The 989,412-nt window shown below is 35.5% G+C and overlaps 33 protein-coding genes, 3 long non-coding RNA genes, 8 other non-coding genes and 1 pseudogene across 50 annotated transcripts; 21 read left to right on the forward strand and 24 right to left on the reverse strand.

Annotated features, from left to right (window-relative positions):
• Positions 1 to 65,671: 65,671 nt before the first annotated feature.
• Positions 65,672 to 65,754, reverse strand: Trnal-uaa (transfer RNA leucine (anticodon UAA)). Its single transcript has one exon. It is a non-coding gene; the product is annotated as a tRNA-Leu (tRNA).
• Positions 65,755 to 65,888: 134 nt separating this feature from the next.
• Positions 65,889 to 65,971, reverse strand: Trnal-uaa (transfer RNA leucine (anticodon UAA)). The gene has a single exon. It is a non-coding gene; the product is annotated as a tRNA-Leu (tRNA).
• Positions 65,972 to 66,106: 135 nt separating this feature from the next.
• Positions 66,107 to 66,189, reverse strand: Trnal-uaa (transfer RNA leucine (anticodon UAA)). The gene has a single exon. It is a non-coding gene; the product is annotated as a tRNA-Leu (tRNA).
• A 135-nt stretch (positions 66,190 to 66,324) lies between these two features.
• Positions 66,325 to 66,407, reverse strand: Trnal-uaa (transfer RNA leucine (anticodon UAA)). Its single transcript has one exon. It is a non-coding gene; the product is annotated as a tRNA-Leu (tRNA).
• A 136-nt stretch (positions 66,408 to 66,543) lies between these two features.
• Trnal-uaa (transfer RNA leucine (anticodon UAA)) lies at positions 66,544 to 66,626 on the reverse strand. The gene has a single exon. It is a non-coding gene; the product is annotated as a tRNA-Leu (tRNA).
• A 133-nt stretch (positions 66,627 to 66,759) lies between these two features.
• On the reverse strand, positions 66,760 to 66,842 carry Trnal-uaa (transfer RNA leucine (anticodon UAA)). Its single transcript has one exon. It is a non-coding gene; the product is annotated as a tRNA-Leu (tRNA).
• A 134-nt stretch (positions 66,843 to 66,976) lies between these two features.
• On the reverse strand, positions 66,977 to 67,059 carry Trnal-uaa (transfer RNA leucine (anticodon UAA)). The gene has a single exon. It is a non-coding gene; the product is annotated as a tRNA-Leu (tRNA).
• A 137-nt stretch (positions 67,060 to 67,196) lies between these two features.
• On the reverse strand, positions 67,197 to 67,279 carry Trnal-uaa (transfer RNA leucine (anticodon UAA)). Its single transcript has one exon. It is a non-coding gene; the product is annotated as a tRNA-Leu (tRNA).
• A 38,777-nt stretch (positions 67,280 to 106,056) lies between these two features.
• LOC137388591 (C-type mannose receptor 2-like) lies at positions 106,057 to 140,518 on the forward strand. The gene is made up of 20 exons (XM_068075074.1): positions 106,057 to 106,124; positions 106,702 to 106,898; positions 107,735 to 107,986; positions 110,107 to 110,640; positions 110,755 to 110,919; positions 113,365 to 113,453; positions 114,207 to 114,366; positions 118,862 to 119,013; positions 120,281 to 120,402; positions 120,551 to 120,684; positions 123,347 to 123,564; positions 126,013 to 126,110; positions 126,907 to 127,016; positions 127,824 to 128,012; positions 134,118 to 134,219; positions 136,565 to 136,669; positions 137,166 to 137,351; positions 137,663 to 137,820; positions 139,365 to 139,488; positions 140,334 to 140,518. Exons 1-20 carry the CDS (start codon positions 106,057 to 106,059, stop codon positions 140,516 to 140,518), a joined length of 3,348 nt encoding a protein of 1,115 aa, XP_067931175.1.
• Positions 140,519 to 140,757: 239 nt separating this feature from the next.
• On the forward strand, positions 140,758 to 146,991 carry LOC137388601 (lithostathine-1-like). The gene is made up of 5 exons (XM_068075083.1): positions 140,758 to 140,779; positions 140,881 to 141,056; positions 141,808 to 141,925; positions 145,943 to 146,053; positions 146,897 to 146,991. The coding sequence occupies exons 1-5, from the start codon at positions 140,758 to 140,760 to the stop codon at positions 146,989 to 146,991; spliced, it is 522 nt and encodes a 173-aa protein (XP_067931184.1).
• A 252-nt stretch (positions 146,992 to 147,243) lies between these two features.
• On the forward strand, positions 147,244 to 208,889 carry LOC137388612 (secretory phospholipase A2 receptor-like). The gene is given in 38 exon segments (XM_068075091.1): positions 147,244 to 147,376; positions 148,417 to 148,567; positions 152,146 to 152,318; positions 156,558 to 156,799; positions 157,424 to 157,568; positions 158,688 to 158,884; positions 160,690 to 160,842; positions 163,271 to 163,412; positions 163,559 to 163,728; positions 164,670 to 164,734; positions 166,077 to 166,096; positions 166,966 to 167,138; positions 167,591 to 167,702; positions 169,693 to 169,770; positions 170,307 to 170,467; positions 172,055 to 172,210; positions 173,287 to 173,402; positions 176,507 to 176,712; positions 179,114 to 179,281; positions 179,641 to 179,697; positions 179,788 to 179,957; positions 182,709 to 182,824; positions 185,770 to 185,870; positions 186,760 to 186,888; positions 188,193 to 188,374; positions 189,234 to 189,418; positions 189,652 to 189,811; positions 190,910 to 191,099; positions 193,423 to 193,704; positions 195,522 to 195,692; positions 198,110 to 198,181; positions 198,333 to 198,466; positions 200,318 to 200,585; positions 201,930 to 202,094; positions 203,436 to 203,524; positions 204,695 to 204,857; positions 205,830 to 206,006; positions 208,405 to 208,889. Coding segments are annotated over 38 exon segments (5,730 nt in total). The 5' UTR covers positions 147,244 to 147,306; the 3' UTR covers positions 208,626 to 208,889.
• Positions 208,890 to 217,927: 9,038 nt separating this feature from the next.
• Positions 217,928 to 244,677, forward strand: LOC137385984 (U3 small nucleolar RNA-associated protein 15 homolog). The gene is made up of 13 exons (XM_068072626.1): positions 217,928 to 218,040; positions 220,658 to 220,750; positions 221,030 to 221,214; positions 222,497 to 222,620; positions 225,563 to 225,617; positions 226,589 to 226,714; positions 228,637 to 228,772; positions 231,268 to 231,352; positions 231,997 to 232,143; positions 236,458 to 236,559; positions 237,297 to 237,430; positions 240,586 to 240,644; positions 244,299 to 244,677. Exons 1-13 carry the CDS (start codon positions 217,933 to 217,935, stop codon positions 244,526 to 244,528), a joined length of 1,584 nt encoding a protein of 527 aa, XP_067928727.1. The 5' UTR covers positions 217,928 to 217,932; the 3' UTR covers positions 244,529 to 244,677.
• A 202-nt stretch (positions 244,678 to 244,879) lies between these two features.
• On the reverse strand, positions 244,880 to 252,977 carry LOC137385985 (leucine zipper putative tumor suppressor 2 homolog). 2 transcript variants are annotated; one of them, XM_068072627.1, is made up of 3 exons: positions 252,843 to 252,977; positions 251,592 to 251,926; positions 244,880 to 245,986 (listed from the first exon to the last, which is right to left on the reverse strand). In XM_068072627.1, exons 2-3 carry the CDS (start codon positions 251,901 to 251,903, stop codon positions 244,895 to 244,897), a joined length of 1,404 nt encoding a protein of 467 aa, XP_067928728.1. In that variant the 5' UTR covers positions 251,904 to 251,926; positions 252,843 to 252,977; the 3' UTR covers positions 244,880 to 244,894. The 2 variants fall into 2 exon arrangements, with proteins under 2 accessions (XP_067928728.1, XP_067928729.1); XM_068072628.1 differs by lacking the exons at positions 251,592 to 251,926; positions 252,843 to 252,977 and adding an exon at positions 247,532 to 247,660.
• Positions 252,978 to 255,229: 2,252 nt separating this feature from the next.
• Positions 255,230 to 263,294, forward strand: LOC137394603 (small ribosomal subunit protein uS14m-like). The gene is made up of 3 exons (XM_068081341.1): positions 255,230 to 255,475; positions 261,047 to 261,244; positions 262,981 to 263,294. Exons 1-3 carry the CDS (start codon positions 255,422 to 255,424, stop codon positions 263,161 to 263,163), a joined length of 435 nt encoding a protein of 144 aa, XP_067937442.1. The 5' UTR covers positions 255,230 to 255,421; the 3' UTR covers positions 263,164 to 263,294.
• Positions 263,171 to 286,073, reverse strand: LOC137394593 (DNA-directed RNA polymerases I, II, and III subunit RPABC3-like). Its single transcript, XM_068081330.1, has 4 exons — positions 285,934 to 286,073; positions 278,081 to 278,164; positions 265,627 to 265,804; positions 263,171 to 263,422 (listed from the first exon to the last, which is right to left on the reverse strand). Exons 1-4 carry the CDS (start codon positions 286,004 to 286,006, stop codon positions 263,305 to 263,307), a joined length of 453 nt encoding a protein of 150 aa, XP_067937431.1. The 5' UTR covers positions 286,007 to 286,073; the 3' UTR covers positions 263,171 to 263,304.
• A 131-nt stretch (positions 286,074 to 286,204) lies between these two features.
• Positions 286,205 to 312,429, forward strand: LOC137385990 (acetyl-coenzyme A synthetase, cytoplasmic-like). The gene is made up of 14 exons (XM_068072632.1): positions 286,205 to 286,573; positions 288,079 to 288,170; positions 290,044 to 290,147; positions 294,129 to 294,201; positions 296,055 to 296,130; positions 296,428 to 296,578; positions 296,820 to 296,935; positions 301,586 to 301,778; positions 304,106 to 304,239; positions 306,998 to 307,268; positions 307,916 to 308,041; positions 310,070 to 310,252; positions 311,457 to 311,502; positions 311,884 to 312,429. The coding sequence occupies exons 1-14, from the start codon at positions 286,263 to 286,265 to the stop codon at positions 312,078 to 312,080; spliced, it is 2,073 nt and encodes a 690-aa protein (XP_067928733.1). The 5' UTR covers positions 286,205 to 286,262; the 3' UTR covers positions 312,081 to 312,429.
• A 567-nt stretch (positions 312,430 to 312,996) lies between these two features.
• On the forward strand, positions 312,997 to 342,346 carry LOC137385841 (FAS-associated factor 2-like). Its single transcript, XM_068072415.1, has 13 exons — positions 312,997 to 313,063; positions 313,324 to 313,392; positions 315,793 to 315,938; positions 319,133 to 319,269; positions 322,707 to 322,736; positions 323,911 to 324,011; positions 324,349 to 324,526; positions 324,711 to 324,809; positions 326,463 to 326,541; positions 328,561 to 328,642; positions 329,902 to 329,991; positions 331,711 to 331,854; positions 341,914 to 342,346. The coding sequence occupies exons 1-13, from the start codon at positions 313,004 to 313,006 to the stop codon at positions 342,088 to 342,090; spliced, it is 1,392 nt and encodes a 463-aa protein (XP_067928516.1). The 5' UTR covers positions 312,997 to 313,003; the 3' UTR covers positions 342,091 to 342,346.
• A 147-nt stretch (positions 342,347 to 342,493) lies between these two features.
• On the reverse strand, positions 342,494 to 348,239 carry LOC137385840 (uncharacterized). Its single transcript, XM_068072414.1, has 4 exons — positions 348,129 to 348,239; positions 345,259 to 345,957; positions 343,497 to 343,950; positions 342,494 to 342,928 (listed from the first exon to the last, which is right to left on the reverse strand). Exons 2-4 carry the CDS (start codon positions 345,943 to 345,945, stop codon positions 342,660 to 342,662), a joined length of 1,410 nt encoding a protein of 469 aa, XP_067928515.1. The 5' UTR covers positions 345,946 to 345,957; positions 348,129 to 348,239; the 3' UTR covers positions 342,494 to 342,659.
• Positions 348,240 to 359,801: 11,562 nt separating this feature from the next.
• On the forward strand, positions 359,802 to 361,008 carry LOC137404775 (HAUS augmin-like complex subunit 1). Its single transcript, XM_068091009.1, has one exon. It carries the CDS (start codon positions 359,939 to 359,941, stop codon positions 360,764 to 360,766), a length of 828 nt encoding a protein of 275 aa, XP_067947110.1. The 5' UTR covers positions 359,802 to 359,938; the 3' UTR covers positions 360,767 to 361,008.
• Positions 361,009 to 365,941: 4,933 nt separating this feature from the next.
• Positions 365,942 to 368,565, forward strand: LOC137387442 (uncharacterized). The gene is made up of 3 exons (XR_010977910.1): positions 365,942 to 366,110; positions 366,290 to 366,371; positions 368,453 to 368,565. It is a non-coding gene; the product is annotated as an uncharacterized lncRNA (long non-coding RNA).
• A 5,665-nt stretch (positions 368,566 to 374,230) lies between these two features.
• On the forward strand, positions 374,231 to 417,960 carry LOC137385989 (voltage-dependent calcium channel subunit alpha-2/delta-3-like). The gene is made up of 30 exons (XM_068072631.1): positions 374,231 to 374,330; positions 376,610 to 376,738; positions 380,911 to 380,965; positions 381,442 to 381,592; positions 383,955 to 384,038; positions 387,190 to 387,279; positions 387,959 to 388,108; positions 389,046 to 389,130; positions 391,563 to 391,696; positions 392,201 to 392,269; positions 393,564 to 393,626; positions 394,189 to 394,269; positions 394,786 to 394,860; positions 395,251 to 395,289; positions 395,632 to 395,736; positions 396,443 to 396,579; positions 396,695 to 396,799; positions 397,132 to 397,302; positions 401,251 to 401,373; positions 403,276 to 403,445; positions 404,906 to 405,084; positions 406,439 to 406,572; positions 408,063 to 408,144; positions 408,628 to 408,680; positions 409,482 to 409,537; positions 409,922 to 410,147; positions 412,174 to 412,220; positions 414,626 to 414,721; positions 415,620 to 415,765; positions 417,551 to 417,960. Exons 2-30 carry the CDS (start codon positions 376,621 to 376,623, stop codon positions 417,641 to 417,643), a joined length of 3,117 nt encoding a protein of 1,038 aa, XP_067928732.1. The 5' UTR covers positions 374,231 to 374,330; positions 376,610 to 376,620; the 3' UTR covers positions 417,644 to 417,960.
• Positions 417,961 to 418,040: 80 nt separating this feature from the next.
• Positions 418,041 to 422,281, reverse strand: LOC137385991 (NADH dehydrogenase [ubiquinone] 1 alpha subcomplex subunit 5-like). Its single transcript, XM_068072633.1, has 4 exons — positions 422,063 to 422,281; positions 418,873 to 419,034; positions 418,705 to 418,770; positions 418,041 to 418,327 (listed from the first exon to the last, which is right to left on the reverse strand). The coding sequence occupies exons 1-4, from the start codon at positions 422,081 to 422,083 to the stop codon at positions 418,226 to 418,228; spliced, it is 351 nt and encodes a 116-aa protein (XP_067928734.1). The 5' UTR covers positions 422,084 to 422,281; the 3' UTR covers positions 418,041 to 418,225.
• Positions 422,282 to 422,670: 389 nt separating this feature from the next.
• On the forward strand, positions 422,671 to 444,744 carry LOC137385930 (ubiquitin thioesterase zranb1-B-like). Its single transcript, XM_068072550.1, has 8 exons — positions 422,671 to 422,723; positions 424,011 to 425,173; positions 425,353 to 425,424; positions 428,766 to 428,964; positions 429,824 to 429,942; positions 435,976 to 436,101; positions 443,803 to 444,029; positions 444,138 to 444,744. Exons 2-8 carry the CDS (start codon positions 424,021 to 424,023, stop codon positions 444,384 to 444,386), a joined length of 2,145 nt encoding a protein of 714 aa, XP_067928651.1. The 5' UTR covers positions 422,671 to 422,723; positions 424,011 to 424,020; the 3' UTR covers positions 444,387 to 444,744.
• Positions 444,745 to 444,883: 139 nt separating this feature from the next.
• Positions 444,884 to 468,339, reverse strand: LOC137385929 (mitochondrial proton/calcium exchanger protein-like). Of its 2 annotated transcripts, XM_068072548.1 has the most exons (14): positions 468,241 to 468,339; positions 463,023 to 463,092; positions 460,342 to 460,918; positions 458,551 to 458,694; positions 457,363 to 457,506; positions 456,638 to 456,841; positions 454,283 to 454,534; positions 453,405 to 453,551; positions 451,399 to 451,477; positions 449,066 to 449,310; positions 447,535 to 447,696; positions 445,437 to 445,522; positions 445,184 to 445,325; positions 444,884 to 445,096 (listed from the first exon to the last, which is right to left on the reverse strand). In XM_068072548.1, exons 1-14 carry the CDS (start codon positions 468,248 to 468,250, stop codon positions 444,950 to 444,952), a joined length of 2,409 nt encoding a protein of 802 aa, XP_067928649.1. In that variant the 5' UTR covers positions 468,251 to 468,339; the 3' UTR covers positions 444,884 to 444,949. The 2 variants fall into 2 exon arrangements, with proteins under 2 accessions (XP_067928649.1, XP_067928650.1); XM_068072549.1 differs by lacking the exons at positions 460,342 to 460,918; positions 468,241 to 468,339 and having other exon boundaries at positions 463,023 to 463,038.
• A 572-nt stretch (positions 468,340 to 468,911) lies between these two features.
• LOC137385698 (histone-lysine N-methyltransferase NSD2-like) lies at positions 468,912 to 511,913 on the forward strand. Of its 2 annotated transcripts, XM_068072226.1 has the most exons (19): positions 468,912 to 469,031; positions 475,258 to 475,377; positions 476,525 to 476,717; positions 479,834 to 480,012; positions 480,125 to 480,551; positions 484,102 to 484,280; positions 485,582 to 485,804; positions 487,683 to 487,883; positions 489,409 to 489,588; positions 495,654 to 495,819; positions 496,633 to 496,838; positions 499,305 to 499,417; positions 499,676 to 499,780; positions 502,791 to 502,958; positions 503,386 to 503,507; positions 504,547 to 504,683; positions 507,158 to 507,267; positions 508,697 to 508,871; positions 511,261 to 511,913. In XM_068072226.1, exons 1-19 carry the CDS (start codon positions 469,020 to 469,022, stop codon positions 511,587 to 511,589), a joined length of 3,345 nt encoding a protein of 1,114 aa, XP_067928327.1. In that variant the 5' UTR covers positions 468,912 to 469,019; the 3' UTR covers positions 511,590 to 511,913. The 2 variants fall into 2 exon arrangements, with proteins under 2 accessions (XP_067928327.1, XP_067928328.1); XM_068072227.1 differs by lacking the exon at positions 475,258 to 475,377 and having other exon boundaries at positions 468,928 to 469,031.
• Positions 511,604 to 517,193, reverse strand: LOC137385699 (vesicle transport protein SEC20-like). The gene is made up of 6 exons (XM_068072229.1): positions 517,070 to 517,193; positions 515,581 to 515,688; positions 515,276 to 515,367; positions 514,098 to 514,221; positions 513,415 to 513,520; positions 511,604 to 511,994 (listed from the first exon to the last, which is right to left on the reverse strand). The coding sequence occupies exons 1-6, from the start codon at positions 517,124 to 517,126 to the stop codon at positions 511,741 to 511,743; spliced, it is 741 nt and encodes a 246-aa protein (XP_067928330.1). The 5' UTR covers positions 517,127 to 517,193; the 3' UTR covers positions 511,604 to 511,740.
• Positions 517,194 to 522,883: 5,690 nt separating this feature from the next.
• Positions 522,884 to 524,358, reverse strand: LOC137410524 (actin, cytoplasmic 3). The gene is made up of 2 exons (XM_068095954.1): positions 524,149 to 524,358; positions 522,884 to 524,011 (listed from the first exon to the last, which is right to left on the reverse strand). Exons 1-2 carry the CDS (start codon positions 524,275 to 524,277, stop codon positions 523,007 to 523,009), a joined length of 1,134 nt encoding a protein of 377 aa, XP_067952055.1. The 5' UTR covers positions 524,278 to 524,358; the 3' UTR covers positions 522,884 to 523,006.
• Positions 524,359 to 525,149: 791 nt separating this feature from the next.
• Positions 525,150 to 534,082, reverse strand: LOC137410526 (uncharacterized). Its single transcript, XR_010981221.1, has 3 exons — positions 533,998 to 534,082; positions 525,864 to 525,914; positions 525,150 to 525,225 (listed from the first exon to the last, which is right to left on the reverse strand). It is a non-coding gene; the product is annotated as an uncharacterized lncRNA (long non-coding RNA).
• A 1,824-nt stretch (positions 534,083 to 535,906) lies between these two features.
• Positions 535,907 to 543,800, reverse strand: LOC137410525 (peroxisomal 2,4-dienoyl-CoA reductase [(3E)-enoyl-CoA-producing]-like). Its single transcript, XM_068095955.1, has 8 exons — positions 543,681 to 543,800; positions 543,229 to 543,297; positions 542,905 to 543,025; positions 542,712 to 542,781; positions 542,503 to 542,627; positions 542,318 to 542,405; positions 539,901 to 540,005; positions 535,907 to 536,526 (listed from the first exon to the last, which is right to left on the reverse strand). Exons 1-8 carry the CDS (start codon positions 543,764 to 543,766, stop codon positions 536,309 to 536,311), a joined length of 882 nt encoding a protein of 293 aa, XP_067952056.1. The 5' UTR covers positions 543,767 to 543,800; the 3' UTR covers positions 535,907 to 536,308.
• LOC137410522 (lanosterol synthase-like) lies at positions 539,727 to 834,006 on the forward strand. Its single transcript, XM_068095952.1, has 18 exons — positions 539,727 to 539,738; positions 796,748 to 796,949; positions 797,679 to 797,817; positions 798,460 to 798,568; positions 801,198 to 801,319; positions 803,060 to 803,156; positions 805,835 to 805,970; positions 807,680 to 807,788; positions 812,725 to 812,843; positions 815,456 to 815,553; positions 819,184 to 819,211; positions 819,827 to 820,006; positions 821,403 to 821,555; positions 822,826 to 822,922; positions 825,947 to 826,052; positions 828,843 to 828,989; positions 831,802 to 831,972; positions 833,286 to 834,006. Exons 2-18 carry the CDS (start codon positions 796,773 to 796,775, stop codon positions 833,488 to 833,490), a joined length of 2,193 nt encoding a protein of 730 aa, XP_067952053.1. The 5' UTR covers positions 539,727 to 539,738; positions 796,748 to 796,772; the 3' UTR covers positions 833,491 to 834,006.
• LOC137410520 (intraflagellar transport protein 140 homolog) lies at positions 544,397 to 571,275 on the forward strand. Its single transcript, XM_068095949.1, has 28 exons — positions 544,397 to 544,551; positions 544,901 to 545,122; positions 545,204 to 545,334; positions 545,624 to 545,775; positions 546,658 to 546,833; positions 548,039 to 548,234; positions 549,088 to 549,227; positions 550,233 to 550,325; positions 551,008 to 551,094; positions 551,194 to 551,296; positions 554,764 to 554,855; positions 555,144 to 555,271; positions 556,637 to 556,754; positions 557,526 to 557,671; positions 559,269 to 559,410; positions 560,444 to 560,609; positions 562,888 to 563,077; positions 563,177 to 563,438; positions 564,612 to 564,718; positions 566,047 to 566,142; positions 567,016 to 567,148; positions 568,009 to 568,281; positions 568,519 to 568,701; positions 569,133 to 569,339; positions 569,631 to 569,843; positions 570,293 to 570,459; positions 570,626 to 570,767; positions 570,919 to 571,275. Exons 1-28 carry the CDS (start codon positions 544,408 to 544,410, stop codon positions 571,126 to 571,128), a joined length of 4,419 nt encoding a protein of 1,472 aa, XP_067952050.1. The 5' UTR covers positions 544,397 to 544,407; the 3' UTR covers positions 571,129 to 571,275.
• LOC137385446 (large ribosomal subunit protein uL3-like) lies at positions 571,655 to 573,956 on the reverse strand. The gene is made up of 7 exons (XM_068071909.1): positions 573,922 to 573,956; positions 573,545 to 573,737; positions 573,261 to 573,429; positions 572,856 to 572,991; positions 572,310 to 572,676; positions 571,956 to 572,134; positions 571,655 to 571,861 (listed from the first exon to the last, which is right to left on the reverse strand). The coding sequence occupies exons 1-7, from the start codon at positions 573,922 to 573,924 to the stop codon at positions 571,706 to 571,708; spliced, it is 1,203 nt and encodes a 400-aa protein (XP_067928010.1). The 5' UTR covers positions 573,925 to 573,956; the 3' UTR covers positions 571,655 to 571,705.
• On the forward strand, positions 574,136 to 580,657 carry LOC137406211 (NADH dehydrogenase [ubiquinone] 1 beta subcomplex subunit 10-like). Its single transcript, XM_068092751.1, has 4 exons — positions 574,136 to 574,300; positions 577,451 to 577,589; positions 578,635 to 578,774; positions 580,325 to 580,657. Exons 1-4 carry the CDS (start codon positions 574,207 to 574,209, stop codon positions 580,465 to 580,467), a joined length of 516 nt encoding a protein of 171 aa, XP_067948852.1. The 5' UTR covers positions 574,136 to 574,206; the 3' UTR covers positions 580,468 to 580,657.
• Positions 580,851 to 590,503, reverse strand: LOC137406194 (ras-related and estrogen-regulated growth inhibitor-like protein). Of its 2 annotated transcripts, none has more exons than XM_068092740.1 (6): positions 590,406 to 590,503; positions 587,169 to 587,371; positions 585,369 to 585,499; positions 583,092 to 583,285; positions 581,600 to 581,723; positions 580,851 to 581,079 (listed from the first exon to the last, which is right to left on the reverse strand). In XM_068092740.1, the coding sequence occupies exons 2-6, from the start codon at positions 587,341 to 587,343 to the stop codon at positions 580,936 to 580,938; spliced, it is 768 nt and encodes a 255-aa protein (XP_067948841.1). In that variant the 5' UTR covers positions 587,344 to 587,371; positions 590,406 to 590,503; the 3' UTR covers positions 580,851 to 580,935. The 2 variants fall into 2 exon arrangements, with proteins under 2 accessions (XP_067948841.1, XP_067948833.1); XM_068092732.1 differs by having other exon boundaries at positions 590,401 to 590,500.
• Positions 593,472 to 633,261, reverse strand: LOC137405647 (zinc metalloproteinase-disintegrin-like protein F1). 2 transcript variants are annotated; one of them, XM_068091978.1, is made up of 23 exons: positions 633,116 to 633,261; positions 632,406 to 632,541; positions 627,214 to 627,347; positions 624,439 to 624,512; positions 622,591 to 622,660; positions 619,595 to 619,683; positions 615,488 to 615,548; positions 613,945 to 614,088; positions 613,575 to 613,598; positions 612,902 to 612,961; positions 612,288 to 612,359; positions 606,598 to 606,764; positions 604,237 to 604,403; positions 601,931 to 601,979; positions 601,607 to 601,781; positions 600,238 to 600,414; positions 599,121 to 599,344; positions 598,821 to 598,943; positions 598,557 to 598,731; positions 597,466 to 597,689; positions 596,096 to 596,239; positions 594,836 to 594,963; positions 593,472 to 594,234 (listed from the first exon to the last, which is right to left on the reverse strand). In XM_068091978.1, exons 2-23 carry the CDS (start codon positions 632,491 to 632,493, stop codon positions 593,576 to 593,578), a joined length of 3,228 nt encoding a protein of 1,075 aa, XP_067948079.1. In that variant the 5' UTR covers positions 632,494 to 632,541; positions 633,116 to 633,261; the 3' UTR covers positions 593,472 to 593,575. The 2 variants fall into 2 exon arrangements, with proteins under 2 accessions (XP_067948079.1, XP_067948088.1); XM_068091987.1 differs by lacking the exon at positions 613,575 to 613,598.
• LOC137385356 (uncharacterized) lies at positions 619,895 to 620,876 on the forward strand. Its single transcript, XM_068071806.1, has 2 exons — positions 619,895 to 619,923; positions 620,051 to 620,876. The coding sequence occupies exons 1-2, from the start codon at positions 619,895 to 619,897 to the stop codon at positions 620,874 to 620,876; spliced, it is 855 nt and encodes a 284-aa protein (XP_067927907.1).
• LOC137392967 (presequence protease, mitochondrial-like) lies at positions 640,015 to 685,319 on the reverse strand. The gene is made up of 24 exons (XM_068079345.1): positions 685,228 to 685,319; positions 684,343 to 684,427; positions 682,826 to 682,932; positions 680,029 to 680,180; positions 679,198 to 679,312; positions 674,941 to 675,037; positions 674,032 to 674,192; positions 672,422 to 672,548; positions 671,858 to 671,946; positions 670,121 to 670,249; positions 668,646 to 668,759; positions 665,051 to 665,147; positions 664,221 to 664,355; positions 658,341 to 658,479; positions 655,724 to 655,840; positions 654,982 to 655,111; positions 654,000 to 654,197; positions 653,164 to 653,308; positions 649,816 to 649,937; positions 645,346 to 645,573; positions 644,067 to 644,192; positions 643,393 to 643,507; positions 643,154 to 643,287; positions 640,015 to 640,621 (listed from the first exon to the last, which is right to left on the reverse strand). Exons 1-24 carry the CDS (start codon positions 685,317 to 685,319, stop codon positions 640,513 to 640,515), a joined length of 3,063 nt encoding a protein of 1,020 aa, XP_067935446.1. The 3' UTR covers positions 640,015 to 640,512.
• Positions 690,437 to 691,851, forward strand: LOC137386000 (small ribosomal subunit protein eS10-like). Its single transcript, XM_068072643.1, has 5 exons — positions 690,437 to 690,484; positions 690,869 to 691,013; positions 691,193 to 691,367; positions 691,458 to 691,576; positions 691,747 to 691,851. Exons 2-5 carry the CDS (start codon positions 690,873 to 690,875, stop codon positions 691,804 to 691,806), a joined length of 495 nt encoding a protein of 164 aa, XP_067928744.1. The 5' UTR covers positions 690,437 to 690,484; positions 690,869 to 690,872; the 3' UTR covers positions 691,807 to 691,851.
• LOC137409189 (uncharacterized) lies at positions 732,335 to 734,768 on the forward strand. Its single transcript, XM_068095546.1, has 3 exons — positions 732,335 to 732,513; positions 732,973 to 733,202; positions 733,833 to 734,768. The coding sequence occupies exons 1-3, from the start codon at positions 732,367 to 732,369 to the stop codon at positions 734,083 to 734,085; spliced, it is 630 nt and encodes a 209-aa protein (XP_067951647.1). The 5' UTR covers positions 732,335 to 732,366; the 3' UTR covers positions 734,086 to 734,768.
• On the reverse strand, positions 735,035 to 790,781 carry LOC137410523 (lanosterol 14-alpha demethylase-like). Its single transcript, XM_068095953.1, has 10 exons — positions 790,517 to 790,781; positions 787,006 to 787,116; positions 784,016 to 784,192; positions 781,407 to 781,533; positions 781,004 to 781,060; positions 779,185 to 779,431; positions 763,293 to 763,449; positions 758,075 to 758,209; positions 743,477 to 743,589; positions 735,035 to 735,658 (listed from the first exon to the last, which is right to left on the reverse strand). The coding sequence occupies exons 1-10, from the start codon at positions 790,691 to 790,693 to the stop codon at positions 735,418 to 735,420; spliced, it is 1,542 nt and encodes a 513-aa protein (XP_067952054.1). The 5' UTR covers positions 790,694 to 790,781; the 3' UTR covers positions 735,035 to 735,417.
• A 63-nt stretch (positions 834,007 to 834,069) lies between the features above and the next one.
• LOC137400155 (NHL repeat-containing protein 2-like) lies at positions 834,070 to 866,434 on the reverse strand. 2 transcript variants are annotated; one of them, XM_068086482.1, is made up of 12 exons: positions 866,360 to 866,434; positions 859,801 to 859,953; positions 856,087 to 856,446; positions 852,208 to 852,428; positions 850,023 to 850,157; positions 848,693 to 848,840; positions 845,411 to 845,504; positions 840,819 to 841,044; positions 840,192 to 840,314; positions 838,576 to 838,764; positions 836,733 to 836,934; positions 834,070 to 834,829 (listed from the first exon to the last, which is right to left on the reverse strand). In XM_068086482.1, exons 2-12 carry the CDS (start codon positions 859,946 to 859,948, stop codon positions 834,312 to 834,314), a joined length of 2,364 nt encoding a protein of 787 aa, XP_067942583.1. In that variant the 5' UTR covers positions 859,949 to 859,953; positions 866,360 to 866,434; the 3' UTR covers positions 834,070 to 834,311. The 2 variants fall into 2 exon arrangements, with proteins under 2 accessions (XP_067942583.1, XP_067942575.1); XM_068086474.1 differs by lacking the exon at positions 866,360 to 866,434 and adding an exon at positions 865,684 to 865,783.
• Positions 866,435 to 878,101: 11,667 nt separating this feature from the next.
• LOC137388623 (FYVE, RhoGEF and PH domain-containing protein 6-like) lies at positions 878,102 to 925,275 on the forward strand. The gene is made up of 18 exons (XM_068075101.1): positions 878,102 to 878,157; positions 878,269 to 878,351; positions 881,182 to 881,634; positions 883,061 to 883,203; positions 884,950 to 885,101; positions 898,235 to 898,391; positions 900,897 to 900,984; positions 902,576 to 902,626; positions 903,194 to 903,252; positions 908,059 to 908,130; positions 908,308 to 908,376; positions 909,877 to 909,960; positions 910,530 to 910,680; positions 916,431 to 916,594; positions 917,929 to 918,028; positions 918,856 to 918,953; positions 923,651 to 923,786; positions 924,962 to 925,275. The coding sequence occupies exons 1-18, from the start codon at positions 878,102 to 878,104 to the stop codon at positions 925,273 to 925,275; spliced, it is 2,430 nt and encodes an 809-aa protein (XP_067931202.1).
• A 9,942-nt stretch (positions 925,276 to 935,217) lies between these two features.
• Positions 935,218 to 940,160, forward strand: LOC137388632 (very long chain fatty acid elongase 4-like; annotated as a pseudogene).
• A 9,765-nt stretch (positions 940,161 to 949,925) lies between these two features.
• LOC137403619 (uncharacterized) lies at positions 949,926 to 954,900 on the forward strand. The gene is made up of 8 exons (XM_068089599.1): positions 949,926 to 950,067; positions 950,310 to 950,363; positions 950,602 to 950,709; positions 950,974 to 951,050; positions 951,173 to 951,294; positions 951,585 to 951,689; positions 951,866 to 951,911; positions 953,901 to 954,900. The coding sequence occupies exons 6-8, from the start codon at positions 951,639 to 951,641 to the stop codon at positions 954,368 to 954,370; spliced, it is 567 nt and encodes a 188-aa protein (XP_067945700.1). The 5' UTR covers positions 949,926 to 950,067; positions 950,310 to 950,363; positions 950,602 to 950,709; positions 950,974 to 951,050; positions 951,173 to 951,294; positions 951,585 to 951,638; the 3' UTR covers positions 954,371 to 954,900.
• Positions 954,901 to 981,214: 26,314 nt separating this feature from the next.
• LOC137409344 (uncharacterized) lies at positions 981,215 to 985,656 on the reverse strand. The gene is made up of 3 exons (XR_010980574.1): positions 985,535 to 985,656; positions 985,282 to 985,434; positions 981,215 to 981,426 (listed from the first exon to the last, which is right to left on the reverse strand). It is a non-coding gene; the product is annotated as an uncharacterized lncRNA (long non-coding RNA).
• Positions 985,657 to 989,412: the final 3,756 nt, after the last annotated feature.

The raw sequence follows: 989,412 nt of genomic DNA on the forward strand, positions 1-989,412 counted from the left end.
CGTTGTTCAATATTCTAGTGATGACTAAATGTTCAGTAATTATAACTTATGAGTATAATATTTAATATTTCAATGCTGTCTCCATTTTGTGTCGGTCATTGTCAAGATATCACAATTTTAAATGTAAAAAACAATATAGTAACTCTGAAATATGTAAGTTTGGTAAACCAATTCTGTATGTCATTTGTTTACTTCTCTATTTAGTGCCTGGAATGGGAAGAAAGAGACGGTCTGTTGCAGCTTGTGAACCAGCATGTGCTAATCTCCAGCAGCCCTACAGCGACACCTGCATGTTTGACTGCAGTCAAAATGGTGGACGAAATGTTGCTCAGGTGAGTATAGTAAATCTGTCTTACATACGCTAAATTCTGTTGCATAGCAACCCCTTGAATCATTTTAGCAGGGCCTTTATTCATATAACAAATACGACGGCTCTGAATGCAATTGGAACAAGGTACAACATGAGTAGTAATAGAACTGGCTAGCTCTATTTTTAAAAATAAACAAAGAAATATTTAACTTAAATTATTGAAGTCTTACCAAAAGCAAGTCTACCATGGTTGGTTGCTAAAATTATTGGGTGACAGTTAATCAAGCTTTGAGTTTAAAAAGATACATACGCAACGTATAGTCATGTTTAATACTGCCAATGGTAAAACATGCTCATTTATGTTTTCCTATAGAAGTAAGGGATAACTTAATTATTAAATTATATAAAAAACAACAAGAATAAATAAAGAAAATAGAAAATAGCTAAACAAACATCTAACCATTAAAAAAATATTATTTGGATTTTGCTTAAGAAATAACTTGCTGCATTTACTTTTAAAAATAGATCGTTATAACGTAATTTTTTTCAAACAAAGTTAGTTGTTAGCAAAGAAATATGTAACAAAATTTTGACATCTTCTAACCTTTTTCCACTGCCTGGCACTACCTTGTATCACCTGGCACCCAATATCATTTGCAAAAAATTAATTATTTCAAAAGCTAAAGCACCTGCCCATTTTTGTAGTACTTTTTTAATGATTGTACATTCTAAAGACAGTATTGCTTACCTCTGCATACCCAATAATTGTTGTTTATATATCAACATAGTTGTGCATTACTTATCAACCAGTCCTGGTATACTGGTGAACATTGCAACTCAACCTTAGCTTGTATATAACAACTACAGGTCGTATTTCAGGTGACTTCCAGATCAACAGCAACTATTGGTGTGTATTCTATTCTCCTTTTCTCTAATGTAGGTGGCCTCCATATCAGCAGCTGTACCAGAAATGATCACTCAAATAGAGGCCAGTGATGCTGGAGTTGTTTCCTCAACAACGTCTACTCGGCGACCTCCATCTAGCCCAACTCTCCCCCGCTGTCGCGGCAGTCGCTGTTTTGTGTAACACAGCATCTTCAGACCAAACAGGAAGTAGTGACCAACTATGGTACACTATATGGAGCTCTTAATAATAAGGATATGATGATTTAGAGACAGCTCATTGTAACCTTAAATATTGTTTAATGTTATTAATATTGTTCAGATGTCAGCTAGTAAAACTGGTACTATAACGTTACGATTGCTGTTTGATATATCCAACTAATAATTTTCAATAAAAGATTCCGCAATTTTTATTTTTAGTAAGTGTTTGAAGGTTTGTCACATCTCGTTATCCTTTTAATAAATTTAGAGTTATGCATTTATAAGCGAATGTTGTTTCCATTTTAGATTTCAATTATTTGATAGTTAAATTTGTCTGAATAGTTCAAGTTTTTTAACAAAAGTCTTGTTCTAGTACATTTAAACACTTCTGAAGTTGTTAGATGTTCAAAATCTGTACCCTTTATTTGAATCATATGAGAATATGGTATGCTTGAAATTCTAATAGTAGCAAACATAGATAGTCAGGGGTATTTTAGTTAATAATTAAGCGCCATTTACCATGAGCATTTTAAAATTTTATCTTCTCACCACTTTTTCCCATGTCTGACAGCAAAGTATCAACTAATGGTTATTGATAGTTATCTCTTAGATATGCTAATAAGTTGAACTGATACAAACAAGTCTTTGTGTTATGCGTGTTATCCGTTATAAACTACCAACATCAAAAAGTTTTTGAGAAGACCTTCAGTAATATTTATAGGATCAAGACCAGATAGTAATTCTTACTGCATTGCTTTATGATAAAAGGGGTGTCAGCATGTTAGCTCAAATAACTACAAGCCCAGACGATATAATTCAAGGTACTAAAGAAGCCAAAAGCTGAGTACTTACAGAAAGTAGTGGCAGTAATTTTTGGCATCTTCCACATGACTTCAGACAGTCAAGTACTAGCACTAAAGGCCAAAGAAAAATGCTTAAAGCATAAAAAGCTTCTTCTATGAGAGCAATAAAATTATTACATGGGTTCAGGTAGCAGCCTATAATGGTCTTCTCTGTATGACTGTAGTTATCAACTCTTATTTTAGAAAGAGCATGACTCCGGGCTTAGCATTTTTGCTTTCGGTAGTTGATTCCTGTCTGTTGACTTTTTTCATAAGAACCAAATAGGTTCCACTAATGCATTATATGAGTTTGAGTGTACTGGTTATTGCAATCGCTATTGCCTCACTACAGAGAGTCTTTAAAACACAAGACATATGACAGTTTAGACAAAACATGTGGCAGTTTAGACAGAACATGGGGCAGTTTAGACAGAACATATGACAGTTTAGACAAAACATGTGGCAGTTTAGACAGAACATGTGGCAGTTTAGACAAGATATGGGACAGTTCAGACAGAACATGGGGCAGTTTAGACAGAACATATGACAGTTTAGACAAAACATATGGCAGTTTAGACAAAACATGTGGCAGTTTAGACAGAACATGGGGCAGTTTAGACAGAACATATGACAGTTTAGACAAAACATGTGGCAGTTTAGACAGAACATGTGGCAGTTTAGACAAGATATGGGACAGTTCAGACAGAACATGGGGCAGTTTAGACAGAACATATGACAGTTTAGACAAAACATGTGGCAGTTTAGACAGAACATGTGGCAGTTTAGACAGAACATGTGGCAGTTTAGACAAGATATGGGACAGTTTAGACAGAACATGGGACAGTTTAGACAGAACATAAGACAGCTTGGATGAGGCAGCAATGGAGCCGTTACAAGGGTTGTCAGCCTCTGCCTATTAATACATGTTGAGCTGCCTATGAGCTGGGAACCAGCTCAACTCAACTACTGGTGTAAGATGCAGATTGAATATGCTCAGAACGGCCAACTAGAATAAACTAAAGAGTAGTAAAACTACTCTGTTGATTGTTCTACTGTAACACAAGTCTAAGTTATTGAACTACCTTAAAATTGTACACATACATGTAACTCAAAGCACAGCAAGAAGTGGACAATGTTTCAGACTATAGCTTTATGTGTAGCATGAAATCTAAGTTCGAATAACGTGTAAAATATTACAGTGGGCGATAAGCAAGACGATATTGTAGGGAGGACACAACTCTGCTTGGTCTGCCTAATCCAGTAGGTTACCTAACATGTATGAATTAAAAATGACTATTATAAGTACGGATGACTGAAAGGGTTTGAAAATGGCATAGTAATTAGTAGAGGCTCCCTAAGATGAAAGAATTAGGATGAATGGAATTTTTTTGATAAAATAGGAAGAGCGTTGAAGAAATAAGTTAGAAATAATGAAAAAGCTATTAGAGGTATAATGCACATTGTAGCAACTTTGGCTAGGGAACAGAAGACAACTTCAATTTAGTTTATAGCAGTGTAAATAACTGCTCATGCTATCTATACCTGTTCCCTCAATTTAAATTAGTAATATAACTTAAAAATACTACTATACTATGTCAGAGCACATAACGTGTTTAAAGCAGAAGTGCCCCAACACAGAATAAAATAAACATTTTATAAATAATAATAATAACAAAGGTCTCATGTCATCAAATTGAATGGGTAGTGGCAGAAATCACAGTTTTTGTGCAGCTTACTAAAGTTAAACCGAGTATCTCCTGATTCATCAAATTTGTAGAATATAGACTAAATACAGCACTCGTTTACATACACTGTGTGTGGATTGTGTGGTTGTATCAGTCGATGAGTTTTTGAAGTTTTTTACTTGGAGACTTAGTCGAACTAGCAAGACTGCTGTTAAGATTTTTAGATGATCGAATATATTTGAAAGCACTTGAACATACGATGAAATGTGCAAGCCAATTCGTTTAGTATGTTTTTCTTAGATTCAAAGATATAAGTTTAATTTTAAATTAAATACTAACTAATTAGTACAAATCAGAAAATATGAGAATTTACTTAGATATTATTTAATGCTAAAAATTCTAAAGGTTAGAAAATCAACTTATCATGATATGACAGGTTGTAATAACAGTTTCTTATTTGTTTAGCTTAATTAAGTGTAAGACTTGGTTTGAAAAGTTTGCCTCTTTCCATTTTGTGCTTTTCTTGAAAGCTCAACAGCAATCCTAAAAGTTTAGAAATGCTATTACTAAATGTATGTGCAACTCTGTAATGTAGGAATATTAATTCTCAACTAAATGTTGCAAAAAACTTTTAAATTTACTCAAATAGATATATTGTCACGGCAGAACAAATAAAAATATGTTTGTTTACATAAAAAAAGTTTAAACATCAAATTCTCAGGAAAAAGGGTCCACGGGTAGGTATTTTAAACCAAATCTTACACTTAACTAATTAACCAAATTAGAAAGAGTTATTATAACCTGATATATCATGATAAGCACATATCTGTTAGTTTCTTAATGTTAAACAACAACTAGACAAACAGCTGGTTAGGTAAATTCTCATAAGGTTTACTGATTCTTACCAAATGTTTAGCATTTCACTTAAAGGACAAGCTTGTACTTCTGGCTCTATGAAAAACACTTTACTCTTATGGCTTGAGTACGAAGGAAATGTGATGTAAATTGGCCAAGTATTGTTTAAAATATTGGATCACATTTCAGATGATTTTAGCTCGAGGGCATTTAACACCCCCTCAATTTAATGGCATGACAGAAAGTAGTTCCTATCATATTCTCTGTCAGATAATATCAGAATAAACAAACTATAATTCCAGATCTATGATTCAGGTGATTAAAATACATAAACCGGAATTTACAAAAGCTAAAGCGGCACTTTGAATGTATAAGAATGATCACCTACACCAAGAGCAACCAGCGTTGTAACTCTCAAGGAAAAACTAGACCATAAGGTCTAATATCAGGGTTCTTATGGCATACACTGTGTGTATGATGTAGAGCTACATAGTGTGACACATCTACAGTACCTATGATGCCATCATGTTGCCACCATGATGCCAATGTATCAACGGCATCCTTATCAACTTTATTGTCTTATATTTAGTGGTTGCACAAATTAGATAAGTTGGTTAGCCCATCTCACCTCATGCCAAAGTGTTCTCCGTATATTTAATTGTCTCAAATAGATAACCTTAACAATAATCTTATTAGTATGAACAAGTCTCTGACTGAAAAACTCTTAAACTAAACCCATTTTAGATTTCAAAAAAGCATTTGATTGCGTTGATCATGGAAGTTTCAACTTATCAGAAGATTCACTAAGTATCCTTTACTCTTTTCAACAATTTTTATCCTTCAATGGCTGTGCATTTCGTAAAATTGTAATATGTACTGCTGTACCTCAGGGTTTTGTTCTAGATCCTTCTATATTCCAATTTTTATTGATAATATATGGTCTCTTTCCATTTAATTCTTTATTTTTCACCTTTAGGGTTGTCACAGTTTTATTGGAAGTAACAGTCAATAATACATCTTAAAACAACTTTGCAATAGAAATCTGTCTTTTCTAAATTAGTGTTGTGTTGTCGACATGGTGACTTCATATTTATAGTATATAAATGTTTATATTCGTAGCATTCAAGAGCAGAGAACATAAATTTCTCTAATTATTTGTGGACAGCTTCTGACAGCAACTGAAAAGACAAGATAGCTGAATTTCTATATTAACAAGTCATTTTCTTAATAAGCACAATCAATAAAAATATAAACTTATTACAGTTATTTGGAAAACTTTTCGATCATTTTCTCAGCAAAGCAGTTTTATGATCAACTATAGTACCCTGGTTGTCTCGAGTGCTGTGAGAGATCATCAGGAGTGTCACAGAGAAGCACAGATAATAACTATCAGTACAATTATTTCCAAATGCCATAAGGATCGTGCTTAGTTCAGGTGTCAGAGTATTAGTCCACCAAGCTGCATGCAAAGAGTTCAAATCCTTTGTGATGCAATGATGTTTCCAACTTATGAATGAGGCTTCAGATAGATGTAAGGGCATGGTGATTACTGTAGCAGGGATTTACACATACATGTAGCTATTTTATTCAAAAAAATAGGTTTACTACAGTTTGAATTTTGGATATCTAAGAAACACTATGATTTGATGTCACAAGATATATGTTAAAGTTGTTCATAATTCACACATAATCCATGCACTATTAACATGTACTACTGACATGTACTACTGATTTATGCAATCATCTATGCAGTCTTCTTCTATTTATGCAAATCCTTTTGCTCTGTTTATGGCCATAAAAATTTTAAAAATTTTTATCCATTTAACTTGTTTGATTTTTTTGTTTTAGGTCAGCATCAATATTCGAGGAAGACAACTACTTCATTCTCCATCCTATTGAAATACTCAACAATACCGTTACTTCTAGATTTAGCCCAACACTGAAATAAATCAGAATTATTCAGAAAGTTCTTTCCACAAAGTTAAACTTGTTGTCACTTTTCTTTTGTTTAAACCATATTTGTAATAACACATTAGGAAAACCATTTATTTTATAGAAGATATTGATGTCAAGCAAAGTTATAAAAAATCAACTATGAGACTGAAAAAGTTGTAGTAAAAGCTGCCCATTTGAATGACTAATAATATTAAAGTCATATGTGTAGATCAACATAATAAAATAATATAATGTTGGTATGTATAGATTAATATAATGAATAACATCATGACGATATGTAAAAATCAGTATAATAAAATTGGAGTAAAATATTACATGTGCTTTGTTTCACTTTTATATCAAGTGTTACTGATAGACCAGCTGAATGTGAATCTTAATAACTTTTTCTTAGAAGACAGTTCTAAGAAAGAATAAGGGTTTCTAAATAAAGTTTCTAGGAGGCTTTCCTTAATTATGATGTTCAATAATATAAGAGCAGACAAATTCTACTAGATGTTTGCAAAGGTGAGCTTTTTACACCTGATCTGTGCATTTATATAAGCAATAAGCATGAGGTTATAAAACATGTCAGAAAATGGTGCCTAAATAAGGCTGCATTAATCACAATAATGGCTCAGAAACAAAGACATCAAAATTTGTTGTTTCACAAAACTACATGAGGATCTAAAGGAAGTATAGTTCTTTACTCACCAGAAAATTGTATGAGACAACTCAACAACAGGTGTGGTAGAAATAGCATAAATTGTTTTTACATTTTATATTTAATATTGCTTTCCAATACAATAGACTGTTCCAAATAGATGTCAATATATTGTTAATTTTGCGGTGTAGTGATCGTGGTAGTTTCAATGCAATAAAGAGTGAAAGATTTATGTTTAAAAAGTGATCAGTCTTTGATGGTTCTGCTAAGTTTTTAGATAATATAAAGATCTATCAGCAAGTGTGTGTAGAGTGTTTTACTCATCAAAAGTGCTCTAAGAAAAGCTTTGTCTCTTAGTTATTACACAATAAATTACATCAAAATAATTCTAAAAATTAACTTCAATTAACACAATTGATTGTTCTAACAAATGTTTTAGCTTCATGAAAATAATGCTTTATAAACCATTTAAGGGAGAGATAAGGATTTACTGAGTTTATTCTTAAGAGCGCTCTAAAAAGCGATCATCACTTTTTAGAGCGCTTTTTGTAAAGAGAATCAAACCAAATTACATGTTTTGTCAAAAGGAAAAAGGTAAAAAAGTTCCTGCTTTATGGTTCGCCATCAAAGAAACTTGCTACTAGCAATAGCAAGGCTGAACAAGAATACAATAATGTGTCACAAATTATCTAGGCCACTTTGTTTTTTTTTCATATGGGAATGTTGCAATATATCAGGTAACTTCTAGTAAAATAAAGTATATTCTCTTAGTAATTCATACAATGTTTCAGATGATAAAAAATCTGATACAACCAGTAGACATATTGTTTCACACTCTCTATTCTTGATGTATTATGTGATGTTGAAAGTCATTCTTACTAGGTATCGCTCTGCATCTTAAAATTTTATTAACTAGTTTTCCTTATTTTCATGCTAATAATTATAGTAAATGTGCCACGTTTTTCTTCTGGCGTCTTGCCTAATTTTCATTTCACTACTACAGTATTTAGATTATGTTCACTTAAGTTGGTGTTTGCTGAAAACTTAATTAGCAAACAGCAAAATATTTTTAGCAAGTCAAATATTTCCACCAATTAAATATTTTTCTATCTATAGCAAGTGCACTCATTTACATAGAGGGGTTAATTAAAGTATGTATATAATTGTTTGTTGAATTAAATTTGTAACTAAATATCTTTACCACTTTAAAAATCGATTGTTATTCATCAGTGTTAATGGATGCTCTTGATGCACTAATGAAGATTTCTTGATGCACTATGATCAAGAGCTCAAGAGCATCAAGCTCTTGATGCACTCACTCTTGATGCACTATACACTAATGCTATTGATGCACTCACTCTTGATGCACTATGCACTAATGCTCCTGATGCATGCACTCTTGATGCACTATGCACTAATGCTCTTGATGCACTCACTCTTGATGCACTATGCACTAATGCTCTTGATGCACTTGGAACTTCTCATGAGTATCAGAAGGTATACCCAGTGTAATGATGACAGAATTATAAGTCTAATAATAAAACAGAGAAATTGAGCTCGTTATTTAACACTCAACATACAACAAGTCAACTGGTATATGGAGTAGATATTCCATCTTCTAATTCCCAAATACATATCACAGTTTGTACATAACATGATGGTGTCTGTCAGTAGTAATTTTTGAACTAAACTATATTATCAATTTAGAAAATACTTGTGAAATATATTTTCATTATTTTCAAAGAGATGATTTTTTACTAATAAAGGATTTTTACCTTAATTTTTTTTTATATTATTTGCCGGTTAGTGCTTTTTATAATTTTGAAAAAAATTATCTCTTTTTATATTTAAACATTTTTGAAACCTTAAAATCAGTGAAGGAGTCTTATTGGTTGTACATCCTGTTAAGTTAGAGAGTTTTTGATTTAGCATAAAATTTTCAGTTGTAAAATGTGCTTCGTGTAACTAAATAATTTTTGAGCATGTTTTAGTGATGCCTCAATGAATTGATAGAGCCAGATACTTCAGGTTTATTTCTTTAACTAATCCATTTTCTTTGCAAAAACAAATAACCTGACTTTCTTGTTATTTGAGTGAATATTCAAGGGGTTTTCGCATGTGTATTTCAATATTTTCAACAATGTAATATGCAATCTGTATAGTTTAAATATATATAAAAGTCTAGTTCAAGTAACATTACTTAATTACAGTATTAAATATGAATTTAAGTGTGCACTTAAATATAAAAATGAATCTGTAAAACTTTTTTATCCTTGGATTCAAATAACAGTTACAAAGTTTTGTTAGTGTTTTGCTCACAGGAATTTTTTGCGCGCATTGATGCGAAACAATAAATTAAATGAATTTTTTGGCAGTTTAAAGTGAGCCACTATACTGATCAGCAACATGTGACTATCTAAGCATCACACTCGTAATCAGTCACACTAAGGTCAACAGCTCAATGATTCATCAGGCACTTGGTAAGCGGATGTCCTTCCCTGAGTTCAGGTTAACTAAAATGATGTAACATTTAGAGTTTGTTACTAGGGCAACATATAGTATGTCACTTATACAATGGTGGTTTATATAAGGCAACTTACTTAATGAATAAAAAGTTATGAATATCTTTAACTGCAAACCCAAATAAAATAAGCTGAAGGAGCAGGAGGATTCAGTAGTTAGTACCATAGACCTAATAACTATACTAGACTAGGCAATCTAATGCATCACAGCTCAGCTTTGTGTCCCACTTGAATAGCCACATTCTTCGTGACGCATTGCTTTGTTCACTTTACCTAGTCGAGGCCATAATTTTATGTAAGAAGTCATTGCGAGTGGAACAGCTACCAGCTCTGGAAAGGATTGAAAGGTAAGTTTAGCTCAAATTTGTAAACAATGATGACTCACTTGCTTGACCAGCTAGTAGTGAACAAAGCAATGACGTTCACAAATAATGTGGCTATTCATGTAGGACACCGTGGCTTCGCATGGCCCAGTCTAGTATAGTTGATAGGTCTATGGGTTAGTGCGCTGGCATACAATCAGTAGGTCGGTGGTTCGAATCACAAAAGGACCAGGGGTAGTGATTGGAAGGCAATTCTGCTACCATTGTTCTTGCCTCTTAGTCCAAATTTCATGTGCAAATGGTCGCAATATACTCTGTACTAGATTATACAATTGCAGTGATGGCCCTGTAAATAGAAAATGCTGAAAAAAGAAACAAGATATAAGAATAGACAAAAGCAATCGTACAAAAATGAACAACGAAGTCTTCCATACTACACCCAAATACATATAAATACACATTACTACCCATCTAACTTCAAGTCAATATCATAGATACTTGGCATTAGTCTGATAACTTTTGTTTTTACTATGTAAAATTATATACTGTAATCTTTGTAGTTTTAATTTTAAACTTCAAACTTATACCATAAATATGCTTTTAATGCTACTATTAATTATGTTACATGCTATACTTTCAAAACATCCCTTTCTAATTGTCACTTTATAAATTAGTATTTAGGTTATGTTTACACCATTTGGATTTTACTGGCAAGTTAATCAACAAACAAATATTATAGGACCTATATTATATAACAAATATTTGTTAGCTAATCAATAGTTTAATTTGTAAAATTATTCATAACGAATCAAATTTTTTATTGCCATTAAAGGTCCTTGTAGCCTTAGAGGTGCTAACTTACCGGTTTTACCTTTATCAAATTGCTAAGTTATATGCTCTTGATGCACAAATCTTGGCTGTACACCCTTTATCTCCTTTCCATCTTACAAGTACTGCAAAGTATTTTCAATGTAATGAGGACATGCATACATCACACGGCAATGCAGAGCAATTGAAGCATGCTGTTTAACATTCAACATAAAAGAGTCGGCCAGATAAGGAGGGAGTATTTATGTTGCTTCATACTCAATTGCCCATGATGAAACCAACACATCTCTATCATCTCTATCAATTTCCACAAGAATCTGTAAGCACTTCATTCTAATGTGTCGCTGGTATTTGCTTTCGCTTGGCAGTGCATCAGTATATGATAGATAAAACACTTCTATTAACATAAGCTTTGAAGACACTTTTAATAGTCCAGGTCATTAGGAGTTTCTGCCTGAATCTTAAGCACTTTTAGCATGCTTGTCAAGCTCTGGTGACACACGTACAAAAAGTTAATTTAGACACCAGCTTGGTCAGCACGGCAGTTTTTTTCTGCAAGAACAACAAGCAATGCATTCTACAAATGAACTGTACACAATCATGAAGTGAAACAAAATTAGAGGCTCAACAAAATTTCAGCAGTAAAGTTTGTAACAGCCTATTTGACTTTTAGTAAAGCAAGCAGAAAAGGTACGGTTAATAGAACTTGTATTTACCTTTATTTACTTGCATTTACTTACATTCACTTGCATTCACTTACATTCACGTGTATTCACTTGTATTCACTTGTATTCACTTGCATTCACTTACATTCACTTACATTCACTTGTAGTCATTTGTATTCACTTGCATTCACTTGCATTCACTTGTATTCACTTGTATATATTTTGCCAAACTACAGTTCCTAGCAGCCCACAATTGAACAAAAATGTTAATTTTTATGAAAATAAATAATTTGCTAAGAAAGGTAATAACAAGCTACTTGTCGGAATTTGTACAACTAGTACTCTAGTAGTTCTGCGCGCTTTGAGAAACCATCAGATGTAATATGTATGTGTACAGTTATTCTTCAATTAGGCAAGGTAGTCGAATGGCGCAGTTGCTAGCATGCCTGTCTGCAAAATCTGGAGTATCCATGGTTTTGGACAGACAGATGGATAGATGAATGGACAAACAGACATAGCTTTTCTTTTAGTAAAAATAGCACTGCACTAAACAAAATGAAAGTTCTCTCGTCAAAAATTAATGTTATTTGGTTAGGTAATTGTCACTGACACCGGTCGGGCATCAGGGTGGCCAAGTAGTAGCATTTTTGAGTGTCAACCATGAAACTGGTGGTTGAAGTCCTGCTTAATGCTGATCTGACAAAAGGTTCTCAGCAAACTTTTGACCCTAAATTGCTGGGTCTCTCAAATCTAGACCATAACTTGGAGGCCCCGAGTGCTGCACTGACATGGTAAGCACATTAAAGATCCGTCTCTGTCCTCCACACATTGGGCAAGTAAAATGGCTACCTGGCTCTGCCAGACTAGGCGTGTTGCAAAATGCCTCCCTTCAGGTTAATCGGACAGTTCCAGAAGTGGTAGATAATGAGAACAGTGTTACCTCTACTCTACCATACTGCTTGACCCAAGCATGCATCTGCTAAGATGCAAGTCATTTTCAATCTCGATGGACAGCTAGAAAGAAAGTTAGTCACTAAAATATTATTACCAGATATTTATTACATAAATTATATCACTTTACATAATCCCAAATTGAAGTTCAAAAATCAAAAGAAATTTTCTATTTAAAAGCAAAAGGAAAGACATTTAAAATATTTTATTAACAGGATACTGTGAACACATCAGCTTTAATCAAACAAGTGTGTTAAGCATTACTGTACGTTTTAAATGTCCTTAAGCTTTACCAAAAGACCCCTTGAATCTTATCATCAAGCGTGGAGGAAGTATTTCCTTTTGGCAGAGTTGACAGCCATTAGCCACAAGATGACAGAACTTTAGCTTAAGATCATATTGTTGCTTCTTGTCTAGTTCTTAGTCCAGTAAAAATACAAAAAACAAGTTATTTATCAATTTCATTTGCAAAAGGTTTGCCTACAAGTTTTATTATTTTAATCAAGTCACATCTCAGTTGTTTATGGAAACTTTTGGTAAACATTTGACTTTAACAGTTTTAAAAAGTTGTTATAAATTGTAATTTAGTGTTTGCGATAGATGCACTAAACTTGGCACTTGTTCAAGCATTAAAAACTATGCCAAGCATTGCGAGGAAATGCAGAAATGTGCAACTTCATTAATGAAGCGAAGAAATTGAAGAATGCTGGCTTGAGGAGTGAATATTTTATCTCATCACGCTCCACTGGGTGTAAGGGTATTTTGTTTTTAAGTTGATCGCTCATTACCATATAAGGAATCTAATTTCATTGCTAGTGCGGTTTTAAACATTTAAATTTGATATACTGACTCTAAAATATTTAATTGCAATCTTATTAAGTAGAATATTTAAAGCAGAAAAAAAGGCTGATAACACAACAAACCATCGTTGGTATTATTTGATAGTAGGTAATTTTTATCGTCAAGTAAGAGATATACATGTAATCCTTCTATACAGATATACCAATAGTCTTACAAACCAAGAATTACTTTAAAAACTTTGTAAGCACTCAAAGCTAATCAATCTCAGCACGCAAGTCATTTTTTATTTGCTTCAGTTTTGAGTAGAAAATGTTGACTTGGTGATAGTAGCAGCATCAATAACTTTCCCAAATCGCATTTACAGTTAATTTTCAAAAGTTAAAGGTTTAAGTTCAACAAGAGACATTTATTATCATTAGCAATATAATTGTAGCAATGTCTACTAATGTCTATTAATGTCATTACTATTGCTATTTATATTGCTCTTACATGTATTATCACTATTATTGATACTCCTCTTACCATTATTATTTGTACTGCTATTGCAAGTAAGTTATTATTACTAATACAATATTATGAAGGTTAGCTTCAGAATGCAAAATTTAAGTTTTAAGGTATTTTATTTCTAAAGCCAAAATGGCGGTTTTTCACTGTCAGTGATGTAACAAGAGATGAAATGAGGTTTTGGTTTTTTTTAGCCACTATAATGACCAGTGGCACGTAACTATCTAAATATTCCATCTTAGTATCATTCACATTGAAGATAACTATACCATGATTCATCAGGAGTTTCATGAGCATGTGGTTTATTTCAAATTCAGCCCACATTAAATGATGTAATATGGCAGTTTTTTGTATTCAAAATGACTCATCAAATACAAAATTCTAATAAACATTAAGAGCATAAACAAAGTTCACTGACACAAAACAAAGCAGAGATGTTCACCAGATATGAGCTTTGAGATGAGTTCAACTAAATCTGTATATGTAACTTTCTCTGTCAGTAGACCAATATTAACGGATGACTTAGAGCAAGGTTCATGAACCTTTTTGGCTGAGAGAGCCAAAAACCCGCATGTTTCAAATTTAATTTTAGGAGAGCCATATGTATATTTTAAATCTCAATAACATAAAATTGAAAAGGGAGACCAACAAACTTAGTATGTTTGAGCAATTTTAGAGCATAGGAAAGCTGGGTTTATTTTGAACAACAATGTTCAAATAACAGCTTTTTTAGTCGTCTTTTGGTTTAAAGGTTTACTTTTTGATCTAAAAATGACTCTTGCAGTCTTTGTGCGACCCGCACAGAGCGAGTACAGAAAGTGATAGAAACTTTTTGCTGCGCGGCCACATCAAAAAGCTGCAAATAAAAATATATTTCTATTAAGTGAACGCTATTTTTCATTTTTGTCTTTGTAGAGACGTTATGTTTATTGTTACTGTAATTTCAGCATTATTTGTATTATTACGTTAATTAAATTAACAGCTATTTTTCTACTGATTTATCAAAAAGCCAGACGTAATCATCAAAAGAGCCAAATATGGCTCAAGAGCCATATGTTCCCTACCCCCGACTTAGAGCAATGACAAGAGTTATTCACCTGAGTACATGACCATCAACAGCACCCACATCCTAAGGGTTTCATTACCCTAAGCTAGTAACAGTTAACTCAGATAATGTTTTTGAAGGTCATATGAGCGGCTCATGGTTTCTTCTGAGCACAAAAGCATTTCAGAGTAGCTGCCCTTTTAATTACTAGAAATGGCCCAACTGCACCTTTTTGATTGCAGGCAAAACAATAAATTACAATAGCTTACTTTTAATTTGTGCTTTTGAAGTGAATTTTTAACAATTGTCTAAGTGCAGCAAATATTTGGTAATTGCAATGATTGTTACAAACATACATTAGAAAAAGGTTTTAATTTATAAGAAAAAAACAAATTGTAGTTCAAAGATAGTTAAGTTACAGATAGCAAGATAAACTGACAGCTATATAAAAGTGGTTTTGTTTAAAAAGTAACCATTCTTGTTTTTATAATGTGTTTATAAACTGTACTTGCTATCTTAGAGAGAGTTTTTTCAAGTGAAGTAAAAACTTTTAGCTTTCATTCAGGTCTAATTTAAACCATTACTAGTCACTGATTCATCAGCAGGTATTAAAAGTCTTCTACTTTTCAGCTTGGCCCTTGTGGTGCCTTTTAAAGTATGTTATCAAAGTTAAAATTTGCTGCATTGCATCATCTGGTTTCCTTATTTGTTTGGTCATGCGAATAAGTTATTTAAGTCATGATTTATAGCTCACTTTTACCTCACTCCGTACAGTATATAAAAAGCTAATCACCCCATCTCTTTCATACTTGGAGCAGAAGTTTCACGCAAGTAGCAGAAAAACCTCTCTAGACCATCGTACACAACCAGGACATGTCAGCCTCACAAATCATTTTACTTGCTGGTGAGTGTTTGACTATGTTAGCTTTTCACTAATATTCATGCTCAAATTTAAATCAGACAACTATTAACTAGAATGAAGTAACAGAAGCTGTTATAGAGAGTGCAGTATACCATTTTATACTTTATTTTGGCAAGTTTATCCGTCAACTGGGGGTGATATTTATTTACAAACATTGCATTCTTTGTCAAATTTGAGAACCAAAATGATATAATAGTGTTTGTTTTACTGATTTCAACAAAACATTTAAACAGAAAAATTAATTTCTTTTTATTTGTGCTAGCATCATAAGATTGTTTTTAAACAGGATACTGCAGCGCTCCATAGCAAAACTTCTTACAGTGAATTAAAAACCAGCATTTCTAACTGAATGGTTTTAAATAAAAATGGTAAAATTGAACAAAGAGAGCAATCTATCAAAAATAAAGTAGGAAAATGTTTCGTTTTCAAAGCTTCAATGCTTTATAGCACATAATGTTTTAGACTGCCTCAATCACAAAGCTTTAGTGCTTTATAATGTAAAATGTGTTATACTGTCCCTGTTTCAAAACTTTAACGCTTTACGGTACACAATGCGTTATTTTGTAAGTGATCAAAACTGACATACTCAAGTAAATGAGAGCAAAAGAACTCAAAGGAATAAATAGTATTTAATCAACATAATTTTACGGTTATGAAAATTCATTCATTGTTTGTCCATCTGAAGTTTACAAGAATAACTGTTATTGCTATTTTGTAGTATGCATCTGTCTGGGAGCAGTGGTTGTGAACTCACAGGTAAGAAATATTGTATTGATTATTTTTATTCTACTGGTAAAATTCAATTGGTGAAGCCAACTAACATCAAAGCTTGTGAATTCTCAGATTTTTAAAAAGTTTAACTTTTAAATGTTTGCTCGATGTGTTTAGGATTATTTTGAGGAAAATTGCATTCATTTATGTTGTAACAGAAATAATTATATTCACATATCAAAGTTTTATAACATTATGTCCTCCACTAACAATATTAATTCATTAGAAAAAATCTTAGTTATCTTTTAGTTAGTTTTTTTAACACAAAATCACGAGTTGATTTATTTGTTGGTCTATTGTTTTAGGATATAATTCATAATTTATTTATCTATTTGTTTATTGTCTTCAGTGCATATTGCATAATTTGCTTATCAATTTTTTATTGTTTTTAGGACATATGTTATAACTGTTTCTTTATGTGAGTATTTTTTTCAGAATATATTACATAATTTGCTCATTTATTTTTGTGTTGTTTTCGGAACATATTACAGAATCTGTTTATCTATTTTTCTATTAGTGTAATAATAGTCATAACTGATAACGACAAATTTTTCAACCAACGCTAAGCAAAGGTTTTTCAGACTGTTGTATTGTCTCCAGTTTCTTCTACTATAAAAAACCAAAAGATTGAAATCAACAATGGCTATGCTTTTTTATTTACCCTTTTTATTATAAAATGACTAGCTGTGCTGTCCGGCGTTGCCCGAGTATTAAAATCAGCTTATAAACAATGAGAAGTAATGAGAGTTGCCTGCCACTTGCTATTAGCCTAGCACACTACCAATAGAAATTTCAAGAGCGCCTAATAATTAGAGCTACTAGCTTCTCGTGATGTTATGACCCTTCGTAGTGTGTAAAGCCGTTGGGTATTTGTTCCCATATAGCGACATATATCAGCTAGCGAAGATATTAATCTCTGTGGCCTTGTTGGTACAGCACTGGATTTGAAAGCGGGAGTGTCTGAGATCAAATCTTTTTTGGTGCGAATTCTTAGGTTGAAACATTTTAACTTTTTTTAATTTTGTAAAACTTATGAATGTCTAAAATAAAAATGAAATTTTCAAAATACTGTATAGTCCTTATTAAACTGCTAACCTACCGAGTGTGACACTCTAGATTTGCATTTTAATAAGAGTAAAGACTACCTCAATTTTTTGAAATATATCTTAGTGTTTTTAAACAGCTTAAAAAACACATTGAAACCTTAACTTCACGTTATTGTATAAAATGTACATATATTTTGTTTTGTTGTCGCTTTCCAATGACACATTAAATTCACCTAAGTTCCTGAAATGAATAAAGGTTCAGAGGCATATTACAGACAAAGCAAAACTGATCTCAAATATTGAATGACTTGATTTTAGCCTGCTCCATTCTGTTGGCCAAGATCAACTCTCACAGTCTTTGGAGATCCTCACATGTTAGTTTATAACACACCTGGTAAAACCACCTGCGCTGCTGATGGATGGAGAACATATCTTAATAACAGATACTATGATCTTGTTGCCCATACCTCCAGCTGGTACGTAGATGAGGTAAGTATAAGTTCTCAGAATCATCTTCTATTTGTTCATCATGGACCACACCTAAAAAACTTATTAGGCTAAACTATATCATAAACTTTTCTTAGCTGCAAACATGTTGTTAATATTGAATTTGACTTATGATTTATTTATTTTACAAAAGAAACTATGCTTTTGCAACAAAACTTTTTATTTTATGGTCAAACAAGCCAAATAGTCATAGAAATTTGGTTAATCAAAGGATCAACATTTAAAACAAACTTTGACTTATTATTTATATCTTTGTAGAAGCTGTGCTACAAATATTTCGTTGTAGCCATCAAGTTCAGTCTGTTATACTAGTTATTATTAGAGAAGTCTGTACAATCCGTACCAACATTTATGTACAGTATACGCAACTTCAGAGTAAAAATTGCCGATATTCAAAGTAAAGATTTTTACAAAAACTGAAGCTCAGAAGCTCAAAAGACATCTACTAACAGTTTTTTAGATTTTTTAAAATTATTAAAAACTATTGAAAACGTTTTTAGCCACTGGCACATTCACAGACACCGTGTTCTACATATGTCAAGCAAATGCGCAAGCGCAAACACATTGAGCGCTGAGATTAACCAGTGCTGCAGTAATTTTGGTTTAATTGCATTCATTCCTGCAGTCGGGTCAGAGAGCAATTTTTGTTCTTTGTTCAGCACTATTCTTTTGCCTTCCCAGCTGTTTTAGTGTGTTTCGAATAATGGCTACAATTCCAATCTTCTCGTAATTAGTTTCTTTGTTATGTCTGTGAGTTAAAACAATGGTACTATTTTAAAAGAATTAATAATTTCGCTCTTTAGTGTAAGTATAGATACACACAGTTGTGGGGTCGATATTTCTAATAATATTTAACTCTTTTGCTGCTTTAGATCTGTTAACTTTTTTTCGAGTTTATATATATTTATCAACATGTATGTACATGGTTTTTATGACTGAAATCTCTAGAGGTATAGCTACAACGCTGTTTCGTTGTTGGTGCTTATCAACCCGACAAGTGCCAAGCATAAAGCAGTGTTGTGGTTGCCAAAGAAAATTTTAACCATGAAATTCAACTAGTTTTAATATGCTCAACTCTTACAGTTTAGTTTTCACTTAATGAGCATAATTACATGTATTTTGAAACTACATATGAAGTATGTATTGCATAAAATAGATTTATCTTAGTAGTATATGGTTATGTTAACTAGTTAAAAAACTTTTAGCTAGATTTCTACTAGGTAACTGCTACTATATCTGATGATCCTACTTTTTATCTGTAGATACATCTAACATTCAAGAGTCACAACAATAAAGTGAGATATATCACTGATGCCTCTTCTATCTCTACTCAACTTACCCTGGCACCAGGAGCAACCTCTGTATTTTCACATGGTAACTTGATCTGTATTATATCAGATAATTTAGCTACTGATAAGCATTGTGTTTTGAAATACAATAAATACTTCAGCTGTATAATTGAATTAATTTCTTTTTTCAATTATTGAAAAATTATTGTTTTGTTGCAAACGTCTATATGGGATTTGTGAACAAGTTAATCTCAGTTAAAAATTTGGTCATCATTGATGTATTTACGAGGAAGGGACATAGATTAAATATTAAGATTAACCTTAAGATAAGATTAAGTATTAAGATTAAATACTAAGATTAAAGTATTAAGTTAAGATTAAGATTAGGTATTAATATTAAAATTAAGATTAAGTACTAAGATTAAATACTAAGGGAAAATGAGCAGAACATAATTTAAAGTTGACCTCGCACAAAATTTTAGCCACGTTTATTAGAGAGCTTCGATATTTTTGTATTACTTGCAATTGTTTTTGATGTTGGAGATGATCCGACATTTGTTTCAAGATTAAAATCAAAAAAATCTCATCGCTGTTAAAACATTCAGATAAAGGATCAAGTGAAAGTGTGCCTATAACACCTATAGTTGCAAAGAAACTTACAGAACAGCGTCACGCACCTCTGCAGCGTTAACACAATAGCCGATTTAGATGTAGTTCTGTAGCGATAATAACAACTAGTGATATCATTTCACATGTATTTTTTTCTGAGTGCCTTAACCATGATCAAGTCTTGTTTATTGCAATCTGGAAACATTCTGGCAGCTAGATTCCTTCAAACATCAAAAACAACTTGAGAAAAATATTGATACTTTCTGATAAAATCTAATAAAATGTTGTGTAAGTTTATATTTAAGATGGCTAGTACATTGCAGACAGTCTGCAGACAGTTAGCTGCTACATGCAGGGTGGGTAATATGTTAACAAGGAAAACGAGGTTTGCTGCTGCTGTTACTAGCAAACTTATATTTTCTGCAGAATGTAATAGTCATCTTCACTATTTCATTCAATTGTTCTTATCTTTTGTAGGTTCGATATGGATAAACACAATAAGTTCAGATACAGTGAGAATAATAGACTTCAACTCTTTGACCGTGTTTGACATAAGAAAGATATGGTGAGTATTGAAATTTTTCTTTGATGAATTCTGTTCACCCCGAGATACAATCTAGCTAACCAACCCTAAATAAGCAATGTTCTGGAATAGTCTAGATTGTGAAAATTCTATTTTAGGAGAACGTATCTTATTAATGTGAGGGCAGGAAACTGTATTTTAGAGGATTCCTGTGGACTGCTGGTTGAAGGTTGTCCTAATGACTACGCTGCCAGTGAGTACATGTCTAAGAACTTGATTTACCATAGAAGCACATGCTTCACTGCCATTCAATACCTCTGTATCACTTTATTTTTTTTGTTTTAATACTTTCTTTAGCGGCATTTATACGTAGACCTACTATAAAGACATTTTTTGATAAATATTTTAGATATTTTTATATACTTTCTGGATAGTTTCTATTTTCCTAGATACTCTAATAGACATAGTCGTTGCTGCATGTATGTTACAAAAGGTAATTCATATTCTCAATTGTTACAGCAAAACTTCAGCTTGTATTAAAAACTACTGAAGCTTTTTTTTCTTTAATTGGCATATCTCATTAATAATAGCTTATGATATAATAGTTTACATCATTGTTGCTATTCTATAATCATCATCATTGTATAGTCATGAACTTCATTATCCTCATCTCCTTCATCATTGTCACTAATTATGTCCTATAAACGCTCTTTCTAGCTGGGTTGATTATTTAGACTTATTTGTTTTAATTTAAATAAATATTGATTTTTTACATAAAAGGAGTAATTCAGAACAGCTATAATTTCTAAGCTTTGTAAAGTTAACCAACACGCCTAGTGATGAATTGAGTCTTAAAAATAATTAGCCAGGCTTAAAAATAGAATAGATCAGGAAACTAACGCAGAGTTATTTTGTAGTTTGTTTTCCTCTATTCAGCATTTTTTAAGAGCTGTAATAATTGGGTAATACCAAGATATACACATTATGTAAGAGCGATATCTTGTTGCATTACTATGGCACACATTCCTTTTGACTGACTTCAAGCTATCACATCTTTTAAAGGAATAATTATTACACTGTAACAAGTGCGCTGGCAGTCTCGTGCGCCGTGCAACATCATCAGATGTAATAAGTATCTGCACAATTATTCCACAATGCAGCAAGATGATCGAGTGGTGCAGTTGGTAGTGTAATTGGCTGAGAATCCAAATACTCGAGTTTAATTTCTGCGTGTTGTAACCCCTTTTTTCCTAACGCTCTTAGCATTGCTTCGGACAAATAGACAGAACACTGCTCTGATTATGGTAAAGGTTTCAAAGTCACCCGGGTAGGAGGATAAGCTAATCCTTTTACTTGATATCTTTAGTGTCAAGAGGGGGAAGAAACAAGCGAGCTGTTTCAGCCTGTGAACCAGCCTGTAATAATATTGAGCAACCTTACAAAGACACCTGCTTGTTTGACTGCATACAAAGCGGCGGACAAAATGCTGCGCAGGTAAATATACATGCAGCGGCCAAGTTTTTTCCGATATGTTATCATTTATTAAGTGATAAGTTACACAGTGTAAATCATAAAATATGTGAGTGAAAAAAGTGTCGGATTAACAAATGTTTGCTCAAGCGGTTATTAGAACATGGAATCACAACTCCTAGACGGGAATTGCATGTCTTCAGGTGATTTTTAGCTATCAAATCTGATAGTAGTTTTTATGATGCGGCATTTAAAAGTGATTTTAATAATTCTAGCAGATGCTATTAAATAATAAGAAGTAAACTGTTTAGAGAGTCCAGTTAGATGACATTAAAAACTCAGTTTTTTGCTGTCTCCTGTTTTTCTTTAAAAAGAAACACCAAGAAAGTCAACTGAAATTAGACTAGACATCAAGTCTGAGGGAGCGTGCTTGCAGCTAACTGGTAGTAATTATCTTTCTAGTAGCTCAAACATGAGTTTACCCAAATTTGTGGTACATTTTTTTCAGAAAGTATTGGTATTTTTCATTGTTGGTGATTGTTTTTGATGTTGAGGCGATTTGACTGCCAGGATGTTTTAAGACTAAAATTGACAAAACTTGATTGCGAACACAACACTCAGATGTTGATAGATGTCTATAGTTGGGAAGAGGCCAACAGAATAGAGACGGTTGACGCTGCAATTTGAATACTACAGGTATATCAATATATCGATATTGCTAATATCAATATATCGATATATCATTATCGATATATCAATATCGATATAGCCGATATCAATATATCAATACAGACAATATCAATATATCGGTATATTGATATAGCCGATATCAATAATAATAGAGACAGGCAGCCAAGTGACTAGCGACTTAATTTTGGCATGCATATTTCTTTTGCACATTTTTACTGCAATCAAATTTTATCAGTTTCAATCTTGAAACACTTTGGCAGGCCGAGTTTGGCAGTTTCAATCCACTTTGGCAGTTCATCTCAAGCATAAAAAATAATAGCAAATGATAGATGTGATCATTTGATTTTTTCTCATCAACAATAGTAATTAAACAAAAGAAAAAAGCTGGAAGACTGATGAAAATGATAATACGCATTAGCATAGCCAGTTGTGGCATCGGGCTTGTTGTCCCATCGAACTAGAAAAATATTGATACTTTCTGATCAAAGCTAATGAAATTTAGTGCATCTTTAAGCCCTAAATCTAAACTGAGCACCCAGGCTATTTTGTATTGTTTATTTGATAAAGGCTGGTTCTGTGAATCAAACCATAGCCTGTGGTCATCCACTCAAGATTGGCAGCCACTAGCTCATTTTCTTGACTGTTGCTTTTGTATTTCTTATAATTCAAGACATAGGGCTAAAAACAATCCAATACTCGTCTATGCAAACTTCATCTTATTAAAAATGAAATTGGAAAACTTTTATGTAGAAATATAAGAAAGTTTCGTTACTTTTAAATCATTTCTGATCGTTGTTGGATGTTTGAGGTGATCTAATTGCCAGGATGTTTCAATATTGAAGTTGATAAAATTTGATAGTAATTAAAACGCTCAAATTAATTGAAATTGTGATTATGAGGTCTAAAATTTCAAAGCAATCAACAGAATAGAGACGCCTAACACTTCAACTCAAATGAAACAGCCAATATCATCTACCGCAACGATAACAACTAATGACATCATTTCACACATTTTTTTCAAGCGTTTTATTCATGATCAAGTTTTATCAATTTTAATCTATAGAGACATCCTGGCAATCGGATCACCTCAAACATAAAAAAACGATCAGAAATGATATAAAAATCTCCAAATTTTTGATAAAACCTACAAAAACATCGTGTGAGTTCATCTTCAACAGCGACATGAATCAGCTGTTATATATGGCCGGTGTATCCTTTGAATATGATAGTATGATTAGATTCTTGTTAGCAATAGCAACAGTGAATCGTCCCTGTGTTATAGCTCTGCACATAGTTTTTTTAATTTTAGGTGGCTTCTATATCAGCCGCTGTCCCACAAATGATTCGTCAAACAGACGCTAGCGATGCTGGAGTTGTTTCCCAAACAACTACACGACGCAGTACAACTACACGTCGGCCTCCTACTACCACTAGACGACCTCGTACTCCCCCTCCAAGAGGGGGAACTACCTTAGTTGATTGTAGATCACCAGGAATTCCGAGTGATCGCCGTGCCTGTCAGTAATAACTCACAATAATCACCTGTCATATATATTTATGTATATGAAAAGCCAATGACAACGCCCAGTAATGAGCTAGAGAATTCATTTTAGTCTCTATATTTACACAAACATTTACAAGGTTTCTGTATACACTTATAAACACACTTAAAACGTTTCCTTATAAGAGCTCATAATAAACTTACACTTTCTATCTTTTGTGAAAAAACTGTTGAGATGAAATATACTGTACACTTGTAACAAACTTTGGCTAGTTTGAATGTTTATATATCATCAGACTGCAGTTGTTTTTCAACTCATTTAGAGGTTACTACTAGTGATCCATATTAGTTCAAACTTTGTGTCATCATCTTTACTGATTTTACTATGCAAACATCAACACATTTTTCCATGACTTTTTAGACCGGTGGTTGACATAAAATAAGTGAATAATTATAAATTTACTGTTTGCTATCATTCTAGGTATCAGTTTTAAATCGATAAATAATAACTTTCCAGCAGATTAACGCAACGCCTTGGTGAATATCAAATAGTCAAACAGAAAATACTAAAAAGTTGCTGTTCAGCATTATTCATGGAGAATCGAGTTTACATAAAGAAAATGTGTCAATTGACAGGAGGTTTGACTTTTTTTTAACTTTTATCATATAGAACATATCGAAATAACACACTAGGGTTTCCCACTCTCAACTATTTGCTCATAACATTCACTTCACCTCAACCTTAATGATAAAATGTAATTGTTGTACAGCTGTTGTTATACTGAAGTCGCTATACCGTAACTCCACTTGAGCAACGCTTTTTACTACATTATCTGAACTGAAAATTAAGCAGTTCCCTCATTTTCTGACTGGTTCATCTGTCATTCACTTGGCTGAAGCTGTCACGCTGTCACCAAGACCATAATAGTGCTGACACTGGTTATGCTTATCTTAGAAGCCCATTTTTTTACTAGTCATTATATTTTTGTCATTTTATTGTAGGCTGTTTATTGTTGTCTATTTGTATGACCACATATTCTTTTACCATTCTATCAGATAAACAAAAAGATAGCTCTAACTTAACCATAGAAAACTTCTATCACAACTTGCATAGACTTACTATAGCATGACAGAGAAATCAATAAGATTTTTATTTGCTTATCAATCTTCTATGTAACCTGCAGGATGAAATTGTTCAACGGATTTAATAATTCGCGAGTTCGTGTGCAGTCAATTCCACAAATTATTAAAATCCGTGAATAACTAGTTTTATTTTAAACGCATGGGAGAATAACTACTGCCTTAAATTAAAAACTAGCCGCTAAGCACAGTTAGTTAACGTAGCTGACTTCCAAACTTTTTTTAAATCATCGCCAGGGCTTTGAGTTAATCCCATTGCCCGAGCATCACACTTCTTTAAAAAAATTATTCAAGTTTATCACAAGTCATTAGGAATTTGGCATGGCGTCGTCATTGCAAAAATCTCTCTTGCAGTTTTTACGTTGAAAAAACTTATAACTTATCGCAAGTTTTTGGTTCACTGAAGGCCTTTAAATCGATAAATATTCAAGACAACTTTTAGATGCAGTCAAAGATTTATAGCTTAGCAGGATTGACACAAATCTCTCTGATAAATAGAAACCTAAACACGTGGTATACGCATGTGAAGGTTTTACTCTATTGCTAGCTGCTTTCACAGATTAATTTATTTGCGAATGTGTTCATCCGCGGATAATTTAATCCATGAATATGCATGAAAAGACAATTTTCGAGAAATTTAACCTTGCGAATAATTTCATCCAGTAGGGTATATAACTCTCAGTGTTTGTCTGTCATCTGTCATTTGTTTGTCCAGTTATAGCAACAAAGTTTCACCAAGGAAAAACCACCTTACTGGATTTAAAGTCATAACATTCTAATTGCAAGTCTGCTGATGTGTGCCTAACCTCACAGCTAAGCCATTCTCATCACACCCGTCGCTCTCACCATATACTCTATATCATTGTCACGATTACACACACTAAATGCGCACTTTTTATTATTATTAATACACTGCACCATCGGGTTACAATGTCTCTGTTATACAATTCGTTTTTGCCTCACGAAGTGGACCATGATTTTTTTCTGTCTTCGTCATACAAAGACCAAATTTTTTTGGAGTTTTTCCTGCCATACTATATCAACAAAAAGTTTTATCAAAATCAAATTTTGGCAGTCGGTGTGCTGATTACGTTGAAATAACAAAGATGCTGAAATGCTATTTGCTGAAATCCCTCCCACAAGGCCTAAAAGAAATGTGCTGTTGCGGGCTCTCACAGTTCAGTGTTATTCGTTATAAGCTGACAGGTAATAAAATTTTGGCCGATGACAAAGTTGATGTTTAGTTTAATAGAATCTACTATATAAACGGTAATCGTTGTCTGTCTGCGTGTTTGATTGAGTGTCCGCCTTATAGAGTACAGTACTTTTCGGACTATTAGCCGCTACTAGGTGTCTAGGGCGCATTAACGGGAATCTCCAGTTAGTACACGCCTCTATACATAACCTATTCATCGTTTTTACACAAAAAATCACGTCATCTCCGATTAGCGCGTAGTAATTTACACGCAATTAATATTTACTGCCAACGTGTACCGAGAAGCTCGCATAAACGTTTGTTTTTTGCAGCCACTGAAAAAACGCAATTCTCACCTACTATATTTCCACATTGAAAAAGTAAGTGCTTCTTATTCAATGTTGTATTGTCTATGAATTGCCACACTTTCAATACATAACCCTTTCACTTGCGTCCATGTACAAATTTAGCTATCGGCCTACTGCCAGCCATTTTGCCGATATTGCTTCATGATATTTTTTCAATTTGAAACTCCATCTAGAACGTTTGTTTTATCTGTGTAATCACAAAATTCTGAATCGGCTATAATGTCATCAACATAAGTAGTTATTTGTTTTTTAATTCGGACGCCTTTGATCAACTTACACAAAAATGTTCGTTTTTAAGTTGGAAATCCCGAAACAAAGATTAAAATATTAAACTTTGGGCTAATTTTATAGAGAAATCTTAAAACAACACTGTCACTACCATAAAAGTCCTAAAGACCGTTGGTTATGTTATCAACGAATAATAAAATTCAGTTACTAGCAATTGCTGGTAAAGTCGCAAAATGTATCTAAGGCGGTCGACCATAGAAAACGCATAAATGAGTCTACTTCAGTGAAAGGGTTGAAAACGCTGGATTTGCCACTGTTTGTGATAGTAAACATGTTCATTTCCTTCTGAGTTACTTTTACTTTTTTTCCAGCTACGAGTACTACAGAACTACAGAACTTGCACAGATACTGCTACTGCGTTTTACCTACTAAATTTCTACATCGAAAAGGTTAGTATTGTTGCATGTTATTGCTATTTACTATGTTATTGCTATTACTGCTATTGCTAGTTTAATTATCTGTATAATCACAAAATTCTGAATCGGCTATAATGTCAACAACATAAGTAATTGTTTTCTAACTCGGTGGCATTTTCAAAACTTGCACAAAAAATGGTTGTTTTTAACCACTTCGGGTACAATTGCATAATCCAATTTTGCGTTCAGGTACAATTAAATCATGATGCTCTACAGATTATGACATGGGTCAACAAAATGTCATTTTAACCATAGAAACACTCACATTTTCACATAGAACCACCTATACTCTTTGGAAAGCAGAGAAAATACTTTATCTGATCGTATTATCTTTATTGCAAAAATTAAAAATAATGAATGTTGAAAGTAGCATGAAATAGCGGTTTTATTAAAATTCGTGTTCTACAAACATATTTGACTAATAAGGGTAGCATATAATTGTATAAAAGTATATATGATAACAAGCAATTAAAACATACTGTGTATATACAATGCGATCTACAGTCTCTTCCATAGCTGTTAACTTATCTTCGTCACCCCTCCACTGGAAGCCTGCCATTTCTATCGCTGAATTGAAGCTTATACGCATCCACTACTAGCTACTACACATCGTTATTAACTGATCGCGGTGTTTAACTTTGAACGCAAATTACTCGAAATTCTTTCATTTGGCCATAGCTGTTTGACCAGTCCAATGTCTGTAAACATGTCTGAAGGTCATGCTTAGTTTTGTAGATATAGTGTAACTGTAAGCAGGCTCTAAATATAGATAGATGAGTAATGCAACTATGCAAAGCCTAAAAACCGGCTGATGAACTTGAAAGGAATATACTCGAAGCCGCTATAGCGGGCGCATGCACCCAAAGTGGTTAAGTTGGGAATTCTCAAACGAAGATTTAAAATTAAATTTTATGCTAATTTTATAGAGAAATCTTTGGACAACACTGTCACTACCATAAAAGTCTTAAATATCGTTGTTTATGTTATCAATGAATAATAAAATTCTGTTGCTAGCAATTGCTGGGAAAGTCGCAAAAATGTGTTTACAGCGGTCGACCATAGAAAGCGCATGAATGAGTCTACTTCAGTGAAAGGGTTGAAAACGTTAGATCTGCCACTGTTTGTGATAGTAAACATGTTCATTTCCTTCCACAGCTGAGTTACTTTTACTTTTTTTCCAGTTACGAGTACTACAGAACTACAGCTAATACAGAACTTGCACGGGCACTCCGAGCGTTGCGATAGGCGACGGTGAGAAGAAAGCGAGCAGTGTATATTACAAAAAAAGCACACCATCTCATTCAATTTTAGAAATGCTTGAAGCAGTACAATGCCTTCCAAAAAGCTTACTGCCCAAACGCAAGAACAGATTGATTCCCGTAGAGAAAGAGAACAAATTCGCAAAGCAGCAGCTAGACGAGCAGAAACTGCAGAGCAAACACAGCTACAACCGCAACGAAACTGCTACTGTGGCTGCTAGAAGTGCAGAAACTGCAGAGCAAACACAGCTGCGCCTACAACAAAACAGAATAGCAGCTGCTAGAAAAGCAGAAACTGCTGAACAAACACAGGTACATAATAGATGTACAGATGGGTATTAAACGGTATTAAATGGGTATTATAAACGGGTATTAAAATCAGCTTATAAACAATGAGAAGTAATGAGAGTTGCCTGCCACTTGCTATTAGCCTGGCACACTACCAATAGAAATTTCAAAAACGCCTAATAATTAGAGCTACCAGCTTCTCGTAACGTTATGACCCTTCATAGTGTGTAAAGCCGTTAGGTATTTGTTCCCATATAGCGACATATATCAGTTAGCAAAGATATCAATCTCTGTGGCCTTGTTGGTACAGCACTGGATTTGCAAACGGGAGTGTCTGAGATCAAATCTTTTTTGGTGCGAATTCTTAGGTTGAAACATTTTAACTTTTTTTAATTTTGTAAAACTTATGAATGTCTAAAATAAAAATGAAATTTTCAAAATACTGTATAGTCCTTATTAAACTGCTAACCTACCGAGTGTGACACTCTTGATTTGCATTTTAATAAGAGTAAAGACTACCTCAATTTTTTGAAATATATCTTAGTGTTTTTAAACAGCTTAAAAAACACATTGAAACCTTAACTTCATGTTATTGTATAAATGCAAATACATTTTGTTTTGTTGTCGCTTTCCAATGACGCATTAAATTCACCTAAGTTACTGAAATGAGTAAAAGTTCAGAGGCATATTACAGACCAAGCAAGACTGATCACAAATATTGAATGACTTGATTTTAGAGAGCAGGCCAGAATAGATGCTGCAGCCGCTAGAAGTGCAGAGACTACTGAACCGACCCAGCAGCGACTCAAACGGCTCAGAGCAGTCGCTACATCGGCCAGACGTGCAGAAACCTCCGAACAGATGCAGCGGTGACAAGAACATGATGCACTAGCTACAACAGCTGCTCGGCGAGCTGAATTTTCAGTGCAGATGAAACGGCGACAACAGCGAGATGCACTAACTACAGCAGCTGCTACCAGGTGCCGTGTATGGACAGAAAACTTTGCACTTGGCTACAGTCCTGCAACACAGTATAGGGCCGAATTTTTCTATGGGACGAATGTCCAAAAATGCTCCAGATGTAATGCCTTACGTTGAAAAGGCGAGAGGCCATATATGTAGTTTATATAGTAGATTTTATTGATAATAAATTTATCAACACGACCACATTACTGCTGCACAGTTTGTATATACCATGTCAAAACACAGGCTATAGAAGAAGAACTGGTGACTCATGATTAGTGTTTCAAGCATGTAGAAGTCTCAATTCAATAAATGCTGGCGATAGCTAAGCAGTGCAATAGCAAAATATTTTCTAGAATTTCTTAAAATATGTAAAACTTTTCAATACTGCCAGTTTGAAGAACTTCAGTTTGCCTAGCAATGTCAATTTCATTATCAGTTCTGTGTACAAAATTAGGACAATTCCGATTTGAGTGGTTCGAGACTGATGCATTGCAGACTAAACACCTCGCATATTTCCATTGGTCTCTCTAACATTATTGACATGTACAACTGCATATGTGTATGCAGTCAGATCAGCACAAAAATTTCAGTAGATTGCATATTTGGAGTTGTTTTACAGTATGAAAGACTGTAAAACAATAAAACTAAATAAAACTATTGCTTTACGTAAATCTGTTCCCAAACACGGGTAATGCAGCTAGTACATACTAAAACTTGGCTTTAAGTATGTGTTTAGTACGCTAAATTTATTAAAGTTTGAGAATTAGAATGGTAACTGTTTTTATATGTAAAATAAAAACTAATTTTTTGTGCAATGACTTTTGTATTACCCGAGTGAGGCCGGGCATTCAGCTATCACATATATAAATTACAATGTTTGTCTTTCTTTTGTTCATTTGTTTAGTTTTAGCAATAGTTTTAGTAACGAAAAATACGTTCTGCAGAGGTTTTGAACATGGGACAACTGCTTCTTCATGTTCACAAACACACACACATTACCACAAGGCTAAGTCATTCTTATGAGTTTTGATGTCTTATTTTACAGTATCCTTAGCACGATTGTAAATTATAAGCTAAATGGGTATGTACTGTTTATTAATAATTAATATAATCTTTGCACTTGTTTTTGAGTTAAATATTTTCAAGTTATTTTAAAATCCATAACCTATTTTTAATTTGTAATTTTTAAGTGTGCTGTTTCAATTTCAACTGTCTCCTTGCACTCCTATTTCCAGTTTTTCCTAAGGCAATCACTAAACTTACAATGTATCGTCATGCCTTTCCCTGCTATACGTTTGTACCACTTTCGAAAAGTACCAGTACCTAATGCAGCGATATTCAAAGTTATTTTGAAAACCTTTACAGCCGTTTTATTTCTTTTAATTTATTTGAACTACATTTAACACTATTCTCATAATATGAAGTTTAAAAACTGGAATGGTAACTTTTGTGTGTGTAACAAAAATAAACTTTCTCATCAAAAACTCACTTGTTACTCAAGCAAGGGTGAGCATCCATCTAGTTTTATATACTTTAATGTATTTCATCTGACTGATTGGTCACGCACAGCCCTTTTTTTAGGCTATTAAATCTAGCCTAGCCAGTTTTAGCTAGCCTATTTTCTAGGCTAGCTAAAACTGGTATTTTTGTAAATGTTTTTCAGTACTTTGCATACTTATGTGCATACTTATGTCAACCAAAGTGTGTAGAGTGCATAAACATCTTAAATACCATCTTTACTCGAACGATGTATGCAATAGTGATAATTATAATATTAACTAATTCATTTTTAGCCTTTAAGTTTGCGTACAGATAGCGTGCATTTTCTGACAAGTTATTTTGCTGGTACCCTGGTAGTCTAATGTGCTGTGACAGATCATCAGGTATAATAACATACAATTATTCTAAAAAGCTGAAAATGGTTTATTGGCCCAAAAAATTGAGTGCCAGTCCACCAAGTTAAACGTTTGGTGTTGAAATCTGGTATCGTTCAGTTTTTTTAGATACTTACTGTAGCTCTGGACAGATGGATAGATGAACTCAGCTCTTATTGTAATAACTAATTTAATGCCCGGCATTGCCCGGGTAATAAGAAGTTTTTGCACAGAAAATTTATTTTTATCTACCTTATGACAACAGTTACTATTCTAACTTTCAAACTTCATATCATGAAAAACAACTGTAAAGGTTTTCAAACGTCTTCAAACAACCGTAACTTTTAAATTTAATATTATGAAAAAGCGACAATTTGCAATAAATTAAGAGAAAAAATAAAACAAATATAAAGGTATTTAAATGTAAATGTGAAATAATTTGCAAGATATAGCTAAATAAACTCTGTTTTGCCACGATTTCAATAAAAAATTGTTCAGTATACAATTACATGATTTTAATTTATTTCAGTGTTGGCATCATAAGGCAAAAATATTGCAGAGTGATATCGAAACCCAGAGTAGTTATCTAAAGCAAACACCCACTGGGAAAGATCATCAAAATTTTATCCGTGTAGTGTACATATTAAAAGTTAGTAACAAAACAATATGTTAACTTTTGTAACTATATTTGCCTACATTAACTTTAGGGTATTTGGTGGTTATGATCTGCACAAAAACGTAACATTTCAATGTATTATGTGCAGTACATACCTTGGGGAGTTCTTACCTTCTAAGCAAATGTATAACATAAACACTGAATCTAACTTAAATGAATATAGCTTACTAAATATGTTTAAAGTTAAGTTTTAGTATGTACATGTATTTTACTAAACTCCAATTTTGTCATACACTAAAATTTTATCCCTTATTTGTTTTTGAATTCATTGTTATCATAGCTTATAACAAATAACATTGAACTGAGAAAGTGAGCATCATATATCCATATCAGGCGCTGTGGGAGAAATTTCGGCAAATAGTATATTGGTCGTTTTGTCCTAATCAGCACACCGGCTGCCAAATTTTTATTTCAAGAGAATTTTTTGCTTATAACGTATTGCAGAAAAAACCCGTTCTAGTATGGCGAGAACAAAAAGCATTGTGTTTTATAGAAAAAAACGAGTGCAATACAGTGCGCCCTCGGCATCGTAACCGAGGGCGCACTGTATTAATTAGTGGTTTAGCGTGTGCCATCGCAAAAAGGATATAAAGTAGGTATGTATGGTAAGAGCAATGAATGTGATAAGAACAACTTAGCTTTGTGGTTACGCAGGCTCATTAATGAACTAATGATTTGAATGTGACGAGTTAAAATCTATTACTAAGGTGATTTTGCATTGCTAAAACTCTATAGCTATATAACTGAACAGATGAACAATAGACTGACAACAGATAGATTACAGACAAACATCGAGAATTATATATATATAAATGAATATCTTACAGGGTAGTTGATGAACATCAAGATTGTCAGTTAAAGTTGCTGATACAACTTTTAAGTAAAAGCTCTGTTGTTAAAGTCATGTGAAAACTATTTCAACTTCAGCAGCTTTTTGTTTCGAACCAAATTAAAAATCTGTGGGCCCTTGATTTTAAATTATCTTTAGTTAGCATTTTGTTGATTGCTAGAATAACGACTGAATAGTACTATTATGAAAAACAGTGTGTCGCACATCAGTTCTTCAAAATTTGCCAAACATGCCATAAAGTAAAGATTGTTTGTCAGAATGCTGTTAAACCACCATGCTGCTATCAATCGAAAGTAAACATTTCAAACAACAACAACTGTGGCTAACAACTCCTCGCTACAATGAGTCAGCTGCACTGGTTTGAGTCTATCAGTGATTAATTGGCATTACATGTTCATATCATTTGTTTTCAATTTGTGTGTTTGTGTTTCACTACAGATATGCAAAGTGGGTTGAATGTTTAGTGGGAATCAGAGGTAACAAAATGGCGGGGCTCAAATCTTGGTGTAGTTGCCTGACACTGTCTGCAGTATTACTGTCTTGTAAGTATAGCTACGTGTAACTCATCTTACTATCTCTTTCATTCAAGTAGCATCCAAGCACAGTCATGAATAACCAATTGCATCTGAATGCATTTTGCAGTTAGTGAGCTTCTGGTATCATCAACATATTTAATCATTGTAAGATGTGCGACAGACTCATGTACATATTCTAGTAAGTTGAAAGTTCACTTTGCAAGTAAAAGATGCTTGGGGGTAAAACATAAAAACACATTCATAGAAAAAGTTGTGACTCTAAAACTGCAAAACTTTCTGTATATTCAGCAATGCAGTATTATGAGTTGCTGTATCTATTTTTCTATTGCTTTCAGGATATAGTACTTGATATTTTATAATCTGAGCTATTAAAACATTACAAAAAAATAAAACTTGCGCTATACTTTTGTTTAAACTTACAGCAAAATTTAGTGTTTTATGTTGTTGTATTAAATAAAGTAAATTTAAAAACTTGGCATGTAATAAATGATGTAATTTTTTTGTTGGATTTGACTGTACTTAAGTTATATAAGTTATAGCAAAACCAGAAACTAAAGATTTCAGAATTTATCAAGTTAAATGAGAGCACATCTGTTAGAACAGACTAGATTAGCCAATCAAAAAAGATCAAAGACATAAAGTTAACGAATTAGTAGCAGCATTATGCAAACTGTAAGCAAGAAGTCTTAATGAAGTATTCATTTTCTGTGTGAAGGAACAATTTGTCGCCATATAAGGTCAAGGCATTCATTCTTTAGCTTCTGCTAACAAACTCTAGCGTCCGTCAAGTTGTAATTTAGTTGTGTGCTTTTAATGTTGACCCGGTATTCTCTTATTTGCCTACAGAGGAACTGTTATTAGTATTAAACTATTCAAATAACTCTATAACTTTTTGAAATGCCTTGTAGATGGAAGATGCACAGATAGAGTGACATCAACTACTCCAACATTTCTAGATGGTAGGCTACAACTGCAACAATTTGTACAATATCTGAATGATAATAAGACAACCAACAGAGTGTAGTAGCTATAGGACTAGCAGTTAACAAAATACGTTGAATGCTGCGCTCAAACTTATTGTTTGTAATTATACAAGTAATTTATTTATAACAGAAGAGAGCATATTTGGTGCTATATAAGCTTTCATCGCATTTCTCTTTAATTTGGAGAAAACAGCTCGTCCATACGTTGTGGCAAAAATACTTTTGCAATCGAAAGCCCAGATAGTATCGGCTCAGCATCCCACAGGTCCATTTTTGAGGTGCAGCTTCCAAAAGCTGATCTGGAATTTTCAGCCCAAGTTCCTATTAATAGCTGAGTGTGTGAGGAAGGCCTGCATATACAGCAGTTGGTCGCAACAATTGATTACTTTTTATAGCTGTCGTTTCAAACTTAATAAAAGTCCTTAAATGGCTAGAAGATTTGTGAAATGCATCAAACATATATTTAAAAAAATATAACTAGAACAAATGGTACATACAAAGCTAAATTAGAGCGAAGCCTTGGTGTTTCATAGCTATTGTAGTACATGTATATTTGTTATTATTGATTTAGGTAATATTATCTATGCGCAAATACTAGCATAGTGCAAAATATCTTATAGTACAATATACTATAACATCATGCATTAAATTATACTCTAAGGTAATTATACCACCTTACAGTTTAAATCTCACTTATTATATCCTATACTAGTATACAAAACTACAGTAAATTATAGCAACTTGCATTACACTAATAACAATATGTTATAGTTAGTTATATTATATTATATGATATTGTACTAATGTATGTTATAACATTTTATGTTATTCTGCATTATGCTATATAGTGCTATATAATATTATGTTGTGTTATATTTTCTTATATTATATCATATTATACTATATTCCCACGAACACACGAGCGGAGCGGAAGTGTGGGAGTTTTTATGATAAATGCATGCACACACAACTTACGAAAATTATTCATCAACAATGAGACGAATACTTGTCAAGAAATTTCATCAACAAATTTAAGCATCGGAATGTAAAGTCGTTAAAGTATAATAACGATACAAAACACATTTAAACCTATTTAAATATGTTACCAAGTCTTTGTAAACCTTCGATAATATCTTAAAACTTACCCATCTGATCGGATTATACACAAATAGACAGATTAATTTCAACGAAAATCGCCACAAAACACTTGAAAAGCTTGGTTTAATAAAAGTTAAGACTGGAAATTAAAACGTCGAGGGACAGATAATAGAACGATGAAGTATGAAGATGTCTTGCGCATTTCACGAAAAAATAACGTGCACTTTTCACCAGTCTATAGCATTGTCGAATTGCCGAAGGTTTTGGCCATTAACATAGGAGTACAGAAATCGTTTCATTTTTGCTGATTTCAATTTTTTCATTTTCATTTGCCAACACATTTAAATACTTTCCCATTCTAACTGATGTCCAACGCAGTATAAGTAAAGGCAAGCAAATGACGATGATATTTTTTAACGTTTCTTATGAGATTATTACAATAATTAACTATAAGTTTGGATGACTACAGAACAATGACTACGTAGTACAGACTTTCTAAAGATCTAACGCAGTGTAAGTAAAGGCATGACGATGATATTTTTTCTAACGGTTCTAATGAGATTATTGCAATTATTAATTATAAGTTTGGATGACTACAGGACAATGACTACGTAGTACAGGTTTTCTAAAAATCTATATAAATATCACAACTTCGTGATATTGTTAGCTATGCCGTTTTGAAATGTAAACAAAATTGTGCATTGGTTTTTTATTATTACTATATAAATAATATTGGTTATTCTAATAATATCAATGCATTTTACTTCTAATATTGGCTAATATTGCATTTCTTTTTTTGCAGGAGGAGAGATATAAACATATAATCTTTTCCTTTCATTATTACTATTTGTTGTATATAATAACACCCAGTACATTACAGCTACCATTGCAGTTATCCTATTTGACTGCTAATATTGCATTTCTCAACCATCAGTACCCTTTCTTTTTTCCAATATCACTTTGGTCGTGGGCTGTATGACAGTGGAATTTCTAGTATATTATATTGTAATTTATGATATTATACTATATTACATTGTAATGTATTTTATTATATTACACTGTACTATATTGTAAAGGTTTTGTGTGACCTTCACTTTCCTCCACTAGTACAAGACTCGGTGCATGAGTTTATACATATATTTTCTGCTTAGTTCATAAGTTGTACAATAATGCTCAAGTAACAGGCAATGAACAGGCCCAGAACAGCTCTGCTCTCTACTGCAAATGTTCGTGCTTATAGAGTTGGTAGGCCCTGCCTCTGTTCTACTTGGCTGGGCCCGGTTTGGCTTGGCTCGGCTTGGAATTGGCTCGGCTTGGCTCAGCTTTGGCTTGACTCGGTTCTGGTTTGGCTTTGGCTTGGCTTGGATTGGTTTGGCTAAATGCAGGTGGACGCTATCTACCACACACTCCCTTCCATTGGCGACTAGGGTCTCCAATTTATATCGTGAGGGAGCACCAGTTGGGCCAGGGCTTCATGCTAGTGGGCTCCGTAGCGGAGGCGCTCCACCTCGTCCAGCAGCAACTAGTGCTCCTGGCCCTCCAGGTGTCCTTGCCACAGGATTGTCTGCATCATCTCGGCAGCCCTCGTCCAATCCTGGGTGTCCTGAGTCAATAACCGGGCCCAGCTGCACTGAGTCTGCAGGAGGGCCTGGCTAGCTGGAATCCATCCCACGATCTCGGCCTGTGTGCATGGTCTGGCTTGGTCCAAGGCCGTCTGGCTCCTACGGTTGGGGCTGGGCAAACCCAGACTGGGGGGCGTGACTGTGTCCTGGCCTGCTGGGCCTGCCAGGCAGCCATCGTCAAAAAGCCCCCACATGTTATCCTAGCAGAACTGCTCCCAGGAGTCCTGGTCGACTAGATACACCACCGGCTCCGCTCCTTCTTGCTGGTGAGTAGCGTGGTGTAGTAGCATCTGATCCCATGACACATGCTGCCAGTCACAGGGGCATACAAACATGGCGTAGTGTTGCAACACGTGAAAGCGGATCCGCCGAGTGCTGGTTGTAAACTGGCAGATCCAGCAGCTCTCATCCTTCACCTGTTCCTCTGCAAGCGTGACAGTCCGGGAAGACAGGTACTTGATGGTCCTCACCACTATCTTCTTCCGTGGTTTGCTCTCTTCTGGCTCCGGCTTCTTCATGGGCGTACTTTCCCTTATGGCAACAGCCAGTGGAAAAGAGGACCATTCCGGTGAGAGGGGTTTGATTCATCTCCTCTTAGTGTGCACAGCAGCCACTCGGCACTCCTCCTCCACTTCCTTTTGCAGGATCTCGTTGAGCAGGTTCACCACTCTCTCTTCTGTTAGGGTTGCATTCAACAGTGCCTCTGTTCCTTCTTCAGTAATTCCCAACACTGCAGAACCCGGTCCTCGTGCCATGTTGAACTCCATGCCGTTCCCCTTGTAGGCCACCACGTTTGCCGATGTGGGCCTGTCCATTCCTTCTCCAGCTTCTTTCAAGCTAATTGTGACCAAAGTCAGTAAGTCCTGTAGTGATGCGTTGTCTTCGCTATCCATCTTTTCCAGTGCTCTGATGTCATCCAAGGAAAACGAGTGCTTTAAAAGAAAAGCTTTGATTGCGCTCGTGAGAGCCGTTTTGCAACTTTCCCTCACGACTTCCGGACCATTTTCCGGCAATTCCATAGAATAACATACACCATCTCCGTACCGTTCCGGCTTCCTAGTTGTCCGGGCTGGCTTCAGATTGTTCCGGACCGGAGTTGATGGCATTGCAGGGTTGATATGATCTGGCGTTGCGGTCTCTCCGGTCTCCATAGAGTTTGATTCCGGTTCTGCCGGAACTTTTTCCCGTGGGACCGGATTAATTTCTTCGGAACTCGGAGAGTGTTTTTGGCGTTTTCCTTCCTCCAGTCCAGCCGGGTTTTCTCCTGGAGTTATCTCCTGCTCTCGTTTTTCTGCAGCCTCTAGCAGCAACTTTTCCCAGTTGGGGGTGGCAGTATGGGTAAGGGGTCCATTCTGACTTTCTCAGGTTTTCTCTCGGGTTTGCTGGGTTGAGCTCCTTTCATGTTAGGGCCCCTTCTTGGTTCCAGAGTGGCTTGGGCTTGTCCCAACCTCTCCGGGCAAGCATGGTAAGGCTTCAGCCTTCTCTCGATCTAGATGGAAGACTGGTTTTGTCATTCTATTAGATACCTGTGGTTCCCCCAGGCCTTAAGGACCTGGTATGGTCCCACAAACTTTGCCTGCAGCTTGAGACTTTCTCCCCGTCGCCGGCATTTGTTCGTGAGCTATACCCAGTTGCCTGGGGTCTACAGCGGTCGCTCCTCCTGATCCTCCTGTCTCACCTCCATCTGACTTTGTCGTAGCACCTCGTGCATCGCCTGCCGCCTCCGCTGCACCTCAAGGGCGTGCTCATGGACAGGAAAGAACTCGGTCGGTAGGTGGTAGTTTTCCAGCTGGTCCGGCAACCTCAGCTCCCATCCTGTCCCAGGTCAGGAGCTGAGGTTCTACTTGTCCTGTCCTCGGGCTAGGAGTGGTGCTCTCAAGGAGTCTCCGAGTCCCCGGTTGTTCCGTTCAACAATTCCGTTGGCCTGTGGGTGATAAGGAGTCATATGGGTTTTCTCCACGTTCCAGAGTTGGCACAGTTTGGCCATCAGTTGGCTCTCGAACTGCGCCTCTTGGTCCGTGTGGATCTGCTCAGGTAACCTCGGGTAGCAGAACACCTGCTCATCCAGTGCGTTTGCGACCACTGGAGCCGTGGCATCAGGTAGTGCCAGTGCGTCCTGCCATCGGGTGAAGTGGTCGGTGAAGACCAGCACCCACTTGTTTCCCCTAGGCGTGACCAGAAATAGCCCCACCAAGTCCACGGCCACCTTCTGCCAGGGTCATCCGGCATAGAGCCTTCTTTTCTCTCTGGCCGCCTTTGTCCCTCCATGCTTTGCGGCCTGGCACACCTCACAACTCTTGATGAGCCGTCTGACTGTGGACCTCTGTCCGGGCCAGTACCAAGTCAGCTAGAGGCGGCTTATCATTTTTCCCACCCCAGACTAAGCCAGGGCGTGCGTTTGCTACACCGTGGTCTCCTGCATGGTTGGGGGCAGATGGTGCACCATCTGGCGTAGCCCTGCGGAGCCACGCGTGCTTCCAGCACGCCGTTCTGTCGTATGCCCAAAGAGCCTCGCATGTGATGCAGGATGTCCAGCTCTCTGCTTCCGATTTCCAGGTGTTCCGCTGGCAACTCTTCTCCTGTGGCGATGGCACGGCACATGATGGCCACTGGTCCTTTTTCGGTGGCCTGTGTCCTTGCCAGCTCACCCTTTGGTCCTGTCAACCCTGGTGTGGCCGGTAGCCCCTTGGGGGAACCTCCGGCACCCAGGTTCAATCCCGCCACTGTTGGGGCAGGAGTCCAGGGTGAGTTGCCGGCCGGCCCCCCAGGGTATGCGACGTTGCCCAGGGTCGATCCCACCTTGTCGAGAGCGGGAGTCCTATCCAGGCAACTGGTCAGTACCCTCGCGGCTAACAGCCCTTGTTCCTTTGCCAACTCCTTCCGTGAGGGGCCCCTGTCTCTCTGCTCAATGCTCGGGCATTGCGGGCAGTCCTCGCAGATTTGCCTGCTCAGCCCATCTGCATTCCCTTGGTGAGTCCCTTACCAATTTTTCAGAATGTAGCAAAACTCCACCAGGGTCTCGAGCCACCAGACTACCTGGTTTGAGGGTTCCCTCCTCCTACATAGCCACCGGTGTGAATCGTGGTCCGTCCGTAGGAAAAACTCTTGACCATACAGATAAGGCCGAAAGTGCTTAACTGCCTTGACTACCACAAGCAATTCTCGTCGAGTGACGCAGTAATTGCATTCCAAGGGGGTGAGAGTTTTGCTGTAGTGGGCAATGACCCTCTTGCAGCCCTCCTGTACTTGGGACAGTACAGCTCCCACTCCACATCCGCTGGTGTCCGTGTCCAGAATGTACTGCCTCTGGGTGTCTGGGTAGCCCAAGATCCGGATGGTGCTGATACTGTCCTTCAGCTTGTTGAAGGCAACCTGTTCTCCTTTCGTTCATCTTCAGGGCTCTTCTTTCGCAGTCAGCCGGTGCTAGGGATGTGCTATAGTGGTGAATTCCGGGATATACTGTCGGTAGTAACCGACGGTCCCGAGGAATCCTTGGAGTTCCTTCACTCCGCGCGAGTTCGGCCACTCCATGACTGCCTTTACCTTGTCGGGGTCTGTAGAGACTTTGTCCTAGCTTACTATGTGACCCAGGTAACAGACCTAGGGTTGCAACAGTTCGCATTTGGACGGTTTTAGTTTCAGTCTGGCCTTGTGGAGTCTCTGGAAGACCTCCTCCAGCCGATGCAAGTGCGTATCGAAGTCTGGGGCAATGGCTATAACATCATCAAGATACAGTAGCAGCATTCTCCAGTGAAGGAATGCGTTCTATGAGCCTTTAGAAAGTGGCTGGGACGGACATCAGTCTAAAAGGCAACACCTTCCACAATCCGGACAGTGTGGAGAAGGCCGACTTCTCCTGCGCTTCTGCATTCAGGGGTACCTGCCAATACCCGCTCACCAGGTCCCAGCATGTTGAAGTAGCAACTGCCAGACAGGGCATCCAGGCTGTCGTCAATCCTGGTCAGAGGGTAAGCGACCTGCTCGATGATGGCGTTCAAATGCCAGTAGTCTATGCAAAAGCGCCACTTCCCATTCTTTTTTTGGACCAACACTATAGGGGAGCTCCAAGCTCCTCCAGCTGATTTGATAAGCTCCTTCTTAAGTAGATCCTGGACCTGCCCCTCGGCCTCTGCCTCCTTCTTCGATCCAAGTCTGTGGGAGGGTTGCCGGATCGGCCGAGTGCCCTTCTTAAGCGGAAAGGAATGTTCTACCTCGGAGGTCCTCCCTACGTCGTTGTCACCCGTGCTTAACACGGTGGCATATCGACTCAGCAAGGAGGCAAACCTCACCGCCTGGCCTGTCCTTGAACAATTCAGCCGGGTTGTCTGGAACAACTCTTCAAGGTGAGCCAGCACACCATTGATTGAAGTCGGACCAGCTTCATACAATAAGGGGTCGTCTCTCCGACTTGCGGGGTTTCTACCCCCGTGTGAGTGCCGATAGTAGCTCCGGACCAGAAAGTCGGTGGCTGCTCCGTAGCATTCATGCAGCGGATGATGACCTGTACCTTGGGTCCCGGCTGATTCAGACTACTTGCTACCAGGAGTCTATCCAGAAATCTTTGAATCAGTCTCATTGGGCAGTAATTTTGTGTGGTGATGCGACAGTGTATTGCCATCTCCATTCGGGTGGGAACCACTACCCCCTTGATCACTTGCACCATGCTCTGTAACAGCCGTGCATGCCGATCTGTGCAGACTAGCTGCCTGCCATCCACTCAGGCCACCGGTTGCTCAAACTCGAGAGAGCACTGATGGGCCCCAAAGAATGGCATTCCGATTATGGCATCCTCGCTTAGACGGCTGGTCACATATACTTCCTCCGTCCTTAGGTTCCTCAGGCGGATGGTAAACAAATTATCCCGTAGAAGGGGAGCCATGTTCCGTCAGCCAATAACCCATGGCTGTCACTCTCCTTGAGTTGGTCCTGCATGGCTCCTGGCAATTGGTCAAAGACCTGCTTATTGATCAGGTTTTGTGGTGCATCCTGTCATCCTGTGTCTAAAAGAAACTGGATGGGCCGCCCTCCACTCTTCATGTGAGGAAATAGCTGGTGGAGTGAGGTCAGCTGAGGGCTTGCACCCTAGTGGTGTCCTCCAAGACATCTTTCATGAGGCCTGAGAAACTTCCTTTCCGCCGTGGGGCTGGGTCGGTCCCTCGAGTCGTCCCACGTTCAGGGTGGACCCGCGGCACCTGTGATTGCCATCCTCGAGGTAGAGAAGGCGTTGGTCCTGCCGCTTTTAAGGCAGGTTTCTGACCATTCAGGACAATGGGGATGGTTGTCAATGTCTGAGGTGGAGGGGATTTGAGGGTCACCCTTCTTTGTTTCGGACTACTTCTCTGCCATTCGCACGGGGGGTGTAGGGGGTATCCGGAACAGTGGGAATGTCCAGACTTGCCTCACTCAAAGACTGGTAGTAGTTTCGTGTCTCCACAGGCCTTTCCTGTGCACAAATCTTTCTCGGCCTAGTCCTTGCTAGTTGGGACCAACCGTCAGCTGTCACCGAATCCCATGTAGTCCTACTGTGTTTTCGGGGTTGTTTGGCCTTAGCACAGTCAGTAGTCGGAGCTACTGCTGTGGCCTCTCTTCGTTTTCCGAAGTCAGTTTTGAGTAGCGAGGGCAATTCTTCCATACGTGCCCTGGTTGGCCACAGCCCCAGCAAAGGGTAGCTGGCTGACTCCTCCTCTCGGTTGGAGTGTGGACCTGCTCCCGGAGCCATTCCACTTTTTCCGTGAGAGGTTGGACTAGCTGGGCTAGTCGTCCAAGGACATCGATTTCGGCCGAGTTCTCTGGTCAGAGGATCTTCCAACCAGGGCCTATACCAAAGATCCAGTGGGTTTGCGCTCGCTTCCCTGGATCTAAAGGTAATCATTTCCAGCTCATACAGCATCAGCTAGTGTGGGCGTATGTACAGCCAACAGATATCGCTGCAGGGCAGGGTCCTTTAGTGAGCTGCAAAAGGTCTCCATGGCCATGATATTCCAGTGTCAATTCGGCAGGTCCCCATACGCAATGCGTACCAGCCTCTCGACCTTCATAGCATGCTTCTGAAGCGTCGTTCCTTCCTCCCGCCTAAGGGCGTTAAGCTGGCTTAGCGCCTGTTTAGCGGAAAGCTCGAATCTTGCCCGGAGGGCATTGAAAATGGCCTCCTGGTCATCGACCCGCCCGCAGTCCTCAGCCAGTTCGCCCAGTGCTTCTCAGAGGTGCAATAGGGTTGCTCCTTTCATCCACTGGTTGTCATCGGCTACCTCCAAGAAGCGAGCAATGAAATATTCCACATCTCCCTTTCTAGTGTACTGGGAAGTCCTGAAGCGTGGTGCCAGTTCCTGCGCCCTTGGCACCAGTAATGCCTGTTCTAGTGCTTCGACTAGTCAGTGGGGTCTCGGATCAGCGCTTTGTGCTTTTTTATTGGCCATGTTTGGCTTTCAGTAGGTTTCTGCTCTTTTTCCAGAGCAATGCCTCTACTGAGTCCGTGGTCGTCGGCTCTTTTCTGGGTTTCTTCTTGTTGTCAGAAAGTCCTTCCAGTAGGAGCAACGCTGCTTCCTCAGGCAAGTTCTGTCAGAGCCTTCAGTAGGTTTCTGCTCTTAGAGCAGTGCATCCACTGGGTCCGATACTGCAGGGTTTTTTGCAGCTCTATCTGGGTTTCTTCCTGTTGCCAGGAAGTTCCTCCAGTAGGAGCAGTGTCGCCGTTTTTCCAGGCAGCCCAGTTTATCTAGAGTCCAGTGATCCTGGTGCGAGTCCTGTGGTAGAGTTCTTGGAATCGTCAGAAATCCCACTGCTGCCACCAGTGTAAAGGTTTTGTGTGACCTTCACTCTCCTCCACTAGTACAAGACTTGGTGCATGAGTTTATACATATATTTTCTGCTTAGTTCATAAGTTGTACAAGAATGCTCAAGTAACAGACAATGAACAGGCCCAGAACAGCTCTGCTTTCTATTGCAAATGTTTGTGCGTATATAGCTGGTAGGCCCGTCTCTGTTCTACTTGGCTGGTCTCGGTTCGGCTCGGCTTGGACTCGGCTAGGCTTTGGCTTGACTCGGTTCTCGCTTGACTTTGGCTTGGCTCGACTTGGCTTGGCTAAATGCAGGTGCAAGCCATCCACCACGCAATTGTGTAATATTGTATTTTATTATATTATATTATACTATATTATATTGTACTGTATTTTATTATACTATACTATATTGTATTTTATTGTATTACCCTTTATTATATTGTATCATGTTATACTCTATTACATCATACTTTATTGGCTATATAAGCATATATGTAATAAAAACTGCAACTAACCGCAACTAACCCTTGATATAGTGGAGTGTAAGAATGTTGAACTGATATCTGGAGAACGCTGGGTACCTGACAGTGCCATAACAGCCTATTCCATTAGGGATAAAGACTCAGGACCTGAGAATTCTCGTATTGACTGGATGGGAAAAGGTAGGTAGATTGTTGTACATGATTGGAGCTAGTGCCATTTTGATTATTCTATTTAATTTCTAGCAAATCTTTTTCATAGACTAAAACCTTTTCTAATGTTTATGTGTGTCAATGATAATTTTATAGTTTACCAAACCTAGCACTGGTTAAGGGGTTTATACATGTAGCTAGTGCAAAAATACTGAACTGTCAGCATGTTCAAATTATATGTAGAAACTCATTCTGCATTTCGCACATGCACATGCCCATGCTCATGCTTGTGCACATGCACACGTAAACATTATAAAAATGCTTGTTTTTGTTTTCTAAAATTTATGTAATTGAACTTAAACACCAGCATAAGTCAACTAAGCCAAGTTTAAACTCTAAAAAATTGTTCATAATTTTGTTGTTTTATCTTTTTCTTTCAAACAAACAAAAGACACAATAATATTATCCTACATTTTAAAAGTGAATAGCTTTTATAAATTTTTTCAGAAGCGAGATTTGAGCTCCGAAATTTCTCTTTTATTGTAACAGGTACTTTTGCTAGGTAATTAAACAATTTGTTTAAATAATCAATAAATAATCAATTAGTGATGCAAAAGCAGTCATCCTGTCGAGCTATTGTTCTTTAATATGTTTGTATATTGTTGCTTACCATTGCAGTATTTAGCTGTATAATTACAGCTAAATACTGCAATATTTTGGTTTCTTGAAAAAAGCTTCACTAATTAGTGCATTCTTGATGTCGCGTAACATCCATATATACATGTATATTTCTCAAAGTATGTCCGTATGTCGTATATCTGTCTTTCATTCCGGCTATAGCTATTATTAGAATAGCGTAGCTGGGTAACAATGCTGGCGCAATGTAATTGCCTACCGGTATTAGAAGCTTACTAACTGGCTTAGTGGATTTTTCCATTGGCAATGTGCCAAGCTAACAGCTTGAAAGTTACAGTTGTTTGACAAAGTTTTAAAACCTTTACAAGTTGTTTTTATTTCTCTCTTAATTTATTTCAACTACACAAAACACTTCTCTCATGATATGTAGTTTGAAAGTTAGAATGGGAAATGTTGTTATACATGTATGTTAAATACAAATCAATTTTCTGTCCAAAGACTTTTTATTACCCGGGCAACGCCGGGTAGCAAAGCTAGTCAGACAATATAAAAACCAGGTTAGGCTGTCTTCCAGCTAAAGTGCGGAACAAATAAATATCATAAGTATAACTATCTGAGCATAAATATCTAACAAGTTTCATCTGGATTCACTTGCTAGGTTTGTTTTTTTTAATTTATTTGCAAATACCCTCAGAGGATTTTTTATTCATGATGGTAGCTGGTTTAGCAGACAATTAAAGTTTTAATGTAATTGTCAATTAAATAAAGCAATCTAAATGAATGATGTGAATAAATACTTTTAATATTTTTAGCAACAAATAAAATGAAGTCGTTTGTTGAAGCGATTTTAAATGCCATAAAAATACTACATAAATAAACTTAACATTACATATTCCATAGTGTTTTATTTACAAATCTTTAGTCCATTCTTCCGTCTGTCTAAAGCATTGTTGAATGTTGGAAGAAAGATCGCATTGTACAGGGTTTGAACTCGCAACCATCAGCTTGGTAGACCAACACTGTCTATTGCCGTGATCATTTTCCTTCTGTGGTTTAGAATAATTGTGCACATACTTACTCTCTCTGCTCTATTGGCACACTTGGTAACCTCATATGGCACACCAGTCTGCCAGGCTGCTAGGAAATATATATTTGGCTAATACTGGATCGCTAGTCATACATGTCACTGTACTCTGCTAGCAAAGGAGCATTGGAACTTTGGTTTTCCATTTTATATTTTGGCAAGGTGTATTCAGCTAAACTGATGTATATGCACTTAAAATATACTGAAGGTATTCACACTCTGATGTTTTTAGATACAAAAATTGAGATTCAGACCCCTGATAAAGCTGAGTATCTGCAGGTAGCTAACCTGAGGTTAGAGGAAGTGACAAATATAACATTCACTGTTCGAGCATGCAATGATGCTCATATCCTTCTACAAACAAGCGCACTTGATTCCAGGTAGTGATTTTGGGGTCGCTTTTTCTTACCATGCTAAACATCACCTGTGCAATAGCTAAAAAGCAACTTTCACACCCTTACATTGTTGATAGAAATATCTCATGTCTTTTAAAGTATGATTAAGTTAAACTTGTTGTCATACTTCTTTTCTTTTGTTTCGTTTAAAGTATGTTTTAAATGGCATACCATGTAAAGAATTTTTTTAACATGATATCGATACCTAATGAAGTTATAAAAAATATTATGTGTTTAACAAGGTCACATCTCAGTGTTAGTCAACTTTCTTTTTTGAACACTCCCATTGAAATAAGAGCTAGCAGTGTTTTAGTTACAGTATGTCTCTCAGCATTGCAATATTAACATCAGTATTAGTGTAGTATTAGTGTTAGTATTATTTGTATTAGTATTATATAACATTGTTAGTAATAGTAATATAAGTAAGCCGTAATCCAAAAATCTAGCATTAACTGATTGCTAATTTTAAAATGACACCATTTCGACTAATATAGTTTAGAGTCTGAAGCAATCAGGTGAAAAGTGTTAATACTCGTTAGCACAAGCTCTGGTTAGTGCAAGGCTAGAAGCTATGTGTTAAATACATTATGTTTTAGATCTAAATGTACATTGTATATCGTATCTTAATCACATTTTTTTAAAAGAGTTTGATTTTTATGATTCTACCTTTTTATTTTATTTATGTATTTTTCAGTCAGCATCAGTTTTTATTAGCATATATATACAGACATTTTATTTCTCTTACTGAAACAAATACACAGTTACTTACACACTTACTCACTCGCTCACTCACTCACTCACTCATTTACTCACTCACTCACTCACTTACTCACTCACTCACTTACTCACTCACTTACTCACTCACTTACTTACTTACTCACTCACTTACTTACTCACTCACTCACTTACTCACTCACTTACTTACTCACTCACTTACTTACTCACTTACTTACTCACTCACTTACTTACTCACTCACTTACTTACTCACTCACTCACTTACTTACTCACTCACTTACTTACTCACTCACTTACTTACTTACTCACTCACTTACTCACTCAATTACTTACTTATTTACTTACTTACTTACTTACATACTTACTTATTCTTATGCATAAATTGATTAATTTAGCCTTTTTCTCCTTTGTAAATTACTTGCTGGCCAATTTTTTAGGGATGCATATCAGATTGTAATTGGAGGATGGTTGAACAGCCAATCAACAATCAGGTCTGCAACTCAACCAGCTCTACAAGTTAAGTTCCACGGATTCCGAAAGCTCAGCTGTACCGAAGACAAGTAAGATAAACTGACCCTCACAGGTGGACATTCATTATGTTCAACAAGTACCCATGGCAATATATATGAGATGCTAAGATCTCAAACAGCACTCTTACAATGTACATCAGTTAAAGATTTCATTGCAATGTTAGGATTTAACCTTGGGCATATGTGGCAAAATTTTCCTACACTACAATACCAGTTGAAATTTTTTGAAACATGAAATCATAGACCTATTAACTATGCTGTTAACTATACTGTACTATACTTTTAACTATACCGTATAGTTAATAGGTCTATGCATGAAATATAGGTAATGTATAGCCGTAGATGGAAGTTTAGATGATCTGTCTGGGTAAACCTTTAGCCAATCATTAAACAGTAAATAGGAACAAACTTTGAGATACTAACAAAACCATCGTTCATCGTTTGTTACTTTTTGTTCAAGGTGTCTGACACCACATGATTGCAAAAAAATGGCAAATGAGAAGTTGTTCACTCTTTACAATGATTTCTCCAAAAACCTCATCTTGTAACTAAGTACATTTTCATGACACTAATCAAATATATTTGGTGTTGTGAATATGAATGCTTTTCTTATAATCTTTTCAGATGCATATAGTTTTGCATTTTTTTAATAATTTTTTTACCATGTTTAGCCAAACAAATAATATTCTTAAATGTTGACTTGCAACAAAATTCACATTACAATTATTTGGTATCAAAAGATTCACAATGTCTTACTCTGTTGTGTTGTAGGTGCCAAATATGTGGAAATGCGATTACAAGCTCTTAAAAGCTCAAAAGCAAAAAGCCGCCGTAGATTGGAATCTCTTTATTTCTCTGACGTAGTCATGAAATTTATTTATTGTCTTGTCACGTGATGTTCTCACGTGAATTGAAAGGCCAATTAAAAGCTCAATATAAAACTTATCGTAGCACTAGTTTATGACAAACACTTTGGGTTTTACCGAAGACCCCGTATCAAATATAGATGCTCGCTACTTTACAGTTTTGTTTCAGTTTGGTCTAATCGGCAAGTCGTAATCTGACCATGTGACCTAATACTTCGCAAATAATTTCTGGAGCACTTTTCGATTATCACAGGTGACCAACAGGCTCGTCATGATTATCAGACAATGATATGTACTCCTTCAAGCTAAGGCTAAAAAATTAAACAAATTTTTACAGTAAGTTATAAGATATCACTGCTAAAAGTGACAGCATTACAATGACAATAAAATAGGCGCGTAAGAACAATAGACATGGTTTTCTTGAATGCGTGAAGTATATTTGTGAAAATATTTCGACGAATAAGGTTGCATGAAGGTGTAAACAGAAACCATCTACCACAGCTACATCACATTTGAGCCGTTTTGGAAAGAGAATCCAAACTACAGCAGTCTCGTGTGGCTGCGATTAACTGTTCGTTTTTGAGCTTTTAAGAGCTTGTAATCACATTTCCACATATTTTGCACCTACAACACAACAAAGTAAGACATGGTAAATCTTTTCATATCAAACAACTGTAATGTGAATTTTGTTGCAAGTCAACCTTCAAGGTACTAAAAGGATGTCTATTGAAATTTGTATTTATATTTATATAGATTTTACACAGTTGAATACTTTTGCTCACATAAACTAGAACTTGTGCTGTTTTTTTAGCTCTCAAATATTGTAGAGCATTTATATGTACACAAGTATTTACTTGGTCAAAGTGGGTTAACTTTGACATGGCCTTATACAAATAACTGCAATAATTTTAGTTTTTTCAATAACATAACAAAATCTAGACACTAAATTTTGCTCCAAATTTTAACAAAAAAATTTACAATTTTGGAAACTCTTTGTCTCTTTAATTTGTGAAAAGTCTCTAGTAGATATACCATGTATCAAGTTTCATGAATGAAACATCTTTCAATGATGTCATGACCAATTAAAGCAAATCGACTCGTTGTTCTTTAGATATTGAATTGATTGCCCATCAAAAGCGATCTTGCAGGTCGAACCAACCAGTGTTCATAAACTTAATCAAGTTAGACAATCCTTTGCTGTTTTACTGTTTTAAACAGCTTTATAAACACTTTTTATTTAACAAATAAATTTAAAATAAATTTTAGAGCTTTCTGGATTTCATGGGCTGCTGGTAAGATACAAGTTGGCTCAGGACATGCAGTTGCTGACTCTACCAAGTTTTTGGAGCTACCAGTTAAAAGCTCAGTAAACATTTCTAGAATGGCTATCTCTACTGGCTGGGGATCAACTGGTGAATGGAGCATTTACAACCCTCATGGCAAGTTTACAATGTACATCTTCTAAACCAACTTAAAAGAAAATGTTTTTATTTTGGGTTCATAACTAGATTGTGTGACTTCAAAACTAATTATTTGATAAGAAATAAATAATTATTATTATTAAATCTAAATTAATTTTTTCAAAAATCAAAGCATTTTATTTGATTGGCTGTAAAAGCCTATTTTAACTTGACACCTGGTTCATCAAGTATAACTTCTATTTAATTTTTTATAGTTTCAAGTCCTTCATTTCATCAATTCGCTTTATTTGAAGATTTTTTATAATACTTGATACTATATCAAATTTATGTACAAGTAAGGTATGTCTCAAGGCTATACAGAGTTGTTGGATTTAACTCTGTATGTTACATTCAATCAAGTTTACTAGGGAATGAAGTAGTGGTTAATAACAACATACAAGCGTATTAGCAAATTAATAATCCGTGAAAGGTGGTAACTGTTGGAACTTTCTCAGAGAAAAAACAGCACCACTGTTTGCCTACCGCTGAGCTCTTGATTATTATAAGCTGCAATGCTTTGTGATCGACTTAGTGGGAGTTGTTTCACCACTGAAGCAAATGTTGCCAATGTATTATCTATGAGAAATAATTCCTTTGGTGTCCGTTATACATACATGTAATTCTATGTTCTACTGTTTGTAACCTTCATTATAATCAAGGTTAATGGTGGTTATCTTCCAGTTTTATGTAAGTTTGTCCACATGAGCCACAAAGCATCTGCCCATCTTTCTAGGGTCTAATCTTTCAGTCATCTGCCAATCACCTTATGTGTAACACAAATGCTAATAGACTCAATCATAGGTCCCCCATGAAAGGCCAACATCACAGCCTTGCTGAGGGGTTGAGGGCGGACTTCAACGAAGGAGCATTTTTTGTTTCTAATTTCAAATTATGCTGTTGGCAAGAACTATATGTACACTTTTGTTTGTATGTACAGACTTGACAGATAACTGAAGGTATAGGTGGTACTTATGCTCGTGTGTGGAGCATGCGCACGAGCACACACATCTACAATACCAATGTCCGTTATACTGATTCCACAACTCATTCTAAGCATAGCATCTATTATTTTATTTTTATAATACTGCAAACTCTATTAAGTTTTATTTCAATTTTATTTATTTTACTTGATAAAATAAGAAATGTTAGACATACTGCTCCTGGATCTATAAATGAGATCGTCGATGTGTTTTCAAGTTTGCTAACTTTTGCTTTACATAAAACTTATACCGTAGCAGTTCAGCTTGCCTTGAGATATCACCAGGTGTTCTGCTAAAGCATAGAGTATAAGTATGGGCACAATTAATTAAAAACATTGAAAAGCAGTCAATTGGTGCGAGTGTTAGTGTGTTTGGCTAATAAGCAGAATGTTGTAAATTGGAATCCTTCGACTCAAACTTCTAATTGAAATTTAGACAAACGAATGGACGTGGCTATTATTATAGTAAAGATTTTACAAGTTTTTGACTAGATACTGATACTAGATACTGGTGAGTTATTTCTACTTTTACTGATTATATCCTTTACCCAATGAGAGCTTTTGTAAGGAACATTTTCTGTGGCAGGTTTTGTTCTTGTCACAATCTAGCTCCAATTTCTCACGCAGTAATACTTTTCGGTGCACCATGATGTGTCATAATGTTTTCAATTGAACTACAGCAAATCTTTTGCTGAGCAATGCATTAAATCTAAATTTGTATTTATTGTCGTTCTCAATTTTCTATAGTCTGGTTAATTGTTCTTCAATCGGAAATAATTTTAGTCAGCAAGCGGCTAGGTCTAGTTTACTCAACATTAGGTCACTCTACAAAGAACATGGCAGCATAGACTAAGTAAGACAGTCAAGACACCCCTTAAGTTACATTTACAAGTAAAGTGGTCGATCATAATAAGATCCTAGTGACAGCGAGGTATTAAAAGTTCAATTAAAAAAAGTTTTTTTTCAATAACTGATTGCATTCTATTTGAAAAAATCTGTATCACTGTACGGCAGCACTAATAAAGCTATTGCACACAAACTGAAATGTTGCACACCAAGTAAATAACTCAACAAAATTGAATTGATTGGAAGATATAAGATTTTTACCATTAATTAGTTGTTATGTCTACAAAGGCAAATAATTATTGCTGTGGTATTCCAACTCCCCAAACTCTGAATGTATGCATAGTATCACAGGCTAAATAATCTTTGTTTGCTGCATCCAAGAAAAGCCTTTGCGCACCAACCTATCTTGATTTCCTTTCACCATTTTGGAAACGCTTTGTTTGGCTTTTCACCTCCAGGGACCAGGAATGGAGCATGGACGCCTAAGTTTCTCATTGAGAATTATCCTAAAGGAATAAAACAATACTTATATGATAAATGGATTCAAGTGAACTTCGGCAGACCGACGCTTGTCCAATCAGTGACTACAAAGGGCAGTGCCTCAGCCAATGAATGGGTTACAAAGTTCTATCTGACATTTGCTTATGACTTGGGAAAGTTTGTTGGATACTCCGGACCAAATAACACCGGACTGATGGTAAGAACTAGTTGAAATTTTTTCCTTGAAACTATTTTCTTGGAATTATTTCCTTGGAATTCTGTCCTTGGAATTATTTCCTTGGAATTCTTTCCTTGAAATTCTTTTACTGGAATTCTTTCTTTGGAAATTTTTTACTGAAATTCTTTCCTTGGAGTTTTTTCCTTGGAAGTCTTTTCTTGGAATTCTTTCCATGGAATTATTTCCTTGAAATTCTTTTTTTGGAATTGTTTCTTGTGTTGATATAACTATCTTGAAGCAATTTAGCTATGGTCTTCCGCATTTGAGCACATCAGCTATCTTACTATATTCTAAGTGCTGACATGTAGACCGATAAATGCTTACATGTACACTGATATGAACTCAGCAACCGATAAGGACTCGGACTATCGATAAGAAAGACGAGGGATTGAGGAGAAACTGTGGGTAGAACAAAAAAGCCTAAACTGTAAATAAAAAGAAGAGGACTCAATCATTTCAGCTGAGTCGTACTGAGCACACGCTCGTACGACTCAGAGTCGTACTGAGCACACGCTCATACGACTCAGAGTCGTACTGAGCACACACTCGTACGACTCAGAGTCGTACTGAGCAGACGCTCGTACAACTCAGAGTCGTACTGAGCACACGCTCGTACAACTCAGAGTCGTACTGAGCACACGCTCGTACGACTCAGAGTCGTACTGAGACGCTCTCTGCATGTATGTTCTTGGTTGATTGCCTGTCAGGCATCTGAACCTATATATTCATTCAGTAAATATATATTTCATTGGAACTCGGTGTTGTAGTTTGACTGCCTTGTGGAGAGTAAAGGGAACGGACAGTTTTCTTTACTTTAGAGTTATCTCCACCTGTGATGCTTGAGTACATATACGCATTAAATATTATAGCTCAGTTTTACTATATTACTGTTTGTTTTCATTCTGTAATTTAATTTTGTTTTATTTTTATTATAATTTGTTCTATCACTTCATTTTTCTGATCTATATTTCCCATTTTATTTCATTTAACACTATTTTAATACTGTATTTGTTTGTAAATCGTGTGACTGAGTTGGTTCAGTTAAAGGAGTTTTGAGCCTGCTAAAGAGAGTAAGGTATTCTTTACTTGGGAACATTGATATCTGCTTCATAAAAGTTCACAGGATACAGAAATACTTAAGCATTCAGGGATGAGTTCATTGACGAAATTTTGTGTTTTTGTAAGCCTGTAATAACATATGCCACAGTTATCCGCTATGACATTTATTATTTCTTATTTTAGTATTTCTCTTTGGTGTCGAGTTGTTGCAGTGTTAGTCATTCTTTACTGGTTGTTATCACATTATTATTTGGTTCTTTATTGGCTAAGCAATGCGCCAGGCCATCATCTGTTAACATAGCTTTGATATTTCTAGTATTTCAATGGAAACCAGGATAGTAACACTGCAGTGACCAACAAGTTGGAGCAGCCATTCTTAGCTCAGTTTGTCCGATTGTATCCAGTAACATTTGTTGGAGCGCCTTCAATACGATGGGAGTTAAACGCCTGCCTACCACATGGTACAATATCAAAATACAATGTGTTGTCTGATGTCATAATGCAATAAAAACTTGCATGCCAGTGCAATCAAATGTAATATTGCTGTGCAACATAAAATAATTTTAAAAATATTAATATTGTTGTAAATAGCCATGTTATTTTAAAGCAACGGAAAGTCATACTTTACTTAAAGGTTGATATGCAACAAAATTCACATTACAGTTATTTAGTATCAAAAGATTCACCTTGTCTTACTCTGTTGTGTTGTAGGTGCCAAATATGTGGAAATGTGATTACAAGCTCTTAAAAACTCAAAAACGAAAAGCCGCCATAGATTGGAATCTCTTTATTTCTCTGACGTAGTCATGAAATTTATTTATTGTCTCGTCATGTGATGTTCTCACGTGAATAGAAAGGCCAATAAAAAGCTCAATATAAAACTTATCGTAACACTAGTTTATGACAAACACTTTGGGTTTTACCGAAGACCCCGTATCAAATATAGATGCTCGCTACTTTACAGTTTTGTTTCGGTTTGGTCTAATCGGCAAGTCGTAATCTAATTATGTGACCCAATACTTCGCAAATAATTTTTGCACCACTTTTCGATTATCACAAGTGACCAACAGGCTCGTCATGATTATCAGACAGTGACATGATCTCCTTCGAGGTAAGGTTAAAAAATTAAACGAATTTTTATGGTAAGTTATAAGATATCAGTGCTAAAAGTGACAGCATTACAATGACGATAAAGCAGACGCGTAAGAACAATAGATATGGTTTTATTGAATGCGCAAAGTATATTTGTGGAAATATTTCGATGAATAAGGTTGCATGAAAGTGTAAACAGAAACCATCTCCCCAACTACGTCACATTTGAGCCGTTTTGGAAAGAGAATCCAAACTACGGCGGTCTCATGTGGCTGCGATTAACTGTTCGTTTTTTAGCTTTTAAGAGCTTGTAATCACATTCTCACATATTTTGCACCTACAACACAACAGAGTAAGACATGGTGAATCTTTTCATATTAAATAACTGTAATGTGAATTTTGTTGCAAGTCAACCTTTAAGTTGATTTAAAACAGACTTTAAATAAATTGGCAGTGTCCAAAATTAGATTTAGTTTAGTCAATTAGTCCAGAAACTTGAAAGTTTGTTATAGCTTTGCTTCCTGTTAATGACTGCAAAGTGTCACTCAAATCAAATTTTAAAATATTTTACCAGAAAGTTTAGATATTTTTCAACATTTGAGATTTAGTTTGATGTTTTAGGTGATCTTACAGCCAGTATGTTTCAAGGCTAAAATTGACAAAACCTTATGACAGTTAATACGTTAGAAGAAAAGTACGTGCCTAGACTTCCCCAAAAATGATGCCGATAGACATACATGTTAGTTATAAGTAATAAATATATAGTCTCATCCCCATCTGGTACTGTTATGTTAACGAACCATTTAGAGAAAATCAATAAGACAAATTCTAACCAACCTATTTTTAAATGATTTGAAGTGTGTGCAGTGATGTATTTTAGGCTATATTTAAAGTTTTATTCTTATAATTGCATAACACACAGCTGAAACTGTTAGCCACTTTTGTAACAAGAGGGACCAACAAGAAGTGTGACTATTGACATAATTTTTGGCGAGCTTTCTTATGAGCTTTTTAACTGCGAATAAATGTTGTGGATTTTAATCTTGACACATCCTGGCAGTCAAAAAGCAAAATCTACAAGAAAAATCGAAAATGGTCGAAAAATATTTATACTTCGTGATAAAATCTTTCGAAATATCACTTGTTCTCAAATATAGGCAGAAAATGTGAAAGATATGCTATTGTTTTTTCTAAACTAGTAAAAAGGTGACCACTGTAGGTTTAAATGAAAAATCTGTTAGTTTTGTCAACTGATGTTAGTATGTACTTTCACCAATGTTGGTACCTCTACTACTGTAAGTACCTTCGCCACTGTTGGTACCTCTACTACTGTTCGTACCTTCGCCACTGTTGGTACCTCTACTACTGTTAGTACCTTCGCCACTGTTGTTACCTCTACTACTGTTAGTACCTTCACCACTGTTGGTACCTCTTCTACTGTTAGTACCTTCACCACTGTTAGTACCTCTACTACTGTTAGTACCTTCACCACTGTTGGTACCTCTACTACTGTTAGTAACTTCACCACTGTTGGTACCTTTACTACTGTTAGTACCTTCGCCACTGTTGGTACCTCTTCTACTGTTAGTATCTTCGCCACTGTTGGTACCTCTTCTACTGTTAGTACCTTCGCCACTGTTGGTACCTCTACTACTGTTGGTACCACCAGCTTTGTCAGTATTTTAGCTACTCTTGTTACTTTCTCTTTGCTGCTGCTGCCTATAGCATGGTCTGAGCTTTAAACAAAACTTCTATTGAGCCAGAATTCACAGATAGCCTGAATATCCTACAAGTAATATTACGTTATTTATTATCGCGGTGTTGAACTCATCAAAGTAAAAAAATTTGTTTGCATGTTTGAGGCTAATATTTTACAGTTTTATAGAGCTATTCATAGGCGAGCCATTGGTTTCTGGAGAGTCTCGAATAGAAGATCATGATATCCTGGTGACATCTCTTGCTACTGGCTCTGTCTATGACAGCAGGCTAACAGCTATTAATGGCAGACCGCTTCCTAAGGGATGGATACCTGAACCTACAAATGGATTGTTTGGTTTTCAAGAAGCGTGGATTCAGGTTATTCAGTTTAGCTTTAGAGTTTACACCAGGCCTCATAAAGCACTCAGTCTGTGTTTCTACTCAAAAGAATATTCAAATATTTTCAGCAAAATCAAATAAGAAATTTCAACTAGGTGATCTTTTTATCATTATTATTATTAATGGTAATAACTATTTTATGTTATATAACTTATAGTAACAGCAATAAGAAAAATGACAGTTGCTTTCTTAAATGTAACGTTTTTATCTATTAGTCTGTTCACTCTTGAGAGTAAGCTCGCAACAAACAACTGATTTTGGTTTCAGCACTAACTGCACGATAGCTAACAGCATTTCTAAAATGGACATGTATGAAAACCAAAAATATAGCATAAGAGCTATGCTATTATTGTTATGCTACACCAGACAAGCAGTTTGAAAAAAATTTCCACACACCAACATAACATTAATTATGCTTGGTTCAGAGCAACATTCTAAAACCTGGTTTACGCCAGTCCATTTCAGCTTTTTTCCTTGGTTGCTGTGTTTCAGCATGAAACATCATACATAGTAGAGCAAGATGTCAAGATGTAAAAACTTTAACAGACATGCTTCACGGTCACTAGGAGGTTGTCAGATGTGCTACAAACAATTTTTGCAGTTAAGCTCTTCAGAAAGCTGTAAAGGATTGTAGGCTGATTTAAGAAGAGCCAAATATTTTCAAAAAAGCTACCAGCGGAACGTTTACACCGGCCAAACCCCGACTTCTCATAATATGAGAAGTCGAGATTTGGCCGGTATAAACATTTCGCCATATTATGGCAGATTTAGGCTATATGATATAAAAGGAATACCGTATGCGAGTGGTAGAGGCTGAAACATATAAAGACCTCTAAAACAAATTTTTAATTTGTCTTCACCAAAAACCAAAAAGTTGGGCTGAAAATATCTTGGTGTAAAAGTTAACTGCAGAAGTAACTAAAATCCTTGAACATTTTTATACAAGAAGAGCCCTTTGCAAAGCTTTATACAAAAAGCAAAGATGCTTATTTGCATGACCCCAATAGTATATAGCTTCTGTCTGTATGTCTGTCTTTATGTTTATTCAAGATCTTTTCTTCCTGTTTTAGACAAAGGTTGCAACTGCATCAAGCATAATATACAGGTTTTAAGATCTTCATGTATGACTATTGCATTACAAGTTAAATACTCCTCAAAGTAAAAAATATGTTTATCTGGATATTAGATCATCCTTGCTTTTACATGTCTGTAGGTATAATCTATCCTAGTTACATTTCATTTGGATAAGTATATTTCTTTGTGAAGAATTCATTACATTAAAAATTAATCAACTAATCTTTATGCTCGTATGTAAAAAAATTAAAAATAATGAAGAGTCCTTAACCTGCCAAAATTTGTAAGTATGGAACGGTTGTTTGCATTGCATTATATAATAAATCATGTTTGAATCCCCCAGAAAAACATAAAAATTCTGTTAAACTGTGAAAATACTGACAGGGTGACAACAAATAGGTAAATAGTGTCACATAGGACTTTGAATATACAGTTGAATTATTTTATTGAATTATGTTTATAAAGTCTGTTGTTAAATGATAACAATAGTATACTATAATATATTACCTTTTGTCATAAAATGTCTTTGCATTATTTTCTAATAGTTTTTACTAATGCAATATTGCTCGGTGTCATTTTTCTATCTGTATCTGTATTAGTTTTATAAAATTTTCAGCATCATTTTGAGACGAGTAGATTTTGTTTTTAATATATTAAAGACGAAACTAATCATAGAGTGCAATTCTCATATAGCAGGTACTATTAATGTTCACTTTACTTGCGTGTAGGAAGTGATGCAGCAGACATTGACAACATTGGGTGTTTTTGGTTTTTTAGGTATACTTTGGGAAAAATATGCTGGTAGGTGGTATATCGACCAAAGGCCATGCAGAGAAGCCATATTGGGTTCAAGCTTACGAAGTGCAGACGCGATCATCTGGCAATAGCTTTGGAATTATTAGCAGTTATGGAATGGTTAGCTACCAAGAGCCTTATGGAACTATCAAGGTTTGTTGCCTTCATGACAGTTTTATTATTATACTAGCTGTGCCACCCGGCGTTGCCCGTGTAATAGAAGAGTCTTTGGACAGAAAATTGATTCATATTTAACACATAACAACATTTGCCATTATAACTTTCAAAGTACATAGCATGAGAGAAGTGTGTCGTTTAGTTGAAATAAATGAAGAGAAAAATAAAAACAACTGTAAAGGTTTTAAAACTTTGTCAAACAACTGTACCTTTCAAGCTAGTAGCCTAGCATATTGCCAATGGAAACTCCACTAAGCTAGTTAATAAGGTTAGGCTTCCAATGACCGTAAGCCATGGCTTACCATTCTGAATTGTTGTCTGCATTGTTGTCCAGCTCAGCTGTTCTAATAATAGCTATAGCCAGATTTCCAACAGACAGATATACGGACTTTGAAAAATATATACCGTATATAGATAAAGATAAAAGATAAATGGTAATATCAAAACTTTGTGTCATGCACTGCTGTTTTGCACACATGAAAAAACATTGATGAAAAACATATTTTGTAGAAAAAACTTGAACAAAACTTTTAAAAAAACTCAAGGTTAATAATTCTTAAAAAAAATTGTTTTTTGTTTAATTGTGGCTGTTCAAAGTTTTTATAACATATTATAACAGTTTGTAAATAGAAAGCAATTTGACTGATTTGTTGATACTATATATTACTATATAGTAGTAATTTATTAGTAATATTTTTTAAAGTTCATATATTTTGTGTTTTAAGAAAGGTTTTTGCAATTATTACAATCTTTACTCTAATAAAATCCATGTCTGTTCATTCGTTCGTCTCTCCAAAGCCACTGTTGGTCGGAAAACAATGTTACATGATGTAGGATTCAAACTACCGACTTTTGGTTTTTATTTGCGATGGTAGACCAACACTTTAGCAATTCTAACAACACTTATATTTCTGAATAATTGTACACATAATTATTACACCTGATGATCTGATCTCTCATGGCATGCTAAACTGCCAAAGTATTAGTTAGGTGCAATTGTTGCAGGTGTGTTAAAGTATTCATATAAAATACTAGGTGAATGCCTGGCGTTGCCCGGGTAATTAAAAAGTCTTTGAACAGAAATTTTCTTTTTGTTTAACACATACAACATTTACCATTTTAACTGTTAAACTTCATATTATGAGAAAAGTCATTTGGTGCAGTTTCGAGTAATTAGGAAAAAAATAAAACAACTGTAAAGGTTTTCAAACTTTTTTAAACAAATGTAACTTTCAAATTTCACAACTTGAAGGAAGTGTTTCTTTGAAATAAATTAGGAAGAAAAATAAAAAATGTGAGGGTGTTTGAATGTCAATGTGAAATCATTAGCAAGTAATGGTTAAATATAGTCTGCTTTGTTACGATTACAATGAAAAATTATTTGGTATACAATTATATGATTTTAGTTCATTTCAGCGCTGGCATGCAAAAATTGTCATGCCAATTTTCGCATGCAAAAATATTTTCGCATGCCAATGACATGCCAATTGAACCATACTAGTGTTGGCATGCAAAATTATGATAGGCTATAGACGTACATAGAGTGGTATAGGAACTCATAGCGATTATCTAATGCAGTGCCCTCTTTGTGAAAAAATCATCAACTCGTGGCATCAATGGCATCGTAATGTGTAGGTGTAATGCTCAAATAATACGTCATTTAGCGTGTGCATACAGTATATTGTACATGATAAAAGCTCAGATTAATAATGCTTGTATAGCTTAGTAGAAGAGCGAGTAATTTTGAAACTTGCGGTTGCATTCTTCGTGAGTGCTAATATACCAGAGGATGAATTTTCAATTCCAAAGTTTTAATAGCTGTGGCTAGACATACACAGAAACATAGTCACAAACTTTGAGAAATATATATATATATAGATTAAAATATATATAAATATTATATAAAATATTATATATATTAAATATTATATATTATTATATTATATATATATTATTATATATATTATGTTTATTATATAATATATAAATATATATATATAGATTAAGCTTATTTAATGTTTGCATATAGCTATATTATTCACAATTTCTCAATTAAAGTGTTTACTCGTTAAGAAAGTTGATCTCATTTATCTAAAGCGTCGTGAAATAAGTATTTGTTGAATTATTTATGTAGTTATTGGTTGCTAATTTGCCACTTGTTATGTTTTTTCATACATAGTTAAATGTTTAGTGCTCAGAAAAGGCCATACGTAATGCTATAGAGACAATTAACCTCGCCTGAAAGAATAAAGAAAATGTTTTCATAAGTGTCGTTGAGTAGCATTTGTAGAACTGTAACACTGTTAGTACCAAACAGGTTTTACACAACTGTGATTGGGTGCTTTTCATTGCTAATAAAAAGTAACTTATTATAGTACAAAATGTTCTTTAAAACAGTTCAGGCAGCTGCAACTCTAAATCTCAAAAAGAGTCCAATGCAGGAGCAGACTTGCATCACAGCAATACGCTGAGATATTTTGAATATTTGTTTTTTAGATTTTCCGTGGCAATCAAGACCAGAATTCCAAAGTGACTAATATGCTTGCTAACCCAGTTGTTGCCTCACACGTTCGAATTATACCAACAAGTTTCCACACTGCAATAGGAATGAGGATAGAGGTACTTGGACGCAGGCTAGGTGTGAATATTTATAACTGTCATTTATTATTGATCCAAGGCTAGGTGCAAGATCACAGGCTAGGTGCAAGCAATGTTGCGTAAAACTCTCAAATGTAAAATAGTGTTGGAAAATTAATTCACAATTCGATATTATGTAGTTGTTTTGTACATAAAGTTATTTGTCGTAAATATTGGCCAACAGGATGCTTTATGAATTAGTTCTGTCTAATCTGACTGTTCTCTGCCTCATCCTTAGTACTTTCAGTTGTATAGTACTGTGAAGGAACTGACCAAGTTCCTGTAAATTCTCCTCAAACAACCAAACCACACGAGTGCAAGACAATGAATGTATGTATTTCTCAGCAAATATGTAATGTTATAGTTAGATATAGGCAATAAACATATAAGTAACCGCAAAGGGTGAGACTTCCAGATGCTCGGCGCTTGGTCACTTCTGTGGCACCTTTCATAACTCCTGGCTTTGACTTGGCTCCGCCCCTCAATGGCGTGGTCGGCTCGGCAGCCTGCCTTTGGCTGACCAGAAGTGGTATTGGGAGCTGTGTTGCCTGCTGAGTCAAAGCTCGGGCTGGTTGTAGTGCCTGTCGACTCAAGGTTGGCTTCTTGCTCTGACCGGGCTCTGGTCTCAGCAATCGGTCACTGCAGGACTTTAGTGAATGATTCACACTAGCACAGTATCTCGGCCACAATATTTTGGTGATTGTCTATAAACGATGTTCACACTATTACAAACCCATTCGCTTTACATCAGCAGAATGCTCGCAGAGACTGTCATAAAAGAACATATACATGTAGATCAAGCAATCTGCGATGCCCAATCATAGTTGCCTAAATGGTACTCATTGTACAGGCTGTCATAGATGCTCGGTGAATTATTATAAAAAAATTTGACAGCTGAGACCGTTCCAGAAGTATCCGCGTTGCCTTGACGATGCTTTCAGTTTACAAATATAAAAAGAATTTATTCCGGTACAATAATACAGAAGGATTTGGATGGTGTTGTTACAACATTTCGACTAGTTGTTTAGTAACGCTTTCTTAAAAAACATTCCAAAGAATTATAAACAAAACAGTTACCACGAGTGGAGTTCGAACCCACGCGGATATACATCCATTGGATCTTAAGTCCAACGCCTTAACCACTGTCATTCGACTATTGAAAAGCTTATAGATAATGATAAACACACCCTTTGTGAACCCTTAGATATAGCAAATTCTTTTAACACTTTCTTTACTGAAATAGGGCCAAATCTAGCTAAGAAAATTCTATTCTGTCCAAGCTATCCATTCTCTGAGCAAACGCAACATAAACCATTTACTTTTTCCATTTAATTGATGCTGACTTGGTTGCCAAACTCTTAAAAAATTTAAATGAGCACAAAGCTGAAGGTATCGATGGAATTCCTGCGAGGTTAGTTAGGAATAGCGCGGACTACATTGCCGCTCCTTTAGCGCACATAATAAATCAATCTATCCTGACTAGTTCAGTGCCTTCTAAAATGAAATGTGCCAAAGTTTTACCTATATATAAAAACAAAGGTAGTAAATCCAGTTTAACTAATTATCGCCCTATTTCCATACTCCCAATTTTTTCTAAAGTGTTCGAATCAGTATTAAACACCCAGCTACAATGGCACATTCAAGAAGAAAATATAGTATCTAGCTCCCAATATGGTTTCTAATCAAACAAAGGTACTCACCATGCTTTAATAGAATTTGTGAACAATGCATTTGCAGCGCTAAACTCCAGCTTGGTGATTATTGGTATATTTATAAACTTTTCAAAGGCATTTGATACCCTTGACCATACAATCCTGTTGCATAAACTTCAAAACTTAAGCTTTGAATACAACTCTATTGATCTAATAAAACACTACCTAACTAATAGAACACAATGTGTAAATGTAAACAAAGTCACATCTCAGTCTCTAAACATTACCTGTGGGGTACCCCAGGGATCTATCTTGGGTCCTACCTTATTCCTCCTCTATATCAATGACTTAGTTCAAAGCGCAAATTCTTTTGAAACAGCTCTGTTTGCAGACGATACCACTTTATTTTTTGAGAGTAACAATCTAAATAGAGACATGGCTCAAATCAACTTGAACCTAGAGAAGTTAAAATTTTGGTGTTTTGCTGATAAACTGACGTTAAACGTAGATAAAACTAATTATATGATAATTAAAAATCCCCAAAACAGATTTCAATTAAACGAAGTGGTTTATTTAAATGACGGACAACTGAATTACTCAGATAACGTTAAATTTCTTGGAATTATCATTGATAGCTCACTAAGCTGGAAAGACCATATTGACAGCCTCCGTTCAAAACTTAGACAAAGCTTGGGTCTGATTTATATAGCATCAGGATTATTACCTAGAAATGTTTTGATTTTGCTTTACAACAGTCTGATCAACAGTAAAATTATCTATTGTATTGAGGCTTGGGGAAATGCACCACGGAGTCACCGAAATAAAATTTTGGTTATTCAAAATCGACTATTGAGAGTATCTTTTAATAAACCCCCCACCTATCAAACTTCTGATCTTTACAAAAAAGCAAATATTCTACCTATTCATGAATTATATCTTTTACGTATTTGCACATTGGCTCATTCTGAATTTAAAAGCTATATTAAATCTAAGCCAGATCCACCTTATGATACCAGAAACTCTCAATTTTCTCTTCCCTAGCCACCTTCGACCTCCGCTGTTGGCCACAGGCGTTGTGCTTACCAGCTGGCGGCTGTCTGGAACGGACTGCCGGTCAGATTGAGCCAGATTGAAAATTACACTGTTTTTCGAACTACTCTGAAACAATGGCTCCTTGACTCTCTGACATAGCTTTTTTTGCAGTAAATGAACTTTTGTTTTTGTTGACTGTCTATCCGAGCTCTGCACCTCGACTAGCTAGGCTATTGTGAGCGTGGGCCCTCATCATTAAATATAGATTGATTTTTCTATTATGTTTTTTTTTATTCTTTGATGAAAAATACAAACAAGCAAACAAACTCGGCCATCGTGGTCTACATTTACCAAAGTCAAAAGAATTTATTCCGGTACAATAATACAGAAGGATTTGGATGGTGTTGATACAATATTTCGACTAGTTGTTTAGTTACGCTTTCTTAAAAAAACATTTCAAAGAATTATAAACAAAACAGTTACCACTAGTGGGGTTCGAACCCACGCGGATATACATCCATTGGATCTTAAGTCCAACGCCTTAACCACTCGGCCATCGTGGTCTACATTTACCAAAGACAAAAGAATTTATTCCGATACAATAATACAGGATTTGGATGGTGTTGATACAATATTTTGAGTAGTTGTTTAATAATTTTTTTTTAAAAACATTCCAAAGAATTATAAACAAAACAGTTATCACGAGTGGGGTTCGAACCCACGCGGATATACATCCATTGGATTTTAAGTCCAACGCCTTAACCACTCGGCCATCGTGGTCTACATTTGGAAAAGTCAAAAGATGTTATTTTGGTACAATAATACAGAAGCATTTGGATGGTGTTGATACAATATTTTGAGTAGTTGTTTAATAATTTTTTTAAAAACATTCCAAAGAATTATAAACAAAACAGTTACCACGAGTGGGGTTCAAACCCACGCGGATATACATCCATTGGATCTTAAGTCCAACGCCTTAACCACTCGGCCATCGTGGTCTACATTTACCAAAGACAAAAGAATTTATTCCGGTACAATAATACAGGATTTGGATGGTGTTGATACAATATTTTGAGTAGTTGGTTAATAATTTTTTTTTTAAAAACATTCCAAACAATTATAAACAAAACAGTTACCACGAGTGGGGTTCGAACCCACGCGGATATACATCCATTGGATTTTAAGTCCAACGCCTTAACCACTCGGCCATCGTGGTCTACATTTGGAAAAGTCAAAAGATGTTATTTTGGTACAATAATACAGAAGGATTTGGATGGTGTTGATACAATATTTTGAGTAGTTGTTTAATGATTTTTTTTAAAAACATTCCAAAGAATTATAAACAAAACAGTTACCACGAGTGGGGTTCGAACCCACGCGGATATACATCCATTGGATCTTAAGTCCAACGCCTTAACCACTCGGCCATCGTGGTCTACATTTACCAAAGACAAAAGAATTTATTCCGGTACAATAATACAGGATTTGGATGGTGTTGATACAATATTTTGAGTAGTTGTTTAATGATTTTTTTTAAAAACATTCCAAAGAATTATAAACAAAACAGTTACCACGAGTGGGGTTCGAACCCACGCGGATATACATCCATTGGATCTTAAGTCCAACGCCTTAACCACTCGGCCATCGTGGTCTACATTTACCAAAGACAAAAGAATTTATTCCGGTACAATAATACAGGATTTGGATGGTGTTGATACAATATTTTGAGTAGTTGGTTAATAATTTTTTTTTAAAAACATTCCAAAGAATTATAAACAAAACAGTTACCACGAGTGGGGTTCGAACCAACGCGGATATACATCCATTGGATCTTAAGTCCAACGCCTTAACCACTCGGCCATCGTGGTCTACATTTACCAAAGACAAAAGAATTTATTCCGGTACAATAATACAGAAGCATTTGGATGGTGTTGATACAACATTTCGACTAGTTGTTTAGTAATGTTTTCTTAAAAACATTCCAAAGAATAATAAACAAAACAGTTACCACAAGTGGTGTTCAAACCCACACGGATATACATCCATTGGATCTTAAGTCCAACGCCTTAACCACTCGACCATCGTGGTCTACATACATTTACCAAAGCCAAAAGATTTTATTCTGGTACAATAATACAGAAGGATTTGGATGGTGTTGCTACAACATGTCGACTAGTTGTAAATGGGGTTTTCTTGGCTTCTCACTGCTTTCGTGTACAAAATCTAAAACCAACAAAAATGTAAAAGACTTAGACAGATGAATGTGTTTATGTTGTGATCGAACTTCAGCAAGAGTTTCACTGGCCAAAAATAACAAATTGCTTAGAATCATCTAGCCCCAGTTAACTATTAGTAGATGTGACGCGTTACCAACAGCTCTACCTACAGCCTATGACCATGTACTCTGTTTGTGCGAAGATCTAAATTTCTGTCCAGTGTAGAACTTGCAGTCATTGTGGTATTTTAAATACATTTAATTTAAACTTGCAGCTAGACAAAAATCTGAACATTTCTTATCTACTCTGTTAGTTTTCTTTATAAAAAAAATCCCTAACGTTTACTTGCAGACAATGTCGAACTGTACCACCAAATTTTATATTGTTGGAGTTGCCTAACTACAATTATTTTTCAAATGGAGTATTCATACATATTTAACATATTTCTTTAGTTGTTCATTTATACTTAGATATACGATAAGTCTTTCTCCTTATAATAAGGCAGCTAGGTGTAGCGAGTTAAGCATAGTTTGTTTTTATAGGCTGCTTGTTGTCTCCCCTGCTTAATGGCGCAACTCCAATATCTAAAGAAAAGATGTCAGCCAGTAGTTCAATACCCGATATGGGACCAACTAGGTCACACCTCGGCACAGTTGGCTATGGTTCTGCTTGGGTGGCTGGATCCTCATCAACTCAAGAATATTTGCAAGTTAGTGAGAACAGTACTTATGTTAGCCTGTGGTCCATTAATCTCTTTCACGCTGTTTGTAAAATTTTGATACTTAAGTATTTTTAGTAGACACAATTGCAAGAATAGAAACAACTCTGTTCACCAATTTATATTTAGTATTATTTTTTGTCACAACCTTTTTTTTCATTTTTCCCTTTTTATATCACTTCTCTATTGCTACCACATTTTTCCATTTCAACTTCTCTTTGACAGCTCAGCTTTCTCTCTTGACTTTAACCTCCATTTTCACATCAACCCTCTTCTACATTTCAACTTTTTTCCTGTCAAGTCTTTATTTGCCTTCTCTATGTGTACATCCTTACCATAAAATCTAGTTTTCACCTAAATTTTTTCGACTTCGAACTTTTCAATCTATGTAACACCTTCTTTCTAGTTTAGCCTCTTTTGTATAGATCAAAGTTTTTAGCTCTACTTCGGTTCAGAAATTAAAAATCTTGATTTCAACTTCCCTTTTTTGGGTTAATCTCAGGTGTCATTTTCACTTTTTTTCCATTTCAAAATGCCGTACCACTGTTCCTTCTTCAAATAAACGTCTCTACTCTTCCTACTTTAATTTAGTTGTTTTTGTCGAGTCTGCCTCAGATGTACTTGTGTGTAACAAAGTAGTAATTTTTGTCTTTGAGGTGGACTTTGGGCTTCCAGTTTTCATCGGAGCGATAGCCACTCAAGGCCGAGGCGATGTTGACCAATCAGTGACCCACTACACTTTTAACTTTAGCAGACATGGAAGGGATTTTTACAGTTACCCAAATGACTATGCAGTAAAAGTAAGTAATGTATATAAATATATAAATACATAATAATAAAGTTGTAATAAACCAAAATGTAAATATATTTTGCTCAGTAAGGATACAAGAGAAAATAGTCATCAAATGTATTTATTGACCCACACTTTGCTTAACAAACATGTTATTCTTGACGCAGTCAAACAGTGAAATACCAAGTTAATTTTTTGACAGTAGTGCATATGCTTAAACTGTCCTATTTTAATACAAGTTTTTGGTAAATTGTATTATAGTTTGTTTAACTTATTCTAGAGTTAGAGAAAGAACACTGAGAAGTGAGTAATTACATATGGCTTTAAATTAAATGCATATAAACTTTGTCAACACTTTAATTACTATAATCTATTGACATATAACAATACTTATATATGTCAATACATTATATGTATTTTTATTTAGCTTTATAGATGTAATAATAGAAGTTTAAGCTGAGAAATGCATAGGATTGTCACCAAGGTGAGAAATTAAACATACACTAAAAATAAAAGAACTTAATTAAACTTGTTTAATTAAGTTCTTAAGTAATTAAATTAAGTGTTTAAATAAGTAATTAAGTAATTAAATTATTATGATTTATATAATTATTATTATTTTAATGCGGTACTTTTTATTGTTATTAATGTTGTTTGTTTTGCTTACAAAACTGAAATGTTTTGGAAAATGTTACATATTCTATTTGGACTAGATACACTTTAAATAATTGTTATTTTCTTATGTTTTCTTTGCAAATTGAATACATTTTTGATGCACACCATTTGTTTGGTTTTCCTTTACAAAACTAAATTTCCAAAGAATTTAAGAGGTCAACTATTAGAAATAACTTTATATAACAAGACAAATGATTGCTCAAAATTGATATCAGGTGCAAACCAAATTGTATATAGTATGACCTCAAACCAAGGATTGACTGCATATTATTTAGTTCGTTGGGATGTTATTGTAGATGTGCGCTATTGTCAGAAGTCATGTTATTGTCGGTATACGCTATATAGTCAGCAAAGATGTTATTTTATGTGATATTGTATGAGAGATTATCGGAGGATTTGTATGATATGGTTTCCGAGTCTGTTATTATCATTATAAGAACGTTAAAATCTCTTTTGAAGTGCAACTTTCGGTTGAATGCCACATTTAAAAGACGACCACTTTGAAATTTAGTATACATGTATTTTATATTTATGAAACCATAATAGAAAATGTTTAGTAGGAATTTTTCCACAAATTGGTACTAATAATGACAAGATTACTTTTATAACAATTATTTCGTTGTTGCTGTAGTGGTTGCCACGGTTTTAGTAACAGTAAGTTTGAGGAGACCAATTTCCCGCATTCATCAGACTAACCCTCTGATTCAAAGCTACTAGGGTCTAAATCTAACTCATTGTTTTCAGATTTAGTCATAAAGATGTTTACTAACCTGATATGATAATTTTAAAATGTTTTAATAAATGACGGCAATAATCTTTAAGAACGGCATACGATGTAATCGCAGCCAGGTTGTTGCGTTCCAAAGTCCGTTTTTTAACTCTAAACTCTTCAATATTTTTTTCAATACGTTTTAAATTAACAACGTCAAACCTAATAATAGTGTAGTTGCCTCTTTTTAATATGTTTTAATTAAGGTAGTTTCTTTTTTAACTCGGTCTGGCATTTCAATGTATATGAACAACCATTAAAAATTCTGAGGCTGACAGCATTAATGTCACTCTGACCAAGGGAGAGTGCAAAATATAGGCGGCATTAGCATCGCTTCGCCTGTATCAAGGCTAAATTTATCTTCCCGAAATTCTTACAAGCTAGTCAAAAAATCTAATTGCCACCCTCTATTTGTATCTCCCCTCTAACAGAATGTCACTATAGGGGAAGGGTCGTAAAATGCAGCGCAGTGGCATTCAAATAGAGGTTTTAAGGTATTTATTATGTTGATGAAGCAATATGTTATGAATATAAGTTTTGTGTAGTAAGCAGTTTATTATAAAATTATGATTTATTAGAAATAATGTTGCTATTTGCTCTCTTTCATCAATCCTTCTCATCTTAACCCTTTTTTCTTTACTTCAATTTACCTTTCTCATATCAGCTTCATTTCAACTTCACAAACATATGTTAAATCATATTAATCATGCTAACACTATAATTATACTGACTGATAAAACAGAAACCTATACTAAGCGGTATGATAATTGCAGACAATAGAATATAGACCCGTAGCAATGGTATAGCAACAGGATTAGCCACAATAATAGCTGCTAAAGTAGTTAAACAGTAAAGCAACAAGGTACGCTCCTAATAATAAAACATGTACACATAATGTTTATGCGTGAGTAGGAAAAAGTAAATGTTACAAACACAAAATTGCTCTAGATACTAATAAATGTAATGAAGCAGTTTTTTTAGCATTATATTATTGTGTATAGCTATTTATGACTTACATGCATTCAATTGTACTATTGATGTGTGCCTTATGATTTATTTATTTTTCAAATCAAGTGTTCAGATGAGAATATAACTTATTATTACTTGAACTACTGTTTAGACAATGCCAGGAAACTTTGATAGCAACAGCACAGTGAAGAACTTCTTACAACCAGGTATTATGGCCCAGGTGATTAGAATTATTCCCGTGGCATGGAGAAAGGCCCCTGCAATGAGAGTTGAACTCTACGGCTGCTCGGCCTGTAAGTGTTCTCTATTAGACTACCAGCATAGATTAATCGATTCTTTAAATGAGTTAGAATTATTGCTGAGCGAAGGGGCAAAGGGCCGCCCCCTTTGCCCCTAAATAATATATCATTTTCAATATAGACACAAGCTAGGAGCAAAAGTTTGTAGAATATCCACGTAACTAAACTGTGTGCTGTTCATGATATGCAGTGCACCTTACTTTTAAACTAATCTTGTTTTATATACTTAATTTGCAATTATTAGTGAAAAAAAATTTTTATTTTTTGACTACAAAAATTCTGATGGTATGCGCCAAAGCTTCAAAAAGACAATGAAGAGTAAAAGTTTACTAAAAAATACACTGCTCTACACCATATTCAGTTGGGCAATTGACATTGAAAAAATTATAATATCAGCAAAGGCACGATTGCAAAGGATTTAACTTCAAAATTTTCAGCTATGTAAGATTAATGAACAGTTACTTTACAGACAAAGCATGTGTTCTATAATTTTACTAACATTTTAAAAAACATTAACCCCATAAAATCTCAGCTATGGGATTCGTTTGATAGAGAAGCCAGGTTTGTGGATAATCCTAGTTGATTAACTTTATCAGGCTTTAGGTTATTTTGCCTGGCTGTGATAATGTTCCCAGCGGTTGAAAACAGCTTTTCACTAGCTACACTCAGAGCTTGAATGCACAAATATTTCTTAGCAAGCCTTGCGAGGCAAGGAAACAAAGTTTCATGTTGGCTCCACCAAGTCAAAAGGTCCGAGTCTTTTTCAGCCACTGTCGGTAAACTTCTGTATATTGAAACTTCTTTGCTAAGCCAGTCACCGCTGGCAGTAGTGAGAGACGGAGTAGTGAGAGCATTAAGATACGCTCCCCAACTTTTGCGTTTTGCTGAAGCAGTACAGCTGGTGGTGGCAGACTCTAGTGTGATTAATTCTTGTATATCTGAAGTTAACTGTTCACACTCACAAAGTATAATTTCTGTCACACTCTCATTTTGGGTAGCTTTGAATCTAAAATTTCGAAAAGAAACCTTCCCAACATGTTATATTGCAATGCTGTGTTTTCTACTAATGATTAAAGCATCAGCGGAAAAAATGTTATTTTTATCCTGCAGAGTATTATACAGCACTGTTTCAAAAGCTTCGTACCTGCAGTGTAGCCTATGCTATGTATCTTGTAGCTATGTCACACTAACATGCCAGTAGAATTTGTTCACCTTGGATCTATAAAGCTACATTTTGAGATCAGTTGCCAATAATCAGCATTGCACTGATGGTGCTTATTGATGTATTCTAAGATGGAGGACTTGATCTGTCAGTTCAAGGCACCGTCACTCTTTTTCGGCACTAGGAGTTTGTTAAGCAGTATGACCGTCGGTTAAAAGGGTGGTATGGTGACTGCGTCTTCACCTATAAGTAAAGCATTTAGCAGATGACTATCACAGTATGGCATCAATATGGCTGACCTAAAAGACCGCCTGGTAATATATCTCAAAAAGCAGTATAGGGGAAAGAGTAAGCATAGTCATGCCCTTCCCAACTCCACATCACTAAAATAATTCAATTCTATTTTTTCTGAAATAATGATTAAATGTTATTTTTGGCCACAAAACTTTTTTATTAAAACATCTAATTTTTAATAAAAGGCCCTCCAAATAGTATAATGACAGAGAATATGTTTAATTTACATTTGGTCATGTGCATTATAGTAACTTTTAAAACACATTTATAGTATGTGCTTAGGATTGTAGTAGAAATCTTCATATTAACAGTACATTTTTACAAAGCCTACCTGATAGCATGTCAGTAAAAGACGCCAAATGTTTTAAAGCATTTCTGATGGCTTCCAAGGTAGTCAAATCCTCTCCTGTTGGTATTAAATGGCTGTGTTATTTATCGGCTGAAAGCACTTTCCTCACAGCACACTCTTGCTCGAGAAAGCGATTGATCATCGCGAACTTTGAGCCCCATCTCGTAGGACATTTGTTTAGAAATTGGTGTTTTGACAGATAGAGTTCTTCTTGAGCAGCCTCTAGAAGACGAATCTTCTTATGCGAGTGAGCAAAGTGTGTCGTCGCCTTTTGATAGCTTGAAATAGCTTTATCTATTGCCTTGTCGCCCTTCTTCAGTGCATTTACAACTGCTAGGTTAAGGCGGTGACCAAAACATGATATTCTGGTCAAACCTGTAATGCATTGCAAACAATCACAACTAGGTATACTATTCAGCATTCATTGTACTCGTGTGCTTATCAAGGATTGAATTTGAAGCAATTTACTTACAAATGAAAATAGCATACTAAACATAAACAAAAGGCTGCGTTTTGTCAATCTATATATATAGCAGCGATAAATGTTTAACTTCTGTTACAAGAGATTTTTGACAATCAAGAGGGCGAATTTGAGGGTCACAAACAATAACATTCAGTAGTAAATTAGTTACCTCCATCTATGCATGCTTTGATGATGCTGGCAGCATTATCAGTGGAAATAGCAGTCAGCATAGCCTCATCCAGCCCCCAGTCTTCAATTACCCCCATTGATGCCAGCTTTTAGGTTTTCAAAGGTATGATCTTCAGAGGCATGTAAAACCTAGCAAATATAGCAATTTCCGATGCGTTTTTAAATTATGGGATTGCCACTTTCAGCCATTCGATTTGGTTTGGAAGTGTAACACTTTCCACTCGAGCTTTTTTGCTAAAACTAATTACAAAACAATAGCATAATGCATCAGTCTGTTGTTCAGATAAGATATAAAATTTGGTGTTGAGTAGGATTAAAATTTACTAAAAGTTACTTTGTTCAGCTACACTACTAAAAATACGCCTAACCAATCCAAGAACCTCACTAAAAATTAATTGTTATTAGCAATGAAATCCGAAATTCCTAAGTAAATGCATATCCCAATTATAGCTAGCGCGTCTAAAATTTGGTTAGTTGGTTTGCAGTAGGCTGTAATGAGATTTGTTCTAAAAAACTCATTTTTTAATAACGCTACAAATTTGCAATGCTATGTCACATATTGTTGTTGGAACATACCTGCAAGCACCTTGTCTTAAGCTCCCAGTCAGAGATAAAAAGAATAGTAAACCCATAGTAAGGTGCCCTAGTGAGTGAGCTTCACATGTCCGTAGTAACAGCTTAAAACTGATCAGTGACAACCTCTTGTTTAATGGTGCCATACACATTGTCATACAACTCAGGGATGGCTGAGTGACTGAAGAGATGTCGACTTGAAATGGCATACCTAGCAAACATAAAAAATCAAGACTAATTGCAAAAAACATGGCATTCACTGGTGTGAACTAATAATGATCAATGTAAGGCCGAAACACATTTTCTGGTTTCTATGTTGATCCCAATATTACGTAGCTGCAAAGTTACGCCGGCAGAGAAAAGCAACATAAATAATTAAATAAAAAATACATTGTGGCTGCAAATATTCCCATATCAAGTAGTATTTATATTATTATAATATTGTAAAGGCCTGACTCCGGTAGCTGAGTCTGCTTTGCCACACTAACAGGTGGGTGTAACCTAAACTCCTAGTACGCCTTATCTGAGGCCTGCCTGACACGCCCCAAGGGTCAGGCCAGTCCACGACAAGTATCCGGTGGTCAGGCTTACTCAGAAACCAGTTTAGTCTGTCCTCTGTTTCTCTATATTTGACTAGTCTAGGTCTACTAGCAGCTCACTCTAGGGCCTGATCTCTTATACCATTGTACATCTCATCAGGTCAAGTTAAAGCGCAGACCAATCCCTAGCCTGCTCTTTACAATCTTTAAGCCATCCAGGCAGGTGACAACACGGTCAGCTCTTTTGAGTATAGTTATTTCATTTATTATTATAATCTTTACATTTCATGTGTAAAACAGCATATAATGGTACCAAGCGCGTCAGTGCAACTCATGCACTGGCTAAAGCCTGGTTCCCATATCGATTGCGAGACTCTGGCAGTAACTTGCGCAGCAAAACGCTTGCGACGCTAGGCTCAGCGGCATCTGTTCACATAAAAGCCACATCGTTAATAATATCGTAAACATAATTGCGTAATCAAATAAAGTGTTTGCTCCACCATGCTGTTCCTATAATGGTGACCTTTACCGGTACAGTGCATTTCAAGAAGCTTTAACTTGCGGCCTTTTGCAAAATTTGAACAGCGCTGAACAGTTGCGTTGCCGCCGGCAATTACCGGCGGTCCTCGGCGGTACCCGGCGCGTACGCTCCCATTTAACTGCTAATAGCCTGCGGTGCTGTCGCCGGTGCTTTGCGACGTATATGGGAACCAGGCTTTATGTAGCAGCGTTGACTCAGCCCACTATTCTATCTATGCCCATTAAAGGAACATCTATTGATACATGTACATGTGTGGCCTAAGTAATGAACAATACACAAAGATTACATAAGTGCATGCAGGCAAGTTCGGGCATGCTACCCTATTATGCTATACAAGAGTCTAACTATAATGGATACAATATATGAGCGGTAAATAACGAGTACATAATACACCAGTCTTCCATAATATGACGCATTTCATGAAAAATGGTCACACACAAAAACAGTTTTATCAATCTATAAATATCACATGTATAACTACCCAACCCTGGTGTTTACAGAACTGGCATGTTCTGGACTTACATGAAGCCTAACATATTCTTTTTTACTTTCATACCTTCTATCAAACTCAGCAACCATTGCTTTGAAACCTCCTTTTTCAATAGCATATGTTGGAACACCATCTTTACAAATATAGTGAGTTGTTGCAGAAGTCAGCTTACGATGTTGAGCACTGTTTCTTCCGTAGGGTTCCATAGAAGATGATAAGATAGATCGCTGCTTTTTTACTTTTTCTCAAGCACCGCTAGAACTAGGTTTGGCTCCTTTGCGAACAATATAAGTTTGAAATGCAGCTATATCTGAGTAGTCGTCATCATCATCGATGAGAATAGGTGTAGCTATAACAAATTTGAACTTACTAACAGAAAGGGTCTAACAAAAACTGTATAAACAAAATGCGAGAAATTTTTACAATTTTATCCATTTATCTACACTCGCTATTGAATAAATTTTAAATATCAAAATAGTATACTGCAAACCTTGTGAAGTGGTAGCAACAGCTAATGATGCTGTCGTTGACTGGCTGCTAAGGCTTTCATCATCATCAATTGTTGACTGAAATGGATGCACGATTTTTTTTAGTTTTGAGGCTGCAGATTCCCTAGCTGTTTTGAAGTTTAATTGACGGTTTTTAACGGTATCGACTAGATTTTGCCTCTCAAACTACTGTTTAGAATGAGTCTTTTGCATATGCCTTCTCACGGCACTCGTAGAGCCACAAATATGCTTCAAAGTTGAATTGCACAAAAGGCATCTGTCTCCATGCCATCGGCAATAGTAATGCTGTCTTTCACGAAAAATTTCCAAACATCGGACATATCTTAAAGTTTACAATAATTCTACTTAATTTATTTATTATTCTTTACTATTTTCTATCGAACGGTACTCGTGCTCGCAGCCTTAACAGGTGGGTTGTTAAGCAATGCTCATTTGAGCAGGGCGCAATAGACCGGGTTTGTGTCCACTCTACTCGACGGATTCGTGTACCAAAACCCGAACACGCAAATCCAAAATACTCGAAATCTCTATTAACCTATACTCGAGAGAAAATAAACCCGCAAGTCTAACGAGTTTTTGTACCCGTGCCCAGCACTAGTTAGAATGTAATAGTATCAAATATCTCATACCTCTAGTGGCTATAGTAGCTATATTAGTTATAATAGCTATAGTAGCTATACTAGCTATGGTAACTATAGCAGTTTTAATAGCGATAGTTGCCGTAATAGTTTTAGTAGTTATAGGAGCTATGGTAGCTATTAAAATTTATATAGCTACTCTATTATTTTAGCTATAGTTTAGGTAGCTAATATACTAACTATACTAATAATTAGTATTTTAGGTGTTAGTTACCATTATCATAGCTATATAGTCACTATATAGCTAAATAGTAGCTATATATTTATTATATAGCTAAGGTTATTAGTATAACAGAATAAGTTGTTCTAATAATAACTAATACCGTGACTATGGTAGCTAGTATAGCTACCATGATACTATAAATAGCTATGGTGTTTATGGTAGCTATAGTAACTAAAGTATCTATAATATACATAGTAGCTACAGTAGTTATACCAGTTGTTGGGGCTATAGTAGGTATACTAGCTACAGTAGCTAGCATAGCTCTAGTATCTTTAGTAGCTATACTATTCTTTAGTCATAAATACTGCTACCAGTAACACAAAGGTGTTGTTTCTGTATCAGTTAACTGGTCATTCCAATAGGCTTTGATGTAAACCTTTACTGAGATGTTTTACCTGAAACACTTTATAAAAATAATTAACTGAAGATCCTAATTTGGCTATAAGTAGGTGTTACAATAACCATAAATCTGTTCTTTAATTTCCTTCAAATAATGCGACTGTAATCTGTTTCCCTTCAACCTTAATTTCTAGTTTAGTTCAAAAGTAAATAAATAACTAGAAATTCCCCTTTCATACAGCCCACGACCTGAAATGGAATAAGTGATAATGGAAAAAATAAAGGGTAGTGCCGGTTGTCGAAAAAGTAAATGTCAGCAGGAATTGACAGAGTATAGTGTAAATGAGAGTTTTTTGAGATAATATAAAATTTGAGGGAGCACGACCTCAAAAAGGAAACTCTAGTAATCTAGGAATTTGACAGAGGAACTTGTTGGCACGTATGACATAGTTGTATTTGAGCATTGTATGTAATGAAATGTTTCTCATTACATCCAGTACGCCGTGAGCTGTGATATGTTGTTGTCCAGTCTGCCTAGAAAGTTGTTACGCAGCTCTTGAAAATCAGGACAATCTAATGATTGAAAATGAGGAATGTGATGAAGGGGGCAGCATTGAGAGGAGCAATATGTGTTTTGTGCAATATTTTCATGGTCAATGATGTCCATAAAATCATGATCATCATCTGGAAACAAAGGGGCTGCAAATTTCATGTCATTTACATCACCTAGAACATCTACATGTACTAAAGAATTCTCTGTATCAGATGAGTTGCTGTTATTAATTTGAGTAGCGTGTTGTTGAACATTAGCATTTGATGTTGATGGTTGCTGTGAGGACCTTCTATTTTTACTCCTATTGAGTGGTAATAATTGAGAGACATGTGGACGGCCAATGCGTCGGCCACGACGTGGTGTTCTGGGAAGTTGTATGTCCATGGTAGTTGTCAAGTTGTTTTGAAATTAATTTGAAAAAGTCAATTATGCAAAACAAAAAATTGTAAAAAAATCACACCTAATCTACTACTATCTCAAACCTATGTTTTACAACAATAAAATGAATATTAATTAAAGCTGTTGGCCTAACCTACTGTACTGTTTGTAATTTAACAGCAGCAATAAGGAAATATGTTTATTATATCTCTGAAATGCAACATTAGAAGTAAAATGGCAAGTCGCTGTGTAATATACACAGTTTGAAAGTTGGTTGTGTTGAATGTAGAATGGTTTTGATAGCGATCTAGCAGAAAGCAAGTATGAGCGTTCACGCATCTGGAGGTTTTCTGCAAACTGGAGCAAAATAAAAACATGTTTTCGTCATAAAGGGGCGTTGTAGTTCAGCCCTAGCTTGTACATAATATGTAAAGAATTTTGGCTAATGTTTTAAATAATTTAATGAAATCTTCGGTAAATGGAAAAAACATAGGCTGATAAACTGTGTACCACAATTTCGTACCTGTAAATCGGTCTACGCCTCAAACGGTCTAAGTTTATTACAGAAACCTTCAAGTAAATAAATTCGAATGATTAATCTTATAATTAAATCTTATAATAATTTTATAAAATCTAATAATTATTCTTATAATTAAATATTTTCGCAAGATATTAAAAGCGGGAAAATATTAGAAACCTTAGCAATTAAACAATGCTATAGACTGGTGAAATGAGTACTTTTTCTTGTGAAATGCGCACTGCTAAATAGTTCTACTATCTGTCGCACGGCTTTATTGGCGTATTGTAGGCCAGTCTTAATTATGATTTAAACAAGCTTTTCAAGTGTTTTGTGGCGATTTTTGGCCAAATTAATCTGTCTATTTATGTATAATCCGATCAGATGGGTAGGGTTTAAGATATTGTCTACACTTTTCAAAGACTTGGTAGCATATTTAAATAGATTTATAAGTGTTTTGTATCGTTATTATACTTAAACGACTCCATTGAAAAATGGTTAAATTTGTTGATGAGATTTTGGTACAAGGGTTTTCGATGGCTGTTGATGAATGACTTTCGTGAGTTGTGTGCACATATGCATTTATCATATATCCCTCGAACAATCGTTCCGCTCGTGTTTGGTTGTGGGATAATTTAAGTTTCCAGTAATTTATTAAGTTAAGTATGACGATTCTTTACTTTCATAAAACATTGTTTGCCTTTACTCATGTGAATTTAATCTTTAAGGTAGTGAGGTACGACAACACATGCCGTTTGTTTCGTTGGTTCTGACCAAAATCACAAAATGAACAAAAAACACAGTTATTTGGCAAAAATTTACAGAGTTGTAAGAGCTGTGCATGTACAGCAAAATCGTCGACAACATGCTTTTAATTGGCTAATAAAATTATTAGCGAGCGCGATTTTAGCAGCTTTTGCAATTGATGTAGTCCAAAACATGTATTACGACACAATAAAAGTGCCAGCACAATTAAACATATTAAATAGGATGCAATTGCCTAAATTGCGCTATTATTGATTATTTATCGTTTGGACACCATGGTTACAAATCATTTCTTTTTTAATGATAACAATTTCTTTTTTTAGCAGCAAAAGTTCCGTTGTAGAATGAGTTGCCATCTTTAGCGCAATCAAGTCAGTTGCAACGTACTTACTATGGCAAATCGCGTTAGTATTTTTCTTGTCTGTCGCGTTATGTGCCTCGAACTATATAAATTGAGAAAGCTGCTAAAACCATGATCGCTAATAATTTGTTCGGCCAATTAAAAGCGTTTCGTCGACGACTCCGATGTGCATGCCCAGCTCTGACAATTCTGTAAATTTCGGCCAAATAATTTTGTGTTTTTCATTCATTTCGTGATTTTGGTCAGAATCAACGAAAAAATTAGCATGTGTTGCTATACCTTTAGTAACATTGTCCTTGAAGCTTATGCGTTTATCTGGTAGTTTTGGTTCGCTGATTATTTTGTAAATAAATTGAATTACTATTGGTTATTTAAAAGAAGCTTTAAAATCAACAGAGTATCATTCTTCATCGATGGCTGAACAATCAATATTACTCAAATAAATAAAAAGACATTTTTCTGGTAGTGATATGCTCTTAATAAAAGTATCAGGCTATGGTGACACATACTGGTTACAGCATCGTTTATTTAAATTCTAAAACAATTACTCTTAAGTCAGCGAGTTTATATTAATTCAAATCTGTGACGTTACTGCTTATCAATAGGAATAAGACCTAAACTGTGGTCAGTTCGTTAATACATAAAAAGTGCAGCGAGGTATGGTAAGGAGAAAATAACCTTGTCTAAAATCTACACAATCCAAACATCGCTTTCCGTTTAGCGAGCACATTTATTTTACCATAACATAAGCATTAATGTGCTTTCATTATCATTATTATAGCAAATTTTTATTGAGGCTTGCTTTATGTATGATAAATCATCAATAATTTTTTCACTTCACAAAATATTAATAACAATTGATAACAATATTTATTATGCCTAACCAATGAGTATAATTAACTAATAGCAGATGCTAACACTTAGTAGTGGTAACTTGACCATGAATTGTAAATTTTATAAATATATCATAATACATTTGAATTATTTAGTTTTTTATCTCTTAAGTTTTGTATTAATGTTCTTCTCTTAAATGTGTTGCAGATTGGCTACCTAAGACTCTTGGTTGTGCTCTAACAAGTGATTCATTTTCTGAAGTCAGTGTCCCCTCAACATATAGAAGCAAACCCGACTGTGCCAACTTTTGCTTTTCTCAAAGCTACACCTTTGCTGGCCTGCTACAAAATACTTGTCACTGCAGCAATCAGGTATGTCATAACTAAAAATGTGTAAGTTTATTGAGTTACCCTGAGCTGGTCCTTTTTGACTATCAAAGATACTTTTATGTTACTAAACGTAAAATGATATATTGTTTTATGTTACGAAACGTAAAATGATATATTGTTTTATGTTACTAAACGTAAAATGATATATTGTTTTAAGTTACTAAACGTAAAATGATATATTGTTTTATGTTACTAAACGTAAGATGATATATTTTTTTATGTTACTAAACGTAAAATGATATATTGTTTATGTCACTAAACGTAAAATGATATATTGTTTATGTTACTAAACATAAAATGATATATTGTTTATGTTACTAAACGTAAAACAATATATTGTTTATGTTACTAAACGTAAAATGATATATTGTTTAGGTTACTAAACGAAAAATGATATATTGTTTATGTTACTAAACGTAAAATGATATATTGTTTTAAGTTACTAAACGTAAAATGATATATTGTTTTATGTTACTAAACGTAAGATGATATATTTTTTTATGTTACTAAACGTAAAATGATATATTGTTTATGTCACTAAACGTAAAATGATATATTGTTTATGTTACTAAACGTAAAATGATATATTGTTTATGTTACTAAACGTAAAATAATATATTGTTTATGTTACTAAACGTAAAGTGATATATTGTTTCAAGCTAAGCTTTTAAAGTGTAACTATCATTTGTTGTTTTTGAACATAAAGAATCCATTATCTAAAGACCAAATTGCATAAGTTTTCAATTTTATTACAATACAAAATGAATTTTAAGGAGGTTTTGTCTTATTTACAGCTATATGTTATCTAATATTCACGACAATTACAGGTTTCCAACTCATTCCAGCTAGCATGATTTAAACAAATTGTATACAAACTTTAAAAATAATTTGTTTTTTTGAATTTTATAACTAGTTCCTTAACAATGCTTCCCTGATATCCGCTCTCTAAACAAAAAAGGCATTTTAAATGTTATATGTTAAACTATTTATTGCATTTGGTTGGTTAACATTGCCTTTTAAGGATTTTTAGGCCTAATTTAAAACATATTTTTGTTTAAAATGAAAGTATTGCCAAAAAATAATCAAAAATTTGGAGATCACCACATAATTGGCAGAAGGAATAGAAAGAAAATATTTTAGCAAATGTTCGAAATGGTGTCGCGGAACTTTCTGTAAATTTTTCAGTCAGTAAAAAACCCCTAGTGAAAGTTCTTACTTCCAATTTCATGCTCATTTTTAATATTTGTTGGCTTGTTATTAGTTGTTTGTATATAATATTTTTTGAGGTTAACATGACAATAAAGAATTCTGTGGACCACTCAGTTTTGTGTGGTCCGCAGTTATGAAGAATTGACCACTCTATAGTTATGTAGAAGCATATCTATATTACCTTTCTAGTATAGCCTATAGTGTTTTATTTTTAGCTTTCATAACAAATAATAAACTTAAAAAATAACTCAAAGTAAAAATGTGATTTCTAAATCAAACAATTTTTAAGCATGTATTTATTATTAAACTTGAATACAGTCGTGTCAAGACATTTCAAATAGAACTTTTGAATGCAGTTGTTAATAAATCATTTTGTATATCCAAGAGTGAGTTATTGTGAGTATTGAGTGAGTGTGAGATTATTATATAGTGAGCATTTATTGAATAAATGTTTATTTCCTTTTTATTTGTAAGTTTTCAGCAAAAAACAGGTTGTCTAGTGTACATACACTCGGCTATTTTGACTTGAAATTCATAGGGTAATGAGCTTATGTTTAAATCCTTTGAAACAACAGCTTATTTGTTGGCAAAAGATTATTTTAGTGTTGTTATTTTGCAAAAAAAATTTATTTTAGTTTTTTTTCAATATTCACCAATATTTTATGGTTAAGCTAACTGCGTTACTACCAGCTAAAGATAAACTCTGTGCGCTATATTGATATAGTAAAAGCTAAGCAAGGGTGCATATCAATCCAACCATGTATGTACTTCTTCGTCTCAATTTTAGTTCAGCGCTGCTTCAGGACATCACTGCACTTTCTAGTCAATAATTTACTTTCAAATAATCTACACAAGTTCAGCCATACTTACAAGTAGGCTGGCAGTCATGTGAGCTGTAAGAGATCATCAGGTCTAATAACCATCTACACAATCATTAAGTGAGGAAAGGTAGTTGAGTGATATTGTGCTTTGCTGGAAAACTAAATATTTCCTATTTTCAAAATTTGGGTGTTTTTTTTTTAGCCCTCTTAGCGTGGCTTTGAACAGATGGACAGATCATCACGGCTCTTATTATAGTAAAGACTAGCTGAATGGTCGGCATTCCATGAGCAATAAAAAGGTTTTTGCAAAGAAAATTTATTTTTAGTCAACATAATTATACAGCATTTACCATTTTAACTTTTAAATGAAGATATTTAGTTAATTTCTGTGTACTGTGTTTAGTATGTGTAATTCATTGTGTACCGATTGCTGTGCCTATGACAGCTTTAAATTGATTGCCAGTCTTGTTGGCCAAATGATTTTAACCGTTGGCCAAAGTTTCCTCACATTTGGGTACGCATTTGTTGTATGGTTTTGCACACTTTAGTAAAACCATGAAAGATTGGCATGTATAGTAAGTATGTGCCCAATTTAATCCCTGGCATAGCCAGTTGAACAGTGTAGTGTATTGGATAAATGGCTATTCACAGAGCTGGAGGTTGTGAGTTCACATCCAGTTGGCAGCAGATTTCTCATCCTTTAAACTGAATGCTAAAACTGGACAGACAAATGGACAAACATTGATATTTCTATAAATGGACTTGAAAATTTTTAAGCGGGACTGTTGTTTAAGCCTGGTTCCCATATACGTCGCAAAGCACCGGCGGTAATATCACGCAGCAAAACACTTGCGGTGCTCGGCGCAGTTTAATGTTCACATAAAAGCCACATCGTTAATAATATCATAAACAGAATTGCGTAATCAAATAAACTGTTCGCTCGCCATGCCGTTCCTATAATGGTGACCTTTACCCGTACAATGCATTTCGGGAAGGTTTTGCCTGCGGTCGTTTGCGAAATTTGAACAGCACTAAACTATTGCGATGCCGCCGGCAACTACCGGCGATCCTCGGCGATCCTCGGCGATCCTCGGCGATCCTCGGCGATCCTCGGCGATCCTCGGCGATCCTCGGCGATCCTCGGCGCATACGTTCCCATTTCATCGCTAATAGCCTTCGGTGTGTCGCCGGGGCTTTGCGACGTATATGGGAACCGGGCTTTAGCTTGCATAACTATACGCACATACCATAAGTCCTTATGTTCAAGCCGCGCAGCTTTTGCTCAAAAACAGATGACTCACGAAGGAAAAAATAACCGTCTGTGGTATGTAGCTGCCCTTATCAACAAGTCACATATGCCCACAGACCGCGGCTAACGACTGAGGTTTTGTCATCCTTGACCCCTTCCGGAGCAAGAGTGTTGAGACGGGTTCCGCTATACCCCCGTCCTCTTGAATATGTAAAACTGTTTGCACTCAGTTTGGTCCATAGTTTCTGCTTTGATGTCAGCAGGTATTAACACGCGCCCAACCACTTGTCTCTCACTCGTGTGTCACGAATTCATCTCGACTTGGAGCGATAAATTCTTCTTTAGTCTCAAGTATCCCATAAACATGATCTTGAAAATAAACGAGTAGGTCGCCAAAACCCCCGTACATATAAACACATCGTGTATCATGAATGCGATTCTATGGTTATACCGCGGGAGCTGAGCAGAGATCGCATTTATCGAGAAGCCGCCCTGAGCCCCACGTAGGTTTTAAAAGAATGGCTTTAAGCCGTGGTCTATGGCCTTGAACCAAAAGCCGCCCCTAACGACAAGCCGCTCGGCTTGAGAATGAGGACTTACGATGATTTTAATTCTCAAGATCTGTGTCCGTTCATTCCGTGTATAGGGTACATAACTCCAGTTTATCAATCAGCTGTTATGAGTTTATTTTGTTTTCATTCTTATGCTTCATTTTATTCTGAGTTCATCTTTAACTCTACTTGCAGAAGCCTTTGAAGTTGGCAACTTGCAGTGGGCCAGACACTTTCAGTTGGTTTCTGACTGGACTGCGTGAATATCTATCATAAGTAGGTACATTTTCTTTATTAGGCTATGAAATACTCTCATTTATACTCATTTATACTCATTTATACTCATTTATACTCATTTATACTCATTTATACTCATTTATACTCATTTATACTCCTTTATACTCATTTATACTCATTTATACTCATTTATACTCATTTATACTCCTTTATACTCATTTATACTCATTTATACTCATTTATACTCATTTATACTCATTTATACTCTCATTTATACTCATTTATACTCATTTATACTCATTTATACTCATTTATACTCATTTATACTCATTTATACTCATTTATACTCATTCATACTCATTTATGCTCATTTATACTCATTTATACTCATTTATACTCATTTATACTCATTTATACTCATTTTTACTCATTTATACTCATTCATACTCATTTATACTCATTCATACTCATTTATACTCATTTATACTCATTCATACTCATTCATACTCATTCATACTCATTCATACTCATTCATACTCATTCATACTCATTTATACTCATTTATACTCATTTTTACTCATTTATACTCATTTATACTCATTCATACTCATTTATACTCATTTATACTCATTTATACTCATTTTTACTCATTTATACTCATTTATACTCATTCATACTCATTTATACTCATTCATACTCATTTATACTCATTCATACTCATTCATACTCATTCATACTCATTCATACTCATTCATACTCATTCATACTCATTCATACTCATTCATACTCATTCATACTCATTCATACTCATTCATACTCATTCATACTCATTCATACTCATTCATACTCATTTATACACATTTATACTCATTTATACTCATTCATACTCATTCATACTCATTCATACTCATTCATACTCATCCATACTCATTCATACTCATTCATACTCATTCATACTCATTCATACTCATTTATACACATTTATACTCATTTATACTCATTTATACTCATTTATACTCATTTTTACTCATTTATACTCATTTATACTCATTCATACTCATTTATACTCATTTATACTCATTTATACTCATTCATACTCATTCATACTCATTCATACTCATTCATACTCATTCATACTCATTCATACTCATTCATACTCATTCATACTCATTCATACTCATTCATACTCATTCATACTCATTCATACTCATTCATACTCATTCATACTCATTCATACTCATTCATACTCATTCATACTCATTCATACTCATTCATACTCATTTATACTCATTCATACTCATTCATACTCATTTATACTCATTTATACTCATGTATACTCATTTATACTCATTTATACTCATTTATACTCATTTATACTCATTTATACTCATGTATACTCATTTATACTCATTTATACTCATTTATACTCATTTATACTCATTTATACTCATTTATACTCATTTATACTCATGTATACTCATTTATACTCATTCATACTCATTCATACTCATTCATACTCATTCATACTCATTCATACTCATTCATACTCATTCATACTCATTCATACTCATTCATACTCATTCATACTCATTCATACTCATTCATACTCATTCATACTCATTCATACTCATTCATACTCATTCATACTCATTCATACTCATTTATACACATTTATACTCATTTATACTCATTCATACTCATTCATACTCATTCATACTCATTTATACTCATTCATACTCATTCATACTCATTCATACTCATTCATACTCATTCATACTCATTTATACACATTTATACTCATTTATACTCATTTATACTCATTTATAATCATTTATACTCATTCATACTCATTCATACTCATTCATACTCATTCATACTCATTCATACTCATTCATACTCATTCATACTCATTCATACTCATTCATACTCATTCATACTCATTCATACTCATTCATACTCATTCATACTCATTCATACTCATTCATACTCATTCATACTCATTCATACTCATTCATACTCATTCATACTCATTCATACTCATTCATACTCATTCATACTCATTCATACTCATTCATACTCATTCATACTCATTCATACTCATTCATACTCATTCATACTCATTCATACTCATTCATACTCATTCATACTCATTCATACTCATTCATACTCATTCATACTCATTCATACTCATTCATACTCATTCATACTCATTCATACTCATTCATACTCATTCATACTCATTCATACTCATTCATACTCATTCATACTCATTCATACTCATTCATACTCATTCATACTCATTCATACTCATTCATACTCATTCATACTCATTCATACTCATTCATACTCATTCATACTCATTCATACTCATTCATACTCATTTATACTCATGTATACTCATTTATACTCATTTATACTCATTTATACTCATTTATACTCATGTATACTCATTTATACTCATTTATACTCATTTATACTCATTTATACTCATTTATACTCATTTATACTCATTTATACTCATGTATACTCATTTATACTCATTCATACTCATTCATACTCATTCATACTCATTCATACTCATTCATACTCATTCATACTCATTTATACTCATTCATACTCATTCATACTCATTTATACTCATTTATACTCATGTATACTCATTTATACTCATTTATACTCATTTATACTCATTTATACTCATTTATACTCATTTATACTCATTCATACCCATTTATACCCATTTATACTCATTTATACTCATTTATACTCTCAAAGAAAAAATTGCCCAAAACTTTAGTAGACGTTATTAAAAAGTATCAGTATTTTTTTTGTTTGCAATCTCTTTTGATGCTTGAGGTGATCTGACTGTCAGGATGTTTTAAGATTAAAATCAACAAAATTTGATAGCTGTCAAAATGCTTATCCTTAAGTTCACCTTTAGGAAACTGATGACAGAGTTTTGCTTTTTTTAAATCACATCAACTATTGTACAGAGTGTTTAACTGATGATGCTGTATAAGGACCAGAAGCGCCATGCTATAAATTTTTTATCTAACACGTAATGCATCGATTAATAGTTCTGTCGTGGAAGAAATGTAATCCAAAGCCATAACAGCTTTTCATTCATGAATTCTTTTTGTCACAACAGCATTTAATATATACTTTGATGAATAACTTTTACAAGAAATACCGCTGAGTTTTCTTGAATAGCTTTGCAAGTACCACCAATGTATAAACATTTATAATGTAATGGGCTGATTTAGTTCAATCAACTTCTAACATGTTCAAAAAAATATTTTTAGCCAACTAAATGTGATAAGAGATTGTGTTTGTAGAATTAGCAACTAAATTATCTAATTTTTTGGTAAAATACTGCACTTACCTGTTTGTATGTATGCACACATTCTGTCGAAATGTCTTGGATGATAGTTTTGTAGTATCTTTTTTTATATTATATTAAGTTTTAATAGCTGACTCATTGCTGATCCCATACCATGTTGCAGCCAGATTGCAGATTAACATTGCTCTCTGATGGCAAGTTAACCCAATTGCAAAGGTTTAGGTCAACATTGCTGTTTTGGTTTAGGTTAAGATTTTAGGTTTGCTGTCTAATTATAGGTTAGCATTGCTGTCTAATACTATGTTAATACTTTTCTGTAATTGTATGCTAACATTGCTCTGTGATTGTATGTTAACATTGCTCTGTGATTGTATGTTAACATAGCTCTGTAATTGTATGTTAGCATTGCTCTGTGATTGTGTGTTAACATTTTTCTGTGATTTTATATTAAAACTATTGTCTCGATTTAGGTTAACATTGATGTCAGGTTGTACATTAATACTGCTTATGTTAATACTGCTGTCTGATTATAGGTTAACACTGCTATCTGGTTGCAGGTTAACACTGTTGTCTGCTGTAAACTAGATGAAGATGAAATCTGCTGCTGGTTATATAGTGCTATCCACCATTTACCGCTTGTAGATTTCCATTAACCAAAACTAGATTTTATTTCTCTTTTCTGTTTCTTAAGACAATACATCTCATACAGCTTTTATCTGTAAAAACTTTCTGTATACCTTCTATACTCACCCTACTCTCTTTACAATTTGCATATGTTTTCTAATATAGACAACATCCTGTAACGCACTTTCTTTTCAATTACTTTGCTCTAAAGATTAGTTATGCATGATCATTGTTCTTGCTGTGATTACTCTCTTTCTATAAAATAAATTTGTACAACGCAGAAGAATTGTCCAAATATTTCTCTGGCTCATGTTCAGGGCTCTGCAAAACTTTCAACATAGCTACTTCTGTAGCTTGAGGTCATGTGAGCTCAACCTAATTATGTTGTAGGTTGAATAGGGAGCCTTTACTTGTTTATGCTTAATCAAAGATGAACTCACACAACATTTTAGTAGGTTTTATCAAAAAGTATCTGATTCTTTCTATCATTTGCAATTGTTTTTGGTGTTTCAAGTGATCTGACAACCAGGATGTTTCAAGATTAAAATCGACAAAACATCATTGCCGGTGAAATACTCAAATCGAGCGAAAGTGCTATTATGATGTCTATATTTGCAAGGAGATCGACAAAATAGAGATGCATGGCACTGCAACTTGAATGCAAAACCGATATCAACTATTATATAGTAATTAGTGATGTCATTTCACTTGGATGTTTCTCCTGAGCGTTTCAATCGTGATCAAGTTTTGTTGATTTTAATCTTAAAACATTCTGGCAGTCAAATAACCTCAAACATAAAAACAATCACAAATTCTAGATCAATGCCAAAACTTTATACACACCGAATAATACTCAACTTAATTATCATCCTTCACTGTCGAACAAATTTGGAATGCGTTTACAAGTGTGTCTCGAAACAAACTTTCTTTACATAAAGATATCAATGGCGAGTTTGACGACTTTAATTCGGTTTACCATGGCCTAATCTCAAATATGGTTTCCAAATGGACACAATATGTGAAAAGTGAAATACTACCTCTATGGATAAGGAAGCGCAATCACAGATTAAACAAAAAAATCGCTGAAAGCGTGATGGAAACTGGGTATCTTATAAGTAGAAAAGAAATCTTGTCACAAATTAAATACCTTGCGAAAGCATTGATACATGAATGATAGCATCCAACAGTCTAAACCAGGTGACACATGAAAAAAAAGGAATATTCTTTGTGCGAAACTAGAGAAAACTCATAAGAACATTTATGAGCCATCAGCAGAAAATTTGAACTTCTCCTTTACATCGGTTTCATCAACATTTTGCTCAGCACCTTATGACATAATTATTATAGCCTTACAACTAACACAGATTTCACGCTAGACATTTTTTCTATGTTCACACTTGAGATATTCGAATGTTAAAACTAAACCTGATTGAAATCACAGGCTCCGGTCAAATTACTTGCTTCTTTCCTAGCAGACTGAACAATCAGTAAGAGTTAGGAATGTTCAATCCAGTAGTTTGCCAATCTCAGTTGGAGTGTCACAGGATCCATTCTTGCTCAGACACTCTTTTTAATATACATGACTCACTAGCAGTGCCCTTACTGAGTACCCCATATGCATACGCTGATGATACTGTTTTCATCCAAAATAACAACGACATCGTTTTGCTGAAGCGAGAGTGCGACTTGTATTTTAAGAAAAGTCTTCAGTGGTGTATTACCAACCGTATGAAGGTCACACTTTTGAAGGTCACACTTGTTATTAATCAGTCATCTCAAAATGGATACCGTATTCTTCAATATACATGTGGGGGGGTAACATTCTGCCACAGAGAAGGTCAAGAAACTTCTCCACCTCATCATAAACGATGATATTACATGGTCCAAATATATTGATCATGTTTGCAGCAAGCAAACATGATCAATATATTTGGATCAAACATATTTATTTTGAGGCTATGCAGATAATTCATAAACAAAAAACAGCAATGTTGCTTTATAATCATTTTGTGCATCTGATTAATGGCATTGATATATATTTCCCTGTTTCCTCATATCGACAGTGAAAAAGGATATTCCTCTTACAGAAATCTATGCTAAGACTCTGTACTACCGATCATGTATTTCAGCTTGCCACATTTTTTTCCATGACATCACAAAATCTTTGAGCATATTGCCTTGCCCTCAACTTACTGGTTTTTACATTTGTGTTACAAATTATAAAATTCTATGTAAACTATGCCCAAGCATATCTATATTTATCCTCCCACACATATGAAAAGTTACTCAGTGAGTAACTTCAACTTACTCAGTAAGAAACCTTAACTTATTCAGCAAGTAACCGTAACTTACTCTGTAAGTAACCGTGACTTACTCTGTAAGTAACCGTGACTTACTTGGTGGGTAACCTTAACTTACTCAGTGAGTAACCGTGACTTACTCTGTAAGTAACCATGATTTACTTGGTGGGTAACCTCAGCTTACTCAGTGAGTAACTGTGACTTACTCGGTATGTAACCTTAACTTATTCACTGAGTAACTGTAACTTACTCACTGAGTAACTGTAACTTACTGAGTAACCATAGCTGTAAGGTTATTTAATTTATAAATGTTTCAATTATTTATTCATATCGTGGTTGTTAAAGAGATAATAATAGTCTAAGAATTTGACTAATAGCCTTCAATTCCGACTAACAGCCTGTCGGCAACAATGGTTTTGACCAATATTGTTTTGATTAAACCTCAATTTTTTGCCAAAGTGATGCCAACTTTTTAACTCAAACAAAATGCTTCGAATAAGTTCGAAGTTGCCCGCTGCTGATGAATTCATACCCCATTGTTGCAACGATTCGGAGTTGCGCTATATAGCTCTTTCCAAAATTCCACGATGCATCCTTCAAAATAAACTTGGTAAAGTAGAAGCATTTTCAAGTCGCAGTCACTTTTCAATTCAGGCTAGTCAACTAGTTGTACTAAAAAAGAAATTATTTTGTCATCCACTATTAACAGCCCATCATTAACATGTAAATGTTGAACCAAAGTCAAAAATTCAAGCAGATACAGGAGTGAGTAGCAGCAGAATTTTTTATAGTAGATCTTTGTGGTTTAGTGCTGGCCCCCCTCCTGGTGAGAGCTTAGCCAAGTATTATCAATTTGAATCTGTCAGCAATGAGCTTTTCTATGATTTATATAATAGGATTCTCACAGCGAATGCCTTTGCAAAAATTTAGTGACAAATGACATCAAATGAGTTCAGATTTTACTATTTCTTCTTCTTTAGAGAGAAAACAACTCCAAACCTATTCAAAGCATGGAAACACAGGGTTTTAACCTCAACAAGTGAGTAGGAGACCAGCAAGAAGAGAATGGGCTATTTTACTCATTTCTTTCTCAAACCAGGTAAACTCATCACAATTGCATAGTGTTACAACATAGCGTTGCAGCTCAACACAACTTGATGTTTAGCAAAACCTTTATGCAAATTTCAAATGAATTTTAAAATAAATGCATAAACACACATCTCAATCAGAAAACAATAAAATTGATATATTCTGGGACCTTGCAGTTTTGTAGGACTTTGGCTTGACTCTTAAATAAAAGGGAAATCAATTTGACTTGAACAAAGCTAGGATTTAGCTTTTACATGAAATACTTGATAGAAAATAGCAACACTAAGAATCCGAACAATTCAACATACAAAAAGTATAGCAATTGTTTGAAGTGGAACAGCTAGAGTGGTCTTCTCAAGTGATTGACAAAGTATGAGTAGATAACTCTGAAATGGACAAACAATTAAGAGTAGTTTTGTAGACGCGCCTGCAACATAAATAATCCTCTTTGAGATTTTTCTAAACTCACCCCATTGGCCTTCAAAATGAAAAACAAAACATAACTTTTTAATTTAATGACTGTACAGTAACCATGGTAACCAGTAAACATACAGAGTTAACCATTTGTATTGTCAACTTTTCCCTTATTTCTTACAGGTTTAATGTTACTGCTGTACTGAACTACATATGTTCCTATTTATTTCAAGATATGCTTTTCTGCTCGTAATATTAATTTCTGTGGGATCTTAGATGTGATTGTTCTTTTTCTCAAATATATATATAATATATATAAAAATGTAGTAAAGGGTAACAAGAAATTGAGGGAACTAAACACAAACAGATGGTGAAAGAAAGTGAAAAACGGAGCTGCATAAAAGTCAGTGATAAAGCCTAAACCATAAGATCGTTAAGTTTGAAACAAACAAATGCAAAATAGAAATAAGTATATGCACAAAGCCCGTGTTTTATGGTTTCATTTAAATTTGCAGTAAAGATAACTGGCCAACATTAAACACAGCTGCTAGTGAATAGTCATCATCCAGCTTTGTCACGAGGCCACTGGCTTTAGCCTATTTACACTATATTGGTAAATTAAAGTCAATTCTTCACAAAAATATTATATCTTACTACTAGAAGGTAACTCTAGCTTGACAGCTATCCCCTCTATACAGCTGCTTACCTGAATTCATTACATCAGTAAAACTTTAAACGCTCATCAAGATCTAAAGAGCTGTTGTTAAAATGAGTGAGATTTACTTAAAAAATTTAATTTATAAGTAGAAGCTTTGTGTCTCTAAGACCTTATTATATTTTATTAAGTAGTTTTATCCCTTTCGGGTAAGCTGCAGTTTTTTTATTCATAACCACTATTTTTTTAGGTTAGTAGAGCCATATTAGAATAGAACCTGACCTACTCAACAATTCACAGACTTACAGTATAAAAATATTTCTAGCATCTCATTGATTGGCAAGAGACCAGCTGTTTGAACACTGTAAATCAGCTCAGCTAACAAAAGTGTTGGAGTTGTCTAAAACTATTTTCAAGTGCTCAAAACTTCTGCAGCAAATAAGTCATGAACAAATGTTTCAAATCTTATATTGTGTTATAATATAATATATATTGTGTTATATCTTATATATGTTCTGTGATTAACATCAATGAATTTTTTTTAACTTCAAGTTTCAAACAATTACAATTTTAAGAGGTGGTAGATTTTGTTTAGTAGGGTCACACGGACTAGTGGAATCAGCTATTTATCTCACGATCAAACGAGCGGAGCGAAGTGTGGGGGTTTTTATGATAAATGCATGTGCACACAACTTACGAAAATTATTCATCAACAACGAGACGAACCCTCGTCAAGAAATTTCATCAACAAATTTAAGCATCGTTATGTAAAGTCGTTAAAGTATAATAACGATACAAAACACATTTAAACCTATTTAAATATGTTACCAAGTTTTTGTAAACCGTCGGTATTATTTTAAAACTTACCCATCTGATCGGATTATAGACAAATAGACAGATTAATTTCAACGAAAATCGCCACAAAACACTTGAAAAGCTTGGTTTAATAAAAGTTAAGACCGGAAATTGAAACGCCGAGGGACAGATAATAGAACGATCAAGTCTTGCGCATTTCACGAAAAAATAACGTGCACTTTTCACCAGTCTATAACATTGTCGAATTGCAGAAAGGTTTTGGCAATTAACATAGGAGTACAGAAATCGTTTCATTTTTGCCGATTTCAATTTTTTCATTTTCATTTGCCGACACATTTGAATACTTTCCCATTCTATCTGATGTCCAACGCAGTATAAGTAAAGCAAATGACGATGATATTTTTTAACGTTTCTTATGAGATTATTACAATAATTAATTATAAGTTTGGATGACTACAGAACAATGACTACGTAGTACAGACTTTCTAAAAATCTAACGCAGTGTAAGTAAAGGCATGACGATGATATTTTTTCTAACGGTTCTAATGAGATTATTGCAATAATTAATTATAAGTTTGGATGACTACAGGACAATGACTACGTAGTACAGATTTTTTTAAAATTTATATAAATATCACAACTTCGTGATATTGTTAGCTATGCCGTTTTGAAATGTAAACAAAATTGTGCATTGGTTTTTTATTATTACTATATAAATAATATTGGTTATTCTAATAATATCAGTGCATTTTATTTCTAATATTATCCAATATTGCATTTCTTTTTTTGCAGGAGGAGAGATATAAACATATAATCTTTTCCTTTCATTATTGCTATTTGTTGTATATAATAACACCCAGTACATTACAGCTACCATTGCAGTTATCCTATTTGACTGCTAATATTGCATTTCTCAACCATCAGTACCCCTTCTTTTTCCCAATATCACTTTGGTCGTGGGCTGTATGACAGTGGAATTTCTAGTTATATCTATGTTAGGTATTCCACTGCGAAGCCATCATAGATTCATCAAATGCTGTATGAGATATCAATCATTCAACTATTGTGTCTAGCCTTATCAAAAATGATTTAGGTTATAGATGATATTAGGTTATTTAGACTATTCTATTCATATTATTGTTATATGCATCTTCACGATATTTGGGTAAATCAGGAGAAAAACATATGAGTACCTTACAAACGTCTCCATCACAGGAGAAGATGAGCACACCAATTCACAAGAGATCTAATTCAGAGTCATTGTAGCTAGTCAGGGGTGATTATGAGCAACATCTAAACAGTTTATTAAGTCTGCTGGTTAAGAATAGTGTAAAAGCTGATGCGAAGCTTTTTCCTGTTTCATCATTTTTGAAAAAGAGTTGTTTGTCTATCTATTTGGGTTGAACAAATATTATAACACAAACATAGGTTTTGGCAATCATTTTCACTTTTGACCAATGCTATATGAGTGATAGCATTCCTGTCATGTACATGTAGACCTGCTTGTCAAAAGAGAGATAATTATTAGAACAACTAGCTACACTTTCTGAGACTGTCTAGGGTTATCAGTACCTGTCACGTGGAGGAGCAACTCCTACCTTTACATACCCCTAAATGGTTTGTTGTGCCTTTTGGTCATTTAGGTAAAAGTGTGGATACTTTGGCTCTTTTGAAGGGTCTGCAATTGCATTACTGACATGGCACCTTCATCGCTTATCTGCTGGCAGAAAATAGTTATGCTTCCACGACTGCCAATAAAACTTGGAGCAGGTCAAGACTAAATGACTTCGCTATTACGCCTTCACTGATATGGAAAGTGAACATGATACTAAGCTCACTAATTCTAAATAAAGCCAAATCAGAAATTGCAGTAAGGAGCATAAATAAGAGCATAAGTGAGAGCATCCATAATCTCTAATTAGTATGAGTGACAGTTGACATTTCCTATCAATTCTCTTCATATCACTCATTATATGACCTTACACCACCTGTTATATCACCTCAGATAACCCGATGTACACCACTACCTAATATCATATGTTATATTTCTGACATCACATTGTATTACATGGCACCACCTATTACATTACCTGTTATATCAGATGTTATACCATTCACTACATCGTCTGACAGCATCTGTTATATTGACTGAAATTACCTAATATATCGCTTGACATCACCTGTTACATCACTTGAGTTGCCTTAATCGATAACAAAAAAGAACTAAATCTATGTATATATTTTTTAAAGTATGTCAGTAGATCTGTCATTCCGGCTATAGTTATAGTGCACGCTGATTATTTTACCAATGCGGCCATGCGTTACGATGCCTTTGTTAAGAAATATTTTTTATAAGGTTCAATTACTATATCTGGGGTCAAGGCCAAGTCTTCTCATGTGGACAATTATATTGTCTCCGTATTGTCGTTTTCAAAGTTTTGATGGATAGCTTCTGGTGGAACAGAAACCTTTCATATACATACGCACATCTATGCAAAAATTGCTATTATTAATTTAACACATTCAGGATTTTTATGTTGTTTTCTCAGTTCATATTAATTGTATCATTACCGAATCATCTTTTATTGTAACTGTAGCAAAACCGACTTAATTTAGCTATTACTTACTAATTATTTCACATTTAAATCTAAACCTTTTTATAGTCATTTTACTTTTTTTAATTTATATGACCCGCACAAAACATTTTCCTTGTGATATGAAGTTTAAAAACCTTTCCAGTTGTTTTTATTTTATTTTCCAATTTATTTCACTTACACAAAACACTTTTCTCATGATATGTAGTTTGAAAGTTAAAATGGCAAATGTTGTTATATGTTAAATACAAATCAATTTTCTGACCAAAGACTTTTTTATTACCCCGGCAACGCCGGATTTCACAGATAGTATAATCATATAGTTAAACACAGTGAACATGTGCAAACTATCATGCTGGACTGTGGTGGAGACTAATAGCCCAAATAAAGGCTTCATGGCTTATTGCGTTGTTTTAAACAGAATTTTCATTAGTACAAAGAACATCTCAAGAAAAATGCTGTCACATCTACTGCCAAAGTCACTTAAAAAGGTAGGCTATACACCTCAATGATAAGTCGGAATAAACACAAATAGCTGGATAAATCAGAGCTGATTATCTACTCAATGTGATAGCACATTAGTCTATGTTATCCTAAGGGAAATTTTCTTGGAAGCCTCGTGTTACATAGAAATGTCACTTCAGTAAAATAAGAAAAAGTTCAAATTTACAGTCTTTTTGTTATAAGTTGAAAAACTGACACCAACAAGGGTGGCATTTGGTTTTATATAAAAATACTAAACTAGTTTGACATGAGCCACACACAAGATAAAAAAGAAACAAAATAACAAAAGCAACAGGGCAACATGTAGATTTGTGTTTGTGTAAACAGTCTCCATCATTAACGCTGACATTTTATGCTAACAAAGGTCTTCTTGACATCAAATTATATATCTAAATGGTACATCAATATCAGACTTTCAACTTTAAAATGTTATTGTTTTACATTCCAATGTTACTCGTATATATTTGAAATTAATGTATGTTGAAATGACTGTTATCTAGAATTGACATGAGAACGGAAATATGATGGTATGTTAATGTAATGGTTTGGTAAGGATGGTTTGATTATCAATTGTCAATGAGATATTCTTATCTTATATAAATACTAGTTTCTAAAATAGGGATGATAAGACGCATTTCATCAATCACTTATTAAAATGGTTTAGGCTCTGCTATTTGTCAATGATTATTGATAAACTCTAACTTAGCCACCAAGTCAAGTAGTATATCTGATAACATGTAACGTAGCGTAAAACCTGTATTTGAATGCCACCTCTATAGTGCCACTATGCCCAAATAAGGACCTCACAATAGTTATGGTGGTGCATGTATAATAGTTCTGGCAGAGATTTAATGATGTTTGGATACTTGATTCTTACCAGATAGAATATTTTGTTATGTTATTTTATGCCTTTCACGCTACCAGACATGGTGACAGGAGTTTAATCAATGGTTTATTGAAGGGATCACCTGCTAATATAGTAAAGCAAGATTAAATTTGCTTTTAACCAAATTTGGCCTAACAGATACTTTGTCACTTCTTGTCTATAAGATTTGTCTCTTTGCCAAGTCGAACAATAAATGTAAGCTTACCTGGACTAAGGTACTCAGGAGATCTTCAGACATTTTTATAGTAAAATAAATTTTATTGATTGATTCTGTTTAATAAATTAAAAAAATAGTATTAATTTTTTATGATTAGTAAACATTTTGTTAAAAGATGATTAGCTTTAAAACATCAAATGACCACTGATAGAATAAACCTTATCATCTTTGCAAACGCTAACATTAAATTTAAGGCAAGTAGTTCTGGCAGACTCAACTTATTTTTAAAAAAATAGATATCCGCAATGAATGAAAAATTATTTACGTCTTTTCCAATAGATAAACGGTAGTGTGTCATCCTGTACCTTCTGCAATAGATGCCTATCTTTACTGCTTATGATAAGGAAAGGGGTGCGGAAACAGGAGCATTCTTTGATTGTTTGTTCAGTCTATCAACTGATAAGAAGAAGCTATTTGTAGAGCTTTTCCATGATGTGAAAGTATTCTACTCACAGCGCATCTCAAGATGCCACAACTACAGACTGTATATTGGTTACTATTAGTAATTAGATTCATATTAATAAGTGGTAAGTATCCAAAATATTATTTGACTTGACAAATACCAGCTAATAGTATCAATTAGCCATCTTGGGGAGACGATAGTTTTGAAGGAGTGAGTGTAGTTACAAGCATTTTTAGCTAGTTTGTGAGTTGTTTTTGACATTTAAGTTTAAGTATTTTACATTCAAATATTCTGTCATATCATGAGGCTGCAAATATTTTTGCTGTGTACAAAGTAGCAATGTGACTACAGTTCTTTTTCAATGACATTAAAAATATTTTTAATGTAATTTATTTGTCATATCTGATATACTTAGGTGATACTGAATTGAACTTTACTGTGCCAAAGAGACCTTAAACATTGGTTTAGCACACAAATTGCGATAATTATTGAAAACAGGAAAAAAAATTTCAACTTTTGGCCAAAAAAGGCACAGAAAAGCATGAAATATTAAACCAGCATCAAACTACCATATAACTCTATAATTTTTTAATTGATTTCAAATGAATTCAATTGATCAGCAATGATTTTAAGCTATTTGAAAACCACAAAAGACATGATTAGCATTTTCGTGTGCTAAAGTGGTAGTTCAAACTGCTTTATATAATATAATAATTTGACTTTCAGCCACTCTATGTCCATTGGATGGGTGGAGATTCTATAATGGATCTTGTTACGTTCTCCTGTCACGAACAGCTGAATGGAGGAGTTGGAATGATGCAGTGAATTACTGCAGCGCTCCTGGAATGGAGGCTACACTTGCATCTATTCATAGGTCTGTGAAAAACACATGTGCATATGTTTGTACATTTTTATTCAAGACTCTCAATTCTTTGGTTACTATTCTTTGGTTAATTGTAAGTTGGTTAACTTACAATTAACCAACAATAACCTAGAACAGTATAATACATTAAAAATTACGACATTCTACTGCTTTATCTCTTAGTTGCGTAAAGAGGCAACAATTTTGATATATGAATGCTGGTTAAGAACTAAAATTATCTGAGGCGCACCACTTGTTTTTACTCCAGTGGGAGGTAAAGGATGGTAAGCAGACTAACTTTTAAATTTTTAGACAATTTAAACTGTTTGAGTTTGTATAGCAATATTAATAATACTATTAAACAATAGCAATTATAGTTTAGCGTAGCTACAGAAAATATGATTAATCTAACATCATTAAGTATATATTACTATTAAACCTAACATCATCAAGTATGTATTACTATTAAACCTAACATCATCAAGTATGTATTACTAGTAAACCTATAACATCATTAAGTATGTATTACTTCTAAACCTATAACATCATTAAGTATGTATTACTATCAAATCTTACATCATTAAGTATGTGTTACTATTGAACCTAACATCATTAAGTATGTATTACTATTAAACCTAACATCATCAAGTATGTATTACTATTAAACCTAACATCATCAAGTATGTATTACTAGTAAACCTATAACATCATTAAGTATGTATTACTTCTAAACCTATAACATCATTAAGTATGTATTACTATCAAATCTTACATCATTAAGTATGTGTTACTATTGAACCTAACATCATTAAGTATGTATTACTATTAAGCCTATAACATCATTAAGTATGTATTACTATTAAACCTAACATCATTAAGTATGTATTACTATTAAACCTAACATCATCAAGTATGTATTACTATTAAACCTAACATCATCAAGTATGTATTACTAGTAAACCTAACATCATTGAGTATGTATTACTATTAAACCTAACATCATTTAGTATGTATTACTATTAAACCTATAACATCATTAAGTATGTATTACTATTAAGCCTATAACATCATTAAGTATGTATTACTATTAAACCTAACATCATTAAGTATGTATTACTATTAAACCTAACATCATCAAGTATGTATTACTATTAAACCTAACATCATCAAGTATGTATTACTATTAAACCTAACATCATCAAGTATGTATTACTAGTAAACCTAACATCATTAAGTATGTATTACTATTAAACCTAACATCATTTAGTATGTGTTACTATTGAACCTAACATCATTAAGTATGTATTACTATTGAACCTAACATCATCAAGTATGTATTACTAGTAAACCTAACATCATTGAGTATGTATTACTATTAAACCTAACATCATTTAGTATGTATTACTATTAAACCTATAACATCATTAAGTATGTATTACTATTAAGCCTATAACATCATTAAGTATGTATTACTATTAAACCTAACATCATTAAGTATGTATTACTATTAAACCTAACATCATCAAGTATGTATTACTATTAAACCTAACATCATCAAGTATGTATTACTAGTAAACCTAACATCATTAAGTATGTATTACTATTAAACCTAACATCATTTAGTATGTGTTACTATTGAACCTAACATCATTAAGTATGTATTACTATTAAACCTAACATCATCAAGTATGTATTACTATTAAACCTAACATCATCAAGTATGTATTACTAGTAAACCTAACATCATTAAGTATGTATTACTATCAAATCTTACATCATTAAGTATGTGTTACTATTGAACCTAACATCATTAAGTATGTATTACTATTAAGCCTATAACATCATTAAGTATGTATTACTATTAAACCTAACATCATTAAGTATGTATTACTATTAAACCTAACATCATCAAGTATGTATTACTATTAAACCTAACATCATCAAGTATGTATTACTAGTAAACCTATAACATCATTAAGTATGTATTACTATCAAATCTTACATCATTAAGTATGTGTTACTATTGAACCTAACATCATTAAGTATGTATTACTAGTAAACCTAACATCATCAAGTATGTATTACTATTAAACCTAACATCATCAAGTATGTATTACTATTAAACCTAACATCATCAAGTATGTATTACTAGTAAACCTATAACATCATTAAGTATGTATTACTATTAAACCTAACATCATTAAGTATGTATTACTATCAAATCTTACATCATTAAGTATGTGTTACTATTAACCCTAACATCATTAAGTATGTATTACTATTGAACCTAACATCCTCAAGTATGTGATACTATTTTACCTAATATCCAAGTTAGTTTTGCTAATGCAATACTGTAACAATTTGGGATAATACCTCAGCAAATTGTTCTGTTTGTGGTAATTGAAGTTATTGCTACTTACAGTGTTTACATATGTTTTTAATTAATATATCATTTTTTCATGGTTTGGTCATGCTTCATTGTTATTCTGTTTATATACAAAGTACTTTAGATTCACTTACTTATTTACTAGTTTCGTTGCCAGACTGTCGACCACCATGTTTACACTTCTAAGTGCAGCATTCAATGCCAGTTTAGGTCACCTAGTTGACAAGTAGCAGGTGTTAGCAGAAGAACTTTACCTCACTCAGCAGGGCTTTTTTTATTAATATTTTGTTTTTAAAATTGCTAGTGTACATTATGTATTACCCGCTTTTTGATTATATGACTTTTGGTATAAAATAAATTGAAATGGTTTTTTCGTTTTGCAATAGATTAAAATTATTTACACTATTGATAATAGGACATAGTTTTAATGATGTAAACAATTAACTTTTTATGCACACTTACAGAACCTATTGTTGTCAAAAACTGAAAAATGAATATTAAAAAACTGAATAATTGCATAGACATAGGCAAAGGTGCATAGTAGAGCTGTTCGATGTCTACCTGCACTATGCATTCAATTTCAGAGTTGTTTTCTCCTGAAAACTGAATGAAACCGAATCTTCAATTGTTACTTCGGTTTACTCATATTGGCATTATGAACTGCATCGAACCGAGATTTGTATACCGGTATTTATTAATAAATAGTAAACTAATAATTAATATTTGCAAAAAATGTTTAAGTAATGGTGAAAATTTTAATTATATTAATATTAATTAACCAATACAATTTGAAAATTTTTTTCTTCTTTAAAATTTAATGAATCAACATCAAATTGAGCCAATTGATTACGTAATTTAGAAACAATTGAATAAATATGAATAAAAAAATTACACTATACTCAGGACAAATACAATCAATGAAGATTAATACCATAATAAGATATTACAAATATAAGTCTCTTAACTACAAAACATCACATGAGTTTATTTGGCAAGAGTCAAGACTATCGCTACAATTTGGATGAAAAAAACTCTTAGCTCATTTGCTGACCGATCGATGCTCTCACGAAAAATTGCTTAGGAAACTGCTGCGTGGGCATGCGCAAACACTGAATCGAATCGTGATGTAAAATTCGGTTGATACGCAGTTGTCTTCTCCTTCTGAATCGATGAACCGAGAGAGAACAACTATCAAAAAACCGAATTCACTCGAATCGTTATCCAGCACTAGTGTATAGACAACTGCACCATTTATCACCGTCTGGCCAAAGGCAGACTAAAAAAGGTAAATGTGACTTTGGTTTTGGTTTAAATCAGACTGAAGTATTTATTACTTTTTACTAGAGCTGCACAACGATTATAAAAATTAATCACGATTAATAACTGGTATGAACCAGTTAATCTTCGATTAATTTTAGAATTAGTTTAGCAAAAACCTGCATATTCAAAAACAAATAATACAGGTACATATAAATTAATTATATTTGAGACAATTGTTAGCAGGAGTGCATGTTATGTACAACGTACATATAATAAGTTACAATGTAATAATTATTATAAGTATGAAAACAGTCTATGAAAGTCTATAATTGAGTCAGCCAAGAGTTGAGGCAGCACAGTTTATTCACATTATCCAAATAAAGAGATACCCTCTTCCTACGTACAATATTGCCAGCTTTAGAGAATAGCCACTCGCAGGGGACAGTAGTAGTAAATATTGTCTGCGACAGCTGGTGATGATTTTTGCGCGGTAGGATGAGAATTAGTTACATTATCTTTTAATGATGATGTGCTGTGGTAGTAGGCAAATTCTTTCTGGCATGTATTGCACTTCGCTTTCTTGTTGTGTTGGATCCTGCGACCAACACGTAGAGGCGACTAGGTCGGCTTACTCTACCGGTCTGCATTCACTCTTCACAGGGGCTGTGTAAGGGTTGCCCGTGACCAACACGCGGAGGCGACTAGGTCGACTTACACCACCGGTCCACATCAACCACCTTACAACAGGAATTGCTCCCTGAGTGGTACTATACTGGTTCGACAAGGTCGACCTGAGGTCGACGGGGTCGACAGTGTTTCTGTGGCTTTACTCCCAAAGTACAGTCCATAGACTGAGTCTTGGAGTAAAGTAAGTGCTCAGTGTGGTTCTGTTATTGCGCAAGTAACAGAAGAGTGTGGGTTCAAATGCAAGGCTTGTATTGAACAACGTAAATGAGCCGAGGCTCTGCCTTAAATACAGCTGAATATGTAAATAAGGTAGCAAAGGCCAGCCTCCTTTAGGGGCGTGGTTATATAAATGAAAAAGAGAATACAACTCCAAATGATATACAGAAAGGGAGATGGCAACATACGTTTCCATCACATTGTTTACACTTCTAACAACGTACGGAAATGCGCTAGCTAGTATGGAAGACATTTTTTCTGCTTTCATGTTCCAATAAAGTGTCAATCTTATATCACTTATCTTCTAAAGCTGAATTATGATTGTGATTTTTTGAAAAATGAAAATACATGTAGAATTTACTTTAAAAAAACTTTCTAAAACAAACAAAAAATAGACTGTGAGATACATGTATTAAATAATACTGAAATCGCTTTTCTTGCTATTACCTAGAAACATGTTGAACGGTTAAACAACTTGGCGCTTACGGCTAGATCGGCACGGTGCTTGTGCATTGTATAAACAAGTTTAGTGTTAGCGACTCACTTTGTGGTTTCATAGTTGAGTGCAAAATAATTGTGGTTGTATATAATTGATAAGAAAGTGCTGCTTGTCATAATACTTATTTGTTAGTAAATTAAATGGTGGTAACCTGCTATGTTAATGCTATATATTGAACAATACAAAGGCACCACATCATGATCACCACCTCGGTTTTAATTGAAGATTAATTGGCTCAACTCAGTTAATCGTGTATTTGTAATGACCGTGTTAATCGCTTAATTAACGCGATCATTGTGCAGCTCTACTTTTTACAGTTGGTAGAATTCCTGTGTCTCTTACCCACCTGCTCACTGCAAGCTAATTACAAAGATACATAGTTGATAACACTTTTACAGGAATTCAGACTCTGGCCATAAAGTAAATCAGTGGCAGATTCTTATAGTTGCTGTCAGGCCATGTTAAGCTGACAAACAAAACTTAACCAAGTTTTCCCTCATAAAGATGCATATCGTGAAGGAGGATACTTTGACTCGGTTTAGACCAACTCGTGGCAACTCGGAACAACCTGGGTCAGCTCGGCCTGGGTCATACATAGGAAGGCACTCCTGCTAGCAAAGATTCGTATAAAAGGCACAGGCAAAACAAGAAGGATCAGAGCCTATTTGTGCCATCTTTGGACCTGCTGAATGTCCTGTTCTATGATCATACATATAGCAAATACATGTATTAAACTCAAAGTGCACAGAGTTAATCTTGCATGTGGAGCTAGTAAAGATGACAGCACAAATCCTTTGCAATATTTGGTAATTGTTCGTAAAATATTCAATGCTTACATGTCGTAGTCCTAGTTCGCTAGAGCAGGTAAAGCTTGTTGTATGTTATAATAATCAAAAGAGAGCATTATGTATTGGTACATAGTTTTTTCCTGACCACATATTTTATATGACATAACAGAAACTTTGGCCGATAATTTGTTTATGAAAGTTTTTGCTTCAGTGAAACCATCAGAAATCTGTGATCATTATTCTAGCCAATCAGCATGTTCCTGAAGAGAGGCAGTTATATAATTTACTTTTGTGCTGTTTGTAATATAGTGTTTACCAGTTTATCGCTTGATATTCATATTGTCTTTTGCTTCTTATGTAGCGAACCCGAAAATCAGTGGATCGTAAAAAACTTACTACCAACTGAATTACCGGGAAATGTCTGGATCGGATTCACAATGTTGCCCAAGGCCAAAAGTTTCAGTTGGGTTGATGGAAGCCTTGTCATATATACCAACTGGAGCAACGACCAGCCAAAAACTAATGCTGGATCTCAGGCTTGCACTGCTATTGAGCTTGGTATGATCGTTAGTCCAATTTCTCTGGCTTTTCTCCAATATTTAAATATCTACGTTGATTTTTTCACACCGATCAGTTCAAATCTTGCAAATTATTTGCTCATTGGTTCATTTGTAGGGCTAAAGCAATTGCAGTAATATAGCATAATGCTAATATTTGCTGTCACTATGCATATCCAGCCTGCTAGAATGAACAAATACATGTAGATTGACTAATATAATTTCTCTTTTTGCATTTGAAGGTCATAATGTGCTTCCTGTATTCTCCAATACTGTTATTGATGATTCGTTAGCATTATGTATTTAATATGGATCATAAGAAATTTGGAATAACAACAAAATTTGTGCAGCTATTTGCAGGTTATTGACATCTCCATGTACGTGGATAGCTGCGTAAAAGTTGTCACTATTCCAAATTGCTTGTGATCTATATTAAATATATAATGCTAAAAAAACTTCAATAACAGTATTTGAGAATACAGGAAGACATCATGACTTTTGAAGAAAAAAGGAGAATTTCATTAGTCAATCTAAATGTATTGGTCAATTCTAGCAGGCTGGATATGCATAGTGACAGCAAACATTAGCATTACGCAATACTACTGCAATTGCATTAACCCTAATCTTTAAAGGTTTACTACAAATGAACCAGTGAGAGGATAACTGGCAAGGTAATTTGCAGGTCATTGACACCTCCATGTATGTGAAGTTATATGTGAATTGCTAGGTGAAGGACTCCTTATCTGTATTTGTCTACCTGATTATAGCATTTCTGTGTCAATTCCATCAATTAACCAGTTTATTTTAGCAAAATTGTACCTCTTACTCAATTTTCAGATGACCAATCAGCTACCTTTGGTGAATGGTCAACCCAGTACTGCTTTTCTAAAAGGGCTTTCATTTGTAAGATGGATGCTAATATGAAGATAGAGGCTCCTGTTGGTACTCCAATCACCAATGGTTCATTATGTCATTTTCCATTCACCTACGTTGGCCAGACCTTTCTCAACTGTACAACCGCTGGTAAACCATTTCTCTGGTGCGCAACTACAGCCAACTATACTGAGGATGGATCATTTGCTCTTTGCAGTGAGTTCATATACATCGATTGTGGATCATGTTGCACGATGTACAGCACTTAGTGTACGCTCATTTGTTTAAGATGATTTAACATGATTTCAATTGTTTGAAATCTAAAATTTGTTTTGAAATGTTGAACAAGTGTTTAACATTTAATTTGAATGCTTGAAAACAGTAGTAGTTTACTGTGGAAAGTGAACTTTTTACATAGCTTCAATTATCTACTACAAAACAAACCAACCATGCTTTCAATAAGGAAGGTACTGCAATGCACTCAAATATAACGGAGTTGTCATTTTGGATCAGCTGGGGAGACAACTCCTAATTTAGAGTTCGGTTTCGCAAGTTTTTAAAGCGCTTAATAAAGCAGAGTATTTTTACCCAATTCCAGTGAATTTCATACAAGCAATAATGCAGCTACAGGTATCTTTATTAAACTCTCAAATGATTTTTTTATCCAGCTGAGGATATTTTCTCACCCAAACCTTTCGTTGCATCAAACTACATATTTAATCACATGTTATTATTCAATAGATGCTCTATTATTGTTATTGGCTATATTTGGACCACTTCAAAATTAATTTGGGCTCATCAATAATTATTCGTAGACTGAAATTATATCTTAGCAATATTATGTAATGCATACTTTATTTTAATGCGCGACCATGATACAAGCTTAGTTTGTGTATGCTGTTGCCTTGGCTTAAAGGATGGGCCAAATGTATAGCCAATGACTAATGTTGATATTTCTGTCACTACACACATTGAGGCTACTAAACAACACATCATAGTAGCAAATACATGTAGACTGGCATATGAAATTTTTTTCTCTTGTAAAGGCTCTGATGTCCTTGCTGTATTCTTCAATACTGCCACTGAAGTTTAACACTATTTAATATGGATCATAGGCAACCCGTGAGAGCAACAAGTTTTATGAAGCTATAGTTTTGCTCAAGAGAGAAAGGATACTCATTAGCGATGGAAACAGCCAAGTGCAAAAATCCTCCAAATTTATGACGTGAATCATACTACAGTTGTGCCTCCACATACGAGTTTAATGCATTCTGGGACTGATTTCTTATGTCAATGTTCTCGTATTTCAATGCAATATTTTCTATATAAAATAATTGAATACAAATTAATCTGTTCCTACGCTATGGAAAACCACCTAAAAACAAAATATTACAATAGAAAAATGTGTTTTTGGTTGTTGAAATTCATTACCTACTCTTACAAAGTAACAACTACCTATTTAGTTGTTATGGTCTGCAATAAAATGTAACATTACTATGTACACTACCGTATGGAGTTTTTATCATTGAGATAGACGTAGTGACTAACCGCAGTGTAAGAGTGACTTGACAGCAATTCATTCAGTATGCTAGGCTTTTGTAATGCTACGTAATGTATAGTAAACTTTGAACTGAATTTAAATGAATTTAGCCTACTAAACAGACACAGCTAAGTTTTAATCTTTTACTAAACTTAACTTTAATTTTGTTTTCTTCTTAATTTTGAATTATCCATTTTCAACTTAGCCCTGTCTGCGTCGTTTTCACTACCACTTTTAGCCAATCTTTTTGAAACTTTTTTCAAACTGATTTGACGAAAAAGACCAATCTATGCTGTTTTTGAAAATTGGCTCTCACATACATGTATTTGGCCATTTAGAGACCTTCCTAACTAGCTAGTATGCTCATATCTTAAAGAGTTCTCGTATCTCAAGGCAGAAACTTGCTGAAAATTTTGCTCGTATCTCGATTTTTTCATACGTTGGTGCACTCGTATGTCGAGGTATGACGGTATAGAAAAAATTACGTTCAACTTATTTAGTTGGCTAAAGGATTTTTTGAAAGGTTTCATAAATCATTCAAATATACACCAGCAACCTTTATATATCTGCTACAAGTGACAACATCTTTATCCATATATATTTACAGTGGTTTGTGTGAGATCCTGTTGTTACCATCTTTCAAAGGCAGATCTTAACTGAAGCATGCATTCATTAAAAATGAATAAATTGGAATCGATATTATGTTCTTTGAAATTGACTATTTACATAATCACAGATAATTTACAAATCGCAGATGTCCTATCTCTACTGGCGTAAGGCAGAATGTTCATTTCAGCACCACTGATCAAAAATGCTTTGTTAATGCGTCACCAACTCATTGGCTATGCGTCACCAACTCATTGGCTATGCGTCACCAACTCATTGGCTATGCGTCACCAACTCATTGGCTATGCGTCACCAACTCATTGGCTATGCGTCACCAACTCATTGGCTATGCGTCACCAACTCATTGGCTATGCGTCACCAACTCATTGGCTATGCGTCACCAACTCATTGGCTATGCGTCACCATCTCATTGGCTATGCGTCACCAACTCATTGGCTATGCGTCACCAACTCATTGGCTATGCTTCACCAACTCATTGGCTATGCGTCACCAACTCATTGGCTATGCGTCACCAACTCATTGGCTATGTGTCACCAACTCATTGGCTATGCGTCACCAACTCATTGGCTATGCGTCACCAACTCATTGGCTATGCGTCACCAACTCATTAGCTATGCGTCACCAACTCATTGGCTATGCGTCACCAACTCATTAGCTATGCGTCACCAACTCATTGGCTATGCGAAACATGCATTTCTTCAGTGTATGTAAGCATGTCTATAGTTGAATGCTTGTCGTTTTCTACCTTTACTGTAAGATTTTCTTAGACTTATTCTGTAATAACCACGACATTAATTCAATGCTCTGGTTTTCTTAGATCCGTATTCTTGTCCAATTGGATGGGAGATGCACCAGAAGATGTGCTACTTCTTTTCCTTGGCTAAAGACAGAAGATCATGGACATCTGCAGAGCAAGAATGCGGGAACAAAGGCTCAGACCTGGCATATATCGACTCTCCTGCAGTAGAGACTTTCATAACTGGTCAGTTTGGAAGCCATTCTTTTCTTGCATTAGAAAAGATAACTTGCTATATGTTATATTATGATATATTGTATATTATGCGATTCGCAATTAGCCTAAATTCTACTAGTTATCATCATTGCGCAGCCTACCACATTTGCCATATTAAGCTCACATATACTGTAAATATATATATATATATATATATATATGTACATATATGTACATATATATATATATATATCTATTGTATATGTACACCTTATATATTCTGTGTATAGATACCGTATACATATATATACCATATATATATACTGTATATATACCGTATATATATGGTATCGTAAGTCTTCATGCTCATGCCGCGTGGCCTGTGCTCACAAGCAGATGACTCACAAAGGAAAAAATAACCCTCTAACAAGCCGTCTGTGGTATCTACATGTAGCTGCCCTTACCAACAAGCCGCATTTGCCCACAGACTGCGGCTAACGACATAGGTTTTGTCGCCCTTGGCCCCTTCGGGAATAGGAATGTTGAGACGGACTTCGATATACCCCCGTCCTTTTGAATAAGAAAGCAGGCTACATCAGTACATGTGAAAAGAATTTTATTTTACTTCCAAGTTCGAATTAAAATTCCTGAACCCTTGTATCAAGAACTAACTTGCCCTGTCTCAACTAGATTTTTATTGCACTGTTAGAGGGCTTCATGTTCACGGAAAGATGCCGGTCAAGAATGAAAAGGTGTTAATAACCTATAACTGTGGTGAATTAAACGAACCTCAGCATCTTCATAAATAGAAGTTTTGTTGGGAATTTAAATTTATTTTTTTTAAAATACAAAAAAGCACCCAAGAAATTTAATGTCATGAAATCAAACTAAATAAAATCTTCACTGATAATTTGAACAAGATTGTGAGGTTAGCTTATCCGTTTATCATGAATGCGATTCTATGGTTATAGCGCGAGAGCTGAGCAGAGTCTGCAATTATCGAGAAACAGCCCTGGGCCCCACATAAGTTCTAAAAGAGTGGCCTTAGCCGTGGTCTATGACCTTGAACCAGAAATCGCGCTCATTGACAAGCCGCGCAACTGGAGCATGAAGACTTACGGCATATAGCTTTTTATGCGCAATAGACGAGAAGTTACGAGCGTCGATCAATTGTAAGATCAGATTACCTCAATGATGCTATCAAGTAGTATGCTGTAAATCTGCGAATTTGTAAGTTATATAACAATAATCTATCAAATGCTACAAATATCTATTCGTGATTGAGTGATACAATCGAACCATACTTATAATACCTGCAGAAACAAGAATTAAAATTTTTGAAACAAAAATATTTGCTTTATTTACTCAGTCAGTTGCGTGCTGATTGTTGCTTTCGATAGAACGGACATCTTCTGGCTGTTCAATACCTTCCACAGTGTCTTCTGACCTCAACTTTTCTTCTGAACTGCTGAACTATTCGAAATTAGCTTCCATACAATTTCTTTAGCAGAGCCAAACTTGTAAGCATTGTATTTCGGGCAAATGACGATAAACATTTAACCGGATGTGAGCCAAGCACACATTTTAGCCTAGCATTAGTCAATCATATGCCATCGTAAACGTAAATGGTTTTTCACATACATCGAAATTTCAAATTCGTATTAAACAAGGAACTACTATTAGCCTGATACAGTCATCAATTATTTCTATGAGGTTGCTTTCAAAGTTTTAGCCAAAAAACCGACAAGATTTGAAGTTGGAAAACGTACTTTGATATGAATAGAAGTGATGAAAGAATTAATTGTTATTGATGTAACCGAATCATTATTAGTACCATTTTTGGACACTTTCCTACTGATCAGTTGCCATGATGGGTTCATAAAGATCAAAAAATGTAAAAGTGGCGGTCAAATGGATGTGGCGTTCAATTAAAGGCTTAGCAGTATATGCATATATATGTATGCGGTATATATGTACGATATATACAATGTATGTACGGTATATATTTACAGTATGTATACATATATTTTTATCTATTTATATTTGTATTTATATGTGTATGTCGTCAGTACCCATGTTTTATATTTATATATACATATATATTTATATATATTTAGCTGTATAGTATGTATAGCGCCCTTTACCAGTCAGCTATATAGAAGTCTGAAGTTTGGTTTATCTGTCTATATACTTAGGAGCCCTTTGAATATACATGTATCTCAATCAATGTTAACTATAGCAAGTTCCTCACTGTGCATGTTTGAGGATGTGAAGACAGTGTTTTTGTATTTCTAGTTTTATTGTATCTGAAATATCTGTAGTTGGTCTGACTTTAGATAGAAATACATCTTAAATAGAAATGATTTAACTTAGATGTTTACAATACATTGATGTTTACGCTACTATTTAGATGTTTTAAAGCTATTTCCGCTGTATTAAATTGTATTTTAATCATGTTTACTGCTTTATTTATAGACAATATTGAGGATACATTTTGGATTGGCCTAAATGAACAGCAAGGTGAAGGCATATATAAATGGAGCAACAATTCTCGTCAAAGTTTGGTATGTGAGGGCCTTTTGACTATAAATTACTAATATTCAAGGCTTTCCACACACTGATTAGCAGACTATTATAAATAAATCTATTCAATTTATTACTCACTTGAAGATAAACTTGCTGAAAATTTGAGAAAAGTTAACCTGAAGTTTTTCATCATTTGCGATCTTTTTGATGTTTGAGGTGGTCAGACTGCCAGGATGTTTCAAGATTAAAATTAATAAAACTTGATCGTGATTAAAACGCTCAAATCAAGCAGAAATGTCATTATGACGTCTGTAGTTGCACGGACGGATATACTGACAGAATAGAGATGCGTAACACTGTAACTTGATCACAATACCCGATATCAACTATAGCAACGGTGGCAACTAGTGATTTCATTTTGCACATACGTTTCAATTGCAATCAAAGTTTGTAGATTTTAATCTTGAAACATCTTGGCAGTCAGATCACCTGAAATATAAAAAACAATCGCAAATGATAGAAAAATACCGATACTTTCTGATAAAAGCTATTAAATTTTTGTGCAGGTTCTTCTTCAATGGGCAGCTCATTATAGTGTTCAGCTCTTTTTTCAGTTGCACATACTTAACAGTTAAATTTAATTTTAAAATGTATCGGCGTTTTATTACAAAATTAATGGTTTTTTGTAAGGTTCATATTGTGGAAAATTAAAGATATACGCATGTAACCTTAACTTGATAAACACTTGAGGTGATTGCGAGTAGTTTTATGTAATCAACTTTTTTTGTTAGTTGGAATTTACTAACTGGGGTGCTGGTGAGCCGAAGAAAGGACTTAGGAAAGAAGGTTGCGTTTCGATTGTAAATGGACGATATGCAGATGCGCTACCTGGGCACTGGATAACAGAGAAATGCAGCCTGAAACAGAGATATGTGTGCATGACGACAGCTAGTAAGAACTTAATCTAGTTTCATTTTTAGTTTTTATTATAGTGATTCATTTTTAAATAAGAAATAAATAATTAATAATCTAGATACAGTAAATACTACTGTGATTAAATCACTAGTTAGCCATTAAGTTTAAAAAATGTGAAGGTGTTTATATTTTCGATGAAATGTACAAGTTATATCTATTTTGTGAGGCCTTATTGATCTAATTGTTATAAATCTCATATACTCAATGTGATTGTGTATATTTTATTATACTAGTATATGGTAGAACTGAAATAAATTATATTTTATATTGAGTTTTTTATTGGCCTTTCATATCACGTGATAACATAACGTGTCAAAAAAATAACCACATCGAGTTGAGTGCGTCATTGAAATATAGAGATTCCAACCTATATGGGGTTTTCGTGATGGCTACGATTAACTGTTCGTTTTTTTAGCTTTAAAAAAGTTGTAATCACATTTCCACATATTTTGCACCTACAACACAGCAGACTAAGACATGGTGAATCTTTTGATACCAAATTACTGTAATGTGAATTTTGTTGCAAGTCAACCTCTAAGTAATCATGTACATATGTGAAAGCTTGTATTATTGGTAAAAATGGTGTAGCTATAGTTTACATCTGTATACAGTATAGTATTGTTAACAAGTGGTTATTATTGTTATTTTAAGCTTTTTGTTTGACAGCATACACGGAGAGCTGGATTTCACATCCTACTACAGTACCAACCACAACCTCAACTAAAATACAAACTACAGTACCAACAACAGCACCAACTACAGTACCAACTACACTACCAACTACAGTACCAACTACAGTACCAACTACAGTACCAACAACAGTACCAACAACAGTACCAACTACAGTACCAACAACAGTACCAACTACAGTACCAACAACAGTACCAACCACAACCCCAACAACAACTAAATTATTTACACAGACCCATTCTAGCTTCGGCTCTTCAAGTAAGTCATATTACATGATAACATATGCATACTGCATAGAGTGAGTTGTACCGGAATTAGGCAGCTGTATTTTGAAGCAACATCTAATGGCGGACAAGACAGGAGTGTTGATATGTTACTTTACGTATTCTTATCTATGCATCCGTATCAGCTGCGTAGTGAGCGGTTGAGATAAAGAGAGAGGGAGAGTGAAACGGGACAGTTCTTCTTGGCACAAGTTATTTGGTTAAGATGATACGGTGAGAGAGATAAGAGGCAAGACATTTGGCATCTGTAGATGCTATAGAATTTTTCATTACTTGAGCTTTTCGAGTCAATGAGATAAGCTCTTTTCTATTCACAAAATGCTTCAGCCTCGGAAAGCAGCGTGCTTACTTTTAATCACAAGTTTTATTCTTATACCAGGTATGTCTAATATATTATATTAGAGTCTAGTAACACTCTAGTCTATTCTTACACCAGGTATGTCTAATATATTTTATTAGAGTCTAGTGATACTCTAGTCTATTCTTATACCAGGTATGTCTAATATATTACATTAGAGTCTAGTAACACTCTAGTCTATTCTCATTCCAGGTATGTCTAATATATTGTATTAGAGTCTAGTAATACTCTAGTCTATTCTTATACCAGGTATGTCTAATATATTATATTAGAGTCTAGTAACACTCTAGTCTATTCTTATACCAGGTATGTCTAATAAATTATATTAGAGTCTAGTAACACTCTAGTCTATTCTTATACCAGGTATGTCTAATATATTATATTAGAGTCTAGTATCACTCTAGTCTATTCTTATACCAGGTATGTCTAATATATTATATTAGAGTCTAGTAACACTCTAGTCTATTCTTATACCAGGTATGTCTAATAAATTATATTAGAGTCTAGTAACACTCTAGTCTTTTCTTACACCAGGTATGTCTAATATATTATATTAGGGTCTAGTAACACTCTAGTCTATTCTTATACCAGGTATGTCTAATATATTATATTAGAGTCTAGTAACACTCTATTCTATTCTCATTCCAGGTATGTCTAATATATTGTATTAGAGTCTAGTAATACTCTAGTCTATTCTTATACCAGGTATGTCTAATATATTGTATAGAGTCTAGTATCACTCTAACCTATTCTTATACCAGGTATATCTAATATATTTTATTAGAGTCTAGTAACACTCTATTTTATGTTTATAGTGTTTCTTATGCTAGAAACACTCATAACCGTAACAGTCAGCCTGCAACTGCTATATACATGTAGATCTTTTGCAACAATTTTCCTTTCTTTTGGCGTGTAACAAAAAACAGCATTTTGTTGATTGTCAATTACCGAAGCCAATAAAAAGTTATACATACAGATAGCCTTCATGTGGTTGTTATACATACAGATAGCTGGCATGTTGTTATACATAAAGATAGCCTACATGTTGTTATACATAAAGATAGCCTACCCGTTGTTTTATACATACAGATAGCCTTTATGTTGTTGCAATACATGCAGATAGTCTACATGTTGTTATACATACAGATAGCTTACATGTTGTTATACATACAGATAGCCTACCTGTTGTTGTTATACATACATATAGCCTACATGTTGTTATACATACAGATGGCCTAAAGGTTGTTATTATACATACAGATAGCCTAATTGTTGTTGTTATACATGCAGATAGCTTAAATCTTGTTTTTATACATACAGATAGCCTACATGTTGTTGTCATACATGAAAAGTATGACTATTATATTTACAATGTTTATCGTTTTTCATGTTTATTACAAGTTACATAAATTACTCATTTATTTATTATTTCAGTAGAACAAACTTTCCAAACAATTTAGTAAACTCATCCTTGTTACCAGTTGTTGGTATTGTCTCAGCCCGTATCACCCCGGTGTAGTACCTCAGCACATACTACCTCAGTGTAGCGCTGGGACATAGAGAAACATTTGATTAGCTCTAGTAAATTGTTTACAGTTGTTTAATAGTTGTCCTTGAACTTGCGATGCTTCGTTGATGCCATCAATTCATGGTTCACATAATTGATGATAAACGCCAAAAGGGAAACGCTGACAAACGACGATACAGTGTGAACCGGCCTTTAGTGATACTACTTATAATCAACCGTTTGTACACAACTACCTATAAACTACAGTTATCATTGACAATGAGACTCCTTAAAGCAAAATACTATTTTTGTTTACATATAATTGACAAGTGACATACATTAGAATAAACACAAAGCATAGTGCATGCTGCACACAAATTCTATCAGACACAAATCTCATAAACATGTTTGCAAGGCAGTAATTTTGGCACCTTGAATATTGCAGACACAATTCAAGATCATTGACCATGTTATACAAGTTTAAATCACCACTAAAACCTAAAGAAAATTTGCCACTAAATCGCTATTAAATTTAGTAAATCTTTAAACTGCAAAACATAGCAGATGTTCACCAACTCTAACTCGGTATATTGTTAACCTCTCTGGTCATAGTCATTCCTTTAAGTTTTAGTTTTCAATAGGCCAAAGATGGTTGAATAGGTAAACAGATTTTGTATACATCAGCATACTCTGGTATCTAAATCTTGCGAGCACACAGCCTTGGCGTTGATTTGAATAGAGGTCAAAGGTTGAAGCTTGTTAAAATCCATTCCAACTCCCTAACAATATATGGGGCAAAATGTTGTTACATCACAGGCAGGAAAAGAGGTGGTGCCGCGAGAGCTGGAAAATAAAAAGGGGGCGTCTAACCTTGATAAATCTTATCTTATTAAGAAAGCCGATCTCGTGTTTGCATAGAAAGTCGCTCTTCTCATCACAAGACCTTGTTAGATAACAATGTCATTTACTCATGTCACACCTCTCTTTTTTTTCTCAGGCTGCCAGCCACTTTCAATCCACGATTTTACTTCTGATACTGTACGCACTTTGTTAAACTTTTAGTTTATGAAATAAATTTAACAATGCACAACAAACTTTAATGTAACTATGTTTCAAACAAATTTTTGCTACAAATTAGTACACGCAAACAGACATTAACTTAGCTCTATGTAATCTTCGATATAGTTAAATATTGTTACTTAAAGTTCCGAAGCCTGTGATACTCATTGTGGAATTACCATCTTTTATGCGTCAACCAATCTATGTAGCAAAACACACGGAGTAACTACTTGAAACCAAGCGGTAAGAAATTCAGAATTGCAAATAGCTGTATGTTCAAGGCTGTGTAAAAGAGCAAATAAAGTCGACAAAAAAATCTATGTAGTGATTGGTTTAATTCTCAAGTATTCTTACTATATTCCTTTTCTGTACTTGCTTATCACCAAGTGCTTGTGTTGCGCACCGAGTGTGATTACAATTGCTAATAGTCAGTGAAGTCGAGCAATCATTCAAGGATGGTCTCTTTTCATAAATATCGACTTACTCTACCGACTACACCTAATTGACTATCAACAATAGTTACCATAACAAGATAAGTATAGAGCATCGCATGGTCGGGTGTTCTTTGTTCAGGTGTGTTTGGCCAGCGATGCCCGCAAGGATGGCCCGGTTATAAAGACAAATGCTACTTTATCTCAACGACTCCGGAAGATTGGATCACCGCAAAGTCTATCTGTGAGTCTCGAGGGGGTGTGTTGGCCTCGGTCAGCTCCTTGGATGAGGCGGTAAGGGCTGTTTGTCTGTCTGTTTGTCTTTATGAATGGTTTGCTGCCGCTTATTGATCATATCTTATTTCGAGTGTTGTTTGTGTACATGTAAGTAGATTGTTGATAGATCTAACGTAATTTCGGCTGTTCTTTTTTACAATATAATAACTGATTGCAAGGCCTCCAAAGAGATGGCAACTCCAAAGAGATGGCAACCAAATTAACTTGCAAAAGTATTTTTCATTGTATCACTCATTTAGTCTCAAGTTACAAGCATCTGGTTCTTCATTTATTATAATTTTGTCATTGTATCTTGCTCGATTTTTAAAATTAGAAATTAGAAAAATTGTAGATTCTTTCAAGTTTATGATTGTTCTAAAAGCATTATTGTCTAGAACCGCTAGTGGGTAAGGGAAGTTTTCTTGTTTGTAATGGTACGTAAAACAAGTGCAGCAAGGATACCTCCAAAGCAAAGTATGTCTAATTTAATGTCAAACGTAATATAAATATACCTTTTCATCATTAGTGTGATGTGAATTTTGATTTTAACGATAATTTATGCCAAGGAGGTTCTCAGTGCAAAAATGAAAATATCAAAAATTGAGCATACAAGTTCTAAATACAGAGATGGACATACTGTATATGCATAACAAAGAATAGGTTTAGAGCTGTTCTTGGAAGCAATTGTGCCAAAATGTTTTTCTGTTTGATGGGTTTTTCCAATCGTTCATCTTGTGTTTTTCGCTCACCCCAAAAAAAAATAATAAAAGAGGCATATGATGTTATACTGCAGATTACAGTAAAATGTGGCATCATTAGAGATAAGTTAGAGTATCACAAATGGCTTTCCATCTCTGACTAGGATACTTAACTTAACATGTGTAATCCAAACTAATTAAACATGAAAACATTTTAAACTAAGTCAACTAAAAATGTCTAAACTGTTTAATACTTGTGTGATACAATATTAATTATTAATAATGTTCTATCTAATTGGCTAATTTTGTATCATCAATTTTTGAAGAAGGTTATGAAAAGCATCGGACGGAGCATCGCTGAAGTCCACCTTGTCATGCAATCATGACAGATATAAGAGTGTGATTAGATAATTCACTCCTAGAAAAACAAACATTTTTGATAATTCCGGACTTTAACCTGTAGCCATAAGGATATACATGTAGGTTAAATAATCTCCCTTACGGAGGTGGGTGGTATTCAATTTGTTCAAAGTACTTATGCTGGACATTTTTTCAGCAAAACTGTATATATCTCATTCGTATTTAAGGTCTTCTTAGGAAACCAAACAAGGCGTCTAAAGCCAGAGCTCTTTTACGTTGGAGCGAATGACAGACAAAAAGAGGGCACATGGGTTAACCTTGATAATTCGCCTTTTCCTCAAGATAAATCGTATGTATTCTAAATATCATTATGATAATTTCCATAGATGTAAGCTTCAAAAATTTATGTAGTTGTCAATATATGTTTGATAGTTTTCATTTTCTTATAAATCAGAACCTAGTTCATAGAATGTACACCCTGGGTTCTCGGTTTGTAGAGTTTGGGGAAAAGGGCAGCCTGATGATCATGGAGCTGGTGAGGACTGTGGGAGTTTTCTATCCTTCAATGACTATAGACTCAATGATGCCCCCTGTAATAGCGCCTACCAGTTTATCTGCGAAAGGTCGATAAGTAAGTGCACTTAAATATAGATCTCATATCATGTTTAGAAGTTGTCGTCTCATTTTCTTTACAAAACTATTTCCTTAGTTAAATGGTATAGAAATCTGTTAAACAACAAATCACATTTCAGCAGTGTTTTAGTCACAGTTTTTAAATGCACGTTATTAAGGAAAAAACCTAGTTAGTTTGTTAAGAGGTTGAATTTTAGAAGTCATAAATCTGTCATTATTTCTATTAGCCATTTTCCAAATCTAGGAAATTACTTGCGAGTTAAATCACGATGCAGATCTAGGTAAGGCAGCGGTACAGTGTGACTCGTGCCCGCCTTAGTCGATTTATTCCTTATTAAATCATATAGCGATGTTAGTTTGTGTCCCAACCTAATAACATGAGAACTATAACTGAGTGGTAGACTCTTGTTTCCTATCTACATCAGGAAGTATAAGGCCTCACCTAAAACTATCTATGGCTCAATTGTTTAACAATAACTGTTGATATAAGTATGATGCTAGGCTAGCAGCATGACAAGCAATATTAATCTTGCTGGTACTACTAATATAGCTGAAGAGTATTCAATGACCAGATACTCATACTGACACTATCAGTGACCTTGTTAGTACTAATATAGCTGAAGAGTATTCAATGACCAGATAGATACTCATAGTGACACTATCAGTGACCTTGTTACTACTAATATAGCAGAAGAGTATTCAATGACTAGATAGATACTCATACTGACACTATCAGTGACCTTGTTACTACTCATATAGCTGAGGAGTATTCAATGACCAGATACTCATGCTGACACTATCAGTGACCTTGTTACTACTCATATAGCTGAAGAGTATTCAATGACCAGATACTCATGCTGACACTATCAGTCACCTCGTTACTACTAATATAGCTGAGAATTATTATAGTCTTAGGTTTCAGCTGTTTTCTGGTTGCTATCCGTGACTCATATTTCCACAGGCTGTCTAAAGTTAAATTATCACTGCTGTAGTGAAATACTAATGGTCATTATCCATATGTTAGCTTTTCTGTATTTCAAGTCTTTAAAGGTTGACTTGCAACAAAATTCACGTTACAGTTATTTGGTATCAAAAGATTCACCATGTCTTACTCTGCTGTGTTGTAGGTGCAAAATATGTAGAAATGTGATTACAAGCTCTTGAAAGCTCAAAAATGAACAGTTAATTGCCGCCATCACAAAACCGCCGTAGATTGGAATCAATTTATTTGTCTGACGTGGTCAAACGATTTGGTTATTGTTTTGACCCGTGATGTTCACATGTGAATTAAAAGGCCAATAAAAGGCTCAACATAAAACTTCTCGTAGCACTAGTTTATGGCAAATATTTCGGGTTTTACCAAAAAGCCTATATCAAATATAGATGCTCGCTACTTTACAGTTTTGTTTCGGCTTGGTCTAATCGTCCAGTCGTAATCTGATCATGTGACCCATACTTCCAGCCAAACATCGCGAATAATTTCTGCAGCATTTTTCAACTATCACAGGTGACCAACAGGCTCGTCATGTTTATCAGAGGATGATATGCACTCCTTCGAGTTAAGATTAAAAAATTAAACGCATTTTTATGGTAGGTTTTGAGATATCAGTGCTCAAAATGACAGCATTACAATGATGATGAAATAGACATTTACGGACAATAGACATGGTTTTGTTGAATGCATGAAGTATATTTGTGAAAGTATTTTGACGAATGAGGTTGCATGAAAGTGTAAACAGAAGCCATCTTGTTCAGCTATGTCCCATTTGAGCCGTTTTGAGAGGGATTCCAATTTATGGCAGTTTTGTGATGGCGGCGATTAACTGTTTGTTTTTGAAATTTTAAGAGTTTTTAATCACATTTCCACATATTTTGCACCTACAACACAGCAGAGTAAGACATGGTGAATCTTTTGATACCAAATAACTGTAATGTGATTTTTGCTGCAAGTCAACCTTTAATGCTCACAGATATAAGCATCACGGAAATATTATTTCTTTAAAAGTAGTTTAATATTATCTCAAATAATTGCTATGAACTATAACACTGTTAGCGATGATCATAGAGAGACAGTACTAACAGCATAGTCCTCTTGTCTCTCACTAAATTGTCAATAAGCCATGTTTCCTCCCATTTCATCTTTCTGCTTCTTGTCAGCAATCATTTCAATAGACTGATGTGGACTTGTGCCAGAAAATTAGTGGATAACTCAGCCTCAAAGAGAAAGTTCGTGTAATAATTTATAGCGCGAAAGGATATCTCTTTAGTTCAGCTGATATTCTAAGCATATTCAGGTTTTTCGTAAATAAAGTTGAAGTTTTTTACCCATGGTCACCCCAGATAACTCCTAACTAAATGCTTTATGGAAGTAAGCTGTTAGTCATTAGTTAAATAACAAGCTCTGTATAATAGAAGTGTATGGCCGCAGATGAGTGTTTCTAAATAATAGTGGATAATTCCACTTTCAAAAGTCCAGGCGGCAATTTCTAATATCCGTTCACTTTTGATACGTATTTTGCTACATCTAAATACATCTCCTTCCAATGTTCTTTAATAAAACTGTGCAATTAACCACAAACCTTTCTCAACCTATTTGAATCAGAAATTTTTTATTGGTTTGTACAGAAAGAAAACTTTAACTCCGTATATCTTTCTTGTAGCTTACAAGGACCCATGTGACTCTGAGAATGGCTGGCATCTCGTAGATGGAAAGTGTTATCGATATTTCCAAGAAGCGCTGAACTGGCTAGAGGCCCGTCAGTCTTGTCAAAGCAACGACGCCGATCTGATAACGATAGACAGCAATAGCGAACTAGCCTTGGTTACAGAATCAGTGTCGTGTAGCAACAGGCAATCCATGTGGCTTGGGTATTCCGATGTAGGTGTACCATTTCAATGATGAATTTACACAAAAGTTTTGTAGATTTGATCAGAAAATATTGGTATGTTTCTATCATTTCCAATTGTTTTGGATGTATGAGGTGATCTGACTGCCAGGATGTTTCAAGATTAAACTCAACAAAACTTGATCACAGTTAAACCGCTCAGATCGAGCAAAAGTGATATTATATAACTCGCTGCCATAGTCAATATAAATAGTTAATAGTCGCCATCAGAGCTCTGTTGGTCATCAGGCCGACAGAACAGGGACGCGTAACCCTGCAACTTGAATGCAGTAGACAATATCGACAATAGTAACGATAGCAACTAGTGACATCATTTCACACTCACTTTTCTTCAAAGCATTTTAACAGCAATCAAGATTTATTGATTTTAATCTTGAAACAACCCGGTAGTCAGATCACATCAAACCTAGAAAAACATAATGATAGAAAATAATAGAAAAACATCATTACTTTCTGATAAAACTTACTAAAACTTTAACTAAGTTCATCTTAACATTTAAAGCTTCATTGTTCTTTTTTTTCTAATAATATAAACATTGTGTATTCTACGAACATGGAGCTTATGCCATCAGGTCGCAAGTTCATTGTCTTTTATGCCTTAAAGTGATGCTGTATAATTAACAGATGAATTCTGATCTGTTTGTCACTGTTTAGTTTTTCAAATTCCATTTTAGAGGCTTTTATACTTCCAGCTGTCTGTTTGTAAGACACGCTACTTTGCTACACAATGAACAAAAAACCTTCAACTAATAATTTTGTAAACAATTAGGACAAACCAATTGGCACCCAAAATACAGTTAGCGATATTTCGTTATAATTCATCAGCAAACTAGAAGACTGGTGGCTCAGGATTTATCGTATGCCAATGGTATCAGAGAAATTTTTTTAAATCAACTGCTCAAAGGTAGATTTTTCGAAATCAATTGACAGAAAAATAATTTTTTGATCTGTCGCTTTCTCAAAAGTCTGTTACTCAAAAACTAACAGGTAAATTTCTCGAGCATAATCAGAATTATCTCATACGCTATATTTTATTTCCATATTCATTTTTACAAAACTATTTTATAAAAATTTAAATTTAGTTTTTCCTATTATATTTGTTTCGAGTTGTCTCAACCGGTCAAGTTTAGATGGAAGCAACGTTCACTGAGAGTAAAAATGGAACAAAGAAATTGTGTTTAAAATTTTTAGAAAATATGTATCAAAGACAAAAGAGTAAATAACAAAATTTATTGGAAATTGTGAAGCAGAATCACAAGACGATCGAAGCTAGTTAGTAGCCAACTCTGATCGTCTTGCGATCTTGCTTGAAATCGCTGCACTAAAGAAATAATAAAGGCAGTATAGCGCTTTATGAAAAGATTGTTTTGTGTGGGACTCAAACTCGTGACATTTAAATTAGTAATCCAATACTTCATTACCTGCGCTAATCAAGAAATATCGAATGTGAGAGAATGATTGCTAAAGAAACCATTTTTTGAGCAATTGATTCCCAGAATTGGACGTTCGAGAAATTGTATTCGAGAAATTTGTCTAAAATCTAGGCTTACTTGTAGGCTTTTTATGCGTCTGAGTTTACTCACTTTTACATGTTTACTGGCAGAGCCATGGCGATAAATTGTTCCGTTGCAGGTGAAAGTGACAGCCTGTACATTTTCCAATTGAAGTTAAAACTAAGTCTTTGCATGGAATTGTTTCCTGCGACACAAATGTAGTTTTATTAGATTTTTTAAATGTTGTCTATTATAAATTTTTATTGTCCATTGTAATCATCAACAAAATGATGCTTTTTGTCACATCTCGAAAGAGAAAAAATAATGAAAAACTAAAATGAAATGAGAGAACATTAATTATTGAGAGAGTTTATCAAAAGTGCTTTGAAAGATGATAATCTATATAGTATTGTGGAGGAGTCGGGATAGCGAATTGTAGGTTGTAGTAACAGAAAGTTCATAAACTGAAACATACAATAGTGGATGTAGTATGTTGGTGTCATGGAATAGGAAACGATGTTGTCATATGTGTGGGAGGATAACTACAAATATTCTGGGCATCGTTTATGTAGGATTTTAAAACCTGTAACACGAATGCAGAAATGAGCAAATTTGGGATAAGGCAAAATGTTCAAAGACTTTTTGATATGATTGGTGGATGTGTGGTGAGATATTGATATGATTGGTGGATGTGTGGTGAGATATTGATATGATTGGTAAATGTGTGGTGAGATATTGATATGATTGGTCGATGTGTGGTGAGATATTGCTAATTTCTTTAATTTTTTGATGCCTGTTATCAAACTACTGATCAAATATCCCAGCATTCTTAGTGAAACCTTTTATTTGCTGCACATCGGTAATACTTGGCAAACTTCAATAATTATGTTTCAATAAACATTTATTATTTTAATCTGGTTTTCGCAGGTCAATGATCTAAAAGTATTGAAATGGATTGATGGAGCCCAACCAGCAAAAGATCTATACAAATGGGACAAAGGCAATAAGGATGCCTCCAAAGCAAAGTATGTTATATTTAATGTCAAATGTAATATAAATTTACTTTTTTATCATTAGCGCGATGTGACATTTGATTTTAATGACAACTCATGCCAATGATGTTCACCGTGTCAGAAATAAAACACCAAAAGATGACTAGAGAAGTTCTATAAACAGAAGAACCGTGTATGCTTAACAAAGATTAGGTTTAGAGCTGTTTTTGGAAGGAAAAATGTCAGGTTTTCTGTCTCTTTGTGTTTCTTTATCATCCATCCTGTATTTTTCACTCACCTAAAAAAAAGTAAAAACCATATTTTGTTATCCTGTAAATTGCATACATTGTTTATATTCCAATTTGGGCTTTTTAGACCTAAAAAAATACAAAAATAGAAGAGGTATATTTTTGGTATGTTATATGACAAAGTATATTCGGGTCAACAAGTCTGCTTTCTATGACTGACCAGGATACAAAGGTGCAGCTGTACATTAATATGTTGAGATGGAAGTAATATTGACCCACTTAGATTAAATTAAACTATTTTAATGCTCAAAAACTTTTCAATAATGATGTATTACGTATTCATTTTTTATAACTTTTGGAGATTAAATTCATGGTAAGAACTTTATAAGGTCTTTGTAAAATAGGTATTACAAGGTAACACAGACATCTGAGTGAATGAATAATTATATCTTCTCCTGTATGTATATTGATCTCCACATCAACACAGTTAAGAGGTTAAAAGGTTAAATCTTTAATAGAATACTTATTTAATAATTGTTAGTTTGGTAGTATTCTAGTTTAACAACAATAATTGTCTACAGGTATGCCAAGGGACATAATTGCGCTGCTGTTATAACACTAAACAAGAATCAGTGGGAGGTAACTAACTGTATTGGCAACGATATGGCGTACATCTGCGAAAAGGAAAAAGGTTAGTTGAACAAGTTTACTCTTCTCCATTACTTCCATCCTTTTCTGTCGCAGCCAACCTTGACTCACAAATTCTCCTATGTTATCATATGTTACTATCTCACATATTCTCCTATGTTATCATATGTTACTATCTCACATATTCTCCTATGTTATCATATGTTACTATCTCACATATTCTCCTATGTTATCATATGTTACTATCTCACATATTCTCCTATGTTATCATATGTTACTATCTCACATATTCTCATATGGTACCATATGTTACTATCCGACATATTCTCATATGTTATCATATGTTACTATCTCACACACTCTCATATGGTATCATATGTTAATATTTTACATATTCTTCTATGTTATCATATGTTACTATCTCACATATTCTCATATGTTATCATATGTTACTATCCGACATATTCTCCTATGTTTTCATATGTTTTACAGCATAAAAAAATCAGATTGTATCAGACCAGTTATTCTACAATGACCAATTGTAGAGAATTTCTGTTCATGTCTAATGGTTTTTCATAAGTAAATTAAGGAAATATTATATCTGCTACACCTCAGCGTAGTTACATAAGCACATGTTTCACAAATTAATGCCTGACCTGGAGTTTTACATTCTGTAGATGATTTCTTTCTTTATGAAGTTGATTATCTACACTATGTTACCCTTTAGTGTAGGATACAGTCTGAGCAAACAAACTTGTTCAATAAAATTCTTAAAAAACCTTTTACCTGATGGTCAACATCATTGCAAATATTAAGATAGCATACTGGTAAAACCAATTGACTTCTTCAGGTCAGTGTCCATCTGGATGGAGACTAAAGAACGGTGTGTGTTACAAAAATTATTACGAGAAAAGAACTTGGCCGCAAGCGAAAAAGGAGTGTGAAAAGTATGGCGCAGAACTGGCAACAGTCGACCAAGCTAAGAGCTCAAGCTTGACCACTCTGACCCTTTTCTTTGGATATTGGGTGGGAATCTCTGGTGAGCTAACTTGTAATTATTCTAGAATATTCTGACAAAACTTTGAGCGATTGCTGTCGTTTTTTGAGATTGTTCTAGACATTTGAGACGATTAGCAAGTGCCTGGCTGTCTGCTTGGTGCCAGAAATACATGTACTATCAAAGTCATCATCGAAATACAAAATATTGGCACTTGTATGTGTGTGTTAATGTTATTGGTCATATATATTATATGTACAAAGTTTTTAAAACTGCAAAAAAATTATTAAATAGGGAATTCAAAGCTTTTTAGTCTGAGGATTTTGCAGAGCTCTGTTTAACATAGCTTAATATCCTTCACAAAGAAAAATCCTACAACAAGAACTATATATAGATACTAGATATATATTATATTGGGTTTGTTTACCTACAACCATTAAAATCTTAAACTTAGGAATTTTATACTTTAGTGGATTTGAACTCATGAAATTGCAACTACAAGTTTCAAAACCACGCGCCCTACCACTGAGCTATACAAGCCTCATTAATTGACACACTTATCATATATCATATACCATGTGCACACGCTAAATGGCGTATTATTTGAAACTATAAAGTCTGTTAGCTCTATGAAACGAAATGCTTTTTCATGTTTTCGTGAACTTCTATTTCCGATTTTTCATAAGGTTCAATTGATAAATCTTGGTGAAGGCCAATACTTTTCACTCGGACAATTGTATTATCTCAAGTAGAAATAGCCTCTATATTCTCTCTTCATTCGGTCAGACAAAGACAGTACAATATCTCATTTTTACATATGCACCAGTATCGAGAGGTACCGGTATGGTCGTATTCAGAGTTTTGATGGATAGCTGTTGGTGGAAGAGCAACTTTTTTATACAGACATTTCTATGCACGAATTGTTATTGTTAATTCAACATATTCAGGATTTTTAATTTGTTTTCTCTGTTTGTATTTATTGTATCATTGCCAAATCATCCCTTATTGTAATTGTAGCAAAACCGATTTAATTTAGCTATTACTTGCTAATTATTTCACATTTACATTTAAACACATTTACAGTTGTTTTCATTTTTTATTTGATCTGCACAAAACATTTTTCTGATAATATGAAGTTTAAAAGTTAGAATGGGAACTGTGGTTATATGGTAAATAAAATATAAAAAAAATTTCAAAGACTTTTATTAGTAGAGAATTAGATAGTGTACTTATCTTTTGTCAGCTACTGTCAGTTTCTTGCTTCATCAGGCTGTAGATCTCAACTTCATTCTATGCTGAACACTGTGGTTTTAGTTTTAGGTATGATTAAAATTAATATACAGTATATTTAGTGTCAAATTAAATACTTACTTAAAGGATAATTACGTAAGTACAGCTAATAAAGAGTGCTCAACACAAAGTATGGAGCTAATTCTATAGTTAGTTTGAAGAATGGTTGTTACATATCTCTCAGTTACTGTCAGTTTCAGTGACAGGTTCTGTCCTCTCATCAGTCTGTACTCTAGAATAAATGTACACATAGGTCCATACTTTATGTTGAGCTGTCTTTATTAGCACTACTTAAGGCATTTTCTTTTAGACGATTATTTGCTACTACATAGCATATTTATATATGTATATGGAGTGTAGCATATTTATATATGTATATGGAGTGTAGCATATTTATATATGTATATGGAGTGTAGCATATTTATATATGTATATGGAGTGTAGCATATTTATATATGTATATGGAGTGTAGCATATTTATATATGTATATGGAGTGTAGCATATTTATATATGTATATGGAGTGTAGCATATTTATATATGTATATGGAGTGTAGCATATTTATATATGTATATGGAGTGTAGCATATTTATATATGTATATGGAGTGTAGCATATTTATATATGTATATGGAGTGTAGCATATTTATATATGTATATGGAGTGTAGCATATTTATATATGTATATGGAGTGTAGCATATTTATATATGTATATGGAGTGTAGCATATTTATATATGTATATGGAGTGTAGCATATTTATATATGTATATGGAGTGTAGCATATTTATATATGTATATGGAGTGTAGCATATTTATATATGTATATGGAGTGTAGCATATTTATATATGTATATGGAGTGTAGCATATTTATATATGTATATGGAGTGTAGCATATTTATATATGTATATGGAGTGTAGCATATTTATATATGTATATGGAGTGTAGCATATTTATATATGTATATGGAGTGTAGCATATTTATATATGTATATGGAGTGTAGCATATTTATATATGTATATGGAGTGTAGCATATTTATATATGTATATGGAGTGTAGCATATTTATATATGTATATGGAGTGTAGCATATTTATATATGTATATGGAGTGTAGCATATTTATATATGTATATGGAGTGTAGCATATTTATATATGTATATGGAGTGTAGCATATTTATATATGTATATGGAGTGTAGCATATTTATATATGTATATGGAGTGTAGCATATTTATATATGTATATGGAGTGTAGCATATTTATATATGTATATGGAGTGTAGCATATTTATATATGTATATGGAGTGTAGCATATTTATATATGTATATGGAGTGTAGCATATTTATATATGTATATGGAGTGTAGCATATTTATATATGTATATGGAGTGTAGCATATTTATATATGTATATGGAGTGTAGCATATTTATATATGTATATGGAGTGTAGCATATTTATATATGTATATGGAGTGTAGCATATTTATATATGTATATGGAGTGTAGCATATTTATATATGTATATGGAGTGTAGCATATTTATATATGTATATGGAGTGTAGCATATTTATATATGTATATGGAGTGTAGCATATTTATATATGTATATGGAGTGTAGCATATTTATATATGTATATGGAGTGTAGCATATTTATATATGTATATGGAGTGTAGCATATTTATATATGTATATGGAGTGTAGCATATTTATATATGTATATGGAGTGTAGCATATTTATATATGTATATGGAGTGTAGCATATTTATATATGTATATGGAGTGTAGCATATTTATATATGTATATGGAGTGTAGCATATTTATATATGTATATGGAGTGTAGCATATTTATATATGTATATGGAGTGTAGCATATTTATATATGTATATGGAGTGTAGCATATTTATATATGTATATGGAGTGTAGCATATTTATATATGTATATGGAGTGTAGCATATTTATATATGTATATGGAGTGTAGCATATTTATATATGTATATGGAGTGTAGCATATTTATATATGTATATGGAGTGTAGCATATTTATATATGTATATGGAGTGTAGCATATTTATATATGTATATGGAGTGTAGCATATTTATATATGTATATGGAGTGTAGCATATTTATATATGTATATGGAGTGTAGCATATTTATATATGTATATGGAGTGTAGCATATTTATATATGTATATGGAGTGTAGCATATTTATATATGTATATGGAGTGTAGCATATTTATATATGTATATGGAGTGTAGCATATTTATATATGTATATGGAGTGTAGCATATTTATATATGTATATGGAGTGTAGCATATTTATATATGTATATGGAGTGTAGCATATTTATATATGTATATGGAGTGTAGCATATTTATATATGTATATGGAGTGTAGCATATTTATATATGTATATGGAGTGTAGCATATTTATATATGTATATGGAGTGTAGCATATTTATATATGTATATGGAGTGTAGCATATTTATATATGTATATGGAGTGTAGCATATTTATATATGTATATGGAGTGTAGCATATTTATATATGTATATGGAGTGTAGCATATTTATATATGTATATGGAGTGTAGCATATTTATATATGTATATGGAGTGTAGCATATTTATATATGTATATGGAGTGTAGCATATTTATATATGTATATGGAGTGTAGCATATTTATATATGTATATGGAGTGTAGCATATTTATATATGTATATGGAGTGTAGCATATTTATATATGTATATGGAGTGTAGCATATTTATATATGTATATGGAGTGTAGCATATTTATATATGTATATGGAGTGTAGCATATTTATATATGTATATGGAGTGTAGCATATTTATATATGTATATGGAGTGTAGCATATTTATATATGTATATGGAGTGTAGCATATTTATATATGTATATGGAGTGTAGCATATTTATATATGTATATGGAGTGTAGCATATTTATATATGTATATGGAGTGTAGCATATTTATATATGTATATGGAGTGTAGCATATTTATATATGTATATGGAGTGTAGCATATTTATATATGTATATGGAGTGTAGCATATTTATATATGTATATGGAGTGTAGCATATTTATATATGTATATGGAGTGTAGCATATTTATATATGTATATGGAGTGTAGCATATTTATATATGTATATGGAGTGTAGCATATTTATATATGTATATGGAGTGTAGCATATTTATATATGTATATGGAGTGTAGCATATTTATATATGTATATGGAGTGTAGCATATTTATATATGTATATGGAGTGTAGCATATTTATATATGTATATGGAGTGTAGCATATTTATATATGTATATGGAGTGTAGCATATTTATATATGTATATGGAGTGTAGCATATTTATATATGTATATGGAGTGTAGCATATTTATATATGTATATGGAGTGTAGCATATTTATATATGTATATGGAGTGTAGCATATTTATATATGTATATGGAGTGTAGCATATTTATATATGTATATGGAGTGTAGCATATTTATATATGTATATGGAGTGTAGCATATTTATATATGTATATGGAGTGTAGCATATTTATATATGTATATGGAGTGTAGCATATTTATATATGTATATGGAGTGTAGCATATTTATATATGTATATGGAGTGTAGCATATTTATATATGTATATGGAGTGTAGCATATTTATATATGTATATGGAGTGTAGCATATTTATATATGTATATGGAGTGTAGCATATTTATATATGTATATGGAGTGTAGCATATTTATATATGTATATGGAGTGTAGCATATTTATATATGTATATGGAGTGTAGCATATTTATATATGTATATGGAGTGTAGCATATTTATATATGTATATGGAGTGTAGCATATTTATATATGTATATGGAGTGTAGCATATTTATATATGTATATGGAGTGTAGCATATTTATATATGTATATGGAGTGTAGCATATTTATATATGTATATGGAGTGTAGCATATTTATATATGTATATGGAGTGTAGCATATTTATATATGTATATGGAGTGTAGCATATTTATATATGTATATGGAGTGTAGCATATTTATATATGTATATGGAGTGTAGCATATTTATATATGTATATGGAGTGTAGCATATTTATATATGTATATGGAGTGTAGCATATTTATATATGTATATGGAGTGTAGCATATTTATATATGTATATGGAGTGTAGCATATTTATATATGTATATGGAGTGTAGCATATTTATATATGTATATGGAGTGTAGCATATTTATATATGTATATGGAGTGTAGCATATTTATATATGTATATGGAGTGTAGCATATTTATATATGTATATGGAGTGTAGCATATTTATATATGTATATGGAGTGTAGCATATTTATATATGTATATGGAGTGTAGCATATTTATATATGTATATGGAGTGTAGCATATTTATATATGTATATGGAGTGTAGCATATTTATATATGTATATGGAGTGTAGCAAAGTCAGGAATTAAGATGTAGTTTTTAACATTCCAATAGCCCTTGTACTAAGGGCAGACCAATGGAGGCAAATCTATTATAATTTTTTGTGTTAATTCGAGCAAGAGACATTTATTACTGTAAAAATAGGATAAATTCTCACACCTTTATATAAAAAATTTATTAGCACACAACTTTATGAGGTTCTGTTTGAGGATTGTAATTCCTTCTTTTTGCCGACACCACCCTCTCATCGACAGCGACAAAGTGCTTGTTAGCTTGTCATTATTTTGGCTCACAGTTTTCTCTTTTGACTTATTTATTGTTGTCATCCATCTCCCTTACTCATCAATTTATATATAATCTTCACAGACAGAGCTACCGATGGTCAGTTTGCTGATCTGAGGGGAAACCTAGTATCAACACAGACGCTGCCGGCTCAGAAGCCTAATCAAATTATGGAGTGTGGAGTCTGTAAGTCGCTGTTCTAGCCTCATGACCTGTAATGCATTATATTGAAATACTTTTGCCAGAATAAAGGTACTTCACTGCTACTGCCTTCAAATATTGACTAAACCAGAGGCTTTGAACACTAAAATTTTAATGTTAACACACAGAAAAACGCCTTAAAAACAACATTTGTTTTCATTTCTAACAAATCTTTTTTTTAAACTAGTTTTCGCAACCTTGACTTTCTTCGGAGTGATTTAAAAGTCTTTTTTAAACTTTACCAATGCCGTGTATAAACAGTCCTTTGCAATTTATGAAAACTGTACATATGATAATCACCAGCAGCCAATTTCTCTTGAAATAGGAGATTTTTCCTAGTCCAAGGCTTAACAGTAGGCAGTTATTGTTCTTATAGCGGTTACACTTTTTTCATTAATTAAGCTTACTAGATATAGGCCTACCCTGTTCTACAAGTCCTTGATTTTATTTATAATTGTTGGTTTACACGTATTTCAAGGATTAATACTTCGCTACCATTAACTATTCCGTATTGAATTATATTTGCCCAAAATCTCACATCGCTCATTAATAGATTGAGTCGGTGACTTTAGTACTTGCATTGTTGTACTTTAGTACTTGCACTGTTGTACTTTAGTACTTACGCTGTTGTACTTTAGTACTTGCACTGTTGTACTTTAGTACTTGCACTGTTGTACTTTAGTACTTGCACTGTTGTACTTTAGTACTTGCACTGTTGTACTTCAGTACTTGCACTGTTATACTTTAGTACTTGCACTGTTGTTCTTTAGTACTTGCACTGTTGTACTTTAGTACTTGCACTGTTGTACTTTTAGTACTTGTACTGTTGTACTTTAGTACTTGCACTGTTGTACTTTAGTACTTGCGCTGTTATACTTTAGTACTTGCGCTGTTATACTTTAGTACTTGCACTGTTGTTCTTTAGTACTTGCACTGTTGTACTTTAGTACTTGCACTGTTGTACTTTAGTACTTGCACTGTTGTACTTTTAGTACTTGTACTGTTGTACTTTAGTACTTGCACTGTTGTACTTTAGTACTTGCGCTGTTATACTTTAGTACTTGCGCTGTTATACTTTAGTACTTGCACTGTTGTACTTCTAAGATTTTGACCAAAAAATATGCATTCTAAAACTTTCATTTTTAATACTGTAACAGCAGTTTCAGCTGATTTGTTATCAGGCTGCAACAATCATGTCTGTGCAATGTGGATGGTTATATCAGGCAGTGTGTCATTACCCTTTACATATTACAAGCTTAGAGGCAATGAAATTCTTTGGGGAGGAGTCTGGGATAAATATCGTAAATTGCATTTTATGAGAACTTCATAGATATGCTGTTGGTACAAAATATTTTAAAATTACTGGAACTTTCAAAAAGGAGTCACATTATTTAAATCCCGTTAGAGGTCATAGATTCAAAATGTGAAACTGTTTAGATAGAGAACAGAATGGAGAAAGTTTTGTCCTGTAACAACAGACAAGCAGCATTCAATTCCTCATTCTAAGTAGTTCTATTTTTACTGTCATTAAGTTGATATCAGCAGAATTTTATCTATAAAATGTGTCAGAGATGTTTGAGTAAAGTATAGCAAGAATACCTGTCATGCCATCTAATCTACGGCTAAGCCTAAGAATAATTGACCAGCCACGCATAATATATCCATGAGGTTTCTTGGCTAGAGTTTTGTTGAATCAGAAAGGTTGGTCAGAGCTGTAGTATTCATTGAGCAATGGTTGCTAGGCTGAAGCAATGGTTGCTAGGCTGAAGCAATGGTTGCTAGGCTGAAGCAATGGTTGCTAGGCTGAAACAATGGATGCCTAAAGGAAAAAAAGTTAGAAGCTACTTTTTAGTTATTGATTGCCATTATTTATGCAGAAGAATATTTCTTATTAAGAACAAATGATGCATCTTATTTAGATGCATCATTTTATCTGCGTATATATAATATTATACGCATATAATATATGCTTAAATACTATATTAGCAGTTGTACGCGACAGCGGCATCAGTACTCTCCTAACTTTTTAGTCATCGCTCTCGGTGATCTTGTTCTGAGGGACTCAATTTTTAATATTCATCCAACTTGTTATACTTAGTACTGAAAAAAGAATGTAGGCTAAGGAACAGTTCTGATGGATAACTAACAGCTTGTGTTGTTAAGTACACTTTATATATAAGTTACATAAATATGTATGTACATGTACATTAGAACTTACTTTATTTAAAACCCAGTTATATTCTGTGGTGACTCAATTTTAGTGCAGAATAGAATTTGCTGACTCGTGCTGACTGAGTCAAGTTGAAGCGACTGTATGTCTATTGTTTCAGACAAGAGCAACAGTCTTCAGGTCACTGATTGCTATTCCACTAACTACTTCACTTGCTACGGTGCTTTGGCAGCAGTACAAGCAACAGCTGCTACAGAAAAACCAGGTGAGTGCACGTTTAAATATGTCATCAATTGAAAGCGGTAGAATTACTTATCCATCTAATGTCATCTGAAGGTCACTAATGTTTTATAGTATTTGTAAAACTTTCTTGCATTTTCATCGTGAAAAGCACTATTGTTAGATTGATCATAATACCACAACATTTGCGATAAGATTATACTGCCAGATTTTGTTGTGGAAAAGTTTTGTTAAAACTAAAGCTAACTCCTTAGAATTTACAAAAAATTTTAAGCATAAATGTATAAAAGATTTTGATTGCCTTGTTAGAAATATTTTTAAGATTTTAAAGCGCCACACAAAAAATTGGAAAAAAGCTATCGAATTAGAATATTTCTGATTTAGTATTCACAACGATTTTTAGCTGTTCATTTGTTTGTTCAAGTTTAGGTTTTGACATCATAACTGTTTGTGGTCACCCAATATCTTTGGTAAGAATGGTTTGTCATAGAGAAGAATAGTTTTAACTCATATATTCATAGATGGTCTCCGATGTTTTAATGACTGGACTAAGAATGGGGAAACCTGCTATCAGAGGTTTTCCGAGCAGATCAAATACAAGGAAGCTCAAACAGCGTGCGCTACTCACACTACCATTCTTAAGGGTACCACTTATACTTCGGCACTCCTCAAGATTGACAACGTAGAGGAAATGGATTTCCTAATTGGTATGATTTTTTCATTTGACCTCAAAAGGAGTTATCTGTTCATGGCATTTCCCCTATAATTTGCGCAATGCAATCATCTATGCGACAAGCACTCAAAGAAGGTGTTGCTAGATTGGTTTAGGCCTGCACTCATCCTTCAAACAACAAAAAGTTGTTGATGCCTGATTGCAGTATAGTGGAAATCTAGTAGGGGCCTACATGCTTATCTGTTAGCTTAGTTTTGAAAGGAGAGAGATAGATATACAATGAGCAATAAGCTATAACTACGTCGTGAAATTATAAATATGTATTACCTAAATATTGATTTGCAGATGATCCGCTACTACTCAATACACAGACTTATATCGGGCTGGATGACCTCAAGACTACTAAAACCTTTCTCTGGAATGATGGAACAACTCCCAATTTTCTTAACTGGGCACCCGGTGAGCCCAACAACTACAAAAAGCAAAATGAGCACTGCGCAGAGGTATGACAATTCTAAATATCTTTGAACTACCTGGTAGTTGAAGTTACTTTTATAAAATTGGCATGATTTTATTTACTACTGGCTGAATACCCGGCCTTGCTCGGGTGATACAAAACAGCTTATAAACAATGACAAATAATGAAGTTGCCATTGGCTAAGTTGACTAATAAGCCTATAGAAAAATTAGCTAATTGTCCAAATTGAGTGACTTGAGCTTGTCTAAATCTTTTCTATAACCAGAGCAGTGAAGTAATCTTGTAATCGTTATACATGGCTTCATGATCTCTCACACAATCATGATTGCCATGAATTGATCATGAAGTAGTAACTAACTTGTAATCGTTATACATGGCTTCGTGATCTCTCACACAATCATGATTGCCATGAATTGATCATGAAGTAGTAACTAACTTGTAATCGTTATACATGGCTTCATGATCTCTCACACAATCATGATTGCCATGAATTGATCATGAAGTAGTAACTAACTTGTAATCGTTATACATGGCTTCGTGATCTCTCACACAATCATGATTGCCATGAATTGATCATGAAGTAGTAACTAATAGCAGTTTAGCAAGCGCTTCAATAATGCTTATTTCAACCGGTGTAATGAGTGTTACTACAATTATTCTGTTGTATAGCAATGCAGGCGCTTGTCTTAGGCGATAGCATGCTTGTCTGCATGCTAGTAAATTTCAAGTTCTAATCTAGTTCGAAGCGAAGTTTTCATTCCTAAAGCTCTATAGCTATAACCAGACGACAAATGATAAGCACTGAGATTTATATAAATAACCAATTCTTGCATTTTGTACCACAGAAAACTTGTTTGGTATTCGAGCTTACTCTCTGAAAAGATAGCCACACGCAAATTCTGGTTAGAAGTTTATGTCAAGCCATGTGCTGCTTTCAATAGACTGTACGAAGCATATACACATTGTTGAGCATGTTATCTTGCAGATCAGTATCTACTTTTAAACAAACATTACGTTTATTTTCAGCTGTTCTTGGAGTAAATTTTGTAGTTGTAATTGTTGAGGTGTGTATTAAAATGAGCCAATCTGGCTACATGGTGAATGTGCTGATGCTTTAGGATCACGTAGGTCATTCAGGGGTCAAATAGGTCATTTCATATTGATGCTCAATAGATGCTCATGAACTGCTATTAATTAATTGTGCTAAGAAGTTATGTCTTCAAACCTATCATATGTATTCCTATTTTTGTTTGTTAGTTGTGACAGTACCTATCATCTAACTATCATCATATATAGATGATACAGATTTAATAATATTGATGAAAGGTATTTATAGATACCTATCACTTATATTAATAAATTCCACTTTGTTATTGTGTGCATGCGTGTGTATGCGTGCATGTATGTCTTAGTCTGAATAAATGATAAGCGTTTTTATACTTTCAGCCTATTTCATTCCAGTATTGCACAAATGTGCATCATGCCTGCTGCCGGGTCACTAACAATGTTTGGTTTTAGAACTTAGTATTGTCTGAGAACTAGTTTCTAATCAAACATCTTCTTCTACAGGCTCGGTCAAAGAGTATGGATCATCCAGGCAGCTGGAATGACATTTCCTGCGACACAGGAAGGGCTTATATTTGTGAGATGAAAGCTGCACCAGGGGACCAAGTCTCCACACCCAAACCTACAAGTGAGCTTTGTGATTATAATTGTGGTTTTCATTTTTTAACCGAGTTACCGTATGTTCCTGCATATAAGCCTATCTAGCATATAAGCCAATCCTATAAATCGTAACACGTCATACGTACCTATGAATATGAAAGGGTGCAGAAATGAAATCGTTTTTGTAGGCTTAGTACAAAACGTTTCTGATTGGTGATCAGTTTTATAATTAGCTTACAGCGTCTCTACTTAATCGAAAGAAAACAATCTTGTTTGCGCTGAGCCAATGAAAACCATGTTTGCATCTGACGCTGACTCTAGTTTCGTTTTGCAAAAATACTTTATAGCTATTTCTTCTTCGCGATGATCAGACGCATTACAGCTACGAAGGTATACCAAATTGTAGATCAACAGACTTCTGATGATTAGCAAACGGGCAATAGTAGTAGTGACAGTGAGTATTTATTTTTAACAGTAATAATGATGCTGTAGTGATATCAGTAACGTGTCTGACTCGGAACCTGCTCAACTTGTCAACCACAGTAGTATAAACTACGGAGAGAACAAAAAGTGTTCAAACCCATTTTGCAACACATTTGTGGCTTTTTATAGCAACAGATGTAAAACCTATTGGTAATTACTTTAGTCAAATGTTAATGCCAATGTTATATGCACCAACGTCACATATCTGATTTTACCAAATATTTAATTGCCTCAGTAAAATAATTTTTTGCTGGCAAAAGAGTTAATAAGAGTAGTGACTATTATTAAAGAAACAGTATAAGACATTTGGTTCCTTTTACGGGTGAAATTAGATATTTCTTTAATAAAATCTTTTTAAGTATACTAGCGATACTACTAATGCAACTGCAGGTGATGCACGTAAAATGCAAGCGATCATGCGTATGACAAATCAACCGCAGAGAATTATTGTCGTCATAGCGTCCTATTATCAAACAAGAGCTGCTTCGCAAGGTCTGCAGGCTCTTACAGTGAGAACGAAAGCTGAACAGAAAAAGTCAGGATGCACTGGATCTGTTAGATTTCTTCTCCAATGAATCTTCACATGTGGCTTTTCTTAAAGCGCAATCCATCACTAGTGTATAAACCATACTACAAGTAAAAGGCTACCAGCCTCATGGATAGCATAGCATAGATCAAGTTGAAGTTGTTGAGATTAAGTCAGCAAGATTAAGTCAGCATAATGTTGTTTTGTTTGCTTTCAATTAGAGTTACGCACATATAAGCCAGACCCCTTAGTTTCGTAAATTTTATTTGCCTTCCAGAATCGGCTTATATGTGGGGATATACAGTCAGTGGTATATGTTGGAACAACGAATGCAAACAACATTGTAAGATTTTTGATTGTGTTATGTAGTAACCACGTTGGACAACATTCATATACATGTATTTGTTGTAGTGCCCTGGTCTCCAAGCTGCGGCGCAGGATGGGTTGCTGACGATCTCTCCGGTAAATGCTACTATTACAGCCTCGATGCTAAAACCTGGAGTGATGCGAGAAATCTCTGCAAGAAGATGAATTCCGATTTGATGAGTATTGAATCAAAATATGAGCAGTCCTTTTTGCAAGGTATGGTTTGTTTAACCTTTTTGCAAATTGTTTCTGCGATTTCTCCTGTTTTTGCCACTTTTGCTTACAAGTTTTTTAACGTTTTCAGCATTCACCATATTTTGTTTTGTTCACAGATCTTTGTTTGCTTTTACTTTCAAGTTGTTCAATATTTTCTGGCAATTATTTTTAATTCTACCCAGTAGATGCTAAGACAATATGCACCATAGCATTAGAATGCAGCTTGTCTAAGGGTATAGGTACATTATCATTATTGTATGCATTCTCACAGACAACAAATAACATAAAATTAACTTGGCTTTTTCAACTCTTGGCATGCACCACACATAGTTTAGTAGAATAAAATTTTGATATTGAAATGAAATTTTATCATATGTATTTGTTGAAAGTATCACATACATTTCCATTCAAAACCATTTTGATGGTGCCAACTACTCACCAGCTTGTTTACAAGTACAAATGTTAGCCTTCTCTACCAGTTAGCTATTAGCTTTTAGCTGTTTTACAAGCTGTCAGCACAGAGTGCCCGCTGCGCCTAATTTCCTTAAAAAAACTTTTGTCCTAAAAAATATTGTCTAAAAATATTGAAATCGTAGATGTTTGCAAATAAGTGATACGTAAAAATAAGCACATGCTGAAAAGAGCAATTAAAAATTCTTTCTGATCGGTGCAAAATCTCTTACCATGCCATAGTCGAGCTGATTCACACAGAACACGAATAATCTAAATTCTTGTTTTAAAAACTTTGCAGGGAAGTTGAGAGCTGACACCTCTGGTGCCCTCGCCTATTGGACCGGGGGAAATGACATCGATTCTGAGCAGGGCTGGAAATGGACAGATAGGTCACCTTTCAAGTATTTTAACTGGAACACAGGTAAAATACTTCACTGCCTGTTTTTTTTTCTTTTTTATCTCTTTTTGAATGCTCACACGCTTTTTCATAGCCAATCATTTTGCTTTTGAAGTTTTCAATATGTTTATGCTTTAGATAAACATTCAAACCATGAATTTACGACCAGCTTTGCATAGTAATCTTTGTCTCATATGCTCGCACCTCGTCTGAAGCTTTTCGAAACATTACAGTTTTGTAAATTAAAATAAACAACTGATGGAAATAAAAACAAAAATAATACAAATACAGTAAGTCCAAACTATATAGAGTGTAAGCTATTATCAGACGCTCTGTCTATTGCCATCACTCACTCTTCTGTGAAGAAACAAATAAAAACCTCTTGTTACTGATCTTAATTTTTAAATTTGGTTTTGATCTGCGATATAAGTTTTTAGATTCAGTTCGAACAAAGTTTTATATAAAAAGTATTTGGTTTACTTTTTTATATCAATTGGTTAAAAGTATTCAGCACTGTTTGTTAGATCTTTTTTGTAGATTATTTTGTTTACAAAAACTATTCATTCTGATATATGACAGGTCTGACATATGACAGGTCTGACATATGACAGTTCTGACATATGACAGATCTGACATATGACAGATCTGACATATGACAGATCTGACATATGACAGATCTGACATATTACAGTTCCAGCATATGAAGTAAAGATTGCAATGATGAGGTTTGACTGTATAACAAACATATTATATATTGTTGTTGTGTAATAGCTATATGGTAGTTGAGGTGACAACTTCACAAATCATCTTCAGACTTTTCTACACGAATTTAAACTGAAGTAATCGTAGGTAATTAATGTCATGACCTTATATTGCCAATAGAATTTTATGGGTATAATAAACTTATTTTTATTGTCAAGATTTTTTAGGTTTCGACACATTTGTAATTAAACTAAGTAAATCGTAGGAGTTCGAACTAAGGCTCGTTACTAAATAAAATCTCTAGAACTTGATGGCTCATTTAGCCGACAGCGTTGTAAAGCGCTGTCTTCTTGGTTGACAAATGACGGTTTGTGCTTTAGCTTCCTAGGTGAATTGCAGTTCAAGCTATAGCCACTCACTGCAAGGCTTCAAATGATGCCATGGTAGAACAGAGACCATTCTATTGAGCTTAAAAAGTTTTACATACATTTTCAGTCAATAGGCTCTCTAGGATACAAATATTTTAAACAAAATGATCATTATTTGCAAAATTCGTTGTTTCGGTGGGGGTGATAAAAACATTTTTTCTGGTTTGTAAAGTTGGATTTGTAAATGTATAGTTTAAGAGCATTTTGAAGGCTTTGGTAGCTAAGATAATAAAAGCGAATGAGCAACAAGCAGCAGCAGAAGCTGATGCCACACTCACATCCCTGTAACTTTACCTTTAATTGTATTTTAAAACAGAAATATCACTTGTTGTAAAGTTTATGAATTGATGAACAGCATTAATTTAAAGACTTGTTTTTCAAGGATTCTTCGTATAGCCATTTCATGTCACAAGTCACAACTTTCCATATCTTTAATTCTATCAGACTGTGTAGAGTTAATTCTATAGAATTAAATGCTCTGATACTCGGCCTTATGAAAGTGTAGCTTATATGGCTGGCACCTTGTGATGATACACATTGCCAAGTCTAACTGTAGATTTATTGACAGTAAAAGATTGTGGCTCCAAAAGGCATTAATCGCCTTGTATCTATTTCTGTTATTTTTCCACAATGTGACAATAGAGTGTCTGTGATCATTCTCTTTCTCTCTGTTGCATTTTTCACTCATACAGGCTCAGGTAACTATCTACTAGACATGATGGTATTAGTAGCTCAGTGCTATGGGTGTCTGCGTAGCAGTCTCGTTAGGCTTGACATGGTGTAAGGCTTTTCTGCTTTCATATGTAAATGACATACTTGATTTGTTGCCATTTATCAAAAATTTTGACTGAGCTACCAATTATAGTATGAAGGCTTTGCTAGATGTATTCTAGTACACAATTTGGTTACGGGTTCCTTGCTCGTTCGATGTTTTGTTTTCATATCTCGTGGCATTTGGCTTGTAGTGATGTTTACATGTTCACCTTGGCATGCAGTATTTTGTCATGTGACTTGTAGCTATGTTTGCATATTGAACTTTTCATGCTGTATCTCTCCTCGTGTGACCTGTAGTTACCTATAATTACACTGTCATAATATTATATAGATACACTAACTTGGCCAATAACTGCTCACTAACTTGGATCACTAATCTGGTCACCAACTGGTCACTAATTGGTTACTAACTAATGACTAACTGGTCACTAACTTTGTCACCAATTGGCTACTAACTGGTCACTAACTGATCACTCACTTGGTCACTAACTTGGTCACTAACTTCATGCAGTTGTTAAATAAAATAGTTTTTCATTATCATATGCTTTTCTTACTCGTGTTGGCTTAATGAAACAACTTCTGTGCAATTTGCATTAGGGTTTTTATGCCACATTTTAATTTCCATGTCAGGTTATTTCTAACGAACAAACTACAGGTTTGATTTTTAAAACACATTTCATGTTCACACTATGACCATAAACTACATATGGTATCTAAACGTAGTGTAGTCAGAATGTGAGGCTATGTATTCTGTTCATATGAATGAGGCTATGTATTCTGTTCATATGAATGAGGCTATGTATTCTGTTCATATGAATGAGGCTATGTATTCTGTTCATATGAATGAGGCTATGTATTCTGTTCATATGAATGAGGCTATGTATTCTGTGCATATGAATGAGGTTATGTATTCTGTTCATATGAATGAGGCTATGTATTCTGTTCATATGAATGAGGCTATGTATTCTGTTCATATGAATGAGGTTATGTATTCTGTTCATATGAATGAGGCTATGTATTCTGTTCATATGAATGAGGTTATGTATTCTGTTCATATGAATGGGGCTATGTATTCTGTGCATATGAATGAGGTTATGTATTCTGTTCATATGAATGAGGCTATCTATTCTGTTTATTTTTCAGAAGCATTGCTCGACTAGCTCTCTTATTTTCAACCAAATGTAAATTCTACTCACATCAATGTTTTCTTACATGAAACATCTATATTCTAGCCTCAAAATAGCTATTGTAAATAGCCTCAAAATAGTGCTATTCATAAGCATCTCTACCTGCATAGCTACTTATTTCCTATCTCTCAGTGGAGCTACTTACATGTGTGTCAGTTTTTCTCAAGACTTAATAACAGTTTGTCATCTCAGTTTGTGGTATATTATATATCTATTAAACGTTAAATCTATTGACCTTGGGCTATTAATACCACAAATAAATACCCTACTGAGTAATACAGCTATTAATTCTAGTAACTTTATGACTACGCAGGATTTAATGTGGCATGTATCTGAAATATATAGAGATTAACAAAGACTCTTACGTGTATGTTTATGGTCTTGGCCATACATTTTAAGCAAAGTTTCATTTTCGAATGTTTATCCAACATGTATTGTTTTGATTGAATATAGTGATCTATAATAAAAAAATAATACGCTGTGGCACTACGCTGTGGTACCACGCTGTGGCACCACGCTGTGGTACCACGCTGTGGTACCACGCTGTGGCACCACACTGTGGCAACACTAAACATTTTCATAAACATTTGTTGTTACATTTGTGTAAGCTTTTGATGTTTAGGCATGTTATTTTGCATTAATATAAGTTTATGCATTTTATTGCCTGAAAAAATAGTGTATTGCTCGATAATAATTTGAATGGATGTATTTATTGCATGAAGCTAATAAATGAGCCTCTTACAAAATTTAGTAAATGTGCCACAACATAAGAGTTTCATAGAGTTATTATACTGCATTGTTGTAATAAAAGTATCACTATGCGTTGAGTTTATTACATGTATCGTTTGTTATAAATTCAGTAAATCATCAACATATTATCAGTTTTATGTGTATATGCAACATATTTTTTAATTTAGTGGATATATTCCATTGTATTGTCTTCATTTTAGGTGAACCAAACAGCAATGGTGATGAGGACTGTATCGAAGTTGTACAACTTACTGGTCAATGGAATGACAATAATTGTGGTGCCCTCCGCAACTTCATTTGCGAGAGAAAAAGTATGTTAAATTATACTTATGTTTAACATTGAAGTTTGCCACAACTCTATAAAGGCTAGAGTGATCATTATGTGTGCGCGCGTGGGTGCGTGCGTGCGTGTGTGTGTGACCAGAGTTGATGTTTTGTGTGTGACAAGAGTGCACATTATGTGTGTGACGAGATTGGATGTTCTGTGTGTGACCAGAGTGAGCATTTTGTGTGTGTGAGCAGAGTGGTCATTTTGTGTGTGACTAAAGTTGATGTTCTGTGTGTGACCAGAGTGCACATTCTGTGTGTGACCAGAGTGCACTTTCTGTGTGTGACCAGATTGGATGTTCAATGTGTGACCAGAGTGAACATTTTGTGCGGGACCAGAGTTGTTGTTCTGTGTGTGGCCAGAGTGGTCATTTTGTGTGTGACTAGAGTTGATGTTCCGTGTGTGACCAGAGTGCACATTCTGTGTGTGACCAGAGTGGACATTCTGTGTGTGACCAGAGTGCACATTCTGTGTGTGACCAAAGTGAACATTTTGTGCGGGACCAGAGTTGTTGTTCTGTGTGTGGCCAGAGTGGTCATTTTGTGTGTGACTAGAGTTGATGTTCCGTGTGTGACCAGAGTGCACATTCTGTGTGTGACCAGAGTGGACATTCTGTGTGTGACCAGAGTGCACATTCTGTGTGTGACCAAAGTGAACATTTTGTGCGGGACCAGAGTTGTTGTTCTGTGTGTGGCCGGAGTGGTCATTTTGTGTGTGACCAGAGTTGATGTTCCATGTGTGATCAGTGTGAAAATTCTGTGTGTGACCAGATTGCATGTTCTGTCTGGGACCAGAGTGAGTAAAAATCATATTGTTCGTATTCTAGATAAGAATGCAGCAGCCATTCCAGGAGCTTTTACCTCGACACCACTTCCTTCAAGTAAGTTGATTGGTGATAGCTGCAATACTTCACATACTTGAGTATTTCAGCTCATAGAGTTTTTCATGAAGCCATATTTGTGATTTTGGCTGTTTATCACATCTTGAAGTATTTTAAGACTGAGTTAACACTGGAATAAGGGAATCACGTAATTATCTGTAGTAACATTGGTGCTCTGCTTGTTATATCAAGTTAGTTTGATACTGTTGGAGTTGTGAGGCCTCAGAACTATCAAAATAATTTAATCTGGACAAACCTAGTAATTTAGTAAAAGCATAACGCAATACCCTTTAGTTACGGACAAGTGTAAGAAGGTGGAACTAATATCCGGAGACCACTGGGTACCTGACAGTGCCATGACAGCCTCTTCCATTAGAGACAAAGACTCAGGACCTGAGAACTCTCGTATCGATTGGACGGCTACAGGTGAGTAGGCACCAGGCATGTTTGACCGGTCTCGTTGAGACAAAACTTGACAAAAAATTATACCTCATTTTTCATGGTTTATTATATATTATATATAAGGATTTTTTGTATAGAATTTCTCATTTGTAAATCTGATCTTTGTTCTTGGGACCTGAAATGGCATGCACCAATTAAGCTGTGTTATTTATCACACGTTTTATTTCAATCTATTGTTTAAACACCAAAAGTCAACTGCTTTGAAGCTTACCACCTCTGAGTAAGGAGTTAGAGTGGAGGCATTATATGAGCAAGGCCATTCATTCTTAAGTTTAACTGTAGACATTCACCCATATTCAACTAGGATAGTTTTCTCGAATGTATTTGACTCTCCCTTAATGTGTTTATCTGTTCAAGTTCAAGAAAAAAATTCAAGGTTTGTTTAATACTAGCAATAAATAATTAAATAGGCCTGCAGGTATATTTTATTATTATCTAGTACGAGATCAGCGGATAAGATTTTTTAAAAATATAGCTTCTGCATATAATGTCTATCTTACCTCATTTGTGTGTAGTGTTAGTTCCTTTCAATAAAAGTCATGCGTTTTCCTATATCATCACATTATCACACAAAAGTCAAACATATTGAAAAATATATAATTGACTGTCATAATCCATATTTTATTTTTCACCATCGTTTCAGCTTTGTCCATGGTGCGATATACTGTGGATCTTAAATATAACATGTTTAGTTCACGATGACGCTTAGAAAATGTGTTTAAATATTTGCTCCAGATTAGCAAGTATGAAAACATAATTATGTTCTGCGTTCACTTTTTCTTATTATCAATAAAAAAACTCTCAAAATTACTATGTAGATATTTTGAAATTATTGAATTTCAGTAGCGATTGCAGAAATAAATGTGTTTCATTGTTTTTTGAACAATAGTAAGATGATCATGGTTCGATTTGTTGTGATTTTATAGCTTTTAGACTAGTGTAAGACATAAAAACTGTAGCTTTAAACCGCTAAACTATTTGGGCAAAGATGGATTTGTTTGCAGATGCCAAAGTAAAGATAAGCACACCAGACAAGTACTTTTACAAGCCTGTAGCCAACATGAATCTGAAGGGTGTGACAATGGTTACATTCACTGTAGTCGCTTGTAATGATGCCCATATCAGCCTTCAACCTTCTGTTGACAACATCACCAGGTATTTTACTGAAACTTGTAATATTTAATCAGTAATAAATTTATTTGTACAGCTAAAAGTCTTTTTCTTATCCTTCCTTTGGTTGATAATAAATAGCCTGGCTTTTCTGATCACTAGGCATTTTCATGATGTAACGGTTTCAGGTTCGAGACCTATTAAAAGAGATATTTATATTATCAATTTCTAATTGAAAATGTCAGCTCCTTGGAACACTCTCACTGAGTTGTATTAACAGAATAGAACTCTTTATTATTTTGGATGTGTTAATGGTGAATGAGAGTATGATAATTATTTTACTGGAAAGATGACTTAACTGAAGTTCATAACTAGATATGAATCAATAGATTGTCTAAATAAATTGTCTAAATAGATAATGGATGTAAATACCACTTAATAGTTTATCTAGACGCATGTCTATTTATCCTTAGTGTTAACTCTTTTGATTCCGTAGCCGATGCATCGGCCTTCACGGTAATAGAAGTACAGACTAGGGTTGCACGATAGCTCGATAGTCGACTACAATAGCCGGTAGTTGTCTTCTCGATATGAATATGTTGCTTATTTTTAGCCTATTAAAACATTCGAAACTTATATATCGTTATCGAATAATAACAAATAATATAACCCAATAGTTTTGCAAATACTGTCAAACTCGGATAATTCGCCCTTGGATAACTCGAACACATGGTTAACTCAATTAGTTTTTTGCCCAGCGATTACCGAGAAGGCTGTTATTGCTTTAAAATATCACTTTACTTTAAGCCATAGAGATAAACCTCAACTTTTAGTAGTTCTTAGACGTCATTATTACCATCATTGGCAAAATATTTTTGTTAGCAACTTTTCTAAAGGTTTGCAAAAATAACCTTTGAATAAACTTAAAGAAAAATCAACAAACTTTATGTTAGTTAAAACACTCAAAAGGAAAATATGTCTTTTCTTCTGAGCATTTTAACAGCAATCAAGTTTTTCCAATTTTAATCTAAAAGTGTCCTGGCAATCACATCACCTAAAACATACAACCATTCTCAAGTGATAGAAAAGTCTCTATACTTTCTAATGACTTTTTTTAACTTTACAGTCGAAGCCTTTTAATTTGCAACAAGCCATCTATGCATTTGATTTATATATAGTTTGTAAATGTACATTTATCTACTGATAAATACATGGACTTGTGACAGTGCTCTGATAACTTGAACGCTCTGATAGCTCGAACACGTTCGTTCGGTCCCGTAAAGTTTGAGTTATCCGAGTTTGCCTGTAGTTTTGTTGTTTTTTCTGCACATTTCTTTCTGCAGTTATTCATTTTCCTACTCCTTCCCACAATCCTTGATCTTTTTAGACACGATAATACAATAGTTTTACCAGCTGCCAAGTCACGCGATAAATATCAGTGAACTCTGTCTGCTCATTGATAATTCAATAGCTATCGGTGGAACAACTCCAATGATAGTCGATAACACCTTTCCAAGTTACAAATGCCATCTCTAGTACAGACCGTAAGCCGATGTATCGGCTTATCAATAGCGTTTCACTTTTCTTTTCATTACGAAGCCTACACATTAGCTAAACCGCTCAAATTTGGTCTCTAATTAAACAACTTTGTTGCCAATCACGTGCAACTTATCGAAAATCTTTTGACGCAACAACTCCATTGGTAATTATTTTAACAACAAGAAAACCAGATCGTTATCGTCATGGCAATAAAAAAACTCACTGTTTTCGTTCAATGCAAAGAAAGCATCAAAAATTTTGTGAGAGTGAGATTCACTTAAGAATTTTATACTTATGTTGTAAAAAATTTTGTTTTGAATATAATATCTGTATTGATTCTCAAGATATTGCTTCAATACTACCGGTATATTAATTTTTCAAAAATCTGTTTCAATTAACTTGGTCAGAATAACAAGTTCAGCACAGTAGTGAAAGAATTAAATAATAATATAAAGTTATACACTTCTATACTACAAATAAAGATTAATACAAGATGAACTAAAGTATCACAATTTGAAAATGGCTTATTTGACCAATTTTTATATCATTATACTATACCAATTGCTTAAATTTAGTTAAAAAACTGTTTTCAAATTAACTATGAACTCAAGCATCAAAAACAATTATATGTGGTTGTTTTTAATGCTTGAGGTGATCTGATTGCCCAGATATTTCAAGATTAAAATCGAAAAAGCTTCATCGCGATTAAAACGCTCCAAAAAATATGTAAAAACTGATGCCACTGGTTGTTGCGATCTTTGATATCGTCTATTGTGTTAAGTAGCAGCGTTATGAGTCTCTTTTCTGTCGGTCTCTTTGCAACTAATTGCACATTTGTTTAATCTGAGTATTTTAACCATGATCAACCTATCGAGTTTAATTTTGAACCATCCTGGCAGTCAGATCACCTTATACGTCAAAAACAATATCAAATGATAGAAAAATATCGATACTTTCTGGTAAAATTTACTAAAGTTTTGTGTAAACTAATCTTTCACTCTGAAAATGATAATCAAAGGAATTGCCAAACAAGCGAACTAATAAAGTACATGAGTATGTACTTTTTATGAATAAGTGCGTATGAAGTATAAAGTATAAAGTATGAATTAACTCAAAATTATATTAATGAGGTCATTTTCAACAACCTCTTTCAATGTAGTTAGTCTAATTATCCATACTATTAGTTTCTCAGCCAAGGTGTGTAGTATTTCATGTCACTGATGGCTAGACTTATATGATGAAGTCACGTGATGTTCATTGACATAAATCCTAAAGATATCGAGTACAAAGTGTTTTAAATTTATTAATAATTTGCTATTATATTTAACTGCTCATCGTTCAATAGACAAGCATTTATTTTGTATTATAGCTATTAATTTATAGGCAATAATTCTATTTAAAATAAAACTGTTTTTCAAATTATGCCATACTAGAATCATAAAACACGAAACAGGAAAAATAATTAGTGGCAACACTTGACCACTAAAATCAAATGGTATCACAGATAGCATTTAAAATACAGTTGCTAGCAAGGATATTAGATTATACTAGCCAAATGATCTGCATTTATATATATGACTTTTACTCAGGGATGCGTATGAAATCGTGATCGGAGGTTGGAGAAACACACAATCTGTAATAAGAAAGGAGCATCAAGGAGCTTCATTGGTCACTCAGAGGACTGACAACATTCTTGACTGCAAGGGCAAGACTCCAAAGTAAGCACTGGCCTATTGCTCTGATAATGTGATCGGTAAAGAGATAGAGAGATGTCAACTGTATTAACACCAGTTGGTGTCATTTACAGCAAATTGGACCTTGAAACAAAAAATACATGTATCACTTTATCTTTCAACTTACCTATAGTAATGCCTTTGTGCCATAATGCTTGAAATATACTCATCTGTAGCAAGCCTAAAGTGCTATAAAGTTGTGTTTACATGCAGCAGTTTTTAATATTCTGTATTCGTGTATTTGGTTGTTTCTATGGGTCAAAGGATTTTCAGGGAACAAGATATATTTGTTTGTTTCCTTTAAGTTTTTGTTCGCCATTGTTTGTTTATGGTCGATATCGTTATCTGCAGTCCATTTTGGATATCCTGGGCATCTGGAAAGATACAGGTTGGAAAAGGTTATAAGATGACCACCCAAAGCCAAATTATGCAGTTGGTAGCAAAGGACTCTCTCACGGTTTCTGGAATGGCTGTTACTACTGGTTGGGGATCGACTGGAGAATGGGTCATTACCAACCCTCATGGTTTGTTTTCTGAAAAATAATATGAAAACAAAGCTAGTAAATTATTCTTTCTCAAATACTTTATCTTCTTAATACTCCCTCTCCACATCTCCTTCTTTTCCCTTTCTATATGTAACAAAACTAATAAATATGGATATTGCAATATGGATGCTCATTTTAGTATGCTAAAAAAAGAAGACATATCTTAGATATATCTTATATATATGTATCTTATAATAATTGTTTCCTCACCCCGGATACCCCGTATGGGTGGTAAATTCTGCTCTAACTCGGGTCTCCTACCAGAGACCTGGTACCAGAGTTTATATATATATATATATATAAACATATATATATATAAATATATAACAATATATATATAAATATATATATATACAGGACAGATAGCGCAGTTGGTAAGGTATCGGGACCGTGATCATTACCCGTGATCATCCTCGGTTCAAACCCCAACAACTGCACTTTTCTGGTGGTCCTTGGACAAGACCCTTGCTTGTATAACGTCTACAACCTCTATGATGAGTGCAATAACCAAAGCCATGCCGGCTCGGACGTCGCCCGGTCAAACAAGGTCCACGCGGCCTGTAGCTGAACCAGGACAAGGCAGTGAAAAATGGGCTACTGGTTCAAAACGGATGAAATGGATTCGGACAGATAACACGGACCTCATGCAGTGCTACTTTATGAGTGAACCTCAAAAGTGGGGCTATATGAGAAGGATGCGGCAACTGTGAATAAACATGCGCCCTGAATTGCCACTAACCGCTAAGCAACTTGTAGCTCAGAGGAGTAACATAGTCAAGCGGCATCTCATATCGGAACTTGAGGTAGATGAAATTAGGGAACAGTTCACCCAAGTAACCTCAACCAACGACGCGTGCATATCAACACACACTGTCACGCATACACAATCATGTGTTGACTCACAGGTTGAAGAAGACATGCACTTGGACCTTGACCCAAGGTTGAGAGAGCTTGTGGAAAATATCATCAACAAGATGTCAGCTGCTAATGATTATGGAAGCAGGGTACCACTACGAAGAGTTAACAAGGCCATATCTAAGAAGCTGTTAGAAGACATTAACATGGCACTGGAGTCGATCTCAACTGGATCAATCAGTGAGACTAATGCCTTAATCTACAGTACAGCGACCGTCATCTTGGAGGAGATGGATATTAAGCCAATGCCAACAAGGCTTCAAGCCATTCCATCTTGGCAGCTGAGGCTACAAAATAAGATCAAAGACTTGCGCAAGAAAGTTAGTAGGCTCAGTGAGAGATCTAACCACAGTTTGGAGCGTCCAAAAAGGGAAGCCACAATAGAAGCTCTTGAATCTGCCAAACAGCAGCTAGTAGCACTCTCGGCACGACTGAAGCGGTACACCAAAGAGCGGGATAACAAGAGAATGAACAAACTGTTCATCAATAATCCATCTAGAGTGTTTTCCCAGTTCAAAGGTGAACTGCAGAGGCTAATGTCTGAGCCTCCCTGATCTAGCACTTCAAAGTTCTGGAAGGACATCTGGGAGAAAGAGACTACTCATAACACCACTGCAAGGTGGCTGAAGAGGCTTAAAGAGAGCCATCAACACACTGTGGCTCAGCAAGGACTCACCATCAGCAAAGAGGACATCAAGTGCAGAGTGCAGCGTATGAAGAACTGGGCAGCACCCGGCCATGACATGATTCAAGCCTTCTGGTTAAAGAAATTGACATCACTTCACACTAGAATGGCTAAGCAGATGGAATGCCTAATAGAACAAGGTGACCATCTAGAATGGCTGACCAAAGGACGAACTGTAATTCTGATAAAAGATCCAAAGCAGGGGCTGATTCCCAAAAACTATCGACCATTAACGTGCTTGCCCACCACTTGGAAACTGCTCTCAGGAATAGTTGCAGACAAACTGGAAGAGCACATGAGTCACTATATGACCAGTGCTCAGAAAGGAATTGGGCGCAACACCCGAGGAGCTAAACACAGTTACTGGTGGATCGGACGGTCTGTCAAGACAGCAGAAGAAGGCAAACCAATCTTGCCATGGCTTGGATTGACTACAAAAAGGCCTATGACTCAATTCCCCATAGTTGGATACTTGAATGCCTCTGTATGTACAATGTTCACCCTGCTCTTGTGGCATTCATCAAGATGTCAATGACCAAATGGAAGGCGGAACTGGAGGCTAATGGCAAAAAGCTGGCGAGTGAACAAATTAAGCGAGGCATCTATCAAGGTGACTCCTTATCACTGCTGCTCTTCTGCATATGCCTAAACCCTCTAAGCAATATGCTGGAGGAGACTCAATATGGGTACCAGTTTAAGAGTGGCACCAAGATAAACCACCTCTTCTACATGGATGACATCAAGCTGTACACTAACAAAGAAAGGGACATTGATTCGCTAATACACCTCACTCAGGTATACAGCAAGGACATCGGAATGACCTTCGGTATTGAGAAATGGGGAAGGCTAATTCTTAAGAAAGGCCATTCCATGCTCACAGATGGCCTAAGAATGCCAAATGGTACCATCAAAGATATAGAAGAAGGGTACAAGTACTTGGGGATTATGCAAAGCAACATCAACCACGAAGCCGAGGTACGTCACAAAGCGATTACCGAATACAAGAAACGCCTTCGGCAGGTCTTACGGAGCCAGCTCAATGCCAAGAACCAAGTCATGGCAATAAATACCTACGTACTGCCAGTAATAAGATATCCAGCAGGCATAATAAAGTGGACTGAGGAAGCCATCAAAGAAACAGATATAGCAACTCGTAAACTGCTGACCATGCATGGAGCCCTTCACCCAAAATCTGATACTACTAGATTGTATCTTGATAGGAAAGGTGGCGGTAGAGGACTCAAAAGTGTACAACAGACAGTGAAAGAGGAGGAGCAAAGCATCAAAGCATATGCAGCCTCCATGGCCATCTCAAATAATTTGCTAGCTGAATTTCAATCGGCTGCTCTTACAACGGACCTACGCCCTGATGATGAGGAAATTGACTGGCACACGAAACCTCTTCATGGTGCTTACCACCAACAAATGTCTAAGGTTGGCAATCTTCACCAGACATATATGTGGCTGAACAAAGGAAACCTAACAGCCAATACAGAGTCGCTAATCATGGCAGCCCAGGAGCAAGTGCTCCCAACAAGGCAACTCCAAACGAAAATCTATCACACTAGAGACGATCCTAGATGCAGGCTGTGCAAAGGTGCACCTGAGACCATCCAACACATCATCAGTGGATGCAAGCAGCTAGCAAGGAACACATACACTGAGCGGCATAATCATGTCGCAGGTGTTGTGTATAGAAGTCTATGTGATGAGTATGGCCTTAATAAACCACAACACTGGTGAGAAGCTCCTGGTAAGGTCAATGAAAATGACCGGGCTAAGATCCTCTGGGACTTCTACATCTGAACTGACAAGCATGTCCTAGCAAACCAACCAGATATAGTGGTGGTAGACAAGGAGAACAAGAGGGCTACTATAATAGATATAGCAGTACCCAATGACTACAATATAGCCAGCAAAGAAAAAGAAAAGGTAGAGAAATATCTCCCTCTTGGAGAAGAAATTGAAAAATGCTGGAATGTAAGAACAGCTGTAATCCCAGTAGTCATTGGGGCACTGGGCGCATTAACACCGGCGCATAAAATGTGGCTTGCCCAAATACCAACAACAATCAACTCAGGTGAGTTGCAGAAAAGTGCGCTATTGGGAACAGCTAAGATCTTGAGGCGAGTGCTCAAACTCCCAGGCCTCTGGTAGGAGACCCGAGTTAGAGTAGAATTTACCACCCATACGGGGTATCCGGGGTGAGGAAACAATTTTATATATATATATATATATATATATATATCTTATTAGTTTTGTCATATGTAGGGAAAGGAGAGAAGAGAGAGAGTTGAGGGAGAGAGCAGATGGAGTATTAGGAAAGTAGAGCATTTGAGAGAAAAAATGTTTTTTAGAAATCAATAACTCAATTCTTCAGAGTCTAAAAAGCTGATAAATTTATTAATCAAATTCTAAGAACTTACTTGTTTTCTTTGTAAATATCTTCGTATTGTAAAGAAATACAATACAAACCATAGCTTTCATTTCATAAATAAATGAAAAGCGTGTATTTGCTTTAAAATGTCATAGTTTTTATTTTGGTGTAATGCATCATTGCATGCCCTATATTATTAAAAATTTATCAATACGAATACATGCTCATGTATATTTAACAGGTACTAGAAAGGGGGCATGGAGCCCTAAATATAAGGTGCCAACAGTGTCTTCAGGATCAGAGCAGATTATCACTGGCCAATGGATTCAAGTAGACTTTTCTAAACCAACCCTGATTCGCTCAGTGACAACCAAGGCCAGTGCCACAGCCAATGAATACGTTATAGAGTATATGCTGAAGTATGCATATGACAAGCCATGGGGCTTTCAACCTTACTACAAACCTGGCTCTAAAGACATCAGGGTAGGTAAAAAGTGTTTTATTTTATATTCTAGTTTTATTTTATATTCTAGTTCTATTTTATATTCTAGATTTTATTTTTATTGTAGTTTTGGGTGGATTGTATCCTTTTTATTTTGTACTTGAAAGACTTAAGGTTAGCTGGAGCGTGTCTGAGTGCACTTACATGTAGACTGCATCCATCCCGTTGTACATGAACTGCTAATCACATTTGATATTTTGCCTTGAGAAACCAGGGTAGGTAGACTGTTTTTCACAGCATACCGAGCTCTAACACAGCTATTGCAACCTATCAGAGTATGCTTAATAGCAAAACTGGTTGGGATTGCTAGTGAGGATTGGTGGCTAAACTTCAGTGCCGTTGTAAAATCTTTTAAAAAACTTGTTAGAAATTTTTACTATATTACTTTGTAATTATTTTTTTGTAGAACTATTATAGATTATCTAGCACCAGAAACATATATTCACTCTCTTAGTCAGATTTGGTAACTTTCTCATCGTCATATTAGTCAATAAAGTGAAGGTTGTGGAATAAGACCGATTTTTTTTACCGATATCTGCTGGGACAACTTCAGCATGTCTTGATTCTGCTCACAAGTTATCAGGACTGTATTATGTCTATTGTAGTTATTCCGTGGCAACAAGAACAGAAATGATGTAAAGACGAATGTCATAGAGATGCCTTTTGAAGCTCAGTATGTTAGACTTTACCCCCAAAAATTCATCAACTACCCATCATTGCGATGGGCTCTTAGTGGCTGCCCACCTCCAAGTAAGATTGCGGCGCTACATTTTATAATTTATAAAATATATATAATATATTAATGGATATTAATGCATTATATATTACAGATTATAAAAATTATGTAACATAATTATATTACATAATTTACAATGTTATATAAAATTTAATATAGTAATATATTAAAATATATAATATTATACATTATGATATATTATATTGGTATATATTAATATATACTCCAAATATATTAGTATTATCAGAATAGGGCGATGACTGTTACCCTTGACAAGAATGTATACTGGTTTTATTTTAGCAAAATTTAAGTTCAAATATTCTGCTTTACTCTCACTGCATATAAGTTAGGATGGAGTTAAGCTGTGAATATTTGTGTAAAAATGAGATAAGAGGAGCCAGATCTGTTTTAGTTACAAATTCAAGTTACGAGCTGTCAGCAAAGTTCTAGCTGCTGTAAACTTGAAGGGATCATCTGCCAGTGAAATACTTTCTTATATTTATGGGAACAGATTGTTCTAATTTATTTCATATTTAGCCAATCATAGAAGGATAACTATTAATTAAGACCATTTTTATCGATGCTGTTTAGTGTGGACATTGCTTGCTCAATATTGAAGGAGATCCTTCTGGATCTCCTTCAATATCCCATTCAATTATCGGGCTTTAACTTTAGCCGATTATTACTATCACTAGTCGCCTGGTAGTCTTGAGGGCCATGAGAGATCATCAAGCGTGTCAATAAAGCAGAGAGAATGAGCATATTCACAATAGTTGTAACATCCAAAAAGGTGAACTACTGGTCCAGATGGTAGCATGCCAGGCAATGAAACAGAATGTTACGGGTTCGAATTCTGTATAATGCAATGTTTTTTCTCAACTTCTAACTGGGGCTTCGGCCCAAGGACAGACACGAGTCTCATTATAATATAAACTAATACCCCGACAGTTCGGTGTGCTATGTGAGATCATCAGGTGTAATAACTATTAGCACACTTATTCCAAGGTTGTGTAAGGTGGTTGAGTGGCACAGACAGAGAGTGGAGAAACAGACTGACGGACACGGTACTCAATAAAGTAAAGATTATTCACAAAAGATCTTCCATCATATGTCTATGCTATGTTTTTTTATAGAATACTGTAACCCAGAGAAGCTGGTCACCGGGGAGTCAATGATAGAAGACAAATACATTATTCCAAGCTCGATTCAATCCAGTACAAGTTACGATGCACGGCTGAACAAATACGGAAACAAATCTGCTCCAGTTGGCTGGATCGCAGCTGCACCTCCAGATGGGACCAACAACCTTTTAGCCGAGGAATGGCTTCAAGTAGGAATCTAAAAATATTATTCATTTGTGCCGAGTAACCATATGTTTTTGGACTTGAAAATGTACCCACTTTTTTATAGAAGATGTGCGCTTACTCTGATAAAAGAAAATAAAAAATTAGGAAACAAACTGGAAAGCCTGGAGAACAGCGATTGTGGAATGCTGTGGCTTTTATATCTAGCTGAGCCACTTTAATGTTTTTTGTACTTATTTATTAAATAAAATTTAATGGTTTGTCATTGTTTTTCATCTTCTCACAGCATATAAAGCTTATGTGTGCCTAATTCTTGGATATTAGCTTTACCAATAAAACTGTTAAAGTATTGAGCTTTGGCAAAACCACCCTACTCTTATTATATACTTGATGCATTTGGAAATTTCTCTGTCACCGCAAGACGTGAGAAGCGGGATTTATCTACTCTGGGCTTTGCCAGTCTATTGTTTCAGCCTAAAGTGCTTCATACAAGCGAAGAAAATTATTTAAATCTTTCAAACACCATAACATATGTTTACAGTCAGACTGAAATATCGATCACGATTGGGCAAATGTGTATTTAGACATGCTTATCCTTTCAATTCTTACTCTTTACTGTGTTTTATGTATAAAAGTTTTAGAGACTTACCATGTGTGTTTATAAACTTAAATGAAAGCCTCATTAAAAATGTTAATAATATGTGTGTGGTCTAATTTAATTGTAACTTGTTAACATCAGATAAACTAACTGGGCTCTCTCTGGCTTTTGAACCATGTAGCTGTTTTTTGAAAGTGCACCAGAAAACAAGTTTGTAGTACATTTGAACAGCTTTCAGTTAGTTTTTTTACAGCAGTACCGTAAAATTGCAAACACCAACAAAATTTGAATTTCAGCTTAGAAAAGTTAGGCAAAAAGATATTTGAAGTTGTCATACACTTACTAGAGAAAAGACAAGTCCCATTATAGAAGTTGATTAACTTAGTCCGAATAAATATACGTGTAAATTAAATGTGATAAGTAAGCTGCAAGCAAGATATTATTTAACTCACAAAAATTGCAGTTTTGTTAACATTAAGCATGTCACCTCTGGTCTGGTTAAATATTTTAATTTCGATGTCCATATCATCAACAGCATGCTGAGTCTGTGGAAGAGAGCTTTAAAGCTCATAAAATGTTTTCATTATGTTTAATAGCAATTAAGAATTGATTTATGTATTTCTTTGACACTTGTCAGTCTTTTCCTTTTAGCATGTAACAAAGACATCAGTTTGTTGATGATTACTAATGCCAATTATAAGTTATAAGCTTACATACATCAGTTGTGAATATCTATTTTGGTCAACTCTTTTCATGCACAAAAATTTCACTTACATAAGCATTCCTATTAATTGTTTACTTATTCATTTTTACATTAAACTTGGTTTTTCACATCGTTTTACATAATGCATGTTCTACTTCTATACCATTAATTACCTGAAGGATTTATTGTTGTTTCTAAACTGAAAAACAAATTAAAGGAAATATGCCATACTCATAACGGTGCATTAGTTTCAAAGTCGGTTTTGATATCTAGAGCAAATCATGGAGCGTAATCATTTCCTATGCCAAGTTTTTACTGAGTGGCCTCGAAGTTTTTTTGATCGCCCAATTAGAAGGCATAATCACATAAATCTAGATATTAGTAAGTTTTGATAAATATGACATGTGCAGAAGGTGCATTAGAATGGAGGCTAAAAGCATGTTTATATTCAGACCTTTTTATAAAGTTGAACTAATCTAGGCCAGTATGTCGCATTGCTAACAGAATCCTTGTGACTGATATACATGTAGGTATTCCTGAAGAGAGACATGCTTGTACATGGAATCATCACCAAAGGTCATGCTAAACAGCAGTATTGGGTTAAGTCCTATCAATTACAGACCAGATCATCAGCTGACAAAGACATCTTTGTTGACTATCAAGAACCGTATGGTACCATAAAGGTAAGTGGTTGTTTCTGTAGTTTTTATTTGTAAATTGCTTGTTGCCTGTTGCTTCAGTGCTTTGTTGCCTGTTGCTTCAGTGCTTGTTGCTTCAGTGCTTGTTACCTGTTGCTTCATTGCTTGTTGCTTCAGTGCTTGTTGCCTGTTGCTTCATTGCTTGTTGCCTGTTGCTTCAGTGCTTGTTGCCTGTTGTTTCAGTGCTTGTTGCCTGTTGCTTCAGTGCTTGTTGCCTGTTGTTTCAGTGCTTGTTGCCTGTTGCTTCAGTGCTTTGTTGCCTGTTGCTTCATTGCTTGTTGCCTGTTGTTTCAGTGCTTGTTGCCTGTTGCTTCAGTGCTTTGTTGCCTGTTGCTTCAGTGCTTGTTGCTTGTTGCTTCAGTGCTTGTTACCTGTTGCTTCATTGCTTGTTGCTTCAGTGCTTGTTGCCTGTTGCTTCAGTGCTTTGTTGCCTGTTGCTTCAGTGCTTGTTGCTTGTTGCTTCAGTGCTTGTTACCTGTTGCTTCATTGCTTGTTGCTTCAGTGCTTGTTGCCTGTTGCTTCAGTGCTTTGTTGCCTGTTGCTTCAGTGCTTGTTGCTTGTTGCTTCAGTGCTTGTTACCTGTTGCTTCATTGCTTGTTGCTTCAGTGCTTGTTGCCTGTTGCTTCATTGCTTGTTGCCTGTTGCTTCAGTGCTTGTTGCCTGTTGTTTCAGTGCTTGTTGCCTGTTGCTTCAGTGCTTGTTGCCTGTTGTTTCAGTGCTTGTTGCCTGTTGCTTCAGTGCTTTGTTGCCTGTTGCTTCATTGCTTGTTGCCTGTTGCTTCAGTGCTTGTTGCCTGTTGCTTCATTGCTTGTTGCCTGTTGCTTCATTGCTTGTTGTTTCAGTGCTTGTTGCCTGCTGCTTCAGTGCTTTGTTGCCTGTTGCTTCATTGCTTGTTGCCTGTTGCTTCAGTGCTTGTTGTGTAATTTTTTCTATGTATTGCTGTCATATATTGTTTGTTGCTTGTTTTATTGATAGGAGCAATTATATAAGATAAATTGATACTTCACAATAAAAATTTAGCTTGTATTTCTGTATAGTTTAGTATAATACATAATACATATTATATACATTGTTTGACGGTGTTTTATTATGTAAATTATTTTATAGTATAAAATACAGTGTCATATTTTATAGTATTGTTTTAATTATAATACATACTATATATATTTTATATTATTGCATTTACCTGTTATAATAACTTAGATATTTCGTTGTAAGTAATGCAATATTGTATCGTGTTATTTCTTATGCTTAATTTCTTTTTTAATTTATTATGCTATAGTTTTTATTGTTAAAAGTTAACTGAAATATTTTATCCATTTATTGCACATAATATGTAAATTTTCACATCACCTTATGTTACTGAAAGTTACCTCAGATTGCATTACATTGTACTGGATTTTATTGTGCATTACAAAGTCATTACAAAATCTCATTCTTGTATTTCATATGGTACTATATTATTATTAAAACATGATGCTTCTCAGTACACCATCTAGGTTTATATATCTGTAGTTTATATATCTGTAGTTTATATATCTGCTGTTTATATGTCTGTGGTTTATACATCTGTGGTTTATATATCTGTGGTTTATATATCTGTGGTTTATATATCTGTAGTTTATATATCTGTGGTTTATATATCTGTGATCTACATGTATATGTCTGTGGTTTATATATCTGTGGTTTATATATCTGCTGTTTATATGTCTGTGGTTTATATATCTGCTGTTTATATGTCTGTGGTTTATGTATTTGTGGTTTATAGATTTATATATCTGTGGTTTATATATCTGTGGTTTATATGTCTGTAGTTTATATGTCTATGGTTTATATATGTGTAGTTTATATATCTGTGGTTTATATTTCTGTAGTTTATATATCTGTGGTTTATATATCTGTGGTTTATATATCTGTGGTTTATATGTCTGCGGTATTGTTATGTATATAGTCTTCTGTCACATAACGTGTTGTGCTATATTGTAGTGGACTTAAGTAATTTAAAAAGTTCTCCAATTACATCATCATAATTCAAATGATATGCTATTTCTAGGTACTCTCCATAAAAAAGTATAATAATAATGAATATGTATATAGTATATATATTATAAACATTAATATAATAAACATTAATATTATACATTAAATACATACATATTAAACATTGAATAATATTAATATTATAAACAAATGTTATATTATAACATTTGTTTCTCTTATTTATAAAAAATTTAAAAATAGCATAATTTTTTATCCTATCATGTGCCAAAGATTTTTTTCAAATCCGCCAACTACTATTCAAAAGCTTTTATTTACAGAATTTTTTTAATAAAAAAGATTTTTTGCTATGTTCTTGAAGAAAATATGAAGATTGTTATTGATGTTATAATAATAGTTTTTATCTCATTGGTAGACGTTCCAAGGAAACAAGGATCAGAATACTGCAGTAAGAAATATGCTCGCTAACCCTGTTATCGCTTCCTATGTCCGTGTAATACCAAAAGAGTACAATGGAATGATAGCGATGAGAATGGACGTGCTTGGCTGTTTAGAAGGTGAAGAAACATGTACTCAGAGGCTATCATTGTTCATCAAAGGAGAAAATATATATTATGAATTATTCATGGTACTGAGGCTTTCGTGGTCAGAGAGTGAGGCTAAAAATTCTTTGGATCATAAGCGCCCTTTTGTCTGTTTGAAGGTTGCTCTCTTTCTCCTTTGCTTAATGGACCTAACCCAATATCATATGAGAGGCTGTCTGCTAGCAGTTCATTGTCTGGAGCGATGGGACCAAGTCGAGCTCTTCTTGATACTGCTGGTTTCGGCAGCGCTTGGCAGCCAAAGTCTAGGAAAGGCGACTTCTTTTGGCAGGTAGCTTTTAAACCCGTTAGAGGTTCAAATGTTTTGCAAAGTTACTTGTAAATTGTTTTAATTTATTCTGGTGCATTTTATCATTTGACTTTGTACATCGCCTACTGGGTTCGACCAGTTTTTTCTTATGCTCGATGAAGATATGCTGGTATTCAACTTTTAGGATTCTGTTATTTAGCTGCCAGAAAGTTTTGGTAAAAAAACTTCAAGGAAACAATGAAACAGCAATAATGAATATAGCAACAATAATAACATAATAATAATGAATATAACAACAATAATAACATAATAATAATGAAAGTGTCTGCTTGTCATAACAGAGTTTGCGAATGTAAGTTAATGGTTTTGCTCATTTAAGTCACAGAAATTTTATATAAAAGTTAAGAGAGGACTTTTTTTGGAATTGAATAATTTAGATCATTTGATAGGAAAGGTTCTCATGAAATAAGAGTGAAATTGTAAAAATTTGAATAGTTTGTACTGGCTGTGTCTTAGGATTAATCTACTAAGAGAATACTTCTGAATCCTTTGGCACTAATTTATCCTTTAGTTTTTAATCAAATATAAAACACTAGGGGTGCCAATTGCATTAGTGCCAAACACTAGGGGGTGCCAATTGCATTAGTGCTAAACACTAGGAGTGCCAATTGCATTAGTGCCAAACACTAGGGGTGCCGATGGCATTAACTCACTCATGCAATCCTATTCGCATAGGAGGGTTTGTATCCAATATGCCAAACTTCTACATACAGTGTATTTTCATTATTTACCCTTAAAACTAGTAAAAGTTTTTTTAACTCGAGCTTGGGTCAATCACTCGTGTCAGAAAATTTTGTCAATAGGTGAAAACTCTTGCGCAATTAGTTACATGACAGCTAGCATTACCTCTATAAATTGTACAGAGACCCTCCTCAGGTGCTTTTTACACCGACTCTGTTTAGGTTGATTTTGGAGTCTCAGAGAGAATCAGAGCTATAACCACACAAGGAAGGGGAGACAAAGACCAGTGGGTCAGACAGTATTCACTCACATACAGCATCGATGCCAAAAAGTTTTTCAAATATCAAGGAGACTACGTAAGTAAGGAAGATATTGCTATTGTTATGTAAGGAAGATATTGCTATTGCTATGTAAGAGAGATAGTGCTATAGTTATGTAGGAGAGATAGTGCTATTGTTATGTAGGAGAGATAGTGCTATTGCTATGTAAGAGAGATAGTGCTATAGTTATGTAGGAGGGATAGTGCTATTGTTATGTAAGAGAGATAGTGCTATTGTTATGTAGGAGAGATAGTGCTATTGTTATGTAAGAGAGATAGTGCTATTGTTATGTAGGAGAGATAGTGCTATTGTTATGTAAGAGAGATAGTGCTATTGTTATGTAAGAGAGATAGTGCTATTGTTATGTAAGAGAGATAGTGCTATTGTTTTGTAGGAGCGATAGTGCTGTAGTTATGTAGGAGAGATAGTGATATTGTTATGTAAGAGAGATAGTGCTATTGTTATGTAGGAGAGATAGTGCTATTGCTATGTAAGAGAGATAGTGCTATAGTTATGTAGGAGAGATAGTGCTATTGTTATGTAGGAGAGATAGTGCTATTGCTATGTAAGAGAGATAGTGCTATAGTTATGTAGGAGAGATAGTGCTATTGTTATGTAGGAGAGATAGTGCTATAGTTATGTAGGAGGGATAGTGCTATTGTTTTGTAGGAGCGATAGTGCTGTAGTTCTTTAGAAGAGGTGATTTTATAGTTTCTTCAGAAAAATCTTGTTACAATCTGTACGGTAAATAATGCTATAGTTTAGATGATGCCATCTAGTTTATGGTCTATACCCACGGGCATATACAGTACATGTATATGTACTGTGTATTGTGTATATGACCCATGTATTATGTTTATGGTCTATACCCATATACATATACAGTATATATATAAAAAACACTGCAAGGCTCAAGTGCTGTGAAAAGTTCTACTGTATGAACTCAAGAGCTCAGTTTCCATATAGAGAACACTTTTCTAGCATTCTTCATATTATGCCCACTGAGAACTCATCTTCGCATTGGTATTTCACACTAATTATTAGTAGAGGTCTGCTAACCTAATTGGTAAGTCTATCACTACCTCTCTAAGATATGTTATATATGATGTGGTAGGCTACCGGAGAATTGGAGATGTGGCAAAGGTCAGCTTTTCCCTAATCAAGACTGTAATTTTTTCATTGTAGCGGTTCCCTGGCAACCATGACAGAAATACAAAAGTCAAAAACTTTTTCTACAAGCAGGTATTTGCTAGGGCAGTCAGAATTCACCCCAAAGCATGGACAGGAGCACCTGCCATGAGAATTGAGCTGTATGGCTGTTCTGGTGGGTTTAATGTTATGCAGATCTGATATGGTTTGTCACTTATATTGTAGTGTCTTGTTTTTGTTCAGAAAACCGCTGTAGGTATGAACTGTTCACACTTTGTGGATTAAACAGTTTGTAGGTGTTGCACATAGATATGTAGTGTATGCTTTAAATGTATTGCTTGCACCACAAACGCCTCATGAATAATAAATATATGCTCATCCAGCAAATGGTTGCACTACATATATTTTACCGCTACATGTGGTATGCTTGGTACATACATTGTAATGTACCACATATTTAAGCCTTCGATAGTCTCTATAGGGCATTTTATTCTTCTACAGTACGTCATTTTGTCTGTCTACTGTAAAGTAAACAATAAAGTAATATATGTATATATACTAGCTGTGCCTTCCGACATTGCCCGAGTATTAAAAATCAGCTCATAAACAATGAGAAGTGATGAGAGTTGCCTACCACTTGCTCACTTGTTCATCTACCACTATTAGCCTGGCACATTGCCAATCGAAAACTCCAGTAAGCTAGTTAATAAGCGCTAGGCTTCTAATGACGTACGCCATGACGTTGGTTGCGTAAGCATCGTCCAGCTATGCTATTCTAATAATAGCTATAGCTGGGGGACACACATGCATATACACATACTTTGAGAAATATACATATAGATATATATATGTATACAGTATATTAGCTTTATCTTTAATAATATTTTTGTTGCCTGTTTTTGTTTTTCAGAAAGTATGTTCTCGTTTTATATTATATCTTGTTGTAAAATCTATAGTTTTTTTTACATAATATGTGCTTTTCCTCAGTTTCTCTGTCATTCACTGACCCACTCTTTCATGTGGTTTTAGCCGCTCATCTAACTTGCAGGTTCAACTTCCAAATATGTCGGCTGCTTTGTCGAAGGCCTCAATTCAGACTCCTTCGAGGGTCCGACCACGTATTTTGCTTACAACGGGCCAGCTATGTGTACAGCTGCTTGCTTCAAATCTGGCTTCTTTTATGCTGGACTAAGCAGAGAGACCTGCAAGTGTGGTAACCGGGTTAGTGTTTCTCTGATACTACTCTCATATCCATCTATGCGGTTACTAGCTCTAAACCTATCCTAATATATTAACTATTATTTTCTGAAAGTCTAGTTTTCTGTATTACTTTTTTGTTTCAGACTTTCCTTGCCAAAATGTACGCTTGCATGACTTCTTATAATAGAATGTGGAACTTGTAAATGAGCAATACATTGTTGCTATTCATGAGCATTTTCAAAATTTCATGTTTTGACTCGTCAGTTATCCGAGTATATTTTTTCATTTGTCTTGGCTATAGTTACATCGATGTTCATTTTATCAATGTAACTATGATAAAAATGTGTCAAAACATATCTGCTAGCTAATCAACTTCTTCCAGATGTTTATTATTCTGAGTTTGCTCAACTTATGAATAGTTTGCCGTCGGTTTAGTGTTGATAGAATCAGTCATGTTTCATATATATTAATAGATCCCCTATGGAGGCCAGAGCAGTAGGTGTGACTATAAATGCAAGGCCAACAAAAACAATGAATGCGGAGGTTACGACACGGGACTTGTCTCGCTCTATGAGACTGGGATAGGTATGAGCAGTGACATATTATAATTAATTTATAAAAATAATTTAGCGAAATAGTTTGCAAACAGAAAAAGAAGAGCAGTTTTATTTAAAATTTTAATATGTTTAGGTGATGATATGCCCACATCTTAACAAATTTTATTTTGAGACTCAATTTCAAAAGCTTCATTTTAAAACTGATGCTTGAAAAATAAAGCTAAAAAGTTAGTTAAATTTAAAGATTGATTTATAGCGAGAAGTCACAATACAGTTGCACCTCGATATATGAAGTTAATACAGTCATACCTTGACATACAAACTTAATACAGTCATACATCGACATACGAACTTAATTCATTCTGGGATTGAGTTCATATGTCAAATTACTCACATCTCAAGACACTATTTTCTAGTTAAAATAACTAAGTACAAATTAGTCCATTGCCATATTATGAAAAAACACCTAAAACAGAATATTACGGTGGCAAAACGTGTTTTCAACTGTTGTATATCGGTACTTAAGCTAACAAAGTAACAAATACCTATTTAGTTGTTATAGTCTGCAATGAAATGTAACATCACTATGTACACTACTGTATGGAGTTTTTTTTTTCAAGACAAACGTAGTGGATGGCAGCGGTCTGAGAGAGACTTAACAACAGCGTGTTCAGTACACTAAATTTTTGTGGCTTTACATAATAGAAACTTTAAATTTAACTTGAATGAATTTAGTAATACTAATAATTAATATATAACTAATAAAGGAATATTAATAAGTTTAGCTAACTAAACTCACACTTGAAGGTAAGTTCTAATCTTTTAATAAACTTACTTTAATTTTGACGTTCTATTTTTAGTATCGGTTAAGCAGTTTTACCCTCGCATTCACTTTAACTTTTAGCCAACTTTTTCAAACTGATTCAAAGAGAAAGACCGAGTGATGCCGTTCTTAAAAGTGGCTTTTCACATACTTGGTCGTAGACTATAGTGACCATCGATAGCCGGCTCATATGCGCTTATCTCAAAGATTACTCGTATTTCAAGAAAGAAACTTGCCGGAATGTCAGCTCTTATCTCGAGTTTCTCGCGTGTTGGGGCACTCATATGTAGAGGTTTGACTGTATGACAATAAACATTTCTTGATGTGAAAATTTCATATGGGTGCCACCAAATCAGATTTCATTCAGCCGAGAATGTACGTATGTATGTGATATTTGTAACAATTAATCACCAGAGGTATAGCTGGTGATAAATAGTATAACTCATCTTTAAAATAACTTAAGTTAAGGATTCGTTTCTGTAATTGATAATCACAATGATTCAAACTGAATGCATTAGGATTTGGCAGTTCAAGATATGTAGCATTTGATATTATATGTAAGACAATTGCTAAAACTGTTATTGCTGCTGTTATTTGCATTATTTGTTTGTCTTCAAATGTTTGCTTTTGAGCAAAAACGCTTTCATTTTTTAGAATAGATCAGATTCATTTTAACTATCAGCAGAAAAAAATTTGAATAATTTTGCAAGGCTAAAATAATTTCACAAATAGACTTAATTGTGGTTATGAAGTAACTTCTATGGAAAAAAGAAATCATTTTGCTGTAGACGAATTGAATTAGCCTTTTCACTCCGAGGTTATATTTTTTCTACAGAAACGGTGTTTACCATAATTACTGTAGTTGTTACTTGATCAAAGTAAAGAAATGCGCAATACTATAGAATTCTGATTAACTCATTTGTGAACAATAGTGTGAAACCATTAAAAAGCTTATTTTTCATTTATTGATTTTTTAGATTAAAAGCATTATGAAATGTAACAAAAGTATTTTATTTTGTGCTTCTCAACCATGCAGCATATTATAAATAAACATATTTAAATTGAACATAGTTTTTTCTTTAAATTTGTTGAACCCAAGTTCTGCCTAGTCGAAATGTTCAGAATCTGTCGAGCCTATCGACCGTAGTTTTATTAAGAAATTGATATTATACTTGTAACGTTCTTCCACCCTCAGGCCCAGATGATGAGAGATGTGCTGTTGGCTATGAGACATTCAACAACCTGTGTTACAAGGTGAACAAGGATAAGCTGAGTTGGCAAGACGCCAGAAGAGTTTGTTTGGCAGACGGTGGAGACTTAGCTACTATAAACTCCTATGCAGATCAGTCTTTCATCAGAACCAAACTATCAAAGCGTAAGTAGTACCTGATCTATAAAAGAATCGACTAACATTAGAGATTGTTATATAAACTGGGCGTTACAGTCAAGACTGTAAAATCGGTATTCAAATGACAAAAAACTTGAACAGATAAATCTCACGGTGATATTCTTAATAAAAGCGATCATAATGTTTGCAATGAGCTCAAAGAGGTCTTATAGTGTTTTGTGCTTAGCATAGATAAGGCCAATATAGGAAGAATAACTCTACATATTATCTAAGAAAGTTTCTTCGCTGTAATGCATAATGCAAACAGCTTAAAAAACCTGTGTTCTCGGCGAGTTCATGTGCAGCAAATTTCGCAGTTTTTTCGGTATGCTTAAAAATTTAATGGTAAACCAAAGGCTATAAATGTTAACAGTGCTTTACCTGTTATCAGTTTTGTTCACACATTAACCTTGACCTTTTAGTCAGCTCCGGGGCATGGATCGGATTGAATGACATCAGAGATCAGATGTCATTTGAATGGGCTGATGGTTCACCAGTGCGAGTCACATTCTGGCAAAATTCAGAGCCGAACAACTGGGCTGGAAAGAAAGAAGACTGTGTTGAGGCGATTTCATGGACAGAGGTGATAATGACCTCAGATAAGCAATGCTGAATAATAACAGAGCCATAGCAAGATACCAACTTTCACTTTCTAGCATTCACTTGCCAGTACAATCGGGTCTAGTCGAGTGCAAAGTTAATCCTTTCCCATATTCTCTAAATGTGTTGAAAATGTCACATGTTGGACTCCTCTGACCAGAGAAAGAATTGAACTTTTAAAAGCAGCCGTGGTCTAGTGGTCTAAACTTCTGACTTGCAAACACCTGGTCGGGGTTCAATTCCCAGCAAAGGCAACCGGTGGTAACTGGAGGGACATTCAACCTTAAATTGCTCTCCGCAACTGGGTGTCCTCAGTTGTTGAGGTTCTCTTACTACTACTTGCCATTAGACTCAGACGTCTCCATCTAAAATAACAGAGCCATTTGTTGTACAACAATGCTCTTTAAAACACGCACAGCCTCTGCTGGTAGTGTGCTAAGCAGACGTCATACTCAATTTTTGAGGAGTTGCTTACACATACATACCTCTGATCAAAAAACAATTGTAACTATTTCAAGTAATTGCCCTTAACAATAAATTGTATGCATTACATCAGATTATATAAAAACTAAACATGAAGACCGAAAGTATCTGTAAAAAGTAAGTTGAAAAGTTAATAATCAGTAAAAAGAGCTTTTGATTGTTGCCTTACCTTGTAGACATGCGTGACAAAAGCGTTCCTTTGCTTAATTTATACTAAATATAGTTTAAATTAATTTAATGTATATGTCATATTATTCTGATGTTTTGTTTTTAGTTTATATCAGTTTTTTACTTTTATTTATTAGAATGTAATTTCCAAAAATATGTTGAATATTGTATGTTAAGACAAATATGCACTCAACTTTTTTCTTTTTGCTGTATGGCAAAATATTAGTGGGTAAGGCTAATTGAAAGGTCAGTTTAGACTGTACAAAAAGATTTTGGTAAATTCAAGTCTCAAAATTTTTTTAATGTTAAAAATGTTTACATCTGTGCTATAAATTTACCACAAAAGTACTGCTTGCAATTGTAATTTAAAGTTGTCTTACAGTTTACTCATGAGAAATTTGAAGTATTGGAGCATTTAGAAAGTCTTGCATAAAATTTAAAAAATTGATTTTAGAAGAACTTGTTTTTGGTATTTGTAGATGCATCACAAATTGTTCCTTCTCTTTGTTGAAATTCTAGCAAGTACTATTCACTAACTCGGTGTCAGAGGCTGTTAGGATATTCTTCTGCTGAACAAGCGTTCAAAACTGTAGCTACTAACTGCTAACTACTACAACTATCTACTGCTAACTAAAACTGTCTACTACTAACTACTACTATCTATTAACTACTAAATTACTACTGACTTTTAATAACTACTACTACTATGTACTATTAACTAGTAACTACTTTTAACTGTCATTAACTAGTAACTACTACTAACTACTATTACTATTAACTACTACAAATACTACTAACTACTACATGTATTAGTAACTATTATTAACTGATATTCTCAAGTTAGATTTGTATTCATCTTCACTTGCATGTATCGTAACTTCTATAAGGCAGTATATGGTAATTTGATACATGCTTCTAGGTGGCCAGTGGTTACTTGCAATCTAATTTAAAAACAGCAAATGCCTGGTGGAATGACAGGCCTTGTGAAGAGTCACGCTACTCCATCTGCCAAAAAAAGAAGGAGATAATTCCTGGGCCAACTGCTACTCCCGCACCTGCAGTCGGATGCAAGCCGGTGAATAGTCCTACTTATCTTTACCGTTGATACTGTTTGTTATATTTCCGTCATTTCATAAAATATATTGTATCTATTAGAATAGAGTTTTATAGATTGTGCCAAACATCAACCTTACCAAAACTAATGTGGTAGTATGTTTCCGTTTTAATTAATCTGGAAAAGTTACAATAATTTCTCTCATTTTCAACAAGATATCTGTAGATACTCTATGCTGTCAGTGAGGCCGCTCAGATGTCTGAGCATACTGTATTGCCAGTAGAGTTGTAGTAATGTATGGGAGCATCCTATGCAACTAGTAAAATTGTTCAGATGTCTGTGAACATGCTATGTTACTATTAAGGTTGTCTCGATGTCTGTGAACATACCCTGCTAATAGTAAGGCTGTTCAGATGTGTGTATTTCATACCATATCCCATATACATACCTCTATGCTATCCCATACCATATCACCTAAACATACCCATTTGCATATCTCATACCATATACCATATTTATACCCTATATGCGTATTTTATACCATACCCTATATACTTACCCTATATGCTTGTTCCATAATATACCTGCATATACATACCTCTATGCATATCTCATACCATACCCTATATACATACCTTTATGCATATCTCATACCATACCCTATATACATACCTCTATGCATATCAAATACCATACCCCATATGCATACCTCTATGCATATCTCCCACCATACCCCATATGCGTACCTCTATGCATACCTCCATGCATATCTCACACCATACCCCATATGCATACTTCTATGCATATATAGATATTCTATCTCAAATATCATACCCCATGTACATACCATGATGCTTAAGCAATTTAAAAGAGGAAATAGATCCTTATCGCCATCTTGTTTACAAGAAAATAATTGTTTAAAATTATTAAAATTCCTGTATAGAGGTTTTGAAGTGCTGCTCTGTAACCTAAGGAACAGCTATTATCTAATAGCTTTTATTGAGCTCAATTCATGAAAAAGCAAGTGTGAAATTTTCTTCAATGGGTTGTTTACAATTAAAATGAATAGTGGTATAATATGATATATACTTATTTAGAATTGGAAAGCCTATCAGGCATCCTGTTATCAACTTATTGAGACGTCATCTACCTGGAGCAAGGCCAACTCCATCTGTAAGTCGGAAGGAGGAAGTTTAGTGAGGATCACTGATGCGTAAGTTACTAGTTTTCAAGTACAACTGTCTGCATTTTTCAAAACAAACCATGTCTTCAGGGCTGATGGAAAAAGTGCTTGGCCATCTAAAATATATTCACAATTAGTTTATGCTGCCAAGGTCAATTATTTTATGCTGCCAAGGTCAAATAGTGTTTGCCAAAATGTTTGTCTGTCTTCTGTTCGAGAATAGCGATAAAGTTTTAGCAATGAAAAATCACCTTCGCACTTGATTTGAACTCTACTAACAAGCACGCATAACCACAAGGCTAAGCTGTTCTTGTCGCATTCACTGATCTTACCATGTACTGTATATTCTTTTTGCATTTGCACACGCTCAATTATCAATTAATATAGTGTGCCCTCGAGTTACAATGCCCCAGTTATAAGATTTTTTCCGTTTCACGAAACGGAACATGATGTTTTTCGACTTTTTTCCCATCATGCGATACTAACAAAAAATTCTCTCCTAATTAAAATTTGGCAGTCGGTGTACTGATTACACTAAAATAACAAAAATGCTGATATGTTATTTGCCAGAATCTTTCTTACAATACCCGAAAGAGATACGACGCTCACTTGCTTTTAATCTCAGTTCAGCATTATTCGTTTATAAGTTATATTAAAAAGGAAACCGAAAACAGATAAGTGATAAAATGTTAGCCTATGACAAAGTTGATGTTTAGTAAAACACATACTAAAACTTAAATTTAAACTCAACGTTTATATTGTACGTCTGTCTCAAAGATAAGAACTCTCTATGGTACATACTGAACGGTGTACATTATAAATTACATTTTCTTGCAGATCATAACCACTAAATACACTAAATTTACTGTAGATAACTATAGTTATTAACGTTTATATACTATTTTATTACTAATGTTTAATATGTACAGTACATACCGTAAAATCTCTATTTGAACGCCATGGCGATCTATTTTTCAACCCTTCTATGGTGGCGGTCAAATAAAGGTGGTGTTCGAATAGAGGCTGGCGGTGTACTTTTTAAATAGCTCGTCAGAATTTTGAAAAGATAACTTTAGCCCTTTTATGGGTGAAGCAAATGTCACCTATAGTTTGCCCTCTCCTTCTGGTAGAGCAACATTAACCCTTTTGGATGCAATAAATCTGCTAACTTACCACCAACTTCTCAAAGATCTCTTAATAAATGTGCATTGGGAAGCCGAGAAATATCTCTATATATACCAGTTGATATCTATTGCTTACAATTAACCTGCGATTATATTATAGCCTCTGTCCTGCTTTGTAATTTGTTCGGGTTTTCAACTTTAATTTTCTAAATTTGAAGGAGTATTTTTATTTTATATCTATATTTAACAATTCTGCATAAAAGCCTATTGCACCCATTGATAGGTTTGCTCCAGTTTGCAGCCAAAACTAGCTTTTTATGTGCTACAGAAAAGAAGCTACGAGCATCAATCCATTGTAAGATTGGATTACCGCAATTATGCTATTAAATAACATGCTATAAATCTGTAAATTTATAAGTTATGTAATGATAATCTACTAAACCCAAAGAGTACATATTCATGAACAAGTGACATAAACGAGTTAGATTTATATTGCATACAGAAACAAAAATTAACGTTTTTGAAGCAAACATATTTGCATTGTTTGCTCAGCCAGTTGTGTTCTGATTGTTGTTTTCGATAAAACGAACATCTTCTGCTTGTCTATTACCTTCCATAATGTCTTCCGGCCTCAACTCTTTTTCTGCATTGCTGCACTAGTCGATATTTGCATTCAAACTATTTTTTGGCAGAGCCAAATTTTTATTTTTTGCACAAATAATAATAAACCTTTAGCCACATGCACTTTAAGCACAACTTTTAGCCTAAAACTAGTCGTTCATATAACATCATAAATTTAAACCATTTATTTACATGGGTCGAAGTATCATGACTGCCTTAAACAAGGAACTACTATTAGCCTGATACAGCTATTAATCATTTCTTTAGCGTTGCTTTCAGAGTTTTCAGGAAAAAAATGAAAAGCTTCATAGTTGGACAACGAAGGAATTAATTGTTATTGATGAAATCAAGTCATTAATAGTACAATTTTGCGGTCACTTTTTTACTGATCACTTGCTATTATGGGTTTGTAAAGATCAATGTCAAAGTGGCGGTTAAATTAAAGGGTGATGCTCTATTTTTCAACACTTTTTCCATAGTGGCGGTCAAATAGAGGTGGCGGTCAAATAGAGGTGGAGATCAATTAGAGGTTTTATGGTATATTAATTATATAAAATTTTAATGATTTTGTCAGGGGGTGTTTGCATTAGATAATTATTATGGGTTTCTATATCGCTCTGTACAACATTTTCACCTTATGATGCCAACACTGAAATGAATTAAAATCATATAATTGTATATGAAATAATTCTTCACTGTATTCATAGCGAAACAAACTATATTTAGCTATTACTTGCTAACTATTTTACACTTACATTTAAACACCTTTACAGTTGTTTTGTTTTTTTTTCTCCCAATTTATTTCAGCTGCACAAAACACTTTTTTCATGGTATGAATTTTAAATTTGTGATGGTATATGTTGTATATGTTAAATAAAAATAAATTTTCTTTGCAAAGACTTTCTTATTACCCGGGCAACACCAGGCATTCAACTAGTAATAGTGTAATAATAACCTGCTGAGAGTTGATATGAAAAAATACCCATTGGTATAACAAACAGCCCTGTTAGGATTGACTAACATCCTCAGGAAGTTCCTGTTCATCCCAATTTTTGTGGAACTAGGTCGATGGCAGAAAATAACGTCAACTTAAGTTATGATAAAACCAATTGTAATAATAGTATTATCCAGCTCTGTACGCCAGAAGCAGATAAACCAAACATAGATGTTGCTAAATGTTTAGCAAATTTTGTTTACTTTCAAAACCAATTTTAAGTTCCAATTAATTTACTGTATTTGGTAGCTAGCAGCCCATCTGTCTACCACCTGCATCAGAACTTTATAGCAAATTAATCTAAAAGGCTGGATTCATTGTAAAAGCGCGAGGCTTATCATTATCTAATCATGAAATCAGCAGCAAGGTTTAATGTTTGGCGCCTTATGATGCAGGTTGGAGCAAAGTTTTATTACCAATGAGCTCTACAAAAGAGCAGGCTACATAGATGATGCCGGGGTGACCACTTACTGGACAGATCTCAGACAGCACCCTCGAACCCAAGACTTCCTTTGGTCCAACAGATGGGATGTGATTCCATACACCAACTGGGGCAAAGGAGAGCCAAAATCATCTACTTGTTAGTAGCCTTACTTAACTAGTTCAGTCTAGCAGGTAATAGTGACGGTGATTCTGGCGGTTAGCCAGACCGATACAGAAAAATGAGATTATATAAATAATTTAAGAATCTATACAATCAATTTAAAATTGGGTTTTTTTAATTGCATTAATTCTACATAGGCTTCAAGTCTGAAATATATAAAAACAGTTATCATATAGAAGGTCAATTTGATATAGGTAGGTATAGTATTATATATTGTTACATAAAATCTTAAAGACATTTGATTAATGTATTATGTTATGAGTGGATATATTATATTAACATGTACCCAAAATGTACCAAAACTAAAATCATACTATTGTAAAATCTCACGAAATTCTATAGGTATTTTTTAAATATCAGGATTTACTTGATATTTTTATACCTTTTGGTTCATGATATAAGCTTTACATGTGGAGGAGAAAGTGTAACTTTCTCCTCACCTCTCTTGAGCTGCCAACAGTATAAAAACATTTAAAATTCCTTACATAAGGTGCTCACATAATTTATATAGTGTATTTCACTATTATTCAGCTGGATGGCCTAGCTGGTGGTTTCTGCCGTTGTACACCAACTGTGTGGCTATGAATGGTAAGAACGAGGAAGGTACGGGTTTATGGATCACCATGAGCTGCTTCAATGGATCCTTTCCTTTGTGCGAAGTACCACGGGACAACTACACTCAGCCTCCTCTACCAACACTATCTTTAGAGGATATACAGTGCCCTGATGGCTGGGTCTCTGTGGGACCAAACTGTTACCAGGTGTGTATACACCTTGTCTAGAGTTTGGATACCTTAAACTTATTATGTTTGTTGGTCTATCATAATTTATCTTAAAGTAGAACAAACCTTTCTTATTAAACAACACTTGAGTGGAGTTGTCGTTTAAGCAAGTGATGACAACTACCGTAGTAATATGACTGTTGCAAAAATAATTGACATCTCTGCATCAGTGTGACATAAAAGGCTGGCATCAACCAGTAAAGTATAAATTTTTATATTGGGAACATAATTGTTGATTATTTATATTGTTTTCCATTTTCCACAACCTAGCCTCTGTTCCTTGCAGGTCAATGCCCCTGCTAATACTGTGGATAAGAAGAATTGGGAGGATGCAGAGAGGCATTGTGTGAAGCAAGGAGCGCATTTAGGGTTCATTAACAATGCTACAGAAAATGAGGATCTCTGGCGTCGACACCTTTTGTAAGTCATTTGTTGAGCATAATAATTATGCAAACACCGTTAGCTGTCTTCTTGTTGAGAAACAGTTAAGAGGTTAGAGTTGATAGCTTTTGGTTAAACTTGGTAAGCTATTTGTTGAATTTAGATGCTTTAGAGTTTAGAACAACAGATATTATGACAGCAACTTGCAGGTATCCCAGCTTTGTAAGCAGCCTTACAACCAACATACGCAACAGTACATGACAAAACATATAGACCTTTGTACTGGTTTTTAGCTATAAGCTATATCACAATTGCTAATCTATGGCATGTTTCTGTTTAGGCAGCCTAACAGCTTTAACAACCGCTATTGGATTGGACTGAATGACCGGGCAATCAACAAAGGTAAACACTGTCATGACACCTTTAGTATATTTAGGTTATTTCTTTTTACATCGTTGTTATTACTATTATTATTATGCTGTAGCGGATTTGACGTGTTATGTAAGTGAATCATTGTTAAAACCTTTGCACCTGCTAATAGAAGTAACTTTTAGTACAATCGCTTTAATTGCTGTACTTGACACTGATGTGTACACACCGGGGCCATTACTTGACACTGATGTGTACACACCGGGCCATTACTTGACACTGATGTGTACACACCGGGCCATTTCATATTCCTACAGAAGCTAAATAACTTGATGCCAGTAAGGTTGATGAATTTGCTTGTCGCTCCTCCTTATCGTGAACTTTTTTTGTTGGTTTTTATTATATCAATTAATATTTTGAATAAGCATATATAGTTATTCATCACTTGATTTCTTGGAGATATTTTAAAATGGTACTATAAAATCTACCACAGGTAATAGACTTCATGTATTCTAAATCTAACTCTAGCCCAGTAGTTTTCCCCTTTTATTCAATTCATGTTGCTAAAAAATTAAATTAATATAAAAATTAAAATTTATGTTGGTTATTGTTGGTGATTGCATAATAGATCTATTGATCTGTTATTATTAATAATATTAGTAATAAATATGCATTGCACAACCCACCCTTAATAATATAAAAACTAAAAATGCAGCACTTACTTTGCAAACCTTTTTGCACCGAACTGTAAAACTTTTAGGTTTTAAATACTAAATTAAAATAATTTATTTTATGCTGATGTTATTTTCTAACTTTTAGTCATACAGGCAATTACAGTGTAGAAATTATGTACTGTTATGTATCAGGATACGAGTGGGTTAGCGGAGACGGCTTCTCTTTTGAAAACTGGAAACAGGGAGAGCCAAATGATTGGGATGGACTGGAGCCCTGTGTGATGATAGACGGAGCTGACGGGCTCTGGAATGATGAGAAATGCCACCTCCTCATGAACTGGATATGCAGCATTCCAAAAGGTCAGTCCAACTGTCTCAAACGTTTCTTTAGCATTTTCGTTGGCAGCACAATTACTTTATAACATTTGCTGACTTGTTTGGTTAGTTATTTATATCTGTTGTGTTTTTGTATTTTATATATCATCCTGCTCTGCTTTTTAGCAAATATTTTGTAAAATATGACTTGTCATTGTCTTGGTAATTTTTTTTGAAATTTTTGATTATTTTATTTATTTTTAAAAAGGTTTTCATTCGTTGTTAAAATAATTACCATATCATGTGCATGGCACTGAATAAGAATTGAAAAGCATGCTCTGCTAGATGCTCTATTTATGCCTGTATTTCAAGTCTCTGCATTGTTCTTTCTTCCTGAATTTCAGATGCAGTCAAACAAATAAGGAGTTTTCGAACAACTCCAGAACCAACAGCTGGACCGTGTAAGTTTCCTGGAATTGTCATTTCATGTTTCCAATTATATATTTCTTGTTTTTAGCGCTAGATTCTTACAAGATTTATTATATCTACAGCGAGCGTCTGCGCCCAAGATGGAGCTGATTGGAAATCATTCCAAAAGAAGTGCTACTATGTTAATAAACAACCTTTGTCATTCAGACAGGCGAATGCCTTCTGCCAGACTCACGGAGGCAATCTTGTATCTATTCAGTCTGCACTTGAAAACAGTTTCGTCAGAGCTATAGTAAGTTTTGAATTATAGTTTACTGCCTGATAAATATCTAAACACGCCTTAGACTTGTTTCCTATTGTAATTATTATGCAGTGATAAGGTAACTCCCAAAAAAATATATAGCGTAACAGTAACTGGTGCATGTAATTATATACACACATAAACATATGTGTATATATAATTTAGGGTTGAATTTTGCATAATGAACATTGGGTGTGTGTTTGGTGTCAATTATTTAATCTTATCGTATTGTTTTTAGAGCTGATTGTGTTCCTGAGCAATTGTGTTACTGTTATTATTTTATTTAGCACTATTACATATAATTTAGTTCTCCTTACTACTTTAGGCATTGCAAACAAAGTTCAGTCAGTTGGTTTTAGATGTTGGATTACACTATTTTACTCATAAATAAAATAATACATGCATTTAAAGAGACCTTCTAGTTTTGTAATTGTATACAGTCATACTTCAACTTACGAGCTTAATGCGTTCCGAGACTGAGCTCGTATGTCAATTTACTCGCATGTTGGTGCAATTTATTTATATATAGAACAATTAAATATATATTAATTGGTTTTCATACTCTGAAACATGCAAATAAAACACTCAAAATAAGATATTGTAACTGAAAGAACATGTTGGTTATTGTCCTAACTTACCACAAATTTTTAAAAAGCAACAAATAAAAATAATGCAAGAAAATGTGATTAATTAAAATGTAAAATTAAATACATACAATAGCAGCTAACGCTAGCATTTGCCAGAGAGGGAAATATCCTAGGGAGTTATAGAGAGTTATCCTTCATTACAACAGTTGACTTTGATAAACTTGGATTTTATCAAAGTCTTAAAAGACAAACTTAGAAGCAAACCTAAAAGCAAACTTTCATTTTTAACTTAACGTAATTAAAATTTCTTCGGCGTTCATAGTTTCAAGTTTCTCGCTAGTTAGCTATTTTTTCCTGTGTTTCGCTTTCACGACTAGCCGGCCGTTTTACGATAAGCCTATCTAAGGACGTTTGCCTTTGTCGCCCATTCAACACGTTGCGATTAGGACGAACACATGCGTCGTCACAAACGGTTAATGTACGACCACTAGCCAACAATGTTTATAGTTTTGATAAATAGTACCGGCCTTTTCACATAGCCTCGTTCAGTTACGCTGTCACCGGCCAATTGTTGATCTTTTATCCAATGCCTGAGCAGTCTCTCCATCAGCGGTCGTGAAGATCGCTGCGCCGTTTAGAAACTATCGTTAGTCATTTTGCGAACTAAATAAATGCCCTGAATATAATCCTTCTGTTTGATAATTGTGGATGTATTTCTGTCATATTGCTGAGCTAGCTCAATCACGCATACACATTTCGCATATTTTTTCAATAATTGTCCGTTTGATAATTGTTATCATTTGCTTTTTCTTTGCATTTCATCTTTCATTTTACTGGCAAACTTTCGGTCTACGCACAGTACTTTTAATTCACATAATTCTGCACTGAAAATCGCGCACAAAAACACGGTACAAAAGTATAACCTGAGCAGTTGCAAAATACAGAGTGATGATGTTCTCATAAAACACCTCCGGCATACTTGGCAACTGACTCACGTGCTCGTATCTCAAACATGGCTCGTATGTTAGGGCTAAAACTTGCTTAAAAGCTGGCTCGTATCTCAAGTTTCTCGTACGTTGGAGCACTCGTAAGTTGAAATATTACTGTATACAGAGTACCTTTTTCCAGATTTCTAATGAACTTAAATAGACTAGTAAGAATAGGCCAGCTTACTGACCCAATGAAGGGTTAAAAAAGGTCATGCCTCACAGGTCAATGATGGTTACTGTTAGGCGTAGTTTTACTATAAGATAGATTATGCGATACAAAAAATTGTTGCCTTTCTTAGTTTAGTGATATAAAACTTTAAATATTATGTTTGCTATTAAAACAGTCTTCTTCAAGTTATTTTTTAAATTGAGGCCAAAATTTTTGCCATTTTTCATGCCAGCATTGCTTTTAGGATTTTTTTTCAGTCCACAGCTCCTGTAGTTGCCATAAGGTGTTGCGTTCATTTCAACTTTGAGTTATTGTCCTTTTAGCGACTATCCCGGCCAATTAGGGCCAACAGTTTCTGGTGCATTAATGTTGACAATTGCTTTAAAAGTGATGGATAAGTCAGCATAGTTTAACCTGAGCATATCTATAGGAGTTGTTTGCTCCTAGTAAGTCGGTACCGTCTGCTTTGTGCAGGTAACTCGTTTGCCGAGCTCAAGTAATACAAATTGCTTACTCAGTGTATGTTGTGGTTAAATATGCAGAAATAAGTTCCATTTTAGTACATGTGATTAGTTTCTCCGAAAAATTTTCGGAGAATTTCGATTAGCAACATTTAATGTTGCTAAACCAATTCTGCAACATTTACCTTATAAAACAATTGTGATATGAAAGCATTATGGATAATCACTTGGTGATAAGTGAAAAGTTATCATAAGCGACTGGACTGCTCTTGTTAGTTGGTCTCAACGAGCTCAAGGATTCAGTAGACTTACCACACAGCGTCGTTGGGTTTTCTAGTTTGCCTATTTATATGTATGTTCCTTTTAATGGCTGCTTAACAAGCTTTGATGTGTAAAACCAGTCATAAACTTTAGGGTGTTTAAAGGTTTTTTTAGATATGAATAGCAGAATAGACTAAAACCTATCTTTGTTACAACGCTAATGGAGTTATCGATAGCATTATCAGGCCATACATTGTCAAACATATGTTCTTTAGGCTAAAGGTTTGATAACAGACTTTTCGAATAGGCAAGGCTCTCGCGCCGACGTTGGGTCTGTAAGGACCCCCGTCTGGACAGGTCTAAATGAATTAGATCGATCTAAAGGACATCGGTATGTATCCATCCTACTAACATATATTATTGCTACTTTCATTGGAAAGGAGGTAGTCGACTTACCTTCTACTTAAATGTAGTATATGTCATAGGGCTGTACTGGAGGTGAGGAAATTGGAGTTATCAAACCTTTATAGATAAAGATAATTAATTTTCAGTTCTAATTAGAGCTTGGTGATATGGCGATTTATTGTTTGATAGCGATTTTAAAGGTAGACGATTTGGCGATCGATCCTTGTATTGCAGTAAATCCAGTGTGCAGCAGAGTTTTCATTCCTGAAACTTTATCGCTATAACTGGACACACGGACAGACAAACGATTTGATAATCGCCACCATTTAAAGAGATAGTGTTTAATCGTATAAACGATATAACTGTGTAGTGATTTATGACACACCTGACGATTTTCAGTGAGCGATACTGGAACTAAAATGCATGGGCAGTCTAGTCTTATAATAAGCTTATTCCATGGCCCTCTACACACATGGGCATTCATAAAATAAATGTTTGTAATTATCACAAACACAAAACAGTTTCTTATTAAGTTAAAAAATACAAATAAATATTACCAAAACTTTGCAAGTTTTTGTTACATGGTGTCGCACTATATCATGAATCGTCTATAAAAAGACTATTCGCTATATATCGCGATTTGATAACCTATGGTAAATTTTCAATATCAAATTGGCTGGTGATTTTTGGAAATCATGGCGCTCTAATTTTGCTTCATTCGCAAAAACTGTTGTGCGCTGGAACAAATATTGTTATAAAAATACACTGTAATTAATTTAATATGATCAACAGACTAAAAACTGACGATAACTTCTTGATTAATGTTGTTTAGTCAACATTGTTGTTTACTCTGTATGACTGCGGAATTTCTAGTTTAGTAGGAAAAGTTACTAAAATTAATTACACTTAGCATTCAAAACTATGTAAAATCAAATTTTAAAAACTATTATATGTAAAAACCAAATTATTAAATTAATAATCAACAACAAAGATCTGGAGCAAGTTATGCCATGAATATCTACCATCAAACCTGCACCTTGTCAAGCTTGTGCTTTTTTTGCATGTGTCTAGCAGAAATCCATGACAATAATGGTTTTTTTGTCATTTTACCGAGACACACAAATAGAAGTGTGAGTTCCTGCGATGCATAGATTTGGGGCTATAAGTAGCAATAGAGATAGGCTACATAATTTTTTTTAACATGTAAATTTAAACTAACTTAATTCATATATTGATATTCATTTTACATGTTTTACAGTCAGTTTTAATTTATATCATTCTAGTTAGCTTTATTTGCAAAACTGTAATGTTGTGAAAATATTCAAACGTCGTTAAATGAAAATTGTTCAAGGTACAGAGTCAAATATTTTCACAGACATTACATATGTTAGAACATTAGTGAGTAACAGTTTGACTGTAGTTATAATGGAGCTAATAGCCTCGCGCCTCATCAATATCGATAAGTATTACTGGCACCTCATGGCTAAACTAATCGTGGTTATCGTCTGTAATGTTATGTATAGCAGCTGCTTCAGGATTCTGCTACAACTTGATGAAACGAATAAAAATACTTTCCAAATTATATATTCTTCACAGGTTAAGCATTTCATACATGTGAGTTTATTGCTGGACATGCGTGGCAAAAAGTGTCTCTGAAAAAGCATAGCAGGGCAAGAAATAAGCTTTGTGAATATTTGCGAAGCTCTTAATGAATGATTTCGTAAATTTACTTTAGCCTGAGATTCATGAATCAGTTCTTATAGCAACTGGTTTGGTTGCCATGACACTATGAATGTTTACATATTTAGCTTTATACGCATAGCAACAATACACGATAGGGTGTAATACAATATTTATCATAAGTTTGTGCATGTTAGCAATGCAGAAAATGTTATGGTTCCGTTCTGCGGTGTATAACTCTCAGAGACATGACAGTTACTTGATTGTTTGGCCTCGATACTCTGCGGTAGGAGTTATCCTATGTGTGTTGGCATTTGTCTGTCACAAGCATCTGCCACCTACATCTTCTGACAATGCTCTATATCTCATTTACTCACGTCTCTGGCCCTTCAGGCTCTTCTGTCATAAAGATTCCAGGTTGGCTTTGGTATTCTGAAGGAATTGTCCGTAAATAGTTTAAGTACAAAGTTTTAAATGCTGCAGATCTATTGCTTCTTATTAGGCATGTTTCAAACACAGCATCTGTAGAGTAAGAAGCTTTTACGTTTTCTGTCCAGAGGTTTCATGTCTGTGCACCAGCAAGACATCTTTAGCAAATACTGCTAGTTACTGTAGACTGTCATTACATCATCAGTTTGGAAAGCATTATTGTTAAACAGATGTGATCAATACTTATATCCAAGTGCGCTATATCTTGCTTGGCAACTTTTAAGCTTTTGTAAATTGTAAACTTTTAAAAATTAAATCCAGTTTATGAATCAAACTTGTATTTCAATTTGCTAAAATTTTAGCCAGTGTTTTCATTTCAAACACAAATTAGTTCATGTAATGTAAGGCTATGATTAAACCAAATAAAACTTCAAAGGAGTTGTCATCCTAATGGGGCAACGATTTTATTGTGTTGACAATTTGGTTTTGAATTGACAGCTTTACAATGCTGCTATAGTTATTCCTAGTAGGTATTACTTTGAATGCGAGTCAATTTTTGTCTACAAAACACATGTGTCAAACTATTTTCACCAAGTAATATCTATAACTATAATTGGCTGACTGCTGCCCTGGGTTTATTAATCCTTTATATAGTCAAATCTAACAGAGGCATTTTGTGAAACCATTGAAACTTGCTCTGTCACTCTTAGACTGTATATGTTTGATTGTTCATACAATATTTAAGGTTGTCTGTAGCCAAACAATGTATTAGTCCAAAAAGAAAAAGTTCATACTATGAATGCTTTTATCGATACTCTGCAGATGGGTGGATCATTCAGCATACAAATGGTCAAACTGGGCCCTTAACGAACCAAACGACTACAATGGAGGGGAGTACTGCGTAGAGATGTCTATAGCTAGCGGTGAGCTCTCTGCTTTTATTTGCCAACTTCTTTTATTATTTTGTTAATTAATTGTAAATAAATATATTTACCTTTCATTGGCAGTTTTGCATTTTTCATACCCAATAAAAGCTTCTCTCATTCAAAGTTAATATGACTCTAGTGATCGCTGTGAGCAGTCTTTTATCAATGTAATGTGTGTTAAATTATTTGAGTTGGAACATGACTGTTATGTGAACATAAGAGCTCCTAAACTGTTTATTCCGCTGGAGAGTAATAAACCATATCCAAATTATTTGCCTAGTTAGACACTTGGTTTAATTAGGTGGTAACTTTTTATGTGTGGGTTTTTGGTTCAGCCATTCTTTCGAAGACAGTGGAACAAGAACTCTAGCGTCAATGCCTCATGCAACTACCAGATTTAGTTCCCAATGTAATACGGAGTCGTCTTCACTACACTTTACACTGGTTCAACGCGGTCTTTTTCAAACTTTAAGTTTTGTTTTAGCATAGAATAGGTTTGCTTGAGTGTTTTTAAAGACTTCACCTAATCATTTAATTTGCCTATCAGTAACACAGTTTTTTTAATCTATAAATCTCTTGTTTCTGGTTTTTAAAAACACCTGCTAAGACTTATTGCACAGATGTTGTCAATGCTGGCTAAACTCGTTATAACTAGCTAGTTTGGATTGCAGGAGAATGGAATGATGTCCATTGTTCCATTGAGATACCATCAGTTTGTGAGAAGTATCCGGGAGGAGAACAAATAATTACAACGCCATCTCCTCGTATCAGCGGCTACTGTCCTGATGGTAAGTGGTTCTACAACCAATAGCCTTATTTTATGCTCTACAGGTTTGCTGAATAATCTTACATTTCTAGTTTCTTAATGTTATTTAGTATATTGTAGGTTATATAGGCTTTGAGAATTACTGTTACAAGATAGTTGTGGACCAAAGAATAAACTGGACCATTGCTGAGTCTACCTGTCAGGCTGATGGGGGAGACTTGGCTAGCATCACAAACAGTAGGGAACAAAGTAAGTAAATTATTTCTGGTCTAAGTTTTTTATATCTTGTGGTTCCATTCTATGAATGCTTAAATATAATACATACTTGTATAATAAAAATGCACAAGATCTGATGTTCTAAACGTTTAGTTGAAGCAATGATATACAGCCCCAAAGGATAGCCGACGGCGCTCATATGGGCGGGGTTTAATGATGAAGCTCTGTTGGGATTAACCCGAACACGGCACCCGAACAAACAAATATGCTGAATAAAGCACCTCGTAAATTTACGAATATTATGAACTATAGTGGTTATTTTACTTATCTGTTGAATTCATTTTGTTGTCAAATAAATATAGTATCCCAATATTGTCACCGTTATGATCAGTCAGTTGCCATTCACAAGCATTCGTGATATTAATAGTCACAATCGTAAAATAGCTCAAATTCGGTTTTGCATTAGATTTTGTGTATGAAAACTACACTGCACAGCTTTGCCTGCTGTCCCATCTTATTGGCAAGGTAAAACAATGTGAAACCGATGAAAGACTTTGTCATTTTATAATAGGAGTGGCAAAAAATTAATCAAAAACTAGAAAAAAAATGCCATTGTTCGGGTAATTATATTCAACTTTAGGCATATACTACGACCTTTACTAATTTTAAAATTACTAAAAGTAAGTAATTTGAAATGTTTTATTTTGATTAGATACATTATTTTGGTTAGGTATTACCCCTACATTGCAGAAATTCAATGTTTGCTATTGTGACCCGCGGGGTCTACTGGCTGAATAAGCTAATGAAACGATAACAGCGATTTGGGTTTTCTAAAACCTAACAAGGCAACGCGACCGCCCCGCGAGTGTTGTGTTTGCTTTGAAACCCAGGCTAGCACAATCCTAATAGAGCTCCATAATTAAACCCCGCCCATATGATATCCGTCGGCTATCCTTTTGGGCTGTATATCATTGGTTGAAGGTAGCATAGATTTATACTGGTGTAGGAGTTATTTCCACAATAGTTATGAGTGGGAGGACAACCCCTCGTTCCAATGATATTGTTTGTCTACAAATGTTGTCAAATAGTGTTTCGCATGATCCTCTGAATTGGTTTATAGCTCTTCTGTACATTGTTTTAAAACTCTAAAAGTTCAAAATACCAAACAGTAATATAATGTCAAAAAAGTTCTAGTCTCTGCATTTGTTTGTTTATCATTGAGTGTGTCAGCAGTAGGTCAGCAGTATGTATTTACATAAATGTCGATAAATTTTGTTGGTCTGCTGGTCAGATCCACCTACTTGACATTGTCAAAATACTCTGCTACTTCCCTACAGCGTTCTTGACTAGCCAACTGAACATTGCTAAGAGAGCTGGTGTGGCGCTGTGGATTGGGTTACAGCATGGCAGCAGGAAGCAGTCTCCTTTTTTTGCCCACAATGCTTCTTATCTTTGGGCGGACAACCAGGATGTGACCTTCACTGAATGGAATCATGGGGAGCCAAATGGACTAAACAGGGTAGGCAATAGCTCATACACCCGCACTCTGTTTATTTCTACTACTCACCATCAGCTCACTAGTTTCTCAAAGTTAGTTCTCTTATCTGATTGGTTGCTTTTTCTGTATTTGTAGCTGCATATGAAGCAAAATATGTTCTAACGATTCTATTCTCGAGTTTGTTCAAAATAAATAGAGATCAATGGATTAGATATATTAGTAATATATATAGGCAATTCAGGGATTGTGCACCTTCAGTTCTATATGTAGAACATGATTCCAGTGTCATCCGTCATCAGTTCTATATTTAGAACATGATTCAAGCAATGCCCACTTTCCGTTCTATATTTAAACAAGTGACATTTTTATGTTGAACATTTAAGGACTTTATTTGATAAGCTCTATCGGCAAGTTACAAGAACCAGGTTTCGAGGTGACGAGTGCTTTTCAAGTTGAAAGGTGAAAGTTATGTAAAAAAGAGATTTAAGTTAAGTTTAATATTAATATTAAATTAATTAAAGTTTAAGTTAATATTAAGTTTATTAATTTAAACCTCTTTAAAACTGAAAAATTATGAAAGAATACTGGAGAACCTATGCATCAACTGCAAGGCAATGTAAACATAGGTTAATCTGCATTTGTGACAGAGTTGAATAGCTTAGCTCTTTTTAGATGGTACATATTTCTATATTTAATTTGTAACTTTGACATTATTAGAAAAATTATTTTAGTCATGAATCTCCTACCAAGTAGTATTGTTTGCAAGATTTATAAACTTTGGTTATATTAGCCAACTCAGGCACACCGGTGACATATATTTAGATTATCTCCTTCTGGTGTAGTTAACTAACGGACCACACTGTATTTTGATCTTTTGTAGGAAGCTTGTGTTGAGTTTTTGTTTAATCCAGCCGGACGGTGGAATGATTTAAGTTGTGAGTCTGAGAGAGGTTACATCTGTAAAAAGAAGAAAGATGGAAAAATAATGACACCCCCAACTGTGAAACCTTCCAACTGTCCAGCAGGCTATACTTACTGGGAGAATTCATGCTATATGTTTGTCAGGTGGGATAACTGTTTTTATTTCTTATTATATTGTTAATCTATCTGTAATTATTGTCATAAGAATTTTGCAGACAAATCCCCGAGGCCAGTATAATTTCTGAATATATTAACTCTAAAATAAGATAAATGAAAACCAAGTCTTTAGTCAAGATTCTGAAAAGTTTTGATAGTTTGGAGTTACTTTCTAGAAACAACTTCATATTGTTTTAATAATTTTTCTGTGTTTTTTGTAGTGGGAAGAAGACTTGGTCATTCTTTGATCGTACAACTTGTGCCGCGGATAAAGCTACACTCCTTTCTATACAGGACCCGTATGAGTACGCCTTTATCAGGACTATGCTATGGAAGCAGTCATCAGCCAATGATGTTTGGATTGGTCTATCGTCTCTACCAGTATGTCACAGGTTATGACTTGCCGTCACAGGTTCATGTTTATTTAAAAACTTTTTGTTCCTTTAATTAATACAGATTTAACATATAAAATTATTTAGCAACCCAATCATTACAATAATAAGTTAATATATAATTTAATTATAATAATATTATGTTTATTAATAAATCAACATAAATTAAATTCTAAATTTACATTTAAGAATGTTTGAACATTGGCAACCAGTTAGAATGCTTACGATCAAAAAATACAGGTATAGGTTCAAACAAGGAGCTTAGTCACATGGATCATGCAATCTAGCTGTTGAATTAAGAGCATGAATTTGTTCTAAAAGTTACTTATGTGGTCTGTAGTGCTTGTGTGGTCTGTAGTGCTTGTGTGGTCTGTAGTGCTTGTGTGGTCTGTAGTGCTTGTCTGGTCTGTAGTGCTTGTTTGTTCTGTAGTGCTTGCGTGGTCTTTAGTGCTTGTGTGTCTGTAGTGTTTGTGTGATCTGTAGTGCTTGTGTGGATCTGTATTCAGTATAGTCATTGCTTCTAGCCTGCGGTTTGTGGGCTGTTATGGTGGATCTCACAAATTTTGGCTAGTTAAAATTTGTTTATTCGTAGTATACTTACTTGTCAATAAAAAACGTGAGAGGTTATTATGTTATTGCATGCCTCCTATTGTAACAGAATGAAAAAGCTGACCCTTTGGGACATTAATCTTATTATTTGAACTCTCATCAATTGAGGGAAGGAAAGACAATTTCTGAGCTTTAGTTACAGTTGTATGAAGCATCACGGCTGAAGTTATGCAATGAATACATCATAGCTCTGATAGATTCTACTACTTCTGTTATGGTTATAGTGTATATTGCTATATATATGCTACTAAAAGGATATACTCGGTGGAATATGCTGTCGAAGCAGTAGGTACAAGCTATTGCAGATTAGCTTTAGGGTTTCCTTTAGTAATGCCTCATAATTGATCGATGCACTTTAGTGAGTGTTAAATTGGCAAGTTAATCAAAATTTTGATAAGATCAAAAATATTTTAAATCGCTTCTTCTGTTTCAGTTACTTTATTTCTGTGTTACTTTACATTTTGACAACTTTTTATAGAACACCCAGTCCTTTTCTTGGTCAAATGGCTGGCCTGTGGTTGTCACCTACTGGGGAGAAAATGAGCCAAAGATATTTCCAGCTAAACAGGGTTGTGTTTTCATGGATAGCGGAAAGGGAGAAGATGACGGGGAGTGGACCCATGACGATTGCTCTATAGCAAAGTCAGGCATATGTAAAAAGACGTTTGGTCAGTTTTCCAATTAATTAAAAGTTTGTTTTCGATTAGTATCTTGGTTGAAACTTTTAAAAACTTAAGATTTGTATCCCATCTAAACTAAATCTCAACAATTTAGTATGCGGTGTTTGTTCTTATTCTTTAGCATTAGAAACACATTTTATCAAATTAAAATCATGCAATTGATACGCTCTACCGTAGCCGTACTCAATATAAAGGGATGACAACTTCCCTACTGTAATATTGTTAGTATGTTACGATTGCCTAGTATTTCTGTTTATTGCATAACTAACTTCTACTAATCATACTTCATGCCAAGAAATACAGAAATAGGCAAGGTTAACTTTTTCAAGGAGGCTTGTGGCAATAATTATGAGGGTGTAAAAATGAACTAAGTGTGTTTTAAAAGCTAGATAAAACTCTTAAGTTTTGAGATACTTTAGCAATGGTTCTTCCTGTTCACTGCGAGTCTATTCAGAAATTTGTGGCAATTGGTGATAGAAGTAGGTATTTCCATCCTACAAATTAATAGACATCCTAAAAATTTTGTGGCTATCAATCTTGGCATGTATCTAGACAATTGATGATATTAAATGTTTCAAATATTATAACATATAAAATCCATAGCTGCTTTAATATGATTTGTTACACCTTGTTTTATAGTCTGTCAGTAGTGATCTGCATTTACTTAGCTTGTACTTCACGCTCTATAGTTAAAATTAATTATTCTTAGCTATTTGTCTTACATACGTGGAGTTACTAGCGCATGGTTCAGAGTGTGTAATCTTTAGCTATCTGTCTCACATACATGGAGTTACTAGCACATGGTTTAGAGTGTGTAATCCTTAGCTATCTATCTTACATACATTTACTTGGAGTTACTAGCACATGGTTTAGAGTGTGTAATCTTTAGCTATCTATCTTACATACTTGGAGTTACTAGCACATGGTTCAGAGTGTGTAATCCTTAGCTATCTGTCTTACATACTTGGAGTTACTAGCACAGGGTTTAGAGTGTGTAATCCTTAGCTATCTGTCTTACATACATAGAGTTACTAGCACATGGTTTAGAGTGTGTAATCCTTAGCTATCTGCCTTACATACTTGGAGTTACTAGCAAATGGTTCAGAGTGTGCAATTTTTAGCTATCTGTCTTACATACATGGAGTTACTAGCACATGGTTTAGAGTGTGTAATCCTTAGCTATCTATCTTACATACATGGAGTTACTAGCGCATGGTTCAGAGTGTGTAATCTTTAGCTATCTGTCTTACATACTTGGAGTTACTAGCACATGGTTCAGAGTGTGTAATCCTTAGCTATCTGTCTTACATACATGGAGTTACTAGCACATGGTTCAGATTGTGTAATCCTTAGCTATCTGTCTTACATACATGGAGTTACTAGCACATGGTTTAGAGTGTGTAATCCTTAGCTATCTGCCTTACATACATGGAGTTACTAGCACATGGTTTAGAGTGTGTAATCCTTAGCTATCTATCTTACATACGTGGAGTTACTAGCAGATGGTTCTGAGTGTGTAATCCTTAGCTATCTATCTTACATACATGGAGTTACTAGCACATGGTTCAGAACTTCAGAGTGTGTAATCCTTAGCTATCTATCTTACATACATGGAGTTACTAGCACATGGTTCAGAGTGTGTAATCCTTAGCTATCTGTCTTACATACATGGAGTTACTAGCACATGGTTCAGAGTGTGTAATCCTTAGCTATCTATCTCACATACATGAAGTTACGAGCACATGGCTCAGAGTGTGTAATTATGGGTTAGAATATTTCTGTTTCAGTTGTAGATATGGTAAATACTAATGTGAAGTCGGCATATGCATTTGTCATTTGCATCCTAAAACAATTGGGTACATACTAGTAGATGGTGTATTTTTATAGTTTCAAAATGTTGCAGTGAGTTTTTTTAAAAACATAGAACTGTTATTGAGTCATAGAAGCATGTATATTGAAACTAGCTACCAATCAAAATGTTCCCTCACAAATGTCATCAAGAATTACATAGACATTGTGTTAATGCATAGATACTTTTTACTGTTTGGGTAATTTACAAGGGAAGCAACTTCAACTGACAAGACTACCACAAATGTTTGCGCTTCTCAGTATCTATATTACCTGCGTCACTATTGAGTTAAACATTTACATACAGCAGGAAGGGAGCTAAAAACATGGTCTATGGATAGCCCTAGACTAAATCGATTAGGGTATAAAAACTTCATTGGGTATAAGTACATTTTCGTCTGCTTCTACATATGCTAATCTTTATGTAAGGTGAGTGCTGTGAACACACATTAAAATATTACAGATCAACCACCCTATAATCACACCTCCACGGGAATATGTCGATCAGCAGCGGGAGAACGCTGGGTTCCCGGGCCTACGGCCTCGTGTTACCTCTTTAATGTCGACCCACGATACACCTTTGCCGAGGCGGAGTCCACATGTCGATCAGCAGGAGCCAATATCGCGTCTATTCACAGCGCTGAAGACACACAGTTTATTAAAACTCAAATGGAGCACATTGATGTGAAGGGAGGCAATGGTGGCACCAAGAATGTCTGGATCGGGCTGAGAAAGAGGGAGTCTGGTATGTAATTATTTATATAGACCGAGCCTGTCAGGATATGGTTGTACAATAATTACTATATTTATCTATTAATTAAAGTTATACACAATGAAACAGTTTTAATCACTCCTTTATCACTCTGTCTCACTCTCTAGCACTCAGCATCAGATGGCCAGATGAACAGTAATCCCCTCATCACCTCCGTAGCAAATATATAATTTAGCTGAACAAAGAGACTCTCCTTGTATCAAAATCTAATCGTAGTCCGTAATATTTGGCAGGTTTTGTCGAGAGCGCAACTGAGTTGTTCATGAAAATCTCAATCCCTAAGGCTTGTATTTGAATACGGTGTATCCGTTAGTTAAAATGATTTGGATTTGAATGCGGTTTGGCTGCATGTGTTGGTTTATCTGCTTTGGATTTGCCTCTCTAACGAGAGTGAGCAAATGAGTAACTCTGTCATATTTATGCTCACCTGCCTATTGTTGTCATAATAGTAGAATTCTTCTACGAGTGTCATTTTAACAACTATGCTTCAATATGTTATAACTTGTGGTATTACAAGTTACCTTAATCTGTTATATCATATTATTTAGTGGTTTATTTAAATGTCGAGATACTTTTAATTTCTATCAACTAAAGTTACATTATAAATATAAATTATGCTAAGTTGCAAAATGTTTTATTATATCATTTTCTGTATAACACATTATAGATAATTGTACATTGCAGTGTACCATGTTATAAATTTATTTGAGTTTTAGCTGGAGACATACGTTGTATGGAAAGACACTGTTTCACCATACAGCCGATCCCTAGCCATACGATTTTAATTTGTTCCATTGTTGGCATCCTATATCGAAAATGTCTTTTATGAGGTTATAGAAACCTATAGTAATTATCTAATTCAAACACCCCCTAGTAAACAGCATCAAAAATTTGTATGTGTACTGTACATATTAAAAGTTAGTCAAAATAGTATATTAACCTTAGTAACTATAGTTACCTACAATAACTTTAGTGTATTTAGTGGTTGTGATCTGCAATAAATTGCAACATTACAGTGTACTATGTGCAGTAGCAGCAGTACGTACTGTAGGGAGTACTTACCTTCGAGACAGGTGTACAGCATAAACATTGAATTTAACTTCAATAAATTTAGCTTACTACACGCATAATCAAAGCTAAGTTTTAGCATGTATCTTACTAAACTAATCTTCAACTTTGTCATCAGCTAAAATTTTTATCACCCGGTGTTTCCAATTTCGTTTTGACTACAACTTATAACGAATAACGTTGAACTGAGAGTGTGCAGGCATCGTATCTCTTTCAAGCGTTGTGAGAATGATTTCGGCAAATAGCATATCGGCACCTTCGTTATTTTGATGTACTTACAGTATATTCAGCACGCCAACTGCCAAATTTTAATTTCAAGAGAATTTTTTGTTGATATCATACGTTGGCAAAATGTCGTATGGCAGTAACGAAAACACATGGTGCGTGGCATCATAAGGCGAAAATGTCGTATAACAGGGACATCGTAACCCGAAGGCATGCTGTATTGTATTATTAGTACTAGTATGCAGACAGTCTAGTGTGCTGTGAGAGATTGTCATGTGTAATGTAAAGGTAGCTGTACGCGCAGATGGTAGCGTTTGGCTTAGGATCTAAATATCCATGTTTGATTTCTGCATGGTGCAACCTTTTTTTCTATCGCGCTTAGCGTAGTTTCGAACTGACGGACGAACAGACATGGCTCTTCTTATAGTAAAGATTCTGAGACTAAAGTGTATAATATTTTATTCAAGTCATGTAGCTTATGTACCTATCTATTGCAGGAGCGTTCTGGTGGACGGACAACAGTGCTGTCTTTTATACCAATTGGGCAGAAAATGAGCCAAATGCTGTTGAGAGCAATGAGAAGTGTACGGAGGCCTGGTTTCCAAAGGCTGATTGGAACGACGTTGACTGCCAATCGAAAAGAGGATTCATATGCAAAATTCCACAAGGTGCCCTAAGATAGTCATTTTGAGAGAGCCTGTTGGCCTCTGTTTCAAAAAACCTTCGGTCTTATTTATCATTAAATCTTTCACTACCAAGGTAATATCTCTTTACCGGGACATAATTACATACTCGGTAAAACCTAGTATTTGCCAAGAGCCTATATAAGTTGTCATAACTTTGAACCTCACAGTTTATAAAAAAATGTTTTGATACCAAACTAATCAGCATAAAATTATAAAATTTACATCAGGTGATGCCATAAAAAAAACATTACAAATGTGTTGCGGAATGGGCTCGAACACTTGTTTCGCTACAATTTTGAGCATGTCCAAGTCTGACGGTTTATCAATATTATTACAGCTTACGGTATTATTATTAATACTAAAGATAAAATAACCACTCTCAGTAGTATTGTTTAATAAAAATTACCCAAAGTTCATAGATCTAATATTAGTGAAACCTTTGTAGCTATAATGTACCTGACACGACTAGGTCATTGCTAAGCAAAAATTGAAATAAAAAAATGAAAGCTTTTGCAAAATGAAACTACGCTCAGGATGCTAAACATACTTTCTATACGCTCAAAGCACGCAGATAATTGTTTCCTTTCGATTAAGTACAGATATGATAGGCTAATTAATTAACTATTCACTAATCATAAACATTCTGTATGAAGCCTACCAAGGCCATATCATCAGGCTCTTGACCATACACAAACATATTGTCGAACCGTACTACTACGCGACTCGACTCGTGGTAGTGAAATAGTTAATCAGTATACTAATTACAACAGAACACAATAGTTTCCAATATTGCTGTAAAAATCAAGTTTACTGCCTACACAATAAATTTATGCTGCTAAATTTTGTTGATTACCCTAGGACACTTATATTTCGCTAGTATTTAGTTTCGTGAGTAGCACACAGAGTAAAATTTCGCTGCAACTTATTTTCGCAGCTCTGATGAGTGCGAAAATATAGTGATGTGAAAATAAATACAGTGGAACAAACAAATTAGATTCCTCAGGTCCGGTCCTCTAGTAAAAAAAGTTTTTATATTTGCGACTAGTTTGTATTTGTAACCCGCAGGTATAAATGTATGGCAGAAATCGATAATTCAACGTGATCGCTTGCTGCCATTTGTTTCTTGGACTATCAATGACGTCTCGGTCCTTTCCGTCGTGACCGATATAGTACCAATATTAGATCTCAAGTATTTATAGCAAGCGATGGCCATGGCACGTTTTGAGTTCACAATATTTCAAATTTAAAAAAAATCAAATACAGTACATGTCTCATAAAAAAGAAAATAGATAACAACCAACATCACAACCAGAACTGTATAACATGGTTGGACCTGGTGAGGGTTGTTATAGTTTTTGGTTGGCAATAAAATTCATCACTACAATAAGTATTATTTAATTGTATGACTTCACCTACCAGACTTTCATCCTCATCAGTTACAAATTCGGTGACTAAACTGATATCATCATCTTCTTCGTTTGTCTTGGCTTTTCCAAAAAAATTGTTATCTTAATATGCTTTGCCATGCTGCTCATTCGGTGTATCAACGAATTTACTAGAAATTTCCCAATGAGCTCAATCACACACAAAATTATCTGCATTTCTAATATGACGATTTTGTTGTGGATATCAATGAACTACAGGGCCGTATTCCCTTGGACAGCTGGCCGGCTAAGACGCCCCGACTTTTTAGGAATTTCATAGTCCAACGGCTATAGAAAGGTTTTTATCGCTGTAGAATATCACTTTATTCGAAGCCATAGATACAAACATCAACTTTTAGTAGTTCTTAGGCGTCATTATTATCTTCATCAGCGGCAAAATATTCTTGTTAACGACTTTTATAAAGGTTTGCAAAATATCAAGTTTTAGCAAACATCTGCTTGCCCATATCCTACTTAATGAACTTGAAATAAAATCGGCAAAAATGATCTTTGTTAAAACGCTTAAAAAAAAAGATGTCTTCTTGAGCTTTTTAACTGCATACAAGTTTTGCCTGTTTTAATTTTAAAACGTTTTGTCAGTCACATCAGCTAAAACAAAGCAAATCTCAAAAAATAGAAAAATGTTGATACTTGCCAATAAAATTTTTTAAAACTTCACGTGAGAGGCCCGGCTGAGGCCTTACATAAGAGAAACCTGTTGGGAGCTTACAGCACCCCCCCCCCCTCCTCCACACCCCAGATGTTCATAACTAGTCGTCTAACATTAGCCCCCAACTTGCAACCAGTGAATACAGGCCTGTGTAGAACATAGCTATTTAATTTCGAATTTTCGCTAGTTCGTTATGATAGTTTAGTTTCGCGCATGAATTTTTCGCGTGATGATGACTCCGCGAAAACGCGAAGGTTAGATGCCGCGAATACTTAAGTGTCCTAGGGTACTATGGAAATTTTTAGGCACACAACCGAGTACATTCTCTCCAGCCATTCCGGGTATACCTACGACAGCAGCCCCGACTACACCCCGAAGTAAGTTCATATAAGTGTCTTCATAGCGGCAAGTTGCTTGGTACATTGAGCTAATGTTATGCATGTTATAGCTCGTACGCTGCCTCTATCCAATTTCCAGCATTGACTGTATTTATTTGTGTGGATGACACCGGCTTCATCAAATTTACAGCTGATCCTTGCCCACTGGATGGATGGAGCTTCTACAACGGTAGTTGCTACCTCCTTGTGTCACAGAAGAATGAGCTGAGGAGATGGAACGAGGCTGTCGACTATTGTAGTGCACCAGGAATGGAAGCCCAGATCGCTTCTATTCACAGGTTTCTACCTTGTCTTATTCTTTTCTCTTCTAAGATCTCCCTTCAAGGATTTGTCTTTCTTTTATCTTGATTAGGTCTTGTTCTTTTTTTCAAATAAATTTTCAGACACGGGTGATTGGATGTGACCCAATGTTTTTAACTTACAAATTCTTGTTGTATAAAAGACGTTCAGTTCACGAGCTAAGAAGTTTTTTACTGCATAACTGGTAGACAATCTGATCCCTTTTATAAGAGGTTTACATAAGAGGTTTAGGATTAATTCTTTTTTACACTTCTTACCTTAAATAGTCAATTACTATCTGTTCATAGTATTTTTAGTTTCAAGCTCAATTATCCTCAAGTACCATATATCCCTGACTATAAGCTAATTTTAGAATGCAAAAGTTACCAAATATGTTATTTCTTATGAATTCCCTGATGTCAGGGCTGTTTTTCTATGGTTGGCTTATGTGCATGATAGGCTTATAAACAGAGACATACGGTAAGTTTTACAATATTAAACCTAGATCATTAATCTTAAATGTAGAACAATTATACTTGTAGCAATTCAAGTTTTCTACTATCGTACTTTGTTGAATTATTGTATTAATATAACTTTTTTGTAGGAACAACTTCCTTCAAGGAATATATTTGTTTTTTATTTGGTGCCATGTTAAAAGCAGGAAAAAACTGTTAGCTAAAGATAGCACAATGAGTTTGTCCTTTTAGCTAGTGTCACATGAAACTATACTGTCCTGAAATAGTGTCACTATGTCATATATGTCAATATGCCAGTATGTGTTTGAATAAGTAAGTTTATCATATAGGTCAGTATGTACTAGAATAGAGTTGTAATCTGGGTCAGCATGTCCTACAATACAGTTATAATATAGGTCAGTATCTCTTAGGATAAACATATAATCTAGGTCAGTATCTCTTTAGTATAAACATATAATCTAGGTCTGTCTCACAGTATAAACAAATAATCTATGTCAGTATCTTTTAGTATAGACATATAATGTAGATCAGTGTATTTTAGTGTAACCATATAATCTAGGTCAGTATGTGTTAGAATACGGTTATCGTATAGGGTACATGACATATAATTGAGTGCAATTATTCTATTTATAGCACAGGTGTTTTTGACACTAGTCTATGATGAGGTAACACTGTGCTTGTAGTGCTGCTGAGAATCAGTGGATAGTGAGGAATCTGTTACCAAGAGACACGGCCACAGAAGCATGGCTCGGACTCGCGGAGTTGACACGTGACAACCATTTCCGTTGGATCGATCAAACTCCCGTTCCATATGTTAATTGGGATGCTAACCAACCAAATACAAATATAGGATCTCAAGAATGCGTCACCATTCGCACAGGTATGCTAGGTTCAAGGATATGTCGAGCTGATATAACATGACTGCACGTAAACTTGTTGAAAATGACAAGAATTTTTGGGCATCTGATATGTGCTTCGTTTGGCATTAGAAGTTTCAATTGTCTTCTTATTCAAAAGGGTTGAAATGAGAACTTTCAGTTTGTTTTATGAATAACTCTATGTAAAAGGGTAAGCTTTAGCTCTTCATGCTGTCTGTGAAGGTGCTGTTTCAATTACTCAAGTATCCAGTTATAATTCAAAACATATGCCAAGTCAACAATAAAAGCCTTCAAAATCAAACATCAGAATTAAAGAAGTTGTTTTTATCAATGAGCCACAAAATTAATATACTTGTTCTCAGCTTTTGAGCTGAGCTGCAGATTGAACACCTTTTTAAGTGATGGGGAGACGACTGCTAGCAGTTTATTGGCTGTAGCTCAAAAGTCTCCGTCCGAAGGTTTTCTTTGTTTATAATAGACAGACTTTTGGATTTTTAGAAGGCGACTCAGGAGTGTCCGGTGGATGGTCAACAAGATACTGTTTTGCCAAGAGACCTTTCATATGCAAGATGGACTCAAAGACCAAGATCTCTGTAACTCATAAGGTTCCCGTTACAGACGGTTCACTCTGTCATTTCCCTTTTCGCTATAAAGGTCAAGTGTTCACAACATGCACCACAGCTGGCAGCAAATATCTCTGGTGTGCTACTACAGATCACTATGAGAGAGATAAACAGTTTGCTCTTTGCGGTGAGCTTTAGACTCATAGGATGCTTTAGATTAGCCTCAGAATGCTTTAAAAACTGTTTATATTAAAAATCGTAAAACTTTAATGAACTCTGAAAGGTTGTAGATTCGTAGTGTGCTTTAATAAATTGTTTGTAAAAATTATGTGGAGCTATTACCATCATTGTGTCATGGTGATAGGCGACAATTGTAAATTGTTTTTAATAAATAGTATAAGTGATCAGTGAAGATATATATTGTAAAACCTTTATTTGAATGCCACCTCTATTTGAGCGCCACCTTTATTTGAATGCCACCTTTATTTGAACGCCACCTTTATTTGAATGCCACCTCTATTTGAACGCCATCTCTAATAGAACGCCTCTGTAGGAAAAGGGATGAGAAATACAGCGTCACCCTTTAATTGAGAGCCACTTCAACATCTTTATGAACCCATAATAGAAAGTGGTCAGTAGAAAAGTGTCCACAAAATGTTATTAATAATGACTAAATTATATTAATAACAATTAATTTTTTTGTTGTTGCTGTAGCGGTTGAGATGGTTTTAGTGACGTGTACCTGAGAAGATCGAATGTCACACCCATCAGAATTACTCTCTAGTTCATAGTTACTGAGGTCTAAATTTGATCTTTTGTCCTCAGATTCATCCATAATGTGGTTTACAATCTGACTTGTAGAGTTTAAAGCGTTTTGATGAACAAAAAGAATTCACTTCAAAAACATAAACAAACATAACAAAAAGCATGCAATGTAATAGCTGCCATTGTTATGGCGTGTCCAAGTCCATTTGCTAACTCCAAAGCTTTACGACTTTTTCTTTAAAACGTTAAAAGAACAGCATGTTAATAATTAATGACTCCAACCGGCTAATGTTTTTTTCTCAAAGTAGTACCTTGTTTAACTCGGTCTGGTATTTTAACCTACCAGTTTATAAAAAGCGATTTGGCAAAAATGGTGAAAGCGATGGCATTTGTGGCTGTGCCTAAAGGAGAGTGCAAAATATAATAGGCAACATTAGCATCACTTCACTCATAGAGCGCTCAAATTTATTTTTCCAAAATTCTGACGAATTAGTCGAAAAATACAGCACCATCCTTTATTTTAACGCTGTCTCTAATAAAACTCCACTATATTATAAGGGAGTGATTGAAATACAGCGCATTCCAATCAAATAGAGGTTTCACCGCAAATATAGATTAGAATTTCATGTCGGCATCCTGTATTTGGCATATGTCTGGGCTAAAAATATGTCTGGGCTTTCTTACAAATCTTTATTCTTGTACAGAAACAGGAAGACTTTGCAAGTTGTTTCATTTCATGGAATGATTATAATTTCTGAATTATTAGATCCATTTCGTTGTCCTCCTGGTTGGAAGAGGCATGACAGACTGTGCTACTACTTTTCACCTGCTGTCGATACAAAAGACTGGGTGTCTGCAAACAAAGAATGCGAGAAGAATGGTGCAAATCTTGCCTATATTGGTTCCTCGGCTGTAGAGAGTTTTATAATAGGTCCGATCATAATCTCATATTCGTTTATAGTCTTGTATATGCTTATAGTCTCATATATGTTTATAGTCTCATATATGTTTATAATCTAATATATGTTTATAGTCTCATATATGTTTATAGTCTCATATATGTTTATAATCTAATATATGCTTATAGTCTCATATATGTTTATAATCTAATATATGTTTATAGTCTCATATATGTTTATAGTCTTGTATATGTTTATAGTCTCATATATGTTTGTAGTCTTGTATATGTTTACAGTTTTGTATATAGTTATAGTCTCGTATATGTTTATAGTCTTGTATATGTTTATAGTCTCGTATATGTTTATAGTCTAGTATATGTTTATAGTCTTGTATATGTTTATAGTCTCGTATATGTTTATAGTCTCATATATGTTTATAGTCTCATATATGTTTATAGTCTTGTATATGTTTATAGTCTTGTATATGTTTATAGTCTCGTATATGTTTATAGTCTTGTATGTTTATAGTCTCATATTTGTTTATAGTCTCATATATTTTTATAGTCTCATATATGCTTATAGTCTTGTATATGTTTATAGTCTTGTATATGTTTATAGTCTCGTATATGTTTATAGTCTCATACATGTTTATAGTCTCGTATATAGTTATAGTATTGTACATGTTTTAAGTCCTATATACACTGTATGTTTATAGTCTCGTATATGTTTATAGTCTCATACGTGTTTATAGTCTCATATATTTTTATAGTCTCATATATGCTTATAGTCTTGTATATGTTTATAGTCTTGTATACGTTTATAGTCTCGTATATGTTTATAGTCTCATACATGTTTATAGTCTCGTATATAGTTATAGTATTGTACATGTTTTAAGTCCTATATACACTGTATGTTTATAGTCTCGTATATGTTTATAGTCTCATACGTGTTTATAGTCTCGTATATAGTTATAGTATTGTACATGTTTTAAGTCCTATATACACTGTATGTTTATAGTCTCGTATATGTTTATAGTCTCATACGTGTTTATAGTCTCGTATATAGTTATAGTATTGTACATGTTTTAAGTCCTATATACACTGTATGTTCATAGTCTCGTAGATGTTTATAAAATGAGGCCAGGTAAATTCTGCTTTTGTTATATATGAAAAACTGAGGCTTTGCAAAACATGACAAAAGTTGGGCTTTATATCATCTTAAAGTTCATAAGTGTCAATCACCAAAGCTATCGAGGTGTAAATCGATGGTTAAGTCTACAACAATCAGAAAAATCTTTCTTTTGTTTTTCCTGGATGTAGGCTTCCTTATGATATCTGGTACTTTTGTTTTTGCATCTAAAAGGTCTTTTGTAGACAACATCAATGAGTTCTTTTGGGTTGGTCTCAATGATAGGAATTCAGAAGGCTCCTATATATGGGACCACGAACCAAACTTGGTTATGGTGAGTTTTCTCATCAACTTGCTGGTCATAAAATCTACTATATTGGAAGCTTTGTCTCTCTTTTGTGGTTGGCTGCCTAAAAATGCTGCCTTTGTTGGCATTAGCTTATTTTTTATAAAAATTGTCGTTTCAGCGCATGAATTATATTTTTAGGAATATAGGAACCAAATAACTAGTGATCATACTGTGTACAAGTAGCACTAGCAACAGTTATTGCTAAAAATAAGAGATGTTTTTCAAAATGTCAAGATTATGTTTTTTACCCTGAAACAGGAAGGAACCCAGCAAGCCATCCTTCAATTTCTCTCTATAAATCGGAACCTTGCTAGCTTCCTTAGAATAGCAAAATGAAAAAACTAGGTATAATGATCTTTGATATTGATTCTTTGAAAAGTTGTTCTCGTTTTAATCTTGGAACAGACACCCTTGGCGTTCAAATGAGAACAATCAAAATTATGTGATGTAATTTAATATATAGAGATCACTAGCAAATATGTTGTTCATAATTTTTTGTCAGTAATAGCAGTTTTAAAATTAATAGTTGTGATATAATTCCTCGGTATACAATAACACTAAGAACTGCGGATTTATCATTTTTCGAATAAGTGCTAATGCTATTTTTCAAAATTGCTTTATTAAAAATTATTCAAACTAAGACGCTCTGCAGCCCCGTGCACCATCAGAGATCATTATGCATAATCAGTGTGTGCATAATTAAGTATGTAGCAAGGTGAATAAGTAGTGTAGTGATTAGCAGGCTAATCTGTAAATTGGAGTATTCGAGTTCAAATCCTGTGCGAGATTTGTTTTTCCTAACACTCTTAACGTGGCTTCAGACAGGTGAACAGGCAGACAGACGTACACTGCTCTTATATAGTAAAGGTTTACCAGCGCCCCTACCTCTGCCTCTACCCTAACTCTCATCTATTTCTGTAGTGGGACATTTCATCAGTCATGAATCCTATTTAGAACACTGTTCATCTCTGCTTTGAGCAGACTGTCCCAATAACAATGTGATGATAGAAGTCTTGCCTCCAGTACAGATATGCAACATAAAATTAGGATTTTTGTCAAATGGAAAACCAGTATTATAAACAAGCATTGTTCAAGCATTTTATAGCTGCTAATTAAATGTATTGTTTCTTTCAAAGAATGAGTTGTCTTTGACAGAGGTATGGATTCACTAACTGGGGGATTGGAGAGCCAAGAACAGGATTTGGGACAGAGGACTGCGTAGAAATAGTGAATGGACCGTATACGGATGAACGACCTGGTGAATGGATCATGGAAACTTGTGAGCAGCCAAGACGATACGTTTGCATGAAGAGTGCTCGTAAGAACTTAATTCTTTTAATTGTTTCCTTCAAGATAAATACTAGATTTTCTCTGCGATATACTAACTGTTATCATTTTATACTTTTTTCAAATAAGTATTATTTGTAACGGCTTGCATTCATTTAATGTCATTTTATTCAATAGATATGATAGTAAAAATAACTTTATATTATGCTTATTTTTAAATTTTAGCATTGGGAATTTAAAAAAGTGACATTAATCGAATTTATATTGAAAGACCAAAAGGAGATGATTTTAAATGTTTGATCTGTAGTCAGCTCTTACTGAGTCTTTCGTACTAGTTCACTGAGCAATGTTCTAACATTGAAGTATGGTTTCCATAGACCTATTAACTATACTATAAGGTAATAGTATAGTTAATATAGTTAATAGGTCTATGATCATTGCTATAAGGCCACGACAATAAGCATATTCATGGCTGTGCAACTAATCAGACAATTATAGAAGATAGCGAGCTATAAATAAAGTTTTAGCAAGTCGCTTCAAGGATATGGAAGTGGTCTCATTTGCAACATCGCCTCTCAATTCACCTTATTTTGTTTTCTCACCCAATTTGCACCAATCTTTATAGCTAATAAGGATTTAGTGTTTTATCACAAACATTATTCTAAACATAGATAATACACAGTTGTACAAGCTGAAGAGCAATGGCGAAAACCCCTTTTCTTTTCTCATATAGTTGGCCAGCTCACTTTAGGAACATTGCAGACAAAGGCTCTTATTTCATGGCACGCTTTCTATCTTATGCCAATTTGGGCTATCCCCAAGCAAGTTATGAAATAGCAGCAACATTCTTCTTGTTTTTACTCCGGATGCTGAAAAATTTAAATCATGTAATGGAGACACTATGAGACTGAATACTTTTGCTGAATTGGTAAGGTGCCTATGTATGATTCAGCTCCTGTATATTGTGTACAATAGTATATGAGTAACTGTTTTTATCTCACAGAGTATACACTAAATTTGACATCACCAACTAAACCACCCGCGGGGACTAGATCACCAAATACAATCATCTTGCCTGGCGGGTCCACAGCATCAGCTGTACCACCAACCCAAACTACTCCTGGTGGTGGAGGTATTGGTGGTACAAACGAAGGATATAGGGCTACTTTAGTACCTACAAGTGAGTGTATCTGGTGTTATCTGACCTAGACAAAAGGTTAGAGTATTTTTTAAGCCTGGTTCCCATATCGATTGCAATACGTGGGCGGTAACTTGCGCAGCAAAACGTTTGCGGCGTTTGGCTCGGCGGCATATGTTCTCATATAAGCTGCATCGCTAAACATAATCGCGTAATCAAATAAAATGTTTGCTAGCCATGCCGTTTCTATAATGGTGACCTTCACCCGTGCAGTGCATTTTGGGAAGGTTTTGCCTGCGGCCTTTTGCTAAATTTAAACAGCGCTAAACTATTGCGATGCCGCCGGCAACTACCAGCGGTACCCGGCATGTAGGTTCCCATTTCACCGCTAATAGCATGCGGTGCTGTCGCCGGTGCTTTGCAACGCATATTGGAACCAGGCTTAAATGTAGATAAGCCCTGCCATATGTAACTAATGCATTTTACTGTTAACGGCACTAGCTTTCAAGGCTTTCAGCAAATGTAACCATTCTTATGTCATGTCAGATTGTGAAAATAAACAAGGCACAATAGTGTTACAGTATGAGGGGTTATTGTCTCTGGAGGTACTAGTGTGTCATGGTCTGTGAAGGTACCAGAGTGTCATAGTCTCTGAAGGGACCAGAGTACCATGGCCTGTGAAGGTACCAGAATGTCATGGTCTCTGAAGGTACTACAGTGTCATGGTCTCTGAAAGTACCAGAGTGTCATGGTCTCTGAAGGTACTAGAGTGCCATGGTCTCTGAAGGTACTACAGTGCCATGGTCTCGGAAGGTACTAGAGTGTCATGGCCTGTGAAAGCGCAAGAATGGATGACTTTGAGTTACTCAGCAAATTAGATTAAAGCTTGTCCTTTCAAATGGCAAGCGTAAGCTCTTAGGTGTAGCTTAACATCTCTCTAAGATAATCGTGTTGTTGTTAGCATTAAATTCAATAATAGCAAAATATATTATTTCACTCATGTGGTAATATCAGTTGATGTTGAAAATTCTTTATGCGATTGCTTGTATATTGAAGTAATATTATTATTCTATTATGACTAACGCAATTTATCTCCTTTTAACCTAATTTCATTACCCCTATTATTATTGTGTTTGGCTTGAGGAGAGCTAAGAATGAAATACAATTTGTGTCACTGAATTCACTCAAGCGTACTTTGTCGTACGCGTGTCATCTCTGTTCTCCTTCAGCGCATGCTTCCACTTTCCGATAAAAATTTCCTACAGCTGTTGAGGAGCAAGAAACTTTGTTCAAAGAGCTGGATAACTTATCAACAACTCCGATTTTGTAACAGTTTTACCAGTTGCTTTGGCTCATATTTTTAGTTCCATTTTAAAACTTGAGCACTTTCAATAGTATCACCATAGGTCTATTAACTAAAGGTTAATATTAACTATAGGTTAATATTAACTATAGGTTAATATTAACTATAGGTTAATATCACCTATAGGTTAATGGTATCTATAGTTAATATTAACCTATAGTTAATATTAATTATAGATTAATAGGTCTGTGAGTATCACTATCTAGCTTTCAAAGATATCTGTGGGCATTAGTTATTCTAAGCTGTTTTTTATTCATAAATATTATTATAACGTTGAAGATTTTTTATAGATTCGGTTTTTAAAATTATTTGTTGTTTTAAAAGCATAGTTAGTAAATTATGATAGTTAGTGTGACCTAACATAGAGATACATTGTACAAGATTCAAGCAGACTGAAGTCCCTCAAGTGAACGTACACAAAGTTTTTTGTAGATTTTGTCACAAAGTATCAGTATTTGTCTATCATTTGCAATTGTTTTTGATGTGTGATGTGATCTGACTGCCAAGATGTTTCAAGATTAAATTCAACAAAACTTGATCGAAGTTAAAATGCTCGAATCAATTAAAAGTGCGATGATTGGTGTCTATAGTTACAAAGAGACTGGACAGAATAGAGATACTTAACGATGCAATATGAATGCCATTGCTGATATTAACGACAACAGCGCCATTTTTGCCTGTATTTTTCTTCCAAGCGTCTTAACTGCAACCAAGTTTTGTCGATTTTAATCTTGGAACACCCTGGCTGTCAGATCACCTCAAACATCAAAAACAATCTCAAACGATAGAAACATACCGATACTTTCTGATAAAATCTACTAAAATTTTGTGTAAGTCCGTCTTCAAGCATAACTGTAAAATATCACTTGTTATTTAGCTTTCTACTGATATTAAAATGGCCAATTCATTTGCTTTAGTTATTGCTGTTTTATTTTCTATTATTGTTGTATGGTATTGTTACTACATTTTATCATCTTTATGGTTGTTTCATTTACAAAACCGCCTAAATGACAGCGGGGTTTAACTGCAATACTTCAAAAGCAAAAATATCTTGTAAAACAATCATTAATTTTGCAGGTGCAAATACATCCCTCAGCACTGGTGGAATCGTAGCTGTAGTAATAGCTGTCATAGCGACAGTAGTGGCAGTCGTCTTCGTTTTCCTGTATGCGCGCAAGACACACATGGGCACAACAGGAGACCTGGGAAACAAGCCCTTAGCCTTTGAGAATGCCGCGTATAGCAGATCTAATGACACTGTGCAGGTCGGCATAGAGAACCCAGGTGCTAGCTATTGATTAACTTATGCTAGCAACGATAACGATGGTGTCAGCCAATGCTTGTCAGCGTGTTGAAAGATGTTTAGATTTGAGTGAAAATATTAGCTGGCATTTATATGCATTCCCATTTTCAAATTATTCGGTTGCTATACCTTTCTCAACCTTGGATAGAAGGAGGCATCACTGGTGAAACTTACATGTTTTACATATAATTATTATTTTTGTTGTTACATTTTAAGGAACATTTATATTTTCAACTATTTGTAATCTGCTGTATTCTCAATCTATAAACAAAATTAAATTTTAAATGGTATTATTATATCATTTATTCAAATAGCAACGCTAATACTTATTAGTATAACGTCTAAAACTGACAAAATTGCAGCAAACCTTGTTTTCAGTCCTTGCTTTATCGTTTACAAACAAGAAAATGGAAATGGGTATAGATCTATGGTGTGGTATAGTTCTATGGCGTGGTATAGCTCTATGGCGTGGTATAGTTCTATGGCGCGGTATAGTTCTATGGCGCGGTATAGTTCTATGGCGCGGTATAGTTCTATGGCGCGGTATAGTTATATGGCGCGGTATAGTTCTATGGCGCGGTATAGTTCTATGGCGCGGTATAGTTATATGGCGCGGTATAGTTCTATGGTGCGGTATAGTTCTATGGCATGTTTTGACTGTTTGATGTAGGCAGGAAGTAGTTTCAACTATGTTGTTCAGCATTGTGAAATACTATATGCCTACTGACGTTTACTCGCATTGGATCACGTCATTTACAAAGCTGATTTGGCGTATAAAAAAGATGTCAAAACTTTTGCTAAAACTTCATTCAGGTATACAGTATAGGGAGAGAGTCAGGGAGCAACAGTAATTCTTAAATTGGTTTTATTTAGATTTGTGGTTATGTTATTCCTGTAATAATTACATTGTTATGTATAAGAACAATGAAATATCACTTACGTTAGTGAATTATAACAATAGTTGAAACCATATGCAACAGGTTCATGTCTTCATTCAATGGCTTGGGCAAGTCAATGATTCTAATTTATCTTAAGGAGGGATAAGTCTTAGCGGTTAGCCTTCGCTCCACAAGTACCTCCTGGGTCTAAACTATAGAGACTAACGCATCACATAATAGATGAATTACTACTCCGTAACACAAGAAACTAATAAGTCAATTTGTAGAGAAATGAACAAAAGAGTTTGACACCGACGCTAGAAAATGCTGCATTAAATACACAAAAAGAAACAACTGGAATGCCTGTAGTTTAGTTGCTGCCGGGAGAGTCGGGGGCGCACTGCGCGTGAAGCACCCCTTCATAGATTATTCCATTAAACGTCATCTTAATCACCATCTGCTCTTGGTTGTCATTTTCTCCCTCTAAAATATTGCACGTCATCGTTGTATTTGCTAGCGGTCACTGTTTGACTATGTAGGTTGAAGAAGCTAGCTTCATAATTACACAAATGTCACAACTCCATAAGCTGATCTGCTATGGTAATTTCCATGAATATTCATTTTTTCATTCAGTTTATACCGGAGAAGTTTTTAGCCGAGACAATTTGCTTGATCGCTCAGCGCTCTTAATTCTAATTAGATAATGTAATAAACAATTATGGAAATATTAGTGTATGGCAGTCGTTAGGAAGTAGGAAGGCACTTCTAAGTAACCAAATCACTCAGCTGATTGCCTCTCTATCGAAAGAAATCTCTGTAATTGACAACTTCATCAAGGCCAACCAACTATTTCCAGTTAGATGTCGCGTGCATCCGTATAGATACAATTACGTTATAACGAATGTTTGTCTTTACACTAATTGATAATAATATTATTTACAGCAGGCACGGAGCAAATAATTCTAATTGATGCGGCATGACGAAGGACGATAACGATTAGCAGCCCATGAAAGGAAATATCAAAGATGCCGTAATTTAGAATTGTCACACAAACTGAGATTAAAATACATCATCATTTTAATAATCACAGACAGGCACTCAAGCTATGGAGGAGTTCAGCTTACTTTGATGTTCGGCAGATATGATGCTGCCGCTGCTACACGGGCTGGACAAGCTGCCGCGTTTCCCACGGCATCCTTTTGGAGAGCTGCTTTTTCCTCGCTTTTGTTCAACTGGCGATAGTCTTTCTTGCTTTAATTTTTTTCCGTCCGAAGAGCTTATAGATCCAGGAGATCGCTTACGCTGCGGACCGAAAGGTGTGAAAGCTGAATCTCGCCAGTTTTCAGGAAAGACAGCCGGTGAAGGGTAGTCACCTTTAAAAAATAACCATACTCTTTGAAACTCTATTGCGGTAACTGGATCAACAACATCTTGTAAAGTGCAGCTGTGAAAGAATGTATAGCATAACCTTGCATTCTTGTAGTTCATACCATGTAAAACCGCTATATGTGGCGACAAAGCTGGGTTACACCACTCTCAAACACAACATTATCAACACAACAGCTATGAACTAGGGCCTAGCATTGTAGTAGCTATGAGCTAGAGTAATATGTTCTTCTCAATTAAAAAAATTGTAGCCTCAATCAATCAATGCTCTCTAACGTGTGTAAAAGATTCACATACCTACCTATCAAGACAGAAGTTGTTTTTGTTTTGTAAATGCAATGGTGTACACGCATGTGTACGTGAGACTAAGAAACCAATTGGATGCAAACCCTTGGAAATATTTATAATTATGATGGCAATTTTTCTACATTAGCATAAAGTGTTGCGAACCTGTTGGTGTGTATGGATGCCCATGCCCCGGTCTCATTGAAGCCATATTGGAAAGATGCATATTTGCCATGTTTGGCAAGTGTTGAGCTGCCGGAAGATTTGGGGGCAGCGTAGGTAGGCGTCCAGGAAATCCTCGAGCATTCATAATAGTGCCAAATGGTGTAGCAGCCCACATGTTCGAGAGCATGGCATCTCTCAGCAGGGATGCATTAGTAATGGAATTTGGTGGAAACATACCGAGAGGCATTCCAGTTGCTAAAACAGAAAGCAACACAATAGTCTAAACCAAAATTAACACAATAGTCTAAACAGAAAGTAACACAATAGTCCAAACTGTGCCAAGCTGATGAAACAATCAATTTAGCTGAAATTACCTGCATAGTTATAACGCAAAAATAAAAGGCAAATAGTATTACTATTATTCCTAAGTTTTTTGCAACTTTTATTTCTCATCATGATGCTATAACAGTTAACAATATAATATGTAACTATGTTATTAATAATAGTTTTTACATACCTTGGTTTGCGTCAAACACATAGTTGTTATTTCTCTTCCCTTCTCTCTTGTTGTTATCTACTGCTGTCTGCAGGTCAACAGGTCGAGACAAGTTATGTTTGTGGCATTCGAATGGATAAAGATATCGGCAATACCTGCAGTTCGAATACTTGATACATAGAATCTCAAATTCACTTATATATATTCAGATTAGTTACAATTTAGCTTCTCACTTCATCGTTTTTCTCGTGAGAATTGCAACACAAGAAAATGTAAAAAGCAAAAGTATTTTCAAATTTCCAAACTGGCAATCTAAAAGAATATTTTGTTCTATCAGCTGTTACATTTGTCTCATGCTTTGTTTAGCTTATAATTATAACTTATAGTTTTGTTATATAACGTATTTAATAAAAACAATATGAATTTTTAAAAGGCTTGTGGCTGTATCATCTTATAAGAAAATACATAATAAACTTTACAGAATAGTTTAATTTCAGAATTACAAATTTATTATGCAATTAATTGTTGGTTTATTTACATTATTTAATGCGTTTTATGATTATATTTACCAAAGGAAAAAGAAGTACAAGTGACAACAGACTTATAATCAAGCATGGTATATAAAAAGTACGAAATCAGAGAATTAAAAGATAATATAGGCACATGATAATAAAAAGCTAGGATTCACTATTTAATTATGCTTGTGTAGCTAAACATATAAAGTATAATATTGATACAATCATAGAGAATGCAATTAAATTTAGTATAAAATGAGTAGTTTGTAAATCTGTGCCTATATTGATTTTGATAGTAGCTCCAAATTTAACCGAATACATATTGTCTTTCTTGAGTAACTCTGAGTGTTTGCGATCTTACTGCCTTCTCAAAGCAAAACTCATAGAATAAACAGGAGTCACTTACAGCGTTCTCAAAGCAATTTCCATAAATTAAACAAATGTAATGTATTTTGTTGTCGATATGTGTTCTACTGTTTAAACAGCAGCAGCTTCCTGTGTTTTCAAGGTAAATGCACTTTTCACGCTAAGTCTAAATTATTTCTTGTAACTTACTGTGTTCTCAAGGTAAATGCAGCGCTTGTGATGGTGATCGGTAGGTTCAAACTCTTTGTTATCTCTCTCCAAAGTTTCTTATTAACAACGTCTAGAATTCCTCCTCTAGCAACAACCTGTTTGAAGAGCTTGTAGAGGTCCAAAGGATTCTTTGCCATTATTGGAACTCTGTTGATAGGAGTACCTTGCAAAAAGCAATGAAGAGTGTACAGAACTCCGTCTCTTAATTATCCTGAATTATGACTAGCAAAGTAGTTGATAAAATATTGAATTAACAATGTGTTTTAATAAAGTTAAAAAGTCGACTCGAGAAAGATTTGATTTTGTTTACCAATTACAGTACTGAAGGTAAAGCATCCCATCATGTATGTTTTTTATTAACGTCCAACTCATTACAATTTTATATCGTTATGCTCAAATTATATTTTTAACGTTTTCCGATATCTTTTGTCGAAATGTGCACAAACGTAAATACACAGATTGTTTTAGGAGTTGTGTCGATATGATAACATCGGTGAAATTTTTGATGATTTCAAATGAGCTCGAGTAATAATGTGGTTTGAAAAAAAAATCAAGTAGGTCAACTTCACTCTTAAATAGGGCAAAGGTTTTTCTGCTCTTGAAATTATATCGAGTTCCAAAATAAGCAAGCCATGTCAAAACTGAATTTTTTTAACAAAAAATAATATGTTTTATAATTTCGATTTAATTTTAGTTAATTTGAGTGCAGATGTAGGATACAGGCAGTCAAAAAATTTGTTATCAACATTTTGTTATGAAGTACAGAATTTGAACTGCTCTAGCAGTTTTTGAACATCAATATAAAAATGATAACGATTTTCAACCTTTCTCATACAAAAATAATTAGTTTTAATATGCTCTTTGCCTGCCTGAGTAATTAGTTTTGCTTGCAGCAGCAAATGAGGTGAAGCTGTTTTCCATAAGCACATACATATGCTAAATACAAATGAGAAACATGTGGTTACATTTTGACGCTACAGACATTATGGCATGGCAAATCAAACGCAATCAATTATTATTACCTAATTTCGCAACATAATAAAAATATGATACGTTGAGGAAGGCAGGTAGGCCGATAGGCGCATAGGTAATTGACGCTGCAAACCGCCTGTGCTTCAAGACTATTATAATTAAAAATACTATTCTTCTCCTGGCATTTGATATAATTCACCAAATATTAGGAATATTACGCGATTGCATTATTTTATTAGAACTAATTATAAAATATCTCGAGTCAGCTGTTGCTAGATCTATCAAAATCAGGCCTGACTTCCTCCGAGATGCACGCCCACGGCCTCGAATCCTTACATCATAAAACGGGCTAATGTGATTTACCTCTTCTCTGCATGAAGCCAAACAGTTCGTCGAGGATGTCTTTACGGTCAGGTTCATTCCCTAATAAATATATCTGAAAAAAATGGAGTCATTTAGTATAAGCATCTTAGAGCTAATTAGATATTTGCTGAACAAAAACGTTCAATAACCCCTTTAATAATTGACACTAGCTACATCGTGCAAGTGAATTTAATAAACAAATGATAAAATTAATATTATTTATTATATTTTTTAGGCATAGAAAATAAGTCGAGATGGAGACTCTTTGACTAGCTTTTGCCTGGTTAAGCAGCAATTTTTTTTATTCTTGCAAACTTTCTTTTTTATAGCTATTTAAATATTTAACGGGCTTCTAAAAAAGCTAACTTACTTTTAGCCTTGGGACATGTAAACTTACTACAGCATGCTTATGCCAACTATACTTGATATTCAACATCATGAGAGCTTGGGCTATGACAATGGCACTGAACTGGTTAACTTTCCTAGTTGTTGCCGAACCTCACAAATCTATTTCTATAAAATTTATTCTTATTGGAAGCTTTATTGTGTGTCGAATAAAATATCGAATATGAAAATAATTTTATCATTCAACATTATATGAAGAAAATTGAGCTCATAAAATGAGTAGAAAGTGTCAACTTAGTTCCGATGAAGAAATAAGAACGCTGTAAGCTGTAATTAAACAGAGCTATTCACACCGTGTCAGGTGGGAAAGTATTCTGTTCGGTAACAGCTATGAAAGTTAATCCTTGCACAATGTGTGAGTCTAGAGCTAGCTATAAAGTTTAATGGCAGTATTGTTATATCAGAAGATTTGACACAATGTCATATAATTAATTACCGCGAGATTACCAAGTACATAATGAATGCTTTCACGTCTGTATACTTAAAGGAAACACCTCAGACCTTCAATAGGCCTGTTTGTTGATTAAGGTTCCTCAGAACTCCATCTTAACTCAACAAAGCCTTAGTACGTTTATTGACTAAGAAGATTCACAATAAAAGACGAATAGTGCCTGGTTATTAAACTTTCCTGCCATCTGACATCAACAATGCGATGAGAAGGTGTCAATGCATGAATATAAAGTCATATATTTTGATATTCTTGTGTAAGATAATTATTAGCTTCCGACAAACCTTTTGTTTGTAAGTATCTCATGAAGCTCTCAAGACATTCGGTGCTATGATGATAAGATTATCGGGATTTAAGGCTTCAGACGAGGTATTTAAGGCTAAGATATTTAAATAACAAACAATGGAGTTTATCGTATCAACATCTGCCCAGGCCACTAACACTCTTCATCTAAAGATAATATTTATGTCTGACCAATACCAACTTCATGATATAATTAGCTTAAACCTCATATCTTGTAACATTCGGCCATTATGTTTCATTTATTATTGAAAATTTTATGCAATGAATTATTTCTGTTTTACTAAAAAGCTAGTTAACAGCAAAAATATTCGGCAGTATAACACTCAAATAATTTATTTTACGATTAAGCATTACGTACTTTTAAGCAGTAAGATTTTTACTATTCAACAAGGTTGGTAGTAAAAAGAGAGTTTTATATACAAGTCAATAGCAGCAACAACTCACAATCTACAGTACCAACTATTTAATTGGTGAAGCTTCCTGTAGAACAGAAATTGAGGTTTGATAATTTGCTACCATCTGTACACCAGATTACTTTTTGACGAAATGACCAGCACTAAAAATCCAATGGTTGTTCTTTTTATATTCACTATCTAGTTCATGTCGTTAAAGAGGTAGAAACTTAATGTACTTGAAGCTAGCTAATTTCTCGTAAAGCTTTATGATTTAAAATACATTGAACGTTTGAAACATACTGCTTCATATTCTCACCTATCTCTCCTATGCGAGCTCACTCTTTCGCGTGACCTTTTCTAAATGTTATTTTAAATGTTTATACATGAACCTTCCGTTCTACATACAAACAATTAAATTTGGTCCAATTAAGCTATTCATTTTAGCCATGCATTAAAATAGTACTCTCTATAGTAATCTCTGCTATATTAAAATGTTGTGATGTAAATGGGTATATTCTTTAAAGTCTTCAGGTTTTCCTTAACGTATGTTGCTAACAAATAAAGAATGATTAAATTTTATGATGTTTGACATGTTCCAGCTCACCAAAGAGATCACTATAGTTACAACAGTAAAATTGTGTTCATCTTACCTGTTTAAATTGCTCTCCGTGGATGTAGTGAATTTTCTGTTTTTCTCCCTCTTCATTTTCGACCATTTCTTCATCTTCCTCCTCGTCTTCAGCGATATCTTGTCCATTCATGAAGATATTTGCTCCATCATTTTGCATATATGATGTATGTGGAAACTGTGAGCCATTGCCATTGGGACATACCTGCTGGTTTTGGGCCTGCTGAATGGAGTTGTAATGCTGCCGCAGTTCTTGTAAGCTAGCAGCGTTTGGAGTACTTCCAGGAGGATACTGAGCATGCTCACTTCTTACATCCACTTTATCGCGCTTCGTAAGGTTCATACTGTGTAAATGTTCTGCAGGCTGCAAGGATGAAGGCTGAAGACCACTTGGTTCTACTCCTTCCACGGACATCTTTGGGGTAATGTTGGGCATGACGGGCTGCATGTGGTTATTAGTGGCTCCATTGAATGCAAATAGGTTTGATGCCATGAATGATCGAAGGAGATGCTGTTGGTGCGCTGCCAAGCTATCCTGAGCATTCAAACTATCTTTGACATTTTCTTGCGCAAGACCAGAAAAGTTTTCTGATATGACACTTTTGTGGGCATCATTAGCCTTGCTAGCGTCTACAAGTGGTGAAATTGCAGAGCTGCTTTTTTTGTTTGATTTCATGGCTGGCAGTCGAAAGATGCTGAAAAAAATTTGTCATCTAAAATGTGAGTGATTTAAATAAAAATTATGCCAACACAGCCATTATCTATATAACATCTACATTGTAGATTTAATTTTGTCTGCTTTTGGCAAAACTTCAAACTAAAAAGGTGGAATACAGAATTGGACCAAATTCTAAAATGCAAAACAGAAACTGCCATGTTTTCTTTTATAAAAAACCTATCTTAAGAGCATCAAAAGAACCTGCACCAAATAATAAAATAAAACAACACAAAAGCTAAGTTGTCTAGTTTGAAAACTTATAATAAATACTTACCTACTTGTTTAGAAAAAGTATTCTTGCAAACTTCTGAGTAGGACATCTGATATAATAAACGCTGTTTTCCAGCCTTACGCTAAAAATGATTAGATAACAAAGTGCTTATATACATATCAAGCTGTAATTCCTCAGCTTTCTGAGGTTTTAATATTGTGGCATAATATTTTATCAGTGTTGTCATTAGCTTGATAGCCAGCAGCCAATGAGATGATCGCTCGATATTTTCTTAATTGGCTCAATTGAAGCCAAGCAATGTGTTGCGCTGCTTGTAAGGGCGCCGATGTTCTATAGGAAGTTGCAGAGGAAATTACAGTATCGAAGTTGTCTGCTAACGTTACAATATTAAGATTTAGAGTTGTTTTCTATTTGAAACATTAGCACGAGCTCCAAAATATGATGCCATCAGTGCAAAAGGTTGCTCTTGATAAATACATAGACTGTACTGCGCACATAATATACTTGTATTACACGAACGAACTTAGCTCTTCCAATATGGCAGCGCCCAGCACCACGTTGTTCAAGAAAACACCTATAAGAGCTTCTCCAAAAATCCAAAATGACGAGAACTCGGCAGGAGCTGAATATTGGAAGTCATTTGAGGTTTGAGATTTACTAAATTTATTACATAATGCTTCTATTGGTTCAGTACAATAAAAGCGCTTGTTGCTAAATCTTATGAACTAAAACATGGTGATATTTGATCTTCTAACTATCTTACAGATTTTATTATCATTTTTGTTACACAGCCATGTATGCTTTCTTTCTAGAATGATGCTTCAAGTCAAGCAGAAAAGGAGCTCATTTTTTGATTAACAATTCTTATTTCGTATTATCTGGCTTTCTTTAACGCCTAAATCTGCCTTTATTTACAAACAAACACACGTTTCATCTGATAATAGAATGTAGGCTAAGGGCTACCAATCACAGTATCACAGCTCGTCTCCATTTTTTAGTAAAGTCAATGTCGATCTTATGTTTTATGACCGAGAAAGATGTCCTATACATTTTTAATGTATGCAGATATGTACATATTATTAAAATTTGCTCCATCCCTCCTAACATGAAACATCAGCTACATTTTGCTAGGGCAAACTTTTATTACAATATTTATACTTAATCGTAACTTTGCTAAGCTAAGTTCTTCTAACGCGCCTAACGCTAACATACCTTCTAACGCTAACATACTACCAAAATATTAGGCTAGACCTCTTTTACTTTAGCAATATCAAATCAGTACTATCTTCCTCAATCAGTATGAATAAACATTTCTTGAAAGATCAAACATGCTGTTGCTAACAACAAAGCAAACTTGTCACACACTTGCAACTAGAAGTAAGTGATCATTGACAAAAGGTTTGCTCATGCCTGCTAACTAAGACATGATTGCATCTCAAGTAATTAAGATGAAAAATTTCCTTCATAATTAACCGAACAAAGCCATTAGTTAGTGTATGCTGATCTAAACAGTTTGCTCTGTAAAGCCTATCAAAGTTGTTCCTAAGCTCTGAAAGATATGCAACAGGTTGGGTTTTCCTCAGTACACTACAAAAAGGAATAAAAGCACACAGCAATGCTAGGTACAATAGAAAATGAACATGGCATACAGTTTTTACATTTTCTGAGACCGTTAGCGATAAATCTTTACCACATTTTCAATTAGAGTACAAAACTGTACCCAATAAACGTGATGATTAAAATTGGTCTGCATACGAAGCTGATAGCAGCTTTGTCAACATTTTAGGTGATTTCTTCTATTATCAGTTCCGCAATTAGTGAGTTAATCAATAATAGCATTTACAGCAGTGATCAAAAAGTGTTGTAAATAGTTCTGTTGAAGTTGTAACAAATTTTCTATTTTTTGGAAAAATTTATTCACAAAGACATATGTGACAACTATTTCAAGCTTCGCTATGTATCTCAGAAGTTTTAATAAACCTTAGTTATTACACGCTAATTCTTTTGTAGAAGTGCAGTACCAATAACTTAAACCTTTTTAACAACAATTGCATTATAGGCATCACTAGATTTTAACTAGTAAGAGCTGTTGCCGAAGTGAGGGTTAGAGGTTAGGATAAAAGATAGCTTTCAACAAGACTCCAACTCGTGACCTTCAGCTTGGTAGGCTGACACTTTAACACCTGCACCAATCGACCCTCTTTGGGTATTTTTGAATAAATGTGCGACTTTTTATTTGTACATTTTTTATTGGCACATCTGACGATCTACCATTGCACTTTGAACTGTAAAGGTACTAATATATGTATCATAGAGATACTCCTATATGTCGTTTTTTCTCCCAAGTTTAGCAAGAGAGAAAACGATATTGAAAGGGTAAATATTGGACTCTCGTTGTTCAAGTCAAATTTGAGAACTTGCACCGACTTGGCATTTTATGTTGTATCGAAAATTTTTGCATAATACGAAGCGAAACATTTATGTAAACCCTTTACGTCAAATGAATTTACTTGAAAAGATATTTTTGTTATAGAAGCGTCTACTGTATATCTAGTGACCACCGCAGTTAGTGAATGTCAAACCAGATAACATCATGGATCATCAAATGTATATCTAAATAATCTAATGCACACCACAGTTGTTGAATATCAATCCAGATAGCATTACAAATCCTCATCAAATGTATACCTACTGTGCCCCAGTTTGTCAATGTCAGGCCAGATAACATCAGAGTTAGGAGAAGAGTTGCACAGAGTGATTAATCGATTGTATGTGAACTCAACAGAATGCCGCAATTCTACGTTTTTAATGAGAGCAGCTGATGAGCTCTACTCGTGTCTAGCAGTTATCACTAGTTAACAGTTGATGACATCAAGCAGCTAAATGTACTGTAATGTTCAAACAGCTAAATGTACTGTGTGATTGTGATAGCAGTGCTGATCACAATTGTTGCCTGAACTCAATTTTGCGAGGTTTTTATTTAGGTACCTACCAAAAAAAACAGGAGTCTAAATAATGCTTTAAAACAACACAATTTAGCTATTAGCTTCATATTTCTTGTGAACTATATTCATTTAAGGAGAGAAATCTTTTCTCTAGGAACTGTCGCTATGAGGATTGCCTATCATCTTTCGTTTTCTCTCTTTCTTCACTTTTCAGTTTCGTGTCAGTTAAATTTGGTTTTGGTAGCTGTTGCCTTCTGTTATGAGCCATTTTCATAAGTAGCACCTTTATTTGTAGCATAAAATATGTTTCTTTACAGTTTCCTATCACAAAGAAGGAATATGGACCTATTACAGATGTGCAGTTTTCTCCTACAGAGCCATACCAGTATGCTGTAACAAGCTCTACAAGAGTATGAATTTGATATAATTATAAATTTATACCTTGGGTGTCAATTCGTTAAACTAATGCTAAATATAAGTTTTGTTGTTCTCAAAGTACTCTACATGCCAACATATTAGTAGTAGGAGAGTGCAACTCCGAGATCAGGTTGCAAAAGGTCTTGGAATATAAGCATCTTTTTCTATTTCACAAACCCTTCAAGTTTCACAACCTTTTAGCTTGTGCCATAGATCTAGACAGAACTTCTTTTGTTGCATACTATATATTATACTGATTTTTACCGTTGTAGGTGCAAATTTACAGCTGTGAAACAAATCAAATAGTTAAAACATTCTCTAAATTCAAGGAAGTTGTGCACTGCAGCAGGTATCGTCGCGATGGCAAGTTATTGCTTGCTGGTACAGAGGCTGGCATGGTTAAAGTTTATAACATAGAGAACAAGTCATGCCTGAGAATGCTACGAGGGCACAGGAGGTGAGGAGTAATCTATTATAGATGCCATGAGCTGACTGACACGTAGCAAACCTCTGACAGCGCTTGTCTGGTATACTTTGTAGTTATCCCATCATGTCTTTATGACTGTATTCCTATTGTAAGGTGAGCTGTCATTCTCACGTATCGGATGCTTTTGTCAATAATCTTCAACATTGTGTTTCCTGTATGACAGCTGGACAACAGGTACTTGAATTCTATATATACCGTAAAACCTCTAATCGAACGCCATGATGCTCTATTTTCAACTCTTTCTCTAAAGTGGCGGTAAATTGGAGGTGGCGTTCAAATAGAGGCTTGCGTTGTAGTTTTCTAATGGCTCGACAGAATTTTGGGAAGACGAATTTAGCCCTTTTATGGGTGAAATGAATGTCGCCTATATTTGGCCTTTTTTTCGATGAAGCGATATTAAACCTTTTGGATACCATAAATCTGCCAACTTATCTCTAACATGTCAAAGATCTCTTAATAAATATGCATTGAGAAACCGAGAAAAATCTTTACTAGGTGATATCTATTGCTTGCAATTAACCTGCGATGACATTCTAACCTGCGGTCTGCTTTACAATTTGTTGGAGCTTTCTATTTTTATTTTATTTTAAATTTGAGGACATATTTTTATTTTATATCTATATTTACCAATGTTGCATAAAGCCTCTAATCCGTAGGTTTCCTACTCTACTTTATTTCCCATTCTATTGAGTCGCGTTGTAAAGGTGTCAATTCAATTTACTACAAGTGAGATATCCAAACTAGATAGCCTTGCACTTTCTATTGATGTTTTTGTTTAATTGATAAGCATAAACCTTTTGTATAGTTTCACTTTTTCATTTGAGCAAGGTGTGTTTTTGACTTGCTGGAACTGTTTGCAGAAATTGTCAAAGTAAATAACATTCTACATTTTGAAAAGTTAATTCTCAAGCCTGGTTCAAGCCTCAATTCCCGCTACGGGTTTGTCGCAAAGATTTAGCAATACACGGACTGCCACGCACATTCACCATGCTGATACTTGCCGTAGGTGCTGAAAACGTACATCCTCTCCTGGGTGCCGCCTATGATCGCAGGCAGACCACCGGCTTTTCACGATGGGGTTAAAACTGGGCTTAAGTAAACATAGTAATCATATTGGTCATACAATGGTTAGGGAAGGGTGATTCCAATGTGTTTCATGTTTTTCGTCGTCCACAGTTGATGCCAGATTTGCTCCGCAATAACTTTAGGAGAGGTTTTTCATTTTTGAAGCTTGCTTTTACATTTACTGCAGTGCTGTTCATGGTGCACAGTTTCTCATGGACGGCTACAGGATTGTCACGTGCAGCGATGATCAAATGTCACTCATCTGGGACTTGGCCAGCGGTGAAAAACTCTGCTCATTCCACGAACACAAGGTCAGCTCCCACAGTTCTCGTTTTATGTTACAAAAACCCTGTGTACTATCTGTTTTTCAAGTGTATCAGCCTCTTCTGTCGTTGGCTGTCCTAGTACTGTAGATCAGGTGCTTCATCTGCCACAGGTCTGAAGTAAATCTATAGATTGTCAGAATTTTGTTGTTGTCGTTTTTTATGTTTGGTGAAGCCAGTATTACGATTTGCAACTGTTTTGACGTTATGAAAGTTAGTGGGTGGTAATATTCATCGTTGTATAGCTGTTTTCATGTAGCAGCATTGTAATACTGAAATAATTTTGGTTATTATTATTTCATCCGAAACCATATTTTGGCAACGAAAAGAGCAATTACCAGCATCAAGTTTTGGAGCCAAATGGGTCAAATCTTCTTTACTACTGTCTAGGGAATTCCCATAGATTAAAACATATCAACATTTAGTACGCTTGGTATTTCCATGCACAATGAGGGATCATCATGAGTCATTATGATCTGCATAATTAATTCATTGAGTGGTTAGGTGGCTCGCTGGTGTAGTGGTTGGTGTGGTGGTCTGAAAAATGGAGTATCCATGTTCAAATCCCATGTGAGGCATTTTTTTCCCAATTCTATTAACGTGACTAGTAAAGATTGCTGTCAAACAGAATATTTGTAATACATTTAGAGCAGGGGTTTTTAACCGGTGTGCCGCGGCACAGTAGTGTGCCATGAGAGATCATCAGATCATCAGCTTCTTTTCGAACGTCATCCATATTATTATTATTAACTTATTATGTATTAAATTATGTAATTTATGTGCTTTAACTGTTCTCAGTCAGTTGACCTTTTCTGTCATAAAGCATTGAGAATAACTATTTGTTCAGCTCACGAAGGTTGATGACTAGTGCAGTTGGTTTGAGTGTCAATGAACAGTGCATCTCCAGGTTACGGCGTCCCTGTTTTTCGCCTTGTGATGGGGAACACAATGTTTTTTCACCCCTTTTTTATGGCATTTCCTCACCATATGACATCAACAAAAGTTTCTCTCGAAATTCAAATTTGGCAGTCGGTGTGTTGACTCCGTTAGAATAACGAAGATGTCCAAATGCTATTCGCCGAAATCCTTCCCATAACGCCTGAAAGAGATGCAATGCTCGCTCTCCCTTTCTGTTCAGCATTCTTCTCATTTTGTAAATGCTTGATATTGCGTGAGTAAAACGAAAATTAGTAAAAAGTAAGGGAAAGTGATAAATTTATTGTGCATTATAGCGTTTAATGTAATATTTACTATAAACTATAATTTATTATACGTATATAACTACATATATAACATTAATTCGTTAGCCATGAGTCTTAAGATTGATGACTACTGTAGATGCTCCTATAACCTATACCTCCAAAAAGGTAAAAAATTTATGTGATGTTTTTGCTCTCTACTACGTAAAAAATTCCATATAAACTAAAGTGTAAAATTGGTCGAGTTTTCAAAATCGATTTGGATGTAAGTTAATTTCGCTGCTTTGGCGGAAGAAAAAACGCCGTGCGTTTAGCGTTATACTTATTATAAATAACTTTCGCGACATTTTAGTTCGTCGTAATAGATCGTTAAATGTGTCGGCAAAAGACGAATAAGATAGTTGCTCAATTATTCATAAATACAAAGGCGATCGATTGGTACAGGTGTTACAGCGTCGGTTTACCAATCTGAATGTCACGAGTTGGAGTATTGTCGAAAATTATCTTTACCCTGACCCCTGGATAGTGATAGGCGACAAGCAGGTAGAACTGTTTTTTATAGTAAAAAGATTTTATTGTTTTGCCTTATAGAAGACGTACAAAATATTTGTTATTAGCTTTACTTTGCAGAATAGACTATGCTGTTTAGAAAAATAAGCAAATCGTTGTAAATGAACGTCGAAAATATGCAGGCCCTATCAATTGTTGTAAATTTACCGCAAATAGCCAGTGGGATTAATCATTAAAAGGAAAAAAGTTGTTGATGCAAACCAATAATTCTGCAATTATGGTACCGCCCACAAATTTGTAGAGTTCAGTAAAGTTTTTCTTTTTTGCATGGCCAAAAGGGTGAGTTTGGAAAAATCTTGGAACGGATTAGGCAATTTACATGTATGTTACTGTTCTTATAACATAAATTTCCTGTAACGGAAACGTCCCTGGAACAGATTATTTACATTATAGGGGCGTCTACTGTATTTGTTTTTTACCCGAGTATTTGCATTAGATTATTACTATGGGTTTGTATACGACTCTCTATCTCTATATGACATTTTCCCCTTATGATGCCAACACCGGGACGAATTAATGTCATATGGCAGGGGTCTATTGTACTAAGGGGTCTACTGTACTAAGGGCTCTACTGTACTAAGGGCTCTACTGTACTAAGTGCTCTACTGTACTAAGGGCTCTACTGTACTAAGTGCTCTACTGTGCTAAGGGCTCTACTGTACTAAGGGCTCTATTGTACTAAGCTAAATATCATGGATTCGAATTCCATACAAAGCGTTTTTTTCTGTTAGATTGTCACAATTATTCTGAGGTTTCGGAAGGCGAACAAGAGAGAGCTATGTGTCTCTTTACCATTCTTCCAAGCATATGCATGTTTTTTTATCAAAACAAGCCCAGGTTTCGCACTGAGTGTACAAATACGTTAAAAGACTTAATAATTATATGTATTCCTGAGTTAGAGTGTCATTCTGTATCACTTTGTTTGATGATGTGCCCCAGGATTTTGTAGATGAAAAAAGTATGCCGCAGGTCAAGAAAGGCTGAAAATCACTGCCTTGATGTAATTGGTTTAATTAAATATCACAAGCATCATTTCCTGCTCGGTGAACATAAACATTCATGACAAAATGTGTGAGATGATTACGCTAAAATATGATACAGGGTGTGAGATGATTATTCGGTAATTTTGTAAAACTAAGATGGGGTACTTTGTGTTTGTAGGACAATGTTCGATGCTGCACTGTCAATCCTGCTGCTACAGATGTCATTTTAACAGGTAAATGGTCTTATAGACCATGATTGCGGAAATCTTTACATTAAGTTTATGGGGAGCACACATGTTCGACGCATGTTCCACACATGTTCCACACATGTTCCACACGTCTATCTCATTATCTGTACCCAGGAGTTGTAATAAAAGAGAACTTTCGGCAATGCACAAACTCGTCACATTCAGATTAGCAGACTTGTATTAGCAGTTTAGCAGTTTAGCAGTTTGTAGATTAGCAGTTTGTAGGACAATGTTCGATGCTGCACTGTCAATCCTGCTGCAGATGTCATTTTAACAGGTAAATGTTTGTAATACAGTGAGTGTCGAGCCCCTTGTGTTCAGGCTCTGAAGGAATATTGGCAAAGCTGTCAGAGTTGTCTTCTCTTTACATCATGTGACAGGTTTTTTGCTGACTTACCAGCGTATGCGGAACGAAAGTTTATTCATTTTCTCAGAACATCTAAGTGCTAGAGAGAGGTGACATGGTCATCATGTTATAGAATCATATAATGTTAGATTTATAACTTTCCTCATAGCAAGCTGGTTAGGCAGATATAACTTTAATATTGACTGTTAGTATAGCGGTTAAGGCCATTCGCTGTCGAGCAGTGTAGTTTAGACGTCTTCATTAACATTCTTCTGTGTATTGTTTCCATCTCATAGAAACTCGATTACAATGTGCTAACTTATGAAACCTCTAAAAAGTGTAGGCACTTTCTGCTAGATTTGAAGCGTCTAGTTTATAAATCGAAGTTGTCTTATAATGTAAGCTAGGTGAAAACTCAGTTGCTAATGTGTCATCATTGAGGTAGTAGTTATAGATCAATTATTTACCTACATGATGTTGGGTATAGACAGTGAATCACCGCTTCAGCATTCTTTGGTTTGCGTGCAAAGAGGAAATATAAAGAATTAAATTGCATAGGATGACTGATCCATGGATTATGCTGAGCCAAGTTATGCACTTTTTTGCTCAGGCAGTTACGACACTACAGCTAAGCTTCTGGATGTAAGGACCAAGAGTTGTGTACAAACTGTCTGTCATGGGGCACCCATAGAGGATGTTATCATGTTCAACTCTGGCACGATATACATGACAGCTGGTATGTAATGCTTAGAGATAGCCTGTAGGAGTGTTGACAGCTGGTATGTAATGCTTAGAGATGGCATGTAGGTGTGTCGACAGCTGGTATGTATTGCTTAGAGATGGCATGTAAGAGTGTTGACAGCTGGTATGTAATGCTTAGAAATGGCATGTATGAGTGCTGACAGCTGGCATGTAATGCTTAGAGATGGCATGTAGGAGTGCTGACAGCTGGTATGTAATGCTTAGAGATGGCATGTAGGAGTGCTGAGAGCTGGTATGTTATGCTTAGAGATGGCATGTAGGAGTGTTGATAGCTAGTATGTAATGCTTAGAGATGGTATGTAAGAGTGTTGACAGCTGGTATGTTATGCTTAGAGATGGCATGTATGAGTGCTGAGAGCTGGTATGTTATGCTTAGAGATGGTATGTAGGAGTGTTGACAGGTGAAGACTAGCTTTCTCATTTTAGGAAACAGATTTGACTGTGATTAGGCAACTTTTAAATCTTAGTAACTAGTTCCGCCTTTCTAATAGTCAGTGATGATGTCTAAGTGATTGTGCAGAAACCCCTATCGTATGGCTTAGTATCTTTGTCTTTTTGTGTTAACAGATCATGCACTTCAGCGATATTAGAGCAATTTAATGATGGGATGCCCAATAACATCAAGTCTTTCATTTTTGTTCAATAGGATAATAATTATGCTCAACATTTTTCATGTAAAATAGTTGCCTTGCTACACTTGTGATGTCAAAGAGATTGTAGTTTGGATCATCTCCAGAACTCTCTTTAAACTAATCTTTAATAAACTCTCCATAAAACAGTAAATTCCGCTCTAATTGAAAGCCCATGTTAATGTTGAGCTTTAATTAAATAAAGTAACTTAAAAATTGCTTAGTTTGCGCGTGTTAGATTTATCACTATGTGCGCTTGTGCATATACTGTGAAACCTCTAATTGAACGCCACCTTTATTTTAACGCCACTTCTATTTGACCACCACTATTATATGTAGAAAAAAGGTTGGAAAATAGAGCACCACTGTTGGTTCCAATTTCCAAAGGTGCCGTTCAATTTTCTAAAGGTTGGAAAATTGAACAGCACCTCCATTTGACCACCACTGTAGGGGAAGGGTTGAAAAATTGAGCACCATGGCATTCAAATAGAAGTTTTAACAAGGTTAGAAAAAATCATGATTTTCTTTAAAAATCACATTCTTTTTATTTAACTTAGATTTTTTTTATTTAAATCACTTTCTTTTTTAAACATCAATTACCAGTTTTTTTTCATAACCGCTAACATAATATTATTTTATTTTGTTGAAGTGTGCCACATGAAAACATTAGCAACATAACAAAACATTTTTGCATCACTTTAATTTATTAAAAGTTGTTTTTATTTCAATTATGACCGAGTTGTGCAGTTCATATTCACAGTAGACCCTCTATAAGTCCCATTTTTTGACATGGAAAATATCAAAACATGATTTTTTTAGGATGATTTAAATCATTTGGTTTTAATCGGCTAACCCTGGGTTTTACGGTATACACTAGTACATTCAATCCTTATTTTATGGTATACACTTGTACATTCAATCCTTATTTTATGGTATACACTTGTACATTCAATCCTTATTTTATGGTATACACTTGTACATTCAATCCTTATTTTATGGTATACACTTGTACATTCAATCCTTATTTTATGGTATACACCTGTACATTCAATCCTTATTTTACGGTATACACTTGTACATTCAATCCTTATTTTATGGTATACACTTGTACATTCAATCCTTATTTTTGGTTGCTGTAACAAGAAATGTTCTAACATATCCACTTTGCAAGTTGAATGTCATCTTTCATTAATGCGCGGGCTTGATTGTCTTGAGATCAGGCTTGAATTTGCAACATTTCTGATGTATGAGCAATGAATTGCTGTAGGTGGCAGCACAGTGCGGGTCTGGGATGCTCTTGCTGGTGGTAAGTTGTTGATGGAACTGGCCAACCACCATAAGACTGTAATGAGCATTTCATTCGCTAAGAACTACACACAATTCCTCACAGCAGGCCTAGATAGGCAAGTATTGAGTCTGCGAAGTACATCATATGCTGCTCATCGGCTTGTCTTAGTGTAGATTTACTTGTGCAAGATATTAAATACTAACTTGCATAAGAAACTAAAAACTTATGCTTTGATCTGATATGAACATGTGCATTGCTCGCTGTTATATTTTATGCACCGTATATCCCCACATATAAGCCAATTCTGGAACGCGAAAACTTTTTACAGAACTTAGGGGTTCGGCTTATACGCGCTTTACTGTGATTGAAAGCGAATGAAACAGCAGTATGCTAATTTAATTTTAACAACTACAACACAAACTTTTATTAACTTAACTTTACTAATAAAAATAAAACATATCAATACTGGTTATCACTATAATTAACTCTTTTGCTACCAAAAAATTTTTATGGAGACAAATATTAGGTAAACCAAATATTTGTCATTAGTGCATATAAGTTGTCATAACATTTGACCAAATTACTTAGCATAAAAATGTACAGCATTTGATGCCATAAGAAGGCCACAAATGTGTTGCAGAATCAGGTCAGACACTTTTTGTTCTCTTCATACTATCCTGGTGGCCCAGTTAAGCATGTTTCGAGTCAGGCCTGTTACCACTATTACCATAGATTATGGCATTATTATTACTGTTAAAGGTAAATACTCTCACTACTACAATTGTCCGATAAATAGTCATCACAAGTCTGTTGATCTACAATTTGTGAAATCTACGTAGCTGTAATGCATCGGATCATCGCGAAGAACAAATAGCTATAAAAATGTGTTATTGAAAAGCGAAACTATGGTCATGGTGAGATGCAAGCATTATCCATTGGCTCAAAGTCAACAGATGATTGTTTCTGTTTGATTAAGAGGAGACACGATAGGCTAATTAAACGAGTACGTACTCACCAGTCAGAAACATTTTGTACCAAGCCTGCAAAAGCTGCTCCATTTCTGCAACCTTTTTCTCTGATAGATACATACAGCATGTGACGATTTAAAGGGTCAACTTACATATATGCGAGTTCCTACAAATTCTCTGATTTCTGGGCAGTTTTTTAGGGTCGGTTTATTTGTGAGACAGGCTTATATGCAGGGATATATGGTACATCATTTACACTCATGTACATTACTTAGTTATATATAATATACATTACTTAGTTATTCATGTACATTATTTACAATTATATATCATGTGCAATGCACCCTCGGAATACAGTTTTGATCCGTTTCAGGGTTGGCATCGCATGGCGAAAAAATTGTATATAGGCGTATAGTAACCATTGTAATTATATAATGCAAACATCCCCTGGTAAAAATCGTCAAAATTTTATACAAGTGCTGTACATATTTAAAATTAGTAACAAAACAGTATGTTAGCCTTGGTAACTATAGTTACTTACAGTAACTTTATTGTATTTAGTGTATTTATTGGTTATGATCTGCATTAAAATGTAACGTTGCATTGTGCTGTGTAGTGCTTGCCGTAGAGAGTTCTTACCTTCAAGACAGAGGTACGCTAACATAAACTTTGAATTCACTTGAAAGAAGTTTAGTTTGCTAAACACAAACTTAAAGCGAAGTTTTAATATCTATTTTTATCTATTTACTGAATTTCAACTTTTTATCACTTAAAATTTATCACCTACTAGTTTTTTGCTTCGTTTTTAATATATTTTTAATATATATATTTATAATATATATATTTATAATATATATTTTTAGCCGGTTTAATTAAAACTTTTTCATCTAAATTCGGCAAGAAAGCCCAAATGATGCTGCTTTCGTAATGAAGTAGATTTTTGTTAGCAAGTTAAAGAGAAGTTGTCTGACCACTGAATCTTCTTCTTTTGAAGGGATCGCAATTTTGTTACCGGTTTTAAAGGAAAAATATTACCGCTTTACACACAAGAATTGCTAAACTGAGAAAAATCGGTCATTGTGTCGCTTTCAGGCATTGTGAAAGTAATTTCGGCGAATAACATTGCCTTGTCTTTGTTATTTTGACATAGGTAATAAGCACTAGCAAATTTGAACTCCGGCGAAAATTTTTTATAATTTGTATGGTGACATAAGATTCGTATGGTGAGGTGAAAAAAAATCATCATGTTCCACTTGGTGAAAAAAATCGTATCGTGAGGGTGCACTGTAAATTACTTACAGTCTTATATTGTGTGTATTTACTCGGCAAATAGTATCTTTTTAGCACAAATTTCTGACAGGAATGTCTTATGTATAATATTAAAGCATTTTATGGTCAAATGGTCACAAATTGTGTATTTTTACCTGCAGTCATATTGCATATTCAATACAACTGTTACTCGGTATAAACTATAGACTCTATTTAGGCATATGATAGTGCTGTCTGTTTACTGTGCTAGCTCTGCATTGCTACTCTTCTAATCATGAATAAAAAACCCTTCCGTTTTTGTCGAAGTTTGTTAACTTAGCAGCCTTTAGTAATTTCTTAGTCAAGGAAAGACAACTCTATTCATGCATTGTAGGCACGTGAAAGTGCATGACAGCAGCACCTACCAGGTTGTACACACCATGGACTTTCCAGCACCCCTCCTCAGTGTCGGCTGCTCTGTATGTATCCTACTAACAGATAAGCCTTTTGCCTCGACGTCTGGTCGATACAAAAGTTTAGACCTGTGCTGAACACTACATAAAACTGTTTTGCCTCGGTTAATCTCTGGAGTGCATGTGCTGTATGTTGTTGAAATGCTTCACAGAATGACTGTTTAATATACAAATTGTACCCTTTATTACATATTTTTGTTTGTTGCAAGAGACATCTCTTTGGCTTAGAGTCCATGGATTTAGCTATTGTGTGTCATAATCCTACAGTTCTACAGCTACGTATAAGTGTGTTTCGTGACAGAGGTTATTACCATACGCATATTTTGTCAATCTTCATAGTTACCGATACGAGTGACTTTTGAGTGATGTGAGTGGCAGTTGGAGCTGTTGATTGGTCAAACATTTTGCACAAAACATATACATTCTTGTTACAAATCACCAAAAATTTTAGCTACGCAAAAGATCTTTTGATTGGTCAGCTATGGGGCTGGAAACCAATAAAGAACTCAATTATAAATTTTTGTGAAGTGGATGAGAGTGGCCATAACTTCCCACAGATACATCAACAGCAATGTGTTCCAGTCAACTATATTTTGCAATAAAAATTGTCCGCAGTTGATATCTTGTTATGTCCTATTTCTATCGATCAGGGTGACAGTCTATGCTTTGCTGCCGGTATGGCTGATGGAATGCTGTCAGTACGGAGAAGGACGGTAGATGGTCATCTAACTAAGCAGGAGAAACGCAGCAAAGCGTTTCAGTTTAAACTGGCAAAACATTCATTTAAGCCATCAAAGGTAAGAGAGTGCATTTTCCTGGAAGGTGACTTCAACTATATACACACGTGCCAGGTGTGCTGCTATAACTACATGAACAGTAGAGGCTCCTACAATGTAAACATCCTATAATGTCATTCCACTATAACTCCTATAATTTAAATTTCACACAAAGTAAAGAACTTATGAAAGGTTTTGGTTTGTATTGCGTAAGAAATTCCATATAGCGTAAAACGTTAATTCGGTGCAAGTTCTTAAATTTGATTTGAATAACGAGAGTCCCACAGTTAGCCTTAAAGATTGACTTGCAACAAAATTCACATTACAGTTACTTGATATCAAAAGATTTACTATGTCTTACACTGGTTTTACTCTGTTCTAGGTGCAAAATATGTGGAAATGTGATTACAAGCTCTTAACAGCTCAAAACGAACAGTTAATCGCAGCCATCACAAAACCGCCGTAGATTCTTTCAAACGCACTCCCTTTGGCCATGCAAAAAGAAAAATCTTTACTTAACTCCATTAGTTTGTGAGCTGTACCATAACTGCAGTATTATTGGTTTGCATCGACAACTGTTCTCCTTTTTCTGATCAATCTTACTGGTTTTGTAGACCATGGTTGTTATTCTTGTATATTTGAAAGCTAGACAGCAACTGACTTACTACATAAGTGTGACAAGAGAGTAAAAGGATTATTACATAAGAATCACATAACAGATGAGTAAGCCAATATGAACAAAGAGTCTGACAACAGCTATATACAAATACAAGATAATGACTGGTCAATGTCAACAACTAGTATATATTCAACACTCCCACATAGTTTTGACATGTTGAGCCTGGTTTACATACTCATCAATTCCATAGTGAATCGGAGGTCTACATTTGCGAGCAGATAAGCGTCGCTGTTGCCTTTCACCAATGCATTGCCCAGAGAAGTTAGGAGTTGTCTGTTCATTTACTGAATGTTCAACAACAATAGATTTCTGCTTTGTATATCGGTCACATGATGGTTTAACAGTGTTTGTAAAGTTTGTTTCATCAAATACCACGACTCGCCTAGTAGTGACTTTACCAGTCGATTCATCAAGCAGGCGGTATGCCTTTGACTGTTTGCTGTATCCTATAAACCTTAGCTTCTGGCACTTCTTGTCAATTTTCTGTCGTAGTTGATCTGAAACATGAGCATAAGCAATACATCCAAACACCCTTAGATTGTCTATGTTGGGTTTGCGTTCATACCACTTCTCATACGGTGTGAGATCATTCTTGTGTGAAGAAGTGGGAAGCCGATTTCTAACGTAGGCAGCAGTAGAAATGGCCTCAGCCCAGTATTGCTTTGACAATTTAGCATGGCACAACATTGAACATGCTGCTTCAAACAGAGTTCTATTCATTTGCTCAGCAACACCATTTTGTGCTGATGAGTAGGCTGATGCGAGTTCATGATGAATACCTTTAGATTTCAAATAGTCAGTAAATTCTTGAGACAAGTATTCACCACCTCTATCTGATCTCAGTGTTTGAATGGTTTCTCCAGATTGGTTGGTTGTATATGCTTCAAACTCTTTGAACTTCTCAGGTACCTCAGATTTGTTTCTAAGAAAATACACAGCACAGCATCTAGAAAAATCGTCTATAAAAGTAACAAAATATTTGCTACCTCCAATTGATTCTGTTTCCATTGTACAAACGTCGGAATGTACTAGTTCTAGCTTACGGGTAGCCTTGATATCTCCCACAGGTTTGAAGGGTTTACGAGTCATTTTCTCTTCAGCACAGCTTTCACAAAAGGAAATGTTCATTGCAGATAAGCTTGCTGCACAGACTATATTTCCTTTGCTCAGTTTTTCCAGATTAGAGTCATTCACATGTACTAGACGTTGATGCCAAATCTCTGCGCTAGCAGTGTTTGCGTATCGAGTTTCAGTTTGTACACAGTCTAGACTGAACAGCTTATTAGCTAGTGATCCCATGGCCCTAACTCGACCATTAGCATCTTTAATCCAACATCGAGTATGGCCGAACTGAACGATGTAGCCTTTCTTAGTGGCAGCTCGAACTGAAAATAAATTGCTAGCTAGCTGAGGGACATGAAGTACATTGTAAAATACAGCTGCACATTGAACTCTACGATTGAGCTTTAGCATCACTTTTACAGTACCAACTCCCACAGCTTCAACTGTTCGACCATCACCTAAGCTGACCATTTCTATCTGTTCTAGCTTCTTGTAGCTATTAAAACTTTCCCTGTTAGGTGACATATGACACGATGCTCCAGAGTCAATTAGCCAGAGTGAGCTACTGTGCAATGAAAATGTGTTGCCATGATGAGTGATAAATGTAAATTCATTGCCTACACAGTCATTGTCACTTTCACATACAGTTTTTCTACATTCACTTACTAACTGCGCGTTCGGTCGGCGCCTGTCCTCTGAGCATTCTGGTGACTTGTGCCCAGGCTTATTACAGTTGTAGCAAATAATAGGTTTTTTGGCTCTAGGCTGCTTTCTTGACACCAATGCAGAATCAGATGCACCGGCAGAACTAGATTCATCGGAGTTTCGCTCACTACGTTTCAACTCTTCATTTATCAATGACTGCTGGGCAAACTCAAGACTCAAGTTGTCTACTCTTGCTTCTAATGCTGTTGCAAGATGAGCATAGCTGTTTGGAAGGCTGCCTAAGAGCGTGACTACTTGATCTTCTTCAGAAATTGGTGCATCGATAGCGGCGAGTTTATCTGTAAGTCCTTTCATGTGTTTCAAGTGCTGTTCTACAGGTGTACCCTCCTTCATTACTGTTCTGAAATATTGTTTCTTAAGAAATAACTTGTTTGCTAGTGTATTGCGTTCAAAGTGGTTTTGAAGCCGCTTCCATGCTACATCAGGTGCTTCTGTATCTGTTATTAAGTAGAGAAGCTCAGTACTAACAGACAGAGCAATTACTGAGAAAGCCTTACGATACCTGGATGTAAAAGCAGTTTTCAGCGCTTGATCAGCCGAACCTTCTGGTGCTTTCTCAGTGCCATCCACGATATCGTACAGATCCTTTACCAGCAAAATGTGTTTCATCTGAAACTTCCATGTCTGATAGTTCTGACTGTCCAACTTATCTATTGTCCATTTATCACTATCCATTGTAGAATGAAAGATACAATCTAAGTTCTGGTTCAGTAGTCCTTGTTTTACTGTTCCAGATATCAACTCGTGTACAGCTTCTTTGGTTGCCTGTCTGGGCCCATAACCTGTTATTCTTGTATATTTGAAAGCTAGACAGCAACTGACTTACTACATAAGTGTGACAAGAGAGTAAAAGGATTATTACATAAGAATCACATAACAGATGAGTAAGCCAATATGAACAAAGAGTCTGACAACAGCTATATACAAATACAAGATAATGACTGGTCAATGTCAACAACTAGTATATATTCAACAATGGTTGCTGTAATTTTTACAATAAGTTGGTTCTTTGTAAGCAATGTCTTCGACATTCATTTACAACGATTTGCTCATCTTTTCCTAAACAGCGAAATTTATTCTGCAAAGTAAGACTACTAACAAATATTTCGTACGTCTACAATAAGGCAAAACAAAATATTTTACTATAAAAAAGTGGTACTTCCTGTTCGTGGTCTTTTGCACCCAGGGGTCAAGATTAGGGTAAAAGAGAATTTTTGACGATGCTCCAACATCATCACTTTCAGATTGGTAGACCGACGCTGTAACACCTACACCAATCGATCACCTTCGTATTTATGAACAATTGCGCAGCAACTGTTTTCTATTTTGTCGACACGTCTGACGATCTATCATGACGAATTAGAATGTCTTCAAAGATGTATATACATAATAGATATAATTTTATGCTCACGTCGTTTTTCTTTTGCAGGTGTGGCGAGATTGAGTACCATTCAAATCGAATTGGAGAACTCGCCCAACTTGGCACTTTACGTTAAATAGAATTTTTTACATAGTACAAAGCAAAAACTTCACATAAATTCTTTACGTTATTTGGAATTTATGTTATATGAGCGTCTACTGTACCCTTTTGCGCTGAGCTGTTTACAAATCTTTTCTATCTTTATCTTTTTAAACTGGACAGTATGGTGTCAGTATGTTTGAGAGAGGAATTCATTATGATTCATATTAACTGTCATATTCAGATTTCTACTTTTACTATTATTTGTTGATGGTGAAAAGTGCTCAGTAAATGTTAGTTCAACTTTAAAACATGAAGCTTCCCAAGCTGTAGAAATTAAAGATTTTTTGAAAAAATCGTTAGGTTTGAGAGACGTTTGCTTCTCATTAAATCCCAATTTTCATTGCAGGATGCGCATGTTATTCAACACGAGAGAAAGGTACGCTTAGCTAGCTATGACTCACTCCTCAAAGGTTTCCAACACAGCAAAGCACTCGATGCAGTTCTTGAGGTGAGGAACTTTCTGTTCTTAAAATGAAGACAGTTTCTCAATTCCATCACCGTATCATTTGAGCATTGTGTGTTTTTATTAGATATTATTAGATACTATTTTTATTTTTATGATATTTTGACCTGAAACATTTGGAAATGAGCATCTAATTTGACACCATCTTATTATCCTGATAATGATAAATTGAATTAATCAATTTGACTGAGCAGTTCTAATTCAGCTCTTTGTAAATAAAATTGAAAAAAGGAATTCATGTCTCCCGTCCTTAAGTATTTCCATCTAAAGAATTTTTTTTATAAAAAAATTTTTTATTATATAATTGGGCACTTTACCATTATTGGAGTGTGTTAAATCAAATCTGATAGATTAGTCATACAGGTAATATTCTATAATAGTAACAGGCTTCTGTGGGAGTCAGGTAATACAGTTCTTATGTTTACAGTGGAGGCAATTTTTATAATAGTCACAGGCTTCTGTGGGAGTCAGGTAATACAGTTCTTATGTTTACAGTGGAGACAATTTCTATAATAGTCACAGGCTTCTGTGGAAGTCAGGTAATACAGGTCCTATGTTTACAGTGGAGACAATTTCTATGCGTCGATTCTAAAAACTTACTAATCTATCAGTTAACATTTTACTAAGGAGACCTGGCAGAGCTTATAGTGTGACAAACTGTTTCTTTGTCTATGGTACTGTGATCAGTTTCCAATAGTTTCCATGACTTATACCCGCTGTAGTCAAAGGTGCGATTGGTGCACCCGGAGGTGACGGTTGGCATTATAGAGGAGTTGATTAGAAGGGATACGATCAAGCCAGCCATAGCCGGCAGAGATGAGAAAAGTCTGGAAACACTCCTAAGGTTTTTGGCGAAGTGAGTGAAACACTTTGTATTCATAGCAGTCAACAATCGTCATTGGTAGACCTAGTGTAGCTGAGTTCCTGCTGAAAATAAACACAATAATGAGCAATTGATATTGGAATATTTGATTGCGCATGTACTGGATATTCTTGTTGCTTTGCCTTCAGTCCTGTGGACAGTGGATCAGCTCTGCAAATGAGCGATTCGTTGGTCACGGTGAGCGCAGCGTTACATGCTCGGAGTTGACAAAGCATGCTCTAGTATTTTTGTAAACAAAAAGCGTCAGTCGTGTTGTTGATGGGAAATAGTGTTGACTCGATGTACTTGGTTCTAATATACAGTGGAACCTCTATTTACAAAATTAATTTATTCTGAAAGTCGTTTTGTAAGTAGCAACTGATTGTTCTATATAGTTATTGTAATACATCCCTAATCCATTCCAAGCCTCCCACAAAACTCTGACATAGCGTTCTAATAAGTTATAAATACATATAATGGTTAAAACCTGTAACAAATTATGAATTATATTGCTGCATTATGGATAGAAAAAATATGTATGGAAACAGGAACGAACAGAAAATAACGTATAAACACTAAAAGCGGTATGTCTGTTTACCTTTGGAGTTGGTCCTCTAAATGAGACTAAACGAAGGCCATGGGGAGTGGGAGGAGGGAAGTAAGAGTCGGCCCTCTAAATGAGACTAAACGAAGGCCATGGGGAGTGGGAGGAGGGAAGTAAGAGTCGGCCCTCTAAATGAGACTAAACGAAGGCCATGGGGAGTGGGAGGAGGGAAGTAAGAGTCGGCCCTCTAAATGAGACTAAACGAAGGCCATGGGGAGTGGGAGGAGGGAAGTAAGAGTCGGCCCTCTAAATGAGACTAAACGAAGGTCATGGGGAGTGGGAGGAGGGAAGTAAGAGTTGGCCCTCTAAATGAGACTAAACGAAGGCCATGGGGAGTGGGAGGAGGGAAATAAGAGTCGGCCCTCTAAATGAGACTAAACGAAGGTCATGGGGAGTGGGAGGAGGGAAGTAAGAGTTGGCCCTCTAAATGAGACTAAACGAAGGCCATGGGGAGTGGGAGGAGGGAAGTAAGAGTCGGCCCTCTAAATGAGACTAAACGAAGGCCATGGGGAGTGGGAGGAGGGAAATAAGAGTCGGCCCTCTAAATGAGACTAAACGAAGGTCATGGGGAGTGGGAGGAGGGAAGTAAGAGTTGGCCCTCTAAATGAGACTAAACGAAGGCCATGGGGAGTGGGAGGAGGGAAGTAAGAGTCAGCCCTCTAAATGAGACTAAACGAAGGCCATGGGGAGTGGGAGGAGGGAAGTAAGAGTCAGCCCTCTAAATGAGACTAAACGAAGGCCATGGGGAGTGGGAGGAGGGAAATAAGAGTTGGCCCTCTAAATGAGACTAAACGAAGGCCATGGGGAGTGGGAGGAGGGAAGTAAGAGTCGGCCCTCTAAATGAGACTAAACGAAGGCCATGAGGAGTGGGAGGAGGGAAGTAAGAGTCAGCCCTCTAAATGAGACTAAACGAAGGTCATGGGGAGTGGGAGGAGGGAAGTAAGAGGAAGAAGTAGGTGTTTTGGTTTTGTTTTACTCAGATTAAATGCTTTAAGAACGTAAGTAGAAAGATTTATTTACATCCCACAAACTGAAAAACTGTGTTATCATACAGAAAACCCAGAACTTAAGCTGCTAGAAACAAATTTTGTCCTGCTCTGTATGCGATATATGATAACTCCAAATAATACGAGTGAAAACAAAACATTTATTGTTTACTGAAGTTCATTTGCAAATGAAACTTAGTTCGTCATACCTACAGGAAGCGAATGGGTCAAAGATGAAATGAACAAATAGGCCAAAATACAAAAGGCCTTTAATATCGACAAACATCTTTTTAAGTCAAATCAAAATTTCTACCAAACAAGGTTTCGCACCTTCAAAATTTCTACCAAACAAGGTTTCGCACCTTCAAATTTCGTATGCAGTTGTTGTAAAAAGAGGTTTTACGTATAAAGTTTCAATTACGAATGACTTACAATTAAAATTGTACAAATTATTGTATAGTAGCCAAATTTTTAAAAAATTATTTTGGTTTCTCAGATTTAAATTCTTTTGTAGGAAGCTCATGCACGATGTCTAGGTAGGAGGTCTTTTGGATATAGCAACGCAGCATGGTGCAGCGTGGTCCGTGTAATACAAATATGCGCAGTATCTAATGCTTGAGCAAACCTCTGGCCTCTTTGGAATCTGCGGTATTTGCATTCTACGTTGTACACTGCCGAGCATAGCTGTTATGTCATACGGTTGACTACCAGGCATGATGAGTAATAGCAGTTAATGCTCCACGTCCCATTCGTGACGTGACGAGCAATTCTATTGTTCGCAGGATGCGTGCAATACCAGGTCAAATGTCACAAATATCTGTTCTCTTATTGTTGCTTATTATGTTGAATTCAACCGCGGCAGCTCAGTCGAAATCAACCTTGCTATGTAGCAATTTTGAGATAGTCTTTCCACGATGTGCGCGACGTGATTTATCCATGGTAATCATTGGTGTATCAGGTGAGAATATTGACTATTGACGATGTTTGGCAGCCTGCTATGGTCTTACAGCAATCTCTATAGGTTTGAGTCTCATTGGCAGCTTTGTGGCAGCTTCAATTCCCCTACAAGGTTGTTGCTATAAAGCTCCCTTGTCTCTCTAACAATTGTGAAACTCATAGATTTACATAAGGAGAATAGAATGGTGAACGTGGAGTCTTTATTTGTGCAGCTCACTAGCCTCGTCTAAATCAATGGCTGCTACGTGCCTAGAGTCCCTTTAATCCTTGTGTTGAACATTCAACAGAAGATAGTTTCACGTACATTCTAATGAAATATACTCGTTCCGCTTTAAAAGGCTAGTTGGAGTGTTTACTATCTTGATCAGTAGCTGAGCTTGTGTAAAAATTGCTGATTGATAATGAATGAAATCGTGTCGACTGCCTTCGCTCTCATCATATCCTTGTGTGATTTTTCAACACCGTTAGCAACTTTGTTGATAATAATATTGTAATAATAGTATAATATAATTTGTCGAATAATTTGGAAAAAACTTAATTAATACATTTTTATTATGTTCTATTATGTTGGTTTCTTGTATAATCCTACTCTGTTGTTTTAGGCACATATCAAACTCTCAGTACACAAAAACGCTGGTAGACGTGGCCGATGTAATACTCGGTGAGTTATAAAAGAAAGCTTATCTCTATATTGTCAGAGGGGTATTGTTAGTGTTGGTGTTAGCTTTCCCACAGGCGGTGTGCTCTGCACGGCGCGAGACAAGCTGTGTACATATTGCGGTCAGCGGTCTTATCAGATGTAGAGAAACGCATGACTAGAGGGGTATTGTTGCTCACAATAACAGGTCTTGCTATCAGTTTATACAATACAATTGTATGTAATCATCTTCCTCGGAAGGTAATTGTCCGTCTATGAAGGTCGCTTTAGAAGGCCTCTGTTTGCTTTGATTGGAGAAGCTAAATAAGAGTTTATCATATTTTTATCTTGTTTTTTCTTCTTCAATGCAACTGGCTGTTGTAATTACTTAAAGAATACCTTTTGCTTTGGTCTAATCAATTTTGTAAACAAATGACACTTTTGGTGTCAAACTGCATTTTGGTATCAATCAGGTCGGATCAGTTGATTATCTCGCTGCATTTTAGAGTTGAGAAAATTTTTTTGTAAAATATGTGATACGTATACATACGCTCTTTCTAGGTTTTCAGTTAGTAAATGGAAAATTTACTAACACGGGGCACGACTGTGACTGTAAGATTTGGCTCGGACTGATTTGGATTTTGTAAGGTTCAAAAGTTATGTAGATCCTTTTATGTTCAATATTTGCAGTTTCTGTTAACATATAATTTGCGATGACAATAATGATTTTGAAAGGACTTTCAAGTATTTGTTATTGAATGGATTGGTGTATGGTTTGAGGAAGTACATGGTATGACACCTTCATTTGTTATTGAATGGATTGGTGTATGGTTTGAGGAAGTACATGGTATGACACCTTCATTTGTTATTGAATGGATTGGTGTATGGTTTGAGGAAGTACATGGATTGGTGTATGGTTTGAGGAAGTACATGGTATGACACCTTCATTTTGTTTTGTCTTTTTAACAATAAGTTTTGTTTTTGTAAAAATCTGAAAATTGTAAGGTCAGTAATTAGAAGGAAAAACTGGGTATTATTATTTATTTATTATCTGAATAAAATCTGAATCTAAATGAAGTAAATCTACTTCCTTTGCAATATCTGTCATTGGTATCAAGCTGCTTGTACATGGGCCAATAATTAAACAAAATTCGCTAAAATGTAGACAATTTTTATGGGCATTCGAGTGGAAACTTGTCGAAGAATTCAGTTTATGTTCTTTTTCAAGCGTGTAATGCATTTACCCATGAGCAACGATCAGTCTCTAAAACGTTTCACGGTAGTATTTTTAATGAATGTAACGACAGCCAGTAGTATTTTTAATAAACATAACAGCAACAATCAGTCTAAAAGCAAGTCTATTGTGTTGATGGACGTTACAATAAAGCTCTAGGTTTTTGACCTGCGAATTAGATGAAGGTTATTGCTTTGAGCCTCGGGCATGTAGAACCTAGAATGAAAAAAAACATAATCATGGGTATAAAGCATATTATTTGTTTTATCGGTCCAAATGATCATTTATATTGCAAAATTATAGCCGCAACTATTCTTATTGTTTGGGATGCGTGTCGTATTGTTAATTGTGAGCCGATTGTCTTAAAGTTTACAAGTTATTCACTAAGTAAGAGGCTGCAGCTGTGCAGTGCAGTGAGCGACTTGAGTCACTTCTTGTTTCTCTTGTTATTTTGATGTAATTAAAGCGCTAGGGATGGGATTATTTTATGGCTAAGAATTTAGAAAAAATCTTTTTTTAATTCTAGGTGAGTTGATAACATGTTCTTTTCGATTCTATCCTTATCCACTCGTTTATTTTGATCCATTTTGCCCCACAATGTGACTTCTTAATTATTTCATAATAACAAAGTTATAGTCCAAAGTTGACCGTTAATATGACCATTTACACTTGGATGAATTAATAACAAATATAATACTCGACGTCGTGAAAGATTATCATAAATTATTAATTGTCAAAAATTTGGATGGCACTAGATGGCTAACCATTGGACCATGATTTTATGGAGAATGCTGACCATGTGGTTAGTTAAAACTTCAAACTTTTTTGTTAAAGGTTGACTTGCAACAAAATTCACATTACAGTTATTTAGTATCAAAAGATTCACCATGTCTTACTCTGCTGTGTTGTAGGTGCAAAATATAAAGAAATGTGATTACAAGCTTTTAAAAGCTCAAAAACGAACAGTTAATCGCCACCATCACGAAACTGCCGTAGATTAGATTCCCTTTCCAAAACGGCTCAAATGGGACGTAGTTGAACAAGATGGCTTCTGTTTACACTTTCAAGCAACCTCATTCGTTGAAATATTTTTACAAATATACTTCACGCATTCAATAAAACCATGTCTATTGTCCTTCAAAACCATTTACAGTGGGTTTTGAAATTGATATTTCAAAACCCACTGTAAAAATTCGTTTAATTTTTTAACCTTAGCTCGAAGGAGTGTATATCATCCTCTGATAAACATGATGAGCCTGTTGGTCATCTGTGATAGTCGTAAAATGTTGCAGAAAGTATTCGCCCTGTTTGGCAGGAAGTATGGGTCACATGATCAGATTACGACTAGATGATTAGACCAAGCCTAAACCAAACTGTAAAGTAGTGAGCAACTATATTTAATACGGGCTTTTTGATAAAACCCGAAGTCTTTGTCATAAACTAGTGCTACGAGAAGTTTTATATTGAGCTTTTTATTGACCTTTCAATTCATGTGAGAACATCATGTGTCAAAACAATAACCAAATAGTTTGACTAAGTCAGAGAAATAAATTGTTTCCAATTTACGGCGGTTTTGTGGTGGCGGCGAGTAACTGTTCGTCTGAGCTTTTAAGAGCTTGTAATCACATTTCCACATATTTGGCACATACAACACAACTGAGTAAGACATGGTGAATCTTTTGATACCAAATAACTGTAATGTGATTGTTGTTGCAAGTCAATCTTTAAAAACTCTGGTTTTTGTTAAATTAGAATTAGTAAAGGCTGCAAGGTACATATGAAGAGCTACTTTGTCTGCTAAAGCCGTCATAAGATAGAGCGGGTACCCCCATAAAAGTATGCTTTAGTTCATTTGCTTCATTCTACAGCCTAACAACCTACAATAGCTACTTAATATAGGGTATAAATAAAATAAATACATCATAATAAGCTATGTAACAAACAAACTTTTAAAAAAGCAGCAAATAAAGTAATAGTCAATAATTGGTAACATTCTCGAGCTTCTGCACTTTTACTTAAGATACTGACATGTTATGAGGATGTCCTAATGTCAGACATTGCATAGTTTCAGGGGTGGATTCTAATATTTGCTCAACTTCTACATCGTAAGTTGGAAAATCGGTTAAATTAATCTGATTGTAGGTAGAGGTTTTACTGTATGGTTAGGTGATGGTAGGTAGAGGTTTTATTGCATGGTTAGGTGATGGTAGGTAGCGATTTCACTATATATGGTAAGGTGATTGTAGGTAGACGTTTACTTTATAGTTAGGTGATTGTAGGTAGTGGTTTTACTCTATGGTAAGGTGATTGTAGGTAGTGGTTTTACTCTATGGTAAGGTGATGATAGGTAGAGGCTTGATTAGAATCAGTTAAAACAGTTTGACTTTATGAAAAAACAGTTTTTAAATACAAACATCACATAAAAACAATAAATTCCTTTATAGATGTCTACTCGGAAAGTCCTGATCGGTTAGCAACCCTAATTCCACGCCTCATGTCTCTTTCACATGTTGTCAATTCCGAGGTCAAGTATGAAGAACAACTACTACAACTGCTGGGCACCATGGACGCCATACTCTCTATGTCTCACAACCATCAGTATTCAGACACTAACAATATGTGTTTGTTAGATAAGTCAAGTGATAATCCGGACAAGAGTATTTCTATAGGCTGACAGCTATTCGTGACAAAGTTGACAAAATTGTTAAATAATCCTAGGCGACTTTATGTATTGTTTGGATATGAAGAATGACCTCAATAAATATAATATGTATAGAAAAGAGTGGCGTATTTGATTTAAGGCAGCAGTTGACAATAATGGCATTGTTGTTTACATTGCATCTGACACCATTTAGTGCAGTACAAGAGATGGCTTTAGCATGCCAGGGCAAGCTTGTAAATAGCCTCAATTCTGTTTGAATAGCTTATCACGTGTCTACGGTTACACCAAGCCTTAATGAGTAAACTATAGTAAACAGTTGATTGGCTATGGCTAAGACTATTCTCACGATATGACTGAGGGGGTTTTCATGTCAGCGACTTAACAAAATGACTCGGGACAACTCTCTAAGTCGACTTCCAGCAAGCTATGTCTGTCCATCTGCATTTGCAAAGATTGAGTCTCTAGTCGAGCCAGTCTTCTAGCGTTAATCCTACACAACTGCTGTTCTAACTCATGGTTACGTTTGTACATTTGGGCGTATGTTCGTTGCAATTGTTTTTGGTACTGCATTACTTTTTCTTTTTCATCTTGCCATTTCCTTTTTTCACCTTTAAATTTTTCTTTGTCGTCGGCGAGTTGTAGCTCTTGCTTTTTTATCTGTTGTTGGAGTTGTCCAATCGTGAGGCTGTTTTCTCTATCAGCCTCACACTTTTGATCTTCTAGCTCGTTTATGGTCTTGACGAGACGGTCTTGTTCGCGAGTGCCTAACGACTGCTGCTCTTGAAGTTTTCTAATTTGAATGTCTAAGTCTTTGTTCTGTTGTCGGAGCCTGTCACATTCGCAGAGCTCACGGGTTAGTCGATTGTTGAGCTCAGTGTTCCTTTGCTTGAGCTCGGCGAGCTGTGCCGATAAGTGCTCCTGACGATCTTGGTCTATCTTGTTTTGCTGTACATTTATTGCCAGCTGTCGGTTGTCTATCTCCAACTGCACTATTATTTGTCTTAAATCCGATTCTCTATCATGTTTAGTGTCCTGCTGTGCGCGTAGCCTACGATGATATTCTTCGGCTAAGTCTTTCATTTGAGTCTCCCATTCTACCCTTTTGTGCTCATGTACTCGGACTATTGCATTTTCATTCAGTTCCATTGTACGACGCAGTTTAAGAATTTCGGCTTCCTTTTCTTGAAGAAGACGATCAAAATCCCCATTTACAATCATGGGGCATTCGTCATGCGTTTCAAGGTCCTTTCTGATACTGATTTGAATTGGGCTGGCATAAACGATATCAGAATCCTTTGACATGGTTGACGCGCTGTTGCTGCAAGCTCCGCTGGATGGGTCATATGATGAGTAGCCTTCATCATATGAGATGGGTGTGAAGGAGGCACTCTCTGGGCTAGATGACTCGTGTCTTTTGCCAGGCATCACCGGTCTGAATGCAATCGGTCTCACCACAATTCTGTTAGAGTTCTACAAGAGGACAGTATACGGGTTAGCTGGATTCTCAAGTGTGTCCAGCTGCAACGACGCTAATTACATTTCAACATCAAATTATTAGCCACCGTTGATTTGCATTCACACTGTTTGCTTAGACTTCATCAATAATTTATCTGACATTATTCATCTGTCTATATTCATTCACTGGAGAGTAGAGACAGAATTGAACATTTCAAAGGTTTCATCAAGGGCTCTTGCTCATATGCTCTGATGGTTATAAGAGGCCATCAGATGCGCACATCCTGTCAACTGTGTAATAATACTAATTCATCTATGCATACACCTGAACCCTCTGTGAAAGCCACGTATGAATACCCATGATTATGGGCATTGTGAATCTCGTGTTTGAAGTCAGCCAGCATTTTGGTAAATATTTAGCAAAATTCAAAAAGGAAATTATTATTTTACAAAATAATTAATAATAACAAAGTAGTTTTGTTTTATATAGTTAGAAACCATTTTAATACAATATTTAAACTTTTGCATTAAATTCTATTGATATATTACATTTTGCACAAAAGCATAGAATAGCATATTTTGTGCGTATAAGGATATCTAGTTGAAGAAAGTGCATATATAAGTTCTTTATTCCATTCATATAAGCTCAAAATAAATTAGGAATTATTCTTGGTGTTCAAAGTCTGGCATGTTTGTGTACTGACTGACTAGCTAGGAATCTTATCAGCACTCCCTGGCGAGTTCAAATTTCTTTTGAAACAGAGAAGTCTAAGCAAAGAAATGACATCAGAAAGTTTATAAGATCAAACTAGCTCCATTGCAATGTTATTCCCAAATATGGTGAAGATATATCTTCTATTATGGCCAAATACCAATCAACAGAATAAAAGTATGAGTTGTAGTATTAAGTGCTCATATTATGAGTCGCTAGCATAACTTTGATGTTCCGTATAGACCAAAGCATTTATCTAATCTTTTCTACAAATAAAGACAGTAAATGGTTACGACAATGCATGTAGCTGAAATAAGTGCAGATTTGTCTATTTGTAGCCCAGGGTGTTCTCCATTATGACATATTTAATCCTTGTCTGATATCTGGGTAACTCTGCTTGACATTGATAGCGCTTATCAAAGCACCCAGTTGCTAAATGCGCAAAGCTCTGTTTATAGATAACTTATCATGAATCGACTACAGACACGCATTAAAAGAGTTGTATGACAGCTAAAAACAAAAGTTTTACTTACCATCTCTGATACCCTCATAATTTTTTCTAAAACACTGCGCTACACGATGTCTACCACACCAACAAAATACAAAGACGCCGTCTTAATGGTTGTTTGTACCAAAAGCGTCCCGCGATCAGCAGTTAGAAGTAAATAATAACGGTGAACTTATCAATATCATAAACAAGCTATCACATCAAGAGCCAGCTTATAACAACACCAACTCTTTGTGAAGCTACTACAAAAGCCAGTTGTCTGAAGCCAGCTAGCACTAGCATTTCAAAATAGACTTTTGTTGTGATCAAAGTAAAATCCTATCAAAAACTGTGTTCCTACCTTTCGATACCAGTGCGGTGAGTTCACAGAGGCCCATCGTCCGCGATCAGACATTACAAGTCGAACTTACTGACTTTCTGTATGCTGTTCGTTAGAGACAACGGAATACGCAGCCTTCCCTCACTAGCACCTACCGAGTTGTGTCAACAGATCGTTTGCTTTGCGTGGTATTATCAGAGAATAGTCAATAATGAAAAACGTCCTTACTAACACGGTGACTCTACGGGAATATTAGATCAAATATTATCCACTGAGAAGGCTTTATAATTGCATAGTCGTCGTGGTAACTCAGCTAATTACACGCCATTTATCAAGGCTCCGTGGACATTGTGACTAGATATTGGCAACGCTTTTTAACAAAAGCCTTCTTGGGTCAGCATATCCTTTTCTGGTCTAACGGTTAGCACACATGATACTCGCTTCAATACAGCATTGTTCTATTATGTACCTTGGGTCTTGCACACGTAAACTACAATGTTTGCTATTAATACCAACACGTGAGGAAATGTTTAGCTCAACCTATGGCAAACCATAACAGTATTTGTTTAATGGCGCCGTTTACAGACATTTAAAACTTGCACTATTTCCTTATGGAAAAATCTAGAAATCAGGGTTGTGCGTGTCCGTGTCTTGTTAAAATATTTTATGTTCTTTAGTAGTATTGTGTGATTCAATTTAGATACATTTGTTATAGTCATTGTACCCCTTCATTCAGCTTCACTGCTTTACAATATCTCTTCTAGTATTTCAATAGCTATATATTGACCAATTACAGGTTTTCAACTTATTTCAATTTACATGATCTGAACAAATTGCAGACAACAGCTAGCAATAATATCATTGCTAGCTGCTTTAACAATTTTCTACGTAATATCCATTCTCTTAGTAGAAAAAGGTATTTTAAACGTTTTATGTCAAACCAATTGATTTTATTGGGTGTTGCCCTTTTTCCTTTTTTGTTGTTTTATGATTCTTTTATTGCATAATTCGAAAAACATTTCTGTTGGAAATGAAATTATTGCTAATAAAGGAATATATAATATTTAATGATACCACACGCATTATCATAGTTTCAAGCTGTGATTCTCTTAAAATGTAACGAATCCCATGTGTGTTTGTGAGAGCAGCGCTGACTTTGAAGCAGATTTAAATTAATACCACCATTAGCTTTACTCAAAAGGCCACTTCCTCACTGGAAGAAGCTAATCATTGCATATCAACGGAGACAATATCCGTAGTGGCACACGCTATTAAATACTTTGGCCTTGCTTTTAACGACTTTCTATCCTTAATTTGTTCACTGTGTATAATTACTCTCGCGTCTCATTGCTGTTATTCTTTCTTTGATGATTTTGTTGTCTTGTTTTTATAAGCAACTCAACACGGTGCCAGAGTCTAGATGAGTCATAACGCCTTGCACAACAGAACAAAAGGAAAATCCTAAATCAATGAGCTCGCGGCTCACACAAAGGCCTTTGGCCTGATTCACTATCGGATGACTAATATTATTACTTTGAATATACTAATAAATTATTTATACTAATAAGCATAAAACAATGAATAACGGTAACCTAGACTCCTGGAGTGGCATGTCTGGAAAGGCTGTGTTATTGTGCATTGCTCTTTTGCATTGCAATGTGAATTCATTCCTTGTCTAATCTTCAGTACTTTGAACATCTCAATATCAGTTTGAATTTCGTTACACAATATTACATGTATGTTTTTTCTTTTCAGTGTACTCATTCTTATTATCATCAATCGGCCACTGTCTATGACCAAAACTCATCTCCTACAAGGTTTTTCTTGTCAATATGCAAAGTTGTAATATTTTCAACTGGCTCATGATACCTGACAAGGTCGTGAGCCAGTTTTTATAGACTCCAAGAAGTCTCATTGCATTTGTCGAAAAACGTTAAAAAACCCACGCGAGTGGTCAACCGAAATTTGTGCAATGGATAGCAACATGGAATACAGAATTCAGAAATTGTATGCTCTTACTTTTTTCCATTAATTTTCAGTTTTACGGTTTATCAAAATATTTCATTACCGAAAATACCTTTTCATGAGTCTGTTATTCACCTGCCATATTTATTGCATTGTGACACTACCACTATCTTTGGCAATATTTGAATCAATCTTTCAAGGTCTTCTCTTTTCATGAGTGATATTCCCTGGGCAGGATCTATCAAGTCTGACCTTGTATATACATATATGTATACTAGCAAGTCTGACCTTGTATATACATATATGTATACTAGCAAGTCTGACCTTGTATATACATTGATGTATACTAGCAAGTCTGACCTTGTATATACATATATGTATACTAGCAAGTCTGACCTTGTATATACATGTATGTATACTAGCAAGTCTGACCTTGTATATACATATATGTATACTAGCAAGTCTGACCTTGTATATACATATATGTATACTAACAAGTCTGACCTTGTATATACATATATGTATACTAGCAAGTCTGACCTTGTATATACATATATGTATACTAGCAAGTCTGACCTTGTATATACATATATGTATACTAGTAAGTCTGACCTTGTATATACATATATGTATACTAGCAAGTCTGACCTTGTATATACATATATGTATACTAGCAAGTCTGACCTTGTATATACATATATGTATACTAGCAAGTCTGACCTTGTATATACATATATGTATACTAGCAAGTCTGACCTTGTATATACATATATGTATACTAGCAAGTCTGACCTTGTATATACATATATGTATACTAGCAAGTCTGACCTTGTATATACATATATGTATACTAGCAAGTCTGACCTTGTATATACATATATGTATACTAGTAAGTCTGACCTTGTATATACATATATGTATACTAGCAAGTCTGACCTTGTATATACATATATGTATACTAGCAAGTCTGACCTTGTATATACATATATGTATACTAGCAAGTCTGACCTTGTATATACATATATGTATACTAGTAAGTCTGACCTTGTATATACATATATGTATACTAGCAAGTCTGACCTTGTATATACATATATGTATACTAGCAAGTCTGACCTTGTATATACATATATGTATACTAGTAAGTCTGACCTTGTATATACATATATGTATACTAGCAAGTCTGACCTTGTATATACATATATGTATACTAGCAGGTTCCCTGATACTAGACCGTAGTAACAATTTTCCATCGAGTGTGAAAGTACTTATAATAGGACAATTCCTTTTGAACTCAGTATCGTTTTGAAATTCCAAGCTTGCAAAACTCGATAAAAAGGTAAACAGAAATCAAGTAGAACAAATAGTTTTTTCTCACTTTAAAAAAAATGATGTTTTAGGGATAACTGAAGAAACAATGATTGCAGGACACCTAAACTGATATAGTGTGTATATTTGTTATAATTAGAAAAACAAATATTTTTAAAGTAACTATTTTGTTGCTGAGGAGAAGAAACTTTCTAACTTTGTATATTTTGATCCTTCCTGACTAAGAACTTCAATTGGTGTGTCATTAGAAACTGATGTTCTGTCAGAAGCTATTTTTTTATTTCTCGGTCGGTGAGAAGTGCCCTCGGCATTTTGGCGATATTTCAAGAATTAATAAGCCAATCGACGTGAAGCTTTGGAATTAGGCTTGAAACGTATTACTCATAAAGTGATCGAAAAATCATAATTTCACCTAAACCGGAAATGCGGAAAAACAAAGTGAAACTACTCAGCCGAGTTTACTTTCACGTAAGATCAAGTGAGAAAACAACTCCCAAGTTATTTTGGGCGCAGGCTTCAAAGTGTTAAAACTGTGTTGGCCCAATTTCTATCAATCATTGGTGACAATAGTTTTACTGATCTCTTAACGTATTGGCCTTTCATCGATCAAAGGTGTTTCACAAACAGCAGTTCATAATGCTGCATCATTGTCTCAAATTGCACCTCTTATATTTCCAACATGTTTCACAATGTTTGCATCGCATGTCACGAAATCGGAAGGCTCTGTACTGTATTGTATTCACCTGCTACTACTAGTTCTAGAGGTTGGTAACAGCCTATTTCCTACCTTGAGTAACGATCCACTGATCCTCGCAGGACGTGGTGAATTCCTGCCATCATCTACAGGTTTAATCTCCGTCTCATTTTTTGCAACTTTGCCATCATTTGCCTCAGACACTGTGGGTACAATCGAGGAGTCCTTCATATCAGCGTTAATGTCATCATCATTGTTATTGTTAGTTTTAAGTTTTTCCTGTGCTATATGGTCATAGAACTTCAGATCTGTTGCATCTGCTATCTTTCCAGAAGTCTGTGGAGAGGAAGCAGTTCGTTTTGTTGTCAACGATTGGTCAGATTCATCACTGATGGTTGTACCCATTTTGATCTCTTCTGCCTACAAGCCTGCCATCAATAAATTCCACTTCGTTAGTTAATTGCCTACAGATGGAAATCTAATCAGATCTTTATACCATAGCTTTTCATGGCATCAACTTTTAATAAGCATTCTAGTATTGACTTAAGGGTATTTATTTCCTGCGCTGGGTGTCACAACATGTAATTTTCTTCCATATATTTCAAAAACTAATACTCCATCCGTTGAAACATATTAATTACGCCATTTGATTCTGCAGCTGTGAACAGGCTATAGCCACTGACACCTATCTTCTTAGTTAAATATAATCCCAGAAGGTGTTATGTAAAGTGTTGCACTCTCCAGAGTATTAATAGCATCTTAGCCCAGTAAGAATATTTATTTAATAACATTGACAAGCACTTCAAGAAGCCTTAAATTTCATACTTCACACTCTGCTAACTTAGCAACCAGACAAAGTGCAAATCTAATAAAACCATAGCGGATCACGGAGTGCTAGCAGCGTGATTTGTCTTTAACTAATATCATAGGTTCTCCTACAGGTGTGCACTGCACAGTATAACTCAAAAATGCTCAAACTATCATCGTGAAAGCCTTAATTGAATACAATGTATAATTAGAAAAAAAACCAACTTTATAGACATTGATTCACAACTCTTACCTTATTCTTCAGTGTATTTACGTACTTGCAGTTTAAGGTGATACAAAACAGTTTTGTCTTTTATCATCGTTAGTTATGTTGTTGATGTAGTGATATATCTTTAAGCACTGAGTCAAACCTTATCACTGAATAGATGGGACAGATATGGAAAATTCTTTGTCTCGTTTTATCATAGCGCAAACATAAATCATCAAGTAGTGTCGTACAAATATTACTAGTAAAAATTTCTTTTTGTAGCCAGCCCTAAACCTCAACATTGAAAAGCATTTAGTTAAGAAACGTACCTTTTCTGTTATGGCTTCACTTCAGTGACAGGAGAGGGCACCTGCCTTCATGAGATCGTATAACACCAATATCATAGTATCCATTTATTGTACTGAAGTGAACATATTGTATCGGATAAAATGCCTTGAGAATTATAATCTGGCCTTTGTTTGCACAAGCCTGTCCATTATTCATCGACTTCTATAAAATGCCAACAATATCGTATTCGCGATCACTTCTCAGCCTGACTGAGGTTATACACCGCATAATAGCATTCATCAGTATCAATATGCCAGTGTGTTTGTCAAGTTATTTTCAGTTTAAAACAATGCAAGCAAGTTTTCGACAAGGGAGGAACGGTCGTTTGTTGCCTTTGTAAGGTATAATTGAAAAAACAGCTGTAGTTAGTGGTTAATCATTCAACTGCCAGACATTAAAAGACTTTGTTTACGTGCTAACAAACTACTCCTGTGTACCAATGAAATGCAGATCAAATGCCTCACAGTTTTCTCAAAACAAACAATAGATTTATTGTTACCTTTTCAAGTGCTTCACTTACACATCTAAATACATGCCTGATATTGTGCAACTCTAGACCAGACCTCTCATCCTTATAATAATAACACAGTTATTATAATTATTATTATATTATTAAGTCGATATAATTATTATTATATCTCATAGATATAATAATAATAATTATATCTATTGCATCTCTGTTTGTCAGCTCATCAGCAACCATTTATTTTCTGCTGCCTTTGATTTTCATGAAATAATTTAGTCAATTATTATTAACATAATGTTATTGTACAGTTTTATATTTAATCATATGTTTGGTGAATGCTCGGTAACTGTATTGATGCTCAGTCATGATGTATTGTTCTGTTTAGCTCTAAAGCACTCTAGGAGACCCAAGGTGAAATTGTCCCTCTCACTGCTCCTTTGGTAGTTGGTAAAAATTAGACTATATTATATCTACTGTCATAAACATCTGATTTCATATTACTATTTCATCTATAAAATATAATTCTATACACATTTCTTGTGACAGTATAATTTTGATAAGTATTGAATTTAAGATAATAAAAGCATTGTTCAGAAAAGTCGAGGCGATAGCGCACTCTTGTAACAAGCGAAGCATCTATTACATTCTGGTAAGGCCTCAAATGTGATAGCATCACCAGGTAGTACTTTTAAATAAAAAACCCTAAACCTGTAATAAACAGAAATTCTAAAGTGGTAGCATTGTTGGAATGATATGCAAAGCTTGCTTCAGTTGTAGAACGCAGTTTTAGCCAGTGCTTCTAGCTAGCTAGTTTCTGCTATACAATCATTTATTGGTTTCTCTTCCATATATATTTTATTATTTGAGCATTTCAGTATATCTACAGACACGCCGATGTAAGTTATAATAGCACCGTTTACATGATGCTACGAGGATCTAAAATGTAGACTCCTACCTTTATGTATATGCATCTTCCTGCAATCTTAAATAACCGTTGCATATTGGTTTTAAGAGAATGTATACAAGGAAAAATGCTAATAATTTCTGACTAGACACTTTACATGATGCTCAATCCTGGTGAAAAATGATGGCTCGACTAGCTAGTATATTTTTACTCTTGTACTAACTTGCTTTGTAGCTTTTCAGCCCAGTATGGCTTGAGTCGCTGACACTTAATGCATGTAATCCGCCTACACACTCAAATGAGATTAGGTTGTTGAAAATAACAAACTTTGCTTTAGTTGAGAATAAATGAAGGCTAACTGGGGCTAACTTCACTGAAATGAAATTGGTGAATCATTCCTAAGAGTGGGATATCAGTCATGTTATTGGATCATGCAAATTTGATTTAAATTATAGATGCTTAACTGCAACTATAAGACGACAATGAACACAGTTAACAATAGTTCATAGAATGAACTGGCTAAAAAATTATTTAGCGTAGCAAGTACACCAAATTGGCCGAGTTATTACAGTAGGGAGTTTTCTATTATTGAAGTCAATAGAGCAGACAACTCTACCAATTTTGCTCGTGATAGTCTCACTAGTTAATTATTCGCGCATGATGCACTGCAAACGTTGACAAAAACTTTATTACGGCTAGGTTCGACGAGACGATTCGTGAAAAGATATACAAGCACTGCTAATTACTTAATCTATATAAGCATTAAGCTGCTTGGGTTTCGTGTTGGTATGTGATTTGTGTTGGTGTCAGAGCCATCGAGTGTAACTCGATGGCTCTGTGTTGGTGTATGTGTTTTGCGTTGGTATGTGTCTTGTCCCTCTCTTTGTAAATGTTTGGCCTTAAGGTCAAGGCTTTTCAGCAATCGCAAACGCTGACAACCGTATTTACAAGACGGGAGCTGAATACGAAAACTGACCTTTCCAAGATACATTTGCAGAGTTCAAGGTTGTTTGCGCTCGCAACATTTTCAACATACTGCTTTTAAGTTCGTTCCAAAGCAGCTTACTCTACCGGTTTTCACTTGCTACCACGATTGTTTTGTAGTAGAATCTGAAATATTTGTTTATTTTACGATAAGTTTGTAATTAAAAAATCAGGCAGGTAAAAATTATATAATCGACGCCGACCAGATGTTTCGCCGGATTTGTAGTAGCATTGCTACATCTGTTTGGTCAACGTCAATGGTAAGGATTTCACTCGTTCGACCGGTATTGTACTTTTTGGTGAACTGAATTAGCTTTGCTTAATTGTATCTCTTTACTAACAGTATCTCGTGGAGCCAGGCATCACCGATCGCATGAGAAGGGTTGATAAAAATCCTGTGAGGCTGAGGAATTTTCTAAAATGAACGAGTAACTATTAAATGTCAGAGGTGTTTGTAAATTTAAAAGCAATGTCTCGATTCAATCCAATTCTCATCATAAAATTCAATTCAATTCTTATTTTTGCATCATAGATCTGGTTAGAATCGATTCATCTCAATTCAATCAGCAGCACACTACAATTCAATTCTTAATTTTTTAGGTATCCTAACTTCCAATGAATTGATTCAATTCAGTATTTTAGATAAAATCAATTCTCTATCAATTTACCCTCTGTCCACTAGCTAGCCTATACAGCCTTTGCTCTGAATAGAAGTTGCTCACCCACACAAATGTTGTTGGATAACTCCTGTGCAAAATAATCTTGGAAATAAAATAACCATTGATTGTTGCAGTTTATTTTACCATATATCATAGGACAGTTTCTCAATGCACTTGGTGGCTAAATTAAAAAAAATGTAAGTTTTGTTAAAGTTGCTGGAGTCATCCTCGATCCACCGGGGCACTGGTTGCAGACAGAGCGCATAGAATTTCAGCCAACTTGAGCATCTGCCTCTTGTGTTTACTCCAACACTTTATACAGGGACCTGTGTAAAAGTTTTCAGGGATGACAATCAAATTTCTTTCTACAAATTGTCCAGAATGCGTATTGAACAGCCCAGAGCATAACATTTCTCATTTATAGAGACTAGCTACCAGATTTGAATTATTGCCAACACTCGAGTGATATCACATATGATTAGTTAACACCCCACTACACATAGCTTAAAGTTACGGCAGCAAAAGCAACCACCAGCAAAACAATAATTTCTGCCAGCTGACATATACAAACAACCAAAATTAAATAATACAGGTGAAATTACCTTTGTGTAGCAGCCAACTCATGATATTTAAGTAGTTCACCCTCTAAGCCAATATCACACACTGAAGGAGCAATGGCTCCCTTCTTCAGTTTGATGAACAGGCTTAATGCGTCCTCCTTTGGCTCTTTGACGACAACAGGTGCCACTGGCTGAGCAGAATGTGGCACCCATTTCTTGAGTTCTAAAAGCAAATACAAGTTAGTGAAAGCTATTAGAGGGAGAAAGAAATTTAAAAGCATTATAGGTAAACTGCATGCAGCAAATTGAAATAGTGTATTGAATTATTGCCAATGCATGCATTGCTACACCAGGACTGCAATTATTATTACATACCACCATGTCCACCATCTAGTGTACACACTGTCAAAAGATTGCCAATATGAACTAAGTTGAATGTGTCTATACATACATATACATACATATATAGACATTTATATGTATACCTTTGTAATTTTTTGTTATGGTACTGTTGTTTATAGAAAAATCTATTTATTAATCAATTTATTCAATTATTTTTTCGTAACAAAATCTTAACATTCATTATAATAATTATTGTTTATTTATTAACCACCACGAACAGCAAATTACAAGCGAATGTGGTGATTAACAAATAAATAGATAATAATTACAGCAATTAATTGTTTAGATAATAGATAGTTGAAGATAGTTTGAAATATACCAAAAAATGAAGAGCTTAGGATAGAGCAATAATAATTAAAGATAATGCTTTTTCTCTCATTCATTTACTACATTTAACCTCCTTCATTCATCTCATATTTAACACAGCACAATAATTACCTAAATAAATAACAAACTACTCACCACTGCAGGCACTGCTTTGTCTGGAAAAAAGGTGGCATCATCGCTAGTGCAATTCTATCAGTAGTGTCCATCATATCTATAATATGATAATAATACTGTAAAAAGAATGGATGTTGTTGTTAATAACTTGATAAAATACATCAATTAAATATGGAATAAATTAGTGAAATCGCCAGACTACTGAAACTACTTATCCAGCGAGAGAAAATCTTGTCAACAAACCACAAAACTGAGAACAACTAGACCAGTGAATTAGGTTCAACTTACCATTGAGTCCTGAGTGATAAATTTAAACCACTGCATAGGATGAGGCCTGATGCATGAATGAGATGCTGTTACATTTGTTTGCATGGCGATCAAGAAGTCCTTTACTAATGCTAGAACCACCCAAGCTTAATTCAGTCCTGGAGTTGTCTCGCGCCAATTTTCGAACGAACTGGAGGCATAAACCCCATACAGGTTGCAAAGTTGATGCAAAGAAAACCCTCAACTAGTTTTGTCTGAACCAATATGAGTAGATCTGCTTAGTCATGAAAAGTAAAACAAGCCATCCATCATGTATGGTAGACACCTGCGATGCCGGAGAGGAAGAAAAGAGGATGACAAATCTTTTACGCTGTCATTGCTTATGCTAACTGCAGTTAAATGATTTGCTGATAAACACAGCACTTTTTAATGTCCTTTAATAGTATATTCTGTATCGCCAACAATCCAGCTTCTGATGAAGTTTTTATATGTCTAAATGAATTTAAAACACTTTATAGCCTTTGGAGTTGTGGCGTTTTTAAGCAAAAGATCTTATTTGAAAGCTAGTTTATTTAAAAATTATGTAACGCGAGTTTGTTTGTAATTCAGTGACGTCTAAAAGACTTTGAAAAAGTTTTATAGATCTACTAGCGCAAAAAAAATATCAAGAATGTTGCGTTTGATTAGGCTTACTAGTATATGAGGAGAATTTTATAGTACGTAGGCCTAAGTCTGAGGAACTTTATGTAATTTTTTAGCCTAGCATTATTTTTAATAATTAGGCTACTTTTGGCAGAATTTTTTAGACTACTTTGAAGGTCATGCCGATATAAAGTCAGCCATAGGAATGATTCTAGCAATATCGTTTAGGTGAAGCAAAGTGTAATTGTTTGGTTTTTAAATTAACTCAGTTGTGCTATTGTTGTTTGTTATTTTTATCAAATAATACATTTGTTCTATTTGATTGTAGTAGTATGAGTGATCATGTAAAATTCAGCTCAGCTGTTATAATCTAAAAGATTTTTGAGCTGTTAAGTAATGTAGCATTTGACAAAGTCCCACAATTGGCTGGACATACAAGTGCTGTTCAAACACCAAGCTAGTCCAAGGTCAAGCATTGAGTTATTACTGAACGAAAGCATGAAAACACTGTTAGGGGCTCAGATTCTTGGATCCGGAATCTTGCAATATTACTACAATGATAATGAAATCCATTTTATCGTAGATAGCCGTGATAACAGTATAATTAGAGATATTTATATATATTTGATTGAGGTAAACCAGACAATTAAACTAACGGTGTATGTTTCCTTCTACGATACAAAAATTTGTGTGTTGTGTGTATAAAATCGGATATTCAATTTTAATGTAGTTGTTTTATGCCATAGACCAATTAACTATAGCATAGTTAATAGGTCTATGTTTTATGCTAACACTCACACTGAAATCTCTGCCAAATATAAATAGCTTATGTTTAAAAATATTGAAATTACCTTCTAAAAATGGAGTGCTATTTGAATGTGTTAAGTTTGTGTATCATAAGACAAAGTTGGTCAATAATTTTTCTCCTAGTCTGGAAGAAATTTATGCCATTCATCTTTGTTTAACTTAAAGGTTAACTTGCAACAAAGTTCACATTACAGTTATTTGGTATCAAAAGATGTGTTGTAGGTGCAAAATATGTGGAAAAGGTGATTACAAGCTCTTAAAAGCTCAAAAACGAAAAGCCGCCGTAGATTGAAATCAGTTTATTTCTCTGATGTTGTCATTACATCTGGTTATTGTTTTGTCGCGTGATGTTCTCGCATGAATTGAAAAGCCAATAAAAGATGCAATATAAAACTTCTCATAGCACTAGTTTATGACAAATACTTCGAGTTTTACCGAAGATCCCGGTATCAAATATAGATGCTCGCTACTTTACAGTTTTGTTTCGACTTGGTCTAATCGTCTAGTCGTAATCTGATCATGTGACCCAATACTTCGCAAATAATTTCTGCAGAACTTTTCGATTATCACAGGTGATCAACAGGCTCGTCATGATTATCAGACAATGATATGTACTCCTTTGTGCCAAGGTTAAAAAAATTAAATGAATTTTTACGGTAAGTTAAAAATATCAGTGCTGAAAGTGACAGCATTACAATGACGATAAAATAGACACGTAAGGACAATAGACATAGTTTTATAAAATGCATGAAGTATATTTGTAAAAATATTTCGACGAATGAGGTTGCGAGAAATTGTAACAGAAGCCATCTTGTACAACTACGTCCCATTTGAGCCGTTTTAGAAAGAGATTCCAATCTACGGCGGTTTTGTGATGGCGGCGATTAACTGTTCGTTTTTTAGCTTTTAGGAGCTTGTAATCACATTTCCACATATTTTGCGCCTTCAACACAGCAGAGTAAGACATAGTGAATCTTTTGATACCAAATAACTGTAATGTGAATTTTGTTGCAAGTCAACCTTTAAGTATTATTGGCAATGTACTAAAACATACCGCAAAACCTCTATTTGAGCGCCACCTTTATTTGACTGCTACCTCTCATAGAATGCCACTTCAGGTTGAAAATACAGTGCCACCCTTTAATTGAACACCACCCCTTTTAGAACGCCACTTTGGCATTCATTAGGCTTGATCTTTACAAACTTATAATAGAAAGTGATCAGCAGAAGTGTCTGCAAAATAGTGCTAATAATGACTTGGTTATATCAATAACAATTAATCCTTTTATGTTTGCTGTAGTGGTTGCTATAGTTTTAGAGATGGTGTGCCTGAAAAGATCGGTCGTCACAATTGTCAAAACTACACTCTGATTCGAAGTCACTAAGGTGTAAATCCAATCCCTTGTTTTCAGATTTGTCCATAATGTGGTTTATAACCTGACCTGAAGACTTTAAAATGTTTTGATGAATGATGAGAATACTTTTGATAAACATCGTTCAATGTAATAGCAGCCATTGTTAGGGCATATTTAAATTCCTTTTTCAACTTCAAAGCTTTACGATTTTTTCTTTAATGCTTTGAAAGTAACACCATCAAAATAATTAATACTGCGTCCGTCTAATATGCTTTACTCAGAGTAGTTCCTTGTTTAACTCGGTCTGATACATCGACATATATGTAAAACGGTTTAGCAAAATGTTGAAACCAACGGCAATAATCTCGCTCTGCCTGAAGGGAAATGCAAAATATAGGCGACATTAGCTTCGCTCATAAAAGGGTTAAATTTATCTTTCCCAAATTCTGATAAGCTAGTCGACAAATAAAGTACCACCCTTCATTTGAATGTCACCTCTAATAGAATGCCACTATAGCAGAAGGGTTGAAAAATACAGCGCCATGGCGTGCAAATAGAGGTTTTACAGAAGTTTTGTCACACACCATATTTTCTTTAGAGAATTTAAGTATTATCTCTGACGGCTGCTGACATCGAAGTTTTAGCATTAATACATTATTGATGATGTCTATCTCATGACCATCTATTGCTCGCTATAGAATGTTGAAGCTGTACTCACCACACAAGCTGTGACTGGTGCCACAGTATCTGTGCAACAGTGCAGGAACAGAGCTGGTTATGCCAACAAGTGGATGAAAAGGGATGTGAAACGAAGAGAACTTTCTAAACAATTCAACAACGAACGCATTCGATTAAATGCCATCAGAAAGGATGATTTTCTACCGAGAGAGCTTAAGGTAACTAAATTGTGATTGTTTAGAGGATTAGATGATAAGCAAGAATGGCTTGCGCAAGATATGCAGTGTAATATTATTTATTTTGTGAGTCATTCCGGCTATTTAAAAAGGCTGCTTAGCTGGAGTGCTGCAAGGACTATAGCTAGTGCTATCACACCACCATTTTTGCTTCCGTTTAACAAGAAACAGATTTGCTGAGTAATCATTCGATATTGTCATTTTGTAATGAATTTCATTGGCCAATCCAAAGGTAAACAAATAGTGTAATAATGATGTAAATTTTCGTTAAAATTTTTAACGTAAGTTGGTAGAGAACATGCCAATTAGCAGGCCATTATCTCAGGGGATCTGATTGCACCAGCTATATTTCTAATTACTTAATGTAACCGCTAATTTAGTACATGTTTGTCATCTGTTATATAGGCCTTATTTCTGATGAGATTTATTTATCTTACATGACATTCCTATTCATCTAGAACATTATTGCTTATATAGCTATGACTGTATAATAGGGATGAATATGGTACACAGTTTCTGTTGTTCCATCAGATTATGTATAAAGCTGTGGTCCAAATATTGTGAGGTATTTTCTCAAGGCTGGGATGATTAGACTTCTATTGCTGAAAATACATGTTGGAGACTATGCCGTCACTATTATTCTTCATTCAGGCGAGCATCTGTCGCCGCCAACAACGCTAGAGAGATCAGATTAAGTCAACGTGGTACAATGTTTTTAACCTCATCCACTTGGTATCCAGAGTGGAGTTTGGCTTGCCAAACAGCTCTGATTTTGGATTACATTGTCTACCAATTTTTCCAATTACAAAATCTTTCAGAGCTTATTTGAGGTTATTTTTTAATCTGAGACCAACTGGTGACCAACTGGTCTAGTCCCATTTTTGAGGACACTATGCGTGATTGCACGAGGCAGGCACTCATTTTGCATTCGGTTGTAAAGCTTTACGCATTATACTCTAGGGGAAGCATGCCGAGCCCATCTGTCTACGTAGCGTCTGATTTGTTATTCCGTAAGGCTACATCAGATTGAATATGCTGCTTTTTGGAGAAATATTATGTGATAAGTTCAAGTTTAATAACAAAAAATATTGCATATCTTTGACTAATTGAGACATGTTTAAACAGAGTCCTTAACTTTACCATCTAATAGTTCTTTAAGAAAAATTCACAGAATTCTCAGTCCGTTTTACGAAATAGTGTGGGTAGAGCAACTAGTATCCCTTAGTAGTTTCGTTATGAGCATTCCATCTCAATCTGAGTGACTCTTCAAATAGAAATATATACAAACATTGCAGATATTATGACTTTTGTGTTGAATGGATTGATTGGCTATGGATTGGTTATAAGTTGGTGTGCAATTTTGAAAGGCTTCTTCCATACACATTTAGCTAGACTTTGGCCGGGGCTTACAAGCTTACCATTGAAATCCCACACTGAGTGTCGGCATCTACAATCATTATGTTCATCAACCTGGTCAATTCATCTTTTCTTTATCGATTTTTTGTCACCAATATCTTTTTATTTATATTCTTTTTAATAATATCAATTTTTTTATAATATTCATTAAATCTTTATATTCAATACATGATTTAGCATCAATATCACCATGACGAGCGATTTCCATAATTCAGCCATTTATACAGAAATATAGTAATCTGTACATAGAAATCTAGTAATCTGTGACCCATTGCAGAACATATTTGGTACGCTGTTTGCAGGACCTTGCCACTCATGATATTAAGCAGCTACCAAATGACGCATATCCTACCCGTATTCACAAACGCTGTGTGATGACCTCTCGACCCCGAGGTCTCGTGAACAGATACCGTTTGAGCAGGATACAGTGGCGACTCCTCGCTGACTACAACAAACTTTCTGGAGTCACCAGGTCAACTTGGTAGTTTTGAATTTGCTACTGTTTGTACACAATCGGAGTAGCTGAGATATGGTTATGTTATATTCATTTACTACATAATATACAATCATAAAAACATATATTGTAACATGTATATTGAAAATACAAAGACTAATAAGATAGGTATTTAGAAGGCGAGCTTCTTCATAAGGAGGTACACATGAGAGTCCGCTTGAAATCCATGCAAGTTGTTGGCATCTCCTTGAAGCCTCATAAGCAGCCCTCCAAATGACACGTATGCAGACCTACAACAAATAAGATTTGTGCTCTCCATACCTATCAAGGATGAATATTCTGAAGCCCTCAGTTACAGGAAATAGACATAATAATCAATCTTCTCAGTTGTCGGTAAATTTATGAGTTGAGCTTAAAAAATACTGCATAATAGTTTTGTATAAAGCTTATCAAGCACTTTAGCTAAAACTTGAGAAATCAGAGAACACAAGTCCAAATCAATTGAATATTGACATGCCATTTTGTCCTAAAATTGGATGAAATACCAGGATATTTACACAACAATTTTTTAGCAAAGCATTACAAGCACATGACAAAGATATGTGTCACGGGGAATCCTTAGCGATGATGTCACCTGCCAATTGGATTTGTCATTCTATTAGCTTATCTACAAGAAGGATTACAGCATTGCAATACCTAACAGGAGTGTTGATCAAAGAATTGGTTTCTGTGGTGGTGCGAAGAGAACAGTTCATGTGGAAGTGATATTAGAGGTTGTGCAGAGAAAGACAACCAGCTAACCACACTGCCACACAACCCGAACACGCGACCAGCCAAGAACTGTCGCAAGATACATTGCTTGTCGATACCTGAACATCACAAGACATACCAGATAATGCATTTACAGCGTGTGCAGACTCAATGCAAATGGTTTAGCTGGTATGTACTGAGAGGTCCATCCGTGCAAGTCCACTTGGCGAGACCTTAGATCTATGGTTGACCTGAGGTAGCAACAGTCAGATACCACCAGTTGTGTTCACTGCAATGCATTGTAGAAGAGCGAAACCAACAGGGATATCTGACTGTGTGACCTCAACATATACTGTATTCTCAAGTTGCATGGAAATCCACAACAATGGGTGTGTTAGCTGACAACAACATGTCAAGCTCGCTAAACCATGGTGAGTTTTAATCTTATTGTCAAGGAAGTTAAGATAAATTCAAGATAATACAAATTCCGTCATTGCAACAAGTGCTCAGTTGAAATTTTTAGCCAGTGCAACAAATGTAAACAAAATTCCCATAATGCTTTATTTTTACTGCTTAGGGTTGTTTAGATATTTAGCAAATTGGTCAGACAACCCCCACATTTATCAATATCCCCCATTATTTCCCAAGCCATACATGTATCCTAAAAGCTACATAGTGAAATACAGTTTCAATAGATATTAATAATGGTTAGCGAGTGAACTTCTCCTTAAAAATAGGAGAATGAGAGGTAAATGGCCATATCAACATGCATTGACAGTGTACTCTTTAGATTACAACCATGAGGAAATAAATAGCTCAGGAAATATGGTATCCTAAAGTGAACCAGGAGTATTTAGAACTTCATATCTATATTAGACATTAATTAGCAGGTGCTACTATGAAGCTAAAATACTGGTTGATGGTGCAGAGGTGTGGAAGCTTGAATATTGACAAACATTTCCTGAAGAGTCAAGGCCTAGGGTAAAGCCATAAAAACAGTTGTTTGCCTTCATCACTGCAGTCTATAGATATATGTTGAACAGTCTCATAGTGATCATATTAAAAGCTTACAATTCAGGTGAAAACTAAAATTTAAAATAAATCCCTTCACGCTTTTTCTTGCAAATGTTTGCTGAGAATTGTATCAACACAAACATGATATTCATATTTTGAGTGCCAAGCCATTAAAAACAACCTCAGTTTATATCACAGAAAGGTCTAATAACGAAGATTTCTCTAATCACTTGTTAACAGGAGGTGCTTCTGTAAGCGATTGTGCCAAGACAAATGCTTGTTGAGAAATCTTACTTGTAAACAAAAATCGCAAAACACATCTTTGCTCATGAAGCAATCTAAAAAATGAGGAATTTTTATGGCTACATACCTCTCATTTGTTAGTGTTGTTTAATGATTATTTCAGCTCGTAACAAAATATTAGCTCTTATTATCATCGGCTAAACCAGAACGAACTCTATTGGACAGGCAGAAATGAAACAAATCTCTCATTACGAGTCACTAATGTGAACTTCTGGGATAATTTTATCAAAATATTGGGTTACAAAGTTCAAATATGTCATAATATTAAACTTAGTAGTTTTTGTTATCCCGTGAAACGCAGTACTCGAGAAATGCCAACACTAGAAATGCCAGAAGAGAGACACTCTGATGCTCAGGAGGTCAGCACAACAGTCACACTAATGGCTGAGGAGATTGCAAGTATGAAATTCTAGAAAGTTCTGCTTACAGTCTGGATATTGTGTCGCCTCCAGCTTCATCCGCTTCTATTTTATACACCTTTCCATGCATGACATACTCAAAACTATCAGCCCGCGAGGGACCCGTGTCATTCGCCTGAAATTCCCCTTCGTCCATGTATCCATCCTCCCGGAGTGTTGTCGCGATGACCATTCGGAATTTCTCACCTGTCATGACAAAAATTTATCATTTTCTATCATCAAAGCAATGTCCACCTCTATATGCTCAACAAACATAACACTTTACCTTATCAGCTCCGACCTCCTGTACTATCTGTATATTTGTTAAATGTCAACGGAAGTTTGATTATTCAAGCCGTGTACGAAGATAAAAAAGAAATAAAACCTTTGGTGATATTGCGAGAAGAAGATGGTAAAAAGGGCGAGATGAGTCGGGGCTAAGAGATTACACCCCAAGTTGTCATATACATGTAGACTGTCTAAAACAGTCTCAGCATTTGATCGATAATGTAAGGAATCTCTTACTTGAAAAATGAAATTGATCCATTAGTTTCCACCCTACTCACACTGGAGTCTCTCGAGTCAGCTATCATAGTGCCATGTAATAGATACGTACATAGTTGATGCATGTTAGATTAATAAATTACTATAATTAAATACATAAATTTTACCCTAACCTAGGACTCATGTGTATTCGCCTCAACTATCACGTTTTCGCGGAGTCATCCTCTCGCGAAAATTTTAGGTGCGAAACTAAACTATCATAACGAACGAGCGAAAACGCGGAATTAAATAGCTTTGTTCATTGATAGTCCAAGAAAGAAATAGCAGCAAGCGATCAAATTGCATTATCGATCTCACTGACACCATTCTACCTACGGTTCCCAATTATAAACTAAACTAGTCCCAAATTGAAATTTTTTTCTTATCGGTGAACTGAACCTGAGGAATCTAATAATGTTTGTTCCACTGCATATATTTTCACATCACTATATTTTCGCACTCATCAGAGCTGCGAAATTAAGTTGCAGCGAAATTTTACTCTGTATGCTACTCACGAAACTAAATACTAGCGAAATATAAGTGTCCTATGGTATATTAATAAATCCCGCTTTGTCATTGTCTGTCTGTTAGTCCGAGTAAATGCTAATTACGTTACACAATTTTTGGCCGATTTCATTCAAACTTCACACGCTATGCTCTGTGCTTTCCCCTCGTCTAAAATATCTAGTTTCAAAACTCTGTCTGGTTCTTGAGAACCTCTTAAAAACCGACCTGCAGGCCATCTGATTGATAATGGAAGAAGTCCTGGGTATCAGATAGTCCTCCCAAACATGCAAGGACTGAGTCAAGTCAAGCATTCAAGTAAATAAAAAGTAAGTTTAAATTTTACAGATCTAAACTCATCACCGTATATCAGCTCAACAGGAAACATTTTAATGCGTTACCTAAAACCAACAGATATATCTTAAAAGTACTGCAAGTTTGATACTGGTACCTGTTGACCTACCTGAGAGGCATGACTCGAGAAGGAGAGCTAACCCTACCTAGTCACCATCTTGTAAATAGTAAAGCAAGCTAATGAGCGTCTAACCCTACGAGCCAACTAGACTAAACGAGTTCTTTATGACTGTACTTTATATGTCTGAGCGATACAGAGTACAAGTCACATGCCGCATCACTCTCATTGTCTCGCTTTATCTCCTCGAGAAACTGATACAAATATCTGGCATATCTTATCATTCGGTCCCACTTTCCACGCTCCTTATCTCTGTGACAGCTGTCCCATTTCAACTCCTTCCATGCATGACTTGAATGAATTGGACAGATTGATAGCTTATCAAATGTAATAATTTTTTCATTTGTCGATTCCAAAATGATATTGAACTTTGAAGGCATAAAACAATGTCACAAACATCTATCAGTGTTTATTCAGCAGATGAACAATCATCCGCCTGACCGTGGGATCATTCCTCCTCGAGCAAAGACCGAATACAAGGAAATCCATGGTTATCTATGACACTCCTTCATGTAGACCCTATGATTGCATGTACCAATATACCGATTTGTACAAACTTTTCCCATAGCTATAAAAAAACTGATCAGTCAGCAATAATATTAATTTTTTTCTAATCCAGCCTCATTTGCCGACGGACAGTTAATAATCGACAGCATTCTGGCCCAAATGACATCACAGGCTCAAGCCTGTAGTAAAACTGTAAATAATCCACAAAGTGGATATGAAAACTGGTGCCAAAGTGAAAAACTATGAACACGGTGTCAATGACACACACTTTGCTCATGGACTGGCTGAGAGAGGGTGGAGGGAGCTGTCTGGCACCTGATTAAGGATGCCATCATTTATGATTTAGAGCTAATTAGAGGTAGAAAAGAGCCATAGAGGGTAGGAATGATGACTGAACAGGTAATAATCAGAGATCATACAAATAAATATTCTCAAGCGAAAGCGGAGAGAACACACCTCTCCCTGTATATCGAGAGCTCACAGCGCTCGCAGAGCATATCATGGTATCCTTGGTATGCTATCAAAGGCCAGCTAATGGCTACTTAACCATCTGATGAGGCAGAGAATTCTGGGTAAAGTATTCCCCGTCTCGTGAGCGATATTCACCATTTGCGGATATTCGCTAGCTATTCAAGGAAATCCTGAATGGCTGTCAGGATTTTTCAGCTAGTCAATGCTAAAAGTGATGCGACTATCCAACGCTTTTTTGCAAGATGGCAGCCACTAATCTGCTTTACCATATCAAAAATGTCTAATATTGAGATTTGACAAAGAAGCTTCCTTTTCTAGTACAAGGCAATAAAATGCTGCAACTTCATTAATATTTTGCGTTATTGTACTACAATAATTATCATACAATAATTATCTTAGCTATATTCACTGAAAAGATAATCTGCTGCAATGGTCAAGTAGACCGTGTCCCGAGTTATTACTACTAGGAATAACAAACTATGCATCACCATTTTAAAAACAAGGAAAATCATATTTGAAAAGAATGGTGAAAGGTTATACGTTTAGAGATTAAAACCTGCATTTGCAAAGGCCCTAGACTAGCCCTAGGCCCTAAACTAGCCCTAGGCCCTAGACTAGCGTGGTATCTACAAATATGTCGACATCATCTGATTAGCGCATAGCGATGTAATCAAAAAGCTCTGAGTTTGTTACGCAATTCAGGCTTTGCAGAAAAAATGGCATAAATTTCTATTTTTGTTTGATACCACTAAATGAATACTTTTAGAACAGCTTTATGTTACGATAATAGATAATAAACAACAAGGTTTACTTGAAGTAACCATTGTGAATGATCGCTGATAGCTGCCATGGGCTTATCTATAAGCAGTACGGGAAAGCTGGCCAACTTTTGGCTCTCACAAAAATGCGGCAGATGTTTCACAACCGACTAGGTACTGCCTCTCTATCATGAAGTTACAAAGGCCAGCATCACCATCTATGGGAAAGTTTTATCTATGCCAAAAACACTTTGCCACAGATGGGCATTCATACCGAGAGAGAAAACAACTTCTGCTCTTTCATACTTTCTGCTCTTTCATACATCAGTGCTGGGCATGGGTACTTCTTGGCCAACGAGTTTAGACTCGCCCTCTTCCATTTGAGTTTATTGAGTATGGGGTAGCTGGTAGTGCTTGGCACGAGTACTTCTTGGCCATTGGGTTTTTTCGGGTACCGGGTTTGTTGATTCGGGTTTTATTTCTAAAATTTCTAAACATCGGACATCTTAAAATTTACTATGCTATTATAATTCTATTCAATTTATTTATTATTTTTTACTATTTTCTATTGACCAATATTCGTGCTCGTAGCCTTAACAGGCAGGTTGGTAAAAAGTGCTTAGAGCGCAGGGCGTAATAGACCGAGTTTTCGTCCACTCTACTCGACGGATTCGTGTACCAAAACCCGAACCCGCAAGATCGGAATGCTCAAAATTTTTATTACCCGAGACTCGAGAAAAGATAAACCCGCGAGTTTAACGAGTTTTATTACCCGTGCCCAGCACTATACATGTACTAGCAATAATGCATTAAAAAGAAGAAAACTCCTTTTTTAACAGGTAAGCTTATTTCAAGTAGGCCTAAATGTAGATTGACAATTACAAAAGGGTTATTTATATCAAGCATTTTCTATTGCAGAAGCTCGGCGAAATACTTATAATAAATGCTCCAGCTATATGGCAAAAATGACAAAATGTGAACAACAAAGATTAACTCCCATTAGTTGCTTATTCAATCTAACCAGAATATAGCCCCAAGAAAACTTGGATGAGAAAATACAACATATATATGTACATTATTCATTAACTGTTAAGATATTATTTGAATAAATAAATTGATCAAAGATGTAAACACAAAAAAGTGCCAGAAAAAAACATAACTTCAACAAAGATCAAAATTCATAATAAAATAACACGGTTTTAAATGAAGTGATAAGTTTAATTTGTAGCTCCCAGAGTATTACAAAAAATTTTCAGAAATTCATAAAGTACTTTCTATGCAGCTAGAACATTTGTTAATAAAGATTGAATAACTACAAAGACTGATCTAGGTAGTTGAAAGTATTGAATCTGTATAGTAGTTAACTGGCCCTAGTTTCTACAGCTCTATAGACTATCCTAGAAACAGAGCTTCGAAAAATATGAAATAAAAATCACAAAAACATTTTTCGTGAACTTTTGAATTAGGTATTTGGTACATGTATGTATGTTGCATCCAAAAGACTTTTAGGGAGAAGACAACTAACAAAGTTGCCTACATAAGCAGATTAATGAACAGATAACTCCTATAAATATATAGGAAATACAGTAGAGTCAGTAAATTCCAGATAACGAAAAAAATTTATGAGAAGTTTTTGCTTCATACTACGTAAAAAACTCCCTATAACGTAAAGTGTCAAGTTGGGCGAGTTTTCAAACTCGATTTGAATGTTAATTTATTTCGCTGCATTTGCGGAAGAAAAACCGCTGTGCGTATAGCGCTATATCTATTATACATAACTTTCGCGACATTCTAGTTCGCCGTAATAGATCGTTAAATGTGTCGACAAAAAGGAGAATAGGACAGCTGCGCAATTGTTCATAAATACAAAGGCGATCGATTGGTACAGGTTAGTGCTTAGCACGAGTACTTCTTGGCCAATGCGTTTTTCCGGGATCGGGTTTGTTAATACGGGTTTTATGTCTAAAACTTGGCAACATAAGACATATTCTAAAATTTACAATATATTTATAATTCAATTTATTTATTGTTTTTACTATTTTCTAACAACCGATATTCGTGCTTGCAGCCTTAACCCTTTCAAATTTGAACCCAATTGTCGGTTTTCAGGTATTGCGTAGGGTGTGTCAGAATCTATATCAGCCGAAATTTCGGCATTCGCATGGCTTTGTTTACAAAAGCCGTTCTAAATAACAGCGTAAACCAATCAAATTATTTTTTGCACAAGATATTAGACCATAAATTTCACTTCCATTCATAACAGTTTTCAAATATTTTTACCTACTTCCTTCGTTTTAATAACAAATTTTATTTGAACGATATCAAGAAAAAATCGACACGACTCGTTTGTTGGTAGGTCATAAATGATTGTGATGCAAATAAAGATTTTTATAATACTAATTATAATTTTCCAGTATACTTTGAGTCATAAAATAATGATGAACATGTGCTCAATGGATATGATGCTATTGTAAATGTTTTTACGAGTTTTTTAAAATCGTACAAATTTTTATAGCCTGAATTTTTTATAGCCCATATGCTAGTCAAGTACTGTTTTTTTCTGTTTGATGACATTTGCTGTGGGTTGCCCGACTTTTTTACTAGTGTTTACCAAATATCATTGGATTATGAGCACGTTTAGATATATATATAATAAAAGTTTAAAAACTTTGGATTGACAAAAAGGCCAGGGTTCAAAGGGTTAACAGGCGGGTTATTAAACAGTGCTTAGAGCGCAGGGCGTGGATAGACCGAGTTTTGATCCACCCTACTCGATGGATCCGTGTACCAAAACCTAAACTCGCAAGTCAAAACCCGAACTCGCAAGATCGAAATGCTCAAGATCTCTATTACCCGAGACTCAAGGGAAGATAAACCCACGAGTTCAACGAGTTTTATTACTCGTGCCCAACACTAATACAGGTGTTACAGCGTCGGTCTACCTATCTGAATGTCACGAGCTGAAATATCATCTAAAGTTATCTTTTATCCTAACCTTGACCGCTGGATACAGATAGACGATGAACAGATAGAACTGCTTTTTATAGTGAAAAGATTTTGTTGTCTCGCATTATTTTAGACGTACAAAATACTTGTTATTAGTTTTACTTTGCAGAATAGACTGTGGTTTAAAAAAATAAGCAAATCGTTGTAAACGAATTTCAAAAATGAGCAGTCCCATCAACTTGTTGTAAAATTACCGCAATTATGATTTATAAAACCAGTGAGGGTGATCATAAAAAAGAGAAAAGTCGTTTATGCAAACCTATAAGACTGCAGTACCGGTAAGGCCCACAAATTAAAAGAATTATGTTAAGTTTTTTCTTTTTGTGTGGTAAAAAAGGATGAGTTTGGAAAGATTTTGGATTGAAGTAAGCAATTTACATGTATTTTACTGTTCCTATAACGTAAATTCCCTATAGCGTAAATGTTCCTGGAACGAATTATTTACATCGTAGGAGCGCCTACTGTTTATAGGTATCAGATTTCACAACTAAATCCTTAATAAATGCAATCAGTTTAACCTCCATGTCCACATGTTATGGCTAAGGATGGAGAAGAGAGAGAAAATATATGTTTTAAAACCACTCAGCAAGTAATCAATCGAACAAATCATAGAATATTACATGTACGGTAGGCGCTCCTACACCGTAAAAAATCTGTTCTATGAATGTTTACGGTATAGGGATTTTATCTTATACAAACAGTAAAATACATGTAAATGGCCTAATCCGTTCCAAGATTGTCCCAAACTCACCACTTTGGCCATACAAAAAAGAAAAAACTAGACTTAACTTTTTAATTTGTTGGCTGTACAGTAACTGTAGTACTATTAGTTTGCATCGACAACTTTTCTCCTGTTCCTGATCAATCTCACAGGTTTTATAGACGATGATTGCGACAATTTACAATAAGTTGATGGGGACGCACATCTTCGACATCTATTTACAACAATTTGTTTATTTTTTTAGACCGCAAAGTCTATTCTGCAAAATAAAACTAATTACAAATATTTTTACGTCTAAAATAACGCAACAAAAAAATATTTTTACTATAAAAAGAACGATGTCTACCTGTTCGCCGTCTACCCGAGTCCAAAAATAAAGGAAAACTTTTGATAGTACTACAACTCGTGACATTCAAATTGGTAAACCGACGCTGTAACAACTGCACCAATCGATGGCCTTTAAGTTTTTATGAGCAATTATGCAACTACCTATTTTCTGTTTTTTCGACACATCTGACGATCTATCACGATGAACTAAAATGTCATGGAAGTTGTATGTACCATAGATACAACGCAATATGTACGTCGTTTTTTCTCACAAGTGCGGTGAGATATCTTACCATTCAAACTGAATTTGAGAACTCGCCCCAACTTTACACTTTATGTTATATATGAATTTTTTACATAGTACGAAGCAAAAACTTTGCATGAATTTTTTACGTTATCTGATTTTTACGTTATAGGAGGTATACCTTATAGGAACGTCTACTGTAGTTTGTTTAGAGTTGATGTAGAAATGGAAGTCATATCACCATTTACAGAAGATTAGCGAACTGTAACTTTTTAAATTTAGACCCTTCAAACTAAAGAACCGCTACAGATATATTTATAGCAGTTGTTACTAGAGCTACAGCATTGTACACAGCAATCCATGTTATGGATAGTAGCACAAGACTGTCCCTTAACACCAGTAAGATTCTATTGTTTGAAAGTGACTTGTGATTGGTCGTCCGTAACAAATAAGAACGCCAATAAAATCACTCCAAATTCAGAAAATCAGATATTATTCTGGTGCACGCATTTAATAATTTACATATTCAGATGCCTATTAAGAAGTTTTTAATGATTTCATTTCTTGCTATAATTTTTACGATAGCCTTTATTTTAAAGTTACAGTTACAGCTGCAATGCATTGGCGATTTTAAATTTGCGCAAGAGTTTGCTTTACAATAATTTATATTTTTCTACAAGAAATTTTTAAAGTTGTAGATAATGATCAATGGTGTTATTATAATCCACGGGTGATGATAAAATACATATAAAAATGGTAGAGGAACATAAGTCAACTTATTTTCACTCATGACTGGCTATTCAGAACTGCTCACCAAAAGAAAATGATCTGGATAAATAGAGTGCGAAATTCTCAAACTGCTTCAATTTTATAATGACAGAATTTCAGGTCCACAGAACCCAAAACAATCTGGTAAGTGTGGTTTTACCTTACAAACTAGTATATACAAAAATATATTACAATACACCGCGACTAATCTCTTTAAAGCAGGTGTGGTAATGGTGTTGTCTATACACTTAACCCAAGTTCTGATCAAGCCAATCTAATCGGCTTTTCGGCCTGATTTTATTTTGACCGGGCCGATCAAATCGTCTGTTACAATACTGCTCTATAATTTTTCTGATTGACTCAAATTTGTCAGTTTAATGAATCATAGTAAAGGAAACAAAACAAAGAAATGTTTTCAGTTGGAGTCGTCGTGGTAATTTCCGTTTTGCTCGTTTTGCAAAATAAAAATTATTTTCAAGAAAACGATCGTAACTGCTACTCTCAATATGGACGAGGAAGACGTTTTAGGTCATTTAGATTTTGATGGCAGTGATTTTGAGGCCGACCAGACTAATGATGATTACTCTGAAAGCTTTTCTGAATAAGATGATGATGAATGTAAGTAAAATTGTTTAGCCTTTTATTCGTTGGTGTTCATAATTCATTAGAGTGTTAGTCACAGTCACACTCGTAATTAGACATCAAACTGAAGTTTCAACATGTAGTCAGTCACACGAAAGTTGAGCTATAGTTGATTTTTCTGAGCAGAATAAATTTTCATTACTGTGAGAGGGTTTGATTAGATCACGTTTATGTGTCAGCCTGTAAAATAAATAAAATAATTCGTTGTTACATTTATTGTACGTCATTGTCATGACTAATAATAATGGAGCTACCATCCTGTATGAATGAACAAATATTGAAGTAGCTGGTATTTAGCCTCAATATTTTGTTGTTCTTGTAATTGTTTTATCAACAAATTCCTGGTCTGCGGGTTGTTGTAATCAATGTTGCAATGCTTGTCTTCTTTTTCTAGCTGTAACACCAGTTGTTAGTGCTCTACAAAGTGCCAGAGTGGGAGCTCGAGGCCAGAGATCCGGCAGAGGGAGACAAGCTGTAAGTGGCCAGCAGGCAGCAGTGCAATCTGATGCTGGCTGGAGTGAGGTTACTGCAGATGTGGTTGAGGGTGAGAGCTATGAGCTTGCTGATGATGTGCCAGATTTTACAGTGCGGCAACTTGGTTGCACAAACATACCTGATGATTGTGTTACCCCTCTCCAGTTCTTCGAGCTATTCATCACAACCGCGTTGATTTCAACTATGCTGGTGTGCAGCATGCAAAATAGGCTGTCATTTAGACTGCTATGAGATATTTACTCATAAGCTGTGATTACTTCAATTATTTTTAATTATATTATAACATTTTATTAATATATGATTATATTATATTTGTATATTATAAAATTATATTTTGTTATATAGCATATTATTGTATTATCAATAGTGATTAGTAATAATATTAATTTACTGTAATTTGCTGTTTGCGTTCATCTTGTGCAGTTTGTACAGTCGAATATTATTAATTAGTTTTCTCTCCTGTTTTTGACTTTGTCGGTTTAGAATAAAACTGCAATAAAATGAAAAATAATGAAAATAATTCTTAGAAATTTTGTGCAGATGTTCTTTACACTTAGTATTGCTGGATAATGTAAAAACACTTTCAAGAGAAAGACACAACCTTTGCTTACAACTCCTAAAACATTAGAAAAATTTTACGAAATTGCCTCCCCATGATTTATGGTCAAAGATGGTGGATGTAATGAGCATTTACAACTTAGATTATTGTGTAGTTAGATTTTTCACTTTGTTAGCTTTCAGAAAATGTATGCATTATCCAGGTTTTGTTTATAACATTTTGATTTTTTGGGGAGCCACTTGCCTCAATTGTCCCTGAAATGACGGTCATTTGAGAAATTTTTATGGTCGGTACTTGGGTTAACAAAGTAGATAATGAAACAAACAACTTAATTTTAATCAGGATCAGGAATCATCTCCTCATGAAACAATTTATAATCATTCAGTAATAAGCAGTAGTGCAGGTAAGACAGGCATGAAGTCTTGTTGGTATAGTTACCTAGCTGACTATTTACCAGACAATAAATTTAATGCTTAGGGCAACAACAGACAACACATTATTACTGCATTACATGCTTTGTGCAAAGATTTTGTAAAACTAACATTCGCCATGAAGTCAATATAATTGTAGAATGTGTTGCTATAGCAACTAACGTTTTATCACTAAGTAATTTAGCTCTATTGCGTGCATCTATAGCCCATGTGGTTATAGTGAGTATTGCCTGTAAAATAATAGGTATACTAGCTGAATGCCTGACATTGCCCGGGTAATAAAAAACGTCTTTGGACAGAGAATATATTTTTATTTGATTAACATATACAACAGTTACCATTCTAACTTTCAAACTTCATATCATAAGAGCAGTGTTTTATGCAGTTCAAATAAATTAAGAAATAAAATAACTGTAAAGGTTTTCAAACTTTCTCAAACAACTAACTTTTAAATTTCATATCCTGAAAAAAGTGTTTCATTGAAATAAATTAAAAAATAAAACAACTGTAACCGTGTTCAAATGTAAATTTGAAATCATTAGCAAGTAATGGCTAAATAAAGTCTGTTTTGTTGCAATTACAATGAAAAATGATTTGGTATACAATTATATGACTTTAATTTGTTTCAGTGTTGTACCGAAAATATTGTATAGAGTGGTATGGAAATACAAATACCTTCTGGTAAAAATCATCACAATTTCATATACGTAGTATAGTGTACATGTTTAAAATTAGTAAAAGAACAATATGTTAATCTTAATAACTATAATTACTCATAGTAACTTAGTGTATTTAGTGGTTATGATCTGCAAGAAAATGTAACATTACGATGTACTACACGCAGCACTGTAAGGGGTTCTTCTTACCTCCAAGACAGACGTATAACATAAAGGTTGAATTTAACTTATTTAGATTTAGCTTACAAAACAAAATGTGCTGAAGCTAAGTGTCAGCAAGCATTTTACGAAACTAAACTTCAACTTTCAACTAAAATTTTATCACTGATTGATTTCTAATTCGTTGTTACTCAAACTTATAACAAATAACGTTGAACTGAGATAGCGAGAAACATACATATATCTCTATCAGGCATTGTATGAGGGATTTCGGCGACGAACAAATAGACATTTTTGTTATTTCCTCGTAATCAGTACACCAACAGCCAAATTTTTGTTGATATCGTATGACGGAAAACAAATTCGCCCTAGTATGGCAAAGACGAAAAAGCATCGTGTTTCATAGAGTAGGATGCAAAAATCTTATAAGAGGGCATCGTGACCTCGTGACCTGTGGGCGCACTATATTAATTAATAATTTGGTGAGTGCAATCGCAAGAGAGTATACAGTATATGGTAAAAGCAATGATAATGTTAAGGACAGTGTAGCCTTGTGGTTAGGTGCGCGCAACAAACTTGCGGATGCGACCTTCATCAGTTCAAATCCAGTACAAAGCACAATTTTAATCGCTATATCTGGACAGAATCAGCGAATGACATAGCTGGACAGAATCAGCGAATGACAGTCGACGAACTATGAGGTATATATATACTGTATCTTTCTGCTGTTCAGAGCTTTTGTAAAACTTGTTTGAGCGAGCCTAATATTCGAACAACAAAATCATACACCCAATACAATTTATGTGGAGCCAAAACTATCAGTTACACATTGCTAAGGATTATAAAGCTATTTTGCATCATCCTTCAGAAAGAGTAATGTTATATCACTATAACGAAAGTCAGCAAGGTGTAATATCACTGCAATCGTTGAATTAGTATAAAACAGCAGATGCAAATCTCCCAATTCGGACGCATTAAAACATGAAAAGATCGCATTTAAAAATGTTCCCAGTATATACAGTCTTATGAAAATTGCATCAGCAGCATTTAAACAAATCACTGAATAAAATTCAAAATTAAAAGATCTAAAATTGCTTTTACCATCATTAAAATATAAAAAAGTTGTTATCACATAAAATTTGCACAACGCTCCTTTAAGTGATGTCTCATAATTAGTTATGAGCAAAGATATAAATTACCTAACGTGACAGGGTAGATCTGTGTGTTGATGTCAAGTATCAGGTCCATCTTGAACGACTCACTCTCGCAAAACAGCCTAGAAACTGAACAGAGGCAGGAGATGAGATAAACAAACAAATGATAGATCGGTTTATTACGCTATTTCTAAAACTCTTTTGAGCAGTCTACAGTACACAGCTGTAACTCACAACTATACTAACTACTGGCTCCTTCCTGTAACTATGCTAAACACTATCTAGTTATGGATGTCATAAAAACCCTTTCAGTGAAATACTAACTCCACTGTCATTAACACCCATGACCATATATGTATTAATTACAATCTCACATGAGTACTAACACATGCACCAGTAAACTCCAACCATAATATTTAACGATAGAATCATCTTCTACAATACTTATGTTAGTCTAATTTTATTTTTAATGGTAGAGAAGTTAACAAAATTTTCATCACAGTCATCTTGTTTACTAATATAGCAAATTAAATAGCTATCACAACTTCCAGAATATCATTAGTCACATAGTTGGTGACTACATAGATTCTCAGTCAACCATTTTAATATCGTGAGAAGACAACTTCAACATAGCATATTGCGGCTACAGACTGATACACAGGAAATTACGCAACAAAACAGGTCAAGGAGACGCTGATATATCTATATAAATCTCCATGTTAGTCATTCGTCTGTCCAGCTATAGCGATTAAATTCTAGGAAGGAAAAGTGAGCTTCGTACTGGATTTGAACTCACAAAGATTGAACCACAAAATTGTGCACATGCGCACCTAACCACAAGGCTAAACCATTCTCACCATTCCTGCGCTCTTACTATATAGGTTTAGCCTTGTGGTTAGGTGCACATGCGCACCTAACCACAAGGCTAAACCATTCTCACCATTCCTGCGCTCTTACTATCATTTGTTTTTTGTGACGTCATTCTATCATTGTCTGCCATCTTTATGGACAACTTTTATCATTAAAAACATGAAGCTTCTGCTATTAATTATTGCAAACAATGCTTTTGTTTGCAAATTTTTTATTTTAGTATCAAAACAACACCGAAAAACTCTATTAATCAAGAAAATGACGATCGTTTTCTACAAAGATGGTGACTTTTTCGTAGACAAGCGCACGTGCAAACAGGGTGATGACGTCAAACAAACGATGGATATAGATATACCCTTTTCGCGATTTCACACACTCGCTTAGTAATTAATACAGTGTGCCCTCAGGTCACGATGCCCCTGTTTGTTTGATTGTTTGTGGCCTTACTATATGAAACAAGACGTTTTTCCGTCCTCCGCATAAGAAGGCGAATTACTTTTTGACTTTTTTTCGCTATACGATATCAACAAAAAGATCTCGAAATTAAAATTTGGCAGTCGTTGTACTAATTATGACGAAATAACAAAAATGCCTATATGTTATTTGCCGAAATCCCTGCCAAAACGCCTGAAAGAGATATATGATAATCACTATCTCAGTTCAGCATTATGTGTTGTAAGTTATAGTGATAACTAATTCGAAAACAGATGTGGGAAAATTTTAGCTTATGACAACGTTTGTCTTAATATAACACATACTAAAACTTAGCTTCAAATATTTGTTTAGTAAGCTAAATTCATTCAAGTTGAACTCAATGTTTATGTTATACGCCTGTCTTGAAGGTAAGTACTCCCCGTAGTACGTACTGCAATAGTACATTGTAATGTTACCTTTTCTTGCAGATCGTAACCACTAAATACACTAAAGTTGCTGTAGGTAACTATGGTTACTAAGATTACCATATCGTTTTGTTAGTAATGTTTAATATGTACAATACATATATAAAATTTTGATGATTTTTATCAGGTGTGTTTGCATTAGATAATTACTATGGGTTTTTGTACCACTCTATACGATATTTTCGCCTTACGATGCCAACACTGAAACGAATTAAAATCATATAGTTGCATACCGAATAATTTTTCATTGTAATCGTAGCAAAACCGGTTTTATTTAGCTATTACTTGCTAATGATTTCACATTTCCATTTAAACACCTTTACAGTTGTTTTATTTTTTTTTTTTAATTTATTTTAACAAATCACTTTGTCCATGATATGAAATTTAAAAGTTACAGTTATTTAAAAAAGTTTGAGAACCTTTACACTTGTTTCATTTTTTCTCTTGATTTATTTGAACTGCACAAAACACTTTTCTTGTGATATGAATTTTAAAAACTTGCAAATGTGTGAATAGATTTTCTGTGCAAAGACTTTTTATTACCTCGGCAACTTTAAATTTAATATTAGGTTCGGTAACTTTACTAAGTTCGGCACACTAAACTTTTGTGACCCTACGTAATAAAATTTTTGAATTTAACTTCAATGAATTCAGCTGACTAAATACACACTTGAAGCTAGGTTTTAATCTTTCACAAAGCTTAGTTTAATTTACTATCCGTTTCCTTTTAGCCGCGTTTCGCCTCATGTTCTTTATAACTTCTAGCCAGCCTTTTAAAAACTTTTCAAACTGATTCAAGGAGAAAGACCAAGCGATGCTGTTCTTCGCGGCCTTTAAGCGGCCTTTCGCATACTTTAGCACATAGTGGCCATCGACAACCGGCTTGTATCTCAATGATTACTCGTATCTCAAGAAAAAACTTGTTCGAAAGACAGCTCGCATTTCGAGTTTCTCGCACGTCGGGGTACTCGTGCGTAGAAGTATGACTGTATTGGTTACGACTAGCGCGGTTGAAGATCATGACACGTGTGGTACAGATTGTAAGCGCAATTAAAAGCATAGCTCTTATTATAGTAAGTTAAGCTAGCTTAAGTTACTTAAATTCATTGAGTAAGGAACTTTAGCCAATGACAACTATATTACCTGCTACTGTTTATAAACTGTTTGTTATAACCTGTGCAACGCCAGGAATTCAACTAGTATATCTACATGTATATATATATATACATATAAAAACAAGCGATTGTGTGTCTATCGTCATTCGTATGTTCAGTTAATAGTGATTGGTTAAAATACGCAGTTCAGCTTGCTGTGACAGATCATGCATAAGGTGTAATGATTACATGCACAATTACTCTGAAGCGTGGTAAGATGGCTGCATGATTTAGTTGTAGCGCTTCACATCCATGTATCAGATTTCTGTGAGGTGTAATCTTTTTCCTCACACCCTTTGCAGGCTTTGGACAGACATAGCTCTTACTATAGTAAAGATTAAAATATTAGCTTAAGTTACTAGCTTAAGTTACTCTAATTCATTGGGCAAAGAAACTCGACCAATGGCAACTGCATTATTTGTTACTGTTTATAAGCTATTTTAAAGCTTTAGCGAATGTGTAGCATAACAAGTAAGAAACCTTTTTTAACAATCTGTTTTAGCTATGCCTCGAGCTTTCGAATATTTAAATTATGCATTGGCCGAACACACAAAGAAATAAACGGATACTTTCATTTAAAAATCAGAATGACAAATGTATATGTTGATTATATATTTTCTATACAAAAACATTTTTTATTACCCGTGCAACGCTGCACATTCAGCTGATATATACATAGATGTAACAGTGAATCTGAGCGACAGAATTTTTTGAGGTTATATTAGTATTTTGCTGATCCAATAGACCCCACCGGTCTTACCATTTGAGTTATTACGAGTGACCATGTAGAAAAAATGACATGAAAAAAAGACAAATGTATTTCTAGGGTTAATTTATATAGATAGACAAAAATAACACAACATTGAAGTAATCACAGTTGTAAATGTAAAGTGTTGATGATGCACAGACATTTACAGATGGACAGATTTTGATGGACAGAAATTTGCTTTGATATGGATTATGTAATAGAAAAATAACGGTTTCCTAGAAGGCTAAGAGGAAATACAGCATATTTAGGAGATTGAGAACCAAAATTTCAGCCTGGAAACATGTTTAATTAAAACATTTTAAACTCAAATACAAAGATATATTAATATCCAAAATTCAAATACAGTGGTAACAAAATTCTAGTACAATAGCATTGAAATTTTTATTGACTCCTTTATTGAATTTCAAACTTGGTTATTCCAGTACAACAAAATATTGAATACAAATTTCTAAAACACTATTAGACAACTACTTAAAATTTCAATGCACTAAAGCCCAAAAACCAAACATCCACAACCACATTACACCAGTATCAGAGTTTATAACGCACTTGTAATAAAAATTTCAATATGCTGGTACGGCCTAAGTTTCATTAGGATCTCTTCAACTTATGATTGTTCAAAAATTTGTGAAGTTTTAAAAAAATCACTTTTGTAGTGAAAGTGAAGCTATGAATAAAAAAGCAAGCAGTATAAAAATGATAAAACAGATCTATAAGCTAAGTATAGACTTACACTGGGCTAGATTTGAGTAAATTATGCTGTCTCAATCACCATCTCTATACCGAAACTTACAAATCAACAGCCCTATGTTTTTATTTTTTGTAAAACAACAAAAGAAAATTTTTATCGATTATTTTGATTATTACTATTTGTTTTAATGCTAGGTGTAGTTGCTTGCAGTAGTTGTTAGAGAGCGTTTGCAAGTTTGTAGGCTGCAGGACTAATAAAAAATTATTGTCTGCTTATAGGAATACTTGATCCAGAAGGTAAAATTTTTAACAGAAACCAGAAATAGAAACGAAGAAACTGCATGTAGAGGTTGATTATAAAATTTCAATATACGGTGTACCTTAACCATACTCGATTATATCAATAACAATTAATTGGTTTGTTGTTTCTGTTCATATCAAACAGAAACGATATTAATTCGTTGCGGTGTTGGCATCATAAGGCAAAAATAGAAACCCATAGTAAAGAATTAATGCAAACACCATCTGGAAAAAAACATCAAAATATTATATACATATTGTACATATTTAAAATTAGTAGCTAAATAGTGTGTTAACCTTAGTAGTTATAGCTACCTACAGTAACTTTAGTGTATTTAGTGGTTATTATCTTTGCCATCGTCTAAAATTTTATCACTTATGTATTTCCGGTTTTGGTTTCACTATAACTTATAATGAATAACGCTGCACTGAGAGAGAGCGAGCATTGTATCTCTTTCAGGCATTTTTTGAGGGATTTCAGGGAATAGCATATCGGCATCTTCATTATTTCGACGTATTCAACACACCAATTGCCAAATGTGAATTTTGAGAAAAATTTGGGTTGATTTCATATGGCGAAAAAATGTCGTATGGCATGGACGAAAAAACATGTTCCATATCGTAAAGCAAAAAAATCATATAATAGGGACATCGTAACCCGGGGCACACTGTACAGGTACTGTAAATGTCACTATATCAGTACCTAGATGCAATAAATTAATATCTAAAAATTCATTGACCTGTGGAACCAGTGTATAAAACACTGCGCTCATCACGATGTTAACGTATAAGCGAAAATCTTCAAGTAATATTAAAGTCATAGTTAGCAGCATAGTAAACGAAGCTCATTAATAGCTCAAAAGAACTTTTCTACACATTTTAAATATTTGGGTAAACATAGTCAAGCTTTGAAGAAAGAGATATTACAAACTGCGGTATCACAGAACAAATAGATAAGCGTTATGATAGGACATCCGCGTTGTAATGTTTATTATGTTTATTTGTAGCAGTTAGATCAACACTTCATTTAGAGGTTCCCAAAATTGAAAATTTTTTAAATTTAGTGCTTTACACACCAAAAAAATCAAAAGCTAACTTCGGTCAGCACTATGGCCATGCTTTCATTGAATGATACAATGAAATGATACAATTTTTCAATTTATATATGGAATTTAAGACTATAATCATCGAAATTACCAAGGCTACTCATAAACACTAGCAAGTTTACCAACTGACACTAACAGGTCTAGTCATAGCAACAAATGCCATACATGAATGATTAAAGTTAACAGTAATGTGCCGACTTGTGACTATATCTAAAGACTTGAAAGTAAGCAAAAACTAAAACCTGAATGTCATGGTGACCCGAGGGTTGTGTTGTAATTGTTGTGTTGTATTTTTGGTTTAGTTGAAACACAGCGCCTATGATGTTCGTGAATACTTTTTACACACTAATAAGTTACAATCTAATTGCTTTTTAAGCTACTAATGCTACTAAGCTGATACAAGAAGGTTCAATACTAACACTGATAGACTCTACTCTAACAACAACTAACAATTAAGGTGAGCCACTACTTCAAAAATATGGTAGCAGCGTGACAAGTGACTCACACCTGTTCTACCACTAATTGGAGAGGCTTGATTTTCTAACTGACTCGGATCCACAACTAATCCAGACTTTGTTTCATTTTTAGCTTGTAGTCTGCTGCAATGGAAAGTTGAAACAGCCCTCTGAATTCAGCTTTGGTGGCAATTCATCTGCAAACTGGAAGAAGTTTATAAGGATCTTTAAGAGTTGTTTGACAGCCATTGACCTTGTGTTGAAGGAGAAGAACTTTCCAATCGGTCCTGAATTCACTGAAAATGCTGCTATTGCAAGAAGGCAGATTGTGATGTTTTTATATATTGCTGGTGATGAAGCAAATGAAGTATTTTCTTAACTAGGGGTTCTCCTGGGTAAAAGTAAAGCTGCACTCAAGGATGTTTTAAATAAGTTTCAGAATTACTGTAATCCAAGAGAAGATGAGCTATATGAATGGAATGTGTTCTTGAATACCACTCAATCTGATGGCGAGCCTATGAACTCTTTTGTGAAAAGGATTTGCTCTCAAGCTATGAAGTGTGACTTTTGTGACAGGAAATGATGTTGTTATGCTGAGTTGTCTTAAGTCTCAGATCTACCAAGTTGAAAGAAAAGCTACTTTATGACACCGCGAAGAATCTAACAGACGCTATTGAGGCGATCCGTTCATCGGAAGCGATTGAGCAACAGGTGACTTTTATGGCAGTTGACAAAGCTAGCACAAAGAGTATGGCAGCCATCAATCATAGTAATCAGAAGCAGATTCCAGCATTGCAAGCACCTGACAGAGACCCATCACAAATTCACCACATCATTTTATGGCTTTGAACATACACAAGGTCCATGTCCTGCAAATGTAAAGATTTGCAGAGCCCTGTAAAAGTGGTGGAAAAACACAGAGCACCATGATTCTATCTTGTAAACACTGATACCAATGTGGCTAAGAGAAAAAGAGTCCAACTCAAATCCAATAAGACCAGCAGCATCATAAATGATAATGCCAATACAGAGCCTGGCCTCTTGAGTAATAGACAAACTAGCGCACCTCAAGCAGCCAGTGATGAAATGAACAGAGTCTCTTCACCATTGTCTGATCAAATCCTAGAAATGCCTAGTAGTTTGCCAAGATTCACAGAGGCATCAACCCAAACACGTCTGGCTTTTGATCGAACTGAACATTGGTCTAACCAGAATGTGTTAACATGGCATTACCACAACGACTATGTGATGAACTAGATGTTGTTCATTACTCCCAACTTGTAACTACGCTCGAATGAAACTCTCTATTCCAGAACAGAGAAGATGTTGCATTTTTTGTTTTATTTGAGACACGGCGCCTTTGATGCTCGCGAACGTCAGAGGAGCCGTGCACACTTTCTACGTACTAACAAGGTAAAACGATTTAGTTACTCATAAAGCTTCTAATGCCACTAAGTTGATAAAAAGTTCAACACTAATGCTAATAGAGTCTACTCTAACAACGACTACCAATTAAGGTAAGCTACTACTTAAAAATACAATATATATGTTGTGTCTAGCGTGGCTCTTTTGGTTAATTCGTATAATTACCTTTAAACCCCTAAAAGCAATAATCAAATAATAATTCAGACTAGCTCTCGTGATATGTTATTTACCTCGATCAAACTTTTTGCCCTCTGGATCAATATTTTTCACGTCAAAAATGTCTTCGAATAAAACACCCGCCATGCTTTATAGCGTATATTTTTCAGTTAATATCAAAATGAAAGCATGAGTAAGTGCCGAATCGAAACGCAATTCGCAAAGGAAAACCCGTACGTGCAAAACACGTTAAACACTTCTGTTCGACGAAAATAAGGTTATTCTCTTAATCCTTCGTAGAATCTGATTCGTGGAGCATATTTCATGTATCGGCGAACACCGGGATTGTTGCAAACGGTTTTTTCTCGTTTCTTTTATCCGTTAATAACTGTTGCAAAATAACATGGATGATAGACTCCATAAAACATATTTTCCTGACGACAATATTAAAAATGAATCACACGTTCGTTCAATGGAACAATATAAAGAGATGTATGAGCGTTCGATTTCTGATCCAGAAGGATTTTGGAAAGATATAGCTCAGCAGTTTTACTTCAAATCTCAACCTCAAGGCAAATTTCTTGATTTCAATTTTGATGTTAATAATGGACCAATCTACATTAAATGGATGCAAGGAGCGGTGACAAACATATGCTTCAATTCGTTAGACCGTCATGTGCAGCAAGGAAATGGTGAAAAGGTCGCATTTTATTGGTAAGTTGTTAATTGAATGGGAGTTTGTCGTTAACTGTTTTGTAATAATGTACGACTGCAAACAATTTTGAGGTAAAATTGTGCAGCTTTTGTTTTGCTGCATAATTTGGACAAAATTCGGGTTGGACTATTAAATAGGAGCCGAGTTTTATAAGTAGTATAGAATATCTTATGTATATATAATGTATATATAGAAGCCTGCTTTTAATTATTTTTAGTGTAATTTCTATACATTGGTATCGTATGATTGTTTTAATCAATAAGGTACGTCAGTCACAGCTAGCATTGCGATGCTTGTAAACAAAGATATACATAAAAAGCGTTTATTTCCTTTTACAACTTCCAAAATTGTTACTTAATAAACTGCAATTAAAAGACTGTTGAATGACAAATATTGCTGCATATGTAATTTACGGATAGCGTTTTGTGTACTTACTTTGTTAGAATTATTTGTCATAAACAGATTTTACCCATGTTTTTACGATATGACTTTTCAATAAAGGCATTTATTATTTGCCCATGATTGAAATGAAATGTTTTTGAGACCTATGTAATTTAGTTAGTAATTTTAAATGTATATATTCAGAATATCTATTTTGTTGGAAAGCTGATATAAGATAATTACATGATCCGTTGTATATCACACACAACCGGAGGCTTTTATTTGCATTCTAACAACCTTTGCTAAAATAGCAATTTAGCATTTTATTAAAATGTTCATAGTTTTGGTGATTAGTTGACTTAACAGCAAGTATGGAGCGATAATACATCTCCAAATCTTTGTTAATGCATTAATCGTATATCTTTATACCCTAATTCTATGAACATGGACACTCTCGTTAATCATGCGTAGTTTGTAGTAGTTTATAGGCTATTGCCCTTTGGGTTCACTCATCTCATACCACTTACTGCTAAGTGGTATGAGATGAGTGAACTGCATGTATTGGTTCTATGGAAATTGTTATCATGTTATCCTTATTACCTGCTACCTCAAAGCTTAATAATGAAAAAGAGAATGGTGGTGCATGAGAATATAACTCCATTCTTGTAACACCTACCGATTTATTAATGCTCGCAGAATGTATGAAATTCTTCCAGATATTAACTATACTACAATCATACTATTAACACTAATCTCAGCAGCCAGTTGTGCATTACCGGTTTCTGCCTGGTTTACTGCTCTATAACTGAGCTCTTAATATTTACTAACGAAACTAACACTTGCAGTAGTATGTGCGTGTAAGTCAGTTATATACATGCAAATGGCCTTGTTCAAGTACTGAGCTAGTGCAACCTTCGTGAATGACGCTGCAAATGTTTATCTCTTTCTGTCTCATTTCGCTGCTAGATAACCAGTTGATTACATAGTTGCATCCTAGTTAGCCTGTTAATGACCCTGAACCATAGCCATATGCATTCCTAAGACTTCGGACTCTGTCACCTTGATTTGGTCAACGGTGCTTCCAAGGTCACTGTAGTGATACTGTATACAAACCTAATTTCAGGGAAGGTAACTACCCAGGTGATGCTGGCCAGATCAGCTATGCTGAGCTTCTCCGTAAGGTCTGCAAGTTTGCTAATGTGTTAAAGGCTAATGGTATGTTGATATTGTTTATAACATGACAAGTATAGTACTTAACAAGACGATTTTTTATCGCACTGTATATGAACTTATTGTCATCAACATTTGTGTGACGGTTTGGATAACTAGCTAGTGAGATTGAGCAATTACATAGCTAAGCTTTCTTTTTATTCAACTTGCTGCATATTTAGGTTTTTACTAATGTTTTCAAAACACCACAACTTTTTTTGCTTTTGAAAAAAAGTTCGTCTTTTTGTTTTTAGACATTGATCGATCCCTTTTTACATACCTTACGGAGTTGTCTTTCGAGCACTCTTGCTGTTAATGGCTATGTTATTATCGATTGAGGACTCAATATGCAAACTCTGCACTGTTTTACTTCTGATTGTCAGTGAAATTAAAACACTACAAAACCTACGAGTTTTCAAAATCGATTTGAATGTTAGTTTATCTCGCCACACTGGCGGGATAAAAAATGACTTGAGTGTAGCGTTATATTTATTATATATAACTTTCGCGGCATTCTAGTTCGTCGTAATAAATCGTCAAATGTGTCGACAAAACAGAGAATAGGATAGCTACGCAATTGCTCATAAATACTTAGAGGCGATTGATTGGTGCAGGTGTTACAGCGTCGGTTTACCAATCTGAATGTCACGAGTTGTAGTATCGTCAAAAGTGATCTTTTATCCTAATCTTGACCCCTGGATACAAATAGGAGATGAACAGGTAGAACCTTTTTAATAGAACTATAAAACTATAAATCTTTTTATAGTTAAAAGATTTTGTTGTTTTGCCTTATTGTAGATGTATGTAGGAATATTTGTTATTAGTTTTACTTGGCAGAATGGACATTGCTGCTTAGAAAAAATTAGCAAATCGTTTTAAATGAACATTAAAAATGTGCAGTCCCATCAACCTAATACATCAACTATAAAACCATATCACACCACATCAACTATAAAACCTGTGAGATTGATAAGAAAAAAAGAGAAAAGTTGTCAATGCAAACCAATAGTACTGCAGTTATGGTACAGCCTACAAATTGAAAGAGTTACGTCAAGTTTTACCTTTTAGTATGGCAAAAGGGGTGAGTTTGGAAAGACCTTGGAACGGATTAGGCAATTTATCGGTACATGTATTTTACTGTTCTTATAACGTAAATTCCTTACAACGTAAACGTTCCTGGAACGGATTACTTACGTTGTAGCACTGTCTACTGTATGTAGGAAATGCCAAGCTATTTGGGACTGTAGGAATATGTTCGCAGATGCTTTCTTGTGCGTTTTAAAGACTCTTGATGTTCCATACAAATTCCTTTTATTGTGTTTTAATCGGTTTATGATGGCCTTTTATATTCACTCGATTAGACTAGTGGTAGAAGTAGTGTAACTTACTGAAGAGACTCAAGTGATAGTGATATAAGATATAAAATAAGATATAAGTGAGAGTAATAGCTGAAAAGTAAACACACACATAGGATTATGGGTATTTATTTAAATTTTGTCTCTTGGGGATCATTCCTGGATATGATTTTAGATAGTAAACTTAATTTGTTGTAAAGAAGTATCTATTAAAGAGACTGCTTTGTAAGATGCATGTCAGCGTTTTTAACATCAGTAATTGAGAGATCTTATGTGTGATACCACTCAAAACAACTGTATATATTACATCTGCGAGTGAGTGTTGTATGACCTTAAACTGCATAAGTACAGTTTCTTTACATCATTTTCAAATACGTCCTTTCATGGCTAGTCTGAGGTAGTTTGTTTTCCTGTTGCTAGGCAGCTCATTAAATATCTAGCGTTTCAGCTCTATCTTAACACTCATAGGCAGACAATTCCGTGTTGAACATAGTAGTATGCATTTGCTTGTATGTATACTGTAGGTGTGAAGAAGGGTGACAGAGTGGCAATATACATGCCTATGATAGTGGAGCTGTCTGTTGCATTACTGGCATGTGCAAGGATAGGGGCTATGCATTCCATAGTGGTAAGCCTCTCTTTTCTGGTTTTAATAATAACACTCTGTTATGCTTTGCTAAAGCTCACTTATAAAAAAAACCTTTTGGTTACATTTTGATTATTTTTTCATTTTTAGAAGGGTGGTTACAATTTTTATGAAAATTCAGAAATTTAAAAATAGCTTGCTTCAAAATATTCATGGTAGTAGCCTATGCTTAGGCTAAAGTATAGTTATGATATTGCTAGTTCAAAATATCTTAGTGTTATAGTTTTTATAATTATTTTGTTGTCTGTTTTTAAATGTTGTCCTTGACAGTTCATGACATGATAGACTGCTCCGAATAAAAAATGTGTTTATAAATCCATATTTGCTGAGAGCTGGAAGTAATGTAAAAAAAAATTTATATGACTTTTCAAGTGTATTTTTTGAATACTATACCCAGCATAATTTCTACTGATTATATAAACAACAATTATTGCTCTAAATATTACTCTAACTACTGTTTTGAAATGTCCGCAGAAAAATGCAAACAAAAACTCTACCGTTGCTAAAAAAATTCAATTTGTAAAGCTACATGGTAATGAGGCGTAGTGTTGTACTTGGATATTTGTAAAAGCATATACATGAGCTCTGATTGATGGTGAAAAGCATATACGTGAGCTCTGATAGATGGTGAATAGCATATGCATGAGCTCTGATTGATGGTGAATAGCATATACATGAGCTCTGATAGATGGTGAATAGCATATACATGAGCTCTGATTGATGGTGAAAAGCATATACGTGAGCTCTGATAGATGGTGAAAAGCATATGCATGAGCTCTGATTGATGGTGAATAGCATATACATGAGCTCTGATTGATGGTGAATAGCATATACATGAGCTCTGATAGATGGTGAATAGCATATGCATGAGCTCTGATTGATGGTGAATAGCATATGCATGAGCTCTGATAGATGGTGAAAAGCATATGCATGAGCTCTGATTGATGGTGAATAGCATATACATGAGCTCTGATAGATGGTGAATAGCATATGCATGAGCTCTGATTGATGGTGAATAGCATATGCATGAGCTCTGATAGATGGTGAAAAGCATATACATGAGCTCTGATTGATGGTGAATAGCATATGCATGAGCTCTGATTGATGGTGAATAGCATATACATGAGCTCTGATAGATGGTGAATAGCATATACATGAGCTCTGATTGATGGTGAATAGCATATACATGAGCTCTGATTGATGGTGAATAGCATATGCATGAGCTCTGATAGATGGTGGAAAGCATATACATGAGCTCTGATAGATGGTGAATAGCATATGCATGAGCTCTGATAGATGGTGAAAAGCATATACATGAGCTCTGATAGATGGTGAATAGCATATGCATGAGCTCTGATAGATGGTGAAAAGCATATACATGAGCTCTGATTGATGGTGAATAGCATATGCATGAGCTCTGATAGATGGTGAAAAGCATATACATGAGCTCTGATTGATGGTGAATAGCATATGCATGAGCTCTGATTGATGGTGAATAGCATATGCATGAGCTCTGATAGATGGTGAATAGCATATGCATGAGCTCTGATAGATGGTGAATAGCATATGCATGAGCTCTGATAGATGGTGAAAAGCATATACATGAGCTCTGATTGATGGTGAATAGCATATGCATGAGCTCTGATTGATGGTGAATAGCATATGCATGAGCTCTGATTGATGGTGAAAAGCATATACATGAGCTCTGATAGATGGTGAATAGCATATACATGAGCTCTGATAGATGGTGAATAGCATATACATGAGCTCTGATTGATGGTGAATAGCATATGCATGAGCTCTGATTGATGGTGAATAGCATATGCATGAGCTCTGATTGATGGTGAAAAGCATATGCATGAGCTCTGATTGATGGTGAATAGCATATACATGAGCTCTGATAGATGGTGAATAGCATATACATGAGCTCTGATAGATGGTGAATAGCATATGCATGAGCTCTGATTGATGGTGAATAGCATATACATGAGCTCTGATTGATGGTGAATAGCATATGCATGAGCTCTGATAGATGGTGAAAAGCATATGCATGAGCTCTGATAGATGGTGAATAGCATATACATGAGCTCTGATTGATGGTGAATAGCATATGCATGAGCTCTGATAGATGGTGAAAAGCATATACATGAGCTCTGATTGATGGTGAATAGCATATACATGAGCTCTGATTGATGGTGAAAAGCATATACATGAGCTCTGATTGATGGTGAAAAGCATATACATGAGCTCTGATTGATGGTGAATAGCATATACATGAGCTCTGATAGATGGTGAATAGCATATGCATGAGCTCTGATTGATGGTGAATAGCATATGCATGAGCTCTGATAGATGGTGAAAAGCATATACATGAGCTCTGATAGATGGTGAAAAGCATATACATGAGCTCTGATAGATGGTGAATAGCATATACATGAGCTCTGATAGATGGTGAATAGCATATGCATGAGCTCTGATTGATGGTGAAAAGCATATGCATGAGCTCTGATTGATGGTGAAAAGCATATACGTGAGCTCTGATAGATGGTGAATAGCATATGCATGAGCTCTGATTGATGGTGAAAAGCATATACGTGAGCTCTGATAGATGGTGAATAGCATATGCATGAGCTCTGATTGATGGTGAAAAGCATATGCATGAGCTCTGATAGATGGTGAAAAGCATATACGTGAGCTCTGATAGATGGTGAATAGCATATGCATGAGCTCTGATTGATGGTGAAAAGCATATACGTGAGCTCTGATAGATGGTGAATAGCATATGCATGAGCTCTGATAGATGGTGAATAGCATATGCATGAGCTCTGATAGATGGTGAAAAGCATATGCATGAGCTCTGATTGATGGTGAAAAGCATATACATGAGCTCTGATAGATGGTGAATAGCATATACATGAGCTCTGATAGATGGTGAATAGCATATGCATGAGCTCTGATAGATGGTGAATAGCATATGCATGAGCTCTGATAGATGGTGAATAGCATATACATGAGCTCTGATAGATGGTGAATAGCATATACATGAGCTCTGATAGATGGTGAAAAGCATATGCATGAGCTCTGATAGATGGTGAATAGCATATACATGAGCTCTGATTGATGGTGAATAGCATATACATGAGCTCTGATAGATGGTGAATAGCATATGCATGAGCTCTGATAGATGGTGAATAGCATATGCATGAGCTCTGATAGATGGTGAAAAGCATATGCATGAGCTCTGATAGATGGTGAATAGCATATGCATGAGCTCTGATTGATGGTGAATAGCATATACATGAGCTCTGATAGATGGTGAATAGCATATGCATGAGCTCTGATAGATGGTGAAAAGCATATGCATGAGCTCTGATTGATGGTGAATAGCATATGCATGAGCTCTGATTGATGGTGAATAGCATATACATGAGCTCTGATTGATGGTGAATAGCATATACATGAGCTCTGATTGATGGTGAATAGCATATACATGAGCTCTGATAGATGGTGAATAGCATATACATGAGCTCTGATTGATGGTGAATAGCATATGCATGAGCTCTGATAGATGGTGAATAGCATATACATGAGCTCTGATTGATGGTGAATAGCATATACATGAGCTCTGATAGATGGTGAATAGCATATACATGAGCTCTGATAGATGGTGAATAGCATATACATGAGCTCTGATAGATGGTGAATAGCATATACATGAGCTCTGATTGATGGTGAATAGCATATGCATGAGCTCTGATAGATGGTGAATAGCATATACATGAGCTCTGATTGATGGTGAATAGCATATACATGAGCTCTGATAGATGGTGAATAGCATATACATGAGCTCTGATAGATGGTGAATAGCATATGCATGAGCTCTGATAGATGGTGAATAGCATATACATGAGCTCTGATTGATGGTGAATAATTTCACAAGCAATGGCAAATCTGTCTTTTTAGTTTGCTGGCTTTTCAGCTGAGAGTCTAGCGGAAAGGATGCAGGATGGAGAAGTAAGCATCTTGGTTACTGCAGGCAAGTTATGACTAGCATAAGTCTGGTCAGTATTACACTCTTTTTGGTTTCCCAGAAATCAGGATACAACAACCTTAAATTCTCAGATATTTTGTGCAATCGCGTAAATGTTACCGCATGTTGTCACTGACTTTGAACTGAATAAGGGTGCTTCTTGTATTCATAAAGCCTGCTATTTAAAATTCAAGCTTAACTTGCTGTATAAATCAGCAGCCATTGAAGTGTTTGGAGGTCTCTCTCTGTACACCTAAACTTACATGATCAAATATGAAAAGCTTTTAGTTCCTTGTACCCTTCAGTCGTGACATCTTGGTTGAACAAATGACATTGACACAGAGACTAAGTAATGCCAGTGTTCTGTCTTTTTTCACTTATCCAATAATTATCCAAGATCTAAACTTAAAAAATTATAACAATATCAGTGTTAGTATTTCGTGATATGTTCTAGCCTTCTTGCGAAAATCTGGTAGCGGGATAACCTAAGTTTACCCTGGTCTCATGTCTTAATGTGTTAATCAGGAACTTATTGCCCCTTATTTATTGCCACGTTTACACATTTATCTATAATCACCTCTCTCTATTGCCCCCCCTCCCCCCCCTGCTCTCTTTGCAGCATCCATATCATGTATCGTTAAGGCTACATGTCAATTTGCCTGTCTTTAACATGAAGGCCTAGTGACAGTAATAATCTCTTCTTATCGCTTAATATTGTTATATTTGGTCTTATTTATGTAATTTATTACGTTGTAATCTGTCCGTCTGTAATTCGATCTGTCCAGCTATAGCTATTAAAATCTTGGAATGAAGAATTTGTATCGCAGAAGGTTTTATCTCGGAACCTCCCTTTCGCCAAGCAATAAGCTAACCAATTGAGCTACGCGACATGCCTCGAGTTCATTGGGCAATATGAGTGGTTATCTAGGTTAAAATAAACTAAGCGACACTGCATTACGTTACGGCACGATGTCACTAAAGCTTGCTCTCATGAAAACTTGCTCTTAAGGCTTTTATCAGTAATTTTAGCAATACGGATACTAGCTTGCTCAAATTAGCCATTGGCAATGTGCCAGGCTAATGGCAAGTAACAGGGAACTACATTACCTGCCACTGTTTATAAGCTGTTTTTAATACTCGTACAACACCGGGCATTCCGCTAATAGTTTTATATAATGCAGTTGTTTTAATGATATGTGTAATTATTTGAAACAGTTACTAAGAAGTTATCATAAGTTTTAGGCTGTGGGCCATATTAAATTAATTACAGTTTATTTTTATGGTAATACTTGCTCAAACATGCAACAGTTTTAACATAGGAAGCAGAACTGAAAACGAATTAACTGTGTTTGTGGAGGTTCGCTTCTAATTCAATTTTGTTTCCTCTATGGCTGCTTTCTATGAGTTATTGGTCAGTGGGGCTTAAAATGCATGTGTGAGTTTATTGAGCTTCATAAATTTAATGTTTAAACTACCACAACCATGATACTTCAAAAGAAATCGATTATTTTTACTTTAAATTTATTAATTATTGGTTAGTCAAGCTAGTAGAAGTTTGTAACTAATGAACAGTGATGGCAATTCTTGTTTATGGAAACCTTTTTAATATTTATGTATTCTCCCAATATATTCTATTATCAAGCTTTACCCAAAACTTACAAGATCTATATGACAGCTTGTTTTAATTATTGATCTCCTTTTTTAGTTCGAGTCTCATATTTTTTGTACATCTAATTAATGCATAAACTTAGACTCCATCATAAATGGCTCCAACATTTACATAGGCCCAAAAATCATGTCACATGTCTATATCACCACAAATGTGATACTGGATTGTCAATCACTTTTGTTCGTTTCAGATGGATCCTGGAGAGGAACAAAGCTTGTGAACCTGAAGGAGATAAGTGACAAGGCCATGGAGATCTGTGCTGGCAAGTAAGAATTCAGTTACTCTCCCTAATTCATCTTTAGCTGAAGGCTTTTGTGAGCAACCTGTTGTAAGCATACCATATGCATACTGCTGTCAGTTTGTTCATGCCGTTACAACCTGTAAGCATGTTCATACTGTTGTAACCATCTGCAGACAGTTGTGAGCATATGCATGCTGCTTCAAGAATGAGTATTATAAATTTCTAATGTGAGCATGTAATATCCTCTTTATAAGGGTAGCAAATAACGGCGTACTGTTTCTTTTTTAATATCAAAAGACAATCATGTATTTCCTCTGTTTAGGGGGCAGCAGATAACCACATGTCTGGTTGCGAAGCATCTTAGTGCTACAGAAGAAACTCCTGTAAGAAATGGAACCGTTGTAAACGATGGTGGTGACTGTATAGATGAAGCAACGTCAGAGCCGGGTGTTCGACCCTGCCAGCATCTCAAAGTTAGTATTATAAACCATTTCATTAGAAGATTGCTTAAGGGTGTGACTGAAACATGGCCAGCTAAGGTTGTTGATGGTGTGTTTGTATGGGTTCTAGTATAAACCGTGTTTTAGATGTAATTATGGCCAAGTTAGATGTCTTTCTCGATGCTTTTGTCGTGACTCATGTTTGACAAATTCTTGTTTGTCGTTTTAATCTTAAATTACAAAGCAAGTTTATTCTTGTTGCTGTATTTCATAGGTGAATTGGACAGAGGGGAGAGACATCTGGTGGCACACAGCAATGGCCTCTGCCAGTGAAGACTGTGAATGCGAATGGATGGACGTTGAAGACCCTCTTTTTATGCTTTACACCAGGTACATCCAACCACTTGTCTGTATCATGTGCGCACTGTAAAACCTCTATTTGAGAGCCACCTTTATTTGAATGCCCCCCTACATTTGACCGCCACTTCTATTAAACCGCCACCTCTATTAGACCACCACCTCTATTAGACCGCCACCTTTATTAGATGCCACCTCTATTAGACCACCACCTCTATTAGACCGCCACCTCTATTAGACCGCCACTTTGGCATTCTTTGATCTGTACGAACCCATAATAGAAAACGATCAGTAGAAAATTGTCTACAAAGTAGTACTAATAATGACTCGGCTAAATCAATCGCAAATAATTCTTTAGTTGTTTCTGTAGGGGTTGCTATAGTTTTAGTGATGTGCGCCTGAAAACTTCGATCATCGTAATTACCAGAGCTACACTCTGATTTGAAATCATTAAGGTCTAAATTTGATCCGTTGTATTCAGATTCATTCTTAGGTTGGTTTACAACCTGATATGAAGACTTTTAAATGTTCTGATGAACAATGAAAGTACTCATCAGGAACACCGTACATTGTTCCGGCGTATTGAAATCCATTTTTTAACTTCAACCAAAGCTTTTTGGGTTTTTCCATATGACTTTGGAAACAACACCATCAAAATAAGTAATAACTGTGTTCATCTAATATGTTTTACACAAAGTAGTTCTCTGTTTAATTCAGTCTGATACTTCGACAAATGTGAAAAACGGTTTAGCAAAAATGCTGAAACCAATGGCATTAATGTCACTCTGCCTGAAGGAGAGTGCAGAATACAGGCGACATTAGCATCGCTTCACTCGTAAAAAAGGGTTAAATTTATCTTCCCAAAATTCTAATGAGCTAGTTGCAAAAATAAAACGCTACACTATGTCTGAATGTCATCTCTAGTAGAAAACCGCTATCTGAGAAGGGTTGAAAAATACAGCCTTTTGGCATGCAAATAGAGGTTTTATAGTATATTGATTTTCTTATTTCAACAAGTTTTACTGCCCAGTATCCAGTTTGATCTCTCTGTAAGCTCATTTTGAGATGTGCTGTAATCTATTTGGCGTTATCTTGTCTCACTAACAAATGTAATGTTGACAATATTCTTGACTGACGCAAATCTTAATTCGGGCAACAAACTGGTTTAGTGAAAGAATGACATCACTCAGTCTCAATTGAAACATAACCTCTTGAGGCTTTCTCGCAGAGGGGAATGATAATTTTCAGACTTGGATTGTACAGAAGCATCCTGAGATTTGTAACCATTCATAAAATCAATTCTCAATTCAATTAGGCGGTAAATTATTGAATAATTCCTAATTTAGTTAGCTAAGGTCTGCATGTGTAGTTGTAAGCCAATTGATCTATTGGTTGATCAGAATTGATCTATTGGTTGATCAGAATTGATCTATTGGTTGATCAGAATTGATCTATTGGTTGATGAGAATTGAAACTGTGTAACTCAAGCTTGTCGAGAACAATTTTCAGCTTCAACTAACGTTGAGACTTTAGAAAGTACTTCCCATCACCTCTACATATAGTAGTCAAATCTTGACTTCTCATCACCTCTACATATAGTAGTCTAACCTTGACTTCCCATCACCTCTACATATTGTAGTCAAACCTTGACTTCCTATCACCTCTACATATCGTAGTCAAACCTTGACTTCCTATCACCTCTACATATAGTAGTCAAACCTTGACTTCCTATCACCTGTACATATAGTAGTCAAACCTTGACTCTCCATCATCTCTACATATAGTAGTCAAACCTTGACTTCCCATCACTTGTACATATAGTAGTCAAACCTTGACTCTCCATCATCTCTACATATAGTAGTCAAACCTTGACTTCCCATCACCTCTACATATAGTAGTCAAATCTTGACTTCCCATCACCTCTACATATAGTAGTCAAACCTTGACTTCCTATCACCTCTACATATAGTAGTCAAACCTTGACTTCCCATCACCGCTACATATAGTAGTCAAACCTTGACTTCCTATCACCTCTACATATAGTAGTCAAACCTTGACTTCCCATCACCTCTACATATAGTATTCAAACCTTGACTTCCTATCACCTGTACATGCAGTAGTCAAACCTTGACTTCCCAACACCTCTACATATAATAGTCAACTGTGTATATATTTATTAATATTAAGCAGGTTATTTCTCTCTTAACTACGTATAAGATGAGAGACAGGATAACTAATAACCAAGAATAGAATATATGACTGAGACTGTAACTTGATTATATTCATCATAGTGCAAAACTAATTTACAGTAGCTATCTACGAGCCCTATAATACTGCTAGATACGGGGCATTGAAAGGCAATTTACAAGATGGCTAGTCATTTGAATCAGATTTTAACTCCAAAATCTAAATTGATTGACAGATATAAGCATCCAATTTCATGGATCATATTTCACTTTGTCAGTCACCAATGAAAATAACCAGCGTCTTGGTAGCTGCTCAGGATGAGCCATTAAAGTTTACAGTCGAAATGGTCTGGAGTTAGCCATCGTAACAGATATTATTTTTAACGAACACTTGCGCATTCTGTTTGTTCCTGAAGAAAGAAATTACTTCTTACCAATTTAACTTTGACAAGACGTAAATTTTATTTGATCATTGTCAAGCACGAATGCATTAATGAAACTTGAAATATTTGAACAAAAATTTGTTCTGAGATACAACTGCGTTATGGTATGGATTATGTCACATATCAAATATACTCTTGTCTCTCTAGTTTTAATATGTAACAATATGTAATATGTTCAAAGATAGATGGCTATGTTAATATAGAGTTGCTAAGCGAGTGTTGAACTCTGCTACCATTAACTAAAAAACTACATGTGTATATATATATAATAATAATAATAATAATAAGGGTAGGAGGAAATAATACCTAGCCGGAAGTCACTAGAAATCTGTTTCGGGTACCCGCCCTCGTCAGGTGACAGCTATTCATATTATTATTATTGTACTCCACCGAAATTCTATTTTTATTGTAAAGCTCTCTTTATTTAGCATTTTAGTAATACTATAACTGTGTATGAATATATATATATAAATCCCAAACTTCCTGTTCGAGCTCTGATTTGTTTGGGATCTACGACATTTGAAAATGAAGGTTGAACCGCGTTTATTTTTACTTTAAGTTGTAATTCATTTTCAAGGAAATTTGCTTGTTTGCCAAAAAGTTATTTCAGCTTTATTAATCAAGGTCACTCTGCAATTTGTTTAGATGGTACCATGTCTGCAGTAAACAAAGTGAGTGTTATGTTTCTAATGGTTACGGAACATGGGCATCTGTAAGTTTTCTATTATGGTTGTACGTTGTTGGCACGTTATCGTGAACTGATCAGCACTCAGGAACACACGCTAACATTCAATCAAGACTAGATTTTTTCACAATCAGTCTTCCTGATCCTTCTCTTTACACTTTTTCTTCATGTAATTTCAGCATGTTTAACATATACTTAAATTATTGCTGTGATCTCTCTCTCTCTCTCTGTAAAAGTCTGTTCAAAGAGCACTATCCAGTTGATAGACTGAACCATTTTTTAGAGTATGCGTGCAAACCTTTTTTGAGCAACAAGTATTATATCTAACTTAAAAGGTACATCAGGCCTTGCTTTTACACGTATTAAAAAGTTCTCATAGCTCATAGGAACATCACCGCATTGAAGCGTAATTATGAAACCTTTTTTTCTGGTTGCAGCAATTTGGACTGTTGTGCCAGTCGTACCTTTTTACCATCCATAATTTTTCATCAATAATTGTTAACATTGCCACAAAACTTGGTTGAATCCATAACCATAGCTTATTCAATATGGAAGAAGATAGAACATTATCTGGCACGGATGATGATACATACTTGTTTAATTTCAGCAAATGCCCAACAGTTGCGTGAACCGTAGCATTCATAATCATTGCAGAAACTTATACCTTGGTAGCATGACATCACATGACAATGAATATGTCGATGTTTTTCGAAGTTATAAAAACCAGGCATTATGCTGGTTAGGTACAATCTGTATTGATACGCTGGGTTATCACTGCTCTAACTCACTTAGTTCATTCTATCAACAAATTAGCTCCCTCAGTTGGTTGTAGGCATTGCATCTAATTAATTTAACTCTTTATTCTCGTGTCTACTGTGAAACCAATCATTGAAGAGATATCCCTGCATAGTCTGTATATTTGAAAAAATTAGTGTCATCCAATGCTTATTACTATGAATTTGTAGGTTTATATAGGTCACTAGAGTGCAATATAGATTATTCTAGAATTCGTCAACCTTCCAAACTTCCCATTGTGGTAGTCATGGACCACTGTTTAGAGAATGATCTCGCTTTTCAAACTGTTTCTGCATTATTCTCTATCATTGTCAACGAAATTGATAGGATTGTCTTAAACGGTTTGACACATGATACTCCAATAGTTCCTAGCTGGTTTCTGGTAAGGCAGTCCTTCCTGTGCTCGTGCTGACCAACATCTAATAGCCATCGCGCTATACTACTGTGAGAATATATGAGTAACTAGTTAGTCTTGGCTGATGCATATGACCAAGATTAAGTAATCTGCGATACTCAGTCTAAACCTCCACCGTTGCAGGCGGTCGCGGTTCTTCATTGCATTCACGTGTTTTAGTGGTTCGACGGGTAAGCCAAAGGGAGTGCTTCATACGACTGGAGGGTACATGCTATATGCTGCCACCACCTTCAAGTACGTATTTGACTACCAACAGCATGATATCTACTGGTGTACAGCAGACGTCGGCTGGATCACAGGCCACACTTACGTCTGCTATGGGCCCCTGCTTAATGGCAGCACCAGTGTTATTGTAAGTTGCCTACTTGTAAACATTCACACACGTTATGGTGATGGCTGAGACATGTTTGTTGAATAATTGTAGAGGTTACAACAGAATGTGTGGAATGTTCTAGACTTCTGTCTCCTGCGAGTTTCACTTACCGTAGTTGAAGGGATGGCAACCAGCGGTCTACAATTTGTTTACACTTACTTTTCCTAGCTGTCTGTAATACTGGTTAGTTCTGACTTTTGTAGCATTTAAACCTGTCAAACTCGAGTCTAGTTGCTCTAAACTTTGACAATATATTAAACTATCTTTTATACCGGTTGCATATGGGATTCTAAAATTTGTATACACCTTAGTAAGCAGATTGCTTCAGATTCATTTGATTTAAACAAATCTGATGTTATTTTATTGTTTCTTAAGTTCGTTTATAGTGTCATTTGGCCTGAGCAGAGACTATTATTGCTCATATCGTTATACTATCTCCTGAGACTATCTAGTGAGTTCATCGAGAGATAGTCAGTCTTGGCAAATGTCTGAAGTGCTTGTACATTGCCTTATACAAGGCCAAGTTATCAGAACTGTAAGTTAGACTTGTTAATGACAAAAATATGAAGTAGTTATTTTGTTTTTAGCATACTATTTTTAGGAAAACTAGAAAATTGTTGCGATTTGCAAATTTCTTTTTCCAGGTCACAAAACATAAATAAACAAAATAAACAAAATAAATTTGAAAGTAGCGCCTCCCTAAACAAAATTTTTATAAACAAAAAGAATCGCATTGTCTCTTCCTGTCAGCAAATAATACTTTCAAAATAATATTCTCAGTAACAGGAAGTAGTTCATCAGAATAGTTAATAACGACAATTGTTACTATATGGAGATTTTTTGTCATTTGCTATTATTTTAGTTTTAATACATCTTGTGCTATTGCAAGTGAGAATTATAATGTGTCTTATTTAAAGAATAGAGAAAGCATAATATTATTATGCTTTATTATTCATCTTGAGGTGTTGACTGATGTTCTAAAAAAAGAATCAAGGAGATTGACCAACCAGAAGCTGAGATATAGCCAGCCAAACACAGGTCTACCAAAAAACAAAAGTGTTTTGGTAATCATCAATATATGACGTATGAAATCGACTTGTGTGTCATTGGTCAATTAAGCCAACTAATGCGCTCTCCTATAACAATCACGGCGTTTTAATTGGTTTAATCCCTGGAAGTATAGAACAATCAAATTGGGCCTAACAATCATCGCTCCTAGAATTCCGAACCAGTCCCTCTGACGTGTAGATTAGTTTTAGCATAAAATAATTACACGCATCTATTATTTCGCTATCTTGCTAGTTCAGCTCAGTTTTGTTGTTCTCCTACTTAGCTTCCCTATTCAGACTCATCTTTAGCGTTGTTCAGATTTTTAACTACAGCTAATAAATAGAATCAATTAAATCAATCATCAATATCGGTTATCATTTGGAATTTTCTACAAATTATATTAGTTACATCATTTATTCTATACGCAGTTATATTATTATTTTGTATAATATGCATTATGAATATTATATAAATCATAAAAAATAATCATAGATAAGATAATGGATCAATAGCAAAATCAAAGCAAAAGTTATCGTTTTCTTTTCTTATAGCAAGAGCAGCACGGTCAAGTTAGTCTTTTTAAGATTATGGCTGTAGTGAACTTCCAGTCTGTTAATAGTGACGATAATCATGAAAATCAACTGAATGCTGCAGTAGATACACAGTAGAAAAATGATGAAGCAACAAAAAGTCCCATTCCTATTTCGTATTCTAAACAAACTGCAATCGCGGATATCGCATATAGACTATACACGCGCCGTTCGTTGAACAGGTGATCTTGGGAGCATATCCGTGGAGATCGAGTTAAAATTTGAAGCACAATAGTCAAAATCTGCTCTTCTGCTTTAAAAAATCATGGCGAGGGGTTGTGGGCAAATGCCTTTACCACACAATGTTTGGATGATTTTCCTGAGAAACCAGAGCTAGTATGTAAATTATTTACTATCGCGAGAAGCGTTTCACATCTCGTAGCCAAAACAATCATTATAAGTAACGGCGGTAAGGGTGCGCAACTCCGGCACATGACCATTAAGTCGATTTTATACGTCATAGTTTTCGGGATTTTCGAAGGGTTTTCCTCTGATTCTTTATTAGGTAGACCTGTGTTTGGCCGTCTATATCTCAGCTTCTAGGGGGTCAATCTCCTTGATTCTTTTTTTAGAACATCAGTCAACACCTCAAGATAACTAATAAAGCATAATAATATTATGCTTTCTCTACTCTTTAACTACAGAAGTGATCGGTTATGCTTGCAGTTTGAAGGCACGCCATTCTATCCGGACGCTGGCAGACTATGGCAGGTGGTTGAAAAGTATAAAGTGTCAAAGTTCTACACCGCTCCAACAGCCATTAGGTCACTCATGAAGTATGGAGATTCATATGTGACCAAGTGAGTCTTTCGCCAGTTCATTAAGATGCCAAACACGTGACAGAATTAATAAGCTGATTTCTGCATGTTTGTTCTCTGGGAGTTGTTTGTTCTCTGGGAGTCTTTTAAAGATGAACTTGCGTAAAACTTCTAGTAAATTTTATCAGAAATTATTGCTGCTTTTCTATCATTTGTAATTGTTTTTCGATGTTTGAGGTGATCTGAGTGCTAAGATGTTTCAAGATTAAAATTGACAAAACTTGGTCGTGGTTAAAAGACTTAGAGCAAGCGAAAGTGCGATTATGGCGTCTATAATTACAAAGAGATCGACAAAGCTGAGAGGCGTAATGCTTCTACTTGAACGCATTAGCCCTTAGCAACTATTGCTACAATAGCGACTAATCACGTCATTTCGCAAGTTTTTTTTCTGGGAGTTGTAATCACAATCAAGTTTTATCGATTTTAACCTTGAAACATCCTGGCTGTCAGATCACCTCAAACATCAAAAACAATCTCAAATGATATAAAAATACCGATACTTTCTGATAAAATCTACTAAGATTTTGTATAAGTTTATCTTTAAAGGAAGAGTGGTAGCAGCTATGTCTACATAGTTTATTTAATCACCATGGTGCAGACAACTCCACTTCAATGAAGATTTATTTCTTCATGAAATAATTTATGATCATTTGGCATGCTTAGTAATGAGCTATAACACAGGTCATGACATTTGTACCGTCTTATCAGTCTAGTTTTGTCATCGACTATTTCGTCAACACTCTAAAAAGGTTGATGATCTGGGCAATTCATTATTTCGCTTTCTATTGCCTGCTTTCCTGCTGACTTTGTCTAAGATAACCTGATATTCATCACGAAAACATATTTTATCCCTAATATGTTTATGGGTGGGTCATCATTTCATTTAGTTCTTTGGGGACTCATTGCGAAGGAGGTTAAAGGTTGACTTGCAACAAAGTTCACATTACAGTTATTTGGTATCAAAAGATTCACCATGTCTTACTCTGTTGTGTTGTAGGTGCCATGTATGTGGAAATGTGATTACAAGCTCTTAAAAGCTCAAAAACGAAAAAAGCCTCCGTAGATTGGAATCTCTTTATTTCGATGACGTAGCCACGAAATTTGGTTATCGTCTTGTCACGTGATGTTCTCACATGCATTGAAAGGCCAGTAAAAAGCTCAATATAAACTTATCGTAGCACTAGTTAATGACAAACACTTCGGGTTTTACTGAAGACCCCGTATCAAATATAGATGCTCGCTACTTTACAGTTTTGTTTCGGCTTGATCTAATCGTCTAGTCGTAATCTGATCATGTGATCCATACTTCGCGGATAATTTCGGCAGCATTTTTCGATTATCACAGGTGACCAACAGGCTCGTCATGTTTATCAGACAATGATACATACTCTTTCGAGCTAGGGTTAAAAAATCAAACGAATTTTCACAGTAGGTTAAAAGATATCAGTGCCTAAAGTGACAGCATTACAATGACAATAAAATAGATGCGTAAGAACAATAGACATGGTTTTATTGAATGCATGAAGTACATTTGTGAAAATATTTAGACGAATGAGGTTGCGTGAAAGTGTAAACGGAAGCCATCTCGTACAATTACGTCCCATTTGAGCCGTTTTGGAAAGAGATTCTAATCTACGGCGGTTTTGTGATGGCTGCGATTAACTAATCGTTTTTGAGCTTTTAAGAGCTTGTAATCACATTTTCACATATTTTGCACCCACAACATAACAAAGTAAGACATGGTGAATCTTTTGATATCGAATAACTGTAATGTGAATTTTGTTGCAAGTGAACCTTTAAGGCTATTGCTTCCCTCCGTCTATCAGAATGATCACTAACATAATATTATTGCTATTGCTATCGTCAATAATATATCGCTATTGCGATAACTCAGAAGTCGACAAAGTTTACTATGAATTTTGTTTATCTATCTTATTTTAATATTAAAATAATCATACATGTCAAATCTGTTCTATTTAGCGGTGCTAAAATACAAAATCAGCCCAATGTTTCAATTTGTTGCTATAATAAGTACGTATTGCATACTCAGCAATTAAAATGTGAGCCGTCAGCATTTCAACTTAATGCTCATTTTAGTTGGGTCATCTAACATAGTGGCTACTCGCAGCACTATGTTCATTCAACAGGAATTGCTCTGAGGTTTCATCTAGAGTTTTTGATGTCAGTTTTATTTTCGTTAAGAAATGGTTGGCATCTGTACAACTGTAAGTGTGCCAGTCATGTTAAAGTGTAGATCTAGAGTAGAAGAAAGGATGAGGGTAGTCAGAGTTATTCACATAGCCACAACTTACCATTCAGGATATGATATGGATATGCTTAGTGGTTTCCTTTAGTGTGTGAGATGATTATATCTGGACACGGCTAGATGGTAACAACATACCAAGTAACTATTTTTCATGTCAATCTTCAGGAAATATTCTGACTTTTTTGTAATATACGTGGCTTCTTTCATCTGACCCAAGAACAAAAGATTTTTCCAGACATTTCAATACAGATTTCTTCTATTCTGATCTTTATGTTCATAAGATGCAATTAAAAGGGAATGTTTAGTCATCACTGATACATCTAGAAGCATGATTATGAAGTACTAGAGCTGTGCTAATAACGCATGAGTATTTTGGGTAACATCTTGTCATGTGTTGGTTTTATTCAACTTTGCCACCCCTGCAGCCAGCTTTGTATAGTTACTTTTTCTCATCACTATTGTCCATTGCTTTAGGTATGATCGAAGTTCCCTGAAGGTTTTGGGTACAGTGGGAGAGCCAATAAACCCCGAGGCCTGGGTTTGGTACCATGATGTGATAGGTGAGGGCAGGTGCTCTATAGTCGACACTTTTTGGCAGACAGAGACAGGTGGGCACACTGTGACAAGCTTGCCTGGCTGTACACCTATGAAGCCCGGATCTGCATCATTTCCATTTTTCGGAATAAAGCCGACCATATTAGACGAAAATTGCAAGCCTGTCGAAGTTGGACAAGAGGGATATTTAGTGAGTTAATTATTTATTTTATATATATTCAATTGCAACACTGTACTAGTAGGTTTCTAATGAATGTATCGTATATCTTTATGGTATGCATTAAAGTATGCTCTTGACATAGCTCCAGTTACTTCCAGTTTAAGCGGAAAATAAATTCGGTGAATTAAAATATGTTTTTACATATAGGTTTTACTGGAAAACTACAATAAATACAAGGTTAAATGAACTTAAATTTTAAGTCATGAGTATTTATCCAGCTCAGTCAAGCACCTTTTGAATGCTGTTGCAGCTCTATTACCTCTTCTTCACCTCTTTGTTAAGGTTGGGAACCGCTTCTGTAATGGCCAATCATTTATATTTAAAAAGAGTTGTGCAGTAATGATGTAAGCGTACATGGGATTAGTTCGAACAGTAAGAGGTTTGGGCTGCCAGTAGCAACGTAGTTACACATCGTCAAAGCCATTGTAAACTATGGTTGTGTTATTTTATAGCATTATAAGGCTGTTTTCTCAATATATCAATAGGTTTCTATTTCACTCATACAAACTCCTTCAAAACTAAATAGTTTTGGTCATTTTATATTCGTCAAAGTTATGTGTCAGCAGAAATGCTGCTTTCGAGAATCTATATGTAGCCCAAGGGTTGTGATTGTGCAGGTATTCTCCCAGCCTTGGCCAGGTATCATGCGGACTGTGTACGGAGACCATCAACGCTATGAGACAACATACTTCAAGAAGTTTCCAGGCTACTATTGTACAGGAGATGGTGCTAAGCTGGATGAGGTTGGCCCTTATAACATTGTTGTTTCAAGGGCTTTTGGAGCTATAGTAATATGTGGTACTTGAGCAGACGTGAATTGGGCGCATGTTGAGCAGAGGTGAATTGCATTGTAATGGTAGCATAAATACGAGAAATAGCATTACATTAAGCTTATCAATATATGAAGTGGTGTTTAGGTTTCAAGTACTAGTTATACTTGTGAGAGCAGCAGAATCACTCAACTTCCGTTAGTGGTTATTCATGGCATTGTACAGAATACAGTTGGTGGGTTCCCTGCGTGTGCCTCACTCACAGCAGAAGTTAAATATCAGGTACTATACTTATGGAATGGTAGCAACATTAAAACTTTCATTTCAATAAAAGTTTTAAAATATGAATATGTTAAAAAATTTTGCTGTATTGAAATGAATTTTATTATCTCATCAAGTAAGATAATAGCTAAGAAATGTGCCATAAAAAATCTTTGATGAAGGCTCTCTGTCAAATTCCATATTTGTCTAGCTATCAAGATCTATGTTTATATATAATTCCATATTTGTCTAGCTATCAAGATCTATGTTTATATATAATTCCATATTTGTCTAGCTATCAAGATCTATGTTTATATATAAATCCATATTTGTCTAGCTATCAAGATCTATGTTTATATATAAATCCATATTTGTCTAGCTATCAAGATCTATGTTTATATATAAATCCATATTTGTCTAGCTATCAAGATCTATGTTTATATATAAATCCATATTTGTCTAGCTATCAAGATCTATGTTTATATATAAATCCATATTTGTCTAGCTATCAAGATCTATGTTTATATATAAATCTAAGTGTTTGTTTGTTGGTTGGTCGTGTCCAGTTATACTGATAAAATACATGTACACACGTTTGCAGCACTTGCTAGCGTTAGAATCGAAAAAACTGCTTGGTACTGGAATTGAAGTCAGACAATGGCTTTGCATGCAGGCACGCTAATCACTACGCCACGCGGCCACATTGTCATACTATGAAATAATTGTGGACATACTTATTACACCTGCCAATCTTTCATGACGCACGAAACTGCCAGTGTACTGGAAGAAATATACAAGCCAAGATTTCCCCAAAATGCTGTAAATATGTATAGCATAAACTTAGTTAAACTTAGAAGAAATAAACAAACATCTTCATTTAAAAGTTAGAATGGTAAATGTTGTATATGTGGAAACGAAATAAATCTTCTGTGCAAACTTTTTTATTACCCGTGCAACACCCGATATTCAGTAGTTCATTTACAATTTTTAGTTGTGGGCTGTTTTATTTACAAACATAAAATGTATATTTCGAAGTAAATCTAACACCCATTACAGGAATATAGTTGCTAGTTTACTAATTTGCTTAAAATATCGACCAGCTGATGCAGTTAAATACAAGACATTGTTGTAGATGATTAGACAACACTATTGCGGTATGACATTTGAAGAGTTGTCTGTCTGTGCAGTGTTTGCTTGTGCGTTTGTAGCTAGCGGCTAGACATGTTTGTAGCTAGCGGCTAGACATGTTTGTAGCTAGCGGCTAGACATGTTTGTAGCTAGCGGCTAGACATGTTTGTTACAATTGAGCTGTTAATAGACCTTGCTTCCTTCTCATCCACCTTTCATAGTTGGCCTTGAAATGCATGTACCTGTTCATTTGATATTGAGACTATGCGGGCATGTGATAGAGCCTTTGTCATTAGTGTTTAAAGTAAACCTTGCCTATGTACTTGAGAATGTGAATACATGCTAGCTTCAAAAGGCTATAAGTGATATAAAGTGAGTGCGATAAATATCCTATAGAATTCTTTTGCATTTCTTTTGGCAATCATGGCTAGCTAATGGAATAGAGCATGGAGAATAACAATAATTTATTAAGAGAATGTTGCAAATGTGGAAGGTAATATGAAATTTGTTTCTGAATAATATTGACATATTTTCACTATAAACTCTGTAGTTCTTGCTGAGAATTAGAAATACAATTTCTCTATTCAGGAAACTTGTGTTGGTTGTCCGTAGGATGGCTACATTTGGGTGACAGGGCGTATCGATGACATGGTAAATGTGAGTGGACACCTGCTGAGCACTGCTGAGATTGAGTCAGCTCTGATAGAGCATCAGAGTGTAGCTGAGGCAGCTGTTGTTTCTCATCCTCATGAAATCAAAGGAGAATGTACTTACTGTTTTATTACTCTCTGTGAGGTATGTTATACTAGTATTTAGTGAGATCACTGGGTTGATCAGGGGTCTTGTATTGATCAATAAGCTGCCTCTGTCATGGTCTTTTTCTAGTTCACCCAGGGACAAGTCTTCATTAATATCTTGTTATGAAATTGGTTTGGGCCAAAACAATAGATTTGTCAAGGTTTCGTGGTGATCAAGCTATGACACCAGTTAGGTGTGAAGCAATTAGGTTTGACAAAATTGTTTAGGGAGAAAATCACTATGATTGGGTAGCTATAGCCTTCCTTTTAGATGAAGCCATTTCTGTGCTGTTGATCAGATGTTGGAAGAAAAATAGACCATTTCTCCGCAACTTCTATTTTAAGTAATTGTAATAGGTCGATATTGTTAATAACAAATCTCTGCTCTGAAAATTTACACATATTCAATATGAAAATGCAGCGAGATAATATCTGCACTGACCTAATTGGTGTGGATGTTGAGGCTAAAGCAGAACATATGTAGCTTACACTATCACCGATTGAATTGATGAGTTAGACGAAGTGGCCAGAGAAATATAATGTTAATTAAATGTTAAAATTAATGTTTTGTGTTAGATTCATCTTCGTGTGAGCAAGGTAATAGTATTTATGTGGCTTAACCAATGTGGAGATGAGCATTAGTTCAACAATGGAGGCTTTTCTTCCATCGTTGACAAGTTTGCTCCGAGCTTGATTCAATTTACTGTAAGAAAGCTGATGTAGCCATAGCTAGAGTCTCATTTCAACTAGAGCGTTAGTATCACAGCTCGTATCTTGGAATCTTTGCTACATCTGAATTGATTTTTACTATGTTGGTTGACTGTGTTTGATGTTTCTCTATCATATTAAATGTTATAGTCTACTATAGTCAAGCTGAATGCATGGGGTGGCTTGTATCAGAATTAATAAGAAACATGTGCTCAAAGTCCTTTTTGTTATCCACAGTACTGCATCTCTGCTACTCTGTTTTAAATAAAGATGAGGAATTCAGTCAGAGAGAGTTTCAAGCGTGATGCAGTAGATAGTTGGGCCCCATTAATTTACCAGGCTGCTCTTGTTGAAAGTTTTGTATGCGCTGTGAGAGGCATACAAAGGCGGGTCAAAACTAGTTGCTGCAATGGGAACGCTTTGCTTAAAATAATTGTCAGGTCTCCAACCATCTGCAAGTGCAATTTCTATTTTGTCTCTATTTTATTTCTCAGGGGTTGGAGTTTACAGATGCTTTGGTTAGTGAGCTTAAGGCAGCAGGTAAATAATGATTTACACCAGCCGGCGTAAAGTTGATTTGCTATTTGTCTCTTACTAATGGTTTTATATTTTAGAATTTTTATTTTATGACTGTTACCTACGTTAATATTTAATATAATGCTAGGAGTTTACTCATTTAATTATTTCCTGGCAAATGTTTAGTTGGTCAGTGTGTTGATTAAGCAATCTAATATATAAACTTATGGTAAGTCGTCAAAACAAATATCAATAATCTTTTTGTCAAATATGAAATCTAATTTTGGTCATGTGACGCTTTTGCTAGTTTAAAAACCATTGCAGTTACTGAACAAATATGAAATCACGACCTCCTCAGTGTTATTGTGTTACTCGAAAAAACAAGTGCCTCGCAATATATTGTAGTTCGATCAAAGATTGGACCATTTGCTCAACCGGATGTAATGCAGAATGCGCCTGGTTTACCTAAAACCCGTTCTGGTAAGATCATGAGAAGAGTTCTACGCAAGATTGCCAGGGGTGACAAAGATGTAGGCGACATTTCAACTATGGCTGATGAGTCTGTGGTCGAGCTTCTTTTCTCCCTCCGACCTGACTGTTGATGGTTATTTGTTAGCCATTTGTCATTGTATCATCTAAGTAGCACGTTCTAATTTAGACGCCTTTGCACGGTTGATGAAACCGATGAGATGAATGTGTCATTGGGTTTTTAATTGTATATTAGTCTTTTTTTGTAGAGGCTTTTTATGATTTTTTCAGGTAGAACTCATTTATTGTTCAGTAAAATATTTTTTATAGTCATCAATATTTTCTTGTCACTGTCTTTCAAATTTAATAGGTTTTCCATAATACATGTCAAGAATAACAGAAAAGTGATTTGGGCATTTGTCTTATATTTCAGTGTAACCTCTAGCATGTTACAGTGTTACTGAATTGTGTAGCAAATATAACTTACTAGTTTGTTTAGAAATTTGAGTTTTATGTAATTTTATTTCTGATTTCATAACATGGCACGTCATACAGCTTTTACCAGCAGAGCATGCAACTGGTAGGCCTACCATGGCAAAAATCTAGCATTTTATAACATTACAATGTTTTAAAAGGAAAATGAAATTAGTATTTTTTTACAATGTAAAAAATATTTTTATGAATGATTACGAATAAGTGTATGCTGAACCCTTTCTTTTTTCAACGCCCTACCGGGTAAAGGAAATGGGTAGAGTCTACCCATTTCTTTTTATCTCGCGCTTGTTCGGCAGCCAAATACACGTAGCTCGTTTGAGTGAAAGTTGTTCTCTCTTGTTGTAATTGATAAATTTTCTTAGAATATTTACATGTTACCGTAAAGTTTTAAATATTTGTAAATGAAAGTTTAAAAAAATCATCTCACGTAAAAAAAATTGTTTAAAGTTATTACACGATCCGGTTGAACGAGCACAGTTTCAAATTATGCATCAACAACGGGTCTTACGGGGCTTGAGCATTCGTCCCACTATTTTTAAATATATATACCGACTACTATAAAATGGCAGAAAATGAGGAAAATAGAGATGATGATGAAGTTGCCAAAATAACTCAATTTCAGGTAGCACCAGTTTGTCTTTGTGTCAAAACAATTATTTGCACAAATTATTATAAAACAGTGTAAATAATCAGATACTTTTAACAAACAGCCGTACGTTCAGTAAATATTGCCTTGTTATTTGCTATTATCATTTTACTATTCGTATTGCGTCAATTCGTAGATTTGCCAGTTACTCTTAATGCACATTTTTATTTGAAAATGTAAACTTGATCGTTTAATGGCATATTTTGGTTTTATGGTTAGCTTATTAATTATTTTAGGAACTTACTGGAATAGAAGATCTAGATGCTTGTCGTAACAAATTGGTAGAGCACGGATGGGATTTAGAGGTGAGCTGAAAGTCGTTTAAAACGGTAATCTATAAGCTACAGTAACATGTTAAAATTAATTAGTTTTATTCGACATCGGTGTTATCGTTATTCGACTATCCTCCCAGTTTTCGAGTGGTTATTTCATTTGCTTTCGTGCTATAAAAATTCATATGATGTAACATACGGACGTTATATATTATACAATTAGGTTTTGTGTATTCCTTCTTTATTTACCGTCTTCTGAGTCTTTTTGTGGGTTTCACAGATCGTGATTAATAAATATACAATGTAAATTGGGTTGTGCAGCAGTGAGCCGAGAAGTTTGGATCACGAGGGCTAGTTATTTTTAGTGGTTAGCCTATCCCGTTTTGCTGTCAAGTGTCAACTAACTTTTAGCCAAGATGTTGGTCAATGTTTCTATTATATGGTTGAAGATAATGACACTGTGGCTGTATCGAGACTGAAGCTGACCCTTTGTGGATAAGCTTTCAGGCTACTGCAGGCCGTTCTGTTGAATGAATGTAGACCTATGTCTCGTAGGTAGTTGTATTAGGCTGTGCTATTCACTTGGCATTAAAAGTACTACGTACATGTTATTTTATTATGGTGATGCCTGGATCATTAATGATTTGTGAGAGTAGTAATATGTGCAGCTACTAGCATTGCTCTATTTTTGTTCAAGAAAAAAATTCTACCCGTTGACTTTGAAAATCTGCCAAGTATGAGTACACAAAATAATGATTCTAGCTAAAGCAAAATTTTGGTTTCAACAGTTTTAATTGCTTGAAGAGTTATCTGAAAGGTTGCTTGCCCAGGTGAAACTTACACCAGGAGCCTTCATGTATCTGTTACAAGTGAGAATATGTTTGTCCATATATATATATATATACAGTCAAACATGGATAACTCGAACTTCACGAGACCGAGCGAAAGCGTTCGAATTATCAGAGCGTTCAAATTATCAGAGCACTGTCACAAGTCCATGTATTTACTTATTTATTAGTAGATACAAGTACATATACAAACTATAATATAAATCAAAAGCTCAAATGGCTTGTTTCAAATTAAATGCTTCTAATGTAAAGTTTAAAACGTTTTTATCAAAAAGTATAGAGATTTTTCTATCACTTGAGATTGGTTTGTTGTTTGAGGTGATGTTATTGCCAGGACGTTTTTTTAGATTGACATTGGCAAAACTTGATCGTTGTTGAAATGCTCAAAAGAAAAGACATCTTTTTCTTTTGAGCGTTTTACCCACGATCAATTTTGCCAATTTTCTTGAAGTTTGTGCAAATATTACCTTACTTTACCTGGGATTCGTTAAGAGCAACACTCCGAGGCAGTTCAATTAGAAGTTTTACGAGATGTTATGGTACATTGTATATCATTCACGCTTTTTGAATGGATACTTATTGAATGTACACACATATTCTATGTTTAGGTCAAACGATGAATAGTTTTTTAGCTAAGACAACGTATACGTTTAATTACAACCATTTTTAAGACGTTTTAAACATTCAACATTCCGACGTTGATTCAACACAGAATCAACGTCGGAAAACTATTCATCGTTTGACCTAAACCCAGAATACATGTACGTTCAATAAGTATCCGTTTAAAAAGCGTGAGTGATAGAGTGGTATACAATGTACCGTAAAACCTCGTAAAACTTCTAATTGAACTGCCTCGGAGTGTTGCTCTTAACGAATACCACTTTCTTTGCTTCCGAAGGGCGATAGCTAAGCGGATGTTTGGTACAAATCAAATTTCACCAAACCTTTAGAAAAGTCGTTGACAAAAATATTTTGCCGATAGTTGTAATAATGACGCTTATGAATTACGAAAATATGAGGTTTACCTCTATGGCTTGGAATAAAGTGATTTTCTAAAGCGATAACAACCGTTTCGGTAGCCGTTGGGCAAAAAACAGTTCGAATTCACAGTGTTGAATTCGAGTTATCTATAGCAATTTATCATTACGTGGGAACGGACCAAAGAAACCGTTCGAATTAACCATGTGTTCGAGCTATCCGTGGGCGAGTTATCCATGTTTGACTGTATATTGTTGTTGTTTATTGCCCCCTCACTCGTAAATCAATCTCAAACAAGAGCATCTTGTGCTGAAAATGAATAAAGTGCAATCAGTATTTTTATGTTTATTGGGAATCTACATAGTTGACCAAACACAGATGCATCTGTTATTTCTCTTCTACCATATTTCTGCAAGTTCGTTTATACACAAAGCATTAGTCCGAAACATTCCACAGGTATTTGTTGCCATTCTTTTAGTGAGTTTTATCAGTGTTTGTGTCTGCAACTGATACGTAAACTTCAAGATTTTCAAGCATTTGCATCAATATCAATGCTGCAGGTTTTGTTACTTTTCATGTTTGTCAATAAAATAAGTTGATTTTTTAGCGGGCAGTTCATGACACGTTTAATGAACGAGAGGGTGTGTCAGGTGTATATAATGAAAGCCCACCTGTTGCACCAGAGCCAGAGTTGAGAAGGCGAGTGCCTGTGGCACTACCCACTACAGTTCGTAATCTTAGATCAAATCAGAGGTAACACACAATTACCACTTGTGTTGGTGGATATTACTGTGTCATGATGGCGTATCTAATTCTTGCGCTATTAGCTCATCTCATTCTGAAACTATTATGTACTCATGAAAACCGAAAATAAAATGTAACAATTTTTTTATTTGATGAAAAGATTAATAAAATAAATTAGTTTCATTTGATATATTTTAAGTAAGAGTAAGTTACATCTCACCCTCCTCTCCTTTACATTCAAACCTGCTTATTGCCACATCTACACCTATTTTTGTTCCTCTAAGGCAGGGATGGCCAAATGATTTTGGCCATGATCCGCTACAGCCAAATCTGGCAAATTAAAGATCCACAATGAGCTGAAGATGTGCATTTTTCTTTTTTACTATACATAAACATGCAATTATTTGGGCACATCTTACAAAAAGCGTTATATTCGATTTTAAAAAACTTTGTTTCTGTTCATAATTTGACTAAAAATCACTGAATGAATGTGCTGCAATAAACATGTCTGATATCAGTGAGAAAAATGATTAGTGGGCTTTGACATCACAATACTATCAAAACACGGTTTCCTGCTACTGACATCACATCTTAAAATTCATAAAGAGGAGTATATTTGTAAGTCGTATTCTATGATTGTTTTTTCACAAAATTCATTGCTGAAAACTATGCATTTACAAAAACTCTAAGAAAAGTTTTAAAAAACCTTTTTAAATCAAATTAAAGAAAAAGTGCCTCAAAAATATTTTGAATCGCCATCTTGAAAGATCCACAAAAAAACTACAGAGATCCACATCCGGATCTAGATCCGCCATTTGGCCATAGCTGCTCTAAGGTATATCGATAACAGAAACATATCTTTACCAGCTATTACTTTATTATGTAGTTTCTTACTTGTAATTTAGTTTTTCACGTTTAGCTTTTTATAGAATTCTCTGAAATGCATTTTTTTCTCTACTAAATTTTATCCCATCGTGTGTTTATCGTTGTTGCTTTTGACATTATTTAAATAAAACCGTAGTTGTTGATGTATGTACGTACGTATGTACTTACGTACGTATGTATGTATAATATGATTACCATACAAGGACGAGCTGTACAATTATAGGTATCTTAAAGCCTAAGTGTCTTATTATAATACATTCTTTTTTTCTCATTTACTATTGTCCAAGCTAGACAGCCTCCTGCAACCTTGTCTCTCAGTCATCCTACATTCTTTCACTCTCACTGTGACTGGAGCGCATTGAACAATTTGACACGTGTTTATAACTACTTACAATCAATAATATTCTCTCAGTTTTTTTGGTGGAAACCGTGCATCACCATTGCTTTAATGACAAGAGCTTTATTATACATTGTAATCCATTCGATATCTAAAGATATTAAACCATAACTGTCGCGTACAACTTTTATCGTATTTTCTAAGTAAATCAGACACACTGATTCCGGTTTTGTACTCAAAATAAAGATTGGTCCACTAACTTTCAGAGTATTGAGGGCTTTTTTACAGCGTTTTAATATCGGTCTCGAAAACAACACGATCGGCCCAACAAGCTCCGCCCATAAATATGTGACGTAACCTAGCTTTTTAGGAACGGAATTTAGGAATGTTTAGTTCGATTTAGAATAATAGAGATGGGTGTCTTAAAACCCGTCATTAACTAAATCCAGCCTGTAAAATAATTTCAGTCTTTTATGAAAGGTAAATAAACTATTTAAAATTGCTCGTAGCTTGTTACATGATGTCTAAATGGGCTGAACACCTAGAAAAATGAGCTCAAAAAAGCGCGATTTTATCACAAGCTAGCGTTGTTATTGCGCTTTTTTGAGCTCATTTTTAAATATGCAATGTGAATTAGCTTATTTACCTTTCAGAAAAGACTGATATTATTTTTAAGACTGAATTTAGATAATAATGGATTTTAAAACACCCATCTCTACTATTCTAGATCGGTCTAAACCTTCCTAAATTCTGTTCCTAAAAAGCTAGGTTACGTCACGTATTTATGGGCGGAGCTTGTTGTGCCGATCGTGTTGTTTTCGAGACTGATATTAAAACGCTGTAAAAAAGCCTTCAATAATCTGAAAGCTGGTGGACCAATCTTTATTTTGAGTACAAAATCGGAATCAGCAAGTCTGATTTACCTAGCAAATACGATAAAAGTTGTACGTGACAGTTATGGTTTAAGTAATCAAGGCACCAAGTGAGAATCTCTGCACTCTGTAACTTGTCATTTCTCTTCACTATGTAGCTTGTCATTTCTCTGCACTATGTAGCTTGTCATTTCTCCTCACTATGTAGCTTGTCATTTCTCCTCACTATGTAGCTTGTCATTTCTCCTCACTATGTAGCTTGTTATTTCTCCGCGCTATGTAGCTTGTTATTTTTCCCCATTATGTAGCTTGTTATTTCTCCGCACTATGTAGCTTGTTATTTCTCCCCATTATGTAGCTTATTATTTCTCCGCGCTATGTAGCATGTCATTTCTCCTCACTATGTAGCTTGTCATTTCTCCGCACTATGTAGCTTGTCATTTCTCCTCGCTATGTAGCTTGTCTTTTCTCCTCGCTATGTAGCTTGTCATTTCTCCTCACTATGTAGCTTGTCATTTCTCCCCACTATGTAGCTTGTCATTTCTCCTCACTCTGTAACTTGTCATTTCTCCTCACTATGTAGCTTGTCATTTCTCTGCACTATGTAGCTTGTCATTTCTTCCCATTATGTAGCTTGTTATTTCTCCGCACTATGTAGCTTGTCATTTCTCTGCACTATGTAACTTGTCATTTCTCAGCACTATGTAACTTGTCATTTCTCTTCACTATGTAGCTTGTCATTTCTCTGCACTATGTAGCTTGTCATTTCTCCTCACTATGTAGCTTGTCATTTCTCCTCACTATGTAGCTTGTCATTTCTCCTCACTATGTAGCTTGTTATTTCTCCGCACTATGTAGCTTGTTATTTCTCCCCATTATGTAGCTTGTTATTTCTCCGCACTATGTAGCTTGTTATTTCTCCCCATTATGTAGCTTGTTATTTCTCCGCGCTATGTAGCTTGTCATTTCTCGTCACTATGTAGCTTGTCATTTCTCCGCACTATGTAGCTTGTCATTTTTCCGCACTATGTAGCTTGTCATTTCTCTGCACTATGTAGCTTGTCATTTCTCCGCACTATGTAGCTTGTCTTTTCTCTTCACTGTTTCAGAGTTTTTAGGCCTCGACAGGGTAGCAGCAGCGCAGCTGGTACAGAAAATTGGAGTCTCACAACATGGGGAATGCAACTTATCATATTACCTTTCAGATTCATATCTAGTTCTCTTTATGATGTCATCACATTCATCTGTAAGTCATTTCCTTATATATTTTGTAGTGAACAGATGGTCCAAGTGCTGCAGTGATCTACATATAAAATATGTTTCTAGTTTTTAAAACCTATCGTAATGGCCTACAGAGATCGTAATGACCTACTTTTATCATAATGGCACTTACCGTAAAACCTCTTATTTGAACGCCACCTCTATTTGACCGCCACCATAGAAGGGTTAAAAAATAGAGCGCCACCCTTTAATTAAACGCCACCTCTATTTGACCGCCACTTTAACATTCTTTGATCTTTATGAACCCATACTACCAAGAGATTAGTAGAAAAATGTCATGGTTCTTCTGTCGTGGTTGTATTTGTATTGAAGTCCATTTTCTAACTCCAAAGCTTACGGTTTTTTCTTTAGAAAGCAACACCATAGAAATAATTAATTATTGTATCAGGCTAATATTAGTTCCTTGTTTAATGCAGTCTTGATACTTCTCTGTACAGTGGAACCTTGGTTCTCGAACATAAAGAAGGTTGTTCGAAAACCGAGTTGTTCGAGATCCAAAACAATTTTTCTCATTAAAATAAATGTATGTAAATTTCAATCCGATCCAAGGCGAGAAAACAACTTCGGTAAAGTATTTTTTTAACATTTTACACCATAAACTGTACCGAATACTGCATACTATAAATAAAAACGGGTAGATATAAGATCGTGTTTAATTTTAATAAAAGGTTTTCTATCTATGATGATGAAAAAAAACAAAAGAAAAAATTTCGTATGTTTTGCTCTTAAAACATCAAAGACATTAAAGGTTAAGATACATACCAAAAGTTGCAGAGATTGATAATGGAACAGCAAAAACATGCAACAGATCAGTTACATCAAAAATCGTAGGAAAAGGAAAATCTAAACAGCAATGGCATGTTTACTTCACATTTTTGAAGGAGAATCCTTTTCCAAAACAATTTTGGGTAACTCGACTAGAGGGGTTATCTCCCTACTAAATCTCTTCGTTAAAGGAGATGTCGTCCCAGATAGTTCCTTCCTTTTTGTAAAAAATTTATGAAGTGTAAATTGCTTCTCTGTTTGTTAACGAATGTTTCCATGTTGTTTCCTAGGCTGTTCCAATTCCAAATCCACATGCTCCGGTTTGGTCGAGAACCAATTTATGTTCGAGATCCGAGGCGAACAAATCTCAAAATCTTTGGTCGAGAACCAAAGCATTCGAGAACTGTGGTTCCACTGTATATGAAAAACGGTTTATAATTACAATGGAATCTGTACTGCTATTTTCAGAATATAACTGGCGTGCATGCGGCTAAAAATTTATCATTATTTTTGCAAAAAGTTTTTCAAATGACAAAGCGTAAAAGTGTTGCTCTGTTAAAAAGTTGGTTAGATGCTAATATTAACTAGTTCAGTAGTGCAGAAGAAGAGTTGAGGTCAGCAGTCACAGTGGAAGGTATTGAACAGCCAGAAGAATATGAAATGGTTTCATACGAAAGCAATAATCAGAACGCAACCTGCCGAGCTAACGATGCAAATATTTTTGTGTCAAAAATTTTAATTTTTGTTTCTGCATGTATTATAAGTATGGTTCGATTATGTCACTCGTTCTTGAACATATATTTGTAGCATTTGATAGATTATTATTATATAACTTATAAATTGGCAGATTTATAGCATATTATTTGATGGCATCCTTGCAGTTATCTTAACTCGGCACATAATGGATCAATGCTCCTAACTCCACTTCTATTGCGCATAAAAAGCCAGTCTGCAAACTCTAGCAAATATATCAATAAGTACCATGAGCTTTTATTCTACAGTGTTAATTAAATCAATGATATACAGCCCCAAAGGATAGCCGACGGCGCTCATATGGGCGGGGTTTAATTATGAAGCTCTGTTGGGATTAACCCGGACACGGCACCCAAACAAACAAATATGCTGAATAAAGCACCTTGTAAATTTACGAATATTATGAACTATAGTGGTTATTTTACTTATCTGTTGAATTCATTTTGTTGTCAAATAAATATAGTATCCCAATATTGTCACCGTTATGATCAGTCAGTTGCCATTCACAAGCATTCGTGATATTAATAGTCACAATCGTAAAATAGCTCAAATTCGGTTTTGCATTTAGATTTTGAGTATGAAAACTACACTGCACAGCTTTGCCTGCTGTCCCATCTTATTGGCAAGGTAAAACAATGTGAAACCGATGAAAGACTTGGTCATTTTATATTAGGGGTGGCAAAATATTAATCAAAAACTAGAAAAAAAATGCCGTTGTTAGGGTAATTATATTCAACTTTAGGCATATACTACGACCTTTACTAATTTTAAATTTACTAAAAATAGGTAATTTGAAATGTTTTATTTTGATTAGATACATTATTTTGGTTAGGTATTACCCCTACATTGCAGAAATTCAATGTTTGCTATTGTGACCCGCGGGGTCTACTGGCTGAATAATCTAATGAAACGATAACAGCGATTCGTGTTTTCTAAAACCTAACAAGGCAACGCGACCGCCCCGCGAGAGTTGTGTTTGCTTTGAAACCCAGGCTAGCACAATCCTAATAGAGCTCCATAATTAAACCACGCCCATATGATAGCCGTCGGCTATCCTTTTGGGCTGTATATCATTGATTAAATATAGTTATCAGATAAAAATATGCCTTCAAATTTAGAAGGAAATGAAAAGTCTATCGAGAACCCACCAATTTGCAAATGTAGGCACAGGCTATTGTATCATCGCATCGTAGGTTAATTGCAAGCTATGGATATCAACTGGTAGAGATATTTCTCGGCTTCCCAATTTAGATATCTTTGATAAGTTGGAGGAAAGTTTGCAGATTTATTGCATTAAGAAGAGTTAATGTCGTTTCGTCTGAAGGCGAGTGCAAAATATAGGCGACATTCGCTTTGCCTGTTGAAAGGTTAAATTTATCTTCCCAAAATTCTGACGAGCCATTTGAAAAATACAATGCCAGCCTCTATTTAAATGCCACCCCTAATTGACCACCACTATAGGAGGATTGAAAAATAGAGTGCCATAGCGTTCAACTAGAGGTTTTACTGTATATTGGTAGGCCTACTTAAGTTGTAATGACTTAGATATATTTCAGTAACCCATTTTTTGTAATGATTTGTTTGTACAATAATGACTTATACAATAATTACTTATTTATATTGTAATGACTACTTTTTTACATTATCTTTGAGATTTTAGCATTTTTTTATATTCTAGTGACTTGCCTAATGCACAATGACCTATATATTTGGGAGTACTTAACATTGCAGTACTTTGCATGTTTTGCACATCAGTGTGTCATCATCAGCTGACTGGTAAACGCACATGAAGTTGAATTTTATTTCTCTATTAACCTGTTACAGGATTATATTTCTGGTGATAATGGTCATGTAGATATATGGGCTCTGTGATTTTTTTTGTAGTGGGCATATTTCGTCCTGACCCAAGGAGAGGTAAGTGTGTACATAGTTTGTCTTTAATTGTAGTGGTTGAGATTTGGAAAATGATAACTTTAGTATTTTAACGTAATCCAGCTCGTAAGCTTAATTTGAAACTAGGTTAAATCCTCTTATTCTTTATGCTTTAACTAAACATTCGTCAATGCTTTGAGAAAAACTTTGTTGTGATTGTTTACGAAATAAGGATTTTTCTTCATTAAAACTTTTTTTCAGAATGTACTTTCACTAGTCATCTAGAATTTTATCCAAGAAGGAAAAGTTGATCTTACCAAAAGCAGAGCAGTATCGCAAATTTGGAGCGATTGTAAACAACTTACTTTTGTTCCTAGTAAGGTGTGGCCATTTTACTTCTGCAGAGCCAATCTTACTTCGAACAAATAAGTTAGCTGTGGTTCTAAACTCCTACTATTGTTCTAGCTGTGGTTCACTAGACTGACGTAAATGTATATATTCACTATGTTTCCATGGTGCGCTGTACTGCGAAGCAGCCCCCTCCGAAGTCGAGGGGATTGTACGTTTCCATGTTGCGTAGTGGTTTTCAGCAAATTAGCCAGAGAAGAGAAATTGTATAAATTGAATCGCCTGATGGAGAAATAGAATCGATCACGGATACTGACCGTCATAAACGGTCTTTTTATGATTCTGTCATCATTATACTTTTATTTACAATACACATTCACAAGGTTTTACAAACCTTAACACACTTTTTACAAAGTAATATATTTTTAATAAGTATTTTCAAGTAATATATTATTTAAACGTTAATTTAGGACTTGCCACCTATTTTTCGAAAAGTGTTGGCATCGATAACAAAGTCCAGGAAAGTAATCACCTCATCATCCTCGTGAATGCAGACCATAATTAAATTTAGGTGAAAGAAGATTGGAAGAATAGAAAAAAACCAGATTAGCAGGACAACCTTTGTACTAGTTTATGTCCCTCGAAGAATCCGCCTCCACGGCATGAGAGCTATGCGCAGCCACTGCGCAGTCGCTGTTTCCTTGCTGCGAATTTGCACTGACTTCGCACTGATCAGTGCGCAGTGATTTCAGTGCGAAGACGCCGTTTTCATGATTCGGAGATAGCGCAACTCCGAAGCACTGCGCATCATGGAAACATACATATTGTATGCTATCATCTGTTTGAACTGCGTTTGTCATGTTGACAGGAACTACAGATCCTGTGGGAGACGTTGAAAACTTTATTAGAGAATATAACATTACTTATGGCAGTATTCATCCAGCATTTTATCATGGCTCTTACAGCCAGGTTAGTATCATTGAGTTCCATCATCTAAGGTGCTCTATCGGTATGTCTCTCACTCTGATCATGTTGCTCCGTTGCTTCACTTACTAAAGCTGTGGGAAAATATTTATGTCAAGGGGTATTAATCGTCTAATAATAATTGTTTCACGGCAAAAAGTACAGTGCAGAAGGTGGAATAAGCATACATTTGATGTACAGAGTGTTGCATGTATGTGTATTGTGCAGATGTGATACGTTTTTTATACAGTGCAGGTGCAGTTAATGTACATACATATTGCGCAGGAAATGCAATAAATGTATATATAGTTTAGGAGGTAAAATAACTCTGCATTTTTTTCAGGCATTAAATGAAGCAAAACAAGCATTAAAATTCCTCATAGTTTACATTCACGGCGATGACCACGCTGATACAGACACTTTCTGCAGGCAGACACTCGCTGATGCTGCTCTCATAGAATTTATTAATGAAAACTCTATATTCTGGGCATGCAATGTAAACAGCGGAGAAGGTTACAGAGGTGGGTGCTAGGTATTACCTTCAACAAAGTGCATGCATTCATTATAACAGGCGATTCGCCTAAATTAACTATTATCAAAACTTGCTGTTTGGTAAATTTATGGCTTTTAATGAAAATGGCATGTTATCAAACATTGTTTTTCTGACAAAGTTATGATTACCTAATCTCTAGCTATATTTTGCAGTATCGCAGGCCCATCGAGAAAATACGTATCCATTCCTTGCCATTGTTGCCCTCAAGAATAATCGTATGACAGTTCTAGCGCGGGTTGAAGGACTTATGGGTAAGTACTGCCCTGTTGACATTATTACTGTTAGTGAGTGCCTCTTTGAGAGCTTTTTGTTGACCAAGCTTTCTGCCAGTAATCTCTAGTAACAGGGTATATGTAACTATATATATATATATATATCTAGTAACAGATCCGATAACTGTTCACCGGGTCAGTTCATTATCTACACCTGTACAATTTTTAATTATTTTAGAATAAAATATACACATGTTGTATTTGAAACAATTTGAGTAGGTATTTTACCTGTTTCCTGTCCGCAATTGTATCATACCAGAAATTGGTCGTTTGAGCAAATATTTATTGCTTGCATATTAAAAATTGAGCTCCATTGATTTCTTTTTTACAAACTTTTTAAAAGGCTGAACTCTTTTTTTAAGCACGCGGCAACTCAACTAACCAAGCTGTTTACTTGTCATAGGTTTAGGGAAATGGCTAACGCTGAGGTATTACACTAAGTATACTGACTCAATTTTTACAAAAACAAGTATATGACAGACTAGTTTTGTTTTAACGCTGACTAAAGATGTCATTAATGGCATCGTAGGATTAAGTTTGGGGAATGGTACAGAGGAAGTAATCCGTGTTGAGAAATCAGCTATTTAAGAAAAACTTAAACCAATAGTTAATGCTATTGAAGATAAATATATGAAAACTAATAGCAAATTACCTTTTGACAGTGAAAATCTTGCTTTGGTGTCAGCCTCCTTTGCAACACTAAGTAATTTATATCAAAGTATAACAGTTTGCCGCTGTCAGAAGGCAGCAAACTCTCAAAGGGCAGCAGGTTTGTTTTTTGTTATTATTCTTGTTAGACAAGCTTTTGAAATTATACAATGTTCTTTAGCTATTTGAGATTGCTCGACATCTGTTTGTTTGCTGGACTTGTTTAGGTTGTCAAATATCGTGGGAGAATGCTGATAAAGTCCTGTTATATTAATATATTATAATAAACTGCATAATATACTAAAGTACTCGTAATAGATTCCTTCAGTATTGCTGGGCTTTCTAAGAGAAACAGCAGATGCAATACTGTAATTTTTGTTGAAGGAGTTGCTTGCAGCTATCCAAGTTATACAAAATCTTGAGTGACAAATGAAATCATACAGACAAGTGACGGCATATTGCAAACAGCATCTAGCTGAAAGCTATTGCGTATCAGTGATTAATACGTATATTAACTAATATGTCAAAACTATTAGTTACCTTGCCGAGACCTAGATAATATATTGAATCATTCTGTTTCAAATTCAGATATCCGCTTAACCATCATTAATCATGGTGAATAACCATTAGCTATTTGGAGTGGACAACTCTTCAGTATGTTTTCAATTATATGTATATGGATATCATGTCAAAGCAAGACTCCAATTATGAATAAGTTTTTGAATGGAAATATTCAATGTATGTGCCTTGTCGTTATTTGTTCCTTGCTTGGGTCCTTGTTGTTGCTGTGAGCCTAGGCTAAGATAACCAATATTTTTAATGTCTCTGCATAGATATAATAATGGGTTTATTATATCTATGTATCTCTGTTTTACCTCATTTCTTTGATTCTGTATCATGGCACATACTTCATATCATGTATTCTGTATCATGGGTGTTATTTTCTATGACGGGCACTACATTTACGTGCAAATACATTTTTAGCTCCAGATGAACTCCTAAACACTTTACAGACTATAAAAGGCGATTGTGAAATGTTCCTCTTAGCTGCAAGAGTTGAAAGGTAACATAACTCCCCATCAGACCACTTATTAGCTCGCTAAATACCACAATGGTTTTTCTCATGTTAAATCCAATTGAGACAGTTGTGCTTGGAGTAAACACATGTATGTCGTTATGTCATTAACTTTCTGCCATACAGTAATCTCTCCTACTTTGTGGCTGCAACTATCGCCCCTTCACTATATCGCTAATTTCGCAGTCGCTTAAATTTCTTTTTCATTTATTTATGATAACTTATGTTCAAAAGTCATAGTCGTCTTATTGCTTTAAAATTAATTGTTTACAGAGTCAGTACAGTTTACAGCAGTACAGTTTACAGCAGTACAGTTTACACCAGTACAGTTTACACCAGTACAGTTTACACCAGTACAGTTTACACCAGTACAGTTTATACCAGTACAGTTTACAACAGTACAGTTTACAGCAGTACAGTTTACACCAGTACAGTTTACAACAGTACAGTTTACACCAGTACAGTTTACACCAGTACAGTACAGTTTACAGCAGTACAGTTTACAGCAGTACAGTTTACAGCAGTACAGTACAGTTTACACCAGTACAGTTTACACCAGTTACAGTTTACACCAGTACAGTTTACACCAGTACAGTTTACACCAGTACAGTTTACAGCAGTACAGTTTACAGCAGTACAGTACAGTTTACACCAGTACAGTTTACACCAGTACAGTACAGTTTACAGCAGTACAGTTTACACCAGTACAGTACAGTTTACACCAGTACAGTTTACAGCAGTACAGTTTACAGCAGTACAGTGTACACCAGTACAGTACAGTTTACAGCAGTACAGTACAGTTTACAGCAGTACAGTTTACACCAGTACAGTTTACAACAGTACAGTTTACAGCAGTACAGTTTACACCAGTACAGTTTACAGCAGTACAGTACAGTTTACAGCAGTACAGTTTATACCAGTACAGTACAGTTTACACCAGTACAGTTTACAGCAGTACAGTTTACACCAGTACAGTACAGTTTACACCAGTACAGTTTACACCAGTACAGTACAGTTTACACCAGTACAGTTTACACCAGTACAGTTTACACCAGTACAGTTTACACCAGTACAGTTTACACCAGTACAGTTTACACCAGTACAGTTTACACCAGTACAGTACAGTTAACAGCAGTACAGTACAGTTTACACCAGTACAGTTTACACCAGTACAGTTTACACCAGTACAGTTTACACCAGTACAGTACAGTTAACAGCAGTACAGTACAGTTTACACCAGTACAGTAAATTTTATTGTCACTATGCGACTCCAAGGCATTCCCTCCACCGGTAGTGGCCTTTATTTGGATACATATAGTAATACGCCGTCAGAGTCGTAGCGGAGGCAGAAATGCGGAGCACACAGTCTATTGATTAAAATATCCCCTAGCAATAAGTGGGTCGATGTCAGCAATAAAAATAGAATCCTAAAAGAATACAATCTTACAATAGAAACTTCCCAGTTCAGCTTTGGTAAACTGGGAAGTTCTATTCGCGCACACACACACTCTACACGATTTATTTGTGAAAGTTGACACTCGCAAAGATACTGTAAAGCAAGATATATAATTCTATGATTGCTTCTTAATAGCTGAATGCTTCCAGATTTCGTATTTTTGTGGGTTTATGTAGGACTTTCAGATTGCAATCGTGTTCGCATTATATTCTTAGTGGTAACCCGAATGATAGCTCGTCGTCTAACCCAAGTCATTGGCAGATGTTTTTCGCTCATATACTTGAGAAGAGCAGCAAGTATCCTAGGTGTATTCAGAACTATCTTTTTGTATCGGACTTACATGAGCGATTGTGTGCTTATCAGCTTCTATGGAAATCCCGAGGAGATAATTTCATAGATCTAATAGGTGTAAGTGGAAGTTACAATTTATTAAAGTTGTGAGCAAACCTTCTAAAAAGCTGTTATTTTTATATCCATTTAAGTTGTTAAGTGTTAAGATCAGTAAAGGTATTTGAGCTATTTTGCATATTATGCAACTTATGATATTGTAGAGAGGAACGGGAAGTGACCAGGACCCTTCGAGAACAGCAAGATGAGGCTTACAGAGAATCAGAAAGACAGGACAGAGAAAAGGTTGGTTTACATTTGTTTTTCTTCCATTCCATTTCCTCTGTTTGTTGCCTCTAAATGAGATTCGATGTCCCACACATTCACTTTTTACAAATCTCTATCTTATGTTTTTATTTGGTTATTAAGGTGCTATGCTTTCAATTTCAACATTTTTGTCCTCCTAAACTAAGGCGTAACAACATACCTGCAACATTATACTTTTCTGCCGTTTTGTGGCTTCCTAAGATACTCCTATATTTCTGATGCTGAAGCATTTATAAACTATGATCAACATTTTTAACTGGACTATATCATCAAGAAATTGAATATGCTTTTAAGTAGTTATGCATTTTTTTATGAATTACGCAGTACTTATTGGCTGGCAAGAATATCTACTATTTTTTAATTGGTAAGGCAGTGAACCTTTGAAGATTGTAAGAATGGAGATTGTACTTTTCAATGTCACAAATGTCTGTTAATCACAAAATGGCTAAAAAGACACAATTGTGATGGAAGCCTGCACCAATCATTTGGCTTCTTGTCACCATTTGGGAAAAGGGCTTGTAACTCTCAGTCATAACCATCTTTTGCTTTAACACAATCTCCTTTACTGGGAGTACCTACTGAGACTCAGTTAGTTAGCCTCGGCTCTCTGCTTCACTATGGAACTTACCAGTCTATCAGTTTTAGGTAGTTAAACTCCAGCTACCTGAACATAATTTTCTCTGTCATGCGCAACATATTGAGAGAAATGTGAAACTGAAATTTGGATTCATAATTAGGAATTTAAATAGAGCATGTGTATGCCAGGTACACAAGCACTGCTATAAATAGAGCATGTGTATGCCAGGTACACAAGCACTGCTATAAATAGAGCATGTGTATGCCAGGTACACAAGCACTGCTAAAAATAGAGCATGTGTATGCCAGGTACACAAGCACTGCTATAAATCGCATTAATTTTCAAACTTGATGTATTTTTAAACAATTATTGTCAAGAGTAATACTATTCTGTTTGAGGGTTTTGTGACAAACAAGAGTGGAGTTGTCTATCCTTGTCTATCTATTCTCTTTTTATCAGACCCAAGGATTTTCTGGAATTGGTTTTAAGTTTAATCAAGTGATCAGCGTAGTGATATTTACATAAAGCTATGCCGAGCTATTGATAATATGACCATTACGAAAGAAACATCGATAAACTTGAATGTTTCACTAGGTTTTAATAAAGTTTTGATCTTTGTGTGATCCTTGAGAAGGAATTTTTTGATGTTGTATGTCTGTAGGCAATGTTGCGGCAAGCAGAGCGTGACAGAGAAAGAACAGAGATGGAGATGAGGCAGCAAGAAGAGGAAGCGAGAGTTAGGGAAATTCAGGTAGAGGAATTGTCGATACCAAACGAATTTGTTGATAGTCCTAAAGCTTTTATGGATGCATATAAAGTATAGAATGCAGGGTATATAGCCTCAGGTTGTATTTATTATATAAAATATTTGTGATTAACAGGATTAAAGGTATCGCCACGCGTGCCGATTTTTTTCGTTGGTTCTGACCGAAATCACGAAATACATGAAAAACACAGAATTATTCGGCCGAAATTCACAGAATTGTCAGAGCTGTGCATGCACACCGAAATCGTTGATGAAATGCTTTTGATTGGTTGAACAAATTGTTAGCGATCGTGATTTTAGCAGCTTTTGCGATTGGTATAGTCCAAGACACGTATTACAACACACAATAAAAGTACCAGCATAATTCAACATACTACATACGATGCAACTGCCTAGATTGCGGTATTGTTGATTCTTTATCGTTCGGACAGCAGGCTGCGAATCGTTTCTTTTTTAATAATAACAATTTCTTTTTTAGCAGTAAAAGTTCCGTTGTAGAAAGAGTTGCCATCATTAGCGCAATCAAGTCAGTTGCATCGTAATTACTTTGGCAAATCGTGTTAGTACTTTTCGTGCATGTCGCATTATGTGCCTCTTGGACTATATAAATTACCAAAGCTGCTAGAATTGTGCTTGCTAATAATTTGTTTAGCCAATTAAAAACGTTTCGTCGACGGTTTTGGTGTGCATGCACAGCTCTGACAATTCTGGGAATTTCGGCCGAATAATTCTGTTTTTCGTTCATTTCGTGATTTCGGTTAAAACCAGTGAAAAAATCGGCACATTGTGGCTGTACCTTAATGCTGCAATGGGGGTCACGGGAGGCGGGGATGGGTAAAGCTTGTGTCTCATAGATGTAATCAGCTATCAGTGATTATAGAAGTTTGGATTCTCTGGCGTTGTTTCTAGTTGGTATGTGTAGCAGATAGAGCGATTGACGTTGTGTAATGAAATCATTGTCATCATTATCTTTCAGTTTTCAACTTTTTGTACCGTCAAGTTTATGTCATCGCATCGTTAATATCCACTCTGCGTGTTCTGACAGTTTAAACTGGTTGTTGTTTTGTTATCCATTTGAGTATAAGCAAGCCTTCAGGTGACCTGACACACTGCTTCAGTGGCAAGCAGTGAACCAGTTACTAGATTAGGGTTTATCCACTCATACAGCATGCGTTGCCAAAAACAATGAGCCATTATGTTTTTCAAATGTGAATATTTATATTGTATGTAACATCAACAGGGTATAACTATAAACAAGATCTTATTAGTGTGACTGGTCGAACAACAGCGCAGAGCAAATGTAGAAGATCATTATTCATTTGCCCGCTCCTTAGTTGATTTATTTATAGCATAAGTTTGTTAATTCATCTTTTTCATGTTCAGGCTTCTGCTGGTACATGTTGGTAGATGTGTATTACATACACGTAATATTAAGATTGCAGCAAAGACTAAAATAAAGATATAAATCGCTGTTAATATATTTTTCAATCAAACACAAGCATCCATTGCAACATCTGAACCAACTTGACATGACACAATAATCAAGCTCTTGCCAACGCTGCCTTCTCCAGTCAACATTTTTGATGTTAGAAGCTTCATTTTGGCTTTAGTTTTGTTTGTTGTTCGTGGCTACACCTCTATAAAAACTACATCATGTCCTTGATTCAATCTTTGTATTACATAAGTAATTATTTGTTTTCATAGAATCGAGAAATGATGAAAGTGCGATGGAGAGAGGAAATGTCGGATGAACCGTCTTCTGATAATCCGGAATGCGTGAAAATATTGCTAAAACTTCCCTCTAGCGCAAGAATAGAAAGACGATTTCTCAAAACAGATTCGCTGAAGGTGAGAGTGTCAGTCTATGGTTCAGCATTTGCTGTGTTCGTCTTCTACAAGAGCTTTATAGTAGAATTAGCCGAATGCCAAATAGAATAATTACCTAATGAATTTGAGTAACTTAACTAGACAGCTAGACCTTTAGTAAACGATACCCACAGCTTAACAATCATTACTTAGCCAATGTCAACACTATTTGCCTAATGAAGCATAGCATTCCTTGTAGCTTAATGTTAAGTTTGCTGCCAGAAGATCTGGAGGTCTCGAGATCAAATCCAGCGCAGTGTGGATATTTCATTGCTGGATTTACCATGCTGGTCAATACTGGACGCAGGGTTTACCAAAAAGCAAAAAAAACAAACACTGAGATTTATACACAGATTTACGATTTTTTCATCGTTCAAAGTGGAACATGATGATTTTTTCACCTCGCCATACGAATATTATTTCACCACACGAATTCAACAAAAATTTCGCCCGGTTCAAATTTAGTAGTCGGTGTTCTTATTACGTACGTCAAAATAACAAAGACACAGAAATGCTGTTCGCCGAAAACATTTTCACAACGCCTGAAAGAGGTATGACCAATTTCTCTCAGTTCACCCATTCTCGTGTGTGAAACGATAATATTTTCCCTTTAAAATCAGTAGCAAAGTTGGAGTTGCGGTCTCTTCAAACAGAAGCTCAGTGGCATAGAGTTATCTCCCCTTAGAGTGATAGCAGTGCCTTCAACAACACCGGCGTTTCCGGTGCCAACAAGGAGCATTTAGGCCACGCCCCTTTTTTTGCTAGTCAATCGTAGTGATTGACTAGATCAATGACATCAGCCATGAGAATGGTTAAACAATGATCATGAATTTCCACAGTTAAGTTAGTAATTATTGCTCATATTAAAGAAATGATGATTATAGTTTATTACTCTAATATATGCTTATTATTTAAAGCAATTCAATACCTACAAGACTTGCAAAGGCACTGAATAGATAGTGTTAAGCAGTTAATGCAATCAGTTACTCATAAACAAGATAGATACATAGTCATACTGGATTGTATTACATTGGTGTGATGGGAAGCTAATCGACTTCCATCAACCGAAAGTATTGACATTGTATGGTGATAGAATGATTCATTGACACCACAGTCCACAAACAACCCTTGCATGTAATATTAGATTTCAATACATATCAATCAAATACATAGACTAGCTTGAAGCAAAGATGTCCACTAGTTAATGTACATCCTTGCTTGATGTAAGCAAACAAAAATTTTGAAAGTTAAAGTCGCAAATGTTGTTATATGTTAAATAAAAATAAATGATACTTAATTTTACTAAGTTATAATGATATAAAAATAAAATAGACTTTTTTATTACTTTATTTATTAAATAATTTTTTATTGTAATCATAGCTAAACAGATTATATTTAGCCATTACTTGCTAATTATTTCACATTTACATTTATACACATTTGCAGTTTCATTTTTCTTCCTAATTTATTTCAACAAAAAACTTCTTTCATGATATGAAATTTAAAAGTTTGAAAAAGCCTGAAAACCTTTACAGGTGTTTTCTTTTTCCTCTTAATTCATTTGAACTGCTTAAAAATATTTTCTCATGATATGAAGTTTAAAAGTTAGAATGATAAATGTTATATAAAAATAAATTTTCTGTCCCGAGACTTTTTTATTACTCGAGCAACGCCGGGTAGTACAGCTCATAGTTGATGGCAGTCGATTAGCTTTCCATCATACTAATGTAATACAACTCAAGTATGATTATCTATCTTATCTATGAGTAACTGATTGCATTAACTCACTTACATAAAGGTTGACTTGCAACAAAATTCACATTACAGTTATTTGATATCAAAAGATTCACCATGTCTTACTCTGTTGTGTTGTAGGTGCCAAATATGTGGGAATGTGATTACAAGTTCTTAAAAGCTCAAAAACGAACAGTTAATCGCAGCCACACGAGACCGCCGTAGTTTGGATTCACTTTCCAAAACGGCTCAAATGTGACGTAATTGTGAAAAATGGTTTCTGTTTACACTTTCATGCAACCTTATTCGTCGAAATATTTTCACAAATATACTTCACGCATTCAATAAAACCATGTCTATTGTTCTTACGTGTCTGTTTTATCGTCATTGTAAATGCTGTCACTTTTAGCAGTGATATCTTATAACTTGCCGTAAAAATTCATTTAATATTTTAGCCTTACCTCGAAGGAGTACATATCATTGTCTGATAATCATGACGAGCCTGTTGGTCACCTGTGATAATCGAAAAGGGCTGCAAAAATTATTTGCGCAGTATTGGGTCACATGACCAAATTACGACTAGCCAATTAGACCAGGCTGAAACAAAACGGTAAAGTAGCGAGCATCTATATTTGATACGGGGTCTTCGTTAAAACCCGAAGTGTTTGTCATAAACTAGTGCTACGATAAGTTTTATATTGAGCTTTTTATTGGCCTTTCAATTCACGTGAGAACATCTGTGACAAGACAATAAATAAATTTCATTACTCCGCCAGAGAAATAAAGAGTCTAAATAAATAAAGAAAATAAAGTCTACGGCGACTTTTCGTTTTTGAGCTTTTAAGAGCTCGTAATCACTTTTCCACATATTTGTCATCTACAACACAACAGAGTAAGACATGGTGAATCTTTTGATACCAAATAACTGTAATGTGAATTTTGTTGCAAGTCAACCTTTAACACTATCTACTCAGTGCCTTCGCAAGTCATGTAGGTATGGAATTGCTTTAAATAATAAGCATATATTAAAGTAATAAACTATAATCATCATTTCTTTAATATGAGCATTAATTACTATATTAACTGGAAATTCATGATCCTTGTTTAACCATTCTCATGGCTGATGTTATTGATCTACCCTAGGACACTTAAGTATTCGCGGCATCTAACTTTCGCGTTTTCGCGGAGTCATCATCACGCGAAAAATTCATGCGCGAAACTAAACTATCATAACGAACTAGCGAAAATTCGAAATTAAATAGCTATGTTCTACACAGGCCTGTATTCACTGGTTGCAAGTTGGGGGGGCTAATGTTAGACGACTAGTTATGAACATCTGGGGTGTGGAGAAGGAGGGGGGGTGCTGTAAGCTCCCAACAGGTTTCTCTTATGTAGGGCCTCAGCCGGGCCTCTCACGTGAAGTTTTAAAAAATTTTATTGGCAAGTATCAACATTTTTCTATTTTTTGAGATTTGCTTTGTTTTAGCTGATGTGACTGACAAAACGTTTTAAAATTAAAACAGGCAAAACTTGTATGCAGTTAAAAAGCTCAGAAAGAAGACATCTTTTTCTTTTAAGCGTTTTAACAAAGATCATTTTTGCCGATTTTATTTCAAGTTCATTCAGTAGGATATGGGCAAGCAGTTGTTTGCTAAAACTTGATATTTTGCAAACCTTTAGAAAAGTCGTTAACAAGAATATTTTGCCGCTGATGAAGATAATAATGACGCCTAAGAACTACTAAAAGTTGATGTTTGTATCTATGGCTTCGAATAAAGTGATATTCTACAGCGATAAAAACCTTTCTATAGCCGTTGGACTATGAAATTCCTAAAAAGTTGGGGCGTCTTAGCCGGCCAGCTGTCCTAGGGAATACGGCCCTGTAGTTCATTGATATCCACAACAAAATCGCGATATTAGAAATGCAGATAATTTTGTGCGTGATTGAGCTCATTGGGAAATTTCTAGTAAATTCGTTAATACACCGAATGAGCAGCATGGCAAAGCAAATTAAGATAACAAGTTTTTTTGGAAAAGCCAAGACAAACGAAGATGATGACATCAGTTTAGTCACCGAATTTGTAACTGATGAGGATGAAAGTCTGGTAGGTGAAGTCATACAATTAAATAATACTTATTGTAGTGATGAATTTTACTGCCAACCAAAAACGATAACAACCCTCACCAGGTCCAACTATGTTATACAGTTCTGGTTTTGATGTTGGTTGTTATCTATTTTCTTTTTTATGAGACATGTACTGTATTTGATTTTTTTTAAATTTGAAATATTGTGAACTCAAAACGTGCCATGGCCATCGCTTGCTATAAATACTTGAGATCTAATATTGGTACCATATCGGTCACGACGGAAAGGACCGAGACGTCATTGATAATCAAAGAAACAAATGGCAGCAAGCGATCACGTTGAATTATCGATTTCTGCCATACATTTATACCTGCGGGTTACAAATACAAACTAGTCGCAAATATAAAAACTTTTTTTACTAGAGGACCGGACCTGAGGAATCTAATTTGTTTGTTCCACTGTATTTATTTTCACATCACTATATTTTCGCACTCATCAGAGCTGCGAAATTAAGTTGCAGCGAAATTTTACTCTGTGTGCTACTCACGAAACTAAATACTAGCGAAATATAAGTGTCCTAGGGTAGTCAATCACAATGATTGACGAGCACAAAAAAGGGGTGTGGCCTAAACGCTCCTTGTTGGCACCGGAAACGCTCAAGTTGTTATCACTCTAGGGGGAGATAACTCTATAACTCTAAACAAACATCTACTTCATTACAAAAACAGCGTCAATTCGGGCTTTCTTGCCAATTTAGGTTGAAAAAGGGATGAAATCGGCTAAAATTATTTTTAAAACTAAGCTAAAAACTAATAGGTGATAAAACCTTAGTGATAAAAAAGTTAAAATTCAGTAAAATAGTTAAAACTACATCCTAAAACTTGGCTTTAAGTGTGTGTTTAGTTAGCTAAACTTATTTAAAGTGAATTCAAAGTTTACGTTATACATATGTCTATCTTAAAGGGAGTAGCTCTTTACATTACGTACTGCAAATAGGGCATTGCAATGTTACATTTTAATGCAGATCATAACCAATAATTACACTAAATATACTAAAGTTATTATAGGCAACTATTGTTACTAAGGTTAGCATACTATTTTGGTACTAATTTTTAATATGTACAGTATTTGTATACTAGAAATTCCCCTGTCATACAGCCCACGACCAAAGTGGTAATGAAAAAGAAAGGGTACTACCAATTGAGAAATGCAATATTAGCAGTCAAATGGCACTGCAGTGCAATAGGAGAACCGCAATGGTAGCTGTAATGTACTGGGTGTTATTATGTACAACAAACAGCTATAATGAAAGGAAAAGATTATATGTTTATATCTCTCCCCTGCAATAGAAATGCAATATTAGAAGTAAAATGGCAAGCTGCTGTGTAATATACACAGGCTGGGTGGGTTGTATATCATTGGTCATAGCAACCAATATCAAGAAGTAGTAATATTTATCTATATTTATGTATTTATATCTAAAAGGTTATGCTGATTTTAAAAATCTAAACATATTTTAGCTGGTTGTAATAGAAATAGATGTATATCTATAGGAGAATGTAGGCCTATTACTTAATTTTGCAGATATTAAAAACGGCTTGGCAGTACTGCGATATTAGGCACAGCCGCAGTATCATCAACAAAATCTTTAGAAAAATAATAACAGTAACATATTGCACACCATCGGTCACTATATACTTCGATCTTGTAAATTCGAATGATTATTCTTATAACTAAATCTTATAATAATCTTATAAGAATCGTTAGAAAAATATCATCGTCATTTCCTTTACTTTCACTGCTTTGGACATCAGTTGGAATACCAAAGTACTCATTATAAGTGTCCAAAATGTCAGAGTCCAGTAGAATCGGCAAAAAAGAAACGATTACTTTTCAATACTTCTACGTTAATTACAGAAACCTTCGGCAATTGGACAATGCCATACACTGGTGAAATGTGCACGTTTTCTCTCGTGAAATGCGCACGACTTAATGGTTCTACTCTCTGTCGCACAGCCTTATCGGCGTTTCGTTGGCCGGTCTTAATTTTGATTAAAAACCGCTTGTCAAGTTGTAATGGCGATTTTAGGCCAAATTAATCTATTGATGTATAATCCGATCAGATGGGTAAGTTTTAGGATATTGTGTCAACTTTTAAAAGACTTGGTAAAATATTTAAATAGGTTTTTATGTGTTTGGTATCATTATCATACTTAAACGACTCTACACAAAAATGGATAAATTTTTTATGTGATTTCGGTACAAGAGTTTGGTCACGGCCGTTGACGGATAATTTTTCGGGAGTTGTGTGCGCATATGCATTTATCATAAAGCTCCCAAACAATCGCTTCGCTCGTGTTTGGTCGTGGGATTAAAAACATAATAGGTTTATATTTAAACCATATACAACATGCTCATTGTAATCAATTTGTTTGCAATCACACATGCTTAAGTTTGAGCAGCAATCCTGCCTTGCAATTGTGTTGCAGTTGCATCAAACTCGACTCAATACTTGTTTTTGTTATAAGTTTTAATGAAAATGCGCTATGCATGTATATACGTACGGTGTAGTGCAAGGTTCATACTGCGTCTAGGACTATGAAATGCACCCTAGCAACATTCCAGTTGCATCCAGCATTGCACACTGCGTAATAGGTTTGACCGCCACTGCACAAATACTGCTTGCTGTCCATTAGAAAAGAGTTGTACTGCATGTATTGTACTCTAATGTATAGATCAAAGACTTCATGAATAAAATGTTGATGCTATAAAGTGGTGTTTACTATGTTGCTATAGTATCACATTTATTAACCGTTGTATAATTTATACATCAACAATTGTTAATGGACAGCTAGTGTCTGTCGGGTTCATACTAACTGCCTTAACTTGAAAGGTATTGGTTAGTCACGTTTATCATGAACACTGCACTCAGAAGGGGGTCGGTAACTAGGTTGTGCGTTACATATCAATGAAAGGTATATTGTTTAGTCCATGAATGGATGTCTTGGCTGCAGCTGCCCATCAGCTATGTATTTGGCATTTCATTGGAGTGTAACCAGTCTCATAAAGAGATTTTGTTTATGTTACTGAACCCTGTTGAACTGTGATGCAGCCTTCTATGACGTATTATACTATATTAGATAGAAATCTATGCTGGAGGAGAAATATCACAGTATAAAATATTCTTTTCTCGATGGTGATGTAACACTTGTAGAAATTAAACAAATTATTCTGCTTTTTGAACATCAAGTATTCTCGGTTTTTGCCCTGTCACCTCAGCGTCCGTCAGTATTTCTGGAATTTACTGTTGCAAAACAGACCTGTGATAACCTCTAAAATGTGTCTCATAACTCTATTTCTAGCACACTTTTACATAAAGTACAATATTAATAGTATTTTGTTTAACATAGTGTCTACATAATTAGAAAATTGGTTTTTCTAGCAGCTAAAAGCGCCATTAATTTTGAATAGTTGTTTTTTCAAGCCTATTGGTAAAGTGACCGTAAAAAAAGTAAAATATTTGACATCATTGGTTATAATACATGAAAATTCTCAAGATTTTTCATTGTTTTTGATTTTCTGTTGCAAAATCTGACAAATGTTACATTTATTCACTCTTTTCTTTGGAACAGACTTCAGTGCCTATACATGCAGTTAATTCAGAAAAACAGTGTTATTCTACTGGTAGCTATGTTGCAATGGCTGTACAGTTGTGTTGAACCAACCTGAAGTGGCTTATAATGGATTTTAATGTAAAGTTATGGTTTTTCCAAAAATGGTACCCTGTGTATGCACTATTTTAAATGTGTAATTATTTTATATTTGGTCATTTTTGTTTTACGTGCAGGCTTGGGGCCACTAGTGAGTATTGAGCGCACTGCACTATTTGCTGGCTAGACGACAGTAAGGTGCACTAGGCACTGCACTAGCACTAGTGCATGGCATAGTAATAATATAAAATGCACTAGGCACTGCACTAGCAGAAATTCTTGTGCACTAGGCACTGCACTAGCACTAGTGCATGGCATAGTAATAATATAAAATGCACTAGGCACTGCACTAGCAGAAATTCTTGTGCACTAGGCACTGCACTAGCACTAGTGCATGGCATAGTAATAATATAAAATGCACTAGGCACTGCACTAGCAGAAATTCTTGTGCACTAGGCACTGCACTAGCACTAGTGCATCGAAAAGTGAAGTCAAAAATGCACTAGGCACTGCAATAGTAAAAATTCTCGTGCACTAGACATTGCACTAGCACTAGTGCAGTGTAAAATCATAAATGCACTAGGCACTTCACTATTAAACTTCACTAGGCACTAGACCAATGAGCTTTTTCGCTATAGCAGCTGCAAGAATTGCTTGCTAATCAACAGATATCTACTGCTATCCCCTGCAATAGTACAATTATAGCCGTGAAAAGGATGTCAGCCGTGTATTTGTCAAATAAACTAGCCTCACCTAAAATTTCAAACAAACCATAGGCATACAATAATGCTCAATATTAAATAGTGCAGATGACAACAGATATCAAATAGTGCAATGTGTTACAATTACAATAACTAAATATACTAAGCAAGCATGGAATGGAAGAATTCACTTCTTATTACATAAATGTACTATGTACAACAAGAAAATCTACCCTTGGATAAACCAGTATCATGTAAACAGTAAGTCATATTGATGGCAAAATTGATTAGCAATATTATTCAGAGAAGATGTTTATTAGACTGAAGGAACATTAGCCTTTCAAAGTTGGCGTCAGTCAGTTTAGATCTAGTTTAGACTTGTGCATACTATGTCGCACTAGGCACTGCCCTTGCACTAGTGCATTTATGAAAAAGTTTCCAAACCGCACTAGGCATTGCACTAGAGCATTTTATGTTGCACTGTGCACTGCACTTGCACTAGTGCATTTATGGGAATTTTCTAATCCGCACTAGGCTCTGCACTAGTACAAACCATGTCACACTAAGCACTGCACTTGCACTAGTGCACCCAGGGACTCATGTCAAATTTGCACTAGCATTGCACTAGACATTTCTATTTTTAAATTGCACTGCACTAGTGCAGTGCGCACTGCACTGCTAGTGGCCCCAAGCCTGATTACGTGTAAAAATAATATAGCCGCACAAAAATCTGCTGCTGAAAAATCCTCTTTAAAGTTCTGCAACCTTTAGTTTATATCATTGTAACATGGACAACATAAATACTGATGAGGTGTGGAGGTGGAATAGTGAAGGTAAGAAATAGCAACTAATAGTCATCACTGACGACACTCTAATTTCTGACACTATGGCATTTAAGTCACTTGACACTGTACCTACATTCTTTGGTCAGGTAAGTCCAACGATCATTTTGTCATGCAGCTCCTCCATGCTGATAAAAAAGTGTTGCAAAGGTAAACTGATATCATTCCCTTTTGTTCAAATACAAACATTGGACAATGATAGTTATTGCTTGTGACTTGCATTCTGCCCACTCATTTCATAACATATAAGCTTTCTACAATTTTGTGTAATTTAATTAATTGATATGCGATTAAGAGCTAAAACAACCCAAAAAACTAGTGAGACTGACGGCAACATTTTTTGACAAAATGTAAAATTAAGTTGATAAATATACATCTACTTGTAGTTTCCTATTGGTGCATATATATATAACAATATTACATAGATATAAATGATATGTGATGGTTCCAAACATTGTTGGGTGTCACACTTCTCCAAGTCGGACTAATTAGAATTTCGTTTGTCAGATTATTTTTGGAAGAACAGGATACGCTGTCATTATTTATTATATTCGTTCTCCAATCCTTTTGTAATGGTAATTATAGAAACCAGTCTTTCTAGGGATCACAATATACTAAGTATATACACAAAAGCCAAGTTATGTTTGTTCATCTCCTGAACTTTTTAATTTATAATAGTTTTGTATAAGCTTTGGGTTGTTTTTAATTGTTAATTATGAACAAACAGATTTTGCTACTGTGGTCATGTGCATATTGAACATCTTCTAGAGGTGTAAATTGTTGCTAGGAAAAGACTGAATTTAACCTCTGAATTTATGTGCTACAAACTATCAATACGGCAGTTTGCTGCGCTTGGTGTTATTTGGATAATCAATGCAGAGTTTCCATTTACATGTAGTTTACTTCATAATCATGACAATCATTAATTCTGATCGATTGTCCCATAATTACATCATTTTTATTTGTAGTACCTCTACTACTTTGTCTTCTGTCATGAGGATGCACCAGACAACTTTGATATAGTGACTAACTTTCCAAGAAAGATTTTGCCCTGTAAGCCAGCAGATGACTTTGAGCCTCCAACATTCAGCCAAGAGGGTATCACTCGGTCAGAGATGCTCTTTGTGCATGACAAAGACGCGTGATGGCCGATCCCTGCCTCTGCTCATTCTAATCATCCATTTATTATTAGGCTTTTGTCTCAAACATCCCAGTCAGTTCTTGTCATCAATATATGTTATGCTCTGTATTTTACTTGATAATTATCAAATGTGATTTACTTTCCCTGTATCTTAGTTAGAAGGCAGCATTATTTATTATTATGCTCCAAGAATAAATGCCATAAAAGAAATAATATGCCGTAACATATATCCATTCAATAAATAGGTCAGGAACATCTAATATATGCGATCACTCCCAGCACTTGCTTACTGGCATGCATCAAAAGATTGAAAGACCGGGTTCAAGTAATTAAACAATAAATGTCCATCTCGCGTTGTACTACAGCTGTGATCACAGTTCAGCTCGCTGCAGCGACAGCTGGGTGCCATGAATCAATAGTAGTAAATGACATCGTTCAGCAGTTTAGGTATACCGAGTGGCATAAATGGCTTAACATTTGCTTGACATCTAGAAAGAGCTTGGGCATGAGCACAAGGAATATAACTACAACGACTAACTTTTACACATGAATTCGAAGGCTTCTTACCAGCCTTTAAAAAATATATGGAATAATTTTGTAAGGAACTTTGGATTTGTACTGGCGCCAATAAATACCATACTTGTCTGAGCATTTGAGGTCATCTCTGTGCGTTCGATGAATAAGCAAAAGAGTGAGAAAAATGAGGTAGGTGTAAGGGAGGATGTGATCGAAACCGCATGGTATAGACCAACATAAAGCTAAGCCGAGCTCAGGCAGGTAGTGAAAGTGTCGTGCCAGACCCCAGAATCCTGATACTAGGAGCAGACTAGATTTTTCCTCTCCTACAAAGAATTTAGCCTGTTAATGTTAATCGCTACAGATGATTAGGCTAAGATTATTATAGATCATTAAAAGCCATAAATAAACATTCATAACATTGAGAAAACCAGCCACACTTTAGCACAAGGTCACAAACAATGCTTCAACCTAAGCAGTGAAAAGAATGGCAATCAAAGAGGAATGCGCCGCCATAACACAAGTATTTGAAGGCGTTTCAGATGAGCAGCCAACTACAGTACATCATGTCCCAAAAACGTTTGTACTCAAGTAATGCCTGACATAAAATTTCTGAATCATATATTTTAGGAATATTCGAAATCTCACAGGTCATTGTTCTTATATTCCGCGCAATTACAAAAGGCGAGAGTAGGAGTCAGCTTTCTTTTCAACAGTCAATGCATTGGTATTAGAATCAAAAAGCAGATAACATCGTAACACAACACATGCTCGTTGTGTTCCATGGCAATATGAAGACTCGTAATTCCTAACAATGGTAATAAGAGTCGGAAATATAAAAAAAATCTTTGGAAAAATGGATGAAAATTTCATTTCAAAAAAAAATTCACAAACCTTGGGATGTGCGATACTTGGCACGAATCACCTCCGGCTTCTTTCCCCATATTGTTGTTTGTCCATCGGTAGCCCTAACATGCTGCCGCTGCCAATCGGCATCATAGTTGACAGCGATGCAGGTGAGACCGGCAGCAACAATGGCAAATGCTAACGGATAACTTAGAGCTATGGGATGTGATACCAAATAGAAGCTAAATGAAGCATACAATCCAGGAATAAAACAAAGACAACCCCAACAGATGTAGAAGCCAGCTCTATCAAGAATGATGTCAATAGTACACATATAGCCTGCTTCCCACCAGAAGAATTTAGTCAGATACACAACCAGAATGGCCACTGAGACAAAACTATTGATACTAGCATCAAAACCATGGAGCTCATATGCCTTCATCGCGAAGCAACAGGGGAGAAGGGCCCAAACTGTGCAGCCAAATCGACAGTTGGTGAATACCTGCAATAAAAAGGTTTTCCTATTACAGCCAGGAAAAACTGAGACTGTCCAAAATAGTAGTTTTAGGCGCTAGTTAGAAGTATCCATAGCCTACTACACATGTGAAATATCACCGTACAGTATGCTGTACGATGGCATTATACTCAGGCAAACCAAATATTGACATTGACCAGCAGTGTCAGGGCTAACGCCTGAAGCTAGTCAGAAATAGTCAATAAAAATACAGTATTGTGCCCACAACTGAAGGAAGATTATAAAGAAGCAGATGTCCAATGTAACTCTTGTTATATGACAAGGGTGCATGCAAGCAAAAGATTCACTAATAGTGTCAATGCTACCAAATTCACATCTAGTGCATCTTGGCTAGAGAGAGGCTTTTACATGCATACGGCAAGGAAGATAACTCAATATTGGACCATTGTATCACAAAATAAGAATTTCAACACTAGGTGTTTAAATTAATGCAAGCATAAGTTATGGATTTGGACCCTGAATGTAATTGTAAGTACCTTGTAAATAGACTATTATGGATTTGGACCCTGAATGTAACTGTAGGTACCTTGTAAATAGACTATTATGGATTTGGACCCTGAATGTAATTGTAAGTACCTTGTAAATAGACTATTATGGATTTGGACCCTTAATGTAACTGTGAGTACCTTGTAAATAGACTATTATGGATTTGGACCCTGAATGTAATTGTAAGTACCTTGTAAATAGACTATTATGGATTTGGACCCTGAATGTAACTGTAAGTACCTTGTAAATAGACTATTATGGATTTGGACTCTGAATGTAATTGTAAGTACCTTGTAAATAGACTATTATGGATTTGGACCCTGAATGTAAATGTAAGTACCTTGTAAATAGACTATTTAAAACCGGATGATTCATCTTACAAAAAATATTTTATACAACTTATAAAAACACTTTCACAAACCAAAACCACTTTTTGTTGTGAAAGTAACAAATCAAGTGTGTAAAACTGTTGGGGTTTGATTATCAAATACATCTTATTAACTTGTAGATATAAATTCAAAATTAAAATACTAGATGTTTGTTTACCTATAGCGAAGAAAATAATAAACTTATAGCATGGCCCTACAGAGCAGAGTCCTAAACAGACAAACTTGACGATGCAAAAAAATGAACCCCAAAGGATTGATAGAAGCAAATATGAGTGAATAAAACATGATGGACAATTGGCTTTTCTGCATGTTCAAATTGAATACTACTCATGAAGTTTTATTATGATATGGAGAGAAAACTCTTACAGGCACAAGTCAATTTTTACATTCAAATGTATACCTTAACATCGACTCCAAGTATCCTCGGGTATAGCTCAGTACCCCAGTAATAGTCAAAAACAGGATTGCCGCTGGTACCACAGTCTTTAGAAGAAGGTGCAACTATTCCCTTCACATACAACAAGACACAAAAGAGCCAAGCAAATGTATTCATATTAGCAAGCAATGAACCAAACTCGTCATAAACAATGGATGGCGAATATGGTGTATACAATTTCAAATAGGTGGTAAGCAAAACAAAGCTTATCATTGTGATGATGTATATCGAGAACCCATTATCTTTGTAAACAGGTACATGCCCAGTAGGTGTCATGGGACCTTCTACACGTTTTCCTGGTACCAAAAATGTGAGCATCAGCTGGAAAATCATGTAACCTCCGATAATCGAAAGAGATAAGAATGATCCAAATGATACCTTAGACCAAACACTTAGAAGATATCCCACTGCGTTGTCAGATTTGGCAGCAGTACTAAAAAAGTCGTAATATGAGCCATTATGAAACACTACTGAATACCAAATCCACATGAGAAATGTAGGTCCTAAAAACACCAATGTTGATGGAAAGATAACGTTGGTTAGAAGGTGTGGAAGCATCGAAGACTCCGTTGCCGTTTTATCTTGTTTTGAATGTCCATTAGATAAAGAGGAGCCATTAGTGGTAACAGATCCATTTCTAGAGCTTGCCATTCTGCAATGAGCCTGTAAAGAAAGGGCAGTTGGAAAAGTTTGAGGAACAAAACCAATAAATTTGCCATCTGTCAATAATCTTCGATTTATCAAATTATGAATCATATCTTAAAAGCTGTTGCCTGTTCATCCTCAATGTCATCCTTAACTTTTGCGTCTGAATCAATGATAACATATTTTCCACTTGGGTTTTCAGTGCTTTCCCATGGCAAAAGTGTGCTTTTAAATGGTACTCGGCTTTGACACGGCGAGGGAGCAGAGTAGTTTTTGGTTTATGAATCATCGCGTTTGTCAATTGCATTACTTTACATCACCGGATAGTTGATTTGAATTGACACCTGCTAGGAGAAATAACCTATAGTATACCAGAATGCTCGTAATACAAGCGTAATACAAGCGTTACAATGAAGTGAAGATATTGGCATGAAAATTATGTGTCAGTTAAAACAGGTCTTTATGCAACAAAGACCATTTTTCAACAATCACTAATAAAAAACTATACACTATTTTTTCAATTATGAGCACAATCAGAATTAGTAACAGAAACATGCATTGTTTACTAGAGTTCATGGTGTATCACTCTTACATCACTGGTATAACAAACTGCTCCTTAAATCTTCCAGTATAAAAGTAAAACAACAACCATAATTCGGCTTGGTAGAACTTTAGATTTTCATACTAGATTTAGTAAATGAGCTGTGCTCTTAATTATTTGCATGGGCTAGGAAGATGTTTAACAACATGCATCGATGTGTTCTCAGAGGTTAAATTCATTGCACAAATGACAGTAATATTAAAAACCTATAAATAGCATAAAAGGGTTAGTATTACTAATATCAATGATATACAGCCCCCCAAGGGGGCTGTATATCATTGCTAATATGAACAAAATAAATCTTTTACAATGTTTTTTTATTTTTGAGGGATAGTAAGTCCTGCTACTGAGCATTTGAATGAAAATATTGTGGCATACTCTCATGAAGTCTTATGCAGACCACGATAAATATGCTGCAATGTTTACATAGAGAAATCAATATTTTTGATAACTATTGTGACACAGATGTAGTTAATGTCCTAGCAAGTAGGCCTATAGCGCATTATAAGGAATTATTCAATTTTAAATACAGCGACATCAAGTGGCACGAGCATATTTTAAACATTACTAAGAAAAGTAATAAGGCACTCGGACTTATCCGACGCTGCCTTTTTAATGCAAGCATATCAACAAAAATTGTCGCCTATAACACAATTGTTCGACCATTACTCGAATATGCCTGTCAGGTATGGTCACCGCACGCAAAAGGCTTAACTGACAAATTAGAAACAATTCAAAGACGGGGGGTTCGATGGATTTTCAGACTCGGGCCTATGGATAGTGTCACAGAGTGCATGCGTGTAAATAACATCCAAGAACTAAAAGATAGAAGAGAAGATTTGGATTTGAAATTTTTAAAAAGAATTGTGTTTGGTCTATACGATCTAGACCTCAATAACTATATCTCTTTTAACCCATCCCACCAAACCCGTCATGGAGTAGTCCACCCACATTTTAGGATAGACCAATATAAGCACTCTTTTTATAATAGAATGGCACCGAATGTTGTGGGTCAGGGCGTTGAAGACTCCCTCAGTTTTTAATACGATCTTGGTATTGCAACAAATTAGGTTTTAGCGTTCTTATCAATCATTTTATCTCAAATTTTATGTTCATATAATGCCCTCGGGCGTATTGGACAGATTCGAATATATATAGCCAACAGAAAAAATATAATGGGATGCACAAGTTGATGAATAATTGTGCAAGCCATAAAATTTAAAATGTAACTGACCGTAAATTGAAGGATGAATGTCATAAAAACAATGCGAAGCGAAATTGTGAATATTACAAATATTGCACCACTACACTGTTACAGGGAGAATGCTTTTCTAGAGCTACAGTAGACCTACTTTTATTGCAAAGGTGCCATAAGTGCAAATGCTAATTTATTTTAATCATGCTATGGAAGTTGCGAAATATGGGATCAAGTACCACGTTATGACAAGCATCATTTACCTTAAAACAATTTTAACTCAAAGAAAAGATAACACACGTATGGAGAAAATGTATCGATAACATATATGAGAGAACTTTATTAGTTACATGGGTTATATTATCTAGCGTGCAAAAAATTGTGTAGGTTTACCTGAAATGCGAGCAGCTGAACACAATTGCGATAACGAAACGCGAAGCTACAAACAACTAGATCAAAGCTCCGACAGCACTCGTGTGATGATCAGTCATTCATTGTATTAGTTGTCTTTCGAGGTTATTCAGCCAATTGCATGGCTTTCATCAAACGTTTTGGAGCCGTTCGAATGATTTGATTGGTCGTGATGAAAAAGGTTTCAATGTCATTCATAATTGGCTCGTTTGTAATTTGGGATAGCTGTTCCATATAGCCTTAAATGTCGGTATTGCTGTCTACAAACAATAGACAACGCGAATGCATAAACCATATATTACTTATAGAGCCTTCGAGTCAATTTACGATCAAATAGAAGCACTGCTTTCCGCCGCAGCGTGCACAATTTCATCGTTTATAGTATTTATGAAGCCATTTTTTGAAAGATGAGTTTTAAGAGTAACTATCGTTTTCGTATTTTTGAGTTTAACAGCTTTTTAGTTTACTGAAGTATTGAACAAGAAAAATGTAAATTGTCGGACCAGAATCTATGTACCGTTAGCTTTTTTACAAGACAATATACAAGTTCGCTACAAATGTGCATAATTGCATAAATTTACGTCTCAATTAAAGCCCTGATCCATTATATGGTTATTAATTGAATTCTATGAATTTGTATGGTGATACTAGGTGAAGAAATGTGGCAGACAACATCAATAATAGTTTCCTCGTTTAATAATACCACATTCGAATCAGTGCATTCGTTGCACGAAAGTGTCATAATGGTTATGAAGAACAATATTTTCGCGAAGGTTATTTGGCGGACATGACCTTTGCTAATCTGACTTTTAACGTTAGTTCGTTTTGCTAAGCTTTTAAGAAGCACTTGTAAAACTGCTGGGAGTGACAGATATGGTCAATTTAAGATGTCTATTGTTACGACTACATTAATGTTGGTTCTTCTGTGGCGGACTTTAAGCAATAACAACATTTCATTTTATTCATCGTTGAAGGATTAGTCTAAAAAATTACTGATGTGACAGTAAACATTTGTATAAAGACTGGAAATGTCTCAGCTAGAATAGCTTGATAAAGTTTGGTCTCAAAGACTAAGGAATAAAACATTCGCTAATTTAAACTTGCAGTAGAAAGTAATTGAAAAAGGCAAAAGAAGAGCGGGTCGAGTGAAACGCGTGACTTGAGATGAATTGCGTGACGCTGCGGAATGGCTAAAATTATGCCAGGTCGTCATAAAATCCCTCCCAATGACTCACCAGATGCATTTTAAGTAATATCTCAACAAACCAGTGATTTTCTTTTCAAGTTTACATTATTTTCAAGCTAATACAGGTCAAAGTTTTTTTCAAGCATTTGTAGTATAAGCTTAACCTTAAGCTATACCTTAAATAGTAGAAGTACTGTATAAGCCTCCAAAGCACGTCCAGCAGGCTCGCCATCCTAGGCAAAAAGCGCTTCGGGTATCTCCGTCAATTATCGTCTAGGTTCGCCAGTACTTCGTGACTTTCCGTTAGGGTCAATGCCGTTCTTACTATATCCTACACCTCACCTTTAAGCTTCCTTCCAGGGTGCGGTCACACCCTCTCTACAACATAAATACAAACCCCCAGCAGTAACCTCTCTGTTTTTCTTCATATATATTTGTATACCTTTATTTAGATGAACCTCCTCCTTAATCTTCCCATATTAATTACGTTCACTCTCCTTATTTCTCTGGCCCAGTCTCTCGTCATATCTCTCGTTGGGTGAATACCATCCCTCAGAAGTTGTGGTCTGAATCTATACGTGTGGTTCTTTCTAGTGAAAATCATCCTATGCATATATATATCACATTCCTAGCCATATTGAAATCAATGATTAGTCTGTTCTCGACCACAACCATCCTTCTCACTATCCTAGTATCCCGTTCATTGTCATTTCTTACACTCCTGTCCCTACTCCTTGCCCTTAAAGCTAAATGATTGTTATAACTGGCAAAGTCCATGGGATAGCTTGTACAAATGACTATAGTAATGTCATTTCTGAACATCCGTATTTTATAAAGTTTGTGTATCTCATTCGAAGTACCATTATTGGGTCTATCTAAACTACATTGTCCTAAACTACCCGAATAATTAATCCTAACAAACCTTACAGGCCCTACATGAACATAGATAATAGAATTGCGAAACTGTCCAAAGTCTGATGTTATATTTTGTAACGCCTCTTTCCACGTCAGACCTTGGTATTGATTTAATCTCAAACGGGGAGTCCTCCAACTCCTTCACAATAGAGTTTCCCAGAACAAAGGTTTTCATGACTACAACATATTATCAGTCATAACAAAGCATTTACCAACAACGGTTTTAAACCTGAGGATGTTATCAGGATAAACTGAGGAAATCAGATAATTATAAATCAAACTGCTTTGGAAGTTTCGATTGCTTTCCTGATTTTGTGACATATACTGGTTTGGGATCACTATGTCGTTTACTAGATATTATTCCTCTAGGTGATGACTGTGTCTGTTGTTGTGGTTCCTCTCTTTCTTTCATAGCTTGTTGTCTCTGAAGAATTAAACTGTCGTCTTGATGTGCATTTATTAACCGAACTGTTTCCTGTCGGTAACTCATTTCCCCGCCTGTTCTCACTAGTATATGTACTCGTTGTCTCCTGAGTAATTTTCTATCATCTTCTTGTCCCCTTTTTGTATGTTCTTCATGTACTGTTCTTGACTCTTCGGGACATCCTGCTGCTGTTTGCCCCTTTTCTTTAGGCAGTTCTGGAGAAGCCTGCACTTCTTCTGACTCCGTATTCACTTCACCTCTTCCTACTACATGAGCCCGATTTCTCCTAAAAGTGTATCATTAGAATTTTTAGCAACTACATGTACTTCCCTTCTTCTAGTAGCTACTACTCGAGCTGGAACACTCTGACCTCCTGGATTATTTACAACCACTGGCTGATTTATAGTTAAATCTAATCTCGGTTTTGTCGCGTATCGTTTGTTATACCATGAGTTTTTTTGGCTCGAATTTGTGCCTCTTTATTCTTCAGCTCTTTCAAGTCAACTCTTCCTTCGGGCAGAATGCCCATCGAATTCCTCGATCTGTTGAACAATAATTGCGCTGATGAATAACTATTTGACAATGGATTGTGCCTATACATACACAACGCTGCTTGCAAGTTGGTATTCTTTTTCATCAGACCTTTTACTGTTTTTACTGCCCTTTTGGCTTGACCATTGCTTCGGGGGCAACGTGGCGCACTCGTAATGTGTTCGATGTTCCATTTTCTGAAAAAAATTTGCATGTCTTTCAAAACAAACTGGGCCATTGTCTCTGACCATGGTGTTCGGAATCCCTATGGTACATCATAGTTCTTCCAGAATTCTTATGACTAAAGATGAGCTGGACCAGTCCTTCAACTCATGCACTGTAACAAATCTGCTAAAATAATCTATCACCAACAGGTATTCTTTTTCAAATATATCCATTGCCAATCTCCACCAGGGTCTCTTTGGTATCGGAGTAGTTACCAATGGTTCCCTTGGTTTCACCCGAAACTGTTCGCATTTGTCACAATTCTCGACCATTGTTCTAATTTCTGCAGTCATACCCGGCCACCAGACTATCTCCGTTGCTCTTCGGATGCTTTTTGTTTCTCCTTGATGTCCCTTATGTATATCTTCTAGCACTCTCTGCCTTTCCATCAATGGAATAAATGCGCGATTGTTGTATAAAACCATACCATCAACATATGTCAGAAAATCCTTAAACGTGTAACACTATTTAGCTACTTCCGACAATCTCTTCAAGTCCGGCCATCCATCTACGATGTATTTACGTAACAGCACTACTAATTCATCTTGTAGTGGTGTTGCTTTGATTCTGTTTAATCTGTTTGGGGCCATTGAGATTGCTGTTATCATTTCTAATACCATCTCCGAGTCCTTCAACTCGTCTACGTCTTTTCCTATCTCTTCCACTAGTGCCCTTGACAACACATCAGCCAGCACTAACTTTTTACCAGGTGTATATGTGATCGAGTACCTATATGCCATCATTTGTAGTCGGAAACGTTGTACTCTAACTGGTAGCTTGGCCATTTTTTGTTACCTAGTACTGCTAGTAGTAGCTTGTGATCAGTTTTTATTGTAAAATCTCTTCCTCCCACATAGTAGTCAAACTTGTCGCACGCCCAGGCTATAGCCATGGCTTCCTTTTCTATTTGTGCATAGTGCATTTCTGCCGAAGTGAGGGCCCTCCAAGCATAAGCTACAGGTCTCCACTCTTCATCGACCTTTTTTAATACAACTGCGCCCAATCCATAGAACGACAAATCAGCACTGATCATTGTGTCAGCAGACAAAGAGTGCGGAACCAATACTGGGGTATTTGTTAAAATCTCTTTGACATTTTTAAACTGTTCGTTTTGTAGTTCTCCCCACACCCAATCACAGTCTGCCTAATAGCTGACATAAATTATGAGTCCTATCCGCTAAAAGCTGAGTAAATTTTCCCAAGTAGTTGACCATTCCAAAAAACCGTTTTAATTCTGTTCTATTGGATGGTTTCGGAAAATTTGTCACAGATATGTTTTTTTTTTCGGATCAACTCTTATTCCCTTTTCGTCAATTATGTGGCCTATAAATTTTGTTTTGTTCACTTCAAACTCGCATTCATCTGAATTAAGAGTAATGCCTGCTTTTTCCAATCTATCGAGTACTTTCCTCAGTCTTGTATCGTGTTCTTCTTTAGATGTGCCATGAACCAAGCTGTCATCCATTTGACAAATAACCCCTCCAAGGCCCATTAACACTTTCTGCATTTCTCTTTGGAACATTTGTAGGGCAGAACTTATTCCAAATGGCAATCTTTTACAAAATATTCTGCCAAACGGTGTAATAAATGTTGTCATCTTCTGTGATTCAGGGTGTAATTCTAACTGCCAATAACCACAATTGGCATCTAATTTACTGAACACTTAGAAGTTTTCCAACTCTGTCTGTGTCTCCTCTGAAGTCGGAAGTGGGTGGTATTCTCTGCCTACAGCTCTGTTAAGGTTAGGGAAGTCTATACAGACACGAAGCTTCCCATTTTTTTAGACACTGCGGTGCAAGGGGTGCACCATTCTGTCGGCTCTTCAATTTTCTCAATTACTTCAAGTCGCTCCATCCTTCGCAGTTCTTCTTCCATTGGTTTACTTCGCGCTGCTGCGACCCTTCGAGAGACACTCTGTACGAATGGGTCAATCTTTTCATTCATTGATATTTTCACTTTAGTGTAATGATCCTAACCCTACAAACAGTTTAGAATACTCATTTTTCTAATCACTTCCTTTCACTTTTTCTACAGTTCCTACAAACTGTATCAACCCTAACTTTGTTATTGCTGGCTTTCCCAACAATGGTAAAACTAGATTGTCTACAAAGTAAACAGTTTTCTAAACTTTTCTACTTCTATTAAACAAGTTTACAACAGCCTGACCAGTAACAACCAGTTCATGGTCTCAATGTTTTATTCAAACATCTTGTATTTCTTACATACTTTCTAAATTCCGATGGAATGGCTGTTACTGCTGCTCCAGTATATATTTTGAATTTAATTATTCGGGTATTTACCTTAATATCTACTAACCAAACTTTTGACGTTTCAGTTAGTGATTCAGACGCTTCATCTAGTCTTTCATAGTCACTTAAAAATAGACCATCATACTCAACTTCCTCAGCTCTATTTTCGTAGCCTACTTTACAGACCTTAGCCCTTGCCCAATGTCCATGACCTTTGCACATATCTTTTGAATGCGCTGGTTTAATGTAGAAGTCACAGTAGGGGCCTTTTTGCCATTATTTTATCTTTGTTTTCTCTCACTACTAAATCTATCCTTACGATAATCTTCACCTGACCTAGTTAGATATCCTGTCCTATATTGTCTAACAGCATCCAAGCTTTGGGACTGTTTGACTGTATCCGAATTTTCCGTATCCATCTCTTGGCTTGTCATCTTTGATGCCTGAGCATGGTGACCTACATAATGTTTAGCTTTGGTTATGCATTTATTCAGGTTTAAGTCCTCTATATTTATTGAATATTCCCTAAGTTTATCGTCAGCAACTCCTACAACTATCCTATCCTTCACCATTTCATCACGAATTGTTCTATAGTCACAATTGTCTGCCTGTGACTGTATTTGTGTAGTAAACTGATGGATAGACTGAGTTGCTTGCTTGATACTGTTAAACTTGACTCGTTCAAAAATAACAGTTTTTACAGGTTCAAAATGTCGATCAAACATGGCTATTACATTATCTAATGTTTTGGTTCTTATGTAGCATAAAAGGTGAATTGATTATATATCGGCATGCTATCAGATCCCATCAAGAGTAGCAAACTGGCAATTTGTTGATCAGCCTCCATTTCTGAATATTTCTGAGCAATTTTCAGTATCTCAAATTAGGCTTTAAAAACTTTCCAATTGAGTGCTAAATTTTTACCTTTAAAATTTAATCTCTGCACAGAATGATCTTCTCTACTTTCAGCCATGTCAATTTCTTGTACAGCCCCAATCAATATGATTTATAATTACCAGAGTTCCTACAAACTCTCTATAATCGAATTCCTACAAGTTCGCTACTAAGCACCTCAGCAGAAACAGTGGCAACTCAATACAATGTACCAATGTACTTCTGTTAACAACAGAAGTTCCTGAAAACTTTCTGATTATGATTTGTTTCTTAAATATACCACAAACTTCTACAAATTTGCTAACTAGGCTTCTGGTAGTTCACTTGTGACACCATGTAGTATAAGCCTAACCTTAAGCTATACCTTAAATAGTAGAAGTCTTGTATAAGCCTCCGGAGCACGTCCAGCAGGCTTACCATCCCAGGCAAGAAACGCTTCGGATATTTTCATCAGTTATCGTCTAGGTTCTCCAGTACTTTGTGATTTTCCGTTAGGGTCAATGCCGTTCTTACTATATCCTACAAATATGATCTTGACAATTTTAGCTAGTTTTAATAAATTTGGACCAATTTTGACCCTTATGCATTGTTCTAGTTTGTTGAGATTTTTCTCAAACAAAAAAAATGCGTGAGGGTCAAAATTGGTTCAAAATTATTAAAACTAGCTAAAATTGTCAGGAGTCATATTTACACGTTCTTGAAAATAAACTTCGACCTGTATTAGCTTGAAAATAATTTAAACTTGAAAAGAAAATCACTGGTTTGTTGAGATATTACTTAAAATGCATCTGGTAAGCCATTGGGAGCAATTTTATGACGATTTTTCATGATTTTAGCCATCACGCAGCGTCACGAAATTAATCACGCATCTTGCATTTTACTAAACCATAAGGAAAACTGCAAAATTGTGAAGTAACAATCTAAAATTATGTTTGGCATCAAGTTTAATGTTGTTATTTAAAATCACCCTGACAATACACATGCTGAAGTAAACATTGATAAGGGCCATGGACTCCAAAGCTGACTCGCTTCATAATTAGTTCAAAGTTGTCACGATAAATGGTAGAGATGTATGTTTCGGATTTATAAATTTTCTATCATAGTGGGAGTTTGTATCAAGAGCCCATCAACTTATAATTCAGCTTAAAATGAGGAGGCATTCGTTTTAGTCGTATTGATGTTCTTGTAGTTTTCTGTGAACTTTTTTTCAACATTAGCTTACATCTTGAGCTAATTTTAGAGATTTCATTATCTCATTAGTGGGAACGAGACAAGTTCTAACATAATATAATAAGGTTTTATGGTTTTCTAAAATTTTTGAGCCATTTGCTTTCTGTATTTGCTTGTTCTCCTGTTACACAGGGCTGAAAAATTTAGCAGTTTCAGGGGACATTGTTTGGATTAATAATTTTTTGTTCATTTTTCTATAAAAATATTAAGACTGCCTTAGATGTTTGTGTTTTTTACTTTGGTATGTTTGTAGAGGGCACCACTTCCGGTTGGTGGTAATCCAGACATGGGTTTTATCATGAGATGAAATGTAGTTTTGCCAGGCTTTTTAAAAAGATCAGCAATAAAGAAACATCAATACTTTTCTCAAAAATGTATTAATTGTCACAAGAGTGAATCATAAATCAAATTTCACAAGTATTTAACTAAAGTTTCAGTCAATTCAAGGTCATTCAGGGGGAAACAGACCATTATTCAGACAATTTGTTTGACCATGTTGATATACTCAGCTGTAGAAATGTTCTACCCATTCCGACCGTAAAAGCTTCTGTTTGTAAGATCATTATTAAAGCTTCATCGATAATGCTACGAGAGAAAACTACCCTAGTTCATTCATTAAGCTATTTATATATAATTAATATGTATTATATTTATATATAATTCATATATATAAATATTTTTATAAATATATGTATAAATATACTTATATATAATATTTATATATATTTATATATAATTATATATATTGTCAACTTTCTTGAACATTCCAGTGTTTTAAACTGCTTGTGTATTGCTTTGATGACCTGTTTGACTCAAACTTGAGTTATGTCATTAAACAATTGTTCCCGAATTGTGCAATTTTTATCATATCAAATTCACAATTAATAAATAGCTTGTTGCATACCTTAGGTTATTGCTCTTCAGGTTTTTAGGTTACAAATATCTCCAGAAACAAATAAAAATCTTAAAACAATTTGAATGTCTGACTTTCACTTTGGGAATGTCGAAGTCGTGTGGTATGTGGGCTGTTGAACTTAGGTTTAATACATTATTTTTTATTCTTGTGGCTGATGGCACATATATATACCATTGGCACTAAAGTTTCCGAGATCTGTACTTGACGGTTATAACTTAATGATGCTGTTGTTGCAGAACTAGTAAGCTCGTTGTATACGGAGTCACTCATGTGGGAAAGTATCACAAGTTACAATGGTCAATGTTATGAAAGGCGTGCTCGTCAAATGGTTCGTTAGTCATTTACATTTTATATCTTGTTTTAATGTATGGTTTCACAATACTAAGTAATGCTTGATAAAAATCTTACAGTGTATGCATTTTCTGTTTCGTTTTAGTTATCCGTCATCTCATGATTTAGCAATTTTATCATTTTTGCGTAGGCATTTTTGGCCTACCATTTAGCATATTATACAGGAGAAATGAAATTGAAATATTGAAATTGAATTATGAAATTAAGTTGATAAAAAGGTTTTCGAAAAAGTGGCAAACAACTTGGGTTCAATTGCGTATAGCCATTATCATTAAATCATTTATAAATTTTACTTGTAGAATTTTGTATTCTCTCGTATTGTTCTAAGTAACACCTTGGAGCCTCGAGAAATTTCAGGGAGTTGTTTTCCCACCTGATCCTGCGCCCAAGTCAACCTGGCTGCGTAATTTTGTTTTTCTGAGTTTCTCTTTTACATAGAATTACGAAAATTTGGTCGCTTCATGGGTAATAGGTTCTATGTATAATTCCGAGTTTTCAAGTCAATTGACTTATTATTACTTGAGATATCGCTGAAATACCGAGGCACTTCTCACCGACCGAGAAATGAAAAATAGCTTTTGACAGAACATCAGTTTCTAATGACACACCAATTGAAGTTCTTAGTAATGAAGGATAAAAAATATACAAAGTTAGAAAGCTTCTTCTCCTCAGCAACATGAGATTTACTCTAAAGTTATTTGTTTTCCTGTTTATAAAAATATACACACTCTGTCAGACTCGGACTGCAACCATTGTTTCTTTAGTTCCCTCTAACACATCACTTCTTTGGAGAAGTGTAAATAAATTCCTTTACTTTATTTGGTTTCTGTTTTTTTTGTTGTGTGCTGCAAGCTTCAATATGATATTGAGTTCTAAAGGAGTTGTGCTCTCTTAAGTGCTTTCACAGTTGATGAAAAGTTGTTAATATAGTTTAGGATCAGGGGTCCTGCTTGTATATACAAGGTTATATACAAGGTTATATACAAGGTTATATACAAGGTTATATACAAGGTTATATACAAGGTTATATACAAGGTTATATACAAGGTTATATACAAGGTTATATACAAGGTTATATACAAGGTTATATACAAGGTTATATACAAGGTTATATACAAGGTTATATACAAGGTTATATACAAGGTTATATACAAGGTTATATACAAGGTTATATACAAGGTTATATACAAGGTTATATACAAGGTTATATACAAGGTTATATACAAGGTTATATACAAGGTTATATACAAGGTTATATACAAGGTTATATACAAGGTTATATACAAGGTTATATACAAGGTTATATACAAGGTTATATACAAGGTTATATACAAGGTTATATACAAGGTTATATACAAGGTTATATACAAGGTTATATACAAGGTTATATACAAGGTTATATACAAGGTTATATACAAGGTTATATACAAGGTTATATACAAGGTTATATACAAGGTTATATACAAGGTTATATACAAGGTTATATACAAGGTTATATACAAGGTTATATACAAGGTTATATACAAGGTTATATACAAGGTTATATACAAGGTTATATACAAGGTTATATACAAGGTTATATACAAGGTTATATACAAGGTTATATACAAGGTTATATACAAGGTTATATACAAGGTTATATACAAGGTTATATACAAGGTTATATACAAGGTTATATAGAAGGCTTCAGAGTGTTACAGATGAACTTACACACAGTTTTAGTAGATTTTATCAGAAAGTATCGGTATTCTTATATCATATACAAATGTTTTTGATGATTGAGGTATCTAACTGTCAGGATGTTTCAATATAAAAATTAACAAAATCTTATCGCGGATTAAACTCTCAGAAGAAAAATACATGCAAAATGACATCATTAGTTGCTATCATTGCTATAGTTGATATCAGCCTATTGCTTTCAAGTTGCAAGAGTTATGCGTCTTTACTCTGTCGGTCTCTTTGCAACTATAGACGTCATAATGTGCATGAGCATTTTATCTGCGATCAAGTTTCGTCCATCAAAACTCAATCGCAGATGAAAGAAAAATATCGATACTTTCTGATGAAATCTTCTAAAATTTTGTGCAAATTCATCTTTGAAACTAACATTTGAGACTTTATAAAAAGTATTATAACAATCTATGGTGAGGTCTGCACAAGTTTGATAATTTTATGAGAGCTTTGATAATTGATTGGTTGGTATTTTTTTCTTGAAATTTGGTACGATGATTACTATTAGTTCATTTCTATACAATCTGTTGGGGCTTCAATGTCAATACAGAAGTACAGTTTCAAATATGTTAAAAGCCATTTTTGTAATTTGTAAACATTTCTGAATATATGTGATCAATGCTGGTGCTCTGATCTGTCGCTGCAGCTAGTTCTATTTAACAAAGTCAAAAATGATCAAAAAAATTCAAGAAAATTTTTAGGTGCTAACAGCATCCAAGTGTACTCACTGCAGCCATTAATTTGAAAAAAGTGTTAATTATACTGTGATCATGTAAAATGTATTAAAATGCAATAACATATGAGATTTGATTTCCTGCAAAAATTTGATGGTAAAAATTTTATCTAGCTGAGTGATCTTGGGGTATTTCTCTGTGGAATAAGCATTTTACTGCATTCATTTTAGTGATCCGGCAATGAAACAATTTCTGCTACATTTAGACGAAACGACAACATTGGGATCCAAATTTGTTCTCGCAGATCTAGACGATTCTCATTTGTTCCTTGACTCACAGATAATTCCCGTTCTACGCTCCAAGATTGATGATCTTATGGACAGACTGTCTTTCCCAATTACGAAGCAAGACTAATTCATTCCTGAATAATTTGACAATCGTGTGCTGTTAAAAGTATTGTATTATAATGTCGGGCATTACAATGAACAATCATTTCGTCGTGCATGAATGGCTGCAAGGTATATTCGCTGATGAGCCAGTGCCAGTTTACTATAAAAGCGATGCCTTTATCCAGCATCTGCATGCTATGATGGCACAAGACATTTTACGCACCAAAGATACAGAAGTGTATAAAAAGTTTTCTGAAGTAGCTGTGGAGGACTACTCTAAAGATGTTAAATTTATTACCAAAATTCTAAGTAAATTAGGTTTAAAGGAATGCGTAGACGTAGTCAGCGCTGAAACGAATGTTCTCAGCACGACAGCTGATCTTCTGTCGTTATCCACTATTGATGAAAATAGCTATGTACTGTCGATCATGAACCTTATTATGGACAAAGAGCAGACAACTGCAGATATTTCGTCCATGGATAGTTTTATCCAACAATGTACCAAAGAATTGTCTTCCGCGCTAGAGCTGACAAGTCAACTCGAGTCTGTGTTGAATACACTCCAGAAAGAAGCGGATGCATCAAAGTCGGGAAAGGGTAAAACAAAAGAAACGAAGTTTTTGCGTAATAAAGCTGCCAAATATAAAGCTGAGCAAAAAGAACATGACTTGAAGCTGTCAAAAGCAGGCGCTTCCCGTGACCTTACTCATGGCCAACTGGTCACTGACTATGCTGAGCTTCAGCAACTGAAAACAAAGCTTTTGGAAACGGAAGACGAGCTCAGCAAGTTTGCAGCACTTCCGCCAGACCGCGAGCTAGCCAAGGTAAAACTAGAAGTTGCCAGAGGAGAACTCCGTGACCTTGAAAATGAGTTAGTGGGGCAAATAGACTTGTGTCATCTGTAGATGGCAGGCCTTTGTCGCGGTTATAGCATTCATTGTAGTATGTCATTCTTTTCTATAATTGTATTACATTTTCTATTTGTGCTAATGGCTCACTCGCATTTATTCTTACTAGTAGTGCCTATATAATATATGCTCAGGAGTTGCTTTCAAAAGATGCATATTGTACATGCATTACTAATAGTTAATGTTGCACACATCTAGAGCTTACATTGATGTGTCCTAATATATTATTATAGAGCCATTATAGTTTGGCATCATCAGCATCGACAATAACACACAAAAATATGGACAGGGTATTTCGTTGCTTCATATAAACTGTCAAGTTTTTTTAATTTTTATTTTGCAGTGTTTAAGCATTGGAACTAGGGGTTGTCAACTAAATAATAAACAATCATGGAGTTAAGGCTCTCAAACACGCGTATTAATCATGTTTGGGGCAAGAGTTTCAAATAATGGAATCTTATTATCTACCCGAGATAGCAATAAGCTTTATGAACTCCGTATCCTGTTAGAATAACTAAAAAATGTTATTGGTAAATGTAATATCTGAATTTGTTAACAGTTATTCCTTCAATACAAACCGCTGGCTAGTATATATTGACTAACAGTGAGCCCGGCGATGCCCGAGATTTTCTTGATTTACAATCAGATACCCAGCAGGTGGGTATCATCTATCATCTAATGGTATTAGGCTGGTTCTTGGAGACCAGACGGAGACATGAAACTTGGCGACCTGGCGGAAGGTTCGAAGCATATTCGTCTGAAGCTGGGTTGTGCCACATTTGAACTGCGCTGCGTCATCACAGTGCAGTATGCACTGCTTTTGCATTGTATTACAGCTTTCTAATGCACAGTAGATATTTACTGCAGCTGCGCTCCTACTGTAAATTGCCCGGTACGATCTACTGTGCATTTAATTCCATGATGCATTACCTGAAATCCAGCAATTCATGCATACTAATAATTCGCTTTCTTCAAAGCTCGAACTGCATGATTACTGCAACTAGGCCTTAGTATGGAGGTGTTACCGTGGACCCACTGACACTGCTGGCTTTCCAAGCGTCTGTACTTCATTGTACAAATAAGTCAGATGCTATCTTTAGCAAGCCCATGAACTTGCGCAATAACTCCCACATCGTTTTGGAATAGGAAGTTTAACATCACAATTTCAATCAATGAAATTCAGGTCATTGTATTGTCATTAACAATATATATTAAAAACATAATAGATTTTTATTTATACCATATACAACATGCTCATTGTAATCAATTTGTTTGCTCACACATGCTTAAGTTTGAGCAGCAATCCTGTCTTGCAATTGTGTTGCAGTTGCATCAAACTCGACTCAATACTTGTTTCTGTTATAAGTTTTAATGAAAATGCGCTATGCATGTATATATGTACGGTGTAGTGCGAGGTTCATACTGCGTCTAGGACTATGAAATGCACCCTAGCAACATTCCAGTTGCATCCAGCATTGCACACTCTGTAATAGGTTTGACCGCCACTGCACAAATACTGCTTGCTGTCCATTAGAAAAGAGTTGTACTGCATGTATACTGGGTACTGCGCAGTAGTAAAAGTACACGATGCAATTATATTGCATGTCTGACACGCTAATGCCATGACATAAAATTCAAGTAGGCAAAAATTTACTGCAATGCATTTTACATCTGGGCTTTAGTTACTACTTATCAATGCGCAGTTATAATTTTTTCGTAATGCTCACAACCCTGGCGTGAAAATTGAATAAAATCAGCCAAAAATATGGAAATGCATTGAGTTTACACGGACACACAATTACAAAGTGAAATTTATTAATGTACCTATATATTGAACACCATGGCGCTCTATTTTTCAACCCTTCTCTCATGGTTGCGGTCAAATAGAAGTGGAGTTCGAACAGAGGTGGCGTTCAATAAGAGGTTTTACGGTAGATGTAGTTGTATCAAGAACACTACTTAACCCAATAATTTCTAAGCTGGTTATTCCTTTAGCTGTTGAAACTTTAAACTATAAATTCATAACAAGATCAAACAGCTTGAAATGCTTTTACGAAAATTATTAACTCCTCAAGAGTTGTCCTACCTCTATTTAGTATTGGCGATCTAGTAGAATTACCTTCCATTGTCAAATATTTTGACTATTGGAATACTTGTACTGCAGCAGGGAAAAAATAAGAAAGCTCAGTAACTTCATTAATCTCATAATTCTATGTAGTAATTTCTTGCATCACAACAAAATTCGACGATCAAAAGCTAAGGTGACTCTGGTTACATGTGTAAATATTTACTGTTGATTGTAGAAAATTATAATTCACTCGTTCATTGCAATAACTTTACACGCGTCTAATTACAAAGCCTCAGTGTATCAGGAGAGAAAGCATAGATGAGCACCATAACTGCTGATGAATTATAATTGTCTATTCGGATTGCTACGGTTTGAGCAAAGGCTTGCTTTTGTAGTCTTCCTGCAGTGACAAAAATGTTCAATTTTTTCAAAGTATTAGTTTTAGAAATGTTTGAAATTCTTAGGGGTTTGTTGGTTTTAAAAGCTTTCATGTTGTCTTCATTTGCAAAAACTAATATTTCGTGTGCATGAATCCCATGTTAATTTTTTAAAAACATCAATAAAATTATACTTTGTTTTTTTTTTTTACTTAAAAATGCAAAGATTTATTTGGTGTTTTTATCAAATGATGACATACGCGGTAGGCCTACATAACTTTCCACGAGTTTGCAAAAAGCTTTCCTAGTAATTAGTATTTTAGTATTATTGAATTAAGTATATATAAGTTGTTTTTATTAGAGAAGGAAGTTTTCTTTCAGATTTATCATTAGAGGCTGCTTGGACTAAGCATTCATAAGAGGCCATTGTATTTATGTACACCAGAATTTGGCACCTTGATTTCTATCGTAACATGAATAACTCTTACGTAGCCAAAAGTTTACAAATGCATTCAAAAAATAGTAGGTTTAAAAAGCAAGAACGCTCCAGATGGTCAAAGTGATATGACTATGTAGATTTAACCGTTCCTCTGGCATATAACTATATTTAATAGATACGCATACTATTGTTTAACTAGTGATAGATATGATATGACTATGTGTAGATTTAACCGTTCCTCTGGCATATAACTATATTTAATAGATACGCATACTATTGTTTAACTAGTGATAGATATGATATGACTGTGTAGATTTAACCATTCCTCTGGCATATAACTATATATAATAGATACGCATACTATTGTTTAACTAGTGATAGATATGATATGACTATGTGTAGATTTAACCGTTCCTCTGGCATATAACTATATTTAATAGATACGCATACTATTGTTTAACTAGTGATAGATATGATATGACTGTGTAGATTTAACCATTCCTCTGGCATATAACTATATATAATAGATACGCATACTATTGTTTAACTAGTGATAGATATGATATGACTGTGTAGATTTAACCATTCCTCTGGCATATAACTATATATAATAGATACGCATACTATTATTGTTTAACTAGTGATAGATATGATATGACTGTGTAGATTTAACCATTCCTCTGGCATATAACTATATATAATAGAAACGCATACTATTGTTTAACTAGTGATAGATATGATATGACTGTGTAGATTTAACCATTCCTCTGGCATATAACTATATATAATAGATACGCATACTATTGTTTAACTAGTGATAGATATGATATGACTGTGTAGATTTAACCATTCCTCTGGCATATAACTATATATAATAGATACGCATACTATTGTTTAACTAGTGATAGATATGATATGACTGTGTAGATTTAACCATTCCTCTGGCATATAACTATATATAATAGATACGCATACTATTGTTTAACTAGTGATAGATATGATATGACTGTGTAGATTTAACCATTCCTCTGGCATATAACTATATATAATAGATACGCATACTATTGTTTAACTAGTGATAGAATTAAAGGTTTATGGCAATATCAAAGATAGTGTTTTGCCTTCTTCCATCTTACAGGAGGCCTGCTACTCTGAGGTCATGGAACTGGTAGCAGCAGATAAATACAGGCTACCAAATGAGTGTAAGTGTATTTTGTTGAACACATGAGATATGAGATATTCTCACTAGAGTGCTAAACCATCACTAAAAATATTCGGTAAAGTTGCATAAAGTTGAGAAGAATAAGCCAAAAGAAAAACTTCATTTTTTTCTTCATGTGATTCAGTTGCCAACCAACAAGTGCAGCGGCCTGAAACAAATTATTTGTTAACAGATGATATATTTTTTATTTTATATAATCTGCAATGCATATCATTATATTCTTAGTAAAGTACTATTATCAACAAATCTTATTAGTATGGGCAGAATTATTTCAACGAAGCAAAAATGGTTGGCAAGGGTATGTTTTTACTACTTGTTGGATTACACTGCTTTTGAAAGTATTAACATGTTTACAGGATATCCTTTGAGTTGTCATACCTTGCATGTAGTAGGCTCTGGCTGCCAAAACATCAGATGTAAAGCTACAAGTAATTCAACCAATCAAATTTTTATGCCATTTGTTTCATTACAGACTAAATGTGCAAACTCTATTCAATATATATCGTCTGATGAACAACTCGCTTCCTTGCCCTATTATTATGGCTGTTCTTTTAGCAGCCAGGGCTCTCATGATTCGATTGACACTCTATTAGGTTATTTTACAGATGTCATTAGTATGCAGGAACCAAAGAAAAGCCTAAAAATGCTTTTATTTTAACAAAGTAAGCGACGTTTGAAAATACACGACGCTATTTTCTCTCAGGCTGACAATCAGAAGCTCTTTTGTTTTGAACGATAGCGAAGTGTGATTTGCCTTATCTATGCGTCGTTTCTGTTGCTTTGTGAGGTCAGTTTTTCAATCAATAATATTGATTGTCCAAGCGAGTTGCAGTCATTAGTCTTGATCAAATACGTCTAATGACTGAATAGTATAAATGTTAGTGAGGTCTTCAAGCCAGGCACCTTCAACTAGCTACAAGATCTTTTAGCTCGTCTCCATCTCCAGACGGCAGAGTTATCCATCATTAGCTAGTCGGTCTAGTATAGACTTAACTCATCTGGATTACTCACCAAACTTTCCCTAGTCAAGAAAGAAGTATCCGACGAGAAAGACGACTCAGTGACTTCATCATGAATCGCATCTAATATGGATAGAGACGATAATCCGCTACTGCCATCTCAATGTTAGATCATGCTGCAGTCATGCCATGGATACGATTTGTGGTGCTTATTTTTCTTGTTGGTGCCCCGAAATTAGCCAAAACTGACTGGAATCTAACTATTTATGATGAAGCGTAAGTAACCAATATCATTTTAACTTTTTGGATAATTGTAGAGGTTTGGTACTAACAGTTAGCTGTTGATATGGTGTTCAATGGCAATATTTTAGATAAATGCTTTACTGGTTTAGTAACTCATTGATCTAGTATTTCTTTAGACTAACAGGTAGTGACCATTATTTATTTCATGATAGAGTCGAGTTCTGGGCCAACAATCTTGGAGATCGTCTCAACCGAATCTGTAACAATGAAAGCCAAATTTCAACTCTCAAGGAAGTAAGTAATCTCCAGCATCAGTTGTTTCTTCTTTGTAAGTTCTGACAGCTGTCTGTAGACTCTGGTACTAGCGCAGTATATCTACTATATAAGAGATGAGCTTAAGTTTTAAAAGATGTTAGTAGACTCTTGTACTAGTACAGTATATCTTCTATATACGACATGGGCTTAAATTTTTGGTTAACTGTTAGTATAATTTTGTGCTAATACAGTAAATTTACTATATAAGATATGAGCCTAACTTTTGGAAGCTATTAGTATACTTTTGTACTAGCACAGTATATTTTTATATATATGAAATGAGTCTAACTTGATAATTATGTAAACAACATTCAAATTTATTCTCTTCATAAGTTCACTCGCCTCTTTGTAGCTGAATCTTCTGTTGAAAGAGTGTGTCTTTTGTATAACTATTGAAACAGTTTTGCTTGAAAAATATTTCTACCAATCAACAACAAATTACCACTTGTACTCAAATTTGAAATCGTGCAACTGACAAGCTTATAAAGCATTCCTCAGTTAGTTTTATTACACATTTTCTTTGGGTAGTGCAAACTATAAACTGTGTCATCGTAAAAGATGAAATTTGGATCAACAGCGTTAGGAGCGTACTTGATTAGTCAGTTACTAGAGGGTACATATTGAGCCATCGTACTGCTATATAGTCACACTCGTGTGTGTAAACTATTAGTTTAAGAATACTTTGTAAATTTCCTATGCATAGAGAGCATTCAGATTCCACTAAAGTGCGCTTTATGGTTTTAGGAAAATTGCACTAACTTTTGCCTTGATTTTGGGCCATTCTGGTACGAAATGATCGTGTAGGATGAAGTCTGTCAACTAGTTTACAAGGCCATTTTTGGTGCATCATTAAAATTCGTAGTCTGAGATTTTTTAAAATCTATATATACAAATCTAAATTTTGTTGGTCTGTCCTCCATATGTCCAGTTATAGTGATTAAGTTGTAGAAACGAAAAAAATCGCTTCGCACTAAGATTAAACTTGAAAACCCTGGTTCTGCAGACAGGTGTGCTATCCACTACGCCGCACTGCCTGCTTTCTGTACTTTGGAATAATTGCGCACATACTTGATACACTTACTTATATTTAATGAAGGTGGTTAAAATACACACACTTCATGCTTGAACTATTAGAAGACAAATATGTGCCCGACTTCCCCAAAATTTTATAAATATAGGTATATATAGCATACACTTACACCGTAATTAAACTTACAGCACACACAGAAATAAACAAACACCTCTATTCAAAAGTCGGAATAGCAAAGTTTGCATATGTTGATTAAAAATAGATTTTCTGTGCAAAACCTTTTTATTACCTCCGCAACGCCAGTCATTCAGCTAGTATTTTCATGCTGTGAAGTTACGATGACCAAAAATTTGCTTTATATCAGATGCATTTGGTGTTTGCTCAAAATGTTTGATCAGACTCATCAGACAAGTGATTACGTTGTCAGTCAAGTATCGCTGAAAGTGGCATATAAATGATAACTCTAACTTTATAGATAGGCTTAGAACCAAAGAACTGGTTACCACGTACCCCATTCCTTGACGGACATTTTTTATATATGGTCCTGTGTACCTCTCTAGAGTACAGGGAGAAAACCCAAGAAACCAAGAGCCCCTGAAACTTGAATCGTACAAGAACACCATCATACAATTTTTTAGATGTATAGAATAGCAGAACACAGTAATATGGTTAATATCAGCACTGTAAAATATGAAATACATGTACTCAAGGATGCTTTGGCGAAAAGCCTTAAATTATACGAAATCAACAAGTTCGTTTAAACTCACGAAAGTCTGTGAGTCCTCTGTTGCAGACTTGAAAAGAGATATATACTTATTGTTGCATGTTTTTGGGCATCAACAGAAGTAATTTTTAGTCCCTTTTGCTATTCTGTACCAGTGTTGTTTTATAACCTTTTTAACTTTGATGGTTTTGTGTTAAAAATCTTTGATTCTTGTTAATATGTAAGTTTATAACTGAACTGAAAGTGTATGCCTGTGTTGTTTCCATGATATCTGGCTTCTGTGAGCAGAGCCTGTTGTGTTTGCAGGCTTATGAGCAATATCAGCCATATCCCGAGATTCAAGTTATAAATGGCACTGAATTAGTCTTGACCACTGCTACAAATATTGCGGATTATCTGGCGATTAGATATAATGCGGCTAAGGTAAGCCATTCCTATACTTTACGTTACCGTAATATAACATAGCTTATGTTACATATGTAGGGTGGGGTTGTCACTATATGACTTTCAATTCATTTTCTATAATCATTTTTTGGAGTAGTTTGAGAATTTTTAACATCATTTTGCCATTTCCATGACTAGATATTTGTTAGTTCGCATGAATCAGTTGAAGGGTGGTCCACACTATATTGCGGTGTGTCGGCGTTAATTCCACAAAAAATCGGTGATCGTTTACGATAACCTTATTCATACTATCACAAACCCATCCAACTTTACATCGTCAAATAGTTCACGACGTACATACGTGTTCTCATTACACAATGCGGTCATTGAAACTATGAAATACTAGCCCCGCAGCAACTATTACGAAGAGAAATATAGATCAAGCAATCTGTGATAGTACGCATTGCATGGACTGTCAATGATGCTCAGTGAAACAACGGGAACATTTGACAGCTGGAATGTTTCTGACATATCCTACTTGTCTCGGTGATGTCACCGGTTTACGGGATGCATAGTTGACAAATTTTCATTGAGAGGACAATTGCGACATGCGGTGATGCAGTGTGAACCAGCCTTAGCACTCTCAGTAGTGAGCCCAGTTTGACCAACTTTTATAAAGTTCTCTTGTTAACCATTCTGCTTATTAAAGTTCCATAACTTTTTCATTCAATTAAACCAGTGGTTGCTAACAATGAAGGAATTCCCCCCTAGGGGGAATTTTGAATATACAAGGGAGGAAACGGAGAGGTGTGTGGTTTGTTAAATTTTTAATTTATGTCCTGCATTGCCATGTGGGTTTGGGTTTCAACATTTAACGTTTTGGTTTTATCTATAACACTAGTTGCTAATAATGAGCTACTAATCAGAAACCAGATATATGTGAACACATCCACCCAGATTTTGATTGGATAGTAAGTTAACGTAGTCAAAAACCGATTCACCGCCATGCCGAAGGTCATTTATTGTTGTGTGTTGGATGCGTGCTGTATAAAAATTAATAATACGTTGTTATATGTTTAGATATGTACAATAAAATTGGATTATAATTTGTATCGGTTGTTTTTAGTCATGTGAGTTAAAAGTGTGTGGGGAATCGAATTTATGAATAGGCATAAGGGGGAGAGAACTGATTGAAAAAGGTTGGGAACTCCTGAATTAAACACTGCTCAATGGTTTCTCCAGTTTATTCTGGTTATTTCTATAAAGTTACTATAAAAGTTGCAAAGGTTCTGTCTCCAGTTAATCTTAATATTTGTATTTGTATATTCTTACCAAGGTCACTTGCACTTTACTTGGAGTATTCCAAGACCATATATTATAAGAAGCTACGATAATGTGTTCCAAGGTTTTCATTCAAAGGTCATTAGTTCATTAGTAATTTGGGCAAAAATATGACAGAAAGGTTTTATTATTGCAACTCTATCCAGCGACTGTTTCAGGAGTACTGTCATTATCATCTGCTCTACTTGGCTAATTGCTCCATCAAACCAGCTGAATACCCACGTACCACAATCTTGGTCACTATTTGCATAGAAAACCACGTTGTCATTTTGACCTGCTCGACTTTGTATGATCAATTTCTGACACCCATTATCGGATCAACTCCTTGATCCTCCGCTAAATCCATCATATTATTGATGCCTTAGTCAGCTATTTCTCGATCTGGCTACTCTACTAAATTTAGGCTATCTTTAACAAACCTGTACTATTCTCTACACTTCAATCTTGGCTGACTTTTCGACAGCACTATTGCCGATTACATTTGTCAGTACTACTACTGATTATATCTACCAGTACTACTACTGATTATATCTGTCAGTACTAAAACTGATTATACCTGTCAGTACTACTACTGATTATATCTGTCAGTACTACTACTGATTATATCTTTCAATACTACTACTGATTATACCTGTCAGTACTACTACTGATTATATCTTTGTCAGTACTACTACTGATTATATCTGTCAGTACTACTACTGATTATACCTGTCAGTACTACTACTGATTATATCTGTCAGTACTACTACTAATTATATCTGTCAGTACTACTACCGATTATATCTGTCAGTACTACCACTGATTATATCTGTCAGTACTACTACTGATTATATCTGTCAGTGCTATAACTGATTACATCTGTCGGTACTATAACTGATTATATCTGTCAGTACTACTACTGATTATATCTGTCAGTACTACTACTGATTATATCTGCCAGTACTATAACTGATTATATCTGTTAGTACTATAACTGATTATATCTGCCGGTACTATAACTGATTATATCTGTCAGTACTACTGCTGATTATATCTTTCAGTACTACTACTGATTATACCTGTCAGTACTACTACTGATTATACCTGTCAGTACTACTACTGATTATATCTGTCAGTACTACTACTGATTATATCTGTCAGTACGACTACTGATTATATCTGTCAGTACTACTACTGATTATATCTGTCAGTACTACTACTGATTATATCTGTCAGTACTACTACTGATTATATCTTTCAATACTACTATTGATTATATCTTTCAATACTACTACTGATTATATCTGTGTTTGATTACGGAATTCATCTGCCAAGATTTCTCTTGCTTGAACTTCTGTTGTAGCAAGAAAAACAAGAGCACAAATATTTTGCTTTCAAAAGTCTGTTTTGTCAGCTCCAGTAAATCAGTTGCCGCAAACTCTCAAGTCCTGACATGAGTTGCACTGGCTTCTCATTGCACCGGCTCTAACATCTTCTCTGATTGGCTGTAGTTTCTAAAGCGGATGAGCAACTTCTGTAATTTTTTTTCTCCAAAAATCACGGTGTGTAGTCCCTGATGATTATTAATTATAAACGACTCCACTTGTTTTTACATTTGGAATATCTTATTTGCTAACAGCTTGAGCTGCATGTAGATAATTCGAAAGCGTAAATGTCATACAAAGAATCTCTTGTCTGCCTTTCTTGCCCATCTGAAATCATAAAGCAGAGCATTTTCCTAATTTCGATCTAGGCAAGGGGCAGGTATGTGAATCTACGGCCATTAGTTGCATCATCAACCAATCGAAAGTCCGGCAAGTCATTTGGCTGTTTGCTAAATTGTTTTTACTGTGAGAATAAAAAGCAGGGCATATGGAATTAGCCTCAATGTCAGTTGGTGCTCTCACTACTGCACCAATGCTACTTATAATTGTATTAGGCAGGCTTAGACCATGGATTGATTCAGCCATTCTGAATCATGTTAGGATGGATCGATGCACTCGGCAGCTGTGAGTGTTATAATTGTACGAATATTTCTCGCAATATAAATATCCCGACTCAATCAGCAGACGTTATTAAAAGCATTTATTGCGAGGCTCTCCAAGACCAGGCCCATTGACCTCAGCCACCTCTAACTCTTGTGTCAAAGATACACACGAGCATCATCGGTGCCAATGGTTACCTTTCATTGCAGTAATGAAAGGCTTTTGAGAAATACACGTAAACCACCATTCATTTTCTAGAATGTTCCGTAATAATGACATAAGGCTAAATGTTACAAATGAGGTTTTTAGAGTGCTTCCAACTACTTGATTGGAAAGCTATGGGAAGCTTGATCTTGCGATACGAAAGCTTTGAGGAGATACAGCCAACACCTTTATGATAATGCTGGATAATGGTTATGAACTTTCTGTTACTACAACCTTCAATTCACTATCCCGACTCCGCCACAATAATACTATTAGATTACCAACTTTTAAAGCAAGTTGGTTCAACTCACTTAATATTTCGGTCTTAATTTCGGTCTGTTCATTTTCTCTTTTTGGTACGTATTGAAAAGCATCATTTTGGTGATGATTACCAATGCCAATAAGTTATAGGCATACGTACGTATGTACGTACGTACATACATACGTACGTATGTACATACGTACGCGTGAAGTATTAGGCTGTCTGATTAAGCCTAAGTTATAAGGCAAATCTATTTCGTTTCAGTACAGCTGTGTATGCCCGTTTTGTAAATAGTTCCAACTCTTTTTTATATCATATAAATACGGTCTAGACAGTTTACTGGAAGGGCAAATAGCAAGCGCTCATGAGATTAATGTTTGGATATGATTTTAGTAAAATAAAGCGAAAGTCTATGGCCTCTGTCAATAACTGCGCTCGAGCTTCGTAAAATCAATGAGAACGAGAATCGCCTGAATCTAATCCATCTGATAGGACAATGAAAGCTCTATAGCCAGACAGTATGGCATGTTTGTGCTCTCCTACAATCATGTCATCAGCCGTATAATAATGTCGCAGCATGCTTTTATTGACTTGCTTTCGCCTTTGTCTCGGGCTAAATGCGAACCCACAAGGGTCCACTGATGCGTGAAGATTCCTTCGTCTTCAACATAATGTCAACTCTTTTTTAGTAACATGTCAATTTCTTTATGATTGAATTGTTTCAACTGGAGTGTGAGGGTCCTTTGTAATAACTATCAGTCGGTTCTCTGAGCAATGGTAGTTGTGTTTCTTTTTTTACCAACGGCGTTATAAAACTTTAAGCTAAACAGAAAGGGCTTCGAGTCCTCCCGTCTAATGGCCTGTATAAATACTCGGGCTATCTTTGCTCTTTTTTTAAATTCATTCTCAGATTATCTTTCCTTTTCTTTTTGAATTCATCACTTCTTGTAACTGATTTTTAAATTGAAGTGGTTGATTTTAATCGTGCTTCAGACACCAACTAAGATACACACCCTCTACGCTGTTGAATATGCACATACCTACTTTTTACTGGGTCGACTAATTCTCCAACAATTGGTCGTTCAGTAAGGCTATGCAAACTGGTCTTCATTTTAGGAGCGCGACATTTTTTTCTTTTGTAAAATCTTACGTGCATTACTCATTATAAGGTAGTCTCGTGGATCTTAAGATCTTCATCTGCTAAAAAGCATGCCACGGTTTTGTGTTACTAAATTTGCATGGGACATGTTGTTTATGGCTTTTTATACTAGCGATGGATAGGGCTCAATGTGACTTTAAATGCTCTCTAGGCACCATCTTGTCCAGCATGTAAACAGGGTTTACATAGTGCAAAAGACATAGAAGTAGTGCGCAAGTTTTCAGTAACATTCACAATCTATGTTAATGGTCGTAAATCTTAGAAGCATCACCGGTCACTAATAAAAAAGCATCGCATTTCGATTTTTTTCTAGTTGGTGCAAGAGCACTTCCTGCTTCCTTTTTGGCCAGCCTTCTTTTAGTGTACACATTTGCAACCTCCCACAAACAAGAGTTTTTAAATAGGCAATGTTTTTTTATGATTTATGTGATTGGCCAAACATCACAGCAGAGATTAAAAAAACTGCCAGGTGTAGCTACTCTACGCTTGATTGTGAAATACTCATGAAGCAAGGTTTAGCTTGCTGCCCAACACCCTGTGAAATGTTGACATCCTAGGGATGCTCTCATTCTATGATATACACGTATGAACTCTTTTATTTGTAGAAGATAAAGAGCGCTGCCGAAGACCTATATGAGAATTACTCTTCCGAAAACTATACATGTAATACACTTCTATATTATAATAGCAAAACATTCAAAATATATAAAGACCATGAAAACCTCGTATTGCCCGAGGAAAACACCACCTACCTCGGTCCAAATCTGACATACTACTTGCCATTGTATGACAAGTGGAGAAAAGACTATGAGGTGCCTGTTAGTATAGAAGCCAGTGCTGTTCATGTGCCCACCAACATCTACGCCTGCGGTAAGCTTGTTTACCTGGTTGGATGGCTGTTCAGTATGTGAGAGTCTTGAGAGAACATAGCAAGCAAAATCGTTCCGATTTCAGTTTCTGTCAGATTTCTGTTTTTATCGCCTTTGCTGCCATTCTCTTTGCTGCCGTGATTACACAGGTCTGTGGGGGACACCTATTGGGGTTGTGACATAGTTTGGTACATTGTGGTATTTCTCTATGTAGTCATGATTGTTGAGTGCATTCCTTTTTTGGGGAGAACTTGTCAGGCGGTATGAAGGTGATTTTGGGTTCCCTATGCATAAGGGCATGCGTTTGGGAACACATGAGTTGTTCGGAATTCGACCACACGCTCTTCACAACTACTAGAGAAGTGCAGTAGTTTTTGCCTTCATTGGGATACACAGGGGAATACGATAACCAGGTTGTAAGCTCTGTTGATACGGGCATATGTGCCGACGTACCATTGAAAGGCCTGGCTCCAGGTCTTTATCAAATGTTTATCAAATAGTCGAATGTTTTTAGGCTATGATGATGATCGCTTGCCTTATTACAAATGCCGTCGATTTGTGCAAAAAAATGTTTTTCTGGATTCATTTACTAGTCGTCGATAGAATAGCTTCTATATTAGTTGCGCATGGCTGACAGCGACTTGTAGATCATGGTTTCAAGTTTATAGATTTGCCTTGGACTAAGGCAACACCTATCGTGTACTCCATTCAATGATAGATGTGTTAGTATATATAGTCTCAGATACCCATTTGAGGTACCCTGAGCTTTCAATATTTTTTGCAGCTAGTGAAATCAAATAGTTAAAAATATCCGCCAATAAGGAACCACTTTGGTCAGTATGGAGCTAGTGAGAGAATATAACAAAATATCAGACAAACATTAGTATGCATGCTCAGTTAATATAGCTGTAAAAAGTTAATCAGTTTCCATGACAGACATGGTGCGCAAATTTAAACCAATTCGCAAGTTAAGCGCATCATGATAACAGCATAAATCCGAAAGTTAAGCAAGTTTTACGATTTGCAAAACTTTATCGACTCCATCATGCTTGCGAATAATGGAAACAGCACTTGCAAATGATTCGTATTGAAATACCGCGCCAGCTACTCAACATCGAACATTCTCAATACTTTAATCATCCTTTCTTAATCGAGTTTCACATCGCTGTGTTTGCATCGCTAACACAGGCGTCACTAATTATTAACTTCCTTACCTTTGTCCAAAAAGCGCCGGGGGTCAATCCGCATCAAACAGATTTCTATGGAAACGCTTAATTCACACTGTAACACAACTCCAAATCTACATGATGCGCATGATACGCGTCATGGAAACATACTGTATATAAAAGCTCTTGTTGAACATCCATGGTCCTAATAATCGTCATGTTTAGCCACAGCTTTAGGTGAAGTTTTGGGTATTGGCTGCACTCAGGCTATCTATACTCAATGCACCGATATCTCTGGTGTCTCTGGTGGTTTGCGCTTTGTATTCATATCTGCGTCTTGTCTAAACATTTAACCTTCAAGGTTACTGCATGCAGCATACAGAGGAGCTCATCTAATTTTTGTTATAGACACCTACTTAGGCTTCGTTACTTCTACCATTTCAGCTCATAGCATAACCTAAAAATAATTTGAATAGTTCACCCATCATATGTATTTTGTAACTCCTTATCAAACAACCATTCATTTTTAAAATGAATTTATTACCAGACAAGCATGGAGTAGGTGCAGCAACTTAGTCACAATTAGTCTCTGTCTATGATCAATATTTGATCAATTTTTTAAAATATAGATCTTTGTAAAATTTAAAGGTGTTATATTTGCCGGTTAGTCCTTGATACTTGCCAAAACTTTAATCTGTTCCATGATGTCTCATCTGATGAACATCAATGTAATAACTGTATCATTGGTGCAGAGCGTCAAGGTTGATAGTGGCATCAGAAGCTCAGACTCATGCATCTGCAAATTGGCCGCCATATTTATTATTTCATTATTTCATTACAGCTACTTTTTACAGTCAGTCGATTTCTCAGGACCTACCTTTTTATGATCAACATCTTCTCGACAAGATCAATGCTTAAAATTGTGTCAATCTAATATTAGTCAAGCTTGGCTGGCGTAATGTCAGTCCATGGGGATATCTTTAATATTCTTCCGAAGTAACGAACTTTTATCGAACAAATTTGTGTCATGGACAGTATCTCCTGCATGGCTCATCACCTTCAAACTAGTAGCGTTGTCACAACTTTTGTGTATTTTAGTGTTTGGTTATTTTAGCAACACCAATTATGGATAACATTGGCTGGACGGAGGAACTGGATCCGACCTTCAAGGAAAACTGGGTTGACATGCCTTCCTCTTGGCAGTACTTCGCAAGCTCTGCTGGATTCATGAGATTTTTTCCAGGTGAGTGCCTCCACCAGGTGTCCGTTGAAAGAGGCAGCAGTAAAGTCTGTCCTTTCTATGAAACTTTTTAAAAGGTAGAACACATTGTTCAAATCATGAATAATTGGATGAATTCCTTGCCCGCGAGCAGTAAGGCAGGCCAATAGCAAATACGACTTCTTGTTGTTATATATTTGCAGTCGACTAAGGGAGCTTCATGTTATGTCCAACTCATTATCGCTGCATAAATTTTTTTTGAGGATTCAGTCCAATTCTGTTTTAAATAACATAACATTAGTCACAAAAATGAGTCAGTTCACAAAAATAGTTGTTGGTGCATTGCTGTAGTGTAAATTTTTTGAGAATGTAATTTTTAAAAATTTGAATCATTCAAATGTGTTGTCTATCAATACGAGTATTATTATATTATTGCTATATTATTATATTATTGCTATATTATTATATTAATGCTATATTATTATTTCACTAAAAAACGAGTTGGTAAAGTTAAATATAGCCTAAAATATTTTCTTGGTTTGTGTCAAGCATGTCGGAATATTGAAAAAACAGTACATCCAAAATCTCTCATTTTTGCTGTTCTATAATGATGAAAACTGCTGGTTTTTTCACTTTTTGATAGATATTTTTATGTGAAGTACTGGTTATACAGGAGTAACAATGTGCATTCAGCATAGTTTAAACACATCATCTACCTATTAGAAGGCAGATCAAGGGAGGCAACTCTGAAATATGTTTTTACATGAACTAAGACGGGAATAAGTACTTACCGTGTAAAAATTTACGTGTCACTCTTTCCTTAATGGGTATGGAAATAGTATGCCATTTTTATGTTTTCTTAACATTCTGTGCAATAGCAAAATTTTGCATACAAGTCTTTAACTCTCCGTGTCCTACAGTATGTTTAGATGAAGTTTAATTGGCGTGAAAATGACTGCATTTAAATTTGAATTTTGAACTTGAATTTGAATTTGCATTTAAATTTCAGTCATCTCAGTTTGTCTGTTAAGTCTATGTCAAAGTATTTGTACACGTTAAAGGCAGTGTGAGTTTAAATTGATTGCGTTCCTCATCACCTGGAGTTTAATGTTTTATCAATTTTTGATCAGTTGTATCACAGCTTCAAGACAGTTTACAAGTTGAAGTTCAACTATTAACTGGAGAGCTCATGAATAAGCTGACTAGCAGATCTCTGGGCGTGTCACTGGTTAGAAATGTCGTGCGTGGTTCAGACCAGTGTTAATTTTTAAACAAGACCGAGCCGTGGTAATGACATTGAGATGTTTTGATTGAAAGCGATACTAGCGATACACCTTCGATTGTTATTCGTCGCAATGGTGAAGCATCGCTAGTTTTACTGTTTCATTTGACGGCTACAAATTCAGTCTTTTATTTGATATTAAAAATGAAAACAACATCGGGCAAACAGCCTTATAATTTATAGAGCAACTTCTCTCGTATAGGGTTTGGTTCATTCAGGAAGTCATCTCATAACAATGCAAAAAACTTTTCATCTTACCTGGTGCATTCGGAAGCCCGTGTTGACTCGACGATCCTGGGCGTTAGACATAACGTAAAATATATCTATTACAGCCATTAGGCTGACTCAAGGAAATCATCTGGATCAATAGTATATCGACTGGTATTTCGGTTGTCGGTAGCAAAGATACTAGTTAAGATCACTACTTAAAAAACTGTAGGTACTTTTGTGAGTAGCTTTTCGGCTGTAGCTGGCTTTATCAATTGCTATTCATTTTATACTAGCTGAATGCTCGGCATTGTCCAGATAATAAAAGTTTTTGCACAGAAAATTGTTTTTATTTAACATATAACAACAGTTACCATTCTAACTTTCAAGTGTTTTGTGAAGTTTAAATAAATTAAGAAAAAAAATGAAACTCATCTGTAAAGGTTTTCAAACTTTGTCAAACAACTGTAACTTTTAAACTTCATATCATGAAAATAATGTTTTGTACTGGTCAAATAAATTAAGAAACAAAATAAAACAACTATAAAAGTTTTTAAATGAAAATGTGTAATAATTAGCAAGTAATAGCTGTATTAAGTCTGTTTTGCTACAACTACAATGAAAGATGATTTGGTAATAATACAATTAATACGAACTGAGAAAACAAAACAAAAATCCTGATTATGTTGAATTAATAATAACAATTCATGCATAGAAGTGTGTTATAAAAAAGGTTACTGTTCCAACAAAAGCTATCCATCAAAGCTTCGAATACGATGATACTGGTACCTCTCGACACTGGTACAAATGTAAAAATGAGATAGCAGACTGTCTTTGTTTGACCGAACAGTGAGAGAATGGAAAGGCTATTCCTACTCGATATAATAAAATTGCCCACGTAAAAAGTATTGGTTTTTACCGGATTTAGCAATCGAACCCTACGAAAAACTGGAAATTTTATCATGTGCATACGGTATACGGCATATGATAAAAGCAATGGAATGCTGAGGGCGGTATAACTCAGCGGTTAAGCGTGTAGTTTGAAACTTGTAGTTACAATCATCGTGGGTTCAAATCCAGCGCTCAGCGAGGTTTTAATTCTAAGATTTTAATAGCTATAGCTGGACAGGTAGACATCCGAACAGACATCCGAACAGATGATGACAAACTTTGAGACTTATATATATAGAATAGTTGCTAAATAGGAAAACAGAAAAAACTTTGTGTCGGTATTATACTTAAACTTGCGAACTTCTATTTAGCTCATAGTCTCTGGCCATACTTTAGGGCGCTGAGTAATATTAGAATAACAGCATTCCTACAGCAACCTTGGCCAAGAGTTGAACTTTCACCTCCTTCGCAGAGGCTACTTCTCTTCGAACTTCCTTTTCACAATAAGCGTCGATGTTGTTTTTCTGTTATTTTATTAATTAGTATCTCTGAGCCACTTACTAAACGTTCGCTGGAAAGCTCTATGAGTGAGGTAATGCGCATCAGCTGTATTTCTACAAATTCTGTAGGATATTCAGCTGTATTTCTACAAATCGAGAAGAACAACAATGAGAAGGACAACAATGAGCCTCGCTAATCCGTGTTAGCGTTAAATACTGTAGATTGTATTGGAAACGACGCATTCACTGATAATATTGAAAGCTCTTCGATCAATTTTTCTTTTGTTGATATTTAACAAATAAAGTGAGCAAATCACACAAGAGTTGAATGCGGTTGCATTATCTCTACGCCAGCCTTCTATTTACACAAACCTGTAGTCAAAACTGCAATTAATGCATTAGCTCTCATCTTCTCTCAGGCTCTCGACTAATGACATGGAATGAAGATGCCGTTGCCGGTATCGGGTGATGGGTATCGGGTGGGGGGAGATATCGGGTGATGGGTACCGGGTGGAGGGTATCGGGTGGGGGGGGGGGTTATCGGATGGGTGGAAGGGGGGGTTATCGGATGGGTGGAAGGGTGGGTGGAGGGTGGGTGGCTGCCGTCATTTGTAAATCATTCTCAACCTTCTTTGCTGAGCGATTGTTCAGAAGTTGGTAACAGAAAGAGCTGTACTCTGAATCACCATAACTACCGGTATAGGATTTACATTTCATCTTAGTACTAGCTTACCGCGTCTCCACTACTAGGATGCTAGTGTGAAACGCTGCATATTGACAGTAATAATATAGATAGATAGACAGATCTTAACTTTAACTATACCTGTTTAAAGCGAATCAAACCATGACACAAAAACCATAGCAAAAAGGTAGTAAAATAAATTATGTGTATTGAGAGGAAAAGCTCCTTTTGCATAACGATGTTCTTTATTATAAATTGGCAAGGCGTTGGTGTCTGGTATGAGGTGTAGTGGTTTTTTGGGACGTAGGAATGTATTAGCTGGTCTTGCAGATTACAGAAACAACTTGGGTATTTTAAACAGCATTTTAAAATTTTATGTTCAAGTAAAATCCTTATTTTAAAATAAGACAAATATTTTTACATGACTGCCAAACTGTGAAAAGGCGTTTGAGCAGATGTCAGCGGTATTGTCATGTTCCATTCTGGCTCAGAGAAGGCATCAGGTAGTTGCTGAAATGGACTCGGCGATGCTCTTACCTGGTAACGCTATAGAATAGCCCCACACTAGTAAGTCAATATGGTCAACCTGTCAGTACCTGTCAGTACATCTAATATTTTATCTCTCTATTCGCAGCTGCCAAATGGTCATATACTGGAATGGATATGTATGACGCTCGACTGACAGAATGGTGAGTTCCTTATTCTACAACTCTACATACTTGATATAAACTAACTATAGCATTTCATCTGTACGGTTAAATAATATTAATACAGCAGCTGTATCGGCAGCTCATATGTATATCAAAAAAGACTGGCTAATGGGAAAGAGTGAATCCGTGACTAGATATTAACGACTATCACACCTCTTTCTACTGATTAGCTGGGTGTGGAGATGCTGTCGGGCATCCATTGCTGATGACATCATTGATTATGGCAGCATTACGCAGTTTAGCCCCGGTGTCACGCTTGCAGCAAAGACACTTTCTTACTTATGGTATTATAAGGTGGTTGCTGTGGTGGCATTCAAAGCTGCCAGAGGCAGCTCAACAATCAATTATAAGTACTTTGATGTGCCACTCGCTGACAACTGCGTCTCTTCACACCTCATCGCTGCTTCTTCTCCTTTTACTCTAATTTCAAAATTACTTTGGCTCTGAATATGCAGGTACACCGGTGCAGCTTCGATGCCAAAGAGTGTCATAATCTTATTGGATATCAGCGGCAGCATGACTGGCCTGCGCATGGAAATTGCCAAAACCACTGTGAGGAAGATCATGGAGTCTCTCCAGCAGAACGACTTCTTCAACCTTATTACGGTACAAGTTCAAAAACGTCTGATTGACCCTATCTTAACATACCCTTCTACAGACTAATCATACACACTGACTATCTTAACACGGACTACCATGTTTTCCTACAGATAAGTCATACACAATGAAGCTTCATACCGGCTTGTAACCCCTTTATCCAGTGTTAAGCTTTCCATTCTAGATTTCGTGTATATCAGATCTGTATATATGGTCAGCGTTCTCTACAGATAGGCAGCTGTCACGATAGTTAACATGTTTCATAAAGTGCTGGTCTGATAACTTCTCAATAATTTTGCCATTGATTGAAGTTTGTTTGTCCCCTGTCTTTGGAAAATTAGATTACGGGGTAATTGATAGTGCTATTTCTATCATGGCTTGGCAAGTTATTGACTTGCTTGCTTTAGCCCTGCTGCCAGCTACCATTATTGCTCGACAACCCCACGACTAATCCAGTCCTTCAGCGCTGCTGTGTAGTTATGACTATATACCGGCCTTTGCGACTATCAATATACATAGAGCAACAGCAAGGTTTCTACGATTCGCACCAACTGAACACATTTAACAAAATGTCAGCCATTACCGTTTGGCTGAGTCAATTAATAACGCTACTAGTGTGCTACTAAGCTAACTCATTCATATTTTGGTGTCGGTAATGTTAATCACCTTTGTAACCTGAACACACTCTGAGAATGAATCATTGCAAATCCTAAATCTCATCGCACTTCTAACTATTCTAGGCCACCCACGTAGTTTATGCTTATAGTCACTCTTATTATTTTACTTGTCACTCGCACCAAGCCCTTTGGCTGTCAGATCCTAGTTCTCACTTTTTGGACAACCATTGTCATGGATTGATCTTAAGTCACTCGTGTCGATCTCAAGTCCTCAAGTCGGCCATGGATTGCTAGTCATTCAGCTCCGGATAACTTGATCTGTATGTTGACTTTCTTTCTGACTGATAATTAATCCCTGGTGATTTCCGTAATGACTTGTTTTTTCCATTACTAGAGGTTGTATCACAGTTTGGTAGCATTTGTCACGTACACTTTTTAAAAAGACTTACACTAAAACTGTTCATGGTTGTTTCTGTTTTATTTTGGTGACCACGAACAGCATTCAAATATAAAACTAATGAGCCTCGCTAAATAGTTACATTAAGGAGTTGCCCTGGTTGTTAAAAGAATTTTTGACCATTTACAGCAATGTAAGATTGAGTCTTATTATTGGTTAAGAATTGCTCATTGTGCAGAAGAGTAGAGACTGTTCTGTTCTTTCCTTGCTAAGGAGAAAACAGAAAACTATTTTCTCCTTAGCAAGTTGAGTTTGATTAAATACCAAACTATAAGTTGAGTATCTACTGGAGGCTCAGAAGTTGTAACACGTGTACTTGTGAGCTGTCACAACTCGAGCTTTGGGTACGATAGGTTCCTATTCTTATCAAGCGCAGACTGTTATTGTCTTTCATTTCAAAATGATATTTTAAAATTTAAAGAGCTTCTATGATATTATCATGATTTCAACGTTGATCTAGATCCCTGATATAGGTTGACATCAGGTAAACTGGTTGAACCTTGATGTATGAGGCGAGATCAATCGTTTGTGGCAGAACATGAATTCCGTAGCCATTCCACTGGGAGTCCCCCCACTACTTCCTAATTAAAACCTTTGCCAACAGGAATAATATTTATCGAATTGGTATGCACACTGTAGGAGAGTATTAGGGTGACAGGAAACAAGTATACCTCACTCATCTCATATGGAGTCAGTAGAGCTCATTCAGGCCTGGCAGCAGATTTCATATTCAACATATTATTAATACTAGATAAATGTCCAGCTTTCCACTTGTAATAAATAGGTTTTTCGCACAAGAAATATATTTTTAATCATCACATACAATCGTTCAAAATTTAAACAGCTAATTTGCCATTGGCTAAGTTTCTTTGCCCAATAAATTTGAGTAACTCAAGCAAGTAACTTGCTTGAGTAAAGAGCTGTACTTATAATTGTGCTTGTAACCATTCATTAACTGTCATGATCACTCACATAATCATGATCTTCAAGCGTACTAGTAGTAACAAATAGTATTTTTGCAAGTACTTTAAGCGTGCATCGTTTAACCTGTGTAGTAAGTACGTGCACAATTATTTCATAGTATGGCAAGTAGGTCGTGTGGTGTAGTGGATAGACACGCCTGTCTGCAGAACTAGGGTTCTAAGTTCAACTCCAGTACAAAGCACTTTTTTGTTCCTAAAACTTTATTCCTATAACTGAACTTACGATCGACAGACGCTCACATTCCTATGTGTCGATAGATTGCTAGGTTAGTCACTCAGCTCGTGCACTGCTTATCCTTACACATATTTTGTAGTTCAACAATGATACAGCTTTTGTGGACTGTGACTGTCGGTATTCCAATGACACCCTTATCCAGGCCACTTCTCAAAACATTAAGGTTAGTTTTAATCTAAAAATTCAGAATCATCAGTTTTTATAAACTAACACTTGTGTATTGAAAGATTGTGAATGGGTGTGTCGTATTACATCTAGCTGACTCCACTCTCACCTTGCCCATTTACAATAATTTTATATAAAATTTTAAATCACTCATGAGTAGTCTAGCTTTTTTATCATATTTTGTCTTGACAAACCAGTCTTTCAAAGTAGATAATTATTTACCAAGTTTCTATACAGTGGTTGTGTAGCGACACCTGGGTGCGCCAGTGTTAAAGCGCTACGGTGGGTCAACAAGCATATCATGTTTCTGTAAGGCGCTATAGTAGAGCGATGGTCGTACGACGACTTATGGCGACCACTTTGTGCCCGCACAAGTGCGACGCTGTTGCTCACCAAGGAAGTTTCCACTACACAAAGAAGACGCGTCGTACTGATGTTTCACATTCGAACAGCCACACTGGATCATAACAGAATGAGAGTGACACGACTGTTTCCACGATGGTATTGCAGTACCATACTCAAGTGTGTCTGCCAGTGTATGCAAACTTAGTAACTAACAAAACAGAATCAGAGGTTGCCAGTAAAGCAGTATGCCTGCTTCCTGTATATTGCCATCTATAGTCACAATTCAGTGGCAGACAACTCTTCAACTGTGTGTCAAATGTCAACTGACTATCACTTGCACAATTAAGAGCTGTAATATTGATACTCCGAGAGCATAAAACAGATTTAGCGAATGTGATGTTTACGCTAGAACATGGATGACCAATATAGTAGTCTATCACAGATCATAAATTTTGGGCAAGCTTTATCCATAAGGCACCTAATCTTTTAGAATATACACTACATGTATATACAATAAGTACGTGTTATATTTTAACGGTAAAGTATACAATACATATATAGTAGGTATGACATTTCATATGCATGCTGTGACAGCATACTGTCAGGTTTGCTGAGGTCAATATAATGATCACAGTGATTCTGGCTAGCATTTTGTTTGACTGATGTTCCAAGTCTCTGGAGAGTATATAAACTCAGCTTCCATTTCCTAGCTAATAAATATCATATGGCTTGGTCAGCTTATTAGACCCGCCACCACCTGCAGCTCATGATACTCGGGCTAAGCATCCAAGAGCCATGTTCCACGTCTGCCACATAGAGGTAGTAGGTTGTACACTGAATTGAAAAGGCTGTCAAGATGAATATAATATGTTTTATTTCTCCTTAAAAGACTTGGAATTTTTTTGGCTTCAATTCTTGTTAGAGGGAAAGGTTCAAGTGGTTTCTCAACTTAGTTCCTGTTAAACTGTGTGGATTTTGCAAAATATGCAATAATGTAGCTATTCAATACAATTTTTACAAACGGGAAAATTTATAAAAAAGTATATTAACTATTAATAAAGATATTTTATAAACAAAACAATCCAACATCATTTAAAGCATGAAAATATAAGCCCCTCGGTGAATGATAAACATAGTACGCTTTAAAAACAACTGTAAAAGAGTTTTTAATATAAGAACTTTGGTTAAGTTCTCAATGGCTGGCGTGGTTGACCTTCACCTTACGATTAGGGTAATCGTAGAGCTTGTTTGTAGATCTACGTGAAATATTGAATACTTTCTGTAGTTCTAATCTTACCTCGATGTATATTTTTGCCTAGCTAGATTATTTTAGAGTTAAAATCACATAAAGCAATTGTCAAAATTAGTTGACCATTTAAAATAGGATGTGATGCTGCTATATTCATTATTTATAGACTTTTACACATTATTCATAGCCTTTGCATCTGGTTATGTTTGACTGCATGGAAGACATTTGCTGCATACTTTTTAAAACTAAAACTCGCTAAATTTACCAAATGCTTAGGGCTCAGGCTATTACTGTTTGCATGATCAGAAGGTAGCAGTACAGCATAGCCTTAAGTCACGCAACAAACCATGAAAACCCTGCAAGTAGTATTTGGTCACATCCGCTTTATCTAAAAAGTTTAAACCATTTTTGTATTTAATCAAGTCACTGATAATTGCATTGTTCTTATTAAAAGATCACAGAGGAAGGAAACTCCAATGAAACTAGCGCGGTTTGTTTATGCATCAAAGTATGACTTTTATAAAGATTTCCTGAATATTCATAGCCTAAGCACCCATATATTTATATAGAGATTTTCCGAGACATTCATAGCCCATGTACCCTTATACCTTAAGATAGATTTTCTGAGACATTTATAGCCTAAGTACCCTTACACCTTCATACATTTTAACAAAGCTTCATACCCTGACTACTCAAACTTGACATGCGCGGTGTTATAAAGTACGCTGTTTATTACGAATTTACTATAATTACGAAATAATAATAATTATAATAGATTATAATAATACTATAAATTGCGAATTTAATATAATTCTAAAATACTCATAAATATTGGATACAAATAAGCATATAAAAACAATCAGTACAAATCTAGGCTTTGGCACAGAAACAAACTGATATTTCTGTTTTAGTTGTTATATCTGATACTAATACATAATATCATTGAACTGAAACTTAACTAACCTAAATAAAGCCCATTTCTGATATTGCCAGGTGTAAAGTGTGCCTACAGTCAACATAGATGCTGGTATATTAGGTGCCAAAATACTCGCTGTGTGAGTCACTAGAAATTCAGGATGGAGTCCCTGTGTGTCACACAAGTGGAGGGCATTTGCTTTGCATAGAGTATGGTCTATCACACCTGTTTTGTGACGCTGTTATATTTCCTCTGGGTATCGAGTCATTACGTTTTAACAATACCATAGTATTTCAAAGGATTTCAGGCTCGTTCCATCCATACTCAATCATATATCCGATACTGCAGCCGTTGTGCCATAGAGGTTTCATGCGCTTGGATGGCACCACCAGTTTATACACTTTCATTTGCATCACTGCCCACTCTATTGATGTTACATAACTTGTCATGTCTTAGCGTACATACGGACAGCAGAGAGTATGCTATCACGTGGGAGCTCAGCTGGGACCCCCAGCCTGTACTGCAGTTTAGTTTACTATATGCTAGTTCCAGGAAAAGATTTTTATTTCTAAAGAGTTTACTTGCGCATACATGTTAGTACTTGTGAGTATAGGCATTCATGCTGACATATTTTTGCAGAGAATTTCCGATGCACTGGCAAATATAGAAAGTTCAGAGATGGCCAATTTCTCGCGAGTGTTGACGCATGCCTTTGAAATACTCATACAGGTGGGTGGCTAGTAATGCAACATTTTCATTGTGTATGTAATTTAGTATTTTAATCCTTCTGATTCTCTGATGTCTGCCCCAACATTGGTTGATTTGCTTTTCGTGCTATTTGGGATAGTGAGACGACAAACAAGTTCAAATCACAGGTAGGTAGGACCCTGTTAGAAGACTTTCGGAATGTAATTAGATCATCGCAGATAGAAATAAAACCATGTAGAGCTCAGCAGGAACATAAATAAAACACATGGATATTAAACATGATACAAACAGAAAGAACACATATACAACGAAGGCAAAACAACTCCAGAACAAATGTAAACCCCTGAAGGATCACATACAGGTGTAGAATATAGGCAGAGCACAAGTAGATCCCACATGTGATCCTAGTTTAGGTTGTAGTTTTGTCTAAATACAAATTTTGTTATTTTCATTATCTATATCATATCCTAGGCCGGCAGCATCAGCGGCAGCTGCAGCACGGAGAACTAATAATAAAACAATTGAAATTATAAACAGGAAGTGAGCTTCTACATGCTCAATGACCTGAACTTCCAGTTGATTCAAATTTACCATTCTTAGAGAATGATTATGATTATCTCAGCATCTCGTCTCATTTTCTCAGACTATCGCTTTTCAGCAATAACAATTTTAGTGCACGTCACGTGATGTCTGTTTGCAGGCAAATGCGAGTATGGTGACAGGAGCTCCCTCAAACAATGCAATAATGCTTATCACTGATGGAGCCCCACAGACTTATGAAGATGTCTTTGGAAAATACAACTGGAAAATAGTTGAAGACGACAAAGGCAATGAGAAAATTCTGAAATGGGTCCGTTACTGTATTATTTTTTCATGATTTAAATGCAGCATTTTGTAGCGATACTAGTTTTTTTGTGGAGATGTGAGTTCAGGTCTCTATAGCAAAAGTGATATTACGTGAAAAAAACCAAATTTGTCAGCTGAGTTCAATTAGTAGACACAAGCTGTGTTTGCCAAAACTGGTTCGACCGAACTCTCTCATGCCTTTCAAATTCTGCATATTATTGTCATCGTTGTTGCTGTTGTAAATATAATTAGCATATCATTATATTATTGTGGATCAAAATATTATGAAATATTTTAACTGAGTAATATTTTGTAACTGGCAGCAATTTTGGTAATTATAGTTTTATTTGCTCAGGTGAAAAGAAAGTAAGTAGGCTAGGTCAACTAAAGATTTACTGTAAGTGTTCTCTACCGAGGGTCATATGTCGGGGGAAATTGTTGCTCTATACTAGCAATTGTAATTATATTTCACCGTCTTCACAAAAATTTCTTTTCATGCTTGCATATTCGGGTGTTAACGTAGTTTATTAAAGGTGCTCATGGCAAATGATTGTGCAACTCTATGGATAAGAATACTCATTGAACTTTTCTAATTGTTATGATCATGACTTAATATATCACTCTGATTGGTTTGTCTAAAGAGTTGTAAAAGCCCCAGTTAGTTCTATGGATTATATATTTCACACTTGCATTCTATGCCTGTTTTATCTATTGCTCTTATTATCATCTAGGTCTAGGGTTGATATCTATGGTTTTAGGCATATATACTTTTCTAATTCTATGGTAGCCAATTTTGCGCCCTACTGCATATCAAAACATCTGTGGCTCATTACGCTTATGGTTATTGCACATATAACTTCTATTCTCTATTGTGGTTACCTCTATGACTTATTGCAAGCTTCAGTAGCTGTCTGCTCTCTATAATCTCAGCCAATTTTTAGGCTCGCGTGTTCACTTATTTGATTGGCCAAGAGGTGACAACATCTAACAAGGCTCATGTGGAGTGGATGGCTTGCGCTAACAAAGGTAAAGCTGCCTTGAAATTAAAGTTAACTCGAAGTTAAGTCTATGAAAATTCCTCATTTTGTTGATTTTAAGTATAGTGTACATAAAAGCGAATGTTTACTGCACCCTCACATGACCGATAATGTAACATACACTTCATGCATACTTACACTGTAACTTACGCTACTTGCATACTCATACTGTAACTTGTATTACCTGCATTTTTATATTGTAACTTACACTATTTGTGTACTTATATTGTAATTTACACTACTTGTGTACTTCTACTGTAACTTACACTACTTGCATACTTACACTGTAACTTGAATTGAGGGCATGCTTACCGTTCTTTCCCAGTTTAACTAGGCAATGCCACTAAAAATGAACTTACACACAATTTTAGTAGATTTTATCAGAAAGTATCGGTATTCTTATATCATATACAAATGTTTTTGATGTTTGAGGTGATCTGACTGTCAGGATGTTTCAATATAAAAATCTGCGAAACTTGTTCACAGTTAAAATGCTCAAATCAAGCAAAAGTGTGATTACGGAGTCTACAGTTGCAAAGAGATCGACAGAATAGAGACGCATAACGCTGCAACGTGAATGCAATAGCTGATTTCAACTATCGCAACAATAGCAACTAGTGATGTAGTTTCACACGTATTTTTCTTCTGAGCGATTTAAAAGCAATCAAGTTTTGTCGAATTTATCTTGAAACCCCAGGGCTGATACTCTGAAAGAAACACCCACCTGGATAGGCCCAGACTTGGATATTGTACCCCCAATCACCTGGTTGGTCAATTGGAATTTGGATAATGTACCCCCAATCACCTGGTTGGTCAATTTGAAATACACCCCCTAAACACTGGGAGTTCCCTAGAGGGCCCCAGGTTCCAGGCTGCGCTAAACATCTAATATGATTCATGTATTAATAAAGCAGAAACAAGCTACAAACAAAATTCCCAATTTTATTTAATTACGTTTTTATTTCGGATTTTTTGTTGGTTTAGTATTGCAAAAACGATCGTTTTTCTTCTGAAGACGGCTTATTTTTTGTTGCTAACATAGACCAATATATTGTAGTTTACTATTGGTAAAAAATTAAACAAAAAAAAGACAATTAGATAACCATAAATCAATTTATAAAAACCGTTCGTGTGGTGACATAATAGTCGCTCTGTTTACTAGTGTCAGTATCGCAAAACGACAAAAATGTTGCTATGCCTGCAAAAGGGTTAATAAAACTTATTCCAAACACAAACTATCAGATCATCATTTCATTTACAAAAGAAAACATAATAACACCAATAAAAGAAATATCATATCATTCATTCTGAGTATATTGCTAAAGGGTTGCTAAGATGATGCAGTGTCGACTGTCTCTTTTCCCTTCCTTTTCCGTCAGCAAGCATGCAAATTTTAATGCAATCTGCATTAAAATGAAGACTGTGGAATTTTGGTGCAATTTATCGGTATTACTTTGGCTGAATAAAACCTTAATGAGCATGGGCCCTTTTACTGGCTTGGTTGTGGAAACCCCCCTAAAGTAGCAAATTCACTGACAGTGCCCCATGGTCTGAAAACCCCCCCTAAAACGTGATTTTGGGCCGAACCTAATGGGCCTTTTGAGGGGGAGTATCAGCCCTGGGCTTGAAACATCCTAGCAATCAGATCACCTCAAACATAAAAAACAATCGTAATTGATAAAAAACTGCCGATACTTTCTGATAAAATTCACCAGAATTTAATTAAGTGCATCTATAAGCTAGTAAATGCTTTTCAAAGCTGTTTCCATTATTTACTGGTTTAAAAAATTACTACCATTCAATTTGTGTCCACGACGACCGCTTCAAAACTGAAAGTTACACTACCCATCTGTTATATTGAAGGACAGCTCAATATCAGATTGAATATTATCATTCAATTAACCTTCTGGAAAGCATAAATGAAAATTTTAAAAATTTACAACATGACTTTTTAAAAAAATTTACCAAAGTTTCAATCAGTGAGAAAAGATTACACAATGTTTGTTTCTTATTCCTTCTGCAACATATTACATATTACAACATATTACAATAAAACAGAATATAAGTTTTGAAGGATAATGTTTTTTATTTATGATCACCGCATAACTAGCTTTGTTTGTTTGGAAAAACCTGGTAGGCCTGCTACGCACTTCAATATTTGCAGTTCAACTTTTACCAATTTACCGCCATAATACAGTTGTGGTTATCAATCATGGTGGTAATTTGTGGTAATAAGTTGTGGTTATCAATCAATCAATCAATCGAGGGGTGAAATGGTGAAAAACTGAACTTGTCTCTGGACACTATACAAAGTTTAGAGCTGAAGTCACTGAAGGAAGTCGCTGGATTATTTTTCCTATAAAATCGAGAGCTTTTGAAGTTGAAGCAGTTGAAAGAGTTGAAGCTGCCGTCTGATTGTAGGCTACTTCTACCACATCGGCACAATGGCTGACGTGCATGACTACGTGCAAGACTACGTGAGGCTTATGGCCAGGCCTCTGGTAGTACACAACTCCCAACATTACACTTGGACAGGGGTTCATGTCAACTCACCGGTCAGTTCAAATCTTATATTGACGTAGCCTCGGTTTACGTGCATGAACTAACTCTTGCTATATATGTTCCCTAAAAGTAAAGCAACATTTTCAGTGTATGTAATTCAGTATTTTAATACTTCTGGTTCTCTAATGTCTGCCCCAACATTGGTTGATTCCGTCAGTGTATCTTTTTATTATATTTCTCTTGAAAATGTTTAACCTCGGCTGACTTCGCTGCTGATCGCATCAGAGGTAAAAATGAGGAGGTTAACATTGCGGGCTCAATATACATGTACATTCTGCAATGTTTTGTAACTGACATTTCTTTCCAAAAAATTTTTAACATGACTTCTGATTTTATTAATTGAAGTCATAAATGATCGCTAGAATTACTGTGTTGTTTTCGAGTACTTTCAGCCTGACATAATATTTGAAAGATGATTGCCAACAGGTATTACAGGAAGTTAGATACAACTCAAAAATCTGTTAAGATAGTCTTATGCATAAAGTTGCTATTTTTAGTTGGCCAATGAAAGCAATCCTCAGAACTCCCGAGCTCAGTCAAAAGACTGGACTCGGTTGCCTACGGACGTTAGTATCGATATATTACTCGCTTCGCTTCATCACTTGACTGCTTCATATGCTTTGCTCTGTTTCACTCTATGTAACTGTTTCACTCTATGTAACTGTTTCACTCTATATAACTGCACAACACACAGTTCACCTTTTTCACTTGTCTGATGCACTCTGTTTCACAGTTTCAGTGAACCAGCATGCTAGTAAATAGATTGGTTGTGATGAAAATAAAGGATGCATGAGCGCTGCGTATATATTTTATTGGTTGCTTGATGGGTAATAGTAACAGGGGCGGCTTTGTCTCACTCAAATTTTATTTTGCTCGTCAGAATCTTGCACTGTAAACCTATTTTCTGGCAATATCATTAGCTGTGACATGATCGTGCTATGTGATAATACTGTGTTATACGCCATTGTCATGATATGAGAATCTGTCACCACATGATATGACATTATTGTGCTATGTGTCATTCTCACGTTTTATGACATTATCATGCCCATAGCATCACATCATTGGGCCTTTTCCTGCTATGTGACATCACTTCATGCGACATTTTCCTGCTATGTGACATCACTTCATGCGACATTTTCATGCTATGTGACATCACTTCATGCGACATTTTCATGCTATGTGACATCACTTCATGCGACATTTTCCTGTTATGTGACATCACTTCATGCGACATTTTCATGCTATATGACATCACGCCGTGTGACATTACCTTGCTGTACTATTGTCATGTCACATGACATTATCACGTCATATAGCTTGACTCTGTCACATCTAAGTGTTTAGGTAATTCATATACAACGCTGTACTTCTGTCATTGCCTGATCTCTAAACTGTATGTTTAGCATGTCGTATTATTGGCTGGTTTTATCAGTGCACAATGAGTGTTTTTAAATGTTACCGGCCATATATATATACTGAACATTTTTCAAAGAAAGAAGCGACATTATGTTGCTTCTGTGTAGCAGCTGGGTAGTCAGCTTTCTTCACTAGCTGTTAAGACATCTTGAAGGCTAGTGTTATAGTTCATAGTATACAGCAATTATCATTAGTTAGCTCATGCCAGTTTTTTTCTTGCTGTCAGGGCTGTAAACCTATGAGCAGAGGTCTCATTTTGTGATGGCCATGGTGAAATTTATTGATTATATATGTTAGGGTAGTTCTTCGTCTAAATATTGTCTCTGGAGAGTTTTATTAGACAATTTTTTACACTTGAAACATCCGCGGGGGAATGACCGCATTCTCAGCTTGCAGAACAAGTCATCACGCTAATAAATGCACTCATTCTTTCTATTTTAGGCTGCCAAGCCGATGCTAACAATATCTGTCGCTGTTCCTGTCTATGATCTCAGGGAGAATGAGGTAATTATTAAGATATTCTTCAACTGGGGCATCACTTCAAGCTAGTCATCTCTGTTATAGCCTGAGGTCTTCTATGTGAAGAGATGCTTTGTTTTTTCACCAAACTTTGGTCTTTATTAATATTTCAATCAACAGAAACTATTATATATCACAAAAGTACCAGAATAAAAATGTAGCATCATTACACAATGGACAGGATTTCAATGGCTGATACAACCTTCATGACTACAGCCTGCTCTTTACAGCATACAGATGGATATTAGTATTACTTTACTTTGCTTTTACATTTTAATAAAAGTTCTATATGATAGATTTTTTAACTGATTACAAAATTAAAATATTTACCAAGTTGTTTAGTAGTCCCTTATTAGCTATGAACATCAGCCATATTAAGCAACTTCTGATTTACCTGATTTTAAGTTAGTAAACTAAGCTGATGCTAGACTGCTAGAGTGTTGAGAATAGTAATAGAGATGATAAGAGTAATAATAACTATAGCATGCGTGTTGTAATAATGTTGGTGATAGAAGGAAATCACAAATATTATGTTGTTTACTTGCAGAGAAATAATGGCACCCTACTTGGTGTCGCTGGAGTCGATGTAGACTTGGATGAAGTGTTGAGTTTCATACCCAAAGAAAAAGTAAGTTTTTTATTTTACATTTTTAAATTATATTAGTTTTCATTTATTAATCTGTATATGGTTTTGACAAGGAAGATTTTCAGGCTACTTTGAAATGGAGCTGGATATTGCTTGCCGCAATTTTTCTTAACACCATAAGCCATAATTATAAAGGTCACATTTAGAAATGTATCGCAACAAATTAATTCCAGATTATTTGAAACAAGTATTATTGTCTGCAACGAACAATATATTTATATTTTATTATTTATTCTGGGAGTTTTGACCTCATAGCTTACAAGCTCACATAGAAGCACATGTTCACTCAAACATCACATGACTGATAATGAATTTACATTGCTTGTGCACTTACGCTGTAACTTACACTGTAACTTATACTGCTTGCGCACTTACACTGTCATTTACATTACTCGCATACTTACATTGTAACTTATACTGCTTGGCTTTAGCAAAAAGAGGTGTACAAGCTTATGTCTGTTTATTGTGCGTATACAACCAAAATTTATTCTTTGACAGCTCGGGATTTTAGGCTATGCATTTATCATCAACAACAATGGCTTCGTGGTGTGGCACCCAGACTTCACTCCTTGGGTATGTTACTTTAATAATTACTAAATTGATAACTTTGGTATTAAAAATAACATTATTAATAATAATAATGTTTTTTTTTTAATTTAATAAAAAGCCTCACATTTAAATTCAGAGAAATCCTTAATATGATGATGCCATGAAGGAAAACCTAAGACAAGTGAATTATCACCTTGTTGCATACACATTTTGTAGATGAAATAACAGAACACAAAGCCCTATTTCAGCCATTGTATTATTTTAGCGAAGAAAATTGAATCTAATGATTTACTCTCTTTTTTATATATTTGTCGCTTTTCACTTGTGACTTCATGCTAAGGTTGTTATCGTAAGCTTTCTCTTGCAAAACCAGTCGCAATTTATTTTCTGATTTTATCATGATATTTCATTCAGGTCGGAGAATGTAAGACAGTCTGCAATATCCTGGCGAAGGTAAGTTTGCTTTTTACTCAGTCTAAAGATTAGTTGGTGCTCAGTCTAAAGTATAGTTGGTGCTCAGTCGAAATTATAGTTGGGCTCAGTCTCGAGTATAGCCTGTGCTCAGTCTAGAGTATAGCCTGTGCTCAATCTAAAGTATGATGCTGTCATTCATTTTAAAGTGATCGTATGTAGTAACGATGTTTGCTGATGAAAACACTGCAGCAAGTAAGACTAAAGCGTGAAATATCAAAGAGAGGTATCTGGTCTTCGCTCTAAGCAATTAGCAGATTCACGAGTCTGTTCTTGAAACTCCAATTGAAAGCTTGTTACTGAAGGTTGACTCAATTATTACAGAACAACCCATCCTTTGCACCGAACATGCCTAGAAGTAACTATAAAAACATAGATCTACTCTATCTAGAGCAAGAGGAGGATCTTTCACAAGGAAAAATAGAGATGGTAAGCTTTGGCAATTATAGAACAGACAACTCCAATTTTATAAACACCACAGAGTTCATTATCTAAACCTGCTACATTAAAAACTCTGATCTTGTACTCTTGAAGCCGTCGCAATCAATTTAAATGCTTCGTGAAAGATTGCCTTGGGCGGGTCTTGAACCCGTGACCTCCAGCTTGTACTGTGTATATTTTTATGATAAACTTTGCTATTCGGTTAGGTTTTACATGTGTAATATTGTACTTGATGGAGAAGCAAGATGGTGCGATTTATGTAAGTACGTCTGCTTTTAAATAATTTTGTTAATCTCAAGGAATTGCTGGAAGCAAAGGATGGTATAATTATACACAGATTACAAATCAGTGTTTGTACATTCAAAGGACTGCATATTTTTATTTTAAATAATTTTTTCCATTCAAGCCCAACTTTCGTCAGTTATTTTGATAGCTTCTCAAGCTGGTTACTGTTTATGCATGTGACAAAAACAGATATTTCTATCCAAATCGGAAACTAGAGTAGCAAAATTTGACAATATTAATTTATGTAGCATTTAAAATGCTTTTATGTATTTATTTACCTTATGATGTAACATTATTATGTAACTTGGAAAATTAATTGCTCAAACTTTACAATGTTGTATTTATCATCGAAATCAACATTAATACCCCCATCGCCACACCGTCTATTATTCTTGTTTCTCTTTTACAGCTTCGTCGATTTATGATTCAAAGAGCCAGTGGAAATATTAAAGCTCGTGTAAAAAAATATTATAATAAAAATACCAAAAAGCTATATATACAATCTCAAACTTACTACTATGCACCTATACCCAATACACCCTACAGGTATGTTATATTCTGCACTCACCAAATGCTTATATTTCATATACATATTCTACTTTAGATAGTAAATTTCCTTCATAGACCTACTCAGCATCGCTATGAGACTACTTTTTTGTAGCTTGGCAATTGCCCGGGTGGAGCCAATGGACAGCCGCATTGTACACGCTGACTTGACTTTCGACCCGCAGGCATTCTCTTGGTGTCCAGAGGTGCTTCCAGACTGGTGAGTCACAGTCTTCTTTCTCCAGCCAATTAAAATTATTAAAAGTTAAATTTAATTAAAAATTATTATTAATTTTAGTTAAATTAAAAAAAGTGAAATGTTTTCAGATTTTATATAGCTATGTTTTTGTAAACAATACATCAAGTGTGATATCAGCTCAGTTGAATACCAAGAATAGCACTAAAAGTAAAAGTATTAATTTTAGTTTTATTTAATTATTATAAAACTTTATTATTATACATGAATGACTAATCTAACAAAAGCCACCTGAGAAGTGAGTCAAATTGATACTGCAAGTCACCAGTGATAGCCATCGCAGTCTTCCTTTTTAGGACATACTGTGAGAACGAGAAGGAATTAATGCAATCAGCTAACCCCATGGAGCGATTGAAGGAGGCGCTGAAAAATAGCTCCTGTGATCAAGTTTTGGCACAAAGTGTTCTCTTTGATGTGGAAGTAACCCGAGGGATGCCAGCTGCCTGGTTGAATGATCTAGCATTGAGGTCAGCTCTCATAACTTCTTAGCTATAGTAAAAACATGTCTGAATCGTTAGTTGGTTAGATTTGAAACTTTCACTTGCAAGTTTGTGGTTTTTATCCGACTTGCTTGCAATCTTTGCTGCTTTTACATGTACTGTTAGCAATGATATCACTACACATGTAGTGAAATATTGTATCATTGGTATCACTACACATGTAGTGATACCAATGATATACAGCCCCCACGGGGGGGGGGGGGGGCTGCATATCATCGGTGTTAGGGAGTTTATAAAGATTCAGAATGGCCAAAAATGCATAAAAAATTGATGCACTTTTTCCAATCAGCTGTTTTATTTCATCACAGATGCAAGCAAAGTAATATTTTTAGTTGTTTTATTTTTTGTTAAAAAATGACACAGACCTAATACATATTTAGTCAACTTGACACTGCATTTTTCCATCAAAGATATTGAAACCGGGCTTGGAATTTTTTAGGTTTGTCTTACATCACTGGAATCACTGGAATCACTGGAATTGAGTTTAGTACTTCAATTCCTATTTAAATTCCAAAAAGGTTTAAATCTACAAATCTGTGGCAAATATATTTAAATAATTGTTGTTATACTAAATTTTAGTCATTAAATGCATAACACGTGACAAAGATTCACAGTTCATACCTTAGTGATGCATTGCTTCACTTTTAATTTGAAAACATAAATCATATTCTGCATTCTTCAAGAACCAAATTAGTAGGCCCCCCCCCCCCTATATACCGTTAAAGCTGTACAAAGAGCATAATCTTCGTCTATATAAATTTAAAAGTTTGTCGTCATCTGTTCGAATGTCTGCGTATCCAGTTATAGCTATTGGAATCTTGGAATAAAAAGCTCGCTGTGATCCCAAGTTTTAATCCACGCGTTTAACCACTGAGCTAAACAGTCCTTAGCATTCTAAAGCTGTTATCATATATTGTATACCTCATGCACCCACACGCCGTTCAAAATTTCACGCCAAACGTGCACTTTTGATTATTCTTTAAAATTGATTAAAAACTATTTTTTACTACTATAACCAATGTGTTTAATTTGTAATTTTTAAATATGCCGTTTCAATTTCAAATCTGCGTTACACTTCCATTTCCGGTTCTTCCCAAGCTTCAATTGCTGAATCAGTAAAGGCCATGCAGACTTTTCATGAAGACAGTCGTATTATCTTGAGTAGGAATAGCCTTTACATTCTCTCTATGTTTGGTCAGACAAAGTACCAGACAAAGACTGTCCGATATCTAATTCTTACACTTGTACCAGTATCGAGAGGTACCAGTATCGTCGTATTCAAAGTTTTGATGGATAGCTCCTGCTGGAACAGCAACTTTTTTATGCACACACACTTCTATGTACAAATTGCTGCTATTAATTCAACATCTTCAGAATTTTTATTTTGTTTTTTCAGTTCGTATTAATTGAATCATTACCAAATCATCCTTTATTGTAATCGTAGCAAAACGGACTTAATTTAGCTATCACTTGCTGATTATTTCACATTTACATGTAAACCCTTTTATAGTTGTTTCATTCTAATTTTTAATTTATTTGACCTGCACCAAACTTTTTCCTCGTGATATGAAGTTTGAAAGTTAGTTGTTAGACAAAGTTTGAAAACCTTTGCAATTGTTTTATTTTTTCTCTTAGTTTTTTTTAACTGCACAAAACACTTTTCTTAAATATGAAATTTAAAAGTCAGAATAGTAACTGCTGTTATATGTTAAATAAAAATATTTTTTCTTTGCAAAGATTTTGATTACCCAGGCAACGCTGGGGATTCACCTAGTATATCTTAATGTTTGTCCGTCTGTCCGTACAGCTAAAGCAATAGAATTCTAAGAATGAGAATTCCACTGTGAACCAGGTTTGAACTCACAACCTCCAGTTCTGCAGACATCTATTTATCTAATACATTACACTGTCCGACTTGTTACACCATGGAATAAATTTAGCACATATACTTGTAATACATGCCAATCTTTTATGGCTTCATGTTAAACAGTGCAGCTAGTTTTATGTGTAAAGCCATACCAGAAGAAAAATCCATGGTGCCTCACTAAAAGGATAATGCATGCCCAAAAGTGAAGAAAAACGTTTAAACTCATATAGCTAACAAGACTATTGCAATCAGTATGAATCTGTAGTAGGCACCGCAGCCTGTATGGTATGTATTACACAGAAATAAACACAGTAACATAAATAGCACAGTTGACAGAAGTATACCTGTAGATCTGTAGTAGGCACTGCAGTTGGTACCGTATGAATTACACAGAAATAAACACAGTAAACATAAATAGCACAATTGACAGAAATAAACAAACGCCTTCATTTAAAAGTTAGAATGGTAAATGTTGAATATGTTGATTAAAAATAAATTTTCTGCACAAAAACCTTTTTTATTACCCATGCAACACCGGGCATTCACCTAGTATATACATTGTATATACCGTATATATATTGTATCTCAGTGCTTGTCTGAGACTAGCTTAAGTTACTAGCTTAAGTTACTAGCTTAAGCTACCCAAATTCATTGGATAATTATTTTATTGTCCGGGCATTTAGTAGTTTTACCATTTGTAGTGTTCACAATAAATAAATAAAAATCAAACTGTTTGGAATAAACGAGAGATATATGTACCTGGATCTCACAACTCGGTGTATTTTGTGATTTTCTAGCTCGGAAGAGCCAGACAGGTACTATTCATTGTGATTCAAATATCTGCATTTAGATGTACTCGCATGCAAACGTATTCATTGTCTAAGCTAGCTAGGGCTGTATGGTTACATGAAATTCGCAGTCTCTACAATGTTGTGCGTAGACAGTCTTTTGTAGACCTTCTTTTTGTTATTGTCTGCTCTCTTCTTTAGTTTGCCATATTTTGTTTTATTTCGCTCGATGGTCATTTTAGTAGCTTCATTTTCCTCTCATACTCTGCACATACATGATAGTTTTTATGAAATAAAAAAGTGTAAAAATTAGTTTATAGAATGTTTTGTAATCATATTTGGTCATCTTATAGGTATTTTTTGAAGATCAGGCAGCACCAAAATTGGTTTAAACATTTGCTTTAATGGAGTTCTCAAGACTGCTGATTAGCTTCTGTTAGTTGATGAATTGAATTCGTTGAATTGAGTTTAACAGACCAGCTTGTACAGTGTACAAGATCCAATTTTAAGCAAACCCAGTTGGTCACATGTGGATACAACTTAATTATATTTTCTGCTCCCAATTTGACTAACTTCTGCTACATATTGATTTATAATTTATATTAAAATGGTGTGAGTTTGATGAAAATAATAAAAATTGCACAAATAATAATATTTTTCCACAAAAGATATTTTCATCATTTAGCTGCTATTGGAGCATTCATACATCGCCTCAAAATTTCCAAATCGCTCGCTAAGGCGGCTATTACCTGTTACCAATTTAATTTTCTTCATGTCTAAATGACTTACTAAAAGTTTATTTAAAGCAAAAATTAAGCTACATTATCTATACATATTTTATATAGTAGACTAATACTGTACAGTGCTCAGATTCTTAGCTTAATCTGTAATACACTATCCAAAAGCATGTTATAGCCATGGGAAACCATTTTACAAATGTTTCAAATGGTAATGAGTATAAATTACATTAACAAAAATATAAATAGTTATTAAAATTCTACTTGTAATGACTTCAGTAACTAAAACAACCTTTCTACCAAAGAAACATCTTCATTCAAGTTCTTAATTATTTTTGCTACTAAAAATATAAATGAAGACTTATATAAATAGAAAGAGTAATTTGGTAGTCTAATGTAACCGAGACAGAGCATTGCTACTGACTTTAAGATTGGCCGGCTATAAAATATTATATTATCTGATTATTATCAGATAATTCTATATTCATACCCCTACAGCGATGAACGATTCTAAATTTTTTAGGTCATGCGAAGGCCTAGTAGGTCAACAGAAGAACACTTGTGACTTACATAATAGAGTAACGACAGGCAAGAAAATGCTCGAAGTCGACCTGAAAGTTTTGGGAACAAGATCGGGAGTGACGAGGTAAACAACAGTCAGTCTTTATGTGCTCTGGTGAATGTGTTAGGAAATCTGTATTGTATTTTAGTATGTTTTCTCTCAAAATTTTTATAAAGCATTCAACTTTATTACAATATTAGAAGTTTATTAATCACAGGCTATCTATTTCTGCTGCTTGGGCAGAAAGATTTTTGTTTGTGATTAAAATAGTGATTGTCCTTTTTGTGGTATTTCCAAGTGTTTTTTCATGTGTTTTTTAATTTTTTGGTAACGTTTTCATGCCTATCAAATACTTGCGTAACTTACTGAAATGTTTAGTGAGTTTTTGTCTACAACTATTTTTCCAACTAAGCAACTCCTAGAGAGTTATCAGAAATTTTCTGCCTAATTGAAAATAACACGGGTTGCTGCTCATAGGTAGCTGACATAGTGCGGATTATATAAGACTTACATAGTGCTAAACAAGTGGGAGCTTAGGCTAGCTAATATTTTAGCTTGTTTCAGCGTTTCTAGAACAAGTGGAAGCAAATATGAAGAAGTCCGTTTGCTCAATGAGATGGTATTAATGAAGAATTGATTAGAATTAATAATTGCTGTATAACAACCATTATTCATTCAAAGCTTTAGTTTGCAGCACAGAAAATGAATAATACATTTCATTGGAAATATTAACGCTTTGTGATCAAGCGACCCACAATATGATACGATAGAAAAATAATATAAATAATAACAGTAAGCCGCAAAACAATAAAATCTATAAAATTCACGATAGCTTATGAATATACACTAGCGGTATCTAAGGGGCTTTGAGTAGTTCTAAATCTGATACAACCACAAATCCAACTCAATCATAGATTGGTAAAGAAGCAATTCTTTCAGGCTCTGCAATCCTAATACTACTTAACAATTTGATGCCATACCTGATAGTTTGGCTGCTTCGTCTGTAGTAACAAATCAGTTTAAGTTTTAGTAACAAAGTTTAAACAGTTAATATTATATACTTGCGACTAATATTAATTTTCTACTTTGTCAGATTTCGACTGTTGAAACTGTATGCTAATATCGAAGGCGGCTCATTTTACCTGCAAGACTTGCTGCCCTTCACAATGTTATATATATATATCAATGTTTTACAGTATCTATAAAATATAAAATAAACTAGCTGTAGGAGATGTATAAAGCAAATCTCATTTTAAGGCTCCAGATAAGCTTTTAGCTAGAAACTAACTCTGTAGTGTCAAGCTTTGTCTAGCTACCTATAACCTTTCTAGGGTACTAGAAATAGCTATTTCATTTCCATTTTATTCTGGGCATAGTTTACGCAGGTTTCAAAATTCTGTGTAAAATAAGCCCAAAATATTTGTATTTATTCTTCCATATATGACAAACACCGCTTTCTATTTCGTGACACCAACATATTACATACACAATCGTACGTTTCAGTTTATGAACTTTCTGTTACTACAACAACCTTCAATTCACTATCCCAACTCCTCTGCAATACTATTAGATTACCAACTTTTAAAACATTTTTACTCAACTCACTCAATAATTCCGGATTTCTATTTTTTAATTTTATTTCTTTTTTGTGGCATCAAATGAAAAAAATAATTTTGTTGATGATAACCAACGCCAACTAAAAGTTATACAGACATACATACGTACATACGTACATATGTACATAGGTGCATACGTACATACATATGTACATATGTACATACGTACATACGTACGTACATACGTACATAGGTACATAGGTGCATACGTACATACATACGTACATACATATGTACATACGTACGTACATACGTACATACACACCATTATAAGCTCTATTCTATCATAAGCATTTCCTGTAGAGCTTTGTGTTGTTCTACAACATCTGGTTACACATAGGACAGCAAAAAGTAATGACTTTTATTTCAGATATCACACTGGTGCATCTGAGTTTGATGAGGAAGGAACATGCAATATGATACAGAAATCATCTGTTTCTAATTTAAATGCTGACTACTTCATGAGGGCTGCCACAGCAGTTGCCCAAAAGAATATTTGGATATTCGATGTACAGCCATCGGAGACCAACAGTGAAGGAGGTAAGGCTGTACATTCTGTATTTACAGATGCATTCATCCACTGTTATCCGTTGTTGCAGATAAAAATTTTATTTTCTAGCTGAAAATATATAATGAACAACATAAGTTTTATTTAATTTTATATAAGTATTTGAGCTCATTTAAAATCAAAGAGCAACTATTGTTGATTAAGAGTTGTCACTTTGTCACTCAGGTCAAAGTGCAAATAGCTATTAGAATTGGTGCTCATACATTGGAAAAAAATTATCTTTTGGATGAAGGTTTTCTATAGCTAAGGAACGAATTGTCACTATTTGCGCATCATATTGCTAGTGGCTCAAATGTGCATGAACATTGCCACAATACAGGTGTATACGTAGCACATTGCCACAATACAGGTGTATACATAGCACATTGCCACAATACAGGTGTATACGTAGCACATTGCCACAATACAGGTGTTTACATAGCACATTGCCACAATACAGGTGTATACGTAGCACATTGCCACAATACAGGTGTATACATAGCACATTGCCACAATACAGGTGTATACGTAGCACATTGCCACAATACAGGTGTATACATAGCACATTGCCACAATACAGGTGTATACGTAGCACATTGCCACAATACAGGTGTATACATAGTACATTGCCACAATACAGGTGTATACGTAGCACATTGCCACAATACAGGTGTATACGTAGCACATTGCCACAATACAGGTGTATACGTAGCACATTGCCACAATACAGGTGTATACGTAGCACATTGCCACAATACAGGTGTATACGTAGCACATTGCCACAATACAGGTGTATACGTAGCACATTGCCACAATACAGGTGTATACGTAGCACATTGCCACAATACAGGTGTATACGTAGCACATTGCCACAATACAGGTGTATACGTAGCACATTGCCACAATACAGGTGTATACGTAGCACATTGCCACAATACAGGTGTATACGTAGCACATTGCCACAATACAGGTGTATACGTAGCACATTGCCACAATACAGGTGTATACGTAGCACATTGCCACAATACAGGTGTATACGTAGCACATTGCCACAATACAGGTGTATACGTAGCACATTGCCACAATACAGGTGTATACATAGCACATTGTCACAATACAGGTGTAATCGTAGCACATTGCCACAATACAGGTGTATACGTAGCACATTGCCACAATACAGGTGTATAGGTTTGTCTAAGGAGCAAAAGGGCTGGTCACCACTAGACTTTACCTGGGCTTTGATTTCGCCAAAGCAACATTTTAATATTTTTATCAGTGCTTTAAAGTTTAATTCATATGGGAATAAATAGTGCATGTTTGCTCATAGGAGGCAGTTTGTTTCAGAAAATTATCAGCATATCAAATCAAATTACCTACATGTAAGTATACTTTGACAGTATTTTGCCAGCAAATTCAATTTATGGCGCTCTCTATTCATTGCACTGTATTGCAGAGACTTATACAAATGCAACGGTGACTGCAAGCAAGGGAGTTTATATGCAAGACGGTTTGACCATGTATGCAGCTGTTGGCTTGAGCTTCAAGTATGAGAGCCTGTTAGAAATGATGCTCGTCATAACCACCATCTGCAGGCAGCATATAGACTGTCAGGAAATCAACTGCAGTCTGGCGGTGAGTTTATCTTAGCTCATCCTTCCTTTATTCAAAGCTCTCCGAGTTATAAGAGTATTTTGAGCAGTAAACAGTATATCATAGGGTGCAAGTACTGGGGGCCAATTGTGGTGTACAAATTACGGAGTGAACTTGTCAAATTTTACTATGGAAGATGGCATACTATTCACTTGTTTGCTCAACCAAATCATTATTTATTTTGAATATTAAAAACCAGTATAAAACAGCCAGTGACTGTATGAATTAATACTGCACACACGGTATACATTTCATTTAAAAAAAATAAATGTTTAGTGAGCCAAACTGTGTGACCAAAAATAATATATGCAGGGCAAAACTAATAAAGGAGGAATGTTGGAATGCAGAAATACGATCACTTGCTGCTATTTGTCAATTTGCTATCACTTCAACCCAGCCTAGATGATAGGAAGAGCAACTGGTTGTTTACAGTGGCTACTTTTGACTTCAATTGAAACTGTCAAATTGTTTACAAAATCGTCAAGTATAAACGCACCTGCATTGCCTCGAGTAAGCCTACATGATTGGGACTGGCCTTCTGAACAAGCTCCATGCAGAAGGACTAACAATTGTTAGGCAAGACATTTTGGACTATCGTAGTTTAACCAATTACCAGTCAATTACCAATCATTGCATCAAACAAATTCAAAAAGAAAAAAATTCTAAGATTTATTAGTGTTTAAAGAAATTCAGTATTGCCAGAATCATATTTACTATTGTACATCCAGGTGCTTTCTATGCATCACCTGAGGCTTAGATGATGCCACTTTGTATACTTTCGAAGCTATTATACTTTTAGCATTATATAGCTTTTAGTTGGCTAAAATATAGAGAAATTCAACAATGAAAGGAATGAGTCGTCTGCTCCTTTTTATTATGATAAATAAGCAACAAATTGATTGGTCCAACTTCGTTTTTTCACATCACAGCTGAGTGCACCTTCTAAGGTTCATTTTTTACATGTTAATAAGCACCTATTTTACACTTAAGGTGTTCCTAACATTTCAACGCTTTTGTATTTTTAGCTTCAAAAGAGTTGGTAGTACTTGCAGCAGATCTAAGTTCTCTTTAATTTTTTAAAACTCATTATCAAAAAGTATTGATGTTATGAGGGGAATCACTGATAAGAAGTTTGTGGTCCTGATGTTAGTGGTCTTTTATAAACAATTCCACCCCTTCTTACCGAGTAGTTTCATTACAGTAAAAGTGATTTACTGTGAAGCAAAACATCAAAACTCTGAAAATGATGTTTTAATTGGCTTAACTATTGATACAGAGTTGATTGGGAATATTGATGAGCTTGGTGGAAGTTTCTAACCGGTATGTTGGTTTACAGGATGTAGACTGCTTCTTGCTAGATGAGAACGCGTATGTGATAGTATCCGAGGACAGCAGTCATCTCAACAGACCGTTCTCTGACATTGACTACGAAGTGCTTCACGATATGACAGATAAAGGGATGTTCAAAGAGTAAGTCTATGCTACTTCATTTGAAGTAAACTTCAGGCTACAATCTTTGCTTATTTTCGTTACCCGACGTGATGAGAATTTCGCTAAACTCCTGTAAAAGAAGTTGACACTTTTGCAAAACTTATAATAGTTTGTTATACCTCAATAACGCAATAATAATAATAACGCATCATCAACCTTATGACAATCTTGATCATCTAGCTTTAGCTAGCCAATAATCTAGTTGAGCCTGTAACTGCACCAGCGCTTATCTCTTTTTTCTGTCTGTGTCCATGTGTATGCGAGGTACACTCAATAAGCAACAAGATTGTGAATGGTTTTAATTCACGCCAATCTTGATAAAAACTTGAACTTTGTCTGCAAGTAATAGGTTTTATGGGAAATTTTAATTAAGGCAGTAAGTTTTTAGCAATGTAAAAAATTGCAATCAAAAGGGCAAATACAAATCATCTTATATGTGTTTCAATGGGAGACAATTCACGAGTAAAGCCTGTAGTTCATGCAAATTAATAATAATTAACCTCATTCTGAAACTTGTATTGTAGACTTGCCTTTGTTAGGTCACACGGATAAGCAGACCTCCAGTATAACTATGTACAATGTAACGATTTTAAATTGAATCAGAAAATGCATTCCCTTGCAGTCGAATCAGTATTCCCTTAAAAATTACAACAAAAGCTGAGCTGATAACTCCTTAGCTCCAGCTGGTAGAGATGCCCTTAGTCTGCAATTACAGTTTTCATACACTCATCTTGTTACTATGAGGTTTTTTAAAACTCCTACTCCTACTAAACCAATTTTTTTCTACAAACGTATGAGTCAAACATGCTTTTGTTTTTTTTTTGATAATTATTAAACGCATTTTCATGTTAAAACTTAAATTAGACTTTGACCCTGCAAATGTATTTGCAGGCTACATTTTTCTTGTGTCCAATAAAAAGGAATCCATGATGAATTTTTTTTGTATATCTCTTTTTCCTTATGTTATGTATTTATACAAGTAATATCTACACACACTAGTTCATGAGAGTTGTCACACCTTTTCAGTTCATCAGCGATTAACTGACTACTAAGAATAACAATAATAATATTTAGCTTGATGTGGAAGTGCGTGAATAAATTAAACGAACGAAATATCTTGGTGACCTGAGGACCTTGACGAGATTTTGGTTTCCAACAATTGACAATGCGGGAATGTGAATCACAATAATAACAATTATTCTTATAATAATAATTACAATAATAATGAGTAAGACTCTACAGTAGAAGAAAACAATGACAAGCTTCTGGTATTTAGATAAGGCCTGAGCTCATTCACAACCAACCTCAATGACTGTGATTAAAACCACTAATTAATAATAGTAATAATGATATAATAGGCATCCCTGTTTACTGCTGCCGACATCTTTCGAACACTGTTTATTTTAGTAAGTTAACACTTACCTGTATAACTAGTTAATGGTAACAATTTTGTGATGTTAACATTACAGGGTAGCTGTGACTGACTATCAAGCATTATGTACTATATGTAAGCCTCCAGAGGAGTCAAGCTCAGCCACTAGCTTACTAGATGTGAGTCTTTCATCAGTTTCTGTGCTTTAGTATTTCACTCACTGTTTCGTTAGTCAGCTGGTTCTTAATTACGCTGTACAGCTTCAAGTTAACTAAACATTCCACTATTATAGGTGATTTGAAGGTTCACCTATTTACACCAGAGGCTTGTCGTGTTAATTTCATCACTCGTGAATAGACATAGGCAATGGAAAAACCCAATCGTAGCTATGAACAAACGTTATTACATGGTTTTTAATATATTGTTATTGAAGCGAAACGGCCAACAAAAATGGTTATGCATTATTTTATTTATTTTATTATGAAGTAGTGAATATACATTCGTTAACACCAATTGTGCTGCATCACAAAAATGGCTTTGATCCAGTGAATATGGACTGCAGAGGTCTATCGGCTACCTAAGTTTTACTTTCGATTTGTTGTTTATATTTTCAGTTTGTGTCATCTTTGCATTATATGTAATTATTGTTTTCTCTTTTATAGCCTTTCAGATATCTATCAAAGATACTTTGGTGGTATATAACAAAAACAGCCTTGTAAGTATGTTTATGAACTTATAGTACAATTAGGTATTGTACAGTGTACACCCATATAGTACATGTATATGTGCATAGTGTTACTAGTTGATGTCGGACAAGTGCTGTACCATATAAAAGTTGCAATTGAGTTGTTCCGTAAAACCAAAAACACACAAATTAATTGCATGGTTACATCAACTTCACAGTGGTTCAATATTTTACAATTTCTTTGTCCTTTTGAGAAAATCCTTTATTGTCATCTAATTTAAGGAGTAGATACATGTACATGCTCATTATTTTATGTATAACCTTTCATTATAATCGACTGGCTAGAATTTGTATGTATAAGTTTTTATTGGCATTAGTAATAATCAACAAAATTATGTTTTTCATGGCATGTCAAAAAAATTACAAAAAAGACAGAAATTCTGATAACATCGAGCATGGTTTGAATGCAGCCAAACTTTGTTGTTTAGTTATAAAAACAAGTCTAATGGTAAAATTGAGTAACTTACTGTTTCAATCAATACATTTGAATTACTTGATATAAAAACCAAACATTTTCACATGTCAAGCGAATAAAATTATCCGTATTGTATCTGGTATGAGAAATAACAATTTGTTTGTTATGTCAATTGTTTAAAAATGTACCAAGACATTCATTTTGACCAAGATTGGGAAATAAAATCTACGCTGTATTTTTAAATTTAATACTGCTGGCAAGTGCTGGAGCAGATAATTCTCACAGCAATTTATACAGTTAATTTATTACCCTCTGAACCTGTCATGTAGATGAAAGGCATTAATTTTTTGTTGCAGATTTCTTCTAGAATTTAGTATATATGATATATGGCAGAGTCTGTGCTATGCAACAGGTAAGCGCTGCCTATGTAACCTTGCTCCATTTTTTCCTACTGTGAGTAGAGTACATGGTAGTGATTTTGTAAAGTTTTTGAACAAAATAATGGTTGCAAAAGTGATGATGGGAGACAACTCTGGTTATTCGTAGTGTTGATAACTACACATGCGACATCATTCTAGAGTTTATCAGGGTATTTGATAGACTAGGTTCCTTATTCATTCAGCTTCGACTTTTAGCTTTAGGGTTTTATTGATATATGCATTCGTTACTAAAAGCAATGACTAGGTGATGGTCAAGTTAAAGATTTTTTATAGCTAGGGAAAATTTAAAAGCTGATAGAAAATGAGACAGAATTTTATTTTGATTATCTATAACAAATTGCTCATTGTGCATGCAGCCGAGATCCTATCGTCATCATCAAATATTAGCTTTCCTGTGGCACCCAATTCGTCACAGAAATATGTAACTACGGAATTGCACATGGTTCTACACATGCCGGAGTCGTTCTCGTCCTCGTCATCGTCTAGTCAACTTGAAAACTGCCGCTCCTGCAAGGTGCATAGGAACTCTACTATCAACGCAGCAGGAATTGAGACGAATAACTCCTACACAGAGGCTACATTGTAAGCAAGTGTGGCACGCGAACGCGACAAACCAGCTCTTTCAACAATCTCAGTTCATTTGATTTCAACTCCACTTATATTAGTTGACTATCAGTTTCCACCTTTTTTCTTTTCATTTTATGGTCAGCGCTTTATTTTAGACCGACAGTAGTGTTTCCAGCTGATTAATTATCCTTATTATTATTAAAAAAATTAAAAAGTGTGATCAAAAACAAAAAAATCACCTAGTAAAAGAGATTATAATAAGTTCGCCAGACTTCAATCAACTTCTATTACAGATTTAACGAACATTTGAAAAATTGATACAAAAATGTGACTGTTAGACTAAGCTAAATGCTGTTCAGCTGGTAAACTCTACCGTCAGTCAGTGGTGTGACACAGGTGCTCTTAGCTGTCTGTGCCCAGTCAGGGTGGTGTGACGCATGTCCCCGTAACTGTGCTTGACAAATGCTTACATACTGTAGGCCAGGAAACGACGCCAATATCTTACGACACTATGGAACCCACGACTCCTAGTAGCTCGAGTATTATTTTAAATCACTGGCAGAAAGTTAAGAATATGATCTACCTATCTTCATGCCATCAACTCAGTAAACCATTTGTTAGCACAGAATCGGCAGCACCCATTTCTAACCACATCAAAGTATGTGCATGCGCCAATGTTTCAACAAGGTAATTGTATGACGGAACGAAATTTTGTATTCATAAAGTCTTTTCATCAGGACTATCAGGTAGGTATACTTGAATATAAGGCCTACCGGTAACAACCCGCAAACATGAACGGTAAGGTGTGCACAATTCTATGTTGTGTTGCTTATGTTTTTTTGCTTGTTTCACATTTTTATTTTTATTTTAGTCAAGTTTGTTCTTTGATCATATGCTTGTGCGTTCGGCTCTATGTCATTGGTGATTTTTGTCGTTGCTTTATATGTGCCAAGTAGCATAGCCTGAAGATTATGAACAAATAAAATCTTATTTTGTTGGTTTATATATATAGAACAACATAGCTCTATAAGGCTACATTTCCTCGTAATTGATAGATGTAAATGCTAATAGGTTGTGTAGACGAAAGCAAGTGTTAACACATTCAAACCTAGTTGTGTACATGTATGTACAAGCAAGTACTCTGATCCTAGACCGTACTAACAACATTCCATCAACTGTGAAAGTACTTGAGATAGTACAAGTTTTTTTAACTGAATACCATTTTAAAGCTCCAAGCTTATATAAAACGATGAAACAAACAGAAATCAAATGGAGTGAATAGTTCTTATTATACACTCTCTCAAAAAGAGGTGTTTTAGTGGTAACTGAAGAAACAATTATTGCAGTAGACCGAGTTTAATAGATGGTGGATGTTTTACATGAATAGAAAAACAACCAGTTTTGGTGTCAAGTTCTTGTTGCTGAGAAGAAAAAACTTTCTTGTCGTGTCTCTGTTTTGAGCCTTCATTACCAAGAACTTTAATCAGTGTGACTGTGTCATTAGAAAGTAATGTCCTGGCAGCAGCAGTTTGGAATTTCTCAGTCCTTTTAAAATGTCATAAGTATTTTGATGATATCTCAAGAATTAGTGGTTCAATCAATTTAAAACTATACTAAAATTATATTACACCGAATACAGCCAAAGTTTTGTAACTTTACTTTAGCCAAAAGTGGGAAAAAACAAAGCGAATCTACGCAGCAGAATTTTTTCGAGTGTAGGATTTTATAGAAAAACTACACCCCCAATTATCTCAGGTCCAGGCTTAAAAGTGTTAAATGCCCAACACCAAGCTAGACTCTTAGGTAGCCCCTTACAAAATCTTCCATTAAAGAAATGCATAACAGTTTTAGGTCACATGAATGTACCTTGAAATTGATTGGCGTATGCAATTTATTATACAGGCCATTTCGATGCAAAGTTAAGTTTGAAAGTATAAACCCTGTCAAATGACTAGAAATAGAATCAGTTTTTATTTGTGAAAAGCATGATATTTGTTGTGGTTGTCTCAAGTCAATCTTGTTCGTCTATTCCTCTCTCTAGTGTCGACGAAACGCTAAATCGCACTCAAGTCTGTGAGATAAGGAAAGATAAGTATTAACATTATTTTCTCTGGCTTCTGTTCTTTTCCTAATAGTTTTATATGACACCCTTTTTTTATCTTTCTTTCTCTGCACAACACGCTTTCGAAAGAACCACATGATCTGGTTCTCTTCTGCTGAGTTTTCCCATACTTATTTTTAAAAGTTCATTAGCTAGATCAGGCTTTCTTTCATATGCATCACTGCTGGTTGCCATGTGTCTGTGTGCTCCGATGTCAGAGTTTAGCACTTTCATATGCGTCACTGCTTGTTGCCATGTGTGTGTGTGTGCGCTCCGATGTCAGAGTTTAGCACTTTCATATGAGTCACTGCTTGTTTAGCACTACGGCAGCACAAAAAACTCTGCATATTTTTTCAACATTTCATGACACTGATTATTGCAACTTTTAATCTCAATCAGTCTTTCTTGATTTATTTGATGAGATTTTAAGCTTCAGTTTCCTAATTGTGCTAAAATCATGCAGCATGCAAGTCTAACGCTTTTTAAATGTTTCCAGAGTGAGGCTCAAATTATAGCCTATAATAAACTCAATGCTTTGGATTACATATATGTCTATATGTAAAAAACGAAAACCCGAAAAGCCAAGTTTAGGTTTTTGCTGTATGATTGCATGTATATTGTTTGCAAAATAATTACAGTTTCTATTCCCACCTGATTTAGCATACAACATATTTCTGACCCCACATGAAGTGTGTAAGGATCAGCTTTTATTTGTTGCACTGCTTATGTAACAGCGTCATGCCTTTTAGGAAATGTTTTCTATTAACATAATTTTATAAAGTAAAATAATTGATAGAAACCATTTCACTTCAACTTCACAAAAAAATTTTTCTGTCAGCTACAACCCAAAAAAGGACAACAAATAATTTTTATATTCAGGCCACCAAACGTTGCAGTGTTTTAAGTGAATGTGGCACTTTGTGCTGGAGTCGCATATTTCTCACATGTAGTAGTTCTGTGCTCTATGGGTTTGTGTATCTTTACGGCAACGCTTCTAATTTTTAAAAGTTTTTATGAAGACTGCATGTCTATCGTATGATAGCTGGTACTACACCTGGTCTAATATAGTGTAGTATACTGCAGCTACAGTTCAGTATATTAACTCTCTGCCAAATGTGAAAGTAATAATTAGGTTGCATGTATTGCTTAACTTGGCGCATACATTAGAGGGTGAAGGCAAAAAAGTGCTATTTCTTTATTTCATATGAACTTCAATTTTTCCTTTCCTGCCCCAAGTTTACACTTGGCCACTTATAAAATTTATAAAATCCCACAATACTTTTTCAGCTCAACTATTTCTTATTAAATAACTTATAAACAATTATCTAATAAGAAATATAGTTATACTTCTTATTATATTATATTTAGAAATACAATTATAATTATAATATAATTATTATAGAAAATTAATTATATTTCTTATTGTGTATTATATTAATTATATTTCTTATTATATTATACTTAGAAATATAATTATATTTCTAATTACAATATAATTATCATAGAAAATTAATTATATTTCTTATTTCCACTATTATTATTTTTAATAATATTTATTAAAATATTATTAAAACTAATAAATTAAAATAAATAATATTACATATAATATAATTTATAATTAGTTAAGTTATTGTTTGTCTGGCACAATGCTAGGTACATACATTCCTACTAATATTCTGTAACAATTATTAATAATGTTATTTGGGTGTAGTAACAGTTAATAATAATGTTATTTGGGCGTTAATTTAGTGTTTCTAGTAACAATCCTGAAGTTATGAGCTCTACACTCTAAATTGGTGTAATCAGCTAATATTGAGTTGTGTTCTGTAGAGGGCAATGGTTTGCTTTACAACTTCTACATAAATTAGTCATTTAATCTTTTAATACTTTAATCATATTATGTAATATGTATATTACTATTTAATATGTATCGTGTAATCAGTAAGAGTTCAGCATTATTTTGAACCAAAAATGGCCTTGATAGGATTAAAATTGATCTGTGTATGACAATTTGAACTAATGCATGTAAGGTCCTTGAGAAATGTAAAAATGAGTCTAAACTTTTGTCCAGCACTGTACTTCATCATCAAAAAGTATGAGTACCGTTTAAAATCTGTTTTTCAAACTGATAACAAATTTCTATTTTATAGCATTTGGTTTAAAAAGTATTTTCAGTTTGATATGGTACTGTCACAAATGTTTCAATCTCAGATTGATGTTGACACATTATAATGACTACTATAGTAATATTTGACAATATTATTTGTTGACATGTTTAATTAGCTGAATTGTAAACAGACTCTTTGGTCATTGCCCATTGTTACACGAGTAATTCGAAACTTAATTTCTGTAATTGTTTTATTGAGGTGCTAATGCCACATTATTTTATTACTTTGTGAAAGATCATATTTGGCCCGAAGAGTGACCCATACTAACCTATACCTACTGGTGCTGGAGAGCAGCTGCAGATGTGATGAACAAGATGATGATATCCTTTTCCATCTAGTTACTGCTAGATGCTCTTTTCAACTTTTTTGTCTTCAATATCATCTCCAAAAGGGCTTTTCATAATCTGTCATTAAAGACATAATTTAAAGAAAAGAAACACACAAAAAATGAAACTAGTTGTCGCATTTTTTTCTTTTTTAGAGAAGGAACTTTTTGAGTAACTGATATATTCCAGCATTGACTTAAATGTAATGGTGATGGTATTATAAAGTGTGTCAGTAGAACAGAAAAGTAAGTAGCCTCTTCTTGAATAGTGATGCTCGCTTAAAAAGATTAAATATGTAGGCCTAACGTGCATAAAGCCTGAACCATTTTTATGACCGTAAACGGAGCGCAAGCATTTGTGTAAATAAGTAAGAGGAAGAATGCAGAGACGATTGCACAAATCAGCAATACATGTTAGATATGAGGGGATTGTCTGTACATTATCAACAACTTCAATGTACATTTGTGACATCATGAGACAAAAAGCCTCTCAGAAAAACTTGTGTACCAAAAGTAAAATAGCTGAGAATGAATTGATAATAAAACTAATGCACGGAGTTGCAATTGCAATTCAAAATCAATGTTTTATATACGCTGATCCCAAATAGTGAGACCTTGATAGGTATGGTGATGGGTCACTTTATCCCTATCGCAAAACTCTTTACATTTACGAGTTTGAAGCAAAGGATACAATGAAGTACGGTTCATAACATTACCACCCTTCAATGAAGAAGGGTGCATAGCATTACCACCCTTCAATGAAGGGCAGTATCTCAGTCTTTAAAGCCATCCTTAGATTTTATTCTTCATTGTTATTATAGTAGCTCTGATTGGTTGATTAAAATTTTTATGGCACTCACGGCTGTTCACAATGCTCCTTAACAAATGTGTACAGTCATGTATAGAAGAACATGAGCTAGATGATGGTTGCTCTCAGGATGTGATGAAACGATACAGAGAACCCCCTACAACACAGAACTATGAAAGCTCTCAAAACATACAATATGGCAACAATAATCAACCAATTAAATATGAAGAGGTTTGCAAATTAATTTTACTTGTTTGGTTAAAATTACTTAATAAAAACTAAAAACGCCTTTAGTTCCTGCCTTTAATCGTTAAGTTTTTTTTAAAAATGACTACGCTAATCGGGAGAAGAGGGATGGGAGTGCCGGCATTGAGTATCTACATTTCAATAAAATGTATTTGATTATGTTCATTCTGTCAGTATGTTCTTTTCATTTTAAGTTTTCTCTTAAAAATTCAAGCTTGTGAAAGAGTTATATAAACCAATTTCCACCGCGATCATTTTTAATAAATATTTCATGCATGCATATACCAGCATACTTTGTAAGTATTCAACAAGCACAAGGAAGGGTCTGCTTAATACATTCACTTAGCCATCAACAAGACATCATTTTGTTGAGGGTTACCAATGCCAATAAAAAGCTATACATACCTCTAAATATACCTTATGTATAAATCTCAGTGTTTGCTTGTCTGTTGTTCGTGTGTTCAGTTATGGCGATTTAATCTAAAAATGAGAACCTGCTTCACACTGGCATTGAACTCAAAAACACCTGTTCTACAGACAGGCATGGTATCCAATATGCTACGCTATCCTTGCCATACTATTGAATAATTGTTCACATACTTATTACAACTGCCAATTTATAATGACGATTGGTTAAAATAGCACGCTTCATGCTGAAAATCATGATTGCATGAGAGAACATGACGCACTATTTTTTCTAATGCTGGCCTATGTTATAATAACGGCTCTCATTATAGTAAAGATTTAGACCAGAGTAAGTTATCCAAATTGCAATATATAGATACATGTATATACATAAATGTTTGTTGCTCGTCATTTGTGCATCCAGTGATAAAGTTTTCGGAATGAAAAAAACCCTTCGCACTAAAATTGAACTCAGAAACTCGAGTTCTGCAGACCCTTGTGTTTTGCGCTACGGCAAATGGCCTACTTGCCATACTATGGAATGATTGTGCACATACTTATTACACCCGCCATTCATTAATGTCAACCCACAGTTCACTCTTCAGACCGCTTGAACTAATTTCTTAGAAGGAAAATTTTACTAGAAGAAAAATACGTGCCCAGACTTGCTCAAAATGCTATAAACTATAAACCTAAGTGTCTGTTCATTTGTACTGTTATAACTGTACAAACGAACAGTTATAAATTAGCATTTGTACAGTTGTAACTGTACAAATGATAATTTATACCGATGAAGTTTTAGTAATGAAAAGTCCACTGAGCAGAAGATTTGAACTTGACAACTCCAGTTCTCGAGACATTGAGCTTATCCATTAGACTGAAGCATTCAACTGAGCATTGCTAACAATAACGGTGAAGATATTACATGTACATCAATTAAAATATGCATATGCAACGGTTACCAGCTGGCCTCAGTAGGTGGATGCAAACAAGCTTGTAAACAGTTGCAGGTAATGTAGTGTGAAAGTACTGTAATGTGAAGGTAATGTAGGAGGTAAAGTAATGTAATGTTTATAAACTGTTTTTTTAATACTCATCAACGAAGGGCATTCAGATAGTAAATGTATATAAAGCAAAAACTAAATTAAACTTATGGCACACACAGAAATAAACATACACCTTCATATAAAATTTAGAGCGGTGAATGTTGCATATGTTGATTAAAAATAAATTTTTTGTACAAAAACTTTTTTACTACCCATGCCATGCCTGGCATTCACCTAGTGCCATCATGATTTTTATTTTTTACCATTGTGAGTGACAATAGCTATTAAATTCTATCAAGCATGAGTACTTCTGTTGTAGGATTTGAAGACATGTGCGAACAGTGCAACCATCCTCAAGTATACACCATCTGTGACTCTACTAGTAGCAATTGTGTACTGGATAAACAGGTGATAATAACGCATCCAGTGCATAGATCGGTACACAAAGCATCACACCATTTTCACACACTGTATATAGTGTAAGATTATTTTTCATTGCTTTCATAATTAATGAAAAATGAGTGGCCCCCCAACTTGACTCATTGAACTCAAGTTTAGGGCTGATTTACACTCTAATTTTTTACGTAATCTGAATGTATTATTGTCAATAAGATATAAACTAATTTCATTCTCAGATATTACATAATTTATTTCACCTTGATATTTTGCTTCATTAGAGTATTTGTGTCACGAGTTCTTTTCATTAAATCAATCATAGCAGTGGATCAATCTAGACACGCATATGGAATCTTCCCATTCTGCTATGATTTATGCAATTTCATATAGATATATAGCTTGAAAGAATGGCATCACACGATCTTATTGACTTGTATTTGTTATATAAAATAACAATGCTTGTGCTTTAGACAAATTCTCATCATGATACTTGAACACAAAAATAATGTCATCCTTGTTGACGAATCAAAAAAACCATTCAACCATTACACTAAACAACACTGTCATTGGAAATACAAACTCTACAGAGCCGATAGAATCACAGAGGCCACTTCCATTGGTCTTTTGGCGCCTTTTCTACCAAAGGTTCCCATGGTTGCCAGCTCAGCATCTTTTTTGAAAGTGAAAGCTCTTTGGTTGCCTATGTAAGAATAGTACAATAAGGTATAAGACTGCACTGCGCATAATTGACAACTAAAGTATTTTCATATCACACTATGTGTATATATATATATATATATATATATATATATATATATATAATGGCAATCGATAAAATTTTGGTTCAAGAATATCCTTCACTTGAATTTGAAAAGCTAGATGACAATAACAATTGTTCAACATGTAAAACATTTTGATTAAATTTGTTCATCTTACTGGCAAATAAAAAACACCTCTGCCCTCCATTAACATTCAGCTAAGGAGCCTCACCGACAGAGACATACTCAGTACTAAGGAAAAAAACATCACACTAGAAGCGGTCATTTAGTAATCTCTAATGGAAAGTAATTAGCAAACCTGCGAGATGAGTTCTTCTATTTGTCCACCTCCAATCTTGCTTTCTATGACACTGACATCTTTTTCCTACAAAGATTTTTGGTAACACATTTCATACTATATAAAAAAAACATCTGTTTTTTAAACAGATAATAGATACTTAGTAAACTACAATAATAGGTTACCTACTTGATTAACAATGGCCTGTCTAGTATTGACAATAGCTTCCGTGTGAACTCGATATGCTGCCTCTTTAGGCATCTTACTGGTTACTGCAAGGATTCTATCATAGTAGTGGAGCAAACTCGCCCGTGGATGCTTCGCCACTTTGAGACCAGTCAGGCATGTTGTCTGCAATATTAGCTAAAGAGTTAAGACTGTTCAAGGTCTCCAAAAAAAAACCATCTACAGCCTAAAAGTTGAATTATGTTGGGGTTTCTAAGAACATTTTATAACTGGTACTTTGACTGTTCTTAAAAATGAAAGTTTAAAAATGTTTGGTAATTTTGTGAAACAATTTTGTAAAACCTAAAAGTAAAGTAACTTGAGACTTTCATACTCGAACAATTCAGAACTCGAGTGAGAAATTTGAAAATATTTTGATTCGAAATTTGTACAGCCAACTATGCGTCAACTTGGCAGCATCAGTTTGAGCCCAGAACTTGGCAGCATCAGTTTGAGCCCAGAACTTGGCAGCATTAGTTTGAGCCCAGAACTTGGCAGCATCAGTTTGAGCCCAGAACTTGGCAGCATCAGTTTGAGCCCAGAACTTGGCAGCATCGGTTTGAGCCCAGAACTTGGCAGCATCAGTTTGAGCCCATGAATGAGGATTGACTAACTTTTGTGTATTGTACAAAACCTTCATTTCATACTCTTTGTAATCAATTTTTATGAATCATGGATGTCAAAAAAGTTGGCAATGAAGGCAAAAAGGAAGACCGCGAGGACTCCGATTGAGTTGAAAAAGGAGATAGTAGCCAAGTTTAAAAAACGGCATACCTCATTTTTTTTACAATTTACTGTTAGTAGTTGAAATACATGTATGTTTTACATACTGTACTAATTCATTATTTTTGGTAGAAATATATACATTATATTATGTCTAAGAATGCATTATTGCGATCTCCCTTTTTTCTTATGGAGAAATTGATGGGGTATTCAAACAATTCAGTCGTCGAACAAAAATCTAGAATGAATTGTGTTCGAGAACCAAGGTACTAATGTAACTTGCTATATCGTTTAAATATCCTATTGTTTTGACTAAGGACTATTTTGTGTACCTATTATAATTGGCAACAACAAGTATGTCCTTTTTCGTATAAAATTCTAGTGCAGTCTGACAAAGTCTTCACAATATTTTTATAGTACAGCATATGTGCTTTTCAGAAAAGAATCTATCACAAATAATGCTTGAATGCAACAAATATTAAATAGATAAAATCTATTTTACTTTCTAAATACTTGTTTTTTGACTTATTTAGTTTTTGACTTCATTTTCTGCCTAAAGAATATGTATTATATAGATCGTTGCAACCATGTCTTGTCTTTTGAACAGTAAATATAACACAAACCATGTGATTTTTTATCGCAGTACAACAACAATGTTCAAGGCATAGAGAGTGGAAGCTATTAGGCACACTAAACTCTTCAATTGAAACAATCCCATATACTTTTCATTGCTCATGACTAAATCACAAAGCCGATTTTTATTGACTTCTATGCCATCAAAAATGTTAGAGACACCAATTTGAAACGTAGTTTTGGAATTATTTGACTAGATTGTTACTATCACAAGCAAAATTTCTTAGAAATATCATGGCCAAAGTATTGAAATTATTTCAGAAAATGCTACAGAATTTTTCACCTAAAATTTCTTCAAAATATTTTGTGGCTTTTGTATAATGGCTTTTAATAAATCCAGTTAGTTGCCTGATTTTGTTAGAAACAATAAGAGCATAATGGTAGCCTAGTGTTTTTAAACTTGGAACAGTGAGCGGAAAATAGTCTTCAATGGCAGTATTGGGAAGTTTAACTACAAATTGAGTGATTAATACTAAATTCTTCTTTGGTATGGTGAGTTGTCAACCAATCTAAAAGTGCTTATTGAATTATAAAGCCCACTACTCGTACAAACTCTTACACTATACGAGGTAATAAAAGAATTATATAAATAATAATTACAAGCTGCAAGAAAAATAAATCTATAAAATAAGCAAATTGTTTAACGTACACGATAGCCTGTAAACACAAACTAACGATATTTAGATAGTGGAAGATGCCAACTCTCCATTTTGTCCAATTAACTCAGGAGTGCCCCAAGGGTCAGTTATGGGACCCCTTCTTTTTTTATTGTACGTTAATGACTTGCCAGACCTTATGGTGTTAGAATGCTGACTGTTTGCTGACGATACTCTTTTATTTAATTCTCGCGTCAACAAAGCAGTATTGCAACAAGACCTTAGGGTACTCCAAAAGTATTCTAATGAGTGGCAATTGACTTTTAATGTTTCTAAATGTTCTGTTCTTTCAGTTGGAGAGTCGAATTCAAAAGCAAGTTATTTTTTATGTGACCAACGTTTAGACAATGTTGATTCACATCCATACCTTGGCATTGAGTTGCAAAATAACCTGAAATGGGAAATTCACTGTGTAAAAATAATAAGCAGAGCTAATAGAACATTACATATGCTAAGGAGAGTTTTAAAGCATGCTGACACAAAAACTCGGCAGATTGCTTATTTTTCTTTGGTGAGGCCACTTTTAGAGTACGGTTGCACGGTATGGGACCCGTTTATGAAAATAGATATCAAAAGATTTGTGAAAATACAGAACACTTCTTCAAGGTTCATTTTTAAACTAAAGGGGCAAGTCAGTTTTACAGAAATAAGAACAAATACAGGGATCGAGAGTTTAGCTAAACGGCGAAAAGATATTAGGTGTGCATTTTATTTAAAAGCAGTGGAAAGGAACTTTACGGTCCCTGATTTTAAAAATACTATCAAACACCACAACACTCGACAAAAAGCAGGTCTGTTTGTGCCAACAATCCGGACAAATGCGTTTTTTAATTCTTTTTGGCCGAGAACAACTCGAAACCTGAGAGGTTTTTAGTAAAGAATTTTTGTAATAAAAGAGTTCCCACACCTTTCCTTCTTTCTAGAAGGGTGTAGTGGGAAAATTTTAGATTAGATATGAAGACCTGGAGGCCGCGAAGAAAATAGTTTTTCAAGTTTGGCAAGGTTACATGTTAATGTTTCTCTAGCTTTGAATTCTGAATCAGATGCAACAAAAAGTACAATTCAACCATATATTGCTAAATGTCTACCGCATAGGAGCGTAACGAAACTTTACCGCTGTATTACCTACTATCACTACTAACCAATTTGGTTACTCCTGCCATTTCAGCTGCACACTACCACAATATAAGGTAGTATTGTGGTCGAGGATAGCAGTAAAGTTGTACTGTTTACAGTATTACCAATAAGTTTCCACGGAACAAAAACAGTAAGCCCAACAGTACAGAATTCTTTTTCTGCTGCAAATTAAGTCTAGCAATGATAATGTTCCGGATAAGTTAACTAATCCAATACATTCATATCAAAAACATCGGATTGTTCGCTCATAGACGGCAACATTAGCCGGCATAAACGAGCTACACAAAAACACGGATTGTTATGTCTATGGACAAGTTTCGTTTTGGCAACAGTATAGGCGAAATATAACGTTTTATCCCATCTATAAGTTGAAGTTTTATACAGAGTTGTCTCGTCGTTTTCGGTTTAGTCTGAGACTCAAACAGAGCTCATCGCAAAATCATACGAAAGCTGGGTAGTTTTATGTAACTTATTGGCGGAGGTATAAATTTAACATATTTGGTTAGCCCAAGTTTTAAGACATAGGTTTCATCGATGTACTTATATGAAAACTTAATAACAACTACATATTTCCGAATATGTTTCATGAACGGTCTAAGCCTTAGATTAATACAGCTAGTTGACTTGCGTAGATATGTTGCCTGAGCATCTCCTAATATGCTAGAGGTAAATATTTTACACACAAACCTTAGTGGTTGTTTCAAAATTTAAAAGACATGAAATATGCGTAATATCGTGTATTAAAATTATGGCTGTTACAGGAAAAAGAAAGAGCGTCAGCTGTAATAATAATCATCAACTATTTGCTTATTTTTATGCTCATGTATATATTTTTATAATTTGACGGATCGATGCCTTTGATGTAAATATTTTTAGTTATTCACTAGTGGAGGTGATATAATTTTTGATTTATTACTGTGTAACTCTATTTTAATCTTTTGTTTAAGTATAAATATGATTAAATTTCATTAGAGTATGGATAGCAGTAGATAGCGATATCTTAATTTACTGATAGAGTATTTCATCGTATTTAGACTATTGGTCACATTTTAGGCAACTACGGTGGCGACCAGTGTCAAATATCTTATTTAGCCTATGGCTTGCATATCGTAATAGTTGTGAGGTGTTTTTCCTGCTAGCATTCGTGAGTAGAGTTGGTCATCGTCCATACCTGCCAACCGTGGAGTGGAAAAAGGAGTGAGAGTCTATTTTGGATGCAATGAAAACGCGAGGATTTGATAGGTGGGGTAAATTTTCATAGCGTATAAAAACACCACAACGAAAGATAATATAACTGCGTATGGAAACCACATGTCGTAGAGAGATTATTGATAGATGAGAATGCCACAAATATGTTTATACATAGTTGTTTATTAGTAGTAAGTATGTACTTACTCGATAGTAATAGTACACTTGTAATTAGCCCCAGGGGCCTTGAGAAAGTGCCTCAGAAGTAAAAATTTGGTTAATACTATGATTTACCTAGATTCCAGCATTAGGCTGAGTTATGTTTCAGTCTATGTATATGATTACTACTTGAAGATTGAGGCAAAAAAAAAGTTTGATTGGGTAAAAGGGGCAATTGCGTAAAACGGGCTTGAGATGCATGAGGCATGGGACAATTGCGTGAGGCATGGGGCAATTGCGTGAGGCATGGGGCAATTGCGTGAGGCATGGGGCAATTGCATGAGGCATGGGGCGATTGCGTGAGGCATGGGGCAATTGCGTGAGTCTCGTGCCCAATGCGTGAGAGTTGGCAGGTATGTCATCGTCTTACACAATCACATCGATTTGCAAAAATTGTTTTATATTTTTTACACTGCTCTGTGGGATGAACTTTAAAAGTTGCTATTTGGCAAATGGGAATATTTTATTGAAAGAAATAATGAGGAATATCTGTATCTATTATACTTTGTTGTTCTGTTGGACATGTCGTTTTACATCACTTTTTAGTGAACTTGAAATGGCTGATGAGACAAAACCAAAGTGGGATTGTGAATACTGCACCTATCAAAACTGGGATACAGCAAAAAAATGCACTATTTGTTCAGCTCAGCGTCCTCCAAAGTTTATTACAGAGAGCCCTCAATGCCCCGATATCTATCAGGTGGCTTCACTCAATGACAACAATCAATCGGTTCAAAGACGAAATGTGGATACAAACAAATGGGCGTGTCCAAAGTGCACATATTTAAACTATCTGAAAGCTAAGAAGTGCACCGTATGCTTGACACGTAAACCTAGCACAGATTCATCTAGCAGTATAGCAATGATTCTTGAGCCATTGACTATCAACACAAACAATGTCAATGATGATCAACAGGCAGAGGTATATTCACCTAGCTCTCAAATGGGGGTGAACTGTGCATCACCTAATGACAATCAGGCTGCTTCTAATAAACGGAATTCGCCAGGAAGCTCGGGAAATTCTGATTCAAATAATGATCGCAATCGATCATATGTATCATCAATCTTTAAAAACTATCAAAATAAGTGGTGTTGCATCGTATGTACTTATGAAAATTGGCCCAAATCTAATCGCTGTGTACTTTGCGGTAATCAACGAAGTCCAAGTATCAAGGATCTTAGTCAATCATGTAGTCTTAGTCCCGTATCGAGTCATCAATATTCTCCTCCAAACTCACCACGCGGTGCTGCCGCTAGCATTCCTTCCAAAAAATCAAGCAAAAAGATAGATCATAATCATGCTCTGCAGCGGATTCATGGAAAGCTGTCAGAAATCGACTGGCTATGGTTAAAGGCATGTCTAGGCATATATGATGGTGATCGAATGGCTGTTGATGCTTTTTTGACATGTGGAGGTGATGTTGCCCGACAGCTTTCTTCCGAAGAGGCTAGTCTTGTCGGAGATGGCAAAAAATTTAAGAAAGGAGCTACGTTGCTTCACATTGCCCTTCAATCACAGAGGGAAGACATCATAACCCTTTTGCTCACAGCCAGTGTAACTAGCCAAACTAAGAAGCGGTTACCACCCCATACTTGTCCCGATCTAGCAAATGAGATACTCAGAACTGTTGCTTGTTCTCTTCGACAGAGGAAAGGCAATTTTCCCTGTTTTTTTTTCACAGAATGTGTTACTTTTGCTTTACCTGGAGGTGAGTGAATTCTATCAACTGCTATTTGTGTTTTCTGTTTCATGAAGATGTTCCTTTATTGGACTAATGTAATTAAATCGCATCTCAGAGCCAACTTGAACACAATTAGAGATTTTGGTACCTAGTTCCATTCAATATTGATTCACTTTTTAATCTCTAGAAAATGAATTATTTTACAGATATTGAGGATTTATTGCCATCTATAGAAAAACAGTTACTTAGAGATATATTGGATCAAGACGTCCAACGAGGTAGGTAAATAAGAGGAAGATTTGATTATTTCAGTTTTCTATCTGATCTGAAATGGCGATTATTTTTACAGGACAACATCTACCAATAATATCGGTGATATTAATATGTTTAATATTATTAATATGTAATAATAGTAATAAGTAATATCTACTAAAGTCGTATTGGGGAAGTAATATCTAGGAGCGTCACAATTGACTTCAATAAATTTCAGTCTCTGACTATAGTTGACCCGTAAATACCTGAGCATATACTTGTGTAGAACGATTTTATAAGCTTACCATCAAGCATGTTATGGCAGTAAAATTACTACCCAAGCATTTAATTGAATTTCCCGTTTCAAAATTTTTTACAAGTTATTAATTCGACTATTACCATTTGTTTAAATGTTAGATATTGGAAATCTTATGTATGTTAGCCCCAAAACAGTGTTGTTACAGGTAACGGTGTTGTTACAGGTAACGGTGTTGTTACAGGTAACGGTGTTGTTACAGGTAACGGTATTGTTACAGGTAACGGTGTTGTTACAGGTTATGGTGTTGTTACAGGTAACGGTGTTGTTACAGGTAACGGTGTTGTTACAGGTAACGGTATTGTTACAGGTAACAGTGCTGTTACAGGTAACTGTGCTGTTCCAAATAATAGTAAAACAATAAAAGTAGACCAGTTGTTTTTCTAACATTTTTTATTGCTATAAGCACAATGGCTTCATATATATATGGTAATACCTTTTTTAGTGTATATCACGAGAAAGACTCGCCAATCATTTGTTATTTGAGCATTTGTTTCAAAACAAATTTAAAGCAGAATAAAGCATTTGCAGTCACCTCATAGCATCTTAATTGCATCCAGTACATATTTTCATGTTGAATCAGGTTGTTTTTATTAGCCAATCAGATTAGATGATCAGATAATCAAATCCTTTCAGTTCACTTGGTTTGAGATTGGAGTTATCTAAAGTTTTTGCTATAGCTATTTCCAATCATTTGTCTTCTTATTGCTGTTTGTAATTAATTTGTTAAAATAACATTTGCATTCCAATATATTTCAGTATTTCAAAATATACTAGTTATAACGTAAATATTTTAGTTATAACGTAAATATTTTAGTTATAATGTAAATACATATACTAGTTATAATGTAAATTTGTTAGTCCGAAAGTTGATGGAAATTTTATTCGCCAAGATAAAGCGGTGTTATGATTGAGCCAGTGTGATATTAGGACGCAGGACACTTTAGCGAACATTCACATTTGAAATGCTCCATTCGTAGGATTTCCATAGTTTCTCAACCTCTTGTATTTTCAAACTCTTTGTTCGCTAGAAAAGTAGGACTGTGTATCCGCTCGCGCATAACTCTAGCATGCCAACCCTGAGGGAATATTCAACATTGCGCTAGAGATTATATTAATTCGTTCATGCCATCGACTAGCTCCTAACGGTTGATTTGGTTTTCTCAGTACCCTTTGATCAAATAGTGGGATTGCCTATAACAACTCCCTGGGACTCCCCATAAGATGATAAGTGAACAAAGGAATGGGCTATGGACAATGTTAGATAAGCTGTTGTTGGCAAATGCCACTGTTAAATCACATAGTAGGGTATCCTTGCTAGTTCACTTTCAGTCTGAGGCGTGTGAATAGCCAATTTATGGGTTTACTCGATGAGTAAGGTGATTAACGGTGAGGATGTGAGGTGCCAGTAATGGCCTGCCTATAGTGCAGGTAGATGCAGTCCCGAGACTAGACTGCTACTAGCGGTACATGGCGTATTACTCATTCATCCATGTGTGAATGACCAGCGTATAACTTATTGATAGTCTCTCAACCCAACTGCTTAGCTTTATTGATTTCTATTGAATTATGCAGGCTAGTCAACTATGCGTAAAGATACAATGATGTTGGTATTGTGTGGTTTTCTTTGATTTGCTGAAAAATGACGGCTGCTGATAAGATGTCCTGTTGTGTTCCTTAGCAGATACCTGCAGGTTCCGTCATTTAAAGTGAGTCATCACATACCCTGAGGCGACCCTGTCAGTAATATTGGAAGTTCTTGCTAACTCAGAAAGTCGATGTGCGCCAACTGCACGATTGTATAGATCATTAGCATACCTTGTTCAATAGTGGGTGATAGAATAGATAAGTACTGTTACAGGAAGTGTTGCAGTCACTAAATCTCAGTAGGCCATATGAGATAAATGTTTTTATTACTCTTAGTGATTGCTGAAATAGTCAAGCCATTGCTGCTTAGGTTCTAAGGTAGTTTCACTACACTTGCCATCTTTTATTTATAATCTTAATAAATAAAATAAATCATAATAAATAAAATTAATAATCCCCGTCTATCATTATGCGTATGTGTTGGTTCGCATAAACGCTATGCATTTCAACGTTTTTGGTCTGATTTCCTCCAAACTCTACACGAATATGCTCGGTGCCTTCCACCAGGGTACTAAATATATTTGGTTTCAAAACTCCATAAGGTTATAGAGAACCAGCTTCTTAAGCAGCCATCTGCTGGCTACCTGATTGAATATGAAAGAAGTCCAGGGCATCTCCAGGCTTTCTACTTGTAGTTCATTGAAAGACAAAATTGCTAGTCACCAAAATAAATGGCCGTTTTATTTTGGTAGAATCGACCCGCTGTACCTAACTATTTCAGTAAAATACAAGCTAAGGCATATCTACCTGCAGTACCCAACTATTTCAGTAGAATACAAGCTAAGGCGCATCTACCTGTAGTACCCAACTATTTCAGTAGAATACAAGCTAAGGCATATCTACCTGCAGTACCCAACTATTTCGGTAGAATACAAGCTAAGGCGCATCTACCTGCGGTACCCAACTATTTCAGTAGAATACAAGCTAAGGCGTATCTACCTGTAGTACCCAACTATTTCAGTAGAATACAAGCTGAGGCGTATCTACCTGTAGTACCTAACATTTAGGGTGAAATAGCTCAATGTCATTCATGGTGCTCTTTTAAAATTGAAAGAATGGTTTGTATGATGTTCACAGTTACTGTTGTCCAGAGACCTACTAGTGGGCACACATCAGGTCATTCTATGTTCCAATGGTAATGTTGGAACTTGTGTGAAACTAATGTCCTTCTCACGGACTGAATGGATGATAATAATAGATCTTATATAATATTTACTATGTTTATTTCCTCCTGGGTATCAGTTGTCCTACTCATGCACCGGTTTTTCAACTACGTGGTCTAATCAATAATCATGGCATATTCATTAAAGTTCTTCTCAAAATTGTATGCATCACCCTGGACGTTCTGCTTATTTGGGGTTACCATGATGTATAGTTTACCAGAAGCATGTTTTTATCTCGCAGAGTTGGAAATTGAAGAGTCTACCATAAACTGGAGCCTCGAGTTGTGTGAGACATACGGCAGTCGGCTCTATGCTCTCTGGAACCGTAGCTCGGGGGATTGCTTGCTAGACTCGGTGTTGCAGGCTACATGGGGAGTTTTTGACAAGGACAATACTCTAAGGCTATCTCTGTTTGACAGCTTGTCTGAAGGAGAACGAACGTATGTCGTGGATTGTTTGAACAATATTCAGATAAGAGAAAGACCGCTTTTTGTGTATAATCTAGCATGTCCTGTGAAGCTGATGGATGTACAGCGTGAACAACTTTGCCTTTGTGACATTAGGGTCTTTTGCTATGAGATGTTGGAAATGTTCATGTTTTCCTTATGCATTCTTTTAGTATCAGTGGTTATACTCGTGTCATTGCTGGAATTACACGTGTTTATTATTACACGTGGAATTATGTGTGGCTTACAGCCTAGTCATAACTGCTATGACCCGTGTCTCTATGATACACTCCAGCTATTACTAGTCACTTCACATGTGCCCACACACCACATCAATACCGTAGCTAGAATTACACCTTCCTGTAGGTTGTCTTTGACACAAGGATGTAGTTTGTAGTCCTTGTTGCCCAGTTAGTATGATTTGTGACTCTGCATTGTACATAGTCTGTAGTTAGGTTAAAAAGTTGTATAGCTGCCAAAATAGTATGACATGTGTATGCAGGTGGCGCCTTGCTCGTAGCCAATACCAGAGGTGTCATAAGGTTATACTATACGTTTATTCAAGTAGTATGGCGTGTGCTTGTCAATTTTGTTTTGTCCATAATCAGTATAAAAATATGTCCATCAGCCATAGTCTGACAGGTAACTGCAGGTTAATTTCCTACTATTAGTATGGAGACTGCCAGAATTTCATATCACTGCTACAAATGGAAATGTATTTTTCTACAATGTACAGCCTATCTGTATGAGCGAGTACAACATGCAGCTGTAAGTTACACCTTACCCTTAGGCTGAGACTACAATGTAAAGTATATTTAATTTATTGTAATAGTAGGCACTGTGTTTACTGCAGGTTCTACCCTCGATGGAAAGAGTATGAAAACAGGCAGGCTGAGATGTACCAGTTTTCTCTGGAGGAAGAGCAGTGGGACCAGGACTGGTCATACATTCTTAGTCTAGCCAGGCAGCCAGGTACTGCGTTGTCTCACTTAGTCTTTCTGTGTGTTTTGTTGTCCGTGCCGATGTCACTCTTGGTTACCTAGGGTTCCTTTACGCCGGGCTGTTTCGAATTGTCGGTGACAAAAATCTCAAATAGGATGTTGTTTTAATTGTGCTTAAATAATCAGTGATAATCGATCTGTTTTAATGCCAATGGCAGATCATGATGTTTTTTACTGCGATTAGACATTTTTTATTCAATAAGGCTATGTCCACCTCTACCCACTCAGGTGGAGAGCTCAGGCAGCAATGACGATTTAGACAACGTTTTACAAGCCAAAACACCAGTGATCACTCCAATATAACCACTTGTGGCAAAAAAGTTGCATATATGTGTCATGATCACAGAAACCATGGTTAAGTCGGAATTATAAGTTTTAGAGTTATCTAAATTAGCAGAAGGAGAAAATTCTCGCAGTTATTTTACAAAAAAAATTTTGTTTTTAGCTTAATTACAGCAGATTTTATGGTCAAAAAACTGAATGCACGTTTACCATTAGTGCGAAAACATAGTTCCGAGAAAACTGGCGTTAAAGTTTGAGAAACGAAAATCAATGCACAATTTTGTTTACATTTCAAAACGTCATAGCAACCAATATCAAGAAGTTGTTCTATTTATCTAGATTTCTGTATTTCTATCAAAAAATTATGCTGAATTTAAAAATCTAAACAGATTTTAGCTGGTTGTCATAAAATAACTGTATATTTATTAGAAAATGTATTACTTAATTTTACAGATTTTAAAAACGGTTTGGCAGTATCGCGATATTGGGCACAGCCAAATCATCAACAAAATCTTTAGAAAAATAACAACAGAAACATATTGCACACCATCGGTCACTATATGCTTTGATCTTGTAAATTCGAATAATTATTCTTATAATTAAATCTGATATTCTTATAAAATCGAATAATTATTTTTACAATTAGATATTGTAATAATCTTGAAGAATCGTTAGGAAAATAGCATCGTAATTCCCTTTACTTTCACTGCTTTTGACATCAGTTGGAATACCAAAGTACTCATATAAGTGTCCAAAATGTCAAAGTTATCTTTAAAATCGGCAAAAAAGAAATGATTATATTTATCGGACGCCATTTTTCAGTACTTCCTGTTTAGCATAGCAACGGTTTTAAGGGGGGTTTCTGAAGATTAAATACTTCTATTGGCTAAACTGACTTCAGATTCAGAAAGATCACTTTTTGATTGGTCCAGATGCACGTGTTACAAAAATCGTTACCAATATTATAAATTCAGTTAGTGCAACTTTAAGGTCGGATAACTCAACTTCGTGATTTGCGACTTAACCATGGTTTCTGTGACCGCGGCCCATATATACACTTTCGTTTCAACACTGGTTGTGTATAGTACAGTGCACCCTCGAGATACGATGTTAATCCGTTCCAGGGTTGGCATCGTATGGTGAAAAAATCGTATATCGGGGTATAGAGACCATTGTAATTATACAATGCAAACACCCCCTGGTCAAAATCGTCTATTCTTTTTTATAAAAATGTGTACATATTGACAATTAGCAACAACATAGTATGTTATCTTTAGTAATTATAGTTACTTACAGTAACTGTATTGTATTTAGTGTATTTTAATGGTTATGATCTGCAATAAAACGCAAAATTATAATGTGTGTACCAAATGTAGTACGTACGGTAAGGAGTTCTTTCCTTCAAAAGGTACGCATAACATAAACTTTGAATTCACTTCAAGTAAGTTTAGCTTGCTAAGCCTACACTTAAAACTAAGTTTTAGTATGTATTTTGAACTATTTTACTGAATTTCAACTTTTTATCACAAAATTTTATCCTTCAGCAGTTCCTATCAGGCTATCTTCACTTTCACTATAAACTTTAGCCTATCTGGTTGAAACCTTTTTCAACCTAAATCAATAATGCCGAGCGATGCAGTTATAGAAAGTGGCCTCTCGCACACTTGACCATTTAATGGCTACCGAAAAAAAAATTATATTTTCTATACTGGACGTACATACCTTTGGAGTAACGTGGCTTTAGCTGGTACATGTAGCGGGTAAAGCAGAGAGGAGGCAAAAACGTATCATGCTAATTATGGTGCTGTACACTTGAAAATAAATTTAAAACGTAATGAATTGGAATTTCTTAGCACGCTAAAAGAAGTTGTCCATTCCTGTCCAATTTTTCTACGAAAACATTGATGGTGCAATGCAGAAAATCGCTAGCTAGCGCTTATAAAAGGATCCAGAGAATGTGGTACAGTAGTTTGTCTTGTATGAAATGTGCACAAGAATCAATGTAACCATACATACAAAGTTTGTACGTATTTATACCCTATGAGGGGACAAGGCTTTAGCAAGTTTCAGAAAGTGATGTGGATGCGTCAACTATCTTGAGTAGCTAGTTATATGAGTTGCATACATACATACATACATACATACATACATACATACATACATACATACATACATACATACATGCATACGATGAATTGTATTCACGTAGAAGATAACAAGCCCATATGCAACGACATGGTTAAACAAGAAAATATAACATAAAATCAAAAAGAAACAAATAAAATGAATAAAATATGAAAAACATGCCACACAAGAGATAAATAATATATATTATACATGCATTGTTTTAATGTACCAGTCCACATCTGTAAATTAAACACCTGAAATATTTCTGCGAATGTGGGATTTTCAGTATCTTCTACATCCTCGCCTTTACTAAATGGTTACTCCTTTTGAATGCTGATCGCGTGCATGACCTAGCTCATTCAAATCGTCAGTCAGAAGCTCTTTCTTGTGCTTGCTTTAATGGAGTTCTTGTTTTAATAATAATTGCAAATGCTGATTGGTTGCGATCATATTCCTTGACAATGTTAATAATACGGGTCTTTCCTCTTACTTATGACATCCAACTTTATTGACATAGAAATCATTTTTCCTTTGTTTTGTAACGTTTGTATCGGTGTCAGATTCCATAGATAACGAATTAAATGTAGATAGTTGTAGTTATATACGTGTGCTGACTTAAAAGTTTATAGTCAAAGCTATAATAATGCTACGAATGAATATTTGCTCTCGCTTGTGTATTTTACACGAAATTTTCCACGCGTACATGAGAGAAGTCGATCATCGTGTCTCTTCTAAACGTTCTAAGAATGTTTTCGGCAAACTATATTTCGGTGTCTTTTTTATTTCGACGTGTGTTATGAGCACACCGACGGCCAAATTTTAACTCGGGCGAAACTTCTCTCAAATTCGTATGGTGAAATAAAATTCGTATAGCGAGGTGAAGATATCGCAATGTTTGACTTCGTAAGGTGAAAAAATCGTATATCAGGGTAATCGTATCTCGAGGGTGCACTGTACTTACTTCTGTTGTTTACTAGCTTTATTGTGGACTAGCTTGCTGTACATACTGTTCTCTAGCTACATTAGACTACATAATCGTGTCTCTATACTAGTGCTGGGCACGGGTAGTAATACTCGTTGAACTCGCGGGTTTATCTTCTCTCGAGTATCGGGTAATAGAGATTTCGGGTATTCCGGTCCTTCGGGTTCGGGTTTTGACTTTCAAGTTCGGGTTTTGGTACACGGATCCGTCGGGTAGTGTTAACAAAAACTCGGTCTATTGCACCCTGCGCTCTTAGTCTGGGACCACAGGGCATTTCTGTGTCATTTTTGCTAAGGAGGCATGACAATGAGGTTTAACGAGTCTTTAATTTAATAGATAGAATAAAATATATCATACCTTATTTACTATGCCTACTAGAAATATTGCAGTCAATCAGTGATTACTTGTCATTAAAAGGTGAGAAGAAATACTTACATCAAATTTTATTTGCGCAATTAGCCAACTCGGCTTCGTAAACAAATCTATGCCATTTTTAATACGGCGCGTGTTCGCTATCACCGATAACACATAGGTTCTTAGTCTGTTTCCGCTATCGCCTTGTTAGAAACAGCTATCAGCGTTGATAGTAGCAGTGAACATTTAATAACTCTGTTTAAATTGATTACCACAGCTAGCTATTATGGATTACATAATTCTTATAACCAAGTTTTACTAAACCAACAAGCCTTACTAACGGAAAAAGCCGATAATGTAAAGTTTTTTATGATATTTAGAGCACCATCTACAAAAAGTCAGAGAGGTACATAGAACATGCTTAAGTATTAAGCTACCATAGACCCTATCTTTTGCCACCTGTTGACACGAAAATGCTCTGTAGCCCCAGACTATCTTGACTGTTTAACAATCCACCTGTTAACGCTGCGAGTACGAATGTCAGTCAATAAAAACTGAAAAATGATAAATAAATTAAAAAGAAATATAATTGCTTTGTAAATTTGAAGATATATCTGTTTAGAAAATTTAAACATAAAATCCATATCAACAAACCCGATACCCGAAAAACCCGTAGGCAAAGAAATACCCGAGCCTAGCACTACTAGCTACCCGATACTCGAAAAACCCGAACAGAAGGGGGCGGGTCTAAACCCGTTGACCAAGAAGTACTCGTGCCCAGCACTACTCTATACACAACTGTCATTCCATCCGATGTTGTTGGCCCAGGCGAGTAAGCTCTCCATTGCAGGTTTTGCTATATCATGCTAGGCAGTTAGTGTGAAGGCATTTATGTAATCCAATTAGATCCATTGCTGTTTGTGATGCTGATGGAGTGTATGTCCAGTGTTCTGACTGAAGGTCTTAGCGTATGCTGATATAATCAGTAATTATAACTAACCATTTCCTCATTTAGCATAACCCTGGCTAAATCTTGGCTGGTGGGTGTGCTTATGCACCTCTCTGCATGTGCTACTGACGGGTGCGTGTATACATTTGCGTAAATATAAAAGGACAGCTAGCTAGGACCTTCTCTTCTACAGTGTTGGACCAATAGAGACTACCTTGTGATGAATTCACATGATGGCCCTTCAGTGAATTTTTTTACATTTTCAAATTTACTCTACTTGTACCACTAGCGCCTTTTGTACCAATAAGTTCGATTAAATTGCATTTGAAACCTTTTGTGTTCCAGCACTTAACATATTAAAAATCTTAGTTGAGATTAATTATATGAGAAAATCTTTGTTGTCGCAGTTAGTGCAAGATAACCTTTTAATTCAGGTAATTTTGGATAATACATGAATTATGGTAGTTTTAACCACTATCAGCATGAGCAAGGACTTACATCTCAACTGGTCAGGATGTGAATATTTTCTATGATAATAGTCCTGATTTCACATTTTTTACCAGTCACCGTCAAGCAACCATTAGTCAGCATTAGAAACACACTCATCTCATGTTGGGCAATGTCCATCAGGTGCCCATTATTATTTGTAATGCCCGACGCTTGACCTACTAGCCTGTATTCCAAGCCTACTATCCTATATTCCAAGCCTATTAGCCTGTATTCCAAGGCCTGCTATGAACAGATTTTTCTCTGGAAGATTTCCAGGAGCTGTTAAGACAAGATAGCATCTAACGTAATTAGGGTGGATGTTTACTAGTGATAGGGTGGCTGTAGAGAATGTCTCACAGCATATATGTACGTATTATAGCCCAGGTTACAGGTGATTGCCTATGAGCACCGTGCTGCCAGCGGCTGACTCGCGCTGGGTCGTCTGGCATAAACTGTAGTAGCAAGATGCAGTAGTTACACTTATCTAACTGTGCAAACAAACCTCTTACAGGATATAGTTGAGAGACTTTATTAGTTTGTTGAAGGACAAAATAGAGAGCATGAGGACGGCTGCTACTACCAATGCCCCCTCCCCATCCATTATTACCACGTAAAGGAAAATACCATAGCCATATTCTCTAGAGTGTACTTACTGGTCTGACACGGTGTGGATGATACGCTCAAGGGAATTGAGCTAATTACCTTTCTGTCGAGCGGGGAGCGTGTGTACAGTGTATCACGCATCAGCCCCTTTTACTGTGTCTCTCGTGGCATGTTTCTGACGGTTTGACAGTTCAATTTTTGGGTTGCTTCATTTGTAGGATCAGCTCTGGAACAGATGCATATATTTGCCCTTGCACACATATTGCGCCGGCCAATCATTGTGTATGGAGTCAAGTATGTCAAAACCTTCCGAGGAGAGTCTATCGACCTAGCTAAGTTTCAAGGTCAGTGTGGATAGTCTCATGAATGGTTAACACTAGATCATTGCGAGACGCAGTCAGTTTGTAGTCAATTCTTTAAAAAATTAGGTTCTTTCACGACCTTCACCTCCAAGCCTATGCATTGACAGCTTACACTTTCATTAGAAGTAAAAATAAAAACTATTACTGATTGTTTTGATTTTATATATAACAAGCCAAATGCACAGCATTGCACAAGTATTAAAAAACAGTTTATAAACAGTGGCAGGTAATGCAGTTGCCATTAGCTAATTTGAGTAAACTGGTATCCGTATTGCTAAACATACTAATGGGCACCGTGTGAGCAAGCTTTAGTGACATTGTGCGCAACGCAGAGCCGCTATGCGTATTTTAACCCAAATAATGACTCATATCACCCAATGAATCCATTACATCTTGTGTAGCTTAATGCAGGGGTGTCAAACTCATTTTCACCGAGGGCCACATCAGCGTAATGGCTGTCCTCAAAGGGCCAGATGTAACTTATAATTGTAATGAAATGTAATCGAATAATGTAAAATAACTTAAACTAGTCTTTGATATTAAATAACTCTGACTTTATTGCTTAACGTTGCAAACAGAACAGTTGCACAGCAAAACATGCAGAACACTTGTTTTCGAAAAAAATCAGAAAAGTTACACAATACCCATCAACATGGGCATACTTTCAATAAAATCAAAAATTGTGAGCTGCTAAGAACATGAATTTGTTGGCATACACACATTAAATCTGCAAACACTAAATAATTGCAACAGCAGCAACACAAAATCAATATGTAAGCAGCAAAAAATCAAAAAATTATTTGCTGAAACAAAGTTAGACTTGCACCAAAGAAATTACAAAATATACAGTGTTTGACTAAAATTAGTAATTTATTACAGACAATACAAAGTTATGAATATTATTTATACATGTACAGTTAGTCATGAACATGAAAATCACGAAACTAATTTCGAATTTTTCCTCGCGAGTATTATCTTCAAAGCATAGCAAATCTACATCCCAATATAACTCAAATAAACTGTCATAAACATGTTTCAAACAATAACAATATGTTCAGTAACTCTGTTCTTGACTTTTCAGACTTCAGGAGCAGCTCTAAGAATGAATATGATCCTATCGAGATTGAATGATAACTTTTGTCTGACTACGGTTGACAGCCTAACAAGTGCATTTTCATTCGAGTGTAACGATTCAAATTGACAAAATTAAAAGTTAGTAAAAACTTTGAAACATTAAAAATAATGTTTCAATTTGATTTATGCAGTCTTTCACTGTCTTACCCCTTCTGAATCTGCATATTTACTTCTGGAGTCGAAAAAAATTGATCGCGAACGATAAATTTTAAAGTGACAGCGATGATTTTCGGTTCAATTAGATGTCGAAATGGGCGTAGTGATTTAGTTATAACTTTTGCCAGAGAGATCATTGAGGCATATATGTACGTTTGTTTGATTTGCCAGAAATTTTTTTTCTGACTAATAAAAATTATTCTTATGTAATGTAAAAATAACAACACAAGGGATAGATAAATTTCAGAGGCAAGATAACTCGCGTTGGTGTGTGCCTAGCAACGTTATAAAGACGGGAGAATGAGTCTCGTGCGAATGAGTAATTAAACCCTCGCGGGCCACATAAAATGAGGTGGCGGGCCACATGTGGCCCGCGGGCCATGTGTTTGACATGTGGCTTAATGGGTTAGCGTGTCACCTTGTGAATGGGAGGTTCTGAGATCAAATCTTCTGCGATACGGATTTTGCATTACTAGATTTTATTCACTATAGCTGGACACAGTGATAGGAAACTATTGCACTTTTGATAAATGGAGAAAATGCGGAACGAGTTAGACCATAACTGTCACGTACAGCTTTTATCGTATTTACTAGGTAAGTCAGACACGCTGATTCCGATTTTGTACTCAAAATAAAGATTAGTCTACTAACTTTCAGAGTAATGAAGGCTTTTCTACGGCGTTTTAATATCGGTCTCGAAAACAACACGATCGGCACAACAAGCTCCACCCATAAATACGTGCCGTAACCTAGCTTTTTAGGAACAGAAGTTACGTAGGGATGTTCAGACCGATTTAGAATAATAGAGATGGGTGTTTTAAAATCCATTAATATCTAAATTCAGCCTAAAAATAATCTCAGTCTTTTCTGAAAGGTAGCTAAGCTATTTAGCATTGCATATTTACAAAAGCGCGATAATAACGCCAGCTTGTGATAAAACCGTGCTTTTTGAGCTCATTTTTCTCGGCTTCCAGCCTATTTAAACATCATGTAACAAGCTACGAGCAATTTTAAATAGTTTATATACCTTTCATAAAAGACTGCGATTATTTTACAGGCTGGATTTAGATAATAATGGGTTTTAAGACACCCGTCTCTATTCTTCTAAATCGGACTAAACATTTCTAACTTCCGTTTCTGAAAAAGCTAGGTTTCGTCACGTATTTATGGGCGGAGCTTGTAATGCCGATTGTGTTGTTTTCGAAATGATATTGAAACGCTTTAAGAAAGCTGAAATGACTTTGAAGGTTAGTGGACCAATCTTTATTTGGAGTACAAAATCGGAATCAGCGTGGCTGATTTACCTAGAAACTACGATAAAAGTTGTATGTGACAGTTATGGTTTAATCTTATAACTGAAAATTAGTGTCAAAGGTATGTTATAGAACACAGTTTATTTTCCCAAAATAAAACAAACATTAATGGTATGTTTTAATATTTTCTACATTGCTGTTTTTCCTATCAGTAAATGTTTACTGAAACTCTAGAGCGACGCGATTCTGATAGTCGGAAAACCGCTGTTGCTACCAAGTATTCCTTGAAGTAGTAACTCGTTTCATAAAGTCGACAAAGTGAATCTTTGACATGCCATCACTTTGTGCCGACCTGGTGATTCCTGTTACAGTCAAATGGAACAGTACTCACTATTAAATCATTTATTGTTAGTTACTCGCAGAAGAACTTCAGTTAAAAATCTTGAATAAGGATACAATAAAATTTAGTGGAAGTGTTTTTCTAATGTCTACTCTGAACCAAGTGTTAATTTGAATTGGGGTTTGTCTATAAAAGAGTATGACAATATAAAGGCAACTCTTGAACTGAATGACCTTGCTTACTACATGATTGCTCCGCTGACTGTTATGTCAGATCTAGTTTGTCTTCATTGATTTCAACACAAAATTGTCGAATTAAGACTACTGCCTGTCAGTAGAAACCGTACATCTACAGAATTTTTGTTGAAAATAGTTGCCAACATTTTTTTGTACTTCATTGTTCCTTTTTATCATAATGGAATGAATACTGTTTCTTTCTAACTGGCTAAATAGTTATGCTACAGAAAAATCTTTCTGGCATTATATTACCTTAGAAACTCTTCAGGTTTCTATGATACACCTCTCTCTATAAATCATCCTTGATGTTGAGATGGGTTGAACAATAGCTCCTAGCAACAGAGAAAGTTGTGTGAACTTGGGTGCGCGAGCGAGCTATTTCTGTATCCAAGAAAGCTGCAAAGATTTGCTTTCTGCAGTTTGTCATTTTGATTCATTCAGGGCTTACTTTATATTCTGTACGCAATGGTTAATAAATATATAAATTGCTTCAGTTCATTCACTACCGCAAGCCGATGTATTGGCTGGGGTTATCTTCTCTTTGCGGCCGGAAGCCGATACATCGGTTTTTAGACAGCGCGTTAGTTCATTTATAGGTAATTATTCAGCTTTTACTTTTCTAATGGTCCAATAAGATCTGATCTCCATGAAAACAAGCTTGTTGCTAATGATATAGACCAATCAGCAGGCCTCTCACTAACAGCTCCGATTTCACACTGATTTTTAAACAGAAAGTTCACCAAGGAAAAAGCATGGATGAAAAAAGAATACCACGATCGCTTCCAGCTGTAGAAGCTTCTAACATTCTCAGCCATTGGGACTCCAGTAACTCTGTAGCAAGTGATTCTGACGCTTCTAGTGCTTTTATTTCATGTGAAAAACTGTAATAATAACCAAATATTATGGTGACAGTCAAAATATGACTATCAAAATTGCTAGCAAAATATTGTTAGTAGTTTGTGAAATTTTTGTCGTTTTTAGTGAAATTAATTTAAGATTTTTATCTATTTTTAATAGAGTATCTTCTCAACAACCTTTTTTTTAAGTGAAGTGTATATCTTCATTCTTTCTCAAATTATCACAAACTTAGGGACGTCATGTTAACATTTATGTGAATAGAAAAAAGATTTTGGTCAGAGCTAAAAATAAATTCGGTAGTGAATGAGTTAAACCAGATCAGAAAACAAAGGTTATTTTTATATAATAAAAACTTGAAATTAATATGGTCGCTCCTCTGAGCTGCGATTGTCCTAGTCCAACAGATTATCTCAGAGCTACAATAGAGCAAGTAAATCAGACCAATGAACCCTCAGATCAATAAATTTCCAATGAAAAAGGTTACGGAGACATCATGCTTCCTTTAGGCATTATTTTTATGCTCCGGTTGTTTAGTCCGAAGCGATTGATTGACAGAAAATAACTTTGTATCAAAATGACTTGATTTTAACTTTTTCATTTTATAAGTAATAATCTATATAAATCTCAATGTTTGTCCATCCCTCTGTTCGTGCCTCTGTTCATACTTCTGTCTGTCGATATAGCGATAAAGGATAAAGTTTTAAGAATGATAAATCCGCTGTGAACTGGATTTGAACTCACAACCTCCAGTTCTGCGGACATCTATTTATTCAATACACTACACTGTCCAACTTGCTACAACATGAAATAAATTTGGCACATACTTGTAATACAGGTCAATATTTCATGGCTTCATGTTAATTAAAAAGTGCAGCTAGTTTTATGTGTAAAGCCATACCAGAAAAAAAATCCATGGTGCCTTACCAGAAGAAAAATGCATGCCCATATGTGAAGAAAAATTCTTAAACTCATATAGCTAACAAGACTATTGCAATCAGTATAGATCTGTAGTAGGCACTGCAGCCGGTACGATATGTATTACACAGAAATAAACACAGTAAACATAAATAGCACAATACACAGAAATAAACAAACACCTTGATTTAAAAGTTAGAATGGTAAATGTTGATGTTGAATATGTTGATTAAAAGTAAATTTTTTGCCCAAAAACTTTTTATTACCCGTGCAACACCAGGCATCCAGTTAGTGAGTTTATAAAATACGAAAACATTCACCTCAAAATCTTCATGTCTTTTGAGAAAATATTCATTTGTTGATGAAATACAATAGAATGCCTCTAAGATGGTACAGAGGTATAAACAAAATACAATAGTTTTTGTTGCAATTACTTTATTTCAGAAATATACCGACGACACATTCCCATGTCAAGTGTCAGAAACCTGAATAACAATATTATAAGCGCTCGTGTTCATAAAATCTTATTGATTATCACACTTTATACCTATACATTCCTCATTGATACTGCAAAGTTAGTATTGGGTTATAAACTAAATATGCTTACCAACCTTTATAAACAGCTCTAATAGGGATCGACTTTCTCGAATGACATGAAGTGCTAAATATGTTTCGGGCATGTGTAGTAGTTGAAATAGCAATGCTATCAATGGGTTAGCAAAAGTTAATACTTGAATTCTGAGCTCAATCGATTGGCACAGGTGTTACAGCGTCGGTCTACCAATCTGAATGTCACGAGTTGGAGTATTGTCGAAAGATATCTCCTATCCTAATCTTGACTCCCCTAGAGACAGACGACGGATAGGTACACACCGCTCTTATTATAGTGAAAATATATTTTTATTTTACTTTTTATAGACACAAAATATTTATTAGTTTTCCTTTGGAGAATAGACCTTGCTGTCTAGAAAAATAAACAAATCATTGTAAATGGAGGTCAAAAATGTGCTTAATTATTGTAAAACTACCGCAATCGTGAACCATAAAACAAGTGAACCAGTAATACGGACTGTAGTTACAACATAGCCAACAAATTAAAAAGTTGAGGATGATTTTGGAATGGATTAGACAATTACATGTATTTTACTATTCATATAATATAATTTCTCTATAATGTGAATGGATTATTTACGTTGTAGAAGCGTCTACGCTACTGCAGTTTTTCATTTGAAACTCAAAATATGAATTTTACCTTGACCCATTTCCAATAAATTTCATTGTCTCAAATTAAGGCGAATGTCGGATTTGTGTACAGACTGCCTAGCTTTTGTTGTTTAAAGTTTTATCAGTAGGCTTTCCTGTAAGAAGCAAATATCATGTGAGCTAACTGCGCTAATAGCACTCTCACGGACCCTTACAGTCTATTGTTGATGCTCTTCATCTTGAATCAACATTGCGATGTTAGGTAGCAATTGTTGCAACATCAAATATTTTCACATTATATGGACTTTCTCTTGTTGATGGAGTGTTTGGCTAAGATTAAGTCGCTGCTATACTTAGCTAGAATGGTTGGTTTGTCTCGGGTTGACATCAAATTCTTACATCGATTTTGAAAATTTCGTGATTTTGTTGATCAGTATGCAGGTTTTTGCAGACCTCAGGTTACAACAAGACTTTACAGTCACATTTTACTAACTTATACATTACTAGACACTCTGTTTGGTTGTATATAATCACAAGTAAGAACACATTTTTACGTTTGTTTTCTGTCTGTTTCCCGTCGTCGATTATCATTCTTTTGTATTGCATTTAATAGTAGGTATGTCTGTTAGCTGAGCCTATAACTATTTCCAAATCACTCTCGTCTTTCATGGTGTCATCACGCGTGTAACGCCTGGTGAATCTCTATTGTCAAACACTGTGGCAGGCCGTTCTACTTGATTTCATCGCTGCGTTTGCCATGTTTCAACATGCATATAGTATAGTAAATCTTGTACACCCATGAATAAATGATTGAGACTTGCCTAACCGTTGCTATATTCAGCTCTTTGTGGTCTTCTAGATGCGCTTTAGTGTCGGAAACATTTCATTTTCCACTGAACATACCCCTAGGCAAGAAAGAAGCTATTATGTATAAGTAAACAGTGTATGTGTTTTATTGCTGCATCCCAGACCAATAGACTGTGATTACTGTTCAGGAAATGCCCTGCCCTCTGTGGTATTAAAGGTCTTTATCGTCAGTCCATTGGTAAGGCTTGACCAACAGTCTGAATGACACTTGAGCGCAATGCACTTGTCACTGCGTGAATATGCATGAGCAATAATAATGGCTAGTAGTGGTCCTAGTTAAATGAGTGTATGGCTGATTATAATACGAGTGAACGCAATGGGTGCAATGGGTCATTTGTCAGGGCTCTCATGTTTAGTATGGATTGAGGTGAAGATAAATCAAGCTAGAATATGACTTGCTATTTGGACGTTTTGTGACATCTTTAGAAATCCGTGGTTTACATTTTTATTAGTATTCACAGTGCAAATTTTTGGGGTTCTCACTGGACAGAGGTTTTAACCTTTTTTTGGTGTATGGCTGCATCAACTAGGTTTTCGTTTAGATAGACATATCGATGTAATCAAAATCCTGAGGTGTTGTTGTAGTTTGAGTACACACAAGTACTTTGCCAGCATTAAAGACAGCTTTGTACCTGCTGCTTCTTAGGTGCTGGATATGTATCTGTATGAATTGTAAATGAAAATTTTGCGAATCGTCATGTTTCACGCAACTGTGTTACAGGAGTGTACATACCATTCTTGTGGGACTCCAGCTTCTGTTGGAAATCGCCTATATCACTGGGCTACACGAGGGGCCATTTCTCAGCATTGGTTCCCATGGAGACAGACCTGGACAAGAATATAGGTGCTGGAGCCATGCCAGATAACAAAGAAGAAAAGAGATTTTACTTACCTCTCATTGACAAGGATGGCATTCCTTTGCCGCTTCATTTTCTGACTCAATCACAGGTCAGATTATCCTTTATTACGCTTCCCTTCGGTATTATACTGTCATAAGTTACAGCACTGCCCAGCCCTGTAGCTCTTGAATGTGCTGTTCATAGAATGGTTTTACAGATCAAACGTGAAAGGGACATTCTCCAGGAGTGGCTGAATTGCGGTGATGTGGCTGGTATATTCTGCGCAGAGCAGCAGCTCGGTCGACAGCCACCACTAGTAAAGCAAATGACTGAGGAGTGGATGGACAGGTACCGGCACCTCTCACAAGCAATGGCGGCTGCTGGAATGGGTCGCCGAGGTAAAAGTCGTAGGGGTACACCTCACCTCTGCAGTGAGGACTTGGATGATGAACAGATATGCTCATAAGACTGCGTTTATACTTCAGTACCCCCAGCCACTAACATGTGTCCAAACAACTTAAGTAAGTCAGGAAGAGTCTGTTCCTCAGGAAGCCACTGCAATCAAATGCATCGAGCTTCCTACTAACTGATGCAACCTCTTAGCTCCAAGTGAATAGTACTCCTCAACTGTTCCTTTAGTTGAGGAGCCATGTTTTAACTAGTCCAGATAAATATATGTATATTCTATATCGGTTCTCATTTGAGAAAGGAGATAATTCTTGTAATTGTTAACCTGAGTATATGCCATCCACAATGGTACCTTTACAAATTGTTTTTATGTATTTCGTGATAATTATTTTTTGAAAATAAAATTTGTGACACAAGATGCATGGATTTGCCTAAAATAGAACATAAAAACTCAAGGCCTTAATATGCGGTCATTCATTAAAAAAATACTACATAACACCAATACTATGCACAATGCCTAAAAAATTTTGTTGCAAAGGTGGCCACAAACCAAATTCAAATAAATCTTTAGGTCGAGTTGGTTCTTCATCTTCAATTACCCTGTTTATACTCATTTCATAATTACTGATCAGACGGTTTATTTCCTTCCGAAGATTTACTTTCCAATTCAATGCCTTCTACTATTTCCTCCTTTTTGAGTAAATGGAGAATGTCCTTCATTTCAGAGCTTTTGATATTCATATTTTCAGTCCCAATTTCGTGGAGCACCTACAAAATGTTAGAAAAGTCATTCTACAATCGATGCTTGTGATTTAAGACAAAGTTACACAGCCATGTTTTCTTGTTCATACTTACTCTAAGAACATGTGAAATTTTGATCTGCCCATCATGGTCTTCGTCAAGTATTTCTGCTATCTTCTGTAGTCTCGTCTCATCTGGTATCTTTTGCAACCGTCTCATAGCCAGCACGAGCTCATTTATGCTGATCACATCATCCCTACATAAACCACATTGATTTGTGCGGTGCTTGGTTGTCTTTCTTGAAGACGGTTCAACAAAATGCATCAAATATTGCTGAAGTTGATTAAGTGATGTAACTTCCACTCACTTGCGTTTTTGAATTGAGTCTTCTAGAACTTTCATATCCTCTTCTTTTTGTAAAGATGCACTTCTTTTCATCTTAACTTGATTCACCTGAAACAACAACCGTAAGCGATCCCAACTTACTAGCTGACTTGTTATGACGACCTGTTCTGCTTACCTAGCATCTGACAGATCGTGTTGAAAGTGGAAAATGTTTCTGCCAGCCTGGCAGAAACAGGCACTAGGCTTAAAGCATTGCAAGAACCAAAGAATTTGTCTGCTGAAATTATAAAAATGCAACAAATATGGCTGAATGTTTTCATTCTGTAAAAATCAGTCGCAAACTCCGACTGTTTTTTACTTCCGAAAACTGTCTCGACCAATTTGGTGTTCAGAATTGATGGAGTAAACTTGTGGATAGTGATAGCCAGATCAGAATCAGCTGGTTAAGATACATGTAATTGGTGTAACGCATGAATCTATGACAAATGAATGAAATAACAATTTTGCAACAGGAATTGATGTTGTTTCTCATGAGTCCCAAATTGTCTGGAATAAAAGGATTACAGCAAAAACCTTATTTTTAACCCAACAATTAACAACCACGAGAGTAAGCACCAGACATCGATGTTTCAACACAAAATATATTAAAAAATACAAAAATACATGAATCAAGGTGTTAGTATTGAATATGGAAAGGTAATTTTGAAAATGTAAAAGCGTTGTCAACATTCAACGTTAATAATGCTACACTCATGACATAAAGCATATCAGCTCATCAAATGTTAATCAACAGATCTCCACATGTAAAATGACCGTATAAATCATAAATCGGTTCAGCCATTTATATGAATCAGCTCCCCCAGCTTCATGTGAATTTGTCATTTCCTGATGAAGTGGCTGATCCATAATGTGAATCAACTCACGACCACATATGTATCAACCCATTTATGCATGCGAATCAGAGAATATTGCATTGTGTACAATCACTAATTCTAGATTCTCAACATATGCAGCAGATTTATTAAATACTGGATTCATTTAGAATCTTTAATCTCTAATAACCTAGACAACTCAACTCATTTTAAAAATACTTCAAATTCAAATCCTGCTTCAACCCACAGGATAAACGCAACACAAAACAAATCAATTGAGAGAATCTCATAAACATTTACCTGTTGCATACTGTTGCAGACTAAACCAAGACCATGACAACAGTCTTTTTCAACACAAACAAGGTTTTAAAAGAGAAAGTTTAGGAAATTTTAAACATGGACAAAATAATTCATAATGGTATGTATGCCACATTTTAATTTCATTGGTTTCTAGAAGAACAATTTTCTCAAGCTAAAACAAAATAGGAATTGCCTCCCTTGCACACAATGATACATTCAAGAGATGGCAACTACACTGTTTTAGTGCTGTTCATACAGCAAGTGTATTTAGCGTAAGAATAAAGTTGGTTGTTTTCTCATTGCTAGCTAGTTGAAAGTTAAAGCACTGCCTGATATTTAGCATATATATAATTATATAAGCATATATTTGGCCTATATAAAATAAATTTTGAAAAGGTATGTCAGGTAAAAGGCATTGTCAACATTGGTAATGCGACACTCATAACATTCCATGTTCTTAGAGAACAAGACAGGCACAACAGACCGAAATTCTGAGTAGTATTAAGAGCCTTGAATAGTACTATAAATAAAGTTTGATAAAATAAAAAAGGCGCCGTCAGAGTTTTTTATGGCAACTATTAATTGGCTCATGACCCTCGAGTAAACAAGTTTTAGCTATTATTTATGGTCTAAAGATTCCAATGAATATAAGTAACTACTATAGATACTAGGTTGTTTGTAGAATATCCACCGCTAAAATTCTCAGAGTCGGCCTTCCAGAGACCTTCAGACTCAATCTCAACACGGTCATCAGCTGAAGTTATACAACTCATTTCAACTCAATCTACTATGTTTTTTTTAACACCTGAAGCTCATTGTTCCGTTGTCTGGATTCACTCCAATTGAACAACTGAATTCAACATTGAGGAATTGATTTGCAGGTCACCAGTATGTAAGTTCCCTTAATCGTGTCATAAAATCTCCATAGACATCGAGGATTACACATACCTCTATCTCTTCAAGAAGGTGCTGCTTCTTCTCATAGAGGTCATCCGATAGCCCACTCAGGTTGCTGATCATTCTGTTGACAGCTGAAGACAGGCGCTTGGCACTTTTTGATTCAATAATCTGAGCATCTGTTTCCACTAGGGTCTTCAGTTGTGTCAAGTCCTGTAATGTTTATGCGACAGTCTACATAAAACTCGTGTATCTCAGATTATTTCATGAGCAATTATGGATGCTTTTAGATTCCTACTCTCAAGGGTAACGCGTGACATAACATCAACACATATCTATCGTAGAATGAAGTATGCTCTACACTTTTATTCAGCCATCCCTTTATCCATAAATGTGAAGTTATCTTCTGCATGCCGCTCACGGCAATACATGACTAATACGATAACTACTCCATCACTGACTCGTAAACAAATCCCATCAAACATTTTTATTACACATCGAAATGTTTGTTAATACACAAGCAGTCGGTTATCGTAGCCTACAGACATCAAGCTACAACGACCTTGGGCCATGGCTTTTTATGATGCATCAACAGACTTGTACTTATCCGCTGTCGACACGCTTTACCCGACTCAGTTATTGCGAGCTCTTGTGTACACCAATTCTTAAGAATTATGAGGTCAATGCCGCTGATTGGCCAATCTGTGAACGCATCTTTTGCCTATATAGTCGCCACACTAGGCTGTTATAAGTACCTAACATGGCTGTTATAGGTAACTAGCATAATGGTTTTTACGCAAGGTTAAAGCAGATTTTACAAATACCAAAAAAATCTGTGCCATATTTGTGCACCCTGGATTAACTTTTGAACAGTGGTTATAACCAACTTAATCAACACCAATCGGCTGGTGCGTACATCTTGTGGAGTGGATGGATAAATTGAAAAATTTGGTCGTAAAAATTAACCTTTCTCAAAAATCATCTGTTTAAAATTGACAATTTTTAGTTGATCTAGTTGAAAAACCAGTGATTTTAATGTAATTGTATAGCATCGCAGCTTTTTCGTATCACTATTTTGCAAATATAGTGAATTTTCACAATTTGAAAATGTCGTTAAAACTGATACCGTATTTGGTCGAAATGACATAAAAATATTATTGAATACCTAAATCCTTAATGTTATCTGCTGCTGTTAAAGCGATAAAAATTTGTGCCCCCAGTTAATCATCAACTTTTATAAGAAACGATTTGATCTGTATAATATACTTTCATTGCTACAATCGACTGTTTCGTAACGGATTCTATTGGCTAGAGAAAGAAATTGCACATTAAACATACCTTGGCTCATGAATAGTTTATTTTTGTGACTGGCTGTTTCCCTTTATTATTTTTCAATTAAAGTCAGCCGTAGACTGGTTGTCTCGAGTCATGTTGCAGCTATGATACATTCCACGCTGAGTGGAAATGGTTTAGCGATAATATATCTTAAGAGCTAGCAGTCTCATGGTGAGTAAACTTGAAAGGTAATATATTATTAAGTCGTACAAGTTTATATCAGAAGTTTATAAGTAGCAACTCTAACCTCTTGATACTCATCATAATGCTCCTTTAGCGTGTCAAGTTCCGACTTTTCTATGCCCATTTGCTTTTCCTCCGCAATTTTTTCTATTACATCTTCGAGCTGTTCGATATCCTCGGATGAAAGTTCTTGGTCAGCTGAATCAGCTTCAGATGGTGCAGAGATCTCAGCAGGAGAATCTTCAGTAGATTTTTTAATTGTGGCAGCTGTAGAGCTTGAGAGGGTAACATCTGCCTGGCTTACCCCCTCTGTAATAAAAACTCACAAATGAAATAAAAGAAAGGAAATAGGCCTCCTGGCAAGCAGTACCTGCACCTCATAAAATTATACGGCTAGATGTACTTGCTTGAACAAGAAAACTGCAAGTTTGGTTGAAAGTGATATAGATATACACTTGTTATAATAAGGGTAAGGGGAACAATACTTAGCTAGAATTCGCTATACATTTTGGGTTTAGAGTTTTCTTTATTTAGCATTGTAGTAATACTGAAATATATATACATATATTATATGTATATATATATATATATATATATATATGTATATAAACATATATATGTATATATACATATAAACATATATGTATATATACATACATTGTATATATGTATATATACATATACGTATATATACATAGTGTATATATATATATATACACGTCACTAAAGGTTCACTAAGATATATATATATATATATATCTTATTTCTATATACAGTCAAACATGGATAACTCGTCCACGGATAGCTCGAAAAAATGGTTAATTCGAACATTTCCTTTGGTCCGTTCCCACGTAATGATAAATTGCTATAGATAACTCGAATTCAACACTGTTAATTCGAACTGTTTTTTTGCCCAACAGCTACCGAAACGGTTGTTTTCGCTTTAGAAAATCACTTTATTCAAAGCCATAGAGGTAAACTTCATCTTTTCGTAATTCATAAGCGTCGTTATTACCACCATCGGCAAAATATTTTTGTCAACGACTTTTCTAAAAGTTTGGTGAAATTGGATTTATACTGCGATACGATGAATAGCACGGGCTAACCGGGTCACGCGCGCAAGAATTTTCGCCACGCACATACAAAACAAAAATCGCATGTTGTTTTGTATGTGCGTGGCGAAAATCCTTGAGTGCGTGACTCGGCTAGCCCGTGATGAATAGTTTTCCGACGTTGATTCCGTGTTGAATCAACGTCGGAATGTTGAATGTTTAAAACGTCTTAAAAATGTTGTAATTAAACGTATACGTTGTCTGAGCTACAAAAAACTATTCATCGTTTGACCTAAACACAGAATACGTGTGTACATTCAATAAGTATCTATTAAAAAAGCGTGAGTGATATAGAATGTACCGTAAAACCTCGTAAAACTTCTAATTGAACTGCCTCGGAGTGTTGCTCTTAACGAATCCCCGGTAAAGTAAAGTAATCTGCATAAACTTCAAGAAAAAACGGCAAAATTGATCATGGGTAAAACCCCAAAAGAAAAAAATGTCTTTTCTTTTGAGCATTTCAACAACGATCAAGTTTTGCCAATGTCAATCTGAAAAACGTCCTGGCAATAACATCACCTCAAGCAACAAACCAATCTCAAGTGATAGAAAAATCTCTATACTTTTTCATGAAAACGTTTTAAACTTTACATTAGAAGCATTTAATTTGAAACAAGCCATTTGTGCTTTTGATTTATATTATAGTTTGTATATGTACATGTATCTACTAATAAATAAGTAAATATATGGACTTGTGACAGTGCTCTGATAACTTGAATGCTCTGATAATTCGAACACTTTTGCTCGGTCCCTTGAAGTTCGAGTTATCCATGTTTGACTGTATATATAAATCTCCAAGTTTGTTGTTTGGGATTCGATCTGTCCATCTATAGCGAGTTGTATCTAGCAATGACAAATTTGTATCGCGTAATTACTCTCGAGTATATTACGCGCCTGTATATATATATATACATACATATATGCATATATATGTAGCAAACATGCCAAAGAGTGCAATGAGCTTTTATGCAACATTTATTAATATAGTCATAAAGGGTTATAAGATAGCGTCTGTACGCACAACACTCTTCGTATCTACCGTTGTTCATAACATGGGTAGGGTACACGTGTAGGGTAGCGTCTGTATATACAAATATATGCATGCAGTATATATTGTATATACATGAATATTTATTCACGTATATATATACTAAAATGAATAAATATAGAGTAAGTACAACAGGTTTTACTAATAAGTTATTTGTTTGTACAATATAAATATACAATATATATATATAATTATTATACTAACTAGTATATTATATACTAATAAACGCCAGCCTACCAATCATCTCAGCTTTGTCGAGCAGCGTGTGCTTAGCCAAGTCCTCTTCTGCAGACAATACTTCAGACTGTTTCTTAGTCTGCAATTACCCATAATCCATTTCAGGAGATAATCATGATCCACAAGTACATGTAGATGAAGTCAACAAAGGAGAAGGATGGTGGTGCGTGTGAGTGTGTATAACATAAAGGTTAAATATTCTCAGAACCAGAATATATGTACCAGTTATGTATGTACACATGCTACAGTTGCTTCGTATTCTAAGATTTTTAACTCGAAATCTTGGAATATGCTTAAGAGCTTATATCATGCTAGCTTGTTAGTTGATTAACTGTAAGTAGATTTTCATCTCTTGAAAAGCTGCCCCAACTTCTGTTATTCATAATTCACATCTCTTTAAATTTTTACATAGCCTTTTAAAGAATTAGAATAATCTCACAAATTAAAAGGGGGACAAATCCAAGTTGACTGTGTTGTCTCCTTATGGGCAATGCAATTTCTTGATTGCGATCAGTTATTGCCTCATGTCCAAATACTGAGGTCAATAATCATGCTGTCTAAGCTTGAATGATGACAATTGCTCCTTAAAGAAAAATAATTTACACATTTCACAGCGATGCAGCTGGAATAACCACAGATCGAAACTGTAGTAACTTGTATGTTGTACATTTTACTGCTAGAAATTCCCCTGTCATACAGCCCATGACCAAAGTGATAATGGAAAAAGAAAGGGTACTGCCGGTTGAGAAATGCAATATTAGCAGTCAAATGGCACTGCAGTGCCATAGGATAACTGTAATTGTAGCTGTAATGTACTGGGTGTTATTATGTACAACAAACAGCATTAATGAAAGGAAAAGATTATATGTTTATATCTCTCCCCTGCAATAGGAGAAATGCAATATTAGAAGTAAAATGGCAAGCCGCTGTGTAATATACACAGGCTGGGGGCTGTATATCATTGGTCATAGCAACCAATATCAAGAAGTTGTTCTATTTATCTAGATTTCTGTATTTATATTTAAAAAATTATGCTGAATTTAAAATTCTAAACAGATTTTAGCTGGTTGTCATAGAAATAGATGTATATCTATAAAAAATGTAGGCCTATTACTTAATTTTGCAGATATTGAAAATGGCTTGGCAGTTCCACGATATTGGGCACAGCCGCAGTATCATCAATAAAATCTTGAAAAAAATAATAACAGTAACATATTGCACACCATCGGTCACTATATACTTCGATCTTGTAAATTCGAATGATTATTCTTATAACCAAATCTCATAATAATCTTATAAAATCAAATAATTATTCTTACAATTAAATATTGTAATAATCTTATAAGAATCGTTAAAAAAATATCATCGTCATTTCCTTTACTTTCACTGCTTTGGACATCAGTTGGAATACCAAAGTACTCATTATGTGTCCAAATGTCAGAGTCCGGTAGAATCGGCAAAAAAGAAACGATTACTTTTCAGCACTTTTACGTTAATAACAGAAACCTTCGGAAGTTGGACAATGCCATAAACTGGTGAAATGTGCATGTTTTTCTCGTGAAGTGCGCACGACTTAATGGTTCTACTCTCTGTTGCACAGTCTTATCGGCATTTTGTGGGCTGGTTTTTATTTTGATTAAAAAAGGCTTGTAGAGTTGTTTTTGTGATTTTAGGCCAAATTAAACTGTCTATTTATGTATAATCCGATCAGATGAGTAAGGTTTAGGATATTGTCTACAAATTTCCAAGACTTGGTAACATATTTAAATAGGTTTATAAGTGTTTTGCATCGTTATTATACTTAAAGACTCTGTTGCAAAATGGTTAAATTTATTGATGAGATTTCGATACAAGGGTTTGTGGCGGTGTTGATGAATAATTTTCGTGAGTTGTGTGCACATATGCATTTATCATAAAGCTCCCGAACAATCGCTTCGCTCGCGTTTGGTCGTGGGACAATGCAAGTGAAATAACCATAGACTAGGGCTGTGATTTGTATGTTGTACCTCTTCAAGTTTGTCCTGCTGCGCAGCTGCTTCTTCCTTCTTTTCTCTAGCGATGGCTTCCTCTTCAGCAGTGATGAGTTTTATCTTGGCTGCTGGGTCTATCTTCTCCCCGGTAACTTCGGCAGCATGAATTTCCGCTTCCGCTGTCTGATAAACACAAACCAAGTTTAATGAGATGAACAAACTATAGACAACCTGATGAAATGTATAGAAAAAATATGGCACTGTTGAAAAATTTGATAATACAAAATACTGCAAAACGCATATTATGATACGTCCAACCAAAGTTTTCATGTAAGTTTATCAACATTTTGATGAAACTATTCCCAGTCTCAATATTTCTAAAGTAAAATATTCAAATGTTTAAGAAAATAAAGCAAATGACATACTGTCTCTAATAAACTTGATGCAAACTATTGGCTATAGAATGTCACAACAAGCTTCTAAATTCAGTCTTTGGGCTCGTAGGGGTACGCTATCGGCCAATAAAACTAGTGCTGGGCACAGGTAATAACACTCGTTGAACTCGCGGGTTTATCCTCTCTAGAGTCTGGGTAATAGAAATTTTGAGTATTTCGATTTTGCGGGTCCAGGTTTTGACTTGCGAGTTCGGGTTTTGGTACACGAATCCTGAGCACTGTTTAACAACCCACCTGTTAACTCTGTGAGCTCGAACATAGGTCGATAAAAAACAGAAAAAAAAGAAATTTAATAGAATTATAATTGCATTGTAAATTTTAAGATATGCCCGATGTTTGGAAAGTTTAGACATGAAACTCGTATCAACAAACTCGATACCCGAAAAACTCGTTGGCCCAAGAAGTACTCGCGCCAAGCACTAAATAAAACCCCTTCACGATGCTTTTCCTTAGCCTCACCGTATTCTCAGGCAAGCTGCTGATGACCTCCTTCAACTTCTCCTCAGTACTCAGTGTGTCTGGCAGGTAGAGGGCCCGAGACATGAGCAGGAGAGATATTGGTATCTTGTCATTCAAATGCATGTCAAGCCACTGCTTCAGCTGATAACGCAAACGCCATTCCGGGACTCCTATAGCCCTCATTCCGCGCGCCCTGCACGCCTGCTGTAACTCGCTCTCCGTCAGCGTCCCTAGGCCTTCTTTGTAGATTTTCTACAAGAGAAACCCACAAACTATGTGATCATTGTTTCATCATACCATATTTCAGCAAAAGAATCATAAAACAATTCAAAATAATACAATTAATCGTTTTCAAAGCGAGTTGGTAGTTATCATTTCTCTTAGGAACATCAAGTAAACAGCTACTCCAATACATGTATAGCTAATGTCCAATATTGGAAATATATTTTGGTGAAAAGTTCTATCGAAAATTGGAGTTGCTTTAAGTAAATTTATAACAACTTACCATTGACAATGATAGATGAAAATAAGAGTGTAGTTGCAATTTACCTAATTTGGTATTCTATTTAAATATTCATTTTATCGGTTTTGTTTTCTGTGAATCATGCTTGTTAATTACTCATTGCCTTTTCTTTTTCAGTTGCCCTTATAGGTTGTAAGATATGAGCTCGCGTATTATAAGTAAACACATGTTTGGTTCACAATGAATGATGTTTTTCCAAATATGAGTAAATTGTTTATTACAGTCATGTCTTGATTCTACTAACATACTATCTGCTCATATCTGCAAATAAGCACCTGAGCACAACTGTCATCCATCACACATATCATAGAAAATGGGACAGCTGCAAAGTCTATTCTTTTTTGGAATATGATTATGAAACGAACGATTTCATTTTAATCAAAAATAATGTACAATCATTCAGCATGCTCATGCAGGAGCATTACGCAGGACATATGAAATTGAGCAAGATTATATCGCTATTGCGATAGTCTACAAATCAGCATGAGTTAGTTTTACTTGATATTTTGTTTCTCTTTATAAAATGTAATTAAAAAAATTAAAAAATAGCAGTTGCAGATGATCCAATTTTTAGCAGCACTATATGTATAAAAACAGTCATTGTTAGGTTTCTATATATACCCTTAAAGGTTGACTTGCAACAAAATTCACATTACAGTTATTTGGTATCAAAAGATTCACCATGTCTTACTCTGTTGTGTTGTAGGTGCCAAATATGTGGAAAAGTGATTACAAGCTCTCAAAAGCTAAAAAACGAACAGTTAATCGCAGTCACACGAGACTGCCGTAGTTTGGATTCTCTTTCCAAAACGGCTCAAATGTGACGTAGTTGTGAAAGATGGTTTCTGTTTACACTTTCATGCAACCTTATTTGTCGAAAAATTTTCACAAATATACTTCACGCATTCAATAAAACCATGTCTATTGTTCTTACGCATCTGTTTTATCGTCATTGTAATGCTGTCACTTAGCAGTGTTACCTTATAACTTACCGTAAAAATTCAGTTAATTTTTTAACCTTACCTCGAAGGAGTACATATCATTGTCTGATAATCATGACGAGCCTGTTGGTCACGTGTGATAATCGAAAAGTGCTGCAAAAATTATTTGCAAAGTATTGGGTTACATGATCAGATTACGACTTGCCGATTAGACCAGGCCGAAACAAAACTGTAAAGTAGCGAGCATCAATATTTGATGCAGGATCTTCGGTAAAACCCGAAGTGTTTGTCATAAACTAGTGCTACGATAAGTTTTATATTGAGATTTTTATTGGCCTTTCAATTCACGTGAGAACATACGTGACAAGACAATAACCAAATTTCATGACTACGTCATCGAAATAAAGGGATTCCAATCTACGGCGGCTTTTCTTTTTTGAGCTTTTAAGAGCTTGTAATCACATTTCCACATATTTGGCACTTACAACACAACAGAGTAAGACATGGTGAATCTTTTGATACCAAATAACGGTAATGTGAATTTTGTTGCAAGTCAACCTTTAAACAACATGCTGCATAGGTATCAGTAAAATACATTGTCAGCAGCATACAAGCGCATTATGGTGTGAAGGGAAAATCGAGAAGTCGCATCTAATATTATTATTGACAATAACCAAAACATAAAAAGTGATTATAGTATAAAGTTTATAAAATTCTGATGTCAAACCTCCCTTGACGTGTCATCAATAGCTAAGCAAATGTGATCAGCTACCTGTTCTCATGTGTCATCAATAGCCAGGCAAATATGATAATCTACCTGTTCTCATGTGTCATCAATAGACAGGCAAATGTGATCAGCCATCTGTTCAAATGTGTCACTGGCTGACTCACCTTATCATCCGCTTTGAGATGACGAAGTCTTACTCCAATTTGGAAAGCTATCATTTTAGTAGTGCCAATGCTATTGATCTCCAGGAGCTTACATAGTGCCACCAGATGTTCCCTTGTCATGTTATCTAATGTAATCTCATCCTTGAATAGCTGTGTGTACTTTAGAATGTCTTCGGTCTTAACAGTAGTCCCGCCTTCACGAATCTAGAAAGGCAGCATGTTACCGAAGCTTTTGTAATGCTGACACTGGCAGCGCATAAATTGGTAATACCTTGAAACCTGGGACCCAAAATAATTCAGGGAGTTGTTTCCCCCTTATCCTACGCCTGAGTAACCTCGGCAGCGTGGTTTTGCTTTATTGTTTCGTACGGTACATAGAAAACAGTAAGGATGGCCTTTAATGAACTCTCCCTATCTGCCATTAAAAAACCAAAAGTTAAATAGATAATTAAAAGTTAAATAAATAGACAATCTATGCATTCTGAAAAAGTGACAATTTAGAATTAGCATGTGTGGCAATAAGACATCAATAGCTAGCCTGTGTACCATCACTAAAAAGAGTGTTAGGCAAATAACATACTAAACAGATGGAATATTACATGTGAGAATAATTATCACTGACAAACATCAAAATGTATCCTGTGTACTCAAAATATAATTGCTAGCCTGTGTGCCACAAATATATCACGATTAGTCTGTGTCCCAACATCAAGGTAATAACGTACCTCCGTTAAAAAGTCCTTAAATTCTTTTGCAAGTTCGTTGTGTTTACCAGATCCAGATTTGACGAGAGCCGACTCCTCGACTGTGTCTTGTAGAAACTTGGCTATTTCCAACTTTGCCTTCAAGCGCTTCTTCAGTTTCTTTTTCTAAAGAAAACCGCTAAAAATATGTAAGAGTTATCAAACTTAAACTTTATTCAAGTTTCAGTGAAAGGAACTTGCATGCTCATGTTTGCTCCACGTCTGCCTACCATTTTTGCCAATTACTACAATGATCTAATGCGCCAAGCTCTTTCACGCTATTTCGTACTTTTGGAGTGAAACTGTCCATATACGCAAAGGATGCAAAAATAATCACCATAATTATATAAACCTATATCAGCTGACAAGAAATAATCCGCATTAGAACACATGGAAAATATCACAATAGCACTGAAACAATAATCATAATAAGCTCATATAACGTAATTGTTATAATCCTAAACCGTTTAAAATATAAAATAGTCTACTACTGAAATCTCACGAGTAAGATTGTACATTATGAATATTAACTCCACACCAACTACATTATCTCTCTATAGCCTTTTGTCTATAGTTGAGCTTTAGTCATTTTATCTGCAGCAAAAAAGTGCTCTGGCATACATTCCATCCATGTTTAATATATCCAGAGTGCAAGGATAGCATTGGTTAAGCATGGTTGGGTGTTCAAGAAGACTGGAGGCAACTGTACTGAGCTACATGACATACATGTACATTAAACGGTATACATCGACACCTTACAGATGCAGTTAATGATTGATGGGCAGAGGAAAATCAGATAAAACTAATAAATTTATAGCATTTCTATTACCTGTATGTGATATCTATTATAACAGGAATAGTCTTAATGCATCCTTCAGCTAATCTCTAGTTTAATGGAATGAAAAGGAAAGTTGCTTAATCTAACACCTATCCAGCATTTCACCAGTTTGACCTAAAATGACAGTCAGTGGATTTTTGTTAAAAGCAAAGAGAAGACAACTACGTAAAATTGGTTTAGAAGTGATATTTTGGCCTGTTTATTTAACTACAAACACTATTCCTTAGATAAATTCAAATGTTGATGGCATACACACAGCACAATTCAATGTACTAAATTAGAAGTAGATCAATGATAAGACAACTCCCGCTTTAGGTTGATAGATTGCCTACCTCTTTATCCTCTTCCTTGAAGGTGCTTGGCAGCAAGCCTGGGAATAATTTGAGAGCCACTGGAAGAAGAAACTCCATGAAAGGCACAATTAGGAACACGGAGAAAGGGAGCAGTCGAAACAGGTCAGCTGTTGTCCTCACCAACTGCAAAGCAAATAGTAAGAAAGTAACGGGGATGGGTATCCATCGTTTTTCTGTGACGTCATTCTATCGTTGTCTGCCATCTTTAAGGACAACTTTTATCGTTAAAAGCACGAAGTTTCTGCAATTAATTATTGCAAACAATGCTTTTGTTTGCAAATTCACTACTTTAGTATCAAAAAAACACCGAAAAATACTATTAAGCAAGAGAATGACAATCATTTTCTAAAAGATGGCGGCTTTTTCTTGGGCCAGCGCATGTGCAAACAGGGTGAGATGACATCAAAAAAACGATGGATTAGAAGCAATCTTATGAAAGTACAAGTGAATACACAGAGGCAGGACAGGTAAATACTGTATTATGAAGAATATACTTCAACACTTCTCATTTCTTGAGAGCCTCAACTTAACTCTGCAAAGTTACTTTACGGAAAGAAATTTTTGTAACAATACCAATCTTGTGACAGATCGTTATGTTGCAAATGGTAAGAATGGTCTTTAGTGAACTCTCCCTATCTGTCATTATAAGGCCGAAAATATTTACATCTGCTAGGAATACACTCACAAGAAATCACTCAATACTTAGAAAATGAGGCTCTTGTGTTTGGAGACCATAAAAAATATCTTGAACTCTTCCGGAGTTGAGTAGTGATGTCATCAATTATGACTAGTCATGTGATCTGCTCGATACTCATTAAATGCACTGCAACAGTTGATTTGACATGAGTGCCCCCGGAGTCACCATTTTGTAAACAAATCTGTTATATCTTCTGGCATCTACACTTTAGGTCAGTAAATAATTATTCTTAATTCACAAGGTTGGCACACATCTTAGCAACTCAGCTTACAATAGTCTCTATATCCAGTCATGGATTTAGCTTTGAATGTACAAACAGACACAGCAAAATGCTCATGCCTTCTAATTCTGACACAGGTCATTCGGCCAACCCATTACCAGCCAGACAAATCTGATAATAAATAAATATAAATTTCATACTTCTACATACATAGGATTTGTATATACTCCACTTATAACCTTTCTCGAAAGTAAGTCTGATTTACATGGTTGCTGAATCCCTTATTGATCAAGTCTGAAGTAAATACGTGAAAAGTAAAAAGGCGGATGAAAATTGCAAAAAGATGATAAAATATAAAAACAGAAATATGCAAGGTAATTTTGTTAAAAATTCCCCTAGTCTAAAGTAGAGTAAGTCATGCTACTAAATCTCCTCTTTTACTTCACCACCTTTACTTCAATGCCTATAGATTGTAGTTCTATCTATGTCTCAATGATGAAGTGACAATAAAAAACCTTATTAATTTATTAATATAGTATTTTAAATTTAGTTTATAATATAATTCTGTATACTGCATTTGTTGAAATGCTTAATGTGATCATCTGAAGTATTTATTGCTAGGTTCACCGTTTATGGGCTACAGAACAGACAAAATGAAATACAGTGCATTCTTATAGGACAAATTGCTCCAAAATTCAGCTTATGAGTCAACACTTGGAACAAATCGACTTTGCATGAAAATATTTGACGAACAATAGATAAATATAAAAATTAATAAAAAATAGACTCAATCTTCATAAGACAAACGGGAGTTATCTTCTCGGGTAAAACTAATTCAATAGGAATTTCTAACCTGCTTTCGCTCTCGTCTCGTTAGGGACCTGCCATTCAGTACTCCCCAGACATATCTCGTGCAGATCTTTACATCAATAAATAATAATCGGAATCCATGATAGTAATGCTTAGCTTCTTTAACAGTTCTCCTCCAGATGCGAATGTGCAGTGGTTTCTTGACTTCAACCGACAGTGGTGTTTCAGGAGTGCTAGAGACTTCACCGGCGCCTGCGCTAATGTCCCGCATCTTGGATTGATCAAGGCGCGTGCTTCCTGATGTAGCCTCACTCACCTGCGCGACATCTTCTGCCTGCTTCCGCCTCTTCTCGTCAATTTTTTTAGTTTCGGATAATATTTGAACAGTTTTATCAGCAAGACTTTTGGCGTCATCTAGTCGACGACAAGAAGTATGAAAATGTCCAAAATGGCTGACATGTGAGCGACTAACAATTGAGAATAGAGGAGAGTTTCGGATCGAAGTGTGAGTATGCACTGGATTACTGACATGAGCAAAATTGGAAATGCATAGCTGTCCACCATTGACAGCATAAGACAGAGACCTGCATGGCATCCAAAGACTTTGTTTACTGCAGTATCTGCAACAGATGCATGAATGACATTAAATACTCCTAGAACATAGCTGTGAGATCAGACACAAGGGAACACAAATCTCTCACGTTTCACATCAACTCAACCAGACTTGGCCCACGCCGTGTACTATTCATTAGCTATTAAACATATCGAGCTACCTTTGTTATACAGCGGAACCTCGATTCTCGAACATAATCCGTTCCAGAAGAGTGTTTGAAAACCGAGTTGTCCGAGATCCGAAACAATTTTCCCATTAGAATTAATGTATGTAAATTTTGATCCGTTCCAAGTCAAGAAAACAACTTTTGTAAAGTATTTTTTATCATTTTGCACCATAAAATGTACTGTATACTGCATACTATAAATAAAAATGGGTAAATATAGATCATGTTTGATTTTAATTGATCTATGATGATGAAAAAAGAAAACAAAACGTAAACATTTCCATGTTTTGCTCTCAAAACAAAGGATAAGATACAATACCACAAATTGCAGAAATAAATAATGATAAAGAGATAGGCCTAATGAAAAAGCAAAAAATGCAATAGATCAGTTACCTCAAAAATCATGTAAAAAATAGAAACAGCAATGGCACGTCTACTTCACATCTTTGTTTTTCACTATGGTACTTATGGTCGATTTCACCATGCCAAACTCCTTAACCAACACAGATACATGCACACCAGATTCATATTTAGCTATCAATTTCTTTTTAAATTCAATATTTTTGCGAACAATTTTTCGTTTTTCCTCAGCGTCTTTCTTTGTTTCTGAAGCCATGGTAACGAGTGTTTCCATGCTCTTTCCTTAACTGTTCCAAACTTTCCAATTTCAATGCGCATGCTCCGGTTTGGTCGAGAATCGAATTTATGTTCGAGATTTTTTGATTGAAAACCGAATTGGTCGAGAACCGAAGTTCCACTATACATGTATTGTCTCTATGTATGCACTCTTTAACCTCATGTTTAATATTTAGATATATATGGAAAGAATGGAGATCCTTAATCTTGTTTTGGCTATTTCCAGCAGCTCTAAGCAACGCAAGTTTAAGGCATATTTGTCAGCACAAAAAATGGTTGTGTTTAAAAATTCATTTAATTAATAGTTGAGTATGTTTAATAAATATTGTTTCAACAGATTTTTGAAATAGCACAATTTAGCCAAGCGCAACATGACCTTAAAATATGCCTGAAAAAAGTCAGAACTTTATTGTATTTACATTAAAATCTACAGCTTTAAAGCATAAAAATTGAGCAAGTGGTTGTGTCAAATCCCTATTTATGCAAGAAAAATTAATGATAGGTTATGAAGAATTGCTGTTGAGATCGTCTAATCTCTATGAGCCATCGTTCTAAATCTCAACTTGTGGAATGAAGAAGTAATTTTTCACTAGGGTATAAAGTGAAAGTGACGCATAGGGTCGATACAAGTTTTCAATCGATGCCCTGCCAGCTGATCATCACTACAATTTCATAAATCAGATGAGTTAGGCTAAAAATGTTACAGTTGTAATAGCTACAATACCCTATTAGTCTCATAATGGTGGCTAGTGAATGCCTAAACCTAGACCCAAATACACTTTGATTATATGGAGCATGAAGAAATTTGTAGATTAGAAAGAAAATTTTGAATTGCAATGAAAAAATGCTAAGTTCGTTTGATTACAGGTAGTTGTGCTTACAGCATAACTACAGCATTACAGCAGTTATAGTAATACAGAAAGATGAGAAAGCCATCTCAGCAAAGCTACATAAGGTCTCAATGTGACTACACCTAATAAAGATATAATGCAAGCTCTAGGTTGATGACAATGTCTGATGCCATAAAATGTGACAAGCAAGAGATTACAAAATTGTAGCATCGTGTAAAGCTGGTGACTTCAACTCAAATTCATGGATTTCTCATCAGCCAACTTATAGTCATGCCTTAAAAAAAGCTTTAAGTTATCCAAGCATGCCGTCTGCAGCTATGCCCTAGTCTCAAATACTATAATCATCTCCCGCATTTGATAGCCAATGCGTAAGTTGCTAGAGGGTAAAAGAGACCATAAATCAGTTACATTAAGTTTGTGAAGTCTTAGTAACCATAGCAACTTGATATCTGGTTTACCTTAATCGAAGGAAATGAGTAACTCCATATCTATTGTGATAGGGTAAAGCTTTGCCAAAAAGACCAACACCTGGAATATACAGTAATTCAAGTTTAAGAGTTGTAAATGATAACGAAGCGGCAATATTTTTCTAATGATTTTTTAACTATTGGAAAGACAACTTCAAATATACATGCAAAACAGTCTATCATCTATGTGAGCCTCGGTATTCAGTTATTTGCATGCGCGCCAATTTGAAAGTAAATACAAATAGTAACCAGTCTGTAAAAATAGAAGATGTTGACAAAGGACAAACAAATGGCTGAACGACTAAATAGCATCTCTATTCATCGTCAATAAAATTTAAGTCTGGTGTGACTCGTGTGAACTTTCTGAGACCATGAACATAGATGTGACTTCTAGAAATTTTGAATCTTTATAAAGCTTAGCTAATTTTTACAAAACAACCAATATTTTACCATACTATAATCTCATGTCTGGTTTCAGAGTATAAAATAACGGAGACCATTTCAATTATATGGATTGAAAATAGAGCAGTATTGAAGGCTATCGGTAGTCCCTAACAGGCTATGTAATATGACAGCAGACTAGCGATAACAGTCTAATGGAACTAACCAGAAGATCAACAGTTCTAAGAGCTGAAAATACAAATTAAAGGTGAAGTATTCACGTAAACCTGCAGCATAGTTGCTCCTCACCATAGCACCAGTACTGCAAGTTCTCAAGTAATATTCCTACTTAAACTAATGGAGATTAATAACCTAAACCTATATAATGTATAGTTATAGAAAAAGTTGTAGAAAAATAGATGTTGTATAGTTGTAGTTATAGTTGTAGAAAATGTTGCATATTAGGTTTGTTTGGAAACAAACAATTTTTAACATCATGTCGTCTAGAAAAGTGTTGAAATATCTTACAGATCAAAAAAGCACACAGTCATATTCTTTAGTTGAAAGATACGAGAAAATCATAAGAATACGTTAAACCATCTGGTGATTAAACCATCAGGTTATTAAACCATCTGGTGGTTAAACCATCGATGTCTTACCACTTTCAATTACCAGAAACTTTGGCCATTTTAGCTACTTCATGTAGCTCAACTGAACATCAAGTTGGCCAATTAGCGCATTTCTATGCTGCTCCAGCTGATTGGTAGTAGGTAAACAAGTTGCATCATCTAAGCACCAGCAAGTGGGCTTATGAAATAGCCATGCAACTATGTTACGTGATGCTAATGATAAAACTGTGAACTAATTGAACCAATATGAACTAGAACAAATGTGAACGCAAGCTGCAACATTCCTTCAAATGAATATTGTCATCACTGGAAAGAACTTCTTCTGAACTGCATCTACACACGATAGCAGTACCTTAATTGCACTGTTTCGGCTTGCCAAGTTTGGTACGCATTCAAAATAAAATTTGAAAAAAGTAAGTGTAGTAAAAACTCTACTTATGCATGATGTAACGCTAAAACTATCTGGAGATCGCTAAAATGAACTGTTCCTGTTAGTATAAATGATTTAGACAGGAAAACCACCAGTCATCTGTATAAGTAAGAGACGGCCATTGTTAGCAATAGGATACAATATATTGAGCTTAAAGCCATATAATATGGATTATCATGATAATATTGTGGTTAGATGCCAATTAAAAATTCATCACTATTTATGTTATTTATATTTTGTAATATTTGATCTTCCTCTATTTTCTATATATTTATTATCAGCGAGGTTCATTTTGAACATAGACACAAAATCAGCTGAATCTTTTGAAGCTATTCATTGAAAGATTTTTACAGAAAATGATGAGATGGGTTACTCTGTCATCTCAGTGTAATGTGCTTACAATTCTGTTTCTGGGTGTCGGATTATTCAATTCAAAATCATGGATTAGGAAGTTCAAAGGGTTTTCAGCAGGCTGGTCTTCCAATAAGGCAATAAAATATAATAGTTTAACATGATATAACCAAGTTAGGAAGATAGTACTTTGATAAAGGAATACAATTTAGATTTGAAAAACTTTTCTCAACTCAAACACTAATTAATTGGTCTAGCCAATGTCACCTCCTTGGTCTGGCTGTCTTTGTTTGTCTGTGTTGGGTAAGCCTAATAGGCCCCTATGCAAGTATTTGATGATTTTAGGAGTTATTTAGCATTTTAGACTGTTAGCAATAGTTGTAAGGTGAAAACGGAATGATAAAATGGATATTTTTTAAAAATATCGATTTTTTGGACCAAAAAATATCATATCTATCGGCGATATATATCGATGATATATATCAAGCCAATCTTGGTTTTGACACATTTTGGACATAACGTTGTATATACTAGTCATATTTTCTAATTTTTATACTCAAACATGTAGCTGATATTAGCCAGTGCAGCCAACGTACATGACGATCGGAAACTTACCGAAGAATTTATATGATGTGATCGAGTGTATTTATAGATGTGATCGAGATTGCCATGGCGGAGGAGTTATGATTGCCCTTTCACCATGTATTAATCACCACCAGATCCACTTAGAGGGTACATATTTTCCAATAGAAGTAGTTTGTGTAAAAATAGAATGCGTTGATAGTGGCCTAGATTTGATAATTTTGTGCCTTTACATCCCACCATCTTTTATCAGACAAACAATTGATCCACTTGACGATCTACTGGGACAAGTAGTGTCAAGATTTCCTAAATCTACTATATTTGTTTCAGGTGATTTTAACTTGCCTGACATAGACTGGATTATAGGTCAAGTTCGTTCTGGATCTCACAACAAAACACTTCACAAATCTTTTTTGAGCAGTCTGCTATCCCATCACCTGACCCAACTCGTGACTGAGCCTACACACCAACTTGGCAATACACTCGACCTAATCCTTACTAATAATGACAGCCTTTTTACAGATTTGAATGTGATCAATCCTGGACTAAGTGACCATTACATGGTAGGCATAAATATAAAAATCAGGGAATTTAGGCCAAATAGTAAGCATAATGATTCTTTTAAAATATACGCTAAGGCAAATTTTGAAGCTATCACTCTGGCTCTAGAGAAAACACTTTCTAAAGTGTCAAACGCTATTCAAAATGAAGAAAACATAAACACAACATGGCAAATCTTTGAAACGGACTTGAAAGAAGCAGTCAGTAACTATGTACCTAAATGCACAAAAAAGATCAGAAACAAAGACGAGCCCGTATGGTTTAATGATTCTGCCAGGAAGTGTGTAAGATCGCAAAGAAAATTGTATGATAAATTCAAGAAAAGTGGCCTGGACACAGACCTACAACAGTACAAACAGGCTAGGCGCCAAAACAAAAAGCTCTTTAGGAAAATGGAATATGACCACTATGATAGAATATTATTCAAACCACTGAGTTTGGGAGATAGCAAGCCTTTCTATTCATTTTATAGAAGGAAGAGTGGGAAGAGCTGCCATGGCTCTGTTATTTTTAAGGGTAAATCAGCTTTTGAGACTTCAGAGATTTTTAACAAGTATTTTCAGAGTGTTTTTTCTGGGAGCAGTTCATACTCAGAGCCGCTTTGGGCTGAAGGGAACTGTCCGATTACAATTACTAGTGAGGGGGTGAGGAAATTGTTAATTGGTCTGAAGACCGGAAAGGCCCCAGGCCCTGACCAGCTGAGGAAAGAGGACCTCAGTCTTGATGTGGTGGTCACTAGTCAGATTTTAGCTCTTATCTTTCAACATTCTCTTAATACTGGCCAGCTGCCTGATATCTGGAAGGCGGCAAACGTAGTACCAATTTTTAAAAAAGGCTCGAGAGACAGCCCCAGTAATTTTAGACCAGTTTCACTTACATGTATTGCATGCAAACTTTTAGAACATATAGTACTAAGCAATATTAATCAGCATCTTAATGTAACGCTCAACCCAAACCAACATGGATTTAGACAGGGTCTCTCATGCACTACCCAACTTGTCACAACAGTAGATGACATTATGAAAATGGTGGATGGAAATGACTCGGTACACGCTGCAGTGTTGGATTTTTCGAAAGCTTTCGATCGAGTACCTCACGGTCTCTTAATTGAAAAGCTGTTATTTATTGGTATTGACTCAGCAGTAGTTAGATGGATAGCACATTTTTTGGCAGACCGAATGCAGAGAGTGGTTGTGGAGGGAGCAACGTCTGGTTCTCTTGCAGTAACTTCTGGTGTTCCTCAGGGTTCCGTGCTGGGGCCCTCTCTTTTTCTAGTTTACATTAATGACATTTGTAGCATTATAGAGACATCGACATTAAGACTTTTTGCGGACGATGCCCTTCTTTATTGCCCGGTTAACAGCTTAGATAGTTCCCAGAAATTCCAGGAAGATTTGTTTTTGTTGGAAAGGTGGGCTGAGCATTGGGGTATGGTGTTTAACACTGATAAGTGTCAAATAGTCAGGTTTGGTAAGAACGGTCTTGATAGTTCTGTGGATTATTTTTTAGGAGGAATAGCGTTAGAGAATGTATCAGCTTTTAAATATCTTGGAGTTGAAATTACTAGTGATTTTAGTTGGGACTTGCAGATTGATTCGGTGACGGCAAAGGCTTCTCAGAGGTTGGGTATGATGAGGCATGTGCTTTTTAAGGCCCCCAGAAAGGTGAAGAGGGTTGCATACCTCACCTTGTGTAGACCTATAATGGAATATGCAGGTGAGGTATGGGACCCTCATTTAGTTAGGCAGATAACATCGTTGGAGAATGTGCAGCGAAGGGCTGTGCGTTTTATTTCAGATTTGAGGGGAAAACAGAGTGTTACGGAAGCAAGGCAGTTTTTGGATCTAGAGCTGTTGGAGGCAAGGCGTAAGAGTGCTCGCATGACATTGATGCTAGAAATTTTAACAAATAGCAAGCACAGTTCTTTTGTTGATAGTTTTAAGCATTTACAAGATACAATTCATGATCATAATACAAGGTCAACAACTAACGGGGAACCCCCCCCGCCATTGAGTCAAATTCGAGTTTTTATCAATATAGTTTTATGCCCAGGACTTCCCGCAACCTGCGAGGAAAGCCATGAAATTTTATCGAATTTTTGACAGACATTTTGAAGGCCTTCTTTTACCCGCGAGCGGGGTCTAAAGGCTCGAGTTTTACCTAGACCTAGACCTAGAATTATGTCCATTACCACATATTTATAGCTCAAATTAGTAGAAGAAACAGAACTTCTTATAAACTTTTGTTCATAGTTCAAACAAATAATTTGACATACCTTTCCTCATATTGAATTCATTCAAACAGGCATTATATAAAAATTTGCTTCATCGATTAGTACTAACAAACGCACACGTACATGTACATTACTCAGAATAGAAAATTATTTCTAAGGCTAGGCTAAGTGTATTTTAGTTACTGCAACATTTTATAGGTTAGTTGTAATTAGCCAATCAGCTGTTTCCATTAAAAAAATGATTTGACCTATTTTTAGACTATTTCGTACTTTGTTTAAGTAACCGGCCTTTTCCAAGTTACAAGTATTTCTACTTTAATCGCTACAATAAAGCGGGCTTTGACGCGTTTTGACCTAATGAAAACACTACTATCAGGTGGTTGGGTGCCAGACATTATTGCGAAGAGTGCTTAGGCTTTAATTGGTCGCTCCAATTGGCTAGTTCGTATGGCCAGTAGCATAGTTGTAACACCAAAGTGTCATCTCGGTACACGGCTGAAGAAGTTGCCATTTAACCAATTATGATAGTTTGTAAGTTAAACGACCGTTTCTTTAACAATTACCAACTATTTATTAGTGTTTTAATAATTATAAAAAATTTTAGATGACCAAAAGTAGTATTCAAATGCAAAAGCTTACAGGCCGACTTTTGTCATGTAACGAGTTATCTCCACGTGCTTCTTTAAACTCCCGCTGAAAATTATGCTGAGGGCGCAACCCCAGCGAATCCTTGTTGCTTGACATTCAATTTTTTCGTGACCTTTTTGTAAAACATTTTGGTACCATATATGTACCCTGCTGGTTAACAATGAAATTGAAATATGGATGATACGGTAATTTTCATAGTAAAATTATTTGCTTGCTCTAACAGGTCTAATTTGTTTCTCCAAATACTAAAAGTTCTACACAGTAACCGTTCAATGGTTTACCTTTAGTTCCTTTTGTGAGTCAGTAGACAAATGCATGCTTCTTCTTCATTAAATTTACTATTTTGCGTGGAAGGGTTTTAATAATAACGGTTTTTGCTGGAAAGCCTTTCGTCTTCGACAACCATGTACGATTGTTTTGTATTAACCACATTGCTTGTGCCATCCAGATTTTAATAATTAGTAAAAATGGATAGCATGAACACGAACTAAATGGGTAAGAATTGATTTTTTTTAATAAATGGACTGTTGTGATAGCTTTATTTTGTTTGAGCTGATCTAGATTTAGGGGCTTGTTGTGGAGTAGCTCGCACACCTTTGCTAGGCATGAAAAATATTATGCTAAAGCCTTAAATGATATCAGCCATCTCTACTGTTTCACGGCCTTGCACAATAAAACATAAGCTTACCCAGAACATCAATTTAAAGTTCATAGATCAGAAATGGTTGATAGAGCATGGGAAACAGTCCCAACATCGACAAGTCCGAACCTAGACAAGTCCCAATCTCGACAGAGGTTGATCCGAATCAAGACAAAGGTTGGTCCGAACATCGACAAAGGCTGATGCAGTTTTACAATAATTTAATCTTCAACAAATAGTCAATGTCTTTTTGCAGTTCTATCCTCACTTCAAAAAATGAAAATCAAAGCTACTCACTGAAGTTTAGATTTCAAATAAAACATTTTGCTAGCATAACAGTCAACCATATTTACGATTGTTACTTGTTTTAGCATTCGTTCTATATTTAGGTTGGGCAAAATATTGTTAGGCTTACATAAGCTGGGGAGTGCTGCATCAAATGGATCACAAGATATTTTTGCGCAAATAAATCTTTTACATATAAATCGCTCATTTACTATGAAAATAGTAGATGGTAAAATTGTAAAACTGCTGTCGAGATTGGGCCAACCGTTGTCGATATACAAACTCGTCGAGTTTCAAACCAGTCGAGGTTCGGACTATAAACCATAGAGCACTAGTCAGTAGAAATTTAGTCAACAAATCAAAACTGGCTATTAGTGTTTTGAGAGTGCTTTTGTCCCAATTTTTACAGAAATTTCAAATAGTTAATCTATCATTTTTTCTGCATGGGCCATAGTTTTTTTTTGTAAAAGCCAATGTTTCGGTTGCTATATTATGTCTGTTCAGGTATGAGTTTCTCATCGAACTAGAGTAGTGGCTTGCAACCAAAAGTGAAAAGTTGCCACCTGTAAGGTTTTTGTAGGATACATTGGAAACGTATTTATTAAATCCGAGTGTCAATATCCAACTTATCCATTGAAGTGTTTTTGTTTTTAAGATGTTTAGGAGCTAAGCTTGCTGGCAAAATGGCAATTAACTTAGAAACTGTTTCAAGTTCCACCAGTAGTTTCTCCAAAATCAAACAATTCCGCATGAGTCATGTTTTGTGACTATAGCATATTTTACTTGCTAGCATGAAAGGTAGGACAAAGTTCCTTTACTATTATGAAGACAATGATTGAGTTTGTGATCAGTTGCACCCATATGAAGTGATGAACTCAAACATCTATGTAGACGATCTGTAATTAATGTGGAAAGATAGGGTGACTGGTCTTGGCTTTTGTCAGAGTACTTTTTGATGTGCAAATAATTTATAATGAGAATACATGGATGGTATAATGCTTAGTTGGAGATTTAGATCATATACGGTGCAACAGAAGGACAAAGACTTATCCATCTGTAAATGCTGGATAGACATGATTGATATATATCTACATGTATATAAATCTCAAAGTCTGTGTGTGCGTGCGTGCGTGTGTAATTCAGTTTGTCCAGCTATAGCTATTAAAATATGGGAATGAGAGATCCGTATGGACGTATCGCAAAAGATTTGATCTCGGAACCTCTCCGTTTGCCAGGTAAATAAATGCCTTACCAATTTAGCTACGCGAGATTGATGGATTAATTGGGCGATGTATGTGTGTCGCTATGTGGATGAACATACGCTACCACTCTCCATTACGGCACGACGTAATTTTATGCTTGCTCTCCCATGAGAGCTAGCAGTTATCTCAAGATTATTAGTAAGCTTACTCAAATTAGCCATTGGTAATGTGCCAGGCAACTACATCACCTCTCATTGTTTATAAGCTGATTTTTAATACCCGTGCAATGCTGGGAATTCCACTAGTTTATGCATAAATCATAAAGTTTACGTGTGTAATTTTACAGCTATTTGTACTTTTGTATTTTTTGTTTGCTATTTGTACTTTTACTATTTGTATTTTACAACTTTTGTACAGTTTTTCCAGCTATAGCTATTCCAATCTTGGAATTAAAAGCTCGCTGCGTGCTGGGTTTGAACTCACGGGGATTGCAACCACAAGTTTTAAACCACACATTTAACAACTGAGCTATACGGTCCTTAGCATTCTAATGCTCTTATCGTATACCGAATGCACATGACGCGGTCTTTAGACGCGGTCTGTGGGCATACACGGCTTGTTAGAGGATTATTTTTTCTTTCGTGAATCATCTGGTTTTGAGCACAAGCCGCGCGGCTTGAGCATGAGGACTTACGGTACACTTTTGATTATTAACTAATATTACCTTTTGCATTTGTAACTTTTTGAAATTGTTTACAAACTAATTTTTTGCTACCATTACCTATTTTTTTAATTTGTACTTTTTAAATGTGCCGTTTCAATTTAAAATTACCCTTCTATTTTCGGTTTTTCGTAAGGTTCGATTGCTAAATCGGTAAAGGCTAATACTTTTCGCACAGACAATTGTATTGTCTTGAGTAGGGATAGCCTCTACATTCTCTCTCCGTTCGGTTAGACAAAGTACCAGACAAAAACAGTCCGATATCCCATTTTTACATTTGTACCAGTGTCGAGAGGTACCAGTATCGTCGTATTCGAAGCTTTGATGGATAGCTTCTGCCGGAACAGGAACCTTTTTTATACACACACACTTCTATGCATGAATTGTTATTATTAATTCAACATATTCAGGATTTTTATTTTGTTTTCTTAGTTCGTATTAATTGTATCATTACCAAATCATTTTTTATTGTAATCGTAGTAAAACAGACTTAATTTAGCTGTTACCTTCTAATTATTTCACATTTACGTTTAAACACTTTTACAGTTGTTTTATTGTGTTTCTTAATTTATTTGACCTGCACAAAACATTTTCCTCATTATATGAAGTTTGAAAGTTACGGTTTGACAAAGTCTGAAAACCTTTACAGTTGTTTTATTTTTTTTTCCAATTTATTTAAACTGGACAAAACACTTTTCTCATGATATGAAGTTTGAAAGTTGGAATGGTAACTGTCGTTATATGTTAAATAAAAATCGATTTTCTGTACAAAGATTTTTATTACCTGGGCATTCAGATAGTAATATAAAGTTAACCAAACTATCCCTTGCTAAGCTCAATTTATAAATTTTAGGTATCTGTGGATTTTAACGGTTTGTAAAATAGTGGTTTTCTGGTGAATTGGAGCCTTGTACAGTATTTCTTCAAAGGATTTGATAGGAAATTTGTACCAACGCAACTAGTTACACTCTAGTGTGCTTTTAGTAATACAAGTGGTGTTTGTTTGGCAGCATATTACTAACTGTCGATCTGCTGATCAGTGTTTTAAGCGGTTGTTCTGTTTGAAGATATCTGTTGGAGGAAAGTGGATCTGGTGGTTTTTTTTACAAACTTAATTTTAGTATTAATGAGAACCTTGTAGACTCCCAATTATTTGAAAATGTATTGATTAATTGCGTGTAACCATTTTCGTTCATAGAACCTTTGTGTGCCAGTATTACAATTTTCACAGGCAACTCGGACATAAATAGAACAACGTGTAGCTCTTATACAAAAATTAGCGCGTGACTTGTGAAGTAATGCAATGTTTGTATAAATTGTTACATAGGTTATAATCAAGGGTTATTAAAACGGCATAACAGTTTTCTTTTGAGTTGAGGCTATCGTCTGACCAACCTCTGGATGATTTGTGTTAAGATCTTGGTTATGATGTGAGAAGTCCCTACTGTTCTTTTTTTTCTATTGGCAGGCAGTTCTGAGGATAGTTAAGTATAGTTAAGTATCAATAAGCATCAACAAATGTAACACTTAAAATATTCTGCAGGAACCTTTTGTAGGACCTTTATTGAACAAAAGGTTATACTGCAAGTAATGTTCGTGCAGATCATCTCAAACATTACATCTGTTACTGCTTTAATAATATCGCATAAACTAGCTTTAAATCTGTGTAAAACCACTTTCTGAGCTGCTGAGCATCGCAGCAATAATTAATATTCACTTCAGCATAACATATGTACATATATATGTACATACCTAATTTTTTTGAAGGTAACACCTGATGACAGAAGATCTATATCACCTTAAAACAAATTTGTAGTGATTGACTAACAGCGAAATGCTCGTTATATTCTATATCGTACGTAAAATCAGTGTAAAACCTCTAATTAAATGAACGCCATGGTGTTCTATTTTTCAACCTTTCCTCTATAGTGGTGGTCACTTGGAGGTGGCATTCAAATAGAGGTGGCGTTCAATTAGAGGTTTTACGGTATGCTGTTAAACCTCCAGTTCAACGTCATGGCGCTGTATTTTTTGAACTCTTCCTCTATAGTGATGTTTTATACTTTCGTACTTTTCATATACGTTCGAATAGAGGGTGGGGCTGTATTTTTCAACTAGCGGGTCAGTGTTTTGAAAAGATAAATTTAACTATTTTATGTGCAAAGCGATGCTAATTTCTCAAAATATTTTGTACTCTCCTTGGAGCGGAACGACATTAATGCCGTCGGCATCAGCTTTTTTGCTGAATCGCTATTCATATACGTTGAAGTATAAGATGGAGTTAAACAAGACATTACTTTTAATGAAAATTATTAACAGGATGCAGTTATAAAATTATTTCGATGAGTCGCTGTCAAAGTTGTAAAGAAAAAAAACCGAAAATATTTAGAGTTAGAAAAGGGACATTGATACGCCTTAACAATGGCTGCTATTACGTCATACGGCGTTCCTGAAGAGCATTCTTGTCGTTTATCAAAACATTTTTAATTCTTATGGTCAGATTGTAAACCACGTCATAGACGAATCTGAGGACAAGTGTCAGCGAATTAGAGTGTAATTTTGATGGTGTAGTTCTCAGGTACACCGTCGCTAAAACCATCGCACCACTACAGTGTAATGGTGTGAGGGTTTTAGTGACGAAATAATTAATTGTTATTGATGAAATCGCGCCTGTCATTATTAGTACGTTTAGTGCACAATTTTCGCTTTCTACTGTGGGTTTGTAAAGATCAAAAAATGTCTAAGTGGCGGTCAAATAGAGGTGGCGTTCAATTAAAGGGTGGCGTTGTATTTGTCAACCTATCTTTTATGATGGCGTTCTATTAAAGGTTGCGTTCAAATATAGGTGGCATTCAAATAGACATTTCACAGTGTATGCCTACCGTCAAATTTTGACACATTAAATTAATCATTTTTTATATTTCTCCATGTGTTATGCTGAAATGAATATTAATTATATTTGGAATGACAAGCATTCCAAAAATAGCGCTACTCAAATTAAAGCGCATTTGTGCAATCTTATCAACTTGTCAATGTGCATGGGTTAAGCTCACAACAGAGGTTATCAAAGTTTTTGATTGGCATATTCGGGGGTGCTAAAGCTATACTGGTATTTAGAGAGTACTAAAAATATAATGTTATTTAGAGGGTACTAAAAATATAATATTATTTAGAGGGTACTAAAACTATAATGTTATTTAGAGGGTACTAAAACTATAATGTTATTTAGAGGGTACTAAAACTATAATGTTATTTAGAGGGTACTAAAACTATAATGTTATTTAGAGGGTACTAAAACTATAATATTATTTATAAGGTACTAAAATTATAATGTTATTTAGAGGGTACTAAAATTATAATGTTATTTAGAGGGTACTACAACTATAATGTTATTTAGAGGGTACTAAAATTATAATGTTATTTAGAGGGTACTAAAACTATAATGTTATTTAGAGGGTACTAAAACTATGATGTTATTTAGATGGTGGTAATACTAAGACAGTCCAAGCCTGCTATTTTATACATGAATTGTTATAGTTTCATTTATTTAAAAATGTTGATAGCCGATGATGGACTTGGCAAAGGCAGGGCCTGTACCGCTGGAGGCATCACCTATTAAAGTGAGAATGAAAGCAATGAATAGTAATGATCAAGATTTGTCGCGTGCATCTGACAATCCTGAGGTTAGTTTGATAAATTTCCTCCACCGGTTTTTTATATAAAATCTTGTGGTCTTGGAATCCAGTCTACTGCTTTTTAGTGCCACCACTTTTACCCCGATGTTTTGACTCTTTTTTCAGGGCTAACGCTTTTGGCCTCATACAGCTTGTTGCCGAAATTAAATAATCTGGTTGGCGCAGAATGGAAAACAGATATTATTATATTTATTATGTTATTATCTATTATTATTGCAATGTATGGATTTAATTAAACTAGGAAATTATTCAAACTCTTATTGTGACAATCACAAGTAAAATGAAATCATGAAACATTTAGTTCAAACTAAAGAATTCTAAAACTGATTTCGGCATTGTGTTATAAGTGTAGTCGACCAGTAATAATAATACCTTGGGGTGCCAAAATTCATTTGGGCGAAATAATTTCGAGCCCAATAGTTGGCGTCAAAAATTGACGACAAAGAAATGTCGCCAAGTTGGCCCATTCCGCTTGGAATCACTCATGTGTTATGGCCTAGCATCTTTGGTCATCATGAAATTACAGACATCAGGGTTGAGTGAGACAAGGTGCTTACCATTTTATAAAGCTATTTAGCTGAAGATTTGTATACATTTGTTGATCAATGTGCGTCATTTGGTACATTTGTGCCAAGAAATCAGTTTAAAGCCATCAATGATTGTCCCTGTAGTCATTGTTGCCTAGTTGCATAGACAGCATAGTACAAGACGCATTTACACAAATGATGACGCTTCAACGAGTTGGCGATTTTGACTGACACATTCAAACATTAAATCTCATCATGTCATTAAATTGTGTATCAGCATTAACTGTTCGTTTCTTACTGAATTGTTTAGTATGGTGTTTTAGAAATTCCATTAACTCACAACGTCGTAGCGTGCGATTGTAATTTTCAGTAAGCAAGTTATGGGCATCTTATGGGTAAATAAATATTGTTCTGCTAGAATAATAATTATAAGCGACTGCAAGCTGCACTATTTCGGCTAAACACTTATCTCGGCAGTCATCAGTTGTTCAGTACCACTTTTTTACCAGCTTGCAGGAATGGTAGGATTTATACTATGCAATTATTCCAGCATCGTAAAAAATGATATGTCAGCTTTAGCAATTTTATTTACTCAATAATACCGACAGATGCCTCCACCTCCTCCTCCGGATGCTGCCAAGTCTGTACAGAAGTTATCAGCTCCAAAAAACACTGCTGACACCGAGAAGGATGCCAAGTTCTCACCCGGGATGTTGATTTGGGCCAAAATGACTGGTCATCCATTTTGGCCTTGCATGGTTACAGCTGACCCTATCAAGGAAATTTATACAACCCTAAATGGTTGGTATGATGACTGTGTGTTCTTGTGTTTATTAAGTTTAAATCTGTGTAACGCAAGTCTTTCATAATGTGATATGTATTGTCATTCATATACCATGAATAAGCCGTTCTGAGAATGTTTACGTTGGAGTGGCTTCACGTTTTCCAAAGCATAAAATACTCTACAGGATGAAATTATTCGCGGAGTTAAATTTTGCAAAAACTGTCTTTTCATGCATAATCGCGGACTAAATTATTCGAGGAAGAACGCAATCGCAAATAAGTATTTAAGTTGAAGCCGCTAGTAATAGAGTAAAACCTTCCTGTGCGTATACCACATGTTTAGGTTTCTATCTAGCTAGAAAATTTATGTCGATCATGCTAATCTATAAACTTTTGGCCGCAACCAAAGGTCTTCATAAATATCCATCGATTTGGAGGCATTTTGGGAGCCAACAACTTGTGGTAAGTTATGAGTTTTTTCAACGTAAAGAACTGCAGGAGAGATTTTGCGATCATGATGCCGTGCCGAATTCCGAATAACTTGTGACAACCTTGAATAATTCTGTAAAGAAGTGTGATGCATTGGTAATGAGCTTAACTCAAAGCCCCAGTGATGATTTTAAAAGAGTTTAAAACTCAGCTACATTTACTAACTCTGCCTAGCGGCTAGTTTTTAACTTGAGGTAGTAGTTATTTTTCCTTGTATTAAAAATAGAACTACCTATTCGGTAATTATTCGCGGATTTTAGTAATTCACGGAATTGACTGTACGCGAATTCACGAATTATTAAATTCATCGAATAATTTCATCCTGTAGGGTACATGCAAATAACATAATCTATTGCAAGATCTTCCTTAACCCGAAATGGAAAACTAACATTGACTCCTTAATTTAATGATTGCACAGAATCACGGAAACTGAACCTAAGAATTTTTATTTTAATGTTTTAAACTGGGATTTTTTTACATCCCACTTTTTATTGATCACTTTCTTTTACCGCTTTTGATGAACCAGCACCATCATCAGTAGACGGGTTTTTAAAATATTTAAGCAATGAGACTTGCTTTTGATTGTTTTTAAAACTTCTTAAACGTCTCATGTGTATATAAACTAATAAAAAATACAATATACCTAATATTATAAAATGAAAAAAGATTTTGAAAAAATTACAAAAGATACCCTGGACACCTCCTACACCATTTTCTCTCCCATGTGCTGCAAGATAGAAAGCGATACGTTTAAGGCTTACTATATGTATCTTATTATTTCAATCGACTTTTAAGAATTTGTACTGATTAGACATTTTACGCTATGTTGAATTTCTTATATAATACGATGCAAAAACTTTACATAATTTTTTACATTCAGCGAAAATTACGTGAAATGGGGTTCTGCAAGTGATAAACTGATCAGCTGCATCTTCTTTTGCTAATGACTATGATGAGAATAATGGAGAGTTATCAATATCTTCTTCCCAATTCGGATTGTCATAGTCTGGCCAAACACAGATGAATTCTTGTTTGAACGTTTTAATTGTCATTTCGTTGAGTCTTCGTTGGACAGGTCATGAACCAGTATTATATGTTGTTACAGGTTGTTACCAGTATTATATGTTCTATTTGGTTTGTCTCTGTTTTGTTAATTTATGCATATTACCACATCACCATTTCCCAACCCCCAAACCCTTTCACTGCCGTAGACGCATTTATGCGTCTTCTATGGTTGACTGCCGTAGACGCATTTTTGCGACTTTCCCAGCAATTGCGTAGTAACCTAATTTTATTATTCGTCGACAACATAATCAACGATATTTAGGACTTTAATGGTGTTGACAGTGTTGTCCTAAGATGTTTCTATAAAATTAGCCTAAAATAACGAAGCAACTTAAAATTTTTGTTTCGGAATTTCCAACTTCAAAATGAACAATTTTTTTTTCTGACGTTCGAACTATTTAGTGTTATTATGGCTTTTGTAAGTACATTCCGAATTAGAAAACATAATTACTTATGTTGATGACGTTATAGCCAATTCAGATTTTCGCGATTACACAGATAATTAAAGTAGCAGCCCTGACTCTGATGGTGGTGAAAGTAATAGTTTTGTAAGAGTAAGAAACATTGTAGAGGATCGTTTTAGCTTTGTAGCGGTCGTAGCTTCACATAGCTTTAGCAATGCACAAAGTATAGATACAATAAATTTTTTGCATAGCACTATTTGCTAAAATGTTGGCAAAATAAAATATATAACAAATGTGTTCTAGATAGAGTTTGAAGTTAAAAAAAATTGTATACAATACATATCATGAAGTGAAATTGGCAATTTTTGGTAAAATGACTGGCAGTAGGCCGATAGCTAAATTTGTACATGGATGGCAGTGAAAGGGTTAACACATCACCATTTTATTTAATAATTTCTGAAATATTAATGATTTTGGTCACAAAATTATTCCACAAACAGGTGGCTGTTGGTATTTGAAGAGGATTCTGCGTTTGATCGCTTGTAGTATAAATATGAGTGTCTTCGAGTGTTATTGTCCCCCAACACTAAACTAGTTATGGCATAGTAGAATTTATTGCATACAAAAGAGACAGCTAGTTTTTGTTTGCAATTTGATGGTTTCTGACCTATTGACAGCTATCAATTCATGATAGCTTTAGAATTGTTATCTTGCTTGAAAAAGACTTGACAAAGTTTAAGTTTTTGTTACCAAACTCAGTTGTTTTAGCTTGTCCTTGAATCTCTGTTAAATTCTAAAATAAAGACATTATATATCTGGCACTTGCAATAGTGATTAAACCACAAATTTTTTGATTTTAAAATGAAAAATCATATATTTTTCATCATGAAATCATTTAGCTGGCATTGTATGTAAGACTTGCATAACAATGTGTAAAAAGTGTGAATTAAAACATTTTTCTTAATGTTAAGAAATAAAAATATGATTAATTGAGCTCCCAAATCGATTAAATTTGGTTGATTGCAAGAAAAAATAATTCACCTGACATGTCCTAGTTGGGAATGATTTTGTCTCGATGTTATCATATACATAAACTAAAAACTGATGACAGACATGCATTGCTTTGAAGCCAAACTTTAACCTCCACAATACCTGACTCTTTTGGTGTATGTGCAGCCCGAGGTCAAAGGCAATACCACTGCCAATTCTTTGGCACCGAGGCTGAGCGCGGGTGGGTAAACGAATCGGCCACACTTGAGTACCAAGGGCGAGACAACTTCCTTTCTTTTGTTGAGAGTCAAGTTCAAGGCGCAGCTACGAAAGGACAACGGAAGCAAGCTGTCGTTAAATATGAGGTAATTGCCAATTGGAGATGATTATGCATTGGTCTTTAGGCTTTCTGCGCCTACAAGCTGTTGGCTTTGCTCCTTATAATTTCCCATGCAACAGTTTTTATTGTTTGTGTAGATACGCGCGGGCAGGCGTCAGGCATGGGATATATCCGCGCTGGCTGCTGACCAAGCTCTTTCCATCTCGGACACTAGCGAACGCCTCAGACTTTACACATTCCACTATCGGGATCTACCGCATAGTCAGACGGCTGCCCCTCCGGCAGCCGCTACCCCTGCACCAACTTCTCCACCCACCCTCATGTCGGCACCTAGCAAACCTAATCCAATAACAAAAAGGAAGAAAGCTTCGGCCAAGGAGCCTGTAGTTAAGAAACCGAAAGTGTCGACTGTAGGAGCTCCACCGAAGGAACCTAATTACACAGTTGTGAAGAACCAGACCGGCAAATCTCGCGGTGTCAGTAAAAGTGTGATAGCTGTCAAGGATGCCGCTGTCAGCTCTCAGATATGTTCTCTTGATGATCCATTTGCATTCGATGAGCCGGGTAAGTTAGCTTATATTTTTATTAGCTGCAGGCCCACGGATATGGAATGTTCTATGAAGCAGTGACCATTCTCATTGATCAGGTTCAGTGGAGAAGACAATTTTCGCAAGAATATTGACCCTTGCTAGTCCTGAAGCTGTATTGTTTCCAAAAGTCCATACAAATTGAAAGTGTAGTAAATGACCTAGTCATCCATCCCCTTGCCTTTGAGCTACGGCTTCCGATTACAATTACGATGTTATTACATTCATAAAATGTGACTGAATAGACTGTTTAATAGCTGAATAAGTTGTAAGAGAAGGGGCAACCCTTTTGTGCTATCTAGTTCTGTAAAGGAGCATACTAATTCTGGGCACGAGTACTTGGCCAACGAGTTTAGACTCGCCCTCTTCCGTTCAAGTTTTTTGAGTATCGGGTAGCTGGTAGTGCTTGGCATGAGTACTTCTTGGCCAACGGGTTTTTTCGGGTATCGGGTTTGTTGATTCGGGTTTTATATCTAAAATTTCCAAACATCGGACATATTTTAAAATTTACCACTTAATTCTACTCAATTTAATTATTGTTTTTTACTATTTTCTATCAACCAATATTCATGCTTGCAGCGTTAACCCTTTGAAGTTTGAGCCCTGTCGGTTTTCAGGCATTGCATAGTTGCATAGGGTGTGTCAGAATCTCTATCGGCTGGAATTCCGGCATTCACACATGGCTTTGTTTACAAAAGGCGTTTCTAAGTAACGGCGTAAACCAATCAAATCAATTTTTGCACAAGTTATTAGACCAGAAATTTCATTTCCATTTGTAACGGTTTTTAAATATCTTTACCTACTTCCTTAGTTTTAATAACAAATTTTACTTGAACAATATTGTGAAAAAATCGATACGACTCCTTTGTTGGTAGTTCATAAATGATTGTGATGCAAATAAAGGATTTTATAATACTAATTATAATTTTCCAGTATATTTTGAGTCATAAAATAATGATGAACATGAGCTCATAATATATGATGCTATTGTAAATGTTTTTACGAGTTTTTTTTAAACCTTACAAACTTTTATGGGTTTGGCCCGAATATTGGTAAAGTACTGTTTTTTCTGTTTGATGACACTTGCTGTGGGTTGCCCGACTTTTTTTTACTAGTATTTTAATAAATATCATTGTATTATGAGCACGTTCAGATATATAATAAAAGTTTAAAAAGTTCGGATCGTTTCACAGATCACCCAGGGTTACTGACACGTATTGACAAAAACGGCCAGAGTTCAAAGGGTTAACAGGCGGGTTATTAAACAGTGTTCAGAGCGCAGGGTGAAATAAACTGAGTTTTTGTCCTCTGTACTCAACGGATCCCCGTGTACCAAAACTCGAACTCGCAAGTCAAAATCCGAACTTGCAAGTCAAAACCGAAACTCGCAAGTCAAGACCCAAACCCGCAAGATCGAAATACTCAAAATTTCTATTACCCGAGACTCGAGAGAAAATAAACCAGCGAGTTCAACTAGCTTTATTACCTGTCCCCAGCACTAGTGCAAACACACTAGGCGATTTCGCTGGCGTTTGCCTAAACACACTCACACACCAACACGCTCACAAACTGCCAATAAAATTCCGTATCATCAGTTTCTTCGGAGTTGTTAATAAATTTCAGTCAATATGGCAACTTCTAGACAACGACATAAACAACTTTTGCTTTTTTTATTAGGCCTATCGCTTTCACGGATTGTACACTACAAGAAGACACGAGAAAAAAGATTCTTGTATATTTAATAGTAAAATTTTACATATTTTATGTATAATTTACTTTATAGTAGTTTTCTATTGTTAATATATATAATAAATATTCACCAGTCTCAAGACGGTCAACCTGTGCCACGATTGACTCTCAAATGTTGGCTTTCAACTGGGTTTCTTTGTAATTTTTGTTTGTTGTGCCATACAGGACTGGGTGTGCTCTTATTAAATCTAGGTAAGCCTCCTGCATTGCCCGGGTATTATAATCAGCTTATGAACAGTGAGAAGTGATGAGATTTGCTTACCACTTGCTGGCAGGCAACTCTCCAGCAAGTGGCAGGCCATTGCCAAGTGGCCTGGCACATTGCCTATAAAAAATTCCACTAACCTAGTTAGTAAGCTTCAAATGCCAGTAGGCAATGACATGGCGTCAGCATTGTTGCCCAGCTAGGCTATTCTAATAATAGCTATAGCCGGAATGCAGACAGACATACGACAGGCAGACATAAAACTTGCTTTGAGAAATATATATATAGATGAACAATTCAGTGTTCATATCGCGCTAAATATCACCTAGTGTGTTTGCAACTTAAAGGTTTACTTGCAACAAAATTCACATTATGGTTATTTGGTATCAAAAGGTTCACCATGTCTTACTCTGCTGTGTTGTAGGTGCAAAGCATGTGGAAATGTGATTACAAGCTCTTAAAAGCTCAAAAACGAACAGTTAATCCGTGGCCATCACGAAAACGCTGTAGTTCAGAATCTCTTTATTTCGATAACGTACTCAAACATTGTGGTTATTATTTTGACACGTGATGTTATCATGTGAAATTAAAGACCAGTAAAAGGCTCAATATAAAACGTCTTGTAGCACTGTTTTATGACAAACACTTCGGGTTCTACAGAAAAGCCAGTATCAAGTATAGATGCTCGCTACTTTACAGTTTCGTTTCAGCCTGGTCTAATCATCCAGTCGTAATCTGATCATATGACCGATACTTCCTGCCGGATGGTGCGAACAGTTTCTGCAGCATTTTTCGACTATCACAAGTGACCAACAGGCTCGTCATGTTTATCGGAGGATAATATGCACTCCTTCGAGCTCAGGTTAAAAATTCAACGAATTTTTACTATAGGTTTCGAGATATCAGTGTTTAAAGTGACAGCATTACAATGATGATGAAATACACGCGTAAGGACAACAGACATGGTTTTAATGAATGCGTGAAGTATGTTTGTGAAAATATTTCGAGGAATGAGGTTGCATGAAAGTGTAAATAAAAGCAATCGTGTTCAACTACGTCCCATTTGAATCGTTTTGGAAAGGGATTCCAACCTATAGCTTTTTCGTGATGACTCCGATTAACTGTTTGTTTTTGAGCTTTTAAGAGCTTGTAATAACATTTCCACATATTTTGCACCTACAACACAGCAGAGTAAGACATGGTGAATCTTTTAATACCAAATAACTGTAATGTGAATTTTGTTGCAAGTAAACCTTTAAGAATTGCATGCTACCCTTAACCATATCAGATTTAATAAGAATTTGTTTAATGTGGCTGTCTTGTTACTAAACGTTTCACTTTCGCTGACAAATGTTTTGATTTATCGGGAGTACAAAAGATTTGAAAGATACGGTAGGTATGTTATGTTATTTATTTTGTGGTATGCTGACACTAATAATTTGCTATTGTCAGTTGATCAGTTGATATGAAACTGTAGATGTACCCTTCTGTAGATGTATCCTTCTGTAGATGTACCCTTCTGTAGATGTACCCTTCTGTAGATGTACCCTTCTGTAGATGTACCATTCTGTAGATGTACCCGTCTCGCCCCGACTCCACATATCTCCCCTGAAGATGCCAAAGCCTTCAGTTGCACAAGTTCGGAAAGCTCGTTCTACTTCAACTTCCTCCACAGCCTCGGAATCCTCGGCAAAGACTAAGGAGAGGTCAGGAGAGGTCACACCTCCCATTAAACCAAAAGTTACAAACAAGGTCAGTTTATTTTTGTCTTATTTTACCACTTTTAGCTTTTATATAGTGCTCTATTTTGCCAAATACTATCGTGATGCTCGTTTAGGAGATAGTTTTCAACACACTTTGTCCTCTGAGTGTATTTCTATAGTCCAGAATGGAACATTTGTACTGTTTGTATGTAAGAACCTTACATGTTATTAAGGAGCATCTCTGTACACATTTTGATTTTGTGTTTTTTGAGGGTTCTTATTATTCAAACTTGATTACTCTTGACTATAATAAATAATCAGAATATATTGCGGGATTTATTATGGGTTTAGGTGAAGTTATCCTCTCGTGAAAAAATAATGAAACATCTTAGCTTTATGTTACACTTTTTCAGTGTCCCATTAAGTTTTGTTTAGTAGTAAGTTTATAGCTATGCATTTCTTTGTATGGTCTACCTTTTTTAGAATATTGTGTATCCTTATGTGGTATGAGTCCTGATCTACTGTTTTCTTTCACATAGTATGATCAGTGTCCCGTTCATGGCCAATGTCTCTCTAAACAGCCACTGATGAGTTACCTAAAGAAGGCAGTTCATTTGTTTTTTACAAAGCTTCGGTTAGCCATACAGCATTCACGATATTGACTCAGTGGTTTGAGAATGTGAGGCATTGGTCATTTTATAAAAGTACACAGGTGTTTTATTTGTTGTCCTTCATTGATTTAAATGTTTTGACTTGACATTTCCTTTTATTATTTTAATAACATGTTTAGATGTGTGAGGTAACTGTTGGTGTTTTGAACATGGGGTGGGTAACATTCACTCGGTGTCGGTAGGTAACATTCACTCGGTGTCAGTGGATCACATTCACTCGATGCGGAGGGTCACATTCACATGGTGTCAGTGGGTCACATTAACTTGGTGTGTCACATTAACTCGGTGTCGGTGGGTCACATAAACTTGGTGTCGGTGAGTCACATAAACTTGGTGTCGGTGAGTCACATAAACTTGGTGTCGGTGAGTCACATTAACTCTGTGTCGGTGGGTAGTGACATTAACTCTGTGTCGGTGGGTAGTGACATTAACTCTGTGTCGGTGGGCAGTCACATTAACTCTGTGTCGGTTGGTCACATTAACTCGGTGTCGGTTGGTCACATTCACTTTGTGTCGGTGGGTCACATTCACTCGGTGTCAATAAAGCAATAATGTAGATGGAGCTTTCATGTTTGCTTGTGTCCCATCTATCAGAGTAGTAGTCGGTCTGTTGAAGGTGTTGCCATAGTTTTTGTAGAATCAATATTATTTGGGAACCTAATGTCTGCCTATGATGCAGGTAGGGGATAGCGCGCCCCTCCCTACTACCTTTGAGATCTTCAGACTTACTGCTAATAGCACTATGAAAAAGGAAACGGTGTGCTCAGTGTGCGAGAGAGGTGCTTCTGATCCGAAGCTCGGGGAGCTGATTACGTGTACTGGGAGTTGCTTGTCCAGCTTCCACACAACTTGCACGACGGTCATCCTCAAGGACACATTTAAGTGTAACTCATGCGTTACAGGCATGTACTCTATTGTTATGTGATTACTACTGGTCCTAGTTGATCTGCCCCTGGAATGCAATTATTTGATTAGCTAAATGCAATCCCATTTGTACCAATTTCATTCAAAGAATATTTCAATAATTCACGGTTGTCTCACTGAACATGTAATCTGATGCCGACTGACGCTCCGGTCACAAGGTTTTGTCTTTTCAGTCATGGAGCATTAGTTTTCTCAGTGTTCTCTCTCCTCATCTATTTTAGCCTGTTTCATTGCAAAAGTTTGGGTTGTTTATAGGGCGTCTCCTCTAAAACACTAAAATTTGTTGACAACCGTTGTGTAATAGCTCGTGTTTGTTTTCCTTCAATGATATTTAGCAGGTTTTTATGTTGGTAAATTACCTAGACTCACAGTACAGACGGTTCCCTACTTACGAACATTCGAGTTACGAACAACGGTACATACGAACGTATGTACCGTTGTTCGTAACTCGAATAACTTTCGAATTATTTGTTTGAACTTTACATACGTATTGTAAAGGGATTTGCTGGCCTTTACTTGGCACGATCTCTACTAATAAATAAAGAGAAGAGAGTGCGTGTATTTTTATTCAGCTTTTAATTAGCGAAGGAAATTTCACTAGCCGAGGAGCGTACGGCTATCTGCTCTGCTCAACTAAATGAGCGCACTCTTTATATACATGTACAATAATATCAACCGTTCCGGCTAACGGCAAACGGTAAGAATACCGGCTAACAAGGTGAATAAATAGGACCGCTAGCGGTTGGTATGACAACAATCGAAGTGAAGATAAGTGATAGTGTTATGACGGTATATCATATATAACAATAGCATAACGAGTGAAACAACGATATAATAAACGGACAACACATACAAAAAATAAGACAACAACGATAAGTGATAGCATAACGAATAAAACAACAATATAATAAAAAGGACAATACATACAATAAATAAGAAATGCAGTGTCATGGCCCGGCGGCGAAATTTTTTTTCCCAAACAGGTTTACATACGGCAGTAAAATTTTGGCTCCTGATTGGTTTTAGTAATTGAGTTTTAGTAACCAAATTTTACATCATTACATTAGAAATCAATAGTTATAATTAGAAAGGAACACAAAATTCTAAATTACGTAGTAAAAATTATGTTATCATTCAAAAAGTGCTGTTAAAACGTAAGAGGCGCTCACTTAAAACTCATTAATTTAAGCCATTTTGAATAAAATTTTGGAATTTTGTGTTCCTCTCTAATGATAACTATTGACTTTTAATGTAATGATGCAGGTTTTGATTACTAAAACTTAATTACTAAAACCAATCAGGAGCCAAAATTTTACTGCCGTATGTAAACCTGTTTGGGAAAAAAGATTTTGCGGCCCGTCGTCCACCAAAGTATTATCTCCATTTTATTAAATATTTTTTTCAGTACAAACCATTACAGGTTACTTATACAAGCCTTAAACATACTTATATAAACCTTCAATATACTTATATAGCCCTTAAACATAAATTATAATACAAAATATAGCACTGAAGCAACTTACGAACAAATTCACCTTACGAACAATCGTTCGGAACGTAACTCGTTCGTAGGTTGGGAACCGTCTGTATTCAAATGGCGTTACATAAGGCATCTTAGTTTAGTTCTCAGCTTTGGTTACCATCAACATTGCTAGCAGGATACATGGCGTATTTCTCACTTGACTTTTCCACTGAAAATATCATCCGGTCAACCAACAGTCTTTGAAATTAGGTGGATGTTTGCATTTTGCTATACAGCAATATCGATGTCATCTCCTAAGCCAGGCAGCTTGTATTCAGAAATCGCAACAGATTTCAATTGATATTAAACCTGAAGAGTTGCTGTACTCCTACAGGCCTACATGCATGCTTTATGTGTAAAGAGAAAAGTGGAGTTGTACAGAAGTGCTCACAACGAGACTGCGGAAAGTATTATCACATGGCATGCATCGCCAAACATCCTCTCGCACTGCTCGAAGATGGAAGGATAGAGTGCCCTCTGCATGCCTGTGCCTCCTGCATTCGAGGAGAGAATGGGAAGGCAAAGGCACGCATAGGTAAGTCCAGCATTACACGACATTAAAACATATCTGTGGCGTGTGAGGCCTTTACTGCAGGACTAAAGGGAGAGCAAACGGCTTTTATTATACCAGCTTAGACTATCTGAATGTGTTTAAATGGTGAAGAAGAAGTATGTACTACCACATGAAAAACTTCACAAATTACAATTCTTTTCGTATGTAGTTGAATTAGAAATATGGTCACATCAAATTCTGGATGATTTTCATCAGCAAGTATAGATATTTTTCTATCATTTAATATTTTGTTTGCTGTTTTAGGCGAGCTGATTTCTAGGTTTCATATGTGTCAATGGTAGAGGTTTTTTTTTATAAATGATAGATATCCGGTCTAATCAGCGTCAGGGTGAGGAGACCTGTATGTTCACCCAGCATTTAAACAAAGCAAATAACAATAAGACAAATTATAACCAACTTGTTTTTAAATTGTTTGAAATATCTATAGCAATGTGTCTGAGGCTATGTTTGAAGTTTTATTTTAACAATCGTGAACGAATATAAAAGAAAATATATGTCAGCGGAGACGCATAACACTGCAATTTGATTGCATAGGCCAATGTCAATATGGAAAGGAACAGGTGGCCGCACGAGTTTTGATGTCATTTTGGGGGAAGTCTGAGCTGGTCTTTTTTTCCCGGAGCATTATGACGTTGTGTCGAGTTCAATCTTTAAACATCTCAGCAGTCAGTTCACCTAATATAATAAACAAAATTGCAAATCATAAAAATATCTATACAGGGGACCCCCAGGTTACGGTGTCCCTGTCTTACGGTTTTTCCCTTACAACGTGGAACACAAAGATTTTCTGGTCCCTCGTTACAGCATTTTTCTCGCCATCCAACATCAACAAAAATGTCACTAAAAATTCAAATTTTGCAATTCGTGTACCGATATGCAATTCACCCCTCCCACAACGCCTGAAAGAGATATGATGCTGTCTTTCAGTTCAGCATTCTTTGTGTTTCGCAAGGCGATTAAGATGATGGCAAAATTAGAGTTTAGTGAAATACATACTAAAATACACTGAATCTTAGCATCAAGTGTGGGTTTGGTAAGCTAAATTCATACAAATTAATTTCAAAGAGTATGCTGTATGTGCGTCTCAAAGGTAAGAACGCCATAAAATACGTAGTGTACATAAAAGTACGTGTTGTACATAGTAATGTTGCATTTTATTGCACATCATAACCACAAAATAGGTATCTATTGTTACCAAGGCTAATATACTATTTTGTTACTAATTATTAAGATGTACAGTACGAAAGTAAAATTTTGATGTTTGTGTTTTTTTACCGGGGCGTTTGCATCAAATAATTACTATGGGTTCGTATACCTCTCTATATGACATTTTCGCTTTACAATTCTAACACCAGAACAAATTAATGTCATACGGTGGGGGTACATTTTACTTTTAAATAAGCCTATTAAAATTTGATGTGGTCACGTCTATAATTACAAATGCTTTTAAGCAGACCATAGCATGTGGAACTCTTATGTTTTTCAGGCAAACAATACAAATGCATTCGGTGCCCGACAGCCTACCATACTGGTGATTTCTGCATAGGAGCTGGCAGCAAGGTGATTGCTGGCTACAACATGATCTGCTGTAACCACCTGGTCAAGGACAAAAAAGGCAGTCATCACACACACATAAATGTCAACTGGTGTTTCAACTGTAGTCAGGGTAAGAGATCTGGATGAAGCCTTGCTGTAGCCTGAGTTAAAGGCTGTGATTGTAGCCTGGGTGGGAGGGGAGGGCTATAGACTCAGGCAGAAGAGCAAATTTGGGAGCTGATTGCAGCGGTGGTAAAGGGTCTTGCAAGTGTTTGTTAAAGGGTATCCTGCCCGTGTTGAAATGGAGTCAGGGATTTTACTGTAACCTTAATGGAAGGTTTTTACTTTAATCTGGGAGGAAGATCTATTGAACTCAACACCCCGAGAATGGCAATCACGAGACTTTTAAATTGATGGCGATACGTAATGCATGCGCCATATTGGAGAGCTAATCGTATACTAGTTCCGTATGTAAACAGTGAAAAAACACAGAAACATACATGTTGAATGGTTATCTTCCACCTGGGTGTTAATGAAAACTCCTCCTACACAACGTTTCGAGTGCCCTGATAAAAGAAAACCTATTTATAACATATGGAGTAGGATATAATAAATGATAAGTGGATGTAATATAGGTATTCGTGGACCATATTGTTATTCATACAATATGTTGTATTACAGATGCATAAACCAAGCAAATGATATATTCAGGCAAATAACACTTGTTCCATTATATTACAGATTATATTATACATGTATATGCATAAACCATAATGGAGAAACATATGCATGTCAAAACAGAAATCCTTTTCAAGGTTTAAGTGATGATAGCTCACGAATGTATGATATGTATAATACAGTGTCTGTGGAAAATGGAATAAACTACTGCAACAACTAAACGGAAATTAAAAACAGTTGTAATAGCGGATAATCAAAATAACGCAAACAAGGAAATGCAGGGATTAGTGTAATCAGATGATTAATTCTATACATACACATTACAGAAACTGCGTAAAAGGAGGTTTGCATATCACTGGATATTGAGCCAAAGTGAATCAGTTTCTTAAAAGTTAATCAGATTAGAAATAGCAGTACAACAACAGCTACAGATGAATATTACAGTGATTACATTGTTACTGGCCTTTAAAAAGTACTGCTTTAGTAATTTATGCCGAAAATATGCACCTTGCAGTTTGATTGTACGATTTTACCGTAATGATGCTGTCGGAGATCATAAAACGACTGAATAAAGTTTTTCATCAATGAAGCAGTGCTTGGATATGCCATCTGCTGTGTCTGTAAGGTGTTTCCCAAGGCATAGCACATTACTAGATCCTACACTACTGACAACATACACCACACAATGGAGTGAATCTGGCTTAATACGAAATTATCGATCTGCAACTAGCAGGATCCTGATGACACCTTCTGGTGGACGCATCAATCCTCCATTGTTTTGTAGCTCGAATAGAGTATATACAATGTAGATGTTGGTACTAGATACTTGATTTAGTGGTAATCAGCGACTGACGACCAATGTCACGTGACAGCACTTTAGTTAGCTTTCGCACAATGTAGCCAGTTATATAGACTATACTATTACCCACAGTGTAACCGAAGTTTGACATCTGAAATCATTGTGGGCTCCACAAACTGATCAACTTCTGGAGTAGCCTGTATGATGAGAATCTCGTTTTAAGCAGTAACAGTACCTGTCTTACCAGCATCTGATTCTGCACCAAATTTGCTGATAAGTTGCGAAAGGTAGCCTTAAACTGAGTAACAGTAGGATTATTATTCCAACCATCTAAACAAAATCATCAACTATAAAAATTACATAAAATCAACAAACATGAATGTCTTATTCACATAAAATATAATGCCCTTGAGATACAACGATACAGCTATGATCATGACTACAGCGGAAAACTGTAGCCATGATCCTGAAAATGAAATTGGTCAAAATGCTACCATACCCCTATGTAAAATGAAGATGTGGCAATTTGCACTGGAAGTCATTCACACACACACACCTTAGACATAACGCCTAATAAAAGTTTCTTTATCAAGCGTGCATCAAAAATGGATTGCAGCCATGGGATTATTTCAATAGAAATGACAAACAAACTGTAGAAATACTGCAAAGTAATAGCTTACTAACCATTGCCACAGATGCATTACTAGAGAGGTTCACATCAACATCTTCTGCTAACCTGCAGACATATTCATAAGCACTTGTTGTGGCAGCTGTCACTGTTTTTCATGCTTCTGAAAGGTTTCTGGTTTCTGACAGATGTCTAGATATATCTACTTAAAGTTTAACAACCTAGCAGCACTGGGCTTGACAATATTGTTTTGAATTCAATCATTCAAAAGTACCATTCAATTTTGAAAAATAAACCTTAAAATTTCTGGCAGTGTAAACCGTGTGGGCATAGCATCTGGTTTCAGTCGAACATTTTGACATGTTCTGTCAAAACATGGATCATTGACATGTTCGTTACAGACAAGTGCCCAAGGACCAGGGTTATTCACTCTTCTGCCGTTGCGATACCATTGTAAATAACAAGAGTTCTCAGTTACTTTGTTTGCACATCTAAAAATTAAAATGACACTAGTAGTTAGTTAGCGACAGTAGTAATAGCAATAGTATTACTACTCTTATCTCCTTACCGCTAGCTATATCCAGGTACAACAATAAATAATATTATGAACACTGCAAACGTTTTTTTCAAATATTTATTTAGAAATTTTTTGTAGTTCCTAAAAACTAACATAATAAAGATTTCAAATTTAAATAATTAAAAAACCTTCACGAGGAAAAAGTTCACTCACTAGCTTGTAAATTCATCTAATCGCAGACAACATAAAGTCAAGCTCGTACAGTCAGTAGTGGCACTGATGGACTCTCATTCACCCAGTGACTAGTGTAGCAGAACTAACTGGTTGCAGTACTAACTAGTAGTAGCACAACTAGTAGTAGAAGTGACTCACTTGTGAAATGTCATGCCCTTTCCTTTGAAAGTCCATTCCTGCGGTTTTTGCAGTTCATGGAATAGCAATAGCACTGTGCGCCTACACCCTTCTGTCTCTTACATGAATTGTTAGTAGTAATCTCAGTAGTCTGTCCCTTCGGTTTAGCGGTGTATTCGTGATCTTCCATAGCTGTGAAATCGGAAACTAGGTTTCTTTCTCACATTGAACACAATGAAATTTACTCATACGCTAACTCAACATGGCGCTGGCCAGATTTCCGTACTTGCGAATGACCTTTGCCATTCCAGGGGTTTTTAGTTCAATGGAAGATCTTGAGTAGAACATCGAAGAGTATAGACAATCATGTAAACATCATTTGTAAAACCTCACTTCCAGTGGCGGCGTACGTTCGGAAAATTTGCATACACTTGCATTGAGCTGAATTTTTGACTTTCTGACACTTAGAACCAGTGCTAAAAAATAAGTATTGGCTGTAGGACTTTTATATTAGTCTAAACTAACAAAGAAGTTTAAATTCTAATAATAATTAAACAATTAATTATTCAAAAAATAGATTTTACTAGTGATTTGATATATAATTTTGAAGCTTTTTTAAACATTTAGGAAAGGAAAACTTCTAATATATGGGAATCACCAATAAATTAAAGAATGGAGAAGTAAAATTGTTGTGGTGAAGTAACCCTAGCTACTTTTTGAAGTGGGTTATTGGAAAGTGAAAGCTAGTGTCTCAGTAATATGTTATCAATTGGAGCCGTGGCATTTTCGCCGCCACGGCTAACCAGCTATGACGTCATTGTCTAAACTCTAAAGGTGCTGCCACACGTAACGAATTATTTGTTCAATCGGATTGAATTCAGATTATTCGGCCGAATATTACAGAGCTATCTGAGCTGTGCATGCACACCGAATTCGTCGATGAAGCGCTTTTAATTGGTTAAACGAGTTATTTGCGAGCACGATTCCAGCAGCTTTTGCAATTAGTATAGTCCAAGACGCATATGACGACACAATAAAAGTACGAGTGCAATTCAACATAGTACGTACGATGCAACTGCTTAGATTGTACTATTGTTGGTTAGTGAGCACGATTCTGACAGCTTTCAAAATTTGCGTCTTCCTCGTATCTATTATCTTGAAACTAAAAAGGAAGGTCGACAGCACTGTTTAGTATGATGAGTGAATATTATTTCATAGCAGATCCAAACTACCCTACAGAATGAATTTATTCGCGGAGTTAAGTTTCGTGCAAGTTGCCTTTTTCATGCATATTCGCGGATTAATTTATTCGAGGGTGAACACAGTCACTCTCTATTAAGAGTTAACTCTATTGCGGCTAGCAATAGAGTTAACCCTTAATAGGTTCAGAGGTTTTCACAAATATTCATCGATTTTGAGGCCTTTGATGAACCAACAACTTGTGGTAAGTAATGAGTTTTTTTATCATAACCAAAACCATTTGCTAAGTTAAAAATTGAATTTTACTTTGGTTCTGCGTAAAACGAAAATTTATTTTTTCGATCCCTACCGCTTTGTTATTTGTTTTAGTGTGAGAGAGAGATTTTTCATCATACACGGAGGCACAATGACTGCAAGGGTGGTAGATGTCATTCCTAGAAGATCACCAATCAATCAGGGAGGTCTTGAAATTGAGGTAGAAGTGACCGCAGCTGCTAACGAGGAAAATATATCTGTTTTAAAGAAGGAACAAAAACGCCTTTACGAGCAGAAATTTTTGGCCAACCGGCAGAACTTTGCAATAGTATGCCACCAGGAGAGTTCTTATGGTAACTCCCTTACCAGCCATGCAGTAGCGAGAGAATCGCCTTTAACATCTAGCCAAGACAGTGTCATCTATATAGAGCTGCTATTACAAAAAGCTAGTCAGAGAGCACTATTACACGCTAGTATTTACTTATCAAGAGTATCAGTTTAATTTTATTGCCAGACAGCCGCCATATGGGCTAAACTGTTTTTATTTACTCTATTCATCATTTGTAAAATTTTATTTGTATTTGAAATATTTTATTTGTACACTCATGTTTGGAATAAGTTATACTATATCTATACATGAAAAAGAATATATAATATAATCATGTTTGCTTCAACGATATCAAGGAGTTGTTGTTGATGAAGAGATCTAGGTTGACTGGTTGCTTCTCTGCCAATATTCCTGCCGTGGTGAATATTACTACTTGTCTCTAGTTTTCGTAATCGGAACAGGTTCTGTTTCATTCTCAATCTGCAGTAAACACAAAAAAGAAAAAATATTAGTAAGTGTAAAGGAAGTACAAAAACAATAGCTGAAGTATTTAATGAAAGCGATCGGTTTTTAAACAAAAGAATTAACTAACACAGTTAATTATGGAAAAATGTATCTGCACCGCAAATCAAATACATACCATAATGTCCAGATCATAATCATTATCATCCTCAACTCAGGTATTAGAGGTTGATGGAGTTGATTTCAATGTAAAAAAACGAGAGATTTTTGCGATGACGAAGCCATGCCGAATAACTTGTGAAAACCTTGAATAATTTTGTAAAGAAGTTTGATGCATTGGCAATGAGATTAACTCGACGCCCCGGCGATGATTTTAAAAAAGGTTTTGGAACTCGGCTACGTTTAGTACTTCTGCCTAGCGGCTATTTTTGCGATGACGCCATTCTGCATATCTTGTGACAACCTTGAACGATTTTGTAGAGAAATGTGCTGCATTGGCAATGGGGTTATCTCGAAGCCCCGGCAATGATTTTAAAAAGGTTTTGGAACTTGTCTATGTTTAGTATTTATGCCTAGCAACTAGTTTTTAATTTGAGGTAGTAGTTATTCTCCCTTGTGATTACAAATAGAGCTAATTATTCGCGGAATTTAATAATTCGCGGAATTCACTGTTCGCTAAATCGCAAATTGTTATATCCATCGAATATTTTCATCCTGTAGGGTATGAGGAGAGCTGCATATACTCGTATATGTACTCATCTGCAAAGCTGCATAGTTTTGAGAAACTTCCGATATTGTGCATTGCAAATTTTTTCTTGTATTAAAACAAAAATTCGCTGAAATTTCATTTTGTGTTTTACAAATTCTCCCGTTGATTTGGTCACAAATAAAAGTTTGACTGTAATATCCTTCGACTCTCCATATCACTGTCAATGCCACGTGACGATTTTATGAAGATGTTTGTTCGGTGCTTGCAGGAGGTACTCTTGTCTGTTGTGAAACTTGTCCAGCTGCATTTCACATGGAGTGTCTGACAGCGAATGAGAAGCCGTGTAGTGAGGGAGCTTGGTACTGTACCGACTGCAGGCATGACGTTCATCCTCGCTATGGTGACATTGTTTGGGTGAAGCTGGGTGGCTTCAGGTAACATAATGTTATTTCACTTTCAGCAATAACCTCAACATAAGCTGTGCGCGAGGTAGTTAATTTTTGCTGTATACCAATACTACATTATACCGCATGCCATGGTGTACATAAGAGAGACATCAAGCAATATGCTATATCATATTGCACACTCAGCAATGCATGAGAACAGGAATGGAATATCTGTCAAACCAGCTGTCAAACCAGCTGTCAAACCATGTCACATGTCAAACCATGTCACAAATCACTTCGCTAATTGGCTAACTTGTATTCAATTGTGGAAAATTGTTTTCGTTTTTCTCTTGCATAAATCGTTCGGCCAGTTTCTGTCACTGGGAGCTTTACTTATCTTTTTGTGAAATATCGAATCTTTTCAACCTTTTCTAATTTTAATCACAATTTTTATGATTGTTTTCACCAAAGCCTTATATCTTGTTGAAATATTTTAGTTTATAATAGTGTGGCGCTAATCATTTTGAACTATTGTTGAAGTCAATGTAAATGTCATGCTGTGTCGTGGCAAGTCAAATCAAAAATTGATCAAATCCTCTCATTTTATTTTGAGTTTCTGCTGCAATTACTAATGTTGTAATTTGTATTTTGTATCTTTATCTACTTCTCTACAAGATATATATACCTGTGACGATCGTTTCAGGTACGGGAATGATATCCACATCGGATGAAAATTTTGCTAATGGCTTGAACTCACTGGCCTCTCCGTTAGCTCAGGCTTATTGCATCGCTCTGCCATAATTACTAAAAGCTTAGTCTTTAATACAGACTTTGTGATCTTGTTGTGATGCTGTATTCTAGGTGGTGGCCAAGTGAAGTATGCCATCCTGAGCATGTACCTCTGAACATCCAGCAGAAGTCACACGAGGTTGGAGAATTCGCAGTTCACTTTCTTGGCTCTAATGACTATAACTGGATGCATCGAGGTCGGGTCTTTCCCTACCAGGAGGGTGACAAAGGCAGCAAAGAGTCCAACACTAAAAATCTCAATAAAAAATACAAGCTCGGTGCGTCTCCTCGCGTCTCCTCGCTTGTTATTGGCTTCTTTTTCTTATACACTTTTGCAGTTGGTTTCCAGAAATCTTTAGCGAGTTTATTAGCTAACGCAGATCACCTGGCTCACCTTTCAGATGTCTAGTGGTATATCCTGTCATTGTACTGCAGTGGAGTGTAAGCTCACCTTTCAGATGTCTAGTGGTATATCCTGTCATTGTACTACAGTGGAGTGTAGGCTCACCTTTCAGATGTCTAGTGGTATATCCTGTCATTGTACTGCAGTGGAGTGTAGGCTCACCTTTCAGATGTCTAGTGGTATATCCTGTCATTGTACTGCAGTGGAGTGTAGGCTCACTTTTCAGATGTCTAGTGGTATATCCTGTCATTGTACTACAGTGGAGTGTAGGCTCACCTTTCAGATGTCTAGTGGTATATCCTGTCATTGTACTGCAGTGGAGTGTAGGCTCACTTTTCAGATGTCTAGTGGTATATCCTGTCATTGTACTGCAGTGGAGTGTAGGCTCACTTTTCAGATGTCTAGTGGTATATCCTGTCATTGTACTACAGTGGAGTGTAGGCTCACCTTTCAGATGTCTAGTGGTATATCCTGTCATTGTACTACAGTGGAGTGTAGGCTCACCTTTCAGATGTCTAGTGGTATACCCTGTCATTGTACTGCAGTGGAGTGTAGGCTCACTTTTCAGATGTCTAGTGGTATATCCTGTCATTGTACTGCAGTGGAGTGTAGGCTCACTTTTCAGATGTCTAGTGGTATATCCTGTCATTGTACTACAGTGGAGTGTAGGCTCACCTTTCAGATGTCTAGTGGTATATCCTGTCATTGTACTACAGTGGAGTGTAGGCTCACCTTTCAGATGTCTAGTGGTATACCCTGTCATTGTACTGCAGTGGAGTGTAGGCTCACTTTTCAGATGTCTAGTGGTATATCCTGTCATTGTACTGCAGTGGAGTGTTGGCAAAGAATAGGTCTTTCACCTAATGATGCTTAAATAAACACAAAATATTAATCTTTATACCAGCCTGATACAACTCAGTGTTAGCCAATTATTCAAGGCTGTATCAGTAGTATGCATGCGCACAGTACATGCGTTGTTTTCCATGGAAATGCATTTAAACATGCACATGTGTTTTGGAACTTTTGGTCACGCTCACGAACAATGAAGCAACAGTTCTTTTCCCAAATCAATATGTTAAATGTTTTCATATAAAGGTCTGATTCCAGCTTGAGAAGCACTTGTTCAAACTGTCTCCCAACAAACGTTCAGCTGCGCTGATTCAAATGTAACAAAATCTTTATAATCTATATAATTATATAAATCTTGGTGTTTGTCTCCGTTTGTCCAATTATACCGATAAGGTTTTAGGAATAAACAATCCCGGGCGCATGGGTTCGAAATCACAACCTCAAGTTCTACAGACAGATCTGCCTATCCAATACACTACGTGTCAAACTGGCTATACTATAGAATAAATTGTGCACATAGTTATTACACCTGCTTATCATTCATGGCTTAATGCTTGGCACTTAGCTGTCCGTTCATATACTTATAATTTAAGCAGCTGCATATCAACTCCTAATATAAATGAATGAAAATGAAAAAATATTAACTGTAATGATTTGTAAGTAAATATAATATGTGCAGGTTCAAAAAGTGTTTATCGTATTTATGATGGAAGAAGCCACAAATATTGTCCCGTAGTCACATTTGTTGATTGAACTATTTTAATCCACATCAATTGCTATACTTACAAATAAGAGACTTTGTCCTCAAATGTTGGAATTGTGCTATCTTGATAAATTGCTTTCACTGAGTAATGTGTTCCAGTTATAAACTGGAAGTCACGTTATAAACTGCATATATTAAAAGTTAATTAGAAGTTTAGTTACATTCACAACATGTTTGTTCAATCGCTTGCACTGTCATGAGATTATCTGATGCGTAACATTTCAATTACCGTACTTTTCGGACTATTAACTGCACTCTTATATAAGCCGCATCTGCTTTATTTTCAAAAAATGATAATAAAACAATACATAGGCCGCAGAACTCAGGACGGTGATTTTTAACACGGCAGCAACTTTGCTTGTTAAAACGAAAGTGCCGTTAGGCACTGTTTCGTATTAGCCGACGCTTTTTAACCCAGTGCCTAACGGAACAGTACAGTTAGGCATTGTTTCGTATTTTCTTTCACCGCTAGAGGCGCACTAACTGGAGATTTTGGTTGATTCGCCCTAGCGGTGAAAGAAAAACCACAGAATAGCCGCACCCTTATATAAGCCGCACCCTTATATAAGCCGCATGGCTCAAAACATCAGAAAAAAGTAGCGGCTTATAGTCCGAAAAGTATGGTAGTCTCGTCTTTTCTACAAGCCAGTAAAGCATCATAGAGGTAAATTATTGCATGAAACTCGAGGCCTAGTGCATGACATCCCATTTATGTTTGTTCCACTGTAGCTTTGGAGCAGGCGTCAGAGGGCTACACACAGCTGGCATTAATTCGAAAAAACAAAGACCAAATCATAGCAAAAATCTGTGATAGCAAACCTAGGAGGTACAAGTACCTGAAGGTAAGGCTCGCTACCTGCTGTCTGTTGTACCAGCTCTGGTACTCAACAATTATGTAATAGACTCCAGCTGTTAGTTTGCCTGTAGATTTGCACCATGTATTTCCTTTGTGCTTCTTACTGTGGAATTTTGTTAACAGACGCAATCATTTTCCGGTTTTCTAGTCTATGTAGCATTGTAAGAGTTAGTGCTTGCAGTGTTCTGAACAGGTGAGTAATTGTTTTGTAAACCTTGAGTATCATATTGATTGACTGTTGTAGACAAACCTGCCCATCCCTCCAGTCAAGATGAACCGAGTTGATAAGGAAGAAATTCCAGTGTGCGAATGTAACCCAGCTATGGATAGTCCTTGTGGAGAAAATCATGTAAGTTCTAATGATCGTAATTGGTCCTTGCTGGAAATGTGGTGTCCAATCAGTAAGTTTAATGGCTAATTCGGCAGTACCATGATACTCTCACTGGTCAGGGATAAATGATAGATTGTACTAGATTGACTCTTCGTCTGCTTCTAACAGGAGTCTGTCTGTGAGTACTGTCTGTACTCTGCTATTGTGCCTTCATAGTTGTTGATCAATACTTGAGGGTGTCACCCAACCCTTTATACCGTTCCTTTATTGTGCCTCCAGATGAAGTTTAATATCCTTCGCAAATGTAGTTTAAAAATCGTCAGCAAGTTTGCATTTATTTGTTGAAAAAAGGTTAGTGAAATTTCTGGTTGTTATATTTAATTTAAAAAAATGTCACCTTGTTGTTGCATTACGAGTGACAATCTGCTGATCCCTCCATATTCTCATGTTTGTCTGTTTTATTACTATAAGTAGTAAGTATCAGGCAGGCAAATGGTTAGACCTTTCTAATATGAACTACACTAGATAGCCTCAGAGTTGCCGAATAGTAGATTTCATATTGTGGCAGGCAATGAGGGCTTCAAGGGTATTAAGTAATAGCAACTAGGCACAAGTCCTATTTTAGGAAAATCAGTGAGAGATTTCTCTCTTACAAGATAGGCTTGTATAGATGTTGTTTATTCATTCTTAAAGGTTGACTTGCAACAAAATTCACATTACAGTTATTTGGTATCAAAAGGTTCACCAAATTTTACTCTGTTGTGTTGTTGGTGCCAACTGCCAAATATGTGGAAATGTGATTACAAGCTCTTAAAAGCTCAAAAACGAAAAGCCGCCGTAGATTGTAATCTATTTATTTCTCTGACGTAGTCATGACAGTTTGGTTATTGTCTTGTCACGTGATGTTCTCACGTGAATTGAAATGCCAATAAAAAGTTCAATATAAAACTTCTTGTAGCACAAGTTTATGATAAATACTTGGGTTTTACCGAAGACCCCGTATCAAATATAGATGCTCGCTACTTTACAGTTTTGTTTCGGCTTGATCTAATCGTCAAGTCATAATCTGATCATGTGACCCAATACTTCACAAATAATTTTTGCAGCATTTTTCTATTATCACAGGTGACCAACAGGCTCGTCTTGATTATCAGACAATGATATGTATTCCTTCGAGGTAAGGTTAAAAAATTAAATGAATTTTTACGGTAAGTTATAAGATATCAGTGCTAAAAGTGACAGCATTACAATGACAATAAAATAGACACGTAAGAACAATAGACATGGTTTTATTGAATGCGTGAAGTATATTTGTGAAAATATTTCGACGAATAAGGTTGCATGAAAGTGTAAACAGAAACCATCTCCCACAACTACGTCACATTGCAGCCGTTTTGGAAAGAGAATCCAAACTACGGCGGTCTTGTGTGGCTGCGATTAACTGTTCGTTTTTGAGCTTTTATGGGCTTGTAATCATATTCCCACATATTTTGCACCTACAACACAACAGAATAAGACATGGTGAATCTTTTGATATCAAATAACTGTAATGTGAATTTTGTTGCAAGTCAACCTTTAAAAATACCTCTATCACTTTTTTTGACCAAATAGCCTTAGTAACTAATTAGCTTATAGGAGGATGTTGATGGTTACACACATTGAAACTAGACCTGCACGATTTGTCTCCCCATGCCAATTCGGTTATCGACCTAAACTTCAATCGAACACCGTTTATAACCGACACACATGAGGACTCACCACGGTGTCAAACGGTGTCACAATTGGTTGTGGTTAACCTGACACCGAGACAACATGAACATCCTCATTTCATGAACCTTAACTTCAGATTTTTGTAATGAAATTTAACTCTTTCACTGCCAACCATGTACAATTTCAAGTATCTACCCAGTGCCAGCCATTTTACCGAAAGCTGCCGACATTGCTTCATGATATGTATACAGAATTTTTTTTCAATCTTTATCTAGAACATGTTTGTTAGGGTACATATTTTATTTTGACAACATTTTAACCAACATTGCTATTCAAAAATTCAATGGATCTATACTTTGTGCGATGATAAAGCTATGTGAAGCTACGATCAATGCGAAGCTAAAACGGTTCTCCACAATGTTCCTTACTTTTACAAAACTATTACTTTCACCACTATCAGAGACAATGCTGCTACTATAATTATCAGTATGACCACGAAAATCTGAATTGGCTATAATGTGATCAACATAACTAATTACCTGTTTTCTGACTCGCACGCGGTACACAAAAATGAACTCACACAAAAAAATGTTCGTTTTAGGTTAGAAAGTTTAAAATTGCTTCGTTGTTTTAGGCTGATTCTTTTAGAGAAGTTTTCGGACAACACTGTCATCTTCGTACAAGTCTTAAAGACCTTGGGTTATGTTGTCAACGAATAATAAAAACAGGTTACTACGTATTGCTGGGAAAGTCGCAATAATGCATCTATGGCAGTGGACCCTAGAAAACGCATAAAAGCGTTTATGGCAGCGGGAGGGATAAATAGCTTTCGAGAATGGATGTGATATCTACGCATTTGTAAAGTAAAGATTAAAAAACCTTTCGAGAGAAAGTAGTGTCAATTTCCATGGAAGATTCCGTGTAACTGCCCAAGCACGCAGACACAGTTTTTATGATATGGAAACCGAAACCGCACCTCAAACTCATACCGGTTAACCGGTGTTTTCGGTTTTGTTCGATGTCAGAAAATTGATCATTCGGCTCGATTAAATATAAACTAACCGCAACCACCGAATCAAACCGAAACATCGTGCAGGTCTAATTGAAACAGCTTAGATCAATCACCTGAATGTGAGAGCATTTTAGCCAATGGAAAACCATCACTTTTCAAAACCACAAAACTGCAAGAGCGTATTATTCCAACAGAGGTTGAGAGTGCGAATGCTGAACAAGATTATGCTGTTGCAATGAAGACTAGTTTCACCCCAGTACTCTCTATACTGTAAAATGTGTAAGTCTATGTGTGTATTGGCTGCAGATCTGCTTGAACAGAATGCTCTACTATGAATGTCATCCTGCTAGCTGTCCCTGTGGTGATAAGTGCCAGAATCAAAGGTTTCAACGTCGCCGCTACCCTAAGCAGGAGCCATTCAGAACAGGAGATGAGAGAGGCTGGGGGCTGAAGGCCAAAACAGACATTAAAAGGGTTTGTCTACACCTCATGACTTGCTTTCAAGTAGATTGGTTTTTGCACAGTGGCACTGATTTGGCTCGGGACGGTTTCACATGCACCAATTGATTTACTAAAATTAGCTAATGAGGTCCCCAGTGATACTAGCAACAAAAAACCCAAGGTTGTTTATCTGTCTTTTAATATACTTTTTAAGTAGCATCTATTTGTCTTAGCAAACCTCCAAAACTATATTAGAAATTCTTGCTCCTAATAACAGTTTATGTTCACAAGTACTTCTTGTTCAGATTCATCGTCCTTGTGCATTCATTGAATATAAATATATGATAACGTTGTTGATAACAAATCATTTGATAGTTCCACACGTATAGCGGTGAATATAGTTCGATATTATAGCAAGGTTTATTTTATGTTTATATAAAGTCTATTTTGTTTCCTGCAGGGTGAGTTTGTCAATGAATACGTTGGAGAACTCATCACAGAGGAGGAGTGCAAACGCAGAATTCAAAAATACCACGAGGAAAATCTTACAACATTTTATATGCTGACGTTGGATAGCAACAGGTAATTATTTGTTACCTGGAATGGTCACAGATAATCATTCGGTCTGAGTGACAAACAGAAACCAATAAATACTCAGCGTTGACAAGCTCTTGCAACCGGTACTTCTACTGAAGTATTTAATGATGCTTGTTACTGAATTTGAGAGCTTTGCAAAGCATGTACTTGGTTACTCAAACCATTGTCACTCTGTAATTCAACTTTATTCGACTGAGAACCAACACACATTTGACTGAGAACCAACACACATTTGACTGAGAACCAACACACATTTGACTGAGAACCAACACACATTTGACTGAGAACTAACACACATTTGACTGAAAACCAACACGCATTTGACTGAGAACCAACACGCATTTGACTGAGAACTAACACGCATTTGACTGAGAACCAACACACATTTGACTGAGAACCAACACACATTTGACTGAGAACCAACACACATTTGACTGAGAACCAACACACATTTGACTGAGAACCAACACGCATTTGACTGAGAACTAACACACATTTGACTGAGAACCAACACGCATTTGACTGAGAACCAACACGCATTTGACTGAGAACCAACACGCATTTGACTGAGAACCAACACACATTTGACTGAGAACCAACACACATTTGACTGAGAACCAACACACATTTGACTGAGAACTAACACACATTTGACTGAGAACCAACACGCATTTGACTGGGAACCAACACACATTGGACTGAGAACCAACACGCATTTGACTGAGAACCAACACACATTTGACTGAGAACCAACACGCATTTGACTGGGAACCAACACACATTGGACTGAGAACCAACACACATTTGACTGAGAAACAACACGCGTTTGTTTTTAAAGACTAACCAAACACTGACTAACGTACAAGTTTCAAGGGGTGGGCCATAAAGGCTGGGAAAAGCAACAGTATCAGCATACCATGCAGGAATGATTAGCTGTCACCTTGTGACCCTAAATGGCTCAGTTGATATACACAACAGGCGTCAGTGCTGCCAGTTATTCATGCCATATTCCACTGTTTTGTAGAGTAATAGATGCCGGACCCAAGGGGAATCTTGCTAGATTTGCCAATCACAGTTGTGATCCGAATATGAAAACACAGAAGTGGTACGTGAATGGAAACTGGAGAGTCGGTTTGTTTGCTCTTAAGGATATCCCTTCAGGTTCGTGGGCTCTGGTTGATATAGATGGACTGTATTTTTATACTGCAATATGTTTGCTTGCATAGTCGTGGTAATCAGCATGTGTCACAAAATGAAAGCTAAAATACCTTTCTTGTTATATAGGTTTTTTGTGAATGTTTTTCATTCATTATTTTGTTTTAATACTTTGTCCTATCAAGTGGAGTGAAAACCTTTGTTAACGATCAATCGCTTAGCTTTATGTGTACACTACTTCTACTTCTACTATCCTGCGCTGCTCGGGTAATAAAAAGGTCTTTGGGCAGAAATTTTATTTGTATTTAACATATAACACCATTTACTATTCTAAATTTCAAACTACATATCATGGGAAAAATGTTTTGTGTAGTTGAAATAAATTAAGAGAGAAAATAAAAACACCTGTAAAGGTTTTCAAACTTTGTCAAACAACTTTTAAACTTCATATCAAGAGGAAAATGTTTCGTGCAAATAAATTTTACAAAATAAAACGATTATAAGGTTTAGATGTAAATGGGAAATAATTAGCAAGTAATAGCTAAATTAAGTTGGTTGTGCTACGATTACAATAAAAGATTATTTGGTAATGACACAATTGATACGAACTGGGAAAACACAATCAAATCCTGAATATGTTGAATTAAAAATAACAATTTTTGCATAGAAGTGTGAGTGTATACGAAAGGTTACTGCTCCACCAGAAGCTATCCATCAAAACTTTGAATACGACGATACTGGTGCCTCTCGATACTGTTACAAATGTAAAAATGAGATAGCGTACTGTCTTTGTCTGACTGAACAAAGAGAGAATGTCGAGGCTCTTCCCACGGAGATAATACAATTGTCAGCGTGAAAAGCAACGCGTTTCATAGAGGTAATAGAATTCATAGTTTCAAATAATACGTCATTTAGCGTGTGCTTATGCTATACGGTATATGATAACAACTTTGATTAATACGCCTTAGATAGCTCAGTGGTAGAGCGCGTGGATGTAAAACTTGTGGGTGCAATTTCCATGAGTTCAAATCTAGCAGAATGGGAAATTTTAATTCCAAGATTTTAATAGCTACAGCTGGACATACACACAAACTTTGAGAAACACACATACATATATATATACATTGTATATATATATATATACATTGTATATACAGTGAGACTCGGATAACTCGCCCTCGGATATCTCGAACACATGGTTAACTCGAACGGATTTGTTTGGTCCGTTCTCACGCAATGATAAATTGCTTTAGATAACTCGACCTCAACTTCGTTAACTCGAACCTTTTTTTGCCCAACGGCTACCGAGACGGTTGTTATCGCTTTAGAATATATTCTAAAGGCTTCTATATTCTATATGGCTTTATTCCAAGCCATAGAGATAAACAACAACTTTTAGTAGTTCTTAGGCGTCATTATTACCACCATCGGCAAAATATTTTCGTTAACGACTTTTCTAAAGGTTTGCAAAAAATCAAATTTTGCCAAACATCCGCTTGGGGATAGCCCTCTGCAAGCATGGAGAACCCAGGTAACCTTCGGATAAACTTTAAGAAAAATCGGCAAAACTGTTTTTTGTTAAAACGCTCAAAAGAAAAATATGTATTTTTTTCTGAGAGTTTCAACCCGCGATCAGGTTTTGCCTATTTTAATCTGAAAACGTCCTGGCAGTCACATCACCTAAAACGAACAAACGAATCTCAAGTAATACAAGGAAAATATTTATACTTTCTGATAGAAATTGTTAAAACATTACATGAGAGGTCCCTTAACTTGCAACAAGCAATCAATGCTTTTGATTTATATATAGTTTGTATATGTACTGATAAATACAATAATACATGCACTTGTGACAGTGTTCTCATAACTTGAACGCTCTGATAACTCGAACACTTTCTCTCGGTCCCGTGAAGGTCGAGTTAGCCGAGTTTCACTGTATATATATATATATACAGTGAAAACACTATATATATATATATATATATATATATATAGTACTAGATACTATAGCAATGTAGTCATTTGTGATAATGAAAGCCATTGATCCTTTCTTGCCTCAGATGTGTATAACTACAATAGAAGAGATGGAGCTCATGAAATTGAAAATGATTTACTGTTTTTTATATCTAACGATGAGATTCCCTTGTTCTACATACACTACAGTCTACACGCACGCCTTTCATTTCACACGTGTATCTACATCCTTAGTGTCATGTGTGCTTACAAGACTATGCTCCTTGATGTGAGCACATATACTTCCTAGTTTCCATAACATACCAACGCTGATTTTGGTTCACAAAGGATAGCAAAAGCCGCAGTGTAGCAAGTTCACTATGCACACTTCACATTGCATTGTGAAGTGTGCATAGTGAAATCTATGTAATCACATCATGTCTATAAAGGTTATGCCTATGTATGGTAGCCTTTATTACGTTACACCTATTCCTAGTACTGTAGAATTTTGCCTACTCTACTTGAAGGAGCTGAATTGACCTTCAACTACAACCTTGTCAGTGTTGGAGAGAAAAAATTAAAATGTCTTTGCAAGGCACCTTCCTGTAGCGGCTTCATTGGTGAGCGTTCTGTCAAGGTTAGTGTTTTCCAGTCAGTAGTGATCGTAAGGTCAGGGTGATTACAAGGAGTGACAACTCCGCATACCATACACTATGTTAGCAGTATAACTATAAAAAGCTCGACTATCAGCACTTGCTTCAGTATACTACTGTTTGAAATGCATCAGTTGTGGCCAACGAAGTTCATCGGTACAAAGTAATCTTGACAGAGACGGGAGCGTGTTTGTGTGTGTAATGTTGATATCGATTAGTTCAGTGGGTAGAGGTTATGCTGATATGTTACTTAATTGAACAAATGGTTGATCAGACTTGAGCAAACCATCTCCTTAGCCGAGTTGTATTGTTTGCTATAATATGAGCCATATACACGGTAATAGCTAATGTAACATCCATATAATAATGTCTTTGATAGAGTTGCATTGGATATTACAGGCAGAAACTGGTTGATCGGTTACAGAATCAATCACTATGTTTCCATGATGGGCATTGCTTCGGAGTTGCGCTATCTCCGAATCATGGAAACGGCGTCTTCGCACTGAAATCACTGCACACTGATCAGTGCGAAGCCAGTGCAAATTCGCATCAAGGAAACAGCGATTGCGCAGTGGCTGCGCATAGCTCTCATGCCGTGGAGACGGATTCTTCGAGGGCCATAAACTAGCACAAAGGGTATCCCGATAATATTGTTTTCTTCTATTTTTCCGATCTTCTTTCACCTAAATGTAATTATGGTCTGCACCCACGAGGATGATGAGGTGATTACTTTCCTAGACTTTATTATCGATGCCAACACTTTTCAAAAAAAAGGTGACAAGTCCTAAATTAACTTTTAAATAATATATTACTTAAAAATACTTGTTAAAAATATATTGCTTTGTAAAATTTGTGTTTAGGTTTGCAACACCTCGTGAATGTGTATTGTAAATAAAAGTATAATGACGACAGAAGCATAAAAAGACTGTTTCTGACGTTCGGTATCCGTGATCGATTCTATTTCTCCATCAGGCGATTCGATTTATACAATGTCTCTTCTCTGCTAATTTGCTGAAAACCACTCCGCAGCATGGAAACGTACAATCCCCTCGACTTCGGAGGGGGCTGCTTCGCAGTACTGCGCACCATGGAAACATAGTGATAAATAAATAGTGCCCCATATATATCATTGTTTGCTCTTGTATGGCTTGCTTCTTGTGGTTGTATTGGGATGCTATGTTAGTGTTCACTTGTGAGCATCTGGTTAATGGCGGATTTGATAGGTGTATTGTGCCATGGGTAGGTAATTCCTGCCGCATTCGGATGCATAAGCGATGAAGGTTTATATGTAGCTGCATTGGAAAAGGTTTATAAGTAGACTCATTGTATGTCGTAGCTACGAACTGATTCTAACTTAAGGTTGGTTATCTTTATATAAGATCAAGGTATTCATCCGGGTTATATCTTTAACAGCCTGTCAATGAGAAAGTAGGAAAGCGGAAAAAAGTAAAGAAAAGGCATCCGAGACTGAAACATGATGACTGGTGCTTCCGTTGTCTAGATGGTGGAGAGCTGCTCATGTGCAACAGGAACAAGTGTCACAGAGCATACCATCTCGCTTGTCTTGGGCTAGAGAAAGTGCCCTACGGTAAGTAGCTTTCTTACTGTCTAACAGCTGTCTTAGGTTATTCCGTAGCGATATGGGCGTTTTTAGTAGACGGACTCTCTTTCAAGCGGAGTGACATTAACTGGTTTAGATACAACAAGCAATTTGCTAACTTTCCTTCAACTTGTCATAAATCGCTAAATAAGTATGCATTGGGAAGCCGAGAAATGTTTCTACTCGTAATTATCTATTGCTCGCAATTAACCTGCGATGATATTATAGCCTGTGCCCTGCTTTGTAATTTGTTGGAGCTTTCGTTTTTTTTATTTCATTCTCAATTTAAAGGCATACTTTTATCTTGTAACTATATTTAACGATGTTGCATAATAGCTGATTGCGTTCATTACTTTGATTGCTACATTTTGCAGCAAAAATTGGCTTTTTGTGTGCAATAGAACAGTCGATCCATTGTAAGCCGAGTTAAGATAAGTGCAAAGATGCTATCAACTAATACGCTATAAATCTGCAAATTTATACGTTTTATAATAAAAATCTATCAAATGCTACAAATATATATTCAGGAACAAGTGACATAAACCAACCATATTTATAATACATGCACAAGCAAAAGTTAACATTTTTCAAACAAAAATATTTGCATCGTTTGCTCGGCCAGTTGCATTCTGATTTTTGCTTTCGTTCGAAACGATTTCATCATCTGGCTGTTTAACACCGTCCACAGTGTCTGACCTCAACTCTTTTTCTGCACTACTGAACTAGTCATTATTAGTGTCCAAATGATTTTTTGAGCAGAGCAAAACTTTTAAGCGTTGCATTTTGCCCAAATAATGATAAACTGTTAGTCCCATGGGCGCCAAGCACAACTTTTAGCCTAAAACTAGTCGTTCATTAACCATTTTCCGGATATCAAGATCACATTACACAAAGAACTACTAATAGTCTGATATAGTTATTAATTATTTCTATGGTGTTTTCAAAGTTTTAACGAAAAAGCGAAAGAATAAATTGTTACTGTTATAACCGAGTCATTATTAGTACAATTTTGTGGACACTTTTCTACTGATCACTTGCGATTATGGGTTCGTAAAGATCAAAGAATGTCAAAGTGGTGGTCGAATAGAGGTGGCGTTCAAATAAAGCTGGGGTTCAAATAGAGGTGGCATTCAAATAAAGGGGGGTTCGAATAGAGGTGGCGTTCAAATAGGGGTTTTATGGTAACTAGATGAATGCACAGCATTGTACAGGTAATAAAAGTTTTTGCGCAGAAAATCTATTTTTAACTAACATATACAACATTTACTATTCTAATTTTTAAATGAGTGTTTGTCTATTTCTGTGTGCTGTGTTTATTCCTGTCTAATTCATACTTTACCAGCCGCAGTGCCTACTACAGAACTATACTGATTGCAATGGTCTTGTTGGCCATAGGTCTTGAGTTTTAGCATCTTGGTCTGGTATGCCTTCACACTAGCTGCTGAAATGCCCGGCGTTGTTCGGGTAATAAAAAGTCTGCACAAAAAATTTATTTTTATTTAACATCAACCATTCTAACTTTTAAACTTCATGTCATGAGCAAAGTGTTTTGGCCAGTTTAAATAAGATGAAAGAAAAAATAAAACAACTGTAAAGGTTGCAGTTGTTTAAAACTTTAAAGATGAAATAATTAGCAAGTAACGGCTGGATAGTCTGTTCTGCTACAATGATTACAATGAAAAATTATTTGATATCAATACAATTAATACGAACTGAGAAAACAAAATAAAAATAATGAATGTTAGATATAATAATAACAATGACTATATAGAAAGAAGTGTGTATACAAAAGGTTACTGTAGCAGCAGAACCTGACCATCAAAACTTTGGAATTGACAATACTGGTACAAATGTAAAAATGAGATATCAAACTGTCTAATACACGGTCTGATCAAACGGAGAGAGGGCATAGAGGCAATTCCTCAAGATAATACAACTGTCCACGTGAGAAGTATTTAGCTTTTACAGATTTTGAGATTACCATTAGGAAGAATTGAAAATTGAAAGGCTTTGATGGCGCATTTGAAAATTTACTAATTAAAAAACGTAATGGATTTTGATGTGGTTATTGAAAAACTTCCAAAAGAAAAACAAACGCAAAAAGTAATATTAATAATACAGTGTGTATATTTAGATTGTAACTTGCAATCGCGATAAGGATGGATAATTAACAATGATAGGAACGGCTTAAGCTGTGGTTGAGGGCCTGCGTTTGTAGACTTGCAATTTGAATGTCGCGAGTTCAAATCCAGTGCCATGCAGATTTTTTATTCCTAGATTTTAATCACTATATCTGGACACACGGATGACAGAAAACAAAAAACACAAACTTTGAGAAATATATATATAGATTGCTTAACATCTGACTGTTTTGCAGGTAAATGGGACTGTCCTTGGCACCACTGCGATGACTGCGGTAAATCAGCCTCCATCCTCTGTAGCGAATGCCCAAATTCCTTCTGCAATGAGCATCATTCTCGGAACATCCAGCAAATTCAAGGCTTCTGGTTCTGCCGTTCCCACACCGCCAATGACATATCTACAATCCTAGCTAAACGCGAAACCGACATGAAATCTCAAATACATTCGGCTCCCTCCACGCCGGGCAGTTCAAGTACTGATGCATCAGTTGAAGGGAACACTTTTGTAAATCCTCTAGTGAGCAGCAACAGCCAGCTAAGCAAGGCACCGACACTTATTCGATAATAGACTTACTTTTAACAAGCGATTACTGATTGACCCGAACATTAGTATGATTTGTAGTCTTAGTTGTTTACAAGTTTTTATTGCTCATTGATCGTTTTATATGAGACTCATAAAACATTTAATACCGATATTTGTTTTTATAAAATTCTATTTAAACTATGACAGGATCTTGCACATTTTCTTGAGGTGCATTGAATGATTCCATAGCTATGTCACTAGACCAAAGTCTCTTTTTTATTATATAAAGCACAGTCGCTAGGAAGAAAGCCACTGCGAGGAATAAGAACAGTCTATCGGTCATCTCCTTTCTGCCATATTTTGTCAATAAACTTCGAGAGTTCTTAATATGGCCTTGCATATTCTTTAATTCTTCATTGGTCAATGTGATTCCCTTGGAAGAGTTTGCTAAAATAAATATTAAAATAATATCAACAGAGTAGAACCTGGCACTAGCTCTTCCATGTCTCTCATTGCTACTCCTACTTCGAAGTTCGTTAGATGAGGCAGCAACATTCAAAGTATGACTGAACCGAATTCCTAACAGATCAACTGGAAGAATGCCCTAGCCAGAGCATAAAACTCAACATGTAATATTCTGTTTCCTTATTCAGTGAGCAGAACGGTGCATTTGTAGAGGCTTGTTTATGCTAGAGAATATTACATCTCCAATTGTGGCTGCTTAAATCATGTTTAACTATAGTAGTGAGTGTGTGGTTTGTTTAATTAGGTTCTGGTGAGTCGAAGCCAATTCTTACTCAACTGACTCGTAGCTGAAACTAAGAACCCAGACCGTTTTTGCGGTCGTGACAATCGTCACGTATGCCGATAAAGCATAAAATAACCAGTATCACAGTTGCAGTAGACGCTCCTATAATGTAAACTTACTTTTATGTAAATCCCAGTGAGTGTAAACAATTTATCTAAAGCTGCATCACATGGTAAAAAATTCTGTATAAGGTGTCAAGTCGGGTGCGAGTATTCAAATAACGGGAGTCCATAGTCAGCCTTAAAATTATCGTTTTTCCTCTCCAGAGAAAATGACGTGTGGAGTATCTATTGCATGTACCCTGGCACTCTTGGTTGCAGTGAGAGATCGTATGGTGCACCGATGAAGCACAGAGACCAAGGAGCTGCACGAGACAGTCGATTGCCACAGGTGTTGAGAGTGTTGGTCTACCAAGCTAATATCACGGGTCCCATTGAAAGCAAGCTTTTATCTTATCCTCTAACTCTGGCTTTTGACAAACAGACGGACACAGCTCCTCTAGTGAGCATGTATTTTTTCTATGCGCTATAAACCTTGCTGTGGAGAAAAAATCTATTTAAATTGACATTGGAGGGGTGAGATCCATTAGCGTGAAATTACAGTAATCATGGACGAAAACCAAGTGATTAGAAAAAGGAAAAAGTTTTTGACACAAACCGATAACACCACAGTTAATGTACGATCATTAAATTAAGAATATGATTCGAGTTTTTTATCTTTTGGAAGGACCAAAGGGGTGAGTTTGGGAAGACCTTGGAACAGACTAGGCGATTTAAATGTATTTTCCTGTTTGTAAAACATGAAACCCTTATAACATAGACGTTCTCGGAATGGTTATTTACGTTATAGAGGCGTCTACTGCATTCTGAAATACCAACAAGAGATCGATTGGTGCAAATGTTAATGTCAGTTTAGCGAACTGGATGTCATGGGTTCGAATCCCATCTATAGCAAACTTTTATCTTAACCTCTAACCTGACTCTTACTATAGCAAAGATTGTAATCATATCTCATGAATATTGAAGTAGCTAGTAATTAGAAAGGTAGGTGAGAACTTACAAAGAGTTTCAATAGTATCACTGCTTCTCTGCAGGTGTTCAGCCATCATTCTGCTCGTGTGAACTAAACTGTCAGTTATCGAACTGCTGCCCTTTGCTGCCGATTGCTGTAAATTTGTCACATCAGCTAATAATGTATGAAGTTGACACTCGCAACAACATTGTTTAAAATTGTACAGATAAATAAATAGGCAGAAAGCATCGTCATATATGACAAAATTATTACACAGGGCGCTTGCAGTTTTGTGGAACAATTGTATTCGTGTTTTTACTACTAAAAACTTGCTAAGCGTGAAGCCATTTCTTCGATATAAAATACAGGCTGTTTGAGATTGTTTCATATGATTAAATTTTTTAAGTTTGCTGCACCATACTTGCATTGAAATTATCCATGCACGTGAAATTCATTTCACATGATTGTAGCAGGTCAAAAATTAAATATAATCTCATTTGACCAACTTAGTAGACAGGACATTGTTTACCCTCAGCTAGAGAAATTGGGTCAACTATTCTCGCTCACTAGCGTGAAAACATCTGAAATAGACATTTTATGGTAATCTAATGTACTGTGACTTTTCAAGCAAGAAAATATTTGTATTGCAATGGAAAACTCAACCGGTGTTTCAATACCTCACTAATAAAATCCCTGAATATCTGAGAAACTTTAACAGAATAATAAAATACCTTGTCGACAATACGCTTTCTCGTGCTCAGTGCTGTACTACCAGACCCAATAAGAGCTGTCTTCTCCCGCTGCTCAATGACAGCCAATGCATTCAGATGCACTCTTTTGAACATAATGTTGGCTCTAAAATATGGTAAAGCCATACATTTAGGTATGTCTTATCGCAGCTATCAAGCAATGATTCTTAAGTCGGTGCATTACCATATATATTTTCTGCACCATAGGGTGCGCTATATCATAGGGCCCACCATATCAGTTCCGTGATCTAATTTTGTACTTACCCAAAATAAAAGACACTTCACATTATAATAAAACACCTTTTAAAACATAGGTAAAAACAACAACACAGGCCAAACTGTGAATTTAATCAGCTTTATTGGATAAAATATTCACTCTTCTTCCCACATTTCGGGTTCCTCCTCAACATCGTCTGAGACAGATTCGTCAGACAGTTGCGGTATGACTACCTACTTTGACAAATTCTTTTTCAAGAGCTCTGACAATAAATGCTGGCTTTAAGTTAGACCAATCGTCCACAATCCACACACATATAACGGTGTAACTTGTCCATCACCGCCTCTCAGTTTAAAGTGAGCCTCAGAAGCATGTCGCTTTACCGATGTCGTTTTAGGGGGTTTCTTAAACGAGTAAATAGCAATTAACAGCACACCTCCGTTGTAGCCTATACTTAGCAAGAGTTTTCATTGTTCAATCGGAAAATGGTCGGCAGAGCAGTGACCATGGTGTACTTACCAAAAGCGCACAACAGATTTTAAAAATCAGTCCACACAGGGCGCACAGTATTAAAGAACGCACAGCGAATTTTTTTTAGAAAATTTTATGCTTTCAAGTGCACCCTATGGTGCAAAAAATATGCTACCATAATACTAATAATACATATGCTATGTATTATTTCAACACAGCATTGAGATGAATCTGCAAAATCGTTATCAGGTCATTGATAGGGCCTGAACTCATCTTGTGACGAATAACAAACAAATCACAAGGACATGTGTATAGATATCTTGGCCTTAGCCACCCTCAAAAATCTTTCCTGTTGGTGTTCTACTGTGACTATCAATGGTACAAAGTATAGCCGGCAAACAGATTGAACATACCATCAAATATGTTAACTCGTGCACACATGTTACATGATAGCGCATAAACCAAAACTCACTGCCGTAACTCCTGTTTCCATTTCTTAACAAGACTATCCAATGCAGCTTTGTCAGTTTCTTTGTCTACCAGTACAGCATCATTCTCTATTTCCTAGAACAAGAAATACATCTACGTACTACACAATTACGATAAAAAAGGCTACTGTATCTGTCTAGCAGATATATGACAAAAAACTATCAAACAGCATATGAAAGCTTAACGTTCAGATCTCTAAACATTTGGAACCATTTAAATTAACAGGCGGATTCGGAGAAATAGAACAAGCATAGAGCAGACACAAATAGTCCGTAGCTAGTAACTTACCACAATCTTTGACTTGAATGCGAGGATACACTCTTTGGCACGAGCAATTAACTTGCTCACATGCTCCTTTAGATTCTCATCCTCTTTCTCTGTCGCCATCTGTACATCCTGTCATATAAATTATGTATGTATATTATATATATATAAATCTCAGTGTTTGTCTGTTGGTCGTCATTGTGCGCATACTCATGTGCAGGCCAAGCTTTAATGGCTTCACGAATCTGTTAGCACGCTGAAAAATAATGACTGTGTGCGAGATCATGACTATTCCTTTTTCCTAATGTTGGCTCAAGTTATAATAACCACTCTTATTATAGTAAAGTTACAAGCTTGAAGGTTGACTTGCAACAGAATTCGCATTTCATTTATTTGGTGTCAAAAGGTTTATCACCTCTTACTCTGCTGTGTTGTAGGTGAAAAATATGTGGAAATGTGAATGTAAGCTCTTAAAAGCTCAAGAACAAACTGTTAATCGCAGCCATCAGAAAAACGCCGTAGGTAGGAATCCCTCTCCAAAACGGCCCAAATGGGACGTAGTTGAACAAGATGTGCTTCTGTTTACACCTTCATGCAACCTCATTTGTTGAAATATTTTCACAAACATACTTCCCGCATTCAATAAAACCGTGTCTATTGTCCTTACGCGTCTATTTAATCATCATTGTAATGCTGTCACATTGAGCACTGATATCTCAAAACCTAACCTAAAATCCAGTTTAATTTTTTACTCTTAGCTCGACGGAGCGCATATCATCCTCTGATAAACATGACGAGCCTATTGGTCACCTGTAATAATCGGAAGATGCTGCAGGAATTGTTCGCACCGTTTGGCAGGAAGTATGGGTCACATGATCAGTTGACAGCTAGATGATTAGACCAAGTTGAAACGAAACTGTAAAGTAGCGAGCATCTATACTTGATAAGGGCTTTCCGGTTGAACCCGAAGTGTTTGTCATAAACTAGTGCTACATGTTTTATATTGAGCTTTTTATTGGGCTTTCAATTCACGTGATAACATTACGCGTCAAAACAATAATCATGTCGAGTTGAGTTCGTCATCAAAATAAAGAGATTCCATCCTACGGCCATTTTTTTAACTTCATTTTTGAGCTTTTAAGAGCTTGTAATCACATTTCCACATATTTTGCACCTACAACACAACAGAGTAAGACATGGTGAATATTTTGATACCAAATAACTGTAATGTGAATTTTGTTGCAAGGCAACCTTTAAGTTATTCAAATTCATTGAATAAAGAAACTTAGCCAATTAAAAATCAATTTTCTATGCAAAGACTTTTTTATTATTCCGTGCAACGCCGGGCATTCAGCTAGTATTCACCAGTCTTTAGCCAGTCCTAAAATTTGTTACTTACTGCACAATAATAACAAATGCATGTGGTGGCAATGCAAAATTAAAATGTAAAAAGTTGACCGGCTCAGCTTAGTTGTGTACTTTAATGCTGTTCAATCGGAGGGTACATTCCTACCTGAATTGCAGCATTCGCCGCAAGAGACAGCTTGATTAGTTCATCTTCCTGTTTCATTTTGATTGATGTCTAAAGAACAGGCCTGAAATTTAACAAGTCCGACGTCACTTTTGTGTTCAGAATCAAAAATATGAAAAAGTAAAAAGAGATGATGAGGGCACTTAATACATGTTCAAATTATTATAAACAGTTCTTTGAGAAACAACTACTAAATTAGGTGTTACCAATTGCAAGATCACTATTATATCTCAGTCACGGCAACTTTACATTACACTCTTATGCTTTCAATCTCCTACATGTTTCCCAGTTGCCCACCAAATCAATTTAAAAACCCTGTTCTCAATAAAATATGACTTCAATAATCTTATAATTTCAAATTGCTATTTATTTTGTAATAGAGAAAGGCAGTGAAACAATATAGCAGTTTCAAGTGAGGGAAATCTTATAATGGTAGTGATTTACTGTCTTTATATATAGATAATGGAAACAGAGATAAAACATTTCTTCCCTCCTATGACTACCCAACCTATTGACCTATTTTAAAGTGAAAAAGTCAGGAGATATTATTTGCAAGTAAACTAAAGAAGTTTGTCAAAGATTAGATAAGACTGCAGATCAAACGTTTCAAATAATCGATCCAGTTAAAAAGATTTGGGAGAAGAGACAAAACTCTGACGCTAGTGAAGCTTCGATTAAGACATAAAAATTAGGATCACACATTTAAATAGAAGATCTAAAACTTTCAGTATGCTGACATACAAAACTGAGCGTATCATAAAAAAATATGGCACACAAAAGCGTTGGTAGGAAGAAGTTTATCATCTTCCTAACAACCTGACTGAGCGAGTTACATCTTCAGCGAAACAGCTGCCAGAAGAGAGGACAATTGACTATATCTAAACAACAGTGTAAAACATATAAATAAGTGTAAAACATCTGTCTTTACAGTGCACTATCATGACACTGTAGGCCAGGACATTCTTACGCACAATAAAACTCTTTACATGCCGAGTATGCAATAAGAAATTATTACACGAAACAATGTTAAATATTTTTACTATAATTACATTGTATATATTATATGAGTTAAGCCTTTGCACAAGAAAATTCTGCTGTAAAGCTAACTAATGTGAGACATTGAAGAGCCTGTCTTGAGTGCCTAAGAAAGGTGCTAACAGTGATGACCAAGGTAAGTATAAAGCTAAATGACCATGAATGAATATTAAATGAATATTACCACAATATGCTTCAGTGATAAATAAGAGTGAATACTTCAAGCATTGCAGTTTTATGTCATCTAAGTTTATGCGCAATATAAAAATAATAGTGATTTAATTTGGTACATTATTCAACACTTTTACATCTAAAACATATTTTAATTGTTGCACCCAACTAATACGATCTTGATGTGCCAATTGGCTAAATAATATTTATAAATTTCTTCCACATTCACAATAATCGCTATATATTGGATGATATGCATTTATTAATATATTACCGCATATGAATGTTGAGAAAATGATTGCTGTTACAATATGACTTTGCAGACAAGCGAAGAATCTGATTACATCATGAAAGCTCTTAGGCTGAGTGCTTTTTCTCCGCATAACCTGCTGGCATATTTTTCAATATAACCCATTCAGTTAGCTATTAAAGTAAACTGATGCAGTGCAAGCAACTATTCAATCCATTAACCAGATTATACCACAAAACCTAATAGCCTGAATTTCATTGCGATCGCCCTGGTTATAAGATAAAAAAAGAAGACAAGATAGTTATCGCTAGAGGATATGGTAGCCTTAGCGCTTAAGTGTACCAGTTAGCCCAAAATATAATATCAGCACAAGCAAAAATAAATCTCAGTCTTTTTACAGGCTTTCTGAACTAATACAACAGTGCATATATGAAAAGTATTAGATCTGATCGTGAACCTAGCACTGTTTTTAGTTGTAGCACAAAACAAACTGATAATCATTTACATGTAGCTAATTTTTTCCCATATCATTCAGTGTAACATAGACCTATGAATAGCACGTGTTCTGAGCTGTTAGATTGGTGTGGATTAGTAGGCATCCCATGTCGGACTATTGTAGCAGACTGAAAAATCTGCAGTTTAGTTCTCATCATAAATAAAATCTTCTAGTTTTCAAAATATCACAAAGAGAAAGTGAAAGAAAACTAAAACGCTGGTTTATTTCTGAATATATATATATTTATATTTTAAAAGTTGGTATTTTAACTGATAAAATTTTTAAATTAAATCTATTTATACCAATATAATAATTTTTTTACCATCATGTATTTGCCGTCAATTATTTTGATGTTAGAACACAAACCAACTGTTGCAGACAAAAATGATCGCGATGCAAGCTTCAACCTGTGACATAAAGGCCTTTTATTACGCAAAAAATAGATGTATGATATACGATGCCGACAATTAGTCATCGCGTAAAGGTGAGACAAAAGCTCTTCCATTGGCCACCATTTTAATACATTTTCATCATCTAGTTGCTACACAACGAGTTTTGCTTAACCAATATGGCAGATAACTTTGAGGCTGAAGCCGATTCTACAAATGGAGCGTCTGTTAGGGAATTACACCAATTGGCTTATGCGCAACTTGTGGAATGCGCTAACAAGAAATTCCTCATTCACACAAACAAAAAATCTAAAAAATTGGGCATAAAGGTTAGTTATTATTATAAGTGATTAAAACCTATTAATGCATGTTCTGCTTTTATGAATAAAGATTCTGAACGGACCATTTATTAATAACACGGTTCTCGAAATGAGCCATTTTAACATAATTATACAGTGTTAAAGCTGTTTCTAGTCAATGTTTTCCACTGATATGGAAAATATCATTCAGTCCAATTTTATGACTTGAAAATGTTGACAGAACCTGGTATTTAGTCAAAATTTCATAAAAATATTATGCAAACACCAATCTGTAATATTATTTGCTATTGCAATAAAAGTTTGTGCTGTAAGTAAACCTTCAAGTGATTAGCAGTATAATGAATGATAAATCATATTGATAGAGGAAAGAAAATAACTCTGTTTTATTTTGTAAATTAATTCAATAATTGGAAAACCTATGAAATTTGTAGAAATTTCATTTTCAAGTTTTTTCCCTTTTTAACACAATTACTATTATTTGATGATATGGTTACTGACAAAGTCATGAGATGTTACAACATAAAAAACTTGATACTGTTTTCCGAATTTTACTTATTTAACCGCAATTGAAGTTTATACTTATATTTTAAACTGGTTGATCATGGCTTATCTAGTTTAAATATCTCTGCATATAATATATGTTGCTCTAGAACAGTGTTCTCTAAAATAAAAACCCCATAACTGAACGAAAGTATTAGTATTTTGGTTTTTGTCGTCTAATAGCTGTAAAATTCAGTTATGTTACTCGTAAAACAAAGTTCTGTTGTGCAAGCTTGTGAAATACCCATCGCCCTCCATCAAGATTTTAATCTGTGCTTCAAACAGTGAACCTGTAAAAAAGTTGGTACACTTTGTGCACTGGGTAGCCCTCATTAGAACATATGATAGTCGTGTTTGCTAGTATGATAGTAGTAGCTACAAGATATGATGACATAGATTACAAAACACAGTAGCCATATTGACAAGATCCAAAAGTTTCGATCATATAATATACTCTTGTGACTACAACATAAAAATGTTTCATGTAGGCTTTCAGCAGTATTTTTAGTGCAGTTTAAATTGACAAAATAATCACTTTTTTTCAAAGTCCCTCTGGTGTAGCAAAAATATCTGTGACTAGCTTATATATGTAATATTACTCATACTGACTGATACCCTACCCTACAACCCAATAGACAATGTATTATAGTGTTTTCACATGTTTACATATTTCATGTTTCATAGTAGTTCTGTTGTAAATTTTTTTATTGCTCACACCTATTTAGCATTCTTTATACTTGTGTTGTACAGAGCCATGGTGACGGGCTTCACTCAACCATCTTGAGTTACTTATTCAATAAACAGTGACTACCAAGTTACTCTCATACACAACTATCAATAACAATCAAGCACTAAACAACATAACATTACAATATAGAGTGATTATTTGTCTCAGGTGCTAAATTACGTCTTAAAAAATCTGTTTAAATTAGCACTAAAAGTAATAAAAAGAAGTTTAAATAGTCGTAGAAGCCGTTCATTTTTTTCTATATTCCACATACACTGATCCCACTCGTATAACCAGTGAAGCAATATAACTATTCTTCTACTTCCATTAGTATTAAACCAGCTCAAAACTTTGTCAGATAATTTACAGAAGTATTTACAGCTAAAGTAACAAAACACAAACAGTACGCTCAATAGTCATCGTTGTACGTACGGCCAACCTGACAAATTTCCTAGATCAACCTTGACCTTAGTTTAACGACAATTGCTAGCTTTCGTGGTTGGGCGTTTACAATGTCTTTACGTAGTTAAAATTGTGTCAGATTGACTTTCACCTTCCAAAAACCCACTTCAAAAAGTAGTTAGGGTTACTTAACCACAACAATTCTACTTCACCATGTTTTACTTTGTTGGTGACTCCCATTGGTGACTTTTTCTTTCCTAGAGGTTTAAAAAACTCCAAAATAGTATTTCAAACTATTGGTAAAATCCGTTTTTTGCTTGCTGAATAATAACTAATCATTTAATTATTAATAGAATTTATACTTCTCTGTTAGTTTAAACTGATATAAAAGTCCTCCAGCCAATATTTAATTTTAGCACTAGCTCTAAGCTTCAAAAAGTGTAAAAAAATTCAGCTCAATGAAAATGTATGCAAATTTTCGGAACGCACGCCGCCACCGAAAGTGAGGCTTCATATAAAACAGTGTTTACACGATGGTCCATACTCTTCTTTGTTCTACCAATGATATACAGCCCCCATGGGGAGCTGTATGTAATTGGTTCTACTCAAGATGAGCTTATTCATAGCATCTACGTTTATCAACGTTTGTATCCTCATTCCTCACCGTTCAAACAGTCAAGCTAAACCTGGGCTAACTTACATATAGTACGTGTACTAAATGATCTAGGAATTAGGTATACGTGCCGTCTTCATAATACAGTGACAATACATAAACAATACAATACAGAAACAGTGACAAAAGGTTCTTACCGCGCCTTGTTAACGATGGTTTGTCGACTCATAAGAAACGCTGCGCCTTAAGTCTTTCATAGTTCATGTATATAGGCAGACTTGCTAGATCATTTAATACATGTAGTTAACCAGGTTTATTTTGATTTGGTAGTTTCTGTGTTTCAAACTGGTATGCATTTTTCTAGTCAGTACTTGACGACATACTATATATCGCATGTCGCTAGGTTTCTTACTCATATATGGAACATTAATTCATGTACTGTGGCGGGATCGTATCTGTGATGGGGAATATCCATAGATATATATACCTATATAGGTATATATATCTATAGGTATATATATATATATATATATCTATGGGAATATCCCATAGCTTCATCATTGGCTAGTTCATCGAACTGTACGTTTTGCGGAGGTGCAAGTGATAATCGTCAGTATGACTTATTGATAATAGATGTATTCCACGATAACATTTGCGTACTTATGCGGCATGCAGCAACTCCTAATGTAATCAACTGGCGTGAGTAAATAACTGCAAATTTGGTTATACAAGCTTCGCCCGCATTATCTTACAAGCTGATTTTTATTTGTTATCTCCTAAGCGCATCAAGCAGTATGCCACTTCTTAGCTCATGCTTTATATTTCCATCTGACGTCTGCATAATCAACGATCATTGTTTATTTATTCATTGTTTTATTGAAATATACATGAATCCAAAAATGACCAGTCGTATTGAAATTATATTTCTTTTAAAAGTAACAAGTACGAAAAACAAAAAAGCTGTAGAACGAATAAATTAGAAACACTTTCTGTGGACAATTGATGGGCCAGACTCGTCATACTCGGCTTTGCTAATCCACATCTGTTGGAAGGTGGAGAGTGACGCCAAGATGGAACCACCGATCCATACAGAGTACTTCCTCTCTGGTGGCGCAATAATTTTAATTTTCATGGTGCTTGGTGCCAACGCAGTGATCTCCTTTTGCATACGATCAGCGATACCGGGATACATGGTGGTGCCACCAGACAGCACAGTGTTGGCATACAGATCCTTACGGATATCAACGTCACATTTCATGATAGAGTTGTATGTGGTCTCATGAATACCGTTGGACTCCATACCGATGAAGGATGGCTGGAACAAAGCCTCTGGGCACCTGAATCGCTCGTTTCCAATGGTGATGACCTGACCATCAGGAAGCTCGTAGCTCTTCTCAAGAGATGAAGAAGATGCTGCAGTTGCCATTTCTTGTTCGAAGTCCAGGGCTACGTAACACAGTTTCTCCTTGATATCACGAACAATCTCACGTTCGGCTGTAGTGGTGAAAGAATATCCTCGCTCTGTGAGGATTTTCATTAGGTAATCGGTAAGATCACGTCCAGCCAAGTCGAGACGGAGAATGGCGTGAGGAAGAGCATAGCCCTCATAAATTGGTACAGTGTGGGTAACACCATCACCAGAGTCCAATACAATACCAGTGGTACGACCAGATGCATAGAGAGAAAGCACAGCTTGAATAGCGACATACATGGCAGGTGTGTTGAAGGTCTCAAACATGATTTGTGTCATCTTTTCTCTGTTGGCTTTGGGGTTGAGGGGGGCCTCTGTGAGCAAAACTGGATGTTCCTCGGGTGCCACTCTCAATTCGTTGTAGAAGGTGTGATGCCAGATCTTCTCCATGTCATCCCAGTTGGTGACGATGCCGTGCTCGATAGGGTACTTGAGAGTTAGGATACCTCTCTTAGATTGAGCTTCATCGCCGACATAGCTGTCTTTTTGTCCCATGCCAACCATGACACCCTAACCAAAATAATGGGATATATTATGGTCCAGCACTTACAAAAAGTAAGAAACCGAGAAACAGTCGTACTAAAAATGTAAAACTGTTAATCAGTTAGAAAATTTCAAACATGTCAGTAGCTAAAAAAGTAACTTACTTGATGTCGTGGTCGTCCAACGATTGATGGGAAAACTGCTCTTGGAGCGTCATCTCCAGCGAAACCGGCTTTGCACATACCAGATCCATTATCAACAACCAAAGCGGCTACCTCATCTTCATCACCCATTGTGTTTTGTGTGGATTTGCTAGCGCGAACGTACGAGAGAACTGAGCAGTGAATCTATCCCAACTGATGCGGCTGGATAGTAGCGGCCGGCTTTTAATACTACTTACTAACTACCGCTATCCATATATGGATAGGACAGTCATTTTCGCTTTCCATATAAGGTAATGTTTTGCGCTTAAACCTGCAAGCTCCGCCTTTGATAAATAGTCCCGCCTAGTCTGACTTATATCATTTGGAATGACATTCGCAACCAATGGAACAGCGACACGATTTTGTGATTATTCATCGCTACCATCTCACAAACATGCATAGTTATTCACTCTAAAGGAAACTTATTCCTTTGTTAGTCATAATCGATGTATATCGATTGCTCAACCGGAACTTCAGCCCTTTGAATGGTAGTTCGTGAAAATATCATTTATTTAGCATCCACAATATAGCTTAATTCTTATTCCAAGATGTTTACTTGCTAAATATTGTTTACTGATTTCTCAAGCAATACAGTGCTATCCCAACAATGGCACAAATTAACTGCAAAATAGTTCACTACTAGTTTACTGTATATTTTTTATCAACAAAAACATAAATAAACTGTAAAGTAGATAGGTAGTATAGAAATGAATATGAAAATTTGAGCATGCATTTTTTTATACATATAGGAGCAATGTCAATATCTTGAAGATGTAACGTTATGCGGCTAAGACTTTACCAGGATCGAAATGTAAATCACCCTGTCACTGGCCCATCTATACACAGCTGTGTTCCTAACTAATTGCATCTGAATAGTGGTGTTGCAGAATATGGTTGGTGGCTGTTGGGGTAAAACACTTGCGCCATCGCCATCGTATCTATGGTTGCCCAATCCTCTGAAGATGGCAATGCAGTGGAGCTTGGAATGAACTTCTGCTCTTCTCCAATATAATATGGATGTCGAAGCAGAGAATTGTGCTGTAACGAGCAAACGAGGTTAGACTTTTGTATTAACTTCTGACTTTTGTATCAGCTGTTTAAAATGACAATTAGGCCTACAACATAATTTATCGAGCGTTTGCGTCTAACCGAGCTGCTGTTACCAACAAACATAGTGGGGCACCTAGTAATTGTCTGATCTTTTATGATGATGTCACATATGCATGTACTTGGCGCCAGTCATTCCGGCTCTACCCACATATTACTGGTTGAGAAGGACCTATCTCTTGAAATACTAGTTTTGGATGAGTTTCAGTGACTCTAAAGTGATTAAACATGATTTTTTGCTCATAGTAATTGCAAGCTTTTATTCAGCATGTTCTTCTGAGTTGTCTTATGATGTTAAGATTAGGCTATCCGCAAGAGCCCTACGTGTTCTGACACAAAACGAAATGCCTAAAAGCTGAAAAATACATTGTTTATCAATACTATCATTTCATCTACACCGTGCCATAAAAATTTTTGTAATAATCGACATGTTGTCTGCCATTGAGGTAGGTAGCCTACCATCAAAATACTCATTGTCAATAGGGTAGATATACAGTAGCACACACATATGGTAAATATAGCAATATACTGGTGTAGTCTTTTCTGCAGGAATGGCTTAGGTAACCTACCAGTTGCTTTTGCTTGTTCAAATACTGACTTTGTACGTTGAGTTTCCAGCTCTGAAAAACATAACGGTATTGTTTATTGTTTAGTAATTCCTGTATTTCTACTGGAGTAGACAAAAAAGATTATAGTAAGGGATGTAAGAGTGCCTCAATCTGTGCACTTGATGAAGGCTGGCATACACTGGAGAAATATTGAGGATTAGCTAGCGGTATACTATGACAAAAATATGATAGAGAGAAACGTTGTTCTTGACATTCCTTCTTATCTAGTTCTGTTGTATAGTATGAATTAAGCAAGCAAATTCATTTTTAAAATATTGTATTTATTCTTCATTTTATTTTTGTATTATCGAGTAGTTCAGTTAAATTTTTGAAAGCTGATCTACTGATTGCCTGTCAATCGCTATAAACTATCATGATATCACACGAAAATATCATGTATTGTTTATCACACCCAAACTCATGGAATATTTCTTCAGTGAAATATTTCTTCTTTCTCTTAACCTAGGAGCAGCTACGCGCTGCTCCTAGGTTTTTTATGTTTATTTTAATATATCGAAATTGCCAGAAATACCGTGAGGTTTGAAAATGTACTCAGATTTAGAAAATAATCAAGTGGAAACATTTAGCATTCTTTTCAAATAGCACATTCACTTAAGTATTGGTATATACGGTAGATATACCAGTCTCGTTTATGTGATCTCCCCTTTTTGTTTTATATTACACCAAATATGAAAACCTCAATTATTTTACCTTTTAACGGTGTGATAGGTATAGCCTAACATGAGACATTTTCTCGCAACATTACTATTTGCTCATACTCGCTGAAATCTACATGCAAGCATTTAAAATTGGCTGTAAGTTTACCCCGCTGACAGTCAGTTGCTAGCGTGTTCCCTATCGGATGCTGCCTCAGGAAAAGCGAGTTCCGACCTTGAATAGAGACCGATTATCAGAACAGGAAAAGAATAATTCATCTTAGAATCTCTGAGACAATCATGACAGGATAGTATCATGTTTATGCATTAGAGAGACCCAACCGGATGGGGCAGCTGGTCGGTCTCAATGCATCAGATGGGAATATTCATTTGTAATCACCCTTCTCATCTAGACTATGAATCATCCGCGTCGGAATGACTTTTTATGACTAATTCTATTGCGAAACCTTCTGCCACAGTATACTTGCCTTGAAATAACTCGAGAGCCGCTAGCTATGGAGAGCGCATAATGACTCCCTAGTGAATATTTCATGAATATTTATTTGTTGGCTTTAGATTAGTCTACAGATGACCAGCGTCTGAGTTGAAAAAGACTTTAGCAGACAATGAATCCAGGGTACCGGCTTAAAATCATTCTCCTAAACTAGGTCGTTTATTAAATATGCAGTCAACAATGTTTGTCAAAGGCTGTGGGCGTGAGCATTCTTTACATCACTTCATAGATAACAAACGAGATGAATAGTGACACTGAACATCTCCTTATATGGGCATATAAGCTAGTCAAGCGATAACAACTATTCACGTCACAAGCGTTGCGCTATATCAATCACCAGTCAACCATCGGACAAAGTCGAATGGCACGATTATAATCAAGCATACAATTTGTATCAAAGCCGGTTCCGGGTAAGCAAACAAGTGGGTCAGTGGTATCGAGGAAGACTGTCAAGTCACAGTTGCTACGCCTTTAAACGCTGCCCATTTCACTAGCTGACTTCATCCTTACTGGTTCATTAGTGTGATAATACGCTAATTATGCTTGTTCGCTGTAAGAATGTACAATGATATTATCATATCATAGCTAAGAGGGAGGGGCGCATGCTGCAGTTTCACTCCTGATATGGGCAATCGAATTCTCTGCCTACAAATGGCCATCCAATAGTCACTGACTCGTACAGCAATACCTAATAAATCCTATAAGCAAGCATCAAGTAAAAGGCCAGTCAGCAAACCCTCTCAAAGGGTGCAAACTTTTGTAGGGTTAACGTTTGTACAAGCCGAATATCCTTTAATAAGGTCTTAAAACAGCTTGGTCACAAGCCTGTAAGTGATGCTACACAAAGCTTGGTCACAAGCCTGTAAGTGATGCTACACAAAGCTTGGTCACAAGCCTGTAAGTGATGCTACACAAAGCTTGGTCACAAGCCTGTAAGTGATGCTACACAAAGCTTGGTCACAAGCCTGTAAGTGATGCTACACAAAGCTTGGTCACAAGCCTGTAAGTGATGCTACACAAAGCTTGGTCACAAGCCTGTAAGTGATGCTACACAAAGCTGAGTGAATGTTGTTTGAATTGCCATATCATTGAAGATGTGCGCAGATTGTTTCTGCTGATGTAAAAATTGCTAGTAAATTAGTAGAAGTGTCATTGAACCAGTTGACTGTGAGTCGTAGTTTTCGGTGTTGTTTCATTTGATGATTTCACTCAGATGAGAGTTTTCTAGCTATATACCCTAGTTCAGGCTCATTGTTGCAGCTTGTGTGCCTAATGAGATGATTTTGATATAATTTCAGTTAATAACCAAATTAAGCAAACCCAACTAACAAATTTTTTCAGCGACAGCAGCATGCTGTATGACCATTATGACAGCATGTGTTAGTCTATTGTCTTCAACTTTTTACAGCAGGTTCTGTCGGTCTGTCGATGCCGTATGGCCTGACGGCAGCATGTATAGGTCTATTAATGTTGTGTGGCCCTTATAACAGCGTTTATTATAGGTCTATCAACATTGTATGACCAGCATGGCAGTATGTGTTGATCTATCATTGAAGCATGCCCTTAACAGCACATAGAGAATATAAAAGAACTTGGTACATGTCATGTCCACTTTCTCGGTGTTAGGATGTAGCTATTTAGATTACATCCAATTTATGATGACTGGATGCACTGATGGCGGCTTGTTCAGTAGGTAAGAAACATATAGTCATATAGCCTCTGTTCATGATTAAAATAGGATCAATCATCTAAAAGTTCGATATTGGTAAAGCTACGATTCTTGTCAATTGGTCGATAGCGAGATCAACTCTGCACGTTGATGAATGTCCAATCAATATCTTTAGTAGTTACTCAAGCCGGTGTGTAATGGACATTAGACGGTTCAGTCTCATCCATCTGCAAATTATCACCCATCTTTATTGCTTTATGATGTTGCAACTACTTTCTGATACAACTGAGTCATCTTTCACAGCCAATTTTATTCCATGAGAAATAGTTTCTCAAAATGATTGATTTTTAAAGTGTGTTCATCTAATTGTTTTGGTCTAGTCTCCATCGATCATTCCTGACACAGTCGGTTCATGGGCCTATTTTTATTGATCTTCTAATGCACTGACGGAGTGTTTGGTGAGAAAATTTGTGTAACAGGCAGCCGCTTGTAGATTCAGAATAACATACTGGTATGTAACACAGATATTTCGTGGACAACTGGGAAGCCCACAAAAGTCACTGTAAGTGAAATGAGTACACAAGTTTTTTGTTACCAGCTGCTAGTATGCTTACAAAACAGAAAAGCTATAAAATCATGTAAATTAAATAACATAATTGTCTTCGATGTGGCAGAAATGACCTACGGAGATTCATTACTATAGTAAGAGCCGCCGTCCATCCATCTGAAGTCGGACTTTGAGTGTTAGAAAAAGATATTGCATCGCATGGGGTTTGAACTGGCGACATGCCACTTGGTAGACCATCACACTATCACCGGCACCAAACCATTGGCCCCTGCATTTTGTAATAATTGTAAGTACGTATAGTTATCACACCTGACGATCTTTTACAGATCACTCGACCACAAGGCTACTAGTAAGCACAACAAATGCTTTTAAATAGTAAATGCAAAAACTCTTAACTGTTTTTGCTTTTAGTGAATTTCTATTTATAGCTCAGGATTTCCAAAATCATTTGAGCATTTATAGATTAAAGGTTGACTTGCAACAAAATTCACATTACAGTTATTTGGTATCAAAAAATTCACCATGTCTTACTCTTACTCTGCTGTGTTGTAGGTGCAAAATACGTGGAAATGTGATTACAAGCTCTTGAAAGCTCAAAAACGAAGAGTTAATCGCAGCCATGACGAAACCGCCATAGATAGGAATCAGTTTATTTCTCTGACGTAGTCATTACATTTGATTATTGTTTTGTCGCGTGATGTTCTCATATAAATTGAAAGGCCAATAAAAGGCTCATTATAAAACTGACAAACACTTTGGGTTTTACCGAAGACCCGTATGAAATATAGATGCTCGCTACTTTACAATTGTGTTACGGCTTGTCCTAATCGTCTAGTCGTAATCTGATCATGTGACCCAATACTTCGCTAATAATTTCTGCAGCATTTTCTGACTATCACAAGTGACCAACAGGCTTGTCATGTTTATCAGACAATATATGTACTCCTTCGAGCTAAGATTAAAAAATTGAACGAATTTTTACCGTATAGGTTACAAGATGTCAGTGCTGAAAGTGACAGCATTACGATGGCGATGAAATAGACGCGTAAGAACAATAGACATGGTTTTATTGAATGCGTGAAGTATATTGTGAAAATATTTCGACGAATGAGGTTGCGTGAAAGTGCAAACAAAAGCCATAATGTACAACTACGTCCCATTTGAGCCGTTTTGGAAAGAGATTCTAATCTACGGCGGTCTCGTCATGGTGGCAATTAACTGTTCGTTTTTGAGCTTTTAAGTGCTTGGAATCACATTTCTACATATTTGGCACCTACAACACAGCAGAGTAAGACAGTGAATCTGTTGATACTAAATAACTGTAATGTGAGTTTTGTTGCAAGTCAACCTTTAAGAATACAACTGGGCTATAATTATCAGCTTTAGTGGAAACTGAAAGAACTTTCTTTGAAACAAAATTTGATCATTTACTAGCTCTCTTATGTTGGTTTCTTTATGAAAGGTCATGGTCATTGTTAACGCAGGAAAGAGTCACAATAACTATTCCTAAATAATTTTTTAGGTGGTAGCAAAAGTTTCGTGTTTGAAAAATAATTACGAAAAAGCTTGTAATCTGTAACAAGAGTCGCAACCTGTCATCGCTCGAATTGTTGAACGAATTGAATCGGCTAATTTTTTGGCTCAATGCAGAATATTTAAACATAGATCTTATGTTTTAGAAAAAATTGTAAACTGGAATCACTAATATGTTGAATTTTTCAATTCTTGTCCGGGGCCCAACATTATTCCTTCCATGAGTAAACATCTACATTTACACCTACATGCCATAGACAATGTTTAAAGAAGATGATACAAATCTGTTTTTACAATTATACAATCTGCAAGAACCAAAATGTAAACATGGATAATATTAATTTCACTTGGTGAGGACAAAATTACTGTAAATGTGAACAAGACCAGCTTCAAGGTAAGAAGCGATTAAAGCACTTTTTAGTTTTACAGAGATTGGTAAGAGTAACTCTGCGCTAAGGTTTACAGATATCCTTAAATCTCTTTGCATATAATTCAACCTGTCCTCACATATAAAATATCCATGTAAGCAGCTACTGTACAGACAAATATAGCAAGCCTTGAAGCTCACACATCTCATAGCATAACATTATGGTTACACTTATGTGTAAACTCATGTGCAGCTTAATAGCCTGTGGCCAGCTATTACTCTAAGTAAGCTACAAATAACATCTATTTAGCGCAGACATGCCTGTATGACCCATGCTACAACCTCGTTTGTCCTTCTTTGCTACCAGCTAGGAAAGCCAAAGTTTTATCCGAAAAAGATTTATGACAGCTGTTATTGGAAGCCCAAGTAATTCTTTTTATAACAAATATGAGCCCCTATCAGCTAATTCTCTTATCACCGTTTACAAATGGTTCAATACTTTGTTAGGTTTATGGAACATTCTTCCTGTTTATCACTTCACTGGGGAATTCATAACAAACTCTAGGACGATCAGCAAACAGTTCTTTAGCAAGTTTATGTTGCGGTATAATCCTATCAATACTAACACAAACGACAGTACATTACTAGTTACAAAGAGATCATCTCTTTTATTCCAATTATCATTTAAAAAAGAGCAGACAGACAGTTCGTTTATTTTGGGGTTTACCATAGTTTGTCAAGGGTACATGAAGGGTAGATACGAAAGGTCCTCGATACCAGCGTTTGGGAAAACAGGTCAAGACATGGCCCAGTTCTTTCTGCGTGTAATATTAGGTTATGGGTTATACCGGTTCCTGATTCAACTAGCTACACCATCGTACTAATAGAAACCGACGACTATTATTGTCTGCACTACATACATGTATGTAGCAACCTTTGGAGGAATCTAGCCAGCCGCTAATCGTGACAAATATGCATTGCTGGTGATTATCCTGGTCTCAGCTGTTACGACACCCGGTTGACCTTTTACAAGCTGCTGTTTTTTGTCATAAACAATTTGAAACTGCATTATGGCCTAGTTTAAATGGCTCGTTGGGACATTATTTTTGCCTTTGAGAATGTAGAATTAAAAGCTGAATTTGGATCAGTCAAGCCCATTCATTGCATGTTTACCAAACAGAAAAGCATCTCAAGTGAAAAAGCAAAATCTAAGCTTATCTAACAGAAAAACTGCATGAGGTGCAAGGTGGGGGGGGTGCTTCAGGACTGTCAACAGTTTAACAGGATCTAATGCTAACCAGATTGGCATGTTAATTCAATTATACTGAAGTTCAGTAGTCTGGGGCGTGTAACCAAATCCCTTTATTGACTTTGAAACTAGTGGATGTATGCTAGCTTTGATTTAGAGTGTATTCTACCTCAACAAAGTGCTATGTTTGAAACGATTTAGCGGAGGTCTTGCAATTATTTCGGCGGAGGTTGACCTAAGAGACCAGCCTAGCTTCCCACCAGCTTTTGTAGTTTGTGATTTTCATCTTCTAAAGATATTTTACTTTGTCCAATTTCTCAGTGGTTAACTAAATCATTTAGCGGAATGCTGCTGAAGAGGTATTTCCTGTTGCATTGGTTTTATTCTGTTTGTTCATGATGTTAGGTTGGACAAATGTAGGCCCCCTATAGAGGTTTTCAGAGAAATATATTCATTCTAGGAAACCATTTTATGAGAACTTACCTCATGACTTATCAAAACTGCGCAGCATGGAAAACTGTACCAATTTGGTTATTTTTCATGCTTGAATTATTTAATATTTTTGTAAAATGTTTCATTTTAAAAAGTTAACACAAAATATCTTTTCTGTTTCATTATTTATATTATAACTTTCTTTCAATTGGCTGAATACCATTCAGCCACATCATTCATCGGTGTGATGCATTGCCATAACAGTTTGGTCTACCCCAAAAACCTTTAGATCTTTTAGATAAAACAATAAAAATATTGACTAGCCTTGAAGCTTTGGTAGCTCTATGACTTGCTCTCATGTAAGTACTACGCTATACTAGATTAAAAGTTTGAAGTCTCTTAGCCCAAAAATCTCATTTTGGAGACAAGCATTAAAAATAAAATTGAAAGCGTAAGGAGTTAGTTTTATGAAAACCTCTATAATAGAATGCATTACCCTCAACACGCCACTCATAGTAATTAACAGTGCAGCCATCTGTGCATGTTCTACACCATATGTTAATGTTAGATCTTTATCTATTTATTCTATTTGTAAAATTCTGGTTGTTATTATCTTTAGTGTAAGCTGACATGTATAGCCTACAATTCAAGATGTTGAAAGAATCAGAATGATTGGATGGCACCCTATCATCAGAATTGCTATCTTTCACTATCATCAGCCCATTTCTAGTCGCACAAGGAGCTGGCAAGAGTTGCGCATGAATAGAGAAGCATGACGCAACGTTAATAAGTTCACTTGTTTTTATGGTCTGGAGCTGCTATCAGAAGACGCATATGTTGTTATCTTGACATTTATAGCTCATATGATAGGTTCAAACTTTTCTGAATGTTGCTTCTCCGCAATGGTGATTGGTTGACTAGCTCTTTCCACGAATCACATGAGTAGACAATGCGTTTTCTATGAAGTTTTCTATGAAATATAAACTGCGGTATTAGATTCATATCTTTAAAAACAATTTCATTATTTTTCCTGTTTAAATAATTCCGGAATGCTGAATCATATTTAGTAACATGAACTACAAGCAAGGAAATAAAGTGTTTACATACATTAAACTTTTCTCTATGCTCCATCCATTGTTCGGTTGTGTTGAGCCAAGCTGCAGGATACTCGAGTTTATTGTTTTTATCTTCCGAATATCGAGCTGATACGCAGCTGCTTCTCGGTTGAGCTGAGGTTATCTGATAACGTAGTCGCCCACTCATTGTCACACCGCCTTCTAATCGCAATGCTTTTGCTGTAATGGAATTCATGTAATATTTTATGCAAGAAATTCTGGTTTGTAAAAATAGTATGCCCGAGTTAACTACAGAGAATGCACAGTACTGTAACATATTGGCTAGCCCACTAGGAAAACAAAATGAATATTAAATACATTACAATATATAGTACAATTTATGGTAACAAATGTATGTAGATGACAGGTAGCAGATATGTCCAATCGTATTAATGAACGCAAAAGTCTGGGTGTTTCCTTCACTATCATGCGCTCTACATATTCATGATTGCATTTTGCATTAGCTAAATGAGATATAAGCGCAAAACAATTGTTTTACAGGCTTTTATGAGAATAAATGAAATGGTTACAGATGAATGGGTGTGATTGCATAGGAGACTTAACTACCTCCTTATCACGAGTGACAGTTGACTGAGCCTCCCACGTCCTGCTATCTAATGAATAATATTTGGGACAGCATAAGGTCACAGATTAAACTGCCTTTACATAACTCTTAGGTTAGCCTTGCGTAAGGTGTTTAATTTTTAGGTAAACTTTTGTTACATGGAAAACATGATTTGTTCACAGTTATAGACAAGCTTATCTTTCAAGTCTAGTTTATCCACCAGTGTAACACTTTATGGTATTTAAATAAAGCTTTAGCTTAAAGTTAAATTTATAGATAGAAAACTCATATATACCAAACTATGTGGGAAGTATAGAAAGCAAGATGTTCATTAAAGAAGAAACAGGATCACCAAGGTTAGAAACATGTGAAATGTGCACACAACTCCAACCCTTAATAGTATAACCAATCATCAAGGATTGTCTGATTATAAAACTGCAGCTTACCACTTTGTTTGAACTCCAGTAACTTTGCTGTTTGTCGCAGAATCACATCACTGTCGAACTGCTTGCTAGAGTTGTCAAGCACTGCGCAGCTACTTGCTAGAGTTGTCAAGCACAGTGTAGCTACTTGCTAGAGTTGTCAAGCACTGCGTAGCTACTTGCTAAAGTTGTCAAGCACAGTGCAGCTACTTGCTAGAGTTGTCAAGCGCTGTGCAGCGACTTGCTAGATATTATTACCAACTAAAAACCAAGAGGACCCTTAGCAATAGGCAGAATCAATACCATCTCTATTCACATTGTAAAGGCACCGCCACTCAGAGATAATTTGAAATCAATAATAATTGGCAAAAAATAGCTGTTGCCATAGCAGAGCTGCAGTGAAGACAGTTCAGCTCAGTGCATTTTCCACATAGTGCATTACATTGAATACTGTGCAGTTAAATAAATATACCTAGGCCATACTGAGAGTATACCAGAGAAGTTCACGATATATAAACAGGGAAAGCAATAGTACCAGATTCTTGTTCATACCTCATGTCCTAAGTCTGCTCTCAATACCTTGAAAACTAATAGTTGCAATGCATAGTAAAAGATACAAGAACTAACAGTATAGCTGCAAGGCCAGTGACCAACATGGCTATTCGGTATGGTATGGCTTAACACAAATAGAGACGATAAGGCTACCTCAGGGAAGCGATCAGCCACTTTTCATGAATGCTTTACCTTCCCGTTGTCAAGGTAACTGAAGTCCCAAATCTGTTTCTCCGCAATCTGATAATGAACTAGAGAAACCAGTCAGTGAATTAAGAGGATGGAAAGAAAAAATGGAAAACCAATGCGTTTGGTAAGTCAATGAAGTTTAGTTACACTTACAATCTTTATTTAAAATTGAATCAACATAGACACCAAAGAGAACAAAGCAAGACTTTCTATAGTGTCGAGAAAGAGGTCTATGGATAATAAAGATTGCTGAAGGACCACAAGTAAAATCAAAGAGTGAGTTGAACCTGATGGTGAGTGCAATATTTTTATTAAAACCATATCAACTGCATGAAGGTGTCATATATATTTTTCCTTTGCCATGGTTGCTATGGTAACAAAAAGAAAGGAGTCTCGCATTTCTTAGTCTTGTTTATTAAGCCTTTTTATCACCTTTTCAAACAACTAAACTAAATGTTTTGTCACAAAAATAAACACCACTTATACGCCATCAAATTATATATGATTTAATTGCATTTTATATTCAAAAGCAGAAAATATTGAATTTCAAAATTCATAAAAACCTAAAAACATAATCACATTCGAGGAGTTCTTCCGACGAACTCGACCAGAGCATTCATACTTCTGGAGCTGGTCAGCACGCTGCCGCCGTCAACTGTTAGAGTGGTTCCGGTAATATTGGAGGCAAGGTCACTGGCGAGAAAGAGTACAGTATGAGCAATGTCCTTGCGGGTGCCCAACCTTTGCAGAGGAATGTCCTTCGCTATTTCATCTTCACTTATCATAGAACCTCCTGCGGTAGAGAAAACAACAATTAACTGTGAGCTCTCAGAGACCAGGAATCCCTCTGCGGTATACTTTTCTACAATATATTAGTTTATACCGAGCTTCCTATATTTCTGGTAGTGTTTTCTCCGAATATAACACTGTTGACAGGTAGAACAAGGAGCGGCTGTAATTCATACATAATTATGAAGCCGGTTTTCTTGGGCTAGTTAACCAGTGTATAATTTTCATTGAGTTTTTAAGATTATATCCTAAAAACCTAGCAATATGCTGAGTGAAAAGATGCAAAAAAACTACATTAGAGCGGTCATCAGATGTTGAGTTATCATCATGACCTGGTGAAACGCTGTCTTAAATCCCACTTTGAAATTGTGCATGTGTTGGATAGTCTGTGTAAACGCTATGAGGGTTCACATTTTATGGTGGATTTCATTCAAACTTCCCAAGACTCTGTGCCTCCGTGCCTATGCTCGGTGCCTTCCACCAGGACGTCAACAATATTTGGTTTCAAAACTTTATCAGGTTCCTGACAACCAGCCTATTAAACATCCACCTGCGAGCAATATGATTAAAAATGGAAATAAGTCCCTGACATTGCCGAGTTCACTGCTAGTGTCCCCTAAGACCTCTGGATGGATAGAATAACTCTACTCCTTCTATTCAATATTTCTATGGTCTAACTCATCTGTCAGAATCCTGTGAGTCTTAAAGCATCACTACTATAATAGTAGGCTTATAACGTAACTAGAACCTTAGATGTCTAGTAAACTGTAGGTGAGATGGATAATATAAACACTAGTTACTAGTAGAGGGAGGGCTGGACTAGTCACAATTATTATAACATTCCTATAATGTGAATAATTCATAATTTAACGAACATTGTCAAGTCACAGGTCAAGGCAGTCCATTGTTCAGCCATAAGTTAGGGTGATGCCATAGGTCAGGGTGGCCCCCTATGTCAGGGTGATGCCGAGGAAGGTTTGACACAATTTCACAACAGTAAACTGAGATAAGTATTGTTGGGGGCGTACAAAAAGCAAACATTCGTATAGACGACTACATTGTAAGATAATGTTTCAAGAGATTATCTTGTTGAAAATGGACCAAACAACAGCTGTATGTTTCATTTGAATTGTTACACACACGCATACATCTATCCACATGTAATCAAACACCCACAATGCATCTTGTTACATACACACATACATCTATCCACATGTAATCAAACACTCACAATGCATCTTGTTACATACACACATACATCTATCCACATGTAATCAAACACCCACAATGCATCTTGAGTAATATTCTAAGCATGATGCATACAAAAGGAGTGAACAGAAGAAGCAGATTTGAGCAATCTTTGTCAGTTGTCAGCAATAAGTTACTTCCTTAATTCCATTATGATGAAGAGCGTTGTGAGAAATTTACGTCACAAACACTCAAATTGTCTGCCGCTTAGCAGAGTGCCAAGTTTCTAAACTTTTTCTGGAAAATGATGATGAAAAACAGATTTAGATATACCTTTGTTGATTTTACCAGGAAAATATGAGGTGGAACTCTTTACAACAGAATTCAATGATTCAGGTCCCGCTTTTACACTTGCATTAAAGTGGCATATTTTTAGTAGCATTAATAACTAGAAATTCCCCTGTCATACAGCCCACAACCAAAGTGATATTGGAAAAAATAAAGGGTACTGATGGTTGAGAAATGCAATATTAGCAGTCAAATGGCACTGCAGTGCAATAGGATAACTGCAATGGTAGCTGTAATGTACTGGGTGTGGGTGTTATTATATACAACAAACAGCAATAATGAAAGGAAAAGATTATATGTTTATATCTCTCCCCTGCAATAGGAGAAATGCAATATTAGAAGTAAAATGCACTGATATTATTAGAATAACCAATATTATTAATATAGTAATACAGTAATAATAGAAAACCAATGCACAATTTTGTTTACATTTCAAAACGTCATAGCTAACAATATCAAGAAGTTGTGATATTTATATAGATTTTTAGAAAATCTATTTAACAAAACTATTCAGAAAAAAATAATAACAGTAACATATTGCCCATCATCGATGTTGTTAGTGTGACTATAACACTTCAATAGTCATCCAAACTTATAATTAAATATTGTAATAATCTCATAAGAATCGTTAGAAAAAATATCATCGTCATTTTCTTTACTTTCACTGCTTTGGACATCAGTTAGAATACCGAAGTACTCAAAAGTGTCTAAAATGTCAGTTACTTTGAAATCGGCAAAAAAGAAACCATTATATTTCAGTACTTCTACGTTAATTACAGAAACCTTCGGCAATTCGACAATGCTATAGACTGGTGAAATGTGCACGTTATTTTTTCGTGAAATGCGCACGACTTAATGGTTCTATTCTCTGTCGCTCAGCGTTTCGTTTGCCGGTCTTAATTTTGATAAAAATAAGGCTTGGCAAGTTTTAATAACAATTTTCAGCCAAATTAATCTGTCTATTTGTGTATAATCCGATCAGATGAGTAAGTTTTAAGATATTGTCGACAATTTACAAAGACTTAGTAACATATTTACATGTAAATAGGTTTTTATGTGTTTCGTATCGTTATTATACTTAAACGACTCCACTGAAAAATGGTTAAATTTGTTGATGAGATTTCGGTACAAGGGTTTGCGATGTTGTTGATGAATAATTTTCGTGAGTTGTGTGCACATGCATTTATCATAAAACTCAAACATTCGCTCCGTTCGTGTTTGGTCATGGGATCATATTAAAAAAAGTTTGTTTAAATACAAAAAGATACATTTACATGACGCATATCAATAATGACAATCTGATTATGAAATTAGTGCATTAGATTATTTGAGAAAAGCTTTGTGACTGTGATTAGAATTTTTCGTTACGAAAATCCTAATATAAACTTCTTAAATACCAAAATTATGAAAGATTTTGCAAACAGATTATTATGAAAACAAAATACCTGGCAGATGATATTTTAAAACCTGTATTTCATATATTAAAGTGGACTTGGTGGAATGAGAAATTTTTTTAAAAAATTACCAAAGAGCTCTTAAACTCACTATGATTCCAAAATACTCGATGTCCTGGCACCGTTTGCTAAACTTGTTTTCAGTTATTTGTCAAGGTTACAGTCATAGCAGTCTGGCAACTGATAGATCATTATTAAATATCAACAACAATTACTGCAGTTGAATGTAGAACGGTCTAATAAGGTCTAACAGAGTCCAACAGAGTCTAACAGATGTACTATCTACACAAGCTTATGTTGTATAGAGCAGGAAGTTAATCCTTTCCTTTGCATGAATGCCTTCAACAGCTGTCAAAAACACAATAAAACAATTTATCTGCAGTCTTACCCAGTTTAGAATATCCGACTGTATCTGCTATTGGACCGGGGGCTACACCGACCACCCGAATCTTAAGTGGTCCCCACTCTACAGCCAAGCTTTTGGTTAATGAATCTGTGGAAACATGTGACAAAAGTGTAAGTAGAGTCTATAATGAATGCTGCCGAGGTGTTTAGAATTTGACAAGGTAAATCAGTATGGGCAGCCTGATACAACACAATACAGTTGTACAGAGTTGTAGATTAATATTTGCGTGGTGATGCATCTTTATGTCTATGTTACATCTATTGAAAAAGTTTATCCTTGTGTCTGTGGTTAATAATTTGTTTATAAATATCTACCAAATATGTATAGCATTCAATTTTTTCAGTGCAATGGTTGCTTTTTCGTTAGTTTTAGTACTTTAAGAAATCTTTGCTTGCTTAGAAATCTGGCTCCAATTGATGTTCTTGGAAATGTCTTCAAGATCAAGTATGATACCTGGTTGCAAGTAGGAAGCGGCGCGAAGGAGCCCGCTGTTTGTTGCACAAACAGAGGCGCCGTGATCTTGGCTAAACGTATCTAATACCAATAGTATTGGTATCTAATACCAATAGTCTGTATCCATTGTCTGCATCAGACAATAGTTGGTATCAGACTATTGTCTGATACTAATTGTATTAGTATCAGTATCAGTACCCAGACAATAGAAAATGAACCACCTGATCTGAAAACATGGCCGATTGCAGTGAACAACCATTGATTCCTTATTAAAAACTCAGCTGCCTTTTCACTTTCGTATTGAGTAATTCACAGAGCCCGTTATGTTTGACATAGAGAGCCATACCCTTCCCTGCATAACATAGAACCTCTGGCCTTGAGTAGAACATAGAAGAGTATAGACAATCATGTAAACATCGTTTTATATAAAGACTCACTTCCGGTGGCAGCGTACGTTCAAAAGATTTGCATACACTTGCATTGAGTAGAATTTTTCTTACTTTTTGAAGCTTAGAACCAGTGCTAAAAAATAAATATTTACTGGAAAGCTTTTATATCGGTCTAAACTAACAAAGAGGTTTACATTATAATAATTAAAAAATTAATTTTTATTCAAAAAATGGATTTTACCAATTACTTAATATACAATTTTAGAGTTTTTTTAAAACATTTAGGAAATGAAAACTCCTAATATATGGGAAGCACCGACAAAGTTAATAATGGAAAAGTAGAATTGTTGCAGTTTGGTAACCCTATCTACTTTTTAAAGTGGGTTTTTGGAAAGTGAAAGTTAGTGTCTCAGTAATTTGTTACCAATTGGAGCCATGGCATTTTCGCACCACGGCTAACTAGCTACGATGTCATTGTCTAAACTCTTACGTATAATCTTAAACTCAGCTCTGACCTATCTGAGATTCAAACCCCAGCCAGTTGATCACAGCTCAGTGCTCTAGACCACAAAGCCAAAGTCTCACTCTAGACTACCAACCCTTCTATAGCGAACTAACTTGAGAAGCTGTTTTGTATTTTATTGGCTAAAATGGTACAACTTGCTAAGTCTTGCTTTGGCCCGATGTGTCGCTGTTTTAACTTTGTATCTCTTTCAATACATGTGTGAACACTTTAGCTGAAGTTGCAAACCAATGAACAGGAAGTTGAACAATTTATGTTATCCTAGTCTTGCGTGTTGTGACCCCCGTTGTGATTTTATCACAATTTAGTTACACCTTCGATATTTTTGCCTCCTGCTCATGCAAAACTTGAAAAAGGTTAATAGAAAAGTTGAGAAACCTGTAAGCTTGTTTGAGGACCCTTTGTTATGTAAAAGCTATAAAGACCGGCATACAAGGTGATCGACCATTCCCTGAATCATTATTACTCAGTACTTCCTTACATAATTTGCAAGTCGACCTCAATTATTTGGCTTCGTAGTTAAATGAAGCAAGCTTTTAAAAAAAGACTGTAAAAATGCAGCTATTTACTAAATACATGTTATTATATATATATATATTATATATATATTATAACATATTATATATATATTATATATATACTCTACTATTATTAAATAAAAGCGCCTTTGATATTTTCATTGTTTACAGAGTTGAAAATGAAGAAAGTGAGCTCACAAGTTGCGCAATGTAAAAAAAATTAACTGTTTTGAATTTAGTAGCGTTTTCACAGGTGACATGTTAAACGGTGCTCAGATGATAGAAGACTTATGATGTCATCATGTACAGAAAATAATAAATCATACTTACAATATTCAACTGTATGATACACATAATGAAAATGTTACAATCAGCCATAGTAAAGTAACCTATAACCCACATACTCACTAATATGATATACGCCTTGTTTGATTACAAGATACGCAAAACGCATCAATAATTATTATTAAGAAGTTGTCTATTCACTAAAAAAGAAAAGATAACTCCAAGTCTCACCAATTGCGGCTTTGGCTGAAGCGGCATGGGCTTGCATAGGCTGGCCAGTTAGATTAGCACTTATGTTGACAATGATACCACCATTCGCCTGAAATATTAATAATATAATGTATTTTATGTCACATCTGCTATTGCCATCACAAATTGGCTTGAGCCAATCCATTAGTGACAGGGGCCCAACTTACTTTGAAATACGCATCATAGACGGTTTTTGAGACTGTGAAAGTTCCTACAGTATCAATATCTATTACATTTCTGTAAGCATTAGTTGACAATGATTCTGCCAAGCAAAGAAAGTTTCCAGCAGAGTCTAAAAATAAGAGGTTAGCCTAGATTAGAAATATTATAACAGTAAAGGTTTTTGTTAGCATTTTAAACTTAAAAACAGACTCACTGTTCACAAGAATGTCAACTCTTCCATATTCTGAAAGTATCTGATTGACACATTCCTTCACCTGCTCAGGCTAAAATAGTAAAAGACTCAATAGATAATAAAATAATAATAATAAAGATTAAAATATATACCATCATAGCGAAGATAGATACACATCACACTGCGCTATAATTTTTGCTTTCCAGTGCCATACCTTTCGTACATCCATTGCAGCTACAAAACATTTTCGTCCTGGAACTGCAGTTTCTAAAACCTTTTTAGCTGCTTGAAGTTTCAACAGATTCCTGCTAGCAATTGCTACGTTACATCCATGCCTGCAATGTTTATGGGACATTTAATGATTCCTATATGCTCTATTTAACTAAAACTGCAAGCAATTTACATAAAAAATGAACAACACAAAAACATAAACAAATCAAAAATCATAACGTACAGCTTCCAAACTTGCTAGTTAGTATACTATGAGACCAGAGTAAAAATAAGATTGACAGCAAGATTGACAATTGCTATTTTTCACCTCATGAAAATTTCTGCAATGGTAAATCCAATGCCTGATCCTCCTCCAGTGATAAACGCAACCTTCCCTCTAAAACAAATGTAAACCTCAAAATTTAGATAATTGTTTAATTACTAAAGATCATACTAACTGATGTGTGGGTTTATAGCAAGAAACAGCCCTCTAACTTGTACTAGATTCAGTCCATAAATAAATAAATTTAGATAGAGTTTTCCAAATGATTGAAAATGATATATTCATATTTCAAATTTATATGAATAACTGCTACATTCACGCATGCTGTCTTAATCAAATAAGAATAACTGAAGTCTAAAACTTTATAAAAGGGGCGTGTCACAAATTTTGCAGTGCCGACTTTATTACCACATGCGCAACAATAGAGAGTTAATGACTAATGCATGTAAACTTGAACAATTATACTATGATAAATACCACACTACTGTAGAACATACTCAAGAATGTGAGGATAAAAAACATGCTTATAATCTTGCAAACATTTTTCTTCTTCAAACGAATCCATTTTGTTTCCGGTAGCCATTTTAAAAAACTACTCCGCATCGAATGTGTTTTCCTTGATTGATTGCTTGAATCACCGAAAGTCTGTTGGCTCATTAGCAACAGCTATTTTCATCCGGGTGCCTTTTGCCATGCCTTTAGACTGAGTACCTCATGTATTCGGCATTTATATTATCTTTTATATAAAAAAAGTTCCAGACATGGTCTCTATTGCTACGTATATTTTTACATTCCAAAGCAGATACAAAAATTATGCGGTTAGTGAAGTCTAACAACGGTACTATTAAAATTGGAGTTTGTGATTAATCAAAATGATAAAAAACTTTTGCAACTGAAAATTTTAAACACTTTCATTATTTATTTCATTGTTATTTCTTTTTTCATATTCGATCATTGTTGTTAATGATTTGTCATCACTATTGTGTTCAAATTAAAATCAGCTTCTGCATTGTAAACAACTTGCATCCCTAAAATGCTTAACGAATCTAAGAATCATTTTAGTTACTGGCTGTTTACCTTCCACAAAATATAAATTGTAAACATTTTTTCTCTATCAATTGACAAAATTTCAATTAAAAAAATTGACAATTTATTGGTTTGTTTTTGATTGTTTGTATTGAACTATTGTAGGAAAATAGGTTTTGAATGAAATACTGAAGAACAATGGCGGTTTATTTTGATACAAAGGTTGACACTGTTACTACTGGAATACACACAGGTCTCTATTTTCATGAAGTTCACCCATTGCTAGTCGTCACATCTTATGATCAGATTCAGGGTGGAACAGTCAGCCTTTACAATAAAGATGTATGTAACATGTGCTTATCATCATTTTAATATTTATATACCCGATATGTACCGTAATGCATTTTGTATTGCTTAAGCAATGTCAGTTTTATTGTTTTGCAAGCTTTTTTAATGAGTATCTTAAATGTTTGACATCAATTATTAGGTTTTGGCAAGTATTAGTTGTCATTCAATTTTAAAATTATAAAACTATAGAAATGCAGAAAATGCTCTGCCAATCATTGAATTAGTTTTTGTAAACCTATCGTGATACATTTATATATTTGAAGTCAACTTTAAGGAGTGGAGATAGGGATGTCATTAAAAAAGCAACAACTAACAAACTTCAAGGTTCTATGCTTCATTGCAGGGTGAAGCACAGAATCATGCTACTATCCAGAGGTCTGTAAACTGTACAGCTGTTTGCTGGCAAGCCCAGAAAAAAATTCTAGCAGTAGGATGGGAAAGTGGAGAGCTGATGATTTGGAATGAAGGAGAGAGGGACCTCCACGAGGCACCGAAGCTCCACAAGGCTGCCATTTCTTGTCTTGCTTGGAGTGTTAAAGGATCTCGGCTAGTTTCTACAGATCAGGTTTGTTATACCAACTCTTGTAGCCTGTGGTCACTGCTATTTTTGTTATTGTCTATGCACTGCATATTCTTAGCCTTTTAGACTGGAGCTGTTATCGTGTGGAAAGCTGATGCTCGTGGGCGGCTGCAAACGAGTCCTCTCAACAACATAAATTTACAAGAAAGTGTTAATGAGCTAATATTTAGGCCTTCAGCTTCCCAAGACCCGAGCACGTAAGTTAAATTGTAGTTTTTATATTCAGGTTTTCTGTTGACTTGTCAGGATGTAAAAGTCCTCTTACATTATCATTATTTCTTAAGAAACTGACAATTCTGTGTGCTGTCGGTCCACGCGAACAATTATTTAAATTTTATGTTGGTATCTATTCTGCATTTTAATTGAACAAAATAATATATTTTGTCACCAAAACTGATATCTGACAATTTACAGTAAATATCAAAGATTTTCCAGCATGTTGTATATGTATTTGCCCTTGTATCTTTTTTAATTTTCGCAATGCAGAGACTTGGCAGCACTCGCCAGGGCAGCAGTCAGCGGCGATGAGTCAGCCCTTGACATGTTCAACTGGAAAAAGTCGATACCTGGTAAACCGGGCAACAGCCCTTTTGGTGCCCCGGTAGAAGCTTTTGGCTTCTATGTTGGAACGGAAGGAGGTTCGTTATATTTTTATAATAGTGGCTAAGAATTTGCGAGTGATTATTGACAGAGTCTCTATAAAGAATTATATTTATAGCTATTTGATGCTGTCAATAATATGAACAAGGTTTGATAGCCTCTTATAAATCATATTTTTAAAATAATATATTGACATCACATGCCTTATTCTTACAATGATCTGCTTTTATGAAAATATCAAACATTTTGGAGTGAAAGGTTTTGCTTGCTGCAGCTTTGGGCCACTGGTCAATGAGAAGTTGTGTTACCTCTACATGTGCATGCTGATGTATGGTCTGCTTTTACAAGTTAAATGCTTTTTAAAATATGAACCATACTGTGGTGAAATTAACATTTTTACTCCTGTGATGAAAGTAATGTTTGTTTACAATATTTATGTTAGTTATAATGAACAAGTATATAGTTACTCTGCAGACAGTTTAATTGAATAATTCATATCTTTATTGTAATATGTATGTGAATTAGCTCATCTCAGTAGCGTATGGTTACATTCAAGAAAATGTTTTTAGGCAATGATGCAGACTAGTGCTATTTAAACCCAATGCAGCACTTGGAATGCTTCAATTAAAATATCTAGTGTATGTACACGCTAGAAAGCAGTATTTTTGGTTATTTTCTTATTCACCGACAATGAGCTGATTAAAAGTGAAAATATCTGGAAGGAAAAGTATCCAGCATTGGTTTCTCCTCTTAAGTTTCTACCTCCTCTTGTCCAATAATGGGAGTTATACTCTCCTTTTAGTTATCTCTCTCCAGCATTAAATGGTGCAGGCTTGAAGGTTAAACAATTTTAAACGATAATCCAGTTTATATTTATTCTAAACTGGTAGGTTATATGTCAACTTTGACCTTGTTTCTAGGCTCAGTGTACCATTGTAATGAGACTGGCAAGTCACAGAAGTGCTTCACAACTGACGGCTCCATAAGCAAACTGATGCTTATGGAGAGCAAGAGTATTCTCATTACAATCACTGTCAGCCTCACTTTGGCTCAGCACAACATCTCTCCCTCGGGTGACCTTAAGGAGCTCTTCAAGGTCAGCAACATTTCTCACGCTTGTCACCAATTGTCTAGATAACTATCTGCTCACTTTTTATCTTCTCAAAGTATCAGCTTATGCATCATTTAGGTTATACTTCCATTTACAGATTTATTTTGTCCTGTAAAGGATCCTTTATAAATTGAGGCTCTATAAGTTGTTAGCCGAACTTGCACCCTGGTTCTTTCAGTAACTGCTATTACCTGTGTTCTAGTGAGTTCCAAATGCTAGGTATTTGGTACTATAGCAATGCTAGGTATTTGGTACTATAGCAATGCTAGGTATTTGGTATTATAGCAATGCTAGGTATTTGGTACTATAGCAATGCTAGGTATTTGGTACTATAGCAATGCTAGGTATTTGGTACTATAGCAATGCTAGGTATTTGGTACTATAGCAATGCTAGGTGTTTGGTACTATAGCAGTGCTAGGTGTTTGGTACTATAGCAATGCTAGGTGTTTGGTACTATAGCAGTGCTAGGTGTTTGGTACTATAGCAATGCTAGGTATTTGGTACTATAGCAATGCTAGGTATTTGATACTATAGCAATGCTAGGTGTTTGGTATTATAGCAATGCTAGGTATTTGGTACTATAGCAATGCTAGGTATTTGGTACTATAGCAATGCTAGGTATTTGGTACTATAGCAATGCTAGGTATTTGGTACTATAGCAAAAAAGTCGATGTCTTCATTTACTTTGATAGTTTTCAAAACAGTGTAATTATCGCTTAAAACTTTACTTTATTTGACTGAATATTGCTCGAGCTCTTATATGTTGGCCAAGGAAGATCATACAGCATCAATCGCTGTAGTCATTAACGAGCCACTTGCGCATGTGGAGTTATTCATGATCATGTGTGCTCTTGAAGACTGTGAATTCCTGCTTCTCAATTCTGCGACAGATATGGTCTAGCTGTGAGGAATGAGGCTTATTATACTAATGGAAACATCTCTTCTGATATCGATATGTCGCTAATGTATTTCTATACTTTAAAATTAATACACATTTTCAAAACTTCAGTTTTGAAAAATGTGTATTAATTGTACACATTTATTGTACAGTATGTCTAATTGGTGCTCTACAATAAAATCTCACACTACGGTTTGCCTACCCAGACCAGAAATTTTACATTCTGCGCAAATTTTTTGTCTTTTTATCATAAGAATTTCACTGACAAGCCTGGCTCTTGCTTTCTTCTAGGTGAAGTTGAGTGGTAAAACAGACAGGCCAAGCATCTGCTGGTCCAATCCCGGAGTGTTGGCCACCGCTACTGGAGAAGGAGTTCTCAGGCTATGGGACCTTGCAAACAATAATAACTATGTGCTCACCCTTGAGAATCAGCCACTTTATGATAAGAATGAAGTTCTCAATTGTATAGCATACTGCAAGGAAAGGGGTGAGTCAGCGGCAGCAATTGTATGACAGTTGACCTAGATTGGCAGTCGTTGTCAGGATCTGCCATGTTACCGTCACTAACTTGTTCGATGCTATCGTCTTTTGTAGATGAATGAAGAGGTTGCTTCAGATATCATATAATTTTAATTTTTTTAATTTTTATATTGCGCTTATCTGTTTGTTATATAATAGACTCAAAATAGATTTTCTATGTTAACAACCTTGTTTTGAACAGTTACAAAAGGTGCAAACAAATCTATTCAAATAAGTTGTTAAGTTTTTATATCCTTAAATTAAACAAAACCTTGCAGAGGTTGTGAACTGCATGTATGTAGTTTCCAGGATTTTATCACAAATTCATTGCATTTTATAAAACCAGCTGCGCATCCTTCCTAAAGGCTGGTTCACCCTATATCACCGTATTTTGGAGTTGTACATCATCGGCTATGTGCACTGTGAACCGATAGCATTGACAAAGCAACGCGGATACAATAGTTCGCCGAGCATCAGTGATAGCCTGTACAATGTGCACCATTTTGGCGATGGTGATTCAATGTTGCAGAAAGTTTAATCTATTTATTTCTGTCTATGATAGTTGCTGCGGACTCGTATTTGATTTGAGCGAAAACAAAAAGGTTCTTGCGAGAGAAGTTAAAAAGAGAAATGAAAACATAATGTCACGGAGTATTCGCTGATGCAAACGCCGATGGGTTTGTGATAGTCTGAACATTGTTATCATAGACGATCACCAAAGTATTGTGGCATCGATGCTTCGATATATGTGATGTGAACCAATCTTTAGTTGCTAATGAAATGGTATTATTGGTTCACCCTTTGGCCATGACTGTTCTTAGGAACACTGGCAGCTGGTACTAACCTTGGAAATGTGGCTATGTGGAAATTCTCTCCGAATCCTGAGAGTACAGAAGATGATGAGACATGTTGGAAGTTACAGCCACCATCTTCAGTTGATGGCTTAATGGAACACATTAGTGTAAGTCTCTCCCTTCTGTTTCTGTACTTCCAAGGCTTTTGTGTTACCTCTATGATATTGCTTTAGTTTTCACCACTAGGCAATTAATGTTTCTGTTTCACTTACCTTTGCTTGACTCTATAGTAGTACTAGCCGAATGCACGGTGTTGCACGGGTATTAGAAAACAGCTTAGAAACAGTGGCAGGTAGTGTAGTTGCCTGCCACTTGTCATTAGCCTGGCACATCGCCACTGACTAATTTGAGTGCACTGCTATCGCTATAATTGCTAAACTTACTAATAAGAGCCGTGAGAGCAAGCTTAGAGCGTTGCGTAATCCAGATTTCTATGTGTATCTTAGCCAACATAGTGACTCATATCGCTTAACAAATCATTGCACATATGTAGCTCAATCGGTAAGGATATTGCCTGGTTAATGGGTTAATGGTTCCGAGATCAAATCTAGCACAAACTGTATTTTTCAGTCCTAGTCTTCAATAGCTATATCTGGACACACCGAATGACAGACTGAGATTCATATATATATATAGATTTATAATTATGTTTACACCGGATGTATTATGTTATCTCTATGAGTTTTATTCATTGTTGTGCTGCTGATCATAATAGTGAAATCATTTTAGAATATCGCCTTTGTTTTTTGTTTGCTCTATGATGCATTGCATCTTCACCTATAAAATGACACCTCTATTGATTCTTTGTGCATTGTCTGTAACAGCTGTACACTTCATTCTAGCTCTATGACATCTCTCTCCCTCTCTCTCCCTCCCTTTCTCTCCCTTTCTCTCTCTTTCCCCATCTCTCCCACCCCTCTCTCCTCCTCTCCCACCCCTCTCTCCCCCCTCTCTCCCCCCTCGCTCTCTCCCTCTCTCCCCCCCTCTCTCTCCTCTCTCCTCCCTCTCTCTGTCTCTTTTTTATATACGTATTTTGAAGCTTTCAAACATTTCATTCTATGTTTAGAATATAATATATAATCATGTGTTTCAGTTATTGTCATCTGTTGTAGTTTGGATCTTCAGAGCACCTTGTTGCAGTCTGCAGTTCTAATGACGTATTCATCTTGACAGAACAGTCAATGAAAACTCATTTCACAGGAAATGTAAGTACACCATGACTTGCAGTTGTATTGTTATGTTATAGCTTACAGATGAACTACCACCAATTGAGTCTTTAGATAGTTTTCTATAGTGTTTGTATTTATTATATGTTAATTAAATTACCGTATGTTGAATAGCACTCATGTACTAAATCTATAAACAGTAATACCCTCAGATATTTTAAAGTGTGATTCTTACATCATTGAAATAGCCTCACCCTCCCACTAGCCATGTATAAACTACTGCAAAATTATTGACCCATGATGTTTGATCTTGCTATGGCTGTACTAAAGTCAACTACTGCAAGATTGTTGTTCTTGGTGTGTGCTAACTATTCAATAAAAATGGACCCAGCTATGTTTTACTTAATATCAGAAATACCAAGTTTTGCAGGGAATGTTCTTTTAGCCTTCCCCACTTAGCCTGTTGTATAACTAATCACACTAAGGCTATAGCTATGCTCGCCTCCATTCCAGTTAGGAGCGGTTTTACGTTTTGAAGCTTTGGTAGCTTCAGTAGAAACAAGTTTCTCAGTTGTGATTGGGAAGGTAGAACTGTATATAAATGTTTCTTTTTTTACATTCATTTTATAAAAAGTATATTTTTGTGATTGTCTTGAATGTTTTGGTTCTGGTATGTTTTATCTATTATGTGTATTATATATTTTATTTGCTTTATATACAGGTGGCTGCTGTGCAGTTGGGTCCACAAACAGTTTCCATTGACTGCTTTGCCAATAATGTCCATCATGAGATGAAGTCAAGCATACAGGTGAGTTTTATTGTTGCACAAATGTTGTTTCTGACAATTTTTTATTGTTGTGCTTTTATCGCCCTATAAAGTTCTCATACTGTCTTGCATTGACCACAGGTGAGGGGTGTGGCAGTGGGTACAGAAGCTGCTGCAGTCTGGAACGGAAAACTAGTCGAGGTTTATGAAATAAATCAGGACAATCAGACATTACGGGGGATCGGTAAGTGCATACTTACAATCAGACATTACGGGGGATCGGTAAGTGCATATTTACAATCAGACATTACGGAGGATCGGTAAGTGCATACTTACAATCAGACATTACGGGGGATCGGTAAGTGCATACTTACAATCAGACATTACGGGGGATCGGTAAGTGCATACTTACAATCAGACATTACGGGGGATCGGTAAGTGCATACTTACAATCAGACATTACGGGGATCGGTTAATGCATACTTACAATCAGATATTACGGGGGATTAGTAAGTGCATACTTACAATCAGACATTACGGGGGATTGGTAAGTGCATACTTACAATCAGACATTACGGGGGATCGGTAAGTGCATACTTACAATCAGACATTACAAGGGATTGGTAAGTGCATACTTACAATCTTTTTTATAATGAGAGCTGTATCCATCATCTGAAGCCACGTTGAAAGGTTAGCAAAAAAGATTACTTTAACTTAAAGTCGAACTTGTGACTTGTACCAATAAACTGTCTAGCCGCTAAGTGGAATAATCGTGCACATAGTTATTGCACTGGACTGCCAGAATGCTAGTAGCAATAATAAGTGTAAAAAAATATAAAATGGGTTTTTTTATAGTTTTTTATTTGAATTATTGTAATTTATTTATTTGATTTATTTATTTTGACTTTGTGATTTTATCAGATTGATTTTTATTGTTATCATTATTATTGTTATCATCTATCCTTCTCACATGCACTATATATATCATATCTACAGGGTACCTATATATATCATATCTACAGGGTACCTATATATATCATATCTACAGGGTACCTATATATATCATATCTACAGGGTACCTATATATATCATATCTACAGGGTACCTATATATATCATATCTACAGGGTACCTATATATATATCATATCTACAGGGTACCTATATATATCATATCTACAGGGTACCTATATATATCATATCTACAGGGTACCTATATATATATCATATCTACAGGGTACCTATATATATCATATCTACAGGGTACCTATATATATATCATATCTACAGGGTACCTATATATATCATATCTACAGGGTACCTATATGTATCATATCTACAGGGTACCTATATATATCATATCTACAGGGTACCTATATATATCATATCTACAGGGTACCTATATATATATCATATCTACAGGGTACCTATATATATATCATATCTACTGGGTACCTATATGTATCATATCTACAGGGTACCTATATATATCATATCTACAGGGTACCTATATATATATCATATCTACAGGGTACCTATATATATCATATCTACAGGGTACCTATATATATCATATCTACAGGGTACCTATATATATCATATCTACAGGGTACCTATATATATCATATCTACTGGGTACCTATATATATCATATCTACAGGGTACCTATATATATCATATCTACAGGGTACCTATATATATCATATCTACAGGGTACCTATATATATCATATCTACAGGGTACCTATATGTATCATATCTACAGGGTACCTATATATATCATATCTACAGGGTACCTATATATATCATATCTACAGGGTACCTATATATATCATATCTACAGGGTACCTATATATATATCATATCTACAGGGTACCTATATATATATCATATCTACAGGGTACCTATATATATATCATATCTACAGGGTACCTATATATATCATATCTACAGGGTACCTATATGTATCATATCTACAGGGTACCTATATATATCATATCTACAGGGTACCTATATATATCATATCTACAGGGTACCTATATATATCATATCTACAGGGTACCTATATGTATCATATCTACAGGGTACCTATATATATCATATCTACAGGGTACCTATATATATCATATCTACAGGGTACCTATATATATCATATCTACAGGGTACCTATATATATCATATCTACAGGGTACCTATATATATATCATATCTACAGGGTACCTATATATATCATATCTACAGGGTACCTATATGTATCATATCTACAGGGTACCTATATATATCATATCTACAGGGTACCTATATATATATCATATCTACAGGGTACCTATATATATCATATCTACAGGGTACCTATATATATCATATCTACAGGGTACCTATATATATCATATCTACAGGGTACCTATATATATCATATCTACAGGGTACCTATATATATCATATCTACAGGGTACCTATATATATCATATCTACAGGGTACCTATATATATCATATCTACAGGGTACCTATATATATCATATCTACAGGGTACCTATATATATCATATCTACAGGGTACCTATATGTATCATATCTACAGGGTACCTATATATATCATATCTACAGGGTACCTATATATATCATATCTACAGGGTACCTATATATATCATATCTACAGGGTACCTATATGTATCATATCTACAGGGTACCTATATATATCATATCTACAGGGTACCTATATATATCATATCTACAGGGTACCTATATATATATCATATCTACAGGGTACCTATATATATCATATTTACAGGGTACCTATATATATCATATCTACAGGGTACCTATATATATCATATCTACTGGGTACCTATATATATCATATCTACAGGGTACCTATATATATCATATCTACTGGGTACCTATATATATCATATCTACAGGGTACCTATATATATCATATCTACTGGGTACCTATATATATCATATCTACAGGGTACCTATATATATCATATCTACTGGGTACCTATATATATCATATCTACAGGGTACCTATATATATATATCATATCTACAGGGTACCTATATATATATATCATATCTACAGGGTACCTATATATATATCATATCTACAGGGTACCTATATATATATATCATATCTACAGGGTACCTATATATATATCATATCTACAGGGTACCTATATATATCATATCTACTGGGTACCTATATATATCATATCTACAGGGTACCTATATATATATCATATCTACAGGGTACCTATATATATATCATATCTACAGGGTACCTATATATATATATCATATCTACAGGGTACCTATATATATATCATATCTACAGGGTACCTATATATATATATCATATCTACAGGGTACCTATATATATATCATATCTACAGGGTACCTATATATATATATCATATCTACAGGGTACCTATATATATATCATATCTACAGGGTACCTATATATATCATATCTACTGGGTACCTATATATATCATATTTACAGGGTACCTATATGTATCATATCTACAGGGTACCTATATATATCATATCTACAGGGTACCTATATATATCATATCTAAAGGGTACGTAACTTACACGAATACTGGTAACTTGCAATATTTTACTTGTTTACTATCTACAGCACTTTATTTGCAATTCATATCTTTTTTTCATTATACAAGCACAAGTAGACATGTCTCCTTCTCTCTACAGGTAACTGGACATGTGATACTTCCCAGGTAGCCATACATAATCAGAATGTCTACACAATTGATGGACAAAAAGCCCAAGTACGCACGATGCAGGTGAGTGTAAACCTTATTTATTACCTTTGTATACAGAAATATGACAAGTTTAAGGTTTTATAGTTGTTGCTGCCAGTATTGAGGTGTCAGCATAAATATGGCTAACTGTCTGATGCTGTGCCGGTTCATTTGCTGTTTTGACAAGATCGTAATGCCCAGCCATGTGTCTGGAGACATTCTTATGTCATTCGTGATGTTTTTATTTCAAACTTTCTACTTCCTACAGTGTCTAGTCTAACTGGGAAGTCTAGTCTAACAGGGAAGTCTAACTGAGCATTTTGGTTGCAGGGTACAGTAAAACAGTTTCTCAACTTTACTGAAAGTGAAGGAGTGCCCATTACTTTGGATGTGTGTGCTAACTATCTGGTCATTGGTAGCTCTCTCGGTGTCATCAAAGTCTATGACCTTTCTCGCAGGTCAGTTTCATAGAATAATGGATTAACTCACAGTATTTGAGTGTGTAGAATTCTTTCATTTTAAAAGATATAACTTTACAAACTAAACTTTGTAATAAGCTTTTAAACCAAATTTGAAACTACATTCTAATATATTTTCAAGAAGATTTTTGGGTTGAGTGGATGTTTAAGCGTGTGGTGTTGATATTAGCTAAAATTAAGTTCTGCTATTGCAGTTTTCATCTGTAATATACCATATATATATTAAATTTTTAAATATTTTCATGTTTTTGCAAACTTTGCAAGTTCAGTTACATATATAACGCTACAAACCCAGGTAAATTCACTGTTACTATTTGAGAAATAACTTTTCATTAATATCTTTTGCATTAAAACCTTTTTCATTGATACTCCTAATGACGCTAAATAGGAAAGTTAACCATTTTAATTTGCTTGTCACAGAAAGACACTTTTAAAGTTTAGTTGAGGCAGTTGCATCAGACCTGAAGTTGTAACAGTAAGTGTATACAAGGGCATGACCAGCAAGGCTGGCTCTAAAAGAAAAAATTTGCATAGACTCTAGATAGATACTAGATAGAGACTAGATAGACACTAAATAAACGCCAGATAGACGCTAGACAAACACTAGATAGACGCTAGACAGCCGCTAGATAGACTAGATAGACACTAGACAAACGCTAGACAGACACTAGCCAGACACTCGATAGACTCTAAATAGACACTAGATAAACGCTAGACAGCCGCTAGATAGACACTAGATAGACGCTAGATAGACGCTAGATAGACGCTAGACAAACACTAGATAGACACTAAACAGTCATTTGACAGACCCTCGATAGACTCTAAATAGACACTAGATAGATACTAGATAGATACTAGATAGACACTAGATAGACACTAGATAGACACTAGATAAACACTAGATAGACGCTAGACAAACACTAGATAGACACTAGACAGCCGCTAGATAGACTAGACAGACACTAGATAGACGCTAGATGAACACTAGATAGACGCTAGACAGACATTGGACAGACACTCGATAGACTCTAAATAGACACTAGATAGACTTTAAATAGACACTAGACAGACTCTAAATAGACACTAGATAAGACACTAGATAAACACTAGATAAGACACTAGACAGACGCTAGATAGACACTAGATAGACAACTGATATGCCCTTTATAAAACTAGTTGATGTCTATTGTGAGCTTGCAGTCAACATGAAGCTACACCAGCTCTATCAAAGTATGCATTCTGTACCAGAACTTTGCTTAAATAAATAGTAAATGTGCCTAGTAAAGTGTACATAATGATCCTGATAGTATACAATATACTGGTTTCTACATGTTTCTTTGTCAGAGATGCAAAAGCCCATAACATACCTAAGAACGTCGGGGAAATAATTCCCAACTTTGGAGGTCTTGTCTCCGTCAAATGTAACTGCAATGGTACCAAAGTCAGCCTTATTATAACCCAGGTGAGAAACAACTCATAATATGTGTCTTGTGTTGGAAAGTTCTTTTCTATCTAGTTAGTTGTTATGCTGGTATTGTGACTATGATTGCTATCTGAATGTAGTTTGTGGGGAAAATGTATGAGTTTTGCTTAACTATATTTTACATTTTTTTATGTAGATTTGTAGTTAATTTTATTTGCCACAACTCAGAGTTTTTAATGTAAACCTCTGTTTTCTTGTTGGTTACACCTGATAGAACTGTTTGGTTTACAACTGCTAGAGTTATTGAGCACCTTCCATGATTCTGCTAGGAGTAGAGCATCATAAAATAATTAGACACGGATTGCTTTATAACAATAGAATATCTCATGTTTATACTTTCGATCGTCTAAGTTTCTATGGGCTTTAGCATTCGTCAACCAGTTTTAGACTGCTGCACTGCAAAGCTTTCAGAAGTACACTCTGTTTGAGACATCTGATATATTTTGCCATTTTTGAACATCGCTTGCCAGTGTGGTCATCAAATTTCTCTTCTGTATTTGCATGCTGTGGGAACTGTTTGTTTACTTATTAATAAATGGCTCTTTTGTCGGAGAAGTTTTTAATATCTACAGTCTTCACAATCGTTTTTTTCAACAGAAAATATTTACTGAAAGTGTGTTGTCTGAATTCATTCTCTGTGGCTAAAGCAACGTAATAACTGAACAGCTCACTCTGTCAAATTCTACTTGTCTTTTCTTTCAATTATAAGCTTGAAGAATCAAGTGGTTTTATATCTTATTGTGTGTCTAGTCTGATGGTAAGATGGACAACAAGCTCTACATTTGGGACACAGAGCTTGACACTGTACAGTTTTTTGACTTTGAGACGGGTCGGGGAGAACAGGATGATGACCTTGGATCATTTGAAGAAGAAGAGGATATATCAGATATAGACAGGTGAATCACCATTCACTCCTTAGAGTTTTCAAACAACTTTACTTGAAACGGATTTCTACACAATCTGTCACGCTATGTGTTTAGTTGTGTAGTATTTTCTATCTCTGCAGGAAACAGCGAACAACAGAGTGCCTCATTATTTTTGAGTTTACGGCGTTATTTGCTTTTCGGTAGCCAAAAGTAGTGGGGAAATTATAAGGTAGTTATATGATCATTAAATGGCTCTGCTGATGGCTGTTTTGTCATCATTGTCAAGTAGACAGATATTCAGATAAATATATACAAAAAGAGATAAACAGATAGATACATAGATAGAGAGATAAATAATTAGATAGATAGGTACATACATAGATAGATCCATAGATTAATACATAGACGGAGAGATACATAGATAATTATATAGATATGTAGATAGATGTACATCTCAAAATAGATATGTTCATACTGTAGATAGATACATATATTTAGTTACATATATAAATAAATACATAGATTATAAAACATGAGTGACAAATCTTTTTTCCTAAGACATGCTACTTGTCAGTGTGGCAGCTTGTCACTTTGACCTGTGACTTGTGTATTTCCTCTGTTTTCTGTATGTTTGGAGCATTTTTCATGCACAGCTAAGTTTTATTATTCTAAAATTAAAAAAGGTCCAACAATAATACATAAACATAGATTATGTACAGGTCTAATTTAACTTAGGCATTGAGCATCGTTAGGAGTTGTGTTATCATGACATAAAAATAAGGATTGATGGCTTCAGTAAATCTATTTACTCTTTGAATCTCATAGATACAGTAATGAGAATACGCGTAGACATAGATCCTGTTACTTCCTTAGCAGCTGTATAGGATTGTTCGTTCATATCCGTAGTTGCGATGTAATTTTTAATATCAAAATCTTTATACACAATCATCAAGTCAGTTTTAAAAAATCGTATTTTACAAAAATTAGCAGTCTTCTTAAAGTTTAAAGCTTTATATCACTGAGACCTTGGCACCGGTCATAGTTTTGGTTTTTTAAAGATTGCTGAAAGGAAAATGGCTGAGCGTATAAGTCGTGGAAGATTAGTATTTTCCAATGTCATATGTTTGGTTTCATGCGATAGGGCTGTTTGAACTTACTGACCTTGTCAAGAATTGCTGTAAACAATTAGATATTGCTTCGAGAAATATAGACTACCAAAGTGTTCGTCTGTTGCCTCTGCAACCTCCGCCATATGTTTACTATAATAAGAGACGTGTTTGTCCGAAGACACTCTTAGATCGTTAGGAAATGCATCACCCAGGAATTGGGCTCAGATATTCGGTTTGGTGGCCCAACATACTAACCACTGCACCACTCAGCCACCTTGTGGAACAATTATGCACATACTTAATTACACATGATGATCTCTCAAGTTACACGGGACATGGTATTAGTTTACTAGTTTACAATAAAATAAAACATATCTTACACTGGAGTTTCTTGTCTACATGTTTGAAAGGTTAGACCAGATAATTATTTTTTTTTAGAAATAATAATAATAGTAATTTATTTTTACCTAATGCATGATTGTTGCTGTTTTCTAACTAAATCCTCATATCTTGCATAGAGGCCGCCACCAGGCCGCTAAGGACATCTCCAGCAGATACCCTATCAGTCAGTTTTGGGACTGCTCAGAACCCAAATTGATTGTCTGTGAGGTAAAACGCATTTCAGGAACAGTGGCTACAAAGGGAAATACTATGCAGGAGGTGAGAGTGATAACTCTATTCATTCAGACATATAAGTCAGTGCTTTACCTCTACTAGCTGATTACTCTATTGTACTACCTGTCCATCAAGCCTCTCATCCCTAAGTCTTATGTAGAAAGGGGTTAAAGATAAACTTATACAAAATATTAGTTAATTTTTTTAGAAAGTATCGGTATTTTTTATCATTTGCGATTGCTTTTGATGTTTGAGATCGTCTGACTGTCAGGATGTTTCAAGATTAAACTGGACAAAACTTGATTTCGGTTCAAGTGCTCAGATGTAGCGAAAAAGCGATTAGGACTTTGCAAAGGGGCCGACAGAATAGAGGCGTGTAACACTGTAACCTGAACGCAATAGTCGATACAAACTATAGCAATGATAATAACTAGTGACGTCATTTCGCACATACTTTTCTTGTAAGTGTTTTAATCGTGATCAAGTTTTGCGGAGTTTAATCTTGAAACATCCAGTCAGGTGCTTCAAGATTAAAGTCATCAAAAAGAATCGCAAATGATAGAAAAATACTGATATTTTCTGATAAAAACTACTTAAGTTTGGTGTAAGTTCGTCTTTAAATACTTTAATGAATATATGATAACCAGACAAAGGTTTAGGGTTCTTACGACATAAAAAACCACAATGAAGATTGACTGGTGGGTTTTATTTAAGGGCAGAGATCATCGTAAACTCGGAGCAATAATGCTGTTAAAGCATGACCAGAGTGTCTAGAAATATTTTTCTGTTAAAGTTACTGATTGCTTGATGAATTGAACTTAACATTCAGCTTTCAAACTTGTATTGGTCTCCTGATTAGCTCCCTTATTGCTCTGAGATGTTAAGGGAGGATATAGTTGATAAGTTGTTTATTTTAGCTGCTTACTAATGTCAAGGTGAGAGTGCTGAGTTATAGCTTGTGCTCTTCGATTGTTCATTCTATAAATTTACTCATTTTCACAATTTATTGCTTGGTTATTCAGATCTTACTGCTGTTGTTAGCGTCGGTTTTGCAATGCCACTAGCTCGTATGTTACAGGCTGAGTCCCTGGTGGTTTCACTCTTCTCTACTCCTGAGCACGGAACGATGATACAAGACAGCTTTGCCATGCACAGAACTCATAACAGCTTCCTTGGATTTGAGGTGCCTTACTTTTATTTTGCTGTCAAGTCAGATGCTTTGGCAGACGCTAGCGCCGGTGGAGGTCAGTAGGCGAACTTTTCTATTTCCAACTTGTTTAGCATATAAGATTTATTTTGAATTAAAATTTTATATTTTTGTATTTGAGATGTGATAGACTAAAAATGGAGCAGATATTATTGTGTAAACATGTAAAAGTTTAAGCAGAACAGCAGTGATGCTTGATGGACTGCATGGTACCTCCTGTATGGTACCTCTCGCTTGGTGCCTCCTGTATGGTATCTCCCGCATGGTGCCTCATGTATGGTACCTCCTGTATGGTATCTCCCGCATGGTGCCTCATGTATGGTACCTCTCGCATGGTGCCTCCTGTATGGTACCTCCTGTATGGTACCTCCCGCATGGTGCCTCATGTATGGTACCTCCTGTATGGTACCTCCCGCATGGTGCCTCCTGTATGGTACCTCCTGTATGGTACCTCTCGCATGGTGCCTCATGTATGGTGCCTCCTGTATGGTATCTCCTGCATGGTACCTCCTGTATGGTACCTCCCGCATGGTGCCTCCTGTATGGTATCTCCTGCATGGTACCTCCTGTATGGTACCTCCCGCATGGTACCTCCCGTGTGGTACCTCCTGTATGGTACCTCCCGCATGGTGCCTCCTGTATGGTACCTCCTGTATGGTACCTCCCGCATGGTGCCTCATGTATGGTACCTCTCGCATGGTGCCTCCTGTATGGTACCTCCCGCATGGTGCCTCATGTATGGCACCTCTCGCATGGTGCCTCCTGTATGGCATCTCTCGCATGGTGCCTCATGTATGGTGCCTCCTGTATGGTATCTCCTGCATGGTACCTCCTGTATGGTACCTCCCGCATGGTGCCTCCTGTATGGTATCTCCTGCATGGTACCTCCTGTATGGTACCTCCCGCATGGTACCTCCCGTGTGGTACCTCCTGTATGGTACCTTCGGCATGGTACTTCCCGCATTGTACCTCCCCATGGTACCTCCCGCATGGTACCTTCCGCATGGTACCTCCCGCATGGTACCTCTTGCATGGTACCTCTCGCATGGTACCTCCTGTATGGTACCTCTCGCATGGTACCTCCCGTGTGGTACCTCCTGTATGGTACCTTCGGCATGGTACTTCCCGCATTGTACCTCCCCATGGTACCTCCCGCATGGTACCTTCCGCATGGTACCTCCTGCATGGTACCTCTTGCATGGTACCTCTCGCATGGTACCTCCTGTATGGTACCTCCCGCATGATACCTTCCGCATGGAACCTTCCGCATGGTACCTCTTGCATGGTATCTCTCCCATGGTACCTCTCCCATGATACCTCTCCCACGGTACCTCCCGCATTTTACCTTTTGCATGGTACCTCTCGCATGGTACCTCCTGTATGGTACCTCTCGCATGGTGCCTCCTGTATGGTATCTCCTGCATGGTACCTCCTGTATGGTACCTCCCGCATGGTACCTCCCGTGTGGTACCTCCTGTATGGTACCTTCGGCATGGTACTTCCCGCATTGTACCTCCCCATGGTACCTCCCGCATGGTACCTTCCGCATGGTACCTCCCGCATGGTACCTCTTGCATGGTACCTCTCGCATGGTACCTCCTGTATGGTACCTCCCGCATGATACCTTCCGCATGGAACCTTCCGCATGGTACCTCTTGCATGGTATCTCTCCCATGGTACCTCTCCCATGATACCTCTCCCACGGTACCTCCCGCATTTTACCTTCTGCATGGTACCTCTCGCATGGTACCTCCTGTATGGTACCTCCCCATGATACCTCCCACATGGTACCTTCCACATGGTACCTTCTGCATGATACCTTCCGCATGATACCTCCTGTATGAAAGAGGTGTGATAGAGATTAAAAAGTTATTCGTCAATGTCTATCCAAGCCTTAAAATATTTAAGATGTTATTTCACAGTAGCCCTGTATTCTAAGCTAGGGAAAAGTAGAAGAGTGTTTTGTTAATTGACCATTGTTAATATACCAATAATATAAATAAATTAAACAATTGGTTATATTTATAAACTATATTTATTATTATCTATATATATTATAAAGCTATATATTTATTGGTTTATAAATAAACCGATAAATAATTGACCGGTTTTTAATAACCAGCATCATCACAAGTGCACAAATATGTTTTCTAGTAATTGTTTTTGTTCAAGATAAAGTCGATAAAAGATACCACATATAACAACATCTTGCAAGAGAAAAATCTAGGGTGCTTCTAGGAACAGCTTCTGTTCATTTTTCTTCCAGTCACATATTCTCTCCTACTCTATTTAAAGCATTTTACTTTCTTTTGCAGACAACCAACTGACTCCAAGGCCTGCTGTCGCCCCGTCTCCCTCTCCACACGTTGCCAAAAGAACTATGAGAGACTTTATAGGCCTTGAGCAGGCGAGCAAGTCATCGACAGATGCTATGATGAATTTTAGCTTTTATCTAACCATTGGCAACATGGATGAAGCCTTCAAAGCTATAAAACTTATTAAAAGGTAGCAGATGTTGTCATTGTGTTACAATCCTTGTGTATTTTAGACCATTCAGTTTAGTCTGAGCCTTATATTGGAGTTGTCGACTCATTTCTTTTTTAGTGAGTCTGTTTGGGAGAATATGGCTAAAATGTGTGTCAAATCTCGCCGGCTGGATGTAGCCTCAGTTTGCCTAGGGAACATGGGGCATGCAAGAGGGGCCAAGGCTTTGAGGGAGGCAAACAAGTACCCAGAGCTGGATGCACGAGTTGCGGTACTGGCTATTCAACTCGGTCTCCTCGACGATGCTGAGCGACTGCTTAAAAACTGTAAAAGATACGATCTTCTTAACGAGTTATATCAAGCTAATGGGCAGTGGGATAAGGTAAGTTGGTCGGAGCCTCTTCTTCTGTTATCATAGCAGTGATGGAACTTTTAGTCCTTACTATAATAGGAGCCGTATCTGTCCGTTCGAAGCCACGCTAGGAACATTAGGGAAAACGATTCCCTCGCACAGGCATCAAACTCGGATGGTGGATTGGTAGACTGGCGCGCCAACCATTGCACCACTTGGGCACCTTGCCACATTTTGGAATAATTATGCGCTTAGTTATTACACATGATGATCTTTCATGGTGCGCGGGACTGCCTGTGTACTAGTATTTCATAATTGCTTGTGCATGGTGACTGATCGTTACATGTAATAAATATATGCATAATTATTCCATGCGGCAACAAGGTGATTGAGTTGCGCAGTTAGTAGTGCGCTCGGCTGAGAATCTCAATATCTGGACTTGATTCCTGTGCTATCTTTTTTGTAATGCTTTTATAGCAAAGACTAGTACTCTGTATATAGTACCCCGGTAGTCTGGTGTGCCGTGATAGATTGTCATGTGTACCAATAAAGTTCAGATAAAAAGTAGCTGCGCAATTATTCAGAAATATCCATGGGCAGTCAATTGGTGCAGGTGTTCCAGCATCGGTCTACCACCTGGAATGTTACGCGTTGGAGTATAGTTGAAATTTATCTTTTATCCTAACCTTGACTCCCCTAGAGACAGATGACAAATAGGTACACACCTCTCTTATTATAGTAAAATTATATATTTGTTTTACTTTATTTTAGACGTACACCATTTTTTTCTTCGCAGAATAGGTCTCGCTGTATAGAAAAAAAGTGACAAAATCGATTTAAAGTAACATTGAAGGTTTGCCCTCCTTTTTGCTTCACATAAAGTTAACATAATCCTGAACCATAAGCCAAGTATAAGTGGTAAAAAGGAGAGAAGCTGTCAATACAAACCAACAATACCATAGTTACTGTATAGTCAGTAAATTAAAAAGTTAAGTTTAGTCTTTTCTTATTTGAAAGGTCTAAAAGAGTTAGTTTGGGAATACTTTGGAACGGATTGGTCAATTTACATACAAATACAATATTATGTTTACATAAAGCGTTTTGTTTAACCTCACTAATTCATGTTTACTTAGTCTAATTTCACTAACATTGACAAATACATAGAGTTATATTGCAGGCCATATACATAGAGTTATGTTGCAGGCCATAGCCATAGCTGAGTCAAGTGATAGAATCCACCTGCGCAGTTCTCTGTATAATTTTGCTAAGCACCTCGAGGAGAAGGGGGATGTCAACAGCGCCATTACATAGTAGGTGCCATATTTATTATGTGTTGTTCTTGTAATAATTTATATGTTATATTAATAGACTGTATAGTAGTGCTAGCAATGTATGTTATAGTAGTGCTAGCAATGTATGTTATAGTAGTGCTAGCAATGTATGTTATAGTAGTGCTAGCAATGTATGTTATAATAGTGCTAGCAATGTATGTTATAGTAGTGCTAGCAATGTATGTTATAGTAGTGCTAGCAATGTATGTTATAGTAGTGCTAGCAATGTATGTTATAGTAGTGCTAGCAATGTATGTTATAGTAGTGCTAGCAATGTATGTTATAGTAGTGCTAGCAATGTATGTTATAGTAGTGCTAGCAATGTATGTTATAGTAGTGCTAGCAATGTATGTTATAATAGTGCTAGCAATGTTTGTTATAGTAGTGCTAGCAATGTATGTTATAGTAGTGCTAGCAATGTATGTTATAGTAGTGCTAGCAATGTATGTTATAGTAGTGCTAGCAATGTATGTTATAGTAGTGCTAGCAATGTATGTTATAATAGTGCTAGCAATGTTTGTTATAGTAGTGCTAGCAATGTATGTTATAGTAGTGCTAGCAATGTATGTTATAGTAGTGCTAGCAATGTATGTTATAGTAGTGCTAGCAATGTATGTTATAGTAGTGCTAGCAATGTATGTTATAGTAGTGCTAGCAATGTATGTTATAGTAGTGCTAGCAATGTATGTTATAGTAGTGCTAGCAATGTATGTTATAGTAGTGCTAGCAATATGTGTTAGATTTCTCAATAATGATTTTGAAATGTCATAATTACAAAAATGCCAAAATATGAATAGCAGTACTAGTTTAAACTTAGAACTTACCTGTAGGTACTTACATGTAGGTACTTACATGTAAGTACCTACATGTAGGTACTTACATGTAGGTACTGGAATACTTAGTACTAACTTGGAGTTCAGGAAAGAACAGACACAAACACTTGATATTCTAAGTCGACTTTTTAAGACTTTCAAGTTTTAACTCTAAGTTCTAACTCTATGTTAGAACTTAGAAGTTTTAGAAAGTCGACTTAGAATATCAAGTGTTTGTGTCTGTTCTTTCCTGAATGAATTTATAAAACAGGCACTTGTTTGCAGGTGTTCTTAATATATTAGAGCAGATGACAGAGCATGCCATTATTTGGAGTATGGAGAGAAATTGTGTGCTGCCTTGCCTGGCTGCTATGCCTTTTATTCTTGAGGCCAGTTTTTCTATGATGCACTGTGTTGTCATGTGAAGTCACTTTTTATGTTCTTCCCCATGCGACGCTCTTCTGTCCCGAGTCATTAGAACCTTCCACTTTGCAGCTATGAGCGTTCTGGAACACAGAAGTTTGAAGTTCCGAGGATGCTGTTTGATGAACCACAGGATTTAGAGAAATACGTCCTCAAATCTAAAGACAAGTGAGATCTCTTTTCTAGCTTTTTTGCATTCATCTGCAGTCAAGCCCTTACACCATAACAAACAAGGGGTTTATTGTTATAAACCGGATAATTGATAAATGATGTAAATTGACTCACTGCAAAGAGTGCAGTTGGTCAAAGATAAACTGTAGAGCTGGAGTTGCTAAGGCCCCCCCCCCCCCCCCCCCCGACCTTTTTTAGTACCATGTACTGATGCTGAAGCCAAGTTTTATCACACTCGACTTATTTAGCAATCACTTTCGTAACAGCTTTGGCTGTTGCCAAGTTCAACTAATAAGAGCTACTTACCGGTATATATACTGCAGTAGAAACTAATTTCTGTGTTAAATGTAGATGCATACTTCAGGTAGCGGTGACTGTTTGGTATCATGACGTAGCCATTCCTCTCAATCCATTGCTGGTTTGTGTTACTGTAATTTGTAAACTGGTTGAACACCAAAGACCATTTAAATTATTGCCAAAAAATGCTTTGGATGATGTTAAATGGGGTGTTATTAAAATATGCTACTAAAAAGTTGTATCTCTGACAAAGGCCAGCTAGTCAACCAATCATAAATCACATGAGCTTTGTTTACAAACATTTATGATGGCTTGTGATTGGTTGTCTTCAGCTTTGGCTACTGCAATCAACAAAGTGTTCATTTTGAAAGCCTGTATGCTCTTTTTTATATGCAGCAGGCCTCTTGGTTGGACTCTCTGTTTTCTTTATATTGTTGCGGAATTTTCAAACTAATCTTTGGCAATGATTATATATCATTCAAATGATAACTTTGAAAGTGTAGGATGTCTGAAACTGAATGCAACAAGCTCCATATTGGGCTGTGCCATGATGTGACAAATGCATTGTTGTAGGTCACTGAGAAAATGGTGGGCGCAGTACATGGAGAGTACAGGGGAAATGGAGACATCCCTCCAGTTCTATGAAGCAGCCCAAGATTATCTCTCTCTAGTCAGAGTTTACTGCTACTGTGGCAACCTTGACAAGGTACTTTCTCCCTTACAATCATTTAGTTTTAGTTCTTGTTACTATCTCAATGCATCTTGTTTATTTATGATGATTTTGTATATTTTCTTGTTTTTAATATTTAAGGAAAATGATGCTTTAAAAACTGTACAAATTAGTTTAATTTGAATTCCTTTATCAAACAGATCTTTAATATAGTTTTTCCATGGTGTATTTATAAAACTTTCATGAAACCGTGTCACTTCCTGTCATAACAGCTTAGCAGATTAATGCTGAGTCAGCTGGCCCCTCGAAGAAACCATAAAGCTCACTGATTGGCTGACAAGTCTGATAGCTAATTGGATATTGTAGAAATCTCTGAATATTGTAGAAAAAAACTTGTATTGAACGCCAGAGCAAGTAAAAATTGTTACAAATATATTGGTAAAAAGTGCAATTACTCTAACTGTTCAATATTTGTTGATCAGTTGCCAGGCAGTGTTAGCAGAAGGTGAAGTTGCAATATAATAAAAACACCAGAATATTTTGCAAATGGTATAAATTAGAGCTATTCATAAAAGCATAGAATTGATCAAACACTGCATTAAAATGTAATGTAACTCTATGTATTCGTAGTGTCGGAAAAACTCCTTGTCTAGTTTGGTTGTAGGTAACTGTCTAGTTTGGTTATAGGTAACTACCCAAGTAAAATTGGTAATCATTGTACCAGCTAATTAGCTTGACTTATCAATAGTGTCTTGTACAGACAGCATGGCTGTTTATTTATCTTTGAACAGTGCATGACAGACTCTTTCGCTTGTTCCTAGCATCACCACAGTGTTTACTGTGTGAACCAGACTCTGTCGTAAACATACAACAAATCATAAAGTGTAGTGTTGCAGGCTGCCGAGATATGCAATGATATCGGGGACCGAGCAGCTTGCTATCAGCTCGCACGGACATATGAGAACCAGGACCAGATTAAGGAGTCTATTCATTTCTACACGAGAGCGCAGGCCTATGGAAATGCCATTCGTCTTTGCCGGGAGCATGAGATGGACGACCAGCTAATGAATCTGGCACTGCTCGGTACTTCAGAGGATATGCTAGAAGCTGCCAAGTATTATGAGAAAAAACATGGCTGCCAGGACAAGGCTGTTATGCTCTACCACAAAGTGAGTTGGAAAATTTTCTTGTGTTGGTAAAACCTTTGAAAGTTTGTGTTATTACAGATTTATCAACATGTATTTTAATAAATCTCTGTGTTGTTTGTCCTTGATTGTCAGAGCTAGTACTTATAGCTTCCCGGTTAGCTTGAAAAACTCTCAAAATACATGTATTCAATTTAATGTGGGGTTATGTTACCCTTGCTAGTCATTCATGTTGGTTAATGTTATTGTAATATTCAACAGGCTGGAAGCTTCTCTAAAGCGTTAGATTTGGCATTTGAAACAAAGCAGTTTGCGGCGCTACAAGTCATATCAGAAAGTCTCACATCCAACACAGATCCTGAAGTTCTTAAGAGATGTGCGCAGTTCTTCCTGGATAATGGACAGTTTGACAGAGCTGTAGACTTACTTGCAGTTGGTCGCAAGGTTTGTCTGCTCTTGTTATTCATTTCTGATGATTAGGATGTTATAGGATTATGAAGTTAGATTGTGAGTAAGTGACAGTTTAGGCACTATTTGTACGCGAAGGCATTTTTTACGAGCCGTGTACATTCAGCCAACTTTGTTGTAAGATATATACCCTATATGATGCATTGCTAATAGTTTTATAGTGTTACAGGGTATAATTTACCTCTTGGTTTGTTCTTAACAGGAGAGTAGTTGGGTTTTACAGTGAAAGTCATTGCTATTTTAGTAAAAAAACTGAAAATATACAAGTATTTTCTATAGCAAAAAAAATATGAGTAAATATTGCCACAAAATGTTAGGTAATGCTTCAGCATTACATTCAGCTCACGCTCTCACATTGTGCGTTGCTACATAAATACCGTTAAATACTTGTCATGTTCTTTCTGTAGTATATTGATGCCTTAAAGCTGTGCAATGAACAAAATGTGATGCTCACCGAGGACCTCGTAGAGAAGCTAACTCCAGAAAAATCTGATGATAACGAGACAGAGAGTGAACGCATGAAGGTGCTTGAGGCGATCGCCACAGTATGTATGAACCAGAGGCAGTACCATCTGGCCACTAAGAAATACACACAGGCTGGTAATAGGATCAAGGTGAGGCACCATCCTGGAAATACAACATCAGTGGAGCTTTTGCTTTTTAAATCTCAAGTCAGTTTACACTTATGATTGTTAAAGACAAATCTGGGCAATATCCAGTATAGTGAGTTTTTAATGCCGGCATTGTTAGCTGCTTAGATGACAGAACATCTGAAGGAAGCCTTTGCAATGAAAATGATTGTTTACAATTCACTGAGGGTATTCATGGTTATGACTCTTCAAACAACTGTATACATATTTTAGTTTGCTGCAGATCATATTCATATGTGCTTTTATCACACTCAGGGTATGAAGGCTTTGCTAAAATCTGGGGATACAGAAAAAATAACCTTTTACGCTGGTGTGTCTCGTCAAAAGGAAATCTACGTTATGGCAGCTAACTACCTTCAAAGTCTTGACTGGACAAAGAACCCCAAAGTGATGAAAGATATAATCAGTTTTTACACCAAGGGACGAGCACTCGACTCACTTGCCTCGTTCTACGAGGCCTGTGCTCAGGTAACCTTCCTCTAAGAAATCTCATAGATCAGTGAGTGGGCTACTCCCTATACATTTGGATGCTTTCGCTTGTCAATCTTCATCCAACCACGCTCTTATCTAACTCTAACAAATGCACAACTTCAAGGAAATTTCAAGACTTGTATAGTCGTGTTATACACCTTCATAATATTCATGTGTTTGTACTTATGAAAAGGTTTACAGCAATATTATGAAGAGATGAAAATCACTTTTCACCATAGAGAAGAAACAAACTGTTTACCTCTAAATTGGTTTGATTCAAGCACCCAGACAATATTTATTCAACAATGCTGTAACGCGCCTGTCTATGGGCTAATAGACACTAGCTTGAGCATTCTGTTAAATTATGCTGGATGTCAGTGATTGGTTTGTTTTTTTTTAGCTTGCATAGAGGTAGCACCAATATCACAAATGGCCTTTTTTGTTAGGCTGAAATAGATGAATATCAAAACTATGAGAAAGCCCTTGGGGCACTCGGTGAGGCTGCCAAGAGCATATCCAATGCCAAGTTGAGCAACACTACTCTTCAGGAAGAACGACTCGCTGCCCTCAAACACAAGATTATTCTCATTAAGAAGTTTGTTAATGCTAAAAGGTCAGCTTGATGATTGACTTTTCATTCCATTGAAACTTTCCATCATCCTTGTAGCTAGGTTTAAAGAGCTCTCAGCTCTGCAAAATAATATCGTTTCTGTGAAAAAAATATTGTTGCTCTTTCTAGATTTTTTGTTCTCGTATCATTATTTATAAACTGAATCTAGGTCTTATGAGGACTCTCCCGACGAGGCTGTCAAAGTTTGTCAAATACTGTTAGAGGAGCCTGAGATAGATACAAGTGTCAGGCTGGGAGATTTGTATGGCTTCATGATTGAACATTACCACAAAAAAGGAAACTACAATATGGTTCGTATGCATGGCAACTCATGGTGCTCTTCACATAAATTACTTTGCAGGAGTTGCTGCAACTGATACTTCATCGTTTTGTCATATTGTTTTGCTGGTAGCTATGATTTTTGTAACGAAGGAAGTTTGACATCATTTCTTTAAATTACAGGCATACAACCTGTTGCAAGAACTACGAGGCAAGTCATCAGTTAATCCAAGCTACTTTGTTAGCATGTCCACCTTGGAATCTATACACAAACATTTAAACATACCGCTAGGACGTGGTAGCGGACCTGATAAAAACACAGAGTTTGATGAAAACAATGATGACGAGATACAGGGAGAGGCAATCGACGAAGAAGTTATTGATTATGACTAGAAACATCTCTACTACACTTAATACTATTACATAGGATGCCGTCCATGATTATTCTTTCTTTGAACACAATTTTGCAAGAAAACACTGCAAAATTTTGGTTTTATACAATACATGTAAAACTACAAACACCACCTGATTTGATTACACCTCTCAATTATTCATTCATGCTCCTACACATAATTGATGCGAGTAATAACAGGAGTTGATAAGACTCCACTATCGAGTGCAGCAGGAACAAACCCGTCGCCGGGCCCACACGAACCTCAAGTGAATGTGAATGAAATACCCAATGCAGCTTCCACGCTATGGATCATCTAACATCAACACAAGTGTTCATCTAATGTCCTTTGTACACACTTGACGAGGATGTTTTCAATAGCACGGTAAGCATGCACCATTCCTTGCTTTTTGTGCTACAGCATGTACTTATTCAATTCAATAAGTTGCATGCGGTCTCTGTTCATGCCAGTTTTTGAATATTCACTCATGAATTTTAATGCTATCAGAAGTACAGATTGGACAACCATTTTGTGAACAGCATTTATTCCCTTACAAAATATACAAGGCATGTGCAACATTAGGCAGCAACCTCTCTATCCTTCTTCACGGGACCCATAAATGCTTTCTTTTCCTCAGCAGTCTGGAAACGACCATGACCAAACTTGCTGCTGGTATCAATAAATTTGAGCTTGATTTCTTCTGAAGCAACACGCTTCGTCTGAACCATCAATGACTGTAATAAATAGCCGCACGTGAAAAGAACTAGGCTACTCAAAAGTAAATTGAACTGTACAAAAAGTAAAGAGATGCAACAAATTGAAAATTACCTTTCGCAAAGTAAGAACTCTTTTCTTTGGGCCAACCACACAGCCTTTAACCATAACAAAATCATTTCGGACCTCCCCATAGTGTGGGAATCCACCCATGGGTGTGATGGATTTGTCAGTAATATCATATTCGGTAGAGGCATTGTTCTTTACCACTTTTCCATCCTTGGTATGAATACCTGAAATAAGAAACCTTAACATTATAGCTACTCGACAAAAAGATAAATGAACACCCAACAATACAAACAGCAGTTCAGGAAAGATATGTTGGTTTCATTAACAATCAATCGGTAATTCCATATAACATCATCACTTTCTAGGAAAACCAAATCGAAACTAAAAATGGAAAGCTACCTGTGCCAATTCTGTAGACTTTCTTGTTGACCTCAGTACGATGGTGATAACCCTTTTGACCAGCTCTTGGGACACCAAACCCAACACGAGCAGGATGCCACGCTCCAATGCAAGCAACTTTCCTCAAGCCTTTATGCGTCTTGCGTGGCAACTTCTTGACATGCCATCGAGAAATGACACCCTTGAAGCCCTTGCCCTTTGTCACACCAATGACATCCATCATCTCATCTTGAGCAAACACATTCGAAACTGGAACTTGCTTCTCCAGTTGTTGTTTGGCCCAGTTGACTTTGTCAGCCACGGTTCCACCATTTACTTGGATCTCCATCAAATGGGCCTTCTTTTGACGTTGGTTCATCAGTTTAGTCTGCATATCATCACACAATGTATTACCGTACCATCTGACAACAATTTCATAAGCAATTAACAATTAAGGCTGCCTCATCTCGAGGTGATTTCATTAATATCATATAATACATGCAATAAATAATCACAGGCAATATACCTAAAAAAGGAGACTGCAGAAACTTAATCAAGAATTAATACCTGTGTGTGACAGAGAACTCTGATAACTTTGCAGTACTTGATCAGCTTGTTAAAGTCACGTTCAATGACCTTTTTCCCATCAGTGTCTTGCCACTTCTTTGCATACTTAGTGAATGCCTTCTTTTTGCACTGGTACCTAAGCAAAGAACACAGGTGACCTCATCACATTCAAGTACTCACTGTTGTGAGCAGCGAAGTGAGCGGAGGGTGTCCTGGTAAAAGGATGGGGCTCACCGCACAGCGGCGCATCAAATTGATGCAGCCACTGGTAACGGGAGGAGCCCTTAACAGAAGCCTGCGGCAATTGGCACTGCTGAAAAGCAAATAGCATAGCGAATAAATCGATGCAAAGCAAGTTGGCAGTGATGTAGACAAGTAAAATACATTGCATCCATGCTTACTTACCAGTTCTTATAAAACCGACGTCGACACTCCTCACTGATATGCTCAGCCCAAATTGTGCCAAGTGTACGGAGGCCACGGGGTGTTTCTATGTAACCTGTCACGCCGACGACTACCAACGGTGGTGTCTCAATGATGGTGACAGCTTCCACCACTTCTTTTTTATTGACCTCTGAAAGTAAAAGTTGACACGCATGTAACATGGCAACAATATGCAAAGTAAAACACGAAATTATTTACATCAATAAAGCAAAACTAAAATTGACCTCAATCACTTCAGCACTTACTAGAGCCAGGCTTGTTGACTTCTCGTACAATATGGGTCATGCCAGCTTTATATCCCAAAAAAGCTGTAAGGTGCACTGGTTTCTTGGGGTCATCCTTTGGAAAGGATTTGCACTTTCCTCTGTGGCGTTTACTTCTTTTCTTAGGCATAAACCCAAGATTGCCATGACGAGGAGCCGAGAACTTACGGTGGGACTGAAACAAAAAATGACCGATAAAACGACACAAATAGAAAACCGAGATAATCGAGTCCCACTGATAAAATATGGAATGATGATCATTACCGAATTGAAATAAAAATTATATAGGCTACCTAAACGGATGATTTCGCAACAGTAAATAAAAAGCCGATTACTTATCTGGAGCGCATATGACTTACCATGTCGCTAGCCGAGTGAAAAAGGAAGCTCGAGTTGGCGGATTAGTTGTACTGCTAGTGCACAGCACCTTTAACATATAATATTGTTTTTAATAAATACATTTGTTAAACAACAACGTATTTTTTAACGTGAATAGTTTAAAAATTTAATATTAATTTTGACACTACTATTTAATAATAATAATAATTACTAGTATTGAGATTGTATAGCCACGCCTATCAAAAACTCCAAAAATCTTAGAAATCCTAATTTGTAGTTATAATAACTGCCTCGAAGCTTCTAAAATGCCTTCACAAGAGCCTTGGTTTCATAGGTGGTCTGAAAATCTTGCTAATGCTTTTATTGCTTCTATGCAATGGCCGGGAGATAAACTAAGAGGTTAGTTAAACATTTTTGTTTTGCTTGTAAATTTTCTAATACGTTGCCTGTTTGCCGGTGTTGCGTCCGCTGCATTGTTTTATTCATTTTGATGTCATACAAAACATTTATTTCATAAAAAGGAAAATCAATATTCTGCATTAGTTTGAATATTTGTGATACAAGTTTTTTTCAACAAACAACATTGACATGCCAATTGTAAAAGTCTTATTTTGGGTACAGTGTTGGTATGCTACTGGAACAGGATTGTCCAAAATTGGATTAGTCAAAAAGGTTTACTTCAAACAGCCTTATTATTTATTTAAAGTTTTTCATGTTTCACTCCCAGGGTTGATACTCTGAAAGAAACACCCACCTGGCTAGGCCCAGACCTGGATATTGTCCCCCAATCACCTGGTTGGTCAATTTGAAATACACCCCCTAAACACCGGGAGTTCTCTCGAGACGCCCAGGTTCCACGTCCTACTAAACATCCATTATGATTCAAAAGCTATAAAAATAACTTCCACTAGGAAATCATAAATCAGCCTGCTGGTGAATTTAGCTTGTTTTTGTCCTCAAAATCACCATCGAACAGTGTGAAGAAAGCTATGAAAAACATGGGCCCTTTCATCCGCTTGGCTGTGGAAACCCTCTCTCCTCCCCGTAAAGTAGCAAATTCACTAACAGTGTCCCATGGTCTGAAAACCACACCTAAAACGTGATTTTGGGCCGAGCCTAAGGGGCCTTTTTGGGGGAGTATCAACCCTGGGGTTTTACTGATCTAATTTGAAATTACTAAAACACTTTGAGACCATTACAAAAAGTAATTTTAGTGCAATGCTATATCCTAGCAAAGTTAAGAGTAATGTTGTCGTAAGACACTGTAGGCCTAGTAGATGTATTATAAACAATAGCATGATCTGCTGTATTGTTATAACATGAGAACTGACTAGTCTAAATGAGTGTTCTCATCATATGCTCACAATTCTTTGGGTGTCTCATATAGGCCTGTCCATGTTCCTTTGTGACCTCGCGTAACCAAGGTCTCTTTGGCACTCTTTTAGTATGTCCAGATAATAAGTGTTGGTCACATGATTATGAAGTGGCAATAATACATAACAATATGCCATCCTTCCCTTTTTATGAAAGTGGTCGCAACCTTACCATTGTTATAATGTTTTGCTATATATTTGTTTACGATACGGATAGGCAATAATCTAATTTACTGTTTGAAACTTGTCAAACCCGGTGGGCAGGGTCCTATGGCTAATTCAGACGCCGCATCTGAGAACAGGTGTAGGGGGTACCATGTTACCCTTAGCTGGTAGCTCAGTTGAGGGTAGTCAACTAGACTTACTAGACTACTAGACTAACTAGACTTACGCAGCTTGGTTTAATTGTAACACCAATGCCTTGGCAAAACTCAGGAGCAGTATACTGTTGTGGGCAATGGTGTCTAGCTTGAACATCACTTATTGTGTGATGTCATCATGAAGGGTAGTGTACTTTTTGTATTACAAATTTTCTTTACCTTTCGTGTTGACCATTCCCATAGACGATTCCCATAGTTCATGAACGATTCATTGGTCTTGCTGCCAATGTACTGATTTTTTGTGTGATTGCAACCAACACTTTGTGTCACTAAGTTTGTCCAAAAGCAGGACATTTGCTTTTTAATTGATCATAACCACAAAACATGCAATTGTTTATTTTCATGAGAGCTGGTATAGTGGGGTTTTCTTGCTGACAACAGTAACTAAATCATTACTCACAGTTTGGTTCTCCTTTTAATTCTTGGTCACTTCAAACAAGGACAAAGAATTGTCATATCACGTAACACTCCAAATTCACGCATGTCAGCTTGAACTTTTAGTCTCTTCACAAAGATATCATTGATTTTTCTCTCCATCTCAGTCTCTCACCAAAATACATACCAATCGAATAAGACATTTCTTTGATTGAAACACTCATGAAATGTTTTCTGGTACATTGAGCAACCACTCCATGTCTTCTTCATTTTCAAACTTCAACTGTTTTAAGATTTTAAGTGTTCTTACCAATACGGTGCCATAAAATGGCTATTTTCTTCATATAGGGTTGTTAGCTGGGAAGGGGTAATTACCAGTCTCATCAGCAGCCTTGATGCCTGAGGTAATAAAGAAGAAAATCCAACAATGTTCAGCTCTATTCTCATCAAAGCTGTTGGGAAGGTGCAAGCACATAAGCATCTGTGTCAAGGCTCAAAGTTACAAAAGTCAAGGCACAAACACCGCAAACGCACGCACACCATAGTTCACAGCAAATCAACGTCTAGTCACTCATTTAAGTACCACAAGTAACACCAAAATCTAGTCCAAACATTCTCCAAATTAAAAAAATGTTAAAAAACAGCAAGCTCCACCAATGATTTTCATGGTTCACAACTAACCATCTGCCACCGTGTAGTAATTGTGGTAAAATTACCTGCATAATCTGTGGTTTCAATGTAACCTGAAGGCTGATCAGCCTAAAGGAGCACACTCATGGTTGAGGTAGAAGTTTGTAAAATAAACTTTGGATGATCAGCTCGGCTCTGGTTTCTCCTGACTTTGCGTTCTGTTATTGTCTCCTGTTAATAATTATTGGTCACATGACTATCATATGACAATAATACATAACAATACGACAACCACTTCATAACGTTGTAAAATTGAGGGTCCCATAATGAAAATCTAATTACCAGTAATTCAATTTCCACTACCGAAATAGTATAATGTTAATTGTAAACCTAGTATGTATTGAAGAGAAAGCTCCATCGATGTTTTTTTTGGATAGAAATCTGCAGCCTTAATCGAATTTGTACAATTGTCACGGATAGTACGTGATTTCCTATATTCTTTCTCATGTGCTGTGTTAATAATTTTCAATTTTCCATTGTGCCATAATCTGTCCAAACATGGGTCAGAACTAACCTACAACTATTAGGATAATATTGACAAACTTATTAGTGGTCTCGTTATGGAAGGCGTTTTATAGAACAGTTATATAATGTTGTGTAAAGTTTTATAGCCAAATTTTGAACATCCTTAAAAAAACTTTAAAATTCCAATTTTACACCAATGATAGTCTGCCATTATCTAATTCAGTCTTGATGGTAGAGTGGTTGTAAGTATGGTTTTCTGTATTTAGATCTCACGGCACCGTTCCGAGAAAAGAATAAAACAGTTTATTATCACAGAAAGCTGAAGAGGGTCACGCCCATAGAGGACTGTCATGAAGATGACGCTCTTTGTATTTATGAAGCTGAACGACAGTTCACAAGAGATAGGTAGCTTGTTATTGGATATTTGTTATCAACATCCTCTGCAAAGTGTCTCTGGTTATCGATTAGACAATTACTAATGTACTAAATACAAGCTGTCTAGTGGTGGTAAAATCTACTAAAATAAGAGGATAAAGGTTAGAAAAAAATGCATCACGCATGGATACTCCGCTTAGCAGCCAGGCACACTATCAACTGCCCCTCAACCATCTTGCTGCATTTTGGAATAATTGTGCACATACTTATTATCCCAGACAAACTCTCATGTAGCATGGGACTGCCAGGGTACTAGCTGGTAATAATAATAACAATCATCATTCTTGTTCAACTGATTTATACTTACAACACAGCTAATACAGAATCAAAACATGACTTCAGCTGTTTTAAGTTGTTAATGTGGTTTATAATTTGAAATGTCGAATAGTTGGCTGGCGTTTTGTTTCTTTTCATCTGGAATGTTGCTGTTTTACACTTTTAATCTTGCTGGCTAATTAATAAACATGCTAGTCCGGTATTTCCCTATGATAGCGAAAGTAAACATATGTCTATATTGCACCTCAACTTTTCAGTTAATTTTGGAGATGAATATTCATAGCCTTTTTCTTAAAAATTTTATTAGATTTTCAACTATTCCTTTTATTAGGATGCTTTTTAAGGAAAAAAATTAGTTTTGCTTGCTTAGTTTCACGTGTTTTTACATCGTGTATAACTGAGGTATAGCTAAATCGGCTATCAAAATTATCAACAATTTCAATGCTTGACAGCAAAGTTATGTTCCTAAGTTTGCTAAAGAGTTAATTTTTTATTTTTATCTGATGAGTCAGTGTTCATAAGTAAACAATAGAGTTTTGTACCAACAGCTAACTAGTAGTGTCTGTTGCAACAACGAATTTAGGTAGGAGTAAGGCAAGTAGGAGTTACAGTCAATTGCCATTCTGGTAGGTCCAGTATAACATTCAGTAATTGACTTATAGTATTGCTCTGGTTTTGCTTTGACATATGATGCGTCAAACCACAGTTATCATTTTATTATATATGTATTTTGATGAAGGATGGTTGATGAGACAATTCTTGGAATACTCCGACAGAGAATGATGGAATGTACATACTATTATCGCCAAGACAGCGCTTTTAAATGTAAAAAGGAAACCCAAGACTTGGAAGTTTCAGAAGCCAATTATTTTGCGAAATGTAAGTACAAATGTTTCAATCATTGCCAAAAGAAATGTAGCCGCTTATTTCCTAGCCTTTTCCAAAACTAATGTGCGGTATTTAGAAATATCGTAACATTGTTACGATATTTATCTAGAAATATCTTAGCCTGTACCAAGAACTATCAGCTCGTCACGCTTGAATATTAGGGAAGATTAGCTTATCTCGTTTTCACTTCCTAAAAACAGAAGACAGTTTAGTAATAATTGTTTGGTGTCAAATGTAAGTCCTATTTGAGCCGGTGAAACATTCTTTGTTTGTATAGAAGTAGAAGTACTGACTTAACAGTAAGCCAGGTAAGACCCTGGATGTCCTTCTTTTTAATCAGATAGCCTGCAGGTTGGTGTTTAAGAGGCTAGTTCTCTGGAACCAGATGGAGTTTTAAAACCAAATATTTTCGTGACTTAAAATGCGTATTCACATGTTTTGGCTGGTTTCATCCAAACTTCACACATACTCGCTTCATGCATTCAACCAGGTCATGGCATGGAGCATGTGTACATGGTGAATGGCATGGAGCATGGGTACATGGTGAAAGGCATGGAGCATGTGTACATGGCGAAAGGCATGGAGCATGTGTACATGATAAAAGGCATGGAGCATGTGTACATGGTGAATGGCATGGAGCATGTGTACGTAAATTTTGGATGAAATCGGCCAGAACATGTGAATACCCAAAGTATTTTTGCAGACTAACAAACAGACAATACAAAAGAAAACTTATTAATAAACTGTAGATATTGCAAAATTAATCAGAATTTCACAAACCATACGATTTATCATCCTTTTTGAAATTGTTAAAAAATATGCAATAGACAAAATCTGATGTTGCCCGAGTGTCAATCTACACCAGTAAGGTAGGTGTATTCTTGAAATAGTAGGAACTTGCGCAGAAGCCAGGCTTTTGGCATTGTTTGACTCAGTAACGTATACTCGCCAATATCTCTAGGATGGAATACCCACATGTTCACCGCATTCTACAGTTGCATTTTACAAACTTAAGATGACATGTCTTTGTGCGCAAGAGTTGGATATGTATCCATCTTGCAGGAGTAAACATATATTGATAGGTATATGATGGTAAATGTTGCACTTCAAGCCGTGGATTACTTACTTGTGAGGTTAAAATTTGTCATGTTCCATATAGGCGTGTGTACTAACGTTGTTTATTGTGTTATTCAAAGTATGAAAACTCACTGTTATTAGTCGTTGGATGTCATTCATAGCAACAGAATACAAATAATAACATGTAATGAATATTGAGAATGTCTCCAAGACTCACATGAGCACAGGTGTCACGTGAGCCCAGGTGTCACGTGAGCACAGGTGTCATGTGAGCACAGGTGTCGTGTGAGCACAGGTGTCATGTGAGCACAGGTGTTGTGTTCTTGTAGGTTGAGCCTCGGCTACAGTGAGACAAGTTCCGTAAAGCTTGTTGATGAAATGTTATATTTTTAGGTAATTCAAACTTACAGAAGTGTTAACCTCCTACAATGGTGTTGATAAATGACTGTAGCTTCACTTTGTAGATGGTGACCTTGGCACAAGGCTACAAGACCCAGTTGATGCATTTAGAAAGCAGCAGCACAGAATGATATGGGAAAGGCGCCACCAAAAGTCTATGATCGATGGTAAACCACTTCCTATTACTGAGAGCTCCGATGACTCTTAGCCACGTACCTGCTCACTCCTGTCAGTTTGTGAATAAGGACACATAAGGACAGGCTTTCTGTCAGGGTGGCTTATAACCCCTGCTCAGGGCCAATTCGTGCAAACTTTCTGAATTATAACTTTTCACTACTTTGAACTGGGATTGGCTGTATTGGTGATCTGGTGTGCTCATCCATCGACATGTGTATTTATCTTTACAGTATGTTTGTAACAGAATAAAATGCTTGGTAGTTTTGATAGAATTTGAGTAATTTATTGGATATGATAGTTATGAGTGACTGATTAAAAAGTTGAGTAGTGTTGGATTCTATCCACAACAAAAATGATTGTCAACCAATGGGTTTGATGAGTTGATAAGCTAGAGAATTAGCCATAAACAGGCTTTGACTGATAGGCTGGTATTATTTGCTAACCCATAGTGAGATTGACGCGTGAAAACAGTTTGATAGGCAACAAATTTGACTGTTTATTAAGTAGAACCATTTCGATCGCGTCCAAACATGCTAAATCGTCGTTTGAAATGAGCTCGAATAACCTTGGGTGACCCCATAGCACCTATCGATGTTTTCCTTCCATTCTTTTGAAGCTCTCGCGTGTCACTCTCGGCGATTATCTGCAATTCAGAAGCAGACATAAAGCGTAAGCAGATATAGATTTGGTACGCCGTGAGAGGCAGATGTTTAGGTGAAGACAGCTTTAAACAGAGAAAGTAAGACCCTTCCCATCACACTATATTTGAAGAAAAAAGTTCTGTTGATATTGTAAAAGGGCATTTGAAAATTGGATCTCACTGTTTTTGGGAAATCTATGGTGTGAGCAATGTGGAATTCTGAGGAGTAATATTATCTGCAAGCATCATCGTAAGGTATAATGAATAAGGATTATGAGAAATGCTTTCAAACAAGACACAGAAACACATCCGTTGCCATAAATAGAACCAGAGAAATGTTAACAATTAATTGCTCTATCAGCAGATTTCATCCAAATTACTGAAGAGCAAGGGCTTGACTAATATGAATGCCCGGCATATATAATTAACATCTACATTACGATCTGTATATTCCCAATGGGGTTATCTCATTTTTGCTGTGAGAGAACACAATTCCAAATTTGGTCCCAACTATCAAGCTGACCTTTTTAATAAATGACCTAAATACCACTTCCACATTGTCATCTTGAGAAGCCGCTGAGCACTCCTCAAAACTGCACCCTGGGTATTTCAAGACACACTTTTCCGCCTCTTTGCTGCCAACCTTTCTGTAACAACCAGAAATACAGGCATTTTGTCTCGATGGTGCCATCAAGGCCACTAAACCTAGTTATTTGCCCTCATAACGCTCATGATTAAAGTCACTTTGATGGTAAGATCTCTATTATTTAGTAGTCATATAAGTGTTTGCTTTAGCTGAGTTGACATGTTATGGAATATGGTTTGACTTCATAAATGGATTTATTAAGTTCCTAGCAATCGCATAAACTATAGTTTGTTATACAACTATCATTATTAGCAAAAATTTTACGTAGTGCTCGATTATGTTGTCTCGATTTCGTACTCTCAATTACGTCATCTCGCAATCTCCGTCACCCAGTCTCCGTCACGCAGTCTCTATTCTCTATTACCATCGCGTAGTCTCCATCGCGTGAGCTCATTCGTGTCGCTCTATTACGTACGCTCTATTACGTACTCTCTATTACGTACTCTCTATTACGTACTCTCTATTACGTACTCTCTATTACGTACTCTCTATTACGTACTCTCTATTACGTATTCTCTATTACGTACTCTCTATTACGTACTCTCTATTACGTACTCTCTATTACGTACACTCTATTACGTACGCTTTATTACGTACTCTCTATTACGTACTCTCTATTATGAAGTCTCTAATACGTACTCTTTATTATTTTGATTTAAAAAACTCTATACATTCCATGCTCAATGATTTGCAAACTCCAAAAACACTCAGGCTTGCTACATATACCATTATAGCATACATATATGTACATACATATACAAAGACTTCTTTGATATGTATGTACATGTACAAAGTCTTCTTTGAAGACTTTGATAGTAAGTATCACACTTACTATCAAATCATCTGATACATGGAAAAGGCATCCACTCGAGCCAAAAAGTTGAATTATTGAAGCTTTGATCAACTAGGAAACAGTGTGAAAAAGCTTGTTCGAATGTTAAAGATAATGAAGAATACTCGATAATGGCTTCAATCTTACAGATATAATATCAATTATTTTTGTATGATAATATTAACATGATTTTTATAATAATACATTAATATTAAATGTTAATATAATTAACTTTTTATATTAATGTACTAGTTAATGTTAATTAGTATTAACATTAATTTTATTAATGTTATATATTATCACTTTGGCCTTGGGCTGTATGACAGGAGAATTTCTAGTTATTCTAATTAATATATATTAATCATACATTAATATACATAAGGTATTTATATAATCAATATAAGATTATTCAAATAATATAATGATTCAAATATAATATTAATGCAGCAGTTTAATGCCTTTGCCTGTCATGCATTAGTTGAAGATAAATCACATTCAGACTCACCTCATATGGTTAAGGATCACATTCAGACTCACCTCATATGGTTAAGGTCAATTTTATTACCAATAACTAGTATTGGGGTGTTTAGGGTTGATTTACAATCAAATTTAAAATAGTCCAGCAAATCGAGACAGCAGTTGAAGCTCTCGCTGTCGCTGCAACTGAAGACAACAATAAGTCCATCCACCTCATTTAGCCCTTCTAAACTCGTCACCTTAGTCATCAGCCCCTGTAACAAATGTAACCATAGAGTTGACGTACATAGAGTGCTCATAGAATTGCTTACAGCTCTATTGATTTGTAAGGAAATTAGGCAACTAGCAACATCTACAGTAGATTCCTGGTTGCCCACTGACCATGAACAAAAAATTGTGTGACAGTATTTGCTAGATAAAGTATTATAATAAAAGGAAACTGATGCTTTGAAATATCCATATTGAAGACAATATTGCTTGACTTCTATTCAACTGTGCACTTACACAAAGCCATTTATTGTTGATAAAATGGTCTCCAAATCATAGAGTACAATTCTATATACGGTATATCAGGCCTCAATCTCGGACTGACTCTACTACCGACCTTATCTTCCTCTGAAATTGGAGCTTCCACATATACGACAAAGACAGCAGATGCCTGCCGATATCGACAGATATTAGGGATTCCAAAATATGAGTCATAGCACTTACTAAATATCAATTAATATACAGGAAGCCCATTTAAAACACTTATGATGAATAACTAAAATCCTGGACAGTAGTTATAAAGATTTGCCAAACACAAACGGAGTGTTAGATACATAAATATAGAAAAGAATAGTTCATAATATATAGTAGGCACTATGATAGTATATAGAAGATTATATAAAACTTTATCACCTGAATGCTACACAAACAGGAACGAATTCCTACAGTAGTTATAACTTTTTGTACCAAGCAGCATAGTAGAGAGTGATAAGGTATTTAGTTTTAAGGAAAGTAATAGAGCCAGCTACTACCCGTATAGGCTAAATTTATAACTCATTTTCAAAATATGGTTGGTAACATGACAGATTTCTACCAGTTTCCTAAGAGATGGTGTAATATTCGGAAAGCTGCTTGGTTAAACATTTTCTAGAAATGACTGTTATTGATATACCTACTGAGAGCCTTTATAAAAATAATATACCTTTCAAATTTAATTTAAAAACTTTCTTTTCAAATATAGTGCTTTAGTATGATTAGGTCATGACTGCTTCCTTACTTTTGGTTGCAAAACCTCAAAATTTTTAATCAGACTTCGACAGCCGCCATTTACTGCCATTCTATGACGTTTCTCAAATTACAGTGACACAAACTGATCTCTTAAGAAAAATTTGGATTTCGGTCTAGCATGGCTGCACAAACTGGAAATTAAAAAGAAAGGACATCAATCAATTAAAGATTTTTCCAGCAAACATTTCTTAAGGTGGTCATAAGGTACTTGCACATTCAACTCTGAACAACTGTAAGGAGAAACTTGGATAGAGAAGTAAGCAATGACAGAGAATTGTATTTTTTATTAATCTCCGTTTGCGAGACACAGTCACGGCTAACAAACAGATGGAGGATGAACAGTTAGCTTGAAGCCTTCAGAAAATGTTTAGACTTGGCACAAAAGCGTGACTAAGGGTTTTTTAACTGCCCTGATTAAGAGAGTTGGTCAAGGTCGTTGGATAGTAAGCTACCAATCCCAAAGACAATGAGTCATACAACATCACTCAGAATGTTGAATGCATTTACTTACTGTTGATTGTCATAGTCAATCACATTCAATACTCATTATAGTGTATTAATTATACATATATTTATTTAATATAGTTATATAATATATACAATGTTTATTTGTACATTAATTACAATATTATTAATACTCATTTTTAGTTAATCAATACTGAACATGAGATTTGTGTTCTCCTTTAGTTTGGCTACTCAGTAATAGAGTAATAGATTTGTTTAGTAATAATTCTAACCAAAGTATTATGTTTTCTAGTCTGCCAATATACTTATAATTAAAAAATAAAAATCGCGTACTCAAGACTTCCGCCAGCGACTATTGTGATTTGGAAAGATACCTTGGTGTATTACTTAACTTTTAAATAACCTGCAAACATCTAACAGAAAACACAGGAAGGCTTCAGATGTATCTTAGATAACAGCCGAAAGTGCCAGCGTTTCATTTAAAACTCGTAATCTATTATCATACTATAAAAGCTACATCCATCTAAAAAGCTGATTCGAAAGTTTTGTATCAACTCATAGTGGTTGGTTATTCCAATCACTTAACCAAGTACGTACCTTTCCAATCTTGTCAATGACCTTCAAGTCCAGCTTCTTCTCTTCCACATTTACAGTTCTGCAGTAAGTTTTGTCTGCATCTCCTGCATATTGTGGCAGGAACCGTTTGGCAAGAAATCTCACGACAAGCGCTGCAAATAGTCCACCAGCATTCTAAGATTATTCAACACTGTCAAGCATTTCTGCTGTCTCAAAGAGTCATCAGATTCTCATCTCGACTTTTGTAAACCTTTCTATATGTATACGGCCTATGACAGCATTACAGGGTTTACCCTTCTTACAATATATGAATCTCTTCTATGAATAAATATATATCTTTGTTGTGACAAGCTACCAAGAGTAGAAAATCATGAATTCTTACAGTAGTTTTAACTTTTTGTACCAAACGCCATAATAGAGAGTGATAAGGTATTTAGTTTTAAGGAAAGTAATAGAGCCAACTACTATAAGCTAATTTTAAAACTCGTTTTCAAAATATATTTGGTCACATGAAAGATTTTTACCAGTTTCTTAAGAGATGATGTAATATTCGGCAAGCTGCTTGATTAAGAATCTTTTTAGAAATGACTGTTATTTGATATACCTACTGAGAACCTTTATGAAAATAGTGTCCTTTTCAAAATTAGTTTAAAAACATTTGTTTTTCAAATATAGTGCTGTAGTATGATTAGATCATTATCTCTCTTTCACTTTTGGTTAAAAAACCTCAAAATTTCTAATCAGACATCAACAGTCACCATTTACATTCTAGAAGGTTTCTCAAAATGACAGTGACATAAACTGATCTCTTAAGAAAAATGTGTATTTCAGTTTAGCACTCTGAAGTGAGGCTTGGTGTAGTTATTATAGCTAAGGTTTTCACATTTCTTTGGAATTAGACTGGTATAGCAGATAATGAGAGGTTTTGTGGAAAGCTAGATTTGCTGGATAGCTCTGATGTGAATAATTATGTTGTATCTATGGCATATAAGGATGTTTTAATTGCCAAATGACTTTACGAGTGGAAAACTGTTGGATTTTTGCTCCCTTTGGCTATTTGACTCAGATTACAAAAGTGCATGAGTTACCCGACTTGGCTGTCCGATAGTCGGTAAACAGTTTGTATAGGTGTACATCTGTGCTATTGGAATCATATACTGATCAGTCCAGGTACCTTTAAACTTACGAGACTACTGAGCTCTCTGTATTGGTTTCTAAACAAAAGCATTGTGTTACATAATGATTTATTACATTTAACAAGTTGAGGGATTTAGCGTGAAACCAAAGCTAACACAGTATGAGCAATTTAAGACTACTGCTAAGCTTTGTTAAACTAGGCCATGCGGAAAAAGATGGAGAAAACAGGCTAAGACTTCCTTGTTTGCCTTTACTCCTTTGCTTGAGTCTGACGGCAAATGATCAAATTGACATTGATCACTATCCTTACTGTTATTCCTAGTAACGTGACTAATTGAACCTATTGCTAGACAAGCAAGACAAGAATTTCAACTATGTTTTCTAAGACACATAAAAGTGTGAGAGCATAACTCCTGCGATGATCTGGCCAACTATGCAATGGTAGGTAATTAAGGCATTTGTCTGACTAAACAATTGAGAGATTCAGTTTTCTTTAGCAGAAAATAAAAAATATTTCCAACATGGAACAATAGAATTATAAAAACTGAATCTCATAAACCCTGTAGCCACATGTTTTTTTAAGCAATTGTTTGAGAGTTTGTGTAGCCCAGCTGCGATGGCTTTACATTTAACGCAAAGCCAGCGGGTTGTAACATGTCACGGTTTTATATCTTCGTTTGTTACCTGTTTTGCCAACATTTTCAGTACCGACCACCATGAGGCTGCACGACTGTTTTTCCCCCTCACGTAATGAAGCATTTTTAACCGCTGTTGAATCCTCGGTCAAAGTAGCTGGTATCTGTAGTGATACATTTGTCGGTCGTCTTCGGTTGGACAGCATCCTCACCAGAGCGGACATTTTGGCTCCACTTTGACCAGCTACTTGTCTTAAAGACAGAAAGTAGACAGTAGACCCTAATAATACATCTATTCCTTCTCTATGTAGCTCTATAGACGTTTTAGGCCTCTTATTATGCTCAAATGTTGCTTAGCAACTCATAAACATCTCCTTGACTTTTCCTAAATAACATTTCAACAGCTTATTTCATTTCAACAATTCCTCAAAAAATGTATGCCTTTAATAAGCTAGCGTGCTCAGATGTCAATAGGTTGGCAGCACTTTAAATAATTTGTTTCTGACAGGTTTTTGTATGCTTGCAAAACATGGCATAATATAGCATGCCATAATGTTGCAGCTATGCAAGCATACAAGGGTTGAAGAGCTGACTGACTACTGATCACACTTTGGTCGATGGAAACTACATATTATATAGTTTCCATCGATCAAAACCTTGATGAAGACATACACAGTTGCAGAGAGCAATTTAACGTTAGATGTCATTCCCGCTACCACTGGAAGCCATTTTGGGAATTGAACCCTAGCCGGCTGTTTTCAGGTCATTCAAGACCGCTGGGTCATGGCTTCGCTTCTATACAGGGATCAACACTCCGAACCACGCGTTCATAACTGTACTAAATCAAAGCTTCTAATTACAAAATATCTCTCAGATAGAAACAAAACATGTTTATATAATCCGTCATTGTAAATGTAAGATGATTTGAAGCTCTAATGATGTACTCATGCACTCTCATACTGCTGTTTCAATAGTGCATACATCACCAAAATAAAACAACAACACCTTGCTGCAAATTATATTTCTCTACATATAATAAAACAGATAGAATCCAACCAAACTTTTTTACCAGATGAAAAGTAAAGAGTTCATATTATCAGCATGAATTCTTTTCAGTCTACAATAGATTGAAAGTATTTCAAACTGAAGTGGGTGGTGTGCGAAATAAACCGAACCTTTTGCTGGAAAACAAAAATTATCATTTGCAACATTATTACTCATTGAGAATTTAGTCAATAGCCATAAATTATATATTAAATTAATCTTTATTTTGTCCTGATTTCATAAACCATTTTCGTAAACCAAACAGCTGTAAAATTATGTTGTAAATGATAATGTAGGCTAAATTCTGAACATTTCATTTTTAATGGTTGAAGATAACAATCTGTACAAATAGGATCACACCTTATTTATTTACATTTGCTCATTTCAAGACATACGTTTGAAATCAGAACAAAATGAGGATAAATTTAATACATAATTTAGGACTATTGACTAAATTCACAACAAGTGGCAATATCGTAAATGAGAATTTTGGTTTTCCAACAAAGGGCTCTGGTTTATTTCGAACACCACTGTAGCTCGTAGGCAATTGAAATCTTTTCCGAAATCATACTGACACCCTTTGGAGTTTAATGAGAGATAGTTTAGAAATTACTACTTTGTATATAGGAGCTTCACCAAATGAAGGGACTTTGCACAAATGACGAAGCACTTCCATTGATATAGACACCCGGTTATAAACTGAACACTGTTCCTCATGAGTAGTTAGATGACATGTGACAGCAGGTGGTTGTTCCAATAGACACAAAGGTGATATGTACATTATTAATTTTTGCTCATTTATTGCTCTAGGATGTCAAGATGAGATCACCTATGAGTTAATATTCTTTAGACCAGGAATTGTAGTTGTAAGCCAAAACGGAATAGAGGCATAATGTAACATATATACTGACAAAACTGGTCTTGTTTGAGTGATAGCTTTATCTCCTCCTTTAAGGAAGAAAAGAGACAATTATATGAGCAGCCGGCAGCTTATGAGCAGACTACTAGCCTTAGCCTACTGATAGTACAGTACTAGAAATAAGCACTATAGCCTTATTCAACAATATATGTGTTGAATAAGTGTACCTTAAAATATTATTTATTGTGTAAGACTACAACATACGTTATATATTGTTTCCCACACAATCCTGCATAAACTACGCCCATAATATTTGTATTTATTCCACACATATGACAAACATTGTTGCTATATCGTACAACCAGCATACTTCATCCACCATCATATGTTTCAGTTTATGAACTTTCTGTAACTACAACCTTGAATTCACTATCTCTACTCCTCTGCAATACTATTAGATTACCAACGTTTAAACCACTTTTGTTCAACTCACTCAATAATTCCTGGTTTCTGTTTTCTCATTTTTGTTTTAGAATTTAATGAAAAACATTATTTTGTAGATGATCACTAGTGCCAATACAAAGTTATACATACATGTAGATAACTGCGATAAGAATTTCTAAAATATCTACAGGCTGCTAGTAAGTTATTCCTTTAAGTAGGTGCTTTTGGCTACCAGGTTGACAGCAGCCAGCATTGACCGATACGGTCCTAGACTGCAAAGAACCCAGATGTTTCCATATTCTCTTGTATTGCTATATTATTAACATGAAATTAGTTTTCACTTCACTTCATTCGCTGCCATTGTCTAGCTACTACAAGTGTCACAGCATCCCTATCTACATTTAACAATCCTATTGTTTTTATTATTACTACTATTGTTACCAAACAAATAAAAATACTGTCAAAGATAGTTAATTAATATGAATTGGGAGCCTAGCATTTTATTTACGACTTCTTTATAGTTTTATATTGTATTACTATTGATATATTGTTGCTGATATTAAGCAATCAACAGTTTTCTCTTAAATTGAAAATAACTTAACCGAAATAACAAAGACGCATGTCTAATTCTTGTTTTTATATAGTAAAGTAATTAGAATTTCATCCCCAAAATAAAAATTTTTATTAACAAAGGTAAGTTTGAAGCAAATATACTTGTAATCATTTTTATTTAAATTATTTTATTATTTTATCTAAGTACAACAATAAAGCTTTATAATGTTTCAATTGTAATATAAAGCTATCATTATGTAACCAGGGATGAAACCCTAACCACACTAGACATTCAATATCCCACTAAAAAGGTAATGACAGCAGCCGCTGTGTGATTTTTAGCAAGACGGCTGAAGTTTTTAAGATGTGGCTTATAACATACCTCACTTGAGTTTCTATTTACTTTTGTTTGCGTCGGTGCAGATTTCTATGAAGAGTATATCATGCTGCGCTGTAAATATTCAAGCCTGGTATATGCGAAGCACTAGCCACAACTGCCTATACCTTCTATCCCTCCTGCTACATGATTCCTCCTGGCTCTATCAGCACCCTGACAAGAAATTATGAGTTTGTACAAACAGCCTTATCTAGGCACTTGACTCGAGAGCCGTATACTCTGCTTGAAGCAGACTGCGGTATCGGCATCGCACGACGTTCTCGCTCTTTTATTCTTTGCCGTTCATCGAGTTGTCATGTTCTCTAGTTACGTCAGCGTTATAAATAACTCGCCATGACGATGCTCTCTTTATTTGCAATCGTCGGCTTTGAGTATGATTTACTACCTATACATTATGACAGAAAAAATTAAACTTTCTTAAGTAATTTTATTGCTGCCTTGTTGCAACACGATGATTAGTTGATACTAGTAAAAGTCATGTCATGGTACGTCTGTGTGGGATAAGTCACAGAGTACATATTATGTACGCCAGCGATTTTACGATCTCTAATTGTCTACTTTCAAAATCTCAAATGTAAACAGTAACATACCAGCCTGATTCACTGTGCTTATAATAATTACCAGCAACATATTTGTCTCGAGTTGAAAGAGATTGTCGCAGCTAAGTATCCAACAGCAAACCACATTTTATAGTGATTAAACGTTTCATATAAGCTTCTTTGACATTATCATTCAACTTTTGTCCCATCGTGGTAACTTCACTCTTTTTTGGTGTGAACAGGAATGAAAATGTTAAGTATGAATTCCTTGTCACCATTTGCAGCTCCTCGTTATCAGCTATCACAGAAATTAATCCTTCCGTGTACACATGTGAATCGCGTGAGACCATTGTTTGAATGATTGTACCGCACAGGTTACATCTTTTAAACACCTTCTGCAAACCTCATCCGTTTGCACTTTATGGTGAGAGTTGTATATAACACAATATGGCCACTTTATGGTGAGAGTTGTATATAACACAATATGGCTGGCTATTAACCCTTTGAAACATGTAAGATCACAAACCCTTTACTCAAAGTTCGACTATGTGTAAAAAATGAACTATCCTGACAACACTAGACCGCTGCCGAGAACAATTATTTCTTGATTAAACACATACACGCTGCAGCTGCTTGCAAAGGTTTGTCATTTTAGTATCTCTCTTGAATTGCGTTCAGTGCAGCGTTGTGAATTTCCAAATCAGTTCCAGTAGTCTTAAATGTTAAAAAATTGCTTTTTATAATTTTTATTAAACGTTATAAAAAGTGACTCATAAACATATATACGTAGTTACATAAAGTTACTTATAAAAAATTACTTTAAAAAAAAACGTAATTATCATACATGGACAATTTTCAACTCTAATATTGGGCTTTTAAGAAGAATGTGCATCAACTACTACTGTGAAGAAATTGATGAGCTTTAATGTTCTCCCACTCCACATTTTTACACCGAGTGGATCGAGTCGGACACTAAAAACGTTGGGTTATGAGTTTCCTAAAATCTACATATGCTCTTTTCGTACTTAATGAGGGCTGACATAAATTTATCATGTGTCATCTCTCTCAGCTCAATGTGTTCGATGATTTCTATGCGCTTTTAATTTGATAAACTTGCTGTTTGTTTATGGTCAAGTTTATAACTCAAACTGATAAATTATGGATTTTGTAAGAGAGACATTACAAATGTCAAAAACAGGTTCCAGGTCTAATAAATGTTACAGATTATGACTCAGCAAAATTGTGTTCTGATTTCGAATTATAGCTGAAAGCATAAAACTGATAACAAGTATATAATAAGTGTAGCAACCTAAATAAAATTTCTTAAAATATTGTGTATAGTGTTTAACCGAAGACTACAGAACATTTTAAATGAAATTGTGTGATTTATATTTATTAATATAGTACTTGAAAATACTAATTATCACTGAAAATTGCTTGAATAATAAAATATGCTTATTAATATATAATAATATATTATATAATATATGTAATATAATATTATGTAAATATTATATATAAATATAATATTATATATATAATAATATATATAATTTATATTTATTTATATAGTACTTGAAAATACTAATTATCCCTGAAAACTGCTTGAATAATAAATTCAAATTAGAACAACAAATCCGCTCTTCTTTTTCCTTAAAATGAACATATAGTTCACACTAGAATATTCAACTGTTTGCTGCAACAGAGAGAACAAAAACCGATGAGAAGTAAATCTACACCTAGGTACATCATGGTAGAAGGTTCAGGCACAGTCCAATGTTTGTAACAGAAACCGCTGCCTCAGATAACTAGGCTTCTCCCTAAACAGTACTCTAACGCATAACTGGTAAACAAAGATTAACTTTCACATTATGGTTTGAGTGGGTTCCCTTTGTTGTTATTCTTCTTTACATGGATATTTGGAAGTCATGATCACTATCACAATGACATAAATTTATATTTTTCATTAAGTAATCAAACTGCAGCTTTTGGTAACAATTCTGTGACCTTTTGTATAGCTAATTTATGCAATACCCTTTAAAATCAAACTGCCACGAAACCTTTCCGTGTACTTTGTAACTTTCCAAGCTTCAAGGTTATTGCGTATTACTAGTAAACATTGAAATTGTTTTATGAGCCAACTCGTTGTCAAGTCTACAATTAATCAAAGAATGTTAAATATAATATAAAGCTAAATATACTGAGTACACTGGCCAATAGTAAGAATTCTACAGCTTTCATGAATGACACTTATCTTATCAAAATATTGATAAAGAAAAACACGCCTGTCGTACCAACATGACATGTAGACACAGGTGGCAGCATAGATCGCTACATGTGGCAGCATAAGAATACACCTGTGGCAGGTAGACACATATGGCAGCATAAGTAGATGCGTATGGCGGTGTAGGTAGACACATATGACACCATGGGTAGATGTGTGGCAGCATAGACAGACGCGTGTGGCAGCAGAAGTAGACACATGTAGCAGCACGTAACAAAGATCTTTTATAGGAATGTAGGTCATAGATTTATTTACAAATTATACAAACCTATGTACGGTACTGAAAAAACTTTGGTGCCAAAAGGAAAGGCAAAATATGTACATAACTAGAACTGCTTCATATATTATTTGAGATCAATGGTTTGCCAACTGATGCTGTTTTAAAATCATTCCTACATTCTTTAGTTTTGGAACTCAAAGGCTGGAAAAGCCTCACCGGTCCAGTAACTGTCCTTGCAGAGCATACATTGAAGCCTTCTTCATTTAATTGTTCCCTGGGAGGAGAGGTCAAGGAAGGGTCACTAATTGGTTGAGATGCAGGAAGAAAAGGTTCGTGTGGATCATGATTAACATCCTCATAGAGTGCATCACTCGCACAAGCTCCTAATCCAGTTGAAGTTTGAGGAGTAGATGATTGAAACTGATGATTTGAGTTAGTACTCAGGGACTGTTTCAAACGACCAGTTGGAGAGATGCTCGCGGTCTCCGCTGGTGTAGGTGTACCGCTATCACCCTTAGATAAGTCTATTGCACTATCTGAGTTTGAGTCATGCTGTTCAGTAGAGTACCTTCTATCTGACACGTCTTGACGACTGACAACCAGTACTTGTTGACCTGTAATTGAATCTGGCACTGGAATTCGGTCAGGTGCTACAGGTAGTTGCTCTGTCGATTGTCTTGATGTTGAACTGCAGGTGCTTGCACTACACGAACACTGGGAGTTGCATTCACAGTTTGCGTTGTCAAGTTGTTGAAGAGAAGGTTTTTTCAAAATTCCTGCAATGATGAAATGTTATAGATATGTAAAAATTAATTAGTAAAGAAGTGATAACATTTCAAATGCTTCGAGTCTCTTGTTACAATAAATTCTTTGAAGTGAATTAACTATGCAATGGAGTATGCAAAGAATCATTGTTGTTGCCATGGCAACATACAATTCAGGAAGTTTGAAACTGTAATTGGTGACTAAGGCTTTTCTTTTATCTTTTCTTTCAGCTTTCTTTTTGTAGATAAAAGAAAGTGTTTTTATCCATGCCTGATATCTTTTGGTTTACAAGCACAACTGTTATATTATAATACAACGATTGAAAATACAAGAAAAAACTCGATGAAATCTGAAAATAATAGCTTTTCAAATCCTGGTTTTCAGTTTTTACAAAACAATAACAAAATGTTTATTAAAATAAATATAAATAAAATAAAAATGAAAAAAATTAAAGACCCACTAACACTTTGTCGACAACAAATTGGCCATACTAACATATAAAACATAAATACTTAACTAATTTATATTCAAATATTTAATAATTAGTTAAAAAATAAATATTTCATAATTTGTATTTAAAGTTTCTCTAACACTCTATTGTTTACATCTTACCTTTAATATGACTGCCAGTTGTAGGAACATGATATATAACACATGGTAAGGATTCGTCATCGCTGTCTTCATCAGATGACGATGTAGACAGCGAACTTGACCTGTGCCGCCGAGGTCGTGGTCTCCGTCTGCAATGATGCATGTTATTCAGACTAAACAGTTGTGCAGTACGATGAAAAGAGAAATTACCCCTTTTGTTTCATTAATAGTACAAATAGTTTATTTTAAATCAATTATTAGCATTTTAAATAAAGATAAATAGTTGCAATAACATTTTTATTTCTAATAGTTAATCCTTGATCAAGATGCTGATGCATTTTTTATTGTCTGTGGGTCAAACATTCTGCCGAAGGCAAAACTAGAGACTATAATCAAACAAGCCTGCATTTGATTTGCCCTTAGCCTGAGTATCCTCAATTAAATCAGCAGTGCGAAGTTCAAGACTATTATGGTTAACATAAAGCATGACAGATATTGGCTATGGTCGGTATAACAAGAGATGCTTTTGGCATTACAACATAATATGAATTACCATAATAGGACGATTAGTAGGTACTTTTACATGTCCATGAGAAAACAACTCCTTAATAAAATTGCTTTTCAAAATGATCAGCACAATGTATGAATGTATTTATCAAATGTATGTATCACAGAATATATGAACTTTGTACTAAAAACAATCTTTGTTAGATCTTGATATGACATATTTCCTTTTATGACAGTGTCCAGAGCAGTTGCATATTTTTAGAGCAGTGGTTTTATCTTTAAAAAGGTATAATACTTGCTAAACCATATGAAAGAAGTTTCATCGGTTTACCTTCTAAAGGCTATTCATTTGTATATAATGCAATTTGCAATTTATTGTACCAAACAAACAAGATTAATTGTTAATTTAGACATTGACTAAAACAAACAATGCATTAAGATATTCATTGAAAAAGAATGAAACAATTCCAATTTTGTAAGTAAAATGGCAAATATAAACACATATTTGTTTTTAACTGGTGAGAATATTTTATGCAATGTTTATATTATCATCAAGTTGGCTCCACTAAAGAAAATAAACAAAATCTATTAACAAAACAAAAATAGTTTCTGGTAATTTCCAATACATCTGCTAATGTATTATTAAGAATATATAAAAGCGCTAAATTTAATAAATTGATGACAAACTTTTGAAAGTGGACCAGCTTTATTTTTTGATGTTTTTAATGATAGTTGCGGAGATAAAGATTCCCTTTGGTTATACGTATAAGTCACCTGTAAGCATTATAGTACGCTGCTTGGCCAGAGACCCTTCTACCATCCATCAATGATGTGTCCAAACTAGACATTGTGGCAGCTGTTCCACCATGTTTTGTTCTAATCTCCTTTTTAACTTCCATGAAGCAAAGTTTCTTCCATCTGTAATGATATCAGTAAGACAACGCATAGAGTCTTTAAGAATACTTTGCTATCTAGTTAACAACAATGATCAAAGAGTCTTTAACTGCAACCATATTATTGTTAGATATTACAGAAAAAAGTACTCCATTCCCAAATTTTAACCAAATTGCTATTAGAACCTACGGAAGAAAATACTGTTCTCAAAGCCGGGCATTATCTATATATATATATATATATATATATATATATATATATATATATATATATATATATATATATATATATATATATATATAGATAATGATATATATTTGAAAAAATTATTAAGAAGAAAGTAAACTTTTAGTAATTGCGCTACAAATTTATTTCATGCGATGCACTCATCAGACGCGTGCACATATATAATAGGTAAGTGGTCAGGTCTGTTGCTAACAGCACTCTACGCTCTAAAAAGTGGAACTCTGTTTCGTGCTGGTGCACTCTTCAGGTGACTTGTGTTAAATCTAACACAAGTCACCTGAAGAGTGCACTAGCACGAAACTGACCTGTCGTGACCCCAGAGTAAAACATCAATCTGGAAGAAAGATAAGTAACATTAACCTATTCCACCACTCTAGTTAGTTATATATATACATATATACATCTATATATATTTCTTAAAGTATCTCTGTAGATCTGTCATTCCAGCTATAGTGCACGCTGATTATTCTATCGATGCAACCATGTGTTATGATGCCCGTGTTAAGAATTATTTTTCTTAGGTCCGATTACTGGCCCATTACTATATCTGAAGTCAAGGCCAATTCTTTTCGCGCGGATAAATATATTGTCTTCGTATCGTCGCACTCAAAGTTTTGATGGATAGCTTCTGGTGGAACAGTAACCTTTTTATACCCACACACTTCTATGCCAGACTTTTTATTACTAATTCTACTTAATCATGATTTTTATTTTGTTTTTTTCAGCTCGTATTAATTGTATCATTACTGAATCATGTTTTGTTGTAAGGAAATATGAGTTTGAAAGTTGCTTGGCAAAGTTTGAAAACCTTTACAGTCGTTTTTATTTTCTCTCTTAATTTATTTCAGTTACACAAAACACTTTTCTTATGGTGTGTAGTTTGAAAGTTAGAATGGCAAATGTTGTTATAGGTATGTTAAATACAAATCAATTTTCTGATCAAAGACTTTTTATTACCCGGGCAATGCTGAGTAGCGCAGCTAGTTGTTCCTAAAACTGAGTACCTATATGAGACAAGGACAACTCCACAGATGATGGCCAGAATAAGTGGAATGAGAATGGACACAGCCAAAATGCCTTTAGAAAGAGTGTTCTTCTCCTCTTGCTTTCTTCTTGTGACAGATAGCCGAGAGGTCGTAACTGCTACCAGCTCTGTAGGTATTACTGTCTCACAAGTTTTTCCAGTATATCCTCTATTGCAGGAGCATCTTTCATCAGTTGTACATCTCTATAATAAAACTTTTGACATCGTAAATAGAACCGACAAAAATTACCTTCACAACATCTGTAAATAGTCCATATTTATATACAACAATATCTGGTGTCTATATAACAAAGTAAAGCTAGTAATGTGAACAAAGAATCAATCAATTCAGCCAAACAGTTTAACAGAAGCAGCGGTGGTCTGGTGTGTGAAGGACTTGATCTGTGAACATCTTGTAGTGGTTGGATTCTCAGAAAAGAGAACCAGCGGTGACATGGATGACATTCAAACTAACGTTACACTTTCTGTCATTTTAACTCAAGGCTTCAGGTCTTCTAGGAACAATCTAGCAGTTTTAATGACGCCTTTTGACAAATCTCCTGCCAGATGGTTATCCTTCGAGCTTTCTTTATTGTGGAAAGTAACAGCATTTAAGTATTGCAGCCACTTTGTGCAAACATTCCTTCATAAGCTGCTCCAACCAAGGCCATAAGTTTATTTTAGTTTTTCATAAAACACCAATTTTCGTAGAGTATGTTGATATAGGTTTAAAATGCTGTTTAATCAGGTATTACAGCACAATTTACTAGACTGGAATGATAACATCTATGGTATTGTTCAGTCTGTGAATATAGTAGGTATGGCCTACTTTATACAACATAATTATTTGAACCTTATTAGCGTTTTATTGATTTGATTTACTGTTTCCCTTCTTATAATCTACATTTAGCAGGAGACCTAAGTGTAGTCATTGCTCGGGTCGTAGCAAGAAGATCTCTCAAATAAGGTCTCACTCTTAGAACTATGGCACTGGCACATCCAGCCTCTCACAACTGGTCAAGTTGAACAATTTTTATAGGATATTATTTACTAGAATACTTATATACTTGCCCCGTTGCCTGAACAAGTTAAATTATTATCGACAGACGTAAAACAGCCAGGAGCTTTCAGTCTGTCTACTCTCATGCATCTATGACCTTGACAAAGCCTTTGATCTCCGCACTTGGTGCCATCATGGACCATTCCTAGTAGGAGAGCAGCAGAACCAAGTCGAGCATTCACAGTTCTACAACGATATAACAAAATAATTAAGAAAAGATCACCTTAAAGCGACTATAACATAAAAGGGAAGCCAGTAATGATAGAGGTACACACTTGCAAGTGAGTTCCGTGAGATCATTTGAATACTCATTAGTTGAAGTTCTTCTGTAATCAACATTCTTTATGATGGGTCGTAGTTTACCGCCCGCGCATTGCAGTAGGCCACAGGAAACATCTCTGTAAGGAGAACAACCACACACAACTCGTATAAAGTAATTAGTGTAGATTTTATTCTGCTATAAAAATTGTTATAAAATTGTTACTAAATCTCCTGCAAGCAAACTGGTAAAAAACTAAAAGTGAACATGCAAGAAATTTACATGCGAATAAACGTAGAAGTTTGATAGAACCAACCTTTTAGCACAAGGCCTATAATCTCCCTCGCTGGTGACTCCGCAGTGACCCAGCACACTACCCACAGCGTTCTGGAGACTGTAGCAGGCGGGCAAGGAACTATTGGAGTTCTCACCCCACAGCGATTGGCACTGTGCGTTATGAGTAGGACACATGCCTTGGTAACAGAAACCAGTAGCGTCTGCACATGGTTGGCCATCTTGAATTGCAACATCGATTGGGCACTAAAACACGTATGACGACATTTTCATTTTTTTATTTAAATATTATATATAGAATTGTCTTCTGCACTAAGTTCAACATCTCAATCATGATATAAACTTGAAGTACTATAAATATCAAATCATAATATTGGGTTATTTATATTCTGTTAATTAAAGACTATTGTCTATTTCTTATTTTTTATACATGGTACCACAACTCCATATATAGATACTTGATCAATGCTGAAGCTGAGCATTAAGATTAGCTTAATTCCTCTTGCTACGGGAGTTATGATCTAAATCGGTTCCGATCAACCAGTCGTAAGTTGACCCAGTCATAAATCGGACTATATAGTCAAGGACACATGAAGGGCGTACATACAGCTCAAATGTTTCATAATAGAAACAAAAAGTACAAACTGATGCGGAATATAAATAACAAAAAATATGCATGTATAAACAAATTAAAATTTAATTTGCTGGTTGCACATAATCTACACTTTCTTGGTGTGTACCGCGTTTCATCTTTTCGCCTCATGCCTACGTGTTTCCTTGACGATATCTATTCAATGAGTGAGCAAGATTGAATGTGGTTAGACGGATGAGTGGCTGGTCTTATTTCGGATAGTAACTGTAAAGAATCCTGTATTTACTAATAGATATAATTGTAAATTTTAGCTGTCTTTCACAAATGACTCAGCAAAATTGATATGATAGTATATCCGCATCCTACATGAAATGCTCAATTCTTATTGGCTGTATTCAAGTTGGCACTCTATACTATCTTTGAGATACCTATATTGGCCACCGCCAGAGATGTAAGTTAAAAAACAAATAGCAGCAATGCTGTTTTTTGTTTTCGCTCATAAACGATCTATAGAGCCAAATGTGTAGAGCTATCAACCAAGTCTTACCTCTCCACTCATACCATCGCAATACTCGGGAGCGTCACAGTCATTTGTTGCCGCCCTACACTGCGTTACAGAAGGCTTTGGAAGACAACTGTCACAGCAAGTACCTGTTCTACAGACTGCCCATGACTTAAGCAGGCAGGTGTTTGGATCGCAGCAGAGATCTGCTTGCTGGCATGCCTGTGGTGAAGGAAAACGGAGAAGGATATCAGAGTAATAAGGGAACTGATAACAGTAATACATCTTCAGTAACTCTTTTGTTGTTCCAATTTTAATTTATCATTCAAGCAATTTTTAGTAATAATTAGTACTTTTAAGTACTATATGAATATGAATAACTAATAAATCTCAAAGTTTGTGTATCTGTCCTTCGGTATGTCCAGTTATAGCTATTAAAATCTTGAAATGAAGAATCCGTATCGCGAAAGATTTGAGCCGGAACATCCCATTCCCCAGAAAATATGCTAAACCATCGCGCTACACGTGTCGCTATGTGGGTGAAAATACGCTACCACTCTCCGTTACGGCACAACGCCATTCTAAGTATTCGCAAGAGCCATAGATATATATAGTAGGCTACTTTATTGGCAATAATTTCATTTCACAAATAGAAATGTTTTTTAAATTAGGCCATACAACAATAATAAAACAACAAAAAAAGGGAAAAAAGCAACAGTTAGCCATTAAGATTGAATAAATAGTCTGAAAAATAGTGTTTAAAATGCCTTTCTCTGCTAAGAGAACGGATATTTGGTGGAAGATTGTTAAATAAATAGATAACTAGCTTACTTAAATGTTGACTTGCAATAAAATTCACATTACAGTTATTTGGTATCAAAATATTCACCATGTTTTACTCTGCTGTGTTGTAGGTGCAAAATATGTGGAAATGTGATTACAAGCTTGTAAAAGCTCAAAAACGAACAGTTAATCGCAGCCATCACAAAACCGCCATAGATTGGAATCTCTTTCCAAAACAGCTCAAATGGGACACAAGTTTGGCGTTGTGCCCTCTCTCTTTTTAAATTCTTTTGAGAAATTTTATTTAGGTTCATATTATATACACATATTATATATTTTTCACAGTTTTACGCTTTTAGCTACAACTCAAAGTCAAAACTCCATTTTGCTGAGTCATTATCTGGAACATTCATTAGCCTCGGAACCTGTTTTTGACATTTGTAATGTTTCTTTTAAAGGATCACAAAATGCATGACATTGTATATACTCCGGTGCCATCTCATTATGATTAGAATCCAGTGACTTAATAAAACTGATTTTTAACCTGCAAACCTTGAGTAAATATCATAACCTGTGTATGACCTACATAACACGAATATGACCTAAATGGGGTTTAGAACTTGTAAACTACCACAGGTGGGCCACAGTCACATTGCTCTCCTCTTTCTATCACTCCATTTCCACATCTCTGAGTATAAGAATATGGAGGAGGTTGTCCAGCTAAACAACGACCCAGTTGTACCTTGGTCAACAACCTTAGCCTGTCTATGCTGCATGACGAGAAAAGGCTAGGCAACTCCAAACCCCTATAATTGTATGAGAACACAGGTTGTTAATTGTTGAAATGCATGGCATCACTGACAGTAACATAGAGGATGTTGTTACAATACCCTACAGATATGCGTGATGTTTGTTCTTTTAGATACTTATAGATGCAGGTGATTTTAATACTTACATGACATCTCCCATGATACACACCCTTGAACCGCTCTCACATTGACAATCTGCAAAAAGAAGACAACTTCTCTTTCAATGTAAAAAGATTGTTTAACTCGTAAGTTTTTAAAGGCACTTCTGAGAGCTTTGCAGAACCATCCAAATTTTGCCATAATAATTTTTTGTCATTTTTTATCTATTTAGCCACAAATGCTGGAATCTGTATCGCTGACATGCCAACATGTGAATGATGGTAATTTAGACAATTAGACAATGATTATTCCAAATGATGAGTTTTGTGAATGACATCCTACAACCTACAAGTGGGCATACTAAATGTTTTATCATAAAAATTAAATATATCAGCTTTTAAACATATTACAATCAGCAACAATTTCTTAAATGTGTGGAGTAACTGAAAGTAGCTGTCATAGCCACGCGTCTATTCATCGTCCTATATGATTGCTTACATATGTAATCAAACAATATGAATTGGGAATATCCCCAGCGCCTCTAAATGATAAAAATGATTTACTGATACTAGAGAAAAACTGACCAGATTTATAACTAGCTGTGCAGGTAGAGTCAAAAGAAGAAACAGTTATTGTTCATTTTACCTATCATTTGACTTCTCGTTTGTTAATAGGTCTTTTGATTAATATTTAGCTGCTGAGTTTATAACATTTCTTGTAAACTTGTGCTGCTTATTTTACTGTCTGCACCCAATGCTGACGCCTAGTAAGATCTGAGTCAAGCTGAGGCACGATGACAAGACATCCAATAGACATCTAGTATACATCTAATAGGCATCTAATAGGCATCTGATAGATATCTGATAGACATCTGATAGACACCTGATAGACATTTAATAGACATGTAATATGCATCTAATATACATCTAATATACATCTAATATACATCTGATAGAAACCTGATAGACACCTGATAGACATCTAATAGACATCTAATAGACAGCTAATATACATATAATATACATCTAATAGACATCTAATATACATCTAATAGAAATCTAATAGACATTTAATAGACAGCTAATAGACATCTAATAGACAGCTAATATACATCTAATGTACATCTAATAGGCATCTGATAGACATCTGATAGACATCTGATAGACACCTGATAGACATCTAATAGACATCTAATATACATTTAATATGCATCTAATATACATCTAATATACATCTAATATACATCTAATAGACATCTAATAGACATCTAATAGACATCTAATAGACATCTAATAGACATCTAACAGGCATCTAATATACATCTAATAGACATCTAATATACATTTAATATGCAACTAATATACATCTAATAGACATCTAATAGACATCTAATAGACATCTAATAGACATCTAATAGACATCTAACAGGCATCTAATAGACATCTAACAGGCATCTAATACCTACTTGTAGCATGTTCAATATTATTGTGCAGTGTTTAAGTCATTTTATACTCTGGTAGCTGATAGCAACATTTGTTTCACAGCAAAGGAATTTATTACAAGCCTTCTGAACATTTGCAATTACAATCCACTTCAATAGCAAGTTACTTTTTGTTATATTTCTTATCAGGCTTTACATGCGTTTAATTCAAAGTTATTTTAAGGCTTAATAATTTATTCACTAATATGTACACAACCATAATAAATAATTTAAACTAACAAAAGAGGAAAGTTAATACAACCTTGCTCTTTCTACTGATTGAAAACTCTTTTTAATAAACAGAGTTCATAAAACAAGGAGTTGTGTTCTTATTCCATCATAAACAGGCCCAAACTCATTTACCACAATCTTGACAATAACATAAAAATATAGAAACCTCAGAAGCTTAGATTTTCCCACACAAAAAACTCAAATGCAAGCACTATTTAGACTTTATTTGCAAATGTATTTTTAAAGCAGTCTTACAAGAGGGCCTGGTAGCGTCCCTTAACTATGCTTTAGTTCTAAACAAACGAAAGTTATGTAATTTGAGGTAGTATCAAGTTATGTTCAATTAGCCCTTGGAACAAAAATAAGATAGTTCGTGTTGACTCACTATAGGATACCATAGTTGGTTTTGACTCATCTATGGCATACGGAAACCTTTTCAACGCTAATCTATCAGAATTCACAGCTATTACAGCTATTCAGGTAAAAGATATACAGCTATTAGTGTGAAGAGCTCATCTTCAGCTAAAGTCAGACCTGCTAGCTCTGACCCCTAGCAACACTAAACTAGTTCAACAACATGTGCAAGACTTGGAGAGTAGCGTAGAGTGTAGACTTGTAGAGTATAAACACATAGCTGCCCACCCGTTTCATCATGTTCCAGTCCGATGTTGTGACCAATCATGTGGGCTATTACACTCGCCAACCTTTGTGGATTTTCTATATGCTGCTTAGCGGATATGACAGCTACAGCTCTGTTTGTGCATATAGAGGTGGGCACGGCGAGACCCATCCCATCAAAGTTGTCACCACTGAAACACGGCTATTTACTGTAAGGAAATGCGTATAGCGGATAATTTTGAGTAAGCATATGATGATGGCTTCTTGTTACTCGATACACTGAGAATATAATATTTTACTAATTTTTACTGCAATACAAATATAATATAGATATATATTATATAGAGATACAATAGAAATATGATATATGCTAAAATCTGGTGAAATGGGATACGAGTTCAAGTGCAGAAACCGTGAATGAGTCATACAAATAGCAGCAGACGGATAGCAACGCCAGTCACTTCTGAAAATATTCTCACCTTCACTTTTTATTATTTACAAGTAGGTGTTGTTTTGGTCTTTCTATACATTGTATTTAATGAAGTGCAGATCATAGGCGCTAGATGGTAGAAGAGGAAACTCTATGAAGAAATTACATAAAAATCCTCAAAATACTTCCACCAGGAGCTTGATAAAATTCCATTTACAAATTAAAAAATAGGAAGTAAGTTGTTTGTGTTTGGGTTTCCTTAAAAGGAGTGTGAAATGATAATTTTAACAACTCCACATGACGATAACTTCCTCAGGCTTGGATTTATCCAAAAAGCAATGTTAAACTTGTCTCCCTTGGTCTTCCCTTTGCGAATTAAGCTGTTGAAATAATTGCCGACTATGTAATGCTTCATATAAGCATATAGAACAAAATAATAAAAACTTGTTCCATTCTCATGCTCTTAGTAAAGTTATATATATGTTTGACAAAGCCAAAAATTCAACAAATAATAAACCTTGTTAACATTTGCACTATTGTAATAAGAATATAATATTGATTGTATTGATAAACAATGGCGCGCATTAGACCTAAATTACTTGAAGTATTAGGGGGGGGTTGAAAGCCTACCGATAATTATACTAATGATTAAAAATGTTTTTAGGATGAATACTAGACCATCTTAAACAAAAATCTTTAAATTAAATTGAGCTTTAAATTTGTTAGTGGGTTGAATAGACGGTCAGCTATAAAACTATAACAACACAACTTCACATCTATCATTCACATGTCTTACTGATAGTCTGTAAGTTAATAGTCTTCACATTTATCATTCACTTGTCTTACTGATAATCTGTAAGTTAATAGTCTTCACATTTATCATTCACATGTCTTACTGATAATCTGTAAGTTAATAGTCTTCACATCTATCATTCACATGTCTTACTGATAATCTGTAAGTTAATAGTCTTCACATTTATCATTCACATGTCTTACTGATAATCTGTAAGTTAATAGTCTTCACATTTATCATTCACATGTCTTACTGATAATCTGTAAGTTAATAGTCTTCACATTTATCATTCACATGTCTTACTGATAATCTGTAAGTTAATAATCTTCACATTTATCATTCACATGTCTTACTGATAATCTGTAAGTTAATCGTCTTCACATTTATCATTCACATGTCTTACTAATAATCTGTAAGTTAATAGTCTTCACATCTATCACTCACATGTCTTACTGATAATCTGTAAATTAATAGTCTTCACATCTATCATTCACATGTCTTACTGATAATCTGTAAGTTAATAGTCTTCACATTTATCATTCACATGTCTTACTGATAATCTGTAAGTTAATAGTCTTCACATTTATCATTCACCTGTCTTACTGATAATCTGTAAGTTTGCTAAACAAATATACACTGTTTCATGAAGCAATTACTCTCGATCTAAGCACAGTTGTCGACCTTGAAACCACAGTAGTGAAATTTGTAGACTCTACCTTTGTCACACCTCCCTTAAGCATGTCCTTTACCATTAGAATATGGTAAAATTCAATCAATGAAGTCGTGCAATAAATTTGAATGAATTGTAAAACGCAGAAGTAAGTGTGATTTTAAAGCACCTTTGCTGAATTGAATGAAAGAGTGAGTATTAAATCTGATATACATAAAATAATTGCTATAACAATGCCAGACTTGGCAACTATAAAATGGTTACATGATATGAGGCTTTTTGTGACAATGGAAGAATTTTTGTGATATATTGTGAGGTCCAATTAAACAGCCCCTTCTTACAACACTTCATAGACAAGCTTGGAAGGTTTATACAACATAAACTACCGCCACAAGCTGTCAAGTTTGGTGGTGCCACACTGCTGGTCAAACAACTTGATTTGCAATATTTTCAATCATTTGAAGATTGGCTTACAGCTATTCTACCACCAACCTGAGCAAGTGAAGAACATCGTATGGCAGCGCTGATGACTTAGCTGAGACATACCGGAGAAAGTTGTTGAGGTTCTCTTTCACTTTTGAGCCAACATTTATTTCATCCCTATCACTCCAAATTTGGTCGTAAACCAAACTCACTCTTATATTTATTCTTTGGTAAAACTGCAACAATCGCACAAACGTAATGTATATCTATATATATCAATCATAAAGTTTGTCGTTCAGTCTGTCCAGCTATAGCTGAGTAGTACCTAGCAATAACAAATCCGTATCGCAGGAGATTTGATTTCAGAACCTCCCCTTCACCAAGCGATAAACTAAACAATTGAACTTGGGCGATATGAGTCGTTATCTAGGTTAAAGTAAGCATAGCACTGCACTGCGTTAGTGTCATTGCACTGTAACGCATAGCACTCTGCGTTACAGTGCAATGCCACTAAAGCTTGCTCTCAAGGCTCTAATTACTAAATTTAGCGATAGTTATACTAGCTAACTCAAATTAGTCATTGGTAATGTGCCAGGCTAATGGCAAGTGGCTGGCAACTACATTACCTGCCACTGTTTATAAGCTGCTTTTTGATACTCGTGCAACGCTGGACATTCGGCTAGTATTTTACTAAATCAGAGACAAAACAATACCTTCCTCAGCATTACAATATGATAAAAAAGGTTGCAGATTTATCTGTAAGACATTTCTTTCACAAAGTTAATCAGGAAACCAAAGACAGAGAAAAATGCGATATTACAATGTTGAAAACTCACCTACATATTTCATTTAAATTTTTATACTAGATTTGCCTAAAATTGCTTGTTCGAAGTTGTCTCATCTTTTGTTTCAAGTTTTATTTTTTGTCAGAACATCTAAAATACTAACAACTTATATTGCTCTCTAACATTGCTATTGCAGTTCTCACTGTGAATGTTTTATTTTTTCTATTTCTGTTACTGTTTTTTCAAGTTAAGTAAATCAAAATTTTAAATGATTTTTGATTCTACAACAATACGCTTCATTACCAACAGGTCTTGTTAATATTTTCATGTAGTAAACAGAATTAGAATTTGTATGATTTAATAGCATATCAACTGACATAGTGAGGATTATTAGACAATGATAGCCCCTCTTACTGTAGATATATAAGGCTCGCCATACGTAGCTCGCCATACGTAGCTCGCCATACGTAGCTCGCCATACGTAGCTCGCCATACGTAGCTCGCCATACGTAGCTCGCCATACGTAGCTCGCCATACGTAGCTCGCCATACGTAGCTCGCCATACGTAGCTCGCCATACGTAGCTCGCCATACGTAGCTCGCCATACGTAGCTCGCCATACGTAGCTCGCCATACGTAGCTCGCCATACGTAGCTCGCCATACGTAGCTCGCCATACGTAGCTCGCCATACGTAGCTCGCCATACGTAGCTCGCCATACGTAGCTCGCCATACGTAGCTCGCCATACGTAGCTCGCCATACGTAGCTTGCATACAGCTTACATGAGTGATGAGTTGAAGTTGTATAATATCTTAAAGAAGCACAACAAATAAAAAGTGGTTAAATGAAAACGGTAAATCCATAGATATATATACCTAGATTGGCCAATAAGGACAAAGCCTGTCAGACATAAATAGCAAGACGTAGCGTCACTTTATTGTACCTCACGCTTGACTGCACTGCTGTTTACAATGAATCTAATGGGAAGAAGGTAACAAAATTACATTTATTTTCACATAAAAACCTTCTTGTATACATAATCCAGTAAACTAAAGCAATTCTGTGATAATATCTGATAACCACCATAGATTAAAACTATAAAAGCTATGATTGTTGCACACAAATCATGAGCCATCATGACTTTATTTGCAACCTCTCTTATCTCCATTCTCTCTTTTCCCCTTCTCCAAAGAATAAGTTAGAAGGGGAAAAGAGAGAAGGGGAATGGAGAGGGGAGGGGAAATAGCCCACCCACTCAAAGAGCCAGACCTTGGCTAGGTAAATAGACTAATATGCTGAACTAAACATGACTAAATATGATGAGTATGCAAGTATGTCTGAAGTCAAAAATGAGACAGAATGGTTATTTTACAGCTGGCTATGTAGCTGGCTAGGTCACCAAAGCTGAAGTGTAATGATTGTATCACTAGCATCGTTGATGTAAACCAAGCAACGAATTCCCTAATCACAGTTAAGAATCAGGGTGGCTTGACTTTGTCTTCGCCTGTGGTGATTGAGGTTTTCAACCACAGCGAGAAAGCGACAAGAGTGTTGCTTAGTAGTGCTGGATTGGTGACAAACTTTGCCAGGCTAGCACTAACTGCCACCACTAAGAAGCCAGTCACGAAAGGACAATACCAAGTTATTTGTACAATATGCAAAAGCAAGTTAAAGGTTGACTTGCAACAAAATTCACATTGCAGTTATTTGGTGTCATAAGATCCACCATGCCTTACTCTGTTGTGTTGTAGGTGTGAAATATATGAGAAGGTGATTACAAGCTCTTAAAAGCTAAAAACTTATACAGTCATACTTCAACTTACGAGCTTAATGCGTTCCGAGACTGAGCTCGTTTGTTAATATACTCGCATGTTGGTGCAATTTATTTATATATCGAACAATTAAATATATATTGCTTGGTTTCCATACTCTAAAAATACAAATAAAACACTCAAAACCAGATATTGTAACAAAAAGAACATGCTGGTTATTGTCATAATTTACCACATGCTTTCAAAAAGCAACAATTAAAAAATAATACAAAAAATGTGATTATTTAAAATGTAAAATTAAATACATACAATAGCAGCTAATGCTAGCATTTGCGAGGGAGGGAGATATAAGTTATCCTTCATTACAACAGTTGTCTTTGATAAATTTGAATTTTATCAATGTCTTAAAAGACAAACTCAGAAGCAAACCTAAAAGCAAACTTTCATTTTTAATTTGACGTAATTAAAATTTCTTCGGCGTTTGTAGTTTAAAGTTTCTCGCTGGTTAGCTAATTTTTCCTTTGTTTCGCTTTCACGACTAGCCGGCCGTCTTAAAATAAATCTATCTAAATACGTTCGCCTTTGTCGCCCTTTCAACATGTTGCGACTAAGACGAACACAGGTGTCGTCACAAAGGATTAATGCACAACCACTAGCCAACTTGTCTGAATGTCTATTTTTATAGTTTTGATAGATAGCACCGGCCTTTTCACGTAGCATCGTTTCAGTTACGCTGTCACCGGACAATTGTTTATCTTTTACCCAATTAAATGCCTGAGCAGTCTCTCCATCAGCGGTCGTGAAGATCGCTGCGCCGTTTAAAAACTATGGTTAGTCCTTTTGCGAACTAAATGCCCTGAATATAATCCTTCTGTTTGATAACTGTGAATGTATTTCTGTCGTGTTGCTGAGCTAGCTTAATCACGCATACACAATACGCATATTTTTCAATAATTTTCTGTTTAATATCAACTGTTATCATTTGCTTTTAGACATGTTATCAGATATTTCTTTGCATCATCTTTCATTTTACTGACAAACTTTCAGTCAACGCAGAGTACTTTTAATTCACATACAGTGTAATTCTGCACTAAAAATCGCGCACAAAAACGCAGTACCAAAGTATAAATCTGAGTAGTTGAAAAATACAGTGATGCTGTTCTCATAAAACTTCTTCGGCATACTTGGCAACTGACTCACGTGCTCGTATCTCAAACATGGCTCATATGTTAGTGCTAAAACTTGCTTAAAAGCTGGCTCGTATCTCAAGTTTCTCGTACGTTGGAGCACTCTTAAGTTGAAGTATTACTGTACTTAGTAATGTTTAGTTCAACATGATATTAGTCTTTTACCTAGCCAGGGTCTGGCTCTTTGGGTGGTTTGGCTATTTGCCCCCCTCACCTTTCCCCCTTCTCTACTTTTCCTTTCTCACTTCTTCTTTGGAGAAGGGGAAAAGAGAGAATGGGGATAGGAGAGGGTTGCAAATAAAGCCCTGATGGCTCGTGATTTGTGTGCAACAATTCATAGCTTTTATAGTTTTAATCTATGGTGGTTATCAGATATTATCACAGAATTGCTTTAGTTTACTGGATTACGTATCCAAGAAGGTTTTTATGTGAAAATAAATGTAATTTTGTTACCTTCTTCCCATTAGATTCATTGTAAACAGCAGTGCAGTCAAGCGTGAGGTACAATACAATCACTATGTTTCCATGATGCGCAGTGCTTCGGAGTTGCGCTATCTCCGAATCATGGAAACGGCGTCTTCGCACTGAAATCACTGCGCACTGATCAGTGTGAAGCCAGTGCAAATTCGCAGCAAGGAAACAGCGACTGCGCAGTGGCTGCGCATAGCTCTCATGCCGTGGAGACGGATTTTTCGATGGCCATAAACTAGTACAAAGGTTGTCCTGCTAATCTTGTTTTTTCACTATTCTTCCGATCTTCTTTCACATAAATTTAATTATGGTCTGCATTCACGAGGATGATGAGGTGATTACTTTCCTGGACTTTGTTATCGATGCCAACACTTCGAAAAGTAGGTGGCAAGTCCTAAATTAACGTTTAAATAATATATTACTTGAAAAATACTTATTTAAAAATATATTACTATGTAAAGAGTGTGTTAAGGTTTGTAAAACCTTGTGAATGTGTATTGTAAGGAAACACCAGTGTGCTAGACCAAGACCCATTTAATGAGCATTTCCTTTTGAGCTTTTTTAAATAAATAAATAAAAGTATAATGACGACAGAATCATAAAAAAGACTGTTTATGACGTTCGGTATCCGTGATCGATTCTATTTCTCCATCAGGCGATTCGATTTATACAATTTCTCTTCTCTGGCTAATTTGCGGTATTTGCTGAAAACCACTGCGCAGCATGGAAACGTACAATCCCCTCGACTTCGGAGGGGGCTGCTTCGCAGTAATGCGCACCATGGAAACATACACAATGACGTTACGTCGTGCTATTTATGTCTGACAAGGCAACCGATAGGAATAGCTATTATTGGCCAATCTAGGTATATATATCTATGGGTAAATCCTAGTAACAGTTTTAAAGTGGGAGGGGCAATTTATTTACTCGAACTATGAAAATACAAATTGGCAGCATGCCAAGCAACAGATAAACTAATGAGTGATATAGGGTTGAATGGTCTCTTTGGCCTATTGATCTTTGGAAGACTTTAGAACGGAGTAGGTTATTCAAGTTTACCCTTCCAACTATTCTAACATCTTTTAATTTCTTTTGCCGATGGCTGTTTGCTGCCGATGGCTCTTTGCTGCCGATGGCTGCTGCCGATGGCTGTTTGCTGCCGATGACTGGTTGCTGATTATCCCACACTTGAAATATTTTCAAGTTTTTGGAAGCTGCTGTTTATTATATAAGCCAACATTCTTTAATACGGTGGCATGACTTTATTAGGTGAAATAAATTTGTCATAGCAAATGTATGATCTAATTTATACAAAAACAGGTTTTTAAAAACTTTAATTCAAAACCATATTCTATAACTTTCAACTGTTGCTTTCTGCATTGTTGCTTGCCTACCAAATTGTGTTTAGATAAAACATTCATAAATTGTTTTATCTAGTAATGCAATACACGTCATGTATAAATGGTATAAGCAAAACAACTGACTACAGCTTTCTTCTACACGTATAGCAGTACATGTGCTGCATATGTTATATAAGACACTCACCAGGTCAATTACATTGACTGTGTCAAGCAGGTACTTCCTGAGGCTAGTAGTGTTGTATGAGAAGAGAGCAAACTAAAATCATAAATGTTATATTATATGAATGTAGTAAGCTCTAGAGATCTTTGCACAGTGAAATGTGAAAATGCCAGTCTATTCTAACAAGTTATACAGAATACATGGAGACTATATGTAAATGATTTACCAACTATTTGCATGGATCATATTACACGGTGCTTAAAATAACATTATAATGATGAAAATATGCTACTAGAAATCAGTACATAATATTTACTAACTTTTGAGCAGTTTGTAAATTCTTGATAATCTGGGACACTAAGAATCAGCATAAAACACAATTTCACAATGTGCCTAACCTCACTTGGTACTGAGGCTATAGAATCTGCTGAAAATCAAACTCATCTCGTATTGAGGCTACGCAATCTGCTCAACTTCATCTGGTACTATGGTACTAAGGCTACACAATTGTTCGTTTACTGACATAAGCAGTCACTATAGAGTGAACAAAGGTCACTCTATAGTGACAGCTGCTGCAGATCACCAGTATCAATCTGCATCCATTTATTTATAAGCAGATCCTAAGAGAGGAAACTTACCAAGGCATTATCTGCAACCAGCCCTAACTTGAGCTCCTTCTGCTCCAGATTTCTCTGCACCTAAGAGTGGAAGCGAGGAGTTTATGTGTAGAGTTATAGAACACATTGTTAATACAAATGAACATTTAGAGCAACTATCCGATAGCGCAACATACACAGCTTTCATTTATTTACCTACCCTAAAGTTTTCTCCTCGTATGTAACATAAACTGCCAATAAAAACTGTGTATTAATGAACACCAAAGTCTCATCTAAACTCACAGACTCAAAAAATATTTGAATAATATTTTTGGAAAATTTTACAGCTACTTGCTTTTTGTATTATAGTTATATGACAAACCGGTTGGTCTAACATACACTAGATCGTTGACAGTTTGGAATTGTACAATCATATTAAAAGTTTTGTACACCCTATTGTGTTTTTATCTTGATGTTGGCTGATAGCAGCATCTTAAAAGCCACAGGTGGAAGGTTTTGCAGCCTAAGTGTTATTCCATGAGTGCAGAACCAGACACCAGAAGGCAATAGCCGTGCGGATAAGGCATGTGCTAGCAGCAACCATATCCAACCGTATGATCACTAAAAGTGGGCAGAACATGCAATGCCCAATAAGATACCCAGAAAAACATGCAAATTAGCAGCATATATCTAGAACATTCTATGAGTGTCTTACCCACGAAGCACCACCTTGTAACACCTGCAGAAATAGTGGCATTGCAACATCGGATTGCAAAAATCCTAGTTAAACATCTGCAGAATTATGCCGCGTAAGAGCCCATTAAAATATCACATGATGATGACAAAGTACAAGAAAAACATTCTTGAAGCTGACATAAAAAATAAAATTTGCTCACATATTTTACTACTAACTACGAGCTACCAAAAAACAATAAAAATGGAGTTTACGCGGAGCACATGATGTAGCTAGGCATGAATTCCAAGCTAGTAAGGGTCATAACTAAAGAATCTCTTGAGCTGTGGAATGTTTGTCTTGGCCGACCATTTCATGTGAGTGACACGCTGTTTGAAGCGAGAAAACGTACCTTGCTAGATAGAGATGACTGTGAAAGTAGCCTGTAGTATTCAGAAGAGTGAAGCTTACTTAAACTGTCCCAATGACTCGCTGAATTGCTGCATGTCTCTAAGGCTATACTGTTCAGTTTAGTAATCACATGTGGCTGACATAGCTACAATATGCAGAACAGATGTGTCTGAGTAACAGAAAGCATAGGATAAACAGTCATGGCCAAATAGCGCATTTCTGTTAATTTTTGTGTGAATCTTTGAGAAGGCAATTTTTAATGTAGTTTTAATGCGTGTTTACACTTACTTGAAGCTTTTTTAAGCAGTATATACTTCAAGAAAGCCACAATATTAAGTGCAACATGGCTGGTGTAATATTAATAGATCTAATAGAATGCCTGCTCTAATAGAATGTCTACTCTAATAGAATGCCGCCTGTAATAGAATGCTACCTCTAATAGAATGCCACCTTTAATAGAATGCCACCTCTAATAGAATGGCACCTCTAATAGAACATCACTTTAAGAGAAGGGTTGAAATACAGCAGGACTCTTTATTTAAACATCACTTCTAATAAAACGGCACTATAGGGAAAGGAATGAAAAATAACAGCACCATGGCATTCAAATAGAGGTTTTACGGTATTGCTGTTTTGCGAATGACGTGTTAGACATCAACAGATTTGGATTATAATTAAGAACATGTTATTTCATTTTCAAACTGGAGTCTACCGTGTAATATTAATAGCAAAATGGTTTAGTTGTGCTGTAGATGTGTGACTTTTCAGGTAGAGGGAACCAGCTAGGCATGTGAGCTTCAGAGATCTCTTAAACTGGTGCTAACTGAAGAGTATATGAAACAATACGTCTCCGTAAAAGAACTTTGGTAGACACAAACTGAGAAGAAGGACGCGTATACGAGTCTGTGCAAGTAAAACATGTTACAATAGTTACGCAGTTTTTAGCTCATGTATCTTTTACATGATTATGCTTTTCCCTGATCAGGTCTTTAAAACCAAAATAGAAATTTGAGGTTGCTAAAAAAACTATTATCTAATCAGAAAAAAACGACAAAAAATCTAACAGCCTTTGATACACGTATTTTGTGAAACTTTACGTCATTTAACCACCATGTTTATATCTAACATGCTCTCAAAACTTTCCTGTTTTAATTTCTCCCAGAAAGTATTTCATGGATATTCATTTCAGCAAACTTGAGACACTCAACTATGTTGAATTTAATTTGCGACCTGTATTCACCTTTCAAGATACCTTTATGAAACAAAACTTTATGATAGATGTACTGGGATGGAACTCTGAGACTTCCACACGTTCGGACAGTTTTATACATAATTCGCAAGAACTATTCATGCAGCTTGTGAATAGTGGCTTTGTAGCTACAAACTACACAAGTGCCTGCAGATATAAAAACTAATAGAACATTTAAACAGAGCAAGTTGTACAAACTTTGAGTCAAGTGCTATCTAAAGAGAACTCGTGCCACTGTTTGATTAGTGTAGAGTTCTCACAACAGGCTTTCAGTATTAGCACTTGCCTGTCTTACCTGGGCTGACGTGAGTAAGGGATGAATACTGTATATGTCTCCATCTATTCTCAGAGTTCCTCTGCAATGACAACTAACATGTTAAGTCAACAGTTAGCTAGTAGAATGGAACTCTTTATTATAGCAAATACATACTGGTTTTTAATAGATTCATCTCCCTTAACGCTTTGAAACCCAAACTTCAAAATGTTAAGGGAGAAATTGTTTTCCCACCTGGCCTTACCATGAGGAAACTCGGCCGCGTAATTTTGTTTTGGTTTTTTGTAGTTACAGTTAACATACAATTGCAAAATTTTGGTCACTTTGTCTGTAATATGTTTTCAATAGAATTCCAAAGTTTTAAGTTGATTGGACTATTAGTTCTTGAAATATTGCCAAAAAAGAAATTGAGAGAAATGAAAAATAGCTTCTGACAGAACATTAATTTCTAAAGACATACCGATTGAAGTTCTTAGTAATGAAGGATAAAAAATAAACAAAGTTAGAAAGTTTCTTCTCCTCAGCAACAAGAGATTTACTCTAAAGTTATTTGTTTTCCTGTTTATAAAAATATACACACTCTGTCAGACTCGGACTGCAATCATTACATTTGTTCAATTCCATCTGAAACATCACTTTTTTGAATAAGTGTAAACCAATCCATTTACTTTATTTGATTTCTGTTTTTTATTGAGTTCTACCTAGCTTCAATACGACACTCAGTTTAAAAAGAATTGCGCTATCTTAAGTGCTTTCACATTCAACTTAAAGTTGTTAGTACGGTTTAGGATCAGTGGACTTGCTTGTGTATACAAGGTTTGCCTTTTAAGTGTTAACTACAACCTCTTCAAACATCTCCATAGTCTTCACACGCGACTTGCGATGTCACACCAGAAACACGATTTATGCGAATGTGTGCACATTCTAAAGAGCAGATTGCCATGTAAAGTCTTGAGAGAAGTTTGATAAATCGAACATTTTCCATGATGTCTACAAGCACGACTTCAGGAACCTATGAAAATCGCTGCGAGTGATCGTGTGTTCATGACTTCATGTTCTTTTTTACCTTCACACAAAGCATCGGACAACATCATGCATTCAATTCATGTTTTCCCTGTCACCCCTAACGATTATCATTGACAACATGATGACATTGATGACAACGTGATGACATTGGATTCGTCGACAAGTTAAACTGATAAAACATTTAAATCTATTACCTTTCAAAACTAAAGAGTCTAAATGTGCAATTTATAGGAATCATTGCTAATTAATGCCACGCGAGGTCGTCCTGAAGCACCTGCGTGCATTGGAGAGCTTAAAAGGCATATGAGAAGCTTCAAATAGACCAACTGATTTATGATCTTTTAAACTAAACATCATCGGCTGATAAGCAATTCAAATGTTTTTATGATTGCATTCCTTAGTGAAAATAAAAGCACAACACGAGTCTACCAATGTTAAAGGCTCAGCAGTGTTGAGCAAAATAGTTAAACATTTTTTGACCTTTTTTTATTGATTTCAATTTAGCTGTTGACTAGAATCAAGTATTAAAACTATTTCTATACCCTGTATATTACTTCACTATTATATTACTTTATTATTATATTACTTTACTATTATATCACTTTACTATTATATCACTTTACTATTATATTACTTTATTATTATATTACTTTACTATTATATTACTTTACTATTATATTACTTTATTATTATATTACTTTATTATTATATTACTTTATTATTATATCACTTTACTATTATATCACTTTACTATTATATTACTTTACTGTTATATTACTTTGCTATTATATTACTTTACTATTATATTACTTTATTATTATATTACTTTACTATTATATTACTTTACTATTATATTACTTTATTATTATATCACTTTACTATTATAATTATTACTTTACTATTATATTACTTTACTATTATATTACTTTATTATTATTTTAATTTATTATATATATTATTGATATATTACTTTATGTTAACTTTATTACTTTCTAGAACTGCTAACCTTTGGTTATCATGATATCCTTTGTATTTTATGCCAAAATCACATAAATATCACTCTTGTTTCTTGTGTGACCATCAAATGTCAGATTAGAAGCCTAAAGTCATCTGCCAACCTTTTATGATGGTGTTTAAAATGGCTTCATTTATCTCTAGCTTAGAACAAAGAATATTACTTATTTTCTAACTTATTCAAGAATAGGTATTTAATGGGTGACTATTCAAAAGCGAATCAAATTAGCATAAAAATAACAACTTGCTATGGCTTCAAACGCAGCAAGCTTTGAAAGCATCTGGCACATTCCTCAGGCTGTGATTGGACCAGCCCTAAAATAACTGCCTGCCTCGCTTGACAAGTACGGCGTAACAATACCCTACTGTAATCAATAGCCCGCAACGCACAAGTCTCATTGACACGCATTGATCACTGCTCACTAGCAAATTGTTTACAGAGAGTTAAATTGCTAGAAATAATAGCGTATCAGCCGGCCATTTCAGGCCATTCATTATCCAAGCAATAGTGGCTAGACTAGCATCAATAAAACCCATTCTGTACTATATAAACGCAATTCTTATATTTATAAACAATGGCGTCCCATCCATGCCATAGAGGCAGCAGTTGGACATTCTAATTTGTCCCGTATCTAGCTCATAATTGAACACACAGTTTTCTCAAAACATGATACCGACAGCTGTGAGGAACAGAGTACTGATTTATAAATATGAATAATTAAACAATCGTCCTCAATCAGGCTGACCGAGGCATTTCTGTTTGAATACTACGAAATGAATGAGTCAGCCATCCAGTGCATCGCGCATACTCTTGACAGCTGGTGCCCCAAGAGTACCAGGATTACTAGGAGTACCAGGCGCACCGATTGATCCGATTTCTGATGATGACTTGGTGTACAGTAAACCTTAATTATAACTACTATTATTAGACTAACTATAACTACTATTATTAGACTAACTATAACTACTACTATTAGACTAAGGTAAATGAGCAAGGCTAGAGATCTTTAGCAAAGTCCCTTAAAGTCCATTTCAACAATAATGTTTTAATTTTAGTTTTAAAGCTTTCAACAGATGTATGAATTTATATTAGCTCTATTATTACCTTTTTTAAATACAATGGAGTGATGGTGACAAATAATCAGATCTCAATGTTTAACTCGGGTTAATTTTCTGTTGAGTGTTCAGTTTTTAGGAAGCACTATTGTGGGAATGTTTTTCAAATTAAAAACTGTAAAGTATTTATATTATATAGTTTTTAACACATTCAACTTCAACAATGTCTGGTGTGAAGTTTGTTACCTGATAGGCTGTTTTTATTTAGAATAGGTATAACAACTCCCTAACTTAGAGAGTTTCTCTCCCGTTAGAACCTCAAAGATTGAGGTGGTAACCGACTCTATTCTATTGTTCGTACAAAGTAATGAAGCGCTGCCATTGCGAGCAGCAAAAGGGATGTATAAAAAGCTCACCTTCCATAGCTAAATAGACTCTGTTTCAACTTGAGCCAGTAACGAGGCACCTGACGGTTTGAACTCCCTCAATAAGTTATCTTATCACAGTTCATACAAAAATCATACTTATGAACAAGTCTGTTGATTGGATTAAAAACTGTGATAAAATTGGGAACATAAGACTACAGTATACCATAGCCCACTGTATGTGGATAGTGTCACTAGGTTCTCACCTGAGCCCACAGCAGGTTGACAGTATAACACAACCCTCACCTGAACCTACCGTGTTTGGACGGTATATCAAAGTCTTAACCTTTGCCCACTGCATATGTGTAGTACAGTGAAGTTCTCACCTGAACCCACTGCATACGGTCAGTATACAAAGTCCTTACCATAGCCCACTACATGTAGATAATATAAGAAAGTCCTCACTTGAACCACACTACATGTGGACAGTATAACAAAGTCCTCACCATAGCCCACTACATGTAGATAATATAAGAAAGTCCTCACGTGAACCACACTACATGTGGGCAGTATAACAAAGTTGTCACTTGAACCAACTGCATGTGGCTAGTGTAACAAAGTCTCTACCTTAGCCCACTGCATGTAGACAATATAATAAAGTCCTCACCCTAGCCCACTGCATGTGGACAGTGTGACAAAGTCCTCGACATGTGTAGGATTGTTGAAGACTCCTTGATAATAGCAGGCCTCTCGGCTCTACAATATGCAAGAAATAGCCTTATAGACCTTGAAGATTTATAGATCGATCATTATTTATATGAATATGGCATTAACAGTGTTATGCATCGAAAACTTTGAAACTTAGCATTAAAAAGCCATTTCTGTTCTCATATGGTTAAAAATAAAAATAACTAATTATTTATCTTCAGTTGAGATCAGTTCTTATAATTGACTATATAAAGTAGGAATGCATGAGCTATTATACCTGGAGAGAGTGTAAGGAAAGGAGGAGAGAGGAGAAGAGAGAAGAAGAAGAGAGGAGGAGAAGAGAGGAGAAGAGAGGAGAAGAGAGGAGAAGAGATTAGAAGAGATTAGAAGAGAGAAGAAGAGAGGAAAAGATAAGAAAAGATAAGAAAAGAGAGAAGAAGAGAGGAGAAGAGAGGAGAAGAGAAGAGAGGAGAAGAGAGGAGAAGAGAGGAGAAGAGAAGAGAAGAGAGGAGAAGAGAGGAGAGGAGAAGAGAAGAGAGGAGAAGAGAGGAGAAGAGAGGAGAAGAGAGGAGAAGAGAGGAGAAGAGAGGAGAAGAGAGGAGAAGAGAGGAGAAGAGAGGAGAAGAGAGGAGAAGAGAAGAGAGGAGAAGAGAGGAGAAGAGAAGAGAAGAGAAGAGAGGAGAAGAGAGGAGAAGAGAGGAGAAGAGAGGAGAAGAGAGGAGAAGAGAGAAGAGAGGAGAAGAGAGGAGAAGAGAGGAGAAGAGAGGAGAAGAGAGGAGAAGAGAGGAGAAGAGAGGAGAAGAGAGGAGAAGAGAGGAGAAGAGAGGAGAAGAGAGGAGAAGAGAGGAGAAGAGAGGAGAAGAGAGGAGAAGAGAGGAGAAGAGAGGAGAAGAGAGGAGAAGAGAGGAGAAGAGAGGAGAAGAGAGGAGAAGAGAGGAGAAGAGAGGAGAAGAGAGGAGAAGAGAGGAGAAGAGAGGAGAAGAGAGGAGAAGAGAGGAGAAGAGAGGAGAAGAGAGGAGAAGAGAGGAGAAGAGAGGAGAAGAGAGGAGAAGAGAGGAGAAGAGAGGAGAAGAGAGGAGAAGAGAGGAGAAGAGAGGAGAAGAGAGGAGAAGAGAGGAGAAGAGAGGAGAAGAGAGGAGAAGAGAGAGCAAACACTTAGGCAGATAAGAGAGTGTCATTACACAAGCAATGGCTACATACATGTATATCAGATTGATCTAATATCAAAGCTTGTGTCGTAATGTTAAGGTGAATCTCTTGGACATCAAAGGACATTTGAGAGATTAAATGAAAGGTAGACATTGTTTGTCAAGTACCTTTAGCACAAACATTGAACTTTAGTACTACTATAGAGACCATAGTATTATCTCTATAGAGAGAAAGAGAGAGAATACTTGAAGTAGCCATGGCCACATGGATCGTTTAGATTATAGATTGTATTGGTGACAGACTATTTTGGTCATGTACCATGTTGGTCATAGACTTTGTTGGCTGTAGTCTATTTTAGTCATGGACCGTGTTAGTCATGCACTCTATTAGTCATGAACTGTATTAGTCATAGACTATGTTCATGTATTAGTTACTGTGTTAGTCTATAGATTGTGTTAGTCTATAAACTAATAAAAAGACAGCACATTAGTGTAAGAGCTCATGCTGCCATAAGACAAAACGTGACTAGATATTCATAAATTAAAACAAAACAAAAACTAACCAACAACTTTTTTGAAAAACATTTTCTTTTATTACGTTAAAGTTACTTTTATCATTTTGTACTAGCTGATGTAGAGTCTAGACTACAAAATGAAACTGTGTAGGATTCTCCAACATATGTGTTGTTCACCAAACCTTGTGGTCTTCCGTGTCCAAACAACACAGGGATGACATAACATATATGTTCTGACAGTTAATAACGTTTTAGCTTTTTTATTATGATTTATACTTTTAATGACCACATGAGACAAAATTATGCTCTTTCTGAATTCTTTGATAATACAAAGACTTAAAAATAAACCTATATCCTCTATAGCAGCAAGTTATTTGCATGGAAAACATACAAAAAACATTGCAAAGTAAATTTGGGCGGAGAGCAAAGCTTTTATGGCCATGCAAGATAAACATATGATGATGTTCTCTGTATGAGGATTTACAAGCACTGGCTTACAAAGTTACAAAGTTACATCTTTATATCATTTATATCTTTATATATCTTGTATCTTTATCTGTTTGTATCTTTATTATTGCATAAATTTTTAATACAAAGGATACTTATCAGTTTAGGTAGCTTTCTAAAGCACTTCAAAACAAAGCTAGCTAATAAGGTTGATAAATACGATGAAACTGGCCAATAAGGTTGATAATAAGATGAAGCTGGCCAATAAGGTTGATAAATATGATGAAGCTGGCCAATAAGATTCGAGCAATACGGAAATGTTTTGATGAGCACCAACTTGCTGGTCCATCAGATATATATACTACTGAATGTATGTACCAATTAATGCACGTACCAATAGAGTCGTGTACCAATAGACGTTTGTGCCAATAGGGTCGTGTACCAATACAGCCGTGTACCAATACAGTCATGTACCAATAGAGTCGTATACTAATACAGTCGTGTGCCAATAGAGTCGTGTACCAATACAGTCATGTATCAATAGAGTCGTGTACCAATAGACGTATGTGTTACATTGTTATCAATTGCAAAACTAAAACAATAAGGTTTTGCAAAGTCTAAATAAACCAGCTGTTCAGAAACAGAGTTACTGTGAATGGTAAAACATTGAAGCCGGTGTTTAACGTTTTGAAAATTCACGTTTTGCCTAGTGCTTTCTTTACTACTACCTGAATGGATAGAACTAGCGACTGTCTATGTAGAATAATGGCCAATATTGAAAGACTATTTGAACAGACGGGATGTGTTAGTCACTTAAATGAGTTTAATTAAGACCTGAAGCCTACCTTCAACTCCACTAAGGCTACCTCTGACAGGGTCTCTTCTTCGCTGTAGTATTTCTTTGTTCGAATTCCCCTGAATAAGCAATAGTTGAGTGAATTAAAGCTGGTCTCTTTCTCTCTCTCTATAATTCAATGTCTATCATACGTAGTCAGCAGAGACCCGCTAATTGAATGCTGCCAAGGGACTGCTCCAGCAGCCATCAGTAAACTATGGGTTAGTCAGAAAAGCTGTATCACTATTGGGAACCATGTTGGACATACCCATTAGTTTACTATGGATTGAGGGCAACTGTTGTAGGTCATGGACGACATCCTCGAATTTTAACCTTGCTACAATTTTAGCTTCAACCTTCAAACCTATCACTAGATCAACCTTGGAGAAATAATGTTTCTTAGCTTATATTAGCTCATATCCATTGTGTATTTTGACCTCTCCAGTTCAATAGCTGACTTTATGAAATTTAAGAAAACCACAATTATGGATATACTAAACTATGCCTTAATCTTACAACTAGAGACACTGGAAGAGATAGTGATGTGAAGCTCACAAGAGACACCTCACATTTCCTGATTATCGTTCCTATCAAACCATTTTGCTAGCTATATGCTGGTACAACAGCTCCACACTTTGCATCAGACTGCAGTGTTTATGTAGGGTTCATGAGGAAAAGTGCCCATAGCGATATAACGTGCACTCTGTTTTAACAACATTAACTCATTGACCAATGAGATTACTTGATTGGTTAGTAAATTCCCTTTCTCGGTTTTCGCACGATAACAATATCTTACAACTTATAATCACAGGCAGACATTTTAAGGCAATGATATTTAGCAAGGACCATCGTTTTCATACTAGAGTGGCAGACAGACTGAGCATGTTCATGTTTTCTTTAAAATATTTCTGACTTAATTTTTATTTTTAAAAATACGCTAGCTGCACATTGGGAAGGAAATTCATATCCTTAGTGACTTTAAAATGCACTTTATCATTCTGGTTAGCAAAAAAGGGATTTTCTGCTATGACGATCTTACGATTCCCTTAAATTTTTAAAAGGTGAAAAGTTGGTACGGTGCTAACATAATTAGCCAATGATATGCAAGCAGACACCAGTGTGCTAGACCAAGACCCATCTAATGAGCATTTCCTTTTGAGCTTTTTTAACCAATAAAATGTATACAAACAGCGCTATGTTGGCTTTAACAATGATAAAATCATGTCAAATATTCCGATTTTGAGAAACAGTGAGTGGATATTGATGAAACAATCCAGACTTTCTGTAAAAACAGTGGTGTAAAAGATGGCTTCAGGCTACAGATGTAACAGCGGAGATAAATATTTTCTCTGTTTGTATCACATTTGGATATGGATAGACTGAAGTCATAGCCAAGTTAACCACTGAGCACACCAGACAAACAACTTTTCGCGCAGCCTGACTTGCTTTTGCCGACATTAGCCCATGAAATAAAATTGTGATCAAATAAAATCAAAATTATCGACCTTTTAGATCTGATGAACTACAAGAGTACATGTGTTATGTCAAGGGCAAATTTTTCTCTATTTATTGTGTTGTTGTAAAACAAAAGGGCTCTTAATGATAATTAATATTTTATTTAAATCAAATATTCATAACTTTGGCATATATCATATGATAAAGATAGTCTAACATAGAAGTAATTGACTAGTCAGAAATCTAAGACAAGCAAAAATATTTAGTGCCACTTTACTAACTTTGTGCCCTACTCCCTTCGCTCTGTATTGTCAGTTGGTTTTTAACTAGCTTTACCCCTGTCAGGCTTAGCACTTTAGTCAGGGAGTCAGGCATAGTAATACCTGCAGCAGTAATTTCCTACCTGTTCAACTGAAGTCTGGCCACATAATTCTTCTCATCAAATGTGAATTCTATCTCTATATTATCTAGATGAGCCTGAAAAATCAAAATGTCATGGTACCACTATTACATGAGTTGAAGGGGACGATGTCTCTAGGACTCATTCAGTAGCTGAAAATTGATCTTTTCAAGGCTATAAAAACTTATGAATATTTATTTTCATTGCAGCTTAGAATGAATACAGGAGAATGTGTACCAACCGCAGAAATAATATTGTATGACACAAACTTTCTAAAATACACGTATGTTGTCCCAATCTACTATTGTTGTAGCTCTAGCTACATAGTTTTTGGTGCCGTGTATCAACTGATCAAAGTAGAGTGTACATTATAACTTCAGCCGGTTTTACAAGGTGTCTTTTCAGTTGATACAAGACCCCATTCAGTATTACACAACTCACAAGTGCTGCAGTATACTTTTCCAATCACATAAACACACAGGTAAAGTGACAAGCTAGTGATAATATGGCTTACAATATGAATTTCATTCCAAAGAGCTGATGAGCTGAAGCCACACAGAAATATGAAAATTGTAGTAATATGAGAAGAGGATGGGAGATTAGATAGCCAAAGCATTACATGTAAATAAACACTGACATAATTGGATCTACATAATACGCAGTCGAGGATAGTTTGCACATTCCGGAATATTCTCTAGATGACAGAAAGAGTATAAACATCGTCCGATTGTCGCATTGGCTATCTTAAGACTTCTATAGACATTTTCTAGAACACCAGAAGTGTGGTCATCAGAAGAGCACTCTTCGCAAAAAATTAACCAATCAGATCAGAGTGATGCAAAATAGCATCTGCTGATGACATGGACACCTGTATTAGTCAACTTAGCCACCATTGTATTAGGATTCAAGTGTCGACTAATCATAATTCTCTAACTACAATACTTTTAAGGACTTCTACTAAAATATTGCTTTGACAACAAATATTTTTCAGCAAACTTAACAATACGTATCAATGTAGTGGTCAAGAAATAAATGTTGTAGTGACAAATGCTAACCTGAGCACTTTGATCAATGACAATCTCCGAGAAACAAAACTCACTGATAGGACCAACAGAAGGTTGATGCAAGTGCTGAAGATACTGAACTCTTACAAGACCCTGGTCAAGAAGTACCGGTCAATGAATACCAGTCAAGAAGTACCAGTCTAGAAGTAGCAGTTAAGAATTACCGGTCAATAAGTATCGGTCAAGAAGTAACGGTCAAGAAGTACCGGTCAAGAAGTATCGATCAAGAAGTACCGGTCAAGAAGTAGGCTACCGGCCAAGAAGTACCGGTCAAGAAGTACTGGTCAAAAAGTACCGATCAAGAAGTAACAGTCAAGAAGTACCGAACACGAAGTACCGGTCAAGAAGTACCAATCAAGAAGTACCGGTCAATAAGTAACGATCAAAAAGTACCGGTCAAGAAGTACCAGTCAAGCAGTACCGATCAAATAAAACATCATTACACAGGCTCATTGAAATACAGCGACACATATATTTTATGTAAACACTAAAGGTTGGAATACATGAAGTTTCATAAGGTTTTACAATCCATGTTTACCTCAGCAAGTATTCGAAAAATCCTTTTGTTTAAATATGAGACTAAACTTTATTCTCTTAATGTTGAAAGTGACAACGGCCAACTCCATATAACAAACTGAAGTAAGTTATAATCTCAGAGGTCAGCAACTCCTTATGTAACAATATTGACAGCATTTGATTAAGTGAATTGTTGGACAGGTTATTTTTCACTATTGCCAAGATAATTGTGGCAATTGTCAAACAGAAGACAGAAATGTTGACAGGCCAATTTTAGACATAACATATGGCATGATATAATGATGTTGGCATGCATAACATAATAAATCAGGACTCGTAGTATGTAAAAAGTGTTGTAAGTATGTAAATCAAATAAAAATGTGTCTGAATCGAACTTTGGGGATTGAATTGTGTAAAAGTAAAATTCATTTGCTGAGTTTATAAGTACAGCCGACCTTTACTGCGAGGGGCTCAATATGCAAATTTTCCAAGATGCAATGCAAACTCCTAGTGAGTATTTGACTTTAAACCTAAACTAATTTCCAACATACTGCAGTTGAAATTTTTTAAAGCATCAAATTCCGTAAGCAAAACCAACAAAAAAGTAACAACTCATATTCAAACTAAATTGGCTTTAACTACACTTACGTATAGGATAAATTAAAGTAAATTATGCCTTATATCTCTATTACTATATCTCTACTTCTGAACCTCTCCAGGGCCTATGCTTCCATTTGGCTATTCAAGGTGAAGAATTGTTAAAACCTTGTTTTATTAATTATTACTTCATTAGTTTAGTTTCACACGTATAACTTTCTTTTTACATAATTATGTAGGTTGTTTGCATACAGTCCTTGCATCAAGTGCATACTACGTGGCAGATTATTTTGCACCATATTTAGCATCTTTACTCACAACAAGAAATTAATTATAGCTGAATACATAATATTTTTGCCTCAAATAGCCCCACTTTTCCCTATATAGATTGTTTTAGTAATATTTTAGTGTCTATTGATAGGATTTATCAGTGTTATTATTTATCAGTGTTATTAATAGGAATAATAGTGTTATCATAGAATTTTGAGCATTGGAGCAAAGAGAGCACTATAAGAACACAAACTGCAAAGTATCCAGAGGTTTAATGGTAATAATTAATGTGTATAGAATAAGGATGAAAAGTGGAGGGTTCTTTGCTTACCTGTGAAGTTTTGTCAAGTGTTATGGGAGGCTGAATTGTTCCATTCAGGAGTAACACAGGAAACACCAGAGACTGCATTGGACTGAGGGCAGAGGTCAATGAAGGTCTGGGTAGACATTCAGCTGAAGACAATTCTGCAAAATCAGACTGACTAAAATTCTGCAGCAGTCTCACTCAAAGATGCAGCGAATTCCACGAGCCAGCGAGTTGCTCATGTGCTCTACAGTGATCTCTACAGTGACTTCTAGAGTTACCTCTAGAGTGACCTCTGGAGTGATTTTTACACTGACTTCCTACTGACATCTACACTGACATCTACACTGACTTTTACAGTAACCTCTACAGTGACCTCTACTGAATTTCACAGTGACTTATACACTGACCTCCACACTGACCTCAACAGTGACTTCTAGAGCTACCTCGAGTGACCTCTACAGTGACATCTGGAGTGACCTATAGAGTGACCTATAGAGTGAACTCTAGAGTGATCTCTACACTGACCTCTATGCTGACCTTTACACTGACCTCTACAGTAACTTCTATAGATACCTCTACAGTGACCTTTACAGTGACTTCTAAACATACCTCTACACTGACCTCTACTGGCAGTGACTTCTACAGTTATCTCTTAAAGACCTCTACTTCTCCTCTACCTTTAATTTTGAACTTTTGCTTTTTCATTGAGTTAGTTTGCATCTACTGAGTAGCACCTGCTCAGTAGAGTTCACCGTGCTGCACAGACACCGATGTGATTAGCAGCAGCAGAGGCATTATTTAGAGCAGACGCCATCTAGTATACACGTAACTTCATGATGGATTGAGTAAATAAACATACTGGAAATTCAATAAGAAATTTTTCGTTGATTTGGCCAATACAAATAAATGCAATTAATTTTAAATTACACAAGTTATACCGATCATATTAGTGGGCCTTCACCTAAAGTAATAGAAACACAGAAAACAGATATGGTAATGGAGTCACTGGTAATAGAACCACCTCCCTTAGTGTATAAACGCATGCTAAAAGGGAACTCATTAAACTTTTGTCAACATAAAGTGCATTGAAATAAGAGATATGGTGACCTAGTAAGTATATAAAATACATAAGTTTTAATATTTCATGTGCTGGTATGCAATAACACTTTTACAGCAGATATATTACCTGAAGCTCCTGATCAACTCCACAATCTTATTACTATAGATTTTAAATGCAGTTTAAAAACTATATTTTCTCTGAAATATTTTAAACAGTTATAGAAAACGTAGAAAGTCAAATCATAGAGCAAAGTTCTAATTAACTCTACCCTTACAATGAAAGGCTACTGCATGAAAACAAGCCCATCATAGTATGAAATTGAATTCTACCTTAGCAAAAACAATTTACAAATCCTTAAATATTTCACCTGCATTTGATGAGTACGAGGCTTTTTGTATTTTTGTAAAAACATATGAAAATATTTGTTAAATTTTATGACCTGTATGTTTGTAACTGTTTGCCAAAACTTCTTAGAAAGTTGAAAAGCATGCAAACAGAGATATTGCGATGAAATGAGAAAGGTGGTATGTATAAATATGGATGAAGTCCAGTTGATGGATCTTACTTACAATCCAGCTGATGGATTGGGCCATAGATATTATGCTATGTTTATAATGCAAACCTCTGTTCAATAAGCATAATTTGTGATGCTTTCAGTTGACTATTTAGACAATAGACAATAACGCGCTTGTCAAAAATACTTGGAGACATTTTCCACCAAAGTAGAACTCTATAAAAATAATCGAAAACTATCTTTATGGCAATTGTAACTTTAAACAGAAAGAAACCAGCTTTTCTGAGTATATTCTACATTTACCATTTTTGACCAGAATAATAAGAATAAAAAGCTTCCTTTGATCAGTTCAATCAAATATATTCTTCAATGCTCAGCTCTGACAAAAGGACGGATTACTAACCGACAGCAAGTCAGGGCACGCACGCTCCGAGCAACTCATTAAGCGGTTATCAAGGGCACTTGACATACCGAAGGGCTGTCTAGGAGACATTCAAGTGGAATAAGCATCATCAACATGTTTTATACTTGATATTTGTTTACTTAAGAGCTGAAAGAAAGGTAATTCATAGATGCCTTCAGCAGCGGCGAGCTCTCCCACGAGTGTAGGTTGTAAAGTGTGTGAGCATTAGAGATGTTAAACCGAGTATGTTTATAGACGCGCTATTGAAAATCCACCGAGCGATTAGTTAAAAAACTTTGCCAGGGCCGCTGGTCTGACGAAGAAAATGGGGTACTTCTTCCCTAGCCTTTTCTTTTTTAAAACTACATATTTTACATTTCGACTGGCTAGAGTTTGTATGTATAAGTTTTTATTGGCCTTAGTAATAATCAACAAAATGATGTTTTTCAATACTTGTCAAAAGAAAAAAAAATCAAAAGACAAAAATTTAAAATTTTAATAACTATCACATACTACAAAGCAGTAGGCCTACAGTTAATTAAATATCAATTAAATAATATACAATGTACGCTGGCTATAATTTAACAGTTAAATAATAACTTTTAAACTTTGAACTCAATATTAAAACTTTCAGCATATGACAGTAGCCAAACGTCGAGAAACATTTAAACTTGCAGCTGCGCACAACCATTTTTTGCATACACCGCTACTTTCCTGTGTGGGTAGTGCACTAGCAGGACTTCGGACTTCTTTTACCTTTATTAGGCAGAAGACCTTTTTGGGAGAAGGAGGATTGCTAGAAGCTACCAGAGGCAATGGAGGTTCAAACTTTACAGTTCAAGAGTTCAAACCTTCATTTTTCTAAAAACTTCGACGATAAGCTTATGAACAGAAGATCACACTAGATTTACAACTCTGTAATCAAAAGGTTGTTACTGAATTTGAATTAGAAATAAAACTAGTAACTAGGAAGGCATATCAAGTATTTTAAAGGAGGAGTGACCACGGCTTCTTCAAGCTTGAATTTATGCTCAAATCGATTACAGATTTGATTTCTCTGGTCTATCTTTTACATGATGAGAGGTTGAAAGGCTGTTGACTACACATTTTAATTGCGGAATACATAATACTTCATCTATTTACCTACCTGTATGAATATTTAAAAATTAGCTGTTTCATATTTCTAGAGCAGCAAAAATGCCAGATTTTGCAGCTGCTGTTTTGCAATATTTAAACAAATTTGTAGAAAATCAAACAAAATAATTAATACTAGAATTATCTGATGTTTAAGCAAATGAAATAGTAAATTTATACTTTGGCTGATATGGATAGACAGCAGGCAATAGATACAAGTTCCTCAGCAATGCATAAACAAAGAATTACGTAGAATCCTAAGCCCAGTTCCAATTTACACAGTAAGCACCTGGGGTGGGCAGGATCGCATGGCTATCGATGATGAAGTCGGAGCCTACATGCCGAGTGCCACCGGTAGTTGCTGGCGGTCAACGCAAGAGTTCAGCACTGTTCAACTTTCGCAAGGCTCTGCGAGTGAAACCTTTCCGAAATGCACGGCACAGGCGAAGGTCAGCATTTTCGAACAGCATGGCGAGCAGCCATCTTTATGCCATCGTTAGCGACGCGGTTTTATGTGAACATAAGCCGCTGAATCTATAGCGTCGGGAGTGTTTTACCTACGTTATGCATAAGTATGTTGAGCAATTACAGATTATTTTGTGAGGAAATTACTTTGTGTTAGAGTATAAGTACAAGTTATCAGCCAATAACCATTTTCATGAAATGTGTGGACTTCGCTGACATCATCTACGTATCTTAAAACAGGAGTTTAATGCAAAGTATTTATATTCAATCCCTTCTACATCTAAAATGTTTGTTGTTAGTGCCGCTAGGAGGTACAGTAGTGCCTTTTTGTCAGTAATACAGGAGATTAATTGTGGTCACCAAATCTATAGGTACTGATAAAGAATAGTGAGAATATTCTCTCACCCACAAGAGGCAGGCAGCTGCTTCTTTAAACAATAGAGGTTTAGCTTGTTTGAACAGTATTACTAACGACATTTATTCAAATGAAAGAACAAACACATTCTTCAGAGTAAAATCAGGTTGATAAAGTTTAAATTTGCTCGAAATTTTAATCCTTGAATGTGTTACTGGTATGCAGAACAGCAGATCAACAACTCCTGCTTTGCTATATATAAGTATATCTTTTTTTTCCAAAACGCATAACGTATTTAATTTCGATATCTCAGTACCATTGTATTCAAAATTTTGATGAATAGCTTCTGCTGCAACAGTAACCTTTTTATACACACTTCTATGTATTATTTGTTATTATTAATTCAACATATTCATTATTTTATTTTGTTTTATCAGTTTGTTTTAATTGTATCAATATAAAATCACTTTTCATTGTAATCATTGTAATGAAACAGACTTTATCTAGCCTTTACTTACTAATTATTTCACATTTAAACACCTTTACAGTTGTTTTAGGTTTACTCTTAATTTATTTGAGCTGCATAAAATTTTTTTCTCATGATAGGAAGTTTAGAAGTTCTGATAATAAATGTTGTATATGTTAAATAAAAACTAACTTTTTGTGCAAAGACTCTTTTATTACTTGGGCTACGCCGAGCATTCCCCTAGTCTATCTATCTAAACATGCAATAATAATTTTAGTAAAAATCCACTGTGCTTGCAAGTTTTCAAGTGATGATATTAAACAACGCCGTTTACTAAATGAATATTTAAACCTATCACAATAATTTCCAAGCTGCCAAAATGTATAAATCTCTAAGTTTTGAGTCAACCTAACCCAGCGGAAACAGCAATAATTGAGTGCAAGCTGCTTCAGCCAGAATTCCAGTCACACAGACTTGAGGAAAAAGACTGTCTTATAATTAGGAAGCAAATCAAAGAGTGAAAAAACAAAGTTTGGTGTAATAGTATTGTCACGCTGCATCTCATTCTATCACATGATATGCTCTTGCTGCACTTCTTGCCAACTCTATGCCATTAGAGCTGGGCGGAACATATGAAGAGAGAACTGCGGGAGGTGACCACCAGAGGTCCGCTGAACTGTGTTTGACTTTACTATGGACTCCAACAAAAACAACACCAAACTTAGAAGAATCAATCTGTCTATTCTCACTCTCTACCACACAGGATCTGGTAGCGAATGCACAAGAGAGATTAAAGAAGGTAGAGATTAGTGTACAAACCTCCTGGACGGTCTTGCTGTGTGCTAGCTATACCATTAGTTGCCATGGCAACTAGCAATGTTAATCCGTGGTAAGTGTTTAAGAACATAGTACTTGTTATGTCGGCACTTGGCCTTCAGTCTCCATTCTGAGCCATCTAATGAGAAACAACAAATATTTCAAGCTTGGCCATCTTTATTAACTAGCTTTTTTACCGTGAAGACCACATGTGTTATAGCCACAGCTGAAGCTCTGACCACATCTGAAAGCCTCCAAAAGAAGAGTGCTGATGCACTTTTTAACTTTTTTGGATTTATCAGAAAGCTAAGCGCCTTTGAAATGTGAGAAAGGAGATAGTTTGAATGTTTTCATGGATAAATAGCTTTGAGCTTGTGGCAGTACTCATCTGCAAGCAGTTAACAGCTCCCACCATGAAGGCTTGCTTTCCTAACGGCCCTAATAACCTTATTCAGTGACAGGCAGATGATCTATATGCTCAAGCTTGTTTTGAACAAATTGTTCAAATGATGTAGAATTTTACATCATCACTCTTGATATGATATAGATAGTTGTCATCTTGACAGATCATAGTAACCCCAAACCATAGCTGTACACATACATACTACAAGTGCAAATTCAAGGCTAACTTAGGTTGAAAACTAAAACAGTTTAAAATCACTCTTTAGCAGTTTGTGAAACTAATGTATGATTTACAATTTCCATGTACTTACCCTCAGTAGCGTGATCATAGCTTGACACTCCGGCATCTGTTGACAGGTGTCTCTCTATGCATTAATCCATGTAAATCCTACTCATCAACTAGGGCCATAATACTAGTTTAACTTCACAATCTAACTAAGTGGTTCTCATTATTTCAATAGGCTGTTTACTTTGAACTTCATATCTCCTAGTCAAGCACGAGAGCATTGCCGATCTCATTGTAATACTTTACAATGATGAAGCTCCGCCCACAAGTTTATGAAATAGCTCGACTGTGTCAAGAGCCAATAGATTAATAGAATTTAAAGCCATGTGGAGACATAGTACAATTGATATTTGTATCGGCGATCTAATGAACCATCCACTAGCATCAATAACTAGTGAAAACTTTTAGATAGCCTTTCTAAAGGGTTGCGTGTCTGATAGCGGTTAACAAGTCATCTCTCTGTTCACACCTCACTGGACCTTCAGCCACAAGAGAAATACAAATTACAAGCAGATCAAAACTTTCAGATTATTCTGAAAATTCTCATATAGGTTGTTTCTGTCTAGTAATCTGTACATTCATCGTCCACAATGGCTATACAATCACTCGCCACGCATTTACTTTGCTGTTGTGTTTATCGAGAATGAGCGCTGAAGCAGATGTAACTAGAAACTTGCTCAAGCACGCTATTCATACAACACTAGTATGTATTCCACAAAACCTCTCTAAATTGAGAAATGCTCATAAGGTGGAAAGCTCATAGCTCACTGATCAGCTTGCTCCTTAGGAACAGAAAATCAAAGTGGATTGAGTTGATTCTTACTAGCACACACCTATATTTTTAACAAGAGATTTGTTAAAACAAACAAAAAAAATTTGAAAATATGTTTACTGTTCAACTAAATTAACCACTATGTTTATCAACTACAGTTGACTGTGGAAATTTAGAACAAATTGTATGTTAATTGTTATATGTTAATTGTTCAGAATATAACATAGATATGTTAAAGATTCACATATAAAAATGTTAAAAATTTTGTAATTAAATAACGGCAACTCAAAAACTTGTATCAAATACATAATAAACGTTGTATTGAACAACCACTTGTGAAGATTGGATGATGTTCCCTGCTACCTGATTTTACAATAGATTGAAACACTAAACAGATGAGTTTTCTACATGAAAAAACTTCAAGGTTCCCTTTGAGATATAAAATACACTAGCTCTATTATCCATCATAATGTAGCAAAATAGCTATGCAATTTTAATGGCTGCCTACATTAAATTGAGGAAAATGTGCAAAATATCGAAGATTATTAAAAGTAGATGGCGGTTTTGGAGTTTAAAAAGAAGACATATTGCTAATTGACTGTAGCAGTGTTGCCTTGAAGAGCAAAAAGAAGACAATAACCAAGAGTACTGGTATTTGAATGTAAATAAAATATATAGAGATGACAACTCCCAATTATTCATAATTACATTCGAAGATCAGAGGATGGTTTCAGCTAACTGAATACGGCCTATACCGTATTTTACAATAAATTGAAACACCAAACAGACGACTTTTACAAACCTTTTGCATGACGAAACTCCAAAGGATTTCGTCAAGCAAGAGGTTTGTCCAAACTTTGCTTATCCGCGCAACATTCTTCAAGATAATGTTTTATCGTTAAATTTAAACAATCGTTGCTTGAAAAGCGCTTAAAAAGCTAGTAACTACTAAACACGCATGTGCCTTCTCTCAGTCACTTTTTTTACCAGTATTATATTTCTGTTCATAAAAGGTCATTAGTTGCTGTACATTAGATGTTATTTAATGGAATAACAGAAGTACGACAATATAATATAAGAAGTTGACGTTGGATAGCATATTAACTGCATATAAAATAGTATCAATACAAAATTTCACTTTGGCAAATCATGTGTCTAAAATGTTACACAGAACTAAGCTAATGGAGCTCACTCATTCTTATGTTATCTTGCACACGATCAGCAGTAAATAACACTAACACATTATGACCGTTAAGAGTCAAACATCAATAATTTGAAAACATGAAAACCCAACTGAAACTTCATTGTATGTCAAGCTACTATCAACACATGTAGCCGTGACTTAGCATTGGCAAATCTGAAACAGTCAAACCTTCTCTTATTATTGCTTTCACATGCAATGTAATGTGTGAAGCAAATCTTAGAAAGCTTGGAACATACTGGCCTCTGAATAACTATCAATTTATTTTCTGATAGCAATATTAAGAACACTTTGTCTCAGCCTGGTGCCACCATTTCCAACATTTGTCTCTCCTCATGCATGTGCCACATGTTTAAATTACTCCAAACTTTTTCCTTTAACTTCTCATCAATGTTTACAACTTTCTTATTCTAGTGGTACACCTATATATGACTTAGTCATATCTAGTCACCTAAAGTGCCCAAACCCATTAGAGTCTGCTGATTCTGTCAACTCTGCTTTCTTATTTGTCACTGTTTTCACTGCATGTAACATAACTGGTCCCACAACAATCTTACAGACCTACCATTCACTCTCATCATTCAATATACCAGTTGCACTTTTTAAGCTGATGTCATATTGAAATCTTTAGATATATAAGCTACCTAAATAAAGAGATTTTTGACATTGAATTTTAGCACTCATCTATGTTACCAAAGGATTTAAAACAATGTGAGAACATTGAAAATTTTATTAATTAACCAACATAAATATGAAAATGCTTAACGATCATAATAGTTTATAATAATCATGATAGGCTATATATAACCAACATATTTAATTATATATCATTCTACATGCAGATTGAAAAAAAAGAATCTTGAGTATACACAATTTTAAATTTGAACCAAGCTACAGACCGCAATATAAAGTATACACAGCATGAATATTCCTACACACAATAACAGTGTAGCTGAAACAACTAAAACAAGGTGATCCGTGACAAGATTTGCAAATGAAAAATGCTCCATGCTCACCTAGCTATGAGAGGTCACTAAAAGGTCACTGAATGAACTGGAGTAAACAGGTCTTTAACTATCTAAAGTTCTAAACTAAAACATGTTCAGTCAGTTTGTCAGCAACTTTGAAAAACCCATGATGTGCATATTCATGTGCAAATTTTATGTGCAGTCATAAAAAACAGTCTGAAAAGATTTGCTACTGCATACAGTTACATGCGTATTTATATAATTACTGAGCATTATTAATGCATTTTATTTGTTGTTTATTTGTTCATTTACATGTATGTATCAAATTATTCATAATAATATGTTTCAATATACGTACTTGTTTGATGCTCTCCTCTACAACAAAAAAACTGCAGAGAAGTCTACCAATAAGGCAAGAAGCAAAGATATTAAAACCCATCATAGAGTTAGTCATAGGTCCAGATCTTTGTTTCCCTTCATGAATGATGTTTTACAGTTTGTGATTTTATTTGTATACGCTTGTTTCTCTGCTCTGACGCAGTTTTTACAGCTTTATGATGATGGGTAATATTATATTAGGCCTATATGTGATGCATTTTAAAAGATATTGTTATCACAAGTTAGATCTTTTCACTAGTCATAATCATTAGTTAAGTGAGCCAGAAAATTAGTTAGTCTGATACTCGACTAAACCCAGATGTCTATACAGTCAATACAGCAATATGTCTAGTGCTTTGGTTTCAGTTACTCATGCAATACAATGCTTTGCTGTAGACAAAAGTACAGATTTAATTATCCCCGTTCTTGCACAAATTTTATAAAAAAAGGTTTCGTTTTATAAATTTGAAAACAAAAGAGCAAGCATAAACCTACACTAACAATTAACTTAGTCATAATAATAGTGAGTCTATGATCACCACAGAAGCAATCTCCTGTCTTTGTGAACTGTACTGGAAATTTAGCAAAATTGACAAGGTGTTCTCTTTTCAACTCGTTGCTCGTATAATTTAGCTCTCTTGCGCTTGAGGTAATAAACTTGCTGCTTCTAATAAAATAGATTGTATAGAGTATCCAAACCTTTTCATTTATTCTTCCTGAAAACAAAATAATATTGAAGATATGGTATGCAACTGAAATATTGAATGGCATTATGACAGGAGTGAACACATTTATGTACATTCCTTGATAAACTTAGGATAATATGTAATTTGCCCTATTTGGGGATTATCTCATCATTCCTTAGATTATGCACGAAATGTATTGTGCAGGGCAATAGATGCTTAATACATTTTAACACACGTTCTTTCTCGCAGACCCCTTTATTACATAGCAAATTAGAAGCTGTTAGACGCTCCCTGTCTAATGACAAATTTTAACACGGCTTACACCAAACATTAACACATGTTACCAAATAATATCACGTTATTAAACATTATCATATGTTACCAAACACCATCATATGTTACTAAACATTATCATGTTACTAAACATCATCATATGTTACTAAACATTATCATGTGTTACCAAACATCATATGTTACTAAACATTATCATATGTTACCAAACATCATCATATGTTACTAAACATTATCATATGTTTTTTTTTCTAAACATCATCATATGTTACCAAACATCATATGTTACTAAACATTATCATATGTTACCAAACATCATCATATGTTACTAAACATTATCACATGTTACTAAACATTATCATATGTTACCAAATATTATCATATGTTACTTAACATTATTAATATGTTACTAAACATTATCATATGTTACCAAATATTATCATATGTTACCGAACATTATAAAAAGCAGTTTATGATTAACACAGCTAATATAGCAGAGAGCATTTTTCTAACCTCATATGGAGCTAGCATTTCAGTGCTAAGAAATAATACAGAATTAGTCTATATTATATCACAGATAATCTAGTTAATATTAAAAAACTCAAACCTTTTTACATATCAACTGCAGAAGCTGCTGTTAACACAATAAATCTGTTTCTTTGACAAATAACCATTTTCTTGCTATGGAAGACAAACAAAATGGTTTTTACAGGAGCTCCAAAATCTGACCAAAGTTGGCCAAAGTTACCAATAATTATTTTCATTCCTTAATAACATTTGCCATTTAATAGACAAACAAGGTTAAATAAAATACATTATTTCATTATAAATTTATACATTGTTTACGCATTACTGATTAGTGATTAATAAGCACACTTGGAAAATCCACTTTAAATCTAATACGATCCACAAAAGTTACTATGTTCTCTCTGACTCGTCAACCATATGAACCGTTTTATGTACACGCAGAGCATTCCAGTGGGTCGTACATGACAAACCTGTGACTGGGATACTTTCATCTTACAGTTTACAAATACGTAGAACATCAGTCCCTGGAGAGTTGAGTGGTCAGTCAGACACTCTGTGATTATGGCATATTATGCGAATTCACAGGTCAATCTGGTTGTTAGACAGTAAATGCTACTGTTACTGTCGGTTCTGAAAAGCTTCCAGTTTCATACAACAGCTTACTAGAGCTCAAGATTGAGGATGAAAACTTAGAGCACCTACATTATCAGTTTATATAATTTCAAATAACATGACTTATTGCTTGTGCTACCAGATTCAACAAGAAAAGTAATGGAAAGAAAGATATAATTAATAAGAAATATCCTTACCTCCTCTTTAGGTTGAACAATCAGAAAGTAGAAGAAGCATCAAGTTTTATCAGTTGATGAATTTAGCAGCTTTTCACAATGAAATGCTATGCAAGATACAAAAGCATCACGGTATGAATAACGTGAAGTGCCACGCTAGGAGATTAAAAATACAATAAACAACTCTTGTCAGACAGCTGTTTACCACTGATGCCCAATTGCAATGACTTAACAATCACATTATATTACACCACTAGAATATGGTCTCTCATTGTATGCTGAATAAAGTTTTAGTGTCACAACTATGCTGACTGTATCATGTAGAATATAATTTTTTATAAAATGTTTTGTAATTTTTATAATTAAAACATTTTGTGGAGTATAAACAAAATGATATGTACTAATAACAATAATACTTATGTAAAACACTGCAAATATTAGTAGGTGATTTTTAGGATACTCTCTATATTAGCAGAAGAGTGAAGCTAATATATATAATGTTCTACTATGCTGATGTACTATTATGCATGCACATAATAATACATCTCTTTTTATTTAGAGTGATACACACCATGTCCCATCGAGTTTTTAACTCTCACCATGACAGCTAGATGTGCAGGTACCATTTAGCTGTTTCGCTCCATAACTATAACTCAATCTAGGAAAACAACAAAATTCCAGCTTGCTGAACAAAACATCACACTACCTATAAACAGATAATTTTAACAAATTTTGTTTTACTACAGCATTAAATGCAACAGAAGAGCATTTTCGTACCTCGCACGGCAATGCCACTCATTTGTAGAGCATGCGTGTTGAAGATACTCAAGAATGTTTTGGCATCTGACTGGCTAACATGGTGGTTGCCCTTATCAAGAGCGATAGTGTTCTATCAGCCACAGAAAACCATTTGTTATTTACTGCTAAATGATTTGGAACTACTAGTAATACACGGAGTATAACTGTGTACTAGTTCCATTATGTACCTTTACACTACCTACACGCTTTACCTTTTGTTATTTTAGCTGTATCTGTAGTAGTGACACTGTTACTAGCAGGAGAGCATCTTTCATTTACATATCACAGTAAAATAGTGTTTGAAATTTTCGTAAAATTTATTATTCATGTTTATAGCTATTTTGGAATTTAGTAAACCTAACACTCTTTGGTATTCATAGACCTGCATTACCTTTTCATACATTAGTTCAACTCACTTGATATTTCCTGATTTCTGTCTTCTCATTTTAGTTTTAGCATGTAATGAAAAAAATCAGTTTGTTGATGATTATCAGTGCCAATACAAAGTTATACATACATCAGCAAATGAAAGACTTTTATCTACTATCTTAATCAAAAGTACAACAATCTCTCAGAAAGTATAGATTAAATATAGCTCTATGATGGACCATTAACTGAGAACTGCCGTGTTGTTGTAAAAAACGGACGTAATGACATTAGAAAATCACTTCTATCATGCTTTAATCTAACAAATTCACATATAAATATACTCAACTGAACATAATCAAAATATAAAACAACTTCTAATTGCATTGAAGACAGCGAACTAGTTAAGCCGATGCTTAGAATATATGACAAAATAAATTATCGTGAGAGTCGTGTTCTCTGCTGCGTATGGCCATCTCATCACTGATCAGCTTAAGTTACATCTGCTCTATAGAAGTAGGTAAGTAAAAGATCATTGCCTAATGACTAACAACTATGTTGTCAGACTTCAGTTCACTCTCCTTTTGTCATAGCTTCGTGAACTATTTCAAGATTTTATCACAACCGACTGTATTGAACCATCTAATCAAAATACCCGACCGCTGCCACCAACCATCCAATCACTATCTGACTTAATAGCTTCATTCTCTGGGCCAATGAGTGAAACACCTTGCCTGGGTGGGTCCCTCAGATATCTACAAAGTAAACTTTGCATGGAAGATCAAAGCGTAAACCGAAAGCCACAAGCGAAGGTTTAAACACCTTGTTATCAGTCTTTATCTGCTGATTGTGAATCAAACAAAAGTTCTTACCGTACTTGAAGTATTCTCTGAACAACCACCAGAGTTTTCTATTCTTTATAAAAAGCACGATAAATCTATAAACCCCATCTTATACAAAGTAATAAATAAATAGACATCCATAAATAATGCTCGAAGGGTGACCAATTAGTAATTTAGTGTCAATGTTTACTAACAGGTCGGTGCAAACTCCTTCATGATGACAACTTATTACGATCAAAAACATGCGGAATTCAAATGTAATTTTATCAAGCACTAGTACCCTGACAGTTCAGTAAAACTGCACTAGTACCCTGACAGTCCGGTGAGAGTGTGTCATGTGAGAGACTGTCGTGTGTAACAACTCTCTGCACAATCATTCCAACGTGCAGCAAGGTGGTGGAGTGGTGCAGATGCTAGTGTGTCTCGTTGCTAAGACAAATGTCCAAGTTCAATTCCTGTGTAATGCAATATTTTCCGCCACATCCAACCATGGTGTTATTATAATAGATTCAATGCTCCTCCACCAAAGTTGATTGTAAAAATATACTCTCTAGATAAACAAGCATCCAGCACCACATGATTTTATACAGCTAGCTGACTGTTGAGCAATGAATGAAACAGCCCACTTTTTACAGGGATTCACAGCTCAAGAGGCTGTAAATCCCTTCAAATATTAACAACTTATTTCGAACTAAGATCAGTAGCCTTTCTCATTGCTGAGGAAACAAACTCATTTGACTTCAACCTGATGAGGTCATCTGAATGTCATACCGGACTTGAAATATAAACAATCCTGCTTGCTGACAGTGTTCATGTCACTTTTACAGATGAACAGGTTTCCTTGTTTTATTTTTCATCTAAAAGGCTGATTAACTTCTCTTGTGATGAAAAAAAGCTTGTTTCCCATGAGACTATTTTCATTATATATTGCTGTCTAAGCAGCATGGCGTATATAGTATTTGATATTGGCTGTTTGGGAGAAAACTTATTGTATATGTTTAGATATGGAGTCCGTCTGCACTACCACATAGTAAAGCGTATTACATTTGGGCATGCCCTCAACTAGGCCCTTTGTTAGTCACATCATGATTTTACAAAAGGATGTGTAGCATACCGACTAAAGTCCTAATTTCATAAATATATGTTATAGATTAGTTATTTACCGTAGTGCAGCAAAAGTTTGACTAACAATTACTTTTCTTTACTACAATTATTTTTGCTGAGCATTCTTTGATTTTAAAACTGGAACAGAAATATATATGAGATATTTATACTAAAAGGAACCCCTGCATTTCCATGACTTTTTTGTTCAAAAAATACTAAATTGGCTAATGCTAACGGCTCTACATCACTTGTTCCTATATATTCCAACACTATTAACTATCCAGTTTATTTCAATTGTTGTTATATCTTTAACCACTCATCTATATGCACACTCGATAGGAAATTCCAACTATTACTGCTCAGCTTGAGAAACATAGTTTGATTCTACAGCCACATCTAGTACACAAGTGTTCATTCTACAGCCACATCTGGTACACAAGTGTTCACTCTACAGCCACACCTGGTATACAAGTATTCATTCTACAGCCACATCTGGTACACAAGTATTCATTCTAAAGCCACATCTGGTACACCAGTATTCATTCTATAGCCACATCTGGTACACAAGTGTTCATTCTACAGCCAAAATTTGGTACACCAGTATTCATTCTACAGCCACATCTGGTACACAAGTGTTCATTCTATAGCCACATCTGGTACACAAGGATTTTTAAGGTATGACAACAAACAAGTATGAATTTGCAAATACTTAATAGAAAGAAAGGTGACTTTGTTTTAATTTTAAATGTTTTTAAAAGATAAATTTCTAATAACTAAACATAACTAAGCCCATTATTCTCTTCATCTGGTTTTCATAGAAACTGATCTGAAATCATTGAACACAGTAAACTGCTAATACTAATCAAGACGGGACAAAGGGCAGAATTTTTCTTAATTGTATGGCACTAAATAGTTATATTGCACCATGTTGCAGTAGCTGCAACATTTCTCTAAACATTCCAAAGAACAGCAGCATTATTTATAATCAGTTTTAATATGTCTAAATAGTACACCAGCAAGGAGTACAATTAGCATTGAAATAATTTAAAGCAATAGAAACCGTCAATTGTTGTACTAGTGTATATAAGCTATTATATAAAGAGCTGTGAAATGTATAGTTGGCAGCTATTGAACAAAACGTAAACAAAGAATTTAAAATTTTTTTTAAATTTAAATCAAAAATGAACGGACGCGGATGCTTATTTAAAATTTTCCAAGCATATTAATTAATTTTACGCAATTTTGAGAGAAATCAACATAAAGCAAGACAGATGTAGACTGTTAGTATTACAACATAAATGAGTTTAGATGACACATAACCCGTTGACAGTCAGAACCAACCTGTCAGCGACTGCTTTGATTTGCTCTACAGTGACAGCTAACAGTCTGTTTCTATGCTGTTGTTTCATCTCATCAGTGACACCACCAAGAAAGTGTCCGAGTCCACGAGAACCTGGAGCCACTGGACTGTCAACCTGCAAACAAGCCTTAAGGTCTGAAAAGAGAAGCAAAAATGATTTATGGATAATCGTCATGACAAAAGTGAGTTTCAAGAACGTATGAGACTTGCTGAGATGAACCTTTTGAAAGGTAGATACAATAGCCTCGTCAACATTCCTCTGATCAAACTCCCCTTTAGATATCCAGTCAGCAGATTTGTTCATTATTTCTATGGTTTTCAATGAATTTGGGTCCCTACAATGGTGAAAGACGAGAGCTCAAGGAAGCTCCACCCTGATACAGCAAATAGGAAGGCAATGTTAGATCGGTATGGAAAAAAAGAACAAGCAATACCCTACTGAATAGTGATAGCATAATGGTCAGTGATATCAACTGCCAGCAAAGGTTACATCCAATGAGGAAATACTCACATCGGATCCTAAAGACATCATCTATCTGCCTATTTGGTACTTAGCCATGTCTCCTCTCTAACATTCCATAAGATAATAAATTAGAGCCATCAACAACAAAGCTTTAATTTGGAATGAGTGAACTCCTGTTTTATGAACAAAACAAAAACATAGATTCCTTGGTTGATGTTAGGACTAACACATAAGAATATTAGTTTATTTATATCGTATCAACATGGATTTACCAAACGAAGCCATGGATCCAACCATCACATACAGAACAATATATGCCAGCCAGTTTACTAAGCACTGTGATACCGTAACACTTAGGAACAATAACCTATGGTACAATCTGCCCGGTTGTATTTACATCTAGGTTGTGGAGCTACATAACACAAACTCACCGGTATGAGTAGAATGACATATGACCAGCTGATCCACCAGTGGCACCGCCCCCATAAGCTCCGCCCTTCTCTCTAATTTCCCTATGTAGGTACTTGTTATTCAACAAAGCAGCCATCACTCTTACTCTAAACAACACAACAGAGCAGCACTGTAGATTCTTTCAAAACCCACCAGGAAATTAAAGGGTAATATACGATAGCTTGTAGCGAATTTGCACTACAAAATCAGCTTACAAACTAAGTTGAAGGATAAGATATGTCAATAGCAATCCTAAAGTACAAAATTCCAATGACGTAATGAGAATGAGGAAAGATTAAAATAAAGATGTCGTGATGCCATCAAACATACGACGGGGAGTAAAATACAAAGGTGAAGCGTATAGGGCTTTCTGTTATATAGAGCCTGTTCTGACAAAGCAGTGTGGTGAGTATGAGATTAGCAACGAGTGTATGTCAGATTATGAGCAGAGGTTTGAAGGAACCACTGTTAGCCTGATACAGTAATTATTTCTATAACGTTGCTGTGAAAGTGCATCTACCATCGTAAATATAAGCCATTTTTATATATGTAGGCTACTTCGAAGTAAAACGCCTATGTTAAAAAGAGAACTACTACTAGCCTGAGACCGTTATTGATTATTGCTACAGCGTTGCTTTCAAAATTTTAACGAAAAAAGTGAAAAGTTTTAGAATTGGACAACGAGAGAATTAACTGTTATCGATATAAATGATTCATTATTAATACGATTTTGTGGACACTTCTCTACTGATCAGGTGATATTATGGGCTCGTAAAGATCAAATAACGTCAAAGTGGTGGTCAAATAGAGGTGATGGTCAATTGGAGGTGGCGTTCAAATAAAGGTGACATTTAATTAGAGGTTTTACGATATGTTAGTATGTAGTTTGTGTATGTCTACGGTATGCTAGTCTCTAGTTTGTAAGTGTCTAAGATATGCTAATCTATAGTTTATATGTGTCTAAGGAATATATATGTTTATAAGGTATGTTAGCCTATATATTGTACATGGCTAAGAAATGTTAGCCTATATATTGTATATGTGTAAGGAATGTTAGTCTATAGTTTGTGTATGGCGAAGGTATCCTAGCCTACAGGGTAGGATTGAGATATGAGCAATAAATGTCAAAGACAGTAACATAAACATTACACAAAGACCACCACCATTGATTTCCGTAGTCATCGCGGATGACGTAAACTCAAGTCAGCATCCCGACAGCTTACTCATACTAAATCAAACAATATCAGAAAGGTAACTTACGCTGCAAAGTCAGGATGCAGGAACCCTACTGTAGGCACAGAGATGGAAGAATAATTAACACTAAAATCCATGGGGAAGTGAGTCTTGCACACCAATGGCCTAGGATCAGCATGCTCTGTGTGTATGTGAGCGGGGGCGCCCTCAACGGTCCCGGGTAATTCGGTAAGGAACTTATGCAGACTGTCTTTTGCTTTATCCATAGTTGCCATCTCGGTATTAAGGGAGCACCTTGGTAAATAAAGGTGAATCAAGCATGATAATTAACCATGAATAAAAGTTTACCTTATTAAAGCTAATAAGAAAGACTTGCCTTGACTCTAATGGGAATACAGTCATACCTCGACATATGAGTGCCTTGACAAACGAGTGCCCCAAAATACGAAAAGTTTGAAATATAAGCAAAATTTTGAGCAAGTTTTTGTCTTGAGATACGAGACAAATTGGAAATAGGAGCATACGAGACACTGCTTATGGAAACAGCATCGCTCTGTATTGCTGGTCTAATCAGTTTGCATTTGTTAAAGGTTTCTGTGTGTGTTAAATCAATAATAGGTCCAAAGCAAGCTAGTCCAATGTAGGATAGTGAGAAGCAATAGCATATGATGTCAATCAATATTAAACAAGATTTAATAGAAAAATATGAGAGTGATGTATAAGTGGCTGACCTGGCCAATATGAGAGGAGCACCTTCACAATATGTACCATCATCAAGCACAAGGATGCTACAATTAGGTATCAAGCTTTCCAAAGAACCAACCATTCTTTTCAAATGGCGCAGTGTTATTTATGGAAAGGTTTCTTATAGTATGGATAAAGGGCAAACAGTTAGCCGGGGATAGCGTGACCGAAACAATCATGACCAGACTTTGTGACGACACTTGTGTGCGTCATTATTTGTTATGTTTTAAAGGGAAAATAAAAGCAAACATAGGTTTCTCTTAAAATGGCAGGCTAAATGTGAAGAGGAAACCAAGGAGAAAAGAGCTGAGCCAAAACAAAAATTAAAAAGATGAAAAGGAAAAAATTATAATCACGCTTACTGCAAAATTATTGTTAAGTGTGCGCATAGGAAGCCATATATATTTACTGTAAAACCTCTATTTGAACGCCATAGCCTTCTATTTTTCAACCCTCCCCCTGTATCGGCGTTTTATTAGAAGTGACATTCAAATAGAGGGTGGCATTGTATTTTTTTTCAAATAGCTCATCAGATTTTTGGAAGGCTAAATCTAACTATTTTACGGGTGAATCGAATGTCGCCTATATTTTGCATTCTTCTTCGGGTAGAGTGATATTAATCCTTTTGTAAGCAATAAATCTTCTAACCTATCTCCAACTTGTCGTAGATCTTGAATAAATATGCATTGGGATGCTGACAAATTTTTTACCAGTTGATGTCTATTGCTTGCAATTAACCTATGATGATCTTATAGCCTGCGTTGCAATTTGCTGGAGCTTTCAATCTTTTATTTCATACTAATGTAAATCTAAAGGCATATTTTTATTTTATAACTATATTTAACAAGTTGCATTAAAACCCATTGCAGTCATTGATATGTTTGCTACAGTTTGCAGCAAAAACTGTCTTTATAAACTGGCTGTTTGCAATAAAACAGGAGTTACGAGTGTCGATCCATTGTAAGCTGAGTTCAGATTACCGCAATCATGCTATCATTTAATATGCTATAAATTTGCAAATTTATAAGTTATACAATAATTATAATTCAAATGCTAGAAAAAAATTCGAAAACCAGTGACATTAACGAACCATATTTATAATACATACAAAACAAAAATTAACACTTTTAAAACAAAATATTTGGATTGTTTGCTAATCCAGTTGCATTCATTTGGAACCCTTTTATCTTCTTCTGGCCGTTTAATACCTTCCAGTGTCTGCTGACCTTAATTTTTCTTCACTCCTGAACTAGTTGATATTAGCATACAAGCTATTTTTTAGCAGAGCAAAACTTATTTGCTAAAATGCCATTTGTAAAATTTTTCACAAAAATAATGATAAACCTTTAGCCGCATGCGCACTAAGCCCAACTTAGTAGAATAATCAAAATAGTAGTATAGATTCTTATAGATAATTGTAAAACGTTTTTCACCATACGTCAAAGTATCAAGACCGCATTAAACAAGGAACTACTACTAACCTGATACAGTTATTAATTATTTTTATTGCGTTGCTTTCAAAGTTTTAAAGAGAAACCCTTAAGCCTTAGAGTTTCGTATCAAGCCTTACGGGCTTCGATACGAACAGCAACCACAAAAGAATTAATTGTTAATTATGTAACCAAAGTCATTGTTAGCACGATGTTGTGGACACTTTTCTACTGATCACTTTCTATTATGAGTTCATAAAGATCAAAGAATGCCAAAGTGGCGGTTAAATAGAGGTGGTGTTCAATTAAAGGTAGCATTAGATAGAGGTTTTATGGTAAAATAAATTTAATTTCTATCCTGGCACCTCCGCAAACACCTCAGTTAGCCGCTACTGTCTGTCTGAAAAGTTAGAACTCCTTACACTACTGCAGGGGCAGATCTAGGAAAAAAGTGTGTGGTCCAAAATTTGTGTAATATATTAAGGGTGGGAGGGAGTGCGTGAGACCACCCCTTTGCCTGGCCCCGCGCTAGCGGAACTTTTTGAAATTTAAGCATCTTAGAATGAAGGAGAGGTGTGTTTGAGCCCAAAAAAGTGTAATCGCTTGTTTGCAGCAAACAGCAAGTTTAGAGGTACAAATTGGCATTAGATATGATTAATTAAATTGGTGTTTTATAAAGTTTATTATACTATGTATATCAAGATTACATGCAAATAGAAAGTTAACAAACAATTGTGCAATAAAATAAAATCAAGCCAAAATCAATCACAAAACCTCAACAGCCATTTGGTTTGGCTTTGCAGAAATATGCCATAATTTCTGCAAACTACCATAAAAAATGTTTTGTAGTATTAGCTACACAACGATGCTCTTATAAGACAGACATGGTAGGGCATACTTTTTGAAATGTTTGTTTTGTTGTTGAAAGAAATGATCCAAAGTTCGTTTTTGGCATTTCTTCTGAGACATTTTGCTTTTAAAATTGCTTGTAGTACTTCTTTCAAAAAAGTTGTAGCTCAATTGGGAATGTCTATTGAGACCACCCTCATTTGTTTATAATCTAAACAAATTCAGGTCAAGGTTATTAAACCATAACTTTCACATACAACTTTTATTGTATTTACTAGGTAAAACAGACACGCTGATTCCGATTTTGTACTCAAAATAAAGATTAGTCCACTAACTTTCAGACTAATGAAGGCTTTTTTACAGCGTTTTAATATCGGTCTCAAAAACAACACGATCGGCACAACAAGCTCCGCCCATAAATACGTGATGTAATCTAGCTTTTTAGGAACAGAAGTTACATAAGGATGTTTATACCGAATTAGAATAATAGAGATGGGTGTTTTGAAATCCATTAATATCTAAATTCAGCCTTAAAAATAATCTCAGTTTTTTCTGAAAGGTAGATAAGCTATTTAACATTGCATATTTAAAAAAGCCCGATAACAACGCTAGCTTGTGATGAAACCACGCTTTTTGAGCTCATTTTTTTCGGTAGTCAGCTTATTTAAACATCATGTAACAAGCTACGAGCAATTTTAAATAGTTTATACACCTTTCATAAAAGACTGAGATTATTTTACAGGCTGGATTTAGATAATAATGGGTTTTAAGACACCCATCTCTATTATTCTAAATCGGACTAAACATTCCTAACTTCCGTTCCTGAAAAAGCTAGGTTTCGTCACATATTTATGGGCAGAGCTTGTAATGCCGATTGTGTTGTTTTCGAAACAGATATTGAAACGCTTTAAAAAAGCCTAAATAACTTTGAAGGTTAGTGGACCAATCTTTATTTTGAGTACAAAATCGGAATCAGGGTGGCTGAATTACCTAGTAAATACGATAAAAGTTGTACGTGACAGTTATGGTTTAAAACGTGATCGTTATAATGAGCCCTACTAGGCCAGTTTTGTTCATTTCCTCCCAATGCAAGTTCTCAGTGGAATGAGATGTACTTCACTCAATTCTTGATGGATTTTAAATCTTTTTTTTGCCATATTTAGGGTGGTGCATTTGCACCATATGCAGGACAGAAGATCCGCCCCTGTACTGTACATGAAAATGTGAGATTTTATTGCAGATCATAATCACTAGATAGGCATGTTACTTTGTGAGCGCATGTGGCAGGTTAGGAGAATCGAAAAAATGTTTTCCATTGTAATATGTTGTTTTAATGTGTTTTTCAGAGGATGAGAACTGTATTGAGGATTAATTTGCATTTAGTTACTTTATGTAGGAATAAATTGCTTTGAGATACAAATAAATTTATATACGAGTCTCGGAAAGCATTTAGCTTATATGTCGAGGTATGACTGGTTGGTTACGAAGTATGTACTATGCATAAGTGAATTACCTTATACAGGACTTATCGAGAACATGCCTAGCTATGTCCTTAAGATATCCAACCACCGGCTGCTGGTTGTCATACTCAGTGAGAGACTTGAGAAAGGATACTTGAGTCATGCCACCCATAACCTATAACAATAACCAACAAGAAATGCACACAAGCCATGCCTGAGTAGTAAGCACACTTGAATGATAAGATAACCCAACAAAGTCTGTCCTGCATAGTGTAGTCATCGCTTACGCTATTAGCTCCTTCCCTCTCTTATTTACTGGGTTTCCATGCTTCGAATGGGTTCGGAGTTTCTTCCACTCCGAATCATAGGAATGGTAAAATCTGAACAAAGTCAACACCATTTTGCTAAATTTGCGCAAAGGCATTCGCAGTGAGACTACTATTCGACATCACGATAACGCTCAATGCAGATGGATTTAAATCGGTACTCAGTGTGGCTCTCCCCAGTAGAGATAAAAACAATTCAGCGCATTTAATCACACTGCCATGTGAATATATTCTAACTATTATTGCCAACGATAGACTGCTCATACGACAATGATGAGGTAATTACCTTTTTATTTTATTACCATATTCATTAAATAACTGAACCTACCATTTGTACAGACTCTCACTGCACTGGTGCCAACCTCTTCCTAGGCTTAACTCCTCTAGCATAGAAAAAGTTTTTTACTAAAAGTGATTGTCGTTCATGCGACCTTTGAATTAATAACTTTATAGCAAGTGGCAACAATTCTGTTACTGTTTTGTAACATACAGGGATATAAATATTATTAATAATAAAGAAAATTCTGATCAGGTCTTCTGGCTGAGTTAGTGCAACAAATGCACGAAACCTAAATTGAAAAGTGGCTGTGACCCAAAAGCGAGTTTACTTTAACTAGTTCTGTTTTGAGGAGTACAACGCTGGTCTTGGAAAAATCGGTAAAGTGCAACTCCGAATCATTAAAACAGCAGTGTTCGAATTCGTCGGCAGAGGGCAACTCCGAATCCACTCAAAGAATGGAAACCCAGTGATAGAGCAACATCTAACATCAGCATCTAACACCATACTTTAGCAGGATATAAAGTGTAGAGGGTAATATAATTGACAGTGAGAAAAACATTTCATTTCACTACGCCAAAATAGAACGACACTCGTCTAAACTAAACTCAAGCCGGGAAAACATCTTCTTAAATGAATTGACAACGAATTGACATGAATTGACAAAGTTGAACACACCTATTAATGAAATGTAGTTGCCAAACAATCCTATCGCGGGAGTTACCTTCCTTGTCAGTTTTGCATACTAACTATGTGTTTATGTCATATTTTAAAATATTTGCAAGTCCCAGATTTATGACATCAAGTCAAATACTAGTGTAGTCAGACCTTGCATGGTAATAATTACAAACACTTTAAAGGTTGATTTGAAACAAAATTCACATTACGGTTATTTGGTGTCATAAGGTTCACCGTGTTTTACTCTGCTTTGTTGCAGGTTCAAAATATGTATAAATGTGATTATAAGCTCTTAAAAGCTCCAAAACGAACAGTTAATCACAGCCATCATCAAAACAACCCTTATTTTAATGACGTATTCAACTCGACTTGATTATTGTTTTGACACGTGATGTTATCACATGAAATAAAAGGCCAATAAAAGGCTTAATATAAAACGCCTTGTAGCACTAGTTTATGACAAACACTTTGGGTTCTACCAAAAGCCCTCACCAAATATACATGCCCGCTATTTTACAGTTTCGGTTAGTTACAGTTAACTTGAACTGAAACGAACATAATTTGATCATGTGACCCATATTTCTCGCCATATGGCGCGAACAATTTCTGGAGCAGTTTTCGACTATCACAGGCGACCAACAAGCTTCTCAAGTTTATCAGAGGATGATATGCACCTCTTTGAGCTAAGGTTAAAAAATTAAACTGATCTTTAGGCTAGGTTTTGAGATATCAGAGCTCAAAATAACAGCTTTACAATGATAATGAAACAAACGCGTAAGAACAATATACATGGTTTTATTGAATGAGTGAAGTTTATTTGTGCAAATATTTCGACAAATGAGGTTACATGAAAGTGTAAACAGAAGCGCATCGTGTTCAACTACGACACATTTGAGCCATTTCGAGAGGGATTCCAACCCATGGCCGTCTTCGTGATGGCTACGATAAACTTCATTTTTGAGGTTTTAAGCGCTTGTAATCACATTTCCACATATTTTGTACATACAACACAGCAGAGTACGACCTGGTGAACTTTTTGATACCAAATAACTGTAATGTAAATTTTGTTTCAAGTCAACCTTTAACATTACAGTTTCTGATAAGCACAATCTACAAACTCTTACAACTGATCAATTGTACAGGTGATACAAATCCTGAATAGTCAGTGTTTAGCTTCATTGAGTCACTACTTGCATGTAATTCAATTCTTTAACTTGAAAGATAGCAGCTAGTAAACAATTCGACAAACTTTACATGTATCACAGACATGCAGATCACAGACATGCAGGCTATGCCCTTTCGATGCCATAGACGCACAAATGCGTTTTCTATGGTCGAGTGCCGTAGACGCATAATTGCGACTTTCCCAGCAATTGCATAGTAACTTCATTTTATTATTCGTTGACAACATAACCCACTGTCTTTAGGACTTTCATGATATTGACAACGCTGGCCGAAGATGTCTCTATAAAATTAGCCTGAAATAACGAAGCAATTTTAAACTTTTGTTTTGAGATTTACTAACCTAAAAGCGAACAATTTTTGTGTAAGTTTTGCTAAGAACCACGCGAGTCAGAAAACAGGTGATTACTCATGACGATGACATAATAGCCAATTCAGATTTAGATTTTTGTGATTATACAGATAATTAAAGTAGGAGCAGTGACTCTGATAGTGGTGAAAGTAATAGTTTTGTTAGAGTAAGGGAATATTGTGGAAGATCGTCTTAGTTTCCTGGCGATCGCTTCACATAGCTTTATCATCGCACAAAGTATAGATACATTGAATTTTTTGCATAGCAGTGTTAGTTAAAATGTTGGCAAAATAAAATATGTTACAAAAATGATCTAGATAGAGTTTGAAATTGAAAAAATATTGTATACATATCATGAAGCAATATCGGCAATTTTCGGTAAAACGGCTGGCACTCGGCCGATAGCTAAATTTGTACATGGATGGCACTGAAAAGGTTAACAACTAGATCATTTGTGCAGCAGACTCCAATATTGCTCCAACATCAGGAAATATTCAGGACATATTGGACATCAATAAGTCAATAGACTTATAGATCTGCTAAGACCCCAATTGGTGTTTCCTGCTATAAACTGTGAGTAACGTACCTCACGAAGTCTATTAACCTCACTGAGGCTGCTGGCTGAGTGAGTCATGGCGTACTGGTGTCCACGATGAGAGATCGAACTAACCATGCTGGCAGCATCCATCTTTAGCAGCATGCTGAGTCTTTCCATGTCCTCCAAGTGTAAACTATAAGAAATTGAGTAGTTGAATTGAGTCATGTGTTCAGTACCAGCGTAATACATACATAGAAGTAGGTGTAATACGTACATGGAAGGTGTAATACGTACATAGAAGTAGGTGTAATACGTACATAGAAGGAGGTGTAATACGTACATGAAAGTACATGTAATACGTACTTGGAAGTAGGTACAATAAGTACATTGAAGTAGGTGTAATACATACATGGAAGTAGGTATAATACGTACATGGATGTAGGTGTAATACTTACATGGAAGTAGGTGTAATACATACATGGAAGTAGGTGTAATACTTACATGGAAGTAGGTGTAATACATACACGGAAGGTGTAATACGTACATGGAATTAGATGTAATATGTAAAAATGGAAGTAGGTGTAATACAAACATGGAAGTAGGTGTAATACGTACATGAAATTAGATGTAATATGTACATGGAAGTAGATGTAATACGTACATGGAAGTAGGTGTAATAAATACATGGAATTAGGTGAAAGAAGATAGAGACATGAGTTGACCTTACTAGTATAACTATAACTAATGTTGAAAAAACTGTGAGTCAAAATAAACGCATTTCTTAGAACTATAAAGAGAGTCTGAAACTACTCTGCTTCTCATCAGCAACTAGATTAATTATTTACCTTTGATTTTCTGCATATTTGATACAACCCTAAACCAACCTGTTAAATATATCAGACCAAAGGTCAAACATAGGTGTGAGGTTATTTTTTAAACAGAAGGAACTGAGATGGAGAGTCTGCTGCACGAGTGAGTGATCTAGGGGTGAGGTAGAGAGGTGATGTGAGATAGACAGGCCTCCGGTATATCTGTCTATCTGCTGACTCTGCTGCTTGTAGTCCATATCACCGGCACCCATACTGCAGAACACATGCTTGCTTTCAGCTTGATGACTTCATTAAACGCTAATGCAAGAAATTATAAGAGATATCTAGGAATATTACCATCAGACATTAGGTAATAAAGTGCCAGAAAAATATTGCAAGGTGACCATTATGCCCAAATATGAATCAAACGAAATTGCTGACGCGGTTCTGAAAGACTTAACGTGGATGTAGACATTTATCTGACTGTTTTATATTACTATATGAGGCAACCTGTCAAACAGCTGGGCAGCGAATGCATAGCAAGTTATTTTCCAAATCGCTAAAATCTCACCTATTTAAGTTACTTTATCAAATGGCGACAAGATCCAGTTCAGTAGTCAAGTTCTTACAAGTGGTTAATGCATGAGGTACAAAGTAAAAGCACAAACAAATCAGATAATGGCTGGTATTTAAAGCAGCAAGAAAATTAATGTTGAGAGGGAAAACAAATAATTGCAATGGAATGTGTCCATAATTTATAATTATAAAAAGAGTCAGCAAGGGTGGTAGAGCGCCCGGCTACGGGCCAAAAATTATGAATTTTTTATTCATTTCAACAATTGAGACTATGAAACAGCTCTAGGCAGTTTTAGCTTTACTATTTATTTTCTTAAAAACTTGTAAAATGAAGGTTTTCGATGTTTAACATGTAGACAATATTTCCAGTTAAAAACAACCAGAATACGGCTTTAAAACTAAGCTCACGAAATACAGAAAGCACCTGATTGTTTTATCAACTGACCTCTTCACCTTCATACACATACTTTTAATTGCTCACCGGGTAGCTAGCGAGCAGAAAAGAGGAATAAATGGCTTTAGGTGAGAAGGCAAGTCCGACATGTCAGTTAAAGAGTGGAAATATACGACTTCATTGGTGGGCTGCTCACTCAGCTGGACAGCCACACCATCTGTAAGGAATAAAACTGATTACTAACTTGTGTCATGTGAAAACAGGTTGCCTGCTGTACAAATACATGAAGAAAGCTAAAGGAAAACAATATTGACATGGAAGGTCTACGTAGTCAACCAAATTATTCAAGAATAACATTTTTTCAGAAAAATTGAATGATTTGTTGCACTTCCACATGAGGTCAGAGACTGCTAACCGTTAATAAATACGAATGAAAATCGATAAGCAAATAGTCAGTTTGTAATCAGGGTTGTCCAGGAATAAACAAAGTTGATCTCCCAATTGAATAAATCTGGAGAGATAAACAAACTAGCCAAGTCTCTAACAACATCATTTGATTCAATTTCATCATAACTCCGGAGAAAACATTAGAATTCGCAAATAAATCTATAATTAAACTGTCATACCTTAAACTAAGCTGATGATGTTCTACATTAAAAACAGCCATGTGTTCATTTCATAACTCTAAACTAAAATATTTTCTGAAAAACAAAAATAAGCATAACTATGCATCTGCGCTGAAACTAGAAAAAAACATGTAATAAATACGCTCTACCCACAAACATCAGACACATTAAGGGCAAACATATGAGCCACCAGCTATTTTCACCTAATGTAGTGTGAGTCAAAGCAGTTCGTGTAGCATTTGGGTCAATGTCAGATATGAGAATAGTCGGGAGACATGCCAAGTCCTCCTCCTTCATCTGATTCTCAGCCAGCTGTTGGCCTATGGATACAAATATTACATACAATTATAAATCTTTACTTCTCTGGACCATAATGCTGAAACATGGCAGTTACATTTCAATAGATTTACAAGAGATGTTAATCTAAATGCAAGTAATCAAGTTGACAGATTTTCTAGTATTGTCGGTTTAATAAATTCCTTGTTGTGTTTACAGCATTGTCTAACAAAAACATCATTTCAGTTATAAAATTGTCAGTTTCAAACAGAATAATCCTAGTGCACAGCCATAACATGGAACAAAGAGGAATCAATGCAACTTGTGATAAGAGACACAACACACACATCATATCATAAGAGACACAACACCATACATCATATCATAAAAGACACAACACCATACATCATATCATAAAAGACACAACACCACACATCATATCATAAGAGACATATCACCATACATCATATCATAAGAGACACAACACCACACATCATATCATAAGAGACATATCACCATACATCATATCATAAGAGACACAACACCACACATCATATCATAAGAAACAGGAAACGACTTATCATGTGAGAAAGTCAACATCAACAAGAAACGACTCATCATAATGTGAAAATACCAATATTCATCACTTCATATTACATGCTATGGCTCATCTCATCATATAAGATGCATATCTGTACAGATTAGTACAAATATATCATTCAGTACAATGTTTACTCTTAACCAGCTATCATCATCGCTTTAAAATCACTCAAATAAAAGCTTATATATTTTCAAGTCAAATGCCTTATTGCGGAGATGGGCACTCGAGTTAACACGCTTTGCGAGGTCTTGAAGCTCATCTCACAAATGAATTGAATCGATTCTCTGGTATCTTTTACTTACTGTAGAATCGACTGTACAGTAAATAGAATTGACTCAGCGCATCCTATCAATAAGAATTGAATCGGCTCTTCATTGTCACCAATTGTCACGAACAAAGAGTCACGAATTGACTCAATTTTTATTTTTAATGAGAGCATGTTAAGCAAAATGTCTTGAGTCAAAATGAATCAATGCTTCCCTTTATTATTACTATCTCTATGATTATTACTGCATTGACAGAAAATCAATCATGGACAGTGATATCCTATGTAACCCAACCTGTTATTTAATGTGCTCCAACGCGAAGATGTCTAAGTGCAGTCTAATGTTGCGGCCACACATGTTTCCACAAGACCTCAATATCACCACGTATAATTTATTGGTCGATAATGTGTACCATGCCCAAATATATTTAGCTCTATGGTTTGCCTGCATGCTGACAATAAGCTTATTCATGCTGTTTTTATTGAGGGAAAAGTAATTCTGTTATGTATATACACGACAGTCATCGAGAAAGGTATGTTTATTTTTATGCTTATATTGTCATGCTTTTATTGTCAATGCTTATATTATCATTTTGCTAAACAAAAACTAACTGGACATTTTTTCTTTACATGTACTCAGAAATCACTGAATAAAATCGCAGTTGTCAATTTTTTATTTCTGGTTTAGGATGGATGAAAAAGAAAACTGTAAACAGCGACCTAAACGTGTTTCTGCTGGTGAAGAATTTCAAAAGTGGACCTAAGATATCCCTGACCACTACATTTTTATATGAGAGAATGTGTGTCTGCATTTTGGCAAATCTGCAAATATGATAGCGTTTTTCTTTTGCAGCCAGTTTCACTAAACTACAAAAATATTAAACATTCCTTTTGTTTGTCAAATGCATTGATTCCGGAGCAGAATTTGTGCTGATTCTAAAAAAACCATAAATTGAAGTTCTATGATAGAAACTCTGTTTTTACAACAAAAGTATTGAGTGTACGTCAGCAAAAAGTTGCCGGTATGATCAAATTCCATTCAAACAAGAAATGAAATCCGTAGTGAAAAAGTTGATCTTTCCTATACAAACAGTCAACAGCTAAGTTAGTGATTGTGGTTTATTGTTATTTTCATATATTGTCATAAGTCTATTTTAGGTAAGAATTGATAGAAATTTATTTTGTCTATTTGAGAGAATTGAATTAATCCGATTCAATGAAGTTAGGATAGCTAAAGAATTGAGAACTAAATTGTGGGGTTTAGCGGCAAACTGTGTATTGAATCGATTCTTGCGTGACCTATGATGCAAAAGTATTGGAAATTGAATTGTGAGTTTTTTTGATGAAAATTTAATTGAATCATTTTCAAAGCCTTATAAACATCTCTGCCTTATTGTACAAAAAATAATAGACAATGCCTAAAAGCAACATGAGCTTTTTATATGCTTACTTAAAATGAGCTAAACAACATAGGTAGTTGTTGCGTATATTTAAAGGAGAATTCAGAGTTGAAGTTATATATTATTATTCTATATGTACAATATTCCACCTGCAGTAATTGTGCATCTAATCGGGTCCCGACTAAACTAATTCTATAGTCTATTTTCTATAGAGCTGATACAATTTATTCTTAGATTAATTCTCAGAAAACACGTCGTGCATCAACACAATTGATTACCTTTTCTAAAAACAGATTCCCTCTCCTCTGTAGTGAGGCTGTCAACCATTCCTTTCAGTTTAATCGACTCCTTAGCTTTTTCTTTCTGCTCATACTCACTATCTGGGCTCATGATAACTGTTGACTGGTGCTTGTTATCCTGAAGAAGTAGTCAGTTGTCAGAACACAACTCAAAATACATTTTAAATAAAATTACTGTTCTAATAACTACTCACATGAGTCATCCTATCAATAATCATTGCTCAACAAAAAGAAAGAGGAGAAAATCCTACAAAATGGGCAAAATTTTAACTCTGACACTTTCAGACAAGATGACAGTCAATATATTGATAAATTAATCTTGTGATACATTGCTTAAGATGAGAATTCACAAAATAAAATTTGAAATTGTTGATAAATTGCCTTTAGGTATTACTCGTATTAACTTTAGGTGGTACAGACGGTTCCCTACTTACGAACATTCGAGTTACGAACAACGGTACATACGAACGCATGTACGTTGTTCGTAACTCGATTCACTTTCGAATTATTTGTTTGAAATTTGTTTGAACTTTACATACGTATTGTAAAGAGATTTGCCGGCCTTTACTTGGCAAGATCTCTACTAATAAATAAAGATAAGAGAGTGCCTGTAATTAATTAAAGTGCTTTTAATTAGCGAAGGAAATTCACCAGCCGAGGAGCATACGGCTATCTGCTCTGCTCAACTAAATGGGCGCACTCATTTATATACAATAATATCAACCGTTCCGGCTAACGGCAAACGGTAAGAACACCGGCTAACAAGGTGAATGAATAGGACCGTTAGCGCGTTGGAATGACAACCATCTAAGTGACGATAAGTGATAATGTTATGACGGTATATCAGATGTAACAATAGCATAACGAGTGAGACAACGATATAATAAACGGACAACACATAGAAAAAATAAGACAACAACGATAAGTGATAGCATAACGATTAAAACAACAATGTAATAGAAAGGACAAGACATACAATAAATAAGAAATGCAGTGTCATGGCCCGGCGTCAACCAAAGTATTATTTCCATTTTATTAAATATTTTTTCTCAGTACAAACCAATACAGGTTAATTATACAAGCCTTAAACATACTTATATAAACCTTCAATATACTTATATAGCCCTTAAACATAAATTATAATACAAAATATAGCACAGAAGCAACTTACGAACAAATTCACCTTACGAACAACCGTCCGGAACGTAACTCGTTCGTAGGTTGGGAACCGTCTGTATTTCTACTCAAAGACTAGAGAGTACAAAAGCCAGTGAATTAATGAGTGACTTGGACTATGAATATTTAGAAAAACGAGTACAGTATATCCCAGCAAATGAGCCGACCCTCGAAAAACAGCACAGACATCAGGGAATTTATAAGAACTCGGATATAAGCTGACCCTATAAATCGTAACACGCCATACATAGTACCTATCAAAGCTGTAACCTATCGCGGCTTAGTGCAAAACGCTTCAGATTGGCGAGTAGTTTTATAATTAGTTTATAATGTCTCCACTTGATCGAAAAGAAACAATCGTTTGCGCTGAGCTAATGGAAACCATGTTTGCATCTCACGCTGACTCTAGTTTCACTTTGCAAAAATACTTTTTTCATTACATTCCATTTATTCTTCACGATGACCAGATACATTACAGCTACGAAGGTTTCACAAATTGTAAATCAATGGAATTCTGATGATCACTATTGGGCAATAGTAGCAGTGACAGTGAGAATTTATTTTTAACAGTAACAATAATGCCGTAAGCTACTAAGCTTCTATAACAGTAGCGGTAACTCATGTGACTCGAAACATGCTCAACTTGTCACTCATAGTAGTATGGAGAGAACAAAAAGTGTCTGAACTCATTCTGCAACATATTTGCAGGTCTTTTTATGGCATCAGATGATGCAAAACTTTATGCTAATTATGTTGGTAAAATGTTATGACAACATATGCTCCAATGTCAAATTTTAAGTTTTACCGAATATTTAATTGTGTCAGTAAAAAATTATTTGATAGCGAAAGAGTTTATGATAGTGGTAACCATGGTAACCATTATTAAACAAGCGGTGTAAGGCATTAGTTTTCTTTAACCTTTTCAAGTCCAATTAAATAACTCTACTGCACACATTCAGGCCTAGTTAATCAATTGCCTGCTCACATATGATAGACTCGGTGTAACTAAATTGCCTTTGTGGTATCTCCTTTTCTATTAATTTTTATCTTAATTCTGTTTTTTATTCAGGCTATGTACAAGCAAAGAAACTTTTTATGAGCAAGATTAAGAAATTCCTTTGAATCGCTAAATGATTCAAAAAGTACTAGCAACTAAAGTACTAGCTACTAAAAGCATGAAAAACCAACACACTTGGCAAACTACAAATTTAAGTTGAAGGCACATTTCTTTATATGAGCAGCAAAAAAAATTATGAGGATCCTGATCTACACACTGAGATAGAGTTGTAGAGTTGGAATATAAAATGAAAGATAATGAGACTGCTGAAAAAACAATCCTCAGATTTTACCGATATGGTGAATTTTTCTTACAACTTAAGATAAAAAATCTTATTGGTCTGACCAGCAAACTAGTCTACTGGTCTACTGTCTGTCTCTACTGTCTGGTCTACTGGTCTGATTAGCAAACTGGTACTCATTAAAAGCTTAGAATATGTACTTTCGGAATATTGCAGCAGCATTACAATACAGCAAATGACTCTAGCACAATTCCGATCACAACACGATTCTGATCAATTCGGGATTCGGCCGAGGGGACAACAACTTCTTCCCAGATATTTCGGGATTAGGGCTGAAAGGGTTAATGGGTAAATCAGACAATTCTTAGGTAAAATCTTTCTAACCGCATGTGACGCGCTCGCGCAAAATGCTAGCGATCGTGTGCATGCCCAGCCAACCATGACTGTTATTGCAGTCGTAGCACGCTGATATCAAACAGCTGCATAGTGTGGGTGTGCACGCTCTTACCGTGAGAAAAAAAGCTGGACAGAAAAAGGCTACATGCACCAATTCCATCGCATTTGTTTTTCAATTAATCTTCACATGCGGCTTTTCTTCAAGCGCAAGCCACCGGTACTGTACAAAACAAACTGTCAGCAAAAGACTACCAGCCGCATGCTTAGCGTGGTTTGAATTATAGTTGTTAAAAACAAAGTTAGCATAATGTCATTTCGCTTGCTTTCAATCAGAGTTGTGCGTGTATCAGCTGGACCCCTAAGTTTGGTAAATGTTTAATACTAGAATAGGCTTACATATGGGTATATACGGTAAGTCAGAGAACACTACAGACTTACTATGTTTCCTTGTTTTAGAGGGCAAACAAAATACATATTTTAGACTGTGGGCTTAGAAGATCAGCCTACTCGATTAAAATTTGCTCTTGTTGCCAATTTAAACAATGCTTGTTAGCTTAGTATTTGTCAAGCAAGGCTAAACATCAACAGTCTGCAACCAATATTATTTAAATTCAGGTTCAATTATGCTACTTATTTGTTTACCATCGTAAACCTTAAAACTGACCCAGTTAAGCCATTTGGCGATTTCTAAACCAATGTACACATTACAAAACAAGCACCAAACCTATGAATCACCGTTCAGCATATACAGTCAAACATGGATAACTCATCCACGGATAGCTCGAACACATGGTTAATTCGAACATTTCCTTAGGTCCGTTCCCACGTAATGATAAATTGCTATAGATAACTCGAACTCAACACTGTTAATTCGAACTGTTTTTTTGCCCAACGGCTACAGAAACGGTTGTTATCGCTTTAGAAAATCACTTTATTCAAAGCCATAGAGGTAAACTTCATCTTTTTGTAATTCATAAGCGTCGTTATTACCACCATCGGCAAAATATTTTTGTCAACGACTTTTCTAAAAGTTTGGTGAAATTTGATTTATACTGCGATACGATGAATAGCACGGGCTAGCCGGGGCACGCGTGTAAGGATTTTCGCCACGCACATACAAAACAAAAATCGCATGTTGTTTTTGTTTTGTATGTGCGTGGCGAAAATCCTTGAGTGCATGGCGTAACCCAGCTAGCCCGTGATGAATAGTTTTCCGACGTTGATTCCGTGTTGAATCAACGTCGGAATGTTGAATGTTTAAATCGTCTTAAAAATTCTTGTAATTAAACGTATACGTTGTCTGAGCTACAAAAAAACTATTCATCGTTTGTCCTAAACACAGAATACGTGTGTACATTCAATAAGTATCTATTAAAAAAGCGTGAGTGATATAGAATGTACCGTAAAACCTCGTAAAACTTCTAATTGAACTGCCTCGGAGTGTTGCTCTTAACGAATCCCAGGTAAAGTAAGGTAATCTGCATAAACTTCAAGAAAAAACGGCAAAATTGATCGTGGGTAAAACCCCAAAAGAAAAAAATGTCTTTTCTTTTGAGCATTTCAGCAACGATCAAGTTTTGCCAATGTCAATCTGAAAAACGTCTTGGCAATAACATCACCTCAAACAACAAACCAATCTCAAGTGATAGAAAAATCTCTATACTTTTTCATGAAAACGTTTTAAACTTTACATTGGAAGCATTTAATTTGAAACAAGCCATTTGTGCTTTTGATTTATATTATAGTTTGTATATGTACATGTATCTACTAATAAATAAGTAAATATATTGACTTGTGACATTGCTCTGATAACTTGAACGCTCTGATAATTCGAACACTTTTGCTCAGTCCCTTGAAGTTCGAGTTATCCATGTTTGACTGTATTAAGCATTATGTTCAGCATTATATTAAGCATTATGTTCAGCATTATATTAAGCATTATATTAAGCATTATGTTCAGCATTATATTAAGCATTATATTAAGGATTATGTTCAGCATTATGTTCATCATTTATTCAGTGTTATGTTTAGCATTATGCTTATGAAAAACTGTGAGACAAATGAAGGTGACTCTAAAGACGTGGTCACACGAGCACCGAACCGAACTAAATGACGCAAAACGACGTCGCTCTCAACTGTAAAAAGTTCGGCCGAAGACATTTCTAGCTGAAACGAACCATTTCGGTACTGCTCGATATTTCGTGGCCGAACACTTGCTCTTATTGGCTGGTTAAAATTCTAGCGAGCACGCGTCACATTTCTCCTTACGTGCGTGTGAGTAAAGTTAAAAAAGAAATGGGACGATACTTTTATTTCGTTAAATAAACAACATGAAGCAATTTACGACAAGGTTCACCCGAACTTATGATTGTGTTGCATATATGTAAGATGTTGCACTTAAGTTTTGCATAAATGTAAGAGAATGGTTGTGATTTTCTTTCGTGTAGAATATAAGTAATGTGTCATATTCGTCCTGATGAAGTATCGTTGACTGGTTTATTTATGTAAAACCACAGTACTATTATAAAGACTGTTTTGTTTGCTATGTACTCAGCATAAAAAAACATTCATATGTTAATAAAAAAAATATAATTATGTTGATGGGAAAGGTTGGCAAAATCTTTGTATCGAGTGATTTATTTTGAGCAGCTGAACGATCTTCTGATAAATCTGCTGTGTAATTATAATTTATAATTGTTCTTCAAAGTTTTTTGTTTACAATAGAAATATTAAACTCAAATACATAAAAACTACTAATGAAACTGTGTCCTGTTTCTATACGTATGGTATCTAAGAAGCGAAGTTACTTCGGTGGCCGTGTGACATGTGCCACGAACCGAACCAACCTCCAAACCGAACCGATCCTACGTCGGTTCGGTGCTCGTGTGACCACGCCTTAACTCTACCATGTAGACTGAAAAAGGCTAGCGGTGGATCAGAACACAATGCAGTAAATAACTAAACACCGCATACTGAGATGTAAACTTACCAAAAAATACTTTTGTACATACTTCTGTAAGTATGTCGGGTCATCAGCCATGGCCTGTCGGAATCGAGACAGAAATGCATTGACCTGCAGGCCCTCTGTTGGGTCTGCATCATGATTCCAGGAAGACGTGAGGGACTGCAAAATACAACGAGCAGAAGTTGTGAGCTGTGAGTTGTACTAGTGGCATGATTGAGTCCACTGCTGGTTTGACTTACTGAGACACAGAGGACAGATGAAATAGAAAAGAGGGAGGAGTCGTGGCTAGTACACCGATCTCTCAGTTATGAGTTCCGTGAGTTTCATCCTCAGAATTATAGTAAAGGTACCCCACACAAATCATTAAATGCTGTACTTTGTTATTGGTCATGACGCATACAAAACTCTAAAACCTAGCTAGTAACATCTACATCTGCAGACTATGATTCTAAGATTGTGTTGAAGGATCCAATGCAAAATAGAAAGGGAAGTTACACATGAAATAATGGGAAGTGGTAAAGTGGTTCTGCATACTTTGCTAAATGACGCAAGTCAGTATGACTTTGTGTTAACACTTATCTGCTAGTCTGAGTCAGCAAACTGCGTGTCCTAAAATACTGTTGCACAAATATAATAAACTCTATACAAGATACTCGTTGTGTCACATTTTAGAAATTGAAAAAAAACTAGGCATGTCAATTTTTGACAGAAATACAGCGAATACAAGTCAAGCAATATATATCAACTACATTTACCAAAAACGCAATCAAAATCCGGCTGCACTTCTTAAAAAGGAAAACCAGAGAGCCAACTGTTTGCGAAGTACATAAACGATAGCTATGATATAAGGTTACCATCATCAGTGACAGTCCAAAGTTTGATGTTTGGTGCTTCGTGGATAGTTCTATCTGCGAGAGCAGAGCATCTACCCTTTCCTGAGGGAATCCATTCCTTCAATAAAGCAAACCAGTAAACATTACAAAGACTTGTAAAAGACACAAGAGATGCAGCAGCGATATCTGAACAAAGCCAAATCTTAACGTAAAGCCAGACCATGTCTCATCTGATCTCTCAGCATACTTTTGGAGTTTTACAGGTCTAAAGATGAATAGTTGAGTAGCACTTGCTTGAAACTACAGGGTTGGTCTGTTTGGTTTTATAAGCAAACAATCTTCTATATTCAATGATTTTCCTGTTGACACATATCTAATAATTAATCCATAACGGCTGAAACTTATCATTTTTAACCGCTAAATATGACTTTGGTAGTTTGAGTTAACACAAAAAGGGGAAATAGTTCGTATTCGTGACAAAGGTGAATTTAGTAAAACAATCATATTAAACTGTCATGCGCATGTTGCTATTTTATTAGTATTTAGTTGAAATATAGAGCATGAAAGTTATCTATTATTTGCATTGAAATATCATTAACGCTTATAATTTTTTGGACTCAATAATGACAGATGTTAATATAATCACGATCCCTCAGACACTATTGCAAAACTATTTTGATATACAAATGTGTATATATGTATAAAATAATTGGTTAAAATTAACATTGTTAAAATGATAAAAACAGATAATTTAGACATTCTTAGACTAATACGAAATGACTGAATTGTAAAACTCTCATAACTGACCAGTAGAGGACCACTATAATTAATCATTAATTAGTTGTGACCAACCTTATCAGTTAAGAACCCCTGACTAGCTAGAGAACCTGTTGACCAAGATCAAAGAAAATGAGAGACCTCCTTATATGATTATATGATTATTATGATATGATTAATTTGAACAGCCTTAGCAACTATGAGTTATAAATGGCTGCTTTGTTCCACCTAGTGGTACACATATGACCTGACATTAAGTTGACTTGTGACCTGATGTTTAGCTGACATGTGACCTGATGTTTAGCTGGCATGTGACCAGATGTTTGGCTGACATGTGACCTGATGTTCAGCTAGCACATGAGAAGTAAGGCATTTGAACTGCTTCATTTTTTATTCCTTGACTTGATTTAATCTTTTGAACCCTGGCCATACTCGTCTATGCGTGTTAGTATCCCTGGAAAATTTGCCAAAAAAAGTAGGACTTCTATTTAAATATATTAAATAAAAGCTGGAAACTTTTATTTACCGGTAATATATCTAAACCTGGTCATAATAAAACCATACTCGGTGAAATACTGAAAAGCAAGTCAGACAACACACTGCAAATGTCACAAAATAGAAAATTTTTGCTGACCCCTTTTTGGGGCTAAAACTGTCGCAATTCATACGACTTTAACCAATTCTGAGAAAATAATGAAAAGTTTTTTTCCCGAAAACCTAGATTCAATGGTTTTTTTCTGATAACTAAAACAAAAAGTAGAACAAAAACTCTGTCTCAATTTATGTTCAGAATCTCTTTTTGGTGTGGTAAGCTCTGAAGCAGTTGGCATATATATTTTAACACAGAGGAAACGTTGCATGAAGAGCCCTTGTACACAGTCTTTCGACGCTGTGGCACATCTGCATATCGAGCATCAGTATGCTCTTTCAGAACAAACAATACACTTGTGATTTGATGAAGTACTTTCTGCTCATTCTACTAAGTGAATTGGCATTCAACTTGACATCCAGGATAGAGAAAGGCATCTCGTCTGTAGCCCCCTTATAAATTCTGTGTTCAGCTTCTCTATATACTGATGAAAAGTAAGCTTCCTTGCAGTCTAAATTTGGGAGACCAACTTTCTATAGGTCACATGGGAGTTATATACAGCAGACAGGAACCTTCAATCAACCTTCTTGGCCAGCGATAATGACATCAACAATTTTGCAACCATGTGAGCTGATCACTTTTATCCGTCCCGATTGTACTGATTGTAACTTTTTACAGCCATTGGGCAATCTACTTCCTCCCTTCTGTGGGTTCTGGCATTGTACCTCAACACATGTTCAGCTCGTTTAGTAGCTTCGTCTGATGCTACAAAGCATACCGGCTTTTTGTCACACCAAACAATAGCTGGGCAGTTTCCATTGAAGTTTTGAGTTCATCTTGATTCGTCTGCCTATCTGCTACAAAAAATTCTTTCTATTTGTCATAGCTGATCTGGTCATGAGAGTCTCAAATCTAATAATCTTCACAAAGAGCCAGAGATAAGCAGAACCTGTCTGTGTACAAAATATAATCATGTCCAACATATGGTGCACTGATGGTCAATAAATTATTTGTGGTACCAAGATCTACGACAGCAGTGGCATCATGCATATCTGTGCATATTTCAGCATTTATAATGTACCCAGTTTTCCATTCACAGGGGAGAAAGGAATTTAACTCCATTCGATAAGCTTTACTTCATGTACTGTGTCAATAATAAATGATTTTTTGCTAAAATCATTTCTTCACCTAAAGAATAATAATGATCTGGAACATAAAGTGTCTTAATCTTATTCAGCAGGGTAACAAGAATTGGCCTGTTTTTTGTAGATTTGGTCATTTTTGTCCAAGTTGGAGTCACTCTCTTCAACACAATTCAGCATGGAGCAATCGGAAAGGAAACGATCATGAGCCATTATATAACCAAAGCTTGGTGTGTAGGAAATTCTGTAAGATGTGATGTAGGATGTGTGATGTAGGATTGTGTGATGTTGCACAAAATCAAAATAGGACTCATACCTATCTTGTGCACAATCATCTTCACCAGTATCCTTATTCCAAAGAAGACCGTGAGCTCTGGGAGAGTCAAGTTTTGGAATGATTTAGCTACATAATTATTAGTCTTTGGTACTCTGACAGCTGCAGCTTGTCGTTTAGTCATAATTACGACTAGGTTTCACAACTCCTCAGTCTAAACAAGTTCAAAGCGATTCAAAAGTGTGACATCACCAATAAGGTTAGTGAGAAGGGCTCAAGTTCCTTATGCCAGGGTTTCATTGGGATTAAAGGCTAACTGTTGAACGATAGCAGGATCTACATTCCATCCAAGAATATCTCCACTGGATGCCGGTTGATAGCCCCGGGCTCCTGCCTTGACCGCCCTTATGCCTGTCTACAGGACCTAATTCTGTATCACCTCCAGCCAGATTATTCCTGCCTCAAACTGATTTTTTAATGTTTTAGGTATTGCAAGAGCGGCACTCTCACTATCAGAGCTACGATGATCATTGGCACTAGTATAACTTCCAGGCTCATCATAAATATCACTTCCAAGTGAAATGGAAATGTTTTGGACACACCCCCATGCAATGCTTCTACCAGGAAACTTGTGTGTGCTTGAGTTTAATCAATTAACTCATTTTTTAGTGTTTAACTTGTGAGCCTCCACAAGAATTTTAACCTACAGTCTACACATGTACAATAAATGCAGGCTTTTACACAGCCAGTGATCTTTGTAAAAAACAGGACAAAACAGTGTAAACTATTTAGCCAATTCGTTACTACCAATGTAAAAGAGTTAGTTTAACTCACTTAGCTACTTGCTGAAACGTTTCACTGATGATTGCAAGAACTTTATCTACATCCTCTGCAGCTACACCTTCAAGACCAACAGAGAAAGCCGTGTCCCTAGTGCTTCTCTCCATACTACAACAAGAACTTCTCTACAACTACCTTTCTAATGACTATACTGACATCAGCAACTAGTAAGCTTAGGTAACCACTTGAATTGTTTACTTTAAAACCATAGATACATCTAATATGGTCATTGAAATCATAGTTAATATTTAGAAACAACACATTAAAAATACTATTGCAAACTTAACAGATTTAGTTACATTTACGGATTCACGACATCTCTAGAAAGAATGTGAGATGTTCAACAGTATGTTACATAATGACATAGTAATTGAGTGTAAATAAAATAACAGCTTAAGACATTTTAATATCTAAAGCCGCTTTTAAATATCATCTTTTTAGTGACTGTTATTGGGTCAGTGGGTGATGTATTATAACAGAGAAATTTATACTCTAGTAATACATGCAACATATGTACGTATGTGTAAACACTAGTATGCCTGAAACTAATCTGGGTCAGACAAAAAACTAGTTAACCTAAGGTGATGCATGCTTATTTTATAAATGACAATTTGTTAGGAATTGAATAAGAATCTATTTTTGACCTATTGAGTCGCGTTAACCAGGACTGGTGTGATATACATCGGTAAAGGAAATAAAAATAGCGATAAGTGTGAATGAAATAACAATCGAGATGAGATGCTAATAATCCTTTGGTTAGCTTGAGCGGTACAAAATATTCAAGGTTATAATATTTTTATATTTTAACTTCTGTTAGAGTGGAACCTACCATTACATAAAACCTTGCAGAATCATTAAGAACTTTATCAGTTTTCCAAATATAACCCTCACCATCTGCCTATTGTACTGCGATATGTTGAACAAATAATTATGTATAACTCACATAAAAGTATATTCTTCACCAATAGAAATATAAGCATATACATATCCCATACAATGACCTCACACAAGAGTGTAGCTAGATATCCACTTAATCAACATGCAGGAGTGTAGCTAGATGTCCACTTATTCAACATCATATAGGAGTGTAGCTAGATGTCCACTTATTCAACATCATATAGGAGTGTAGCTAGATGTCCACTTATCAAACATACAGAAGTGTAGCTAGATATCCACTTAACAAACATACAGGAGTGTAGCTGGATATCCACTTATCAAACATACAGGAGTGTAGCTAGATATCCACTTAGTCAATATCATATAGGAGTGTAGCTAGATATCCACTTATCAAACATACAGGAGTGTAGCTAGATATCCACTTAGTCAATATCATATAGGAGTGTAGCTAAATATCCACTTATGCAACATACAGGAGTGTAGCTAAATATCCACTTATTCAACATGCAGGAGTGTATCTAGATGTCCAATTATCAAACATCCAGGAGTGTAGTTAGATATCACCAACTTACCCACATACAGGAGCGTAGTCAGAGCCGAGGTTACTCTCAATGAGTGACTGATAGAAGGGAGAATTTTCGCCAGATACCAGAAGGTTACTGATAAGGCTCATCACATTCGTCTCATACGTGTCACTCACGCTACAACATTGTGGAACACATTCTATACTCAATGGCACCTGAGGTCCCATCACAGCTAAAAGCTCATACCTTTCAGCCTTAAATGGTGTACAGCATCATGATCAGAAGCTAGTCTGCTTGTGACAGCTTCAAATCTGTCACAGGCAGAGCTTATACCCCAGACTACAAACACTCAACCTTTACCTCACATCAGCATCAACCAGGGATGAACCACAAGGATCAAGTTGTTCACTTATGACTCACTAATTCAAAAAACAAAAAATAAACAAAGAAATCCTGATCGAGAGCAGACATAATACATAAAGTTCTGTTAAATTCTAGTTTGGTTCGATTATGTACCAACACAGGCTAGCTGAGACCAAGTAAACCATCTAGATCATAATGAACAAACTAACATGTCATAAATATCTGCTAAATTTCTTCTGCACTAATACAACAAATCTATAATCACCGCCATTTGTATTTTTGTTGCTTATGTATTTAATGTATATATTTATATAGCAGCCAAAAGATTTTATTACCCGTCTATAGGCTTATCACAAACTTAACGAATTGCTGGTATACAAGCTTGTCTGTTAGAAAGCCTTTTGTTGTAAAGAGTTGCAAATACAGTGAAACACGGATAACTTGCCCTCGGATAGCTCGAACACATGGTTAACTCGAACGGATTTGTTTGGTCCGTTCCCACGCAATGATAAATTGCTTTAGATAACTCGACCTTAACTTCGTTAACTCAAACATTTTTTTGCCCAATGGCTACCAAGACGGTTGTTATCGCTTTAGAATATCATTTTATTTCAAGCCATAGAGATAAACATCAACTTTTAGTAGTTCTTAGGCGTCATTATCACCACTATCGGCAAAATGTTTTCGTTAACGACTTTTCTAAAGGTTTGCAAAAATCAAATTTTACCTAACATCCACTTGGGGATAGCCTTCCGAAAGCAAGGAGAAGCGAGGTAACCTTCAGATAAACTTGAAGAAAAATTGGCAAAATTGGTTTTTGTTAAAACGCTCAGAAGAAAAATAAGTCTTTTTTTTCTTAGCCTTTCAACCGCGATCAAGTTTAACCTATTTTAATCTGAAAACGTCCTAGCAGTCACATCACCTAAAACAAACAAACAAATCTCAAGTAATAGGAAAATATTTATACTTTCTGATAAAAATTGTTGAAACATTACATGAGAGGCCCCTTAACTTGCAACGAGCAATCAATGCTTTTGATTTATATATAGTTTGTATATGTACTGATAAATACAAGCACTTGTAACAGTGTTCTCATAACTTGAACGCTCTGATAACTCGAACACTTTCTCTCGGTCCCGTGAAGATCGAGTTAGCCGAGTTTCACTGTATATGAAAAGGAATTTTCTATCATTAGACCAAACATCATAAAAATTAAAATTGTCTCCCCTTTCATCAGTAATTTTAGGAAAGAGAAAACATAGATTTGTATGACAAAGTCTGTGTTTATCACTGGTTGCCGGATGTGAATGCATGTATGCTAGTCCATATAATACAGTGATTATTTGGTGAATAATTCCCTAAACACCGTTTCCCATAATGCCACATTTCTGTCCTGTAACATTTTACATGAGCAAGCCTTACTCTGTAAGCAGATATGATGTAGCAACTGTTGTCTGCTTCTCAGGATTTGGCAGCATATCATTGTGACGGCAAGTTATCTCCACCTTTCTCTGCAATAAACATATTGTAAGCAGATTATGCAGCTCAAAGGCGAATACCTCGACCATAAGACTGTTGGGTAAGAATAGTATGCATTTGTTACTTTGCATGCCAGAAAAAAATTGAATGCATAACATCGACCACAACTAATCATAGCATTCATTCTACAGGCACGATCTATGCATGGTTGCTTGCATGAATCTCATGTGTTTCACAAAACATAGTAGAGTAAGCTGACTTATTGCGATACAGATCGTTTCTTTTTATTACTTATTTGCCAATCAAAGAAAACAAGGCTTTGTCAAGGTAAATGCATATGCAATAGTCAAGCTTGAAAACTAGTTGTTTGAATGCTATGGACAACGACCAACACTATTGACTTTCACTATCTGAGTGTCCGAGCTCTTGGCATAGCTATTATATTACTATCAGCCTCCAGATAAACCTAGCAGGAGAAGACAACCCTGACTCTATACCGACACTTACGGGTTTTGTCCAGCGTGTGTGTGGTGGAACAGCGGTGTCAGCGGCTAGTGTCTCAAACCGACTTAACACGGTCTCCTCTATAAACTGGAGATGCTCCTCAAGGGGTTGATCTCCATAGGTTAAAAACCTGACAAGAGTGTAGGTATGTGAACAATAAAGTGAACCTTCAACTATCTAGATATTCTAGCTATAAAGATATACAAGAGGGAGAGATGCCAGCTATATGATCAGCCGAGTTTACAGAAGAATAGTGTACTGGCTGATAAAGACCGGTTCACACTATATCGCCATATGACGATGTTTTCCTTTCAGCGTCGATTATGTGAACGTAAAGCGATGGCATCGACAATGCAACATGGATACATCGTAAAAGTTTGCAGCTGTCAAACTTTCCCAATATTTTGCCGAACATCGACGACTGCCTTTTAATGCGAATCATTTCGGCGATGGTAATCCGCGGTCACGGATTACGTGATTTATTTATTTTCGTGTATGATAGTTGCTGCGAGACTGGTATTTGATTCAAGCACGCGAAAACTGAGAGGTTTCTTCGCGAAAATTTAAAAAGAAAAATGATACCACTACGTCACAGAGTACTTGCTGATGCAAGCGCATATGGGTTTGTAATAGTGTGAACATTGTTATCGACAAAAACCACCGAAGTATTGTGGCATCAACGCCGAGATATGGTGATATAGTGTGAACCAGTCCCTAGATATCCAGAGCAGCGTTTTTATCCCATCCGCTTCACTATTCAATTACAACTGACTAACTTGTGAGCAAACAGCGGGCCAGTCTCTCGACCATCATGTTTAACATAAGCAATGATTTTGGTAATGACTGAAGACTCTAGTTATAGAATGTTGAATTACTCAGATGTATTAACAAATAATAAATCATATAATAATGAACCCATAATAATGAATACTCATCGAACCCTCAAAAATTTCAATTGTCCGAACATGTACTATACTTGCTACTCGAACAAATGTATGGAATAACTTTGTACAAAGCTCCTATCTAAGAATAAAGTTTTCAAGGCCTGGTTCAGTTCATTGTCGTATATACAGTGTATGGCATGCAAGGTGCTGTGCCTTGCTGTGAAAGCTTATGCAGGTGTGCAATTGATGAGAAGAAAATCGAAATCAAAGAATGATGCAACTAAATTCGGCGTGCACTCCCCAAGCGCATTGTCCTGCACAGTCGTTGGCTACGCTAAGATTGATGTAAATCAAGTGAGCAGCATAATTTCTGACTCAATATGTATCTCGCCAGTAGAAAATAAACGCAAATTGTGTAGCTCTCAATTGAGCCAGTGACGACATTTCTTTCTATAACTGGGTGATAGTGGATTGCACGCAGGATAGCTTGCATAGCAGGAGCAGCACTTCGCGCGCCATGCATACGACATTGATTTGAACCAGGCCTAACTCTGCTCCAATCAGAAGTCAAACACTGGTTGACAGCCAACTTTTCACTTGCAGTGGGCCATGGAGACAGTGTCAACAATTCATGGCATTAGTAAGCCAAAAAGAATGTGCCTCATGAGAAAGAGAGTACAAACAGGTGTAAAACAAATGTATTAATAATTTAATATATCAGTAGATTACCTGGAGTTACTAGGATGATAGTGAGAAGCATGAAACCGTTTAAGAGCTTCCCATGACAGGTCTGGAATGGCCTGGGGAAGCCCTCCGCTACATACCCCATATGTGTGGTCTGGCAGCAGATGGTTCTGTACTGCCTCTTGAAATATTGAGTGTTGTGATGACTAGAAGAAAAGATTAATGTGGTTTAGCAATATCAGGCCTTAATAGACATAAAATAGAAGAGACTTGACAATTTAAGAGCTCGGGCTGTTACAAACATGATGGAAGGTCATTGCTTGTCTCTAGAAGAGTATGCTATCATAAATTCTCCTACGCTACGCTAGCAACTGTGAACTCAATGGTTTTATCTCAAAGGTCTATGCCTTAGTAGAGGATAGAAAGGTAATAAGCTATCAACCATACGTGAAATGAATTTTCTACAATATTACAACCTTTGTGAAATAGCATTAGAGTCAAAACATGGTTTAATGAAGGATTAGCATGAATAATGTAAAAATTGGTGTGGCTGAGACTGAAAAATTGTTTTTACTAAAATAACAATATCCAAGAAATATTTTTAATGCGGTGATGTACAACTCATATGCTTAGAGTGCCAGATTTCAGCTGTTCCGGTGAGCCACCATAAGTAATCGCCTGAGCGCATAGTGAAATGAATATTTATAATTTATTCTAAAGTTAACTTTATTGAAAAGTTGAATGTTGCTAGTACAGTATTGATGAGTGATCTTGTAAAATTTTGCAGCTGAAAAAGAAAACTCAAACGCAAAAACATTCAACATGAAATTTAATTCTTTCCTTATTAAAAATGTCATCTCTCTACTTCAACCATACTGGACTTGACAGCAAGCCGCAAGACACGAGGAGCATAAAACCTGAAGACATGAGTAGGAATTTAGCTTCAGTACTTACAAAGACACCTTTCATTTCATTAAACACGACTCCCTTATAGATGATGGGAGAACTCTGGTCTGTATTGTCCTCATGTTCCAGTCTCCAACCCTCTTGCCTATGCACATACAACCATATTACAAGGAAGACTAAACAGGGATTATTAATTTGTTAAGAACATTTTAAAACAAGAAATGAACAATTTTAAGCCTTTGAACCCTGACAGCCGTGTGAGCTGTCAGGGATTCAAGCATTGTGTGAGGTGTGTCAGAAATCCTAACAGCCGGAATACCGGTATCCGCATGGCTCTATTTACACATGCTGTTTCTCAGCAACAGCGTAAACCAATAAAATTAAATCTAGCACAGGGCGTTAGACCAGTAATTTTACTTCCATTTTAACCATTTTTATTTGCTTCCTTCGTCACAATGAGAATTTTACTAAGACGATATAACGAAAAAAATTGATACGATTCATTTGTTGGCATGTTATGGATGATTGTGATGCAGACGTAGAGTTATATGATAATAATCATAATTTGAGTCAAAAAATGATAATGAACATGTGCACAATGGATATGATGCTGTTGTAAGGATTTTTAGAAGTTTTTGCACAAAAATTGCATGAATTATTATGGTTTTAGTTGGAAGAACAGTGGAAAACGTTCTTTTTCTCTATTTTGTGACATTTTCAGTGTGTTGCTGCATTTTTTTAAGTTTTTTTTTCCAAATATGATTGAATTATGAGCATATTTTAATCCATTTTATAAAAGCTTCAAAACTTGCCAATGTTAGACAAGTTTCCCAGGGATACTGACAAACATTGGCAAGGACGGCCAGGGTTCAAAGGGTTCAAAGGTTGAGGAACAGCATGATGAATGTGGAGGAATAATTGAACACCTTCAGTTATTATTTGGAAGACTTCACAATTGCCAGAAGTAAGTTGTAAGGAGGTTTAAGTTACAAATCCTTAACTTATCACTAGACTTGTCTCCTTAAAGGTTAACTTGCAACAAAATTCACATTACAGTTATTTGGTATCAAAAGATTCACCATGTTTTACTCTGCTGTGTTGTGGGTGCAAAATATAAGGAAATGTGATTACAAGCTCTTAAAAGCTCAAAAACGAACAGTTAATCGCAGCCACACGAGACCGCCGTAGTTTGGATTCTCTTTCTAAAACGGCTCAAATGGGACGTAGTTGTGAGAGATGGTTTCTGTTTACACTTTCATGCAACCTTATTCATCAAAATATTTTCACAAATATACTTCATGCATTCAATAAAACCATGTCTATTGTTCTTACACGTCTGTTTTATCGTCATTGTAATGCTGTCACTTTTAGCAGTGATATCTTATAACTTACCGTAAAAATTCAATTAATCTTTTAGCCTTAGCTTGAAGGAGTACATATCATTGTCTGATAATCATGACGAGCCTGTTGGTCACTTGTGATAATCAAAAAGTGCTGCAGAAATTATTTGCGAAGTATTGGGTCACATGATCAGATTACGACTTGCAAATTAGACCAAACCGAAACAAAACTGTAAAATAGCGAGCATCTATATTTGATACGGGGTTTTCGGTAAAGCCCGAAGTGTTTGTCATAAACTAGTGCTACGATAAGTTTTATATTGAGCTTTTTATTGGCCTTTCAATTCACGTGAGAACCTTACGTGACAAGACAATAACCATATTTCATGACTACGTCATCGAAGTAAAGAGATTCCAATCTACCGCGGCTTTTCGTTTTTGAGCTTTCAAGAGCTTGTAATCACATTTCCACATATTTGGCACGTACAACACAGCAGAGTAAGACATGGTGAATCTATTGATACCAAATAGTTGTAATGTGAATTTTGTTGCAAGTCAACCTTTAAGCATTGCTATACCAAAGGTTAAAAAGTGAAAACACAAGTAGCTATAACTGTGATACGCTGGCTATATAAACATATGGGTCATGATCTCAGAAAGTGGGGTTAAGTTGGAAATTATCAAAATTTAGTAGCTCAGCTTAACAAAGGAAAACCTACACAATTCCCTGAAGAAAAAATATTGTTTCAACGTTGATTAGAACTGATTTTATAGTTAAAAGTCTACATATACCTTTTTACAACAGTTGAAACGCGAATCCTAGAAAATCGCCCTCAAAGTTTCGAGTCACGTAGCTAGTTGTTTACAGTTAGAATCACCATAGCAACCACTACTAAATTTAGCCGTAATTACACAAATACATAGATTCTAGGACAGAATTTTATGCTGAATCTGAATATCTAAATTAGAAAGTTGTAAATATTTAATGTCTATATAGATAATATTAACTACAAGTTAATAACCAAATTTTGTTGATTGCAAAAAATTTGATTTGTTATTGCACAAGAATATGGTAACACGGAACATAAAAATGTTTTTCACCTTATAGGCAATACAATAAAATTTAATTTTAAATCCCAATAGCTCAATTAAAATCTTTTCATTAGTAATGATTCATATTAGTAATAATCTATAAAGAGTCCAAATTCAAGGGCGGAATATGTGGCTGATTTTGGCTACTTCACTGTTAATATTTCTTCCGTTGTTTACATGGACACTCGTCCATACTAGATGCACCTGAAGTGTTGGAGAAAGTTTTTGGCAGTTTCACCGGAGGGCAAACTAAGTCTCGGCAATGCTCCTTACAAAATTCTCTTATATTGTTGTACAGGTAATGCTGTCAATCAATTGACAATCCAAGTGGCATCAGCTGGTCAAGCATGGAGTTATCGATTGGTTTTATAATGAAGGGTTGAGTAGCACCGAGGGTTGAATTGCTGAATTGTCTAATTGTTACATTTTCTGGTGATTTACTATCAAATACAAACTGATGTGCTGTTTTGATTCCTGGAATTTTTCTGTAGTAAGTTTGCAGGTATGAGCTCCAATCGTACGTAGGCACAAGAATTTTTCCATCTTGTGAGCCAACAAGGACTGCAGATGGAAAGATGTTGAAGATCCACCATAAAACATGATAAAATGACAAAAGAGCATTTTAGAGATGGCTTATAGATGTTTTTGAAATTGAAGTGACTTTTGTTGAAACAGAGTTGAATGACATAATTTTACTGACTGAAGAAAATAAAATATAGGAGAAACTTTAAAAAAATGTTTATTGGCCAGCTAATGACCCCATCTTGTAGATTCAAGAGCTGTTCAGAGGGGAGTAATATAAAGATTGTCAGAGATTTAGCTTATAGTCAGAAATGAAATTATCAGCTAAAGATGTTGCATTTCTTCAAATCATCAAACTTTTATTGATACTCTCTCTATTAGCTACAATCAGACTTACTATACAGAAAAGCTGCAAATCACAACATAACTTTTATATTTCACAAATACTCTAAAACAATGTGAGTTTTATTTCCTTACGTGGACAATTATTTTAAAATAAAGTTTGGCTTTTTGTGATTTAATGCAGCCATAGAATTGTAGATCATCATTTTTTTCTAGCATATTGAACTGTTTATGCTGAGAAAAATCTTTCCATCTGCAGTGACTGATTTCACTGACTCAAATTGAAGTATACACTTGGAGCCTTCTGGACCCATTTTACAGGAACATTTACAAAAAAGGGAGTGGTTAGGAAGGTCGAAATTTTCATTACCAGCGTGAAGTTCACTTTCGTGAAGGAAATTTCCTAACGCAGTCTGAACTCTAACGGCTTCTTGCTCTTCTAACCGTGCAATTACCTCTTCATAATTATCTTCAGCATCGATTGAACATAGAACATCATCCACATCAAAACCTTCCTCTTCATCAGATGATCTGTATCAGTTACATTGCCAAAGTATTCTTGGAAGGTAGCATTTATTTCTTTATTATCAATCGTATCAATGAAAAAAAAAACGCTCGTTCAACTTATGCGACGCCATGTTTTATTATTTCCGGTTTGCATAGCAACGGCTTCGCGAGGCAAATTTAGGCTGTTCTAAGCTTCTATTCGTTAAACAGAGTTCAGATTTTGAAAGAGCATCCTTGATTGGCCTAAATATATGTAATTTTCAAAACACAACAAATGCATGTGGGATTGAGTTTACTAGCTTGCTGTCGTTATTACGCAAATTCAATACGTGCGACTTGACCCCACTTACCGAGATCGCGACCCATATATGACCCCTATATATGACCCATATATGATACACCCAAAATCAAACATCTTGAGGAACGATGTTCAAGCATTGGCAACTTGGAATTGTATTTTTGTCATGTAACCATGAGGAATCTGATTAAAACAAGGACATACCTGAAGTCTTCCTCCCGCAACAGAGGATAAAAAGCAGCATCCAAGTAGACTGACAACAGATTTTTAAAGTCCTTGCTATTTTGGGAGGAAAAGGGATACATTGTCCAATCACTGGCTGTAAATAGATCAAGTCTTAAAAGCATAATTAATCAACATTTGTGCAAAAGAGCTCATGCTAGTTGGATGCATTAAACACCACACCAGATTATGAACTGAAACTTGTCTATAAATCTTACCAACTGAAGAATGGTAGTTACTGTGAAGGCTTGCATTGACACCTACTGCTCAGTTGTGAAAACATGCATTGAGCCGTACTCAAACACTGATGTTACCATATGATGATAAGACCAGCAATATATCTGATTCAAGTTCACTTAAAAAATCTAATTGAACCTCTAATTGAACGCCACCTCAATTTTACCGCCACTTTGACAATATTTGATCTTTACGAATCCATAATAGCAAATGATCAGTAGAAAAGTGTTCAAAAATTGTATTAATAATTAATCGTTCACATCAATAACAATTAATTCTCTCACTGTTCAACTGAGCAAAGATTAAACCACGCTGAGCCGTTTGGTTAAGGTAAAATAAGAAGTAGTTTCAGTTTTATTTGTATAACTATTATTATGCTATTCTACATGAACTTCGCGAAAAGCTGACAAACTTGAATAACGCTACAAATGTTTCATTTTTAACCATAAGAAGACAACTCCAAACCGACTGCAATGACGCATAAGCGGTCAAGTGATTTGTTTCAGTTATGCTACTAACTATACCTAACCAACTTACAGCATAAAATGGATTATATTAGCTTGATTAACAACCCACCTGTAAGAGCATTCATAAATGTGGATAAGGATCGATTGAGCATTTTAAAAAAGGGATCTCGAACAGGAAACTTGGCAGAGCCGCAGAGAGCGAGATGCTCGAGAATGTGAGGCACCCCTGTGTCATCCATCGGTGTTGTCCTGAACGCTACCCTAAAACAACATCAGCTTAACGATCAAAACCAGTCACAAAATCAAACCCAGGCAATTAATAATTTCTAAAACTGTCATATTTATGTAGAATATGTAATCGATAGTCGTACAAGCAGCAACAAAAGGTTAAGGGTCATAAAGATCTACAACTATAAATAAGATGCAAATCTTCCAGCAAGAGTTTTGTGTTACATTAACTAGTACACTGGCAGCCCCGGTGCCATGAGAGACCATCATGTGTAATCATTTGGCGCAAAATTATATCAACATGCTGTTAGGAGGCTAAATGGCGCATTGGTTAGATAGAGCATCGGTTAACAAAGCTGTATATCCCAGTTCAATTCCCCTGTGAAGCATTTTTCCTATCGCTTTAAGCGTAGCTTCAGACAGACACGGCTTTTATTATAGCAAAGATTATATCCTTCCTATAGCATTTCCCAAATAGTAATACACTAAGCTATAAAAATATAACTCTAAATTAAATTGTCAGACAATAAAGCTAAATTAGTGACAAAGATTTGATCTCGTCTCAAAAATTCTCTACTCATCATCAAATAAAGAGATGAGTATTGTATGATATCTTCGCAAAAAGTATTCACGTTTTTCATAAGAGTGTGTTGGCTCTACTTATTCAAGCAATCTTATGTGCAACTGACATCAAAGAAGGTCACCCTTTCCTTGTTCTATTACAAAAGAATTTGAGCTTAAGCAAATTTAATAGCCATCACATTGAAGCAGAGCATAACTAGTATATAAACTTTGACCAGATTTGGCTCATGTACATTCAAAATAGATCTCTATTTGACCTTTATTCACTACTGAAATACATGGCATGCTTATATTCAACAACAATATTCATGGGTGTTCAGTAGGGATGGCATTTGTTGTTTGAAAAACGATAATATCGAATTATCAATGAGCAAACAGAGTTCACCGATAGTTATGACGTGGCAGCTGATAAAATTATCGTATTATCTAGCTTGAAAAGATCGAGGATTGTGGGAAGGGATAGGAAAAGGTGTTCGAGTTATCACAGCGTTCAAGTTTTCAGAGCACTGTCACAAGTCAATGTATTTATTAGTAGATAAATGTACATATACAAACTATATATAAATCAAACGCATAGATGGCTTGTTGCAAATTAAAAGGCTTCTAGTGTAAAGTTTAAAAAAAATTCATCAGAAAGTATAGAGACTTTTCTATCACTTGAGATTGGTTTGTTGTTTTAGGTGATGTGATTTCCAGGACGTTTTCAGATTAAATATGGCAAAAACTTGATCGTTGTTGAAACGCTCAGAAGAAAAGCCATTTTTTTCTTTTGAGCGTTTTAACTATGATCAAGTTTGTCGATTTTTCTTTGAAGGTTGAATTGCAACAAAACTCACATTACAGTTATTTGGTATCAAAAGATTCACCATGTCTTACTCTGATGTGTTGTAGGTGCAAAATATGTGAAAATGTGATTACATACAAGCTCTTAAAAGCTCAAAAACGAAAAGCCGCGGTAGATTGGAATTAGTTTATTTCTCTGACGTAGTCATTACATTTGGTTGTTGTTTTGCCACGTGATGTTCTTATGTGAATTGAAAGGCCAATAAAAAGCTCAATATAAAACTTCTCGAAGAACTAGTTTATGACAAACACTTCGGGTTTTATCGAAGACCTCGTATCAAATATAGATGTTCGCTACTTAACAGTTTTGTTTCGGCTTTGTCTAATCGTCTGGTCGTAATCTAATCATGTGACCCAATACTTTGTGAGTAATTTCTGCAGCATTTTTCGATTATCACATGTGACCAACAGGCTCGTCATGTTTATCAGACAATGATATGTACTCCTTCGAGCTAAGGTTAAAATATTAAACAAATTTTCACGGTAGGTTATAAGATATCAGTGCTGAAAATGAGAGCATTACAATGACGATAAAATAGACACGTAAGAACAATAGACATGGTTTTATTGAATGCGTGAAGTACATTTGTGAAAATATTTCGACAAATGAGGTTGCATGAAAGTGTAAACAGAAGCCATCTTGTACAACTACGTCCCATTTGAGTCGTTTTGGAAAGAGATTCTAATCTACGGCAGTTTCGTGATGGCGGCGATTAATTGTTCGCTTTTTAGCTTTTAAGAGCTTGTAATCACATTTCCACATATTTTGCACCTACAACACAGCAGAGTAAGACATGTTGAAACTTTTGATACCAAATAACTGTAATGTGAATTTTGTTGCAAGTCAACCAACAGACCAACGTCAACGGACAGTCAACGGACCAAACAAATCCGTTTGAGTTAACCATGTGTTCGAGCTATCCGAAGGCAAGTTATCCAAGTTTGACTATATCTGCAAAACTATCGGGTTATATTATTTTTTATTATTCGATAACGATATATTAGTTTCGGATGTTTCGATAGGCAAAAAATAGGCAACATATTCATATCGAGAAGACAACCATCGAGTATCGCAGTCGACTATCGAGCGATCGTGCAACCCCAGTGTTTAGTTAACGAATGGGCAACTATAAAGAAAAATGGGAAAAGAGACCTCCAACTTCTGCACAATCTCAATATTTGCAACTATACACTGCAGCTATGTAATGTAGAAGCATTATTATGACAATCGGTTTATATATTACTGTACTCACCCAAATGCATTGTTTTTGTCATTCCTTGCTATGTGGAGATGTTTGGCCTGAGTGCCTTTGTGTGTCAGCAACACGGACACCAAGTTGAGCTCAGCGACAGGTACTACCTGACAGTGAAAGGAGCATACAGGTTGACTTTTATTGTATTAAAAACTTTCAAATTGTTGTACTCATGATGCATGGCTGATACATACTATTATAGTATGAGTATGTATGAGCCATGCATTACCAAATACACACATACCAAATTACAGGAACCAGCAGTTTTAATTGGAAGATGTATATGTTAATCTTAGTAACTATACATAATTACTAAGATTAACATAATATTTTGTTTATGTCTTAGTAACTATACATAATTACTAAGATTAACATAATATTTTGTTACTAATTTTAATATGTACATTTTAATATGTACATTACTTATAAAAAAATTTGATGATTTTTACCAGAAGATGTTGGCCTTATATAATTACAATAGGTTTCTATACCCCCTATACGACATTTTCGCTATATGATGCCAACCTTGGAATGGTTGTATTTTTTAGTGAAAATCGATGTAGAACTCTACACATAAAAACACCATAATCATCCCCTAATAACATCAGTTTTTCTATATTTTATGACATTCAAAATAAGAGTATTACTGATACCTAAATACTCTTGTTTTTAAAAAGGATGTAAGTTTCTATAAAATTTATTACTTTGCTAGGTTAATTATTGATATTATTGGCAAGAATAACATTTGAACATGACAGTTAAAAATAATATAAGAGAAAATAAAAAACAAAGCATAAAATGGTATCTAACTATTTCCATAATCATTTTGAGCAGATAATTTTGGTAAAGTGAATAAGCACCAACTTAATTCACCAATAGCAATACACCGCTGGTATAATCCACCAATAGTAGCGCATTGTTGGTGAAAAACGGAGCAGTTCTTCAACGAGTAAAAGCATACCTTACGCAATTATTAATATATATAAACAAGATTAAAACCACAAATAATACATAAATAATAGAGACAAAACATGTCAGCATTGCAATTTAGAGAATAGTAACTATGACACAGCTGATCAGGGCCAACTTGCATATCAATAACTAATACAGGATGATAAACTAGAAAGAGTTCAGCTGATTCATCAGTACATATAAGCACATATGACCATCAAGGCAGTACTCACACAAATATCACTCCTACTCCACTGTCACTTTTAAATGCTTAGAGCCTACTCACTATAAATTAACCGCATTGCGTGTAGACAAAATTTTAAATAACAAGTGTATGAGAGTTTTGTTTTCATAACACATCATATTTAAAATTTCCATTTCTGAAAACAACATCCACAAGAAGTAAAGTTTAGATCAACTCAGACTTGCCACATTGTAGTGTCTTGTAAAGCAGATATGATGTCAATAGTTTTACCTAAGGGAGCAGGTTTACCTGCTGAGCACACACCATGAGAAGGTCTCTGGTGGTCTGAAGCAAGCTTACAGCCTATTAAACTATTGTCTACCTTGTCAATGTGGTAATGTCCAATAGTGCTGCCAGGTTCCAGATATTTGTACTTGTCTAACACTGAATCCGCTGTTGCTGAATATCTATAAGGAAGAAACAGTTTCACTTTGAGCAGACCAAATAAGAGTAGCTCGCATGGAAAAATCTTCATGGCTCCAGTGAAGTGGATACATTTGTATTGATGAGATTAGACCATTTACGATGAGATAGAGAAATGGAAGTTTCAATTTCACGGTGATGCGAAGTAAACTGCTTCATTTTGTAAAACAATATTAGAAGTATAGTTCAACCTCAGTTTTGGAACGTCTCAGATCTTGCAAACAGAAAATTTTAGATTTTTTTTGTTTCAGATGTCAAACAAAAAGTTGCAACTCGAATAATCCTAGCTGAAGAACAAAGCCGACAAAACTGCTCTCAACTGATACACTGTCTCATTATCTTCAGTCGTAAATCATTGGCTCGCCTTTAACATGTCATGTTCTGATGAGGTTTTAAACACACAATCTTTATAGAATAAAACACACGAGCTATTTTACACTTTTTATTTTACACGAAGGTCTGAGGAAACTAGGATAGAGTTGCTACAGATACAGCAATACATTATCCAGCTATTTCTATATGTGACAAACTCGGAGCAGTTTACATATTACCAGCCCTCTTAATACACAGATTGTGGGTTGAAATCAAGTGACAAATTATATAAAAGTCATTTTTCAGTCTTGTAACACATTAAAATAATTTACTTTACCTGAAATGGGACAAATCTTTTTGGAATTTGAAGGAATCACTATTCTAATTCCTTTCTGGAATTGCGATCAAAAACCCATGTTCAACTGTTTACAGATTAATATATGTTAGAAGTAGAACGTTAAGAGTGAATTACCTTCTGTTACAAGGCTGAATGACCGAACGTAGTCTCTGTATAAGAGAGCGGTTCCTCCAACTGGACTGTGGAGAGCGGACTAAGGCAGACATGATAGCTAAAATAGACGCAATATCTTCAATATCGCAATGTCTTCTAACATAAAATGCTTAAACTGACTCTGAATAAAATAAAGTGTAATTGGAGTTTAGACTGCCAGACATAATAGAAAATTCTCAGCCTATGGTACCACACATTAATCCTATAAAAGATCCAGTCAGCAGATAACGGTCGAGTTTTGAAATTTGTAGTTTAGGCTTTGAACTAGTTTGATATACATGTAGATATTTATTATTTACCAGGTCTTTTGGGTGGATCGCTAAAATTGTACAATTGTTACATAATCTTGCGGCATGAGAGATCTTATCGTAAAAATTGAGTCTTTCCATGCTGTTATGATGTTCATCATTTAGTAGCTAATTTTAAATTTCTTGCAAAACTCAATCTTCTCAATATTTTAAACTCTTGACGCAGGCTCATGAGCGAGGTTGTAGATTCTTCATCAGTTGTATATTCGCTGCAAAATTATAGCTATCTATGATTGAAAACTCCTATAAATACTCTGATTTCACATTATAGTGAAGGAAGACTGGTTTGCTAAACAAAAAGTAACAAAACAGCAAATAGAGGACTCCTCTGCTTGGATGCTAATCGGATAAATCTATTCTTTACTTTTAAACAGATGAAGCACTTTTTACATCGATAGCAATCATAAGCTTAGCATCACTTAAAGTTCTTTAGACTAGGAATGGTAGCAATAAGCATGATGTTGCAACTCTGTCCTCAAGGACTTTACTAAGGACCAACAGCATTAAAGATGTGACATCAAAATTTAAGAAACTGCTAAAATAGTAACTTAAATATTTAGATTTAAGTTCAAACTAAATTCAAACTCGTCTTCCTTGATTTGCTTTACATGTGATAGTAGATACAAATGCTGCTGACAATAAATTTGTACTAATGACAAAATTCACTTAACGTGTGTAAGAACAAATTGGACAGAAGCCATACGAGAAAAATATAAATTTTTCATATCGGCTGTTAATGGAATTATTGCAATTGGCTAGAATCCTTCAACTATGAGCACCGAACATTCAATTTAATATACCAAAACATCTACACTTAAATCAGTAATACAATTCACCTTCTTGACTAATATTAGATTATCTTAAATGTTTTAAACACATTAGATATAAAAATCACACTACTATTCATGTGTTTATAGCTGGCCTGGCTAATAAGAGGATTCATAGCATTAATGGTAAACAATAAAATATGGTAAAAAATATAATATTATGTATCATATTCTTTAGTAATAGAGACCAATAATGCTAAGTCATTAATTCAGAGCGCATGACCAGTAGGGCTTGCACAAAACTGTGAATACAGCTTTGGTTTGTTAGCTTATACCACTTAGTCTGCTAAAACTGCAGATTTCTAATAGCTGGTGTCAATCCCAAAACCAAATGCGTGGCTGCAGATAAAAGTATTGCATTATTCTAATGTTTATTGCAGATGTACATTACGACTTGTCATAAGTACCCTGCCATTTATCAATAAGAAAAACCTGTGCAAGACCTTAAAGGTAGACTTGCAACAAAATTCACATTACAGAGCTTATACCACTTAGTCTGCTAAAACTGCAGATTTCTAATAGCTGGTGTCAATCCCAAAACCAAATGCGTGGCTGCAGATAAAAGTATTGCATTATTCTAATGTTTATTGCAGATGTACATTACGACTTGTCATAAGTACCCTGCCATTTATCAGTAAGAAAAACCTGTGCAAGACCTTAAAGGTAGACTTGCAACAAAATTCACATTACAGTTATTTGATATCAAAAGATTCACCATGTCTTACTCTGTTGCGTTGTAGGTGCCAAATATGTGGGAATGTGAATACAAGCTCTTAAAAGCTAAAAAACGAACATATTTCCACAAAGCCTGAAAGAGACACGATGATCAATTTTCTCAGTTCAACAATTCTTGTGCGTAAAACGGTAATATTTTTCCTGTAAAAACCAGAAGCAAAGTTGGAGTTGCAATTCCTTTAAACAGAAGGTCAGACAACTTCGCTTAACTTACTAACAAAATCCACTCAATTACGAAGATAGCATTGTTCGGGCTTTTTTGTCAAATTAGTTTGAACAAGGTTTTGAACAGGTCTGTTAAAGATTAAAGTGAAAACAAAGACAGAAACTGATAAGTGATAAACAAAACTTTAGTGATAAAAAGTTGCAATTCAATAAAATACTTAAAGATTGACTTGCAACAAAATTCACATTACAGTTATTTGGTATCAAAAAAATCACCATGTCTTACTCTGTTGTGTTGTAGGTGCCAAATATGTGGAAACGTGATTACAACCTCCTAAAAGCTCAAAAAAGAACGGTTAATCGCCGCCATCACAAAACCGCCGTAGATTAAAATCTCTTTCCGAAACGGCTCAAATGTGACATAGTTGTACAGGATGGCTTTTGTTTACACTTTCACGCAACCTTATTCGTCAAAATATTTTCACAAATATACTTCACACATTCAATGAAACCATGTCTATTGTTCTTACGCGTCTATTTTATCGTCATTGTAATGCTCTCACTTTTAGCACTGATATCTACATACCGTAAAAATTTGTTTAATTTTCTAACCTTAGCTCGAAGGAATACATATCATTGTCTGACAATCATGACGAGCCTGTTGGTCCCCTGCGATAATCGAAAATCGCTGCAGAAATTATTTGCGAAGTATTGGGGCACACGATCTGATTACGACTAGACGATTAGACCAAGTCGAAACAAAATGGTAAAGTAGCGAGCATCTATATTTGATACGGGTCTTCGGTAAAACCCGAAGTGTTTGTCATAAACTAGTGCTATGAGAAGTTTTATATTGAGCTTTTTATTGGCCTTTCAATTCACGTGAGAACATCACATGACAAATCAATAACCAAATGTAATGACAACGTCAGAGAAATAAACTGATTCCAATCTACGGCGGCTTGTCGTCTTTGAGCTTTTAAGAGCTTGTAATCACATTTCCACATTTTTGCACATACAACACAGCAGAGTAAGACATGGTGAATCTTTTGATACCAAATAACTGTAATGTGAATTTTGTTGCAAGTCAACCTTTAAAAATGCATACTAAAACTTAGCTTTAAGTGTGTGTTTAGTAAGCTAAACTTATTAAAGGTGAATTCAAAGTTTACGTTTTATACAAGTTTACGTCTTTTTTGAAGACAAGAACTCCCTACAGTATGACTGCACATAGTACATTATAATGTTTCATTTATTGCAGATCATAATCGCTAAATAGAATAAAGTTATTGTAGGTAACTATAGTTACTAAGGTTAACATACTATTTTGTTACTAATTTTTAGTATGTACAGCACTTTTTTCATCATTTGATGCCAACTTTGGAACAGATCAAAACCGTAGTCTGAAGGTGCACTGTACATACATTTACTACTGCTCTGTATGTGTTATACATACAATACAACTATTGTCTAATGCCTAGTAAGCAGTATTTGGGCAGTGGGGGTATTGCCTACTGCACAGTTTGCGATTTTGGAAGCAGTGGGTGTGTGGATAGTGTGCATTTCACAATGCAAGACAGAGTAGGGCCTTTTCATTACACTGTAAATATATGTAGAGTACATTTTCGTTAAAACTCATTACAGAACTGGTATCAATTTACTAGGTTGCAACCGCAATACAATTGCAAGATGTGAATGTTGATGTGGATGCTGCTCAAACTTGAGTATGAGTGAGCAAACAAATTGATCACAGTTAGCATGTTGTATACGGTTGAAATAAAAACCTATTATGGTTTTAATACATAATGCTAATGTAAATGCAATACAGAGACCCAATTTCATTAATCGTAATTGTGATAATACCTGACACGTTATTCTAAAATGATATGGGAGCCCAAGTTCAAAAGCTTGCTGAACATAGCATTTGGCAATTCTGTAAAATGCAGTACAGATGTTTGGAAAACCAGCAGTGCCAGCTGATCAACAGTATCAACTTCATACATGCGCAGTTGCAGTTCAAATGCAGTTTCAAGAGCACATTCACAATTTGCATGAATTGCTGGGTTTTAGGTAAACCGTCATAGAAGTAAATACGCAATAGCTCGCAGTGGGTACTTGGCAGTAGCAGCAAATGTCTACTGCATATTAGAAAGCTGTAATGCACTGCAAAACTACAACCTACTGCACTGCGAAGTCGCACTGCAGTTTTAATGCATCACAACTGTGTAAGCAAGACATGTAATTTGTCAAATAAAATCTTTGCAGAATGTTGAGCGGGTTTTTGGTAACATCCTCTTCAATCACTTCTTCATGACAGATGATGCTAGCAACTTCGTTATCTTTTTTTAGAAAAACATTTCCTAAACAAAAAACTACAAGATGCTTTCACATATGCTTGCTTTCTCTAAACCAACCTCACTGAAATTTTGCAAATAGCCCAAAGCCTGAGACATAGCCAATAGGAACTTTTTTTTAGCTGTGTAGCCCATCACTACATACCATATGTATCACCACACTAGAGATATTTTATATGTATTACAACAACTGTCTTGTGCTAAAAATAAGCCTCTATGATTACCTATGTTTACTCAACATTTAAAATGAAACAGCGAACGCTGAAACAGCATTCTTTTCATACTATTTTGCAATAGCACACTGCTTACTTAATCCCTGTAAAAAAGACTTTGTATTGAGCACATGAAAGGGTTATTTTTGGGAAAACATTGTCAAGATTAGCTTCTCATAATGGAACAATATTATTTGAGGTTTCGTTCGTGCAAAGAGGGCAGACTTTTTTTTGTTGCCTAGGTAATACCTGCAACACAAATATAAACTAGTAACACCCGTATTTACTACACCAATCTAGGTTAGAGTACGCTGAACCAGACTCTATAAAAGCTACACTCAAAAAACGACGATACGGTTAATGTTCACACTGGTCTCTTGAAAGCATGACTCGCTTTTATTTTTACCGTGACCAAGCAATAATTATTTGATTAATCACTCCTAAAAACTAAAAATTGATTTCAGTAAGTAAAAAAAAATTTTAATATATAAAAGTAAATTTTACTTATAAACAAAACTATCGTTGGCAGTTACCGTGAAAAATAATTAGGTAAGTATTTTATACGAACATACCCATGATTCGCTGGCCTTTCCGTCGCTGCCATAATTTTTAAGCAGGTGGGGATTTCATTGAAAATTTATATTATTCATTATTCCTTTTCAAGACAGGTTGTGGCTGTCGTGAAAGGTTGCTGGTTTGTCATTTTGGATACTTTGGTTTGCTTCCGCTACCTTGAAACTAGTATTTCAGTCAATTCTCAATCAATGTAGCATGCCCACCGATCGCGAGACTTAATTCATGTATGTTATGTTTGGTCTCGAAAACTTGAGAAGAGTAGATTAAAAGTAAAATAGCGAATTTTAGAAATTATTTTATTGTTGTAGAAATTATGCTTCATTTCAGCAGCTATTAGAAAACAAATCTTACGAATTGGGTAATAAACCGTTGCATTTACGATTAATGAGCACGTTTGTTGAAACTTTAATATGCGTTTCTTATAGCAAGATGTTGATGCCCAAGAAGAACCGAGTTGCAATATATGAAGCGCTATTCAAAGATGGAGTACTAGTGGCTGAAAAGAAACTTTCCATGGATAAGCATCCAGATATTGAAGTACCAAATCTGCATGTCGTAAAAGCAATGATGGTAAGAAATAGTTGAGTTGTTTTTATGACCTCTTCGTAAATGAATGTTTAGTGATGACATGTTGTATCCTATGTATTACTATGAAGGTTTGATTAGTCTTTCTGAGCACATTCATTCTCTTTATCTTTATGTTTGTTCTAACTTTCAGTATGAAAAACTTCATGCTTTTGTTGTTGTAGTCATTAAAGTCTAGAGGATATGTCAAGGAACAGTTTGCTTGGAGACACTATTATTGGTATCTCACCAATGATGGCATTGAATATCTTAGAGAGTTCCTCCATCTTCCAGCTGAGATTGTACCATCAACACTGAAACGTCAGCAGAGGGCAGATACTGCTAGACCACGAGGACGAGGTAAATGTTTTTGCTTAACATTTGTTACTATAGTTGGTGCGAACCTCTTTGCATTACCCAGTGTGTACACATTCTTTACAAATGTCACAGAAACACAGTCACGACCCATGGATGGCTCAGATAGAAGGGATTACCGCCGAGGACCTCCTGGTTCTGATAAAAAAGCTGACTCCGGTGCTGGTGCCACTACTGCTGGCGACATTCAGTTTGTAAGTGCTACTTGTATTATTTCATGCGTTCATAAACTGCTCTTGTGATGAGACTAGAAATCACTGATGTATAATGAAGCTTGTGATTAGTCTTTCTGAAGTATGCTTACATAATGAAGCATACTTAGCATTTTGAACTGTTGATGCTCATCTGTTGTTTGTGGTTGCAGAGAGGAGGATTCGGTGGTGGATTTGGACGCGGGAGTAAACCACCTGGTTCTGAAGAGTAATTTCTCTGTATATCAACATCACTAAAATATAGAATTATACCTCAACCTTCATTTTCCTTTTTCATACATAAACCAGTTTTAGGAAATCATGAAACCAACATATCCTTATTAATGTTATAAACAAAGAAAATATATATTTTAGCTGCTATTCAAAGCATTATAGCTGTCATTCTTGCCAGTTATCACAAATACCACATTAATGGCATGACTTATGGGGTGCTGATGGTTGTCAAATGAATTTTTTCTTCGTCACCGTTAGTAGTATTATCAACTAGTTTTTTAAAATAATTGAAGTTGTCCAGTTGGAAGTGTTTACAAAGGCTTGTAACATTTCCATAGTTTTAATGGACAAATATATATATATATATATATATATCAAGTACTATAGGTAATGACTTGAAAATGTCTGATATTTATATCTGTTGAATGAAAGGTTGTGCAAAGGCTGGCAAATTCCTTGAAAGGTTGAACATTTCAGTTAAACAATGAGAATACTGTTAGTGTTGACAGTCTAAATTTCATGAAATATGAGTTAAAACAAAATGCATGTTATCAGCTGCATCACTATGAGCTTCCACACTATCGCCTACAACAAAGCAGCTAATAGAAGCTAGTTAGGAACTCGCAACTGTTGATGTATTCGTTTGCTTAAATGATCATTTTTGTGAGCTAATAATAAATATGAGCACAAACATTGTATACATGATGAGGAAATATACTATTTTGTGCTATGAATGTTATGTAGTATTCTAAGAGGATATCGCTCAAGGGTTGTCTACTAATATTAAATGTAAAACATGAGGATTGTACATTTTATGTACTGGTAGGCCACAGTGCAGATGTCACTAAAATATACTCAGTATGGTGATAAGAAGTTATCGAGATCACATACTCTTGTTCATGCATTTACACATTTGAAAAGTACAGGAATACTGTATACTCCTGTACATTTACTCTTGATTCAGTGTTTTACTGGGTTAAGCTCTATCGTCCAATGAAGCCACTAAAGTCCAAAACGGATCAATTTTTGAATGTTTTCTGCTCCAATTTCACCAGTGGTTCACAAGTTCTTGCAATGCGGCTCTCTATCACTATAACCGGGGTGTATAAATCAGCTCATTGCATACCACAACATCGGTGTGTGAATCTATCAAAGTTGCTCTTGTCTATTACCAGAAATGTATCGTTGTGGCTCTTGTCTATTAATCTGTTATAATTGATGTTTGAAGCTTTCTGAACCTTTTACACCATAACCTTATACATTGCAGTGTTGATGGCGTAGATGACAGCGCATGACACAACGGTAATACGCTTTAGCTAAGAGTTATAAGCTAACTGCAGTTCAGTGGTAGCCAGATCTCCCTGAAGAACATACTGAGCATGCCCTTTTAGCATAATTTGTGTTCTTTATGTACGCAAATTTGAATATATGTGCTTGACATACTGCTGTGACTTGACTAAACCAGTGTTCAGCAAAAGATGGCAGCACCGAAGTTCCTTATGTATTGCCACTTAATATCATCACTAGTATCAAGTTATGGTGTACCTGTCTCTCCAGCAGTCCTCAGCTGCTAGATTGGGTAGTAAGATGATTTATCCAAATAAATAAATCCAATAAAAATACGGTAGTTGCTATTGTGGTACGAATTCATACATTCAAGTATTTATTGTTTTATATTTTGTTACGGTTATAGCCAATTTGACATATCATTAGTTCTGCACCCTCACACTCCATATCTAAACCTTAATAAAGCAAACTGGTTTAAGGTAGGCCTTTTTTGTCTGACCTTATAAAGGTCATGCTTTCTGGGTTGTGCTGACCGATTGCATCAGAGTTTTGTTGGAATATGTGCATAATTTTAGTTTTTGATGTTGCTTTGGCTAAAAATTTTGTATTTGAATATATTAATTTTTATTAGTAGAAAAACGGCAATTTACAATTTTCTTTTTGTTGTCTTTCAATTTCGTCATTAGTTTTTTTAGCGGGTGGAAATTTATAGAAGGTACCACAGAAGATAGATTTTAGATATGGTTACATGAACTCAATATACAATGAGTGAATGACCATCTAAAAATTAGCCTAGTATACAAGTAGCCATCTGTATTTACAGAAGCAGCTAGCTGTTTGGAGTTGTAGTACCTTGTTTCCAATGTTTGGGTTTATTGAACATACTAATGTGGTACATCATTTCTAGAGAATTACGTATGTAGTACAACCTGTTTTACAGCCTGTGTACTCTTAAATGACACTAGCAAAATATATCATACAAATTTAAAAAGGTTTTAATGACATCATGGCTAGGGATTGTCCTACATGCCACTCTGTGTAAGTTCGATGAGTCAACCATTAGCATTTAATACTTAGGTAGGCAGTCATACTAGAGCTGTGCATAACCTAAAATAGTTTCAATTTAGTTTAAGTTTCAAATAGTTCTATTTAGAACAAGCCACTTTATTTTGTATAGAATAATATATTTACAATATATTTATATTTGAATAAATACATATTACAGTCAATGGGTGCTTAATACAATCAACTGTTCTCTGTGAGGCTTCTCTTGCGCTGCTGGGCTGGTGCCAGATAGTTCTAACAATCTAACTATATAGGGTAGAGCCCCGCTTTTTCTAGAGGCCAGCCAGTTCTCATAGTGTCAATCGTGCTCTCGATCAGGCTGGTCGTTCTCTCGGCTGGGTCAGCCCTTCCTCTTTTTGGCTGGGTAGGTTCGGGCAATCTCCCTCTCAGCCCGCCGAGGACAAGTTGTCTTCTTGTCAGATGAAAGATGCTGTAGCTGGCCAATTGGGCCGATCTGGAGGTTGGTCGACATCCTCCCCAATAGCCAAAGTAGTTATATGGTGACAGAACTAAGGCTAACATGTAGGTATGTTAAGCTTGATCTCTAGTTTACGATAACATCTCAGTTACTTTGTCTATTTGGATCCTTATACATTTCAATCACATTGTTAGCTTTCAGAGTTCGAATGCTGCTGACCTTAGGAGTTGTAGCATGTTTTATAAGCACTTCCAGGATACCAGTACCTCCATTTTTAGTTACAGCATTTCCACCTTTCCGGTTCATAAATGTAACAATTTGAAGCCGGTCAGTTTTTAGGCGCTGAGGTTGAATGTAAGGTCAAAAGGTCGTGTAAAGTTGAATATAGCAGCATGTTAACCAGGTCAACCCTTAGCTCACATTGCTAGCCTAAAAGCGTTCTCCGACACGATACAGTTTTCTTTTGGATACGATTCATGTATTTTGTACCCAATGATCTGCCCTTTGCTTCCTTTTTAGAAAAACAACAGGCTGTTACGCTTGGAATCGAAATTCAAGTTTAGCACAAAGCGCCAGGCTCTTTGAAATTTCTAAGAGCAGATGCCCTGAGCAAGCTTGTAATCTACTATATAAACGGCAATCGTTGTGTGTGTGCGAGCGTGCGTGCGTGCGTGAGTGCGAGCAAGCGTGCGTGCGTGTGTGTGTGTTTGTGTGTGTGACTGCCAAAACGTAAGAACAGATTGATTCTTGTAGAGAAAGAGACCGAATTCGCAGAGCAGCAGCTAGACGAGCAGAAACTGTAGAGCAAACACAGCTACACTTACACCGAAACAGAATTGCAGCTGTTAAAAAAGCAGAAACCGCTGAACAAGCGTAGTCATCGAGAGCAGACCAGAATAGATGCTGCAGCTGCTAGTAGTGCAGAGACCGCTGAGTCGACCCAGCAGCGACTCAAACGGCTCAGAGCAGCCGCTACAGCGGCCAGACGTGCAGATGCAGCGGCGACAAGAACATGATGCTCTAGCTACAACAGCTGCTCGGCGAGCTGAATTTCCAGAGCAGATGCAACGGCAACAACAGCAAGATGCACTAACTACAGCAGCTGTTCAGCCAGCTGTACGTTGCCCGCTCCGGAGTAGGCACAAGCCAAAAACTGTTTGTTCATACGCCCAACCGAAAAACAAACAATGTTGTCTATCCACGATTGTTGCGTTGAATTAGCATTGTGATATTTTTATGTCATGCTTGCATTGAATTAACGTTATGTTATTGTTATGTCATGCTATGTCTTTCATGTTCTATTATACCTATACATATTATCCACATGCAGCATTTTCTAACTTATTTTTCAGTATATACATGCATATATTTTCATGTATTCATTTTCCTTATTGTATCTCATGAAAAGCTATCATTTTGGCGTTGTTTTTTATTGTAAGGTGCTAATGCGGCATCTGCCTTGACATCATACTGTCTGTGGTGTTATACATGTAAATTTTACTGATAGTAAATTTTATCAACACAACCATATTACTGTTGCACTGTTTGTATATATCATGTCAAAACACAGGCTATAGATGAAGAACTGGTGAGCCCTGATTAGTGTTTTAAGCATGTAGGAGTCTCCATTCAGTAAATGCTGATGATAGCAAAATATTGTGTAGAGTTTCTTAAAACATGCAAAAATTTTCAATACTGCCAGTTTGAAGAACTTCAGTTTGCCTAGCAATGTCAATCTCATTATCAGTTCTCTGTACAAAAATAGGACAACTCCGATTTGAGTGGTTCGAGACTGATGCATTGTAGACTGGCTGTCAAACGCATTGCAGATTTCCCCAACATGATTGGCGTGTATGACTGCATATGTGTATAGCCTGGTTCCCATATACGTCGCAAAGCACCGGCGGTAATATCGTGCAGCAAAACACTTGCGGTGCTCGGCGCAGTTTAATGTTCACATAAAAGCCACATTGTAATAATATCGTAAACATAATTGCGTAATCAAATAAAATGTTCGCTAGCCATGCCGTTCTTATAATGGTGACCTTCACCCGTACAGTGCATTTCGGGAAGGCTTTGCCTGCGGCTGTTTGCGAAATTTGAACAGCGCTAAACTATTGCGATGCCGCCGGCAACTTTGGGACCTTAGTATATGCAATGCTGTGCTTCTTCGTCTTGTTTCGTTAAGGCCAATGTGTTTCGCCTCACAATATCAACAATAATTTTCTCAAATTTAAAATTTGGCGATTTGTGTACTGATTATATACGTTATCAAAAGATATACGGTGCATCGTATATCCATTTCGTAATTGACGTACTTGCTATTTATTTCTCATCTACATTTAGTTCTCCACTAATTTATTCCAGCAGCTCTGATTACTTTTTCTCAGCTACACTATGTTTCTTTGATTATTATTTGATACCTTGCGTTCCACAATCATTAAATACGAACTAAATATTTTCTTTTATTTATTCAAGTCTTTTATGTTATTACGTTATTTCTTTGAATTAAAATAACTTTCTCAATCAGTTCTGTTTAAGTTCATTTTTTCGCATGAATATTTTCCAAATTTTTTAATTAACATTTATTTTAATATCGATATAGTATACTAATTACTAGTTATTATTAGTAACACACGTCTTTCACAAAAGTTCCTAACAGTTTTCACTTTGTGTATTAGCTTACACATTATTCCTTCTAAACCTAACATATTAGTAATTCGTAATTAATTTCACATTTTACAATTTGTAAGATTATCTGTTAGATTATCTGTAAGATTTACTGTAAGATTTATCATGTAAGATTAAAAGTATCAGTTATTCCTCACTCTCTTATATTGACATACATTTACATACTTTGAGAAATATATATATATATAGATGTATAGAATTACATTCTTTTACTACATTTATAAACTTTTTATAACTTTTAAAGTTTATAATATAAGTTTTAAAAGTTTGTTTCATTATCGTTATTATTTCAACTTGCATTTTTTTAAACATAATTTGAGTATCGCGTTTGAAATTTAAACATTGTTCATTTTCCTATCACTGTTATTGTTACTTAGTTAGTTTCCAATCTTTATTAATAATATTAATTTTTCATTCAACCATTTTTGGCAGACATTGTTCTAATAAAATTTCAACTACAAAATACTACCATATTCTGTAATTTTTGTTTAATTGATCTATTAAATATTATTTATTGCCTCAAAATAAAAAAACTTGCAAATTTTTCCAGAGCAACGTCGGGTATTCATCTAGTCTACTATAAATACATGGCACAGGAAGCAAGTATGACTCACATGTATGATGCAATCTACTATAAATACATGACACAGGAAGCAAGTATGACTCACATTTATGATGCAATCTACTACAATAACAAGACTATTTTACAGTAATAGATGTATCTACATGTACATGTACAAATTCTAAAATCTCAAATAACCACTTATTTTATTATCTGCGAGCTGTAAGCCCGGTGATGCCTGGATTTCTTTCATTGTCAATTAGATAGACAGCAGGTCGGTGTTTAATAGGTTCTCAGGAACCCGACAGAGAATATAAAACCACATATTTTTAGCGACTCGATGGAAGGCACGAAGGATATGCCTTACGAGGTTTAGATAAAGTTGGCCATTAAATATGGATACGAATAGTGTTTGTGCGGACTAACAGACAGACACCACAACAGAAGGGTTCATTAATATAGATGAGTTGTATAGACCCATTACATTCTCAAGCCTTTGCATTACACATACAAAGGCTTGAGAATATGTTGCTAACTACAATGTACATGTATGTTGCAACATCTGTTACTGGCTAATAGTTCTGCTTACTAATTTGAGATTGTACTTCATGTTTGTGCTTGATCTTCATGTTCCCAAAGGCGCGAGTACCAACTTGCAAAAAGCTAATTCATCTGAATTCTATTTAAGTAACAAATAACACTTTTTACCTCTTTTAAGTGTTTTGCAGTCTGTTTAGCACAGTAAAAGTGAACCAGGTGCACAAAAGATGTTAAAAAACAAACTTTTTGATTTTATTGAAATTAGGCAAAATTCATCACTCACAATGTTTTTATTACAAAATGTAGGCCTAAACTGTAAAATATTTTACAGTAAATTTTTCCAAAAGTAAAGTTCACTGAAAAGCATTTAATTTAGAAAATTTTATGCCAATGAAAATTGCAGTGAAGGAATGACTGCTTTAGTGACAGCATTCTATCTAGTCATAATCATGGAAACAGTCAGTTGTTGGGTTTTTTAAATAGTCCGTTTGTTGACAATGGCTGGTGCTGAGTCTAAATTGATGGCGACATTCTAGTATATTTGTTCACTAATTTCAAACCCACGTTACCTTTGGATGCAAAAAACAACTCATATGAAGTTAAAATAATACATGAGCTGCAACAGTATGTTTTTTTTCAAATTCTCATGGAGAGGGTGACTAGAATAGGCAATATTTAATAATCTGATCAACAAAAAATGCTTGCAATATAATAATACAGTACTAAGTCTTGCAACAAATGATGTGCGGCAGAAAAAGAACAAATTTTTAAATTCGGTGAGTCTTTTTTCAGACAAAAAATGCATGTTTACAGTAAATTAAGTTGTATCCTGATCATTGATCAGCGTCAAAGTTTAGTCCACAAAAGCAGCAATCGCAGAAAGGCCAGTGCCAAGGTAAATGCCCTTCAATAATTATAAGACACCAATGTATTTGCGTTGAATTACACAGTGAAGGTTTGTCTTCTCTCGTACTTGGGATAAACCTTGAAGCCAACCAAACTTTCCCTGCCATTTTTAAGTACCTAAGGCTTTGACCAAACAATACAAGGCCAAAGGCACAGGAAATTCAAGCTGAACATAAAATATTAAAATCATTAATGTAAATCTAGATCAAGTTAAAAATTATTCAGAGCTCTTCCTCAATCGCACAGGAATTATATGCTTTGGATAAAGGTAGACAAAGACATTATAGTAGATTTCTGAATAGTCAGCGGTGGCTGACAGCCGTAACACTTTACCATCAAAAGTTCTTTTATGACTGGCCGAGTTCAGTTTGTCAAACATCTCCTGAAGGAATAAAATATTTGGCTAAAATACATTTTGGATAACGTAACTTGTTGATGAATTTGTCTACTCCTCGCTACACAGGACAGTGTGGCTCCTTTCTTTTCTCAGTTGCTGTCCCAATTATTTATTCTAAAAAAATGCGCTTTGTTTACAGTTCAATAAATACTAATGCTGCCTTTAGATAGCATGGTTTTTAATAAATTTAAAAGAAAATAATACACAGAGATGAGTCAAAAAAGCGTATGAAAAATATGAATAAATCTGCCTAACCAATTTTTACTTTGGTTTATGGAGCTAAAGCCTAGGAAGCCTAAAAATCTCACTGATATGTTGATCTCTTCAATTCAGCGAATACAAAAAATTTTAAACCGAATGCTCAGAACTATTATTAACAAAAATAGTCTATAAGAGCAACCATAGAAATGACTAGTACAAAAGATTTACCTGCGGAAATGTGATTATTTAGGCTAAGAAAAATTGTTAAAAATACTGAAGTTATTTTCTTGTCAGTACAATTGAAACTTAAAATCAGCAATGAGTAATTTGGTAACCTTAGTGATTTTGTAAAATAATAAACTAATACAGTGCATATAGTTCTGAGTCAGCAACATAAAAAGTGTACAATTTATAAAGCATGAAGTTTGTTGAAAAAGTTTGTTTGGTTTGATGACAGACTTGTTGTTATTTTTGTGGAGTAGCATTTGAATATGTTTAAAATACTTATGACAATGGATTATGGCTAATAGAGTACTCATATGGGATGCAACAGCGTTGTCTGACTAAGTTTAAAGATTTATAAATTTTATTTAAAGAGTGTTGGTGTGACCAATAGTAGCCATGGTTTAACTAACACTGTAGTAGTATGGCCATAGTTCAATTAGTAGTAGTATAGTCATAGTTCAACTAGTAGTAGTATAGTCATAGTTCAACTAGTAGTAGTATAGTCATAGTTCAACTAGTAGTAGTATAGTTATAGTTCAACTAGTAGTAGTATAGTCATAGTTCAACTAGTAGTAGTATAGTCATATTTCAAGTAGTAGTAGTATAGTCATAGTTCAACTAGTTGTAGTATAGTCATAGATCAACTAGTAGTATAGTCATAGTTCAACTAGTAGTAGTATAATAATATTTCAACTAGTAGTAGTATAGTCATAGTTCAACTAGTAGTAGAATAATCATAGTTCAACTAGTAGTAGAATAATCATAGTTCAACTAGTAGTAGAATAATCATAGTTCAACTAGTAGCAGAATAATCATAGTTCAACTAGTAGCAGAATAATCGTAGTTCAACTAGTAGTAGAATAATCATAGTTCAACTAGTAGCAGAATAATCATAGTTCAACTAGTAGTAGTATAGTCATAGTTCAACTAGTAGTAGTATAGTCATATTTCAAGTAGTAGTAGTATAGTCATAGTTCAACTAGTTGTAGTATAGTCATAGATCAACTAGTAGTATAGTCATAGTTCAACTAGTAGTAGTATAGTCATATTTCAACTAGTAGTAGTATAGTCATAGTTCAACTAGTAGTAGAATAATCATAGTTCAACTAGTAGTAGAATAATCATAGTTCAACTAGTAGTAGAATAATCATAGTTCAACTAGTAGTAGAATAATCATAGTTCAACTAGTAGTAGAATAATCATAGTTCAACTAGTAGTAGAATAATCATAGTTCAACTAGTAGCAGAATAATCATAGTTCAACTAGTAGCAGAATAATCGTAGTTCAACTAGTAGTAGAATAATCATAGTTCAACTAGTAGCAGAATAATCATAGTTCAACTAGTAGTAGTATAGTCATAGTTCAACTAGTAGTAGTATAGTCATATTTCAAGTAGTAGTAGTATAGTCATAGTTCAACTAGTTGTAGTATAGTCATAGATCAACTAGTAGTATAGTCATAGTTCAACTAGTAGTAGTATAGTCATATTTCAACTAGTAGTAGTATAGTCATAGTTCAACTAGTAGTAGAATAATCATAGTTCAACTAGTAGTAGAATAATCATAGTTCAACTAGTAGTAGAATAATCATAGTTCAACTAGTAGTAGAATAATCATAGTTCAACTAGTAGTAGAATAATCATAGTTCAACTAGTAGCAGAATAATCATAGTTCAACTAGTAGTAGTATAGTCATAGTTCAACTAGTAGTAGTATAGTTATAGTTCAACTAGTAGTAGTATAGTCATAGTTCAACTAGTAGTAGTATAGTCATATTTCAACTAGTAGTAGTATAGTCATAGTTCAACTAGTAGTAGAATAATCATAGTTCAACTAGTAGCAGAATAATCATAGTTCAACTAGTAGTAGAATAATCATAGTTCAACTAGTATTAGAATAATCATAGTTCAACTAGTAGCAGAATAATCATAGTTCAACTAGTAGTAGTATAGTCATAGTTCAACTAGTAGTAGTATAGTTATAGTTCAACTAGTAGTAGTATAGTCATAGTTCAACTAATAGTAGTATAGTCATATTTCAAGTAGTAGTAGTATAGTCATAGTTCAACTAGTTGTAGTATAGTCATAGATCAACTAGTAGTATAGTCATAGTTCAACTAGTAGTAGTATAGTCATAGTTCAACTAGTAGTAGAATAATCATAGTTCAACTAGTAGTAGAATAATCATAGTTCAACTAGTAGTAGTATAATCATAGTTCAAGTAGTAGTATAGTCATAGATCAACTAGTAGTATAGTCTATAGTCAATAGATCTATTTTCTATTGTCATGACTACATCTTAATGCTAGAGTAAAAGAGTTAATCGAAATATCTATTGTTTAGTTTGAGCTGTGTATTGTAAAACAGCATAAAGTTACTGTGCTATGCTGTTTTGACAAACTGTGATAGAGATGCTGACCTTATATGCTGTCTGTAAAATACCAGTTGTAAAGTGTGTTTTTGCCGTCAGTAAAAACTTTATTTTTAAAAATTGCTCAGTAAATATTAATTTGTTAAGCTTATGTTCAGCATGCTACTAATTTTGAGATGTATGTTACATTTTTTCGAAGCTTTGTTACAAATAAACAAAAATTTAGATCAGCTCAAAACTTAGTTTACCTTTCCGGTATTTAGTTCAACATATAGTTAACTGTCTAACTTTCCTGTATCTAGTTCAACATATAGTTAACTGTCTTACTTTCCTGTATCTAGTTCAACATATAGTTAACTGTCTTACTTTCCTGTATCTAGTTCAACATATAGTTAACTGTCTTACTTTCCTGTATCTAGTTCAACATATAGTTAACTGTCTTACTTTCCTGTATCTAGTTCAACATATAGTTAACTGTCTAACTTTCCTGTATCTAGTTCAACATATAGTTAACTGTCTTACTTTCCTGTATCTAGTTCAACATATAGTTAACTGTCTTACTTTCCTGTATCTAGTTCAACATGTAGTTAACTGTCTTACTTTCCTGTATCTAGTTCAACATATAGTTAACTGTCTTACTTTTCTGTATCTAGTTCAACATGTAGTTAACTGTCTTACTTTCCTGTATCTAGTTCAACATATAGTTAACTGTCTTACTTTCCTGTATCTAGTTCAACATGTAGTTAACTGTCTTACTTTCCTGTATCTAGTTCAACATATAGTTAACTGTCTTACTTTCCTGTATCTAGTTCAACATATAGTTAACTGTCTTACTTTCCTGTATCTAGTTCAACATGTAGTTAACTGTCTTACTTTCCTGTATCTAGTTCAACATGTAGTTAACTGTCTTACTTTCCTGTATCTAGTTCAACATATAGTTAACTGTCTTACTTTCCTGTATCTAGTTCAACATGTAGTTAACTGTCTTACTTTCCTGTATCTAGTTCAACATGTAGTTAACTGTCTTACTTTCCTGTATCTAGTTCAACATATAGTTAACTGTCTTACTTTCTTGTATCTAGTTCAACATATAGTTAACTGTCTTACTTTCCTGTATCTAGTTCAACATGTAGTTAACTGTCTTACTTTCCTGTATCTAGTTCAACATGTAGTTAACTGTCTTACTTTCCTTTATCTAGTTCAACATATAGTTAACTGTCTTACTTTCCTGTATCTAGTTCAACATATAGTTAACTGTCTTACTTTCCTGTATCTAGTTCAACATATAGTTAACTGTCTTACTTTCCTGTATCTAGTTCAACATATAGTTAACTGTCTTACTTTCCTGTATCTAGTTCAACATGTAGTTAACTGTCTTACTTTCCTGTATCTAGTTCAACATATAGTTAACTGTCTTACTTTCCTGTATCTAGTTCAACATATAGTTAACTGTCTTACTTTCCTGTATCTAGTTCAACATATAGTTAACTGTCTTACTTTCCTGTATCTAGTTCAACATATAGTTAACTGTCTTACTTTCCTGTACCTAGTTCAACATATAGTTAACTGTCTTACTTTCCTGTATCTAGTTCAACATGTAGTTAACTGTCTTACTTTCCTGTATCTAGTTCAACATATAGTTAACTGTCTTACTTTCCTGTATCTAGTTCAACATATAGTTAACTGTCTTACTTTCCTGTATCTAGTTCAACATATAGTTAACTGTCTTACTTTCCTGTATCTAGTTCAACATATAGTTAACTGTCTTACTTTCCTTTATCTAGTTCAACATATAGTTAACTGTCTTACTTTCCTGTATCTAGTTCAACATATAGTTAACTGTTTTACTTTCCTGTATCTAGTTCAACATATAGTTAACTGTCTTACTTTCCTGTATCTAGTTCAACATATAGTTAACTGTCTTACTTTCCTGTATCTAGTTCAACATATAGTTAACTGTCTTACTTTCCTGTATCTAGTTCAACATATAGTTAACTGTCTTACTTTCCTGTATCTAGTTCAACATATAGTTAACTGTCTTACTTTCCTGTATCTAGTTCAACATATAGTTAACTGTCTTACTTTCCTGTATCTAGTTCAACATATAGTTAACTGTCTTACTTTCCTGTATCTAGTTCAACATGTAGTTAACTGTCTTACTTTCCTGTATCTAGTTCAACATATAGTTAACAGTCTTACTTTCCTGTATCTAGTTCAACATATAGTTAACTGTCTTACTTTCCTGTATCTAGTTCAACATGTAGTTAACTGTCTTACTTTCCTGTATCTAGTTCAACATATAGTTAACTGTCTTACTTTCCTGTATCTAGTTCAACATATAGTTAACTGTCTTACTTTCCTGTATCTAGTTCAACATATAGTTAACTGTCTTACTTTCCTGTATCTAGTTCAACATATAGTTAACTGTCTTACTTTCGCATCAACCAATTGCTACAAACAAACTCTCGATGACCCATTTTTAAGCTGCCCTGTCCTGTCCATAGACCTATTAACTATATAGTATAGCTAATAGGTCTATGATCCAATCACTCAAAATGTGAGCTTAAAGGTTGACTTGCAACAAAATTCACATTGCAGTTATTTGATAACAAAAGATTCACCATGTCTTACTCTGTCGTGTTGTAGGTGCAAAATATGTGGGAATGTGATTACAAGCTCTTAAAAGCTCAAAATTAACAGTTAATCGCAGCCACACGAGACCGCCGTAGTTTGGATTCTCTTTCCAAAACGGCTCAAATGTGACGTAGTTGTTACAGGATGGCTTCTGTTTACACTTTCATACAACCTTATTCGTCGAAATATTTTCACAAATATACTTCAAGCATTCAATAAAACCATGGCTATTGTTCTTATGTGTCTATTTTATCGTCATTGTAATGCTGTCACTTTTAGCAGTGATATCTTATAACTTACTGTAAAAATTTGCTAAACTTTTTAACCTTAGCTCAAAGGAGTACACATCATTGTCTGATAAACATGACAAGCCTGTTGGTCACCTATGATAATCGAAAAGTGCTGCAAAAATTATTTGCGAAGTATTGGGTCACATGATCAGATTACGACTTGACAATTAGTTCAAGCCGAAACAAAACTGTAAAGTAGCGAGCATCTATATTTGATACGGGGTTTTCGGTAAAACCCGAAGTGTTTGTCATAAACTAGTGCTACGATAAGCTTATATTGAGCTTTTTATTGGCCTTTCAATTCACGTGAGAACATCATGTGACAAGACAATAACCAAACTATCATGACTACGTCAGAGAAATAAAGAGATTCCAATCTACGGCGGCTTTTCGTTTTTGAGCTTTTAAGAGCTTGTAATCACATTTCCACATATTTGGCACTCACAACACAATAGAGTAAGACATGGTGAATCTTTTGATACCAAATAACTGTAATGAGAATTTTGTTGCTAGTCAACCTTTAACATGAGCTGTGTTATCGACAAACACGCGTTTAACTCGCTCACCTAGATAAGGGAGACGTATCATATGCTGACAAGGTGGCAGCCCTAACTCGGTTGTATCCATGCATATTGGCCGGATCAAGCTCTCTCTTAATTCTTCAATGCCGGTCGCTTGTCCTCAGGCCATTTCTCAAGCTTTGCTTGCTTGCCAAAGATTTTTTTCATCGACGCCTCGGAAGTTATTTCCAGCTCTTGATTTGGTGCAGCTGAAAGATTATAGAGACCAGATTTATTGTTTTTCAGGTCATTTTGAGTTAAAATATGTAGGTTACAATGGTTCCTATAGGTTATAATTAGCTGAAATCAGCGAGACCTAGCTGATAACTGGCCTACATATTGACCCACGGTTTAACCAAACTTGTGTGCCTTAGTTCTATAAATACTTTTCGTATTGGCATTATGCCCTACTTATCGGTTTCTTATTCAGTAATTCAAATGCACCTGGAGGTGTTGCTAGACATGGAAATGCCCAAAACTTCTATAACTTTGCCAACATTATAACAATCAACTACCAAAGTTCAGCATTTTGCTCACAAGGGTTATCTGCAAACTGAATAAATATCAGACAGGATGGTTTTTGTCAGCAATGACCTCGTCATATTGATATGCTCATGTAAGTATCGAAGACCGATGCACCATTTGCCCTTTGCGATTTGCCAGCAAAAAATTTATATTCTTTATTTTCCTTCTGAAGTGCCTATTCATCCACAGGAACACATAAACACAAGACATAGACACAGGAGTTAATGCGAGGATTATGATGATATTTCAGAGTAATAGTGAGTTAGAGAATGATAGAAATTTAAGTTGATTCAGATTGATGAGAATGTCTCGAAAGGAATTCGAAAAAAATGAACGAATAGGCACTTCAGAGTTCAGAAGGAAACAAAGAATATAACTTTTCCACTGGCAAATGGCACACCGGTCTTTGATATGTAAGGATTCCACTTCATCCGGATCTATTTTGCCAAATGTTTGTACTCATGTCTTTTAAATATAACGGCAACACAACTGTCTGAATACAATAAATGCCCCCTCAACTTTGAATGCAAACCCTTCTGTTCATGCTGCCCTCTCTAGGAATAACAAGCATACAAGTGATAAAAACATAATGGCCTTGTAGGATACTTTACAGGTGATTAAATGTGTTCATCTAAAGTCTGCTAGAATTATGTATAAGAAATATTTAGGATGCACAGTCTCTGTAGCAAAAAAGTAATATAATATAAGATAGTTTAATTTACGGTTGAGAAATGAATAAGCCTTATTTATCACACTGTCTAGTCTGAGACCACAAGCACCAACTTTCTTTGCACACCTTCCCAAGAACTCCTGTTAGTTTATCACTGGCTATTATCATTAGCTTTTCCTAGATGAAGTACTATATACATGCTTCAAGATGCTTAGCTGATGTCGCATAGCTAAAGCTACGTTCATAAACGCTGTCATACAAGCTATATTACAAATAATTTATAGTTTAAAATTTGCTGCTCAATGTTTTTTTTGGCTGTTTTGCTGTAAAGTATTTTAGACTGATTTTTTCATTATTATTATATAATACACTGCCTTGCCTCAATTAATACTTGACATTTTTAACCCCAGTTGGGACGTACAATATAACCCATGATGCACCAGTAATATGCAAAATGTAGTCATTGTGTCTTAGCCTCGGTCTCATGTCAGCAGGTAGGGTGCTGTATAGAATTCTATACAATACTCTACCTGCTGGCAGCTGTGCATGACACTGCTAGGTCACTTGAAATTTTTCTTTTGTAATTTTTTTGGTTTATTTATTTTGTATTATTTTGCATTTCTCTGTTTTTAATGAATACATTGATTATGCAGATCAAAGTAGTTATCAAGTAATTGTCTCAAGTATTGGCGAGAAGTTAGTATACATAATTTGCTATAATACTATACAGTATGAAAAATACACTTAAATAAATATGTTACTTATTTATTAAAAGTTTTGTATAAAGTTGACAATAAAAGAATACTGAACACTGGTGGATATAAAAGCATTATTCCATGTACATGTACAATACCATTGCCATGAAATACTGTACCGTAGTTTTTATAAGGAATCATCTTGCTTGCTGGCTTATTTCTTCAACATCTAATTCTGGTTATTCAACGTAAATCTAGGGCTGGCTGCTGAAATAAAACTTAGTTGTTAGCATGCGACCTGGTTGTTGGAATGGAACCTATCATTGGAATGGCGCCTGGTCATTGAAATTTGATCTGGTCATTGGAATAGAACCTGTTTGGTAGGAAGAAACCTGGTTGTTTAAACAGATCCTTGTCACCAGAAAGAAACCTGGTTATTGGAAGAACCTAGTTATTCAAATGGAGCCTGATTGAATGAACAGAACCTAGTCGCTAAGTGAGGGAGCATGGGATAGTACTCTGAACATAATCTTGATTCCACTCTTGACTTGAACCTATTATTAAATATATTAATGCTACGACCTAAAATTGCCCTTGAATTGTTACAAAATGCGTAGATACTGTTTTGACCAGATAGCAGCAGCTAGGGCTGCAGTTGTTTAAGGCTATTGAACTAGGTGTTGATTCATTACTAGTAGGTACTCCACCACCTTCTCTAGTGTCCCCACTAACCGCAGCATTAGTGACCAGTGCCAACTTTTATAAGGCCGCCCACATCTCCAATTCAAACATCTTGTTGTCCCGTCGAGTTAATCCTCATCTTCCATAAACATATTTCATGTAGCCCGCACTATATCTATACTGACAAAGCATTTCTAGTGTCAATTTCTTTGGATTTAAACCCCAAAATTCTGTGGAAAGTAGACTACAACTGAGTGCAAAACATTGTTTTGTGAATTTGGAGTTGTCTTCCCTAATTAATTGTTTTATCATTAACGAATGTTTCAGCTCTGAGTCATACATACATGTACATGTATTTGCTTTTTTGCAAATGTGGTTAAAGGTAGATGTTAGTAGATGATGAGCTGTCTTTTAGCCCCTAACAAGTAAACAACACTTTGGTTATTGATACAGATTTCTGGTTTAAATATTGATAACCCTGCGTGATTTTTAAAATAAAAATTAGAAATCATAATCAGAGTATTGAATTATAATAAAAAGTAACATCTGGTTTAAATTTGGTCTATTTATAATATGATGTACTGTTCTAGGGGTGGTACCTCTTGCCCCCTACCTCATCATTTTAATCTCTCCCATTATTATAACTACCAAGCTTTATAGATTTCTATCGTGAAAATCCATTAGTTCTAAGATAGCTGAAGGCTTAATCTTAATAATGCATGTATTTCTTCAATTTTGACTTCTGCTAGTGACTAGTCGTTCTAGACAGAGCAATCGAAACACTCTGGAATAGGTAGATGCTCATAGATTTACTATTAAGATGTCTCCGGTGCTAATCAGGTCCAAGTGTTTTGGATACATTCAAAGGTCAATATCTGGGTATGTATATTACAGTATCTCAATTACATATTACATCTCATGTTTGTCATCGGTGTTAATTAGCGGTTTATATGAATGTTATTCTCTATTGAGGAGTCATGGCTGTAACAGTATTATTTGTAATCTTTTTAGCTTAATTTGTATTGCATAAATATATAACTTGACAAAGTTTTTATGGACAAAGTTGTATTATTGTTTTATCATTATTATTATTAGATAATTAATGATGAGTAGTTATTAATATGGATTGTTAGTATGATTAATAAATAAAATCGGTGTCATCAAAACTTGAAACTTCTATTAATATCAATAAAAGTTCCAAAGTTTTGCAGAATTGTCGTTAAAAAAGGCAAGTGAAATACGTAGCAAGTGTGCAGCAAAGATCACAATTCTATCTTTTTAAAACCTTTTGATTTTTTTTCTACAAATTACTGAATATGGTTTTAAAACTGAATCAATATCACTGTATGTAAAATCCTTACACACACCGTGTAACCTCATTAAAATAGGATTTGCCTTCTCTCTCACAAGTGATCAAACTTTGCATACCTGTAAGTATGTACATCACTGACAGTTTTCTCAAATGCGACAAAAAATAATGTACATCCACTCCTAGCTAGTCCACCCCTATTATCTGCCATAAAACTAAGAATATGAAAACTGGACGCTAGCAAATACCCAGGTAAGCGCAAAATGCCTTTTATAACTTTTGCCGACCAATCCACTGCTCAGTATTTTAGAGATGCTTGTTTGTTGGGAATAACTCATACGGAACCTGTATAACGATAATATTAGCTGTATGAATTGACCGAAATAGTGAACGCAAAACAACATCAATTTCCTTGAAATCAATTAACCCACCGATTCTGGCAAAGAGTTTATAAAGCCATTCTTGCACCTGTTTGGCGGTTTGGGGGCTCGCCTAATTTCACTTAGTAGAGTCGAGCATAAAATCTTTTGAGCTCTCAATATTTGGTCTGTTGGAATTGAGTCGAGCTATGTACAAGTACCTGTCAACACAGCTCTGATTACACTTCATAAGTCCATCTACTAAATAAGATTTCAGCACAGGTGACAATGGGGCTATGATGTATTCAGTATGTTCTGCAAATCATGTTTTGCAATATCTTAAACAATATTATTTTATTATAGTTTTTACAAGCCAAAACATTTTCATCTCAGCATAAAGTTTTTATTAAAACATTCATCCAAGTCATGGCCACTCACATAGTTTCAACTCATATAATGGGACAAATTAATCTATTGCAGCAAACTCAAAGGAAACATATCATGGTTTGTAAACAGAAACCATCTTGTAACAACTACGTCCCATTTGAGCCGTTTTCGAAAGAGAATCCAAACTACGACGGCTCGAGTGGCTGCGATCAACTGTTCGTTTTTGAGCATTTAAGAACTTGTAATCACATTTCCACATGTTTGGCACCTACAACACAATAGAGTAAGACATGGTGAATCTTTTGATACCAAATAACTGTGATGTTGTTTGGTAAATTTTGTTGCAAGTCAACCTTTAAGAAACGATGATTCGTGATAGCAAAAAGTTACAATTTTACTAATTAGTAAATGTATTCATGAGTACTAAAATTATTACCTTTAGTGTAATATATATATGAGACTCAAAGTTAAAGATAACTTTACTTCCATTCTCCTATCTCTCTTATCCGCTCTAGCCATAAGCTGTCTGCCCCAAACTTCAACCACCTGATGCTCAGAAAACTCGGAGTCACCTTCGCAGGAACTGAAAGCATTGTTACAATTCTGATGTTCGTCAATAAAACGTGTCGATGCAGTAGCCTAATTCAGTAAATTAGCAATGTCAATAAATTCAGTAGATATCAATGTTCATGTGCAATCTAGTAATTGAGTAAAATCCTTTACTTCGTGATCCCAGACAACTCGTTTCGTACTGATGATTGGCTAAAGAAGAGATCTTATATTTATCGCTCATGGACTCTTTTCATATGTATGACTATACAAGTCATGAATAAAGCACCCGCTCGAATCTGAACGCTTCAAAAAATGATCTCATTCAAGCGCTTATATCTCTAGACAGGGTTAGTCTACAAAGACAAAAATGACATCAAATTGTAGCTGATGTTTTAGCCTTTTATTGGTCTCAACTTCATTTGATCGACTTTTTTAATGCAATCACATCTTTAACACAACAGAGTGATACTAATGGAATAAAGTTACACTTGAATGCAAATGTTTTATAAAAAATAATGTAATGCCAATAATAATGTTAACATGAATGATGACAGTAAGAATAATAATGGCACTAATACTATTAATGTTGATGATAATAATATCAACATCATTAGGCATAAACAAAAGGAGTGAATGACTTCCTCTTCAGAAAATGAGTACGCGATTAGGATACATTTAGTATTAGAATTTTATTAAAAATTAAAGTGGTTAAAAATTAAAATATAATTAATATAAATGTAGGTAAGAATCAATATAGATTTAATATTTTATATTCTGTGAAATGCCTGATTTTCATTGGTTAACCAGAAATAAGGTAATGAATATTGGGCATTTGCATCAGACATCATCTTCAGTTAAACCAATGATTTCTTTTTTCATATACGCGTATTATTCTTAAATGTTAATAAGATATCCTTAAATAAACCTGATATCTTTAAAATTTCAAATTTTACTAATTCTCTTCATTGAACAATCCACAGTGAGTCGCAATATTTCACAAGTAAAGTTGGTAGAGCGGAGCCCTCTTCACAATTTCTCATTAGTTTATGAGTCGAAGGGTGGAACTAAAGTCTAATAATAGAAACGCTGCCCTTGTCAACAGACATGGCTCTATTACCAGATTTATTTTACGCTCTGTGTTGTAACATTGTAACATTTCTGGAACTTGTACTCGTGGTAACACCAAAAGGAAATTGTCCCATAAAGGATCAGACTTGAAAGGATGCACAATGTAAATCTACGAAGTTGTTTTATTGCTCTCACCTGCTAATCATGGCTTTGTGTTATTAATATTTGCAAAAAATCTCTATTATATACTATTTAGTCAGCAATATAACTTGTGAATAGCACCAAACGGGTATCGGCCATTGCTTGATTCATTGAAACCAAAATTCCTATGCAACTGGACATTGTGAATAGAAGTGAATGAGGTCACAGATGACTAGGAGAGACTTCATGAGGTCACAGATGGATCCACACAATACTTTTATAGTATACAACACTATACGTCAAGCTTACTGAGTTGAATACATTATAAACTGAAAAAGTTTCAAAATTTCTTTCAAAAATAGTAAATGTCATACTACTTTCTTGCTGACCGTATATTTTATAATAACAGTAAGGATATGCTTTAAATTTATTTGAATTAGAATAAAGTTGAGCTGATTGTAACCTCTATAAAACTGTTATACAGCTTTACTAGTTGAATGCCTGGCGTGGCCCGGGCAATAAAAGTCTTTGCACAGGAAACTTATTGTTATTCAACATATAACGGTTACCACTCTAACTTTCAATTTTCATATCATGAAAAAAAGTGTTGGTGCCGGTTAAATAAATTAAGAGAAAAAATAAAACAACTGTAAAGGTTTTCAAACTTTGTCAAATAATTGTAACTTCATATTATGAGGGAAATGTTTTGTGCCGGTCAAATAAGTTAAGAAACAAAATAAAACAACTATAAATGTGTTTAAATGTAAATGAGAAATAATGAGCAAGTAATAGCTAAATTAAGTCTGTTTTGCTACGATTACAATAGAAGATGATTTGGTAATGATACAATTTTTGTACTTTTTGGACTATTAACTTCACCCCTATACAAGTCGCATCTGCTTTATTTTCAAAAAATCCGATAATAAAATAAAACATAGGCTGCACCTTTTGTATAGGCAGCAGAACTCATGACGGTGCTTTTTAACGCGGCAGCAACTTTGCTGGTTAATACGGAATAGTACCGTTAGACATTGTTTCGCTTTTTCTTTCACCACTAGAAGCGCACTAACCGGAGATTCTGGTTAATGCGCCCTAGCAGTGAAAGAAAAACTGCAGAATAGCCGCACCCTTATATAAGCCGCATGGCTCAAAACATCAGAATAAGTAGCAGCTAATAGTCTGAAAAGTACGGCAAAACAAACTGAGAAAATAAAATAAAAATCCTGAATATGTTGAATTATTAATAACAGTTTGTGCATATAAGCGTGTGTATAAAAAGTTACTGCTCCAGCAGAAGATATCCTTCAAAATTTTGAATACGACAATATTGGCTCCTCTCGAAACTGGTACAAATATAAAAACGAGAAAAGGGTGTAGACAGTATATAGTAAGGGCTTTGAATCGTAACAGCCTTTGTAGGCGAGTGGTTAGACATTTGGATTGCAAACCTGCAGTTGCGATAATCGTGAGTTGAAATCTAGCATGATGGATTTTAATTGGTTTTAATTCTAAGATTTTAATAGCTATAGCTGGACAGATATTCAAACTATCGACTAACAAACATTGAGACTTATATATATAGATGGAAACTACTTATAAGATAAAGTTTTGCCATTGATTGTGGTTACAAGGTGCTCTCAAAGCCACACTAACTAGCAGACCTCTGGCCTAGCTGTAGTTGGTAAAATCTTTTACGGAGTTAAAAGTTGTGACTATTAGAGACTGTAAGTAGAATCGTCCTACCTTGTTATCTACTATACATAGCGTCATTATGTCATTATTTTTACAATTTACTGCAATCAGAAACTTCGTTGGTTGACCCCAACCCCTCCTGTTAATAACATTAATATAGTCAGTTTCACTAAATCTGCTATGCTATAGGAAGGCAACTTCCAACTAATCTTGCTCAGATGTTTCTGTTTATATCTGTTACCATAGTTTTCATATTTTCTGAGCTGATTTGTTATATTAACAGTTTTAAAAACTAAAAGAGTATCAATAAATTTGAATACAAATTATTAAGCAATTTGTATTGATGACAAAATGCCATGTTATAATGCATCATGCCATCAAAAAGTATTTGTATTCCTGGTGAGCTGGCTTCTCTCATGATCTAGTTTATTGATGCTGAACAGTAAGCTAATGTTAGTCATATGCTAGAAGCCTGGTGTCAATATTACTCTACGGTATTACTAACTGTGTTAATAAGTAATATTATTTGTAAAAAAGATTCTTGGTTAAAAAGGATAGTAACACAATAAAAAATGCTACTGCATTAGCTACTACAAGTTACATTTGAATGCTAATGTTTTATGAAAAAAATAATGTAATGCCAATAATAATGGTAACAAGAATAATGACAATGAGAATAATAATGACACTAACAATAATAATAATAATACTAATGGTGATGATAATAATATCAATATATATTAGGCATAAACAAAGTTATGTAAATAACTTTCTTGGCAGAAAATGAGTCCGTGAATAAAATACAACTCGTATAAGAACTTTGTTAAAATTGCAGTAGTAAAAAATTACAATATAATTAATATAAATGTATGTAGGATCAATATAAACTTAATATTTTATATTTTGTGAAATGCCTGATTTTCATTGGCAAATCAGAAATAAGGTAATGGTTGTTAGGCATTTGCATCAGACATCTTCTTCAGTTAAACCAATGATTTTTTTTTTCATGTACGCGTATTATTCTTGAATGTTAATGAGATATCCTTAAATAAACCTGATTATATGTAGCAATATGCAATTATTATGGTGGTTTTATCTTTAAAATTTCAAATTTTACTAATTCTTTTCATTGACCGATCCACAGCAAGTCGCAATATTTCACAAGTAAAGTTGGTAGAGCGGAGCCATCTTCACAGTTTCTGATTAGTTTATGAGTCGAAGGGTGGAACTAAAGTCTAATAATAGAAACGCTGCCCTTGTCAACAGACATGGCTCTATTACCAGATTTATTTTATGCTCTGTGATGTAACAAACATTTCTGGAACTTGTACTCGTGGTAACACCAAAAGGAAATTGTCCCATAAAGGACCAGACTTGAACGGGTGTAGGACTGTTGGAAGGCTACTCATGGTTTTGTGTTATCAATATTTGCAAGAAATCTATATTATATACTATTTACTCAGCAGTATTACTTGTAAATTGCATTGAACTGGCATCAGCCATCGCTTGATTCATTTAGTCATCTAGAAAAACCAAATTACTATGCGACTGGACATTGGGAATAGAAGTAAATATCTCTGTTTCTATGCTGCCAACACAGTTCATGGCTACTAACAAAGTTGAAAAATAGAACATCAGGTTAATCCACAAAGAAATGCAATTTTTAATAGATGTATCTATCATTGGCTTTTTTTGTTTAATGATATTCATTCATAGATGTATGCATACATAAAAAAGTGTTACTGTATCAACATCGGCTCATAGATTATAACAGTATATGATCATAACTGTATATCAGTATGCAGTATATCTCATAACAGCGTTTGATAGATGTATCTATATACGTATATATATATAAATCATAAGTGTATAAATTTTACACCCACACATAGACTGCTGCGTATTCTAAATGTAGTTGGTGTTTCAGCTTTGAAATATTCTAGCTCTCTACTTATATCAGTTATAATTAATATATAATATAAACAATGTTAGATGATTATTGTAGGTTCTATTTATAAGCTGTGTTTAACCAATGTCTGTTCTATCCATTATATTTCTTACATTCTAATATTATATATATATATACTCTTTTGTTTGCAATAATTTCTTTTCAAAAGATTTTTGTTTCAAATTATGCTGACAATAATAAAACGAAAAAAGAAAAAAAGGGTAACAGTTAGTTAACAATGATATTTTTAAAATAATCGGTAGCGGCTGTATGCAATTGGTTCATATCACGTAAGTTGAAGTGAGTTGAGAACCTGTAATTGTAATCTAAGCAATTGATTGAAAGTTCAGAGTGATCAAGCAAATTATTTTACATATTTCACACAAAACATTCACTATAGAGCACTCTGTAAAATCAGAGTTTCAAGATTGAGTTGAAACCCAAAATAAACTTGAGGACTTGAATTAAAATAATTGAGTTATACAAGAATGATATCTCAGACAGATTTCTTTAGCATATAATATGCCTGTAATGGTTAGTTATGTAAAGGTACCATCGCTGTTACCTTTTTAATTCGCATACCAACTTTTGTAGCAGCCTTATTACATTACTAACGCTTTATTGAAATATTATTCCTAGAGTTGCTTGTCTTATATTTCTAGTACTATATATTGCTAAATCGATGAATATATTTCTCAAAAGTGACCTTTATGCCTACTAATAACTTTTACAGCTGTTTTACAATTCTTTGTTTTTTAGTTCAGTAGCTGAACTGCTGAGAGATGAATAGAGGAAAACATTAAAAAAAATTCCTTTCCAATCACTTTAATAAAGTTTTCCCTCTTAAGAACTTAAACACCAGAAGGTGTAATCTATTATCACTGCTTCAGTAACATGCCGAGTTAAATAGACAAACATCGCCATCATCCTTCACTGTTCCAAAATCCAAAGGTCACAAAATCCAAGTTTGCATCTGTTTATATCTGAAGATTTCAGGAATTGTCTCGTCTTAAGTAAAAAATTAAGATTTTGCATATCAAACAGAACTAACTACACTACAGCAGCTAAATAAATAATATGAATTTATGAACTTTTATAACAATATATGTAGACTCTCTCAAAGAGCCTACAAAGATTACTTTAGTTGATCCAAGAGAGATAGCAGCTGCAAAAAATTAGTAAGGTTTTAGACTCCACAGAATGATCACAGTTCACAGCATAGTTAGAAGAGTTTCATAACTTTTTAAATGGTTGGAAAAAATGAAGTGATTGCATATGCAACTCACCCAATTAAATTTTCCATTAGCATATAGCCTATGAGCATAAATTACATGGTGACATAAATTAACATACAGCCTGAAGATGGGTGTATGTACAGCCTGAAGGTGGGTGTATGTACAGCCTGAAGGTGGGTGTATGTACAGCCTGAAGGTGGGTGTATGTACAGCCTGAAGGTGGGTGTATGTACAGCCTGAAGGTGGGTGTATGTACAGCCTGAAGGTGGGTGTATGTACAGCCTGAAGGTGGGTGTATGTACAGCCTGAAGATGGGTGTATGTACAACCTGAAGGTGGGTGTATGTACAGCCTGAAGGTGGGTGTATGTACAGCCTGAAGATGGGTGTATGTACAACCTGAAGGTGGGTGTATGTACAGCCTGAAGGTGGGTGTATGTACAGCCTGAAGGTGGGTGTATGTACAGCCTGAAGGTGGGTGTATGTACAGCCTGAAGGTGGGTGTATGTACAGCCTGAAGGTGGGTGTATGTACAGCCTGAAGGTGGGTGTATGTACAGCCTGAAGGTGGGTGTATGTACAGCCTGAAGGTGGGTGTATGTACAGCCTGAAGGTGGGTGTATGTACAGCCTGAAGGTGGGTGTATGTACAGCCTGAAGGTGGGTGTATGTACAGCCTGAAGGTGGGTGTATGTACAGCCTGAAGGTGGGTGTATGTACAGCCTGAAGGTGGGTGTATGTACAGCCTGAAGGTGGGTGTATGTACAGCCTGAAGGTGGGTGTATGTACAGCCTGAAGGTGGATGTATGTACAGCCTTCTGTAAATAAACTACAAAATCAGTTAAAAGATGAACTTGTAGAACTTTAGTAGATTTTATCAGAAGGTATCAGTATTTTTATTCCATTTGCTAGCGCTTTTGATGTTTGAGGTGATCTGACTGCCAGGATGTTTCAAGAATGAAATCGATAAAACTTGATCACGGTTAAAACGCTCAGATCCAGCAAAAGTGTGATTATGAAGTTGATAGTTGCCAAGAGACAGAATAGCGACGCGTAACGCTGCAACTTGAACGCAATAGCTGATATCAACTATAGCAATGATAACAACTAGTGATGTCATTTCACACATATCTTTCTTCTGGTTGTTTTAACCATAATCAGGAATGTCGATTTTAATATTGAAATTCTGATTCAAGATTAAAATCAGATGTGATTCTGGCAATCAGATCACCTCATTCATAACAAACAATCGCAATTCATATAAAAATAGCGATACTTTCTGATAAAATCTACTCAAATTTTGAGTAAGTTGATCTTTAAGAGGAAGGAGGATGTGTAGTCAGATGGGTACATGTGAGGTGTTCGGATTCAAATTATGTGTTTCTCTCACTATTTTAAAAGAAATATGAAGGTTCTGCATTGATTAGGGTACACTATGGCATACCAATAGTCAATTATCAAGTTTGGTAAAATCCTTTGATGGCGGCCGGAATATTGTTTTAGGCTATGGTAACCGACTGCTCAAACAAACACTCTCAGTGTATGCTAAAATGTGTTATTGGAGTTGTTTGCAAATCATCGATATAGTAGCTACTGTTGGTCAATTATAGCTGAGAGATATGCAGAGAATAACTCCACAAGTTTATGGATACGCGTGGAACTAAACAAATGCTCATTGTGCATCCTAACTCTACGCTAGAAATGTTTCCGTCAATTGTTTCGCGCATATCCCTCTAGGGCGCGCCTACTCCTTTAAGGCATGGCTAAATGATTCTGAACGCACCCTGCCGCACTGTATGAAAACAGACATCTCGTCTCTCACTCAAAGCCCTAATCCATTCATAAAGATGTTAGAAATAGGATTCTGTGCACCGATACTGGATACGAGTACCTGGTTCCAAAAACAGATGTACTCTCTTGGCAATCCTTCTAAGAACTTATTATCCGCAATGCCATGTAAAAAGGATTTTCTAAGGTAGTTATAGCAGGCTGTTGCGCTGTGGAGTAGATTAACCATCCTTCTCAGCTCGGACTGCAACCACTGGTCCCTTCACTAGTATTATTATGTCATCCTTTTTAGAGGAACATTGTATTTAGTTGATAAGAGATGGTCTTAACCAATGGGCCACGACAAGTGTCGCAAGCACTCAACAGCAATAAAGAAGGGGCCTACTTCATCAGCTGGAGGGCACAGGCTACAAGAGACAGATAACCACTTTTTGAACGGGACTTGGTTGGTTTTAAAGGGATTTCAAACTCTAATCTTTATAATGAATGAAAAAGATCTGCCTCTATGGTTCACAGACTGTGAATGCAAAAATTTGCTGGTACACAAATTATGATTACTTACATTATATTTTTTATTTATTTTCAAAATGAAACAAAAATTGAAAACCAAATTTCAGTGATTTGGGCTTTCAAAGAATTGAGCTGTTGCTGTTATCGAAGCTGTTTTTATCGCCTATTCGTCGTGGACAGAAAAGGTCTGCAATGCCCTGCTGAGCCGAGACTACCAAACTAAAGAAAAGACAACGCCATGAAGTTTTGTACCGATACAAACATAAATGTGTTCTGCAAATGCTGCCAATAGAATTAACACAATATTCAGAATGCTTCTGTTGGTTCTCTTGGTTAATTCAATTAAAAACTAGTATACAATTTGGCAGGGATCGCTAAACATATTATGGAAATGTTTACTTTTCCATATCCATTTCCATAAACATAAATATTTCCATAATTTTATGGAAATGGATATGGAAATTTTATTTTAGAAATATGGAAATGTTATGGAAATAGAAATAATATGGAAACGAATTATGGAAATGTTATGGAAATGGAAAAAATATGGAAATGAATAATGGAAATGTTATGGAAATGGAAATAATATGGAAATAAATTATGGAAATGTTATGGAAATGGAAAAAAATATGGAAATGAATTATGGAAATGGAAATAATATGGAAATGAATTATGGAAATATTATGGAAATGGAAATAATATGGAAATAAATTATGGAAAGGGTATGGAAATGGAAATAATATGGAAATTATGGAAATGAATTATGGAAATTTTATGGAAATGGAAATAACATAGAATTGAATTATGGAAATTGTAACATACACGTAATCTAAGATATAAACAGAGGGGAGTTATATTGTATAGACTAGGCTACATGAATAGACAATGGTAATACACAAACAGCTAACATCAGTGGTATTACAGAAACTATTAAAGTGGTCTGGAAGAAATTAACTCAAATTGTCTCTTGCTCGGCTACATGTATAGACAATGGTAACACACAAACCCAGCTAACATCCGTGGTATTACAGAAACTATTAAAGTGGTCTGGAAGAAATTAACTCAAATTGTCTCTGGACTTGGCTACATGTACGGACAATGGTAACACACAAACCCAGCTAACATCAGTGGTATTACAGAAACTATTAAGGGAGTCTGAAAGAAACTCTCAAAACATCTCAAATCGTCTCTGGCTTAGTTATAGGCAATGGTAGCATACAGTTTTGATGTTGCCTGGACCCTAAATAAAGTATATTAGCAAGCAAATATCATATTCATATTATGTATAAATTAATCACATATTCGGGAAGAGTTGACGATTGCACACACACACACACACACGCTCATTTGACACGCAAGCGCGCACACATACGTACACACCAGGGATCGCTAAACATATTATGGAAATGTTTACTTTTCCATTTCCATAAACATAAATATTTCCATAATTTTTATGGAAATCGATATGGAAATTTTATTTTAGAAATATGGAAATGTTATGGAAATGGAAAAAATATGGAAATGAATTATGGAAATGTTATGGAAATGGAAAAAATATGGAAATGATTTATGGAAATGTTATGGAAATAGAAATAATATGGAAAGGAATTATGGAAATATTATGGAAATAGAAATAATATGGAAATAAATTATGGAAATGTTATGGAAATAGAAATCATATGGAAATGAATTATGGAAATGTTATGGAAATGGAAATAATATGGAAATAGATTATGGAAATGTTATGGAAATGGAAATAATATGAAAATGAATTATGGAAATGTTATGGAAATGGAAATTGTGACAAACATGTAATCCCTGCAATTTGGTCTATATGAAAGCAAGCAGAACCAATTTGCTTTTTGTTACAATAATTTATTCTAGCGCATGATTCAGTAGTTGAACATGATTATGAACACAAATTCATTGATTAATCACTGTTTCCATGACGCGCATGACACAGATTTGGAGTTGTGTTACCGTGCGAATGGAGTGTTTCTATGGACATACTTTGTTGCGGATTGACTCTGGCGCTTTGTTGAAAAAATGTGAGGAATTATACGCTATAAGTTAGTGATTAGCAACGCATGTGTTAGCAACGCAAACCCATAAAACTCGACCGAGAAAAGACGAACAGAAGTATTGAAAATGTTTAAAATTGAGTAGGTAGCGCAGTATCTTAATGCGCAACATTCACAAGTGCTGTTTCCATTATTCGCAAACGTGATGGATTCAAACAAGTTTTGAGATGGCAAAACTTGCTTAGCTTGCAGATTTATGCCGTTTCCATGATGCAGTTAACTTAGGGATTGGCTCTCATTTTCGTACCATGCATGCCATGGAAACATAGTGTCTATAAAACTGTCAGAGTCAGTGTTGAAACCTGTGATTTCATATTAGCAGTAGAAAACAACCTTGGCATGCTGTCCCTTGCCAAATATCGGTGCTCCTAAGCGCCGCCTGTTTATTCAGTTGTCCCAGAGATAGATTTGTAAATGATTTCAACCAGCAATTGCAAACACCTGATATGTGATGGTAAAAACACGGTTTTGTAGGTCATATCAATTGTCATTCTTGCCTAACAGCCAATCACTTTTGTTCTTTATAGTTACACAGCTTTCCATTACTAGTACTATCATATACCCATTGGACTTGCGAGTCCTATGGCTGAGTTAAAAAGAATTTGTAGTTTGAATAGTTTATTAATATGAATAAAATGAGTCTGCCATTCCATATATCACTATCAGTCCATCAGCACAAGAGAAAGAATCCAACATGATAAACTGCTAGTAGAATTACATGCCAACTGAGATAGTTTTTCTCAAAAGGTTTATTCAGAGGCATAGACCTATTAACTATACTTAGTAGTATAGTAAATAGGTCTATGTTCAGAGGTTTACAATTGCAATGTCTTATTATAAACTTTCCTATAGTATGTACAAAAGACTCCGTTTGAACCATTCCTGGTGCATATAGCACTTCCTTTTACCTCTCCTGAGTAGCATTCCTTACTGAAGCTTTCATAAATGGATTAATTTTTTAATTTTATGATTTAAAGCAATAAGAATTTATTGGAGTAAATGTTTATTGAAGCATGTTTTGCGGTGATATATTATAAATTAATAAGATATCTATTCATGACACAGAAGTAATTTCAAAAGTTACATAAAATTTATTAATAACAATAACAGATCTAATCTGACAGTAGTCTAAGGTTTACCATTTTCTTTCATACAACCAGTTAATAATGATCTTGCTTTGATAAAATAATATAGCATATTTTATCCATCGTATACCAGTCTCAGCGATTCAATTTAAAAACTTTTTCTATTCCGCAAGCCATCAGTCACATGCATGTTAAAAAACCATGACCTACCTAAAACAGTGATTCTTCGTGGGCAACAATATCTCAACCTCGATATATTTGCTTAATTAAGAAAACTTTTGGAAGATTCTAGACTTTATCACGAGCCATGATAGTGTACCAAATTGTGAACTGTGTAACAAATGGTTCATAACAAATCTACAAATACATTCAGCGTAACACATTTACACTATTTACTACTTATAAACATATTATAAGACTTACCATAGAATATACATCTTCATGTGATGTACATGCATATGAAGTACACTCTTTATGTACTGTACATGTATATGAAGTACCAGATACACTCTTTACGTGATGTACATGCATATGAAGTACACTCTTTATGTGATGTACATGCATATGAAGTACACTCTTTATGTATTGTACATGTATATGAAGTACCAGATACACTCTTTACGTGATGTACATGCATATGAAGTACACTCTTTATGTGATGTACATGCATATGCAGTACACTCTTTATGTCATGTACATGTATATGCAGTACACTCGTTATGTGATGTACATGTATATGCAGTACACTCTTTATGTGATGTACATGTATATGAAGTACACTCTTTATGTGATGTACATGTATATGCAGTACACTCTTTATGTGATGTACATGTATATGAAGTACACTCTTTATGTGATGTACATGTATATGCAGTACACTCTTTATGTGATGTACATGTATATGAAGTACACTCTTTATGTGATGTACATGTATATGAAGTACACTTTTTATGTGATGTACATTTATATGAAGTACACATTTTATGTGATGTACATGTATATGAAGTACACTCTTTATGTGATGTACATGTATATGAAGTACACTTTTATGTTATGTACATGTATATGAAGTACAATTTTCATGTTATGTACATGTATATGAAGTACACTTTTTATGTTATGTACATGTATATGAAGTACACTCTTTATGTGATGTACATGTATATGAAGTACACTCTTTATGTGATGTACATGTATATGAAGTACACTCTTTATGTGATGTACATGTATATGAAGTACACTCTTTATGTTATGTACATGTATATGAAGTACACTCTTTATGTTATGTACATGTATATGAAGTACACTCTTTATGTGATGTACATGTATATGAAGTACACTCTTTATGTGATGTACATGTATATGAAGTACACTCTTTATGTTATGTACATGTATATGAAGTACACTCTTTATGTTATGTACATGTATATGAAGTACACTCTTTATGTTATGTACATGAACAGTCAGCAAGTTTGGTTTCAGAACACACAAATCTATTTTCTGGAATAGGAATCTCGACCAAAGGTTGAGGTCTTCGTAGGTGATACAACTTTTGTGATATTTGATGACAAAAAATGGTGGTACCTTTCAAAGTTTATCCTTTAAAAAATTGACTGCTACAAAAGGTTGGAGCATGGTCATGAAGTATTTTGAAACACATTGTAGCATGCTTTCCCGGGGGTTTCTTGTGAACCCCTGCTACTGCAAACCAGCAATTATATTTATTGACAATAACAACGATTCAAGATGACCGTTATGTAACATATGCGTTTGATGCTAATCTCAAATTTCAAGCTTTACCAAATGGATAGTTTGCAGGTCTGATGTGGTTTTTGAGATATGTTATAACTAAGCATAATTGATCTAAAGCAGATTTTATAAAACCATTAAATTCAAGGTAGCATATGATTAAACCGCAACTGCCACATACAACTTTTGTTGTATTTTCTAGGTAAATCAGACATGCTGATTCCGATTTTGTACTCAAAATAAAGATTGGTCCACTGACTTTCAAAGTCATGAAGGTTTTTTACAGGGTTTTAATATCGGTCTCGAAAATAACACGATCGACACAAGCTCTGCCCATAAATATGTGACGCACTCTAGCTTTTTAGGATTGGAAGTTGGATATGTTTAGTCTGATATAGGATGGTAGAAATGGGTGTCTTAAAACCCATTATTATCTAAATTCAGCCTTCAAATAATCTCAGTCTTTTATAAAAGTTAGATAAACTACTTAAACTTGCTCGTAGCTTGTTAAAGGATGTTTTATAGGCTAAACGCCTAAAAACGAGCTCAAAAAAGCGCGATTTTATCACAAGCTCGCGTTGTTATTGCGCTTTTTAGTTAGTTGGACCAAAATTAGTGAACCAATCTTTGTTCTGAATACATAATTGGAATCAGCGTGTCTGATTTACCTAGCAATAAACCATAGAAGTTGTATGTGGCAGTTATGGTTTCACACCTTTCTTATCCAATTTCAGATCAGAGTTGACTCAATCTAGTTGGATTGTTGACACAATGAGACATCCTGCAAGTCACTACTCAACGACTCCAGTGGTAAGTTATTGTGGTAATTAGCTGTTACAGAGCCACAGTAGAACACTGAAGTACTACATATGGCCACTGTAGCCACACAGATGACCACTGTAGCCACACAGTTACAAAAGGTTGGACATGTCAGAAATATTTTGAAACAGGAAGCTGATCCAGGGCTTTCTTGTGAGCTAGCGCTCCTGTAAACCAAGTAAGTAACAACACTGAGGTCAACTGTCTGTCTACTTACTGTAGCCACACAGCGCTGACCACCGTAGCCACACAGCTGACCACTATAGCCACACAGCTGACCACTATAGCCACACAGCTGATCACTGTAGCCGCATAGCTGACCACTGTAGCCACACAACTGACACTTGAAGAACTACGGAATGAGAAACTTGAAAAACTAAAAATGTAGATGTCACATCTACCCCACACTCCCTTGCTAACTCCCACTAGCAACTGCCACTACCTCTGGGGTCGGAAAAAAGATGTTCGCTATAAGGCACATTGGCATCAGTCGATTTTTGTCTCCAAACAACCAGCTTGAATTACTTTGACATGAGAACAAAAGTTGCCACTTAACTGAATTCACATGGCCACAGGAATTTTGTAAAGTCCACAAAAAATTTGGTAGTAGAAAATCGAATTTTATGCACGTTCAAAACAATGTCACCTCGTTAGATTTACGATTGTTAAAATTGCCTCAGTGATTGACAGCTGGCGAGTAATGTATCCATTAGGTTGAACACGCGCTACCCAGGACCGACTTCTAAATAACAGGTAGACACTTAAGGTACTGCCATTTGATCTTTACTTATTAGTTCATGAATTTTTTCTATGCACGGTGTCGTCTTGTAAATTCCTGTAATCGAGCAGGTATATTTTTATTAACACTTTGATTAAGAAAAATCTGCATACGACAGCAAATGTTTCTAGTCAAAGCATTTTGAAAATGTGCTTTTTGTAGTCAACTGTCCTCAAAGCAATCACGTATTAGCATCTGTTTGGACAACCATTCTTTATTAGTAATGGCTAAGAGAAGTACATAGAGAGCAGCCAATGATAGTAATATATATGTAATATCTCTTGCAGTATATTCCGATAAACAATATGGACTGTTATCGGTCAAAAGCTTTGACATGACCTAATAAACTACTGGCTAGTGGCAATCAAACAATCCTGTGGTCTACTTTCACACAAGGTTTTAGTAATAGGCATTTAAGTTGGTAAAAAGTTGGGAAATTGGAAAAAGTCCGGAAATTTTTATTCTTAAATGCATGCATGCTTATATGCATATCCAAGTTGTGTGCTTGTACCGGGTGATATTTGGTGAGGAGCGTCATAAGAACACAGTGGTTACATAGACTGTGATCCATGTTTTATTTTCATTACTTGTTATCAATGATTTTTCACAGATACCTGAGCTGGTGCTATATCAACCAATGCTGTCGTGACCGACAGCCACCATCGCTGTCGTGACCAACAGCAACCATCGCTGTCGTAACCAACAGCAACCATTGCTGTCGTGACTAACAGCAACCAATGCTGTCGTGACCAACAGCAACCAATGCTGTCGTGACCAACAGCAAATATTGCTGCCGTGACGAACAGCAACCAATGCTGTCGTGACCAAAGCAACCATTGCTGTTGTTGTTTTTTAGTCAATTTTGTTTTTGCTGATTTTTAATTGCTGAAAAAATTTATTGCAATGGCCAGGCCTCTCAAATCTGGTTTCATAAACACAAATGTCAGCCATAGCTAGCAGCCAATAAGATAGCCTTTCGATAAACAGCAGCAGAATGGAGCTAGTGGCAAGTGCTAGAATGTACTATTGCGAACAACGATACCTGGATCTGCAAAACAGCGGTCTGCATAGCATCCACTTGACAATCTCGACACCAGGGCTGGGAAAGTACCTCATGGTTTCCCAAAGTTCTGAGGTTATAATCTTACATCAAAGATGAACCTTAATGAGCAGTTGAACACTAAAGGAGCTACTCCATTGTGTTACTCCAGACGGAGCTCTGATACGGAGTTGCTTGATGGGATTAGAGAGCACCCAATCCCATTCGCTTTCACCCTGTAAATTATCTTGTCTTTTGCTTCTCGTCTCCCGTCCAAACAAAGGTTGTTTAGCTAGCTCCCTCATGCCTTGAGCCCTGCAGCTTCTACACACATAACTACACATATACATGTAAATGAGTGTACCCTAGGACACTTATGTATTCGCCTCATCTAACTTTCGCTTTTTTGTGGAGTCATCCTTTCGCGAAAATTTCATGTGCGAAACTAAACTATCATAACGAACGAGCGAAAACGCGGAATTAAATAGCTTTGTTCATTGATAGTCCAAGAAACAAATGGCAGCAAGCGATCAAATTGCATTATCGATCTTGGCCACACAATTCTACCTGCGGTTTACAATTACAAACTAGTCCCAAATTGAAATTTTGTTTCTTACTGGTGAACTGAACCTGAGGAATCTAATTATGTTTGTTCCACTGCATTTATTTTCACATCACTATATTTTCGCACTCATCAGAGCTGCGAGATTAAGTTGCAGCGAAATTTTACTCTGTATGCTACTCATGCTGTATGCTACACTGCTGTATGCTACTCACGAAACTAAATACTAGCGAAATATAAGTGTCCTAGGGTAACTACACTCATGGACTTAATATTTTGTGGGCCATTTAAAAATCTCAAGGAACAACTAATCAAATTTTACCAGTGTTTCTGCTGTTGCCATTTTACAATCTGACAGAACGAATAATGTCAGCGAAATTTAAAAGGAAATAACAATGTGATTGCTTTCAAAATCTTTTCTCACATTTTGGTGAATCGGAAATTAGATGTTCGTAAAATAAAAGAAAATGCTGCAGCTATAATCAGCTTGAGACTGCATCATTTGCTTTTTAAATTGAAAATAAAACTTGAACATTTTACTGGAAACATCTACAGAAAGTTATATTTCACACCGCTCTGAATAGTTTTATGGCCAAAAGTGACTTATGAAACGTGTAGTTAGTAAATGCTCAGATACCTTTCAGCGTTATAATATGTGATTTAATGCAAATAGAACCACATTCATAATATTCAACAATATTATTGTTGTTGTTTAAACAGTTATATTGGCCAATACATGGATCAGAAACTCTACAAAATTGTCTCTGTGTGCTGTATGCAAATGAAAGGAATTTTTTAAGAAAAATAATGTTATTTTTCTGCTCATGAAATTAAATGTTATATTATTACAACAATAAAACAAGTATAAATTAGTGTGGAAGCTCAAACTATTGTATTTGGGAACGTGTAAAACGCTATCAACGAATGATTTTATGTAATAAAACTTGTAAATATGAACATGCTATTTCAAGGTCACATTATGACAATTGCCTTATGGATGATCCCATTGACAATTTTTACTCGAGTAATAGTTACTACTAATGGTAACGAGTAAATATTACTAGTAGTGTAATAGTTACTAGTACCTAGCACTAGTAACAATTACTAGCAATTATTACTTGCAACTATTAGGCTATTAATAATGGTTACTAGTAACTATTACTAGTAATAGTTGCTAGTAATAGTTACTAGTGACAGTTGCTAGTAATAGTTGCTAGTGACAGTTACTACTGATAATTGCTAGTAATAGTTACTAGCTGGTAACTTTACTGCATGTTTAGGAAAGTACATAAGATGAAGGATTGGCCAGAGACCAAGGTTTAATGCATACAAAGCATGTAAGCTACCAGACTACCTAATGTATTTATTAATACAAATCAATATATGCCCTTCATGGATACTCGCACACAAAGAGTATAAAATTTCTTAAGAAAATGCGTTACAACTGTTTTTCATTCAAAAGGTTTTATTTTTATAAAAACAACCAACTAGCAGATCCCTGATTGCGCTACTAATTAGAGAAGCTTGATATGGTGTGGACCAATATTAAATTTTATACGAGCCATTTAAATGACCTGAAAGATATTCATATAAAAGTCTATCATGTTCCTTGCCTCTGTTCCCGTACATCGTTTCTCTTACACTATTTTGGTGATAAGTACTCTGAGCATTCAGCTGTGATAATGAGTGAAAACTGGCACATGGCCAACTATCAAACCCCCTTATAAACCAGCAAAAGCTATGACTCGCATGATTTGCTTCTAACCTGAACCCACCAGTGGTTTGCTGTTTCTACTTTGCCAGATGGCTGAGGCGTACACAGAATCTTCCAGAAGTTCTTTTCACTCTACTATCTCAAGGGCCTGCATTTCTGGCTATCTCGAAGTCGTCTGTACAACAATGGTGGACAGGCCTTAACACTGGTAGCTCGAGTTTATTTGCAAATGTCTATCAGACACTCACCATAGAGTTTTTTAGTAACTATTGCACATGCTTACGGGCTACTTGCATGGAGTATCCGGTGAGGTTTTTTATGTGGTTGCTCTCTTGCTTTTGCGTACTTAATATGCAAAATAGTTAATATATAATATTAATGACAAGAGAGGCCAAGGCAGAGGCTGGTGCGCTATGAATGCAAAATGCAAGACATCAGCTCATTTTGACAGTTTGTACTTGGCTCATAATGAACACCCTGTCATCCCTTGCCACGCCCCCTGAAGCTAAGACCTTTTGTCCTTGAAAGTTCTGCATACTCTTTTCTGTTTTAAAACCCAAAATCAAGAAATTCGATCAATAAATTATTATTGTTATTAGTTATTACAAATGTACGTAATGTACATTATTACAATGTATTTGACATAGCATTGTGGCTGCGCGGCAGCATTGTGGCTGCACCGCAGCATTGTGGCTGCGCGGCATCATTGTGGCTACACGGCATCATTGTGGCTGCACGGCAGCATTGTGGCTGCATGGCAGCATTGTGGCTACACTGCAGCATTGTGGCTACACTGCAGCATTGTGGCTACACAGCAGCATTGTGGCTACACAGCAGCATTGGGGTTACCGTGTAACATTTGGACGAGTCGATATTAATCAATATCGTCCAAATGCTACACGGTAACTCCAATGCTGCTGTGTAGCCACAATACTGCATTCATCCAAATTCATCCAAATGCTGCTGTGTAGCCACAGTCGATATTCCTCCAAATCGACGCGTCCAAAGGCCATGTATTTCTACTAATGCAGACAAAGTCGACAATGAGTAGACACTCAAGTCTCTACTGAACTCGAAGCGTTACTGTGGCTTCAGCTACTTTCTGCCCTTCCCATCTGTTGCATACTAAGTCAAGAATAAATGGAATACTTTCAAAAAACGGTTAATATTAGATTCGCTAACGTAACGTTGTCCAATGAAAAATAAGTTTCAGTTGTAGCAGACAAAATAAATGCTGCTCAGCTTCAAGCTTGTGAAATGAAGCTTCAGTTAGGAGCTTTCCCGCCAGACCTCTAGATTTGAGCAGAGCTATAGCTTTCCTTTGTTGCCAAAGGAACTAGCTTCAAACCCTTAAAGTATGACAAAGGGACATGCCAAGTAGCCTATCTATGCACCAGTTTGTCAGCCTTAATAGCTGTAACTCACAACACAAGGTAATGGTATAAACATTTTCCTTTCGAAAACTAAATATTATACAGTTCCTTAGCATAAAAACTTTCTAAAATGTTTGATAACACCTTTGGAAAAAAATGATAATGTTCGACCTACTCTAGTATACAAGTCTACGCAAATGCATGCTTAGTGTTGGCTCAACCCTAGAGGTTTCTAGCCAGCCTTAGACGTTACTGGCCTCCAATAGCTTTAGGTTTCACTGGCCTCCAATAGCCTTAGGTTTTACTGGCCTCCAATAGCCTTAGGTTTCACTGGCCTCCAATAGCCTTAGGTTTTACTGGCTTCCAATAGTAAGGCCAAAGGGCTATTACTTCTGCAAGTTTTTTCTCAAGAACTACTGACAAAATGGATTTTTGGTTTTGACTGTTTGATACTCATCGATGTTCCATTTTGTTCAATAAAACCATTAGCTAATAAAACAATCTCTTCTTGAAAGACCTAAGTACAACTTCGTAGCATCAAAGATATAGTATTCATGGCTGGTATTCCAAACTACGACGTTTTCGTGATGGCTGTGAATTGTTAGTTTTTGAGTTTTTAAGAGCTTGCAATCACAATTCCACATATTTTGCACCTACAACACAGCAGAGTGAAACATGGCGAATCTTTTGATACCAAATAACTGTAAAGCGAATTTTGTTGCAAGTCAACCTTTAATATAGTTTTGTTGAAGTTATGCTTGTATGTTGAATAGCTTACTGACGTTTGACCGAATACACCATTTCAATACATAGGTCACGATTATTCAATATTGAATAAAAATAATAGCGGAATCTTGCTAAAAGTTTACTACCAGTCTTACCATTATTAGAACAATTGCAGGACTGAGCCAGATGTGCAAGTACCTTATAATACAGAAATAGATGACAATGTACCATTGCACTGTCATCAAACTTGGCCAGGCATCTGCCAGTTGGTCTATTTTTACACAGGAGTGTAGTGAATACTCATTTCATCAGGGCAAAATCCAGATCAACAAAATAGAAAGTTTTAGTCACTTTTTTAAATTTACTTGCAACAATATTAGTACAAACATGTTTTGGTGCGGGTTGCTATTTCTTCTTTATAGCCAGTGCTCTGGGTTATTCCAATTCACTAACTGTCATTTTTATGGAAATAACCCAGCTCATTTGCATGAATTCGTTTTTAATGACATAGAAATGAACCGACCCGCAAGCAATACTTGGGTGTGTTTGAGTCACTCAGAATGCGGACTCGGTAATCTCCATATTACATAAACATACATGATTATTCATGACAAAGTGACAGCAAACCTCTTAGAGAAGCACTGTAGCCTTTATGATCTTGACATTTTTGATGAAAAATAATAAACCAATATTTGCGTTTCACATTTCTTATAGGCTGTAAACAACAATCAGGCACACCTACCAATGTTGAGCATTTCAGCAATAATTTGTCTCAGCCTTGTTTTGACACCCTCGATTGACATTCCCCATCGTCTGTGTCCAAAAGTAACTCCGCCCCTATTACTGTCAATAAAACGACATAACGTCCAGAGTAGCGTCACTGCTCTGGTTGACACCGCTGGCTGGTAGGCGAAAGCTAGTGGTAACGTTAGAAATGGACTACCAATATACAAACCAACCTTACTCTGTTCGTAGATGTTCTGTCAGTTCAACAATCTCGTCTCGTTCTGATACTCCTCCATCTTCACCGCAACCACAGCATCAACCACTGACGCTAGCATCACTCTTCAAAGACTACTGGGTATGTGTTTTAATATTTCAAGTAACCAAAATGCTGCATATAGGAAGAAGCCTATCTCACAGGCTTTTTACTACAAACTACAGCGGCAAGAATTGCATCATTAGCTGATGTATGTAGATTTGTATGTTTGTTACGTGAATCTAATTGTTCTCAGGGATAACAGTGGACTGCTTATGAGCCGTTTTCATGCATACCGTTATCAGATAACTGTTGTGTAATGAATAATTGCTAATATTCGGTCAACATGTAGTATTAATTTGCCCCAATTCACAGACCGACTTCCCACATGCAGTAACTCAAGTGTTTGTTTACTTTAGTGGTTTCTTCAGGTGCTAGTATATGTATTTTTGCATAATAACAGCTCATTTTGACTGTAAGGTGTTAATTTTATGCAATGCGTGTGATACTGAATACATGCTTAGCGTGATGGATTTTGTGCATGTTGTTATTGTGTTTTAGAGCGCGGACTTTGCAGAAAAATACATAATAAACTATCCTTATGCGGAATTTTTATCTCATTACACCCAACAATCAATCTTCGCCAAGTCGGAGCTGCCGACCGTCCAAAATAATTTTTGTGTTTCTAATTACACCCTGGAGAAGCTGGCCCTCCACCAAAACAGGTACGGGTACGATGCAGCTATTCTGGAAGATCTGGCTCAGCATATTCCAGCCGCACAACGAATGAGGTAATTTTATAAAATTATCAATTGTATATGTAATGTTTACCCATAGTTTGGACAATAAACATTTACTGGCAGCGTCTACTTGGAGATGTTTTAGAGCAACTACTTTAATGCTCTCATTGGTCAATGATCTCTGCCTCATGGTCGTTTTTACACAAGGCGATCGCGACGTCTTTTGTCAAATCTTTAGAGAAAATCGCTTTGCGATTAGCTTGTGACAACCCTTTATACCTGTGTTTCACAATACTGGATCTTTACCTTGACTTTAGTTATAGATGACTATTATTGTCATCTATAAGTCAGTAAGATAATAGGAAGATTGTCTGTCATTTTCATTTACTCTTTAAAAGGTAATTATTAGTCGTTCAACAAGGTGCTGCCTTGCTTAAACATCTAACACTACTAGGAATATGTCATTGCTAGTAATATGTCATCGCTAAACATGTTGTCAATTCGCTGTTGGAAAGTCAGCACGGTGGATTATTCAGTTATTCACCACACATACACTGACTGCTTACTTATGCAGTGATTTTGATAATTGATATGCAGTCACCTACTCACAAATTGGATAATATAAATGAACCATCCCGTGTATGGAGCAGAGCTTCATATTTTACTACATTTTCATTGTAGCTTTCTCACCAAAATACAAACGAGAGTGGACAAGCTCATGCAGAAGCGGCAACAATTGCCTCTCTGTGGGTTCTGTCGCAACAACGGCAAGCCTCCGGAGGTATTCCTATCCCACACTGCCCGAGATGAACGTGGACGCGTCAGCTGCCCAACATTATTTAAATACCATTGTCCGCAGTGCGGAGCAAAAGGCGAAGATGCGCACACCATTTCCTACTGCCCATTGAGCAGGAATATGGAAACTCGCCAGTAATAATCTCTTTTGTCAGTTCCATTTTTTCTACAAATGATATTCTCAATGACAATCTGTACATATATGATTGAATGTTCCCACGGGTACTCCGATCGTCGCGATAGGCGATGATGAGAAAAAAGAAGGATATATTACAAAAAACACCAACTCAACCTTTGAATATCGGGATTCGATACGCAACGGCTACAGGACAAGCTTGCAGGACAAGAACCTCATCGTTGGATTAGCCACAAACAGCCTTTGCATTAGGTAAATACATGTTTGTGACCAATCCAATGACGAGGTCAAAAGTTCATTTCGTAAGCTTCTCCTGCAGCCCTTATATATATATCAAATCCCGATATTCAAAGGTCTACATTAGACACTCGTTTCCGCCCGCAAGTGTCTTTTGAAGGTTGTATATTGTTAGCAAAGGCGAGTGTTTTTATTGGTAAAGTTTTTGGTTTTTGATGTATATTTTCAATCAAAGCATTTCGAAAGGTGAACGAAGGCATGGTTTTTTGTAATATAACCTCTCTTCTCATCGTCGCTTATCGCAATGCTCGGTGTACCTGTGAATGTTTCCTTTTTTGCTTTACAATTTTGTAATTAGTATTTTTGCATGAGATCTCTGCATGCATGACTTTCTTAAAGTATTTACATGTATATTCCTTTGCATGAGGAATATATAAGAATAATAAAAACTTTACATGATTCATGCTTGCAACACGTATGACTGTCGGATGGTTTTGAACAAGTGTTTGCATTTTAGTTCAAAATAATCTCTATAGTAATCTCTGCCTTGCCAGCCATGGGAACATTAAGTGTTGGTCATTTATTTCTGATTCCCTTTGCATAGCGGTGAATTTTAGTACTCATGAAGTAAGAGGTATCCTATCCTGCTCATGAAGTAGGAAGCACATTTTACTGCAGTTGAAGCTTGATAGGCCAATCATCTATTGTTGTTTATTATCAAACAAATGAATAATTTGCTATTATGGGATCATGACAATGGATACAAATTATACAAATAGTATATAATGATGAATTACACTGAAAGACAGTTAGTGAAAGACTGAAGGTACCATGAACTGAAGAGATCTGTGGAGACCTGACCAGGAAATACATATATCCTAGCGTGTTCTTGTTTAGAAGCTAACAGTTTACAAGGGCTTGAATCAACATCATAGTATGTTATTCTAGTTTTGCTATTGAGGCGGTCTAATAACCATAACCTGAAGGAACATTTTACAATTAATTCAAAAAACAACTAAGTCCGCAGCAATAGGCAGATCTTGAAGATGCAGCGCGAAATGGTCACTTGGTTTGGCAGGCAGTATTCCAACATCTATGTTACACTTGTCTGCGCTTATAGCCAACGATTGATGACACAGGTGTATGAATCATTCCTTGATAGTTGGGCTCCGGAAAGTCGCCAACAGCGGTGAGCTGGTAAGTCTCGAGGAGTACCGACCAGATCGTCTTATTCTGGATGTAGGCAAATGTCTCGCCGATGCACCGGTGCCGCCCGGCTCCAAAAGGCACATAGCAAAACTTGCTCTCATTCGCTAGCTTTCCCCCACCATCTAGAAACCTGTAAACAGCCATTTGATTTGGTAAAGGATCCTCGGCTATATCTTCTCAGCTTGGAGGTAAACAGCGATTGCCGCCGTCCTACCATGTAATTGAAAATTGATCAAAAGGTAGCATTAATAATCTGTCTTCTCCAAATATGATGCAGGCCTGACCTCAGGCATATAACCTACAACTACCTTCTACTGTTTGCCCTATTGCTCGGCAGCGTAAGCATTCCATTTCTAACCACACCTAGAGCCAGGGCCCTTCTACTCGGTGCACTGTGGTCAGCAGATTTTTGTGAGTAATTGAAAGTGCAGAGCCAAGGCGTATAGCCTGTGGACGAAGAAAGGCCAAGGTAACAACTCATCATATATGCATTTCTGGTTGAGCCACCCACAGGAATCCCTCACGACCAAGTGGCAGGTAAACAAATAGATTTTCTCGCCATTTACAATATGACAAGGTGACAGCATCGATACGCATACTTTGGTGGACTAACGGAGATGTTTGGGGTGAGGGACCTCCCTAGCCGCCTGCCATGTTTTTGCCAGGAACAAAAATATTCTATGAAGACTGAGCCAAAATCTGTCACTAAAGGACAGTGAAAACAGACCTTAACCCAGGGGTTCCCAACCTTTTTCATTCAATTCCCACTTTTGCCTTTTCATAAATTTGACTCCCCCAAACTTTTAACTCACATGACTAAAACAACCGATACAAATTATAATCCTACTTTATTGTACATATCTAAACATATAACAACATAATTTGAATTTTTACACAGCATGCATATACCGCACAACAATACATGACCTTCGGTATGGCGGTGAGATGGTTTATGACTAGCTTAACTTACTATCCAATCAAAATCTGGATAGATGTGTTCACATACTGACTAATAGCTCATTATTAGCAACTAGTGTTACAGATAAAACCAAAATGTTAACTGATGAAACTGAACTGACAAGGCGCTGCAGGACATAAATTCAAAATTTATCAGATCAGATACCCCTCTATTCCCGCCTTGTATATTCAAAATTCCTCCCTAGGGGAATTTCTCCCTGGTTGGGAACCCCTGCCTTAACCAGAACTAAGATGAATACTGTAAAACCTTTATTTGAACGGCATGGAGCTTTATTACTTTATTAGAGGTGACATTCAAAAAAGGGTGGCGTTGTATTTTTCAAACGCCTCGTAGTATATCATAGATTGTAGGAGTTATCTATTATTCATCGTGTTGAGAAGAAATATTTAATCCCTTCACAGGGTGAATCGAATGCTGCCTATATTTTGTACTCTTCTTCAGGCGGAGCGACATTAACCCTTTTAGATGCAAGGAATTTGCTAACTTTCCTTCGATCTTGAAATAAATATGCATAAGGAAGCTGATACTTGTCTCTACCAGATAATATCTCTTGCTTGCAATTAAGCTATGATGATCTTTGATTTGCTGGAGCTTTCAAGTTTTTTATTTCATTCTAAATTTGAAGACATATTTTCATCTATAGGCCTATACATGTATATACAGTTAAACTCGGATAAATCGCCCTCGGATATATCGAACACATGGTTAACTCGAATGGATTTGCTTGGTCCGTTCCCACGCAATGATAAATGGCTTTAGATAACTCGACCGAAACTCCGATAACTCGAACAGTTTTTTGCTAAACGGCTACCGAGACGGTTGTTACTATCACTTTAAAATATCCCTTTATTCCAAGCCATAGAGATAAACATCGACTTTTAGTAGTTCTTAGGCCTCGTTATTACTAACATCGACAAATATTTTCATTAACGACTTTTCTAAAGGTTTGCAAAAATCAAATTTTACCAAACATCCGCTTAGCGATAAGCCCTCCGAAAGCAAGAAAAGTGAGGTAAAATTTGGATAACTTTAAAGTAATATCGGCAAAATTGATAATGGGTTTTTAATAGTAAAGCAGTTTTGTAATAACTGACTTACTGCAAAATTGATCTTGGTTAAAACGCTCGGTAGAAAAATACGTATTTATTTTTTCTGAGCGTTTTAACCGTGATCAAGTTTTGCTAATTTTAATCTGAGAACGTCCTGGCAGTCACACCTAAAGCAACAAACAAATCTCAAGCGATAGAAAAATATCTATACTTTCTGATTAAAAATATTTAAAACTTCACACGAGAGACCCTTTAACTTGCAACAAGCAATCTATGCTTTTGATTGATATATAGTTTGTATATGTACATGTATCTACTGATAAATACGTGCACTTATGACTGTCCTGATAACTTGAACGCTCTAATAACTCGAACACTTTTGCTCGGTCCCTTGAAGTTTGAGTTATCCGTGAATAGCTGTAGCTGGACAACAATGCAGACGCAGTCATAGCTTACCGCCATTAGAAGCCTAGCTTATTAAGCAGCTTACTGGAATTTTCTGTTGGCAATGTGCCTGGCTAATAGCTTGAAAGTTACAGTTGTTTGACAAAGTTTTAAAACCTTTACAGTTGTTTTTATTTTTCTCTTAATTTATTTCAACTACACAAAACACTTCCCTCATGATATGTAGTTTAAACATTAGAATGGTAAATGTTGTTATATGTTAAATACAAATCAATTTTCTGTCCAATGACTTTGCTAGGTAGCACAGCTAGTTTTATATCTATATTTAACAAGTTTGCATAAAAGCTCATTGTACTCATCCATGTTTGCTCAGTGATGTTTTCTACAGTTTGTAGCCAAAACTGGCTCTTTATGTGCAATAGAAAACGAGTTATGAGCGTCGATCCATCGAAAGTCAAGTTAAGATAATGTCAACGATGCTATCAAATAATATTCGATAAATCTGACAATTTAAAAGTAAATTTTTTAAGAAGTTAGAATATACTCACATCAATTGTTACGCATTGAAACAGGTTTTTTATGTGACATGCAAGATGAATGAATATATACAAACTGAACAGCTGTGAAAATTTATAAAGATTTCCGGTTCTGAAATGGCGCGACGTTTGCTTAACAGGATTTTGGAAACTTCTAGGTTCAGTTGGTAGGTTGTTGGCCAAGGCAAACTTATAGACTGTGTGAGCAGAACGAAAGAACTGCCAGGAAGTTTGTTTCACTTGATGCGAAACTAATAATTGATTGCTTGTAGAGATAAACAAACATAGCCAACATGTGGCCCAAATCACCAAAAGATGACTAGATAGAATTGTAACAAATAGAAACTGCCCATTGGCTGACTTGGTTTTATCATTATTGCAATCAAGCCATTACTATCATGACCTGTATAGTATATCATAGACTGTAGGAGTTATCTATTATCCATCATGATTTCAGCACACACCTGAACCAGCAAAGTACATTAAATTGACCGCAACATAGCAGACTCCGAGAGTTTGAGATGAGAACTAGCCTGTCTTGACAAGCGTAAAAACAAGCGTCTTGTTTTTGCGTAGTTGTAATAAAATAATAAAAATAAAATATAATAGTTGTAACAATTTATGTAGAAAAAAACAAGATTACACCGTATAACCAAAGACCAGTTTCTGTGATAAACTTTAGTAGAACTTAAGAATAAAATAAACTCAAAATAAAATCCATAAGAACAAATAAAACTGACTGATACAAAAAATAGAAATAAAACTGACTGAGCGCACAAATAACGACATGTTTAGTCGCTGTTGTTGCCTAAGTTCTCAAATTCTAATAAAGTTTACTGCAGAGAGGGGTCGCCAGTTAAACGTTCTTATCTTAATTTTTCTACATAAATTTTTGCGTGAAATCCGTTATGATTACTAATGGAGCGACCGACATAACATCGCAGCCGAACCGCGTAGACAGAAGAGAACAACTCCTTATAAGTGCAGCTGATGCATCAGGTGCAGTACGTCTTGTGACAAGCTGTTGTTGCTCGCCGCTCGACGGGGGGACAACTACGCAAAAACAACAGCTTGTCAAGACAGGCTAGATGAGAACCGGATTGACTTGAAGGTTGATATATGAATCAGAAATATTTGATAATTTACTATGAAAAGAGAACGATGACTAAACAAAAGTTTTTCATTGGGTAAATTTGATTACCGTAATCATACACGACGCAGACAGACACCATATAGCAAGGAGAACTATTTCAGTCTGATAGCATACGGTAAATCCAAAGTATAAAATGGATTTCACTGTAACAAAGACAATAGTATGTAGACTGGTCAGCCTGTTTGTCGCTATAGAAATGGGTCACAATATGCAGCCAATCGTATGATGGTAATCTGTGCGTGACTTTCTTTTTGAGCGTCTAAACTATCGTTGCCTAAAGCAGATATTCTTGTAAAAATATTTCATTTCATTCGCTTTCCAACTAAAAAAATGAACGGTGAATCTTTCATGTAATTATAAAATTGAAAACAATACAATATATAAAACTAGAAAAAACTAAATATACAAAAAATTTAATTATATATAAGAAACTAAAGTAATACTTGCTAAAACAGGCTTTCATCACATTTATGGTAAAGACAGGAATAGCCTTGTGCGTACCAGATGGAGTTTTGATAGACGTCACAAAGGATATATGGAGCTAGCCTAACTTATTACAATGTGAACTTTAATTAACAAAACAAATCTATATTTCCTCATTTTTACTTTTGATATTTTTTAGAGTCATCATTAATTATCATGTCCTCTCTCACTCATCTCAATGTTTATGTGCATAACTTTCATATTTTTCTTCACAAACACTAATAGATGGCCTCAAAGATTCCTTAACCCTTTCGCGGGCAAGATCTTTTGGGCTATTTAAGACCCCCTAGGCAGATTAATTTTTCACAAATTGATTAAAAAAATCATTGATATACTTTTACTTATGTAGGGGGCCTATTATGTTTTTATTATACAGGTAAATACAAATAAACATTTATAAGTCAAATTCTTATATAAGTATTTCTCTATCTATAGAAATTTTGGAAGCATTTGCCCTGGCAGAGGCCTACACTGCAGTCTTGACATCATGTGCTTATTATTGTTCCTCTATAGCTTTGCCTATAGCCTTTGGAGGACGCCATGACAGCAAAAGAAAGTTGTTGCACTCTGAAAAATTTTCAGAAAGCAGCAACAGAAGCGTAAACAAGCTACAAACCAAATTTTCAATTTTATTCAAATACGTTTGTATTTCGAATTTTTCGTTCGTTCAGTATTGCAAAAACTATCGCTTTTTTTCTCAAAACGGCTAATTTTTTGGTTGCTAACCGAGAACAATATATTTTAGTTTAATATTAGTAAAAAAATTAACTAAAAAAGGCAATAAGCTAACCAGAAATCAATTTATAAAAAACGTTCATGTAGCGACATAATAGTCGCTCTGCCCAGTGGTGTCAATATCACGAAACGACAATAATGTAGCTATGCCTGCAAAAAGGTTAATTTTAAAAAAGGCGCCGCTTTACTTGATTTTACCATTAATACTACTCACACTAGTCTTCTTGAAATCCATGATTTAAAACTGAAAATAGAAGGTATGAAGTACTGATCAATTATATTACTGGTGTACCTTCACCCTAACAAAGTGAAGTTGAACTTACATGACCCATGCTAATTTTATTCACACTAGTCTATGCTGATCAGAGCAAATCATACCATGAGACAAAAACAAACAAGCAAACGTATAGATATACCGATTTAAAGAATGGCAAAGTTTCGAGAAAATTTGAATGTCGTCTGCTAAAAACGACTTTGGATACTGAATCAAATATTTGTACAAGTTTTAGGTGACATGTTGAAAAGGTGATCAAGTATTATGATTGCAATTAGAAAGATAGATTTCTGGCCACTAAAATAGTAAAAAAATTATTGCCAAAATTATCGCGCGCAAAACAAGCTCAAACGTATCGATCTGCAACATTTAAATTTTACCCTAAGAAACTTTTATTATTTTCCATATACAATAATTTTATAAGATTTTTAGAAAGCCATGCACAGAGCAAATAAAATTTGATGACAAAAAACTAAAACGAACAGGGTGTTAGGCAGTAGAAACAGCCAGCTCCAGAAACCAATGGAGGTCAGTCACTTCATGAAACAACTGAACATCACAAGTTTCTCCATGGCATCCTACACCACTAAAAGATTTATTAACTATTGAAGCAACGTACATACACAAATTTTAAACTATACAAGCACTGCTCTAATTTACATAGCAAAGTTCCAGCCAACTAGCCGCAAATGGTTGAATCTCTGGTGCACAGGCATAGTTGTTTATCTCTGGAACACCGGTAATGCAGTACAATTGAACCGTTATACGTGAGAAACTGTCATGATAGTAATAGATGTGCGTTTTCCTTGACTGCGGCCATTGATAATGGGTATATTGTTATTACTATATACTGTTAATGGTGATGAGCAATTTATTGGAGGGCATTCTCTCCATGCTTTGGTTATATGACATAGTAAATGCGCTTGCCAAGAACAACACCGCGCAGCTGACTATAAAGCGATTGACAGAAGACAACCCATGGCTAGACAGAACCCTCTACAAAACAAAATCTAATACCATGCTCTAGCATGCGAAAAGAAAACTGGCTGGCAGGAGGACCCTGAAGAAACCTTGTTCAGCGTTTGTTGTCACATTGATCAGCTGTCCACGATAGCCCTCACAGCCCGAGTTCCAATACTGTGTTGACAAACATGGTTAGGGATGCAACACGTTTTCTTGTGACCAAAAGTCAAAATGAACTACTAACGCTCTTGGAACATTGCCAAGGTATTTTTAGTATTAGACATTGACTTGTGATTTTATAGAACCTAGCACCCTGGCAGTCTAATGCACCATGAGAGATTATCAGGTGTAATAACTATGGGTACAATTAACTTTACATCTATAGCGATATGAAACGATATGAAGAAACAAGTTAGGAATCTGCAAAAGAAGAAACACTCAATATGATAATGAAAGAAAATAAATATAAATAAATTGAACCAGTTTATAAAGTTTTCGTAATTCAACTTGAGCTACTTTCATATGTCTATCGCCAAAGATTTTTTTCTAATCCCGCGTCTATTGTGACAGAACCTTAAAACAACAGATCCATACAGAACAGAAACGACTTTCCAGGGATCTATAATCGAATTCGACTCAGGGTATTTTGGGATCCACTTTTGATTAAAACAATAGCTATAGAATAAGACTTTTCTATCAAAGTTACAATGAAATGAATGCTTAGCTGCTCTTGGAATAAAAAATATATTCCAAGAAAACTTGAAGCTTTAATTTGAAAAGTGCCAACTCACAAAAAACGCTGGAACAATACTTACAACAAAAAATATGTGTTTTTTTACAGCACAATTTGCATTTCACTACGAACGCATGAAATTCTTAGGAACAGAATTGGCATACTAAAATCGCTTTGTTAACTGCCAGCTTCTTATTCTACACATAAAACAAACGCCATCATCCCTCAAATGTAAAGGTTGACTTGCAATAAAATCCACATTACAGCTATTTGGTATCAAAAGATTCACCATACCTTACTCTGTTGTGTTGTAGGTGCAAAATATGTGGAAATGTGATTACAAGCTCTTGAAAGTTCAAAAACGAACAGTTAATCGCAGCCATCACGAAAACGCCATAGATTGGAATCTCTTTCCAAAACAGCTCAAAAATAAGACGTAGCTGACGTAACTGTTCATTTTTGAACTTTCAAGAGCTTGTAATCACATTTCCACGTATTTGGCACCTACAACACAACAGAGTAAGACATGGTGAATCTTTTGATACTAAATAACTGTAATGTGAATTTTGTTGCAAGTCAACCTTTAATATCAATCCATATACTGTGCAAGCAGTACATATTTCAATACTAACTGATACCTTTCTGGGTTGAATGCACAGTTGTCTTCTCCCCATACATCTGCCAGCCTCTGATTGGTGGTCGGAGATACGCATACCGAATGATTAGTAGGTATCGTGTAGCCACAAACATTCTACAAAAACATGAACCAAATATGGGGCAAACAACAATGACAGCCACCTAAAATGTCTATACACTAGACTCCCGCTATTATGTAAACCGTGTACGTAGATTCAACTTATCATAAACAATTTATGTAAAGTTTTTCCTTTGTAATAGGTGAGAAATTTCTTAAAATGTAAAGCCTTGATTCGGGGCAAGTTCTTAAATTTGATTTGAATAATGAGAGTCCTACAGTTAGCCTTATAATGTCAATGTAGATCTACATTGATATTGAAGGCGTGCCTCCATTAACTTAATATAAAATTGCTGTAATCCTGAACCATAACCCAAGTATAAGTGATAAAAAGGAGAGAAGCTGTCAATACAAACCAACAATACCACAGTTGCTGTACAGTCAGTAAATTAAAAAGTTACGTTTAGTTTTTCCCATTTGAAGAGACAAAGGAGTGATTTCAGGAAGCTCTTGGAATGGATTATACTACAGCGGGTCCTTGCCATACGATTTTAATTTGCTTCAGTGTTGGCATCGTAAGGCGAAAATGTCTTATAGTGAGGTATAGAAACCCATAGTAATTATCTAATGTAAACACCCACTGGTGAAAATCATCAAAATTTTATATACAATGTACGTACTCTACATATTAAAAATTAGTAACAATATAATATGTTAACTTTAGTAACTATAGTTACCTATAAATAACTTTGTGTATTTAGTGGTTGATCTGCAATAAAATGTAACATTACAATGTAGGCCTACTACATGCAGTACCTACTGTAGGGAGTTCTTACTTTCTGAGAGAGACTTGTAAAATATGTGTTGAATTTAATTTGAATGACTAGATTACTGAACACATACTTAAAGGTATGTTTTAGTATGTATTTTACTAAACTTCAACTTTGTCATCAGCTAAAAATTTATCTGTTTCCGGTTTCGTTTTCACTTTAACGAATAACGTTGAAGTGAGAGAAAGCGAGCATCTGTCTCTTTCAGGCACAGTGGGAGAGATTTTAGCGAATAGCATATCAGAATTTTTGTTATTACATTGTAATCTGTACACGGAATGCAAATTTGAATTTCGAGAAAAATCTTTGTTGATATTATGTGACAAAAGAATTGCGCACGGCAAAAACAAAAGAACATCGTGTTCCACATCCTAAGGCAAAAAATCTTATAACAGGGTCATCATAACCTGAGGCCGGACTGTATTTACATGTATTTTATGGTTCGCATAATAGAAAATTCCTATAATGTAAACATTTTCGCAACAGATTAGTTATGTTGTGGGGCCATCTACTGCATATACGAGTTTCTAAGATGGTAAGTTCTATTTAAACACACCCCAACGTCTCCCACCAGCAACAGCCAAGTTGCCATCCATTAACACGAGCTGGTACTCTACATGTTCAGCAGTGGTAAGAGCAGAGGTAACTTATATCAAGCCTCCAGCTTCAACTACACAAGGTGCAGCGATGAGCTATGGAAAATTTTTGTTTACGCAATCCTGCACTTGACTCACACCTGTGTATTCAAGGTCACGGGCTGGTGTGAAGACGTCCGGTACAAAATTTTTTGGCAGGTTCACACCAGTGTGCTTTGAAGCACTGCTGACTGAAAGGAACCATTTTAAAGTGTATTTATTGTGATTTACAATTAGTTTAACTTTTTGGCCTGCCTTTTATCCGGAAGAAGTTCAGCTTCACATTTGATAATTTCTACAACGCTTCAGATCGGCACATAACAAGAAGGTTAAAAATAGGTTAAAAACATTAGCATTGTTAATGTTAAACTTACACAAAATTTTAGTCTATGTAATCGACAGTATTGATATTGTTCTGTCATTTGCGATTGTTTTTGATTTTTGAAGCAATCTGACTGCCAGAATGTTTCAAGATTAATATCAACAATACTTGATTGCGGTTAAAGTGTTCAGAAGAAAAATACGTGCCAGAATGACTTGACTAGTCGTTATCGTTGTGGTAGTTGATATTTGGCTACACTACTCCAGCGTTATGCGTCTCTAGTCTGTCAGTCTCTTTCCCACGATAAACATAATCGCACTTTCGCTTGATCTGAGCGTTTCAACAGCGATCAAGTTTTGTCCATATAAATCTTGAAACATCCCGTTGGTCAGATCGCCGCAAACATAAAACAATTGCAAACGATATAAAAATGTCGACACATTTGATAAAATCTACTAAAGTTCTGTGTAAGTTCATCTATAATCCCACGACCAAACAAGAGCGAAGCGATTGATTGGGAGATTTATGATAAATGCACATGTGCACACAACTCCCGAAAAGTTATTCGTTAACGGCCGTCACCAAACCCTTGTAATGAAATCCTACCAACAAATTTAACTATTTTTCAGTAAAGTCGTTTAGGTATAATAATGATACAAAACGCATATAAACCTATTTAAATATGTTACCAAGCCATTGAAAGGTTACCGCAAATTCCTAAAACTAACCCATCTGATCGGATTATACATAAATAGACAGATTTATTCTGCCAAAAATCGCCACAAAACGCTTGAACAGCTTGGCTTATTAATAATTTCGACCGACCTACGAAACGCCAACAAAGCCGTGCGACAGATAATAGAACTGTTTACTGTGTACTGTTTGAGGCTTAGACCGATTTACAGGTACGAAAATGTGGTACACAGTTTATCAGCCTACGTTTTTGTCCAATTACCGAAGGTTTTTCAAATTATCTAGAACATCAGCCAGATTTCTTTACATCTTATCTACAAGGTAGGGCGTTACTACAACGCCCTTTTATGACAAGAATATTTCTTTATTTCACTCCAGTTTGCATAAAACTTCCAGACGCGTAAATGCCAACGCTTGCTTTCTGTTACATATCGATGTCAAAACCATTCTACATTCACAACACAACCAACTTTCAAACTGTATATTACACATCAGCTTGCCGTTTAACTTTTAATATTGCATTTCAGAGATATAATAAACATATTTCTTTCTTGTTGTTGCTAGTTAAATTACGTACAGTAGGTTAGGTCTACAGCTTGAATTAATATTTATTTTATTATTGTAAAACATAAGTTTGAGATAGTTAAATATTTATTTTATTAATATTTATTTCTGTTACATATCGTTGTCAAAACCGTTCTGCATTCAACACAACCAACTTTCAAACTGTATATTACAATATATTTTACTTTTAATATTGCATTTCAGAGATATAATAAACATATTTCATTATTGCTGTTGTTATTTAAATTACATACAGTAGTTTAGGTCTACAGCTTGAATTAATATTTATTTTATTGTTGTAAAACATAAGTTTGAGATAGTAGTAGATTAGGTCTGATTTTTATACAACCTTTTGTTTTGCATAATTAACCTTTTGAATTTCATTTCAAAACTATTTGCCAACTACCATGGACATACAACCTCCCAGAACATCACGTCGTCGCCGTCCACGTGTCTCCCAATTATTATGTAGGAGGAGAAATAGAATTCTAGACTGCGCGACCTTTAACACATACTGTATACTTATAACAGATATTGTAATATCAACAATTTACCAATTACTCGTATACCTGGTTTCAATCCAACTTTACCTCCAAAATAAATTGTTAGTTGCGCCTTTTTAGAGTCGTGCTCCCTTAAATTAATTTTATATCATCTCAAACAAGTCTCATTTACATTATACTCTGTCAATTCCTGCTGAGAACTACTTTTTCAACAACCAACAGTACCCTTTCTTTTTTTCATTATTACTTTGGTCGTGGGCTGTATGACAGTGGAATTTATAGTACCTCTAATGTCTATAAATAGGCGACTGAACACGTGCAATTTTTATAATATTTAGAGATACTTGACAAAATAAATCGACAATTCGATCAAGTCCTTAGCAATGCATGCTTTACAAACTAGGTTTGATAACACTTTCACAAGTATATCACAAGTATATCACAAGTAAGATATATGATCGTAATGAGGATATCTTAACAAGTTCTACAAGTTTCAAATTAAAGAACTCAACACGGTAAAACCTTGACATACGAAGTGAGTCCGTTCCGATATTTCTTTGTATATATCTAAACCGGTGCATGTTGAAGCAGATACAGTCAGACCTCTACATGCGAGTGCCACAACGTGCGGGGAAACTCGAGATACGAGCTGACTTTTAAGCAATCTCTTGAGATACGAACTGGCTCTAGATGGCTCTAGTTACATGTGCCGTTAGTATGTGTGACCTTGAGCAATGTTATGGTTGTCCAAGGATTGTATTTTTATCACTCATTAGGCCACTCATTTTTGATTATTAGGTTCACAGATCCGCCGACGCGAGATAAAAACTACCGCTGAAAAAATAAAAAGTCTATGTGTACTTTTATTTTTATTTGAACCGCCGAAACTTGCAATTTGTTGATCAATGTTTTTTATTTGAAAACGTAACATTTTGCTTTCTTGTAACCAGGGCCGTATTGTTCTATGAGGCAGCCTCTGGCTGCCTCATAGAACAATACGAGGCAGCAAAATTCTATGAGTGCGTTCTGAGGCAGCAGAATTTCAGCACCCAGAACGGCCAAACGGTGATTTTCTTGTTGTTTAGTGTCGACAATGCTCGGACGAAAGGTGCGAACATATCATGCAGAGCCTGTTTTCAGAATAATACTAGTGGATGCAAACCTAGCGAATCCATTTCGACACCATTTTTACTGCTAAAAAAAGAATGGAAAATGGCCTTTTTGGTTTTGTCTGTTCTGGATTCACATATTTAATGATAACGATTAAGTTGAAATGTGCTAGACGCTGTTGAACTGACGAAGAGTTTTGATTTTGACGACTGCCATAAATTCTGGACTTTTAAAACATTTACTTCCACTTAAGATGAATATTTTGATAGATATGGGAAGCCAATTACGGGATAATGTAGAATAATTCTTGGTTGGCTTTACTAGCCTTATTGCAGTTTGACGAATTATTCTGACGATAGTCACTTGACTGATTACAATTTGCAAATTGTATTTGAAATGTTTTTTTTATCATTACTATTATTGTTATATCGACGCTGCGCGAAGCAGCCGTGTTTAGAACTATCTTGAAACTTTCAAGAAAAAAAGAAAATTTGTTCGCAGCTTCCTTCTTATTGCTTATATATCGAGTATGCTTGCTACTTTCTTCACACTATTTTTACGTGAAAACATCTACTTCATTGCAAGGAAATCAACTCAGGATTTTCTGGGGCTGCATATATGTAACAGCTGATTTAAACTTATTGTAATTTTGTGTGTTTCTTTTTTAATATCTGCTTGACAAGCTCTAATCACGTAGTATATGTCTATAATTTGTTTGTTTAGTGAGCTATGTTATTATTTATATTTGCATGGAAATATTTATTTGTATAGTTTTTTGTATATATATATAATATATATATGTGTGTGTGTATGTATGTCTATTTTATTTTCTAATTTCGACATTGAAAATTTGCCATTAAAAAAAAGAAAAAACAGACATTGACACTTTTATTTTTATTTCGACCGACATACTCTAAAATGTGTTGAAAAAATCTGTGAATCTAAAAATATAAAATGAGTGGTCTTATGCTAGCAGCCTACTGGCTAGGCAGTCACCTTATATCTATCAATACTGGCACAAAACCGTAACACTAGAAAATTTAGACGACAAAATTAAAGTAGGTTAGTGAAAAATTAAAACAAAGCTCCAAGTGTGTGTTCAGTGAGCTAAATTAATTCAGGTTAAATTAAAAGTTTCTCTTACGGAGTGTCACAAAGGTTTAGTGTATCGGGTGCGTTGCTGTCAAGTCTCTCTATCAGACCATCGCTGACCACTACATCTGTCTCAAAGGTAAAATCTAGCAGTAATGTACATAGTAATGTTACATTTTATTTCATATTTTAGCAACCACATACGAATTTGTTACTTTTTTAGCCTAGGCACTAAATTACAACTAAAGAATGTTTTTCCAGCATAATATCTTGTATAATGTGGGAGTTTTTCATAGTGTAGTAACGGATCGATTTGTATTTAGTTGTTTTATATAAGAAACAGTGCCCTATGAGAAACAAGTGAATTGACTTCAGAGCTGAGTTCCAAAACGCTCGTATGTAGCGGTATGACTGTATTTATATAAGTATACACTGTGTTCCACTTAATGCAGCCGCAGTTCAAAAACAACAAATACTTCAGATAATTACATATAACATTAAATGCTTTATAACACTTCACAAGAACTAAAAGTACTAACTTTTACTTCCTATCGGAAGCGATAGGAAGGGACAGTGCGTAGGTAAAAAGCTATTCTAACCTAGACTACATGAAGCGGACAGTGCGTAGGTAAAGAGCTATTCTAACCTAGACTACACGAATTATTAAAATATTAACGCGATATGATCTGATACATACAATGCAACTGCCTAGATGCGCTATTGTTGGTTCTCTCTCATTGGTTCACCATGGCAGGAACTTCTTATCGTGTATCCAGTACTTTATTTTGGATGTTTTAGAAGCTATAAATTATTTCTTTTTCAATAATAATAATTTCTTTTTATGCATCAAAAGCTCCGTCGCAGAGAAGGTCGCTATCTCTAGCGCATCTAGGCAGTTGCATCGTATGTATCAGGTCATATCGCGCTGATACTTTTATTGTGTGTCGTCGTACGTGTCTTGGACTATACCAATTGTCAAAGCTGCTAGTCGTGCTCGCTAAAAAATTTGTTAGCCAATTAAAAACGTTTCGTTGACGAATTCGGTGTGCATGCACAGCTCAGACAATTCTGTGATATTCGGGTGAATAAATCTGTGAATTCTGTGAAATTCGAGAATTCGGTCAGATTGAACGAATAATTCGTTACGTGTGGCTGGACCTTAATGCCGATTATGCAATCATGGAAACATAGTGCATGTCAGCTCAGGTAGTTTCACTTTGCAATAGACCTGTTTAAAAACCTTGTATTTGTTTGTAAATTTGTATTATAACTCATTATTGGCTTGGGTAATTACAATAGAATCTATAGTCCTATTTTGAGGTTAAAATTGGTGCTTCGCACGCATGTTCAAGCTGTATCTGTGATTAAAAGTTTCCCCTTATTCACACGAAAAGTCTGTATTTTAATTGGCTACGCGTAAAAGTTTTGCTCCGCTAAAAAATTGCTTGGACGCTGATATCGACTAGTTCAGTAGTACAGAAGATGAATTGAGGTTAAAAACCATTGTGGAAGGTATTGAACAGCCATAAGAAGATGAATTGAGGTTAAAAACCATTGTGGAAGGTATTGAACAGCCATAAGAAGATGAATTGAGGTTAAAAACCATTGTGGAAGGTATTGAACAGCCATAAGAAGGCGAAATGAGTTTAAATGAAAGCAACAATCAAGATACAACTAGCCGAGCAAATGATGCAAATACTGTAAAACCTCTAATTGAATACCACCTTCAACTGACCACCACCCTGAGAGAAAGTTTGAAAAATAAGCCACTCTTTAATTGAACGCCACCTACATTTAACCACCACTTTGACATTGTTTGATCTTTATGAGCCCATAATATCAATTGATTAGTAGAAGAGTGTCCAAAAAATCATAATAATAATAATGAATTGTTTATATAAATAACAATAAATTCTCTTGTTGTCCAATTCCAAAGCTTTCCGTTTTCCGAAAGCTTTGAAAGCAACACCATAGAAATAATTAATAACTGTCTCAGGCTAATAGTAGTTATTGTTTAAAGCGGTCTGGATACGTCGAAGTACATACAGTATATATAAAAAATGGTTTACATTTATGATGGTAAATGAACGACAAGTCTTCGGGTCAAAGTTGTGTTTAGCGAGCAAAACTTCTACACATTGTATTTGTGTTAAATGCACCGCGTAGAAATAATACTCTGCCAAAAAATCGTTTAGACGCTAATATTGGCCAGTTCAGCAGAGCAGAAGAAAATTTGAGATCTGAAGACATTGTGGAAGGATTATGGACAACCAGAAAAAGCTTGTTCCATCGAAAGCTACATTCAGAATACAGCAATCCGAGCAAACGATGGAAATATTTTTGTTTTGAAAACATAAATTTTTGTTCCTGTATGCAATATAAGTATGGTTCGTTTATGTCACTTGTTCATGAATATATATATATTTGTAGCATTTGATCAATTATCATTATATAATTTATAAATTTGCAGATTTATAGCATGTTATTTAATAGCATCCTTGCAGTTATCTTAACATGGCTTACTTTGGATCGACGCTCATAACTCCTCTTCTATAGCACATAAAAAGCTAGCTTTGGCTGCAAACTGTTGCAAACATATTATTGAGTGCAATGAGCTTATATTCAACACTGTTAAATATAGATATAAAATAAGAATATGCCTTAAAAATTAGAATGAAATGAAAAAAATGAAAGCTCTAACAAATTGCAAAGCGAGGCACAGGCTATAAAATCATCACAGATTAATTGCAAGCAATAGATCACAACTAGTAAAGATATCTATTGGTTTCCCAATGCATATTTTATTTAGAGATCATTGACAAGTGAGAAGTAGTAAGTTAGCAGATTTATTGCATCCAAAAGGTTTAACATCGCTCCACCGCAAAAAGAGGGCAAAATATAAGTGACATTCACTTCGCCCGAAAATGAGCTAAATTTGGGGGTCCTACCACACAAAGCTGTCGTCAGAATAGTCACTTTTAAAATCACTGTCGTCACTTTTAAAATCACTGTCGTCACTTTTAAAATCACTGTCGTCACTTTTAAAATCACTGTCACCTTTTTCAAATTGGTAACCAAAACAACCTCTTTCTTCACACTTGTTATTTTAATACAAGTATCTATACTGGTGGCACTGGGTTGCGTTGAAAATCTGAAACTCACTAGGTTTGAACTTTTGCTAACCAAAAGCATGGCTCAACCAGCGACCTTTACAAATATATTAGTGATGTTTGGGAGCGTTGCTGATTACTCCGCGAAGAGTGACAGCCGTCTTAGGTTTTTAGAGCTATATTTCTTGTACTGAAAATAGACCGAGATTGCCTTTAATAATCACTGTCAGTCACTGACTTGGAAACGGATTTGCTGTCAATGTCGTGGCATTTCATTGATTTAATTATTTGGCAGTCTATAAATGCTGGGCCAGATGCTTCAAACCAAAACTAGTGAAGTTTCGGTTGACCGTGGTGATTTATGAACAAATAATAAGTTAGTAACGGTACGGCAACACGTAACAAAATTTCCGTTGGTTCTAACTAAAATCACGAAATGATTGAAACACACAGAATTATTCTGCTAGAATCGTGCTAGCGAGCACGATCTCAGCAGCTTTTGCAATTAGTATAGTCCAAGAGACGTATAATGACACACAATAGTAAAAGTATAAGTGCCAATCAACATAGTACACACGATGCAACTGCTTAGATTGCGTTATTGAATGTATTTATTGTTTGGACGCTATAGCTACAATTTGTTTATTTTTTAATTATATTTCCTTTTTAGCAGCGAAAGTTTTGTGGTAGAGAATGTCGACATCTCTAGCGCAAACAAGTCAGTTGCATCGTATTTACTATGATAACTTTCTGTAATAATTCTTTGTGTGTCGCATTATGTTTTCGGACTGCATATATCTTACAATTTGCTAAAGTCGTGTTCGCTAACTAATAATAGCGCGACTTAGACAGTTACTTCGTGTGTTCAATGTTGAAATGCTTTTGTATTTTTATTGTGTGTCACGGTACATGTCTTGGACTATACTAATTGCTAAAGCTGCTAGAATCGTGCTCGCTAATAATTCGTTTAATCTGTTAAAAGCGTTTGTCAACGAACTCGGTGGGCATGCACAGCTAAAATAATAATTCTGTGAATTTTTACCGATTAATTCTGCGTTTTTCGTGATTTCGGCCAGAACTCCGAACCAACGAAAAATTCGTTACGTGCAGCCGTACCTTTAGTAATCCTATTTACGCAATCCTTGTCACCTACATTGTTAAATGGTGGTTTCGTCTGTCACTTTTTAAATATCCCTGTCGTTGGGTCGTCAGAATCGTCACAAAACATGGGAGGACCCCCAAATTTGACTTCCTGAAATTTTGACGAGCCATTTGAAAAATACACCGCCAGCCTCTATTTGAACGCCACCGTCAATTGACCACCACTAAAGAGCAAGAGTTAAAAAATAGAGGGCTATGGCGTTCAATTAGAGGTTTTACGGTATTTTTGTTTAATAAATGATAATTTTTGTTGCTGCATGTATTATAAATGTTTCTTGTTTATGTCACTTATTGTTGAATATATACTTATAAGATTTGATAGATTATTATCATATAACTTAAAAATTTGCAGATATATAGCATATTATTTGATAGCATCATTGCCGTTAGCAAACATCGTTACGATGGATTGAGGCTTAAAACCTTTTCTTTACCACATCAGCTAGCTTGTTTTGTAAACTGTAGCAAACATATCAATGAGTGCAATGAGCTTTTATGCAACATTCTTAAATCCAGTTATAAAATGAAAATATGCCTTCACACTTACAAAAACTAAATAAAAAATTGAAAGCTGCAGCAAAATGGCGCACAATCTATAAGATCTTCGATGATTACTGTAAATACCCGCGTATAGGACGATACCATGTATAGGAATCAGTGGATGTCTGACCCAGAAAACGATGGAAAAACTGTTTAACTGTGTATAGGAAGCATCCTAGTTGTAGTCCTAAACTTCCATTAATTTTTATAGAAACGGTGGTGTTTCATATAAATATTCGTGAAATCATTCAACATTCGAAGAAAGGTTGAATGATTTCGAATGTCGAATGATTTCACGAAATCATTCGACATTCGTCATGTCGAATGATTGGTGACAGCGATCGGCGCTGATGTTAGACGCCTTCCGATGCTGTACAACCAAAAATGTTGAATCCAAATTGAAGTGGCACAATACAGACCTCGTCTTTATCCCCGGCAGCGTGACCAGTTTTCTGCAACTGATGGATGTCGTTAAGAATAAGCCATCCAAAGCAGCATTAAAGCAGAAATGAGCTGAATGGATGATTAATGGTAAGCATACTTTCACGGCGCAACATGAAGAAAGTCGACATGCCTATGATCTGCCAATGGTGACCACGAGGATAAATATTGTAGGATTTGAAATTTTTATAATAGATTTTCGATGAATAAAAGTAATAATAAAAGTATCCATGGATAAAACGCACCTGGGTTTTTAGGTCAACTTCTCAAGAAATAAAGTGAGTCTTATACGCGGGTATTTACAAGCAATAAATATCAACTTGTAGAGATATTTCTCAGCTCACCAGTGCTTACAGATCTATGACAAGTTGGAGGTGTTATATCAGCCTTCTTGCACCAATGTTAAAAGATAAAATTGTGCAACTAATATGCCCGGCATACTTGTCAATACTAAGCTGGACGTGATCGATATTGAAAGGGTTAAAGCAGCTACTTAGCTATACTATTCGTAAAATTATGATGGAACTTCTGCAAATGTTGAAACTGCCCAAAACCCATTAACGTTTGTAACTATTACAGTAGCTAGATAACACAGTAAATCATTTAGTGGATCCATCAAAAAAACTCAAAAGTTTGGCATGAGCAAACAACTCTATGAAAACAATCAGCTTTACTAATTCTAATCAGAGCACCTCTGATAATTAATAGTTCAAATACTGAATGTGTTATAATCATTTAGTGGATCCAAGAAAAAGCTAAGTTTCGCACGAGCAAACAACTCTATGAAAACAATCAGCTTTAATAATTCTAATCAGAGCACCTCTGATAATTAATAGTTCAAATACTGAATGTGTTATAATGTTCTAATCAGCAATAACAATATAAACCAAAAGCAAAGAAGTGATCGTGTGTGATTTAAGTAGACAACTCCTAGTGATATAAGAAAACTCCTAGCGATATAGCTGGACAACTCCTGATCTTTAAAGCACTTACTAAGGCTTCAACTGACAATTTCACAATGATCAATAATACTCATCATGCTGACTGCGAATTTTTTAAAGTTTTTAGTTTTAATCGATAATAACTGAACTTAAGGTGCCATGACGTAATTTTGCGGAATTAACGAAATGATGGTTTTTATATACTATTTACAAAAGAACAAAAAACTTTAAATAAAAATTGATAAACGCAAAAAAAAACACCATTACAATTAGTTTTGTGTTAAAAGTTTGACTCAAAAGACATAGCCTGATCTTTATATACTTCCTAACCTCCGCAAAGCCTGGGAGATCACAAGAACATAACGTAGACCTAACTACAGTGCGCCCTCGGGTTATGATGTCCCTGTTATACGATTCTTCTGCCTTACAATGCGGAACACGACGTTTTTCCATCCCCGCCATAGGATATCTTTTTTGCCATATTAACAAATATTTCTCTCGAAATTAAAATTTGGTAGTCGGTGTGCTGAAAACGTTGAAATAATGAAGATGCCGATATGCCATTCGCAAAAAACCCCTCGAATGTTTGAAAGAGATGCAACACTGACTCTCTCTCAGTTCACTGTTATTCGTTATAGTGAAAACAAAACCGGAAACAGATCGGTGACAATTTTAGCCGATGAGAAAGTGGAAGTTTATTAATATACATACCAAAACTTATTTTTTGGATGTGTTTAGCGAGCTAAATTCATTAAAAGTAATTTCAACGTTTATATTATACATCTGTTTCCAAGGTGAGAATTCCCTATGGTACGGCACTGCACCTAGTACATTGTAATGTTACATTTTGTTGCATATAATAACCACTAACTACACTAAAGTTACTATAGGTAATTATAGTTACTAAGGTAAACATATTATTTTGTTACGGATTTTTAATATACCCTAGGACACTTATGTATTCGCGGCATCTAACTTTCGCGTTTTTCGCGGTGTAATCCTCTCGCGAAAATTTAATGAGCGAAACTAAACTATCATAACGAACGAGCGAAAACGCGAAGTTAAATAGCTTTGTTCGTTGATATCCACAATAAAATCGTAATATTAGAAATGCAGGCAACTTTCGTCTGTGGTTAGGATAAATGGGAAATTTCTGGTAAACTCATTATAGCTAATACACCGACTGAGCAGCATGGCAAAGCAATATCAGTTTAGTCACCGAATTTGTAACTGATGAGGATGAAAGTCTGGTAGGTGAAGTCGTAAAATTGAAGAATAATTATTGCAGTGATGAATTTTATTACTATCCAAAAACAATATCAACCCTCATCAGGTCCAACCACATTATCTCTTTCACTGCCAATCATGTACAAATTCGTTACCGGCCTAGTGCCAGCCATTTTACCGAAATTGCCGATATTGCTTCATGATATGTATACAGTATTTTTCAAGTTCTACTTTAATTATCTGTATAATCACGAAAATCTAAGTTGTCTGTTATGTCATCGACAACTAATTACCTGTTTTATGACTTGCGCGGGGTAGTTAATGAACTCACAGAAAAATGTTCGTTTTTAGATCAGAAATTCTCAAACAAAAGTTTAAAACTGCTTCATTGTTTTAGGCTGATTTTATAGAGAAATCTTCGGACAACACAGTCAATTTCATAAAACAGTTAAAGACTGTGGGTTATGTGGTCAACAAATAATAAAATCAGGTTACCAGACAATTGCTGAGAAAGTCAGAAACTGCGTTTATGTCAGTGGCCCCTAGAAAACGCATAATGCGTTTATGACGGCGTAAGGGTTATACAGTTTTGGTTGTAAAGTTGGTTGTTACCTATCTATTTTCTTCCTCTTGGGATTCGAGTGTGAAAGTCACGGCGGGAGGGACCTAGACGTCATTGATAGTTTAAGAAACAAATGGCAGCAAGCGATCAAATTGAATTGTCGATCTCACCCACACATTTCAACCTGTGGTTTACAAATACGAACTATTCCCAAATTGAATTTTTTTCTTATTATTGAACTGGACCTGAGGATTGTAATATTTTTTCCACTGCATTTATTTTCACACCACTATATTTTCGTACTCATCAGAGCTGCGAAATTAAGTTGCAGCGAAATTTTACTCTGTGTGCTACTCACGAAACTAAATACTAGCGAAATATAAGTGTCCTAGGGTATACAGTATGTATATAAAATTGGGATGATTTTCACCAAGGGGTGTTTGCATTAGATAATTACAATGGGTTTCTATACAGTTTCGCTGCAATTTAATGAATTCACGACAATAATTTTTCTACTTTAAATTCAATCATTTGCATCACAGAAATATTACTACTGACCCATTTAAATATTACTACTGACCCATTTAAATAGTACTACTGACCCATTTAAATATTACTACTGACCAATTTAAATATTACTACTGACCCATTTAAATATTACTACTGACCAATTTAAATATTACTACTGACCAATATAAATATTACTACTGACCAATATAAATATTACTACTGACCAATTTAAATATTACTATTGACCCATTTGAATGCACATGTTGTTTAAAAGCTTATGACACATAGCTAAGTAACTCACCATCGGCTTTCTCGATTGCCTCATTATCACATAGATTGGGGGCCGTAGCCTCAGTGCTTCCTTAAAATTACACTCTAACAGCTTCATGTCCTTCAGCTGCTCGTAATCCAAGCTATCAAATGCTGACCCACGCACCTGTATAATTTAATATACAATACAATCCAGTGTTCAGCCAAAATAACAAGCTACATTCTACAAAAACAACACTGACAATGTAGTTGATAATAATAGATTATTTGTAAACAAATTAAGCTGATTAATCCGGATAAATCTATTGAAATGACAAAATAAGCAATAAGATCACGAAGAAATCAGAACCAAAAAATTTAACAGTGCAAAATAGATAAAAATTTAAAATCACCTCGACTATGACTAAAATAGAATTGTCAGCGATTTCGCTGACAAGCCTCATAAAGCTTTTGAAAAAAAACTTCTTATACTAAAGTTAAAAATCTCAATGTTTAGTGCAAGAAGACATAATAAAACTGAACAGACAATAATATAGTTACGTGCTTTTACTAGCAATATCATATATGATAAAATTTACCGCCAACAATGTGAAACAATTTAAAAACTGTTTGGCTATTAAATACCCAAAAATTATTTACAGATAAATAATTAGCTGTTTACATACACCTCTACACAACATATGTACAATATTTCTAATTTATTTGATAATTATGGGGCCACTCAATCACCACAATGTCTAGCTAAAATAGAATTTCAAAAGATTTAGCCAAATTTGAAAGGATTGTTATGTAGTTTAAGCGGAAAAATTTATAATATAACACAATGTCTAGTAAACTCATTTATAATATAACACAATGTCTAGTAAACTCATTTATAATATAACACAATGTCCAGTAAACTCATTTATAATATAACACAATGTCGAGTAAACTCATCTATTATATAACACAATGTCTAGTAAACTCATTTATAATATAACACAATGTCCAGTAAACTCATTTATAATATAACACAATGTCTAGTAAACTCATTTATAATATAACACAATGTCTAGTAAACTCATTTATAATATAACACAATGTCTAGTAAACTCATTTATAATAAAACACAATGTCTAGTAAACTCATTTATAATATAACACAATGTCCAGTAAACTCATTTATAATATAACACAATGTCTAGTAAACTCATTTATAATATAACACAATGTCTAGTAAACTCATTTATAATATAACACAATGTCCAGTAAACTCATTTATAATATAACACAATGTCTAGTAAACTCATTTATAATATAACACAATGTCCAGTAAACTCATTTATAATATAACACAATGTCTAGTAAACTCATTTATAATATAACACAATGTCTAGTAAACTCATTTATAATAAAACACAATGTCTAGTAAACTCATTTATAATATAACACAATGTCCAGTAAACTCATTTATAATATAACACAATGTCTAGTAAACTCATTTATAATATAACACAATGTCCAGTAAACTCATTTATAATATAACACAATGTCTAGTAAACTCATTTATAATATAACACAATGTCCAATAAACTCATTTATAATATAACACAATGTCCAGTGAACTCATTTATAATATAACACAATGTCTAGTAAACTCATTTATAATATAACACAATGTCTAGTAAACTCATTTATAATATAACACAATGTACAGTAAACTCATTTATAATATAACACAATGTCCAGTAAACTCATCTATTATATAACACAATGTCTAGTAAACTCATTTATAATATAACACAATGTCCAGTAAACTCATTTATAATATAACACAATGTCTAGTAAACTCATTTATAATATAACACAATGTCCAGTAAACTCATTTATAATATAACACAATGTCCAGTAAACTCATTTATAATATAACACAATGTATAGTAAACTCATTTATAATATAACACAATGTCCAGTAAACTCATTTATAATATAACACAATGTCCAGTGAACTCATTTATAATATAACACAATGTCCAGTAAACTCATTCATAATATAACACAATGTCCAGTAAACTCATTTATAATAAAACACAACGTCTAGTAAACTCATTTATAATATAACACAATGTCCAGTAAACTCATTTATAATATAACACAATGTCTAGTAAACTCATTTATAATATAACACAATGTCCAGTAAACTCATTTATAATATAACACAATGTCCAGTAAACTCATTTACAATATAACACAATGTCCAGTAAACTCATTTATAATATAACACAATGTCCAGTAAACTCATCTATTATATAACACAATGTCTAGTAAACTCATTTATAATATAACACAATGTCCAGTAAACTCATTTATAATATAACACAATGTCTAGTAAACTCATTTATAATAAAACACAATGTCTAGTAAACTCATTTATAATATAACACAATGTCTAGTAAACTCATTTATAATATAACACAATGTCCAGTAAACTCATTTATAATATAACACAATGTCCAGTGAACTCATTTATAATATAACACAATGTCTAGTAAACTCATTTATAATATAACACAATGTCTAGTAAACTCATTTATAATATAACACAATGTCCAGTAAACTCATTTATAATATAACACAATGTCCAGTAAACTCATCTATTATATAACACAATGTCTAGTAAACTCATTTATTATAATATAACACAATGTCCAGTGAACTCATTTATAATATAACACAATGTCTAGTAAACTCATTTATAATATAACACAATGTCTAGTAAACTCATTTATAATATAACACAATGTCCAGTAAACTCATTTATAATATAGCACAATGTCCAGTAAACTCATTTATTATATAACACAATGTGTAGTAAACTCATTTATAATATAACACAATGTCCAGTAAAATCATTTATAATATAACACAATGTCTAGTAAACTCATTTATAATATAACACAATGTCCAGTAAACTCATTTATAATATAACACAATGTCTAGTAAACTCATTTATAATATAACCCAATGTCCAGTAAACTCATTTATAATATAACACAATGTCTAGTAAACTCATTTATAATATAACACAATGTCCAGTAAACTCACTTCCCGCTAAAAACCATTATAACACTGTTTATACGTTATTATAGCTCTTTATACCTTCATTATATGTAACAATATAATAATACTAGATGAATGCCCCGCATTGCCCGGGTAATAAAAAGTTTTTGCACAGAAAATTTATTTTAATCAACACATACAACATTCACCATTCTAACTTTTAAATGAAGTGTTGGTTTATTTCTGTTTGTGCTGTTTAATTACGTTTGTGCTTTATATACATGTATTTAAAAAATCTATAAATATATCTAGATATATTTATAGCATTTTGGGAAAGTCTCGACACATCTTCCTTCTAGTACACTGACAGTCTCGCGCTTAGATAGCAAACCTGTCTGCAAAACTGGGATTTCCGAGTTGAATGCCAGAACCAGTGTCGTAGTTTCATAGCGTCCCGTGACCAGGAAACGGAAACAAAAACGCTTGATTCCAAACAAACCCAATCGACATACTGATCTCAAATGCAATATTCTTACCTGGCTCTCAACATCTCACTCTTTTGCATTTACTTTACTTTATTACAAAAAATCATTTGCAGTTTCTTGTAGGAAATTTTGTCCTTTTTCAAATAGTGTATAATACAACAATCAATTTCAGAGCGACTGCCAATGGAAGTAATTTTTGTTGGTTAGTGTTGCGGCCTCTCCATTATAACTTATATAAAACAATAGTGGGCGTGGCTTGTTTGTTTGAAGCCGTGCAAGCTCCGATATACGCATCCGTTAGCAGCGAAACTCTGTGAGGTTATACAGCTCTGTACTGTCAGAGTCATATAGCTTTACAAAGTCTCGTGACCAAAACAGGAAACAAAAACGTCCGATTCCAAACAAACCTGGATCGACATACTGATATCTAATAGAATATTCATACCTCGCTCTCAATACCGCTCTTTTTGCATTTACTTTACGTTAAAAAAAAGAAGTTATTAGTAGCTTTTTGTAGGGAATTTTGTTTTCTTTCAAATGGTTCATGATACAACAATCAATTTTAAAGCGACTGCTAATGGGAGTAGTTTTTGTTGATTAATGTTGCGGCCTCTTCATTATAACTTATATAAAAATAGTAGGCGTGGCCTGTTTGCTTGGAATCGAGCGAGCTCCCGCATACGCTTCTGTTGGTCGCGAGACTCTGTGAAACTATATGGCTCTGGCCAGAGCAAAGCAGTTTTTTCCGTTATATTATTATACATGTATAATATATATTTATAATGTATAATAATATATATCTATAGTCTTCATACCTGTTTAACACACCTATCAGCTAACTATGTGCAGACTGAAACTAGCACTCCGAATAACGAAACAATTTCTGGTGTTAAAAATCACAGTTATGGCTGATTTGTGGTGACTAGTTCTTGCCAAGCTAGAAATTAGCAATGACCTCAAGCAATGACCTCTTGAGCAATTAGCTCAAGACCAAACCTCATAAAAGCTGTCATCATGTGAAATGAATAAGGAGGCTTTGGTTTGATAATGTCCATTAACCAGCATTAAACTTGATGTTTCTCATGATAACATACAATACTTAGATGATTGTGTGATGATGCAAAAGTGGCAACCAGAATGTTAAATGTCCATTCAGATAAATGACTAGTGCATGCGAAGAGAATAAACAAAAGACATATACAACCGCAAAAAGCTGATTAATAAATTATGTCTTGAATATGTTCAAGAAATAAATAATTAAATTCCTGCTAAAATTAATAGCAGTGAAGCATTTACAACATATTCAAAGACATAACAGAATCCCAGTGGACTGAACTAATATACATTTTTATTCACAAATTCATGTATTTAATGTTACAAACAGCTGCATTCGCTTAGATAACCTGTGGCAAAAATCAAACATTTTTGGAGTTGCCCGATCACTGATATTATTTTAGTGTAATACAGAAAATAGTGGATTATTTCAAGAAACTTCAACTGTTTATTTAATATAGATCACTTGAATAACTTAACGACTCCACATCCCATTAATGGCCTGTAAAATGCCAAAGCAGCTCAGTATTAGTGCTGAAAATTTGTAAAACAAACCAGCATCGCGCGTCGGCACTGTTGCACCAAGGTGCATGGAAACTTAGCAGCCATCGGAGTATACAAATGTCAGTGGTAGTTGTAGCTATATCAGTAGTAGAAATGCTCATAAACTAACTTGAAGCTGCTCCTGGTAACACTGCTCCTGGAGGTCGGGGTTGTGAGCGAGGAAAAGCCCGAGCCAAGAGCTGGTGGAAGAGGATGTGTGTTGGCCGGCCATCAGCAGTCCGATCAGCATGCCAGCAATTTCATCATCCGTCATGTACCTGCCATCCCTACGGGTAACAGAAGTAAAAACTTGGGAAAAAGTCAAAAGTGAGTCCTGTACAAACGAGCCATATTGTCACTATGATTGGCCACTGCAAGAATACTGCTGACCGAGCATTAGAAAGTAGGTGTACTGCGCAGTAGTAAAAGCACGGAATGTAATTACAGTCAAACATGGATAACTCGAACTTCAAGGGACCGAGCAAAAGTGTTCGAATTATCAGAGCATTCAAGTTATCAGAGCACTGTCACAAGTCCATATATTTACTTATTTATTAGTAGATACATGTACATATACAAACTATAATATAAATCAAAAGCACAAATGGCTTGTTTCAAATTAAATGCTTCTAATGTAAAGTTTAAAACGTTTTCATGAAAAGTATAGAGATTTTTCTATCACTTGAGATTGGTTTGTTGTTTGAGGTGATGTTATTGCCAGGACGTTTTTCAGATTGACATTGGCAAAACTTGATCGTTGTTGAAATGCTCAAAAGAAAAGACATTTTTTTCTTTTGGGGTTTTACCCACGATCAATTTTGCCGTTTTTTCTTCAAGATTATGCAGATTACCTTACTTTACCTGGGATTTGTTAAGAGCAACACTCCGAGGCAGTTCAATTAGAAGTTTTACGAGGTTTTACGGTACATTCTATATCACTCACGCTTTTTTAATAGATACTTATTGAATGTACACACGTATTCTGTGTTTAGGTCAAACGATGAATAGTTTTTTGTAGCTCAGACAACGTATACGTTTAATTACAACAATTTTTAAGACGTTTTAAACATTCAACATTCCGACGTTGATTCAACACGGAATCAACGTCGGAAAACTATTCATCACGGGCTAGCCGAGTCACGCACTCAAGGATTTTTGCCACGCACATACAAAACAACATGCGATTTTTGTTTGTATGTGCGTGGCGAAAATTCTTGCGCGCGTGACCCGGCTAGCCCGTGCTATTCATCGTATCGCAGTATAAATCAAATTTCACCAAACTTTTAGAAAAGTCGTTGACAAAAATATTTTGCCGATGGTGGTAATAACGACGCTTATGAATTACGAAAAGATGAAGTTTACCTCTATGGCTTTGAATAAAGTGATTTTCTAAAGCGAAAACAACCGTTTCAGTAGCTGTTGGGCAAAAAAACAGTTCGAATTAACAGTGTTGAGTTCGAGTTATCTATAGCAATTTATCATTACGTGGGAACGGACCAAAGGAAATGTTCGAATTAACCATGTGTTCGAGCTATCCGTGGACGAGTTATCCATGTTTGACTGTATATTGCATTCTACATGGCTGTAAATACTTACTAACGCTACTGCACTGCTAATGCATAAATGTCCATGCAAAAAAGTTCATGCTATTGTAATGCACTTTCCAGTACTTATCTATGCACAATTATGATATTTTCTATTTTATATGATAACTGTGACATGCTTACTACTGCTACTCCACTGCTAATGCAAGTACATAGATATCCAAGGAAAAATGTACTGCAACTGCAATTCATTACAGATCTGTGCATCAGGGAGTACTTATCAATGCACAGTTATGATTTTTTCATAATGGTCACAACACTGGAAGCATATATTAAAAAGGAATAGCTTGGTATGTTGACGATCGACTGTATGAATGATAGTGTTGGATATTACGAAAGTAAACATGAAGAATGACAAATGTACTTCCTGGTATAAATTGTCAAGTGTCTCGCAAAATAGAAAAGACGTTCTGATTTTAGTACAATAGCGCAAAATATGAATGACAACGAAACATTGGCATCTCTAAAAGATTTATGTTTTAACTTGGCCAAGGAAAGACTGAAATAAGAATTGATGTGACTAGTTGAAATACCAGACAGTCTAACACATTTGTTAAGCCAAAAATTATACGGAAAACGCTCAGACAAAATAAATGCAGAAACAAGAATTAGCAAGCTTTGTTAACAAATACATTACGACAATGCTCGCAGATAGGAGCACAGATTTACACTGCAATGCATTGATTAAACTTATTATTTTTACACATTTACCGTAAAACCTCTATTTGAACGCCACCTTCATTTGAACGCCACTATAAAAGAAGAGTTGAAAGATATAGCCCCACCCTTTAATTGAACGCCACCTCTATTTGAGCACCACTTTGGCATTCTACATATGACTGAAGGTATAAACACACTAGGCGTTATTTAGAGCGATATCGCGCAGCGTGGCGCTAATCTGCGCTAGAATTCACTCAGCGTGCTCATGCAGAGCGATAACGTTAGACTTTCTCTACACAACTTTATCGCTAGCGATATGCATTTCGATTGGTTGGCTTTTACCAGAATGCAGTTTTATGGCGGGTAAATATTTCTTATCGCTGTTCACCAATGTACAGCAGCGACAATTTGCTATTTTGTTACGATTGAAATGTCTTCAGAACAAACCCTGGATTGTTCATAAATTTAATAATAGCACTCCCGGTCCTGTACACCACAACAAACATAATTACAAAAATTCGAGTTGAAAACCAACATTTGGAGTCAATCGTTGCGCAAGTTGACCATCTTGAGAACGGTAAATATTTAATATATTAAGTATAAAAATCACTACAAAATAGAATATGTATAAAAATAGTAAAACATATAACAGTTAAAAATACAATAATCATTTTTTCTTATGTCTTCTTGTAGTGTAGGCAGTGTACAATCCGTGAAAGTGAGATAGATTTAATAACAAATGCGTAAGTTGTTTACGTTGTCGCCTAGACGGCGCCATATTGACTAACCTAGACTTATTAACAACTCCGAAGAAACTAATGATATGAATTTTATTGGCAGTTTGTGGGCGTGCCAATTACAGTACAGTATATCATTTGCTAGTGAACCGCTCAAGTGTGTTTATGCACACGCCAGCGAAATCTCCGCCCTCATCATGACACTCGCGATAAAATCGCCTAGTGTGTTTGGACCTTGATAGTGACTTGGTTACATCAATAATAATATCTTTCATTGTTGCTGTCCGTATCAAAGTCCATTTTCCAACTCCTAAGCTTTGCAATTTTCACTAAAACTTTGAAAGCAATACCGCAAAAATAATTAATTACTGTATCAGGTTAATTATTGTTTCTTGTTTAACATGGTCTTGATACCTTGATAAATGTAAAAAACCATTTAACATTTACGATGGACATTTGAGGGTAAATGTTATGCTAAGAGTGCATGCGACTGAAAGTTTATCATTATTTACGAGAAAAGTATTTTAAATATCAACACATAAAAGTAGAGCTCTGCTAGAAAAGTGTTTGGAAGCTAATATCGGCTAGTTTAAGCAGTGCAGAAGAGTTGAGGTCAGCAGACACTGCGGGAGGTATTAAACTGTCAGAAGAAAACGAAATGGTTCTAAACGAAAGCAACAATCAGAACGCAACTGGCTGAGCAAACGATGCAAACATTTTTTGTTTCAAAAATGTTAATTTTTGTTTCTGCATGTATTACAAATATGGTTTGTTAATGTCACTTAATTAAAACTTTTTTAATTTTATTACCAAATTTAATTTCATTATCAAGATTTATTCCCTCTCTACTGCATGTGTGGCACTTCATTCTGAACCAGAATTATCCTGGAATTAAATACATGTTCTTGAATATATATTTGTAGCATTTGATAGATTATTATTATGTAACTAATAAACTTACAGATTTGTAGCTCACTATTTGATAGCACGATTGCGGTTATATAAACTCGACTTACAATGGATCGACGCTCATAACTCCTCTTCTACGCATCTAAAAAGCCAGTTTTGGCTACAAACTGTAGCAAACATCAATAAATACCATGAGGTTTTATGTAACATTGTTAAATATAGTTATAAACAAAAAAATATACTTTCAAATTAAAAAAAAATTGAAACCTCCAATAAATTGCAACGCAGGCTACAAGATCATTGTAAGTTGATCGCAAACAATAAATATTAATTGGTAGAAATATTTTTCAGCTTCCCAATGCATATTTATTTAGAGATCTACGACAACTTAGAGGTAAGTTATAGCAGATTTACTGCATCCAAAATGGTTAATGTTGCTCGTCCGAAAGAGATTGCAAAATATAGGCGAAATTCTCTTTATTTTCCCAAAATTTTGATGAACTACAGCGCACCCTCAGGATACAATTACCCTGATATATAATTTTTTCACCTGAAGTTGAACATGATGATGTTTTCACCTCACCATACAAATTTTATTTCACCATTCGAATGCAAAACATTTTTCACCTGAGTTCAAATTTGGAAGTCGGTGTGCTTATCACGTACGTCGAAATAATAAAGACGCTGAAATGCTGTTCGCTAAAAACATTTTCATAATGTTTGGAAGAGACACGATGACCAATTTCTCTCTGGTCAGCATTGTGACATGTACATAAGCGACAGCAAATATTCATTTTTAGCGTAACACTCATATTTACAATAAAATTTTATTCAGCATATGTATATAACTACAAGTATCTATATTTAATTCGTTAGCTATGGAATCTGAGACTGATACAAACATTACAGAAAAAAAGAAAAAAATTATTTCCATGACACCCTAGTTTGAGATCATAAATAGAGACAAACAAGGCCCCCATATTGTTAATATTGCCAAGGAATATGGTCACAACCAATCAACAATTTCAACTATTATTAAAAACCTACATCGGCAGAAATCAAGAAAGCTATAAGTTGGTATGAAAACCTTACTAGGTTCATTGAAACTAAACATTCGGAAAATGTTCTTACAGGCCGTGTTATGGACAATGTTAATGAAAAGTGCATAAGCTATTTTAGAGAAATTTTGAGGAGTCGTCAAAAACAGACTTCATTAGATAGATCTTTTTCAAAGAGAAAAAATCGATAAGCACAGATGATAAGAGTGAAGCTAACAAAAAAGCTAGAAATGAAAACGCACCTGAAGAAGTGCTATTAGATTAGGTTTTTTAAAAAGCATTTTTAATTTCAAGTGTTTAATTTACTGATGTGGACTGGTACATGAAAAAAATACTGTACAATGCACGTATATCATTATTTATCCTCTTTGTATGTCATGTTTCATTTATTTCATTTAATGTTTCACTTTATTTCCTGTTAAATCGTGTTTTATTTATTTTATTTCATGTTTTATTCATTTCACGTTTAATCATGTTTTTGCAGGCGGGCGTTTTATGCTACGTAAATGAAAATCATCGTATGTATGTTGTAACGTCTCCCTTGGTTATTGAGTGGATGGTAACAACTGATGCTTTAAGTGTAGTTTATTTGTTACAACATAAACACCGTGAAACTACAATGTGTTATAAAATGGTTAAAATATGGGAATCAGACATAAGTTGTGTAAAGTAGCTTGATATAAAATGCAATAATATAATGACAAGTATGTTGAAAACAGGCTTATACATCAAATAATACATGTGTGCACGGATGTAGCAGAAATTCATTAATTCAAGTTTGACTGAAAGAACAATATTGATGTAAATGATGATTAAGTAAAAACATACCTCTATCCCTTCTTTCCAAGAGAGAGTTAATTTATATCTGCATTGTGTATACAAGTAAATGGAAAAGTAGTGACGTTGTAGAGGTCTGGAGTATAAATGAAAGTCTTCTGTTGTTCCAAAGAAATTTATATCACTTGGAATGAGTGAATCAGATGTTTATCGAAAAATTAAAAAAGGCATCAATATTGTAATAATGATGAAACAAAGGCAGCAGTGATTTCATTTAGTTTCGTTGTTGAGTGAGGCAATTCGTTACTATAATGTATGTGTTGGATGAAGGTGAGATGAATAGACACTGGTTTGTGCGTAATGCTATGAATAAGTTGGCAGCAATGTAACAACAAACAAGTTTACGGAACTGGTTATTTTTAGCAAGTATAATCATGCTGCTCTATTAGCCTAGTGATACACTCCCACCTAAAATTTTAAGATAAAATTTTACAATTTATTTAGAAGATTTAACTAAAACTACAATTTTGCTTAATGGTCTGACGAGCTGGCGCGCCACAGCTTTAGGGTAATTGCGGGAACCAATCATGAGTTGCACTGATCTCACTATGCCATCGTGAGACTTGTTTAGTCCGATGATACGTGCCATGGACCAATCATTACGAAACCCTCCCTCTTCCATTACATGAACAATATCACCTACTGACACCTCTTGGGTTTTGTTAGGCCATTTTTGTCTTACTTGTAGGGTATGTATGTACTCATTGCGCCATCTGCGCCAAAATTGGTTGGCTATTTCCTGAACCACTCGCCAGCGCTTGCGTGAGTAGACATCAGCATCAGTAAAGTTAGCTGGAGGAGGCAATGTCAGTTGAGATTTCATAGTTATGAGTAGGTTAGGTGTTAATGGAAGTTGATCGTTAGAAACACTTCCTAGAGGTCTGCTATTTATAACAGCCATCACTTCATAGAACAGGGTTCTTAGTTGTGAGCTGCTTAATCTACCACTATGTTTCTGGCCCAATCCTCTGAGAATGGTTCTGGCAGACCGTATAAGTCGCTCCCACACACCTCCCATATGACTTGAATGTGGTGGGTTGAAGATGAATTTTATGTGGGGGTGTGAAGAACTCAATGAACCTTCTAGATTCTTTGCTAAGTCGTTGAAGGCTCCAATGAAGTTTGTGCCTTGGTCACAGCGTATAGTGGACACTGCTCCACGAATGGAGATTAGATTGCGGAGAGCATTAATGAACGAATCAGAAGTCATATCTTCCAGAAGTTCGATGTGAACAGCTCTGGAAGATAGACAGGTGATCATAAGCCCATAAGCTTTTCTTTCCTTGCGGCCATCCTTGACAATAAATGGACCGAAACAATCAATACCACAGTGGGTAAATGGTGCCGCTTCTTCAAGTCTTTCGGATGGAAGAGTTGCCATCTGAGGAATTGTAGGCTTACCACGTATTTTCTTACACTCTACACAAGTTTTGATGATTTTGAATACTTCAGATCTTGCATTTACTATCCATAGACCATGGGATCTGATGCAAGCTAGAGTGGGTTCTCGGCCTTGATGAGCCGAGAGTGTATGATGGTGAAAAATCAGTAATGTGGTGATATGAGCAGATTTAGGTATGATGATTGGATGCTTTTCATTATAAGACAGTTTTGTGCATTGCTGAAGCCTCCCACCAATGCGCAGAATGCCTCTTTGATCTAAGAAGGGGTCTAGCTTGATCAAACTGCTAGACTTTTTGAGAGGGTGATTGGCTTTGAGCAGGGCAATTTCTTCAGAGAAGTATTCAGATTGAATTTGTTTTAGGATGACCTGCTCTGCATCATGAAAGCTGTGTGACTGCTTCATATGCCTCCGGATTGTGGCGATTGCTCTGATGGCTCTATTCCAATCAGAGAACCCCTTGAGGCGTTGGTCAAGAGAGAAAAGGTTTTGCTGTGCTGTAAAGGTGGTTGATGATTGTTTGACCTCCGCATCATCGGGATTGATATACACCTGAGGTTGTGGAGGCAAGATCATTGGTTCAGTCCAGAGGAATTGAGGACCGGTGAACCAATCGGATGAATTAAGTTCCTTAACACTAGCACCTCTGGAACTAAGATCTGCTGGATTTTTGGTGGTTGGAACATGTTTCCAGTTTTCAATATTTGACAGATTGCGTATGGTGTCTACTCTGTTTGCTACATAAGTATGAAACCGCTCAGCAGTATTGTTGATGTAACCTAAGACAACAGTGGAGTCTGAGTAGAAGTGAGATGTGATGTTTGGAATATCTAATTCTTTGAGATATTTGTTGACAGCCCTAACAGCGCCCGATGCTGCTTGAAGTTCTAGTCTAGGAACTGTCACTTGTTTCATTGGTGCAACTTTGGCCTTGCTTGAGAGCAGTGCTGCATGCACTTTCTTGGTTGAGCCGACCAGTCTTAGGTATGTGCAGTGACCATGTCCAGCAGTGCTGGCATCGGTGAATGTGTGCAACTGGGCAGATTCAATGGAGCCAAAGTCATGAGGGGTGATACAACGAGGTGTGGTGATTTGACTGACGTTGGTTAAATCAGATTTCCAGGCTGACCATTTGTTGAGAAGTGATTGCTTGAGTGGAGTGTCCCAGTCAGAATTATCGCGACAGGATTCCTGAAGAATGATTCTTCCTTGAAGTGTGAAGGGAGCTATCAGCCCTAAAGGGTCAAACACAGAAGCCACTGTAGACAGGACACCTCTTCGTGTGTCTGGCTTGGTTGAAGATTCATGATGGAATGTGAACTGATCTTGCTCGGTGTCCCATAGCACACCAAGAGATCGTTCTTGTGGTAGTGGGTCGGAGGTGAGATCTAGGCTAGCTAGTGTGCTAGCACACTCACTCCTTGGTAGTTGTGACATAACTGCTCTACTGTTAGAGGCTATTTTGTGTAGTCTCAGCTTTCCAGTTTCACAGAGTAACCTGGTTTGTTTGATGAGAGAGATGGCTTCTGCCTCACTGGGTACGCTTGTGAGGCCATCATCGACATAGAAGTTTCGATGAATGAAGTGATGAGATGATGAATGAGTGGGTGCTAATGCATTGTATTGATCAGCTAGGAACCTGAGACCATATGTGGCACATGCCGGTGAAGACCTAGCACCGAACAGATGAACAGTCATCTTGTAAGTTACCAGACTCCCACCTTCATCATACCATATGAATCGGAGGTGATCCTGGTGCTCTGGTGTCACCTTAAATTGGTAGAACATTCGCTCAATGTCTCCCAGGAAAGCTACAGGGTGCTTGCGAAACCGTAAAAGTATACCCTGGAGGTCATTCATGTGTTCAGGACCTTGAAGTAGAAAATCGTTGAGACTAACTCCTCCTACCTTGGCCGCACAGTCAAAGACAACTCGGATACGATCAGGTTTTCGAGGGTGAAATACACCAAAATGAGGGATGTACCAGGAATCACTGGAATCATCAGGTGCTCTAACTGCTTCACCCTTTGAAATAATGTCAGTCATGAATTGGTGATATTGTGTCTTATAATTGGCGTCCTTTTTGAATTTCTTTTCCAGAAGATGGAATCGATGAAGTGCTGCAGACTTTGTGTCAATATGTGGTGGTTTAGTCTTGAATGGTAGAGGCATAGTAACCCTTTTATTTTTCATGGTAGTTTTTGTTTTCATGATGTCTAAGAATTGTCTGTCTTCAATTGATAGACTTGGTGTGTCATCGTGTGAGTCAGAAAAGTCTGCATTGTACATATTGATGAGCTTGGAAAGCTCTTTGGTTGATTTTGTTGAACACTGATAAGTCACAAGCTCTCTGCCATTTGGCATTGGTTGATTTACTAATGTGGCATATGTTGCACCTTTAGAGTTCAGTTTGCCCATGACCTTCCAACCCAAAGCAGTTTTGATTGCAAATGGTTCATTTTTGTTATTTGTAGTCAGAATTTGTTGAGGCCGATATGCCTCCATGAAAGTATTGCCAATGAGTAATCCTACAGGTATGTCATGATAGTTGTCAGGTAACTCATCTGCTACACGCAGTAAATGGGGCCACCTTTGCAGCTTGTTTTTGGTTGGAATTTGCTTGCTGTCGATAGGTAGTGTATGGTGTGAGTAGCAAGAGGGTAGTGAGTGTTGTTCTGTGCCTCTGTAGGCTCGGACATTCAAACCAGTTACAAGATCGCTTTCAAGCTCTAATTTGTTTGAGGTCATAGTTGTAAGGTCAATTTTAGTTTTTATTGTGTCAGCATTCAGTTTTGCTATTGTGTCATGAGTTATGTATGTCGTATCAGACATGGAATCAATCATAGCATACACCAAACATTCTTTCTTAGGGCTTTGCTGAGTAGAAACCCAAACAGGTATTACCCATGACAGGTTTTCGACAGCAAGGTTGTGCTGGTTTGTATTGCTTGTGTAAGTTTGTTTATTATCCTCTAGTCATTGATCATTGGGCTTGTTTTGAGGGTTTTGTGATTCAGGTTTGTTACCTTGAGGTTTTATATCTGGCTTTTCAGATTTTGCTTGGGATGGGTTGTTGGGAGAATTTGTGTTTGACTGGCTTTTGCTTGATTGAGAATTAGATGCTGTCCTCATCTTATGGAGGGCAGTTGGATGTTTTCCCTGGCATCGGTTGCAGGTAGCGGGATTTTTACAGTCTCTGGATCTATGATCACCAATTAAGCAATCATAGCAAAGTTGTTTGCCTCTGATGAATTCATGAACTTCAGCGAATGATAGGTTGTTCAATTTGCCGCATACCAAAGTTTTGTGGTTGTCCATTTTGCACAACAAACAAGCGTGTTTGTTTGGTCCAGCCTGCTTGGTGGCATTGTTTGGTCCCGCTTGTTTGGTGGTGCTGTTTGGTTCAGTTTGTTGAGTGGCAAAGGTTCTCGTCGGTTTATTGGTTTTAGAGTTATCATGTGCTTCCTGTCTTCTTTCGTGATTTGGTTTTTTATTGGTGGCATGCAAGGTTTTTGACAGTGAATTTTGTGCTATATCACAATGGTGTGACAGGAACTTAATGAATGTAGTGAGGGGAGGGAACTTTCCATTGTCCCGTTCAAGTCTAGTGGACTCATCTGTCCATTTTTCCGCAATCTGGAATGGTAGCTTGACTATTAGCTTCTTGTTAGCAGCTTTTGTGTTGAGGTTGATGTCTGCGGAGAGACCTGCGACAGATTCAAGCAGATCCATGAAATCCTCTAGGGCTTCTCCATCCCCAGATTTAATCTTTGGCCAATTTTTGAGTTTCTCTAAATAGGCTTCAGTTATCTTTTCACCTTTGCCGAATCTATCATCTAGCTTAGCCCAGGCCAATTCATAAGAAGCCTCGGTCTTCTGTCTGTAAAGACCTTGAATAGCCTTAACGGCTCTACCATCAACAAACTGTCTCAGTTTCAACCATTTCTGACCTGCTGAGCTTCTAGAGACATTAAATGCCTCATTGAAGGCTACTTTCCAGTCCTGGTACTCTAAGGGATCACCAGAAAACAAAGGAGGTTCAGATGGGCGCTGTCTCACCAGGTTTATTGCTTCGGCATAATCATCAGGTGTGAAGGCCGGTTGGGAATTGACACTGGAAACAGTGATCGGGCTTTGGTAAGCAGTACCTGAGACCTCATGGTTTGGAGTAGTACGTTGTACAGCTGATTGCTGTGGGTGATTAAACACTGGTGTGTAAGTGGTTCGACGATGTGTCTGTAGAGGTGTTTGAGGATATGCAACAGATGCAACTGCAGGTTGGCTAGAAGTGATTAGAGCATTGGATCTTGTTGTTATGGATGTAGCTAGTGTATTATCTAGCTCTCTAGATGTATGATAGCGCGGTTGAGCTTGAGGAGTGTTGGTGATTGAGTCATGAACAGGATTTGACAAGAGCGGCTGGCAATTTAGAAGAGAATCAACACGGTGGTTGTCTTCTTCCATGGCTTGATTAATAACTTGTTCTTCAGCTTGAGCAGCTTCTATTTCTGCCTGAAGCTTTTGTTGCTCTATGGCATTGGAAAGTTGGCTGGCCTCTTGTTCTAGCTGCTGAGTAACTCTAGCAGCTTCTAATTTCTTTGATAAGAAGGCCGCTCTTGCTTGAGATTGCACTTGCATGATTTTAAGCTTTGAGCTAGAGTATGATGAAACGGATGTTGATGCTAGTGATGGAGAGTGAGATCTTGTATGAACAGAAATTGGTTTATCTTCAGGATGAGCATAATCAAAAGCTTTGGCCTTGGCAGACAGTTTACTCATGCGCTCTAAAGCTTGGCTGATTAGTGTTTCACTATCTGCCTCTATTCGATCCATAGTATTGCGTATTTTTAAATCTGGTTCCAAATCACCTAGCATAGAGCGCCATGCACTGTATGTTTCTACCAAGTTGCGCTTAGCTTGAGCTACTTGATTTTTGTACCCTTCCAAAATGTCATATGAAAGCTCTTTTTCAGATAAAAACTCGGAGTGTATTGTTTTGAAAAGTATGCCGCAGTTTTCTATCTCATTATTTAACTCATCATGTTTAACCTTTATCTCCACTCTTTTGAAAGTTTGATTTTCAGAATCTGAATTTTGGTGAGTTTCACCAGGCTGATTACTCTGAGACATGACTTATTTGTTCAGAAAGTATTATGGTTATAATCTGAGGAAACACAACTCCAAGAGTTTTAATGACTGCAAACTTGCTTGTTGGTAAACAATGCTTGCTCACTCAACGCAGCCAGTGAGCACAAACGCAGGTCAATAGCGTAGTGGTAGGTAAGGAATGATTGATGTGAGACCCTAGCTATGCAAAGCAGCATATGAGTAGAATTGAATTGATGACCTATTGCCCTATGTAAACACAACACGCTGCCTTTGTGCTATCACTATACAATTACTGATGTTACAGTAATTTAAAAATGTAAGCAAAACAAAAGAATAAGCTGAAAATACAGCTTAATAGTAAAAGTTGAATATTAAATCAAATTTTCACAACGTTGTAAATTACGATTTAATATGCAATTGTAGATCAGCCCAAGTTAGGAAAATGGTCAGTTAAATCTAAAGCTACTATGATAGTGTACAACTTATCGGTGGGTGACAGTTCGCTGCTGGCTCTGGCTTTGTTGTGTAGCTCTGGCACTGGGTGGCTGGCTCGTGAAGATAGTTGTACACTGGTGGTAGTCACGGATTTGTTATCCTGATACTGAAGCTTTCCTGGTCGTGTGATCGTGTTGCTTGATGTGTGGTTGGTGTGTGTTAGCATAGGCTATGGCTGGCCTTCTTTAGAGTTTATGAGATTATGTCAATGTTTGTACTCGGCTCAGACGAGTAGGTAAGAGTTTCACTGTAACGTCTCCCTTGGTTATTGAGTGGATGGTAACAACTGATGCTTTAAGTGTAGTTTATTTGTTACACCATAAACACCGTGAAACTACAATGTGTTATAAAATGGTTAAAATATGGGAATCAGACATAAGTTGTGTAAAATAGCTTGATATAAAATGCAATAATATAATGACAAGTATGTTGAAAACAGGCTTATACATCAAATAATACATGTGTGCACGGATGTAGCAGAAATTCATTAATTCAAGTTTGACTGAAAGAACAATATTGATGTAAATGATGATTAAGTAAAAACATACCTCTATCCCTTCTTTCCAAGAGAGAGTTAATTTATATCTGCATTGTGTATATAAGTAAATGGAAAAGTAGTGACGTTGTAGAGGTCTGGAGTATAAATGAAAGTCTTCTGTTGTTCCAAAGAAATTTATATCACTTGGAATGAGTGAATCAGATGTTTATCGAAAAATTAAAAAAGGCATCAATATTGTAATAATGATGAAACAAAGGCAGCAGTGATTTCATTTAGTTTCGTTGTTGAGTGAGGCAATTCGTTACTATAATGTATGTGTTGGATGAAGGTGAGATGAATAGACACTGGTTTGTGCGTAATGCTATGAATAAGTTGGCAGCAATGTAACAACAAACAAGTTTACGGAACTGGTTATTTTTAGCAAGTATAATCATGCTGCTCTATTAGCCTAGTGATACATATGTAACTCATATATAACTAGCTACTCAAGATAGTTGACGCATCCACATTACCTTCCAGAACTTGCTAAAGCCCTGCCCTCTAGGGTATAAATACGAACAAACTTCTGTATGTATGGTTACATTGATTCTTGTGCACATTTCATGCAAGACAAACTACAACCTTCTCTGGATCTTTTATAAGCGTTAGCTAGCTAACAATTGTCTGCACTACACCAGCATTTACAGTGCACCAGCAAGCGTCATTCTCAATCAGTGATCAAGGAGGCAATCGTCTACAGCGCACTAAGTTAGCTTGTTTTTTTTTAGTGCTCTCTGCACCAGCAGAAAAGCTGTCTTCCAGGCCATTTTTGCATTACAGAACCCAAAAGAGGGGAACTTTTTAAAACCAGTAAAAACTTGGAGTTGCGATCCCTTCAACAGGACTAGACAACTTCTTTTAACCTGCTAAAAGATCCATTTTAATTTATTTTTAAATATACAGTAACTTAATTAGCATTAATACGCTTTTTGCCTCCTCTCTGCTCTACTAGCTACATGTACCAGTTCAAGTGACGTTACTCCACAGGCATACTTGCCAAGTAGTTGAGAAAAAAAAAGCGGGAGATTGACGGTAAATGTAGTAGTTAAATCTGAAGCATAGACTTCTTTGTGAAGTTTTTTCTTCTTCATTGGTACCTACATAGGAGGCCCTTCTATGACTTTGTTCAATGTTCAGGTACTCTACTATCAATGTGAAGTCATGGTCTTTTGCCAATGATACGTCACAGCTCCATGTATAATCTTTGTTTGTTGATGAAAAACTGTAGAGCAAATCGCTAGACATCAATGTTGCTAAATCTGAATAGCCCAGGTTTTATGGCAGGAATACGGTTTAATAGCGATCTGTTTCATTGTTGCTAACTTTTTATGATGATGCAAGCTCGCAACTAGTAAACAAAGGGGACAAGTAAAAAGAATAAACCACTACTTTTATTGAAAAAGCTTGAGGAAAACGGGAGATTTTGTGAAAAAGGGAGACTGACTTAAAAAACTGGAGGGTCCCAGCCAAACCGGGAGACTTGGCAAGTATGTCCAAAGGTATGTACGTACTGTATAGTAAACAAAATTTCATTTTTCTTTTCGATGGCCATTAAATGGTCGAGTGTGCGAGAGGCCGCTTTTGAGAACTGTATCGCTCGGCCTTTCTTATCGAATTAGGTTGAAAAATATTTTAAGCAAACGATTTTAAGTATTTTATGAAAACGAAGACAGGAACTGATAAGTGATAAAATTTTAGTGATAAAGAGTGGAAATTCAATAAAATAGTTCAAAACACATACTAAAACTTAGCTTCATGTGTGTGTTTACTGTTTAGCAAGCTAAACTTATTTGAACTCAAAGTTTATGTTATATTATCCTTACCGTACGTACTGCATTTGGTACACACATCATAATGTTGCATTTTATTGTAGATCATAACCAATAAATACAATACAGTTACTGTAGGTAACTATAGTTACTAAAGTTAACATACTATTTTGTTACTAATTTTCAATATGTACAACATTTTTATACATCTTTACCAGAGGATGTTTGCATTGCATAATTATAATGGTTTTCATACGATTTTTTTTCACCGAACAATGCCAACCCTGGAACGAATGAACATCGTCTCATGAGGGTGCACTGTATACGAAAAATACAAGGCCAGCCTCCCTTAAACGTCACCTCTAATAAACCGCCACTATGGAAGAAAGGTTGAAAAAGAGGGGGCCATGGCGTTCAAATACAGGTTTTACAGAATGTTGTTGGTTATATTAAAATTCATGGAAATAATACAGCTTCTAGAGAAATCCTTGTACCAGGAAAAAATATTACGAATTGAAAAAAGCAAAGGTTTCTTGAAAAATATGAATACAACATTGATGAAATTCAGACTGCGAATCTTATGATGACAAATCGGACATAGGGTTTGGAACGAAAAATCATTTGAAGGCAGTGTTCATGCTAGCAGTTGCTTTATGTGGGTATGTTGTCATGGTTGTCAATAAAGATTTTGTCCTGGCCACAGGTTTTCAACAACATTTATCACGATCTTTGGTCTGAGATCAGAAAAAGTTAATGAATATTTATAACATTTTTTACCGAAAACTAAAGGCGTATGTCAAATAAGAATTAATATGAGGTAAGCGTTAGGTATAGCTAATACCACTAACAAAAGGATACCGAACTTCAACAATTTGCAAGATGACAATGTAAAGCCACTACATACTTGTACGGGGTGTCGAGCAACGTCTGTAGCATGTCACTACATCCCTTGACACCAGAAGACCGCCTCTTGGCAATGGCCTTGTAGAATATCTCTTTAAGTTCCAGATGAGCTGCGTCTCGCCTCCTCAGTTTGGGTACAATCCAATGCAGAGAAGAGGGCAGGAGCCAAGCCTCTGGACAGAAGCCCTGATCCAACACGTTGTAGAGGTTGGCAACCTTCTCATCTAGTACAGATCTGATCTCTGACCCTAAACATCGATCATTCAAATTTCAATGAAGTTGTCTATCCTAGGAGAAGATAATAATGTGATCACACATTCATCTTGATTGTTTGCAATTGATAAACAATTTGAATAGGCAATTTACCAACCAATCATAATGCTTAAAAACTACGGATAAAATAAGACAATCTAAACCAACCAATAGAATGTGTTCATGTGTGGTCAAACAAGACCTGACAACAATAAACAAATGCAGCACTGTAGTAGGACATAGAGCCTGGTTACACACTCGTCCAACCAAATTCGTTTCTTGCGTTGATGACAAGCATTGATGACACATTGGCTATATTTTGTCGATGTGTCGCAACGTGACGAACCATATTGGCCTATATCGGCATGGATACAACTCACAAAGCCGTAATTGGCTAAAATAATTGATTCTACTATTAACTACAAAACCTTAATTCTATTTTGTTCATTTTTAATTCGAGCTAGTTTCATCTAAAATTCAAAATTGAACAGCGATGACAAGAAGGCTTCACCCAAACAACTACTCCTGTATTAAAAATAATATTGCATCATGTAACAGAGTTAAAATCATGTGAAAACAGTTAGAGCAAAACAGAACTGATCACAGAATCTATAGATAAATCTTTAGTAAATAAATGCTTTTTTTATAATTTGACTCAGATTGTGAAGTTTGAGAATTTTTGTTTCACAAGCTAGTCTTCATCTTCTTTTTATGCTATTGCAATGTAAATAGCTGCAAAAAAACACATTTCCATGACTCATCATATATGATTCGTATTAGATTATAAATATGCTAGCGGTACTACAATAATGACGATGAAAAATCCACTAAACACATCTGGCTTTCACACCACTGATGCCAATTCTTACTGATCAATTCATTTATCAAAGCTAAGTAGTAATGCTTTTTAGCAATTTAGTAGCGCCGGTGAGTGATGCAACAGCAAATATACAGTATATGCTCGTCAGCTATGCGTTTCATTGGTGTGTGGCCAGGCTTTCATTGTGATGGACAGTGGTTGAATGACCATAAACTGAGGACTTATTGCACTGAGTTGCTGTCTCTGTGCAACACTGCAGGAATTACCGCACTGAGGTGCTGCCTCTGCGTAACACCAAAAGACTTACGGCATCGAAGTGCTGCCTCTGCGTAACACCAAAAAACTTACGGCATCGAAGTGCTGCCTCTGCGTAACACCTAAAGACTTACGGCACCGAGGTGCTGCTTCTGCGTAACACCAAAAGACTTACGGCATCGATGTGTTGCCTCTGCGTAACACCAAAAGACTTACTGCATCGAAGTGCTGCCTCTGCGTAACTCCAAAAGACTTACGGCATCAAAGTGCTGCCTCTGCGTAACACCAAAAGACTTACGGCATCGAAGTGCTGCCTCTGCGTAACACCAAAAGACTTACGGCACCGAGGTGCTGCCTCTGCGTAACACCAAAAGACTTACGGCATCGAAGTGCTGCCTCTGCGTAACACCAAAAGACTTACGGCATCGCAGTGCTGCCTCTGCGTAACACCAAAAGACTTACGGCATTGAAGTGCTGCCTCTGTAGAACTTACCGTGTAGACAGTGACTGGCAGTCATAATGATCATCTCAGAAAGTGCAGTAAAGAGATCTACAACAAGAGTAATGCATCAGCAAGATTGAGATATAAATATCACATATTTCGATAGTTTACTTCACTCTCAAGTTCAGTCTGTAGAAGCTAAAAAGCTAGTTGATTTATTAATCCTTCATAATACAGTAGCATCAGACAGGAGCATTAAAAGAAATTTCGGCAGAGCGGCCTGTTATAAATTTTTGCAGCAATATAATGCGAAGGGTGATTCAGAACTCGCGAAAATAGCCATCCACCTATATACCAGATGTTTAATCCTAAGCCAAGTTTGTGAACCAAAAAAGATCTGCTGTGACAAGATTTAGTAAGCCAAAAATGATGAGCTAAGGCTTGTAGAACATACCTACTTGACCACTCTCCCCCCACCTAGTCAGATACTCTCGCACTTCTTTCTCTATCACACTCACATGCTCCTTAAAATTGGCTACATTAAGTCCCCCCTTGAACATCTTCTTCTGCTCGAGGAACACCTACAAACATATGGAACACCTACAAGCCCAAGGAACACCTATAAACACTAGTAACACATAAAAATCACATAAGGAACACATATAAACATCATATAAGGAACAATAAAAACATCACACAAGACATGATCTTCACACGAGGAACAACTATGAATATCGTATAAAAGTAAAGATGATGATGTAAGACCCTCAATACTAATAAATAGCAATGCCCTTTTGTGACATATAGGATTATGGTGTTACAGTTCGCAAAACGAATTTAAATGTCAGATAAAGACTGATTAACGTCAGTATCATATGAACATGTAAAAGTTACATGTGATTATCTACAATGATTTGGGATCAACTATTTAGGAAAAAGCAACTAAAAACAAAAAAACTCCAGTAAACTTTGGACTCTGCTCAATGCAACTGTTAGAACAATGTTTGTTAGGAAAAGTGTAAACTGAATATTAATGATATATTGACATATACTTATAACAACCCTATTAAAGTACCAAATGACTAAAATCTACTCAGTGTCATGTTTCAACAACTAGACGCAATTTATTAACTAAACAATTTGACTGTCGCTATTGAGTAGAGTGAATTGCTGTTTAGTTGATGCAGTCAAGCTAGCCTCTTGATGGTGTCAACCATCTGCCAGGCGTACTCAACAATACCCCTACATGTGGTAGATTAGTAGACTTAGCAGTGCACAAGTGATACATAATTCTGAAAGTCTAACATACCCTAGGACACTTATGTATTCGTCTCATCTAACTTTCGCGTTTTCGCGGAGTCATCCTTTCGAGAAAATTTCATGTGCGAAACTAAACTATCATAGCGAACGAGCGAAAACGCAAAATTAAATAGCTTTGTTCATTGATAGTCAGGTCTGTATTCACTGGTTGCAGGATAGGGTGGCTAATGTTAGGCGACTAGTTATGAACACCTAGGGTGTGGAGGGGGGAGGGGGGCGATGTAAGCCCCAACAGGTTTCTTTCATGTAGGGCCTCAGCCGCGCCTCTCGTGTGAAGTTATAAACAATTTTATCGGAAAGTATCAAATATCAAAACATTTTTCTATTTTTTGAGATTTGTTTTATTTTAGGTGATGTGAATGACTAGACATTTTTAAATTAAAATAGGCAAAACTTGACCGCAGTTAAAACGCTCAGAAAAAGACATCTTTTTCTTTTGAACGTTTTAACAAAGATCAATTTTGCGGATTTTATTTTAAGTTCATTCGGAGGTGTTACGCTTTTGATGGGACATGGCCAAACGGGTGTTTGGTAAAACTTAATCTTTTGTAAACCTTTGTAAAAGTCGTTAACAAGAATATTTTGCCGCTGATGATGATAATAATGACACCTAATAACTACTAAAAGTTGATGTTTGTCTCTATGGCTTGGAATGAAGTGATATTCTACAGCAATAAAAACCGTGTCCATGGCCGTTGGGCAAATAACTTTTCGAATAAATGATGTTGAGGTCGAGTTATCTGAAGCAATTTATCATTGCGTTGGAACTGACCAAACAAATCCGTTCGAATTAACCTTGTGTTTGAGATGAAATGTTACATTTTATCCGAGGGCGAGTTATCCAAGTTGGACTGTACTTAGCCGTGAAAAATTCCCAAGAGGTTGGGGGGAGGCTATGCCGGCCAGCCGCTCCAGGGAATACGGGCCTGTTGATAGTCCAAGAAACAAATGACAGCAAGCGATCAAATTGCATTATCGACCTTGCCCACACCATTCTACCTGCGGTTCACAATTACAAACTAGTCGCAAATTGAATTTTTTTTTATCGGTGAACTGAACCTGAGGAATCTAATTATGTTTGTTCCACTGCATATATTTTCACATCACTATATTTTCGCACTCATCAGAGCTGCGAAATTAAGTTGCTGCGAAATTTTACTCTGTATGCTACTCACGAAACTAAATACTAGCGAAATATAAGTGTCCTAGGGTAGCATCGTAGAGCTACTACAAATGTAGTAAAATATCTGATAATCATGGATGGAACAAATCTTGATTTAAAAAAAAAACTTAACTGATCAGATGTTTTAGATTTTAATCGATTCTTTTGCTGTTTATGATTCGTTAGATAAATTTGATCGCTTCGCTTATTTTTGCTCACACAATTGGCTGTATATCGCATTGTACATTAGAATGTTGGTGAACCCACTTCTCAGTATTAGTGACTTACTTGCTTTAATCTGTCAAATTCTTATACTTCTTGCAGTCAGCAAACAGTCATAGAAGATCATAATGTGTAAACTATTTGTAAATTAGTAGAGCTGCTAGCAGTTTCACACTAAACACAAATAAAGGCCAAAGACAGGAAATCATGATTAAAATAGCAATGCAAAGTTGCAATGCTACATTTGAACTAAGTCTGCCAGGTTCGACCACGAAAATTGATCTCTTGTTTTTTGTAACACTTCCAAAGTTAACCTATAATCAAGACTAGTTGGTTTGAGAAAGGGAGGAGGGACTTACATGATGCGGAACATCATAAGCGACTCCTTTGCCAAACACTGGAGTCACCAACTTTCCATAAACGTCTTCAGCATTAAGGTCCTCATTTTTACTGTTAAACAGCAGTGAGCTGGCTTCATGTCCGACCAGGTAAGTGAAGTTCTTACCAGCCATTTGGAAAGTGAACACAGGACCATACTGCAAAAAAGACCTAGTAACATGGTAACCAAGGAACAACTTCATTTTCCAATCTTTTCCATAGTGAAGTTTTATTACAGGTGACGTTCAATTAGAGGGTAGCCCTGTGTTTTTCAATTGGCTGGTCAGAATTTTAGGAAAATATATTAAACCCTTTTTTTTATGGGTGAAGCGATGCTAATGTCACCTATATTTCGCACTCTCCTTCAGGCAGAGCAATGCCATCGGCTTCAGCATTTTTGCAAAACAGTTTTTCATATACGATGAAGTACCAAACTGAATTAAACAAGAAACTACTTTTATTATAACATATTAGCCGGATACAGCCATTAATTATTTTGAAGGTGTTGCTTTTAAAGTTTTAAAGAAAAAACCGTAAAACTTTGGTGTTAGAAAACGGATTTCAATATGCCATAACAATGGCTGCTATTACGTTGGACGGTGTTACTGAGGAGTATTCTCATCGTTCATCAAAACGCTTAAAAGTCTTCAAGACAAATTGTAAACTCCATTATTGATGAATCTGAAGACAATGGATCAGATTTAGACCTTAGTGACTTCGAATCAGCATGTACATGTAGTTCTGATGATTGTGACAGTAAATCTTCTCAGGTAAACGTCACTAGAACCATGGCACCCACTACAGCAACAACGAAAAAATGGTTATTGATGTAACATTAGTAATAGTATAATTATTATAAGCAATTGATGTTATTATTATCACAACACTAAATGAATTTCCAGAGTTGCACGGGTAATAAAAAAGTTTTTGCATATAAAATTTATTTTTAATTAACATCTGCCCTATATACAGTATTTACAATTCTAAAATTTAAATGAAGGTATTCATTTATTTCTGTGTGTTCCCGGGAAATGCATAATTCAAATATTCGAAAGCTCGAAGCATAGCTAAATCAGATTGTTGAAAAACATTTCTTACTTCTTATGCTAGGCGTTCGCTCAAAATAGCTTATAACCAGTGGCAGGTAATGTAGTTGTCATTGGCTAAGTTGCTTCACCCAATGAATTTGAATAACTTAAGCTAATATTTTAATGTTTACTATAATAAGAGCCATGACTGTTCGAAGCCAGCTAAGAACATTAGAAAAAAAGTTTCATCTCACATGAACCAAGCCTGTACATTTGGATGCACAGATGTGAAGCCACGCACACTATCACTACAGCAGCTACCTTGCCACGCTTCGGAATAATTGTGAATATGAACAGTACACACCATGATCTCTCATGGCACATTGGACTGCAAGCATGCGGTCTTCAATCAATCGCTATTAACAGGACATACGAACAACAAACAAACACTTGTTTTTATAGATATACTAGTTGAATGTCCGGCGTTGCCTGGGTAATAAAAAAGCCTCTGGACAAAAAATTGATTTTTATTTAACACATACAACATTTACCATTATAACTTTTAAACTTCATACCATGGGAAAAGTGTCTTTTGTGCAGTTCAAATGAATTAAGAGAAAAAAGAAAACAACTGTGAAGGTTTTTAAATGACTGTAACTTTTAAATTTCATATCATGAACGAAGTGTTTTGTTGAAATAAATTAGGAGGAAAAATAACAATGTAAATGTGTTTGAATGCAAGTATGAAATCATTAGCAAGTAATGAAAAAATATAGTATGTTTTGCTAGGATTATGATGAAAATTTTTTTGGTATACAATTATAAGATTTTAGTTCGTTTCAGTGTTGGCATCATAAGGGGAAAATATCGTATAGATGTATAAAGTGGTATAGAAACCCATAGTAATTATCTACTGCAATCACTGCATGGTAAAAATCATCAAAATCCTCATCATTAAAAAATAGTAACAAAACAGTATGTTAACCTTAGTAACTATAGTTACCTACAACAAGTTTAGTGCATTTTGTGGATATGATCTGCAAAAAATGTAACATTACAATGTACTACATACAGAGTTCTTACCTTCAAGACAGATGTGTAACATATACGCCAAATCTAACATGTATAAATTTAGCTTACTAAAAACACACTTGAAGTTTTAGTATGAATTTTAGGATTTACTTTTAACTAAAATTTCATCCCTTATCTGTTATATACTCTATATATCTGTTATCCTTTTTACTATAACGGATGATGCTGAACTGAGATATAAACGCCAAATTTCAATTTCGAGATAAATTATTGTTGATATCGTTTTGCGGAAAACAAAATTAGCACTAGTACGGCGAGGAAGGAAAAGCGTCATGTTTCATAGAGTTACAATTAATACAGCATTTAGCGCGTGCAATCGAGAAAAAAGTTTATACAGTATATAGTAAGAGCTATGAATCGTAAGAGCCTTTGTAGACTCATGGTTAGACAATTGGATAACCAACATTCGGTTGTGTTCTTCGCGAGTTCAAATCCAGCATGCAACGAGCTTTTAATTCCAAGATGTTAATAGCTATAACTGGACATATCGGACTACAGACACACAAACTTAGAGATTCATATTAATAGATTATTAGTGATATTTTGTGAAAACTTTTTCCTAACAAATTTCTATTATGGGTTCATAAAGATCAACGAATGTCAAAATAGCGGTCAAAAAGATGTGGCGTTTAATTGAAGGGTGGCACTGTATTTTTCAACCGTTCTTCTATAGTGGCGTTCTATTAGAGGTGATGTTCAAATAAAAGCGGCGTTCAAATCAAGGTTTCATGGTATGTTTGTTTACCAACACCATTCAAACAATCATGGACAATTACTTATCCAAAACACAAAAACACTGTGTGAGTAGTGTAACCCCAGGCGGAATATTGCAGAAGAGTTATAACGTTTACCTTCTTCCTCATGCGCAGTAAAAAGTCCACCGGATTCTTGTTAAACTCGATAGCACAACCCAAAAAAGGCAGATAAGATGGAATAATCGGCGGGGCATTCTGACCAGTCTGCTGTAAACAACATTTCCAGAAACATATTAAGACAGACATAGTTTTTACCATTTGTAAAACAATCAAACAGCATTACACACAGCTGGATTGGGCATGGCGAGCTCTAGTTACTTCGCGGTTTGGTTAGGCATTTGTCTTTAATACTAATAGTACCATGTCTAACAGCATTTCAACATGACGAAAATAAATAAGTGATTATAAAGATTTGTGTTATCCAAACAAAGTTCAAACCCATAAACAGATCTGGATAAAACTCAACATCTCATACAAAAGCTATTTGTAGCGAATAAAAGGATTTATTTTGGAGTCATAACATACAAACATTTACAACTGCGAGGTTTAAATGGTTTATTACAACTATTTGTAAAGGGTCTAAATGGAATTATAAAGGTTTCATTACATTTATTTGGGTGAATGCACTTTTTCATTGATGTGCTGGAAAGAACTAACTCGGCAAAAATACTTTGTTATATAATTCCATTTTATTTAAATTTTTGCTAGCTTTTTTACTTTCACATAAGAGATTCTGATGCTTTGAGGAATTTTAAAGATTATATATATATAAAAAATTACTGGGAAATAGAATATAATATTTTGTCAAATTTGTATGATGAAGCGACTATAAGTTTAGGTTTCCGAGCGTAAGTCAATTTTTGTTGTAGTTAAGCATGGGACTAAGTTTTTTAGAAAAGGTTCAATAAAGCTTCGCATGAGATAATTACCAATCAACTAATAAAAATTGTAAGCTGAAAATATGAGCTTTGCATTTATTGTCGTACACACTTCTTAGTTGACATTGTTAGTGTATAACGCAGTAATGATTACACAAGCGGCCTGTGGTATAGAAGGCACATATAGTGTACAAAACAAGAGTGAAAATAATGGTATCGCGAGAGTTTTGAGCTGATTGTATTTATTGGTTAACCTGGAGGTTGTTTACCTAGTTACTCACAACAGCAGAGCCAAGTTATCCCAAGAATATTTACCAACTGGTCCTGAGTATATTAACACTTATTTCAATTGGAATAACAATTTGCTTTAAGCAATCAAATAGTAAATCGTCTAAAACAGTTTATTATACTTTCGCCAAAGTTAGTGTTGAGGACTTTGTCACTTCAACTTTTTGTAACATTGTTGGATGTTCATGTGCATATCCGGTATATCTGCTTTACAGTTTACATTTGTTTTGGTCATGCAAAACAAGGGCCAGCTTGGAAATTCAAAAGAATCCTCACACGAGCTCGTCTCAGAACCAGTCATAGTGATTATGCTAGTCACAAGCCACGGTTGTGTTTTCAAGCTCTGGAAATTAACATATTCTATCAAATATATCACATGATCAAGACTGACTAAAAGAGCTTTTTTCCTTGAATGGCCAATTGGTTGGGAATTATCTCATTGATGGAAGCCTGCGCTAAGATTGAACTTTTTTTGAAACTCTCGCAATGTAGCAGGCCTTGAGATCCACTTGATTAAAAAACAATGAGTACTTCGACTGATGAGCTCTTGAATAGACCTTGAGTTGAAGACCCAGTGCAGGGTGCTTGACATGTAAACCCACGAGGTTCAGTTACTGTGTAGATATATGCCAGTTCCGTTAGCATGGATGTGGTCCTGGAGGTCGATGACAATAGTGAGAATGCATCCTGGCTCGTAAAGTACATGCAGTTGGATTACTTATATATTAATGTTGCTGAACTTGAGGCTGTTGCTCGAAGGATTAACTTGGCTATTGCATAGTTTTGAAATCTTTACATTGGTCATAGATGCGTTAACATTTGTTAATTGGTGTCGACAACCATAGAAATTTCTAGACCGGTAAATTTGCTAACTGGTGGCTCTCACAGTCGTAGTCTGCTGCACATGTGGTCGCTCAGTTGTTCAATGTTGCAATTGAGTGAGGACTGTGTGTTGAGCTGTTGATTGATAATTCAACACATGTTTTGTCAGCAAAACCGTTTGTTGACGAATAGGAGTTTCTGTTCAATTCCGAATCGGGTAGAAACAACCAGATAAGAGAATGAGCCATTACCACATTTTGGTATGTGGTGAAGGATCCTTACCACCTAAAAAGGCTACATTTTGGTATGGGGCGCCTTAGAAGGAGTTGGAGGCTAATTATGTTTTTTCAGCTTCGCCTTCTAGGTATCCATGGCAGATACCGTTTGACATCAACCTTCAAGTGGGTGACGAAGGACTTGCGAGTCATGTTAGAGTTGGTTACAAAATGTGCATGAAACCTTTGCTATTATCATGCACCAAACATTGGGCGCTCGGTAAAATTACTGGAGTCATGTCTAAATACAGTGTGTGTAGATGACTTGCCTAGGCATGTTCAAAAGTATCGTTATGGTGCTGATAGAAGTACTTGATTGTCCACCACAGAGTTGTTGGACACAGCGAGACACCACTAGTTAAAATAGGCACTTTCAGAGGGGGCGAAACTCCGAACAATGCTGTTGCTAGGCAACCAGCTGGTCAGGAGCTATTTGATGGTCCCTCTAGTGATGATTAAGTAGATATTGGGCAGCCAAACTTCCTGACCAATAAATATCAACTTGACGAGGCACAGCAGCAAATGGGTGAGGCCAAAAGGTCACTGGTGAGAGAAGATGTGTTGTATGAACAGCCTGTACAGCTCAAGCAGTCACTGTCTGTGCGATGGCCTCTTACTTACTTTGACGAGTGTGTTTGCTAGTTTCGAGAGAAACTGAGAAATGATGGATGTTCATAATCTAGTGCATTAGCCCACATGCTTTGGTCATGCAGAACAGATAACTGCATGCGCAGTTCATGAAAGTGCTCATGTGAAAACCCATCATACCGACTCTGGTAGTCACAAGCTACGATAGTCTTTTCAAACTGCGAATTTTCACTTTGGCTTGAATATGCATTCTCGAGACTGTTTGATGCAGTACAAAGGCGGTGACTAAGCAGAGGCTGGAGAGCCATCGAATTTGACAACAAATGGTCATAATATCAAAGATATGCCATTCATCCAGTATTTTTTATCCCGGCACAATTGTGTAGTAGGGGTGCCCGCGAGTCGAGTCCTTGACTTATTGGTTAGTCTTAATCAGTACTGCATCCAACAAGGTGTCATACTGCCAAATTTATTTTACAAACATATCTAAATAATACATAGAAACCAAAATAATAACTTACATATTCTACTCATGTGTAGGGCTTGTTGCTATTAATAGTAATTATTTTACGAAAACCAATTTTTAACACAAAATAAACCCTGCATAAGCGAACTGCTTCATTATTTATAAACTGCATTAGATAGTTTATATCACAATTGATATCAACTATTATTTTATGGAGTTTGCCGGTATTTGTACCCATCTACACTTAGTTTAGGCTTGCTCATACCTTTACCATAATATGGTATTGATACCTTTACGTTTTGCTGGGTTGCTTTCCGTAAAAGAAGAACGGCTATGACAATTAGGATCAATGTGGTGATGGTAGTCAGGTTGCATCCGGCAAATAGATCGCCACTTTTGCTATTGATGCCTTCCGATATGGTAGCAAATGTTTGCTGAATGTAGGCTGAGCTGCTGGTGCCAGCCATCGCTTGTACTAGGTACTTTGCTGACCAAAGTAACAGTATAACGCCTATTTTGTACACAACATTGAATTGGTGAAACACGTTTGTCCACCAATTTGTGCTAATAAACCGCATACTATAGTAATATTAATCTATTACGCCAGTAGCAACTTAAAGATTCCGAGGTTGGGATGGAGACACTTTTCTATTATACCGTCGAAAAGAAAAATCCTACGCGAATGCAAAAACATCCAAAATCAAAGTTCATTTAAATATAAACAAACAATATTAAATTAAAATAATCAATTAAAAAATTTTTATGCAAAGATAACATGCAGTTTGTTGTAATTTTAAAATCGTTTATTTTAACAAACTGCGTATCAATAAATAAGATTTCACCCCATTCGATCCCATTGGCTCTTGATAAACAGCTGATGAAGCGGTATACACGTGCTCACCCATTGTGCAGTTTCATTTTAATTTTGCCTGTACAAGCAAAGCGAAACCAGATCTCTACAAATCCAGATTCAGAAGCGTCTTCACTGGATGTGAAACGGAAAAAAAGATAAACTCATTTTATAGAGTGCCTTTTTAGATTTATTTTTTAACATATTTAAACAAATCTAAAGTAATTATTTATTACATAAACGCTTTTGCTACGTTTCTATGCAGTTAGATTAGAGTTTATTTTAAGCGAACAAACATCAAATTATCTTAAACTGTTTGTTAGGCTTTTGCAGACGTCTGTATCAAGGCCTCCTGCCCGTTTGTCGCTGCTGCTTACTGTAAGTCATAGTGTCAGGTTGATGTTATTCCATATTTTTGAATGTTGTTGGTAAAACTGAGTATTCCTCATTCAAAGTGTAACCTCGATAGTTGCAAACATCCACAGTATATTTGAACGTTAAGAGGTGTTTTGTTGTAAAACAAAGTTTTGTAATCGATTAGATAGATCTACGCCTTAGATAACTTTACCTAAACCTTAGACCTTTGCTGGTCCATAGTAAAAAGTGGTATGACCTAACCAACTCGTAGCATACTTGTCATTTAGTTCAGTACGCGGAGTCGCGGTTACATATCGTCGCAAGTTCGCAAACTCATAGATTGACGTTAGTGTTTCATGACGATCTTAACAAGGCAGTACTTTTATGTACTGCCTTTGGTATGATGGGTTTTCACATGAGCACTTTCATGAACTGCGCATGCAGTTATCTGTTCTGCATGACCAAAGCATGTGGGCTAATGCACTAGATTATGAACATCCATCATTTCTCAGTTTCTCTCGAAACTAGCAAACACACTCGTCAAAGTAAGTAAGAGGCCATCGCACAGGCAGTGACTGCTTGAGCTGCACAGGCTGTTCATACAACACATCTTCTCTCACCAGTGACCTTTTGGCCTCACCCACTTGCCGCTGTGCCTCGTCAAGTTGATATTTATTGGTCAGGAAGTTTGGCTGCCCAATCTCTACTTAATCATCACTAGAGGGACCATCAAATAGCTCCTGACCAGCTGGTTGCCTAGCAACAGCATTGTTCGGAGTTTCACCCCCTCTGAAAGTGCCTATTTTAACTAGTGGTGTCTCGCTGTGTCCAACAACTCTGTGGTGGACAATCAAGTACTTCTATCAGCACCATAACGATACTTTTGAACATGCCTAGGCATGCCATTTACACACACTGTATTTAGACATGACTCCAGTAATTTTATGACCAAACTGTGTTTTAATAGTTTCTATCGCACTGCCAGTATTTTCTAATTCTGAAGAACAGTGATTAGTTTAGGCTACGAACTTTGAGCTTTGCATTGGGTATGTTGGACAAAGTCAAGGATTTTGATGACCTTGCTATTCTCAGTAGACTTAATAGATAATTTTGCCGATTTTGAGATTGTCTTGCATACTCATTTTAAGTTATGTAGTAGTTTTGATCAGTGATAGCATATTTTGGAAGGGGAAGTAAATGGGTGAATGCAGGTAATGGAGACAAATGGAGGTAGCGTTCAATTAAAGGGTGTCATTCTGTTTTTCACTCCTTCTCTTGTAGTGGTGGTCAAACAGAGGTGGAGTTTAAATAAAGATGGCATTCAATTAGAGGTTTTATGGTATGTTAGATTGCTGAGCAGACTTTGGCTAAATTGTAAAAAGAAGGTAAAGCATTGCTTGATTTTTTCGGAGAGCCTTTAGAAAATATTTGCCATATATGCCATAGTTTGCTTTGGATAATGGCTAGACGATGTAATTGATTTACTCTAGCATTTTGCAGCATATGTCTGTTGCAGTATCAAGCTTGTAATAAGAGAGGCTTTGTTTTTACCCTTTTGCTTTGAATGGACTTTTTTGGTCTATCCAAACCCGGAATATGTAGGCTAACAATGGCAATAAGTAATTCAAATTTTCATATCTCTTCATAATATGTGGTTTTTCATCTATGTTGGATTCTCAATACTATTCAGCACAGCTCTAAGTTCTTTTACAAGTGTGGAGAGGGCAAGAAAGTGTTCATACTTTGCCTCCAACAAAACTTTTGTTGGGAATAGTAGTTCAGGGGCTCAAAAGTAAGCTGGCGGTTAATGTTAGACCTATTTGGATCAGGCAAAAATATTTGTATGTTCCAAGCTACCACAACTGATGTGCTTTGTGTTTGTTTCACACTATATGTCATTGTAAATGTGATGCTGGTTAATTAGCTGTTGATACCATTATCCTTGTAGTAATTCTATATAAATCTCAATGTTTGTATCTACTTGTCGAACTGTCCATCTAGGTGTTTAGTTATAGTGATCAAAGTTTAGCAATGAAAAATCTGATTCGCAAAGGATTGATCTCAGAACTTCCAGGTCTGAAGACCAGCGATCAAAACTACTACACTACGATCGTTCCATTGACCATAGTAATGAATGATTGTGATGACATTCATTACAACAGTTAAAATACTCACGCTTAAAGCACTTGAGGTTAATAACTAGCACAGTTTATCATTACGCGTAACGTAACCATTATTAAGCTGGTTTTAAACACCGTTATTGGTTTAGTAAAGATTTAGACTACTAGCTTACGACGTAAGTTACTCAAATTCATCGGGTAATTCTTTTATTACCTATGTATTCGGCTAGCGTATAATACAGTAGAACTACTGCAGGAAGTGGATGAGGGCAGATGTAATTCATGGTAATGAAAGCACACCCTTAAAGTGCGAAAACGGGGGAAAAAAGAAAACAAATATAATGCACAACTATCCTTTTGAACAACTGTAATAGTAACTAAATACATAAGTAGCTAGTGATATGAGTAAAAAAGTGAATAAATCTCAGTTTTTATAGTTTTTTCTAGGGCTAAAGGGGGATGAGTTTAGGACAATCTTCGAACGTATTAGACAATTTAGATATGTTTTATTGTTCATATAACGTAAAATTCCTATAACTTAAACATTCTGGCAACGGATTATTATGGTGTGGGACTGTTTACTGTATAATTCTTTTTTTCTTTTTGATAAGTAGTCTCTAGCACCAATCTGCCTAGCAGAACTAGCTTGGTTAAATTTTTCTTGTTTGTATTATGGTGCCTTGATTTTCTATCTAAGGTGATTGGTTTTGTTTGTGGTAGCCCTGTGGTTTACATTATATATGCAAGTAGAGTAGTTTGTGATATTCTTAGACTAGGCCACATATTTTATTTCACAAGATGACTTTAGGTTATTTTGGGCTCCTCGAACATATGGCGCATATCCATATCCTGTTATTAAACATTAAACATCAGTTTTTCTGCTTGATTAAGGTTAACATATTCTGCAGGTGTATATCATGTGGAGCTAAAGGCGACTCCAGCTTTGGTTTCTATTCTTGTCAAGAAGTGTGTAGTTCAATGATACAAGCACTGTGTTTTGAGGTGTAGCTGTTCAAGGACAGTTGAACCTCTCCTTATGAAAATAGGTTAATTCGTTCCGAAAGCCATTTCGTAAGTGGAATATTTTGTTAACTAAAAACCGATTTTGCCAAATAAATAGCCCAGTCCATTCCAAGTCTTTACAAAACTCAGATAAAACATTTGTATAAATTGTAAATACATACAATGGTTAAAACCTGTTACAAATATATGCTAGAATTATATCACTACATAATAAGAAGAGGTGGGTATTGTTATGTTGCATCGATGAAGAGTTAATTCAAACTGATGAGCTCACGGTCTTCCACCATAGTTTTGTTTTGCCTAGAATAAATGTTTTTCAGAGCATACATAGAAAAATTTATTTACATCGGCTAGAACTAAAAAACGGTCACCATACAGAAAGCAAAGAACTTTAATTACTAGAAACAAAAGTTGCCCCAATCTTTATGTGATATGATAACTCAAACATATACAATGAGCGAAAAGAAAGCGCTGGTCATTTACTGACTTTCGCGAACAAAAGAAACTGAATGAGGCACGTTTGAAGTTGTATCTATGGAAAGCAAACGAGACGAAACTAGCAAAAGCGGGCCAAACTACGAAAAGCTTTTCGACCTGCTGTATCTAGAAATATCCTTCGCAAGTCGAAGCAATATTTTTACCAAAAGACGTTTTGCTACTTGAAAGTTTCATATGTAGTCTTTTGTAAGCAAAGGTTCTATTGTACATCAATATGAGTTTAGGAGACGAAATTTTGTGTAACTACGTGCAGTGAATAATTTGTTGCTGCAGCTTTTATCGGCAAGCTGTATGGATTGACACGAGCTGTCGACTCGTAAGTCATAGGAAATAAGTTCTCCCACCGAAGTCAACTATGCCAGTTCAGCTTATGCCCTTTTTCAGAGTCTTCACTGGCTCTACTTCTCTTTGGTAGATGGGCCATCATTCTGTTATAAATAGTTGATGAATCTAGTCTCCCAAATTAGATGTTTTTCTATTTTTTTAAAGTATAGCATGTTATTGGGCTTGTAACCAGTTGATATTGCTGTTCTTATGATTTAATTGTATATAATATAATAAAATAATATTATTTCAAAAAGTGGATTTCAGCATTTTCTAAACCATTATTCTAATAAATATATTCCAATTTGAGTAAATGAAATGAAATCATTTTTTCTAGCTATTGTCACGTGATGTTAGACTTAAACAAATAGCAAAAACAACTTTGGTCTGCCATATGAACCTGATGCAAATTCCTTTCCATTGGCCAAGCATGAAATTGGTTTTAATTTTACCATATATAAAATATAAAGTGATATTGTTGCTCTATTCTGTGTGTATTTTATAATAAAATGATCTAATTGGAGTAGATTAGTTTTGATGCGCTGAGTTAAATGAAAATATCATAAATGCTAGGGTCATATTGAAGGGTCTCTACTCTTGTTTGTTAAAACTGCTTACATTCATATCGGAGATGTTTCACAATTGAAAGACCATACATAGAATATAGTTTGACTCTGTTTTAACCTTTTAAGCACTGGTTTTTGTTTCGGAATAAGATATCCTGCAATTTTATACAAGCTGATATGTGTGAATGTTTCATTCTCGTTTACGTGTCTCATTCAACTTAGCAGCTGCCTATGAAATTATTTAATTTTCGGATATTTGTTACTATTTTGACTTGCCACCAAGTATTGCTAGACTCCAAAGTCAAATCCGAGTTATGCAACTGAAAAAACTCCATTTATAAAACCTATTTGCGTATTTTTGTGTAATTTTATGTTTTGCAATATTTAATGTAGACATACACAAATATTCCTTTGACTAGCATAAGTATATTTGATTGTTGTGTTTAAAACTGCATATTGATGATTTTACCAAATACTCCAACTTTTCTTCAAAACTCTGAATTTAATGCTAAGTGAATTTAAAAGGTGCAAGTGTATTCATAAATAGTTTTTCCTTGCAATAAATCCTTGCATTTTACAAAGTTTCACAACAACAAACAATTGGAAAATGTTGTCTATTGTTGAGATAAAACTGTCTAAAATCATACTGTGTTATAGAATTACAGGCACAGTTAAGATTCCCATGTTTGTTATTCTGACATGTCTCTGATGACTACTTAAGTTATTTATGTTGTGTAAATTTAAATAATCTTTTATTATAATTTCCAAAATGATTTGCTACAGTTACACGACGGTTACTTTCCAAACAATGAAAACTTTCCGTCGAAGGCGAGGAGGTCCTTATAAGACAAAGTCAGCTACGGATCTGAGAAGGTGGAAGCTTAGAAATGTTGGTGGAAGGCAGACCTGGCATTATGTTGACCCAAGTGGTGATGGTTTACCAAATCAAACATTGTTAGAAAAGCACTCTTTGGGCCTTCCAACGGTGAGCTATTTTATAATATTTACAAAACTTTCACAAAGTATGGCAGTATGACAAAGTATTCCCTTTTAGTTGATGTACATAAGCTACTATCTTGAACCATGGAGCTAACAGCTAGCGTTGTATCGTTTCTGTCACGCTTGCTCTTTGCTAAAGGTCAATTTATTCGACATCCATCAGCAGTTGAAGAAAGCGTTTTTTTTCAATGAGCTGAAGGGAACCAACTTTTGCAGCATAGGCCTACTAGTAAAAAGGGTAGTTTGTGATTATTATGTGATGGAGAAAGCAGCAGTGATGAAACTAGTAATTAATCACTCCTCTCTCGGAAAGGTAAACACATTCTAAATTTTTTGGTTAGTTAATAATAACAAAAATGTCAATGTTTTTGTTGCATTGCCTAAAAGGAATCTCGATCATATAAAAACACATGTGTTTCTCATAATATTTTACTGAAAAAAATCATAACGCTTAATGTTCACCTTAATGCTGATAGTAAAAAGCAATCTGCTAGTTAAAGCAATTTGTGTAATAAGTTGGTAGATCATAGTATATTATCTTACATAACTGTAATAGTTGTGGGTCATGACCCGACCTAATACTTGGATAATGAAGCTATCAGCAATAATTTACTGTTATGAATATTCATTTTTCTTGGTTTCGACTCCATGATAGGTCACGTAATATCATCATGACTCATTATTAATCTAACACAATTTTTTACCATCTCCCAAGGATTCTTTAGCTCCAGTTCTGCCAGTACCAAAGACTGCTAAGGCCGCATCCTACAACGCCCTGAAATTCTACTCCGCCCTGCAAGCTGAAGATGGTCATTGGGCAGGCGACTACGGGGGTCCTCTATTTCTTATGCCAGGTATACTTACATCCCTTTTAGTGGAGAGTCTCACATCCTGTTCATTTCCCAACCAACTGAAACCAGTCTATGAGTTTAGTGTCATACTTAATGTATAGTAGTTGGGAACCGGTGAAGCATAATAACACATGAATGTAAAGAATGAGGGAAGATGTAATTCCCATTGTTTATTTGACTTGTGCTTTTCATTGTTTGCACTTCTACAGAGCAGAGTTTGTTTTCTTCATATTTTGAAAATACCGTTGCTAGCTGCTTCAACAATCCTTACCTAATATTCAATCTTTTAGCAGAGAAAGGTACCGTAAAACCTCTAATCGAACGCCATGACGCTCTATTTTTCAACCCTTTCTTTATAGTGGCAGTCAATTGGAGGTGATGGTTCAAATAGAGGTGACGTTCAGTTAGAGGTTTTATAGTATTTTAAACACTACATGTCAAAGCATTTGATTTTATTGGCTAACTGTTGCCCTTATTTGCTTCAAGATTGTTGTGTGGTATAATCTGGAAAACATGTCTGTTTGAAGTGAAATTATAGCCGATAAAGCAATATATATACTTATTAACATGGTCACTGAAAGAACTATATACATTTGCACTGATAACAGAAGACTTGTTCGATAATCTCTAACTTATTACCTACAGGGCTGGTCATCGTTAACTACATCACAGGGACGTCGTTCTCAGAGCCACAACGGTTAGAGATGACCAGGTACCTCCGGTCGGTGAAGTGCCTTGATGGAGGCTGGGGTCTGTGAGTATATCTTATATTGTTGATATTTTTCTATGTGGTGTCGATGGAAGTGCATCACCCTTTCACTATTGTAACCATAATAAAAGGGTGATGCTTTGACTTCATCAAGCACATAAGGCTGACCTTATCAAGAACAGAATTTCGCTCCGTTGCATATTGATTATTTATAGAATTTGAACTAGGGTACGTAAAGTTGTCGAGTTAGTTTTGCCAGCTTTAGGAGTTATGAACCTATCCATTGCATCCACTCTTCATGCCCTTCTCTGAGTGTGGTTAATTTTAACTGAATTACTCTCTGTCATCACTACAACATGAGTGGCTAACAGTGATAAACTGACATCTTACTTACCTCATCTATAAATCTCGAAGTTTGTCATCTGTCATCATTCGCTGTATGTCCAGCTACAACGATTAAAACCTTGCACTGAATAATCCGTATCGCAGAAGATTTGATCTTGGAACCTCCCATTCACAAGGTGACACGCTAACCCATTAAGCTACATGAGATGTAATGGATTCATTGGGTGATATGAGTCATTATTTGGGCTAAATCCACATAGTGACTTTGCGTTACGCGCAACGTCACTAAAGCTTGCTCTCACGGCTACTATTAGTAAGTTTAGCAATATGGATACTAGCTTACTCAAATTAGCCAATGGAAACTACATTACCTGCCACTGTTTATAAACTGTTTTTAATACCTGTGCAACGCCGGTCATTCGTGTAGTATTTATATATATGTGACTGTTGTCTCATTCAGTTGACCAGTCTTTTAGTGTTCAAATATTACAGAATTAACATATTGTTGTTGCATTGCAGATTTTGGTAATGAAAAATATAACGGTATAAACTTTATATGGTAATATGCTTTAAAGGTTATGACAATTACATTTCTTTGATTAGTTATTTATATACATGTAGGTGTCATTTCCAAACAAATTTATACATGTATGTAAATGCATGAGGTATATGAGATAAAGAATTGTACTAGATATGGAATACCAAGGTTTTAATAGTAAGAACACATATTAGCATATCAACTACTGCATGAGTTGACATGCTTATGCTAATCTGAAAAGACAAGTTTATTTCGCTTTGTTAAGTTGCATTGGTATTGTAAGTACATAAATGCTGTATTTATTGCCACATGGGATTGGGTCTTGAAATGGAAACTTCTAGATGCTATTCCACATTCTATTTTTATCGAAGGCTAAATTATAAGAAGGCAACTCCAAAGAAGCAAGAATAGTAAAATAGCCTTGCATAAAGAATAATACTATAGTTTCATAGATAAAATTGTATTATGATAAAAATTCAATAATTCTAGAAAAATAATTAATCATAGGATGACTCTGGAAAAAGATTTTATGGTACGTATAACTGTAGGGAAATAATTAATAGTATCGCAACTCCAAATAATGTTTTGAGCCACGCATCAGCTGTTTGTAACAGCCTGAGTCTTTTACCACTGACATTTAACCAGAGTATCTTCTTTGTAATAGGTGATAAGAAATCACTTCAACTCGTTTGAGTGTGGCCAATTCTGTGATTGTTGTACATCCAGGCTTGAACAATTTGATGGCAATTCCTTTAGACCACCCAGAATTATATGACAGTATCGTGTATTACGGATATGCCATGCAGCATACTTTTGAATTCACATCCATTTACATCGAAAGGACTTATCAAAATTTTTAGTCATAGCATGCCAATCAGAACATCTAATTAGCACCTGACATGGCTTGTCACATACTCAACAGCGTGACAATAAATGATGAGTTGTTTCCTTATCACAACTCTTTGTTCAAAGGCCTTCTGTTGGTACATCTGTTGCAGTAGCCTGTCTTGACAAGCTGTTGTTTTTGCGTAGTTGTCCCCCCGTCGAGCGGCGAGCAACAACAGCTTGTCACAAGACGTACTGCACCTGATGCATCAGCTGCACTTATAAGGAGTTATTCTCTTCCATCTACGCGGCTTGGCTGCGATGTTATGTCAGTCGCTCCATTGGTAATCATAACGAATTTTGTGCAAAAATTTACCGTATGTAGAAAAAATAAGATTATCACGTTTAACTGGCGACCCCTCTCTGCAGTAAACTTTAGTAGAACTTGAGAACTTAGGTAACAACAGCGACTAAACATGTCGTTATTTGTGCGCTCAGTCAGTTTTATTTCTATTTTTGTATCAGTCAGTTTTATTTGTTCTAATGGATTTTATTTTAAGTTTATTTTATTCTTAAATTCTACTAAAGTTTATCACAAAAAACTGGTCTTTGGTTAAACGTTGTAATCTTGTTTTTTTTTCTACATAAATTTTTGCGTAAAATCCGTTATGATTACCAATGGAGCGACCGACATAACATCGCGGCCAAGCCGCGTAGACGGAAGAGAACAACTCCCTATAAGTGCAGCTGATGCATCAGGTGCAGTACGTCTTGTGACAAGCTGTTGTTGCTCGCCGCTCGACGGGGGGACAACTACGCAAAAACAACAGCTTGTCAAGACAGGCTACTGTTGCAGGTGCCAACAGAAGTTTCTGCCATTGTCATTTATCAGATTTTAAATTTAGATTTCATATATACTGCCTCACAGTAAGGCTCCATGACATGAAACTTTCAATTTCCTCACAGGCACATAGAAGGACCTCCGACAGTGTTTGGAACAGCCTTGAACTATGTGGCTATGAGGTTATTGGGTGTGCCCTCTACGGATGACGATTTGATTCAAGCTCGCGAGCTCCTGCATTCACTAGGTTGGTCCCGTGCACCCAGAGGTTTCGTGAAAGGTTGAAAGTCGCCTTAGGAAATTTCCTAAATTCAACATGTTTAGGTGACTTTGTATGCGATTTTACAATTTCAATTTGATTGCAGCAATATTTTGCTGGGCTGATTGCATTAGCGATACAAGTCAGTAATCCATCAGGGTTGAGTTGATGCAACATCTTTGCAGTCAAATGTTTTTTCTACGAATGAACCCTTTGTATTTCATATTTACTAATGCTATCATGAGGTCATTTATGCTAATGAATATTCCAGCTTTTTAATATGTTACTCACATCGTATTGTTAATATCATACATTTAAATTGAAATGCTCATGATCTGACGTTAGCTATTCATTCTGTGATTCTTTTGAACAACACCTGAAGTAACCGAGTGACCCAATCGGATCGCATGCCAGTTCTGATTTTCTCTAAGATTTTGACTATTTGACTTGTGTATTGTTATCTCACCCAAACTATAAAGGCAGTAGTTCTACTGCTTGGCCCTAAGATCTTAGGCCATGAAATAGGGCATGGGCTGCTTAGTATTATACGATTTTAGGGCTACGCGTATCCAATTTTTAGAAAAAGTCGACTGTTCTTAAAGGCTGGTTCACACTACAGTCATACCTCAACGTACAAGTTTAACATGTTCCAGGACCGAGTTTGTATGTCAATTCTCTCATATTTCAAATCAATCCTGCTATATAAAATAACTAAACACAAATTATTCCGTTTTCACCCTCTGAAAAGCACCTAAAACAGAATATTACAACAGAAAAAACACATTTTAAATTGTTGTAATCTACCACCTATACTCACAAATTAACAAATACCTGTCTAGTGGTTACAAACTGTAGCAAAATGTAACATTGTTATGTACAGTGCTGTATGGAGTTCTTACCTTTGAGACAGACAGCCACGGCTAATGGCGGTGTGAGAGTGACTTGACAACAACGCCTTCAGTACACTACACTAGTAACACACCATCACATAAACTTTAAATATAACCTAAATGAGTGTAGCTTACTGTAGCTTACTGTGCACACTTGAAAATAAACTTTAATCTAATTCTTCTAATTTTGTTTTAATTTTCAGTATTTTTACTTTTCATCCTCATTTTTTAGCTTGGCTCTTTTCCTCGCTTTTACATTTACTTTTCGTCGGCCTTTTTAAAACTTTTTCAAACTGATCTGATGAGAAGGATTGACTAATGCTATGCTTGTAAGCGACCTGTCGCATGCTCGGTCACTTGGCGGCCATATTTAGAGTCATCTCCTATGCTCGTATCATTTGTTTCGTAGCTTAGGCAAAAATTTGCTCGGAATTTTCCTCATTTTTCAAATTTTTCGGATGTTCAGACACTCGTATGTCAAAGTATGACTGTATAAGGCTTTAGGCAATCGATTTACAGTCATTCAGTTATTAAATTTATCAATTTATATATATAAATATATATATACAGTTATACTGTATACCTATTCTGTATAAGTTTATATACATTTATTATATATTTATTGTTTATTGAGGTGTATATAAATTTATAAAAATTTTTGCACCTCAATGAAGTTCTACAAAGTTTTGAAATCATTTGGTTCATATTCAGAATACGAGCAGAAGTTTGTATACTGAGCTGTTCTTATTGATCAGCTCTATCTTCATCTTTTTGACCTTCCCTTTAGCAGCCTTCTGTTTTGTTATAATGCCCTTTTATAATCTCTGTGGTACAACAGGTGGTGCCGTGACCATACCATCTTGGGGCAAGTTCTGGCTAGCCATATTAAATGTTTATTCATGGGATGGGATGAACAGTCTTTTTCCTGAGATGTGGTGAGTTGTCATTCCTTGATGCTCTGCGAAAACTATGTTACAGTATACATATTTGCTATATAGTTGTATATTTTACATATACTATATTTGTATATTACATATACATATATAGTCACACTAAGGGTTTAGCATACATCTTGGTTTCACCTTTTATTTATTTCCCAAATTTATTGTCTACAAACACAAACTGAAGAAAATTGTATGCAACTCTTACATAACCTTTAGATTTTGCATAAATAAAATGTCTTGTCTTCGATAAAGAGAGCACAACTTCATTAAGACCAAGCTAGGAGCGATAGTGCTTCATCTGATCAGCCTATGATATGATAGATAGTAGCTTTTATTGCAGTCATAGTGTGTATAGTCAGATTCAAAAGTTGATTAAGGGGGAGTGTCTAAAGCCCTCTCATTGATAGCATGAAGTAGAAAATAATACATTGATTTTACTTTCCGTAAGTCTCAAATTAGTGTCATCCATTGTAAGCTTAGCTTAAATCATACATGTTTCTTTTTATACTGGACTAATCGCAAAATATTTTTCATTGTTCTCTCAATTATTTGATAAGTGAAGGTCATTTACAACTGCAATTTGTTAGAATAGGATAAGTTTTTACTGAAAACTACAACTTGGAAAGTTTGACTTTCAAAAGTACTAATTAAATACCTGCTAAATTACAGCAATTAGATTTTCTATGTTTTTATTCATCTGTTTATTGCTTTTTATTATGTAATACTTTTGTGACATACCAAGCAATGTCTTTTTATCTTTTATTAAGAGCATGCAGTCTAGTTCCTAGTTGGTCAACACATGACAAGCAGAAATAACTTGTGTAGCATACACAGTATTTCATGTTTCTAGTTGGTCACATGACAAGCAGAAATAACTTGTGTAGCATACACAGTATTTCATGTTTCTAGTTGGTCACATGACAAGCAGAAATAACTTGTGTAGCATACACAGTATTTCATGTTTCTAGTTGGTCACATGACAAGCAGAAATAACTTGTGTAACATACACAGTATTTCATGTTTCTAGTTGGTCACATGACAAGCAGAAATAACTTGTGTAGCATACACAGTATTTCATGTTTCTAGTTGGTCACATGACAAGCAGAAATAACTTGTGTAGCATACACAGTATTTCATGTTTCTAGTTGGTCACATGACAAGCAGAAATAACTTGTGTAGCATACACAGTATTTCATGTTTCTAGTTGGTCACATGACAAGCAGAAATAACTTGTGTAACATACACAGTATTTCATGTTTCTAGTTGGTCACATGACAAGCAGAAATAACTTGTGTAGCATACACAGTATTTCATGTTTCTAGTTGGTCACATGACAAGCAGAAATAACTTGTGTAGCATAGGCCTACACAGTATTTCATGTTTCTAGTTGGTCACATGACAAGCAGAAATAACTTGTGTAACATACACAGTATTTCATGTTTCTAGTTGGTCACATGACAAGCAGAAATAACTTGTGTAACATACACAGTATTTCATGTTTCTAGTTGGTCACATGACAAGCAGAAATAACTTGTGTAGCATACACAGTATTTCATGTTTCTAGTTGGTCACATGACAAGCAGAAATAACTTGTGTAGCATACACAGTATTTCATGTTTCTAGTTGGTCACATGACAAGCAGAAATAACTTGTGTAACATACACAGTATTTCATGTTTCTAGTTGGTCACATGACAAGCAGAAATAACTTGTGTAGCATACACAGTATTTCATGTTTCTAGTTGGTCACATGACAAGCAGAAATAACTTGTGTAGCATACACAGTATTTCATGTTTCTAGTTGGTCACATGACAAGCAGAAATAACTTGTGTAGCATACACAGTATTTCATGTTTCTAGTTGGTCACATGACAAGCAGAAATAACTTGTGTAACATACACAGTATTTCATGTTTCTAGTTGGTCACATGACAAGCAGAAATAACTTGTGTAACATACACAGTATTTCATGTTTCTAGTTGGTCACATGACAAGCAGAAATAACTTGTGTAGCATACACAGTATTTCATGTTTCTAGTTGGTCACATGACAAGCAGAAATAACTTGTGTAACATACACAGTATTTCACGATTGAAAATTTTCTTGCTCCCACAATTATAGGGCTGTGAACCCTAGACAAATATTAGGCACATTTGAAAGCAGCTTTTGTTGGAAGACTTGTTTTAATATATATTAAATTATATATATTATTACAAAATTTAATATATATTAAGTTATATATATTATTACATAATTTAATATATTTTGAGTTTTATATATTATTACATAATTTAATATATATTCAATTATATATATTATTATATGATTTAATATATGTCAAGTTACTTATATTATTATATAACTTAAAATATATTAAATTATGTATATTAAATTATATAATTTAAATTTAACTTATATTAATTTAATATATATTAAATTAATGTAATTTAATCATATGTTATATAATTTAATAAATATTAAATTATAAATTATACAATGTGTATATAAATACTTATACATATGTGACTTATACAATATATATATTTATATATCTATATATATATTGTATAAGTCGCAATAGGCCTATCTATGTTTTACAATGCAAACCTATAATGTATAGTGTATACATATGAGTTGATGCTATACGTGTCATTGTGTGGACACACCTCAGGTACCTGCCCAGCTGCATTCCCTTTCATCCTTCCAAGCTATGGTGTCACTGCAGGCAGGTCTACCTGCCTATGGCATATTGTTATGGCAAACGTATCTCCGCCGATCTTACTCCACTCATCTGTAGTCTCCGGGAGGTCAGTCTATTTTACATACAAGTTGATAGCTGTGTTAATTGGGTCAAGGTCATTTTTGCTTCTCAATAATGTGAGCTGAAAAAGTGCATTTTCAACTCGTCTGTTTTTCGTCACAAATGTCAAAAGAGGAATAGCTACTGTTCTTTTATACTTCAATGACATTCCCGGAGAGGGTTGTGTGTAACCTAAATATCTATATTTTGAGATGAATGACTTCCTAACAACACATTCAGTCAACTAGTTGGGTTATGAGCACATGCCATACTTATCACGCTACATTAATGTTCAGGTGTTAGATTCGTGTGACCATACAAGTGTTTATTTATTTTTGTTCTTAATTTTAAATTAAAATTAAGTTGAATATAATTTAATCATGTTCTACTGATAGAATCAGCTGTGATATTAATCAGACCTGATATTGGAAGTAGCCTAAAGAATCTCTAAATATAACTGGTTCAATGCATGGCAAGACTGTTGTAGAAATCATTGTTTGAACAAGAAGTATCATCGGAATAAGAACTTGATTTTTTGCACAGTTCTATTCACCGAAGTGTGCTCTAAAGGAATGATTTAGCACATAAGGTACCTCAGTGACTTAACAGCACGGTGGATGTTTTGCACAGTATTCATGGAATGTCTAGTTTCTGTGTGAAATATCACTTGAACTATTGGTAAGTTAGGTCCACTCAAAGTCGAGATGAAACTAAAACTCTGTTGTCATAGCCAAGTGAGTCTGAGCAACAGCTCGTGTGGTTAGCTGACAATCAAAGTGATGTTAACCCAAGTTCATTGGTTCCTTCTTACTGAATCCGACTCTCTTGTTAGGTCAGGTGGTGTCAGAGACAGTAATAAGTTGATAGTACTTGCCAGCTAAACTTCGGTCAATCAATCTTTTTATTATTCAACTCAAATTAAAAAAAAATAATGATGGAAAAAAGGATTCTGATGTGGTAATTTGACCTATTTTCTTTCTGCGTTTTTTTGTACCATCAGCATGTATAAAATGGCAGGATGCTTCTAACAAAGTTTCAAAAGAACTAGGTAACCTTATTACACTTGAATTGGATCTAAGTTTGTAATATACTTTTATTACTAGTATTTGTTGTTTTATGGTTGAGTTTGAGGAAACAAAAGTTGAAGCATTTAAAGCAACGACAATTCATAGAAGTAGTAAGTAGTAGCATAGCAATTCATAGAATGCAAGTACATGTACTACTGTGAGCTATCAAAGCCCACAGATTATAGCATCTTATTGCAAGACTTATTAGTAAACAGCTGATAACTTCACAACACTGTAGATCTCTGTTGTACTGGATAATCTTAAACCAGTTTTAACTGGTTTACAGTACTTGTATTGATCTTTCACCATCTATATTAACAAATCTCACTTTGTGGACGTGTGCGCGCATGTATGTCTGTCTGTTTGTTGGTTTACCTCTCCCCTATTCGTTTCCACATATTTTTCCCCATTTTTATCTAAACTTTGCAAATGCTCCATGCCTTCTGCCAGTTCGACAACATATTTGGTTTCAAAACTGCCAGCTGATTCCTAAGAACTAGCCTCTTAATCACCCACCTGCAGGCTATCTGGTTGATAATGAAAGAAATATTGGATACTGCCGCGCATACTGCTAGTATAAGCTAATATCTAGGTAAGGTATGACACGTTGCACCAGGTGTACAGTATAGTTACTCTCATCACTCTACAGGAGTTGTACATCGAAGACTTTGACACTATTGATTGGCCGTCACAGAGGAACAATGTCTCACCCGCTGACCTTTATTCACCCCACTCCTGGCTGCTAGATGTGGCATACCGTGAGTAGCAACGCTTCCTCTCTAAATTTACTGCTGCGGCTTTAAAATTTTTGTAATTTACAATGTTATATTTTCAGCCAATCAGCTTAGCGGGAGTTACTTCACCAATCAGTAGTTACCGTAGTAGTTCAGAAGAGTAGGAGCTTATTAACAGTTTAGTTTCAACTATTGTTAAATCAGGCAGCAGTGAATTACATTACATTGGTCCATCCGACCGCAGCACAAAAATCTAACTCGATGTACATTATCCCCAGTCTATGTAATTACAAGGTGCCCGGCTAACCGATCTAATTTGTACTATAAAGGTACTTCTATCAGAATTACAAGTCTGGATAAATCAAGACTCAAGTTAAATTATATATTGTATTTACCATATTTTACGTAATACCTATGTGACGCTATGTTGTAAAGTTACATCTTTGTCATATAGTAGTTCTAATAATTTAGTTTTAGTGATAACAGATGAGAACTCATAGGTCTGTTATCATTATATCGCATTAAAGATCTCCTGTCACCTGATGAGAGGAGATCTATATCTGCTTGAAACAATTTTTTTATGATTAAGTGACTAACCTGGTTGTAAGTTAATCATAACACCCAAATTTATTATGATTAACTAACTCTTAGAAGGTATAGTTAGTTAGTGCTAAGAGGTATCACTAACTATAAGTGCTCTCTATATTTGACATAGTGCTATACATGTAACTAGGTGAAAGCCTGTCGTTGCACGGGTAATAGAAGAATTACCTAATGAATTTGAGTAACTGACCTGGAAAGTTACTCGAATTCAATGGAACATCATTAAACCCTAAGCAAGCGCTTCAAGCGTGAGTATCTTAACCAATATAATGACTACTTGCCCAATAAAGCCATTGTATTCTGTGTAGCGTAATGGTTAAGTTCGCCGCCAGAGTGGTATAGTTTCACTGAGTCCCGCGACCAACAGAAGCGCATATGGGAGCTCGCTCGATTCCAAACAAACCGGCCACGCCCATTATTTTTATATAAGTTATAATGGAGAGGCTGCAACATTAACCACAAAAAATCACTCCCATGGGCAGTCGCTCTAAAATTGATGGTTGCATTATACACCATTTGAAAGCGGACAAAATTCCCTACAAGAAGCTATTGATAATTTTTTTCTGTTTAAGAAACTAACCCTTTCAAGGCTTAAATTAAAAAACATCTTACCTAAATTGATTTATAGCTCGAGTACTGATAGGTTTTGTATCGGCAACCAGTTTCTGTTTGGGTTTCTAAAGGAATTACGTTTTAATTTTTGTGTAAAAACCATAGATGCCGCGACTAATCAGATATGACATAGTGGCTGGCAGCAATATTCATTTGAATATTCCACAAGCAATATTCATTTGAATATTGCTTGTGGATACATTTCCTTCAATTCTCCGTCTCACAAACACCAAGGTACTATCAGCTGAAGATCAATTAAGCAAAACATATTGTATATACATGTAGTATCGCAATACATATGCAAAAACCAGGCTCAGGCAAGCAGTTACAGATATTAAGATCATCTGCTCGCGACTAAATAAAAATATAATTTATGTAGCAGTGACAAACCACAAAAACAAAATAATAGTGCAGTAAAATTTGGAATTCTGTTAAAAAGCATTGGCAACACTGGTTTCAGGTGAGCAGTTGAATACTGCTAATACTTTGACAATATATTAAGCTGAAAAATATTAAGCATAAGAAAATATAAACAGAGCGAGTAATGAAAAGAACATTCGGCTTAGAAGGCGCTCTTCAGTTCTGCTCCTCAACAGATGCTTTAGGCTAAGAGTTAACTGATGACGCCAACTCTTTGCACAAGATCTCGCATTGCCATTGAAGCACTCCCAAAGCTCACAGACGATCCATTTTTTAGTGCTTCAACGGCTTTTTTACACCTGAAGTTCAGACGTACCGTTACGAACTTCTTGGCCAGACGATGCCCTAGCTGATGTTGGCAGCTTATCGATGTCAGTGCACGCAGCCGGCGCTCAGTTCTAAGCAATGGTTGGTCAATGCTTCAGCTATTTTTGGCAGAATGAATTTTTGCCTCATAGGCACGTACAGCAACCTCCCATTTCATAAGCTCAGCAAAGAACTCTTCCCTCACCTCAAAAAGGGCACCATCTTTAAAATTCTTGTGCTGGGTGAACCTTGATTGGTTTTGATGACAGCTGTCCGCAACACGGAGTTGGTCTGTGCAGGTCTTGCACAGTTGCCGCAGTTTCATCAACGATTGAACGCAGTATCCGCCGAAATAATAGAGAGAATGCTGCTTAGCTTCACATAAAACACTTCCAGTTGTGAATGCTGATGGAATCTCAACAGTAAAGTCCTCATCGACCGAAGGCATTAAGTTAGCAGGCAGAAACTCCGCTAAATACTGACGTTCATCAATCGCATAGTCTCCAGTTTTTATTTCTTTTAAATACTGAGGAGCATGACAAGCAAGACCGCGAGTGCTTCATTGAGATAATGCCGATAGCTGGTCCTTGTTAAATAACATGCGCATCTTTATCTCGTGCTGTCTAAGCTTGACTTCACCCACCCTTTTCTCTTTCTGTGCCTAAAACAACAAAATTATGAACACAGCCCAAGCAAACGGAAGTATTTTAAGACACATATTACAGAAATACATGAATGATTCAATGTGCAAAAACACCACCCACTGTAACAATTGGACAAAAATGTTATTCTTTACAAAAAAATGGCAGTATGTATATATAGTGTATATAATTACCTGATCGAGTCTTTTTTGAAGGTCAATAACCTTGCGTTTGAGTTGGTCAACCTCCGAATCACCGGTATCATGGAGTAAACCTAGAAAGGAAAATGAACATTGAGGAATAAACATTAAGCTTCTTTAGAACAGCTTAAAATATTCAATTACTCAGCTTTCACGCTGTCCTGTGCTTCTCCTCGTGTCTAAGGGTGATGTTTAAAGTAGATGAAAGGTTTAATGACGAAAATGTCACAGCTGTTAGTATTTTGTTAGCATCATTCTGTTAGTATTTCTTCAACCAGACACGCAATAGTAAAAATGTTAGCTGTTTGGTGATATGTTAGCCATACTATGCATTTCAGGATACAGTAAGGCACAACACATATTAGTGTTAATTGTGATGTTAGCAGAAATCTATTACTGAAACAGATGAATCACGTGCAATACTACATTAGCAATACCATATGTCGCTATCTACCACACGCACGCACGCACGCACACACACAGCAGTTACACACTTGAAATACGTACCACTTTGCTGAATTGGCTGCATGTGAAAAAATAGAGCATGGCAATAAATTGTAGTCAATTTGAGGAAATCTTTGTAACAGGTTAAAATGTAACATGAAATTTGATTAAAATTCCACCTAGTCTCACCAAACTGTCCAACACTGCCAGACTCATGAAAATCAAGGCAGCTAGTCGTGGGTGAAGCAACTGCATGAGATGCATGGCTGCTACTGCTCTGGTGTCGGCCTTCTATGGCCTCGTGCCTCTTGGGTCTCTCTGTCTGAGGTTGTGGTCTTTTGTGAGCAAATACAGTAGGGATAGCTCCGGGTTTCAAATGTCTCTTCTCAGTCTTAGTCAGGGTAAACCAATGCTTTTCAAAATGTTTCTTTTAAATATTTATCAAACATATATCATACATAATATATCATATAATTTTCGGTACACACATAAAATCAGGCCAGTAAGTACATGTACAAGCAGTATGATTGCAGGCCTAAGGCTGCTGCTTGATTTTCTTGAAACATATATTGATGTGATCCATGTCATGGTCATGGTGGTGGTGGTGATAAAGACTTGTTTTAAATTTACAATTCACCCAAATCAATGATGCTTAACTCATTTCTTTCTTTAATTTCCCTCTAGCGTAAAACACCAACTAGCTAAATGTCATTACTGTTCCAGAAAAAATGTAGTAGGAAAAAATCAGAATTATTATTGTTTTTATTATTATGAAAAGGGAGACTCACCTCACAGATTACAGTTGCGTTGCTTGGCTCTAGAAGTTTAGGGGCTCTTGGGTTGCTGCTTGCGTCCAACCTACTGACATTTTGAACCCATATTTTTCTTAATGAACTGTCTCGAGGTAACCGAAAAAACTGCAAACCAGCTTCAGATCGGTTTGTGCACTTAACTGCCCAGCAATTTACTATTTTAATATACAAACTGCAATCGCGTCTACGAGGCAAAAGATCGAATGAGCCTTGCAAATTGTTTTGGCGCCTGTTTTTGTTTAGACAGGTATTAATCAGATTAAAAATGGTCGGAAACCACACTTCTTGTATATGATTAGAAAGCAAAATTTTTGCTTATTTAAATGGTATTGTGCAGGTCTAAGTCCACTATCTCTTTCTTTGCAAAAAAAGTGAAGTATTGAGAACAAGGTACAAAAATTCCATTAGAGATCAGTATGCCGATCGGGTTTGTTTGGAAACGAGCGTTTTTGTTTCCGGTTTTTGGTCACGGGACTCTGTGAAACTATACGACACTGTTCGCCGCCAGTAGCTCTGGATGTCCCGAGATCAAATCCAGTGCTGTGTGGATTTTTCATTGCTGAATTTTAATTGCTATAACTGGACACAGGCTTCAACCAAAACTCAAAACAACAGTGAGATATATACATGTATATAGATTCATTTTACACTCAGCGTATTGAGGGCTCATTTTTTAATATTCTTTATGAAACTAATGTTTCTAATAGACATCACTATTCTTATTCTATACTCACTACTCTAGTACTTGTCCTGAGACAACATTGGTAAGATATGTGAGGTCCCTTGTGCATGCACATTCTAACCATCAAACATATAGTGGTATATAATCATGGTTGTATTTGGTAATTTCGGCTACAATAATGGTCTTATATTGCATGTATCACTTGACTATAACTTATTGTTATATGTATATACTTTGCAGGTGTGCTGAACACCTACGAGAAGTGTCACATGAGCTGGCTGAGGAACAAAGCTCTTGAGAAATGCTATGAGCACATATGTGCAGACGACGAATTCACGCAGTGCATCAGTGTGGGACCGGTGAGCTTTAGCATTAGTTCCAACATTCGATTCATGCATGATTATATAGAATGATATATTGGTATTAATGTATTGATATTGATAATGTCAAAACATCTGGATGTATGTATGAATTGATATTAGGCTAACTCGTGACCTATATATGCTTTATTAAGTTTACATGTACATGCGTCAGCACAGTCGACCCTCATTACAGTTGACACTAATTACAGTCGACCCTCATTACAGCAGACCCTCATTACAGTCAACCTTCGTTAAAATGGACCTGTTTAGACCGGATATCGAATATCCAATTTAGGCATAGCACCTGCAATCAACTTGCAATTACACTCAAGCAATTGACAATCAATTGATTAAAATTTTTAGTAGAAATTGAAAAAATTATTAATTGTAAGAAACACTTGTCTATAGGGGCCATTTACATAAATCATTTGCAAGAGTGAAACATGTTTTTCAATCATGTTGTTTGTGTGCTATTCGACTTTTATGATGGTGAAATATAATATGAATATGATTTATAAATACATTAAAAACTACAACTCAAGTTAGAAAAAATTACATTTAATATCCCGTCACCAAAGCAGTAATATTTTGATGGACTAGAAATATCCACAAATAATTTACTTAATAACACAAAGGAGTTGTATAACCCTTTTTTCTATCTATTAGAAAGTTCTACAGCTTTTTCTCATAGTCAAAAGATTTTAAAGTACTGATATATCCAGTATAGTATAGTGTACAGTATGGTGCAATGTAAATATGACTTATTAATGTGCTTTCTCCTTTACATGTATATATAGACCTAAATGTATATACAGTAATACTTCAACTTACGAGTGCTCTAACGTACGAGAAACTTGAGATACGAGCCAGCTTTTAAGCAAGATTTAGCACTAACATACGAGCAATGTTTGAGATACGAGCACGTGAGTCAGTTGCAAAGTATGCCGGAGGTGTTTTATGAGAACAGCATCACTCTGCATTTTTCAACTACTCAGGTTATACTTTTGTACCGTGTTTTCTGTGCGCAATTTTCAGTGCAGGATTATGTGAATTAAAAGTACGGTGCGTAGACCGAAAGTTTGCCAGTAAAATAAAAGATAATGGAAAGAAAAAGCAAATGATAACAATTGATATTAAACGGAAAATTATTGTAAAATATGCGAAATGTGTATGCGTGATTGACCTAGCTCAGCAATAGGACAGAAATACATCTACAATTATCAAACCGAAGGGTTATATTCAGGGCATTTAGTTTGCAAAAGGACTAACCATAGTTTCTAAACGACGCAGCGATCTTCACGACCGCTGATGGAGAGACTGTTCAGGCATTGGATAAAAGATAAACCCGCTGGTGACAGCGTAACTGAAACGATGTTTCAATAAAGGCAAAAAGGCCGGTGGTTATAAGGCGAAAAGGCCTATGTGAAAAGGCCGGTGCTATCTACAAAAATTATAAAAATAGACTTTCGGACAAGTTGGCTAGTAGCCGTGCATTAACCCTTTGTGACGACACCAGTGTTCGTCCTAATCGCAACACGTTGAAAGGGCGACAAAGGCAAACGTCCTTAGATAGGTTTATCTTAAAACGGCCGGCTGGTCGTGAAAGCGAAACAAAGGAAAAGTTAGCTAACCCGCGAGAAACTTCCAACTATGAACGCCGAAGAAATTTTAATTACGAAAAATGAAAGTTTGCTTTTAGGTATGCTTTTAAGTTTGTTTTTTAAGACTTTGATAAAATCCAAATTTATCAAATTTAACTGTTGTAATGAAAAATAACACTTATATCTCCCTCTCTGGCAAATGCTAGCGTTAGCTGCTACTGTATGTATTTAATTTTACATATTAATTAATCACATTTCCTTGCATTGTTTTTTATTTGTTGCTTTTTGAAAGCATGTGGTAAGTTAGGACAATAACCAACATGTTTTTTCTGTTACAATATCTTGTTTTGAGTGTTTTATTTGCATTTTTAGAGTATGGAAACTAATTAATATATATTTAATTGTTCTATATATAAATAAATTGCACCAACATGCGGGTAAATTGACATACGAGTTCAGTCTCGGAACGCATTAAGCTCGTAAGTCGAAGTATGACTGTATAAGCACATCAGGTAAACCAGCAAATCGGCTATCTGGACCATCCACCACCCGCATTCACCTGTATTCGTCCTTATTAACAAGGTTTGACTGACTGTATTCTATTCCTATGTTTCAGCATAGTTTGTCTTTCATAACGATAGTTACGCTAGTAGTTGTATATCAGAATTGTACAACTATCTACTAGTAGATGTATATCAGAGTAGTACAACTGTCTACTAGTAGATGTATATCAGAGTAGTACAACTGTCTACTAGTAGATGTATATCAGAGTAGTATAACTATCTACTAGTAGATGTATATCAGAGTAGTACAACTGTCTACTAGTAGATGTATATCAGAGTAGTACAACTGTCTACTAGTAGATGTATATCAGAGTAGTACAACTGTCTACTAGTAGTTGTATATCAGAGTAGTACAACTATCTACTAGTAGCTGTATATCAGAGTAGTACAACTATCTCCTAGTGGAGGCATGCCAAAGACGTACATATATGTTGTATGTCCTCAGATATCGAAGACCATCAATATGCTGGTCAGATGGAAGGTGGATGGAACTGAGAATAAGTACTTTAAGATGCACCAGGAACGGGTTCAGGACTATCTCTGGTAAATATCACCTTCTTACTCTTGCTGTTTATTATATGATAGGCTGGGCGTTAATGCATTAAAGCACATCAGTAACCAACCCTTTTTATGTCACATGCAACTTGAATGTAGTACTTCTCCACCTGCTTCTAATGGCAGCTGTAGTTGAATTTACATAAGAGCATTTAAAGCACATCAGTACTACATCATTTATATCAGAACTTTTATCATATATTTCAGTTCTTCAGAGTCTTGGCTTTCGAATGAGCCTATATATTCAACACACAAAGACTAAAAGAGCTATGAAAAACAGGGTTTCAAAAGTATGTCCTGCAGTAGAAAAATACTTGGTTGTGGTTCCCACAATGTGATGTCATAATTAGCATTTAGCCTTAGGTCGTCAATCCCTTTCGCCGCCATTGAGGCTGCGCTTTTCTGTGACAATCGGTGCTCTTAAACTGAGAGAGCGCTAATAATAAACTAGGATTCTAGATAATCAACAATGCCCGGGGATCATGCTAATGCCCGACCAATACAAACACATGTTCTGGGTTAATAGATTTTGGGTGATTGTTAGAGTTTACTTTTTTCATCCTTTCGTTCACTTTAAACATTTATAGTAACTATTATCACATCGTTATCTGCAGATTTCGTATCGCTTTCCATTTTGCGTTCTAATTATGATTATGCTTCAATAAATATACTGTCGTTGATAAAGGTAATGAAATCACATCGATTAAATTGTGACCTGCAGTGGCATGGCCCTAGGACTATATATAAATTGCACTCTCGCGAGATCACGCAATGCTTGAAATTAATTAGTCTCAGTCGTGCCCCTAAACATCGCAATAAAAAGAGAGGGCTAATGCATAATATCATTGGGAAAACATGGTATGGTGCTTGGAATCTGAGCTACATGTATATATCATAGAAATAATCTGTACATGAAAAGCTAATGACACTGATTCCTTTGTCATCTTCATTAGTTCTCTGGAGTTGTCCTACCTTCGCCTGCCACTGGCGTCGTTATCGTAGTTGATAAATAAGCGGTAAGAGCACACAACACCGAATATAAAAGTTGTGATGTCATAATTTTCGAAGCTATACCATTGAACAATTCTATGGTAGAGCTCTGGGGAAATCCTATAAGCACCAACTAATGTCTGTCTCACCATATCAAACAATGGCTCATTTAAAAGACAAGATATTGAAGAACCTGAATAAGCTGAAACAGTACTTATATAATTGATGTGCTAAAGTTGGTTGAACTGACCATACAGCGAAGTTTTGGTTTTTATTGAATCACATTCTAGGAACTCTAATTCCTGGCCTTCATTTGAAATTGCTGGTGTACTCAACTCCTATTGACTGAAAAACACCTTTTCTCAAGGTTTCACTCTACTGTAAGGAGTCATTGATAAACTTACATCTTTGCTATTCTTCTTTAAACAACCCTGAAAACTTATCAGATGAGTTGGATGAAATGTTAGAGCTATATTTGGGTCACATAGAACAGAATTCTTGAGGTAGATACCGTATATATAATAACTAGGACAGATACCCTTGGATTCCTATTTTGGTTGTTTGCTTTTTCCTAAAAAATATTTTTCATGTGCAGTACATGTAGTTGAAAAAGGCTATTCAGAATAATAATAATGTACAAAATCTATAATTAAAATAAAGAATACAGAATAAAATATACAGAATTGATAGCTGAGGACTTTTTTAATCCTTTTTTTGCATTTTTATTGAAAACCATTTGGATGTTTTATTATCTGAACATCAAATTTGGTCAAAATGGCTGTAACCAGATTGCAGTTGCATTTAAATGGCCCATAATGAATATTAATAACATATAATTATATTATGTATAATAAATGGCTTATGATAAACAGAGCTGCGAGTTGGATGACTATTAAACTTAAACGACACTTTTAGTGTTGCAGCCATTTTTGAATTAATCGCGAAATTGCTATATTTCTAATTAGATTGTTTTTCTGCTATTCAATTTCTGTAACGGTTAATTAAATTTTATAGTATTTATATCTATGGAAGTGTGTTACAGTATAAACTTATAGGAGTTTGAAGCAGTAAATCGTTTGATATTTTGCAAGACAAAGTACTGATTCCTAACAACCTGAGACCCGAATTTAATGAAGAATCGTAGCAGACATCGTGGCCGATTACCTGGCAACGGCAAACTACAGATTTTGAGAAGTTTATTACAGCTGAAACAACTTAATTTTAATCAGGAGTCATTTTCTCATGGAACAATATAAACCCATTCAGCACGCTTGAGCGCGGGCAGTTGCGTAGTTCAAGGACAAACATGAGTTATTGTTATGTTATAGTTATACTGCTGACTAAATAAATTAAAATAGATATGAAGCTCAGTAAAAAAATTTAATACTTTATGTATGTATTATCATATTCTCGTTTACTTTTGTCTAAGACTCGAGTTTGTGTGAAAAATTCCTCAAAGATGGAGTATGATGCCTACTTAGCATAATGCAAGCAGAAGCTGTGTGTGTTTTTAAGAGCCATTGTTGTACTAACAGCAGCTTTGCATCTTGGCTGGATATGTCTGAGTCTAATGGCAAGGTAGTGACAAGGAAGCCTCGATGCCTAGAAACATTCCCGATCGCGGAGAGCGATATAAAATTGGATGCCATTCATGTCACCACTAGCGACCCTTTCTAAGAATTGAACCCCAACCTGTTGTTTGCAGGTCGAGTGTTCTAGTCCATTAACTAGGCCCGACAGCGGATTAGAACTTGATTAGGCCTAATACTTGCACTAGAAACAAATCTTACTAGAGATACAATAATGAATGTTGTTATTACACCCCACTTTGGATCTGCATTACTAAGGAGTTTAAGTCTAATATGACACAACTGGATATTGATACAAGTGATCATATGTTGCTATTGTGATGGTTCATAAGCCAGCAGGGTTAAATACTGTATTACTCTAGTTGTTTCTTCTGTTTATCATTCTTTATATTTCAGAAACAGCGCATGCAAAATTTTTCAGTTTTAGTTGCTTTAAAATATGAGTGCAGATAATTTTTTCTATTTTCACCATGTGCCTTTATACGAAGCAGTGCGTAAACAGTGATGAAAATGTGTGCACCATCACGCTAAGGTCAAATCAAAGGAGGCAAATCCAAAGTTGATTATAACATAAAAAAAGTTCCTACTGTTGAAAGTTTGTAAAATTATCATGCGGGACTTTATTTAGTCCAGTTGTTGTCACAAGCATAGTCTTGTATCAGTTCCACAGAATAACTTGCTGTTCTTGCTGTTTATCTTCAATATGCATAGTGCATAGCTGTATTTACATCATATTAATAGCCTGAGTACCTCGTTTGTGAGTAACTGTAAAATGATTTACATTGTTTCACTAATTGTTTAATCACTTTATGTGATGCTGTTAGAAGTCAATGAATAACAAATACCCAGTTGAAATTTTTTTGTTATATTATATTCAGATCTTATTGACACCTACTGTACAATGGGACTGCTATCACTCTACTCTCATTTCTGCTAGTGTTGGTTTTCATTTTATCACTAAGTGACCAGTACCATTCAAAGTTTTACGTTATTTGGTGAATGCTCTATGCATTCTATATTTTTGTACATTCTTTTGTAGGCTGGGCTTAGATGGAATGAAAATGACTGTAAGTTTATATGACTACTTGACTTCCTAAGTGTTAATCATGTCAGATATGAAATTTCAACTTCTGCTTTGCCTATCAAACAGCATTTACTTTTGTGCATATATAACCTATATATTTTGTGTATATCTAATAAATTCCATTTTTCAAGTAGGCAAATTGTCAAGTCTTAAGGTTTGTGTACACTAGCCAGTTTAGGGGCAGATTTTGCCAAAATCTGCATCAACTAATGAATTTCGGCCAACAAAATGTTCAAAGAAATTGCGACATTTTAATCAATTTGCAGATGATTGCTTACTTTTTTGTACGCTGCTATATGCAGTATCTTCTCAGTTGCTGCCAAGGTTTTTGCGAATATGTAGAAAATGCAAAGTTTTAAAGATTTTTTTACATGAGGCTTTGGCCCTTGCTGCACACAAATAGTTTACTTTCTGAAGAGTTGAGTTGCACATTTGCTGCAAGATTGTATTAAAGAAAATTTATCACAATCTTATCATGAAAATGTATTGAAACCCACCACTTTTTAGGCTTTTTAAGAATCTTGAAATCAACAGTTATTGCTACATTTAGGAATGGTCATTGGCAGTGGTTTGAAAAACTATTCGCATTGTTTCATAGGGTACTAATGGCTCACAGCTGTGGGATACGGCTTTCGCTGTCGTAGCCATTACAGAGACGGACGTGTGGAAACTACCGGAGTTTGATGACTGCGTAAAGAAAGCTCACAACTTTCTTAAGTTCACACAGATTCCTGAGAACCCTCGGGACTATCAAAAGTATTACAGACAGATGAACAAGGTACTTACTTGATGTCTCTCTTTAACACTCCAATCCTGACATACTCAGTTAATAAGCTCGTAGTTATGTTAGTATGGTACATATGTTAGTAGAAGTGATAGAGGTATGTTAGTAGAGGTGATAGAGGTATGTTAGTAGGGGTGATAGAGGTATGTTAGTAGAGGTGATGGAGGTATGTTAGTAGAGGTGTGTTAGTAAATGTGATAGAGGTATGTTAGTAGAGGTGTGTTAGTAAATGTGATAGAGGTATGTTAGTAGAGGTGATAGAGGTATGTTAGTAGAGGTGATGGAGGTATGTTAGTAGAGGTGTGTTAGTAAATGTGATAGAGGTATGTTAGTAGAGGTGATAGAGGTATGTTAGTAGAGGTGATGGAGGTATGTTAGTAGAGGTGTGTTAGTAAATGTGATAGAGGTATGTTAGTATATGTGATAGAGGTATGTTAGTAGAGGTGATAGAGGTATGTTAGTAGAGGTGATAGAGGTATGTTAGTAGAGGTGTGTTAGTAAATGTGATAGAGGTATGTTAGTATATGTGATAGAGGTATGTTAGTAGAGGTGATAGAGGTATGTTAGTAGAGGTGATAGAGGTATGTTAGTAGAGGTGATAGAGGTATGTTAGTAGAGGTGTGTTAGTAAATGTGATAGAGGTATGTTAGTATATGTGATAGAGGTATGTTAGTAGAGGTGATAGAGGTATGTTAGTAGAGGTGATAGAGGTATGTTAGTAGAGGTGATAGAGGTATGTTAGTAGAGGTGTGTTAGTAAATGTGATAGAGGTATGTTAGTATATGTGATAGAGGTATGTTAGTAGAGGTGATAGAGGTATGTTAGTAGAGGTGATAGAGGTATGTTAGTAGAGGTGATAGAGGTATGTTAGTAGAGGTGATAGAGGTATGTTAGTAGAGGTGATAGAGTTGTGCAAATATGAGGTCTGATGAAACTTAACCTAAAGGATTTATGTTTTTTGTTTATATCTTTGATATTTTTTACACTTTTTCTCATAATCACGTTCAGTTCTTTGACTTGGCCACTCTTTGAGATCTGCTTGATGACTTTGCAGATTTGTAAATAATTAATCGGAAAATGTTTGCTCATCTGCTCTGTAATTTCTTGCTTTTATTCTTAGCAAAGTATTGACCTCTTTTTTTAGTACCACTGGCACTAGCTTTTCTTAATGAATGTCTTTAAATAAATATAAAAAGATGGGAGGGCGTACTCTCCAATGTTATTCAAGTAGGACCCAACTATGTGAAGGAGAACTGAGTACATTTATTGATTTAATTTCACATTTTCTGCATTCACTTCAATCTGTTATCTTTTTTCTTCCTGCTTTTGCACCTTGTCTTGTTTCAATCACGCCCCCTCTTTCTACACGAAATATTTACTTTCTATAAAGGGAGGTTTCCCATTCAGCACACGTGACTGCGGCTGGATTGTGACAGACTGCACTGCTGAAGGTCTTAAAGCGCTTCTACGTCTGCAGGAGAAAAGTCCTGCGACACTCGGTGACCTTGTGACTCCTAAAAGACTAGCACAAGCTGTAGATGTGGTAAGTTTCTCATCGCTTTTGTGAATCTTTTGAATGATAATTTGTGATCTTTATAATTGCTAGCCGTCACCAACTACCTTTTCTAAACAGCAAACAGCCACTTCGTCTCTGGTGTTATTATAGTCTCTCTGCTAACAGGTGGCTAGTATGCAGCTAGTATCTGTTTTGTTACAACTAAAATCTTGATACCTCTAGATTTCTTCAAATGTTAACTTTTGATTAAATGTATAATTTAAATTTTAAACTTAAGTGGATGGTTCTTTATCTCAAGGCATTGCTTTAGTTTTCTTTATCTGAACAATATCTACATCATTAGAGAGTCCTGATCACATGTGAGGTTCTCTTTGTAGTACCAAGTCGATCTGCTTGGTATCGCTAGGCGTCACTCGGTGTCGCTAGGTGTCATTTTGTGTTACTAGGTGTCACCAGGTGTCGCTAGGTGTCACTTGGTGTCACTCGGTGTCGCTCAATGTCACTCGGTGTCGCTAGGTGTTGCTCGGTGTCACTAGGTGTCATTATATTGTTAGTTATTGCTAGTGTTAGTGCTTGAACATTGAGGTGGATCAACTTGCTTTGGAAATGTAGTTTTGGTAATTCAACCTCTTTCAAAAAATCACCTTCTGATGATCCTCTTTTTGATACCAACCTAATATGTATTTTGTTTACTAGCTAGATTGTCCAATAAAATCATGATTGAAGATCAGTCATATTGACAGGTCAATACTTAGCATTTTTTTTTTATTGCAAAACTAATAAACGAATTGAATTTATTGGCTTTAAATATTGTCATGCGATTGGACAAGTGAATGTGTAATTGTTACAAGTTCATCATAGTTTGTTATTACCCGTTAGACTGATAAGTGTTTCAACTGAGCTCAGGTAGATTGTTGGTGGACTACAGATGAATTATAAACGAATTAATGTGTATTATATGTGGATTAGTATATGTGGATTAGGTGTGTATTACATGTATTATAGACAGGTTATATACTGATTATAGATGGATTATAGATTTATTAATGTGAATTAGAGGCGGAATACATATGGCATGTAAATAGATTATATGTGGATTATAGATGGATTACATATGTATTGTAGATGGATTATAGATGGATTATAGGTGAATAGTGCCAACTAACAGTTGACTATTTATAGAGACCTTAGTAACAGGTGATTTGTAAATCCAAAGGAAAAACATTCATCAAACTTTGGTGTAAACTTACAAAGTAATCTGCTTTGCTGCTGCTGATTTACTGTTCCATTTTACCAGCTGCTCAGCATGGTCAACAGTGATGGAGGGTTTGCCACATATGAGAGGAAACGAGGCGGAGTCTTGCTGGAGATGCTCAACCCATCTGAGGTGTTTGGTAGGTTTAAAGTTTATATATTATTATCATATTAATATTCATATTATAGCTGATATTCCTATGAACTATGGTTGGTATATCTAGCGTTACATAGCTATTATCCCTATGTAAATTAGAAACAAAGTGTTTCGTATGTGCAGACAGGTCTTCCTTGGACATGAAATTTTTTTTCCCAAACAGGTTTATCTATGGCAGTAAAATCTTGATTCTTGATTGGTTTCAGTAATTGAGTTTCAGTAACCAAAACCTATATCATTAGATTAAAAATTCATAGTTATAGTTAGAAAGGAACACAAAATTCCAAAATTTTATTAAAAATGGTTTAAATCAATGAGTTTTAAGTTTTAACAGCACTTTTTGAGTGATAACATAATTTTTAGTACTTCATTTGTAATTTTGTGTTCCTTTCTAAGTATAACTATTAATTTTTAATGTAATGATGTAGGTTTTGGTTACTAAAACTCAATTACTAAAACCAATCAAGAATCAAGAATTTACAGCAATATATAAACCTGTTTGGGAAAAATGGTTCTGCTCCCTGGACGCTATATTGAGCTACAAGGTTCCCTGAGTTTAACGCCGATAGTGGGACCAGAAACCCCCCTGCAATAGGTGAAAATATGCGAAATATTGTCACCCTTATACCTATATATACATGTATATAGACATGTGCATATATGCATTGTAGTTATTTTTAATTATGGATGTACCAAGTTATAGTGTTGTTAGTTACTGCATACCTGTACATATAAAATGTAATCATATTGTACACTTGAAGGGTATTACAAGCACTTAGAACTTTTACACTTCACAAAACTTAACAAGCTGTGATACGCGACGACTGCTATCACAATGACGCTTGTAGAGATATCTCACCTCGCTGGGGTATGAGAGAGGCTTAGTTGCAAGACATGCGGGTTCTGGCAAGTGTTCTACCTGATTCTCTGTCAGCATCAGCAAGGCTTATCAGCCAATGCTGACTTGCACATTTAAATTGTCTGTCTTGTGGTTCACAGCTGATCTATGGTATTTGTTGGAACAACCTTCCATAGATCAGTTACATCGAGGCTATAGCAGTAGTAATTATCTACACTTGTCATAGTAGCGAGATAACTCCGAATTTTATGCTCCAAAAGTGCTGCACTGCACTTTGCAATGAATGTAAACTGCAAGGAATGGATTTTATTTATCTTTAAAAAATACTTGCTAAAGTTTTATTGACAGCCATCCTACTTCAAAGGGAATTTACTACAAGATATATGCATTTGCTTCAAGTGTTGCTGGAAGGAGCCTCAAAACTTTAGTACACCTGTCGTAGGGCATTCTTGCACAAGATGTAGCTCTCTATTACTATTGAACAGTTTTCTAAAGTTTTATTTACATGTTTAATTCTGATACAGTCAACAAGAATAAGACGCACCCATAAAATTGATTATACTTTATGAAGCTGATCAGGAAGGTATACTCGTCAATCTAATAATAATGCTGCTTAGTGCAAGCTTTTTTAATTAGCTGGTATATGAACTTTTATATTTACCGCAGTTGTATCAATAATATTGTTGGGTATTTAAAATTTTACCATGTTTGCAAAATCCCTCCCGCAGCTTCTGCTGTTTGACATAACAAACAGTACTGTTTTCTCTTATAGTAGCCACGCTACTGGTGGAGAATATCTAGAGGTTAAGGGTAGGGGTTGTGGCTCATATTTTTTGCTATGATGCTACACCACGTCTCTTTCTAACTTTCTATCTAGAAATAGTGGTTAGTGTTACATTTCTCCATATGCACAATAATACAAGTATAATAAATGTAGTTTATTCACTCTCGAGTATTTGATATGAAAACATTTTTTATATACCCATTAGCTATGGCTATATTCTACATACCTATTTCACACAGCTGAACAAAGCTAACAACACAAGTTATATGTGTAATATATAAATGTGAGTGTCTGTTTGTCATTCGTGTATCCAGTTATAGTGATAAATTTTTAGCAACAAAAAACCAATTCATACTGGAATTGAACTTGAAATCCCCGTTCTGCAGACGGGCCTACTATACGCTATGCCACATGGCCTACTTGCCATAATTTGGAAAAATTGTGCTCATACTTATTACGTTGATTAAAATACTCACGCTTTGGGCGCTTACGAAAATACTAGTGGTTGCTACTAGCATGCTTGAAGATCATGATTGATTGCATGAGAGTCCGTTGGGCGTAAGGTAACAAGTATAAGCACAATTATAAGCACAGCTCTTATTATAGTAAATATTTAGACTAGCTTAAGTTACTAGCTTAAGTTACCTGAATTCATTGGGTAAAGGGACTTAGTCAATGGCACTACATAACCTGCCACTGTTTATAAGCAGTTTTAAATCTCGAACAAATGTGTAGCATATAGGTTTTTGTCTGTGCAAAAACATTTTTATTACCTGTGCAATGCCGGACATTCAACTAGTAATTGTATATAGTGTAATGCTAGCTTTAAGCTTTATCCCAGCTTTTTCATATATCACTGTATCAGCTAGTATCAAAATATGAAATGATATTTAGTGAATTTACTCAAACTAACTTCACTAAGGGAGTTGCTGGTTGTCCTATAACAATCACAAATGGTTTGTTTTACTTAACCTGTTTATGTGGCAGTGGCTTTTGTTTATACTTTCTTTAGTGCTTGAAACATACAATAATATTCAGTGTCTTTTTTGTACCGTTTCTCCGCACACATGTTTGATCAAGAATTGTGGATGTTTTTTGGAGCTTATGGGATAAATGATATCACAGAGGAGAGGGTTACAATTATATGAATCCTGCGTTTATTGCTTCCACAACTTTTATCCAAGAGATTTTTGATGCAACACATCCTGAATAGAAATGGTACAATGTGTTTTGCTTTGGAATCTTATCATCATCAGGGACAATTAAAATAACGGGATAATTTTAAAATTTGTTTTTCTTAATTTTGACTTGGTTTTTGTAAATCTTGCATAGACAGAAGAAGGAGCACTTTTGAATGTTTTTAGGAGACATAATGATAGACTATACATATGTGGAGTGCACTTCAGCGGTGATGCAAGCGCTCTCTCATTTTACTCAACAGATGCCAAATTATAGGGCCTCGGACATACAGTGAGTGTATACTTTCTACCACAACGTCTTTAAGGATTGCCTACTCTTGAATCAACCAATTAGCAGAGAGTTGTCTTTTCACTGCAACTTATAAAGAAAACTGAGTTTTAACAAAATTAAAATGTACTGCTATAGTTTATTCATTGCATTCCCTTGGCTCACAAGCGCTTCTCTGTTGGCAAACCCGAGGTTCAAAGGTCAATTGACACTGATGCAATGTAGTCTAACTATGGCTGACACTCATCGTCTGCTCCTAGACAGAAGTGATTCAAACTTCAAGTTTAAATTGGATGGAAGATTTGTTTTCAGAGAATTGCACATTATTATTTTGTATTTTTGCTGAAACATTATCGTAAGGAAGGACAGCATCTGTAGCCAGTTCTTGCCAGTTGCCGAGCAGCCAGTACAGCCAGTACAGCCAGTACAGCCAGTTCAGCCAGTACAGCCAGTACAGCCAGTACAGCCAGTTCAGCCAGTACAGCCAGTACAGCCAGTACAGCCAGTACAACCAGTACAGCCAGTACAGCCAGTTCAGCCAGTACAGCCAGTACACCCAGTACAGCCAGTTCAGCCAGTTCAGCCAGTACAGCCAGTTCAGCCAGTACAGCCAGTACAGCCAGTACAGCCAGTACAGCCAGTTCAGCCAGTACAGCCAGTTCAGCCAGTTCAGCCAGTTCAGCCAGTACAGCCAGTACAGCCAGTACAACCAGTACAGCCAGTACAGCCAGTTCAGCCAGTTCAGCCAGTACAGCCAGTACACCCAGTACAGCCAGTTCAGCCAGTTCAGCCAGTACAGCCAGTTCAGCCAGTACAGCCAGTACAGCCATTACAGCCAGTTCAGCCAGTTCAGCCAGTTCAGCCAGTTCAGCCAGTACAGCCAGTACAGCCAGTACAGCCAGTACAACCAGTACAGCCAGTACAGCCAGTTTAGCCAGTTCAGCCAGTACAGCCAGTACACCCAGTACAGCCAGTTCAGCCAGTTCAGCCAGTACAGCCAGTACAGCCAGTTCAGCCAGTACAGCCAGTACAACCAGTACAGCCAGTACAGCCAGTACAGCTAGTACAGCCAGTTCAGCACGTACAGCCAGTACAGCCAGTACAGCCAGTACAGCCAGTTCAGCCAGTACAGCCAGTACAACCAGTACAGCCAGTTCAGCCAGTACAGCCAGTACAACCAGTACAGCCAGTACAGCCAGTACAGCCAGTACAGCCAGTTCAGCCAGTACAGCCAGTACAGCCAGTTCAGCCAGTACAGCCAGTTCAGCCAGTTCAGCCAGTACAGCCAGTACAGCCAGTTCAGCCAGTTCAGCCAGTACAGCCAGTTCATTGTGGTCTTAACCCTTGTTTTGTGTTGCTAGTTACAGTTTATGCATTGTGAGGGTCTTTCATAGCACCGCATGGTGTATAGCTCGTGGCCAGCTCACTAAGAACCTGGCTATTCCCTGTTAGAGACTAGTCCACTATATTAGTGCCTATTTGTTTTAATACTTTAAAGCCTACCCTTGTATACACAAGCTGATCCTAGGCTGTATTAAATACTTTCAGTTTACCATGATAGTGCTTGAATAGCACACTTAGGATAGTGTACATTCCTAGGTACACTTAAAAATGTACTTAAGATAGCACACTTCTTTTTAAACATTTTAAAACGTTTCTCTTAGACAAGAAAGAACAAACAATGGAAAACTATGAACAAACATCTTCAAATCAATTCTTTAAAAAAATCTCTGAAGGCCTATTATAAATTTCATTTCTTACATATAGTGAAGTTTTTCTATTTATTTTTGTACATAATTTTACATAATACACTAAATTGGATTTAAATGCAGTAGTTAATTACATCAAGATTTCATGGTTGAGTTTTGGAGTGAATTAAACAAATATAATATACTTTTGTAAATAATTTTCCTACAACAATTGGTGGTTTCAAAATATAAAGCAAATATTGTAGACGATTAGCTTGGTGTGCAGAGTTTTGACAGTATTTATTTTTTCCAATAAAAAACTTCTTCTCAACACTAGCCAACAATCAATCGTAATATAGCCAACCCCAAGAGAAAGGGTTTTAGTGGGAGAGAAGGAGACGGAAAAGGAAAAAGAGGAGATTTAAGGAAAAGGAAGGGGATGAGAAGGGGGAGATGAGAAGGGGGATAAAAGGATGCAAGGGGGGGGGTGAGGCAGGGAGGCACTGTTAAAAGGAATGGTGAAGTGATGAAATCATATTTAATCTTTTTTTAATTATATTACTGATTGTACTACCACTGATTGTACTACCACAGATTGTACTACCACAGATTGTACTACCACAGATTGTACTACCACAGATTGTACTACCACAGATTGTACTACCACAGATTGTACTACCACAGATTGTACTACCACTGATTGTACTACCACAGATTGTACTACCACAGATTGTACTACCACTGATTGTACTACCACAGATTGTACTACCACTGATTGTACTACCACTGATTGTACTACCACAGATTGTACTACCACAGATTGTACTACCACTGATTGTACTACCACAGATTGTACTACCACTGATTGTACTACCACAGATTGTACTACCACTGATTGTACTACCACAGATTGTACTACCACTGATTGTACTACCACTGATTGTACTGCCACAGATTGTACTACCACTGATTGTACTACCACAGATTGACCAAATCTATTCATCTCTTAAACTTGGCCCACTTTTAGTTTAAATTTGTATACTTGCTCCAAACCATGTTTTGACAGTGTGCCTTGAAAGGATACTTCATACCTATACACTTTTAGAAAAGTGCTAAATGATGGTCTAAACTATGTGAAGGCGCGACAAGCTAAAGATGGTTCTTTTATCGGCAGCTGGGGCGTCTGCTTTACTTACGGCACATGGTTTGCTCTTGAAGCATTTAGCTGCATGGGCTACTCCTATGTCAACAGGTGAGGAGGCTATGTTAGGGCTACACACTGTGTGAGGAGGCTATGTTAGGGCTACTCCTATGTCCACAGGTAAGGAGGCTATGCTAGGGCTACTCCTATGTCAACAGGTAAGGAGGCTATGCTAGGGCTACTCCTATGTCAACAGGTAAGGAGGCTATGCTAGGGCTACTCCTATGTCAACAGGTGAGGAGGCTATGCTAGGGCTGCTCCTATGTCAACAGGTGAGGAGGCTATGCTAGGGCTACTCCTATGTCAACAGGTGAGGAGGCTATGCTAGGGCTACTCCTATGTCAACAGGTGAGGAGGCTATGTTAGGGCTACACACTGTGTGAGGAGGCTAAGTTAGGGCTACACACTGTGTGATGTTGTGTTTTAGATGTACAGTTTTTTCTCAGTGATCATCCCAATCAACAGGCTGGAAGGATGGCTTATAAGAGTTTCTGCCTCAGTAGACACGATTTTATATCTCATATACGTTGGATGCCATTTTAACCACTTTTAAATTAAATGGCCATTATACCTGCAGCAAGCTTTAATTTAATTAAGTTAATTTAACATATGGTACATGTACCTTGCTTATAGCGATAGGCTTGGTCACAAATTTGCCTAGTCCGAGGTCCTCACTATAACACATTTAGTGGGTTTGATCATTTGTGTTTGCAACCAGAACATACATGGCTAGTGCTGTCTTTATGGCAGAATAGAAATATTCATGGCCAGTATTACTTGATGCACCCAGCCATGGGACTTATCAAAAGAGGGATTGTTTGAGCCATAGATGTGACAGCGATGGGATTGTGAAATCATTAAGAACACTTGTTTAACCTTAGTATTTTACTTTTAAACTTTATGCATGGTTAATTTAGTGATGTTAGACTATAAATTATTGGAGAAAATTATGTGATAGAATACCAATAATTATGTGTAAATATAACATTCTTTTTAATTTAGCAAATATGGCATCTTTACAGAAGTACCGTCAAGGTTCTCATTGGTTTAGCATTGGTCATTGGTTTTTATACTTTGAGCGTTTGCCTTATATGACAGATGCTTGTGTCATATAACAAATGTTCGTGTCATATGACAGATGTTTGTTTCAAATGGCAGATGTTTGTTTTACATGACAGGTGTTTGCCTCATATGACAGATGCTTGTGTCATATGACAGATGCTTGTGTCATATGACAGATGCTTGTGTCATATGACAGATGTTTGTATCACAGGACAGGTGTTTGCCTCATATGACAGATGCTTGTGTCAAATTACAGATGTTTGTTTTACATGACAGGTGTTTGCCTCATATGACAGATGCTTGTGTCATATGACAGATGCTTGTGTCATATGACAGATGCTTGTGTCATATGACAGATGTTTGTGTCATATGACAGATGTTTGTTTCACATGAAAGGGGTTTGTCTCATATGACAGATGCTTGTGTCATATGACAGGTGTTTGTTATACATGACAGGTGTTTGTCTCATACGACTGGTGCTTACCTCATATGACCGGTATTTGCCTCATATGACAGGTCTTCCCTCATGAGACAGGTGTTTGCACATTTGCTTATTTATTGTTGACGAAACCAACCCGACACAATTATCATGTACCCTAGTCTTCCAAAATAAAAGCTACCATAATTTCACAATTGTGAGGGACACGGCTCAAATATCCACCAGAACCCTTACAAGCTGCCTGCATAAAATCAGGGTTTGCACTTTAATGCAAAGAGATTAGAAAACTTCTTTCTATGACGCTACTAGATGGGGCTACCGCGATTGGTCGATGGGGTGTTTGAGATTAACAATTATAGGTTTAGGCTAGTCAAACTAAATGTTTCATAGATTCAGCCAACTTACGGTATATGGAATTAGTTGAACTATGATTTTGTTAGCAAAGCAATTACACTGAAGGGCTGAAGAAGAACTGCCAACTTTTGTGCTAACAGACAGGGCGTGTCCCATGTGGAAGCTTTAGTCTTTCAGCTAGTCAGTCATTATTAATGATCAGCAGTGTTTAGCTACAAGTTACCTCACTACTCTAGCTACTCCACACTAACTCTCGTTATATGCTTACTGTGTTATGTTACAGAGAATTGAATAGTGCATACTGGTAATGACTGTCGATTTCAGATTTATGAGTTTACAAATAACAACAAATTGATGTTTGTTTCATTATTAAAATATAAGTGCAATTGTTTTTTGTCTTCTGATTGAACTCGAAAATAACTTTGGACTTGTCTCCCCACTGTACTACTAGTCTGAGGATTTAATCAGAATATGGCAACTGCCCTTTTATCAGCAGTCTCATTATGTAATACATAAAGTAAACCCAGGTGGAGAATAGTTGAAAAGTGAAATTTCTTTTTATGTCGGAACTTATCGAAAATGTGTGAAGAATTCTAGCTGTTCATGTAAAATTTAAACATGTTGCTTTAAAATAACAATTGTATCAGTTTCCAGCTTAGTCCTTGTCACTACCTTAGTCCTTGTCACTACCTTAGTCCTTGTCACTACCTTGGTGATGCAGAATAGTTGTAATAGGCACAATGGCTGAAAATCTTGCAGTAGCAGAACACTGACCAGGACAAAATTGTTAGTGGGACAATAAACTGTGGTTCTATGGGAATACACCCAACTCAGTAAATGAGACCTTGTAATCTCATCAGTGTGACATGTTGTCTCTTGAGTTTTTGACAATAGCAAGGTCTTATATTTTTATTTACACAATAGTTCATGCGATTGAATTAATGGAATACAAACAAATAATGACATAACTGTTTCACTGATTCTCTGTTTTCTTGTTTCTTTACGCAGCGAGCAGGCCAAGGAAGTGAAGTCAGCATGTAACTTCCTCTTGTCAAAACAGAGAAAGGACGGGGGCTGGGGAGAAAATTTTGAGTCTTGCGAACAGAGGAAATATGTAGAGGCAGATGACTCCCAGATTCACAATACTTGTTGGGCATTACTAGGTCTCATGGCTGTGAGGTAGGTACGCTCTCTATCATCTGTTTATGAGTGTATAAGTAGAAGCTTATTGTATCATGTTTAGAAGTTGTCCTGCCATAACATGCCAGCTTATGTGGAATGAGTGTTTGTGAATGCAAAGCTGTCTTTTTTTAACAACATAAGGATTAATGACTTGCTCATCAGTGTGTTAAATCAGCTGAATATTACAGTAGAATACTAGTGACAAGTATTTATGTAAGTTCAGTGAAGTATGGTTAAAAAACAAGGAGTTGTCTACTCTCTTTGCAATTGAGTTAGAAAAACAAAACAATTCCAAATTTTGTGCTATGGAGCTAGCAATGTGCAGAGTTGTAGGCTAAATAGTACTTTTTGTCACTGCAGTCAATATTGTGCAATAGACACCTACAGTGCCACAAAATACGCATCATCCTTTAAGTAAATGTATATGTTTGCCAATACTTGTAGTTTGTTACAACCAGAAGTTTTTGAACTGGTTTATTTGAAATTCTTTTTTAGCTGATTGACCATCCAAAAATAAGATTGGTAGATCAAATACTTCTTTTACTCACACATTGCAGAGATGCATTGTTTGAGCCAGCTAAGTCAACTTTTTAACGTTAACTTGGTGCTCTTTTGCTGTGTGTTCAGTTGTAGCTGAATATGAAAGCTAGCAAAGGATGTGTGTGATAGCAAACAGACATTAATATTTCATACGGATATACAACAAACTTTGCATAACAAAAACCTTTCACAATGCGGTATTGGGTGACTTATTTTTTAAAATTAAAATAGTATCTGTATTTCTGGAATGCAATTCAATGATTTATGTATTTTTTTATTATCTTTATTTTTTATCATCTTGTCAAGTCTTATATTATTAGACTTGACACGGGACTAATTTAACTAACTTCATCTTTTTGTATTTGCATCTTGTAAGATTTTAATAAAGGAAGTTAACAAGGGGTGTGTGACTGCCTTTTTTGACACATGGCCGAAAAATGTGGCCTGACATCGTTTGCAAGGTATCTTGTTAGTAAGCCATTATAGCAGACCTGTTCAGTAAAAGGTGAAATTTGTTATTATATTCGCCAAAGTCATTCTTTAATTGATAAAGTAATCATTGTTGCGTCGGAAGTGGCTAGCAGGAAACAACTCCGATCGACAACAGGTATTTCCCAGAGACAGTCGTAGTAATACAAATGTACTGATGTTTTCGTATGACAGTTAAGCTAGATCATTCCGAGAGAAGTCATTTAAATGCACTAGTTTAAGGTAGTAATTGCCATGAAACTGCCAAGGTCAGGCCATATCCCAGTTTGGGGTGTTTGTAGGCACCCCGATGTCACAGCTATTGAGCGTGGCATAAAGCTGCTAATCAGCAAGCAACTGGCAAATGGTGATTTTCCACAGGAAATGATTAGTGGAGTCTTCAACAAGTCATGCGCCATCAGTTATACTTCGTACCGCAATGTTTTTCCCATTTGGACCTTGGGCAGGTTCTCCAAGCTATATAAAGACAGCACTCTTGCATTCTAGCACGGGCTAAGCAAACATGGAGCATTGATGACATTTATGACTGCAGATAGCGAGGGAAAGAGTGCAGAGTATGCCCGACTCGGTAGCAACAAGCTTATGTAAAGATAACTTTTTAATGGCTTAAGTGAATTTGGCACATTAAACTTAATCCAGTGTGCATTTGTTTACATCCGTTGAATGTATTTTTGCATATTTGCTATGAGTTTGAGGTATTCTACTCCAGGTTTCTTGGGTAAAAATAATTCTGTTACATTTCTTAAAACTTGAAATCTCCACAATTTAGGCTTCAATTTTACTTGATTAGTTGCTGTGGAAAACTGATTTTTTACTATAATTCTAGCATCGAAGGCTCTAAAACTGATGTCAAAACTTCCATATCCGGGTGAGCTTTAAAAAATGCTAGGCTGAATGCTTGTCAGAATACTTGGTCTAAATAGTTGAATCAAATGGTACCTACTGATTTCTCCTAATTGCCTTGCGCGAGATACGCGTCATAGTATTGGCAAAATGCTAGGTTTTTTTATATGCCTATTTTGCAAGCAAGCTTATTTCTGAACTATTTATATAAAGGGTTAGCTATTGTCTGTTGAAGCATACAATATATTGTTTGCAACAGATCTCAATGAAATCACTCCCCAACTGCTTTACATCTTTGTATCATAATTCAATATGTCATCTAGAATGCCGTTTACGAATATGTTGTATTAATTGGACCTATTTATAAGAACCAATAGTCTTAAAACTGAAAAAAAGCTTAAAAATCAATACAATCTTTTATTATTATGGAGGTATGTGTTACTCATCCTCAGTGGCTCTAGTCATTAACCATCTACATTTTCCTCATCATCCATTCCATCGTTCATTTCATCCTCCATTCCATCGTTCATTCCATCGTCATTTCCATCTTCTATACAATCGTCATTTCCATCTTCTATCCCATCGTCATTCCCATCTTCTATCCCATCATCATTTCCATCTTCTATCCCATCGTCATTTCCATCTTCTATTCCATCGTCATTTCCATCTTCTATTCCATCGTTCATTCCATCCTCCAAATTATCAACTTGTTCTTCTCCAATTTCTTCACCCATTCCTTCTTCATTTACGGGCTCTTGTTCCTCAGGAACATATTCCTCCCTTTCAATTGGTTGCATGATACGAACGCATTTCCTTTTGCACGTGCGACTCTTGGCGTTACAGAAATATGCCAACAACTCTATTGACAGCGATGAGAATGGTTCCGCCTGGAGACTAAGATCTATGTTAAGATCAAGGATATGAGGAGCAGCCGCCGATGTTGTCGGTGTACCGCAGATGGGTCCTCCAGCAGGTGTGGAACCTGAAAGTATTCCAAGAACAATATTTTTATAGCATTTTTTATTGTTCATAGTAATACACCAGCATTAAGGATTGACTATGAGAATATACATGAGCTCTAGGGGATCTAATTGTAGTCGTTCCTGATATGTATATGAAAAATAAACCATGGTCTTCCATCGTTTTTTGGATATCGGATGCAGCCATTCCTTTTTTCAGGTAAACTATCGCTGAAAAATTATCTTTCCACTTAGTAACAAACCCATAAACAAATTATGTAACCCATAAACAAATTATGTAATGGTTCATGAATCGTGATAAATGCGATATACTTCTTCATTCATTTTCTTCATAACACTATAGACTAGCTCGACAAGTGGAGGATTTAATATATGAGGTATGGTGAATTTTTTGGCTGGCAATAATGAACTTCATGCAAAAATTTTATAAAACATACTAAGGTACTAAGATTTGGCTTTCATTAAAGATGTGACAACGAAAACTTCAACATATTTATAATGTAACAACCTCTTCATGCTTGCATTTATGACCAAACAAATTCCAGATTTGGCTTTATTCGTCTGCTTTTAGTTTGATGCGATGTTAAAATACTGACGGCTACGAAATACTTAATAAAACTGAATATAGCAAAAGTTTGAAAAGATTTGACAGTATTAACATTTTTACTTTGCTTGCGCAAAATTTATTTTAGTTTTACTTGAGTTAGTTTTCACACACTTATTTTATTCGTAATATTTAGATAAGCTTCATAGAAGCAACAATTCAACAGATATGTAACTGCAGACTTTTATGACATTGCAATAGCGGCATAGTATTGCTTGAGAGCAGCAGGAAATAGACTCAATTCCTTAAAATGCGTATCCAATCGATGAATTTGGTCGGATAAAAATGTATCTTAAAGTTCGTTAAAAGCCTTGGACAACAGAGCAAGGTGCAAAGTAATAATGCATTGCTACAGCACTAAATCCTGTGGTTAGTCATGTACCTATGGGCTCAACAACCCCAACAACCAAACTTTGTTATTGGCTTGCCTTACCGCAAAAAGCAGGCAAGCCAGATAATATTTCCATGAGAACATTTTGTTTGATTAGAGTGTAGTTGTCTACACTGCAACCATTTTTAACTAAATGGAGATACTTGGTTGCTATCAATCCTCCTCTATAGGAAGGCAGCCGCTTCCTTTTTACAAGCTTTTTATATTTTTGAGCTTTGTACAATTTTCTTTATATAAAAAAATTTGATACTTGTATCAGTGATGTGTTGTATCCGAGCCCATTGGCATGCTATTACTGCTACAAGTTTTCTATCCAAATATTTGGCTTGGCATCTGAGCTAGGCATTGTCTAGGTGTTAACAATGTATTTTCAATACTGGTGCTAGACACTTTCTCAAGCACAATTCTTAGGGTAAAACATCTTCATTACCACAAGGTCGATAAAAGCTTATTCACAAGAAGGATCGTGAAAGAAAGTCTGCCGCAAATGATCCACACGATTGTGCAATAATATTGATTAATTTAAATTGTGCAATAAATAAGACAACAATTTACATTCGTTATCTTGTAATATCACGAGATAACAAGTATGATGGATAATTTGCAGACAAAGAGACAGAGTCTTCTAGTGTTGGTACCAACCTTGAGACTCTGTGCGACTTCCACACTTTCTTTGACAATCATCAACACACAATGAGTAGTCGATACAGTCAAATAATGATACAGCTTAGAAATACTGCAACTTCCCAATTTACAATGATCAATCGTTTAGAGAATTGATCTGATATCGGCCATGGCTAGCGACTCACAGAATTTAATGACATGTTTAATAACAATATTTTCCTAGTAGTTAACAACTGTACCATGTTAAGGCCAGCCAGAAGTATAACAAGTATAAAATATAACAAACCTTCCATGGGTATTGCTAAAAAAGCGCTCTCCACTTCATCAGTCATCTCACAATCCTCTGCCAGCTTGAATTGCACGGTAACCGATGTGTCACAGGCTCCTATCTTGATGAGCTCATTGGTCGTCTTCACTACCGAACGACGAAATTTATCACTGGTGAACAAGGATTGCGGCGACTCAGCCATCACTACGTGTATGCTCAACTGCAAGTCAAGCAGATAATTATCCTAGATAATGTATGGAATGAGTTGCAACAATTTTTCATTAATTATTGTTGCACAATCGATGCAGCAGCAATGATATTTACCATACAAAAATATTTAATCTATGCATTAAAGCCAATGCCAAACTATTACAGGAATTTTTTTATGATAATGATATTGGAAATGAAACTTAATTAAGTACATATCCACTACCTGTGACAACCAACTTGCAGTACAATGTCATGAGTATATGAAAACGTATGGATTTTGTTCTCTGATTTAAAGTATTACTTGGGTCAATATTATCACATTTCAGTCCTAAAGTTTGCGACATCTCGTCAGAGATATTCAAAATGTGTACCAAGTGCAAATACCCTCATGCTAGAAAGGATGATATTTTAAAGGCAGATTAAAACAAAGAAAACTAAGACGTCTTTGTTCAAACAAACTCAAACAAACACTGATCTAAGCAAATTTTAAGAATAAAAAAATGAGTCAAAGAAATTTAAGTTTTTAGTTTTTTTACCAAATAATATGGGAAAATAAACATTGGCTCTGCATCTGCTGGTTGCGGAGGCAAGAATAACTATAATATTAATGCTTTGCTAAATGCTGCAGTGTCCGAGAATCCCGGAGGTCAATGCTGGCATGGGCAGCCACCATGACAAAATGTATACAATCTTTTTACTAGATGCGGTTCTAAGATTGCTTGGGCCAAAAGTAAAATAGCCTTACATCGATAATCCTTTGTAAATACAAAAAATGATTTATTCAATAAAGACAACCTTCATGGTGAACTCCAGCTGGACTCGACATTTATATCAACAAATCCCACATTGTCAATGTGTATGTATTCGCGTGTGCGTACGTCTGTGTAAACGCTACGCACTTCCACATTTTTTGGCCGATTCCATCCAAACTTCACATGCATATGCTCCATGCCTTCCGTCGGCCGTTAAAAATATTTAGTTTCAAAATTCTGCCTGGTTTTCGAGCACCAGTTTTTTAAACACCCACCTGTGGGCAATCGGATTTAAAATGAACCAAATCCTGGGCAACGCCGAGCTTACCACTTAGTGCCTAGTTGAATCTATTACCATTTGTTTAATAAAGGAGATATATTTGGGAATATCTGCATCAGAAGTCTGGGGCAACTGTTTTTAAAGAGTCCAGAGTAGATCAATTTAGCATGAACATAGCCATAAAATGCTACCTTGAAAAAAATTCATATTCGCTACCAGAAAGGGAAGACAATTAATTACCTCAAAGCACTCAATAAATTAGATGAATTGTTATCTATATAGCAACTGACCCGCATGTCTTCTGGTGGAAAAAACAATGCTAAAAAGCTAAAATATAACTTCATTTATTTAGCAAACCACTAGTTCTAAAACCTTACAAAATTAACTTAAATAAATTTTATTTGTCTTCTTGTGAGGTCTTCTTTGAGTGAACTTAATAAAAAGCTTTTTCAACAAGTTTAACAATCTGTCTACAATGGCGCTGAGTTTATCAGTATGTTTTACCGACAATGCATTTTTTTGATACTATTGACCTCTACTACTATCGTTCACCTCTTCTAACAGCATGACTATTTACTAACACCCGCCGGCCTTAGACATCTTTGAAACTGCTGCTCACCTTTTCTGCGGTCAGGGACAACAGAGGGTCAAGAGGGTCAGGCAGATGCACACGTTTGATACAATGGTTATTCGTATCAGCTATGTACAGGCTTCTTGAGGGTTCGTGAAAGGACAGGCCCCCTGGCTCATTGAGACCACAGACTAGGAGTGTTGTAACTTCTCTCGTCTTTGTGTCGAGCAATTTGAGCTGCAAACCAAAAGTCGCTACCTAATTTCCAGTTTTACCGACTGAAACAAGTAAACGTTTGGCATTCATAGACAAGAGTGCGTATTGGTTATACTATCAAAGCAAAATATATTAGAACAATCATGCCAATCTTTGCAGTGTCAAAGTAATTGCTTCAAGCAAAAAATTGTATTAAGCAAAAAATAGTTTCCTATGCATCGAAACGGGAAAATAAACCTTTACAGTCAGTCACTGATTTACTGAAAATATATTTTAAACAGAATGTTATGCTGAATGGAAGACATCACAATGAGCCCTAATTTCTGTGTAAAATTGCTATAACTTTGTAGAAAATCCACCAACTAATATTTATTAAGCTTGCAATGTTGCTGCATAGCATAATGCAAAAGAGTCTATCAAGTCTATCAAGCATAATGCAAAAGAGTCTATCAAGACGAAGCTCAGCGCAATTGATTGAAACGCGTGGAACCAATTTGGTATATTTTGGGATTGCCTGCTCCAGAAGTGCAGCCGTGTTTGTTGCATGACTGTAAGACCAAATATCTTTTGAATATACATAATTGTAGCCTGTTGGACCTGTAAAGTGACATACTGCTGAATAAAAAAAAACTATGATATCCTCAAATTGATTCGAAGAGAATTCATAAAGGAATGCAAAAATACAACATGAACACTTCATTAATTGGTATCAAAAATACTCGCAGAAGATATCAGTACAGAAAATGATGATTGCCTGTAGCCAGCAATATGACGCAAAAAAGTGTGTTAGTCATCGACTGTGATATTGAAAACGTGTTAGTCATCGATTGTGATGGTGAAAGCGTGTTAGTCATCGATTGTGATGATGAAAGCGTGTTAGTCATTGACTGTGATGGTGAAAGTGTGTTGGTCATCAATTGTGATGGTGAAAATGTGCTAGTCATTGACTGTGATATTGAAAGTGTGTTAGTCATTGACTGTGTGCGCTAGTCACTCGCTGTAATGCCACAGATGTGTAAGCCATTCAACATGATGTCCACGTTATGTTAGCCACGAAATATGACGTGAAACATATGTTGGTGACTCACTGTGGTATAAAAGGCATGCTTCGTCACTCACTATCATGTAAAACATATTTTAGTTATTCAACACAAAATATCTTGAAAAACGCTTTCATGAGACAGTAATATGACGTGCAAATCATTGACTGCAATCTTGACTGTATAATAGTCTTTAACTGTCATGTCAAAGGAATACTAACAACACCATTTGAAGCTAATTTTAGCAACATTTCAAACTTTTTATGACCAGACAAACATTCGAACAGTTCAAAAGCTGGCTCTTTATATTTTAATAACATATTTTAATAAAATTTATGGCAAATTTTGAAAACCATAAAGAAAGCCACGAGCATGTGAATAGCTGCATAAGAAGTTCGTAGAATGTACCTTGTGGTTATACGAGTCACAGATGACTACATGGTCAGAGTTGGGTATGTGACAGATGTCAAGAGGATGCTGTAGCTTGGCTGTCACTCCTTTTCCATCGACATCGCCATATGCAAAAAGGTCCTAAAAGACCAATCATATCAAATATGAAAAGTGGCAGAGCTAAAGCGAGAGGCGATAGAATAATAAGTGTTATAATCATATTCTCGGGTATAAAGTAAGTGTTCAGATATAATAACTTGTGTGTTCATCATTCTTGTGAATTGTATAAGTGTTCAAATATAATAACTTGTGTGTTCAATAAAATTGAACAAACAAGTGATAATATATGTGACAGCTTTAATATAATAATATGTGACAGTTTTGATATAATAATATGTGACAGTTTTGATATAATAATATGTGACAGTTTTGATATAATAATATGTGACAGTTTTAATATAATAATATGTGAGTTTTAATATATGACACAGAAGGGAAGACTAATTAAATGTCTACATAGATTTACGGCTGTGCATGTGCAAATCTCAAAACAATCTTTTCTTACATGAAACATTATTTAGAGGGTCTATCGTAGACGGGGCGGTGTTGAATCAAAGAATTCACAATAGACTTAATCTGGCCCACCTTAGGATCAAGAGCACCGCCAGCCATTCCCTTAACTTTGCCGTCTGCGAGGCTGAGCTGCCTGATGGTGGAGCTTTCACTGTCAGCAATATAACACAACTCTCCGACTGAGTCTATCGATAAACCGGAGGGTTGGGCTAGACCTGCCTTCATTGGGTACGAGTTATTTCTATTCTCCTCTGCACCACTACCAACTATGGCAGCGCACGTATCCTCGTCATACACTCTAGAAAGTTACAAACTGACAGTCTGGCAAAAATCGACCAAACAATTGTCCAGTCTTAAACAACTTTCAACCTAACACCAAAAAGCATTAATAAAACAAGGAGAGTCATGACCTTTTGTAATCAGGCTGATGGAAAGCAGAGGCAATAAATAAAACATGCGAAAATATGTGTATGAATTCATAACGAAAATAAAAACCAATTTTGCAAAAAGACAACTGAATTTCTGATATTTACTGTTAAACTTTTACCAACTATATGATGCATAACATTCACCATAGAAATAATCAAAACTGTTTACAACTTTTGCATTTATGACACCATATGCCAATACCTGTTATTTATTGATTTATTTTTGTGTGGCATCACATGTAAAACGCTTTTTTAAAAAGGTGATTATGGATTGCCAAATAAAGATATATACAATACATAACAGCAATATAAACTGAAGTGTCAGACCATTCTACTGTGTACACGGGTACCACGATGCCTGCCTAAAATATGGGATATTTTAGTAGAAAGTTTAAAAGAAAGCACCATATATTTTTCATGAATATTTGCTATTCGTAGGCCTTACAAACATAGAGCACTGAACATAGATCGCTGAACATAGAGTGCTGAACATGGAGCGCTGAACATAGAGGTTGAACATAGATCGCTGAACATAGAGTGCTGAACATAGAGCGCCGAACATAGAGCGCCGAACATAGAGCGCCGAACATAGATCGCCGAACATAGATCGCCGAACATAGATCGCCGAACATAGATCGCCGAACATAGATCGCCGAACATAGATCGCCGAACATAGAGCGCCGAACATAGAGCGCCGAACATAGATCGCCGAACATAGAGCGCCGAACATAGAGCGCCGAACATAGATCGCTGAATATAGAGCGCTGAACATAGAGCGCTGAACATAGAGGTTGAACACAGATCGCTGAACATAGAGCGCTGAACAAAGAGCGCTGAACATAGATCGCTGAACATAGATCGCTGAACATAGATCGCTGAACATAGAGCGCTGAACATAGAGCGCTGAACATCGAGCACTGAACATAGATCGCTGAACATAGATCGCTGAACATAGATCGCTGAACTTAGATCGCTGAACATAGAGCGCTGAACATAGATCGCTGAACATAGATCGCTGAACATAGAGCGCTGAACATAGAGCGCTGAACATAGAGCGCTGAACATAGAGCGCTGAACATAGAGCGCTGAACATAGATCGCTGAACATAGAGTGCTGAACATAGATCGCGGAACATAGATCGCGGAACATAGAGCATTGAACATAGAGCACTGAACATAGAGCACTGAACATAGAGCACTGAACATAGATCACTGAACATAGAGCGCTGAACATAGAGCGCTGAACATAGAGCGCTGAACATAGAGCGCTGAACATAGAGCGCTGAACATAGATCGCTGAACATAGAGCGCTGAACATAGATCGCGGAACATAGATCGCCGAACATAGAGCATTGAACATAGAGCACTGAACATAGAGCACTGAACATAGAGCACTGAACATAGAGCGCTGAACATAGAGCGCTGAACATAGAGCGCTGAACATAGAGCGCTGAACATAGATCGCTGAACATAGAGCGCTGAACATAGATCGCGGAACATAGATCGCCGAACATAGAGCATTGAACATAGAGCACTGAACATAGAGCACTGAACATAGAGCACTGAACATAGATCACTGAACATAGAGCGCTGAACATAGAGCGCTGAACATAGAGCACTGAACATAGATCGCTGAACATAGAGCACATGAAACACGCAATTAGACTTCGTGAAGACTCATCAAGCTTCTACAAAGAATGCATTACATGGGTTTGAAGCCATTTTTATTTTGTTTTCACCAACTATGTTTGTATGCTCTGTTTGTAAGCTTTGTATGCTCTGTTTTTATGCTTTGTATGCTCTGTTTGTATGCTCTGTTTGTTTGCTTTGTATGCTCTGTTTGTATGCTTTGTATGCTCTGTTTGTATGCTTTGTATGCTCTGTTTGTATGCTCTGTTTGTATGCTTTGTATGCTCTGTTTGTATGCTTTGTATGCTCTGTTTGTATGCTTTGGTGACGAGGAGTGAGCCAGTAATAAAATCATACCCCTCTTTTTATTGGAAATGTATAAACTTTCCTCTTCTAAAAAGCTGACTTGGTGACAATGTCTTAGTGCAAAAGCAGTGGTGGTACATTATACTACGATCATTAAAATACATTTTGTGTATTTATATGTAGGGCTGAACAAAGCTCAAATGAATGACCACATTATGATCACATGAAACTTCAAAGCTCAGTTAATATCCCAACACGATAAAGATGGTAAATAGCATGGGTAGGTGCACACAGTTCACTGCAATATTCTCTAGACAGAAGCGCAAGAGAGAAGCTTCAGATGAACTCACTCGTAAGCCTGCGAGCTTTGATCCTGCTGATGCTAGCAGTGAAATGCTTGAAATTTACAACTGCCGTTGATTGGCTTGCTGATTGTAAGTATGCTTTAAAATTAAACAACAAATTTGTAAATTTTTACAGAAGAGCTGAGCTGCTCTAAAATAATATACGGCTCATATTACAAATGCGAGCTAACTAGTAATAACCTATACAAACATATACACTCGACAAGTCTTATAGCAGCAGTTGTTACACATAAAGTTCAAGGACACAATGTTATGTTCATGCCTTCTGACTCCGGTATACCTTGCAAAAAGTTCGCTGTAAGGCTGATGCTAGCTCTGAAGGTTTACAACGCTTCTTATTTACCCACCGGTCTTCATGCTTAACTGCCAACATATCAGTCTTTATGTTTAAATGTTAACACATCAGTCTTTATGTTTAACTGTTAACATGCCAGTCTTTATGTTTAACCGTTAACATATCAGTCTTTATGTTTAAATGTTAACATATCAGTCTTTATGTTTAAATGTTAACATATCAGTCTTTATGTTTAAATGTTAACATATCAGTCTTTATGTTTAAATGTTAACATATCAGTCTTTATGTTTAACTGTTAACATGCCAGTCTTTATGTTTAACCGTTAACATATCAGTCTTTATGTTTAAATGTTAACATATCAGTCTTTATGTTTAAATGTTAACATATCAGTCTTTATGTTTAAATGTTAACATATCAGTCTTTATGTTTAACTGTTAACATGCCAGTCTTTATGTTTAACCGTTAACATATCAGTCTTTATGTTTAAATGTTAACATATCAGTCTTTATGTTTAACTGCTAACATATCAGTCTTTATGTTTAAATGTTAACATATCAGTCTTTATGTTTAAATGTTAACATATCAGTCTTTATGTTTAACTGTTAACATGCCAGTCTTTATGTTTAACCGTTAACATATCAGTCTTTATGTTTAAATGTTAACATATCAGTCTTTATGTTTAAATGTTAACATATCAGTCTTTATGTTTAAATGTTAACATATCAGTCTTTATGTTTAACTGTTAACATGCCAGTCTTTATGTTTAACCGTTAACATATCAGTCTTTATGTTTAAATGTTAACATATCAGTCTTTATGTTTAACTGCTAACATATCAGTCTTTATGTTTAACTGTTAACATATCAGTCTTTATGCTTAACTGTTAACAAATCAGCCTTTATGCTTAACTGATAACTCAAGGTTATTTGTAAAACCAACCATTGTGGGAACTTTTGAGCCATTTGGCTAATTCAAAGGATCCGATATTCTTTCCTTTTGTTACCAGCATTTGTGACAGCAGACAATATTAGTGACAGCAGGTAATTCTTGTGGAAGCAGGTAATGCCTGTGAATGTTCGTGAACGCAGATCATGTTTGTGACAGCAGGTAATGTTTGTGGGAGCAGGTAATGTTTGTGACAGCAGACAATGTTTGTGACAGCTGGTAATGCCTGTGACAGCAGACAATGTTTGTGACAGCAGATAGTGTTTGTGACAGCAGATAATGCTTGTGAGAGCAGGTAATGTTTGTGACAGTGGACAATGTTTGTGACAGCAGATAGTGTTTGTGACAGCAGATAATGCTTGTATGAGCAGGATATGTTTATGACAGCAGGCAGCAGGTAATGTCTGTGACAGCAGACAATGTTTGTAACAACAGGTAATGTTTGTGTCCAAAGTAGTGCTTGTAGACCAAGAATACCGTTTGAAGCAATTCCTGTTGCTAATTCAGCTCAATAATTGCTATAAAAGTATGTCTTGAACAAAACTGTCCAATTATCTCTTCCATGTAGGCAGCTTAGGATTTATTTGTACACATTGTTAACCGTGTCTCATAATAAAAACATGATCCGTTTATTGATGCGACGCTTGAAGGGTTAAAAAATACATATTACTGTTATTATTATTATTAACAGACTCACTTTCCCTTCCACCAGTGGAGTTGCGTGAGACACAGAGCCCAGATCTGATGAGACCCAGCCATGGCAATCAGCAACAGTTCCTCTGATTCATCACCTGTGAACGACACCCACTCTGTGCTACCAAGAACTAGATACAAGTCCAAAAATGCTACCTTTTGCAAAATTCAAAAGGCAAACTAAAAATAACAGATAATCAGAACTTGGAAAGTGGTAACTCAGTCCCCAGTCTGTGATTACAAACTGAGAATAAATTAGCCAAAACACGGAGTGAAAAAGAGCAACTGAACTGTGACCTGATAGGAAGGAGATGTACAATACTATGGAGCGACTGTATGTTTCACAAATGCTAAAGAAAAGCAAGAGAACTGGGCCAATAAGTGCTGAGAGTAACTATACTGTATAATTACTATTAACTATATTGTATACTTACTAGCAACTATATTGTATACTTACTAGTAACCATATTGTATACTTACTAGTAATTATATTGTATACTCACTAGTAACTATATTGTATACTTTCTAGTAACTACGGTATATTGTGTACTTACTAGTAGCTATATTGTATACTTATTAGTAATTATATTGTATACTTACTAGTAACTATATTGTATACTCACTAGTAACTATATTGTATACTCACTAGTAACTATATTGTATACTTACTAGTAACTATATTTTATACTTACTAGTAACTATATTGTATACTTACTAGTAATTATATTGTATACTTACTAGTAACTATATTGTATACTTACTAGTAACTATATTGTATACTTACTAGTAACTATATTGTATACTTACTAGTAACTATATTGTATACTTACTAGCAACTATATTGTATACTTACTAGTAACTATATTGTATACTTACTAGTAACTATATTGTATACTTACTAGCAACTATATTGTATACTTACTAGTAACTATATTGTATACTTACTAGCAACTATATTGTATACTTACTAGCAACTATATTGTATACTTACTAGCAACTATATTGTATACTTACTAGTAACTATATTGTATACTTACTAGTAACTATATTGTATACTTACTAGCAACTATATTGTATACTTACTAGTAACTATATTGTATACTTACTAGCAACTATATTGTATACTTACTAGCAACTATATTGTATACTTACTAGCAACTATATTGTATACTTACTAGTAACTATATTGTATACTTACTAGTAACTATATTGTATACTTACTAGTAACTATATTGTATACTTACTAGCAACTATATTGTATACTTACTAGTAACTATATTGTATACTTACTAGCAACTATATTGTATACTTACTAGCAACTATATTGTATACTTACTAGCAACTATATTGTATACTTACTAGTAACTATATTGTATACTTACTAGCAACTATATTGTATACTTACTAGTAACTATATTGTATACTTACTAGTAACTATATTGTATACTTACTAGTAACTATATTGTATACTTACTAGCAACTATATTGTATACTTACTAGTAACTATATTGTATACTTACTAGTAACCATATTGTATACTTACTAGTAATTATATTGTATACTCACTAGTAACTATATTGTATACTTTCTAGTAACTACGGTATATTGTGTACTTACTAGTAGCTATATTGTATACTTATTAGTAATTATATTGTATACTTACTAGTAACTATATTGTATACTCACTAGTAACTATATTGTATACTCACTAGTAACTATATTGTATACTTACTAGTAACTATATTTTATACTTACTAGTAACTATATTGTATACTTACTAGTAATTATATTGTATACTTACTAGTAACTATATTGTATACTTACTAGTAACTATATTGTATACTTACTAGTAACTATATTGTATACTTACTAGTAACTATATTGTATACTTACTAGCAACTATATTGTATACTTACTAGTAACTATATTGTATACTTACTAGTAACTATATTGTATACTTACTAGCAACTATATTGTATACTTACTAGTAACTATATTGTATACTTACTAGCAACTATATTGTATACTTACTAGCAACTATATTGTATACTTACTAGTAACTATATTGTATACTTACTAGCAACTATATTGTATACTTACTAGTAACTATATTGTATACTTACTAGTAACTATATTGTATACTTACTAGTAACTATATTGTATACTTACTAGCAACTATATTGTATACTTACTAGTAACTATATTGTATACTTACTAGTAACTATATTGTATACTTACTAGTAACTATATTGTATACTTACTAGCAACTATATTGTATACTTACTAGTAACTATATTGTATACTTACTAGCAACTATATTGTATACTTACTAGTAACTATATTGTATACTTACTAGCAACTATATTGTATACTTACTAGTAACTATATTGTATACTTACTAGTAACTATATTGTATACTTACTAGTAATTATATTGTATACTTACTAGTAACTATATTTTATACTTACTAGCAACTATATTGTATACTTACTAGTAACTATATTTTATACTTACTAGCAACTATATTGTATACTTACTAGCAACTATATTGTATACTTACTAGTAACTATATTGTATACTTACTAGTAACTATATTGTATACTTACTAGTAACTATATTGTATACTTACTAGTAACTATATTGTATACTTACTAGTAACTATATTGTATACTTACTAGTAACTATATTGTATACTTACTAGCAACTATATTGTATACTTACTAGTAACTATATTGTATACTTACTAGTAACTATATTGTATACTTACTAGTAATTATATTGTATACTTACTATTAACTATATTTTATACTTACTAGCAACTATATTGTATACTTACTAGCAACTATATTGTATACTTACTAGTAACTATATTGTATACTTACTAGTAACTATATTGTATACTTACTAGTAACTATATTGTATACTTACTAGCAACTATATTGTATACTTACTAGTAACTATATTGTATACTTACTAGCAACTATATTGTATACTTACTAGTAACTATATTGTATACTTACTAGTAACTACCCATATTTTATGTTTTAACCTAACTACATTGCACAAATAAAAACAGTTAGGCCACACAAAAGTAAAGAACAACCAGTCTACAAACTGATAGACGATTTGGTAGATATAAAGAGGCTCTTTTCTAAAGTTCATCATTTAGATTGAACAATAACCAATTTTTGTCATATCTATTTCAAGTATAAATGAATATGTGTAACTTCACCATCAATTTTTATTCAAATATTACCATCTGCTCAAAACATGGATAGATTCTCACAATCAGCCAAGCTGGTTTTTCTTTGGTAGAACTTTACATCCCAAGGTGATGACAACACTTGGAGTTGTCCTTTCTTGCCACCATCTTTGTCATCTCCCTGAATTCCAGCGCCGGCAATTGTGCTTACATTTCCCTTAGACGTGTCAATCTATCAACGATGTTACAGATCAGCTTATTTTATACGCGTATCTCAAGGACATTGAGTGCTTTCCTTTATTGAATATGTAGAACTATGGGGCTGATAAAAATGATGCAGATGATGAAAATCTGCAAGTTAGGAGAAAGAATAGACAAGACGCTCAAATATAAACAGAGTGTACTAGTGTTACATAAAGTATTCAAGCTGAGACTGATGAGCTATTCTCTGTGTATGGATGTTCATCTTTCTATTATATAATTGTAGAGTATATTACACAGTCTGACATCTACTGATATATATTTCATAATTTTTGATACCTTGTATTGAGTAGACTGAATCAACAACAGATTATATTTGCATCTGATACTAGACAAAAAAAGGTGTGATGATGATATAACATTGAACTCAAAAAACATTGGAGAAACGCAACAATTATTATATATTAATTATTATATATTAACTATTATATGTATATATTATATACACTACAACTAACCTAGAGACAGAAACATTAGCAAAATATTTTATCAGTAAACATCTAGTCATTAAATAGACTAAACGCTATTATAATGCTTGTATATATATATTGTATTGTTAGTTGTTAATTGCTATAGATGTATAATTCTAGAATTCTACCCTTTTGTCATGCAGTATATTTTCTAGGACTACACAAGTAAACGGGTAGCCAATAACTAGCTGTTATAGCGTAGAGGAATAACTGATAACCAATAAATAGAAAAGTGATTGTCATACCAAGGGTCATGCAGCACTGAATCCACTAGCGCTGACTGAAGGAATACAGTAGTAATATTTATGCTCACGTAAAATCAACCAGACAAGCCATACACACATTTTAACAGTTGCATTATACATTTGTACAATAAGATTTTTTAAACAATCTATTTTAGCTTTCTATCTAGATACCATTTAGGAGTGACTTGTTTCATAAGCTGCATTTTAGATATCATTTTCAAACATACTTGTACTCTTTATATATGCACTCCTAATATAATTATGTGAATTCATTGTCACCACCGCGCCTGCCACAATACCCAAAATTCGTACAGTATTTCTCAATGTATTCCAGTCCATGAGTTAAGAAGCTTTGCATCTGACACTCATGTACTTATCGCTGAACATACCGGAAGCCAAAGAAGAATAAAGCTCTATACATGAAGAAATAAAACTTACCGCCCTGATGAGGTGAGCGTCGGAGTCGGCCACATATATAACCTGACCTTGCCTGCACAGACCTTGCGGAGCTCTGAAACTTGAGTTGATGAAACTGCCATCAGATGTTCCAGCCTCTCCGGTACCTACGACTGCCTATAACACATTTAAGTCACAAAATATGCAGCACCAGCTACAACATATTTATTTGATGTCAATGCGTAAAGGGCACCTAATGCTAGTGTCAAAGAGGAGCGCATGCAAAAGGTTGTCATTGATAAAATAGATTGTCCAAAACTACTGACTTGGTAACACATTTGTTTACACAATCTGTATGACTACCTTCAGAACATCAACAAAAATGCTTCTTTGGATGGTCCATACACGGCCAACACAGACGTGTCGGATACTATTTTTCACTACAAACTTATGTGACCACGTTTTTAGCATCATCTTACAAAGAAAACTCGTAAAATGAGTAGAATGAGTAGAATGATGGAAATAAACAATATTAAACACATTTCACACATTTATAATGTGGTTGGCCAAGCTTGCAATGATCATTTTCATGAAAAATGTTGACCTGACAGTCCCTTTACTTTGGTTGCCGAGTTGAGGAGTTGCCGAGGCCGCTCTTAGTGAGGCCGAGAGCGGCCTCAATGAGAGCGGCCTGGCTGAAAGCATGCCTAGCCAAGAGCACAACTCACTGGCTGGTCAGCTGACCGGGTCGGACCGGAAAATGACCGGTCAGCTGCCGGGCCGGCAGTGAAAGGACCGGCTGACCCTGGAAGAAGAAGGCAGGGCCTACCCATGTAAAAGAAGGCGTGACGAACAAGAGCAGGCAGCGCATGGGAAAGCCTCATCCTATGCAGTTAATTGTTTGCACAAACCATTGACTGTACTTTATATATTTATTATAAATGAATACTTTATACTCGAACAAAGCGACTGATTGTAATGTAAGTGGAGCAATGAAGGGTTCACGACGACTCCTTTTCAGGTTATGGGTGCAGGTAATGTAACTAGGTAGATGGAGCAGCACTGTATAAGTATTCTGGTCATACACATCAGAAAACTGATACGTAAATTACAGCATAAATTAAATTACAGAATGTAGCCTTCAAGGCAGCTGCATCTCACTGATGGCAGTTCAAATCTTTGAAAACTACTATTGTTTATTAGTCGTATTTTGCAGAAATGGTGGAGGATTAACCTCTCTAGAAATGATATATCATCATTGAGCATGTACACAAGCAGCCTCAGAGGTCATTGACAAACCCGAACTCTTGTCATTATAATTATAGAGTTGGCTATTTACTCAGTTAACGCAAAGACATTGTGCAAAGTCTAAGAATTATGGATGTATTTGTCAAGTATACGTGTCTCAAGTCTATCATTACAAACAATGCCGAACCGCTATTGCAATAGTTGTCAGCACTCTAGTACTAGTTGAATTTTAGTTTTGTCTTTAACAGCTAATGAATAAATCACAATTTTCAGCTGGATTAAAATTTAAAACTTGCCATAAATTTTTCAAATTTTTTCAATTCAAACTAACACGAAGTATTGACAAGCGGTCGTAGCCAGCAGTATTTGAATACACCATCGCATATCTAAAACAAGCGGTCGTAGCCAGCAGTATTTGAATACACCATCGCATATTTAAAACAAGCGGTCGTAGCCAGCAGTATTTGAATACACCATCGCATATTTAAAACAAGCGGTCGTAGCCAGCAGTATTTGAATACACCATCGCATATTTAAAACAAGCGGTCGTAGCCAGCAGTATTTGAATACACCACCACATATTTACAACAAGCGGTCGTAGCCAGCAGTATTTGAATACACCAACGCATATTTAAAACAAGCGGTCGTAGCCAGCAGTATTTGAATACACCACCGCATATTTGAAACAAGCGGTCGTAGCCAGCAGTATTTGATTACACCATCGCATATATAAAATTAGTTTGGCCGTAATTTAAACAATGAAAAGTCAACACAGTAAAAAGTTTTAAACAATGTCAGTCTTATATTTTTTTGTATCACTATCATTTTTAGTAGCTTCATATGACTGTTCAGGCCAAATGACTTCTCTCTTTCCACTGAAAGTTTCAGGATTTGAATATGACCAACAATTGCTGCCTCACATGCAGTCAGCATGTCATAAACCTTATGCAAAACAGAGCATAATCATAGATCTACCTACCTTAACATTTCCATTGAGCGTGCATATAATAACTCTATGGTGTCCCGAGTCAGATATAATTAACTCGTTGTCTTGAGCAAGTACTTTAGTTGGGTAGAAGAGAGAGGAAGGTGAGACGGATTGACCAATAGCGATGGGCAGAGAATTATGGTTAAGTGTATCCGCATAAACCTCCAGTGTACATTCAACGAACTCTAATAACGCTTGCCTATGACCCTCTCCTAAAACAAAGCAGTTGTCTTATCTTGGTGAGACAACTCCAACAACAACGATTAGTTTGATAGTGTAATCTATAACGATGACACCATTAATGTTTTTAATTACCAATCTAACTAACATATTGAAATATTGTGTGAATTTAGTGAATATCTTTCTACGTAACCTAACAATTGTGAGCCTATTACCAAATTATGCATGTCCCAGTTTAAGACACCTAAGGAAAATACATGCAATAGATACAAATCTTTCAGCAAAGCTGTACTACTGGTCCTGGCAACAAAGTCCTGAAATAATAAAAGTCATAGAAGTGTATTATGCATAGCTAGTGTTGAGTACTGGAATTAAAAGTTTTTAAAGGTTCTGAAACTAAAATAGAATGACTAGAGATATGTACACTCTGTTATATGACAACAAAGCTATACACAGTTGCCCTTCTTCGGAATTAAATGACTAGAGATATGTACACTCTGTTATATGACAACAAAGCTATATACAGTTGACCCTTCTTTGGAATTAAATGACTAGAGATATGTACACTCTGTTATATGACAACAAAGCTATATACAGTTGACCCTTCTTTGGAATTAAATGACTAGAGATATGTACACTCTGTTATATGACAACAAAGCTATACACAGTTGACCCTTCTTTGGAATTAAATGACTAGAGATATGTACACTCTGTTATATGACAACAAAGCTATACACAGTTGCCCTTCTTCGGAATTAAATGACTAGAGATATGTACACTCTGTTATATGACAACAAAGCTATACACAGTTGCCCTTCTTTGGAATTAAATGACTAGAGATATGTACACTCTGTTATATGACAACAAAGCTATACACAGTTGCCCTTCTTCGGAATTAAATGACTAGAGATATGTACACTCTGTTATATGACAACGAAGCTATACACAGTTGACCCTTCTTTGGAATTAAATGACTAGAGATATGTACACTCTGTTATATGACAACAAAGCTATATACAGTTGACCTTCTTTGGAATTAAATGACTAGAGATATGTACACTCTGTTATATGACAACAAAGCTATACACAGTTGCCCTTCTTTGGAATTAAATGACTAGAGATATGTACACTCTGTTATATGACAACGAAGCTATATACAGTTGACCTTCTTCGGAATTAAATGACTAGAGATATGTACACTCTGTTATATGACAACGAAGCTATATACAGTTGACCTTTTTTGGAATTAAATGACTAGAGATATATACACTCTGTTATATGACAACGAAGCTATATACAGTTGACCTTCTTCGGAATTAAATGACTAGAGATATGTACACTCTGTTATATGACAACAAAGCTATATACAGTTGACCCTTTTTTGGAATTAAATGACTAGAGACATATACACTCTGTTATATGACAACAAAGCTATACACAGTTGCCCTTCTTTGGAATTAAATGACTAGAGATATGTACACTCTGTTATATGACAACGAAGCTATATACAGTTGACCTTCTTCGGAATTAAATGACTAGAGATATGTACACTCTGTTATATGACAACAAAGCTATATACAGTTGACCCTTCTTTGGTATTAAATGACTAGAGACATATACGCTCTGTTATATGACAACAAAGCTATACACAGTTGCCCTTCTTTGGAATTAAATGACTAGAGATATGTACACTCTGTTATATGACAACAAAGCTATATACAGTTGACCTTCTTTGGACTTCACTTCCCCAGACTTTCAGTTGTTTGGACAAAGTCTGGAATAAGGCGAATTGTCCGATGCGAACTGGTCTGTCAGAAGAATGACAACTTTGACCGATAGGTGGCTCTGGACGAAGCGAGCAACGCATGCGTTTCCCGCCAGAGCGTTATATTTTAATTTATGTTTGCTATTACTACTGCTATTAATATTATACTGTACCCTATTGCAGGTATAACCATATTTGACTCTCTCATGTATACTGTATATGCATATTGTACCCCACATTATAGCCTAAGAGTATGTGTGCGAGACATTATAGGCTGTTTAAAGCAGTGTACAGTAGTTCAATGTGCTGTATACAAACAGTCCCTAAATCTATCATGCTAACAGTCCCTGGATCTATCATATGAACAGTCCCTGGATCTATCATATGAGCAGCACTTGGATCTATCATAGGAACAGTCCCTGAATCTATCATATGAACAGACCCTGGATCTATCATATGAGCAGCACCTGGATCTATCATAGGAACAGTCCCTGAATGTATCATATGAACAGTCCCTGGATTTATCATATGAACAGTTTCTGCATCTATCCTATGAACAGTCCCTGGATCTATCACATGAATAGTCCCTGGATCTATCCTATGAATAATCCCTGGATCTATCCTATGAACAGTCCCTGGATCTATCATATGAACAGTCCCTGGATTTATCTTATGAACAGTCCCTGGATCTTTCCTATGAACAGTCCCTGAATCTATCATATGAACAGTCCCTGGATTTATCATATGAACAGTCCTTGGATCTATTATATGAATAGTCTCTGGATCTATCATATGAGCAGTCCCGGGATCTATTATATGAGCAGTACTTGGATTTATCATATGAACAGTCCCTGGATCTATCATTCGAGCAGTCCCTGGATTTATCATATGAATAGTCCCTGGATCTAACATATGAACAGTCCCCGGATCTATCATATGAACAGTCCCTGGATCTATCATATGAACAGTTCCTGGAATTATCATATGAACAGTTTCTGGATCTATCACACGAATAGTCCCTGAATATATAATATAAACAGTCCCTGGATCTATCATATGAACAATCCCTGGAATTATCATATGAACAGTTTCTGGATCTATCACATGAATAGTCCCTGGATTTATCATATAAACAGTCCTTGGATCTATCCTATGAACAGTCCCTGAATCTATCATATGAACAGTTCCTGGATCTATCACGTGAATAGTCCTTGGATCTATCATATGAACAGTCCCTAGATATATATGAACAGTTTCTGGATCTATCATATGAACAGTCCCTGGATCTATCATATGAGCAGTCCCTAGATTTATCATATGAACAGTCCCTGGATCTATCATACGAGCAGACCCGGGATTTATCATATGAACAGTTCCTGGATCTATCACATGAATAGTCCTTGGATCTATCATATGAACAGTCCCTAGATATATATGAACAGTCTCTGGATCTATCATATGAACAGTCCCTGGATCTATCATATGAGCAGTCCCTAGATTTATCATATGAACAGTCCCTGGATCTATCATACGAGCAGTCCCGGGATTTATCATATGAATAGTCCCCGGATCTATCATATGAACAGTCCCTGGATCTATCATATGAACAATCCTTGGAACTATCATATGAACAGTCCCTTGATCTATCATAAGAACAGTTTCTGGATCTATCATATGAGCAGTCCCTGGATTTATCATATGAACAGTCCCTGGATCTATCATACGAGCAGTCCCGGGATTTATCATATGAATAGTCCCCGGATCTATCATATGAACAGCACCTGGATCTATCATAGGAACAGTCCCTGGAGCTATCTTAAAACTTTAAAAGACTAAAAGGTTTAAAACATGCGTACGGTCACAGAGAAGAAACAAAAAACAATAAGTTAATAGATCAAAATAATTCTGCTTAAGCCCAAACTTACCGACATATTGGTTCAGTAGCTGTCCATCCGGTCCAATGATGACAATAGTTGGCCAACACTGTATTCCCAGTTCAAACCACATTGTCATGTCCCGATCATTAACAACCGCGTGAGACATGCCATATCTGTGTACAGCATTGGCAATATTCTCATCTACCTTTTCATTGGGAAACTTTCCAGAATGCACTCCAATAACAACTACACCGTCCTCAATAGAGAACTTCTGTTCAAGAGCATGAAGGTCTGGTAGTATGTGCATACAATTAATGCAGCAATATGTCCAGAAGTCCAACACAATGACCTTACCCTTGAGGTTGCCATTTAGACTCAAGGGCTCAGGCGTGTTAATCCAATATAAGCCTGGAATGTACATAATAAAGATGAGGCAAATTAAGTGTTTAAGAGGTATTAGGAGGGTGAAAGATTAGGCCTACAAAAAAGTATCATCTTGAGGTACCAGCGCATAGTTATTAGGCATCTTTGAGAAAGTCTTTAGCACACAATTCCGAATTATAAACGAAAGTAAAAAAATCAAGTTATCCAACCACTGCAGACTTTAATTGAAGTTATTTGTTCGTATCACTTTTATTTGTGGGTAATTTTAAAAGAAGCTTCATTTGACGTTTCTATTGTCAATTATATGCACACATATCACTGAATTTTATGATTTTTTCCATGTCACACTTTAAGAAAAACACAATCATGTCGTATATATACTTTTTAGGGGTTTAAATTAATTAGGATACATTGCTCAAAGGTTCACATATATGCTACATGTAATACATATACAGTGTACAGCAGTATCTCGTACAACTTCCTTTTTTATAAATTCCACTAAACGTACAAAATCTATGTAGAGAATTTGCCAGAAGATATTCCTATTATGATATTCTATACAACATAAAGCCTAAAGTTGGTGCAAGTTCTCCAATTAGATTTGAATAACACGAGTCCCATTACTAGCCTGAAAAATAGCATCTCCTCTCCTGCCGTACGCCGAAGAGGAGATCATGTCTATTTTGAAGAAAACTGCATGAGGTATTTTAGAAAACCGTCAAAAGCAAGTCTATTGGATAGTTATTGTAAAATGCCATCTACTGATGATGGTGCTGGTTCATCAAGAGTAGTAAAAAACAGTGATCAATGAAAATGTTAAATAAAAAACAGAAAATCGGAAAATGTTGAAAGAAAATTTTTTAGTTTTAGTTTACGTGTGACTATAGTCATTAAATTAAGAAGTCAAGTTCAGTTTTTCATTATGAATGGTAACATGGGTGAGTTTGAGAAGTGACCGATATGCTATATATCTATATATGTATGTATTTTACAATTTGTACAATATACGAACCCTAGAATGTAACAGTTTTTGGAATGGATTACTTACTGTGTGGGAGAGAGGGGTGTGAACTCTGAAATGGTGCTAAACAAATCCTTCAAAGCTGCGGTATAATTTTTTACATCACGTCTGGGTTGGTCCCCTCTGCCATTGTGAGACCACATGTGAGTAGTGGAAAGAGGGATACAGCTAAGGTATAACTAACTATAGTTCATTTATAAAACATACTTTTTATTTTATATAAATATGATATCTATTTGTCTTTATTAATTTTTCTGCTTTTTGACAATTTTAAAATGCTAGAACATATAATCTAATGACGCTAGGAATTATCAGATCAGATACAGAAATGGTATTTCCCATATCACAAGTTATGACACTTACTATTATGTGTACATGTACCTGTGATGCGGCTTCCAGTAGTTGTCAAATAATCAAAGCAGTTAAAAATCACACACACATATATATATATATAGATATATATATATATATATGGAGGAGACTCAATATGGGTACCAGTTTAAGAGTGGCAGCAAGATTAACCACCTCTTCTACATGGATGACATCAAGCTGTACGCTAACAAAGAAAGGGACATTGATTCGCTAATACACCTCACTCAGGTATACAGCAAAGACATTGGAATGACCTTCGGTATTGAGAAATGTGGAAGGCTAGTTCTTAAGAAAGGCCATTCTATGCTCACAGATGGCCTAAGAATGCCAAATGGTACTATCAAAGATATAGAAGAAGGGTACAAGTACTTGGGGATTATGCAAAGCAACATCAACCACGAAGCCGAGGTACGTCACAAAGCCATTACCGAATACAAGAAACGCCTTCGGCAGGTCTTACAGAGCCAGCTCAATGCCAAGAACCAAGTCATGGCAATAAATACCTACGCACTGCCAGTAATAAGATATCCAGCAGGCATAATAAAGTGGACTGAGATAGCCATCAAAGAAACAGATATAGCAACTCGTAAACTGCTGACCATGCATGGAGCACTCCACCCAAAATCTGATACTACTAGATTGTATCTTGATAGGAAAGATGGCGGTAGGGGACTCAAAAGTGTACAGCAGACAGTGAAAGAGGAGGAGCAAAGCATCAAAGCATATGCAGCCTCCATGGCCATCTCAGATAAGTTGCTAGCTGAATTTCAATTGGCTGCTCTTACAACGGACCTACGCCCTGATGATGAGGAAATTGATTGGCACACGAAACCTCTTCATGGTGCTTACCACCAACAAATATCTAAGGTTGGCGATCTTCACCAGACATATATGTGGCTGAACAAAGGAAACCTAACTGCCAATACAGAGTCCCTAATCATGGCAGCCCAGGCGCAAGTGCTCCCAACAAGGCAACTATAAACAAAAATCTATCACACTAGAGACAATCCTAGATGCAGGCTGTGCAAGGATGCACCTGAGACCATCCAACACATCATCAGTGGATGCAAGCAGCTAGCAGGGAACGCATACACTGAGCGACATAATCATGTTGCAGGTGTTGTGTATAGAAATCTATGTGATGAGTATGGCCTTAATAAACCACAACACTGGTGAGAAGCTCCTGGTAAGGTCAATGAAAATGACCGCGCTAAGATCCTCTGGAACTTCTACATCCAAACTGACAAGCATGTCCTAGCAAACCAACCAGATATAGTGGTGGTAGACAAGGAGAACAAGAGAGCTACTATAATAGATATAGCAGTACCCAATGACTACAATATAGCCAGCAAAGAAAAAGAAAAGGTAGAGAAATATCTCCCTCTTGGAGAAGAAATTGAAAAATGCTGGAATGTAAGAACAACTGTAATCCCAATAGTCATTGGGGCACTAGGCGCAATAACACCGGCGCATAAAATGTAGCTTGCCCAAATACCAACAACAATCAACTCAGGTGAGTTGCAGAAAAGTGCGCTATTGGGAACAGCTAAGATCTTGAGGCGAGTGCTCAAACTCCCAGGTCTCTGGTAGGAGACCCGAGTTAGAGCAGAATTTACCACCCATACGGGGTATCCGGGGTGAGAAAACAATTTATATATATATATATAGCCTAGATATGGGAAATACCATTTCTGTATCTGTATCAAAGCAGTTAAAAATCACATTCATTGATTCAATAAAGCACAGCTTGTAAACTCTGGAATGGTGCTAAACAAATCCTTCAAAGCTGTAGTATAAGCTTTTACATCATGTCTGGGTTGGTCCCCTCTGCCATTGTGAAACCACATGTGAGTAGTGGAAAGAAGGATACAGCTACGGTATAACTAAATATAGTTTATTTATAAAACATACATTTTATTTTATATAAATATGATATCTATTTGACTTAGTTAAAAATCACATTCATTGATTCAATAAAGCTGTACCTTCTTTAAAATTGGAACATTGAGATTCAGGTAATATTGTGCTGTTTTTACATTTCTGTAGAAATTCTTTATATATACGTCGTTTGTCTGTTACCTCAGCTTGCAAAGCATTAAGAAGTTGAAGAGAAACACGCTCAAGGGCTGTCATGTCATCTAAAAATAGAAATATAGCGGTGTTATTACTATTGTCTGTATTACAGAAATAGATTCAACCACAACCACGAAATAATATTTTCAAAATGTTGTCTGTACCTACGTAATGAACTAAAACAATCTGACGTCACAGGGCAGAATCAAGCTCGCCATTTTGTCACCAACAAAGGCTTTTGAATTGCTTAGCATATCTATATTAAAATACAGTGAAACTCGGATAAATCGCCCTTGGATATATCGAACACATGGTTAACTCGAATGGATTTGCTTGGTCCGTTCCCACGCAATAAATGGCTTTAGATAACTCGACCGAAACTCCGTTAACTCGAACAGTTTTTTGCCAAACGGCTACCGAGACGGTTGTTACTATCGCTTTAGAATATCACTTTATTCCAAGCCATAGAGATAAACATTGACTTTTAGTAGTTCTTAGGCCTCGTTATTACCAACATCGGCAAATATTTTCATTAACGACTTTTCTAAAGGTTTGCAAATATCAAATTTTACCAAACATCCGCTTAGCGATAAGCCCTCCGAAAGCAAAAAAAGCGAGGTGAAATTTGGATAACTTTAAAGTTATAACGGCAAAATTGATAATGGGTTTTTAATAGTAAAGCAGTTTTGTAATAACTGACTTACTGCAAAATTGATCTTGGTTAAAACGCTCGGTAGAAAAAGACGTATGTATTTTTTCTGAGCGTTTTAACCGCGATCAAGTTTTGCCAATTTTAATCTGAGAACGTCCTGGCAGTCACATCACCTAAAGCAACAAACAAATCTCAAGTGATAGAAAAATATCTATACTTTCTGATTAAAAATATTTAAAACTTCACACGAGAGACCCTTTAACTTGCAACAAGCAATCTATGCTTTTGATTGATATATAGTTTGTATATGTACATGTATCTACTGATAAATATGTGCACTTATGACTGTCCTGATAACTTGAACGCTCTAATAACTCAAACACTTTTGCTCGGTCCCTTGAAGTTTGAGTTATCCGTGTTTCACTGTATCTACAAATACCAATTTATTATGCGAAAGGTTACCAAGAACATCCAAGTATTATAAATGAGGTAATTAAGTGGAGCAACTGATAGTCAAGATTTTTGGCATTAATACTACCTAGTCTTTTATCGACATGTAAATTGTTTTTTGACGAGTTAAATTATGACTTTCCAGAAACAGAAAAAATGGCGCATTCTCTAATTGTTTGTGAGTTATCAGGATAGCTTGGCGCTTGATGTGGTAAAGAAGTGGCTTTACCCCAAGCATTTGAGGAATTAGCATTAGTACAGACATAGTTGTTATGATCATGTTCCGATTGGTGCAGATCTACAAACCGCAGTTCCATGATCTAAAGCGATAATGCATGTTTCTTAAACACAGGAACACACCTGCTTTGGTTAATGGAAAATCGACTCGGATTGAAGTTTTCCACTTAACATACCGAGTAAGAATAAGATGCTTTTTTAAGTGTTACCCTAAAATGTGTTACTCAGAGTGTAACTCTAAAGTGTTGCTCAGATAGTTACTCTCTGAGCAACACTTCAGAGTTACATTGGGGTGAAAAATTCAGAGAGTGTTACTCTCTGAGCTGATCCCCCCAATGTAGGAAAAGGAGCGAGTGCTGATCACCCCAATGTAAGAAAAGACAGCCTTTTGCAATTAGCTTACAATTACAGATTTCTCTTTGTTAATGACCTATTTTATTCAACTAAAAATACAACATACAGTCAAACATGGATAACTCGAACTTCAGGGGACCGAGCAAAAGTGTTCGAATTATCAGAGCGTTCAAGTTATCAGAGCACTGTCACAAGTCCATATATTTACTTATTTATTAGTAGATACATGTACATATACAAACTATAATATAAATCAAAAGCACAAATGGCTTGTTTCAAATTAAATGCTTCTAATGTAAAGTTTAAAACGTTTTTATGAAAAAGTATAGAGATTTTTCTATCACTTGAGATTGGTTTGTTGTTTGAGGTGATGTTATTGCCAGGACGTTTTTCGGATTGACATTGGCAAAACTTGATCGTTGTTGAAATGCTCAAAAGAAAAGACATTTTTTTCTTTTGGGGTTTTACCCACGATCAATTTTGCCGTTTTTTCTTGAAGTTTATGCAAAGATTGCCTTACTTTACCTGGGATTCGTTAAGAGCAACACTCCGAGGCAGTTCAATTAGAAGTTTTACGAGGTTTTACGGTACATTCTATATCACTCACGCTTTTTGAATAGATACGACGTTGATTCAACACGGAATCAACGTCAGAAAACTATTCATCACGGGCTAGCCGAGTCACGCACTCTAGAATTTTTGCCACGCACATACAAAACAAAAACGACATGCTGTTTTTGTTTTGTATGTGCGTGGCGAAAATTCTTGCGCGCGTGACCCGGCTAGTCCGTGCTATTCATCGTATCGCAGTATAAATCAAATTTCACCAAACCTTTAGAAAAGTCGTTGACAAAAATATTTTGCCGATGGTGGTAATAACGACGCTTATGAATTACGAAAAGATGAGGTTTACCTCTATGGCTTTGAATAAAGTGATTTTCTAAAGCGATAACAACCGTTTCGGTAGCCGTTGGGCAAAAAAACAGTTCGAATTAACAGTGTTGAGTTTGAGTTATCTATAGCAATTTATCATTAAGTGGGAACGGACCAAAGAAACCGTTCGAATTAAGCATGTGTTCGAGCTATCCGTGGGCGAGTTATCCATGTTTGACTGTATTTCATGTTAGTAGCAATGCCATACACCTAATGGAAAACTTCAGTAAAAGTTTACCATGAATGGCTATTGTTCTTGCAATATCTTTACGATACGTAAAAAAAGTTAACTAACTCAGCGCATAGCTAGTCTTACAATTTGACAAATTGTAAATATTTTAGCATACTTCGGCAACATTTGGCAGCTTTACTGTTGAACTCCATCAATACATTAAAAGTTTAATCAACTTTAATGCCAAACAAACTGTTTTGGAATGAAAAAAATTGTATTACTCAACGAAGATTCAATCATCTAACCATAAATTGAAGATTCTCCCTTTTGATTACTTGACTAACACTTGGTATAATTTGAACTATCAAACTAAACACAAACGTTAAAAATCTTAATCAACTTGAGATAATGTCGACAAACTTTCATGTAGCACAAAGGAGCTAAAGTTAAAATAAAATTAGTTAATAACTGTGTGGTGCATAATGAGTGAGAGAGGTACTACGCTGCAACAATAGTTAACAGTGAATCTCACTGCTGAAACAGTCGACATTAAATTAACAACATATGACAGTATCAATTGATTATAAAATAAGATGTCGAAATTGAAACAAATGGGGAGACAAAAGAGTTTTCTGTAGTCCATTCTCCAACTCATTAAAGTGAAAAAATTTGGACGTGCTGACGAAAGAAACTAAAATAATATACGAAAACAGGGATAGTTTTCATAAATCATCTAATCCAGCATATTGCTTGCAGGGAAATTGCAATGACACTGTGCAACATAGCCTACCATAAAACCTCTACTCGAATGCAGCCTCTAATAGAACGCCACTATAGGAAAAAGGATTAAAAAATACACTGTCACCCTTTAATTGAATTCCACCTCTATTAGACTGCCACTTTGAAATTTATTACATTTAATTTTGACTCATCACGTTTGTCATCCACTTTAGACATTTATTTTTGCAAACCAATAGAAGAAAGTGATCTGTAGAAAAATGTCTACAAAATGGTACTAATAATGACTCAGTTACATCAATAAACAATTTTTTGTTGTTGCTAAAGTGTTACCATTGTTTTAGTGACAGTGTACTGCAACGTAATTGTAATCATCAGAACTGAAACCTGATTTGAGGTCATTAAAGTCTAAATCCGATCCATTGTCTTCAGATTCATAAATAGTGTGGCTTACAACCTGATCTGAAGAGCTAAAATGCTTTGATAATTGATGAGAATATTCATCAGAAATGCCGGACGACCTAATAGCAGCCATTGTTATGGCATATTGAAGTCCGTTTTTTAACTCTAAAATTTTATACGGTTTTTTCTTGAAAACTTAGAAAGCGACACCATCAAAATAATTTATCATTGTATGTGTAATGTTGTACTCTAAATAGTTTCTTGTTTATTTCGGCCTGGTATTTTGACATCGACAAAAAACAGTTCAGCCAAAATGTCACTTCTTAAATTGGAATAATTTTAATTAATCTTGCTCCACATGAAAGAGAATGCAAAACATAGGCGACATTAGCATCGCTTCGCCCCAAAAGGGTTAGATTTATTTTTCCAAAGTCTTGACGAGCTAATGGAAAAATATAGGGTCAACATCTATTTAAACATCATGTCACCTATAATAATGTAATGCTACTATGAGAAAAAGGTTGAAAAATGCAGCACCATGGTGCTGAAATAAAGGTTTTACAGTATTTATTAGGAGGCAACAAATTTGATGGTTTCAGCACTTCTCTTAGTATATCATCAGTTGTATTACTATATTTGCAATGAAAATGGTTGATACAGCAAAAATATAATGCGATCATATCATATGCACATTAACACATTAAGTATAGGCCAACACATGCATTCTAACTGGCATCGCTCTTTAATTACCAGAAAAAATAGTTGCCAAGAACAAGATGTTCAATTTTAAAATAATACTCAACTACACCGTAAATACAGCCACGTAGGCTAATCACAAAACAGAGAAATCACAGACTGTTTCATTACAAAAGATATTAGGATATGCCAGTCTACAAACGAGACTGTCAAATGCACAGGCACATTTGCGTATATATTCACAATTATTCTTTAAACGTGTCATTATAACCAAGAATGTATTACCAAAAGTATAAAAAGGTTGTAGCTACAAACCACTGAGTAGATGTTACATTGAAAACCAGCAGGAGAGTTTCATACTGGCTGTACTTTTATTCATATATTTAATATTTAGACAAATGGCTTACCATTATAAAGTTATTTTGAAAATACATGATATTAAACTTTATTCAGGTATTTTGTATGGTTAAGATGGTATACTAATGGTATATACTAGTATTATATATATACTAATGCGGTATTATACTAAGGCTGCTGTGTCACGCAAAAACATTTAAATTCTCAACAAGAATAATCTACCAAAAACTAAACTGGACGACCAACAGCATTTTGCTAATGGGTAGCTTATTCTAAAACATGTTTTACTTTTAATGATCTCAATGTAGCATTTTGGTTTTATTTGTAGTTCCTGATGTCACGTTATTAATGAAGCCAACTTGATTTTGCTGAATGCCAGCTAAATTAAATGATAAAACCCTTTGTGTTATGAAGCCAGTACACTAAGTTATCAATATCAATTGCGGTAGTGTTCAGACAAAATATTGTGGGTTGTTAAACAACCCATTAACTTTACTAATTGCAAACAATCATGAGGTTTGACGCCCGCTAAAAATTATGACTATGTAGCTGATTGTTTAAATCAATTGAAACACCTAATCCACCCTAGATAGTCATTTCTTTCTACTGATTACCTATAGCAGCTAATGCACATCTTAGTGAAATGAGTAATGCCATAAATGTTTGCTAGACATAAGGTGTTTGTCAAAAATGTACAAACTAAGCACATCATAATCTATTTCGGTTTTTTTGCAGCAAGAGAACCTCGACGATGTTAAGTATAAATTAAAACATACTCAGTACTTCAGATTAGCTGCAACCTACATCACAGAAGTGAGTGTCTAACTGTGCATGCTCTGCACAGATATCCAAGACTGGCTGCTATCACGGTCTGGAGGCTACCATTGAGTTTTTCCTCTGTTAGCTGCAGTAAAAACCAGCATTTTCTATTAAATGTTATTTATGTGTAATAGCACATTGAAGGATCCCAGTGACAGACAGACTGTACATAACGTGGAAATGGTTAAAAACTGAGCAACACAATTCATAGCCAATCTTAAAGGTAGAGATAGTGTCAGCAACACCCGTAAAAAGCTAGGTTTACAATCGCTTGAATACAGAAGAAGAAATCAGAGAGTAGCTTTACTGGTGAAGATTCTATCACATGAAAGTAAGCATAATGTGCTAGCTTCTGCTTATGATGAGCTTACTATTGACAGAAAGGATACTGCCATAATCACACGTGCTGCTGCCCGGGGTGAACCAACATCAATATATACCGTGACTCGCCTCTTTCATAACAGTTTTTTACCCAAAACCGTTAGAGACTTAAGACTAAAATCTCAGACTGAAACATAACTCAGCCTAATGCTGGAATCTAAGTGAACCAGAGTATTAACCAAATTTCTGCTTCTGAGGCACTTTCTCAAGGCCCCTGGGGCTAATTACAAGTGTACTATTACTATCGAGTAAGTAAGAAAGCGCTGTAGGTATATTGTACTTTTTGTGAGAGAGTGAGAGATGACTGCGCCTGGGCTATGTCAGCTGCACGTTATAAGTTGGTTCTGTCGCTGAAGGACTCTACCAGCTTAAAAAATATGCAGAGAGCTCAATTATACCGATTATGTGAAAACGCAACGGTTGAGATATATCACAAACAAAAAGAAGCGCAGAAGATAGCAACAAATCTTCCTATACTACATAATCCCTAAATTGTTTAACAGAACGGCTATATTCTCCCTAACTATGGTATAAGAAAAGGGTTTCAGCAAATCTATCTTAATATTACAATAGTAAAAAAAGTTCAAGTTGCTGCTGTTCAATCGTTTTGATTTACAAAATCCATGTGATCACTAAAAATTGGAGGAACTCCAATATATTTTGCTGTATAGTCAATATAACAATGACACAAGCCAGTATCTTTGCCAATGAGTTCAATGTTTTGTGATTGTTATATATGCGTCTGCGCGCGTTATAGGTTCTAGGGTTACGAGTGACTCGCTAAAACCATAACCAAGATTAGGACGTCACGTGGCGTAAAAGGGAGATCCCACGACGTATATATTGGGGTCGCAGACGAGAACGCTATTATTCAAATTTCATCTTACTGGTAAGTGACAAGTAGGAATATAACATGGTGTCGTAGGCAAACTTGGTTTGCGAAAACGGCGAATTCAGTGCGAAGTAATAGCGATTGAAAGTGTTTAATGCTAGAATTGTCGTGTTGACATTCGAAAGTTGTATAAAGACAAGTGTTCAGTGATTGTGTTACAGGAATTAGTTACCTATTCGTATCAGGAACTGCAAGGGTAAGTGTTTGTACTTTGTATACTTTTTGTGTGGTGATCGTGGTAGAGGCGCTTTGGTTATTTTAGCAATGACTACATTCAGGTTCAATTTTAATGACTTCCCTAGGTTAGTGATTAACCCTAGTGATGTAGTCGCTTCATATAAGTCTTGGCTATCAGAATTAAATTTATGTGTAGAACTTACCACTCTGCAAATGGGTAAGGTTAAAGGAGGTCAGGTTAACTTTAGCGGTCGCATTAAACTGCTCGCGCTATTGAGTGCTATAGGTAAGGATGGCCGCGAGGCTTTACAGTCTGTGGAATTTAGTTTAGAGTCTCATGATTCTACCTACTTATGAACAGGCTATGGATCACCCAAATAGAATTTATGGTGGAGATGAAAAAGTATACGTTAGGGTTATGAAATTTGTTATTTGTTCTCAAACATGGGACAAAAATGAAAGGGATTATATGTTAAGGGTTGAGAAACTCAGCAGGAATTTGAACTTTGGTGGTGATTATAACAGGAAATATTTTGCTCATGCGATAGCTGTTAAAGGACTTAGAGAGTCAACGCTACGTAGGCAATTGATGCAGGAAAGGAATTTAAATTGGACAAGGCAATCTGACATTCTCAGAGCTAGACAACTTGGTCGTGATCCAGAAGCAGTAATAAAAGATGCTAAGGCTAAAGCTAGTGGTACTGAGGTTTCAGAAGTAGCGGCCATTGTTTCTATGCAATCTAAAAATAAAACTAGAAGCACCAGTCGCTACACTAGTGAAGGTGTAGAAGCTCATAGAATTTCTAGGAAGGAGTGTAAGGACTATTGTGTTGGATTGAGCCACCAACACGTAGCGGCGTACAAAACGTCTTACACTACAGGTAACAACAATCCCTAATTCAGGGAGCACTGCGTTGGACTGAATCACCAACACGCAGCGGCGTATGAGACGTCTTACGCTACAGGTGACAACCAATTACTAACTTCGGGTAGCACTGCGTGGGACCGAGTTACCAACACGCAGTGGCATACGAAATGTCTTATGCTACAGGTAACAAGTCACCAACTCGGGCAACCTTACGTTAGATTGCGTCACCAACACACAGCGGCGTACGAGACGTCTCACGCTATAGGCAACACAATTGCTCGTCTCTAGACAGAGGTCGACCCCGGGTCGACAGTCTACAGCAAGGTCGACAGGGTCGACAGCCAGTAGAGGTCGACAGGTCGACTTGTCCTGATATACCGAGCAGCACTTAGAGACAAAATGCCGAGATACTTGCAATAAATCAAGTAATTCTCCTTATCATAAAAACTGAAGAGCGAGATGGTTCATGGAACAACATGTATTTCAGAACGAAATAATAAGGCTGATGCCTTCCTTTATATACTATAAGATATGCAAATTAGTGGAACATAAGGCCAGCCCATGAGGGCGTGGCTAATTGGGAAAAAGATAAAATAGGGCACAACTCCCTATAATAATATAAAAAAAACCGTTATTTACTTGGTGGCAAATCCACCATACTCGCCGCCCCTGTAGACGGATACAGCTATGAAATAATAACAATGAACATAAAGAATATGTATATGAGTATATAAACCAATACAAGGAGAGTAGATACAGTAATGTTTATTGTCCGTGGGTCTTGGATGAAAGGTGGTTGGCCAACTCCTCTAACCGACGGGCGGCTCTCCGGAGGTCAGTGGCTTCTGCTCGAAGTGCGTCTGCGGGGGAGCGGGGTCGAACGTCTCCTAGGCGAGCCTGAATTGACCCTACACTGGTCAAACTGTTCCTGGGAGCTGGAATAGGGCGTCCTGGTATAGTTCTGGACTGCTTACTTGGAGTTTTTTTCCTGTGTCCAAGTCTGGTCTCCCGAGGCGAACTAGAGGTGGCTTTTCTCTTCTGTCGTGCAGAACTAGGTGCTTCGTAATAGGGGAGAGGTCGTTCGAACTTTGGGGGGTCCTTCAGCTGTACATAGCAAACCCATTCGGCGTAACTGGGTCGGTCGACCTCATAGACCCCTTTTCTGTGAAACTTTACTTCACCAAGGTTTTGCATCCTGTTTTGATGCTTGACTATTCCATCTCGAGAGGTTGAATTCCTACCACACTCGCAGAAAAAGCATGTAAAATGCTGGGCGGTGTGCACCTTTCTCCTGCGAGGGGTAGAGAACTGTTGTTGACATAGAGGACACGTGTGTCCGGCGTCCTTGCATCTGTCTAGTTGATTTTGTGTCTCTTTGGACAACCACTTAAATTTGGGCAGTGACTCCGGGGCTGCTTTTTCTTCCATCTCCAACATCTCCGAAGGAGAGGGGTGCAATTCGAGAAGAGCTTTAGACGTCGACATGATCGGTAGAACTCCCGGGATAGGAGTCGACTCCTTTACAGTTTCTTGCGTGACTTCCATATTAGTTGTGTGATGTGGCGAGGTTGCGATGCAACTACAGAAAGAGACTACTGCTTGGCATGTCGGCATTTTATTGGCCCAATATCCTTGCAGTAAGGAGGAGACTCCTGATTGGATCCCTCCAACAGTAAAATCTTTGAGATAGGCAGGGAGTTTCCTGATTCGCTGAGGCCTCGTGGTATTGCCGGTCCCAGTGGTACTAGCCTGGACTCCTTCATTCCGAAAAATCTTCGTTGTGGAGCCGAGGTGGTTCTAATCTTCCTGGCGATTGCGGTATTAGCAAATCTATTAATCGACTAGGCAGAAGTGAATCGGAAATAACAGCATCTGGATTACCGTCTTTCTGTGATACTCGTTTCCGGGGATAACCTCTCATGTTGGGACGTCTGGCAGGTTCGACCTCAGTTGGGGCTCGACCTTGTTGCACCGGGCTAGGGCGACAGAGCCTCAATCTTCCTTCGGCTTGAGTTGATCGCTGTCCATATCTTTCTATTTCGTACGTATGATTTTCGTGACTCCTTAGTACACGATAGGGCCCCACGTACTTGGCCGCTAATTTCGGATTTTCGCCTTTTCTTCTCCGCTTGCTTATCAACCATACGAGGTCACCCTCATTGAACAGTGGGGGCTCCCTCACATCGGTTGATACAATTTCCTTCTGTCTATCTCGGAGGAGAGTGTGAGCTTGTATCAACCGGTCGTGAACAGTCTGGACATACTCGTGTGTGCTAGTAAATGCCTCCAACCTATTCCTATGCATCTATTGGTCAGGAAGACGAAGCTCTCGACCCAACATCAAGTAATTGGGTGTTTCCTTGGTGGCGGAGTGCGGTAGCCCTCACAGAGTCCGCATGATCTGTGGCAATAGTTGATTCCAGTCCTCTTGCCCTCTGCCCAATAAAAGTGCTCGTAGGGAGTCGCCCAATATTCGGTTGTTTCTTTCAACCACACCATTTCCTTCGGGGTGGTACGGAGTGGTCCTAGATTTATCGACTCCCCACAAGTCACATAGCTCTTGAAACAAAGAGGACTTGAATTGGCTCCCCTGGTCAGTATGGATAGTTTCGGGCAGACCGAAGTAACTGAATACTCTTTCATCCAGGACCTGGGCCACCGTTGGAGCTGTAGCGTCAGGGACAGCTAAGGCATCCGACCACCGAGTGAAATGGTCAGTGAGTACCAACACCCAGCTATTTCCTCAAGGTGTCTGAGATAGGGTCCCACTAAATCTACTGCTAGACGTTGCCATGGCCTCCCAGCGTACAACCGTTGTCGATTTCCGGAGGTCCGGGCCTTTCTCGTCTTAGCCCGCTGGCAAACTTCACAGGAGAGAACTGCCCTCCTGATATCTCCAGTCATGCCCGGCCAGTACCAATCCAACTGAACGTGCTTCAGGGTCCTTTCCACACCGCAGTGAGTTTGTTCGTGGGTCTTCCACGGGATCTCCTGTCGCAGAGTCTGGGGGCACACCACCATCACCCTTTCTCGCCCATTCTGAATGAGATGAAGGGTCAATACACCTGGTTCGTCAATCTGGAGCTGATGGAACATCCGGGCCAACCGCTGCAATTCGAAGCTGCCTACTTGAAATACTGCCTCTTCGACTCTTTTCCGGTTTCTGACGGCCTGGTAAATTATCCCTAGGTTGATAGTGGGTCTCTGCTGCAATGCTCGCACTTCATCTAGTGAGGTTTGTACTACTGTCAACAATTCTGGGACCTTTGGGGCATCTGGCGGTGAAGAATCTAAACTCGCTGCCCTAGAGTCTGATCGTACTGTAACTTGGTCAGTCTCCACAACGAGTCCTGGCTCACCTGCCACCTTGATGGCCCATAACCGAGGGTCTTGAGACTTTCTGAGGGGGTTGTCCAGCACTCTGGGTGACCCCACATCGCATGGCAGCCGTACTGGAATTAGGCTGGCTGGTGTGGGAGTCGAGAGGCTGGGCCCTAATGTATGTCTGCTGCTGGGTAGTCGAGGCCATTCGTCTTCGTCCAACTGGTGGGCGCTAGCACTGGGTCCTCCTGTACCTCTTGGTGGCCGTACTGACACTTGGTCCACTGGTACAGTAGTTTCCCAATTAGTCCCTGGGGGTACTAGAGAGTCACATACTTGTGACCTAGTTGGCCCCCGATCCCACTTATCAATGGCAGCACACTGCCGGCAGTTGATGCACTGTTGTCGACTCAATCCATCGGCGTTACCGTGCTTAACGCCTTTTCAATGGATGATTCGATACTTGTGCTCAGCTAGGCTCTCCAGCCACCGGGCCACCTGGCAAGAGGGTTCCTTTCTCCGGTGCAGCCAAACCAAGGAGGCATGATCTGTCCGGATGGTAAACTCTCTGCCATATAGGTATGGCTGGAAATGTCGGACAGCTAGCACGACTGCCAGCAGCTCTCTTCTAGTCACGCAGTAGTTGCGTTCGGCGGGAGAGAGGGTCTTGCTATAGTAGGCTATAGGTCGCTCCTTGCCTTGCTGGACCTGGGATAACACAGCTCCGGTCCCTGCGTTACTAGCATCAGTATCGAGCACGTAGGGTAAAGAGGGATCAGGATATGCCAGCACTGGAGCGTGCGTCAGTGACCACTTGAGCTTAAGGAAAGCTTCCTGTTCATCTTCTTCCCACTTCCAGGGGGCCCCCTCGCTCGTCAACAGGGTGAGAGGTTTGGCGATCGAGGCGTAGTCAGGTACGTATCGGTAGTAGTACCCAGTTGTACCCAAGTACGATCTTAATTGAGTCACATCCTGTGGTGCTGCCCATTTGCTGATGGCCTAAATCTTCTCAGGGTCGGTAGCCACTCCAGTGTCGCTGACTACGTGGCCCAGGTACTTGACTTGGGTCTGGAACAGACTGCATTTAGAGGGCTTCAATTTTAATCCTGCTTGCCTCAATCGTTCCAACACCTCTGCCAGCCTAGATACATGACTAGAGAAGTCTGCCGACATGACGATGATGTCGTCTAAGTATAGCAGCAAGGTTTTCCAGTGTAGCCCTTGGAGGGCGCGTTCTATTAGCCGCTGGAAGGTGGCCGGAGCGGAGGTCAGCTTAAAGGGGAGCACCTTCCATCTCCATAATCCACTGCGTGTTGTAAATGCTGACCGTTCCTGCGCCTCAGCAAAGAGAGATACCTGCCAATACCTGCTCATCATATCCAGGGTACTGAAAAACTTGCTGCCGGACAAGGCATCTAAACTCGTCGATCCGGGGAAGGAGGTAGGCGTCTTGGCGAGTGACACTATTGAGCTTTCTATAGTCCACACATAGTCGCCACGCCCGGTCCTTCTTCCTCACCAAGACCACCGGAGAGCTCCAGGCCCGGTGAGCGGGCTCAATCATGCCTTGTTTCTCAAGAGCCGAAACCTGTCGCTCGATCTCGGCTTCTTTCTCATGTCCTACTCAATATGGGGGTTGACGGATGGGCTGTGCCTCTGAGAGAAGGGAGATTTCATGTTGTACCAGGGTGGTACGCCCCACGTCTTCGCTTCCTTGGCTGAACACATCCGCATAACGAACCAAGAGATCTTCCATCCGTCTGTGCTTGGTAGGGGACGAGCAATGCTGCGCCGCTTGTTGGAGCAAGTCCTGCATGTGGGGGGGGGCACGCTTGAAGGTAAAGGGGGGTGTTCCTTAGGAGTCTCGACATCCTCCTTTGCTGTCCAGGGAGCCCCTATTTCGTCCGGCCCTACTCCAGTGTATTGTCCCACAATCGTCCCTGTCGTCACGCTGACTGGATGGTCGGTAGGATTCATACAGCGGATGGCCACTCTTCCCTTTTTACCGGGTTGATGTAGGCTGGCGGCCACCATATAACTGCTTCTTACTCCTTCGATCAGCCCTACTGGCTGATAGGATGAGGACGTGAGACGCCCAGCAACTAGAACCTCGGCTCGAGGGGGAAGCGTTGTGGCTCGCATTATCTGAACTCCACTTGTCAAGGGTCGACCCTCTCTGTCAGTGCAAGTCAACTTCTGCCCATTTAACACCAACGTGGGTTGCTGAAATTCATCTCACAGTGGTGGTCGACCAAAAATGGCATGCCCAGGATGGCATCCTCCTTCAGGGCACACACCACTAGAGATACAGTGACCTGGAACCTCCTGACTCTGACTGGGAGAGTGATGAGTCCGTGAAATTGCAGCCGTGTACCATCTGCCCATAGTCTTCTCGAACCTCTAATCGGCTCTTGGCATCCTTGGCTAAGCGCTCAAAAACATGCCGTCCCAACAGATCAGACGTGCATTCGGTGTCCATGAGAAACTGGACGGGCTGCCCTTCGATGCGACCTGGCAAGAAATAGCTGCTATTATGCGGCTTCCATAATTCATCTCCATGAGTTTGTCTGGCTTCGCTCATTCTCTGGGGGCCTTTTTTGGAAGGCCGAGACGGCTTTGGCCAGACATATGTTTCTTCCTTGGTTTCTGAGGGTGGGAGACCTGCACACTCAGGTAAGGGCTGATACCGGTTATGCAAAGGGACCGGTGGCAACCAGGGGGAAAGCCTGTGTCGCCTAGTCCGTCGTGGCCGTCGCCACTGGTCTTGCATTGGTATAGTAGATCCACAGTCAGCACTTCCCCCTACTGCTCTGGATGGGAACCGTTTCCCGACCTCATGGCTTGAGGTGGTTGTCTTTGGATAGCTTGAGGGCACCGGCGCTGTACGTGCCCTGTCTACCCGCAGCCCCAACAGTTAGGTTCCTTTCGCTCAGCTCCTCGCCGCCCCACTCGGTTTCCTTCTTTTAGTCTATCCGTTAGCCCTTTTATGGCCAGTAGGACGTCATTCAGAGTGGCTGATGGGGGATCCGAGTAGATGGGAGCTACTGTAGCAGAGATAGTCTCCTCATTCTCCACTGTCATTACTAGGGGTCAAGCACCAGGCCGAGGAAGAGTGGGCTGAATTTGCAGGAACTCATTTCCTGCCTGCACTGCTTCCTATAAGCTCTTGGCTTTTACTGCCAAAAGATGGCGTTGGAGGTACGTGTTTCCTAGAGTCAGGGAAAACGCATCCATGGCCATGTTAGCTTGGTAGGAGTCCGGAAGGTCAGCGTATGCTATCTTCACTAGACGCTCCATCTCCGTTGCGTGCTCTTGGAGGCTAGTCTTTGGCTCCCTCTTGAGGTGGAGCCTACTCGTGGCCTCTTTCGGGGAGAGTCCGTACTTAGTGCGTAAGGCCGAGAAGATGGAGGCGGGTGAATCTCCTCGACTGCTACCTCTGGTCCCCTCTTTCAATGTCTCACGCAGGTGGAGGAGAGTGGCCTTCTCATTCCACTCATTAGCTTCTGCAACCTCTTCAAACTGGGAGATGAATAGTTCCACGTCTTCACTCCCATCGAATTTCGGTGGCTTGAAGCTAGCCTCTCTCCTAGGTATTTGTAAGGCTCAGGTAATAGCCTCTGTCATCTGACCAATCTGGTCGACCTGTTGTAGCTCTGCCTCAGCCAGATGTCTGGTAGCAGTCCGTCGGCTGCTTGGCATGGTTACAAAGGTCGTCTTAGAAGTCCTTTTTACAGCAGTCACATCCCACTGCTGCCACCAGTGTGTTGGATTGAGCGTAGTGGCGTACAAAACGTCTTACACTACAGGTAACAACAATCCCTAATTCAGGGAGCACTGCGTTGGACTGAATCACCAACACACAGCAGCGTACGAGACGTTTTACACTACAGGTGACAACCAATTATTAACTTCGGGTAGCACTGCGTGGGGCCGAGTTACCAACACGCAGCGGCATACGAAATGTCTTATGCTACAGGTAACAAGTCACCAACTCGGGCAACCTTACGTTAGATCGCGTCACCAACACACAGCGGCGTACGAGACGTCTTACGCTATAGGCAACACAATGGCTCGTCTCTAGACAGGGGTCGACCCCGGGTCGACAGGTCGACAGTCTACAGCAAGGTCGACAGGGTCGACAGCCAGTAGAAGTCGACAGGTCGACTTGTCCTGATATACCGAGCAGCACTTAGAGGCAAAATGCCGAGATACTTGCAATAAATCAAGTAATTCTCCTTATCAGAAAAACTGAAGAGAGAGATGGTTCATGGAACAACATGTATTTCTGAACGAAATAATAAGGCTGATGGCTTCCTTTATATACTATAAGATATGCAAATTAGTGGAACATAAGGCCAGCCCATGAGGGCGTGGCTAATCGGGAAAAAGATAAAATAGGGCACAACTCCCTATAATAATATAAAAAAAACCGTTATTTACTTGGTGGCAAATCCACCACACTATTATGATAAGAGGTCCATGAATAAGCACTCCAAGGTTGGATGTAGATCTTCAGGTCATGAGTCTACAAGACATGAATGTAAAAGTTGACATAGAAACTCTAGTCAGACTTCTAGGGATTCTATCATTCTTGTGCTGATAAAGATAATTGGCGTACTAGATCTAAGGGTTACCTTTCACCTAAGAGTGATAAATGTTACAACTGTGGTAGTCGGCAGCACCGGCTTCGTGGTTGTCCTGAGGCTAAGTGCTTTACTTGCAATAGGAAAGACCATACTAGTATTGACTGCTAAGAATGGTTCTGAGGACTATTGGAGACAAGATCTTAACAGGTATCACTATGATAGTAGTAGCAGTAGCAAAGTGACAGGAATATACAGAGGTTCAGGTAGAAGAGACAGGGACTACACATGCTCCTGTAATCTTAGTAAGAGTGTAAGGCTTTCTTCATCTGGTCCTAAACGACTAGATGATAAGATAGTAAGAACTTTGAAGGTAAATAATATTGAGGTTGATTTTGTGCTCGATACACGGGCTGAAGTTTCGGCGATTACCAAAAAAATGGCCAACAGGTTAAATTTACAGTTAAGAGCACCATCAACTGTTTTGACTGCAATAGACGGTTTCAAGGTAAAGGTAGTGGGTATAGCAGGGGTTCAGTTGAGAAGTATACACAGGTCTATGGTCACTGAGGTTCATGCTATAAAAAGACTGAGCAAAAACTTCATGGGCATAAATGAGTGGAGGCAGCTGAAATTATTGGCTGTTTTAAATGCATTGTGTACGAAAGGTTTTAAGCTAGTTACATCATTGCTTGTAAGCTAAAAGTTGGGGCAGTTTATTTTGATGGCGTGAACTTTACTGTTACTACATGCAGATTGATTATAATTTTGTAGCCAGTGATTTAAGACTTTTTTATTGTGCTTGCCACATTACTGAAGTGATAGCTCTACCCATAACGTTTTTGGTAGTGCTGGAGGGTACTTCATAAGTCCGATAATAATTCTAATATGACTCGTATTTTGTATGTGCGTACGTGCGTTCTATATAGTGTGTCGGTGAGAGAGACGTGCTAGTGTGTACTGATTGCTAGTTTGAACACTCGGCAGTTTTCAGCATGTATGCGTTTTCAATATTTATCAAGTGATCGTTGAACAATTGCATATTTAGTTGATTTTTGTTAGTCATAGATTGTCTCTATTTGATTAATAAAAGTAATATAACTAATAAAAGACTAGTACAACAATGTGAATGTCAGGTATGCTATGAAGTGCACAGCCAAACCACATCACACTTTCATTTATTGACCAGGTGATCTTCTAACAAACACATTACTGTGAAAAAGTGTTTGTTCGAGTTTTTATAGATTGGTGGTCTTTGAATATTGTTACCAGGATTGAATTTTTAAATCTTGGCTTGCATTTTTTAGGGATTTTATTTTTCAATGATTTCTGAAAATGTTTTTTTTGCACTACAAAAAATACTCACTTATGACGCTTAGGCATATAATCTTTAAATAGAGTACCAGAGTATAAAAAGTACTACTTCCGTATTCTGTTAGAAAATATATTAAATTTAAACTAATATCAGCGTCCCACTAATAGGTCTGTGCAATTAACTTGCTCAGTAGAAATTCTTAAAGATCTTCCAAGCAAAAAGTCATGGAGAGGCTTAATTCTTTTTAAAACATAGTTTTCAACCCAGTTTGTGTAACCATGAGGATTCCATTATTTGATGGTAAATGTACATGAAGAGAATCATTAATTCCATGTGAACAGCAGCTCGTGAGAACTAAACAAAGTGCAAGTGAGGAAGGTGGCATAAAATATTAAAACTGGCATCAACTATTGATGATTCAGCATAAGGAGGTCTAAAACTATTTTTTCATGTTGATTTTGACAGAATGAAGGGATAAGAGTGTATAGTTTATGTTTTCTAAGTTTTACTCTTCTCTACTGGCCTTTGATTCTTTCAAATGAATTTTAAACAATGCTCATTGTAATTGATAAGGACACATGGTGCTAGCTAGCCTCAGTCATGTTCCAACGTACTTCTGTTGGGAAACATTGGAACACGTATTGTAATTTTCATAAAAACCAATTATTGAAAACAATGATAGCAAAACCTAAGCTCTACAGATTTTTTTATCATAATTGCTGTTTATTTGAATTAACCTTGTGGCCAAATCTATGAATAAGCACAGTTCTATGAGACTTCTGAAAACTTCTAAACCATAAACCCCTTCTTGCCAAATAGAGTTAGTACAATATATAGATTTGTTACAGCAGTTTATTTTTGTAGCCATGGCAGCACTCACAAAGTCTCCTCGACTACCAATAGCTCCAAAGCCATCCTTCGAGTAAGTTTTGCTATGTAGTATTGGATAACTTTTCAATGCTATTTAAACATTTATTTCAAAATTACTGTTAGTAGATGATACAGAAATTTTAACATTGGAGGTTCTGTGCAGGATAAAACCTACAAAGGAGGATGAAGCCGAAACTAGTAGTACTTGCTCCTACTCAAATAGTCTGATAAGCTCTGAGGATCCAGGTAACATTGCTATGCATTCCACATAAATGGTATGATGGTATACCAGTTGTCGATTATTTTGTTGAAAATTTTGTGATGCTTTGTTGTATACCAGTTGTAGGTTCTTTCATTGAGCATATAACATTTTGTTGTAGGTAGGCCTATGATTTGCTTATGAGCCATCAAAATTTGGCTAACCATTGTAGACCACACACTTTGTCACTATCTGCTACAATTTAGAACTAATATCTGCCTGGTTTGCTTTGTGTTAGATTTTTAAGTACATCATCAGAGTGGGTCTGCTAGCACAAGCTATTTCCAGCCGCTATTAGCACCCTACAATATTGAAGTTTTGATTTCTCCTGCTCTAATAAAATTTATGCATTTGTTTCAAACTGGCTTGGCATCAGATTAGCTTGAAAGCCTGGCTACCACCTATTGTCTAAAACCACCATCTAATAGATATGTTGCTGTAACGCCTGATGCACATTCTAGCAACCTTGGTCCGACAATTACATGTAGGATTTTCAGATGATGCAACAGTAGTTCAGTTTGTGTTCTAAATTTCAAGGAAATCCTTAGCAGCTGTTGTTATTTGAAGAGGTACTCAGGCATTTTTGTTGTAGCCCAGAAAAAAACGAATGTAATCAACATTTCTGAACTTTCAAATTAATGTTGAGCCAAGCAGACATTCACAAGCTAGCTAATTTTCTATGACGTGCTAGATTTCTGTGATTTGAACTAGTGGTTACTTTAGGTGAGAGGGCCAGTAATTCATTTGTGTAGACTGAAACCAGCCATTCAATAGTGATCAGTAATTTGTCTTTTTAATATTAAATTATGATTAATCTGTTTTGAATTTTATATTCAAATGGGTGGTTGGTAGTCTTAGAATATTGCAAATACCATTAAATGAATTGTCTGGCATAGAACTGGTTCAGCGGAGATTAAAAGTAATAGAGAAAGCTGTTTTAGATTTTTACAATTATTGTAGGTAAAATCTGTGAAGTGTGGAAACATTGATTTATGTGTTTGCTGCTGCTAAGATCCCATGTTGGGCACAGCATACTGCTTTTCTAAGCTTTTGGTATATCTAAATTTCACTTTTGCTAATTGCTTGCGCATCGGTGTGTTTCCACAGTACCTAGTTATAATCACAAACACCTTGATTCCTTGACAACTGCATCATCGGAGCTGGACAATGCAAGAGAAAAAAATGAAAGAGCTTCTGCAAAGCAAAATTCAAAGCCTGGTGTGGTTACTGATAAGTTCCATGTTAGCAATATTCGTGCCAAAGTGGGAGTGGGGAGTTTATCTAGCAGGACTTTTTTATCTCCCATACCTCGACAAAAGACATTCATGAATAAAGCTAGTCCACAAGGATTGTCAACATCTCCAGCAATCACATCTTCAGATGAACAAGAAAAACACATGTCTATGAAACATGATAAGGGAGCACCTGTTTATGATCAAATATTGACACAGCAGTATTGCCAGATGCAGTAGTCAAAATTGCTTCTTTTCCTCAACTAAGAAATAGTTTGTTGCTTCAAATCGATAATAATGTTCCTGAGTCTAGTAAATTAGCGTCAACCGACGATGAGGTGACCGCATCTCCAGGTACCGCTAATTCTGTCCTTTTGATTGACCAGTGCCTATCTAATACTGCTAGTGGGGTTGCCAGGACTTTATCAGAAAATCATTATGAACACATTTGGAAAGCAACTTCTAAAAAAGGTGTTGAAAAACGGAATACAATATGATTACCAGACTACATGATTTTTCATGTAGTCTGGGAAGAACAGCAAGTGCTCCACATTCTTCCGCTTCTCCTAAAATAAAAGCTTGAAGGCCGAGTGCTCTTCCGCCCATGCCTCCTATACAGGGCATTAATTCACAAAGCATTGCATCTGTTTACAATTATTCTCTGACATCTAACGAAGACCGTTTTACATCTGAGAGCACAAATGTAGCTGAATGTTTACCACGAAGCAGATATACAAGAACATGGCTCGTCATGTGATGTGTTGACTGATAATGGATCAGTTAGTAGGTGTGTTGGTTATGATTTGCTGCCCGGTTGAAAGTGTCAAAACTTGTGTGTGATGAAATAACCAATGGGTCTATTATATATAATATTATTATAATATACATATAGGACTATATAATTATATAATACAATTATATAATATTAATATAATTATATATAGTATAGGGTCCACTTTAATCAAAGATTGTAACATACAATATTTATCTGAACCGCTTCATCACATTCAGACGGATCAGAAGAGTCACCGAAGGCTCATAATTTTGCTCCACAATTTGTAGTTTAGTAAACAAATCACCACATGAGTCTGTTTCTGTTACCGTCTTTTAGAGGCTGACTTTTGCATTGCTACTCATGAATTTATCTTTTTTTTCCTTACGTAATTCTCTAACCTACATGTATCTCCTTTGGTTTTTAACATCAGGGTCTAAAACAAAAACGTCCAATTAAATGTAGTTATTTTTGCTGTTTCAACGGTAAAAGACAAACCATTTCAGTGTATTCAGAACGAAAGTGTTTTATAAACTGACCACCCCAAGTGGGAACAGTGTGCGGTGTTGTCAATGCTTCTATATCCAGTTAGTGATTGTATCTGATCTGCTATTTCTTTAACTGGCTAAATGATGATTGTCTCACTTGTAAATAGTAGTTCTATTCATAAATTATCTCTATGAGGCATATTTTGACTTCCTGTTTGGTAGACAATTGCCTTTGCTTTCATTACGCTAGTTGTTACACTGGATTTTTTCATTCTCATTTGTATGCTGTAGTTGTTTGTTGATTGCTGGATGTATTCTTGTGTAGAAGTGTCTTATTTACCTTCTACGCTGCAATGGTTCATGCTGCTGACTGTGACCTGTCTCCTTGTACTGCAGCTATACTTTTTCATGTCACAAGCATCCGCGCTTCAGTTCTATTTGATCGTCTCATTTGCAGTCTGTTCAAACCACGTTGCATGTGATTGTGCAGCGGAGCCTGACAACCTCTCAGAGTCCGACTACATGGTGCCCATAGACATTCTAACTGATTGTCCAAACCAGCTAGCTCCAGGCCTTCCTGGGGCTACTGCCAGTCACGAATTTGGTGACGTTAGGGTATTGTCAAGATCTGTCACTCTCAAAAGCGGCAATAGTAACATTTATGAAGACCTTGTGTCAAGCAGCGAAGATGAGCGTTCGATCGCTGCTGGAGACCAGAAAGGAGACGTTTATTCCAATTTTCCGGGTAATACTTTTGCTCTGGAAGTCGGCCCAAAAGGTTTGCTTTCCTCGTCAACAAATCAATTCATATAGCATATATCGCCTAGCTGCTCTTCCTGCAAACTAACGATAACTGCTACACAGGGTTAGACTGAAATGCTGCGCTCAAATAATTCCATATGCATCCCTATGAATTTCTATGTTCCAGGCAGGCTTCTTCGCTTTTCTACCTTTTCTTAAATATTATCAACACCTAGGGTTTAGTACCCAACCTAATCAGTATTGTGGTGTCTTGTGATTGGCTGTAAAACTGATGTTGATATGGATTGTGCCATACTAACTCTAGTACTAATACTAGTGGCTCTCTTATTCATTATTGCTCATCTTATGTCTTCGCTTATCAAATAATGAATGGACTCTATGGTGACAAGAAAATATTGCTGGTGCAAGGATAAATCACAAAATTTGAAAATGTTCATAAAACCTTAGGTAACGAATATTTATCTAATGGACAATCATTGGGGTTTTTGTCAATCCTTTTTGTGATGTTGTGGAACTGGGGGTAACTGGTTGTGGACTTCTGGTGCTCACTTTCACAACCAGTCAACTGTTCAAGCTGTACTTGAGCAGCCGTATGGTGAATGACTATAATCAACCCTTCCCACTTTCATGCAGGTTGTTTGCTGTTTTACATCTGAGCAAATCCGCTAATGTCAATTACATTAATGTCAATCAAAGGGTCATGTTTTAGTACTTCCTGCTTGAACATGCTCTCTAACTGTGATATGAAGGTTGCGCTTAAGTGATTGTAATTTGATCTTCTGTGTTTATCGTGAATTATTTCATTGTAATAACTTCAGAAGGTAACTCTTGGAGGTGTTAAAACACATTGTAATATATCTAGAGTTTTTTTCACTTTTCAAATCAACTGCATAGATGTACAGAAGATGGACAGATTCAAGTTGGTTAGCATGAAATACGGTATAATGAATTAAGTTAACTTTGTCGGATATTGAAATTTTTAAGCCACTCTAATAGCCCATGATATCGGACTGCTAACAGCATGTTGGCAAAAAGTAGTTTCTGTCATTCATGAAATATTTTGAGATGATATGCCTTCTGTGATTGTTTATACAGTATAACAATCATGAGCCATGTTATGTATGGTGAAGGAATAATTCCATATGCGAATGTTTGATAAGTTAATTATTATGGTGCGAAAAGTTTTTTACCAATATTTTTTTTGATTTAAATGATTTTGTCACTATTTATAGCAGATATATTTAGTTCAAGATGTTTGTATAACTGTCTAGTTAAAAATGGGTTCAATTCTCAATGTTTATGTTTGTATAACTGTCTAGTTAAAAATGGGTTCAATTCTCAATGTTTAAGCTGACGTTAAAACTCATACTCTTGTAATTCCTAAATCTGTAATAAGATTCCTTTTTGAATTTGGTCTAAAAATTATGCGTGTTTTTGTATAGGCTCAAGTTCTGATAGTGATGTAGAGCCTGAGACCAGTGTGGAATTACGGGCTCTGAAGCTGAGGCAAAGGTCGCATGATCTCGCTAATGAAATCATGACTTCGGAAAAAGATTATCTTGATGCTCTTGTTTTGCTCAACATTGTGAGTTGTTTTTTCAACTTCATTGGAAATATACTTTTTTTGTTTAGATTTTAGAAGGTTTGGCAATCTATTGCTCATATCACAGAGTAAAATATATTTTTCACTGCGCCAAGCTTTTGGTAAAACTAAACCTAAAAAATGGTAGAAATTTGAGTCATTGTTCCTACTTTTCCTGGTATTGCTCATTCTTGTTGGAAGGGAATCTTTTGTATTTATTCTATGGTAACTGATTGTGATATTGGTTTATTTTCTGTTTAGCGAGCTGAAACTGCAACAATGATGTAAGTGCAGCCATATTATAACTGTAGGTTTATGACTTAACCACTATATGTTAAGCAGTTTTTCAAATCGTAACAAAAATGATTTTCAACGTTTTTGTCTGAAAATGCATGACGAAAAGTGTTCATTTTAAAACCTTCGGCCTAAAGGCTGGTTCACACTATATCGCTGTTTGTCAGCATTTCTCTTTCGGTGTCCATCATCGATTATGTAAACAGTGAATTGATGGCATCGATGAAGCATCCCAGGCACATCAGGAAAGTTTGCAGCTGTCAAACTTTCTTGATATTTCGTCGAGCATCGACGTCCGCCTTTCAAATGTTAACCATTTCGACCATGGTAAATCGCGGTCATGGATAAAGTGATTTATTCGTATCCATGATATTATGATAATATTTGTTGATACTATGATAGAAGCTCAGGACTAGTTTTTGATTTCCGCATGCGAAAACGAGGTTTCTTGGCGAAAATTTAAAAAGATATATGAAAACTCTACATCACGGAATATTTCCTGATGCAAACGCGGATGGGTATGTGATAGTGTGAACATGGTTATCATCGACGACCATTGAAGTATAATTGTGGCATCAACGCCGAGATATGACGATATAGTGTGAACCTATATGCAGCAATCTATCATCTAGCTTTAGCCTAAACTCTATCTCGCAATCCGCATTTAGCCGGCAGCAAACAGTAGACTCATAATACACACTAGTAACAATTCAAGCGTTGAGCATTTGGCTAGCTACTTCAAACTCATCGTTCTTGTCTTGTTTGTCAAGTTTAGATAATGCAATGCGTCTTTTTGATGAGATCCTCAAGCGTAACTTCCTTCTGCTTCCGAGTCAGCCTTCTCCTGCATTGCATTACATTAGAAGTGACTAGATTAGCGCATTTTACTAGCCCTTTAGCTCGATATTATTCACTTGTTGACACTTGTCAATTTTAATGGCTAGTCACTACATCGTGCTAGCAAAAAGGGGTGTGCTATAGTTATTCCTTGCCAATATAGTGTAGATATGTAACAAGTTGTCAGGAACCTAGAAACTATGTCCGAATCTCGGCGTTAGTATCTCACTTGAAAATCTTTGATTGTAACTTATTGTTCGCTACTTTATCTCGGCTGAATATGTGAGAACTTTTTTTGTAAAGCTATTTGGTAGGCTACTCTAAAGGCAGCATTAAACAATGTGACTTTGTGAATCGAATAGCTTCGTCTAAAAATAACTACCCCATAACAACTTTTGAACTGAAATAATTTAATATTTTTTAAGGTCACAATTTTATTCATAACCACTAAGCAATACTCAAAAATGTTTTGCAATCAGGACAATATCGAGAAAAAACAATGACAAAGAAACAATTACAAAGTCATGTTGCGCAAGTATAACTTTGATGAAGTCGCTAACAAGCAAGTCTTTCGAGGCGCTTTCGGATCTGGTAGCATTTTGACGAATTGTGTTATAGGACTTCAGACAGCATCTTAATAAAGCTGCTGAAGATCATGGCCAGCCTGTTATCCCTTCCGACTGTATAAACAAAATATTCAATCAGCTTCCACAACTTGCTAATCTCACTGAAGAGCTCCTCAAGGACTTCCAGCACAGGCTTGAGAACTGGTATGTGTTCAGCACTCATAAGAGGTCTTTGGTCGTTGTACTCATCTGCCTTTCTTATCCGAGGTTGGGTGTGCATGTTAGTATTTACTGAAAAATTGTATAATTTAGTATAAGCTGTAACCAAATAATATTTTATGACAACGTTCTCCTTTTGGAGGGCAGCAATAGACGCACAATTTTAGTCATGATTTGGAAACACAGCTTTCAACGAACTTTAACTAGAGCTTCATAATTTCCAAAAATCACCCGATGATTTGATTCAATATTGCAGCTAGACGATTAGCTATGATTATGTGAAAAACTTGTAAATTCTTCCTAATATTTTTGCATGTTTTAGCTTAAAAAGAGACTGCTTTGTGTGTGTGATAATTAGAAACATTTCATGAATGCCTGTGTGCATGGAAGGCCAACAAAAGGAGGCTATTCTGAGACTAGAAGGTCGTGTGTTTTAGTTTCAGTATCGCTCACTCTGACAATCGTCAGGGGTGAGATAAATCGCCATTCCGAGACTATATTGTTTACACGATTGGGGATATATCATTAAATGGTGGCAATTTTCAAATCGTCTACCTTAGAAATTGCCAACAATCAATTAAATCGCCATATCGTGAAGCTCTAGCTAAAGTCCTTATCTGTAGACTTTCCATGTAATCCACCCAGGTATCTTATACCCAGGTAACTGTGGGCAATAATATAAAGCCTTTCTGTGAGCATTTTTTGATTGATTATTTTGAAACCCTAATCACAAAATAAAACCCTAGAAGGGACAACACTGCTCAGCTCTCAGCGATTACACCGACAATGATTGCGGTGACAAGGGACATTTAAAATCCTGCTGAGATTGACTGATCTCAATTTTTCTTTGATAGATTTTGCCCTGAGTTCTCCGTTAGTGTGACTTGGGTTTTTCTAATCTTATCTATGTTTCCCACATTGAGGGAAGTGCTTTAAGGTATTTCGAGTACAAGTAAAAATACCACTACAGTCTCCTGCATTGTTCACTATGCGCTGATATTCAATATGACAACTGTTTAACATTAGTTACTATGCGGCATCCTTGTAATTTTTATTACTAGATATGATACTTTGAGCAAAGTTTGACTAAGTGTTGCAGTATTTGTACTCATTAAATTCTTTCCTGTATAAGATGACAAGTTTTGGTTATTGCTTTACATGCTGTTGAAAACCTCTGATGAATGCATGGGTTTTTTTGAAGGCGCAGATTTAAATTTTGCTACTAAATGTTAACTAAGTATTATACTTATTTTGGCATACATGGGCATTAAACTTTACAAGTTGTCTATAATAGACAACTTGTAAAGTTTAATGCCCATGCATTACATTGATATTGAAAACTGCGTTTATCTGTTCAGAGAAAGTCAGTGACCTCTCGTGCATTCATTTATATGCATTGTTTTATGATCAATATTTCATATTCATTTATATGCATGGTCTAAAAATGATTTTCAAAGTTTTTTGTTTGGAGATGTAGCGAGAAGTGTGGCGAGATAGAGTAACATTAGATTGAACTTGACAACTGGCCCAACTTGGTACTTTATGTTAAATGAAATTTTTTACGTAGTACGAAGCAAAGATTTCACATAAATTCATGATGTTATCTGGAGTTTACGTTATAGGAGGGTCTACTGTATATCCATTAGGTTACACCACAAAAACTTTGTATAAATTCTTTATGTTATCTAGATTTTACATGTACGTTATAGGAAGTATACATTACAGGAGTGGCTACTGTATATACATGAAGGCACACCATATAGGCCTATACAATTGATTGTTTGTAGGCTATGATGATCAAACGCTTGCTTTATAACAAACGATTTCAGCGTTTCTAAAAAATATTTTCTGCAATTTTAGATCGATACAATTGGAATAATCAATATTGTTGAATAAGTATTAGTTGAGCAAAAAGATTTGGCCCTAGAATCGACTTACTTGTGCCGTGAAGTAGCCGTAACGTCGCAAAGCGATAAATATGGCCGAAACAAGGGAGACAGATGACACTTACCCATCTATTTTTGCTTCTGAACTTGACACACGGTTTGGGTAATTGGTACAATTGTTGCTTTGACATCCATCAGCGCGCAGAATGAGGCGTTGTGAATTGGAAATATTGATCTTGAACAATTTCAAGGACCAACTGCCGAGTATCACAACTTTACATTTTACAAAGATTGATCTCAAAGATGATTGATCAAATTATGGTCATAAATAGTGGCCCAGTGTGTCGGCTCCACAGCATTATCAAAATTGTCTTGTAGCTGTGGCAGGGACAACAACTGAGGTATTTGAGAAAAAGGTTACAAGAAAGGTGGTGTTGTTTTGATTCAGAACAATTTATTTGTGGGTCACAGTTTCTAGTTTGGCTCAATTTCTCACTACTATTCCTCCAACGCTCTCACATCCAATTTATTTTCTCTGATCATACTGCCTATTACTACTCCGTTTATTACTAGAGAATCTGCATCTGTTCACTGCTTGCAGTGCAGCTTGTCTAATAAAAAACTGTGCATTGGATCATGGTGCAGTTTTGGGGAATTTTTAACCCGCAAAAAAAATGTACAATGTACAAAATGTAATTGACTTTCTAATGGAGTTGTAATTTAGACCCCTCCTTTATCTAAGTTGTGTCAAACAACTAGTCTCCTGTGAATAGCTATGACAGATTCTTACTGTATATATCTCTTGTTTAACTAATCTGTTATCATTCACAGCGAAACGCCAAAGGTCGCAGTTGATATGTTGTAAATGTAAGTTAGAAGTCTTTCTATACTAGTGTATATCTTCGTCATAGGCTTTTATGAGCAGGGAAGTGATGTTTAAATTACTCGCTACAGTTTTACATGACAGTAATCCCTGCTACTTCCTGGCTTCAGCTGTCCCGGTATGTCATTTGTATACAGATACATTGTGATACATTCTCAGTCTCGTCTCTAAGGCATGAATGGGAGCACACAGTCTGTTCATATGAAAGTGTCCTAGCAACGAGCTCGTTGATGGCAGCGACGAAAATAAAATCTCTACTAGAAATAGATGGATATTGCTTTTCAACTAATGAATGAAATTTAACCGTCTTTCCTCCTTCATCTGCAGAGAATCGCTATCCCTACAGGATGAACTTATTCGCGGAGTTATATTTCGCGAAAATTGAAATTGCATGCATATTCGCGGATTAATTTATTCGCGGCTGAACACTCACTCTCTAGGAAGAGTTAACCATACGCATGCGCACATTGCGTGTTTCGGTTTCTATTTAGCTTACGACTACGAGTCAATTGTGCTGAGCTATAAATATTTTGCTGCGTTCAGAAGTTTTCACGAATATTCATTGATTTTGAGGCCTTTGGTGGACCAACAATTTGTGGTAAGTGATGAGTTTTTTCAAAACCATTTACTAAATTAGTTGAATTTTACTTTGGTTCTTCGGTAAAACACAATATTTATTTTTTCCATCCCTACCGCTTCATTATTTGTTTTAGTGTGAGAGAGAGAGAGAGAGATCTTTCATCATACACGGAACCACAATGACTGCAAGGGAGGTAGATGTCATTCTTAGAAGATCACCAATCATTCAGGGAGATCTTGAATGTGAGGTAGAAGGGACTGCAGCTGCTAACGAGGAGAATATATCTGTTTTAAAAAAGGAACAAAAACGCCTTTACGAGCACAAATCTTTGGCCAACCGACAGAACTTTGCAATAGTAAGCCACGAGGAGAGTTCTGATGATAACTTCCTTACCAGTCATGTATTAGCGAGAGAATCGCCTTTAACATCTACCCAAGACATTGACAGCGACAGAGCTGCTGTTACCAAAATAACTAATCAGAGAGCACCATTACACGCTAGTATTCACTTATCAAGAGTACCAGTTTAATTTTATTGCTAGACAACCGCCATATGGACTAAACTGTTTATATTTACTCCATTCATCGTTTGTAAAATTTTATTTGTATTTGAAATATTTTATTTGTACACTCAAGTTTGTAATAGATTATAATATATCTATACATGAAATAAAATATACAATTTAATCATGTTTGCTGCAGCGATATCAAGGAGTTGTTGTCGATGAAGTTGGTGTCTAGGTTGACTGATTGCTTCTCTGCCAATATTCCTGCCTTGATGAATATTACTACTTGTCTCTAGTTTTCGTAATCGGAGTAGGTTGTTTCATTCTCAATCTGCAGTAAACACAAAAAAGAAAAAGTATTAATAAGTGTTAAGGAAGTACAAAAACAATAGCTGAAGTATTTGATAAAAGCGATCAGTTTTTAAACAAAAGAATTAACTAATGCAGTTAAATATGGAAAAATGTATCTTCACTGCAAATCAAATAAATACCATAATGTCCAGACAAGAATCATGATCGTCTTCAACTTCGGTATTAGAGATTGATGAAGTTGATTTCAATGTAAAAAGACTAGGAGAGATTTTTTGTAATGATGAAGCTATGCCGGATAACTTGTGAAAACCTGGAATAATTTTGTAAAGTTTGATGCAATGGCAATAAAACTCAAAGCCCGGCGATGATTTTAAAGAAGTTTTGGAACTCGGCTACGTTTAGTACTTCTACTTTAGTAGCTATTTTTGCGATGACGCCATTCTGCATATCTTGTGACAACCTTGAATAATTTTGTAAAGAAATGTGATGCATTGGCAATGGTGTTAGCTCAAAGCCCAGGCAACGATTTTAAAAATGCTTTGGAACTCAACTACATTTAGTATTTATATTAAAAACTAGCCTACCGGCTAGTTTTTAATTTGATGCAGTAGTTATTCTCCCTTGTGATTTAAAATAGAACTAATTATTTCACGGAATTTAATAATTCGCAGAATTGACTGTTCGCGAAATCGCGAATTTTTGTAACCAATGAATATTTTCATCCTGTAGGGTAGATCTTTCCATCATTTTGATATCCTGATGCTGATTGGCTAAAGAATATTTGGCATTGACATTGCTTCTGATTCTCGCCCTGTTCATCTTCAGCATTTTAGTTCTTATTAATCTCTCACAATTTTTAGTGCTGTGTTTATGATGTACTATGAAAGTATGCGGGATGTACTTACACGTATATGTACTTACGTGTATAGTAATTACTAACGTTTATCGAGCAGTTTTAGCGTTTGGAAGTGTTAAAATTATTGCTCATAAATGTCAGAAAAATCTAGTTTGTATTTTTTGGGTGAGCCCTGAATGCAATCCCAGCCCCTGAAATGACTACTGTGGATGTTTATGAAGTCAGCATTGAATCATAGTGAGGTTAGGGGAATTTTCAACTAGCTTTCCGTTTACATAATTTAATTGGTTTTTGAATGGACTTCTAATTTGGACCCCTCCTTTACAGCATTATCCGGTCTATAAAAGAATCAATGTATGCTGGCACTCCCATCAAGCTCAGGGTTAAGTAATATTTTAAAATATTGGCAACTCATCCAGTATGTTCGATAGTGAAGTAAACAAGAAAATTTGTATCTGGTAGGTTTTTCCTGTTGAAGTTGATGAAGCAAGCCTTTTACTGTTGTTTCATGGCCATCTTTTTGTACCGAGCTTTTCTTGCATGTTGCCACCTCTTACATTTTTATTATATACCTGAACAAACCTTCGGAGCTATAGACATAAACTAGCTGCATTACCCGCCTACGGGAACATATTCACGCGCAGCATAAGGTTTATTGAGAGTTGTCTTTCATACTGTAAAACAACTCCAAATATGCAGTCTACTGAAATTGTTGTTCTGATCAGGGTATGCAATGCATACCCTAATGCATACTATGCATACACATATACATGTCAATAATGTTGGGGAGAACAATGGAAATCTGCATTGTGTTTTACAGCTAGATGCGTGTAAAATCTAGTAAATATTCTAGATTCATGCATCTGTTCATACCCGTTTATATTTGCAGTTGACGATCGCGTCCCTGCCTCGGCTGACCAGTCTTTACCTGCCTCGCAGTTGACAATTACGCTGTTGCACTCGCCTCGCATTCAATCGCCTCGCACTCGCCTTGCAATCTCCTCGCAATCACCTCCCACTTGCCTCGCACTCAATCGCCTCGCACTCAATCGCCTCGCAATCAATCGCCTCGCAATCAATCGCCTCGCAATCAATCGCCTCGCAATCAATCGCCTCGCAATCAATCGCCTCGCAATCAATCGCCTCGCAATCAATCGCCTCGCAATCAATCACCTCGCCCTCGCAACCAATCACCTCGCCCTCGCAACCAATCACCTCGCCCTCGCAACCAATCATCTCGCAACCAATCATCTCGCAACCAATCATCTCGCAACCAATCATCTCGCAACCAATCATCTCGCAACCAATCGCCTCGCACTGGCAATCAATCACCTCGCAATCAATTGCCTAGCACTCAATCACCTCGCAATCAATCGCCTTGCACTCACCAACTCATTCATCCGGAAAGCCGTGCCTGGAGACTCTCGCTGCACTCGGGGCAAAAAAGGTCTTCCGCGCATCCCCGAGTGACGCCACAGCCCCAAGCCTAGTTGTGCCACCCGGGTAGTAAAAAAAGTGTTTGGACAGAAAAATGATTTGTATTTAACATACAACAACATTTGCCTTTCTAACTACATATCATGAAAGAAGTGTTTTGTGTAGTTGAAATAAATTAAGAGACAAAATAAAACAACTGTAAAGGTTTTCAAACTTTTTCAAACAACTACGACTTTCAAACTTCATATCATGAAGAAAAGGTTTTGTGCAGAACAGCTGATTTAAAAATAAATAAAACAACTGTAAAGGGATTCAAACCAATGTAAATTTAAAATTTCATAACTTTCAGCGACCTATATCTTTTGATAACGTATAGTGGAACCTCAGTTCTCGAACATAATCAGTTCCAGAAAGTAGTTCGAAAACCGAGTCGTTGAAGATCCGAAACAATTTTTCCCAATAAAGTAATGTAAATTTTAATCCGCTCCAAGGCGAGAAAACAACCTTGGTAAAGTATCTTTTCAACATTTTACACCATAAGCTGTACTTGTACAGTTTTTGCACAGCAAATCTATTTGTATTTAACATATATGACAATATTTGCGATTCTAACTTTCAAACTACATATCATGGGAAAAGTGTTTTGTGTAGTTGAAACAATTTGAGAGAAAATAAAAACAACTGTAAAGTTTATTAGTTTTTGTCAGATAACTGTAACTTTCAAACTTGATATCATGAAAAAAATGTTTTCTGCCTGTCTAATAAATTAAAAAAAATAAAACAATTGTAAAAGGAATTAGATGTAAATTTAAAATAATTAGCAAGTAATAGCTAAATTAAGTTGGTTTTGCTACGATTACAATATGAGATGATTCGGTAATGATATAATTAATACGAACTGAGAAGACAAAATAAAATTTGTGAATATGTTGAATTAATAATAACAATTCTTGCATAGAAGTGTGTGTATAAAAAAGTTACTGTTCCACCAACAGCTATCCATCTAAACTTTTAATACAACGATACTGGTACAGCGATATGTAATGAAAAAATAAAATATTGTAGTGTCTTTGTCTGATCGGTGAGAGAATCTAGATGCTATTCCTATTCGAGATAATACAATTGTCCGCGTGAAAAGTAGTGACCTTAACTGCGATTTAGCAATTGAACCTCAAGAAAGGCCGAAAATAGAAGTTCACAAAAACGACATCGTGTTTCATAGAGTTAATAGAATTTAATCGCCAAATTCTAATATCACGAGAGACTATTGTCGATATCGTTTTGCCGAAAACAAATTAGCCCCAATATGTTGAGGACAAAAAAGCATCGCGTGTCATGAAGCTAAAAAAAGCCATAGAGTTGTAATTATTACGTCATTTTTCTGTGACAACGGCAAACGATGAATAGGTTATGTATAATAGAGGCGTGTACTAACCGGAGATTCCCGTTAATGCGCCCAAGATACCTAATAGCGGCTAATCGTCCGAAAATTACGGTACTCTATGAGGCGGACACATAAATACACACATAGATACACAGATACACAGACAACGATTGTCGTTTATATAGTAGATTGTCAATGATATCCTAGACAGCTATCAAATAGATGATAGGTCAGAGGTCACTCATAGGTCAGAGTCCTTAGAAGTCAATTCAAGCATAAAACAGATAGTTTTATAATAAAATATAAATTCTAGAGGCAGTTTCAATATTTTTGTTATCAGAAATGTCTAGTACCTTAAGTATTGAAATTGTCTGGACATGGAGCAGGTACACAAAATGTATAGCCTATATACGTTGAATTGCTTCAAATACTAATGATTTGAAACCTAATGTGACATCCCCATCCATCCCCCCCTTTTCACCCCAACTAAGCTACGTCTTTGGAATTTTCAGCTTTCGTCAGATTTATTGTCTCTGAACAGCTTCTTCAATGAGCTGCTTTTCACCATTCAAGTACTGTACTTTATATTTCAATCAAACCGAATAATAAGTTAATCCCTGTTTGCATGCTAGGAAAATACTCTTTGCAGGAGCCATTATTCCTTTATAAGAAATGATAGCTGTCAGATTTCCGTACAGTCAGAAAAGATCATAAGTAATGAACTTTTGCATATGCTAGCTGATTCTCATGATGAAACCTAAAACGGTTGGCGAGCAAATAAACTGCCATGCTTGTTTTACATACATATAGTTATTAGTCTGGTCAGGTTGTTGATTGCTATTTATTTCCTATGTCAAAGTTCATTTTGTCTGTTTTAGTTTTTTGTAAACATCACATTCAATTAATATTTTATTATAGCAAACTTATACGAATGTCCAAAGCAGTTGAATCTGTCAAAGGTTACTATTTTTGTTTGCTGATAAATGTTGTGCAGCAGCCTTTTTCAAAGGATAAATGTCATGAGAAAAGCATATTCTGTAGGATAAAGTCTTTGTTGTTATACATGTTCCCGAGCATTAGAAGATGCTATAAAGTATTACATACTGCAAAGCCTGCAGTTGAATGCCCTCTTTGTTTGACCTCTAATAAAAGCCACTCTATAAAAAGGGTTGAAAAATATATCGTGACGTTCAAATAGAGGTTTTACAGTATATTGTGTAGCTTGTTTTTAGTAAGTCTAGTGAGCTGTCATTGAATGTAGTTCTAATAGTATTGAATTTCTGCTGTAAATAAATGCGTCATTCACATATACGAGTATGAATACAGATGCTCCGTTATGGCATTAAATGACCCCATTGATTGCACCTAAAACTTTTTTTTCTGCAAAAGTAACTGTCGTACTGGTGCTGCTTGTACATCTTTTGCGCCTTGAATCTTTTGATAAATGTGCAAAATCATCTTTCACATACGCAAATTGTTCACTTTTCTCACACATGTATTAGGAATAGCTGCTAGACCGAAATAAATCCTAAAAGAGATAACCTTCGTTTTAGTGCGCTTTTGTTATTCATCTTATGTTGCTTGAAGGACAGCATTGCTAGTATATGAAAAGCAGGTTTTGCTAACAATTACATTAGTATAATCCTCTGATATGAATAACGCTAATAGTCTCAAGTTTCAGGTGTGTCTATAATAGTGTCTGTATATTAAAAAAAAAGTGGTTATACCGACATCACTCAACAGTTTTTATTAGCTTTCGACCACAAATAGATTGCATCTGGAATTCATTATTAACTCAGCTGGTTTTTGAAATATCATTTTAGAGTTCCTTAAACTGAATGTCATGAAGTTTCCTTTTAAATTTATTATGGTATTCAGAACTTCCTAGAATTTTTAGTGCCAAAAAAATTGATAAACCTCTCAAAATTGGTTTCATACTGATGGAAACTGTAACCTTTACCCAATCTTGGTAGGTTACCTTTTTTGACAATACAGGAGGTTGACTGGACGATAATATTTATGTTTATTTATAATATTTTATAATATTAATGACATACGCATATACTAATTATAGAAAATAGCTATGCATGTACTTATCTTTGCAGCTACTTACCTTTGTCAGCTACGGTCATTAAGCTGACAGTAGCTGCAAAGATAGGCTATTTGCTATAACTAGTACATATATAATTTGATACAGGAAAGTTTCTTCACGCTAAATGTCCTTTAGCAATAATTCACTTGACAATACTGGCAACTCCGGCTAGTGTGAAGAAGACTATCTGTAAAGCATTCTTACTTAAAGTTGGTATTCTTGCTTTTTAAGAATACCAACTCCAGGCGATATATTGCTCAATTGAATTACAATGTAACTCAATTGAGCAATGTATTGAAGATAACCTGCATTATGTAACGGCTACATAATGCGGGTTATCTTCCGAGAAGAGGGAAGATGAAGGGCTTTTAATGAAGGGCTTGTCATTTCCAAAAACTTTGTAAAACTGCCGGAGCTTTTTAAAGTCAGGCCGGAACAAGTGGACACAAAGATCATAGATTGAGTTTGGGAATTGAATACATGTATTAATAGTTTTTTACTTGAAAAGTTTATGACAAGCCCATCAAGCAAATAACTCATCCTTGTAAAACATTAATTTGATTTCCTCAACTCAGTGAACTAACCCACATATTCAAATGCATTGTTTGTAATATAGACCTGGTAACACAATTTTGTTATGGTGAAAATACATTTAGTTGTGAAGCTCTTTAGAAAAAAGATGGGCTGAATATTGAGTTGAGTCAGTAGTGTGTCGCGATATTTCATAGCTGTGGACTTTGTGCTAAAATATTGGCCTTCGTTTACAAGCGCTTCGTCGTTGTCCATGACTAAAACTAAGTCGATTTTTTGAAAGATGGATTTTTTATACCTAAAATTGTGATATTTCAGTTGGTTCATGACATTTGACGATATCCACCCTTTTTCATCCGACTGTGATATCTCATTCTACACGCTAATAATAGTCAAAGTAATAAATGCAGGAGCTATGTCAAGGCCGGTGGTAGGCATACATAGCAAAGTTCTGAAATTGCTTCTATTTTGTGTTTCTTCACTTAAAAAGCATCTTGTTACTTTCTCATGGCCATGCTTTTTGTGTTGTAATACTCAGGCTACTTTTTGGTGATCATTGGATTGATATTTTAAAGCTGACTTCCATGAAAAATATGTTGTTTACAGGATCTGTGTTCAAAATTGTATCTCTACGATTGTATTAATTCAGCGCTCATCAATCTTTTTGGATATAATACCAGTCCATGGACCATTTATCAATCACATTTGTGTCATGAAAGGTAGCTCATCGACCAATAACATTAATCGAACTATCAAGGTAGCTTACTACACAGTGGCCTGGTCTCATCATAGTGCATATTATTACTTTTCAACTAACTGCTTAGATCTAACAAAGGTCAAAGCCCAGTGAATATTTTTTGGATACACAGTTACACACAAAGTAATTTCCACGGGTATATCCCAGGGTACTTCATTATCAGCAATGCCATAGCTCATTTACTCTAATGATTTGTAAATTAATACTGGTTTTAGTGGAATGCAAAACAAATGATTATACCAATTTCTTTTAAGCGCTCTGTGAGGCGATAGTATAGAACAATTCTTGTCGACTTGGCAACTATTAGCAACTTTGTAGCATGCTTCTATGGAATTTTATTTGTTTTTTGTTTTGAAGATGACTTCGTGAATTCTTAACAAATATTTTGTTGATCAGCTCATTGCTTCTGGTGATGATAGTCGGCATGACTTTCTTAAATGTTGCCAATATTGGGGTTACCAAAGATGATAGGAGTGCACTTTTTCTAAGCCAGATAGCCAAGTTTTAAACTACCATCTATGAAGGAATTTGCTTATAAGTTTTCATTTGTGTGATGGCAAAGCTTGGGGGTACTTCAACAGTTTAAAAATTATATTGTGTTATTCTTCAACCTAATTTTTCATTTTGCTTCTTGGGAGTGTATATGCTGTCATTATGCTGCCTTTACAATAGATAAATTATCGGAAAGCTGACTTTATAAAAATGGACTCATAGCATTTTTTTTGTACCTAGATATATTGATATGCTAGTTGAATGCCCGGCGTTGTACAAGTAATAAAAAAGTTATGACATCAAAAATTTATTTTTAGTTGGCCAGGTTTTTTTACTCAATGAATTTGCGGAACTTGAGCTAGTGTGAATATTTACTAAAAATAAGAGCCGTGGCTGTCTCTCTGAAGCCAGCATTAAAAACAATGTGTTGTTGATCTCTCACACAATCATGATCTTCAAGCCTGCTAGTTGTAGCATGAAGTGGGCTATTTTAACTAATCGCTTTAGAGATTGACAGGTGTAATAAATATGATTTGCACAATTATTCAAGAATACACTGCCCAGTTGGATGCATAATGTAATGGATAGAATGCCTGTTGGCAGAACTGGAGGTTTCGAGTGCAATTTCATTGCGAAATGGATTTTTTTCTAAAAACGCGCTATACCTAGACACACGAACTACAAATGACAAACAAACACTAAGATTTATAAATATATATATATATATATATCGACGTATAATTTTCTGTCATATATGTACATATATAATTGAAAAAAGTGCAAAGCATTTTTTGATCAATGTGCTAGTTGATTACCTATGCTTCATGGGTTGCCATTGGATGAGACAGAGTAACGATAGCCAATGAGAGTTCATCTGAGATAATTTTTCTGAAGCATTCCAAAAACAGTTCGATAAAAGGTGCGCAATCGGTAATTGTCCGTATGTGATCGGTAATTGCTTGAGCGCATTCGGTAAATGTCCGTATGTGATCGGTAAATGCTTGCGGCACGCGCAATCAGTAAATGGTTGTGCGCAGTCAGTAAATGGTTGTGCGCAATTGGTAAATGTTTGTGCGCAATCAGTAATTGCTTGCGCCCTATCGGTAAATGTTCGTGTGTAGTGAGTTGTATCAGCCGACGACTCCTGTCACGACTTTTTTGGAAATCTCATAAGCTCAGCTCATTTCAACTTCTCTCTCTATCGTAGGCATAGATTTTGATTTTGCTCAAACCGTTAATAACTATATGATTACCCAAATATGGTGTACCGTCCGAATGGTTCACCAGTTTGGAATACTAATCAAATTGTATTATTTTATCATTAAAGCAGAAAGTACTATTCCAGAAACAGTTTGTTAAAATGTTTCCATTTCTTAGTAAATGCTATTGTTCTTGCGCAATAGGGACACGGATCCAAGGATTGCCGATGTGTTTGTGCGCAAGGGGAGCTTCTTGCAGATGTACGCGACCTACTCGAGGGATTACGAGAACATGATCAATGAACTAGAAAATGCCATTAAGAATTATCCGGAGTTTGCTGAAGCTCTCAACGATTTTGAGGTATGATGTGTGGTAGTCCTCATCTGTTTACATTAAGGTATGATGTATGGTGGTCCTCATCTGTTTACATTGAGGTATGATGTGTGGTGGTCCTCATCTGTTCACATTGAGGTAAGATGTGTGGGTGTCTTCATCTATTTACATTGAGGTATAATGTGTGGTGGTCTTCATCTATTTACATTGAGGTATGATGTGTGGTGGTCCTCATTTGTTTACATTGAGGTATGATGTGTGGCGGTCCTCATCTGTTCACATTGAGGTATGATGTATGATGGTCCTCATCTATTTACATTGAGGTATGATATGTGGTGGTCCTCATCTATTTACATTGAGGTATGATGTGTGGTGGTCCTCATCTATTTACATTGAGGTATGATGTGTGGTGTTCCTCATCTATTTACATTGAGGTATGGTGTGTGGTGTTCCTCATTTATTTACATCGAGGTCTGATGCGTGGTGGTCCTCATCTATTTACATTGAGGTATGATGTATGGTGGTCCTCATCTATTTACTTTGAGGTATGATGTATGGTGGTTTTCATCTATTTACATTGAGGTATAATGTATGGTGGTCTTCATCTATTTACATTGAGGTATGATGTATGGTGGTCCTCATCTATTTACATTGAGGTATGATGTATGGTGGTCCTCATCTATTTACTTTGAGGTATGATGTATGGTGGTCTTCATCTATTTAAATTTAGGTATAATGTATGGTGGTCCTCATCTATTTACATTGAGGTATGATGTGTGGTGGTCTTCATCTATTTACATTGAGGTATGATGTGTGGTGGTCCTCATCTATTTACATTGAGGTATGATGTGTGGTGTTCCTCATCTATTTACATTGAGGTATTCTGTGTGGTGGCCCTCATCTATTTACATTGAGGTAGGATGTGTGGTGGTCATCATCTATTTACATTGAGGTATGATATGTGGTGTTCCTCATTTATTTACATCGAGGTCTGATGCGTGGTGGTCCTCATCTGTTCACATTGAGGTAAGATGTGTGGGTGTCTTCATCTATTTACATTGAGGTATAATGTGTGGTGGTCTTCATCTATTTACATTGAGGTATGATGTATGGTGGTTCTCATCTATTTACATTGAGGTATGATGTGTGGTGGTCCTCATCTATTTACATTGAGGTAGGATGTGTGGTGGTCTTCATCTATATACATTGAGGTATGATGTGTGGTGGTCCTCATCTGTTTACATTGAGGTATGATGTGTGGTGGTCCTCATCTATTTACATTGAGGTAGGATATTTGGTGGTCCTCATCTATTTACATTGAGGTATGATGTGTGGTGGTCCTCATCTGTTTACATTGAGGTAGGATGTGTGGTGGTCCTCATCTATTTACATTGAGGTATGATGTATGGTGGTCCTCATCTATTTACATTGAGGTATGATGTGTGTTGGTCTTCATCTGTTGACATTGAGGTAGGATGTGTGGTGGTCCTCATCTATTTACATTGAGGTATGATGTATGGTGTTCCTCATCTATTTACATTGAGGTATAATGTATGGTGGTCCTCATCTATTTACATTGAGGTATGATGTGTGGTGTTCCTCATCTATTTACATTGAGGTATGGTGTGTGGTGTTCCTCATTTATTTACATCGAGGTCTGATGCGTGGTGGTCCTCATCTATTTACATTGAGGTATAATGTATGGTGGTCCTCATCTATTTACATTGAGGTATGATCTGTTGTAGTCCTAATATATTTACCGTAACTTCAACCGTATATTATTCGTACATTTAATCAGCCAGAGTCTATATTTATAGATCTAACTTTGTCATTGCGTACGTGGGCGTGTCCAGGCGTTTGTGCGTGTGTTAGCCCGCAAGTGTTTCCACATTTTTTGCCCTGCCTTCCATCAAGTCACTAAATATGTTTGGCATGTAGCTAAAGTATTTGGTTTCGAAACTATTCGGTTCTTGATAACCAGCCTCTTAGACACAGCCCTGCGGGTTGTCTGATTGAATATGAACGAAACACCATGCTTCAGCTTGCTTACTGCTAATTTATTAGAAGTGGTTAGCCAATTCGTGTTTAAATATAGCCTGTGATCATAATGTTTGGTTCACTTGACAGTTTTCCCTAAGGGCATCAGTCTAACTGGTTTGCTTGTTTCTTCATCTTTTTGATGCTGAAAGTCTAAAGCAAAGCTTGTGAAATCTTGTGGCACAAACAATTCTTGTTAGTGACTTTGACCTTGATCCACGTAGTGTTAGAGAAGCAAAAAACTAGTCCAACAATGCTTGTTTTATGAGTGTGGCTCTTAATCTAAGAGGCTATGAAACAGCTAGCAACAAGCTGTCACTGCTAGATATAAAATCATAGATTCGGCATCCTTCTAGTACTTGCGGTGTTGTTACAACGTTATCCTTGCAACGTGCACAATTTTGTACCTGTACCAGTGTGTGCTTTAAACACTTATACGCTTTTTTCTATGTATTGGGTTTAAATAATTTATTTTGAAACCGTAATTTTTTGCAGAAATCTGAACGATGTCGTGACCTTCAGATTCGACATTTTATGCTCAAGCCTGTACAGCGCATTACTCAATATCGTCTCCTTCTTACAGGTATGCCTACTGTAAAATTTCATGGCTGTAGCGTTGTAGATATACGCTGACTCAGCATGTTTGAGATATCCTGATTTTTACCTCTACAGTGAAACGTGAGTCATTTCAAGCTGACGTCCACCTCGATGTAAATATTTTACTCCAGACCTGAAGTAATTTCCATCATATGGCACTGAAAGCTTCTTAACCCATCCCTGTTTTATAATGATATTAAAGAGACTAGAGGTAGATATTAAAACAATAACGTAACATTATAAAAATTTAGTTTGCGTAAATTTCATTGAGTCAAAGTGAATTACGCTACGTACACGTATCACCATCTCTATTTTCTAATCGTTTGTCTTCTGCATCGCCAGGCCTATACTTGATCTTGTTTATCTTTCAATTAAAGTAACAATAAAAGCTTTTGAGAATCACTGAAAATTGTAGCGTTCTTGTAATCTCGCAGTCAATGTAAAATATTTTATTGTAAAAGACAACGCGCACATCTCAAATATCTGTTAACAGATAAGTTTATTCATTAGTATCCAACTTGGTAAAGAACACTGAAAAATAGATTACAAAGACAGGATTGATAGAATTCCCTTGATGCTGCAGACTGGGAAACATGGTCATAAATAGTGATTTTTCACAGCAGCCCCTAAAATAAATCATCTATTTTATTTATTGTCCAGATAAAGCAAATGATTAGGTGATAGATCTATTAACTATACTGTATAGTTAATAGGTCTATGGATTAGTTAATAGACCTATTAACTATACTGTATAGGTAATAGGTCTATGGATTAGTTAATAGACTTGTTAACTATACTGTATAGGTAATAGGTCTATGTATTAGTTAATAGACTTATTTACTATACTGTATAGGTAATAGGTCTATGGATTAGGTAGTGAATTTCTGCTGACAAGAGCATCATCAGTAACAACTAAGCGATGCAGGGATGACAGCGTGCAGCCTGCGTATCAGCTAAAGGGCAAAGTTTAGCAGTGGTCAGGAGATTAAGGGATGAGTCATAAGTGGCTCTGAGTCTATTAGAAGACCGTGCCACCGGGTGCACAATTTGGCTGACTCCAATCACATATTATGATGTAATAGGAGTTAGTCAGCGGTTCAAGTCCATACGCTGTGCATGTGCAACATGTTCAATAAACAATGAATAAATTGAATTAAATACAACATTGTTCATTCTACAATGCCTGTTTAATCAATAACTCTTGTACAATGAGAGAACTGCTTTCATCATACCAACAAATGTTTGATACTCTGACTGTTTTATAGTCAGTTACTGTAAAACCTCTATTTGAAGGCCATGACACTCTATTTTTCAACCGTCCCTCACGGAAATATAGAAACCATTGTTATCTTGTTATATTGGACCTTTTTATCTTATCTTCTCATATACTAACCAATCAGAGGCAAGCAGAGACCAGATAGCTTCTTATAACACATTGATGGACTCTTCCCTCTTGCAGAACTTGTACTTACATGTCATCCCATTATCCCATTAATTTAAGAATAGTGACGGCCATATCTGTATATAAATGTGATCCACGGGTACGTTTGATGATTGAATGCATTCTTTATTGCCAGAATACAAGAAAAATTTACCAAGTGACTCACCAGATCATGGCGACGTGAACAGTAAGTATTTTTCTTTGACATACAACTCTTTTTCATCTGCCATTGGTCAGCCTCTTGACCTTGCTACATTCATTGGTCGATCGACTGTTAACTGATTAACATTAACTGATCGATTTAACTGATAAATTTTTATATAAATTTGATTGTTAAGCTGTTCGCTGACAGACGTGAAACTGCTACTCATCTAGCGCTGCTCATATGTGTGTAATCATCTATCCGCTATCGTAGGACTCATCTGATATCACACCTGTGTTTCATTTAGGATTTCTCACATAGGCTAGCATCTTGTGAATCTAAAGGCATGCTCTCGATGGGTAGCATCATAACCTATTGAACATATAAACTGTACAAGCAACTAAACACTATTCTATCCTCATACTGCTAGCGCTTGTTTTATGCTTTACCATAATTTTTCAAACAAATGTTTATTAAATTTCAATATGTTTTGTTTTGATCATGTCTAGCTTCTCATGGTCATTCTATGTGAGATGCTATGACATTATATAATTATTTCAGCGACTAAACAGTACATTTGTATGATTTGAATCGATGTTATCTTTTTTCTAGAGGCTTTGGAGATAGTGAGCAAGGCTGCGGATCATGCTAATGAGGCGATGAAGTTAAATGTATGTATATATATATGTATATATGTATGTAATAGTGTATGTATACTGCATTGTCAAAGATATTTCAGTACAATTTTTCTCTAATTTCATTGGCTGCATACTACGTGTTTATAATTAGACCTTGTAATTTAGTTGGCAATGCCATCTGACTTCGTAAAGTTACAGGTTTGTATTTGGCTGCTTGATACATTTGTGCCACGGTTTGAACAGTTTTTTGTCGATTTCATGTAAATGGAAAAACTGCCCGCTTTATATATTGAAAGAACTCAAGGCAACATTAAACGTTTGATTTGATTTTTTAACATTTTTTAACAGTTTTTAACATTTTTCATTCAATTTTTTTCAGAGCTGCCAAAAATGTGAGTTAACAACCACAAAATGACCTTCTGAAAGCACAATGCTTCAAGTTTAAATCATTTTTACTCTTACAGTAATAGTAAATTTTCCCATGAAGCAAATGTCTTCACGTGTAACAGGAATCAAGTCTATGCATTTCACAGTGATGTTTATAGAGCAGACAACTATTTTTTGTCGGAGTAATTTCTTCTTAAAACAGTTTGAACTCTTGCTGCATGCTTTTGCGTGAGCAGTAATATTGCAATATGGCAGAAAACTCAGTGCACCCAGTGATATGTTTGCTACAGTTTGCAGCTAAAACTAGCTTTTCATGTGCAATAGAACAGGAGTTACGAGTGTCGATCAAGTTTATGATCAGATTACCGCAATGATGCTATCAAATAATATGCTATAAATTTGCAAATTTATAAGTTATATAATGATAATCTACCAAATGCTACAAATATATATTCATGGACAAGTGACATAAATGAACCACACTTATATTACATGCAGAAACAAACATTAACGTTTTTAAAACAAAATAATTTCCATCTTTGCTCGGATAGCTGCGTTCTGATCGTTGTTCTCAATGGAACTAACATCTCCTGGTTCTCCAATACTTTCCACAAGGTCTTCTGATCTCAATTTTTATCTTGCACTGCTGAACTAGTCGATATTAGCGTTCACACAATTTTTTGGCAAAGCAAAACTTTAAAGCGCTGCATTTAGCACAAATGCAACGCGTAAAAGTTTTGCTTGCTAAACGTAACCTTTGGTCCAAAACTTGTAAATCGTTTTTTATATATGTAGGCCACTTCGAAGTATCAAAACCGCGTTGAATAAATAGCTACTATTAGCCTGAGACAGTAATTATTCCTATGGCTGCTGCTTTCAAAGTTAATCTACCATCGTAAATTTAAACCGTTTTTATATACATGTATTTAGGCTACTTCGAAGTAGAAAGACCGCGTTAAACAAGGAACTACTATTAGCCTGAGACCGTTATTGATTATTTCTATGGTGTTGATTTCATAGTTTAAATGAAAAAATGCTAAAAGCTTTAGCTTAGGACAATGTAAACGATTCATTATTAATACAATTTTGTGGACACTTTTCTACTGATCACATGATATTATGGGTTTATAAAGATCAAAGATAATCAAAGTGACGGTCAAATGGAGGTGGCGTTCAAATAGAGGGTGGCGCTCTATTTTTCAACCCTTCTTTCGTGGTGGGGGTTAAATAAAGGTGGCATTCAAATAGAGGTGACGCTCAATTAGAGGTTTTACGGTATATGTGTACATATGTGTGTATATACATTTATTTAGTTTTATTGGGGAAGTCCATAAGCATGTATATAAAACTGTTTTATGTATGGTGGTACAAAAATATATATAACAAAAAGAAAGGTGTTGTCATGTGGTGTCGTAAATGCAAAAAGAAAAATTTATACAAGTAAGACCTGAAACTACTAATTTTATGTATACTTCTTATCTCTTTTGATCAAAGATTTAGCAAGAGTTATTACTTGTCAGTTTTTAAATTTCTCCTGTTTTACCTCGTAAGCTGACTACACTCTAGCTGATTCAGTGTTTCGTCTACAACTGTTGCTTGTGTACTTGAAGCAATTCTTTATCTATGTAAAGAAGTAAGTATGCATGTTGTCAACTATTGGTGTTCCTATTATTTCACTAGCGATATTCTTCTAGTCATAAAATATCGGTATATGAAAAAACAGCAGAAAAGTAATATATATATATATATATATATATATATATATATATATATATATATATATATATATATATATATATATATATATATATATATATATATATATATATATATATATATATATATACACAATACTTTTTTGGCAATAATTTCATTTTATACAGAAATGTTTTCCAAATTATGCCATACAAGAATCATAAAACAAAAGGCAACAAAGAATCAATAAAATCAAATAAATGGTATATAGCATATAAAATTTAGCATATAGCATTTAAAATATTTTTCTCTGCTAAAAGAACGGGTTTTAGGTGGAAGATTGTTAAAGTAGCTAGCAATGATATTTTTAAAATAATTGTGAAAGGTTACATGCAATTTTATTATCACAAGTTGAAATGAATTGTTTACTGGTAACTGTCATGTAAGAAAAATTAGAAAAAACTCTCTTTCATGGTTGTAAAACCATGGAAGATATTGAAACCTTCAATTGATGTAAAATAAACATTCAGCATAAGTTAAATAAGAAAATGCAAAGATCTGGAAAATCATTCGATGGAATAAGATATGCTGGAATGTGATGTAGATTTGCAATTAGTCGGAATGCTCCTTTTTACAACAAAAATGAACCATTTGTGACATATTTTGAAGCTAGGTTATAATAAATATGTGCACCATAAATAATATAGCAAAAGATAAACCCATAATAAAATGCTATGTGAAAACTGGAGTAGAGTAACTGGAGCAGAGTCTTTATAGTTGAAAGATATTTTTAGAGGAGTGTCCTTGAACTAGTGCTGGCATTTAACTTTAATTCAAATGTGAACCCTTCACTTGAAGTCTTGTCTAAAAGAATCCGGGTTACGTATTAATATGAATACTGAAAAATTAAAGAAAATCAAAATATATAATAGCAACAAAGTTTGCACCTTTGGTGAAACTCATTACAGTTTGAATGACTTAATTGTAATAGGGAGTAGTTTCCTCATGGAACCTTTTTGCAGTTTGTCAAGCTTGCCCAGGAGCAGTGCTACAAGTCAATCGATTGTCATTATCATAATGCCGCTAACAATATACTCAGCTGACTAATAAGAACGCAGTATTACTAATATCATTATTACCATGCCATCCTCTTTCATCAGAGGATTTTAAAGAGCTTTGTTTAAGATGGATTGATATCTACAAAGATTATAAATCCTACTACCAAAGTAATTATGAGTTTGTTGTTATCACAATTTTTGTCAAAACAATTTCCTAAAGAAGGTATGTTTATTGCAGGCCACTATCTTTCAATACAACATAGCACCATATATATCGCATCTGTCAATGCAATATTATATAATTATTTATATAATTACATTAATTTAATCATGAATTAAATTATAAATATTAATACAAATTAGTGAATTCATATTAATTAATTAATAATTATGCATTACATTGTAAGAATTTGTGGTGAGGGAAAGGCTAATTTGTATTTTAGTTGGCAGTGAAAACTAATTCTGTAAAATTATTATGTTTATACTCGCCTGCTTGACACATTTCTGCCAGGTTTTTGCCAAGTTTGACAGTTTTTTGTCAACTCCATGTAAATAAGAGAACAACCTGCTTTATATATTGAAAGAAGTCAAGGCAACATTAAACATTTGATTTGATTCATTTCAATTTTGAACGTCCTGCAGCACGTGTTACTCTCCTACTAATATTACTAAAGTTTCTGTTGTTTTCATTTGAATATTATTATTTGAATTTGAAATTATTTCAATATTACCAAAATCATGCATGTAAAATATTCTGCATGTAGCTGCTCTAAAAATATGAAAATAACTGATGTTTTTCAGTTTTTAGCTGTAGAGGCTGCAAGTTTCGAGGATTGTGCTTGCTTTGTGTGCATATCAATTGGTGTAGTCATTAAAGGTCATGAACTATCATAAAGCTAGTCACATGCCTACACTGTGGGTGCATGTTTCATGAGTCATATTATGTCCTTGGAGTATGATTGGGTGTATTGTTGAGAAAGTAATTATGCTTACTGGCATTGCGTTTAGGAGATTGAATATTTATCAGGACATCATTGCTGTTGGTTGAAGCTCCATTATGACTCCAATAAAGGGATAAAAACCTGTAGAGGCCATCTTACATTCCTGTATATAACTTGCATCATTGTCCTCAAACTTGAATATTCGTATTTAGCAGAAATGGCAGAGCCTATGTCATTTCTAGTTTCTTTCCCTTTTCCCTACTGCTTTTATTCGTTGCGCTTTATTGTAACCTAAAACTAATTCATTGTTGGCTCAACTTTACCTGCTCAACTTTACCTGCATGTAAACTATTCCTTTTAGTCATATCAAAATAGCTTACTACTTGGTCAGACTTATGTTGTCTTTTTGGGAATGTGCCAACATTGTTGTCAAGTTGATAATAGGATTCTGGCTGTGCAGTCAGAGTCACAAACTTATTCAGATAGTTTCAATGTTGCCCTACATGTTTTGCACAAAGCAACAGAACTATAGGTACAGGTTGAGCAGTTGTGTTTAATACTGACTTTCTGTGCTGAGGTGTCTCATGGTAACCCGGTTTGATGAGGTCAAACGGCTGTCTCAAACAAGAATATTCCTTTTTCTGCTGACATCAAGTTTGGATGTGTTCCTCTTATAAAAAGCCCTTTTTATGCTGCCCCGTAAAAAACATTAAAGATATTGATGGTGTAGACAAACCTGATAAGTCCTTCTCTTGCAGGATTCCTTGCAGAGCCTTCTGGAGCTGCAGAGTCTTCTCATTGGAGATTTTACAGTCATTGAACCATCCAGGGTGAGTCAACACCTTTTTATACTTCACTCTTTTTTGTCATTTTTTAGGTTTTTGCTTCTTTATATGCAATGTTTGCGATTTTAGGAGACAATCTTTTCGTTGCTCCTTTGATTCTATTTTATCTTTGCAGCGTAATGTTTACATACTATTACATCGCATTCACTCGATATTTTCTAGGTGCTTGTGCGAAGAGGAGATGTTTATAAGCAGTCAAGAAAAGAGCTCCAATCTCGGCATCTGTTTCTTGTAAGGCTTCTCTTCTATTTACTCATATGGTGTGAGACATGCAATAGTAATGTACTAATAATCGTATCACTAGTTGTATCAATAGTTGTATAGTTAGTCATATCAGTAGTCGTATCATTAGTCGCATCGATAGTCGTATCGATAGTCGTATCGATAGCCGTATCAATAGTAGCATCAATAGTTGTATCAATAGTCGTATCAATAGTCGTGTCAACAGTCATATCAATATTCATATCAATAGCTGCATCAATATTCGTATTAATAGTCGTATCGGTAGTTGTGTCAATATTCATATCGGTAGTTGTATCGATTATCGTATCGATAGTCGTATCGATAATCGGTACGCATCAATAGTCGTATCGATAGTCTTAGTCGATATTTGAAGCAGCTTTTAACCGCTTGGAGATTTTAAGTTCAGATAAAAAGTGCACATTGATGATGGGAAAATTCTTAAATAATATGTGAACACGAATATTCTAGTAACAGGTAGACTTATGTCATTGGATTTTATTAAATTAATTGTAAATTGTGAAATTTTTACCATTCATCCAAACTTAATCTACAAACACTTAGCGTATCTATATTAATAATACTAGTCAATAGCAATTGTGTGTCTGTTAGTCTGTGTAAATACCACGCGTTTCCACATTTTTGGCCAGTTTCATCTTAACATGTCCTGCATATGCTCAGCGCCTTACGTAAGGTCGCCAAATTTTGTGTGGTTGAATTCGTTTGGTTCCTGAAAACTAGCATCATAAACACCCAGCTGCAGACTATTTCATTGTATATTAAAGAAATCCTAGGCCAGACTTACAGCCAGTTACTTATACTATAATCAATAAGATAGTTTGACTGAGTTTTCTAGTTAATGTTAAGGGCATTAATTTGAGGTTTTGCTTAGGGATGCTACACACAACGTAATCAGTTATTATTAAATTATGTTTTGTTCAATTCACTCAAATTTATAATCTTGATACCATGTCCACATCAGGTTCTGTATATTGTGTTGTAACTAGATAAATGACCGGCATTGTCTGGGTAATAAAAAACAGCTTATATGCAATAATCGGTTACTGGAGTTGTCATTGGCCAAGTTTCTTTATCCAATGAATTTGAGTAACTTAAGCTAGTAACTTAAGCTAGTCTAAATCTCTACTAAATTAAGATCTGTGCTTATAGTTGTGCTTATAATCGTTACATTACATGTCATGATCTCTCATACAATCATGATCTTCAAGCATGCTAGTAGTAACCAATAGTATTATCGCAAGCGCTTTAAGCTTGCGTAATTTAACTGGTGTAATAAGTACGTGCATCATTATTCCAGTGTGTGGTGTAGTTGATAGTATGCCTGTCTGCAGACCCGAGATTTCTGAGTTCAATTCCAGTACGAAGCGGTTTTTGGTCCTAAAACTTTATCGCTGTAACTGGACATACGAATGACGAACAGAGACTCGTTTATTTCTCTATAGATGAAAATTGCTTTGATGATGTTTACAGTTTAATGATTACCTGGTGATCACAACTCCACAGCCACCAGGACATTACAAGATCAAGTATGTTCTACCAGTATTAAACATGCAGGTATTTTCTCCTTTCGTATGTACAGACAATTCTAGAAGTCTAAACTGCTTTTAACTTGCTAGCGTTACTGATAAGTTTTGCTGTTAATGCTTTAGTTGGTATTAGCCAACCTAGCCAGCATTAGAATAATTAGGTTCTAGCTTTGTTGATGTTCATAGATGTATCGCTATCATAGATGTATTGAAGGGATTAAGTTGGTCACCTGTAATTTTTGACGCTCAAAATGCAGTCATTTGTAACAAATTTGGTTAAGTTTTGAAACCGTTCCTACCTACTGTAACTTGATTTGTATTTGGGATTTGTCTAGAGCTAAAAGATTATTTATTTTAAAGTTTTTGACCGAAAAAACAGCAGCATATCAAAAAGGTGACATATGTCCCTGTCAAAGTAGTGTTAAACATTTTATGTTGAAATGGCAAACAAATTTACTATCTCAAGCTTTATTTATGTAGCCTTTGGAGGAGTACACTCTACAACTCATAGTTGCTCTCATGTAGTTTAACTTTTGTGATTATGTTGTGGAGATCATGCTAGCCTTTGCTCTAACAGCACTATGGATCTTATTTTAGGCTAAAAAAAGGGTGCACAACGACTTTCAAAAGGAGTTTGAAATAATCACAAAGAAGCGATCCTTCCTTGCTGTTGCCTTCACCGTTGAGGACTGTAATGATTGGGTAGCAATCCTCAAGGAAACTATAGATGAGAGAGAAAGTAAAATCCGTAAGCGAATATGTTAGATAATGTTGTACTTAGATAATTTATGTGTCAATTAGAAGCAAGGGTTTGGGTTGATGACCAATTTGTTCTGGTGCTGGCAAAAACGGTTGTACAAAGGCATAGTTTGAGATCTTTATCTCCTCTGCTCAGCTGCACCGCGTTCCTTAGTGAACTTTTAGTTGCAGTTCACCAACATTTTCATAGTGTTGCCAAGTAAACAAAATCTGTCTCAGGTTTGCTGAATGGCTGCTTCCTGAGTTTTTAGCGAGGATATTGTTGCTATAAATCAGATTTAAGCAAGAGTTCCATCAAAGGCCTAGAACCAGAGAAGTGAAATTTTTTTAGTGACTGCCGATTACTTTTAGCGCTTTCTGGGAATTTTTCATTCAGGTTAGGCATATGGGTCATTGAAATTCATTATGCCATTTGTCTGCAACGCTGCTCTGCTTTTTAATTCTTTGACTATGCCAATGATTCCACTTGAAGGTTGACTCGCAACAAAATTCACATCACAGCTACTTGGTATAAAAAGATTTACCATGTCTTACTCTGTTGTGTTGTAGGTGCCAAATACGTGGAAAAGCTCATAAAAGCTCAAAAACAAAAAAGCCGTCGTATGAAGGGTGATCATAAAGTTCCCGGAATCGTTTTCCTAGTCAAATATAAGACCATGTGCAGTTGTTTTGATTGTTCCATGTTGCTAAGCAGCACGGGATTTCCCCATAGCCAAAGTTTTACGCTTGTCAGAGCACCCGCAATGAAGTTATAGTAGGTAATGTCAAGGTCATTTTTTATCGTTTGTCGGATTTTTTGAAAATGAATGAAGTAGAAGAGCAACGCGTTTGTGTAAAATTTTGAGTAAAACTTGGAAAGTCCGGTGCTGAGACGCTCCAAATTTTACGGACAGCTTATGGAGACTCTGCCCTTAAGAAAACAGCCTGTTATGAATGGCACAAAAGATTTAGAGAGAGAAAAACAAGTACTAAAGATGATGACCGCATGGGCAGACAGGCAACTTCAAGGACCACAACTGCCACAGACCTTGTGAGGCAGCAGGTGATGGGAGATAGGCGATTGACTATACGGGAAATATCAGCAGAAAGTGGGCTTTCTTATGGTACATGTCATCTTATTCTCACTGAAGATTTAGGCATGAGAAGGATCTCTGCAAAGATGATATTCAAACTGCTCACTGACGACCAAAAAGAAAAAAGAGTTAGCTGTTGTATCGAACTAAAAGATGCTTTAACACAAGATCCTGACTTTATTTCAAAAGTTGTGACTGGGGATGAAAGTTGGATCTATGGTTATGACCCAGAGACCAAATCACAAAGTTCTCAATGGAAATCCCCTGGCTCTCCTAGGCCTAAAAAAGCTAGAATGTCTCGCTCAAATGTAAAAACGCTGCTGATAACATTTTTCGACATTAGAGGTGTAGTACACTCTGAATTTCTGCCACATGGTCAAACTGTGAATCAGCATGTGTACAAAGACATTCTGATAAGACTTAGAGACAGTATCAGAAGGAAACGTCGAGATTTGTGGCTCTCAGGTGACTGGTACCTACACCATGACAATGCTCCGGCTCACACCTCATTGATGGTACGTCAGTATTTGGCAAAAAATAAGGTGAATGTGCTTAACCATCCCCCTTATTCACCTGATTTAGCACCATGTGACTTCTACCTATTCCCCAAAGTCAAATTGACAATGAAAGGTGAAAGATTTGACGACATACCAACTATTCAAGAAAATGTGACGAGACAACTCCGAAGCCTTACGGAAAGTGATTTCCAGCATTGCATGGATCAGTGGAAACACAGATGGGACAAGTGCATAGCAAGCTCAGGCGATTACTTTGAAGGGGACAGTTTAAATTAAGTGATTACGATTAACGGTTTTTGTGTACTGAGGCAATTCCTGGAACTTTACGATCGCCCCTCGTAGATTGGAATCAGTTTTCTCTGATGTTGTTATTACATTTGATTATTGTCTGGTCACGTGATGTTCTCACGTGAATTGAAAGGCCAATAAAAGGCTCAATATAAAACTTGTCGTAGCATTAGTTTATGACAAACACTTTGGGTTGTACCGAAGACCCCGTATCAAATATAGATGTTCGCTACTTTACAGTTTTGTTTGACTTGGTCTAGTCGACTAGTCGTAATCTGATCATGTGACTCAATACTTCGCAAATAATTTTTGTAGCGATTTTCGATTATCACAGGTGACCAACGGGCTTGTCATGATTATCAGACAATCATATGTACTCCTTCAAGCTAAGGTTAAAAAGTTAAACAAATTTTTACGTTAAGTTATCAGATATCAGCGCTGCAAGTGACAGCATTACAATGACAATAAAATAGACGCGCAAGAACAATAGACATGGTTCTATTGAATGCATGGAGTATATTTGTGAAAATATTTCGACAAATGAGGTTGCGTGAAAGTGTAAACAAAAGCCATCTAGTACAACTACGTCCCATTGGAGCCGTTTCGGAAAGAGATTCTAATCTACGGTGGTTTTGTGATGGTGGCGATTAACTGTTTTTGAGCTTTTAGGAGCTTGTAATCACATTTCCACACATTTTGCACCTACAACACAGCAGAGTAAGACATGGTGAATCTTTTGATACCAAATAACTCTAATGTGAATTTTGTTGCAAGTCAACCTTTACTCTTTCACTACTGCATTAAAATCCTACCGAATGAATATTCTGCCCGAATTAATAACACGGATTTTTCGAAAAGCTGATACATGTATACTGCTAGTATTTAAACAATATCTCTAGAATAAAAACATATATCATTTTACTGTAAAATGCATCTTATTTAAACCAAAATTTCCTACAAGATAAGTACAAAGTGAATTCTACCCTCGTACAATGGTCAACGTTTCATTTGCGGTGAACGAGCGCGGTGTGTTTTTCCTTGCCAAGACGATAAAGATCTGGTTTTGCCGTTTTGAAAAGTAATTAGAAAGGGAATCATTGAACCAAAAAAATTTGTTTAAGTGCATGTGATTGGCAACAAAGTTGTTTTGCTCGAGACAATTTTTGATTGGTCTAGCTAATGTGTAGGCTTCGTAATGAAAAGAAAAGTGAAACCCTATTGATAGGCCGATATATCGTTTTACGGTTGGTACTTTTATCACCGCGAATTGTTGAAAATATTTAGCCAAAATTTTTTCTATTGATAGCAAGTGATTGGCAACAAGGTTGTTTCATTGGAGACCAATTTTGATTTGTCTAACTATTGCATAGGTTTTATAATTAAAAGAAAAGTGAAACCATATTGAAAAGCCGACATATCGGCTTACGGGCTGTACTTGAATTACCACGAAAGCCGATATATCGGCTTACGGTAGCAAAATAGCTAAGCAAATCATTAAAGATGAACATGCACAAGATTTAAGTAGATTTTATCGGAAAAATATTTTCCCACGACCACACGAGCAGAGCGGAAGTGTGGGAATTTTTATGATAAATGCATGTGCACACAACTTACGAAAATTATTCATCAACAATGAGACGAACCCTAGTCAAGAAATTTCATCAACAAATTTAAGCATCGGAATGTAAAGTCGTTAAAGTATAATAACGATACAAAACGCATTTAAACCTATTTAAATATGTTACCAAGTCTTTGTAAAACTTCGATAATATCTTAAAACTTACCCATCTGATCGGATTATACACAAATAGACAGATTAATTTGAACGAAAATTGTCACAAAAAGCTTGAAAAGCTCGGTTTAATAAAAGTTAAGACCGAAAATTGAAACGCCAATAAAGCCGTGCAACCGATTGTAGAACTATTTAGTAGTGCGTATTTCACGAGAAAACCGTGCTCATTTCACCAGTCTATGGTGTTGTTTACTTGTAATCGAATTTATTCGAAGGTTTTTTGTAATAGACGTAGACCGTTTGAGGCGTAGACCGATTTACATGTACGAAATTGTGGTACACCGTTTATCAGTCTATGTTTTTTGTCCAATCACCGAAGGTTTCATTATTTAAAACGTTAGCCGAAATTCTTCACGACTTATGTACAAGCTAGGGCCGAACTACAACGCCCCTTCATGACGAGAACATTTTTTATTTAGCTACAGTTTTATACGCGGGAATGCTCCTACTCGCTTTCTGTTAAAGATTGCTTATCAAAACCATTCTACATTCAACGCAACCAACTTTCAAACTGTGTATAGTACACAGTAGCTTGCCATTTTACTTCTAATTTTGCATTTCAGAGTTATAATAAACATATTTCTTTATTGTTGTTGAATTACATACATTACAGTAAATTAGGCCTACAGCTTTATAACACTTTTATAACAGCTTTTATTTTGCTGCAGTTTGCAGAAATCTTCGAGACGCGTGAACGCTCATAGGTTTTCTATTATTGCTGTATTACTATATTAACAATATTGGTTATTTTAATAATATCAGTGCATTTTACTTATAATATTGGCCAACATTGCATTTCTCCTATTGCAAGGGAGAGATATAAACGTGTAATATTTTCCTTTCATTGTTGTTGTTTGTCATGACCAAACACTTTTTAAATAAATTTTCTAAAAACCTACCGTATATAAATACCACAACTTCTCGATATTGCTACCTATGACGTTTTGAAATGTAAACAAAATTGTGTATTGGTTTTCTATTATTACTATATTAATAAAATTGATTATTCTAAGAATATCAGTGCATTTTACTTCTAATATTGGCCAATATTGCATTTCTCCTATTGCAGGGTGAAAATATAAACATCTTTTCCATTCATTATTGCTTATTGTTGTATATAATAACACCCACACCCAGTACATTACAGCTACCACTGCAGTTATCCTATTGCACTGCAGAGCCATTTGATTGCTAATATTGCATTTCTCAACCATCAGTACCCTTTATTTTTTTGCCAATATCTCTGGCCATCTCTTTGGTCGTGGGCTGTATGACAGTGGAATTTCTAGTTCTATCATTTATGATTGTTTTCGAGGTTTGAGGTAATCTGACTGTCAGCTTGTTTCAATATTAAAATTGGCAAAACTGGATCGCTGTTAAAATGCTTTAATCAAGCGAAAGTGCAACTGTGACGTCTATAGTAGCAAAGAGACCGACCGAATAGGGACGCTTATAGTTCTTATTGACATCGCTAGCAATTGTCTCCTTCTAGCAATAGTAAGCTTAAAAGAACTTTGGTTTGATGTAATAACAATGTAGAACAGGGGATGATAAAATTTTCATTTTTATTCATTTTTTTATATTGCTAAAATTCGTAAAGTTAAACCTAAAGAGCCTTTGTTTTAGTGTTAAAATAAGTAATGGTGTTGTATTTTATTTATTCAGATGCTGCAAGAGATATTTTTGTAGTCGTCTTCTCATTGCCAAATATGAAAGGAATAAAGCACTATCAAGTGATTTATTGAACATTTTTTACTGGTTTAAGAAAGTTTTATAGGGAGATTTTGAAATCTAGTCTAATGACTCAATAATTTGTGAGTTGACTGTTGTCATATGAGCATCTGTGTCTCTTCAAACACTTACTTAAACTCAGCTCTCAATATGCTCGTGAAACAACAGTTTCAAGTATTTAAAAGTTACTTCTGATGAGATTATTTTATTTACCGCAGTTTTTCACATTGCATATTTGTCAAAGAGACCTCATCACAATAATAGCCATGCTCTTTTTTGTATTTGGCTTTCGGGTGTCACGGCATTTGAAGTGTAGTCGTTGTTTTGTTTCTAACAGGTACTTATAACAAGGGTCTCGTGGCGAGTACTGACAGCAAGCAATGCAAGCTCGGCGAGCTGGCTCCTGTTTGGGTGGCAGACAAAAAAGTTACCATGTGTATGGTCTGCAGCGCCTCCTTCAGCTTCACCAACAGAAGGCATCACTGTAGAGCTTGTGGCTCTGTATGTACATTTCATTTATTCACCTCTCAGTCTTCCAACTCATATTTCTTTTTCTGATGGTGTTATCTTCATTGGGTGACTGCTTGTAGCTAATTACTGTGTTGAAGCATCTAGCATATGTCACCGTACAGTAGACGCTCATACAACGTAAATAATCCGCTGGAAACCTTTACGCTATAGGTATTTTTCGTTACGTTAACAATAGAATGCATGTCACTTCCCTGATCTATTCTAAGATCTTCTTAAACTCACTCCTTTGTCCCTTCACCGAGGAAAAAACTAGACTTGACTTTTCAATTTAATGACTGTACAGTAACAGTTTTATGATGGGTTTGTTTTGGCAACTTTCCTCATTTCCTTATTGCTTTCACTCAGTTTCAGGTCAACGATTGTCGAAATTTTACACCAAGTTAAGGGGAGGTATCACCTTCAATGTCAATTAAAATCAATTTTCACTTTTCTACAGAAAGTCTCTGCTGCCGAGGAAAAAATAATAACAATATTGTATATGTCTAAAATAAACTAAAGCAGAAGCATGTTTGTACTATAATAGGAACTGTGTTTGTCTGTCCATCCGTCAATATGTATGTCCGTCAATCGGTCACCAGTGTTAGAGGTTAGGATAAAAGATTGCCTTTAATAAGACTCCGACTCGTGACCTTCAGCTTGGTGTATCGACGCACTAATGCCTGCACCAATTGACTGCCTCCGAGTACTTCTGAACAATTGTGCAGCTACTTATTCACTGTGCTTTATCGGTGATCTCTCTCTCTTTCACTGCGCACCAGTTCACTAGGCTAATGGTATATATAATAGTAGATACCATTATATGTCGTTTTTTCTCCCACGTGCGGCAAGGGAGAAAACTATACCATTCAAATCGAATTTGAAAACTTGCACCGACTTCACGCTTTACTTGATATGGAATTTCTTATATTCTTATGTAATGCGAAACAAAAACTACATAATTTTTCAATGTTATGTGGGATTTCCGTTATAATAGTTTTACGCCATAGGTGTGGCTACTGTATTTACTGATGAACATCTTCGTCACTATTGACAGTGTTGTGCAGCCGAGTTTTTTTATACAGTCGCCAGCTTCTAGCTAGCAAGACCATTTGAAACATGTGTCTTTTAATTTGATAGTTACAGCCACCTTGCTGAGAGAGTAGATATTTTCTGCACCTATATACATAACATGGTGTTGACAGATTTTTTCACCTCGCTATAACTCAGTAACACCTTCAGCAGGTTGGCTGGTTCTTATGAATCGTTTTCTCTCGACATATTTTGATTTATATTAGTTAATTTTAGTCAATGTTTTGACTTGACAGGTGGTGTGCGGAGTGTGCTCAGTCTACAGGGCTCCTCTCAAGTATCTCGAGTATAAGGCTGAGAGGTGTTGTAGATCATGTTATAAGGCACTCCGTTCAGGTATCTTAATAACTAATATTTCTGGTACTGTTCAGGTTTAGTAACTGGTTTCAATACCAAGGCAAAGTTTGAAGTTATAGTTTGTAAAGTCGTAGTTGGTTAGCGTAAGATCTACCCTAATATTAGGTTGGGGTCAGGTAGATCTCGATCTAAGATTATAGAAAATTTACAGACATTGCCAAGATGACACCACTGGTTTCTAGATCTATCATGTTGAGACTATTCATGCATTTTCAAGGTGACCATGTGAAACCTTTTTTCCATGGTTTAAAAACTTGACTTCGTAAAAGTTAATGTAATATATTATTATTGTCAATCATTTTCATTGTGGAAATAAACAGATTCCAATCTACGGCGGCTTTTCGTTTTTGAGCTCTTATTTCCACATATTTTGCACCTACAACACAACAGAGTAAGACATGGTGAATCTTTTGATGCTAAATAACTGTAATGTGAATTTTGTTGTAAGTCAACCTTTAAGCATGCAAGACTTGCAGACTTGCAGACTTGGGGTGTTCCAGAAAAGCCTCAGACAAAGATCATTATCTGAGTTCGTGAACTGTACGAATTGTTTTAGTTTGTATGCATACTAATAGTTGGGATAAAATTTTGTTAAAGTTCTATAAGTGGCAAGTTCATAATCAGAAAATCTCATAATTTGAATTCGCTTCTTGCTTTCTATAAATTTTCGTTTGTTTGGACAACACAGTATAAAATATTTGTCTGTTGATCGTATTTGTAATTTGTATGATGATTGGTTTCTATCAGTGGCTTGTGATGTCAACTCATCACACAGGCCTCACAATTTATTTATTTAACTATTACAGAAGCTGACTCTTTGTCTGAAGACATCTTTTGCCGTTTTTACCAGACAAGCAAGGTCTATACAAACGCCCAATCTAAGCTTCCAGGTGTCCTTAAAGAGGTAATATATTTATTTGTCAAATGTGACATGCTTTTGCCAAAGATCTTTTAGTGTTAACTGTTGAAGTGCCAAGAATATTTTGTTGTTGATAGTGTATAATAAGCATGCCCTAGCAGATACTCTCCTATTTTAGTCCTTGGTATGCTGCTAAGCTGTCCAAATTGGTTCATATATCTATAACTCTCAAAGTCCGTCGTTCGGTGTGTCCAGCAATAGCTATTAAAATCTTATATAATGAAAAGTTTGATTCAACTGGCTTTGATCTTGGAACCTCCCATTCACTAGGCGATAACCTACTCAAATAAGCTACATGAGATGCAATGAATTCATTAGTTGATATGAGCCATTATGTTGGTTAAAATCCGCGTAGCATCCTGCGTTACGCAACGTCGCTAAAGCTTGCTATCACAGCTCTTATTAGTAAGTTTAGCAATACCTATAGCAGCTTACTCAAATTAGTCATCGGCATTGTGCCAGGCTAATGGCAAGTGGCAGGCAACTACATTACCTGCCATAGTTTATAAGCTGTTTTTAATACCCTTGCAACACCGGGCATTCAGTTAGTATTTATATATCAACCACATTGGTGGTTGATATATAACTGGTTGTTATCTCGAACGGATTTGTTTGGTCCATTCCCACGCAATGATAAGTTGCTCTAGATAACTCGACCTTAACATCATTAACTCAAACAGATTTTTGCTCAACGGCTACCGAGACGGTTGTTATCACTTTAGAATATCGCTTTATTCCAAGCCATAGCAATGAACATCAACTTTTAGTAGTTCTTAAGCGTTGTTATAACCATCATCGGCAAAATATTTTCGTTAACGAATTTTCTAAAGGTTTGCAAAAAATCAAATTTTATCAAACATCCGCTTAGCGATGGTCTTTCGAAGGCGAAAGAAAAAAGCGAGGTAACTGTGGCATAAGCTTCAAGAAAAATCGGCAAAATTGATCTTGCTTAAAACGCTAAAAAAAAAAGATGTCTTTTCTTCTGAGCATTTCAACAGCTATCAAGTTTTGCCAATTTTAATCTGAAAACATACTGGCAGCAGTGATGTAGTGCTAACCTTTTTTTAACCATAGCTGTAAAGTTGAGATAAGTGGATGTAGGCGACCAAAAGTTGCAACGCGACTCCACCGCCACTACATGGCGATTGGAACAGCAGCTGGAGGCCTGGGGGGCGCTGTAAGCCCCCAGTGGGGTCCGGTGCCCGGACCCCAAAGCCTACAAGGCTTTAAAATTATGTATATGATATGAAAAATGAGCACATCTGTAGTAATAAATAAGTTGGGAATATAAAAAAATCAATGCCTTTGACCTTTGTCCTTGAGTACAAATGCTGACTGCCATTGGTTTGCTGTAATCTGATCTTAGCCTTTGTTGTAGACGACTAATTAGGATCACAATCTTGTCATGTTACATGACCATTACATCACTGTATTGTACTGTATGCTGCTTTTATATTGAATGGCCATTGAATGTCGACTATAATGACATTAGTGTACTTGAATCAATGAAATGAGCTATAATATACCTTGAGAATTGGCAAAGTCTAAAATTGTTTAACCCTAACTATAGTTATACTTAAAAAAACACACAAATTTTCTAACCATAACTTAGTTAGGGAGAGTTAGGGTAGCACTACATCACTGCCTGGCAGTCACATCACATAAAACAACAAACAAATCTCAAGTGATAGAAAAATCTCTATTCTTTCTGATAAAAATTTTTTAATCTTTACATTAGAAACATTTAATTTGAAACAAGCCATTCATGCTTTTGATTTATATTATAGTTTGTATATGTACATGTATCTACTAATAAATACATGGACTTATGACAGTGCTCTGATAACTTGAACGCTCTGATAACTCGAACACTTTCACTCGGTCTCGTGAAGTTCGAGTTATTCACGTTTAACTGTATATACATGTATAGGCTATATACAGCCAAACATGGATAACTTGTCCACGGATAGCTCGAACACATGGTTAATTCGAATGGTTTCTTTGGTCCGTTCCCACATAATGATAAATTGCTATAGATAACTCGAACTCAACACTGTTAATTCGAACTGTTTTTTTGCCCAACGGCTACCGAAACGGTTGTTATCGCTTTAGAAAATCACTTTATTCAAAGCCATAGAGGTAAACCTCATCTTTTCGTAATTCATAAGCGTTGTTATTACCACCATCGGCAAAGTATTTTTGTCAACAACTTTTCTAAAGGTTTGGTGAAATTTGATTTATACTGCTATACGATGAATAGCACGGGCTTGCCGGGTCACGCGCGCAAGGATTTTTGCCACGCACATACAAAACAAAAACAGCGTGTTGTTTTGTATGTGCGTGGCGAAAATTTTTGAGTGCGTGACCCGGCTAGCCTGTGACGAATAGTTTTCCGACGTTGATTCCGTGTTGAATCAACGTCGGAATGTTGAATGTTTAAAACGTCTTAAAAATTGTTGTAATTAAACGTATACGTTGTCGTAGCTAAAAAAAACTATTCATCGTTTGACCTAAACACAGAATATGGGAGTACATTCAATAAGTATCCATTCAAAAAGCGTGAGTGATATACAATGTACCGTAAAACCTCGTAAAACTTCTAATTGAACTGCCTCGGAGTGTTGCTCTTAACGAATCCCAGGTAAAGTAAGGTAATCTTTGCATAAACTTCAAAGAAAAATCGGCAAAATTGATCGTGGGTAAAACGCTCAAAAGAAAAAGATGTCTTTTCTTTTGAGCATTTCAACAACGATCAAGTTTTGCCAATGTCAATCTAAAAACGTCCTGGCAATAACATCACCTCAAACAACAAACCAATCTCAAGTGATAGAAAAATCTCCATACTTTTTGATAAAAACGTTTTAAACTTTACATTAGAAGCATTTAATTTGAAACAAGTCATTTGTGCTTTTGATTTATATTATAGTTTGCATATGTACATGTATCTACTAATAAATAAGTAAATACATGGACTTGTGACAGTGCTCTGATAACTTGAACGCTCTGATAATTCGAACACTTTTGCTCGGTCCCGTGAAGTTCGAGTTATCCATGTTTGACTGTATATACAGTCTATCTATACAGTGTCCTCGGATATGTCCAGCTATCCGAGGGCGAGTTATCCATGTTTGACTGTATATATAACTTTCTATATGCAAGTACATATAACTTGCTATATACATGTACATATAACTTTCTATATACATGTATATATAATTTTCTATATAAATGTACATATAACTTTCTATATAAGTGTACAGTCAAACATGTATAACTCAAACTTCACAGGACCGAGTGAAAGTGTTCGAGTTATCAGAGCGTTCAAATTATCAAAGCACTGTTACAAGTGCATGTATTTATCAGTAGATACCTTTACATATACAAACTATAATATAAATCAAAAGTATAAATGGCTTGTTTCAAATTAAATGCTTCTAATGTAAAGTTTAACAAAATTGCATAAGAAAGTACCGAGATTTTTTTACCACTTGAGATTTGTTTGTTGTTTTATGCGATGTGACTGCCAGGACGTTTTCAGATTAAAATTGGCAAAACTTGATCGCTGTTGAAATGCTCCGAAGAAAAGACATCTATTTTTTAGCATTTTAACCCCATTTTAACCACGATCAATTTTGCCGATTTTTCTTGAAGTTTATGCGAAGGTCACCTCGCTTTTCCTAGCCTTCGTAGGACCATCGCTAAGCGGATGTTGGGTAAAAATCAAATTTCACCAAAGCTTTAGAAAAGTCGTTGACGGAAAATTTTTGCCGATGACGGTAATAACTACGCCTACAAACTACTAAAAGTTGGAGTTTATCTCTATAGTTTAGAATAAAGTGATACATGTATTCTAAAGCGATAACAACCGTCTCGGTAGCCGTTGGGCAAAAAACTGTTCGAGTTAACGAAGTTGAGGTCGAGTTATCTGAAGCAATTTATCATTGCGTGGGAACGGACCAAACGAAACCGTTCGTGTTAACCATGTGTTCGAGCTATCCGAGGGCGAGTTAGCCATGTTTGATTGTATATATATATATATTTATGTGTGTGTGTATATATATATATATATTCATATATATATATTCATATATATGTACGTATATATGTATATATGTCTAAATGATATGATGGAAAGTATATGTATAAATGTATATATACATGTGTATATATATAAATAATTAGTCACTGTACAATTAATTTATTTATATCACCAATTCATAATACCGTACTTTTCGGACTATTAGCCTCTACTTTTTTCTGACGATTTGAGCCATGTGGCTTATATAAGGGTGCGACTATTCTGTGGCTTTTTTCCCCCGCTAGGACGCATTAACCAGAATCTCCGGTTAGTGCGCCTCTAGTGGTGAAAGAAAATATGAAACAATGCCTAACGGTGCTCTTCCGTTTTAAATAGGAAAGTTGCTGCCATGTTAAAAAGCACCGTCCTGAGTTATGCGACCTATACAAAGGTGCGGCCTATGTATTTTATTATCGTTTTTGGAAAATAAAGCAGATGCGGCTTATATAGGGGTGCAGTTTATAGTCCGAAAAGTACGGTATAACTTGTTCACGTCTCTTACTGAATTATTTATTTCACCTCTTTTAAATTATTAAGTACCGGTAACAATTGCTGCTTTGTTTCATGCTGCTCAAGTCGCTAATGACTACAACCTTGTGTACAGGTGGCAGCAACTGACCCCGGGGAGTGCAACGGCTACCTGAGTTTTCATATTAAAAAAAGATGGGAGAGATATTGGTTTGTTCTGCAAAACAAAGTGCTCTATAGGTTTAATGCCTGCGAGGACACTGCTGCCATAGGTATGTGTACCGGCTGACTATCGCTTGCTGGTCTAAACAATTGTAGCTAGATTCCTAGCTGACTAAATAGTTTTAACTCTTCAGCCATCTTTAGCTAAGCTTATCAATGCATAGATTTATATTTTATAAAAATAACTGTATTATTATGAGCAGCCATAGAGTTCTTTGGCGAGAACTTAGGGCTATGTTCAAACAATGACAAGCTAAAAAACTGACAGAATTCATGAAACTTCAACTATTGTTTATTATTATGTATTTAGTTAGATTGGAATGTTTAATAAATTAACATTAAGATTGAAATATTTCTAAGTGTTTACAATTAGCTGGATGTATGAATGAAATGCCAACCTTTGCTTTTAAAAATGGTCTTGAATGGGTTTAGTCTGTCAGCGTGGCAATCGTAGTTTCACAACCCACCCATCTGCACCTTTCTGATGCCCTGATTATCATAAAAGACATAACTGCTGTTCAATATTTTTCATAGATGTATGAATTCCTGATAGATAAAATTAAGCTGCTTTTCCTATGTATGTGTATTGCTCGCTGATTTGGTCAATCTTCGCTGGATCCCTGGCTGATTGTGGCTGGATCCCTAGCTGACCAAAGAGTTTTAACTCCTAAATCACATTTAGTTAAGTTCATCATGGAAATAGTTCATTTATGTCTAAAAAAAACATCTTTGAAGGAGCATCTACAATAACTGATATGTTGATAAACGATCACCACCGTAGGCTATTCATGCATCCGAGCGCTAGTCAAGATGTGTTGCTAGGCTACTCAAAACATTTTGTGTTATTTAATGTTTACATAAAGAAGAAATTTGCAGAGAATTTAAAATTGACACCTTTCGGTTTTAAGATGTGTTGAAAAGTTTACTTTAATAAAATCATTAGTGTGTGTTTTTCACCAAGTAGCTGTACATTTCGAAAGTTTAGTAGCATCTGTTACATAGATAATGATTGGTCGAGAGTAGCATCTGTTACATAGATAGTGATTGGTCAATAGTAGCATCTGTTACATAAATAGTGATTGGTCGAGAGTAGCATCTGTTACATAGATAGTGATTGGTCGAGAGTAGCATCTGTTACATAGATAGTGATTGGTCGAGAGTAGCATCTGTTAAATAGATAGTGATTGGTCAAGAGTAGCATTTTGACTTTTTGCTTTGTTGTTAGAAACCAAGGTGTTGCTAGGCTACAAAGTGGAAAAAATTTCATCTTCTAATGAAGGTATTGTCTTTCAACTTACCAAACCAGACTGCAAGCTTGTTGAACCGATGGTCTTCAAAACAGACACTGCTGCATCTGCAGAAAAGTACGTTTATGCAGGGCTTATCAACTACAATAAAGCTGGCTCACGCTGTATCACAGCATGTCGGAGTCGTCCCATCACCGATTCTTTGTCAACTATATGCGCTGTAAACCAAAAGCATCGTCGAGGCAACACAGATATGTTGGGAAATATTGCAGCTGTCATACTTAACCGATAGTTTACTGCTCACCGAGCATCGACGACAGCCTTTGCGATGTATACCACATCAGCCGTGGTGATTGGCTGTTGTCGATTGCTTGATCTATATTTTCTTTTGGCAGTTTTTACGGGACTAGTATTTTGTCATCTCTGCGACCAAATTGTATAGTGAGAACGCTATGACGCGGACATTTTGCTGATGAGTTTGTGATAGTGTGAACGTTGTTATCACAGACGATCACCAAAGTATTAAGCGATTAATACCGACATACGGTCATGTAGTGTGAAGCAGTCTTAAGCCGTCGAAGGAATGCCAACCTTGTTGTAGTAGTTAAGTGCTCTATTTAAACAAACTCGAAAAAATGTCTGCTAATGAGCTTCATTATGGGTTGATTATATTTTATGTTCGCTCTCACTTTTCATCCCACAGCCGGTTCATTTGACTCAGAAAGTTTTCATAGTCATGTTTAATTGACTATCGCAGAAATAGTCTGTGAAACATGACTATTTCTGTAATTATGAAATAGATAAATAGTTACGGTCGAATCCTCAAGCTTTTCCTTATTTGTGTGTCGTTGTTCTTCACATGTAATCATCTGCAATCCCGCTAGAGGAGGTTCCGGCATGGAACGGGCCATCTGAGATTTTCATAGGAGCCTCTTGTAGTATCATAAATATTTCTCTAGGCAATGTTTAAGTAGGATTTTTGTATTTAATGGCTGCCTTTCCCTCCTCGTGTTGTTTGTATTTAATGGCTGCCTTTCCCCTCGTGTTGTTTGTATCTAATGGCTGCCTTTCCCCCCTCGTGTTGTTTGTATCTAATGGTTACCTTTCCCCCCTCGTGTTGTTTGTATCTAATGGCTGCCTTTCCCCCCTGGTGTTGTTTGTATCTAATGGCTGCCTTTTCCCCTCTTGTGTTGTTTGTATTTAATGGCTGCTTTTCCCCCTCGTGTTGTTTGTATCTAATGGTTACCTTTCCCCCCTCGTGTTGTTTGTATCTAATGGCTGCCTTTCCCCCCTGGTGTTGTTTGTATCTAATGGCTGCCTTTTCCCCTCTTGTGTTGTTTGTATTTAATGGCTGCTTTTCCCCCTCGTGTTGTTTGTATTTAATGGCTGCCTTTCCCCCCTCGTGTTGTTTGTATCTAATGGCTGCCTTTTCCCCTCTTGTGTTGTTTGTATTTAATGGCTGCTTTTCCCCCTCGTGTTGTTTGTATTTAATGGCTGCCTTTCACGCTCGTGTTGTTTGTATTTAATGGCTGCCTTTCCCCCCTCGTGTTGTTTGTATCTAATGGCTGCCTTTTCCCCTCTTGTGTTGTTTGTATTTAATGGCTGCTTTTCCCCCTCGTGTTGTTTGTATTTAATGGCTGCCTTTCACGCTCGTGTTGTTTGTATTTAATGGCTGCCTTTCCCCCCTCGTGTTGTTTGTATCTAATGGCTGCCTTTTCCCCTCTCGTGTTGTTTGTATTTAATGGCTGCTTTTCCCCCTCGTGTTGTTTGTATTTAATGGCTGCCTTTCCCCCCTCGTGTTGTTTGTATCTAATGGCTGCCTTTCCCCCCTCGTGTTGTCTGTATCTAATGGCTGCCTTTTCCCCCTCATGTTGTTTGTATTTAATGGCTGCCTTTCCCCTCGTGTTGTATGTATCTAATGGCTGCCTTTCCCCCTCGTGTTGTTTGTATTTAATGGCTGCCTTTCCCCTCGTGTTGTTTGTATCTAATGGCTGCCTTTCCCCCCTCGTGTTGTTTGTATCTAATGGTTGCCTTTCCCCCCTCGTGTTGTTTGTATCTAATGGCTGCCTTTGCCCCCGGGTGTTGTTTGTATCTAATGGCTGCCTTTTCCCCTCTCGTGTTGTTTGTATTTAATGGCTGCTTTTCCCCCTCGTGTTGTTTGTATTTAATGGCTGCCTTTCCCCCCTCGTGTTGTTTGTATCTAATGGCTGCCTTTCCCCCCTGGTGTTGTTTGTATCTAATGGCTGCCTTTTCCCCTCTCATGTTGTTTGTATTTAATGGCTGCTTTTCCCCCTCGTGTTGTTTGTATTTAATGGCTGCCTTTCCCCCCTCGTGTTGTTTGTATTTAATGGCTGCTTTTCCCCCTCGTGTTGTTTGTATTTAATGGCTGCCTTTCCCCCCTGGTGTTGTTTGTATCTAATGGCTGCCTTTTCCCCTCTCATGTTGTTTGTATTTAATGGCTGCTTTTCCCCCTCGTGTTGTTTGTATTTAATGGCTGCCTTTCCCCCTCGTGTTGTTTGTATCTAATGGCTGCCTTTCCCCTCGTGTTGTTTGTATTTAATGGCTGCCTTTCACGCTCGTGTTGTTTGTATTTAATGGCTACCTTTCCCTCCTCGTGTTGTTTGTATTTAATGGCTGCCTTTCCCCTCGTGTTGTTTGTATTTAATGGCTGCCTTTCCCCCTGGTGTTGTTTGTATTTAATGGCTGCCTTTCCCCCTCGTGAAGTTTGTATTTAATGGCTGCCTTTCCCCCTCGTGTTGTTTGTATTTAATGGTTGCCTTTCCCCCCTGGTGTTGTTTGTATCTAATGGCTGCCTTTCCCCCCTCGTGTTGTCTGTATCTAATGGCTGCCTTTTCCCCCTCGTGTTGTTTGTATTTAATGGCTGCCTTTCCCCTCGTGTTGTATGTATCTAATGGCTGCCTTTCCCCCTCGTGTTGTTTGTATTTAATGGCTGCCTTTCCTCTCGTGTTGTTTGTATTTAATGGCTGCCTTTCCCTCCTCGTGTTGTTTGTATTTAATGGCTGCCTTTTCCCCCTCGTGTTGTTTGTATTTAATGGCTGCCTTTCCCCTCATGTTGTTTGTATCTAATGGCTGCCTTTCCCCTCGTGTTGTTTGTATTTAATGGCTGTTTTTCCCCCCTCGTGTTGTTTGTATTTAATGGCTGCCTAAAAACTTTCTTGGATTTCTTGGGTCTTGTACTGTATTTATTAGTGTATCATTGTTGTCTACTACTGTATTTATTAGTGTATCATTGTTGTCTACTACTGTATTTGCAGATTTGGTTTCTTATCTGTTGCTTGCATTTTCATCGTTTAAAAGCGTGATTTCTACCTAGCTGTTAATAGCAGTGATACATGGAAGCTTTTGGTGTGATATATTGTTGCACAGCTGTATGGAGCAAACCGTATTGGTAGTGGTTATGGCTTATCAGTGAGATAGCATTGCTTCTACTCCAAATTCTTTCTGTTGTTAGCTACTATAGACAAAGAGTCAACCTTCGAGCCAACGTCATAGATGTGTCATTACTATTGTGAGGAGGTCTCGACTTTGATTCCATGTCCAGAATTTTCCTTTTTCTGGTCCTGGTTAGGCATTCGGTACTAAAACACAAATATCACCATTGCGCGACCACCTGAAAGCCTTAATGATGAAGCATCTTTATCTTTTACTACTCTAAATACTATAAGAATACTATTATTAATATTATTAAATAGTATTCTTATAGTATTTAGAGAGTATTAAAAGATTGAGGCGTTCATTATAGAAGTACGCCTTCCTGGCTTAGAAATTCACTATTTCGAATTTTATGAAGAAGATATAATAACAAACCAAAAGTGGATGTGGCTCGGCGCATCTTTCACTCATGTCATTGGGGAGCCTAAGTTCATTTCATAGGCTTGTTTAGGCTTCTGTTTGTGCATATTCTTTCCTTTCTTGCAGGTGGATAGCCAAAATGGGAGAAAGTGCAATAGCGTAGATTCAGTTCCTCACAGTTACCAATTACAGTTTAATCGATGCAAATAGATATATTATTAATGCTTATTAACTACAGTCGATTTATTGATCCAATTTCAGATACAACGTTTTCTCAATCAAGTTATATTAACTGTGTAACACTGAATTTTACCTTATTCATTTTTTTCTCAGATCGGAACAGATATATCAGATACAATTATTTGACCTATTTACAGTGTTTATCTACTTTTATCGTTATCATCACATCATGTAGCTTTGACATTAAAAGCATTTTCATTTTCATATCACTATAGAATCATTTCATGAATTTTGTACAATGTTTTTAATAGAAGTGTTTATGCTATTCATTTTTATGGTGCAAAGTTTGTTCTGTGTTATTTGTGTTTAATATTACAATTGAATGGTCATTCGTTTTTCAATCCCAAGTTGTAAACTGGCCCTACTACTGGCCTCCTTAAATCTTTTTACGGCGTTATGTATTTGAATTGCTAATGCAAATGCAAATATACTAACCGATGGCACAATGAGCAATTATTGACCCAAGGATAGCACGCCATTGTTGTTATAGCGCATCCAAGCAGTTATTTCTATTAGCCAACAATACAGGGACGAGTATAGTACTTTATTGGCAATAATTTCATTTCACAAATAGAATTTTTTTTCAAATTAGGCCATACAACAATAGTAAAACAAAAAAAAGGGAAAAAAGCAACAGTTAGCCATTAAAATTGAATAAATAGTCTGACAAATAGTGTTTAAAATGCCTTTCTCTGCTAAGAGAACGGATATTAGGTAGAAGATTGTTAAAGCAGCTGGCAATGACATTTTCAAAATGATTGTTAGTGATTGTATGCAATTTGTTCATATCACGTAAGTTGAAATGAGTTGAGAACCTGTAATTGTCATGTAAAAAACGAGGACACAAAACATGAAAAATCTTGAAACATTGAATTGAAGTAAAATAAATATTTAGCATAGGCAGAGTAAGAAGACGCAGAAATTTGGAAAGATCATTCATTGGGATAATATATGCAGGAATATGATGTAGATTTGCAATGAGTCGAAAGGCTCTTTTTTGCAACAAAAATAAACCCTTAGTGACATATCTTGGAGCTAGATTATAATAAATGTGGATACCATAAATAATATGGCAAAATATAAACTGATAATAAAATGCAATAGCAGATTTTGAGTTCATGTATGGCCTGCAAAGCTGGAGCAGAGTCAACGACTTCGTGACCTTACTACAAATAGTGTCGACATGATTATTCCATGAGAGTAGATCTGTCCAAACAAATCCTAACAATTTTGTTTCATGTCTACAAGTGATGGATTGACTGTTAAACTTAAAAGTAAAGCTGTTTCGAAGGTTGTCATCAGTATTATAAAGAAGAAAGTGTGATTTTTGTAAATTGATTGTCATATGATTTGCTGTACACCAGTTGCTGATAATTTGCATGATTAGATTGCAGCTCGTCTCAAGAAGTTGCACATCTTTGTGATAACTGACAAAAACAGTATCATCGGCGTAGGCAAAGCCTTTTGGAATAAGTCTAAGAAGATCATTTATATACAGTATATTAAAAATAATACTGGCGCAATAAGTGACCCCTGTGGAACACCAACATCAATATCTAGTGTCAATGATTCCTTGTCATTCATGACGACCTTTTGGCGCCTTTTGTGAAAATAGGATTGAAGTATTCGCAACGATTTATTTTTAAAACCAGCAAGTTCTAGTTTATGATATAATATTTTGTGATTGACACAGTCGAAAGCTTTGCTGAAATCCAAAAACATCAAGCAAATCTTCTCACCTCTGGTTTTCAAATCCAAACAATCTGAGATTAGTTTATGAACAGCATCAGTGCATGAATGACTTTTTTCTGAAACCACACTGATAAGGATGTAAAATATTATTTTTGGACAAATGAGAGTAGATGTGAATATTTAAGTGCTTTTCAAAAACTTTAGATAAAGTCGAGAGTACTGAAATAGGGTGAAAATTTGACGGGTTGCTATTATCTCCTCCTTTAAACAATGGAGTAACTCGTGCATGTCTCCATGCTGAAGGAAAATAGCCATCAATCAATATTCTGTTAAACATATCAGTGATAATAGGTACAATGAATGGAAGAGTTGCTTTTATCATTTTTACAGAAATATTGTCTATGCCTGAGGCTTTGGAATTAGGAATGTTACTGATATATTTTACAATATCATGAGGAGTAAATTTTGGAAACTCATTAAATGTGGTCTTCAACTCAGTGTTTTGACAAGACAAATAAGGATTGGATGACTGTAAAATTGAATTTGAAAGTTTACTTGCAATAGACACAAAATGTGAGTTAAGTTCTGAAGCTGACAAACAGGTGTCACAGCTTTGAGGTTTCTTATTTTTCACATTCAAAGCTTGCCAAAGCTTACGCATATCACCAGGTTTTAACTGTTTAACAAGTTCGTCGATACATTTTGTTTTTTTCTTTTAATGAGATTTGTGACAAAATTGCGCTGCTTTTTGTAAGCAGTCCAATCTTTGCAGTTTTTCAGTTTTTCTCTCAACTTTATATTTTGCTGTACCTCTTTGTCAAGCCAGATAGGTAAAGATTCTGACTTGAAGTTTCTAGTTTTAAGAGGTGCTAACTCATTGACAGCCGTAGAAAACTTTTGATTAAATAAGTTAATAATGTCATTAGTGTTCTTTTTAATCAAAATATCATTCCAACTGATGAAGGAAAACTTATTTGAAATATTATCAGGAACGAATCTGAAATAATCTCTATAAGTGATTTTCCGAGGAAATGATTTATGTGCAACACCAATTTTTCTCACAATAAATACCAAATTATGATCACTCATAGACAATTTAACCACTCCAGAAAACTTGGCGTGATAAGAAAAATTTGTATACACATGATCAATTAATGTCGAGGAGTTTACAGTTACTCTTGTGGGTTCGCCAATCAGCTGATTTAAAGGCAGCGGATTACATATTTTCCTTTTCCAATTGGAACTCTCTTTTGTGTTCAACAAATTGATATTGAAATCACCTAATATCAAAATTTCTTCAGTGTTGCTGTAACACTCTTTCACGAAGTCTGAAAATTTTGTTATCCAATCTACTGTAGAATTTGGAGGTCTGTAAACAAAAGACACTATGTAAGGTCTCGAAATAACTGGAATGATTTTAATGGAAAGACTATCAGCAGCAATTTCGTTAATAGCAAATTACAAACGCTTGAAATTAATGGAGTTGTGAATATAGCATAATAAGCCACCGCCCTGATTATAGTTCCTATCATTTCTTATCATATTGTAACCAGAAATTTTAAAGTAATCATCACCATGTCTAGCTCCAAGAAATGTCTCAGAAAAACAAATAACTTTAAATTTATACTTAAAAATCAAATACTTAACTTCCTCCATTTTGGAAGATAAACCTCTTATATTTAAATGGGCAATGGAAAATCCTTTAGAGAGATCCATCATTTAAGAGGTTCAGCATGACATAAACAAAGAGTTGATGGTATACTTATTCCATGTGAGATGGCATTTTGGTAGAATAGGGAAGAGGAGAATTTAATCTTCAAGGACCTCAATTTTTTACCATCTTTGAACAATCTTTCTATGAAGGCATCAAAGTCAGTATCTTTGATATCTTGATGTATTTTATTGTCATCTGCATCGAGTGGGACACCTTTAACAATAACTCCATTCTCTTTAAGAGAATCTGGATCAATGGACAGTATGCAGGAGGATCCGTCAAACAGATCAGATTTCCAGCAATCTGTAACTCCTTTAGCGATGTCCCGGGATCAGAATTGAATCATAATTCTAGGATTGTTTGACTTGAAGTTGTAACGAGTAACGAGTTCAATGATGGTTGGCCCGTACTGACTGTTTATAGCTTTCCGTATCGTGTCTTGATTAAATGATTTATGGAGAGAAGAGTTTGGTCAAATTGAAACCACAATGTTGTTGTTTCCAACAAAAGCAGTCTTCTGTTGTTTAGATTGAGCTGGTTGCTTGACAACTGTTGCTGGAATACTCTGATCAACACCATTTAGGGTAAGATTTGAAGTTGACGGCGTATTTTGTTTGTTGCACGATTTACTTTCTGGGTTTGTACACACTGTAGCCATTAGCTGAATGTTTCCTTAGTGGTTGATCTTGAAAATAAAGATTTCGCTTTGTTGTCTCAGCATAAGAACTTTGTTGTTCCTTGAGCTTATCAAATAGTGATTTTTGCATAGCTAAAAGTTTGTTATCAAACTGATTTGATGACCATGATGAATACCTGATGAATTCATCCTTAAGGTTTTCTGTAGAAATAGATGTTGATTGTAACTTGTCAATTTTTGTTTCCAAATCCGCAACTCTGGTGATTAAGAATTCTACTGTAGTACTCAATTTTGAGCAGCTTTTACATGTTACTGTAGCTTTTTCGGAAGTATTGTATGAAGCACTTGTTGAAGCTTCATGATTGACTGTAGACAGACACAAAGGTACTGGTTGAATATATGATGGAGAATTAGATGAAGACAGCGTTGAAAGCTCATCAATGCACTTTGTTTTTATTTGCACATTAAGAGCCTTCTCTTGATCTTTTGTGACAGTTTTTAATATCTGTTCATAGTGGGAAAAGAAGATGTCAAGATTTGTAAGCTTGTTCACAAGTATTCTACTCGTAGTGTTGTCAAAATTTTACGGTATATAAGGCTGAAACACTCGAGTGCACTACTAGACCAGAATGGTCTATATTCTTCTTGATCGACTCCACTTTATAGTTAGATGAAAGGTGAACCACGAAACTACGTTTGAAAACCTCATAACCGGCAGCAGTACAATTTATTACTATCTGTGGGTTTTCAGGCTTACCCAGAATGTCCTAGCTAGTTTTAGTCCTTGCGGCATGATCTATTTTCTTGTGAAGAGATTTGATCCTGGACAAGATGTATGGCAGCTGATTGGATTTTAATACTTCACTTGTTTCTTCTTCAGAAGTCTGGCTGTCCATTTCGTCTATCTGCCCTTCTTTATTAGTTTCAGAAGATGACTTTTTCCTCTTTTTTGGCTTGTTACCCATTGCTTTTCAGAACTATTTCCTATAACTGGAGTGGCTCAGAACCTGGTCACCTCTCTGTGTACAATAGTCTTATGCAAGAATCCGCAACTATTTATGCACATTTTTGCATAATATCTTATCTTATATTTCTTAACAGTATAGGGTTATTAGTAGTGGGTTATTGCAATATTGCTGTGATAGAATATAGCTTTGTGGCCAGTGTCTAATATTAATCATGATACATGATTAAATGCAACTGGGCATGTGCAAGACATGTGACAAAAACAGAAAATTCCCCCATCAAGTGACCAGGTTCTGAGCCACTCCAGTTATACTCGTCCACAATACAGCTGTTTATAGCGCATCTAATACATCAAAATTTAATTCATTCAGTTCATTCTGGGTGAACAGCCGATCGGAGTGGTATGTATAAATACGCTTAAATTCCATTGCTTTTAGTGGAATCGTTGATGGGTTCTCATTTTCCAAGTTAAATTTGTTAGACTTGTAGTCATCGTGTTCAATGGCTTGTGATTAACTTCATATCGGACCTAAGCAATTTGCGAATGTATCAGAAACTGCTGTTTGGTGTAGTTTAAATTGTAGAGCTCTTATGTCGTTGAATTTGATAGCGGCTGTTTGTACTACCCATCTAACTGGGCAGAAAATCTAGCTTTGGCTATCGCGTGGACTCGATGACATCTAGCCAGAAAGTATTACCAGGATTAATAGACTGCATGCATGGGAGTTTCACCATGTTCTTTGAACCACTACATCGCCGTTTTTATGCTGAGAAAGGTTTGATTACACAACTATTTATTGGATTAATAAATTCACTATTGCAGATCAGTAAATTTAGTCTAAAGGTAATGATGGGTGCTAAATTATTTGCTGCCAACAGATGCTGAAAATCCAGTGGTGCATTAACTTTGCAGTATATTGCTGAAATGCAGTATATTAATTAAGAAATATATGAATTCCCAATGTTAAGGTCATCACTTCATCTATATAAATCTCAAACTTGGCATGTCTGTAGTCCGGTTTGTCCGGCTATAGCTATTAAAGTATTAAAATGCAGAATCTTTATTGCATGAGATTTAATCTCGGAACCTCTGGTTCACCAGGGAAATGACTTACCAGCTTGGCTATCCGAGATTGATGGATTAATTGGGATTGATGGATTAATATGTCGCTATGTGGGTGAAATTACGCTACAGTAGCGTAAGTTTATGCTGTGCTCAACTGTGAGAGCAAGTGGTTAGCTCTTATTAGTAAGCTTACTCAAATTAGCCATTGCCAATGAGCCAGGCTAATGGCAAGTGGCAAGCAGCTACATTACTTTTCATCATTTATAAGCTACTTTTTAATACCTGTGCAACGTCGGGCATTCCGATAGTTATTCATAAAAGAATTATTTATTGCTTGATGGATATAAGTAAAACAAACATATATCTTTACTATAATAAGAGCGGTTTCTACTTGTCTGAAGCATGCATTTGAGGTTAGGATAAAACATCGCTTTCAACGAGGCTCAAACTTGTGACATTTGGCTTGGTAGACCGACACTCTAACACCTGAAATGCAAAATTTTTAAAACTGCCCAGTTAAACAGCTTCAATTCTAATCCATAAAAATTAACATGAGGCCAAAAGTCATTGGTTTAATTGATGCAATATCATTCAGCCATCTTATGTGTACTCTGCTGCGCTTCAGAAACGTACTTATACCAGCTACGCACCAACACTGAACATCAGAATTGTACTTTTACCAGCTACACACCGACCCTGCACCTCAGAGATGTTTTTATACTAGCTACACACTGAAACTGCATTAATATTAATGTTTTGTTAAGTAACCCGGTAACGCATGTATCGGACTAGCCATCCACAGAGCTACCTATGCATCAAGCCTATTTTTCTATCTGCTAAAGTTCCCAACAATCTTGTACGAAGTCAATCATCGGTCACAGTCACAGAAATAACCAGCTACCCTTTAAAAGTTTTTTTCAGGTTAGGGAAAAAATAAGTTCTCATATTTTTATTCTTTATTTTATATCAATTTTGAATTAACCGTTATTAGATGATTTGGTATATTGAGCAATTAGGTTTTCGACTATGCGTCTTTGGACAAATTGGCCATTTAGACCAATTGGCATTAGACCAAACATCGTTAAACCATTCATAACAAATCCCTTTTTGTTAACTATGCCTAAGTTGGCTAGCTGTTAGAGGTACTAATGATGCAGTTAGAGAGTTTGATGTCAACTTTTCACCATCATGTTCCTTTAGTTTGCAGCTACAATCTTTGGAAATCCCGGTTTTAATATCTGGTGTTCTCCAGTAGACAGATCAGACAACATCCTGGCAGTCAGAGTAAGTAATATTCTTAAGTATGTCATTGAAAAGTTAGAATTAACTTATTACCAGGTCGTTTCGTAGTTTATGCTGCTGAGCATTTTTAAATTCTAACATTAAAACCTCGACAGTTAACTTTTCCAAATGATTCCAAAGTTTATTAATGAGTAAGTCACCTTCTTGTTCAAAGTTACCTTCTTGGCATGTAAGACTATCATAAGGTGCCTGATTTGTTTCTTTTACTGCAGCTTGCCAAGGCAGTCTGGTGGTATTACTTCTCCAAACCAGTTGAGTTTCTTGACACTGTAAGTATATGAACATTTCTCCAAAGTAAGTATATAGGTATGTGAATTTCTTGTGAAATAGAGCAATGGTGCAAAGGAAACATTGATATGTGACACTGTGGCACTTACATTGATCAGTAGTGTGTTACCTAGGTTGTCCAAAAAATGTGTTATATAATTAACATAAGTTGTCTACAAAAATAAATTTTGGTAAGCAAAAGATGAAAAATGCTTAACTGCATTTTATTTAGAAAGTACCAACAAATGGAAATTATACAGCATTATCTTATTCTTGAGTCTTTTAAAAAATGGGACGGAAGGCAAAAAAGGGAGTTGTTAAAGTATGTTATTAACATGTTATTAAATATCACTTGTCGTTGTGTTAAGTATGTTAAGTCATATGCAAGTGCGGATATTTGTCAATTGTATTAACATCGACTCTGGAGTACCTACTTACTAATAAGATGGATCAGGCTGGGTTTGAGTCTTCCCAACGAAAGAGGCGCAGAGACTGTTAACAAGAATGGTTTGCCGCAGGTTGTTTACACAATTACAAGGTTTCCATAATGTAGCTGATAGTTACAATAAATGAACAAGGAATTGCACAAAACCAGTAGTAGTTGTTTCACTTCCACGTCCCTCTTATTGGGCTCATGAAAAATAAAATTCATATGAACTGATTTTCAATTAATTAAGAAACAAAGTACAAACCATTTCGTTTGACCTCATTCAGATAAGACAGAAACTGTCGCATACTTCTGGAATTTCTACAAAATATTGAAAAATAATAACCGTATTCCTTGTTGTTGGTGTTAGACTTATTATTTTTCATATGTATTTCATTGCATCTTGTAGCTATTCTTTGTACTCAGAAAAAAGAACAATCAAATATCCTTTTTACACGTCTACCATCACTAAACAATGCCCTTACTTTGGTGGGTTGGAACCTGATACCTTCCAGCTGGTTGCGGTAAGTTGTCTCCTTTACTCCCCAGTCCCATTTAACCTGCTCACCTACAGGTTTCGGAGTTGTTATTTCTTGACACAAAATAGCATCTCTTAAATTTACAGATTCTGCAAGTTTAATGGTGAGTAAGTAGATTAACTTCATAAATAGAATAGCTAAGTAGATTCTGGCATGTTTGCTCAGAAGCCTTTACGGTTGTGCAGATAGACATTCCATAGATAGATACATCAATATATATATTCTATTTTATACCTATTTATTTATGGTAATAGGTAGTATTTTATACCTATAGTTATTTTATATCTATTCTATACTCTTTGTGAAGAATTAGATAATTAAGCTATGAATTCAAGGGAGATAAACCCTAATAATTTTAGGATAAGTGTTATTCATAAGTTCGGCTTGCATTTACGTCTAACAAACACTGACGCATTTTAATGTCATAAGTTTGTTCTTTGGTAAGTGGACTTTAATCTCCAACATATGTTATAATGAATATTGGACATTTAATCTCAGTTTACTCAGAACTCTTAGTTCAGAAATAGATATAATAATAAAATTTTAATTTGTCATTTTTAAGAAATATTTTTATTAAATGAACAAAAAGATACTAGTTTTGAATTGATTTATTTGAGCAATAGTGTTTACAAATGCATAAACTAATGACAATAGTTTTAATTAGAGTTGTAAATAACAGCACAGAACTTGTAAATTAGCTAGTAGCTAGTATAAGTATATTGATGTTGAGATCTTTCAATGCTTTCGATGTAGAAATATACACAGAACTGTTTTCACTGAATAAAGTTCAAAGGTTTTGAGTTGTTACTCATTTTTCAATAAAATAGCTCTATGATGACGACAGACTAGAAACTCTCTGGAGGATTTTAGGGCTAACATTGATGTTAATAATTGTAGCCTATTTCTCTGCAATGCTTAATTCCGGTGTACATACCCTCATGTACTCCTACTATATGCTGTCGGCAATGGGTCCAAGAGTTAGAAAGTTTCTCTGATGGAAGAAATACATGACGGCAATTCAGCTGGTATGTTCATCACTGTCTTCTTACTGTCATGATTTAGCTTAGCTCAAGTCAGAAATGTCAAACACTTGAAATTAGTGTTGGATCACCATCCCATAAAATAAATTTGCCAAGCGAAGAAACGTATTTTCAGCATATCTTGATGTCTATGCTACTATTGTATATTGAGGTCTATGTAACAGTAGATTAACCCTAATTCTATTATGTATTGAGGTCTATGCAACAGTAGATTAAGTTTATTTCTATTCTGTATTGAGGTCTATGTAGCGGTGGATTAACCCTATTTCTATTATATAATGATGTCTATGTAACAGTAGATTAACTCTATTTCTATTATATAATGAGGTCTATATAACAGTAGATTGACTCTATTTCTATTATAATTATATTGAAGTTTATGTAACAGTAGATTAACCTTATTTCTATTATATAATGATGTCTATGTAACAGTAGATTAACTCTATTTCTATTATATAATGAGGTCTATGTAACAGTAGATTAACTCTATTTCTATTATAATTATATTGAAGTTTATGTAACAGTAGATTAACCTTATTTCTATTATATATTGAGGTTTATGTAACAGTAGAATAACCCTATTTAGATTATATATTGAGGTCAATGTAACAGTAGATTAACCCTATTTCTATTATATATTGAGGTCTATGTAACAGTAGATTAACTCTATTTCTATTATATAATGAGGTCTATATAACATTAGATTGACTCTATTTCTATTATAATTATATTGAAGTTTATGTAATAGTAGATTAACCTTATTTCTATTATATAATGATGTCTATGTAACAGTAGATTAACTCTATTTCTATTATATAATGAGGTCTATATAACAGTAGATTGACTCTATTTCTATTATAATTATATTGAAGTTTATGTAACAGTAGATTAACCTTATTTCTATTATATAATGATGTCTATGTAACAGTAGATTAACTCTATTTCTATTATATAATGAGGTCTATGTAACAGTAGATTAACTCTATTTCTATTATAATTATATTGAAGTTTATGTAACAGTAGATTAACCTTATTTCTATTATATATTGAGGTTTATGTAACAGTAGAATAACCCTATTTAGATTATATATTGAGGTCAATGTAACAGTAGATTAACCCTATTTCTATTATATATTGAGGTCTATGTAACAGTAGATTACCTCTAATTCTATTATATCTTGAGGCCTTGTATCTTTGCAGATACAGTTCTGGCTAATACTGCTACACACAGCAAATGCAACTTATACTGACTGTGGCTACCCCACCGGATATGGAACTGCTCTGATTATTTATGTAGTGTCACATATTTTCCTTTTCACTGACTTTTACAATAATGCTTACCATGTCGGTGCCGATGCTGTAAAAGGACTCTCGTCAAAAGAAAACTCGAAGATAACGTCGCCTTTGAACTACCATGTGAAAGAAGATTAATTGCAAATACAAGTAATTGTATTACACAGATAATTTTATCTTGATCTCATCCAGTGTCCTTTGCATGGCATGTTTTTAATAAGCATCTTTACATTTAAGCGTTTCTGTAAGATATTTTTAGATTAATTTTATGTGATAAATCTTACGCTTTGCTGTAAAACTTAAGTAGCAAAATGCCTAGAAATGGTTGAAAACAGAAATCAGACCAGTTGTCTCAAGGAAAGTACTCAGAGATTCTAGCATTGTACAAGCATTTGTAATTTATAGGATTATATAATTATAATCCTATAAATTATTAATAGGATTATTATAATATCTTGATATAATCAAGATATTATATCACTACTATAGGCTCGTAGTGATATAATATTATATCACTACTAGCCTCTAGTAGTGATATAATATTTTTATTATATCACTACTTATAGACTGCAGCATGCAATAGACACAACATTCTTAGCAATCCGTATCTGAAAAATTAGGTGAAGGGAAAATGAATTGTATGAGTGCCTAATTTGTGACTAATAGTATTTAAAGCCAAAGAAGGGTATTCAACAACACCTTGGCAAAAGAAAGTGCAAAAGGTAGTGTTTCAGTTAGTAGAATAGATTGTCATTCGCGTAACTACAACAGTGTCAAGGCCTTTTATTTTTCTGTTACATCTGCAATTGTTCTAAATATTTCAACTTCAACACAATTAAAAAATACCGCAGATGTAAAAATAACAATAGTATAGGTGACAGATCAATACAAATAAGTTCAAATCACAAAACTACTTTAGCCCTATATAATAGAGAAAATTCTAAGCTTTTCAAAACTATTTTCAGAATTTAAATTGAGGCAGTTTATCATGAGATACAGCTTTTTATGGAAGCTGGTGTTGGTCAATACGGTGACCACAACAACCTGAGAAATCTGCCTTCAAAGATGATGGATTGGATTTTAAACAGTTATATTTGTTGGCGTTTAGGAAGCTCATAGCAACCACATGCTACAAACATTACATTTTCATGAATGTTGGGAATGACTTGGCTTCACAAAAGCCACATGGACAAGTTTTATTTTGGGAGTCAAATTGTGTACTACATAAAATGCCTCATTTGTATTGAATATTCGATCTGTCACATTATTATTAGATGTCCGTCTGTTTTTAGAATTAAGAAAAACAATGTTACATGTTGCCTTCTTAACCTTTTACAAGTCTTCTTGATTTTTATCATAAAACCATAAATGGGAAATCAAATCTGTTGAAATTTATTTTTTTATTAAACTTCTCAATTTAAGTAATTACTGCAATAAAAAATCTTATTAAGTACTCAAAACATTTGCTTTAGTAAAAACTTGCTACTAAAAAGCCTTTTAATAATTTTAGTACCTACATGGAGTTTCTGTCTATCCAAGTGATGAACTAAAAGGTTCGGAAGAAAGAGTTGATATCAACATTAATTTATCTAGAGGTTTGAGTATGTCTTTACTTTCCTCTAGTTCTTACATAATTCTAACTTTATATCATTTAGTTATATTTATACTTCATATTGTATTACTGAAAGACGATAAGCAGTTAAGAAACAACCTGTAAAATATATAGGCCTACATTATATTATATTGTAATATATTATACTCTGCTATAGTATAGCAATTGCAGATAACTACAATATGCGACATTATATTGAATTATGTGACATAGCAAACAGAAAACATAGTATACTAGACTAAATTATAATATGATAAATTGCATAAATTACATTGAATTATATTGCCTAACATTTAAAATACAACGTACATTAAATAAATTAAGCCATAGCTTCATTAATTAAAATAATATAATTTTCTGACCAAAAGTTATCTGTTTTACTCTTATTTTACCAAGCTGCAGCCTTCTATTTTATAAATGTGTTTTCAACGCTCATCAAATCATGAGATTTTCCTAATTATAACAAATAAGACAGCATAAATACATGTATGTAACTATAATAATCAATATATAAGCTTCAGAGAGTAAGAGTGATGCTATCGGATCACCAGGACCTCAAAGACTACCAGGGCCTCAAGAACCTCCAGGACCTCAATGACCACCAGGATCTCAAGGACCTCTAGGACCTCAAAGACCACCAGGATCTCAAGGACTAACAGGGCCTCAAGGACCTCCAGAACCACCAGGATCTCAAGGACCTACAGGCTTGCAAGGGTCACAGGGTCTTCCAGGAGAGGAGGGTGAGACATAACAATACCAAAACCAAAAGTAACTGACAATCCAAAAGAGTAGGCTAATTGATATTGATTACTAAAGCTGAAATGATGCTTACTTCATTCATATTGATGTTCACCCTTAAGAATGTCTCACAGTTACAGTAGAACTATGTCTATAATGCAATTTTTCTAAATCTTCTACTACAGGTTTTAATCTTACTATTTCAGGTAAATCAGGAGCAATAGGTTCACCCGGAGCAACAAAACTGCCTGGCACACCTGGTATTAATAGAACTTCAGCTGAAAATGGAGGAGTCGTCTACACGCAACGGGAAGAAAGAGATGTGGAGACAACTCTACTCTTCTTTACAATGGTATAATTTCTATTACTAGTCTGAAACAGTCGTAAGACAGTGAGTGATGTTAATGCAATTCTAGAGTAGCGCATCATTTCCTGTGAGCCCCTCTTGTTAAGTATTGTCAGAGCTTTAAAGATGTTTATTAATACTTGATAATAGTTATAGTTGTGATAGATGTTTATTAATACTTTATAATAGTTATAGCAGTGATAGATGTATATCAATCTTCAATCTATATACTGTATATACTATATAGTATATACCAATACTTCACTAGAAATTCCACTGTCATACAGCCCACGACCAAAGTGATATTGGAAAAAAGAAAGGGTACTGATGGTTGAGAAATGCAGTATTAGCCTTCAAATGGCACTGCAGTGCAATAGGATAACTGCAATGGTAGCTGTAATGTACTGGGTGTGGTGTTATTATATACAACAAACAGCAGTAATGAAAGGAAAAGATTATTTGTTTATATCTCTCCCCCTGCAATAGGAGAAATGCAATTTTGGCCAAAATTAGAAGTAAAATGCACTGATATTATTAGAATAACCGATCTTATTAATATAGTAATAATATAAAACCAATGCACAATTTTGTTTACATTACAAAACGTCATAGCTAACAATATCAAGAAGTTGTGATATTTACATAGATTTTTAACAAATCTGTACTACGTAGTCATTGTTCTGTAGTCATCCAAACTTAAAATTAAATATTGTAATAATCTCATAAGAATCGTTAGAAAAAAAAATCATCATCATTTCCTTTACTTACACTGAGTTGGACATCAGTTAGAATACCAAAGTGCTAAAAATTGTCTAAAATGTCAGTTACTTTGAAATCGGCAAAAATGAAACGATTTCAGTACAGTCATACTTCAACTTACGAGCTTAATGCGTTCTGAGACTGAGCTCGTATGTCAATTTACTCGCATGTTGGTACAATTTATTTTTAAATAGAACAATTAAATATATATTTATTGGTTTCCATACTCTGTAAAATGCAAATAAAACACTCAAAACAAGATATTGTAACAGAAAGAACATGTTGGTTATTGTCCTAACCTACCACTTGCTTTCAAAAAGCAACAAATAAAAAATAATGTAAGGAAATGTGTTAAATTAAAATGTAAAATTAAATACATTGTTATGTGTGGTATTTAAGGAATTTACTCACTCGAACACCACACTAACATCAGTGATTAGTGATTACCTTGTCTCACTTTATCCAGACTATGCTTTTATGATTAATGTCTCAGAAGGCAAGCCGCCTTATTATGGTTGCCAAGAATTGTTGCCAAGAGTTCAATTTATAGGACTTGACCCAAATCTTTAGTCCAAGCCTAAATATGCTATTTATCAGATGTCAGTGTAGCAATAGAAGTACTCTTTATTCTCATAAACCAAAACCTTAATACACAATAGCAAAATTCTAAAATAAAGCAAAGCAACAATAAGTAATAAAAGCTAAGTAATAAAGTATCTGACGCCAACAGCTAGCTGTGTCTGCCCTTAAGCTCTGTTTTGTACGTCTACAAGAGGTCACAGTCAAAAGAGGATGAACTACTATAAATGTTCTCTTTTATAGGCATATGTTTAGCCTGAGGGTAGGCGTATAAGTGTTAAGGGTTGTGTCTTTCGGTTACTGTGGTTGGTCATTGAGGGAGCGCTGTCTTCTAGTACGTCAATGGAAATTCACCAGATTAATGAGATGGTATATTCAAATTATTTTGTCAATGTCCAGTGTTTAGCTGGAAGGAGAATGAATTTTAGCTTCACTTGGTGGTTGATTCTTCTATGTTTAGAGTTCTTAATTAGCTGGTTGCTGCATTTGAATTATTGAACTTTGGATGCCTTCAGGGGTCTTGTTGCTGGTGTGGCTTGCTATCTGTACGTCCCGTTGTGTGTGTTGTGTGTACAACTTCTGGGCATAATCCATTCTTTAGCGGTGTCTTTGTATTTCCAAGCAACAGCATAATGTATGTAAATCTAGTAATCTGTTCCATTCCGAGTCCATATCGAGTTTTAGTAAAATGTCAATATAACAACATGCAATAGCAGCTAACGCTAGCATTTGCCAGAGAGAGATATATGTATAAGTTATCCTTCATTACAACAGTTGACTTTGATAAATTTGGATTTTATCAAAGTCTTAAAAGACAAACTTTGAAGCAAATCTAAAAGCAAACTTTCATTTTTAACTTAACGTAATTAAAAATTTTTCGTCGTTCATAGTTTCAAGTTTCTCGCTAGTTAGCTAATTTTTCCTTTGTTTCGCTTTCACGACTAGTCGGCCGTTTTAAGATGAACCCATCTAAGGACGTTTGCTTTTGTCGCCCTTTAAACATGTCGCGATTAGGACGAACCCAGGTGTCGTCACAAAGGTTTAATGCACGACCACTAGCCATCTTGTCCGAATGTCTATTTTTATAGTTTTGATAGATAGCAACGGCCTTTTCAAATAGCGTCGTTTCAGTTACGCTGTCACCGGCCAATTGTTTATCTTTTATCCATTGCCTGAGCGGTCTCTCCATCAGCGGTGGTGAAGATCGCCATGCCGTTTAGAAACTACGGTTAGTACTTTTGCGAGCTAAATGCCCTGAATATAATCCTTCTGTTTGATAATTGTGGATGTATTTCTGTCATATTGCTGAGCTAGCTCAATCATGCATCCACATTTGGCATATTTTTCAATAATTTTTCGTTTAATATCAATTGTTATCATTTGCTTTTTCTTTGCATTATTTTTTATTTTACTGGCAAACTTTTGGTCTACGCACAGTACTTTTAATTCACATAATTCTGCACTGAAAAGCGTGCACAAAAACACGGTACAAAAGTATAACCTGTGCAGTTGAAAAATACAGATTGGTGCTGGTGTCATAAAACACCTCCGGCATACTTGGCAACTGACTCACGTGCTCGTATCTCAAATATGGTCGTATGTTAGTGCTAAAACTTGCTTAAAAGCTGGCTCGTATCTCAAGTTTCTCGTACGTTGGAGCACTCGTAAGTTGAAGTATAACTGTACTCCTAAGTTAATTAAAGAAACCGTCGGCAATTCGACAATGCTATAGACTGGTGAAATGTGCACGTTATTTTTTTGTAAAATGCGCACGACTTAATCGTTCTATTCTCTGTCGCTCGGCGTTTCAATTTCCGGTCCTAATTTTGGGAAAAGTAAGGCTTAGCAAGTTTTAATAACGATTTTAGGCCTAATCAATCAGTCTATTTGTGTATAATCCGTTCAGATGGGTAAGTTTTAGTAATATGTCGACACTTTTCAAAGATTTGGTGACATATTTAAATATGTTTTTATGTGTTTTGTATCGTTATTATAATTAAACGACTCTACACACAAATGGTTAAATTTGTTGATGAGATTTTGTAACAAGGGTTTGCGACGTTGTTGATGAATAATTTTCGTGAGTTGTGTGCACATGCATTTATCATAAACACTCTCAAACATTCGCTCAGCTCGTTTGGTCGTGGGATAATAGTTATAGTAGTTATAGATATCTATCAATACTCCATAAAAGTTGTAGTTGTGATAGATGTATATCAATACTTTATAATAGTTATAGTAGTGATAAGTGTATATCAATACTTTATAATAGTTATAGTAGTGATAGATGTATATCAATACTTTGTAATAGTTATAATAATGATAGATGTATATCAATACTTTATAATAGTTATAGTAGTGATAGATGTATATCAATATTTTATAATAGTTATAGTGGTGGTAGATGAATATCAATACTTTATAAAAGTTATAGTAGTGATAGATGTATATCAATTTTCAATCTATATACTGTAAAACCTCTAATTGAATGCCACTTCTAATTGAACGCCACCTCCAATTGATCGTCAACCTGAGAGAAGGGTTGATAAATAGACCGCCACTTTCCAATTGAACGCCACCTCCATTTGGCCACCACTTTGACGCTATTTGATCTTTACGAGCCCGATCCAACCGATACCAACACGATCCATAGAAAAGTGTACACAAAATCGTATTAATAATGATTCGTATATATCAATAACAATTAATTCTCTCGTCCTATTTTGAAACTTTTTGTTTTCTTTCGTTAAAACTTTGAAAGCAATACCAAAGCAATAATCAATAGCAGTTTTAGGCTAGCGGTATCTCTTTGTCTAACGTAGTATTTCTACTTCAAAGTAGCCTACATATATAAAAAATCGAGTTAAATTCATGATGGTAGATGAACTTTCAGAGCAACGCTATAGTAATAATTACTGTCTCGGGTTAATAGTGGTTTCTTGTTTAACGCTGTCCTAATACTTCGAAGGACATGCATATAAAAATTGCTTACACACTAATATCAAATAGTTCAGCAGTGCAGAAGAAAACATGAGGCCAGAAGATATTGTGGACAGCTAAATGATGTTCATCATGTTCATCGAAAGCCCAATTAGAACACAGTTATCCGAGCAAACGTTGGAAATATTTTTGTTTTAAAAATGGTGAAACAGTTTTTAAAATGCGAACCAGAGGTTCCGAGATCAAATCTCATGCGATACAGATTGGGCATTCTAATATTTTCCCACGACCAAACACGAGCAAAGCGATTGTTTGGGAGATTTACATATGATAAATACACATGTGCACACGACTCCCAAAAAATTATCCGTTAATGGCTGTGACCAAACCCTTGTACCGAAATCTCTTCAACAAATTTAACCATTTTTGTGTAGAGTCGTTGCAGCATAATAACGATACAAAACACATATAAACCTATTTAAATATGTTACCAAGTCTTTGACAGGTTACCGCAATATCCTAAAACTAACCCATCTGATCGGATGATACATAAATAGACAGATTAATTCGACCTAAAATCAAAATGGAAACTTGAGAAGCCTTTTTTAATCAAAATTAAGACCGGTCAACGAAACGCCAATAAGGCTGTGCGACATATAGTATAACCATTAAGATGTCCAAATTTCACAAACAATCGTGCACATTTCACTAATCTATGGAAATGTTCAATTGCCGAAGGTTTCTGTAATTAGCGTAGAAGTACTGAAATATAATCGGATTTTTTTGCCGATTTCAAAGAAACTGACATTTTGGACACTTTTGAGTACTTTGGGATTCTAACTGATGCACAAAGCAGTGAAAGTAAAGGAAATGACGATGATATTTTTTCTAACGATTCTTATGAAATTATTACAGAATTTAATTATAAGAATAATTATTCGATTTCATAAGATTTAATTATAAGAAGAAGCATTCGAATTTACAAGATCGAAGTATATAGTGATCGATGTTGGGCAATATGTTACTGTTATTATTTTTTTTAAATAGTTTTGTTAAATAGATTTTCTAAAAATCTATATAAATATCACAACTTCTTGATATTGTTAGCTATGAAGTTTTGAAATGTAAACAAAATTGTGCATTGGTTTTTTGTTATTACTGTATTACTATATTAATAATATTGGTTATTTTAATAATATCAGTGCATTTTCCCTCTAATATTGCATTTCTCCTATTGCGGGGGAGAGATATAACAATAGAATCCTTTTTTTTCATTGTTGCTGTTTGTTGTATATAATAACACCCACACCCAGTACATTACAGCTACCATTGCAGTTATCCTATTGCACTGCAGTGCCACTTGAAGGCTAATATTGCATTTCTCAAGCATCAGTACCCTTTCTTTTTTCCGATATCACTTTGGTCGTGGGCTGTATGACAGGAGAATTTCTAGTTTTAATATTTAATTATAAGAATAGTCATTAGAATTTACTACATCAAAGTATATAATGATTGCATTGTCCAATTGCCAAAGGTTTCTTTAATTAACGTAGACCGTTTGGGTGGTGTACACAGTTTGGGTGGTGTCCACATCTGTGGTACACAGTTTATCAGCCCATGTTTTTTGTCCAATTACCAAAGGTTTCATTAAATTATCTAGAACATTAGCCAGATTTCTTTACTTCTTATCTACAAGCTAGGGCCGAACTACAATGCCCCTTTGTAACAAGAATATTTCTTTATTTTACTCCAGTTTGCAGAAAATTTCCAGTCGCGTTAATGCTAATGCTTACTTTCTGTTACATATCGCTGTCAAAACCATTCTACATTCAACACAACCAACTTTCAACGTTCCAACGCAACTTTCAAACTGTGTATATTACACGGCAGCTTGCCATTTTACTTTTAATATCACATTTCGGAGATATAATAAACATATTATATTATTGCTGTTGTTAGTTAAATTAGGTACAGATGGTTTTTTTCCGCAGTTAATCCTTTTTATTCATAGATCACGATATCGCAATTGTTCTGGCTGTGATTTTGTTGCTGAATCAAAGGTATTTTCTTTATCCTAATAAATGCTGACTGAAACCTAAGTACCCAACTGAATCTTTTGAACACTATTTTTGCACACACACAATCTTATCATTTCAGTAGATCTTATGCCATGACAATCCTTGTTCCCTTGATAATTATTGAGAAATTCTTTTTTGTCAACTCAATGTTTTATCAATGACCTATCGTTGACCGATAGATCAATAGTTATTTTATTTTGGTAGGTAGTTGATTGCATCACCAATATTTTGGAGTTATTGGTAACTTGATATATCGAAAAGACAACTCCCAAAAATATGAGATTAGCATATCAGTATTTATCGTCCATCCCTAGTAGAGGCGTGTACTAATTGGAGATTCCCGTTAATGTGCCCTAGCGGTTAAAGAAAACCGCAGAATAGCCGCACCCATATATAAGCCGCATGGCCCACAAACTGTCAGAAAAAAGTAGCGGCTAATAGTCCGAAAAGTACGGTACTCTATAAGGCGGACACATACATACACAGACAACGATTGCCGTTTATATAGTAGATTATCTGCTCAGTTCATAAGTGTTACAAGAATGCTCAAGTAATAGGCAATGAACAGGCCCAGAACAGCTCTGCTCTCTACTGCAAATGTTTGTGCTTATATAGCTGGTAGGCCCCGCCTCTGTTCTACTTGAACTGGGCTCGGCTTTGGCTTGAGGTCAGATATAAAAAAGATAACGATTTGTGAGTTTCTAGACCGCAGTTCCTAACTCGGTTTGAAAACTGTGTAGCTGTGTTGGCGATTATATGTAATCAGTAGTACCATGGACGTAAGAAAATAGTTTTGTATAGTTTTTAAAAGAAACCTTTGACATCAGTGTTAAACGTCCTGCTCTAGCGGGCAATATTTGTTTCTTTTTTGCATTTTTAATGCGAGCGGCATCGTGGGCCAGCATCGTGCTGCACGCTTGCAGTCAAAACTCTTCTTCTTGTAAATTAAGAATGATTACTGGCATTAAAGAATGGTTTTTGGTGTTTTGCTGGTGCTGGAAATGTCTAGATTTATTCTAGATACTAGAAATATAAGGTATACATATAAAAGAGTGATAAAAACATAATACATTGAAAAAATACCAAAAAGGTTTACTGTTCTTAATAAAATGTTACGCTGCTAAAAATAGATCCTAGACAGATGTTTTATAAGCAACTATGTTCTTGATGACAGTTTGTGTGGCAACAGTGTCTTCTAGTGCAGTCTGTTAAATTTCTAATTGTAATTTTCCTTCGAAATATTGGATCAAGTTTTAGATTTTATTTTAATTATTTTAGGTGGTAGATGTTGGCATAGAACTGGCGATTTCCAAGTCGAAATCAACAATCAAGGTATGTCTTTCTGAGGTTGTGATCTAAAGTTGATGTGACGTGATGCTGTCAAAGTATCTCTATTTCATTTAATCAGCGGTAAAAGTTCATCATGGGATTAATTTTATCATAATTTTTGCTACATCAACAAAATATATATTTTATAAACTTATTATGCAACGCTTAACGGAGCAGAAAAGATTTTGCCATATTGTATTATTCGTTAACTTTTTTATCTTTATCAAATGTTTATTTTCAGTTTCATGCTCTACTGATCCATGATAGTCTCACTAACGCATTAGACCAGCCTGCTGACATTATTATAGTACCAAGACATGATTCTGAGCGAAGTCATTACTCCCTAATGGTTAGTATTCTTATGCTGCACTTTTATACTAAAAGACTATGTCAAGATATTAATTTTGAGAACAATTAGCGTTGCATGGCTGTGCATAGTTATTATAATTGTTTTAAAAATTTAAAACAGCACATCTTTTATATAGCATGTAACTTGAATAAGGTAACTGTTTTGTAGACACGGAAATACTTGCTCTGCGTGTATCTATAACATGCAACTTGCATTAGCTTGCATAGCTTTATATACAAGTTGTATACGGTACTCTGTTTGCAGCTGGTAGATAGGAAACTTTGAAAAATTCATTCAATGGACTCTCTTTCTTACAAAGGACAACAGACCATTGAAAAAAGGTGAGCATGAAATTCTTCACTAGGTTTGTCGGTAAATCTTACAAAAAGCAACAGTTATTGCCTTTGCATTCTAGCATAAATGGTTTAATCCAAAAGCTCACTGTTAGCAACAATATTTACAGGAAGCTTGTTTCTGTTGATGAGAGGTTTGCTGATTATGCTGTGACGGCTATGCAACAGAAAGATTGTGTAAGCTGTGGACTGTATGTTACCAAGGTGAAGCTGTGGACTGTATGTTATCAAGGTGAGTGACACTCTCATTCGTAGAGGTCTCAAGACTTCAACAATTATCAGTAGGAAACGTCTGGTTGGATTATTTATCTACACATTAACTATTACTAAGGAACCTAGTCCTATTCTGTCAATTTTCACTGTTAACCACAATGTTTTTTCACCAAAATTAGTGTGATTCCTTGTAGGGGGTTATGCAATAATCTTGAACTTTCTAGATATTCGGCACATTTTTGTTGTTGTAAACTTACTAAAGAATAATTCTAAGAATCTCCATTTTTATAATGTTATTAATATTTTCAGCATGCGCAACGATATGTTGAATTGTTTGAGCTAGAAAATAGAAAAGATGGTGATATGTCTTTAAATCCTTCCACATACCGTAAAGAATTATTGGCAAGTATAAAGGTATGTGAAACAATAACTATTCCCAGCAGATTTAGCACATCTGTATATCTTGTATGTAAATAGATGTTAAGATACTTCCTCACTTATTTGGTTTAATTTTCTCAACCTGAACTAACAACTTTTTAACATTTTTGCATTGAATTTCGTTTTTAACCAGTTGTCTTTATTTATGTTAGGAAGATGGTCGAGCATTGGCGGATATCAAGCTCTCTATTGAAGCAGGTAGGTTGAAGATGTAAGTCACATACAGGTTAACAAGTTTTATATTTGTATCATAATAATACATAAAAATTATTTTACTGTGTTCACCAATCTAGAGCATGAGAATACTATTCTGATATCTTTAAATAGTATAGTGTTGGTATCTATGGACATTACCTGCTTTATATATATCTAATGCATGTTCTTAACCCTTTGGCTACGGCGCGCTTACGGCCGGGAAAATACCACCGTACGGAGGCAATTACTAGGGCGATTTGAGCCTTCGGCATGACTGCATAAAAACTGCAGTAACTTACATCACTATTCTGATAGTTACATAAATTAATATGCATAGGAAAGCTGAGAAATTTCTCTACAAGCTGATATTTTTCTATGCAGATAGCTTGCAAATGCTTTCCAGCAAAAGTCTCAATTTGTTGAAGCTATTAATTTTTTTTATACACCATTTTCAATTGTATTTTCCTAATTGATAAAGGTAATTGGCAATGTTGTATAAATAATACATGCACGGATTCATAGGTTCTCAACAATTTGCAAAAAAAATTGGTCGTCAAAGAGCATTGAAAGTGGAGTTATGAGCTCCGATGCATTGCGGGAGCACCACTCGAAATTCTCAGTGCGTGACCCAAAAGACCAGCGAAAAATGGAGGCCTGACAATGTCGCCTAAACTTCGCTATAACGTACATGCAAATTGGAATAGAGCTATAAATGAATATGCATTTGAAAGCTTAGAAATTTCTCAACAGGCAGCCATTTATTCCCTGTAGATCGTCCCTGCAAAGTTATTCGTCTGTGAATATTTCTATCAACATTGTGATGTGTCAATGTTGCCACCTTTCTATCATAAAACATCGATAACAAATACATTTTTGGAAGCAATAACTCTGTGAAAATGGTTTATGATAAGCATCTGCACGGTGTCATATGTTTGCAAGAGTTTGCAAAGAAACTGGTTGTCCAAGTCATCCTTTCCAAGCCAGCAAGCTTTCATCTATAGATATGAATTTACCAGGCAGTGAAACAGAATATAACCGGTCGCATATCATGGCAAAAAGATCTTCTAACTTGAAAAATCTATTGCTAGCAGGCTGTTCAAAATTGTCAGCAAAATGCACAGTAGAAAGTAAACTTGCTTCTATTTTTCTTTCTATTTTTAATTTTATTAAAAATCAGCGTAGATAATAAAGGATTGTGGACCAGTAAGACAACAGAGTAGGCTTTTTAAAAATACTTATATGCAAAACTAAATAAATAACTCGCCAAATATCTTTACCATCAACAGGCTCCGAAGCATCGCAATGTTTTTGGAGGCCATGTTTATTCGTTTCGTTAAATATAACATTTATAATGGCCGATGTTATAAAAAGCTTTAAATATTAAAAATACTTACCTGTTTAAAAATTCGAACTTACTCCTGCCAAGCTGTCAGCAAAATGTAATTTTTTTGTTTTAAGTCAGCTCCTCTTTGAAATCCGTAAATACTCCCGGTTTCATCGCCGGCCGTTTCACTCTCACTTTTGCAATCCAATTCACCCTGTTGATCTTATTTTTCACTTTCATCGTCTACCCCACATTATTCCAACCTGATATCCTTTTCTTCATTTCCAAACCAGTCGATGTCTTTCTCTAAACAAACTTTTTTAGCAGAGCTTGAACAACCGCGTGTGTTCATGATGAATAGATTTCCATAAAAGAACACATCTTTGCAAAGTGTATTGCTTGCACATGCGTATTAGGTATTATTTATAACCTCAAAACAGTATTACAAAGCCGACGGAAATTGATCAAATTACTCATTTTAATGCTGTTTTTTTAATAAATAATATATTTTAAAAAAGGTCTATCGAAGGCCGAATTATTTCGAGATCCGTACGCTGAGACAATGCTCGTATTCCGGGCTTTTATGGATTTTGGAAGCAAAGGGTTAACTAGATCAAAACTTTGTGGAGTAGTCTGTAATGTTTTCTATTTATTTATTTGTGTAATAGCCAAGGAAGAATCCACCAGAGTTGGAGCAGTGAAGTGTTTCACGACAACAGAAGATCATGAAGCTACCAACTGGAATGGCAAGGAGCTTACAGAAAACCCTGTGGAATTTCCTGCTGTCTCACTAGATGCTCAGCTTATGTATTATAAAATCAAGTACCTGAAGCGCTATAAAACACACCATACTAGTTATGGTGTATTTAATGTAGTTCCAGCCGAAGATTACGAACATTGTCGACAGGAGCATATATCTGGAACATATTATGGTATTCAGATGGTAAATGAGACCATTTTATATTATCTTAAAGAGAGTAGCTCTGACTATCCGGTCATTAGTCGGCAACTTATTAGACTGAGTCCAGCTGTACTAGAAGCTTACGAGTCATGGTGTAAGAAGTTGACTCCAAAAGATGACGATAGTAGGCCATCTCCAGCATATTATGGTATGGAAAAATCCATTACGCATAGCTAAACATATGCTTTCCTGTTATGCTTTCCAATGTACACATGTATGCGGATAACTGGCATATCTTCAATATGTTTTAAAACAAAATTTTATTGTTTGTTCACACTGGACTATTATAGTGTATTACCTTTTATTTGATGCCCTGATCCAGTAGTAACTACTGTTTTATTAACTTTTATGTTGCATACATTTATATAGTTTAGCCATCCTGTATTTCTAGTCAGTTTGTTTGCATTAGTGGAATATGCATCAAGGCAGTGTGTACTCAGCTGTACTCAGTGTATACTTTTTCTTTACACAATTTTGCAACTTGGTGTATTCAACTTTTTCAATGGTTTTTCTATTTGGTACATATTATATTTCGTTGAGAAATGCTATGTAAATCTAAATAGTATATAACTTTTACATACAACATACAATGATAATACCTTCTCATAACTCTAAGCTTTAGTTTGTATAAAGTCATAAAACTTTTATGTAGCCAGTCTAATACTTGCTCTTCAAGTCCATGAAGTTGAAATAAGATAACTGTTTTGTAGCCAGGCTAATAATTGCTGAAAAGTTAGGTTTTAACATGTATTTAATAGAAATATAACTGTTTTGTAGCTAGGCTAATATTTGCTGAAAAGTCAGGTTCTAACATGTATTTAATAAAAATATAACTGTTTTGTAGCCAGGCTAATATTTGCTGAAAAGTCAGGTTCCAATATGTATTTAATAGAAATATAACTGTTTTGTAGCTAGGCTAATATTTGCTGAAAAGTCAGGTTCTAACGTGTATTAAATAGAAATATAACTGTTTTGTAGCCAGGCTAATATTTGCTGAAAAGTCAGGTTCTAACGTGTATTTAATAGAAATATAACTGTTTTGTAGCCAGGCTAATATTTGCTGAAAAGTCAGGTTCTAACATGTATTTTATAGAAATATAACTGTTTTGTAGCCAGGCTAATATTTGCTGAAAAGTTAGGTTTTAACATGTATTTAATAGAAATATAACTGTTTTGTAGCTAGGCTAATATTTGCTGAAAAGTCAGGTTCTAACATGTATTTAATAAAAATATAACTGTTTTGTAGCTAGGCTAATATTTGCTGAGAAGTCAGGTTCCAATATGTATTTAATAGAAATATAACTGTTTTGTAGCTGGGCTAATATTTGCTGAAAAGTCAGGTTCTAACGTGTATTAAATAGAAATATAACTGTTTTGTAGCCAGGCTAATATTTGCTGAGAAGTCAGGTTCCAATATGTATTTAATAGAAATATAACTGTTTTGTAGCTGGGCTAATGTTTGCTGAAAAGTCAGGTTCTAACATGTATTTAATAGAAATATAACTGTTTTGTAGCCAGGCTAATATTTGCTGAAAAGTTAGGTTTTAACATGTATTTAATAGAAATATAACTGTTTTGTAGCTAGGCTAATATTTGCTGAAAAGTCAGGTTCTAACATGTATTTAATAAAAATATAACTGTTTTGTAGCTAGGCTAATATTTGCTGAAAAGTCAGGTTCCAATATGTATTTAATAGAAATATAACTGTTTTGTAGCCAGGCTAATAATTGCTGAAAAGTCAGGTTCTAACGTGTATTAAATAGAAATATAACTGTTTTGTAGCTAGGCTAATAATTGCTGAAAAGTCAGGTTCTAATTTGTATTGTAATTAGAAGAAAAAGTATAGTTGTTTTATGGGCAAGCCAAAACTTGCTGTAGTCATATAAAATAACTGCTTTGCAATGTAGTACATATGTAATAGTTTGTAATAATAATAGTATCAATGTACAAGCCCTATTCAAGAGTATACTAAAAACCATTTACAACAACAGCCTACTACAACTACGCAGTACAACTAGCATTAGCAGTTTTGTAGTTCCGTAGAAACGACCTTGTCAACGTTCAGTTATATTTGGAGGCGCCAAAATTTATTTTTGTGTACATTCCGCAACCGATTTAGGAATTGCGGCTAGAAACTCACAAATCGTTATCTTTTTTATATCTGACCTTGGCTTGACTCGGCTTGGCTAAATGCAGGTAGACGCCATCCACCCAGTACTTTATAATAGTTATAGTAGTGATAGATGTATATCAATACTTTATAATAGTTATAGTAGTGATGGATGTATATCAATACTTTATAATGTTCATAGTAGTGATAGATGTACAGTATATTAATACTTGATAAAGACGCCCATAACACGGAACTTGTAAAGACAAACTTGTTAACAATTTGTATTTAAACTCACTAATAGTTTTCCAATTTTTTAAACTGCTTATATAACAAATCAGTTCCAATCCTATTATTATTACTATTATTATAGAATTCTAATAATAATAGTCTTATAGTCCTGTAATGACAATTATTTAGACAAATACTCTCTAAAATACGAAACAATACTCATCTCTTTTGATTTTTATAACACAATGTTATCTCCAACCAAATTAGGCAGCAGCAAGGAGACTCGGCTAGACCATATTATCACAACTGTCATGGAAAAGAAAATAATTTTTTGTACAATTGATTTAGAAAATTCTGATCATCATGCTATGGTTACATCAGTTGAATTATTCCAGTCCAACCCGGAATCACCCATTTGTAATAATAACTCACAAGCTAACTACACATTTTTAAAGAAAAACTTTCAAGTTTCAATTGGAATAAAGTTTACAATAATATAGCGATGTTAATCAAAGTTTCTATGATTTCTATAAAATTATAGCAGATTTAACAGCACAAGCAGCTTCAAGCTTCAGGCAAATCCACAAAAATTTCTTTAGAAAGCTTTGGATCAACTGTACATTGTTTACAGTATTTTAAAAAAGAAGTAGACAATCACAATCACTATAAACATGAGCCTTTAAATACACAGGTTTTAGTTAAATCTTGTAAATTTAGAAACTATGTTACTAAGGAAAGTTTTTCGCAAAATCAAAAATCTCTCGTGATTAGTGTGAAAAGTGTAAATGAAAAGTAAATGATAAATGAAAAATTTTAAACAAAATTCGGAAACAAGATTTTACACATTCTAATCATGGTCCTACAACCATAGATGTAGGAAGCGTCAAATTAAAGATCTTTTAAATATTTCTGAATGTAATAATGACTATTTTGTGAATATTTGAGTAAATCTGGCGGTGAAATTTCCTAATTCTAATATAATTTAAAAATTCTATCTACAGCAATTACTGATATCTAATAATAAATTTAAATATGAGCAGGTCCTAGACTTAAAGGATACTATAATAAAAGTGATAAAGTAGTTAAACATGCAAAAATCAGCAGGGCATAATAACATTTATTTAAAACTGTTAAAAAAATTTCCTTTTTATAATCAAAGACTTTATTAATAATATAATTGCAAAATCCCCATTTCCAAACTGTGTGAAGATAGCAAGTCACTCTATACCAAAAAGTTAGGAAAACAGATCCCAATAACTACAGGCTTATTGCAATACTACCAGTTTTATCCAAAATTATAGAGAAAGTTTTGGTAAAAAAATACGGTCCTTACATATATGAGAGACCTAAATTTGCTGGTTGCTAACCAATAGGGATTTTTTTGAAAAGAGCAACACCACAGGAGCTATTAATGAAAAGTTTAAAAAGCTACACTTTAATTTTGATAGTGGCACAGTTACACGGGCACATTTTTATATTTTTCAAACTCCTTCTATACGATTGACCGTATAATTCTAATTAACAAACTTAAATTTTACAACTTCTTTGATGATTCTGCACTTTAGTCAAGCTATCTAAACAATCTTTCACTATCTGTAAGGAATACTAACATATCTTCATTCCTAAAACATGTAAAAATTGGTGTTTCACAAGGTTCTATCATGGGTCAACTACTATTCATTATATTTATTAATGATTTGGTCAATTTTGCTCCATCATTAAGCTGCATAGCATTAAACGAGAGGTACCAGTATCGTAGTATTCAAAGTTTCCATGAATAGCTTCTGCTGGAACAGTAACTTTTTTATATAATATACCCACTTACAAGCACACGCACACGTTTCTACACAATAATTGTTATTATTGATTCCACATAATCAGGATTTTTATTTGGTTTTCTCAATTCGTATTAATTGTATTATTACCGAATCATCTTTTGATGTAATCGTAGCAAAACTGACATAATTTAGCTATTACTTGCTTATTATTTCACATTTACATCTAAACTCTTTAATAGTTGTTTTATTTTTTTTAATTTATTTGACCTGCACAACAATTTTGTTCTCCTGATATGAATTTTGAAAGTTACAGTTGTGGCTGTTGTTTGACAAAGTTAAAAAATTTTTACAGTTGTTTTTATTTTCTCTCAAATTATTTCAACTACACAAACCACTTTTCTCCTAATATACAGTTTAAAAGTTAGAAGGGCAAATGTTGTTATATGTTAAATACAAACCAATTTTCTGTCCATAGACTCTTTCATTTCCCGGGCAACGCCGGGTAGTACAGTTAGTTTGTGTATATATACATAGATATATATATATATATATATGTATATATATATACATGTATATATAAATAATAAAAAAAATATATATATCTCTATATGTATATATATATATACATATACATGTATATATATATGATATATACATAGATATATATATATATATATATACATGTATCTATATATATACATATATATACATATATATATATATATATATATATATATATATATATATATATATATATATAAAAGTTATATTGATACACATTAGTAAAAAGAGTGCTCAATGTTTAGAGTAAAAACAGAGCTGATATAAAACTATGTGTACTAAAAAAACTACAAGTTTAATTAAAACATTTTATTACTTAAAGTTTCGTGCGGTAGGCTTGCACTCTTCAGATAAAATGTCAAAGAAAATATTCTACTAGCAGTAAAGCTGTATAAGCGCTAAAAGCTAGAGTCTTAAGTGACACTGTTTCTTAGCAGAAATTTATTGGCATGACGGCAACTGGATAAAATTTCGTTGCGCTTATTCAAGGTGGCTAATTGAGGCTTGCATATTATATAATACTTCTCCCATATACAGAGCTCGCATCTCTTAGTGATAGGGCTATAAGGTCTAGCAGTTTTTAAGATTGACCATTTGATGTTGTAGTCTAATCCGCTATCCTTTAGTTGCCATATATATTTGCTTAGCTCAGTGGCATTCCTTTTTGATGTATGGTTGAATGAAGCCTTATGGTTGGTGTATCTAGTTTTGAAAGTATTTTGAGTCAAGCCGACATATGTCTCCTCTGTTCCGTTGTTGGTGGTGACTGATGCTTGGTAAACAGCGTTCTCTGTTAGGCACTTGCCATCCATTGGGCAGCTGGCTCTATTTCTACAGTTACATGTCCTTGAGTTATCACCACGAGTAGGCAATAACAAAGCTTTATTGTGAGCGTTGATATGGCTTTTAATATTAGACATGCACCGGTAGCTAAGTTTGATAGTGTTGGCATTAAATACTTTATGCAGTTTATGGCCAGGTGGAAATTCTGTTCTTAAGATGTTCAGAAACTGCTTTCCTATGTTGGAGGCAACATTCATACTATATGGCGGGTTATACCATATTATATTCCGTCTTCGCTTTTGCTTGTTGGTCTGGTCGGATTTGGGTAAATATGATAGTCACTTAAGACTCACTTTTGTGTCACTTAAGACTCTAGCTTTTAGCGCTTATACAGCTTTACTGCTAGTAGAATATTTTCTTTGACATTTTATCTGAAGAGTGCAAGCCTACCGCACGAAACTTTAAGTAATAAAATGTTTTAATTAAACTTGTAGTTTTTTTAGTACACATAGTTTTATATATATATATATATATAGATATATATATAATTGTGTCCTAACCTCGGATACCCCGTATGGGTGGTAAATTCTGCTCTAACTCGGGTCTCTTACCAGAGACCTGGGAGTTTGAGCACTCGCCTCAAGATCTTATAGCTGTTCCCAACAGCGCACTTTTTTGCAACTCACCTGAGTTGATTGTTGTTGGTATTTGGGCAAGCCACATTTTATGTGACGGTGTTATTGCGCCCAGTGCCCCAATGACTACTGGGATTACAGTTGTTTTTACCTTCCAGCATTTTTTAATTTCTTCTCCAAGAGGGAGATATCTCTCTACCTTTTATTTTTCTTTGCTGGCTATATTGTAGTCATTGGGTCCTGCTATATCTATTATAGTAGCCCTCTTGTTCTCCTTGCCTACCACCACTATATCTGGTTGGTTTGCTAGGACATGCTTGTCAGTTCAGATGTAGAATTCCCAGAGGATCTTAGCGCGGTCATTTTCATTGACCTTACCAGGAGCTTCCCACCAGTGTTGTGGTTTATTAAGGCCATACTCATCACATAGACTTCTATACACAACACCTGCCACATGATTATGCCGCTCAGTGTATGCGTTTCCTGCTAGCTGCTTGCATCCACTGATGATGTGTTGGATGGTCTCAGGTGCATCTTTGCACAGTCTGCATCTAGGATCGTCTCTAGTGTGATAGATTTTCGTTTGGAGTTGCCTTGTTGGGAGCACTTGCTCCTGGGCTGCCATGATTAGCGACTCTGTATTGGTCGTTAGGTTTCCTTTGTTCAGCCACATATATGTCTGGTGAAGATCGCCAACCTTAGATATTTGTTGGTGGTAAGCACCATGAAGAGGTTCCGTGTGCCAATCAATTTCCTCATCATCAGGGCGTAGGTCTGTTGTAAGAGCAGCCAATTGAAATTCAGCTAGCAACTTATCTGAGATGGCCATGGAGGCTGCATATGCTTTGATGCTTTGCTCCTCCTCTTTTACTGTCTGCTGTACACTTTTGAGTCCTCTACTGCCATCTTTTCTCTCAAGATACAATCTAGTAGTATCAGATTTTGGGTGGAGTGCTCCATGCATGGTCAGCAGTTTACAAGTTGCTATATCTGTCTCTTTGATGGCTTTCTCAGTCCACTTTATTATGACTGATGAATATCTTACTACTAGCAGTGCATAGGTATTTATTGCCATGACTTGGTTCTTGGCATTGAGCTGGCTCCGTAAGACCTGCCGAAAGCGTTTCTTGGCTTTGGTAATGGCTTTGTGACGTACCTCGGCTTCGTGGTTGATGTTGCTTTGCATAATCCCTAAGTACTTGTACCCTTCTTCTATATCTTTGATGGTACCATTTGGCATTATATATATATACACATATATATATACATATATATATATATATATATATATATATATATACATATATATATAATGGATATATATAATTGATATATATAATGGATATATATATATATGTATATATATATATAATTGATATATATATATATATATATACATATATATGTATGTATATGTATATATATATATATTCGGCTCTGCCTGATGAACTGTGTAGAGTAGTGAGCAAGCCCACTTTTAGATGTGCCCTCAAGCTGTACCTGTTGAGCGGTGACTAAATAGTTTCTGGCTGCTTGCTGTTAACTTGTGGCCCAGCGCCTTGACTAGCAATGCTACTGCGCAGTTTGGGCCTCATCATTATTTCTTTTTTTTTTTGTTTTTTTTTTCTGTTTTCATATCTTTTGATGAAATAAAACAAACAAATATTGGCAGGCTAGCATCTCGACTTCCGTAGTCTAGTGGCCTAGGCTTGGTCCGAGATCGAATCCTCTTGGGTGTGGAATATTTATTCTAAGATTTTAAGATCTATAGCCGGATTTCTGACAGCTGGATTTTCAACACATATTTGAGAAAATTTTGAGAATTTTGAGTTTGAGAAATATATATATAGGTATAAGGTATATATATGTATATATACGTGTATATAAATAAATATATATCTATATTTATATTTATATACATATACACGTATATACATTAACAATAGATAACCAATCAGGCCGTTATACTAATGGCGCTCTACTCTCTAAAAAGTTGTTTTAAATAGCTAAAGTAGTAGAATAAGTTAACCTATAATAATTAGGCCTGACTAGTTATTTATTACATATGCATTTATATGAACATACTAGCTATACTACCCGGCATTGCCCGGGTAATAAAAAAGTCTGCACAGAAAATTTATTTGTATTCAACATACATGTATATAAGACTTTTGCCATTCTACTGCAAACTACATATCATGAGAAAAGTGTTTTGTGTAGTTGAAATATTTTGAGAGAAAATAAAAACAACAATAAAGGGTTTCAAACTTTGTCAAACATATATCAATTTCTTGAATATGTTAAATTAATAATAGCAATTCTTAAATAGAAGTGTGTGAGTATAAAAAGGTTACTGTTTCACCAAGAGCTATCCATCAAAACTCTGAATACAATGATACTGGTAATGACGACATGTAAAAATGAGATATTGTATTGTCTTTGTCTGATCGAAAGTGAGAAAACCTAAAGGTCTTCCTAATCGAGATAATACAATTGTCCGCTGCGAAAAACATTAACCTTTACAGAGATTTAGCAATTGAACCTTACAAAAAGTCGGAGATAGAGGTTCACAAAAATGTAACAAAAGGCATCGTGTTCCACAGAGTTAATAGAATTTAATTGCCAAATTCTAATATCGAGATAGTTTATTGTTGATATCATTTTTCCGAAAAAAAATTAGCCCTAATACGGGGAGGGCTAAAAAAGCATCGCGTGTCATAGAGCTAAGAGTTAATAGAATTGTAATTATTACATCATTTTAGTGTGAAACGGAAAACAATGTATACTTTATGTATAAAGAGTAAACACTTGTATGATCTTCCGTGGTGTTTTGGTTAAAGCGTTGATTTATCAGTGTGTCTTCTCGTTCCTCGTGAGTGCAAGTCCAGCATAATGAGGAAATTTGAGTCCAAAATTTTAGTAGCTATAGCTGGACATACCGAAAACAGAAAACATACTACATACTTTGAGATATATATATATATATATATATATATATATATATATATATATAGATATAAACGAATTATGGACGGTTAGGTGACAGTCAATAGGGCAACAGACACTTAGGCGGCAACTTCAGATGGAAAGGTGGCACAGCGGACAGAAAGGCGACAATTCCGGACTTTTAAGTGACAATTCTGGACTGAAAGGCAACACTTAGATTTACTTACTAGTTCCCATGCATTGGCTGGATGTAAGGTTTGATGCAACACAAATTGGATTAATTTTGAATAACTATACATTACAATGTTTTAAAAAGTTGTTTCATAGCTTTCTGTTATTAAATGATATCAATACTTCAGGTGAAAGCCAACAAAGTGTATGCACATTTACCTGGTCCTGTCAAATGGGATTTGGGAAGGTTTATGTTATATACAATTATTCTGAAGCCACACATAGATCATTGTTGAATATACTGTATCGCCATATTCTATTTTGATTGTTTTTAGTCTGTGCACTTTTGCTTAGCTTGTGTGAACTAAGTTGAATATTACTGGTTCAGCCATTAGTCTAGGTGCTGAGTAATTGTAAACCAAAAATGTATTTACCAGGAAATACTACTTAATTATTCTATAAGTTAAGCAATTAAAATATACAACTAGTAAAATTTTAAACAATAATATTATTGTTTATAATGACAAAAAGTTACAATAGCTAATAAAAGTTACACTCTTATTTGGACAGTCATTCCGGCTTATTTGCTCGGTCTCATACAGCTGCGAGTCTCGAAAATCAAATGAGGGTCATGAGAGTATTTAGGCAGAAAGTTTCAACAGGTGGAAAGAAGAGACTTCACAAGCAGGAGAGAGAGAAAGGCTCTTCAGCAAGCAGAGGAGAGAACGCCTAAGCAGGCCCTTAGGAAAAAGAGGCTTACTCATTGGAGACATGTAAAAAGTAAAATTTGTTGGCAGAATGGTAGCCACAAATGTATAAAGTCAAATTTGTTTGCAGAGACGGAGCCACAAATGTATAAAGTCAAATTTTTTGGCAGAGAGGGAGCCACAGATGAAAAAAGTATAATTTGTTGGCAGAGAGGTAGCAGCAAATGCAAAAAGTTGAGAAATCTTATCAGTCTGTTTCTCTGGTTTTACAAATTGAATTGTTTAATTAAAGTAAGTGCATTTCTCGATTTTCATTCTAGTCTGGCTCTCCTGGCTTTACATAACCATCAACCTTTTGCGTAAGTCTTACCTATTGTTGCTCATGACTGTTTCATCTTTGCCTCAGCTTTGCACCTCCTCAGCCCGCATAGTCAATCTAAGGGCCGCATTAATTTAAAATATCAAGTCCTGATATGTTGTTGTGAATTAGTAGTGAACACTAACAAGACACCAAATTTATCGATGCACAGATCGGAAATTTGCATTAGAACATTTTTCATTCATTGCTCTACCTTATTTCCTTGGGATCTATTACCTGCTTATATCCAAATTAATCTGATTAGATAATTATTTTACACGCAGTTGACTTTCATATTATATTGAAGCTTGTACCAAATATTCACTTAATTGAGATGGTTAATATTCAAAAAAGCTGCCGAAACTTATCTGTCTTAAATCACCCAACTATTCTTCTGTTCATCCTTTTCCACAAATTTAACTCTAGAGTTTGTCAACTCTACATGCCTTCTATGTCACAACTTTCTTTTTCACTTCCTTGACTGCTTGTGAAAACTGGTAAGTTGCTTATCGGTGTTGCAAAAGTCTGAAATTCCTTACCACCATATATGACATCCTGGAGGTACCAACTTTTTGACCCGTTTGAAGTGATGCATTCTTGAGTCACTAGCATAACCCGGTTGATGAATTATTATACTATTGCTGCCTCATGTATTATATATTTGCAGCCTCATTAGTGTGTGTGCGCGTGCGTGTGTGTGTGTGCGTGCGTGTGCCTATGTGTGTATTTCATTTCATCAATTACTAGAAATATAACATTAAGCAAAAATGAAGATAGTTATAATATTGATTAAGGTGAAACAAAATAAATGAAAGCTAAGTTCTTACTCCTTGAGACAAGATAAGGCCCACATGCATCATAGCACTGCAGCTAGTAGAGGCGCTGGGCCCACAATCTTTATTAACTCTCTAACTAAAGTATACCCTTGTTCTAATTGCAGTATTTAAATAAATACATACATCGAAGTTTAGCTTGGAACATTTTAGTAAATTTGCTTTTTGGTATATTTATACAAGTGTGTAAAGCTGATATTCATCATATATAATTTTTAAAAATATGTATATCAATAGTTTTTGGCATTAAGTTTTTTGTTTTTTTGACGATGACTTTATTCTGATTGATACTATGATTGATTGATAATATTGTTATTAATAATACTATGTAGATAAACACATCTAGCGATGGAACTTCTCTATCCTATTTAGAGTGACGAGATCAGGTTCACGGTTATAAATTGGCAACTAAATATTACTTTCTACTAATTCTTCAACTTACATGAAAAAATAATTTGAATTGCAGGAGTATAAGTACACAGTCACATGCAGGTGTTTGAATGCATTTGCACTTCCAATCATACGCAAAAATAATAGCAGGAAATATCCTACACTACTCTTTAATAAAGCTGTCATTAAAGTTCAAGCCAATGGCTGTCTCTACAATATCTTCCATTCTATAATGAAGTCTGTCCTTTGTTAAAATAGCCACATATAAAAACGATTCATAGTGCGTGTCAGAATGCAAAATATAGTGTATGATGTGGCACATGGCAGCATTAACCTGCAGCTGAGTATATATCACAAAGGTCTTTGAGGTGTTGATCACTCCTCATTGTCTCAAACTACAAGTTGTGTGTGCCATCAGGATCTGTGACAAGGGTGATTCGGGTAAATATCTTAAGTGACTTCAAGGGTAACAGGGCATCAGGACCGGCTGATTTCTATGATTTGGAATAGGTAATTTCTCCATCAGCTTTCTATGATGCTATTTAGTCCTCTTGCGACAAGCTGTAAAAGTTAGTAAAATATGGATATGATTTAGACACCTATGTCAGAAAAAGTCTTCATTCTTCATACTCAAATAAAATCTCAACAAACATAGATCAGTGTGAATCGCAATTTAGCCTATTGAGTCTGCATTATAATGACATCAGATTATTATCATAACTGTAAAGAAACAAGGATAAGGCAATCATCCTTGCCATAAGTAAATGGGAGCTTACAATATTAGGTGTCTTTTCATCTCACGCAAAAAGCAAACTTCTCTCGCAGGCTCCTGTGAACTTCGATGATCGAAACCATAAAATTATTTCTTCTCGAGGTGAGATAACTCTGAAATTTTAACAATCAGAAAATATTGTTGACAATTCAGCTGAGAGCGGGACTTCTCAAACCGTTTTGAACAAACAAGTGGATACAAAAATAATTTTTTTGTAGTTTAATTGAATAAGCTAGATGCATTTTAAAAACTAGCTTTAATATTTCGTTAAATGTCTGGGCTAGCGTAATTTGAGAAATCCCACCAATGGTGTGTAAATATACATGCCACTATTTCTTTTTTATAAAAAATCCGTAAAAAGAAAACAAGAACACTGTAAAGGCTACACTTCAAAAATATATGTAAGCACTGCACACGATGATAGAATCCCATAGTTTGTCAGTAGAGTACTGTACTTAGCCTTCAACCAAACAGCAAACCAATTTGTTTCTTTTCAGTTTGGAATTGTTGCCGGCTTGTCTGCCGTGTCACCTTTCCGTCTGCAGTTGTTGTTTTTTGAACCAAAACTGTCTGTTCCCCTATCAAATATCACCCAAAAGTTCAGTTACCTAGAAGGTATACGTTATAGGAGTATCTACTAGAAAAAACCAAGATTTTAGCTGCAGCACCAAGAGGAAGAGATAATAGCTTACTCTGTAAATTATAGAAAATGTTATAAACTTAGTTGCTGATTTAAAGAAAAACAGATAACTCAGTTATATTTGAGATGTGCATGCTCATTGTATATCAAGCCATAAAATATACAGATAATGCCACACCTTTCACCATCTCCTGCCATTACCTGAAACTGTTGTCCAGATATAAGTAGCTATTGTTACTAGTCAATCGGTAGAGTCACGCTTTGTTCAAGGCTTCTACATGAACTTACAACTCGTGTTCCTGTTATAAAAAACTGCAGCCAGTGAAGTATTACTGATATTGAATTGAATTTTGAATGAAGGATTTATACTCTGATACTCTGTCTGTGAATATGCAGTCTCTAGAGAAAGAATTTTGCGCATGTATATATATATATACATATAAAATTCCCGCAGTGTGATGTCAGAATTATCAGTTAGCTTTAGGTCGTCGATCTTTTTCACTGCCATTGAGGTTGAGCTTTTCTGTGACAATCGACGCTCTTAAACCCAGAGAGCGCTAATAATAAACTAGGATTCTAGATAATCAACAATGCTCGGGGATCGTGCTAACGCCCGACCATTACAAACACATGTTCTGGGTTAATAGAGTTCGGGCGATTGTTACACTGCTTTTTTCATTCTATTGTTCATTTTAAACATTTACAAAAATGTATAGTATTATTGTCTGAAGAATTTGTATCGCTTTCCATGTTGCGTTCTACATATGTTTATGCTTCACTAAACATTCAGTGCACCCTCGAGATACGATGTTGATCCATTCCAGGGTTGGCATCGTATGGTGAAAAATTTGTATGTTGGGGTATAGACACCATTGTAATTATACAATGCAAACATCCCCTGGTAAAAATCGTCAAAGTTTTTATAAAAATGTGTACACATTGAAAGTTAGCAACAAAATAGTATGTTAACTTTAGCAATTATAGTTATCTAAAGTAACTGTATCGTATTTAGTGTATTTTAATGGTTATGATCTGCAATAAAATGCAAAATTATAATGTATGTACCAAATGCGGTACGTACGGTAAGGAGTTCTTACCTTTAAAAGGTACGCATAACATAAACTTTGAGTTCATTTCAAGTAAGTTTAGCTTGCTAAGCTCACACTTAAAACTAAGTTTTAGTATGTATTTTAATTATTTTACTGAATTTCAACTTTTTATCACAAAATTTTATCCTTCATCACTTCCTATCTTCACATTCACTATAAAATTTAGCGTGTCTGGTTGAAACCTTTTCAACTTAATTCAACAGGAAAGGCCGAGCGATGCAGTTATCGAAAGCGGCCTCTCGCACACTTGACCATTTAATGGCTACCGAAAAAGAAAAAGGAAATTTTATTTACTATACAAGATGTACATACCTTTGGAGTAACGTGACTTTAGCTGGTACATGTAATGAGTAAAGCAGAGAAGAGGCAAAAATGCACCAATGCTAATTATGTTGCTGTACACTTGAAAATAAATTTAATACGTAATGAAATGGAATTTTTTAGCAGGCTAAACGAAGTTGTCTATTCCTGTCTAATTTTTCTACTAGTTTAAAAGAAAAAATTGCTGGTGTAATGCAGAAATATGCTAGCTAGTTAACGCTTGCAAAGAATCTAGAGTAGTACAGTAGTTTGTCTTGTATGAAATGTGCACAAGAATCAATGTAACCATACATACAAAGTTTGCACGTATTTATACCTTAGAGGACAGGGCTTTAGCAAGTTCCAGAAAGTAATGTGGATTTATATAACTATTTTGAGTAGCTAGTCATATATGAGTTACATACATACGATGAATTGTATTTACGTAGTAGAAAACAGGCCTGCAAAGACATGGTTGAACAAAAAAACGAAACATAAAAACAAAATGAAATGAATAAAACATAAAAAACATGCCACACAAAGAAGATAAATAATGGTATACATTATTGTATTGAGAGGATTTTTTATTAGGCCAAACATTGGCTTTGTTTAGTTTGTTCACTGTAACCTATTACAAAGTGTACGATCGCCACTACGTCTATCGCAAGTAATATCTACAATTGGCGGAGTTCTCATCACCTAGCAACGCGATTGAGTTGGAGACTAGCGAGCATTCTCATTGGATAAAGATTTCATTGTGTGCAGCGACTTGAGCAGACTTGTGAAGCAACGCTACGCTAAAGCATGAAGAAAAGCGCGACGTACGCACATTGTTCAGTTTGAAAGTATCAAGCCTTAGTCAGTAGCTGTTGGTCAGTTTTCTTAATTAAATCGAACTCTACAAAGACCAGTAATCTTTGTAAGTAGAAACTAACTTATTTATTTCATCTAGCTTTGAAATTTATTATAATTATAAATGTTTTGTCAATTTACATGCATACACTACTAATATGTTTGACAGCACGATGTGTTAAGATTAATAAAAGACCAGAACATATATCTTACCATCTGTTGATGTTACTGGATACGTACAGAGCTTCCAATACAATTATATATGCATTGTTTTGATGTACCAGTCTAAATCAGTAAATTAAACACTTGAAATATTCCTGCTGATGTAGGTTTTCTGTATCTTCTGCTTCCTCGCCCATACAAAAGGGTTGCTCCTCTTGGATGCTGATCGCGCGCATGTCCTTCCAACTCTTTCAAATCGTCAGTCGTAAGCTCCTACTTATGCTTGCTTTAACGGAGTTCTTGTTTTAATAATAACTGCAAATGTTGATTGGTTGCGACCGTATTCCTTGACAATATTAACAATACGGGCACTTTCTTCTTATTTATTTATGACCTCCAACTTTGTTGACATGGAAATCATTTTTCTTTCGTTTTATAACGTTTGTATCGGTCTCAGATTCCATAACTAACGAATTAAATATAGATACTTGTAGTTGTACATGTACACAGATGCTGACTACATGTTTATAGTAAAAGAAAGTATAACGCTAAAAGTGAATATTTACTCTTGCTTGTGTATTTTACACAAAGTTACACCTCACAGAAGCCGATCAACGTGTCTCTTCTAAACATTCTGAAAATGTTTTCGGCGAACCGTATTTCTGCGTCTTTGCTATTTCGACGTGTGTTATGAGCACGTCTGCCGCCAAATTTTAACTCGGGGGAAACTTTTCTCAAATTCGTATTGGGAAATAAAACTCGTATAGTGAAGTGAAGATCTCACAATTTTCAACGTCGTAAGGTGAAAAAATCGCATATCAGAGTAATCGTATCCCGAGGGTGCACTGTAGTTATTTCTATGGTGCTGCTTTTCAAGTTCTATCTACCATTGAAAATTTAAGCGGTTTTTTTATAAATGTATGTGTTTATGTATGTATTTTATAATTTATAATTTTATAATGTATGTATTTTATACAGGTATATGCAGGCTAATTTGAAGCAGAAAGACCGCGTTAGACAGAGAGCTACTACTAGCCTGAGAACGTGATTGATTATTGCTATGGTGTTGCCTTCGAAGTTCTAACAAAAAAAACGAAAAGCTTTGAAATTGGACAACGAGAGAATTACCTGTTATTGATATAGGCGATTCATTATTAATACGATTTTGTGTACACTTTTTCTACTGATCAGCTGATAATATGGGCTGTAAAAGATCAAATAATGTCAAAGTGGCGGTCAAATGGAAGTGGCGTTCAATTGGAAAGTGGTGGTCAATTTTTCAACCCTTCTCACAGAGTGGCGGTCAATTGGAGGTGGCGTTCAATTAGAGGTTTTTTGGTATTTAACATTGTATATTTAAAAATGAGCTTAAAAAAGCGTGATAACAATGCTAGCTTGTAATAAAATCACGCTTTTTTGAGCTCATTTTTCTTGACATTCAGGCTATTAAACATCATGTAACAAACTACATTCAATTTTAAATAGTTTATCTACCTTTCATAAAAAGTCTGAGATTATTTTACAGGCTGAATTTAGATAATAATGGTTTTTAAGACACCCATCTTTATCATTTTAAATCGGACTAAACATCCCCAACTTTCGTTTCTAAAAAGCTATGCTGCGTCACATATTCATGGGTGGAGCTTGTTGTGCCAATTGTGTTGTTGTTGAGACGGATATTGAAACGCTTTAAAAAATCCTTTATGACTTTGAAGGTTAGTGGACCAATCTTTATTTTGAGTGCAAAATCGTAATCAGCGTGTCTTATTTACCTAGAACATACAGTAAAAGTTGTATGTGACAGTTATGGTTTAATGGTTAGAAGTACCAAATAATAGTGTTGTTAGTTACTGCATACCTGTACATATAAAATGTAATCATACTGTACACTTGAAGGGTATTACAAGCACTTAACACTTTTACACTTTACAAAACTTAACAAGCTGTGATACGCGACGACTGCTATCACAATGACGCTTGTAGAGGTATCTCACCTCACTGGAGTATGAGAAAGATTTATGTATTTTAGGTTTGAATTTGTTTCATTCAACTTCAAAGTACGAAAACGTGAAAGCTGAACTGCGATGTAGCGAGGAAACACTGTATTTATTAAGGGTTACATATATTTTAGGGATATGAACACTCATATTTCACAGCTGACCTCAACTCTGCTGGGTAGACAAACAGTTTACACATAGATTACTCTCTGTAAAGAGGAGTATCTGTGTGTAAACTGTATCTGTAGTCTTAGTGCCTAGTCTAAGCAATCTTGACAAAATTGATAAGCTGTCGTATGTCATTATATGAACATAGCCTGTGGATCTGTCAACACTGTTAAGCTGTCGTATGTCAATACTTGAACATAGCCTGTTGATGGCTTAGACAGCAATGTAATTTAACAATGTTTGAGAAAAGCTCAGTGTGAACCAGGGCTAATGCATATGCATAGCGAATCGTAATCATACTTCACATGATTGATTTCCTATTGCCCCTTATGCTAACAATTGACTGAAGTTCATAGCGGGCTCTCTAATTGCAAAACATGCGGGTTTTGGCAAGTGTGCTAACTGGTTTCCTGTCAGCGCCAGCCAAAGCTTATCAACCAATACTGTATTGCGCATTTAAGTTGTCTGTCTAGTAGTTCACAGCTGATCTGTGGTATTTGTTGGAACAACCTCCCATAGGTCAGTTACATCGAGGCTATAGCAGTAGTAGTTATCTACACTTGCCATAGAAGCAAGATAACTCCAACTTTTAGAGTGGTGCTGCATTGCACTTTGCAATGAATGCAAACTGCAAGGAATGGATTTTTATTCTTACTTTAAAAAAATACTTGCCAAAGTTTTTATTGACAGCCATCTTACCTAAAAGTGAATTTACTACAAGATATATACATTTGCAAGTGTTGCTGGAAGGAGCCTCGAAACTTTAATACACCCGTCATAGGGCATTCTTGCACAAGATTCTACTCTGTATTACTATTGAGTAGTTTTCTAAAGTTTTATTTGCATGTTTAGTTCTGATACAGTCAACAAGAATAACACGCACTCATGAAATTGATAATACTTTATGAACCTGATCAAGAATGTATACTCGTCAATCTAATAATAATGCTGCTTAGCGCATGTTTTTTTCAATTAGCTGGTATATGAACTTTTATATTTACTACAGTTGTATCAATAGTATTGTTGAGTTTTTAAAATTTTGCCATGTTTGCAAAATGGTTTGTTGCTCATATTTTTTTGCTATGACGCAACACTACGTATCTTTCTAACTTTCTATCTAGAAATAGTGGTTAGTGTTACATTTCTCCATATGCACAATAATACAAGTATAATAAATGTAGTTTATTCACTCTCGAGTATTTGATAGGCTTTTGATTTGTATAAGTTTTTGATAGGCTTTTGATTTGTATATATAAATATTTGATATGATTTTTACATACCCATTAGCTATGGCTATATTCCACATACCTATTTTACGCAGCTGAAAAAAGCTAGCAACACAAGTATATATACAACAATATATAAATGTGAGTGTCTGTTTGTCATTCGTGTGTCCATTTACAGTGATCAAGTTTTAGGAACAAAAACCGCTTCGAACTGGAATTGAACTCTAAAATCTCCAATCTGCGGACGGGCCTACTTGCCATACTATGAAATAATTGTGTGCTTACTTATTACATCAATTAAAATACACACATTTAAAGCGCTTGGGAAAATACGATTGGTTACTACAAGCATACTTGAATATCATGATTGATTGCATAAGAGATCATTAGGTGCAAGGTAAAGAGTGTAAGCACAATTATAAGCACGGCTCTTATTATAGTAAAATTTTAGACTAGCTTAAGTTACTCAAATTCATTGGGTAAAAAAACTTAGCCAGTGTCAACTACATTACCTGCCACTGTTTATAAGCTGTTTTATATCTTGAACTTATGTCTAGCATAAGAAGAAAGAAATGTTTTTGTGCAAAAACTTTTGTATTCCCTGTACACTGCTGGGCACTCATCTAGTAAGTGTATATAGTGTGGTCTTAGCTTTAAGCTTTATCCCAACTTTTTCATATATCACTATATCAATTGCTACCAAAATATGATACGATATTTAGTGGTTTTACTCCAACTAACTTCATTAAGGGAGTTGCTGGTTGTCCTATAACAATCACAAATCGCTTGTTTTACTTAACCTGTCTATGTAGCAGTGGCTTTTGTTTACGCTTTCTTTAGTGCTTGAAACATACAATAATATTCAGTGTCTTTTTGTACCATTTCTTCGCGCACATGTTTGATCAAGACTTGTGGATGTTTTTTTGAGCTTGTGGGGTACATAATATCACAGAGGAGAGGGTTACAATTACATGAATCCTGCGTTTATTGCTTCCACAACTTTTATCCAAAAGATTTTAAATATGCAATACATCCTGAATAGAAATGGTACAATGCGTTTTGCCTTGGAATCTTATCATCATCAGGGACAATTAAAATAATGGGATAATTTTAAAATTTGTTTTTCTTAATTTTGACTTGGTTTTTGTAAATCTTGCATAGACAGAAGAAGGAGCACTTTTGAATGTTTTTAGGAGACATAATGATAGACTATACATATGTGGAGTGCACTTCAGCGGTGATGCAAGCGCTCTCTCATTTTACTCAACAGATGCCAACTTATAGGGCCTCAGACATACAGTGAGTGTATACTTTCTACCACAATGCCTACTCTTGAATCAACGAATTAGCAGAGAGTTGTCTTTCCACTGCAACTTATAAAGATAACTAAGTTTAAAAAAATTAGTGTACTGCTATAGCTTATTCATCACAGTCTCTTGGCTCACAAGCGCTTCTCTGTTGGCAAACCCGAAATTCAAAAGTCAATTGACACTTATGCAATATAGTAAAATTATAATGGCTGACACTCATCGTCTGCTCCTAGACAGAAGTGATTCAAACTTCAAGTTTTAATTGGATTGAAGATTTCTTATCAGATGATTGCCCACTATTGTTTGTATTTTTGTTAAAAAATTATCAAAAGGAAGGACATCATCTGTAGCTAGTTTTTCATGGACTTAGCCCTAGTTTTGTGTAGCTAGTTACAGTTTATGCGTTGTGAGGTGCTTTCATAGCGTCGCATGAGCTATAGCTCTTGGCCAGCTTACGACACATCTAACTATTTCCTGTTAGAGACTATTCCACTATATTAGTGCCTATTTGTTTTCACACTGATGTCTAACCTTGCATATACAAGCAAGTCCCTGATCCTAGACCATATTGACAACTTTCAATCGGCTATGAAAGTACTTAGAGTAGCGCAAGTAGCTCAAGTGTCCTTGATACTTTGGATAATTTGATACTTTGGATAATTTGATACTTTGGATAATTTGATACTTTGGATAATTTGATACTTTGGACAATTTGATACTTTGGACAATTTGATACTTTGGACAATTTGATACTTTGGACAATTTAATACTTCGGCAATTTGATACTTTGGATAATTTGATACTTTGGACAATTTGATACTTTGGACAATTTGATACTTTGGCAATTTCTCCAGGACTAATGGTTCAATCAAATTAAATTTTAGAAATTATACTGAAGATTTGTTCCTCACTAAACAACCAGAATGTCATAATTCTGTGGAGACCAGCTTCAGACTGATAATAGTAAACAGCACGTCATACCTTCCTTTTTATTTTTACAATCCTGGATTTCAAAAAGTCTAGTGCAAGTGGCAGTCATTGTTAAAAAACAGTGTTTCTCTTAGACATGAAAGAACAATGAAAAATTATGAGAAAACATCTTCAAATCAGTTCTTTAAAAAATCTCTGAAAGCATCTTAGTTACCAGGATGGAGAAGGCATCTTAGTTACCAGGATGGAGAAGGCATCTTAGTTACCAGTGTGATGGAAACGTGCGTTACCATCTCCTTTTTCTGATTGTCGTTAGAGTTGTATTCTCTTTTTTCCTTTATGTAGTCACGCCCCTAGAGGAGGCTGGCCCTTGCCACCTCATTTACATATTTGATTGTATTTAAGGCCGAGCTTCGGCTCAGTTAGATCGTTCAATACATGCTTTGCATTTGGACCCACACTCTTCTGTTACCTTGCGCACTAACAGAATCACACTGAGCACTTATTTACTCCAAGCCTCAGTCTACGGACTGTGCTTTGGGAGTAGAGTTATAGACACACTGTCGACCCCGTCGACCTCAGGTCGACCTTGTCGAACGAGCATAATATCACTCAGGGAGCAATTCCCCGTGTAAGGTAGTTGAAGTAGACCGGTGGTGTAAGTCGACCTAGTCGCCTCCGCGTGTTGGTCAACGGGCAACACTTACACGGCCCCTGTGGAGAGTGAATGCAGACCGGTAGAGTAAGCCGACCCAGGTCGCCTCTACGTGTTGGTCGCAGGATCTAACACACCAGGATGGAGAAGGTATCTTAGTTACCAGGATGGAGAAGGCATCTTAGTTACCAGGATGGAGAAGGTAACAGTAATGAGAAAAATTAAACTCGCGCTTGCAACGATAATTGAAAGTAAAATAATAAAACATACAAAAATTAAAAACAACAAAAATCATGTTCATTCGTAAAAATTGACTTGTCTAAATTATACTAGCTTATCTATTTATAGCCCCACTTCTACCTACACATATTCCATCTCTTGTATACTTCTACCTACACATATTCCATCTCTTGCATACTTCTACCTACACATATTCCATTTCTTGTATACTTCTAACTATACATATACCATCTCTTGTATACTTCTACCTACACATATTCCATCTCTTGTATACTTCTACCTACATATATTCCATCTCTTGTAAACTTCTACCTACACATATTCCATCTCTTGTATACTTCTACCTACACATATTCCATTTCTTGTATGCTTCTACCTACACATATTCCATCTCTTGTATACTTCTACCTACACATATTCCATCTCTTGTACACTTCTACCTACACATATACCATCTCTTGTATATTACTACCTACACATATTCCATCCCTTGTATACTTCTACCTACACATATTCCATCTCTTGTACACTTCTACCTACACATATTCCATCTCTTGTATACTTCTACCTACACATATTCCATCTCTTGTATACTTCTACCTACACATACTCCATCTCTTGTAAACTTCTACCTACACATATTCCATCTCTTGTAAACTTCTACCTACACATATTCCATCTCTTGTATATTACTACCTACACATATACCATCTCTTGTATATTACTACCTACACATATTCCATCCCTTGTATACTTCTACCTACACATATTCCATCTCTTGTACACTTCTACCTACACATATTCCATCTCTTGTATACTTCTACCTACACATATTCCATCTCTTGTATACTTCTACCTACACATACTCCATCTCTTGTAAACTTCTACCTACACATATTCCATCTCTTGTAAACTTCTACCTACACATATTCCATCTCTTGTATATTACTACCTACACATATTCCATCACTTGTATACTTCTACCTACACATATTCCATCTCTTGTACACTTCTACCTACACATATTCCATCTCTTGCATACTTCTACCTACACATATTCCATTTCTTGTATGCTTCTACCTACACATATTCCATCTCTTGTACACTTCTACCTACACATATACCATCTCTTGTATATTACTACCTACACATATTCCATCCCTTGTATACTTCTACCTACACATATTCCATCTCTTGTACACTTCTACCTACACATATACCATCTTTTGTATATTACTACCTACACATATTCCATCTCTTGAACACTTCTACCTACACATATTACATCTCTTGTATACTTCTACCTACACATATTCCATCTCTTGTATACTTCTACCTACACATATTCCATCTCTTGTATACTTCTACCTACATATATTCCATCTCTTGTAAACTTCTACCTACACATATTCCATCTCTTGTATACTTCTACCTACACATATTCCATCTCTTGTATACTTCTACCTACATATATTCCATCTCTTGTAAACTTCTACCTACACATATTCCATCTCTTGTATACTTCTACCTACACATATTCCGTTTCTTGTATGCTTCTACCTACACATATTCCATCTCTTGTATACTTCTACCTACACATATTCCATCTCTTGTACACTTCTACCTACACATATACCATCTCTTGTATATTACTACCTACACATATTCCATCCCTTGTATACTTTTACCTACACATATTCCATCTCTTGTACACTTCTACCTACACATATTCCATCTCTTGTATACTTCTACCTACACATATTCCATCTCTTGCATACTTCTACCTACACATACTCCATCTCTTGTAAACTTCTACCTACACATATTCCATCTCTTGTAAACTTCTACCTACACATATTCCATCTCTTGTATACTTCTACCTACACATATTCCATCTCTGGTATACTTCTACTTACACATATTCCATCTCTTGCATACTTCTACCTACACATATTCCATCTCTTGTATACTTCTACCTACACATATTCCATCTCTTGTATACTTCTACCTACACATATTCCATCTCTTGTATACTTCTACCTACACATATTCCATCTCTTGTATATTACTACCTACACATATTCCATCTCTTGCATACTTCTACCTACACATACTCCATCTCTTGTAAACTTCTACCTACACATATTCCATCCCTTGTATACTTCTACCTACACATATTTCATCTCTTGTAAACTTCTACCTACACATATTCCATCTCTTGTATACTTCTACCTACACATATTCTATCTCTTGTATATTTCTACCTACACCTATTCCATCGCTTGTATTCTTCTACCTACACATATTCCATCTCTTGTACACTTCTACCTACACATATACCATCTCTTGTATATTACTACCTACACATATTCCATCCCTTGTATACTTCTACCTACACATATTCCATCTCTTGTACACTTCTACCTACACATATTCCATCTCTTGCACACTTTTGCCTACACATATTCCATCTCTTGTATACTTCTACCTACTCATATTCTATCTCTTGTATACTTCTACCTACACATATTTCATCTCTTGTATACTTCTACCTACACATATAACATTTCTTGTATCATTATCCCAATCAGCAGGCTGGAAGGATGGCTCATAGGAGTTTCTGCCTCAGTAGACACGGTTTTATATCTCATATACGTTGGATGCCATTTTAACCACTTTTAAGTTAAATGGCCATTATACCGGCAGCAGGCTTTAATTTAATGCTTAATGCAAGTACAGTTATTGCAATTAAAGTTAAGTGAACTTTAATTAAGTTAATTTAACATATGGTACATATGTAACATATATGTACCTTGCTTATAGCGATAGGCTTGGTCCTTGGTACCTTGCTTATGTACCTTGGTATATGGTACCTTGGTATATGGTACCTTGGTATGTACCTTGCTTATAGCGATAGGCTTGGTCCTTGGTACCTTGCTTATGTACCTTGGTACCTTGGTATATAGTACCTTGGTATGTACCTTGCTTATAGCGATAGGCTTGGTCCTTGGTACCTTGCTTATGTACCTTGGTACCTTGGTATATAGTACCTTGGTATGTACCTTGCTTATAGCGATAGGCTTGGTCCTTGGTACCTTGCTTATGTACCTTGGTATATAGTACCTTGGTATGTACCTTGCTTATAGCAACAGGCTTGGTCCTTGGTACCTTGCTTATGTACCTTGGTATATAGTACCTTGGTATGTACCTTGCTTATAGCGATAGGCTTGGTCCTTGGTACCTTGCTTATGTACCTTGGTATATAGTACCTTGGTATGTACCTTGCTTATAGCGATAGGCTTGGTCCTTGATACCTTGCTTATGTACCTTGGTATGTACCTTGCTTATAGCGATAGGCTTGGTCCTTGGTACCTTGCTTATGTACCTTGGTACCTTGGTATATGGTACCTTGGTATGTACCTTGCTTATAGCGATAGGCTTGGTCCTTGGTACCTTGCTTATGTACCTTGGTACCTTGGTATATGGTACCTTGGTATATGGTACCTTGGTATGTACCTTGCTTATAGCGATAGGCTTGGTCCCAAATTTCCTCACTATAACACTCTTGGTGGAATTAATAGTTTATTTTTGCAACCAGAACATACATGGAATGACCAGTGCTGTCTTTATGGTAGAATAGAAATATTCATGGCTGGTATTACTTGATGCACCCAGCCATTAGTATTAGCCAAAGGGGGATTGTTTGAGCCATAGATGTGACAGCGATGGGAGTGTGAAGTCATTAAGAACGCTTGTTTAACCTTAGTATTTTACTTTTAAACTTTGTGCATGGTTAATTTAGTGATGTTAGACTATAAATTATTGGAAAAAATTATGTGATAGAATACCAATAATTATATGTAAATATAACATTCTTTTTAATTTCGCAAATGTGGCATCTTTACAGAGGTACCGTCAAGCTTTTCCTTGGTCAATGGTTTTATACTTTGAGCGTTTGCCTCATATGACAGACGCTTGAGTCATATGACAGGTGCTTGCTTCATATGACAGATGCTTGTGTCATATGACAGGTGTTTGTTTTACATGACATGTGTTTGTCTCATATGACTGGTGCTTACCTCATATGACCGGTATTTGCCTCATGAGACAGGTATTTGCACATTTGCTAATTTATAGTTGACGAAGCCAGACACAGTTATCATGTACCCTAGTCTGCCAAATATCAAAATAAAAACTACCGTAATTTCACAATTGTGAGGGACACAGCTCAAATATTCACCACAACCCTTACAAGCTGCCTGCATAAAATTAGGGTTTGCACTTAAATGCAAGGAGATTAGAAAACTTCTTTCTATGACGCTACTAGATGGGGCTACTGCGATTGGTCGATGGGGTGTTTGAGATTAACAATTATAGGTTTACGCTAGCCAAACTAAATGTTTCATAGATTCAGCCAACTTACGGTATATGAAATTGGTTGAACTACGATTTTGTTAGCAAAGCAATTACATTACTAGCTAATCATTCATTGTTAATGTATTAATGATCAGCAGTGTATAGCTACAAGTTACCTCACTACTCTAGCTACTCCATACTAACACTCAATATATGCTTACTATGTTATGTTACAGAGAATTGAATAGTGCATATTGGTGATGACTGTCGATTTCAGATTTATGAGTTTACAAATAACAACAAATTGATGTTTGTTTCATTATTAAAATATAAGTGCAGTTGTTTTTTGTCTTCTGATTGAACTCGAAAATAACTTTGGACTTGTCTCCCCACTCTGCTACTGGTGTGAGCATTTATTCAAAATATGGCAACTGCCCTTTTTTCAGCAGTCTCATTATGTAATACTTAATGTAACGCCAGGTGGGGAATAGCTGAAAAGGGAAATTTCTTTTTTGTTTCGGAACTTTTAGAAAATGTGTGAAGAATTCTAGCTGTTCAGGTAAAATTTAAACATGTTGCTTTAAAATAACAACCGTATCAGTTTCCAGCTTAGTCTTTATCACTACCTTGGTGACAGCAGAATAGTTGTAATAGGCACAATGGCTGAAAATCTTGCAGTAGCAGAATACTGAACAGGACAAAATTGTTAGTGGGACAATAAACCGTGGTTCTATAGGAATACACACAGCTCAGTAAATGAGACCTTGTAATCTCATCAGTGCGACATGTTGTCTCATGAGCTTTTGACAATAGTACCACCTTTTATTTTTATTTACACAATAGTTCATGCGCTTGAATTAATGGAATACAGACAAATAATGACAAAATCTAATAATAATAAATAATAACAATGACAAAAATAATGATGAGAATCTGTTTCACAGATTTTCTCTTTTCTTGGTTCTTTACGCAGTGAGCGGGCCAAGGAAGTGAAGTTAACATGTAACTTCCTCCTGTCAAAACAGAGAAAGGATGGGGCTGGGCAGAAAATTTTGAGTCTTGCGAACAGAGGAAATATATAGAGGCAGATGACTTCCAGATTCACAATACTTGTTGGGCATTACTAAGTCTAATGGCTGTAAGGTGCCAAACATGCTAGTATATGTGGAATAAGTGTTTGTGAATGCAAAGCTGTCCTTTTTAACAACATAGGGATTAATGACTTGCTCACCAGTGTGTTGAATCAACTGACTATTAAAATACTAGTGCAGACAAGTATTTAGGTAAGTTCAGCAAAGTATGTTTAAAAAGAAAACGAATTGTCTACTCTCTTTGCAAGTGAGTTGGGAAAATAAGAAGACAATTCCAAATTTCATGCTATGGAGCTAACAATGTGCAGTTGTAAGCTAAATACTTTTTGCCAGTGCAGTCAATGTTGTGCAATAGACATTTACAGTGCCACAAAATACGCATCATCCTTTAATTATGTTTGCCAATTCTTGTAGTTTGTTAGAACCAGAAGCTTTTGAACTAGTTTATTTGAAATTAATTTTAGCCGTATGACCATCCAAAATAAAATTAGTAGATATAAAATGTTAAATAAAAAACAGAAAAATCGGAAATTGTTAAAAGAAAAGTTTTTAGTTTATGTGTGACTATACAGTCATTAAATTAAAAAATCTAGTTCAGCTTTTCATTATGAATGGTCAAATGGGTGAGCTTGAGAAGAAACCGATAATGCTATATATATAAATATATATATATATATAGAGTAATGTCCCGCTTCTCTAGCATAGTGCTCTATTACTAGAAGTAAGAGCTAAAGTATAAAAGAAGTAGGAGATGACTAAAAATGAGTTTTTGTTACTAATAGTTTCATGTACAGAGTACAATCATCAGACGATTGTACTCTGTACATGAAACTATTAGTAACAAAAACTCATTTTTAGTCATCTCTTACTTCTTTTATATATATATACATATACATATATATACTAATAAATTATTTAAAAGCAATACTTATCTTTTTTCTCAGCTACTGTCAGTTTCATGATATTATCATTCATCAGGCTGTGTTGAAATAAACAAGATGGTGACTAATCTCTTCCTGGCTATTTTTCCCTCCTTTAGTTCTTATTGTTTAATTTCCTCTTCTTCTGATTGGTTGTTGGTTAGTAGCTACAAAATGAGAGAGAAGATAACTTCTGGAATGACGACAGGTTGAGACTAATTCAGATTTTTTATTAAGTGTTGCTAAGTCAGGTCTATTAATGATGTAGTATTTTTCTGTCAAACATAGGACTTTGTGAAACTGACTTTAAAACACGATATAGTAACCACAAAACTAGTATCAAAAATAGCACCAAGCGAAACGCAACTGAACTAAGCAAACACATTTGGAAACTGAAAGACCAAGACATTGACTACAAACTAGACTGGACTGTACTAAAACAAACAAAATCATACAACAACTCCAGCAAAAGGTGCAACCTATGTTTGACAGAAAAATACTACATCATTAATAGACCTGACTTAGCAACACTTAATAAAAAATCTGAATTAGTCTCAACCTGTCGTCATTCCAGAAGTTATATTCTCTCTCATTTTGTAGCTACTAACCAACAACTAATCAGAAGAAGAGGAAATTAAACAATAAGAACTAAAGGAGGGAAAAATAGCCAGGAAGAGATTAGTCACCATCTTGTTTATTTCAACACAGCCTGATGAATGAGAATATCATGAAACTGACAGTAGCTGAGAAAACAGATAAGTATTGCTTTTAAATAATTTATTAGTATATAGCTGCTCCAATATATTGTTGAGCACTCTAACTTTAGTAATACTAGTTCATAATTCTTAGGAATTTATAGTTTATATATATATAATTTATTTCCATATTATTTCCATAACATTTCCATAATTCTTTTCCATAGTTTTTTTATATATATATATATTTTTCCATGTATATATATATATATATATATATATATATATATATATATATATCAGGGATCGCTAAATATATTATGGAAATGTTTACTTTTCCATATCCATAAACATAAATATTTCCATAATTTTATGGAAATGGATATGGAAACTTTATTTTAGAAATATGGAAATGTTATAGAAATGGAAAAAATATGGAAATGAATTATGGAAATGTTATGGAAATGGAAATAATATGGAAATGAATTATGGAAATGTTATGGAAATGGAAAAAAATATGGAAATGAATTATGGAAATGGAAATAATATGGAAATAAATTATGGAAATGGAAATAATATGGAAATAAATTATGGAAATGGAAATAATATGGAAATAAATTATGGAAAGGGTATGGAAATGGAAATAATATGGAAATGGAAATGAATTATGGAAAATTTATGGAAATGGAAATAATATAGAAATGAATTATGGAAATTGTAACATACACGTAATCCAAGATATAAACAGAGGGGAGTTATATTGTATAGACTAGGCTACATGAATAGACAATGTTAATACACAAACAGCTAACATCAGTGGTATTACAAAAACTATTAAAGGGGTCTGGAAGAAACTAACTCAAATTGTCTCTTGCTCGGCTACATGTATAGACAATGGTTACACACAAACCCAGCTAACATCCGTGGTATTACAGAAACTATTAAAGGGGCCTACAAGAAATTAACTCAAATTGTCTCTGGACTTGGCTACATGTACAGACAATGGTAGCACAAAACCCAGCTAACATCAGTGGTATTACAGAAACTATTAAGGGAGTCTGAAAGAAACTATCTCAAATCGTCTCTGACTTAGTTATAGGCAATGGTAGCATACAGCTTTGATGTTGCCTGGACCCTAAATAAAGTATATTAGCAAGCAAATATCATATTCATATTATGTATACATTAATCACATGTTCGGGAAGAGTTGACGATTGCACACACACACACACTCATTTGACACGCAAGCGCGCACACATACGTACACACCAGGGATCGCTAAACATATTATGGAAATTTTTACTTTTTCATTTCCATAAACATAAATATTTCCATAATTTTATGGAAATGGAAATTTTATTTTAGAAATACGGAAATGTTATGGAAATGGAAATAATATAGAAATGAATTATGGAAATGTTATGGAAATGGAAAAAATATGGAAATGAATTATGGAAATGTTATGGAAATGGAAATAATATGGAAATAAATTATGGAAATGTTATGGAACTGGAAAAAAAACTATGGAAAAGAATTATGGAAATGTTATGGAAATAATATGGAAATAAATTATGGAAATGTTATGGAAATGGAAATAATATGGAAATAAATTATGGAAATGGAAATAATATGGAAATGAATTATGGAAATGTTATGGAAGTAATATGGAAATTAATTATGGAAATGGAAATAATATGGAAATGAATTATGGAAATGGAAATTGTGACAAACACGTAATCCCTGATATATATATATATATAGCCTATATATATATATATATGTCTTTTACAATTTGTATAATATAAGAACCTTGGAATGTAACAGTTTTCGGAATGGATTACTTACGGTGTGGGAGAGAGGGGTCTATTGTGCATAAATATGCTTTTAATGGTGGACCACAACACTAAGCACACTGTTTAACAGCTTGTGAACTCTGGAATGGTGCTAAACAAATCCTTCAAAGCTGTAGTATAAATTTTTACATCATGTCTGGGTTGGTCCCCTCTGCCATTGTAAGACCACATGTGAGTAGTGGAAAGAAGGATACAGCTAAGGTATAACTAACTATAGTTCATTTATAAAACATACGTTTTATTTTATATAAATATGATATCTATTTGACTTAGTTAAAAATCACATTTATCGATTCAATAAAGCTGTACCTTCTTTAAAATTGGAACATTGAGATTCCGGTAATATTGTGCTGTTTTTACATTTCTGTAGAAATTCTTAACATATACGTCGTTTGTCTTTTACCTCGGCTTGCAAAGCCCTAAGCAGTTGAAGAGAAACACGCTCAAGGGCTGTCATGTCATCTAAAAATAGAAATATAGCGTTATTACTATTGTCTGTATTACAGAAATAAATTCAACCACAACCATGAAATAATATTTTCAAAATGTTGTCTGTACCTACGTAATGAACTAAAACAATCTGACATCACAGGGCAGAATCAACGCTCGCCATCTTGTCAGCAACAAAAGCTTTTGGATTGCTTAGCATATCTATATTAACATATCTACAAATACCAAGTTATTATACGAGAGGTTACTAAGAACATCCAAGTACTATAAATGAGGTAATTAAGTGGAGCAGCTGATAGTCAAGATTTTTGGCAAGGCAGTAATACTACCTAGTCTTTTATCGACATGCAAATTGTTTTTTGATGAATAAGTTAAATTATGACTTTCCAGAAACAGCAAAAATGGTGCATTCTTTAATTGTTTGTGAGTTATCAGGATAGCTTGGCGCTTGATGTGGTGAAGAAGTTGTTTAACTCCAAGCATTTGAAAAGCTAGCATCAATACAGACATAGTTGTCCGATTAGCGCAGATCTACAATCCGCAGTTCCATGATCTAAAGCGATAATGCATGTTTCCTAAACATAGGAACACGTCTGCTTTGGTTAACGAAAAATTGACTTGGATTGAAGTGTTCCACTTAACATACCGTGTAAGATTAAGATGCTTTTTTGAGTGTTACTCTAAAATGTGTTACTCAGAGTGTAACTCTAAAGTGTTGCTCAGAGTGTTAATCTCTGAGCAACACGTTAGAGTTACATTGGGGTGAACAACTCAGAGAGTGTTACTTTCTGAGCTGATCACCCAATGTAGGAAAAGGAGTGAGTGCTGCCCCCTCTTTAGTTCCTGAGAAAGCCTGTTGCAATTAGCTTACAATTAAAGATCTCTCTTTGTTAATGGCCTATTTTATTCAACTAAAAATACAACATATTTCATGTTAGTAGCAATGCCATACACCTAATGGAAAACTTCAGTAAAAGTTTACCATGAATGGCTATTGTTCTTGCAATATCTTTACGATACGTAAATAAAAAGTTTACTAACTCAGCGCAAGCTAGTCTTACAACTTGACAAATTGTAAATATTTTAGCATACTTCGGCAACATTTGACAGCTTTACTGTTGAACTCCATCAATACATTAAAAGTTTAATCAACTTTAATGCCAAACAAACTGTTTTGGAAAGAAAAAAATTGTATTACTCAACGAAGATTCAATCATCTAACCATAAATTGAAGATTCTCCCTTTTGATTACTTGACTAACACTTGGTATAATTTGAACTATCAAACTAAACACAAACGTTAAAAATCTTAATCAACTTGAGATAATGTCGACAAACTTCCATGTAGCACAAAGGAGCTAAAGTTAAAATAAAATTAGTTAATAACTGTGTGGTGCATAATGAGTGAGAGAGGTACTACGCTGCAACAATAGTTAACAGTGAATCTCACTGCTGAAACAGTCGACATTAAATTAACAACATATGACAGTATCAATTGATTATAAAATAAGATGTCGAAATTGAAACAAATGGGGAGACAAAAGAGTTTTCTGTAGTCCATTCTCCAACTCATTAAAGTGAAAAAATTTGGACGTGCTGACGAAAGAAACTAAAATAATATACGAAAACAGGGATAGTTTTCATAAATCATCTAATCCAGCATATTGCTTGCAGGGAAATTGCAATGACAGTGTGCAACATAGCCTACCATAAAACCTCTACTCGAATGCAGCCTGTAATAGAACGCCACTATAGGAAAAAGGATTAAAAAATACACTGTCACCCTTTAATTGAATTCCACCTCTATTAGACTGCCACTTTGACATTTATTACATTTAATTTTGACTCATCACGTTTGTCATCCACTTTAGACATTTATTTTTGCAAACCAATAGAAGAAAGTGATCTGTAGAAAAATGTCTACAAAATGGTACTAATAATGACTCAGTTACATCAATAAACAATTTTTTGTTGTTGCTAAAGTGTTACCATTGTTTTAGTGACAGTGTACTGCAACGTAATTGTAATCATCAGAACTGAAACCTGATTTGAGGTCATTAAAGTCTAAATCCGATCCATTGTCTTCAGATTCATAAATAGTGTGGCTTACAACCTGATCTGAAGAGCTAAAATGCTTTGATAATTGATGAGAATACTCATCAGAAATGCCGGACGACCTAATAGCAGCCATTGTTATGGCATATTGAAGTCCGTTTTTTAACTCTAAAATTTTATACAGTTTTTTCTTGAAAACTTAGAAAGCGACACCATCAAAATAATTTATCATTGTATGTGTAATGTTGTACTCTAAATAGTTTCTTGTTTATTTTGGCCTGGTATTTTGACATCGACGAAAAACAGTTCAGCCAAAATGTCACTTCTTAAATTGGAATAATTTTAATTAATCTTGCTCCACATGAAAGAGAATGCAAAACATAGGCGACATTAGCATCGCTTCGCCCCAAAAGGGTTAGATTTATTTTTCCAAAGTCTTGACGAGCTAATGGAAAAATATAGGGTCAACATCTATTTAAACATCATGTCACCTATAATAATGTAATGCTACTATGAGAAAAAGGTTGAAAAATGCAGCACCACGGTGCTGAAATAAAGGTTTTACAGTATTTATTAGGAGGCAACAAATTTGATGGTTTCAGCACTTCTCTTAGTATATCATCAGTTGTATTACTATATTTGCAATGAAAATGGTTGATACAGCAAAAATATAATGCGATCATATCATATGCACATTAACACATTAAGTATAGGCCAACACATGCATTCTAACTGGCATCGCTCTTTAATTACCAGAAAAAATAGTTGCCAAGAACAAGATGTTCAATTTTAAAATAATACTCAACTACACCGTAAATACAGCCACGCAGGCTAATCACAAAACAGAGACTGTTTCACAGACTGTTTCATTACAAAAGATATTAGGATATGCCAGTCTACAAACGAGACTGTCAAATGCACAAGCACATTTGCGTATATATTCACAATTATTCTTTAAACGTGTCATTATAACCAAGAATGTATTACCAAAAGTATAAAAAGGTTGTAGCTACAAACCACTGAGTAGATGTTACATTGAAAACCAGCAGGAGAGTTTCATACTGTCTGTACTTTTATTCATATATTTAATATTTAGACAAATGGCTTACCATTATAAAGTTATTTTGAAAATACATGATATTAAACTTTATTCAGGTCTTTTGTATGGTTCAGATGGCATGCGCTATTTAAATTCTTTAGCACATAATCCACTCAGGACTGTTGCGGTATTATACTAAGGCTGCTGTATCAAGCAAAAACATTTAAATTTTCAACAGGAATAATCTACCAAAAACTAAACTGGACGACCAACAGCATTTTGCTAATGGGTAGCTTATTCTAAAACATGTTTTACTTTTAATGATCTTGGTTTTTATTTGTAGTTCCTGATGTCACGTTATTTATGAAGCCAACTTGATTTTGCTGAATACCAGCTAAATTAAAAGATAAAACCCTTTGTGTTATGAAGCCAGTACACTAAGTTATCAATATCAACTGCGGTAGTGTTCAGACAAAATATTGTGGGTTGTTAAACAACCCATTAACTTTGCTAATTGCAAACAATCATGAGATTTGACGCCCGCTAAAAATTATGACTATGTAGCTGATTGTTTAAATCAATTGAAACACCTAATCCACCCTAGATAGTCATTTCTTTCTACTGATTACCTATAGCAGCTAATGCACATCTTAGTGAAATGAGTATTGCATTAGATGTTTGCTAGACACAGGGTGCTTGTCAAAAATGTACAAACTAAGCACGTAATCTATTTCGTGTTTTCTTTTACAGCAAGGGAACCTCGGCGATGTTAAGTATAAATTAACTCCTACTCAGTACTTCAGATTAGCTGCAAACTACATCACAGAAGTGAGTGACTAACTGTATATGCTCTGCACAAATATCCAAGACTGGCTGCTATCACGTCTGAAGGCTACC

Source organism: Watersipora subatra, chromosome 1, assembly GCF_963576615.1.
Source record: "Watersipora subatra chromosome 1, tzWatSuba1.1, whole genome shotgun sequence".
Lineage (NCBI taxonomy): Eukaryota > Metazoa > Bryozoa > Gymnolaemata > Cheilostomatida > Watersiporidae > Watersipora > Watersipora subatra.

Bases quoted from the DNA above. Each gene is read 5' to 3' on its own strand.
- LOC137388591 (XM_068075074.1), top strand. From the start codon at position 106,057: ATGCATATCGTGAAGGAGGATACTTTGACTCGGTTTAGACCAACTCGT. The intron at 106,899-107,734 runs GTATGATCGTTA...CTCAATTTTCAG, and splicing joins TTGCACTGCTATTGAGCTTG to ATGACCAATCAGCTACCTTT. The intron at 123,565-126,012 runs GTAGGTGTACCA...TGGTTTTCGCAG, and splicing joins TGTGGCTTGGGTATTCCGAT to GTCAATGATCTAAAAGTATT.
- LOC137388601 (XM_068075083.1), top strand. From the start codon at position 140,758: ATGTGGGGATATACAGTCAGTG. The intron at 141,926-145,942 runs GTAAAATACTTC...TCTTCATTTTAG, and splicing joins GTATTTTAACTGGAACACAG to GTGAACCAAACAGCAATGGT. The intron at 146,054-146,896 runs GTATGTTAAATT...TTCGTATTCTAG, and splicing joins CTTCATTTGCGAGAGAAAAA to ATAAGAATGCAGCAGCCATT.
- LOC137385984 (XM_068072626.1), top strand. From the start codon at position 217,933: ATGGCAGCGCCCAGCACCACGTTGTTCAAGAAAACACCTATAAGAGCT. The intron at 222,621-225,562 runs GTCAGCTCCCAC...TTGTGTTTGTAG, and splicing joins GCTCATTCCACGAACACAAG to GACAATGTTCGATGCTGCAC. The intron at 236,560-237,296 runs GTGAGGAACTTT...TACCCGCTGTAG, and splicing joins CACTCGATGCAGTTCTTGAG to TCAAAGGTGCGATTGGTGCA.
- LOC137385985 (XM_068072627.1), bottom strand. From the start codon at position 251,903: ATGGGTACAACCATCAGTGATGAATCTGACCAATCGTTGACAACAAAA. The intron at 245,987-251,591 runs GTAGGAAATAGG...GTCCTCTTGTAG, and splicing joins TCAGTGGATCGTTACTCAAG to AACTCTAACAGAATTGTGGT.
- LOC137394603 (XM_068081341.1), top strand. From the start codon at position 255,422: ATGTTTCGCCGGATTTGTAGTAGCATTGCTACATCTGTTTGGTCAACG. The intron at 255,476-261,046 runs GTAAGGATTTCA...TGCTCGCTATAG, and splicing joins CTGTTTGGTCAACGTCAATG to AATGTTGAAGCTGTACTCAC. The intron at 261,245-262,980 runs GTAACTAAATTG...CGCTGTTTGCAG, and splicing joins TTCTACCGAGAGAGCTTAAG to GACCTTGCCACTCATGATAT.
- LOC137394593 (XM_068081330.1), bottom strand. From the start codon at position 286,006: ATGGCGGGTGTTTTATTCGAAGACATTTTTGACGTGAAAAATATTGAT. The intron at 265,805-278,080 runs GTAATTTATATC...TTGTCATGACAG, and splicing joins GATCTACCCTGTCACGTTAG to GTGAGAAATTCCGAATGGTC. The intron at 263,423-265,626 runs GTAAGCAGAACT...TATTTGTTGTAG, and splicing joins GGCGACACAATATCCAGACT to GTCTGCATACGTGTCATTTG.
- LOC137385990 (XM_068072632.1), top strand. From the start codon at position 286,263: ATGGATGATAGACTCCATAAAACATATTTTCCTGACGACAATATTAAA. The intron at 288,171-290,043 runs GTATGTTGATAT...TGTATACTGTAG, and splicing joins TAATGTGTTAAAGGCTAATG to GTGTGAAGAAGGGTGACAGA. The intron at 310,253-311,456 runs GTATGTTATACT...TTTATTTCTCAG, and splicing joins GTTTTATTACTCTCTGTGAG to GGGTTGGAGTTTACAGATGC.
- LOC137385841 (XM_068072415.1), top strand. From the start codon at position 313,004: ATGGCAGAAAATGAGGAAAATAGAGATGATGATGAAGTTGCCAAAATA. The intron at 315,939-319,132 runs GTAACACACAAT...TCACTGTTTCAG, and splicing joins AATCTTAGATCAAATCAGAG to AGTTTTTAGGCCTCGACAGG. The intron at 331,855-341,913 runs GTGAGAGTGTCA...TTTTATTTGTAG, and splicing joins TCAAAACAGATTCGCTGAAG to TACCTCTACTACTTTGTCTT.
- LOC137385840 (XM_068072414.1), bottom strand. From the start codon at position 345,945: ATGGCAAGCTCTAGAAATGGATCTGTTACCACTAATGGCTCCTCTTTA. The intron at 343,951-345,258 runs GTATACATTTGA...TTTTTATTGCAG, and splicing joins TACTTGGAGTCGATGTTAAG to GTATTCACCAACTGTCGATT. The intron at 342,929-343,496 runs GTTTGTGAATTT...AATTCTTTGTAG, and splicing joins CAAGTATCGCACATCCCAAG to GAGAGGAAAAATCTAGTCTG.
- LOC137404775 (XM_068091009.1), top strand. From the start codon at position 359,939: ATGTCGGGCATTACAATGAACAATCATTTCGTCGTGCATGAATGGCTG.
- LOC137385989 (XM_068072631.1), top strand. From the start codon at position 376,621: ATGGATAACATTGGCTGGACGGAGGAACTGGATCCGACCTTCAAGGAA. The intron at 396,800-397,131 runs GTGAGTCACAGT...CTTCCTTTTTAG, and splicing joins CCAGAGGTGCTTCCAGACTG to GACATACTGTGAGAACGAGA. The intron at 408,681-409,481 runs GTAAGTATGTTT...TTTTTGTTGCAG, and splicing joins TATATAACAAAAACAGCCTT to ATTTCTTCTAGAATTTAGTA.
- LOC137385991 (XM_068072633.1), bottom strand. From the start codon at position 422,083: ATGGCAGGAGTAACCAAATTG. The intron at 419,035-422,062 runs GTTAGTAGTGAT...CTAATATTGCAG, and splicing joins TGGCAGGAGTAACCAAATTG to ACAACATGCCTGACTGGTCT. The intron at 418,771-418,872 runs GTAGGTAACCTA...AAATCTTTGTAG, and splicing joins GACAGGCCATTGTTAATCAA to GAAAAAGATGTCAGTGTCAT.
- LOC137385930 (XM_068072550.1), top strand. From the start codon at position 424,021: ATGGCTGATGAGACAAAACCAAAGTGGGATTGTGAATACTGCACCTAT. The intron at 428,965-429,823 runs GTATGTCGTGGA...TGTTTACTGCAG, and splicing joins TTGTCTGAAGGAGAACGAAC to GTTCTACCCTCGATGGAAAG. The intron at 444,030-444,137 runs GTCAGATTATCC...ATGGTTTTACAG, and splicing joins ATTTTCTGACTCAATCACAG to ATCAAACGTGAAAGGGACAT.
- LOC137385929 (XM_068072548.1), bottom strand. The intron at 445,326-445,436 runs GTGAGTGGAAGT...TGGTTTATGTAG, and splicing joins GACTCAATTCAAAAACGCAA to GGATGATGTGATCAGCATAA. The intron at 445,097-445,183 runs GTAAGTATGAAC...AACATTTTGTAG, and splicing joins AAATTTCACATGTTCTTAGA to GTGCTCCACGAAATTGGGAC.
- LOC137385698 (XM_068072226.1), top strand. The intron at 485,805-487,682 runs GCATGTACTCTA...GTACTCCTACAG, and splicing joins GTGTAACTCATGCGTTACAG to GCCTACATGCATGCTTTATG. The intron at 503,508-504,546 runs GTAATTATTTGT...ACTGTTTTGTAG, and splicing joins CTGACGTTGGATAGCAACAG to AGTAATAGATGCCGGACCCA.
- LOC137385699 (XM_068072229.1), bottom strand. From the start codon at position 517,126: ATGAAACAGGAAGATGAACTAATCAAGCTGTCTCTTGCGGCGAATGCT. The intron at 515,689-517,069 runs GTAGGAATGTAC...TTTATATGACAG, and splicing joins CGGCGAATGCTGCAATTCAG to GATGTACAGATGGCGACAGA. The intron at 514,222-515,275 runs GTGAGTTTTGGT...ACCATATTTTAG, and splicing joins TGGAAACAGGAGTTACGGCA to AGCCAACATTATGTTCAAAA.
- LOC137410524 (XM_068095954.1), bottom strand. From the start codon at position 524,277: ATGGGTGATGAAGATGAGGTAGCCGCTTTGGTTGTTGATAATGGATCT. The intron at 524,012-524,148 runs GTAAGTTACTTT...TATTTTGGTTAG, and splicing joins TTGGACGACCACGACATCAA to GGTGTCATGGTTGGCATGGG.
- LOC137410525 (XM_068095955.1), bottom strand. From the start codon at position 543,766: ATGGCTACCGGAAACAAAATGGATTCGTTTGAAGAAGAAAAATGTTTG. The intron at 543,298-543,680 runs GTATGTTCTACA...CATTTGTTTTAG, and splicing joins TTTTATCCTCACATTCTTGA to AGGGAAGGTTGCGTTTATCA. The intron at 540,006-542,317 runs GTGAGACTTGGA...ATGTTTCCACAG, and splicing joins TTCAGCCAAAGCCGCAATTG to ATTCATTAACCAAAAGCTTG.
- LOC137410520 (XM_068095949.1), top strand. From the start codon at position 544,408: ATGGCGGTTTATTTTGATACAAAGGTTGACACTGTTACTACTGGAATA. The intron at 551,297-554,763 runs GTAAGTGCATAC...TTCTCTCTACAG, and splicing joins TCAGACATTACGGGGGATCG to GTAACTGGACATGTGATACT. The intron at 568,702-569,132 runs GTTTGTCTGCTC...TTCTTTCTGTAG, and splicing joins TACTTGCAGTTGGTCGCAAG to TATATTGATGCCTTAAAGCT.
- LOC137385446 (XM_068071909.1), bottom strand. The intron at 573,430-573,544 runs GTAAGTGCTGAA...TTTTACTTTCAG, and splicing joins AGTCAACAAGCCTGGCTCTA to AGGTCAATAAAAAAGAAGTG. The intron at 572,135-572,309 runs GTAGCTTTCCAT...TTCTTATTTCAG, and splicing joins AGTCTACAGAATTGGCACAG to GTATTCATACCAAGGATGGA.
- LOC137406211 (XM_068092751.1), top strand. From the start codon at position 574,207: ATGCCTTCACAAGAGCCTTGGTTTCATAGGTGGTCTGAAAATCTTGCT. The intron at 577,590-578,634 runs GTAGCTTGTTAT...ATTTTGATGAAG, and splicing joins CGACAGTTCACAAGAGATAG to GATGGTTGATGAGACAATTC. The intron at 578,775-580,324 runs GTAAGTACAAAT...TTCACTTTGTAG, and splicing joins AGCCAATTATTTTGCGAAAT to ATGGTGACCTTGGCACAAGG.
- LOC137406194 (XM_068092740.1), bottom strand. From the start codon at position 587,343: ATGTCCGCTCTGGTGAGGATGCTGTCCAACCGAAGACGACCGACAAAT. The intron at 585,500-587,168 runs GTAACAAACGAA...GACTATTTGCAG, and splicing joins TGAAAATGTTGGCAAAACAG to CGCTTGTCGTGAGATTTCTT. The intron at 583,286-585,368 runs GTACGTACTTGG...CATTTGTTACAG, and splicing joins TCATTGACAAGATTGGAAAG to GGGCTGATGACTAAGGTGAC.
- LOC137385356 (XM_068071806.1), top strand. From the start codon at position 619,895: ATGCATGAGCTATTATACCTGGAGAGAGT. The intron at 619,924-620,050 runs GTAAGGAAAGGA...GGAAAAGATAAG, and splicing joins CTATTATACCTGGAGAGAGT to AAAAGATAAGAAAAGAGAGA.
- LOC137405647 (XM_068091978.1), bottom strand. From the start codon at position 632,493: ATGTTCTTAAACACTTACCACGGATTAACATTGCTAGTTGCCATGGCA. The intron at 600,415-601,606 runs GTAGTTTACAAG...CCTTCACCACAG, and splicing joins GTGACTGTGGCCCACCTGTG to GCATGCCAGCAAGCAGATCT. The intron at 594,235-594,835 runs GTAAGATGTAAA...TCATCATTGCAG, and splicing joins AACTGGCAGTCATATTAAAG to GAATTTTGAAAAAACCTTCT.
- LOC137392967 (XM_068079345.1), bottom strand. From the start codon at position 685,319: ATGTCTGCCTTAGTCCGCTCTCCACAGTCCAGTTGGAGGAACCGCTCT. The intron at 655,841-658,340 runs GTAATCAATTGT...TTGTATCCATAG, and splicing joins GGAATCTGTTTTTAGAAAAG to GCCAACAGCTGGCTGAGAAT. The intron at 643,508-644,066 runs GTGAGTTTGTGT...TCACCATTGTAG, and splicing joins ATGTCATTCTACTCATACCG to GGACCCAAATTCATTGAAAA.
- LOC137386000 (XM_068072643.1), top strand. From the start codon at position 690,873: ATGTTGATGCCCAAGAAGAACCGAGTTGCAATATATGAAGCGCTATTC. The intron at 691,014-691,192 runs GTAAGAAATAGT...TTGTTGTTGTAG, and splicing joins ATGTCGTAAAAGCAATGATG to TCATTAAAGTCTAGAGGATA. The intron at 691,368-691,457 runs GTAAATGTTTTT...CAAATGTCACAG, and splicing joins TGCTAGACCACGAGGACGAG to AAACACAGTCACGACCCATG.
- LOC137409189 (XM_068095546.1), top strand. From the start codon at position 732,367: ATGGACTACCAATATACAAACCAACCTTACTCTGTTCGTAGATGTTCT. The intron at 732,514-732,972 runs GTATGTGTTTTA...ATTGTGTTTTAG, and splicing joins CACTCTTCAAAGACTACTGG to AGCGCGGACTTTGCAGAAAA. The intron at 733,203-733,832 runs GTAATTTTATAA...TTTTCATTGTAG, and splicing joins CCAGCCGCACAACGAATGAG to CTTTCTCACCAAAATACAAA.
- LOC137410523 (XM_068095953.1), bottom strand. From the start codon at position 790,693: ATGGCTGGCACCAGCAGCTCAGCCTACATTCAGCAAACATTTGCTACC. The intron at 787,117-790,516 runs GTATCAATACCA...TGTTGTTTACAG, and splicing joins CAACCCAGCAAAACGTAAAG to CAGACTGGTCAGAATGCCCC. The intron at 779,432-781,003 runs GTAAGTTCTACA...ATCGATGTTTAG, and splicing joins TGCCAGTCACTGTCTACACG to GGTCAGAGATCAGATCTGTA.
- LOC137410522 (XM_068095952.1), top strand. From the start codon at position 796,773: ATGAAAACTTTCCGTCGAAGGCGAGGAGGTCCTTATAAGACAAAGTCA. The intron at 815,554-819,183 runs GTAAATATCACC...ATTCTTTTGTAG, and splicing joins CGGGTTCAGGACTATCTCTG to GCTGGGCTTAGATGGAATGA. The intron at 828,990-831,801 runs GTGAGGAGGCTA...TTCTTTACGCAG, and splicing joins GGCTACTCCTATGTCAACAG to CGAGCAGGCCAAGGAAGTGA.
- LOC137400155 (XM_068086482.1), bottom strand. From the start codon at position 859,948: ATGACAGCCCTTGAGCGTGTTTCTCTTCAACTTCTTAATGCTTTGCAA. The intron at 848,841-850,022 runs GTAAGTTTTATT...CATCGTTGATAG, and splicing joins ACGCTCACCTCATCAGGGCG to ATTGACACGTCTAAGGGAAA. The intron at 841,045-845,410 runs GTGAGTCTGTTA...GTAACTTTCTAG, and splicing joins CTCCACTGGTGGAAGGGAAA to AGTGTATGACGAGGATACGT.
- LOC137388623 (XM_068075101.1), top strand. From the start codon at position 878,102: ATGGCAGCACTCACAAAGTCTCCTCGACTACCAATAGCTCCAAAGCCA. The intron at 881,635-883,060 runs GTTTGCTTTCCT...GTTTTTGTATAG, and splicing joins TCTGGAAGTCGGCCCAAAAG to GCTCAAGTTCTGATAGTGAT. The intron at 898,392-900,896 runs GTATGATGTGTG...AATTTTTTGCAG, and splicing joins AAGCTCTCAACGATTTTGAG to AAATCTGAACGATGTCGTGA.
- LOC137403619 (XM_068089599.1), top strand. From the start codon at position 951,639: ATGTCTTTAAATCCTTCCACATACCGTAAAGAATTATTGGCAAGTATA. The intron at 951,690-951,865 runs GTATGTGAAACA...TATTTATGTTAG, and splicing joins AATTATTGGCAAGTATAAAG to GAAGATGGTCGAGCATTGGC. The intron at 951,912-953,900 runs GTAGGTTGAAGA...TTTGTGTAATAG, and splicing joins CAAGCTCTCTATTGAAGCAG to CCAAGGAAGAATCCACCAGA.